The following is a 979,722-nucleotide window of genomic DNA, read 5'->3' on the forward strand; positions in this document are numbered from 1 at the left end:
TCTGAAGTGACGGTCCAAGGCTCAAGAACCCTCTCACCACCCAGGTACAGGAAGGTCTCCCTCAGCCTGAAAGAACGTGGTTCTGCAGAACCTGAGCATGGCCAGCAGAGGGCGCCCGCCCTGGCCATAATGAATCTTGTGCTGCCCAGAACCGGAAAGTCTCCGTCCGGTCCCCGAGCCCTAGCGAGCGAGGTTGCCCTGCCTCTGGTTTTGCTCACTCCGCCCTGGTGCCAGGAGGCCAGCTCCCAGGTGGGCAGACCACAGACTCAAGAACCAGGCAGAGGCTGAATGTTGCTGCCGTGCACTGTGCACAAGTCACTGAACCTCTTTGAGCCTCAGTTTCCTTGTCCCTAAATGGGCGTAACAATAGGCAGCCCTACGTCCCAGCCATCTGTTAGGACTCAGTGAAGACCAACCACACAAGGGCTAAATACACAGCAGCTGCTATTTATATTAGCAGTGGTGGCAGGTGTACTGTATCTTAAAGTGCCTGATGCAAATGGTATCCAATCAGTGGTGCTCTGAGGGCAAAGATGAGGAGAATGATGTAGGACTCAGTCATGGTTTATCTTCAATTTCCTAACCGGGGAGCATTCAGTGCCTACCAACCTGGGATGCCTCTGGTGACAGGGAACTCACTCCCTCCCCAGCAGCCTATTTTCACTGTCAGATCATCCTTTTGCTGACAGCTGCCTCCTGGAAAGCATCCCACCACCCAGCTCCCTGCTTGGGATGACCTGGCTGGTTTAGCCTCTGGCCTTAGGCCTCCTCTTTTCTCCAAGTTCTGCCTGAGCAGCCTGAGAGACTGGGGGACCAGGACCCTGGCAGCTGGATTCCTGCCTTGGCAGGAGGGCAGGGAGCTCACAAACGAACCCGGGTGCCTTCACTGGCAGGAGATTCCCAGTGGGTCTTGCTCTTGCTGTTCAAATTCCTTTTCTGCTGACTGGGAAAAGTGGGAGGAGACCCCTTGCGGTCCCCTGGATCTCCCTTCACTCTTCAGACTCAAGAATGGCTAAGAGGCCAGAGAGGGGATCCGATGACCCAGAGCCACAGCGCAGGAACTCTGGCATTCTAGTTGGAGTCCTCAGCTCTGGTCCCACCTGCTGCCATGCACACTTATCTGTATTTGTAGTCCCAGGGCGAATGCTCTTAGGTCTGGCACCAAGGGGTCTGTTGGGAGGGTGAGGTCCAAACAGTCCTGAGCTCAAATCTTGACTACTGTGTGACCTCAGGGAAATCACTCTACCTTTCTGAGCCTGTTTCCTCACCAGGTACCTGTCTCAAAGTGGCATTGTGGGGAATCTAAGAGATGTTATATGTGAAAAGGAAAATGCAGTCCTGGGCACATAGTAAGTATCTATAACTATGTTATTATAAAGTGAAGTCCCTCATTTTCCCAAGACCCTCCCTGCACCTGAATGGGCCAGGGTGGCTGTGGGAGTGGATCACGTCAGGCAGGGTGATGTTCTGACCCTCTTCTTGGTTAGCAGGTATATTGTGCATGTGCTTTCACGTGCAAGAGGGCATGGATGTGCACACACATGCATGGGTGTGTACTCATGTGCAAGGGTGTGAGTGAGTGTGTGTGGGTAGATGTGTGCACATACCTAAGGGCTGTCCAGCCCAGGGATTCTCAGGGCACATGTGTACCTGCAGGTACCCGTGCAGTATCCCTGCACTGATTCAGGAGGCCCCTCTGTTCACTGTTACTATGGAAACAAAGAGGCAATCCCCAGCCTAGAGATGAGCCTAAGGTGCCAGAAATGAGAGCTGACCCAGTCTTCCTGGCAAGGGAGATAAGTCAGGAACACGAGGCCTCTGGTGAGAGTTTTTATCATGGATGGAGGCTGAATTTTATCAAATGCTTTTTCTGCATCTATTGTAGAGATGATCACATGATTTTGTCCTTTCTTTTGTTGATGTGGTGTATCACATTGATTGAGGACCCTGGGATGGGGCAACCTCAGCTTCTAGGGGTTAGGTTCAGGGACTCCACATCCCTCTGAACCCTCAGGGAAGCCCTCACTTTTCCAAGGCATCCTGGCCCTGAAAGAGCTCAGGAAACAGAGTTGGGTCCCATCTTGGATCTGGCTCTAACACCATGCACAGTCTCAGGCAGGGAACTTGATCTCTTTGTGCCTCAGTTTCCTCTTCTATAAAATGGTCATGATAGCAGGTGGCAGCAGAAGCCCTGAGCTGAGATGTTACCCTTCCTCTCCCTGGAAGCCCCTGCCCTCAAAGCTGTATGAGTGTGCACCCCGGGGCCCTGAAGTGTCACAGAGCAGCCTCCTTCATGTACCCTACCCTCCGCAGTGTCCCATGGGCTCCTCACAGCAGCTCTGGGAGGGAGGCTTTCCCCAGAAGAAGAACTGGAGCTCTAGGAGGACACAGCTGGCCAGTGGTGGGGTCAGGTCTGCTGCCCCCACTTCCCCGGGGCCCAGCCCTGCACCACATGTGTAATCCCTCAACCATCGGAGCCACACCCACAGGTGACTGGGGATTCCAATAATTTTGGGGGGTTCTGGGGAGCCAGGAGGAGAGTCACACTGGCCATGGGCGCTGGGTGCAGCTTTCAACCTGGGCAACCCCCTAGCGCAGAGCCAGACTGCCAGAAGGCTGCTGGGAGGCAGATCCCAGGGAAGGAAGAGCCATCTTTTAAAAACCTGGACTCTTTAGACTTTGACTCAAGCCTCAAATGTCCTGCATGCAGGTTGTAATACATCCAGACAGAATTGCTTATGAAGTTACAAGTGAACACTCAGCCTCCTGCCCTTTATTCCACTTCCGAGAGTGGCCATTCCATTTACCGTGAGCCCGGGAACAATTTTCAAGTGGTCATAGGTGGACCAGAAAGAGCAGCAGGAGGGACCGCCCAGCGATGGAAATGTGTGAGAAAGATCCCAATGCTTATCTGTCAGGAAGATTGTCCCAGAAGGGGTCACTTATGATTTGGGGAGAGGGCAAAAGCGTGGGCTTGACTGGGTGACCTCTGGCAAGTCACTCTCCCTCCCTTGCTGAGTCAGAGGCCCTTCCAGCTGAGTTGCTTTCACCAGCAGAGGGATTATTGTGCGGGCAAGGGTTGACCAGGGTGTGACCCAGCTGCCTGCTTCACTCCCGCCCACCCCCAACTGGGTTAAAATGCCTATGAAGGGTTATGGAGGTCAGGGAGCCCCTTCCCCCAGCCTTGACTCTAGTTGCCTGCTTTTGGTGTAGGGAGAGCCTGGCCACATGATAGAGAAGGTGCTGGACTGGTGGGGAGTTGTTGAAGGAAGAAAGTGGAGGATAAGAGCTAGAGGGGAGGCTAGGTTGGGCACATCATGGAGAGCCTGGAATGTCCACTTACTCTGGTGGGCCATGGGGAGCCATGGAAGGTTATTTAGCAGGGAGGGGAGGATTCGATTTAGAGAAACTGAAGATAGGAGTGTAGGAGGGCCAGAGAGATAACAGGGCCGCTCTGACAAGAGCGTGGGGCAGGAGAGTGGCAAGGAGAGGGGAGGGCAGGCCCGGGAGACATCCTCTAATAGACAGGCTGACTTAGGAAGGGAGCAGCTGTCGGGGTGAAGAAAAGGGAGGGGTCCTGGGTGGTGTACCTCCAGCCTGTTTGGTGGATGGAGGGGGACCCAGCTTCGGGGCAGGTTGGGGCGGAAGGCAGTGAGTTGGAGACAGGCTGGTTTGAGTCGGAGGTATCTGCCTGTGGGCTTCTGGAAGCAAATCCAGGAAGCAGCTAGAAAGGCAAGTTTTATGGAGAAGGAATCAGAGGGTCAGAGGGATTGTTTTAGCCAACTTTTCCCAAAGCTGGGAAGGGGCCACATCAAGATCTGAACCTGGATCTGTTGCCTTCCAAAGTCTGTTTGCTTGTAGTGAGGGACCAGCAGAGATGCAGCCCCTTTCTCTCTCCCTGGGGGTCCTGGATTCTGGGCTTGGCAGAGAGACCAGCAGCCTTTACCCAAGAAGGAGTTGGGGCTCTTTCTCGGGACAATTGCAGGATCCTTCTCCTGAGAGCCCTGCAGCCTCAGGGGCTCTGCAGGCAGGATCTTCAAGCCCAGACTCCTTCTCTGTAGAGGGACCATCTCCAACCTGCTGCAGCCTTCCTGATCCTCCAACACCAGGGAGGCCCTATGAGCTGCCTGGAGCCAACACCAACTGAAGGCTGACTGTGTGCAGGTCTAGTGCCCTGAATTCGACAGGCTGCGTCTCATGTAATCCTCACAACACCCCTTCCAGGAAGGTGCTCGTATTATTGTTTCCATTTTACAGATGAAGAAAACCAACCAAATCTTCCAGAGGTGAAAGGCCTTATCGCCTCCATTGGGGGTGGGCGGTGGAATAGGTTTTGGCTGCAAGGCTGCCCCCCCCCCCCGTTGGGGGGACATGGCTACTCGCCCAGCCCCATTTGTAAAGTGAGGCTTTGTCTAGGAACCCCAGCCCCACCACAACACCCCCACCCCCACCACGGACTTCAGGTCTGCATTCCCAGCTCCCAGGACTTTCCCGATGTCCCTGCCCTCCCCTCTTTCTGTTCCTCAGGGCCCAGCTCCCTCGGGAACAGCCAGGCCCGCCCCCTCCCCCTCCCGGGCTGTGCTCCTGGCAGCTCTGCAGCCCTGGGCTCTGGTCCGGGGGTGGTCCCTGGCAATGAGGGGGGCAGGCAGAAGCTGAATCAATCGGGCTAAGATGCGGGACATCCAGAGATTCCCCCAGACCCCCACCTCCGGGTCCACTCTGCTCCAGGCTGGGGTGGGCAGGACCCTTTGGAAAGGGGTGGTTTGAGGTTTTAATCACTTTATCAATGTTTGTTTGTGTAATTCAGCCCTGAGATGCTTTTCCCTCCATCTGTCCCCGCCATCTGCTCCCATCAGGATTTTCCAAACCATTTGGGACCTAAGAGGGAAGGGTGGGGGCTGTACCTCCGAGGGGGCTGGGGAGGGGCTAACACCATCTATCTCACGGAGAGGTTCCAGAGAGGGGCTTGGGCTCCTGAGTCACATGGAACTGGGTTCAAGTTCTGGCTTTATCCCTTTCTTGCTGTATTACCTTGGGCAGGTGACTTCACTTCTGTGAGCCTCAGTCGCCACATCTGTAAAACGGCAGTCACATTACTGACTCCTCAGGATTGGTTTGAATAAAGGAGGTAACATACACAAAGCACTCTGCATATTGTAGGTGCTCAAGAGACCTGCAGTCCCCTCTCAATTCATCCTCCACTTGTTTCTCTCTGGCATCCCTGGAGCTGGTCCCTCTGTAGTGCTAGAGGAGGGTGGCCACCTCTGGTTTCTACACCCCTCACCTTACTCCTCAGATGCGGGGGCACTGCCTCCCCCTGGGACTTGCTCTTTCTTCCATCTGCCATGGACCTGCCTACGGCATGATTCTCTCAGTGACCCCTTTCTGCATTCCCTTCCCTGCTAGATCCCTCCATCTGGGGTGAGAGGGGCTAAGTGTCATCAGCAAGGACACCACTCACCCCCACCCCTGCAACAAGACTCCATAGACCCCTTCAGATCTTCAGAGTTCCAAGGCCACTGATGCCTCATCTGTGTGTATGCTCATATCCAGGTTTTCCACCCTGAGGGGCCAGTGAGGCAGCAAGCAAGGCCTGTCTTGTCTGTGCTCTGGTTAGAGTTTTTGATGGGGGATCAAGGCACGCAGGTCACATGTCTAACCTTTCTGCTCAGGTCACCCAGAGTTCCAGGTCACCCAGAGTGAGGGGCCCAGGCCTTCTGACAGCTGCTCCTCTGCCCCCCTTTTCTGGGCTATACCTTGGGGCACTAGGTCATGGGTCATTGTGCCTAGTATGGGGAGCCCCAAGCCTTCCCCTTTGGCTCAGGGGGGCTCCCAGTGCTTATTAGGCCCCCAGGAAGGGAGCAGTGGCTGACGGGAAGTAGCCAGCAGAGCCAAAACAGCCCAAACTCTGTCCTTTCCCTGCCCCTAACCATACTCATTAGACGTGCAGGGAATGTCAAAGGGATGTGGGGTGCCCAGGGTGAGGAGAAGACATGACCTTGTCCTCAGAAGCCCTCTCTATTGAAAGACAGGATGCAGACTGGGGGTCTATAGGGAAGAGCATCAGAGTCACTCTCACAGAGAAGAAAAACAGAAGTAGCCTCCTGAGAGGCTGAGCCAAGGAGTCAGCCTACAGGAGGTAAAACTGGTGGGGCAGGGGTTGGGGACCAGGAGTGGGAGGAAGCAGAGTGGCTGAGCAGCCCCAAGTGGTGGAAAACTGAGACCCCACAAGGATGGATCCATACCAGGCTGGAAAGATTTTCAAGCCTCAGGAAGGGGAGAGAGGAAGGAGGAGGAGGGAGAAGAGGGACCAGGGACCGAGGCAGTGGTAGTGGCTGCAGGGCAGTTTCCTCTCCCCACTCCAAGGGAGCTGATCCTCCAGGCCTAGTGGGGAGAGGGGAGGGAGCTTGTCACCTGAGGGGCCTGAGTGGCAAGTCTCTCCCCGCTCTCAGGTCCTTAGGCAGGAGGCAGCTGGGAACCACCCACGCATGTCTGGCACCTCCACAGGGGTCCCAACACCAGAGCTAAGGCACACAGAGGAACTGATGTTCTGGAGGGTGCAGCTACCCTACTCCTTGCAACCTGGTTCCCCAGTTCCTCCAGCTGAGACTCCGCAGTTGCCCTCCAGAAGGAGACTAAGGCTACACTTCAATCACCTGAGAAGCTTGTCCTGAAAACATGGAGGTGGAGTTCAGTCTGAGCCTCGGAGACCCAGCAGGGTCCCAGCTGCTGCCAGGGAAGTGGGAGGAGCTATCTAGTCAGATGACAAATGCTGTCACCTCACCTTCAAAGTAGATCCAGAAAGCAGACCCTTCTCTCCACTCTGGTCATCTCTCACCCTGAGATTGTGGCCCCCTGATCCCACTTTTGCACCCACTCCTCAAAGTCTGTTGAGGCCAAAATGCCTGAGTAAGCTTGACCTGAAAGTCAGACCCTTCCATTCTGCTCAAAGGCCCAAGAGCTTCCCATCTCACGTGGAATAAAACCTGAAATCTTTGGCATGGTTCTAAGCACTGTCACCATCCCAACCTCTGCACACTGATCTCAACTTTTCCCAAAACATTTATCTAATATATTGTAGGATTAATTTGTATAATATATCCATTCCTTACTGTCCACTCTTGCCTGGAACAGTGCTGGGCACAGAACTAGTGCTTGATACATGTTCATGCAACGAATGGATGAGGGCACATGGATTCAAGTCCAAGCCCACTTGCTCATGTGAGACATTGGAAGAATCATTTAACCCCTCTGAACCTCAGTTTTCTCATGTGTGAAGAGAACAATAAGGAACAATAAGGACCATCCCTTAGAAATAGAGAAAGGACAAAGTTGGAGCCCAAGATATGGGGATTATAGCCGAGGCTAGGGGAAGGAGGATGCAGCCTCCATCCTGGCAAGAGGAGCTGTGATAGGGGTCAGTGATCCTGGAGAGGGGCTGTCTGTCCTCAGGCAGGGAGTCTACACAGCTCAGAACTCCCCAGGATGGAGATGCTCTCCAGCTCTCACATATCGCAATCCTGTACAGGCATTGGCTGGGGAGGGAGTAAGGGGGTTTCTTGATTGGAGTGGGGAGGGATGGGAGGAGCAATTTAGATCAGTGTTAGGAGGTGGGATTCATTCTAAGAGGGGTCCTGAGCAGGAGATCCGGAGTGGTGGGGAGGGGCCAATAAGGCAGAGGTGGGGTAGGGGGCGTGTCTGGCCCCCCGAATACCTCACGAACTGGAGGAGTAGGTGCTGCCCTCAATGTGAAGAGCTCAGTTAGTTCCGAAGTTGGAGGGGCTGGAGCCAGAAGGGTGCCTATCGAAAACGCCCAGGATCCGAATTCTGCCCTCGGAGCGACGTGAGTCTTTGCACCCAGGTAGGGATCGGAGAAACAGGCGGGTGGAGCGGTCTGGGCTTGTTCTCGGCTTAGGGAAGAACTCTGGGCACTAACCCACCACCCCATTCAGGCTACCTGAGTCGAGATGCCGAGATGAGAGTTTCTTTCTTCCTCCCCCGGCGAGATGCTCCTTAGTGAAGGGGGCCGGGGAAGTGAGGGCTTCCCCTTCCCTCTCCTGGGCAGGGGCGGAGGCGGAGCCTAGCGCGTCTCCCCGCATCCCCAGGGCTGGAGGGAAAAGGGAGGAATGGGGACCCCCCCAAAGGAGGGGCTCCGGGGCGAACGCTGCGGGGCGTCTCCCTCTCAGTCCCGCCCCCCGCCCCCCGCCCGCCCTCCGGCCGCCTCTGCCGCCGCGCGCCGCAGCAGCGCCGCCTTCCCTGCGCAGTCGGTGTCTCCGCGTCGCTGGGTGAGTGGGGGCCCCTCGACCGGGGCTGGGGGTTGTAAGGAGGGGGCATCCTGGAGATAGGGGGCCACGTCCAGGGCTCCCCAACCCCGCCGCTCCCGTGCCTCTCGGGAATCCTCCCTCTGGGGGCGTAGGTAGTGGGGGCTCCCAGGGGAAACACGGCGCTCTCCAGGGTCCTGACCGCCGAGTGGCCAGTCCGGGTAGCCGCGCTTCGGCCGCCTCGGAGCGCCCCCTCTAGGAGGGGCCACGCGCCCGGCGCTCTCTGAGTGCTGAAAGAATTGAGGCGGGGGCCAGGGCGAGAGCTGGGGAGGGGCTTGGAGAGAATTTCCGAGGCGGGTTTCTTAGATCGAGCTTAGGTCCTTCCCATCTGGGGGACTGGGGGGTCTTTGCCGAGACAGCAGAATCTTCTACCTCCCTGGTTTCCAAGTCTTTCAATTGGGGAGGGGGGCAGCTCTGAGGGTGCCAGGGAGGAAGGGGCACTGGAAGACCTCTCCTGCCCGGAATGTCTCTCTGCCCCCGCCCAGATGACCCAGTTCCTCGGACCTTGAGGAGGGGACTAAGGGACACACTCTGCTGCCTTGGCCCCAGGCGTTTCTCAGTCCCCTCCCACACACTTGTTCAGTGGGTCCTCAGCCTGGGGCAGAAGAGGCTGATTTAGAAAGGAGGGCCACTAACTTACAGAAAAATGCATGTGACACACTGCTGAGGACACACACAGGTCCCCCAAATGGCCACACAGGCACAACCCCCTCACACTGTGATGGGTGCGTACCTAATCACATACACATATATGTACATGCACAGATATGGATTGAAACACACAGGGAGAAAAATGCAATTGGAAACCAGCGACACACAAGCATACATGAGCACATGCACTCACACAGGCTCACCCACATGTACACAGAGCTTAGTGCACACACAAGGAACCCCCACCCCCACCCCGCTCTGTCTCACAGCCCCAAGCTAGGGGGCGATTCACCTGCACACACTCCTGCGTCCCTGCCCAGAACTGCCTGGCTGTCTCCTCTCCAATGCTTCCCCCTCAGCCCTCCAGTCTAACCTCCTGCACTGAGGAGACCTTTCTGGACTAGATGAAGGGTAAGTGTTGGGGGAGGGTTGACTGGCTAGGGGGTCTCCCTGGAAGAGGGCACACTTGGAGGTCTGAGAAGGGCTGCAGCTCCCTCTCCTGGCACCTGGTAGCATCCCTGGGTAAAGAAAGAAAAGTGGCAAGGGTCCCTGAGGGTCTCACATGTAGCTGGCTATGTGAAAAGTGTCGACATGAGAGCTGGCTTGTGATGGCATGTGTGAGACATGTGGGGTCATGGGTTGGTTATCTTGATGCATAGGGTATTGGAGTTGTGCGTGCTTGGTGCCATACCAGTACGTGTGAGTTGTGGAGCAGAGAGAATGTTGTCATGTGTGGACGCATGCTGACCCTGGGTGGGTGTGTGCTGGTGTGTGAGTGACATGGGACCTAGTGTGTGGATGTGGTGAGCTGTGTAGCATAATATGTATCAATATATATTCATTTGCTTATTGTGCATGAATCTTGAGGCATCTGGATACATGTAAATCGTTTTTATTTATTTTAACACTCAGGTAGCACTTATATGTCTGGCATCTTTCTAAGTGCTTCACATGTATTAACTAATTTAATCCCCACAACAATAATGAAGTAGATACCATTACCCTCACTTTACAGATGAGGCAGACAGAGTTTAAGGAATTTGCCCAAGGTCACACAGCTGATAAGAAGCAGAGCTGGCAACCAAACCCAGGTGGTCTGGCTCTGGTGCCCAGACTAACACTTACCTTATGCTGTCCCTTGTCAGGCCCATGTGTGTGGGAGGGCAAACAGGTCAATGTCTGGGCTGCAGGTGTATTTTATGTGAGCAGGCTTGTGTGAGGCAGTGAGGGGGCAGTGGGTAGGAGGGAGGAGAACCAGAGGGCTTTTCTGTACTTCTCTGGGCAACTCTGGGAGTCAGCCCTGTCGCTCCATAGCTCTGTGTCCTGAACCAGGTCACCTCACTTCCCTGAGCCTGCCTTCTCATCTGTAAAATGGCCTAATCCCCAGGCTTCACTTCGTGAGGGTGAAACAGTGTACACCTGTGAGGGCTCAGTGGCTGGTGCTGAGAAGGGCCTCAGTAAAGGTGAACTCCCTTCTCTGCCTCTGTTTCCAGGTCTGTTCCCTGGGGAGTAGAAGGTCAGGGGAAGTGGTGTGAAGCTCACACAGAGGCAGGGTGCCAGGGTGTGTGCAAGCTGTGACCTTGGTCCAGCTCCTGTCTCTCACTGGGTCAAGAGAGAGGCTGGGGTGGCTGGTGACTGATGCCTGGGAGTCCTCCTGGAGTGGGATCAAGGAGCCAGGAGGATCTGACCACTCCTCTTTGTCCTTTGACCCCCTTGGGGACCCAGGTAGGACTTGGCTTGGCTGCCATGGGCAAGCAGAACAGCAAGCTGCGGCCAGAGATGCTGCAAGACCTGCGGGAGAACACGGAGTTCTCGGAGCTGGAGCTGCAGGAGTGGTACAAGGGCTTCCTCAAGGACTGCCCCACGGGCATCCTCAACGTGGATGAGTTCAAGAAGATCTACGCCAACTTCTTCCCCTACGGTGATGCCTCCAAGTTCGCCGAGCATGTCTTCCGCACTTTCGACACCAACAGCGATGGCACCATCGACTTCCGGGAGTTCATCATCGCACTGAGCGTGACCTCACGTGGCCGCCTGGAGCAGAAGCTCATGTGGGCCTTCAGCATGTACGACCTGGACGGCAACGGCTACATCAGCCGCGAGGAGATGCTGGAGATCGTGCAGGTGGGTCCCTCAGAATGCCAGGCCCAGGGCCCAGCAGCTTGTACCCACCGTCCCTCTTCATCCTCTCGACAGTCCTCATGGGTAGGTAGTGGCAGGTGCTACTTTTACCACCCATTAAAAAAAGTCTTTAATAGGAAGTAATTTCCTACTTTAAAATAAATTGAGAAAACTTCTCTATACCCTTTACCCAGCTTCACCAATTAATATTTCACCACATTTGCTTTATAATGATAAGTGTGTGTGCGTGTGTGTAATGTTTTGTTGTTGTTCTGCACATGACTCTCTACCCCTGAATATATCAGGATAGATTTCCTAAGAACAGGGACATTCTCTTATGTAACTCATAATATGATTATCAAAGTCAGGACATTTAACATAGAAACAATGCTATTATCTAACTTACAGACCATATTCCAATTCTGCCAACTGTCTCAATAATGTTCTTTATAGCATTTTTTGTCCTAGTCCGAGATCACGCACTGCATTTAGTCATCATATCTCTTTAGGCCGCTTTAATCTGTAACAGTTCCTCAGCCTTTCTTTGTGTTTCAAGACTTGACATTTCTGCAGAGTACAGGCAGTTATGTTTCATTGATCCTCATTTACTCAGAAACAAATGCTCAGAGAGGTAAAGACATTTGCTTGAGGCCACCCAGCCTGTGAATGGGCCACCTGGCTCCACCGCCCACATTCCATCTGAGTACCCAGCCACCTTCCAACTAACTGAGAGCAGACTAAGAGCCTAGTACTGAGTGAGATGTGTATACCCATGAACTGAGTGCATCCTTACAACCCCATGAGGCTCAGAGAGGTGAAGTAGCTTGCCCAAGATCACACAGCATCTAAGTGGAGTCAAGTTCAAGTTGGCCACCACTCAATACTGCCTCTTGAAAGGGGTCTGACTTCCAGTTCTGAAGCTGGCTTCTACTCTCAGATTGCTCATCTGTAAAATGGGGATGGTGAGGCTGATCTCATGGGGAGATTTGAGGACCCGATATGAATGTCCTTTCTCAGTACAAATTTAAATAAGACCATATTAGCTTTACCTCAAAAAACTTCCAGAGGTGCCCCCTCCCCTCAGCAGCATTGAGGTCCATCAGGGCTCTGAATCTATTTTATCTATCCAGTTCCTTGTTCACTTTTTTCCTGAGCCTCTGTTTCTTCGCCTGTAAAGTGAAGATGTTAACCCCCTGCTTCCAAGGCTACTGTGGATATGAAGCAGGACAGGGATTCCAGCAGACGGCCCGGAATATAATTGATATTCAGTAAACATTAGTGATTGTCAGTTATTATTTTTCCCTCCGCACATTCTCTGCTCTAGCCAGAATGGCCTTTTCCATGTCCTCGGAATGTGCCCTGAGTAATCTTGCTGCACCATTTTGCACACGCTCTTGCTTCCTTTCCTTCTGCCTCTCTGAATCCTTTCCCCTCTGGTTCCTCAGGTCTGCTGACTGCTCCCCCTCCCAACTCATCCAGCCCCTAGTGGACTCTTAACTTTGGTTTCTGGGTCTGCTCTCTCCAGCTAGAGTAGAATGGGCTGTCTTGGGATGTGGTGCCCTCCCTACGACTGTCACTAGTGGGAAAGTCTTAAAGTTTGTCAACGACTCCCATGGGCCAGGCATTAACTGTTGATGGATAGTGGGGAGTTCTGGGGGTACTGGTGGAAGGGTGGAGGTAGCCAGGATGGTGGACGATCATTCAGGGATTGGGCAGCAGCTGGATACCAACCAATCTGAAGGAAGTTCATATTTTACCATTTAGTGTGGTTGCACTGGTGTATACTGGTAAACCTCACCCTTGCTGGGAGTGCCAAGCCCAGGGCACTGGTCTAGCCAGCTCCATTCTTTGGGCATCCTCGGGAACCCTTCCTGGCTGGCCTCTGCTATCTAGACCCTGATTTCCTTCATGGCAGTCCAGCAGCCCCAGACGGTAGGTGCAGACAGAACTCTGCAAACCCAAGTGACTGATTAATTACAAGTCAGCTCCAGTGAAACAATGAGTGAGTAGCAATTCCAGACAATTAATTAGGAGGCCCAGGAGAAGGGTTGTCACAAGAGGAGCAGTCACTCTCTAAGTTACTCACTCAGTCCTTCTCAGGATGCAGCCCTGTGTCAGGGGGCGGGCACACTGGAAGGGAAGAGACTGCACCTCGGCCTTTTGGGGCTCCCACTCTGCTAGGAGAGAAAAGTGTCCAGACCACACGGACCAGCTCGGAGACAGGGGTGTAAAGGTGACAGCTGGGAGTCCAGGGCACTGAAGGGCAGGGAAGATCTGAGGATGTGGTGGATGAGTAATGATTATAATTTGAGCTGTTGTTTACTTACTGTAGCCAACTACACACATTATCTCATTTAATACTCCAGACAATCCTAATGAGAGAGAGAGATCATTACTCCCATTTTACAGATGAGGAAACTGAGGTTAAGTAGTTGTCCAAGGCTACAGAGCAAGTAAGTAGTGGTACCAGGATGCCACTCCTGGTCCACCTTACTTCAAAGCCCCCGCTTTGAGGAGCCATCAGCACTCCATAAGCATCTATCCAGCAGCCAAGAGGGAGTGGATTCTAATCCAGTCTCTGTCATCAATTCCTTTTCTGAGCCTTGATGTCTTATCTGGAAGATGGAGATCTTGATACCTGCTCTTCATGGCTGTTGTGAGATTGAGAATAATGTATGTAAAGTAACTCCTACATAGTGCCTGTAAATGGTAGCTAGTGTTATAGTTCCAGGCAGAGGCTATATGCTGGGAAAGGCCCAGGGGTGTTTGGTTGTGGTAGAATCACCTACCAGGGGAGGCCTGATGAGACATCACAGGGACCAGAGTGTGAAGTGCCTTGAAAGCCCAGGGCCAAATGTTTGGATTCAGTAACAGAGGGCAGTGGGAGGTGCCAATCGCTTTTAAACAGGGGAGTCCCTGCCAAATGCCAGGCACTGTGCTAAATTCTGGGGATATGGGCACTAGCTAGACATCTGTGGCCCTTATCTGTTTGCTGGGGCGAGGAGCAATCCTACAAAGGCACAATTACTTCCAGAGGTGTCCCCAAAGGAGGCTCTGGGGTAGCACATGGGCCCTGACCCAGCCGGGATCAGAGAAGACTTCCCCAAGAAAGCTCTGTGTAAGCCCAGCCCCAAGGAGGAGTGGGAGGCAGCAGAAGGAGCGTGGGGCAGCATCCAGAAGGAGATGGGTGCACAGCGGGCCTGAAGGGAGGCCTGTGTATGATGGGAATGAGGGGGCGTCCCCTGGGCGGGGGACATGGCGGTGGAGACTGTGTTTGGAAAGAGATTTCAGAGGCAGCGTGGGGACAGGTCCGGGGGAGAGAGGCCAGAGGAGACCACTGTGGAGGCCGAAGCCGGATGTGGGGCTAGGGAAGTTTATAGGATGGGAGAAGGAAAGCTTCTTGGAGGAGGCGTCAGTAGCAGAATGCTGGCAGATTGAGGGGACTGGTCTGGTTCTTGAACTCCGGGGTGCCGGGACCCAGCCCACAGACCAAGCCCTAAGTTCTCTGTGTATATTTACCGCAAAAACCCCTCCTACGAGGCGCCTCAGAGCTCCTGTATCTGGAGGCTGCAGTCTTGGGCCCAGCAGAGTCCAGGTTGTCTCCGCCCCCGGCAGATGCTTATACACGTTTATATGCATAATGTCCCTCGCCCCGGTGGACCCAGCTGCCTCCGGCCCTCCAGCCCTCAGGTCTGCTCTGCGCCCCCTGCCGGTCACAGTGGCATCGCAGCCCAGTGCCACCCTCTCCGCCCAGCGCCCCCCGTGGGCCATCCAGCTCGGGCCGCCCGGAGCCCCAGAGTTTCTGAGAAGCAGCTCTTCTAATCTGGTAGTTACCCCGAAACCTGAGACCCCGGGCACAAGCTCCTAGGCCCGGCGTTCCTGACCCTTCGCCATCTGGGCCCCGATGGCTTCCAACCATGTCTCCTGATCCTCTGCATTCAGCCACCCCCAAATTCTCTGAGCCTACTCGGAGCTTCCCGCTTCGGGGCCTTTGTACATGCAGATCCCTCTGCCAGCAATTCGTTTCCCACCGAAAGTTCCAAGGGAATTTGTTCAGGGCTCTCTCCAACAGCCCTCTCTTCTGGGAAGCCTTCCCAGTTACTCCTTCCAGAGCCCCTCCAGTGCCCCACGCCCCTGTCACCCCCTCTAGCCTCATCTTGCCCGTCAGCGCACCTGGCGGCATTTTAGAAAGTTGGGGGTGGAAGGCTCAGGCAGGCTCCGCTCACTCACTGCCTTCCCTTCCCACCCCCCAGGCCATTTACAAGATGGTTTCGTCCGTGATGAAGATGCCGGAGGATGAGTCGACCCCAGAAAAAAGGACTGAGAAGATCTTCCGCCAGATGGACACAAATAACGACGGTGAGGACGCAGGGGCGGGGCGGGGCGGGGCGGGAGCCACTCCCCCTTCCTCTCCTGCGGCTCTGCTCTGCCTCCCCTTGCTTTGCTGCTGCCTTCTCTCTCACTGCTCCCCTCTCCCGCAGGCAAGCTGTCGCTGGAGGAGTTCATCCGCGGGGCCAAAAGCGACCCGTCCATCGTGCGTCTGCTGCAGTGCGACCCCAGCAGCGCCTCCCAGTTCTGAGCGAGAGGAGCCAGGTTTCCCCTCCCCGCCTTCACTGGCCCTCTCCCAGCACTCAGCTTCCTCGCCTTTGTGTCTATCCAGGCTGGGGGTCAGATTGCCACCCCCCCAGGGTCTGCACTCTGCGGGGCATATGGAGAAAGCAACCCTGAAGGCCCCCCACGGCCCAAGCCAGCAAGTGGCTAGCACCCTCCCAATCCAAGAGGCAATATCTCCCTTCGGCAATGATGGAGGCACATGCTCTGGTTTGGTCTGTCCCTCAGAGTCAGCCCTCCCTTACCTAAACCTCAGAACTTCAGCCATCCCTCCCCTCCACGCCCTGCCCCTGTCCCCAACACACACACAGTCATGAGGCCAAGCTTCCCTCCCTCAACCAGGGGAAATTTCCCCTACCTCCACCCCGACCCCTGCAGACAGCCTGGGTGGAGCTGGGAATCATACCCAGGTAAGGAGCCTGTCTTTATTTGGAGGGGAGAGAAAGATTCCAGAGGTGTGGGGGGTTGGAGGAAAAACCTTCCTTGCGCTGTCCTTCCCTGCAGGAGGGCCTCAACCCTTCCTGCTCCAGCCCTTGTTGGCCTGGAGGCCATGATGCAAAAGGAAAATCTCCTGATTCCAGACCGCCCCCTACCGTGGGTCCCATGCACCCCTGCTTGTATCTCAGCACTTGGATGAAAACAAACCCACTGACCCCTCTGTGAATCTTGCCTCTTCAGCCACACACACAGGCCCACAGACAGATGGGCAGACACACCTAGAGCCTCACCCACAGTGTCTTGTGTAGGAAAGAAGCACAGGCCCCCCCCGGCCGAGCCCTCTCCCCAGCTGCATGCATCCATGTGGAGCATCTCTGTTCTTTTTAATAACTTCAGAATAAAGTCTTGTTTCAGTGCAGTGAGCTGGGTGGCTGGGCAAGGGAGTTGAAAGCCCCACCCAGGTCCTGGAGTGGCCATTGAGCCTTCTTGGCTGGCTCCAGGAATCCTGGCCTGATCACAGTGCAGACTTGGTTGCAGGGCCCCGGTGGCCAGGGTGCCCGGGTGAGGCATCAGCTGTCAGAGGGTCAGTGGCTCAGAGCTGGTGTAACTCAGCAGGTCTCGGTCCTCCACGGGCTCCGGGCTCTCCTGCATTGGCAGAGACACAGGAGGCTGCCAGGCCTGCTGGGACTGGGTCTGGGACACCCAGAAATAAGGAGGAGGGAGCAATGGTAGGATCTCTGGGGCAAAGGGACATCACTACTCCCCATTGTGCAAGAGCCAGGCCATACCCTTCGAGTGCCCCCAATTCCAGCCCAGCTACCCTTCTTCCCCAAGACTCAGCCTGGGACTTGGGAGAGCCGGGTGTCAGCTGTATGACTTAGCTGGGAGATATGACCTCTCTGAGGTCCCGAGGAGAAAACTATTGACCCAGTTCTCAAAGTGAAGGCCCTGTACAGAGGAATATGTGCAGGGGTTCCCAGGAAATATGGGAAGTCAGGACTTGGGGGGTGGCAGGCCTTACCAAGTGGTGGTTGCTTTTCCCCAACCAGGGCCTCAGTTTCAGCAGCTGGTGGGCGAGCTGGGCGCAGCGCACAGCAAATACACTCTCTGCCATGCAGAACAGTAACGAGATGCCCCAGAGGCACAGGCTGGAGCTCTGTGAGGGGACAGGGGGCAGAGATGGCTGCCTAGGGTTGGGGACTAGAGTGCGGGACTCCAAGAACCCCTCCCACCTCTGATGAGCACCTGGGCATCCCCCCTACCCCCGGCCTAGGCACTCACGTAAATACGCGTGGGGTCGAAGGGACAGTCGGGCGCCAGTGCCAGTAGTTCGGGGCTCCCAAAAGTGCAGGCGGCCAGCAGTGCCCGTCCCTGGGTGGCAAAGGTCACGGCGATCGTGGCCAAGAGGCCAAGAGCACAGGTCAGACAGAGAAGGGCACAGGCCACGCTCGAGCTCAACACTGTCCAGCGCTGGATGGAGGAGGCCACTGGTCAGTGGACATCAGGCTTGGCCCCATGGGTGGATCTGGCCCCCCGAGGGGGTCAGCATCATCCCCTCCAAGCAGGCCAGGCCCTTGGGTGGCTGCTGCCCCCACCCCTACAGCCCCATCCCAGGAGGTGCTACATACCAGGGGCACGCTGGGGAGGTAGCGTGACAGCACGATGACTGCAATGCCTGAGGTGATGACCTGTGGAGGAGGCGAAAGTCAGCCCTGACCCTGCTGCTGGAGGAGAGTAGGCGGGGTGGTGGTGGTGGTGGTGGTGGTCAAGGCCACTCTCCAATAAAGATTTCACCAATGCCAACTCCAGTCCTCCAAACCCCTACCCTCTGCTTAGCTGTGGCCGAGTTACCTCCATCTGCACGGAGGCACTGCCTCTTCATGGTTCAGACCTGAAGTAACGTTTCTAAACACAACTGCTTCCTGCCTACAACCTTCCATGACTCCCTACTGCCTGCAGCTGTGTGTCTCAAACAGGGACCTGTGTATCCCAGGGCCGCAGGGCCATGTCACAGGATATATGACACATCTCCCTGGAGTGGAAAAGATCTTGGAAGAAACTAAATAACTGACAAGGAACTAAAAACAAAATTGTTATTGGAAAACAAACCAGGACACCTTATGGCATAGAATTCAAAATCCCTGGGAAAATTTTAAATTATTACTCACAGTGACCTGGCCCTAGTCCTGTGAGTTTCTCAACTCCACCCTGGGCCAGTCTTCTCCCTCACTGCCCTGGATATGGACAACCACACAGAGCCTGCCCTTGATGCTACCTACACAGTGCCCTCTCAGGAATGCCCTTCCTGTTCCTCTTTACCTGCTCGGGTTCTTCCCACTGTGGGCCTCCCTAAGCACCCCAGTCCCAAGAGATGGGCCCACCCCACTGTCTGGCCCAGCAGCTGCCCTCTAGATCTGTTGGGCTCCACTCAGCCAGGCCTCCTCCTTCAGTTCCCTCACTGTACCAGGCATGGGCTGGACCCGTGGGAGGTAGGTGAGATGATGTGGGGTCCAGCAATGCTTTTAATCCACTGTGCAGCCACAGGTGAGTGCCTCAAACTCTCTGGGGTAAGCCCCACTCAGCAAGATGAGCTCAAGGAAAGGACACTGGTGTCAGTCAGAGATTGTTTCAAATGCATCTTGGCTTCTTTGTATCAGCAGGAGGTTGGGTGAATCCGAGTCTAGGTGTCCCCCTCTGTAAAATGGGGCAATAATGGCCCCATGTTGGGATTAACTGAGGAAGTAAGGACACAGCTGAAGTTGTCCAGCTCAGAGCCCATCCCTGGTGGACCCCCTAACCCCGAACTCACTGCCTTCCCTGCTTTCCTCACAAGGCTGGTGAGAATAACAAACAATGATAATAGTAACTTCAGGGGACACCGCACACATCTGCACAGCCCAGCTCTGTCCCACCAGCCAGGGCTCTCCTACTTGCTGGGGCCTGTGATCCTCACTCACCCAACCATGGGATCAGCAGGCTGTCTGAGCTTCATTTTGCAGGGAAGGGAACAGGCTTAGAGAAAGAAATAAGTCCCTCAGCCAGAAGGTGGCAGGGATGGGACTCAGACACTGATGTGTGGATGCTCCCCAAAGCCTGCGGCCACCTCTGCTGAGTGGGAAAGGGCTTTATGAACTTGAGAATACCAGGCCCCTTCAATCGTGTATTCATCAAACAGGTACTGACATCTGGTCATGACCATGGCTACCATCTATTGAGCATTTACTATTGACCAGGCCTAATGCTAAGCTCCTGCCAAACTGGTTTTTTTTTGGTCTCCAGAACAAACCTTATCCACTTCCACGTCCACACCTCTGCCAGTCTCTGTATTCGAAATGCCATCCCAGGCCCCTCTTCTACCTGCTGGCCCCAGCATAACTCATACCTGGGCTATGGTCATTGCAGCCTATCGGTGAACTCTTATTCATCCATCAATATCCACCTCAGGGCCTCCACCTCTGTGAACCCTCCCAAGCTGAGCTGATGTTCCTTTCTTCTGTCTAATGGTGCCTTGACTATTTCCCTATTGTAATAATAATCCTAACTCACAGCAGTGAGTGCAAACCAGGCACCAGGCACTGTGCTAAGCACTTTATGTGAATGATCTCAATCAGTACTCATCAGGACCCTCTGAGATGGACACTACTACCATCCCCATCTTATAGATGAGGAAGCTGAGGCAAAGAGAGTGTGAGTGACTTGTGAAGTTGATAAGTGGCAGGGTTAGTAAGGGGTTAGTGCTCAGGGCTCTTTGCCTGCCCACCCCAGGTTTTGGAAGGGGCCTCATCAAAGACCTTCCCAGCTCCCTCCATCCCCCTCCCCCAAGTCATCCTCCCAGCCTGGCCATACCAGGATGGCGGAAGTGACAGAGAGGATGTCGACCATGCAGTACTGCAGAGCCACAGCATCGTGGGGGGCAGCCACGTAGCGCAGCACGGTGCCATGGAGTAGAGCTGCCACGATGAAGCTCACGTGGCCCAGCACCACCAGCACCAGCCCCGTCTTCATCAGCACCTTCCGGAAGTCCCCCACACTCAGGCCATCTGTAAGGGACAGCCATGTCAGGGCCATAGGTGGGGCTCATTCTGCCAGACAGAGGAGGAAAGTGAGGCCCTGGCAGGGGTGATGGACATTTGGTTCTAAATCTATTTCTGGGTGACTTGGGGCCAGTAACTTGTCTTCTCTGAGCCTCAGTTTCCTCATCAGGAAAAGGGGTTCACAGTGATTTCATGAGAGTCCTTGGAACACTAAGGTTGGAAAAGCACACAAATGGGACTTAATAAAGGGTAGCAGTCCTTGTTAAAGTGTTCAAGGTCATGAGCAGCAGGGCCAGGATTGGAATCCAGGTCTCTAGCTCTAGATCCATGATCCTTCCATTAAGCTTCCCATCCACTGATTATTGCATCTATGTACTTGTTATACCAGTGTTCACTGAGTACCTGCTCCATGCCAGGCCCTGAATTACCATACAGAGCTTGACAGGCACTGTCTAGGCCCTAAGGAGCCCCTCATTCACTGGGCAGGGATCAGGTCCTGCTCAGGATTCAGTTTGGGGATAGAGCCTGGCACACAGTAGATACTCAACTCACAATTGCTGAACTGACTCAGGGCAGGAAACTCAAGCTTCTGAGCCTCCCTTTCCCCATCTGTAAAACAGGAAGAATAATCCTTGTCTCCCAGCAGGGAAAGAGGATCCCATGAGGAGGGGATGGGAAAGTGGGGCACACCCTAGGGGTGCTGGGAAAAGCAAGCTCTGGGTGCAGGGGCCTGAGCAGGGACAAGGTAAGCAGGGGAAGCCAGGGTTAAAAGAACATCAGGGACTCAGATGCAGATTCCCTCTGAGTGTCCAAGTGGCTGCTCAGCCCCTATCTATACATCCCCAGGAATTGGGAGCCCTCCTCCCAGCTGTTCCAGATCTGTTCTCTGGGTCCTGGCTCTGCCCTGACACACACCACGCTGGCCCCCTAGGCACACAGGCCCCCTCACTCTAGCCAGCTCTGTGAGACTGGAAGTCTGGCCTCGCCCCTAGAACTAAATATCCCCTCTTCTTCCTTTAGCTGTTCCTTGTGGTACCTGTGAGTCCCTTCCTAGACGTTAGTGTCCCCAACTTTGGCAGAAAGTGTTGGGTCATATTTCATATATGGGAGTTCTGCAGCAGAGAGAAAGAAAGAAGAAATCCCTAGATTGGATGTTCTTGGGGGCCCTGTGCCAAGAGGAGGTCCTCAGGGAGGGATGGGAATACTCAGTCACAGCGTGTCTGTGTGATCTTGCACCAGCCTCCCTCCTTTCTGGGCCCCAGATTCCCCACGTGTAAAATAGGAAGGGGTTGGTCTAGCTGGGTCTCTGGGATCCCTGGAACCTGCAGGACCCCAGGAGCTGCAGCAGGTGGAGGAGAAGCAAAGGGCACACCACAGGCAGTGTGGAGCTGGAATGGCGTCATAAAGATTAACTTCTGGCCAAACAGGAAGGGGCATGGCAGCTTCGTCCCAGGGGCCTGACCCACCTTACCCCATCCACCCACCTACCTGGGAGCCCAGATAGCACCCCGCTCAGGGCTGGGCTCATGAACAACAGCATCTCGGGATCGAGACTTGGTCCAATGGAGGTACAGCGCCAGCGTGGGGCTGTCCCTGGAGCACTGGACAGAGTCACAGGACAGTCCTTGGCTTCTCTGTTTTTATGTGACCATTTACGGAGTACTTAGCAATGTGGCTGGCACAATGGTAAACACTTACTCTTAGGAGCTAACTTCATTGGCACCATCATCCTAGGAGGTGGTGCTACCCTCACCACTTTACAGATGAGGAAACTGAGGCTCACAAGGTCTCTTGGCTACAGAGTGGAGACGCTCCAGGTCTGTCTGTTGCCTAAGAGCAGCATCACTGTGACCAGGAAGCGAGGGGAAGGGGACACATCAGTCCCACTCCTCTGTCTGGATCCTGTTTGCCAATGGCCTTTCCCACCCGGCCTGGTTTGAGGGAGTGGAGGGTATGGAGGTGGGAGCCCTTTACAAGTCGAGGGAGCTAATGGCAGGCAGCCTCTACCTCAGTACTCCCTGGGCTCTGAATCCCCCTCCCTCTGCCCTCCCTTCTGAGCAAGGTGCGGGCGGCTCTCCTCCCACCTGGGGTCCCTCCTCTGCAAGAAAAAGTGGGGACGGGGGAGGAGCCTAAGTGCTCCTTCATATCGAGAAGATACCAGCAGCCCTCCTCCCTCCAGCTCAGTGCTGGGGAAACTGAGGCCCAGAGTGGAAAGTGGCCCGCAGAGAAGGCAGCCTGGCCCCCGGGGTTCCGGGCTCCTACTACAGTGCTCCGCCCCTACCAGAGGGTCTGGGGCGGGTTCGGAAGTCCCGGGCTGTCCTCCGCGGCTCACCCCGGCGCAGGCACATCTCGGCCTCAGCGCGACGTTTCCGCGTCTCCGTGGCGGCTTCAGCGGGGCTCCAGAAGCCGCGGGGGGCCGGGCAGCTCCCTTTCCATCCTGGTCCGCCGCCGCCGCCGCGGGCTCTGGAGAGCCCGCGCCGCGCCCACTTCCCGCCTCCAACCCTGGGTTCCCGGCGCCCGGCCGGCCTCCCTTCCCGTCACCACTCGGGCGGCCCAGCCCCGGGAGGGCCCTGGCGGCTCGTTTGCATCCCGGGCCGGTCTGACCGGCTGGGCAGCTCTTCCTGGCCCGCCCAGCTGAGTCAAAGTGCTGGCCCCACCCACCCGCGTCCGCCTAAGATGCCGGCCGGGCCGGCCAACCCGCCTCCCCCACTCTCAGCCCTGCTCCTCCAGTGATGCCCATTTTACAGATGGAAAGTGAGGCCTATAGGAGTCTCGATCGTCCGGGCTAGGGAGTGAGATGGGGACCGGATGCACGTTAGCTGTGATTGTCCTCACCTGATGGGCAACTGGACAGGAAAACCCCAGGGTGAAGGTTGGGAATCACTTCTTTCTAGAGGATGGGGAGGAGTAGCAGTGGGTGGTGAATGAGCACTGGGGGACAAGGGTCTGTCCTCTGCTTGATGTATGACCTCAGGCAAATCACCTCTCCTCCCTGCCCTGGCCTGGAGGTCATCTGTCCCCCACACTGAGCAAGGCATGTGTGCCCGCAGGGGTGTGTGTGTCAGGGTAGGAGTCGGGTGGCTTTGGGGGTTAGGAGGGCTCTGTTCCTTTATCAGGAAACCAAGGGTAATAATTCCTGTCTCCTAAGGTCGTGGTGAGACAAAATGAGATATAAAAATCAGATAAGAAAAAGCATTGAAAACCCTCTAGAGAGTCTTCAAAGACAAAGAGCACATAATAGGAACCTTACTACTCCTGGCTGTTGGTTACCGTGGCCCTTTAAGTGCCAGGATGACCCGAGTCCTACTTTGTCTCATCCTCAGCATCTAGAATAAGACTCACCCAAGAGCGTCCAGACAGAAGTGGTGGAGTAAGTGGGTCTTGGTGGCCACGTTCTCCAGTGTGGCTAGGCTGTGGCTGCCTGCCCAGGCTCTCTTGGCCCCCAGAGCAGTCCTTCAGGGGGCACTTATGTGATATCTGGGCATCATCAGTTCAGTCTGCATCCCCCACCCCATTTGTCAGTGGCCTTGAGGGCAGGGGCTGGCTAGACACATCTAACATGAGATGTCCACTGAATGCGTGTGCCTTGTATATTAGGCATACACAATTTACTAATGACCAAGTCCATCTCCCAGGGGCTGCCCTGGAGAGCATGTCTGGCCACTGCAAAGCCAACGTCAAATCTCCCGTGTGTGCGTACATGAAGCTTCTCTATCAGTCAGTGTCAGGCAGTCCCCTTGACACTGAGCCCATCTGGGGCCATCTGGAATTAGGCTGGGGACCCAGACCTTCTAAATGACTTTGCTTTCAGATGCATAAATGAGGGTTCTTTTTCTATCCTTGGAACAAGACTGAGAGTTAAAGATTATTGCTCCATTTTACAGAGGAGAAAATTGAGGCCCAGAAGAATAAAGGGGCTTTTCAAAGAGCACACAGCATGTACCAATGGTTGAGCTGAAACTTGAAATCAGATCTATTTAACTGGGAAGGCTGCTCCTGAGTGTGGGGGGTGGACAGGGAAGACATAGCTTCCAGGGAGTGGGCCTGCTCTCTGGGGCCTCTGAGGAGGGAGCTGCCCACTTGTTTCCTGGCCATGGTCCAGCCTTGGTGGCCTGAAATTATTGCTATTTTCCTTCCTTATTGTCAAGCAGCCAAAGTCCATTAGTTGAGCCGCCGAGTGTCCCCTGCCTCTGCCCCACCCGTCTGCACACTGGCTTGGGGTGCTGGGGTTCTGGGCAGAACCACAGGCCAGAGCACTAGTCCCTTGTCTTCCACCAACTCACTGTGACACCCTGACAGCTCACTACCGTTCCCTGGGGCCTCAGTTTCCCCATCTGTCGAATGGAAATAGTGATTGCCTCCCCAGATTTCTGAGGGATAAAAAGACTTGAGAGATAACAGAGTGGGTTGAAACCTAGCCAGAGAAATACAAATAGTAATTCTCTCTCTTCCTGGAGCACTTAACAATCAGGTGTGGTCCAGTACACTTAAACTGGAGGCTGGGCTGGGAACTGGGAAGGGGGTTCAGGCTTCTAATCCCTGTGCAAGTCCTCCTTGTCTTATGAAGGCTTTTTCCTCCCTGATTGTTAGAACAGTTCCTCCCTGTAAGTCGAACAATCACACACAAACCCTACCAGATTCTATTTTGTATATGTAAGTCGAACAATCACACACAAACCCTACCAGATTCTATTTTGTATAAGTATATACAAAGTCGAACAATCACACACAAACCCTACCAGATTCTATTTTGTATATGTATATACATGTATATAAAATGAAAAGCCAAGCGATCATGCTTGTCTGAGAAGAGAAGGTGGTTAAATGGGACTTATGCTTGTTTACAGTGACAAATTCTACATGACGTGAATGGGGGCTTTTGCTATTCTTTGTATTTTTAGTTTCTTTCTTTCTTTCTTTTTATTTTTTAAAGCTTATTGTAGAAAACTTGGAGGACAAAACAAGAAAGTGTAAGGAAGAATTCAGAATTACTTGTAATCCTCCCCACCCCCACAGACAACCATCATTCACATTTTGGAGGGTCTTTTTCCTATGTACATATGTAATTTTCTCCTTCTCTGAGACTCCTAAAACCTGGCTTTACTCTGCCCTTTCTCATCACTTTGATCTGTTGCCGTCCCTGTCACCCTCTTCATCTATCAAGGAGTTGAGTTTCCAGACCAGTTAGGCTGGTCCTAATGTCCGGCTCATCCATGTGACAGACCCTCCAATGCCCTTCCTGGATCTTTTCAGTGGCCTTCATCATGGCCTCAGCCATCTTCTCCGGTTTCACACCTTGAACTGCCCCTTCTGAAATCCCCCACCCTCGAGCATCCCACACAGGCCTCTCTTGCCCTCTGCCCATCTTCTGACTTCCCCAAGGCCGCTGGCCTGGGCTACTTTCTTGTGTTCAGTTAGCCCCATCCTGGCTTCTTCACCACCAAGCCTACATCCCAACGTTGAGCATCTCAAGTTCAGCTCAGGTGTTCAGAGGGAGAAATGAGACATGTAGGGGACTCGGACTTGGACCAGGATGGTGGCTGGGAAGATGGAGAGAGGAGGGGAGATGTGAGATATGGGGGTTTGTATGCAGGTTAAAATTTGAGAAGCGCTGTTCTGAATCCACTCACCTCCTTGCTCCTTCTCTCAGTGGCTCCTCCAGCTCCACATGGACCACACTCTATTCCTCATCCTCCCCCTTTCTGCCAAGTCCTTCCAATCAGCCTATAAACATACCCAAGTCTCTTCTATCCTAAAAAAGCACACCCTCCCCTTGACTCCCTTTACATTTTTGTTACTGCTTTTTCACTTCCTTTCCCTTCGCCTCCAAACTTCTAGAGTGAATTATCTTTATATGCCGTCTCCATCTTCTCAGCTACTGCCTCCTCCTCAATCCACAGCAATAAGGTTCAGCCCTCCACTGGGAGAGCCCTGGTCTAGGTCTCCAGTGACTTTTTATTTTATTTTATTTTTTGTTGAAGTGTAGTTGATTACAAGAATTCAAAAAAATTTTTTTGAACACACTTTATTTTTTAGAGCAGTTTTAGGATTACAGGTTCTTATTCTTCATACAGTCTCCTGCTAGCTTCTCTTCTCTTCTTTCCCTCTCAACTGAGCATTAGAAAGGAATTTTTATTCTGTCCTATTGTCTGAATGCAGCTTCATACTCCTGTTCTGAAGTTTGGATTTCTTCAAGTTATTATAAACAGTGGTCCCTCGATACTAAGCGTTTTAACTCTGTAGCTGACTTTTAAAATTTGGATATTGCTGCTACAGGGGAAAATGGGCCATGAGAGGATGGCCATGTCTCAGGTCCCAGGCGAATCCCTGGGATGTGCCCCATCAAGTGAAGGTCCTTGGCTTCATGCAGGAAAGAATTCAAGGGTGAGCCATAGTTAAGTAAAAGTAGATTTATTCAGAGAGATGACACTCCATAGACTGAATGTAGGTTGTCTCAGAAGGCCAGAGAGGCCATGAGGCATGTGTGTGTGTTTGTGTGTATGTGTAGGAGGGGTGGAGGGGTGGGGGTGGGATGATTAAAGTAGAAGTAGATATACACTCCATAGACAGAGTACGGGCCCTCTTGGAAGGTGAGGGAGTGAGAGGCCATGAGGAGCAGTGTTGCTAGTTTTTATGGGCTCAGTTATTTCATATTCTAACAAGTGGGAGGATCATTCCAACTACTCTGGGGAAGGGGCAGGGAGTCCCCGGAATTGGGCCACAGTTGGTCACCAGTGACTTCTAACTGCACTGAATCCAATGGAAGCATTCCAGCCCTTAACTTATTATTATTGGCCACTCTCTCTGTATTCCTATAGCTCTTCCTTCCTGATTTTTCCTCTACTTCTCTGGTAGTTCCTCCTCAGTCTCCTTTGTGGACATTTTGTCATCAGCTCAGCCTTTAAATATTGGTATTCCTTTGTATCCTTCCTGCTTCCTTTATGAATCCCATTGGTTAATTCATGTCGTCTCATGTCTCCCCTGTTATATGATGATTCTCCCAGACTATACAGCTCCCCTGAGGATCAGACAAATATTCAGTTATCTTATCTCTCCTCTTAGGGGTGCAGTCACCTCAAGCTCAACATGTACCGACTGATCATTTCATCTTTCCCCCTGAAACTGCTTCTTGTGTATTTTCTCCCTCAGTTGGTGGCATCACGATGCACCCAAGCCAAAAACCTGGGAGTCGTTCCTTACTCTTCCCTCCGTTTCTACATAAAGCCAGTCATCAACTCCTGCTGATTTACATCATACTGTTTCTGTAACTAGTGCTTTCCTCTTTGTCTCTGCTGCTGTTGCCCTTGTTCAAGCGGCATCCCTTTTCCTCCAGTTGTTTTTTCATTCTACTGAGTAATCTTCTTAAAGTATAAATTAGATCACGTAACTCGTCTGCTTAAAATCAGTAACACAAAAGAAATTGAAGAAGACATAAATAAATGGGACTCCATCCCGGGCTTGTGGATTGTAAGCTTTAATATTGTTAGGATGGCAATTCTCCCCAAACTGATTGATGGATTCATTGCAGTCCCTATCAAAATCCAAGCTGCCTTTAAAAAAAAAAAAGAAAAGAAATTGACAACCTGACCCCAAAATTCATATGGAAGTGCAGAAGGTCCAGAATTAGCCAAAACAATCTTGAAAAAGAAACAAATTGGAGGAATCACACGTTCTAAATTCAAAATCTACTACAAAGCTACAGTAATGTAGTGCTGGCATAAAACATAATAGTTCAACGGAATAGAATTGACAGTCCAAAAATAAAGAAACCAGAAATAAACCAGAAATAAAAATACACACATGGTCAGTTGATTTTTGACAAGGGCACCAAGATGATTCAAGGGAGAGAAAAAAAAGTGTTTCCAACAAATGCATCTGGAACCACTGGTATCCACATGTAAAAGGATGTAATTGGACTCCTACCTTGTACCACATACAACAATTAACTCAAAATGGATCAAAGATCTATGTATAAGCACTAAAACTATAAAACTCTTAGAAGAAAACATAAGTATAAGTCTTTGTGACCATGGAATAGGCAATGGTTTCTTAGACATGACACCAAAGGCACAAAGAAAAGATGGTAAGTTCAGCTTCATCAAAATTTAAAACTTTTGAATTTCAAAGACATTATCAAGAAGGTGAAAAGACAACCCACTGACTGAGGGAAAATATTTGCAAAGCATATATCTGATGAGGATCTAGCATCCAGAATACAAAAAGAACTATTACAACTCAATGGTAAAAATAGGCAGCCAAAAAGTAGGTAAGGTATTTGAATAGACATTTCTCCAAAGTTATACAGATGGCCAATAAGCATATGAAGATGCTGAACATCATTAGTCAGAAGGCGAATGCAAATAAAAGCTACAATAAGATACCAGTTCATCCCCACTAGGATGGCTATAACCAAAAGACAGACAATAAGCATTGAGGATGTGGAGAAATTGGAACCCTCACACACTGCTGGTGGGAATGTAAAATGGTGCAGCTATTTTGGAAAACAGTTTGGCAGTTCCTCTGAAAGTTAAACATAAAGTTACTATATGATCCAGCAATTCCAATCCTAGGTATGTACCCAAGACAACTGAAGACATAAATTCACACAGAAATTTGTACTTGAATGTTTGGGGCAGCTTTTCTCATAGTTATATCACCACATCCAGAATAGGAACCCATGGACCTAGAGATTATCATACTAAATGAAGTAAGCCTGAAAGAGAAAGACAAATACCATATGATTATACGTGGAATCTAAAAAACATGACACAAATGAACTTATTTACAAAACAGAAACAGACTCACAGACAAAGAAAATAAACTTACAGTTACCAGAGGGGGAATGGGGAGATGGAGGGATAAATTGGGAGTTCAGGACTTGCAGATACTAATTACTATATATAAAATAGATAAACAACAAGGTCCTACTTTATAGCACAGGGAACTATATTCATTATCTTGTAATAACTTATATTGAAAAAGAATATATATGTGTAAATATATATACATAAAACTGAATCACTATGCTGTACACCAGAGACTAACACAACATTATAAATCGACTAAACTTCAATTAAAAAAAATAGGAACCCACACTCTCTGCCTTCTTCCCTATTACCATAAATGAAGTCCTTTCACTCCTTTCTAAGGATAAACTCCCTCATCAAGGGGGTTTTGCTTCTGCAATTATTATCCTTTCTCTTCTGCAACATAGAGGGCTTCCTCTCCAATTGATCATTCCAATCAGCAAAACAAAACTTCCCTGGACTCCACCTGCCCTCTAGTAGGTGGCACCCCTTCCCACTTTTTCAAATCTCACTCTTCAACCCACTCGCTCTCTTTTGGGCTTGTGGCCTCACCACTCCACAAAAACTGCTCTTGCCAGGGACACCAACATCTTCCATGTTGCCAAATCCAGTGGTCACATTTCTGTTGTTACCGTAAACCTCTCAGCAATAGTCAGTCAAGGTCACTACTCCATCCTGCTTAAAGCATGCTTCTCTTGTTTCTGTGACCCTGCACCCTTCAGATTTCCCTCCTACCTCTTGTAAGTGCTCATTTTTGGTCTCTTTAGTTGATTTCCCCCTCCTGGACTCAGACTTCTAAGTCTAGTCCTCAACTACCCATTCTAAGGTCAAATCCTTGACTTTGCCATCTTTAATAGCTACACTACCTCTAAGACTATGTCTCAGACCAGGATTTCTAAGACCCTACTCCTTTACACCCACCTCCTGTCTTTCCAGTTTACTTACTCTATTACCTCCTCAGCAATTCTTCACCTTTAGACCCTCCACTCTCTTGATCCTTCATGATGGCATGCCTGAAAATTTGGGCAAAGGCCTTTTCTTTTCTCCATATGCACTCTCTTTTTCTGTAATCTTATCCAGTCTCTTGGCTTTCATACTATCAACATGTCAATGACTGCTATATATATCTCCAGCTCTGACCTCTCACTAACTGCCAAACATGTGTACCGCAATGCTTACTTGTCATCTAACGGCCATCTAAATTGAATATACCTCCAAAAAGCTCTTAGTTGCACTTGCCTGAATTTATTCTTCCTCCAGTCTTTGTCATCTCATCATATGGCACTGTTGTCTACCTAGTTGCTCAAGCCAACGACAGTAAAACCCATTCCTGATTCCTCCCTTTTTCTCATTCTGCGTATTCTATCCATCTACAAGTCCTGTCGTCCTGTCTCCAAAATACATCTTCAACAGCCTCTCTCCATCTCCGCAGTCACTACCTTTATCTACTAGTCTCCTAACTGGACCTCTACTTCCTTAAAATCCATTTTCTACACAGCAAACAGTGTGATCTTTCCAAAACATAAATCAGGTCATATCAACACCTGCCTTTAATGGCCTATGTAAGGCTTCACCAGGCTTACAAAGTCCAACATGCTGTGGCTCCCACCCACCTCTCTGGCACCACATCCTACGATCCATCTATCCTTGCACTTCAACCACCTGTTTTTCTTTCTTTCCTTTCAAGGCACCAAAGCAGTTTCTATCTTAGGATCTTTGCTCTTTCTGGTCCCTCTGCCTTCTATACTCTGTCCTCAAATCTTCTGGGAGTTTTCTGTCACACTGTCTAAATCAGTGCTGTCTGGTAGAGCTTTCTGTAATCATGGAAATGTTCTATATCTATACTGTCCAATATGGTAGCCACTAGCCACATGTGTTTACTGACACTTAAAATGTGGTTAGTGTGACTGAGAAACTGAATTATTTAATTTAAGTAATTTGAATTTAAATAAGTAGGGGGAGGGTATAGCACTGTGGTAGAGTGGGTGATTAGCATGCGTGAGGTCCTGGGTTCAATCTCCAGTATCTCCATTAAAAAGAATAAACAAACAAACAAACAAACCTAATTGCCTCCCCACCCCTTCCAAAAAAATGATTAAAAAAAATTTTAAATAGGCACAGGGGGTTTAGTGGATATTGAACCACGAAGGTAAATTACCTCCAAGCTTCTCCCTATTAAATTATCCTGTTTTCTTTTCCTTTCTTCCCCTACTTTTATTGAGAAATAACTGACATCCATCACTGTACAAGGTTTAAGGAGCACAGAGGTTTCTTTTCTCCAAGGCACTGTTCTCTAGGTGAAATAACCTTGTTCATATATTTATTAATTTTCTGCTCTATCTACAAGAATGCTGGCCCTATGAGAGCAGAGGACTTGAGTATCTCATATAAAGCACACCACTCAAAACTCAGGGCCTGGAATGGCATCAGGGACAAGGAAGGTGAGTGACACATTTGCTAACTGACGAGTAAAGCATTAAATAAGTGGTTCTCAAAATGTGGTCTGCAAACCTCTGAGGGTCCCCCAGAACTTTTCAGAGGTCTGCGAAGTCAAAACTATTTTCATAATAATACTAAGATGTTATCTCACCTTTTTGATGGTGGAAAGGCATTGGCGGGTCAAACAGCTGGTGCCTTAGCACGAAGAAAGGCAGTGGCTGCAGCTCCGCTTGTAGTTCCTGTATCTGTCAGTGCCGTGCATATACAGCAAGAGAAATAAATACGCCAGGTTCACTTCAGAATGACTGATGAAACAGTGAATATTAACTTTATTAACTCTCTACCCTTGAGTATACTTCTTTTAAATATTTTGACAGAATGGGAAGAATCCTGCTGTCTACGCGAGTACCATGGTTGTCTCCAGGAAAAGCTTGTGCAATTGTTTGAGTTGCAAGCTGAACTAGCTGCTTTTTTTTTTTTTCATGAACACCATTTCCACTTGAAAGCAGGATTGAAAGACATATTATGGTTACACAAATGTCGTTTTTTTGCAGACATTTTCTCTAAAATGAAAGAAGTGAGGCTGTCAATTCACGCGGAAAAAAATTGACAATATTTGCTGCCAAAGATAAAATTTGAGCTTTTGAGTGAAAATTAGAGTTTTGGAAAATTTGTATCCACTGCTGTGAGCTTAGCAGCTTCCCAATACGTAAAGACTTTCTGATAAGATTAGTAGTGAAATTAATGTAGATTTTTTTATATTGTAAAATGAAATGTGTCAACATTTGGAAGATCTGTGTTTAGCTCAGTGAACCAATACTTTCCAAGTGACCAATACATGATGTTACAAAATCATCACAGGTAGAGGATAAATTTAAAGTGCAAGATAGACTAATGAGTCTGTTTGTTTTGTAAATAAATTTATTTGTGTCATTTTTTTTTTAGATTCCACATGTAAGTGATATCATGTGGTATCTGTCTTTCTCTTTTGGGCTTACTTCACTTAGGATCATAATCTTTATGCCCATCCATGTTGCTGCAAATATATATATATATTATATATATAAAATCTGTAGATTGCTTTGGGTAGTATGGCCTTTTTTTTGGCAGGGGAGGTAATTAGTTTCACTTATTTATTTATTTTTTCAATAGCGGTTCTGGGGATTGAACCCAGGACATGTGCATGCTAAGCATGAGTTCTACCACTGACTATAACCCTCCCCCGACTATGGCCATTTTAACAATATTAATTCTTCCAATCCAAGAGCATGAGATACCTTTCCATTTGTTTAAATTATCTTTAATTTCCTTAATCAATGTTTTATAGTTTTCCACGTTTAAATCTTTCACCTCCTTGGTCAGGTTTATTCCTAAGAATTTTATTTTTCTCATGTGATTTTAAAAGGGTTTTTTCTTTTTTCACTTTTCTTTTCTGATATTTCATTGTTACTGTAAAGAAATGCAAAAGATTTCTGTATGTTAATCTTGTATCCTGCTCCTTTGCTGAATTCGTTTATCAGCTCCAGTAGTTTTTATGTGGAGTCTAGGGTTTTCTATATATAGTGTCATGTAATCTGCATATAGTGACAATTTTACCTCTTCCCTTCCAATTTGGATCCTTTTTATTTCTTTTTCTTGTCTGATTGCTGTGACTAGGACTTCTAATACTACTTTGAATAGAAATGGTGAGAGTAGGCATCCTTAGAAAGATTTTGAGGATTTCCTGTTGGTATTGTTTGGGGCCAAGACATTGCCTCAGAGATTGATCAGTTGCAGGCTTCTGTGTGCAAGGATTGGGGTTTCTTTTGCAAAACCACTCCCTTAAAAGATGTGTAAGTTTTCTGGTCACATTTGGGTAACTCCATGGGTTAATAAGCAAATCAGAAGAACGATGAATTATGGTCCTTGAAAGTAGACCTTGTTAGTGGTATGCAGGGTCTTAGCAACAGGACCTTCCAGTCCTCAGCTCAAGGCCTCCATCTTCACCTCTGCCTTGGAGCAACTGTGAACATCAGGCATGAGGGGAAGGCACAGCTGGCTGTCCCTGACCACTAGGCTGCATCCCAGTGGAAGGCTCTTTACATAGGGTAACTGTCCTGCTAGTTGAGGACAAGTAGGAAGGACTTGGTAGGGGCTGTTTCCTGCCTCTCTGCCTTTGTTCCCACTCACTTTAGCTTTGACATGAATAGATGAGCTTTTTCAGTTCTGCAGAGCATGTGACCATCAGACTCTGCATCAGCTTGGACTGCTGGTGACATCCTGTCTCTCTTAGCAAAGCAGTAGGCACATAAGCTCAGGGACCAGGCTGCCTGGATTCAAGTTATAGCTCTGGGCCTGTCTGGCTTTGTGGTCTTGAGCAAATTATTCTGTCTCAATTCCTCCAGTATAAAATGGGGAATAACAATGGTACCCATTTCTTTGTGTTACTGTGAAGACTAAATGAATTAATATGTGCAAAGCACTTAGAGCCTGGCACAAGACAAATGCCTCAGAAGTATTAGCTTTTATTCTTCATTATTCCTTCTGCAAAATTTATCTTTTTGATTTTGTACTGAGGGCTTTGGAAAATAGCCAACATACACACAACCTCCTGACATATTTTTACCAAGTCCCCTAAAGCTCCCACCTAGTTTAGGTACTTGGTCTGAGCTTCAGGAGACCCTGGTCTTGCAGCTGCACTGCAGGGAATGCCAACTTCCCAGCCTCCTGGTAATGGAAAATCCTCACCATTCAATACTCCACCTCAACTCAGCCAATTTCACGTGTTAAGGACATCACCAACAATACCCCACTTCCCGTATTAGTCAGAATTTCTTCAGCTGCAGGTGGCAGAATCCAAACAGAAATGGGCTTTGGGGAGTGGGAAGGTATTTGTTGGATTATGTTCCGGGAAAGTTCAGAGAACTTAGGTGTGGTAGTTCCTGGCATTAAAACAAGGTCAGCTGGTGTGCTCAAATGTGCCTTTGTCTCTTGCCTCTGTTCATTTCTCAGCTCTGCCCTCCTCTGTATTGGTTTCTGTATCAGGCAGTCTCTGTCCACGTATTGGAAGTCTTACAACTTCTCAGCTTTGGAACCTCAGGAGAAAGCAGCCTCCACTCCCCTGGAATTCCAGAAAAGCTTGGGATGCCTTTCATTTCTCCGGCTCCAGCTGTGTTCCGTAGCCTTGTAACATCCCAGAGTGACGTCACATGCGGCCTCAGAGGACTGAAACTGCACAGCCAGGAAAGGAAGGAAAGGACTGATGTTTATCAACCATCTGTTCTGTTGAGGCATTTTATATCTTCTCATGGTGAAGATTATCCTTTTTGGGGAAGGCAACTAACTCGCGGTGGTCTCTGCCTTGCTCCAAGCTGAGAACAGAGGGGCCCCTTCTTGCGTCCACAGCCAACCTCTCTGCCTGTGCCCTTGGTCCCATATCTCTATCTTCCTAAAGACAAAGCACCATCAGATAGCTTCCTCTCTTATACTGTCACTCTCACCATTTCCACCCTATTACCTCCTGAGCCTCCAAACGTGCTTGAGTCTCTTCTACCTAAAAAAACAAACAAAACTCCTCTCCTTTTTAAGAGAGAGTTGTCTACCATCTCGACCTCCTCACCTTTCACTCACACCTAGACTAAATGAAACCTCTTTTCTTTTGCTGCCATCTTCTGAAGTTGCTCTCTCCAAAGTTACCAGTTACTTCCCAAATGACAAATCCAGCCCTCGGCCAGCTTGACCTGTCTCAACACATCAGCTGACCCTGCTTTCCTTCCTGAAATCCTCACCCCACTTGGCTTCCATTATTTTCTCCATTCCTAGTTCCCCTCCCTTTTTTTCTGGTTGCTCCTTTCCTTGCACTCAATGGTTAAAAGTTTGTGGGTAGAGAAAGCCAATTCCCCTTTCATTCACATCCATGATTTCATGGGCCATTTTTTCACTGGTGATTTCCCATCTCCAGGGCCTGGGTCTGTCTCTGGGTGTCAACTTCTGTGCTCCGGCAAAGAGTCTGAACAGAGCAGCTGTCTACAGATAGTGAGCAACGGATTTCCTCAAAAGCCGGTGCCTAAGGAATGACAAAGCAATATCCAGAGCTGGAGCTCTATCCCAAGACACTCAAAAGGCAGACACACAAAAGTGAAGTCAAGCAACGCTGGTTAAGAGGAGGGGTGGTTATCTTGCCCTTGCTGGATCCTTCTGATGACAACGCAGACCTCAGAATTCGGCCACACAGCACCAGCAGTCTTTTCTCCTTGTCTCCCTCCACACACGAAGCCCTCTCCCTCGTGTCTGCACGTGGGACAGCCATGTCAGAGTGGGAAGAGCACAAGATCTGGATTTCCAGACCTGGGTCTGTGGCCTGCTTCTTTTCCGATCTGGCTGTGAGCTCCAAAAATCAGTGGTTGTGGTTGGATACATTCCTGAGCTTCTTCAGGGGCTCAGATGACTTTCAGGACTGGGGGCCATGGTAAAGACTCAGAGAAAGTAGGGTATTAGAGGAAGCTGTCTCACAGCCCCAAGCAGGTCCCTGGAGAATGGAAGCAATGCTCTGGGACGTGCTCTGGGTGTGCCCTAGCATTTATATCTCCCACAGCAGTTTCACACGGGCGCGTGGCCTCCGTCACATCCATGTTGTTCACAGCAGCACTTGGCTTGGGCTCAAATCCTGTGTCCAGTCAGCTGCAGTAAGGTTGGCAGGACTGGCCTCATTGGATTTACATGACCTAGATCACAGTGATTTCATGAAGCGAGATCAGCTCAGGTCTGCTGGCCTTGGGAGGCGGTGGAGGGAGTTGTGGGCCCTCAGCTTCATGGTTTTTGTGTCTTCCTCATTATATCTCCATTCCCTTCCTTCATTTGACAAATGTAGGGATTGGACCAGTTGATCTTCAAAGATGCTTCCAAATTTGACATTCCAGGAATTTATTATTATTATAGTTTGGCTGCACATCAGCTCTAGAAAAATGACACCTCACATTCCTGCTCAGAGGTTTTAAGTTGTGCTATTTATTAGTCAGGGATCAGCTGCAGGAAATAAAAACCACTCTAATTATTTTAAGCAGGAAAGGATTTAATACAGTGAATCAGATGTTTAAAAAAATAATTGGAAGGACTGGAGGAGTGGGCTCCAGGAATGACTCCCAGAACAAGACCCCAGAATAGCTGCAAACTTGGCATAATCATGAAGGGGATGAGTCAGGAGATCGATACTACAATTCTTGCATTAAAGAGCACACCAAGGTGAAAAGACAGCTCACAGAATGAGAGGAAGTATTTGCAAATATTACATCTGTTAAGGGACTTATAACTGGAATATATAGAGAAGTCTTATAACTCAACAATAAAAAAGACAACCCAATTTAAAAATAAGCAAAGGATTTGAATAGATATTTTTCCAAAGAAGATACACAAATAGCCAGAGTACATGAAAAGATGCTCGACATCATTAATCATTAGGGAAATGTAAATCAAAACCACAATGAGGTACCACTTTCATGCCCTGTAGGATGGCTATAAGGCAAAAAACAGACAATAACAAGTGTTGACAAGGATGTGGAGAAATTGGTACCCTTGTGTATTGCTGGTGAGTAAAATGGTATAGCTTTTGTGGAAGCAGGATGGTGGTTCCTCAGAAGATTAAACATAGAATTTCCATATGCTCTAGTAATTCCACTTCTGGAATTACTGGAATATCCAAAAGAACTGAAAGCAGGGACTTGAACAGATATCTGTATACCAATATTCATAGCAGACTTATTCACAATAGCCCCAAAGTGGAAACAACCTAAATGTCTATCAGTTGATGAGTGGATAAATAAAATGTAGTATATATCCATACAAAATCCATACAATAGCCAATGGACTGTTATTAGCCAAAAAAAGGAATGAAGTACTGATACATGCGACAACATGGATGAACCTTGAAAATCTTACACCAGGTGAAAGAAGTCAGACACAGAAGGCTACGTGTTGTATGATTCCACTTATACAAAATGTCCAGAATAGGGAAATTCATAGCGACAGAAAGTAGATTAGTGGTTGCCAGGGCTGGGGGGAGGAGGGAAGTGGGAAAGACTGATAATAGGTTTCTTTGGGGGTGGTGGCAATGATCTGGAATTAGATAGTGGTGATAGTTGCACAACTTTGTGAATATATTTTAAATCTACTGAGTTGCACAGTTTAAAATGGTGTATTTCATATTATGTGAGTTATAGCTCCATAAAGAAATTGGATGGTTAACACACACACACACACCAGTGTGGCTGCAATCTAAGGATCAAAAAGCTGCCTCTGCTGCTGCCACCGCTTTTCAACCTTGTGAAGCTAGTGCTTGGACACCGGAATGCTGCTGGAGTAACTCAAGGTTGCCACAATCATGAAGCAAAAGCCACGCAGCTGGGAGATGGCCTTTGCCTTACTTTCTCCTCCCAATTCTTACATAAGTAGATGCAATTTATAGAACCTAATTTGCATGCAGAATGATAACAGCAGGGGATTCTGGGAAGTGCAGCGTTTAACTCTGTGGCCTTGGCAGTATGAGGAAGAGATTGGAATGGAGGCGGACAGCCAATTCCCCATATCTACACCAATTCACCCTTTGGCCTTTTAGGGGTCTAAGCACCCTCCCTAAAAGGAGAGGTCCAAAATCCCGTTAGCCATGTATCCAGCAGTGGGTGATATTCGTTCCAGTTCAGTCACAATCCTCCGACAACAATCTGTAAGCTAAGGACCAGCTGATCAAATTTCCAACACACCCTATGACACTGGGGAAAATGTGAGGGGGTGGGGGAAGAAATGGGTTGACATGTATAAATATATACACACCAGACCAAGGGAAAAAATGAAACGCTAATGTAGTTCTCATTTCTCAACCTTTCATGAATTATTTATATTCATAAATATCTTTCTCCACTACTTATTATGTTCCTTTTCCCACAGCCAGTACCTCAGCTGGATGAGGCTCTTTATCTGATGTGGTGACCTAAATCCTCATTCCTAAAGGAATTAAGCCCTTACTGGAATAGCCTTTTAACCTTGACTTCTAAACAGGGCAGTACCAGAAGTAACCCTGAGGTCCTTTAGGCTTCAGACCTACCCCTTCCTGTCCCCACTGAACAATGACAAACCTATCTTCCTGGATAATCAGGATCAATCACTCCACCTAACACAATTGCCCCCTTTTTAGGCTATTGGTTCAATGGATGAGGAGCCCAAATGGTCCAGAATATTTCCAGTTCAAAGGACTCACTGTTGTGTGCCCTGGTGGAAGTGTTTCTCCTCTGGGTATTGAGACTTCTAAACTAACAAAGACCAAAGTCACAGGGGCAAGAAACAAATCGTTTGTGAGTGGGTTATATATAAGTCACTGTTCAGAACATATACCTCATCCTATAGGACAGAACTTCCACTTCACAAGATGTTGTCTTCCAGTCGCGCCATAAACGAGTCTTTAGTAAACCATTTGACTGTTGTGTGAGGCCAGCTGCTTTGGGATGAGCCCATAGATCTTGGCCCACGGCCTCACTTGATGAGAGGCAGTGCTGTATGGAATATTACATGGCAAAGAGGCATTCGGCAAGTTCGTGGAGAGGAATAATGACGACGACGATGAGCCTGATAAAAATTAATGAAAATGATGATACTGGCTGATACCTACAGCATTTACTACAGGCCAGGCACTGTCATATGTTCAAATTTAAACCTCACAGTCCTAAATGAAGAAACGGAGATAGGTTAAATCATTTGCCCACAGCCACAAGCTACTTAAATAAAGGGTGAGGTTACAGATTCCTACCCAGGCATTCTGGCTCTGGAGTCTATCCTCTCAACCACTATGCTTCTCAAAATGAACAGATAATCAAATTTAGAATAATTTGGATGGGGGAGGGGATGTCTTTGGTTTTATAATAATTGGTATTTTTCTCATTTAAAATTTATTCTTTATGAATATTTTAGGCTTGGCATACACGGAAATAATTCATACCTTGAGTGTCTTTTCCAGTGAGGAAAAATCCCTGCCTTCTCTCTGATGGGAGGGATCTGATCTGATATTAAGTGCCCAGCTGGTCCCTCCAGAGTGTGGATCAGGGCTCAGTTGTAAGCCAACAGCAGCTTCTCAAAAGGAGAATAGCCATTGCCGAAAATAGCCTGGCTTGACTCCAAAATCTGAAGGCCCTGTGCTGTTTTTCTCTTGTGGATGTTTGCCACAGTGCGGATACAGTAGCCTCATTTGCCAAGGGACTTTGCACACTACTGGATCTGCTAGGTCATAAAATTCAAACCGCTTACATTGCAGGCCGTACCAACTGATGACCATTCTCTCTGAGCCCACTGAAGCTAGTAGCCCTTACGGGTAGCTCAGAAAACGGGTTAGTGCAGCATAATCAAACATGGTATGTTACCTCCAAAATTAAGAGATACACCAAATGCCTGAGATTCTTCTTAGTGGTGGTGGGTGTACAGTGCAACAGCTCATCTTTCACTTTAGATAAACTGCCATGTTCCAGACTCTACTCTGGATCCCTACAAACTTCATGGAGGTGGAAGTCCCCTTAAATTTCCACAGGGATTATCTCTAGTACACATGTGTTTTACCACGGCATTTAGATACCTGCTACTTCTTGCTTATTAGAGCTTATTATAGATAACATGATGTTATCACATGTAGAATGATGTTCTGGGAAACGTGAGATGACTCAAGGGCCTGCACATTAGATTTCAGAGCTGGAGCCGGAGAACTGATATAACCCAGATGTAAGACCCCAACAGGTAAAAGTAATCTGCTTTTCATGTTTTCCTCAATTTGGGCTGGAGGGAAAAGCATATTTCAGGTCAGTAGTTGCATGGCTGCAGGTGTTGATTTGCTTCAAAAAGACTACATCTGAAAGAGCAGCTACAAGTCAAGTCCTGTACAGGGCAAATAATTTAAATGCAGATGAGACAGGGATATCACTTTGGAATTTCTCAGTCTTTGATGGTGGTGGTAGTATTTATCATGCCCTCAGGGATGCACTATTTCTTTTGGCTTATGATTCTGGTGGAGGACACTTCCAGGGGTTTTTCTTTGCTCTTCTTACCGTAATAGCTTTCACTCTACTGGTCAATATGAAGATTCTGCCAGTTGCCAAATATGTCTATTATAACTATGCTTACAGGAACTGGGAAATAACCACAGGTGGATATGTAAGATAGATCCAGGACAAGATTACTTTTAGGGGGAGGGGATAGCTCAAGCTTAGCATGCACGAGATCCTGAGTTCAGTTCCAAGTACCTCCCTCCAAATATAAAGAAATAAACCCAATTACCTCCCCCATAAAAAAAATTTAAAAAAAGAGAAAAAAAGATTCCTTTTAAATTACATGATCCCTGTGTTTGCTAAGTATGCCATAACAAAGTCCCACAAACTGGGTGGCTTAAGCCATATAAATTTATCATCTTACAGTCCTGGAGGTTTGAAGTCCAAGATCAAGTTGTTGACAGGGTTGGTTCCTTCCCAGGCTGTAAGGGAGTATCTGTTCCATGCCCCCCGCCCCGCCAGCTTCTGGTGGTCTGCTGGCTATCTTTGGCATTCATTGGCTGCATGATCCCGATCTCTGCCTTCATCTTCGTATGGTGTTCCCCTTGTATGAGTGACTCTGTCCAAAATTCCCCCCTTTATATGGCACCAATCATATTGGATCAGGGGCCTACCCTATTTCAAGATAACCACATCTTAATTACATCTGCAGCAACTCAATTTCTAAATAAGGTAACATTCTGAGGTATTGGGGTTTAAGACTCCCAACATATGAATTTTCAACTCATAGCACCCCATAAACTTCTATTTTTAACTAGTGGTGCACAAAGACCTTTTAGGTCCCTTGAGATTAGTACTGGTTTGGGGTCAGTTTCCAAGTATTCCCTAGAGTCCTGGGTTTTTCCATTTCCCTAAGGACAGGAACGTAGTTAATTGACTTAAGATTCCTTTGGGGAAGAGTAGATGATTTACAATTCATTTATAGTAATATTGCTGGGAGCTTCCTCCAGGGTACAACATTCCTTTATTCAAGGGCTTTGGGTCTTAGAATTTAGTGAGTGTCCATAACTCGCCATTCTGGTGACTTAAAATAGGCCTCTTTTTGCCAGACCCGGAGTTTTGCTTTGTGTTTTACAAACCAAGTAGGGCCTTAGTAGGTTATATTTCATCATTCCTGCTCTGTTGCCTTGGTACTGCCCCTTGGTCTCTGCCAGCCCAGGATCCCACCATCTCTACTGATATCAGGGGTTCCATTTCAATGGCCGCATCTCTTAGCTTCATTCCCAGTCGATGGAAGATATACACTACAGAACTTTCAAGATAAGGTGTTCTTTTAAATTCTTTTGTGAAAGGAATGTTCTCTGAGCAGTTTTGTAGGGCAAAGTTAGGAGATGAGTAGATCACGCATATGATAAATCTATACCAACATTTCTATCTTCACATGTTTTTGGATTCATCTTCTAATGCTATACTAAGGAATTTTCAGCATTTCAGTTTAAATGTAGACTGCTACTAAGCCCAGGTTTCACCCAACCAACCAGCTGAGAGCCACTCAGCCCAACCACTCAACAGCACAACTGAGAGCCACTCTTAGCTACTAAAGCCAATATACTGAATCTGGAATCTCTAGAATGCACATATTAATAAGTTCAACTAAATGAAAATACAATTATATTCTTTTCTTCCTGATCTAATACGTTTAGAATCCAGTCCACACACATTCCGCAGGTTTCTGCTGATTCAAATTAGCAAAATCTTAACAATTCTTCTGTAAGCCTTCTCTCAGGTCAGATTTTATGATTGCCATTCTGAAGCATATTGGGATCTGACTCTAGTCATAGATCTGGTAGCAATAAGGGGTAGTGGTTGGGACTTCAGAAGTACTGGCATTCCATTTCAAGGCAACTACCCCAGGATCTCCAAGTAAGACAAGAAGCCGTTCAACATCCACACAACTATTGATGGATACTGGAATACCACTGGAGGGAAACCTAAGGGCTCCATCCATATCCTTGCAGGAGAAACAAAGTTGCTGAGAATGACCCCTTAATCACTTCTTCCTTCCACGTCCTTGTTTGTGCATCTAATTGGCAAAACTTAAATTACATTCAGAACTTTGGTTTCAAGGAAGTGTATGCAGTTTTAACTTTCCAGGCTCAGGAGTACAAGAAAGCACATTAGAAAGAGGTCGGAATGAAAATAAATACCCATTTACCATACCCACAAATTTCTTCCATTGGCCCAAGTACGTCCGTCTGATGACCAGACAAGCTCTCTCCCAGTTTTAGCCCCTTTGACAGTTGACCACAAGTACATCATCTGTCTGGCTTTGAAGATTACCTCTCTTCCTGATCTCAGAGGAACCTAAAATGTCCTTGTCTTCAGAGTTGTTTTGATAATTACACAATCTTGTCCTCAGCCACCTCTTCAACCTAATCTACTACTCTCCTCTTTGGTCCACTCTGTTCCAGCTGTTTGTTTGTTTTAAACAGACTAAGGATGTTCCACCAAAAGGCCTTTGTACTTTATTCTTCATGTCTGGTAAGTTCTTCCCCTAGACATCCATATGGTTCTTTCTCACTCCATTCAGGATTCTGATAAATTAATGTACCTGTATCAAAGAGGCTTACAATACCCATCTACAGCAGCACCATCTACCACTCTTTTTACTTTCCCTGCTTTGTTTTCTTCATCACAGTTATCCTCATCCAGAGTATATATCTGATCATCCTTTCCCACTAGAGTGTGAGTTCCATAGGGACAGGAATTTTATTACTGCACCCTATATCTGAGATGTATTGTAGTAGGTACTTCAGAATGAATGGATGCTGTACAAAGAGGAAATTAAACTTTCCCCATTTTCCTAGCTGATAATCAACTTTCCCCATCAATTACTCATATTCTCCTCCAGGTGGTGCTGATGGACCTTTTCAACTGCTAATGTCTAGGAGTTGTAAAGGATTAGAATAAGCTGTTTTTCATAGCCTCTGGTCTGGAGTTGTGGGCTTTTTTTAGATGGCACCCATAATCTCCCTTAACTTATTTCTTACTCCTGCAGGAGAAAAAAAAAACATGGGCCTTTAACAAAAGCATTTTCGGTAGGCCATCTCAATCTTTACAACTCCATAATTAGGATTATTACCCCCATTTTGGCTATGTGAAAACAAGTTCAGAGTAAGCAGCTCAAGTCTCACAGCAGTAAAGTGGAGCCTCGATAAGAATACAGGTTTGGCTGTAAACTCCCGCCCCTCCTACAGACTTCTTTCGATTTTATCCACGTTAACTGCTCTCTTGATGAGGCTTCAAGAGAACCACAAGTCTTCTTGAGTTGATAATTTGTATTTCAGAGATTTCCATACTTTCTGCCCCTTTAGCAACAGGTTCCCTTTTTCACTCTAGGGCACTTTCTTCCAGAGACTCAAAGTCCACTAACAGCATTTCCTGTCCCAGGTGCAGGGCAATGTGCTAAGTCTGGCTGCAGTGCCCAAGAGGTAAGAATCTTCCAAGTTGGCTGTTGTCCAGGCTCATCATCCTCAGTGTAGTAAAGCACAGGCCAGGAAGACAAAGAGCAGGTGCATCTGTGAAAGGAAACAGAAAGCCATCTGGTCCTCAGGGAAAGGATGTTTTCAATTCTTCCTCTGGGCCCAGGGCTAAGGTGATAGGGAAGTTTGGCACTGGAAGTTCCTTACATACTGTCTGAGAGCTGGAGAAATTAGGGGCATGAGAGAGTAACTGACTCACACAGCCACAAAGAAAATTACTGCCAGATCTGGAATCTCACATCAGGTCTCATGAATCTTTTAATTTTTCTGCTATACTATGTATGAGCTTTCATTTCTAAGGCCATTATTCTAGACGGAGCCAAAACCTCAAGTAGTACTAACTTAGCTCAGTTCTGACAAATTTATGAGATCAGATAAAATTAAGTATGTTGTGATTCTGATGGAATGTCTCCTCTCTCCTTTCATTACAAATTCTCATCAGATTCTTAGTCCCTCTTTCTTAAACAAGATTGGCACAACTAGAAAGCTTTTTGGAATTGGGAATGTGTATCTGAGAGCATAAGAAACACCTAGGTTATTGCTTGGTGATTATGCAGAATAGGTACACTTCTTCCTCCAGTAATACTCTGTTCACCAACTTATAACCCTGCGACATTCACTGGGATTTCTGAAGAACCACTGAAACTGCCCCCTCCTCCCCACTTCCCTCCTGTGAAGCACATTTCTACTAGTGACTGAAATGCAGAAAAGGGTAAATGAAGCTTTAACAGGAAAATTGCACAGCTGCCTGTAGAGGGCAAACAAGGCTCATTTTAATCTACAGCTTCTCTATCTGGCTGACTCAGCTAATTCTTCAGTCTGACTACACAGTTCAAACAAGCCTGGCTTTGCTTCCTGTCATGCTAGGAGCATTGGTTTATGGATGACTCCAGTGCCGTCTGGTTAAAATACCATTCTTCTCTGGGATTAAGAAAACTCAGATCTAGAGACTGTTAAAGGCGTAGTTCTCTTTCAATCAAACACTTGGCTCTGGAGGACTATCCAAGCCAAGGAAAATGAGATGATTTGAATTATGACAGAAATCTTTATTAAAATGTGTCCTTCAATAATATGTTAGCATACATACAATATACACACATACATCTGTACAGTCTTTGACACACCTCACGGATTGCCACCATCAGTTTAACCAATAAATTAAAACTAAAAAGGGGTGAGGGGGGAGATGGGGTAAGATTAAGGGCAAAGTTTCCATGTTTCATCTGGTAAGAAACTGCAAATTTCTCAGAATTTCCCTGGGGAAAACCTGACCAGAAAATCTTTGAAATGAAATACTAAATCCCTGTCCCCCCCAAAAAGATTCTAAAAGATGCAGTTACAAGTGTGCTTCTCAGAACAGGAGCATTCTTTCCACTTCATACTCTGGCTTCTGCATCTTCTGGCTTCAAGACAGTCTTCCCCTCAGCTGGGGCAGAGAGGTTCCTATGGGCACTTGGGCTCGGTGCACCTTGGGCTCTGGGTGTTGAGGGGCAGGCTGCGGCCTGGGACCGAGGGGAGCCACACTCATCTGAGGTGATGTCTGGCACATCATCTGACTGTGTATCAGAGCTCTCCAGGTCACTGCGGATGCTTTCTGGCTGGGCCAGGCTGATGTCCCAAGGTTTGCTGGCCAGACAGTCTTTCTGTTCACAGCTTTGGTGTTTGCAGGGGGGATCCTCTTCATTGCTCCCACCACTGCCACCACTGCCACCACCTTCTTCTTCATTTTCGGCCATTTGAGCATGAACATGGAGTGAGTCCTCCGTGCTGCTTCCACTCACCAGCTGATAGTGGCTTGGTTTGGCTTCAATGTCCACTTGGATTTCCATATTGTTGCATTCTCTGTGGAAACAAAATCCACTTTGCTGAGTCATGCAAGGGTCATGCTACACCTGTTGGTAAAAGCAGTTTGTGGGTTCAGGATTAGAAAGTCCAAAACGTAGGTAAATAGTAAACTAGAGCTCACTTATAGATAAAATAAAATTTAACCTAACACTCAAATAAGATGGAGAACAACAATTAGATTTTTTTGTTGATTTAAAACACATACACACACTTTTGCCAATTTCTTTGAACAACTAAAAATGAGCTTCTAAAATTCAGCTAAGGGTTAGAGCCTCACACTATCTTACTCAAAACATGGAAGTGAATGGAGAGTCACAGCTTTTCACTTCTGTGCCACAATTAGAAGAAACCAGAGTCTCTCCAGTAGGGAGTGCTGCAATCACACCATACCAGACACACTAGCTTCTCAAAAATAAAGAGAAGTAGGCTACAGGAGCCACATCAAGCAAAAAGCAACATGAGAGCAGAAACCATAGTCCCACAGACATCAATGAATACCAATCTAGCTCATTAAGGATCATGTGAATAATTACTGTTGCAATAGCCAAAGGTGGAGAGGAGAAAGAAAGAAAAGGGAGAAAGAAATAAATCTCTAAAGATCAAGTGCTAACAAGAAGAATCAATCCAGAGATGCCAGACACTCCCATACCAAGAGCTTGCTCGATGAATTCACAGGGTACGCACACTATGTATCCTGCTAAATGGTATACAGGGCCCTAACATGAGGCATTGAGCTTTCGAAAGCCAAAGCCAAACCAAAAAATGCAATCTCTCCTAGGCATCTGACTGTTCACATACCTGTCCTGTGGGTTGTAGGAACTGATTATGGAACCGGCCATAGCACGAGTGCTTGCGTTGTCACTAATTGCACCAAGACTGGCTGTGTCTTTGGGGAAAATTTCCTTTTGGACATCGGCTTGGACTTCTAACCTGTGTAAAGAGGGGACGTTTAAGTTAATATGAGACCTGGGTATTCCAAGACAGTCTGCTTCCTGGCACATACCTCTTCCATTATTCTCTTGCACACTGAGTTGATCTGATCTTCTCCAATTGTCAAATAGTTCAAATAGATGCCCATACATATCTCTCTTTCTCTTAAATAACTATTGAAATCGTCCCCTCCTTTCTAACCCCACTGCTACTGCTTAACTTCAGGCCCTCAACATCTCCTGACTGTGTAATTGCAATTGGGCTCCCTTTTCAGTAGCCCTAAGTCCAAGTCAAACAACTTTCAGATCAGTGGCAACGTGGACAAAGACCCGATTGCTCTAACAGCCCTCTCTTGGCTCTCTCTTGCTAACTGGCATTTAATGTCTGCCTGATCTGTCTCCAAGCTCTCTCCAGTTCCATCTCTCACCATAGGTCCTACATCATAATCACACTGAATTTTTTCTTTCTTTTCACACTTATACACGTTTATACCTCCATGAGGTATACATGCTAGTCCCTCTCTCTGGAAGTTTTCTTTCTCTACATGACAAACTCATACTCAGTCCTTAACAACAAAGGAAGTATCAACTCCCCTCACTCTCCCAACAAACCCTTACTTCCTGCTAAGTGCTCCCACAACACCTACCTATTTATTAAATCAGTTTACGCATCTCCCTTCCTCTCATCTGTGAGCTCCAAAAAAGGAGAGACCACATCTCATTCACACTTTACCCTCCATGTCTTACACATACTAGGTACTTAAATTTTAGCAATCAAATTACCCCCAGGCTATGAGACTGAAGGACATATAGGAGCCAACCTCCTACAAGAGTAGCAAACTTTCCCAATGGTGTCTCATAGCTGAGAACCCATCGCTTTTCTTTTCTTGGCTCTAACACCATTTGGTTGCATGCTTAAGTGTTTCCTCATAATGGGTTTCACAGTCAAACCCATCTGACTGATTCACTTCCTATAAAAGGCTTTCACAGAACTGGAACAGCTGGACTGGTGGCTAAGTTGCAGTTTCAGCAAGTCAGTCTCCAATTATGTCTGTCTGCTTATTTACAGGGGTGTTGGTTTTAAGACAGCACAGCAGTGAATTCTCCAGCATGTGGGGGTGGGATCCCCTAACAAGAGACAACCAGAGTCATGAGACACAGACAGGTCAGCAGTTGCCTGCAGCTGCACATTCAGTCAACCTCCAACCTGCTGCCTGTGTCTTTGCTCTGCTAATCCAGCCTCAAATGCCCTTCAACAATGTGCCATGGCCCAGGAAAATGAGGCAGTGCAATGGAAAGGGCATTCAGCTCTGTCACAGAATCACTCTCAGTTGGAAGAGGCCTTTCACAAAGGCCATCTCCTTAGGTGGTTCCCAGAGGCTAGTCCGTGCAATGGCTATGTTAGAATCATCTGGGGAGCCTTTTCAAGAAAACACAGACCTCTAGGTGCCACTCTGGGAGATTCTAATTTATTAATTCTGGGATAGGGCAGTAGAATCTATTTTTAAAAGGCTCCCAGGTGATTGACAGGTAGTCAGGTGTAGGATCTAGTCCATCTGCCATCTGTTGCTTGACTCCTTCTAAGAGCCAAATGGCCATCTGTTCTCACTTTAAACACTTCCAGGGATATGCAGCTCAGTATCTACTAAGGCATTCTATTTCTTCTTTGGACTTTTACATAGATTTTTCCTATATTCTCTATAATGAAACAAAATTAGTTTCCCTCTAGCTTCTGCCAAATTGTCTTAATCTATCTCTTAGCATGAGGCAGAAGTCTAATCCTTTTTTCCAGTTCAAGACCCTTATCTGAAGCAAGCATCTCCTCTCCTTCCCCTACTTTGTTTTACATCACCTTTACCCCTCCCCAGGCCTCTGTTCTCCAGTGCATTCAGATAACCACTTCTCATGTAACATCTGTTATGCACCTCTGAATATGTCCTGGTTTATCTAACTGGTGGAATGACCAAGCAAGTCACAACCTTTTTAGTCTTAAAGCTTTACATTTACTCAACATAAGTTCATTGAATTGATTTTCCTTATGTATCAAATGGGCATCAGAATTGGAAGGTTATAAGGATCACAGCACCAATAAGCCAAAAAGATACAGCATAAATGCTGTTCAACTGAAAGCCAGTGAGAAGCCTAATGGAGAGCACAACCTTGGGAATTCTACCAAAATGCATGCTTTCCCTTCCTGCCGGAGGTAGCCGAATCTAGTAGAGGGAGGATCTGAAGTCAAGATTATTCTTTATATGGAGCTGCTATTGTGCAGTGGGAAGAAACACTGAAACTTACGTTAAGTCACTCAACCTTTCCAGCCTGTCTTCTATTTGTAAAAGTTAAAAAAACAAAACAAAACAAAAACTCACAAAAAAACACACCATTGATGATTAAGTGACAAAATGAGATGATATATGGGGCATGCCTTACACAGAGAAATGGCTCAATATGGTATGTTACTTCTTATAATTACAGCTGGTTCTGTCAGAAATTATCTATTTGCTTACCTGCTGTATTTTCCCTTGCCACTGGAAAGAATGCCACCACTTAGTGTGCCTCCTGAGAGGGCTGCAAAGCTGGCTGTTTCGCTGTATGGACCCTGCACAACACTGAGTCCATCTGTAGGGCTTCCACTGGTGCTCAGTACACTAGTTAGACCTTCAATGCTACTTTCCCCAATGCTGGGATTCTTGAGGGCTCGCCAGGCATCTGCCACTGGGGATGGAACCAAACATCTCAACTGAAGATAGCATAGCATCAAAACAGAGTCTGGCACTTTCCAGCAGTGACTCTTCAGAGTGGAGAATATTCATGTAGAAAAATACTCATTTATTCACTTAATGAATAATAAACTACAAGTAACCACCACATATCAAGTGTTTTAACATATGTTCACATTTAATCTTCCCAATAACTAGGGACTGATAGCCCCAATTTTAGATGAGGAAATAAAAGCTTATAACTAAATGATTAGTCACACAAAACTACAATCTGATTCCAAGTCCACTATTCTTTTCATTACACCATAGATGCCATCCAAACAAACATGAAGATTTCAAAATATATTTTGGTCATGTGCTGATTCTAGTAGGAAGCTTCAAAAACCTTTGGGGATCTCTGTGCCCCAGGTCAGTTAATGGTAAAGTGGAAACAACATCAAAGTATAAGTCAGAAGCCTTGCTATAGTTTCAGCTCTGCAGAAGCTCTTAAACCCATTTAACAGATGTTGAGACAAAGGCTTGAAGAAGTTCCCATTAAACGAGGATAATAACAGCCCTGGTCCTCCCTCTTCAGAGCTGTTGTAAAAACCAAGTGAGATAATAACTATGTAAAGTCCTCTGAAAATTACAAAGTACTGTGCAGATATAAGACTTTATTATAATCACTACTATTACCAGCATACTTGGAGTTACTTGGAATCCTACTAGTTTGTACCTGCCACACAAAGGCAAGTACCAGATGAATTAACCTAATAACTCTGGAACAAAGAAATGAACAAGCTAAAAATACTTTACCCCTTATAAAGCTCATTATCCAAAGTAATCCAGTGACTCTCTGCACAATGTGCTAAATTTTACCGATTTTTATCTTGGGTCTTATAAATTCAAAGGGAAACTAAGGTTGCCCTTTTACCTGTGATTGGACCATCATCTTCATCAAACTCAATTTTCACTCCCTTTCCATTGGCTGTGCTAACTCCACAGCCACCTCCACGACAGAGAGAAATGGGCACAACCCCATAGACGTAAGCCAGCATAATAGGGACACCAATACCTGTGAAGGGAAAGAAACATGTTAGCAGTCCATCAGGTTGCAGCTGCCCTGAATTCTCCTTTCCAGCCCAAGATAGACAAACTTTATGAAGGGCCAAGGAAAGACAGAAGATGGCTATGCTAAAAAGGTGGCTAGCCATATGACCTCGGTCATACCTTTCTAGGGTTGCCAACAATCAATGTATATATAGTGCCCAGTAAAGTTTATGTTGCCTTTATTTTCCCCCTTACATTCACTGCTGAAATGCTCATCCAAGAACCAATCAATAATAAAACATTAAATAAGTCACTCCTAGGGTTTAGGATCCCCCCAGAGTATTAATTCCAAAATCTTACTGCTGTAGAAGGCAGAATGGCTTAGTTGTGTAGAGCCCAGACTCTGAAGTTAGACTGCCCTGATTCATGTCCCAGCTAAGTGACCTCAGGCAAATTACTGCACCTTTCTGTTACAACTGTGCTGCTGTGAGGATTAAGTGAATTAATACAGGTAAAACATCAGACCTGGTCCTGGCTGAGTCTCAATAAATGTTAAGTTATACTAAAATTATCCTAAAACAAACCCTCATGCCTCCCAAAATACTGTGAAGCATTAAGCAAATCAAAAGTAATTTTGCTTTGTGGGTTCCATGGCAGGTGGAGAAGGAAAAGGAAAGGTGAAAAACGAGGCCTTAAAGTAATATTCTTTAATTCAACCCTTTTTATATGCCAGATGGAATTCTAGGCACTAACTTAAGAATGAAATATCCCAAACTCTGATAATTTAGTTTGGCTGATAATTACAATAATAGTGCCTAATAGAGTTAACTCCCAAGGTGTGTTTGACATAAAATGTAGGAGCTTCCAGGGTAAAACATCTGGCCAGTTGGCTAAACTGTGACTTCAGAAAGTGAATGGGAATGGGGTGGGATTGGGGAGGAGTCATGGTCCTGGCTAGCCTCTTACCAACACTAACTGCAGCAATAACTGGGGATGCAATGACTGACAAAGTCACTCCTCCCGTGATAGCCAAATTCCTCTTGTGCTTGGAGGTTTTCCTACCTTCATATCTGCTATGAATCTAAGAATAAGAAAGAAAATCCAGGTCAGCTGGTTAGGACATCAATCTTTTTGCTGGGGAGAAAAAGGACAAGTGAATGTTCCCCTTAGAAGTTATCTACATATAACATATTCCCCCATCTCAAAGAGGCATCTTTCTCAAATTTCAACCTAACTCAGACCAGAATAATATAAAATAATACAGAAAAAGTTAATACAAGAAGAGACAAAATAACTCAGGGGAGTAAAGTAAGCAGTTCACCTTTAAGTCAGTGAGAAAAACCAGGCCCAGGATATTAATAACTTTCAGATCTCTTGGGGGTATATGAAAATCCATTTAAGAAATTAATGTTATTTTTATCCAACAACCAGCTGATTTTCAGGTGGCTCTGAAATATAAGTTTCTCCCTATCTCCTTCAAACCATTACCAACAAACCTGAAGATAGAAAATGCATAGAACTCAGCATATCTTACCTTCCTGCCAACATAAACAGGAATGCCAATGACCATGGCAGGAATGGCAATGCCGGCAATGAGGGAAATCCCCACTGGAGCACCAATCAATGTGCCCAGCTGCCAAAGAATTTTCTTCTTACGGCTCCATGGCTTCTTGCCCCAGAATGTGCAGCCAGAGGGGCTGTAGAGGAAACATGGCAAAGTTAACGTCAATATTAGAAATGCAGCTATTGGGGGGAGGGATAGCTCAGTGGTAGAGTGACTGCTTAGCATGCATGAGGTCCTGGGTTCAATCGCCAGTACCTCCATGAGTAAATAAAAAAATAAACCTAATTACCACCCCCCACCAAAAAGAACCCCCCCCCCACCAAAAAGAACCCCCCCCCCAAAAAAGAAATGCAGCTATTATCACCAGAGGGCTTGATAAGAGCAAGAGCCTTCTTTTCAAAAGGAGCAATTAACAGTTACAAAAAGTTACAAGAAATGAGTATTATAAGAGGGGGAGCAAAGGCCAAGTCCGGACTATTAGAGTTCTAGCTCTTTACTCTTATTCTTTTGGAAGGCAGGCCTCTAAACTTAAAATCTCTTTTCCATTCTTTTCTGCTGAACTCTGTCGTCCCTAATCCTTCACCACCACTAATCCTACTTCCTTGACTGATACTACTCGGGATCCTGCACAGTCTATGCACTTCATATCTCACCCAAACTCATCATGTCCTGCAGCTAATGAGCTCTCTCTGATTTGCATAATTTTCTTGGCATGTGTCCTACTACATCCATTAGATACTACAAATCATGTTCCTGAGATAGGATATAAAAAAGACTTTATCATACTCTTTATGTCAGTTTCATACTCTGAGTTTGGCTACTTTAACACTCAGCCCTCCTGAGACTAACTGTTTTTGCTCACTCCCGTTGTGGGATGGGATAAGCAATTTTGAAATTAGGGATCCTATCTTATGAACCCCTGTGTCCCCAGTAATTAGTACACTGTAAGTACTCAAATGTTTGCTAAATTGGAAATAAAAGTGTTTTATCCACACAGTGAATGTTAAGTTTATAAATATTAACTCATTCAGGACAATATTTTAATGACTACTACTACATCCAAGAAGCTATAAAAAGGTAACTAGAGCCTTAAGAAACTTACATAATTTAACAAAATTAGACATGTAAATAAAGTAAAAGTCATGATGATGGTTTATAAAGGAACATTTAAAGAATGTCAGTAAAGAAGAATGAGGCAGCAAAAGCTGAGGGAAGGCATCACAGAAGAAATGGCATGGGTGGGTAAGAACAGAACAGGCTGAGATAAAAGGGGGCTGCTGGAAGGGTGAGGTATTTAGAAAGCGTTTCAGGCAAAGGAAAGAACATGAACAAGTATGGAGGTTAAGATAGCACAGAAGAGACACAGATAATCTGGGCTATAGCATTTATAAAAGCAAAATGGAAAAGCCAGAAAGCAGATTGGGGCCAGACTGGAAACCTTAAAAGTCATGCCAAGGAAACTGAACTCTATCAATGAAAAACAGTCACTGAAAGTTGCTGAGCTGGAGAAAACATGGTAAGAGGGGTGCTTCAGAGGAATTTTTTACAGCTTTCTTATGCTATAATGAGGACAGACAACTATGTCTCTTTGACATCCTTTTCCCTAAATCAGTAAGAGAACAAGACTATAAAAACAATGGACATATTTCTCATCTCACCTGAGGTAATGCAAGTCCGAAATCTCTTTCATACAAAGCCAACAGAATTCACAGCCACACACTGCACAGGTCATATGATTACAGCTTCCATCATTCATCTTGATAATGTAAGCACTGCATCGTGGGCATGGCTTTATGTCATCTGCTAAGGAGGGTGGAAGAATGGGTAGAAAAATATCCCTAGTTAAACCTAGTTTGATTTTATTATTCCTAGGAATATGCGTAAGAAATGAGGAGGCAGTCAAGAATTCTTGACTAAGGATCCAAATTGTGTAACCCACTTCACTGGAAGGCTGGCTATATGTTTAGACCTCAGGAAATTTCATAAAATGGATCTTGTCTTGTATTGAGCTACCCATCCCCTAAACAGGCATCTTACATAGCATTTGAGCCACACTGAGCAAAGAGACTTCCCTAGAGAGAAAGGTAGTTCCAAGGAAAATGGAATTTCACCAACCAATAGGCTGGCAGAATCAAAAGCACAGTCCTACAGGAAGAATAGTCTGCAGCCTGGAACTGACTTTTGAGTTTTGAAAAATTTTAGTTCAGGAAACTCATTTCTCAGGCTCAACAAGTATTGTGATTTGCTGTTAACACAATCCACAGTCCCTTCCCATGATACTTTCAAATTCAAAACCTAAAAACAACTGAGTATGCTATGTAGCTACACCTGGTAATTTTCAGAGCAAGCTAGGAACTATCTTATTAAAATGACAATAATTTAGGAGATTATGCTGTGCCAGGAAAAAGTGAACGGTAAAATCTTTCCTGCTAGTTCTCCCAAATGACATCAGTGAAATAAAGCACATTTATCAAAGGCAATAAACCTGCTGACGTTTTTAAATAGGTTTACTCTGATATGTCAAGGTTGGAAATGGATGTGCGATATTCCACATTTTAAGGTTAATCATTAATCTATCGTAATATTATTTCCTTTCCTTAAATCTGTACCCTACTTCAAAAGCCGTGATGCACTTAAAGCTATTAGGAAAATAGTACAGGTTTAACACTAATTAAATGTCTTTCTGCTCACAGTAAAAGTTTTGAAAAAGCCCCTTGCAAAAGGACCTAATTGCTCTCCAATCTGAGACATATTATTAAGAAGGCAGAAACTAGAGAATTCAGTTCTGCTTTATTCCAGTTTTACTAGGTTGGATAACCTATAAATGATCAGAGAGAAGCTATATATCAAATACAATTTTGAAAGTATTACCAAATATTTTCTGCTCTCTAATCAGAGGAAACGCTTCAGTTAGACAATAAGGTAATCTCTCCCAGTTTGGGGTTCACATAATGAAATATCAAATAAAGACACAAATGAGATAATACCGACTTATACCTGGTCCAGATTCTTGCCCATAACTAAGACCTGAAGTGTGTTTGGTCCGAACTCGCAATGTCTGTGCCCTCTGTTGACGGGCCATATCGCATGTCTGATTTGGATGCCATATTTGCTTGCAGTGGTAGCAGAATTCAGTCTGGCAGCCTTCCCTCTCACAGGTCAGCTTTGGGCAGCTGGCACAGCCATAGGCAATAACAGCATAACTGTGTAAGGAAACAGGAAGAGATATCAGTAAGGTAAAACATTATTCATCAGTTCCAGTGAGGTAACACTGTTCGGCATCCCCCTACAACTTCATACGAGGTAAAGAACACACAATATAACACATAACACACATGCACGAGCATGCCTAACAAACTGTAAAACGTATTCTGCATGAGGAAGTAAATTTCTTCTTGAGATTCTAAAAACACAAATCATTTATTTCCTGAAAAAACGGGAAAATATCATATTTATCCTGAATTTCTAGCATTTGGTCATAGTTTAAGCTGCTTTAGGAGCAGTTTGTCACATCAAATTTCATTAAAAAAGGGTACAAAACCAGTTCCTTTTGATGATTTGCTGTATTTACAGAAACTATAATTTGTTTAAAGAACAGAATTTGTAAAATGCAGCACTATAGCAAAAACTAAAGCAAGTATACTTCTCCTTTTTTATTGAGGTTTAGTTGATGTACATTATATAAGTTTCAGGTGTACAACAATTTTTAAAGGCTATATTCCATTTATAAGTATTATAAAATATTGGCTACATTACCTGTGTTGTACTATATATCCTTGTAACTTATTTACTTTATACATAGTAGTTTGTACCTCTTAATCCCCTATCCCTATCTTGCTATCCTGCCCCACCCCTCTTCCCTTGCTCCATTGGTAACCACTAGTTTGTTCTCTATATCTGTGAGTCTGTTTCTTTTTTATTATATTCACTTGTTTGTTTTATTATTTATTTATTTTTGTTTGGAAAGGGATTTTTTTATTGTGGCAAAAGACACACAATGTAAAATTTACCATTCTAACTATTTTTAAGTGTACAGTTCAGTAGCATTATATTCAAATGGTTGTACAACTTGTTTTATGTTTTTAGATTCCACTTATAAGTGATATTATCCAATATTTTTCTTTCTCTGACTTATTTCACTTAGCATAATACCCTCCAGTACATCCATGTTGTTGCAAATGGCAAAATTCCATTTTTATGGCTGAGTAGTATTCCATTGTGCATATATGTGTGTGTATGTACACCACATCATTTTTATCTGCTCATCTGTTGATGGACACAGACTACTTCCATATCTTGGCAACTGTAAATAATACTGCTATGAACATTGGGGTGCGTGCATCTTTTCAAATGAGTTTTTTTCTTTTCTTTCTTTTCTTTTGATAAATACCCAGGAGTGGAATTGCTGGGTCATATGGTAGTTCTATTTTTAGTTTTTGGAAAACCCTCCATACTGTTTTCCATAGTGGCTGCACCAATTTACATGGCCACCAACAGTGTATGAGGGTGCCCTTTTTTCCACACCCTCACGAACATTTGTTATTTGTAGTCTTTTTCATAGCCATTATGACAGGTGTGAGGTGATACCTGACTGTGGGTTTAATTTTCATTTCTCTGATGATTAATGACAATGAGCGTCTTTTTATGTGCCTGTTGGCCATCTATATGTCTTCTTTGGAAAAATGTCTATTCAGATCTTCTGCCCATTTTTCAATTAGGTCATTTGTTTTCTTGATGGTGAGTTGTATGAGCTGTTTATATATTTTGGATATTAACCCCTTCTCATTAGCAAATATATTCTCCCATTCAGTAGGTTGTCTTTTCATTTTTGTTGGTGGTTTTCTTTGCTGTATAAAGGCTTTTAAAGTTTAATTAGGTCCCATTTATTTATTTTTGGTTTTATCTCCTTTGCTTTAGGAAACAGATCCAAAAAAAAAATTGCTATAATGTATGCCTAAGAGTGTTCCACCTATGTTTTCTTTCAGGAGTTTTATGGTTTTAGTATTTTCATTTTTAAGCTTCACAGTGAAGTTGGTCTGATCACAGAATGAGACACAATAGACAGAGATGGATTTGTGATCAACTTCTATTGAAAGCTCATTTTGTCTTTTCATAATTTTTCTCCAATTCAAATACATACCTTGAAATAGCTTCTTTCTTGAAAGGTTCTAGAATACAAGAATACCACTCATCTATCTTATTATTAACATCGAATATGGCCATATCTCCCCTCAATCCCTTCTGACACACATTCTTAGTAAAGATGGGCAATTCAGAATCTACCAGCACCAGCATCAATTGTTTCTTATAATTCATGTTTCTTTACCAAGAATTCCTTTCCTGCAAACAATCCAATATTAGCCTTTCTGACTAATTCTAAGTATGTCAACTAAATGATCAGATTACCCTAACAAGTGGAAATTTGTTTAAATAAAAAATTTTTTTTAAGTAATTTAAACAAACAAACGAAGAAGGGAAGACAGCAGTTGTTGAAAGTTCAAACAATTTTTAGATACATCAATGATTGCAGGCTTAGGTGTTGCCATCTGGGCTTTGTTAACCCCTATTCCATATTCCATCCCCTCCTCCAATAGCCAAAGACCTCAAACAACTTAAACAAAAGACTAATACAATTTTCTTGGATTTAATCTACAGTTTCTTTGCTTATTCAATTGTACATTAGATATTCATAATAGCAACTCAAGTTTTCAGGTTTATCATAGATTCTACAAGTCAATTTGAGAATGACATTGAAAATATCAATGACAAGGTATCATCTATGTTACATAATACAGGCTGTATTAAAACTCTTCTCAGAAAGACCAAAGTGAGAAGAGGTCAATGTATGAATGCAAATGATTCATATCCTGTAGGAGTTCTGAGCAAATTTATTCCACCTAGCTGCAAAATAACTACTAAAGATAAACTACGTTTCTCCTTAAGAAAATGACTTGCTTGCTATTTTGTGTTACATGAGAAAGGTACTGGATGATCTCAGAAAAGTATGAAGGGAACTTCTGACAATACACGAATTAGATAAACTTCCAAGTCAGAAAGCCTTGAACATTTCATGATCCATTCCTACCTCACATGGTGAGAGTAAATATTTATTAACAGATTCTTTTTTTTTCCTCCAAAGAACATTTGATAGGATTGACAATGTCAATTTTGATTGTGGAGTTTGGTTCCAAGTAAGTAAAATAATCCCAAATACTCATGAACCCACAACAACCTATTACTATGACACAGAATTACTCAGGGCATGAGACTTGACATTCCTGTTTTTGGGTGCTTGGTCTGGGCTCATTGCCCTGACTCATACTGCATGACACTGAGCTAATTAAAATTTCCAAACCTTAGATTCTATCCCTAAAATGGAAGTACAGGTGCGTGCCACCTTCAAGTGTAACTGAACATGCTTTAAAACTGCATTTGAGATATTGCCCTGAAAGGTATGGTATAAATACACAGCACATTTTGTCCTACTTCCGGACCTTTGCATACTCTATTCCTTCTGCCTAGGAATGTCCTTTCCTTACTTCTTGCCCTGGCAAATACTTATCCATTTAATAACCAGCTCAAATGCCGTCTTCTCTATAAAATCCACTTAACCTCTCCAGGCATTCGTGTCTCTGAATAATTACTTTTTAATACTTATCACATTATATTGTAATTATCTGTTTATATGTATGCTTTCCCAACCAGACAAGGAAAAGCATCATTCATTTTTAACCTCCAAGGTCTAGCACACTGATTCATGCTTAAAATACCTGTGTTGAATGAATGACAGAGACCCTCTCCTGTCTGGGTTTTTTAACCTTTCCCAGGTCAACGATCTGGGCTAGCTCTTCTCCTGGATGATTACTCTCCCCTAAAGCAGTCTTTTAAACTTATCCACATATCTATTGGCTTTCTATATGCCAGGTACTTTAACTTAACTCAAAAATTTTTTATAAACCCATCTGAGGGCTAAACACATAAGTTCTGAATAGGGCAATCTCCTACCCTAGGTAGTTGAAAAAAACTTCATCCTTGAGACCAAATCTGCCTTGACCATCTTGTTTCTTCTCTTCCATGTCCTACATCGAGCCTCTTTCATATCCTGCTTTCTTGGCTGAACAGAGCATTCAGGTTTGCTAATTAGAAGCTAAATGGAAGGTATAGGGAATTAGATGTTCCTAAGAATACAGAAGCATCCTCCCCCCCCAACCCCACCTTAAGTTCATAAAAATTTAATTCATTTTGTTAATATTCTATCTTCAGAAACATCATAATGTGTGCCAAGCTAGACCACATCATTAACTTGCTCTAGCCCTGGGGGAAAAATCCCATTAGTATGAATTTGATTATGCTCCAACAGACCCTGGTAGTCAAAGAAATGTGTTCCTATATTATGTCTGTACTTCTCAGCTCCAGGCTATATAACTTCATTTATAAACGGACCTTAAGCATGTATAAGGGTGGAACACATGGGCCAAGTTGTCACAATGAGCCATATTCTTACTATATTCCTTTTTACTACCCTAGTTCAAATCCATGTCACCTCTTGGCCAGACAACTGCAAGAAGACTATTTTCTGGTCTCCTTATTCCATACTCTAATCCAAATTCAAATTCCAGAAGTTTATCTATCATGACGTTACTCTTCTGCTTAAGATCCTTCAATAAAAAAGAAAAAAGTCCTTCAAATCTAAACTTCTTTGCACAGCAGAGATAGACCTATCACCTTGAATCCAGTCTACCTTTTCAGATCAATCTTGAGTCACTTCCCAGATCATACTCCCCATATCGTATCTCCAGAAGCTAACCAAACTAGACTCCAGCCTTAGTCTTGTACTTTTATATCTCCATGCATTTGCTCATAACACTCTGGTGTTTAAAGTGTTTGAGAAAGATGCCTTTTTCTCTACCCTAATCCTTGTCCAACTGGTATGAATTTCTACTCATATTCTTCAAGCCCTGATCAAATATCAACTCCTCTGTAAAGCCTTTATTGACACCATAATGCAAAATCTTTTCATCTATCCTCTAAGAGCACTTGTATTTTCTTTAGTATTTATTACATTCCATTTGTAATTATCTACCTATCTACCTACCTACCTATCTCCTTTACCAGGGTTTGGCCTCCCTGTCAAGAGGACAATGTCTAAGCTCTTTTTGTAATATCCAGTGCTCCCCTAATGTTCTACACCATGTAATTCTCAAAAGTGTCTGCTGAATGATCACCTGTCTGTCCTCTTCTTGCTCACACTCCTCATATCTGTTTCTCTTTCAGAAACTATGTTATTCATATTCTTTATCTCCCTTATCAAAAATTCAACTATTCATCACATTCTTCTGGGATCTAATTGAAAGATTAGAGGGTTGCAGAAAAAGTTGGAATATAGATATCCTAGTCTCAAGCAGCTCCCAATTTACTCAGAGCACAAGATTCAGTGTTAAATAAGGACACTAACAGACCAGAATAACTGTTAAAGGAGTTTAGAAAATTGAAAATAGGCAAAGTTTCAGGTAAACCTTAAAGATGTCATCAAAAAAACAAAAACATGGTTCCTGGTGAAGTTTGGGGAAATTATTCTAGACTGAAGATTTACACTGCATATTAGCATTAACAAGATTTACAGGGTATATTAGTATTGTTTAAAGGGTCTAAGGAGTTCAGAAATAGATCTGCTATATTTTGTTCAATCCAGTATCTCCCAAGCCTTGATCATAAACCATTTTTCTTTTCAACAGTGTCTATACTGGTAAATATTGATGTAGGTGAAAATAGAAAATAAAATCAAAGATGGCTGGAGACCATAAAGGGGCTTAAATCATAAGGACAGATCATATAAATAATAAATTCTTAAAGAAATAAGATGATTTCTTATAGGTCAGGTATGAACAGTTTTAAGAAGGGGAGTGATATAAAGTGTTCCACTTTAGAATGAGTACTTTGGCAAATATGAGAAAGATGTACTGGGCTAGAGGATGATGCAGATGGCAGTAGGGTGCAGTGGGGTTGGAGAATAAAGAGTTGTGAAATAGAAGGTACTAAGCTAAATTAAGAGAAGAGGTCCAGGAAGGCATCAGAGAGGAAAAATCCTCCTTCACTGACTGAGAAATCTGTCTTGCTCAGGGAGCTTGCTCTTCCCTCATAAATGTGCTAGAGATGAACAGAAGCTTCCTGTTTATGGGATAATCCAGTCCAGTTGTCCAGTAAGGTCAATAGTTGATGCTATCTTCTGGGATCAGGTGAGAGAGGGGACTCTGCAGGAGACAGAGGCAGCAATGAGAGACTGGAGTGGTGGACCTACGCAAAGAATTTAGGTCAAGGCAGCCTTATCTCTCATTCATCTGTACAGAAGATCTGTCCCTATATGCCAGGAAATATTCTGTTACCTTCTTTGCTCACCCTTCAGCCCTCTAGAGATTCTGAAAGGGCTTGAAGTTTGATAACAGGGCTCTTGAGAGGAAAACATTACATGTGTACATGATTTGGAGGGTTCTAAAAAGACCTATACTTAAGCAGAGACTCTAAGGGGTAGCAGATCAACAGTATCATTTTATTAGCTATGAGACATTGGGCAGCACATATAAACTTCTCTGAACTGGTTTCTCCTTTATTTTTTATTTATTTTTTTCACAATCTTTTTTGTTTTAGCTTTTTTTGTTTTTAGTTTTTATTTATTTATTTTTAATTCTTTTTTTGAGGGGGAGATTATTAGGTTTATTTATTTATCTTTTTAGTGGAGGTATGGGGATTGAACCCAGGATCTTGTGCATGCTAGGCATGCACTCTACCACTGAGCTATACCTTCCCCTCTTGTTCTGTTTGTTTGTTTGTTTGTTAATGGAGGCTCTAGGGAATTGAACCCAGGACCTGGTGCAGGCTAAGCATGGGCTCTATCAAGGAGCTATACCCCCATCCCTAAAGGTTTCTCCTTTATACAATGAGTTTACCACCATCTACCTGTATGAAACTACAATGAAATTATTTCTGAATGAAGTTGTACTCTGAAGATTATAAAGAACTATAAAAATGTCAGTTATCTATATTGAGTTACTTTTATCTTACCTGAAAATGTGTTTTAAAGATTATACTTGGTAATACTATACTTAACGTGAATGTTTTCCCACAGAAATTGGTTATCTTATTTATGAATAAAATAAAATCATATTCAAGTATGGGAAAAGAAAAATTCAAGACTCTTTTCTCTGTTCTACAAATATTCTGTGAACAAAAAATGAATCTTTTAATATACAGTGTTCTCATTATCATGAGTAATCACAATGAAATTGATGATCAGAACTCTGTGAGATTACTTATATGCTCCCTTCACCCTGCCAAATACACACACACACACCACACACCACACACACACACACACACACACACACACAGAGCAAAGAAGGACTTGACAAATTTGGCTGGCAGGAATTTGATTTGTGGGCAGTGAAGATGGTCAGGTACAAGAAGAGATAACTGGGGTCTTAGGCTTCTCCTCAAGTTCTCATCGGTGATTTTTACCCGACCCAGAAGAATAGAATAGTTTGATTAAAACAAAACAAGCTATTTTTCTCATGACATTAAAAACAGGCAGCAAAACCACTGGTCACATTCTCACCTATTTGGGAAGTGACAGAAATTTAAAGTTACTCCCTATTTATCTAACATCTTCAACTGAAGTTTCCAAACACTTTGAAAATATTAATTAAGCCTCTCAAGTCAGGAAAGGATTAGGCCCATTTCAGACAAGAAAAAGTAGGTAAGAGGCTGTTAACAACAAGAAAAAACTAGATTCTAGTATCCTTGGCTCTCTCAATGTTGTCGTTAGGCCACACTTGATGAAACAACCCAAACAATAGCATCCCCAATAATGCTAACAAGCCTATGCTTTTTAAAGTTTTGAGAGGAAAGAATACTGACCTTGGTTGGAGGTAAGACCAGTGTTCCAAGCCTGGTTTCACCACCAACTAGTTATGTGACCCTGAACAATTCACTTAATTTAAATTTCAGTTTCCTCCTCTATTGTAAGGTAGATCAAATCTACCTTACAATATTGTAAGTATCAAATTAGGTATATCTGGCACATATATACTCAGATGCCAGCTTACTTGCTTCTCCCATACTTCACCTTCTTTAAACCTGCAGATAACACATTTAAAAATTACATTAAAATCGTTATAATTTTTAAACTAATTTAAAAAATAAACTCTGAATGACAGTAGTCCAATGCTTGGCTAAAATAAGGAATGGCCCAATTCTTTTATAAATTTCAAATCAGCCACGGTTTAGAGTTGTTATCATCAAGACTGTAAATTAATTCCTGTCCATTTTTATTGATGTGAGCAAAGATGGAGACTGACTTCAGAGAAATAAAAAACAAAAAAAGAGAACTTTTCTAGAAGAATCAGTGATGCCTCATGTCTCAGTTAAAATTCAAGGAAACTCACATTTCAAAAAGGAATTAATATACTATTCCAAAATTAACCAAGCAGTGTTCTCTTCAGTAAATACCCCTTTGGTTCAGAGAACAGATGAATAATGTCTGTAAAACTTGAATACCATATAAATTAACCTCTTAAGGCCACAAAAATCACCAGGTCACCAGATACAAGCAAACTTTTCCAAGAGTCTACAAGGTTCTTTCTGATATTAACTGAAAGTGAAAGTGACCTACCATAGACAAACACCCCAACCTTTGACCACAACACTTCAAAGTAATTTAGAAACCCCATCTCAGTGAGTTTAAGTAACACACTTATCTCTAAACAAGTTTGGCAGAATAGAAAAATAGAAAAAATTAACTCTTCTTACTCCTCTAGACACTCTAAGACGGCTTCTTTTGAAGAAGACAAATAGCATCATGGAAATCTTAAAACAGCCTTGATATATGGGCTATAATTAAAAGCCCTTCTTAACTCCTTTGAAGGAAAGGAATACCCAGCTTTTTACTAGGAGTCCCTAGCATTTTTTTGTCCCCAAAACATGACACACAAGAATAAAATGATCTATCCAAGGTCACAAGGCAGGTAATGGCACAGTCTGATACCCCTCTTTGCTGCATATAACCATTCATGTGATGTATTAACAATAACACACAGATTTTAAAAAGTGGGGTCCGGGGGGTGGTCTCCACTGAATGCTCCAGATAGCGAAATCTGGTGGTTTTGCCTCTGTAACTACTGCATATTTTCTTACTGATCTTAAATATTCAGCACACGCGGTGTATCATCAAGAACTCTAGATCACAGGGGCTGGGAAACACATTTTCTCCTTCCATAGCAACCTCTGGGCACCCTTCTCAGTGCCCCATTGCTTCTCTGGACAAAGAAAGGGTCTATCCACTCCTCACCATGCCCAAGGCATCAGTTTAAGAACTACAGGGGGCCTCCCAACAGCTTGGCAAAGAAGACACACAATACACAATGCCCCCAGAGCTTGGCAGTGAGCCGTCCTTCCCCTCTAGTGCCATTTCAGTCACCTGCATCCCAACTTTCAGCAGTGGTGGTCAGGAAGAACATAGCTTCTCCTGTAACGGTGCTAAGTAAGTCCCTAGCCAAATGGACACACCCCTCCAAAGCGCTGCCCACTCGGAATGATATTCCCATTCCGTTCTTTGCCAGATAGCCCCTCCCCACCCTCATTAAGAGATACCCCCTACCTCTGGCCAAAGGGGCAGTCACCCGACCAAAAACTGCCTCTCCCTGCCTCCTGACTTGATGGACAGCTCCCTTCCCTTCATCAACGGCTCAGCCCCCACCTCAATCCCTTGGGCAGGGGTGGGGTATTGGATGCGCTCACTCCACTTGTCTGGGCTTGCCGATGGTTACTAGTTACCACCACGCCGCAGTTGCCTTCTTGCCCTCGCTCCCACTTGTCATCCTCACCTCTCGCTCCACGCTGGGACACATACGCACACACACGCTGCGCGGAGGACCGCCCCTCGGGGCCGGCCACACACGGGGTCCAGCCTCAGGCCCCAGGTCCCCTCCGCCATGGCCCCCCAGGCCACGCCCCCGCGCTCACCCGCAGTCCGGGGCCGGGCACCAGCGGCAGTCGGGGTCCGAGGCCAGGTAGCGGCGCAGCATGAACTCCTCGTATTTGTGCATGAGCGGCGGGTCGGCGAGCAGCAGGCGGATGTCGTGTGGGTTGAGTCGCTCGCTGCACTCGGGACAGCTGATGGGGACCCGACTCTCGCTGATCTCCAGGCGCAGGTAGTGGCGGAGGCAGTCCCGGCACGAGCGGTGAGGGCAGCTGAGGAGGCGCGGGGCCCGCTCTGGAGGCAGCCGCACCAGGCACAGCGGGCACTCCACCTCCTCCGGGCCCGAGCCGCCGCCCTCCGCCGCCTCCTCATCGTCGAACCCGGGCCCCGCAACCGCCGCGGCCTCCACCTCGGCCTCCGCGGTGGCTTCGGTGGGCAGCGCCTCGGGCGGCGGGGCCTGGGCCGCGGATGGGGCCGGGGCGGGCGGCGGCGGCGCGGCTGGGGGCGGTGGCTCGGCCTGCGGCTTGGCCCGGGCGCGGCGACCGCGGGCCGAGGCGGAGAAGACGCTGTGGAAGGTGAGGCGCCGGCGCCGGCCGCCGCTGCGGCACTTGGGGTCGGGCGCAGCCGCGTGTAGGGATGTAGAGCGCGGCGACTCGGAGTCTTTCTCGGAGCCCATGTTCCCCAGAGACTGAGGGGCGAGGGGTGACCAGCGCCGCCACAGCTGCCGCCTCAACGACCCCTCAGCCGGCGCCTCGGCCGCCGGCGCCTCGGCCGCCGACGCCTCAGTCGCCCTCCCCGAGATGGAAACCGAGCGGCAGCGACCAAGTGGTTATAAAGCCTCCGCCCCGCGCGGCGCTGCCCAGTGCGCAGGCGCTCCGCTGAGACACCTCACAACCCATGCCGCCCCGGCCGGAGGGGGGACGCTGGGCGGGGCCGAGCGGGGTGGGGCCCGGCGTGCTGGGGCGGAGCTCCGCCTCCTCGCGGTCAGGTGATTCCAGGGCAGCCATCTTGAGTAGACGTTAACCCAACTGCTTTTCTTGGCCTCCTCCCTCAGTTCCATCGCCCCTTCCCCCATCACCCTCAGGACGGCTTGCCTTTCCTCAAGTATAGGCTGATTGCCACTTCCAACAAATGCTGCTTCAGTTACTTCATCTGTAAAAAGCAGGTAAGGGTAAATCAGATGGTGATTCCTAACTGGTCCACCTTCCATTTCTTTTGTTGTTGTTTATTAAGCAAACGGCATTAATTAATAAAGAATATGTCACTCACTGAGCGTCTATTAAGTGGAGGCATTACTAGATAAAACAGGCAGGATCGCCCTATCTGCAAGAGACTTACAAAGTCCAAATCCCTTAATCTAGCATTCCATGCTCTCTGTGAGCTAATAAACTCTTCCTAGACCCACCTCCTATTCTGTCCTCCAGGTAGCTTGGTAACTTACAATTTGTGGGAGGAGGCCCAGCATTTTTTTTTTTTTTTTGCCTGGAAGTGCCTTAATTCTGCTGGTTCCCCACTGCTCTGGCTAGGGGAAGATCTGGACTCAAGCTTCCAAATGGGAAGCAAGCAAGCCACTTCAACAGCAATGGGAATGTTATCAATTAGGATTAGATTCAGTTGCAAACAACAAAAGAAAAAAAATGGCTTACAATAGAAATTTATTTACCTTTCATGCACATTAAGATGAAAAGTAGGCAGGTCAAGGCTTCTCCATCATCCTCAGCAGCTGGTTTCTAATCTGAAGGTCATTTTATTATGGTCCACATTCCAGACAGTGGGGAGGGAAAAGGGAAGAAAAATACACTCTTTTTCTTTTAAGAAGACTGCCTTGAAAGTCCTGCGCATTTCTGTTTACATCTCATTAGCCAAAAGATAGTCACATAACCATACTGGGACATGTAATTTTTTAACTGGGCACAACTTGCCCCTGAAAATAGGTGCTCTGTGATTAATAAGGGATGCTGGAATGAGTGCTGAAAGGTAACCAGCTGTCTTTTTCATGAATGGTATTTCAAACCATAAGATAGGTCCCCAGGAATAAACCCTGAGAAACTTCAAACTTTTGAGGTAAAACAGTGGAAAAGTGGCCAGCAAAAGAAACTGAGAAGCAGGGGCTGTGAGACAGGAGAAAACTCAGGCTGGCATGATGTCACAGACGCCTAGATAAAATGATTCCAGGGAGGCATGGTCAATTGTGACAGATGCTGCTGAGAAATCAAAGATAAGAACCGAGAAATGACCACTGGATTTGGCAATACCAAAGAGTCCCATAAGGAGGAGAAATGTTTCTCCTCAAAGAGGAAGGAGGTTTGATGCTAGATGGCTAAAACAACAATTTCTGTATATTGGTCAGAGTTCTATATATTGGTCAGAGGCCAGGCTCTGCTGTGGTAACAACCCAAAGATCTCAATGACTTAATACAACAATGGTATATTTCCCCCACCTCATCCAAAGCCTGCTTTGGGTCAAGGCACTCCCCAAGGTAGCTCTCCTCCACTCCACTGGGTCATTCAGAGACCCAGGCCACTTTCATCTTGGGCTCCACCATCTCAACCCGAGGTTTTCAGGATTGCCTCAATATGAGAAAGAGAGCTGGAGGGTTGTGTACCAGCAATTAAATACTTTAGCCTGGGAATGACAGATGTTACTTCCACTTACAGACTATTAGCTGGAACTTGTCACACAGACCCAATTTAACTGCAAAAGAAGTTGGGAAATGTAGGCGGGGAGTCATGGACTATTTAGCAAGTGATATCATCTCAGCCACAGTTCCCTGTAATCATTGTTGACTCTGTTCTCAGTGCCCAGTGTCCTGAGTAGTTGCACAGACCCCTTCGAGCAGGTGTGTGCCTGTGGTAAAGATTAAAGATGGGGGTGAGATCTGCCTTATTCCTTGGGTCAGATTGTGCTGAAGGAGATGGGGACCCCCAATCCTAGGCAGACCCAGCTGGCTTTGAGATGCTTCTTCCTGTGCAGCTGACAGAAACAGCTATCAGAATCTTAGCTTACTGAATAGCTCAATGTACCAAATGTTTGCTAGTCTTGGCTCTGGTTCCCAAACAAACTCTGCCTCAGCTCCAAGCTGCCACCATCAGTGCTTTGACAGAAAACTGACCTGTCATAAATGCCACTGGACTTTGCTATGGCTCCATTTCTATTGGGTTTTCTGGTCTCCTGAATCCAGCATCCTTGAATCAAAGGACAAAAGCCGTTCCTCCCACTTTTTCCTCTGAGTCTCCACTTGATACAGGATGCACAGTGACTCAAGGAGATGCCATGAGAGAGAAGGATTCTTAGTCATCTGTTCACTCATTCAGTAAACACTTATTATATTTACTTTGTGGAAGGCTCTTGGCCAGGCACTAGGGGCATGGAGATGAAGAACAGTCTAATGGAGGTTGCAGACAAAAAGCAGGTCATTGGGATACTGGGTGATGAGGATGTATTCAAAAAGCTGTGACAGGCCAGAGGAGGGCATGGTAAGCCTTGCTCAGGGTGGTGAGGGATGACTCTTTCCTGAGAAAGAGTCTGGGTCTCAAAGGATGAGTAAGAGTTGACAAGTTGTAAGAAGGGGAAAGGGAGCCTGAAAGATAGGCGTAGGGCTACAGAGGCATGATCAGTCTGAGGAAGTGTGAGCAACAGGGCATGACAGGAGTAGAGAATGTTTGAAAGGATATATGAGGGAAGAGAGAACAGAAGGGTTCTGTATTATGAACAGATGCAAGGAAAAGAAGCCCCACATGTACTAGCCTAGACCAAAAAAGTGATTTGGGGCTCATGTAACCCTTTGAGACAAGTCATGATGTAGATAACTCCAGTGTTACATCTATTACTAGGATGACTACATGATTTACTGTCTAAACCCAGGACGCTTATGAAAACGAAAGGGAATGCTACTATTAATTGCTCTGGTACAACAGATGTCAATCAGTCTGTTCTGGGCAAACTAAAAGGTATAGTCATCCACCTACATCCAACGTTGTCATAAAACCTGGCACTTGGTGCTTTTGTGTATCTCATTCATATCTCTCAGCCCTTGGAGATGATCTTGTTATCCCCATTTTTAAGATGAGGAGATGGAGCCTCAGAGACAAGAGACTTGTGGTCACACAAGTGAGAAGGCAGCAAAGCTGGCTTGGGAAATCAGGTCATATCAGATTCCAAACCCTGGACTCTTTTGACTCTAGAGTTTGGTATGTACCACCACACCTGCCCACCCCCACAATGTCACAGAGTCTTACTGTCTAGGTGAGTCATGTCTCGTTCACCCAGGTGAAGGGGGATGGTAGAAATACAGTCTTATCTTGTGCACTGGCCTCCCCCCAGCAGCTGGTGTAGAGAAGGCCTCAGGGCACGTTTGTTGGATAGATGATTTCTTGAGAATAGAGGTGTGTGTTTCATCTTAAAATCTGAGCCTGTTTCCCACCCCTAGTACCTAGCATAGGACTTGCTATGCATCTATTCATTCAGTTAACACTTAAGCATCTCCTGTATGCCTGGTGCTATGCTGGTGATACTGCAATGAGCAAAATAGACAAGGTCCTGTTCTCATGGAATTTACAGTCTAGTGGGAAAAATCGTACAAAAACAAGCACAAATAAACATAATTACAAATCAAGATAAATGCCAAGGAAAAATACTGGGTACCCAGTTTTAAAAAATATTTTGGAGGTAAATTTAATAGGTTTTTGTCGTAGATTTAATGGGGGACAATGAGATGGAGATGGCTTTTGGGCTTCTTCCTGAAATAGAGATGGAGACAAAAAGAAGGAGCAGTTTGGGGAGATAAAAAGATCAGTTTGGAAGTGTGGGGCTGGAAGTGTGTGGGATTTCTGTTTTAATCCTCCCTACCTCTAGCCAAGTTAACTGATTTGCCCCAAACTGCAAAATTGTGGCAAGTAACAGAATCCTGCTTCAGCCAGCCCAAACAAAGCTGTCCTTCAGGCAGCACGGTAGTTAAGACGGGCAGGTGGGGAGAAGGCGGGAGAGAAGCAGCGAAGGGATGTGTTCACGGAGACAATAATTAGACCGCCCAAGTTGCAGTGAGGACCGCGGCGAGCAGCTAGGCTGCGTTACACCCTGTGGAGAGAGCAGGATCCCCACCCCAGCTCCCTCCTCTCTAAACTGGTGCACCCCTGGGCGCCCGAACGAGGAAAGGGGGCTGTTCCATGTCTGGAAACCCAAGCAGCCCTCGCTGACTCGGTTGCAGGACCCACCAATCGGGCTGTGCCTGGTGGCAATGCCACGTGATGGGCCTCCCCTCTCCTCCCCTCCCCGCCTTCCAGGGAAGACGGGCATCCCCGCCATCCCGCCACCTCTCGCCATCCCGCCCCCTCCCTCGCGTGCCGCAGCGGCGCGGGAGTGAGCCAGCGGCTGGGATTCCGCCGCAGTCCGCTGCGGCGCGGGGGCGGGGAGGGAAGGGGAGGCTAGTGAGCTGCATCCGCAGCGCACGAAATGTTTTCCCTCAAGGTCAAGCAAACCCACTCCCCGGCAAGGCTGCCTCCAGAATCCCTCCTTTGCTGTCCTCTACCCATTCTCGCCGCCGCTGCCACGCAGTCCGGCCGCAGCATCCCTGGCTCGCCTGGACCACTGCCCCAGCCTCTGGCTAGGTGGGGGACGAGAGGGTTTCAATGTATCCCTCCCCGTGAGCTTCTCAGCCACTTTCCTCTTGGGACACACCTCTTGCTGTGTCGCTTTACTTTAAACCCCACACTGGCTCTCAATAGCTCATAAGAGATCATTAAGGCCCTTCATAACCAAGCCCCAGCTTAACCCTTTCCAGCCCCTCTGCCCCCTTGCAATAGAGTCCCTCTGGACCCCTTTCCCTGCCAGGAACAGCCATCACTTGCATACTTAAGTGACTACTAGTGCTGTACTTTCTGCTTAGGGTGCCCTTTGTGAAGCTAGCACATTCATAGACCCAACTTTATTATAATAATGCAATGGGTCCGGGGTGGTGGGGTGGTGGGTGGAAACATGCTGAAATGCCTCTTAGCAAAGGTCACAAAGTTCAAAGACTACAGCTGACAAGCAGGAGAAATAAGTAAGACCAGTGGGCAGGGACCCTGCTCTCCATTGAGGCCAACATGCTCCTTGGGGGCGAATGTGGGTCCTATGATGCCAGAGGTTATGAAATTACAAGAAAGACCACAATTCCGGATTTCTATATGTAATGGCTCACTTTTAAAATACTGATTTGATTTTTTAAAACATTCTGTGGACCACATGCAGCTCAAGGACCCTCAGTGCGTGACCTCCTCTCTTTAGGAGGAGGATGGCTTTCACTGGTAAAATACTCTGCAAAACCGTTTACGGTGAAGGTATGATCTCAAATCTCCCAGAGGCAATAAAGACGAGGACTTCGATTTGAATGTGTCCCTAAAATGACTCTGGATGTTTTAAGCTACCGAGGACTCGGATAATCTACCAGAAACTGGAGGACTGGGTTCGGGACATGGGCAGGAATCAAGGAGGGGGATGTACAGAGGGGAGGCAGCAGGAAGCCAGCCAGGGTCACCTACCCACCAGCATCAGCCGCTATGAATGATGGCAGACACTTCCATCCTCACTGGGGCTACACGAAGGCCAGAGAGGGGTCCCTGTACCCTGTAGTGCTTGGACTTGCAGGGGGTGAGGATGAGGGGATGACCAGGAGACAGGAGGGGAAACCAACCCCTCAACCTCTAAGGCATCACACAGTGGGATAATCCCTGAAAGGGAAATTGGAGAGTTCCTTAGGAAGAGAGAGTGGAGACAAGAGCCAAATGGCAGGTATCCATTACCAGGAGACAGGAGGTGGCCCACAGCTGAGGGACCAGGGACAGTGTAGAGGCTAAGGCTGTCTTGGGAGCCAGGGTATTTTTAGTTTAGCTGCAATGAGATCTCCTCTATCTCCCATCCCTGGAAATCTTCAAAAAAGTCTCCTATACTCACCGAGTGATGGGTGTTTGTGAAAATGGCTGAAGAGGCCAAGTTTTACCTCTGTTTTGGTATCGTGCTGACCAAAGACAGTCCAGGCTGACTCAGGAGCTGGACCAGGAGCAATAAAATCTCTCAGGAATTTGCAGTAATCTTGGAGAGGGTTTTGGAATGGCTGCTGGGGCTCATCCCATGATCTTAAGGGGTCAGGAAGTCCCTAGCTGACATCCAGGTTATAGTAAGAAGAACCAGCTATAATTTATTAACTGTTCACTTGTTCCAGACGCCATGCACATATATACATTATTGCTGTTATCCCCACAGTGACTGTATGAGAGTGATACTCTTATCATAATCCCCATTATATTAATGAAAAAATTAAAGCCCGGAGAGGTGAAGTGAGTTGCCCAAAGCCACAGAGATAAATAGTGGAGTGGATCTGCTCTCCAGCTGATTACCCCTGGCAGAAGAAATTATCATCTTATCTGGAGTCTTCCTGGACAGCACTTACCATGCAGTTATAAGTATTGTTTTAACTTGCCTGTTTGTCCTTCCTACTCATGTATAAGGGGACAGGAGCTGAGGACATGTTAAATCAATTCGTTTAAGGGAAACCAAAAGCAGCACCCTTGTTTCAGCTCTTTGTGCCCTTGGGCAAGTCATTCGCCCTCAGTTTTCTGTCTGTGGATGGGTAATTACAATACAGACCTCACAGAATTATTGTGAGATTTAAATGAGACCAGGTCTTGGAATTTCTGTAAATTGCCAGCCGTTGTTGCTGCTGCTATGAAGATGACGATGATGATGATAACTGAGAAAGGAGGATGGAAGGAAACCAGGATCCAGAAATTCCAGAACTGTACCAGTTCAAACAGGGAATTCTCAGGAGGTCCAATCAGTGTGCAGAGTTTCCCAGACTACTGTGTCTTCATTCATTCCTCATTTTGGAACACCTACTATGTGCCACTGCTTGAGCTCATTTCATTCGAAACTCTGCAGAACAGATACTCAAATTATCCTCATTTTACCAGTGGAAAAAATGAGGTTAAAGATATGATGTGACTTCCCCCGGGGGAACACAGCCACAAAATGGCAGAGGCAGGATTTGAACTCAGATCTGTGTGGTTCTAAAATCCTTGTTCTTTCTGCTTTTGATTCCACAGCTCCTTCAGTCTTCTCTTCAATCACCAGAACATTTATCAAGCATCAACTAAGTGCTGAGCCTTCTGCAGGGGCAGGGGAAACAAGGCCCAGACTGTCTGAAAGCCATGTCCAGGTCAAGCTGGGGAGGAAGACAACCCAATGGACATTAACAATTCAGCATGGTAAGCTCTGTGCTGGGTGAAGTGCAGATGAGAGAAGAGTGTGTCATTGCCTTAGACTTGTCTTTCTCCTTGGTCTTCAGACCCCAAGGCACATCTCAAACGGGTCAAGTGGTTCCCTACAAGCCTCCTTACTCTAAAGTGATGAAATGACACACCCTCACCCCTCCTCTCTGGGGGTGAAGGGGGTGTTGCTGTGGGGACCAAACAATAACCAACAATCCTTTTCAAAAGAAATCCCTCCAAACAGCCTCTCCTCTCTTTTCATCTCTGTCTCTACCTCTGTCTCTGTCTTTCTCTCAAATGCACACACATACACACACACACACACACACACACCACACACAAACAGACACACACACACACACACACACACACACACACACACACACGTGTTCCAAAATGAGCAGACCAGAGGTGGGTGGTGGGGTAATGGCTGTAGAACCGGTTTTTCCATCTTTGGGCATGCCCTGCCTGGGTGGTCCATGACCCGTGGTCCATGACCCATGTTCCATGACTTTTGTTACCTCTGCCAAAATGACAGGAAACTTGGGTTTAACATCCTGTTACACATTCATTAAAAAGAAATCAGGAAGAAAATTCACCCAATCAATAGCAGTTATCCCTGGGTGGTGAAGTTATGTGTAGTCTCTATTTTCTTCTTTTTACTTATTTGATTAATTTTTTTCTATCATGAATTTGTTATTTTGTAATCAGTAAAATTATTTTAACAATTATTTGTGGCCTCACAAGGTCTATTAGTAGCAATCTCAGAAGGAGATTTGTCCTGAGCACAGCAGGGACTGGGCAGGACAGCACGTGGGAGAGGTGAGGAAGTGAGAGGTCATCGAGGATTAAAAACAAGAGCCACCATTCCTGAGGGCTTGCTCTGAGCCTAGGTCCTTCCTAGCCTTAGTGTACATTTCTCAGTTAACCCTCAAGACCATTTTAGAAGATAAGCTATTATTTCGCAGCTGAGGAAACCCAAGGGTCAATTTTATAGAAAAAGAAACCGAGACTCAGAGAGGTTCCATTATATGCCTAGGAACACACAGCTAGAAAGTGATGGAGGCAGGATTTGAATCCAGATCTGGGTATTTTTTAAATTCTAGACTTAGCAGCCATTCCAAGTCCTCCTGGTTGCATGTTGCTTACGTATTCCTAGCTCTTCACATACGCTTATGGATACTAATACAATGCAGAGGAGCAGATGAAGTGAATATCATTGTCTCATTTTCCAAATGAGAAAATTAAGACCCGACAGGGGACTTGCTCAGTGTGGAGCTGAGAAGTGGTAGCACTCCTTCTAGAATCCTCTTTTCTCCCCTCGAGCAGCCTTCCTCCTTCCGCTACCTTCTGCCAACTGCAGGGGCTTCCTTCTTGAAATAAATGACTCAAGGTAAATTGCTGGCTGGACTTCCCCTTTCTCAAAACACAGGAAGTCTGTGTTGTTTGCAATTGTGAGAGAACAATTTCAGGTCACTTACCATGTAGGCGGGGCTGCATAGAGGATTGGTTCCTGCTAGGGGCAGTGGTTCCTGCTAGGGGCAGGGCTTCCTGCAACTTGGGCTGTCCTGAAACACTTGTATTCCCTTTCTGAGGGTCCTGTCAGTGTGTCAGGCCAGGCTTGAGAGCTGACTGAACTATTATGGAATTTAGAAAAAGAGCCCAGGAGGAGAGAAAGGGGGGCCCCTCAATAATAATAATAATAGTAATAATAGGGGGGAGGGTATAGCTTGAGTGATAGTAGCGTGCACGAGGTCCTGGGTTCAATCCTCAGTACTTCCTTTTAAAAAAACACAATAAGTAAAGCTAATTAACCGCTAATAGCAATAATAATGATGATGATGATAGCCAATGTTTATGGTACATTAACTTTCGTAGCAGTTACTGTGCTAAGTGGCTAACACACGTGAACTTATTGGAGCCTCATAACAGCCCTAGGAAGAAGATTTTATAGCTTTGGGGCCACATCAAATTGAATTCTAATCATAGCCATGCTGCTTCCCAGGTATGTCATCAGGGATGTTATTTACATTCATTCAACAAGTACTTTTGAGCACCGACTATGTGCCATACTTTGTCCAGTGAACAGAACAAAGATCCCTGCTCTCATGGTGCTTACATCCTACAAGGGAAAGCAGACAACCGGTAAACATAATAAGTAAGTTATATCGGAAGGTGATAAGGGCTAAGCAGGGTAAGGAGGACAGGGAGTGCTGATGGGGTGGAGGAGGAGAGAGATGCAATGTGAAATAGTGGTGTCAGGGACGTGAGCCTGCAGAGCATCCCTGGTGCCTGCTGCCCTGTCTGTGCTATGTGCTTGCCTCCTGGGGATGTTGTTTTTTGCTGTATAGCTTCCTGGCCTGATTCTCTGGTCCTTTTCTGCTAAATGACCTAGAGTGGACTCATTTATAATTGAGAAGGGTAACTGATACAGATATCAACAGTGAGTACCCACTTCTATGCCTTGTCCTATACATTCATTATTTCATTTGCTCCTTATCCAGACCTGAGAGGTAGATATGATGAACCCCATTTTACAGATGAAGGAACCAACTCAGAGAGGTGGTGTGACTTGTCTAAGGTCACATAGCCAGTGAGTGGCAGAGCCAGGGTTCAGGCCTTGGTGTGACTCCAGATTGCTCCTTTAAGGTGCCTCCCAATGGTGATGAAAAAGCCTTGGCAGGATTTTCCCCTCCAGCACTTGCTGCTGTGTGTGCTGACAACTCATACAGCTCATCTCTGCCTAGAGAGAAGGAATCACGGGAGTCTGTCCATAAGCTGGAAAGAGAGACAGGTCTGGGCTGCCCGGGAGGACCTTCAGGACCCAGAGGGGAACTGACTGCCTTGTCTGGGTCAGTGTTTCAACACGAGAAGCTGTCCTCTCTACTGCCCTGTAAAACAGAGCCATCTCTTTGAGGCCTGAGCCCAATTGTCACTGGGTGGCCTGATTCCCATGGAAATGTGGAAATAGAAAACATCTGGGACTAGAGTTGCCAGGCAACAACCAGCTACTCACTCACTTGGCAGAGTCAAGGAGGCTGCCTGATGCGGTCAGAGATTCTTGGATAGGAGACCTGGAGACTTCAGTTCTGCTTCTGATTTGCTGTGTGATCTTGGGCAAGTCCCTGCCCCTTTCTAGGACTCAGTTTCCCATTCCTTTATAAAGAGCAGTCAGACTGTCTAAGCAGCAATATACATAGATACCAGATGGTCAGAATTAAAGAAGGGCAGGGCCAGAAGTCCAGGGACTGGTCATAGGTAAGGGAAGACTCAGTCCTTCTCCTGTCCATCCTGCCCAGCCTGTCCTGGCCCTGGTTACCAGCTGAGGGTGAGACCATTTCCTTTCGCGCCCTGAGCTAATTCGGGCCACCCAGACTCCATCCCAGGCCCTCTCCTGTGGCTCAGTCTGGGAATCATCTTTGTACTCAGAAGTTAGTGCAGCCACCGCCTACCCGTCAGAACTTTCCCCGTGGGGAGTTTCCTCAGTTCCTGCCAAATGCAGCTACCCAGTTCTGGGTGTTTCCCTAACACCCATCAGAGGACCTTCTGACGCTGTTTGCCAGATTGCGCTGATGGTAAACCCTGAGGGTGGTGTGTTTTGTAGTTATCAGCAGAGTTAAACTCATTCCATTTCGCAACCATAACAAAAAAAAAAGACCGCAGCTGCAACGGCAACAAATGCTTTATGTCCCTGATCTCATTTAATCCTCGTATGATCTAGAGGGATGGAAACAAAGGCCCCTGTTTTACAGATGAGGAAATGGAGCCTCAGGGAGGTGAAATGACTTGCCCCAGGTCCCAGTAAATGGTGGAGTCGGGACTCCCACTCAGAGCTGGTGTCACAGCCGGGGATTTCAAACCACACATAGGGCGCTATTTCTTCACAGTCCTGGAGGGACTCTGTTAGAGCTAGAAGGGCTCAACCCACTTTACAGATGGACAAATCAAGGCCCAGAGAGAAATGACTGGCTCTCTGGGTCACACAGCAAGTCAAAGTCACCACAGATTCTAGGACCACTCCCTGCAGAGCCTCGTCACATGATTCCAGAACATAAAAAGTGCCCCAGGCATGAACAACAAATCCCAGGTCTTCAGAAATCCCCAGCAATTCCTAGGAAGTGGAACAGTGCCTTCACAGACGAGGAGCTCCTGAAGGTCTCAGGGTTAGGGCAGAGAGTCCCAGGGTTCCTTTTGCCAGCAAGGGGGCTGTGGGTGTCACTTTCTTGGGTCTACAGAGGAGGCCTCAACTCTGGCCACTTGCTGAGGTGGTTGGTGTGCCCAGAATATTCTCCTGGTCAGTTGGTCAGTCGTCTTGCTTGGCTAATGCTCACCTGTCCACCTGTCCTGCAGGTATCTATTCAATGTCACTTCCTCTAGGAAGGCTTCTGTGGGATCCTATGTTCCCCCAGCCATAGATTCTCATGAGTCCAGCTTTTTTCCATAGTTGTACTGACTGCAGTTTGCCATATGGATTCATATCCGAGGCACATTTAAATAGCACCAACTTATCCTCCAACCACTGACCTCCAAATATACAACTCCAGAATTTGTATTATCTTTACAAAAACAAACTAATCTTTTAACATGCACTAAGATGGTAGATGTTTAATGTAAAAGCAGATTGGAATCACCCTACAGCTGCCAGGAGCCCTCCCAAATTCTCTGCCCAACCTCAGTTCATCCCTAGAGATGGGATATTTTACTTAAAGACAGAGTGGCTTCAATGTGCAGATACCTCAGGACAGCCTTTCCTTTAGTTACTGCCTTCAGCCTAATCCTCAGACCTAAGAGTGCAAAAGAATTATTATGCATTATAGGTAATGTAAGGGCTTTCCAATGTAATTCTGCATGATATACCCTTTCCACCTAAGTGCTGACTTTAGAACTGAATCTCCTTCAGAAACACCCTCTCTATAATTATGAATGTGAAAGAAACCAGAATTTGTCTATGTGGGTCTAGGTGGCTACAGGTACGCTTACTCTTTGAGGCTCGAAGCCACTGGGGCACCTGTATGCACCTGCTCCCTGGCATGCACAAGGCAGAAGCAGTGTGAATGTGAATGTAGATGTGTGCGTAGTTATTGGCTCACACATTTATGTGACAACCAGAGGCAGTTGTCTATTTTTGGCACTTACAGTCATCAGTTTCCTATAGCTTCTGTAACAAATTACCATCAATTTAGTGGCTTAAAACAGGACAATTTTATTATCTTATAGTTGGAAGTCAGAAGTCCAAAATAAGTCCTGCAGGGGCTAAAATCAAGGTGTTGACAAGACTTGCATTTCTTCTGGAGGCTTTAGGGAGAATCTGTTTCTTGTCTTTTCAGCTTCTAGAGCTGCATTCCTTGGCTTGTGGCCATTCCTCTATCTTCAAAGCCAGCAGCATAGCATCTTCCAATCTCTCTCTCTTTGTGCTTGCCTTCTTTCTTATGAGGATTCATGATTATATCAGGCCCACACCGATGATCCAGGATGATCTACCCATTTTAAGATTTTGATATAATCACATCAGCAAAATCCCTTTTGCCATCTCCAGTAACATTCACAGGTTCTGGGAATTAGGACCTGATATCATTGGGTGGCCATTAGTCAGCCTACCCTGCTCTGTTGAATAAGATGCTCAGTACATGTTTGGTGAATTGCAGTCAAAGAGAGGGAAGAGCCACTGCCCTGGCAGAGAGTCCACAAAACCTGATTCTGAAGCTGGGCAATTTAACCCCAAACCCCTCCCACATGGAGGGAGGGGCTGAATCATCACTCCCTCCTCCCCCAGTGCATTGCTATTTCTCTGCCTCTGGAATACTGGTAACTCCTGCCCAGCCTCTTCCCGGGATCAAAGTTTTTATTTTTCTGTAATTTGAAGAAACAATTTATCAAGGTTTGTTACCAAACAATAGAGTCTTTTTTGGTTTTGTTTTGTTTTTTGTTTTTTATTGAAGTGTAGTTGATTTACAATGTTAGTTTCGGTTGTATAGGAAAGCGATTCAGTATATACTTACACATACATATTTTTTTTTAGATTCTTTTCCTTTATTCGTTATCACAAGAAATTGAATGTAGTTCCCTGTGCTATACAGTAGGTCCTTGTTGTCTATCTATTTTGTATATAATAGTGTGAATCTTTAACCCCAAACTCCTGATTTATCCCTCCCCCGCCCTTTCCCCTTTGGTAACCATAGTTTGTTTTCTATGTCCATGAGTCTATTACCAAACAATAGGATCTTGATTTCTAGTTATCAATTAATTGAAAAAAAGAACTGATTGTTTTGGTTAAGCATGAACTTTGGAGTCAGAAACACCTGGATGGATTCAAACCTAGGCTCTGACACTTACTAGCTTTAAACAGTAATTTTGCCTCTGTGAGGAGCCTCAGATGAGGTGTTTTGTTTGTTTTTTGATCTGTAAAATGGGGATAATAACAGAAACTATTGTGGTTCTCAGTGTGGTTCCCAGACCAGCTGCATTTAATCACCTGTGAATTAGCCTCATCCCTGACATATTGAATCAGAGATTCTTGGGGGTGGGGTCCAGCAATCTGTTACAAGAAGCCTTCCAGAGGGTTCTAGCGTAGCTCAAATTTGAAAGCACTGATATATATACTACTGGGCTCTTTATGCCTAACTAACTAACTAACTAACTCTCTCTCTCTCTATATATATATATAAAATGTTAATATATAATTATATAACACACCAAATATTATATATACTTAACATAATTAATATTGTATATAATATATGTACTACAATATGTATGTATTCCATATAATGTGCTAGGCATAAAAAGCTTGGCACACAATAAGCACTCAACAAACAATTCTCATTATTGTTATCACTGTTGTTTACTATCGATAGTTCTAGCACATTCTGTCTGATATTGAGTTGGGAATGTATCTCTCCCCCCCTCATATCCTACAAACACTGTACATATTAGGGAGGTCCCCTAATGCCATCTATCACTGACACAGCTGCCCTTTAATGAGATGGTCTTCCAGCCTCTCCTTGCTCACTATTTCTCCATGCAGTTTAAACCCCCTGGTCTCCCTGCCCGTACCTGCATGCCAGTTGGGTGTGTATTGTGAAAACCTCTCCCCAGTTGCCTCTTCTCCAGGGTCCATCAACCGTGCTTAGGTCTGTCCCCAGCTGCAGGGCAGCTCTCCAATTTGCCTGAGCCTCGGATGAGGTCTGATCAGCCCTGTGGTGCAGGGAAGTTTCCTTCTCTAATCCGGGACCTGCGTTTCTACTTGTCTGCCTAGCGTTTGGCAGCTACTTCACCCAGATGACTCACTATGGTCTGAGGTCAACCAAAACCCCCAAGCCTTCTTCTCAGGAACTGCCTGAGCTCTGTTGTTTGGGTCACTCAGTCCTTGATGTGTGCAATTCATTTTTTAAAAATAGCATTTACTTTCGGATTACAAAAATAATATAGGCTTGATGCAATAAGTTAGGAAAAAACGGGGAAAATAATCACTGGAAGTGGTTATTTTTAAATGGACTGATTTCAAAAGATGAGCCTATATTTTTGTAATCAAGAGAAAAAAAAAAAACCACCCCACAGTCAAGCAACTTCCGTTTCTGGGAGAAGAAAGAGAATTGGAGAAAACATAACTAATCTACCATAGGGAAACTGTGAATTCTAACATGTATAGCTATCTTGTGTCATACATAAGTCAGTATATGTCAATTTATAACAATATAAACTCACTTCTCGGAGACTATCATTGCTAATATTTTGGGTATAGCCCCCAGGCCTTTACAGTTAACATTTTAACATTTTTAAACTTAAATCTAGGTCTAAACTTGGAGGTAGACCTGGCTGAAATCCTGGCTTTTGTATTTATTGGTTGCATCACCTTGGACAATTTATTTAAACTCTTTCAGGAGGCTTCAGCCTCAGTTTCCTCATCTGTAGAATGAGAATTATAATAACTACTTCCCGAGATTGAAGTAAAGATGAAAATTAATAGAAATAAAGCACACAGTGAGAGCCTGCAAACAGCTTATATTTGGGTTGTTACTATTATTAACTTCACCTGGCCAACTGTTGCTCCCTTCCTGATCCAGGTCAGATGCCACTCCCCTTTGTACCTTGCCTGGCTGCTCTCAACACTTGACCTCCCTCTTGGTCTTGTTACTGTCCAGCGCCCTTCCTTCTGTGATAGCATTGGACACAGGCTGCTGCCTCCTACACTCTTAAACTCCTCCAGAGCAGAGACCATGTCCACCTTGTTCATTTCTGTGTCTCCAGGGTCCAGCAGAAGGTGTGACCCAGTGTGGCTGTCAGGAAGTGTCTAGTGAGAGCAGGTTAGAAGGTTAGAAGATTAGAAGATTAGAAGGTTCTGGGATCAGAATTTGTTGAGGGAGTGCATGAATAAACTTCAGAGACGTTGAATGCATGAATAGATGAGAGTATGAACGAAGTCAGCAGCAGCAGGTGTCGCCCACCTGCCGGACCCTCCTTCTCCTAAGGTGAGTGAACCTTCTACTTCCCTTGGTGGGCCTGGTCAGGGAGGGGGGCGAGGCTCCTGCCTGGCCCAACCTGGGATAGAGGCCCCGTCTCTCACACCTGGCATCACAGGTGGAAGAGCCTTTCAAGTCCTCCGTGTGCTGGGTGTGTAGTGGGTAGGGCAGGGTGGAGGCGGGGATGGAGGGTCAGGGAGGCCAGCCCAGGCTGGAGGAGCGGCCTCTGCCAAAGGAGAAGGTGCCGGAATCTAGGCACCCACACAGCCGAACCGGTTTCTGCAAAGGTGGCCCCCAGTATCTGTGGTCCCAGCCCAGATGTGAGCTCTGGAAAGGTCCCTGGCTGTCCTAGAGAGCTGAGAAACCGAGGCCTTAGGGACAGGAGGTGGCAGCCCAGGTGTCAAGGTCCAAGCCTGGTGGTGCTTCCTGCCACCAGGTCTGACCCCAGCCAGTTAGTGACCTCCTGCGTGACCTTCGCCAAGACAGGTCTCCTTTCCTGTTCCAGATTCCCCATCCTGGGGGCCCCTCTCCACTTTGGTATGATTGCATATCTTAACTCTTTCCCAGACAATCTCCAAAAAATCTCCAAAAGCGAAACAGAAACTCAAACCTGATATTCGCCACTACTGAGCAGACCCTCGGAAGGAACAGATTGCTCAGTCAGACAGTAAAGTCATTACTCTGGGAGCCTTTCCTGCTTTCAGTTTCCTTACCTGTAAAAGGGCCATTGATAATAACTGCTGCCACCCCACGGGACGGCTGTGAGGGTTAAGTGAGCGGGTGTATGTGAGATGCTTACAGGCAGTGGGAGCATATTACTCCTGCTCTCAGGGCTGCTGGTTTCAGGCCTGGCCCAGCCTGAGGCCACCCCCCCACCCCTCAGTTGTGGCAGCGGAGGAGGGAAGAGAGCCTCCTGGGACATTCCTGAGCCTGGTGTGGCTACAGCTAGATAAGCTAGTTTGGGTCCTCTGTGCTGGGAGCCTGGCTGGTCTCAGGGCCTGTGGGGAACGGAGTTTTTAGAGAAGGAAATGGTTGTGGTGAGACAGAATGATGGAGCAACTTCTCTTGGGGATCTGGGTGGAAAGCCCCTCACTCCTGGTGTGTTCTCAGGGTGGGTTGTGGGGCAGGCACTGGGGCGGGGCCCATCCTCCATCACTGTCAGAAAGTACCTGGTGTTCACCAAGTGCTGTGATAAAGGCAGCAACAGGTGTCAGCTCATGGAGCCTCAGGCCAGCCCCTTGTCATCTCTGGACCTCAGAACCTCCCTCTTCCCAGAGAAGTTTCCCACGGTCACCCAGAGGCTGGTCCCACCAGTCCAGCCCCTATTCTGCCACTCCCAGTGACAGCCCAGGGAGATAGGAATTAGATCCTGATTTTCTGGAAGACGTGGGAGGTTGTTTCCCCTCCCCGGATCTCACTACTGAGAGTCAACTTACATTTGGTTCGGCAATGGCATTATCTTGGACAGTGGCCAAGACAAGTATTTTGTAAACTCTGGGCTTGGGGACAGTAGAAAGGCCCAGACCTGTGGAGAGATGAAAAACACCAGGACAGTTGGAGGGCTTGATCACTGTTCACTGAATAGCCTGGAGAGGACCCAGCCTTCCTGTGTTTCTACTTCCTCATGGGCAAAATGGGGACATTCCTCTCTGGGCCTCTCATTGCATCTCTGTAAAATAGAAGGGGGAAGGGCTCCAAGTGATTCTCCTTCTGGCTGTGACCCCAGGCACACGCTTCACCTCTCTACATCTGAGTTCCTCCATCTGCCCAATGGCCATTTACCCCTCCCCACTCTCAGTGTTGCTGAGCTCAAATAAGGTGAACAGGGAAGAAAGTGGACATTGCTGCAGGCACAGCCCGGCTTCACCTCCCCCTACTCCCTGAGGAATCTGGAGATGCTATTTCCATGGTGCTGGAAGTGACCTTTAGAGTCATCTCTCTGAGGATCTGCTTCCAGACCTTCAGTGGCTCTCCAATGCCCAAAAGGGATCAAGGACCAAGCTCAGCCTCCTTTCAAAACCCTCTACCACTCACACCTAATTCTTACCACTCTCCAAGACACACCAACAGCCTTCTTCAAACAAGCCTTTTACTTTTCCTCCTCCAGATCTTTACTCTTTTTTGGGGGGGGGGGTGGAAGGGAAAAGGTGGTAATTAGGTTTACTTACATATATATTTTTTGGGGGAGGTACTGGGGATTGAACCCAGAACCTCGTGCATGGTAGGCATGCACTCTACCACTAAGCTATACCCTCTCCCCCAGACCTTTACTTTTGATTTCAAAGTCCCAGCTGCCCTTGTCATCTTCCTTCTAGATCTGCTCTTCCTCCAACTGTTCTCAAAATCAGAGAGGGCTATCCCCATGTACCCAGGAGCTGAAGCCTGGAAACTGGGATGTATTATTCTCAACTCTTTTTCTCTCACCCTCCATGTTTAACTAGCCCCAGGTCATGAAAATTCTATTCTCTGAAAATTCATCCTCTGTATCTCTCATAGGTACTCCAGGACCTTGTGGAACATGTGGGGACATTGTTGAATAGCCACACACCTTCTCCATGCTAGGCCCTGTGCTGATAGTGGAGGCACAGAGGTGGGTCCATCTTTATTCCTTAGAGGCCTCAGGCTGGTGGGCAGAGGGTCCCGTCACCACACTCCTGAACTTGCCTATTCAATCCTTTTACAGTTTAAGCCCCTACACAGTAGAACACAGTAAGACCTATAAACAGGGGTTGACAAGAACTGGACTGGCTGAGTGGGAAAGCCCTTTCCCTCTCTGGACCTCCGTTTTACCACCTGCATAGTGGTGTGGAATTGACTTGAAGAAGTTGGGGGCTTTTTCAGTTCCAACAATCTTGAAAGCAATGACTCTCCAGGCCAGGGAGCAGGGGAAGAACGGAGACAGAGGCATAGCTGTTCAGATACCTGGCTAGGGAGGAGGCGCTCCTGCTCCTGCTGAGAGTTCCTTTGAATTCCCAACCCTCTTGCCCTCACCTCTTCTCCCAAGAGGATGTAAAACCCTTTGTAAAGCCTTGCCTGAAACAGAGAGGCTGTTGTTTAGTCCTTCCCCAAGCCCTACTGGGTTATCTGACTGGCCCAGGGCCTAACCTGGCTGGTGACTGGCTGCTTCTTTCCAGCTGGCATGGAGCTGGAGTCCAGGCTAGGAAAAGAGAGTCCTGGGATCTCTGCCCAGAGGCTGCTGCAGCAATGGGTTTTCGAGTCAGATAGTCCTGGGATCAAACCCCAGCTCTGCCACTTCTTAGCTGTGAGGCTGTGATAATTTTATGTGTCAACTTGACTGGCTCACAGGGTGCCCAGATAGCTTCAGACTTGGACTGGAACTGAACCACCAGTTTTCCTGGGTCTCCATCTTGCTAAGTCACCGTGCAGGTCTTGGGACTTGCTGGCTTTCATAATCACAGAGGCCAATTCTTTTTTAAAAAATTTTTATATATATATTCTCTTATAGATAAAGTAGAAATATAAACATAAGTGCATATATAAATATAAGCATGGATATATATGAATAGATATGGATAGATATGATATGTGTGAATATATATACATATATCCTATTGGTTCTGTTTCTCTGATATGAATGCTCTGGGCAATTTGCTTGCTTACTCTGAGCTCTTATTTTGAAATTTGTAAAAAATGGAAATAATAATTTCTTATACTTCCCTGCTTTAGAATTCCCATTATTTACTGAAAAGAACTCCAAATTGTCTTTGCAAGCATTTCAGTGCTTTTCTCTGCCTGCCCTGGACTGCTTTTCTGAAACTCATTTGACCCCATCCCTAACTGGATGCTCCAGCTCTAGCTGGACACCGTTCCCTTTCCAGCCCCTATGCCTTGCACCAGCTGTTCCCTCCTTTGAAATGCACGTCTTCTCTTTTGTCTACCTGGTAAACTCTCACACATCCCTCAGGGCCCATCTCCAAGGTGCCCCATCTCGGACCTTCTCTTTTTCCCTGAGGAGTTGCCCATGTCCTCACAGTGCTGGGCACACCCCTTGTCTGTCACATTAATCATGCCATGTTGGGGTTGGGGGTCTATGTGTCTGTCTGCCCAGACTGTGAGCCCCTCAAAGGCGTGACTCCAAACCACTCATCTCTGTGCGGAACAGAGTGATGGTTTCCCCTTTGTGTTGGATCAATGTTTTTCAGTTTATGAAGCACTTCCAGATCTAGGAGTTCATTTAAACTCACAGCAACCCAGGGAAGGATGCAGAGTCAGGATTAAGGTCCCCAGTTCATCCTACCTCCCCGGACAGGGCTTTTTCAGAAAGGAGAACTCAGGTGGGGAGAGGGAATTGGTTCTTTGGCTTCTAAGGCCTGCAGCTCAGCAGGGTCTTGAAGGGCAAGGCCCGCTGGGTTGGGGGAGGGTGGGTCCCAGGCTGGCAGAAGGTGCAAGGGCAGATGGAGGCCACAGGAGAGGGTCGGGGCTGGTTCTAGATGTGCCCCTCTCCGTGGAGAATTGTCATCATTTCTCCATCTTCAATCTCTTCAGCTCCAGGAAATGTAGCTCTGAGGGCCAATGTGGAACACGTAAGATAATCGAGGAGTGAGTGCTCTGGGAATGAAAGGGACTGAAGAAACTCCATACATACAACAAATGTATGCACGGAAATATATTTGAACCCTTCAACTGTTCCCATCTTTCTTACACGTGATCTGTTATTGTTAGAATCCCCTCCCCAAGGTCCACAGTATCCAAAGACCCCGTCCTTAGAACCCCTAAAAGATCCTCTTCATAGGGCCCTAGAGACCTTTCCTTTAGGACCCAGAGGCCCCTGAATGGAGTTGAGACCCCCTTAGAGTCCAGAGATACCTATCCCACTTCAGGGCTTGAAGGCCCAATGCTCAAGGGCTTGCAGTTCCCAGGTCTTTCTGATGGTGGTGCCCACATCCCCGAGAGGCCTGTCCAGCCCTTGCGTAAGGCTTATTATGCTCCATTCATTCAAAAGCTGTTCTGTTTGCAACATGAAGGGCAGAAAGAATCAGTCTGCTCTGAGCTCTGGGCTACCAGTAAGGGGTTCCTGGGCACCCTCCAGCTCATCACGGGGCTGTCCCCAAGTCGAAAAGATCTCTTGAGTAGCTCTCATGTCCCTCAAGGAAGTTGTTTCCCAGAGAAGTCCCTTGGGTGTCTGTCATCCCAGAGATGGTCTGGCCCAACCAAAGCTGGGAAAGACAGCAGCGATTTTCCTCCATGATCTCATGGGTATCTCAGAGCCCAGACATGTGGGTTCTTGTCCTGAGTTCTGACTCGCTGTGCGGACGTGAGTGAGTCATTTGGACTTCCTAGGTTTCAGTTTGCCTCTGGATGGGCAGGTGAGCTCTACCTCAGGGAGGATCTGGCAATATCAAAGGTCTGGAAAGTCTCTGCTGTTGACATTTGAATAATGGGAGAAAAATACTGATGGGAGGGGCCTGTGAGGCAGTGGGCCTGAGTCAGTTCCCCTTTATGGCCAGATGACCCTTGGACAAACCACCTTGGACTTGGTAACACTCTTCCCACTGCTGCTTCGTTGAGTAACTCTGCATCCTCAGGTTTGAACTGCAACATTGCTTCCTTAGGAATACCTCCTCTGTCAGCCCAGAGAGCTCAGCTCCCTGTTAGAAAGTTCTCTAGCTACATGTATTTTTCTAAACAACCAAAATGATAGTAAGTCATTCTCAGCGTGCTCCCTGTTTAGCATTTGTCCTCCCAGCTAGAATCTGGGCTCCTTGCAGGAATTCTCTCTGGCCTGTTCTCCAGAGGTCATCATGGGGACTGACTCACGGGAGCTCAAGAACTGTTTCTGCATCACCTGGTGGGTTCTTTGCGTCTCAGCCGCCTCACTGGCTCGCTGGAGAAACCCAGAAGATAGAGGATGAGGCCCACAAGGGTGAGGTGTGCTCTGTGTGAGGCTTTGTCTGAGATTGGAGGGGATGTAGCGCCGTGAACAGGAAGGCAGGATGACCTTTGGCCTCAGGAAGGGAGGAGGTGGTGTGGGCCACCTGGGACCCCAGGGGCTCCATCCCTCCCAGCTGCCCGTGAGGCCCGTGTGTGGGCCCTGCTCTTTCTGCCTGAGGAGCCTTCAGCTGTGCCTCCGCTATTTGGTGCTCAGTTCAGCTCCTTGCCGCCTCCCACCTGCCCGTTCAGCCCCATTGCCTCCAACACTTATACACTCCCCTCCCCACTATCTGCCACATGGTGCTCACCTTTTCCTCCACAGATCCAGTATTTTCTGCCTCCAGGCCTTGGCACAGGTTGTTCCCTCAACAGGAACACACACCTTCCTCCTCTACCTGGAAGATGCAAGACACGATCCAGCTCCGTGTTTTTCCTGTTCAGACACCTTCCAGGCCACTGCTGGCAGAGTCAGGGGCTCCCTCCTGGGAGCCCACAGACCCCGTCCTTGGGTGTCCTGCTCTCTAGGCAGTACAGTACCTACCACACTGGGCTGTGATTGGTTTCCCTGTCTGTTTACCAGCCCTACACCTGACTGGGAACAACCTGGAGGCAGGGGTCAGCTCAGCCCTGCTCTGTGGTCCCAGTACACAGCCCAGGGCCTAGTGCCAAGGAGAGATCCTAAATAACCTGGGGCCTGGGTTTCCTGGCAGAAGAGACTACTTTTTGGTAGTCTCTTTTTTTTTTGGTGCCCTGCCCTCCTTAGGCCATATGAGGAAGGAAGGTCAAGGACAGGAGCCATCTTATTCGTTCACCGTCCAGGAAACTGAGGCCCATGGAGGGGTAGGGATGTGCCCCAAATCCCACAGCACATTAGTGACCAAGCTGGGCCCAAACCCAGGGGTCCTGGTACTTGGTCCCCACTCAGCTCTGGGCTGTAGCAGCCTTGCATAGTGTCTGGCACTGAGCCGGGGTGGCTGGAGGCCCCTGGGGCCCAGCAGCCCACTGTCTCAGCCCTTCTGTCTGGGCTCTCAGCCAACTGCAGCACACGGCTCTGGATGGCCCTGTCAAAGGTCGCTGTCAGCAATTTGGGGAGGTGGCCAGGCCACTTCCCTCTGGGTGGCTCAAAAACAGCAAGGCCTAGAACAGTGTCTCTATTGGACTATGGGCTCTGGGTACGGCTTTCCAGCTGGACAGTGTCCTCCTTGCCAACCTGATTAGAACTTGATTAAGCCTGAGGTAACAGTCCAAAGTATACAGAGCAGAACCCGGCATTGAATATGCACTCAACAAACACTCGTATAGCATCCTTATTATCACTATGATGATGGCTGAGAACCCATAGAGCACACAAACTAAAAGCACAGGCCCTGAAGTATGCCAGCCGAGGTGCTAATCCAGGCTCCACCACTTACCGGTAAAGCAAAGTACGTAACTTTTGTTTTTTAGTTTTATCTTTTTACTTATTTATTTTTGTTGGTGGGGAGGTAATTTGGTTTATTTACTTATTTTTTAATGGCGGTACTGGGGATCAAACCCAGGACCTTCTGCATGCTAGGCATTCACTCTATCACTGAAGTATACCCTCCCCACCCACGTAACTTCTTTGTGCCTCAGTTTTTCAATCTTTAAAACAGGGTCGTGGAAGAATTAAGTCAGTTGATATGTACAAGGTAATTAGAATGGAGCCCATATAAAATGATCCCTAGTGTTAACTTGTTATTAAGTGGCCCAAATCCCTGGACTAACAGAGCAGCCTCCTCCCTGGCCTCTCCATCCCATTTCCTCTACATTAAAACTCAAACTGACCCCATCATTCCTTCTCTGTTTGAAAGTCTTCAATAACTGGCTCTAGGACAGGTTTGTGTCCAAACCCCTTGGCCTGAGGGTAAGTTCTGCTCCTCTTCGGCCCCTGCCTGGTTTCCTAGGTTCATCTTCCAGCTCCCTGCCATTCCTCCCATGCTCCAGCCGTAACAAATCCTTGCTGTCCCTGGAGTGTGCTGTGCTTTTTCATGCCTCCTTGCCTTGTATACGTTTTTCTTCTTTCACCACCCAGTAAGTTCCTGCTCCACTTTCAAGGCCCAGTTCGATGTTGGCTCCTGCAAGTCTTCCCCAGTGCACCCATAGTTACAGGTATCCCCTGCTTTTCAAAAGTTTGCTTTACACCACTTTGCTTTTACAAAAGACCTACATATTAGTATCTGCTTTTGCTAACCGAGAGAAATCCGAAGGGGATTTTCACTTTTACATAAAACAAGGCAAAATGTGAAAATAGTGTTCAGCATTTGTTACGCAGCCAGTGTTATATAGAGGCAGCGCACACCTGGACTGGAGCAGTGAGAGTGGCATGGCCACGCTCCTTCTCTGGGAACTACACTTAGCATCTCAGCATCGAGCTGCCATAGTTTTGAACTGTGTCTGTGAGCATCTCTGCTTTACCTTGGTTTACTTTGTGCATCTGTGTGTCCTAAGGTAATTGCTTCTTCACCTTACATCATTTTGGCTTATGAGAGGTTTCAATGGAATGCTTTGCTTTCAGATAGCAGGAGAAACCTGTAGTTGCTCTCTCGTGTGTTTCCACCATCTCACCCAACACTGCAATTACCTGTTAACATGTGTTTCTTCCTGGACTGTAACCTGTGCTTCTTGCAGGCCAGAGTCAGAAGTCTGACGTTTGCTGAAGAAGTGAAGGACTTTGAACCCTCCTTCCAGAAATGCAGCTCTGGGTCAGTACTCATGCTAGGTACTGGGGGACCCTGGGCACTCAGAAGAGACTGAGACCTACACTTTGTCCTTGAAGGAACCCCAGTCATTTGGGAAGTTAGGATAAGTCCACGTATTTACAAATAAAAAGGCACCCAGTCACGTTTCCAGGAGATGAACTGGAAGCTGTCAGGTAGGGTTTGGACAGGGAGGAGACTCAGGGAGGTACTGACTTCAGGGACCTCCAAGTGGTTCTGTTAGGTCAGAGTGTAAAATACAAGTGGGAGATGAAGCTGGATGGGTCTCTGTGTGGCAGGCTGGTGAGTCTAGACTTCACCCTGCAGGTGATGTCCCTCCCCTGCGCCTTGTTCTAGGAACTCTTGGCCTGGGGATGAGTTCCTAGGGCATTTCTTTCTTTTTCTTGGGAGCAAAGTAGGTTCAGGTTGGAGCTAACAGGGAAAGGCAGCCCAACTTATAAAACACATTTATTTGATACAAAAACTCTGCCCCTGATGGCTGCCTGGCAAATTTCTGCTTGTCTTTCAAGGTGTGGCTCTGATGTCCCCTCTAAAGCCTTCAACCTACCTGAGCTAAGCTGGTCATGTCCCACTGTGTTCTTACTGCTCTCCCCACGTGTCTCTGATTTTTGCATCTTTCTCCCCTACTAGACTGAGAGGTCCTTGAGGGCAGGCAGTCTCCTTCATCTTTATTTCTTGGTCCCGAGGGACCAGTATAGATAAGAATAAATTTGCTGAATCAATAAATGTGTCTATTTTGCAGATGAGGAAACTGAGGCTCATAGAATGTGAGTGATTGCAGAAGGCCGCCTAGTAAGGGGCAGAACCAGGACCAAGCTCAGGTTTGGGGAGTCCATCTGGTAGGGATGGAAGGCATGACTTCAAATGGCTATGGTCAGAGCTTGCCAACTTTCAAAGGAATCATGTCTCAATTCTGATCACTGCTGCCCTGGCAATAGCACAGCTGAGAGAGGAGGGAGGAAACATATTGAGCACCTGCTGTATGAAGACCTAGCATGGGGCACTCTTACATATAGGATTCTATTTAATTTGAAAGAAGGTGTCATTATGGCCACAGCACAGGGGAGGAAGCTGAAGTTCACAGGAGTGAAGTGACTTGTCTACTATCCCCCAGACAAGGAGAAGCAGAACCTGGCGGGTCAGGGGCTCATATGAGCAGGAGCAGGGGCTGGGTGGGGAATCTCAAAAGGGGATGACCTGATATGTCTTTTGGATTGGAGTGGGGGGACCAGTTCCAGGATTGTGCCCTCTGGCCCTGGGAGCACCTCCACCCCAGAGACAAAGGACGTTGCCTTCTGGGTGTCTGCCCACTGCTGTCTGTCTTTCTTGCTGCTCTCCTGGTCTGGTGATGAGCATGTGAGGGACAGCACTGCTGCTGCTGCAGGGCTGCGATTCTGGCCCAGGCTCCAGCCCAAGCCTGTGCAGGTCTGCCACTTCCCCCCACCTGTGCCAGCCTGAGGCCGAAGCAGGGGAGGCTCAGTGCCTGGCCTTGGTGGCCTCAGGCCAGTGGAACAGCAAGGATGTGTTGGTGGGGCGGGGGTCAGGAGGAGAACTCTAACCTACAAGGGAGTCATATTAGCCAGAGCCAGCACCCCAAGGGAGGGGACTGACACACCCCACCCCAAAGCCACAGCGGTTTCCTTTTTATCTCTGCTGCTCTGAAGGGAAGGCATGTGGCCTGGGATGTGGAAGAGGAGAGGACTCCAAAGGCCCTGCTGGGTGGGGCTGGCGTCACGTCTCACAGGTGGTAACTCTGATAACAAAAACCCTCGACCCCACCATGTGCCAGGTTCTGTGCTGGAAGCTCTATTAGGACTAATTTCTTTCTCACAGCAGCCCTGGGAGGTAGCCTCACTCCATTACAACCCCACTACACAGCTGAGGAACATGAACCTCAGGGAAGTTCAGTGACTTGTTCAGGTCACACAGCCTGGGCACGGAGAAGCTGGGATTTGAGCTCAGTCTGGCTCCAGAGCTAACAATGTCCTTCTCACATCATTTGGGAGCCCAGACTCCTGGGTTCTAGGTCAACTGCTTCCTTGGCCAAGTCCCAACCTCGCTGGACCTGATTTTCTTCCTATAAGGTGAGAGGATTAGATAAGGTAAATCTGAGGGCTCTTACATTGTGTGTCTATGATGGTCCTGCGGCCCTCGAGGAGGTCACCACGGCAACTGTAAAGGGAAGGTCACTGTGTCAAGCCCTTCAAACACAAAGATGAAGTGCAGTTCTGTGAGGTGCTCACAGAAGTCTAGTGGGAAGACACTCAAGTAGTTCAGTACTGCCAAGTATTTAATGTATTATGGGGCTCCGGCCTTGAACTGGGTCATGAAGAGGTAGGATTTAGACAAGTAGGTGGAGAAAGAATTCCAAATTCCAGGTAGAGGGGACAGCAGGAACACAGGCTGGGAGTTGAGAATCTGGAACCGAGCTTCACACTTTTCATTACCTCTATGATGACCTTTGAGATCAGGCCACTCCACTAGAGCACACTTCCCAGGTGACCTGGGCCCTCTTCACTCATTAGCATCATGGCTCAGAGCCAGACAAGCTGAGTTGAAGTCCCAGCTTCAGCACTTACTGTGTGTCCCCTGGGTTTCAGTTTCTCATCTGTAAAATGGAGATGATGAAGGTACTAACAGGTTGCTGTGAGGATTAATTGAGATGTTGCATACAGAGGGTGTAGCATGAACTGTGACACATGGACATGCTGAAAACATCTTTGCAGGAGGTCCTTCCCTCTTCTTCACCCACCCTACTAGTCCCCTTGCCTAAATCTTTCATCTCCTCAGGGTTTAGTTCAGTCTCTTCTCTGGGAAGCCTCCCTTCTCTGGCTGCTGCAACACTCACTGCCTTCTCTTAACTCCTACAGCCCTTGTCTATGCCACAAAATTCATTACCTCCCCAGGATCTAGACTGCTTCCCCCTTCTCCAAGGTCTCAATTCCATTGGGAATTCACATGTTTTCAGGGAAGCTGATTCTATTCCCTCCTGCCCCCATTCTAAGGGTAAGACACAAGATTTAAGCTAAGCCAGTAAATAACCCCTGCCCCTGATGGCCAATTAACAGGTGGCCAGATGACCTTAATCAGTCCCACAGTGAATCTTGCTGGGAATTCTGGAATACAGATTCTCACCATTTTCTCTTTGGCTCCAGATGGTATAGAGTGCAGATGTGAGGTCTGGAACTGCTGCAGCCATTTTGCTGCCATGAGAGAAGCCAGCCTGAGGAGATAATAGAGTACAGAGCTAGGGACTAGCAGAGAAATTGAGTCCTGATCAAATCATCCCTGTCAGGCTCCACTAGACTTTTCAATTGCATGAGCCAACATATTTCCTTTAAGCCAGTTTTCTGTTATTTGCAATGAAAATCATTCAAACACCATCTAGTTCAATTATTTTGTTTACCACAAGATGTATTTATTCACTTACACCTTGATTAGGCCCCTACTACATGCTATAGTAGGTGTTAGGGATTTAATAATGAACAATATTGATGTGGACCTATCCTCAAGTTTATAGTCTGGTGGAAAGAATCAGGAATTAAAATGATTGCTTTGGAAGCTGATTCTGATGTTGTATTTAACCTGCTCAGCATCCATCCCCCTCCTTTGGACAGCAGAATTCTGACTTTTCTTTGGACACTGTATAAAGGGCTGACCAACTGAGCTAGGCCTGGCTGACTGGCATATTCCATGCCCCTGGCCACAGCGACTAATTCAGTGATGGGCATCAGAGTCAGCTCTGGGACTGCAGACTTTAAACACTGGTCCAGTACTTCTGCCAGGGGTCACTAAACTGGAGAAATGTAAGCCTGGGATTTCCTTGGGTTGAGAGAGTGCTAAGACTAGTTGTGAGAGTTGGCAGCAGTAAACTTCTCTGGCTTCACCCATTAGTTCGAACAGATATCAGTGCTCCACCTGGGCTGTGAGACGAGGAGAGGGGGGATAAAACAGACATGACCCCTCCTTTTGAGGGCAGTCTAAAGAGAAGGACAAATGAATAAATAATCACAACACAGCATAGCCATACTAGGAGTAATCTGAGAGGGCACCAGCTCAGCCCGAAGGCATTAGTTTTTTGTTTTTGTTAATTATGTGATACATTAAACAAAAATTAGAAGACCCAAGAAAAACTTTAAACCCTTAGTGCCAACACTCGGCTATGATCACAGTTAAAAATATTTTCATCTGTAACCTTCCAGTAGCTTTCCTATGTGTATAAACTTAAAAAAACAAACAAACAAAAAAACCCCTAAATGCAATGTGGTGTATTGGGTTGAATCCTGGAAGAGAAAAAAAAAAGACATTAGTGAAAGAACTGGTGAAAACTAAATAGTTGAAGTCTAATAATGTTCTAGTGTTAATCTCTTAGCTTTGACAAATGTACCAGCGTTATGTAAGATGTTAACATTAGGGGAAGCTAGCTGAAGTGTATGCAGAAACTCTGTACTATCTTTGGAACTCTTCTGTAAACTTAAAAGTTATTCCAAAATAAAACGTTTACTTTAAAAAATGGACCCATTCTCTGTTGTTTAAGAACTTTCGTTTATTCACTCAGTAGTTTATCATGAAATTCTTCTGTCTTGTAATGACTTATTTTCATGATCACATACCATTTCATTCCATGAATGAATCACTGTCTACCTCCCCCATAGCTGGAAACTTAGGTTTTTTCCAACTCACTCTGTTATACAAATGCTGCACATTCTTAGTCATTTCCTTAGGATATTTAACAAAGCGGAATTGCTGAGCTGGAGCTGCCAGCTCGGGAACACACTGAGCACCAGAGGCTGTCACTGTTCTAAAGCCCTTGATATCCATGAACTTGTTTAATCCTGCCAACCACAAGGGGGAGGTACTGCTCTCATTCCTTTGGGGCAATTTTCAAAGGTTTTCAAAGGATGAGCCAACAAATTCTCACCAGACACAGCCCACTCCAGCACCTCCCTGGTGCCCCTGCCCAGAAGCACACGGACCTCTCACTCCTCTCATTTTGGCTTCAAGGAGGGCAGTTCCTGCAGGCAACCATTGAGGGTCTGAGGAATAAGAGCAGGTACTGCCAGCCCAAGAGGTGGTTTCAGCAGACAGTGCAGTGAAAAGCAGCCTGTTTGGTCTGGTGCAGTACTCCAAGGGGGATGGAGGTGGCACTGGGGAATAGGAATGGGTGAAGATGCACATCCTGAAATACCTGGTAGTCATGGTAGGGTCTTTTCCCCCTTGGCAAATGGCCATGGGAAAAGAGGAAAAAACTGTCATTTATTGGGCAGCTGCTATTTTTCAATTCATATCGACTCTGCCCACCCACAGATGGGTGCTATGATCTTCAACTTCAGTTAAACATCTCCCCAAGGTACACAGTGAGCTACTGTCAGTGCCGAGATCTAACCACAGGACATCTTTGTCACCCCTAGAACCCATGCCTACACCTCTAGGCACATGACTGAACACTGAGCTGAGAGTAAAACTCAGAATCCCCCCTCTACGGTCTCAAAGCAAAGGATCACCCAATTCCTGGTTAAAGCACTGATGTGGAGAGTTCAGGAGAAGACGGAAGGATGCAGGTGGGCTGTCAACTCCATGCTGATGTATGCACCCTCATCTCCTGCTCTTCTGGGTTCTTGACATTACATTTGAGCTGAAAAACTTCTCTTCTATGGTCCCCTTGCTTAGTTTGAAAAACACCATTTCCAACCAGTTGTAGATTTCCCAAGTATAGGGGCTCTCTAGGTGAAAGCTGCCAGTGAGTGCCAGTGGGCTCTGTACCTTCCCTCGGGCCACGCCCCTTACCTGGGATGCCCCAATCTCCCTCCCCAGAGCCACCCTGATCCGCTTTCTGCACGAAGCTACCCGCTTTTCTGCAGTCTGACCTCCTGTACCACATCATTAGCCTTTTCTTCACACCTCACTTTTTTTCTCTTTAAGAATATTTGATTTGTTTATTATTGTATTACTTATTTTGGCAGGGGTGGGGGAGGTAACTAGGTTTATTTATTTTTAGAGGAGGTACTGGGGATTGAATCCAGGACCTTGTGCATGCTAAGCACGTGCTCTACCACTTGAGCTATACCCGCCCCACCCCCACCTCTTTTCCAAAATAGACTCAAGGCAGTTTACAACACACGTCCGAGCAGGGAAACACTTAAAATGACAATAGCTGAGTGTGGGTGAGGTGGGGTAAGAATTTTATTAAGAAACCATGGCAGAGGAAAGCAAAGCAAGTGAACATAAGGGGAGCTTCCTTGCTGCCAGGGCAAAAGGAAAACAGTTGAGAGTGAAGCACTTCTTACCTAGTAAAATGCACACCAGCTAAATAGGAAACAAAAGGATCTCCTAGCTCTAAGCTCAGAGAGCTCTGTCCCAGAAGTCTTTACCTAAGGGACACCATACAACATAATGATTTTCTCTACAGCAATTTTACCCTCAAAGTACAGATCTATTCAGCCTGAGTTACAGGCAGGGTATCTGGGCCTAAGTCTTGTCCTGGCCTTGCCTCTGACAACTTGTCTTTCTACTCCTTTCTGCTCTCTGCTGGGGGCACCTGAAAGGGGCCTTCTGTGAGAGCAGCTCACCGTCACACTGCCCAGGACAACTTGAAACACAGAGCTGCCACATTCCCAAGATGCCAGGGGGATAGTGCTCCCTCTGGGGTTGTGAATCACCCAATGACACTAGATGTGTGAGGCTGCAGCCTGAGAGAGCAGGACCGTGAGCAGAGTGCTGCCACCCTTTCCAGAACCAGCAGGGATGGTGGGAAGGGGACGGATGGATGGACTGACTCCCCTCTCCCACAGTGACTCGTCCTTCTGGAATGAATACTGGTGGTCCTAAGAGCTCTGCAAATCTGGTACTTTGAAGCTTCTGTGCCCATAGCAAGGAAGCAAGAAAGAAAAATGACACAGAAAAAGGCCTTACCTGAGGCAGCACCCCTGACCCATGTTCTTCACTGTGACAGAGCAAACCTACTTGAATTTCTTCTTTCATTCAGCATTCCCTGTATTGTGAGCACCTTGAGAATCCTTCCCTTCTCCCAGCAGTGTCAAAGCAACTGGCACAGTGTAAGAGGTGGGGGTGTGGAACCACAGACCAGACTCAGCCATTCCTAGATGTATGAGCCTCAAAACGCACAGACATAAGACAGAGATGGTAATAGTACTTACTTCCCCATGGTTATTGAGAAGAAATGAGATAATGTATACAGAACCTACCACACATAAGCATTAAATATGTTAATCTATCACTAATTACGAAAATACAAAAATACAGAATTCCACACTCAGTTTCAGAGGTCCATGGACTCCCAAATCTTCAGGTTAAGAATCCTTAGCCTAGCCTGGTTCCTGAGTCAGGAAGACAACAGCTCTTGCCAATGCCCATGTTTTCTCTCTCAACTCCATCAGCATACACCGAACACTGCTGTGTTCCTGGGATCCCAGTCCACAAGGGTCTTTTGGTCTCCAGTGTTGTCAGCACACAGGAGGGGTAGGGTCATTCCCATCCAGCTGATGAGGTATGGTAACTTGCCAGAGGGCTCATGGCGGAGGAGGTGCTGCAGAAATCCGTCTTCTGATTCATTTAGCTGGCTTCCTGAGAGAAGGCTGGTAAGGCTTCCTGAGGGCTGAGGCTGCTCTCCACCCCACTGCATCCCATCCGTGACACTGTGTGCAGACAAGAGATCCTAAGACACGTGCCCTGGATCCTCAGATTGGCAGCGATTTCTTTAAAATCAGTTCAGGTGGTGTGGGCGTCTGTGAAACAACTCATCTGGAAAGGCCCTTTCTGCCAGTCACTCAATCAACTCAGCAACAAGCCCAAGGGGACAGACTGTGGTGTCTGGGGTTTGCGTCGTGACTCTGTTTCTTACGTGTGCCCTCAGGAATGTGACTTCACTGCTCCGAGGCTTGCTGTCCTCGCCTATGACAGGAGAATGGCAGTTGTACCTGCCCAGGGTGCTCTGTGAGGGTCAAGCGAAGTCGTGGGTGTGGGACCGCCGCACAGCGCCTGGCACGGCAGCCCTCCCAGAATGGTAGTGATTCTTACCTCATCCATCTCGGTGTCCAGATGGAGACCAAGCCCAGAGAAGAGGGTGAGCAACAGCTCACCCCATCTTCCTTCAGTTTATTCCTTCCAACTATACTAGGAGTTCTCCTAGGCTGGTCTGATAAATATTTCCCCAAGTTTGCTGCATGCTGATCAAGGAAAGGAAGAAAATTTTCATGAGGCATTTAAATATTTCAGGGAACAAAAAGATCAGAGCAAATAAGTCACGTTGACACTTGAAAATGACTCTGCAGAGGTGGGGAAGTGGTGAAGCAGAAGAGGGAGGAGCTGGCAGGGGGAGGAGGACTTCGTACCAGTGATGCTCTGCCTCTCTCAGGAATAAGCGCCCGCAGCAGAGTGATGGTGCTTCTAGCCTGGCTCCCTCTGTTTCTGGGAACAGCAGTCATTTCTCAGAAACTTCCCTGGCAAAGGCAGCCCTTCCAAAGAGCATGAGAGCTTCAGTTTGGACACTTAATTGAAGCTGATTTTTGCAGGGAAAGAAATGGATTTACAAAGAAGCAACCAAGAGTAATAGAGGCAGCTGAAAAGGCAGCCAAATCCCTGGCTTAGGGATCAGAAGCACTGGCTTTCTAGGCTGTGGACAACTGTCCGCTCAACAACCATCCAGCCCGGCAGGAAGCAGATATTTTTCTGTGTATATTTGGATCCAACTAGCATTTATCTAGTGTCTGTTGAGTGCCAGGCACCAAGCAAAAAGCTTCTTCTTATAAACTTCATTTACTGCCAATGAGTCTGAGGAGGCGGTACTGCCAGTTTCTTTTTTTCAGACGAGGAAATAGGAACAGAGTAAATGACTGGCTGCGGTTCGTCGCACATCCCCTGAACTCCAAGCACAGCGCTGTCTCCACTAGACCAAGCTCCTTGTCTTCAGGCTCAAGAAAATCCTGTATATGAGCAGGAGGTCAATAAGGTACAGGCTCTTTGTATGAATACACACTTGGACTTTCCTGCCTCACGGCTTCCAGTCACAAGAAAGGGCTTCCAAGTCAGATCCAGAATTCAATGTCATTTTTCTAGCCCAGATCCCCTTAAAAAATGCCATAACAGGGGATACAAATTTTTAACACACTTTATTGATTTAGGGGCCAAACAAGGCAGCATTTGGACAGTTAAGAAAGGCACCTCATTGGAAACAATACATCACAGTGCTGTTGAGTGATCCCAGTCACAGAATTTGAGGATCGGAAGGATAATCTTTGGAACATGTTGTTTAGGACACTTGCTCATTTATTAAAAAGGGTCTCTTCACACATCACGGATGGAGGAAGGCAAAAGTGTAGGACTGTGGCATGTGCTGGGTGGCTGCCAAGAGCTTACCCACGAGAGCAGGTGTGCTGGTAAATCAGTGGTGAGTCGGGAAGGGAGCGAGACCAGCCTGCCCCAACTGCCGCACGACTCCAGTAAACTTGATTTGCTGAGCCACTGCCCTCATGAACACACTCCATATCTCTTTCAAGTGTGGAGATGACAGCTTGATCTCACAGTAGGGAACCAGGGTTAGTAGTCAACTCCTACCCTGTTTCAAGCTACAGGACAGGCAGGACAGCCGTGTTAATTTCCTGCACTCCTGGGCTGGCAAGAGGTTCTGATAAAAGCTGAGGTATTAGGGCACTGGCTTTAAAAAATATTGTCACCAGTCCAGAGTAAATGAAAACATGATTCCTTAGAAAGAATGTTGCATCTCCCTGTTTCTATTTATACCCTCCAATCGGTGTTTTAAAACATTAAATTTCCCCTTTGCTTATACTTTTGAAGACTCCTACTCTCTGTAAAAGAAATCGCTCACTACAACACTGCTGCTCTTCCCAGTCCTCCCTCTCCATCCTCACCCTGACCACCCCTCCCCTCTGCCCAGCACCTAAGAGCAGGGATCATGCCGCAGGGTGATGAGCAGTGGTGCAGTCTCGCCTGGCCTTCTGTTACTAGGCTGAAATAGAGAGGAAACAAGAGAGAACAAAATGGGTTTTTAAAAATCATGTAAATATCAGAGAAGGTTGGCATGCATGCCCCAGCAACCAAATGTATTAAACACTGGACATTTCTCTGCCAGGTGAAAGCTCTCATGCCTGCTGAGGTTAAGGCTCTGGAATTAAATGAAGCAAAAATTGAATCCTAACCACCCCCAAAGGGCATGATTTCCCCATGATCTTCTAGTTCTTACCGGCAGCCCAAATATCACACACACGTGTGCACACATGTGAATGTATATTGATGGATGACAAATATTTGAGCAAGGATCATGCACACTCAATTAGCAAACACTCAAGGACCTCAACTTTGAGACCAAGTGCCTGCAACTGTCCCCAGTCAAAGGGGAGTCGATTCTAAGATCCATGAGGCCACCCTCACCCAGAGCAGGAGCCCAGATTCCTGTAGACACAGCAGATAGTTTTGGTTTCACTCCCTTTCCCTGTCCATTCCCAGAAGTCATGTGCTTTCCAGAAATACCCCATGCCAGACTGGATTTCCGTTAAGAATGGGTGGAATTAGTTTACAGCCATGGAAACAAGGCAGAGCAGAGCCAGCAGACACTCACTTGAAGCGGACAAAGAGGGATGCAAGACGGCCACGTACCCGCAGCCAGCTTCCAGGCGGACATAGGACAAGCCCTCTGGAGGTCCCTTAGATAGCAGGAGAGCTCAGGTCAGATGGGGACTGGGCACTTCAGCGTCCACTGCACTGAGTCAGCACATTATGCCTGGCAGGTGGTATTATTTACTGGACCTGCCGCTGAGTTTCTAATGGTTTTTCCAGAGGCTGCTGTTTTTGTGGTCCCTCACAGCAGTCTATTAATTCATCTGTTTGCGACAAATCAAACCAGAGACCAAAAGGCACAGCATGGACCCCAGAGAATGCTTAATAGTTGGGGAGATGAGGTTAGGAATAACAAAAGCTGGCTAGTGTCATGGGTGATCTTATTTTGGGGTGATCCTTTCTCGGGGAATCTGTGCCATCACCATCATACTGTAAGGGGTGAAGGATTGGATCTGGAAGGGAGAGGATTGAGTTTAAAATGGATACATCTGATTTGGGTTTCACATCCTGCAGAGAGACTGGGTTTGAATAAATTCTAATCAAAATGATCCAAAAATAAATCACCCTCAAATCACTGTTTTGTTCACATTTGGGGACAGAGGCAAATGTTAAAGATAAAAAGAAACCTGCCCTGGTCTCTCTTTGGGGAAGTGGACTGGCTGCTCTCAGATGCTCACCCTGGATGTTCAAAAGACACTCTATAAATTCAAAAGGACCTTTCACCTGGTTAATTCTTTGGCAACAATCCAGTATTCAAACACAGGTTCCAAATGATTCCTACTTTACAGAATCACGACGCAGATCACAAAAATATTCCAACTTGGCTTAGATCTCTCTATGGTGATACCCTCTCCCAGTAATTTCTGGAATCTATAATGTAAGTGCCTTTTCCCTTCCATTTAGGGCAAAAAACTTAATGATCCCTGTCCATACACTGACTCATTTGGCTTTTCTTTATGGGTGAGAAAAAGTGGAATTTACAGCCAACAGTCTGTCATTAGGAACTGTGGCTCTGCCTGACTTCACGTGACTCTGAGCTTCCAATTATCTGGTAGAGACAGAATAAATACCAGGGAACTAGGGTACCTGGCAGATACCTGAGTTATTTATTTTGGTCAACAAATAAAATTAAAAGTATGGCTAAAAAACTATACATCTGGTTAAGCAACCTTGCCTATAACTTAGAGTAGGAAAGTGTACACATACTTACATCAACACACACGCACACACACACAGATGAGATGAGAGTTGCACACACGCCAAAGATAGATGGAGCAAGTGCTTTTTTAATAAGTACATCAAATGATATTCTTGCTGCCCTGAGGAAGCTTCCCTCTGCCTGCTCTGCCAATCCCACCCGTTCCCTCAACAGGGATAGGAAGAAGAAAGAATTCCTTTTTGGACCCGACATTAAATAAACATAACCAAGTCTTTACATGTGGCCTTGGAGAAGGCTGCCAGGATGCTTGCAAACACGACATCAGGGGTCTGGGATGCGTCGATGGCCGAGTGGATCCCCCGTTTACTGTAGTACTCCACCAGCCGGGTAGTCTGAGTGTGGTAAGCCTCCAGGCGGATTTTCAAGGCCTTCTCATTATCATCTGATCGGCGGATCAAAGGTTCCCCGGTGACCTGAGAACAGGCGAGGGCAATGAAAGGCCAGGATTCTTAGCAAGGTCTCCTTATGCCAGATGCAAATTTGAGGCGCTATCTGAACCTGAAGTCCTTCAGAGGGAAAGACAGACAATCTAGACCCTCCCCAATAGAGAGCTATGAAGAACTTCACTACTTCCAGCAAGTCGGTCCCAGGAGCAGACCACCTGGTCCAGAGAAGTCAGGGAGCCTGAAACAGCAGCTGCAAGGGAAGGGCTGAGAGAAGGGGACGGGCACAGTCTTTCTCTCTCAGTTTGTGCTCAGCTGTTCAGCTTCCAAGACAAACACTTCCAGAGTCAGAAACAAGGAGACAGATGCCCCTGAGACCAGGAGAATACATCAAAATCAGAGCTGCATTAACACGTAGGATCTCAGTTGCCTACGTATTCAGTGTTTTTACTGAGGTGTCAGCCATCAACATTCTGAAAGTGGTAAGTGAAGTGAGCATGTAGAATTACCAACTCTGTGAAATGTGACCAAGTTGACGATGGCTTTGGAACCTGTATGACCTGATGACCTGATGAACTTGTCTCATATGACAAAGGTAAATCCAGGAAATTCTTACTGTAGCCCACGTGCTCTAAAACAGACGAAATGGACAATTTATGGCAAATGTTACAGTGAGCATGTGTGAGATCCTCCCTTTTACATCTGTAAGAGATTGAAGACTGTTGCAAGAACCTGGCAGTGTTAACCTAGCCAAGCTCTTCTGAATCTGTAGGGCACGGCAGTCACTAGAGAGAGAGGATGTTCTTCTGAAGCAGGGCTGGTCCACAAAACTCTCTTCAGTACTATTCTCCCCACCCTGGCTCTACTTAGGGGCTTCCCAGCAGCTCTTCTCCTGATTAGTTGACCATTTATTTAGGTTGCCACGATACAGAAAAGGGCTGCTCTGGACAAAAGACAGGTACAAACTCGGCCCTGCGAAGTAGGTGGCACTGGTAGTGACCTCAGGTCAAGCAATAAAACACTTGGAGAGACACTGCAGATGAGCCACAGCCCGTGTGATTTATGTGATAGTGTTATTGTTCATGGTTAAGTCAGTAATACTGGTAGAAATAAAGGGAAGATGGAAAGAACAAAGTGGGGAGAAAGACAGTGAAGGAAGAAAGGGGAAGGAAAGAAAAGGAAGTTTCCTGTCTTGGGTTTACATACATCATCTTTCATGGGCTCCTTTGGGGGGTTGAACTCCTCATGGTAGGAACGGCCACTTGCGGGGTGAATCAGCCTGAAAGACAGCAAATGAACACAAATGAGGCTGCCTGAACCCCAGCGGTCTCCAAGATGACAAGCACAGACAGAGAAACTGGATGCAAGGACTTTAATCCAGCAGAGAACCCAGTTATAGGCTTTTCTTGCTTAGGAAAATAACTGGGCTTATGCCAGAGTGAGTTATGTTTTCTATTTTGACTCAGTGTTAAACTGAATGGCTGAAGATGCTAACACAACTGCCTAATTCAGGACTGAGAGAAGGCACTGTGGGGCCGGTCTCACACAGCCATTCATTTACTCACCCATTCATTCAACAAGAATTTACTAAGTGCCTAGTCCGATTTAGGACTTAAGCTGAATCCAGGGGCTACAGAGCAATGAGTCAAGATCCCTGCTCACAAGTAGTGCTTAAAGTAGACGGGGAGACAAATGTGGAAATAACGAACTACAATAAATGTGGTGATCCTTTAACAGAGATCTGGGCAAAGTGCTATGGGGGAGAGAGAAACTAACCTTATTTTCTAACCTAGTGTGGTTATAAAACCAGAAAGAAGCTACAGGAAAAACATGTGCTATGGATGCCAACACCACTAGACGATGCTGCACACCTTTGGGACCACACAGGTACAGAGAGCCCAGTCATCAGAGGGCAACATTCAAAGCATCATGAAAAATGACATATTAAACAAGTCATGGAATAAAGAGCCCAAGAAGAAGCATTTATTTGGCACTGAAGATGTAGCTGGTAGTTGCATCTGTGCTGTGTCCCCTGAAGCAACAAGCCCATGTTCCCATCTAGGAGTGGCCATACCACAGGAGCCCCAAAAACCTAAGAAGGGAAGGAGGCAGGCCAAACACTGCTCAGGAGCCAGGGCCCACTTGAGTTCGTGTGGTTTTCCACTTCTATGCCAAACAAGGTCTGCTTGTTTAACTGATGGCTGTTCTCATGAAGTTCTGTTAGACCAGAGCTTCCCAACATTTTCCACTTTCTGGCATGCACAGAAAAAGTACTTGGGATGCTTGCTCTGGGGGCTGAGGGGATCAATATCTTGGCGCATCAGAAGGGAAAGTCTGGGTTAGACTATCAAAGTCACACACGTTTGTAAAATGTGATGCTGTGTTTTAACGACAGCATATTTTGGGGGGGGCATTTATAGAGCATGGTGGTCCCATTTACAGCATAGGGGGCAAGGTGATGGCAGAATGAATACATTATACTGAATGGGCCTCTGCCTGCAATCATGTAACATAAGGTTGGGCCCTCTCTCCTACACTTGAGTTGCTGGAGGGGCTCCTCTGGTGCATCCACTGGGAAATGACATCCACTGGGAGACGCAGGGAGAGGAAGCTGCTGGGCTCCGCTGCAGCTCTCCCTTTGGGAAGGGCGGGGGGCAGCAGATGTGGACCAGGCTTCCTTCACCTTCTGGAGAGCACACGGCACATAGCAGCCAGGCTGCAACACACACAACCCTCTCCACTCCACATCTTGACATTATCTCTTGCTCACTCTCAGATTCCCTCAGCCATCTGCTTCTTCCTCACTCCCAAACATCGCTTTAAGAGGAATGCAAGGCTCACTCCCTAGAAGCGAAATGAAAGAAAGTCCAATCTTCAAGTTCACAAAATGGGTCTGGTCTCAAGTACCAACCAAAACAGCTCTATGAGCCACTAGGTCTGGCCTGGATGTGGAGGTGAAAATGGATGCTGGGATGCTACAGCCACTGCTTGCTGCCTTAAGGGTGACACTTCAGACACCTATTTTCCCATCTTCAAAACAGGGATGGTACAAGACATTAGGTTAATGATACCAGACAGCCAACACTGAATAGGTTAAAACCAAAAATCACCAACCACATTTATGCAAGAAATAAAATAATAACCCATAACATTATTAGAAGTGGAGTCAGAGCCAATTCAGAAGATATTTACAGTGGGGTCCTTTTCATACCAGATTTAAATAAAGATCCATATTAAACCAACTAGTTCCTGTCTCTTTTTCTTACAACAATCAACATAGTGCACCAGGAGACAGAAAGCAGGCTTTTGGTGCCAGTTCTACCATTGACATGCAGAATGAACTTGGAAAAACACCTTTACCAGTCTGGCCTGTTCTGTTTCCTTCTCTGTGGGGAAAGGGGGCCACACCACACCACTCACCATCAAATTTAGAGACTGAGTCTTGTTCCCTCTACAACAATTCCGTAGTTTGTTCTTCAGAATCTCTCGGCTCCCCACCAGCCAACCCCAGTTAAAAGCCTCCATCACTTCACATCAGGCTCCTAGGTGGGGTCCTTGTCTGTTTCTCCTTTCCCTCAGTTTAGCCTGTATGCCAGGACCAAGCAAATGTTCTCAGAGTGCTAGATTTGCCACAACACCTAGTGGCTTAAGAACATCCCAGCACTCCTGACTCTTTGTCACATCCACCCTCTTCACCTGGCAGACTTTCCCCAGTGAAGCCCCAAGTCTACCTTCCCCACACATTCTACTATGCAGCCTCGGCCATTCCTCCAACTCTGGACAAACATTCTGCCACTAGCCCCAGCTAGAGCCCCTCCCCCAACCCAAACTCATTCTTGCCTCTACTCCCTCCTGGGAAAGCCTCAGCAAGATCCCCTCTATCCAGGAAGGTCAAGTTTGACTTCACACCTCTCTTAGCCAGCCTTCCCTCCCTGCCCCCAGGCTCTCTTACTGGACTTCCTACTGCAGTTAACAGCCCAGGTTTCATGTGTGGCTTGTAGACTCTCTGAGGTCAGAGATGGGCATCAGCACATTGTTCTTCTATATCCTCTCCTGGTCCTCTGCTCCCAGAGTCTGGTGCTGTGCACAAGGCAGGCACTTAGGAAGCCGGGCCAATAACATCAAAGGCCCCTAGCGTCACCCAGTACTGTTAACATCTGCCTTACACAGCCAAGACCCTAGCCCTGGTGATGTCCTGTCTTGTCAATCCTACTGCTTCTTGGACTACATCAGTTTTGCCTACTCTGTGCCAGTGGGGATGCAAAGAAGCAAAAATTCCTGCTTGAAGGAGCCTATGCGACAGCTAGAAACATGAAACCTGGATCTTTGAAAACAAAATTAATATAAGGTGGATCCCACTGTATCTATTAAAGCCTTCGAGGAAAACACCTCTAACACTCACTCTGTTGTCTGTTTACAGGTCTGCCTCTCTCCGTAAAGATATGGACTGAAGACACATGGAAGAAAGTTCAACCTCATTAGGAAATCAAAGTAATAAACTTTACAATAGGAAATTATTCTCTCCCAACTAAATCCAAAAGTTTACATGTACTATGATGGTTATAACATCAATTTAACAGTGGACAACTGGAAGAAACACAAATACACAACAGGGGAACAATTAAGTAAATGATGGTTCGTCTACTGTGAAATAGGCTCCAGTTAAAAGCAATGGTCACGGATGTCTGGTTCAAGAGGGTAGGCTGACCACCTTTCTGAGACTCCATTAAAACGAAGAAGGGATAAAAAGCTATAGCCCGTTAACAAAGAAAAGAATGTGGGGGTTTATTAGTGCTTGAGAGCTTCGCACATATTTCTGGAGGGCACAAAGCAGATGGCAGAGTGACAGTGAAAGAGGGTAGAGGACACTGTAGCCTAAAGCAGTGGCATTCTTTCAGAACAAACTGCTGAAGCAGAAGCATCCAGTGTTGACTACTATAGAGAAACAAGCACTTTTAAACAAATGTACATGCAAAAAAAGCCAGTGATTTTTGCTAAGGTGGCTGGACCTTAAGCAAGTTTTTCTTCAATTTTCTAAACTCTGTGTAGATGATCCTATTATTTTTATAATTAATAAAAAGCCTATAGCAAGGTATGGCAACTCCAACTGGAATCGGATTTAAAAAGCACTACACTGGAGATACACATGTAAAGAGCTCAGCGTCTCTGAAGTGCCCACGAAAGCAGGGCTCTGAACTACGCACATTATGTTATCCACCATGCACAGGGGTTCCCCGAAGCAGGATTATTAACCCCACTCTGAGGATGCAGCCTTAGAGAGGTTAAGAAACTTGCCCAGGGTCAGAGTTAAAAGGCTGGAGAGGACTGAGTTGTTGCCAGACTTCAGACCCCTTGCTCTTCTGTCCACATCCCCGTCCCAAGGCACCGAATAAGACCAAGCCATGATGAAATGGCACTAAGCTTCATGGCTGGGATTAGGCAAGAGCCGCTCCCGTGGAAGCATGAAAAGAAGGGATCTTCAGGGGACAAATACCTTCCTGTGATTCTCCGGATCAGCAGAGAGTCTGGGATGCTGAATTCAATCACAGAATCAAGCTTCTCTTTCCTCTTCTCCATGAGGTCATCAAGCTGTAAAAGAGCGTGTGGCCCACCTAAGCTACCAGAGCTCAATCAGACCCATTTCCCTCAAAGGAATGAAGAGATAAAGGGCCAGAGTGCACCTTTTCGCGATGGTGATACAAAACCAAGCCGCTCACCATTTCTGCCTGCCTCACAGTCCGAGGGAAGCCATCCAGAAGAAAACCATTTTTGCATGCAGGGGTCTCCAAATTTTTCTCAATGAGCTCCACAACCATTTCATCGCTCACCTGGAAGTCAAAAACAAAAGTTTAAATCCATTAATTAGGTGACATTAGCCCAATTCCAAGGCCACAAGTTTGTCTCTGTGTAACCCAATTACTAAACTGCATGTTTTCTTGATCCCCAAAATGCAAAAATAAGAGAAAATATGGAGTGACTTCATTTGGAAGACGCAGTTTCATGATTATTTCTCTGGTTGCCATATACACATTCTCTCCCCCTGGGATTCTCCTGTGTTCCAATACTCTGGATGAGAAAAGAGGATTCCAGTGCCTGCCACCCTACCAGGAAGCCTCTCTGGCCATTAGTCAGAGCCCTAACCATCAGATAACAGCTTCTCAGCAATCAGCTGTCCTCAAGACACAACAAAGTGAAGGCATATGGCTGAGAGATTACTTGGGGACGGCTCCAGGAGAGAATGGGGTTGACCAGAATGTAGAAAGGCACTAACTTTTATCTGCTCCCCAATTTTGATCAGGCTAACAGTAAAGTGGCCCAAGCCATCTTAGACATGACGCAACAGAGAAGTTCACTGACCTGGCAAGACTGGGTCAGAACCAAGGAACTAAGAAGCCAGCCCAACTCGTCTCTGAGCCTCTCTTAAAAACCCCAATGAGGATCCTTCCAAGCTTCCCCAAACTGGTTTTCCTCCTGGGCTTTCACTGGAAGAAAGGTTCCCTGCCAGCATCACAGGGAAGGCTGCCCATTTTGGTAGCTAACGCTCTTATCTCCTGGGACCAGCTGTGAACTTGGGGACATAGTATAAGCTCTGCAACTAAATGAAGGCTGGAGATAAGTCATCTCGTTGCCACATCCCAGTGCTTTCTCAGTGCAGGACCTTTCACCAAGACCCAAAGTCCAAAATATCTAAGTTTCTGGCTTAAGGCCTCACTAACGTGAAGGGAAAGCTAGGAGAAAAGAGGCAGGTGGGCGCGCAGGCAGGGCTGCTCCAGCTCCAGAATCTCAAAGCTGGACCAGAAGTAACTCGGCCTAGCACCCTCCCCAACCAACATTCTAAGCTATGTAAAGACCAGACGGCAAAGCACAAAATTTCTGAAGGTGAGTCCCAAGGCCAAGTCCCAGAATAACTCAGTTACAGTTAAGCTCTGGCACTGATCAAAGAAGATTTAGTAGATAATAAATTGTATTTGTCCAATCAGGTCAACTGGACTAAAGACAAGAGAAAATGCTATTATATTCCCCAAATAAGGATTACTTTTGTCAACTGCTGAGCTACTCCTCTGTTAGAGGCAAAGAACACCGAATCACAAAAGTAGATTAAAAACCACTCTGTGACTTCTTTAGTCATCTCCTGAATACACCCTCGAGTTCTGGCCTAGGGATGGCAGTTTCATTTTTGGCCTTAAAAAATGGGTACATTACAAAATGTGCCAGCACAAAGGAACCTCAAGAGTACCATGAACAAAATAAGTGCCATAAATTCAGAATGAACCAAGCAACTTGCAACTGCAAAAGGTCATATAATGTGCCAGTTTGTTAAAACACCCTATAGCGTGGGGCTGTCCAACAGAACTTTCTACAATGATGGAAATATTCTATATCTATGCTGGCTAGCAAAAACGTGAAATGCGACAAGTGAGACTGAGGAAGTTAATTTTAAATTAAATTAAAATTAATTTCAATAGCTACAAGTAGCTGGTGGTTACTCTACCAGGCAGTGCAGATCTAGACTCTGAGGAATATCAATATTCACTGGTACCCCCGAACCTACCAGCTTCCCGGCATCCATAGTTGCCTTTAGCTTTTTTCCCAGCTCAGAGCCAGAAGCCACCATGGCCCTCAGCATGTCCCCAGTAGCCAAATGGCAGACACAGAAGTTTTCAGCCAATTTGGGTGCCTGTGGAGGGCAAGAAAAGAACAAGAAAAAGTTAACAGTGCAGGTCCTGGAGTCAGACCGCCTGGGTGTGAATTTACTGGCTGTGTGAACTCTGACAAATGCCTAAAGTGTAACAGGGATAAAAGTACCTTATATTATAGTTTAATATATGATTATAGCATTGTAGTAAGAAATTACACGAGATAATACATGTAAGGCATTTAAAACAGTGCACCTAGCACACAGGAAGCCATCATAAGTATCAGCTATTATCACTACTTCCACTAGACACACTAGTGACACATAAGCTTCAGTTTTCTCGTTACAAACGGGAAGAACAGAAATCGCAATATCAACACTTCACATGGCTGCTGTGGAGTTTAAATGAGTTCATGTGTATAAAGCACCTGGCACGACGCCTGGCATGTCACGTATGGAATGAACATTTGCTGAAGGAATGGACGTGTGGTTGTCAAGCACTGTGGCCACTAGCCTGGGAGGCAGCTGGGGCCAGTGCAGAACGCAGTTCAGTTCTTCTCATTCCCTGTCACTAGGGAGCTGCATTATCTTGGCCAAGTCATTTAACCTCTCAGAGGCTGTTTCTGCATCTGTTTAAAATGAAGGCGAAAAGGCTCCATCTCAGAAGGTCGCTGTGAGGATCAGATGAGAGACACGAAGAGCACCTGGCAAACAGTAAGTACTTGCCGAGTACCTTTAGGAGGCAGTACAGCCTTTTGGTTAAAAGCGTGGGCTTGGGAGTCAAACTGCCTGGGTTTTAGATACCAGATTCACCAGAATGGATATGTGACTCGAGAAAAATAATATCACTTTTTAAAATTTTAAATTTCCTCTAAGTAAAATGGAGATAGTAATAATATGTATATCACTGGGTTGATGAGATTATATAGAGTTCAGCTTATGCAGGGCCAGGCATATAGTAAGTGCTCAGTGAGCCTTAGCTGTTACCCTTACCCTGCCCTAATTCCATATTAATTCCTATGGAAAGAAAATACTTACTGGGATGTCTCTTCTAAGAACCCTGCTGGGAGCCAGGGAAACAGATGCGTAAGAGATACAGCCCTGTCCTCTATGAGCTCAGTTTGGTGGACTATACAACAGAGTGAAGACTAGAAGAGGAAGAGACTCCGGACAGCTCAACACTGCTTTTATAGCGGCAAAGAATAATCCAGAACTCATGAGGAATACAGTCAGTTCAAGGAGCCTAATACTTAGTTTTCCGGTTCAATTGTTTTGTGAAGTAAGCAGGGTCGGAACCTTGTTCAGACCAGTTCTCTGGGAGTTTTCTTAGGTGCACACAATAAAAGTTAAGCAGATGGGGCTCAGTGCAACAAATGCTGGTTTGTGACTCATGGACTGATTCAGTTCGATCAAAGAACTGACTTCATACCAAAATGGAAGCCAGGGATTAAAGTACTAAATACTTTAATGTTGAAGTATTAAAAACTATACTTTGTAACTTTTACAAAAAGCTTTTAAAGTTTTAACTTCACAAGGTACAGCTTTAGCAAACTGGCACAATATGAAGAAGTACAGTAAAAAGTACGTTTTAACACTGAGGTACTAAAAACTGTACTTTGGGAAGCCAATAAAGTTCAGGGCCCTCTGGCAACAGAAAACCTTCTGGTCCTCCAGGCTGGCACAGTGGCCGCAAACCTAGAGAGCTGTGCCTGTCTGCCTATCTTTCTTCTTGGCTGTTGAAATTAAGTTGGGTGGAAAATTTGGAGGTCAGGCTTGTTCGAGGGGAAAGGCTAACCAAAACACCAGAGAAGAGCTGTTAAACCTAACCATTCTATTTTTATCACCCCAAATCACAGGACTCTTCTGTGCTGTTCCAGGTGAATGGATCCTACGGCTGCATGGAAAAACACTCCCAGAGGGACGACACGGCATGGTAGAAGACTGACTCCTTCATTTCCTGCCGGCTGCATGGGAGTCAATGAGCAGGCTGCCAAGAGCGTGAACTTTGGAGTCAGACAGATTTGCACAGGAGTGCTGCTTGCACTCAACAGCTGTATGACCTTGGGCTAGTTCCTTAACTTCTCAGAATCTCAGTTTCCTCACCAGTCAAACGGGGATAATGTCTACTTCACAGGGCTCTTAACTTACCTTGTAACCTCGGGCCAGTGATTCTTTGAGACTATTTTCTCATCTATAAATTGGATATATTATTACCATCACTTGGTAGGTAGGAGGAAGAATGGAAGACTCTCAACAAATTATGGTTCCTGGTCTAATCCCAAAACTACCCTAGCATTTGTTAGTCACTCACCTGACACTTCCTGCATGGTGCTCTGCACCAGCATGTATTGCTTGCATGCACATTTGTTTCTGCCTCTACACCTATACTGATAGCAACAATGTGAAACAGTGATGCTGTTCAAGAATCAGTCATGAGTTCAAATCCTACCTTTGCTATTTTATGTCCTGGGGCAGGATATAGACTCTGGGTCTCAGTTTATCTGTAAAAAGGCAAGGATAACAACAGGAACTACTCCTAGGGTTGTAGGATTAAATGAGATGACACAGTAAAGTCTTTGGCTGGGGCATCTGTCACATAACCCAGCAATGGGTGACTATTTTGTGATATTACACCCCCTAGAGGGCAAAGGCTGCTCTGCATCTCTAGCACTGAACTTAACAAAACATCCACAGGGTAGGAGACAAATCTAACCCAGGGCCACAGAGAGCAGCAAGAGCAGGAGCTTTGGAGTCATTCAGATGCAAGATCAGCCAATCACTTGCCCTGTAACTTAGAGAATAAGCCCCTCCAGCTTCAGTTTCTCTAACTGTAAAAGGGGGAATAAGAGTGCGGGTCCCACAAAGTTGTGTTTGGGCTGTGAGTGTCTGTGCACTGACGTAACTGGCAGAGCCTGACCTGTAAGATGGCAGCTGATGCCCTAAGTGTGCTGGCCTTGAAGAGCTGGCGTCAGTGGGACACACGGAAGGAATTGTGAAAGGGGCTGACAGAGGAAACAGGAAACACATCTTGGTTTTGGCCACACTGCAGGAACACCCAACCCAAAAAGGGAGACAGGGAAGTAAGGTTATTTAAATAAAATAACAAACTCAAGTGTTCTAGATGTTTCAAAAGCAGGTAGCTTAAAAATGTTTAACTACTTTAGTTAAAAATAAGAAGTTTTAAAAACAGATTACTTCAGCCATGCCAACATGAAATTGATAAAATATTATGTATTATGAGTTATGCAGGTATAAAAAGAAGTACTAGTGGTGAAGAAAACAAACATTACTGAGCAGGCACTAGGCACTAGGAATTCTATATTAAAGACTGCAAACATTTACCAATGGGGACCAGGCAGGCAACACATATGAAGTGGGTCAAATATAAGCAAAAGTCAGCGAAGAGGGCTATGCAGGGGACAGGAGAGCACATGGACCATTTAAGTGGCAGCGTCACTCAGCTGTATGCCACGCTGAATGGAGGCCCAGAACCACCAGATCTGACTTCGCAAGAGAAACGGGAGCTCTGGATTTTTAAGTGAAACTTCACAACTGAAAACACTGTGTGGTCAACTTATTATTTTGAAAGCTGACAAATAAGAGGAATAAATCAAGTTTTTATCCTGCCTTTATTATACAAACCATACCAAATAGTAGGTGAGAAGTTTCTCTTTATAGAAGTACTTCAGCTAATAAATGAAAAGGGAATGAGATAATTAGACCACCATTTTGCCACCCACAGTGAATTCCTGGACCCAGGTACTAACCACCAGAGACAAGCTGACAGGATGTGCCTCCAAACAGACAGCACGCCATCACCTGTGATGCAGCGGGACCAAAACACTGAACCTGGGTCTGCTTAAGTGCATGATCAAACTACAGGAAATTTACAGGAAAGAGAGAGGAAAGAGGAAGATGTTAAATACGGTATGGGGATACAATAAAAAATCCCCAGAAAGAGGATACTCCTAGGATAAATAACTTCCACAAAACAAACAAAACTGCAAGGAAAAAAAGGGGAATCTGTAAATTAAAAGACACTTGAAATGATCACATTTGTGAGACAAATAAATGGAAATGTGAACTTTTACTGCTATTATTGTTTTTAAGGGGACATTGTGCTTATTTATAAAAAAAAAGAATTTCTCTTCTAGAGATATACACTGAAATATTTACAAATGAAATGTTACGATGTCTGGGAACTGCTTTAAAATTACTTGTGGAGGGAGAGTGGATGGGGAAGGAATGGCCACCAGCTGATGTTAGTTGGGGCTGGATAATGGTACAAGGGGGCTCATTACACCATCCTGTTTTCTTTCATAATAAAAAGTTGGGGTGTGTCTGCAGGCTGCTGCAGGCTGCCATTTTGCAAGCTCTGAATTATGAACACTTTTTTTTTTTTAACTCCATAAAACTACAGCCACCAGGATTTCTATTGTTCCAGTTAAGGAAAGAAAGGTGTACAGAGGTTAAGCGACTTATGTAAATCTTACTCCTTCCTCAAGTCCCAGCTTTAATAACATCTCCTCTACTTCCACAAAGCCTTCTCTGACCAACTCCCATCATATATACACCCTTATAAATCAGCAATCAGGTATAATTTTCTTCAAAACTTTCTGAATACATCAACCTTTACATAGAGATACATCCAAATTTGGGGGGATATGCCACTAAGATGAGGGAATCGATAATTAGTGAACACTTACTATGTACCAGGTTGCCATCGACATATGTATTATACATGTATAATAACAATCTTCCAATATCCTTATGAAATTTTTGTCTAGGGGGGCAAGGACCTTATCAGTCTTGTTCACTGCTCTATCTCCAGTGTTTGGTGCTCATGAAAAGTTGAATGAGCCAGGTAAGCATTATCCCCATTTTTCAGGTGAGAGCACTGAGGCACAGAAATTACAAAGCTATAAAGCCCTTGTCTCAGCACTGGGATGGGTTGTCCATTTCACAACTACTGAAATTATTAACTTCAATATGAACGAAGAAAAAACAATCGATGCATCTGAGCTACCTTGTTTACCTCATCACAGCAAAAGTCTGCAGACTTTGGGATTAAACATTCCTGGGCTGCAGGTTACCTAATAACTGAGGGTGGTAGCAACAGAAAGGAGAATTCAGTATTTCTGAGGACAAGGGGATTAGGTAACAGTGAGCCCCAAGGGCAAATCAATGCTGGCTATAGAGAGAAAAGGAAAAGTGGTCTATCTTGACCTAGTGGCCAGAGCCCAAAAGCAAAATAACAGGAATGAACTGAATCTCTCAGACTTCTCTTCTCCTCATTACCCATGTGAATTTATCTTCATCCATTTCCAGTAACCCCACCAAATGCCAAGTAACGTGCTGGAGAGTCACAAGAGTCCCGAGGAGTAAGACATATGGTTTGTTTGGCAAGACTTTGGAATCTTTGCAAGTGCTAGGAAGAGAAGGGGGGACACAAAGCAGTCCCCTAGAACCCCATTCCCTTAGGAGATCAGATTTTCAGGAATTCCCTCTTTAGATCCTAACAACAGGCAAAAACCTGAGGCCCCCCGAGGCGGGGGCAATGCCAAACGCCAGGCAGGCAGAAGATATTGATGGTAATTCAACCAATGGGCTTCTGAATCCTAACAGAGATCATAAATCTCAACCTTGCTCTATGGGCCCATTAGTCCCAGATGCCAAAGGAGGCCCCAGAGTCAGCTAGGGCAGAGAGCAACTTCAGACTCCAATTACCCAGAGTCCGGTGGCTCCTGAGGTTCCAGGCTCCATGAAGTCAATTTTGCAAACTTGGGAAAGCTATCTGACCTCTCTCGGCCTGTTTTCTTACTGGTATACTGAGACACTCCCAGCTTAAGTGGCTCAGGCAGGTCAGACCCCACTTCCCTTACCAGTACTTCTAATCAGCACAGGCCACCTCCCACTTTACCCCACGTGCAGGAGATGCTCCTGCTCCCTCAGTCATTAATCATTACACGAAACGTACCCCTACCCGGAGTGCCTGGAACGTAACCCTTGAAAATTCCCTCCCAAATCGCAGGTAGTCTGGGGTCCCTGCCTCCACTCGGGCTGCAGTCTTTACCCTTCAAGTCTTCTCAGCTTCTAACCTCTTAATAAGGGATCTAATCAGTTCTTAGATCTCCTACCACGACACCTCAAGCCTGGACCCCTCAAGAACTCTAACCCTAACTCAGACTCCCTCAACCTCCAATTTGGACCCTCCCTCAAACACCTGCCAGAACCCCATATGCCAGCCAGGGCGCCCCCAGGCCTCAGCCCGCGGCCTCGCTCCACGGTGACCCAGGCCGCCGGCCCCCCCGACCTTGGAGTTCCACCGGTTCCGCTGTCCAGCCCGGCCCCGCAGCTCACCTGGGTACCCTTGCCGGCCCCGGGCGGCCCCAGCAGCACGGCCCGGATGCCTTTAGGGTACTCTTGGGCCGGCTGGGCCGCGGGCACGTTGGGAGCCATGGCTGCCGAAGCCTCTCACCGCTCAACTCGCCCGCACACCTCGCAGGTTTAACGCTTCCAGGGCAGCGCGCCACGCACGCCACGCATGCCCAGCTCGCCGCTCACGCTGGCCCGTCGTCACGTCCGTCAGCCTGCTTCTCCCATCCCTGAGCGTGACCGACATTTCACCTTACCAACCACGTGGCAAAACTGGAGAAGACGTCTTTCGATTGGACATAACCAGTGAGGGAGTAAGGAAGGGGCGGGCCATCATGGACGGAGGGGGCAGGGGGTGGGGCTCGAGGCGGGTGTGCGGAGTGGGCGGGAAAAAGTGAAGCAAGACTGAGACCCGCCTAGGAGTTCTAGGTTGGCTTTTGACAGTTAATGACAATGGCAACTCCGATGAAGTATTTTAAAATTGCCCGTCGGCATATAAATGGACAAAATCAGTCTTAGACCATAAATTGGCAAATATGTATCAAATATCCTTTGGCCCAGCAATCCCACTTCCAGGAACTCAAATGACATAATCTAGGATATACAAAAAGATTTGTGTAACAAAGATACGAAGTGTAGCACTTATAACAGCCCCCAAAGCCCAAAGCAAATTGAAAAAAAAAAGGCAGTATTCTAAATGTTCAATATTAAAGCTTGGTTAAATAAATTGTAACAAATTTGTGTACTGGAATCCCCCCATGTTTAAAATATTTAATCACACGGGAAAATATTCGCCAAACAGTATGCAAAATTGCAGTTACAAAAAAATCCCAATTTTGTTTGTTACAAGGGGGTGATCTCTGCATAGCGTAATTACAGGAGCTTCTCCCCTTCTTGTGCATTTTTATATTTTCAAAAAGTTCTATAATGAATTCTGTCATAAACAGATCAACTTTTTAAGTCAGGAAAAGGTAGTTTTTCTCAAAAGAGATGACCTTCTCTTGGACAGCTTTTTGGTGTGTGAAAGTTTCATCTACACCCTCCATGAAGTAATCCCTGAGGTCCTGGCAAGACCACCCCCAAGGGCCCCTTTGGACCTTTAGTTGAGAGTGTGATTATGAAACAATTATGTTTCCCCACAGGCTTGTCGCAATACATTTTCTACATCCTGAATATGAATTTGCTATCTCTTCAGCTTGGTCTCTTCTGTTTTACCTCCCCAAAGAAGTTCACATTCATTCCTCATCCCCACACTGGACTTCCACAAGGTCCCTGACCTCGAAGGAGGTGGAGATTGTTATGCCCATTTTCCAGGAAGATATACAGTGATCAGCCCAAAGCCACACAGTAGCAGAGTCCCAATGAACACTGGGAATGACAAGCTGGTGCCCCGAAAACCACAGGATTCATGGGGGTGAGGATGAAGGTAGGGAGCAAGTGCATTTTCTCCAGTAGAAGCCTCTGGTGCCCAGAATTCACTTCAATCCAAGAAGACCAGAGTTTATGGAGGTTTGATGTGCCCAGGGCACCAGACAAGGGGCAATAGGAGCAGCTTTTCCTTTCTACCCTCAATTCCAACCATCCATGGAGCCCCCAGGAGAGAAAGCAAATCAGATTACACATAAATACACAAATGTCAGGTATATTCGCTCACTTTTAAAAAAATATCCTAGTATTTGGGCATACTAAGGATCATAAAGGGAATATTGACAGCCCTGGGGAAGGAGAGAGTACCTCATTTATTTATTTGCTCAACTATTAAATTTTAATAATAACTGCTATTATCTACCTATTATTGGTACTGCATGCCAGGATGGTGCTAAGCACTTTATATGCATTGTCTCATTTAATTCTCACAACAAACTGTATATGAGGTAACTACTTTATTATTTGCATTTTTTTTTTTTTGGTTGGGGGAGGTAATCAGGTTTATTTAGTTTTTTGTTTTTAGAAGAGATAATGGGGATTAAACCAGGACCTTGTGCTAAGCATGCACTCTACAGCTTGAGCTGTCCTCTCCCCTACTGCAATTTTTTAAATAGAGGAAACTAAGGCACAAAAAAGTGAGATCTGTCTGACTGGCTGGTACCCAGTCCTGCCAGGCGATAAGACAGGCAGCTTCTACAGATGTGGGACTCACAGTGCAGCTGGGTTCCAGCTGGAGGGATCATGGAGATTTCTGTGAGAGGGACCTTGAAGGTTCAGAGGATTTGGCTTTGGGATGGTGGAACATTTCAGGCCGAAGGAACATTTGGAGCAAACCGTCAAAAGTGAGAGAGAGTAGGTTGTGCTGTGGGTTTTATTCAATGGACTTTGGGGAATCAGGAAGTTTCTTAGGTAGGATAGTCATGATTAGATTCATATTTTATAAAGGTCACTTGCAGGACAGACTGGAGAGGAGAGAAAGAGATGAATGCAAGATAAGGTAAGAAATATTTCTGTCAGTGTTTTGCAGTAGACAAAATAATGCCCCCTAAAGATGCTCACATCCTAATCCCTGGAACTTGTGACCATGTTACCACACACGGCAAAGTGGACTTTGCAGATGTGATTAAGTTCAGGATTTTGAGATGGAGAGATTATCCTGGATTATCTGGATAGGCCCAATATAATCACGAAGGTCCTCATAAGGATAAAAGGGAGTCGAGAGATCCAGAGAAGATGGGGTGACACAGCAGAGGTCAGAGCAGTGTGATGGCTGGCTGGCTGGGGACCACAAGTAGAGGAATCATGGCAGCCTCTGAAGTTGGAAAGGCAAGGAAAAAATTCCCTCCTAGAGCCTCTGGAAGGAATACACCTTCTGCCAACACCTTGATTTTAGTCCAATAAGGCCCATTTTGGACTTCTAACCTCTAGAATTGCAAGATAATAAATTTGTTTTCTTCTAAGCAACCAAATTTGTTACCGCAGCAGTAGGAAACTAATACATGTTCTTTGGAGGCAGGCAACAGAAAGACTGGTTACATTAAGCAAGAAAGGAGATAATTGGTAGGAAACAGTTGTATAACCCACAGCCTCAGGAATGGCAGGACCCAGAGCTGCTTTGGGTAATCTAGGTAGCAGGAACAAGGGGACAATGCCTAGGGGAATATTTATTTCCTCCTCCAGCTTTTTCCATGTGAAGGGACTTCTTTTAGAGTAACACTCTGCTTCCCACCTCACCTCCTCACTCATCCATCCTCCCAAGAGGAGGAGGAGGAGGAGTGACTGCTCTGATTGGTGAGTTTAGGGAGAATGATTAGAGTTAACTCAGCTCTTCCTCCTTCTTTCTCTTTCAGATCTACTTGCCCACAAGAACCATGCTTTTTTCCTCTCTTCCTGCGTGCTCTAAATTTTCCGGAGTCTGACCCTCACAGGGAAAACTATGATTTTCCAAGTCTGCCTGAGACTGGGTAGAAAAGATTAATTTGGGGGTTCAGCATTAGCAAACCCACATGTCAATAAGACCTAAAGGTATATTTCTCAGGGGAGGGTATAGCTCAGTGGTAGAGTGCGTGTTTAGCAGGCACAAGGTCCTGGGTTCAATCCCGAGTACCACCACTAAAAAATAAAACAAAATAAAAAATTAATTTAAAAATACATATAGAATCTAATTACCTCTCCTCCCAAAAACAAAAACAAAAACAAAACATCTCCAAAAACTTTATCAGTAATGAAGCTGATACTCTGATCTCCCTCTGCAATACGTCTTCAACTATCTCTTTTGGTTCTAAACTTGGGTGAGGCTATCCCAACACCTAATAAACAATTTCTCATGGATGCTACCATTGGAATGACTGAGCTCATTTTTGTTTTTTAAAATATCTGTGTCATTCTACTCAAATTTAAAGCTTGGATATCATGTTCACTCTTTGGCAAAGGTGGTGAATACCTTGATTGACAGTTCCCTCAGACTGCAAAGAATGGGAGAAGTAGTTGCCAAAAACAAATGACAACTTCCAAAATAAGAGGAGAAAGCTATTGGACATACAGAAAGGACAGATGTCCACCACAGGGAGCTATTGCAAAGGCCAAGAGAAAGGTAATGAGGGACTGGACTATGGAGATAGAATTAACGGGACTTGACACCAGACCAGATGGGGATGAGAATGTCTTGGGGCCAGCTGACTAGGGGGATGGTGGTGCCATTAATATTCATCTTATTCGTTCTTTACTTGATTCATTCAATATACATTTAGTGAGCATATATTATGTGCCTAGTATTGTGCTTGGTGCTAGAGATCCAGTGGTGAACAAGGAGGGCAGGGTCTCCTCCCTCACAGAACTTGTAGTCAAGTGGGGGAAAAAAAAGAAAAGATGGTGATTTCAGTACAATGGCGGAGGATATGCTGGGGGAAGTCCAGGCTTTAGTGGGGACACAATAGAAGGGCACCTAGCCCAGATTTGCGGGGAAATGACATCTAAGAGAGATAAAATCTCAAGAATGAAGAGAATTTGCCTAGAGAAGAGAGAGGGGACAAAGGGAATGGTCTGGATGCAAGAGAGACTATGGCAATTTGAGGGGAAGCAAGGTACTCAGCAGATGAATGCCTCTCTTATGTCGTGGAAATCCTATACTGTAAAGGGCTTGCGGGAAACAGCCACATTTCACCTACAGAAGCTAATAAGGTGGACTCTTGCCTGCCTCCCTGGCAACCAGGGGATGAGCACATGACCAGGCTTGACCAATGGGATGTTCTTGCCCAGGACTTTGACATTTGAGGGAGAGAGGCAGAGTGGCAGGGCCTGTTCTTTGAAGGAAGGGGAGAGTCCCACAGCAGTGGGTGGCCAGTAGTGGCTGTCCAACCAGGCTTTTCCTGTGTCATGTCCTTGCCTATGTTCTTTGCCTAATTGCTTTTGGTTCCTATCCAGGTTTGGAAATTGTGAACACCCCACATTATTCAATAAACTCCTTCACTATTTACGCTAGCCACAAGAACCCTAATTGGTACAGAGCTGAGAGAAGGTCAGCATGGCTGGAGTTACAACTTGAGAGGGTGAGGGAAGAAAGAAGAGGGTGGGGAGGCAGGGACTCATGGGAATTTTCCAGAAGGTTCTATGGAAGGCTCTCCTCTCCAGTAAAAAGAGAGATGCCAGGAGGAAAAATCCCTTCCTGCTTGCCTTTGGATATTGAGGGAGAATGCAATGCTTAGCTTAACAGCCATCTTGGGACCATGAGGGGAGAGCCAAGAGACTCAGAGAGAAGCTGACCTAGAATCTGCAGATCACTGAGCTGCTCAGTTAAACCACCTGGATGTCACCCTCCTCTAGATTTCTTGTGATGGGAGATAAACCCCTAATGCTCAAGCTACTTTTGTGTTTTTTTGTGTGTGTGGGGGGGGGTGGTATTCTGGTACCTGCTGCTGAAGGCACTTTATGTGACTCAGGCAAGTCACCTAATCTCTCTGGGCCTCAGTTTCTCTCTGCAAAGTGAAGATGTTTATACCTGCCTCACTGATCATAGTGAATATTGAATTAGATAATGGATGTAAATTATTTAGCACAGTGTCTTAATTATTACTATCTGCATCAAAACCATGGAGCAGATGAATTTGTCCTTGGAGAGGATAGAGAAAAGAGAAGGAGAATGAAGACTCAACCCTTAAGGGGAAAGAGGTAGTCAGAGAAAGAGTCAGGGAATGATTAGAGAGTTAAGAGGAAAACTTGAAATTTCATTCTAGCCACCATACCTTTTTTCATCTGGAAAACTCCTGCTCATCCTTCAAAGCCCCAGTTTACATACTCCCTTCTCTATGAAGTCTTCCTGGGTACTCAACCCACAGCCTCACACTCTGAGTTAGTTGTCCTGATGCTCTAGCTCCCAGAGAAGAGCCTTCTTTTCTCTCACTTGTCATGATTTATTGTGATTTTCTGCTTTTGTATCTGTCTCCTGCCTCAGACCACGAATGAACTCCCTGAGAGCAGGGGTGCCCTGACTTGGTCTTCTGCCCTTAACATGGGGCCTGACACCTAGGGGTAAGAATAATAGCTAACATTTGATGATTGGTTACCCTGTACCAGATACTGTGCTAAGTGCTTTGCACATATTAAATAATTAATCTTCATGACAACTATATAAGTTAGGTGCTATTATTAGTCCCATTTTACAAATGAAAAAAAAATGGAAGAACTGAGAAGTTAAATACTTTGCCCAGGTCATGGCTAGTCAATGGCAGAGGTGACATGGACTACAAACTCAGGTGGCCTGGCTCTCTAACCTGTACTGTTAACCATACACTACATTGTCTCTCATGTGATTTGGGCACTGATAAATATTTGTTGATTGAAATGATAGGAAGGAGTGTTACCGAAGCCAAAGAAAGAATTTCAGGGAGTACTTTAATTAGCTTTAGCTAAGTCATGCTGCAGTGACAAATAATCCCAAAATATTAGCTTATGGAAAGGGGCACATGTCAGCAGCAGATCAGCTATAGTTCTGTTATACATCAGGGATGCTGGCTGAAGGAACAGCCCCTATCTAGAACAATGTTGTTCTCAGGGGGAAAAAGATACACAGGTGTGTTGGAGTTGGCTTGAGCTAGCAAGAACTGATAATGTGCATCTCTTCCCAACTCCATGCTCAGGGATGTCACACTGGTAGTTTGAAATCAGTCACAGTGGGAGCATTTATACTATGGAAATCAACAGATACTTTTTTCCCCTTAGAGAGAGAGTTGTTAAACATTTACTAGCACAGCACTGGAAAAGGACAATGATATAGTGTCTCAAAGCTTCTGCCAGAAATGGTACAGGTGGTGGAAGTGCCACAGGTCGTATGCACTCACATTTTACTTACCAAAGCAAGTCTCCTGGCCATTCTGCAACCAATGGGACCAAGAATATATTTCTTCCACTGTGAGGGCCCCAGTGGGAGGGAAAGTGAATATTCACGAACAATAATATAATCTGCCTTCATGAAGGGGTCAAAGATGAGGACTGAGAAAATCCCCTGGGATCTGGCCTCAAAGAGTTTGTCCATGACCTTTAATAAGGGAGCAGTTTCAGTTGGGGTTTGGGGTCGAGGGTGGATGGGTAAGGTATGAATTGAGAGCCCACATTCTTGAGGCTATGGAAGGAGACAGGTGAGCTGGTAACCTGAGGAGTGGCCAAGTGGAAAGCAAGATGTCTTCTAGAAAGAGGCAGTGTGGTTATCGGTGGGTTCAAACGTCATTTTTAGTGTTAACCAATCTCTTTCTGCAACTGTGGTTTTTCCACCTTTATGCTTCATGCCAGGGATGACATTGGGGAAAACAAAGCACAAAAGAGAAAGAGTCTTACTTGAGGGTGCTAAAAGCTGAGGTCCTAGCCTAAGGAAAAGAAGAATGGAAGAAACAAAGTCAGTTTCCCACTGCCAGAACCAAGCATTTTCATGCCTGTGGGGTGCCCTGGGGGTGGGTGGCTTGGGGAATGGCAGTGATAGGATTCCCAGGCAAGGGTGGGACATTCTAGAGCAGGAGAGGATCTGTCATTTTTCTGGGGGCAGAGGGCGGGGTGGGGCGGGGAGCAAGAAAGCACAGGATCTCAGAGCCCTATCTCCACTCATGATGCAGGGCAAGGCCAAGGACCAGAGACACGAACTCACTCATGACCCCATGTGCTTCAGGGGCATCAGAAGGTGTAGCTGCCCATCGTGAGTTGAGGGGCAGTGGCTGGTGACCAGGGGACTAGAAGAGGTCTTGAGGGAGTTATAAGGAGCCTGTGGTAGGGACCTCTGTGGACTGATGGGCCTCTGTAAACTGATGACTGGAAAACAAATGGGGACAAGGTCGATCCTGCCTGCCCTCTTAGGAGGAGCCTGGTGTAGTGGTTACCTGCTGCTGTTATTGTTACAGGGCCCCAGTCCCTTATCCAAAACCAAATGTGATTCAGAACTTGGAATCCTTTGGGACTTTAGACAAAGTTGACACAGGGCACAGCAGGGTGTAATGTAACCCTGCTTAGTGTGGTGCAGCCCCATGTGATGAAATACATTAAGGTTTCTGCAGTAAAATGCCTAAAGATCAGAGTCTCATCTCTTTCAAATCAGAATGCCTTTCAGGTCAGATTTTGCTATCAAGTAAGTTTTGGTGCCAAATTTAAAAACTCTTTCCTAGAACAGTCCCAGGAGTTAGACTGACTCCTTCTTGTCCCTCCTCACCCTCTCCCAGATCCAACTGGCCAGCAAGTTCCACCTGTCCTGTCTCCTAACATCTCTCATGTCTATCCCCTTCCTTCTAGCTGTCCTGCAACATCCTGACTCAAGCCACCTTCCCCTCTTACCAGGATGATCATAGCCACCCTCTAGCTGACCTCCCACAGTCTCCAGTTTCTCCCCGATACCGTCCTTGGAGGCACTACTCTAGCATACACACTTTTGGCTCACCTGGGGTGTTTCAACTGGAGAGTGATCTGGTTAACAAAAAATACTAGCAGAACTGAAGAATCAACTTTCTTTAATGGCCCTGGGTATGGAAATATATGTTTGGAATCCACTAAATGGAAGACCGCGTACATGACCCCAGATCGGGGGGTTGGTAGCTCAGGCCTCCAAAGTTCCACACTGAGATGTAAGCTGCTGTTGCCCCACAGAAGGAGGGTTCTGTGAGGTATGAGAAGCTCCCACTTCCCATTCTTGGGAGTCTGGTTCCCTACTGGCTCCTCCTGACTGCTCAGGCAAGAGCCAGTTGTGCACCTGACTGGTACAAGCAACTGATACTAAACACACATCCCAGAGTCAATTTCTTAGGCCTAGAAGAATGAGGCTTCAATTTGCATGACAGCTCTCCTTGCAACCCTCCAAAATCCAATGCTGACCTCCAGAGAGCCTGGCTGGCCACATTTATGGTCCTGTTTCACAGGCAAGAACCCAAGCAGGCCAAGAGGTCAGCTCTGCCTACTCGGGCCAACAAAAGCCAAATAAAAATCCCAGGTCTTCCCAAGCCAGGGCAGCAGCCCTTGATCCCAGCTGCTATATGTGTGAGAGAACGAGAGAGAAATGCAGCTTAAGTTCTTACTGTTCCAGCCTCTATGAAGGAAAGGGCCACAGGGCCTCCATTTTAATTTTGCCTTTTGGCAATCAAGGTTCTCCGTAATTTAATTTAAAAAATTGTGTATTGAGCAAGTATTTATACCAAGCCCTGTGTTCAGCTCTCTCCGTATAATCTCACTGAGTCATCACAATACTCTGGCTATGTCAGAACTATCAGTATCTTGTTTTCTGCTTGGGAAAACCAAGTCCTAGCATGGTTGATTGGCTTGCTTGAAGTCATAAAGTTAGTGAAAGCTCCCACCACATAGCATTTTCTTCGGTGGTTCTTCACAAATAATTGATGTGTCTCCCTTGTACGTATTCCTGCCCTGTGAAACTTAGGTGAGAGCACAGGACTTGCTTTGGCCAATGAAACAAGAGCAGAAGTGACATGCATGCCACTTCAAGGCAGAAGCTTTTGAGAGCTAGTGCAGGATTTATATGTTCTCGTTTCCTTGCCTCTGTAGTCATGGAAACCTGTATTGAGATGGAACCTCCATCAGCCTAGGTCTCTGCGAATCAACCTTGAGGTTAGACCCTTAATTCACATGATTATAGAGTATAAGCAAAAAATTTATTTTCTTGTTTCAAGTTACTGAGATTTCCCCCGTTGTTTGTTACTAGAACAAAACCTAGTCCATCCTAACTGATCTATCCCTCATTGGGGTCAAAATAAAGTGGCTGGATAAGAAGTTCTTGCCCAGTGAGGCAAGACCTACTTACTTTGAGTTTCAGTTACCTCCTCCCACCTGCCAGAACACACTCTTTCTTCTGTGTCCTTCTGGGGCTCCATAGCCCCTCCTGACCTAGCACCCACTTCCCAGTTTCTGTAACATGCTTCCTGTTCTTTGCCATCCAAACCACAATGCTAAGATGTGGTTTTCTAAAGAACTGGCCAAGCCCAAGCCACCTGAACAAGTAAAGCCTTTGAGCTACTGCTATGAGGTCACTGTGACCAAATGTTAATTTCCATAAATGCTGCCAGTCTACCAAGAAAAGGCTTATGATGTTAATAGTAACAAATAACATGCTTTGAGGGAAATGCCGCACATTGGACACTGCCTGTGAGGAAACCCTTGTGGAAAAAGCCAGAAGTTCTATTAGAAAGTGATGTTGCAGAGCAGAGGGCTCTGGGTTAGAAGAGCTCCTGGAACAGCATTTATTGAGCATCTACTATACCTGGCAGTCAGAACTCTGTGTTCCCTGTGTCAGGGAACTCAGATGATGGTGAATTTAGACGAGAGAGTGAGCTGAGGGTGATAGTACAGTGTGATCAATGAGGTTGCTTGGTTAATTTAATCGTTCATTCATCTGATGCATATTTATTGGGCTTTCCTGATATGCTAGGTACTGGGCATTTAGTGCAAACAAGACAGGGACTATCACTGCTCTGCTGAAGTTTATAGTCTATCAAGACATGAGAGAAATAAACACAAAGTGCTAAGGAAGCATTTAACAGAGGCAAATAAATTAATCTGGGATGGGGTGGGGATTCTGGGATAACTTTATAAAGGACGTTACGGCAGAACTGAGTCCTGAAGGATGAGCAGGAATGAAGCAGCAAAGAAGAAGCCAGAAGGGCATTCCACGCCCTTCTGGGAAGAGTTTCAGCAAAGGCCTCGGAGCATGAATCAGCTTAGTGCATTTGGTAAGTGCAGGTAGTTTGGTACAACTAAAGCATAGAATTTAAACTGAAGAAGGGCAAGAGATAAGGTAAGGAACTAGGCTGACGGGCACTCCATCTTGAAGGGTCCTAGGTGCTGTGTTCATGTGCTTGGACTTAACCTGAAGACCATAGGAGCCTCTGGAAGTTTTGAGTTGGAGTGTTTTTAAATTATTAAACATGCTCAGCTACTATAATGAAGACTCCAAAATAACAATGGCTTAAACAAGAAAGACGTTTACTTGTCATTTATGTAAAAACCTAGGTGGGTAAACCACAGTGCCTGTGGTGGCACCAGAATCCTCAGGGACCCTGGTTCCTTCCAGTCTGTTGCCCAGACATCCTTAATATACAGCTTCTTTCTTGTGGTCCGAGAGGGCAGCTCCAGCTCCCACCATCACTTCTGCATTGCAGTCAACAGGGAGGAGTAAAGGGGCTGTGGAAGACAGACCCCTTCCCTTTAAAGTCGTAACCTAGAACTTCACTGTCATTCACATTGCTCTGTCCAGAATGCAGTCACGTGGCCACCACTGGGAGCCAGGGTGCTGGGAAACGTGGTTTTTATTCTGGACAGACGTGTGCGTATCTAAAATGTAGAAGCTCTGTTACTAAAGGAAGGATGGATGCTGGGGGACAACTACCTGTCTTCAACAGGGTGTGATAATCCTATCTGCCTGTTGGAAAGATCTTTCTTGGGAAGGGTGGAGAAGGGACTGGATGGTCAGAAGTCAGAAGTCAGAACCAAGGGTATAATCCAAATGGGAGCTACTGAGGCTTGAACCAAGGCAGAGACATCTGGGGTCGGGGAAGTGGACAAAAAAAGTCTTAAGAGATATTTCAAGTTAAATAAACAGGATCTGGTGGCCAATTGACTATACTTTTAATTAACTGTACTTAAGACAGCACTGTGCCTAGCACACAGTAAGTGCTTATGACTGAATGAATATATGAGGGGAAAGAGGAATGAGTGAGTGAGTGAATGAACGAGGTGAAAGAGGAGCTAATAATAATAACAACAACAACAACAACAACAACAACAACAATAATAATGGCTCTGGGAACTAGTTTGATTGGGGAATATCAGCATTTAAAGGTAAATATCAAGGAGTTTAAAAAAATAACACACCAACTGTGATCTGTCATTCGCCCTTCCCTGATGGGCACTTGGCCCCCTCCATGATATCTCCAGCTGGTTCCAAAACTTTCAGTCATTTTTAGTTTTTCATGCAGTTTCTTGTTTGGGGCATTAACCTGGTCTTTCTTTTTACAGCGGAAAAATTTCAACGTGGAATTCAAAGTCCCAGCAGGTAGGACGGGTGGAGATAGGCATGCTCTGCTATCTCTTCCCTGCCCTCTGGTGGAGGAATTAGAAGGAAAAAAAAGACTTGTTTCCTTAGGTGTCCCCTGCTGGCCCTTGGCTGACCTTTCCTTTCCTGCTTATCGGGTGGCTGTGTCCCTGTCATCACAGCCGCTGCGCACATTCATTATCTGCAGACACAGTGTGCGGGGGCGGGGCCCCCACAGGCAATGCTGATCAAGGGCTGGGTGCCAACGAGCTTCCTCGGTCCCCGCCCCACCCCCGCCCCCGTCAAGGCTCACCTCTTAGCCCCCGCCCACCTGAGCCCTCATAGCTTCTACCCTCTGCAGCCCCAGTCCCGGGGCCTGTGGACTTGGGCAGAATCTTTCTTCCTCTTCTTGCCCATTTGCCGCTTGGTCACCTCCTTGGCCATCTCCCTGTGGTGCCCTTCCCCCTATTTTGGTAGCACCAGGGCAGGGCAGCGAGGGCGGTGGCTCAGCTGACAACCACTGGGCAGGAGCGGTCAGACGCCCCCTGGTGGCACCCCAAACTGGACGAATAATTCTCTTGGCTCTGTTCTTGTTATTTACTGCTGTGTAATAGACCACCCCCAACTTTATAAACAACTACTGTTTGATCATGCTCATGGATTCCGTGGGTCAGGAATTTGACAGGGCACAGGGGGGTGTCTGGGTCCTGCTTGCTGTGGGCAGCCCCCAAGGTGGTTCCCAATGACCCCTGCCTTACGGTTTTCATGCACTCACGTCGTCCCCTCCCACTTTGTGTCAGCTTGGTCTGTGTAGCTAATAGAATATGGCAGGAGTGATAGTATGTCATTTTGGAGTCTAGGTTATAAAAGATACTGTGGTTTCTGCCTCTCTGTCTTTTGGATCACTCACTCTGGGGAAGCTAGCTGCCATGTTGTAAAGACAATCATATATGGAGAGGTCCACCTAGGGAAGAATTGTGGCCTCCTTCTACCCCCAGAGAAAGCCTTAGGTGATCACAACCTTTGGCCAACAGCTTGATTGCAACTTCACGAGAAGCCCTGAGTCAGAACCACCCAGATGTGCTGCTCTCAGACTCCTGAATGTCAGAAACTGTGTGAGATGATCAATGTTTGTTGTTTTGAGCTGTTACATTATGGGTGTAAGTTGTTACACAGCAATAGATAACTAATACATTGCTCCCTGATGTCTGGGCCCTTAGCTGAGAAGGTTCAAATGGCTGGGGGCTGGGAGCTGCTTCATTCATGTATCTGGTCCCTGAGCTGTAGTGACTTGAAGGCTCAACTGGCACTGTCACTTGGAGGGACAACACATGGCCTGTCCACGTGGCTTGGCTTCTTACAGTATAGTAGCTGAGCTGTGAGAGGGAATGTCTTCAGAGGGAGTGTCTGTGGAGTAAATTTTCCAAGAGACTAAGGAAGAAGATGGAAAGTTCTTTTGGCCTTGCCTCAGAAGTCATGTGGGGTAACTTCTGCTGCATTCTGCTGTTACAAGTGAGTCACCAAGGCCAGCCCAGATTCAAGGGGTGGGGATGTGACTGATCCTCTTGATGGAGGCGAGATAAGGTCATATTGCAGAAGACCAAGTGCGATGAGAGATACTACGGTGGCCATAGTTGGGCATAACTGCCCTGCCTCAGGAAGAGGAAACAACCCATTGCTCCCTGCTCTTCCCCTCAGGGAGAGAGCCACACACCTCCAGCCCTGTGGGCAGTGCTAGCTCTGCTTAAAATGCGCTTCCCACCAAGCCCTGAGAGGAGTCACTAGTCCGCTGAGCTTGGAAGGTGGAATACTTCTGCCTTTGATTCTCAGCTCTGGATTCTGGCGTTATTTCTACCTTTCTGGGTAAATAGGGAAGGTCCCATCTGGCATCTTGTCCCATCAAGTCACACTACCCTTTCTCTGCTAGCCACTGGACTTAGCACTTTACCTCAGTCAGTCCTGCACTCACCCATTTTACAGAAGAGACTGTCATCTGGCCAAGGTCATGTAGCCAGAAGGTGGTAGAGCAGGGATTCAACACCCTGACCCCTAAGCTCAAGGGGCCCTGGGATTCCAAAAAGCCTACTGGGTGTTGGAGCCACAGTTCTAGTCTCCTCAGGGCCCTGCCGAGGGTGAGGCCAGTGAGCAGTGTGAGAGGGAGGGGCCGTAGGGAGGTACTCAGTGAGGCCCAGCTTCAAACCCCTGCCTGAGGGTTGGGGCTAATTGTTAGGTGCCTTGTTTGGGTGAAAAGGGAGGAGAAATAAGAGAAGGAGAATCAGTTTTTACTTTCTTTTCAGGCCTGTCCTCAGGTCAGTGACCTTTTCTCAGTGGCCGGAGGGCAACCTCCAGGGTGACAGCCCTGGACTCATTGTCCCTCTGTGTTTGTTGGACTGGAAGTTCCTCTCTGTCCTGGAACCTCTAGTTGGAGTTCCCTCTGGGCTCATGGGGCCTATGGGCACTGGGTCTTGGAGTGATTTCTGGCCCCAGTGAACATGTCTCCTGCCAGTGTCCGGCCTGTCCTGCCCTGCCGCTCCCTGCAGGCCCCTACTTCCCATCAAGCAGCTTTTCCAAGTCTCCGGATGCAAGAGTTCCCAGCACCTCCTGCCTGCCAGGCACTAAGCTCATGTTGGGAACTCAGAAATAAATGAGATTCAGTCCAGTAGAAGGAGAAACACACAGAGTTAACTGCCAGATGTCAGGTGTTGACTGGGGAAAAAAGCACAACATAAAAGTTATGAATTATGTTTTATCCAGCAGACATATGGAGGACTCAAGCCCAGGAGACAGCCTCTCAGATAGTTCTGAGGGACTGTTCTGAAGAGGTAACGGAGGGACCAGGATATACAGGAATTTTGCCAATAAACAAACAAACCCCAGGTTGTCAGAACATCAAAATATTACTGTTAATTAAAGGAAAAACAGACATCTCAAGTTTATGAATTGAACACTTTTCTATGTATGGGAAGATGCAAAAGTCTGGGCTCCTTGGAATCATTCCTTTGCTATGCATCTTAACTATCTAAGGCCAGGATCTTGTTTTTCTCCATCTGGAATCCCCTCTGTGTGCACAGTCTGGGCGGCTGCAGTGGCCGATGGCTTGAAGTCTGCAACGTCCTTTGTTTATTGACATGGCAGGTGACATTCTTCGTCCACACAGTTTACAGGGCATGCTGAAGAAGGTCAAGAATCACACTGAGGCGAGATTGCCTCACTCAGCAAAAAAAAGAAATGAACATTGATGCACACAACAAAGGGCACATCTTACAAGCATGTGGAACACAAGAAGCCAGACACAAAAGACAATTAAAAAAGACTGCCTGCTTCCATGTTTATGAAGTTCTAGACCAGGCACAATTGTGGATTGCGTATCGATAGAAATGAGATCAGCAGTAGCTTGGAGTGAGGGGGGATCAACTGGGAAGAGGCATGAGGTGATGGATGTTCTGAGGATGAAGAATGAGGATGAGGGGTGTTGTGAGGTGATGGAAATGTCTTAAACCTTGACAGGACTGTCAGTCATGGGAAAATATCTGATTGTTAAAACTAATCAAGCTGTACACCTAAGATCTGTGAATTTCATTATCCGTAAATTATACCTGTGATGGGCAGCATTCAAAATAGCTCCCAGGGACCCTTGCCTCTGGTGTGCACAGCCTGGTATAATTCCCGCCCATACATTGTATCCGGCTGGCCTGTGTAGTGGATAGAATATAACAGAAATGATGGTTTGAAATTAGGTTATAAAAGATGCTGTGGTTCTTTTTTGGACTTTCTCTCTCTCTCTCTCAGATTGTTTGTTCTGGAGGAGGCCAAATGTTGAGCATCCCTATGGAGAAATACACGAGGCAAGGAACCAAAGCCTCCTGCCAATAGCTCTGTGAGTGAGCTTACAGTAAGTGGATCCTTCAGCCTCTGCTAAAGCCTTCAGATGTCTGCAGCCTTGGCCAATTGCTTGACCACACACTCATGACAGATCTTGAGTCAGGCCACCCAGCTAAGCTTCCTCCTGATTCTTGATCCTCAGAAATTGTGTGAGATAATAAATATTTGTTGTTTGAAGCCATTATGTTTTGGGAGTTATTTGTTTTGCAACTGTGAATGACAAATACAATATTTCAATAAACTAAACGTGGGGAAAACATCTTCTAAGGGCTCCTGGCCCAGATGGCTTTCCCAGAGATCTTTAAGTGCTTTCTGTGACTCAGACTTCTGGGCTCAGTCTCCAAGATGGGGAAATGAGGAGCCTGAGTTCTGTCTAGACCTCAGGAACTGGTGTCTCCAAAATAGCCACAGCCTCCGCCCAAGCCCACAGAACCAGCCAGCGGCACGCAGCCCCCAGGTCCACACCTGTGAAGCAGAGAGGACTCCAGAAATGCTCCCCCAACCCCGGCCCATGTGTACCTGCAGGAATCCACTCAGAGCTCAGAAGCTAATAGCAGCTACTATTTTTAGAATACTTTCTATGTGTCAGGTGATATGCCAAGCATTTTGTGCGGATCTTTTTTTCATTTACTCTTCCCAACAACCCTTGGAAAAAGATACTACTAAGCCTATTTTAAAGTGGAGAAAGCTGAGGTTCAGAACACTGAAGCAAATTGCCAGGGCCATAGATCTACTACTGTGTGGCAGCTTTAGACTTAAACCCCGATTTGCCTAGTTCCCAAACTGGGAGGCTGGGAAGCAGCAACCCCCGCCCCGAAAATACTTTTCTCAGCTATTCCTGGTAAGAACAAGCCACACGTTCTTCCCTCAGAGAAGAGGCCCCAGTCTCAACCCAGATTCCCCAGGGCAATGATGTAAAAAGACTGCAGAGGATATTTGAGCCACCAAGAGTCTCAGAGGAGGAAACTGAGACCCAGAGAGGAAAGTGACTTTTCCAAGGGCTCCTGCCCAGTGCTCTTTGCACCGAACTGCTCTGTCCCCACCACACAAGAGGGGAACGGTTGCCACATGGGGGAAGCACATTGTGGGTAAAGCGTGGCTTTGGGGTGGCAAGAGGAGAGAACAAAGGAAGATAAAAGTCACAACAACAAAATTGAGAACTTATCATTTTATCTTGGGTTATCCCCGCGTGGCTAGGAGCTATAGAAACCAGCTTCACAGGTGGTCCCGTTGAGAGCCTAGGCAGCCCCAGAGGACTTCAGAGAAAAGCACCAAGAACAGAGCCTGGCCTGTGGCAGGCCCTAGTGAAAAGCGCTGAGTCATCATTTGCTGTGACCCTGAGTTGTCTCATTCATTCATTCATTCATTCAATAAGTATTTATTGACTATCTGCTTTGTGCTAAGTACTGTTTCAGGAGCTTGAGATATTTCAGTGAATACAAGATCCTTGCCCTTATGAAGCTTAAAGTACATAGACTTAAGATATAAATTCTGAAGTGTTCTAGAAAGTGAAAGGTGCTGTAAAAGAAGAAAATATAAGAAGGGGTAAGAGGACTGAAAGTGACAACAGAGTGTGTGGAGGGGGTGGGTTGAAATCTTTAAAAGGGTGATCTGGGAGGCTTCCTTGAGAGGTTTCATCTGAACCTTCAAAGACTTGAAGGAGGTGAGGATGTGCCGTATCCAGACTGAGCCACCTGGACACCTGGAGGAAACCCATTCCAGGCAAAATACACACTGATGTATTTGCTGTGAAGAGGAATTATGTCTACAACTTAGTCTCAGACAGTTCAGAAAAAATAAGTGATGTACATAGAAATGGGTATACACAGATAGATATATAGAGAAAAGGAATGATAACGTTAACTTTTGAGGAAGCTAGGTGAAGGGGATATATAATTTTTAGAAATTTTCTGTATGAAATTCCAAAATAAAATATATTTTTAGAAAGATTTATTTTATTAAAAAAAAAAAAGATATTCCAGGCAGGGGGGGCAGCCTGTGCAAAGACCCCAGGACAAAATTGTGTCTGAGTGTGTGCAGGAAACACTCAGGGTGCTGGCAAAGAAAATGGAGACGGTCCCCAACTTACAATGGTTCGGCTTAATTTTTCAGCTTTATGATGGTGAGAAAGCGATATGCATTCAGTAGCAATTGCACTGCGAATTTTGAGTTTTGATCTTTTCCCAGGTCAGCGATAAGCGGTAGAGATGCTGGGCACCACAGTGAGTGGCAGCTTCCAGTCAGCAGCGCGGTCACAAGGGTAAACCACAGATACACTTAAGACCATTCTGTACCCACACAACCATTCTCTTTTTCACTTTCAGTACAGTGTTCAATAAATCACATGAAGTAGTCAACACTTCATTATCAAAGAGGCTTTGCGTTAGATGATTTTGCCCAACTGCAGGCTAATGTAAGTGTTCTGAGTACGTTTAAGGTAGGCTAGGCTAAGCTATGAGGTAGGTTAGGTGCATTTTCAATTTACGGTGGGTTTATCAGCATGTAACCCCATCTTAAGCTGAAGAAGATCTGTAAAGAGAAGGCATTGGTGTTTATGATCTGCCTAGAATGCATCTTTGGGTAACAATATCCCATTTTTCCTTTGGGGAACTACCCCTTCCCCACTCTCCTTCCATACTGATCCCATCTGCCGGTGGGAGGGAGGGAGGCAGCTGCAGAACCAGAACTGGCCAGTTAGAGATGGATACATCTTGCAACAGGGCCAAGGAGACAAGAGTCCTGGGTCCCGGGCTGGCAGCTGGGGTGAGAGCCTGCCTTAGGAGAAAGCCAGTGGTGTGGAAGTCCACGCTGAGACTTGAAGCAAACACTGTGTCTGAGCTTTTATCCCTTGGTGGCTTAGTTATAAGAGGGAATGCATTCCCTTTTTGCTTGAGTCAGTTTGAGGTGGATTTTCTCTTGCAACAGAAAAATGTGTTGACTGATCCCAAGGGTGAGGGCCAGGCTCTGAGGAAAGGGCATTTTGGCAGAGACCTGAGGTATGAGCTGCGGTTGGTCTGGTGAAGAGGCGGGGATAACATTCCAGGTAGAGGGATCGGCAAATGCAAAGGCCGCAGGAAAGGAAAAGGCGGGGCAAGTTCAAGGAGCTGCAGGGAGGCCTGGAAGGTGGTGGCAGGGAGACGGAGGAGCTTGGAACTGGGTCCCTGATGCAGGGCCTCAGAGGCTTCGTTAAGGATCTGGGATTTTCACCCAAGAGCCGTGGGAAGTCATTGCAGGATTTAAAATAGGGATTGACTTAATTTGCATTTGACATTCTTTGTATTTTAATAAGAATGCTCTGGTGGAGTGTGGGACTAGATTGGCAGAGGTGAGAGGAGTGCAGGGGGCTCCCTTAGAAAATTACTGCAGACCTACAGGCTAGAGATGATGATTTAGAGCAGGGGCTGTGGCTATGTAGAGACTGGATGAGTTTTCTGGCTCTGGTCCCCAAAGATCGCCCCCAATAAACCAAGCTTCCCAATGGTCACACCTTGTGTATGATCTCACATTGAATCTGGAATAGCTCTGTGACACGCTGCAGCCAACAGAATGCAGAGGAAGCAATGCTATGCCTTTCAAAGGCAGGTGGTCTGGTGTCCATGCTATAGAGGACTCTGCTATGTGGCCTCTGTAAAGGGGCTTACCCAGTGGATGCGGGGCCTCTCATGGACACCAGGCAGGGCTGGAAGCCTCAGAGACAGAGGCAAACAATCTTTGGGTCCCTCAGGAGTGGGTTCCACTGACCCTGGTTCTGACCTATTGCCTGACCACAGTCTCTGTGTCTCTGACGGTCAGTTAACTGGAGGCATAGGGATGCTGTTTGATTCCATTGGCAGTGGGGCAGGGGAGCAGGAGCCCGGAGGTACAGATGGGGCTGCCGGGCTCCACACCTCCCCGGAGTTAGTGAGCGGTTTTCAAGGGGAGAACATGACACTAAAGAAATTTAGAAAGAGGCTCAGTGTGGCTCAGTCAGGCTTCCATGACTCAGTGCTCAGCCCATCAGCTCTGCCCCTATGAAATCCCATGGGGAATGGAATGGACTTCCACCACCCATCATCTCACACTGTGCTGACTCTCTTCCTGAGCCCCTGATCCCTGCTGGGTGTTCCTCAGCCCAGGTCCCAGAACCTCCCTGTGAGGCTGTTCCAGCAGTATCCCTCCAACACTTTTCTGGATTTTCTACTCTGGCCCCCTGCACCCGGACTCAGGGTAATAATACTAACAGTTACTACTTAGAGTAAATTTACTAATGTATGTGCTGGGCACTAGGCAAGAGCTTTTACATGCTCATAAACTCCTTACACCCATTCTAAGAAGTGGGTACTCTTAATATGCCCATTTTACAGATGAATAAAATGAGGCTCACACAAGATAAATAACTTTGCCAAGGTCACACAGGCAGTGAGTGCGGCCCCAGGAGATGGAGTGAAGCTAATACTCCCATGAAGTTTGTTCTCTAACTATCTAGAAACAGGACAGCCCTCAGCTAGCCCAGGTTGGTTTTTGCCCCACCCTACTTCCCGGCCAGAGGGGGGTTGGGCGTGAGAGCCTGATGCCTTCTTTCAAGGATAAACAGCTTTGACATCTTGCCTGCTGTGCTTCAAGGTCGTTCAGGCCAGGGGTTCCCAAAGTGTGGTTCTTGGGCCCCCAGAAGCAGAAACACCTGGGACCGTGTCAGAATGCGTATTCTCTGGCCCACCCCAGACTTCCTGAATCAGAAACTCTAAGATGGGGCCCAGAACTCGGTCTTTTAACAAGGCTGCCAGGTGCTTCTCATGCACATCCATCTGAGAACCATTGAGAACACAGAAGAATCAACATCTTTTCTCATTCTTCTCCCAGATGTCTCCGGAGACAGCAGTTGGACAAAGTGAGAATTTTCAGGTGAATATTTTTTTTCATTCAGTTTTTGTTGTTTCCTTATCACATTTGTCAGAAATGACTCAGGTCTGCTTGAGAGATAGTGTGTGAATTTCTTAATTGCCGCACACCATTATTATTTTTTCACATATGTGTTCAGCCTAAAAGAGAGTGAAAATAAACCTAAAGAAATCCGAAGTACTAAATTCAGCATCTTACCATCCTATCTGTCTAGGGAAAGGTTGTGACTATAATTCCACATTCAGTCAACACACTCAAGCTTTGCCTCCTTGGTGCTGGGTCCCGGGCTGGGCTCTGAGGTACAGACTGGGTCTCTGGTGTGCCTGCCTCCGTGTCACCTAATAACTAGAATTTGGGGGTTCCAAGAGTTGGGGTACAGAGTCTGCTCCAACACAACCCTGGGCCGCACCATTTCAAGTTCCTCATCGGTGCACAGCCCTAAGTTTGGATCCACGCTCTGCCACTTACCGTTGTGTGATCCTGGGTGAATCACCTGGCCTCTCTGGGCCTCAGGTTCCTCCACTGTGAAATAAGAGTAATAATTCCCACCCTGCAGGCTTGTTGTGAGGCTGGAGAAAATGCGTGTAGCATTTTGGTGCCCCTTACTCGCTGTGTGACCTTGAGCGGGTGAGTTAGCCTCTTTAGCTGTCTCTTGCCCTGTAATACTAGTAGCACAAACCTTATCGGGTTGTTGTGAGGTTAAAGGTTATATAAATCTTGCCACAAGGCTGCAAGATAGTAAGTGCTCTGGCAATCTTAGCTGCTATTTTTATAATTAAGCACACAATACGGTGCCTGGAGCATAACAGATGCTCAATAAAGGTGTGGCTACTGTTAGTACTTAGTTTCCATCTGGGCTTGAAGACAGCTCTGACCTAACAATGCCTAATGCTGCTTGCAGTTTCTGATTTCTGATTACTTCAAGGTCTCCATCTCACTGATGTCTTCAGGGAGTTTGCAGGGCTGACTTGGGGAGGATGCCTTTTCTGCCAATTTGTCTTGTGTCTGACTCTGAGTTTTATCCTCTCTCAGGTCTCCTGCTATTTGCTCTTGGCTTGGTCTCAGCATTCTTTGTTCTGGCTTCATGCTGCATTCCCAGGGTGCATCTCATAGGCATAAAATCATTCAGACTAGAGTTAAGCCCAAGCTCTGTTACTCACTAGACAAAGGATTTAATCACAATTTTGTCATCTGTAAAATGGGACTAATCATGCCTATCTTGCAGGGTTGCCTAAAGATTAAATGCAATCATGCATTCAGCATGGTGCCTGTCATCCAATGGGTGCTCAGTAAATGTTTATTTACTTTTCTGTCACCTCTCCCAACGAAGTAAATCCCATAATCATTCTGAACTGGTATACTGATCTGTAAAAGGAGGAAATAATCTTTCCTATTCATGGCAGAGTCTCCCAGTCTCCACACAACATCCAGTCTCCCTTTCTTCTTTACTATTTTGACTTTATTCAGGGTGGGAGGAAGCAACAATGCACCCAACTAAAGACTACTCCTTCCTGCCTCCCTTGCAGCTATGTGGCATTGTGTATCTATGTTTTATCCAATGATATGAAAGGAAGTATTGGATGCTGGTATGGCTTGAATTGTGCCCCCCCCCGCCAAAGATGAGTTAACGTTCTAACCCCCAGTATCACAGAATATGACTGTATTTGGATATAGGGTCTTTACACAGGTAATCTAGTTAAAATGAGGTCATTGAGAGTAGTTCTTGTCTTGTTGCAGAAAGAATTCAGAGATGAGACACAGAGGTCAGGAAAGTGGAATGAGGATTTATTTAGTGATAGGATGCTCTCAAGGGGAGAGTGGGCAGACTCAGGTAAGTGCTGTGCTGAGTTTCTTTGGCAAGCTGGTGATACAGGGTGTAAAAATGAATGGGTGGAATATTCATTGGGGAGGGGGGGTTTGGGATCATATTTGCAGATTTTCATCCTAGCTCCACCTTTCCGAAGGGAGGAGGGATATTTGTCCTTATTTCATTTCAGTCTTCATTAGGAGTGTCAAGACTTTGGTGCATGATGGGTCCTTCCTATGAAAAGCTACTTTTATTGTAATGAGGGCATAATGAGCAAAAGGTACATTCAGATGTGGGAGATTCCTGTCTTTTCCCACATTTTTTTGTCTGCCTCCAGGACAGACAAAATGTTACCCCAAATTGTGTGATTTCTTATCAGTCTGGAGGTTCCTGCTTTTCTCTGTCTGCCCAAGGACCCCTGTTATTCACAAGAGGTATGGTTTCCTGCCATTTGACCTGTGCCCTCCTTTCTCTGCTCATATCTAGCTATCTGCTTGATCTAGGTTCAGGTGGGCCCTAATCCAATATGACTGGAGTCCTTATTAAAAGGGAAAATTTGGTCACAGAGACTGACATGTACACAGGGAAGATGACGTGAAGGCACAGGGAAAAGAAGATAGCCGTGTGACTGGGGTGATGCACCTATAAGCCAAAGAGCACAAAGGATTGCCAGCGTCAACTGAAAGAAATGCACAGCCTGAAAGCTGAGAGTTACGTTTTATTCAGTGGACATTTCTGAGGACTCAAACCCCTTGGAGCCCGGGATGACAGCCTCCCAGATCACTCTGAGGGACTGCTCTGTAGAGGTAGGGGAGGAACCAGGATATATAGGAGTTTTACAACAAAGACCAGGTAGTCGGAACATTAAAAGATTCCTTGTTAACTGAAAAAAACCAGACATCTCAAGTTAAAGAATTTAGCATTTTTCTATGTATGGGAGGGAGCAAACATTTGGGCTCATTGAAATCATTCCTTTGACAAGAATCTAGCTATCTAGGGCCAGCATCCTGTCCTTTCATATTCTGAGTCCCCTCAGGCTCCAGAGGCCAGGCTGCAGGCTGATCTTCACTGCAGGGGAGTGGCGGCAGCAGCTGACGACTTGATGGCTTCAGCATTCTTTATTTACTGATAATGGTTTGTAGTATTTTTCATTCACACCAGTGGACACCAGAAGATAGAAAGGGCAAGGAAGGGTTGTCCCCTAGAATCATCAGACAGAGCATGATATTGCCAACACTTCGATTCTGGAATTCTAGCCTTCAGAACTGTAAGATGATAAATATCTCTTCTTTTAAGCCACCCAATGTCTGGTACCTTTTTAAGGCATCCCTGGGAAATTAACACATGTGGAATTTGGGGGTGGCTGATTCCTCCTGCCTGAAATGTGCAAGGTTGGTGTTTAAAATATTTAACAATCAGTATGGAGATGGGCACTGATTGATCAGAAAGGACACTGACCATGAACAATTTGTCTGGTCACATTCGTGTGGACTAGTTAAATATTAGCCCTAGGAATGTGGCTGGAGCCCTTGCAGCCATTTTGGACAATGAGGCTAGAAGCCAGGTAGTGAGGATGGCAGAGTTGAAAGAGAGGAGGCACCATGGTTCATGATGACTTTGTGGAGCCGCCACACAAGGTTTGGACTGCTCACCTCCAGTGGTATATACTGCACACATATTAGAATAAACCTGTGTTTGTCTATGGCTCTGTTACTTTTGGCTTTTCTATTTTCCTCAGCCAAACTACGTTTAACTGATATCCAATTCCATAAAGTACTGGGAAGCCCGAATAAAATGATGAACTGGAAAGCATTTTACAAACTCTCCAGTTATATGTATACAGAAGGCACTTTAATTATTGCAGTGTTTATGATTACACTTATGATTGGTTTAGGAAGAACAGGTTGAAATTGACTGACATGATTCTGGCCAAAGATCAAAGGCTCTTTGTCCTGCTTCAGTAATACATTCTTGAGTGCTCTGCGTAGCATCAATGGATAAAGTGACATGAGAGACTACAGCAGGAATAGAGCCACCAACCAGCCTTTGTAATGGATGCCAGCAGGATGACTGGGTGACTTTTTTTGAGCTGGGGTCTGAATGGTCAGCCACTGGTTGGCAGTTAAGCATGAAGGTTAAATTCAGGCCAGATGGGTTTAAATTCTGGCCCCACCCTTCCTTGCTGTGTGACCCTGGGTAAGTTACTAAACTTCTCTGAATTGCAGATTCCTCACCTGTAAAATGGGGACAATTATAGCCCCTATGACATAAGGTTGTCATGGAGATTCAGTGACATCACATATCCAGTAGGGAAAAAGATAAATCCACAGCTTATTAGTATACAGCCCAGGGGACAGAATTTTCTGCTCTGACTTGACAGATTACAAGTGGACAGATTGGATTATGGTTTGTTTCTTTTTACCTTTATTGATTAATTCAGTAAACATACTGAATGTATCTATTATGTACCAGGTGATGAAAAGAGGTAGTGAGGCTGACTTAGACCATGACATCCAAATACAGCCAGCTCAAAGAATGATTAGAAAAAAGAGTAGAGACAAAGTTTGTTTGGGTGTCCCTCCCCTTCTCTTACTGTTGTCTTTTCTTGAGGACTCCCTTTGAGATCTACTCCCTCTCAATCAAGAGATGCTTGTTCTTAGGAGGGCTTCAGTCACTAATTCATACTATGCTACAAATGACTACAAACCTCTCAAAACATGGACCTGCAAATGACCCTTTTAGTAAAGGTGACTGCCTCCTGAAAGGCTGTGCCTATGCATTGAAGGCAAAAATGTTCCAGGCAGAAGGGCCCAGAGAAATCATTCAGTCTGAACCCTCTCAGTTCATATGGGTAAATCAAGCCAGGCAGAAGTGACCCTGGTCTCAGCAGGATGATCCAACCAAGGATATCCAGCAGTTATGTGGCCAAGCTGGGGGTCAGGGGGCAGAACAGAAAACGTCGCTTCCAGACTCCATGGTCACTACTCTGCACCATCTGTGTGATGAGCATGCTTTGATTAGGTTGTACAAGATGCAGAACAAGAAACACCTCTCGCTTTCAAGAAGCCTACCGCCTGACAGGGGACATGAACCCATAAGTCAGACTAAAAGCCCTTTGGCCCTGCTGATCTGAAATGCTGCCTTCATTGTATACTGAATTCTCTAAGTGCCAGCACTATGTGGTTTTAAAGACCATAGCTTTATAAAATATTTTGATATCTGGTAGAGGACATCCTCTTTCTTCTTTTTCAAAAATGTCTTGGCTGTTACTGTACAATTACTGTTTGAGAAGAACTTTTGGATTAGTAGCACAGATGTTGAATCTTCCTCAGTACTCTTGTTTACGCCAGGCGCTGGGTGCTCTGAGGAGCCAGGCACTCAGATCCTGCCCTTGGGAGCTCACAGACTAGCTGGGAAGTATAAAGAAGTTTAAAGCAAAAACAGGAATCTCATACGATAGGTAACAAAGGCCAACAGAGTGAGGAGTCCACACAGATATAAATGCTGTGAGTTCCATTGTTCCTCCAGGTTAGGAAAATCATGGGAGGCTCAACAGGGGAGGTGACATTATACTGGGCTTTGATGGATGTGTAGGAGCATGAGTTCATTAGGTGTAAAAGAGAAGAAACGCTTTGCATTGAGGAAGTCAAAGGATGCTTCTTGGAGAGGGAGACATATTTGATTTGAGAGGTGAGTAGGAGTTGGTCCGATCAGAAGGTAGGATGAAGGAAGGGACTGCCCTCAGTTGGGAACGTCACAGGAAGGATCTCTGAAGATTATTTCAGCTGGGTTTTGAGTTGGAAGAATCAGAGACGATGTTGGAAGAGGCAATTAAATAAAAAGAATTTTACTAGAAAATTAATACAAGGAGAAGTTATTTGACCTGGGCTTCCAGGGATGAACGGGCAGTTTACCAGATAGGAGAGGAGAGGCACCATTGAAATGAGGTCGTCACAGAAAAGGCTTCCCGGAGCAAACAGGAAACCTCTTGGCTTCCTGCCCACTCTCTAAGATCCAAGATCCAGGAGCTAAGCGTCTCACCTAGTGGACGCTCGTGATTCTGAGCGGGTCGCCCTGCAGTTCCGATTTCCTAGCGTAGGGTGGCTGCGGAGGCTTCTCGGGAGGACTGAGGCTCAGGTTTGCCGGGTTGTCTCGCAGAGTTGAACGCTTTATGTCGGAATCGACCAATGGGATGGCGGCACCCAGTTACCAGGGCTACGGAGGTGCCGCAGAGCGGAGGCGGGGCCTGAGCACTAGGGGCGGGGTCTGGGCGGGGCTTATATAAGTGGGCGGTGGAAGGAAGGCGTGGCGTGGGGTCGGTGGCTGCTGGGCGGGCGGGGCGCAGGCCGCGGGGCCGGAGCCGGGGGGAGCCAGCGAGAGGAGGCGCCGAGAATCCGATTCACTCGCTGGGGAGACCTATGGACCGAAGCCGTGTAAATGCGTTTTAAGGCCAGTGCCGGGAGTGGCTCCGGGAGCCTCGGGGAGCGGGCGCCCTCGGCTCCAGTGTTGACCTGCTCCCTGGCCCCTCTTGCCTCCTCTCAGCAGGGGCCTCGGCTCCGCAACTGCCACTCCTCCTTGGGGTGTTGCGCAAGTTTCGAGGTCACCGGCGACCCCCCCTAGCAGCGCGCCTGGCTCTGGCCCCCGCGAAGGAGCACGGGGCTTGGTAAGGGGGTTTAGGGGGGCGGGACTTCGAATCTACACCCAGGAGGGATCAGCCAGACGGAACCGCAGTCTTCGGATCTTGCCAGGGAGCCCGGGGTCCCCACCCACTATGTGGGGCCCCCATGCACGCTTAGAATCCTAGCACATCAGGACCAGCCCGGCCCCTGTTTACAAACGGGGAAACTGAGGTTCCAAGAGGGGGACGGGACGTACCAAAGGCCACCCAATGGAAAGCACTCTGGCTTAGAGTCCTTGGTACAGCTACCTGCAGCCACTTTAGGTGGGCGTGGTCAGGATGGGGAGCATTTGGAAACTTCCCCACTCGACTTTCCTGCTCCTTCTCTCTCATTCTTTCCCTTTTTACCAAAACTCGAATTTCAGAACTGGAAAGGATCGCCAAAACAATTCATCCATTTTACAGATGGAGAAACTGAGGCTTGGAGAGGCAGTGACATCTAGGCAGATAATACATAGTCCTAGTACAGGATTCCTGATCATTCCCCGTCTTCCCAGTGAACCAGAGCTCCGCAGGCTTGTGCTGAGGGCTGGATGTGACAGGACTGGGTGCCTTGGCCAGGGGAAGTGAGGGGTGCAGGGGAGGCCAGCCCCCCAGCAGCCCCCTCACTCTCTTGCCCGCAGTGTGTTGCATACTTTTTAAGGCGGCCAGAGGAAGCGGCAGCTCCATCCAGCCCATCGGCTTCTCCTCGGCATGGCTGGCTACCTGAATGAAACGGACTTTGTGATGGTGGAGGAGGGCTTCAGCACCCAAGACCTGCTGGAGGAGCTCACTCTGGGGGCCTCACAGGCCACCAAGGTGAGGGTCTGGGAGTGGGGGATGGGTCCTCTGTCCCCCTCAGCAGGCCCAGCGCCCCCCCTAGGGCCCTCATCTTATTCTTTCACTTATTTGGCATTCAATCCTTGCTATTTCCAAGAGACGGGCTATTTCATCACCAGTTCCTGGTCCTTGTCCCTGGACCTGCTCGTCCTGTGTTCCCTTCCTTCATGAACAACACCACCACCATCCACCCAGCCCTCTAGGTCAGAACCTGGGAGTCTTCGCTTCCCCGTCCCACACCTGGGCATCACCAAGCTCTGTGAACTTAGCTCCTTAAATTACCCTTCAGTGTGCTTTTCTGGAACTTCACTTTGTTGTTTAGGCTTCATCTCTAAAGGCCCCCTAACCTTTTCCCTGACGCATCCCACCCCTTCAACTTTAGCATAGCCCTGCTCAAAATCAGAATTCTTTGGCAGATTCTCACTACCTACAGGATCCAAGTCAGAACCCCTCTGCCTTCATAGTCCCAATTCTGGCTTTTCCCATGGCACATATTTCCCACAGCACATATCCATCAGAGCTGAACTACTCTCCTCATATTTCTGGATGATTCCATGTGCTCCATTATCAGTCCTTTGCCCAGACTCTTCCTTCTGCCTGGAACACCCTTCTCCCAGCCTTTCTCCCTCTTATCTATTTCTTCTCATTACTTATTACTCATCCTTTCCTGTCACCTTTTCCTGATTGCCCCAGGTACATTTTGTACTTTCCTTCTCTGTGGCCCCTACTGCATTTTGTGGAAAGTCCCATGTAGCATTAATGGAATGGGCTTGTAATTGCATAAGGGATTAGTTTCCTCCAGACCCAAGCCCCTTTAAGGCTAGACCCTGTCTGGTCATCTCTGTCCCTTGGTATATTTGCATAAGGATGCTTAGTCAGACACCAAGTGGGTGTCAGTAAAAGAAAGTGTTGCCTAAAAGAGAAGCTGAGTCCCAGGAAAGGTTTAAGTCGTGTTGTGTCACCCATGGCCTCGTATATGTTAACCTTCAGCAACCAGCTGTCCACAGGAATGGCTTGCGGTGGCAGTGGGACTACACCAAGGCTTCGCTGAGCACCTAAATGTGAAAGGCAGTGGCTGTAGGCCATAGCTTTGGTCTTCAAGGAATTTATCTGTTTTTTGGAGAAGACAGATGTGTATATACACAGTTCTGATACTTTGGAAGCATGTGCAAAATGCAGTGGCAGAGAGTTTCCTTATTGGTTTAAGGGAAGGTGGCATTTCAGCTGAAACTTGAAGGTAGATTAGGTCTCATTTGCCAGACACCTGTTGGGGAAGGGTATTCTCCCTGGAGGGCACGGCGGGTGGGGAATAAAGGCTGGGAGGTAGGCAAATGATCAGGATAGAGCTAGAGTTTGAGCTGCAGTGAGGGGAGGGACTGGAGCTGGATCACAGAGCCTCAAATGTCCTGTAGGCTTGGGGAGCCCCAGAGAATTTTAGAGCAGGGTCCTTAGGAGGTACTTGGGAGGACTGTGGATGCAGCCCAAGGCAGGAGCTGGGTGAGATCTCATATTCACCCTTCTTGTTGTGCAGGATGAGGTTGCTGCTTTCTTCGTGGCCGACCTGGGTGCCGTAGTGAGGAAGCACTTCTGCTTTCTGAAGTGCCTGCCGCGAGTCCGACCCTTTTACGCTGTCAAGTGCAACAGCAGCTCAGGCGTGCTGAAGGTCCTGGCTGAGCTGGGGCTTGGCTTCAGCTGTGCCAACAAGGTGAGCCTCTGCCCCGCACCGGCACACTGACCCCCGCTGCTTACTAAACACAGGGCCTGGCTGCTGCGGGTGGACCTAGGGAAGCAGGAGTGACCTGCAGTTGGCCCCTGATCTCTGGGAAGGGCCACCACTTGGGAGGGGCTTAAGGGGTGAGGGAGGGAGAAATAAGCATGGAATTTGGCAGCCTTGAAGTTCCAAACTGGAACCACATGTGCTGTGTCCCTGGGCAGGTGGGTCTCCTTTTTAATGGAGATCTTCAGACTTCTTGGCATAGAGCTATACATGGTATTTTTCTAATTGAAACAAAACCAAACCACCTTTTTATCATTGAGGGGAGGAACTGGAGCTGGATCACAGAGCCTCAAATGTCCTGTGGGCTTGGGGAGCCCCAGAGAATTTTAGAATTTTTAGAAATTTTTAGAATTTTTCTTTTATAATCTTAATAATGTGTGACTGTACATTTTCTTAACTAATCCTTTTAGAGTTTTGTTGTTGTTCCCAGTTCTACAGCCTTTTGGATTTGATTAATGCTGTTGTCTTAATTCCCCCTGCTCTCTTTAGGTTTACTTTGCTTATTAACTATCATTCTCTATTCACTGGAGTCCTGCAATGTGCTAGACATGGTGCTAGGGAGGGCTGGCAAGACAGTGTTGATTAAAACAGACTCTGTTTTCCTTGAGTTGCCTGCTTAGCTTATCTATTTTATTTCTATTCTTGGTAAAAGCCTTAAGCTATGACATTTCCTCAGAGTACAGCTTTGGACATACTTGTTCATTTATTGAGCACCTACTGTGGGGCCAAGTACTTTTCTAGGTAAGGAATGAACAAGTGAACAAAACAAAAAGACCCTTCTATCATGGAGCTTACTTCCTAAAGAACAAACAAGTTAAACAATGAAAATCTATGGTATTTTAGGTAGCAAATGCTGTGGAGAATATTAAAGCAGGGAAGGGAGGTAGGAAAGAGACATGGATGTTGAGAGAAAGGATTGTATTTTTAGATAGGTTAGCCAGGGAAAGCTTCACTGGAATTTGAACACAGACCTAAAGGAAGCAAAGGATCAAGCCAGGTAGATAACTGGGGGAAGGGCATTCCAGGCAGAGAGAACAGAAAGTGCAAAGGCCCTGAGGTGGCAGCAAGCTTGGTGGGTGTTGATTTGTGATACTGTCATTACTGTTATTTTTTTTAATGGTTAATAACGATTGTTTTGAGGGGGAACCCCTTTTAAACCATGGTCAGCAATGTGGCTAGGTGTTGTGCAGAGGATTCTAGGAAAGGATCCTGGAGGAGACAAGAGGAAAGCTCACCTGGGCAAGATGACAGGGCTGGAGGGATTCCAGGTGGAGAGAGGTGTGCACCACAGTGGGTGGTCAGAACCAGCAGGTTCATCTTTATCAGAGACGTGTATTACTGTCCTTAGTGGTAGGTGAGTCTCCGTCGTGACACCCACAAAGCCCCTTTGCATCAGCTCTTGCTTTGCATGCCTAGTTCCGTGTGTGCCTCACATGAGGTTCCTAGGGGGAGAGATTATCATTTTGCAGTTGAGGAAATGGGGGGCCAGCTGCACACAGCTTGCTGAGAGTAGAGCCAGGACCTCCCCTCTGCAGCACGCCGGGCTTCTGCTCTGGCAAAGGAGGACAGGGACCCTTTTCCAGCCCCCTTGGTCTAGGGATGAAAAACAGGACCAAACCCCACTGACTAGAGTCCTGCGTTTCTGGAAACCCAGTGGTGGGGCACTGTGCCTGGCCCTCAAGCTTCAGAGCTGGCCTCCAAAGAGCAGAGCCATGGGGTGTTAGGAAATGACCTTGAAGTCAGTGGGGGACGTTAAAAGCATCTACCGTTTGCTGAGCACTCTTGTGCTAGGAGCTTTGCCAAGTGTTTTCTGTACTTGATCTCATTTTATTCTCGCAAGAACCCTGTGAGGTAATTATTATTACTGTGGTTCTGACAACAGCCCCGTGAGAAACATTTACTATGTGAGGAAAGGAGGCACAGAGGTTGAGGGAGGCACTGGTAAGGGCCCGCTTGAGTATGGCTAGGGGTCTCAGACTCTACTGCTGCTGTCTTCTCCAAGGTCCTCGTGCAGGAAGTGGTGGAGCTGGGGTCCCTCCCTGTACATGGGCTCATGTAGCCCTTGGGTGCCCAGACTGAGAGGTGGCTCAGGGAGGCACAGCTTTTCTTAGAAGGCCGAGGCTGCCCTCTTCTGGTTGGCCGGAGCTGGTGGCCACGCTGTACAGCACCATGCCTTGGTGGACACTGACCTAGGGTGAGGCCTGAGCTGGGGCTGTGTGTACAGATAAGCATCAGGCAGACTCCAGGGTCAAGGGCACCAGCCGTGCCTTGTACGGGGCTCAGGTCCACACACCCACTGTCCCAAGGACCTTGTGCCGTCTTTCTTGCCCCATCCCTTGCCCTTTCTTGCTGTCTCCCTCAGCATCCTCCATCTGAAAAAGCCTTCCCTGGGCACCACATCATCCCCAGCCCAATCTTGCTCCCTCTTTATGGCCAAACCGACTTGTTCACACTTGCTTGTCTGCACTCACTTGTCTCTTTCCCTTGGTTCCCACTCCTTAAGCCATTATTTCCTGACCTCCTCTCATCCATCATTCCAAGGAATGTCCTCTTACCAATGTCCCCAGAGATGTAAAGCATCACATTAGGGTGGGGGAGGGTATAGCTCAAGTGATAGAGCGCATGCTTAACATGCACAAGGTCCTGGGTTCAATCTCCAATACCTCCTCTAAAAATAAAGGAATAAATAAACCTAATTACCTCCCCCCTGAAATAAAACCAATCTAAATACATAGTCACTCTTCAAAAAATAAAAAGTAAACTTAAAAATATTTAAAAAAAAATCACATTCGGTGCCTGCTTGTGGTAGGTGCTCAGTGACTGTGGTTGCTGTCACCACCATCATCATCGTTGTCTGTATCATCAATGCAGCAATCGGGTGGAGCACTGTTCTGGGAAGTTGTGGAAGAGGAGGCCCCGTGGGGAGAGGGCCTTACTGGAGCCACCCAGCCCAGTGCCATACACAAAGCAGGTCTCTGGGTCTTGGATTACCTGTGTCAAAAAGACTCTTGGTTGGTTGAACTTTCTAATATATCAAGTGGTATTCTCTAAACATTTAATTCTGCCAGAAAAATGTGTCAGAAACCTGTTTTCTGGGCCACCATGAATCTGATAGTGCCTTTGTGTGAACTAGAATATGTATCACTTCCTTAAGACATGCCATTATTGTGAATACACTGAGTGAGATGCTTTGTTAGAGCGAGTTGCTTTAGTATTGGGAAGTTGTAATAAACATACAAATCCACCATGTATTCTCTGAATAGGATCCCTCCCTCCCTGGAATTGTGCAGTTCACCACCTGCACAGCTGTACGTGGCAGCCCTCCTTGTCAATGGTGAACCAGCAGGAGTCCTGGTTTTTGTATATCTATTGTCTAAAAGTAAGGCCCACTTCTTAAGTACCTCCCCTAGGGATAGCTGCGACTCTGCCCCTCAACTGTGCTTCCTTGGCCTCTGTGGGCCCAGCAGGCCCTGGCGCTTCCTGATCACCACCTTTGGGACCCCACAGGCAGAGATGGAGTTGGTCCAGCATATTGGTGTCCCCGCCAGTAAGATCATCTACGCCAGCCCCTGTAAGCAAATTGCACAGATCAAGTATGCTGCCAAGCATGGGGTCCGGCTGCTGAGCTTTGACAACGAGATGGAGCTGGCAAAGGTGGTAAAAAGCCACCCCAGTGCCAAGTAAGCTGAGAACCACTCATGTGGGAGGCCAGGCTGTGCATGAGGGTGGAGGGAGTGGGTGGAGTAGGGTTGGGGCTGAGGACCCTGCCCTGGACCCAGCCACAGTCACAGGAGGTTGGGCAGACACTCCTGGACTGGACCCAGGATGCCAGAGCCTGACTAGGACAGAGGTAGGAATGATGGATAACTGCCCAGGCAGAGCCAACCCACGGTACTCTGGAGGTCAAAGTCATGGCAGAAGGAGCAAGAGGGATGGTCGGGAAAGTTTCACGGAGGAAGTGGCATTTGAGGTGGGTCTTGAGGAATGAACAGCATCTGGGGAGGGCATAAACAGTGCATCAGAGTGAACTGCACGAGCAAACGCATGAAGGTCAGAAGCAGCACACGGGGCATTTGAGGGATAAGCAGAAATTTGAGGGATAAGCTGGAATACACCACGTGCGAGGGGTGGAGGAGAAGTGAATGACGCTAGTCACGGGGCAGGGGCTCAATGCACGTGGGCTTTGGAGGGGGTCAGGGCTGGACATTTTGCTCAGGATGTGGCTCTCACTTGGTCACTGGACACTCTGGGGTTTCTAGGGGGGCCTTAGGTTCCATTTTGTCTGTTTGACATACTGGGGATGTCAGGGTTCTCAATAAGACTGTTTAAATAAATAGTCCCCTCACACAAAAAAAGTTGGAAAAGCCCGGCTGGTGTAAAGGCTGATTCAGAGGAAGCAGGGCTGCCCAGGGGAGAACTGGTGAGGTTGGGACCAGGGCAGAGGCCCCAGGGAAGTGCCCAGGGATGTTTAGGGAACTGATTGGACAGTACTCAGAGGCTGACAGGCTGTGCAGGGGGAGGAAGGGGTCAGGGCCCCATGGGGTTGGGTAGCTCTGAGCCACGAGGGTTCACCTCCCTTGACTCAGGGAAGATGTGGTTGGGGTGGGGGAGGCAGGGTCCCCCTGCAGAGGTGCACTGCGTGTCTCCTCAGGATGGTTCTGAGCATTGCTACTGATGACTCCCACTCCCTGAGCCGCCTGAACCTCAAATTCGGTGCGTCACTGAAATCCTGCAGACACCTGCTTGAAAATGCCAAGAGAGACCACGTTGAGGTGGTGGGTGTGAGGTAAGTGCCCTGGAGCCCCGCCATCCCCACCCATGCCCACTTCTTCTTTCCTGGGAATTGATCAGTTCTGTGTGAGACCTCCCCTGGGGCCACCAAGGCCGGCCTGTCCCTGGGCCTGGAATTCTGCCACTTGAGAGTTTCCTCCCTTTAAGAAAGAAGGTTTAGAGTGTCCCACTGCCCCGACCTCACAATCCCCAGAAGGTCCTGTCCCAGGAGGATCTAGGAGGGACCCTTCTTTGCAGGAGTTTTCCCAACCTGAGGCCGAAGGTCGTCCACCTTGGCTCTGCTTGTTTTCTGGGAGGCATATGGAGGACCTAATAATATAGCTTTCCTTTATTCTGGACTTAGGATGTGCCAGGCACTGGGCTAAATGCCTCATTGTGCTAAATGCTGTGGAATCTTATCCCCACTTTACAGATGGGGAAACTAAAGCATGGGCAGGCCACACTGCTTGAATGTACATCAGATCCGGCTGACTCTGGGGCCCTAGCCCTCATCTCAGAAGGCTTAGCCTCAGGGGCAGCATGGAGGGATGGGTGAGGCACCCAGTGCCAAGGGACCTTTGCTGTAGTCTCCTGTCCACTCCTCATTTGCTACTTGGCCCTTGGCAACACATTTAACCTTTTAGGCCCTTAATCACTACATCTGGAAAATGGGCACAGTGTCCAGCGTGCTTGTCTGAGGTTGCTCCCGGCTGGGGCTGAGGTGGTGGGTACTTGGGGTCCTGCATGTAAGCCGAGGCTCTTCCTCTCTTCCCAGTTTTCACATTGGCAGTGGCTGTCCTGACCCACAGGCCTTTGCCAAGTCCATTTCAGATGCCCGGCTCGTGTTTGAAATGGGTGCTGAGCTGGGGCACAGGATGCACATCTTGGACCTCGGTGGCGGCTTTCCTGGAGTGGAAGGAGCCAAAATGAGATTCGACGAGGTAACCCTGGGGTCGCAAGTGTCACACCGAGTTTGGTGGGGGTGGGGGTGAAAGCAGGGAGGGTTATAATGATCCTTGAGCTCACTGTGAGTGGGTCCCAGGTGCTACGTGCTTGGTGCTTTACCTGAATTATCTTATCATTAACCCTGTGTTAAAGCTGAGCAAACTGAAGCTCACAGAGGTTACTTTACTTCCTGGCTCCATGGCAAAGCTGGCTACACATCCAGCTCTGCCTGACTCCCGCCATGCACATATTTGAGGCTTAATCAGGCTATATTTGCATAAGTCATAAGGCTCTTTGAGGGTCTGAGTATGCCCTCTTCACCCTCCAGTGGGCTGATGAGAAATCAGGTTGGAGGGCAAGGGAAGGAAAAGCCAGCCTTCTGTCCACTCCCAGTCCACCCGTTTCCGTATCGGTAACATGAAATCAGGGAAAAGGTGTTATTGCAATCCCCACTTCAACCACTAGGGGTCGCTTTCCCCTAGTAAGTGCTTCATTCTGGGACATTCACATCGTGGAACCCACCCTAAGAAAATAATGTGATGGAGACAAAGAATTAGCTTCAAAGATGAGCATTGCAGCCTAGTTCATAACAGAAGTCCAGTGGACTTCCCTGGTCCATCTAACACTCGGGGATTGGTTAAGTTATGGTATATTTTTATGGTGAAAACATTTACACACATGGGGAAGTCATTCAGTTTATTGAATATAACAGATTATAAAAGTATACACATATAGCCCTATCATGTTAATAATAAAAAAAATCGAGACTCAAAGGAGCTTCTTCTTTTTAACATTTTTTATTGAGTTATAATCATTTTACAATGTTGTGTCAAATTCCAGTGTAGAGCACAATTTTTCAGTTATACATGAACATATATAAATTCATTGTCATATTTCTTTCTCTGTGAGCTACCATAAGATCTTGTATATATTTCCCTGTACTATACAGTATAATCTTGTTTATCTATTCTATGTTTTGAAATCACAGTCTGTCCCTTCCCACCCCCCAGGAGCTACTTGATTAGGTTAACCTGGGTGATAAAATTAGGGATGACTTTGATCTTTTTCCTTCATTGTATTTTCTGTAAAAAAAAAAAAAAAAAGTGTTATTTAACATATTGGTTATTTGTGAAAGAAAGCTCCACATCAGGGCTTCTGGAATCTGACACCAAGTGTTAGATTAAGAGTGCCTTTTCCCAGGGGATGGGTATAGCTTCGTGGTAGACTGCGTGCTTGGCGTATACGAGGTCCTGGGTTCAATCCCCAGTGCCCCCATTAAGGGGAAAAAGTAAAAAAAAAATTTAAAGAAGTTCCTTTTCCCATTGTGGGAGCATTGAGAGGGTGATTTACACAAGTGTGAGGGGCTTGACCCAGCTCTGTCTCTGCTTACCTTCTTGGCCAGCTGTCTGCAGTTACCAGCTGGGGCCTTAGCAGCTGCCAAGTCATTCTTCATGGAATCAAAGAGGCTTTCAAGAAATATATTTGGAGCCGTAGCAAGTCTTCAGCATCAACCCCACATTTCAAATGTGTGATTGTCTCCCCGCCCCCGTATTACCAGATTGCTTCTGTGATCAACTCAGCCTTGGACCTGTATTTCCCAGAGGGCTGTGGTGTGGACATCCTTGCCAAGCTGGGGCGCTACTATGTGACCTCAGCCTTCACCTTGGCAGTCAGCATCATCGGCAAGAAGGAGGTTCTTCTGGACCAGCCTGGCAGGGAGGGTAAGTGCCAGGCGGGCAGCTGAGCCCCTGAAGGCAGGGACAGTGGCTGGCTGTGCAGGGTCTGGCTTTAGGGGCTGGGGGACTCTGGAGACTGGGTCCTTGCTTTAGGGAAATTTATAATCACATCTCCTCACTCCCAAGACAGTCATTTAGTATCTTTTTTTCCCCTATGCACATTTCTATTTTATGAAGATTGAGATCAAAGCAACTTGAGGGAGAATTAGACATTTGATTAACCCCGTTGTACAAATGAGGAAATTAAGAGCTAGAGAGAATACAAGTGAATTTTTTAATAGCTAGTAAGTGGTAAAGCCTGCATTTGACCCATATTTGTCTTCTCTCCAATGTACAGGCTCTTACTCACCCTACTGCTTCTCGTAACATAATGAAGATAATTAATGACAACTTATATTTGTCTAAGCCCACTTTACAGATGACAGAACGTAGGCAAGGAGAGGCTGAGTCACTAGCCCAAGGTCACACAGTTGATAAGGAGCAGTGCTAGGGTTCAAGTCCACGTGGGCTGACTCAAGTCTCCTCTGCCCACACGGCCAACATTAGTGCTCTTCCCTGACCTTCCAGATAGTTCAGTCCTCCCAGCAGGCCCTTGAATGAGAGGTTGACTCTGATATCGGGGCTTTGTTCTCTGCTCTGGGGCCTCCCGGCAGGAGAGCCTGTGTACTCTTCCCCAGGGAGAATCCATGTGGAGGGGTGATGGTCTGTGTGTGTGTACGTGCGTGTGTGTAGTGATGGAATTCTTCTGGCCTCCTTTATGGATCTGGGGGATTATCCTATTAGCCAGACCTGGCTTCTCATTCCAGCTCACGTACTGCCCCATCATGTGCCTCTGAGCAGGTGGTTTAACTTCTTGGGGTTTTGGGCTTGGGTGGGCTGCTTTTCTTTCTGCCTTTGCTGGGGCATTGAGGGGGCTCAGATGCAGGCAGGGAGTGTGTCCTCAGCAGGATTGCTCAGCTGCAAGGTATTTCCAATGCAGCAGTGAATCTCCTGTCACAGGAGGAGGCAGGAGCCACCCAATAGCTGAAAAAGGGTTAGTCCTTTCTTTTCAGTAACCTGAGCTCTGCCGAGCTGGCCACTGTTCCGCCCCTCACCTGCTTGTGCTACCCTGACCCCTCCCCTCCCTGCAGAGGATACCGGTTCCGCCCCCAAGACAATCGTGTACCACCTCCACGAGGGCGTGTATGGAATCTTCAACTCAGTCCTGTTTGACAACACCTGCCCTACCCCCATCTCGCAGAAGGTGAGCCTACCCAACCCGGGCCTGTGTTCAGCTGTGTGTGTGCATTTAAATAACATTATTTTGTGTACTGCTATCTAATTTTTAAAAAGTAAAACATATTCACTGTAGAAAATAGGCAATAAGGATGAAAAGGTTTTCACCCATAATTCCACCATGAAGAGATAGATTCTTTGAATGTTAGATTTCAATCTTTAAAAAAATACATTATACTTTTTTCCTATAAAGTTGGGATCATATTGATTTGTAACCTGATTTTTTTAACATAATATGGGGTGTAGCTCTTCCACACCATTAACCCATCTTTGATACCGTGCTTCCTGATGACTACCTGATATTTTAACCAATCTGACTCTAGTGATTGGCCATTTGGTTTCCTGTTTTTGAGCTTGGTGGGTCTATCTTGACACCCCTCTCTGATCATGGCTCTGGAGTTAATTCCGAGAAGTAAAAGCAACAGTTCATCTTGAATGGGTTTTTCCCTATTGACAAGGGGACAGGAATAGACAGAACATTCCTCCTAGTCTGCGGAGTCCAGCCCACGACCTCTGGCCACTTTACTTGGCATTGTTAAGAAGGGAAAGGAACTCAGGCACACCGTTGTATTTTCACATATCCTGGCCTTTGTGTGGTCCTGCTTCCGGAAGGAAACTTAGGTGCCTAACCAGCACTTAGACCATCATGAGCTTTCAATATGTGATTTGTTCTTCTTTCCCTTTCCATCCTGCCAAGTTTTTCTAGATGCAATCAGATGTGGGCTCCTCTTTGTAGATCCTCCTGCCCCTCCTCTACTGCAGGCAGAGGGCGCCCCTCCCTCCTCCACGGTCCCCCGTCCCACCCACGACTTGATGGGTCCTCATTCCCTAGCTGCGTTGCTGAACGTGGTTACTTGTCTGAGTAAGCCTCCCGGATGGACGTGCTCAGGAATTCAGTTTTCTACGGTGGTGCACTGGCATTGCCTGCATTCCTGTGGTCTCCCACATCCTACCACACAGAGAAAGGACCAGGCCAGCCTAGGCCCGCCGAGCCCCAGGTTACACAGCAGGCAGCAGCTGCTCCCTCGTTACTCTTCCTTCCAGCCCCTCTCTCCTTCCTAGTCCCGTCTTCCTGTTGCAGGCCATTCCTGACCCCATGCCCTTCATCAGCTCTTCCAAGGAACAGGGCTGTGGTCCCAGCCCCGCACCACGCCCCGCTCCAGGCTCTCCGTCTTGATCAGTCTCCAGTTGGTGTTCCTGACTTGGGTACCAGGATGTAACTGGGACCCTCTCTGTGGTCGGTGCTGCTCCTCCTCTGGTCAGTGCTGAGCTTTCTTCCTTCGGGCTGTCAACCACTCAGGAGTCCTGCCAGGTGACCATACCCTGGGTGGGGCCCTCAGTGTGGCCATGGAGATGGACACTATGTAGGGGACAGTATACAGAGTAAGTTAGCTACAGTTGTGCAGAGAGTATGTCAGAGGGGCCCAGCTTGGCCAGGGGTATCTGCACTTTCTTCCCCAAGGAAGGTGACTAGCCAGTTCAACAGCTTTGCACCCTGCTCTTTGCTCCCAGGGACTTTGTTTTTGGACCTCAGGTAGAAAAAGTTGTATTAAACATAATCCTTGGTTCAAGGTATATTTCTCATCATTGGAATGTGCTTGGCCCTTTTTTGGGATGTTTCTTTTCTTTCCCCTTCTTTTAATGTAGAAAATTTAAAAAATTTTATTTATTTATTTTAGGGGGAAGATAATTAGGTTTACTTATTTATTTTTAGAGGAGGTACTGGGGATTGAACCCAGGACCTTGTGCATGCTAAGCATGTGCTCTACCACTTAAGCCATACCCTCCCCCGCTTTTAAAAAAAATTCAAATATTTGAACACCCTCCGTATGCAAAGTGTTGTGCTGAGATCTATGGAAGATAGTAGGTGAGGAAGAATTGTGCCTTGGAAACACAATCCTGCTGGGTAGAAACATGTGAGTGTGTATGTGTGTGACAAGTATACAAACTACAACAGTGTTATGAGAAAAGCACAAAAACTACAGAACAAAAGTTATGGAGCTTTTTTCAAAAATATTTTAGTACTTATCACTACAAAATAAGGACTTTAAAAAACAGCAATGCCATCATCAAACTAAAAAATGAACAATTCCATAGTATCCCCTGTCATCTAGGTAGTGTTCAAAATATCCCCAATGTCTCATAAATGGCTTTTCTATTTGATTTGCTGAAATCAGGAGCCAAAGAAGATCCACATACTGTGTTAAAAATTTTTTTTTATTGAAGTGTAGTTGATTCACAGTGTTAGTTTCAGATGATTCAGTTATACATGCACATACATGTATATATATTCTCCTTTCAGATTCCTTCCATTATGTTATTACAAGAAATTGAATATAGTTCCCTGAGCTATAAAGTAGGTCCTTGTTGTTTATCTATTTTATGTAGAGTAATCCACGTACTGCATTTGGTTGATTTCTCTCCCTCTTAACTATAGGTTTCCCCAATCCTTTTTTTTTTTTTTTTTTTAATTTGTTGATGAAACCGAGTTGTTGGTTCTATAGTTTCCTGCGTTCTGGATTTCCCTGATTGGTGAATTCTCAAGACTTCCCTTTGGTGCTACTGAACATGTTAGCCATACCCTGTATTTCTTTGAAACTAGATAGTCAAATTTAATGGTTTCAGTAGAGTCCCAACCAGTTTTTGATAAAAATACTTCATGGGAGGTCTTGTCTTTGCTATCTTTTTAGTGTAATAAGCATCCTTATCATTTTATCACCTCATCCCTCTGTCTCTTCCCATGCAAAGTACCACAGTTTTGACTGATGTGTTATCATTTTATACAGAGTTTTTCTTTTTTTATATAGTCTTTTTGTGTGTGTGTGGTAAGAACTCTTAAGATCTACCTTTGTAATAGATTTTTCAGTGTACAATACACTGATGTTATCTGTATGCACTGTGTTGTACAGCAGCTGTCTAGCAGCTTACTTATCTTGCATAATTGAAATTTTATATTCATTGATTAGCGACTTTGTTTCCCCTCCCCTCAGTCCCTGGCAGCCACAATTCTATTCTTTGCTTCCATGAGTTTGACTATGTTAGATACTTCACATAAATGGAATCACAATTTGTGCTTCTGTGACTAGCTTGTATCAGTTAGCATTATTATATATATATTATACATCAACATTCATCCAGGTTGTTGCATATTGCAGGCACCCTTCTTTTATAAGGCTGAATAATATTCCATTGTATGTATCTACCACATGCTTGAATCCATTCACCCATCGATGGACATTTAGGTTGTTTCCACATCCTAGCAATTGTGAATTGTGCTGCAGTGAACTCGGGAACAGTGATGTCTCTCAGAGATCCTGATTTCCATTCTTTTTGACAAATACCTAGAAGTGGAATTGCTGGGTCATATGGTAGTTCTATCTTTCATTTTTTGGGGAACATCCATACTGTTTTCCTTACTGACTGCACCATTTTGCATTCTCACTAACAGTGTACCGGGGTTCCAATTCTCCACAACCTCACCGACATGTTGTCTCTTGTTTTTTGATAATAACCATCCTAACAGATGTGAAGTGATAGCTCATTGTGGCTTTGATTTGCATTTCTCTTACGATTAGTGATGTTGAGCATCTTTTCATATACTTATTGACCATTTGTATGTCTTCTTTTATAGTTTTCTCACATTGAAATCTATTCCTAAAATGTATTTATAATTTATTTTGCTTTTTTTTTTTTTACTTTACAAAAAGAATGTTATGATGTATGTTACCTTTGGACTTTAAAAAAATACTTAATATCACAGTCTAAGATCCATCAATCCTGCTGTATGTCTCTAAAGTTCATTCATTTGACAACTTTTTAACACTCTGTTGGTGAATATGCTGCAGTTCATTCGTCTGCCCTCCTCTCAAGGCACTTGGATTGCTTCTAGGTTTTTGCCACTGTGAATACTGCTGCTATGAACATTCTTGTTGTGTCTGTGACATGTGAGCAAGGAGTGGACCGCTGGGCACAGGGTATGTGCATGTTCAGCTTCATGAGATGGTGCCACTGGTTTCCAGAATGGTTGTGCTGATTGACAACCCCACTAGCAGGGGTGAGAGCCTGGGTGGGTCCACACCTCCCCCCACACTTGGTATTGTCAGACTTAAACATTTTTCTAATCGAATGGATGGAAATATCTTGTGTCTTGATTTGAATTTCCCTGATCACTAATAAGGTTGGATAGCTCTTTGTATATTTATTGGACATACATATTTCCTCTTCTTTCAGAGACTTGGTCTCTTTCCTTTCAGCAACTGCCCCTCCTGTCTGAACTTCTTCACCGAGTGGTCTACATGCCCAGCCCCTGCTACCTCAGCTCCCATTCACTCTTCAAACCTCTCCAACCTGATAATCTAGGCCCCGGCTTCATAGAAGATGCTCTTGAAAGTCACTTCCATGTTGCTGGCCCAGTGGGAGCTCTTCTGTCCTCAGCGGCTGATCTTCCTCCGACTTCATGCTCCTGGCTCCTGTTGTGTGTGGGCTTTGCCCACTCCTCTGCCACGTCCACCCTATTGCTCTGGCATCTTTTCACTGCTCATCCTCTCGTTGTTGACCGTCTTGGGCCTCTGTCCTTGATCCACTTCTCTGTCTACATGCATTTCCTAGATGAGCTCTTCTAAACTGAGGCTTTAAATGTCTTCCATCCTCTCATCAGCACCAAATTCATCTCTCTGTCCCCTACCTGAGCTCTGGACTCGTGTATCCAACTACTCACTTGACATTTCTATTGGGTGTCTCACAGGCATCTCAAATTTAACTCATTCAGAACTGAACTCTCGATTTCCAACCCCAAACTTCTTCCTTTATCCAGTCATCTCTCAGTAAATAGCACTGCCAGTGAACCAACTGTTCAAGCTGAAAAACTTTGACATTACTCTTGATTCTTGCTTTCCATCTCTTCCCACATGCAGTCCACCTGCAATTCTTGGGTCTAACTCTAAAATCTAACGTCTTCTCTGCCACCACCCTAATGCAAGCTACCATCGCCTCCTTCTTGGGCTACTGTAGTAATCACTGACTGGTCCTCTGGCCCCTACTCCTGCCGTCCTGCTGCCCATTCTCCACACCACAGACAGAGTGACTTTAAAAAACAACCCCAAAGATTATGTATTTCTCTGCTTAAAACCTTCCCATTACTCTCAGAATAGAATGCAGACACCTCACTGTGGCTGGCCAGGCTCCTGCCCATCTCTTCAGTCACAACTTTCCCTGCTAAGCCCCTTGCTCCCCTGCTCCAGCCCCACGGACCTCCTTTCTGTCCCGAAAACACCTAAGCTCTTTCACACCTGGGTACAGCTGCATTCACTTCCACTCACTCCTGAGATGATGGCTTTTTTCTCTTCGGTCATGCCCCAGTTTAGATGTCACCTCTCTGGGGACACCTCTACTGACCACTCTCTCTAAAGCAGGCTTGCTTCTCACCATCCGATCATTTGATCACCCTGTTCCTTTTCTTCATAACGAGCCATAATCTGTAATTATCTTGTTTGTTTTCAAATACTCGCTTATAGTCTGTCCTTCCTACTGGCATGTAGGCTCTGGCTGAGGTAGCCACCTTGGTCGGTGTCCCCTCTGAATTCCCAGCACATGGCAGGGTGCCTGGGACACAGGAGGTGCTGGGTAAATATTTGTTGAGTGAATAGCTGGCCCACTCTCCTGTGAGCCCATTGAGGGCAGAAACCGCTCACATCTATTTCCTCAGTACAGGACTTGGCACACAGTGGGTGCCGGGTATATGCTGGAATCCATTTTTAAAAATTATATTAGCAACCTAAAATTTAAAGAAACTTAAAAGCTCCTGCAGTCCTCCACCCTAATACAACTCTATTCATTTTTCTGTAACATCACCCCTTCACCCCTTCTTTTGCCATATGTAAACAGTGTTTTGTGTCACATATATATTGACGGTGGCTAAAGTATTATAGCAGGTGCTGTACTAAGCATTTACATGGCGTTACTCTGTTAATCTCTATAATAATCCTGTAAGGTAGACACTATTATCAGTCCCATTTTACAGATGAGAAAACTGAGACATATGGAGGTGAAGCAAGTTACTCAAAGTTGCACTGTTAATAAAGAGTGGAGTTTTTAAACTGTAGACCCTTGGGGTAGAGTTCACGTCTTACTCATCTTTGAGTATCTGTCTATTGCCCAAGAACAAGCTCTTAACTACTTACCTATAAAATGATTGCCTCCCTATAAAATTACTGCCTCCTTGTAAATTTTCCTCATCACTGGGCATTTGGGCATTGCTAATTTTTGGTTATTCTTATTCATGTTTCTGTGAGAAATCCCTCCACCTAAAATGTTCTTTTTTTAGTTTTTTTTTTTTTTGGTATATATATATTTTTACTGATGTATAGTCAGTTTACAATATTGTGTCGATTTCTGGTGTACAGCATAATGCTTCAGTCATACATGATCATACATGTATTCATTTTCATATTCTTTTTCACCAATACAAGTTACTGAATATAGTTCCCTGTGCTATACAGTATAAATCTGTTGTTTCTAAAATACTCTTTGTTAGTCTCTTTGTGCTGCTGGCTCAGTGTCCCTGCTTAAAGTGTATTCCCTTTGAAAAGACCATTTTCTTACGGTGAGTCTCTGGAGTAGGACTGCCGGGTAAGAAGATGTGAGCATTTTGATGCCTCTTGATACATATTGTCAGACTGTTTTCCTCAGAGCCTGGACCAGTATTTATTGTTACCAGTTGTGCTATTTCACAGTGAGCTCACCTGCATTACGTGCTGTGACCTTTTTCTTGTTGGCTAATTTATCTGAAATGGTATACCTCAGGATTTCTTTCATTTTTCTCTCTTTGACAAGAATAAACTTTTTTTAATGTTTATTTCTTTTGATGTCAATATTTTTTATATTCCCTGTTCACCTAATTTGGGAGATCTTAAAGTTTTTTCCTTACAAAGGAAGATGAGCTTGCATATGCATGTGTGTTTAATATAATATTTGACAACTATTTTTTCTCAGTCTGATGGTTTATTATTCTAGTTCTGTGATTTTTTGTTATCCTTTCATAGAAGTGTCAACATACTATCATGTGTCTTAACTAAGTGTGCTGCAATTAGAAGTAAGGAAATCTGTCCCTTTCTACCTGCTCTGTGGATTATAGATATACCATATATATGTGTGTGTGTGTGTATATGTATGTGTGTGTATATATATATATTTATATATATGGTAATATATAGTATATATAAATTATATTTTTATATATATAACAAATAAACCATTTATTGGAGAAAATTTACCACCATCAGTAAAATAAAATAAACTACTAATTCCACCATTCAGAAACGACTATTGTTAAAACTTACTTTGATTCCTTTTTAAGTGCCATAGTGTACATTGTTTTTAACTTTAAAAAATACATATTGTGAGCCATGGTTTTCTTTAAATACTGATGAACTTTTTATTTATAAACATTTTAAATGTTCACTGAGTGGTCTAAAATATTTAAGGTATAAAGGTGCAATTCAGTAAATGTGTATTAGCACTTCATAAATGCAAGGTACAGGTAGGTGTGGGGAGGGACCCAGAGGGGGCAAGTACCATGGTATTCTTACGAGAATCTTGGGAAGCAAAATTCAGGGTAAAAGCTCTAGTCACCCTACTTTGTAGAGAGACACTCTCCCTCTGTTGCCAAGATTGGGCTTTTTTACTGGCCACTGTATTTTATTCTAATTATTTATGGTTTAAAAAGTGTGACTCTGTCTGGAATGTGTATTGCAATAGCACTTAAATCTGGATCTGGTTAGTTCTTGTCTTAAAAATTCTTAAGTAATGATTTCTAACCTTTTTTTGTTTTATTTCTGCTTTGCCATACTGTACATTAGTTTTGTTTTTTCAACGATCTCTAGTTTTTAACTCTGTTCTTTTGATAATTTTATTTTTTGTTCAGCCGATTCTACACTGTTTTGACAACAGCTTTGTGATACGTTCAGAAAGTGGGTAGGGTGCCTTCTGTTTCCAGCAATGTGTTAGACTAGATACTCTGAACAGCCTCCCGACTGACAACAAAGAAGTCTGTGTCCTGACTTACAAGACAGCAGGGAATCTTCAGAGGTCAAAAATAAGTGAAAGCAGGAATCTCCCTTTCACTTAGAGTAAAAGCCAGTCAACCCCCCAGTCTGAGGAATCCTTTTAAAATGTAAGTCAAATCATGTCTTTTCTCTACCTAAAACCATGCTTTGGCTCCTGTTTCACTCTGAATCAAAGCCAGAGCCCTTCTAGTAGCACCCAAGGCCCTTGTGATCTGACCCTGTGTCCTCCCTGACCACCTTCCTCATCCTGCTCTGGTCACACCAGCCTCCTACAGTTCCTTGAACTCACCCAGGCATGTTCCCACCTCAGGACCTTTGTACTGGTTTCCCCCTCTGCCTGCATCATTTTTCTTCCAGGTACCACACTGGTTCCACTCCTCACCCCCTTTAGGTCTTTGCTCAAAGGTCATTTCCTCAGTGAGGCTTACCCTGACACTTAGTTCCTTAGTTAATACTATAACCTGTACCCTCCCCCCACAACCTGATCTGTTTTTTTAAGTTACTTTATAACATACTATATATTTTATTTATTTTATTGTTTTCCTCCCCCCTGCTAGACTGTAAACCCCATGAAGACAAAGATCTTTGTCTGTTTTGTTCACTAGTGTATCCCAAGCACATACAAGTGACTACTCAAATATATGCTAAGTAAATTAATCCAGAGAGAAAACCTAACTCTGAAACTGGCATTCTCTCTGGGGGTGTATGCTGAATCCTTTTAGCACTGATTTTCAGTTTCTATAGCTGTGTGTGCTCCTAGGGACTGGTCAAGATGGAGAATCTGATAGGATCCCTCACATAAAGCTGGAAATCCTAAAAACATACATCATTATTAGTGTAAGAGAATATTAGAAAAAAAACTCCCACAGAGGAGGACAGCAAGGAAACCTGTCTGTTTTGATCTTGTTAATGATTGGAAAAGGTCAAAAAATTGAGAATTTGAAACCATAACCCAGCCTTCTTGGGTTTCTTACCCAGATTCATAGTAACTGTGGTCTGAAAAACCTCAAGTATGGAATTTATTCTATCTTGCAGAAGCAAACACAACTTCCCTCTGGAGAAGGAATCTTCAACCTAGGCTTTTAATAATTTTCACAGATGAAGTTCCAAGGTACATGAGCTCACAGGAAAAAATTACTGAACACAGAGAAACAAGTCACCATGCAGGGGAGCCAGTAGAAGCAGTAGACAGGAGATTCAAACCTGCAATTACTTTCTGTATTAGAATTATCAGATGCTAAAAATAAAACAAAAAATACTTACAATGCTTAAATATATAAGAAGTTGAAAATATGACCAAAGAGTAAGCAAAATAAAAATATGGCCTAGGAAATTTTAAAAAGGATTAAGTAGAACTTCCAGAAAGCATGTCCAGCAAAAATCAAGGATTAGAATTGCTGGGGGTAGGCAACTGGTAGCCTCTGTCAGAAACAAGATAGACTAAAGCACTGGACAGCAACAGCATGTAAGTTGGGAGGCAGAGTGACCAAGCTGGTGTTCTAAGGTCTTGAACTGTTTGACTAGAAGGTAAAAATACTGATTATTTTTAGACTTTATATTAGGTATGCATGTTAAAATGTAAATATCTAGAGTAACTACTAAAATAGCAGAAGTTTATTAAAATAGTTTAGTTTGGACAGTGGCATAAAAACACAGACCAGCAAAACAAATAAGAAAAAAAAAGGTGAAGCAGAAGGCAATAGAAATACGGGCAAAAGACCTTAACAGGCAGTTCACAGAAGAGGAAAGCCAAATAGAAAATGCAAAAGCGCTCAACCTCATTGGTAATCAAGGAAATGCAAAGTAAGAGGAAAACAAGATACATCTTCTACCAGCTAGATTAGAAAAAAAGTTAAAAGCATGATGATATCAGGTGTTGGTGAGGATACAGAGAATTGGATCTCTTAGCCACTGCTAGGTAGGAGTTGGTACTTCTACTCTAGGAAGCAAGTTGGCATTATTTAGGTAAAGTTAGACATATGTATACTTTCCCCTCCGGCAAGTTCCTAGGTATATGTTGTATAGAAACTCTTGGCATGTGTGTTGGAAGAGGTGTCAGAATGTTCATGGGAAGAATTAATTAATATAAAACATTGGAAACAACCTTAATGTTGTCTTGATGCAGGGTAATAGATGAATAAATTACAGTGTACTGCACACAATGAATTCCATATAGTGATTATGAGTTAGGTCTACATGCATCAGCTGGATGAATCTTGGGGATGTAAGTTTTCAACTAAACAAAAAAGCAAGTTGCAGAGATTACATACTCTATATAATTCATATGAATTTCAGGATTATGCTAAACCAAATTCTAGATTGTTTAGGGTTAGGTATATTATTGGAAAACAATGTAAAGCAAGAGAATAATGAAAGCAAAATTCAGGATAATGGTTACCTCTGGAGGGATTAGGGAAAGGGCATGTCTTTGGAGTGGGGATTTCAAAGATACAGGAAATGCTCTATTTCTTTAGCTGGGCAGTGGGTACATAGATATTCATTTTATTGTTATTTTTATTTTATACATGATACAAATGTTCTTTTGTATGAATTAAATATTCAACAAAAGTTGAGTCTGCTAGGGCTTATTAATATTCTCTGATAGGCTCATGTTTATTCTTTTATCATACTGTTTCTAACATTTAGAAAAATGTCTTGGAGATTTCAACTAGTAGTAGCTTATTTAATCTACTCATTAAATTGGGAAGAATTCTCTTTTTTGCTTTACTAAGTTTTTCCAGCTAGCAGAGGGTAGAGCTCTTGTATTTTATCTCCCCTTTTAAAGTTTTAATATTTTCTTTGAATAAGTACTATTGTGATCCAAGCACATCCCAGAGTTTAATAACTTAAAGCTCTCATTATTGTTCTGAATGAAGACAGTTCCCTGTGTGTTTGAGCTGAGACACTGGATTGTATGCTGAAACTCACTGGTTTCCTCTAGTAACTGCCTCTCTCTACTTTGGATTTTCCAGGTTGGCAAATGTTATCTGCAATGTGATATTTTATTTCTTCATTTTCTCTACATCATACTTTTTTTTGTTTCTTTTCTTCCCTAATAGCTATTGCCAGCATTTCTCATGCTATATAAAATAGAAATGATGACAGAAAGATTCAGACTTGGAGTCAGAAGACAGGGTCCAAGTCCTGGCTCTGCCATCTAGTTGCTGAGTAATATTAGGCAAGTTACTTAACCTCTTTGGGCCTTGTTTCTCTTGTTTCTTCATCTGGAAAATGAGGCGGCTGACCTTTAATTACTAAGGTTGCTTCTGGTTCTGAAATGAGGCCATTCTAGTGTATCTCCAGTATGTTAGAGTTGGCTCCTTATATTAAATAGTTTCTCTTTATTGCGGGGTTTAGTTTTGTCTGTAATTTTAATAAAGAAGAGATTCTATAGGCTATTGAATGCCATGTTGACTTCTATCGGAAAAATTACATTAGAATTGTAGATCTAAGTTTCCATATTATGGTAAACCCAATGATCATATCATCCCCGCCTTCCATGATAAATTATCTGATCATTGAAGGTGATTTCTTGACTACGAGTGTGTATTTGATTAGCGAGGATTTCATTTTGGATTTTTGCCTATATGTTCACAAGGGAGATTTTGATCATAGATTTTTGTTGTTTCCTTTTTCCCTTTTTGTGTACTGCCCTTGTTCATCCCATGTTTTTCCTTTTAAAATATATTTGTATAATTTAAACAGTATGGAAATTAATTTATTTATTCTTTAAAAGTCGGGGAATTATTTAGGGATTCCATTAGAGCCATGTGCTATTTTAAATGTTTCATTTCTGCATCTGCTCACTTATTGGGTCTCTTTGACGAAGGCAGCAGGGAGGTGCCTTGTCTGGGACCACTTGGAGTTCTGCTACTAATTAACTTCAGAACCTGGAGCAGGTCCATTCTTCTGAGTTTTCTCATCCGTAAAACAGGAATTGCATCTGCCTCCCAGATGAGGTGTGCGTTAGTGGTGGGCACGCTTTGTAAACTAGGTACCCTTTTCCCTCTTTCAGAGGGGGCCCTACTAGCAGACTGGGCATCTTGTATTTTTACAAGTGCTTGACCATTTTCACCCAGTTTTCTGACTCGTAAACAGAGCTGAGACGTAGAAGCCTGTTGCCATATGCTTTTAGAATATTTATTTTGCAGATTCCTTTTTGTTTCCTTTAAAAAAAACTTTAGTAAAAGGGTAGCTTTGCATTATTTCCTGTGAAATTTTAAAATCTTTTCCCCCACCAATGTTTAATTTACACCACTAATAAGAAGTGAGAGAACTCTGATTATAACTCAAGGGTGCCCTTTCTTTTTATTTTATTGCAGAAGAACCTTTGAAACCTATTTTCTCAAGGATCCTTATGGATCCATTTATATAGCATTTCCCCTCCCAAGTCTTTAAAAGTTAGCTTAATGTTTTTTTTAACAATTGGAGCTAAGGGAAATAATTTAGAGCAACTGAGATGAATTTTACTCATTAGCAAGAAGCCTGTAAACAAGAATTTTACATTATATGAACAAGGATGTATTTGTTTGTCTCCCTCTCCCAGAATGTGAGCTCCAGGAGCACAGGAACTTTCATTTTTCTGTGTTCACTGATGCATCCCCAGCTCCTAGAGCAGAGCCTGGCACATAGTAGGTGCTCAAGAAGTATGTGTTGAATGAGTGAATGAATGAGTATAGGATAGTTCTCATCCTTGATTTTAGTAACATGCATATTTTTCTTTGTTAATGAGGACGATGGCTTATTCATTAATTTTTGTCATATATATGAGTATTATTTCTGCTTATGGAACTTGTTGACTCTTCTTTCTCAGTTTTACTCATTCCTGTTCCTGATTAAGGTATTGAAACACCTTTCCTTCTTCCCCCATTGGTCTTCTCCCCTGCCTCGTTCTAGGTTCTTTGGATGGTTTCTAGTCATAACCTTCTCCTTTTTCTTTCTTTCTTTCTCTTTCTCTTTCTCATTACTCATGTATTTCCTATTCATTAATTTAAGATGTACCATTCACAAAAGCCCCAGCTGTATGCTAGACCACTAAGCACGGAGGAGATGGTGGTAAATAAGACTGTCATGATCTCTGGACTGATGGAGTTTATACTCTGACCAGGAAGACAGGCCTGGGCAGATACATTTCCTAAGTATCTAATAATAAATTACAGTAAATGCTGTGAAGGCAAAGCTTGGGGAGCCTTAGGAAAGGCTTCTATGAGGATGCTGAAATCTAAAGGAAAATTAGGAGTTGGCAGGTTTTGGGCCACAGGGAACAGCAGGGGGACAGTTGGGGGTGGGGGAAGGGAAGCAGGGTTTACCTGGGGAGCCCAGAGCAGCTGGACTAACTGGAAGAGGGCCTTCCAAAGGCAGGATTTATTCAGGACTCACTCATGTCCATCTTTCGGTCATGACTCTTCCTTCAGGACGTGCCTGGCAAGATCCCTACACTGTGACAAATTGCACTATCTTTTTCCCCCATTTAAAAAAATAGAAGTATAGTCAGTTTATAATGTTGTGTAAATTTTTGGTGTACAGCATATTTCATACACATATATACATATATTCCTTTTCATACATATACATACATGTTCCTTTTCATATTCTTTTTCATTATAGTTTATTCCAAGATATTGAATATAGTTCCCTGTGCTATATAGACTTGTTTATTTTATATATAGTAGTTAGTATCTGCAAGTCTCAAACTCTCAGTTTATCCTTTCCCACCCTCTTTTCTCCCTGGTAACCATATGTTTGTTTTCTATGCCTGTCAGTCTGTTTCTGTTTTGTAAATAATTTCATTTGTGTCTTTTTTTTAGATTCCACATATAAGTGATACCATATGGAATTTTTCTTTCTCTTTCTGGCTTTCTTCACTTAGAACGATGATCTCTAAGTCCCTCCATGTTGTTGCAAATGGAATTATTTTATTCTTTTTTATGGCTGAGTAGTATTCCATTGTATAAGTATACCATAACTTCTTTACCCTGTCATCTGTTGATGGATATTTAGGTTGCTTCGATGCTTTGGATATTGTAAATAGTGCTCCTATGAACATTGGGGTGCATGTATCTTTTCAAATTAGAGCTCCTTCTGGATATATGCCCAGGAGTGGGATTGCTGGATCATATGGTAAGTCTGTGTTTAGTTTTTTGAGGTATCTCCATACTATTTTCCATAATGGCTGCACCAAACTACATTCCCACCAACAGTGTAGGATAGTTCCCCTTTCTCCATGCCCTCTCCTGCATTTATTGTTTATGGACTTTTTAATGATGGCCATTCTGACTGGTGTGAGGTGGTATCTCATTGTAGTTTTGATTTGCATTTATTGAGCATTTTTTTCACATGCCTATTGGCCATTTCTGTCTTCTTTGGAGAATTGCTTGTTTAGGTCTTCTGTCCATTTTTTGGATTGGTTTGTTGTTGTTGTTGTTATTAAGTTATATGAGCTATTTATATATTCTGGAAATTAAGCCCTCATCAGTTGCATCATTTGCAAATATTTTCTCCCATTCCATAGGTTATCTTTTTGTCTTATTTATGGCTTCTTTTGCTGTGCAAAAGCTTATAAGTTTAATTAGGTCCCATTTGTATATTTTTGCTTTTATTTCTACTGCCTGGTTAGACTGCCCTAGGAGAACATTGCTAAGATTTATGTCAAAAAATGTTTTGTCTGTTTTCTCCTAGGAGGTTTATAGTGTCTTGTCTTATGTCCAGTCTTTAAGCCATTTGAGTTTATTTTTGTGTATGGTATGAGGGAGTGTTCTAACTTCATTGATTTACATGCTGTTGTCTGGTTTTCCCAAAACCACTTGCTGAAGACTACATTTTCTCCATTGTATATTCTTGCCTCCTTTGTCAAAGATTAGTTGACCGTAAGTGTGTGGGTTTATTCTGGGCTCCCTATTCTGTTCCACCGATCCATATGTCTGTTTTTGTGCCAATACCATGCTGTTTTGATTACTGTAGCTCTGTAGTATTTTCTGAAGTCTGGGAGGGTTTTTCCTCCAGCTTCATTCTTTTTCTTCAGTATTGCTTTGGTAATTCTGGGTCTTTTGTAATTCCATTTCATTTTAGGATTGTTGTTCTACTTCTATGAAAAATATCCTGGGTAATTTGATAGAGACTGCATTAAATCTGTAGATTGCTTTGGGTAGTATGACATTTTTAACAATATTAATTCTTCTAATCCAAGAACATGGGATATCTTTTTATTTCTTCAGATCATCTTTAATTTCCTTAATCAGTATTTTGTAGTTCTCTGTGTATAAGTCTTTCACCAACTTGGTCAGGTTTATTCCTAAGTATTTTTTTGTGTGTGTGTGTGTGCACTGTTATCTTAATTGTCTCCAAAGGTCTGTATTACAGATTTCTTTTCTGGATTTGGAAGTCACGTACAAAAAAATTAAAATTTTATGTAATTGTTAGTTGTGTCTTTGGGCAAGTCACTTAACCTCTCAGGACATTACTTCCCCTGAAATGGGAGTAATTCTGTCTACCCTGTGAGGTCCTCTATGACCTCTGCCAGGTCACCCAGTGATTGTCTGTGGGATGCCCATCTGCCTCACCAGACCAAGAGCCCAAAGGAGGGAGGGTCTAACTCACTTGTGTGCTTCTGGCTCCTATAACCAGGCCTCAAGTGGAAGGAGGGGATCATGGAGGCTGGGCCCAGAGGTCAATCTTGATTTGAGGGAAAAGGAAGGGCTACAGAGGTGAGGACACACCCAGGGTCTGGAAAGTGGCAGATACACCACTGAAGACTGAAGCTGGCAGGTAACAGCTACACCAACAATAAAGATGATGGTGCTAATTTACTGGGCCTTTGCCGTGTGCCAGACACAGTTCTAAATGCTCTACCCAGACTCATTTATCCTCTCAGTAATGCTATGAGGTAGGTACTGTTATTATTCCCATTTTACAAATGAGCAAACTGAGGCACAGAGGGATTAAGTATCTTGCCCAAGGTCACACAGTTAGCACGTGTTGGAGCCTGGATTGATGACCAGGCATTGTGGCTTCAGAGTGAAAGAGGCAATGAATACAGAGAAGTGGGAGGGCCACAGATACCAGGCTAGGAGGCCCATCCAGTCTTTATCCTATTGGTTCTGGGAGCCATGAAGGCTTTGGAGGGAGGGCGTGCTCAAGCTGTGCACATATGCCCAGGAAAGCTGAACATGGCCATCTCTCTCCTGCAGAAACCATCCACAGAGCAGCCCGTGTACAGCAGCAGCCTCTGGGGCCCAGTGGTCGATGGTTGTGACTGCGTAGCTGAGGGTCTGTGGCTGCCGCAACTACATGTAGGGGACTGGCTGGTCTTTGAGAACATGGGCGCCTACACCGTGGGCGTGGGTTCCCTCCTTAGAGGGGCCCAGACCTGCCGCATCACCTATGCCATGTCCCGGGTGGCCTGGTAAGGGGGCCCTGCTGGGAAGGGGAGTGGGGGGAGGAGGAGGGGGCAGGCTGGGCAGAAGCAGTGGGGGAAACCCGAGGTTTGAGACCCTGCTCTGGTGTAATCCAATGTGACAAGTAGCTCTTGGCTGCTGATTCCAAGAGAGGCCTGTGCTTGGCACCTGGCTGTGGCCATGAATGAGACTGAGCTTCCCTTGAGGAGCTCAGAGTCCTGTGAGGGACACAGAGAAGTAGACCTGATAACACGGTGCTGGGTGGAGGGGGTGGGCTCTGGAAGCTTAGAGCCCCCGGGGCCCAGATCTACCTCCCTGAGGAAGGATGAGTGGGAGTCAGGTGGCAGGAGGCAGGAGGCAGAAGGGGTGGGAAGGGGGTTCTCGGAAGAAGGAACAGGGAGCGAGCATGCCTTCCAGAAATGACATGAGGTTGGTCAGGGCTGATCTGGGAATGGCCTTGAAGGCTGAGCTAAGAGCTTTGAGCATTTGGATTTTTAGAAATACCACTCTCACCACTGGGTGGATTCAGGGAGGACATGGGCAGATGCAGATGGAGCCAAACAGTTGGGTGGCTGCTATGTGACCCAGGAAAGACCTGACTGCTCATGGAGCTTGCCCTTGCTGGGCCAGCGTTGGGATCCAGTGAGGCAAGATGGAAAGAAAGTCACACGTGTTGAACCTTTCTGTCAGACCCTACATTAGGCATCTTATGATGACTTCCTTTTATCCACATGAAATGCTATGGGACCAGTGTCAACACAGAGGTCACTAGCAGAGGTCACTACTGGTCAGCAGTGTATAGCCCCTCCTTTGGGGGCTGGGGAGATGCCTGCAGAGGGCAGGAGCACTTGGGAGGGTTTATGCTGGGGTCTCAGGGGTGAGTGCAGCCTGTGTCCCCAGGGATGTGCTGGATGCTTGAGGGCCCGCAGGGACAATGCTACCAAACGCCAAGTCTGACGGGTTCAGTATGAAAGTTGCATGTCATTTATTCAGTCAACAAACCTTTGTTGTTTCTACTCCCTGCAGGGGTACAGGATAGGCTGATGCAGCTATTTTGACATCAGGGGTGTTTTGACAAGGCCTAAAAATCAAACTTAAGAAAACAATAACCACACAGGCTTTATACCACCCTGGCCCCGTCATCAGCAAACATAAGTGGATGAGGCTGCAGTAGCACTCACTACTGGGAACAAAAATTTCTGATGTATTTATATATTTTTTAATTTTTAAAATTTCTTTTTTTTTAGTTTTTTTTTTTTTTGAGGGAGGGGAGGTAATTAGGTCTATTAGGTCTATTTATCCAATAATTTTTTTAATGGAGGTACTAGGGATTGAACCCAGGACCTTGTGCATGCTGAGCATGCACTCTACCACCTGAGCTATACCCTCCCCCTCTGATGTATTTAAATGGCCATGTCAAAGAAATTCCCTATATCAAAGGGGCCTCATTGAAATGTCCTGCTTTACAGTGTGGCTCTGTGCTGGGTCCTGGGGGGAAAAGAGCCTCTAAGAATGTGGTGAGCCAAAGTATGCACACCTGCACACAGCATAGAGAGGGCAAAGGTCACTAGGGAAAGAGGGACAGCAGGCTGGGGAGGGTGGTGAGGGCTGCTTCTCAGGAGGCATTGCCTGATGGGTAAGGAGGAGTTAGGCAGGCACAGGAGGGCCAGGCAAGATGACAGGAGGGAGGTCGTGGCCGAGAGGTGTAGGGGCTTCAGAGTCCAGTTCATCCACAGAATTTTAAGTAGCTCTGTCTGGCTAGAGTGGCATGTGGGGAAGACTGGATGAAGAAGGACCTTGGAGGCCCTGGTTGGGCTTGATCTTGAAGGCAGCAGGGAGCTAGTGAGAGGTTTTAAGAAACTTATCTTTCAAAACCCATTTTGCAAGATGAGGAGACAAGAGGCTCAGATAGAGGATGCTTGTCTCAGAGAGCCTCCCACCTGGAAGGGAATGGCCTGACCAGATTCTGTGCAAAGATACTGACTACTGATTTGCTGCTGAATTGCACACATCAGCAAAGAGGGAGGCCTTCCTGCAGGGGGGGACTGGAATAGGCTGGAAGTATGAAAGGAGGATATAGATGGAAGAGGGAGGTTCTTGTGGGGAAGCAGATCTAAGCAGAAGTAAAGGACAGGCTGTCATGCCACCCTCCCTCCCCTCAGGCCTCTTGATACAGCCCAGGGCTCCTTCCCTGTCCTCACACGCAGCGTCCACCCCTCCACCAGTAAGCGTTCACCATGTGCCAGCCTGCTGTTGGGGGCACTAGGCAGTGAGTAACTCAGATACGTTCCCTGCCCTGCTATAGCTGAAGGAATGTTGGGGAAGCAGACACTAAACCCTATTGTTATCAAGGAGTGCTGGTGCTGTGGGACTCAGCAAAGGGACGGTGATGTGGGGAGAGGTACAAGCATGTGCAGAGGCCTGGGATGGGATGCACGAGAGCCCAAAAGACAGCTGCTATGGATGGCAACCAGGTGGCACCACTGCCCATGGTGGGAGAGACTGGCAGGGAACAGATCTTGGGGGGCCTGAGAGTGGAGGGAAACTGCTGGCAACTCAAGAGCAGGGATTTACTTTTAGAAAAGATGGACCTGGGTCAGAATTGTCTGGAGGGGGCAAGAGCAGATTAGGGAGACTGTGCGTTCTCGGATAGAGACGGTGGTGTCACTGGGAATGGAGAGAAGTGGACACCTGTGAGGATGCTCTGGAGGTGGGCTCAGGAGGGACCAATGGGGGTAGGAACGAGATCCCCAGCCTGGGGCTGGAGCAGGAGCCATTTATTTACACGGATGTGCAGGGGAAACAGCTTGCAGGGCTTTTGAGGGGGGCAGATGATTTTTGAGTCCTAAGCTTCGGGTCTGAAGAATGTGGGCTTTGAAATGAGCGCTGGGTTGAATCCTAGTTCTACCACATTCTGGGGATATGACCTTGGGCAGGTAACTCCCAAGTCTCAATTTCCTCATAGTAAACAGAGATGATAATGTCACCCTTACAGGGTTTGGGGACATACAATTAGGTATTTTAAGTAAAGTGCCTGGCACAATAATGGGCATATCAGTGAATGTGGGTTCCTTCTCCTTGTGGGCTAGACGACCAGGAGAAGGGAGCAGGGGGGAAAAGGGCTTAGCAGGCCTCTCCCTGCCCCCTCCCCCAGGTCCTGGCCCCGGTGGCCCTGAGTCTTCCGCTAGAGGGCCATCAGGAGTCCCTGAAATGCAGACCTTGTGCTGGCTGCTTCCAGTGCCCCCTCTTGTTTGCAGGGAAGCCCTGAGAGGGCAGCTGCTGCCTGCAGAACAGGACGAGGACGCCGAGGGCATGTGCAAGCCGCTGTCCTGTGGCTGGGAGATCACAGACACCTTGTGCATGGGCCCTGTCTTCACCCCGGCGAGCATCATGTGAGCAGGCCCCGTTCCACCCGGGAGAACCCCAGCGGGGCCGCAGAGATGCCTCTGGGAAAGGTGGGGAAGGCGGCAAGCAGGGGCACCCTCTGGCCAGGACTCTGGTGCTTGCTCTGCCATCCCTCACGCTCCACCTGTAGTGTTTCTGCCCTGTAAATAGGACCAGTCTTACACTCACTGTAGTTCAAGTATGCAACATAAATCCTGTCCCTTCCAGCTGTGTCCGCCTCCTCTGCAGCGCCTCTCCTCTGCACACCTCTTCTGTGGTGGTGTTCTTGGGGTCTTCCTTGGTCTCCTTCCCACCTTTGTAAATATGAAGCAAATAAATATTTAGGTTTTACTAATACTCCAGTGGAATCTGGCAGTTCAATTCACAGAGCAGCCTGGGTTAGACCAGGGCCGAGGCCTCCCCACCCTCTGCTTCAGTCCTGCCCGGGCTGCAGTGTGGGCATCTCCTACTGGCACCCAGCTCCTCTGACTCCTCTCTCTTGTTTTCACAAGCGTCCGTGCCTGGTGTCATGAGGAAGGGTGAGCTGTTGGGCTGGGGTGTGGGGGCAGGGTGGCCTCTCTGCAGCACTGGAGCTGCAGCTCATGGCGGGTGAGGGGGTCTCTGTGTGAACCCAACACCCAGCTGAAGGCCTGGTCCCAAGTGGGGACAATCGAGTATTTGACACAGCTTTTGGAAATTCATACCAAAGACAAAGAGCAAAGAGATGGGTATCTGGGAGGTTTTGAGGAGATCCTGTTCCCCTCCTCTCCTTGCAGGTCATCATGGCAATCAGACTGATGCAAATGCGTGGTAGTTGGTTTTCCTTATTCAGGCGGTAATTTGCTAGAACACCACTGGCCGTGGAGTAACTGGCACATCCTGTGCCAAGGGCCCTGATGCTGGTGGGCAGTTCTTCTCAAGACAAAGGCTCCCTCACATCACTCGGGTCTCAAGCTCTGCACCTGCAGTGTGTGAGCTGCTCAGCAAAGGAGTTCATATTTTAGAGCTCCCCCAGCTGCTACAGGTGACCCTAAACAATTTTCTTCTGGAATTGAAAAAAATTGAGTATAATTCACATGCCTTAAAATCCACTCTTTCAAAGTATAGATTTCAGTGGTTTTTAGTGTACTCACAGTTTGTGGAAATCACCACTGTCTGATTCTGGAACACGTTCATTACCGCAAAAAGAAACCCCGTATCCATTAACGGTCACTCCCCGTTCTCCCCTTCCCCCAGCCCCTGGCACCCACTAATCTATTTTCCACCTCTGTGGATCTGCCTGGTCTAGACATTTCATTGCGATTGTTTTTATATCTTCACTTGAGTGTCTCACTGGGTAAGCCTGGTAAAATGTGTGTGTTTTGTTTTCCACACCACCAAGCAATTCTCTGACACCAGCTGGGTGTCCTACAATTCAACTCAATTCTGACACTACCTACCTAGAGATAGAATCAGATCCCATGGGTTAAAGGCTCAGTCTTACAAATCTGAACAACAGAGCAAGGAGTCTGAACTGAATTCTGCAGGCAGTAGGGAGTCCTAGATCCTTCTGGGGCAGAAGCATGACAGGACCTTTGAGAGGATAACTGACAGTATATTCAACAGGGGCAGAGGGAGGCAACCCAGTGGGCTGGTGGGAGCATGCACATCCTTCACCCCCTGGCCTGTTTAAGGCGAGCCCAGCCAGGGATGGACGACACAAGTTGTCATCTCTGCCTGCCCATGCCCCGGAGGAGATGGTGGCTCTCTGGGTGTCACCCTTCCCTAGGAAACTCACCTGCTCAAGTCAGCTCATTCCAGCTGTAAAGGGACCGTAGGGAAGGCAACAGGACGGGAGTTCCCAGTCAACCCTTTGCTCCATTTTAAACCCTCTCCCTGGCACCTATGGGATGAGTAGCTAGGCTTGTGTAAATTTAACCAGCAAAATTATGATATAGGCTCCTAGCAGTCAGAGGGATCTTTTTGAATCATAAATCCGACCTTGTCATTCCTCTGCTGAAAACCCTTCAGTGGATTCCCACTGTGATGCCAGTAAAAGTTAAATTGCCCGAGATCTCCATCCACTTTTCAACCTCATCTCCTGCCACTCTTTTCTCACCACGCACCAGTCTACTGGCCTCTTTTCAGTTCCTCACATTTACCGAGTTCTTTCCTGCCCCCAGGACTTTGCCCTTGCTGTTCCCTCTGCCTAAACAGCTCTTCTTCCAGCGTCTTCCGGGCTGACTCATTCTCAGCTTAAAGGGCTCATGTTAAATGTCGCCTTCTCAGGAAGGCCTTTTCTGTACACTGTATTCAAAGTGCTCCCCCTCATCTAGTTATGTGGAGTCATATTTTACAACAATTAGATTCTAAAGGCAGTATTTAAGGCAAGAAACACATTATCAAAGTTGTCATTGAAAATCCCGGAGGAAGCTATCATATTGCAGGCAGTACCTCATTCTTCTCTGTGTTCCTGATATGCAAGGCACATTTCCTTAAAACCCCAAATAGCTCCATGATCTCTCTCCTTCACACCTTCAGGTCTTTGCTCAGATGTCACCTTCTCTGACCTTCCTGACCACAGTCTTTAAAACTGCAACACTCCTGCTCCCACCTCAGCATCCCATGATCCCCCTTATAGCCTTACCTTTCCCTCTCATAGCTCATCACCTGACATACATTTTACTTAAATTAAGCTCTGAAAGGCAGAGATGTTTATTTTGTTCACTGCTGTGTTCCTAGTGCCTAGAACACTGCCCCACACAGATGTTCAATAAATGACTGTTGAATTAATCTTCCAAGTCTCAGCGTGGTATCTCCCTTTTCTCTTACTCTATGCCTGGGTACTACTTCTCTAAGCTTTCACAGCATGCTGTATTCACCCACAGTAAAGACCTGCTGATCACAATGTATTGTAACTTTTCTACTTGTCTTTCTGCAAATCTGTTAATTCCACAAGGAGAGGGAATGTTTCTCTTACTTGCCAGTATCACCTGGATCCTGGGTTTGTACTTGGGACAGAGTAAGTGCTTAGAGTCTTTTGAAGAAACTAGTCTTGGAGGATCGGGGATACCCCTGAATCCCCAGGCAGGGGTATCCGGTCCCTTCTCCTCAGCTCCTGAACAGCAGCCTAGATCCTGCGAAGGGCAGACCACTGACTGTAACGGGCTGGGGGCCCTGCAGGCTTGCAGGCTTACACCCAGGAGGAGCGAGGGGCCACATACCAGGGCGCTTAGGCGGGGAAGCACATGGGATGTATCAATAGCTCTTTCTTCCCTTCCACTCAGCTGGGTGACCATGAGGTAGGACTGCCATATAAAATACAGGATGCCCAGCTAAATCTGAATAAAGATAAACGGCAGCTACTTTTTCAGGAAACGCATGACCCACGCACTATTAGAGATATCCCTATGCTAAAACACTGTTGTTTACCTTAACTTTGGGCGTCCTGCATTTTAGCTGCTAAATCCGGCAACCCTACTCCGCAAGTCCCTGTCTCTCTGGGTTCGTTTCCCCCATCTGTGGAATGGGGGTATTTCTGTGACACTTGCCTCAGGGACTCCTCAGGCGAAGCAATCCCCCACCTCCCGCAAGGCTGTCCCTCCCCTCGGAGGAGTGGGAAGCGCTGATCTCGGGAGACGTTCTCGGTGGGTAAATATGAACAAGCCACTGCCTCTAGGAACTCCCTTTTCTCATCTGAGCCTTACGACGCTCTTACGCACCGCTTCGTGGAACTCCGCTCGTTCGGCTTCCAGGCGCTGGAACACCCCATCATCCCTAGTCCCAGCCGGCGCGGATTTCCGGCAGCGTGACGTCACTTCCGTGTCAGAGAGCCTCCGAGGCCTCGAGCCCCGCGCTCTGGCGCCCCCTGTCTGCCCGGAGGAGGGCCTGACTTTACCAAACAGGGAGAAGAGACAGACGAGTCCACTGGCTGAAAGACGGACGGACGCAGCTCGCAGCCTCCACCAATGGAAGACCGAACCTTCGCCGAGGGCGGGCCTCCACGGGCCAGGGGTCAGTCTGGGACCCAGGCTGCCAGGAAGACAGGGACCCTGTCCCGGCCCGGCCAGAAAGGCTAGCCGGAGCAATATCGGAAGTGGGCTTCTGCCCACCAGCTACTTCCGCTTCCCCTTACAAAGTAGGGGGATACTTGAATAACGAGACCAGAGAGCTGTATGGATCTCAGGTGTCCAGTGTCGTCCACTCTCATCCATTTCATTCCCAAGAGGAGACACGTGATGAATTCACGCAGAAAATCGTAGGCTTTGAATGAATTCTTGACCTGGAGGCCAAGGTGTTTTACGTTTTAAATAATAAAGAGTACTTACTTTGTTCCATGCCCTGCCTTCGCCTTTCACTCGCATTTTTTCGTTTAATCTGCACAGGCCGGTGAAGTGGATATCGCGACACAGAGTCCGACCCCTCAGTGCCTGTGTTGGGATCCTGGCTCTGCCAGTTACAGCCTGTGTTTCCTGTGCCACAATTTTTGCATCTGTCAAATGGAATCTACCTTATACCCTAGTTCTAAGGATTAAATAAATTAACATATTTAAAGTGCTTAAACAGCAGCTGATGTATCCATAGGAATCACTTAAGTTATGCCTATTTATAAATTAGAAAACTGAGGCTTAGCTATGAAGTAACTTGCCTAGAATAGATAGTAAGTAGTGGAGGCAGGTTGGGAAGCATCTCTACCTTTCAGTCGTACTCACCCAGCCGTCTTCCTATGGAAGCCTGTGGGGACCATAACTGCCTTTAGAGCAGCACATGTATTTATTTAGTAGGACCCTATTACCAAATGACTGCTCTGGGGGCATTTTAATAACTCCAGTTAAGATGGTGAGGTTCTATAACTTGTTCTATACATCTCCAGTGAAGATAGGCTGTAAGATCCAACTGCTAAATCTCATTGATATAAAAATTAGCAGAAATGAACTTCTGAACATGTTCAATTTGAGATCCTGTGAGAGATCCAAGGTGTGATTTGGTGTGATAAGTAGTATGCTAATGGAAAGCACAGGGTCCAAGGAAGTCTGAGTAGGGATAGAGATAACTACCTGCTAGAGTTAGGATGGACTTGGCAGAAGCAGTGGATAGATGTAGAAACATTTATGGATGAGTAGGAGTTGCCCAGGTAAAAAGTCTGGGGAAGTTGAGGGAAGCATTCCAAACCAGGGAAATGGTGTGTAAAGGGATAGTGGTGTGATAATTCAGAGCTCTTTCTTGGGAACTGGAGTACCAGACGGAAGATGAGAATTAAATGGAGATTGAAGCATATTGTGAAGGGTTCTCTCCTGATAGCAGCAAGTCAACAGACGTTTCTGAGCAGGGGTGAGATCAGCTTTGCAGTGTAGGTGGCTCACTAGGAGGCAGTGAAAAGGATGCAATAGACAGTCTCTAAAATGCCCCCAATAACCCCAAATCCCAGCATTCCCACCTTGTATAATTCTCTCCCCTTTAGTATGGACTGGGCTGACTGATTCCATTCTAATGACTTGAATATGTTAGAAGTGATGGGTTATCATTTCTGAGACTAGATTACAAAAAAACCTGTAGCTTCTGTCTTGGGCACCCTCTCTTTTTCTCTTGCTCACTTGCTCTTAGGGAAGTCATCTACCATGTGATAAGCTGCCCCATGTGTCAGGAACTGACATCTCTGTCCACAGCCAGCAAAGACTGGAGGACTTCTAATCACCACATGAGTGAGCTTGGAGGTGGATGTTGCCCTAGGTGAGCATCAGCATGACTGTGGCCCTGGCTAACACTTGATGGCAGCCGTGTGAGAGACCCTGAGCCAGAGGTACCCAGCTAAGCCACACTCAGATTCCTGACCCACAGGAACCATGAGACAATAAATGTTTGTGGTTTTAAGTTTTAACAAAAATTTAAGGTGATTTTTAACACAGCAATAGATAACTAGAAAATATAAAGAGATTAGAAGCAAAGAGAAAACAGGGTGATTAGGAGAGGACACTTGTTCCGAGCCATGGAAGAGGTGCAGAGAATCTGAATTAAGGCAGTGGCTGTGGGGGTGATGAGCAGAGGATGAATCTGAGATACGTCTGGGGAAAAAGAGAAGGCATTTGGCAGTGGAATTGGTTGTGGGGATGAGGGAGAAGGCAGGGGAGAGAACACCACCAGTGTTTGGTAACACAGGGGATGGTATTAGCTAGAGTTGCCAGCATGCAGGCCACTGGGGATGAGTTTAAAAAGTATCTCCTTGAGATTTCTAGCAACAACAAGATAGATCAACAAACAGACTCTAGGCTGGACAAAAAGAAGACAATCTCTGTGGTCTGGGAAAAAATATTGCAGAAAAATAGAATCGAGGAAGTAAAAACTGGAAGGAACTCTCTTCCCTCAGTTAGATTTACTTGTCAAAGTGTACAGCGTACCACTCTCCCCTTCATCCAGTCATTCATCTGGAAGATATGTATTAAATGCCTTCTCTGTGCCAGACACTGGTCCAGGCATTGGGGACATAAAAGTGAGCACAAAAGTCCCAGCCTTCATGGCATTCATATCTTTGTAGTGGGAAGAGAAACAATAAGACTTTCAGCTCCTGGCTGTTACTCTCCCCAACATTGCTTCTGTCTCAATCTTTGATGATTTCAATACACACAGAGATGACCCTTCTAACACTGTTCTCTCAGTTTCTTGCTTCAAAAATCTTGTCCTCTCTCCACCTCAGGCATGCACTCCATGGTCATACCCTAGACCTTGCCATGAATCTAATTCTCTAAGCAACACCCCATGCCTTTCCAGTTATTCTCCCTCCCATTCTGACTTCATCAACCCTTCAATGCTGTTAATTTTAGTTAAAACTTTTTCATTAAAAGTAATAGAAACCGACTTTGAAAGGAAACAAAAATGAAAAGTTTGGGGAATTGGTTGCAAGGGCCTTGTGAATCAAAGGCATTGTTGATTAATGGGTCTGGGAAGGATCAGGGCAGCTCCAGGCAGCCGCAGCAGCAGAGGTTCGCAGACATTAATGTAACTCAGCTCCATTCTGGGTCTTACATTCCACATTTCAGATTCCTAGGAAGAGAGAAGCTGATTAGATCAGTTTAAATCAGGTGTGTCTATTCCCGATCAGTCCACTATGGCTAAGGAAAGAAGGACCCATTGTGAGCTGTCTGTGGCGTTGTTCACACCTCTATCCTCCAGCCACTGTATTCCTAAAAGGCAGCATGAGCTCTCTGAGCTCTCGGAGTCAGCAAGCTTTTCTGTCGAGAGCCAGATAGTAAATGTCTTATGCTTTGTGAGCCATAGTGTCTGTGTCACAACTATTCTGCTCTGTGTAGGGTGAAAGCAGTCAGAGACATTACATAAGTGAATGACCATGACTATGTCTCAATAAAACTTTATTTATAAAACTGGGAAGTGGGCCATAGTTTGCCAATCCCTACATTGTACATTCTAGATTTTTTGGCAGGGGGAGCTAATTAGGTTTATTTATTTTTATTTATTTGTTTTTCAGTGGAGGTACTGGGGATTGAACCCAGGACCTCATGCATGCTAAGCACATGCTCTACCACCGAGCTGTAATCTCCCCTTACACTGTACTTTCTGTTCCCTCTCCTGTACTGTCCTTTCCTACCTTCTTTCTAGCAAGTGCTTAGTCATCCTTCAGGGCTTGGTTTAGATGCCACTTCTTAGAAGCGTTCCTTAACTCTCCTCCCCTGGCTGGTTAGTGGTCTCTTCTTTATGCTCTCCCAGACTCCTGTAACCCATCCAAGCACTTCTAATACTCTGTTGTCATTGTTCTGTTCCAACCACTAGATTCCTAGTCTGTTATAAACCCAGCATCCTGCATGTCCGGCACGTGGTACACACCTGGGTATCATTGGATGAGTGGAAGAAGCCATGAACCTGTGGCTAGTGGACATTTGGAGCAGACATTCTGAGATCCTAGGGAGGTGGTGAGAATTCTGGGCTTTTGTATTAACTGTGTGAGATCCATTTCCTCACTTTGTTGCCCCTCTGAATTCCAGGGCTCAGGCAGTAGTTAAGGGAGAGGGGAAGCTCCAACCTGGGCAGGGGTCCAGGGACCCCACAGTTTCTATGCCCTCTGAGCCTTGCCTGGCAGTAGCCCTAGGTTTATGCTCCCCACAAGAGCCATGTAATAAGCTGAAATTCCATGACCAGGAAAGCACAGGTGATGTGAATGTTTTAAGATATGAGAAGTGGAAAATTGTAAGGACTGCAAGCCTTGGATAATATGATAAGCCACAACCCAGCTGGGGTGAAACCAGGAGTGCTCTCATCCAGTCCCTGGAGGACAACTTCCTGCTCCTTGGTAAGGTTCCCTGTGGAGGCCCCACCAGGCAGGGAGCATTGCAGGGAGGTAGAGGGGCCAGTGTGTGGCCAAGGGTAGCTGTGGTCTCACAGTCACCCAGAGCCACAGTTACAGAGGCTGCAGAATGGGATTCCTGGACCTGAAGGTTGATGAGTAACATCCAGAAGAACCTGGACAAGGGCATGTGGTTGTGGCTCTGTGAGGCTTTATCCAGCTCAGCACATCATCCCCTGTTGCCTCAAGAGAGTAAGGAGAGTTTCTCCTCTTGACTTAAGGGTCACATGTCCCACCTTTGGGCAATACAGACACTATAGGGCTTTTTCCAAAGAGATAAAGAATAAAACAGAAATGGAACCCCCCTGTCCTTATGGACCTTGAGTGGCTTACCTGGGCCCCTCATGGGGACGGCGGGCTGGGGTGGGTGACCTGAGACCACTGACGGCAAGTTTTCCATAAGATGTAGCTGACGATCAGCAGAGTGGACAAGGAGAACAGGGTTGGGATGATGATCACTGCAGGCTGCAAGCCACCCACGTCTGGCCAAAGGGACGGAGTCATCAGGGCAGGGGTAATGGATTGCTCCCCAGGGGCAGGCTGTGCCTCTGCTCTTAGTAGCTGTGACCCACACAATACTGGGGTCCCAGGTCTGGGGGAGGCATGGTACAAGAACAGGCTTAGAGGCAAAGACTGAGTGACCTTGGATAAGTAGCCAATGATTCTTTTCCCTCACTGTTGGGCACTTAGAAGGTGCTTGGTACATACTTGCTGACTAAAAGGGAGAGAAGTGATGCTTATAACACAAGGTGCTTAATATACCTTGTCTTATCCAACCTGGCACAATGTCTTTGCTATTCCCATTTACCAGATGGAGAAGCTGAGATGCAGGGGCTGGCTGGTCCAAGGTTAAAAAGTCCATAATGGTGGAGGCAGGATCTGAACCCAGGTCTACATGTAGCCAGGCCTTCATGGTTCAAGCATGCTTTGAGCACTTGCCATGGGCCAGGCGTGGGGCCCAGTCCAGTAAGACAACACCTGGGATACATTAGCCTCTCAGTAAATTCCAGCTCTCATTAGGTATTACTATTAGTTTGACTCATTTGGTCCTCACAGCATCTCTGCAAGGGTAGATGTTATTATTCCTATTTTCCAGATGGGAAAACTGGGGCTAGCCAGGTGAACTGTCTTGCCTAAGCTCAGCTGGCTGGTAAGGCCACGGTTTAAATCCAGGCTGACTCTCCTTTTCCCATGTCAGCTAAGGTGTTTAGGTAGCAGAGGGATCCAATACTACTGGATCAGTTTCTTCAGCTGAAGAATGGGAAGGCATTTGAGGGAAAGGAGTAAACAGAGGGACCTTTAAAGTGCTGTCCTATGGAAAGGAGGCCAGTCTTTTCTGAGGAGCACAGAGGACGGAACTAGGACCAGTGGGGACACAAGGGGACCCATGTAAGGAAAGACCTGCTAGTCATTATTGTCCAGTAGTGGGTGGGGTGCTGCGGCACTAGTGAGCATCCTGCCACCAGACAGGTTTACCCAGGGATGCTGCGGTGTGGGAGACTGCGAGAATCAAATTCTAAGGGCTATGCTGGTGTCAGGAACAGTGAGGGGGCTCTGGGTCTTGTTCCACAGAGCTGCCAGCTTGCTGTGCCTGTCCTCTCTGGGGCTCTTGAAACAGGGGAGTAATCCAGCTCTGAGACAACCCCCAGTGCTCCCAGGAGAATCCTCACTTTCTCCATCTTCCACTTCCTTCACCTCCCCACCAGCCTTCTCTCTGGACTCCCTGCCTCCAGCTTTGCCCTGCCCTATGCAAAGATGACCATATCTCTTCTCTGCTGAAAAGCCTTGTCATGGCTCCCCATGGCCCTCAGACGGTTCACGGAATGGCATGACCTGGTCCTGCTTTCCTCTCCAGCTTCATTGCTCTGCCTCTCTGCCTCCTACAGTCCTCAGCCACTAGACCTCATTTCCAGCCTCCGATCCCTAGCACATGCTGTTCCCTCTTCCTGGACTCCTCACCAGACTCTTACCCATGCTGCATGTCTCGGCTTCAGTGGTACCTCCTCCAGCAGGCCCCCTTGTACATGTTCCTGAGCCTCCTCTCTTGTCCTAGCCCAGCCCTCGGTACCTGTGCTGTGACTGCTTGTTCACTATCAGCTCTTTGATGGAGACCTGGGTTGCACCGTCCCTTGCTTATCTCATTGCTGGCACATAGTAGGCACTCAAGAGGGGTTTTTCAGGTAAGTGGCTGAATACGAGTGTGAGGGAGTGGAGAGCACAGTGGGGCTGTCTAGGAGGAGAGTGGGGAAGGAGCTCCAGGCCCCACCTCCACAGATAATGTCACCTTTTCTCCTTCAAGGCTTGCCCAAAGTCAACACTTCTCTGGATTGAGCTGGGGGAGGTTGGACCCAGGCTGGGCTGAACAAACACGGGCTTCCCCACCTGACTGCCCCACCCCCATTCAGTTCTGGGCACTTGACTCCAGCCTCAGGGCTCTTTCTGGTTCACAAGCCTCCCTCTTTGAAAACTAGCCAGTGCTGGGCAGGAGGTGAGGGTGGGCTGGGGGGCATAAAGCCTGTGTTCACCTAACTCTGCCATGAACATGCTGGGTGACCTTGAAGAATTCACTCTTTCTGTCCTCAGTTTCTTCAACTGTAGCAAGGGAGGAATGATCCTTGCACACATTACAGTGGTAAGGGGATGAGAGGACAATAAGGAGTGTGGGTTTGGGAGTCACACAGCCCTGGGTTCAAATCTGAGCTTTACCACGTAATCAGAAAACCATCTTAACTCTCTGGACTTAATGTTCTCATCTGTAAAATGGGGATAAAAGTGGTACCTCCTCTCAGGCTTGTTGTGAGGATTGAATGAGATGAAGCTAACAGTATTCATGATGTTCATGATCCCACAAACAAGTTCTGGTGCACAATCAGATTCCACAGATCATAAGGTGTGCAGGAGCATGGAGAGAAAAGAGGGCATTTGAAAACATGGGTTCGAATTGGGTTACAGAATTCCAGAGCTGGGAAGGTGCCTTAGGAACCACATGGTATGTTGGTGAGGAGACTGAGACGCACTCCTCTGCCACTGCCCACCGCCTCCCCAACTCAGAGTGGAGAAGGGTCTTGTCCAAGATCACACTTAATTCCACACTACTTGGCTGGCAATTCCTGGGACGGAGCACGGGCTTGGGCTGGGGAGTTGGGTATTTGCTTTGGGAACCAGAAAACTTTCAAGTGGCTCAGCTCCCACCTCCTCCCCCTCCCCCAACCTGCCCCTGTTCCTCCTCCAGTCCCGTCAGTATGAGGGAAACTAGCTGAAGTGCAAGGGCAAGTGGCACTCCTCCTCTCCCCCTCCTTGATTCCAGAGGCCCTCCTCCACCTCAAGGTCATGATCACTCACGTCCCCCATCCCCTTGGATCGGAGGAGCCCCGGGTCCAGGAAAGCGGCAGAGGAAAGGGACAGGCATCTACTTACCACACAGGTGGGCAGCAGTGGAGAAGTTACAGGTGGGCTCCGTGCCCATCAGAGGGATGCTGGGGCCTCTGCTCAGCCTTCCCTGGCCTTCCTTTCCTGAAAGTGGGGCACAGGCCAAGGTTACACCCTGGAGCAACGGCTCCAGTCGACTGTTGTAGCAGGCTCCCTACTCAGATTGGGGGTCAGGAAAAGCAGGCTTCTAGAGGGCACCCAGAGGTCAAACATCTCTTATTATATTAAACTGACACTGTAGAAGACTATTTAGTAACATGGAAAAATGTACACAATCTGTTATTGAGTGGGGAAAAAATAGACTATGGAACAATAGCATACTGTGTTCTAATTTTTGTAAATAAACATATGTACTTACATGATAAAAAAAAAAAAACCCTGTAAATCTTATCACCAAAATGCTAGCAGTGGTTATCTCCGCACAGTGGCTCGTGGGTAATTTTTACTCTGTGTGCCTTGACAGTATTTTTCAAATTTTCTACAATAAACATGTTATAAGAAAAAAAATTTACTTAGGAAAGCATCACATTTTAAATGAGCAAGACTTTAGACCAACAATTCCATTTGTGGGAATTTACAGAACACATAGGAAATGAAGAATGAGAATATTTTTGTAAGAGAAAATTCTATTTTTGATTATTCTTGCATAAGCAAGAATGCCTGGAAGGACTTACACCAAACTGTTAATAGCTATTGACTTCTGGGAACAGAATAGGGGGACTTTCTGTTTTAGCGTCTTACATTTATTTGAATTTTTTTTGCAAGGAGCAATAGTTATTTTATAATTAAAAAAAAGACAAATAATCAAACAACGTTCCTAGTCTTTGCCGGCTCTCCCTGGTTCTCCCTGTGCAGAATCTGGGTGGGGGCAGTTGGTGGGCTCACCGTGGGGGCTCAGCTTCCACCTGAGCGTCTTCAGGGAGGACCTATCCCTGGCCTCTAAGATCCCTCCCATCTTGAAGACGGAGTGCTTTCATGATTCCAGCTTGGACACTAACCAGTTTCAGCCATCAAATATTTTCTGATGGTCAGTGTGCTTCAAGGGCCCAGAACATTGTGTTCTCCTGGAGCTGAGTCACCAGGGCAGCTTTGTCTTGAATGGGACATGAAGGATGAGTAAGATTTCAACAGGGAGAAAAAGGAGGGCACAGGCATTCTAGGAGGCGGAGGTTAAGCAGAGGTTAAGGACCAAAACATGCTTAACACTTGCCACTTGGGATCCTAAGATTCTGAGTACTCTGTTTCTAACATTACATGCACAGCTTTTTCTCCTCTACCAGGAGATCCTGAAAACAAAAATGCAGTGTTGTGTCACCATTAGCCTGTTGGGTGTTGGTGAAGGGGAGTAAGGCTAAAGGCTGGGTCAAGACTAGGACTGAGGTTGGCTCAGTGCATGGGAGCCAGGTCTGTGCCCACAGGGTAACAGCTGCTGCAGTGCTGCCCCCTCTCTGGAGGTGGGGAGATAGCTCAGAGGTAGAGCGCATGCTTAGCATGCTCAAGGTCCTGAGTTCAATCCCCAGTACCTCCATTAAAAAAAAAAGACTATTAAAGAAAAAGTAATTATTAAAAAAATGTCCCCTTTGCCTTCCTATTCCCCACTATTATCTTTCCCACACCTGCTTGGTGTGGTGCCTGAAATCCCACCACTAGTTGACACTTTAAAAGAGGTTCCTACTACAAATGTGTATGAGTCAGGGAGGGAGGCATCGCAAACCGTAAGTCGGTGACCCTGAGGGAACACAGAAGAAGGGTAAGTGTTGATGGAGGAATAAAGAGAGTGGAAGGGAGCATTCTAGGTGTGTGACAGAGGGAGACCCCTAAAGAAGAAGAGAGACTGAAAGGGGGGTGCTGTTGGGCAAACCCCACAAGGCTGTCTCAAGATAGAATCTTAGAATGGCGGTGCCCTCAGGGCCACCCATCTCTCTCACTGAACCAATGAGAGTGGACACTCCTAAGGTGAGATGCAGGGAGCTGCCCAGGGTCACTGGTGGGTCAGAGACTGAGTCGGGCCCACTCTAGATTTAGCAGGTTTGCCCAGGTCTGGACACACAGTCCACACCTGTCAGACACCTCCAGCTGGTCTCTGCTTTTTCTGGGACCTCCTGGGGCCCTTATCTGCTTCTCCCTACTGTCCGTGGCAGGGGAAGAGCTGATGGGCCCCTGGACCCCATTCCTGGTTGTAGAGCTGGCAGCTTGGTCATGGAGGGGTTTGCCTGGGGTTTGTAGTCGGCAGAGGAAGCAGGTGCAGGGGCTCAGCTTATAGGGAGTTAGGGGGCAAAAACCCCTTCTGTGGGAAAAAAATTCCAAATCCTCAAATCACCTGTGGTACCGGGGCTGACTCTAGTGCCAGGGAATTAGGGGACCCCCTGGGCCGTTGCCCCCAGTGTCCCCACGTACCTGTGACTCCCTGTGGCTCCAGCAGCTGCGCAGGTGGTTTTGTCCCTGCTGTGGCTGGTACTGGGTCTGGTACTGGCTGCCAGTAAAAGAGGTACCAGGTGTGGGCAGGCACCAACTGGCTCTGCCCTGGAGGAGGGGCCATTGGGGTCCAGGCCAATTCTCCATTCTCTTCGGGGAGGAGGATGGAGAAAGGTACCCAGCTCTTGGTGCCTGGGGCTGCGGGCACCCTGGCCACTCCCCTTTTCTTTCTCCTCAGACTTCAGGTTCCCAGGGGGCGGGAGGAGGCATCAGAATCCACAGATGGAAGACAAAAGGTTGCATGAAAAGAGCCAATGGCTGTGAGTCTGGAGGCCTGGGTCTGGGCCTGGCTCTGCCTCATAGGCTGCTGACTTCCCATCCAGATCTCAGTTTTCCTACCTGTGAAATGATGGGGTTAAGATCAGAGGTCTCTTAGCAGCCATCCTGGAGTCTGTGATGCTGGACGGACAGTATGCTCAGCTGGGCTGTCTCCACCACAGAGAGGACTTCCTGATTCTGCTTTGTTCCTCTTCCTCTCTGAGGAGTTGCAGTCCCCAACTCTGAGGGCACCCCTGTACCCCACTGACCTTTTAGTGATGGGGGTCCTTCTCCTCTGAGCACCACCCTCTTTAGCCCTGCTCCTGCCCACTTCTGGCTGGCCCTCTGTGCTCCTTTTTCTTGCCTAGGTGGGGCCATTCTCCCTCCTCAGTTACTAGGAGCCAGGACACCTGGATTCTGGCCTTGGTGCTACCGCATGCTAAATGATCTTAAGCTAGAAGCCAACCCTCCCTGGCCCTCAGGCTCCTCCAGCATTCAGGCTTGAACACATCACAGTGCAGTTTTGGGGAGCTCACCAGGGCCTGGGCCTCTGGCTCCAACCTCTTGAGATACCTTCCCTTGTCATGACATCAGAGTAGGTTCTCTGTCCCAGGTTCTCTGTCCAGTGTCAACTCTTCCCCTACTTCACTGAATTCCTAGGGTGAATTGGGGGCATTTTGAAATAGTCAGAAATATGATAGAACTGTCAAAATTTTGAAAGAAGATGGACGACTGCTCTATTCTCTATCTAGGGTAAAAAAAAAATCCACATAATTTAATCCAGAAAAGAAAAACAAAGGAAAATGAACACATTTCAAAATAAAAGACTTTCCTCTCCTGCTATTTTTTTGGAGGCTGTGCCTCCTGAATGCATCTCTACTTCTCTCCCTCTCCTTCTCCCTCTCTCTCCCCCTCCCTCCCTTCCCCTCTCAAGTCTGTTTTGCTTCCCATCATGCCCTCCTTCCCAGAGACACTGGCTAGAATTGTCGATGTCCCAGAGTAAGGAGAAATAACCATGTCCGGTGGCCAATGACAGTTCAGCACCTTGGCCAGCACTCCACCCCTCCCCCAACCTCACCCCACTCCTGGTCCCCAGCATTTAAATCTGTGATATGGCGCTTTGCAATTGACTTTCTGGTGGAGCATTTGGGGATAGTGAACAGAGCCAAGATTCAGGCAGGAGGGCAGGGAGCCGGGAATGCTGCCCAGGTGTGAACAGTCAGCCTCCCAGGATGGCCTCTCTGGCAGGAGGGAAGGCCCATCCCCAGAGCCCCTGAGCTGAGACTGTGCTGCCAAGAGACCTTATCTCTGCTGTTTTCTGTTCCTACTGCTACCCTAGGGAGAGACCCAGAGCTAATGGCCTTGTTAGGTGCTGAGCATGCCAAGCCCTGGGACCAACATCAGACTTATAGAATCCTGGACCATCAGAGCTACTGCCTTAGCAATCAATTAACTAGATCCCTAGCCCCTCCCGATATAGATGGGGAAACTGAGGTCCAGGTAGGAAGGAGGATCTGCTCAGGGTCACATGGTGCCTTCATGTGTCCACCCCTTGACTCACAATTGCATAATTCAATGGTGTGGGGCCTGGGTTAAGCTCCCACTTTGAATCCTAGGGGGACCACGGTTCTGGTGGCTGCTGCTTGTCATTGAAGTGGTCCTCAAAGTTGAGAATCATTTCCAGGGAGGTCAGTGAAGAGTTGGGCTTTAGCTTTGCACAGGCCTGGGTCTGATTCCCAGGTCTGCTGAGTATTGGCTATGGGTTCCCTGAGAAGTGGTGTTTCCCAACTCAAGCATCAAGATAATGATGCCAACCTCATGGGCTTGTCTCGATGTTAGATAAGGTGCAACAAGTCCCAGCATTTTGCTTGCTGACCACAAACAGTCATCTGAATGTGATTGCTGTTGTTCTGTCAATCCTTTCCTGCCCTGGGTGGGATCTTTGCTGATCCCTCCTTCCCCTCCAAGGCTGGGCTGCCTTTGCCTCCTCTCTTTGCTTACCTGTGTTAAATGTGGGGTTCCTAGCATGAGGCTGATGACACCAGAGTCTTTCATTCAGGAATTCTCTGGACACATCCTACTTCTTGGAGGTACCCCGATTTCCCAGAGTCCCCAGCTGGGTGTTCAAATTAGGCCCCAACAGTTACTACCAGACACTTGGAAACTGAAAGTAAAGACTGGGCTGTGACCAGCATTTCTTGGACCTGGTGCTGACTGAGTGGGGGAAGGGGAAGGGGAAGGGGAAGGGGAAGGGGAAGGGGAAGGGGAAGGAAGGAACTGGATGGGGTGCTTCTCCTTCAGAGGACAGATTCACTAAGCAAAAGTGGAGGGGTGTGGCTTTGGGGAAGTCACAGGGATCTGAGATCCCTGGGGAGGGTGGGTGGGAACACTAATCCTGGTATCACCCTCTACAACTTCTCCGTAAACTGGGGTGCTCTCCATCAGCCAGTCAAAGACCTCTTCCTCTGCCCTTGCCAGCAACCCCTCCCCCTCCTGTCCCTCTTCCTAGAACCCTAAACAAGTCAATGACTGGGGTAGGTCCCTCTCTTCTCTCTCCAACTCCAGGTATAGGTGAAGATCTACCTGGTGCCCCAGGGAGCAGCTATCTAACCTCCCTCATTCTGCAGGAGAGGAGACTGAGGAAAGGACCCTCAGGGTACTAAATGAGTCAGCACAGAACTAAGACTAGGCCGAGGACTCCTGTTTCCAAGGCTGCTGCCCTGCATGACTGCAGGGGGCCCCAGTGGCCTTTCTCCTTATAGTGTGTGCAGCCTGTGTGTCCACACGCAGGGCCCTGACGCCTGGCCAGGCTGCTTCCCCATCAGTCAGAGGTGGGATGGACCTCCTTCTACACAGCAGACCTGGGGATCTTCCTGGCCTAGGCGGTCCCACACTCCTCACATGGCCCAAGGAAGAAGATAGATTCCTTAGGGGCAGAGCCAGCCCAGAGGTTCAGAAAACCCACACAGTTCCAGGCACTGACTCTGGGAGGCAGCTGGAGTGAGAGGCAGGGCCTTCCCAAGTACACTGCACTTTGCAGCTCACCAATAAATTGTGTGAGATTGGTGTGATTATCCCCATTTTCCATGTGAGAAAACTGAAGTCCAGAGAGGTTAAGTCATTTCTCTAAATGTACACAGTGATGGGGCCTGGATTTAAGCCTAGGTCTGTGGGGTTCTAGTGACCAGGCTCTCGCCACTGTCTGGTGAGCTCCCCTGTCTGCTCGCAAGACTACTACCACACCCTTCTCCAGGCAAAGGCTGACAAGTGTCCTGGCTGGTAAGTTGTGATATATGTGCTTTGGGCTCACTCAGTTCTAAACTCACTTACCAGTGTGGGACATGGGACTGTAGGCAAGTCATGTCCTCTCTATGAACCTCAGTTTTCCCCCTCTGTAAAATGGGCATAATACTATTTACCAGTAGGGTTGCTTTGTGGATTAGCCATGCTAATGTACATACATTGCCTGGGCCAGAACAGGTGGGCCTCTGTGTTTGTCAAAATGAATGGAACTGACCACTCACAGCCTGTAACTTTAATTTAATACAAATTCATCATAACTCACAAAATGGGCAACATTTAAAATAAAAATACTGCTGGGGGTGGCCCAGATTCCCGTAGCTGAATGGGTGGGGTGAGACTGAGGATTCCTCCTGCCCAAGGGAGGCCCTAGTGGGCAGCAGTTGTGAGGTGGGAGCCCCCCAGGTTCAGCTAGTCTGGCTCCTTTGAGATAGGTGTGGTCAGAGACCCCAAATTCAGAATCTAGGCTCCAAGACTAGAAAGAAAAGCCAAGGCCTGGGAGCCATTTCAGCCTGGTCCTGTTGGTCCACTTCCTGGGCTCCTGTCCTGGACAGGGACAAAGCCACGCAGTAAGACACCTGGAGGCTCTGTGGCTTCAAAGCCAAGGCCTAGAGATGGATTCCAGTGGCCAAAACTGTAGATGGGCTTGTTCAGCATCCGTTCTAGCTTTCTTCTATTGTGCCTTTTTGTAAGGATGAGGTTGGAAAGAAGAAAAGTACATTTTCCAGACTCCCTTGCAGCCAAAGTTCTGGATCTGATTTAAGTTTCCCCAAACAGAATCACTCATAGAGATCTGGATCTGGAAACTGAATTGAATGGAGGGAGGCAGGCCTCAGGACATCCATTTCCTGGCACAGACAGCAGCAGAGGGAGCACAGTTCTGCAGCCAGTGGCTTCTTGATGCAGCGGCTTCCTGCAGCAGGGAGCAGTGTCCCTGGTCACCTTAGACATGATGAATTTGGCGGCTGGGAGCTGTTCCTGGAAATTCAGTAGTCTGCTCCTCCAGCCCTTCCAATGATTTTGCAAAGCCACTAGGGACCTGGTAATAAATCCTTGTCTAATTAAACGAGCTAAAGCAGCTCTTGTTTTCTGCAACAGTATCCCGACTGAGACAGATACCAAGATTGATGAGGGGGCCCCGTCAACAGCCCATCCAGTGCTCAGCATTTGACTAAAACAATTGCTCCCCACAGACCTGCTACACCCCAGACTGGTCACAGAGGCCTGGCTGGACCCTTGTTCGGAGCTGCTGGGGACCTCCAGCATCCAGTGATGCTTGTCCTACATCAGCCCCGGGTGTGCCTTCATCCTGCCTGAAGATCTGTGAGTGTAACATGTGGGCTCAACTACTGGGTGATTTCCACAGGCCACAGCATCATTTCTACCCGCAGATAAGTGGGAAAATCAGGAACCATAAAGCTCTTAGTACAGGGCTGGAAGGAGAGGGTGGTTCTCAGGCAACCCGGAGACTAGCTACTGCCTGTGTCTACCATGGGTTAGGGTCAAGGATAAAACAGCCCATCACTAGGTTGGCCAGGGGCAAGTCTTAGGCCTGGGACCGTAAGAGGGTTCTGTGTATCTTTCCAGCTGCCAACTTCTGACAACCCTCTGACACATCCTGAGGTCAGGGTGTGTGGGAAGGAGGAAGACAAAGGGACACAGTGACACAGTCCCCTGCCCCTGAGAGGAGGAAGAGGAGGGTGGGGCAGGGGCTGCCCTGAGGAGAAGCCATGTCACATCCTTGGACCAAAGCTGCATCCCCATTAAGGTCAGAGCTACATAACGTCAATGCTGGGAGACAGTTTCAGAATTATGGAGCACATCCTCCACTATACAGACAGGGAAATGGAGGCCTCGGGGTAATCAACCGGCCTGAGATCTCAGCGTGGCCAAGCTGGGCCACAATCCAGGTCTCCTGTCTCCCAGGCGGGGCTCTTGCTAGTGGCCACTCTCAGGAGCCGCGGTCCCCCTTCGACGCACTAGATGCGGACGGTGTTGATCCGCAGCGGCTGCACGTTCTTGCCGTTGGCATGGCTCTGCCCTGGGCTGAAGTAGGAGCAGAGCTTGCCGGGGAACTTCTCGCGGAAGGTGTAGAGCCAAGACATGTCATCGGCGTTGTAGAAGATGAGCAGGCCTTGGTCGTAGTCCAGGAAGACGCCCACCTTGTCGAGCTTGTCGCGGACGTTGAGCCGCGTCCAGGGCTCGGTGCAGGCGCTGTACTGGTTGCCATCGTGCATGACGATGCAGTAGAAGCCGCGGCTAGGCTGGATCTGGATGCTGCCCTTGCGGCTGGCGGCCTCGTGGGCCAGCCCGATCACCCACTGTGTCTTCTCTGCCACCACCACCTCCCAGTAGTGGACGCCGCCACTGAAGGCCTCGGAGCCCAGCACCGACACCTCCACGTCGAAGCGCTTCGGTGAGTCCTGCAGGGGCTGTGGGTGCAGGTTGCCATAGGCCACGATGGTGCAGTCGTCGGACAGGATCAAGCGCTGGTGGGCGGTGCCCGGGTCCAGGGTCAGGGCGGCTGGCACTGCGGGGACGGAGGAGGAAGAGAAGATGAGTGGAGAGAAGGCTGTGGACCCACCCTACGGTTCCTCCCTGAGGCTGGGTTCTGGGTCCCTAAGAGGCTGTGTGATGCTGAATGCAAGCCTGCCCTCTCTGGGCCTCAGCTTCCTCCTCTGTGAAATGGAAGGATGACAGCTAAGGCCCTTTCAGATTTAAACCTGGCTGCAGGGACAGGAGCTATGGCTGCTTGTTCATTGATGATACCCTGGGACAAGGCATTTCACAAAAATTTGTTGTATAAATCTGAATGAGGTCCAGAGTTGGGCAATTTCAGAGTTGGTAGGGAGCCTTAAAGATTATTCAGGTGCTGGATAATCTCCCTATGGGGTGATTAAGAAAGCTGTGGGGGTGTTTGGGTGGTCTCAATAGATGGGAACCAGGGATGCTAAATGCCCTGTATGAAACACACAGGGTGGCCCCATGCCCCACCCCCCAGTCAGAATTTCAAATGCTTCACCAGGTATTTACGTGGATGAAAAAACTTCTTTACCATGATCTGAAGTTATAGCTTAACTCCATGTGACATATAAACAAGAAATAATTTTTTGTGCACTTTTAATATATACTGAATATTCTGAAACACAACTACTATGTAAAATGGGGGATAACTGAATTTGTTTTGTCTGGAACCTGACTAAGAATTGTTCACTTTTTTGGAAAATACATCTCCAAGAGCAACACCATTGACCACTATAACCTACCTGTCTCAGACTGCATTTGAGGCAGAATGATGTTTTATCTGTGGTGTGAGCACCTGACTCTTTCATTGTTTTCTAGTGTGGTTGTAAGCATCTACATATTAATATACACAACATTTTATTATAAATAAGCAAATGTTTGTTATAAATAAATATATATCATATATATATTCTTGAAATTGTGAAAAGATCTTATTATCTTCGAGAAATTACAAATTATTTGTTATGAAAAGCAGATCAGGGGTCTGAAAGAGTGAAAGAGTTGAAAACTACTGATTCTAGGCCAACTCTCCCATTTGACAGATGGGGAAACTGAGACCCATAGAGGAGGCATGACTTGTCTCAAGTCACTTAGCAAATGTTGGCAGAGCCAGGACTAATCAAGACCATGTGCAGTCCATCCCCAGGCTTCTCTTCCTGCCTGCCTCTCACTTACCATCCACCACCCCACTCAGGCCCAAAGCCTTCCTTCAGACTGTTTCCTCCACCAGCTCCTCTCTGCTTGTAGTAATCACACCTCATGAGGCTCAGTTCCAGGGCCCATCATCCTCAGGGAATCATTCCTGATTGCCCAGCAGGTGTGCCCACTCCTTCCTCCAAATTGTTTAGCTTTGTTTGCACCCCTCTCCTGATACATGGTGTAGTTTTCTGTGCCGATATCTTAACCCCATTTACACCAGGAGGGCAAGAACTGGGTACTATCCAACTAGGCTCTCCCTTGTGTGCCCAGTGCCCAGCACAGGGTCTGGCATGCGGAAGGTTTCCAGAAAGGTTCACCAAATTAAACTGACCCTACTTGTGTTGCTCTTTGGGCAGGCAGCACGGGCTGGGTCAGCCGGCTCTGGGCTGGCCACACTGGCTTAACAGGTCTGGCTCTCAAAGTCTCATGAACTCTTGTCAAAGACTCTGTTTACTCTTGCTTCCCTGAGGGAGCTGATGCTTAGCCAGAAGGAGGAACCTGGGATTGGCTCTCCTTAGTTTGGATGACCATTTCCAGGGCAGAGCACGACAGAGGGGAGAAAATGAGAAGAATCCTGCCACCAGTTCCTTGGAGCAAAGGAAGGGCTCCTCTCTCTGAATCTCTGATGCTTTCCTTATCCAGTGGAGGGGGGCATGATTACACTTGGCTGGAGGTTACCTCCTACTTCTGTCACCTCTGCTGGATGTGTACATGCACAGAAATAAAATGCCTCGATGATGACAATCGTCCCCAGCAGGGAGTGACAGCCAGTCCCTGAACTGTGCTCCTGTTCTTATGTCCACTGATAAAGCTGACTGTTGACTTATAGCAAGGAACAGATTTAGTTTTGAATTTTACACTCTTCTCTCCTGTTCTTAGAGGTCAGAGCCCTGTGAATAGAGGGGTTAATGGAAACACAATTCCCTATCCAGGGACACAGAGGAAGGGAGCCATGAGAAGGAAGACACTGAGTCAGTGGATGGACGTTTCATCCTGTTCTTGGTCACAGCACAGCCTGTCGGAACCAGAAGGCTCCTGCCACGTGGAATGTGGGGACTGGGTCAGCCAGCTCTGACACCCCACAGTGGGGTCGGAGGTAGGAGGTGGAGGGGCTATAGGAGGGGTGTGTATGTGGGGGAGCTCAGGAGAGAAAAATCTAATCAGACACACGTGGGGCCACTCCTACTGGCTGTGGAATGTGGGTCATACTCAGCGTCTATGGTGGAGGGGCAAGAGGGGCAGAGCGGACACAATGCCAAGGGGTGGGCAGCTGCAGTTCTGAGTGCCCCGTGGGAAACTGTGTCTTATACCTGAGGTGCACGGGATGATTTGAGAGGACTAGAAACAGGCAGAAACTGAGGCTCAGGGTAGAAAGACCGGGGGGAGACGGGTACACGGGCAGGAGGGCTCAGCCCCACACTCTTAAGCTTTAAAGTAGGGCAATGAGGGCCACTTCTGGTGCTGCTGTTGAGTGGGGAGAGCACTCAAAGAGGCAGCCAAGGGGACTTTCAGTGGTTCTGAGATTGAGCCTACAGAAATAAGCCTATGGGACAGAGGAAATCCATGCTGCACTGAGTGCCAACTCCTAGACCCTGATCTGCAGGCTTGAAGCCCAGAGGCCTGGATGAGGACAGGAGCGGACACTCATTAGGTGGGCCCAGGGGCGGGGTCTACCACTCATTGGTCAGTTCTGGCAGTAGAGGCGGGGCTAGGGGCAGGACTTGATCCACAGGGGGCAGGGCCCAACATCCTATAGGGTGGGCTAGGGGTAGGGTCTGGCATTTTTATTAGGCAGAAGGTGTGGCCTGATTCTTCGGCTTTTACGCTCCAAAATGGTAGGCTGAAGTCCACCTTCTCATAAACAGAGGTCCTGTCTTTGGGCCTCCCTCTTGGACTCTCAGAGGCTAGGGCTGGCGGGAATAACAGCCTTCAGACAAGAGATACCCAGCTGGGGACATGGCAACACCTTTTTCCCCTCTGAGAAGTCAGTACCTGTGCAGGGACTGGCGATCCCTCCACCCATCCTTTATCCTCAGAAGAGGTGACAGACCCAGTGAAACAAATCCTGTCGCCTGGGGTTCACAATTTTACAGGTCAGAGCTCTTTTCCAGGTCTTAGGATACTGTTTTATAAAAACAAAAAGCAGGCTCTGAGGCAGCCCATCTGGTTTCCAGGTGTGTTCTCTGTCCACTTAAACCTCTTTGAGACCTCAAAATCAAAAGGCATTCAGGAAGGAGCATGGACTCTGGAGGCCCAGGAACTGTCTCCTGGCCACCGTCAACCACATATCACAGTGTCCCAAGCAGCAGAGAGACCCCACAGTCCAGCGCCATCACTTGGCAGCAAGTGGCTTGTACCTTTGTTCTTAAGGACAGTGGCTTTGAGGCCTGACTGGGCAAGAAATACCGTCAGCTCTTTCTTCTGGCCAGACCCTTAAAAAGTCCAGTCCCTCAGGCTTCCTGCCTATTCAGGCCCTCAGCTGCACAGTGAGGTCATTTGAAAAATATTTTCACACCCTCTAGCTCATGGGAACACCACAGTAGCTCCAGGAGCACAAATTACTGTACCCATTTTTCAGAATAGGAAACTGAGGCTCGAAGGAGACTTCTTTGAGTTAAGAGGCTTACTCAGATTGTGACTTGAGGTGGAAGCAGAGCTAGAACTAGAGCTAAAATCTTTTCACACTAGGTTCTTTCCTTTACGTGGCCCCAGAAATCCTGTTCAGCAAGACTAAGGAACCAAGCATCTGGTGATTCATGACAACCATAACAAACAGGTATCAAGTACTTACTAAGTTCCAGGATTATTATCACAAAAAATGAATCTTAATTCTCCTACCTACCCTGGGAGATAAGTCACACCTTCCCCATCTCTGTTTTACAGATGAGGATATAGCTTGGAGAGGCAGAGATTTGCTCTGGGTCACACAGCTAGGCAGTGAGCATGCTGGAACCCAAGAGGATTGGATTTAGATAAGCAAGTGGAGGAGAGAGCAGCCCAGCAGAGGGAGGTGGTAGGAGTAAAGGGAGCAGTGTCTGATATCCTTGGGACAATGTCACTGGGCCTGGGTGGGGAGGAAGTTTGTGCCTGGGAGCTGGGGCCATCAGGCCGGGCAGTTGGAGGAGGGTTTCCAATGTCAGCTGAGAGGTGGGGCAGGGTGTGGGTGGTGGGGCAGAGTGGAGGATCCAGAGCAGGGGAGTGACAGGTGTTAGACGGAGTTCTCAGGTGACCCAATAGGAAGCCTGAGCTGGAAGAGGGGCAGGCAGGAAGCTGCTAGAATCCAGGGCTAGGTCCCTGGGGGCACCTGCCCCTCCCATCTGGACATAAAGGGCCTTGGTTTTGGCAGAGGAGCCAGAGCGACTTCACAGGCCTTACAGACAAAGGAAGGGGCCCAGCTAACCAGGTCACTGTTCTCTGAACCCCCAGGGGCCATCTGTCCTTGGCAGGATGTTCAGGGCACACACTGCTGCTCCCTCAGCCCCTCTCCCACAGGTAGCTTTCTCTGGGCTAGTGGTTCTTAACTAGGGCAATTTTTCTTGCAGGGTACATTGGGCAATGTCTGGAGACATTTTTGGTTGTCACAACTGAGGGGTGGGGTGCAGCACTAGTTGGGTCGAGACCAGGGATACCACTAAACTTCCTACCATGCACAGGACAGCCCCGAAGGTAAGGAATTATCCAGCCCCAAATGCTGATGGTGCTGAGCTGAGAAACCCTGCTCTGGGGCAATTGGGAAGTTCCCACATCTGTTTGTTCACTTGTGAGGGAGTGGAGAAGGGAACACTAACATTCTATAATACAGAGGAGGAAATGGACTCAGAGGGAGGAAGCAACTTGTCCAAGGGTGTATAGCAAGTTCCTTCATTCAACAAATAATTATTGAGCACCTTCTTAATGCCAGGCACTATTCTAGTAACAGAACTGAGATCAGGACTCATTCACTCATTCATTCATCAACAAACACTGTACTGGTTGCTGGGGATGTATAGTGATGAGTCAGAACCAGCCCCTGACCCCTTGGAGCTCACAGTCCAGTGAGAGAGATGGCCACACAGACATTATTAACAAAACAGTGAGACCAGGAAAGCCCAGAGCTACCTGGAGAAATCAGGAATGCTTCCCAGAGGAGGTGTTTATCAACTAAGATGTGAAAGAGAGTAGGAACTAGTCATTAAACATTGAGGTTGGTGTAGAACGTTCTAGGCAAAGGGAACAGCAGGTGTAAAAGTGTGGGGGAGAGGGAATATAGCTCATGTAAGACTGATGGTTCAGTGTGGCTAAGTGTGATTTAGAGGGAAGAATGAGAGAATGGCAGGGCTCACATCTCATAGGACTTTGACTGTCAAGCTGAGGTGCTTGGATTGCCTCTCTGAGCTATGGTAGGGGTGGAGCAGGTGGCAGCTGAGGTAAGTAGAGCTCTGAGACCATCTGCCTGAGGGGCTTCCCTGGGTCAGGGAAGGGAACAGGACCCTTGGATGGGCTTGTTGCCTCCCTGAATTATGCTGCTTCACCCATGTGTGGCCCTCACCCTGCTGGGTCCCAGTGTGGAGGCCCCTCCAAGGCTGGGAGCACACAGAGACCCCCCCATCCCATGAGGATAGCCAAGAGCCCCACCTTGTCTGCTAGAAAATGGGCCCTTCCCCCAACTACTGTCCCCTTTGTCAACGAGGGTACAGATCCGGATTTAAGGGTACTAAGATGTGTCCCTTCACTTCTGTGAAACTGGCAATGATGCATCAAGTAAGTTCTTCAGTCACCTACAGGGGAGCCCCATCTCTGTCCAGCATTCACACCCAGTGACTGCCCTCAGCCCCTGTCCATCTGCACCTGAAGGCCCAATCGTGAACATCTTGGATCATTCATGCCCCTGCCCCGCCCCCCACAGCCTTTGCCTATACAGTTCCCAACGCTGGGGGATGTCCAGAGGCACCTCCAGGCCCCACCCTTCCCTGAATGGGAAAGTCCTCAGTTTTCAGCACTCAGTTCAAATATCATCGGCTCAGTGTTTCCCTGGCTCCGCCCCTGCCCCACCCAGAATCTCCTGTTGCCCCTCTGGGCTCCCAGGACTCTGTGTAAGTCCCTCATCATGGCCCCTGTCCCACTGGACTGCCAGGGAGTGTTTGCCCATCTGTCTCCCCTAACCCCTGAAAATGCCTCGAAGGACTTTCAATGTTTGTAGATCAAAAGAATGGATCCAGACAGGTGTAAAGAGCTCCGACTGCTGGGGGGGAATCCATGAGTCCCTCTGAGCCTGTCTCCCCAGCAGGGTTTCTCTTCTTGGGTTCGTATGAGGCCAGAGAGTGCCTGGTTAGCTTAGTAGGTGTGGGTACAGGCTCCAGGCTCTTGACAGATTTGCGTTTAAATCCTGTACCGTTGACAAGTTGCGACCAAGGACAAGTTCCTAATAGCCCTGTGCCTCAGTCTCCTCATCTAAAAAATGATAATAACAGTGTCTGCCCCTTAGGGAGAATTCCCTTCTGTATCTTTGTCTCACCTCTAAAAGACATTGTGCTTGATTCAGAAACACAGAAAATTCCCTGCTGCCAATAGGTTTGAATCTGATGCCCTTGTGGGTCCTGTGACTTTGGGAAAGTGCTGATCTCCCAGTCCCGGGGTCTACTAACTCTCCTAGGAACCCACTTCACACCTTCTCCTCTCTGGGCGAACCTCCCATCACCTCCTCTACCCCATCCTCATCTCAGCTGACAACCTTGCTTCTGACCTTGTTGGGAAAGGTGAAACTGGCAGAAGAGAACTCCCATGAGCTCCCACCACTGCTTCCTCTGCTTTGGTGCCCATTTGTTCTACATTCTCCAGGCTCCCAACAGAGGCAGCGGTGGGTCCCACTCCTGGCCGTCACTCCAGCAACTCTCTGGCTCCTACATCCTCAATTCCGCCTTCTCCTGGATCTTTTCCATCCCCCTCCCCCGCTCCATATGCTGGCATTTCTTCTATCTTAAACAAACAGCCGCTGCCACATTCTCTCTCCTTCCCTTAAATAAAACTCCTTGAAAGCACTGTCTCCACTTCCTCTCTTGTTCTCTTTTGGATGACCTCCAGTCAGGCTCTTGCCGCTACTGCTCCACCAGAGCAGCTCTTGTTAAGGTCACCAAAGACTTACAGGTTGCCAGACCCAGAGAACCATCAGTTCTGGTTCTCCCATACTTGGTGTAGCAGCATGAGCCACCACTAGCCACTCTCTCCTCCTCGAGACACTTTCTCCACTTGGCTTCTAGATGGACCCAGGTCTTCCTCCTACTTCTCTGGCTATTCCTTCTTGGTCTCCTTGGCTGGTCCCCCTCCTGTCCTTGACTTCCAGGAGTGCTCCAGGGCTCCAAATGTTAGAGTGACCCTCTCTCTTTTCTCTTTATCCTCACTTCCTAGGTGATCTCATTCAGACTCATTCAGTACCATCCACATGCTGATGACATCAGCCCTGATCTTCCTGCCATCCTGCAGACCTGTCATTCCCACTAGCTTCTCCATGTCTGCACTCAGACATCTAATTGGCGTTGCTAACCTCATGTGTTGACAGCTCCATCCTCCCAGGCACCTCGGCCAAAATCGTAGTCTTCTTTGCCTTTTTTCTCTTACACTTGAGATTCAATCCATTAGCAAATCCCATTGGCTCTCTGTTCAAAATAGATCCTAACTCCAATCCCTTCTCACCACTCTGTCACCACCATCCATCTCCAAGCCACCCTAGTCCCTCACCTGGATTACACCCTTTACCTCCTGCAGCCAATTCTCAGGGCAGCAGCCAGAGGGATACTTTAAAAACTTAAGTCAGCTCGTGTCACTTCACTGCCCCCCAAACCTCCAATGGCTCCCACTTCACTCAGCTAAAATGTAAAGTTTTCACATGGACCTAGAGGTCCTCGTGGTCTGGCTACTCCTGTTTCCCTGACCTCCTCACCTCCACTCTCCCTCTTACTCATTCCACTCCAGCCACTCTAGCCTCCTTACTGTTCCCTGAACATGCCAGGCTCGTGCCTGCCTCAGGGCCTTTGCACTTGCTGTTCCCACTGCCAGGAGCACTCTTCCCTCAGATACCTACAGGGCTCACTCTTCTTCTTCCTTCAGGCCTTTATTCTAGTGCCTCCTTCTCAGTGAGGTCTTCTAACTGGATCCCCTGTCAAAACACTCTATCCTACCTACACATCCCCAGCCTTCTTCCTTATCTTTTATCATTATCTGATAAACTATATATTTTACTTATTTAATTTTATTTTCATTCTCTCTCACAAGCTAGCATGTAAGAAAGATCCACAAGGGTAGGAATTCTTGTCTGGTTTGCTCACTGCTATACCTCCAGCACCTAGAATACTTCCTGGTGTGAGGCAGGTGCTTGATATATCCTGTACTTATATAGAGTGAATGAGTGAACTGCCCAGGGCCTCGGTCCCCTCATCTAGAGAATGGGTACACTAGTGGAACCTGCCTCCTGGGGTTGTATGAAGGTTCACTGGGTTGAGTGATTGCACAGGCGCCCAGCACAGGCCCTGGAACATAGCAGGTGCTCAGCAAGGCATTCTCCTCACCCCTCTGCCCTGCCCCCATGCTGTGTGTAAAGCAGAGGGCTGGGCTGAGAGGTGCCCCATTTAGCTCCAACCCATGAGAATCCTTGTTTCTTCCTGGGCCTTCTTGGTGAGTGGCAGGAAGGGCCTTACCTGGGTGGATGTCCTGGAACAGGGACTTCCAGATGGTGTACTGCAGGGGGCCTGTGTACTTGGAGGTTGGGAAGTCTTCATAGGTCAGATTGGTCTCATGGATTTTCCCTTTGAGCCTGGAAGGAGAGCAGGAGAGCAGGCTGCACTGGGGGCTCAGTTCTTGCCCCGGCTCCTTCAGGGCAGCTGACGTAGGGTGAGGTCATGCGTGTGGAGTCTGCCGGGCCCAGACTCAAGTGCCCACTTGTGCCACTCCCTACTTCTCCAGCTATTCCTCTCAGTTTCCTCATCTTTAACATGGATACTATGCTAACAGCTGCCTTCTAGGTTTGTGAGGATTACATGGCATAACGTACGTAAAATGCTTAGCATGGTGCTCGGTGCATGGTCGACACTGAATATGTGATGCCAGCTCTCGGTGTTGATCATTAACAAACCAATAATTAAGTGCTGTTACTATTATTAAAGGTGGCTAGGGAACCAGAGAGACCTGGGCTTGAATCCTGGCTCTCCTACGTACTAGATGAAGGGCCTTGCCAATTGCTCCAGCTTCTCTGTGCCTCAGTTTCTACATGGGTAAAATGGGGATGACAGTGGTAACTACCTCCAAGGGGCTAGCAGGGTTATAATAATATAAATATTACTATTTATTATACATAATATCAATGTTATTAGAAATAATAATAGATAACATAAGACACATTTATAATATAATATAAATAATAACACAAGTAATATATTATAGGATTATAAATATTATATATAGTAATTATTACAATTATCAATAATAAATATATTAATATATAATAAATGTATTATTTTATTTATTATATTATTGTACATTAATATATAATTATACAATTAAAATGATTAATTCTATATAATAATTATATAATTAAAATTACTAATTATATTTATTATTTACAATAACATATTTATAATATTTTAACAATTACATAATTTATATATAATAATACATATATATAATATATAATATATAATATTAATACATAAAGCCTTACCCCAGGCTTTGGCACATACCAGATGTCCTGTGTGTTTGACAGAGATTTTAAATGAATGAATTCTCTGCTAACCACCCTATCTGCCTCTATTCCCACCACCCCACAGGGGCCAGGGAGGGGAAACTCACCCGGGGAAGACCCCTGAGAGGCGGGCACTTACCGCTCAGATAACGAGGCCACCCCGGCCAGGAAGGTGTGCCGGTCGGTTTCGGCCAGCCGCTCCTGCAGGATCTGGGCCCCCTCCTGCACCTTGCGCAGCTGCTGGCTGTAACGCTGGACTTTCTGCTCGATGTCGGTCAGCGTGCGGGCCGTGTCTGCCTCCAGCTCCTCCAGCATGGCCTTCTGCCGCTCCCGCAGCAGCCGGTGCAGCCGCTCGAAGGCCTCCCCAATGGTGGTCCTCAGGCTTTTAGTGGAAGACTGTGGGGGCATTCATCATGGGTTAGGTCAGGGAGAGTTTATGGGGTGACCCCTGGGTGAGAGGAGGAAACTGAGGGCTGTGGCACACCAAGTGGAAAGGGCAGGAAAGCCACGCTTGGTGGGGGGATGGCACCTGCAAAAGCATGGTGGCGGGAGAGGACTGGCATGGCCAGAGACAGCAAACAATTTTATCTGGTCCATTAGGAGACTAATGAAATGGTCCAGGCAAGACAATGAATCTTGAACTGGAGGAACAGCAGAGGGACACGACTTGAAAGACATTTATGGGGGAGCCTCTTTGGCCCTGGTGACCGATGGCTGGCTGCAGGGATGCAGGAGAGACAGGGTGAGGATGATGTCCAGATTTCTGGCTCAGGGATGGGAGGGACAGGGAGGCTGGTGGAAGACTTGGGGAATGGGGAGAAGATGCTGAGTTCAGCCTGGGAGACAGTGAAATCTTTATTTTTAAAAAAGCACTTATGGTGCAGAAATTTCATTAAATAACTACTGACCTATCCAAATAAATAAATAAATAAATAAATAAATAAATAAATAAATAAATAAATAAATAACTCATGGGGCCCAAGCAAAGATGACCAGGGGACCACAGATGTTAGAAAGCTTTAGCAGAGTGCTGGGCAAAGCTTGGTGGCCACTTGTCCTGTCCCACCACCACGAGCCCCTCTGGTCAGCGAACAAGAGCTAGAGGTGAAAGCCATCATCACAGGAGACAAGTGTGGGCTCGCGTGGTTCTCTCTGCCCCCACGGGCACGGCCAGGCCCAGGAGGGAGTTGAGTGGTAAAGGGCACAGCTTGCGGGCCCAACAGCTCTGGTTCTCCAGCTGTGACAACCTTAATTGTCCGATATCTCTGAACTTTAGTTTTCTTATCTGGGAAAGGGTAACCCAACTACACTGCAGAGCTGTGGTAAATGAGGGAATGTTCACAAAGTGCACGGCATTGTTTGAGGTGCAGACAAAGAGCCTGGCTATGAAAACAGTCAAACCGGCACATCCTAGAAGTCTTCGTGGAGAGCTGGCTTCTAAGCTGGGGCCTGGAGGATGTCAATTGGCGGTGCGGGGAACAGGCTTGGGGAACAGCATGGGGCAGAATGACACAGGGTACAGAAGTGTGGCCAGGCTGCAGCGTGTGGGGCCTGCCTCTGCAATTTGACTTTGTGGGATTCTGGCTGGGAGTTCACAGAGTCAGAGACCCCGCTGTGTTCAGTGCCCAGGGCTCTGTGGGAGGCTCGACAAAGGCTCAATTAGGGCCTGTTCCCTCCCCATCTCAGCTGCCGCCGGCAGGAAGGACTGCTGGCAGTGGGCCAGCCTCCCTGCGCATGCCCACCCAGAGCGCCAGGCAGACAAAGCGGGTGAGGGAGAGGCTGGGGATGAACAGCCAGGCTGCCTGTGGTCCCTAGGCCCCCTCATCCAGGGGGGCCCAAGGCTCTCCAGCAGCAGGTCATGGCGGAGAGGGTGGGGCCTGCTATCCCTGCACCATCAGCCACTGCCCTCCAAAGAACCCCAAATCTCATGGCCTTGCATCCACCTCTTCAACCAGTCTGCAGCAGCACTTGGCCCAATGGCCGCCCTCTACTAATTGAAAATTCTGGTTTACCTCCCACCTCTGTAGCTGCTCCTGCTCTGCCACTCATGTTCCTCAGGCTGGCTCCTTTTGTTCTCACCCTATATGCCCTCCCTCGTTTTCAACTCCCACTGCTTTGAGGATGGCTTCCAAGTCTATATCGAAAGTCTTACATGTCTCCTGAGTGCCACATTCATCTTTCCACTTGCCTCCTCCACACTTGCCCCCTCCACACTTGCCCCTGGAGTCCCACCAACTCACTGGATCCACATGTCAACACCACATCTTTGCCAAAAAACTTGCCACCAGAGTGATCCTTCTAACATGCAAACAAACTGGATTACAGCTGATCTTGTGTTTGGGAAACTTTCTTGGCTCTTTCATGACTAGTACAATGCTAAATTCCTTAGCCTGGAATTCAAAATCCTCAGTCTGATCCCAGCTTACCTCTCCAGTGCCACTACATTGTTATTCCACCTGCCTGGAGTGGACCCCTCCTCCAACAAATACTTTATTCAATGGGCAAACTCCTATTCATCCTGCAAGACCCAGATCAAAAGCCACTTTCTCTATGATCTTTTCCCTAACTTTTTCAGGCAGTTGAACAGTTAAATGTTCCCATGGCATTCTGTAAATATTCTTGATATACTGCCCTACATTTTATGTGGCTCACAGGCTAATGGATGAACTCCTCCTGGGTAGGAATGACATATTCCTTAGCCCTGCAGCCCCTGTGCCCATCTGAGCCTGGTACAAGGCTGGCAGTCAGGACCTGCTTGAGAGGTGAAGGAAGAAAGGATCTTGCCCAAGAGAGGTGGGTGCAGACTCTATCTTCTTTCCAGGGTCGGAGTACCCAGTACAAGAGGAGAGGAAGAGGTTGGGAGAAGGCAGCTCAGAAGTGGAGCATCAGAGTGACAGCTACTCCAGAAGCCCTAAGTACGTCCCTTATGGGTTCTCCAGCTTGGTTCTCCAGCTTGGTTCTCCGACCCAGCTTGTAGCCCACAAAGCCAGAGATCTTGCTGAGGACACCCCAGCATGAGGCTGGAATATGCACTAGGCTTGGACAGAATTGGACAGTAAGCTCTCAATTAGCTACTTACCAGCAGTGGGCCTGTGGCCTGTATCTCAGCTTCTGTGTGCTTCAGTTTCATTCCCGACAAAATGGAGATAACAGTTCCTACCTCAAAAGGTGTACTTTTCCCCCACTCTTTTGTCCAATGACTATTGTGTGCTAGACACTGTGTAGGTTCTGGGGGATCCTGCGGTCATAGGGGTGACATTCTGTGGGATTCGGTGAGACAGTGAATGGGGAACACAATTCCCAGCACAGAGAAAGTTTCAGCTAAACTGGTGTGCCCCATTTACTCTAGTTTTTTCTAGGGCAGAGCCGGCCCCCCACCCTCATCCCTTTAAGGCTACCATTGGGAAAGCAGCCCCACCCCGGCCCACCACAGCCCTGGAAACTCACTGGGGCTTGGAAGACCTGGGGCCATTTCAAAAAAACACCCTGCCAAGAACCCGTCACTTGGTCAGGCCCGACCAAGGAAAACATTGGGCCCGGGGAGGGAGATCAGACAGGCCCTCAGGCAGGGCCATTGGAGGGGCAGGCGCCGCAGGAAAGCCAAGTCAGGCACCAGGTGAAATACGACCTCTAAAGCATCCATAGGCATTTCTTGTATAAACACCCCGGTCCAGACAGGAAGCAGGGCTGGGGGATCTGGAGGGGAAGGGGGGCCCCCCAGGACCCCCCAGAGGTAGACAGATGGACAGGAAAGCAGGGGAAGAAGAGGTCAGTGGAGAAAAACAATGGGGGGTGGAGGTGGAGAGGAGAGAATGCTGGGGAGAAGAACAGACCATAATATTCCCCTTTCCTCCAGACATAGGCTTCCATGTGCTTCTCTTCACCTGAGAGGTGCAAGATCACCTTGGCAGATGGGGAAACTGAGGCCGTGAGAAGCAAAAAGGCCAGAGTCCTATGACTGTTTCTCATCTGTTGCCCACTGAGGGTTCTGCCCAGAGGCACTCTGGAATGTTCTCTGAAGAAATGTGTGTCATGACCTCCCTGAGACCCCACAGTGGGTTGGTAGCCAAGCTGGGGCACGGGATTGAATCTCCAACGGCCTCTCCGGGCCCCAGGGTGACCTCTGGGGGCCCAGAGCATTCCTAAGGCTCTGTTCCAGCTGCCCTGCCAATGGAGCGGAGCCGCACTGAAATCCCCCAAGGGCTTAGCAGCCCGGGCTGCGTCCCCAGTGCTCCGTCCCAGAAGTACGGCAGAAATCAGAGCAAGGCTCGCCTAGTTAGTGTGGTATCTGTGGGGGACTTGGAGGGAGCCTCTTGGAAGAGTGCTAGGAGCCAGAACATCAGGGCTGGAAGGAGGCTGGTAGACCCCACTGCACAGATGGGAAGACCAGGGGTGCAGAAAAGTACGCAGTCTACCCAGAGTCAGACAGCGTGGTCGTGCTGGATCAGAAACTATGGCCCTCCTCTCAGGTCAAGGAAAAAGGCTTTTCTTTTCAAACCATTGTGATCAGAACCTGCAGGGTCTGGCCCTACTTTTCAGAGTCTGTATCTTCACAGTCTGAGTTTAAGAGGGGAGCTGATATCAGGGCTGAGCTATAAATCATAAGGACGGCTTTGAAGGAACATTCTCACGGTTGGCTCCTCGGGCAATGTGTGTGTTTAATAATGGGAGAGGAAGAAGAGACTAGGCACGTTCTTCCAGCCCTGCAGGACGCCAGGGTCTTCCAGAGGGTCTCTGGTCCCACTTCAACATTCACCCAAAGCAGGAAGGGAGAAGGGGTCCCATCCTTAACCCAGGCACGAGCCCAAATCACCTTGCCCTCGGTCACCTTGGAGTGAGTCCTCGCCCCATTTACCCTCATGGAAGCTCCAGCTTCCGTCCCACCCTATGCCCCGCCCCTGTCAACTGAAGTTTAGACCCTCGAAGCCCCGCCCACACCGCTGACCAGCGTCCCCGCCCCTCAACTTCCCAATTGGCCCTGCCCCACGAGACCCCGTCCCCGGCCTTGGCAGCCCCGCCCCCGCGTCCAGGCCACGCTCACCTTGGTCTCTGCCAGCTGTCGTTTGAGCAGCTGCAGGGCCTCCGTGTGCTCCCGTTCACTGTCCTGAAGGGCCTGAAGCTGCTCCTTCAGCTCCCTCTGGAACAGAGACAAGGCTGGGCTGGGGGCCAGAGTTGGCCTGGGTATTGCCTTCTGATGAAGAGCCCAGGCCTGCCAGCTGCCGGCGCTGGGAGTTATCCTGGTCCAGTTCTTCCCTTCCCCAAGCACCCTCCTTCGGTCTCAGTTTAACAACCAAGTCCTGGAGACTCTGTCTCCTGAGTATCTCCATAGTCTGTTCCCATCTTTCATCTGGAGTTTTGCAACAACCTCCTCTCTGGCCATCCTAAGAGCTTCTGGATTCCGTTTCCAATCCACCTCCACATATGTTCTGCCCCACACTGATTTGCTGGCCAAGGCTCCTTGCTTAGAATCCTCTGGTGGGGACCAAGGTTGTACCACTGTCCATGGCAATGACTGACTGCCAACCTCCTCTGAGCACTTCCAGTGGGCTCTGCACTGTTCTCAGAACTTTGCTTGTATTGGGCCATTTAATCCTCTCAATAATCCAGAGGTAGACTATTATTATCTCCATTTTCTGATGGAGAGACTGGTACAGAGAGGTCAAGAAACTGGCCCCAAAGCATACACCTAAGCATATAAGGGTATTGCCAGAATTGGAACTCAGGAAGTCTGGTTCTGGAGACCATGATCGTGACATCACATAACACGTTTTCTACAGTGATGCCACACCTGGTGAACAGCAACAAAAATCCATGATAGGCAACATGTCAAATTTTTAAATGGCAGGATCCGTGTCCCTGATTTCCCTTTGCCCCTCGTTCCAATATGGCTCGGCACGGCACTGCTAGTCATCTTGTCTTTATTTTAAAATTTGATATTTTGTTCATCATGGGTTTTTTGGGCTTGATTTAAAAATTTTTTTTAACATTTTTTATTGATTTATAATCATTTTACAATGTTGTGTCCAATTCCAGTGTAGAGCACAATTAAAAAACTTTTTGTTTATTTTTTGGGGGGGAGTAACTAAGTTTATTTATTTATTTATTTAATGGAGATACTGGGGATTGAACCCAGGACCTCGTGCATGCTAAGTACTTATTCTACCACTGAGCCATACCCTCCCCACCATGTATACCCTCCCCTCACTGGGCATTGATTTTTCAAAATTGCATTAAGTATTATTCATCTTGATTATTGGGTTTTTGGGCTCTTAAAGCAAGTGTCTCAGTCCCCTAGCCCTAGTCCCATTGCTGTCTCCATCACTCCCATCCAGCCAAAGCGGTCTTCCTCTTCCTCACTCTGGGCTTGTTTCAGCCTTCTGACTTTGCACTGGCTGCTTCCTCTGCCTGGTGCACTCCACTCTCAGATTTTATCCCTGCGATTCTTCTTGCATCATTACAGTATCAACTCAGATGCCACCTCATCAGAGAGGTCTTTCTTGCTTGACCAGCCCATGCACAATAGCATTCCTTACACCCTCTGTCCCACCCTATTTCATGGTCTCCATAGCACCTCCTGCTGTCCGTGATCTAGCTCATTTATTCAACGATGTGTTTATTGCTCACCTCCTCCACTGGAATGTGTTTCATGAGGGCAAAAATCTTGTCTGGCTTGTTCATTGTTCTATTCTCAGAGCTTAGAATAGTGCCGAACGCACAGCAGGGCCTCAATAATTATTTGTCGAATGAATGGGGTATAGGGGTGGGTCCCTTCCAGTACAGGGCCCAGCTGTTTGCATTTCTGGACATTTGGCCCACTGTATCATAGCTAGTTGTTTTCCTGGCTGTCTGTCTTCCATCCCCACGCAGGGTAGCCCTATCGTTTCCTCTCTCCAGCCCTCCGCACCCATCAGCGGCCTGGCACTGAGATGGGTCTCAAGGAAGTTTGCTTCGGGAATGAGTTTCTGTGGAAAGAGCCAGCAGGGCCAGGGCTCCCCAGTCAGCCGAGTGTGAGTGATGCTGAGAGCTGACTTACTTGTTCACGTTCACCTCCTGCCCACTCATTCATCTCATTAGAGCAGGGAGGGCCCTCAGAAAACATCCAGTCCAACTAATTTTGCAGACTAGATAGCAATAGGAGAAAACGATTATGATGACACACTAAGGAAAGAATGTGGAAAACAAAATGATCTTTGCTTATTATCCCTTATTCATTCAACAAACATTCATTGGGCAATTATTATGCACCAGGCACTGTTGAGGCATTGGGGATACAGCAGAGAACCAGACAGACACAGTTCCTACTGACAGAGCTCTTCCCGTCTGGGGAAGACAGATAATAAACAAGGAAAATAATAAAAGCATCATTTAGTTACTGATTATGGTCTGTGCTCTGGAGAAAATAAAGCCGTGTAGGATGGGTGGTGAATTTAGGTAGGGTGTCAGGGAAGGCTTCTCTGGGGATGTAACACCCGAGATGACAGCTGAAGGGTGAGGAGGAGTCAGCCACGAAAACACGAATTAGATAGAAAAATGGGAATAGCTGGTTTTGTGGGAATAGAGAGCATGTGTAGACATGACTGGAACTCTGGTGGCCACCTCAGGGCACAAGGCAATCAGAAAGATGGACACTGCAGGCAAAAACTAGAGAAATATAAGAATGAGGCAGCCTGGGTCCCTGACCACTGTGAGGTGGCCACACCACCACGGGACTCGGTGATGTGCTAGGAAGCTTGCCCTATGGAAAAAAGAAAAACAGCCTCAATTTATAGCGTTTGCCAGTTTCCATGGTGGAAAGGCTTCCACCAGAGCCGATTTCAAATTTTCAATGGAGGTCCCCGGACACGATGCTGGGAAGAGGTTTGCACGATTGGCTCTAAAGAACCGGCACAAGCTGGCTGTGGTGCACCATCGCCTGGGGTCCTTTCCTGTTTTACATGAGGAATAAATATGGTCCATTTAATTTCAGCTACTATGTCAGGCCTCTGTGACTAACAGCTGGAAGTCATTCCCAATAGGTTCGTGTGCATCTGGGCCACTGGGACAGATGGATCACGTTCACCTTAAAGGACAGAGTGACTGCTCATCCCTGATGGCCTTGGGTCTGTCCAGCTTGGGACACAGTCTGCGTGAGATGCAGAAGTCTGAGATGAACCAAGCACTCCAACCCTCCCCCTTGGAGGTCCTCATGGGCCCACAGGGGACCCAGCCACCCAGGCAGCTCTTCAGACTCTCCGAGGAAACTGCCCTAGAGGCTGCGTTCCTCACATTGCTTGGGGCACCCCAGGGAGCTGGACAAATTCCTCCTTGCTTTCAGGGCCAGGGAACAACAGGATCCTGGGAGCAACAGGACACTCATTTGTCCGTCCACAAACATGTGGCCCCACATGCTGCTGATTCAGCAACATGGAAAGAGATGGGGACAAGTCCCATGAGGCCTCATAGCAAAGGACACAGGCATTAACATCACAGTGGCTGCTGGAATAGTGGTATGGGACCTCCAAGCTGCTCCTCCTCCTGTGTCCCCCATCTCAGTGAAGAGCACCCCCACGCCCACAGCCACCCAAGCCAGGAATCTGGGATTCACCCTTGACACTGCCCAACCATCAATCCAATCAGTCATTAAGTTTGCCCTGGAATTTATTATCTCCTTTCTACACCCCAGGCCTGGTTCAGTTTTCATCACTTCTTTTCTGGACCGTGGCCCCAGGCTCTTCCCTGCCCCTGTGCCCCTCTGCAGGATTTCCACACTGTCTGGGAAGAAGGGCATAGCCTGAGCATGGCGTTCAAGACCCTTCACTCCTGGCCCCAAACTTCTGCAGCCTTTTCTCTTCATCCAGATCTGCACTGTTCAATACAAGAGCCACTAGCCACATGTGGCTATTTAAATTCAAATAAGTTCAAATGAAATAAAATTGAAATTCAGTCCCTCAGTTGTACCAGTTACACTAGGTTGCACATTTCAAGGACTCAATAGCCACATGTGACCAGTGGCTACTGTATCAGATGGCACAGATGCAGAACACTCCCATTATCCCAGAAAGTTCCACTGGACAGCACTGCTCTAGACGCACTAAGCAACTTGCAGTGCTTGCCTCCAGGCCTTTGCACATGCTGTTCCCTCTGTCTGGAATGCTTACCCGTGTGGTTTTCTCCACTTGTTAGGTACATGCACATCTCGTAATACCTAAATCAGACATCACCTCCACTAAGAATCCACACTCCAAGTTCCATTCTGTCCTCAGACAATCCTGTGTGTGCAGAGCCTGCCCTGGCACTGTATGGTACACACTGCACTTTAACTGCAAGGTTACCCGTCAGTCTGTCTGGTGAGACTGCAGGATCTTAGGGCAGGGACTGTGTCTGTTAGTTTCACATTCTCAGTACCTAGGAGAGGGCAGGACACAGTTTGCAGAATGCAGGAAGAGGCTGGGCTGGTTCTGAGCTCACCTCTGAACGGGTGGGCGGAGACCCCAGGCAGGCAGGCAGCTCTCCCTAGGTGAGACTGAGGGAACAGGTAACTTGGGAAAACGAAAACCTGGAACCCACAGAGCAGGACGAGGAGGCAGTCTGAGCTTTGTTACCTGCCTGCCTCTTCTCCTTTCAGTCCTGGGGTCAGACCTGATCCCTTGGGTTAGGAGGCTGGTTCTGCCACCCTCTGGCTGTGGGATCTTGGGCAGGTACCCTAACCTCTGTGTGCCCCTGTCCCTCGAGTCTGAAATGGGGATAATAATCCCTTCCAGGGTTGTGACAGTGAATTCAGTGATAGTAAGAAGTGTTCAGCCTCACAGTGGAGAGCCTGGCATATACCAGGTGCTCAGGAGACAGTGATCACCATGTCCTACATGAGGCTCCTTGGTCACTTCTCTGCATCACCTCCATTCACTGTCTCTAGGCCCTTCCTTTCCTCCTCAGATGGTCAGAGCAGGAAGGGGCCCCAGGGACCATCTGGTCCAGCCATCTGGAGTTCTAGAACAGGAAACTGAGGTCCAAGAAAAGGGAATGAGTGGCTCATGGCCACACAGCTTGACAGAGAACCAACTGGAAAATTTCCTCCTAGCAGAGGTCAGATAAGAAACAGGGAGCTGCTGATAAACTCCTAAGGGAGAGAGCTAACGGTGAGGGAGGACACTGGCGAGGCTGGAGGCTCAGAACCAGGTCTGGAGGTGGTGTGGTTTGGGCTTGAATTTCACAGGCGTCATGTCAGCTAATTCTTACAACAACCTCATGAGGTTAGTGCCTTTATTACCTCTGTCTCACAGAGGGGGAAATGGGGGCTCAGAGAGGTCAGGCAGCTTGCCTAAGGTCACACAGCTCCTCAGAGTCCGAGGTGGGGATCTGAGTGACTCCAAAATCCATGCTGGAAGCCACACAGCCTTTCTGCCGCCCGCTCAGTTCAATGCAGCAATCACGTCTGGGCACCCACAGTCAGGCTCTGTGCCAGCCACTCCGGGGGCTGCAGACACAGTCCTTGACCTTGAGGAGCTGGCAGTGAGTCAGGGAGGCAGAAATGCAAACAGGTAGACCCCAAGGGAGAACAGGATAAGCAGTGGAGGGAACACCTAGGAACCCGGCTGCTTGTGACACTATCCCTCCACCTCAGTTTCCAATTTTGTAAAATGCAGCTAATGACAACGCTGGCTCCTGGCTCCATGGCAGCTGTGAGGATTAGATGACCTAATACACAACCTGACCTGACGCACAGGAAATATTCAGTCACTCAGAGTTATTGTCATTACCATCGCAATCACTATAATTGTATGTGAAGTAGAGACTCAGAAAAGGGGGGAGCTTCCTGGAGAGTGCTGATTATTGACGGAAGAATCAGGGAAGGTGGATGGATGCGCAGGGTCCCTTCCAGTCTCCAGGGTGGGGCCAGAGTATTCCAGGGGCACACCTGGTGTGTGCAGGAAGTGAGGGGCTTTTGGGGATGATGGAAGCCAGGTTTGTGGGTAGAGTCACAAGCTGGAAAGGCCAGTGAGGCGAGCTGGGGTGAGGGTGGAGTGAGGGGGGTGGAGGAGGCCTTGGAGGTCAGCCTGGGGGAGCTGGACTCTGCAGGTCCCATCAGAGCTGCGGCAGGACAGCAATCGGGGATGGGAGGGACACCCCTCCCTCTGGAGAGGGGGCAGAGCCAGGCCTGGAGCAGAACTAAGCACACAATTATGCAAATATGTCAGCTGAGAGGCTCTGGGGCTCCCATAGGATCGGAGAGGCCAGGACTGGGGCAGCTGCTGCGGGGGAGGACAGATAGCCCGGGCTCACGTGCCCCCAAGGCCAGACCTCCCCTCCTGCAAGGCCATCCTGCTCCCCGCCCAGAGGACAAAGCTGCTGAAGGAAGCCATCTGCCCTGGCTTCGGGGACCTTCTCACCCCCATCACCAAGCAGTGCTACCCAGTGGAGACAGCATGAACTCTGGTGTCAGAATCTGGGCTGTGTGCCCCTGTGGGGATCACTTCTTCCCCTCTCAGGGTCCACCTCTCAGGAGCCTTAGCTATAAAATGAGGATGGGAGACACTCACGGGGACTGATGAGGATTAAATGAGATGACACCTTTGAAAAGTCATGGTGTGGCCCACTGTAGATGCTTAAGGCCCCCTCCCCTTCTCTGGGCCCGGGACTGCCTTCTCTGCCCCTCTCTCACCCAAGGAGGGCTCAGATCTTCATGTAGCAAACTGAACTTGCCTGTCTTTTCTCCTTTCCCCCAAGTCCCTCTGCTACATCCAGAACCCCTGATGCTCCTGCTCCCGACAGACTGAACTCTTATAAATCTGTCTTTGAGACCCATTTGCCCCTGAGGCTCCATATAACACCTCCTGACTGCACCCCTTCCTCCAGGCTTTCCCACCAGTACCCCCTGCATGCTGCCCCTTAATGTATATCTGACCAGGCCAGCCTTGTCTGCTCAAACCTGTTCCTTGCTCTCCAGCATCAAGTCCAAGCTCCTTGGGTTGAGGGGTGGTGCATTCAAGGCCCTTTATGAGCTGGTCAGACCTCACTTTCCCACATACACCTCCCCCTCTAGCCTCAAGGAAGCACCTGCTCACCTCAATGCCGGTCACTGATCAGACTCAGATAACCTGAGTCCAAGTTCCAGCATCATCGATACATATTGATTGTGTGGCCTTAGGTACAGTTTCTGAACCTCAGTTGCCTCATGTGTAAAATGGGGTGATGAGGCCCACCTCATATGGCTGCTGTGAGGATTAAACAAGAGAGGGTGCCTGCACTGTCTGCACCCAGGCAGTGGTGGCAGTGGATGTTTTTATCTTCTCAATCCTTAATGCCTTCTCTCTCTGCTCTCAGGACTCAGCTCAGCTGTCAGTTCCAGGGGAACCTGGGCAACCCTCAGTTACCACCAGAGGAGACTGGGACCTGACCTTGCAGCTTATGGGCCTGTCCCCCAAGAGCCACAGCGGAGTGTCAATTGAAGAAATTATTGAATGAATCTCTGAATCCAAGATGAAACCCACTTCCAAACCCTCCACGCCCACCCCAGTGTCCAAGCAGATCTCAGGGTCCAGAAGGTAAATGATGCTGTGAAAACATGACTGGAATGAGGGTCCAGGGAGCTGAGCTCTGAACCAACCTCGGGCAAGTCAGTTTCCCCGAGTGTTAAGTGGGGAAAGGACAGAAGTGGATGGCTTCTGAGGTCCCTCCCCACTTTGAATGCTTCCTGAAGCCATTAGGGTGTTGGTGAGGAGGGTGAGTCCTGAGCTAGACAGATCTGAGTCTGATTCCCAGCTCTGCCTCCTGTTTGCGGTGTGATCTTGGGCAAGTTACTGAACCTCTCAGCCTCAATGTCTTCATCTTCAAAATGGGCTGATCACAGTCTTATTCAGGGAGCAGGGAAAGGGAAAAGGGCTGCTGTGAGGATTCAACACCTGTAACAGCACCTGGTACATAGCACACATCCAATACACTCTGGCTTGTGTTTTTTTTTTTTTTTAGAGTGGTTATTATTTCTGTTGTCACTTCCTACCAGATCCTTTTTATAAACGTACTGAGACCGCAACTTCAGTTCTGAGTTTTGACACCATGGCTAGTGCTTAGTCAAGGTGTCCTGGATGAAAATGGCTTTCCTGGCTGCCCACAGATACTTGTGAAGAGGGAAGTAGTGATGCCAACAGCGGCCCTGGGTCTGACTCAGTGCCAGCCTCGCCCCCGTGGAGGTCGCTGTTTGCACACAGATCTTGTCCTCTCCTGGGAAAAGTAGCAGCAGAGGCTGCTTCCCCAGGACACAGACAACCTGGACCCCTCCCCATCCACGGTACAAAATGACGTGCCATCGCATCTGTTATCTCTTTGGATGGGCAGCAACTTTTTCTCTCTCTTTATACATTATTTAGACAGTTTTTGTTCTTACTTCCACTTTCCAGGTTGGGAAATGGGGCAGGGGAGGCAGTACCTTCTACTCAGCTGGAAGAAGTCAGAGCCAGAACTAGAATCCAGTCCCCAGATCTGCTCTTTCCCTGGTGGCTGCCTTAGCTTCTGTGGACCACCAGGCCCAACTCATCGGGGCTCCCATCCAGGGCTGATCCACTGCTGTCTCCCTTGGCATGAAGGAGGCCTTGGGAAAGTTTCCAGTGATCACATGAGGCCTGGAGGGGGTGGCTGGGACTGAATCCGATCCCTCCTCTGGAGGTTAGGAAGCTGAGAAGGCCGGAGAACCGGATGCCATGCCTGACCAAGATGACATCCAGCACCTGCCCTCAGTGCATCAGCTGGCCCAATGTCCTTAGCCTGACCCTGTGCCGAGTACACTCGAAATACAAAGACAGGCAGGGCATGGGGCAGACAACTACCCAGCCCTCAGAGGCAGCTCGGAGGCCAAGTAGCCCGGTCAGACTGGCTTCCAATCCTGTCCCTGCCATTTACCAGCTGGATGACAGAACAAGTCACTAAAATCCTCTGAGCCTCTGTTTCCTTATTTGCAAAAGGAGCAAATGATGGCTCCCACTCGACAAGGCGTTATGAAGATTAAATGAGGCAGTACAGGGAAAGTGCAAGTCCCACGGAGTAGGCTAGGGCTCAGCAAGTATTGGCTGAGAAGCCCCAAACCCTTCTGAGATGGGGCTCCCTCCTGCCCCTTTGCTCTGTGGTCCTGTGCTTAGCCATGAAAAAAAAGGGAAGGCATGCACACACACACTCACACACACACACACGCCCACATGCTGTTTACACAACAAAAATGCTGTAACACTATATAGCAAATCTTTAAGAAAAAATCATGTTTTTCTATGGGGTAGGATTATGGGGACTTTTACTTTTACATTATATAGCTCTTCTTATCATGTTAATTTTAAATCAGAAAAAAATAAAGATATTTAAAAATTGTTGTATGCTACTCTGTGCCAGGCACAGTATCAGGCACTTAAAAAAAAATTTTTTTTAAATTGAAGTTTAGTATCAGGCACTTTTGATCCAGCCTCCCAAACCCTTACAACATCCTTCTCAGGGAGGTCCGATTGTCTTCATGTTATAAATCAGCAGGTGGAGGCTGAGAGAAGTGAAGTGACCTGACCAAGGACACACAGCTTATCAGAGATGATGCCAAGAACTGACCTCAGTATTTGAATCTTGAGTACAAAGCAATTTCACTTGGCAGGTCAGGGAAAGCTTCATGGAGGAGGTGATATTTGAGCTGAGACTGTAAAGCTGAATAAGACTTCTCTCCACTAGAGTTCTCAACCAGGGGTGATTCTGACCTCATGGGACATTTGATGATGTCTGGAGACATTTTGGGTTGTCACAGCTTCAGGGAAGAGGGGGTTGCTACTGGTATCCAGTGGGTAGAGGCCAAGGATGCTGCTAAACATGCTACAATGAACAGGACTGCCCTACACAACAAAGACATATCCAGCCCCAAATATCAATAGTACAGAGTATGATGTAACATAATAGAGCTGTCATTTATCGAGTGCTTACTATGTGTCAAGAACAGTACCACATTCTTGAAAATGTCATCTTATTTAATCTAACCTCATTATTCCCATGCTCTCAATGAGGGACCCGAGGATCAGAGATGGTCAGGAACTTTCCTAAGGTCACACAGCCAGAAAATGGTAGTGCAGGACTAGAGCTGCCTGAGTACAAAGACTGAGCTCTTAACCTTTCTGCTCTGCTGCCTCTGGGATTTATAATAAATCAAAAAAGCTCCAGGCTAACTGCTAGGCGAGGTGTGAGGAGACTCCGGCTGAGCCCAGGAGTAACCTCCTCTGGCCTCAAGGACTTGGGAAAGATCTCCTTCTTCCCTCTCTGTCATTTCCCCATCTGTCAGATGAAGTTTGCACCAGATGATCTCCAAGGCCCTGCTGGCTCTGAGTCTGTTTTTCTCCAGGAGAGGGGCTCAAGCCCAGCCTCCAGGAGCCCTGGGGACAACCGCCAGCTGCTGAGAGAGGAGGGGGTGTGCCAGGCAGGCTTAGACTCATTTCTAGTGCTTAAATTGCTAATGAGCCTTGAGCCCCCATGAAAGGAGAGGGGGGTGGGGGTGGGGAGTGGCTTGAACTTCACCCAGGAGCTTACTTCTCCTGGGGGGGAGGCATGTTTCTCTGCTACTTTCTTGCCAAGCCCAAAGGAGGCACCGAAGCAAGGCCCTCTTCTCAGGTGAGAGGCAGGTCTGGGCATTTGCCCAGCTGGGTGCATGAGTTCTCACAGGTAGAAGGAGAAGGGTTGGGAGCGGGTGCTGCCCCGGCCCCCACCATGTGCCAGGCATCTCAAATAGTAGGTTCATCTCAGGTCAGCCTCATGAAAATCCTGGTAGGCAAGAATCATCCTGACCCCAGTTCTTACGGAGAGCGTCAAGGCTGCCATAAAGTGACTTGATGATCACACAGACAGTGCTGAAGGAAGGTTTGGAACCAACCAAGACAGTACAATAGAGGGTAAGTAAATAGCAGTCCTGTTTTTCTTTTAACCAGAGAATGACAGTGTTTCAATGATGTTTGGAGAAAATATATGTTCAGTTTTTCCTGCCTGCCCCAGGACATGGGATAGACTGCAAAAAAAACCCCAAACACAGTAATTCAGATTTCCTGGCTTGCAGGTGGGGAAACCAAGCTTCAGAAGGCAGAGTTCTCTCCAGCTAAAAGTCAGACAGGGAGAGGAGGGGATGAGTGGCAGGGGTGGGATCTGGCCCAGGTCGGGCTGAGTTTTCTAGCCCGGCTCTCTCACTGCCTGACAGTGTGGCTTTGAGTAAATCACATCACCTCTCTGGACCTGCATCTCTGCAATTGCATAATGAAGAGGCTGGGCAGATGGTCTCGGACAGAGTCCCTTCAATCTCTCACGCCCTGTGCCCAGTCCTGTCCAGGGTTCTCTCCTCCTCCTTGTTTATGTGACTTCATAGTTGGGGAGATGGAGACACCAGTGCCTGACACAAGGGGCTCTGGGGGCAAACGACAAATGCCAGCCTTACACAAGCCCCCAATGTCCCCAACCCTTGCTCTCCACTCTCAAAGAGACAGACTGGAAGGGAGTCTGTTGTGGTTTGGGGATTAAATGGACAGAGAGGGGGTGAGGTGAACATGGGGCCATTTCTCTTAGGGCCGTGGGCATCTGCTGGTGTAGGCTGACTCACAGAGACCCATGTATAAGGTGTGTGTGGGGGCTGCCCTACGACATCAGGGCAGGTAGTTATTTAGCTCCTGCTTAAGCATCTTGAGGGTCAGGGAGCTCACCACCTCCCAAGTTAGCCCACTTGCATTTTCATAAAGTATTTGAGTCAAAAACCTTTTGCTTCCAAAGGCCCCACAGTCTGGGCCAGCTCAGATCAGGGCTGATCATTCATTCATTCAACATTTAATGATGCGTGCTGTGGGCCAGGACTTGTGCCAGACTTTGGAGCCATAGATATGATGACTAAGAGACTGTCCCTGCTCTTGGGGGACTGTGTGCTGGTCTAGTATTCCAAGAGCAAAGACACAAGGCTGCTAGATTTAAATGGTTTACCTTGAGAAAATGGTTTAAGTTTAAAGAAGCTTGGGAGTCATTTTATTAAACACAGTAAAATGGGTTTCTTTGCTACAAGATTTGCCTTTAATATGCAAATATATGCCAAGAATCCTCCAAGGAGGGTATAGAGAATACCCTATAATTCCCAAATATAGCTGATCTTGGAACACTACTTTTTGAAAGATTATACTTATCAACAAAGACTATTTAGGGGAGATACAGCTCTAATGCTATTGTTTTGGCTGGTGGAGCTTGGAGAAGGTTTATACAGAGAGGGCATTTGAACAGGGCTTTGAGAGTTGAGTAGGAGTTGGTCAGTGAGGATGGGAAAGCTTAAGGGAGACCAGTTATAGTCCTAGCCTGACTATGCTCAGATTACTGTGCATATACTGTTTCATTTAGTCCAAAGGTCCTGATGTGGGTGACGGAGCCAAGGAGGTCACCAAAAGTCCCTGGAAACTCCTAGAAGTCCACTTTCCTCTGTTTTCTCAAATCACCTCACCTCTAAATCTTATTGTCTAAATCTTGAGTCTTGTCCTCATTCTCATTCTGGCCTCTACTCAGATTTAAACCCAATGGTTCTTAGAGTGTCTGAACTTGATCCCAGCCTCAGCCCCTCACACACCATGGCCTAGCCCCTGACACCCAAACCCACCCCCTCAGCAACTTGATGACCCTCATTTAGACCTTCTCTTAGATTTAACCCTGACCTGTCCAGAGCAATCTAGCTCAGGTACTGCTCCCTAGGTCCAGATGCATACCTGATTGAACCCTGGGGCATAGTGCCCCCAAGTCTGCAGCTCAGCTACTCCATACAGTTCAGACTCATCCTCATATGGCGATCCTGCCCCCTGTCTAGCCCCGACTTTGTTCCCATCCCCATCCGTGTCTTTGTCCCCAGCTCAGTCCTGATCCATTCTTATGTGGCCTTGTCTCCAGGTCCAGCTCCATGACCCCTCACAGTGGCCCTGCCCTTGTCCAGTGGATTCGGCTCCATCCCTAACCCTGCTCCAGTCAGTACCTGATCCAGCTTTTATTTCATTTGTCCCCGCCGCCGTCCCACTCCGGTGATCTCTCCGCCTACCATGGACCCACCCCCCCACTTCAGGTCTATCCGAGACCCCGCCCAGTATAGACGGCCCAAGGCCCCACCCTCAATACCGCCCCCTCTCCGCGGCCCCGCCCCATCCTAATTCTGATAGGGCCCTGACCCTGCCGGCAGCCCCGCCCTGTGACAATTATGACTGAGCCCTGCCCGTGGTCCAGCCCTGACCCCGCCCCTGGCCCGCCCCCCCCCCCCCGCCCCAGGCAGGCGGGGCAGCCCACCTGCAGCTCCTCGAAGGCATCGTCGATGCCGGTGACCTGGTGCTGCTCGTGCAGCGCGGGTTCGTCGCAGAAGAAGCAGAGCAGCGCGCGGTCCGTGAGGCAGAAGAGCTTGACCTTGTCGTGGGCCTGGCAGGGTCTCGCGGCGCGGCGCGCGCTGAGGATGGCGTCCAGCGGGAAGGCGCTGTAGCGTTCCACGATGTTGGCCAGCTTGAGGCTGGGCGCGAGCGCGGGCTCGGCAAACGTGCGCCGGCACTCGGGGCAGTCGCGGGCGCCCTGCGCCTCCTGCCTCACCCAGTGCTCGGTGATGCAGCGGCGGCAGAAGTAGTGCTCGCAGCCTAGGCTCACCGGGTCCTGGTAGATGCTCAGACAGATGGAGCAGAGCAGCTCGTCCTTGAGGCTGCACGCCATGGCGCCGGGGCTGGTGAAGAGGGTCCCCTGAGATGCAGGGGGGCGGCTGGGAAAGCGCGGCGCTGTCGAGGGCAGCACCTCGGGATAGAAGAGCAGGCCCGGAGAGACAGGAGCTACAGGAGAAGGAAGGGGGTGATGTCTGGGAGAGAGGTAACATGAGTAAGAGTAGCAGGATAGGGACTACCCTGGAAGTGAGCCCAGAAAGGTGGTCTCGAGGTAGTGGATGACCAGGAGCGATGGGTGCTGGAGGGAGGGTGCGTTGGGTGTCTGAGGGAAGGTGCTCCTGTCAAGAAGCTTCTAGGGAAAGGGACAGTTCGAAGAGATGGGTGCTGGGAGAGGGAGATCTGGGAGGGGGTGAAGGTCTTGGGGGGTTGTAATATCGGGATGGGTGCCCTGGGGGGAGGGGGAGAAGCTGAGGATGGGGAATTCTCGCGGAGGGGGAAGCCAGGCGGAGCCGCACCGCGGCTCTGCCTGGCAGAGGTGAAGAGGGGTGTGAGCACGCTCAGCTGCCCGATCCCGGCCCCAAGATCCGGACCCGCGCGGCCCCTTACCCTCGCCGGCTCAGCGGCCACTGCTCCGGTCCGAGCGCAGCCTCTCAACCCGGAACCAGCCGAGCTGGAGCTGCCGGTGGCCGTGGCTCCCTCCCCGCCCCTGCGGGCGGGGCCCAAGCGACTCCGCCTTCGCGGCGGGCGGGGGAGAGGAGGGGCGGGGCCTGGCCTCCAGCTATGGACCCCCCCCTCCCCGCCCCCACCATTCTCTAGCTCCCCGGGGAGCGAAGCCCAGCTGTTTCTTCAGGGTCTGCAATTGGAACAACATCCAGGTCTCGCTTGGGGGTCCCTGTGGTGGGAGGGGGGGCAGTTAATTTGATAGGATAACGAGTAAAGGAGGGATATCTTTTTGGATCATCAATGCGAAGATATGGGAAAAATAATATTTTGTATTAAAACAAAGATACATTGTGTAATCTGCATAAAATAACAACTTTTGCATAAAATATTAAACTAAAACTCGAGAATTACCCTGCTTGCTTAGAGTAAGTTCAAGACCCTCACATTCCCAAGCTTTGGGGTCCCATTTCCTCTTCACTTTCTTGACGGGTGCTTGGGGGAGACGTTTGGAAAGCCCTGGCCCTGACTAATGTCTGATCCAAGGAGTTGTCTCCACTCAGCAAATATTTCTGGAGGGCTATACTGTGTGTGTGTGATGAGGGGTGTAGGGAGTAGGGGTGGGGGAGTGGAGCAAGAGAGGGAGAAAGAGTAATAGGAGACCTTGTCTTGTTTGCCAGATGGAGAGGGGATAAGGGATTTCTAGGCAGGGGGGCAGCAGGAGCAGGAGCATGGAGGCGTGAAAGGGGAGGGCACATTTGGGGGAAGAACAAGTGGTTCTTTACTGTTGGGGGTGGGGTGCAGAAGGGGCTAGGGTGAGATGGAGGGCATTGAGGGTCATGGTAAAGGATTTCCTGAAGGCACTGGGCTTTCAAGCAGGGGATTGACCTGGTCTGTTATGGGTTTCAGGAAGTCAAGGAGCAAGATGAAGATAGGGACCCTTTCTGATGTGTCTGCGTATGTGAATTGCTCCGCGAACAGTGAAGGTGCGTAGCTGAATAACAGTAGCAAAGACGTGGATTTCAGGAAGAGAGACTGGGCCCCAGTAGATCACTGTTGGCATAGTGCCTGCAGGAGATGACAATCTGAACTGGGGCAGTGACAGTGAGTAAGGAGAGAAAGCCAGGGTACTGAAAATACAGACACTGTGAACTTTTGTAATGGATTGGATATGGGGTGAGAAAAAAGGAGGCATGAGGGTGACTCCCCAGTTTCTGGCTCTTTCAGCAATGTCTTCACTGGAGTTAAACTTTATTGAGGTACAATTTAAGAAGCAGCTTGAAGTTTACTCCTCTGCTACTTACGTGTCCTCTATTATTACATCATCACCTGGTTCAGCGTCTCCATCATTGCCAGAAACAAGTTGGTAGCTCATGCAACAACCATTCATTGACTTTTCCTTGCAGTCAGAGCCCTGGTTTTGTTCAGGTGGCCCCCTTCCCCATGAGACCAAGGGACGGCTGACCCCAGCCTAGCTCTGGGAGTAAGTCCTGTTTGGTATAAGTCCATCAAGGTGGTTGCATTCCTCTTGCCAGTGATGATTTGGGTTTGGAAGTATGATGCAGGTCTGGCCTGAAAAACCAGAGAGGAAGCCTGGGGATGGGGTGGGGATGGGGAGGCAGCTTCTGCAAAGGGTCTCTTCCCTTTCAAAAACAGTCTGCCCCCTTTGCTGGATGTAAATGTGTTTGGTGGTGATACTTGGAATTATTCCCAGTCTGAGGATGCAGCCAACACATGACAGAGGCGGGGAGAATCCTAGGGAGCTGGTGCACTGATGCAGAGCCTAGACTTTTAGATATGTGAGATGGTCCATCTTATTGTTTAAGCAAGTTTAATAGCAGTGTGCTCTCTCTCGCCAAACAAAAGAATCCCAAATGATGCACTGACATGCATCTCTATTTTTTTTTTATTGTAAAGAGGGCAGGTCTAAATTATTGAAGAATTTGAATGGAAATGAAAAAAGGCTTGATGATGGATGAAACAGTGGGCTTCATTTATTCAACATGTAATCCATCCTCCTCTTTCAGAGCAATATAGCAGCTGGAGAAATGGCTGGTGTGCTAGAGCTCACGTTTTCCAGGCGCTCTTGCAGCTGAATGTGGCTTTGTGACTAAATTCTTTCCAATAGAAGGTAAATAGAAATAGTCCTTAAGGCTTTTACTCTTCCTCTCTCTGTTTTCTCTTCTTTTGTTGTGGAACACAGATGTGCCAGGAACCCAGCTTCAATAATGCTTCAAAGAGGCTACCAGTGCAAAGATAAGGAAGGAACCTAGGTTCTTGAGTGACTACATGGAGTGGAGCCACCCACCAGCGTGGACTTGAGAGTGAGAAATAAACTTCCGTTTTCTAGAGGCCACTGTATTTTGGGTCTCTGTTGCAGCAGCTTAAGCCCTGCTATCCTACAGCTCTTTACAGAAGGGGCTTCGGTACTGTTGTATAGTATTGTCTAAATCCTTTGAGGAGGTAAGTTCCTCTTAACATCTAGCACCAATGTCTTCCAAAGTGCATAGAACATGGTTTTCTCTGGCTGCAAGTCACAGTCTCTTTGACCTTTCACAATACATTTCAGCTTTTATTCTTTTCACCCTTTGAGCTGTTCTTCTCCTGAACTTACCCCGTTAAGGTGCTGAACGCTACACTCAATGCAGACTGTTGGTTATATTTAAGCTTAAGTTTGGCAAGTCATTGCTTTTTCTGGATCTGTTTCCCTACCCTGATGCTGTTGAGAGATCTGAACCAAGACTTGGTGATCCCGACTTCAGTGCATGCCATCCACTTTCATTCATACTCTAAAAAATAACATCAGGGTTTGTTTGTTTGTTTGTTTGTTTGACAGTCACCCAAGAGATGCTGTTGAGTGAAAAAAAAAGAAAGGAAGACTCGAACACACACAGACGCACAGACACAGACACACGCAGTCCTACACATGTGCACAGGCATTATCTGTATAGGAAAAAAATCTATAGAATGCTATAGTGATCCTACGTGTGTTTATCTGTGGGCTAGGGTGGGGGGAGGACTTTACCTCTTACACTAGATAGCTTTATTTGTTTATTATTTAATTTTATAATCAGAAAAAAGACACAGTCGATTCTCATCATTCATGGATTATTCATTCATTACTTGCAAATTCACCTACTCCTCAAATTTACTTGAAATCCCCAAGTCAATACTTGAGGTGTTTTCACTGTCATTTGTGGACGTTCGCAGGCCCAGGGTGGCCAGAATTTGGACTGCCCAGCACGTGTGTTCCCAGCAGAGGTGGGACTGGGGCACCACTGCCTTTTTGTTCCAGCTGTCGTGCTGTCAGCTTTTCATAGTCAATTTGGTGCCACATTTTTCTCACTTTGGGGCTTTTGGTTGGTGGTTTTGCTATCTTAAAGTGGCTCCCAAGCGTAGCACCAAAGTGCTGTCTGGTGTTTCTAAGCATGGGGGCTCTGACGGACCTTGGTGAGAGAATGTGTGTGTTTGATAAGCTTCATTCAGGCATGAGTTATAGTGCTACCAGCCCTCAATTCAGTGTTAATGAGTGAACAACATATATTAAATACAGCATCTTTAAACAGAAACACACGTGAAACAAGGTTAGGTATTGATCGGTTGACGAAAATGTGGCCAGAGGCTCCCAGGAACCTAATGCTGTATTTCCTCAAGGGGCAATGATTCAATATTCCATATTTCCATCTTTGCAGCAACTGAATAGAACAGAACTACATGAATGTCAGGGAGTCACCTGTATTTAACGTTGTGTCTAACAGCATCCATCAACACGAGGTACCAACCCCCCATGCCCCTTTCCATCCAGGTAACATAGGCTCAGGCCCATTGAAGGGGGAGGGACAAAAGAATGAACGTGGATTGAGCCCCTCCTGCTTGCCAGGCTGCTTCCCGTCCATTGCTTTCTTTAATCCTCACATCAGCCCTCCAGACTTGAAGTTTCCCTCCCCCTTTGCAGATGAGGAAACTGCAGCTCAGAGCGCTGATGCAACTTGCCTGAAGCCAGAGCAAGTAAAGGGCACAGGTTTCTCCACCTCCAGCTGCTGGAGAAGATCCCACAGTTGCACAGCTTGGCACTGGGCCAGATCTGGGCTCTCAGCTCCAACCCATGACCTTTATAAGGGTCCAGCTAGCCCCCCTTTCTCAGTCTCTTCCTCTCCATTTCCAGACTCCAAACCTTTTCTGGTCTCCTCAAGGCCCATAGGGACACCCCTGCTTCTTTCTCAGTGGGGGACCTTGCCTCCCACACCAGGAAGAAAGTGCCTCCAGGGAGACTTCACCTCCGCTCCCCTTCAACCTACCAACGTATCTGAAGAAACCCCTCCAGTCCTTTGTGAAATGAGGCTGAGTATAAAATAAACAAGTAGATGAAATCAGTGCGTTTATAACTCCATTCATTCTCACCTCCCTTCCTCTAGTCTGAGGATGGAGTTGCCTTCCATTCAAAATGAATTCCTCCACCTGGGCCCTGGTCTCATTCTCGCAAGCCTCCTCTGGGACCTGACTCCTTCAATTCTCCCTGTATCCTCTTCGTATTTTTGTTTCCTTCCTTGGCATTCACTGGCTTCTCCCCCCCAGCCTATAAACATGCTCGAGTTTCTCTTAAAACAGCCCTTTCTCCAATTCCCCCACCTTCAGCCACCTCATTTCTTGCCTTTCTCTAGTCCAGCCTCTTAAAAGAATCGTCTACACACTCTCCCCTGCCATTCATCAGCCATGGCAGCCTGGCTCTGCTCCCCACCACTCCACTGAACTCACTAATAATCTCCTAATTGCCAATTAAATATCACTGCTAACTATGCTAACACATAGTTGTTGCTGCAGAAAAACAAAACACAGAGACAAATTAAAAGGAATTTGAAATATTCATGATCACACCACCCAGAAAGAACTATTGTTAGTACTTGGTTTACATCCTTACAGGCTTTTTTCATGTATTATTCATGCTTGTGTATGCACACACGCGCGCGCGCGCGCGCGCGCGCGCGCACGCACACACACACACACACACAGGAAGAGGGGAGGGAGGGAGAGGGAGAGAGAGAGGAACATGGGAAGGGAGAGAGATTTTTTAAAAATATAAATGAATTCACTTTCTAAATTATTGCTTCTCTTGAACTACATGTGTCTTTATCATAGGTTCTTCCAGGAGCTGATCTGGAGAAAATAGTTTATTTGGAAAGTGTAAGTAACACTCCAGGGAAGTGGGAAAGTGATACAGGGAAGGGGAGGCAGCCCCATGAGTCTGCACCATTAAGCTGCTAGCACCGAGGCAGCTGAATATTAATCCTGCAGGGAAACTCTGGGAAATGGTATAAAGCACATGCCTCAGAATGATCCCATGCAAAGGACAAGGGAGCCGGGCATTTACACACCGTCTTTGAGTGTTGAGGCTGCTCCCCAGCACTTGTGACCTGTGTTGTATGCAGTCAGCTTCCTGCAGTTCTGGGGGAAAAAAAACCCCTCAGCCCCAGATGCAGATGCTGGCAGTTGGAAGCCTTGGGGGCACACGGACAGGTTTAGGGGATAAGGGCAACAACTGTGTCTGTTACCCTCCACCCCTTGCACCTGTTCAGATCAACTTGCACTTGACCTTCAGTTTCGTGTCCTACCACTGTTTCTTCAAGGTAGTGGCCAGTCACAATTTATTTTTAAAAGAAGAAGACAAGAGGCATGGTAGTGGAACAAGCTAAAGATCTGCCACTTTAGCTGGTCCTGAGACTAAGTGATGCTCCTCAGTTCCCTTCTCTACCACCCATTTGAGATGCCCCTCACCTGGGCCGGCTGGGGTCACTTACCCTGAAAATTCAGTAACTCCTGTCTTTGCCTGCTGGTCTCCTGGCATGAGAAGCTCAAAGTTGCCAGGGGTCAGATATAATTTTAGATTTAGTGAAACCATTACAGTGTCCTCTGGTAGGAGTGTTCTCTCTCTACCTTCTGGGGACTAGAATCTCTAGTCTAACAGAGCCTAAGGGCTTGGGGATAGGAAGTGTAAGTTTACCACATGGGCGACTGGGAATAAAGGTGAAAAGGGCCACTTCCATGGTTCCCAGACTTGTATAATCTACTGATCAGGAATATACATATATAGAGTATACATGTGTAGTGTAGGTACAGATACATAATGGCTATTGGCTGAAGTTATAGAAATGTTTCTTGGAAAAGAATCTGAAAAGAAAAAATATATATGTATGTACATGTATAACTGAATCACTTTGCTATACACCTGAAACTAACATTATAAATCAACTACACTTCAATAAAAAAAAATGTATCTTAAGGAAAGCACCTCAACCTTGTCAAGCTAATACCTTAGTTATACCTTTAAGAGATTATTCCAATCTTTTCTTAGGATGGTGGCTTCTGGTTGATATGCCAAATAGTAGGTCCATTGGATAATATGGTCGTGTGTCCACTTTCATGGTCATTTTATTGGGGAGGGGAATCCCAAGATGATAAATTAGATACTCTGGGAGCCTTCAGATAGTTATGTTAGCCAAGACATTATAAGTGAGAAGGCAAACCTGGATCCATCCCATGAAGTCATAGAAGAATCATGTTCCCTCTGAGATGGTTGGGTTCTTGGTAATCAACCTGTCGTCATGCACCTGGGTGCTCTCCTTCAGGGGTGGGACCATGTCAAGAGGTTGGCATCAGTCTTTGCTCTGACAGACTGGAAACTGAGTTGTATCTAGATCAGCTTTGGTGAGAGGGAGCCCACGCAGGTAGGCCATGCATGGCTTCCATCCTTGCCACCATGGCTCCTTGGTCCACGGGCCCATTGTGCACGCTCTGAGGTGAGAGGGTGGCTCATTTTAGTGGGATGAACCATCTGTCTACCTGGCTGTTTGCTGCCCCCTCTGCAGTGGGCCCTGTCTGGTAGACATTGATATGAGACAGAGACCCATATATTTTGTACCTTCCCTTAGAGATCAGTCCACAAACTTGTTCTCCAGACTTCCTGAAATCCAGTTTTTCAATCTTACCCTTTGCAGGTTCATAATTAACCAACCAAACCATCACCACTGCCCAGGAGTACTTTACTCAGGCCACTTCTTTTCAGCAAAGTTGAGGACTTAAAGCACTGCTTGAAGTTCTACTTCCTGGGACAATTTCCCTTTTCCACCATCCTGCAGGTCACCCCTTAGTAGGGCTGTAGTGCAGCAAAAGTTTTTTTTTTTCTTTTTTTGTCTTCTGTCAACCTATTGTGCTAATTTAGGGTAAATGAGGCCCTAGATTTTTCCTCCTCTGAGGATGGACATAAGTAATCCCCCATGAGTTCACAGGAGCAAGCTGAACGAGAGGTTCCGGGACAGATACGGGTGCTAACGTGGGGTCTGGCCCACATGTGTAATTTACTTGTGACCTCTGATCCTGCTCAGGCTTGATCTTGAATGTTCCATTTCCATCCTACTGTAGCTTGCTGTCGCACCTCTGACTTTATGACCTGAGGGATCTGACCACACAATTAAAGCTCTGGCCAGAGGGTCGGGTGATCTCTGGTTAGTTGCTCAGTCTCTGTTAAGAATCCAGTAGCCTGCCAGTTGTTAAGTTTTAAAATATTGAATGATTTCCTGCTGCATAAAGCATACCTTGCTCCAGATTCCTAGAGGTCTGCCCTGAAACCTCCTAGTGGGGCTTGCTAAAGGCTCCATGTGTGTCCTTACCTACTATGAATAATTCTATCACCACGGCATCTGGGAAGTGGATTGAAACAGTATTCCCACATGAGCTATATGCTGTCTCCAAAATCCAGAAACCTGTCGAGTGCCTCTTTCTTGGTGGTAAGAGATACAAACTACTTACTTGTCTGTTACTTTAGAGGGAGTGTCTCTTCATGTCCTGGATCACTGAACCCCTTAAACTTTTACCATTGTGTCAGAATCCCTGAATCTTTTTATCTCCAGCCCTCTTGTGCATGTGCCTTAGAGGGCATTCCAGACACTCACCACTTCCTCTTTCCCGGGTCTGATTAACATGATCTCATCAGCATAGTATTCCTCAGAACCCTGGTTCTGCCATTCTGAGGATGTCTCTATATCGTGAAGTTAACATAGCCCTGGGGCAAGTCTATGAATGTATACTGCTGTCTGTTCCAAGTGAATGCAAATTGCTTCTGATCTTCCTTCCTAAAAATGACTAAGGGGAGGGGTGGAAGGAGGGAGGGAAATGCATTTGCCAGAGTAATTGCTGCATCCCAAATGCCAGAAGCTATCTTAGCCTATTTTAGTAAAAATATCCCATCTAGTAAATATATCATATCTTGAGGCTACTACTTACTTAAGTTTATGATAGTACACCATCAGCCATCATGATCTATCTTTTGTTCTGTTTTGTTTTCATGTTTATTTTTGCAGTGGCCAGGCTGGTGAATTAAATGGGAATGCCGTGGGGACCACCGCTCCTGCATTCTTTAAATTTTTGAGGGCAGTGCTAATCTCTGCCATTCACTACAGCGCAGTATTGCTTCTACCTACCTAACTACCTTATCTAGGGGCAGTGTGTGTGTAATTTCAGATGCTGCCATTTGGCCTTCCTATCATTGTGGAACTTTCTTGTACAGGTTAAGAAACCAGTGTGAGCTGTCTACAAGCTGCTAAGTTTATTCATCCCAATGAAATATTCAGGGATGGAGAATTTACTGCAGGAGGGTGTACAGATCCAACGGATCCCCTGTGAGATGGGCTTTGGCCAAGATTCCATTTATCATCTTGCTTCCCTACGTCCCTACTTTAACAGGATGGCCACAAAGCATTTTAGATGCCCTGGTATTAGTGTCAGCCCAGACCATATATCCAAAAACCATAGAAACATCTGGATATTCTTCACTATTGTAGTTACAATAGTGGCTACACTGGCTGAGGTCCTTTTGGGGAAAGAGCAGGGGAATCAATTCTGCATATACTTACTCTGGCATTATACTGCCCCTTTTCAAAGGAACCTGGTCTTTCCTTCAAATGATGGGCTGTGGGTCAAAAGACAAGTTGTAGGCATGGAAAATGGGTAGGGGGTAGCAGTTTTCCATTGTGATTGTTTGCATTCGTCTTCAGATCACATGCTCGTGACGTGTTTTGATTACACTGGTCAATTGTACTCTTGTTGGTTGTCCATTGATCTTGCCCTTAGGAACTCCAAGGTCTGTTAGCTCTCTCTCAGAACTCTGTGGGTAAGGCTCCCTTGGCAGCCTCTGATGGTTGAGTTCCTGGCACCTGGCCTCTGCTGTTCTGAAATCCCATTGTCACACTAGGGTATCCAGGCACATGGCAACCTCCTCTACTGTCCACGTATCTTAGAAAGGACAGCCACCACTGAGCTGCTCCGTGATGCCAGTGTCCCCTTCACAAGCTCATTTCGTATCATTCCAGTGAAAGGCGCTGGCTGAGAACACCTCGGCTAGAGGGTCCTCTGGTTTTCGGTATTACTTTTCCTCTAGGGAGCCTACCTCTCTGAACCTTTTGATTGCTTTCTCCCATTCTGGCAGCTCATGCATTGCTGCGTCGTTGGTTGTAGCTATTCTGTTGGTTGTTTAGCTATTGCCTGAGCACCAAATCCTGTTGTTTAGTGCTGGAGCCAGGACTCAGAAAATCCTACTTCAGTATCTCCACTAGCTCCCTGTAATACTCTGCAAATAAGGAGTTCCAGAGGGAGTTGACAAGGCTAAAACATGAAGGTGGGACTTGCTGCTTCCCACTGGATTCCTTTCGGCTTCCTGTTCTTGCGAGCATCACCCTGGTGAAGCTTCTTCACCCTGGCACAGCAGTGCCTTCCCTTCGTGGCAGCTGAATCCAGTTTGTTTTCCCAGCACCCTATAGCACCAGTTTCCATCACTTTGGTGCTCCTCCTTGGAGGTCTGAGTTTTAGTTTCTTAGACTCTCTCCTCTAAGCTTTTCAATTTTGGTAATTCTACTCTCTGACCTTGTTTCACCAGCCCTGGGCATGGCATCTGCCCCTGTGATTGCTACTTTGCGAACTTAGCGATCTCCATTTTCACCCGTTCAGTTACAGGTTAAGAAAGCAATGTGAGGTTTCTACTAGCTGCTAAGTTTATTCATCCCAATGAAGTATTCAGGGATGGGGAAATTATTACAAGAGGCTGTGCATATAGTTAATAGCATTAAAGTCATTAATATCATTACGCCTACTTAATTCGTTATACCTACTTAACAATACTTTACATTAGATTCTACTTAAATTAGTCTTGTGGTTTCTGTCTCCTCACTGAAACCCGATCACTTTTTTCCCCAAGTTTCAAGGAGTCACCCCAGCTCCAATTGCCCTTGCCAGGATGATAAATCCAGAAGCCCAGGAGAGTAATTCCATCTCAACGAACTTCTCTAATCCAGCCCCATGGTCCATTCCCCCCACCGACTCAATACCCTCAGTATCCATTCCCAGTTTTCCATTGCTACTTATTAGTCAGATCCTGCGATTCTTTTTGCAAAAATACAAATTCTCTGAGCAGAGATAGTACTTCCTCAGTGGTGCCATGCTGAGACATGACCCTTGTGATTAGCCTGGAAGTCACAAGAGGAAGTAGGAGCAGGCCTTAAAGAGGGCAAGTATCTTCTTGCAAGGGATCTGCCTTAGGGGAGGTCTCTGCCTGGTCTCTCGGCACGGAGAGGGAGCCTCTTATCCTCTAGCAAAGGGAAGTGGGACACTCCTGCTGGCTCCTGGGCCTGGCTTTCAGCCTTTTCTTCCCTCCAGCGGCAGGAAGATGAGATTTTTAAATGCTGTCATAGAAGTCTTCTGGCTTTCGTGCTGTGCCCTAGACTGATAATTGGCTACTTCCAGCCTATCATTTACTTCTTTCATCACATCAGTGGTATTTAACAACAACCAACAAATCTCACAAGCTCTTCTAATTACTATTGCTTCTGTATCTCTCAAACATTAGAGAGGCTCTATAAATGTCACATCCCCTTACACTTGTATCCTACCTAGCCCCCCATTCACTGCAAGTGAGCATCCCTGTAATGGGGCTTCTGCGCCATGTCAAGGTCTGCTAACAATGGGATCTTGTTGCTGTTGACTGGCAAGAACTCCATCCTAAGGATCTGCTTCCTAACCCCATTCTGGTACAATCTGCCCAGATTTGACAAGGATTTGAGTTAAATTAGCTTATTTGGGAAATATCAGTTACCTTGGGAGAGAGGTGGGAGGTGACAAAAGAAAGGAAAACAGACAAGGACAAGGAGAGTGCACTGTTAAGCCAGCTACCACCATTGGTTTTCAAAGCTTCATCCAGCTGGGAAGGTCTAGAAAATAGTACTATACACATGCCTCAGAAATAACCCACGTGAGGGGTGAGGGAGCTGGGCTGTTTATATATCAACTCTGGGAGTCGTTGGTTAGAGGCAGATGCCAGCAGTTGGCAGTTGGCAGGAAAGGTCCGAGGGATCTGGGTGTGGAACTGACAGTATCTGCAACAACCTGTATCTATATCTGAGTCATCTAATTGCTTGGTTAAAAATGCAGATTTCCTTTTTTATTAGGATTATTTTATTTTATTGGTGGGAGAATTAGGTTTACTTAATTGTTATTTTTAAATGGAGGTACTGAGGATTGAACCCATGACCTCTTGCATGCTAAGCACGCACTCTACCACTGAGCTATACCCTCTCCCCAAAATGCAGATTTCATGTTCTTTTGTTTTTTTTGTTTAAAAAAATTTTTTTTATTGTAGTATAGCCAGTTAGAATGTGTCAATTTCTGGTGTACAGCACAATGTCCCAGCCTTGCATATACATACATATATTCATTTTCATATTCTTTTTCATTAAAGGTTATTACAAGATATTGAATATAATTCCCTGTGCTATACAGAAGCAACTTGTCTTTTAAATCTATTTTTATATATAGTGGCTAGCATTTGCAAATCTCAAACTCCTAAATTTATCCCTTCCCACCCCCTTTCCCCTGGTAACCATAAGATTGTTTACTATGTCTGCGAGTCTGCTTCTGTTTTGTAGATGAGTTCATTAGTGCCCTCATTTTTTCTTTCTTTAGATTCCACATACGAGTGATATCATATGGTACTTTTCTTTCTTTTTCTGGCTTACTTCACTTAGAATGGTGATCTCTAGGTCCATCCATGTTGCTGCAAATGGCATAATTCTATCCTTTTTTATGGCTGACAAAATGCAGATTTCTAGTTGGGGGAAACTATGAAGAGCATACAAGATTCCTCTGCAATTTCCTGCTGATCTATAATTATTTCAAAATTAAAAGTTAAAAAAATAGATAGGATGACCAGAGAAACCAGTTATATGGAAAACCGGTTATATGCAGTTAACAAACTATAAATACTTAATGTGGGTTTTGGGGTTTCCTTTCAGTAAGTATGGGGTACACAGTGAAGAAAAACCCCTTTCATCTCCTACCCTAAATGAACAGAAATGATGGATAATATACAACAAGTGTATTTTTAAATATGTAGCTGAGCTCAAAAGCTGTAGGTAGAAAAGTCAGCTGGGAATAATTGTAATCGCAGCTTGCAATAGTGTGGGTGTGGGAATTAGGTTTTCTTTAACAATGCAGTGGTGGTGGTGGTGGTGGTGGTGGCTGGGCAAAAGCTTAGCCAAGAAATTGAAAGAAAATTTATCTTGGAATTGGTTAAATGAATGGAGCTTCTTGTGAAACTACCCATGGCACACCTCTGCAATTTAGGGCGCACGGGACTTCTCTAGAAACAGCTCCCACTAGTAAAACATTACAAAGTGTGAGAAGAGAAAGATTTCTAGGAGATAAAAGTCAGAAGATGAAACAACTTGGATAATTTACATGCTGTGTTAGTTGGGTCCTCCAGAAAATAAGTGCAGGGTTGGAGTTCTCAGTGCAAGGGGTTTATTGAGGGGTGATGCCTGTGAAGGATGAGATGTGAGGAAGCAAGATTGGACAGCAAGAGCCTCGGATGTGATGCAGATCTGATGAAGTTTTGGCTAACCCAAAGGGGAGCTACAGAGCAAGTATTGCCCATTCGAGGAGTCCCATGCTGAGCAAAAGTGGTGACTCCAGTACCCTGTTCATAGTAAGTCATTGCTTAGAGACTGTCCAGGGAGAGCATCTCCTCACCTCAAAAGCTGAGGCAGATCCTGAAGGCACTAACAGCTCTAGGTTGTCAACTAACTGCACACCATGTGGCCGAATGGCAAGTTTTTTAATGAAGGGAGATCTGAGTGGTGCACACACCAAAAAGTAGGATAATAGAACAATCTGAAAGACTTTAATAGAAATTATATCTCAAGAGATAAAATTAGGACTAGAAGGCATCAGGCAAGAAGAGGCGCTCATGAAAAACAACAACAACAACAACAACCAGAGAGATAGTAGAAATAAACTATCAAAAACTCAGTAAATGTTTTGAAAAGTAGAGTAGGCACAGACTGGAGAGCAAATTAGTAAACTCAAGTTGGTCTGAAGTCACACCCAGATTGCAGCACATAAAGCAGCACAAAAAGATGCAATTATGACAGATGGTATAGACTATTAGTGGAGCACATGGGCTCTGAAGCCACATACCTGGGATTAAATTTCAGCTCTGCTACTTACTAGTTATAAGGCCTTAGGCATGTTTTGAAACCTCTTTGTGTCTCTGTTTTCTCAAAGATAAAATAAAGATATTTTAGTTCCTACCTCAGGGTATTGCCATTAGGATTAAATGAGTTTATAGTTCTTATCAATGAGTTATAGTTCTTATAGCACATAGTAAGTGCTCAGTAAACGTTATCTAATATTACAGAAGAATGGGAAAATATGAAAGCTAATTTAAAAGTCATGGTGGAGAAAATGAGAAGTTCCAACATTTATCTATTCAGTCCCAAAAGGAGAAAATAGGTAAGAAGCAGCATTTGAAGAAATGATGGTGGGGAATTTTCTATACATGAAGGAAAATGAGCCCCTAAAATGAAAAACACTGAGTTCTGAGTAGGTTTTTAAAATGTCATTCCTAGAGATGTAGAGAAATTGAAAAATGTAAGGAAAAAAGTCTGAAAAGCTACTAGAGAGGAAACAGATTATCCACAAATGAATGACATTCTGCTGGAAGCCAATTTCCCTTTAGCAACAATAGATGCCAATGGAGTGATCAGAAAAGCAATTAGAAGCCTGCGTTCAGCTAACTAGCATTTAAGGGTGAATGTGAAATAAAGAAATTTTTGGATATATAGAGACTGAGAGATAAGGGGATCTTATCTCAGACTTACACTCCAAATTTTTGGAAGGGTGAACTTCAACAAAAAGAAAATTAAACTCAGAAGAAAAAAGCTTCTCTACCAGTCCAGATGGAGTAACAAGAACCAGACTTATCTTCCAGCCTGGAAAAACAAACAAACAAAAAGCCGGACAAAAATGTATGAAACATTGGTTCCCGAGGCATTGGATATCAGGCAGCAAAGGGCAGGGATCTCTGAGAGATGGAAAATAAACTAAGTGGGCCACCCTACTGTTGCTCTAGCTTATTGCTTAGAGAATGTTTCCAAGCCTCAGTGCGGGGAGGGAGAACTCACACAAACCCTGAAGTTCCTCCTGAGATAAGGAGACAGAGCTGGGAGTCCAAGATGGCCAAAGAAGCTGGAGTTTACAGGACAAAGTACTGGATAGGGGAGAGCTGCACAGTACTGAGTACCAATCAATGCATGCATACGAGAAAAGGACTCAAGGCTGGGGAAACAACTTCCCAGAAAGATTAGAGGAAAAAAATTCTCAAGTTAACATGTAGCCAGGAATAGTACCATTTCCACCAGCTAGAGTGGAAAATATCATAATTCTTGGGGCACTGAGTAGAGTACTCAGAATTGTTTTGCCTCAGTAATGGGGAAAATTATCTCTAGACTAAAAGCTACTCTAGTCCTGCCAAAAAAGTTTAAAAGCAAGACCTGAAAGGGTCAAATTATTCCCAAGTAACTTAACCACATCCAGAACAAAGCTAAAGAATATATATAGGAATACAAAAATTTTCCAGCACCAACAAGGTAAAATTCACAATGTCTGGCACCCAATGAAAAATTACCAAATTTTAAAGAATCAGGAAAATACTACATATAAAGAAGGGAAAAATCAATCAAAGCTACTCAGAAATGACACATGATAGAATTAGGAGACAAAGACATTAAAACATCCATTGTAGCTGAATTCCATATGCCCAAAAAGCTAGATGAAGGATTAAGCATGTTAAGTGGAGTCATGGAAGATATAAAAAAAGACCAAAGTCAAATTTCTAGTAGTGAAAATTATAATCTTTGAGATGAAAAGTACACTGAATAGGATTAATGACAGTTTTGATGTTGCTGAAGAAAAGATTTGTGAGCTTAAAATAGTTCTTGAAAATAGTTTTTAATTATTTGTGAACTCAAAATAGTACAGTTTCTTAACTATAGAAACTATCCAAAATAAAACATAGGAAGAAAACAAAAAGACTATGACAAATGAAAAGAGCATAAGCGAGATGTGGGATAACTTAAAGCAGCCTAGCATATGTGTATTTGGAGTCCCTGAGTGAAAGGAGATGGGGAGGGACAGAAAAAAATTTGAAGAAATGTCTGAAAAATTTCCAAACTGATGAAAAGTATAAATTCACAGATCCAAGAAACTCAATAAACCACAAACACAAGAAACATAAAGAAAAATACACCAAGGCACATCATGTCAAACTGTTTAAGACAAGTGGTAAGAAGACAATCTTAAAAGCAGCCGGAGTAAGAAGACACACTGCATCCAGAGGAATAAAGAACGATGACGACTGATTTTGTATTGGAAACAGTACAAGCTAGAAGACAGTGGATCCTCAAAGATCTTCAAGGTACTGAAAGAAAACTGCCAAACTAAGTTTGGTAACTTAGATAAAATGGACAAATTCCTTGAAAGTTGCAAACTACCAAAGGTCACTTAAGAAGAAATGGATAACTTGAATAACTCTACAAGTATTAAATAAATTTAATTTGTAGTTTAAAACCTTTCCACAAAGAAAACTCCAGATCCAGATGGCGTCACTGAGGAATTCTTCCAAACGTGTAAGGAAGAAATAGTAACAGTTCTACACAAAATCTTCCATAAAATCAAAGAGGAGGGAATACTTCCTGATTTATCTTATGAGGCCAGAAAATTGAATTCAACAAAATATAAAAAGGATACTATGTGATGGTCAAACAGATATTACATGCCAGGAATGTAGTCAATATAATTCATCATATGAACAGACTGAGAAAGAAAAGCCATAGGATCACCTTTTTCCTTTTTAAAATTCTTTATATATTTTTCTTGTTGGGGAGGGGATTAGGTTTATTTATTTTTAAATGGAGGTATTGGGATCCAGCCCAGGACCTTGTGCATGCTAGGCATGCACTTCACCACTGAGCTATGTCCATCCCATCCCCATAAGATCATCTTAAAATATAGGAAAAAAAAAAAAACCATTTCACAAAAGCCAACATCCATTCTTGATAAAAAACCCCTAATGTTCTAGGAGTAGCAGGGAAATTCCTCAACTCGATAAAGGTCATTTATGAAAAATCTATAATTTCTATCATACTTTATGGTAGAAGACTGAATGCTTTCCCCTAAGATCAGAATAAAAGCAAAGATGTCAGCACTCATGACTTTTATTGAACATGATACTAGAGGTTCTTGCCAGTGCTACTGGAACAAAGAAGTGTGTTTAGTAAGGCTTGACACAAGATTAACATGAAAGAATCCATTTTATTCCTGTTTATTAGCAGCAAATAATTACAAACAAATCACAAAATTTAGAACATTATTTACAGGAGAATAAAATATATGAAACACTTGGGAATAAATCTGACAAAAGATATAGAAGTTCCTGTACACTGAATACTAGAAAGCGTTGCTAAGAGGAATTAAAGATGACCTGAATAAATGGGAAGATATACCATAGTCTTAGATTAGAGGACTCAGTATTGTTACATATCAATTCTCCAAAAATTCATCTGTAGATTCAACAGAATCCTAATGAAAACCCTAACAGGGTTTGTGTGTGTGTGTGTGTGTGTGTGTGTGTGTGTGTAGAAATTGACAAGCTAATTCCAAAATTTATGTAAAAATGTAGAGAACATAAACTAGCAGACACTTGAAAAAAAGACAGGAATGTTGAAGGACTTATTATAAAGCTATGGTAAATAAGACAGTGTAGTCTTGGTTTCAGGACAGACACATAGATCAGGGGGACAGAATAGAGACTCCAAAAACAGAGCCACACTTAAATGATTTTTGAAAAGATGTGAAGGCAATTCAGTTGAGAAAGGATCGTCTTGTCAAGAAATAGTACTGAAACAATTAAATGTCCACAGGCAAAAACCAAAAACAAAAGACTCAAAATGAATTAGAGACTTAAATGTATGACATAAAACTACAAAACTTCTAGAAGAAAACACAGAAGAAATGCTTTGTGGGTCTTGTGTTAGGCAATGATTTCCTGGATACAGCACTGAAATTGTAAAAACTGGATACAACAGGCGAGAAAAACTGGATAAATTGGATTTCGTGAAAATTAAGAAAAATTTATTCTTTGAAAGACACTGTTAGAATAATGAAAAGACAAGCCACGGACTGGGAGAAAATATTTGCAAATCACATATTTAATAAAGGGCTTTTATCTAAAGTATAAAGAACTCTCTAAACTCAATAATAAGAAAACACACAGCTCCCCACCGCCCCCTCCAAAAAGTAGGTAAAAGATTTGCACAGACACTTCACCAAAGAATATATATGGATGGCAAACAAGCATATAAAAAGATGTTTGACATCATTAGTCATCATTAAAATGCAAATTAAAACCACAATAAGATACTACAGTGCACTCATTGTAACGTCTTAGACCGTGCCAAGCCCTGGTGGGGATGTGGAACCATTAAATCTTTCCTACATTGCTGGAGGAAAGGCCCAATGTACAACTATTTTGGAAAAAGGCTTAGCAGTTTCTTAAAATGTTCAAAGTACACCTACCATATAACCCAGCCATTCCACTCCAAGGTACTTGAGAAATAAAAACATTGTTTCATAAAGATCTGTATGCAAATGTTTATTGCTGGTTTATTTATAATAGCTCAAACTGGAAATAACTCAAAGGTCCCAAATCAACAGATAAGTGGATAAACAAAATGTGGTGTATCCATACAATGGAATACTACTCAGCGGTGAAAAGAATAAACTATTTATAGATTCAACAACTCGGTTGAATCTCAAAATAATTGTACTGAATGAAAGAAAAGAGACCAAAAAGAGTACTTACTGTATGATTCCATTCATATGAAATTCTAGAAAATGAAACTAATCTATAGCGACAGAAAGCAGATCAGTGGCTGCCTGGGGATGGGTGGGGCAGGAAGTGGAGGGAGGAGGGAGAAATTACAAAGAGTCACAAGGAAAACTTTTGGGAGTGACGTTCATGATCTTGACAGTGGTGATGATTCTACAGGTGTATACATATGTCAAAATTTATCAAAACTGCTCACTTTAAATCTGTACAGTTTATTATATGCCAATTATACCTAAATCCCAGAAGGAAAGAAAGTAGGGGAAGCAAGAGGTAATGATGAACAAAGAAACTGACAAATGTGTTGGTGAATTTAAATAATGATGATAATTATAAAATGGAGTAACAACATCTGATTTCGTATTGGCTAGTAGAGATAAGGCAAGGGATTTTTACTCAGCTCTCAATTTTAAGTGTGCATTAGGTATAAGCTTCACTTCCATGCTAGCTGAAAGAACAAAGGGGATTTTTTAAAAACATCAATTCAAAAGGAGATGTGAAAAGAAAAACAAAGTAAAGAAAAAGCAGGTAGTAATTGAAGTTACAGGAAAGCAGGTAGGAAGAGTTTAACACGCTGCCTTAAAAATTTCTGGGGTTGTGGGAGGAGTCTAAGAAGGCTTCCTGGAAAGGGGGACATTGATTTAAGATGGTTTAAAAGAATGAGCAGAAAGTATTCACCTAGAGGAGGCAGAAACAGTATAATACCTAGAGGAGGCAGAAACAGTATAATACCTAGAGAGGGTTGCGTGAGCAGATGCACAGGGAGGGAAAAAGCCATGCTAGAGTCAGCATGTAGACTGTGACCCCAGTGGAAGGGGGCTGGAGGGGATGGGCAGGAGGCTGCAAACCCAGGTTGGGGCCACATCACTGACGGCCTTGAATGAGGGCAGTGCGGAGCCACAGAGATATTGTTCAAGCAGAGGTGACATGGTTGGAGTGGTGTTTTTGATGCATCCGTCAAGGGCGGGGTAGAAAATGAATTATTGGGGCAGTACTGGAGGCGGGGGAGGGGGCGGTGAGGAGGGCTGAGGGGAGGCCACAGGGACAGAGAGAAGAGGCCATCACTCATTCCCCTACAACTCAGCTTCCTGGTCAGCACTGGAGAGGCCTTTTAGGACAAAGATATCCCCAGGGAGCTGTAATTTCCTGGCTCATAGATGAGACTGAGTTGGAGAGAACTGTTCTCCCAGCCAGTCGGTGGTAGCACCATTTCTGAGGAAACATGCTGTTTAAAAGTGACCTAACTTCTAACCTCCAGATCTGCCTTATGAAGTGAGCACAACCAGCAAAGAGCCCTGGCCTTGGGTCTGAAGGCCTGGGTTCTGGGGGCCAAGTTAGCACTGGCTCACTGTGTAACCTCAGCCAAGTCCCTTGCCCTCTCTGAGCCACTATCTGATCTATCAGCTCCTGCCTCAAAGTGAGGGGGTTAGACAAGCAGGCCCTCCCATCTCTGATCACCCAGGACTCACTCCAGGTAATTTCACAATGTCAGCAGATCTGGCCCCAATTCTGTCTCTCCTTAAAGTCCCAACCCACTGGCATGCCCTCCAAGTAGGGTCACCCCTCATCCCCACCACTGTGCTCCACCTCTTGGGGAAGCAAGGCCCTCTAATTTCTTTCTTTCCTAAAATGAAAATAGCATTATTGTTTTCATTATAAAAATAATGAGTTCATTGTTAATAATTTAAACCATAAGAGAAATATAAAGGAGAAAGTAAAATTCAAGTGCAATCCTATTATACAAAAGTTCACACACACACACACACACACACACACACACTTCAAACACAACTTTGAGTAAATGAGATCATAGTATTTTAATTATGTTGTAATCTATCTAAAAAGTCTATTTTTTCACTCAGTAATATGTCATGAAATCTATGTAAAAATATTTTCCTTGTTATTTGATTAAAAAATTTTTTGATTATATACAGATAAATATACCATTGTATTTATACAAATGCATAAATGGATCAGCACGAACATGAGCAAAACCTAGTCCTCTATTTTTGGTGGCTCCTTATTTTCCTCTATCAGTGAACAGACAGTAAACACTGCTACAATGATCATATTTAAACATATCGTTTTGCATTTTTAGGAGAAATATCCAGATGTGAAATTGTTGGATCCAAAATGTGAACATTAAAATTGTTTATGTATATTGCTCAACTACCATCTCTGCACAATTAGTTCCAATTCTCACTTCTACCAACAATATGAGTGCCCCTTTTTGGGTAGGTGGCAGTTTCAATAAGCAATGGAACTTACGTATGAGGCTTGTCTTGGTCAACACCCTTTTTTTTCCTTTTTTTTTAACTGATGTATAGTCAGTTTACAATGTTGTGTCAATTTCTGGTTTACAGCATAGTGTTTCAGTTATACATATATATACTCCTTTTCATATTCTTTTTCATGATAGGTTACTACAAGATATTGAATATAGTGCTGTGCTCTACAGTAGAAACTTGTTTATCTATTTTATATATAGTAGTTAGTATTTGCAAATCTCGAACTCCTAATTTATCTCTTTCCCCTGTGGTAACCATAGGTTTGTTTTCTATGTCTGTGAATCTATTTCTGTTTTGTAAACAAGTTCATTTGTGTCTTCTTAGAAAATTCCACATATAAGTGATGTCATATGATATTTTGCTTTCTCTTTCTGGCTTATTTCACTTAGAATGATGGTCCATTCATGTTGCTGCCAATGGTGTTATTTTATTCTTTTGTATGACTGAGTAGCATTTCTATCTATCTGTATATAGATAGATAGATATATACCACAACTTCTTTATCCAGTCATCTGTCAATGGACATTTAGGTTGTTTCTGTGTCTTGGCTATTTTAAATAGTGCTGCTTTGAGCATTGGAGTGCAGGTATCTTTTCGAAGCAGAGTTCCCTCTGGATATATGCCCAGAAGTGGGATTGCTGGGTCATAGGGTAAGTCTGTTTTTAGTTTTTGAAGGAACCCCCATACTGTTTTCCATAATGGCTGCATCAAATTACACTCCCACCAACAATGTAGGAAGGTTCCCTTTCTTCTACACCCTCTCCAGCATGTATCATTTGTGGACTTTTTAATGATGGCCATTCTGACTGGTATAAGCGGTCAATACCCTTTTTTAACAGAAGGAATTATCAATTTCTAGTGTAATAGGTGAACATGTCATTTCATTGTTTTTATGTTCATTTTTTTGGTTATTAGTGAAGCTGATTATCTGCTTACTAGCTATTTTGATGTTTTCTTTTGTGAAATGGCCGGTTTATATCCTTTGTCTATTTTCCTGTTGGGTACATTGTTTGTTATCTTCTTGCTTTTTTAAGAGCTCTTTATATATTAGGGGTTTAAGCTCAGACCACCAGGCTTTCTGGGGTCCCTAGAGTTGGCAACACAGTCCCCTGCAGTCAGATTCCCAAGAGACTGGAGCAATTCTGCCTCTGGTCAGCGGAGGGCAGCAGTGGGCAAGACCCACTTTCAGGCAGGACATACGCAGGCCTTCCAGGAGCTGGACACACACATGCCACGAGGACCCTTCCAGAGAGTTTCTCAGGAAACCACTTGGTCTGCTGACTCTTACGGGTTCCCCAACACAGATTATTTCACATTAGTCTTTGGAGACAGCTGTAAATATTGAAGAGAATCAGGCTCCAAAGTCAGACTAGAGTTCAAAATCCAACTCTGTTACCTCTTGGCTGTAGGTTGGGTGCAACCTTCAGGAACCTCCCCACCTCTCAGTTTCCTCATCTGTAAAATGGGTCCAGTGATACTCACCTTCGCAGGGTGTGCAAGTGATTGGAGGAAGGTTGTAGTCTGGCATGCGTAGGTGCTCAGAGATTATGAACCTGGGCCTGCCCAGGCCACTCCCTAAATCCCGTCCTCTCACTGCCTTAACTGAGAGAAGCATTGGGTCCTGCTGTCCCTGCTGGGTTTGCTCTTTCCCAAGCCTGCTTCATGTTTGATCAATTCTGTCTACAGAAGATCCCCCTTGGGCTGTCTGTGTGGAGGGAGATTGCGGGAGAGGAGACCAGTGAGGAGGGGGAGAGCTAATGAGGACCCACACCAGGGCAGTGGGGAAAGACTTGTGGGCAGGAGGGACCAGTGAGGAAGAAAAGGCCAGTGTCTGGTGACTGATGAGATGTGCTGACCACAAGAGGAGTGGGCTGGGGCTCCCAGGTTTTCTACCTGAGTCACTGCAGGGCTGGCTGAGGGAGATACAGTTTTGTCACAGAGGAGAAAAGTTCTGCTTGCATTGTGCTGAGTTTGGGGTGCTAGAGGGACTTCCAAGACCCTCCCGGAAATCATGGCTCTAGCCTGTCCCCTCTCCTCCTACCTGCCTTACCTTTCATTCTGTAGGCCCACAAAACCGGGGTCCATCCCTACGCAGGGATCAGAGCTGCTCGAGACCTAACTCAGACCAAGAGAGGGAAGGGTTCCTTCCTTGCTTCCCCTCCCTTCTCCCCTGCCCACCCCCTGCCCTTGCTCCCCCAACTCCCTCCAGGTCCCAGGTCTGGGGAGGGGGACAAGAGGGAGAACTTATTTGACTTTGGGCTGCCTACCACTCCCTTATGCTAGGAGCGAGGCAGGGCCCACGGGGCCCCTGACTCAGGAGGGGAAACTGGAAAATTGGGTTTCTGATGGGTACAACTATGGCCTGGAGGTGGGATGAATCATCAGTCATTAGGCAGAGAGGGCAGTGAGCTGAAGGAGAGGGCTGGGCCCAGGCCCCTAAGCTGTGGGCTTTGTGGGGAGGAGAGGGAGCAGGCAAAAAGCAACGAGGTCCTGGGACGCCAAGATGGCGGCAAGGTTGGTGGGGGTGGGGGAGTGGGGCTCTTCTATCTCCAACCTGGTTCTGGGGCTGAGGCAGGATTACGGACCTTTATTCCTTTGTTTATATGAATGGTGATGGCAGTAGCATCTTCATTTATAGATTGCTTACTCTATGCCCCATCCCTTGCTCAACTCTTTATAAACATTATTTTATTTAATCCTCACTTACCTTATTGTCAATCTCCTCCACTTTACAGATGAGGTCACAGGAGCTCAGAGAGTTTAAACCATTTGCCCTGGGTCACAAGTCCTCAGTCAGGGGGTCAGGGCACAGCCCTTTTGACCCTAGAGGCTAAGAACTCCCCTCCTCTTTCCCCGTCCACCTCCACAGTCATGATTGGACTGTGTCCTGCTCCTATCAAGATCAGGGGGTTCCCACCTGGGTCCTGGGTACCCAGAGTCCTCAGAGTTACAATCAAGGTGAAGATTCCCAGAGCGTGATGGGTATATCTGTCCACCATTAGGTCATCAGGGGCACAGTTTTCCTAATGCCAAAGGATTCTGAGCATGTTTTTTTAAATGTGTGGGCTTCATAGGGAGGAAAGGATTGAAGCTGGTTGGTGCTGGCTGGGGAATGTGTTAGGGGGTGGGCACCAGATTGGCAGGGCCAGGGTCATCAGAAGGAAGATGCTGAGGCTCTTCAGGGATCCTTAAAGCTGTGCTCTCTGTGGTTCTGTGAAGAAGGGGCGGGGGTATGTGCATATGGAGGGGGGTGCTGGCTGTCACCCTCTGCCATGTGGAGGGGGTGTGTTCCCCTCCCATCCAGCCTGAGATAGGCAGTGGGTGGTGATGTGGCTTCCTGAATCTTATCAACCCCTTAGGAATGTATGTGGCTTTAGCAAACCCCAGCCGCAGGCAGAGGAGTGGGGTGCAGGCTAGGGCCTGTCCTGGCTGTGGGTGGGGATACTGGGGAGGGTCCCCTACCTGGCAGGCTTGGGCTAAGGCCAGGTTTTGGGTGGGGCTGACCAAGGGAACTGCACAGAAAGCCTCCAGCATCCCTGCCCTCTACCCCAAGCTGGCTCCCCTCCCCCTGCCAGGCTGGATTCCAGCTTCACATCTCCCCACCCATTTCTCCCAGATCAAACCCAAGGTGGGTACTGCAGCCCTTGTTATGTCCTCATTTATCAAAGCATAGAGTACCTGAACTGTGTCAGGCATTTTTCTTCAAGCTCTTGTTTAATCCTCATAAACTACCCAATTACATATTTCTAATCACGAGTTTATAGATGAGGAAAAATAAGTCCCAAAGAAGTTAAGTGACTTGTCCAAGGCCACACAGCTACTCAATGTCAGAGCCTTGTGGAATCCAGGTGTCTGCTCTAAAGCTGATTAACTTTTCATTTCCACTAAGCTAGGGGATCAGAGGGAATAAGATATAGTCCTTACCCTTGAGGGGTATCCAGTATGTTCCTAGAGGGATAAACAGATAAGTCTCACACAACACGAGTGATGGGCATAGAATACAGAGGAGCTCTGGCTATGGAATGGCCTTTCTCCCGCTCTAGACGGTTTCCTTGGTGAGAGTGGCATGGCTGCAGTTACTCCAGGCTTAAATCATTCCTGCAAAAGAGGAGAAGGAAGAAGAAAGGAAGAAGGAGGGGGAAGCGGGGGAGGATGTGGAGGAGAAAGAGAGGGAGAAGGAGGAAGAGAAGAAGGGGAATAGAAAGAGAGAGAGTGTGTGAGTTCTGATGACAGAGCGCCTGGATCTAGCTATCCATGAGGGTATATTTCCCAAGAGATTCAGCCAATAATTTCTTATTTTTGCTTAAGCCACTTGATACTTGTAACCAAAAGACACCAAATTAATGCCACTTATATGGCATGTAAATGGCTTCAATATGGAACTCGACTTTTATCCCTCAAACCTATGCCTTCACCATACTTCTCTATCTTGGTATGTGGCACCACCATGCACCCAATTGCTCAAGCCCTTGCCCTCCCACCCCATACCTAACCTAACAACAAGCCCTGTGAATCTTATCTCCAAAATATATCTCCAATCCATCTATTTCTCTTGATTTGCACTGCCACCCTAGTAGAGGCCACCATCATCTCTCTCGGATCACTGCAAATAGTCTTATCAATGGTCTCTCTGCTTCAATTCTTCTGCTCTCACAAATATTTCTCTAGCCAGGGTAAACCTTCAAAAATATGAACCAGATCATGTCACTCCCTTGTGTAAAATTCTTTAATAATTACCCATTGCTCTTGGAATGAAATCCACACTTTTTGCCAGGGCTGCTAATATCTGACTCTTATCTACCTTGAAATGTCATCCTGTCTTCTTTATATTTCACAAGATGTCAAGCTAATTTCTACCTCAGGGAATGTGCTTTTGCTGCTCACTCTGTTTGCTCACTCTGTATCTTCACACAGCTGTTTCCTTCTCATCATTCCGGTTGGGTCTCAATATCACATCTCTCAGAGGCCTTCTTTGCCCACCTTAGTTAAGGAGGCATCCATGTCTCACTCCAATCCCAAATCGCTCTCTATCATTCATTTTATCTCGTTCATGGCATTATTCACAGTTTGTAATTTTGAGTGAATCAGAAATAGACTAGCCATTATAAACACTGAAGACCAGTTTCAGATCAGCTCAGTCCATGATTGCATTAAGGTGATCAGCCTCTACTACCTGTCAAAAGTGAAAGTATATTCTTTCTTGAGGAAGGGAACATGAGCCAGAGCTTCAAATTATCTCCACATTTTTAATACACAAAGTCAATTTTTTTTTTTGAGATTAGAATGTGATGGGAATTTATTACTTGGAATGAAGCTCAGCTTAAATGAATAAAAAGCCCCAAATAATGGTGTGCTAGTCAAACTTTAATAAGAGGTTACCAAAAATAAAAAGAGACATGGACCAACAAAATCAAGAGAAAAAATATATAATAGAAAGAGACCCACAGGAGACCTATTAGTATTACCAGACTTTTCGATAACAGTGATTAATATGGTCAACAAATTAAATTAAAAGATGGAGATTTTCATCAGAGAACTGGAAAGTTACTAAAAATAAATTCAATAACTTAAAAACATAACAATTGAAATTAAGAACTCAACAGATGTGCTTGACAGCAGATTAGACACAACTGAAGTAAGAATTATTAGACTGGAAATAGGTGAAAGGAAAACATGCAGACCAACGTAAGGAGAGGATAAAGGGTGAAAAAATACAGACAAGAATGTAAGAGACACATGAAACACAGTGAAAATGTCTAAATTGTGTGTAATTAAAAATCTCATGAAAGGAAAGAGAAAATAGGGTAGATATAATATTCTAAGAAATGCTGGTTGAGAATTTCCAAAATCAAAGAAAGACCTCAAGTCATAGAATGCATGAAACACTATGAACCCTAGACAGAATTAATACAAAGAAAACCAAATTCACATAATAGCGAAACTTCTGAAAACTAAAGACAAAGAGAAAATCTTAAAAACAGCCAGAGGAAGAAAGATACATTATCTTCAAAGAATATACAATAAGACTTGCAGTGGACTTATAGACAGAAACCATGGAAGCTGGAAGACAATAGAATGAATGAGAATCTAAATTGCTGAAAGAAAAAAATTGCCGATCTAGAATTCTGTATCCATTACTATGACCTCATCTTTTACTCTCCCCTGCACTCATGTAGTTCCATTCACACTAGCTTTCTTGTTATTCCTTGTATATTTCAAACATGTTCACACTGTAGGTTCTTTGCATTTACTGTTTCCTCTACTTGAGTCATTCTTCCAATAGATATTCATGTGGCTATTGTCCTCATCACTTTCAAAAGTCTTTTTTCTCAAATGTCACCATTTCAGTGAGGGCTACCTTGAACACCCTATCTAAAACCCTAACCTACTTACTCCTGATCTTTTTTTCCCTGAATTATTTTTCTCTATATATTATTATCTTCTGACATATATACCTTATTTGTTTATGATTTTTTAATCTCCTTTGACTTTAATAGAAGTTGGTAAAAGTAACTGATTCATTTAAAATAAATGTTTAAAATGACTCGTTTTTTTTTTTTTTTTAATCAGGAGGGTCAGTAAGGATATTGAGGATGCTATGACATCAGAAACAGAAGTCTCCCTTCATTACTTGTTTAACCTTGTTCTGATTTTTCCCTATGTCTTTTATTGTAAGATAAGATTAATCCTCTCTGGAAGTAGATGGGAGAGATAGATAGATAGATGGATAGAAACTGATAGGTGTTTAAGCATGGATGTTTTCAGTTGCATGTTACAGGATAGCCAGCTACAAGTGACCTTAAAGAAAAAAGATATTTATTATCTTACATAAGCAGTTGTCCAGAGGCAAGGCTGTTCCTGTGCCAGTTCAAGGCTGACATCAATTTGATTTCCATTTTCACATTTTATCATGCTCATGAGAAGACATGAGACTATCTTGCTAAAGATGGATAGTTCCTTCTTCACCTCTTTTTAAGGGCTAAGAAACTCATCCTCTGCAGGACTCCCAGTAGGCCTCTTTCCTGTTTCATTGACCAGGCCTGTATCTCTAGGCCAATCCAAAACATTTACAGAGAAGAACAATGGATTATTGTGATTGGCTTAGACTGATCATGATTTGTCTGCTATGGTAGGTGGGGTCCAGACTTATGAGGCAGATGCCTGCTTGATACTTGATACTTGACAAAAATCAAGTTTCTGTTACCAAGACAGGGAGTGCAGTTGGGTTGGCTGCCCACAGGATCTCTCCCATAGCATCTCACAGATTCTCATTTTAATAGTCACTTCAAATCCTTGAGCTCACTAATCTTCACCCATTCACAGGTATTTTATCATGGTATTTTGCAGATGAAACTTGGCAATATTGGGTGCCTTGCTGAAGGTCATAGAGCTAAGATGTTGTTTGGGGTCCACCTGAGGATGTCCTGCCTGTGAATCTGTGATGATTTAAAAAAAATTGGCCACAAAACTCATACATGAGTGTTCATAGCAGTATTATGCATAAAAGTCAAAAGGTAGAAACAATCTAACCGTCCATCAGCTGATAAATGGATAAATAAAATATGGTATATACATACAATGAAATATTATTTGGCTATGAAAAGAAATGAAGTTCTGATACATTCTTCAACATTGATGAATCTTGAAAGTAGTATGCTCAGTGAAAAAGGTAAGTCACAAAATACTATGGATGTGGTACCATCTATTTGTGATATCCAGAAAAAGCAAATCCATAGAGCTAGGAAGTAGATTAGTGGCTGCCAGGGGCTGGGTAGAGGGGTGGGAGTATTGGGGACAGTGGTAACTAAAGGATATAAGGTTTCTTTTTGGGGTGATGAAAATGTTCTAAAATTGATTGTGGTGATGGGTTGAACCCTCTGTGAATTCAAAGCCATCGAATTGTACACTTTAAATGAGTTAATCATATGACATGTGAATTTTGTCTCAAACTGTTACTAAAAAAATTGGCTGTAAATTGTTTGAAAGATCTTCTTATGGAAGGGTGGGGTCTATGTCCCCTCCCCTTGAGTCTGAGTGGGCCTGTGACTGCTCTGACCAACAGAGTATGACAGAAGTGACAATACGTGACTTGAGGCTACACCTTTTAGTAGCTTCTGCCTGGCTCTCTGTAGACGCTGGTTCTTGAGACATTCCCTCTCAGAACCCAACAGCCACACTGTGAGAAGCCCAAGTCACATTGAGAGGCCACATATAAGCCCTGCAAGTGTCATTCCTAGTGAAGCCCAGCCTTGAGCCACCCAAGGCCAGGAGCCAGACATGGCAGTGAAGGGGCCTTCAGGTCATTCCAGTCTCCACCCACTGGCGCCTCCCTAGCTGAGGCCTCAGACATCATGGAGCAGAGACAAACCCTTCCCCCTGTGCCCTGTCTAAATTCCTGAATCCCAGAATCCATTGGCATAATGAAAATGTTGTTTTATGCTACCAAGTTGGAGCGGTTTAAGCAGCAATAGAAAACCAGAGAGTCACCTTCCTCCTCCCAGGTCTACAAGCCCTATTTCTGTCCCATCTGACTCTTTCCAGACCCCTCAAGAGTCCGTCATTCAGGAGCCCTGGAGAAGCAGATGATGCTCAGATCCGGGAGGGCAAGGGGCTTTATTTCCCCCTCACCCAGTTCTCCTCTGAGGGCGTTTCCCGCACATTATATGTGATTGATGGTCTCACCTGTGGGTTCAAGTCCCTGTTTTAATCCCTGGAACACCTGCACTGACACCTGTTTGCCCTCACTCTGGAAATTGGGAAAAGGGCTCAGGTGTGTAGAGATTTGCATTTCTTTTACATAAATTTGCTGGAGCTTCAGTTACCCTCTGTCTCTGTCTCCTGCCCAGATCTCTCTCCTGAGCTCATGACCTGATGGCCTCCCAGCCCAACTCCTGTCCCTCGTGATGTCCTCCAGTGCCTCAGGCTCAGGGTGTCTGTGCTGAACACATCACCTTTCCTTCAAAACCTGCTCCTCCTCTCCTGTTCTCCATCTCTGAGAAAGGAAAACCATCCTTCCAGTAACCCAAGCCTGAAACCCAGGAATCATCCTTCTCCCTATCCTCACTTTTAGACCTTCTCATCCAATACTTGGTCTTTAAATATCACCTATACATTGATGACTTTAAAATTTTTGTCTCCAGTCCTGACCTCTCTACTGAACTTCTTTCCAGCATGTCCACCTGTCTATTTGACATCTCCACACAGATGGCTGAAAGGTATCACAAACTTAATATATCCAACACCAGCCCCTGGCTTCCCTTCTACAGATCTGGTTCTCCAGCAATCTTCCCCTTCTCAGGAAATGTCAGCTCTAATCTCCCAGTTGCACAGGCCACAAATTTGACTTACCCTTGACTCTTCTTCTGCACTGCACATCTCGTAAGTCAGGAAATACTGTTGGCTCCATTCAAAGTACATTCAGAATCCAACACTGCCCAGTGTGACTCTACCACCCTGGAAGCCACCATTATCTCTCCTCTGGATCATTGCAAACTTGTCCTGGCTGGTCCTTTGCTTCTAATATTGCCTATGTCTATTTTCCACACAGCAGCCTCAGTGATTCTTTTGGTGATGGCCAAGCCTGTCACTCCTCTGTTGGAAACTTCTGCTGGTGTCCCATCTCACTCAGAATAAGAGTCCAAGTCCTGGCGATGCTGCCATCATTTGCCCCCCTTGCCTCTCCAATTCCATCACCTCCTGCTGCTTCCTTCCATCCCTCCCCCTCCAGCCACCCTGGCCTCCTTGCTCTTCCATGACACCCAAGATGCACTTGTCACAAAGCCTTTGAGATTGCTGTTCCCTGTGCAAGAATGGTTTTCCTCAAGATCCATGCAGGGTTGCTTCTCTTGTTTTCTTCCATCTCTGCTCAACTGTTTCTAAAATAGAGTCCTTCCCTGGCTGCCCTCCGCCCAACCTTGACACTCTCTGTCCCCCTCACCTGGCTTTGCTTTCTGCCATAAACTTTCCACTTAACACCTGACTCCTCCGGCACTGCTTTTTTATTATCTGCCTTCTCCCAGTTGAATGGAAGCTCCATGAGCTTGGGGTTTTATGTGTCTTGTGCAAGCTGGTTCCTAGAACAGCTCCTAGAACACTTGTAGGAGACTTAATAGTCATCTGTGGAATGAAGGAACGAGCCAACCAGATCACTCATCCATGTCCAGTCAGTCACAGTCATTTCTATTCTCGCCTGTACCCACCACCCCCTTCACACCCCGAGTCAACGCCACGGTTCTCCCCGCTCAACTATTGCAATTGTCTATTAACCATTGTCCCTCCCTCTGCTCCCCATCCATCTAGGCTCTTGCTCCAGCCACATAAAACATTGATTTTGATTATTTGTCTCCAGTAGAAAAGTAGTGCATGTTGCTAACGGAAAACTTCTGACACAGATCAATGAAAAAAGAGGGGAAAAACCCCACCCATATTCTGCCATTTAGACATAAGCACTATTTACATTTTTGAGGTGTTTTCCTGATAGTCTTTTTTTTTTCTGTGCACAAGCTATTAAATTTTGCACGTTATTACATTAACTGTGCTTCTGCTGATTCTTCAGATTTATGCTCTACTTTGAAAAAAACCTATAATCATGGTAGCTAATGTTTAAATTTGTTGTGTGACTTTATGTTATTTCACCTTCTTGTGCCTCAGTTTCCTCACCTGTAAAATGGAAATGATATTAATTCCCACCTTCTCGGTAGGTTGTGAGGATTAAATCTGGAAGTGAACCTGGTAAGTACTCAAGATGTGTTGACTATTATTATGGTTGCCGTCGTTGTTTCTGAGCGCTTCCGCTGGACCAGGCACCATTCCAAACAAGCTACATGCGCTAACTCAGATAATCCTCATTATCACCCTATGAAGTAGGTGTGGTTATAACGTAACGTGATAACCTTAAAGAGGCTTCAGTGGTTTCACAAAGGGAAGGGAAAGCAAAGCTGGGGGCTCTCTCCAGCTTACAGGAAAGTCTGATACTCCTACCATCTGGAGGACGCGTAGTATCAAAAACAATAGCTGGTGTTCCCCAAACAATTAACGTCCGTTGGGCCCAGTGCTAAGTGTTTGCGCGAGCAGGCGTTCCTCCCGCAGCGCCAGTTTTCATAACCTGAGCTGCGCATAGCTTGATGGATCAATTAGGGAACACAATTTGCATCCTGCGGCTTGCGATTGGTTCTACACCGCTGCAGGCTGGAAGCAGCCCGGAAGTTGCAGCTGCGTGCGGCTGCTGGCTGGGTCTTGCTTTGTTTATTTTAACAATGGTTGCTTCTCAAGGTGTGTTATTGATGGTGCTGGAGGTGACAGAAATAGGCAGTCCAGGACTCCGGAGGAACATCTAGATGTAATCAAACCCAGAGATGCTCTGGGACGTTTAACATTCATAGCTGTACCCTTACTGCTGGTACAAACACCTTTAGTGTTAAAATGTCAGCAAGGAAAATGACTTTGCAATTGCTAGGCAAACTCTCATTCGACCATCTTTTCACATCCGTTTTTATGGTTAATTTCAAAACAACAACACAACAACAATAATAACCTTAGTCAACATTTATTGAGCTTACTATGCACCAAGCCCTGTGCTAAGAGCTTTATATACATAATCTATCTAATCTCTACAACAAACCTATTTGTTATTGCTGGTTCCCAGATGGGAAAACCGAGGCATAGAGAGATGTGGCAATTGCTTGATGTCACACAGCTAGAAGGGGCAAGAGCCAGGCTTCAGACTCATGTGGTCTGACTTGAGCTGGAAGCCTCAGCCCCTGCAGTACTACTGGACAGTTGATAGCATGAGGTTTCTGCGTTATTGCTTGATGATTGAAATAGGCCACAGTACCTCATTTAGTTTTCCTACTTGTCCCAGGGGACCAAGCCTATTATTTCTGCTGTTTCCCAATGAAGACCAAGGCATAGAGATGTCAAGTAAATTGTCTTTGAAAAGTCACACTGCTGGTAAGTGGCTGAGCCTGGGCTCAGAAGTACACCTGCTGAATCCAAAGTCCTTGAGCTCCCTGCCTGGGTTAAGTCCTCCTGCTATTTTCTCTTCTGGCATCACATGCCGGAAACAGTCCACAACTGGATCCTGGTTGTCATTCTACACACACCTGTGTGGTTATTTGATTGTCTCCCCAACTAGGGGGTAGGCTCTGCAAGGACAGGGTCTGTGTTGAGTTTTTCTCATTGTTTGTCCCACCACAAAGCAGGTGCCCAATTCATATTTGTGGATTGAATGAGTGAATGGTGGAGTCTGCCAGAGGCACTGAACTGAACTCAGGGGCACAGTCCTACTGAGGCCGTTTCTAAGGCTCAGGGCATAGGGCTCAGTCTGTCCTGACCTCAGGGGTCATAAAATGATCTCAGCATCTGAACCCACCAGGAAGTGTGGCCTGGAATTACCTTTATTACCCAGAGTTTGGACCCAGGTTGTTGGAGTCCTGTTAATAATGCTCATGGCCTAGCCAAGTCTATCCCTACTTCTTCCTTGCTGGAAAGGCCTGTTTTGTTTGGGTGCCATCCCCTTGAGGTCAAGCACTCATGGGACAGTCCCCTCCTCAGCCCTGGGGCATTAATTGTGATTAGCTTAAGACAATCATGGTGATTATATTCCCTTTGCCAGTATTGGTTTAACTGAAAGGTACGTGATCTAATCCTGGCCAATGGGAACTGACTGGGGAGGGGGGAACTGATGTGGGGGTGGGGGGCTTTAAATAAAGGTTTTCTTCTTTTAAAGATGCACAGGAGAAAATACCTTCTTCATTGACCGTTGTCATGTCTGCAGATGATGGCAGGCACTGCTGCATCCATCTTGTGGCCCTGAGGCAAGCCATTGCCAAGATGGGACGGAGGCTGATGTATCTTTGAAGGCATCATTGAGCCACTGAATTTCCAAACTCTAGAACATCTCTCTCATTATGTAAGAAAATGAACTTCTTATGGCTTAAGTTATATATTTAGTTGGAGATTCTGTTCCTTGCTGCTCAAAGCCTCCTTATTGGTTCCTGTGGCATTTGTAGTTGTTCAGCTGCATGTTGAGTCCTTACTTAGTGGATGATGTAGGTTGGAGACTAACATATTTGAGATTCCTACTACAAATGCATTGTCCCCTTTCTTTCACTGCAAAGTAGATTCTTTTACTTCCAACTTACTGATTAGGAAACTGAAGTGCTGCTATCTGGTCAAGTGACTTGTCCAGGGCCACACAGCTATCCTATGCCCATAGGATAAAACTCAAACTTCTTACCATGGCATTCAGTGCCCTTCAGAATCCTTGGTCCCCTCTGCCCTCTTCAGCTTCAAGTCTCACGATTCTGCACTCCCCACCTCACTCTAAGCTCTAGCCAGACCGATCATCCTTTAGTTCTCCTGATGTCCCCTTTGCCCAGGACAATCTATTTCCTTTCTGCATGACTCTCTACTCACCAGGCATTAGTTTTGCTGTCAGAAGCCTTTCCTGACAACCCGAACTGGCTTTGGCCTGCCCTTCCTCTGCATGATTATGGTGCCCTTACCCATCACTCATCACACTTTATTATAATTGCCAGGAGTCATGTCTGTCTTAGCATGAGACTGTGAGCTTCTGGAGGCTTCCCAGGGCAGTGTGATGCAGTGCTCAAGAGTTTAACTGCCAGCTCTGTCTCTTCCTATCTATGGGACTATGGTACACCTTCACCTCTCTGTGCCTTAATTTCATTCCCCGTAAGATGGACGTGTTTAATAGATTCTACCTTGCACAATTGTTGTGAGGATTAAATGAGTTCATTCATGTAAAATACTTAGAACAGTGCCTGGCACATTGCAAGTTCCCAATAAATCTTGTCTCTTTTTATTATCTCTGTAGTCAAAGCGCTTGGCACCTACTGGACATTCAGCAAGTAGTTGTTAAATGAATGAATGGAGAAGTTGTGATGGTCAGTTTTGTGTCAATTTGACTAGGCCATGAGATGCCCAAGTATCTAGTTAGACATTATTTCTGGGTGTGTCTGTGAGGGTGTTTCCAAGAAGAGATTAGCCTTTGAATCAGAAGACTCCAACAGATCGGGGAACTTCTCAGCCTCCATAATCCCATAATGAGTCAACTCCTTTTAATAAATATCATCTATCTGTTTATCCATCTATCAGTTGGTTCTGTTCCTCTGGAAAACCCTGACTAATACAGAGATGAAATTCAGGTTACCCAGAACACAACCCCTTGGGCACTGATGTAGCCTGAAGTTAAACATTGTTAAGACTCTTGCATCAGACACACTTGGGCTCAAATCCCAGCTGTGTGACCTCAAGCAAGTTACTTCACCTCACTGGGCTCCATTTCCTTATCTGTAAAATGAGGAAACCAATTCCTGCCATGCAAGATTGTTATGTCTATGAAAGATTCGCCTGGCACAGAGCCCAGTGTGTAGCAGTGGCTCAAGTACCTTAAGTGTCCCTCCCGTGTCATAATTGTTGCCAAGGGCCACGTCAGAAGAAAGGATGTTAGGAAATTGGCTTCTGTCCACTTAAAATCTCAAAGGATAAAGTCGTCTTTGTGATTTAAAGACCCACTCCCCACCCTGTGCTGTCAAGGCACTGCCCCCCTGCCCCCCTTCCCACTATTCCAGGAGCCTTTGAACTTAACTCAGCTTTGACAGGAAATGGGCCCCCCACAGCCAAGAGCTTGGAAAGAGCAGGCCCTCCCTGCTTGCTTCCCGCTGAGCCAGAGGAAGCAGGAGGAGCTTTGAGGAGTGGCGGCAGCCCTGGGTGATCCCTGAGGCTCCCTGGGTGACCTTGACCTGGGCCTGCACCTCTCAGGGCTCGATTGGCCCCATCTGTCCAATAGGGTTGGGCTCCATGACCTCTGAGGTCCCTTCCGGAGCAGGCATTCTGGGACGCAGGAAGTGGGACCCCTCGGTTGCTAGGGAGATCAAAGGGTGACTCTCCAGAGGAGGCCTCCCAGCTGCCTGGCCTCTGGAGCAGCTCCTGGCTTCCTGCTCTGCACGGAGCCTGCATTGCAGCCCTGGGAACTGCGGAGTGCTCCGCCTGGACATTGGGCTTCCTCACTCCCCTCCTAGTCTTGAGTCATAGGCTTGAGATACTTGACTCCATTTTCCTCTGTTAGCCACCTGTGATGGAGGCACCGGGCTGTGTGTTCTTCAAGTTTAATTCCTAGGAAATGCCTGTCTGTGCCTTAGGACACTGGGGAAACTTCCCACTTCATCCTTCCAGGATCTCGCAAGACTCTGTATGTGTAACCGATCCCGTCCACACTCCTCATCTGGCCTCTGAGGCCCATGACACCTGCTTTGCCTGGCTTCCCATCCTCTGGTTCCGGCTGGTTGATTTCTCCTTTCTCTGCTCAATGCCACCTCTGTACCTTTCCAAGGGCTGTCCCTGCCCTGCTCTGCCCCATGCCTTCCTCCTCAGATACTCACAGCCAGACACAGGATTGGTACTTCTCTAGGCCATCTCACTTCTACCTGGCAAAAGCCTCTGAGGGAGACAGTATTGCCATCTTTTTTTCCTGGCAGAGTCGGAAAGGTGAGGCGCCTTGTTGAAGGTCTCCGGGCAGCTCCAGGCTGAGCCCAGTGTAGGACCCCTCCTCCTTTCTCCATATCCATTGCCCTGCTCATGCTCCCTCCTCCCTGCTTCTGTTGGCCCAGGACTCTTGGCTTTGCATAACACAGAAATCCAACCTGAAGAAGCTGAAGCCACAAGGGAAATCACCAATTTATTAGAAGGATATTAGGGTAGATTTTAGAGTTAGACCAGAGTTAGTACAAATGCTGACCGTGTCACTTCCTAACAGTGCAGCTTACAGCAAGTGATGTCCCCTCTTGGTGCAAGTCAGTTTCCCCACCTATAGGATGAAGCTTGTAATAATACCTTCTTCAATGGGTTGTTGGGAAGGGCCAATGAATTAGAGCAGTGACTGCAACCCACAGTAAGAAAGCTATTTTATATCATGATCCAGTACACCCCATACTACAAAAGAAAAGTCCATAAAACAGTATTTGTCTTTATAATGTGTGATATACGCTGAAATTTTCTGCTGTAGTTTAGTCTAGTTCCAGTTCTAGTTTAGTCTACTCTATTTTGTTTGTTAAAATATATTGATATCAACTCCTTAGAATGATTTCATGACCCCTCCCCCGCCCTGGGTTGTGGTTTGAGTTTGAAAATTGTTAACATCTAGTAAGAGCTTAGTAAAGCATCTGGCACATAATAAGGCTGCAATAAATGTTAGCTACTGTTATTGTTGTTATTCTTTGCAGACGACCAAGACCAGAGAAGGATAGGTCTGATCGTAGCAGACACTTTGGTACTATCAGGATTCTCTCTCTTACCTCTGTCTCTCAACTCAGCTCCTCTTTCTGTGTGTTGGCATCTCTTCCTCACTCTGGCTTCCCATTCAGTTGGCGCTATGGTTGCAGCTGCTCTAAGATGACATCAATATGTCTCTACTACAAAAAGAGCTCTTTCCTTTTTCACCTCCAGCTTCAGTAATAATCATAGCTAACATTTATTGAGTGCTTTTGAGGGCCAGGCATTGTTCTAAGTATTTACAGTTTTCTCTGACTCAGTCCTCATGAAAACCTGAAGTCCAGAGCAGAGATTGGCTGGATGCTCATCAGATACAGTTCCTCTTCCTGGATCCACAAGTGAACTACATTTCCCAGGCCCCTGCATCTAGATGGGGCTGTGTGACTAGTTCTTGTCAATAGAATATGAGCAGAAGTGATCTCTGGTCCAAAGCAGTTAAGAGTGAATACTCTTCTGTGCTCTCTTTTCCTTTAATCTGCCAGAGGGCTAGGGACAGGGCAACCTTGAAGCCATGTATTAAAGATGGTGGAACCACATGGTAGAATGAATGTGGGTCTCGGAATGCCTTCACAGAGCAGAGCTGATACTCACTGTGCCACTTGCCTCTGACCATCAACAGGGGACTATGAAGAGCAAAAGAAATAACTTCTTTGTTGTGCTAAGCCACTGACGTACTGGGGTTGCTCATTATAGCAACTAGCATTGCCCAGCCTGACAAATACAAAATTGCCTTTTTGTCCATATTTTACAGATAAGGAAACTGATGCACCAAGATGTTAAATTATATATATTTGTTTTTGTTTTTGTTTGCAAAGATAGCAAGTGGTGAAACCAGGATTTAAATGGAGAAATCACATTATGAGCCCACATTTTATGCACTATTCTATGCTGTAGATCAGAGATCAACAAACTCCAGCCCACCATGGGCCAAATCCATTCAGGACTGTTCCTTTACATACTGTCTTTGACTGCTTTCACCTGCAAGGACAGAGTTTAGCACAGATTTAATAGTTGTGAAAGAGACCAAAAGTTGAAAATATTTACTATCTAGCCTTCTATTTTAAAAAAATTGGGACTCTAGCTCTAAATTGAAAAATAAATTTCCTTGGAAAGCCTCTTTGAATCATGTGCCTATGGATGGACCAGTCATCGTAGCTGAAGAGAGTAAGGTGCTGTGATTGGCCAAGCTTGGATCAGGAGCTTGCCCCTGAGCCAATCAGTGCAGTCAAGAAGGCAGGGTTGTATAAAAAGATATATAGGTAGAGCAAAAGGAGGTGTTATGGACTAAAATGTTTCCCCCTAAGATTCACATGCTGAAATTCTAACACCCAATGTGGCTGCATTGTTGGGCCCTAATCCCATAGGACTGGTATCCTTACAAAAGGAAGAGACAATAGAACTCACTGTGTCTTTCCATGCAAAGACTCAGTGAGAAGGTACTGCCTGGCTGCAAGCTGGGGGGAGAGGTCTCACCAGAAACCAAACCTTCTGGCACCTTGATCTAGGACTTCTGGCCTCCTGAACCAAGAGGAAAGAAATTTCTGCTGTTTAAGCCACCCAGTTTTTTTTGTTATTTTGTTATTTTGTTATTTTGTTATTTTGTTATGATAGTCTGAGTAGATAAATACAGGAGGAGTGGTTTTCCAAATGGTGAATTAACACAAACATGGTGAATTAGCACTATTTTCAACTTTTGGGGAAAGGAGGATATGGTCTCTTTCACTACTATTAAATCTGTGCTACACTCTGTCCTTGCAGGTGAAATTCTCATGTTTGTGTTCCCAAGCCCCAAACCAAATCACCGCTGTGAGCCAAGTAACACCCACCCCAGCCCCCAATCTGTATCTGTTGCACTATTATCAAACACTATTAACAATAGAATATTATAAATAGTGGATAATTACACCATTGGACAGAACAATGGCAGCAAACTCACTCAGTGGGACTTGCAGACAAAAATTGAAAGGAGATCTCAGATTTGCTCCCTCCTGCCCCAAGATTCTTGGAAAGACCCAACACATGAGACCCAGTGGGGGCCCCCAACATTCCCTCTAGGGTCCCTTAGGTCATTTTCCTGGCACTCATATACATATTGGTCCACAGACACATACTGGTATACATAGACATATTGGTACGCATTATACATACTGTTACCCAGAAAGTAAGGAAGTACTCCAAAGAGTGAGGGGATCTACCAAAAGGACCCAGGAGCTAACTTGAAGAGGTTCCCACTGGCCAAATTAGAGACAATTTGAACATCAAAATAATAAATGATAGTAGTGGATTATATACCATCAAATAAAATAGCAATCTACGAGTCCCTACTGATATGAATGAATGAATGAATGAAATGGAAATGTTTTTTCCCCACCTAGAATGCCAACTACTAAATATAGGAAGAGTGAGAGTTAGAAAATCATCAAGAGATGGTAGAACTAGTGGGTGAAAGCCTGATGAAGAGCAGAATATTAATGGGGTCTCAGAGTACTTCCTCTATGTTATCTATTAGTTACAAAAGGAAGCATGGTACCTTCACCTAGTGATTGAGGTAAACACCACCAATATTAGGATAAGCTGACATGGTGTGCTTTCTGATATGATGCCCTGGATCAGTGGTGTGCCAAGGGCGGGGCTGTGTGGTGGGGAGTTGACTGCCCTGGGTGCAGGCAGTGAAGGGGTGAACTGTACTTATAAAGAATTTAAAAATAGTGAAACTGACTGAAATCAATTCGCTCTTTGTGATGACCATGTGCCAGCAATTTGGTGATGAAGCACCTGAAAATGCTTAAGCTATTGCCTTTACTTTTGAGTTTTAATTATGTATTTAGTACACACACACACACACACACACACACACACGTGCACATCTTATGAACATATTTTAATTACTTATCTTTTAATAAATGTTGGGCTCAAAGAGGGAATGTGTTTGGTGAATTCCCAGTTGTACAGTTGGCCCTGTCATATGTGGACTCTGAAAAATGTGGTTTATTCTGCTTTTTTTTTTTAGAGTAAGTCAATTTCAGTTTTTAACCATTCAAGCTAACTTGAGTGAAGTTTGTGCCTCCAGTCTCTATTTTAGGACATAGCCTTGCATTTATTTATTTTAACGAAATGTTTTTAAATTTTTATTTATTTATCTTTTCTGTGCCTAGAGCATTTTATTTATTTCTTAAATTTTTATTGAAGTATTGTCAGTTTACAATGTTGTGTCAATTTCTGGTGTACAGCATAATATTTCAGTCATATAGGAACATACATATATTCATTTTCATATTCTTTTTACCCATAGGTTACTACAAGATATTGAATATGGTTCCCTGTGCCTTACAGAGTAAAATTGTTGTTTATCTATTTTATATATATTAGTATGGTACTGGGGATTGAACCCAGGACCTTGTGCATATGCATGCTAATTATGCGCTGTACCACTGAGCTATACCCTCCCCTGACCCCTGTATTTAAGTAGAAGACTCAGAGTAATGGCAAAGAAATCGATCCTGAGTTAGTTTAATTCTGACATTCTATGTGACTGCCTGGAGTTTTCCCTCTATGTGTGACTTTTTTTTTTTTTTAACTTTAGACAAAAATGTAGTCATTCTTTTCAGGCTCATTTCATTGATGGAAAATGCTGCAGAAGGAAGAACAGTGAAAAGACTTTCCCAGACAAAAAAAAAAACCGATCGCTCCACACGAAGCTGTGCATGCAGCAGAAACAACATCGGGAAAGTTAACCTTAACCTTTGAAGAACCGTGTGATCCAAAGGGAGATCGCTTCAGATTTTGCTCTCTGCTGTGCGTGACAATTTTTTCCCACGTTATCTTTTATCAGTTGTGAAGTTTTAGGGGAGATCTATCAGACACAAAAATGTTTGAATCAGCTGGACTCAGCCGTGATCCCTGTACAGTAAAACGTCAAGCTTTAAAATTGCCTCTTGAAGGTTGGTGAACGGAAATTGTGGAGAAGCTTGTTAGCTGTGCATCAACAAAGGTAAGGAAGTGAACATTTACGTAGAAATAATAATCGAATCTCAAAAGAGAGAGCTGGGAAAAAAACAACACAAGATGCCAGTTTTTCCCTGCCAGAAGAAAGAAAAGGGAATGCGTGAATGCTGCAATCGTTTCCCCCAAGAATTAGATACTCTTGAAAAACAATGGATCATAAAATGTCCATTTTCAGCCATTTTGTCTGTTTTTGCAAAAGAAAAACTTTGGAAGTGTTTTTTAAACTAAGCATAAGAGAAATATTTGATAAATTTTCTGGTGAATCTATTTCAGTGGAAATTTTCTGACTATGGAGCTGTTTGAATCAGTATCAATCCGAAAGAAACAAAGCAGCAGTGAAATTTCTTGGATTTATTGTGAAAGGGGATTTTTATGAGTGTCTTCCAAACTTCCCCCGTTTAAGACATTTTCAAACTCTTTGTTAATCTGTTGATGCATATGAAAGAAACTTTCCTAAATTCAAATTAACAGAAACTATTCTTGGATCAGCTATGAGTAAAGACAGGTTTACAAATCTGGCCATGCTCCCCATTAAGCATGAACACATGGATAAGATCAATTCTGACGAAGGCAGGAGAAATTTTTAGCAGTTGAGGCACAAAAACAGAAACTATAAGGTTATTATGCATATCAGTGACAGACCAATATGTAGGCTTATGTTTTCCCTCTTCTAAAAATTACACTGATGTAATTAAAAATCATTAATCCATTCATCTCTTCTTTAGTCCTAGAATATTTTTTAATATTTTATTTCATTGTATTTTTACTGGCATTTCTGTGTTTCTTTTCTGGGCCATCACTATCGTTCATATAATTTCATGAGTATTTCTGAAAATAATTGTGTCGTATACAAGAGGAGAGTGTTAATTTAAAAAAAGGTCTGTTCTGGTTGTTGGATGCCTTAAGTAGGACACTGAGAAGGTACAATCTTCAGTGGTATTCCTACCAAAAATGTACAACCTAATTCTGATCATGAGGAAACATCAGGCAAACCGGAATTGAAGACTTTTTTTTTATAAATTGAAGTATAGTCAGTTATAATCTGTCAGTTTCTGGTGTACAGCATAATGTCCCAGTCATGCATATATATATGTACATATATTCATTTTCATATTCTTTTTCATTAAAGGTTATTACAAGATATTGAATATAGTTCCCTGTGCTATACAGAAGAAGTTTGTTTTTTATCGATTTTTATATATAGCGGTTAACATTTGCAAATCTCAAACTCCCAAATTCATCCCGTCCTACCCACTTTTCCCAGTAACCATAAGATTGTTTACTATGTCTGCGAATCTGTTTCTGTTTTGTAAATAAGTTCATTAGTGTCCTCTTTTTTCTTTTTAGATTCCACATATGAGTGATATCAAATGGTATTTTTCTTTCTTTTTCCGGCTTACTTCATTTAGAATGATGATCTCCAGATCCATCTATGCTACTGCAAATGGCATTATTTTATTCTTTTTTATTGCTGAGTAGTATTCCATTGTATAAATAAACCACAACTTCTTTATCCAGTCACCTATTGATGGACATTTAGGTTGCTTCCATGTCTTGGCTATTGTATAGAGTCCTGCTGTGAACATTGGGGTGCATGTATCTTTTCGAATTAGAGTTCCCTCTGTATGTATGCTCAGGAGTGGGATTGCTGGATCATACGGTGTTTTTTGAGGGATCTCCATACTGTTTTCCATAATGGCTGCACCAAACTACATTCCCACCAACAGTGTGGGAGGGTTCCCTTTTCTCCACACCCTCTCCAACATTTATTATTTGTGGACTTTTTAATGATGGCCCGAAATTGAAGACATCTTACAAAACAACTTCTCCATGGAACCTTCAAAAACGACAAGGTCAAGAAAAACAAAGAAAGGCTCAGGAATTGTTTCAGATGAGAAGAGATTAAAGAGATATGACAATTAAATGCAGTGTGCCATTGTAGAGTAGCTCCAGGACTAGGAAACAATAGTCATGAAGGACCTTATTAGAATAATTGACAAGATTTGAACATGGACTATGGACTAGACAACAGAATTGTATCAGTGTTAAATTTCCTGGTTTGATGATTGTATTCTTGTTCTTTAAGAGACTACTTTTGTTCTTAGGAAATATACTCTGAAATATTTAGTGGAATGTCACCATATGAGTGTGTGTGTGTATATGGATGGATGGATAGATAGATAGACAGGCAGATATAGAAAGAGAATAACAGAGAGAATGAGGCAAAATGTAAACAGTTGGTGAACCTGAGTAAAGGGTATTTGGGAGTTTCTCATGCTATTGTTGCAACTTTTCTGTAAATTTGAAATTATTTTGAAATGAATATTTATCAATACTCCACCACCACCAAACCAAAAAACCCTATACAGGTTAAGCTGGATCAGTGATTTACGGAGTAAAGGAGAACAGACAACTCTGGGCCACCTATTATGGGTAAACAGAAAAAGAGAGAAAGAGAGAGAATGAGAAAGAGAGAGAGAATACATCAATTCAGCAAGAAGAGTTGGGGGAAGGTGACGAGGAGGCTGTGCACAGGTGGAATCTCAGGCCCCTGAAGGATAGCCAGGGGACGCCACAGCACACCATTGGGTATGTGGTCCTGGGGCTGGAGGGACCCATCAGGGTGGGAGAAATAACCTTGTGCAAGTCATGAGAAGGATGGAAGAAATTACACAGAGGAGAGAGAACCGGGGATGAACCCTAGGGAGAACAAGATTTAAGAGCTGGCTGAGAGAAGAAGTCAGCAAAATAAATAGAAAGGGAATGATCAGAGAGGAGAAAGGAGAGTTAAATGACAACAGTATCACAGAAGTCAAGGGAGGTGAGAATTTCAAGCAGAAGAAAGTGGTCACTGGGGACAAATGCCACGAAAAGTCAAATAGGACAAGGACAAACTTTTGAAGTGGATTCCAGCAAGCAGTTAGTGATACAGCCACAAACATACCTATGAAGATGCAGGAAAGGACAAAAATTCATTAAGGCATCAAAAACCAGGTTTAGAAATCAAGCCACGGTTGGTATCAAGACTTCCCACTGATTAGAAAGTGACGGAGGTGGATTAAGAAGTGGAATTAACAAGCCACAAGTGATATTTGATAGGAAAGGACAAGCTGTAAATATCTCATCCTTCTTTCCCTCTCTGTCCCTGGGTCAGAACCATAAGGTATTTTGCAACTGGAAAAAATGGGGAGCTGGGTTTCTAAGGCATAAATGCTGCTTTTTGGGGAGCCAGAGTGTTGTCTCTCTTCCTCCACAACAGTCCTTAAAAAAAAAAAAAATCCACACAAAAATTGCAAGTCCTAAAAAATGATGGAGTAGGAAGTAGAGGGAGGGACCTGGGAGTGCATTGCATCCTGAATTGGGGGATTCTGGTTAATATTTCTTTTTTCTTTCTCTTTTTCTTTACGTATTAATTTTATTCATGTATCATAATGAAAAAAGAGATTTTCAAAATAATTATATGTAAGTTTGTATATTACCAAATGATCACATTTGGAAAAACGCCTTTGTGAAAATGCCTGGCAAAAAAAAGATTGGAAGAATATCCTTCAAAATATTAGTTATCAAAGGAGATATTTTTCCATCTCTTCCTTCAACTTTTACATAGTTTCAAATGTTCCCATCATCAGCCTGCAATGCTTTTGTAATGGAATGAACTAAATGTAATTCTTTAAAAGGAAAAGAAAGATGAAAAAGTGTCCATGAACTCGGAGATTGGTGAAAGAATACGATGGGAGAAACAGAAATGCAGTTCCTATGAACAAGTGCTGAAATTTCTAGAGCACTTTCTGTTTTGCAAAGTGCTTTTACAAACATCATCTCACTTTGTAGACTTTGCTGGCTGGCTGGGACTCAGGGTCAATGCCAACACTGCAGCACGTGGGACACCTCCCTGGGGGTCTGCAGTGGGTGCTGGCCCAGCTCATGTGTTGATAACAATAACCAGTTAAAGTGGCAAAAGTGCTGGGTACTCAGCTCATCTTTATACAAGTCCTATGAAATGGGAAACAGTATTAAATCATCTTCACCTTATGGGGAAGGAAGGTGTGGCACAGAGAGGCTAGGGGACTTGCCCAAGGCCACACAGAACCAGGATTTGGGCTCAGAGAGTGTGGCCCCACAGCTCCTCTGCAGTCCATGTACACGCTAAGACTCATCCCAGCACCTTCCAGCCCCCCATCCTCCCAGCGCCTCCCAGCCATGCTGTATTCCTGGGTTGTGCAGTGGTAGCCCTGCGGCTGTATTTCCTCCCTACCTGCACCGTGCAAGGCACAGGAACACCGGGGTCGCACAGATACCTCAGTTCCCAGACCCCAGGACCCCTCAGCTGGAGCTCCCTTCTCAGTGGTGGTGGGGTCCTCCAGCATTCCAAGCTTTATTTTCGTTTCCCCTCTGATTCTCCTCTCCCTCCCTTCATTCCCAGGATGGTGGGTGCAGAGGGGTGTCTCCCAGTCTTGGGGATCATCACATGTTCCCCCGAATATTTGGTCTTGGTTCTGGGCCTGCCTAGGGTTTCAACACAAAAAGTTAGGAACAGGAGCCCTTTGTTAGTCCTGTTTCCATGTCATCCCTTCCCTGAGGCACTAACCACAGGAGTGCCCTCACTAAAGGAATTATTTCAGGCAACAAATATTTATCGAGTGTCAGCTCTGTGCTGGAGACGGTTTTAGGCACCAGGCAGAGAACTGCGACTCAGAGTCTGACAGAGGAAGGACTGAGAGCACGAGGGCACTTTGTGGGGAAGGAAAACCCCTCAGTCAAGGTTTCAGAATGCTATCCCCTGCTGCTTCTATGTGCCCTGAAGCCACTGTCGGAGGGAAAAGAGACGCCCAAGGGGCAGTTAGCGTTGCTGATGTGACATGGTGGAGGAGACAGGCGGAGCGAATGGAACTGGACCAGGCCCCACAATTCACTTGCTTGTGGCCTTGGGCCCCTGACTTCATCTCTCTGAGCCTTGGCAACTTTGTTGGTAAAATAGGGATCACCAAAGCTGCCTCACGGAATCATGCCAAGGAGTAAAGAGGGGGCTGAATGGCCTGCACGTGGAGCCTGGCTCGGCGGAGGAGGCAACCAGCAGGGAACAGCTATCAGTACTGTGTTTTCCTTGTCTCTGGGGTTTTCTTCCGTGGCTGTGAATCTCATTTAATCGGCCTTCAGGTTCCTATCCTTCTGTAAGGCTGATGGGCTTGGCCAGAGGCTCTAGCCCTCAGCTCTGAAACTTGATTTTGTCAAGTCCCTAGGGCATATTCTTGGGAACTTGAGGGTGAACCAGGTGCCAAGTGGTTGGTTCCTTGCGGTGATCTGATGACTCCATCCACCATCGGGCCTGAGGAGACAAGCTGGGGCGGAGTGTGTCTTGCGTCTGTGATGCTTCATCTAACCCACTCAGCATCCCTGTGGATAGACAGACGGCCCCGGGTTTACAGGTAGAGAGCAGACACTAAGGCTCAGAGAGGGATCGCACTCCTGGAGAGGAATTGGAATTAGTTTTTAAAGTGTTGTTCAGAGCCCAGGACCAGAACGAAGGGATGAGGACTGATCCCTACCTGTGAGTACGTACAAGTGAGAGTGATTCTGGTTACAAGGACATATGCCTGCTGCAGTGGGTTGAATGGTAGCAGACCCCCCCCCCCCAACACAAAGTATGTCCCTGTCTTAATCCCCAGAACCTGTGAATGTGACCTTATTTGGAAAAAGTTTTTGTAGATGCAATTAAGTGAAGGATTTTGAGCTAAGATCGTCCTAAATCTAATGACAAGTGTCCCTATAAGAGACAGAAGGAGAAGAAAGCCATGGGAAGACACAAGGCCAAGACTGGACATCTACAGCCACAAGCCGAGGGACACCTGGAGCCACCTAAAGCTGGCAGAGGCCAGGAAGGATTCCCTTCTAGGACCTGAGGAGGGAGTGTGGCCCTGTTTACATCTTTATTTGAATCTTCCAGCCCCCAGAAGTGAGAGAGGATAAATTTCTGTTGTTTTAAGCCACCACGTTTGTGATCATTTGTTACAACTACCCAACAAAACTCATACACCTGCCCAAGGGGAATTTGGCTCATTGGAGCCAAACCAAGTGAGGGGCTTGTGGTTAGGCCGAATCTTGGGGTGGCTGGGTGGAGGCGTGGGGGTGCTGCTAGCGCCTTCTTCTCTGGACTCTGGCCCTCTCAAGATTTCTATTCTATTTCTATTTCTCTCAGGCGGCTTCTGGGGCCATGGCCTTAGGTGCCCAAGGAAAGCCTGGGAGAAGGATTCTGATTGGCCTGGTTGGGGTTATGTGACCCTCCGGTCCCCACTGGAGCTACCTGGTTGGAATAAGAGGCACAGCAGTTCCCCCAAAGAAGGAGGCTGTTGCCGCCAGTAGGAGGTAAAGGCCGAGCAGGCAGCACGAATCGATGTCCGCTCACAGTTATTTCATCCAGGCCATTGAGAAGCCTGGAAACGGCTTGTATCCAGGGCGGTGAAGTGCACAAAGGGGATGCTCAGGGAGGACTGAGTACCCAGCTCAGTGGGCTGAGATCTGAAGTCAAGCCTGTAAGCTCTCCCCTTCCTGCCCCGCCCCCAGGTGAGCCCCTGGTATTTCTGCATTCCTGGGGATTTAATACCACGGCTTTGGTTTTATGATCCTCCCTTTCACTCTTCTTCAGGCCATGTGCAGGGATTTTTGTTTTAGTGAATGACCATGATTTTGCTTGCCTACTGCCGCCTACTATTCCCAGGGCAACTTGCCCCTTCTCTTGCTCTTATCTCTAACGCTCCCATGAGATATTATAGATGCTGCCCTACTGGCTGCAGTTGATTGGTCCAAGGAAGGCCATCTGATTCAAGCAGGGCCAATGAGCACAGACTCCCTTAAGTGGCTGAAGCTCTGATATGCAGTTGGGGTAGCTGTTGGTGCCCTTGCACCCTGGAGAAAGATGGAGGAAGATTAATGCTGAGTGCCGAGGAAGGCAGAGAGGAGGGAGGCCTGGGGTGTTCTAGCCTCTGGTTCAATTTTTCCTGAAACCTCTGCTTCTTGTACAGCTTGTCTGTTCAACATTTTCTGGTATTCTATGAGCTGGTAACTCCCTTTTCCTACCTATTTGCTAGCCTGAGATGGAGTTCTGTTTCTTAAAATCTGAAGTGTGCAAAAAGAATTGCTCAATACTGTATGAATGGAATAAAGCAGCAAACTCATGGCAGGTCAAGTGTTGGCTCCATGTCATTTTACCTATGGGACAACTGAAGCCCAGAGAGGGAAGTGACCCATCCACAGCCACAAAGCATGTGAGCAGTGGAGCCAGGACCCCCAACACAAGCCCCCAGTTGTCTGCCACTCTGAATCACTTCTTCAAAAATCTTTCCATGATTCTGGCACCCTAATTTGTGTGTGTCTTAGAGACTTATTCCTTTCTTTCTTTGCCTCAATTTCCCCAACCCATCCCTGTAGGCACACAATTCCTGGCAGAAAAGAAGGGAATCAGATGTTATGCACGAGGGCTGCTTTGAGTTCTCAGGGCCTGCAAAAGACTACTATTATTTAATTACTGCTAATGGTAATTATAAGGGAAAGTAATTGTCTGCCCTTTCATTACAGCACTTCTGCCCTTTTCCTATGGCAGCCCCTGAGCCAGTCATAAAAAAGAGCTGGGTCCAGATCCGCGGTGACAGCCCATCACTGGAGGTTTATGGAGACCAACTAGGGAGAAGGGCTGAAAATAGTTACTGCCATCACTTTCTGAAGGTGATTTGTGGATGATAAAGCCCTTGCATACTCATGAATTCCCTAGATCCTGTAGGGATGGGGGAATTAACACTCCCTGAGCACCTGCCAGGTCCTGGACCTTGTATTGGGCACTCCGACTTCTCCAGGTGAGATCAGCCCACAGAAAGCCCAGCAAGATGCCTCACTTATAATAAATGCTTGGTAAATGGTGGTGTATACAATTTCTAACCCTGACACTTGTCTCTGTGAAATAAGGATTATCATCCTCCTTCGATAAAGCAGCAGACTGAGATGCCCTCAGGTCCTAAAGCTAGTGGGAGCCAGTATTTGAACCCTGAGTGTCTGATCTCAAAGCATTCATGCTTTTCACTTACCCTTTGCCACAGGTACTATTGGCCCATTTCATGGTTGAAGACATTGAGGCCCAGAGCTGCAACGCGGTTTGCTCCAGCTCACTGAGGTTATTTAACAGAGTCAGGACCAGAATCCACATGTCCTACTCTGCCTGGTTGGGGCTCTGACTTGCTTCTGGCTCTGCTCTGCCTCCCTGCTTTTCCATTTGCCACCTCCCCCCGTCCCCCTGTCCCCAGCTCACTACTGGTGGTAGAGACACACAAGATGACTAAGATGTAGTCTTTACCCCCTGGCTAAGCAAGCACTAAGCTAAGTTGCAGATCTGGAAACCCCTGAATAAGGCTGTCCCTGCCCGTGACAGATATTATGAATGAGTCACAATAGTCTTCCTGTTTAGAGGCCAGATTCCTAATCCTTTGCAATTTAAATAAAAATTAACTGGAATTTCCTACCTCAATTTTGGTGGAAATCCAATGATGTCCCCAAGTTTTCTTTGAATTTCAGAGGACTTACAGAGTCCTGGTCACTTCCAGCTCTGACTTCCTACTTCTAGTGCATCCTCACTCTCTCTCCTCTGTCCATCTTTCCTCTCTACTCTGTGCCAATCCAGGCAACCCAGTGTCAACCTAACATGGATGAGTGTGGCCAGGCCGGGGAGCACATGCCAGGAGGAGGGTACCGCAAAGGCCACGTGCCTTAAGGGACCAGTGTGCCTTCTATGAACTCACAGGAGGCCTGTGTGGCTGGCACACAGCAGCCAAGGGAAAAAGTGGTCCTGGCTGGGGACGGAGAATTTCGGTAGGAGCCAGACCTTGGAGAGACTTGGGGGCCAAAATCCCCATCATTTTTTCAGGTAGAGCAATTTAGGCCTCCATCTCCTGCTCAGCTCAAGGCCAACCTTGGTAAATCCCCAACTCCATTCATATCCCTCAGGGCCAATGCTCAGACTCTCCAACAGGAAGTGGTGGAAGTTTTCCCTTCCCTGTCTCACCTCCCAAGAAGGCGGGAAAGGAGAGCACAGAAAGATTTGGTTTCACACTGATGTGAATTATGCCACCACCCTGAGAAGATAGAGAGGCCAGTTTGGGACTTGAATGATACCTTTCCTCACATTTATATCTTGGACAGTATGGCGGTGAAGGGCTTGAGAAGTTCCTATTAGGGTGGGTCAGTGTGGGCTGGTGTTCTCAGGGAAGATTTTCCAGAGGAGATGAGGTGGGAGTGGATCCCTGAAGGACAGATGCTGCTATGGCTTAACCCACAACTGACCTCATTTCGTACCTCCTCTAGGAAGTAGGTAATGTCATGCTCAGTTTGTACGTGAGAAAACTGAGGCCCAAAGGGTGGGAGAAACTGGCCTAAAACCACTAGCCTATAAGAGACAAAACCAAGGGTCAAACCTAGCTCTATTGAACTCTTAAACTGAATCTATTAACTCTAGACTCTGTGACTTCTTGAGGGAAACAAAATGAGCAAAGGTGAAGAGGGTGAATGGGCAGAGAACTCACATACTCATTCATTCATTAATTCATTCACTCACTCAGCTGACACCCCATAGTGCCCACCAGGCACCAGGCACTGCAGTGAACAGAGCTCTGGACCAGGAGTGGGAGGACCTCAGTGAAAGCCTGGCCCCAAACTTAGCCAACTATTTTCCCCCTTTGGGCTTCAGTTTTCCCACCTGTGAAGTGGGGGGATAATGTCCCTGCCAGCCATCCTCCCAGGGATCCTGTGGGGCTCCAGTTAGAAAATGCCTGTGTTGATGCTTGATGTTGTTTTAGTTCTGATGGGAGGTACACCCCAGTTTGAGGGATGAAGAGGCAGCTAGCTTGAGCAGAGAGCAAGGAGAGGAGGATGGAAATCTTGATGTCAATGTCCCACTGTGAACAGGCTGGGGACGCAATGCTATGAAGCCAGCCTCGTGCTCATCATGATGGGACTGCAGCACCTGGGAGGTGCCTGGATGCCTCTTGCCTTCTCACACCTCACGTCTATCAGTCACCAAATTCTGGTGACACGGAGTCCTTAATATGGCCCACATTTGTCCACTTTTTTCCACCTCTCCTAGTGCCACCCTGGTCCAACCCATCACCGTTGTTTTCTAGGCAGACTTTGAAAGTCTCCCTCCTGGCCTCCCTGCTTTCCTGGTTTGCTCCATTCCAGTCCATTTTTCCCCAGCATGGACCTTTTGAAAAGAAATCTGACCACATCACTTCTCTGCTGAACGCCCGCCTCCCCATGACTTTCCATTGCTCTTAAGCTAAAATCCTAAATCCTTGCCAGCCCTGCCTGGGACTTCTGGCTGTGAGTGCTACTTTGCAGCCCCTCTCATTCCACTCCAGCTCCATTGTCTTTTTGGCCTTTCAATATGGCAAGCTCCTCTTTGCCCCAGAATCTTCACATACTGTTCTCTCTGCCAGAAATGCTCTTCTCTCATCTCTTCCCTGGTCTCAGCTTAAATGGCCCTTCCTCTGTGAAGTTTTCCTTGATCTTCTCTTACTCCCCAGACACCTCAAACCTCTCCTTTGAAGCTCTTATGAGACGAATTAATTATTTGCTTGGTTATTTGTTAAATTCTGTCTCCTGGAACAGACTGTGGGAGACCGCACCAAGGTCCACTTCTTTCCTCCTTCCAGAGGAACTCTCTGCTTCCCAGATTCCCTTGCAGACTCCCTTCCCATGTGACTAGTCTTGGCCAATGGATGGCCAGGATTTTCCAGTCTCTCTTCTCCTGTCATGGTAACTGAGAAAGTCATGTGTTACTATGGATGCAGCTTCAAGATGGTAGCGATGCCTCAGCCTAGGTCTCTGAGTGACTAGAGAAGAGGACCTAGGATGAGCATATGACACACATGAGAAATAAACTACTCGTGTTATGTCACTGAGGTTTTGTGTTATGTCATTGGAGGTCTTTGTTACTGCAGCATAGTTTGGTTTATCCTAACTAATTATTTATCGTAACTAATGCTCTAACAGAGCAGTGCCTGGGCCTTGTTCACTGCCTTTCCAGAGCCTGGGACCCTCACTGCGACATAGAAGTAGGTGCTTTGTGATTACTTGTTGAGTGAGTGAAAAAGTAGAACATGTAAGATGTGGTTTCTTCCTCAAAGAATTTAATCCAAGAGATGGATACTCACACACATAACAGAGTATAATCAGGGGCTAAATTGTAAAAATTAAAGAAGAGGGAGGGAGGTCAGTGGGTTGAAGTGGTCATGGAGGGCTTCCTGGAGGAGATTAAGGAGGACTTGAAGATTGGAGAGGTTGAGAGTGGGCTTGATGCTCACCCCGTCGTTTGTCTCTCCGTTCAGCAAATATTTAATATCATGAACTATGATAAGTGCTTTGCCAACAGTGTGACCAGAGGACTGCAGTGTTCTTGGGAACCAAGGGAAAGCACTGCTCTCCATACAGAGGACCTAGAACAACCTCCCAGAAGAAGTGGTAAGTAGGTGTTCCCTAGGGAGATAAGAGATGGGCAGAAAAGAACTAAGGATCCTGGGCAGAGGGAACAGCAGGAGCAGAGGCCTGGAGGCATGAAGGTGCACAGTGTGCTCAGGGACGGGGCAGTGTTTAGTGTGGCTAGACCGGGGGTAGAGGAGTCTGGCAGTGGCAGAGAGGAGTTCAATCTCTTCACCAGTGACTTCTCATACCTCAGCCCACACGGATTCCATTCAGACCATATTAAAAGCATCTTGGATGATCTCAGAAGGCTTTTTAGAGAACACCTAAGTTAAGACCTGAAGGATGAGTTAAAAGTGACTAGGAAAGGTGGGAAGAAAGGACAAGGGAGGGTATTCTAGGCAGAGGTGACAGCATGTGCAACAGGAAAGGGCCAGGCCTGGGATGGCAGCTCACTTTGGCTGAAGTGCAGCTTTCCAGGACAGCTTTCCTGGTTAAAGAGGAGGCTGGTGAAGTGGGGCCAGATCCAGTTGCCCTCCCCCCATAAATCTCTTATAAAGATTCCAGCTCAGCAGCCATCAAAGCCTTCAGGATTCTGCCTCCCATCTCCCTCTGCACTCTAAGCTCCAGTGCCTTTGCATGTGCTCTATTCTAAGTGCCTAGAATTACAATGATGATAATAATAACATAATAACATTTGTTCGGCCCTTGGAATATGTTGGGTGCTGTGTCAAGCATGATTTCATTGAATGAGATCAACAACAACATGGGTTGATGCATCTTTTAACGATTTTTTTTCTTACTAGACTTTATCTTTTAGAATAGTTATAGGTTTACTGAAAAATTGAGAAGATATTGCAGAATTCCCATATGTCCCTCCACACCCCTCCCCCATCCAGTTTTCCCTATTACTAACATTTTATGTTAGTATGTGATGTTTGTTTTAATTTGTTGCAATTATTGATGGATACTTTTATTGATTTATTATCATTAATTGAAGTCCATTGTTTATTAAGATTTCCTTAGTTTTTACCTAACGTCTTTTTTCTGTTCCAGGATCCCATCTAGGACACGCGTCACTTTTAATCGTTGTGTCTCTTTAGGCTCCTCTGGACTGTGACAGTTTCTTGGACTTTTCTTATTTTTGTTGACCTTGACTGTTTTGAGGAGTACTAGTTAGGTATCTTTTTCAGCTGCCCCTCTATTATATCTAGAGAAGAGGACCTAGGATGAGCATGTGACACACATGAGAAATAAACTACTTCTAGGTTAGTGGGAGAAGACCACAGAGGTAAAGTGTCATTTTCATCACATACCGTCAAGCATGCGTACTGTCAACATGATTCGTGGCTGCTGATGTTGGCTTTGATCACCAGGCTGAGGTCGTCGTCAGGTTTCTCTACTGTGAAATCATTCTTTTCCCCCTCGTTTTCAGACTTTCCTTTGGAAGAAGTCCCTGTATGCAGCCCACCTCCAAAGACTGGAGAGTTGTGTTCCACCTCCTTGACTGTCTACATAAATCATTACATAAATTTTTTCGAATTCTTCTGCACGAGAGCTTTGGCTTCTTTCCCATTTATTAATTTATCATTTCACGGAACTTCTCAACAATGGGTGGATACTTACCACCCCCATTTTCCCAGAAACTGGAAAACCCTTCCTTCTTCCCAACCCTGCTCACCCCAGACCTAAATTCTGAAGAAATTTTCCACCTCCCTGAGTGGATAAAAGTAGGTTCTTCTGTGTCTTCTACATGCCCCACCCTCATACACAACAAGTTCCCTCTACACATATGTATTGTGCTCTGTACTGGGCTAGGGGCTTGAACACGAATGGTCCACGTAGGCCCTATCCTGCAGTTACTCACTGCCTTGACCTCCAGTGCTAGACTAGAAGCTCCATGAGGGCAGAGACTTTGTCCAACTTGCTCACAGCTGCATTTCGAGCCAACCAGCATGGCGTCTGATAGTAGGTCCTCAACCACTACTTACCGAATTGGGAAATGCTTTCTGGCGGAAGGCAAACCCTGGCAGGTGATTGTTTATGTGTGTTACCTTCCCTGGGGACTGGATGCTCCCTGAGGGCAGGGCCAGCCTTGATTCGTCTGACCCAGAGAGGCTAGTGGCAGTGAGGGTCATAGGAGGTCTGAGCCCAGTGAAAGGACCCAGGGACGGGTCGCCTCCCCAGGTAGCAGTTAAGTTTGGAAGCTGACACAGCCCGAGAGGCCGAATCCGGAGGACTTGGTGACTGATTGGCTGGGGAGGGTGAGGCGGGAGGAGGAGTCACACACAGATGGCTCTGAGGTCTGGCGCTGGGGACAGCCGGTGCCACCTCTGATAGACTCAACGAGGAGAGCCGCTGACAGTCTCCGGCGGCCCCACCCTTTGGGGGCTCGAGCCTAGGACCAGGGAGGGCCGGAGCTTCCTGAGGGAGGGGTGGCCTGGCCTGTACAAACTTCTGCCCCCCATCCCCTTGTCCTCATCTTAAAAAAAAACTCAACCTGGATTTTGAGCACGATCGTTGGTTATCAGGTGTGGGGGCCCATCCTGGGGGTCCCCTCCTGCCTGTCGCCTGCGAGGGAGACCCCCAGGGGAGGCCTGGCCCAGCGCGGGCTCGGCCCGGTCGGGGCCTCGGCCCGCCAGGCCCAGCTTCCCCAGCCCGCCGTGGCCGGGGAGGGGGCGGCGAGGCGGCGGCCCGGCCTGGGCGGGACAATGGCCGCGGCCGCCGGGGCCCCGGGAGCCCCCGCGCTGGGGAAGGGGCTGGCCTAGGGCCCGGGCGCCGGTGCCCTCCCCGCGCGGCTCGGGCGGGCGGAGGGGGGCGAGGAGTTCCTTTGTGGCTCTGCCTTCGGCGCGGCGCGGGCGGGGGGCGCAGCGCAACTTTGCGAGGCGGCGGCGGCAGCGGCGAGCGCGAGACGAGGCCCCGGGGCCCGAGCGGGGCCCCCAGCGCGCGGCCCGCCCCCGCCCCCCGCCCGGCCCCCTCCCCTCGTGCGCCGTCGCCCGCGCCCGGCGCTGCCCACTCGCGGGAGCCCCCGGGGCCGGACGGGCTGCGCAGCCGGAGAGGCGGGGGCCCGACGCGGCCCCCCCCCGGAGCCGGGCGCCTGGCGCGGGGGCTCGCCGAGCGCACGGGGGGCCGCGCGGCGCTGCAGACCCAGCCTCCCGCCGCCGCCGCCGCCGCCGCCGCCTCGGCGCTTGCAGAACCCAGAAGTGAACAGCAGGCGACCCGGAAGGTTTGCGCGCGGCTCCGCACCGAGCCGGAGCCGGAGCCGGAGCCCGGAGCCGGAGCCCCAGCCCGGCCCTGCTCGGGCCGCCGGGCGCGGGCTGCGGCCGCGTCCGGGAGCCGCCGCCAGCACAGCCAGGTCCGTGCGGGCCCGCGTCGCGGGGAGCGGGCCCGGCGGCGGCGGGCGCCCGCCCGCGGGAAAGTTGCGCCGAGTTGCGGGAGGGGGGCCGGCCGGGGCGCGGGCGCTGTCAGCGCGGGCCGGGGCGCTCCGAGGGCCCGGGGCCGCCTGCGCCTCGGGCCGGGCCCGGAGCAGTGGCGGCGGCGGCGGCTGCGCGCGGGGTAGGAAGTGTCTCTGGCGGCGTGTCTGGTCTGCTCTCCCGAGTGTGCGTGTGTGTGAGTGTGTGTGTGTGTGTGTGTGCGCGCGCGTGTGTGTATGTGTGTTTTCTTAAGCCGGGCTATTCAAACCTGCTGCAATTCTCCGGTAAACAATGATTCATGGGGCATAATGCAAATAAACGGATTGCAAACGGCGCGGTTCGCGCACTTTGCAGCCGGCCGGGTGGAGCGGCCAGTGCCGGATTTCTCCCTTTTTTTGCAGATCTGCAGAATATGGCGTCCCTGTCCTGTTTTAAAAATAAGCCAGGCTGCCATTTTTGTTTTTCTTTTGTCTGAAAATTTTAATAAAACTGTCTGAGAATGTGGGAGAGGCGGCTGGAAGCAGAGGGGGCACCCGAAGGGTTGGCTTTTTTCCTTTTCTTTGGCGAGAGCCGCGAGCCTTTCGGGGAGGTGAGACACAATGCAATTGCACTTTAAAGAAAAAAAAAAAGGAAGCCGCTGGGCGATTTCGGGGGGAGGGTTGGGAATTTAAAGTTAACTTCGAAAGTTTTTTTTTTAAGCTTTTTTTTTTTTTTTTTTGGAAGTCGGTGAAATGCCGCGAAAGGATCTCGGGGCGCATTTCTCCCCCCAGCCAGTCGCCTTTGCGGGGGTTTTTGGGAAAAAGTTAACTGCCGATTTCCTCAGAACTGCGGGTGGGGGTGGGGGGATGTGGAGGGTTGGGGATGGGGGTTTCGGGAACCAGGAAATGTCTTTTGGAAGAGGCCTATTAAATGGCATAGTAAGGAACTATATTCTCAGATTTAGAGGAGATGGTTGTCAGTAGGGGCTCTGAGTGAGCCCGGGGTTTCCAGCTAAGACCCTTGGCATGAGAAAATAATCCTGCTCTCCCCTACTCTGCCCTCGAGCAGTGTGGAACCCTCAGCTGTGAGCTGTGTCTTGAGGGGTGGGTCTGTCTCCTTCATGGGTGGCCGGGGCCCCATTGTAGGCGGATATCCTGCCCTGGGTGCTGGGGTGGCTCCCTGAGCCCTCAGGCAAGTGTGCTTGGTAGTTGGAGAGCCCCTTCCCTGACTTGGTAGGCCTCCTGGCCCGGGTTGGTGGCATCTGGTGGTGAAGTATCTCTCTGGACAGGTCAGGGCTTGCTGGCTTTCAGACTATAGAAAGGTTCTGAAGGCCAGGCCCACAAGGTCTGGGGTGGCTGGCGCTGTCCAAGGCTCCTGGGCAGCTTGGGCCTGGTCTTTCCCTCTTCGGGAAAGTCTGTCCTTGGAGGACCCTTAGCCTGTCTAACCCCTGCCCCAGAGTCTTCTGGAGGGGAGACCCCTCTCGTCACTCTGGTCTGAGTCCTGGCTCCACAGGGCAGTGTGAACTCACTTTGGGCAGAGTCAGGCAGGGGTTGAAGCCTGGGGTTTGGGGGTTTAGGATTGCAGAACTTGGTATATGAGGGCCAGAGGGTACCAAGCCAAGCACTTTTCAGATCGGGAAACTGAAGTCCAGAGAAGGCAAGTGACTTACCCAAAGTCACACTGCCAGTTGGAAGGAGAGCTGAGACAGCTACTCAGATGTTCAGGTTTTCCCTTCTAAGCTCTCTGCACTCTTCTCTGTTGGGGGCCCTGACCCCTGCAGGAGTCATTTTGGACAGGACTGGACTGAAATGGGACAGCATGTCTCTTTTCACTCTCCCCCTCCCCCCATCATAATCCTGCCTGGGTGAATGGAACTTTACAGTTTGCACAGTGTAGTGCATGGTTGTTAGTTATCACATCAGGTTCTCCCAGAAACTCGGTTGGGTGAAATTGTCGAGGTGGGGGTACTTTACTTCATTTTAAAATTTAGGAAACTGAGGCTTGGAGAGGTTGAGCTGTGGCAGAGGAGGGCTTAAACTCCAGCTTCTGGATTCCTTGTCCACAGAGCCTCTTCCTGGTGGACTTTGGTGCTTGTGGACCGATTTCTTTCTCAACTTGTAGTTTTTGATCTTTCAAATCCTTCTGTTGACCCTATGTAAAAAAAAAATCTAGAAGCCCACCCCCTAAAGAATGTCAGAGTTAGAAAGGCCCTGAGAGGTCATCTGAGCTCAGAGAGAGGAAGCCACTGGCTTGAAGTCACCCAGTGATTTGGGTCCCAGGTAGGTCCAAAGAGCCCTGGTCTCCCATCTCTCATTCTCTGTGAGACACTACTTACTGCCAAACTCCACTGGGCCCAGAAGGCAGTGATTGTTGGTGGTGCTGGTGGTGATGGGGCTGTGGGCACTATAATGGCCAACACTTGGTGGACACATGGGTTTGTCCCAGGGGCTGAGGAATAGGCTATCTGTGGTCTTGGGGGATGGAGGCAAGATGGTCCCAGGTGGAGAGGAAGCCGATGTGTGGATGAGGTGTAAACTGGGTCTGAGCTAGCCTGGCCCCAGCCCTTCCCTGGGCAGACACTTACTTCCCTGCCTCTCCGTAAAGTGAGAGTCATTCATTCCTTCATCTCCATGCATTAGTTCATTCATTAGTTTGCTAGATCATTCCTTTGTTCTTTCATTGTACATTCATTAGTTTACTGGTTAGTCATTTCAGTAGTTGTCCATCTGCCGGTCCATCCATCCATCAGCTCACCTAGCCCAGGTTGGACAGCCATGTGAGATACAAGTGCAGTCCATCAGGGCCTCAAGGCCAACAGGGTACAGAAAGCACTAGCTAGGGCAGTATTCATGGATGCCTACATGACTCCCCAGGGAAGGTCCCTTGGAGAAACGGAGGCTTGAAAATACCACAGGAGTTCCACAGACTATCACGATGGTCAATCTGGGTCCTAGGACCGAGACCCATTTGTGAATTGAAATTTACAGTTTGTGAAGTGTGGTTGGTGTATGGCTTGTGTGACTTTGGGCATATTCTTCCCCTCTCTGAGCCTCAGGGGTTTTTTTGAGCCTCAATTTCTTGATCTTTAAAATGGGGTAATTTCTGTGATCTCTCATAACTGTTGGGAATGATCACAAGGTGTCTGCTAAGTCTCCCAGCCCTGGCCAGGCACATGGTGTTTTCAGAATGAGCCACATGATCTGGGGGCCCTGCAAACCTTGTTTAGCCTTGTCATTCCCCTGCTGAAACTCTTCTAGGCATTTTGAAGAAGAAAAATCTAAAGTCTTTTGTGAGCCTACAAGGCAACAAGGCCCTTTATGGTCTGGGCCTGCCCACCCTCTACCTCAGCTCCCCTGCCTGCCCCTCAGTCTCACCACTTCCAGCCACGCTGGCTTCTTTCAGCACCTTGAATTTACAAAGCCTGTTGGCAGGGCCTTTGCACATCCTCCTCCATCTGGGATGCTGGCACGGCTGGCACCTCCTTGTTTCACAGGTTTCCACTCTGTTGGGGCTTCCCTGGCCACCTGCTCTGTAATAGCTTCTCACTGTCACTTTCGGCCACATCAGCCCTCTTTTATTTTCTTTTGCAGCTCTTATTGGTATCTGAAACTTTCTCGTTTATTTGTACTTCTTGCCTGTCTTGACAGCTGGCACGTGCTTAAACCCCATGCAGGCGAGTGGGCAGGTGGGTCCAGCCCAGGGTGGCTGTGGCTTTTGCAGAGGCCCAGAGATGCTGGGAGGTGGGGTGGGCCCGGGTGTGGCGGCTGCCTTGGCCGTGGGACAGCGCCTGGGAGATGAAGTGACACGGAGCTCTGCCCTTTCCTCCCCTGGGAGGCTCTGGGCTGTTGTCGGGAAATAATGAGATGATTAAATCATGGGATCTAAGAATCCTGGTCTCTTCCAATCTCAGAACCTCAGCATCTGAGAAGCTTTCTGCCTCAGAACCTTTGACACTTGGAGTCCGCACATGATCCGATCTGGGATTTGGACTCTCACAAAGGGGCTCTCACTGCCTTACTTATTGAGTTGCACACAGTACTTACTTTGTGCCAGGCCATGTTCCAAAAGGCTTTATAAATGTTGACATATTTAACCCTCATTGTTATTACCCCCATTTTATAGCCAAGGAAGTTGAGGCACAGAGAGGTTAGGTAATTTGCCTAAGTTCACAGAGCTCATCAGGTGCTTTGTGGGATGTGAACCCAGACTCTTTCTTAGAATCCCACAGCTGTTGAGGGGAAGCCCAACCTCACTCAACCCCTGCACAGCGGGAACCCCCTTCCCGCATGCTTGACAAAAGGGCCTCTGATCTCTGCTGGAGTGACAGGGAGCTCCCTCCTCACCAGGCCCCCTGGCCTCCCTTGGTCAGACATTTGTCATTGCTGGAGAGGTTTTCTTAACAAAATGTAAAGGGCTGCACCTCCCCTGTGAATTACACTTGAGAAGTGAAGTTCATGTTACGGTTTCCCAGTGCATTTGACTTTGTGGTTTTGTGACTTCAGTAGCTTCTTCCTCCCCACTGGGTTGTGAGCATCTTGAGGGCAGGCAGCCTCGGGGCCCGGTGTTGAGTGTATGAATGAGTGAAGCTGTGAACAAAGCATCTGTGTCCCCAGCTCCTCCTATCTGTGCAGCACCATGCCGGGCACTGGTCCAGGGTATTGGACAGGCTTGCTGTACTTGTGGAAAAAGGATGGTTATCTCTCTGGGTAGCCCCATATACCCAGTTCTTGGAGAACCATTTGAGATCTAACGTCATGCACTAATTGGAGAGAGGGGGACATCACAGTTTATCCAGCCAAACCTTAGTTTGTCTGTTGAGGAAACTGAAGTGGGAAAGGAGAGGAGTAGACCTTGTCTGAGGCTACCCACACCTTCTGATGCTTTGCCTGGTGGGCTTTCCTCTCCCCAGGTGCCAGCAGGCTGCCACAGCATGTACCTTGGGGTTTCAGGGCAGCAACAACCCTTGTTGGGAGGCTGCTCCCTCTGTTGCACCGGCTTCCTTGTCTCCACGATGTGGGTAGCATTCCTGGATACATGGGGCTGTGAGAGGGACCAGTGCCCCACCTGGCACGTGGGCGGGATTGAGAAGTGGGTGCAGTGGAAGTGGGTGGGGGGCTGTGGCTGTGGCTTCCTGCAGCTAGGGCTGGGGCCGGACTTTGGAGGCTGGGTAGGATTTGGGAAGGGGGTCGAGTGGTGTCTTGAGTGGATAATGTGCGTCCTGCCTTGTCCCTGCATCATCTGCGTGGCAGGATATCTCTGGGAGATGGTCCCTGCCATTTGGGTCCTTCCTTCTCTGAGCTTTGGGCAAAGGCTTCCTGTTTCTTAAGGGGACAGTCTCATCATTTCAGTTTCTGGGGTTCAGTGGGGAACACCTGACTGGGTGGACACACCCCCTGGACACACTCAAATACACACTCACATGTATTCACACTATCAGCCAATCTACTACCACCTTCAACCCTGCTCCCCCACCCCACTTTTGCCAATTTGAGGTGCTCCCCTACTGTTTCAGAAATGCCACCAGAGGTGCCCCAAACTGGACCTATAGAGCTGGGGGTTCAGGAGACAAGTCCTCTGGAGTGTGTATCCACACACATGGTACACACCCATCACCCTGCATGCACCTCCCAGGAGACAACACATAGCTGCCTGCCTGCCCTCCTCGCGTACTTCCACACTCATGTACATGTCACGTTTATCACCTGCACACAGGCATACTTGTGCACATGTGTGCTTTACACGTAGGTGCACCTTATACCCAGGAGGATGCAGCCTCACTTTCTGGCTTTGCACACGATCCCTCCCGCGCTCCCATGCACTCGTGTGTGCCCATGCCCTGCCTCGACCTGCTTGCAGCCTGCCTGGACCTCCCGCCTTCATTCAGCAGTACTTGAGCATTGAATGTAGACCAGGCCCCATGCGCGATGCTGGGGACAGTGGTGAGGAGAACTGATGTGGTCCCTGCGCTGGTCCAGGAGACAGACATTAGACAAACACAAATGATAATATGATTAGAGACTTTGATAACTGCTGGGAAGGAACCACTTCACTATGATCAGGGCTTCCCTGTAGCTTTGTGCTTTTAGATTTACTATAAGAAGCACCCATAATGGTGTGTGTAGGAGGGAGGTGCTTCTGGGAGGAAGTGTTATCTGAACTGGCTTGAAGTTTTCCAGGTGAGGGCATTCCAGGCAGAGTGAACAACCGGGGCAAAGGCCTGGAGGTGAGAAATCGAGAAACATGGAGATGGCAGTAGCCCTGAGGCCTGGAGGAGGGTGTAAGAGACAAGGAGGTGGGTGGGGCCTGGTCTGCCGGGCCTTGCAGTAGGTCTTCCCTGGCCTCTACCCCAATCCGCTCCCTTTGCTGCCCTGCCCTGCCCGGGGCCCACTCATCGGTTGGCCTCCACCTCCGGCCTGAGCCCTGTCTGTCGTGTTCCACAGGCTACCCAGCCCAGGGGTCCTGAGATACAGCATGAGAACAGGCTCTGATCACCTGGAGGTTCCTAGCCTGAGACCCCTAGGATCTGTCTAGGAAGCTCTGGGGAGCCAGGCCACAGCTAGGGTTCAGCAGCTGGCTCTCTTGCTCTGAGTTAATCCCAGATTTGTCTCCGCATCAGTCTGCCAAGCAGCCCCTGTGGGTCCTGAAAGGTTCCCAGAGCTGCTGCATTCCCAGCCCCTTAGACGTTACTGGTTGGTCAGATTTACATGTGGGTCTTTGGAATGTTGGGAGAGTCTCCCTGTGCCTTGGAGAAGCTAGTAACAAAACAACAGCCCGCACAGAATCCTTACCATGTAACAGGACCTGTTCTAAAGGCTTTATATGTATTGACTCCCTGAATCCTCACCACAATGCTGTGGAGATAGCATTAGCACCCCCAGTCTGGTAACAGTCTCTGGGGCTTCGACCTAGGTTGTCTTGTTCCAGAATCCATACTTTTAACCCTTCACTGGCCACATTGCCCCTCAGAAGGCCCAAGAACCCAGGCTGTGATTTAGTTGAATCTCTCTTTTATAGAGGAAGGAACAAAAGGCCCAGAGGGGAAATGGACTTGCCAAAGGTCACACAGCAAGCTGACGGCAGAGGGGCCCAGCCTCCTCAGCCCTCACCAGTTGCACGACCTTGGGCAGGTTACATCTTCTCCGAGCCTCTTCCCTGCCCCAAGCAAGGAAGAAATTGATGTAGAAGCCAGCAGGGTGGGACCTTTGTGGCGTGCAGGGAACTGCAATTGAGAAGGAACTCAGGGTGGGGGCTTCTGGGTGCCCTGGATGTGCACTTTGTCATCAGTCATTAAGTTGCTCATTTTTGTTCTAAGCATCTTTCTGCACATGGATTATATTGAAGTGTTCACAGCATCCACATCACAGGTCATTAAGGAGCCTGAGTGAGAAGTGCCTGGAATGGAAAAAGTGCTTAGTACCTTCTTTGTAGTGTCCTTTCACACTGGCAGAAGGCATTCCCTGTGGGGATGGGAGCTAGGGGTCCCAGGGGGAAATGGAAGTAGAGAGGGGTATGTGTTCAAAGCCTGCGGTATGTCCTCATCCCTGAGAAGGCTGTCATGGCCCATTCTCTAAGGGAGGGCACTGAGGCTCCTGGAGATGGTCGCCACCCTGGGTGTCTCTAGGGGGCTGGTGGTGAGATAGAGGAGGGACAGGGGGGAGGGGGCAGCATCCTGGCTGCTGGCTGCCTCAGCAGCCCCATCGTGCTGTGATCAGCACCCCCACCGCAGTGAAAACAGCCCTCCCCAACCCCTCAGGGCTGCGGAAACCCAGCCTAATTGGATCCAGGACCCTCGGGAGCCTCATTCCGCACAGGAAGTTCCCAGGAGTGAGTTTCCAAGGCTGGCCTGGGTCTTGGAGGGTGGGGTGGGGCGCAGCAGCTGGGACTCCGGGCTCTGGGCTGCATGGATTGGGGGCACATGAGGGCAGAGGGATCGTGGGAGGAAAACTTTGAGCACATGGGGATCCCCAGGCTCTGGGAAGTTGGGAAATCTCAGCTTCTCTCTCTTAGACCATCTCCTGCTTGTCCCTTCCAGGCCCTCCTTCTGGCCCCGTTATGACATGTCCATTGAAAACCTTGACCATGGCCTTTCCCTGCTCAGGGACCCCCTGAGCATGGGCCCCCATGGCCTTTCATCCAAGTGTCTCAGCCTGGAACTTTGGCCCTTTATGAACTGCCCCAGCCACCTCTCCCTCCACCTGTGAATTCCTGCCCTGGGCCTACACCAGACCAAACATCAAGCTGTGTGCTTTCTTGCTTCAGGGCCTTTGCACGTGCAGTTCTCCCCACCTGGCCTGCCCTTCCCCAGCATCTATTTCTTGATGTCTCCCCTTCCCCCTGTCAGTAAGTCCCACCTTTGTGCAGTCTTTGTTCATCCCCCACTGGGATGAACTCATCTTCCAGGGAGCATCCCCACCCCTAACCCAGCCATACCCTGGCAGTAGCTTGTTGCCTCTCTCTGGAGCAGGGAGCGTTCGTGAAAAGGCTTTGCTGTCCTAGGAAGCTAGCAGCTATCCATGCCTTTGCACACAGGGCCCCTCTGCTTGGAATGCTCTTCCTCTACCCTCTTGCTCTTCTGGCAAACATTTCAGTCTTTGAGGCCCACATGGACAGACCCCCCCTCCTCCCTTGGGTTCCCTCAGTGAACACTATTGAGCAGCTCGGGTGAACTAGACACTTGAGCACCTACTATGTGGCCGGCACTAGGGTCTGGGGCTGTGGCGGTGGCCCTGTCCTCAAAGATCATGGCAGGAGGGAGTATTTAGAGGTGCAATACAGAGGTGGGGTAGGAAGAATGCAAGGGGTGACAGGTGTGTGTAACAGAAGAAGGTCAGAGAGTGACCTTCAGCTGAAATCTGAAGGAAAAGTGAGGTGAGATGTATGCCGAGTCTGGGTACAGTGTTGTAACGAAGAACCAGACCCCTGCCCTGATCTCAGGGAGCTCACAGCCACCTGGGGACTAGGTGGATAAGTAACTCAGCAGTTCTAGGGTGGTGGGAGCCCAGGAAGCTGTGGGAACTCGGGAGAGGCTGCAAATAGGGCCTAAGATGGGGATGGTGATGGTGATCAGGAAGGTATCCTCATGGCAGTGACACCTGAGTTGATTTCTGTTGGTTGATGGGCACCTGTCAGGGTTCCAGCTGGGGGACTGCCCCCAAGTGGGTTGGCACAGCCTGTGCAAAGGCACAGGTGGCATGAGAGAGCAACTTGTTTTGGGAACCTGCAGGTAGTTTAGTGAGGCTGGAGGGAGAGAAGCTGTGGGGGTGCACCTGTTGGGATGCATGTGGTCAGCAGGGCCTCCTTAGCAAAGGCCTCTGGGTCATGCTGGGGAGTTCGAACTGTACCCCAAAAGTTATGGGAACCCAGTAGGGATTTTAAGCAGGAAAGTGAGTGACCCAGGAAGGCTTTCTTTTGTTTGGCTTGGTCCTACCCCCTGAAGTCTCTGGATAAGAAGGGGAGTCCCTCTCTTCATGACACTCCTGGCTGTGGTCTGGGGTGGGGCTTGAAGCTCACTGTGGGACTCTGAGCAAGCCTCTGGCCCTCCCTGAGCGCCACTGTCCTTCTGGGTAAATCTGCAGGGCCTGAGGCCGGAGTCTGTGTGGGGCTGTGGGCGGGACCTGGGGTGTCTTGATTGGCCAAAGCTGGCTGAACCTTTAGTGTTTAAAAAAACTCCCTTAAAAAGTTACGTAGCCATGCTGCAGAAATGTCAGAGAATTCGGAAATGAAATAAACCAAAACTCACCCCCATTTCTGTCCATCCCAAGCCTGGAACACACCACTGCTAGTATTTCGGTATTTCTTTCCCATCTTTTCTCTCAGCACCTGGATTTTTGTATGGATGTCATTGCCCTGTCTTTACAAATAGTTTTTAAAATCTTCCCTTTCCCCCAAGTAATGTTGTAGCATGAGTATTTTCTAAATCACTGCAGGGTGGTTTTAATCCTTCTTCCTAATGGATCTGGTGTCAGGGTGGAAAGCATGGGCTCCAGAGCCCGACTTTCTGGATTCAAATTGTACATGCACTGCTTGACATCAGGCAGGTTACCTCATCTCTCTGTGCCTCAGTTCCTTGCAGGGTTGATATGAATGTTAAATGAGTCATTACGATGCCAGTAAACATCGGCTATTAATGACTGTAGACTGTGTCACTGTTCAACATGATTTACAGAGCCATCCCCCTATTGTTTAAAATTTTGGCTGTTCCAGGTTTTTGCTACTGTAAAAATCCACTGGAGCAAACAACTTTGTGTGTAAAACTTTGTCTCTATTTAGGGTATTTTCTAGGGACAGATGACCAAGAATAGGATCGCTAGGCCAAGAAGTCTGAACATTTTTATAGAGCTCATGACACATTACCAGATTGCTGTTGGAAATGATTGTTCCAATTTACACTCTCAGCAATAAAGCGTGGGAGTGCCAATTTCACAATACCTTTACCAGCATTGGGCATTATCATTTTCTTATTGCTTTTTGCTATTTTAACCACGTGAAACTCATTTAATAATTTTCACTGTTAGGGAAGCAGAACCATTTGCTGTGTTTATTATCTGTTAACAACTTTTTTGGTCTGCTAATCTTTACAGCACACAGCCTCTTCTCAGGTCAATTAGGAAGATAGGGCTTAGGGAAGAGTGTAACACAGGGGACATACAGTACCAGAGTGGGTGGGGGGTACTCAAGAAGGGGAGGGGACTTTTCCTCTGTCCAAGCCACGATACTTTCAGTTCCCTCCACTTAGACCATTCATTCACCCAAACATTTATCAGGTACTGTTTGGAGCTTAGAAGGTAAATGACTCAGCTTTGATTCTGCCCTGACAGAAAGCATGTTCAGCAGCAGAGATGGGTGAGAAAACAGGCAGAATATGGAGTGACAAGTGTCTGATAATGGAAATGCAGGGCACCTAGGGAGTAGGCCAACACATCCTAGGGGGTGTAGGGGGAGCAGTCCTGGAAGGCTCCCAGGAGGAAGTGACCTGTAAACTGGGGCCTGAGGAATAAGTGGTAGTTAACCAGTGAAATGGAGAGGTCAAGGAATTCAGCCAGGGAGAGGAGGCAGCCTGACTGGAGTGAGGAAGTGGGAAGGAAGTGGAGTGCTGGGGGAATGGTCAGTCTGGCTGGGCAGAGTGGAAGGTGGGAACAACCAGTCAGGCCAAAGAGGTTGGCAAGGGTCAGACATGGAAGGCCTAAGGAATCCAGACCTCGTCTGAAGGGAAGGAGGGAGCCATGGAAGGTTCTCGGTGGGGGAATGTTGGGATCTGATTTGTATTTTAGAAATATCACAGTGACTACTCTGGGAGACCAGGACGGGGCACATGCGTAGAGGTGCAGAACTCTGGAAGGAGGCTTTTGCAATAGCTGAGGCCACAGCAGAAGGGGGCCCGGACCAGGGCAGGGAAGGTGGTGGAGATACTCCCTGTAGAACCCTAACCAGCTTCAAAGTGCCAATTGAATGTCACCTCTGCCAGATAGCCCTTAGTGACATCTGCCATGACCCTCCCAGGTCTGGGAGATGGGGTCTGTGCGAGGCATGGCATGCAGTGGTGAGTCGAGTGCCTGCCATCACTGACCCTGACTTCCCCTTGCTCCTCCCAACCTCCAGACCTTCCATCTGTTACCCCCACCCCCTTGGCTAGCAATAACTTCTTCCTCTCTCTCCTTTTTTTCAAGAATAAATTTATTGTTTTCATTATAAAAGCAACAACAACATTGCAGAGTATCTGGAAATCAGAGAAACAAAGACAAAAAACCAGATCAGCTCCAGCTGCCTCCCCCAGTACTCCCAGCCTCCCTCTGGGCGTGGTTCCCTGCAGCTTGCTTTTTCTGACGCAGGTTTTTATTTTTGCCTCCTTGTAATCATAGTATCGGACAGTTTTGGGTCCTGCTCTCTCCCACTTGCTTTGTTGGAAGCTCGTTCCCCTGTGGCCATGGGGTCTGGGCAAATCTCATTTTTTAATGTTTCTGGGCTGGTGGGGGAATGGGAGTGGGTGGGACAAACGTTGCTTCACTGCACCCTCCACCTTATAGTGGGCAAGGCTGATCACATTCCACCTTGGGCTGCCCATTCTCTTTGTTTGTCTAGGCCTGAACCTTCCCAGGTGGCAGGGCCCCTTCCTCAGTGTCCCTACCCCCTGTACCCCCATGTGGAGCTCACTAGGCTGGCCTCAGGAGGGTGGGAAAGGGTGATGGACAGACCTGGTTTCAAATCCAGACTCAGTTCTGTGACCTCAGGCAAGTTACTTAACCTCTCTGGACCTCAGTTTCCTCATGTGTATTATGCGTCTATTGCAACAGTAAAATAATTTCTATAAAATGCCCTGATACCATTCCTGGCCTATTGTAAGTGTTCAGGAAAAGGTAGTCGATATTATTGTACTTTTTCATTCTCCAAAGAATTTCTGAGGCCACCTTGGACAAGACAGTGGAATGGCAGAGGTAATGAGCACCAACTCTGCCTGTGAAGAGCTCACAGTCTAGTGGGGAAGTTTCCCAGGGACACATAACTGCTCCAGGGTGTGATCAGCTCTGTGGGGTTGCACCAGATCTGGGTGGTGTCCTAACTCCCGTTATTTGCTAGCTGTGTGACTTTGGGCAAGTTGGTCGACCTCTCTGAGCTGCAGTTTCCTCTTCTGTATAACGCACATCTCACAGGGTCATTGGGAATATTCAGTGACATGATGCATATAACATACTCAGTACAGTGCCTGGCATATAGTAGGCGTTGAAATCAACAGTAGCTGCCATTTTATTATTATTATTGTTATTATTCCCATATACAAGGTGCTGTTGGGAACACAGAGGAAGTGACTGACTGGGGGTTCAGGGAAAGCTCCGTAGAAGAGGGAACACTTGAGCTGGGTCTTGAAGGATGAGTAGAAGTTCACCAAGTGGGAAAGGACACTCTAGGTAAGGAGCCTGTGATTCCAGGTTGAAATCTGTCGAGGGGTTTGTTCTTTGGGGGACCAAGGCATTGTGTTCATCCCAACTTCCCCAAGTGCCCCTTGCTGCCTCCCTCCTGGTCTGCCTGGGGGCTGTGTGTACTCACCCTCCTGTAACAGTATCCCCTGTCACTCTGTCCTGGTGGCTGTGGGGTCCTGTTTACGGGAGTTGCTGTGTCCCCATTTGTCCAAGTTTGGGACCACAGGTTTGTGTCCCATGTGTTGGAGTTTGGTGCTGTCTGTCTGCATGTTCCTGTGACTCTGTTTGTCTGTGCCACACCGTTGGGGGGCAACCTGCCAGCTTGCTTGTCCTCCAGCTCTAACCAAATAGCCAGGCCTTGGTCACTCTCCTCCCTGGCCCAGAGTAGGCCCTGCCTTTTACCTCCGTTCCATTCCCTGGGGGCCTTCAACCTGTATCCTCCCATTGCCTCCTCTCCTGACTTCTCCTCTCCCTCCTACACTTAGCAGTCAGAGGGGTCTTTTAAACCACAGATGCTGTCCCATCACCCACTGCTTCAAGTCCAGACCCCAGGCCTCGGATTCAGGACCCGCCTTTCTAGGTGTGGCCCAGGCTGATGGCTCCGGCCTCATGTCCTGTCTCCCAGTCCACACCGATTGCTATGGCTCCCTTCACACATCATGTGGCTTCTCACCTCGAGGCCTTTGCTCAGGCTGCTGCTTCTGCCAGGAATGCTCCCCACTCTTCCTTTGCCTGGCCAACTCCCACTCATCCTTTAAGACCCAAAGCACGCATCACCTCCGCTGCTGGGAAGTCCTCCCTGATCCTTTCTTTCCATTCTGGGCTCTGGGCTGCTCATCCCTTACTTGGGGAATAGGAGCAAGTGACTTGCCCAAGGTCACACAGCTGGTGAGTTGGAGCCAAGATTTGAACCTATGTGCACTGGGCTCCAAATAAAGTAGGCCGTTCCATGGTCCAGGTGAGGTGATAGTAGCTAGGACTTGTGTAGAGGATTGAGTGGATTTGAGAGTGATTTTGGAAATAGAATCCCGAGGATATGACTGGGGGAGGGTCTGAGCTAGGAGGGCAGGGAGGGGACATATTGTGGATCAGTGTCTGTGGCAGGAGCATCCAGGCAGATGGGGATGCCTGGCTCCGAGCTGGGGATGGCTAGAGGAGCACACGTCTTACATCTTACTGGAACACCAAGTCCAGCTCAGGCCGGCTGAGTCCGCGCAGCCCACGAGCAGTCAGGGAGGTAACTGGAAGGTGGCCTGTCGGCTTTGACTGCATGGAGGTTCCTGATGGCGTGTGACGAGTCTCATAGGCAAAAGTTCTTTTATGCAGAAGCTTATGGGTCCCATGTCTGCTTCTTCTTCTTGGGGCAGGGTTCTTCTATTGGCCTTCAGTTCCCCGGCACTGGTCCTCACTGTGGCCCAGAGGATGGATCCAGAACGGGTGGATGGGCAGATGGGCAGACTGGCTGACTGCCAGCGGGGTGCTGTTTTCAGAGGCAGCTCTAGGTGTTTCATTCATTGACCCATCTAACTTTTTTCACCTTTTAGAGCAAGAAGAACAAAATGACAGCTTACTGGCCCCACTGTAAGGATCAGGGCTATGTGTCTCGGGACTCACAGCACAGAGTCTTGGCTTCTGTGTGGGGCTTAAAGCCCAGTCTGCATGTCCTGCCCGACCCCCAGCGTGTCTCCTCTGCCTGTCCGGCATGGACACTCAGCCCCAGCCCACCTGGCTCCTTTGCCCCAGCTTCTCCCTCTGACCTCAGTCCTCTTTGCTTCATTGTTCCCCCGCCCAGCACACTCTGATGCCTTCTCACTGCCAGCATTTCATCCCAACCCCTAGCTCGGCATTCAGGACCCTGCCGACTGGCCTCTGTCTCTCACCACCTCATCACTCCCCAGCTCTCCCCTTGGTGCCAGTGGGTGGCTGCTCACTCTCCCAAACCTGCTTTATACTTTCATTCCTTCACAGCTGCCCTTCTGCCTTGTCAACCTGTCCTAAATGTACATCTGACCCGTCTCTCTCCCGCTTAAAATCTCGCCCTCAAGACAAGGTCAGAGCAGCTGAGGCCGGCCCTGGCCTCCTTCCCACCATGTCATGCGGGTCCCCCAGCTGCCCGGGTGCACACTCACGCCTCGCAGGCTTGTTGTGGGGCTCACATGAGATCCTCTTGATGTGCCCCCAGCCATGTGCTCAGTAAGGGCTCAGCTAGTGCTTACCCTACCACCTGCCTTCCCTGCACTAACACACAGATGTGCACCAGGGCCTGGGTCACCCACCAAATCGTGAAGTTACTTAAGCTCAGCCAGAGATGGACACAGAACAATGAAGCAGAGGCTGTGCCAATCGGATTCCATGACCCAGGCCTCTCCCCTCTGCACCCTTCCCTAGCCAGGGTTAGGGGTGGTCCCTGACTGACAAGAGGCCTGAGAAGTGGCAGAGAGGATGCTCGATCCCAGCTGTAGGACCTCCTACCTCCCTGACCAGGGTGGAGCTTTGGAAAGCCTAAACTTGGCATTGAATTGAAGAGGAGGTGGAGAGGGCAGCTCCCCCAGAACTGTCTGAGGAACAGTCGGGTATAGTGGGCAGTCTTGGGCCAGGGCAGGAATGAGGCAGAACAGCCTGTTTCAATCCCATTTTACAGATGAGGAAAACAGACTCAGAGCCAGTGCCCTATACTGCAGCACAGTGCTCCCTCCTGTTTCCCTATCTGTGCAGCCAGCAGCAGAGTGCTGCCCTCCTGGTACCCTCACTTTTTCCTCTGTGAAATGGGCGTGAAGATGTTCCCTGCTTCCTAGGGCTCTGGTGAGAATGCTGCTGGGTACAGAGGGCTTTGCACACTGTCAGCAGTGTTGGATAATTGTGTGGGATGCCTTTAAAATATTTCTGATTATTTATGCCGTCATTTATTCATTCTGTCACACAACTCATGCTGCTGGTCTCCTCTGGGCCTGGGTGCCGGGGAGGCCACAATGAACCAGACAGGTGTATCCAATTCCCAGGCTTCTCTGAGGCTCCCCAGCTCCCCTCTCTCTCAGCCCTGGTGCCTTCTCACCCAGGAGCTTTACAGCTCAGACCCCCTTCATGTTTTCCTCAGCGGGCGACAGCAGGAGAGGGACAGGTGTGAGGCTGCTGGATGAGCCTGTGGGGCTGTGGCCGTGCCATCCTAAGACAGGGCATAGTCACAATCCTACAGTCAGGATGCCTTGTCATTCCCTGAACAGCTAAGACTGATGAGCTGGACTTGGGAGTCGGCAGCTTAGAGTGGGAATCTCAGCTCTCTGCTTACTTGCTGTGTGACCTTGACCAAGTCACTCCATCTCTCTGAACTTCAGTTTTCTCAGTTGTGAAATGAGGATGATGAGAGTACCTGCCTTTCAGTGTCAGGGAGCCTGGCACTTGGTAAATGGCAGCCTCCTCACTGTTACTGTGTTGAGGTCTTTCTGAGAAAGGAGAAGTCCCAGTCCAGGGATCTGGAGCCGTCAGGGAGAACTCCAGGCAGGAAGTGCTTCTGGTATTGGGCTGTGAGGGATGGGCAGGGTTGGCTGGGCAAAGGGAAGGGCAGCTTGGTGTCTGCGGGTGGCAGGAGCAGAAGGGCTCTTACAGCTGCCCCAGCCACTCCAGAGGAGGCTCTTCTGATCCCCAGCCTGGCCAGACTCAGACCCAAACCGGCCCCTAGTCTGGGAGTGAGAGACAAGGATTTTTGCATACAGGTATTGAGTTATTTGCATGTGGATAATTATTCCACCAAGGACTGAGGTTGGCAAAGAAAATTTCCCGGGAGGAACCAGCTTGAGCAAATCTGATTTCTAGTCTTGACTCTGGCACCCTAGCCCTGTGGTCTTGGACAGGTCTCTTCCCCTCTCTCCAAGCCTCAGTTTCTTCACCTATAAAATGGGGTAATACCTCCTGTACCTACTTCTCAAGTAAAGATCACAAGAGATAATTCATATAAAAGATCATTCTTATAAAGTATTGAGATTAAATGGTATCCATATTGAGGGTCTTCTCCTGAAACCCTCTGCCTACAGTTCCAGTAAGAGCTTCTCCAGCTTGTAGGGCCAGGAAAAGAGGTTAAAGGCACTTCATTTCAGCCTTGCCTGTCCAAAGAAACAGTTCCGTTTAAGCAACCAATATCAGTAGGCATTTAGTAATTTCTGTAAGAGAGAGAAATAAAAGAAGTTTGATAGGGAGTGAGACTTAATGGAATAGCTGTGGCCAGCATGGTCCCTGTAAGTCACTTCTTGACTTACTCTAGGGTTGCGGGAAGACTCAAACCCTCTGGAAGACAAAGAGCTTTAAGGCCCACCCTTCGTACTGCCCTGGTTGAAAAGGCCTAACTGCACCGGGACTTGTCAGCGGTGAGGGCCACCAGACACATTGTCACATGCTTCTACTGAAGAACCTAGCCTCAGGCCTCCTCAACCCCCTCCTTAAGCACAGCGTTCTGACACATCCTTCTAGGGAAAATGTACATGGCCATGCTTATTTCTTGAGGATGACTTTCCAGAGGTACAATTTCTTGGGTCAAAGGGGAAAACTGTAATCCCTGGCTCTCCGTAAATCATCCTGCCAAATTGCCCCTCAGAAAGGCTGTATCTGATGACCCAAGTTGCCCTCTGTGTTCCAAAGGGGCTATAGGTCAGAGGGCAGGTATCAGGGAGGGGCAGTTGCCTCTGCTCTGTGGCCATTTACAAAGTTGCCCCAGGACTCCTCAGTTTGTCTCTGGACAGCAGGCTTCTGTGTAGAATCCCTGGTCCATGGGGTTGGCTGTGGAACCGAGGGCCCTTCTGTGAAGTAGGGATTGGTCTGCCAGCATCACAGTGATGGGGGAGCTGGGAGTGCTCTGTTCTGGATATGACCTTTGTTCTCTGGGGCCCACTGAGGGAGAATTCCAGACTTTGCAGCCTGGAGATGTGGTACTCTGGCCTGGTAGGAGGCCTGCTCTGCTGCGGGGTGAGGGTCCCACGGGGGCAGGGATCCCAGACACTGGCCCAGACTTGAGTGGGCGTTGCTGATGGGAGCTCGCCCCAGGCCGGTGGGGAGGGCCCTCTTCCCTGTGACAGTCGCTCTCTCCCCGCAGGATGGCCGAGCCTCGATTTAACAACCCGTACTTCTGGCCCCCTCCTCCCACCATGCCCAGCCAGGTAAGACCGAGCATCGCCCCACCGGCGCCTTCCCCCTCTTGGAGCTGCTTTGCTTTGCCCCTGGGCTTTGGCTGCGGCCTGCGGGGCGAGGGTCTCCTTGCGGGTGGCCTGGTGGCCCGGGGCCGGGGCCGGGCGTGACCCAAGCCCCCTTAGTCCCTCTCCTCTCCTGTCCACAGCTGGACAACCTGGTCCTGATTAACAAGATAAAGGAGCAGCTGATGGCAGAGAAGATCCGGCCGCCTCACCTGCCGCCCACGTCGGCCTCATCGCAGCAGCCGCTGCTAGTGCCGCCCGCGCCGGCGGAGAGCAGCCAGGCCGTCATGTCGCTGCCCAAGCTGCAGCAGGTGCCAGGCCTGCACCCGCAGGCAGTGCCGCAGCCTGACGTGGCGCTGCATGCGCGGCCGGCCACCAGCACGGTCACAGGTACGGCGGGTTTGGGCCGAGACTACCTGGGAGGGGCGTGGCCAGGATAGCCTGGGACTCGGGAAGGGGGGTGGAGGGGCTCGGAGCGAAAAACCTGGGGGGATCTCAGATCCGGCTAGTCACAGCCACCTGTACCAGGATGACCTGCCCCACTAAGTGGACCAGATAGGGCTGGAGCGGGTCACTGCCCGCAGGAGGACTCGCCAGGGAAGCCAATCCACGTAGAGAGCTTTAGGAATCCAGAGGAGAACCCTAACCAGACTTGTGTCGTGGGGCGTGAGGGAAGACTTTGTTGGAGGAGTCCATATGTGAGGAAGGGTTGGCGGCTGACAAGAGAAATGGAGGAGGAAGTAGCATGTGCGAAGCAAATATGTGTGTAGAAAGCAAGAGCAGGACAGTGTCCAATTGGGGAGGATGGAAAGATGATGATGATAATGTGGCAGCTAACTCCAGGTGAGCATGTGTATACGTATGTATAACATATACAGTAGTCGTGGCATTACTCCCAGCCCTTCTGTGCCGTGACTACTGTGAGCGTTAGGTTGCCTTACAAAGATAGCAGTTTTGTGTGGTTCACCCTAACATCTCCACTCAACAGATGAGCAAACCAGGGCACAGTTTCACAGCCAGTAAGAGGCAGAGGCAGGCAGCGTGGTTCCAGAGCCCAAGTGGGAACCCTTTGCTCTACCTGGTTCAGCCCAGGCTGGAGAGGAAGCAGGCACCAGAATTGTGAAGGGTCCTGTGGGCCACCCATGCAGTTTGGCTTTACCCCCCGGGCAGTGGGAGCCGCGGAAGGTTTTTAAGGAGGCGAGAGAAATGCTCAGATTTGGGTTAGAAAGCTGGGTCTGGCTGCTGGGTGGAGGCTGTCTTGGTGGGAGACAAGCATGGGGGCTGGGAGAGCTGCAGGAGAGGGTGGTGGCCTGGACAAGGCAGTGGCAGTGGAGATGGAGAGAAGGGGACAGGTGTGAGGTATGTCGAGGAGGAAGAGTGGACAGGGCTGGGTGCTGGGCTGGATGTAGGGGTAAGGAGCGGGAGGAGGCAAGGGAGACTCCCAGGCACTGCCTGTGAGATGGAATCGTGTAGGAGGAGGAGTGGGGTGAGGGAACCATGTGAACCCAGTCTTGGATAGGTTGAGGCTGGGGGCAGGGGGCGCATCCTGGGCAGGGTCCTGGGGCTGGGCTGCCTGGTGCCCACCTCAGAACCTGGCGGACAGGCTTTCTGGGAGGCCACTGTGGCTGGGCTTTTGTTCCTCCCCAGCTCACCCTGCTGCCAGCCAGACCCCCCTGCCTCTCTCCCCCTCTCCCTCCTCCCTCGCAGAGATACCCAAGAATTATGGAGCCCAGTGAGCCTCCCCCTGGTGAGGCCCCAGCCACACTCTGCACGTTTCTTTCTTATGATTTTATTAAATTTATTTTTCATTATAAAAGTTATATTAAAAAAGTAATATAAGCATATTAAGGGAAATTTGGGGAAAAAAAGAGAAACTAAGAAAAAAAATCACTCATAATCCCCAGCTTGTAACCCAGTAGCTTAGAGAGACTTTTAGTCCATTTCCTTCCTTTTGTATCTTTTTTATTTTTAATATGTGTGTGTTTTGCTGAGCTTGTGGTAGGGCTGTACCCATGACTTTAACCGTTTTTTCCTGCTCACCATTCTATCATAAATATATTTAGTGCATTCTTTTTAATTATAAAGGGAATTCACAGCATTATAAAACATTTAGAAATTGCAGACAGGGTGAAAGAGAAAAAAATTTGCCCTAGTCCTGCTATTGTTAGCATTTTCATGTCTTCTCTATAATTTATTTTATTTTATCCTTTAATCACAGATGTAAAAAATGGATGAATTCACCAGGTAAAAAATTTAAATAATATGGAAGCAGAGAATCAAAGTATGAAACTCTCTTTTTACCAACAAATTCTCCTCCCTCCCTAGAGAGAACCATAATTTACACACAATTTAGTTTGGGGTGTCTCTTCTCAGATCTATTCCTATGTTTTCACACACATTTACTGTCTGTATATACGTATGTAGTTTGGATTTTAAACAGAGGGGTTCATTCTGTCTGTGATTTGCTTTTTGACCTGATAGCACGTTTCTCTGTCACTGCACGACACCTGTCTTATTTCCGTGGCTTCCCATTCCTCTGTATTGAAGATAGCACACATCTCTTTACAAAGCCCGTGCTGAGGACAAGCAGGTTGTGTCCAGTTTTGTTTGATCACGGTTTTGTATGGATGATCTTTGTGCTCATGTGCAAATATCTCTTTATGGGAGATTTCTACAATTAGACTTGCTTCATCAAAAGTTATGTACATTTAAAATTTTAATGGCCGTTGCCAAACCTCTTTCATTAACGTTGAGAAGCCTTCCACCAGCATGTATGACACACAAAAGATACTTGTGCCAACTCTGGATATTATCTTTTTAGTGCACAAAATTTTATGTTTTTTTTTTTTAAAGCAGTTTAACCACGTAATAGATACCATTTTCATCTTTTTGTCTATTCAACCTGATGTTGTAAATGTTTCAAGACCCCTCATTTTTAAAAGAATAACTTTTTACTGCGGAAGTTAAAAAAAAAAAAGAAAAAAGTTCATTGTCAAAGAATCAGAAAATACAATTAAGCCCTTAAATTTTTTAAAAAATTACTCTTAATTCTATCACCCATATCACATTTTGGGGCATATCCCTCTCCTACTTATTTTTCTGTGCCTTAACATTTTCTTTTTTTTATGAACATAATCTCCTTTTTAATGAGCAATTAATGTTCAGTAGAGAAGATTGATAGCAATTTATTGTACCCCTTCCCTAATAGTGCATATTTCAATTGCCTCTAATTTCTGCTATTATAAATAACACAATAGTGAACATCTTTGTGCCTCAGTTTTTTGTTTGATATTTTTGTTTGAATGAGTTTTAAAGTGCTCCTTCCTTCTAACTCAGTTTAGGCCCTAGGTATCTAAGGCATCTCACACATCCACAAGCTCTCATTTAGTTACAACCCTGAGTAGTAATTTACAGAGGGAAAGGGAGGCTCAGAAAAGCTGGTGAGGTGCCAAAGTCACACAGCGGGGTGGCGGGGGCTGAGCCGGCCTCTGCAGCTTCCCCTCACCCCATCCCCTACCCCCATGTCTTCGCAGGTCTGGGGCTCTCCTCCCGGACCCCGGCTGTGAGCACGTCTGAGTCGAGCGCAGGCACGGGTACCAGCACCCCGTCCACACCCACCACCACCAGCCAGAGCCGCCTCATCGCCTCGTCCCCCACCCTCATCTCAGGGATCACCAGCCCCCCCCTCCTGGACTCCATCAAGACAATCCAGGGCCACGGCCTGCTTGGCCCCCCCAAGTCCGAGCGCGGCCGAAAAAAGATCAAGGCGGAGAACCCAGGGGGGCCGCCTGTCCTCGTAGTCCCTTACCCCATCCTGGCCTCGGGCGAGACTGCCAAGGAGGGCAAGACATACAGGTGGGGTTCTCGGTGGGAGGGGGGTCCAGGTGGGCTTGGGGCAGAGGCCAGTGCCCAGGGCTGCTGCAGGAGCCCAGCAGTAGGGGACTGGGAAGAGGAGCCCCAGAGGCTGAGAGTGGGGGCTGAGGTCTGGAGGGATGTGGTCTCCCGGCCAGCCTCACCCACATCCCCTTCAGAGGTGGTCTCTGGCTGCAGCAGCCCCCACCCCAGCCTAGGATTGTGAGAGCCCATTTCCTCTTCTCTTCAAGCAGTGTTCTTACCCCTCAAGGTTTGAATCATCTGGAAAGCTTTCCAGAATGGAGGGTGTGTGGGTTGGGAGCCTGCCCTCTATTTTTCTCAGGGGGCCCATGCTCCCAGACACTCAAAGGAAGGCTCTGTCCCTGGTGTAGGGTCTCTCTGATGTAGAAGGTCTCCCCTGAGCTGCGCAGGCGTGGGATGGGCGGGTCTTCCCAGGTGTGAACCTGCCTCTTGCCCACAGGTGTAAAGTGTGCCCGCTGACCTTTTTCACCAAGTCAGAGATGCAGATCCACTCCAAGTCACACACAGAGGCCAAGCCCCACAAGTGCCCGCACTGCTCCAAGTCCTTTGCCAACGCCTCCTACCTGGCCCAGCACCTGCGCATCCACTTGGGCGTCAAGCCCTACCACTGCTCCTACTGTGATAAGTCCTTCCGACAGCTCTCCCACCTCCAACAGCACACCAGGTGAGTGGCCTGCCTGCTGCCGCCCTACTGCAGCCGGTTGCAGCTCAGCACCTGCGCCTGGGGCCCGGACCAGGTGCACGGAGGGGCAAGGACTCCTCTAGGTGCCTGTTGCCCTCAGGGTCAAGACCAAATTCCTTTGCTTGGCATTTGAGGCCTTTTATGATGTGGCCTCTGGGGACCTCACTGGCCTCGGCTCTCACGACTGCACTGCCCTTTCCACTGTTTTTTATCTGTAGGTTTTTGCATGTGCTGTTGCCTTTACCTAAAAACCCTCCCCCTCCTTTACCCTGTTTCTCTGGCCCTCTCCTTTCCATCCCTCAGTCCAGCTTCCTCCAGGAAGTCCTCCTGGGTCCCCCTGAGCTGGTTGCACAGGCCCTGGCTTTCCCCATCCCAGCAGTAGTAGACTGTCTTTGGCTTCCCTGGTTATTTGCCCACCACCCCCAATATATCGGGAGCTCTTGAAGGCAAGGGCTGAGTCTCCTCCATTTCCACATCCCCAGTGGGTGGCATGTAATGAGCATTGAGGCATTTGTTTAATATTTGTGGAATAAATAGAACTAGCTTTTATAAGGCAGATGATTCATCCATTTAACAGGTATTTACAGAGCCTCTCCTATGTGCCAGACATGCCCCTGGGTGCTTGGGAATACGTCAGTGAACAAAACAGACACAAATTCCTGCCCTCTTAGGGTGTACAGTCTAGTCAAATGTGTGAAAGGGAGATTCAGAGAGCCATGCTTTAAGGAAAGAGAAGTTTTTGCAGGGGAATGCAGACATCAGAAAGGCTGGCTTGCCAAATAAAAATACCATAGGTATTTAAAGAAATAAACTAAAGGTTACCAAAATTACAGTTCATCTCTTCAGAGGGGAAGAAACACAGCGGTTTTCTCACCTGGTGGTTATCATATCCATAAGCGTGGCTGTGTGCCTCCCAGTATTGGCATTGTGAGAGTCGGAGGTGAAATTGTTCTTGCTGGGGAGGTTGCAACGCACAGGAAGCGCTCAAGGTGTTCTCTTTGGGGGATGAATGCTAGACAGAGGGTTTCTGTTCTGTTGTTGTGGTTATTTATTCGTTTCTCTCCATCAGCTTCATATGCTTCATCCCAGGGTGTGAGATGTTTTGTCTGTTTCTCTGACTTGGGGGTGTGATGAGTGGGTTTGATAGTAAGAAACAAACATCAGGAGGGCAGCAGGACACAGCACGTCTGCTTTTCTTGTTCCCATGCCCCCTGAGATGTGGGCTTGACTACACTGGTGTGTTTTGGAAGCTTTCTAATTTTGCCATTAATTATGTTTTTGAAGTTTGGCTAGTTTCCGTACACAGGTATATGTCACGGGGTGCAAATCAATAAACAAAGTCCTCCTGGTTGTATGGTTATTAAAATTTGAGTATGTGACCCCAAGGTTTGAGAGTTAACTTCTGCCAGGAGACTTTGTAAAGCATCTAAGATCTAAGTTCCTGTCTAAAGTACCCTCTCCTCTTGGAGACTCCCCACATTGGTCAGTGTTTCTGGGCTGGCAGGAATGGCTTTTTCCATAATCTTAAAGGCAGGGATTCCACAAGCCATGCAGTGGATTCAGTCCAGTTTCCTGGGAGCCAGGGGAGGCTGCATTCCCACTTACGAAGTCCAGGCCTTGTTTCTTATTATCAGGCTTGTCATGCCTAATGAAATGAAATTTGTTTTTAAATGTGACATTTCTGGCATGGTCATGGTTACAAATTTGATTTACTAGATTATAACTTGTTAGAAGAGAGGACAGATTTCTTAGTGAACCTATTTACAGAAACTAATGGTCATGAAAAAGACAAGGTCTCAGTAAAGGCACTTGGGATAATTTTTTTTAGCAATTGTTCTGAGTGGTTTTATAGACCAGGCCAATTACATGTTTTAAACAATGAAACTATTATCTTTAAATTTCCTTGCTAATTCATTAGATATATCTAATTTTTATAGACCACCCCCCCTCCAGCCCCGCCCGTCCCCTGAATTGTGAAGGGTTAGGTGGAGCAAGGCACATTTAAGGAATATTCCACTCCAGTTTGTTCAAATATAGCCTCCTAAATTGAGGCTTAGAGATAGATCAAAGAAAACAAAAAGGTTTCCTCATATGCCCATTAGAAAATAGAACATTAACCACACTGAAATCACTTTCATCCAGTTCTAGGCCATAATTCCTGTTTCTTGGCTAGTTAGTCTGCTTTGCAAAATTGTCTGCTTCTGTACCCAAGACTCTCGGATCCTGCCTTGGTCTTGGGCAGTGTCGGGTCACGGTGATGGGTCCACGTGGGAGCCTGTGCCTCTCTGTCTCTTCCCCGAAGTATGGAGAGCCAGTGCGGTGGTACAGTCCTCCACTGAGGCTCATCTCATGATGTTTCTTTCAGAAGATTCAGTCCCTGACCTGAAGCACAGGTGTGAGCTGGGGAATAAGACCTGTTAATAAGACTAAACGACTCTGGTCCATTTATTATGTAATCAACACATTCAGAATGGAGGAGAATGGAGTCCTCCATCCAGGTATAACGCATGATCAATTTTTCAGATTCAGAGCGTATTCTATGCAGCAAAGGCATTGACCCATCGTCACAGCCTTTTAATTGATCTCATAAAGCATATTTTATGATTGGCGCTAGTAAGTGTAGTTAAATCTAGGGAAAAAAAAATCTTTTTAAAGACATTTGTCGTGGATACTTGTGGTGCCAGCCTCTACATGAAAAGAAATTGTTGGGTTTTTTCCTCTATCTTAAGAAGTACACACACACACATGTATCATACACAATTATGTATTATATATGATATTACTCTATATTCTATTTACATAAATTGTATATAATTACACACACACACACATCAAGTTAACTCAGGGAGATGGAGCGTCTCTTCTTTGGATTTGCCAGCTTTCTTATACTGGAAACTTCATAGGACAGCTCTCACTCTAGTGCTTGGCTAATTAAAAATGTGGAGAATACCAAATATGCCCTCATTGGGAGCTTTTATAAAGCGGGGGAGCAAATCTCTGGCTTTGCCCAGTGGCCAGGGAAACTCCAAGAGCATTTGGCTGTAAAGGATACCTTGACATCTTACTATTTTGAACGTGGGGCCTGGATTTGAGAAGGGCCGTAGCACACAGTTGGCGGTGGAGACCATGTGAGCGTCAGTCTGCTAGGAAATAAACACAGTAGCAAGTAATAATTAGTGAGTCCGAGTGTTTTCAGACATCGATGTTTATTTAAAAATAGTATTTAAGACCATGACCAAACAGGCAAAAAGAAATTAATAGGCCCTGAGGGAGAGTATTTTATCAGAATGTCCCTTGTCCAGGGATCCTATTCTGTTCCTAAGGGCACAATTTTTTCTCTCTCTGTCTTTTTTTCTTTTGAGTCATTTGAGTTCATGGTGGTTGGAAACCAAACCAGCAACATAAGAGGGTCCTATCAACATATAGAGACAAATTAGTCATCCCGTGGTGGCATATATAATTAAACCAGTGCAGCCTAACCCAGTGACAAAGAGATGAGTGTCCCAAATGCCCTCAAGTCCCAGAATCATTTAGACAAACAAGCAAAAGAAGCTAAACATGAAGAAGCCACCGGATTCCAGGTCGCTTGTGCCCTGCCATTCCACGGAGACTCTCTTCTGGTTTGTGCTCCTCAGTAGGGAACCAGATAGTCAGACATCTAATCAAATCCATCTTCCCAACATCATGCCAGTCATAAGGGGGTACAAGAAGGTCATGTCCAAAACGGAACCAGCCCCCATCATGTAATAAATGTCGGTCTAGAAGCAGGATGAGCAGAAACCCCCAGGAGGTGACAATGAGCATTTTCAGGGCAGGTAACATCATTGCATGGCCCTGGCGACCCTGGAGCATCTTGATGGGACCTCCATCTGTCAAAAGAAGGCACCACAAGTGAAGAAAAGCAGGTGTTTGCACAGCGTTTGCAGAAATCCAGACTCCAGAAGGGTCAGCCTGGTAAATAATAAAGACCACATGTATTTAAGGAGAAAATAACAGGAATTTGTCCTGAGGTCTGTTCATGATATACAGCAGTTGTCTCGTGCAGTTAGCATCTGGATAAGATCACGTATCCGTAGATGTCGTGATGCTGGGTCAGGGGTAGCGTGGCTCTACAAGGCAGTCAGGGAGGTATAGGGAGGGGCTCAGCGTTTTTCCTGTTTGGGGAGCATATGCTGGACATAGTGACTCTGGATTTGTTTCTTTACTTCCTCAGGCTGCAGAATGGTTTGCGCCTTTGTTTTTCTTCTCCTGGCTGTGATGTTGTGTACCTGTGTGAGGATAATTGTGATAGGGGCAGGTGTTATTCTGCTTTCTCGAGTGTGATGATGGAAGTGGTAATAACATCTTAGCAACAACTATTCCCCATCAGAGAGCTCCCAAGTGTGTGGCCCTGCGTAAGGTGATTACATACAAGGTGTCCATAAAGTCCTTGCACAGTGTGAATTTGTTTCTTAAATAAGAGAAAATGAATGTGAAAAATGCAACGGAAAGGGAACCAACTCAGGGAAGGTTAACTTTCACTGTATCTCCCATCGTTTCAGTTAGGAAGCACAGCATGACTGAAGCCATTCGATAGAATGTGCCGTTTATTACCTGGAAAATAAAAGATAAATGATAATTAACGAACCCTCGATAATTTTATTTAAACATCAGATAAATTCCCCGTTTGTTGTTTTTCATAAATTGTTTATCTTAAATAGACAAGAGTGTATTAAAAACTAACACTGTGGAGGGGAGGGTATAGCTCAATGGTGGAGTTCTTGCCTAGCATGCACGAGGTCCTGGGTTCAATCCCTGGTACCTCCACTGAAAAATAAATTTTAAAAACTTGATTACTTCAATCCCCCCCAAAACAAACAAACAAAAACAAACAAACAAACAAACCCTAACACTGTGAAAATATCTTCGGCATGCCCTTTATGTCAGTTACATAATCCTTATTACAGTCCCCATTTTAGAGGCAGGGAAACTGGGGTTCAGGGTGGCAAAGTCACTTGCCCAAGGCCACCCTGCTAAAAGGAGGCAGAAGTGAGGTGCGAGCCAGAGCACCAGCGAGCAGCCCGTGCCTCTGAGGAAGGCTGGAGCTGGGGATGTCAGGCTGCCGAGGAAGCTCAGGTGGGGGCGGGGTGCCAGGCAGGAGAGCAAGGCAAGTCTTTGGGCCCCAGGGTGGGGCTGGGGCCGTGCGGGTAAAGGAGCAGCCCAGGGGCACCAAGTTCAGCTCCACTTCCCTGCGTTGCCCATGCCTGGAGGTGGTGGTGAGGCCCCGTCACTGCAGATGTGGGAGTCAGGGCTGGACGCTCCCCTGGTGGGAAGATGCCCTACAGAGAGAGGGTTCTGATGTTGGAATTTAGGGCTTGGCCCTGACTTGAAGTTCAGGAGCTGAAGAGCCCACAGGCCATTTACCAGTGGGAACTTTGTCTCCCTGAATCCCCTCTGAGCCAGCCCAGTGCTGGGTGCTACGCATAATGACAGACCAGTGGTCAGAGGTAGGCTCTGGGCCAAAGGAACTCCCACCATGACCTGGGAGGCTGGTGAATGTGAACATTTCCATGAACGAGGGAAGTATGTGATGGAGGTAGGGGAGGATCATTTGAATTGGGTGTTGAAGGATCCATAGACCTCCCTGGTGAGAGATGGGAACAATGTTCCTGGCAGGGGGAGTGGCATAAGCAAAGGCTCAGAGGCTTGCTGGGGATATGTGTGCACGTGTGTGTGGGGAGGTTGGTAAGATGTCCCAAGGCTCCACTGGGGAGACCAGTGGTTGGGGGGAGGGTGCTTTAGGCCTCGAATGATGGAGTAGGGAATTTGGATTCCACCCTGGAAAGGGGGGATGCAAAAGTGGGGGGTGCCAAGCCAGGCTGTGACAAGGTCAGCTCCCTACGCTGCTGTAGTGGTGGAGGTCAGGAGGGGAGAGGTTGAGCCTGGGAGTCCCGGTAGGAGGCCAGAGGGGATGTCCCCTGGTCAGGAGGGCTTGGCTGGGTCCCCAGGGAAGGACCTGAAGTCCCTGGAGGACCATCAGTCAGTTAGTCAACAAACACTTGTGAAATGCCCCTGAGGAATGGGTAGTGGTGATTATGTGGAGCATATTACTGTTGTCAGTGATGGACTTCAGGGGGAAAGAACTCCCCTGCCCTCTTTCAGTGAGTCCTTTCTGCTGAGTCTGTGCCAGGCCCTGGGATGATGGTGCTGGATGAGACTAAGGAGGGAAGCAGCCAAGAAAACAGTGACCAGATGTGGACACAGTACGTGCCCACACACAGACTTCTGCTCAGGGGTGAGCTGCAGGGGCCAGGCCTAGTGTGGGGGTCAGGAAAAGCTACCCTGATCAAGGGGCTTTCATACTGAGAATGGTTGTCTGGGTTGTAGCCAGGTGCTGGCTGAGGGAAAAGTGCCTGGAAGAGGAGCAGCCGTGGATGACAGACAGGGTCAGAAGGGATGTGCATGCTCGCGGGGCCAGAGGAAGGCCGGCGGGGCTGGAGCCTTGGGGTCGGGGAGAGGTGTGGCTTGGGCAGCAATGGGAGGTGAGTACTCAGGTGGGCATCGTGCGGTTTGAAACAAATCAGTGCATGTCCCGTGGTCCCTCGGTCCCCTCTGCCACCTGACCCCTAGCTGACCAAGTTCTGCAGCCTTGGAGGGGAACGAGGATTGGGTAAAATGGAGGGGATTCTGCAATAGGTGGAGCTGGTCCAGGTGACCCTTAAGGTCCTTCCATTGTAGAGACGGGATGCAGTAGCCTGAGATTATGTCCCCAAACATGTAATGCCCCCAAATGTACAGGTAGAACAGGGATCCTCAGAACTGGGCCAGCCCAGCTCCACCTGGCCAGTCTCCTTGCAGCCTCTGGACTGGGCCCTGGGCCTTGCACCTGAGATGAGCTGTCCCTGCCCTTGGGATTCCCTGTCTAGTAGGGGAGACATAGGAGGGGCGGCCCCGTTGCTGAGGACATACTCCGGGCACAGGGGTGGCGGGCAGAAGCATCAATCAGACACGGTTGCCAGACGAGAAATGTTTCTCTGACCAGGACACAGGGTGCAGGAGCAGGGAGGTGAGGCCAAACCACACATGAAGGGCCTCGAATGACACACTAAGGAATCTGGACCATCAGTCACGGTCCTGGGCTTACTGATGGCAGGGACTTTATCCCAGCCTGACCAGCATGGGACCTGGCTGGACGGGCCTTTGTTTGTTTGATGAGTCTGTTCCTGGGCAGAGCAAACCCAGGCAGTGAGGCCGGCTGGTGCTTCAGGGGAGTCAGACCGCATGGCCAGAGCTGAATTTTCCCTCCACCTTATGCTCATCGGCAACTTAGGCAAAAGAGGTTCGTGTCCAGCCCGCATTTCATCACCCACCTGCTTGGCACAAGATTCACTGGAACAGATGATTGAAGACAAGCCTAGGAGAGCAGGGAAGGCCTGACATCCTGGCCTCCGTGTGTGCCCCACTCCCCAGCCCACGTAGGCACCTCTCTGCGTCCCCTCTGTCCTCATCTGGCTGGTAGACAACACAGTCTGCGGCAGCTGACAGAAAACAGCTGTCAGCCTTCAAGTCACTGCTCCCAAGTCATCTTCTCAGTGGGAACTCTGACCACCCCATTTAAGATCGCACCCCCTGTCCCGGTTCTCATGACCCCTTCACCTTACTCTGTTTCCTCTCTTAGCACTTACCACCTCCTACACGTGCTTTACTGACTGACTTCATGCTTGTTGTTTGTCTCCACGAGGCAATGGGGTTTGTCTGTTTTGTTCACTAATAGGTTCCAAGCACCCAGGTTGGTGCCTGGTGCATGGGTACTTGATGTAACAATTGTTAAATGAATTAATAATAATAATAATAATAATACTGGCAAGTGTTTTTGGAGGGCTGACTTGGTTAAGCCCCTTCCACATATTATCTAATGTAATATTCACAAAGCCCAGCAGGGTTGGGACTCTTTTTTTTTTTTTTGCCCATTTTGCAGATGTGGAAACCGAGGCTTGGTAATTTGACCAAGGTCACCCAGCTAGTAAGTGGTAGAGTTAGGGTGGTCACAGGGGCTCATAGGGAGGACATGAGGGCCTGACCTTCAGGGCCATCTTGTCCAGCATTCTCTCAGTAGCTGGGGTGACCAGGTAGCCATCATGGACATATGCCTGACATGGGGAGGAGGCAGGAAACAGAAATTTGAGGCCAACTGGAGGGAGATGTCTCCTTCTGAGAAAGACGCAGGATGGGCAGGGAAGGTCCTGGCCAAGCTATGAATCTTTTCAGTGAGTGGTCTGCTGCTGGCTTTTTTAGAAAAGGGGCAGAATGTCTCTGTGATGATCGGGAGTCCTGGGCCGGGTTTCTGAGTCTGTGCTGGTTCAGCGGGGACCTGCAGGGACCGTGGAGGATCTGGTCAGACTGGAGGTGGGAGGCCAGAGAAGAAAGTAGGGAAGGCCTTTGAAGGCCCAGCTCTTGCTGGGGCTCCCTCGGCAGGCTTGGGGGCCAGAGGTGTGTGCGGGCCAGCCAGGGGCCATGGGGCTGGAGCTGGCCTGGGGGATCTGCCAGGGGCTCACCCTGACAGCTGGCTGCCCGTTGCAGAATCCACACAGGCGACAGACCCTACAAGTGCCCACATCCTGGCTGCGAAAAGGCTTTCACTCAGCTCTCCAACCTCCAGGTGAGTGCCTGCCCACCTCCACCTGCCAGGCGCACACAGCCCCTCTCCTGCCCAAAGGGGAGCATGGGGATGGGGTGGGTCTGGGGGAGCCCAGCCCCTCCCGACCCCCTGCTATGCTCCCCGCAGTCTCACCAGCGCCAGCACAACAAGGACAAGCCCTACAAGTGTCCCAACTGCTACCGGGCCTACTCGGACTCCGCCTCCCTGCAGATCCACCTCTCCGCCCACGCCATCAAGCACGCCAAGGCCTATTGCTGCAGCATGTGCGGGCGGGCCTACACCTCGGTGAGTGCCCGCCTCCTGTCCCCGGCAGCCTCCGGTCTGCACTGACTCTCCGCATTCCCCAGAAAAGGAAACTGAGGCCCAGAGAGGGGCTGTGCCTCCCCACCCCAGATCACAGTGAGTGGGAGAGCCACGGCTTCTGCCCCCCAGTTCTGTTTTAGGGCACCTCAGGCAGAGCTCCCTCCAGGCAGCCTTTAGCCTGGGTTCCCAAGGTGTGGTTTCTCCCCTGCAGTGGTGAGGGGCCTGGCACCCTGGTGAGAGCCAAGGAGGGAGAAGCACCTTTCCTCACTAGGGAGGCTGCAACCCCCATCATGGCCACAAGGTGGCACAGTGACCTGGCCCAGAGCCACCCTCATCTCCCAGGAAAGACCCAGACGGCATCAGAAAGGTGCCTGCCTGCTGTCCCTGGGTGGGAATCTCCCTAAACAAGGGCTTTTCAGACCAAGATGAGGGAGTCCAGGTGAGTTACTTGAGTGTGTGTTTCTGACTAATCAAATATTCTGGGTAACTGACTCCCATGTATACTAGACAGAGATCACGGAGTCTCCATCTGCAAAATGGAGGAGGTAATAGTTCCTCAGTTGCAGGGCTGTTGGCTGGCAGAGTCTATGCCTGATAAACCTTAGGTAACACGAGTCTACTCACTCACTGTTTACTGAACACTTGTGCCAGGCACTTGAGACTCAGGATGAATCAAACAGACATATTCTTTGCCCCAGGGAGGTTGGAGTCTACTGCTGGAGACAGATAATAAACAAGTACCCACACAAATAAATATGTAATGACAAACTGTGGTAACTGATCTAAGGAGGGTTTCTCAACCTCGGCCTGTGTTGACACTTTTGCTGAGGGGGCTGTCCCGTGCTTTGTAGGATGTTTAGCAACATCCTTGGCCTCTGCCTACTAGCAGCCCCTCCCCAAGTTGTGACAACCAAAAATGCCTCCGGACTTTCCCAAGTGTCCCCTGGGGGGCAAAACCGCCTCTGAGCCACTGCTATAAAGGAAAAAGGAAACACATGTTTTGGGCTACAGCCTCAGGGATGGACGTTTAGTTGGGGAAGGGAGGTAGGGCGGGGTAGGTGTCTGAGGAAGTACCATTTAGAAGAGGCCTGAAAGGGTGATTAGCCAGGTGAGGAGGAGAGGAGGGGGAAGAACTTTCCATGCAGGGGCAGGGTGAATGCAAACACCCCAGGTGGAACAAACATGGTGTGTTCCATGAACTGAAAGAAAATTAGGTCCCATGAGGCTGCAGGGCCCTGTTAGGGAGTTTGGATGCTTTTCCAGGTGAAGTGGGAAGCCATGGGGAGGGTAGTTTTGAAAGTTCAGTTTGTCTGGAGGTGGGCACGTGGATTGCACCCTCCTACACATGTCCACTCCCTGAGGAGGGGCTGCCAGCGTTCATGGCTGTGGTTCTTAGAAGGAATCTGAACTCCTGTGGGGAAGGGGCTGTCAGATCTCATGTGGCCTGAGGCCCCTCCCTGAACCGGGCCTGACTGGACTCCACAGAACAAGAATAATCACCTTTGGTTTTTAAACAGACATTTTAGTGGATTGACTTTTAAACTCCTTTAATACATAAAAGAAACATTTTAGAATAGTGACTCCTCATGTTCCAATCAGCCCCCAGAACCTGGCATCAACCAGTCCTACTTCATCCATATCCCTATGTTTTGAAATAAAACTGATGACATACTGTTTCAGCTGAAAATTTTCATAGGAAAATTTTCTCACGGATGCCATCATTTTATTTACTTACACATTTTATTTTTTAATCAAGATCCAAATAAGATTCTTACATTGCACTGGATCACTTTATCTTTTAAACTCTTGGTCCCCCACCCCCACTGCCTTTTTTTTCTTTGCAATTTACTCATTGAAGAACAGTTTTCTGGTTTGGATTTTGCTGATTGCTTCCCTCTGGTGTGGTCTGATACACTTGAGGGCTTCCTCTCCCGGATCCGAGCAGACTGAGGTATGAGGCCAAGGAGGGGCAGGTGGGAACCAGAGCACCACCTGGCAGCTTAGTGTGAGGGCCTGTGGGCCTGCAGGTGAGCCTGGGGCCACCTCACCCACCCAGTCTTGGGTGCCCCAGGTCAGACTTAACAGAGCCTATGCTCAAGGAATGAGCTGAGCACGCCCAGTTTATGCTTCCCAGAGTCACCAATCAGATCAGGCCTAGTTTCTTCCCAAGGGAGGATGAGGTCTCGGGTACAGAGGCCTGGGCTCCCACCACCACCTGGAATGAAGTGTAGAGACTAGGGAACCAGTGGTCCCCTCAACCCTACTGCGTGCTGAGAGCTTTACCCACATCACCATAGCAACCCTTTGAGGTTGTCCCTTCCCCATCCCTGCCTGCAGAGGAGGAAGTTGAGGCTTGGAGGGGTGAGGTGACTTGCCCAGGAAGTACCAGAGCTGGGCTGGACCAGGACCTATGCTTTGCCCTCATTGGGAGCATTAGCCAGATGGGGGCAGCTGTGCTGCGTTAGGCAGGCGGGCTGAGGTCGGGTCTGCAAACTCACTGCAGCCAGCGGAAAATGGCAGCTGCCCTGGCCCTAGGGAGTTCCACTGCTGATGCCCAAGCCTGGTGCCTGCCGGCTCTCCAGTCAGCACACTGTAGGCTGGGACCCTGGTCAGTGAGCCACCCCCCCCACGGCCAGCAGCAGTGCAGCGTCCCTAGAACGGATGTGGATGCCCGCCACTAGCCCGCCCACCTACCAAGGAGCCCTCTAGTGGCCGCTTATGGGGACTGCAGCTCCCCCTGCATCCCTTGCCAGCAGTTGGTTATATGTTCTGAATCTCATCCCTGCCCACAGGAGACCTACCTGATGAAGCACATGTCCAAACACACGGTGGTGGAGCACTTGGTGAGCCATCACTCGCCCCAGAGGACGGAGTCCCCCGGCATCCCGGTGCGAATTTCCCTCATCTGAGCCGACCCAAGGCACCACCCCTCCCTGCGCACTGGCAGACAGACCCAGGCAGCACCAGGCCCTGACTCCCTCCAGGAGCCCTCCAGGAACAGCTGAGCTCTCTCATGACCTTCCTGACCTTCCAGAAAGCCTGGGCCACAGAAGCCCTGCCCGGTCCAGCTCTGCGGGCGGCCAGGCCAACTGCAAGATTCTAGACTGTTTTGGTGGCATCCAAAGACGATCTCAGAGCACTTTGAACCTCTCTGCTGGGTTTTCCTTTTGTTCCCCACCCTTCACTTGCTTCACTGTTTTTTTTTTTTTTTAAGTTTGTTTTGGAAATAACAAAAAAGATATTTATTGGCCAAGAAGTTGGTGCTGCTAAGACCGAGAAATTAAAAGAACCGGACAGATGGACACAGAGAACCAGAGGGCAGCGTGGGACCTTCTCTTGCCATGGCCTCAGGTCTTGAGGGGGAGGCTCAGGCCGGGGTTTCTGGACTGCAAAGGGGACCCCCAGGTGGGAGGGGCAGGAGGCAGCTGGAGTGACCCACTCGCCCCTGGGTGCTCAGCTCAAGCCTCTGGAGCTGCGCCCTGGGCATCACTGAGCAGAGGAATGTGGCAGCTACCAGGGCTGCCCAGGCTTCAGGAGACAAACGAGAGGCCGGGAGGTCCGCAGGACCAAAGGGTGCAGTGCGTTGGGCTGAGCTGGGTGCAGGCCCAGGGAAATGGGGTCGGGGTGGGCTGGGTAAGACCTGGTGCCCCCACTGCCCTGAAGACCACCCCAGTCTACCTCGGTGCTGGCCAGAAAACCTATTGGCTACCTCTCCCACCATCCCAGACTGTGGGCAGGGGGATGGGGAGGGAGGGGGCCTGGGGCTAGGACCCCCTCTCCAGAATTTCCTCCAGATGGGGCAGTGCCCAAGGAGGGGTTTTGTCTTCCCTGCCATGGAGGGGACTCCCCAGCCCAGGCCCCAGGTCCCTCGGCAGGGAAGGGACCCTCGGGGAGGAGGGTCCCCAGGAGCAGACCCTGCCCTCAGCCCCCACACACACACCCCAATCTGAAAGCCATGCGTGTCCGTGTATATAGGAACAATGTACAGAGCCTGGGGAGGCCCCCCACATCCCCCTGGGGGGAAAAAAAGAAAACTAGACAGAAACTCATCTATATATTCTGTATCTGGAGTTCCGTTTTGAATATTAACTGTGTTATTTTTATACACTTTTTAAGCCTTAACTCGCCATTGATTTACCAGTTTAACGTCTCCTGGGCTTTCTTTTCCCACGGGGTTCTCTGCCCCGCCCCCACCCCTTTGTTTGACTTGCGTCGTCTGATACTCAGTATTGTAGCTTTTCGTCCGCATGTTACTACCCTGTAAATACGCTGTTATACATACTGTTAACACCCCTTTGCTTTTTTCTATGGGACCTCCAGGCCACCATATTTAGAACTAGTTACCTTATTAAAAAAGAGAAAAGAGTGTTGGCTTCTCAGTCTGCATCGTGGTGGCAGGGAGGTGAGGGCAGGTGCCCCTCAACGCTTCAGGAAGGAAATTTGCATTCTATTTAAGAAAAGGGGTGGGGAGCAAAACAAAAGTCGAATGTGGGGGAAGACACTAAAGGGGGCAAGAAACAAAGGAATTCCAAACCCTCTGCTCTTTGTATTTCTCTGTTGTGAAGAATAAACTGTACCTGCAGCCGGGTGGCGGCGGTGTGTGGTGTGCTCTGTGCGAGGGGGGGGCTGGGGGGCACCTTTCCACTGCTCCTCTCCCCTCCCCCGCCCCCCAGATTTGGGGAAGGGAGATGGCCCACCCTGTGTCCATCACTTGTGGCCAAGGACCATGAGGGCTCAGAGGAGTGAGCTCCCAATGGTGAGCCCCACGGTGATTCATGGCTGAGTCACTTTCTGTCTTTCCCACAGTGAGGCTAGTACAGGGCCAGCCTTGATAAACTCTGGGGGATTTCCTGCATTTCCCTCCAAGGCAATCGAAGCACTGACCCCCTCTCCCCATGGGGAAGATGTCTGTGAAGGGGACTTCTTGGTCCCCAGTCCAGAGTAGCTGGGGGCTGTGAGGCTGGAGCTACTGCTGCTGCGGAAGGAGCGGGGATGAAGCCGACTCAGAACAAAGCCAAGTGGATAGTTGGAGACACATTATCCAGCCCTGCAGCTGGCCTGACCCCAGCTCTGTCCTGTTCACAAGCCAATAAATCCTCATTTGGATCAGCCTCGTATTCCTCAAAGAGTCAGTTGCTCAACATTTACCAGCACACCACTGGCTGCCTCTCCAATCAGATTCTCTATCCAAATTAGGAACGAGTAAGGAGATGGTGGGCACCTGGACTGTGGACAGGAGGTGGGGGTGGCCGTGTTGGCCAGACACAGACAGAAGGAAAAAGGAGGCAGAGAGAAGCCAAGATGGACAGATGAGACTGAGAGCCAGTGGCAACCTCAGCTCCTGACCTTCAGTCTTCATCTTCTGGCCAGGTTTAATTTCCTGCTTATTCTCACACTAATGAATTTATAAGTTGCTATCGTGTGCCACTGGGTAAATTACTTACTCTATGCCTGACTTTCTTATGTAAAACAAGGGAAATAATAGTAACCAATTTATAGGGTGGATGTGAGCATTAAATGAATGGATAGATAGCTGAGGCTTAGACCTGTGCTAGCACATAGTAAGTACCCAATAAATGTAATTGTTTTTATCATTTGATGTAGCCCTGGTGGATCCATGTCCCTTATGATCAGTGAACCCTGACTACCTGACCAGAGAGCTGACGACGTTTGGGAATCTCAGGGAATGGGATCTGAGCTGGCATGGCAGGGTGGGACAGCTGGACAGGTGAAGATTTTGCATGGGGCAGTGACACTCGGGGGACTGGGTGCCTGATTTTCACCAGCTCATCTGGAAGCTCTCAGGAGCTTCAGCTGTCCCTGAGGGTCCCAGCATGGATGCGGAGGACAGTGTTGAATGACAGGGACACTGATGGAAGTAGCTGCAGAAGGAGCTTATTCCTTGTTATTCCTGAGCTGCCCTGAGCCACTCTCTAGCCCCTACCCTGACTGCCGGCCTCCGGGTAAGACAAAGAGGGAGTTGTTCCCAAGTGATCCTCCACTCTGTTACACTGCAGCTTCCTTGACTCCAACCCCTTCTCAGGAAGGTCTTGACCCGCAGCATGAGGCTGCCCCAGCCCAGCACATGGTAACTCCTAACTTGTGCCATCACTTCCTCTTTTTTTTTTAATCACTTCCTCTTGAAAACAGGAAATGGCTGTCCTTTGGTGAACCCTTTGCACTCCATGAACTCGCAGGAGAGGGGGCAGGCAAGGAGAGGGAGAAGCTAAGTTATTTCCTGGAGCACCACAACCCCTGCAAGGAGGGTGACTGCCACCCCCATTTTATATATGAGAAAGCTGAGACTCAGCAAAGGTAAGGAACTTGTCCGCAGCCACCCAGAGAGTCAGAAGAGGAGCAGGCTCTATCCAGATCTCACTGGCTCGAGCTCAGGTCTCTGGCAGCCCAGGGGTTGGGGTGTGTGGCCCTTGGTGAATGATGCAGGGTTAAGGTGGAGGATACTCTCCCACCAGAGGAAAGGATGTTCCAGCTCAGTCATCAAGCGATAACCCATTCTGAGGCACACCTGGCCTGTTCTTATCTCTAACCCAGAGTCCAAAAGGCCTTTTCAATTTTGCTAATCTAGTTTTGAACTGCTTTTGAGGGAGATATTTATCTCACATCAACTGGAATGGGTTTGTAAAAACTGTCAGCTTGTAGAAACCATCAGAGATGGCTTATAGTCAGAATTGCTCTCCTACCTGGGAACAGTGTTAAAAATGCAAGGCCTATGAGAACACCTCATGCACGATTCAGGAGACCTGGAGGGAAATCTCACCCTCTCCGGGCCTCCATTTTCCTAACTGTCAAACAGTATCTCTGAGGCTTCCAGCAGGTAACTTCCCTGTTCCCTCTGCTATTTCCTGGAGGGAACCACCTTTCCTGGAAGGCCTGATGACTTCGCGGTCCTATCCCGGGAGTGTGTTTTTCCTTATTGAGGATGAAGTCTGGATGGCAGCCATGGATGAGGAAGTTCATCTCCCAGATACTGTGGCCAAACAGCCATATGGGTCCCATGGCAAGGAAATGTCACTTTAGTGGACTTTGTTTCTCTAGGAGAAAGGGCCATAAGGGCACTTTGGAATAATGTATTTTATTATAATATTACTTAATATGGACAAACTGTGCCGAGGCTGGGGAGGTGAACCGGAAAAGTCAAGGAACGGGATGCCACTGTTTCTCCAGCTGGGGTTCCTGCCCAGAGGCAGCTCTATTTGGCCTGAGAGCCAGTCCTGGCTCTCCAGCTGCTGACATCACAGACTGACTCACAGATCCTCTGGTCCCTAGGCAGTTACGATCCGTTTCTGTGCCTCAGTCCCATTAAAAAAAAAAAGTGGGAGGATATGGGGTGGGGGGGCTAAAACATCTCTTCAGGGGGCCCCAGCTGAACTCAGTAAGGTCAGAGGTGAAAGGTCTCCAGGCAGCTGGAGTTGCCTGGGTCGTGGAAAGTCAGGGAAGGGATGGATCTCCCTCCTCGGGGAGCCGCTCCCCAAAGGCCGGGCCTCCTCCCGCCACCCCGCGGCGCGGGCGGGTTTCACGCGGTCTCCCCACGTCCCCAGTACCACGCAGCTACCAGAAGGGGCCTGGCCGGGCCGGCGTCCGGGCCGATGGCGCCGCTAGCCGCGCAGCAAGGCGTACTCCTTGGGCGCCCAGAGCAGGCGCGGCCGGCGGATCTCGGCGCGGCGGCCGATGTCAGGGCTCCAGCAGAACTCGGGCGACAGCAGCTTGGCGGGCTTGTAAAGCCAGAAGAACTTGTTGAGGTGGCTTTCGTCGTGCCAGCGCGCCTCCAGGCCGCGCGCGCGGTCCCGCCGCAGGCCCCGCGCGCAGTGCGCCGTCAGCCGCCGCAGCGCCGCCACGCTGCCCCCGAACACCGCCGCGTGGTAGTAGAAGTCGCCCTCAGCCGGACCCAGCGCGGCGGCCGAGCGCGCGTCGCGCTCGAAGGGCAGCAGTCGCCGCGGCCAGCGGTAGTGCCAGGCGTGCAGCTGCGCCACCGACTCGGCCAGCGCCTCGGGCCCGAAGGCACCGCTGAAGTGCTGGTCCACGTCCATGCAGAGCACAAAGCGCGCCTCGCGGCCCAGCCGCCCGCCCAGCGCCGCGTGCAGCGCGCGCATGCGCGCCATGGACACGTCCTGCCAGCGCCGCTCGCGAGCCACGCGCTCCACGCGCAGCCAGCGGCCCGGACCCAGCGGCACGCGGGGCACGGCGGCAGGGCGCTCCGTGAACACATAGTACACGACGCGCAGGCCCACCATGAAGTGCTGCTCGGCAGTCTCCAGGAAGCGTGCCAGGTACTTCTCCAGGTACCTGCCGGGCGGGGCGGGGCGGGACCGAGTCAGTGTGGCCGAGGCGCCCTCCCCCGTCCGCGGAGCCGTTGGGCTTCCCAGCCTTCCCCACACTGGTCCTTGTGACCCTGAAACCTCCGTGCCCGGAACCCCAGAGCTCTCCAGTCCCAGAACCGTCAAAGCGGGTTCAAGATGCTGGCCGACGGTTTGCCACCCCTGCCTCGAGGGGCCCGGTATTCCGTCCGTCCCAGACCGCTTTGATCATTAGAGTCCCGAGGAAGGGATGCTGTGCTAGCTCTTGGGAGGACCTGCGCGTTAGCCTTTGTCTCTTTATAGTTCTGACCCTTCGCTAAAGAAGCCCCAGAACTCAGATGCTGCGGCGAAGTGAGGAAGCCCAAGCTAGCCACGGAGAGAGGCACCCGCCTGCCTTCCTCAGGCTGGTGTCCCAGTGGAGACCCAGACGTTTGGAAGCAACGTGGAGCCCTTGCTGCTGAGACCTACCGGGATTTCTGACCCACAGAATTATGAGGTATGATAACAATGAATTGTTTTTAGTCGTTGAGTTTGTGCTGATTCCTTACAGATAATTGGGACATTTGGAATACTGGAAACTTTGTATGAACAGACTTTGGGTTCTAAAATAATAGTAATAATGCCTGCTATTTTTGAACCTTTATCATGTGGCACAATGTTCAAAGTAATTTGCATTATCTCATTTAATCCTCACCAGTATTGTCTCCATTTCTCAGTAACTTGTGCTAGTGTATACACAGTTGGTAAGAGTAAAGCCAGGATCTGAGCCCAGCTTGGCACTGGAGCCTCTGCCTTTACCTGCACTTGCTCTGTTCCTGGTGGAACTGTGAGAAAGTGGAATCAGAGACCTAGGAAGCCTCAGCACCCCAGGGTGTTGGACTCTTGGAACCTTGGAACTCAGGACCCTGGAATTTCTAGACCCAGAGACTCTGACCCCTACGGCTGATGCAGGAACATCCCACTCAGCATCTGGAACGGAAGTGGGGGCACCAAGGCCCTGGAAGAGGCCAGCAGTTCTACCCAGGCGGCCCGTGGGTCAGCCCTTGGTCCTATTTGCCCCCTTGCCTCATAGGGGCCCTCCTGGCTTTCTCTCCCTTCTAGAATGTGGGGGATGGAGTGGGAGGGGTCCTGAGCAGTTGTTGGGGTATATGATGACAGAATTCCTTCCCCAGACTTTTGGATATCTTTTCCTGGAAGGAAAGCTCTCACTGCCTTCCCAAAGCAGTCTGTTCCATTATTAAAACTCTTCCTTAAACTGCCCTGAACTCTAGCTCTCTGTATCTTAGGATCTCATTGCCACCCTCAGCCAGGAGTCCCGTTAACATCATTCCTGGAAAGTGAATACCCAGCTTGGACACCCTGCCATCGATAATGGGGAGATGGGGAGGCCAGTGCCCTTGAGATTTCTTCTCCATCTACCACTTTGGGTTCCTTCTTCATACCTGGGGGCACCTCAGCCCCTTGATTGGCCTCCTCTCCTGTGGTGATTCTGTCCTCCACCCTCCTCAGTCACCTGCCCCCATGGCCTCTCCCTCAGCTTGGTCATCATGTGCCTTACCCCACCCCCCAGAATTGCAGCTTCATCCGTCCCAATCTGTGGGCATCCCCATCCTTCCAGCCCGCTTCCTGTGATACCACCCATGACAGCCCTTCCTCCCGGAGTCCCCTCCTCTGCTGACCCTGCCACTCTCAGTATCCCGCTTTCTTCATGTCCCTCTTTACTCAGCTTAGATTCATTCCCTTGCAAAAGCCCTCAGCTCCCAGACCTGCTTTGGGGAGCTCCCCCTCTCCTTACTGTGTGCCTGGGCCTGAGCTGCTGACCTCCACGATGTGCTTACTGCAGCCAGGCCAGCCTTCTGTCTACCTGCTTGTTCTCCCCTCCCCTCCCCACTCTCACCTCCATCATTTTCTCACCACAAAACCAAGGACTTCAGGTGGACCAGCCCCAGGCCCTGAGCAGTTTCCTTCTAGGACATGCTTCTGAGCCCTGGGCTGCCTTCGCTGTGTGGGCTCCACATTGTTGGTGTCCAGGGAGGAGAGGAAGGGAAAGGAGGGGCCTGCCCTCACCCTGGGAGTCTGCGACAACGACTGCTATCTTTGCCTCCTGTTTCATCTTGGGATCCTATGGCCCAAGAGAACCAGGTGCCCCACCTCTTGCATCACATGGCACCCCTCCCACTCCCTGCATGGACAGCACCGCTCCCCTCCCTAGGCCTTACCTGCCTACAGCAAAGACAGTCAGTCCAACCGTGAGGTTCTGCTGTACCGCCTCTTGCTGGGCCACATCTGGGTCGAAGGTGCCTATCCCAAATGATGGGGGCCCCCCAGGAGGTACAGGTCAGGACTTCAGGCCGGGCCCTGGCCAGGGCAGGGGTGGAGAGACAGGTCCATTCATCCACCTGCGTGGTGAGTTGTCACTGCTACCTCCCCAGTCCTGGACCCTAGGGACCCACAAATGGGTCACACACAGGCCTTGCCCTTGGAGATCCCTATCCGATGTGTTACCTGATGGGGCCACTGGGTGGAGTGCCTGGTCCTGCCAGGGTTAGGGGTGTGAGGAGGGCAGGGACTTGGGCAGAGCTCTGTAGAGGGTGTGGGAGGGATGGCAGCTTCTTACCAGGGATGCAGGGGACCCGTGAAGTTGTCTCTTAGCGGGGGCATCCTGGCCAAAGGGCAGACACCCATGGGGATGAGGACTTCCAGATGCCTGTGAGGTGGGAGCAGCAGTGAGGGGGCTGCCAGCCTCCTCGGGAGCCCTCTCGCTTTGCTCCTTACAAGGAGGGAGAGCCCACAGGACACTTGTGTGGGCCCAGACAGCGCCACTCCCCATCCCTCCAGGAGGCCCTTGGAAAGAGCCGCTTTAACCCTGCCCTGGCTGGTCCCACTGCAAGTGCTGGGGGGAGGGGGTTGTACCTGACTGCAGGGAGCCCGTACAGGAGCAGCCCTAAGAGGCCAAGTGCAAGTAGGATCAGCCGCCAAAAGATTCTCTTCCAGGCCCTAGAGGGTGGGGAGAGGCATCAGCAACTCATTTATAGATATATTTTTAAACACATACATGTGTGAGAAATTACATAATTTAATGTTTCACTTCATTTTTTTTTGGAGTGTGAATATATTATTCTATTCACGTGGCACAGACATTCAGAGGTACAAGAGTATAGACAGTGCAGTCTTGCTGCTCCCAGCCACCCAGTTCCTCTGCATGGAGGTAGTCTGTGCATATACAGGAAAATATAAATATGGTAGCAAGTTCTCTCTCCCTTCCCTTCCTTCCTGTTTTTTCCCACCACAAACAGTAGCATGTGCTGTGCTGCTCTGCACCTGGCATTTTCCACTGACCATTGTGTCTTTGGGGTTATTCCATCTCAGGACTTGGAGCTCTTCCTCACCCTTTTTTTCCAGCTGCCTAATACGCCATTGATTGAAGGTAGCATAATTTACCAAACCAGGTCCCTTCTGATGAGCATTTAGATATGTAATTCTTTGCTTTTCCCAGCAGGCATATTTGGGGGTGGGCAGTAACATTAGGGGTTGAGGTACTTAGCCTGGGTAGAGGGTAGGAATGACCTTGGATGGGGAGAGTCTGGGAGGGGATTTGGGGAAGTTTGTGGCTTAGTGGCTGGGAATTGAGAGCTGTCAGGGGCTTGGAGATGAGTTTCTGGGCTGCATGGAGGTCTGGCTGCAGTCAGGGACCACGTGTCTATCGTGGCTCCAGTCACTGGGCCAGGTCCCTCCAGCAGAGCTCAGTGGCCCAGTTTCTGGCATAGAGGAGGTGGACCTTGGGATTTGTCCATGGTTGGTTGTTTTCTAATAGGGCCCTAAAAGTTGAGAATTTTAATAGGCTCCTCCCAGGGGTCTCCTCCAGCTCTCCTTATCCCTACTGGGTGCTGGTGTCTCTAGCCAGTTGGACCCATATGGTGAGGAGCATGGCTAGGCCCCTAGGTTCAAATCCCAGGCCACCACTCCTAGCTGTCTGACCTCAGGCAGGGTTCTGGGCTTCTGCACTTCAGTCTCACCTAGAAATGCAGATAATAAGAATACCTACCTTAGAGGGCTGTCGTGGATATTGAGCTAATACCCACTAAGCAATTAGAACGCTGTCTTGCAAGTAGCAGAGCTCGGTAAGCCTTAGCTGTTGTTGGGTATCATTAGCGTTAGTCTTCCAGAACAGGTCCTCGTGATTCTCTGCACAACCTCCCAGCTCCAGTCCCTGCCCTGTGAATCCTTCCAAAATCAGCCTCACCTGGTCTCTTTCAAGAACCCTGCCTGATCGGACCCTCCTGCACCTGCCTTTTCTGCTACCCCGCTTCACCAATGAAGTGTACCCAGGTTGAAAAGGCACCTTGCAGCTGTGTTTGTATGTGTCCACCTGTGTACCATCTCAGCGCAGACGCCTCCTTCTGTTCAGTTGACCAAACCTGGGTGCACCCCGACCCCTCCCTCTGCCTTACCCAACTGTCTGCTGTCAGTCCCCAGGGTGGGTTGACTGAGCCTCTTTGATCTGCCTCCTCTCTGCCCCTCCTCTTCCCCCAGCCCCCACAGTGACCCTGCCTGCTCCTCCCTCACCGGGACCACTGCAGCAGTGACCTCCCTGCCTCCAGTCACTCCTGACACAGCCCCCAGAGTCATCTCATAGAATGCCAGCCTGTCTCAGCAGAGTCCATGTCATATGAACAGGTAAATCCTTGAAGGGGAAATGCATTTAGTAGGCAAAGATATGGAAAGATGTTCACCCTCACTAGTAATCAAAGACTTACAAATTAGAACTCGGCGGGATGTTTTGCCTGTAAAATGAGCACTTTTTAAAAAGAAAGAAATATGAAAATAGCCACACTGCAAGAAGACAGTTGAGATAGACACTTTTACACCTGCTGGTGGAATGTAAATTGCTACAGCTCTTTTGGAAAGCTACTTAGCTATGGGAACCCAAGCTTTCAGTACTCATCCCCTTTAATCCAGTCACCACAACTCCTGGAAATCTGTTCAAAGGAGATCATCTTCAGCACGGAAACAGTGTATGCGCCAAGATGTTCACTAGTTTCTGCTCGTTCATGCGCTCAGCCTTTACTCACTGGTCATAAGCTCAGAATCAAGCACTGTGCTAGGTCAGGGATTCAGAGGTGAGCAAGACACAGATCTTGTCTTCAGGGACTAGGCTCAGAAAGATGTGGGTGGCCAGGGAGAGAGGAGGATGGGTTCACATGACAGACCACAAACAGATGAATGGAACACAGCACTGTGAAGGCTGTGATTGGTGTAAATGTGAGATGCCATTAAGGGCAAATTGGAGGCTGGCACCTGAGCCTTGACAGATGGGGAAGAAGTTAGGGAGGCTTCCTGGAGGAGGTGATCTCTAAGCTAAGACCTGAAGAATTAGAAGTTATCCAGACAAAGAAGGCAGTGGAGGGAAAAGGGAGGTCCATGAAAAAGAAACAATAGTGTGTAAAAGTGAGGTGAGAGAGTTTGGAAAGTAGGTGGAACTGCAGGTCTTTTGCAGGGGTGGAGAGCAGAGTGTGGATGGGAAGTGGTGAGAGTTGAGGCTGGAGGTAAGCTGGGGCCCACACTCCGGGCTAAGGGGTTTGGACTTCATCTTGAAGGCCATGGGGAGCCCTGAAAGGTCTTTCCTCCAGGGAGGGATGCAGTCAGATTTTTATTTGAAAAATACTGCTGAACTGTTTAGCTTGGATGTGAGGCGGGGTGGGCAGGGAGCACTGACTGGAGGCAGGAAGACAGGTCAGTGCTGGCAGTGGGTTGGGGAGAAGTTGGTGATGAATGGCTGAGAGGGAAGTGGGATGGAGAGGATTTGAAGGTCACTGATGAGAGGGACAGGGCTGAGGACCGGGAAGGAGATGAGGCCTGATTGTCTGGTTGGGGGTAGGGGGCTGGAGCCCAGAAGGCAGGCAGGCAGGCTCAGGAGAGTTCTGTGATTCATGGAGGGCAGGGATGGAAGGAGGAGGGGAGAGCGGGGTGGGGGAGGATAGCCAGGGCCCAGGCACCGAGGGCAAGGATGGGAGCGGGCAGAGGTTAGGCGACTCTTCAGAAGTCTGGCTGTAAAAGGAGAGACGGGATGGTAACTGGAGGGGCTGAGGGGCAGGGATCAGTGGAGGTGCCTGGGTTTCTTTTACACAGGAAGACGTGAGCTTGGTAGAAAGCACTGTGGAGAAGGCATTGTGTAGGCCACTCAGATACAACCAAAAAAGGCCCTAGTGTCCAGCTGAAGGGACCCTCTAAGTGAACTTTTTATGAAGACTCTGCAGGCATGTGGAAAAATGTTTACACGAGAACTTTAAATGAAAAAAGCAGGATCTAAAGTTGACAGGCCCTCTGATTACAACGTAGCAAGGAAAGCACGCACTGACGAATAAGACGAAAAGGAAAAACTGCAGTGTTGGGGCAGTGAGTTATGGGAGGGTTTTTTCCCTTTACTTTCCCCCTTAGTTGTCTGTAATGTGCGCTTATTGCTTTTTTAATGAAGGAAAAATGCAGAGTTGGCCATTTAGAAAAAAACAAGTTGTTTCAAGTCTTCCTAGTGACTGTAAGATTAAGTCTACATCTCCCAGCCCTGCCTGAGGAGCCTGCAAAATCTGGGTCCTCAGCTGTTACCTTTTAAACACTCACCCCAGACCCAGCTTTCCCACCTCTAGAAATAGAGTCGTCACAGTGGGCAGGCCCAGGAGGTTCTCCGAGCATTGCTGGAGAAAGTGAATAGATAGAAGTGAGGCCCCTGTTTGTCAGTGGGGAACTGGATGAATGAATTAAGCGTGCCTATACTATGGAAAGTATGGCCATTGAAAAGGATCAGGTTGGGGGAAGGCATAGCTCAAGTGCTAGAGTGGTTGCTTAGCATGCATGAGGCCCTGGGTTCAATCCCCAGTACCTCCTCTAAACATAAATAAACCTAGGTACCTCCCTGTCCTGTCAAAATAAAAAACGATAATAATAAGTAAGGTATTAATAAATAAATTACTTCAATAAAAAAGAAAAGGATGAGGTCGATTTACATGTACTCTATGGAAAATAGGGCCTAAAGAATTAAGTGACTGAGGAAGTGACAGAACTGTATGTGGACGCTGACCTCCCTAGGGAAAGCTCCTCCCCCTGGGACCCCGTGCGTTTACAGACGTGTTTATCTGTGTGCTTTTATAAAAATGTAGGAAAAGAAATCTAGAACAGCATTGTCCAATAGAAATATAATGGGAGCCAGGAATGTAAATTAAAATTTTCTAGTAGTAGCCGTATTAAAAAAGCAAAAAGAAGTGAAATTAATTTTAACATTTGAATTTAACCCAGTATATCCAGAATATCATTTCAATATGTAATCAGTATAAAAATCACTAAGATACTGTACATGCTTGTTTTATACTAAGTCTCAATATTAAATCCAACGTGTGTTTCAGTTGGAATCAGCCCCAGTCCGAGAGGCTTGGTAGCCGTATGGGATGGGTGGCTGCCATGCTGGGCGGCGTTGATTCAGAGGAAGACACACCAGTTAGTGGTGAGCTGAGACTGGCAGGAGGAGGGGACTTGAGCTTTTCACTTCATGTACTTTGTAGCAGTGGACTGCACGGTGGGCATGTGCTGCTTTTGTTATTTAACGAAAGACAGTGAGCTCTGTGTCTTTACGCTCATCTCTTGCCCAGCCTCCCTTGTGTTCTAGCCACCTTCTGGGGTGTTTTCCAACATCAGCACCAATTCAGTTCTCCAACATCAAGCAAATGTCCAAAAATTTAGTTCCGTTCTGACCCCGTCTACCTGGAGTTAGCATCAGATACCACAAGTTAGAGGGCTCAGTCCCATAAAACCACCACCCCCACTTCAGATGCCATTGCAAATCCCGGGGCTACCCATAGTTCCAATTGGCTGTAATTCAGGGATTCCCACAACTCCCTCCTCAGGTTCAATAATTTGCTAGGAAGGCTCACAGAACTCAGGAAGGCACTTTACATAGAGTCACTGGCTTATTGAAAAGGATACAAATGAACACCGAGGTGAAGAGGTACCTAGGGTGAGGTCCAGAAGGGCCCCTGGCTCGGCATCTGTCCCATGGGGTTGGGGTGCAGCACCCTCCTGGCATCTGGATGTGTTCCCAACCTGGAAACTCTCACAACGTTGTTGTTCATGAGTTTTTATAACCCAGTGGGGCTGGAAGTTTTAAGCCTCTAATCACCGGGTCTTCCTGGTGTCAGCCCCATCCCGGGGCCCTGCCCTGAGTAACCTGGTGGCATAAACGCAGCTGTGCTAGGGGCTCATTGTGAATAACAAGACACTCCTTCACTCTGGAAATTCCATGGGTTTTAGGAGTTCTTTGCCAAGAACCAGGGAAAAGACCAATGCTTATTCTACCACACTCTCTATCAGACTTCTCTCCTGGAACTGGGGTCCCTGGTGGGGTTGATCGGGGCATCGTGGGTGCAGTGACAAGAGGACAGCTGGGGGCATTGGTGCCACCCGATCTCTGCACTTCAATGTCTCACAAGCATCTGAAACTTGTGTGGACAAAAAGGAACTCTCCATGTTCCTCTGACAGCTGCTCCCCATTCAGGTCTCCTCCATCTTGGGAAGTGACATCACGGTGCTCTAGCCCATTCCTCAGCGGGAGGCCTGGGAGTCCTCCCTGAATCGTCCCTCCTCTCGCTCCTCACGTGCAGTCCTCCGGCACACCCTGTGGACCCCCGACCCACACCCCTGGTTCACCCTCCTGCCTTCACCTCCTCTCGGTCCAGCCCAGGCCATGGGCTCTCTCACCTGGACAACTTCCACAGCCCCCTGCCAGCCTCCCTGCTTCTATCCCTCACCTCCAACAATCCATTGAGCTTTCAAAACTATAAATAGAACACGCCCCTCCCCTCTCCCAGACCTTCCAGTGGGGTCTCACTACTCTTAGAGCAAAATCCGCACCCTGGACTCTGGTCTGCAGAGCTCCATGCCTTCCAGCCCTGCTGCTCTCTAGGCTGCTTCCGGGTCACCCTTGCCCTCGCCGATGGCCCCAGCCTTCCTTTGTGTGGCGTGCCCTTATTGTCACCATATGTCAGTCCGACTCTCTCTCCCAGAGACTCCCTAGTCTTCGTGTCCAGCCCAGCCCCCTCCCCCTCAGGGCTTCTCCAGCTGCACTTTGCGTTGCCCTCACCTCTTCGTCCTCCTGTGTTCTCTGTGATGGTCCCAGTCACCCGGGGGGGGGGCCCTGCTCCCTCCTCCCACCCCACTCTCCCTGAGCTCTTTGCACCTCATGGTTCCTCATTGGGATTCCTGTGATGACCGCCCACCAGGCCGCTAAGTCTCCATCTCGCTCCATCTTGTGAAGTTTCCTCAACTTGCCACGACCCTGTGTCCTCCCCGCTCTGGATCTTGGCCCAGGTTGCTTTCTTCCTATCGGCTGCTGCCAGTGCCTACTCAGTCCTCAAACCTCAGCTTCCTCCCTTGTGAAGGCTTCCTCGGCTTCCCCACCCCTGGTCCCCGCCCCCCAGCGCTCCTCTGTCCTTGGCCGAACCTCTGGCCGTCTGCACTCTGGAACTGTCCACTGGCCCCGCCAGGCTGTGGGTGTCCAGCTTCATTAGACTCTGCATTCCAGGGCCAGGTCCAGACCCCAGAGGCTGCCTCATAGTGGTGGTTAGTGGTTACTTGTTCAGTAAGTGAATGAAGCAATGAATGAGTTCCTTGTCCTCATTCTCTTTCCCAAATGGTTACTCCTTTGCCTAAAACGCCATTTTCTTCACTCTTTATGAATAGCCGCAGACACTGATGTGTCTCATGTCCCCACCTCACTGAAGTCTGACACAGCCCCTTGAGGGAGATGTTATGATTACCGCCACCTTATGTGTGAGGAGACCGGGGCTCAGGAAGGTTAAATCTCTTGCTCAGGGTCACACAGCCAGAAGTGGTGGGGCTGAGGTTTGAACTTAGGTATGACCTCCAGGCCAGAGAGTGGCAATGGGGCTCCTTCTGACTCGGCCCCAGCTCAGCCCTGAGGCTTGTCTCCCAAGGGTCTCCACCGGGTTATTCCTCCCCACAAGCCTGGCTCCTCTCAAGTCACCTTGAGTTCCCTGCCAGTCAGTGTCCCTCCTGCAGGAAGCCTGCCTGACTCCTCACTCCCCGCCCCGCTCCACGCCAAGCTGCTGGGGGACTGGCTGCAGCTGGGCCTCTCTGGCTCCTGGGAGCGAGCCCCCAGGTACACTATGGGAGGTGTTGGGCAGAAGCCTGGAGCGGAGTCCGCTGCCCTCACTACTCTCCCAACCCTCTCAGCCAGCCCCTCCCAACCAGGGCAGCCAGGCAGGGCTGCCCAGGGGGGTCCAGGTGGGCTCCAGCCGACACCCAGGCCTGTGGTCGGCACATACCGGCTCCTGCCGCCCTGTCCTGTGCCCCAGCCTGGGAGCCCTCAGTCCATAGGGGTCCCTTTCTGACCCATTCCTCCACATTCCTTGCTCAGATATTTTCAAAAGGACCCCCTCTCCACCCCACTTCCACCTGCAGGTGGTCCCTCTAGCCCACCTCACACCTTGCTCCTGTATGCCTTCCTTGCTTTCAGGAAGGGGTTAAAGATCAGTAATTAGTTCTTAAGTGGGAACAAGGTTGCAGTCCTGGACAGTCACTCCCAGTGGGAATAGAGAGCTCCCAGTTACACTGGACAACACACCCCAAGTCTTCGTCCTCTGGTTCACTAAGAGGGCCCAGAGCTCAGGGCGGCAAGAGGAGTGGCCGAGCTCTTCACAGGCAACAAGACCTCCAGGGATGCCATCTTCCCCCACCCCACTGTTTACCCCCTGGACCATCCCTACCTCTTGGGCGATATTCCCTCTCAGGCCCCTTCTCCCTGGACCTCTATGGCTCAGCTGGCCTCCTCTTGACTGTTCTGGTCATCGGGCTGGACTCCTCTCAGGTCAGCGTCCCACCCCGTCTTCCCCTGACACTGACAGTGTCCCCACTCACCTGAGTCCTTCTCTGAAGGCCATGTACAGAAGTTGGTGGGACAGCCTGCCAAGAACCTTCTCAGCTCAGAGCCAGGGAAGAAGTGACCCGCTCTGGATGACTGAGACAAAGCAGTTCCAGGCCATCTGTCAGAAACCACACCCACAGGAGCAGACATGGATGAACTGCCCTGAGAGGGCCTTGCCTGGGGGGTGGTGTCTGCTGGGAGAAGCTGGCCCCCGAAGGGGGTGGGGGCTGGGAACCCTGCTGGGGCCAATCACCTGGAAGAGGGTGGATCTGAGGAAGGCTTGCTTTGGTTGGCCGAAGGCTGAGACATTTTGTACTAATTCCTTTTCCTCCCCAGGGGCCCTTGTGCCCCTCTTCGTGTGGTGGTCCTGGGAGAGGTCCTTGGGCCAGGCTATGGTGTTTGCCACCCAAAGAGAACATTATTCTGCACAGAGCTTCTGTCAGATCTCAGAGGCACCAGTCACCAGATTGCAACCTTGGACTATTCACCTCGAGGAGCCCTTGACCTCCTGAGTAAAACGGGGTGTGTACACCTGTCACCCGGACTGGGTAAAAGCCACACGAGATAGTAATATGGAAAAGTTCTGGGAAGTTTACATGGGGCAGGGTTTTTTAGTGTAGGTTATGATCTATCAGAGGGCCAGGAAATCAATTTCATGGATCATGACTGAGATTTTTAAAGTATTAATAGAAAGGGAATTGTAAGGTCAGAGTGTATTATACATCAGGGTAGGTAGTGTTTTGGGAAATTTTTGTTTCAGTTATATATATTTAAGTACGTATACAAGGGCAGGAACCTTTTTTTTTGAACTGTTGATCATGATCAAAAATGTTTTGCAAAATCCTGTGTAAGGTGTAAACACCAGGAGCAAAATGTTGAAGGAAGCACACTTCAAACTGGGTTTCACCCAGACTCAAGAAATAGCACCAACACTTACCTGTGTAAGCCAGTCCCTCAGATCCATCAGATCCTCCTTCAGGACTTTTGGTTCCCTTCTGCACCACATACATAAGAACAAACTCAGGTCGGGCCTGGCTTTGCCATCCAGAAAGGCCAAATCAGGTCCAGCGAGGAGACTTGCTGAGCCGCACAGGGAACAGCCCACCGGCCACCTGGGAGAGTGGCACAGGGGCCCCCGGGGTGCCCTCCTCACGAGGTACCCTCCCTGAGGTTCTTTCTACCCTCCCGCTCCCCCTTGGCCCAGGGTCCCGTGATGGCCCGTCCTGCCAGCCATCCCCTACCTCCTGGAATACTGGGCTTTTCAGACCCAGCTCCATCTTCTGGGTCAACTAACCCGTTTCCCCTCTTTCTCCAGGTAGGAGCTTCCTCCAGGCTTTCCAGACAGGAGTTACCAAGGTATGGGCATTGGCTCTTAAAAGTCCCCCAGCTAGTTTCCCTGTGCCCCGCCGTTAAGAGACTGACTGTGCAAGTGGTCTGTGTCTGGAAGGCGCCTTTTCCTCTATTTGAGGCTTAGGCGTCACCTCCTTGAGGACAGACTCAGTCTGCTATTCCAACATCCAAAAAATGCTCAGGTGTTGAGTGAACTGAAGCCATCCCAAAGGCAGTGCTGGACACAGAGCTGCAACCACCAAAGGTGTCTGATGGGGGATGGAAGGGTCTGAGCTCTGCTCAGGTGACCTAGACATTATTGGTCCCACAGTGTCATGTCTCTCGGTGGGGATGGTGGGTAGTGGGGCTCAGAGTTGAAGGGGCCTGGACCCTCCCACTCCAAGGGACACCTGTGTGAAGCAGCATCTGCTTTTCTTGTGTGAACTGGGGCGAAGGGCAACCTCACATGAGCCGACTTCGGCAAAGCATGGAGGTTATGCTGTCCAGTTAAGGTGGTCGTCCCTCTCCCAACCCAGGGACAACCCCACCCCTTACAGGTGAAAAGTAGCCATTCAGGATCAGAGAAAGGCATCCCCAGGGGAGAAAGGCACAGAAGGAACAGATTTTACAGATTTATTTTTAAAAAACAAAAACAAATGGTTAAAAAAGTCCTTCATTTCCAACCCTGCCTGGGGGTGTGAGTGGGGAATAAAACAGGTGGAGAAGGCCGCCCACCCTCCCCCCGGGGAGGGTCCCACTCTCCCCGGGGGCCTGCAGAGGACAGGGCAAGTCAGAGGCAGGCCCTCGCCCTTCCTGCCCTGCCTCCTCCATGGGCAGCTCACGTGGCTGCCAGCAAGTTCCAGAGGCAAAGAAGCGAGGGAGCCAAGGCCCAAGGCTGCCTTCTTCGCCTCAGTGGCCCCTCCAGCTCTTCTACCCTTAGACATTCGCTCTGCCCACCCCTGGGCTCCTGGCCCACCAGCAGCTTTCTTAATGCCATCTGTGCCACAGCAGGGCAGTCAGGGGGACGTCACAGTGTGGGGAAAGGGCTTCGGAGACACCTCGACAATCTGGAAAGGAAAATCTCCTAGTCGTCACTGCTTTCTGACCTTGCCTCTCTGCACTGAGGCCGCCCTTCTTGTGTATTCCCCATCCTGAGGCGGAGTGGAGTCCAGGACAAAGCACTAAGTGGCTGTTTGCTACAAAACACCTGGAGAAGCCAGAGGGGGGCTCGCGGCCTGTCTGCCAGTCCAGGCTCCCACACAGTCATACAGTCACACACACAGCGTTAAGGCGTCTGTGCCAGCAGGCGTGGCCACACTGGGCCCAGCTTCTCTCTCTCCACCTGCAGAGGGTAAAGGGGGAGAACCCTTCTGGCTGCTTCAGAAACAGGCCAAAGTGGGAGAAGCTGGCAACGGAAGAGTCAGCCAGGCCCGGAGAGAGAAGTGGAGGAAGGCGGGCAAGGGCTGCCGAGGCCTCTAGCCAGGCCTGATGGCTGCCCCTGGAAGTGACCCAACTCAGGTTGGGGAGCCCTGACCATATACCCCCTGGAAAATGGGGGACAGAGAGAGGGGAAGAGAGAGGGGCTAGAGTATTGGGACTTTGGAGGAAGCCAGTGCTATCAATATTTACAAGCATAAAGCCCCATCTTCTGCGCCACCTACCTCTCTGCCCCTCCCACAGAAAGAAAGGCCCCTGAGAGCCATCGACGAGGTGCCGAGACCTCCTCCCCAGCCATGCCCCACAGGGAGGGCCCTTCCCTCGACCGACCGCCCGTTGCTGGGCCCCCAGGAGTGTCCGCTGGCTCTACTCAGCCGGGGGAGGAGCCCGGGCGAAGGCGCCGGCCCTAGGAGTCCTTGAGCATGCTGATGCGTGCGTAGATCTTGAGGGCGGGCCCCAGCTTGATGTTCATGGCGCTCATCAGGTGGTCCTCCTTGAGCAGCAGCAGTGCCTGCCCATCGATCTCCTGGGCTCGGAACTCCTCTGCTATCTCCTGGCAGCCTGAGGGGATGCCACCAGAGACAGGATCAGTTAGTCACACTCGGCAGCCACCGCCCTTCAGGGGCGTCATCTCACTTGAGCCTCGTGACCACACCCTGAGGAAGCTGTTGCTGTTCTAACTTTACAGTCTGAGAGAGGCCGACTGACTGACCCCAGGCAGCCAGACTCCACGGTGGTCCTGTGACCCACGCCTCCTCGTTCAGGCGTGTGCCTGTTCCCACCCGTTAAATGAACCGGGCTGACCCGGGAGATCGCAGGTGTTGCGGAAGTGATAGTGCAGGATTTCCTAGGCTACATCATCAAGGGCACAGCAGCTTCACCCCGGTCTTTCAGATAATTTGTTTTGGAGTGAGCCAGCCACCATTCCGTGAGGACACTCAAGCAGCCCTCTTGCCCACAGCCAGCCCCTGGGGCCATGTGAGTGCAGCCCCTTGGAAGGGGCTCCTCCAGTCCCAGCCCTCAGATAACTGCAGCTCTGGCTGCCACTGCGACACAGACCCTGTAAGAGACTCTGAGCCAGAAATGCCCCACAAAACCCCTGAGATAAGAAGTCATTATTGCTTTAAGCCACTAAGCTTTGGGGTGATCTGTTTCACAGCAGCAGATGACTGATGCAGATTCTGGTACCTGGGAGAGGGGTGCTGTCACACCCAAACCTGAACAATGTGGGTGTGGCATGGGGTAGGGGCTGGAGGACTCTGAGGAGAGTGTCAGTGAACGTCTGAGGTGCCCAGAGAGACTGAGGAGACATCTGACGGCCTTTGAGGAAACTGCTGGAGAGGCTTAAAGTGAGGAAAGTGTTACTGGAAACTGGAAGAAATGGGATCCCTGTTATGAAATAGAAAATTGAGCAACACTATTGCTGGCGTTAATCTGCTAAGAGTGAGACACCTCCTGAACCCAGTGCTCCAGCCAAGGAGACCCCAGGCAGAAAGCCAGGTGCTGCCCGGCTTCCCACTGTGGCTGTGGGAAAATGTGAGGACGGACGAGGCTGAAGAAAACTGGAACACAAAGCAGCCTGGATTTGTGGTTTTGAAAATCCTCAGCCTCTCCAGATGCAGATGATGCTAAAATTGAGAAACGGTTTCTAGGCAAAGACCAGATCGAGGATACAGTCGAGAAAATACAGTGTAAAAATGAAACTGAGGGTGTGACTTAAACCTTGTGTTAAGTCCTCAGAAAGCTCTAAGGTGCTGCCCCAGAGAGCTGCTGGATCACAAGGCTCCCTAGGGGCTTTATGGGTGTGCCTCACAGAGCTTCTCCATTCAACAGCCCGGCTCCTAAGACTATTCAGGGTACTGACCCTCAGCTTCAGAAGAAGCCTAATGTAGAGAAAGGCTTGTCCTGAAGACATTTTTGGATATGGTTCTTGTCTAATGGGGTGAACCCCAACAAAAAGCCCACAAAGATTTTAAGAGAACAGTATTTGCAGAAACACTGCTCACTTGGACTGAAAGGGTCAGAGGTCATACAGAACAAAAGCAGCACTGAAAACCCAGGCTACCTTTAAGAGCAAAGGAAGTATGACTCAGGGTGGAGCCAAGAGTGAAAGAGAATCACTCCAGGCTTTGAGTCCCAACCAAGGCAAGGCCAACACGTGCCCTGGTAGGGATCAGTGACTCCCACAGTCCCCCGTGTTTGCCCTTCTTGACTGGGCGTGTCTACTGTGGTTCCCCTGTGCCTGTCCCACCATATCCTGGGCTTATGGAGGGAATGGATAACCTGTTCCTCGTTCTCAGGTCTTCAGATTCAGAGGAGTCGTACTTGAGGAGCTGGACCCAAGAGCCTCATCTGTGCCTGGACCCAAGTTAGTGGATGACATCCTGGACTTCAAGCCACTTCTGCAATGGGACGAGACTCGTGGGGACTTGGGTGGGGGGGTGAGGGTAATTTGCCTGAGGGAGGAACATCAATCAGTGGGATGAACTGATCAGCCTCCAAATAGCTCCCAATAATCCTTGCTTCCCTTTCATGCCTTCCTGAGTCCCTCACGATGAATGGGGTTGACCTGTGTTATCTGTAGATATTATTGGGGTGACAGTATGTGACCTCTGAGCTGGATCGTGCAGGGCATGGTGGGTGGTTGCCCCTTGCTGTCTTGGATCACCACTTGTGGGGACCGCTGGCTGCCATGTCACAAGAACACTCAAGCATGAATGTTCTGGAAAGACCCACGTGGAGAGTGACTGAGGCTTCTTGCCAACAGCCATGCCCTCTTGAGAATCATGTGAGCAAGGCACCCTGGCAGAGGACCCAACAGCCCCAGTCAAGCCTTCAGATGGCCTCAGCCTTGGTGGACACCTTCATCACAACCTCAGAAGAGTCCCAGTGGCAGAACGGTGCAGCTGGACCACTCCAGAATTCCTGACCCTGGGTGCCTGTGTGATAACAAATTTGGGGGATACAGCGATAACTAACCTGGCTTAAGTGGCAGAGCCAGGATTTCGGCCCAGTTCTGTTTGACTCAGAATTCCGCTCTTAACCCCACTCCAGTCTCTGAGTAAACAGGCATATAGTTGCCACCAGTATCTGACCCGGTCAGTGGTGGGATGAGACTGGCAGGAAGAACAGTGGAGAAGCTCTGGGGTCTCACCAAAAGCAGTCGTGCAGATGTGAGGCTTGTCTTTCAGGGCTCACTTCTAGACCCTAGCCCATGAGACCACCTGCACTGCACACCCAGGGTTACGGGAGGCTCCCAGCTCCCTCACAGGCTTGCGTGTCTTCATGCCTCTGCTTAGGCTGCTCCATGATATGGTCTCTCCATCCGGCACAGGCCTGCCTGTCCACTGTCATCCAGCGTAAATTTCCTTCATTTTGATGTTCTCCTTGACAGATTTCCTACACTGCCACTTGACACTCCTACCAACCAGCCCCGAGAGACACAGAGTTGGGCATGTCATCACCTTCCAGAGACCCCGTGCCCGTGCGTACCTGTGTCGGACTACAGCCACAAAATATTACTTTCAGTCTGTGTTCTGAGCTGGAATGTAAGCTCCTACAGGCAGGAACCTCGTGATACTCATCTCTGCACCCCTCTTCCTGAACCTGAGTCACTCACTGAACTGCCCAGTCTCTCCTGGTGGTGGGCAGTGAGGTCTCTCACACCCTCTCATTCCCTGCTGTTCCAGGCAGGTGTGGAACCTCCCAGGGCCTTACCTGGCAGAGAGCGGATGAATTCGTAGACATCCTCCACGTTCCATTTGGTGGGCTCACTTGGCAGGAAGTGGTGTCCCATGCCCACTAGGTCCCGCATGTGCATGTCAGGGAGCTCCAGGTCCCGCTGGCCTTGTCGCCGGCGGGAGGTGGATGAGCTGGCTGAGATGGGTGACAAGGGTTCCTCATAGCTTGAGTTATCTGAGCAACGGCTGGAGTCTTCCTGGCTGTGTGTTAGCTGCAATGCAGCAGTAACTGAAAGGGGTACAGTGCCTGTAGGCTGGGAGCAGAGACAAACAGTTTTCTTTAGGATGGGGGAATAACCATCTCTAGCAGAGTGATGGGCAAAGGCGGGTATATTCGCCCTTTTCTATGTGGTCTGCTACTATGTATCTTTGAATTCTAGATCAAAAAGCATCCTTTGCAATGCTCCTCTCTGATCCTAAGCAGAGTTAGTCCCAGTACTGGAGCATGTACCACACTGCACTGCAATAATCTGATTTGATGTCTGTACTTTCTTCTAGATGTGGGGTTTTAAACCCAGGCCCTGTGGGTTTTGGGGGATGGTCTATGAACCACCTGAGAGCATGTAAAATTTCCTGTGTATGTCCATTTTGGACCACAGCTTTCATCAGATTCTTAAAGAGGTTTATGACCAAAACAGTAACAATAAGCAGCAAAATACACTTAAGAGCTGAAGCATCACGCTAGGCTGTGAGTTCCTTTAGCACAATTCATAGCTTTAGTGCCTAACAGAGTTCCTGCCACGTAGCCAGTGCCAAAACATGCTTAGTGAACAATGCCCACGCCCCTGGTAGGGACCTTCAAGGAGCCGGCGCTCTAACGTTCAGAGGCAACAAGGGGTGGAAGGAAATGGCGTCGGCTGCCTTCTCCCCCAGCCCTCCGCGTAACACAGGAGCTGAGTGGGCCAGCCTGTCTCCTCATAGGGCCAGGCAGGGAAGCCCCACTTCCACATCCCCAGAAGTCAAAGAAGAAACTAGAAGAAAGGGGTAAAGTCAGGGCAAGGTCACGGAGAAGGGAAAGATGAGCACACGTGGGTCTAGGTAAAGGGACCTATGAAGGGACAAGGGGAAGGCTTGACCTGATGGATTATGAGAAGTGAGTACAGGAGGGAGCACTGACGGCAGCAGCAGCAGCAGCAAAGAAAAAGCAGTGGGCATCCCGGCTCCGCCAGCCCTCACCTGCTTCTTGGTATCCTTGGTGAGTGTCGGCAGACTGGTTTTGCTGGCCCGACGGCGGTTGTGGGTCGTGGCTCCCGCCTTCTGCAGCTTGCTCCGGTCTGAGTGGAAAAGGCCCACTCGTTTGGTGCATCCCACGTTGTACCTGCCAGAGTCAGGGAACCGGGGAAGTCAGGGCAGTCGCAGGGCGAATGGGCCCCAGAAAGAATAAGAGCAGTAAAGGTATTTGGCAAAATTTGAGTCTGTCTACTTGCTCCAGCCTGAAGTCCACCACTTACTACCAGCTGTGTGAATCTGGGCAGGTCCCTCCACCTCTGAACCTGTCTCCCCATCTGGACCTGGGGATGAGACCACTCGCTTTCTGTAACTGGTCTGGCAGTTACAGAGCTAATGTTTGCAAAGTGGGACACACCTTGGGTCATGGTAAGAACTCAGCGCTGCCACGTTCTACTTCAAACATTACCTGTGCCAGGAAACCAGCGTCCACTGTCCTGATGGAGAGTGGCCTGGCAAAGTGCCACAAAGGTGCCGGGACGACCTCCAGCACAGCCTGAGGGGAGGAGGGCCGGGGAGAGCCTTACTCTAGCTGGTGTGCAGAGCACCTCTGCCCGGGGGCCCCGGGAGTTCTTCCCCTCGGGGAGCTCGGGGCCTCTTCCAGCTTGGTACAAAGACCAAGGGGCTTGGAGTCAGACTGGTCTAAGTCCCCAGCTCTAGGACTTCAGGCACAATATGTCTCCTTTGTGCCTCAGCTTCCTAATGTGTATGAAGGGCACAATGGCAACACCTGCTGTGAGATGAGATGATGTAACGCGGGTCAGCCCCCGGGCACGGGGACCTGTGCACGGCCGGCCTGCTGGTTTTTACTGTGCTCATCAGCCTTCTAAGCTGGGTCAAAGCTGGCGAAGAGGACATGTGTAACCAGTGCAGTGGCTCTGGGCAAAGCTTCCAGCGGAGGCTGAGGTAAACCCTAAGGAGAGGGAGCTGCAAGGGCAGGTGCTGGTGGGCCCCAGGAGGGCCGGACAGGCTGGACACTGCCTCTTTCCCTTGGACTCTGTGCCGCTCTCTCTCTGACCTTCTCATGGGAGTTCTCTGGTGAATGAGTGACGTGATGTTGCTTCCAGGCGGGCCAAGGAAGTAGGGAGCTGGACCCCAGGGAGCAGTCCTGAGCAGAGGGAAGGGCTGGGCAGGGGACTGGGGCCGCAGCTCTCACCTTTTTGCACAGGCCATGGAACAGAAGCGCTTGGAACGCTTGAACTTGTAGGCAAAGTCCACCCGGCCACAGAGCTCACACTTGAGTTTGAGGGGAGTACCCTCCTCTTTGGATTCTGAAAAGCATGAAAACTGGTCATCAGCGTGGAGAGGGAGTAATTCCCACCCCAGGGCCTCTCTACTCTGTCCTGCCTGTTCCTTGCGCTCCCACAGCCCTGCCCGGCAGCCGCAGCAGCTTGGAGAAGGCCAAACTGCTTTCGTCATTGTGTTTGGAAAGGCTATGGCTTTGGCCCTGGAAAGAACCCAAAGGTGTCCACAGATTGCCCTGGACCCTTGACAGGTTTTTCTTTGAAGGGCTGTGAGACAAAACACAGTTGGGAAAATCAGTGCTCCCCTTTATAACCCCGGGAGAGTGCAGGAGGCTCAGAGGGAACACTGCTGCCATCACACTGATTTGGAATCACCCTGCCCTTCCCCGAGGTGTCCAGTCAGCTGCCAGCCTGGAGAACAGAACCCAGGAGCTTGGCAGCCTCTGCAGACACCCTGCCTGCCCCCATTTAGTCCACAACCCATGCGGCAAGTGCAGCGCCTGCCTGGCCACCACTGTGCCTGCGAGCTGGCCCCTGTCCTGAGCACAGGCTCCTGAGGCTGTGGGTGTCGGGGGCACGAGCTGCCTGGGCTGCCCCTACAGTCCTACAGCTTGCCAGTGATTCACGTGGGAATAGGGACTCCTGGAATCCTGGGGCTGGAGGAGAGGCAGGGAGAGACAGTTCCCTGGGGGCAGGAGCTCCTGCCTACTTTCTAGGGACAGGGCTGAACAGGCACCTGGGGAAATGTCCAGTCGACTGACATGTTCACACACTTCCCGGCTCAGAGCCCCTCCGTGGACATCAGGAAAGGACTTGCCAGCCTTGCCTGCATCCTGCCCAGCCCTGTCAGAGCCCTAGCATCCAGGGTCTGAGACGCTACCTTGCAGATAGGGCTCTTCCATCTCTGAGTCAGTGGTGGTGGTATGGTCCTGCTGCGGAAGTTTCTCAGGCAAGAACCCCTGTGCATACTTCTTCTTGAGATTCCCCACCAGCAGGGACGAGCGTCCCACCTAGAGGACAAGGTGACACGGAGGCCGTGAGGGTCAGGTAAGCACACTTCCTTGCTATCAAGCCTCATCAAAATTACATGTAAAAAGCACCCAGGCGCAGATGCCAGCCCCCGTACCACCACCTAAGTACACCCCGCTCAAGGCCTGTTTTGCTGTTTAGCTCATGAGGCAAGATGCCAACGGCCATCAAAATACAGGGATGGAAATGGCTTTAATCCAGGACCAATGGATGGCTTAGAAGGTCAGGAGAGCATCTACTCTTCCAGGTATCTTGGGGGCAGAGATGAAGGCAGGGACCAGGTTTCCCACACCGCCAGAACCACGGCCAGGCCCAGGCCCCAGTGCCCACACGTCACGGGGCAGGAACACAGCTGAGGCCGTGTGTGAGTGAATGTGAGAGAGAGAGACTCAGCCGCCATTTCTGGATGTCTTACTGTTCTCTCTCTCTCCACTGCCCTCTCCAAGCCAGATGGATAGGCAGCCACGGAGGAGGAGAGGAAAACGCGGACGCTGGGCCCCACCATAAAGCAAAGGCCCTCGGTGGTGCCAGGATCCTGCATGGGCTGGTTCACTCCCTTTGTTGCCTTTTGTTCAGGCAGCCTGGTGGCCAGATCTCTAGGGCAATGCTGGGCTGCTATCCAATCTGCATCTACCCTGCGAGATCAGCTGGTTCTGGTGTTTCCCCAGGAGACCAAAGGGAGGACCTACTCTAACAAGGGAAGGGACGTGACAGGGCTAGAGCTACTTATAGCCGAGGTGCTCCTGGCTGTCTCTGCCACAGGCCTTGAGTGACCCCCAGAGGGAAAGTGGACAAGAACCTATCTTGGCATTTTTGTCTTTTGGCATTTTAGAAGGGCAGGGCACCCAGCTCAGTTAATCAAGCTTTGAGGCTCCGGCTGACTATTCAGACCACTCATGGATCCAAAGAATGTACAAAAGACAGATGGCATCCCATGAAGATGCTGTGGCTCTACCAGCCAGTTAACTTTATCACGAGAGGGGCTGGAGCGCACCTGGCTCTGGGCTCCTCCCACCGACAGAGCAGGCCACCTGTCTCACAGATTCACACTGCACACCATCAGCTCTGGGTGCTGTGTTCCAGGAAGCCATTTTCTTGATTCTTCTGTATTTCCCCTTGGTCTTACGCTTTCATTTGAGACACCTGATGAAGTGCCTTTTTCTGAAGTGCTCCTTACTTTCCTCACTGTCCCCAGAAAAGAAGCTTTAGGCTATAATTCTGTTCTCTTATCTTTCTTTCAGATAGATCTTGAGAATTCTCTTCTACACAGCTTCCTTTTGCTCACAAACTGGTCAAAGTGTTGCCATGTGGGGGTTTAGGCATTCAAACCTGAATGAGGTCTCATTTCCCAAAGTCCATCATCCTGCACCAAACACTCCAATGTGAACCCCCCTCTAACCAAGGGGGTCTCACTTCATCAGGCAGGGCCACAGCTGAGTCTGTGTGCGGAAACCTCTAACCCAGGGGCCCTGCCGATTATTCTTAATCACTGACCCCTTCTGGACCTTAGGAAGACACTCAGTCCTAGAAAGAAAATAGCTCTGACATTCCTTTGAGGGGAGATTAGCAAGGAAAGAGCATTATTTTTCACATTTTCAGAAATTTTACATGGAAATGTAAAAATACTCTAATACACATCCAAAGTATACTTATAAAAAAAAAAAAAAGAGGGGAAAAGAAGTAGTCCGTACCGGGAAAGGCTCCGCCCCCTCCTGGATCACAAACCCTTCGATAACATGCGTCAGGATTTGGGGTTTCACAATGGCCTGTGGTGGTTTATTCTCACCATTCTGGGGGGCAGTGCCGGTGATGCTGGAGGCAGAGTTTCCGTTCCCTGAGGTCATGCCGGGGCTGCTGAGGTCGGTCAGTGCATGAACAATGCCCTGCCCTGTCTCTGTACAAGAAAAAGCAGGAAAACACAAGCAGGGGAGGTCAGAACCAAGTCCAGGCCAGCGGAAGGAGAGCGGGGACTCAACATCTCCCGGTTTTTCCCTTGGAGCCAAATGTCAATGCAAACCGAGCAGGCCCCTCCCTCAATGACCCATTCAAAAGCAGGACGGTTTCAAGGAACACGCCACCAAGTGTGACTAACTACAGTCAGGTCTCCAACAATGCAGCTCATCAGCTGGCAGTGTTTCAGTGTTTCTTAATTTCCCAACTGTGCCAAGAAGAGTTTGACTAGGTTAAACAGGCAGGAATTCTGTCTTTAAGGAGCTAAGACCTTGGTCAATACTGATCTGGACAAACAAGTTAACATTCAGCTCAAGGGAGAAAATGTATTCAAGGTGATATCTAAGACAGGATGAAAAGCTGAACTAGGCTTGGGTGTGATGGGGTTTGAGGGAGAGAGGTTTGGGGAGAGAAGGGTTAGATTTTAAGTGTGCCATGAAATGTCAAAGTACTGAACCCCAAGTAAACACTATAATGTAGATCTGTCTATCAGGAGAAACTGGTTATTTGGGATCACTGCATTAAGATACATGTGTATTCTACTTCTCCAGCAAGGAAGCCACAGGCAGAACTGAGGTTTTCTATGCTGCTTCTGCAGGTCCAGTTCTCAGCTCCCTATCCAGTCTTGTCCTCAGCCAACCACAGACTCTGCCCTTCCATGGATAGCCTTGCCTACGTTCTCCTCTCCAAGGGCCTGCCAGCCTTCATCTGAAAGGCTTGCCGGAGAACTCCAAAAAGTGTGACGAGGTGCCTGGGCAGAGCCAAACCACAAAGTATCTCCTTTCTACTTCAAACAGCACCTCTCATGAGTTGTTTCACTGTTTTAGAAGCAGCTCTTATATCTTCACTTTTGTAACTCTCTCCTCACCCCTTCCCAGGGCCATTCTCTACCACCATCAACTGTGTGAACTGAGGTTGCCCTCAACCTGGAACTTCCTAAAAACGAAAAAGAAAAAGAAAGAAAGAGCGAGCCACTTCTTTATTGCGATGAGCCTATTAATAGTAAGCATAACCCAGTGTGCATGTATGTATTACACTCCTTAAAAACAATTTCAGTACATATATTAGTTATTTTTGCACAAAATTTATATGAGGATGCTCTTATTTCAGGTTAAAAATCTAAAAATCCCACCACAGAATAGGAATTCACCATGTCTAATTACATAGCATGGAGAAATCAAAATAAACTCATTTTAGGGAAGGTTTATAAACTGGTTCATTTTATTACCAGTAGTCCCAATGGGCAATAAACCAGGATAAATCTTTTTCTGATGAAAGAGTTGGCCATGACATACACCTTCAGTACTCAGACCTCTATAATCAACTATAATAATTCCAGAGATGAGCAGATGTCACTTAAGAGATGTGATTAATGAGATTTTTTAAAATTAATTTTTGTTTGAGACACAGTCACACCAGCAAGTTAGAAAAATTCCTTTAAGTGTTTATAGTCATTTGAAAAAAAATTTTTTTGACAGTTTTGACTTTTCTATAGAGATGGAAAATTTCTCCTTTGGAAATCAGTCTTTCTAAATTGTATAGGTGTTTGGGAACTGAAAACAAAAATCTTTCCTTAACAATCCACGAATAACTGGGAGGGCTGAGTTAATTATACAATCAATCAAATTAAGTTTCTTTGCTTTTAAATTTTAGGTATTTAAGTCTATATTTATATCCCTACATTCTCTGTACTTTTATTTTAAAATATCTTAAATATGCAAAGAAACAAATCTATATATTATTTAAAATGATGAATAAATGTTAAACTAGAAAGCTTACTATGTAAGTTAAAATTCTATCTTTAGATGATGACTATTTCCTTCTAATTAGAGCCTAGTAAAATATCCCCTGGTCTCTAATCAACTACAGATTATAGAATCACAGGATTAGAAAGTCTGGTTCAACCCTCTCCCAACGCTTGACCCTTCTCTGTAACAGCCCCACCCAGTGATTTTCTGACATTTACTTGAATATCTCCAGTGACAAAAGAACTCACTACCTCTGAAATTGTTTGTTCCCACCCTGGGCAGTTCAATTAAAAAGTTCTTCCTTATAATGAACCAAAAATTCTACCTTCTGTAGAATTCTGGTTCTATTCCTCAAGACCACACAGAAAAAAGCTGCTCATATTTGTATAATGGGCAAAAAACACAGGTTTAGAGACTGGTCTCTATCACACAAGTGAATTAGGGGCAAGTCCTCACCTGTCTCTGAGCCTAAGTTTCTCCAGCTGTAAAGTAAGGACAATAATAAGACCTACCTGCTAGTGTCGCAATGAGAAAGTGAAAAGCAGGGCCCTGTCAGCGCACTAGGAAATGCTCAAGAAATGCTCCTGGTGCACGAAGGCTGTCACTCCAGGCCACAATTCCTTTGCTCCTTCAACTATTTCTTATATAAAAGGTCGCAAGTTCACAATCACCCTTGGTCTACTTTGCCAGTATCTTTTAAAGTCAGGCACTCAGTCAATACTAACATAGTATGTCAAGTGTATTAAGAGATCCAGTTGGTAAGATTTTTGTTTTCTTTTGAACACAGCTGCATTGCTTGCTGAGCACACCAATGGAGGGAAACGAGTGACTCCCTTGTTTTCATTTATACTACTTCTATGGGATTAATCCATTCTCCTCTGAATTCTGGGATCACAACTGCCTCCCGCTTTTCACTGATATTTATCACCAAACAGCTGCTGATACCCTGTCTCCTCTTCTCCTTGCCCCCCAGCCCCTTCCCTCCTGTCTCTCAGATCTGTGCCTGCTAATGTACACTGCAAGACCAGGGATAGCTCTTGAAGTCAGTCCTTCCTCATGCCCAACACAGTAGCAAACAGACATTCACCAGCTCAGAGGCTACAAAGCCAGTGCTTAACTCTGGGAAGCAAAGACTTTTTTGGAAGCAAAGACTTTTGGAGTCCAAGGTTTTTGTTTTGTTTTGTTTTGTTTTTTAAAGGATCTTATTAATAAGCAAGAGAACAAACTAATAAATCCTTTCACCACAACATTAGAAGTCATCACTCTCCATAACTCTGGGTTAAGTTACAGGAGAGACAGGATCCAAGGGTCGGAAGGGAGAGTGCTTTATGACTATGCAAAGATTTTGCAGCTACTCTGCTTCGCAGTTATCTTGTAGGCCAAGACCTCACCACCTGCTTTAGTAACAAAGGAGTTTGGGCTATTTCTGGAATGACCAAACACAATCTCACCCCCTGCCAAGCTCAGCACACTGAGATTAATTTAATCTGCTTCCCGCTCTCCCAGACTGCTTTGCGGCCTGCTTAGGGGAAAGCAGCTTAAACTTGCGGAAACCTGCCCTGCTGGCCCTGAGGCCAGATGAAAGAGACAAAGAAATACTCTATCTTTGGAATTCGTCCTTACTCAATTCCCTTGACCAGTCCCGAGGCTGTAAATGCTGCCAGGGATTCCCACAGGTCTCAAATGCCTTCATACAGTTGGGTACCTGGATCTGAAAAGTGGAGGCCAGGACACCCTAAGTAGGAGAGGCTGCAGGAGGGAAGTAAAGCCAAGCTTCAGTGGTGGTTGGGGTGGGGGGAGGTAGAATCTAGCCTTTAATTGAAGCTGACCACAAAGGGCCAAGTATTCTGATCAGAATGAACAAAGCCATGTGTTCCCGGGGAATCATTACATAGTATATGCCTCCGCCTCTAGATTGCCTCTCAATCCCTGGTCTTGTAGGCTCTGGCAGAAATAGCCCTTCTAGGGACTAGATAAAATAAGAAGGACCCTCGGTGGCTCCATATGTGAAATTATCTGCTGCAGGGCTGGTTTCCTCTGCTGGGCAAAGCAGATGCCTTCAGGCTAGGGTGTCTGGGTCATTCTTGTATCTTCGGGGCAAACTCAGTGTCCAGTTTGTGACAGTTGTTTAAGGGCTGCTAAACTGGAGAGTGTAGGACCTGCGGCCTCAGTCTTCACTGCTGGCCGAAGAGCACAGGTATCCCTGGTCTTCCAACAGCGACCTGCCACCAGCTGACATTTGTAAATCACTTTGAGGCGATGACTGAGAGTAGCTTGGCTGGTGCCTGCCTACAGGAGGGGCATTTCAGGTATCTCACTATAAAAAAAAGAGTTTAGAGCTCCTTAGCCCATTTCTTTATTTTTTTAAGTTTTTTTTTGGGGGGGGAGTAATTAGGTTTATTTATTTATTTATTTTTTAATGGAGGGACTGGGGATTGAACCTAGGACCTTGTGTGTGCTAAGCATGTGCTCCACCACTTAAGTTATACCCTCCCCGCATTTCTTCTCTTTAGAGTGGAGACTTCTTTGGCAGAAGGGAGACACAGCATTAACTCATCCCCAAAGGCTGGAGCTCTGGATTCCCTGGCCCCTTTGAAACATTCACGTGGGCTTCAGGCATTTGGAAAGGCACGATGACCTCTAGAGGCAGAGGCTGGAGGCACCTATAATAGCGTCCACCCCCAGGGCGGGTAGGTAGGTGTTGAGAGGCTGAGCTCTCTTGCCCACTGAGGACACAGGTCAGGCTGGCCCCAGTTTGCACGATCTGGGCCATGTCAGACCCAGCTCTGATGTTCTTTACAAGCACAGATAAGATCAAAATCACCAGTTATGCTGAAATATGGTTCAGTACTAACATTTATTGCCAGTATTCCAGATGACCTGGTCATTCGATCTGTCCCTAAAATAAGTAGCCTTGAAGACCTGACTTCAGAGGAAACAGAGGGCAGAGCCTCTCTTTCCACCCCTCAGCTTGGCTAGTGGCTATTTCCCCTTTCTCTAGACACAAGGAGAAAGGAGTATTTTAATTTACAAGACTTCTAACTACCTTTGCTTCCGGTAGCAGGAGGAAGACAGAGCTAACAAAGTTAATGAAGGATTTCAGGAAGCAGAGCAGGTGATAACATGGATCATTTGCTTGCAGCAGATTCTGCTCGACAAATGGCAACACAAGGTCGCTTATACAACACAGAGCATTCTCTCCAGGCCGCTGGCTCTGAAGTCCTGCTCACTGTGCGCCACTGTGGCCAGGAGGGGACAGCAGGATTCCTGAACAACTGCCTGCTCTAGAGAGACTGAGTGGAGCACCTGCAAAGTGATGCCCAGGGAAGTCATGTCCTGGAGGCCGAGAGCAGCTGATGCAGACCAGAGTCCACCTGGTGCGAGCAGCAGGCACTAACAGCACAACAGGCTGAGGGTGGAGCCCTCTGGAAAGCCTGCAGCAGCCCTTTACAATCTCATTAGTTATATTTGGGCCCCTAAATAAATCAGTGCCACTTTGAGGTAAAATATCTCATTAAGCACCAATTTGCTGAGAGAGAGTGGAGCGGGGGGGGGAGAGGGAAGGAGGAACGAAGGCTCTATCCTGGGACCCTGACAGAGCTGTCAACTAAAGAGATTCATTTGGTTAATAACCTTCTTTAAAATGCAAATATACACCTGTAGTCATTCACACCTTGCTGTGAATCACGACTCAGAGAAGCAAACAGCTTTTCTCTCAATTTAGGGACAGAGAGCTTGGTGGGAGGGGTGGAGGATGAAGAGTGAATATTTTGGATCAGGGGCCCCAGATCACAGAGCACTGGAGTTAGAAGAGTCTAACAGCTTAATTTTCCAGTGGGGGGAAGCGGCGCATAGTTAAAACTGTACATTTTAGAATCAAGGCAAGAGTGGAAGGCACCTAATTTGGAAGACAGTACCTCCTAAAACACATATAAAAGGAGCTCTTAGAGGTGGGAAAATTGTAGGTCCCTTCCCACCTGGGTCTCCAGAGAACCAGAAGGCAGGAGGCGCCAATGCCAAATGTTTGCAATTTTTGCAATTCTGCTAAGGACTGTGCTGTCAGACATATAAGAAGCCCTTGCTTTGAGGACACACTGCAGGCTGTGGCTCTCACACAGGTGCCATCACCACCCTGCCCCTCAGAGCACCTCTGTCCTCAAGGGCAGCTCCCGAGAAGGGAAGAAAGAGCTGTGACAGGAGGATCCCTTCCGGGTGCTTTGTGAATCACAGAAGGGCCAGGCCCTGGGCCCACACCCGGTGTCTGCAGGGGGGCTGGCCAGCACAATGAAAGGGAGGCTGAGCCAGGTGGCCCCAGACGTGCCTCAGTGTCACTGCAGAGTGACCCTGTTGAGTCTGGGTTAAGAGGATTGGAGAGCAGACAGGCTTCCTGGATCTTAAGCATCTGGGTCTGTTAGGGAGGGCTCCTCCTCCTCCCAGGAGGCCATTACCATACAGCTGACTTTCATGCTGTCTCTTAGGACACAGGCAGAGAGAGCGGCCCTCCTGACTCACCCACAGTCCCCAGCTAAAGTGTACATAAGCTGAATTGTAAACAGCTGAATCTTTTCCAAGCGGCCACCCCCGGCTCTGGAGGAAGAAATCAATGGAGTGAACAGCCACCCTTCCCCTGGGGCCACAGATGCCGGGAGCGAGGGGGTATTTCCAAACAGCTGTGGGCACTGCTCCCCGGTGGGGGCCGAGGACCAGGTCATAATCAGCAGCAGCACCTGCACAACCGCTGGGTGACTTCCAACAGGACAGGTCAATGTTTAATACGCGAACTGACTGCAGGGATCCAGGGAGTTTTCAAAAAGAGCTCGACTCACTGGAGCCAGTCCTGAGGTATCCAGTGCCAAGTTGAGGACTCCCAGATAGCCTCACATCATAGTTCTTCAGCAGACACCGTGACAGCAAAAGGTCTGGAAGCAATGGGAAAGGCTCTCCCCTAGAGACCTCAAGATCACAGAAGACCAGAGGAAGACTGACAGAGTGGAAACAGCACCGCTCTGGGTCAGACCTGGGTTCAAGCACTTGGTACCTGCTCTGAGCCTTAGTTTCTCCATCTACAAAAATGACGATCATACTGCCTATCTTACTGTGTTACAGTGACAGAGTTTATATATGTGAAATGCCTGGCGCTGACTACATTTAGAAGCTGTGTTAAATAGCAGTTAAGACTTCGGGATCAGGGAGACCCTAAGCTTAAATCCTAGTTTGTAATCCCAGGCAAGTTACTCTAGGCCTCAGTTTCCTCATCTGTAAAATGGGGTACTTATCCCATCTCATATGGCTGTGGTGAGGATTAAGTAAGATAATGCAGTTACAACTCAGTGGAAGAGGCCTGACATGGCTGTTGGAGGGCTCGCATCACTGAGACCCAAGAAATTAGGAAACGGCCCTAGTCTCACTCACACTGAGCCCGGCCTCTTGCAGCCCCAGAGCAGAGCTGCTCTGTCACTGGCCCAGACTCAGGTATCACTCATGTCTCTCAGAGTGTCCTGTCCTTGCACTCTTGATGTCAGCCTTCAGTAAGAAATCTTATTTCCACTTTGACAATGACTACAAAACCAGGGAAATGCACCTGCCCTTCAGGGCCGACCACACGTGTCAATTCACCTTCAACAGTCGTTAATCCTAAAGACAAGACAACCAACCACCAGATTCCCTTCCTATGCAGTTCCTTCACAGAGAGTCCCGTGGTATCCCACAAAAGAACCCCAGAAACCAGAAAAGAGAGAACTTTGGAACAAATAAAGAACCACCTTTCCTAGAGAATACTAAATGTATGGACCTTAGAACGCCAGGATGTGGTTTAGCTTGTGAAAAGAAATTAATTTAAAAGGCTGAAGATAAAATCATGCAAGATGGATTTAATAATAGTTTAAAAAAAGAACCAGAAATGTTTAGAAAATCCCCTAATTATTTTCAGGTTGATAACAAGGAAAGGCCATCATTTTGCCTACGATGCCTTATTTATTTACCAACTGTAGGAGCACTAATCTTCTTATAGGGGTGAGAGCAAGAGTGAGAAACAGGAAAAGGAGAAAGGAGAGAGGAAAGAGGGAAAAGGGAGAGTGAGCGAGTGCAAAAGTGAGCTAGAGAAAAGTAAGCCTCAGTTACCTTGCCTATATAATGGGGTAGATAACATTTATCTTGCAAATTAACCTTCCTGGTAATTTCTGCTCTTAGAAAACATTGCCCCCTTCCTTTGGTAACCATTGTTTAAATTTTCAATCACTCTACTTTGCTATCAATCAGCTGACAGAAGAGATTAATACTGATTACTGGAGGCCTAGAAGTGTGGACTTCATCGATTTTTTGAAAACTAGTATTTGATTCACATTAGTTTTGTTTTAAAGTGTCATTTGCTTTGATTATTTTAAAATGTCTTAATATAGCTGTGTAGATTTAGGCCACATATGGATGGTTTCAAATATGCTAAAGAGATCAGTAACTCGGGATAATTATACAGTATTTGAGACATAATAGCCATGCAACCGGAGCTTTAAAAATAACTCCAGCAGTCATGAACTCTCATTTTCTTGCCAACAGTCTCAATATTCAGCATCAGGCCTGCTCCCCCTAATCTACTGGAGAAGAGTTGGTTACGACATGGCATCTAACAGTCATCTTAAGAGAAGCTATGACAAATTTCATTGCTAAGAAGACAAGCATCCAAGAAACAGGTTTTTTGCTTTAACGAAGATCATAATAGCAAACTGGGAGTCTCTTCAACATCTGGATTCATCTTAGAACACTGGCAATCCCTATTTAAAAGCAATCATTTCTTTGGCAGATGTAGAAAGAATGTTCTCTTTTACACTTATCTAAACTAAAAAAGTCATTTGGAAATTGAAAGCATAGCAAAGCACAACCCTTTTCACTAACTATAAACAATTTGGAAGGGGAAGGAAAAAAAACCCAAACCATTAAGTTTACTATGCTGGCCTAGATGGTCTTATAATGAATCACATAGCAATAATTTATTATTAAATTATATGCTGTGTTTCTTACAATACTTTTTAATCTTCAAAAATGGATCATTCTTAATTGTATAACTCTTGATTAACTATAAAACAGCCCATTTCTTGACCATATCAATTACATTCTACTTTTGTTACTGATGGGGAAAAACGCCAAGACAGTTGTCTTGGATAAACAAATGGTTGATTACTTTCCTAACAATTCCCAAAAGGTCATAAAGTTGAACTAAAGATGGTTTGCTTGAGTTTCTTTACAAGTGTCAAATCAGTGTTCTGATGTAGCTTAATTAAAACTGAAAATTTTAAATAAGTCAGTGCTTAAAATGAACCCTGCATCTATCTGAATTGTGAATAAGTAATCTTAAACAGGCACACTTTTAAGAATTTTTAACAGAACACATCCTCAGAGTCTTTTTAACCAGTGACTCACATTGTAGTATAAATCATATCTTAAAAACACTGAAAACATAAATCGGTATACATTCATACCTCTACCTTGAGGGGTAGTCTGGCTTTGATTTCCATCAGACAAGGTGCTAAGTCACTGCAGAGAGTCATCTCTGTTACTGGTACAATGGCCTCATGAGAGGAGATTGCATAAGGCAGCCAGTCCTCACCCTGCTTTTCCACGGGGGTGGAAAACACAAAAGCATCTCTACAACCACTTTTGTGAGATTCCTCCTGACCACAGAAAATCATCTTCATCTTCCAGTTGCAAAATGGCACAAAAGAAAGGGGATAAAAGAGAAATCATGCTTTTATGAAGGCTCCTTAGTCTCGTTTCCCCACTCTAATCTCTGGTAGATCTGTCTTTCCAGAAGAGAATCTTTTTCAGGACAGAACCAAATCGGTCTGGAGAGTAAATGGCATTGCACAGCTGGGAGAACTTTAATGGAAACTTGGACTGACCCAAAGGAGGAAAAAAACCCCTGGCAAACGTCATACTAACACGGAGCAGCACTACCAGTACTGGAGCTGCCATCCTATTCCTGACTTTTTTCTATTTAAATTTTATGTGGGCTTACTGATCCATGCTAGCTGACAGTGAAGGACTTGGATAGGAAGGGGGTGAACTTGGCAAATGGTTACCAAATGCCTAGCATGAGGCCCAAAGCCCAGAGGAGGACAGAGACTTAGAAGAATCTAAGGTTGACAAATTACCCTCTTCATACATTCACAGCAGGAAAAAACAAGAGATGAAAAACACATTCACAAACTCACAGGGAAAGGTTCTTAGTTCTGAGCTAGTAATCTTTTTTTTTTTTCCCTGAAACAAGAAAACCTAGGGGAGGGGCAGCCTATGTAAGAGCATGCAAGACCAGAGGCAGGAACAGTTCAACTTTATAAAATCATCTATCTACTTGTTCCTTTTAGTGTATTCTCTCTCTCACTGAAAGATCCAGGGGACCCAGAGGATCTGAGACAGGAAATGAGTAAGGCAGGAAAAAGGATGTGGTCTGAAAAAGAGTGGATTCTGGGGCTGAGCCAAAGCAAGTCATAGGCACCGGGTCACAGATGGGGGAAGGGGTCTGGGTGGCAGGAAAAGAAGTCTCAGGATCACTCAGCTCAGTGAGTGAGGAGGTATGTCTGGAGAGGCATAACAATACCTTCTTAAAAGGTTATCCTCCACTGAAAGAAAGGCAGAGGAACAACGGCTGAAGAGACCTACAGCCAGGAGAATCATTACTGGGGCAGAAGAAGGAAGAGCTGGAGTTTCCCCCTTACTTTGAGGGAAGCGGAAATAATATCTACTGAGTGCACCTGACAAAGGTAAATCAGAAATTAAGCCAGGACCTGGAAGAGAAATGGAAAGGGCTGGGAGGTGAGCACATGATGAAATGCCAACATTCACGAAGCATCTACGTGCCACCTACAATAAGATAACAGCTAAAAAACAAAAAGGAAGAAGGTGATTATGACAGCAGCGGCTGCTCATGAAAATGCAGTTGGACAACTGAGAAACCAACTCAAGAATAGAAAAGTGGGCTAAGGAACTGCCTACTTTCTCAAGATTAATGCCAGCGAAAAAAGGCATCTATTCCTCCCAGTGTGTATGGACAAGCCTGGAAATAGACTTTGGGTGGGCTGAGAGGCAGCGCTCACGTGATAAGAGTGCCTGGAAAGGGCAGGTGCCACACGAGCACCATTACCCATCTGCTGGGCCCTCTGTGAAACAAGCCAGCCCTTGTGAAGGAGCCAAACCAGAAGGTCTGGTTCCCGCCTCGCAGGGACTGGAACTTAGGTATAGAAACAGTGGGAAATAACAGTGGGAAATAATCAGTTGATTCAAAAGTGTGGCTGTTTCCAAATATAGACCCAGATGTTGAGGCCATGTGGGAAAAATCACATTTATATTAGCCACAGGGCCTAGGACAGTGCTTTACAGGAAGCAGGAGCCTGATGAAGGTGTGTTCAATCTGAGTGCAACCAAAACTATTTAGCTCTGCAGGTATCGTAAGATCCAAGACAAAATCTCCTGCCCTGTAGCAACACAGTAAGTTTGTTTCTTTCCATTCTAGAGCCAAAATGATATGAAGCCCTGCATCCCTTTTGACTTCAACTTAAGCCCTAATCAATACAGACTACCACAGGTCTGAGGCCCTGCAGCGGAATAAAAAATGGGGAGGGCAGGGGGGCAGATATATAGGAACAAGGAAGAATTTCCTTGCCTCATTAGCCCGCAATTTTCAGACTCATCTAGAAATCCTAGCAGTTCCAACATTTGGGTTGACTCAGGAGGAGATGAAAAATCCCAGGTGAATGATAATTGGATTACCCAGCTATGCCCCAGAGCCAAATGGCTGGAAAAGGCCAGGACAGCAGGGTCTGATACAGTTAAAATGGCATTATTTTCTAAACCAAAAATCGAGACATCTGGCTGATAGACAATGGGATGGAATATTTTAAACTGGGGTTGTCCTAGAAAAATCGGGGACATATGGTGGATTTAGGTCGGTAGCTTATATCACGACAAGGGATCCTCTGGGCCCAATATGCTAATGGGAGGGGATTAAAGATCTTGGATGGGACATATTTAAGGGGAGAGCTGTCACTGATTTGTTAAGTAGGAAAAAGAATAAGAGTTATGTCTGCAGACGGCACAGGAAGAAGGTCACCGTTCTAGGTATGGAGCAGGAAGGAAAGGAAAGTTGATCAGAACTGAAAGTACGTCAGTGAAATCTGTTCAGGTATCAAAAGCAGCCTTGGGGGCAGGGATGGTGAAGGTTGGGATGATCGGGGTATCACTGCCACAGACTGATATCCAACAATACAGGAGTCGGAGGCTAAGAGTCCACACTGTAGGTCCACCATTAGTTTGCAACCTGACCTTGGGCAAATTATTTCCCTCTCTGTGGACTTCAATTTAAACAGAGAATCTCACAAATCCCGATTTTAATGTAAAGAATCAACAATACAATATGCCTTCATTTGGCATGAGGAGAGAAAACGCGCTTCTAAAAATGGAAGAGAGGACAGACACAGAACAGCTTGTCCCTTTCCATCCAATTAAAAACCTCGTGAGACTGAACTAGATTAAAAACAAAACTCTCCAGCGAACCCGCAGGCCCTCTAAGATAGGCAGTCCCCAACCAAAGGGTACAGAGGACGCCAACAGCTTGTCCCTAAACGGACGGTCCATCCCCGGGAAAGCGGCGTCCAGGAGGACGGAGGCGAGGGTGGGGTGTGCGGGGGATCGGGGTAAGGACGGGGTCACACGGAAGCGTTTGTCACGCCGAGGGTGACATAGCGGCTGCCAGGGGAGTGCGGGGCAGGCAGAGTCCTCGACGAGGGAGGGAGGCGCAGGACACCTCCCCGGCGCCGAGAGGGCGAGAGTCGCGGGCTGGCACGGCATGGCAGCCGAGTAGGCCCGGGCCGGGCAGGAGTGGCACCGAAGGGCGGTGCCTGGTGGCCGTGCGACCGACGCGGGCCGCGGACCCCCTTCTGGCGAGAACCCCTCCCCCGCCAAGGGCACTGACCTGTCCAGGGCCCGGCTGGGCCTGGCCGGGCGAGGCCTACGCAGCCCCTCGGCCGGGCGCCGCCTCGCGCGGGGTCCCGGGGCCGGGCGGGCCGCCTCCTCTCCGCCGGGAGCCTCCGAGCCGGGGCCCGGGGCTGCCGCGGCGCATCCGACCGCACCGGCCGGGCCGGCGTCCACAAAGGGCAGCGGGGGCTCGAGGCCGGGGTGGGGGAGCGGGCGGCGGCCGGGTTGCGCGCGCGCGGCGGGCGCTCGAGGGCTGCAGCCGCCGCGGAGACAATGCGGCGCGTCCCGGCAGAGCTCCCGCGGCCGCCTCCGCCGGGGGCGGGGCGAGGCGCGGGGCGGGGCATGGGAGAGGCGCGGGGCGGGGCCTCCGGGAGGCGGGGCGCCGGCGCGGAAGCCGGGCCGCGCGCTTCCTTTGTGCGGCCGCACCGGCCCCGCCCCGCGCCCTCCGGAAGGCGCAGCGAGGCCCTAACCTGCGGCCGGTTAGGGACGTCGGTTTCGGTTTAGGGAGGCTAGCGCCGCGGGCGCCACGCTGCCTTCTGCCCTCGCCGGGTCAAAAGTCCCCCGTGCGGTGGTGGGCTGTGATCCCGCCTCGACCAGTTCGGAGGCAGGAAGAATAACGACTAGCAGTAATTGAGTGCTTAATATGTGTCAAGCCCTACGAGCATGCACACTCCTCTTAGTGTTCACAATGACCCCACAAGTAGTCATTATCCTCCCCACTGGGAACTGAGGATCAGGGAGGTTAAGTAATGAGCAAAGTGACCCAGTTACACCTCCATAAACGGGGATAATGCCTACTCTTTAGGCTTACTGTGAAGGTTAACTGAGGGCATTTATACAAATTGCCTGTAGAGCCTGGCACACAGTTGGAACCCAATAAATGTTACTTCTCCTCCTAAACCACACCGGTTTAAACGGAATTGTCATGGGGAAGCACATTCATTCAGTAGCTATGCTAGAACTTGCGAGACTCACAAGTCTCACTGTCGCCCCTCCCCACCCAGCTTTATTCTGAATAGACGACCCGAATTTCTCTCTCCATGCTTGACTTAGATTTCCAACATTTTCTCCTATTCTTACCTTTCTTAGCATTCCTATCCCCACCTCTTTCCCCTCAGGCCTCATCCCCTTTTCTTTGTTTTCACATTTTACATTTACTTTATATTCCCTGATGGTTTACTTTGCCCCTTTTATCTTTTCCCTTTTCCCTGTCCCCTTTCTTCCCTTCTACTATTTTTCAAAAATTTCAAACCCTTTTTAAATTAATATTCACGTTTCCTCCCCCTTTCTGCCTTTGCATTTCTTACACTTACATTTTGTTTTATACGTGAAGGTAGTAACACACGATTGAATACTCAACTTCTCTATTCTGTACACATGCCCACACTTCCCTGCCTCCCTACCTTGACTGTACTAGTCCCTTTTGGAATGCCCTCTCCCCACCTCCACATGTCCAGGTCCTACCTATCTTTCAAGAACAGTGGTTGGCAAACCTTTTTGTAAGGGACCAGAGAATATTTTAGACTTTGCAGGCCACGCAGTTTCCATTGCAGCTACTCACCTCTGCTATTGTAGCAGGAAAGCAACCACAAACACCACTACATGAAGGAATGTGGCTGTGTTCCAACAAAAGTTTACTGATGGACACAGAAATTTGGATTTCATATAATTTTCATGTATCACAAAATATTCTGAATTCTTCTGATTCTTAAACATTTTAAAATGTAAAAACTGTGACTAGCTTGTGGGCTGTACAGAATTTGGCCCTTGGGATGTAGTTTGCCAACACTTGCTCTAGAACAATGCCACTTCCTCCCTGCAATCCATCCTGATAACCTCTACTTGGCAGTAACTTTTCTCTTAACTTCTAAAGCACCTAGCCACAATCTTTTTATGGCATTTATCCTATTCTAGTTTTTACTGTATTTTTTCCTATGCATTTCTCATCTTTCCCAGTAGACCTTGAAGGCAGGGTTACAGACCTGATTTCTCTATGTATTACCTCCCATCCCACAGTGCTTTCGCACAGAGCAGGCATTCACCATATACAGAATGGATATTTAAACCTTGGGTGGTTGACAATTGTTTCCACTGTGTAAAACTTACTTTTTTCATGAGCTAGTACCTCAGGAGCAGGATGCTTTGTTATGTGTGTAGCATCTTGATTAGATTTCAGAAAGAGATTTTTGAGAGTTTTATAGACAAGACGAAGAACGGTCGGCAAATGTCAGTCCATTCAGGGGTTGTTGGATAACAAATACTTGAGCAAAGACTGTTGTTTATCATCAAACTGCAGACAGGGCATGTGTCTTCACTCAGGTCCTAGTCAATATTTCTATCAGCAAATTGGTTAAAGACAAAGAAAACATGCTACATAACTTACAGATGGCAAAGTTAAGCAGAGGAGTTAGTATAATGAATAACAAAAATCAGGTATAAAACATTCCTGCCTCACTACTTATTCTCTCTGTGGCTCAGTTTCTTATCTTTAAAATGGGCATGATAAAAGTTCCTGCTTCAAAGGGTACTGTCAGGATTAAATGAGAAAATGCATGTAAAGCTGGCAGAGGGGACTCATGAAATGTTAGCTATTAACTATTACCATTTTCTTGCTAGGCTGGAACTGTGGGCTAAATTCACAAGATAATATTTAACAGAGATAATTAATCATATTTTGGCTCAAAATAGAAACTGTACAATTTGGAGACTGAGGAGACCTGAAATGAGAGCAGTTCCTGTTTAAAAAACTGCAAAAACAAAAACAGAAACAAAAACCAAACCCAACCCCACTGGAATTCCAGTGACACAGTGCTCTGCAAACCAATGGTATCACTCCCCTGGGTCGAAGGGGTTAATGTGGGGCCATAGGTGTGGCGTCCTGATGTAGGAAGGTGGCGGAGTTACCCCTGCAGCCAAAGTCATGGTGCTGCCCTTTCATAGCTGTGTGACCTGTAGCCTCTGCAAACTTTTGTTTCCTTCTCTAAATAATGGGGACAATAATATTTCTCTCTCAGGGTTATCATGAGTGAGTAAAGGAAAACTTAGAATAGAACTTGGCACATAGTAGGAGTTCAACAAATTTTAGTCCCTCTCTATGCTACCACCCAGATCTAGGCAACAGTCTGCCCTTGGAAGGGCTTATAAAGCTTGGTCCAGGTGCCAAACTATGGTGACTAGCGGCTTTTTATATTTGGAATTAATGTGCTTAGTTTGGGGGTATCACACTTTAAGAGAATTAGTGAAAAGGTGGAATGCAGCTAGACGAGAATGATCAGCGTGGTGGGAATGGGAGGAACTGACACGGGACAGGTGAAAAATAGAATGTCTCAGATGTTTAACCTGGTAATTTTCTCTCTCTCTCTCTCTCTCTTTTTTTTTTTTTTAAGTGGGGGATGTGGTGAGGGAGCAGAAAGAGACATAACTGTCTATAAACACTGCAGGAGATGGATTCTGTTACAATCCACAAGACAGAATCACAACCATTGGTGGAAGTCCCAGGAAAGCAGATTTTGCCTTAAAGTGAAGAGCAATTTTCTGATAATTAGAGCAGTTGCACAATGGAATGGGCTGCTTTTCAAAAATGGTTTCAAAATCCCTTAACACTGCAAGTGTGCCAAGGGAACGACGGCCTCCTTGCTGTCTTGTACTTTTTCTAATATTCTTTCTCCATACGCCTTTACTTTCCTTTTCCTTCATCCCATCCTCTCTTCCTTGTAGGGCACTTATAACTACTTTGTCCCCAAGCACTTTTCTTCTCATGTCTCCCTCTTCCATTTCCAAACCCCTTTTCTCTTGGCTCTCCCTGCCCCCACTCCCAGCACACATTTAGTCTGATGTTGGAACTGCCTCCCTGAGTTGTAGGTGGCCCGTGGCTCAGACTGTCACTGAGATCTGGGCCACGATTGCCCTGCACACTGGCAGAGAAGGAAAGGAAAGCCAATAGATCTCCGAGAAGGCAGAGGTACTGCTGTGACTCTCCCACCAGGGCAGAGGGATCCAGCAGTCTCTGGTCATGGAGAAGCCTGCCTGTCACTGAGCGCTCACAGAAGACAGAGCTCAGAGCTGAGCTCCATCCCTCCAAGGATGCTTTCCATAAGCTGAACTCATTCTGACTCGTCCTGAACCCCATTCTGGCTCCCCGCAGGCATTGCCCTTAGCTTTGAGCTACGCAGCCATCTTGCCATACTTACAACTCCACGCAGAGGATGGCGACAACTGGATACCTATGTGAACTTGCAACCTGGCATGTGGATATGCAGATACATCTGACAGCAGTGACATGGTGGCCTCATCTAGAACTTTCAATTCTCCTTTTCCTTCTCTGTCCTTTTATACCCTCTGGGTCCCCTGTCTTTATCCTTGCTTCATCTTCTCCCCACCCCGCCATTTCCCCCTACCCTGCTTCTTTCTTACCTCTTGAGACTTGAGATAGTTTCCCTCCCATTCTAGCTGCCCAAGGGGAATGTGCCAGGGGATGGCAAGCAAGGCGGTCTCCTTCCCCTCCCCCAAGGGCCCCACTACACTTCATACCGTGAGCTGGGGACTGCTGGACATTAGGGCTCTTGGGTACAGGCAGGCCACCTGGCGTGGCAGTGATGATGGCTTGCTGATGCGGTGATGGACCAGACCGAGTCTCAGGCCCACTCTTCTCGGCGGTTCCCACTTCCTTCCAGTCATCAAGGGTGCACTGCTGGGGCTGTTAGAGGACAAGACAGAGATGACCATCTCGTTAATTGCCTTGACATTCCTGGACACATCCCCTGTTTCTGTGGAGCTTGGGTAGAAGGCCAGGGTGTTAAGATTCAGCCAGCCCCAAATTTGGGAGCTGGAATATCCTTTTCTTTCCTGGAATACCCAGAGAGGACGTCAATGCTCAGCTCACAGAGAAACACATCCAAATGGGGGCTGTGGGGCTCCCTGGGCTGTGTCCTCCCCCTTTGTTCCTGGGGCCTTGGAGTTGGCTTACTCACCACTGGCGAGGCAGGCTGGAGTTGTAAGATCACAGCCGAAGCGTGCTGGAACCTGCGTTGTGGGGTGTGGGACAGGCCCTCAGGGTATCCATTGTGAGGCCCAGTGTCTGGCGTCGGAGGGTGGCACTGCTGAGTGCTGCCAGGCTTGTGCAGGTTACCACTGGAGCACTGGAGAGGCAGAGTGGATGAGACCGGGCCTAGTGGCATGGCGTGGGCCTCGGGGCTAGGCTGCAGGGCCAGGCTCGGAGGGACTGAGGTGAGCTGGGGGTGGGACTGGGCTTGGAGCCCTGGCCGTGATGGCTGGGGTGGCGGCTGCTGCTGTGATGGTTGCTGTTGCTGCTGCTGGATCACAAACTGGGGCTGCAGGTGCTTTGAGGATGGCTGGGGGAGGAGCTGGTGTGGCTGCAGCTGAGCATAGGCTGAAGAGGGAGAGACGGGTTAGGAGGCGTGGCTTGACCTCATCTTCTGCCATGTCCCCCAACTCTGCCCCCTCCCAGGTCCACAAAAAGAAGGCTTCCCAACTCAATGTCTCTTGCTTTCATCTCTTTCATCTTCTCCTAGAGCCCAGCCTGGCCGCTGTCACGGCCCAACTGTCTCTCTCCATTTTCTTACTTTCTTCCTAGGCTGAAATATTGGGCCCTTGGCTGTCCCTCAAAGCCCAATACAAAGCTCACCTCCCCTGTGACACCTTCTTTGATCAGTCCAGCTGTTCAGAGAAACACTGGCTTTTGCAGTGTGCTATATTCTCTCTCTCCTCCATGCCCTTCACTTGTTTTTCCCCATGCCCCCAACAGATGCAGCCTCCCATGGCCCACCCCAGCTCTGGAAGGCTGGTTCTTATTCAACCTTTGGGCTCTACTCAGGCTGGGCCTCCTCCCAGGAGCACGGGTTGCACACAGTGGTCCTCAGAGGCAGCCCAGGGCTGGGGTGCCGGTTCCTTCTGTTACCTAGTGTGGGACCTTGGGCTAACTACTTAACCTCTCTAGGCCTCAGCTGCCTTGTGTGAAAATTGGAAACAAAAATAATTCCTGCCCAGAAAGTTGTAAGGATGAAAGGAGAAAAAACTGCACAAATAAAACGAGAGGAAGATGGCATAATGTGCCCAGCCCAAGGCCTGGCACTCAGTCATGGTCAGTCATTTCTAGCTCTAATTAAAATAATTATTTCAGGCTAGGTTTAGGTTCTCACAGTACCCTGGGCTTACCTCCACCATAACGACATGTATCGCAGTGGATTATAATTGTTCCCTAGCTGTCTTCCCTTCTAGATCATGAACCCCTCATAATCAGAAACCATCATGTATCTGTTTACCCAGAACCTCTCATGATGCCTAGTATTAGATGGGGGCTAAATAAATAATTGGTTTGTCCTGAACTGGAATTCACGTGTTGCCATTTGCTGCTTGCCCTTTCTTCTTCCATCTTAACCAGGCTGGCTCTTTGAGGTGAGGATTCTTAAGACTTTTTAGTAATTCCTCCAGTGTCCACTGCATGCCTTGCAGACAGTAGGGATTCAGGACACTCAGCTCAGAGATCAACTGTCCTCAGGCTGCTCGCTCTCTGTCTAGTGGCATCCAGGCCAGCTGAGTATGAAGGCCACTCAGCTGAATCTGTCCTGCCTAAAACCTGTCCTCCGCAGGGATTCCTGTGGCTGGAGGGCCAGCAGAGGGAGGCGGTGCCGTGCAAGGGCACAGGGGGCCACGGCTGGAAGCTCACAGACAGATTTTCGCAACCAAAGGCTCCCAGCCAATGAGGAGAATGTAAATTCTGGATCTTGAGCTAACATTTAAAAAGGATCCCGTGACACAGGGCAAAGTAAGCAGATTTCAAACAGAGTTAGGGGAGGTACCTGCTTTCTTGGATTTTGTTTATTTATATGCGAGTTTCCAACTAGCTCATCACAGCCCAACAAGGAGTTCTAAGCAGAATGCCAATAGGAATAGAAAGGAAGGGATGGAAACAAGAGGTGTTAAGGAAAAACAAAATGCTCCCCAGTGAGGAGTTGTAGGCAGAGGAGGAGGGAGTATGGATGGCTCACTGCCTGGATGACAGGGAGTGATGGGAGAGAGAAACATGGACAGTGATGAGGTTTTGAGAGAAGCGTGTGGCATTTGAGGTGACGGCAGAAGGTCCAAATGGAAATTGCCAACAGGCATTTGGTGATTATAAATTGCCCCTGACCCCAACCTAAGCTTTGTCTCCTAATTTCACACTGAATAGCTCAAAGCTTAACAATCAAAGACTGTTATTCAGGCAAACTTAATCATCAGGGATTTTTGAGACGACCCTTGTTAAGACACCAGAGAGGTACTGCAGACGCCACCAAGCGCCTGGCTAGGCTCCAGCAGCCAAGAAGATCTGCAGAGTGGTGGGCATCATGGCTGCAGACTCGAGTAAAACTTTCTCCCTTAATACAAAACAGTGAATTCCTGCCCCAGGAAGAGAGTCCCTCTAGGAGCTGCCCGTCTGAGCCGAGAGCTGGAGATGGTGCTGGTGAGAGAGGCTACGAGGGTCAGAGGCTGTCCTGCTACCAACTGGCTGTGTGGCCTGAGACAGGCCCTTTCCTTTCCCAGGGCTTCAGGGTTTTATCTGTGAGGTCAGAGGTTTGGGCTAGGTGATCACACAAGTCTCTTCCAGCTCTACAATCTGATGGGGGTGGCTAGCATAGGAAAAGGGTTTAAAATTCAGGACGTGTAAGGTGGTAAAAGGAAGGTTAGAGAAGAAGGTTCTAGACCTACAGAACATAGAGAGTATAGTTGGGCACAGGACACATTTGTTTACCAAGAATGGGAGAGGCAACTGCTGGCCTCCTGGCCCTTAATCGCTGGGCCTCCCCTCTGTCCCACTCTCTGCCCCACCCTGGGCCACTTGTGGAAAACCCAAGGCCATTGTTTTAGAACAAATGATGCTAGGATATGCCAAGTCTGGAAACAAAGCTCATGAAATCTTAGATAACTTTGTAGATCAAAGACCCCAGGGTATTTTGCAGGGAGTGTACCCCCTTAACATTTTGAGGTTAATTAAAAGCGAAGACCACGACTGAACTCCAGCATTATCCTGAGTCAAATTCCTTTTATTTAAAGTGTTGCAATAGCTTTCTAATTGGTCCTTCTGATTCCAGTTTCTTTTCACTATAATCCACCTTGTAGATAGATCACAAATTAATCTTCCTAGTGCTCAGATCTGATCCCTGATTAAAAACCATCAGAGACTCTCCTTTGTCTGTGGTTGTCTAAGGCCCCTGGCATTCAAGATCTTCTTACAACATCAACTAACCTTTCAATTTTCACTCTTTGATCCAAGCAATCTTTACTGTTCACTGCCTGCTGTATGGAAGTCTGTGCCTTGTCTCATACTGTCTAGAGGGCCATGAACCAAATCCTCATCATCATTTTCCTGCCTCTTACCAGCAGTGGGAGGCTGGGCAAGTCCCTGGACCTCTCTGTACCTCTGTGTCACCATCTTTAAAGTGGGAGTAACAATGATATCTGTATCTCACAGTAATCTCAGTCAGCGACTCATCTCCTTCGATAGGCAGAATTTAGGATTTCTTTGTTCCCTCCAAAATACCTGGAATTCAGTAGATGCTCAACCAGTATTGCTGCATGAATGAATGAATGACAACACAGTGGGACTCCAGCTTGTCTGTCCCACCGAACTTCTCCTCTTCAGAGTCAGAACATGGACGAGATGGGTGTAACCCCACGGACCATCTGGTTTTATCAGCACTCTGCTTTATTGAAGACCCTCCTCCCGTCCAACCTCTGCTCGCTGCCTTCCTGCACTCACCTTCCCCCACCCGACTGCTCTAGTCCTTGTCCTCCAGCATCACTTTCACTTTCCCCGGTGCCTCTTTGGCTCCGGTTTCAGGGCTTCCACTTTCTGGAATGCCCTCCTTCTGCTTCAGTGATCTCAGTAAGGCTTAAGCTCCTCTGGCCCAGGCTCAGCTCGTTTTCTCCCTTTACCTTAACCCTCAATTTTCCCTCAGAAGTCCCGAATGCCTTGATGGTTTGTTTGTTTATTCATTTGTGATTTAACATGTGCTATCTGTGTATGTATCCCATTGATTCTTACTCCCGACCCCCATTTAATGTCTTTAGAATTGGGATTGCATATTAGAGCTGATGATGTTAAACTGGTAGTGCTTCTCTTTCTTAGAGTTAAAAAAAAATCATGGCACATCTTACAAAGTGGTGTCAAACTGGAATACTTTTACGCTTTGTGTGTTTATTTCCTATCTATCTGACCAGACTATATGCTTTTTGAGTCGAAGATATGTCTTATGTTTCTTTTTTTTTAAACTTAAAGATGCACTTTAATTGAACTAGGTTTTTATGTTTCTTTCCCCTTCCACATGACAATCTACATGTCTGTAGATGCTTAGCAACTATCTGCCATTGATCACAGTGGGATCAATCACTTCTCCTCCCTCTCCCACGTCCTCCCAGCTCAGCGTGGGGTGGTGAAGGTGGGTACTTCACACTGAAGCCTTGACACCAGAGGAGGCCACATCCTGCTTCCCTACAGCTAGGATGGGGCATATCAGTTTAAGAAATATTAATGCACAGAAATCTCTCTGGACCTTTCTTTATTTTCCCCTAAGATCCAGTAGCTTCATTTCTCTCCTGTATCTACTTTGGCTGCCCCATCCTCTGCAGCTGGAAAGCTCATTGCTTCTCAGGAACAAAAGGTTGTTTCCATGGGACCTCAGCCACAGCTTTGGAAGGCCTCATCAGCCCTTTCTTTAATGGAGCAGAGGAGGGGCAGGCCTAGGGCCGTCACAGATTAGGGCCTCCCTAAAAGGAGAGACTCCAGGCAATGCTCATTTTCCCGTCCGGTGCTCTAACCTTGACAGCCTCCTTAGAATCTGAAGAGGCCAATTCACTGTTCCCCAAACAGCTGGTGGTTAGCAACAAGAGGATTAAGATCCCCCATGCAGGAGGGCTGACTGTGAGGGATTACTGGCACACCCTGCTTGCTGTATCCACTGCCAGAACCTATCAGTAATGGATCTCCATTGATCCCAGGGCTTCAGGTATGCAGGAAACAGCTCACTGTCCAGAAATGCTAGGACTCCTATTTCAAAGTACACGGGAGCTGCAAGCATCCCAACCATAGGTTGGAGATTTGCTCATACATTTATTTTTCTATGGTTGTAATAATTGACTAGTGTTTGACATTACCTGGACTATGAGCGAGGAGAAGGTGCCCATGAGAGAAGAATGGCCTAACTTTTTATTACCTGCTACTCTTCAAGGTTTAGAGAGTTGAATGAAGAGATATTTTCAATCATTCATTCACTCAACCAACATTACTAAGCACCTACTACCAACTAAATTCTATGTTTGGTGCTGGTTAAAACATGGTCCCTAGAATAGGTTACAGTTTAGTAAAAGAGACAGCTGGTAAACAGACACTCTCGACGTAACTTGGTAAATGTTATGACGAGATAAGTGCAGATTGCTGGGAACACAGAAAGGGGGTTCAGCTTGGGAAGGAAAGCAGAGAAGGCTTCCCAGAGGAAGTAGGTGCTGAGCATGATTCAGAGTGAGGAAGAAGACAGAAGGAAGAACAGGCAGGAAAACTCAGAAGCATCAAATACCACGGAGCATTCAGGGACCCAAAGGGCATCCTGTTCGGCTGACCCTGAGGTGACTACACAAGAGAAGCCAGAGAGGAGGCAGTTTTAGGTTGGGTCTAATCTATGCCAGCACCCTCAAGAGGCTACTCATCTCCAAATGTCTCTGTCTCATGTGATCGGGCTGCAGGGAGTGGCTGAGACTGACATTGACTCTAGAGGTCAGAGTCCCATTACACAGAAATAGACGAGGAAGCTCCTTTTAGGAAAACCTATTTTCCGAGATGTAGTCCTTCCAGGCTGAGGGCTGGGAGGAATACGAGAGGGGAAAGGGAGCTAAGGGAAGTTCCCTTGGAAGGGGAAACGAGGTTACAAAAGCAGGGGTGCTGCCTGCAGGGCCCCTCTGTGGTGGTCTGTCTATGCCTTCATGTCTTCAGGCCTGCTCTGCAGCTACCTGGCAAGACCACCAAATGTTCTCTGTGAGCAGGATTCCTTATAAGGTAGCTTACAGTATTAAGAAAGAAACTACCCACCCACAGCAGATTGGCTAAAGGGAGAGGGTTTTAGAATCAGAGAGATCTAGTTTAAATCTTGGGTCTGCCACCTATAGGCTGTGCAACTTAAGGCAGACTGTTTAACCTCTCTGAATCTTGACTTTCTGTTCTGCAAATAGTGATACATACTTCACAGACTAGCTATTAGTATCAAATGGAATATTATGTTTACACCACAAAGAGGAGAGGTTCACTGCCTTTGTTCATACATAGTAGATGCCCAGTAAATGGTAGCTATTCTTAAAATACTACCATATGTATATTGCTTTGAACTTCTCAAGGCATTCTGATAATTTAAGTCTCATTCATTCCTTACACTCAGCCTCTGAGGCAAATGGGCAGTGTTCCCTTTTTACAAACAAGGACAGAGAGTTGTTCCCAAGGGCTTTCTACAACGCAGCAGATTCAGGGAAAACTGACTTCATTTGACAGACGAGGCATGGTGCCTTGTATTTAACAAATTTCAAAAAAAATGCTGACGGGCGAGTGAATGGCACAAGTCAGCAAGCACAAATTAAAGCGGCAGGGCTTCGAGTATTAGCTGGCGGCTGTTGAGAACTTTGGAGGTAATCTTGGAGGGATGACAACAGAAGGGGAGGTAAAGGGTCTGCACAGGTCGAGTAACTCACAAAGGGGTGGGGGTGGGAAAGGAAGAGGCAGAGGATCTGAGTGAGGAGAACTTGGGCAGTAAGTGGTTCATGGGGCCGCTGGGGAGGGTCTTGAAGGCCCCCACCCCTGTCACAGTCTGTCAGAAGTCATTAGCGTGCTGATGATTGAATCCTTCCTATAGACTGGGCATTGCAACTGATACAGTGGGAAATAAAGACACAGTGCAGGTTTCTAAACAAGAAACGACTAAAGTCTCTGAGGAAGGTGATTCTGGCAGCTATGAGTGGATGTTCTGGCCGCCAGTTAAGCCTCGTACAGTCCGCAGGCCTTAAGCAAAGTGGGGAGCTGACACAGAGGAAGACATGTCAGAACCTGGTGATAAACTGGGCGGTGACAGAGGGTGGGAGTGAGGAGGGGAAGGGAACGATATGAACCTACTGTGCTGGTCTCTTTTGCAGGCCATCTCATCCATCCTTACAGCGTGTTGTAAATATAATCATCTTTGTTTTACAGATGAAGAAATTGGGGTTTACGGAGATTAACTTGATGATGGGTGTAAAACTAGTAAGTGATGAAGCTGGAGTCCGAAACCAGGTCTAACTCCGAAGCCTATGTTTTCCCATTAGAACCCTCTGCCTCCCTGCTGAAGGGAGATAAAGTCGAAACAACCCTGAGATGGTTAGCCTGGGTACAGGAATACCTGGTGACAGTGGGCAGTGGTCAGGGACCGGGAAAGGGGGAACTTTCCGTAGAGGAAGACTTTCAGGTTTTTGCTTTTGTTTTGTTTATCAGTCTCCAAATTTTAAAAAATGTGTAGGTAGGTGGGGTGATACCCACTTGGGAAGGGCCTATAGACAGCTGGAAATCCATGGGGAGCGAGGAGGAGGACAGAGATAGATGCATATTGAGAAGTCATCTGCGGACAGGTGGCTGGTGTCTAAATGGAAAGACAGACAAGCTCCGCTAGAAGGTAAGTGTTGGAGTCAAACACTAGGGCAAACAGATTGTGTTGGGAATCCCACAGCTAATGGCAGTGGGGCCAGGGAAAAGCAAGGAGCTGCAGGGCCCACCCACGTGCACAGATGGTCACACCTACACATGGCCACTGGGCGTGGGTTCCTCCCAGTGCCAGCTGAGATAATCCCTCTTCAGATCTGTTCTTGAAACTTCCTCATTTCTCAAGGTTTAACTCAAATTTCCACACCCCCTCTTAGAATTTGCACTGTTCAACTCTGTAGCTCCCATATGGTTGGCATCATGTTTGGCACATAATAGGTGCTAAATGAATAATAATTTTTCAGGTGGAGCTGAACAATTAAAGAGAGATAAACTATATGGAGATGGTAGTTAATTATTTTTTTTCTGAGCCATGTCTTCTTCATTTTATGAGATGAGTAATTATTGTTAGGATTACATGAGATATGTAGGTTAGGCATTCAGTAAAGTGCCTGGAACGTGGTTGTGCATTCTCACTATTAGTTGGCAGCAATGAACATAATAGGAGCTTAGGGTGAAGGATTTCAGGAAAGAAGGGATGCTCAACAGCTCCAAGGCCCTTTGTGTGTCACAGTCTGTTTCTTCTCGCTCTCTCACATACACACGTACACACCCATGGAGAGGGATGTTAAGCAAAACAGAAAACTCCTCTGCTGATATCCGCTGGCTTTTCCCCCCTCATATAAGGAGGAGACGCTTTCCCTTAAGATAAGGAGTAAGCTAAATCTGGTCCTAAAGTGCATAATTGAAATGACCTTCATGGCTGGTTGCATGATTTTAGCATCAAAATTGTTGGGGATTTGATTCCAGCTAGATAACAGCTGTATGTTTTGGTTTCTGTTGGATTCTCTAAGTGAAAGTGTATCTACCCCACAGTTTGGCAGCTGCTTTGGGAGGGAAATATGGTACCCAAGAGTCCTAGAATCAGCAAGCATCACGCTGTCGAGCCTATTGCAGACAGAATCACCACTCCCTGACACAAAACCTCTTCTGTGATAAAACAAAGCCGCTGTGTGGCAGGCCTCCCCAGCAGTGAATTCTCTCTCCTTCCTGAGACCTGAGGAGGGATGAGGACATGGAACAAAGACCTGGCATCTGGAGCACAATCGTGGGGAAAGGGCCCAGGATTTTCAACGGCGCACAGTTCTCTTTCACCACAGCATCTCCCTCCTGGTCAGCCACTTTCTCCTCACCTTTGAGCCTGAGTGTGCATCCAAGGCCTTGAGTTTAGCCACTAGACTGAGGACTCCAAGACCCCAGCCTACTATCAGGAGCTGTGGCGTGGTTTCCCCTAGGTCTCAGCTTCTCTGGAAGCCAGGCCCATGGGACCTTGCAGCCTGTCCCTCTCTGCCCTCCTGGTTCAGTCCTCAGATCACAGAGAAGCCCAACCTCTCAGGCTCTGCTCTCGGCCCCTGACTCCCCTCCCCCACCCACCCACCCCTTTTCAGGGCATAAGGGACCTTTTCTATTTGCAGAGCCTAAATAAGCCCGTTGCCAAGGTGACAGGAGCAAGAACAGCAGGGAGCTTGCCATGGGGGAGGGGCTTTGCCCCCAAACAGCTGTCAGTGGGAGCGGTCCCAGCTGGGACTAGAGCAGTCTGCCTGCTCTGGGAGGAAACAGCCCCCAGGAGGACACATTCCTCTCTGCTCTCCTCCCTCCTCTCCCCCTCCATCCACAAGTCTCCACTGGTTACTCTCCCTGGGGGCAACCAGCCAGCCAGCTCGAAAAATGCTCCAATAACAAACAAAAAACCTGCCACTCCACTCCCCCACCCTCTCTCCCCACCTCCTCTCTCTCTCTCTCTCTCACACACACACACACACACACACACACACACACACACACACACACACACACACACGCTGATCCCTCAGCACATTCACAGTGGCTGGGCAGGAGGCCAGAAGTTACCTCTGCCTGGGGAACTGGGCAGGTGCTGCTCCAGGCTGCTCCCCAGCAGGTCAAGATTATTTCAGTCTTTTTTTTTGTTCTAGAGGCTCGGAGAGGATCAGCAGCATCTGAAACTCCCTGCTGCCTTCCATGTGGGCAGTGGGGGTGGGGTGTGGAACCACTGAGAAGGGGTGGGAAAGGAAAGGAAGAATAGGAGGGGGCAGCGGGAGGCAGGAACAATGCAAAGCCCACTGATTTGAGTCACTGGGAAGAGGGTCTTTGTGGTCTGCAGCTCACAGCTGCTCCGTAGAAAGTTTGGGGGACCTCTGGTTTCTGTACCACCTATAGCCACAGACTGTAAGTCCCAGGAGACACGTGGGGCCCTGGATCTCAGTCTGTAACTCACTGGCCTTCACCTTAACCAGGCTCAAGAGAAGAGAGCCCTCTACTAGACTCTATAAAACCTAGAACAATCTTAAAACTGGCAGGCTCTTTGAGCTTTGGGTCAGGAATAAGAAAGGCCTAGGAAGCCCCAAATTACTGTAAGAACTGAAAGAGGCAAGTACGGCTTGATGATTAAGAGCACAGGAACTGACTCAGCCAGACGTGGAATTGGTTCCCAGTTCTGCCACGTAATACTTATGTGACCTTGAGTGACATACATAGTAGTTCTCGGGTAACCTCTTTGAGCTTCAGTTTTCTCATCTGTAACGATGGATAAAAACATCTACCTTACAGGGTTCTTCTGAAGGTTACAAGAGGTAGGGTACATAAAAATGCCCAGTATATTATCTAGTGCACAGCAGAGGTTTTATCAGGCTGATCTGCTTTCTGTCCAGTTTTCTTGAGGCCCTAAGGTTGCCTACGAGCCCAAGGAAGAAACTTAAAAACTAGTCTTTCTTTGGATGGGTCCTTAGAATCTGGGGGGCTGGCTCAAATCTAGGGAGGGGGTTACATTTTGGCCTGGGCAGAAATGGGGTTCTCAGTAAGTTCTGAAGCCCCAATGCTGCTCTGTGGTTTGTAGATTGCGTGAACAGGTAGAAGAAATGCTAATTTGGGGTCCTCACTCTACTCCCGGCAGCTATCAACTCACACTGTAAGACCCCCCAGACTTCCTCCTCTGAGCCTCAGTTTCTCTCTCCATGAAAGGAGAGGCTGGACTAGTCTCTGGAGAGAGCAGTGCCAGACACTGAGAAACAGCCGGAGCCACAGGGCAGTGAGGCCTGTGCAGGGCGGTGCCTGTCTCGGCTCGGATTGGCCACTGGAGGCAGAGGCCACCTCCGTCCTCGAAGCCTCAAAAGGGTGAATAAAGGACTTGAAGTCACATTCTCCCCAGCTCAGTGTCACAACGCTCCGCCTGTGCCTCCCGTGTCTGTCTGGAACTCCTTCCCCTACTTTGTCTGTTGGGGAAATGCTCCTGCTTTAACACCCAGTGCCATTTCCTCGGAAGGACAGCACCTCTGCCCAGTCCTGCCTGGCACTGGGGTGCCCAGCTGGGCCCACACTTACCTCATACTGACTCCTACAATGGAATTTATGCAACCGAATGGATTTGCTTATATATCTGGCTCCCTCCTTTTGACTGCACACTCCTTTGGGTAAGAAATCACATTTTGACCATCTTTGTTAATCTAGTAACAAGCACAAAGTAGGCTCTCAAGAAAAAAAAAGATGCAGGTTAGACTGGATGGTAAAATGGTCTGAATGAGGATAGGATTAGTGGTTATTTACGGGATGTGACCAGGGTGATTCTCTCTGTGATGCAAAGTCGCGTGGCCCACCACTGTATTTCTGTGCTGTAACCACAGCGTGGTCTTATTCCTGAGACTGGTAAGTCTGGCTTCCAGGGCTCTTGGCTGATTTTCTCATTAAAGATTGCCTACAACAGGCAGTGCTGGGAGAATTTTAGCAGGCAGGGAAAGAGACTAGCCCCAGGGAACACTGATTCATCCCCTTCACAGAATTTGCCTCACAAGTCATCTGCTGGATTATTACTTTTTTAATCTGCTAGATTTATTCTCAAGTGTCACCTTCCCTGGCAAGCTTTTCTTGGCTCCTCTCCCCAAGGCTAGATAGTGCCTCCGCGTCCCTCCAGGGCTCAGCGCTCACACGTATTATAGCGCTTGGCACACCATATCGCATTGTACTTGTCTGTCTCTCCAGACCGGATTCTCCTTGGAGGGCAGGGTCCAAGTCTTACTTCTCTCTGCGCACCGAGAACTGGCAACATAGTTGGTGAATATTAGTCAACAAATGTCTGTCGAATGATGAGAGAACAAGCTTCCCACTTCCTCATCTCCCTGTGTGGTTCTTACACACTTCTGGCTAGCCCCTGTTCTTTCTGCTGACTCTCAGAAAATTTCAAAATAGTCCAACTGCCAAGCTCCACTCTCAAGGTTAAGTGCTATGATTGTGTGCTCGGAGAATCACATGGTGCCCACTGTAAAGAAGGTCTCATTTATCCTAGTTGATGTGGCTGCCTTCTCTGAAGCTAGATGAGAAGAAGCATAAAACAGAATCTGGAGCTGACGCACATGTCAAGATTGTAAGAGGGAAGACAGAGAGACGCACATATGGCTGACATCTTAGCATGTCCATGGGAAAAAAGAAAGTCTGATAGGTTCCCTCTGACCCACAGGCCTTCTGAGTTTTCTGGGATAGGATCCTTCTTCCCGGAGCCCTTACCTGGTGCAATGAGGGGGTGGGTCGCCACAGCGGGCACCATCCGGCTGAGCCCAGCCCGGCCCTCCGAACTCCCTGGTACACTGCCGTTGCCCTCTACTTTCTTGAGTGGCTCCGTCACACTGTCAGTGGTGCCAGGCTTGGCACCTGCAGGGGAACCCTGAGCAGTGTTTCTGCCCTGTGATGGGGTAGGCAGAGGCTGGCTGCCACCTGGCGTGGGCTTCAGGGCCAAGCTGGGCAGGACGGGCTGAGTGGGGGTAGGGCCCGAGGCTGCTGCAGTTGGTGTCTGCTGTGTTCGGAGGGTCAAGTTCTGAACCTGGAAAAGAGGGGTCTATAAGAGTCCAGAGAATGTGGGCAGGAGCCATGCCAACACACAGTTCAAAGAGGGAAGGAGTTAGGGATGGATCCAGGAATGGGTGAATAGGACAGTGGGTTGTAAAATCAGAAAGAAGGAGAGAGAATGAGATAGGGGCTGAAAGAAGAACCACAAGCAGGTAGAGTTTTTAAAGGAGACAGAAAGAGTGCTAGTGACTGGATTCATCAGCAGAAGAAGTTAAGTTCTGAGCAGGGATGTCTGTCCAGGCTGGGGCAGGCTGGGGCAGGCCGTGGCAGGGAGGCCAGGCTCTCTCTCCTTTCTGTTACCTCCCCTCCTCCCTCAAACTATCAGGATGGGGTGCACCCCACTTAGAAAGAATTCCCAGATATGGCGGGGCCTGGGGCTTCCCACACTGGAAAAGGCAGAGGCAAAAGTGAAAGTTAATTGACTAGCAAGACCCTCCAAAGGATTATCCTGTCCTCAGGACAAGGGTTACAGACTCCATGAAGGGCGTGCTTATTCAACCTGGTCCCTGGTGCCCTCTGCTGGACACTTGGAGGCTGTGCCAGACTCGCATCTGACAAATCTGATTGTCTTGTTACCCTGTGGGTCCCCATCCTGAAGCTGAGGACGGTTCCTCTCCCCGCTGCCCATAGAATCTTTACATCCACAGCAATGTCTGTCTGCTCCCAGCAGAAGGTAGGGACCCAGGACCCATATTTGCTCCCTCTTGGTCCATGCCATTTTTCCCTTCCTAGAGGTGCTAGCATGTGTCATCAGAGTGGAATTTCCCTCTTAAAAAGCAGCAACAGAGCTTCTCCCAGGGACGGTGTCAGGTAAAGCAGTAGTATGACCACCATGACTTGGCCTCAGTGCGCTGCTGGCTCCCGACCTGTGTTCGGGGCATCAAGCAGAGTCAGGGGTGGCCGAGGACTTCTCAGCGGGGAATTAGGAGCAAGTCTCGGAGCACTGGGTTGTCCTGTCTCCCCATTGCTTTCCTAGAGGACCCCAACATTTCCAGAGATTCAAAGCTCTTCCAGGGCTTAGGACCATACCCAGCATTGGTGCCCCTGTGTGGGGGTGCCCACCCCCCTGCCCTCCCACAAGCAAGGACTCCTCACCTGGGCGGGGGTGGGGGGCCGGGCGGGGGAGCCAGTGCCGAGCTCAGGCTGCACAGTAGCGACGGTGGCCGTGGGCGTGAAGATGAGCTGAGGGGACAAAGGAACAGTGCCGCCTAGGCTCCTAGCTACCTGCACCAGGTTACCTGGCTGGGCCTGGAATCACAGGAAACGAGGCGCCTTTTACCTGCCCAATGTGGGCTCAGCCACAGGACAACAGTTTAGCCAGGGAGCAGAGTGGGGAATCAGGGGGCACAAAAGGGGAAGAGCTCAAGGGCATCTCCTGAAAAACCTATTTAAGAGGCTCATCGCGTCCTGACCCCGGCCGGGCAGTGAAGGGGTGGGGGTGGGGGATGTCCTGGGGCTGCACCTAAGTCAGATCTACTTCAGAAGCCTCTGTGAGAAGCTCTCCCAGAAGGACAACAACCGCAGGACCCCCTCAAGACCCCCTCTGCAACATCGCGGTCAGCAGGGACCGTGGGCAGAGACAGATGCCCTGGGACCATGTTCTAGATCTAACCTACTCCGGACTCCAGGTCTGGGTCAGAACAGGACTCTCCGTCAGAAGGGATCAAGTTAGATGTACTCTTCTGGCCATTTTCCAGTCAAATTTAGAGTAGGCTATGAGCATGTGTGTGTGTGTGTGTGTGTGCCCACAGAGACAACAATGCTCGAGGAATGAGAGTGCCCAGAGCGAAACTCAGATCTGCTTCTCCTTCTGTGGGGTGCAGGTGACTGAGGGTCTCTGCGTGACATTCCCACCCCTGTGAGTCTAGAGTGGTGTGTATGTGGACACATAGTGTCCGACAGTGTGCCTGCTCCTCTGAGCTTGTGTACCCCGCTCTGGGGAGGAGGATGGCCAGCCTGCAGGGCTCCAGATGGGGCTGTTGAGCAGACAAGGGGCAGAGTAAACTGAAGACAGAGCAGGCTTGGGAAGTGTCACGGGTGGCCGCCTGGCTCCCTGGAGTGGAAGTCTATTCCACACCGAGGGTCTACAAGGCTGCTCCCTGGGAATGGCGCTGCATCTCAGTGAACTCTGAGTCAAAAATGGAAGTGCTGGAGCTGGACCAGAAAAGCTCCCAGGGTCCATTTCTGGCTGCAGGAGCCAAGGGAGAGGTGGGGGTGTATAGTCCTCAGGATATGTGTCGAGGAGCTGAAGGAGAACTCTTCAGACTGGGAGACAGGAGACTGGACTCACAGTAATTGGAGCCCAGGGTAGAGCTAGATGTTCCTGCCTCCTCAGGTGTGTGCTGCAGTTTTCCCAGGACATTCTGCTAAATATTAGGAACCTCCAGGTTCCTGTGGACCTCTGTGACCTCTCAAGGGTAGGTGTGAAGGAGGGACTCTGGGCATGCACGTCCAGGGCCACTGCCATCCTGACTACATTCAGCCCAAGCAAGCCCCCCTGATGAACGTTGACAGGGTGACCCTGGTGAGAATGGGGGCCCAGCTGGAGGGCATGTTCTGAAACCACTGCCACCTTCACCACCTGGGCTGGAGTGCACTTCCGGCCCTGAACTAGAGGTGGCCAATCCCTGCGAGGACTGTCACAGTGGGATAAGACCCCACTTCTGTAGGGTACTTGGACCACCTGGGCACAGGCCCCTGCATTCTCTACCTTAACTAATTTTAGGGCGTGGTTTCTGATAAGAAGAGGGCAATTCTGTTTCCCTCTAGGAGGGGAAGGAAAGGAGGCATCAGGGGTAACTTTATTTCGACCTGGAGCCCCACCTGTCCTCAAGTCATGGAGCCCATACCAAAGCTCCAGCTCAGCCTTCCAGTCCCCCTTCTTTATGCCAATTGCCCCTCAGCACTTCTCCCCAACCCTTCTCTCAACCCCACTCTTCTCTAATCGCCCGGCTCCCCACTTCTCTGCCTCCGTCCTCCTGGCCCACCTGAGCTGTGGCCCAGGCTGGGTACTCACCATCTGTGCTCGCAGATACATCTGTGCTTGGCTTGCGGTCAGGGCGGGAGAAGACGTGTTGCCCAAGAGCACAGCCTGCTGGGCGATGCCCGAGGCTGCGGCTGAGTTGACACTCTGAGCCCGGTTGATGAGCTGGGCTGCAGCTGGGGAGGCTGCCAGGTTGATCTGAGGAGAGAGGCATGCGCAGCAGAGAACAGGAGGCTCTGAGGGTTAACGCTGTGCCCCTTCGTCCGTTCCTCTCTCTCCCCCCTTCCCTTCCTTGGCAATTCAGCCTTCTTTTGCACCGTCTCTGGTCCTTGGGCCCTGGGTCTCCCCCAGCACTGCTGCATCTGGCCTACGTGCAGAGCTGCGGGGAGGATGCAGTGGGGAGAGGACTGAGCTATGAACAGAGAGCCTGACACTGGAAAGATGATGGGGAGTAATTAAAGGGAGTTAGAAATCAGCCTGCACTTTAAAAATTTTTTCCTCGCAAGAGTAATAGATACTGGCCATGATTCTACATGGCTAAGGATTCACCACAGTTGGGTCTGGAAGCATTCTGGACAAGGAGGGTGGGGCTGGTCCTGAAGCTGGGGGCCCTGCCTGCTGTGCTGTGTCCTACTCACCGAGGATGCTGGGGCCGGGGCCTGTGCAGACACGCTGCTTCCTGAGGTGCTCCCCTGTCTGTTGGCCACCAGGCTTGCCTAGGACAGAAGAATTCTTGTCACTGGAGGAGCCGATCTCCTCCAGTCATTCCCCAGGCTCTCACCTTCCACAGGAAGCACGACAGGGTGGTGGTCAGGAGTCAAACCCTTATTCTGTTTCATCTATGTGATCTCAAGCAAGTGTCACAATTTCCTTTTTTGTAAAGTGGGGGTAAGAACAGTATTTACCTTGGAGGGCTGCTGAAAGGGTCACACGAGGCAGAGCATTTACACATAAGCACTCAAAGCGTCAGCCATGACTGTGACCTATGCTTCCTGCTCTCTTTGCCCCCCTGCTTCACCCCACTGCTCACGTCAGGCTCACGGGCCTCCACGTGGATAGCTGGGCACATACTGTCTGGAATGTCCAGCCTGCCTCTCCTCTTGGCCAGCTTCTCATCCCTCAAGTGTCAGCTTCCTTTTCCTCCAGCAGACAGGCTCCCCCAACCACCTTGTCTAAAGCAGCCCTCCCTGTCACTCACTCACAGCTGACTGCTCTTCTCTTTCACAGGGCTTATCACAGCCATGATATTTAGACATGCTGTTTCCTTGTCTATATGAGTTTCTGTTTACTTGCTGTCCACCCACTATAAGCTCCAAGAAGACAGGGTCCACAGTGCACTCAATGCAGGACATACTCTCTGGCAAACAGCAGGCGCGTAACAAGTTCTGTTGAATGAATGACTGAGCTCTTCTCGGCCACTAAAGGCAGACAGCAAGCTGAATGGGTGATGGGCTTCTCCCGTGGACACCTCCCTGGGCCCTCGGTCCCTTCCCTGTAGGCAGTGATGTGTCAAGGCAGGCCGTCCCGGTCCCTCCGGGCCACTTGGGCTGTGAGTTCCAGCCGCTCCACTGGAGAGCTGTGTGGCCTCGGGCAAGGTGCTTAACCTCCCAGAGCCTCTCTCCTCATCTGCAGAAGGACGCTCATGACGATTGTACCTACTTCACAAGGGCTCTCTGAGGGTCCAGTAAGAACTCGTGGGAGCCCGTGTGTAGCGCCTGCCTCTTCTCCCCCTCACCTGGGCGGCATCAGCGGTGTTCCTGTACCTTTGTCTTACCTGCTGCACAGCTGCCAGGCTCTGGAGCTGGGCGCTGCTCAGGTGCTGCTGCTGCAGGGCCGCAGTCTGCAGCATGAGGTGCTGCTGCTGGGCTGCATACATCTGCTGCAGGTACTGGGCCGCGGTGCTGGGCTGCCTGTGCAGGGCCTGCTGGATCACCTACGGAGGGAGGGGAGGACCGGGGGCGAGCTCACTGCAGACCTGCCCCTTCTGCAGCGACGCCACCTGCTCAACCTCCTCTCTCCCCAGCTGCTCAGAGAAGGACAAAGCCTGTGATTCCCATTCTCCAGGGAGTGGAGGAGACCACTGTTTGCAAAGCTTCATACGTTCCTGCCTTGTCTATCTTGCATTTCTCTTTAGCACATATGCTCCCTGCTCCCCCTGGATCCGGGCGGCACATGCTGCTCTGACCAACAACCAGGGCTGTGGGAGCTCGGAAGGCAGAAGTCCTTTAAGCCTCCAGTGACTGGGTCCCACGCCAGTCTTGTTTGTACCCCTTTCCCTCCGTTCTGCAGCCTTTGATGGGGGTAACTGGACCACAGGGATGACGACAACAAAGGGAAACGAAAATCAACAAGGCTAAGAGGAGGAAAGGGGTGGGAAGAAAGAGACAAGTCTGAAGAAGGGCCTACTCCACCTTTGGCCACACAGCCAGCCAAACTAAAACCTGTTCAAGGGCAACACCCTCTCAGCAGCACCTGCCCTCACCTGCTTGAAAGTTCATATCGGTCCCTCAGAAGACGGTTCCCCTGGCCTTGCAGAGCAGGGATGCTGCAGCCGCCGGGATGCTGTAGCTGCTGGGATGCTGCATTCCTCTTCACTCTTTCCCTCCTTCTCTCCATCGCTCCCTCTTTTGAGCCACCACCTCCCATTCCCTGGCCTTACTGCTATTCCCACTTTCCTGATGGGACTGGCTGAGCCACAGTCTCTAAGAAACAACATAAGATTGCTCTTTGATCCCCTCCCATCTTCTCACCCTTCAAAGCATCTCCCACCTCCCCAGGAATGAGGAAGAGCAAATGCCTTTCCCCAGCCCTGAGATCCTCTGTCTTCTTCTCATTAGCCCCAGAGACATTTCTCCTCCCTTCTCCCTACCTGGTCACCCTCCTTCCATCTTCCTATGGGGTGCCCTACACAGGTCCTGGCCAGGCTTTGGCCCACTTCCTCCCCTTAGCTCTGCTGAATCCCTGGCTACAGGGCTGCTCCCACCCTGGATTCTGCCCCCAGCACATGAACCTCCAGTCTGGCTCTCTCCTGCTGAGCGTGATTTCAAGGGGCTGGTGGCTCTAGGGTGAAACAACCTCTGGGCTCAGATTCGGGGTTCTGTAAAAATAGGCTGATATCACAGATCCTCCAAGGGCTCTCAGGTCTCCCCAGATCCCCACCCCCACCTAGCTCCTCCACACCTTCTTTCAGTGTACTTTCCCCTCTGAGGGTCCTGGTTTACATGAACTCGGTTCTTTTTATCCCTTGTCCTCCCCAGAATTCCTTCTTCTTATTCCCTTTGTCTAAGCCTCTCTGTTTCCCTTAGACTCCTAAAGGCAGCTCCCAGCCATCCAGACAGCAGTAGTAGAGATACCGTGAGTGCTCCTCACCGAGGGGTGTCAAGGAGTAGAAATAGGAGGAGCCCCAGAGGTTCTGCTTGGGGGCGGAACACAACCTTGGGTCACTCCATTTGCCAGACCAGAAACCCCAAATCCCTCCTTCTTAGAATTGTGGTGAGGGGCAGAGGAGAGCACATCCTAAAGTCAGCTGCTAGAAATTGGTGCTAAAATACTCATGTGCAAAAGGGCCAGGGGAGGAAGCCTGGTGGGGGTGGGCAGCAAGGATGGAAGCGTGATTTTATGAAGTGTGAGGCCGAGGTAACTGGGAGATTATCTGTTAAGGGAAGATTTCAGAGTATCTAATGGGGTCATCTTTAACCAGATTTTCCAGGCCCTCTCACCATCTGCTGTGGCTTCTCCTCCATTCCCTAATCTGGGCCCAGGGCCAAAGCAGGATGAGGTCACTTGTCCAGTGCACCCAAAAAGTGACAGCAAAGTTCTCAGAGCAAACACTTCTCAGCTGCAGTCTCTCTTTCCTGCCAATTTTATCCAGGAGCCTCAAACAGACATTGTGGTGAGGAAGGACACAGGTCTGCGGGGCGATACTCAGGTTCAGCTTTTTTGTCTTTATCTGAGTGAACCTGGACAAGTCACTATCTTCTCTAAGCCTCAGTTTTCTCAATTTTAGTATTGTGCCTAATAATACCCATTCTCACAACCAGAGGAGAAGATAACCAGGCAAAATGCTTCGTACGCTGTGGGGCACATGGTAGATGGTAATACGTGGTCATGATTGCATTTTGGGACCATGTGTAATCACCTGGAAGACCTCACAGATGACATTTTGCAAACTGCTGTTTTAGGGAAGAAGGTAAAAAGCTGCAAAGACAGAGGATTGTTTTGGGGTTCTTTTTTGGTTCACTGTGTGTACGAAGCTTAGATTTGTTACAAAGTAGTGATCATTTAGATAGTGGGTCTAGGACTGAGCAGCCCTCAGTCACTTTTTCTGTTCGCTATTTTTATTTGTCTGCCCCTTAAACTTTCACACGCCTATCCTCCCCAGATGGCGCTCTGGGACCTGAATCCCAGGTGAGACAGGAATTTTTCAGATCTGCTAAGTATCCCCACTCTCCCCCAACTTCCTCGACTGAACCCATGTGGCATCACTTCTCCTCAAACTGTGCACAAATATCTGCCCACTGACATACTCTCTTATGCCTATGCTAGATTCGACACCCAGGTTGTTCTCCAGACCATGGAAGCTGATGTAGTACCTAGGTCAGGTGGAATCTTACCTGCACTGTCTGCCGGTCAGGAATGCCACTGTACACAGAGATCTGGGGCCCCGTGGGGCGGCCACTTCCACCACCGCTGCTGCTACTGACCCCGCTGGTACTGCTGGTGACACTGGCGCTGCTAGATGTGTGGGGGGCCGGCAGCTCATTCTCCATGGCCTACAGGATGGCACTGTCAGGGTGCTCGGGTGGCAGAAGAGCAGGCAGGTGCTGGGAGGAAAGAGGCAGAAGTGAAATGTCAAACAAACGCTGACTAGAGAAGCACACGTAGGCATCGCCCTCCACCAGCCTGAACAGAGGTCTCGAGCCGCACCTGCCACCAGGAGGGCAGGGCCAGGGTTGGCTTGCTAGGCGAGGCCTGAATCTAAGTCTGTTACTCTGCTAGAGGCAGTAAAAAATCAGGCACCGAGGCGGATTCCCTATGACCGGCTTCCTAGGAGGGATCTTAGGGGTCATCCTCACACCATCAACTTTTTCATCACTAGAATGGAGAAACTCAACACTAGACACATTATTATTTGTTCATATTTATACAGGCAGTTCTTGAAAGAAATGGAATTAAAAATCTAGAGCGAACAGAATGAGAGACAGAGGCAATGCAATAAACTGAAGTGTTTATTTTGTTTTGTTTCCAAAGCTGGAAGAGCTTCGAGTATGCCTGGAGTCCCTGTTTCCTCCGTGGAGTACTCACTGAGTGCTCTCTGATCTAATGCTTCATTGAGCATTTTGGTTAAAATCATAGGTTTTGGAATCAGAAAGACTTGGGTCTGAGTCCTGGCTCTGCCACTTACCAGCTGGGGAAAACTGGCGAGTCACACTTCTCTAACCTTCTGTCTTAATCTGGCAGACATATGAGTGTATGGATTGTTGGGAGGATACAGTGAATTAATGACACGAAGTGCTTAGTGGGGTGTCAAGCACATACCAAGTGTTCCTTATGCACTGGCTGTTGTTGTGGTTGTTAAAGCTGCCCCCAGCTAGGTTCCCATTGTCGGTCCCAATAGATCAACCCTCTTCCAGGTGGAACTGGCAAGCCTCTTGGAGCTTTTATCCCAGTCACTAAGGGACACCAAAAATGCCTTCAGGGGCCATCTTATGATCAGGATTCAGAGTTGGAAGCTGCACACCCCCTCAGGGAAATGTGTTCCGGAGTGGAGAAGGGCTGGGATGGAAGGAAGGCAAAGGCATACCTAGGTCTGAGGTCAAGTGCCTCTCTTTTTCCTTCATGCTATTCCTAAAATCCTAATTTTCATATATAGAAGCGTTTCCTTCTACCCATTTCTTCCTCCATCTAAAAACAGCACTTTTGTTGACGGATATTGACTGGATAAAGAAGCTGTGATATATATATACAATGGAACACTAATCAGTCATAAAAAAGAATGAAATAACGCCACTTGCAGCAACATTCTTGGACCTAGAGATTATCATACGATGTAGGCCAGAAAGAGAAATGCCATATATCACTTATATGTAGAATCTTTTAAAAACAACACAAATGAACTTACTTACAAAACAGAAACAGACTCACAGACACAGGAAACAAACTTATGGTAACCAGAGGGGAAGGAGAGGGTGGAGGGATAAATTGGGAGTTTGGGATTTGTAGATACTAACTAGTATATATAAAATAGATAAACAACAAGGTCCTACTGTGTAGCACAGGGAACTATATTCAATATCTTGTAATAGCCTATAATGAAAAGGAATTTGAAAAGGAATATATATATGTATAACTGAAGTTATGCTGTACACCAGAAACGAACATGACATTGTCAACTGACTATACTTCAATTAAAAAAAAAGAAAAACAGCACTTCTTTGTTATTCCATCACAGACATTCAATTCTCTGCTTGCAGATTATACCACATTAATAAATGAAGAAAATAATATGATTTTCTCACACTATTGAGAGAACTGGTGAGTGCAAAGAACTAAAATAGTCATTAATGTCCTGACATCCTCTTCCCAACGCTGCTCAGTTTGGAGGCTGTCAGCGTTTCTCAGGATGCCTTCTTCAGACAGGGGTGGGGGCGGTTTCACTAGGGGCTGCAAAAAGTGTCCATGCAGGCTCAAACACAGAGCGTTGGGGGTGAGGAAATCTAGGCTCCTCCCAGTGGGCAGGGAGCAAGTTGAAGTCTAGAGGCCTATGGCGTCTGAGGCAGTGTAACAGCCTGCAGACGGCACGCATGATCTGGGGTCCTTAAACAGGGATTTCCTTTAATGCTTGTATGTCTGCTTTTACTGCCACTGGGCAAGGCCCTCTTCCGTGAACTCCCTTTGTCCTGAACTGCACTCAGTCCTGGATCTCACTTTGACCACCTGCTTGTTAAGGATGCTTATGTTGTCATGATGGTGCAGGTGGATGAAAGAGGAAAGTCAAGTATTTCCTGTGCTCTGCTCAGTCGACATCTACCTCATCTCACTTTCCACGGAAGGAAGGGTAGCCTGGATAGAAAGCAGTAGACGGCATAATTCTGATCTTGCAGAAACCGAAAAATTAGTTGAAGAGACAAGCTGAAGTTTTAAGGCTCACCAAGCTACAAATCAGTAAATGAGAGTTATGTTCAAACTTGGAACATCCCAGAGAATCCCAGAGTCTTCTCTGTGTTAAATGCCCATCTCCCTTTCCCAAATTATTGATCAGAATTGGGTTTCAGTTCTTGCTTTGCATCCCGCCCTAGGAAATCTCCATGGAAATACATATAAACATAAACAGTAAGATGGGAAAAGAGGGCAGCGGCCACAGCAAATTAAGGAGAGGGAGTCTACATCCTGGATGGTCAAGTCTCAGTTCAATTTTTTTTTTTTCCTTTGCAGCAGCTGAGCCGATCTTGGGCACAGTGTATACTCAATCTCTGGTGAGAAATAAAGCAAGACAAAATTCTAAAGAGAGCATGGCATCCCTTTATGGAAAAACAGCAACTGCTCTCCATGCCCGGGAGGGAGACTGACCTGAGCAACATGGGGACACAGGCACAATGCATTTCCCCAAATCTCTTGCCCGTCTGCCCCCTTCCTTCTGCTGCCACACATGCCTTTCCTTTCTCTCTTCATCCCATCGTTCTTGGCTTTTGCACCCTTCCTTCGTCTTTCCCTTTTCTGTCTCTCATTAATTTTTGCCCATTCTTGCTACCCGCACATCCCTATCCTCCCACACCCGAGCCCACGCCTGCCCTCCCTCTCAGCTGGCTAGCCCTCTCTGTTCCAGCCCCAGCTTTTGGTAGCTACAGCTGTCTCTCCAGTGCACACACTCTCCCTCTCCTCTCTTCCCCCCTCTTTTCTGGCTCCCTATCAGTCACTCCTGCAAAGCAAAGAGGAGGGAAGGACAGACCCTGCCTAAGAGATGAGGGAACACTTCAAAGGAGACGAAACATTGAGTTGACTGAACCCACGCTTTCTCTGCTTTCACAGCATAAAGCTGCCCTGTCCCATCTTCCACGTCTTGTCAATCACTTCTAGAAGTTCCCCCAACCAACATGTTCCTAGTTTTCCCACAATCTGAACATCTATTGAGCATCTACTGCATGCAGGGTATTCTCGCTAAGAACTGACAATAGAAAAGAAGTAGAAGACATGGATCCTCATTTGAAGATTTTGAAACCTCTTGCCCCAGAAAAAAAAAAAAATGCAGACCTATGAAAGATAGGCTTACAATTGTAGGGGTAAGCGAATGCTTTGAAGCCTGTCCATTAACACTGGATTCTGTTTCTTAGTAGGTAGGGGGCATGAAGTACAAATTTAAAGATAAGACGACAACCTACGGAATGGGAGAAAATATTTGCAAATGATGCGACTGACAAGGGCTTAATTTTCAGAGTATATACACAGCTCATACAACTTAGTACCAAAAAACAAACAACCCGATCCAAAAACAAGCAATTCTCCAATTAAGACATACAAATGGCCAATAGGGATATGAAAAAATGCTCAATATTGTTTATTACCAGAGAAATGAAAATCAAAACTCCAATGAGGTATCACCTCATACCAGTCAGAATGGCCATCACTCAAAAGTCCACAATCAATAAATGCTGGAGAGGGTGTGGAGAAAAGGGAACCCTCCTACACTGTTGGTGGGAATGTAGTTTGGTGCAGCCATTATGGAAAATAGAATGGAGATTCCTCAAAAAAACTGAAAATAGATGTACCATATGATCCAGCAATCCCACTCCTGGGCATATATCCAGAGGCAACTCTAATTCAAAAAGACACATGCACCCCAATGTTCACAGCAGCACTATTTACAATAGCCAAGACATGGAAGCAACCTAAATGTCCATCGACAGATGACTGGATAAAGAAGTTGTGGGATATCTATCTATCTAGCTAGCTAGCTATCTAGCTATCTCTAACTATCTATCCCACAACTTCTTTATATATACATATATACACAATGGAATACTACTTAGCCAAAAAAAGAATAAAATAATGCCATTTGCAGCAACATGGATAGACCTAGAGATTGTTATTCTAAGTGAAGTAAGCCAGAAAGAGAAAGAAAAATACCATATGATATCACTCATATGTGGAATCTAAAAAAAAAGAAAAAAAGAGGTCACTAATAAACTCATCTACAAAACAGAAGCAGACATAGTAAACAATCTTATGGTCTTATGGGAAAGGGATAGATTTGGAAGTTTGAGATATGCAAATATTAGCCACTAAACATAAAAATAGATTTAAAAATTTTCTCCTGTATAGCACAGGGAACTATATTCAATATCTTGCAATAAACTTTTATGAAAAAGAATATGAAAATGAATACATGTGTGTACATGCATGACTGGGACATTGTGCTGTACACCAGAAACTGACACATTTTAGCTGACTGTACTTCAATTAGAAAAAACATAAAAATAACATTGCCGACCATATGCCGAGTTCCAAATGAGAAGCTTAGACCACATCTGCTGGCATTCAGGAGCGTGATACGTTAGAAATGTGTGCACCGTGATAGGTAGGAAGTGGATGCATGCTACTCCAGGCTTTGTGAATGTCAAGACTGACGCTACTGCTGAATAGTCACTGCCACAAGGTGAGGAGATCACCTTGCCTCTGGGCATTCTCTGGTGGCTCAGTTTTCCCAGGAGAGTCAATGTGCTAAAGGAGAAAAGGCATGGACTTAGGAGTCAGGTAGTCCTAGCTTTGGGAAGGCCAGCTCTACTGTCACTAGTTGTACGACCTTGGGCAACGCAGTTTAGCTCTCTGAGTCTTAGTTTCCTAATGTGCAAAGCTGGGTAATGAGAATACCTATTTGGGGTGGTGGTGGTGGTGGTGTATGTGGGTGAGGATTGATCTCCTAGCTTCATTCTACCTTTCTAACCTAATCTTCTACAGCAGGAGTCCACTGCTCTGGTCTGGTGGATCTGCTTTCTTTCTCACAAATACCATATGCCCACATACTCGTGATTACCTTCTCTGCTCTTTAATTTTGATGAAGTCCAATTTACCTTTTTCTTTATAGAACCCCCATGAACTGACCCTGCCTGCCTCCCCAGCGTCATTTTCTACACTGCACTCTCACTGGGATGAGCATTATTTCAAACAACTTGACGTTGTGGACACCTAGGTTATTTTCTTCCTTTGAAGTTTTACTTTTGCTGTTTCCTTCCCCTGAAATGCCTGCCTTCCATTTTTCACTTAACCAACTCCTTAGATTATCAGAACAAATTGAGTCTCCTCTGTGAAACAGTCACTGAATGCAACTTCCTCTAATGTTTCTCTTGCTTCCTTCAAACTAGGTCCTTATTCCTTCCTTAAAGCCATCCAGTTGGTTGACTTCTCCCACCACACTTTGTGCCTATCTCTCTCCTAGCACTTGAAATGTATTACAAGAAAGTGATTTGCTTATGAATCTGTCTTCCCCACTAGACTCTGAACTCCTGGAGAACAGGGATCACATCTTATTTTCCCATATATATCCAGTGTTTAATTTCATAAATATTTGTTGGATAGAATTGCTTGAAATACACTGCACTCCAGCCTACTTCTCATTTGAAAGCTCAGCTTAATTTCTACCTCATCTGCAGAATTCTCTCCAACTACTTTCAAACATATACCACTGGTGAGCTAATTTCAGTACCTTCCATCAGTGGTATCTGTACCAATAACATTATTTATTGAGCACCAATTATGTGTCAAGCACTATAGTAGATGCTTCATATATACTTATGAGGTAGGTATCATGGGGTAGATATTATCCCAATTTTGTCAATGAAGAATTTATCAAAGTAACTTATTTAAGGTCATCACAGAACTAGGATTCAACACCAAGTCTGACTCCAAAGCCAGAGCTTTTCCCACACTACACCCTGTGAGACTTCACCCATAATCTCACCTTGGGCAATTATTTTGGTGACATTGGCCAAAGTCTATATCAGAGCATACTAGATTTTCAGAGGTAGAAAGGGACTGCGATCACTGAATTTAACCCCTAATTATCAATTAATGTCTATTAAATATTTTATACCTACAAAATAACCTCTCTCTCTATAATGTACAAAGGGTAATATGCATGTATACCCACTAATCAATTTAAGAAACTGAACATTACCATAATCTCCCTTGTTTTTCCATGCAAAAACTGAAGCCTAGTTTTGGGGGAAGTGAGTCACTCAAGGAGACAGGACTCTGCTGACCGTCCTCCAGTAGCATGGACATGGACGGCACCCCCAGAAAACCTACCAGACTCATGGTGGTGGGGATTTACTCAACCAGAGGGTCGGAGTTTGCCCTGAGGAGAAACCTGAAGCTAGGGTCCTGCCATCTGTCACTTTCTCACTGGTCTCCTAGTGGGAGGGATCTTGGGTTAGAAAGAAACAGAATTAATTAGGAAGCGTGGAACAATATGGCAGCTGTCAAACGTTTTCTACTACAGTTCCCCTCTTTAAACCCAAGCTTTCAGGGCCTACCCACGCCAACCCTCCTTCTGCCTCAAAGCTCTGCTTTGTGGGAAGGAGGGGAGTGCTCTGAAGTCTCAGTGAGGGCCCCTGTGGTGAAGTCTCCTTACACACCCTGGCCCTGGGGCCCCACATTAGAAAATCTGAACAATTTAAACTTTCTCATGTCTAAGCTCTAAGCATTTTACACACCCCTATTCAATTTCCTTTTAATTCCTACCCTTATTCCTCCCTCCTCCTCCTTCTAACTAGTTCCTTATTTCTCCCCCAAGGCCACCGATCCCTGCGGACTCCCACTATGAACCACAGCCAAATCTGATTAATAGCTAACATCTAGAACTGGAAGTCTGTTTTTCTCTGGGTTCCAACTCACTGTGTGGTTTTGTGTGAGCCGGAGGTCTGTAGCCTGTGATTCGTACTTGAGTCAATTTTCCCCTCCCAACCGCAAGGGACCACTTTGAATGATGTGGCAATGATAGTGATCTTATTACAGGTCTCTGCTGCCCACAGGGCCTGAGACCAGCAGCTGGAGAAATGCTGATGGTTCTGCCCTCCCAGGAGCCACCAAGTCTGGGGAACACTAGGTCTTTGTCCCGAGGGTCAGGGAAATCCATTTGCTGCGGATTACAGCTGTGACCGAGGTTCCAGGAAAGTTGAGGGGAAAGATACTGAAAACAGAGCTCTCCAAATGGAGCTTAAAGCCCCAGGGGGAAGTGGGGTGGGCTTTTCCTAATGGCAGAAGAGACCGACGGGAGGTGAGAGGTCTAGTCCTCCCCACAGAGGCTGCTGGTGTTATCGCCCCGGTAGTGGCTCAGGGATGGAGAGTTTGAAAAGGCAGGTGAAGGTCGTTGTTCTTTGCTGTGGCTCTGCCTCTCCTCTGGCTGCTTCTCTGTCCACAGTATTAGTCAGTATTAGCAAAGTGTTCAAGCTCTCTTGACTCAGGGGCTGGAGGGGAGGCCTTCTTACACCCCTAGTTTCTGCAGTAACATAAGTGTCCTGATCTGTACTAATCCGATGATGCCTCTGGCAGCTGAGGTTACTGATACGCTGCAAACAGTCCACATGGATTCAGCTCAAACCTCCTCAAAAAGTTCCCTCTCTCTCCCCAGTTCTCTGCATGCTGTCTCCTTTAGCATCTCTAGAAACTGAAGTAAATAAATCAGGGCTAGCAAAGGCAGAAATGTAAGCGGAGAAGTTAAAGCTGATCACGTAGTCCCAGCAATCAAAATAGAACAATTTCATTGTGAAACAGAACCTAATAAATAAGTAAATTTTTAAGAGAAGCACTGGGGTGCATTTATTTATTTTGCTTTGTACTTTGAAATAATTTTAGACTTACAGAAAAGTTGGGAAAACAGACAAGAGTTCCTAGATACTCTTCACCCAGCTTCCCCTAGTGTTATCATCTTATGAACCACAGTATAATGATCAAAACCAGGAAAGTCACATTGATACACTATTATTAACCAAACTACAGGCCTTATTTGGTTCTTTATCTGGAGCAGGATATCACGTAGCATTTAGTTCTCTCATCTCCTGCAGTCCATGACAGCTTAGTCTGTCCTGTCTTTCATGTCGTTGACATTTTGGATAAGTACTGGTCAATTACTCCGTAGACTGTTTCTCAATTTGAGTTTATTTGCTGTTTTTTCCTCCTGATTAGATTGAGGTTAACCTTTGGAGCAAAAATACCACAGAAGTGACGCTGCCTCCTTCCCAGCACCTCATCTCAAGGGTCATGTGATGTCAACAGGTCTATTATTGATGACATTAACCACAATTACTTGGGAAAGGTCAGAACCCCATAAATTTAAATGCAGAAACTTTTTCTGAAACTTCATTGTTTTCCTTATAATTTATAGAAGACAGACTCTATCAAGTACTTCTTTAAGCTGGTGCCAGTTGGCTTAAGAAGATGGAGAGGAAAAAGACCTATGACCTATGACACAGGGATTCTGTCTTCATTCCTCCCACAAGAACACTGAGGTTCAGAGAGGTCCAATGATTTACGTGAGGCCACGGAGTTTGCAAATGGCAGGTGTAGGATCTGAAACTAGGGCTACAGGTACACACACCTGAGGCAGAATGACTTGTGCTCACTCCAGTCTAGGCCTGTCTGGGCCAGTGAGTTCTTACCAGTTGAACTTGGCTCCTATAGCCTTCTGTCTGACCGGCTGTCCCACAGGCGTTATCTCAAGCCAGGGTCAGCCTACGGCAAAGCTGTCAACTGTACCTCTCCCAGAAGTCACACGTGGAGTACTAACTGGGGCACGTCTAACATCAGTAGGCCTTTCCTGTTCCTAAATTATATTATTTAGATATAAATCTGGTCCTGTTAGTGGTGTTTACAAAATCATTTTCAACCATCTAATAGAAAAGTAATACAAAATGAAAACAATCACACAGTCCTTGGGTGAGAAGGGGTGAAGGAAAAACCTACCTTCGTCCAAAGCCCACGATGTGCTGGGCACAGTTTCAGAAAGGCAGCATGATTTAGAAGAAAAAGAAAGTTCCACATTCAGAGAAAGCTGGTCTGACTCCTGCCTCTGCTCTAGCTGGGAAACTTTAGACGGGTTACTTGAAGTCCATGGGCCTCAGTTTCCTTGTCTGTAAACAGTGCTAATGATATACATTTTTAAGAGTTATTGGGAAAAAGTAAATAATAAAATGCAAGCAAAACACCTAGCTTGATGTGCAGTGCAGAATGGGCATCGAATAATCATCAGCCTCCCTCTGCCTGCTGACTCCTTCTGGCATCATTCTGGAGTATGCTGAGGAAACAGTCTCTCAACACTTTGGGCTTTTACTCCTTTACAATTATTGAACATACTCTTAGTCCAGGCTTGATTATAGGCTTTTCACCAGAGCCCAAAAAGCCCCATTCTCATATCTTAGGAATTCCCTTCCTAAGAAAAGGAAAAAAAGAAAAAAGAAACCTACCTCACCTACAGATGAAGTTGGAGGCAGTGATAACCAGGTAGACTTAACCACGGAGTGTGTGGTGTGTGTATGTGAGGGGCGTGTGCACACGTGTGCACTCATGCACGTATGTGCTGGGGAGAAAGGGGGAAAGCCAGAGACTAGAAGCTTATTGGCATCTGCTGTTTCTAGACTACGTGCCCCACACAACTCCAAGCTCTCCAGTAAGTGCTTTAGAAATGCAGAGAGTGAGTGATCAATGAATGTTGTTCTTGGAGCTATTTTTCATGCAGTGATTGATTTGTCAGTTTGCAAGGTGTCTGGATGAGTACTAAGCTTCCATTATATCGTGAACAGGTTTACATCTTGAGATTTTAGCCTCCTTCCTCCACCCTCTCCTCCCATCTTCTTCGGGATAGTTCCCTCCCCTGGCCCTCTCTGCTTTGGCCCTGATCGCCACGTAAAGGACTCGGCCGTACCTAAGAGGCTTTCTCTTGCTGTTTGTGCCTTGGCAACTTGTCATGGTAGCTGTTTCATAGCTTTGGAATCACAAAGCAGCTCCAGAGTTCCGCTCCCCCCAGGCCCCCACCCCAGCCTAGCTCTGGGGCTTCCTTTCCCTCATTTGTCCCAAATAATAGCTTCTAGTGCTATGAGCATTTCTCTTTAGCAGAAACCTACTGCTTGTCTGTGGTCAGCCTATGACCTACTGACCACCAGTCTTTTGCTTCCTATCGTATTTGGAATGTTCTGTTCTGCTCCATTTGATACCCATATGTTTGCTTTTCTTCTCTTGGCATAACTGCTGGCATTTAGCTTCTTGTATTTCTAAACCATCTTGCTACTGTTTGCAGAAGAAAACTATCTAAATGGGGTAGATCCTCTCAACTTGCCACTCTTTCCAGAAAAGTATACACTTACCCTACTTCTTTTCTCTTATTTGTAAAACTTAGGTAGTGAATTTTGATAGCTAGAAAGGGACTAGAGTGAAAATTGCAAGGAGATAGTAAACACTTTTTTTCTCTTGAGTTGAAATCTAAAGTTGGAATTGTTAAAAAGTGGAATGCCCTGCTTTGTGAAGAAGTGAGTTTCCTGTTGGTGGAGGCATTCAAGCAGAGGGTGAGCAGTGGCAGGTGTGATCATGCAGCGTGGCCTCTAGGGTCTCTTTTAATTCTACTAGTGTGTAACTTCATGAAAAGCCTTTACTGGACACCAGAAATCCAAGGGAAAATTTAAGCTTTTTTGCTTATTTTTAGTACTTCTGTTTATGAACATTCTAAATGCTAATCTTGTTTTTCAAGTGGTAGGACAGCTTCTACCTGGTTTTCATCATTCTACTTACTTACTAATGAAAAGAGCTAATTCTATTAGTGTGACCTCTTGATTCTCATCATCTATTCAAATAAGAAATTACTGTTCTGATTTCATGGATAAGGCAGCCCCAGAGTGGCTAAGTAGAAAAGCTGATCATCTCTTTCAGACATCCAGAACACTGGTTAGCCATGCAACCCAGCCAACATCCATCTTTTCCTTGTTTATTGAACAATTATTATGTGCTTGGTACTGCATGGAATACAACAACATTCAGATACTGACTCTGGAGTTAACAGTTTATAAGAAGAAGTAAGAAAACTACATAAATAAATAGAGCAGGAACTGGCAAACTCTTTCTGTAAAAGGCCAGATTGCAAACAGTTCAGGCTTTGGGGACCACATATGGTCTCTGTTGCATAATCTTATTTGATCCCCCTCCCTCAACCATCCCTAGTTTCCTGACCTCTGAAATATAATAAGTTGTAAAGTAATAACCTATAGTCAATTAAGCTAGTAGTTTCATTTGGGGTGGGCCTTCAAAGGTGGGTTTGATTGGGGCTTTGGAATTGGGGAGGGGCATTGTAGGTGGAAAGACATCATTCCCATTACATGTTGTCTCCCGTTTTCTATTCCCAGAGCAGAGATTTTCAAAGAGTGGTCAGTATCATCCGGGAACTTACTATAAATGCAAATTTTCAGGCCTACAGTGACCCCCAAACTTTAGCATACCTGAGAAATCACCTGGAGAGTTTGTCAAACCAGAGCGCGGGACCCACGTGCAGATCTCCGAAGCTGCTGGCCCAGGGACTGCACTCTGAGAACTGCTGTCACATCTGTACACAGGGCGTGCATGCCCTGCCCTGCACCAGGTTCGTGCTGTCTAGTTCTACTCAGAAAGGTGCTTTGAGCCTCGGGAAGTTGGTGATGGCTTTTTTCCCTCTGGGGCAGGGGCTTTAAATTTTGTTAGGTTCACCCACGGGAGGCAGCTGGTCATTGTGGGGGGCTGTGTGCTGGGAAGGATATTCCCTTCTGAGTTGTGGTTACTGGCACACATTCTGTCTTGTTCCTGATATACATGTGTGTGTTTTTATCACTGTTACAAAATGGTTTCCTCTGCATCTGCATTGTGCCCAGGACTGCCTCCATTGATTAGGCAGAAAAAAAAAAAAAAAAAGAAAAAGAAAAGATAGTGTTTCTATTTTAGCATTTAAATGAAATGACCTCTAAAAACTCAGATCTGGAGCTCAGAGAGACAGCTGAGGAGCGGGTAGAAGGGAAAGACAAGCCAGAGAGAGGACACAGAGGAGGCTGTGGGCAACCAGACACAGGAGTCATTAATCTGGCAGACAATGAATGGTAAAAGGCAATTAGCTTGCCTGGGGTTGGAGCAAGCTGATGTAGTACACAGTATGGCAACTGAGGGTCTAGTGTAAGGGCAGAGTCATTGCTAGGGAGCTCAAAAGGAGGACAAGATAAGGGAGGTGAAAGGTAGGAAAGCCATCTGGGACTAGCAGGAAGGGGAAGGAAAGTGCTCATAGTCTCCATGGATATTCACTGTCCCTGTGGAAGTGTCCAGGTGCAGCTGTACACTTGTCAGGGCTCAACATGCTGCTATTGGAGGATGCCACCTTGAAAAAGATCTAGGTGATTCAATGCACTTGTGCATGCACATGTGCACGCACTGGCACACACACACACACACTCGCCACACACACACAAGAATGCTCTCTTCGTATTACTTTTCATTCACCAGTCTAGCCAGGCAGAAGGGTGGGCTGAGGACAGCCTGGCTGAGTAACAGCAGGACCACATGCCTGAACATCGGCGGAGTTATAATAGACACAGTTCCAAACTTCAGTTTACGGGGCTTCCTTCCACATTTTAAAGCACACTTGTTTTTCCTAGTCACACACCTCATTCACATGCACATTCTCACGTCTGTTCCCACAGGCGTTCTGCAGCCACGCTAATGGAGTCTCATCCGCCTACATACGCTCTCCCGACACACTCATTTATTCCTCACTTGGAGTCATCCTCATATACTAAGCACTACCTCCTGCTTCTAAAAATCACTTCAAATGTCAAAGTTGCATCCATAGCTTCTGTTCCTGCTGTCTGCAGGACCTGCTAGTTTTGTCATTCTTACAAGAAAGGAAAATGTACCAATATTGGCTTGACTGAGTAAAGAGCCCAACCCAAAGCAGATTGTCCTACCGTGGGATGCAGGTTTGTGGCTGTGATGTCCCCGCCTTCAACACCATCCCATTTATCTCTCTTTGTTCCACTCCCTCTCTCTTCCTGCACAACGCTGCAATCACACACATACTCTGGGTTGGAAAAAAATAAAAGGACAGCCTAATTTCCTGATGATTATGTTGTTACCTAGCAACAGCCAATCAGCGGCTGGGCTTTTTGCCTGCAGTATTTCATGCAAATAGTTTGGAGAAATTGCAGGGTAACCCAGGCTGCTTAGTCTGTCTTCTCAGGGGACACATTACAGAATAAAACCAGTCCGAAAGGGGACTGTTGAAGCCAGGCACATGCTCAGAGCAGGTCACATGCCATCTGATCTCTTTCTCGCACCCCCTGTGCCCTGTACCCCCTAACAAAAGCATGCGGGTTCCACAGATACTCAGGGAGGCCAAAAAGTTGAAAAGGGGCTCATGAGCAGCCATCCTTTACCGTAGGTCTCTGTACTGCTAACTGGAGCCCAGAGCAACCTCTGATACTCTGGAAACCCTATTTCTCCGGGAAGTTAGGAATGCTGCCTTCTCAGTAGTTATCTGCAGAGGATGTGAAGGAGGAGCCTCCACAACCCTCCTGTTCAGAAAGGAGCTCAAACCTGGCACTTCTAGCCTGATTTAAGAGCCTCATCTATGCCCACGCTAGTCTGTCTCACGTGGAAAAACCCATTGTTCACAACTGCATACTTTCTGATGCCAACTGGCAAATCCTCATTCAAACAGTTGAACAATGAGAGAAGCCACATCACCCACAGGACCTCTTAAAGAGATCTTTGTTGTTGCTGGTGTTGTTTTTCCAACAAGTACTGAGCATCTGATGTAAAACATAGCCAGGTGTCACACAGACCAACCTTCTGTAAGGCTCAGGGGGCAGTTCACTCAGATCTGAACTGGTATCATAAAAGGTGAACTCGGAAGACAGTGCCCAGGTCTGCCCGCCCCCTGGGGTGGGGGAACTGGGCCAGGCTTCAGACAGTAGGGATCAGGTTTCAGTGGTTTGTTTTGTTGTTGACTCGGTGCTCAGTAATCAGCTGCTGGATAGCTCCTGACTGTTGTCTTAATACTGACTCCAGCCAGCAGTCTTGCAAAGGTGCATTGTTGGTTACACGGTGAACAGATAGAATAGCCCAAGTTACCATCAGGACAGAAACCAACTCAGAATCCTTACCCTACTGACTTGTAGCTTTTACATATTTGTAAGACAAGAGATAATTATACTCCAACCATTATAGGGAGGTGGTGACAGCTCTCCAACCTCTGACATTCACAGTCTCACCACCCAGAGCTGTATTATGGAACCAAAGAAAGGAACTGTCAATCTGCCTTTGTTCAGAAAGGCAGTTAAGGAATCCCACTCATCTAGGGATTTGGAAACTCTATTCCCACCCAGATCCTATGGATTTCAGAAAATTCTTTGAGTCAGGCACTTTTATCCTCATAACCTTGGAATGCATACAATAAGCCCCATTTTATAGAAGAGGAAACTGATGAGTAACTTGGTCAAAGTGGGAAATCTGGGATCAGAAAGCTCATCTTTTTACTCTGAAGCCTGCACTGTGATGTCCAGATCATCTTAGACCATGCCCAAGTCTTTCCAGCAGTAAAAATAAAGGGAAAAAAGGAAACAGCAACAGAAAGCCACCTTTCAAGGTAAAAAACAAAATAAACTTTTTGCATTTAATATACTGCAATATATCTTCAGTGATTCTTACCTCTGGATGCACATTAGAACCACCAGATGATTATGTCAGAAATACTTACACCTCGGCCCCGATCCAGACCAATTAATTAATTAAGAGTTTCTGGGGATAAGGAGGAGGCACTGATTTTTAAAAGCTTCCTGGGCACAACTGCTTTGGAAAATGGTCTGGCAGTTTCTTATAAACCAAACATGTACCTCCCCTCTAACTCAGAAATTTCACCCCTAGGAATTTATTCAAGGAAAATGAAAACATCTGCCTGTAAAAGTGTTATACAAACATGTCTCTAGCAGCTTTATTCATACTAACTAAATACAATCCATACAATGGGATACTACTCAGCAACGGAAAGGAACAAACCATCCATATGGGCGGCAACATGGACGAATCTCAAACATGTTATGCTGCATGAAATAAACCTTACACAAGCATGCAAACCATTTAGTCCCATTTACATGGAGTTCTAGGAAAAGGAAAAGTTAACCTATGGTGGGAAAAATCAGAGTCAGAGTGGTGGTTACCTCTGGAAGTGGGGGGTGGGGGAGGTAACTGGGAAGGGGGCACGAGGGAACCTCTGGGATGATGGTAATGTTCTATATGTTGATGGGGGTTGGTAGTCCATCAATGTATGTCATAGGTATACATAAACATGGTGTACGTATCTGTCAAAGCTTATAGAATAGTGTACTTCAGATCTGCGCATTTCATTGTTTATAATTTTACCCCCAAAAGAAAAAGAAACAAATATTAAGCTCTAGGTAATGATATGCATGTTGAAGTGTTTAGGGGTGAAGCATCTTGATGCCTGCAACTTACTTTGAGATGCATAAAAAAGAAGACGGACTCATGGATGGATAGAGGGATGGATGGTTGGATAGATCTGTGATACAGCAAGTACAGTAAAATGCTAATTGTAGACGCTAGATAAATACATACATACCATATTCACTGTATAATTTTTAAACTTTTCATATGCTAAAATTTTTTCAAAAATAAATAAATTTTGGGGTGGGGGAAGCTCCCCAGGTGATACTCATGAGCAGACATTGGCATAAAAGACAAATTTTAATTGTCTTAGTTGAAAAGTATGGAATGAATAATGCTGTGCCCCTAATCTCCAGAGATGATTGCATTCTCCCCGACCTCCCAACACAGAGAAAAGAAAAAAAATTATCTGAAACCCTAGAACAAATGGGCAAGTTGAAATAAGACTCCCTAGAGTTAGGCTAAATCTTATGGAGACCCTATGGCCTACTTCATACTGGACTTCAACAGGACACATCATTTGATACATGGTCTGATGGGACATTTAAAGCCAGGACAGCTCTGGAAAATCTCGGCAATATGACAGCTATACTTATGTTCTATACTTATGCCCTTAAACCAAGCTCAGCAAGTATGAGAGTAAAGTGCTATTAACTACTCTGTATTTGGCTTAAAAGCTCCCACTTAAGCCTCTGATTCTCCTCCAGGGCTTGCACCTCTAGTCTTCACAGACTGTAATTTTCCCTCCTCCATTTCCCCCGGTGGACCACAAATCCACAGGGATGATGCGGGGTCAGGCATCAGAGAGGGAGAAGCTGGTGTGTGGTGCCCCAGAGGATCTGAATGGAGAGCTGATTTCAAGGGGGTGGGGAAAGAGTGAGGGGAGGAGTACTGGGGGAAATAATGCAGTCAAGTGCAATATGGAGCCCCTGTTCCCCGAGCTGCCCCATTTATTCTGCATAATTGCTTCATTTCCACTGGCAGTGCATCTCAAAATGAATTTCATTACTGGTGCCTTGGATATCATATTGATTACCAGTTTCATCGATTCTTATCTTGCTAATTAGCATATAAATTAGCCATTTGGGGGAGGCATTAGGCAAAATTGAATTTTCTCCTTAATCTTCTTTCAGAAGGTAAATGAAAATGGATGTGGCCTGTTAAGGCCCATGGCCTTCCCATGACACAATCTAAGTGCTGTTCACAGACAAGGAAGCCTCTCATTGGGGAGAGACAAGGCTCATGGAAGCAGCCTTCCTACCCTGTTGGCTGATACTGCTGCTGTCTCAGAACCCCCTCGGAGTTATCAAGAAAATTTGAGGCAATAGCTAGATCTGCCAGCTGAGACCTGTTCCCTTGGAGGAGACACTCTGAACTGATGGACAACAGTTCCCCCTCCCACATACACATGATGCAGTGGCGTTCACTTCCAAGGCTTCTGAGAATGCCATTCTGCTCTTTGGTTCAGTTGTAAAATGAGGGCTCTGCAATCAGATAATCTGGGTTGGACTCTGCCCCCTACCAGTTATGTAATCTGGAGCACTTCAACCTCTCTAAGGCTCAGTGTCCTCATCTGTAAAATGGAGACCGCCATGGCACTGACTTCACTGGTTAGCTGTGAGGATTATGAGACAGAATGTACTTAGAGCGCTGAGCACCATGCCCGGCACACAGGAGAGGTCACGGAACATCAGCATTCTTTAGCAGAGAAGAGTCTTAGGAAATCAGATCCTAGGGTTCTCCAGACAGAGCTGCTCCACTTCAAAGTAAATGTTACTTTAAATCTCAGTTGCTTAATCCCTAGAACAGGTCATGGGTCATTAGTCAGGCCAGTGTGGTCCTTGCTACTCAAGACCTGAGCCTCAGACCAGCAGGATGACATCACCTAGGAGCAGGTTTAAAATGAAGACTCTTGGCCCCCATCCTAGATCAGTGGAATCAGAATCTGCATCGTAACAAGATTGCTGGGTGCTTCATATGCATATTAAAACTTGAGAAACACTGTTTTAAATTAACCCATTATGGACTGAATGTTTGTGTCCCCCCAAAATACATATGTTGAACCCTTACCCCCACAGTGTGATGGTGTTAGGAGGTGGGGCCTTTGGGAGGAAATCAGGATTAGAGGAGGTCATAATGGTGGAGCCCTCATGAATGGGATTAGTGCCCTTATTAGAGCTACCAGAGAGCTTGCTTCATCTGCTCTGCTCTCTGCCATGTGAGGATATAAGAAGTTAGCCGTTTATAACCCAGAGGAGGGCTCTCATCAGAACTGATGATGCTGGCACCCTGATCTCAGACTTTCTGCCTCCAAAACTGTGAGAAATCAGTGTCTTTGTTTATAAGCCACCAGTTGGTGGTATTTTGTTATGGCAGCCCAAGCTAAGACATCCTCTTAATTAATCTCTTGTGGTTTGAGAAGAAAGGGACTTGGAGATTATCTAGTTAAAACCTGCAGCTCAGAAAGGTTAGGTAACTTGCCAAAGTCAGTCCAGGGCAGAGCCCGGACGAGGCTTTTGGTCTCCTGACCCTGAGACTGGTGCAGGTTCAGCCATGCCTCCAGCAGCAAGAGTGCGGCTCCCTTTCCTTGCGGTAGCTCCAGTGCCTCGAGATACAGCCACAGTGGGCTCTGGAAGGGGAGATTCCATTTTGTTTGGAATATTGTGGGTGGGGGGAGGTTTGCATCCTAGTTACTCGGATGACCTCAGCAGAGGATACCGATGTGATGGAGGGAAATACTGATGCGCTTTCTTCTTGCCCTTGACGACCTCTGCACACTCCTGACCTCTGAACTCAGAGTGCTTCAGGTAAGGACACACAAGAACTTGTGACAGTGATGCTCCAGGAGGGTGACTAGGTGGCTAAGGATCTTGGGGACTGGGAGATAGGGTAGGGGGGGCTGTTTTCATTGTATACACTTTTATATCTTTTAAATTATGTTCCCTATGCATGTAAAACATATTCAGAAATTGATTAGTCAACAATAATTTAAAAAAGAATGCCTCAGAGAGATGTGCAGTTAAAAACAGTACCCATCTGGCCCTGCCATTCGATCATCTAGCTCTGCTTACAACTGTACTTTCTCTCCTCCTGAAACCTGAACCTTTAAAGCACCGTGGAAAGACAGAATCAATAGTGGTGGAAAGGTTCCGAGGCTGGTGTGCAGATATAGACTCTGATCTTGCCTCTGCACCATGAGTAAGAATAAGTTTTTTCCTCATTAGGATGTGAAGTGCTTTATAAACTTTTAAATGACATTAAATAAGCGTAATTATGACTTAACCCAACCCCACCCTGCTAAATCAGAGAGAGAGGAAGGAGAGGATTTTTCTCTAATAGGGCTTTCACTAGATTTGGATAACCAATAAAAATGGAAGGGGACGAAGCATGTTACAAACATAGTATGCACAATAAAATCTAGGTTTTGTTAATTACATGTTACTGAACGTACAGCTAGCTGGGAGGGTATACATCAAAATGTTGAAAATGGTTGCTAGGTGTGGTGTGGTTACCACTGACTTTTACTTTCTCATTTGCGCTTTTATTTATTTTCCAAATAGGCTTTATTTTTTTTTTAAAGTATCTGGGCTTAAACACCACAATACTCTTAGCATAAAATGTAAGTGAAAAAGGAAAACCTCAGGGAAAGGATGTTCATTCTCCATCTGAACAACTCCAGGTCATTCAGAAGCTGGTGGCGCAGATCTGTGCACAGGGTCCAGACACCTGCTGAACTGGGGCGGGAGGCGCTCCTTGTTTTTTAAATACACATTCCAGTGGACCCAGGGACTGTTAGGTGGTCTTCAGAGCTAGAAAGCACACAAAGATGGGAAGCACTGGACTCCTGGGGTCATCTCCCAGCAGAGAATGCAACTCCTGACCCAGATGCTCCCCGTGAAGGGGCCTGGAGCAGGCCATTCAATCCAGCTCACTTCGCTGGCCTCACTTACTCAGTGCTGCTTGGATGGTAGGTGGAAAAGACACGGTTTCTGCCTTCAAGGACTTTGACAATATTGTAAGCACGACAGAAATACAGAAAAGGAACTACAATGCAAGGCAAAACAAGGAGAATCCTACTATGGACGTACAAAGTGAACAGTGGGACACAGCAGTGTGGGGTAGTGGCTTTGGGGTTACCCAGGCCTGGGATGGGTTTCACTGTCTTCCACCATCAGGGTGACCCAGGACAAGGTGCTGCACCTCACTGAGCCATGAATTCCTCATCTATAAAAGGGAATAACCACCGTTGAAGGAACATTGTGAGGAATAGACAGGATCCCTGTAAAACTTCCAGAACAGCACTCACACACAGTAGGCCCTCGTGAAAGGTACTACAGTTGCTATTACTTTGGATGCTAAGCTGACAAGGGCCACGAGGGCCACATTACAGGATGTTATCGTCACCACTGTCCCCATTTAGAAAGAGTTCTATGGAGCCATACAGTTATAGGTGAATGGGTACCAAAAAGCTCAGTCTTTCCAAGTCTTCCTGGCTGATGCCATACAAACAGGCCAGTCTTTTCATCTGCTGTAATAGACTTGAACACTGCCCTTGGAGATGTGTAGAGTCTGCTTTGACTCTGGACAGCTTTTCTTGTTTCCGAGCTGTACATGACCCAATGAGTGGTTTATATCTCAGGACTCTGACTACTGTGCCCCTCTACCAGTCACTGAATTTGGCAAAGAAGCTGGTGCTATTGGGGAGCAGGGGACAGGAGAGAACTTTCAGGTGGGAATGATCAGGATATATGTGGGGTTGGGGTTGGGGTAGGGTTGTAGGGGAGAGGGAAGCTTTAAAATATTTATAAGGTAATACTAAATGAATGGAACTCATTCACAGTTATGCCTAATTTTCCCAGTAACTATGTTTCTGAAAATTGATGTGTTAGTATCTGTATTTATAAGGCTCTGGGGGCTCATAGAAATCAGTAAGAAAAAAACATATAACTTAGTGGGCAAATAGGCAAAGGAGGTGAACAAGGCAAAGTACTCATCATCATTTGTTTTAAAAAAAGGCGATAAACCTATAAAGGATGTTTAACCCCACCTATGTTTAAAGAAGTACAAATCAAAATAATACCTTTAAGACTGACAAACATTTAGAAATGTGACAATACCCAGGGCTGATAAAAGGTGGGTAAATACATTTCTCACACTGCTGGTGGGAATGTAATTTGAAATATCCTTTTTGGAGGGCAATTTGGCAATAGATATCAACATTTTAAAGCACATCTCCTTCAACCCAACAACTCTGCTTATAGGAATTTACCCTCAAGGATATACAGCCCCAAAGTATTTTAAGATACCTGTACTAGGATGTTCACCACTGTTTCTCAATCAAAAACCTAGAGATAAATCAAGTATTCATCAGCAGTGCCCTAGTAGGAATAATAAAAATACCAGCCAGAGGATGCAGGAAAATAGTGGCAGTTAATATTGAGCACTAACTATGTGGCAGGCAGGTTCTAATGCTTTACACGCATTATCTTATTTAACCTTCGCATCCACTCGAAGGTAGGTATTGTCACTTGTCCAATTTATAAATGAGACTCACAGAGGTTAAGACACTGGTCTAAAATCATACAGTAGGTGGAAAAGCAGGATTCTGAGAGAGGCAGTCTGGTTCCAGAGCTTATGTTCTTCATCATTAACACACACACACACCCCAGAACACTCTGCATCAGTTAAAAAGAATTAGAACTGCACACGTTGATATGGAAAGCTCTCTAAGATATATTACTAACTGAAAAGATCCAGGTTGGAATAATGTGCCTTAGCTAGCCCCTCTGTGTTAATAAAAAAGGAGATATATCAATGGGTCATTTTATCATTCTTCTTTATATTTAAAAATAGTAAATAAATAAAAGCACTAGGGGAATTGGTTGAGAATCAAAGGACTCCAGTATAAATATAAATTCTTTTATAATGTTAAAAACTGCAACCATTTTGTTTGAGAGGAGGGCTGGTCAGTGTAAATTTTAATAGTGAGTTTTCCTAAAATAAATGATTTCTTTAGTATAGGGAGGGAATGAGAGTTCAAAGAATGAGGGAAGGGTCAGGGAAGGATTGGTATTGAATCTTGAAAGCCAAACTAAGGTCCAGATTGAAAGTGAAACACACAGAGCCATTGTAGATTTGCTTATAAAAAGAAGTGATGGGTCTGATTAAATTTTTTGGTGAAGATTTTTCCAAGGGCCATGTGCGGGCTAGAGCAAGCTGCAGAAAAATAGGAAGAGTGTGTGTGGAGGTTATAATAGCAAGGTGAGCATGAGGTCGATGAAATCTGGGTCAGTCTTGGTTGGGAGATGCAACACAGTGGACGTGTGTCTGGATGAGACTGAAGTTAAGCCATGGCTCTTTGTGCATCTGGTAGCTACCTGTCCAGTTTCTCTTCTCTCTGTTCTTCTGCATTCTGATCACTACCACCTTAGTCTGGGACCTCATCAGAATGTGGCTGAGTTACTGTTATGGTTTTCACAGGCTTTCCCTCTCTTTTTTTGGTGGGGGGAGGGAATTAGGTTTTATTTTTTTGTTTATTTATTAATGGAGGTACTGGAATTGAAACCAGGACCTCATGCATGCTAAGCATGCGCTCTACCACTGACCTATAACCTCCCCCTAGGTGTTTCCTCTTCCTAATGTCACCTCTCTAATTCATCATGCCCAGCTCCACTGGCTCAATATTTCTGTATAACTCTATTTTTTACCAGCTTTCTAGCCCACTCTCTTAAAGACCTGAATAGTTAAACCTTAGGAAAGAATTCATGTACTTGCCTCCCAACTGGCCCCATGCATCCCACATCTTTGTTCACTCATTCGACAAATCATTGAGCATCAACTATGTGCCAGACACTGTTTTCAACACTGCCTTGAACAGAACCTAATCCTTACCTTGTGGTTTACACTCCAGCTGGGGGAGACAGAAAATGAGTATTTGGCTGTGTTAAACACTTTGGAGAAAAGTAACGCAGGGTCCAGGAACAGAAGTGCTGGGGTGTAAGGGGAGGTTGCTATTATATAGTGTGGTCGCAAAAGGACTCTCCACCTAGGGATATTTGAGCAGAAGCCTGAAAGAAATGAGGGAGTGAGCCATGTTAGCTAATGGGAGGAAGAGAATCTCAGGTGAAGAGAAGAAAGGTAGTGAAGGGCCTGAAGTGGGGGCACGCTTCAAGTGTTCAAAGAAGTTAAAAAAAAAAAAAAGGTAAAACTAAAGACTCCAGCATTGCTGAGCTGAGGCCAGGGAGACTGAGAGGAGTACAGTGCAGATTGAATTATGTGGGCCAGTAGTTCTCAATTGAGGGCGATACCACCCTCCAGGAAATACTGCCAATGTCTGCAGACATTTTGGGTTGTCACCACTGGGGTTGGGGTGCTACTGGCATCCAGTGGGTAGAGGCCAGGGATGCTGCTAAACGTTAGTTGTGAGCAGGATGGCCCCTGCATCCAAGAAGTATCTGGTCCAAGTGTCAATAGTGTTACGGCTGAGAAACACCAATGGAGGGCCTCGTAGGCTACTGCAGGGACTTTGAGTTTTACTCCAAGTAAGCTGGGAGCCACTACAGGTGTGACTAAATGCTGATAGGATTCTTTGATGCCATCGAAAGGAACTATAATCTCCCGGCCTTCTTACCCTACCACCTACATGCCAAGCTCATTCCTGCTTCTGTTCCTGCTATTCCCCTCCTCCTACCCTGGCATGCCTTTCTTATGTGGGCAAATAATAATTTGGATTTCAGGATGTCAAGCAAGAGCCTTTCTTAGCCAACAGAGCCCTCTCTTCCAGAAAGCTTTTCTAGTCCATTCCTCAGTTTAAAATTCACACCTCAATTTAATCCTCAGTGTGCTTTTCATTGGACAAATATATATTGAGATGCCATACTCTATGGTGAACCCACGGAGGAGGTGCCTGCTGTCACCACTTTGTTAATACTGTACTGGTCCTAGCCACCCCAATTGGGCAAGAAAAAGAATTCAAGTATAAAGGAAAGTATAGCGAAGGAAGAAACAAAATTGCCATCATCTGCAGATTACATGATTGCATACATAGAAAATCCAACTGAATCTACAATTAAATGATTAGAATTAATAAGAGTTTTAAACACTTCTGACTATAAAATCGATACATAAAATTCAACCGTATTTCTATATACTAGAAACAAAGATTGAAAAATGACACTTAAAAAGATACAAAAAATACAAAGTGCTCAGGAATAAACTTAACAAAAGATGCTGATAAACATCTATCATGAGCTCAAGGCACTTACAAGAAAAAATTATAAAAACTTATTGAAAGACACTTAAAAAGACTCCCCAAAATAGAGACATATACTATGTTCATGGCTTCGAAAACTCCATATTATAAAAATGTAATTTCTCCCCCAATCAACCTTTAGGTTAACTGTAATTTCAATATAAATCCCACTTTAAAAAAAGAAACATGATAAGCTGATTCTAAAATTTATATGAAAATGCAAAAGACCAATAATAGGCAAATCACTCTGGAAGAGGACAGTGTGGCGAAACTGCTCTACCAGATATCAAGCTATAGTAATTAAGAGAGTTTAGGATCAGCACTGGAATAAACCCTTCTCTTGAGAGCCCATTGTTGGCATCTCTTCCAAACTTTGCATTCTGTGATGTCAAGTTGGTAGCTTGAAACTGGTTATGGTGAGAGTATTTATACCACAGAAATCAGCAAATGCCACAAATCAGGGCTTGTTTGTGTGTAAAGGAAAGGAGAGGGAAGAGCTGATTGCTAAACATTTATCAGCACACCACTGGATGGAACCAAAAAGAAATTCCCAGAACAGATCCACACATTTATGAACACTTGTTACCCAACAGGTGGGTATGTCAGGTCAATAGATGAAGGATGGATATTTCATTAAACAGTGCTGGGAAAATCAGGTCTCTATATGGGAAAAGAAATGAGACTGATACCCCATTTCACACCAAACTCCCAAATTACTTTTACATAGATTAAATATTTAAGTGGAAAAAGATAAAATGTAAGATTTTAATAATGACTTCAGAGTAGGAAAGGGTGTTTTTTTAAATAAGAAAAGATTGATAAATTTGACTATATTAAAATCAAAAACTTATGTTCATTAAAAGGCATCATAAAGTGAAATTCAAGCCTGACACTGAAAAAAAGTATTTTTGACACACATAACCAAAAAAGAATTTGCTAAAGGGAGAAATTGATGAAAATACAGTAATAGTAGGAGACTTTAACATCCCACTACATCAATGGACAGATCTTTCAGACAGAAAATCAGTAAAGGCAACAGAGATCCTAAATGACACAATAGAACAGTTAGACTTAATTGATATTATCAGGACATTGCATCCAAAAAACCCCAGAATATACACTCTTTTCAAGTGCATATGGAACATTCTTTAGGGTAGACCACAGATTAGTACACAAAAAGGAGCCTCAACAAACTTAAGAGGATAGAAATTATTTCAAGCATCTTTTCTAACCACAATACCATGAAACTAGAATCAACACAGAAAGAAAAATGACGGGAAAAAAAAAAAAAAACAAAAAACGACTGTGTGCAGACTAAACAACATGCTACTAAATAAAACCAACGGGTAAATGATGAAATTAAAGAGGAAATTTAAAAATATCTTGAGGCAAATGACAACGAAAACAACCACACAAAATCTATGGGAGGCAGCAAAAGCAGTTCCAAGAGGAAAGTTCATAGTGATACAGGCCTTCCTCAAAATACAAGAAAAATGTCAAATAAACAACCTAACCTACTACCTAAAAGAATTAGAAAAAAAAGATGAACAAAACCTAAAGTCAGCAAAAGGAAAGAAATAACAAAAAATAATTTGCATCCAAAATATTAAAGAATACCTATGAATCAAAGAAAAAAAGGTACAACAGAAAAACAGACAAGACATTCAATTGGGTTTTTTCTTTTGTGAAAACATGGCAATAGGTGTACAAAAAAAGTTCACCTTATTAATCAGCAAAACAATGCAAATTAAAAACATAATGAGATAAAATTTCATAGACTGGCAGCAATTTTAGAGTTTGACAGTGTCAAACATTGGGGAGGATCTGGAGCAATGGTTACTCTCACAAAGAAATGGTAGGTGTGTAAACTGACACGTAGGGAACAGCTTGGTACTTCACAGTTGAGTTGAGCATACCCATGTGACCCAGCAATTCCACTCCTACGTGTACACTCATCTTAGAAATACTCTTACACAAGTTCATAAGGCTGACCCAAATGTCCATTAAAAGCAAAATGTAAAAATAAACTGTATATTAATTCAACAGAATACTGTACGATAGTGAAAACAAATGATGTGCAGTCTCATCATCACCACAGACAAATCAGAAAAACATAATGTTGAGCAATGAAAACAAGACCTAAAAGAATGGATACAGCATGATTCCACTTATATAGAATTCAAAACAGTCAAAGCTAAAAAGTATATTGTAAGAATAACAGTGTATTGTTTAGGGAATCATTCATATATGGTAAAAAGGATAAAGAAAAGCAAGGGAATACTTATCATCACCGTTGGCAGAGTGGTATCTCTGGGCAGAGAAGAAGGTGGATGCAACCAGGGAGGGGCAGACAGGTGTCTTCTAAGGTTCTGTTAACTCGGTGATCAGTAAATGTTGTTCACTTTATAATTATTCCTTAAATTCTACATATACATATTATACACTCTTCTGCATTATTAAATACCTCACAGTAAAACAAATGAAAAACTAGATCTAGTGTAAAGGCACTGTGGATGCAAAGCTAAGCCTGACTCAGATTCTACCACCACTCGCTGAAACTACTTTCACTGACATCCCAGACTTTAATGCCAGTAAATCTAAGAAACATTTTCATTCCTTATTCTTTTTGATGTCTCAGCAGCCTTAAACATTGCTGAACCTCCTCTCTCTTCATCCATCACTGGAATCTCATTTCTTTCATACTTCCTTCCCTCTCTTGAAATTCACATCCACATTCATGGCTTCAATTACCTTCCGTACATCAAAGATTTAGATCTTCAGCTCAGACCTTTCCTCTGAAATCTAGGCCGATATAGCCCATTATCTAGTCAACATCTCTCTCTACTTGGATGTTTCAGAAGCCTCTAAATCTTAACCTGTTAAAAAAAATGAAACTTATAATTTGCCTCCAAAATGGGTTTTCTAGTATTCTCTCTCTGTGAATGGCCCTACCAGTAATTCCAGACAAATATTACTCCACAAAAGCAAATAGCCTTTCATTCCTATAGAATGAAAGAACTTGCTCTTTTCTTCCTAGGAGAGAGCTGAAAACAAGGAAAATTATTTTGGTTACAGCTCTAAGTAGAAATGAAACCTTTCAAAAAATAACATCATCTGGCAATTTAGACTTCCTATGTAGAGGGAGCTCAATAGTTAGTTCCTTTCCCTCTAATTAAAAGAGCTTTTCTGAAACACAACAGCACTACTATATAATTAAAGTATTTTCCTTCCTCCTCCTTTCAACCCATTGTGCACATTTTCTTGTCTCTTCTTCCTCTTTTAAAAAAATACTATATTTTGGTATACAACAGGTTCCTAAATAGTTCAACTTTTCTTCATTTTCTGTTTCTACTTTTCTCCTATTTTTCTTAGTCCACCTCTCCCTGAGTGAATCAGAAGATGGTACTTCAATCAACAAATATTTATTGAGCATCTACTGTGTTCAGTCCAGGACAGAGTGGTGAGCAAGATAAGGTTCCTACTCTCATGTGTTTTATAGGTGGGGCAGGGAACAAATAATTAAAAATTCAGATAGTAGTATGTGCTAATTAGGGAATTAAAATTGGATCATGTGATGGGGAATGACTGCTAGCCACATTAGGCTGGTGGTCAGGAAAGGCCTAGCTGAGGAGGTTATGGTTAAAACTGAGATCAAACTACAAGGAGACAGTCATTGCATCCCAGAAAAAGAGATGAGTCAGTGCAAATTCCCTAAGACAGAAACAGACTTGGCATGTTTGATGGCCACACAGTAGACAGGAGAGCAAGTGGTATAAGAAGAGAGGAACACAGGGGTTAGATCCCACAGGGCTGTGCCCATCCAGGACAAGAAACTGGAGTTCATTCTTTTAGAAATATATTATTTTTCATGCCTGCAGGTTCTATAGGGATGTTCTCTTTTTCATTCTTGATGTTGGTAATCTGTGTCTTTTTCTTCATTAGTCTTTATAAGGATTTTTAATCTTATTAGTCTTTACAAAGAACCAATTTTCTGTTTTGCTCATCTTCTCTATGAATGTTTTCTCTTTCATTAATTTCTGTTCTTGTCTTATTTTCTTCCTCCTGCTTTTTTTTTTTTTTTTTTTTTAATTTGCTATTTTTTCCCCTAACTTCTTGGAGATGGGTGAGTTTAAAGCTATAAAATTCCCTCAAACTCAGCTTTATTTACACCCTGGAAGTCTTTTATATATCATATTTTTCATTATTATTCAGTTAAAAATAACTTCTAATTTCCCCTGTGATGTTTTCTTTGACCCCTGGGTTATACAGAAGTGTACTGCTTAATTTCAAAATATTTGGGGCAGAGTGTGTTTCCAGTCAGCTTTTTCTTATTGTTAACATAATTATACTGAGGTCAGAGAACATAATTATGTGCACTTTTAATCCTGTGGAATTTGTTGAGACTAGCTCTACGGTCCAGTATATACATAGCCAACTTTTACAAATGCTCCACATGTGTGCTGGAAGAGAATATGTCTTCTGCAGTTGTTCCTTACAGTGTTCTACCCGTGGCCATCAGGGACATTAGTTAATTATTATTCAAATCTTACATATTCTGTTTTTTTGACTGCTTGTTATATCAAATACTGTAAGAGAAATGTAAACATAAAACACCTTGATTGTGAATGTTTTTGTCCTGCAAATTTTTGCTTTATGTGTTTTGAGGCCATTTTATTCTACCCTTTATGTCTCTTATCCTAATTTGTGTATGTTTACCACTCTGTCTCCTCTCCTGCATTCTAGTTACATTCTTCAGCCCCATCTTTCAGTTGTGTATAATCTGTTGATTAATAGGTTCACTGAGTTATTAATTTTTGCCATTGTTTTTCAGTTTTAGAAGTTCTGTTTAGTTCTTTTTCAAATCTGTTACAACACTTGTTCATAGATCCCTGTTCCTGCAGATATTTTCAAGCTCATTAAAAAATAACTCCTTAAATTTAGTCAGCACAGTTGTTTTATGGTCTAAGAACTGCAATATCTGAAGTTTTTTGTAGGACTTTGTGTTGTCTGTTGTCTCTATTGGTTATTACTCAGGGTAGATAGTTTTTTTTTTTTTTTTGAACTGATTACCTTTCATTATACTAGTCATTATACTTGAAAAAAATCACTTCTGAGATTAATGTGAGTCCTAGGATGATGGTACAATCCTCTAGAAAGGATTTTTCTTCGCTTCTGCCAGGCACCAGTGGATACGACTAGTATTCATTCTGGTCTAAGTTATTAACAGTTTGAGGTTCCCTGGGCCACTGTGTCAACACGTCTGATGCTCTAGGGGAGCTTTACTTCTTCTTTACTCTTACTCTGAAGGCAAGAGTCCAGCTTAAAGAAGGGGAGGGTTCATTAGATTTCTTAACCCAGGTTTTGACTCCTGTCTCCCTTGCCCTGTAAGGCTACCACAACTCAGTTTGATTTCATAGATACTTCTCCCAGATTAGCAAAGGTCTTCAGAGGAAAAGAGGATTTGAGCTCCCAGCTTACCTCTCTGGGTTCTTGCTTTACCCTAGATTTTAACTCAGGTCTACAAATCTTGCTCTTTTGTTAGCTCTTCAATACATTTAAGAAAATTAAGAAGAATATTTCTCTCAACTTTTCTAGGTGTCCTGGGTGGCTCTAATCACCTAATCCACCATTACCAGAAATGAAAATTCCTACATAAAGTGTGGTGGGAGGCCAATAGAGGACTTTTCAACAGGGGAGGGAGGTGACCGACTAGTTTTTTTGGTCACATTCTGTCAGACTCTGTTTATAAGTAGAATGGATACATACTTAAAACATTAACCAATTAGAAAATAACAGTTTGAATTATGTGAATTTGGTATTCGCACAATTTCTGCTGTTCATGGATGTGTGTTTTCTCCAGACTAGACAGTAAATTCTTGAAGATTAAACATCCTTTCTGCTTAGCAAGCATCCACCCCTTCCTCTAGGACCTAGGACAAAAAAAAATGCCAGTCTTCCTGCCTTCCTCGTCATCATCCTGGGGCTTCAGGGTACCTTAGGAGAACTAGATTCTCCAGAATTCATCTATTCCCTCATCTCCTGCCTCCCTGTGGTTGGGCATTAGCTGAATACTGACAGCAACGAAAATGGCTTTACATCAAGTTTGAGGATTTAAAGAATGCAAGGATGTACAACTGGGTAAATACAAACACAGAGTTTGATGCTGTTCAATTAAGTCCAGCTTAGAAGTCAGACTTTCCTTATAAATTCACTGAAAGCGCTAAGATAAAATCTTAACAGTATCATTTTGGGGTGGTGGGACAGCAGGTTTCTTCCCCCCTGGCTTTTCTTACTCCCTCCATAATCTTCTTTAAAGAAAATGCATTTTTTTATAATAAGAAAAAAATCGATTGTTACAAAATACAGTTCCTGTCCCTTATGGATACATCTAATTAGCCACCTCAGACCAGCCATTTTCAGGTCCAATCCGTCTATCACTAATTAGCAGAGAAGTCTATATTCTTCTAATTCCATCCTTTCTCTATGCTTAGTCCATACACTGCTTTTTGGGCCACCCAGAATCAGCAGTGGGTAGGTGGCTCATAATATACATCTGTTGAACTGAAAACAGATTGCTAAAAGCCAGGAGTTTACCCACATAATGGTAACAGAATATCACCTTTTAAAAATGTGATTATTTTCTACCAAATAATCTGCATTTTAAGCTATAATTATGGCATTATTATCTCTCACACCCAAACTAAAAAATATCTTTTGAGAGAATGAATACCCAAGGTGAAAGATACTGTTGTGGCGACTTCATGTACGGTCCCTGAAGGTCAGTCTGTTCTGTACTTAGTACTCCTGTGCCACGCTGCTCAATAAGGCTTAACTGCCTCTCCTGCCTGGAGGGGATCCTACCTACCCCCACTCCTTCACAGAAAAAACACCTGCCCGGAATGAGCTGGACTTCCCAGGATAAACATCCGAGCTCAACTCACACCCCTGTGGGATGACTGCCCTGATGCCATTTTCAGTGTGCCTTCCTCTCCCCCTCTGGCATCATCTGCTTCCTCACCGGCTCTGCTGCTTCTCTGAGAGCAGACTGTCTTTGTGGGTGATCCGCCCAGGAAGCATATGCAGGACAGGCACACAGCCTTCCTCCCCAGAAACACGGGAAAAAGCTGGAGAATGGGCTGAGAGCAGCTGCTTAATGGACTGGGTCAGGCTGCTTCTCCAAGATGAAGAGGCGGATTCTGTAACGGAGTCGATGAGAGCACCTCTCCAGGTTCGACCCCATGGGCCCCGTGGGTGCAGAGAGGGCTGGGAAATGCCACTCTGCACATGAGCAGGGAAGTGAGGCTCTGCGGCTGCTCTCTAGACACACTTACCCACTCATCTGTTTGATTCAATTTTATTTGTACAAAAGGTCGGTGGAGGCGATGGCAGACTATGCCTGCAGAGACCGTGGGGTATGCAAACTGAACCGTAATGGAAGATTAAATCAGCGGAGGTCCCCCTCAGTGCTGTTTCCATTTGTGGGACTGAAACTGGCAGCAGGAGGGATGAATCACTCTTGCTATATTTGAATGCCTTCCTTATAAAAATAGCAGGCACTGTAATAAAGCAGGCCCAGAAATACCTAGTAACAAACAATAAAAACACCTTTGTATAAAGAGAATGAACATCACGTTATGGATGATTAAAGAGCAAGCATGATAAATCAAGGTACTAACTCTGGGGTCCTCTTTTCCTTTATCACCAGATGAGGAACCAAGACTTTCTTTACCTGGAAACATCTGCTTATTATGATTATTGCTCCAAAATAATTTCTTAACATGCTGTTAACTGCTTCTCAACAACTATGTATTACCTAGCTAGCTTCATTACCCATTATACTCATTTCTTTAAAAAGTAAGATCTCAAAAGAATTAAGATTACTTGTCTGTGGATTGTGGGAGAAGTAAATGATCTGGAAGCCAATGTAAATAGTATATTATCCTTATACCGGTTCAGATTTCATGAAAACATATTTAAATCATTTATCAGGAAGATTCAACATAATCATTTGTTTAACCCCCAAAAGGTGTATTACTATTGATTATCATGTCTTTCACATATAGCTTTATAACTGAGAGCCAACTACAAAATAAGTCTAGAGATTTTAAATTACCTTAAGAGATTGCCAGTTTCTAAAAAAAGAAAATGCACAGAAATATGTGCTGGAATAGCTTAATATATATTATGTCTTTAAAGAAGCAGCTTAGGGTTATCATCAGGGACTTTACATATGGATTTTTAAGTAGTTATAATCAAAGTTATACCATAAATAACATGACTAGTAGGATAACTGGCATTGCTAAATTAACAAAGTATTTATTGAACCTACTGTGGAATACTGAAGTCTTGAAATAGAGCCAGTCTACCAACACTGGACAGGGGATAGGCAGGGAAAAATTACAGCAGGAGACTGAGGTAGTTTTGTCATGATGCACTAAATCAAGGAAACTGCTAGTAGATAAAATTATATGAATTCAGTGTAGGACCTTATTTATTTAGCATGGCACAGCTGGAAAACAACCACAGAAAAACCATTCCATGTTGGCAATCTCAAATGTGAAGGCTCTTTATGAAGATCAAAAGTTTAAAAGACAGAGTTGCAATCGCTGTTAGGCTTTCCTAATACTGACCACAATCACAAACTAAAAGGTCTGTCTTTGAGTGACAGGTGGTATGCTATTGAGGCTGTATCAGTCTTTTTCAGTTACCCCAACCTATATGGATAATCATATACTGCCTTGTTGTTGTTTCGTTCCACTATATGTAAAGAAGAAGTTGGAATTCTTTTTCTAATGAAGGACACTGACTGTGTGCCCAACTCTGTCTTACAATGCCTCTTGTGGCCCAGAGTACCTATGTGCAAGATGAATGGCCTGAAGCTGTGTTTATGGTCTGTTGATAATGGAATTATGGTGCTACTGAGGGTAATACAGTATAGCATCATGAGAGGTAGCAAGGTGTAGTGGGAAAAACCTGAACAAGTCACTTGGTATCTCTGGATGTCAGCTTTTTCATTGTGTACCTAATATGTAATACCTAAAAGCTGAATTTATAGGGTCATTATGAAGATTAAATGAGATGTCTGGCACATGAAAGATGCTAAATAAATATGTGAGCATGCATACTTGCACATGTATGGCCCCCACCACCCACATGCGTGATCTTTCTCTCTCCCTCTCTCTCACACAAATACATATACACGTAGACACGAAAGGTTAATAGTTGAGGTTGATTTATTGCCCATAACCTGGCCCAAGGATAGACTGTTGTAACTGGCCTCATTAATTTTCAGTGTGGCCAGCAAAGACTTGGAGAAAAATAGTAATTCTGGGGCCAGTAGGTAGTTGGTGGAGGGTTCCATAGTTTAAACACTGTTAGCATTTTCTTTGTCTGACCTGCTCACTATAGTTTTGATCTTTATCTCAATGGTTCTGAGTGTTTCACTCCTTGTTTGAATATTGGGATGAGGCATCAAACTAAACATTTAAACACTGAAGACCTTTGACAAAGAAGGAATTTAAACAGATAGCAGGGCAGTTAAAGGGGTTACAGTCAAGGCTCAGTGAATGGTTACAGCTCTGTACAACAGTGGAACCGGGTAAATCACAATCTGGGCAGCCTCAGCCCTATTTTGAAATGCCTTTTCAACTCTTTGACATTTTAGTAACAATGAATTAGTCTCTAAGTCCCCAAACTCTATTTTGATTTATCTAGATGCATGACTTTGCTACTTTAAATACAGATCTAGTTTTTAACTATACAAGAATCATGTCTGAAGTGACAGAGTTTCTTTAAAGAAAGGAACCTACTATCAACATGTAAGGTGCCTAGAAAAGATGTTAGAGGCTTTTACTTAAATATTAGAGAAACAGGGAACTTCCTTCCTCAAACAACTAAAAACCTGGACAAAATACATAAAGCAATGCTCTTCAGGCATTGGTTGACAGACAGTGCAGGCCTACGATCTGAGAAAAGACAAACAAAGTGAGCCCTGAGACTGTGTCAGCTTACTGCCTGGAGGCGGTTTCCAGGATGCATCACAGGGATGGGGAACCTCTCACTGGGCTGAAGAGACTGACATTAGAGATCCTGGAGGGCAAAGTGGCTACAATTTGAGAAGCAGAGAACCAGAGAGAAGGATGCTGCACAGAGAGAAGGAGAAAGAGAGAGAGGAAAGAACACACTCTACCACTCCATGTCCTATTTATAGACAGACCTCCCCAGAGTCTTTGGCTGAGTACAGATTTGCCCATGGATGAGAGGAAGCTACTCAAGACTACGATAAAGGAGTTAGGAGAACAATTCCCAGAGTTCACACAGGGCTGGGAATGAGCTGTGTTCACACCAGTCAGAGTAGAAAGACCTTGTAACATACAAGGAATCAGACAGAATCTGCAGAATGGTATTGCCATAGTAGTGTGGGCTAAATTAGTCCTAGAATAAAGGCTGCTTTGGCCCCACCAAAACAATGCTTAAAAGCAATCCCCAAAGGCTCAAACTGATCCCAAGTAACCTAACTACATTCCAAAGCAAAATCTAGCAACCAAGAATACAAAATGGACAATGTCCAGTATCCAGTAAAAAATTACCAGGCATGAAAAGAAATTCATTAACCAGGGGAAAACAATAAAAATAAAAACATATCCAGAAACGACAAGGATGAAAGAAGTAGCAGACAAGGATATTAGAACACCTGTAATAACTATGTTCCACATGTTCAAGAAGTAGAGGAAAACAAACACAAGGACAAGAGAAAGGAGATGTTAAAAAAAAAGCTTAAACATCTAGAGACTAAAATATAATATCTGAAGTTACAAATACAGTGAATTAGATTAACAAGATTCATAACAGAAGAGGGACTTCAGAAGAAAAGATTAGTAAACTTAAAGATACATTATTAGAAACTATCCAAAATGGAGCACAGACAAAAGACAGAATAAAAAGGAACAGAGTATCAGCAGCCTGTGGGATAATATCGAGTGATATAACATTCATGAATTTGGAGCTCTAGAAGGAAAAGAGCTCTGGGGAGGAAGAGGACAGGAAAAAACATTTGAAGAAATAATGGCTAAAAATTTTTCCAAATTTGATGAAAATTATAAATCCACAGATCCAAGGAGCTCAAATCCAAGCAGAATAAATATAAAGAAAACAATTCCAAGGAACATTGTAATCAAATTGCTGAAACGATAAAAAGAAAATCTTCAAAGCTGCCAAGCAGTGGACAATGGGTAGACATCTTTAAAGTACTAGAAGAAAAAAACTGTCAACTCAGTAAAAATCTCTCTCAAAATGAAGGTAAAATAGAACTTTTAAAACAGAAAAGCACTGAAAGAGTTAATTCTAGCATACCCGTACTACTAAATATATTAAAAGAAGTTCTTTATGCTAAAGGAAATTGATCAAAGATGGAAACACAAAGGAAAAAAAAAGTGTCCAAAACAGTAAATAAGTGGGTAAATATAGACGTCATGTTTTCTTATTTTAAAAAGATAATTGATTATTTAAAACAAAAATAATAACAACATATTAAAAATATATGATAATAGCACGAAGGACAGGAGGGGAGAAATGGAAGTATATAGTTTTAAAGTTCTACCCTATACATAAAGTGACAATATTACTTGAGGATAAACAAGGATAAGTTAAAGATGTATATTATAAACATGAAAGCAACTACTTAAAAAAGATAAAACAAAGACATTGGCAATAAACCAATAATAAAGATACAACAAAGAATAAATAAGAAATTTGAATAACCCACACCTGGGCGAAAAGGAGTAAAAAAAGGAACAAAGAACAGATGGAATAAATAGGAAACAAATAGCAATCCAACCATATCAATAATTACGATAAGTGTAAATTGTATAAACAGCCCAATTAAAAGGCAGACATTTTCATGCTGGATTATAAAGTAAGACCCTACTATATGCTTTCTAAAAGAAATTTACTTTTAAAATAAAGACATATACAGGTTAAAAGTAAAAGGATGGAAAAGATAAACGACGTAAACAATAACCATAGGAAAGTTGCAAGGACTGAATCAATATTGGGCAAAGTAGACTTCAGAACAAGGAATATTACCAGGGAAAAAGAAGATAATTTCATAGTGATAAAGGGGTCAATTCATCAAGAGGATATACCATCCTACATGTATATGCATCCAGCATCAGAATTGCAAAACATACAACGCAAAAACTGATAGAACTAAAAAGAGGAAAAGAAAAATTTACAGTTATAGAAATTTAAATTCTCCTGGCTTAGTAATTGATAAAACAAGTAGACAGAAATATTAATAAATATATAAAAGTCTTGAACAACACTACCAGTCTAATTTAGATATACAGAACACTCCACTCAAAGACAATAGGACACACATTCTGGACCATAAAATAAGTCTCAATTTAAAAGAATCAAAATCACATAAAGTATATCCTCTGAGCATAACAGAATACTTGAAAACAATAATAGAAAGCTATTGAGAAAATCCTAACATTTGGAAACAAAACAACACACTTCAAAGAAGAAATCACAAAGGAAATTAGAAAAAATTTTGAACCAAATGAAAACAAAAATATTCCACCAAACTTTATGGGATATGTCTAAAGCATTACTTGGAAGAAATTTTATAGCATTAAACACCTACATTAGGAAAGAAGAAAGAGCTTAAATTATTAATCTCAGCTTCCGCCTTAAGTAGAGTGGAAATCAACAAGATAACAGAAAAACTATAGAGAAAAATTAACAAAATGAAAAGCTGGTTCTTTGGAAAGATCAATAGAATTGATAAACCTCTAGTTGGACTGATCAGAAAAATAAAAGAGAGAAGACACAAATTATCAATAATAGGAATGAAAGAGATCAGATAGACATTATAAGGATAATAAGGTTATAGTATGAACAACTTTGTGCCAATAAAGTAAACAACTTAGGTGAAATGGACAAATTCCTTGAAAGACAGAAGCTCACTCAAGAAGAAATACATAACCTCAATAGCCCTTTATTTATTAAAGAATTTGAATTCTTGAATTCTTGGTTTAAAATCTTTCCACAAAGCAAACTCCAGGCCCAGATGGTTTTCCTGGTGAATTCTATTAAAGATTCAAGAAAGAAATAATATCAATGCTATATAAACTCTTTCAGAAAATAGAAAAGGAAAACCCTACCTACATATTTTAAGAGGCCATAAGTACTCTGATACCAAAACCACACAGGATATTAAAAAAGAGAAAAGATATGAACGGACCACACATGGAAGAAGACAAATGCAGTGAACACAGCAGAAAACACAGAGAGGAAGTGGCCAGAGTCTTGAAAAGGCTTTAGACACTGTGCCAGTGTCCTCTGTTGAATGCCTCCCGAGCTCAAAGTGGACTTCTGGAGCCAGACTACCTGGGTTCAGATCCTGGTCCCACTACTTACTAGTTACATAAATTGGCCACTTCTCTGTGCTCCAAAGTTGTCATTTATAAATGAAGATAATAATAGAACTCCTCTCTCCAACCCCATAAGGTTGTTAAGAAGATTGAATTAGTAAATACATTTCAAATGCTTATAATCGTGCCTGGCACATAGTAAGAACTACACAAGTGTTTGCTGAAATTATTATTACCATGCACATTATATTAGTTGGTAGTGACCTTTATGAAGTCATGATATTTGCCCTCAAAGTGAACTAAGCAGGACAAGAATGAACTATTCTCCTTATATTAGTTCACTGTGGCTGGCATAACAAATTGCCACAAACTCTGTGGCTTAAAACAATAGAAATTTATTGTCTCACAGTCCTGGAAGCCAGAAGTTCAACATCAGTTTTACTGGGTTGAAATGAAGGGGTTGGCAAGGCTGCACCACTGGAGATTCTCAGGGAGAATCCATTCCTGGACTCTTCCACCTTCTGGTGGCTGCCAGCATTCCTTTGCTTGTGGCCACATCACTTTAATCTTTGCTTCTCTGGTTATGTCATCGTCTCCTCTTCAATTTAAGTGAAATCTCCCTCTGCCCCTCTCTTATAGGGACATACGTGATTGGATTCAGGGCCCATCCAGATACCCAGAATAATCTGCCCATGTCAAGATCCTTAACTTAATCATATCTGCAAAGACCCCTTTTCCTCATAAGTAACATTTACAGGTTCCAGGGATTAGGACCTAATTATCTTTGGGTAGCCATCATTCAGTCTACTACACTCAGCACCAGGGGTAGACTGATCTTGTGTGGAAATTACAATGCAAACAACATTTTTATAAAGGGCATTTAGCTCTCTCTACAACACACCTGTTAGGATATGAAACTATATTCCCAGGGACAATGTATCCACTTGGAGGTCGGTCCCCACACTATAAGCATAGTATCCACAATGAACCATAACACCTCTACACCATAAGATGCAAACTCAAACCTATGAAATTATGACAAACATTAGACTTTTTGGGGGGATGTTACTAGAAACTTACTATACCATTCTGTGATCCAAATAAAATAGCTTATTAAAATGACTAGTAAGAATCAAGAAAGTTGGGAGAAACTAGATTTGATGATGGCAGTTATGACTAAAGGGAGGTTGAAAATGACTGGCCCACTCTTAATGACCGTAGGTGCCTGCACTCAGACCCTGCATGTCTACCCTGCACAAGACCATAGTGAAGGACTTTGCTTCTGGAATTGGATAGGCCTGAGTTCGAGATCTGGCTCTAACCTGTATTAGTTATATGATGGATATTTCACCCCTCAAGCCATTTTCTTCACCAGTAAAATGGGAGTGATATGAGCACTTGCCTTGCAGAGCTGCTGTGAGGATTAAATAATGTTCTAACATGGCAATTAGCATATATAATAAGTGCTCAATAAACTGTTAACACAATTTATCATTATGTGATAAATACTACTATTCCTCATAAAACTCTGTCTTCTATTCTACTGCAAATAGAAATATCACCTCATCTTCAATTTATTGGTTTTTCAAGAGGGGAGGAGTTTTTCCTTTGGGGGCTGTGATCTCATGGCTGAAAGGCCCTAACACCACATAGAAAACGCAAAGAAAATCACACAGTCTGCAGTTCTGGCATGCACGTCTTTGAGGAACAAGAAGAATGAAGAAAGCAAGGACTTTGTAAGCCAGTAAAGGACAGGAAGTAGGGTCCAAAGAGTTTAATGTGGGACTAAGACTGCTAACATACAGCACTTGAGGTGTCGGGGAAATGAGAGAAAATTAAGAATTTAAATAACAGAAGTCTAAACAAGGGATGTAATAGGTTCATTTTCTGTAGGAATTCATTTAATGATTGGAACTTTACACTCTGGAGAGATGAAGGCTGAGAGGAAAGAGTTACGATGGGGACAATAAAATCGAGAAGACGAGATAAACACAAACCAGCTCCTTTTTACACCCGAGACACCCGCACTGGAACTAAGGTGAAGCAGATAGACCAGGAAAGCTGAAAACTCAAAAAAATTTTGGTTCAGGACAAATAAAACACTGCAAGCAACTCCAAGATATGGATGGTTGTTGATCTGAGTACTTCCAGCAGTCAGCCCAGCACCTGCATGTCATCAATAATCTGGATTGAATGAACAAATGGAAATGCACACAGTCGATAGTAAAAATACTGGCAGCAGATGAGAAGCTGAACTAGAGCTCCCTTCTAACTGCAGGGTTCTGTCACCAATCTCACTCCTGCCCAACCCAGCCTCTACACTGCGGATGGACAGGATGCTCTGAAAAGGCAGATCTGATCACATTTCTCCTAAAGTGCTCCCCCAGCTCCCCGTGGTCTCCAACGTCAAGTCCCAATTCCTTAGCCTGGAAACAAGCCTTCCATGTTTGACGCTGGCCTACTTCACAGCCTTGTCTCTGGCCCTGCCCTCCTCATGCGTTAGGCTCCTGCCACTCCGGGTGACCGGAATCCCCCACGTGTACTACGCTCTTGTACCCATGCCCCACCTTTGCACATACTACCCTCCTCCCTGAGATGCACTGTCCGCCTGAGGGACTCCTCATCTTCAGACGTCATCTCAAATGTCACCTTCTCCAGAAGGTGATACTTCTAAGCAGAACTCATATCACCCCTCCTCTAAACTTTCAAAACACCTTGTCCATACTTCTATTACGGCACTAAGTACAATACCATAATCGATGTTTCCATGTCTCTCTTACTTTAGAAACTTCTGGGGGGGGGGCAGGATTGAGTTCAAGTCATCTTTGCATCCTGAGCAACTAGCATGGGGGTACAGAAGCTTTAAAAATGTTTTGTTGAAAAAAAAAAAAAAGAACAGATTTTAAAGAACAAAGATAGAAATAAAGTTTAAATACTTGGGTGAACAAGACACAGCAGGATATTAAAAGACAGTTAGGGATGGGCAGGTCCATCCCTATAATTAGAAGGTTTCATCATGGATGGCAGCTCTGATACTCCCCTCCAACTGTCCCTTGTGTCCACGATCAGAGACAGAACCTTGCGCTGGATATGCTGCAGGCCTGACTCGTATAGCATCCCTATCTTATATTATTGCCAACCACTTCTCACACTTATTTTGCCTTTGTGAAAGCAATTTCATTTTCAGATGCTTTAGTGTCACCCTCTTCTGCGAAGTAACGCCTATTTCAAAATGCTCCAAGAGCCAAGCTCCTCTGTTGTTCTCGAATTTTCATTTTCTCTGTCTTTTATTAAGTAGAGTGGGACACTTCAGCCCTAAATTAAGGATGAAAATAACCTAAGCCCAAACTTAGTGCACAACTTTAGGGAAATTATGTCTCCCTACATCTCAACAGTCTCCTCCTTCAAATGCAATCAACCCTACATAGGGTCCCTATATAGGAAAAATAGTTAAGAGGGAAAACTTACATAGCACCTACATACACTGCACGCATATTAACTTGTTTAATTCTACAATCCTTCGAGGTAGGTAATATTATTATCCCCACTATGCACAGAAATCCTGGAACACAGAGGGTGAAGACTTGGAGGGGGCTGTGAAGTCATAGCTAATGAAGGGTAGAGGCAGGGCTGGAACCCAAGCAGTGTGGCTCTGGTGTCCATGCTGTTAACCATGATCCTCTACAGCCCAGTGAAAGGCACTGTGCTCAGTGCAAAACTCCAGTACGTCCAAGATAAAAGAAGACATTGAATGGTAGGCCTTGGGTATAGGACAGTGTTATGTATTTCAATCCAAATGCATTTTATAGCCAGGATTTTATGCCTCAAACTATCCATCATTTTTAGCTAAAATAAGGTTCTCTTGTGATCTGAGCCATCAAGAAGATAGATTTGTCCTTCGCTGGGACGCCACCTATAATTTAGATGACACTGTCACTACATGACACTTGGGGTGTAGCTTTATGGATCAGTGAGTTAGGTTTTCTTCAGGAGTGACCATCTGTGAATAGAGATGGCAGAAGATATAATCAAGTTCATGCTTTTTCTACAGAAATAGAATTTTATTTTTTTAAAATAGCATTAAATATTTAAGTCCACATCACCCTCTACTCAAAAAATTAATTTAGATAAAATTTAAGGAACATCCACTAGGTGTAATACAATACCTTCCAATGGTTATCAGTCTCTTATAATCATATTCCCTGATGGGTGATGAGCCATTTTAAAAGTGCTAAATAAATATTTGTTGAATGAATGAATGCTATTTCACAGGTGGATTTGGAAAAGCTCTGCATTTCCAGATGTTTTCTCAGAAGGAACAGGTGCCTTATAACAGTCCTCTTTCCCATGGAGAAAATATTTAGTCCTGCTTCCAGAGGGAGAATTTAACCCCTCAAGTCTCTAGAAAAGCCTCAAGCCACTTTATCTGTACTCATGATTTCTACATCATTTTCTTCCCCCATCAGAAAGAGAACAGAGAAAGATCGGGTTACACTGGTTCTTGGGCCTGTATAAATTCCTGTGAGGTTCTCTCTTCTGTCAGGGAAAGTTTCCCTGGCAACCATATTTACACACTCAGTTAATTCCCTCTCCTCCCTTGATTTGCTGGTTGGTATAAAAATTAATTTGCACTGAATTGCTGAAGCTTACAAGTTAATCAGTTTAACAGGCTCACAAAATTTTAGAACTTGTTTTCTGGCCGAAACTCACTTCTTTTGAAATCTAAATGTAATTCTCTTCAGTTCAAATATTTTAAAACACATCAAATATGTATGCTGGATATTTCTGGCTATATGTAGGGAAAAGAATATTCTCCTAAGGGCATCTGGCCAATATTATTGGTTAGGAAGATCAAGAGAGGAAGAGGCACTTTACTTAGTTCTGAGTTAAGCAAGATCAGCTTTGATAAGGAAGTGGAAGAGATGAGACAAGGACCAAGACAAAAAGTCTGGGCCATGTGAAATGATGAAGTCAGATCTAAGACTCTGGGTGATCAGAGCTCAGGACCTGGGTAAAGGAATGGGATGTGAATATCAAGAATGGAGCATCACTGTTTCAGTCACCAAGTATTTATAACATCTAACAGGGCATGGTGCTGGGAATACAGTAGTAGATCAGCCCAGACCCCGATACTGCCCTCATTATGTTTTTTGTCAGATATTTAAATAGTGAACTGATGTTGGCTCTGTCTCTGGGCTAGGGGCTCATTATATGAGTTCCTACAAGGGCCAGGATTGGTTCCAGAGTATGGATGGAGCAGGGACTTACAGATAGAAACAAGTTCAGGAAGTCTTCCCTGGAGAAGGTGAGTTGGCAAGTCAAGAAGTCTCTGACATACACCATGCTTTTTTTTACATCTTCAACAACAATGATACACAAGCTTCTAGATAGAGAGATGAAAGGTGTATTTATCACAGGGCACAAAGCTAGGTACTTTGCATTATACATACGTTTTCTAAAGAATAGAGTAAAAAGTATATAAAAGTACAAGCCAATTCTTAAGTATATTCAACAACCATTTATTGAGCATCTACTATGTTAAGAAATGGTTTTAGGAACTGAAGCTATGGATGTGAAAAAGACAGAGTCCCTAGCAATTACAATGATGTGGTAAGTTCTGTAATGAGACGTAGGGTCTCCATAAGGCACCCTAGAGGTTGCCTAACAGATGACCCTACTAGCAGCACAAACAGGAGACCATGGAGGACGCCTGGCCATCTAAGCTATTTCATGATGGACACCATAGGTCACACTCTGAATCTCTTCCTATTGTTAATCTCATCCTCTTAGGCTCACTGACCCACGTTGGGAGTAGAAAGTAAGAGTAAGCACTCTTGTTCTGGGACGGGAGTGACACAGGTAACAGGAGGAAGCAACAGAACCTCAGCCTTGTCTGATAATCTTCGCAAAGGAATCTAGGTTGGATGGTGTCAGGCGTTGGTCAAGTGGTCGGCTGGTATCGAGTGGTGTCAGGACGTGGTCAGTACCTGGTCAAACGATTACTAAGAGAGACCAGGAGTGGGAGGAATCTGAGGATGCGTAAAGGCTGTTTTTGAGAGAGAAATAACCATGAAAACCAGAAAAACTTAATTTGTTGTCGGTTCCAAGCAGTGATTACAAAGCCACAAATGACAGACTGTATCAACAATTAAGTTTTTCTGGTTTTCATGATCCATATGAGTAGAAGAAGGAACAGAGTGGGCAACAAAGGCAAGAGTGGGATGTGAGCATTCAAGACAAACATGGTAAACAGGCCACGTGGTTCAAACCGGCTGGGTAGCCCCTGGCATGGGCATCAGCCTGGATAAAAGGACAATGGATTAGGGCAGACAAATTGTATTATATCTATTCGGCCCCAATTTCTGTTTCAGTATGTTGGAAAATGGTCTTCCTGGCTTCCTAGCAAATGTAAACATCTGCCTACAAAATGAATAGAGATTAACCATTTCTTATTTAAATTAGGGGTAACAACAGGATCTGGACAATAATACTCTCATGAGATGATGAATGAGTTTCCAGAAGCCCTCCTGGGTAAATAATTCCTTACCTCCTTTAGTCTCTATTCTCTTCATACTGGCTACCTACTTGAACTTCAAAATATCCCCCTATGTGCTCTTTACACCAGGAGTCCAAAATGACAAATGATAGGAAAATGTGATCATGTACCATGACACAGCAAGGGCTTTAGGCTACGCAACCAAAAAGAAGGACACAGCACAAAACGCTTTCCCAGCTTCAGCAGATAGTACTCATACCTTCAGGTAGAATGTGTTCCATAATTTGTGGGGCCCAGTGCAAAATGAAAATGCAGGTCCCTTTGTTTAAAAAATTATTAAGAATTTCAAGACAGCAACAACAGAGCATTAAGCCAAGTGTGGGGCCCTTATAAATGCAGGGCCGTGGGAGACCACACAGGTCCCATACCCATGAAGCTGGCCCTGCCTCTGGGGACAGTCAGTACAGCGTGGTCCTTTCATAGGGCTTTAGAGTCAGACCTGGGTCCAAATGCCATCTCTGCCCCTCATTAATGATGTGATCACACGCAATCATTTAGCCTCTCCATGCTTCCACGAGGCTGTATGATTGTAATCTAGTATCATGAGGATCCAATGGGATAATGTGGAGAGTGCAGACAAAGTGCTTAGCACAAAGTAATAAGCACTCAATAAATGGTAGCTATCTTATTATTGTTCAATGAAATGTACAGGTAATTCTCAAAGTGATAAATTTAAGAAGTGAATTGCTGAACTGCCATTAAGGATATGAAAGGATGAGAATATTTTAGGACAATGACATAATAAAGCAGATAGGGAAGAGCAGATCTTTTGCTTGACTCTTCTAACCCTTTTCCTATTTCTCTTCTTTCTTTTACTGCCAAACATACAAAGGGTGATCTACACGCTGTCTCCATTTCTTATCCACATCTCACGCCACAATCCTCTCTAATCTGGCATTAATATTCCTATGGCCACTCCCCACAGAACGGAAGCTATTCTTTTCAAAAAGTTACTAATTACCCCCAACCTCCCATTTACTAAATATAATGGACATTTCCCACTTTTTCTGTAAAATTTCATACTGCTGACTGATTCCTCCAGCCTGAAGCCCTCTCTCGACTTGACTTCCGTGATATGACACCCTCATGGCTAACAGCATGGCTAATCAGCCTTGCATCCATCAGGTACACAAATAAATGGCTGTGAAGAGAATGCATTTGTTGGGTGAATAAATTATATGGTTCTTCTGCTTTTCTGGCATTCCTTATTTTTCACCATATTGTCTCCATTTCTTCTTCCTACCTCCCTGAATGTGGGCAATCTCCATGCTTCAGCCTTGATTCTATGCTGTTACCCCACTAAGAAGTGTGAACTAAACTAATCATATGGCCTCAATTATCACATACATATAAGACCCCTGACTTCTCTTTTTTGAACACTAGCCTTCACCCCTCATTTCCAAAGACTTATGGGACACATCCACTTATACATTCCAGTATCAACTCAAGATATCTAGCACTGAATTCTTCCTTCTCTCCCCCAAGCTGGCTTTTCTGTCTGTCCTATTTCTGTGGACATTGTCACCCATGTTCAAGGCTATATTTGATTCTTCCTTGTATCTGGTCCTTCATATTTATCAGCCACCGACTCCTGTTTATGTTTCCTTTATAATAGTTACTGAACACATCTCTTTTTATTTCCACTGCCATCACTCTAATTCAATTCCTTATCCTATCACATCTGAACTATTTGAATAACCTGCTAACTGGTTATACAGTTCCTTTCTATCCCTATTAAAGTTTATTCTCCACACTGTTACTGAGAATCTTCTTAAAATACTACCTTCATTCCTTAAAAAACTAAAAAGAGTTACCATATGATCCAGCAATCCCACTCCTGAGCATACATCCGGAAAAATCTCTAACTTGAAAAGACACTTGCACCCTAATGTTCATAGCAGCACTATTTACAATAGCCAAGACATGGAACCAAACTAAACGTCCATTTACAGATGAATGGATAAAGATGTGGTATACGTAAATACAATGGAATACTACTCAGCCATAAAAAGGAATAAAATAAAGCCATTTGCAGCAACATGCATGGACCGAGCAATGATCATACTAAGTGAAGAAAGTCAGACACAGAAAGACAAATATCATATGATATCACTTATGTTAATCTAAAAAAAGTGATACAAGTGAACTTATTTACAAAACAGAAAGTCTCATAGATATAGAAAACAAATTAATGGTTACCAAAGGGGAAGGGGGGAGGGGTAAATTAGGAGTTTGGGATTAACATATATAAAACAGATAACCAACAAAGGCCTACTGTATGGCACATGGAACTATATTCAATATCTTGTAATAATCTATACTGAAAAAGAATAGGATAAAGAATATATTTATATATATGTATAAATGAATCACTATAATGTACACCTGTAAACATTGTAAGTCAACTATACTTCAATTTTTAAAAAATGAAAAAAATGCAGAAAAAAAGGCTAGAATAAAAATTCCATACTAACCTACCAAAAGAAATACTACTTTCATGATCCCACACTTCCCTAACCAAACATTCAGATTTTTCCACCATATATCACAACTCTTTAGTTCTGCATTCAACGCCTGTTAAAATTTGACCACAACCAACCCTTCCATTCTTACAACTTCTCCAGTTAAACTTTCTGATCTTGCCAGATTGGTCAGTCTCATCAGCTGACCCATGAAAACTTTCTTCCCTATTCTGATCCTGTGTTTTATGAACATTATTTTTCCCATCTAGAAACCTCTTCCACTGTCCTTTTCTCTTTCTAACAAAATTCACCCTGACTCTGAAAAAAATAGTCCATGATGATCTTCCTCTTTTTAACTCCTATATCATTTGTTTAGCATTTTAAATATTTACTGAAGTATTGTTTCACATTTAATCCTTACAAGTATATGAGGTAGGTGGCATCATTACAGATGAAGAAACAAAGTCAAATAACCTGCCCAAGTCACACAGCAAGTAACTGGTAGAATTGGGGCCCAAATTCTTGTTCAGCTGAGAATAATCCCCAGACTACACCACCTATCTCATTTTCCTGTCTCTTCCAAAGTGCAAATACAGCACAGTATTTGCACACAAGCAGGTGCTCAGGAAACATGCTGATTGAGAAGATTGCTTAAATAGCACCCGTGATTCTCAGGCACTTACGGAATTGTCAGTCTCAACAGGGCACATTAGGCATATCCCCGCAGTGTCACCTTCTTTACGTGACTTGATCTGTTACATAGAGTTCAAGGCAGGGGGTTTGCCAAAATTTCACCACAATGCATTCTAAAAATAAATTTTGGTTTAAGCAAAACTAAAAGAACTTTATCTGATTCAAACATTAGGTGAGTTTTCAGAATGAGGTCTCTGGGCTCATCCTTGCTCTGTCCCCAAATGATCAGGAAGTAAAACTGGGCTGGCTACTTAATGGCTTATGAGGTAAAATGGACTATTTATAGCTCTAGAAGTGGATGCTAAGGCAGCAGAACAGGATTTTCTCTACTCTGGTAGCTAAGACCTTAGTAAAAGAAGCCTAATAAAAGTGAAGCATAGGTGGAAACTGGGATCCAAAGAGGATAATAGTGAGGAAGGAGAGAGAACAAAAAGAAGGAAGTTCTGGAAATAGTCTATCGAGATGGCGCTGCCCTTTTCTGTGGTTGCTTGAACCAGTCAGATCCAACCCTGCTCTACGCAGCTGGCACCACGTACCAGCAGGCTCCATCATCTCCGTGTGATTCATGGTCCCAGTCCCGAACTACTTGTCCTGACCCACATCACAGTCCAGATCCTCTCTTGCTCCAGATCCTTCCAGCTTCTGATCTGATTACTCATTTCCCCGGGTCTCAGATATCTGACCTCACAGATTTGACATCTGGCATGGCTTCCCTAGGTAGGACCTATATCCTCCTCTTACTGTATGGTTTAGATTTGCCCTTCTGGGATGGTGCCTCTAGTCTCACACCTTATGCCCAGTTTTCAGGCTCCCTACCTTGGACCTACTGCAAACTATCCCTTTCCCATCTCCATATGTTGGACTCTTTTGGAAAGATATGAATGACAAAGACCAGGAGGGAAGCTCAAAAAAAAAAATGATGAGGCAAAAACATGGAGAAGAACAAGAAGGAAACTATCACTGGAAAATGTGGTAGGAATTAGAAATTCTAAGTTACTTTCTCGAGGAAGGAAAAAGGCCCTGGCTGCAATATAAAGGCATTGCCTAGAGATATATCATACTCTTTAAAGTTTTCTCTGCTTTGGCTGCCTTTCCCATCCTTCCCAATCTTCTCTGCAAGGCATACTCCTATTCATCTGTTAAGACCTTATTTAAATGTGTTCTTCTCTGGTAAGCCTTACTGGACCCTCTCAGATAGCTAATTGTTCCCTCCTCTGTGCTTTCACAGCTCTTTACATACACGTCTTTTATGCTGTTAGCACTTTCACTGGCAATTTTATTTCTGTCTCTCCCACTACTTCTTTTGAGGACAATGACTAATTATTTTATTCATCTTTGCATCCCCAAGACACAGCAGAGTGCCTGGCATATAGCAAATGTTTGTTGTTGTGTGATAAAAAGCCATCAAGAGCAACATGAAAGGGCAATTTGTACTTCACTTGCAAAAAATCAAATTGGTTCCTGGTACTTTTCCTGTATAACCACATTTTGCCTTGGTTTAGAAGAAAGGACTTCAGACTCGTAAAGGAAATTCTATTGAGATCACTGGCACATTAGCCAGTTTTTCATCTGCACTGGTGCTAGAATCATCCTCCTCCCACCACCCCCCACTTCCAAGAAGCTCCTAGGGCAAGCTTAATATTAGTGGCACATGGTCCATCCTACCATTTATATTGTAGTGAAAGCTAAATTACACTGTAAGCGTAAAGCTGCCACCAATCTTACTGAATTGGTGGAAGGGGGGGGGGTAGGATGGTGGACAATTAAAAGAACACACTTCCGTAGCAGACCTAGGAGGAGGGTAAGGGAGGAAGATGAATTTAATCCTGGCCTTATAAGAAATTTGTTAGAAACTCACGCAAAACAGCCGCTTTCTCTGGACATGACAGACCCGAACTAGGTGCCAGCACTGACCTTTTCCCATGAGTGTCAGGTCATCACCCAGCACAGAAAACAAGAGGTCAGTGCCCTTTTGGGGCATCCTTCCTTCTGAAACCTGGCAAACCTTGGGGCCTGCTTTTCTTTTAGGGGATTGCCCTCTCCTCCCAGCACCGACAATCCCCATTTCCCTCGGCTGGTGCCCCTCAAGCACCTTTCTTGCCTGGTCCCACCGGGGCCTCAGCTTGACTCTAGGTCAAAAGTGCCGCCGGCTGGGCTGTCAGGCCGCGCCTGGGGAGGGGGAGCCGAGGTCAGGCCCCACCCCGGGTTTCCTCGCACTCTGCGGGACGCGCGGAGGAGACGCAGGCCGCGCCAGGCCACGAGCTGACGAGGCGCTGGCTTCTGCGCGGGAGGGGCTCGGCGCTCCCCCCCCCCCCCACCAACCTAGAGAAACCGAGCGACTGTCGGTACTTCAGCCGGTTCCCCGCAGCCTCCCGCGAGCCCCGGCCCCGGGCCGCCCGGTAGCCTTCGCTGCGGCTGGGTCCCGGCCCCCGGGTGCGCCGCGGCCAGTCGATCCGCCGGCCCCGGCTGCTCGGCCCCCGCGCGGGCCCCACGCCGCGGGTCCCGGGTCAGGCCGCCCGCCGCCTGCCTGCCGGTGCCCACGGCAATGCCCCGCCCCGCGCGGCCCAGCCCGGCCGTGACAGCTGGGTGCCCAAAGGGTTAAGCCGGCAGCGCGGCCGCCCGAGTGCCCCGCGCGCTGCCAGTCCGCCGTGAGCCGGCCCCAGCGCGCACGCGCCCGCCCGTTACCTGCGGTCGCGTTCGCGCTCCTCCTCCACCTGGCCGCTCTCTCCCGGGGGCCGCCCCTCAGCCCGCCCCCTCGGCTCGGCGCCGCGCACCCTGCTGGCTACTCGGCCAAGGCCCGGGGAGGAGGGGCGTGGGTCGATTACCATATATTAGCATACAAGCATGCATCACGTGTCCTCTCCAGCCAATGGTCACTCTGGAAAGGCGGGGATTGGGCTGAACACGCCTAGGTGCTGCTCCGGGCCTGAACCGGTGGCCATGGCAACGGCTGGCAGGGCGGGGGAGTGGGGAGGCACAGAGCATCTCCCCTACCTGAGCTCCGTGTGGAGGAATCCGCACATTTCCCACTCCGCGGAAGGAGAGGGGCTGGATTTGGTTCCTCTCAGGATTGAGATTTAGCAAACATTTATGCATTTACCATATGCCTAGCACTTTTCTGCAGAATATGATTCTCGGGGTAATCCTGTTAATCCCACTTGATAGAAGGGAAAAAGGAGGCTCTGAGAGGGTATGTCGCTCACCCAAATGACAAAAGTGGAGAACTGAGTCCATTTCTGACTTCGAGCCCGGGACTCTCCTGAGTTATTTTCTCCAGCAGGGGTCTCCCAGTACCTCACAATTCCAGGTATACCAAGCAGCTAAGAAAATTCTCATACAAAGTCTGTACAGTGCTTTAGTGTTTCCTTACAATGACCTTTGAGATTAGTAGGCAGACCAATTATGCCCATATTGCAGATGAGGAGAAATGAGGCTCAGAGAGGTGATGGTGATCTGCCTTTAGTCAAACAGCTATTAAGAACTAGTGCTTAGGGAAAAGGTGGAGAGTGCACACTTAGCACGCATGAGGTTCTGGGTTCAAACCCTAATACCTGCATTAAAACAAATAAACCTAATTACCCGTCCAAAAAATAAATAAATAAAAAACCATAAAAAACTAATGCTTAATTACTATGACTTAGACACACTCAAGCTCTCTAACTTTATAAACTTAAATTCAGTCTTCTCTATATGGCAGTATTGCTATGACCATTTACACATTAAGAAACTGAGGCTTTGAGAACTTAAGCAAATTGCCCAAGGTTATGCAGGTAGAAAGCAGCAGATGAGGGGTCAAATCCAGTTTTATCTAGCTCCAAATCTGGTCTCATGGAGTCTCATTGTACCAGGTTCGTTTAATTTAGACTTGGACTTTAGAACCCCTTCTCTAACAGAATTTTCTCTCTCCTCTTAAGATATGACTATGTCCTCTCTTAATCCAGCAAAATATCACATGATGAATGATATGTGTTAGGGTCACAGAGGCTAAATGTTAAAAGAAAATAGAGTCTCCCATGCAAGTGGCTTAAGGACACTATAATTCTTGGCTCTTCATTTTTACCCCTAGGGGTTTGATAGTTTACCAAAAAGCAAAATATTTTAAAAGCATACACATCTGCATATAGACATTCCTTCTGCTCCTTCCTTTAGTTTAGCTCAGTGGTGCTCTAACTAACTATTAGACAAGGCTATAAGCCTCAAACCAAATATACTAAACTTTATAGGCATTTTAAGGGATTATCAAATGTAATTTTGAATATATGTACAATTCACCTCACTGGGCTGACTTAGAACTGAATTTCCTCCTAAGCTGCATTGTTTGGTGCTTAAGAACACAAACATACATACTTGGGTGAAAATCCTGACTTGGCTGCTCACTAACTGTGGGACCTTGGATGAGTTACTTAACCTCTCTGCACCTCAATGTCCTCATTTGTAAAATAAGATAGGAACGGTGTGAATTAAATAAATTAATGTATGAAAATCATCTAGCACAATCTCTGGCTCAGAGATAAAACTTCCATAATTGTTAGCTGTTATTGATACAGGAACTTTCATAGGAACAGGCAACCCACATGTACAGAATCTCTCAAGGTTTCCTAGCTGACTTTGGAATTCTGGAGCTGTCTCTCATCCCTTGCGGCATATTAAACAGCCTGTTGTGCTAGTGAGGGCTTGTTATCTCTCCAAATGACATTCTGTCTTCTTAGGATCATAAATAATTCTTGGACTCAAAGGAGCTGGTTTCTCCTGCACATCTCCTAGCACCAAATAACTGGAGTAGCTCCTTGCAGAAGGGGATTTTGACAAACAGCGGAGCCATAAGTCAGGCTTCTTGAAACACTTTTATGAGCGCCTTAACGAGGGAGATGAGCTGTCATCAGGAACTCTTCCCGTCCTTCCTGGCCACAGGAAATGAGCTCTTTGTGCTCAAAGGGTTTCCAAAGCTAAGGCGCAAAGAGTTTTCAGGAAGTGGGCCAGGGATGAGAAGCTGTTGACTCAGAATCCCAGGGCTAAACAGCCCCCATCCTGCCATTCACCCTATGGGGTCAAATTACTCACTGTCTTATTGCAGCAATAGCACCAAAGGGTGGCTTGTATGTGTGTGTGGTGGGGGGTGGGGGGCAGTGTTAATCCTCTCCCCTTTCTCCTATGTACACACTTCAACAGCCCACCCACCACCACCCCAAAAGATAAGGCAGTATGGAACAGTGGCTAAGAGCACTGTCTCTGGAGCTGAAGAAGCAAGTGTGAATCCTGCTTCCACTAATCACTATCTGTGTGACCTTGGCAAACGTGCTTAACCTCTGTCTCAATTTCCACATCTGCAAACTGGGAATAATATAGTGCCCACTGTATAGGCTCTTGTGAATATAAATGAGTTACTAACATAAAGTGCTAAGAACACCCTTTAGTAAGCCCTAGAGATACATTTGCTAATTAAACAAAACAAACATGTAAGTTCAATATAAACAATGTGCTTTCTATAGAGTCAACCACAGCCTTAAGCAAAGTGCTCTAGGCCGTCTCAACCATATGCTGCCCTCCACCCGCTCTGACTTGCAATAGGAAGAATAAGTGCTTGGGAGTCTGAACCCAGACTCTGCCACTTTCCTTGTTCTGTGAACTTGGCTAAGTTATTTTACATCCCTGAATCAGAGTTATGCTATTTGTAAAAAGAAACTCACTGCCTCCCAGAGTTGTTCTGAACATTCAGTCAGATAGCGTCTGGTAGGAGGAGATGAGGGTCTGAACTGGACAGAGGTTCTGCTTGATCACAATCACCTTGCTTTTTTACAGAGCTGTTTCTGGTGAATGTCTGTGCTCTCCAATAATGAAAAGAACTAACGTTTATTAAGCACTTACTCTGGCCCTGAAATATATCTCTAAGGCTTACTATAGGGTGTACTATATGCATCATTTTACTTAATACTTACAGTAAAATGAAGACCCAGAGGGATTAAGTAAATTGTCCAAGATCACAATGGAAGTCAGTGGCAAAACCAGGATTCAAGCCAGGACTGTCTGGTTGCCAAGTCTGTGCTAATAGCCCACCATGCTACAGTCTTTCTGCTCCAGCTCATAGAACTCAGGGACTGGGTGTTATATTTCTTTGGCATTCTTCCCCCACCCATGCTGTCTACCGGTCCCTGCCAGTGCCCAGTGCAGTGAGTTCTCCACGTGTATTTACTGAATGAGTGAAAGTAAATGACTGTGACATCCTCTTCTAGTGATGAAAGCCCCCTTTTTCTTGGGCTGTCCCCAGTGGGGGAGAAAAGCAGCTGGCAACCCTTCTCCCCACCCCCTAACATCCTCTTCCTGCTAAATAATCTCAAGGAAAGCCTTCCTCCTTCCCTCACTGGGGAGTCAGGCTGCTGCTCCCCCCTACCCCAGAAATCCACAAGGGACACAATGATAGTGCATCTTTAGTGAACATTTGGAAAGATGTCAGGGCCACTGGTGCTTTTTAGGGCTCTGATAACCTCCATCAGTGGGGTGATTTCCAAATAATGGCCTTGGAGAGGCATATTAATTTCTTAGGGCTGTTGTAACAAAATACCACAAACTAGGTGTCTTAGAACAACATAAATTTACTCTTTTACTATTCAGGGGGTCAGCAGTCCAAAATCAAGATGTCAGCAAAATTGATTCCTTCCTGTGGGCTGAGAGGGAGAATCTGTTCAGTGCTTCTCTTCTAGCTTCTGGCAGTTGCCAGCAATCCTTGGCTTGCGAACGCATCCCTCTAATCTCCATCACCACGTGGCATTTTCCTTGTGTGTCTGTGTCCAAATTTCCCCCTTCTTATAAGGTGGTGGGTGGGCTGTTGGAGTACAGCCCACTCTATTCTGGTATGATCTCCTCTTAACTTGATTACATCTACAAAGATCCTAGGTTTTTAAAAGTTGTTTGAGTTCTGAGGCTCATTACCAGCTCCTCCAAGCTTCCATAGGCTGGTCCAGTATTTGAGGGACTTTGGAACCTCAGACAAAACTAGAACCATCCCCTCTGTGAAAGGGCAATCCTGCTGACTTTCTTCTCTTCGGTCCAGTTCATTGGGTAATCTTGGAAACATCATCTTCTCTGAATCCCACAGAGAAACTGAGCATAAGGGAATTTCTTGGGGGGCAGACACAACATCTTGTTCATCTTTTTTGCCCCAGTGTTAACACAGAAACCATCACGGAATCAGCTCTCAATAACCATTTGTTAATGAACGAAAAAACATTGCTCCAGTTCATACCATGGGCTATTTATTTCTCATTGTTTCCATATCCCAACACTCAGCGACAGTTAAGACACCTGAATTCCACTCTGAAAGTCACAGTTCTTTTGACATAAATATTCCATTGGTCATGACCTTATAGAAGAGAATTATCTTGCTCCCATTACTGGTGGCTGATACGAATATTGTCCTGCCTCGAGCTGTCATCCTGTGAGCAGCCTGGAGCAGTGAGGCTGAAAACTGGGGCAGGCTGGGGTCAGAGATGGGGTCAACCCAGCAGGAGTTGTCAGATCAGAGCAGGGGTGAGAAGGAGGTCAAATGGGAGATCAAAGTCCAGGAACTAGGCAGGTACACAGTCAATCCCCAGCGCTTCTGAGGACGGTGGCCTGTGGCTGGACCCCCTTTGGAAAATATAGGCAGGTCCCTTGAGCTGGCCTTCAGCTGGCAGGTCCCTTGAGGCTTCTTTGTAATTGATCTGGGTTTGGGTTCCTTCCTCACAAAGGGGATACAATCAGTCAACATTATTCGGCAAGCCTCATGTTCATGTGATCAGATAGACTTTAAAAGCCTGGAAGCAGCCTTACTTGTTTCAGTCACATGGCCCCAGGCTTACTGCTAATGTCTAGGCTTACAGTTTCAGGTCTAGTTCCGGCTGTGCATCAGAATCAGCTGTGAAACCTGTTCAAATACAGATTCCCAGGTCCCACCCCAGAGGTTCTGGTTCTCTAAGTCTGGGGTGGGCTGCTGGCACCTGAGAGGCTTTGTGGCACAGAGGTTGAGCATGGAGGCTCCATCAGAGCCAGACTGCTTAAGTTTGCGATGATTCTGCCACTAACTTCTGTGAACATGGGTGAATTTCTTAACCGTTCTGAGTTTCAGTGTCTTATCTATGAAAGAGAATAATGATATTCAGCTAAATGATGGTTGTGAAGATTCATAATTTGATAATGCAAAGTCTTAGAATACTAAGAAAATGTTACTTATGATTGTTATCTTTCTTTGCATCAAGCTCTACAAGTGATTTAGAAGCACAGCCCGTCCTTCCTTCCTTCCTTCCTTCCTTCCATAAATAATTATCAAGGACTTCTACCTGCCAGGACCCATTCTAGACACACATTCCTCCCTGCTTATGTCTAACAGGAAAGCCGGGATTGGGAAGCACCGGTCTACTCACTGACTTGGGGTCTCTGAAACCTTATTAATGTCTGAGGCTCTGGGCCTCACCTCTTTTTTCCTCCAGGCACAATGACCTTCATTTCATAACCCTCAAGTGGAGCAAAATGGAACATAGGAGTCATTTGAACTTGGTATGCCATTTTCTAGCTGTGACACTGGATAAATCACATGCAGATGGTACCTCTGTCTACTTCCCCGCCCAATATCCCTGTCCTAGGAATGTCTCCGTCCCTTCTGTATCCACAGGGCTGCGAGAACAGCCAAACACAGCTGTGACTGCCCCCATCCCCAACTCAGGCCACAGATGATTGGTCAGGGCGGGCATCTGACCCAAGCTGAGCCAATCACATCCCATCGCCAGGACCCTGGAATGGTGCTGAAGCCCTGCTGCCTTGCTTGACTCTGCCTGCTCCCTTGAATGAAGGTGATATAAATGCAGGAGCTGTTGGTGGTGGACATTTTCTGTCTTGCAGACCAGGAAGAAGGACCAGTTAGTCTGTCGCGAGAAAGAAAAGCAAAGCCAATGCTTGGATTTCTCAGGGCGCTTAGGTTCCTGATTGCCTCCCTACTGCAGCTCCCAGCTTTGGATTCTGTGACACATCCTCTAACCTTATAAATTCCTCTTTGCGTTGAGGTCTGATGTAGGGTATCTCTTGTTTTCACCTGGAAGGCAAGCTCTTCCCCCAGCTGCTGGTTCCCCCATGCTCAAGAGGTCTGTTTCTCAAGGACTGCTCAAGGGAGAAGCAGACCCAAGGGTCTTGATCTGGAGTCTTGAGACCAAAGGTCCCTAGCCCAGTTCTGGAGACTCTCTCTCTACTTTGAATGAGCTGTTGGGTTAGAGAATTTTAGAAGCACAGAGAGGAGGAAAGGGCCTAGGGTCCTGCACACGAGTGGGGGCCTGGGCAGCCCTTCCATGGGAGGGACCTCTATTTCTAACTTCCCTTAATTAAAGAGGAAACTTCTGGAGAGCCACAGTCTCTCTGGCCACCTGGTCCTGTTTTGTACTTTCATATTCGCAATTTCTCAGACCCTGGCACACTTTCGAAATGGAGCTGGAATTCCCCCCGACACCTGGCACTCGTTACTAAGACTTGTTTATCTCTCTCAGGGCTGGGAGTTGGGGTGGGGAGCAGGAAGGTGAAGGCAGCTGTTTCAGTCCTAGTATTTCCTAAGCTTCTGGTGTTTTCTTTGTCTCAGGCCTGCCTCTCCTAGCATGTCATGGAGCTGATTGATGTCACCTCTCCCAGCACCCCTTTTGATCAGCTGGGTATCAGTTCTTCCATTTCACAGACAGCGAGGAACATTTAGCCTGTTTGCACCAATGCGGCCTCAAATGCTTGCTAATTTAGTGACACGTGTTTATCGATTGCTGTTCCAAATCCTCTGAGTGCCCCTCCAACTCTCCTTCACCCCACTTTCTCCCCTGGGATCCTCCAGATTCCTGCACCATCCAGCAACTGAAGGGTTTAATACCTGGCACAGCAGGGACCTCCAGCATACTCGCTGCTCTTGAACTTGGCTTGAACAGTTGGCAGGCTTCCTGCTGTGTTCCAGCCCCTGCCTTACTAGGTAGATATTTTAAACACTCTCCTTGCTCATAGTTAAGTTTAGAGACAGTAGCTAACTTAACTCGCTTTTTTACTCATTCATTCTTTCATTTAACACTTTTTTTAAAAAATGGAGGTACTGGGGATTGAACCCAGGACCTTGTGCATGCTAAGCACCTGCTCTACCACTGCTCTATACAGGCCCCCTCCCCCCACCCCCGCCATCCTGCTACACACATACATTTGCTTATGCCAGGCCTGGGCTCAGTGCTGGAGATAAAACTGAGCAACACTAACTTGGAGTGTCCCAATTAGTGCAGGGACAGATGAAAAATTAGAAAGGAAGTAGATAAAATAGTAGATATAAAAATAGTGGATATCATAAAAGCCTGACTAGTGCTACAAAAAGATAGATCAGGGTGCTGTGGGGGAGAATCATACAGAGACCTGCCTTTAGGTGGGAGGCCTCTGAAGGACTTCAGACATTAAGTAGACAAAGAGAGGGAAGAACTGTTTGGGGGCACAGAAGGCGCGGTGTGAATGAAGACTGTGGCGTTAGGTGAACTTGGCGTTAAGCCAAAGCCACCCAGCTGAGAAGGGACAGGGCTGGGTTCTGGGTTCTGCTGGACTCTGAAGCCTGTGTTCTTTCTTTTCTACTGGATTGTCTTGCCTTTGCTCAGCCAGCCATCTTTCCTAGTTCCTCGGATGTGGACCTCAGGTCTCCTGCAAATCTCTGCTGTCCTGTCTTTACTACAAAATGATGCCCTCATGATACAAGGCATGGCCTCAGCCAGAGGACTTCTGCTGCCTCAGTAAATGTGTCATTTACCAAACTGAGCCATCTCATCACAAGAGGAACAGAAGGAGTGTCAGAGATGTGGAGATGGATGGTGGTGACCCAGTGTCAGGAAGGTATTTAATGCTCTTGAGCAGGACACTTAAAAGTGGTTAAGATGGTAAATTTTGTCTTTGTCTATTTTACCAGAATAAGAATATTTTTCTTTACAAAAAGGAATATTAGGAAAATGACACAAGGCGAGCCTCCTACAAGCTGAGCTCGGTGGTAGGGGCGGGGAGAGGGCTTTCACTCTGCCGCACATGGTGTCACCTTCTGGTGCCTCTGAAGGCAGCTTTGTGCTAGGTCCCCACCCTGCTCCTCCACCCCCGGGCAGAGCTGAGTAGCCCAAGTGTGGGCCCCTGGCCCCAGGGCAGGCAATATAGAGCAAGGAAGGGACAAGAACAGACAAGCTGTACTCAGGAATTTGAACCAGGGAGGACTTCTTGTAGAACAGAAGGTGAGGAGGATGCTAAGGAGTGAGAGAAGTTAGCAGAGACAACAAGAAAATGTGGATCAACTATGGCAGAGTCTGCTGGTTGCCTCCCAGTATCCACTATCCCTGGCACTGGCAAATGTTTAGTAACGGGCTCTTCCGGCAGGTTGGGATGGGGAGGGTGGGGGCGGGTGTCCAGATTGGTAGTGTTTGCCAATGTCTGTGGTGCCAATATTCTCACTAAGGCTGATTTCCATTCACATCAGTGAATATGGAATCGGGGGGGAAAACACATGCAATTGACTCTTGTGAACCTGGTGAGCCAGCTCCAGAACACTGCTGAATTATCCCCTTCTTCCTTCTACTAACAGGAAGCCCCTTTTGCGTTTCATCAGGGCACATTGCCGCCTGGCTAGAAGGTAATTTCCCAGTCTTCTTGTATTAGCTTTGGCCATTTAAGTAAGATCTGGTCAGCAGATTGTGAGCAGAAGTAATGGGAGCAACTTCTCTGTACATCTGATAAAGGATCACTGGTCGTCCCTGCCCTCTCTTTCCCCCTCCCTGCAGGCTGGGATGTGGACGTGGAGTGGATGAGGATAACACCATAGAAGGTAGCAGTGCACCAAGTTGGAAGGACCTCTGGACAAACCCATGGAGCTGAGCTGCCTAACAACTCCAGATCAGCCACTTACCTCTGCACTGTTTTATGGGAGAAGTCAGTGTGCATCTGATTTAAGACTTGTGTTTTGGAGTCTCTTTATTATGACAGCTTACTCGGCCCACTAGCTACCACTTAGCCCAAGGACTACCTGGGATTTGCTGCATTTTACAGATATCTTTACCACAAACCCACCCTCCTTTTAAAGATGTCCCCAGTGAGTTTGTCTGTGTTATAAGCAAAAAATTATTAGTTGGCATTTGCTAGGCTGTGCAGCAGAAAGCACCCCCACAGTCTCAATGGCTGACAACAGCAAAGGTTGATTTCTCACTTACGTTACATGACAGTGGCAGGTCATTTGAGGTTCTGTTCTATATGTCTTCACATTTTATGTCTCAGAGTGAAGGAGCAGCTCCTAAGGCAGTCTAGAGATGGGAGGAAAAATGCTATGGATGAACCTTGCAATGGCTCTTAAAGCTTCTGCTGGGGTGTGGCATTCGTCACTTCCACTCCTGTTCCATTGGCCAAAGGAAGCCAATGGCCCAGGCTGACACCAAGTGGGCAGTGAGGTACGTTCCCCCCACAGAGAGGCACTGCAAGTCTCATTGCAATGGGCAGAGATGGATAATCCTCTTACCAAGAGTCCAGCAAATAACTGGGAATAATAATACAAGAGGCTAAAGTGAAAAACAATGCATTTTGTTAGGGCAGGTGCATTTTGTTAGGTCCAATTTTTCAGATGAGAAAACTGAGGCTTAGAGAGAGGATAGGGGCCACACATTCATATAGTCTTGCTCTTAGAACTGGAAATTTCTGAGAAGCTCCTCTCAATGTTTTTTTGTTTGTTTTTTGCTATGGGTTATGTTGTTGTTAATAAAACCTTCTATAGCCTATTTTTGGAAGCCAAGCTTGGGAGTCTGTGAAGAGCTCTCTTAAGCTCAGCATCGAGAAAGAGAGGAAAATGCCGTGGACTAAAAAGTTAGGAGGTTTGGGGCCAGTCCAGGGCTCTGCTACTAAACCACTGTTCAACTTCAGAAAGTTATTTTACCTCTCTGGGTCTCAGTTGTCTGCACATGGCCAAGCTCAGAGTGCACAGTTAGGGTTAATTTTTCTCTAAGATGCTAATATCTAATTTCACTATTCCCAGTGGAACTTCAGGGGTTCCTCATAAGAAGCCCTCTTCTTTATTTAGAAACTCCCTTGAAAGATACCCATCTATGTTCATTCAATTTTTCATCCATCCATCCATCCACCCACCCATCCATTTATCCATCCTTCCATTCACTCATTCATTCATCAAAGGTTTATGGTGTATCCTCTGTGCCAGGCTCTTCTCTAGGCATTGGGAGAGCAGCGATGAGTCAGACCCAGGCTTTTGTCTCTGGGAGTTCACTGTTTATTAGAGGAGACAGACAGAGATACAGATGATGGTAAAACCTGCAGTAAATGGTCCTAATTATAAAACAGGGTGGTCAGGGCTATAAAGGAGGTGTAGAAAGATGCTGCACTGGGCCAGGGGGGAAGAGGCTTCCTCAGCCTGGGTGTGGTGCCCATCAGTGAGGGGGAGAAGAACAGCAGAGAGAGGAACATGATGAGTTCAATTGGGGGCCTGTTGGGTGTGCGGGAGGAGGCACCCAGCCGGCTACTGGATAGCTGAGTCTGAGGCTGGGGGAAGATTTCCGGTCAGGATGTGGATTGGGGGTCATTCACAAGTGGCTGATCACTGAAGCCACAGGAGCACATGAGATTGTGGTTTTTCTTTTGTACACAGTCCCTGAGCTCCCAGCAGCCTGACCACACAGGGTGGCCACACACACAAACCTTTCCCAGAGTGGGTCCTGCAGGGGATTGACCTAAGCTGGGTGCAACTGTACAAGTCGGCCCTGCAAGCAACAAACGTGCAGCACCAATTCCAGTTTTATGGCCTTGTCTGATGCTGGAACACGTAGAGAGGGCACCAGGTCATCCTCAGTGCAGCAGGGACATAAATCAGACAGCATCCTGCTTCCTGAGGCCCCGGCCAAAGAAGACCAGGCCTGTCCAGCTCTAACTGGGATCAATTACAGACCACTCCTCCGCCTGCCAGAGCTTACTCTCACAGATCCATGCAGGCCTGGCCCCGGAGGCCCTGTGGGACACAGCTCTTAGGTTGTGTCCCTGACAAGATGCAGGCCTCTCACCTGGACAGGGCACAGGACAGAGAGCTACTTGCCGAAGCGAAGAAAGTAATCACGATGCTGATGGAACAACGATCTCCACCTTCATTAAATGCCACACACTGTGCCAAGTGTTTTATGTACATTCTTTCACTTTAACCTCATGACAACCTTCAAAGGTAGGTTCTACTGCTGAGCTCATTTTACAGATGAGGAAACTGAGACTCAGTAAGATTAGATGACTTTCTCAAGGCCACCCACTTAGGAAGCGGTAGAGACCCGAATTCAAGCCCAAGTCTGCCGGCCTCCAGAATGAGTATGGCAGGGACAGTGGGCCTAGGCAGCTTGTCCTTTGAAGTCAAATCATCTTGGGTTCAAGTCTTGGCCCTGCCATGTCTTAACTGTGATCTGAAGCAAGTCACTAAACTTCTTTAGCCTCAGTTTCCTCACCTGTAAAACAGGGAAAACAGAACCTACCCTGTGACATTGTTATGAAGATTAAGAATATCAGATGCAAAGTGTGTGTTAAGTGCTCAGCTGTGGTAGTGTTGTTAGCATCCTCCTCACCATCCTCACCCTTGCCTCTTACCTTTGCTTACCTCTTTCAGGTAGACGGAAGAGTGTGTGCAGAGGTCGCAAGCATGAGCCTGGCAGCCCTGAAAGTGATCTGACGTGGCTGAGAGTGAAGGCAGAGGTGAAGGAACTGACAATTGAGGTTCAAAAAATAAATAGAGGCTGAATCGTGCTGGGTTGCCTTTTAAACCATGATAAGGATTTAAGGCTTTATGCTGAGGTCAATTAGAAGCCTACTGAAGAATTATTAGCAGGTAGAGGAGGGACAGACCTGACTTTGTTTCTCAGAGTGATGTTTTAGGCTGTCTTTAGGGGAGATGCTTATTCCCCCAGGTACCCCAGTGCATACAGCAGTGCCTAGGACGTGGTAGGTATTCAAAAATACTTGTTGAATAGATTTACCCACAGCTACTATTTAATCCAGGCCTGCTTGATGATGGGAAACAAGAGTGCACTCTTGTTAGCCCAGGGAAAGAGGATGTATTTTAGGGATAATTGTAGATGTTGTCAATGGAAAGCCAGGAACAGAGACAGGGACTGGGAGATAATCCCAGATCCAGGTGGCTGTGGGGCTCAGCAGACAAGAAGCCCAGGTCCTCACTGGTACGGTCTGCCTGCACTTCACATACCTGCTTTTTCCCTACCTGCTGGTGCCTCTCAGTCTTAGTTTGGGCACGTGGTTCATTGTTACCTCACGGGCAACCTCTGCATTGTGAACTTTCCATCTTAGAGCCTTTTGATAAATGGCTCATGCTTTGTTTCTTACTTCAGAATCTAAGAGAGAGGCTCTGATTGGCCTCAGCTCATCTTTTTGTGCAACATGAGTCTGAATGAGGGAAGCACAAATACCTGCATAAAATCAGGATTCTGTGAGATCAAAAGAAGGGAAGGGAGACCGTTGCTGGGAAGGTGATCAATAATGGTCCCTACATTACACAAGCAATGACTTAATCACAAGTCGTGACAGGTGCTTTGAAGAAGGACAGGGTGCTATAAGAGAGTGTAACAGGAGGACCTAAGTGAGATTGTGGGGGAGGTGGGTTTTCGAAGGTCTGTGGATTGCCTGCTCTTGAGTCAACGCCACAGGCTAAGCTACCGTAAAGTTCCAAAGTACAATAGCTTAAATGTGATATAAGTTTATTTTTCTTACATGAAAAGCCTGGATCTGTGTCATCCGTGGTTGGCAGGGCCAGCTCTGTCCCAAGAAGTCATCTGGGACCCAGGTTGGTGGGTGGATACTACTGTCCTTAAAACAAGGCTCCCATTTCTGGGTCCACAGCGCCAAGGGTAAGACCAAGAAGCTAGCCCGTCACTTCCGCTCACATCCTGTTGGTAGGAACTTATTGTGAAACCCCTAGTTGTAGGGTGAGGGGGCTGCTGTGGAATGGAGGGTCCAGTGGGGCAGCCATGTCCTCTGTTACAACCCTGGGGCGGGGGTGGGGATTAAAAAAAACAGACAGAAGGGAGCCCACTGAGGGCAATTCCAAGTCCCTGCTTCAGGTACCCTGCCCTTGAGGGAGGAGATGGAGGCTTCAAGTGGTACTAAATAGTTAAATGCAGTAGGTAAGGCCAGTAAGGTGAGGACAAATGGTACCCACTGGATTTGGCATTTTGAGAACTTCATATGATCCCAGAAGGGCAGGGTTGAGGATGAGAAGTGAGGATATGGAGCTAAAAGAAAAAGACAACTCTTTTGAGTGACTTGGGGGTGAAGGGAAGGAAAGAGACAGAAATGCAGCCAGCCCTCTGTATCTGTAGGTTCTACATCTGCAGATACGAAGGGCAAACTGCATTACACCATTTTTTTCTTAAGGGACTTAAGCATTCCCTGATTTTGGTATCTGTGGGAGGTCCTAAATCCATTTGCCTTTGGATACCAAGGGATGACTGAGGCACATATAAAACAAAGGAGAGCATTTTATTTTATTTTTTTAGCTGGGAGAACTTTGAGAATATTTACAGGTAGGAAAGTATTTTAGTAGAGGAGAGTTTGAAGATGTGGGGAAAAGGAGTTAGCCTTCTGTACGAGGTAGAGGCAGTTCTCAGAGCAGACAGGAGGGGGTGGGACCAAGAGCAAAGATGCAGAGATCAGCTTGGAACAGAAAGAGAAACATTTCTTCTGAGTTGAGCAGAAGGCAGAGAGGATGAATGGTGAAGAGGTCATGCTGGTGGATGTGGAGTCGGGGTGAGGTCAAGCAGTTCCTGCCCCTTGGCTCCACTTTCTCAGTAAACCAGGGGGAGGGTGTTCCCGGTGCAGAGGAGGTGTTGGAAATAAAACAGACTAAATAATGTGTCATCTCAAAACTCAAGCAGTGCTGCTGTGATTCCCCTCTAAGGAAGCAGAGCACAGTGGAGAGAGAAGTTTCTCTACCCTCTAAGGAGTAAAAAACACAAAGCCCAGTGTGAGGGGCACTGGCACTGATCAGAGACCAGCAGATAATTCAGAGGCAGTCGGAGGCTAGCCCTGCAATGTGAGCATCTGCCGAAGTGCTGTCCAGGGCAGAACAGAGGAGGCAGCCTGAACGGCGGCCTTGACCGATGCAGAAGCATGCATGAGGCCGCCGGGAGTCCCGGAGACGCCAAGGGCAAAGTAACCTTGTGATGACTCTGAGCCCGGCAGTTGTCCAGGTTAGGGATGGGGCAGTACTGAGCTGGCAAAATGTGTGTCCAGATAATACGGTGTCCTCCTTCATCCTTGCAGGCTGTTGAGGCCCCTGGGGTCCAGGTTATCCCTATAACACAAGCAGAAGAAGCCATTCTCCCCTGTTCTGCCTCCTACCACTGCATATCATCCGGGGCCTTGGGGAGCTGCTGGGCTTAGGGGATCACAGGAAGGTCCAAGTACCAGATCAAAATATAAGAAGTTGACAAAAGCCCAATTGTTTTCATTTATTTAACCGAAAAATGAGAGTCTGCTGTGCATGCCGTGCTGTGCCCAGCAATCAAGCAGGATTGGACTCCTCGGGCCCTGTGCAGCGTGGCTGCAGGCCTCGCAGACAACAGCTGGACATGGCGGGAGCAGCTGTGTGAATCAGGATCTGAAGGCTGGGTCAGCTCAGCAGAGAAGTGTGGGGAGGGCCGAGGGTCAGCAAGATGGCAGGGCTGCCATGGGAAGAGACTCATTCTTAAGCACAGGTGAGGTGTGCCCTGGGAACCAACTGAACTCAGTGGGGACAATTTGCAGGGAGCTGGAGGTATTCTGATCACTCAAAATCACTTTCACAAATGCAAGCAGATCCTCCCCTCTCTTACCTCTTCCTTAACAGCTGGCTTCCAGCAGCCTCACTCTTCCATCCTCTGGGATTTTATTGCCTAGAGGCAGTGCGTCCTGCCTATTTCTAGGAAGTGACCCCTAGATCTCAATAGGGAAATGGGAAGAAGTTCTTCCCCACAGGAAGGTTTTGGATTCCACCTTGGATAGGATTGTGTGAAGTAAGCCCCTGAAAGATGGAAGGAGGCAACTGGGAGTCAACTTTCCTGGGGTCCAGAGAGGAAAAGTTAGCTCAGACAGTGAAACAGGATGAGAGGGAGCACAGAGGCACAGTCGGATATAGGATGTTCAAGGAGTTCTATGGGGTGGTGGCAAAAGGGGCACCTGGTGAAAGATGGGGCTGGAGAGAGGCCAGGGACCAGATTATGCTGCAAGATGTCATGTGGGGTGCTCCTTGCTGCTGGAAGGAGTCAGAGCCTGGCCCGAGATGACCCCCATCTCAGAAGGATGTGTCACTGCAGTCATGAGATGCATAGTAGCTTGGGATGTCAATAATTAACGAACCATTTCTGTCTGTGGCTTTCCAGCATACAAAATGCTTGCATGGGTTCCTAGTGTCCCAGCTCTCTATTGCTTCATAACACACCAACCCCAAAACAGCAACATTCATTTTGCTCACAGACCTGAGATTTAGGGCTTGGAAAAAACAATTCATCTCTGCTCCACTGGGTATCAGCTGGGACAGCTAGGATCATCTGAGGGCTCTGTCACTCACACCTCTGGCGGTGGATGCTGGGACCTCAGTGGAAGCTGTGAGTTGGAACCCTTCCATGACCTCTCCTTTTGGCCTGAAAGTTTTCAGAACATATTGTCTGGGTTCTGAGGTTGAGTGTGCTCAGAGTGAGAGCCAGGCAGAAGCTTGGCTAACTCAGCCTTGGGAGTCAGATTCCAGAACTTCTGCTGTACTCTGCTTGCTGGCAGCTGGGCACCCACATCTGCCCAAGAGCAAAGGGAGAGGAATGAGACTCCACCTTTGGTTAGGAGGAGCATCCAAAAATTGTGGACATGTTTTAAACATACCACACCCTGGAGGTAGGTCTGATTAGGTCTACATTCCATAGATGCTGGGTGACTTGCCGAGATACACAGCCACCAAGAGTTAGAACCAGGTTTAACTGTGACATACTTACACACAAAAATTGCTCCCTTCTACACATAGCACTTTATGTCATTTGACGTCATCACTACGATATGTTATAGTCATTTTAAACGTAACATTTCCAAAGTTGAATTCCTAATTTTTCTAAGCCTGTTCTCCCACAGTCTTGGCATCATCCTTTATTTCTCTTTCTCCCACATTCTACGTCAAAACCCATCAGTCAGTGCTGTGAGTTCTGCTTCAAAATCCATCTAGAATCTACCTATGTCTTTCCCTTCCAAGTCTACCACCATGGTCCATGCCAACATGACCTCTCACCTGAGTTACTGCAATGGCTTCTTGCTTGTTTCTATCCTTCTGGTCTCACCTACTGACAGCCCTCGCCATTCTGTTCTCATCAGAACAACCTCAATGATTCTTTAATAGTATAAATCAGATAGTGTCACTCTTCTTCTGAAAACCTCGTAATGACTGTATATCTCACTCAGAGTAGCCGAAGTCCTTACAATAGCCTCTCTGACCTCATCTCCTACAACTTCCCTGGCTGGTTCTACTTCAGTCACCTTCACCTCCTGTCTTTTCTTCTAACAGGCCAGGCACCCTCCCACCTCAGGGCCTTTGCACTTGCTCTTCCTTCTGCCTTGAGTGTCCTTTGCCAGGGAGATGCTTGGTTCTCTTTCACAGGCTTCAGGCTTCAGCTCAACTCATTAGAGAGTTCTTCCTGGACCACACTATTTAAACTTGCAGCTCCATCCCCATCCCTGCTTCTCTCCAATCACTTTTATTGCTTTATTTTTCTCTAAGGAACTCATGATTATAATACATATTACGTATTTACTTTAAAAAGTGTCTTTTCTCTCCCACTAAAAGTAAGCTCCACAGCTCAGGAGTTTCATATGTTTTCTTCACTGTTTATTCACTCTCACTTAGAACAATGCCTAGCACATAGTAGACTTGAACGAATAAATGAAAACTACCATTTTTACTTCTAGCAACTTCTCTTTACTTTCTAAAAGCCATGGTTTGTGTGTTTTGCTCTAGTAATATAACTTTTATTATTTCAACATGGTCTTGTTTAATTCTAATGACTTGGTTTTAAATTCTATTTTGTTTTCTCCTCTTCCTCCTCCTTTTTGTTCTTCTTCTTACCAAGTCGTGGTCTTCTCTCCCGCCTCCCCTTCTATTGTTGGAAAGACTTCAAAGTGTTCCCTTTTGTTTTAGCTTCCAAGTCATGTTATCTGCTAAGAAAATAGTGTAGGGGAACAGAACCTCTAAATGGGCTAAGAAAATCGTTTTGTCTTAGGCAAAAAGTTCCTACGGTGGTTACTCATAGGCAAAGTCATTAGTTTTGTAGCATTAACTCGTGATTAGCATAAATAAACACACACACACACACACACCTCTCAAAGGTGCGTAGAGCTTACTAGACAAAGGGAACAGCTATTGCAAAAGGTCTTGGGTGGAGGTGGGCTTGGCCCTTCTGATGAACAGAGAGAAGGCCAAGTGTGGCCGGGGCGGGGTTGGGGGTGGGGGGAACAGAGGGAGAGATAGAGAGAGAGAGAGAGAGTTGTGTGTGTGGTATTTGATGGTGGCAGAGAAGGCTCAGCTCAGGGAGGGCATTGTAGGTCAGAGTAAGAAGTGAAGTTTTTATTCTAAGTGTGACGGGAAGCCATGGAAGGGATTAAGCAGGAGAATGACATGATCTGGTTTGTATTTTTAAAAGCTCACTCTATGTGGGCTTTTATTCTATGGATTCTATGTGGGAAATGGATTGTAGTGGGACAGCAGTGAAAGCAGAGAGCAAGTCAGGGTACCACTGCCATCACCTAGGCAAGAGATGATGGTCACGTGATCTAAGAGCCTAGCAACAGCAATGGAGAGAAGTGGGCCGATTCGGGATGGGTTTTGACCTTGTATTGACAGGGCTAGCTGCTGGTGGGGAGTCAAGAGAAGAATCAGGCATGTTTCAGGTTTGTAGATTGAAAAACTAAGTCAATGATGTTGTGCTAGGAACTGAAACAGCTCTTAAAATGTAGACACTTGGAGGGGAGCTGGTTGGGACGGGTGTGGCAGGGCAGGAAACCAGGAGTTTGTTTTGGCTAAGTTGTTTCAATGGCCTGTTTTACCTCCAAGTGAAGATGACAAATAGGCAATTGGAGATAAGAATCTGGAGCTCAGGAGAGAAGTCAGCAGTGCTGATATAAATTTGTAAACTCATTTCAAATAGATGGTATTTAAAAGCTGTGAGACCGGATAAGATCACATAGGGAGAATGTACAGATGAAAGAAGGGAGCTTGGGGTGAGAGACACAGCTGTGTTAAGGTTGTATGGGAAATAGGAGTCTGGGGAGAGCAAGTGTCCAAGGGCTGGAGGTCCACGGCAGCAGACAGAGGTGACAAGTTGTTGCAGCAAAGTGTGTTACAGCTCCGTGTTACAGCTCACTCGTAACAGCAACCTGGATCCAGGTGAGAGACCAAGCAGCACTCAGAGGGTTGGAGAACTCAGGTTTATTATGCCAGCGAGCCCAGAGGAGTTAACACTCCAAGCTCTGGACCCTGTCTGTAGGTTTACACAGGCTTTTAGAGGCTACCAGTCTAGACTTTGCAACACATTGTAACATCATATGCAAATAAGGTATAACAAAGATGACTAATTAGGAACAAGCTTTGTAGAAATGGACCAATTAGGAGTGAGGGAAATGGACCAATCAGGAGTTAGCTCAGGGAAACAATAGAATCTTAGGGATAAGTTCCGCTTTCCTAGAAGTAAGCCATTTCAGAGCTTAAAAAGCGAGATAATGCCGCAGGGCCGGGGAACCGAATGGTGCTGGCAGGAGGTGTCCCTGCCTGGGGGTCCTGCCTGCTGTCTTTTTCATGGGGCTTCCCACCTCAAAGTGACAACCATATGAATAGGTGGAACATGTAAGAGTTCTCAGAGATCCTTGGGCAAGGGAACTTCGTAAGAGACTGGATTTCCTGAAATCTTACAGACTGAGGGTTCAGTTTATTGCTGCTTATGCATTAAAGAGAAGTGTGACCTGCCAGCAGGAGAAACAAGAGGACATCTGAGTCACTCTTCTTTTCATGGGTTTGCTGCTCCCACCTACCGTGAGCCTCCCAAGGGTGGGTGCTCTGCCCCCTTTGCTTCTGCACACTGTGTTCAGCTCTGAAATGCTGTGATGTGAATGAGGGAATAGAATGAATGTCTAACAGGCCTTGCATAAATTGTCTGAAAAGGAGACTGTCCAAATAATGAGATCTGCAGGCCAACAGGAAAGGGGACACTGAGAGACCAGGACCAGACAGCTTCATACAGCCCAACCTGTGAGTCCTCAGGAAGGGAACAGCAGCATGCTTTACTGCTTCCCTGAGCAAGAAAACATTTTGCTTCCCTCTCCAGAACCATGGAGAAACCCATTCATCCTCAAGCAGAGCATCCTGCAGGCTCACAACATAGACAGTGTACCATATGGTGCCAGATTTCTCAGAAGTCCCCAAGGAAGGAAGATACTGGCTTTTCTTCGCCATGAGCTCCCTGAGTGGATCCTGGTGGAGGGAGTTTGGGGGAGGGAAAGTATCAAAACCAATAGTGGGGAGGGAGCTTGAGCAGATGTGGTGGTGGGAGGGGGGTAAACGGCTAGAGCAGGGAGGGGTGGAGCTTCTGCCCTCTCCAAAATTGCCTTTTGGTTTGGTTCAGTCTGGTGTTCCCTTGGGATGGGGTGGCCTCATCAGCTATGAGGGTGTAGAAGCAGAGGTACTGTTTAGGGGAAAGGGGAAAGTTTAAGTAGAGATGAGAGAGAGAGAGAAATTTCTAGAAGGTCTCCAATTTGGCTCTTCTCTCTGACTCCAGGTCTTCCCCAGACCCAGCTGATTTCAGATTCCATGAATTACCCCTACATCTTCCCAACAGATTATGCCTGGGGTATTCTAAGTCGATTTCTGTTCCAGAACACAAACGGAACTTCAACTAGGACAGCAGAGTAGCCCAGGCTCCCCTTGGTCTGGCCTCTTTCCCTTCCCTTGAAGGGCTGGTGCTGCAGCAGGACTACGGGGTGCTCGTCTTCGAAAGCTCTGCCCAGCCACCCCTGGTTGGATTCCCATTTGTTCTGTGTATCAGTGAAAATATCTCTTCGTCCTGTATCCCTTGTTTAGACTCCGCTGCATGTCCTTGTGATGTTTGGAATAACAGGAAACAAACATTCAAGGCTGTCTGGGAATTACACCTGAAAACAGCAAAGCCACAATGGCAATGACAACAAAGGAGCTCCCAGGCAAACCCCAAGTGTCCCTTGGAAACTCAAATGGAGAAGTGATAACTAGGGCATTCTCACCTTTCACAGAGGAAGAAGCTAACTACCCCGGGGACCTTGGACAGGCCGCTGAACTTCCCTGGGCCACAGTTCTCCAGCCGGAGGATGTCAGTGGGGGTGGGAAAGAAAACACACACAAACTGGGTCATTAGGACAAAAAGAGAGCATGGCGTCCAGGTCATAGTATGTTCTCAACAAATGTTTGTTATTCTTATTATTCAAAGGAATTCTAGATAGTCCAAAAAAGGGGGATTCTGGGAAATAAAATACTTCTGGGTTTATTTTATCTGAAGTGCCTCTCAGGATGCTTGACATATAGAAAAGTGCCAAAAATGGTAGTTATCTGAAAAATGTTTAAAATTGGGACAAGCACTGCGGCAAACTCAGGCAAGCAAAAGCTATTTCGGTTGGTGGTGGAGCTGTGGGCCAATGTTTCTTCTTTTTATTTAGAATTCTTTTCTTTTCTGTTCTATCTCTATTTTTTATTGAAGTATAGTTGATTTACAGTGTGTTAGTTTCTGGTGTAAAGCATAGTGATTCAGTCATACATACCTATATATACATATCCTTTTTTCGTAATTCCCTGTGAATTCTAGTGATGTTCCTTGAATGTGGTTATGCGATAAAATTGCTGAAAGCTTGTGTGATTAAAGATTATATTAGTTGACCAGTTAACAACCCACACAGAAGGCGATCACTTGGGTTGTCAGAAGTCCGTCCTCCAGGAGGGCAGGAGCGCCTCGGTGGGGTGGGGAGGGAAAGGAGGCGGTGGAGAGAGGATCAAGGGAAAGCACGGGGAGAAAGGGTCAGCTGAGCGTGGGGGCAGGAGAAATGGATGAATGGAGAGAGAAGGAGAAAGCCCCTCCAGAAAGTGGTCCCCATATGATGAAAACAAAGGCATTTATTTTATTTTATTTTATTCTATGTCATGTCATGTTATTTCATGTCATTTGTTTATTTGCAAAGCTAGTTCCTCAGTCATCTTTCTTCCCAGAGCCCTTCTCTGGGCAGCCCTGGCCAGATCACACATAAGAACTGGTCTGACATGAGCCTCCTTCCATAAACTCCTCATGTCCCAGACCAGGGAGGGGATGGAAAGATCCCTGTCTTCTGAATATGTGTGGGGTGCAGCGGGCCAGGAGGATGGTGGGAGGGGTCTTCTGGACTCCAAGAGCTTCTCTTCACTTCCCATGGTTGGGAGTGGAAGTGGCTTGTTGCCACCAACACTCCGTCCCCACCTGGCTGGATTATGACCCGGGGATCTGATCCCAGCTCTGCCACTTGCCCTCTGCTCAGCCCTGTAAAATCCCCTTCTTCTCTCTGGATCTCGGTTTCCCCACCTGAAAAGGGAGAAAGGGAGGTGTCAGACTGAACGAGCTCAGAGGGCTTTTCCAGCTCAGTCAGTCTGTAAGTCTCTGAAGTCTCTGAACTACTGGGGAAAGGAAATAAACAGAGGTGGGGATCCCACAGCTTCCCATCGGATGCCGGCCCTCCAACCCCCGACTTGGAGATTTAGGGTAAAGCAAGTTAATCTGGTTCCTGTAACACAGGGAAAGTGAGGCGGTCTCATTCTAGTATTTCCTTCCTTTTTACCTGACTGCAAATTCCACTCTTCTCACATTTAAAGAGGTAAAAGCTAGGTGGGCAAACACTAAAAGGGTAAAGTCCATAGTTTTTCATTCTTTATCTAAATGCTCTGGATTATGTCCTAGGGAGTGACACAGTCGGACATGGACCTAGATGTTGTGGTGCATTATAATGATCTGTTATGTCTCTCTCTCCCACCAAATGGAGAGCTCTCCAGGGGCAAAGGCTATGTCACATTTAGCTGCAAAACAGTAATAAATATTAGTGGGTAGAGGGGCCTCCTTTCCATCCCTGACTTATGAACCAATTGAAAAGTACACCAAAAAATAAACTCTCCTCTTTCCTACTGTAGAGTTGATATTGGAGACTATGTCGTAGAGCTGCAGACGTAATAGTGAGTCCTAGTTTTATCCATCTAGTAATAGACAGTGCCAGGAATATGCACATCTCTCCATGTGAGGTCTGTTCTTGTAAAACCTGGTGCATGAAGCAGATGTGAATGTGTATTCCCAAAGGGAGAGGAAGGAAGGAGGCAGAGAGCCCCAGACAGCCGTGTTCTCTCCCAAACTCATCAATAATGTAAGTCCCTCTTCCTCCAGGAGGTGTAAGGGGGTGAAGACCCAGAAGGGTTATAATAACGGAGGCTTCTTCACATGGAAGGAATGGGTAAGAAGCGTTCTCCCCTAACCACACAGTTGTAGGCATGTATCATGAACTCGGTAAGTTTCATGTGAGGCAGTGGATATTCACCATCCTCTTGACTGTCCAGTACCCAAATCTTTCCCTATGTTTCTTTCTAGGGGAGACAGTGCACCTTTCACAGGGAGGTAGAGCTTACTTCTCATTAGAGAAGATGAAAAATGCCAGAGGCTTGCATTCTCACCCTCTCTTGAACTATAGTGTAGACCCATGGAGTAGTATTTACCAATCAGATAAGTCTGGTTTTAAATCATAAGACAGTGACATTAAAAAGTCGGGACTGAACAGAATCCCTTTTCGGTAGTGGGGCAGAGGGGGCAGCAGGGAGCTCTATCTAGTTTGTAGTCTAGCAGCAGCTCCAGCATCCAGTTTCTGCCAGACAGGCAGAGCAAGCCAGCCTCGGCAATGGCAGGAGTGATGTCCCCACTGGATCAGTCCTGCAGCACGATTTGGGATGTTATTCCTAACCGTGTGGCCGTGGGTCTGGTTCTGTTTCTAGAAATTCTTGAATTTTCTATGTAGACCGTCATAGCATCTTATAAATGACGACCTTTTTGTTTTTAAAAATACTTATGATTTTAATTTCTGTTCTTTTTCTTTCTTATTCTCCTGGCCAAGGTCTCCATTATCACGTGGAACAGAAGTAATTATAGTTGTCGCATTTATGGCTTTCAATGTAATGCAGTCTATGGTGCACCATTAATAGTTAAACTAATTGTAGACCTGGGGTAGATACCCTTTTGTAAGTCAGGCAATTTTTCTTCTCTTTGAATTTATTGTTTTAAAAAATCATGATCAGGTGTTGAGTTGTATTGAATGGCTTAACTGCATTGTTTGAGATAATCATAAATCTCCTTTCTTTTTCTTGTTCTGCCCTCCCTTGGGGTCTTGGCTTCATCCTGGTAGAAGCACATCAAGGTCGAGGACATGGAGACTCTTCCGTCTCGCTCCAGCCTGGAAGGGCAGGAATGGAGCCTTACAGTCCTCATGGGTAAATTTTGGGCTTCTGGGAATCTTCCATGTGCAGCATCACAAGATGTCCATGAAGGCATCATTTTGATGTATTATTTTACTTATAAAACATCTGCTTTTTAAAAAAATCCTGATTTACTCAAGACCTCCTTTTTTTTTTTAAAGCAGGGAGAGGAAGTAGTAATGAGTGTGTCGAGAAGAGAAACCCCATCTGGACACCCGTATGTAATCTGCAGCAGTCCTATGAAGCAGGTAGTGGTGTTCTTGGTTTACAGGTAAGGAAACTGAAGCCCAGGATCTGCCCAACAACGATCTGCATCCCCTAAACCCCAGCCACCATCTCCTGTTTGCCTCAGTTGTGGGAGCTACTTCTTCAGGGAAATCAGCTGATTTGTCTGGAGGACCAGGTATTCCAGGCTTTAAGGAGGCTGGAGGTGTTGGCTTTGGCCAAGAATCTACTGGTAGCCCTGGGTGAGGGCTGGTTGACTCTGCTGCCTGCACTGACCACCCTAAACCTGTTGGAGACCTGCATGGCGCTGAGCCCAGCCTGGGACTCCCAGGGCCCAGAGCATCCACACAACTTGAGCTTCCAGCTCCTTCCTGGCCCTTGAGGGGGTAGTATTGTCCTTGCCCGTGAGCTTGACCAGCTGGGAGCTTCATGGTTCCTCAGGCAGGAAGCCTCGAAGCTGGCTGCTGCTGTCTTTCCAGTCTTGCAGACCTTGACTCTAAATGGTTGGGGGCTGCAGCTGGGGATGTGGAATGTCACCGAGATCTTCCCTGCCCTTTGTCAACTCTCCCTGCTTGGTGATAGCTTGCAGGTGCTCTGCTCCCAGGACACCTCCCACTTGTCCCTCTGGCAGCTCCCCAGGCTCCAGTATCTGAGGGTAAGAGGAGATGGACACAGCCCCAGGCCCCGCCGCATCTCGGGGCTGCCCAGCCTCCGGGAGCTGAAGCTGCAGGCACTGCTGTCCCGCACCCGGCCCCTCCAGTGCAGCTTGAGGAGCTGACGGGTGAGCTGCCCAACCTCCAGGTTCTGCATCTGGTCATAACAGGGGTTGGAGACACTGTCAACTGCTGTTTTCCAGGGCCGGGGAAGTCTCCGGGTCTTAGTACTAGACTGGGAGACAGGCCTCATGCGAGACGGTAGCCTCCAGGAGCAAAGTCCCCAAATGGCCCAGTACGTGTATAGTCTGAGTGTGTCCTGGTCCTGCCAGTGTGCCAGTGCTGGGTCGGGCCCTGGCTTGAGTGGCACCCCCAAACATAAATGCACATAGTATCACACCAGCTGTGCCAGCCAGAAACTGGGGACTACTCCAAGAATCCCATTTCTTCTTTTCTCTGGAGCCACTGCCCCCAGATTTTGGACTTGGAATTCTTTTTGGGCAGCCCTTCCCTGCTGCTTCTGCTGATCTCCTTGGCCTTTCCATAGGAAGCCAGGAACTCCTGGATCCTCCATCTCTACGCCTTGTTCAGGGCTTGGCTTCAGGGTCTGAGGAGTCGGAGGGGTGAGAGCAGGAGTTTCCTTTATGATAAGTTTGTGTCCCACTGCAGACAAGACCAAGCCTGGGTGATCTGGGAGCTGCTGCCTACTCTGGAGGGCCGCCCTCCAGCAGGCTAGGGGTTGTGCCTCTGCCTCCCTGAGCGAGATTTTGAGCCAGGCAAGGATGTGGCTGACAATGTGGCAGAGAGCATGGCAAATAGCCAGATCACGCTGTGCATGCTGATTCATTGGGGCCTGCACACCCCATTCTGCTGCCTGGAGCTCTGCCTGGCCACCTCCCTTCTGCTGGCTGCTCCCTGCCTCTCAGTGCTGCTGCTGGTCTTCGTGGAGCCTGTCTCCTACCACCAGCTCCCTCACTGCCGTAGTCACTGCCTGGCTACTACTCATGTGGCCCAAAGACGATGAAAGAAAGGGCGAGTTCTGGGCTTGGCTGGGGAGTAGGTTGGAGCAGCGTGGGTTGGGCTAGTGTGGGTGACGTGTGTTGGAGGGTGGGGAGAGGGAAAGCAGGCCAGCCTAGCAGGCAGATAGGGGTACATGTGAGTGTGTGAGGCTGACTTCAGCTTCCAGTAGGAGGTCAGGGTACTGCGTGTGCAGGGAGGATCAGTGGGTGGCTTTAGGGACACAGGCTTTGGGAACACAGGCTTTGGGAAGGCTCTGGAGGCTGAATGAGAAAATTTGGGAGTTGGCAGTTGGCAGTGTCGTATGTGATGTGATCTCAAGATCTCCAAATCCCCAGTAAACTCACTAAATCCATGAAATTCTTGGCTTAATTGGACCTTTTGTTTTTGATGGAAACCCACATGAGGCAGAGGGCAAAGGGGCTGGGGTCATGAAAACTGTACCCCAGAGGAAATAAAGTTGGGAACTGATGGAGAATATGGGGATGGAAGGAGGGCTCTGAGCACTTCCAAGTTAGGGAAAGGGGTCCAGGCCAAGTTCAACCAGATCTTTGAGGGGCAAAGGGGCCTCCTTTGCCATCTGAGTTATAGAGGAATTGGCAGCTGAGGACCAAAAACTGGGAAGCTGCCAATCTGCAGATTGATTGCCTGTTCCCTCAAGAAGAACATGAAGGCATGGTCATTTCTGTCATCTTGTTTGAGCCTCATAGCAACATTGGGGTGGGGGAAACCACCGCCTTGACACTCTGTGCTCCAGCCATGCTGAACCACTCGTAGCTCCCAGAATGCCATGTGCTCTTGCCTCTTGGTCTTTTCATGTGCTGCTCCTTCACCTAAGAACACCCTTTCCCCTCAATCTCTTTCTCTGGGAGAACTACTACATATCCTTTAAGATTCAGCTCAGCCATCACCAGAAGCCATCCTGACCTCCCTGACCTCTGGGTAAGCTGCTGCCCCTGGGTTCCCACGATTTCCTGCACTTCCCTTTCTCAAAGTACTGGTCACACTATACTGGCCCTCACAGATCTGGGAGGCTCTCGAGCAGTGGGCTTCAAAGAAGGGTGCACAAGATGAGTCACTGGAGTTTAGGAAGAAAGTGTTGTAACTTCTATTTCTATTTTGTTTTTAAGCTCAGTTTATTCTGGAGCTAGACTGCCTGCTTTTTAGCCATATGGCTTTAGTAACATGGGATAGTATTAGATCTTCCCTCAATGGGTTTTGAGAGGCTAAATGTCCTTAATATGTACAAAGCACTGAGAGCAGGACCTAACAGTACATTATAAATGTTTGATAAAAGTTAGCTTTTCACGTATATATACAATACGTATATCATTTAAAAGTAGATAAATATACATATGTTGAGAGTGTGCTCAAAAATGTTTTACTAGTAGGAAACATGGCTAATTTACTAATAGGAAACTCGATTGGGAAAGTTCAGAGATCAGGTTCTGGGGATAGGGACCAAGTTTCATTCATCTCTGCATCCTTAGAGCCTAATGCTGGCCCAGTGTAGAGAGGGTTTTGATAGACAACTGCGGACAGAAAGAAATGTTGGTGGATGCTGGAGCAGAGAACTGGGATCTAGTTCAGGCTCTGTTGCTTATTTCTCTATGACACTAGGTGGGGCACTTGGCTTCTTGGGGCCTTAGTTTTCCTCTTTTGTAAAATGCCAGGCATTAATTAGACAAAGGCTAAGGGAAACCATGGAAGAATTCCAAGCTGGATTTAGGTGAGGGGCGCCCTCTTGTGTCCTAATGGTGTCTTACTCTCCCTGTGCATCCTCATCTCCGTTCCTCCTCTTCAGGGCAGAGGATCCTGAAGAGGACATCCTTACCTGACCCTGCAAAGCTGCCTTTCCAGCTTCAGAGCCCGACACTCAGAATCCTAGATGTTTTCGGCCTCCCAGCACCTCACACTGCCACACTGTCTCTCTCCCGGCTTAACACCCTCTCTATCCGTGATCCTTTTCTTATGCAGTGTGGGTCTGAGAAGAAACATTTGGAGTCACATGCCCTGCAGTTCAAATCCCAGCCCTGGCACATATCAGCTATGTGATCTTGAGTAGGTCGCATCATCCATCTAAGCCCTCATTTCCTCCTTTAAAATTAGGGGTAGTAATACCCACCTCATAGGTTTGTTGTGAGACTTCACTAACAAGGAGTGCTTGTAGGTTGCTCTTACAGTCACCGAGGAAAATCCCACAGTTATTACTACAAATGAGTTGGAACATATTTTGCAAAGGAGAAGCATTTTGAACTGGGTCTTTAAAATCAAAATATAGAATTCCACTAACTTTTTAAAAACTTTTTTTTGTTTTTTTTTAAGGGAGGTATAATTAGGTTTACTTATTTTTAATGGAGGTACTGGGGATTAAATCCAGGACCTCATGCATGTTAAACACATTACTATTGAGCTATACCCTCCTCCCAGAATTCTCCTAATTTTAACAATAGCTAACATGTATCAAGCATTTGCCATATGCCAGATACTGTCAATTTTCCCAAAGTCTCATAACCATTCATAAAAATAATAATAGCTAATGATTATTAAACTCCTTCCGCCAGACACATGCCAAGCTCTTTACATATTTTCCCCCACTTATTCCTCTCACAAACCCTATCATGTAGATGCCATTATTATAATTCCCATTTTACAAATAAGAAAACTGAGGCATAAAGAGGTTAAGTAATTTGCCCAAGGTTTCACAACTAGTGAGTGGCAAGGCCTACATCCTGCATTTGAAAGTAAGAAGTTTCAGACACAGCAGCTTGACTTCAGGGACCCTGCTTTACCTGCATTTTCTTATCTAATTTTCACAATACCCTGTAATGTAGGTTCTGTTATATCACTTGCATTTTACAGATGAAAAAACCGAAGACAAAAGAGAAGCAGTGTGCTCGGTTCAGCAGCACATATACAAAAAAACCTGGAACGATACAGAGAAGATTAGCACTGGCCCCCGTTCAAGGATGACACGCAAATTCGTGAAACGTTTCATATTTTTTGGAAAAAAGAAAAAAAGAGAGAGAAGTAGTAATTAATTCAAGGCCACACAGCTATGAAATCTTTGGGCTGGGATTTGGATCCATGCCTGACTACAAAACCCACATTCTCAACCCCATATTAGATTGGTCATACCCCAAAGTATTCACAACGGAACAAAGCAACTGCATTTATATTAAAATTATTCTGGATTATTATTCTAATACTGATTAACATTCTTTCAACACCCACTTAGTGCCAAACTCTGTACTAATTTACATAAAAATAGCTAATATTTACTGTGTACTATTAGGACCCAGGTCCTGAGCTGATCGTTTTGGGTGTATTATCTCAGTGAAGCCTCACAAAAACCCAGCGACACGGATGCCATTATAGCCTCATTTCACAGGTGAAGAAAGGGAGTTTCACAATTGATCCAAAGTCACGCAGCGTAACTGAACTGGAAATTGAAACTACAGTTTTCCAATACTCTCCCGCCCACCAGTCTGGTCACCTTCAGTCACCCTCTCTCCTAAAATCTTATTGTTTCCGCTTTGACCTCTCCTGGCCTTGGGCTCTCACATCCCCTCTTGAATACACCCCGCCTCTTCGGCTTGAATGCCCCCCTGGGCGGTGCGGTTATCTCAGAGCCTGGGGAAAGGACCAGGATCGCAACAGGCCCCGCCCTCACGCTTAGACTCTGTTTCGATTTGTTCCCGGGCGAGGACCCGGAGAAGATGACTCATCGATTGGCTGGCGACACCTGGAAGGCCTCTAGCGGAGGGGGCCGCCCAACGGCGCTCTCGCGGTTCTTTCTGGGAGATGTAGTCTCAGACGCGCCATTCCCGGGGTGGCGCCGTTCGGACTCCGCGTCCCAGCATTCCCCGCGCGCGCTCTGGAGCACTTCCGCCCTGTTGTGAAGTGGGTGTCTCGGTGGGTGAGTCCGGGTGGCGGGGCGGGGGCAGCTGAGACTCAGGCTCTGGGCTGGAGACTTAGGAGGTGGTGGTGTCACAGGGGGCCGGGGAAGGTGAGAGGGGGAAAAAGAAGCTCTTATGTGGGGCGGGGGTGGTGAGGGGCGGTCAGAGGATGAAGCCTCCGGAGATGGAAAGGGTCACAGAAGGGTCGGGGATGAGGAGGGAGATAGAAGGCCCTAGGAGGGTCTTAGAAAGGTCCTTAGGTGAGGGGACCGAGAGAGGTTCTGAAGGTGGAAGGGTCTGGAGAACTCATCGGGAAGGATTAGAGGGTTCTGGGGCCCTGGCAAGAAGTGAAGATAAGAGGGCCTGAGCTTCAAGCCCGACGTTAAAAATAGTGTTCCAATCTCTACCTGCTCGTCTAAAACGACCGTATCTAATTTGATACCCCCTTACACTTTAATGATTGTGACCTCTGGAACCCCGTGGGTGGGACTGGCTGTTGTGTTCCGCCCCAAACCTGCACCTCTTTCCTTCTGCCTAATGGAAGTGAACGGTTCCAACATCCACTTAACCCAGGCGTGCTCTGAATCCTCTTGCATTCTTCCACATCCAGGTATCTTCACATCTTTCAATTTCCTTAATGTATCTTGAGACATTTCCTTGTCAAGGTTTTTCTGAAGCCTATACCTTTTCACCTCCCCAGCCTGGACAAACACATTGTAGCTCCTGTGATCTATTTAACCCACAAATGAGATGAGGCTTTCTACTTTAAAAACTTCATTAACTCCCATCACCTATCGAATTAAGTGCAAACACCTTAGCCTGACATTCAAGACCCTTCATGAACTCCCTTTACAGCCTGATCTTCCTGCTGTCAAGGTTACTCCCATACCTTGGGGAGGCTGTTTGGTTTTTCACTATTACACCTGGTGTTCTCTCTGCTTAGAGTACACTTGCCTCCCCGTTTTTTGCCAAGAGAACCATTCTTTCTTCGAGAACCAACTCAAATGTTAACTTTGTTCATTTAAGTCACCCTGTACCCCAGGTCCCAGAGGCCTCTTTTATTGCATTTGCCACATTCGATCATAATTATCTGTGACCTTTTTTTTTTTTCTGTCCTTCCATTATACTGGGAGCATCTCCAGGACAGGAACAGTTTCTGAGTCACCTCTATTTCCCAATTGCCCAGCCCAGAGTAATAAGTACTTGATGTAAAACAAGTAACTCATTAAATACTTGATGAATGTGTGAATAAAGACCATCCCTGTTGAGTTTTGCTTTACCAGGCTTGAAGACTGCTATTTCCAGTGGATTTCCAGGGGGATGAGCTTGTTAGTCTTCTCCTGCCTGTCAGGGCTTCAGTGATTGAGTGCCTCTGGGAGGGTAAGCCAGGGGTGACAAATACACAGAATATGTGCTGGTACTCCCCCTCCTGTGTCTGGCAGTCACATCTTATTGGTCCCAGCACATGTTCCCATGGGATTCAGAGTCCTTAACCCAGCTGACTGAAGTTGGTGCTTTAAATGAAACCCATTTGCTCTCCCTGGTTTAAGCACTTAAGTATAAGATCAGGCTGCTGTAAGCAGTAGCCTGGACTATCAGCCAAGTTAGCCTGATAGGCGTCGAGAACTCCCAGTTTCTTTCTCTTTGGAGGTCACAGACTAGTCTTGGCCTTTCCAGTGGGACTGGGGCAGATCTCCATCCCACTGTTCACTGGGCTCCCATTCCTCATGTCCACATCCATATTCACTACTGCAGGAGCCAGGATGCCCCTCAGCTTCCCTGTATTTATAAAGGGATCCTGGTTTTGATGGCAGATCCCTCATTGCTGAGGGGAATGTGTCCTTTCTAGGCCTTCCTGGATACTGGAAGAGACTTTTGAGATCATTTAGCTGAAAGGTTCCAAAATGACAGCTCATGCTGAATGAAGCCTACCATCATGCACTATTTGTTTATTTACTTAATTTTTAAAACTTTTATTTATTTGTTTTTAATTGAAGTATAGTTGATTTACAGTGTTGCATCATTTTCAGATGTACAGCAGGGTGATTCAGTTATACATATATATACTTTTTCAAATTCCTTTCTGTTATATGTTATTACAAGATACTGAATATAATTTCCTGTGCTATACCGTAAGTCCTTGTTTATCTATTTTATATATAGTAGTGTGTATATGTTAATCCCAAACTCCTAATTTGTCCCTCCCCACAACCCCTTTTCCCTTTGGTAACCATAAGTTTGTTTTCTATGTCTGAGAGTCTGTAGTTTCATAAATAAGTTCATTTGTGTCATATTTTAGATTTCACATATAAGTGCTATCATATGATATTTGTCTTACTCTTTCTGACTCACTTCACTAAGTCCATCCATGTTGCTGCAAATGGCATTATTTCATTCTTTTTTATGTCTGTGTGTGTGTGTATTCCACATCTTTCTCCAGTCATCTGTCGATGGATGTTTAGGTGCTTCCATGTCTTGGCTATTGTAAATAGTGCTGCTGTGAACACTGAGGCATCATACTTTATTTAATCCTCATGGTGTTTGAAACAATTTTGAGTTGGTTGCCATCATTTAGAAATCCAGAGTTCTAGCTTCTCCTGGGAAAATTGGAAGGCCTGGGAACAATGGATCAGTGTGTGTCCTGGTGCTCTGTAGTTAACCTCAGTCTCCACACCACTCATTTACTCATTTACATTGCCTGGGGCCCATAGCTATTTAAATTCGTAGCTACTGATTCTTGCTTCCCTATTTGCTCTACTCCCACGTTACTAATGGGGGCACCTGGGGCAACTGCTGAGTAGGGTCAGGCAGCTGCCAAGGCCAGATGACCTGTCCAAAGTCACACAGCTGGTAAATGGCAGGAGTGGAACTGGAACCCTGAACTGCTCATTCCTGCCTTCCTGTTCTTTCCACTTTCCATACCATCTTCTCAGGAGTTCGGGTAACTGGAGACCTAGAGGAGGCTCTATGGGATGGTTAAGAAAAATGACAGGAGGAAACAAATCTGGGCTTAGATCCCAGCTCTACACTTGCTGGTTGCAGAACCTCGCATGAACCTTCTTCACAGAAGCTCAGTTCCCTATATGTAAATTAGGGATGTAGTGAAGTCATACCTTACAGGATAATTATATTCTATAGTCAACACAGAAGGTGAAAATCACTTTTAGCCAAAAATCACAGCTTGAAAATCCTTGGCAAAGAGCCATTTAAAAACCAATATGCTGTCTTTCAATAAGCTGATAGCACAGCCAGATTTTCTTGGTTGAATGAGAGACGGAAGAGTTGGCTTGTGTTTAGGGACCGTGAAAGACACTCTGCTCACACTCAGTGGACACTAAGAGCAGCTTGGGAGAGCTCGACCTGTCTGGGCACCAGCAGAGTCATGGGTGTCATCACCACATGCTCTGGAATGACATAGATTGAATGGGAATGACTGCACTCTTTACATTATATCTTTTCCTCTTTTTGGGGTCTGTATGTAGTGTGATGCGTGTAAGTTACAGATCAGGGTAAGGCAACTCAACACCAAGCGCTCTTCAGTTGCTTGCCTGGAGGATTCTGTGAGATTGTGAATGTAGCCAGGCACCGCAGGGGCACTCGGTAAATGGATACTCTTTGAGGTTGCTGATCCTAGTGGGCCCCCGATATTTCTGGTAGTCTCAGGACTGAGGCATGCCCTTGTGCATTTTGCCTCTGTCAGCTCTGTGTGAAGTCTGCTGACTATGTTGACCTCCCTCTGTGGATAGACTGCTGTTCATATCTGTCTAAGAGAAGAGGAGAGACATCTTTCAGATTGTATTTGAAACTAACCTGTGGGACTTTCAAATCTTCCCAGAAGGAAATACCTAATATTTGAGACCCTGGACTTTGTGCCCAGTGGGACTGTTAATTGCCTGTTTTTGTGTCTGTTCTCTGCGCAGGAGCATACACCTCTTTGCTTGCTTTATCGACTGTCTCTCTGTTTAGATGGTAACTTTGATAACAGTGGAGACTGTCTGTCCTAGTTACTGTTGGCACTCTAGCTCCTGGTACAGTTCAGGGTCCATAGTGGGACTCTGCAGATGACCAGTGAATTTGTCTTCATATGAGACAGTGATGCAGATATGTTTGGGCTAGTGCATGATTAAGGGTGTGGTTAAAAGAGAAATTAAATTTCACCAAAGTTTCATTCTTTAGCTCAGTATAAATTATGGATCTTCCATAGCCCATTAGGCTTTGATGTACCTGATTTACTGTTTTAATAAAAGGCAAAACTCCCAGTGGCCCTGCTATTTATCAGACATGGGGTTGGGCACTGTGGATACAGAAATGGGTCAGATACAGTACTGGCCCTAGCAGTACAACCTAACAGGGCTGTCAGATGTAAGAACAGGTAACCATAGTAGTGTAGGATATCACCTATGTTAGAGGTATGTGCCAAGTGCTTTGGGAACACAGGGTTAGGGGAAGTGATTCTTGAAGAGCAGGGGTGAGGGGCTGGGCATGACAAGGTCAGGTCAGGAAACTCTTAGCAGATGAGGTGACATTGAGCTGGTAGCCGAAGGATGAGCAGGAAGTTGCCAGGTGGCCATGAGTTGTGTCCTAGCCTCTCCCTGTGTGTGTGTGGAGGTCTTTAGGACAAGCCTTCATTTTTCATCACTCTTGCCTTGTTTCCAGACAGCCAAGTCACATGGCCTAAAATCAAAATTCCACCCTCCCTCCATTCTTAATTCAGCTGTGTCCTTCCCACTTGGAAGCAACTAATAGCCTCCTTTGAGTGGGCATTTTTAATGTTATCTGTATTTGTTACGAGTGACACAAAGAACCCATTTTTCCAGAGAACCCAGCACGAGTGTTGTCAGAGTCTTCATTGTGTGAAAGAAGCAACCCTCGGCATTCACTCAAGAAGCATTTACTGAGAGCCTCCTGTGTTTAGTGCACTGTGCTTACTGTGGGCTGGGGGAGGGGAGGGGTGTGGAAAAAGAAGTGAGGAATAAGCTATATTCTTTGCCCTCGGTGAGGCTGTCATCTCTCCGGGGACACACGTGTCCACACACCCCTCTAGGACAGCGTGGAAAGTGGCAAGTGTCACAGAGATGGAAATAAAGAGGAGAAAAGAATTCCTTCTGACTTAAGCAAGAAGATAATTTATTTTTTTTAAATCTAGAAAGGGATTAATTATAGTTTTTGCTTCATGACCCATCACCATCATCCGTTGACATTATTCCATTATTTCACTGTTCATCAAGTGCTTCCTCTGTGTGCCCATCCATGTGCTAGGTCCTTAGGAAGCTTGTGATCTAGTGAGTGAGGTAATTACCATAAAGTGTCATCAGGGTAATGGTAGAGAAAATCTAAGGTGGTATGGAAGCCTGTGGCTGAGGACTGAATTGTTTCAGGGCACGGGAAGGGCCACTTGGAAGAAGTACACTTTCAGCTGACGCTATGGGATGAAAGGGAGGAGACTGTTCCCAAAGGAGATGGTAACGTGAGAGAGGGTTCGGAGGGCAGCCCGACGCTGGAGCTGCGAGCCGTGCCTGAAACACCCTGATGGGTGGGAGCGTGGTCATGAGATGAGATGGAGACTAGGGCAAGGCTTGCCCTTTATCCTGAGGCAATGGGAGGTCCCTGAAGGTTATTAGCCGCGACCTGGTCAGATTTTGATCTAGTCAGGTTGTGCAAAGAATGGACCAGGTGATGGGATGAGAGGAGTGAAGGCAGGGACATGAGTTAGGAGGCTGATGAAGTGAAAAGCATGATGATTCCTTGGACAAGGTGGTGGCACTCGGGGTGTAGGTGCTTAGAAGGCCAAGTAGACCCAGCTTGGTGGTGAGTAGATGTGGGGGATCTTGGAGAAAGATGATGCCCCGGTTTCTGGCCTGGGTAACTTGGTGGGGGGTGGTGCATTTGTTGGGTGAAGAATTCCAGAAGAGGGACAGGTTTGCAGGAGAAAATGACGAATTCAGTTTTGACCCATTGAGTTGGAGATACCTAAGAAAGAGTCAAATGGAAGTGTGCTGTTGGACTTTGGGGGTCTGGAGACAGGTCCTGGCTAGAGTTTTGGGAGTCATCAGTTTAGAGATGGTCAAAAATGGCAGATGAGTGGGATGACCAAAGGGGAGTGTAGAGTGAGAGGGATTTTGCAGGGAGAGCACCCTTAGAAGAAAGCTTAAGGGCCAGGAAGAAAGGCTTTATGGAGGGGGTGACATTTGGAACACAGCTTAAGGGAAGGTCAGACTTGGGACACGTGTAGAGGCTTTGCTGGGACCAGATCATGGAAGCCTTGATACCCAGCTAAGGCATTTAGGGCATCCTGCAGGATTCAGTGCCATGCTGTTTTCCTCTGAGGTGTACTGGCTGCTGGTTTTGGTGGCAGATTGTGGGCTAACTTCCTGCTTATGGGAAAGGGCCTCTCTTAGCACCCCTGCCCCCTGTGCAAAGCAGTGGAAGGTGTGGGGAGAGTGAGATTCCTGGCCCTCCTGCTTACACTATGCCTTGTCTTTCTGCCTTCAGAACCTGGGGGAGCATTTCCCCTCCCAGGAGCCCCTCGAAGGACACACTCCAGATGCAGGAAGACGTTGGACCAGGACGTCCCAGCTGAAGGGAGGCGTCTGGGAGAGACCATGGCTGTATCCCTGGAATGCCAGGCCCAGGCCTCTCCCCGGCCAGAGCCTGAAGAACTCCTGATTGTGAAGCTGGAGGATGATACGTGGAGATCAGAATCTCAGCCCCGGGAGAAGGGTCATGAGCCTGTCCCCGGCCCCGAGGCCTCCCGCCAGCGCTTCAGGCAGTTCCAGTACAGGGATGCGGCAGGACCCCATGAGGCCTTCAGCCAACTCTGGGCACTCTGCTGTCACTGGCTGAGGCCAGAGATCCGCCTCAAAGAGCAGATTCTGGAGCTGCTGGTGCTGGAGCAGTTCCTGACCATCTTACCCCGGGAGGTCCAGGCCTGGGTACAGGCACGCCACCCCGAGAGTGGAGAGGAGGCGGTGGCCCTGGTGGAGGATTGGCAGCGAGAGGCCCAGGCTGCAGGGCAGAGGGTGAGGCTGATGGTCTGTTCTCCAAGGAGCGGGTCCAAGGCAGTGGGGCTGTGACTAGGTTAATAATTGCCAAAGCCACCACAATAATACATAGTAATAATGGTAATTATTATTATCAAGTACCTGACATTTGTTGAACACTGCTATGTACCAGGCACTGTTCTAAGTGCTTTCCATGTATTAACTCATTGAATCCTGTCAACAGTTTAATGAGATAGGTACCGTTACCTTAATTTTAGTGATGAGGAAACAGACAAGGAAAAGATAGGTAATTGCCTCAAGGTCACTGGCTTCTAGATGGTAGAGGCAGGATTTGGGTTCAGGCAGTCTGACTCTGAAGCCAGCATTCATAACCACTGCTCTAAGCTGCCTCCCAGTACCGTATTCACAGTACGTTTGATTTGTATTGTGTTTTATACTTAACACAATCTTTTTATGTATGTGGTCTCTTTGGATGCTTACAGCAATCATGTGGGTAGGTAGAAATAGCATTATTGTCCTGATATTTTAGATTAAACTGAGGCCCCCTAAGTCAGGTGGCTCACAGGTCTCAGTCAGTGTGAACCAGAGCCTAAACCCTGATTCTTAGGTTCCAAGTTCATTGTTATTTCTACTATACGACAAATGCCTCATCTGTGGACCATGGGAATTGAAATACCTCTGAGTCATGGCTCAAATGAGATATTAACTGATATTTATTGAGCACTCACTGTGTGTCAGACACTGTTCTAAGCTTTCTTTACATATTGCTCATCTAATTACTCAGCAACCCAATAAGGTAGATGCTGTTTTCATCACCATTTTTCCAGTGGGTAAACAGACTCGGGTAAGTAACTCGTCCAAATTTATGTAAGTGGTAGAGCTGAGATAAGGAAAGTGAATGCATTGTGGATTTAACATTCACAGTTTAAACAGTTTGCAAGAGGCCCTAAAAACCCGTGGTAATAATTTATAATTTTGCTGTGACATACATTTTGAATCCTGCTTCGACTCTGGTATGTGTAGAACAAGTCCTTCAGGTGACTGTGGGCTGAGCCAGCCTCCCAGAACCTTTATCTTGACATCACTTTGTTGCTTCCACTTATAATATAGTCAATAATTCTTGTGGTATTATACTTAGTCACATTTCATTGGGGGAAATCACAGGTTTGAGAACAAACCCCTTGCTTGTTGCAGGGGTTTCCTCTTTGTTGTTAGAGGTAAAGGTTTATATGGATGTGAGACTAGGGGAAGAAAGATTTATGGTCTTTGGCTTTGCTTTTTGAATTCCTTTACAAACTGATTAAAGACACAGAAAGCATAATATTTAAAGTTACAGAACTAAATAGGAGGGAGTATACCTTATTTTAATATACCACCCCAGCCTCCCAGATTAATTCTTTTAAAGAAATCAGCTATTTATTATAAGTGGCAGTGGAAACAAATGGACATCTTAGGACTTCAGAGCTGGAGGGTGAAGAACTTGAAACCCAGAGATAAGAACTGACTTAAATGAAGGTCTTTATAATTCTTCATGTGTACAATGAGAAGGTTGGACTAGACCCAAAGTTCTCAAATTATACCCCTGTGAACTGAGCAAAGGTTGAACTCACTCTAAAATTGGAGGGGAAAAAAAGTAATAGAGTCTTCTCTATAATGTATTTTTTTCCCGTGACTTTTATTTTTTAACTTTTCTATCTGCTTCTCAGTACTCAGAAATGTCAGAACAAATGGATAAGTAGCAAAGAAGGTTGTTTTTTTCCCCAGGCACATATGTTGTTGCTTGTGATCTTACATTGCAAGGTTAGTTACATTCACTGCAGGTAAAATTTGTCCCCAAGTCTTAGTAGTGGAATGAAATAGATTAAATATGTTCCTCAGAGAGAACCACCACCTGAAAAGGGTTGCTGCTTACTGGGCTAAATGACCTCTAATTGAAAAAAAAAAAAACTTTCAGTTTTGCTATTTTGTGATTTTTAGCTTGTTTATTCTGTTGTCACCCTCTTGCACAACCCCTCTCCCCATCAGGTGCCTAGGCATTAGAGAAAAAAAAGAAAAAAGGCTATTTTCTAGAGCAGTTTGAGTTTCGTAGCAAAATTGAACAGAAAGTACAGATTTCTTATTTGCCCCCTGCCCCCACACATGCACAGCCTCCCCCACTGTCAACATTCTTTTCCGGAGTGGTCCATTTGTTACAATCCCTGAACACTGTTATCACCCAGAGTCCATAGTTTACCTTAGGGTTCACTCTTGGTGCTGTATATTCTGTGGGTTTGGACACATGTGCAATGACGTGACTACATGTCATTTGTATTGTGGATACCACCATTACGGTGTCACGCAGAATAGTTTCACTGCCCTAAAAATCATCTGTGCTTTGCCTGTTCATACCTCCTTCCCCCTCTAACCTCTGGCAATTACAAAACCACAGATCTTTTTACTGTCTTCATAGTTTTTGCCTTTTCCAGAATGTCATATAGTTGGAATTACTGTGGTAGATAGCATTTTTCAGATTGGCTTTTTTCAGTTTGTAATATATAATTAAGGTTCCTCCATGCCTTTTCATGTCTTGATAGCTCATTCGTTTTTAGCGCTGAGTAATACTTCATTGTCTGGATGTACCGCTGTTTATTTGTGCATTCACCTACCGAAGGACATCTTGGTTGCTTCTAAGTTCTGGCAATTCTGAATAAAGCTGCTGTACACATCTGTGTACAGGTTTTTGTGTGGTGTACAGGCATTTTTAATGGCTTCTTAATTCACCCTCACCCTGGCCAGTAGCCTGCTGATTTTTTGCCTCCTCATCACCACTTGAATCTACATCTTTCTGTGTCCACAATTACTATCCATGAAGTCAGAATCTTGGTTTAGGTGTAGCAGTAGTTGGAAAAGCTAGGGAGTGAGGATTACTGTTGGGGCTCCTGCAGAGTTCTACAGACTATAAAATTGTAATTATAACAAAGTTAATTTTTTCTTGAGCACAAAGTTGTTATTTTTTTAAACAAAATGTTGATGAGCAGATGTCATTTCTCTGTGAACCACACGGGACACTGATAGGTCTTCTCATTTGGAATGGCTTTTGATGTGCATGGCCCAATGATAAAATTCCTGTCTGTGAGAGTGGATTTGAGTTTTCAGATTGGTCAAACGATTTTTGGAGTGAAATTTGGCAAACTCAATAATAAAGTTTGAAAAAGATGGATATTATATGGGGTAAAAAAAAAGATTCAGAGCAATGTATATAGTTGCGACCTTTTGTGTAAAAATGGGGAAGAACAAGACTATGTATTTTTAGTTGCTTATATATAAAGAACCCTGAAAAGACGCAGAAGGACAGTGGTTTCCTGTGCTGAGGAGTCGGGGGAGACACTGGGCAGGTGGAATGGAGACAGGTGGGGATGGGGTGTTTTCACTGATTATATCCTTGTATATTTCCCATTTTTGAACCATGCGAGTATTGAAAATACCTACTGGAAAAAAATTGAGGTACTTTTTTTTTTTTAGAGTTAGGTGTTTCTGTTAGGCAATAAAATTGTTATATTGTTGGGATTTTAGGGCCAGGAAATAACATCTCAGCCTTATACCTCTGAATTTGGAATCAATTTTGAGACAGAGATAAGATATTAGCCTTAAGATTGATAAAGCTGAATGGGGCAATGTTAGCTCTTAACTGATTATTTCCTTTTATTATATATCTATTCTGTATATCTCCAAGTACTTTTTTGCCTGTACTTCTACACTGAAATTAAAATTGCCAAGTGTGTTTTCTTTTTGAGTTACAGCGCCTTGCCTCTGTGTATCCTTTTGTTTTAAGATCAGGTGTGCTTTTCTGAAAAGCGCATACTTTTATTTCATTTTAAAATTCCATCTACAATTCTTTGAATTTTCTTTGCCTTTCAGCAGGAATATTTAGAGCATTTACATTTAGAGTTATAGTTGTATCAGCTCTTGTGTTTTTCTTTGTCTTTTAATATATACCTGATTAACTTTTATTTTTTTTATAACTTAAAAACTAAACCTGTTTTTTTATGTTTAGAGATTTTTTTTATGCCACAGAAATTTTACATAAAACATTTCTGGATCATTAAGAGATAAATTGAGTAGTAGTGGCCTCATTTAGACACTTGTCTAGCCTCTCTGTGTTGATCATGACAGTATTTATTTGGTGATATAAATGCTAGTCGTTTACTGAAGTCAGTCTAATGGCTTTGTCGTCAAACTTCAAGCCATTTTTAGATTTTAAAAAGAGCCTGTTAACCTTTGAACCACAGTTGTACTCAAAAGAACATTCCCTGCCCTACCAGTTATTGAACTTACAGTTGGGAATTTTGGCCGTCTATGTGTAGGAACTGGAGTTGTGTGCAGAAGAGACCAGGTCCTTAAAGGCAATGAAGGAATCTCAGAGCTTCCAGCTGGAGCCAGCAGATCACTGGCCAGAGGGACAGTCCCAGAAGCAGTGGGTGAAGAATCCATATCCTGACCTTCCTGAGCATCTAGACACCAAGATGGCACCACAGCCCTTGAAAGAGAGTGGTGAGTACCAGGAGCCAGGGAGGAGGGGTGACGGGTGGGGGTTAAGGAAGGGTGCACGAGGAGGAAGGATGTGCAGAATTCAAGGCAAGGGTTAGAGGAGTGTGTGAGGGACACCCTGAGAAGGAAGGCCAGTAAGCGTTGTAAGAGAAGGTGAAGCCCCGGTGGTGGTAGCACACCCGCCTGAGCTGAGTCATGTCGCAGGTTCAGGCTGGAACTGGGGCAGACTGGTGCTCACAGGAGTTCAGGGCTGACATCTCACAACGACTCAGGAGCTGGATACTCTAGAAGGGAAGTGAAAGTGGAAGTCTGCACTGGCTACCGGGAAGGGCTCAGTTTGATCCAAGCAAGGCTTTCGGAAAGCTGGACCTCAGAGGGAGGTGGTTTGTGGGGAACCAGAGTTTGGGTTTCAGAGCTGTTTTCTCTTCCTCAGCTGTCCTCACTCCCCGAGTCCCTGCTCTCCCAAAGATGGGGAGTGTTGGAGATTGGGAGGTGACAGCTGAGTCCCAGGTGAGCTGCTCTTTGTTCTCCCTTTCCTGTCATTCTTTCTCCCGTGTTCTTGTCCCTGCTCCTCTCCTCTCTCTGTGGCCCGCCCTCAGCAAAAGGGCGTCAGGTGCAGGGCGTTGGCCCCTGGCCCTCCACCCCCAGAGCGCTGGGCCTCTCCTTGGTCATGCTCCTTGTGATGCTCGCCTCACACATGGTTTCACTGTGCCCATTATTATCTCTCCTGGGGCCTGGGGGGACTCCCAGGCTGTTTTCAGGGGTCAGTGACATTTGAGGTCCTTCTGTCATACATCTCACAGGAAGCCCTGGGCCCTGGCAGACACACGGAGAAGGAGTTCTGCAAGGACCCCGCCGGAGACAACTATGGGAACGGCGTGTCCCTGGGTAAGGAAACAGTGCCCTCTGATAAGAGATTGTCGGGTTTCTGGTACACTCCATTCCCAGGGAGTGTTTCGTCACTCCCTTGAGACTCGTGGCTCTGTGAAGTCTCTGGAATTTCAGACCTAGGAGGGAGCCATGCTCTTTGTGGCCAACACTGTGGAGGCAGGGAGGGCGCGTGGGAAGTGGATAGAGGCTGGCAGGCTGGCGGCCCAGAGCCTGCCCTCTTGGGGCTCGTTCTCTTCATTTCCTCAGTACATTCACCACCGTCCTGGGGCTGTGCCCAGCCTGCCGTCCCAGAATTCCAGTCTTCTCAACATCAAATAGGGTCCATCTCTCGGGCAGATTCAAGTAAACTAAGCCCATGAGTTTGATGTATTAAACCACAATGAGAAATAACTGTCACAGGGCTCAGAATACTTGACTCCCACATGACCAGCACGGACCCCTTTCTCTGTAGGTGCATCTCCAAAGGAAGTCAAAGAATATGAACATTTCCCCGTGGAGCTGGGGTCAGTGAGAGGGGAGTTAGACGTGAGAGTGGGATAAGGTAGAAGAGACAGCAGTAGGTCTGACTTGTGGCAGTAAAGTAGGATACTAGGAGCTTGTTGGCTGCTTGCTGGGCAGCGTGCCCTTTTTACACATGATGAAAAGTATGCCCTTCTTACACGTGATATCTGGGGAAAATCGTGTTCAAAGGAACCACCTTCGGGAAATGCTGAACTAGATAATCCTTACGCCTCTTTTAGCTCTAAACTCTTTTCATCTAGTTTCCTTCAAATATTTATTTTAATTAAAGGCTCCCTATTGGAAGGGTTAGGGCTGGGAGCTCCTGGGACATCTGTCCTTTAAACATAGCTAAGTATTTTAAGAACTAAGGAAATTTATTTTCTCATGCGATTGGCAGTCCGGAGGAGAGCATGCTTTAACCACAGCACAGATGGGCTCAGCGACCTGGGTTCTTTCTTCTCTCTGCTCTGCCATCCTCTGTGTCAGCTCCATGGTAAAGCTATTTGCTGTCACAGTCAAATGGTAGATGCCAAAGGCAGTAGAGGCCTGACATTTCTAGCAAGGGAGACACACCACCCACACAGATACACACACAAACGTTTCCTCCAATCATTAAATTTATTCTGATTGGGCCAGTTTAGGGCACGTACCCATCTGTGGACCAGTACCAGTTACTCTTTTGTATGATATATTTCATCACACAAATGTTCAAAAAAACATATGAACAAAGCAAGCAGGTCAGTATGTTTCTGGTGAGGTTATGTCTAGTTTCCTCTCCCTCTCCCTCCAGACCTTTTGAGGGATTAGCATGGGAATTCCTCATTAGTTTCTTGCAGGAAAATGATGTATTTCAAGGACATTTTAGACAAACACTTGGCACAACAGATCATTTCTACGTAATCATTTCTCTTCTTCCTTTTGTGTAGGAGTTCCAGTTTCAAAACCAAACATCCTGTCCCGGAGGGAGCAAGGACCAGAATTTTGGGGTCCAAGGCTTATAAATTCTGGAAAAAGGATCCCTGCAGATTATAGCTTGGATCCTGAGCAAACAAAGTCAGCTCAGGCAGTGGCCTGGAGGGACTCCAGGGCCTGGGAAGAATGCCAACGGTGGGACGTGGAGGACGTGAAGGTGTCAGGTGTACACTGGAGCTATGAGGAGACTAAGACTTTCCTGGCAATTTTAAGTGAGTCTCCTTTCTCTGAAAAACTCCGGACTTGTCACCAGAACCGCCAGGTATACCGGGCCATTGCGGAGCGGCTGAGGGCACGGGGCTTCCTGCGGACCCTGGAGCAGTGTCGCTACAGAGTCAAAAACCTCCTCCGAAATTACCGGAAAGCCAAGAGCAGCCACCCACCTGGCACCTGCCCCTTCTATGAGGAGCTGGAGGCCCTGGTGAGGGCTCGGACAGCCATCAGAGCCTCAGATGGCCCAGGAGAGGCTGTGGCTCTCCCCAGGCTGGGGGATAGTGACGTGGAGGTGGATGAGCAGGAGGAAGGGGGCTGGGAGCCTGAGGAAGCAGCTGAAGACTGTAATGGTGATGACCTGGCCACTGAGGAGTCCATCCAGGGGCCGAGGATTCCAGGAGGCACAGCTCTATTCCAGAGTCGTATTGGTAAGAACATGGGGGGCATTAATTGGATCCATGTTCTAACCCTCTTAACCAACCAAACCTCTGCTTTTTGAGTTCAGGGCACAGATTGAAAGGCTGGATTGATCCTACGGGACTAAGGTCACCTTCAAACTCCTACTCTCTTCTCCTGTGATCACTTCACCCTGATGAGTTTTCTTAATTATAGAAGCAAACACTTTTAAAACCTTAAGGGACCTTAAAGAGCTAATTCAGTATTTCCCAGTGTGTCACTGGTAGTTTGGGGGTGATCACAAGTGTTACATGAGTGAACTTTTAATTTTAATGTGTATGAGCACATCAACCTGTGATGTCACAGCTAGTGAAGTTAGGTAAAGAAAGATACTGAGTGAAATATTTAATAGATACAGCAGAAATCATGACAGTAGGTACTTGAACAGCTGATGCTGAGGAAATACCCAGTCACTGTGAGAGTGAGAACATCGGAGTCCGGGCTGTGAAGGGTGGTGTGTGAAGGTACACGGGGATCAGAGTCCAGGGCTCCTGCTTCCAGCTTTATGTGGTTTTCCCTCCACCATGCTGCCTCCCAGGCTGCATCATTTACCTGCAGGGGAACTGAAAACAGACCACCTCCTTTTCCTCCTTCTGCAAAAGAGGAAAGGGTATCCTCAGTTGGACTCTATTACAAGCTTATCTGAAGTCCATTTGTGTCTTAGGGATTCTCAGTTCCCATGTTTGTTAAAAGGAAAATTCATAAAGTAAGTAGAGGACATGTACTGAATGGTTATAAAGAGAGTCTCTTGTATCTCAGTTACAGGCCTTTCCCTCAACCAGTCAGCTGAAGCCCGGGGGTAGGTCACCTTGTATAATACGACCACTTAAGTCCTCCCCTTTGGCCAAGTTTCTTAAGCATTAATAGAACCTCTTAGAAGGGAGTGGGGGTGGGGGTGGGAAGCCTTGAGAAAGAAGGGCCTGTCCTTTGCTGGTGCCCCAGGCACCTAGACAGTTTCTGAAGTGTCTTTGTTCTAGGTGTTTAGCAGGGCAGGTGACCCCGATCCCTGATGACCTAGGCAAGTCTCATCAAGTCTCTCAATTCTGAACTCTTCACTCCTGACAGCAGGTGTGCACTGGGGCTACGAGGAGACCAAGGCCTTCCTGACCATTCTCAGTGAGTCCCCATTCTCTGAGAAGCTGCGCACCTGTCACCAGAACAGCCAGGTGTACCGGGCCATTGCAGAGCGGCTGTGTGCACAGGGCTTCCTGCGGACACTGGAACAGTGTCGCTACAGATTCAAAAACCTCCTTCGAAGCTACCGAAAAGCCAAGAGCAGCCACCCCCCGGGGACCTGCCCCTTCTATGAGGAGCTGGACTCGCTGATGAGGGCTCGGACTGCAGTTAGAGACACAGGGACTGGCAAAGAGGCCGTGGGTCTCCCTACTTCTGGGCAGAGCAGTACCGAGGCTGGCAACCAGGAGACCTGGGGTGAGATGGCAGATGAAGATGCCATCAGACCTCCAACCCCCAGTCCTAAAACCCCAGACACTGGTAAGCTTGAAGCAATTAGATGTCCACAAAATCTGCAAGCATGCAGACAATGTGGGAGCCAGGCTTATTATCTTTTCTCTGAACTAAAGGGGATAACAGAGTTGAATTAGAATCTATGCTTTGCTCAGATTATCCCATCTCTAGCTTAGTGCAATCCTCCAAGTGAGGCAAGTAGTCAGGCTTAGATTTTACTTGGACTCATCTAGGCAATTAGAGAGTTTATTCAATCTCATATGACACAGGATGTACTGAATGTACTAGAAGAAGGCAGTATTCATTGTTGACTAATGTGATGGGGTAGTTAGTTGGCCAGGGAGACTGACTGGCTGAGTGCTTGGGCTGGGGCTCAGGGCTCCCAGGTGGGGTTAGCATGTCCCAGGCTCTGCTCTGCAGCTTTACAGGTGAGAAATGCACGTGTGCACCAAAACTCGATCAGTTTCATGTTAGTCACATTTATAAGATGTGTGATGTAAGATATACACACACATTCAAATTAGCCGAATTCCCGAGACACAAGATCCAGATATGTAAATAGACATTCACTAATGAAGGAACAAGAACTGCATTTCTGTCCACTTTTCCAGGTTTTGAGATGAGGCATGATGATGAAGACCAGATTTCAGAGCAGGACATTTTTGAAGACTTGCCTGGAGCCTTATCAAAATGTACTGCAGAGGATGATTGCTGCCCTCACGATTGGGAGGAAGACAGTGAAAATGAAAATGAAGGTAAAGGGCAGTGGGGAAATCCGTCCCGGGCACAGTGGGAAGAATGTTGTTCTGAAGAGGACCTAGAAAAACTCATCGACCATCAAGGCCTGTACCTTGTAGAGAAACCCTACAGGTGTGACACGTGTGTGAAAAGCTTCAGTCGGAACTCGCAGTTAATCGCCCACCAGCGGATACACACAGGTGAGAAGCCCTACAAATGCCTTGAATGTGGGAAGAGCTTTAGTGACCGCTCCAACTTCAATACCCATCAGAGGATCCACACTGGAGAGAAGCCCTACAAATGCCCTGAATGTGGGAAGAGCTTTAGCGACCACTCCAACCTCATTACCCACCAGAGAACACACACACGGGTAAAGCCCTATAAATGTGGAGAATGTTGGGAAAGCTTCACCCAGAGCTCAAACCTTCTGAAACATCAGCGGGTCCACTTGGGAGGAAATCCTGACCACTGTAGTGAGCCTGGGGAAAACTCTGGCCAAAGCCCATCCTTTAGTGCTCCCTGGAGGAACTCAACAGGGGAGACATCTCCGGAACAACCTCAAAGTGCCAGTAAGAACTTGAATTCTCCTGGACCGCAAAGCACCAACTCAGGGGAGAAAGTTTATCAGTGTTCTGAATGTGGAAGAAGCTTCTCTAAGAGCTCTGCCCTCATCAGTCACCAAAGAATCCATACGGGAGAGAAACCCTACGAATGTGCCGAATGTGGGAAAAGCTTCAGTAAGAGCTCCACGCTGGCCAACCACCAGCGAACCCACACCGGGGAGAAGCCGTACGAGTGCGCGGACTGTGGGAAATGCTTTGGGGAGCGCTCCAAGCTCATCACCCACCAGAGGGTGCACACGGGGGAGAAGCCCTACAAGTGCCCCGAGTGTGGGAAGTTCTTCCGTGACCGTTCCAACCTCATTACCCACCAGAGGATTCACACAGGAGAGAAGCCTTATAAGTGCAGGGAGTGTGGGAAATGCTTTAACCAGAGCTCCAGTCTTATTATTCACCAGAGAATCCACACTGGGGAGAAACCCTACAAGTGTACAGAGTGTGGCAAAGATTTCAACAACAGCTCCCACTTCAGCGCCCACAGGAGAACCCATGCAGGAGGAAAGGCCTCGTAGGAGATACCTCCCCCCACAGCAAAAGAGAGAAACTCAGATTTAAATCTCCCAAGATCCGAAGACGTACGCTAGAAAGAAGCTGTCCCAATTTGTAAGCTTGATGTGTACCCGGGATGTTATCTTGGTGTAACCCAGGTAATTTGGAAGTGAATTACAAATGCTAAGGATCCAGATTTGAAGGCACTTTTCTTTAGTGTAATGTGTTTTTATCCTGCAAAAAACCCACACAGAGTCCTCAGGCTGTCCTTATATTTTCTGTCATGTAAGAGCTTTATCAGTGTTTGAGCCAAACTGGTCACTTAGGGGATTACAGGTAAGTCAGTGGTCCTGAGCAGTGATTCCAGACCTCCTGTGCCTTCACACCGTCCACTTGTCCACACGCCCCATCGGTGTCCGTCAGCAGATTCTCATCTGGCGCAGTTTTCAGTTGGGGCGTAACCTTCTGGGAGAACTTTGAGACCCCCGGTGAGAGGAGCATAACTGAGACTCAGTGGCCTAGAGCAGGCCGCCGTGAGCTCAGCAAAGGGGTGGGAACAACAGTGACGTCATTTCTAAATCGTTATTGATAATTGCCAGTTAGCCAGCATTTATGGAGCTCTTCCACAGGCTCTGTGTAAGCACTTTATACACATCATCTCATGTACTCCTCACAGCAGCCCCAGGAGGCACTCATATTTCCCCTGGTTCCCGGAAGAGGAAAGTGACTGGCTCGGGTCACATGTCTGAAAGTGGCAGAGGCGGGATTCAGCCAGATCTGTCTCTAGGGCCCGAGGTGCTCACCGCTATGCTGAGTCCCCTTCGACATTAGGGCAGGTAACTCAGGTGCCAAAGCGCTTTGTAGACCACGCTTCCTGTTAAAATTTCTGATGAATTCTCCTTTTATAAATATGGACACCGAGAATCCCAAAAGACTGAAGGACTTGGGATGTTCCAAGTTGGTGATGTGCTTTGAGCAAGGCTGAGCTGTCATCAAAGCACGGGATGTGAATTTCCATCTTCACAATAATATGGATGAGAGGCAGAGGTGGGCGGAGATTCGGAAAAATATGTAGCCAAAGTGATGTTTCTTCTAATGAGTTACTGCTTTGGCTGAGGAAGTGGGGTTTTTAAGAATTCCCCTTTTGTCTAGGGGTCAGTCCTGCTTCTTGTTAAACTTGGCTGGATCATGGGTTAAACCTTAAGAAACCTGGGTTTCCTCGCCAGTGCTCACGCATCCATGTGTAAACGTCTGTGTCCTGGTCCTTTCCCTCTTCTTTGTTCCTGGTCCCCACCCCAGGACAGGCAGAAGGGAGGTGGGGGAGTTGGTGTGTGTGGCGTGCCACGGAGGGGGCTCTGAACACTGTTCTGCGTTCCGGGTTCGCGGTGCAGCTTTACCCTGAGCCGTCTTGTCCCAGGCCCCCCCGGTGCTTTCTAGTTGGCTGTGAAGACCTGCCTCCAACACGGACAGGTTCAGTCAGAACGACTCACACAGGATGCTTTTAGAAGTTTGCAGCAGTTTGGCCTTCAGAATTTCTCCCTAGTAAAGTTTAAAAATGTTGACCAACAACTCTGGTTTCCATTTTAAAGGCAAATCCCTCTCCTGACGCCCGCCGTGATGCTGGGATGCCATTCATAGCCTGGCTGTCTCATGAACTCAGGAAGCACCTAGTAGGCAGTAGATGTGGTGGCACCTTAGAGAATGGAACTTCCTGGTCGCATGTGAGGAAGTGAGTGGAGATTTGCACTCCCACAGAAGGTGATCACTCCTTAGCCCCTCCCTCTGCTTCCCAGGAACCAGCTCCCCTGGGATCACTGCCTGTCACCTGCTCACCTTTCCTGGCTCACACTGTCTCTGAGGAGCAGGGGCGGTGGGTGAGCCCTGGCTTCGAACCAGCAGATGTCAGTAACTGCAACAGTAAGATGATGGGGAGGTACCATGTGAGCCAAGAGGAAGGAACCTGAGGCAGGGGACGGTAGGTCCAGGGAAAGGCACGGTGGTGTGGAAGAGCATGGATTCAGGGTCAAGGCGGGGCTGTAGCCTCCTAGCACTACTTGGGTGTCAAGTGGGCAGTGGGGAATAGTAGGAGCTGAGGTTGTAGGGGTGCTGGGGCAGGGTCACCGAGGACCTTGTGGCCGAGGGGGGTGTGGTCACATGTGCATTGTTGAAATCTAATTCCTGAAGGCAACGTGGATGTGCTGCACTTAGGACGACCTGTTGGGGCACTGCTGCAGTATTCCAGCTAAGAGCGCGGGTCTGGACTAGCGCCGTGGTTACGCTGAAGAGGAGGGGAGGATTCGAGGGGCTTCACTGGCAGCACTGAGGACAGCAGGCACAAGCTGGAGGCCCAGGGTGGCTGCTGGAGCCTGCCGTCTTTCAGGACTGGGGCCATGAGGAGGAGGTGCAAGGAAGGCAGGAGGGCAGGAGAGAAGTTTAACTGGGGACATTTTGAACTTGAGGTGCCTTAGGGATATCCAAGAGGAGACATGCAGCAGGCATTTGGCTACCTGGGCCTGAAGCTGAGGGAGGTTAGGACTGGAGAGTCGTCTGCATGCATGGCTATTAAATTCATGAGGAGGGCAGGATGTTCAAGTTCAAGTCATCGAAATACTGGGCCTGGGACAGAACTTGAGAAGCAGCACGTGTAGAGGAAGATGCCCCTCGCAGGATATGTAGACCACTCCCCAGTCTCACGCCCCCGCACGCTCCAGTCAACTTTTGGACACTGCCTCAGTGGCTGCTGACATCTGAATTCTGAATGTAGTCCTGGATTTTCTGGAACCTTCCCTGTGGAAGCCAAGCTGAGCTCTGTGTAGAAGCGAGATGGTAGCCCTCTCCCCAGCTCAAGTGTCACCCATTCCCCGCCTCTTGGAAGTGTACTAGTGTCTCATGTTCTCAGCTGAACAGTTTTGAGGTTTATTCCTCCCATCTCATAACTGGTGACTGTAGGTTCAGCCGTGAGATGGAGGGCAGTGTGGGCCCGGGGAGAAAATGGCCCAGCAGGACCTTCTCTCCTTGTGGACCTGACTCTTCCTTCGGTGGCTTCCACTCCTGGGGCCCGGCCCATCACTGTGCTGGGGCACCCAGACAGCCTCCCGCAGATCTCTGCTGCTCGAGTACACTGACATCTGGCTTTACACGTCCTGAGCTTTGTTACAGTGAGTCTGCCCTTGGGAAGTAGGTCCACTCTGCAGGACGGGCAGTTTCTCAGCCTGCGTGGCCACGGGTCAGACCCTGGTCATGGGAGATGGAAGCAGTGAATGCTGCTCAGAGAAGGTGTTACGTGTGAGCTGCATCCCCTCCCATGATTTCTGTACCCTCCACCTGGGGAGGGCGTTGGCTCCTCAGAGGTGACTGAAAGGCACCACAAACACTCATTCCACGGACTCATCAGCAGGCAGCAGACCAAAGCTACGGGCAGGGAAAGGTGGGCCACTTGACATACCCAGTTTTTTTCTTCGGCCTTGGCCCCAGCACCTGAAGGCATGGTCATGGCTGCCTCAGCCTTAGTGTCCCCACAGCCCCCGTCTGAAGGAGCGTAAGGTAACCAGGGTCCTGCCTGTGCTGGAAATTGTAGCTTCTGGGACTGTGGGTCCCTGGGTTCGCCTCATCCTGGTCTAGGACCCCTGGTCGGGATAGCCCTCCACCTTCAGGCTGCAGAAAAGGGTGCATCTGTAGTCACTTTGTGGAGATGAATAAGACCGTTTGGGGGCAGGGACGCAGAGGTTTTGAAGTAGTGAGTTTGGTGATGTCTGGAGTGGGTGTGGGTGGCAGGTGGTCTCACGTCTCCCAGGACTCCCTGGGTCTCTACCCCAGATTGGGTCCCAGGCCTGCTTCTCTGTTCGCTTCGTTCACTCTGTTCTGTTTGCATTTTTTTCTGCTGTGTACATGCTTATAACTCCCAGGCTGCCTGCTGGCCAGTCCTACTTGGGTCACTCTGGACCCCTCCAGCCCCACACCCACCTGCTGCCGTCTCCGGCCCCCTGGCCCACCTGCTCAGCCCGTGCATTTACGTGCACACTCGGTGGCCCACAGAAGCCTCTGCACATCCCCAGTGAGGTGTACATGCTTGGACTTGGAACAGACGTAGTCCCCTAGACGTGTTCTCCCTTCTAAGGGCATTTTCCAACTGGGCTGTGATTGCCCAGTGGCCTGGGAAGTCCTTTTCTGAACAGACTCAGTTGGAATTCACCCAGTGAAACACCCCATTACCTCAATTGAAACCACCCTCGCTTTGGATGTCCCTCAGCCCCCACCTCTTAGCAGCAAACACCCTCTTAGGCCCCTGCCCCAGTCTGTTACTGGAGGTTAGTGCTACTGATAGTGGGAGGTCTGGAAGGCAGGAGAGGTGGGGCTCAGGCCGGGCCTTGGAGTCTGGGTGACAGACGTTTTATGCTTCTTCCCTTGGCCCTTGGCTGGTTCTCTCTGCGCACCCCCAACACCAGTATTACCCTGAGTGTGCCTTTAACACCACCCCCCTCACTCTGGGTTTAGGCAAATCTGGAATCACCTCCCAGTGCAATTTTCTGAGGGTCAGGTTTCTCACCCCACTGTCCCTTCCCCTAGCCCACACTGCAGCAGAACAATGACCTCTGCTCATCCCCGGCAGGTGCCTCGCTCACCTGGTCCCGTCAGAAGCCCCAGTGACCCGATCCTGTGCTACTGGGAGGGAGAGGCAGAGCCCCTCTTCTCTCTGTACGCGGTCAGCCCTCCCATGTCTCAAGGCTCAGAGCCACTTTGCTCTAAGAGCCACGTGGTTAAGTCCAGGCCAGAACCCAATTAAGCATTTGGCCTACACTCACTAGAATAGGGATCCACGTAGACATCGAGTTTCTAATCAGGCTAGCGGTTCTCCTGGCATGTGAGGATGATTCTGATCTTGTCTGCCATTCCATCATACTTCTTTCCAAAGTCACGTTTATTTTTCACATTTCATCATCGTTTCATTATTTCAGTCCGTAATCTTGCCATCAAGAGGGTGAGGGTCCTGGGAAGGAAGACAAAGAAAACGAGTCTACCTCTTGGGCTGGTTCTGGACCAGTGTTACGGGTCCGTCTGAGAGCCAGCAGGCGAGGAGCCACAGGCGGGGGCTGATAGAGCTGTGGGCACTGAAGTCGCTGGGGCTGAGGGAGCCCCACTTTGGTGCCAGGTGGCAAACGTGACACGGAGAGGAAAGGGCTCTTCTCCCTCCTTCCACACAGGGCACGGCTTGGCTTTCATGCTTTGGGGAGTTCGTGGACCACAAAGGAGCGCCTGCGCATTTAGAGGTGGGGTGTCAAGGGGGTGCCTTGGGGGCCGTGGTGGCAGGCAGACTTCACCCAGGGGGCCAGGCTGGGAGAACCTTCTACAACCAGCGCCTGGTGAGGGCTTGGTCATGATCACATACGAAGTCCCCGACCAACCCAACCCCACTCCTGAAGTTTCCCAGAAATAGATGGAGGGGGGGGAGGCTACCTGGGCTCAAGGTCACGTTAAACCCACCTGGCACATCCTGGGAAGGGGGAGGGAAAACAGGTGTTATCTCAGGGAACTTTCTTGAGCAACTGATTTTCACGGAAACCAGACATTTGTGATCGATTTTTGTCTTAGTGACTGTGGAATTAAAATGGATTAAATTTTGGCCCCTAGGAGGCTCAGAGATTTAAGGTCCAAATCTAGAAACAGAACTGGCTCTTTTGATTTACCATTTGTGCATCCACCCCGCCTTCATTTTATTTGACTTTGTTTTCACTTCTCCATCCTTTATTATTTCTTCTTCCTATGAGATTTTGTATCTTTTAACACTAGTCAGATCCTATTTTGGAATGAAGTGGCTTGATAAATTAATAAATTATACAAATTGAACGGCAAAAAAAGGAACTTGTTTTGGGTTCTTCTGGCATCTTCCTGGTTACACCAAAAGCACGGAGGAAAGCAGGAGGGGAAAAGTGAGGGGGACACAGTGAGGCTGTCGGGGAGGCTTGGGGCTCAAGATCTCACGCCCCTTGTGTTGGACTGGCATCTTCCTTTCATGTTCCCTATGGCTCTTCAGACATGAGTGGATATTGCAACCCAGAGTCATTGCCTTTTGTCTATAACAGGCGGTTCCTCAATCTGCTGGCCTTCCTCACACATCTTTGCTTTGATGTGTCCCCCAGGATCTCTGTGCTAGGGAATCTGAGGTATCTGGGACCTAAATAACATAAGGATGAAAGGATGAAAAGAAAAGGTGTTCCCAGGGGGCTGAATCCTACCTGACTCTTCCGATCTGCTTCCCAGTCCGGGAGGAGAGCTGATACACTTTGTGCTGGAGAAGGAGGTGAGTGCTGGAGGGTTTTTATGGGAATTCTTTCCCCTCCTTCCTCCACCCACTCCCCTTCTGGTAACATTCAGAAGACACTGTAGCTCAAGGTTGAGGTCTCCTTTAGAAACTTTTATTCTTTCATCCTTGTTGAATGGGTTATAGGCAACTTTGCCTTTTAGAGTCTGATATCCTTGAATTCTGATTATGAGTTAGAGAAAGAGTGATATTTCAGAGTTTGACGTGACTTTGATCAGAGGCCACAGGAAACTGTTTCTTCCTGTAGGAGTCAGAATCTTAAGTGGAAGCTTAGTAGCGGTTGGACTGAGTGTACTGATGCTCTGTTCATCTTGGGACAAAGATGAGATCTGGGAGAAAATGAGTCATGGTCTCCCTGAAGGAGAAGTTCCAGCTCTCGCTTACATGTTTTCATGTAACTCCTATCTAGCAGTTGCTCCAACAGCGAGCAGATCCACAGGGCTTGCTTTCCTGGGACAGAGGCCACAGACAACTCATTGTCATTCTCTTGCTGTTAGCAGGGCCCAGAGGTCAGTTTCAAGCGTAGGGTCCACCAAGCCTGACCAGCTGGAACAGGAACTCTTTAATCAGTTTCGACAAAGAGGCAGCCAGTGCCAGCGTTACCGAGAATATAACACTAGGAGAGAATCCTCACCTGCAGGAGATGCCTATGCACTGGGCCGGCTCTCTGCTGGCCCCACGTCCACAGGCTGCTGGGTGCTCCTGTTGCCAGAAGTTCTGGGCTGAACCAGGAATCCAAACGGCAGGGCACCTGGTCCCCAGCTAGGCAGTGGGAGTCACCAGGTAAGAGCCTGACATCCTTGGGGAAGAGGAGGTGTGTAGGATCCAGTAGTTTCAGGGCTCAGGCAGCTTGAGGAAGGGGCCAGGTCAGGGTCAAAGGAAGGACTGAGAGCCGAGAAGGGAGCGAGTCGGAAGGAAAGGGAGCATATGGGGAGGGCAGAGAGGCAGAAAGGGGAGAGGAGCAAAGGGGGAGGCTGAGGAGGAGGCAACCAAGTTTGGGAGAGAGGAAGGGCAAGAGGTAGAACTTGGGGTTGGCTGTCCTGTGTGTCCCTGAGTGAGGTGGGGGGTGGGGCAGGTGGAACAGAAGAGGGGAGAGAAGGCATTGGAGCAGGAAGAGGGGGAGGGAAGTGGGGAAACAGAGGCGGCTCCTTCATGGTTCCCAAGTTAGAAATGGAGGGCTGGGCTGCTTGGGCCAGTACTCTGCACCCTCCCCCTCTTCCATTCTCCCATGATCCAGACTCGATAGTAACCAAGACCAGGAACCCTGGGCTGCGCTGTCCTGTATGGTGGCCACCAGCTACAAGTGCCATTGAGCCCTCTAAAGGTGACTAAGTCTGAGCTGAGATGTGTTGAGATGTGTAATATATACACCAGATTTTGAGCAATTCTATGAATAAAAATGTAAACTATCTCAATACTTTTATTTTGGTTACATCTTGAAATGATAATTTTTAGGATATATTGGGTTAAATAAAGTATATTAGTAAAATTAATTTCACCATTTCTTTTTGCTTTTATAACGTGGCTCCATCCAGTCAGTGCACATGCAGCTTGCATTCGTGGCTTGCATTGTATTTCTGTCAGACAGCATGGCCCTAGGGCATTTGAACTAGAAAAGACGCCCCTGGAAGTCTCATTTTATAGATGAGGGAATTCAGTCCCAGAGGCTTGTTTGTGGTCACCAGACACACACAGCAGCTCTTGGACGAGGATCCAGGTCTGTTGATCCCCACTGGTGCAGGGCCTTCTCCTTGGCTCAAGCTAGTCAGACATGACCAGGCCTGTGCCCAGGCATGAGGTTGCCCCCTGCGTGTTGCATGAGAAACATGAAAGGCAGACCCGTTGCCCCCACATCTACCTCTTTTGCAAGACTGGAACCTTAAGTGGACCCATTATTGCTCTTGTTGGGAAGGCCACTGAATGATGGGCCGTGTGCTCCAGATAAAAACAGTAGTAAACCTGACCTCCCCAGCAGGCAGAAACTGAGCATAGCTGAGTCTGGGTGCTGGGGACTGGGAAGAAGCTTCTGAAGATGAAATAAACTGAAGGAGAGAAGTTAAAAGTCACAATTTCAGCCTGTATGTCACATCTCAGTTTTCAAAATCTTTTCAGAGTTTATCCCATTGAAACCTACTCATGGGAAGATTTCGAGGGAAAATGTTACACCCTTTTTCCAGGTAAGGAAACTGAAACTCAGCACAGGACCTTGTCCAGAAGTCCCCAGTCCAAAGAGCAAACACCCAGCACAGCAGATGCCTTTCAGTCAGGCTTCCCACTGTTGCTTCAGTGCTCCTTCCACTTGGTAGCCAAGAGCCAGATGGCTAGGGTACCGGGCAGCAAAAGGAAGGCTGCTGGCCACTAGTGTGTGCTGTGCCCACTGTCTTGGCCCCAGGAAGGAAAAAGAAAGAATCGTGGGTACTTCCAGTCAGGACTTTACAATGTTCATTTACTCTTTCTTTTTTAAATTGAAGTATAGTCAGTTTACAATGTTGTGTCAATTTCTGCTGTGCAGCGCAATGCTTCAGTCATACATGAACATACATATATTCCTTTTCATATTCTTTTTCATTATAGGTTACAAGATATTGAATATACTTCCCTGTACTATACAGTTTAAATTTGTTGTTCTATTTTATATATACTAGTTAGTATCTGCAAGTCTGTAACTCCTAATTTATCCCTTCACACCCCTTTTCCCCCTCTAGTAACCATAAGTTTGTTTTCTATGTCTGTGAGTCTCTTTCTGTTTTGTAAAATGTGTTCGTTTGTGTCTTTTTTTAAGATTCCACATATAAATGATATCATATGGTATTTTTCCTTCTCTTTCTGGCTTCACTTAGAATGATGATCTCAGGTCCATCCATGATGCTGCAAATGGTGTTATTTTATTTTTTATGGATGAGTAGTATTCCACTGTGTGTGTGCGTGCGTGTGTGTGTGTTTGTGTGTGTGTGTGTGTGTGTGTGTGTGTATATGCTACAACTTCATTATCCAGTCACCTGTCAATGGACATTTAGGTTGTTTCCATGTTTTGGCTATTGTAAATAGTGCCTCTATGAACATTGGGGTATGTGTACCCCAATTGGGGAACATTTCAAATTAGAGTTTCCTCCAGTTATATGCCCAGGAGTGGGATTTCTGGATCATATGGTAAGTCTATTTTTAGTTTTTTAAGGAATCTCCATACTGTTTTCCATAATGGCTGCACCAAACTACATTCCCACCAACAGTGTAGGAGGGTTCCCTTTTCTCCACACCCTCTCCAGCACTTAACAGTTTGTGGACTTTGTTGATTTACTCTTGGTCTCTGCAGGATTCTAGGGTGTGGAAGATGGATTCCATTGCCTGCCCCAGTCACACAGGCAGGGACTCCTATCCTGTCTGACCTGTAAACTGAGTCAGGGCCGAAGTCCACCCAGTGCTGCCCACCCCAGAGAGCCAAATGGCCCAACTCAGTTCTCTTGTTCCTCACCCTCTGGTACGTGTGCTTCTGCAGGGAGCTACTGCTCCACATCCTCTCCTGGACCTCCTCTTGCTGTCCAGAGAATAAGAAATAACTATATCTGAATTCTCTGAGACTGAAGTGCCGTGTCAGGACTGCCTCCACCAGCACCTCCTCACACCACTGATTTTATTGATCAACCTCTTATAACGCCCTGGGTGGCTGCTGCTTCTTTGAGCCAGCCTCTTCAGACTCTTGCCCTTCCCCGAAACCCGTCCATTCCAGTCCTTTAGAAATCTTGCTCTACATTGACCAATCCCTAGAGCCTCCGTCTCTTCACCTGACCTTTGCTGCACCACCAAATTTACAGAAGCCTGCCTTTCTCGTAATTTTTGTTTAGGCAACTCGTTCCTCCCATGAAGCCCACATGCCCCAGGGCTTCCCCTACTCCCACTTCCAGACTCCAGCCTGCTCCCTCCAAAGGTAATCCCATTCTCCTTGTCCTGTTCTCCATCTTGGAGCATAATCAGCGAATCAGCCATGACATTCCTGTGATGACAGGAGATGAATGGATGATCAGAAACGGATGGCCCAATTTGTGCCAAGGAGATGAAATAGCAGGTTGGCGGGGTGGGACTAGAAAATTAGTTTCAGAACTTTACCACCTTGGGACCAGGCTGCCTGGAGCCACAGCCACACACACAGTATAGCTGAAGGAATCCAGGAGAAACGGAGCTGGAGATACTGGCTAAGCCAATGCCCACTTGGCTGCCAGACTCTGATGTGAGCCAGTACATTTTTCTTGTTAAGTTAGTTTGAGCTAGGTTTCCTCTTCCTTTGGTCTCTAGTACATTCTTTCCTCAACCTATCACCTCCTTCTTGTCTTCATATCCCTTTCTACCCAACTTAAGTGCCACAGTTCAGAATTTCAACCTTTCTTACCCATATCCTTGCTTTTCTTCCTGCTGACTTCTGTTACGTCTGCCTGGCATAAACTCAGTCATCTAAGAATACAATAATGCAGCCTCTATTACCTTGTCCATGCTGCTGATTTTTGCTGGAAGTAAAAAAAAAACATTATCAGAAAGATTGGTACCATAATAAATTCATGGTCAGTTAGGTCCTAAACAATGTCCAACAATCATGCTATGAGGTTGTTCATGGCAGCTATATGATGATACAACATTCTATAATTGAAACATCCAATAAAGGGGAATTTAATACAAATTATAGTACCAGCAGGCAACAGAAAACCAAGCAGCTAGTTAAAATGTGAAAAAAATACATAAACACAATGCATATTAAAATGCCCACAATAAATTGCTAGGTGACAAGAGTAATATCACAAAGATGTGGGAACAGAAGCACTTTGAAAGTTACCATGGTAATATCAGGGTGCTAGAATTACAGATTTTTATGGTGTTCTTTTGTAATTTTTATATAATGCTCAATATTAATATATCATAAAATTTAAAACTACATTTCTTTGAAATAAAAGCAAAGACCAAAGATGACCAAGAGTCCTTGCCAGGGTTCTAACATCCACCGCACCCTTCCTTTTGTTCTTAGACTGCATTCCACCAGAGATGTATAGACAGGGTATTGTGTTACAAATAATTTGAAATAATTATTTACCAATATTCTTTGTTGTTAGGCTCATTTACTTCATTTTATTTTTAATTTAGGGGATTTATTTTTTCATACTATGGATTTGGAGGGGGATTTCCTTCTTTTGCTGTTCTTGGGAATAATACATACATACATGTATTTTAAAGATAAAATACATCCTGAGATTGTAGTGATATTTCCGATTCAAATTCAGGACTAAAGAGTTTGACTTAACCTCATCTATGTTAAACATGAATCTCCTTTCTTCTCTGAGAAAAATCCTGGTTCCCAACACTAACAAAATTATTCATGTGCTTTCCCTCATAATACACAAAACAATACACTATCATCATCAATATGATTTCTGAAAACAGTTAGTTGTTTGCAGTTTTTTTTGCCTTTAGTTCTACCCTGCTAGGGATACACAGTTAATTTACTGTATTTATAAAACCATTTGACATAGTTCCTTTCCTACGATCGTTCCAACTTCATAAGAAGGTGTGTTTATTTCATTTTGCTTTCAATTTGTAAATCTAGTCCTCTGCTTTCCTACACAGAGTACCAAAATGTACTCTTGGTATAGTAAGAGTGTTAACAGTTTATACACGGGTCACCTCCTGAGATTTGATACACTGAGGTTGTTTCCGGTCTTTTGTTTTTATAAATAATACTGCTAGAGTAACCTTGTGTGTGTGTTAGTTCATATTTGAGGAGGTATATCTTCAGAAAAATTCCTACAGGTGGGATTGCTGGGTCAAAGCATAAATCATTATATTTTGTTATGCATTGTCAAATTCTGCTTCATAAGAATCGGACCAGCAGCATCTGAGGGTGTTTCCCCTACATCTTTGTCAGCAGAGTGTGCTGTCTAGCTTTTGGATTTTTGCCAATCTAATAGGTGAGAAACTGTATCTCTGAGGAGTGAAACTGAGCTTTCATATATTTAAGAGTTTTTGCTTATCTTTCTTTTCATTGTTTTTGTCTACTTGCTTATGATGCTTTTAGTCTTTTTTCTCAGTTATGAGGAATATTTTTATGAATGGGTCATGCCTCTTTCAAAAAGAATATTCTCTAATACCGAGTTGCAGTTTGACATGTATTTGTTACCAACTCTTGGACTCCTTAATCAATAGAAATTGATAAAAGGCCAGACTAGAATTCAGGCAGGGATTTACTGGGACTTGTGCTGCAGCACCAGGGAGTGAAAATAGGTATCAGGCTCCCTTGCTCCCCCTCTGATGCGGGTGAACTGGTTGCTTAAATGGGGTAAGGGTTGGGGAGGGATCTGGGGGTAGGGTTAGAGGGGTTGCTGAGGTGGTCTGCCCACCCCCTTGGCGGTGCTGTGTGCAGGGATCATGCACAGTACCCTGCTTCTCCTGGTTACTCAGAAGTGGCAGTTGGCTTGTGGCCTTTTTGTATCTTATTGTTCATAATTGCCCCAATTGCAGTGTGTGCAGTTATTTTTAGGTCCTGATAGTTTCTTTGTATTCTGTCAATTGTTGTCCAGGTGCAAGTACTCTGGTAAGGGTCCCAGCTCCTGGCCTATCTCACAAAAACTTCCTTATGATTATTTTGTTTCGGTCTTCTACAACCATACATTTTTGTTGTGGTTGTTACCTTGATCTTTTGTGTTCTGAGAGAGATGAGTTAAAGCTCCTATGACTGGTGTGTTTCTATTTCTCTTTGCATCTTCTACTTTCTGCTTTGTGAACGTGGGTGATGCTTATTTGGTGAGTAGTTAATAATCTGTTATATATTCGTTGTGAATTGTGTCCTTCAGTGTTATAAAGTGTCCTCCTTTGTATTCTTTAATGCCTTTGAGCCTGAGTTCAGACTTGTCTGATACCAAGATGGTGATCGCTGGTTCCTTGTTTGCACATGCTGGCTCTTCCTTTGCCCATTCATAAACCTAATTACATTTAGTGATGTAAGTGGTATGTTTTCAGATCTGTCATACTGTAACGGAGCAGGACCCTACTGTCATCAGTGACCACCTGATACCTGTAATGGTGTTTGCAATTGTGTAACTAAATGATGGTTTAAAGGGCTTTCCTCATGCTCTTGCTGACCAGGGTTGGGCTGGAGAGGAGGGAGGCTTGGGTGGTCCACCCAACCCCCTCATGGTGCTGCTGTGTGCAGGGATCATGCTCAGTGCCCGGCTTTTGCCCCCAGTGACCTCCTCTTGACCCCTGTGCCCTCCTCTTAAGCCGTTGTGGTTTCCTTGTATCCTGTTGTTTGAGCTGCAGGCCTCAATCTGCAGCAGGAGGTCCCAGGCCTCAGCCTGCTTAAAAGGCTAAAAACATTTGTCAACCTGACTTTAGCACAGCTTTTTCTCTAGAGCTCTCTTCTATAGACCCCATTCCTATGCATCCTTTGTTCCAGGTAGAAGAATAGTAAGAGTCCCAAAGCTGGAGGTGGACTTCATACCCAGCAGAGGGAAGGGGACCACTACATCTGCAAAAATTTGTTTGCAACAATTTGTTATCCTGTATGCGATCTCTGTGGAAACTAGCTCCACCCCTTGAACTCTTGGATTTTATTATAAACCCCTCTGCCTTCTCTCCCCATTAGGCTCACAGTCTTAGAAGCATTAGGCCACTGTGACCTCCTTTGCCTGGCAAAGAAATAAAGCTGCCTTTTCTACTTCATCCAAAACTCTCCTTAAGTCTCAACTCAGTAAACAGGATACGGAGGCCATGTTTTGGCAACAATATTATTTTATGTTGTATTTACTTCGTGCATTTTGTTATATTTACTGGTTCTCTCACAATGTGATACTCTGGGTACTTGGAAAATACATGTATTAATATTTAGAATAGTATGTATTTTTATTTCAGTGATTTTCTATATACTAATACGTTTATGTAATACCCTTAGTCCTCTTTTTCTCTATTTATGTCCTTGCTATTTTATTAGCTTTGTATCAGTGGTTTTTCAATGGAGGGAGGGTATGCGTGTATGAGTGTCAGTCTTGCTCCCCAGAAGACATTTGACAGTGTCTAGAAGCATTTTGGTTGTCGCAGCTGGGGGAGGGGAGCTACAAGCACCCAGTGGGTGGAGACCAGGGTAGCCAGTGCACAACTTATAATGTGCAGGACAGTCAAGCCCTACAAGAAAAAAGCATCAGCCCCAAATGTCAATATTGCTGAGTTTTGAAAAATCCCTCCTTATACCATCATTTGGCTCCCCCCTAATATTTATGTGGCAATCAATGAGTTCCTGTTACAGCCCCCTTTTCTCTCCCTATTAATAAATTATATTATTTCCACTTTGTTAGACATATGACATTTACATTTCTTTATCTCCATCTTCATTTTAGATTTCGATATAATCAATTATCAATGCCAGTCCTTTGGCTGAAGTTTTCCAGTTATCACTTGGTTGGATAAAACTTGTCCTCCCATTAGATTTTTGACGAAGGGCTCCTGAGTAAAATAGCACCAAGTTCTTAAATATCTAATACTGTATTTTCATCGTCTTGATGCTTAAAAAAAGTGAAAACATTGATTCGGTCCTGTTTTGCTTTGTGTGTTGCTCTTAAGAAATCGAATGACAACCCGATTTTCTTTCCTTGCAACTGACTTAATTTTTAAACTGGATCACGAAAATGTTTTCTTTTTCCTTATAGTTCTGCTGGGCTATGTCTCAGAATTGCCTATTCCTGGATAATTTCCCCAGAACATGGTGGGACTTCCAATAAATAGGTTAAAGATTTTCTTTTAGCTCTGGAACGTTTACTTAGCATATAACTATATATATTAATTCTGTTCTGTTATTTATATTTCCTTCTTCAGGGACTCCTATTGCACATAAATTGGTTTATCTTCGTCTGTTGTCTATGCGTATCCTTTTTTGCTCTTTATTGATTTTTGTTTTCTTAAATGCTTTAATTTTCTTCCACTATGCCCTTTATTATACTTTCTGTGTCTAGTATTCCTCGGACACTTCACAGGTTGGTCTTAATTTCTAAGATATGTCCTTTTTTGGTAAGCTCTCATTTCACTTCTTCCTGCTATAAGTCCATTTCTATTCTGAGTTTTTGAATTTCTTATTTGTGTTGTACTGTAATATTTGCAACTGGCTGTTTAATTATATTTAATGTTGAAATTCTTTTTAAAAAGTATTCTCCTTTGTTTATCTTTTGGGGGAGTGTTTTCATTAGCTAAAATGTTTCATTACTTATTTTCTGTTTTATTCTTATAGAAATGTTGTAGATGTGTTGAGTACCCTTTTTCTGCCTGTGATAAAATAAATGTATAGGATTTTTCTAGACCAGCGATAACAGGTGATCCTATTGGAGTGAGGGATGGAGTGACTTGGGTTATTTGCTTTGTTAGTTCAAGGGCACTCTCTTTTGTTATTGGGTGATCTAGGGACAGTGTAGCTTGTCTCACAGGCACTGTCCCCTCTATCTATGTCCTTAGGCTTATGAAAGCCTGTCCTAGCATGATGTTCGGAAGTGTTCCTCACTCTGAGGGGTGTCTAGAAATTGTAATTTATTGTAAAGTGGATGTGGGGAAAATTTACATTTGGAACTCAGATTTAATACTTGCTACTTGGCTCTCCCAGCTTCTAATCCAGCAGTTGCCTGTGTTTTACAACAGTTCAGTTCCTAACCCTGAATCCTAGCCAAGCTACCTAATGTCCCTGATGGGAGGGTGGGGTCTACCCGGCTGGTTCCCTGTGGACAGGAGATAAATACAAGATGTTATGTCCCAGATGACATGATGCCTTTTTTAAAACTGGGAAAGTTCATATAAATCTGATGATTCAGGTGATCGAGGGACAAGGGGGGCCAAGATGCAGTGCGAAAGTGAAGGGTAGTGGGAGTCAGGAAACAGAAGGCAGTCTGGGTGAATTTTCCATATAAAATGATGACTCCTAATAGATATTTAATTTGGAGAAGGAGGCTTCTAGCTCTCGTCAGTCTTTCCTTTTCTCCCTCACTCCTTCTTTAGTGGCTTTTCCTCCTGGATGGTCCTCCTGTTTTAGCCTTTCTCTGCTGTAGATTTCCTGTTGCCCAAGCCCACCTGCCCTTTAGGCTACAAATCCTTTGCACTGACCGCCTCAGTCCAGGCCAGGCCAGGCCCCATCCCCGAAGGGGAGCAGCTTCTTTGTCCCCAGGATCCTGCCCTGAGCTGACCTGGGCACCACTATAATTTAAAAATTTATTTATTGTTATTTATGCCATTGTATGTATATACACATACACATTGTCTTGATCCTTTAATCCACTGACAGACACTTAGGTTATTTCCATACCTTGACTACTGTGAATAATGCTGCCATGAATGTGGTAATGCAGATATCTTTTCAAGATAGTGATTTTATTTCCTTTGGATGTAAAAGTGGGATTGCTGGATCACATGGTAGTTCTATTTTTAATTTTTTTGAAGAACCTCTACACTGTTTTCCATAGTGGCTGCACCATTTTACATTCCCACCAATAGTACACGAGGATTCCAATTTCTCTACATCCTCACCAACACTTGTTATTTTCTGTGGGTTTTTTTTTTTTTTGATAGTAGTTATTCTAATGGATGTGAGGTGGATATCACTGTGATTTTGGTTTCTGTTTCCCTAATGATTAGTGACGTTGAGCATCTTTTCATGTGCTTGTTGGCCATTTTATATCTTTGGAGAAATGTCTGTTCAAGTCATTTGCCCATTTTAAAATCAGGTTATATGTTTTTGTTGCTTTGGTTTTGTTGTCGTTGAGTATAGGAATTCTTAATATATTCTGGATATTAATCCCATATCAGACATATGACTTGCAAATATTTTCTTCCACTCCATAGGTTGCCTTTTTACTCAGTTGTGTCCTTTGATGTACAGATGTTTTTAATTTTTATGAAGTCCAACTCACCTATTTTAAATTTGTTGCCCATACTTTTGGTGTCATATCCAAGAAATCACTGCCAAGTCTAATGTCACAAAGCTTTCCTATATTTTCTTGTAAGCATTTTATAGTTTTAGGTCTTCTGTTTAGATATTTGATCCATTTCAAGTTAATTTTTTACATATAGTGCACTATCAATCACTTTGCTGGGGGTTCCCAAAATGTAGCAGAGGCAACACAAGTTTAAGAAAGAGATGTCCACATTTCTACCCTTGGCTTTTAGTCGCAGATGTGTCTTTCCTCTCCTTCCGCAACAAACCCTTGCCCCTAGCCATGACAAAGGCCATAAAAATGTAAGAAAACCAATGCAAAAATTTATATTTTATTTGAATTCAAAAAATTTAAAATTGCTTTCAAATTCAGGAAAGTACCATAATAATGCAGGACCCCAGGGAGGAAGCCTCATATACAGAGACAGATAAATTAAATGTATATACTGCAGACAAGCCAAGGTGTGTAGATTACATATTTACAGCACTTGATGTTTTCTGAAAACCATATTTATACATTTTATTACATTTACAAAAAAGGCTTCCACTACCGTTTACCTACAATAATGAAAAAAAATTTACACCTTTTTTTCTTTTCTTTTTTGGTACTGTACAAACTTTGTATAATAAAAATATATCTCTGTACAAAAGATTTTTTTGTTTGTTTTTGTTTTACTTTTTTTTTTTTTTTTCCTCATGGGATGGTGGTGGGTATATGGTGAGAACGGTGGGTGAAGGGCCTAGTCTGCCCTGGTCGCTTCCAAGCCTCTGGAGGTGGAGAGAAAATGCCAGAGGTGGGAAAGGGTAAAGCACAGCAGAGTGCTGTGTGCCCCACCAGCATGTGCTCCTTGGGCATCTCCTGGGACTTCACAGCGGGACACAGGGGAGGGGCAGAGGTGGGGCTGAAGGAAGATTCCAGTGGTTGGTCTCAGAGGAGCATAATAAGAAGGGGGAAGGGAGCAGCCAAAGAGCTTCCTGCACTTGCTTCCAGAAAAAGAAAGAGATGAGCGTGTGAGTGCGTTTGTCTGGACTGGCCCTCTCGCCCAGGGATGCTGTGACCTGGAGCGATGCGGGCAGCTGGGCCCCTGGCACGGCCAGACCCAGCTGCATCTGCTGGAAATTGACACCTCTCACTTTAGCCCACCTTCATGGTTCCAGCTCAGAATATGCTTACAAACCGGGCATCCCCACCACTCCATTCCTGCGTGCTTCTATCTGTCATTTCAATATGCGTTATGAACATCTGAGGCCAGCCGGTCACATGTGCACAGGGGCTGAAGCCCGTGGGGACCTTCCCGAGGACAGAGAAAGCGGCTCTAAGTGCCACAGTTTTATTTCTAAACTCATTAGCTTCTCAGCAATGCTTACATGGAATTCATCAATGACCCAAGCACGATGAAACTCAAAATAAATCAAACCTACTTGCAAGGAGTTGGAGCGAGTGTGACTCACCCACCTCATTCTTTTCAGTCAGTAGCTCCTAGGTCCTGTCTGCTATGGCAGGGTCCTGCGGGAAGCCCAGGGGCTGGCACCAGCTCCAGGAAGCCTGGGGCACTGGGTCCTTGCCCTGATGCTGCCAAGGTGGAGAGAATGGAACCCAGAAGGACACATGGGTCCCCTGCCTGGCCCAACAGCCCTGGCCACAGTTCTACTTAGAGATTCATCTGCTCCCCCCAGTCTTTGGTCCCCCTTTGAGACATGGGTTTCTGGCAGCTGGTGTAGTAGACTTTGGAGTCAGACCCGTCTGGGTTTGTAACCTGACTCCACACTTACTGTGTGGGTGACGTCTCTTTACTTTTCTGGGCTTTTGCTTTCTCATCCATCCGGAATCAGATGTTCTACATTCTGGGGTTGCTGGAAGGTCTAGAAATGATACACCTAAAGTGTCAGGCACAGAGAAGAAACTCAGTACATGGCACCCATTATTGTTTGGACCTTGGGGCAGGCTCGCTTTCCTGGCCCTTCCCTCACCTCTCCGATGCCTGCAGACTTGGTGTCCCTGTTTGGGCCAACTCTCTTTTTTCTCTTCTCTTTGTCAGTTGACAGTCAGACTTGACCTTGGGCTCATGGCCGGCTTCCTTCCCTTACCTCCCCTGACGTGCCCTACTTTTTCAGTGTTACCTTCGACCTAGAATGCCTTTTTATTCACTGGTTTAGAACTCAAGAAAATTACGTTAGAAAAAAATAAAGAAACTGATTTCCAAACTATTTCTTAGGATTGTTTTCTGCCCTTGGGGTAATCCCCGCTGGCATTCTGCAGCCAGGACTGTCAGTTTACAGACGGCTGGTCTCTGGGTACCCACCGCCCGCCTCGAAAGGCATCCTGCTAACACAGCCACTGTGTCTGCACAAGAGGGGTGGGCATGTTGGTTTCCAGGCCAATGGGCCTTATTCTCCTTCACTTCTTCTCTGTGTTTGTGGGGAGCAGGGCACGGGACATCTTTCATACCCATTTCTCTTTTTTAAGCTTCTGTGGTCTCTTCCGTAGGACTCAAATGGAGGAGAGGTGTGTGTTTGTGTGTGTTCAGGCCCATCCACACACGTGCACACCCACAAAATCCTTTGCTAGTTTAGATCCATAACTTCCTTCCCCCAGTCCGGGCGGAGTGGGAGTCCTCTCCAGGGTGGCAGTGCGGATGGTGGCAGGGCGAGGGCCCAAGTCCCAGCGGTAGCAGACACGGGCGGAGAGACGGACGAAGATGGGCACTGGGCACTGTGCTCAGGTGAGCTTACTTCCTGTCCCCTGGAGAACTGGGAACACAGATCACACCAGAGTTTGTAAAAGAAGGGGGACGGCGAGCAGAAGGTAAGAGAAAAGAGGCAAAGCGAAGGGTTGAAGGGGGAAGAATGAAAGACAGTTAGTTGCCTTGATCTTATCTTTGATTTTTAATCTTCCCAAACTGAGGGTGGGAGTGTAGGCAGGGAAGGGACGTGGAAGAATACACATTTTCCTAAGGTTACTTTTCTCCCAGGCAGGGCCGACTCACCTGTTACCACAGGAGACCCACGGCTGCTACACTTTTACAGGCCCAGAAAAATGTTTTTCAGTTTCTTCCAAAATCAGAAGGTAAAAAAAATGAATATAATAAAAATGGCCATGGAATAATGAATCCAGCCTGGATTCTATTCATCTTTATAACAACAGAGTTGTAAAGTATCTTTGTTAAGATATTACTCAAACAGAGGAAGGGGTCCATGCAGGTCATAACACAGCCCTGCTCCCAAGCGCCCTACTCACTGACCCCGCAGGCCTCAATGACATCCCTGTGTGGGGTTTATTTTAATTTCAGCCATTAGCTCTTGTGAAGCATATCACCTTGCCACTCATTTAAAATGTATGTGTGTCTATTCAGTGTGGATTTTCATGCATCTTTTTCCAGAGCCAAGCAACCCATTCTCTGTGCTCCAGATCTGCGGGGGGGGGGGGGGGTGTCAGAAGTGGGCGGGGGGCCCTCCGGGAGAGCCTTGGGCTGGGCGGGATGCTCAGGTGCCCACTGTTGGGTCAAACATCAGTCTAGATGTTGCAGTGAAGGAATTTGTTAGATGTGATTAACATTTAAATCAGTAGGCTTTGGATAAAGCAAATGACCCTCCCTAATGCAGGTGGGCCTCACCAATTAGCTGAAGGCCTTAAGAGACAGGGGCTAAGGTCCCCTCGACAGAAAGGAATTCTGCCTCTGGACTCAAGAGCACAACTCCTGATGGAATTTCCAGCCTGCAGGCTTGCCCTTCAGACTTGCCAGCACCACAGTCACTAAGCCAATCCCTCTCCCTCTTTCTTTATGTCTATATATACCACATAAATATGTATACGTGCAATATGTCCATATATACTCCCCCTAGATAGGTAAGTGTATGCATATTTGTATGTATTTAAGTATGTATGTCTCAAGAATTCTGACTAATACACCTACTGGGTGTATTTGCTGAGCTCAATGGCTAAAAGCACATTCTTTGGAGCCGCCTGCCTGGGCTTGGATCCTGGCCCTGCTACTTGTGAGCTGTGTGATCTTGGTCAAGTTAACTCCTTTCTCTGTGCCTCAGTTTTCCCATCTGCAAAGCGGGTAACCACAGTCCCGGTCTGAGCTGTGGGGCGGTGCCTCCGTGGCTGGCACGTGGCAGTGCTAGTGCACGGGCCCTCTTACTGGCCGTGTCTGTTGTGGGGGGCTGTCCCGGGTGCACGGCCACCTCCCACCCCCCTCTCACCGGCTGCCGGAGGCGGGGCTCTCGGTGGCGGAGGCGAGGGCAGCCAGGCCCGGGGGCTATACCGCTGTGCACACCGTGCTGACTGTGAACTCCGCCTCAGTGGCCATGATGTCTGTGGGCTGGATGTTGCGGTCGTACATGGGGTTCTCAAACGTGGCCCGGACATTCGTGTTCTCGTGGCCAGCGTAGCCATTGAAAGGAACTTTGGGTCTTCTCCTGGGAATAAGAGAGTGTAACCCAGATGTCAAAAGAGGAGAGACTCAGGTCTCTAAGGGGGGGGGGTTCAGTCTTCCCTTCAGACGTTTGCAGCTCTGAGCCAAGAAGCCGCCGGGAGGGGGTCTGGCAGCTGCCCTGTCACCTCCCATTCCCGGGCCTGTCCCTTCACTCACCTGTGCTTGTAGAGATAGAGCACAAAGCCCGCAATGATGAGGGCGATGAAGGGCACCAGGATTGCAGCCGCCACCGAGCTGCTGTTGGAAGCAAAGTGGCGGCCGATGGACTCGGGGTCTGACTCCAACAGCCTGAGGTCTGCAAAATCCCAAAGCAGAAACCTCAGGTCAGGCACAGTGGCTGCCACGGAAGGGGAGGCTGCGGCTGGGACACTACCTTCTCCAGCTCATTAGGGAGAGGCCTGATGCCCAGAGCACCACCACCCCCACCTGCCTTCCACATGCACTTGGACATCCCCCTGGAGAAGGGTCTCAAGTGTGCAGGTCAGTCCCAGGGAAGCCAATCTACAGGAGAACCTGAAACGGGGTCCCAGAATAAAATCTTAAAAGAGTGCAGCCCTTTAGAAGTTTCAAAATGTCTTTTGGCCATAGGAGCCTTTTATCCCATGAAACCTTACAAAGAAGCCAAAATATGAAACAGACAAAGATGGAACTGTTAAGCAGTCAGATAGAAATGAGCACTGGGGAGGGGGAGAGGAAGGGGAAAGGAACAACTCAGAAAGGGGGAGAGGAAGGGGAAAGGAACAATCCCTATGTCTGCAAGCAGGATAAGGAACTCCAGAGATTTTTACTTTCTCTAAATGAGGGCCAGCAAAAGAAGCCAGTTAAAATCAAAATGCTGCAGCTGCGTATGAGAGAAGGCCCCGGTGTAACTTGACCCAGTGCTCATTATAATGCAATTAACATTGCAGTTTGAGCCCCCACTCATAGGTTTCTCTGTGTAGCTTCAGGGGTAAAAACCTGCCCCAAAGGGGATGGGCGTGCCAGAGCACAAGGAACCGGAGTTGTCAATCAACCTAAGCACAAGGAACCTGAGCTGACAATCAGCTTGATCACTCAAAGAACCTGAGCAGTTAATCAATCAATCACAAAAATGGCCCTAAGCCAGGATATAAGACAGAAAAACAAAGGATCGGCGCCATTTTTCCTCTCCTGGATTGGCCCGTCCTGTTTTCGGGAGTGTACTATCTTTTACTACTTTTTTACTTTACTAATAAAAATCTTGCTTATATCACGCTGTCTGTCTCTCATTAAAAATTCTGGTTTTTTTTTTTGGGTGACTAAGAACCAAGGTAATTCTTATTTCCCCTTTCCCGGTAACAGAACTGCTCTGGTTGGGGTGGGAGAGGGGGTGCTGAAGCTTCTGCCTCGGGAGGGTCCCTCTCCTCCCTGCCCCCTCCCTCCCCAAGACTGGGAGGGTTCTGTAGTCCCCTGGACGAGCTGGGACCCCTGTTAAGTGCCCCACCTAACTGAGGGGGCTCTGCGAAGGGACCGGTCTGCTCTGGGAGGCTAGGAGTTAATTGTGAGACCAGGACAAGAACTTGGGTTTCCTGAGGTCTCTCTGGTGTGCAAGGCTGAGTATTTGAAGGGCTGCTGTATGGAAGAGGAAAGGCTCTTTCTTTATGCAGCTCAAGAGGGTGGAGCTCAGAACAACTCTGAGGAGGAGCAGGGTGGAGTGGGAACCTGATTTCCACTTGAGACAAGGAGAAGTTTTCTGAAGGTCAGAGCTGCGTGAAAACACAAGGTACTGCCTGGCAGGCAGGCGGAGGCAGGACGACTGGTGGTATCAGCCCCGGGGTGTACAGAGCTGGCGCTCAAGCCCCCATGCCTGCCTCCTGTCTCCTCCTGCACTGCTTCTGAGAAGTCAGAACACGGCCCTTCCTCCCATTAGAGGCTCCGGGTCAAGGCCAATCTCTGGAGTAAGATTGCTTGACACTGATGCAGGCAGGGCACAAAGATGCCAGGGAAGAACTAGGGAAGGAAGCCTCCTTGCAGCTCAGTTTTCTCATCTGAAAATGAGGACAGCAACACCAGTTTCCCAGGACTGAGGGAAGACTCCCCTGAGAGCAATGCTCGGGGGGTCTCGGGGATGCCCCAGGGCTGGCCAGATAGTGTTGTGGGGACATATCTGAGACCCAGTGTCCCTTCAGCTGGGGGCTCTCAAGTCTAGGGTTGAGCATGAAACTGTTTGGTAAAGGCAGAATGTATGCATTGTGTATTGTCCTTGTTTCCGGGGAGATATTCCTCCGTGGCTTTTATCAGAATCTCAGAGGCGTCCCTGATCCAAAAGAGGCTAAGAACCCCCGTCTTAGACTGCTGAACTCCACCAATCCCCACCCTCCATCCCCACATGCTGGTTTCTTCCCGCTGAGCTCACACCCCAGGGACAAATGCTAGTTACCAAGTCTTTGAAAGCCGAACTGCCCGAAGCCTTGGCCTTTGACAGAGCCTTGGTAGATGAAGGTGCCTCCGGAGGACTCTGAGGAGACCTGTGATGGTGGCAGCAGAGAGAGTGAGATGGGAGGCATGCTAGAAGGAGCTGGAAGCCCTGCCAGCCAGGCCAGAGACACACTCCCAGGTACACGCTGCCAAACGGGCTGGCGTCACCCCCACCGACATCGACTCCCTGCCTACACCCAGGCCGGGATGGAGCACGACCGAGGTGCTGGGGTGGGGCAGGGGCACCCACTGCAGACTGAACATACTTTGGAGGGTTCATTCCAGTTCCAATAGCTATTAATTTTGAGGGGCGGGGACTTGGAGACTGAACTGCTCCGTGCTCCCTCTGCCCCTGCCTCGTGATGCTCATGGACCAGACACAGACATGCAAATCTGTGGGCTGGGGGCTGCTCAGCTGAGGGCGTGCCTTGAGGATGCTTGTGCTACTGGTTTCCCTTCCAACTCATGCTCCATCCCAGGGTGCAGCCCTCTGTCTGTTATGCTCTAGGCTGACCTCCCCTCCCATCCCCCCAGACATGTCCTGGGGGACACAGAAGTGGGCCTGATGGTTGACTGTTGTCCCAGGCAGTTGCTCAGCTGTTCCTGGCCCTCTGGAGCTCCATTTACATCTAACACTCTAGCTTCAGCTCCCAACTTTGACCCTTGTTCTCTGACCTCTGGCCACCGTCCCAGCATGATGGAGTTTGTTGTCCTCCTGCTACTGATGCTAGCCAAGCCTGGAATACCCAAGGGGGTCCACAGGATACTCCCGAGAATCCCAAGGAATGGACCCCATGTGCCCAACCTTGGAGAAGCCACTTGCTTCTTCTTAGATGTTTATAAGCAGAGTCACTAAATCCACAGTCCTCTACCAGCCCGTACCACCCACGAGGATGCACCCTGACTCCTCAGCTCTCTGCTCCTCTGGCTGCAAGACCTCTTCCTCCTTTCCACCCCTCCTCTTTCAGCTCCAATTTTCCAAGTCAGGGAAGCTGAGGATGTGACAGGTGACTGCTCTATTCCCCTGTCTGTGAAATTAGAAGGTCTGGGCAAAGCAGTTTCACTGGGGACCTGGATTCCACTTCAAGAATGCCCTTGAATGTAACAAGTCTTTCCCACAAGGGAATGCAAAAGAGTTGTCTCCTTTTCCCCAGGTCCTGGTCCCTTGAGCGGTGCTAAATGGCACACCACGTGCATCCTCAAATGTGAGAAGATGCTCAGTGTTCATCAGGGACTCACCAGCTCCTCCGGGCTCCCATCACCACACCAAGACCTTCAACTTGCTTGAACTTACTCTTGTCCAGCTGACCTCCATTTCCTTGCTTTCTGCTCAAACATCAGAACCTGCTTCATCTTGCTCAGATGTCCTGAACTCTGCACTCTCAGCCTCTGGTCGTTTTTATCTTTTCCTTTGCTCGCTTCACTAGCAGATGAGGACTTCCTTGGTCCCAGTCCTCGCCCCACAGAAAACCTCCTCCCCAGTCTCCATGTTGATCCTAACAGTTCCCACCACCTTCCTCCCCTCCTCCTCCCTGCCAGTGATCTGGGAATCAGGGATGGGGCAAGGGCACAGGGAGGTCAAGGACTGAAGGAGATTTTGCTGAACTTACATGCCCATCTAAAGCCCACTGGTCATCTTTAAACTTATTCACGAAGCTCTCCACAGGCCCTGTAATCTGGTAAACTTGGAGGAGGAGATGGAAATCTTCTCTCCTGTAAACTCCTGGGAAAAGAAAGTTCAGTGGGTACACTTGAAAGATCTGGGAAAATTTCAAAACCCAGATTTGGGGGTCTGTGGGTGTGAGTGTCTGTGTGCGATTTCACGTGCAGATGTTGATAGAAAAATCCCATGTATAATTGGAATTGGGTAAGTATCGTGTGGCCTGTGAGTGTGCGTGGGCTGGATGTGAGGGCACACAAGAATGTGCACATGTGGTTAATGAACAGCAGGATTACTGCCTGGTGGTTGTGCTCCTGACTACACCTGACTTCCTCTGAGAATAAAGGGGATAGGATTTTGTACATGTTAATGGGTCAGTAAAAGCATGGATGTGCTTACAAGTCAGTGGCTGCAGGAATGCAGGAGGGGGTGTATCCAGGTGTATGTACATGGGCTTAGGACAATGTCTGAGAGCAAATGAGTGACTACGAAATGCTCAGCTGTGTGTGTGCACACATGAAGGAGTGGCTAGGACCTGCCTGCGGGGTTGCATCTGAGTGTGTACAGTCCTTCCCTCGTGCATTCACTGACCTACCTATCTAGTCAATGAACACTTGTTTTCTAAGATATTTAGTTTTTCTGAGTATAGAAAATTTGAAAATTGGGGACATCTTGGAAAATGCAGAGACGCATGAAGAAAGAAAATTTCCTCTTGATCCCACTTCTGAGAAATAACCCCTGTTAATGTTTTGGTGTCATTACTTCCAATTTTCTTTCTTATGAATATATATATTTTTTCCTTTAAAAACTGGAGTCACCACAGACATAGGAAACAAACTATGATTACCAAAGGGGAAGGAGGGGAGGGATAAATTAGGAGTTTGGGATTAGCAGATACACATTACTGTATATAAAATAGATAAACAAGGACCTACTGTACAGCACAGGGAACTATATTCAATCTCTTTTAATAAGCTATAATGGAAAAGAATCTGTATATGTATATATGTATATATTTGTGTAACTGAATCACTTTGCTGTACACCTGAAACACTGTCAATCAACTACTCTTCAAAAAAAAAAAAAATCCCAGTAAAACAGGGAAAAAAACTGGAGTCACATTCTAAATGCATTATGGTGGGTATATTTCTTCCCAAATTGGCATAATATTTTATCCAGCATACACAATTATCTATTTCTTTTTAGACAGTTTCTAATCCCCAGTTTTTATGCAATACAAATAGCTCTGTAATGTGAACATTCTTTATTCATAAATGTTTCATTTCCTCTATAACCATTTCTCATGATAAAAATTCTTAGAAGTGTAATTAAATGGGTCCAAACATTTTCATGGTTCATGGTACAGATTACTCCCTGGAACTGCACTGTTTTATACTTTGACCAGCACTGCATCAGTACCTTCCATGGACCAGCACTAAGGGTTGTCGCTTAAAAAAGAAGAATCTTAGTCGGGTAAGTGAAAAGTGACATTTTGTGTTTATTTTTTTTTTTTTGGATTATTGCTAAAAAATATTTTTCCATTTGTTTATTAACTGTCTGTACTTTGACTTCTGGGAGTTCTCTGCCCATATTTTTGTTCGATTTTAGGGCTATCAGTCTCTCTTTATTTGTAAGCATTCTCTGTATGTTCAATTTATTAATGTTTGGCATTTAACCAATTCCCTCTAGTCTGTGGTGCTTTTATAGTGGAAACAAAGAAGAATAGACACTCCCTCTTCCCCCTCCTGCCAGATGAGGCTGAGCCTTGCGTGACAATACAATGAGTAGACTCATCCTTGAAAAGACTGTGGCGCACCCACGCTCACCCCCTGCAGGCTTTCCCGGAGGCATGCCTTACCAGCCAAGTGCAGCTCCACACCACTGTGGTCAATCATGGTGGCATTGACCTTGCTGTTGATGACCTGGAAGCCAGTCACTCTGAGCATGGCTGGCTGTTTCTTCCCCTGGTACTCATAGGCCCCTTTCCATAGGGAATTCTTAGCAAAAACATCCCCAGGAACTAGAGGAATTGAGAAACAGATGTGAGAGGGACCCTCATGTGCGCCGGTAGAATTGAGGACACCTGGTGACTGATCCCAGTTCCCTCCCTGAGATTATCTTCCCCAACACCTAGCACGGGGGAGGTGGTGGGGTGCTCTGGCCCCCTCTGTGTCTCAGAGTGGATGGGTGGAGGGAAAGAGAGAGGGGAAAAGTGGGTAAGAAAAAAATGAGAAAATGAGTAAGAAAGAGAGATGGAGAGAGAGAGAGAGAGACAGAGACAGAGAGAGACAGAAAATGAACTAAAGGAAAGAAAGAGGACAGAAGGGGTTGAAAAGATGGAGAAAGCAAAAAAGAAAGAGAGAAACCGATGTCAGTATCACATGGTAGACAGGAACTTGGGTGAATGAAGTCAGGCAGACCTGGATGCTCATCCTGGCTGTCACTTATCAGTTGTTGGATCATGTGTAAGAGCCTCAACTTCCTCACCTGTACTGGGCACACCTGGAGTTCTGTAAAGCAGGTCAGTTCTCCACTCACCTCATCAGGGCTATTATAAGGGCTAAATGATTGTGCCACACGATGCTGGGCACATAAAAGCACATCATGAATATTAGCTACTAAAATTATTATGTATCCTTATAATATTCTCTAAGGAGAGTGTGAGGATCCCGTATTTTAATGAAAGGTAAACCGAAGCTCAAGGGGTGAAGCTTATTCGTCCAAGGACACAGCTGGTCAGTGACCAAAATGGAACTTAGAACTGAGTATGAGGCCAAATCTAGTCTTCTTTCTTGTATAGTACACGTGTTAATATAATAAATAAAAGTATAAGGTTCACAAAAGGATATGATAGTCTAGAATAGTTGTGCACTGGTCAGGCCACACCTGTAGTTGTGTCCAGTTCTGGACGTCACACTTTGAAAGACACAATAATTGTCTTAAAATCGTAACCGTTTCCAACAAGCTCCCTGGGCAGGGCCTGGGTCTGTGTGTCTGTGTGACCAGATACTGGCCAGGCCCTGTACCAGGAGGGGTTGGGGTGATCAGTAACTCCAGAGCTCAGCGCTCTGGATGTGCTTCTCAAATGCCTTGGCTCTCTCTTCTGGATGTGGTTTTTGCTTCCTTCAAGCTCACTTCCTCCTAAGGTCTGCCTTGGGTCGGGAGGTGGGTGGGGAAATCTGCTGGCCTCCATGGAGTTTTTAGGCCGTTCCTTTGAATTCTCAGAAACTCATGTGCACGTTTCTGGGTAACCAGGTGAAGGAAGCAATACCAGTTTCCTGAGTCAAAGATCTGGACCACACATACCTGAGGCTTGGGTGAGCGGAGGCTCTCGGGCAGTGTTGACGGGTCTCCCGCTGGCCCGGACCTCTGCTGGGGAAAGAGATGGAAGAAAGTGGGTTCAGCCTCTGGTCTCTGCTCTACTGGAAAAACAATGGCCTCATTTTTTGACATGAGGTCAATGGGTTCTTTGAGATCTTGCTTTAGACTCATCCTCTTAGACCAGGAGGCGGACTACTTTGATGGTCTGGTGATGCTCAGGAGCCCCCTCAGAACAGTAAAGAGTTAAAAGGAAATCTATTGATCAATTACAGTCATTGAAGCATTAAACCAAGAAGTAGAATACAGTTATATGTGATTCTTGATTACTACATTAAATAACAAGATCAGCAGTGGGTCCAGCAACTGTCATAGTCTTGGAATAGTCAGGAACACAAACACTACATCATGATACCAGTAACAGCTGTAGTGTGACATGAAGATCTCTGCACTTCTGCTGGTGACAAATTCACAGGTATTGCTAACACTGCTACAAGTTTTTGTCTACACCCTAAATTAAAGAAATGTTAAATTTCAGTAAGAGGTAAAGGGAAAGTAAAGATGTCTATTTCCCATCCTAGTACACAGATCTGCCAAGAGCCTCTGTTGAGGACCCTTAGTTGAAAAGCACTTTCGTCCCAGAGGCCTGGCACAAAGGAGGGCCTTCCAACAACCAAAAGTGAAATCCTTGTCCCCGGGTGGGGGTTTCAGTGGGGTGCTTCCGTCCCCTGGAGTGATGATATTAAGACTGAGAAGCCCTCCCAGGCAAAGGCCAAGTCAAAGGTGAGGGCTTTGGGCCTGAGCCCGACCCCTCAGGTTCGGTCCCCACAGTGCTCCTTAGTGATCGTGTGACCTCGACTGGTCCCTTCACCACTCAGAGTCTTGTCTCCTTGTTTGAAACGTGAGAAAATCCTAAAACCTATCTAACAGGGCTATGCTGAATACATGAGGTTATGAACATGAAAGTCACAGTCAATAAATATTAATGTCTTTTCTCCTTTTGTGGAGAAACAACCGGGATATCTATCTTGTCGCCAAGTAAGGGCGGACTCCCCCCTCTGTCTTCTTTGGGAGGCCTCAGAGCTTCAGCACGCCCCTTCCAGCTCTGGAGGTCAGCTTATGTTTGCGTACACAGCAGGCTGTGGACCAATTTTCCACCATGACTCCATGAAGGTACACTTCTCAACAAAATGCCTTTATTGTCTTAGGTTTTATAAGATGAAGGGAACAAAGAAGGAGAAAGCATTTCATGAGCCAGACACTCTGCTAGGCACTTACTTCATTTACTCTTTCTCTCAGAACTGAGGTAGACATTATTGTCTTCATTTAACAGAAGAAAAACTTGTTAAGAGGCAGAGAGGTAAGGGGCCTGCCCAAGGTCTTATAGAAAGGGGTTGAGTTGAGATTCAACTGCATCTAAAGCATTTTGTATTTTTAAATGCAAGCACCTATAATAGCATTAAAAATAAAGGAAGTACAAGACTTGTACATTGAAAACTATAAACCATCACTGAAAGAAATTAAAAATCTAAATAAATGGAAAGATAGCCCATGCTCAGGGATTAACAGACTTAATACTGTTCAAATGGCAATACTCCCCAAACTGATCTACAGATTCAACACAATCCTTATCAAAATCCTAGTTGTCTTTTTGCAGAAATTGGCAATCCAATTCTAAAATTCATATAGAAATAGAAGGGGCCCAGAATAGCCAAAACAATCTTGAAAAAGAGCCAAAAGGAGAATTTACACTTCCCAACTTCAAAAGTTACTACAAAGTTATAGAAATCAGGACTTTGTGATAAAGGCATAAGGACAATTATGCAGACAAATGGAGTAAACTTGAGGACCCAGGTATAAAGCTCACACATTTGTGGTCCACTGATCTTTGAAGAGGGTGCCAAGACAATCCAGTGAGGAAAGAATAGTCTTTACAGCAAATGGTGCTGGGACAGTTGGATAGTCACATGCAATAGCGTGAATCTGGGCCCCAAAACTCTTAGAAGAAAACATAGGCGCACATCTTTGTGACCCTGGATTAGGCAATGGTTTCTTTGATATGATAATAAAAGCACAAGCAAGCTAAGAAAATATAAATAAATTGAAGTTCATCAAAATTAAAATTTCACTAAGTGAAAAAATTCTAACTCATCAAGTTGCATACATTAAATACGTGCAGTTTTTGTATATCAATTATATCTCAATAAAACTGTAAAAAACTCATCTGAAAAAATTTAACACAGGACAAAACAGAGCTTAAATATTAGGTGATGAATGAAACAAGAAAGTATTGTAAATTAAAAAGAAAAATAAAGTGAAAAGACAACCCACAAAATGGGGAAAAGATTTGCAAATAATGTATCTGATAAGGGTCTTATATTCTAGATGTATAAAGAACTCTGGAAGGGACTCTGGACCAAGATGGTGACATAGGAGGCTCCCGAATGCCCCTCCACACACAGACACACTGAATGTGCGGAGAGACAGATCAATTCTCTCTGAGAAAAATCCAGAAACTAGCTTAGTAACCCCTACACTTTGTGAGACTGAGAAAATACCCACATCAAAACGGGTAGGAAAGGTGAGACACATTCTGGCCATAAACCCCCACCCTGGCACAGCGCCATGCAACCAGGAGGAGGGAATCCCCAGCTCCCAGCACTTCCCTGGAGTGATGAGTTTGTCCCACACACCCAGCACCTTTGATAGATGGGTGCCCAAGGCACCCAGCTCTGAAGGCCAGTGGGGCTTGCATTCCTGAGTTTCACAGGACTACAGCAAACAAGCCGGTTTTAAATGGATGCAGTAGAGACCCCTGTGGCTATATACCTGGGCTCATACTGACGGAGCAGGTAAAACTCCCGCCTCCCAGTTTCCCCCTGGAAGGGTTTGACTACATACTTTTCCAGCTGCTGCCTGAGGGTCTGCTAATCAGCCTGCATCTAGGTGCTGACTGTGGTCCTCCCCTGTGGGACACTGCTGGGTCTTGGTACACCCTCAACTGCTGGAGCCACTAAGAACAAAGACGGCAGCTTAGACAATAACAAAGGCTTGAGAGGCACCTAGGAGCTTGGGCTGGGCTGATGAATGAGGGTCATCTTCCACACGAGACCAGTCTGTCAAGATTGGGAGAGCTGCCTGTTTTATCTAACGAGCAGAAACACACACAGAGAATCAAGGAAAATGAATCAACCAGGGAAAATGTTCCAAACCAAAGAACAAGATAAATCTCCAGAAACTCATCATAATAGAGAGTTCAAAATAACCCAATAGAGAGTTCAAAATAATGGTCATAAAGGTGCTTGCTGAGGTCAGGAGAGCAATGCACAAAGCAAGAATTTCAGCAAAGAGATAGAAAATACTTTAAAAGTACTAAATAGAGATCATTGAACTGAAGATGTGATAACTGACACGGGAAATTCAGCTGAGGGGTTAAACAGCAGGAATGTGAACTGGTATAGCCACCATGGAAAACAGTGTGGAGACTCCTCAAGACATTAAAAATAGATCTACCATGTGATCCAGCCAACCCACTTATATATATCTAAAGGAAATAAAATCACTATCTTGAAGAGATATCTGTTCTCCCATGTTCATGGCGGCATTATTGACAATCGCCAAATTATGAAAACAAACTTAAGTGTTCATTGATGGATGAACGGATAAAGAAAATGTGGTGTATACATACCATGGAATATTATTCAGTCTTAGAAGGAACTCGTGCTATTTATGACAACATGGATGAACTTGGAGGGCGTTATGCTAATAAGCCAGACAGAGAAAGACAAATATTGTATGTTACCACCTATATGTGGAATCTAAAAAGAATAAAGGTCAAACTCATAAAAACAGAGAGTAGAATGGTAGTTGCCAGGGGCTGAGTGGGAAGAGGGGAGAATGGGGAGAGGCTGGTGAAAGGATACAAACTTTCAGTTACAAGACACACATGTGTAACCAGGTAACCATAGCAGGTAATACTGCATTGAAATTTGCTAAGAGAGTAGAACTTGTGTGTTCTCACCAAAACAAACCAAACAAACAAAAAAAGAGATAAATATGCTAGGTGATGGATGTGTTAACTTCATGGTGGGAATCCTTTCTCAATGTATATCAAATTATCATCTTGTATACTTTAAATATATTTCTATTTTTTTTTTTGGCAATTATACTTCAATAAAGCTGGGAGAAAAGAAAGCAACAGGATAAAAAACGGAATCTTACAACTCAACAATAAGAAGACAAATAGCCCAATTTTAAAAAATGGGCAAAGGATCTGAGAAGACTTTTCTCCAAGGAAGATACAGCAATAGCCAACAAACAAATGAAAAGATGCTCAACATCTTTAGCCATTAGGGAAGTACAAATGAAAGCCACAATGTAATATTGCTTTACACCTACTTGGGATGGCTGTCCTCAAAAAGATAAACAATAACAAGTATTGGCAAGGACGTAGTAAAATTAGAGCCCTGGTGCCTTGCTGGTGGGAATGTAAATTTAAAGTCACTTTGCAAAACAGTCTGACAGTTCCTTACACTGTTAAACATTGAGCTATTCTGTTCCTAGATAGACACCCAAGAGAACTGAAAACATATGTCCATACAAAAATATAGACATTTATATATTTTAGCATTACTCATAATGGCCCCAAGGCAGAAACAACCCAAATGTTCATCAGCAGATAAATGGGTAAACAAAATGTGGCATATCCATTGATAGAATATTATTCAGGCATAAAAAAGAATGAAGTAATGACACCTGCTACTTCATGGATGAACCTCAAAAAAATAATGCTCAGTGAAATAATCCAGACATGAGAGGACAAATATTGTATGAATCTACTAACATGAGGTACATAGAATTGGCAGTTCATAGCTATAGGAAGTACAACAGAGGTTATCAGGGGCTGGAGGGGAAGGGGAGTGGGGAGCTATTGTTTAATGCGATGATGGAAAAGGTCTGAAAATGGATGGTGGTGATGGTTGTACTTAATGCCATTGAACTGTACGCTTGAAATGGAAAATATTATGTTTTGAATATTTTACCACAATAAAAACTTAAATCAACGTACTCTAAAAAAGAGACCTTTATCACTACCCTATGTGGAACAAAAATATTACTTTCCATAAATAAAAGAAATTGACAACAACTCATACAATGAAAATATATTTAAATTTCAGCTCTGATCAAGGCTGTGAGCCTGAAGCCTTCTCTCTCTGGGGGGCAGGACAGCAAAGTACTTAAGAATGTGGATTCTGAAGTTACACCTGCAGAGTTTGAATCTCAGCTCTTTCCTTTTATCAGTTGGTGACCTTGGGCATGTTACTTAACCACTCTGTGCCTCAGTTTCCTCATATGTTAAGTGGGGATATGAGTAATACTGCCTCAAAGGTGATTGTGAGGATTAAATGAGTTAGTACACACAAAGTACTTAGAACAATGCCTGGAATATTGTGAGATCACCACCTGTAAGAGAGAGTTGAGCACCATCCCAGCACCAGACTGATCCTTTATCTTTGCTGCATTCTTCACTTAAGACTGGACTCAGATCACCTTCTCCAGGAAGCCTTCCCTGATTCTTCCCTGTCCCTCTTAGGCTGAACTAGTGCCCTTCCTCCTCATCCCCCCTCCAAGTATTCAGTGTATCCCTATGTTCCTGAAGGTACTGTTCTGTCTGATAATGTGTGTGTCTTCTGCAGCTGAACGTGAGTTCCTTTAGGGCAGGGTTTGTATCTTCCACCTCCCCATCCCACATGCCCAGCACAGGCATGCACAGTGGGAATGCTCAATAGAGACAAATGAATGAAGACGAGGAGGAGGGAGGTCTGGGACATCTTGGTTATCCTGAGGGATCTGTGAGTGGGTGCTGTTTTATCAAGGGTACGATATGTGTAATGTGTTACTCCAGTTTGGTGGAACAAAGAGCTTTTCTCAGCCTGATGATTAAATATAATCCTGGGGGGATGTTTAAGCTCAGGCATAAAGCAGCCAAATAAAACTGGGGGTGGCTTCACCATGTGCCTCTTTAGACTGCTCTGGTTTCATCTCTAGACTCTACTTTCTGATTCAGAAAATCAGAAGCAGGATCCAGCTTCTGGAATTCACCTTTCTTTCTTCTCCTTTGCCCCCTTTCACTCAGGCTCAGCTGTCACCCTTGGCCTCGGGCCCCAGAGAGGTTGAGCGAGGGGCGCACTCACCCAGGCAGATGGGTGGTTTCCCTGTCCAGCTGCCGTCTGCTTTGCAGGTGCGGTGCTCGGAGCCACCCTTGAGGGAGAAGCCTTCCTGGCAGGAATAGATGAGTGTGTAGCCCATGGATGGCAAGTCCAGGGCCCCGACATTGGCATGGGTTGGCGTCTCCGGCTGCCTGCAGTGGTGGGCTGGATGAGAGGAAAAACATTGTTGGGCGTGGGATTAGGGTCTTCAGGAGGTCCCTCCCCTGCTCCCCTGTTCCTCGATGGAACTTCCCCTTCCTTTCCCTTATGGGCCCCTTTCCTGTCCAGCATCCCCTCCCTAACTCCCACTCCACCCCAGCCTTGATGTCTATACCAGTGGCCCAGATGGAGATCATGCAGACACTGGCTCAGCCAACCCTATGGGAACTTAAGCCTGCAGCACTTTTCCTGAGGGGAGGGGAGTCATTGTAGTCAAAAGCCTGAAATCTTTCATCCTGAGGGCTGGCATTGTACTTGCTAGTATTTGCTGCCATGGGAAAGTTCTTTCTTTCTCTTTGCTAAGGCATAGGAATTGCCTTCAAATATCAGAAAGGCTTTCTTGTGGAAATGTCTTCTGTGGGTCCCCAAGGAGTAAGGATGACAAAAAGACCAATATTGGTCTCAATGAGAAGTTGTGAGCTTTCAAGCACATCCTGGATGCCCAGCAGGAGTAGATTATGAGTTGCCAAGAGGAGTTTTCTGGGATGCAGGCCAAGTCATCACTCACGGACACAGTCGGGTGGGGTTCCACTCCAGGTCAGGTTGGGGAGGCAGGTCCTGGTGGTGGAGCCCTGAAGCAGGTACCCTTTCTGACAACGGAAGAGCACTGTGCTTCCAACCTGTGGCCAGGGCGGAAGTTCCCACAGTCACCTTCCACCCAGCCACGTTTCATACCCATGACTTGACTGCTTACTTTCTCATGACCCTACTCCTCCCCACCCTTCTGTTTCTCTGCCTGGTTAAATCTTACTTGTCCCTTGAGGCCACTTATATTATGCCTCTTCCCCAAGGCCTCACCCAAGTCCCTGGGCCAGATCAGTGCTCTGGTGGAATATATCAGACTCCGCTGCGGTGGACTGCATGCCCGACTCAGAATCAGAAGACCCTGAGTTTGAGTTTTGGCGTCCACGTTTACTCACTGAATGACAGGCTGCAGGAAACCCTCCACACCTGAGCCTGCCTGTGTAGAGCTGGGATGACCAGCTCTGCCATGATGACACTGGAATGTTGTGATACTCAAATGTAATGGTGGATTTGAGAGCATTTAATAAAATGGGAAGAACTGTGCAAAAGAGAATGTTACTGTATGTATCTCTTCCTTCTATGAATGTACACATTCTTTTAGGAGATGTTCCCTATAGAATCTGGAGCTGTGCTATTTACAATAGCCAAGACATGGAAGTAAATGTCCATTGACAGATGACTGTATAAAGAAAATGTGAGATACACACACAATGAAATACTACTCAGCCATAAAAAAGAATGAAATAATGCCGCCTGCAGCAATATGGATGGACCTAGAGATAACATACTAAGTAAGTTAGACAAAGACAAATATCATATGATATCACTTATATGCAGAATCTAAAAAAAAGACACAAACAAACTTATTTACAAAACAGAAACAGGCTTACAGACATAGAAGACAAATCAATGGTTACCAAAGGGGAAGCAGGGGAGAGAGGGATAAATTAGTTTGAGATTTGCAGATACACACCACTATTTTTAAAATAGATAAACAACAAGGCCCTACTGTATAGCACAGGGAACTATATTCAATATCTTGTAATAAACCATAATGGAAAAGAATCTGAAAAAGAATGTATATGTTTCTGTGTGTTTGTGTAACTGAATCACTATGCTGTACACCAGAGACTAACACAACATTGTATTGTAAATCAACTACACTTCAATAAAAAAATCTGGAGCTGTCCTTTGTAAATATCTCTTGAGCAGAATTGCCACTCTCCCTCCACCTCTCCCTCCGCTCAGTTGCTTCCCCACTCTTACCCTCCACTGGCCTCACTGTCCGACTCAACACCCCTGCAACCACCAGCTCCACCTCTCCATCTCTGATCTATGCAGCACGATGCTGCCAGATCAGCTTCTTAAGCTGACTCAGATCACACTATTTCCCAGCTCAAGACACTCAGGTGTCTCTATTATCTCTGGGAGTAAATTCAAATGCAAAGTGAAACTGAATTTCTGCTCCCTTCCTCCATGCCGACCAGTCTTTCTGCTGTGTTTCATCACCTCATTCAGCAAATGACACCTGTATCCACCCGAGTGTGCAAATCAAAAACCTCAAGTCATCCTTTTTTGTGTGTGTGTATACACGTATATATATTTTTTATTGAAGTAGTCAGTTTACAATGTGTCAGTTTCTGGTGTACAGCATAATACTTCAGTCATACATGAACATACATGTATTCGTTTTCATATTCTTTTTCAGGTCATCCTTGATTCCGTCTTTTCCATCCAATCCATCAACGCATCCTCTTGGTTCTACCTACAAAACACATCCTGACCCCTTCACTTCTCTCCATGTCACCCTCTTATGGCTCCATCCTACCCTCATCTCTCTCTCAAGCTGCTGCAAGTGTCCTATTTGTCTAAGTGTTTCCATTCTGAACCCTTGACTATTAATTCTCTCCCCAGGGTCCTGAGCAATAGTTCAAATGATAGATCAGATTGAGTCCCCTTCAAATGGTTTCCCATGACACTGAAAAATAAAATCCAAAATGCTTATCATGGTCTCAAGGCCCTACCTGACCCAGTCCATGCTGTTCTCTTTTCAAAATTTATTATGTGATATTTTGATGCATAGAAAAGAATATATGGAACACATATAGACATGAATCATCCTAATAAAATGGACACCCTACGCTGAGCCCACTACCCATCTCAAGTGCTAGAACGTTCCCGTCAGGGCTGTAGCTATCTGTGTGATCCTTTCCTGCCCCCTTAGGGATAACCACTATCTTGAATTTTGTGTTTTCCATTTCCTTGCTTAGTTAAAAAATAAATCTATCACATACGTATACATAGATCTCCAAACAAGGTAAGTTTTTCTTGGTTTTACTCTTTATAGAAATAGTACCATATCACCTTCATCATTCAGTATTATGTTTCTAAGATTCATCAATGCTGTGTCGAGCTAGAGTCCCTTCATTATCACCGCTGTGTGATGGACCATCGTGTGACCACATCACGAGTTTTCTCATTTCTTGGTAACATGCACAAGAGTGTCTCGGGGGTTGGCTGGTTTCTGTGAGCAGAACTTCTGGGTCATAAGACGTGCGGACATTTAACTTCACAAGACGGAGCCCAGTTGTCTCCAAACCCAGCCCAGCTCTCTAGCATCACGTCCTTCTCCTCTCCTGCTACACTCCGGACCTGCTGGCTGGCTGCTTTCTGGTCCTGCGCCCTGCAGCTTCCCTGCCTGAGTGCTCCCCTGTCCCCCAGCTCTGCACAGAGCTGGCCCCTTCTCATCTTGGGCTCCAAAGTTCAAGTTCAGGAGGCCTCTTCTCTCACTCCCTAAAGAGCAGCCCACCTGGTCACAGCCCTTTATATCATCCCATGTGAATGCTTATCACTCTCAGAGGTGGGCTTGTTTATTATCACTAGCCAAGGAGCTCCCTTAGAGCAGACACTGGCCTGTCCTGTTCCCACTGAATTCCTAGCACCTAGGATAGTTGCTGGCAGTGAATATTTGCTGATTATGGATTGAGTGAATAAATCCCATTCCTTGGCCAGATCCCAACCTGCCATTTCCAGGCTAGTCCCTGATAGTCCCCTGGGCACATCCTGGGCTCCAGGGAATTGCCCTGCCTTGAACACAGCCACACTTTCCTGCTTCCATCTGTTCAGAGCGTCCCATGCGGGCTGTCTGAACTCATTCCTTCTCCGGAAGCTCATTCTGAGACGTGTCCGGGAGCCTGTATCCTACTGGGATGGGGCCTGTCTCCCATGTGGTATGTGCTGGCTCCTGCCGCCCTGCCCGAGCCCCCGGTGCCTTGGGAATGGAAGGTTCATCTGTCTGTCTCACTCATTTCTGTATTTCCACCAATGCCCTGCCCCGACGACACGGGGTTGCTGGGAAGCATCTGTGGAGCTACATGTGAGTCTGTCCTTCCCCTTCTGCTACTCGGGTTGGAGTGAACACCTTCCTGTTTCTGAGTGGGGCTCCCCGGCAGTGTGGCTTGAAGAGACAGGCTGCGTTCACTCTTCAACTTCTAAGGTCTTGTCCCTCCTAGTACTGTCCTGAGGAAGGTCCCAGGGCCCTCTGAGACTGACAGGAAGGGACAGGAAACACAAAGGCCCCCTCCTGGTTGGTCTCATTACCTGGTAGCCCTGGGAATTGTTCTGTATCCCAAACTGCGGCATGCCGGGGTCTGCACACGTGGTCAGCGTCGGGTCTGGATTGCAAAACAAAGGAACAGAGCATGGTCACAGACACTCTCGTTACCTCTGCTCACTCCGAGAAACAGACGCAGGAAAGAGAACGGAGCCACGTCCTGCCTTCCCTGCCTTTTGGTATCTCCACCCGAGTCATCCCCCACGACTGGACTATATGATTCCCGGCAGCACATCAGCTCTGGCCAGTTCACATCCTGTTCTAAGTAGCTCAGAAGAGGGCTTGCCCCCTTTGCAGATGAGACCACTGAAGACAGGGAAGGAAAGTCATCACCGCAGGCCCCGAAGAAGGATGCCCACCAGCTGGGACACTCTGCTCCAGGTCACCTCTCACCTATGCAGCTGGGCTGGGTGCCACTCCACGTCCCATCTGACTGGCAAAACCTCCGCGGAGAGCCCACCAGCACCAGGGGTGGCTGGCAGGAGAAGGAGACAGACGACCTGTAGGAGAAGCCTCGGTCCTCTCTCCTCCCACGGGGTGGGACCCCGGGATCTCCGCAGAACACAGCTGGGAAGACGAGGGAGAAAGGCAGGTCCGAGTGACTTCTGGGAACGCAGTCTGCCTGCCCCGCACTCACCCGCCACCCAACCCCGCCTCTGGTCTTTGTACTGCTTTCCTCCTGGTTCTACTGGACTTAGGAAGGGGCGGCCCTGGGCAATGGATGACTTCTGCTTCAGTGCTACTGTGTGTTTCCTCTCCTTCCCGTGTTCAAATGCTCATTAATAACCATAACCGAGCAACGGAGCAACATGATAGGAAGTTAGAATATTGAGGAAAAAACTATCATCCTACCACCCCAAATTTTTCCCCCCATTTCTGTGCTCTTTCCCTTCCAGCCTTTGCTCTGTTGTATGGAAGTGTGCGCATGGCTCAAAACCCAGCGTCCACGCATGTCTGCCTTGCTTGGTTCGCTTGATATTCTGCAAACATTTCCCATGCTTACGCCATCTCTATCACTTATTGGTGACATAATTTTGCAGTGAGATGTTGTACCGTAATTACGGTTTATCATAGCCCTCTTATTAGGCATTTTCTATGATTATAAGGTTACATGTGGCTTTTCTTTAACTTATTTTCTCTGGGGGATTCTCTGTGAGTGAACTTGTCATCCTTAAAGGTTTGAGCGTGTGTGCAGCTCTTGACGTGTACTGCCGAGTGCCTTTCCAAAGAGTGTGCACTTACCCTGCAGTGATTAGTGTCTGAGTGTGTGCATTTCATTCAGATCATCAGACAGTATCATCAAAAATTGACTACAGAAGGCAATGTTCCCCAAGACATCACTTTAAGAGTGAGGAATATTCTTTACGCTATGGGATGTGTGTGTGCATGTGTGTGTGTGTACACAGAGTCATGAGGTTCACAATCAGATGCAAAATCAGATGGAATCCTGGACTTGGAAGCTGGGGAGTCTGGACAGACCAGTCAGAAGTCAGTTAAAGCCAGAGCCGCTCAGAAGTCATCACATCCAGGAAGAGGCAACTCAAAGAATAAGAGATACAAATGGATGACAAAGAAAGAATAGCTCAGTGTCACTAATCAGCAACGTGATACCAATTTAAATACTGAGATATCTTTTTAAACTCCTCAGGCTGGTAAATATTAAAGATACGGACAAAATCAGTTGGTAATGAGGGTGTGAGTCAAGCAATCTTCTCATCAACTGCTAGTGGGAGTGTGAACTGGGGCTCTCTTTCCAGAAGACAGTCTGGGAACATGTGGCACACATGCCGTCTGGCCCAGCGTCCTCCCTCCTAGGGCTTGACCACAAGGGTAAAGAAATGCTATTCTCGAGGCCATTTATTGCAGAGCTGCTTCTAACACGATTAAACTGGAGGAACCCAAATTCATCATCAGTAGAAGATTAAACCAGTTGCGGCATCTACAAGAAGGAAATGCTTTAAAGCCGCTAAAAATGATGACGTGTAGATTAGTCCGTATTGATAGAGCCAAGGGGTGATGGCCAATCAGTGAATACAAGTTGTGAACAGTATGACTCAGTATTGCTCATAGAAAACTGTATACAGATGGCTACACAGACAACACTGCACAGTGAAGGGAAAAAGCAAGACTTCCGAGTCCAGACCCGACCCGGAGACTTGCTGCCTTCCTCATGTCTCCCTGGAGGGATGCAAACCGCACATCAGACATTCCCTTACCTGTATCTACTTTTCCTGGCTCTCATCTTTGCTGAAACTTCCCAAATTGAAGCAAATTTTCAGAGGTCCCCAAATAGTGTCCTGAATATGTCGATAGTTTTCTGAAGCATCAGATAAGTGCCAAGGAGAAATAAAAAAAATGGGTCCTACTGTTTCTCCAAAGCATGGGCACTGAGAAAACCTTCCAGAGCCCGGTTACGGGGTAAGTCAAGAGTAAGTGACCTGGAACCTGCTTCTTTTGGGGACTTGGTAAGAAATGAGCCCTGGAATGTGACTTTGAGACACACTTGGCGATGCAGATAAGAAATAGCTCTTTCACCAGGAAGTCACAAGTGCCCAGAGTCTTCGGTGCAAGGGATTTCCCCTGAAGACGGGCACGTCGCTTCTCGCAATGCCCTGCCTGCCCGGCTCCCACCCCGACCTTCTGGTTCCATCCCATCCAGTTAATGATATTTCAGGTTAAGAACACCCCCTCCTCCCCGGGTATCTCTGGTTTAATTTCCTTCTGCTGTGACTCTACACAGTGACCAGGGCTAGGGCTCCATTCAGACATCTCCTTTTCTTCCTTTAAAAGCCCTTCCTTCTTTAATAGTGTCTCTGACAAAGCTCTTCCCTGATTTCGGGGAGAGGACCCTTCATTCCAGGCCTTCCAGCGGCAGAGCTCTGAGGAGGGAAGGGGGAGGCGCCCGCAGATGGGATGCCCCGGAGGCCCCGTGAGCAACACTTACGGAAACACTGAGGCAGCTCCCCGGTCCAGGATCCGTTTCCCTCGCAGGTGAGCACCGCGGGCAGGGAGAGCTGGTACCCCTCCAGACAGGCATACGTCACGCTCGAGCCCCACATGAAGTCGGACCCCACCACTTTCCCGTTGGGGATGAGCTGAGGCGGCTTGCACATGATAGCTGGGGGAGACCAGAGCAGTCTGAGTGCCGGGGCTGTCCTGGTCCCCAGTTGCCAGCACTGATGTCCCTGGCTACCCTGGGCCTGCCGGGAGTCTGGGCTAAGTGGGAGGACTCAAGACTGACCCCTCTCACTCTGGCACCAGACAACTCCTCTCTGCACGGCCCTCTCCTTGGTGTTCAAGGCCCAGGCCTTTCCCTGGGACCATCCCTTGCTGATGTTCAGGGACTAGTCCTCACCCTGCCCACCCCCGATGTTAGGGCTCTGCCTCATCCCCACCTCCTGTCTAGTTGTTCAAGGCCCCCCGTCTCACTTTTGTACCTGCTCTGGCCCTGTGTCCCCATCTGCCGCCCCCAGACACACCTTTGCACACTGGCTTGGTGCCGTTCCACGTCCGATCCTTTGTGCAGCTCAGCACAGACACCCTATGTGACTCCATCATGTAGCCGGGGACGCACTGGTACGTCACAGTTTTGTTGTACCTGAAGTCATTGCCCACCCGGAGGCCGTTGGCTGGAATCCCAGGGTCACCACAGTTTATGACTACGACGAGGAGATAGAGCCTGTTCACTCCCAGCACGGACCCCTCTCTCCCCAGCATCCCAACGCCATCCCCGTCACTCCCTGCACGTGTTCGGGAAGAAAAATTGTCAGATCAGGGATGTCCTGTCTCCTCACAGGTTCCTAGTTGGGCGTCCACTCTAGAGTCCCTTCAGCAAAGTCTCCTTGCAAAGTCTCTCCTCTGTCCTTCCGTCCTTGCCCACACCATCCTGACGCACCCCAGCAACCTGGGCTGTGAAGCGCATCCTGTTTATTAAAGCCACACCCCTACGAGGAAGTATCCAGAGGCTCACTTCATACATGAGGCTGGGGGCCAGGCAGAGGGAGGTTTCCAGGTTGAAGAGACTAAGGTGAGTTAATAGACCGCATAAGACACTTGGTTTGCTGAGAAGGGCATCTTACCCCTGCTCTTCTGTCCAGGAGGCCTCTGTGGGCCCAGGGGCCTAGGAGCAGGGTCTGGTGACCTATGCAATGGTCATACCGATGTTATGATGTTACAGTATCAAGTTAGGGTGGGGTTGGGGAGCTCTGGCCTCAGAACAAAAGTGAACTCGACAGGGGATTGCAGATGGGGCCTGAAATCACAGCCAGGACTTTGACAGGGAGAATGCTGTCAGATTCCCTTATCTTATCACTTCCCTCCATCCGGGCCCCACCGTGACTTGCGTTTCAAGGAAAAGGGTCTGGAGCTGCTCTGAAGTGAAGCAAGAAAGGGAGCTGTGGGGCAACCCCATGCTCAAATCCAGGCTGTGGGGAGAGGTCCAAGGGAGAGGAGGAAATAACAAAGACGGTGGATGGCGGCAGCTTTAAAGTGGAAAGGGAATCACGCTGAGCACTGGGGGGTTGCCCTAAAAGAGAAAAAGAAAAAGCCCAAGGAACTGGCCAGAGTCTGAAAAATAGCAAATATGTATATTCTCAACTTCTTGGAGCCCCAGTTGTCTCATATGTAAAGTAGAGCTAACAGGATCTGCTTCACGGGGTCGCGGTGAGAATCAAAAGATGTAATGCTTACGAAACAAAGCCCTTAGCTCCGTGGCTGTCACATAGTACATGCTCAGTAAATGGAGGCTATCTGTACGATTCTCATTCAGGGTCAAGTCCCACCAGGCCAGCCTTCCCAACCTCCCAAGGACAGCCCTCTTCTTTGGCACGAAGGGGCCCGATCGCCTTGGCCATCATTTGCCCTGGAGCCTGGGGGCCGATTCTCACCGATGCACTCCGGGTCGCTGCCTGTCCAGGTGCCGTTGACCGAGCAGTGCCGGCTGAGCAGGCCTGTGGCGTAGTAGCCTTCCCGACACTCGTAGACAACGGAGCTGGAGAAAACCAGGCCGTCGCTGAACAGGACTCGGGCATTGCTTGGAGTTCCAGGGTTCCCACAAGAGATCACTATGAAGCCGAAAGAACACATTGCTCATCAGAACAAGGGCAGGTGTCACGGGGGGGACCAAGCCCTGCCCTGTGTGGAGACCATGTGCTACGTAAGGACCCTGTGGACTGAAGCGCCTCCCATGATGCTTTCCTGTCTGATCATCTCACCCCCAGAAGGCACAGAGAGACCTGTGGGAATTTTCTTCTGATTTCTAAAATATAAAGACTGTATCTGCTTTATTATCATACCTAAAATTTTAAACAATTCCTTAATATCGCCAAGTATCCAATCAGGGCTTAATTTCCCTCAATAGTCTCTCTCTCTCTCTCTCTCTTTCTTCTTTATAGTGGGTTTGTTTGACTCACAGTCCAAGTAAGGTCCACACATGACATTTGGTTGGCAAGTCTCTAGGACTCTCTGAATCCAGAGATGACTGGATTACCCTCTCCTGTAATTTATGTTTCAGAAATCAGGGCATTGATCCAGTAGAATTTCCCCACCTTCTGGATTTTACTAACTGAACCAATGAGGCATTGTTTGACATGTTCCTCTGTCCCCGGTAGCTCCTGTAGTCAGGTTCTGCTTTTCGGCAAAGGTACCTCACAGGTGGTTTTGTGTCTTTCCTATTGCATCACACCAGGAGGCACAGAATGTCTACCTGTTTCCCTGTTCACGGTGTTGAGGCTGATCAGTGGGTCAGGTCTGTCTGCCTAATCTGGCGTTATAAAGTTCCTATCAGTTTTCACTGAATGGTTTTAGCAGAAATTGAATATTGTTGATCAGATCAGTTCTTTCATTAGGGGATAGGAATGGCAATACTCCAATTGCATAATCCTTTCTGCTTTAGCTAGGGTTCTATCATAAAGAAATTGCCTATCCTCAAGTATTTGCTTACCCTGAAATAAAGTGCATAAAGGAAGGCTGGACAATGCTTGATTTTTTTTTTTTTAAATCAGACATCAGGACAATGAGTTGGTTCCCTAGCAAGCTTCAAAGGTGACAATCATTTGAATTCATAGATTTAAATTTATTTGCTACATTGTCCTCCATTGCCCCTCATATTTTTATTTATGCTCAAATTATTCCATCTTTGGCTAGTGGGAGCCTCTTCAAGTTGACTCCTGTGTTCCTTTGACATGACCCAGTTCTGTTTGCTAGACCCCTTGCTGGAGTGACAAGATGTTCTATGTTCGTCTTGTATATTTCCTGCCCCAGTCATGGAATCAGCCACTTCTCTAAAGAGTTCTGGTTCCTTTTAATGGAGAATACAGTCAGAAACTACAATTTGGGCATCAAGGGCACTCATTGCTACTGAGCTGATCACTGACTCTTGACTTTCAGAGTGGGAAAATAACTTTTCAGATTGAAGGCACATTATGCATGTATACTGATACTACCAATCCACATTTAAACCTGAGTTTTCCCTTAACTTTGTGATTTTTATATGATATCTCTTTTATGTTGAAAATCTTGGTTCTTAATGACCATAAATAATTTAACTTGTTTTACCCACATACATTACGATATTATACATGTAATAGTTTTGAAATAGGAATGCCAACGTTATTGGTAACAACACAATCGCTAAAAACAGTTTAAGGTTTCATTGCAGGTCTTTGTCCTTAGGATGTACAGGCTATAGTCAAATTTCATTTTCTCAAGTCAGTTGAAGGAATGCTCTGGGTTATTAAATCATCAACTTGATGGAGTTAAGTTCATTGGTTTCCATTTTGATTTTGATATTTAGAGATGACTGGTTTCTAATCTTTCATTTAATTTTACTTTGTATGTACATTTACATGGTCCCAAAGTCAGATCTACAAAATGACTCCTATGTAATTGGTACAAAAGATAGGCCCTAATATCCATCCATTCAAAAATGTTTGTGCTGCCTACGTGCTGGACATGTGATGACCAAGCCGTGTCCCCTGCCTTTGGGGAGCCCAGTCTATCTTAAGAACCCTATAAACAGATGAGTTACAATATGATGGGATAAGTGCTACACTTGAAGGAAAAATAGCACTAATAAGGGAGCAGCTTTTTGAGGCTGGAGATAAGAATTTGAGTAAAGCCTTGAAAGATAAGTGGGAGCTTGCCGAGGGAAGCTGTGTACACAAAGAGCTGTGTACATGTTACACGCACACACACACATTCACTCATTCAACAAACATTCACTTCCAGGTCCAACTCTTAGCCACCCACTTTCTGTTCCCTGAACACTCCTGACATGGTGGCTGACTTCACCCTGGACCTGAGTGGCAAGAAAGGGGACCTGGACTCCAGTGGCTATTTGAGAATATCCTAATTTTCCTCTTGCCAGTGTGCTCTCCCAGGACCACAAACCTCTCTTACAATGCCTGTGAAATCCTGTAAAAACTAACTTTGCACCCCTGGAAAGGCAGGGCTTTGGACAAACAAGAGAGAGAGGGCACTGACTCCATCTGTATCATTTCCTGGGCAGGTGTCCCCCGATCATGGGCCAGAACATCTCCGCTTGCTCTGCAGGACTGTGCCACAATCTCAATTTCACATTCAATTTCCCATTCACGAACTGCTGCCTTTTAGCTCTTCAGCTTACTCTGCCTGGAATTCATTCTCTGGTGACTGTTTAGTCCTATTGGGACCTATAATCCATGGATCCTACCACCTTTTCACTGCCTCTTATACCACTCATGAACCTGTTCCCTCCTTACCCAGCCTAGACGTAGGACCCATCATTATGACTGCTTTGGGTACACCCTCATCTTCTTGCCACTTTCTGCAAATGTCTTAGTCGCCTAATAAAACCCCAGCCCTACACCTAATGTTTCACTTACCCTGTGCCTGCACCTATGTATGAAATGTGTTAGAAAAAAAATCCAGACCAGTGCTAACTACTTTCACTTTAAATGAAGAGCTCTCACTATAATGAGCCCTCGGTGCTGCCTGGCAATGACACATTCCGCGATTCCATTCCCACTCCTCCCTCACTAGGTGATGGTTTATATTGCCTCCCTCCTCTTCAACACCTTCTCACTCAGTCTTACTCTCTAGCTGCTAAACTGCTTCCTATCTACGAGAGTGGGTTTTTTTTTTTAAAGTATAGTCAGTTTATAATGTCGTGTCAATTTCTGGAGTACAGCACAATGCTTCAGTCATACATATACACACATATATTCATTTTCATTATAGGTTACTACAAGATATTGAATATAATTCTTTGTGCTATACAGTATAAACTTGTTGTTTATCTATTTTATATATAGTAGTTAGTATCTGTAAATCTCAAACTCTCTATTTATCCCTTCCTACCATCTTCCACTCCTGGGAACCATAAGTTTGTTTTCTATGTCTGTGAGTCCCTGTTTTGTAAATGAGTTCATTTGTCTTTTTTCTTTTAGATTCCATATATAAATGATACCATACAGTATTTTTCTTTCTCTTTCTGGCTTACTTCACTTAGAATAACAGTCTCCAGGTCCAACCATGTTGCTGTAGATGGCATTATTTTATTATTTTTTATGGCTGAGTAGTATTCCATTGTATAAATATACCACAGCTTCTTTATTATGTTTCCTTTTTTTTTTTTAAACTAGGACAGTGTCAATCAGGCTGTATTTTACAGAGAGAAAGAATGACATTAGAGGAACAGCTACAAAAAGTTGGATTCTGGGGAGAGAAGTTTTAAAAAAGAGTTTTTTCAGAAATTTAGGAGTGTGTGGAGAAATATAATTTCCCCCACTGGAGCAGCCTCAGGAAACATCAGTAAGGGCTTTTATTAAAGGGTTTTTAAAGACTGGATTTGTATTTCTTTTGGCACTTTGGATGCTTGTTTAACCTTAAATGTACACTCCAAGAGGGCAAGGGTGTCTGTCTTGGTCACCATTGTGTCTTCAGCGCATATTACAGTATTTGGCATATAGTTGTTGAATGAAACTGTATGGAAATAAATGAGTAAATGCACTAAACTTAGCTTATTCTGGTTTCTTCCCTTCTTAGGTGAGGGTGGGGAATATGCTTGCCTTTGGATTACTAATGAGAATGAACGTGAGCTATCTGCAAATGTCCACCATGTGCCAGGCCAAGGGTTCAAATGGGGCCCTGGGGCTTGTCGGTGCATGTGAGGGCAGGCGCTTGCGAGCAGGAAAACGGGGGGAGAGCCTGGGGTGGGCAAAAGGGAAAAGCAGAATGGTCACATACATTACCTCCACACTCAGGCTGCGTGCCGCTCCACGAGCCGTTGGCCTGACAAGTTCGCTCTGACGACCCCCGGAGTGCGTGGCCAGCTTCACAGCTAAAGCGCACCAGGCTGCCTGGGGCAAAGCTGTCCCCCAGACGGATGCCGTGGGCTGGGATGCCAGGATCACCACAAATCCCCACACTGGTTCCTATGGACCAGAAACAAACCCCATCTTGTTTTCAGCATGGAAGGGGAGAGAGTGGAGAAAGATGTTGGTTCATTGCTAAGGGGAGGCAGTGGGCTCTAAGAATGAGGGCGATGAAACTGACCATGTGTCTAGCCCGAGTTACCTGGACAGGCTCCTGCCTTAGTACTCAGTGATCGAAGAACACACAGCTCTGAGGTCACGTGTGAGTCTCTGGGGACCACACAGAAAAGGGAGAAAGAAGGCAGAGGGAGGGCTTTGTGGTGGAAGTCATGCCTTCGTTCTTTGGCTTGTGCCAGAGTGGAATGCCCGTAGTCCAAGCTGGCCTTCTCCCTTTTACCTCTTCTCCACCAACATCTGCTGATTCGATCCCCTTTGCAGTCCCAGTTCCACTGTCTTAGCTCAGATGCTCAGCATCTCTTGCCTGAACTGCACTGCAGGAGCCTCCTAACTAAGGTCCCTTCCTCTTAAACCCTCTCTCTAATCCACCTTCCACTTTATCCTTACATCTTAACAATGAACAACCACAGCCATCTGATTTTGTTTCTTTCCTGCTGAAACACCCTCACCGGCTTCCCGTTGCTACTAGAATAAAGCTCAGACTCTTCAGCATGGTTTCTTCTCAACAGCCCAGCCTGAATCTTGATCCTATGCCTTTAATGGAGGATTTCCTATTCATAAATTACACAACACAGGAGAGCTCTAGATTGGATCTCTTAGATCCCTCATTTCATTTTTTCTTTGCCCCAGGCCTCCTGCCACATTTTTGTGTTTATCTGGCTTCTGATATGGTACAAACCCACCCCAGAGAGTGTGAAGGACCCAAGAAGTGGAGGAGGATAGGGAACAGGAGACAAAGCCACAAGATCTAGTGCCTGGGGGAGCCAGTGCGTCTCAAAATACAGAGATGTGCAGGAGAAATCACTGGGTCAGACGAGGCCATGGCAAGCTTGAGGGAGGAAGAAGAAAATTAAGGACTAATTTGGAAACTGCATGAGAAGATCAAGTTCCTGGCTGCTGTGGAATGTATCTTCTCATGAATCCACCTGAGTAGGCATCAGTGGTGACATCTGAGTGATGACAGTTAGTTTGTTAGTTGGAGTAAATAAAAGCTTAAGTCATATACACCCTTCCATTTGAGATGTCTCTTCTGCTCAGTCTTGGAATTACTCCCTTTTCTAGTCTGGTCTCAGAGTTTGGGAGTACTCTATAACCCCACATCCCCCATTCTGCTGCCTACCATGGAAGGGAGATTCATTCAACTCAAACACTTGAAAAAAGAGAGCCTATCCCACTGGGCCAGGTTTTCTTATCTTTTGAAGTTTTCAGGATGCAGCTCAGGCAGCAGGCAACGCTGGGTCCCCTTGCAGGCAGCCCTGACGGGGAGTTGCTGTAACTCTCTCACTGGCTAGCTGACCTTGGCTGGGGCCAGCGCTATGTGCAACAGGCCTGAGGGTGGCCTCTCCAGTCCTGGGCGTTACCTGAGAGAGCAGCCCCCAGGGCAGTGTGCGGGGCTCTGTTTCTGTGATAGAAGCAAGTCAGGGACAGGATATTGTACCCTGGGCAGATGGCAACTGCTGACTCTTTACTGAAGAGCATCATCAGCAAGATGACGACACCGCAGAGGTGGGCAATGAACTTCCTGAAGTGTGTCTCAAGTGCCAGAAATCTCGGCATGTGCTTGATGGCCCAGGGACTTATGACATTTGTTACGTATCATTTGGGTGCACTGACTGCACAGAACAAGGCTTGAAAATTTGACCCTGGAACTCCTGAAGGTGTATTTTTTTTAGGACTGGCCGGTGATGGTGTTGCAAAAGATGATCTGTGTAAGTTTCAGGAAGGGAAGGATTATATTCTACTCACTATTGGGCACAACGAGTGTACTTCCTAATCACCTATTCTTTTCATCTCTCATTTTCTTTTCTAAAACAAATATTTTATTTTATTTAGTTTTTTTTTTTTGTTGGGGGGAGGTAACTAGGTTTATTTATATATTTACTTATTTATTTATTTTAAGGGAGGTACTGGGGATCGAACCCAGGACCTTGTACATGCCAAGCACATGCTCTACCACTGAGCTATACCCTTCCCCTCTCATCTCTCACCTTCTTATCTAAGGCATTTAAGATTCATTCATTCCTCAGCCTAGATGTTTATGGACTCACTTCTAATCCTGTCCTCAGGGGTCTCCAGGAAAGCTCTGCCCATAGTTCTGGTCTCCTATGTGTCTGTCATCCTTGTGGAAGACACAGGAGGGGTGAGATTGCCAACTGTTCTTCAGAATATTTAGGATCAGGGATCAAGCAGCTTAATGCAACACATCTCCTAGTAAGTGGGGTCCATGTGTTCTGAACGTTCCTTTCTGGCTTCTCACTTGTTCCCGTTCCCAAGGTGTCAGCTTGTTTCTAGTCTCCCCTTGACCTTCGATGTGGCTAAGGAAGAGTCCCTTCTTCCTTCAGGACCAGTCCTTAGGAAGCCACAAAATTATGAAATCTCAAGGTTAAAAGGGTTTTAGAGAGTTTCTAGCTTTGATATCTACTCCAGACAAGAACTGTTTCTGTACTATTTCCATCAGGTCATTTCCCAGCCTTTGCAAACACAACTTCAGAGAAAGGAAATTATAGTTTGGTAGAAAAGACTTTGGAGTCTGTGCTTTGGGTCCAGAGAATCACTGTGTGGTTGTGTACATATGCTAATGGTAGGAGATGCTGAAGGCTTTCTTTCTGGTTTCTTTCTCCCTACCTTGTACTTCCTTTTCCCAAGGAGAACAAAGACCCCAAAATAGATAAAGTAGACCTTAAGAACACAATTAGTCCCATGTGCTACAGAAGTGTCTAGAGGGAGGAACTTCATGCAAAAGGACTAATTCACCAAAGAGATGGGGGCGAATGCATGTTTGGATGAGCATCTGGATGGGAGACATGTGACTTTCCTCTTTGGAGTGCCTCTTCCTCCTGGAACTCGGCCTGTGGATAACTCAGGAGGCTTCAAGGTACATGATCCTTGTCTTCCCTCAGCTGTCCTCCCCAAGACACTTCCAACAGATGTCCAAGCAGAAGGAAGTCTGGGGCCCAGTTAACAAGCTCTCCTCTAGTCCAGGCTAAAGAAATCCCAGTGGCTCATACAAAGTCCTTCCCAGTTCATGAACTGGGTGATTAATGAGATTCATAGGGGTGAGAGGCCAAAGTCCTGGGTGGGAACGGAGGGAAGTGTCTGGGATTGATTCAGGCAGCCGACGGCCTTTTGAGACAGTAACCAGTGCTTCGGGAATTTCTCCTTCCTGAGGAGACCTAATGATATCTGGTCTGAAGTCTGTCAGTGCCCTCAGTTCTGGAAGACAGGCTCATCTGGGAAGCCCAAACTGCAAGAACAGCTGCATGTCTTGTGCGTGAGGTCCCACTTTAAGGAGAAGGCTTCTGTATTAGGAGGAGGTCAGGACCCTTACCTCTGGAGGGGATCCGGCATGGGAAGGGATGGAGTGAATTTCAATGCCCAGGTGGGCTCCCTGTGGAACATCAAGCTACATGAACAGCTGCCCTCTTGAGGGCAACCTTCTGGTTGGGATCACTCCTTGGGGCCAGGCAGGCTCACCTTCCAGAAGACAAAGCTGTGGGTGGCTTGGTGGTTTCTGCCATTGGTGGGACAATTCAATTTCAAGTATTTTGTTCTGTTATGGCATTTCAGATAAATTTCTGAACAATATGGACATGAGAACTTTGGCAGTTCCCTACATTTGCTGTGTTGATAACATCTGTCAGTGTCTCTGTGGAGATTAACAGTAAAACAAATTCGGGGAGGCGGGGAGGGTGTAGCTCAGTGGTAGAGTGCGTGCTTAGCATGCATGAGATTCTGGGTTCAATCCCCAGTACCTCCATTAAAAAATAATAAATAGAAAATAATAAACAAACAAACCTAATTATTACCCCCTCCCCCCCAAAAAAACCTGGAAAACAAACCCCAGTAAAACAAATTCATTCATAGGAAAAGTCTGGGGGCTGGTGAGTTAGTGCCTTGGGACAAACTGTATCTCACCATGTAGCCTTGACACAGGACAAATGTGAGGCAGTGATGGAGAAAGGGAAGTAGGCTGGGGCCTAGAAGTCCCAAACAGGGAAGGAACAAACACAGGAGTGGGTGTGGACCTGGGCCAGACAACAGGGAGGCTTGGGCTATTCCAGGGACCTCACAGAAATAAGTGTCTGGACAGGACTCTGGCCATAGGTGACCTCATAGACTGTGTCCTCACTCGTTTTGCAATCTTTTGACTGTGTGGGCTTGGCCAGAGCTGATGAAGGGGGTGAAGCTGGGCTCAGACCACCCAGGGCTGAAGTCCAGCTGGGACCTCTGAGAGCTGGGCTCTGCCTGGGAGGGACATGACAAGGGTTCAAGAGGTTGGCTTCCCTCCCGTCCAACTGTCACACTCACATCTTGGGAGCTCACCCACCTCCTCTGAGCCAAATGTTCCATCGAACCCCTCTCCCCGACCCCAGGCCCCCTACCTGAGCAGTGGGGGAGGGAGCCAGTCCAGTGTCCGTCCAGCCCACACATGCGGGTGGCGTTTCCCACCAGGGTCCGCTTGCCGGTGCAGCTGTAACGCACGACTGCCCCCACGGTATAGCTGTCCCCGGACATCTGGGAATGGGGCGGGGAGCCCGGATGGCCACAGGACACCACTGCGGGGAAGAGCAGACACCTCAGCCACTCCGCACAGGGATGGATCGTCATCACAGGACATGTGCTAGGCTCTTCATGTGTCCCGGGTACCTGCTGAAGCCAGCTTCTGGCTGGCACACCCACCCGACATCAGCAGACAATGCCCACCTGCCTCGCAGTACAGTTTCTGTATCTGTGAAATACAGAGCAATGTCTGTTGTTTTAGGAGTTGAATGAGATAATATGTGTAAAACTGCTCAGCCTGTGGTAGGGACACAATCACACTCATTTCTTCTTTCTTGTCTCTATATAGAAATAGATAAATCTCTATATAGAAATAGATAAAGATGGCTCATGGTTTCTATAGATACAGATATATAGATATAAATCTTATCTGTATCTATGATAGGTATAGATCTTATCAAAGATCATATCATCATATGTATGATACATACATATACTATGTACCTATATGTATCTATAGCTCTATATAGAATATACTCAAAAATATCTCCTATTGGTTCTTGGTTCTATTTCTCTGGAGAAACCAAGCTAATGTACCTCTAGGCCCTACCTGAATTCCTGATCTATAGAACTGGGAGAAGACAAAAACGGATGCTATTTTAAGCCACCATCTAAGTTTTGAGATGGTTTGTTACACAGCAATAGATAACCAATACAGTGAGTTTCAAGGATTATACTACTATTCTTTAAGACAACCCTATGAGGTAGGTACCTTTTTTTTTTTTAAAAATTGCCATCTTACTGATGAGGAAATGAGGCACAGTGAGGCAAAATAACTTACCCAAGGTCACAGACCTGTTCAATGGTAGAATTCGTTCTTAAAACCAGGCAGGTTGACTTCAGAGGCCACACTCTTAATTACTATAATGGACTCTCTTTTGCGGGGCTGTTTTAATACTATCAACAAATTCTCTCTTTTTGAAAGGAAGGAAGCCTTCAATTATAATTCAAGTGATCCTATGACTGTTTATTAGAAATTTTGGACTTCTAGAAATTATCCAATTTTAACTCTCTAATGATTTTTCAAATAAATTCTTTTTTAAAGGAAATGCAACCCACACAGAAAAACACAATAGTCATATGTATACAGCTTAATGAATTGTCACAAAGTGAATACACTCATGTAACTATGACCCAGTTCAAGAAAAGAATATCACCAGTGCCTAGAAGCCCCCTCACACCCTCTCCCTATCACTGCCTCTCTCCCTCCCCAAAGTAAACACATCATTAATTAGTTTGCCTGCTCTTGAATTTTTTATAAATGGAATCACATGGTATATATTCTTCTGCTTTGGCATCTTTCACCCAACAGTATGTCTGAGATATTCATCTGTGTGTAGCAGCAGTTCATTCATTATCACTGTAATATACCAGGGGTTAGCAAGTGCTTTCTGTAAGGGTCCAGACAGTAAATATTTTAGGTTTTGAGGTTACATACAGTGTCTGCTGCATATTCTTACATTTCTTTTTTGTACAATATTTTTAAAACATTAAAAAAATTTCTTAGCATGAGGGCCGTACAAAAATAGGCCATTGACCAGATTTGGCCTGTGAGCCAAAGTTTGCTGACCCCTGCTATGTAGTATACCATTTGTATTAGTTATCTATTACTCTGTAACAAATTGCCCCAAATCTCAGACCATAATAAACATTTATTATTGATCATGGTTTCTGTGGCTCAGGAATGTGGGAGTGGCTTAGCGGGTGGCTCTGACTCAGAATTCCTCATGCAAAGAAATCTACCTATCTATTTATCTGAAATCACTATGCTGTACACCAAAAGTTATCACAACATTGTAAACCAACTATACTTCAATAAAAAGAAATTCCTCACGAGGTTGCAGCCAGGATGTTGACTGCATTCATCTGAAGGCTTGACTGGCTTCCTCCAGAGTGACTGTTCCTAGAAAGCAAGGTGGAGGTGGTATATCTCTTATGACCTAGCTTTGCCAGTCACCCACTTCTCACAGGCCAACCCTGGTACAGTGGGGGAGTATGTACATAAAGGCATGAATACTAGGAGGTGGGAGTCTTTGGAGTTCAACCATCTTCAAGGTTGACTGTCACACTGCTGTGTGAATATGCCACACTTTATTCCTCCATTTCCTGTTGATGGACATTTGGCTTGTTTCTGGTTTTGGACTCTCATGACTAATACTGATAAGAACATTTCTGCTCATGTCTGTTGGTGGATATATGTACACATTTATGTTGGCTACCCAAAATGATTTCTGTGATAGCAACTGGTTGTTTTTTCTGATGTTCTTATTTGGTTTTAAAATGTTTCTTTAGGAGAATTTGAGGATAGTGTTAAATTACAGTAATATCTAATAATCTCCGAAAATGTATATGCCATGTCTGAAATTATTTTTTTCACTATTGGCTTGATCTAGGCTACTTGGGTATCTGGAAAATTAGCAACCAGTGTATACTTTACTGTTTTATTCCCTTCTTGTGGTTTGCTCTTTTAAAGGAGGAAGTAGTCAACAATAATAATGCTTGGGGCAAAAGGAAAATTAATGACAACACAATTTGGCTGCTGTGGATAAGAAAAAACGAGAAAAGGACATGTGATAACAATAAAGATAAATGACTTACATTTAGGATATATTTGCACAAAAAGGGTGAAGAACAAGGCAAGCTGAGTAGCTACTGTTGCATTTCTCAATTTGTCAATATAAGAAAATTAACATTTTTAATGTTCATGCCCATGTCCAAATGGGCTCTCTTTGGATCATTACAGTTTCTGCAGTGGCTCTTTAGCTGATACCTGAATATTAAGCTTAAATATGCACATAAAAATAGGCAAGATCAATATTTAGCACTCCTAATAGTAGTAGATTTTCTTGCATTACACAGAATGCACATATAACAGGGGACTGTGAAAGAATTAAATTGTCATTAATCAAAAAAACAGTAATACAGATCAGCAATTTATGGTTAGGTGTAGGCTTATGCTGAGTCCCCCAGCAAAGTGAAAAGGATCTCTAAACTGGTCCTAGACCCTAAGTATGCGAGTTGCAGTATTGGCCCGCCACCTCCAGAGCTGCTTCAGCTTCTTCAGCTTCTTCAATTTCTAAAGCACTTCAGCAGGGAAACGGTATCTAATACAGACCCAGATCACGGTATTATTTTTTTGGCCTCTGCATTTCCACTCTGATTAGAGCAGTTTGCTATCATCTGGAAGGAACAGCTGTTATTCATGGACTCGGTTCATTAGAGAATATGTAAAGTCCTCTATAATGTGCTGCAACCCTATTCACAGATAACTGAATCTTCTCAAAGTAGAAGTGAAGTCAGTCCACTGAAATAATGTCATGGTAATCATGAAACACCAGTGAAAGTGGTTTTACTGGGAGTCACCTGGGATCTAAAGCCTTGTAGCCAGTGGAAATTCCTCAGGGCTGGTGTTTTAAAAATATTCTCACCAAATCTAGGGGAAAACTGCTATTATTTTTCCCCATCAACAAGTGAATAGGCTAAATGGATTCCGATGGTAGTATATCCCCTTTCTGGGAATCTTGCTGAAGCTCATCTTTAGAGTAAGTAATAGACATTGCTGTCTCTGAATGGGGCCTGCCTTGGGAAAACAAACTCCAGAAAGAACTGTTCTTCCCCTTGTTTTCTCTTTCCCTAATAACAATATAATGTGATGGTCTCGGTAATTAGTATAAGCAGAGTTTAGCGCCTTGTAAATCCCAATGAGAAAAAGAAGTGACTGCTGGCTTTCTAGAGTAAAAAATTTCAGCAACTGTTGAGCAATAGCTTTTTTTTTTTTTTTTTTTTTGAGAGATTATGCCTAGCCTGTTTTCAGACTTTGGCTTCTACCAGACTCAGAGCCTGGTTCCTGATTCCCACAGATTAGATCAGTCAAATAAAAGATCACAATGTAAACATAATAAAATAATGAGAAACAAGTCACCAGGAGTGAGAATCAACAGAAATGACAATAGCAGAATTTGACTCAGAAAGACAATGATTTTGAAAGTATCACATATAGAACACACAATAAGTGTATTTAATATGCTAAAGATACGAAAAGAACAAGTTTACACAGGAACAATGTACTGGGGAAATAATTCAGCAAAGACAAAAAACAAGTATTGCATTTATTTCTCAAACACAAAATAAATAATTGGAAATAGGAACTCAATAAACAGTTAAACCTCAGCTTACACCTAGCTAAAAAGATAATTATTGAATGGTAAAATAGATCTGGGGGAATTTATCAGAGATGGAAAATATGAGTGAGAGTTTCAGAGACACAGAGAATAGCACAAGAAAGTCTAATGTTGGAATCTAGAAATAGTAAAGGAGGAGAATGAGGGGGAGACAATGTTTACAGAGGTAACAGGTAAGAATTTTCCAGATGTCAGAAAAATCCTGGAAGCCCAGTGAATTCTAAGAAGGATACATGAAATATCTAAATACAATGTAGGAAAATTCAGAATGCTAACAAAAGAGAGGATCTTGAAATCAGTGAGGTAGAAAAAATAGACTACCTAAAAGGTACAACAATTAAACTGAAAGACTTCTTATTAAAAATGAATGCCAGAAGACACTGCCAAAAGAAAAGGTGCCAACCTAGACTTTTGATCCAGGAAAATTATCATTTAATAACTAGGGAAAATTCAGAACATCAAAGACACAAAGATTTTTCCAAGGAGTGAAAGACTGACAGCTGGCTTTTCAACAGCAACAAAAGAGGTCAGAAAATATTAGAAAGATTTCTTTAAGGGGCTGAAAGAAAATAACTGTCAACTTGGATTTCCAAACCTATCAAAAATATCTTTAAAAAATGAGAGACAAATAAATGTATTGTAGACAAACAAAAACTGAGAGTGTTTGCTACCAGCAGATCTCCATTAAATAAAATTCTAAAAAATGTCCTTCAAAACAGGATAATGATCCCATATGGAAAGTCAAGATATGAGAGGGAATGAAGAGCAAAGAAAGCAGCAAATATATGGGTAAATCTAAGGGAACTATAACTGCATAACAACAACAACAACAACAACAACAACAACAACAACAACACACTGTGGATTTAAAAAACAAGGCAAAATTAAGATGTAAGAAAATAATAACGCAAAAGTCAGGAAGAAAGTAAATGGACTTAAAGTGTTCTAATGTTCTTTTATTATATAGGATGAAGAGAAAGACACTGATCAATTTAAGACTTTGATAAATTAAGTGCTTCTATTGTAATTTCTAACGTACCCATTAAAAAGTAGAGTATATACTTTATTCATTAGAAGAGAAGAAATAGATGAATTATAAAATAATTATTCCAACAATGAAAGGAGAGAAAAAGAAATTAATGGGTAGAACAAACAGAAAATAGAAATTAAGAAGGTAGATTTAAGAACTTGCATATATAAGCAATTTGACATAATTAAAGTGATAAAAAAAAAGTCTATACTCTGCAAAACTATCCTTCAAACATGAATAGGAAATTAAGACATTCCCAGATAAACAAAACAGAAAGAATGCATCACTAGGAAACCTAGAAAGAAATTCTAAATTACAAAGAAATTCTAAAGAAAATCTTTTAGGCTGAAACGAAAGGACTTGAAGTCACATGAAGAAATAAAGAGCACTGGCAAAGGTAACTACTTAGGTGACCATAAAATTTAGTATAAGTGTATTTTTTTGTTTGTAACTGTTTTCATCTTATCTGAGAAACTGCATAAAGCAGTAATTAGAAATCCGTGTTGACAGCTATAAAGATGTAATTTGTGTATTAGTACAACACAAAGCAGAGGGGATGTAATACACCTATATAGGAATAAACGTTTTATAGACAATTTGTATTAATCCAAGCTGTAAATTAAGTTGTTACCTATAATTCCCAGAGTAACTACTTAAAACTTAAAAAACACACATAGTAAGAGAAAGAACAAAGAAATTAAAATGGTACATTAAAAAAAAATCTATTTAAAACAAAAGAAGGCAGCAATAGAAGAATTGAGGAACAAAAAAAGATATAAGATACATAGAAAACAAGTAGCCAAATGGCTAATGTAAAACCTCCTTTATCAATGATTACATTAAATGTGGATTAAACATATAAAAGGCAGATACTAGGAAAATGGATAAAAAAAGATGATCTAAAATAAGCTGTCTACAAGAGACACACTTAAGATTTAAAGACACAAAAGGACTGAGAGTAAAAAGATGGAAAAATATATACTGTGGACAGAGTAACCAAAAGAGAGCTGGAATGGCTATTCTAATATCAGACAAGATAGATTTTAAGATAAAAATCGCTACTAGACATGAGAAGGACATTCTATAGTGATAAAAGGATCAATCCATCAGAAAGATATACAATTAGAAACATATATGTACTAACAACACAGCCTCCAGATGCATGAAAAAAATAACAGAACTGAAGGGAGAAATAGACAAGTCAACAAGCATAGTATGAGATTCCAACACCCTACTTTAAATCATGGATAGAACAACCAGAATATAGAAGATTGACAAGGAAAGACAGTGAACAGCACTATAAACCAACCAGACCTAACAATCATCTATAGGACTCTCCACCCAATAACAGCAGAATACACACTCTTCTGAAGTACACATGGAACATTCTCCAGGATAGACCATATGTTAGGCCATAAAGTGAATCTCCATAAATTTAAAAAGACTGAAATCATACAAAGTATGTTCTTCAACCGTGGTACAATGAAATTAGAAATAAATAACAGAAGGAAATTTGGAAAATTCACAAATATATAGAAATTAAACAACTCTCCCCTAAATAACCAATAGGTCAAAGGATAAATCAGAAGATTCATGAGAAAACACTTTGAGGTGAAAAAAATGAAAACATAGCATACCAAGACTTATGAGATGCAGTGAAAGCAGTGCTCGGAGGGAAATTTACAGCTGTACATACCCACGTTAAAAGGAAGAAAGATGTCAAACCAACAATCTAACCTTCTCCCCCTAATAAACTAGAAAAAGAAGAGCACACTAAACCCAAATCAAACAGAAGACAGGAAATAAAAAAAAGTTAGAGTAGAGGTAAATGAAATAGAAAAATAATAGAGAAAATAAACAAAACTTGGTGCTTTGAAAAGATCAACAAAACTGACAAATGTGTAAGTAGTCTGATGTGGAGGGCGGGGAGAGAGCGAGAGAGATGAGAGGGGGCTGGGGGAGAGAGAGGATTCAAATGTTTAAAATCAGGAATGAAAAGGGGCATAATACTACCAACAAAGTTTACAGGAGTAAAAGGATTATAGGCATATACTATGAACACGAGCAGTTATAAGCCAATAAATTAGATAACCTAGGTGAAATGACAAAAAAAAAAAAAAAAACTAGAAACACACAAACTACCAAAACTCACTCAACAAGAAATGAAATATCTGAATAAATTATAACAAATAAATAGAATAAGTCAACAATCAAAAAGCTTTTAACAAAGAAAAGTCCAAGACCAGATGATTTTACTGCTGAATTCTACCAAAATTTTAAAGAAGAAATAATACCAGTCTTTCTTAAACTATTCCTAAAACTGGAAGAGGGAGAATTCCCAACTCATTCTATGAGGCCGGCATTACAAAAGCCAAAGATGTAACAAGGAAAGAAAACCCAGACCAATATCCCTTACGAACATACTGGAGTGGCAAAAATCCTCAACAAAATACTAGCAAACGAAATCCAGTAAAATATTAAAATGGATTTTACCGTGACCAAGAGTGATTTGTTCCAGGAACACAAGAATTGTTCAACATATGAAACTCAATCACTGTAATACACCATAATAATAGAATCAAGGGGAAATGGACATGATCATCTCAATAGATGCAGAAAAGTCATCTGAAAAAATTGAACACCCTTTCGTGGTAAAAATGTTCAATTACCTAGGAGTAGAAGAGACCTTCCTCAATCCGATAAAGGGAATCTGCAAAAAAGCCCACAGCTAACATCATACTTAATGGTGAAAGACTGAAAGCTTTTCTCCAAAGGCTAGAAACAAGACAAGAATGTCTGGCCACTTCTATTCAACACTGTACTGAAAGCTCTAGCTAGGGCAATTAAATAAGAAAAAGAAATAAAAGGCATCAGGTTGGAAAGAAAGAAGTAAAATTATGTCTATTCACAGATGACATGATATTGGATTATGATGTGACATTGAGTAGGGCAATGGTTTCTTAAATATTCCATCCAAGGCACAAGCAACAAAAGAAAAGATAGGTAAATCAGACTTCATTAAAATGGAAAACTTTCATGCATCAAAGGACATTACCCAGAATTATCTTTAGTAGAAAAAATTCACAAATTATGTATCTGATAGAGGTGTAGTATTCAGAATATATAAAGAACAGTTAAAACTAAATACTATAAAGACAAACAATCCAATTTTAAAAAGAGGCAAAGGACTTGAATAGACATTTTTCTAAAGAAGAGATACAAATGGCCAACAAGCACATAAAAAGATGTTCAACATCATTATTCATTAGGGAGATACAAACCCAAACCACAGTGAGATGCTTACCTCACACCGGTTAGAATGGCTAAAATAAAAAAGATGGACGATAACAAGTGTACATGAGGATGTGGAGAAACTGGAAACTTCATACCCTGCTGGTGGGAAGGTAAAAAGGTGCAGCCACTTTGGAAAACAGCTAACCTTAAAAATTAAACACAGAGTCACCACAGGATCCAGCAATTTCATCTTGGGTGTATATTCAAGAGAATTGACAACATACGTTCACATAAAAACTTGTACATAAGTGTTCACAGCAGCATTGTTCATAAAATCCAGGAAGTGGAAAACAACCCAAATGTCCATCAACTGACGAATGGATAAACAAAATGTGGCGAATCCCTACAATGGTGTAGTATCTGGCCATAAAAAGGAATGAAGTAGTGATATGTGCTACAACACGGACAAACTTTGAGAACCTTACGCTAAGTGGAAGAAGGCAGACACAAAATGTCACACATATAACTCCATTTATCTGAAATGGCCAGAAGAGGCAAATCTACAGACAGAAAGAAGATTAATGGTCACCAGGGGATAGAGTGGTGGTGAGGAATGGGAAATGACTGCTAAAGGGCTTCCTCTTGGGGCGACAGAAATGCTCTGGAATTAGTGGTGACAGTTGCACAGTTTCGTGAATATATTAAAATAACTGAATTATATTCTTTAAAGGAGTGAATTTTATGATAAGTGAATTGTATTTCACTACCAAAAAAGGAAGAAAAATGCAAATAAATTAAATCCTCCTAAGGAAGCTGGTTATAAATTATGTTAATGCAAACCCAGATTGATCTACCTCAAGGGTCAGCAAGGCATTTCTGCTTCAGTCCTTTGAAAGAAAGGGGTTCATGTGCTGTCTTTCTGGAAAAGCCAGGAGGGGGTAAAATGGGAGAAATGTCCTGCTAGGCAGCCAGGAACCCGCAAGGAAGGGAACCTTGGAGGCTGAAGAGGTTGGTGGCAGGACTAGAGAGAAAAGAGAATAGGCCAGAAGCCAGGAAGAAAGCGTGGGAATTGGTATGGCCACTAACCCAACAGGGGCCCAAGAAGAGCTCTGACATCCAGGGAGCAGCCAGAGTGACCATCATCATGATGTCACACACACACCACACAGAGGACTGTTCTTGGATGGGGACCATCCCGTTGTTCTGCACAGGTGATCTTTTTGAATAGATGACATCTACTTACAGAGACACTGGGGGCGGGGGCGGTCCCATGTGCCGTCTCCCTGGCAGCTGAGCACTGGGGTGCCCAGGAGGTAGAAGCCGTGGTGACACTGGTAAGACACGGTGGTGCCATAGCTGAATCTCTGTGGGCCGCTGGCGTGGATTTGACGAACGCTGTTCTCTTGGTGCCCAGGATCGGTACAGTTGATGACTGCAATGGAACGGGACAATGAGATGCAGGGACCCAGACGTGAGGCTTTTCTCACGCTTTAAAATGAGGATTCAGAAGGCCACACAAACCCATGTTCTCAGGATAGCAAAATTTCCAGGCCAAGAGAGGCTACACCAAGCAGATCCTGCCTGGGGGAGCGAGCTGGTCCTGAGGCCGCTCTACCTCTCCCCTCACTCTGATCACCTGGGTAAGGGATTCCTTCTTCCACGTCCAGCTAGACCTCATCTCCTTGCAGAAGCCTTCCCACCTCCTCCCAGAGTGGTCAACCTCTTCCTCCTCAGTGTTCCCTGGTACAAACTCTACTGCTGACTTGACTGGCCCAGATTGTGTTTTGTTAGTCTTTACCAAGCCCTGGGGTGCACGAATGCCTCATTTCCTGGAGCTGACCCCTAGTTCCATGTGTTTCTCACAGTAAAGCTGTGCAAGGGGGTTGGGCTCTTTTCAAACTGATTTAATCACTTTTATGAGTATTTCAGGGGGAGATTAGCTTTTAAGGTGGGAGCTATTTTTACTTCTGATGAGCCTCTCTGAGGCTCATAGAGGTTGGCATCACAAAATGAGTAAGCAGCATTTATCCATTCATAATATTTACTGTGATCTACTGAGTGCCAAGCTTTGTGCTGGGCAGTACGGATATGACAGCACTTACAATCTGGAGTAGGGTCTCTACTTTGGCATGATGGACATTTAGGGCTGATAATTACTGTGGGGGCAGTCCTGTCCATTGTAGGATGTTTAACAGCATCCCTGGCCTCTGCTCACCTGACGGCTATAGAAACCCTTGAGCTATGACAACATCTGTCCCCTGTTGGGGCAGGGGAGCAGGTAAAATCATCCCCAGTTGGGAACTGCTAATCTAGGGAGAAAGGGACAAATGAGCAATTATCCTGTTTGATCAGTGCTCTGATAGGGGCAGCAGAGAATGTTCTGGAAGCACAAAGCAGAGCATCTAGCCCCGTGCAGAGAGTGGAGCAGCAAAGGCTCCCAAGAAGGTTTAAGCTGGCTCTTGATGACTGGGTAAAAGTCTCCCAGACAAAGAGAGGGTGAGAGGGGAATAGAGGAGAATGCATTCGAGGAAACTGTGTGGTGCCCTGGGGGTGCTGTGGGCATAGGGACCTGCGAGGAAATGGAAGAGGTTCAGTGTGGCCGGGACCCAATGCAGAGGTGAGGCTAGGGGCAGTGGAAGTGGAGAAGAGGTGAAGAGGAAGCTGGGCCAGGCCTCGTGGTCCCCACAGACCAGTGGAGGTAAGTACTATTATCTCAAGGGCAGTGGGAAGTCCTGGGAGGTGTTCTGAACAGGGAGTGCCTTGACCCGATTTGCACTTTAGACAGGTGACTCTGTCAGGGTGGAGGATAGGCTGGTGGGGAGCAGGACCAGAGGCCATGATTTCCAAGGAGTTTACCCCAGCCCTCTGTTTCTAAGACCATCTCTTTAGCACAGTGCCCTGGGAAGGAGGCGGGGTAGGGTAGGGGGTGGGGTGCTGAAGTTGCAGGACAGCACATTGTTGGGGGGACAGAACACAGCTCTTGAGAGGAAGGGAGCATGGGATAACAGCACCCTGAAGCATCAGTTCTCAGCCCTTCCCTGCCTGGACAGGTGCTGGAAGGAAGGTACAGCACAGGTCAGGGCAATTTTCCCTGGTTCCCTAGAACTTTCTCTCACTCAACATGCCACCTTGAAATGTTGAGACGAATGTTATTTTTGGGTTGGTTGTGAATGTATCTTGACTTATTTTAAAACATCATTTGAAAAATTGGATTCTTTAATATCAGTTACAGATGACTTGTGACAGATTGCACAGCCAATCACCGTGCAAGGAGGAGCCGTCATCTGATGCAGTCTCAGCCCAGTGGTTGTGAAGACCTGATGATCCTCCAGCCCAGGGCCGGGCTCGTCCTATTCAGCCGGCTCTGACTCTCCATTCTAGCATCAGTGAGCCTGCCAGGCCACTCTTGGGTAGAGGCAGACAGCTCCATCGGCCCTTCATTGCTGTGAATAGCCTTCTAAGAGCTTTAGAAGCTATTTCCTAAGTAGCCCAGATGGGGCTGGAGTTTCCTCTGTGCAGAGTCTCCCCTTGAGCCTGTGGTTTCTCCTCTTCCCTCCCCCTTCATTCCAACCCCTAGGCTCTCTGCTTTTTATCTTTCATTTGAACCTTTCTGTTTCTTTTCTTTCATCAAGAATGGGGCTTTATATGATAACGATGTGTTATTGGTTCTATGAAATGTAAACAGAAGATTGTTTTCCATTTCTATTTTGAAAGTTGAAACTTCCTTTGCTTTCTTTAAATAACCAGTGAAGAAATTTGACATGGCTGCATCTAGAGGTTGAGAAAGTCCCCATTTATGGCCCTTCTCTGCCCCCAAGTCTTCCCCATTTGAGTCAAAATGGTGCCACGACAGAATCCACTGGCTTTTGCTCGTGGGCCACAGACCACAGATGACAGAGGTACTGGGGGCTGGGTGGGAGAAGGAGGGTGACTCACTTCGGCAGGTGGGCAGCATGTCGCTCCACTGGCCGCTGGCCAGGCACTGGGACCGAGCAGCCCCCTCGGCCACATAGCCAGGGTTGCACACAAACTTGACCACATCGTTGAGGTTGAACTGGTTGCCCTGGGTGAGGCCGTTGATTGGGTTCCCTGGGTGGCCGCAGGTAATTGCTGTAACCAAAACAGAAGAGAGGTCAGCCCTCCTGATATTCCACATCCCCCAAAATCCTGCCTCTCCTCACCTGGGGTTTCTCAAGCCCATCAGTGAAATTCAGCCTGTAGTATAGCTTTCCCTTTATCCTTGAAGGCATGTCCACAGCTCAGACAACTGGAGAGATATCACTCCAGGACTTCCACAGGGCATGAGGCCTGCCTGCACTGTAGTTCTCAGTCCGTCCTGCCTCATCCCCCCTGCCCCTTCCCCTTGGCTCCCCATTCCACTCTTTGCTAGATACACTGGTGTCTACTACCTCTCATATAACCCAGAACCAGCCACGTTCCTGGGCCAATCTGGATGGAGCCAGAGTTGATTCTAACCAAGCCTGTGAAGAGGAATTGGTCACCCTGATGGACCAGTGGGAATCAAACTTCTTAGGAAGCATGACCCCTCCTCCACCCCTTCCACATGAAGGGAGTTCAATTTGTGTAATTCCTGGCCCTTTCCCTGTGCTTTGCCTTACTTTGCCCCAGGTAACCTGGAGCCGCCCATCTCTGCAATTTGGGAAGAATGAAGGCTCGGCCCTGCCTCCCCCTTCTTGGGACAGAGCTGACTGTGGGCAGCAACGTTCTCCACAGCACCTCCGGAGGCAGGCTCTCCCCAGTGATGCAGAGGACTGTCACAGACCCAAGGGGAGAGTTCCAGACTTGTCAGATGTTCCCAAGAGCTCTGTTTTTCTGGAGAGCCCTGGCTGATATAGGTGCAAAGGGAGAGAGAGAAGATACCAGGAGAACAGAAAAGAGGGGTCCTGGTGAGGCTGGGGCTCTTAACTGTAGCTTAAGCCATGCACCACAAGACCCACATTTCCTGAGGGTAGAGACTATGGCACATTCAGTTCAGCTTTTATCCACAACACCAAAACCTTAACTAGGGCTAAGGAAATGCTTCTTGAATTTGGTCTTACAGGCTGAAGGAAATTAATAGAAAAGGAAGGTCCACAGGACAGAGGAGAGAATTAAAAACAGATGAAGCTCACTAAGAAGGCAGAAGGGAAGGCGGCCCAGAGACTCATGGAGGGATTAGCCTTGGGTCTGGAGAGAGACTCTTCTCCTAGGTGGGAGGGAAGGGAGGAAGGCAGCCAAGGACAGACGTGTGGGTGGGGAAGCAGGAAGTGGAAGGAGTTACTGTCTGATGGCTTCTAGTGTCTCTGCAAAGTAGAAAGTGAGATTATATAATTGGCTAATAAGCATTGGAGTGTATACGAATTATTTCTTAATCCTCACAACCCCATGAGGTAGGTACCATCATTATCCTCATAGGAAAGGAGAATTTCTGAGGAGTCTGGGGACTAGACTGGGGACTGGAGAGTATGGGTCTTCAGAAGAGAGGTGAAATTGTGAACTAGCTGTGTGAGGAATGGACAGGGGAGCCAAGTGAGGGGATGGAGAAGGGCAGTTGGAAAATTCTGAGTCTGGTTGATATCAGAAGCCTTGAAGTCATACGTGGTGGCCCTCACACAGTCCCTCCCACAGAGCAACCACTTATAAATATTTGTTCTTTTGCTCTTGCCTTCCTCCTCCAGATACTTCCTAAATCTCTGTGCTCCAGGAGAGAATGGAGCTTGGTACAAGAGATCCTGGATTCTGTGATGTGACAAAGTGGCATCACCACTACCATCATCACGGGCATCATCACAATGGCAATGGCCAGCATCTGACCATTTCACATGTATTAATTTATTTAATCCTCACAATGGTCTCTGAGGTACCTGCTTTTCATAGATGAGGAAACAGACCTAGTGAGATAAACTAACTTGCCTAAAGTCATAAAGCCATATGCTATGTAGTGGTAGACCTGGGATCTGAACCCAGGCAACCTAGGTCCAGGGTCCCAGTGCCCAACTGCTTTACTACACTGCCCTTCATTATGGACCAGGTGTAAAATTAAGTATCTTTAGGTTAGGTAGACATTCTCCATTTAATTTCAGACTCCAACATTCTCTGTTATTTATAGCCCAAATCTCTTCACACATATTCTGTGTCAATTTCCTGAAGGCATTTGAATTTGTATTTCCTGGAGGAAACTAAATATGTTTTGTTTAGACACATCTGGAAGGCTGACTGACTATAGATGGGTCTTGCTTACTGTAAACCTAATATTTAAGATGCTGTTAAGGACTGATTTCATGAGTGAGTCTCATGATGCCATTGCTCCATCTCATATATGAAAAGCCAAATAAAGAAGAATTAAAAGCAAAAACCTGCCTTCAAAAATTAAGAACAGGGGAGGGTATAACTCAGTGGTAGAGTGTGTGCTTTGCATACATGAGGTCCTGGATTCAATCCCCAGTACCTCCCTTAAATAGATAAATAAATGAATAAATAAACCTAATTACCTCTGCACCCCCCCCCCCCAAATTAAGAACAAACCCTGCACTTTACATCAAGGCTCACTTTATGGAACTTTAAAAAGTGAAGAATTTTCCAGATTACTTTCAGGCAATTGAGGAAAATAATAGTCCAAAAAATGTAGACTAATAACAAGAAAGACAAATAAAACTGTAGAAAGCACAGGCCTGCAGCAGAACCAGAAGACAGAGAATGCTATAAACTTTAAATTATGTGTAAGTAGAAAAAGAAACACTAAACCCAGGCAGAACTCATGCTTCTCTCATGCTTCTGCTGCAAGCCTTTGCGGAGAGCAATTCTGTTTGGAAAGAAGAAGAGAGGAGCAGGGGAATATCAATTTAAAGTCACTGCTGGAAAGAGAAAGTCCATCTTCAATGTGAATATACTGAAGAAGGATCCTTGTATGTCACTGCACTGACTACAGGAAAGGAACATAAAAGTTTATAACTTTTCCTAAATACGGAAAGAAATGGAAAAAAAAAAAAAGCAAAGTGAAAAAAAGCAAAGAAAACATATCATACAGAGAAAGAAACAGAGTTATTGTATGTATGATATTTTACACATAATAATTAAACACAACAAAATTAAAACCAAACATGTGTCATAACAATATATGTGAATGAATCTGACTAACCTAGTATAAGAAAAGGATTTTTAATTGGCCCAGAAGGCAAGGCCCAACTTTCTGATGTATACAAGAGACACATCCAATTTAAGTGATTCAGAAAGGCTAAAATAAAGGGATGGTGAAAGGTACACCAGGCAAATGGGAAAAGAATGAAAGTAGGGGGTGTAAGCCTGATTCAGGCACAGTACAATTCAAGCTAGAAAATATTAAAAGTGACAAAAAAGACATTTTTAAAGGCTAAAACCACAATTTGCAATGCAGACATAATAACTATGAATATCTATGTACCAATTAACATAGCAATTAGCTTTATGTAACAGAAACTATGGGAAATGCATGGAAAAGTAGATAGAAGAACATTAATAATTGAAAACTTAAAAACACACCTCTCAGAACAAAACAGGTCACGTAAACAAAAAAAAAATAAGTAAGCATACAGAAGACACAAACAACAAAATCAATAAGGCACATCTTATGATTATATACAGAACTTCACACCCAAATACTCTTTCTTCTCAAAAGCACGTGGAACATTCATAACAACTGATCAAATATTATGCCACAAGGAAGCAACAGTAAATTCCATGAAGTAGAAGTATTACATGCAGTGCAATAAATTAGAAATGAATAGCAAAATAAAAATCAAAAAGGCCCTTCCATCTGGAAATAAAAACCACACATTCTTCTATTAAAAAAACTTTTAGGCAAAGGGAAGTCTAATACCAAAATTACAGAATTTCTAATAAACAATAAAACACAAATTTTTATAATCTGTGAGATACAATTAAAGCAGTGATCAGAAGAAATTTTACAGTCTTAGACACTAATATCCATAATAATCAATAAAAATGAAGACTGAAAATAAATGAATTAAACTTCTAGTCCAAAAGCAAGAAAATGAACAAAAAAGTTAACCTCATGGAAGGAAATAATAAAGGTGAAAGCAATAATTAATAATGTAGAAAACTGAAAGCAATAGATGTAAGGATTTGTGTCTTTGAAAAACATTAACAAAATATGCAAAAACCTCTAGCTAACCAAATCGAGACGACACCAGGGAAAGTCCACGTGGCCCCTGAGCCCACAACTAGGGAGAGTGGGTAACATACTTACGCACACAGAAAGGGGTCTTGCCCGACCAGTGATGATCCTGCTGGCAGATGCGCACGGACATGCCGATGAGCCGGAAGCCAGCGTTGCACTGGTACACCACGCTGCCCCGGTAGTTGTAGTTCTCCCCGTTGATGTGCCCATTGACGATGGGCTCAGGAGTCCCGCAGTGGCCGGCTTTGGTGGGACATGGGGAAAGAGAGTAAACTGGAGAGGAGCTGCTAGAAAAGGAGGTGGGGCTTGATCAGGGCCAGGACAGACAGGGAGGGTAGGGAAAAGGACCATGTTACCCAACCACCCATCGTTTCTCCCATCTCCCCCTGACAGCAGAACCAGGAGTGACTTCGGGAATCCTAGACGTGATAGAAATTGTGTTGAAGGCTTGGCAAACCCAAATCCCAAGGTTGCATGCCAAATGACTCTCCATCTCTGAGCTTTAGTTTCTGCGTCTGTACACAGGTGAGAAATGATCACTGTTACCGCCCTGCCTCTGGAATCATCCCTCTCTTTTTCTCATCATCCAGGATTTCTGGAGCATCTACTGCATGGGGAGCACTGTGGTCTACATTAAGGCAGTCAAACCTGGTTGTGCTGAAAATAGCCATGTACGAACAGGTGGCTTGGCTAAATTCACCCTTCCTTGTCCTTGAATGGCAAGGAACACAGACAACGTAAACCTAGGTGAGTTATTTTTGTTAAACAGTGTTTGGGTAGAATGTATTCCTACTGTTTCCATTAGCATTTTTGGCTCTGTGTAGAAATAACTCATAGCTGCATCTCTAACAGAGGCCTGAGACAGTGGGAGGGAAGTTTTTTTCACTCTGAAACAGATTATCCAATCCATGCTATTGGGTCTGTGTAGCTGGGACCCTCCTTTGGACTTGAGGGGTCCAAGAAAGGATTGAGAGAAGACAGAACTTTAGAGTCTAAGGTTTAGGCAAGGAATAGATTAACCATGGAGGAAATGATAACTTAAAAAAAATTTTTTTTTGGAGCAGGAGGAGGTAAGTAGGTTTATTTTTATTTATTTATTAATGGAGGTACTGGGGATTGAACCCAGGACTTCAAGCATGCTAAACATGTACTCCCTCACTGACCTATACCCTCCCCTCAACTTTGTCCTCTGTAAGCCAGGTTGGTTTTTATGCTCTTGTCATACACCGACATATTTTTGTCATAAAACAAGATAATGATAAAAATGTATATATTATAATAAGTAATACAGTACATGTAATACTATATATTTATAAAATACATATGTATGTAACATTTGCTAATATATAATAAAAATGGTATTTTAGGTGTGTTGCAGGACTATGTCTCTGTAAATTTCCCTGGAGGTTGAGATGGGGGCTTCCCCATCATACAAGGACCAATTAAAAGGGGGTGTCTTTTTGATCAGAATGAGAACCCCTCAAAGGTTTGTCTCATCAGACCTGAAGTCCTTTTCATTCTTTTGGGTGTTCGTAGGGAAGCTGGTTCAGGGGTTTAGTCACGGTAGACGCCCCATAGCTAGTGTCCGGATTAAGCATTTTATGGTAGTAGGCAAAATAGCACTGTTCAAAGATTGGGATCCAGCTTTGGAAAGATCTAACCTGTCCTGAGGAGGGGAAAATGGACGGGATAGGCCCGGGGAGGTCACTTACCAAGGCAGCGGACTTCGGAGCCACTCCAGAGCCCATTGGCCATGCACTCGCGCACCCTGGAGCCCACCAGCGTGTAACCGGAATTGCAGGAGAAGATGGCCGTTGCCCCGTAGACGGACAGTGTTCCAATGCGGTGCCCGTTGGGTGGGATGGGGAGCTCTCCGCAGGAGATGACTACAAAGATCACAAAATGCTCAGGAAGGCAGCCCCGAAAGAAGGGACACGTGTTGCTTCTGATTAGCAAGAATAACGACAAAAATAAGATCTGTTTACACATGACCAGAATATGGGTCGAGACAGTGACCGTTGTGCTGTTACACTGGGCCAGTGGTTCTCAACTGGAGATGTCACCAGAAGCACCCGAGGAGCTTTTAAAACATCCAGGCTGCACTCTGGACCCATGATTGACAATCTCTGAAGATATGATTCAAGCATGTGTATCAAAAAATATTCAGGTGGTTCAGATGTGCACCCTGGTTGGCAACCACTGCATCAGAGAGATGGCAATTCTGTGGATGCTCCTTGCCTTCCAAGGCAGATGCTGCAGGTCAATTTCCCTGTCCCCTGTACTGAGCCCAGCAGCAGCCTCACACTGTTCCCCACAGAGCACTGCAGATGGTGGCTGGTAGACTGAGGTGAGGCCAACGGCCAAGACTGTTATCATCGTAATGAGCTGTTACACGCTCCTGACTTCTACTCGGTTATGCTGCGGAGTCTGCACTTGGATGAACAGACAACAGTGTCTTGGGTCATAGACGTTGGGAACACACCACTTCTTCTCCCACTCAAGCTCAAACGTCCCCCTGCTCACTGACAAGTGATCGCCTTCTGTCCCTTCACAAACACTTACTTTCCTCTACCACATTCTCATTGCCTGAGTCAGTGTCATCAGTACATCCCTATTGGTGGCTGCTGCCATGAGCCACTCAGATCCCCCTTTAGGACTGAAGGATTTCTTTCCCCACCTGCTGGCAGACAACCCTCAGCTGTGAGCCCTTTTCAAATTGCATTGGTTAAGAAGTCCTCTTACCCAAGGTCGCGCTCTCTTCCTGGGGCAGCCTGCACCCAGTGTTTGGTCAGTGTGGACATATAAAGGCCCCCTGTTCCAAGCTGAGATAATTCTGAAGGGCCACCCAGATTCAGAGCTCTTTATCAGCTGAGGCCTTCTCTGATACTGCATCAGAGACCACCTTCCCTATCTTCCCAGTCCTACTTCCCTCCCTCCCCTCCTCTCTATTCCTCTCCTCTCCGCACCTCTCCCCTCCCCTGCTCTTTCCTTCCCCCCCACCGTGGTGATCCCAAGAGCACTTCCTAACAAACCTCCATCTCATAGTTGCCTCCAGGGACCTTCACCTTTGAAACTATCTTAAAGAACCAAGGACAAACAATTCACAATGGAGGAGAGGCAGGTGGCTTTAGGTGGCCTGTCCCTTGTGCCACACTCATCCCTCCTACACATACTCCCATTATAGGTCTTACTCATCACATTTCATCATCCTTGCTTCTTTATTGTCTGCCTGTCTAGGAGACTGCAAGCTTCTTGTGGGCAGGAACCACAACTTCTTATCTTCATATCTCTACAATACCTTCTATGAATGTTGAATAAGTGAATTAGTGGATGCTCACCTGGACAAGGGCAACTTTTTAATAAGTTGACAAGATGCTAAGAAGTACTTCCTTAAAGGAGGAGGCCTCTCTCCAGCTCCTGATTCTAGGTGAGTGTTCAAAAAGAGGTTCACTGCAATCCCTGCTTATATCCCTCTTCTCCCTGTCCCCAGTCCAGCCCATGTATGAGACGGTTCAGGTTGGAGGCACAGTGCTAAACCTGCCCACCCTCCCCTCCTGGCCTTACTTTGGCAGGTGGGCAGAGAGTTGCCGAGGCTCCATTTGCCGTTGGCCTGGCAGCGGATGACCCTCTGGCCGGTGTAGTAGTAGCCGGGGTCACAGATGAGCATCAGCTGGGCCTGGAACTGGTACTGCATCTCAAAGATGAGCCTCCATCGGCCGTGCTCCACACTAAGGCTGCTGACATCGGGACAGGACACCGCTGGGGAGAGACGAAGAAGCAGACAGGAGGATGAGTTAATTAGTTATGGAAGACACAGGCAAGAGTCTGGAGCTGGGGACTGGGAGACCGTAGTGCAGTGATGATGAATCCAGAGTCTTCAGTCCCCAGGATGTGAGCTGGGTGGGGAATGCGGCAAACTGGGGTGGGCAGATCTGCTAAAAAAAAAATAGAAAAGTAAAGAAAAAAAAAAAAAAGAAAAAGAAAAAGGGAGGTGGCACTCAGTCAGTGTTGACTGATGGATGTTAAGACTGCAAATTCCAATTGGTCAGGTCTGCCTTTTTCAAGAGAAGCTAGAAAGATAAATTTTTATGTAAAATTTCCTGATTTAAAAATGTTGGGGGTAGGTAGGTATTGCTCAGTGGTAGAGCACATGCTTAGCATGCATGAGGTCCTGGGTTCAGTCCCCAGTACCTCCATTAAAAACAACAACAACAACAAAGAATTGAAAATCAAATAAAGCAAATACATTTAAAAAAACGTTGGGAAGAAATTAAAAAAATTTGCATAGGCCAAAGGACCAACACAAAACAAAAGAAAGACACAAACCCCTGTATCTTTGGACAGGCTATGGCCCATGAGGCATCCAGTTTGTGACTCTGGCCTTAAGCTGAACTGTGTATCTGTCATTTCAGAGTTTTGTGGTCAAAGGACACTCATGCAAACTTTCTGATAGTTCTTCCATTTAAAGGAAGTGGACCAGTTATTCCTAAGTTCTGTGACTGGTTTATGGAAACATCTCAGGGAACAGTGGTCTCTCAATGCTTTGAGAGCCAATACAAATGGGAACCCAGGTTGGCAGATGGCACTACCTACCCGTCTCAGCCCCGAGTCCCCGACCTCTGTGTGAATGCTTTCCCCCATCACTGAGTTTTTAGCTCACTCCTTTGCCAGGACGATTTTCAGCTGCTTACCCAGCCCCTCGCCACACCTGCCACCACTACTCCAGGACTCACGGACACACTGCGGGGGGATGTTGCTGTTGCTCCACAGGCCTGTCTCCAGACACTCCGCTGTGGCCTCGGCACCTGCCTGGAGGTGGTAGCCTTCGCTGCAGCTGTACACGGCCTTGGTCCCCACTGTGTACTCTTTCCCAAACACCATTCCATTCTTGGGGGCCTCGGGAAGCCCACAGGAAAGAGCTAGTGGAGAAAAAAAACGTCATGAGCACGTCTGCTTCAAGATGGTGTCCTGAGAACACATTTTAATCTTTTTTTCTCCCCTGAGGCCCTAATAAAATTATAGTAAAGACTAATAACAAGGAGAGGCCTTATAACAAAAAAGGAAATGGGAAGACCATCAGCAGAGGAGGTGGAAAAAAACTTTGGAGGGTGAAATGCAGATGAAATGTGTTGACCGATTAAATGAAGTCAAGAAGCTGTAGCACAAAACAAATGGGAGGGAGCTACCGGCTGAGACCAGTCCCCCATCCTTTCCTACAGATACAGTGGAGAGACATCCAGGCAGCCGTTCTCCCAACTAAAGAGAGAGGGTTTTCTTTCCCACTTAAGGAAAAGAAAGAAAAAAGGAAAGAAAAGAAAAGAAAAGAGAAGAGAAGAGAAGAGAAGAGAAGAAAAGAAAAGAAAAAAGAAAAGTAAAGAAAAGAACTTCCTTGAGAGAATTAGGGATGCTGAGTAGGAGTAGGCATCCCAGAGTAAAGCCCCCTTTTTTTAAAACCGCTTTTTATTTATTTATGTATTAATTTTACAATATCCTATTTTTTAAACTGAAGTGCAGTTGATGTACCACATTATATGTTATAGGTATACAATATAGTGATTCAGAAAGTTTTAAAGGTTATACTCAATTATTATAAAATACTGGCTGTATTCCCCATGTTGTACAGCACATCCTGTAGCTTATTTTATACCTGATAGTTTGTACCTCTCAATCCTCCACCTCCCTCTTGCCCCTCCTCCTTCCCTCTCCCCACTGGTAACCACTAGTTCCTTCTCTACATCTGTGAGTCTGTTTCTTTTCTGTTATATTCACTAGTTTGTTGTACTTTTTAAATTTTTTAATTTTTAAAAATTTTATTGAAGTATAGTCAGTTTACAGTGTATTTTTTTAGACTCCACATGTAAGTGGTATCTTACAGTATTTGTCTTTCTCTGTCTGGCTTATTTCACTTAGCATAATGCCTTCCAAGTCCATCCATGCTGTACACCAGAAACTAATATGACATTTTAAATTAGCTAGTAAATGTTAGCCATTATATATAAAAATAGATTAAAAAAAAGTTTCTTTTGTATAGCATAGGGAACTATGTTCAATATCTTGTAATAACCTTTAATGGAAAAAAAAAGAAAACCAATATGTATGTATATGCATAACTGGGACATTGTGCTGTACACCAGAGACTGACACATTGTGACTGACTATACTTCAATAAAAAAATTAAAAAATAAATTAGCTAGCAAGACTCTTAATGCAAGGATTTAAGGGCTCTCTGCCTAAAGGCTGCTCCTCTGTCTGCTTATCTCTACCACATACTCAACTCAACTTCTTTTTTTTTTTTTTTATAATATAGTCAGTTTACAATGTTGTATCTCAACTTCTTATTCATGGGAGAAACCCAGTAGGTAACAATATCTGCGGATACTAACAACAAAGGTAATCCACATCTGTTACCTGGGAAAAACAACCTAGCCTTTACTTAAAAATATGAATCGTCAAAAATCACTATGCACGTGAAGAAAACCAGCAGCAGGAAGAGATGAACAAAGATAAGATTAAAAACAGGGGGAAAAAAAGTCTCTCCTAGGAAACAGACTTAGCTTTGGTAATAGAAGATATATAATGGTTAAACATCTGATTGGTACTATCTTGAGAAAGTCAAGGTGACATTAATATATAAAATGCGAACAGAGTGCTTTGAAAAAGAACAACAAAAAAATGAACAAGGAGGGGCTCCTTTAAGTTAAAAATATGATCACCAAAAGAAGCATTAAATAGAAGGGGTGAAGGGGCAGAGATTAAAAGAAATTTCCCAGAATACAGACCAAAAAGACAGAGACTGAAAAATGAAAGAAAAGGACCAAAAACACAGGGGATCAATCCAGGACGTCCAACAGTCAACACGTCAGGGGTCCAGAAAGAGAGAACAGGAAAGTGGAGAGGATGGAATTATCAGAGATGAAAGTTCCCCAGAGCCGAAGAGACAGTCTTCAGACTGAAAGGGGCCGAGGGCAGCACTTCTCAGCATCCCTGGCCTGGCCCTTCTCTCATGAATAACCAAGAGGACAGAAGATAACGTTTCAGCCTGAGAGACTAAAAGGCTGTCTTGTGATCTCCAGGCCAAAACGCAGTCCCCACAAGCCAGAGGTAAGAGGGACACCTCCTGGAGGTAGGAGAGGAGGGGACAGAGTCACAAAGCTTGTGGTGGAGTGAAGTCTCTGAGGGAGAGGATGGGTGGTGAGAGCACCCTCCCTTCAAAGGGCCACGGCATCTGTGTTCTCACAGCCACAGTCTCCGTGGAGGCAGAAGTGAAGAGCACCTTCTGGGTGGTGGCCGAGGGCGCACGCTTGTCCGCATGGCACCAGGATTCCAGAGAGCAGGGACGGGATGGCTGAGAAGGGGCACACCGGAGGGGAGCGCGGGGCGGGGAGGAGACGCAGCAGAGAAGCATGGGGCTGAGTGGACGAAGCCTAGAGGGGCTTGGTTTTGGGAAGTGACAAAAGAGAGAAATGAGAGGCCTGGCTGGTTCCAACTGGAGTTTTGGAAAAAAGACTTGTCTGTGTTGATACCATTAGAGAAATGGAAACTAAAGCCAAACGACATTTGCCATTTGTCAGTTCTCTGTGATCTTTGCTTAGAGCATCAGACAGAATATTAACGACGCATTGTTTCTGTTCTTTGAGAAAACTTGGGCACAGGCCAGAGAAGGTCATGAGGGTCAGAGATAACAGATGTCATTAAAAAGTACACCACTGTGCTGGGAACCAAAACGCAAGAACATCACATCAAGTGATTTCCTGTTTTTGTCTATATAATTGGTAAAAATTTTTTCTTTCTTTCTTCTTTTTAACGTTGTATATGTTGAGAATGTGGGAGAGAAGACAACTTTCACTTGCTGTTGGTGGAAATATAGGTGAAGGCAAACTTTCTGGAGAGCAATGAGTATCAAAAGTTGTAGATTTTGGGGGGGGGTTTGATTCGACAATCTCATTTCTGGGAATTTATTTTAAGGAAATAAATATGGATGCTTACCAAGATGGAAGTATAATTTTAATAGAAGCATTGTTTACGGTAGCAAAAATACAAAAATCCAAATGACCAGGATCCTGGAATAAATAACAGTTTTTCTATGATGCTATGCAACCATTAAAAATACTGATGAGAAAGTGTATTTAACTACGTGATAGATGTTCACAAAACATGAAGACACTGACAATGCCATTTTTGTAAACAACATATAGAAGACCGCAGGAAATGTGTTGACATGTTAACAGTGGTGATCTCAACTGATGGGATTATAGATCATTTTTGCTTTTTCCTTTTGCATTATCTATAGCTTTTTTCCTTCAGATTTCTAGTCTGAATGTGCATTACTTTAAGGAAAAAAAAACCCCATAAATGATCAAAGGTATATATACCATGCAAACTGGTATATATCTGAGGAGGGGGTAGTGGCTGCCCACCCTGCTGCCCTCTGCCCCTCACCTCCTCCGACCTGAGTTGGTGCTTCAGCCAGCCCAAGCTGCTTTGCATCTTTGTGATCTCTCTGGGAGTCTGTGGTTTTGCAAATGATCGTGCTGTTGCCTAGAATGTCTTCCTTGGCACCTCCCCCCCCCCCCCCCCCCCCCGCCACCGTCCCCCTTGCTCTATAAGCCCGAGCCCAGGCATCCCCTTTTCTGGCCTCCTAGCTGCCCAGGAGCAGGTGGGTACCCTCCGTGGGCTCTCTCAACGCTGTGCTCCTGATACAGCACCTCCTTCCTCTGTCATTTTGCATTTCTGCGGCTATGTATCCATCCCCCTCATTGCTCTGGAACACCGAGGCTGTGTTTTACATGTATGTCCATCCCCAGGGCTCCAGATATTATGGCTCCGTGACATACATCCACTGAAGGAATGAATCCATTACCAATGAGGAAATCCGCACTTGGCAGTGATCGGTCCTGGGAGAAGCCCAAGTTGTGAGTAGGAGCAGAGCCACCTGTCACCTCCTTCCCTCCTGCTTCTCACCTTGACAGAGAGGAATGGACTCGCTCCACAGGTAGTAGCCCTGGTGGTGCCGGGTACAAATGGCCATGCTGTGTCCCACCAGGCGGTAGCCAGCGTTGCAGCTAAAGTGGACGGAGCCTCCGGGCTGGGTGCTGGTCTGGCCCAGAAGGAAGCCATGGAGCGGGGCCCTGGGCAGGCTGCAGTAGGGAGCTGGACACAAGATGAAGGTCAGGGGACGATGCCCAGCGGGAAGGCAGAGATGGCCCTTCATGCAGGCCCGTCCCCTGGCTTCTCCCCCAACCCCTCTCCTTGTCTTCACCACTGCCATTTAGGAAGGTTTGAGTAGTCGATACTGAAAAACAGCCAATCAGTTTAGGGAAGCCAGGGAAAAGAAAAGAAAAGGAGAGAGGAGAAGAAAAGAGAAGGAAGGGAAGAGAAGGGAAGGAAAGGGAAGAGAAGACAAGGAAAAACAGCCACATGAAGCACTGGGTCCCCTTTGCAGCCTGGGGGCAGCACTGGTTCAGGCTCTCGACTCCCACCGGCTCCCAGTGAGACACAGGAAATAGAACCCAGCGGGGCTGGTCCCAGAAGGGTGTGACCGCAGGGCTGAGGACCCTGGAGCCAGGGCTGCACTCGGGTCCCACCTCTGACCTGTCCACAGGCCTGTGACCTGGAACAAATCGCCGAGGTGCTTTCAGCTCCTTTTCTCTCTCCTGTCCGTTGGGATCGGCAATACCTCCCTTACAGGTTTTGGGACAATTAAGTGAGGTCGTGCCTGTAAAGCCACCAGCCCCAGCGCAGGGCACTCAGTGCTCAGTAAACTTTGGTCCCTGTCCTGCTTTCTGTTGTGTAGCGTGGTGGCAGCAGGGCGAAGGTGACTATGACAAACCAGGACAGAAAATCCACAGTCCTCATTCCCCCTCAACATATGCCTTCAGCTTATTTCATTCATTCATTCATTGATTCAACAAACAGATATCGAGCGTCTATTCTATCCCAGGGACTGTTCTAAGTGCTGGGAATATAGCAGTGAAGAGAACCGATGAAAACCCCAGCCTCAGAGAACCTTTAACGAAAACCTCCCCCAGGGATCCTCAGGGGAAGTGCTGTGAGTCCGGGAAGGAAGGATGACCAAAGGAACACAGACAGCGAGCCTGTTCACTTGCTCTAAGAGTCCCTGGCCGGGGCTCCCAGGTAGACACTGGATAAGGTAGGATGAGGATGCAGGACCCTTTGTGCATCCTTCCCACAGTGCGGTCCTCTGGCCTCTTACGTGATCACATCCCTCTGCTGGTGAAACTGAGTTTTAAACACCTCCCTTCCAAGCCGGACGCGCTTCCTTGCTCCTGCCTTGCCGCCTGTGCCTTGAGCTACATGTCTACCTCAGTCAAGAACAAGCATCTCAGTTACAAAATCTACTCCATCACAAGGCTAGATGCCTGTGCCAATTACACGGCTCCACTGTATTTTCATTAAGGACTCACTGTCTCATCCTGTAATTAATTCACTTTCTACATAGCATATGGACTGTAATTATAGCTGACTCATTACCCACCAACATGTGATTAATCTTTAAAAGCATCAAGGAAAGGGCAACCCCTTCATGGCTTTTAGTTCAGGGTTTAGCAACTAGCAGACAGAAATGCTACTAAAATGCCTTATGTCTTTTTTGTGTTAGAAACTTAGCTGGAATCTCCCTGACAGGTAGCTTAAAGTTTCTTTTTCATCATGAGGAAATGGAGACCTGACCTGAAGAGGCTGAGTGACTTGTTTAATAATCATCCAGCCAGTTGGTGACAGAGCTGATCACCGACCCTGGGGGTCATGAAGCCACCATCTCTCTTGTGCGTGTGGAGGAAAGGGATGTGGGATCCACTTTGCAGAGGAAATGGATTCTGAGATAGCTTAGGTACTTCTCCTCCCAGGCTCCCCGCAGCTTCCTCTGGTTGGCGCCCCGCTGAAGCACACCTAAGAGCTTCTTAAGATTTCAAATGGCCCGCTAAGTTTGGGCTGGCCTTCTAAGTTGGCAGGCTGTGAGAAGGGACGGACTGAGACAGGTGGTGACTCGGGCTGCCATCTGACAGCCCATCTAATCGATAGGCTTTCAAGGTTTGTCCAACATTTGTTTGGAATGTAGGCCAAATGCAGCCGGGGGCAGCCTGCTGAAGGGGGACCGACGCCTGGGGGGATTTGTCACGGTCTTAAAGCAATTCACAGTCTGTCTCTGAGCTCCCAGAGCCCAGCCAGCAGTTCAGTGGACCCACTGCCCTTCAAAATGGGCAGCAAGCAGCTTTTCAGATTTTCTTTCCAATGACAGACAGTAAACCCCATGATGGGAGTTCAGATAACTTTGATTTTTCTCCATCTCATTACCTTTCCAAGGATATTTTTGTGCCCCTTGTAGACTGTTGGCCAGTCATCCGTCTGGCTAGCGTGGCCCTTGATCTCACTCTGCGTATGAGATATGGCTTGCAGAGCAGGAAAGAGGCTCCTGGACTCAAAATACCACCTATCTTTTGCAGCCTGTCTAATACTGGTCAGTTGGAGACCTATGTCTTAGGGTTTTAGGGAACTTTTATTAACATTGCAACAGTGTTAGGGATAAAACCTCATACTGGCATTATAAGATCATGTATAATTAACTTATCCAAAAGACACAGACAGGCAGTATGAGCAGAAAGAGGGAAGAGGTTGAACGTGGGGAGAAGTACAGAAAAGGGGAGGAGGGAAAACATCAAGGACACTGTGCAGCCATAGGTGAGAGAGACTCACTGTGCAGTTGTAAGTGAGAGAGGCTTAGGGGAGGAGAGAGGCTGTCAGCCCCTAGGCCTGCGGAGGAGCTCCGCCATGGATAAGGAGATGCCCATGGCTTACTGGGGTGTTTTGGGTGGGAAACTTAAGGGGCTCAGGGGCTGCAGCCCTTCTCACAAGTCCTCATGTTCTACTCACCTGAGTACCGAATCTTAAAGCCCTTCCGATTGTAGGCGTGGTCTGACGACCAGCGCAGGTACACAGAGTTGCTTGAGCTGGTGACGACCAGGGGAGCCGAGTAATTGCCACTGAGGGCTTTCAGCAGAGGACTCTGTCCTGAGGGGCCTGGGGGGAGAGCGCGGACACAGGATTACAGACCATCACAGCTGTCAGAGACATCAGAGGTGATACCTTTAACATAACCACCTCCCATCTTCCCCTCCTCAAGTGAAGCCGCGCAGATGCGGGATGGTACCGAGCACCGTCACTGGCCCGTCTGCTCCTCTCCCAGCATCCTCGGGCCTTGCTCTAGGTGCTCTTTCCTCCTGAGCTCTAAAGCAGTGCTCCGAGACGTCCCTGCCAGTGCACAGCAGCTGGCAGTTGACATGAAATCCATGTGCCCCCCTGGGACTTGCCGAGGGCCAAGCAGCTGGCTAATTGGAAGAGCTAGTTCTCAACCTGGGAACTTTTTTACCTCCCCATCCTACTTCACTTGTGCAGACTAAAAACAGCTCAATGACTGCCATATAGAAAAAATATTTATGTATGAATTTACTGCACTCAAGCTAGAGGAAATGTTATGCCTCAATGTCATAAACAACCAATCTCCCTGATGTTCCTTTCCAAGGCTCTTCAGGAAGGCCTCCCTCTTCTTTTCCCAAACTTAAATGTCTGGAAGTGTATCCTGAGGGGGCTGGGTCACGGGATGCAGAGTATACAGCTGGATAAATCCAAAACACAGGATTTATCATCCTGGAAAGAGCCCTGAGTGATGGTTCTAATATGCTGCTGAGACGGCTCTTGGGAGCTTGGCAAAAGTAATGGACCACGTTAAACAAAGCAGAGGCATCCGAACTGCTGTGACAAAATACGCAGGAAGGGGTCAAAAGGCTCAGGGAAATGGCACATCCACTGTGTTAGACCAGAACACCCACTAGCTGACCATGTCCTTCAGGAAGATCTGGAGGACACTCCGGCTCCCAGAGCAAAAAGGCATGCACAGGTGCGGGGGTGAGGACCAGCATCCCCCACAGCCCAAGTAACGGCCGCCGGCTGAAACTGACGGAAGGAGATGCTGGCGGAGCTGGGCCCCCTAGTACTGATGGGGAGGAGAGGGGCCTCAATACGCAGGCCAGGAGGAAGCACTGAATCGTCAGAAACAAGGGTGGCATAATCACTAAAGTGGGCAGCCAGGTTGGAATGCCAGCCACAAGGGCCTGATCTGCAGGATCCATGGAGATGGCTCACAGAACTTGGTATTCCTAAGGGCAAGAGAGATGGGCAGGCCATAAAAATACGAATAAAACAGATCATAAATATGCAACCAAAAGGGTATGGACAGCTCCAGTCCCTTGAATAATTTGGACACTTGAGCCAAGTTTCATTTCTTACTCCAGAACACTCTGGCTGAAGGAGAGGCTGGGTCCTTACGAAAAAGGACCCTGCAAAATAACACCAGGTGTATAGAGGAGTGATTGCCTGAGTCCTTATCCCAAAAGACCTACCACTAATAACTCAGGGAACTGAATACTGGAGAAAAGAGAATGTCTAGATATTTGGAAGACTTCTGTATATAAAGTGTGTGAATTGATGCTATTTGGGGCCCAAAGCACTAGCATGGCTCCTTTTTTACAACAGGGGTGTGTGTGAGGGGTGGGATGGTAAGAAATAGAGTCCTATCCTGGGTCCATCTCACAGTTCAAATTTAACCAAGTAGTAGCCTCAGCTTGCAGGAACTATGCCAGATGTAGTATCTTCATGAGAGCAGATTAACCTAGCCTTGGTTATACGGAATGCAGTTACTGATCTAACAATGCATGCTTTTCTATAACCACCAGAAAGGAGGATCATAAGCAACTTGCATTTACATGAAATAGACAACAATATACATCCAAGGTCTTGCCCCAGAGCTATGTTAATTCTCCTGGTCTGTCACAATGTAATATGAAGAGATGTGGACCATCTGGATATCCTGATATAGCATATTGATTTACTGTATCAATGACATTGGATTCATTGGATCTGATGTGCCAGAAGGGAAAATTAGTGTACATGCCTTTGCAAGACACATGTACTCCAGAGGGTAAGAGATAAATCCTACAAAGAGTCAGGTGAATTTTTTAGGAACCCGAGGCCTGGAGCATGCTAAGACACTGCCTCCAAATTAAAGAGCAGGTTATTGCACTTTTTCTTTCCTATCACCAGGAAAGAAGCAGTGTCTGGTAGAGCTCTTTGGATTTTGGAGGCAGTATACTCTTCATTTGGGAGTAGCGCTATGACTCATTTATTGGTTGACATTCATGACATGCTAGCTTTGAGTGATGGCTAGATTTATGAAAGGGTGCTGGAGCAGGTCCAGGCTGTAAATACAAGCAGCCCTACTGTCTGGGCCTTACAACTCATCAGCTTCCATGCTATTGGGGTTTCTATGGTAGAGAAAGACATTGTGTAGAGCACCTGGAAAGTTCTAACTGGGAGGCTGCATCATAGACTCCTAGGGTTTTGAAGCAAGTCTGTGCTATCTGTAGCAGGGAATGATTTGATTTACTTACCATCAAAGATCTCAAACTCATCATACTGCTTCTCACTGAGAAAGTACTCCACTGTGAGGGTGATGTTATACTCAGGCTCCACTCTCACCAGCCAAGAGCAGGTCTGGAACTGGGGATAACTTCCAGGGTAGCTCTGACTCAGGATCACACCCGTGGAGTCTGTCAGAAGCTCATTCGTTGGGCAGTGCACTTGGAGAGAGAAAGAGAAATACCAGGTACATGAGATGGCGATGGAACTAGGGTCAACATACTTGCTTTTCTCTGGTGCAAAAGACAACCAGTCAGTATCTGAGCACATTCAAACAAGATTCCAACACTCATCGTTATACTGCTCCATGGTGTGAGTTGATCTCAGATTCGGTGTCAGTGTTACTAGATGGCTGAGGCTCAGGCTTGGTCAGTTGGTTGGAATTAAACTACTTAGCTCAGATATGGGTTTTGGAGCAGGTGGGGATGATAGGTACATACAGACAACAGTAAGGCACCCTCAATCCAAGAGTTAAGTGGGTTTGATTTAGACAAAGAGAGTATAGGGCAGAGGCAAGCACATGGGATTTTGAGTCAAACACACCTGGATTTACAGTCCACCTCTGTCACTTACTACCTGTGTGGGTCTTGAACAAATTATTTCCTTTCTGTGCAATGGCTTCTCCATCTCCAATCTAGAAAGATAACACCTACCTTACAGGGCTGCTGTATTACACAGAAAATTATATAGTTATATATCATGTTATATGAAAACATATTACAGTATTACACTAAATAATATATTTAAAGCATTCAACATCGTGCCTCCATAAGTTGTAGAGATGATGGCAATTACACTAGGAACACAAGGAAACAGCAGAGTATGGCTGTGACTAAGATATCTAGAAAGAAATTGAAGATGACACAAACAAATGGAAAGATATTCCATGTTCATGAGTTGGAAGAATTAATATTATTAAAATGTCCATACTACCTAAAGCAATATACAGATTCAGTGCAATCCTTATCAAAACACAAATGGCATTTTTCACAGAACTAGAACAAATAAGCCTAAAGTTAATATGAAAGCACAGCAGATCTCAAATAGCCAAAGTAATCCTGAAAAAGAACAACAAAGCTGGAGGTCACACTGCCTGACCTCAAACTATACTACAAAGCAATGGTAATCAAAACAGTGTGGTACTGGTACAAAAGCTGACACATAGATCAATGGAACAGAACAGAGAGGCCAGAAATAAGTCCCCACACATATGGCCAATTAATCTATGACAAAAGAGGCAAGACTGTACGATAGGGAAAAGACAGTCTCTTTAAGAAATGGTGTTGGAAAAATTGGACAGCTACATGTAAAAGAATAAAACTAGACTATTTTCTCACATCATCTACAAAAATAAACTTGAAATGGATTAAAGACTTCAGTGTAAGACCTGAAGCCATAAAACTCCTAGAAGAAAACACAGTAAACTACCTACATCCTCTTTGAAATCAGTCTTAGATATATATAATATATATGTATAAATAAAAACATATAAATATATATATATATATAGCTATATAAATATATATATATATATTTGGATCTGTCTCCTCAGGCAAGGGCAACAATAAAAAAAATAAACAAATGGGACCACATCAAACTAAAAACTTGCACAACAAAGGAATCCGTCAACAAAATGAAAAGGCACCCTACTGAACGGGAGAAGATACTTGCAAAAGATATGTGCAATAAGGGGTTAATATTCAAAATATAAAAGAGCTCATACAACTCAAAAAAATCTGATTAAAAAAATGGGCAGAGGACATGAATAGACATTTTTTCAAGGAAGACATACAGATGGACAAAAGGCACATGAAAAGATGCTCAAGACAGCTAATTATTAGAGAAATGCAAATCAAAACCACAATGAGATTACCATCTTGCACCTGTCAGGATGGCAATCATCAAAAAGACAAGATTTAACAAGTATTGGCGAGGATGTGGAACAAAGGGAACCCTTGTGCACTGTTAGTGGGAATGTGAATTGGTACAACACTATGGAAAACATCATGGAGTTTCCTCAAAAAGGTTAAAAATAGAACTACCATATGATCCAGCAATTCTTCTCTATGGTATTTATCTGAGGAAAACCAAACCACTAATTTAAAAAGATTAAGCATCCCAATGTTCATTGCAGAAATTTTTTTAAAACTTACAATAGCCAAGGTATAGAAGTGACCTAAATGTCCACCAATAGATAAATAAACAAAGAAGATGTGGTATATATACACAATGGAATATTACTCAGCCATAAAAAATAATGACCTATTGCCATTTGCAACAGCATGGATAGATCTGGAGGGTATTATGCTAAGTAAAATAAACAGATAAAGACAAATACTGTATGGTTTTACTTATATGTGAAATCTGAGAAACAAATATAACATGTCAGAAACAGACTCACAGATACAGAGAACAAACTAGTGGCTGCCAGAGAAGAGAGGGGTCGGGGTTGGGCAAAATAACTGAAGGGGATTTAAAGGTACGAATTACCAGTTACCAAATAAGTGGTAACAACACAGGGAAGTGATGTACAGCACAGGGAATATAGTCAATAATATTATAATAACTATATGGTACATAATCTACAAAAATATCAAACCACTGTGTTGTGCACCTGAGACTAACGTAATGTAAGTCAAATATACTTCAATTTAAAAAGGTATCTAAAGAAAAACATCCCACCCTAAGGAAGGTGGTCAGTGTGGAACTTACAAAAGGAAGAAGTGGAGGAGGAAGTTAGGAATTTTAAGAGAAAAAGAAAAGCAAATGGCTTCTAGGAGGAAACCAGCCTGGCTTTTGAAATGCTCTGGATTTCACTAACCTGATGACCTACAAAGGTCACTGAGGTGTGGTGATATCGGGTGTGGTGATATCTGAGTTCCCCTAGTCTGCTTTCAAGCTGTTTACCTTTCTACTTGAATCTGCCTCCATCAAGAGGAAACAGGCAAGCTCTCTCAAATGAGATTGGTGCCCAGATTTGCCTTCTTGTCTGTAATTTTTTCAGATTTAGGCATTAGTGTCTACAAGTTTTTGTTTTTTTTTAGTTTGGTTTTTTTTCCCCCCTAAGCTTGTGATGTCTAGCCTTTGAAGATTTAGTAGTATTCCTCTGTGAAACCATCTAGTCTTGATGTTTTTGGTGGGGTTTCCTCTGATAACATTCCCTATTTTATTTTTAGAGAATTCGGAAAGTATGAACTTTCTATCTATACTTGGGTCAATTTTATTAAATTATACCTTCTTCAATAATCATTCATATCATGAATTTATTGGCATGGATTTGTATAAAATAACCTCATAAGTGAAAAAAATTCTTTGGTTCAATGATTATATTCCACTTTTCCTTTCTACTTTTGTATACTCTCTTTTTCCCTTTGTTCAGTTTACCTGATGGTTTGATTATTTTGCTACTTTTTGTTTCAGGTACTTCTTTTTATTTACCAGTAAGGCTGTTTTTCTGCTTATAACTCATTAATTTCTTCTTAAAATTCAAAAGGTTTGAGATATAATTTAACTACAATAAAATGCATGGATTTTTAAGTATACAATTTAATGAGTTTTGGCAAATGTACATACCTGTGTAATCCACTACCACAATCAGGATATAGATTATTTCCATTATCCTAGAAGGTTCTCTTATGCCCTCTGCAATCAGCATGACCTGTCTCAATGCTCCAGGAAATTGATGGTGTTATTTTTATTTTATTTTATTTTATTTTCTTAACATTTTTTTATTGATTTATAATCATTTTACAGTGTTGTGTCAAATTCCAGTTTAGAGCACAATTTTTCAATTATACATGAACATATATATATTCATTGTCACATTCCTTTCTCTGTGAGCTACCATAAGATCTTGTATATATTTCCCTGTGCTATACGGTATAATCTTGTTTATCTATTCTACAATTTTGAAATCCCAGTCTGTCTCTTCCCACCCACCACCCCCTTGGCAACCACAAGTCTGTATTCTATGTCTATGAGTCTATTTCTGTTCTGTATTTATGCTTTGTTTGTTTGTTTGTTTGTTTGTTTTAGATTCCACATATGAGCGATCTCATATGGTATTTTTCTTCCTCATTCTGGCTTACTTTACTTAAAATGACATTCTCCAGGAGCATCCATGTTGCTGCAAATGGCGTTGTGTTGTCGGTTTTTATGGTTGAGTAGTATTCCATTGTATAAATATACCACCTCTTCTTTACCCAGTCATCTGTTGATGGACATTTAGGCTGTTTCTATGTCTTGGCTATTGTAAATAATGCTGCTATGAACATTGGGGTGCAGGTGTCATCCTGAAGTAGGGTTCCTTCTGGATATAAGCCCAGGAGTGGGATTCCTGGGTCATACGGTAAGTCTATTCCTAGTCTTTTGAGGAATCTCCATACTGTTTTCCACAGTGGCTGTACCAAACTGCATTCCCTCCAGCAGTGTAGGAGGGTTCCCTTTTCTCCACAGCCTCTCCAGCATTTGTCATTTGTGGACTTTTGAATGATGGCCATTCTGACTGGTGTGAGGTGAGAGGTGATACCTCATTGTAGTTTTGATTTGCATTTCTCTGATAATTAGTGATATTGAGCATTTTTTCATGTGTCTATTTATCATTTGTAGAGCTACAGTCATCAAGACAGCATGGTATTGGCACAAAAACAGACATATAGACCAATGGAACAGAATAGAGAGCCCAGAAATGAATCCACAAACTTTTGGTCAACTAATCTTCGACAAAGGAAGCAAGAATACACAATGGAATAAAGACAGTCTCTTCAGCAAATGGTGTTGGGAAAAATGGACAGCAGCATGTAAAACAATGAAGCTAGAACACTCCCTTACACCATATAGAAAAATAAACTCAAAATGGATCAAAGATTTAAACATAAGACAAGATACAATAAACCTCCTAGAGGAAAATATAGGCAAAACATTATCTGACATACATCTCAAAATTTTTCTTCTAGAAGAAATAAAAGCAAGAATAAACAAATGGGACCTAATGAAACTTACAAGCTTCTGCACAGCAAAGGAAACCAAAAGTAAAACAAAAAGACAACCTACGTAATGGAAAAAATTTTTGCAAATGAAACTGACAAAGGCTTGATCTCCAGAATATATAAGCAGCTCATACGACTCAATAAGAAGAAAATAAACAACCCAATCCAAAAATGGGCAGAAGACCTAAACAAGCAATTCTCCAATAATGGTGTTATTTTTATAACCATACATTAGTTTCACCTGTACCAGAACTTCATGCAATTAAAATCCTATATGTATTATTTTTGTGTCTTGTTTCTTTATGATTTTAGTAAGGCAATAACTTTACTTTGTCCTTGTGTGCCTGAAGATTTCATTAATTCATTCTCACTCATAATTGATAATTTACAATTATTTTTCCTGCTGCATTTTATCTTTAAGTAGGTATTACTTTTGATGCAAATAATGCTACAAGTCTGATTTATCTTTTCTCCATGATGGCTTTAACATTTTCTCTCTGTCCTTGATGTTCTATAATTGCACTGTAATGTTTTTAAGTTTGAATTTCACCAAGTTCTCCATGTTGCCATAGCAAGAAGCATGCTTCCGAGATAATAGAAAAATGTCTGATCCTAGTCATAGGAGACTAAGACTTCACTGGACAGGACTTTAGCTGAGGCAGAAAAGAGAAGGATAAGCCAAAAGGCAGAAGAAAGTGGTACATTGAAGAGATTACAAATGGAAAAACATCCTATATTCATGGTTTGGAAGACTTAATAGTGTTAAGATGCCAGTGTGACCCAGACTGATCTGTGGACTCAACTCAATCTCTATAAAAATCCCAGCTGGCTTCTTTGCAGATATTGACAAGTTGATCCTAAAACTCGTATGGAAATTCAACAGATTCAGAATATCCAAAGTAATCTTGAAAAAGAAGAATAAAGTTGGAGGATTCACACTTTCTGATTTCAAAATATATGATCATGCTACAATAATCAAGATAGTATGGTACTGGCATAAGGATAGTCTTAGATACAGATCAAGAGATAAGAATTGAGGATCAAGAACTAAATCCCCAAATTTATAGGCAATTGATTTCTACAGGGTGCCAACACAATTCACTGGGGAAAGGATAGTCTTTCCAGTAAGTGGTACCAGGACAACTGGATATTCATATGCAAAAAAATGAATTTGGACTCCTACCTCATGCTATACATAAAAATTAACTCAGAATAGATAATGGCCTAAATTTAAGATCAAAAACCATAAACCCTTAGAAAAAAACATAGATGTAAATCTTCTTGACCTTGGATTAGGCAATAATTTTAGATATGCCACCAAAAGCACAAGCAACCAAAGAAAAATACATAAATTGGACATGATTGAAATTAAAAACTTTTGTGCTTCTAAGAACACCATCAAGAAAGTGAAAAGAGAACCCACAAAATGAAAAAATTTTCTGAAAATCACATATCTGATAAAGGACTTGTATGTAAAATATATGTATATTTTAAAAATTCTATAATTCAATAATTAAACAGATAAATAACTTAAAAATGGGCAGAGGATCTGAATAGACATTTCTGCATACAAATGAACAATAAGCACATGAAAAAATTCTCATCATTAGACATTAGGAATATACAAATCAAAACAATGAGATACCCATTACACTCACTTAGGATGGCTGTAATTAAAAAGACAGATAATAATAATAGAGAGGATGTAGGAAAATTAAAACCCTCATGCACTGCTGGTGGGAATAGAAAAATGGTTCAGCCACTGTGGAAAATACCCTGACAGTTCCTCAAAATTTAACATAGAGTTACCATATGACCCAGCAATTCCTTTCCTAGATTTACACCTAAGAGATATGAAAACATGTTTCTCACAATAATTTGTGCATGAATGTTCATAGGTGCATTATTCATAATAGCTAGAAGTGGAAACAACTCAAATGTCCATCAGCTGATGAGTGGGTTAAAAAATGTGGTATATGTACAAAGGAATACTATTTGGCAACAAAAGGAATGAAGTACTGATACATGGTACAACATGAATGCATCTATAAAACATTATGCTAAACGAAAGAAGTCAGTCACAGAAGACCACACAACGTAGGATTCCATTTATACGAAATACCCAGAATAGGCAAATTCATAGAGACAGCAATTAGGTTGGTGGTTGCCTAGAACTGAGGGGGCTGGAAAGAAATGGGAACTGACAGCTAACAGGTAAAGGATTTTTTTTAAGTGGGGAGTGATTTACATGTTCTAAAATTGATTGTGATAATGGTTGCAAAACTCTGAATATACTAAAAACCGCTGAAGTATACAGTTTAATAATGGATGAGTTGCATGGTATATGAATTATATCCTGATAAAGCTGTTATCATAAAAAAGACTATGAAGGGTCACACCTTGGGAAGACAAGTGTGCCACTAAGACTTAGAGGAAAGTACGAGGCTGAGAACAGGGCGTAAATCTAAAGAAGACTGGAACCAGGAAGATATAGAAACAGAGCAAGAGATGAGAAACTATGACTGGAGCAAATCAAGGAGGTTCTGGAACCGATGAACCTGTTACTCACTTTTCCTGGGGGCTGGCCCCTTGGCATGTGGATGGGTCAACTCAACTGAAATAAATACTGAATTTCTCAACGCATTAATCAGCCTAATTCTGGGGCTTGTGGCCCCTCTTGTCCTCACTAATAATCCATATTGCAGTCTCCCTACTCCTGCTTTCCTAGAGATGGAGGAGAAGCTGACCTGTTTCTCCAAGGGCTACTAAATATCTATTAGTAGCAACAGCACTGGAAGCACTAGCAAAACTAGTAACAATAATAACAGCCCACATTGAGCAGTTACAATTTGTTAGGCATAGTTCCAAAGTGCTTTACATTATTAACCCATTTAATTCCTCATAATAAGCCCATGGCATAAGTAATATCATTATCCTTATTTTACAGATGAGAAAACTGAGGCACAGGACAGTTAGGTATCTTAACTCCAGGTCAGATGCCTCATGAGTGGAAAGCATTGTCTTTGGTCTTAGTTGGCATAACGTAGAGAAGCAAATTCATCTTTGGTCAAGGCATCACACTGGAATGAAGACAACTGTGGTCTCTCAGTTGCCTCGCTCAGCACTCAGGGCCTTGAGTACACTTATGCTCCACTAAGGCAAGGTGTGTGAGCGCCTGCCCCTACCAGAGATCCCACAACTTCCTCTTTCTAATGATCAATATGCCATTTCCAGGGAATATTAGTTAGAAAAAAAGGAAGACAGAAATGCGGTCACAATGGCCGATTCACAGCCCCAGACCTAGGAGCTGTGCAGAGAACTTACCTAGAGGAATCACTCCCCCACTCATTCAAACAAACGTTTGCCCAGTGACTACTTACTTCCTGGGCAGGGAATGAGGATAGAGAGAGGAGAAAAACAAGGCCTGTGTTGTGGAGGAATTCCAAGGTGTGGCTCAGTGCAATTACCTTCACATATGGGTGGTGGTCCTTCAAACTGCAGGTAAGTTCCAAGTTTGCAGGTCAGGATTTCATTCCCCACTAAGGTAAAGCCAGGGAGGCACCTGTAGCGTACGATGTCGCCTGTCAAGGAGAGACCAATACGGGGACTCCCTGGAGACGTCTAGGCAGGGCTGATCAGCACCCCTCAGTACCTCGAGCCCACTTCCAAGCAAGACGACCAGCGGCAGGTTGTGTTCTGTTCAGACTTAATAACTAGCTCATCTCCAATCAAATGACCCAGATGACTGTGTCTCCCCTCTCATAGCTCCACCTTGCTGAGCTTAAGAAAGTTCTGTATTCTAGAGATATTTTATAGTGTCTCACATGGACTTATTTCTCAAAAACAGAGGGACTTGAGCCACAGAAGAAAACTGCTTTTCTAGCTCATCTGCCTACATATGGCTAAAAGGAAGAGTTATTGTATTTGGGATGAAACTCAGTTGACAGAGTATCAACACTCTTGCACTGGGCCTATGTTTTCTCACCATGAACAGGAGGGAGAAGAGCCCCACCAGCCAGCCCCCACCACTCCCCGACCCCTCCTCGCTAGCCCTGTCCTGGGTGGTTTGGGAGGTGGTACCTATGTTGAATTCTTCATTCTCTGTGACGACTTCAGCGTTGGGGAGGATGGTGGGAGGAGGGCATTTGGTGAGCGGATAAGCTGAAAAGACAAAAGCAGATGAGTTGGTGTAAGAACATCATTCTTGGGGCACATGGTCATTCGTTTGTTCAGTGCTTCATGTCCTCACTCCTCATTCATTCTCACAGCAGCTATGAATGCGTGTTTATCTATACACAGGGCAGGGCTAGCCAAGGATGATTTTGCTTATCTGCAGTCATTCTTTTTGGTTGGCTTTCAATGCAAAAACCAGGAACCATATATCAAGAGTCAAAGGATAATGGGAGCTTGAGATTTGCAAATGTTAACCACTATATATAAAAATAAATAAAAATAAATATCTTCTTATAGCACAGGGAACTATATTCAATTTCTTGCAATAACCTTTAATGAAAAAGAATATGAAAATGAAAAAAAGGGGGAAGACACAATAAAGGAGAGAGGATCCGAGGGGGCAGCACCTGTGACTAGAGCTGAGGGGAGGGGACAGAAGCATTTACTGAGCACCTACTATGTGTCAGGCACTGTCATACGTGGTCACCTTGAACTCCCACAATAGCTGATCCCCCTGCAAGGTGTTCTACTTACGAGGAAGCTGAGACACAGAAAGGTTCAGTTACTTCTCCAGGGTCACACAGGAAGTAAGTGGCACAGGCAGGATCTGAATCCAAGTCTGGCTGCTCTCAAATCCCATGTTCTTCCTGTGACTTAGCATCTAAATACTGTGTGTGGCTTAGGTGAGCGCCCTAAGTCAATCTGGCTTCAGTGCATTTTCTAAACTGGAAGCCATCACTCTGGGCAGAGATTAGACTGTGCGTGGAGGGTGATACTGAGGCAAAGGTCAGTGTGGGTCATGACTTGGCTTTCTTTCCTTATCTGGCACACAGTTAAGTGCTGTACGTGTTAGTGGCTGTTGCCACCACTGTTGCTGTTATTACTCCCAATGTCACCTTGACCCTTGCTATGTTTTTTAAAAACAGCAATCTTTAAAAAAAATTTACAAATGTAACACATTATTACTAAAGAAAATCTCAGATTTTCTTTGAAAACTGTAGGAGGAAAGTTAAACTCATCCATTGCCTTCTAGAGACAACCACTGCTAATCCTTTACTGTAAATTCTCAGAGTCTATATTTTCTACACAAGTATTTTTCTTTACAAAATTTGCACCATATTGTATACTTTGTGTTGATCCTTGTGTGCTTACTATTATATGGCAAGAATTTTCCCACAGAATTACGTTTTTTTAAAAATCTGATTGAAATGACTTCATAGGATTTAGTCATAGAATTTGACTCACTAAATTTATTTAACTAGTAAATAAATTCTAGAATTTATTTAACAGGTACTCTACTGCTAACCATTTAGGTTTCCAAAGTTTTGCAATTTAAAATGAAACTGTGATAATATCCTTCTATATATGCATCTTTTATAGTTTCTCTTTTTTTAAACTACAGATGATGAAAGTGTCTGAGCTTTTTAAAGTACAGGCATCTCCTACTGGATGTCAGGAATCCATTCCCAGAAATCAGATGTTCTGTGTAAAGATGCCAACTAGGATCTTATTTGCTATTACTTTCAATGGGAAAAAATTATAACGCATAATCCAAACCCCCCAAAATATTTAAAACAACAAAATACCTATATATATGAAACAGAACAATATGTTAGAAGGTAAAGACTTAAAACACGACCACCCAATGATTGACGTGGTTGTAACAAAACAGCGGTTCTACGCATCGTATATTGCACCATAGACATTTAGGGCACCAAGCAAACTTTTCAGCTTGAGGCAGAAACCCTGGGCAGAAACAAGGACTGGCTATGAAAGACATGGCGAGAAAATGCTGAGGACCGTGCTGGTGGGGGAGTACTCCTCACAGTGAACGTCACATTGTGACAGCTCTTGGAACCAGCAGCACCTGGAACACAGTTCCACATGTTCACGTGGCATTCTTACCCTTTACCAGTTGTGGCTGGAATAGAATGTAAGACTTTTCCTGCATGCAGTTTTCCTTGGAATGTTGCATTCTGTTTGGAGGATTTCACTTTGTTTTTCTACAGATGTGTCAGCTGAAAAATGTCATTTTGAAAGACACATAGCTTTATGAAGTGTGAGTATTAACACTGAGAGGCACTTCTTGGGAAAACCAAACAGGTTTCATTTTGATTTCACATAAACCAGGGAGGACCAGGCTATATCTGATGCATGCTTCCATTTTTTTTCTCCAGGAAAATTGCTCCAACAGATACTATCAACAGAGAGCCAGTTTCTCCGTCCCTGGGTGCCATAATTCTTGACCCATTTAATATTACCCATTGAGAGCCTGCCCTGGACCAGGCACTGTTAGGTGCTAACAGTGCAACAGTAAGTAAACACAGTCCTCTCCCTCTCAGGACTTAGAGCCATGGGCCAACAGTCCTCAATTTTAATCTTTGACAACTTGATAGACAACAAAAAGAGTACTACTTCTTTCCTTTTAGTTAGCATTTGATAACTAGTTGGGATAAATATTTTTTCACTAATGGACTATTTGCATTTTTCCTTTTTAACTCTCTATCCTTTGCCTCTATTTTGCTTACAAATTTGAAAAACTTCATGTATACTTAAGATCGATCTTTGCCTGGTAAATCTATTTTCCCAACTTATCATTTGCTTTTACTTATTTATGGCACTCTTGATTTGTACAAGGGTTAAATTTTCATTTAGCCAATTCTGTTTTCCTTTATAGATTTTTTTTTTTCCTATTTGACACCTTCCATTCTCAGCCTCCTGCTTACCTTTAAAACATACCTTCTAAAACATTCTAAGACACACTTAATTTTTCCCAGAAAAAAATCAATAAAGAAATCTCCACTTAAACACAGGCTGGGTATTTTACCTTTGTGGTTGTTAGTTGTAATGGGTGATCTCCCATTACCTTTTTACCATGAATTTTTAAAATTACAAATTTCTGCTCAATGAAGAAAGCTTGGTGGAATACTGAAAAGCAATAAAAATGAAACTTCCCCAAATCCCACCACCTGGGCATATCCATTGCTAGCATTTTGGTGTATGAATTTTGCTCTTTTACAGACAACTCCCCTCCCCAAAATACACACACTGGAGCTACCATGTTATTGCTACAGAACTCGAGGGCAGGGGGGCATTCAGGGCTCCTGTTTCCTTTTGTCCCTCCCCCTCTTGCTCCCCTGGGATGAGGCACTGGTACAGCCTAATCAGACTCCGGGACATGTTAACATGCTAACTAGCGGGGAGGGGTCCTTTCCGTAGGTAAAGCAGCAGTCAGCTCAGCAGTAGCCATGGTGGGTCCTTATTACACTGTACTCTCTCTCATGGACTCTGGATACTTCTTCCTCATGCTGATGGGTGTGTTGGATTGACCTTACATCTGAAGCTTTTAAAGCCAAATTAGCTTCAGGAAAAATGTGGTTCATATGGTTTGCTTCAGTTTACCAGATGACTCCGGGCTCTGCATTCGAATTTGGGGTCCAAGCCCAGCTGATACTAAAATGCTTTCCTTTGTCATTGTTCCTTGTGTATATCTCTTTCCCAAGAACCTCACAAGGAGGGGTGGCTGTGGTCTAGGTTAGCAGTCCCTCCCTTATGACTGCATCCCTTGGTTATACCATCATCGGAGCTCCCAAAAGAATGTTATGCTTTTTTTCACTGAACAATATCAACTTTTCTTGTAGTCAATGAATTATATTCTACATGAATGATTTTTAATGACTATATTTTCCTCCATTTGTGTGTGTCATAATTTGTACACCCAATCTCTCCTATTATTTTATATTTGGACTGTTTCTAATTTCCTTGTTATAAATAGAACTTCAAGGAATACCTTAACACACATATCTTTGCACAGTTCCCAGAAGTAGGATTAGTGGGTCCTAGATCATTGTTAATTAGGAACCTCGGGTATAAGTAACATAAATCAACTTAGGGCAAAATAAGCAAAAAAAAAAAGCCTCTCAGAGAAGAGGGAACCCAAGGGTGGATCTGTAGCCAGACTTCATAAAGGTAGAGGACAAAGAACTGAAGGGCCACCAGGAACTTGGGAAACTCTCCCACGCGTCTTGGAGATTCGCTTTGTACACATAGGACTTTTCTGTTTCCCAGTCTCCGTGTACAGTAGAAGATAGGTGATCCATTGCTCTTGGATTTATATCTTCTCTCTTCAGGAGATAAGTCCAGGCAGAACCAGAATCTCTCAGGTTCAATTTCAAGTCCCCAAAAGAGAGCATCTGATTATCTCTGCTGGAGTCGGGGCAGTTGCTCACCTTTAGTTCCAGCTACTGTCACTGGGGTTGGGGGTACATGGAGAGATGTCATGATGTACAAACATAGTTGAAAGGTGCCCACATGAGAGGCGTGGTTGAGGAGACCATTGTGAGTTGTGCAGACACCTGGAGATGTTTCGACTGTAATTAATCAATTGTGTTAATCTTTTGATATGTATTCTTCAACTGCCCACTGTCAAGTGGCCTCTTCCTGTAAGCTTCCCAATAGAATTGTTATTTAAAAATTATCATTAGAGATTATTATCTAATGTTAAGGAATCCACTTCTTCCATTTAATGCTTTTTGCTCTGAATCCTGTTTTTTCCTTTAATTGTTATTGTTTGTGTTTGCCAAATATATCACCGCCCAGACTTTTATTTTAAAGCTGTCACATTGTTTTAGTTGTATTCCTGGTATGGAAAATCTGGTTATAATATTTAGCGTAATCTAAGAGTCTTTGAGTTTTTAATAAGGTACTGGGCTTTAATACATTTGCATTTGTCATAATAATGGAACTATTTTATTTTCTGCTCATCCTGTGCTTTCTGAATCTTTGTTTCTACACAGTTTCCTTTGTTTTCTACCTTTTATATATGAATTATGTTTTGCTCAATTTTCTTCTTTGAGTGATTTGTAAGTACTATAATCTATTCTTAATTTATTAGTGACTAAAATAAATACTTGGAACCCTTATTTTTATAATTATAGAAGTTAATGATTGAATAATATCTATTGATCCAACCCCCCATGGAAGAGAAGGACATTTCATTTCTCTCCCTTTTCTAACTACTTGGGCATTTGCTAATATGAAATTACTATTTTTAAACTTTTAAGAATTATTATATTTACATTATTTTGAATCTATTTTCAATTGTTATTAGACTTACATCTGTGATTAGCTAGTCACTGCTTCCCGTTTTTATCTTTCCTTTCAGGCAACTTCTCTCTATTGAGTTCTATTCATCCTTCATTAGGTGGCTGCTTCCTTGAGTAACAGTTCAAATTAAGACTACGGGTGACACTAATTTTAAGCTCTTGGATATCTGCGAATGACTCTCTCTTGCCTTCACATGTGATACTCCCAACAACTTTTTCTTTTGAACATTCTAACAATGCCTCCTTTTATTTTGTGGAATCAAATGCTGAAAATAATTAATCTGAGAATTGTTGATTTTGGCTCCTTGCGGTTAACTTTCTCTACCTGGATGCTAGTAGATTTCCTCTCCCCCTCATCCTTCTAACTTGGAAAATGAGCCAGGCTGTTTTTGATTTCTCCTGGTATCAAAACAGTGAGCTCTTTTATCCTATATGAGCAGGTTTTCCTTCACTTCAGGGTGTTTTTTTCCTTTATTTCTATTCCATCCACGAGGTTCTTTTTCTCATAAATACTTTTTTACCAGTACGTTGGTTCTTTGGTTGCTGGGTCTCTATTTACCATCTTCTCCCCTATCATTTTCAGTTCCTCGCCCTTTTCCCTCTTCATGTGGGCTTTCTAGGTTGTCCTCCATATCTCTGAATTGTTTTCTACAATGCCATTTCTGCTCTTTGCTGATTCTTATGTCAGTTTAAACTATGCAACAGCATTTCTTTTAAACCTTCCTTTTAAAATAGCTAATTCCCCTTGTAAACAAACATTTTGACTTGAAACAAAGATATAGGAAAAGTTGGAAGCATAAGACACAATATTTTTCTCATGAATCAACTGAAAGTAAGTTGCCAACATGATACCCCATAACCACAGAATATTTTAGTGTATACTTCCTATAAACAAGCACATTCTTCCACATAACCACAATACAACCACCAAAAAAGGAAATTAAAGGGATATGTTGCTGCCATTGAATCCTTACATTCTGTTCAAGTTTTACTACTTGTCTCAATAAAGTCATTACTAGCAAAAGAATCCAGTTCAGAATCATAAGCTGCATTTCACAGTCATGTTTCTTAGTCTCCTTTAGTCTGGAACAGTTGCAAAGTCTTTCCTTGACCTTAGTGACTTTTACACTTTAAAAGGTTATATGCCAGTTAATTTCTAGTATGTAACACTATATTACATTACCCTCAATTTGGGTTTGTCTGATTCCTCACAATTAGATTCAGGTTGTGCATCTTTGACGGGACGATCCCATAAGTGATACTAGGTTCTTCTCACTGCATCCTATCAGGTGGGGTATGATTTCAGTCTGTCCCATTACTGAGGATGCTCACTTGGATCACCTGATTAAGGTGATGTCCTCCAGGCTTCTTCACTGTGAAGCTTTTCCTTTTTCCCTTTATAATTGTCATGTGAGGAGGTAGTTCGAAGCTACTGAGTTACTGGTTCATCCTTCATTGGGTGGCTGCATCCTTGAGTAACAGTTCAAATTAAGACCATGGGTGACACTAATTTTAAGCTCTTGGAATATCTGCAGATCACTGTCTCTTGCCTTCATAAATGTCCTGTTCCTCATAAAACTTTTAATCAATCACTCACTCAATCAGTAATTAATGTCTGTGTGGTTTTACGTGGTGTCCTGGTCTACTCAACAGGTTACAATTTGTTACCAATTTTAATTCCTATGATGCTCAAATTATTGCCATCAAGGTCATTGGGCGCCCCTGGAAGCCAGCTTCTATGTCCTTTTGGCATATCTCCATCATTCCTGGAGCACTTCCTCTCTTTCTGCCATAAGATGTTGCAGCCTCATCTTGTACTCTCTCTGCCTAGTCCTGGAATCAGCCATTTCTTCAAGGACTGAGCCTTGGTCCATTTTTAGTGGGAAATGGTATTTAGAAACCTATATCTGACACTAGATGTGTTCATTACTACTGAGGAGTCATTGCTTCAAAGCCCTCTTAGTGGAAGGGGTAAGGAATATATGTATGTGTACACATGCACACATACACCCCTATTTACTTCTATACCTGTCTGTACATCCTGAAAACCATGGCTCACACTGATACCTTTAATTCAAATTCAATTCACTGAGTATATTCTGTTTGCTCTTTTCTTATTTCTAACCCTCCTCTCTGACAGTGAGACACCTGCTTTCTATTGTCCTTAATATATTAACTTATTTGATCAATCACCTGTATGGATCCAAGTTCCCATCTCTACTGCCACTCCTCCCTTGAGTGAATGTCCTGCCCGCCCCACTTGGGCTCTGATCGATCCTCTTTGCGGATAACCTTCTCACTCTGCTTCGGCTCTGATACCCTCCACAGACGCTCCCTTATTTTGTTTTGAGCTCTGATATCCCATGCCAGCCCTGTCCCTGTATAGATACCTTCTCACCCCTCATGGGCTCCAATGCCCCATGCCAGGCTGCCCCTCAGTGTGGGTCCTTCTCTCCTCCAACACCCTGGCCTGGGCCATGCCCTGGCAGGTGTGGGTGCCTACGTTGCTCCATCCCATCTAATAGCTTTAGAAAGGATGTTCAGGAAGGACAGGGGAGAGATTTAGCTCCCCTTTTATTAATCTCTCAGCCAGATACCTCTTATTTGGAGTCCATGTTACCCAGAGTCTTACGCTGGAGGCAGATGCTTTTCAAAATTTGCTTCTATTTCCTAAACTGTATATTCCCAAGGGCATTTTTCTCTGCAATTCAAATCCTCTTTTCTCATTTAAAAAATACTGTAGAATGGAATACTACTCAGCCATAAAAAGAATAATACCCCTTGCAGCAACATGGATGGACCTAGAGATTGTCATTCTAAGCGACGTAAGCCAGAAAGAGAAAGAAAAATACCACATGATATCACGCATATGTGAAATCTAAAAAAAAAAAAAAAGGGAAAAAAAGGACACTATGAACTCATCTATAAAACAGAAACAGAAATAGACTCTCAGACTTAGTAAAGAATCTTATGGTTACCGGGGAAAGGGGGTGAGAGGGGATAAATTTGGGAGTTAGTTTGCTATTTAAAAATGTTAGCCACTATATATAAAAATAGATTTAAAAAGTTTCTGCTATACAACACAGGGAACTATGTTCAATATCTTGTAATAACCTTTAATGAAGAAAAATGAAAACAAATATACATATGTATATGCATGACTGGGACACTGGGCTGTACACCAGAAACTGACACATTGCAACTGATGGTATTTCAACAAACAAACAAACCCCAAAACCGTGTTTTGATGAAGGCTAAATTTAAAAAAATACTATAGAATATTGTCATAAGTCTCCTTTAAGGTTCTTTTCTTCTTTTTTGGTTCTGATATGAAAAGAAATTTATTTAGAGCTAATGTTCACCTACAAAAAGGCAAGCATTCTTTCTCCCAACCCAGTCCTAAGCCCTACTCTTTGCAAGTCTAGCTCCTTCTTTTTCTATAATTCTTGTCTCAAATATCACCTCTTAAGACAAATTTTCCACAATTATTCTACATGAAGTAGATTCCCTTTTTGTTTGCTATCTTATTTGTTTCTTTCATAGCACTTGTTACAAATGGCCAAGGTTTTATTTGTCTGCTTACTTGTTTGTTATCTCTCTCTTCTTGGAGGAAGAAAGCTGGGGGGGCAGGTACTTCACAGAGCAGGAAGCATGAATAGTCAATGAAGTTATGAAAGGATGCTCAGCCTCATCATGAGCATAAAAGTGAAATGCTACCCACTGGCTTGGCCAAAATTTATAAGTCCAATAAAGCCCAGTGTTTGCAAGGATGCAGAACAACAGAAGCTCTACCTCAGTTGCTAGAAAGAGTGTGAACTGTTATAACCACTTTGTGAGATCACTTTGGCATTACCTAGTAAAACTGAAAACATGAATACTTAAACAACTTCACAGTTCCACAGAGGCATGTATTCTAGAGAAACTCTTGTACATGTGCACGAGAAAGAATGGACAACAATGCTCATACTGTTTGAAATAAAATACTTAAATGCCTACCAACAATAGATTAGATAATGACTGTATTTCTGCACAATGGAATACTATATAGCATTGAAAAATGAACTAAATATAGTCACATGCATCAGCATGAATTTCAAAAACTTAATTTTGAGTAAAGAAAGCTGGTCACAGAAGAACACTTACTAAACAATTCTATTTCCATAACAGAAATAAGATGCAAAATAAAACAGTATCTATTTTTGGAGACACATAGTAAAAGTATAATGAAAAGCAATGAATGCTTAACAAAAGATTCAGGACCGTGGTTAACTCTGGGGTGGAGGGGCAGGGGGATGCGTCGGAGGTGGTGCACAGGGGCTTCAAAGGCACGAGTATTCTTTTTCATAGGCTCAGTGGTGAGGGTTCATCTTATACTTCTCTAAACTGTACACAGATGTTGCACACACTTGTATTCCTATATTCCAGTGCTGTATTCCACACTTTACCCAAAGCTCTATGAGTGGGTGTAACGAGCCTCCCTGCTCACTCAGCCCCTAGCACAGGGCCTCTCCCACTCAGGCCTGCTGGCTTCCATCCTCTCTTGCTCTGGCCCTTGCCTGCTCCTCTAGGTGATGAGGCCTTGCACCATGGTTTGAGCCAGCACCTGAGTCTCATATCTCATCTGAGGGCATTGAGGCACTGTGGCCAGGATACACACAGGAGCGGTGTTCTCCTGGGCAGACTGACTCAGGAGAACTCGGGAACAAGGGTGGCTGCGGGCAGGTCTGGGCCTCCTTCCCCTGGTCCTGGCACAGGTCAAGGCTCGAGAGCAGGAACCAGCGATCTAGCACTGAGGTGATGTCATACTGATCCCGGTAATCTCGAAATATAATAATGATGATGATGGTGGATGATGATGAAAACTGCCACTTACCAAGTGCCTTTTACACTCTGTGCTAAAGCGAAGCATTTCCGTGCACTATTTCATTAACTCTGTGAGGTTAGGTACTAATATTCCCATTTTGCGGATAATGAAACCGAGGCTTAGAAAGGTGAGAAGACAGACCCACAGTCACACAGCTGGTGTGCGGCAGAGATGTGAACCCAAGTGTGTGTGACTCTGGAGTCCACACTCTTACCACTCTGTGAGCAAGTCACATAGAGTCAAACCGCATTGTCTTCAAAGCCTGGGTCCCATGAACGGGGTGAGGGGTGTGCCCAACAACGTCCCGAGGCGGGCCGCGAGGGCGGGGTCTCACCGCCCTGACGCGCGCACCTTGGGCCCAGGCTCCCTGGGAAAGGCGGCTGGAGCTGCCTACACTCTTAACAGTGTTTTTTGTCTCTGTCTCCTTCTGTCTCAATATCACTGCCTGTTCAAGGACTCGGGGCTGAGTGTATTTGAGTCTCTCCAAATGCACATGTGGTGCAGAAACACCGCGCAGCCCCACCAGGGCAGACAGCGCAGGCCTTGGAGGATGGTGTTCTCGTTCCGTTTCTGTCTGTGTGGGTCTGGCAAGTTCTCCAGCCTTCCTCGGCCCTCATTCCCTGGTTTGTAAAGCGGGGTAATAATATCTGCCTTACTACCTCACCGAAGTCTTAGAGCTCACAGTCTCCAAGCCCCTCATTCCGCCGGTGAAGAAGCTGAGGCCTCACACTGGGGAGAGACAAGGTCAGACACTTGGCCTGAGGTGGACCCAGGAATAAAGTCATGTTTTCCTGACTTCTAGTTCAAATAGGTGTCGTGTGCTACAGACTATAAACTGTATTCCACAGCTAGGCGCAAGCTCACAGAGAACTTTCTATAAGCTTTTCTATGCTGTGTCCATTGTAACACAAATGAGGAAATATCCAGGCCCATAACTTTGGGCTTTTAGAAGAACATAGGCTGTTGATAAGGACAAACAACCTGAATGGCTCATTCTCCTCAACCTGAATTCTCCATGACTTCGTTGTGCACAGCACTTCCTGCGGGGTTGACAGAGGCCCTGGATTTTTTTGGAATGCGACAACCCCCTGGAATGTGCTAAGGGACGAGGTGGCACACAGGTGAACGGATAACCCAACCACTGAGCTGATGTGAAGGATGGATGAGAAGCCACACCCTGCTGCCTCTAAACTTGAACTTGGCACCAAGGATCAGTGCCATGTACCTCTGTGCCCCACTGTGTGGAGGGGAAGGAAAACTCACCTTTATGGAGCCCTGTGCTGGGAGATCTCACACATGCTACACATTTAATTCTCAGAACTCTGAGGACCCTGAGGTGGAAAAGCTACGTGACTCACCCCAAACCACATGACTGGCAAGCGGTGGGGCCAGGAGTCAAGCCCAGGCTGGACTTGTGAGCCTGGCCCTTCCCCCCCAACAGGCTTCCATACTGACCTGAGAAGGTAACGGCAAAGATCCCGCCTGTGGCCGCATCGCGGTGGAACTTGAGCAGAACCTGGTTGGATGAGCTGTGCATGGTTTTCTTGGCCGAGCTCCGGCTGAAGGCTCCGAGCTGTGGAGCTGTCTGCTGTGGCCCATCCCTGCAAGAGGAAAGGAGGTCCCACATGTCACCAGTCACCATGGCTGCCTGTTCCACTGGGCGCGTCAGTGGCCTTGAGTGAGTGGCTGACTGTGGCTCCTCTTGCACCCAACACTGTCTTTCCCCCCATGCTCTGAACTCCTCTGTCCAATCTCCCAACTCGGTTGGCCAACAAAGTTGATAGAATCAGCAAAGCCAACACTGATTGCTCATTTTCACTGGATTCTCCCCGAGTCCAGCCTCCCTAACAGGCTCTTGGGGCAATACTCTCACCCAAGAAGCAAGAGCCATGGGGCAGAGCTGTGGGTCTTACTGCAGCACTAGGAGGGGGCTAGGATGCAGGGAAGTGTGGGTGGCTCATGCTGCTGTACACGCCAGCCCAATTTCCTTGTCCCCCAAGCAGAGAGACATACCCGGGTTGCCTTCCCAGGGCAACGGATTTCATCCCTGCAATCTTATCTAGCCCCTCCCATTTATGCTTAGCCTTCATCTGAAAACTAAGTGGGAAATTAAACCAGGGCAGTCTGGTTACAGTTATCCAACCCTGGAAATTCTGAGAAGAGACTCCCACTGTCTCCTGCAGATTCCCAGAATGGCAGTAACTTCCAAACAAAAGAATTTTTAAAGTATAGATTTGTCCAAAGATTCAGTGGCTTAGAAAAAACTGTCTAGGAAACTGCACTTATCAACTAATAATTCATATTCCCATTTTAAAGTTAACTCAAGATACTTTAACTATATAACTCAGAGCTGGGCTGTCCAGTTTGGTAACCACTAGGCCACATGGCAGCTATTTACATTTAAATGATTCAAAACTTAATGAAGTTTAAAAATCAGCTCCTCAGTCACTCTTGTCACATTCAAGTGCTCAACAGCCACATGGAGAGAGAGTGGCTACCATCTTGGACAGCACGGAGATAAGACATTTCCATCACGGCAGACAGTCCTGCTGGCAGCGCTGGCTCAGCATGGGATGGCCAGTGGGACATCGCAAAATCCCACCCCAAAGCTCATTCATTGGTCTGGGTAGGTTATCTTAGGTAAGTGAAGAATCTTGGTTTGGACTCTGGAAATACTGAGAAAAGTCGACTCATTTATGCTCACTCCTATTCTCACATCCATTGGTACTTTGACTCTTTGACTGACCCCTAGCAGGACTCCAGGTTGGGAGCCACTGCCCTGCCATTCCTTTCCCTTCAAGGAGTCATAAAGGACTAATTGAAGCTAAGTCCTCATTCCACTGTGTTTATTTGAGACCCAGGAGGCTGACAGCCATTTAAAACCATTCAGCTTTTGGTTTTCCGGACAAATAGATGGGCAATCCAGTTGAGAGCCTGGCTAATGCCCTTCCTCATCGGCTGTTGACATGGCGGCTGGCCCTACCAGACGGTGATGAAGTCTCCAGAGGGCTCTGTCTGCAGCAGGCTGAGGTTGAGGCGGATGCCATGACCGATGGGAACGGTGATCAGCCAGCCACAGTCCTGTGAGCTGGAGTACGGACTGGGGAAGCCCGGGGAGTACACCGTGCCATTGAAGGAGGTGATGTTCCCGCCACAGGGGACTGCCGGGTAGAGGACACAAACACAGATGAGTGCTGAAGGTCACCTCCCACCTGAGACTTCAGATGACTTCCTAATGCGGTCCCGGATCCCAGCACCGAATCATCCTGCTCCAGGAGGAGGCGGCACTGAGGATAGCTGGGCCCGGCTTTCCTCACCATTCCTGACACATCACAGCCCGAGTGGTCCCCAATCTTCAGTGCAGGGCCTTCCGTGGGCCTGCCTCAACCCCTATATCCCCTCTATCTCTCATGGAAAAGACCTGCCCAGAAGGAAGGGCACACCAAGGCTACCCCCTCTCCTTTCCTAGGAATGTTGGAGTCAGGGCTCCAGCACTTTTGCTGAGAAGAGGTTAGAAGTTATGGTATGATCTCTCTTTCTCTTTTTATTCTAAGATTTTTGGCCCAGTCTTCTTGGTCTTAAGAGTTGAGGATTCTTGTGGTGAAGCTAAGGTTGGGTTCAAATCATGGCTAAACCATTTACTGACTAGATGACCTGAGACAAGTTGTGCAGTCTCTCTTTTTTCACCTATAAAATGGACAAGAATCCCCGCTCGGATGAGGTGGCAGTCAGATGAACTGACACATGTAGTGTTCCGCTGGTACCAGCTCACGGAGAAGGCATTTGCTGCAGAGATATGATCCTCTCTCCCTGTCTTCTGGTCTCCTCACTCTTAGACTCACTCTGATCTAGGCTTCAGGTAGGGGGATGGAAGAGTCCTGGACACTTGCATGGCATTCATATTTAGTCACCAGGGAGGAGAACAGAAAGAGATTCTGAGCAAAAAACCCTGGTGCAGAACAATGAGCGTATTGGCCGGCCTGGGTCATCCAGAGATGTGGGCGGGGCAGACCAGACTGAGAAGAAGGAATCCAAACGCCTCCAAGGGGAGGCCGGGTTCCTGCGAATGCAAACGTATCCTGAAAGTGGCGTGCATGGACACGCCATCCTTCCTCCGTGTACCGAACATCCACTCAGTGGCAGGCACGGCTGAGGGAGGCAAAGGACAGCAAGGATGCCACGGCACAGGATTCTGTTCCATGGCGCTCACCATCTGCTGGGACACGGCCACGCGTACCGGCATCTACAGCACAGGCTGGAGCACGCCATCACCATGGAATGCCACGGGAATGTGTCGGGGAGCCCCTCCTCTAGCCTTTGAGAGGAGGGAGGGAATCCTGGCAGGATTCACATTTAGACTCAGACCTGAGGGAGGATAAGGGCTAAACAGGTAAGGCAGGAGAGAAAAGCCACGTTTTACGAGGACAGAAGAGCATGTGCTCAGAACCAGAGGCAAGAAAGTACGGGACGTGGGGAAAATGGAAAGTATTTCAGCTTAGCTGGAGCATAAGTCTGTGAGTGGAGAACAGCAGCAGGGATGCAGGGACAGGCCTGGGGCACAGGCTGTGCTGCAAAACGCACAGGAGGCTGGGATTCCCCCAAGGGAGATGGGGGCGCCTTGCTGGCTTCTGAGAGGGGAGTGTCTGGAGTATATGGATGGCTTTGAAGGCTCACTCTTACTTCATTATGAAAATGGACTGAGGAACACAAGACTGAAGGTTGGGAGCCCAGTGAGGAGCCTCATCCCAGTGGCAGCCTAGATTAAGGCGGAGGCAGTGGATAGAGAGAAGTGGATGCATGTGAAGAGTAATTAGGATATAGAGTTAGCAAGACTCGGTGTAAATATCGGATAAGTGAGAAGGAAGATGCTCAAATCGATGGCTGAATAAGCAGGTGACTAGAGGTGCCCTTTATTACACGAGGATTTCAATGTAATGGCAAAAAGACGATGACTTCAATTTTGAATATGTTGGGATTTAGATGTCTCTGGATTACTGAAGGTATTTAGTAAGGAATTGGATACATAGGTGCAGATCTTAGGAAACAGAAAAAGGTTGCAGGTACAGATGGCATCTGGATATATGAAAGAAGGGAAGAGAATCTAGGGGAAAAACTTCAAAGAATAACACTTACAGGACAAAGAAAAAGATGACCAAAAAGTTGGCAGAAAGGTAATTGGAAAAGCAAGAGAATATGGCGTCCAAGAAGCTGAGGGAAGAACTTTCTCAGGAGGGAAAAGGGCTTCCGGCTCAAGATGTCTGATGAAGAAAGCACTGCTCTCTCCTCTCCCCTGTGATGCCACAGAAAGGAGAAAACAGGGAACAAAAGGAAAAAGTCCACAGTGAGGGCTGTCCCTGAGCATGTGACCAACCAGCAATTCCAGGATGATGCACCAGTTACGCATAGGAATAGTTTTGAGACTCTGAAAACTAACTGGGGAGTTTGAGAAATTATGGTCTTATATTCCAACACCAGAACAGCTCAGTTCTGCAATAAGGTCTCTTTTTCTAGGGAGAGTTAATACTTTGAGCTCATAATCTGTGAGCCAGTTACCGTTCAGGGTGCTTTTTACGTGAACCATCTTGGAACCCTCTCAGCTCTTACAAAGTAGAGGTGAGAAGCCCCATCGCACTAAGGAAGAAACTGAGTGTCAGAGAGGTGAGGTGGTTCAGGGATGAAACCCAGGGCAATCTGACTCCAGAGCCCGGGCAGTTTCTCCTAGACTCCACTGTCCCCCTGCCAAACCTTCCCCTTTCAAGACAAATCGCAGCTTCTCCTCCAGGAAAATGCTGGGCTCCAAGGGTAGAAAAGGAAGGAAAATGAAACTGAGGTGTGCAGACAGGGGTCGGGGCAGCACAACCTCTTGGTCTTCCTCCATCCTGGTTCTGGTTACTGAAGACGCAGAAAGTGCCACCTCTAGCTCCCTGATATCATCAGCTCAGATCTCTCTAGCCTCATGTAGGAGAAAGAGAAGAAGCTGGGGTGTGTGACGAGAGGGACAAGAATTTCCTAGAAAGAGACTTTATTCTCTTCTCCCTTTGGGATACTGGTGATTAACTCTACCCCTCCACACACCAGTGGGCTCCTACACTCTCCTGCAGAGTCTTCCCCTCTGACTGGGGACACCTAGCCCATGGGGTTGGCTCTTCCCAAAGGCTGAGCGTGTATTCCTTTGGCTGGGCCGCACATCTCCTCCAGGTCCTCCTTAGCGTTGGCCCAGAGCCCTGTCCCTGGGACCTTCTCCCTGGACAGACTCGGTCCCATCTGTATGAAAACAGGATGGATGAGGTTTGCTGGGACCTCCCAGCTGGGGTGATCCATGGAGCAGGCAGGTGGAGTGTGGAACTGCTCTGGATCAGTGTCCCTAAAAAGAGTCACCAGGGATGAGGGAGGGACATACCTTCACACCTGGGCAAGGGGTGGTCCCAGTTCCGGTTGGTGCCATGTTGACATGTAAGGACAGGGTGGCCAATGAGTTGATACCCCGGGAGGCACTCGAAGGTAACTGACTGCCCAACATTGTAGCCAGCTCCCCTCACAATGCCATTGGCGAAGGGCTCTGGGTCTGGGCACTCTTGAAGTTCATAGGCTGGAAAAGATCAGGAGGAAAAGATTACTCTCTCTGGGCGTTTTGTCCCCAATCAGAGTACAGTGGTGGAGAACCAAGACTCGGACTCAGATGGGCCTTTGTCCTTTTCTAGCTATTGGCTTTGGGCAAGTTACTCAAGTTCTCTGCGCCTTTGCTTTCTTATTTAGAAAATGGTTATTGTGAGAATTAAGTAGGATATTATATACACAGCTCTTTGCACATGGCAAGAACGCAATCAATGTTATCTATTATTATTGTTTTCGGGGGGAGAAGGCGGCTCAGGGAAGAGCAGGTTAGACTGAACCATTATCCTTTGAGCACCTCGCTGAGGCTCAGCATGGACCTCGGCTCCTTCATGTGCTTTCTCCTCCAATCCTGACCACAACCATCAAGGTCACAAACACAGGAAGCAGTCGGGTGAGGTCTTGAGGGGGGTCTTTCTGACTCTGAGAAATTAGAACCTGTCAGAAGGGAGAAACTCGGTGGGAGGAAAAGCCACACCTGCCTGTGGCAAGGAGAGGGAAGAGCTGGGTGGGAAGGAACGTGTGACTGTTGTACTTGGAAGTCCCTCCAAAGAACAGGAACGTTGCTTCCAGAACAGGTGCACCTGCCTCAGACAGAGATGCTTCAGTGGAAGGAGCTGCGGCCTGTCCGACAGGGAGAGGCCTCTGAGGGATTTGCCTGAGCGCATGCCATGGAGCAGGGCCTTCAATTAATTGGATCCACAGGACAAAGAGGGACAAAGAGTGGCCTTCAGGGCAGGAATTAGGCCCACACTACGGGATATTAGCAGTGGAAGCAGAGGGGGCGCTCCCACAGTGGGAATTCTCAGTGGGAGTCACTGAGGCCAAATGAATGCGCCATGGAAGTGAATGACATTCAGCACACGCATTTACAACATAAATGACCGTGATCACAAAGTGGACATGTCCCCAGCAGCCCCTCTGTCATGGCGGCTGTGGTATGTATTTCCTTTCGGCATCGTGTAGGGAGGTCCCGGTGGGAGGACCTGGGCACGTTTCACCAGGAAATCATCAAGGTAATTCGGTGTATTGAAAAATCGGGCAGCTGCAGAGCGAGTGGGCGGGCGGGTCAGCCAGGGAAGAGGTGGCTCTCTCAGGCCGCACCAGAGGGTTTGGGCAATTTGGCAAATGAAAGTCTTAGTGGAAGCAGGGAGACTGTTGCCCAGGGAGGTGGCTGAATGCATGAGCTGGGCCTTTAAGAAGAAGCCTCAGTGGACCCAGCGAGGCAGAGGAGCCTCAAGTAGCCTTGAGGATCGTGGCTGGGTCTCTCTTATAGGACTGCAGATTGCCTCCAGTGGAAAGACCTGGGCTTTTCAAAAAGAGAGACACCGGAATGAGGGTACCAGGACTACTTTCATATTGAGAAAAATCTCCAAACCAGAGGAAGATTCAAAGGGAGAGTTTGGGCCTATGGGGCAGACATGAACCCTAAGAAATGGAATCATTAACTTTGTCTGGGTTTGTCCCAAAGGGAGATGCTACAGTGGGGGCAGATACAATTTCAAATGAAGGGCCATTTAAAAAGTATTAATAATGATGATGCCTGACATTTTGGAACAATTATCTGCCTTTTCCTTTTGCTAAGTTCTTACAAATGTAATCTGCTGAGAAATTTTAATGGAGTAAGTCAAGCCTGTCACACTAGATACCTGGGGAGCAGTGGTTTATGCTGTTTTAAAATCTTTACGGGAATATTTAGATGAAGAAGGGTAAGGGAGAACCCCAGCCCAGGAGGTTCAGAGTGTCTGACGGGAGGAATTTTGAGAAAAGTAAGGAGTTAAGAGTTCTTCCAAAGAAAGTTGAGGGACCACAAAGAGCTAGGCGTACTGGATAGAAACAGCCTCCGTGGTGGCAGGTGACTCTTTCGTGAAGCAGGTCTTTGCATAAAGGAGAAACTTGGGGTGAGTGGTCAGAGCCTGTCTACAAGGTAAAACTCCAGTAGGTGAAGGAACGTGGACTGACTGGGCGGGGGGATGACTTGGACCTGTCACATGCTGGGAGGCCTCCGTGGGGGTCCCTCGACCTCAGGCTCTGGAGATGACCCAGTCGGAGATGCGGGGGTCACCACAGATGAGAAGGCTTAATGGAAGCTGAGGTCCGGTCCTGAGGGGAAGCAGCTGCCCCGATGCCAAGAGTGGCCCCACGGGCATTGCAGGATGGTGCTGAGGAGGTAGCTGGGCCTGTGACCCTGGGAAATCTCCAGGGGGTGAGAGTGAGAGAGAGGAGCGGAGCCCATCACAGGGTGGGAACCCAGTGGGCGTCGCTGGGCCTCTCCACAGTCGGGCCAGCCCCTGGTGAAGGCACTGGGGCTCTGCAGGCATCCTTAGAACCCCTCCTCCTGGCTTCCACCCTCCACATGCCGTGGAAGTCCTCAGAGGACTGGGCCTCTGGACATGTGAGACCTCAGTGCAGGTACCGCTAACCCAGAGTGTGGGCCTGTGGTCTGGAAGCCTCGGTGCAGGGTCCTGGGTGCAGAGGAACCCAGGTGAAGCTCCTCAAAGGGGAAGGCCTGGTGCATGTGGGAAGGGCTGAGCCCGAGACCCGGGCCCTGTGGGAGGGGTCAGGGCTTCTCTACAGGGAGGGAGCAGATGGAGCCCGAGGGACTCAGGGGGCAGCTTCGACAGGGACAAAGTGGGCTTAAAGCACAGGGGATGCAGCGAGTGTCTGGTCCTATCACGCGAGCCCAGTGGGCAGGTCTGTGCCGGTCACAGGGGTGACGCGCAGAGTGTGGGCAGGCCCTAGGGCAGCTGTTCCGTCACAATGGGGACAAGCGTCATCAGACCTTGCATTTACAGGAGGAGGAGCTTGGGGCTTGTCAGAGTCGAATCGCCTCCTCCCCAAACTCATATGTTGAAGTCCTAACCCACCCCGCCTCGCTCCCCGTACCTTGGAATGAAACCTTATCTGGAAATAGGGTCTTCACCTACCTTTGCCTAAATTAAAGTGAGGTCTTTAGGGTGGGCCCTAATCCCAATGACTGGTGTCCTTATGAAAAAGGGGAAATTTGGAGACAGACAGACATACAGGGAGAACAGCATATGAAGATGAAGCCAGAGACAGGGGTGTTAATTGCAGAAGCCAAGGAGTGCCGGTGGCCAGGAAACCACCAGAAGCCAGGACAGAGGCGAGGAATAGATCCCCTCACAGTGCTCAGAAGGAACTGACCCTGCCCACACCTCGATCTCGGGATTCCAGGCTCCAAGACTGTGAGACAGTAACTTTCAGTTGTTGAAGCCACCCGGTGTGTGGCATTCTGTTAGAGAACCTCTAGCAAGCTCAGCCTGAGAGAGGCGTGCGTCTGCCCCAGAGGGCATGCTGACCCAGGGCTGGGGCCCGAGTCTCTCCCAGGGCAGACCATGCCGGGGATGCGTCCTGACCCACGGCACAGGCTGCACACCGCCCACCCAAGCTGCGCACACGTCACAGGTGCAGGCTAGTTAAGGCTGGCCTCCCCGCGAGGTGGGCAGCTTCGTTACCACCAACGACGGGGCACTTTCTGGGGAAGAAGCACAGTGTCTCCATTGGTGAGAGAGGCCAGCTCCTCCTCCTGAGGCTTCCCAGGTGGTGACAAGCCCGACCACACTCAGAGAGGTTCTCTGAGGGGGCAGCGCCTGTATAACTGGTCTAACTGCTCCCATCTCATGGGTACCCTTTAAGGCTTTCCGTAAATGCCAAGCCCAAATCCTTGGCTGGTATTCATGTTTGATAAGGGATAAAAAAGCCAAATGTCAGAATGGAATGTATATAGAACCTTCTATATTGCCATAGAAAACACAACCCCCAAAAACCATGACATATTACATATTCTTCACAGCTCCATGTAACATATGTATGGAAACATATGGGAAAAGATCACATCAAAACAACAGCGGTCATTTCTGGGGAATAATTCTGGGTTTGGAGGCTGTAGACAAAGAAAGCTTGGCCTTACCTGTAATGTTTTAATTCCGTCCTTCCTTCCTTCTTTCCTTTCATCCTTTCTTCTTTCCTCCCTTCCTTCTCCCCCCTCCCTTTCTTTTAAAGCAAGGTGAATGTGTTTGTGAATTGTTTGTATAATTAAAAATTAACTTAAAAAAAGCAAATTGTAAAACAGCATCCACAGTGTGATCCAATTTTGGTTAAAAATATAATAATATAGTCACCTCAGTATATGCACAGAAAAAAAAGGGAAAATCAAAGTGTTAAAAGTTGCTACCTCTGCATATGGTGGGGCTGGAGATGGGATCATGGCTGAAGTCTGACTTTCTATGATGCACTTATAAAAACTTCTGTAATGTTTTATTTCTTTGACAAGCATGTACTAGTCTTGGAAAATAGTCTAAACATACGAAAAAATTCAGGGGAAGAGTCTGGGCAAAGGGATTAGAACACATGGCTCCATCAGTCACACTAGGAAAGCATCTGGGGGAAGCTGGGCCTACCCAGGGCGCCCCCTGACCCAGTATAGCGGCACAGGTGGGGCCCAGCGGCACAGCCGCAGGTGAGGACCCTGAACAGCGGAGCCCGAGCCGCGGTGGGTGGGGCTGGTTCCGCGAGGGGCGGGGCCTGTCACTGGACTTCAGCTCAGGGCGGAAGAGCTTAGCTGCCAGTGAGCTCTAGCTGCCAGTGAGCTCGGTCGGACCTCAAACAGGGAAACCCCTGGTGGGAGTAACAGCACCCATCTCGTTGTGAAGGCTCAGTAGGCCCACCTGGGACTGTTACCAGAATGGTTCCTGGAATCCTCCATCAAGTCACAGGAGGATCTTTGCCAAGAGTAACTGATGTGAAGGGGAAGACCCAGAGGGGTAAGTGAGCCTCTCTGGCCCGGCATAAGAGGCTGGTTGGACAGTCGGGGATGCCCGAGGGGGATGCTGGGTCACTTGCTCAGAAGAAGCAGTTGGCTGTCAGGCCTGGACGGGGTGGAGGCTGAGAGGGCCCTTTGGGGCTGTCACCCTGGAAAAGCTTGTCAGAGGGGTTAGATATCCTCTGTGAGGCGACTGAAAGGAAGCCTCCGTGGACAGGCCCACCCCCCCACCCTTCCTGTGTTCTCTCTTCCCCTGGGACGATGCAGGTAAGAGGCGGGGATGGATGGGGCCTTCCCTGTCCTTACCCTGGTACTCCAGCTTGAATCCCGGCCGGTTCTGGGAGTGGTCACTGTGGAAATACACGGTGGTCTCGTGGGACGTGGAGAGCAGGGAGCCGGGGAGCTCACTCCCACTGAATCTGCCCATCATGCGGCTGGTCTCATGGGGGCCGTTTCGGATTTCTATGAAGTCATGGTTGGGCTCGGTGGAGAAGTTCAGGAACTGGATGTGAGCTCCTGGGAGCAAGACAGAGGCAGACAGTGCCCAAAGCAACACAGTCCTGCTTCTGATGTGCCGCCTCCTGGAAGCAGGGCCTGCCAGAGCCCATGTGCCCCGACTACCAACTTCCCACCCGTTAGGGTTCCTGGAACACACTTGGGGAGATGCCGGTCCAGTCCAGTCTCTTGTCTTCAGGCAGGACTGAACTTAAAAGTATACTATTCATTCACAATGAAGAGCACCAGTCATTTCAAAGCCCCGTCCCGAGTCTATTTTATTTTGTGGAAAAAGAAGTTCAGGGTTAACACCTGATTTAATTTGGGATTCATATGTCTAGCATCAGTATAAATATAGCTTTGCTAAAAGAAACTTTTACTTAAAAATACCGCTACTTAAAAATAACTACACCCAATCAAAGACATTAACTTCAATACTGGTATTTTCTAGAATGCTTATGATAATTCAGAAATTAGAAGAATATATTGTCCCAACTGTTCTGTTAAGAGGCCGAGTGAAGTTCATACTCTGCGATTTTATTGGATGAATCAGGACCTCCCAACAACCCAAAAGGTGAAATGGATCTCATCAAAATCTTAACTCACATATGAATATATTCTTTGTGGAATAAAGGTAGGACTATTGATAAGATTTCTCAGAATTAGGCTGCTACTAAAATTGATAGTGAAGAAATACATTTCTGAGCATAGGAAAATGTTTCCAATGTTAATTGTGAAAATCTGACTGCAAAGTAGTGTGTAGCACACAATTCTAATTTTTGTATTAAAACATTAGGAGACTGTTCATCGATTCACTACCAATATTTATTGAGCATTTGCCAGGCATCAGGGCTGTGCCAGGCACTGCACAGAGAGGGACGAGACCTGCAGGGTCCCTGTCTTCATGAAGCTTACATTTTAATGGTGAGGACTAAGCTGTTACTGATGATTTCTACATGGTGGGACTCAGACGGATCTGAACTTTTATCATTTGCTCATCTGTACTTTGTTATTTGCTTAGGATGAGCACACCTGTGTGAATTTTTTGGCATCTGATTAGGTGAATAAAATAACACCTGCTTTGACATCAACTGCTGAAGACTCCCATTCCCCTTCCTCTGTCCACAGCGGCAGCCAATCTCATGAATTTGGAACACAGCCTTCCAGTTCATGGTTCTGGATTCTTAAGTCTATATCTGGTTTGTTTTAAACATTTGCATAAATGTTAATATATTGCATGTACGGTTCTGTAAACTTCTTTTTTATTCAACATTGTGGTTTTCAAGGTCTACCCTTGTTGCTGTAAAAAGATACAGTTCATTGATTTTTAACTACATATTAATTAATTCCATTTAATAAATTATCCAACCACACTATTCATTCTCCTATTAATTAACATGTAGATTGCTTCCAAATTACAGATAATTTCGCATTGAGCACCTTTGTTACCTCTAGGAACCTGTGCTTCCCAGGCCACCGCCCAGGCATCCTCCCAACCCCCAGGGTGGCAAGCCCATCAAAAGGACTCTTTAAATATGAAAACGAATATATATATGTATATGCATGACTGGGATATTGTGCTGTGCACCGGAAATTGACACACTGTAACTGACACATTGTAACTGATGGTACTTCAATTAAAAAAAAAAGACTCTAAGGATAGCCAAATTTCTGAATTGAGCTGCTTAACTGCCGCCATCTAGTGGCAGAAGTTTGTAACTGCAGTAGCTTTAAAACACTGAAACCAGGTGCCATCAGGGATTGTTTGGAGTCCAACACTAACTTCAAAGCAAGGGGATCCTGGACTTGTGTGACTGGCCCCCACAGGAGGCTGATTTCCCCGGAGGACTTATAGATAGACAGCTCTGGGGGCTGAACATCAGGACTTACAGAGAACAGTGATGCACCTCCCACTTAAACTTCTGGTTCCCTTTCGAGGTTGCCCTCCCCCTAACCTTTTCTCATCTGAGGTTCTTCTGGCTCAAACCTGGATGCAGAGCTATAGAGTCTCCCAGCTCCTTTTTCCTCAATGTCTCAAAATCTGGAGTTTCCCAAACTGCCAAAGTCATCATCATTTTACACTCCAATCATCCATCCCCAGCTTCCTTCAGAAGATGCTACTTCATATAAGACTCCACCTTTTGGGGGGTCACAACCTTGCCCCGTCCCCTCAGGTAAGACTTAGAGAAGTCTCATGAGATTGCTTTCTCTTGAAAGCCTCTTCTCCATCAGAAGACCCACTCTAGGCTGAATAATAAGAGTCTCATGCTCTACCGACTGAGCTAGCCGGGCGCCTAGGCCGAATAATAAAGGACAAAAGAGTTGGTCTTCGTTCCTGAGGTCACAGAATGAGAAAGCACAGGCCTGTGCAGGAGCGATCCCCTTGGGACACGTGGTTCTTAGGAGCAGAGCAATGACTCGGGCAAGATGATCTCTGTGTACAGCCTGTAAATTCCATGTCAACACAAATCCTTTATCCCTTCAACAGAGATATCTGGGGTTAAATGACATTCCCAGTGCACAAGAATGGCCAGTCATTAAGTTTTGTACCTAGATCAACGCCCTCTACACCCCACCAACCCCCAAGCCGGGCATACTCCATCTCCACACACACACACAACATCTCCCAGTCTCTAAGGCCAGCTAAAATGTGACTATAAAGAATGAAAACTCAACTTCACATTGACCTTGGCTCAATTTAATTAGGATGAGAAATTGGATACTGGAGTTAAAAGCACAGGTTGAGGTCTACTCTCTGTAAAATATATGTTTTTTTTTCTTTTGTAACCATCCCTGGTTATTTCTCATTCCACATTCCTGGGTTTTAGCTCACTCCCCAAATAATAAAAACAGTAATGGCAATCTCTAAGGTCTTTTCCCTAGTTTATGTTCCCTAAGCATCTCTACTATTCTTTTTTTTATTCTTGAAGTATAGTCAGTTTACAATGTGTCAATTTCTGGGGTACAGCATAATATTTCAGTTGTGTGTATACATATATATACATGCATGTATTTCTTTTCATATTCTTTTTCATTATAGGTTACTATGAGATATTGAATATATTCCCTGTGCTCTACAGTAGAAACTTGTTCATTTCTACCATTCTTAATTGATCCTCACAATTGCACAAGAGGTCAACAGATGAGCTTGTGGAGAGGCAGAGAGCTCAACTGACTTGGCTAAGGTTGTGCTGAGTGACCACAGCAGACAGCTGGTTTAAGCCCGGAGGCATGGGCGGGAAGACTTACCAAAGCCCACGGGCAGCACTATTTTCCAGGAGCAGTCCATGTTGCTGGGGTAGTTGCCCGGGAAGCCTGGGCTCAGGATCACCCCCTCCATGTCTTCCACTGCTCCGCCACACTGCGCTGTGACCGTGAGACCAGACAGAGGGTTAGGACGGCATCAAGGCGAGTACAGGGCCATGCAGCGTTTGGACTTTTCTAAGTCAGTTTCCCTTTGAGAATCCAAAGGAACCTATAATTCATCTCTCTAAAACACTACCCCTGGAGGCAAAACTGAGTATGCAAATCCAGGAAGGGAAGCACATCCTAGGACTGCCCAAACCGTCCACAAACCCAAGGTACAGGCTCTTGACCTTGAGAGTGCCCTTCAAAGGTCAGTTTCCTTAGTGAGGCTGTGCAGCAAAAGTGGTCTGCTCAGAGAGAAGTGTGACCTTCTCCTACAGCATCCCCCAAATCTCCCTCTCCTCACTGTCTATCGACTATTCTGGGACTGAAAAATAGGATGAAGGAAGGGGGCTGGCAGGCATTGAGTCCTCGCTCTGTGCAGGCACCAGGCCAGGCTCCTTACAAATACACCTTCCATGGGGTTAGGGTTGGGTGGTCAGCAGAGAAACCCCAGCACCATCCCACCCTCAGAACTCTGACACACACACTCAGCCAAAGTGCCTGTGATTATTCCCTGGAGAGCCAGCCAGCAGGGGCCGGGGCATCGGAAACTCCAGTTGAGATGACCTCAGCCCGAGCTGTGTGAGGATGCAGGGCTGGGGCAGGACTGCAGCCTGGCCAGTTGCCATCGATCTCTTCCTTTTACATCTTACTAGGGACAGGTTGTGTGAGTAGAAAGGGGTGGCCAGTCATGGAAGGCCGGAGAAAGGTGGGGTGGGGCGGTTATCTGGACTGGGCGACTTGAGCACACAGACCTGAAGGGAGCAGGGCCAGGTTCAAAGCAGGGGCTCTGGCCTTGACCCTCGGGCTCACAATCCCAATGCTCTCACTTCCTGTGTGACTCTGGGTGAGTTCTAAACACCCCTTCCACCAACCTCCGTTTCCTGCACCCTGCACCTGTGTCTCAGGGTTGTTATGAGATTACAACAGAAAGGACTTCTCTTCACTTGGGACAGGGGCCGGCAGGCACAGTAAACCCCTACCCACAGCAGCTGCTGCTCCTGAGTGGGTCCCCGGGCAGGGCCTTTGTAATACAGAATTGGGGGAAGGGCCTGGAGCTGACCAGTCACCTTTCTGACTGCTCTGTGGGCCACCAGGCCCTGCACCCTGGGGAGATCACAGAGGAGAGATGCCACTATGCTCGAGTGATGCTCCCTCAACTCACCTCGCTTCCTACCCGAAGGTTAGCCTTGATGTGCCCTTGCAGCTGGCAGAGCATCAGGGAAACCCAGGTTTCCATTCCCGACTCTGCCACTTTCTTTTTAACCCTAAAAGCCTTAGTTTTCCTACTTGCAAAAATGAGGGGATGATATCTGCCCTGAAGATCTGCAGTGAGGAGACAGGTAGCTCCATGCCTGGCACGTGGGACGCACTCAATAATTGGGTGTTCCTCGTGCCCCAACCTGATTAGAAGCTGCCAAGAGTGGAGACCCTGTCTTTTCTTGTATACAGTGAACTCTTCATCACTGCTTAGCACAGAAACCAAACCAAGCTAAATCGTTTCACAGGGAACCCCCAGCCTTCCTCTGTCAGTGGATTCTGTCTGTGCCACGGAAGTCACAGGGGAAAGCCCAACGTGCCCAGAGGTTCCACTTAGGGTTTGGTGGATGATCTGCAATCAGAAAAGTCATCATCGTATTTTCGAATGGGCGGGGCTCCTGTCACGTTTCATTTGGTGGATAAAGGTTTCCAAAGGTCATGAAATCTTGAGAGTTTAAGCTTACAAAAACATGCCTGAAACTACCGTCTTCGAGCAGAACTGGAATCCCAAACTTCCTTTGGATTTGAACTTGATCCTGGTGATATGTGACCAAGCTCAAATCCTGGTAGAAACAGATTTGAAGGAATTGGAAAAGTCAGGGCTGTCTTACCAATACAGAGCGGAGGAGGGAAATTCCAGCGCCGCACGGTTCCGGGCATACAGGAGATGTGGGCGTGGCCCTGGAGGAATCAGGAACAGGGTGGGCTAGCAGCCCCCACGGGCACAAATGCATGTACAACCCAGAGCAGGGGGGCTTGTCCTAGGGCCTTGGGTTAAGGAACAAGATACAAGGATCCACTGTGGGACAGGGAGTGAGGCAGAGGGAGAGAGGCTTGGGGAAGGATGCTTAATAACAGCCATCACTAAAGAATTCTCATTATTAAAGGTTCCTTGTGAGATTCCTTTAATTACTAGATTCCCTCATGGCCTTGAAAGGAAAATTAAATTTTCCCAGAGTCTAATCTAACCAAAACTTTGCAGGAACAGATTCAAGATCGATTTGTGCCAAATGGCTAAAGTCATCACTTTGTCTTTTGTGTGAACAGCTCCAAGAGGGGATAATGGTCCCTGGGGAGTTGGGGGCTGGGGGGCTTCTTTCTGTTCTGTGATGACTGTAACTCTGCTGGTGGAAGGCTGGCTGACCACAGCTCAGGGGATACCTCCCCCAGGGGTCATGGTGAGCTACCTGGAGGGCATAGCCTGGCTCACACTGGAAAGAGACCACGTCGTTCACCAAGTAGCGCTCGCCTGTCTTCACCCCGTTACTGGGCACAGCAGGTTCTGGACAGCTGCTCAGGCCCACCGCTAGAGGAGACAGAAACAGACAGACAGGAGAAGGGACAAGCCCATCAGGTTGATGCACTAGTAGGCGGAGAACGATGCTGGTGGCAGGGAGGAGAAGCTGCCTCCAAGTTGTGCCTTCTCTACTTTCTCTCCTCTCAGCCTCTAGCCTACTGCTTCCCAAACCTTATAGCTCACAGTGCACGGAGGAAATCAGAATTTATATGGCACAGAGGCTCATCAGACCAAAGCCTCCTAAGGCAGGAGGTATCATCTGGGAACTCTGGCTGCCCACCTGCCCACTGGGCTTAAAACTACATAACATTGCTATTACTCCAGAAAGTTCCCTCATGCTCTTCCCAGGCAATTTCTGTCCCACAAGTGCCTTCAAGAAGTGAATGTTAGAAATGAAAGCTGTTTGGTCCTATGTCCACAAATCTCAGCATCTGGGACAAAAGACCCCAATGACAGTGTTAAAACAATAATCGAGCTGAATTTAAAGATAAACAAAATTATATTGTACAGCACAGGGAAATATATACAAGATCTCATGGTAGCTCACAGCAAAAAAAAAATGTGACAATGAATATGTGTATGTTCATATATAACTGAAAAATTGTGCTCTACACTGGAATTTGACCAACATTGTAAAATGACTATAACTCAATAAAAAAATGTTAAAAAAAAAAAAGTTCTTCATCTTGGATGTTATCTTGTCTTTTTTTCTCCTCTCCTCCCTGCACTCCAAGTAGAATGCAAGTCAGTCTTTAGTGGGGGTGATCACAACTTAGTAACCCAAGACTGATTTACTGGAATGGCAGTGGTGGCCAGAAGGAGGAGGGGCAGAGAGAAAAAGAGAGAAGGCAAGAGCAAAAGAATGTGGTGGGCTTAAAAACGGAGTGAGGAGAAAGGTGAGGACAGAGAAAAAGGAAGAGGGAGGCAGAGAAATCCATTCTAATTTCTCTAACATTGCACAGCTTGATTTTATTTAAGCCATGCTGACAACAAAGGAAGACTTTTAAAACATCATATGCAATTTATTACTTTTGAGAGCATATTGTTCCATTTCCATTTCAATTAAATAAACATTAAATATGAGTCAGCAGTAGATGGGACTTTTCAGTACCCTTCAAAACCATTTGCCTCTACAATGGCAGTTAATTCTCCTCTTTTGTACCCTCTTTGTAGATTGTCTACAAAACAAAGACAGAACAGCAAGGTCTTGGCTCCTAGGAATTTTAGCCTCCAAATACTAGTGGGGACCGGTTTTCCCCTAGCTCTTTCCACTGTGAGAGGACAGCGCAGGATAAACATCAGCAGAATAACGACAACAACAGCACACAAAATATGAAGAGGTGAATTTTTCCTGGGAACGAGGCAGTAGAATGACAAAGAAATTTAGGAAGGAAGTCTGTCTTTGGAATAAGAAAGAAAAGAGAAGATTCTAGGAGGTTCAAATTTAAATACTGGGTAAGGAAATTTAAATATTGGGTAAGGAAACAAAACTGGAGAGAACAGAAAAAGGTGGGTAAAAGGAAAAGTGTGAATTATTCAAGAGACCAGAACACTTCACCCCGCGAGGTGAGTGAGGCTTGAGAGGTCCGCGGGAGGAAGGTCTCGGAGGCCCCTGTCCTATGCTCTACCCTTCAGGGTCTTTGCTTCGAGCTGCCCCAGGGCTTTCTGACAAGCTACACTCTCAGTTCTCTCTGGTAATGAGCATCCTGGGATCCAGCTAATCCTCTCCCAACTACCTGGACAAAACTCATTCATTTTGGAGACCAGCTGGGTGATGCTGACCTTATCAGGCCTCTAGCACCAAGTGGGGCTTCTTCTGCACAGGCCCACCCTGTTAAAGATAGTCCAGCCCGCCATCCCCTCCCACATGTCTTCTCTTTCCAGACCTAACTCAGGCATCCCTTGGCGTACAGTCTCCCCTGGCCAGGTTGGGCTCCCCTGTTCCGTACTCCCCTAGCATATCAGGTTGCACTACAATTCTTGCTTCCACGTCCATCTCCCCCCAGACTTTCTGCGTTGTGTCTTATTCAGCTGTGTTTTGTGGGCATCTAGCACAGGGCATGCGTGCCACATTGTCTTCATGACATTCACTTCTTCAACCAGCCCCGGGGACAAGTGACTGTTCTGTCCTTGGAACCACCGCTGCACCTCCTGGCCACACCCCTGAGAGCACCTGGCATGCCGTCATGCCCTTCTCGGTCTGCCTCTCTCCCAGGGACTCTGAGAGGACTGACCCATCTTGATCTCACCCAATCCTAGCAAAACCCAGCATCGCACCTGGCACATTGTGAACACTCAGGTAGGATTTGCTGAATGAATGTGTAACAAACACTGCTGCTACTTATTTCCTGCACCCAGTGGGGAGGGGGATGGGCAGGCAGTCTCAGGATGAAAGCAGCTACCCCAGCAACCTCTGTCTTTGCTACTCCACAAGGCATATCTGCAACCCTTTTTCTTTTCTTTAAAATTAAAAAAAAAGTTTAAATACAATTTAAAAGGTTACTCTCCATTTACAGTTATTACAAAATAGTGGCTGTCTTCCCTGTGTTACATAATACATCCTTGAGTTTATCTTACGCCCAGGAGTCTGTATCCCCTACTCTCCCTGCAACCCTTTTTCTGGAAGAGTTTTTAGTTGTGACTCCCTAGGGATGCTGGAAGCCAGGATGTAAGGTTTTGAGGGTGAAGGGAGAAATCTGGTGGAAGAGAAATGAAGTTTCCAATGAGGAGAGGAACTTAAAGACAACTGCATCACCGACCAGTTGGAGAGGTTAGTTTTTAGGACTGGCGGAGAAGAGGGCCTGGGCTGCGGCCAGTGACCGGGCCCCCTTCCCACTCCTGTGTGGACGCCAAGGAAGCACGCAGGCTTTTGCGTCACAGACCCTGGTTCCATCGCTTACTGGCTGTGCGTCTGGAGGAGGTTTCAGGCCTTCTCTGAGCTTTAGTGTCCTCATCGAGGTCTGCGTAAGGCTTAAGCGGGGTGGGGAATACACAGCCCCAGGGTAAACCCTGCTCAGCAAGGGACCTTGGGCCCTGTCACTTCCCACCCTGACCCCTGCGTGCAGCTGAGACTGGATCCTTACTTTTGTACTCCAAGTGGAAGCCAGCTGCAGACACGCTGATGTCTGAGTAGAAGTGAAGGTAGAGCTGGTTGGAGGTGCTGTTCAGAAGGGCAGGCACGGTCGTCCCTAGACAAGGACACAGGGACCACTCAGGCTCGGCCTTCTCTCACCCCCGGGCACCTCCCCATTTCTCTTGCTATTGCTACCTGCTGACATTCTGCTCCCACAGTCCCCAGATATCCCCAGTTATCAAACGCCCTAAATGACAAATTAGCACCCCTCGGAGTGCTGGATTTCCGATGGCTGAGGGAGGAGAGACTCCAAACAACTTCCTGCAAAACAGCAGTGGGAGAGTCCCACACCAGCAGTAGGGTAACTTCCTCATGTGGCCTATGAGTTTGGTCCCCTTCCAGCCATCTTCCAAGTGACTCTGACATGGATAATCCTCTGGGCAATCCAGGCAGTGTAGACAGTTTATCTAGGGGCACATGACTCTTTCTTATATTTTGATAACATGGAGTCCTGGGGTCTAAAAGACCCAGATAATTGCCCTGGATTCTGGGCAAAAATCATACACCACACTTAGAAGTCCATCACTGGGATGGAAAATGGTGCAGCCCCTCAAAAAAGTTAAATATGAAATTACAATATGATCCAGGAATTCCATTCCTAGGTGCATACCCAAGAGAACTGAAAACACGTTCCCATGGAAACTTGTACGTGAACGTTCATAGCAGCATTATTCATAATTAGCCAACAAGTGGAAACAACCAGATGGATAAATGAAATGTGGTCTCTCCATGATGCAGCGCTAATGTGCACTGCCACGTGGTGACCTTTGCAAACATTATGCTGAGTGACAGAAGCCAGACCCAGAAGGCCACATATTGTAGGAACCCATTTATATGAAATGTCTGGAACAAGCAAATCCATAGAGACGGGCAGTGTATATAGATGGTACCTGGTTTCTTTTTGGGGTGATGAAAATGTTTTGGGATTAGATAGTGATGATGGTTGTACAACTTTGTGAACTTACTAAAACCCACTAAATTGTACACTGTAAAATGGTAAGTTTTATGGCATGTGAATTATATTTCAACAACAACAACAATAATAATAAAAGTCCACCACTGTCCCTCTGAGTCGAGGTCCCTGGATACCCCACCTCACCTGAGAAACTCCCCAGCATGGTTACAGTGTTGTCTGCACCGTCAAACACTTCCAGTGAGTCCCAGTTCTGCTCCGTGACAAAACTGATGACTTGAATCTGGGAAGGCAAGGGGATTGAACTGTTGATCGGGCAGCCCACGTCCCTCCCTCCTCCCCTCACTCCCCTCTCCTCCCTTCACACAGTTCATTCAGTTATTGAGCACTGAGACTGGACCTGACATGGTGCTGAGAACTTTGTTAAAAGTGAGAGGCAGCCCCTGTCCCCAAGGAGCTCCGGGTGCAGTCAGGGAGAGAGGTGTGAAGTGACTACGAGACAGTAAGTGTGCTTTGTAAGGCGGACGATGGGGAAAGGAAATTCCAGGAAGTAGGATGACTTCCATCTGAATGGCCTTCTCATCCCTCCAGCACTCCTTGGGTTTCCCTACTTCGTGGTCCCGGTTGCACAGACACCTCTGCAGCAGTGAGCAGGTAACCCACTCCCAGCCGGACCTCTCCACCTCCAATCCTGCTTGCTGCCTCTCTGTTGGCCTTGCGGGCCCTGGACAGTCTTCCCTGCCACCACAGCAACTCTGGGTCTCCCCTACTCGGCCCTTACCACTGGGCACCAGAGAGGGCCCTGCTCTGCTGCTCCCTCAGGCTGTTTCCATGCTTGTCAGTCTGCTCCTTCCCCTCACCTGCAGAGCCCCCTGTTTTCTCCCCCACAACCTCAAGAACCCTTCAAGCCCTTTGATCACCTACAAATCCTCCCCAGTCTTCACACTCCAGCTTCAGGCCCACTTCCTTCATCTGGCTTTCCTGATGGCCGAGCCACCGCCCACCCCTCATCCTCCCTGATTTACGCGTCCCTCTCAGGCCCCCTGAGGCTCCTGGGCCGTGAGCTGCTGTGTTTTCCTGTTTGTGGGCCTCACCACTGCACCTGGCCTGCCGGGCAGGGACAGCTGCTATGTCTCCTCCCAGCCACCACCCCCGACCCTGAACTGAGGCGTCTCCTCGCCCTTACCTGGATGCCAGCACCTTCGGGGACCACGATCTTCCACACGCAGTTGAGGCTGTTGAGATAGGGCTCCGGGAAGCCGGGGGACAGGATGGTGCCCCTGCGCTCCGTGAGGTTGCCTCCACAGGGCACTGCCAAAGAGGCGGCACTGGTCAGAGGCTCCCCCTTCACCACGCTGTCCCTGTGGGTCCCCAAGGGGAACCTCCCCAAGCAGACTCCTCCCAGGGCTCCCTCGCTTCGCTGTGACTCCTCCCCCTGCTGGCTGCTCCCATGGGCCCCCCTCCTGCCTCTTCCCCATACAACTCTCCTCAGGGACCAGGATGCTGCTCCTGCCCTCACACGTGTCCCCCTCCAGCACCTCTCCTGCTGCCCCTCCTTGCTGTCTCCACACTGACCGACAGGACAAGTGTTTGGCACCCTCTTAGGTTATGCTGGCCGGTGTTGCTGCTCCCCCCAGGGAGAAAAGACTGTTTGCTGGCCACCCTCTTCCCCAAGTCCTGGTTGTCCATTACTCACCCACACATGTTGGTGCTGACACATTCCACTGGGCCAAGGCCCCAGGAACCGGGAGGCACTCGATTTCTGGGGACCCCTGCAGGGCATAGCCCGAGTTGCATTCGAAGCGGATGACAGCCCCCACGGAGAAGTCGCTGCCTAGCCTCCTGCCGTAGCGGGGCTCCGGCACAGAGCTGCACTGGGTGGCACTGGTCCGGGGCACCGCTGCAGGGGACAAGGGCACTGAGGGGCTGGAACTGAGACAGTCTGGGTGGGGCCCTGAGAGGCTCCAGGCTTTCCCTTCGGGCAGGGGGAGGGGGCTTTCTGGGATGGTGCCTTTTAACCCAGCGCCCAGGGAGGGTGTCCCAGTGGCAGGATCAGCCCTGAACAGGGCAGCCCATCGTGGGCAATGGAATGACCAGGGCCTCTCTTAGAACCTGGGCCCTAAAAGAGTGGACATTCTCCTGGACGAAGAGAGGCTGGGGCCTGCAAGTGAAGGCCAGTGTGCGCCAAGACTTGCTTGTCCACAGCCGGCTCACTCCAAAGCCTACGTTTTCCCCACGCCTTTCCTGGGCCTTGCAGACAAAACCAAGCTCCACAGGAGAGGGTCTAGGTAAGAGGCCTGGGCTGGTCCTCCCAGTGCCACGAGGACCATGCCATACACTGGGGAGTGGGGGAGCTGCGGGGCAGGGAGGCCCAATTAGCTTCCCATCTCTGCTCTCTCCCCTGATTCAACATGGAGTTTGGCCTAAGAATTGTCTGTTGGGTACATGAATGTATGAAATTCAACTGAATTTCAGGGAACTGCCCCACAAATCAGTAATTGTCCCCAAACACCCTAAGAATGAGGCCAAGACTAGGGGTTGAAAGTCCCTGTTCCTTCAGTCACAGAAGAACCAAAACGGCCTTCACACTTCCTGTGTCCACGTCCTGCATACCTTGGTAGACAAAATGGAAGCCTCTGGCTGGTACTTGGCCTTTGGCACTGAACTTAATGAGGACTTGATTGGAGGTGGCCAGGGGCAGCGATTCTCCTGCCGAGATAAAGGGTGAGGAGGGGAGGAAGACAGTGAGTCCAGCCGACAGGCCCAGCTGATAAGATCCTGGCCAGGAAGGAGGGGCCTGCCCACACCCCACAAAGCAACTCCTTCCACCTCCCAAGTCTTCCTGAAAGAAAACCTCGCATTTCTACTACACTTTAGTTTAAAGTTTACAGAAAGCTTTTGCCTCAAGGTCTTACCTTGACCTATGGCCAATGAGAGCTTGGCATGACAAGAGTTCAGTACCCCAGTTTATAGATCAAGAAAGAAAGGTTCAGAAAGATGAAATGACCTGCCTGGAAAGGAGGAAGCTTCTCAAGATGTGCTGACCCACTGGGACAGGGAGAATGGTCATCACCAAACTGACTGGCGGTTGACTTGGAAAACTGACATCAATCTGATAAAGTTAAAAAAAAAAAAAAAAAAAGGCCGCAACTTCTGGGAAGGAAGGTGATGTGATCATCTGAGAGCAACTGGCTTTTCCTAGATGTCCTGAGAAATGACTGATAACCAGAGTGATCACAGCATTTATTGCTTGTATAGGGACACTTGGAGGAGTCAAAGGGCATGCTCTGAATAATTATGCTGGGACAACCAAGTGAAAGCTGGGACTCCCCCAGGCAGAGTGGGATGTATTGTCAACCAACCAAGAGCACATAAATTGGGGGAAGTCTGCACAGGCACAGGAAGCCAAGGAAGCCAAGGAAGCCCAACAGCCTTTACATCGGAAGCTAGACATGTCTACTGCTTGGTGTGGTGCAGATGGATGAGGGTCAGGAAAGCAGCGACTGCACCTGCCGCCATGAGGCACGGTCCTGCTCACCAACCCCTTCCCGGGGAAGCTGAGGGCGAATGTGGATTGACAGGCAGTGGTATGGCCACTCTGCATGCTTCCCCCTTGCACCCTTATGGACCCCTGGGAATGTCTGCTGACCCCACCATCAGAAGGGAAGTAGGCTACATCTCCACTGTAGTGATGGCTGGAGTCGGGAGCCAAGGAGCCACTGGGAGGCACTCCAGAAAGCCCATGTGATGCTACTGGCCATGGGGAGTAGAGAGCCTTTTGCACAACACACTTTGATTTATGTGGGTCCCAGATGGCTGAGCCTAGGAGTCATTGCCCCAGCTAACTTCTGGCTGCCAGAGCGAAAAAGAAAGTCATGAAAAAAAAGCCTCTCTTGATTATCATCACCATCTTTAGCTCCTCCTCTCAATGTGAGCAGAGCAAACTCAACTTTTCCATCCTCCTATCGCCTGGGCTGATACATTTGCAGCAGGACCCCCATAATCTTGCACAGAATCCATTTCAACTTCCAGCCCTGGACATATGCAGATTTCCCACTCCAGGGAAAAATCACTGGACTTAAGAAAAGACTCCAGAATTTTAAGGGAGGAGACCTCTCAGAAATCAAAGCAAGTATCTTTCTGTGAACTACAACAAAGAACAGGTAAAAAAATCTCAGAAGATTTTCAATCATGGTTGTCACAAGATTAATCTAGCATTGCATCTCTGAAATCAGAGGAGGAAAATGTACCAAAGAACAGATCTGACATCAATAAAGGCTACAAGGAGATGAGAAACCCTAGTACACAGAGCTGGATTCTGCAGAAATTGAACAGCCAAGTGGAGATTAAATTTGGGGAGTCCTTCTAGACTCCACAGAAGAAAAAGAAAGAGATTAAACTAATAAGACAAATGACAAGTGACATGGAAGATAGATAGAAAAAAATCTAATGTGCATACATCAAGAATTCTAGAGAGAGAAGACAAGAGAAATTAAAGGAGAAAAAAATAATTTGAGAAAGAAGACAATTTTCCTAAGCATAAGAAAGACTAGAGGTTTTGAATGCAATTGTTCACAAAGAGACAAATCTAATTAATGAAGAGAGATTTCCACCACAACACATCCTAGTGGGCTTTTCAATTTTAAAAATAAAGAAAAAATATGAAAGGTATTTAAAAGAGAAAAGCATGGATTGCCTACAAGGACAGAGAATCAGGTTGGCCTTCAACTCATCTGTAATATTAACTGTTGGAACAGAGTTAACTGCTGCAGTTTTGAAAGATCCATAATTTGATTTATAATCAGGTTATCATTTCTATGATATGTCAAAGGAAAGGCATTTTCCTACATGCAAGGTGACAGGAAGTACTGCAGTTACGAGCAATACTAAAAAAAATGAACCAAAGTAGGGAAATCAAAAACTATCTGGGATAAAGACAACTAGCAAAATAGAGTTAAACCCCAATAATTATTGTTAATGAAATAACCAAACTAAATGCAAATGTTAAAACTTGCTCTTGGGGAAGAAGCCCACAATCATAAAATAATTACTAATAACATCGATAAAATCCAAGTGTATCAACCAAAACTTGGAAATCGGAGATGGGTCAGCTGTGAATGGAAATGTGAGGAAGCAAAAGCAAAACAAAACAAACAAAAACCCGGGACAAATAAAACAAGATGACAGACAGCAGGCCACATGTGTCACTTCTAAAATAACTTAACTTCCTTCTAAAAGAAAAAGACTCAAAGAAAACGAGAAAAGATAAATCAGGCAAATACAGATACAAACATTGTTAGTAACACAAGAAGACAACAAAATGTCACAATTGTGGTGGGAGATACTTTCACACAAATTCTCACTGATGTGTTCAATAGAAAAACAAAATGAAGTTTGCTGAGAACAGTCCTCAAGCTTTGCTTCCCCTCCCCCCACCACCCAACACACACTTGAGGGACAGGGACACAGTCCACTCGCATTAGTACCAATGGCTTGTCATCAATGTTTCTCCCCATGAGGAGAAAGAGACTATCTGAGTATACTGATGTTGATACATATAGTTCCTATACTCTGTCTGCCTACCTGTCCAACCATCCATCCATCCACCCACCCATCCACCCATCTGTCCATCCACCAATCCGCCATCTATCTCCAACCCTATTTCTATTTCTATTTCTATTGGTCCTATACATCTATATCCATACCTGTATCTATACTCATATTTTTAAATTATGACAAAGTATAATTTATTATTTTTTCCTTTGAAGTTAGTCATTTTGATTCTTAAGGGATATATCCATATTTATATCTACAGGTCCTAAGTGTATACCTATCTCTCTCTCTCTACCTGTACCTACACTTAAACTTCTGTATCTATGTCTGTCTATCTACCTATCAGTTAATCAAGAGATTCTGCAAAAGCATCCTGCTCCCCCGAATCCTGACTTAAACTCCTGATGGTGTGTGTATATGTGGGGTGTCCTATTTCATTGAGAACCACTGATATCTTGGGTTTGAATAATAAAATTGAGTAAGACTAATCTAACAGCTATTACAAACCTTATTTAATCCTAACAGTAACTCTAGGAGGTAGAATTTTCGCCTTCTGCACTTTATACATGAGGAAACTGAAGCTCGGGGTGGTCAAGCATCGTGACCACAGGCACCTAGCAGGCAAGTGGGAGAGCTAAAATGAGAGACCGGGCAGTGCGACCACAGAGTCTCTCTACCCAACAGAGAACACACATTCTGCTCAGACACCGAAGGAATTAAAAAAAAATGCCCTTGGCTACTGAGAGGACCGCACTGAATTCCCCAAGTAAGAATGGCACAGGCTGCATTCTCTAACCATCTGGCAATAAAAATAGAAATTAACACAGATGTTTAAATGTAACAAGAACAAAATCCAGGTTCTTGGAAGTAGGGGAGGAGAAGAGACCATCTTAAACAACTCTTGGGCTGTAAGAATAAAATATGATCACAGATTATTTAGAAAGTAATGATGAAGAAAATAGCACATAGCAAAATTTATGGCATGAAGCTGAAACTATGCTTAGATGTGAATATATATATATATTGCTGTAAACATGCTTCTTTATTATATGGAAGAAAAAACAAAGCTCTCAATTCAAGAAATTAGGAGAAGAAGAACAAAATAATTGGAAGACAAAAAGGAGAGACATTATGAAACAAAAGCAAAGGCTAATTAGAAAATAATAACATTCTACTGAAGAATTAACAAGTTGAAGCAGCAAAAAACAGAACAAAGCAAACAAAACAAAACAAAATAAACAACATAAAACCCTTGGTCCAGCCGAGAAAGAAGGGCAACTATGAATACAGCATTCAGTCAGTGGAGTTTGTTATTATTTTCTAATTAATTAACCTCTGCTTTTGTTTCATCATGTCTTTCCTCTTTTTTTTTCTTCAGATTATTTTGTTCTTGTGTATAACCACTAACACAAAGGAGATTAAATATCATCACCGGATATTATGTAAGCTGCAGTGTTAAATTTAAAATAATTACAAAATGGACTTTTTTAACTAACATAGAAAATATTGATAGCGATATTAAGGTAATATACCTGACTGGACCAATAACCATGGAAGAAAATAAAATAAGAACCAATGAAAAGAGATAAAATAATGAGACAAATTTATTTGTAGATGATACTGCTTCTTGCCTAAAGGACCACGGAGATTCAGTCAGCAGGGCTAACCTTATTACGGAGGATTCAATGACTTTACAAAATGAATATGCTCAAAATACCAGTCTTCTGATATACTAGCAAAGACCAGTTAGAAAAGATACTGGCAGGGGTTGGCCAGGGACCAGGGGAGGGGGGAAGACTCACTTACAGTAGCAACAACAAAAATTTCCATGAAATATTTAGGAATAAATAAAGTTAGCAAAATGAATACTGCCTCAGTGAAAATTATAGCACCTTTCCAGAAGTTTTTTTTTCTTTCAAAAGATAATAAATAGACATACCATGTTCTCGACAGGAAATAGAATTACTATTATAAAGATGTGAATTCTCCCCCAATTAACCTATGCGTTTAACGGAATTCCAATGAAAATTCCAAAGCAATTTTTTTTAACTTGACGAAATATTTCTAAAAGTTATTTGGAGGCAAAATTAAGCAAGAAAATCCAAAAAAAAAAAAAAAATCAAAACAAAGAATGACAATGGGGACTTAGAGTACATGTTTAAGATTATTATAATATTAAACATTATTATTACATTATGCTAATTAAAGCTTTTTGATACTGATATAAGAATAAATTGACATTCAGAGGAAATGGGTAAAAAGTCTAGAAATATTTTAACTTAATAAAAATTTAATGGATATAAATCTGGCATTTTGAAAATTCCATTAGGACAACTGATTGACTAAATCTCTAAGAATATTAAGTCCTTATTTCAGATAATTAATAAAAATAAATTCTAAAGCTATTAAAGGAAACAATAAAACAAAAAAGAAGTAAAGGAAAACACAGCAGAATATTTATTTAATCAGCATAAAACTAAAAGAGGAAAGAAAACATTTATAGATTTGATATCATGGGAAATTCAGACTTTCTGACATTGAAACACACCCTGAAGAAAATTAAATGGCAAATGACAAACTGGAGGGAAAAGTTTTTCATAGCATACACTATAGACAAGAAGTTTTTATGGCATATAATGGGTATAGCTTACAATAGTATCAAGCTCTATTAAATAAGCAAGAAAACAAATGCTAATAGAAAAATCAACAGTAATTTACAAGTGTATTCACAAAAAATGCACGGGCCAATAATTACCTTATAAAAGGTTAACCTAACTAGTAATTTAAAAAAAGGCAAATTTAAAAATGAGATATCATTTTCACTTTTCAAGCTGATGATTTTTTTGTTTTTTTAATTACTGAGTTTTTGTGAGAATCAAACATGCCCTCTTATTTGTTGGTGAACAAAGTGGCAAGAATTTTCTAGAGGGATATTTGACATTCGTTATAAAAAGCTTTAAAGATCACACATTTTCTTTAACTAGGCAATTCGAATTCTAGATATGCAAAGGTAATAAAGATGTATATAAAGCTATGTGTATAATGCAGTGAATTACTATTCATGACTGTGAAAAATAAGAAACAATCTAAATGTTCAATAATAGAAAATTCATTACATACATTTAAAATAACTATATGACAGACCATTATGCAGCATTTAAAAATACTATTATAGAGGAAAATAAGAACAGAGAAATGTGTACCATGAACATTTTAATAAAAATATGTATATTGTTGTATTCAATAAAATATATAAAAAATTAAGCCTAAGTGGATATAAAGACTGGAAGGAAATACACTCAATCTTTTCAGTGGTTCTTTCTGGGTTGTTTTTATTTTAATTCTCTGTTTACAAAGATTTTGTCTTGCCTCTGTTTCCTCCAAGACAAATACAGTATGTTTATTATTAGAAGAATACGTTGGGTCTCAATATAAACCCACAGGGGACTGCTCCACCACTTAGGGGCGGTGTAGACACAGCTTGGGGTGAGTGTAGCCCTTGAACCCCCTTCTATGTGTGGGTTGTCAGGAGCTGACTGCTGTGTTGCAGAGACAGCACCAGCACAGGACAGACACACACACAAAGGTGTGATCGCACCTGTGGCCACGCCCAGCTCACCGGGCCTCCTGCCCTTCCGCTGCCCCTGTCCCCCACCATCCCAGCGCTGACAGAGCCCAGTACCTGTGTGCGAGCCCGAGAGGGAGCTGAGGAGCCGGGAGTGCTGGCTGTGGCCGTCGTGCACCTCCACCACGTCGTTGAGGGCCGTGTGGAAGAAGGCAAACTGTCCAAACACCACTGTGGAGGAGACACGGTATGGAGATCTCCATGTGGAAGACTGGGTGGCCACGTTGGAGGAAAGCCCTGGGGGTCGGGGTGCCCCGGGCCAGGAGCAGGGCAGCCTCAGAGGAAGTTGTGGGGTCTGGGGACTGACTAACCACTAGCTGAGCCCTTCTTCTGGCTGATTGGCACCCTGGCCAGACCCCAGGCACAGGGATGCGGGGAGCTGGGAAGGGCCTGGCTGGGACTGTACCACATGGATCAAGATGACACTGAGGACTGCACCCAACAGCCAGGCTGGTGCAGGTGGAACTGAGCTAACTCTATTCCTTTCTTCTTTTTTTTTTTTAAATATATTTTTATTGAAGTATAGTCAGTTTCCAATGTTGTGTCAATTTCTGGTGTACAGCATAATGCTTCAGTCATATAGAAGCATACATAGATTCATTTTCATATTCTCTTTCACCATAAGTTACAACAAGATACTGAATATGGTTCCTTGTGCTATACAGTATAAACTTGTTTATCTATTTTTATATTTTAGTTTATTCCTTTCTTTTAAAAAATTTTAAAACATTTTATTTTTTATTGAAGTGTAGTTGATTTACAATGTTAGTTTCAGATGTACAGCAAAGTGATTCAGTTTTTTATATATATATACACATACATACATACACGTATTTTCAGATTCTTTTCCATTATAGCTTATTACAAGAAGTTGATTATAGTTCCCTGTGCTATACAGTAGGTCCTTGTTGTTTATCTATTTTATATATAGTACTGTGTATCTGTTAATCTCAAACTCCTAATTTATTCTTCCCTTTTCCCATTTGGTAACCATAGGTTTATTTTCTATGTCTGTGAGTCTATTGCTGTTTTGTAAACAAATTCATTTGTATTATTGTTTTTAGATTCCACATATAAGTGATATCATATGATATTTGTCTTTCTCTGCCTGACTTACTTCACTTAATATGATAACCTCTAGGGCCTCCCTTCTTTCTTGCTCATCCTACCGACCGCTGCGGGACAAGGCTCTGGCTCTCACATGGGATGTAAGATGTGTGAAGTGGCTCCCAGCTCCCTCACCTGTACTTTTGAGCTCAGCTCCATCGCACTCCTTCCCTTCTTCCTGCCCCTCGGCTGCCCGCCCTGGGTCCCGGTTGGCTGGCCGGGGTCTGCAGCACCTCTCTTCAGACTCAGGCTGTGCTGGGTAGCCCTTGGTGCACCCCTCCTTCCCCCATCCTGCCTGGTTCCTCACTAACCACCCAGCCCTTGGTTTCAGGGGGTCTCACTAGCGCGCTTCCTCCCTGGTGTGTCAGGAGTGTGTTCTATAGCCCACTTCACGGCATCCGCGCTCAGCTGTCCTGTGCGGGAGGCTGTCTGCCCATTTCCACCACAGGATTGGATAAATTGGGAGTGGAATTGGGACATGATTGGGAAGGGCCTAAGGAACTGGAAGGAGTCAGAAAATATAAATGAACAAACATTAAAAAAAAAAAAACAAAAACCATACCATAGTCCTTGGGCACGGTGACAAAATACAGGCAGATCTGTCCACTGGTGTAGTTCTGGGGGTAGTTGGGGGACAAGACCACGCCATCTGAACCCACATACTGTCCTCCACAGGGGGCTGAAAGAGAAATCAGGTGGAGGGCCAGGTGACCCTGTGGGCCTCTCATCAGCTGCCCATCCTCCATTCTGCTCACTCCCAGCCTGAGCTTCCGGCTCCTGTAGCTGACCCAGATGCCCTTAGAGTTAGCCTGCCCCGCTGGCCTTAGTTTTACACATCTGAACTCTTGGAGATTTTCCCTAGGTCAAGGAACAATCTCAGGGTCACCTTTAAACTCCCATCTCCCTGCTGTGGGCTGCTGGCATGTCTGGGAGCCACTGTGGAGGACATCGATTTGAGTGGGGCTGGGGATACTATGTGATCTGGGAGAGATGCCCCATTTTCAGGGACGGGTACACCTGGTGAGTTCCCAGCCATTCTCATTCACCCAAGGAGCCCTCCTTAGAGGACCATGTCATGCCCCACCTTCCTCTCGCTGACAGCCCCTCCTGCCCCTGGCATGCCCTCGCCCCCTCCGCCCCAGCCCCGGCCCCACCACCTGTGCACACTGGCCGGGGATGGTTCCACACGGGCTTCCCATCGGGCCCCAGGATGCAGCTCAGGGTGGACGAGCCCTCCACCTCATAGCCCCCATGGCAGTAGTAGGTGATGGAGGAGCCCAGCTTCAGGTCGGATCCTACTCGCGTGCCGTTCTTGATGGAACCAGGATCGAAACATGACTCCCGTGGGTTTTCTGGAAAAAAAGAACAATAAACACACACACACAAACACACACACACACACACAGAGATTGCTCATTAGTGACCTAATTCCAGGGCACAGTGCCTATGGGGAGACCCTGATTCTCATTAGCCACAGAACACGTGGGGATTTGGGACTGATGGTCCTCAGGTCTGGAAACCTCTGTAACTCTGGTTAGAAAGCTAAGGCTGGAAGTCATGTTGGAGAGTGAAATTTCCCTTCTTGTCCCCACATTCTTGCCTGACCTGAAAAGGGGAGTGTGGCAGCTAGACCTTTGAGGCCCTCTCTGCCCCCTGATTCACTCCTCCCTGGGGAGGCAGGACCTGCTCTGATGGGCGGGAGCTGACAGTCCTGGGATTGTATCTCAGTTGTGACCAAGTCTCCGTGCTTGGGCACAATCCACCCCTTTGCCCATCTCTGACCCCTGCACCCATCAGGGCAGCCTCCTGGTCTTCTGTCTCTGTGGGGGAAGTGGGGCCACTTTTGTAGATGACTTCTCCTCATCTCTTCCTTTCACCGACAGCGGTGCTGCTGGCTGGGCAGGAGGAGCTGGCACTGGCTTTGCAGGCCGTCATATCCATAACTTGCAGGCACTTCTGAGTGTATGGGTACCGATATTACAATTTAGGAAGAAACTAGGACAACCACTTCAGCCTCTGGGATAAGTCCAGGTCTCCAATACAGTTTTCCAGGGCTTTGCACTGGGGGTATTGAGTGCTGGCTGGTTTATTAAAACAGCAGTATTTTTCCATTTGGTTACTGAAGCTTATACGTCTTCCCAATCAGGCATATCATGGATGTTTCTAATAGGCATCCACTCTGTCCCTCTGCACTGGACAAGAGTGAACTTGATGCTGCCTGAGCCACTGAGAGTATTCGTCTGGGCCCCGGATCTCTGGAGGAAAGCACTCCACAGCCTCCCTCACCAGCAGCTGGAAATTCCGAGCAGATCTTGGGAGCCGATGTTCACTTCCATCCACTGCTGCCTTTCCACATCCTCCTTGTTCCAGAAGCACTGATGGTCAAGAGGCCTGTCATCAGGGTTGGGCAGTGTCAGGACACAGCTGAGGGTGGCCAGTATCAGGAAAACGCAACGGAGTGTCAGGGTTCCACTGGAATCCTGGAGGCTACACTGTGGAGGAGTCTAAGGATGGGGATTCACCAAGAGGTGCCGACAGCCCTTGCAGAAGGAACCAGAAATTCAAAGAGCAGATTCAGGGAGGAAAGACCCAGAACAGAAGATGGATCAGAGTTCAGAGATGAGGAGCTCAGGAGGAATTTTGCTGAGGGCTGCCCTTGTCACCTGGGTAACTTTAAGCTACCTGTACAAGAGGCAGTCACAGCTTGAAGGTATCGTTCAGCGCCTATCAGCCTGTTGACTGATGGGACAGGACCCTGAGAGTCTGTGATCCAGCCAAGCCTAGCCACTCTTGCATCTGAGCCCTTATGAAGGCCCTGCTCGCTGTCTTTGCCTATAGCTTGGGGGAGGGGGTAGTCCCAGATACATTACTCAATTTAAACTCAAGTTGGACCCAGAAGATGGTCCCTCACCTAGCAGTGGACACCTCAGTGTTTTCTTCTTGTGCCCTGTGATGTTGCCTTGGCCCCAACACCAAATCTGTCCTCCCCCAGAGCTCAGTGGCTCTGGCCAGAATGCAACTGACCACTGGGTGGCCCATTTGTGAACTGCAGAGATACGTGTCACCACATCTTATATTCCATCTGTCTTTTTTTTTTTTTTTTATAAATTCAGAGTGAGCCAAAGCTTATTTGAAATTCAGAAAAATTAAGCAACTTAGAACCAATTTCACACAGCTCATAAGAGGCAGAGCAAGTTGTCAATATCTATTCCTTCCTCCCTTTGTCCTTAAATAATGGAACCGGATTCCACCCAGAGTATCAAGATACCAACTAATATCTACACCTTCCAACCTCCCAGGCAGCTGATCTGGTCAAAGAGATGTAAACATGGTCAGGTCAGATGACTGCCTTCCATCTAACTCAGAGTAAAAGCCCAAATCCTTACAAGTCTACAAAGCTCTGCATGTTAGGCTTCAGTCTTCCCTCTGTGACCTTGACTGCTATTGTTCCTTTGCTAACTTTGCTCCAATCACCTTGGCCTCTGTGTACAGAACATCCGCCCATCCACATGGCTCCCTTTTCACCTTTCAGGACTTAGTTCAGTAGTTCACTGTCTCTTTCTCATTGACACATTCCTGACCAGCTCTCTAAAATTGTGCTATTCCTCTCCCCAACACTCCCCACCACCCTTCTCTGCTTTCTTTGCACTGCGGTCATTACTATCTCATGCACCATATAGTTACCTTATGTTTTCCTATGTCCCTCCTCTAGTATGTAAGTTCCATGACTAAGCAGTTTCCCAGTTTGGTTCACTCTTGTGTCCAGGGCCTGGCATATGACAGATGCTCAATAAATATTTCTTAAATGGATGCATGAGGGGCTTCTAGAAAGTCTGCTTAAGGGAAGGTGACCCAGCTGAGAGAATGCTCATTGACCTTCCTTCTTTCCTTCCTTCCTCCGTGCAATTTGGAGCTTAGACGTGATGGCTGGAACTCCAGTTGCCACTCTGGATCCTGAGATAACCTTGAGGATGGGAGCCACGTAGCACGGTAGAGCAGAAAGACAAAAGGGGCCTAGGGGGAGTCCTCCAGCAGCCCAGAAGAATAGACTTTGACTTCATATTAACAACTGTGCTTTTGAGTGATGGCTGCACTGGCATACCCAGCTGGGTATGTCTGCCCGGAACTTCACACTGTGTCAGAAAGTCCTTTCCTCCCGTTTCCTCCCGTCTCTTTCCTCCTGTGTGACAAACTCCTATGCTTTTCAAGGCTACCCTCTCTGAGCAAGTGTCCTGAACGCTGCCTTCTCTCTGGTAGAATTTGATTTTTCTTTTCTTTTTCTTCTTCATCTTTTTTTTTTTATTGAAGTATAGTTGATTTACAATGTCATGTTAGTTTCAAGAGTACAGCAAAGTGATTCAGTTATACATATATATGTGTGTGTATGTGTGTGTATATATACACATACTCTTTTTCCCGATTCTTTTCCATTATAGGTTATTATAAGATATTGAATATAGTTCCCTGTGCTATATAGGAGGTCCTTGTTGTTTATCTATTTTATATATAGCAGTGTGTATCTGTTAATTTGAAGCTCCTAATTTACGCCTCCCTGCCAATTCCCCCTTTGGTAACTATAAATTTGTTTTCTATGTCTGTGAGTCTATTTCTGTCTTGTAAATAGGTTCACTTGTATCTGTTTTTAGATTCCACATATAAGTGCTATCATCTGATATTTGTCTTTCTCTGTCTGACTTACTTCACTTAGCATGATAATCTCTAGGTTCATCCAATGTTTTTCTTTTCTTGATTATAGCACGTATGACATTATTTTGGTTGGTAAATGGGTAAGTCTATTTCTTTCCAGTGGGTTCTGAACTCCTAGAAGACAGGGATCAATCACTTGTTCTTCTCATAACTCTGGCAACTGGCACAGAACTTGGCACTAGGGCTGGCCCTACTGGGCACATAAGAGGGGCTTAGGAAATGGATGCTGAATTGATTGGCTGAACACGCTTAGAAAATGAACAACCACCTCAATGATTCCACCTACAGATTCTCTTCTACCAGTCCTCACATGTCAGAGCAAGAAGAGCTCATCCTGCCAGGCATGATCACATTAATAACAGTGGCAGGGATAATGATGATGATAATGGGCCTAGACACAGGAAGATCACTTCATAATTCGCAAAGCACTTTCCAATCTGTTATCTTATTTGTGTCTCACAATAGCCTCTGCAGCAGGCAGGGCCAGGTATGCTCCTGTTCAGATTAGAGATGAGAAATATGTTGATCAGAGAGGCTAAATGAGTTTTCCAAACCATTCAATTATTAAGAGATAGAATTAAGACCAAAACCAGGTCTTCAGTTGGCTAAACCAGAGCTCAGCTGTGGGTGATAAAACTAAATGACTAGAACAGTATCATGATAATAATAAATTAACCCTAAGCACTCAAATGGGAAAATTAAAAGAACCAGATTCTCTTTGTCCTGGTTGATAAGGCCCATTTCCAAACACTAATAGTGAAAGCAACAACCCAAACAGTAAGGAACTGGTTAAAAAGGTTGGATTAGAGCCACTCAATGAAATACAAGCAACCTTTAAAAAGAATGGCAAAAGTCTTCAAATATTGATATGGAAAGATGGCCAAGATCTATTGTTGGGCAAAGCCCAAAACAAAGCAAAAAAAAAAAGAAAAAAGAAAAAATCCAATCCATGCTGCAGATTAGTATATACGGAGTGATTCCCATTCATATAGAACAGGGATCTGCAAACTACAGTCCACTGACTTGCTGCCTGTTTTTGTAAATAAAGTTTTATTGGAACACTCATTTGTTTACATATTGTCTATGGCTATTTTGTTACAACAGCAGAACTGATGGCAACAGAGACCATCTGGCCTGCTCAGCCTGACCTCAGGTATGGGTTTTACATTACTTTACATAAATGCCTGGAATGAGATAACAAACCATTAGTATTGGCACTTCAGGGGAGATGTTTTGTTTCAGGGGAGATGTTTTATGGGGAGATGCTAAGTTTTTAGAGTACATCTTCTGTATTTGAATTTTTCCAACAAACACATGTGACTTTTGAAATCAGTGTCAATGACGAGGTTTCCATTTTGAATGTTGAAGGAAAGACCATGGCAGAGATGAGTGGTGGCGGTGGTGATGGTGGCGGGGAGCAGATGGGGAAATCTGGTGATGACTCCTTAGCCCACAGGGTTATTTCCAAGGGCTTGAAAGAGAAAACAGGTACTTTTTAGCACCTTTTGGTAAAAGTTGACTCACTTTTGCCTTTCCTGGGTTATTTCAGATTGTCTAACACCTGCTCTGAACTCTTCATCCCTCTGTCTGAAGCCCTTCCCACTCCTGCTCTTACACAGGGGGCTTCCTCTCAACCTCTAGGTCTCTGTTCACATTACCTGCTCGGTAAGGCCTTCACTTTCAGCAACTACCATCCTGAAGGGGGCGCCCCATTCCTCTTCCTCAGAGTAGTTGGTTCTTTCCTATCTTCTCATGCTTCTTGCTTCTTGCTTGTCTACTTATTTACTGTCTGTTTCTCTCCTTACCTTTATGTTACCTAAGGGGTGGGACCATGACCCTTTTGCTCACTGCTGCACCCTCCACATCCAGCACAGGCCGTGGCATGAAGTAGGAGCTCAGTAAGCACTTTTTGGATAAATGAATGATTCCTACACAGGTGCTTGGATGTCCTAGCCTGTCCCTGCCCAGGAGGCCACCACACCTGCGGGAAGATGTGAATAAAGGTCCCCATCCCTCACTGGCCTTGCATTCTGCTGATTTCTCTGGCCTGGGAAAACATAATAAACCTCCCTGGGACTCATTTTTAATAATTGTGTTCAAAGGACAGGATCCTCCTCATCCCCTTTGCACCCTTCTAGCAGAGGGCAAAACTACCCCGGAGGCTGAATTCCGATGAGAAGTGCCCCAGAGCATGGTCTAAGAGAAATCCACAATTGACAGGATTGCATTCAGAATCAGCTCTTAGCAGGCCTGCCCAAAGATGACTAAGACAGTACAGCCACCTTCCAGGGGCGACTGAACCAAGACACCTACAAACCGACCCATCTTTGCCTTACGATTAGGTGGGCCTCCAAAATCCCATCTATGGTAGAAATGCCTGTCAGTCTAGGATGTGAACTCCATGGAGGCTGGGACACTGTTTTGTTCCCTGTTCTGTTTTCAGGCTCTGTAACAGTGTCTGGTCCATAGCAGGTACTCAGTAAATATTAATCAATTAACCAATGAATAAAAATGCCTGATCTGCCCTTGCCCTTTATGCAAAAGCCTAATTCCATAGCACTGCTCAGTGGACACCTGACTTAAGCCTGGTCAATCTGATGGTCCTCTGGGATTTGGAACTGGGATACAAACTGGGAAGTGATTCGAAGCCAAGACTGAGGCAGCCCTACTTGTCCTAGGAGAATGGAGAAACAATGAAAATTGGTCTGCAGAGGGAGGAGAATGTAGCCAGGACTCAGAGAGGGGCAGGGCAGAGACCAAGCGGTCCTGGAGATGGAGGAGGAGAATTTCAACCTCCAGTTCTCCCAACCTGATTGTAATCCCCTTGGGAGGTCATGCTTCCTGCCCTTGGACTCTCATGTTCTAAAAATGTATTCATATATTCAATTTCTTGTGATGGCCATAATGGAAAAGAAACTGAAAAAAATATATGTGTATATGTATAACTGAATCACTTTACTGCACACCTGAAACTAAGGTTGTAAGTTGACTATGTTTCATAAAAAAAAAAGAATAAAAATATTAAAATAAAAAAGATATTCTTTCTGGTGTTAAGTTAGAGTGAGTTTTTATCATCTGTATGGTTAAAATACAGAATGCTTTTCAGTTTGAACCAGCTTGGCTGTTAGTTGTTTTCTTATAATAAAGACTCCTTTTTGTCTCAAGTTGGTTTGAGTGTTTCTGTTTTTCACATTTTTATAATAAATTACCCCCTTTTCTGCTTACATTGGTCTGAGTGAGTTTCTTGATTTGAACTAAATGATCCCTCACTAAGATGCAACCAAACTGTTTCTGCTTCCTCCTTGGCAAGTTGGCAGGAAATGGGGAAAGGCTCCTGGTCTGCCTGCCCTGGATCAGAGGAGGGCTGACCTGGGTCAGAGGAGGTTTTCACTGGGCTCAGCCCAGCGGGGTCTGGCAAAATCTCTCCAGGTGGGTCCTCTCACCTCCCAAAGCAGAACCCTGAAGCCACAGCTCCTAGGAGACCCAGAAGCTCAGCATTAGTGGAACCCTGGATCTCTCAAAAGACAGGATTCTGCCTTTGGACAGAAGATGGCTTCCAGATAGACGAGGCCAATTACTCTCTTCCTAAGAATCCAGGCCTGTCTCCATGTGCAAGTCCTCAGTGGGCAACTTCTCAATCTAAGGTGTTCCACAGACTCACAGAGTGTAGTGTCTCAGTTCTTTGCCATGGACTGGAGAGGTATATAGGACACACATCCGTACATATCACAAATTCTCATGTTATACATAACCCCCACGCCCACATAGATATGTGTACAAAATATCATATTTGCACTTTCTATCTCCCATAGACAGAAATGAATGTGTAGTTCATTCTATCAGCCTAGCCCCACAAAGAGAGGTTTTCCCTTCCTAACAAGGTCAGATCAGATGAAACATCCATCACACGTGAAAAAAGGCAATGAAATGAAAGAGGGTGAAACAAAGCATGTGTCAGCGGCCTCCGGGCACTGGGGCCCTGGTAGGTGCTGTGCTCATTTACCAGTCCTCACAACCCCTCCATACAGTGTCACTGCCCCTCTTCGACAGATGAGGAAGTGTTGCTGAGAGAAGTTAAGCAACTTGTTTAAGGCCATATAGGTAGTAAGTGGTGGTGGTCTCCCCTACATAGACACTGAACAAAGGGGGATACTGTCAAGGTCCTGGGATCTGGTAGTAGGGGAGACCTATTCCAGGAATCCAGGGATCCTGAGATACAGAGAAGGAAACCATGGGGAAAGACAGGGTGTTCCTGGGTTCCACCAAATGGGCTGCCTGACCAGAGGCTGGGGACAGAGTAGAGGGGTGACTCATGTTAGGAGGTGTGCAAACTGAGAAGGCAGGAAGGCAGCTCCAGGTCTCACCAGGTATCTCTCACCCCAACAGACACATTTCTCTTGGTACTTGCACCGTGCACCCTCATAAGGAGGTGGAGGGTGCATGGCTGGGCTGTGCCCCCCTATTCCTTCTCCCCAGCAACTGGCCTCCTTCAGCTGCTTGGCTGGCTCAGATGGCCTTATTCCCTGGGGTTGTGTTTTAGATCTGAGGACCCCTCTAGAGATGGTCTTGGGTCAACAGCTGACAGTGCAAGGGGCTTCTTTGGGGAACAGGACCTGGAAGTATGGCTCCAGCACGTGGATTCGTGAAGATCTGGGGGTGAGGTGGTCACAGCCAGGCTGCCATGAACAAGGTGACTGGGAGGAAGCTGAGGAAATTTCTGCCCAGCAGCTACTGTATCCAGGGATGGTGAAATGCAATCATCTTGTAAGAAGGCTGAAAGTGGTGACATTTGGGGTGAAAATTTTGGAATCTCCACCAAGTAGAAAACCCAGGTGGGACGAGTCAGATGTGGCTCTGGTTGCTGCTAAGCCTTGGCTGGAGGTAAAAGATATCACTTGTAGGGGCTCCAAGTGCCATGTTTATGTGACTTCTGGCTGTGCTCAGCCACTTGAGTGTGAATTTAATAGAAGGGGCAGTTTTGCTAGGTTTGTGCAGTTGAGCAATCAGGGGACAGGAAAATTGAGGGTACGGATGAGAGAGTGATTAAAGAGATGAATAATAAGAATGATGATGATGATGACGATGACGATGACGATGACGACGACATGGCGTGGGGATGGCGGTGGGTGGAGTGATGGGGGTCCCGGGCTGAGTCTAAGTCATGCCCTCTGTTGGGTTCCACAACATGTGATCGAGTTTGTTGATATCAGCATGTGGAGACTGAGTACAGGAGGTTTACTGAACGGTGGGTGTCTGTCGAAAGAAAAGATGGCAAAGTATCCATTTCCCAGGCCAACCTCACGAGGAAAGATGATCGTGGGCAAAACATTCCTTAACTTGTACACCGAGCATCTTCTATAATGGTATCTGATAAATAGCAGGCAATCAAGAGTCACGAGGATTTTGATGTGATGATGGATGCAAAATGCTTAGGACGGTGCTGGCTGTTGGCAGATGCTAAGTGAACTATAATTAGGATTGGGATTATTTGTGAGCTCATGTGACATATTCCCGGGAGTTGCCACACATATTTAATTAAGGGACACTTCACAAGGTTGCTGAGGTCCTGCATTATGCGAGTGGGGGACACGAGCCAGGAACTTCTTAATTTTAACTGGTAATGTAACCCCGTTTGTACACACAGGCTGACGAGGCCTGGGTGAACTTGGGCTGCAGGAGCAGTAACAAAATCGATCATCTCCAGAATATCTACAGTGTTTAGTACACACTGGGCATCGTCCTCATCTGTGTCATTTCTGTGTATAAAATATCTTTTAATTTTAATCTTCTGCAACAAAACTATTATTACCACCATTTTATAGATGGAGAAATGGGTTCCCGGGGATAATAACTCGCCAAGCTCACAAATCAAGCAAAGCATGGAGCTCGGAGTTGGCTTATGGGGCCTGGGATCATCAGAGAAGAAGAAGTCAAAAAGAGGATAAGAGAGTAGAACGAAGTGGAGTGTGGACTCTTCTTGGAGCTGCTACGACCTGACCATTAGAGAATGTCTGGAATGCCCAGGCCGCAGATCAAGGCCTTTATTCCTGGACTCACTGATGCTGCTTCTGTAGGAATTAGTCTGCCATCATTTGATAGACGAAGAAATGGATTTTTTGAGAGGTTAAATAAGATGCTCAAGGCCACACAACCGTTAAGTAGTAAACATGGGCCCTGCACCCAGCTGGTCTGACAGTCTATGCTCTAGACGGGGTAGAGACCACGGCCTGTTTTCGTAAGCAGATTTTTATTGGAACACAGCCACGCCCATTCCTTTATGTTTTGTCTTTGGCTGTTTTTGTGCTGTAATAGCAGTGCTGAGTAACTGTGTTAGAGATTGCATGGGTTACAAGCCTAAATATTTACTGTCTGGTTCTTTAAGAAAAAATTTGCTGACCCCTGCTCTTGACCCCTGCACGATTCAGCTGGCCTTCATTCATCTAAAAGTGGAATGAGACTAAAAGAATGGGACAGCTGGAGGGATGAGAAAACGTGATCAGGAAGTCTCAGAAAGTGTGCAGTCTGTGACAAAGTGCCAGAGGATGGCCAAGGAGTGTCCTTGGGACAGAGGTCCAGGCACTGTGACCTCAGGAGCTGGGTGGGCTTCCACCTGAGTGGTGAAGCTATCCAGGAGGTGGGAGGCTTTGGGGTACAGAGGAAGATTGGGCCTCGTATCAGAGGCCTCAGCAAATGCAGGGGAGATGTTAGCTGATCGTGCAGGCTGAGCTTACAAGACTGGAGAAGGGCTAGGAATGAGGCTCACAGAAAAGGCAGTGAAGAATAGTGATGTGGACACAGAAATGAGGTGTGAGAAGAACACTGGCCCCTGTCCTTCCAGGCCCGGGGTACCTGGGGGTGAGGGACCCAGCTACCCAGAGGGCCGCAGGAAGCCAGGTGCTCGCAGGTGGCAGCGGTGTCAGGATTGGCGTGGGCTCCCTGTGATCCAGTCCCATGCTCCCCTCATGTCACAACGCCTTCCCCTCTACCAGGTCTGGCTGGCCCTGCCTTTGGTCATCGTCGCCACCGGGGACCTTACCTGTGTAGTCGATGACGAAGCCGGCGTTGCTCACGGAAGCGTCGCTGCGGAAGGCCAGGAATAGGCTGTTGCTGCTGCTCTCAATGCGGCCTGGGAGCTGGGAGCCGTAGAAGCTTCCTATGAGAGGGCTGAGAGAGTCCCGTCCGTCGTAGATATGGAGGAAGTCATAGCCAGGCTCCAAGTTAAAGCTGGGGAACAAAAACATCCCGCCCCCACCCCACTAAGGTCAAATAAAGGCTGGTACTGGGCCTCAGGCTCAACCAAAGGCCGGGCCTCCCAGACAGCAGACCCTCCCTCCCACTGGCACCCAGCCCCCAAGACTTCCCGGTGGGGAGGGAGAGGATGCAGTCCCCATGACCACCCAGTAGGGAGGGAAGATGGATAAGGCAGGCTCGGGCAGTGGAGCCAGTCAGTGTCCAGAAGGCTGGAACTGAAAACTTAACACCCTCTTTAAAAAAAAATTTTTTAATTGAAATCTATTTGACATGGTGTGTAAATTTGAGGTGTACAACATGTTGATTGGATACATTTATACATTGTGATAGGATTGCCACTGTAGGAATAATTAGCACCCCTAGCACATCACATAATTACCATTTCTTCTCAGTGGTTGGAATAATTAAGATCTAGTCTATTAGCAAGTTGGATGATTCTACCACAATATTGTTGTCCACATTCACTAGACTGCGCACAGAAGGGAAGTTAGTTATCAGCTCTGCACACTGCGGGATAAGCCAGAGCAGGCCCGGAACCCAGGTCTCTCACCTGCCACTGAGGTTCTTTATACCGTGCTCTGCTGCACCTCCTTCTCTGATGGGAAAGACCCCCTGCGGGGACCCATTCCCAGGCTGGGAGGGGGCTGTTCTCACGGAGGACCCTAGCTTCCTTCCTTTATGCCCCCGCCAGTTCTCAGTTCTCTTTAGGACCTCCTACCACTCCACCCCTGCACCCATGTTGGTGCTTCCTGCTTAGCTATCCTGACCCTAGTCTAGGAAAAAAATCCATTAAAAAACTGTCTCAGTTTAGCTCATTGAATATTAGAGTTCTTGAGTGTAACTCATCTCCTTGGAACGGCTAGAGTGAAAGTGACGGGAAATACCAAGGACTGGCAAGAGTGCGGAGCCACTGGAACGCTCACACCCGCTGTGGGGAGTGTAAATTGGAAAGCTGTTCTGCAGTGTTTACTAGACCTGAACACACGCCTGCCCTATGATGCAGCAACTCCACTCTTAGGGATACACCCGACAAAGGCAATGATACCAACAAAGGTGCGAAGATGGAAACAACAGAAGCAGATGAGTCTGTGGAGAACAGAGTTCCGATGCTAACTCGTTCGCAGCCCAGCCATGGGCTGGGACACTCACATACTCCGTTTGGTTGGACTGAGAACAAAACGGCGGTTCTACCCTTTAGCTAAGACACATGGCGGAGAGAGGAGGCCATGAAATAGCTAGGACAAAGTAGGCAGGGCTGGCAGGATGGGGGTCTGGGGGCATTGGAGGTGGAGCCAGATTATGCACTGGCCTCCCTCCTACACAGCACCTTCTCACATGGGTGTCAGCTGTAGGGTCGCCCCACCATTGCTGGGTGGTGTGGTCTTCCTGCCCCCATAATTCTGCTTCTTCATCTGCTCTTTCAAAGGTCACCAGGGCAGGGTTTGGGAGGGAGTCAGTTTGGGTCACAAATTATGGTTCAGTTACTTCTGAAATGCTGTCCATCTGCCCCTGCCTTCCTTCAATCATCAGATTGGATCTGAGAACACGCAGTATGCCGGGTGCTCTGCAAAGTGCCCAGGACACGAGGGTGTGTCAGACACCACCCCTTCTTTAAGACAGTGATGGATCTGAAGGAAGTGACAGGCATGAAGACGACAGAGTAGTCTCAAGTCTGTATAGGCGGATGGGAACACAACACAAAGTATGTCGGGGAGGATGGGAATGAAGCTTGTCTCGGGACATTGAAAGACCCTTAGCGGTTGGACAAGGAGGGAAGAGGAAGTTGCTGTGGAAGAAGCAGCAGAAGCAAAGTGACAGAGGCATGAACCAGGCCGGAAGCTGCGAGCAGGCCAGTCTGGCTGGAGCTCAGGGCTTAGAAGGGGTGGGGCAAGGACGGCGGGGAACCAAGTGAAGAGGTAGGCAGGGGCCAGATCGCTTGGGAAACTCAAAAGCCTGGACCAAACTACCCCCCCCCCCAAAAAAAACCCCAAACAAACAATTTGGATCTTAATTTATAGAGAAGAGGGGAGCCATTATAGGCTTCAAAGATAAATTCTATGCTTTCTTCTTTCTTTTTTCGTTTTTAAACCAAGGTATAATTTTCACACTGTGAAGCAAGCAGCTCTTAAGTGTACCACTCCCTCAGTTTTGACACATGTATATCAAGACCCAGAATATTTCCACCAGCCCCTAAAGTTCCCAGGTGCCCCCTCCCAAACAGTCTCCCCCCCAACAGAAGATACCACTGAACTGATTTTTAGTTTTATAGATTCCTTTTGTTGATCCTGAAACTTCGTACGAGTGGAATCGTTCATTATGTGCTCCTGTGTGTCCATCTTCTTTGGCTCAGTCTGATGTGCTTGACAGTCACCCACGTTGTTGCACGAGTCAGTAGTGCATTTCTTTTTATTGCTGAGCAGTACATGATCGTATGTGAAAATGGACAACGAGGTGCATATTTGAGCATTTTCCAGTGACAACATCGCTCTGCAGATAGCTAAAGATGAGACTGGCACAAAAGGCAAGATGGGGCAGAGGAACCAGTCTGGAGCCGACAGCAGCAATTTAGATAGCAAACAACCAAGACAGGAGCTGGGAAGACGGAGAAGAGGGGGAAAGAGGAGGAGGCAGAGGCAGCAGAGGTCTCCACACCTGGGTCACTCACGGAAGAAGCAGTGAAGGTGGGCAATAGTGCCACGCCCCGATTCTCAGACTAGAGCTCATCTGAGGGGAGAAGCAATACGCTGTTTCGTACGTGTTGTATTTGAGAAGCCTGCAGGCATCAGACTGAGAATGTCTGATAGTGGGATACAGGAGCTTGCAGCCCAGAAGAAAGTCCAGGAGGGTTGGGGGGGGCGGTGTCTCGAGTTTACAAGAGGAGAGAGCAGTCATCAGAGTAGATGAACTTGTTCAGGAAGGAGGCGTGGGTGAGAAGAGAAGGGGCCGGTGACAGAGCCTGGCAAAGGCTGGAAGCAGGGTCACAGAAGCAGCTGGAGAGCCAGAGGGAAGTAACTCCACAAAAGCTGGAAGAGAAGCAGGGGAAGGAGGGGTGGGGTGACCAAGAGGTGCAGTCCGGTAAAACACGGAAAGTTCTATTTGGTTTGGCAATCAGGAGTTCATGGGTGTCTTTTATCAGAGGGGTTTCCAGTGGAACCATGGAGGCAAAAAACAGATTTCAGTGATCTGAGAGTGAACACGGAGGTGAGGAAGGTGAGGAAGGCAGAGACAATTCTTTGGAGGAGTTTTTGTCTAAAAGAAACTGGGGAGATGATGCAGAAGCTTGATGGGGGAGCAGCTGAGAGACACCTGAGCTGTTCCTAGGCTGGGAGGGTGATGGGGGAGCTGGGTGAGAGCAGAGAAGAATTCAGAAGGGCAGGGGAAAAAGAACCCGGCAAGGCCCTATTTTCTGAATCTTAGCATCTTTGGAGGTTAAAAAAAGAAGAAAGAATAATAGCTACTTCCTAAATGAGCACAAGGCTTAAATCAGATAACAATATGTGTAAAAGCACGGAGCACAGTGCTGGGCACACAGGAGACAGTTCAATCAGTGCCCGTGTCTCTCCTTTTCTAAGTCACCGCCCCTGGAATGAAGACCTCTCCTCACAGCAGACCTGTGTATACTCACCCGGAGACCCGGGTCTGCAACCCTAGCTGCTCTGAACCCTCCATCTCCCACTAGGGGAAAGGTACATACATGTTAAATACCAGGGCGATGACGTAGTCTGGTGAGACGGTCACCTTCCAGTCACACTCCTTGCCCGGTGGGTAGGGTTCTGGGTAATTTGGTGACAGGATGACTCCTGATGGTCCAGTTAGGTCTCCCCCGCAGGGAGCTGAGGAGAGAGGAAGACGAGGGTGAGACTGTCCCCTTCATGTGGTCACCTTTCCATGGGTATCGGTAAGGCACAGCAGAGAAGGGACTGGGTCTGATGGACCTAAATTAGAACTTGGCTCTAGGGTCCAAGGGGAGGGTGGAGTGCAAAGGGTGTGAGGGTTTACCTTGAAGTGATGGGGATGCCTGGAACCGAGATGGAGGAGGTATATATATAGGGAAGGTACAAATGCCACTGCATTGCTCATGGTTAATTTTATGTGATGTGAATTTCACCTCAATAAATTATTAAAAAACCAAAACAAAATACCTGGCTCTGCTACTTCCTGGCTGTGTGACCTTGGGGAATTTACCTAACTTCTCTGGACCACAGTGTCCTTCCTCTATTACAGTGATAACACCTCTTTCACAGGATTGTCATAAAGATTTTGGAGCTATCTGTTAAAGCATCTGGCATACTGTAAGTGGTCAGACAGCACCTGGAGCCATCACTCGGTTTTTAGACACATGAAATATATGGTCTCCTTCCACTGCCTCATGTCCAGTTTCCAGGCGAGCTTTGCAGCTATTTACCACAAATTCCTGTGCACTCGATGTCAGGAGGAGCAGAAGACTATCCTGTGTGCCTGCCAAGCCTGGCTGGCCTCCTACACTGCCAGTACTCTTGGCACCTGCTTGGGGCTGCAGATACCTTCCAATTTTCTAAAAGGCTTTTGTCCAAGAGAGCATGTGTTCGTCAGTTGTATGAAGATATTACAAACCCCCAGTTAGTCCATGGTGGTCCTCCTCTCCTGAAATGACAGGCCTTTCCAGCAGGCGGGGATGGGGAAGGTGGCTGGTGACAGAGCACACTGCTCGTCCAGAGCCCTCCAGGGCACCTCCCAGGTCCTGAGTCCGCCTCTCCCCCAGACGGCTGGGTTACTGCACCGTCGCATGAGGGTTTGATAAAGTGGGGGCTGGAGGTAGCTGGGGCCGTTATCATGAGAAGATGGCCGAGACTATAAATAGGCCTTGGTCTGGAGACCACGGGTCATCATTGGAGGTTGGTGGGCGAGTAAGGCCCGCAGTGAGCCCACAGAAAATCCAAGACTGGAAGTGGAGGTGGGGGCCAAGGGTCCGTCCAAGACCGCACTTAAGAGCGGCCGTTTGCTTGTCCCAGAGCCGAGCTTTATTGCGTCAGGCTGCAGCTTTCACTCAGGGAGTGGATAGCGGGCCGGATCAGCCCCCAACAGGGGCTCTTTACAAAATGGTAGGCCTTCAAACCAGGCCATAAAAGCCCTCCTGTGGCTGAACATAAAACCTGACTTGTCCTAAGAAGTGTGCTTCTTCCCCTGCGGAAAATATACCCCAAGTTCCAATCTGAGTACCAGAGACACTCCAGTGGCCCCTATGAACGTACCCCCCAGACACGACGTACAGCATTTTACATGCATTATCTCATTTCTACCCCATGGCAACCCCATGAGCTACACATTAGTCTTCCTGACTTAGAAAGGAGGAAATGAGGCTCAGAGAGGTTAAGTATCTTGCCCAGAGTCACATCCGTCTGGCCCCAAAGTCCATCATTTCCCCATTCTTCTGTCCTGCCTTGGAATCCTTGGTGGCAGTGGGGGTGGAGAGGACTGTTCCTCCCCCAAGGCTGGGGGGGAGAAGCCCCAGGTGAAGAGCTCCTAGGAGTGAGGACGGTTCCTTGAGTCAGGTCTGCCTTGCATCTCACTCTCTTCTTCTCCACTGAGCCTTCTCTAGACAAGATGGCTGGACTCCTGGGCTGCTTCACTCACAAGACAGGTCCCGCTGCTCAGGTGGGCCTGGTTGAGGGGCATGAAGCCCCCTTTTCCCCTTCTAGGCCCAGGTATCAGGGCCACTGAGCTGTAGCAGACTAAACGAGGCCTTGGTGACATCCCCGTGGCCCCCCATCCTTTCAGCAGGTACTCAGTTGGGGCTGGCGCTGGGACGCCAAGCTGGAACTAGAAGCCAGGTTTCTCTTCCAATCCTTGGCCCCCACTATGAGTTAGAAACAGAAGGCAGGCTCCGCCCCGCAGGCCCAGGCTTGACCTTACAAACCACGCTGCCCAGACGGGAGTGGGAACAGGAGCTGGTCGTTTCAGATGGCCAAAGAGTGGGCAGGCTGTACTGAGGGGTGAGAGTTGTGAAAAGGCCATCAATTTTGATGTTACACAGTCCTGCTTTCAAATTTTGACATGGCTATCTACCAGCTGTGAGTGTGGACAAGCTAACCCACCTCTCTGAGCCTCCGTTTTCTCATCCACTTAAAAAAAAAAGATAGCAATAAGGCCCTCTAACCTACACAGTGTTTACAGGCACAGTTCTAAGCGTTTATGGTATTATACAACCCTCAGAACAACCCTATGAGGTAGGTACTATTACTTCCCCTATTTTACAGGGGAGGAAGATGAGGCACAGAGAGATTAAGTAATTTGTCTAAGGCCACACAGTTTGTTGGGCTGAAGCTAGACTCAAACCCAGGCAGCTGGAATCTAGAAGCTGAGCTCTAAACTTAGCACACAGCGATTTCATTCGCGGTGATGGAGATGCAGCGTCCAGCCCAGGGCCCATCATGGGGATAGCGCTGAGTAAACACTTATCTTCCTTTGCTTCCTCCCTATTTTGAAGGAGTACGAAGGCCGGCAAGGCCTGTCCTGGCAGACTGCCACGGGAGCTGGAAATGAGGGGCCTGTCACTGGGATTTCCAGACTGAGAACATCCCCTCACGCCGAGCGCGGAAGACCGGGTAATGAAAGCTGAATTAACCTCTTTGCCCTGCTGGCTGCACATTTACTGCTCTTGGCAGCTTAACGGAGTGCAGCCCTCCTCTTCTGCCTGGGACAGTCTGTGTCAGACCTGCTTGTCTGTTAAGATCAGCACACCCTTGGAGAACGCTGAGTCTGGAAGGAGCCTCAGAGGTCCTCTGACTCCCCAGCCCCGGGCCTCACTAGAATGCCCTTGACCAGATGGAATTCTGGTTCAGGGAAGGGAAATGAGTCCAAACACTTGAAAGAAGGAAACAAAGAAGGGAAGGAAGGAGGAAAAGAGGAAGAAAGGAGGGAATCCGGAGAGAAATTAGCATCTCTTGAGATTAGGGTTAGTTGTGCCCTCACCCCACAAAGCCACGAGGGAAGCATATTTACCTTCACTTTACAGATGAGGAAACTGAGGGTCAGAGAGTTGAAGCAATTTCCCCAAGGCCACTGAACTAGTAAATGGCAGAGCCAGGAACTAAGCCTTGATCCAGTCTCTTATATCCCATACTCTTTCAACGTATCACAACACGCAGTTGAAAACCCCAGTCTTACCTTCCTGGCCTCCATACAACACCAAGCTCCTCCCACACATACCCACGTGACTCCTCATCCCCACCAAGGGACAGGACTCGGTGTCTCACCTTCAATGCCAGGCCTCAGAGCATGACCAGCAAAGGCCAGTCCTCAGATGCCCACACAGCGCCTCCCACTGAGCCTGCATGCAAAGAGGTCTGGGGCATCGCCGCGCCACTAGGGAGGGCTAGGTCTTGGGAAGTGCCCTGAGCCCGTCTCCAGCGTGGGAGTCAGTGTGGGAGGTAGGAGATCAAAAGGCTTTGCATTCAGACTGATGTGGGTGTAAACCTCGGCTCTGCCGTATCTTGGCTCTGTGATTTGAGGTGAGATTTCCGAAGTGGCCTAAGCTTCAGTTTCCTCCACTGTAAAAGGAGGGGATGGTGCTCTTTACAGAGAGCTGTAGGGAAGTTAAGTGAGGCTGTGTAAGTATGTGATCAGGACAGGGCTGCACACAGTAAGGACCCCATGACCATCAGTCTCTTCTAATATCCATCACTGACCCAGGAGAGAACGGCCTTCAGTATTTTGTCTGGGAAAAAGAGCCAGGTGGGAGCGAGCACCTGGAATGTTTTTTTCTATTTCTCCTTCTTTCCTGTCCTCCTCTCCCTTCAAATTCCTTCCTCTTCCCCACCTCAAGGAGCCAGGGAGCAGGACTGATTACTCAGGCCCCAACCCTTACGAGCTACATGACCTTGGACACATCTCAGAACGTCTGCACCTTCATCTGTCAAATGGGGAGGTTTAAGGACTAAGGACAGATCGAGGGAACCAAAACCTGGGTAACCAATCATTTCCTTGAGGAGAGGAAGAGCCAGCGTCTTTCCTTTCCACTCAGGCCTGCGGGTGCCCTCCTAGGGCTTTAGGTAACAGAAGGGTCATTTCTGAACCTGCTGACCCTTACTGCCTGAGGGCACCCATGGTCCTCCTTCCAGCTATACAGTCTGGGCCAGGAGAGAAGGGACAGACACACCCGACTTAGAAATCTTCGGGACCATTTTGGAGAGTGTGTTGAGTGTGAGTGTGTGAATGTGTGTGTGTATCTACAAATGCAGGCAAAGCAGAGTAAGCTTTGAGTCTTCTGCAGCTTTCAGCTACTCAGATTCTCCAGGCCAGGCTCAAGATGCAGCTGCTACTTAAGGGGGTGGGGAGTCTGGAGCCCACAGGAAGTGGAATAGAGGGCAGGGCTCACGCTGCAGCTGCTCTGTACCGATGCACGTTGGTGGGCTGGGCTGCCAGAAGAATCTGTTCTCGATCTTGACACAGCTGATCTCTGCGCTTCCCTGCAGTGCGTAGCCAGGGTCACACTGGAACACCGTGGAGTCGCCAGCTTCCCAGCTGTCGCCACTCCGACTCCCATTCTGGGGGACCCCAGGGTCATTGCAGGATGTTGCTGTGGACACTGAGACAAGAAAACAGAGGGGGAAGCGCCGTTGCTAAAGTGTTTGACAGACAACGAGGGATCCCAGCTCACCACTCATTCGCATCACCACTTCCATCACTGGGGCCACCGCCAGAATCTCCGTCACCTCCCACCAGTGTTGTCAGTGGTAGCAACAGGACCAGCACCTCCGTTCTCACCCCTGTGACTGTCAGTACCTCCACTACTGCCTGTGACCACCACCCAGTCTCCCAGTGCCTTCACCATCACCACCATCCACCTGTCACGAGACACTGTACATGAGTTAAGCACGACGGCACCGCTATGACTATAGGATTGAGTTCAGCTTGATTTAACGATACAAGCCTCGTTACACAGATAAGCTTGGTGATTTTGCAAAATGTAGCTAACATGATCAGTATGAGAGAGTGACAAGGTAATTAAGTATAAACTCCAATATTCAATCAGAAAGGTCGGCAAAGGAGTTTGGGAGATGGCCTGTAAAGATGTTTGAGGTCGGGTGAAGGCCACATGCTCTGTTGCATGGCAAACACCCAACGACCCATCAGACTGAAACCCAGGAGAAATCTGGTGTTTGTAGCAAGTGGCAAAGTAGAGTTCAACATAAACGTAAGTAGCTGGGATGTATTACACATTCTAAAAACTCAGGGATTCAGGGGATGTTTGTAGTCTAATACCAAGCAGCGTAATACAGAGAAAGTGTTTTAAACGCGGACATCAAATGAGTGATGGCAGGGAGGAATGAATGAATAAAAGCTGGCTGAGTGAACGTGTGAACAAAACGCAGCATGAGAAAACACCCCTAAGGAAATGGTAGAAGAGGAAGCTCAGAGAAAGGATTCTGGGGCAGCTGCACCGACCCCGCCGCCTCCACGGTCCCCTCCTAGGTCGTTGCTCACAGATTCAGACCCCTCACCTCTGTCTCTCTCAGAAGGGGGGAATGAAGGTCTATCTTGTTTAAAGGAATCTCTTGTCTTTTTGAAAAAGTACTTTAACATGTTACTCAATAGGAACATGTGAAAAGACCTGGAATCATGAAGAGACAGCCAGCTCTGTTTGGGGAATGATGAAAAGATTAGTTTGGTACCCACATGGGGACTCAAAAGTACAGATTCCCGTGAGACTGTGAGATGATGCGGGAGAGGCACACTTGGCCTGAGCATTCCAGACAATTGTCTGTCAAACCTGGGCTCCTCAACTTAGTCCCCTGGGCACCGGGGAGCTATAAGTGCTCTAATGTCTCCTGAAACATCTTCTTTTGACAAGCCAACACCAGAGACTACAGCATGGCAAAAGCGGAAAAGGATGGAAGGAAAGGAGAGAGGGAAGGAGGAAGGGAAGGAAGGAGGAAAAGAAAAAACATGTGCTTTAGAGTCAGAAACCGAGACTGCTAAATCTTAGGTATACGAATGTCTACAAATTCCTCTGAACTTCAATTTATTTAGCTTTAAAAGGGAAACAGTGACATGTTTGCAGAATTATTTTAAGGACAAAAGGAGATCATGTAAATAAAGTATGTGACATATGTTTAGAAACCCCATAAATTATACTATTATCAATTAAAAAAACCCAAAACGTTCATTGGCTTAGAGGGCCAATTCTGGCCCTCTCAAAAATTCTGGGAAAAGTAACTTTTACACTAAAACAAATGAATTTATTATGGAGTAGAATGTAAAATTCACATTTTTTCTTAAGCAAACCAGGAAGCCTCAAAGCGGTGTTATGTCTCCTACACCCTCCAGATCTCCTGGGGATAAGCGTTCAGTCTACTCTGCTATTAGGATGACTTTGGTGGAAAAGTCCAGGGCAGCTCTACACACTGATATCACTAAGTATAAGATCTAGGATTGCACGGGCGAGTCTGAGTTGTAGCATCTAATACCTTACACCCAGTAACGCCTAAGACATTATGTGACAAACTGAGGCCCACCTCCAAATCTGGCTCTATGCCGGTTCTTGCAAATGAAGTTTTATTGGAACACAGGCATGCTCATTAGTTTGCATTTTGTGCTCTGACAGCAGAGTTGGGTTTTTCTGACAGAGATCACATGGCCCACAAAGCCTGAAATATTTACCACCTGGTCTTTTACAGAAGAAAGCTTGCAGACTCCTGGAATATGATATATGATCTTAAGCTCTCCTCTTTTGAGATCACATTTCAAAACCTTTGTTCTGATCCAGCTTCAATTGTGAACACCATCAATGATCTGCTGTCGCTCTGCTCCAGCCACATTTGTAAAATCTCCTTCCAATACAGCAGACTCAGTCCCTTCCCTCACTGCCCCCAGCCCCAGGGCCTTTGCACCTGCTGGCCCTGCTGCCTGGAATGTTCTTGCCACAGATCTTCCTAAGCCACCTCCATCTTGCCATTCCATTTTCAGCTCTGATATCCTCTCCTCCGACAGGCTTCTTTGATCACTTTCTTCCAGGTTCATCCCTTAACTCCCTTCCATCAGATTCGTCAAATTACCTTGTTCGGCTCTTTTTCATAGCACAATCTGTAATAATCTAGCTAGTTCATTTGTCTGCCTCTTTATGGTAGGTCACTTGTGCTCTCCCTGGAAACAGAGACCCTGGCTGCTTTGCTTCCAACTGGGCCTAGAACAGCACCCAGCACACAGTAGTGTTCAGTAAATATTTCCTGAGTGAATAAATAAACGAACAAATCAGACACTTACTGAATTTATGTATAAAGTCAAACAAGAAGCAATCGTCTTCTTTCCCAATTAAAGACAGACTTGGCTTTCATCTCTAGCTTTACAGTGCACTGTACACACGTAAATGATTCCCGGGAAGAAGATTAGCTCAGTGTTTTGATCATACTCAGAAAGATTATTTCCATGGGAAGCAGTGGAGTGCAATGATGAAGAGCCTAGGTTTGGGAATCAGACATTTGGGAATCAGACACAGGGGTTTTGAAATAGGTTCTGTTACTTATCAACTAGATGACCTTATACAAGAAACCTCTCTGGGCCTCAGAGCCCACATCTGCAACACAGAGAAATAATGATGCCCATACATTACGGTTTTTGTAAAAATTATAAGGAATAATGTCCAGCATTTAGGGTGGGGCTGGCTCCATAGAGGGCAGCGATTATCTCTCCTTTCCTTCGGTGGGCCCTCCCATCTTTTTTCCTGCTCACTTTCTCCCATTAATGCTCCTGAATTTGAGCTGCTTGGCAAAGCCTCCAGGGAGAGGCTGAGCCACGTGGTACAGACAGGATGTTAGATGTTACACAGTCATGTTTACTCAAGGAAGCCAAGCCCGCACTAATCATCCCTGGCATTTCTGTTCAATCCCCTGTCAAACACACACCATAAAGTTAGCACGGCGTGAGCCGTTCTCGCCTCCCTAGAGTAGTCCTGGTATTTGCTAACCGATGACAGCAACAGAGCAGGTGACCTTTCCCCAGCCCCGGTTACACCAGCACGCCGGGCCAGGTTGGCATGGCCTTCCTGGAGCTTAGTAGTTTTGCCCACTCCCCTCTCCGTGGACCTAAGCAATGCTCAGGGTGACCTGCCCAAAGAAACCCTTGTGTTAGAGAGAACCATCCATTTGTCTGTTCACAGTCTTCGTGTGCCCAACTGTCCAGTAAGTGGTGAGTGAGCTCCTGCTGCATGCACTCGCTGTGGACAGGTGGGATGGGCACGAGGTGGCCCCCACCCTCTAGGAGCTTTCTGTGGGACGGCAAGGCAGTGGCCAGCTCCCAGACAAGGCAGAGTGCTCGGGATTGGCAACGTGCCGAAGAAATAAAGTGCTGGGGGTGACACGGGCGACAGCAATTTATTCTGAATGGGGAGCTTAAGATGAAGTGGCATCTGAGATGAACCTTGAAGGAGGAATAGGACTTCTACGAGCTGGGTGATGCATGTGAAAGCAGCCCACGCTGCTGGGCGAAGACAGGCGCGTGAGAGCGTCAGGGGACTCTGTCCCATGCGGCAACACTGAGGACACACCGGAGGTCAGACAATGCAGATCCACGGGGGAATGTGCCAGTGAACTAAGGGCTTTTTTTTTTTTTCTTTCTTTTCTTTTTTAGAGCCTTACCCATCTGTTTGGGCACAGTCAGAGAAAACACACATCTGGCTTAATTGTCCACAATTCCCCTCTCCCCAGGGAGTGGACGGGCTGTCTCTCTAGCATCCTACTGTCCTCACTGCAGGGAGATCCTTCTACTGCTCATCCCAGGAATCTCCCAAGTTTCTTCCATGAAATGCCAGTCTCTTGAGATGGCCAAGGAAAAAGCCATCCATGGTGAAATACGTTTTGAGAATTGTGACCTACCAGACACCTTCTGAATTTATCTGCATTAGCAGAACAAATGTTCTCAGAGGTTCCAAATCACAGATAACCTCTTTAGATCTGCCGCAGTCTAAGCACCTTCCCAACATCACTTGATCACGTGGCCTCTTTCCTGCAGTACCGATTACCTGTCCGTGGAACGCCTGGGGAATGGTGTTGGGAAGTGCTTATCTAAAATGACTCTATTGTGGCCCTACGGTGGGACCCTAATCTTAGGTGAGCTCAGTTTTACTCAGTGGTCCCCAGGGACTCTCTTCATGGGTTAGTGCGAGCCTGAATTTCATGTAAGAAGACCGCCAATGAACCCTGCAAGGAGCTATTCCTTGCAAGGCTGGAAGCTTGCACGAGTGTTAGGTGGGCAAGTTAATGAGTATATAGGAACATGATCCTGGAGACCCTCACCCGCCCTGCACACTGCTAAGTGCTCATCTCCATGGGGAAGACAGATGCATAAAAGAGCTAGAAGTAGGATCTGTAACCACATTACAGCCTTACTGGTGCTCGAGATATCCCCAACCTCCCTTGGCTGATACACCCACCAGGGTGAGAGTGTGAAGGCAAAGCCACAGTCCAGCCTTGCTCTGGGATCACCATGGAAACCCCATTCACACACACGCACGCACACACGCACGCACGCACACATGCACACGCACACACAGAGAGTGGAGGAAGGAGATAGTAATGAAGACAGCTGCTGTATAATAAGCCTAAGTGTAGACCGAGGCAGAGTCACCTGTGCAGGGAGATGAGTGATGGAAGAGGCACTTCAGAGGAGATGAGATGATGCATCACAGGGAAAGGCAGGACCAAGCAGAGAAATTATCTAATATTGGGACTTGGATGTTTGAGCACTGCCCATTTTGGGATAGCTCTTTGGCACACTCCTCCACAATTGGCCACCACTGTACATAATTAATTGAATTTAGATTGCTCATATTTGGCTTCCAATCCTTCCTAAGAACTGCACTAAATGAAGAACTAGAGTGGGTGACATGTCAGATCAGCTCTTCCATGACTATGCTCCCGACCAATGCCAACTTCCACCTCCCCTGCCTCCCACCACGCGCTCCACATTTCAGCTGCAACTGACAACCTTCCACTTATAGAGCCTCTTCTCCTCCTGCCTCTGCCCCTGTTCACATGCTCTTTGCAGCCAGGATGCCCTTTTCCCTCTTTGTCATCTAATAAGGACCCCTGAATACTCCAAGTCCAACTCCATGGTAACTCTAAATCCACATCATAGTTGACTACCTTCTCCTTGAAATACTGTCTTTTCTTCTATAACTTCTACCCATCCTTCAGGTCTGAGCTGGGGCATCATCTTTCCTGGAACATCTTCCTTGATGCTCCCAGGGGACCACCCTAGTTCACATTTCTCCCTCCAGATACTTATCAATCTGTTCGTGAGTGTCTACTAATCTGCCTGTCTTCCCCCTCAGAGTAAGCTCAGCACAGACAGCCCACGTGCCCGGCACACAGTGGATGCTCATTCAGTATCTTCACACGAGTGGAGAGATGGAGGAAGGCAGGGACTTGAGGAGGAGGTAGGGAGGTTGTGGCAGGACTAATGGAGGGGGGCCGGCAGAAGGCAGGCGGGCACAGACCTGAGAACTGAATGGCAAAACCCTGCTTGCTGGTGAAGAAGTCGGTGCTGAACTGCAGAACGACCGAGTTGAAGGTGCTGTGCAGGTCCTTGGGCAGACCCGGGCCACTGAGCTCCTTCAGCAGAACCCCGCTCTCCACGGGCCCGTCCCAGATGCGCAGCACGTCGTGGACCTCCTCCGTGTCGAAACACCAGGAAGTGGAGCCTGGATGGAGAGAAGAGGCAGGCGGTCACTCGGGGCTCAGCCCCTTCTTCCTGGGGGCTTCTGGTCAGGGAAAGTCAGAAACCTTAGGAAGACTTGCAGGAAGGGAGAGGAAGCAGTGTCTGGCAGCATCCTCACGATTTCCATGCAGTCTGCCCCTCCCCGTGGAGGCCTGCTAGAAAAGGGGACAAGGATGAGGGAGGGTAGATGTTGTGCATCTTGTCTATTATTAGGACCTTCATGTGGCCACTGTCAAACCCCACCCATCACCTCAACTCTATCCAGAAGTCCCCAGACCTCACTCCTTGGTCCTTATCCGTATCGTTCCAGATGGGGAGAGGATGCAGAGAACATAGGGTAGGGTCTGGGGTGGATAAAGGGTATAGGTAAAAAACAAATACTCAGCTAGTTATTTCATGAATATTGACAAACTGATTCTAAAGTTTATATGCAGAGGCAGAAGACCTGGCGTAGCCACCACAATACTAACGGAGAGCAAAGTTGAAGGAATGACACTACCCAATGTCAAGCCTTACAATAAAGCTACAGTCATCAAGACCATCTGGTATCGGTCATATAAAAGACAAATTGATCAGCGGAATAGAGCAGAGAGTCCAGAAGTGGATCTATATAATAAATAGAGTCAACTGATCTTTGACAAAGGAACAGAGGCAACAGAGCAAAGATGATCTTTTCAACAAATGGTGAAACATCCACATGCAAAAAAATAAAACTAGACAGTCTTTGCACCCTTCACAAAAATTAATGCCAAATGGATCACAGACCTGAAATGTAAATGCAAAACTGTAAAACTCCTAGGAGATAACATAGGAGAGAACTTAGATGACTCTGAGTGTGGTGATAACTTATGAGATACAACACCAAAGGCAAGATCCATGAAGAAAACAGGTGATAAGCTACAACTTCATTAAAATTAAAAATTGCTGTTCAGGAGAATGAGCTGATGAACCATAGACTGAGAGAAGATATTAGCAGAACACACATCTATTAAAGGACCGTTACGGAAAATATAGTTGACCCTTGGTATCCATGAGGGATTGGTTCCAGGACCCCCATGGATACCAAAATCCATGGACTGTCAAGTTCCTTATATAAAATGGCATAGTATTTGCAAAGAAACGACACACATCTTTCTGTATACTTTAGTGTACTTACAATACAATGTAAATGCTATGTAAATAGTTGCCTGTGCATGGCAAATTCAAATTTCGCTTTTTGGTACTTTCTGGATTTTTTTCCCTGAATATTTTCAACCTGTGGTCGGTTGACTTTTTGGATGCAAAACCTGCAGATATGGAAGGCCAACTGTATAAAAAGAATTTTTAAAATTCAACAATAAGAAATAACACCTTAGCAGTTATCTCACCAGAGAAGATCTGCAAATGGCAAATAAGCATATGGAAAGATGTTCCACATCATATGTCATCAAGGAAATGCAAATGAAAAATGCAACAGGAGACCGCTAAACACCTATTAGAATGGCTACAGTCCAGAACACTGACAGCACCAAATGCTGCTGAGGGTATGGAGCAACAGGAACTCTCATTCATTGCTGGTGGGAATGCAAAATGGTACAGCCACGTGGGAAGACAGTTTGGCAGTTTCCTCCAAAATTAAATGGACTCCTACTTTATGGCTCAGAAATTGTGCTCCTTGGTATTTACCCAAAGTAGATGAAAATTTATTTCCACACAAAACCCTGCACACAGATATTTATAATTGCTTTATTCATAATTGCTGAAACTTGGAAGTAACCAAGATGTCCTTCAGTAGGTGAATGGATAAATAAACAGTGGTACATCCAGACAATGGAATATTATTCAGTGCTAAAAAGAAATGAGCCATTAAGCCATGAAAAGACATGGAGGGATCTTCGGTGCATATTACGAAGTGAAAGAAGCCATTCTGCAAAGGCTACATACTGTCTGATTCCAAGTATGTAACATTCTGACAAAACTATGGGAATAGTAAAAAGGTCAGTGATTGCCAGAGGCTAGGTCAGGGAGAGGGGATGAGTTGCTGGAGCACAAAGGATTTTTAGGGCAATGGAAAGACTCTAATGATACTATAATGGTGGATACATGTCATTGCACATTTGTTTAAACTTTTAAAATATGGGCACCAAGAGTGAACCCTGATGTAAACTATGGACTTTGGGTGATAATGAGGTGTCAATGTAGGTTCACCAATTATAAACAAATGTACCACTCTAGTGTGTAGGGGGGTGCTGGTAACGGGGGAGGCTGTGCATATGTGGGGACAGGGGGTAAGTGGGAAATCTCTGCACCTTCTTCTCAGTTTTGCTGTGAACCTAAATCTGCTCTAAAAATCTAAGTCTTAAAAAAGGTGTGTGGAGGGGAGGGTAGAGCTCAGTGGTAGAGTGCATACCTAGCATGCACAAGGTCCTGGGTCCAATTCCCAGTACCTCTATTTATAACAAACAAACAAACCTAAAATTACTTCCCCTCCCCCATTTAAAAAAACATTTAAGAAAGGTGTGTTGGGTTGGGGGAGTAAAGGTCAGGGGTTGCAGTGGGATCTCTGGGAAGCTGACCAAGCTGTGGTGAGGGCAAGGGTGAGGCTACATCTCGGTTTCCCAGAGCAGAACTTGGATACCAGCCTGTCTCCCTGGCTCTCTCTCCCCTAATCAATTTTTTATCTTGGAATAATTTTAGACTTACAGAAAAGTTGCAAAGATAATACAGAGAATTCTCACAGGCCCACCCACCACTTCTGCGACCGTTAGCATCTTATGTTTCCCTGGTACATTTGTCACGACTTGGAAACCAACATCGAGACGTTACTATGAACTCAACTCGCGACGCGATTTGGATTTCACCCGTTTTCCCACTGATGTCGTGCTTCCGTGCCAGGGTCCAACCCATTTATCACTACTCCTTTCAAAAATATTTTCTAAAATTATAAAAATAAGGCAGGCTTCAGGCAGAAAAAGGCAAACAACATACAGATGCCCTGAATTTTTAAAAAGTCTCTGGCACACAAACCAATCTGTTCTCTAGAACTTTCCACTTGATACTAGGTTTGCTGCACAGCTTTCCAGATTTTTTTTCAGTGTGCACACATACATTCCCGCCCCCCACCCCACCGTGGGAGTATATTTTACATAGTTTCATGTAACTTTCTTCACTTAATACTGTATTATGGACACATCCATCTACTTCATTTTTTCCCTAGAGAAACATACATTGCTATATTTCACATAGGACCGAAAGGGACACTCCCATCTTTATGCAGTGTTTCATGTTCCTATTAGTATTTCAGTTGACTTATAGGAATAATTCTTGAGGGGATGGGTATATATCTTAAATTTTTGATAAAGCTGCTAAATTACTCTCTTGACTGTATCAATCTACATGCCCGCTGAACAGTATTCATATGACTTTTCTCTCTAAATTTCACCTTACCAACATCAGATATTACAATGGTAATATATTCTATATTAAAATACTTACCCATCTGCTAAACTGAAATGGAATCTCACTTGTGTTTTAAATTTAGATCATTTAATAAGGTTGCATATCTTTGCATATATTTACTGGCATTTGTATATCTTCACATCCTTTATCTGTCTTAACTGACTTATTTGTCTTTTTAAATTCTGTTCACACATAATTTTCATTACTTTTATGTATTTTTAGTCCTCTTTTATATATATGTTGCTAGTATTTTCTCCTAGCATCTGGTGTCTCTTTTTCCTTCAAATTTTGTTTATTGTGTCTTTTGTGGTCTAGAAAAGACACACATACTCATTCTATGTAATCAAATGGGTTAATATTTTCCTTAAAGGATATGAGATGTCACGTTATGCTTGGGCAAACCATTTTCTTCCAAAAATGATGAAAAAGCAAAACTTTAATATTTTCTGCAGAATTTGTATAGCTTCATTTTTTTGAGGTTTATACGTTCATGATTTTTCTAAATGGTCCCTCGTTTGTCCTACCTACCTAAAGCAACCTCTTCCATGTTCTGACTATCAAAATGCTCTGTTTACTTCCTCCTTTGCCTTTATTACATCTATCCTTATTTAATTTATTTGCCTACTACACTTCTGTCCAGCCAGAACACAATTTTCATGAGTGTGGGGCCAGGTCCTGTTCACTGTAAGCTCCACTGCCTGGGATGCCCCTGAGTACCTGAATGAAAACACCTGGGATGGAATAAACCATGCTCTCTCTCAGTGGGTCTGAGTCTAGACTCTCCTCCGTTCCAGGGCTCCTTCCTTGGCCAAGACTGGATTCGTCTCGTGGTATCAAGAGCACAGCTACCCAGCCTCAGTTCTCAGTCTCACATTTTGATAGTCTGATGGGGCAAGTTCCCCTTCTTGTTTTTTTTTACACAAAATTTCATAGCCAGTTTCCCAAATTCATCCCTTCAGGTGAACTTCGCATGATCAAATTTCTCCCAATCCTACTGATTCTATGATTGGAATCACACACCTCTATTGATTAATTTGGGCAAATATGGTATCTTCATGTTACTTATTTTCCCCAGCCAGGAACGGTGTAAATATCTCAGCTTACTTAGGGCTTGGTTTATGTCCTTTGGGAAAGTTTTGTTTTTCTTCTTTGCACACTTCTGAGATTCATTTTTTTAGTGTTCAGCTCCATTGTGGGTGGGATTTAATTACTAGTTATATATTTATTGTTGGATATATATACGTGTGTGTGTGTGTGTGTGTGTGTGTGTGTGTGTGTGTGTGTGTATTTATTTTTAAGCCACCAATTAAGTTCTAGCAGGATTCCAGTTAAGCTCTTGGATCTCCTAGGTGGATGCTTTTACAGATGCAGCTGGAGATTCCTCAGTACCAGAGCTCTGTGGTTTCCTCAGTGGTTGTGTTCCAGTGCCTCTGGCAGGCGTCCCCTCCAAGGGCTTCTGACAGTGAAAATAGCGGGGCTTCTCTGCAAGGGATTTAGCAGAGGACAGACTGGCAGACTCAACCCCCCACTTGATGGAAAGGGGAGAAGGGGCTCCCCCGGAAGCAGAGCAAACAAGTGTACTCACTGCCGTGCTAATCTGCCCCCTTGCTTCTCTGCCTTCTCCCTGGGACCTGATGCACTGTGAGAGCGGCAGGTGACCGCGGGGGCAGAGGAAGTGGTAAGCTGTGCAGAGCTGCTGCCCGTGCTCTCAGGGAAGGAAGGTGCTCGTGGGCCAGACTCGTCAGGGAAGGAAGGAGGAAATGACACTTGAAGTTTGGGTGGCGTGAACGGGAAGGTGTTTTCTTTGGATTTAACAACATGAGACGGGAGCCAGTGCCTGGGAAGAAAGGCAGCTCCCACACGTGAGTTCTGGTGGTGTTAGGATGTCACGGGGCTAGAGCTGGACTGACAGAGGGGCCTCAGTGTCAGCTAGAGGAGTTTGGGTTTTATCCTCTTCTGGTTAGAGAGCAACTGAGGTCCCTGCGTGTGAAGAATGGAATGAATGAGTGAGTGACCTGATGAATGAAGAAATGAAATCCTAGGAGGACCAGTCTGATAGGAAGTATGAAAAGAGAATATGGAGACTAAATAGAAAGAAAACATATTTACGCAACTACCACTGTGTACAAGGCAATTTCACAGTATCCTATTTAGCCCTCACAAGCATCTTAATTCTGTAGGTAGCATCATTATCATTCCCATTTTTAAAAATGAGAATACTGAAGTTCAGAGAGGTTAAAGCACCTGCTTGAGGGCAAGGGCTGGTGAGAGAGCGAGACAGAATCACATTATATCATCACTGTCCAGTTCAGACTTGGGCGCTTCCTCTCTTTTGCCTGACAATGCCACTGGCACCTCCAGAAGGAAGAGGCTGCGGTAGAGAGCCAGGCGTGCTTTGGAGAGACCCCATCAGTAATCAATAGTTTACATGTGAGTCATACACAAGGTTAAAGGGCTGATATTCAAGAACCTGAATTAAAAGTTCCAGCTCATTACATTCAGCTTAACTGATCTGATAATCGGACAAAGTCAAAGCCTTGGCATTGATGAGGTCAACAGAGGTGGGAGGAGGAGGTGAGAGAGGGGAGCTGGAGGTCCTTTGCACACGGAAACTACACAGCTTGGCAACAGAAAGGATGTGAGCTGAAGTTCTGGACCTCTTACCGCCTTCGTTCATGTACGCACCTCCTATGCGCCGGGTGCTGGGAGATAATGGAGAAGATGACAGACAGGGTGTCATTTTCCATTTGTTTCTGGAGATGGGTGATACTCCCGCATACAAAACCCCATTCAAAGATTAGCAGCTGTGGCAGATGCCGTGAAGGAAAGAGCAGGGAGCTGAGACGGAGAAACTGCATTCGACAGACTGGCTGGGGAAGACCTCTCTAAGGAGATGACATTTAAGAGAAGGGACTCAAAAGGGAGCCAGCCCTGTGAAGAGCCGGGCAGGGCAAGAGGTGGGAGGATGCTTTCTGTGGATAAAGGGCAGCACGAGCAAAGGCCCTGAAAGGGAACAGGCCTGAGGCATTTGAGCAACAGAAAGGTCACTGAGGCTGTCACTGGGTCAAGAGAAGTGGGCAGAGGCCAGGTCAGGTGGGGCCCTGGGGGTCAGAGAAAAGTTTGGATTTTATTCTATGGGCTAACCGACGTCACTGAAGGATTTTAAGCTAAGGCCTTACAGGATCCCGTTTTCATTTTAAGGTCACGCAGGCTGCCCAGAAGAAAGCAGCCTGGCAAGGGCAAGATCGGATGCAGGGGAATTAGCTAGCAAGTGCACATGACCTCTTTTATCATAAATCCTTGATGCTAGCCAGCGAGGACTTGCTTTGCCAAACTGATCGCATGTACTAAGACTCTTCTTGAAGATGTTTTTCACCCTATAGGAATCAAAGTCTTAAAAATGCTAATTAGAGGTTCTCACTTGATATGGATAATTCTAGGCCCAGACACTGAGGTTTGCCTGAGCAGGTTCCCCTGCATGTGAACAGCCAGTCTTCTTCAGGCTTTTGAAATACTGCAGACCGTTTGAGGCCCCGGCTCCACCGTGCTGGGGAAGGGTGATCCTTCATCGTGACGCCTCGCTCATTTGTGCACTCGTATTTTTGGGCCACAGACACAGCCCAGGCCGGGGAAGAGGGCTGAGGCGTGTGGTGCCTCACGCTCGATGCTGAGAGCTGCCGGAACCTGGAAGGCTGTGTCTCTGCCCTGGAGGCTGCTGCTGCTTATTGAAAGAGACGCACAAAACATAATAATGTGTGCAGGAGGTGCTGAAAGCGTGGGATAAATAAAGAGCTATCAAAATAACCGGAGGAAGAAGAGAAGTAATCATTCGCTGGGAATCTATGTGCCAAGTGCTGTATGTATACTGTCTAACAGCCTCATAACAAGCCTGCAAGTTGCAGCCTATTTTCGCCTTCTTGCTCATGTGGGAACTGAAGTCCCTAGGGCTTAACTGGGGTGACTTGCTGGGGGCGGTGGGGGAGCGGTTGTCAAACAGCTCGGAAGGGTCAGAGGCAGTATTCAAATCACGTCTGTCTGGGACCAAAGGCCTTTCTTTTACATCGTCTTCTTCTAATTGAGAGAGGCGAGGAAAACTTCAAGGAGGAGATGTCTTTGAAGCAGGTTTGGAGAAAGAAAAGCAAAGCAGGAGGAAAGTGAGAGAGAGGAGGGCGATCACAGGAGAAAGCGCAGCAGTGCAGAGGCACCCAGAGTGCAGCTGGCCTTCCTGCACCCAAACCCCCTCCCATCCCCTCAGTCCACCTTCTCCACCAGGGCCAGGTCACCTTTCTGAACCTCACATCAGACCAGTCATTACTCTTTCCTGACAGAACAAAGTCAGGCTTCCGAGGGGACATTCCAAGCCCTCCATGAACAGCCCCAGTTGCCTTCCCCCTCCCTCTCCCCCTTCACCCATTTCCTTCTTTCTCTGCCTTTGGGGACTCCCCTCTGCCTGGATGTTTCCAGCCCCTGCCTATGCCCTCATCCCACCTGCTGTGGGTTGAATGGTCTCCCCTACAAAGATATGTTCAAATCCTAACCCCTGGTCCCTGTGAATGTAACTGATTTGGAAATCGAGTCTTTGTAGATGTCATCAAGTTAAGATGAGGTCACACTGGATTAGGGTGGGCCTTAAGTCCAGTGTCTGACGTCTTCAGAAGAGAAAGGAGAGGGGGATTTGGATACAGAGGCACTGAAGGGGCACAGGTAAGAAGACCACGTGAAGAGGGAGGCAGAGATTGGAGTGATGTGTCCACAAGCCAAGGAAGGCCAAAGACTGCTGGCAACTACCAGAAGCTGGGAAATGAAACAGATTCTTCCCTAGAGTCTTCAGAAGGAGCATGGCCCTCCTCCCTCCTTGATTTTGGACTTCTAGGCTCTAGAACTATGAGAAAATACATTTCTGTTGTTTTAAATCATTCATTTTCTTATAGCAGCCCTAGTAAACTAATGCACCATCTGACTAACACGTACTGGTAGATTCCCCACCTCCATCTGGGAAGCTTTTCCATGGGCTCCCCCATATCCTCCCCAGGGCCCAGTCGGCTGAGGTGCTCCCTCTATGTGCTCCTGCGTATCAGCCTCATCCATTATTCACCTGTCTTACTGAGTCCCTTAACTGTTGTGTTTGTGTGTCCCTCGTGTCTATATCTTTGGTACCGCACACCAGCCTGACCCACGCTAAGCTCTCGGCTTGGTTGGATTGATGAATGAGTGAATGGCTCATTAGCGTTCAGGAATGCCCATAGTTCAGCCAAACTCCCCCACTGTCCTTGCTGTGTGTGCCACTTGGCGATGGGCAGCTTAAATCCTATGTGCTAAGGAAGGTCCTGACATCTCCCTTTACTGCCCACATCCAGCCCCTTGAATCTTACAGCTACGACTTTGGTGTTCTACCACCACCAAAGAGACAGGACCCGGCTGCACAGACCCTGGACCGGAGCTAGCTACCTGGTCTAAAGGCAGGAGACATGGGGACGCTGCAGCCATGGTCTCACACTCTCTAAGTCCAGCCCTGTAAGTCCGCTGACCAATATCCACACGTGCAATCAATGGACAGTAGGTACTAGGTGCAGATAGCACTCCAGGCACTAGTGATACAGATAGAAATATGGTGTATTTCTGCCCCTAATTGTGTTGTGATGAGTACTGTGGTACAGATATGCACAGAGAAAGCTTCTGCCTCAGGCCAAGGGGGAGGCAAGGTCCCTTGAGAAGGGAACAACTAAGCTGAGTCTTGAGAGGTGAACAGAATGTGTCCAGATGAAGGGGGTGGTGAGGACTGTGACAAGGAAGGGGAATGGCAGGCAGAGAAAAGAGGCCATGCAAAGACACAAATGGGAGGGAGAGACTGGCCCCCTAGGAAGCTACAGGTTCTTCAGGAGGACGAGAGCATGGGTGCAGGAGGGTGAGACCGAAGCCCTGGGTTTGGACAAGCCCACCCGATGTGAGCAGCACACAGAGAAGGGAGCCTGGAGATCCACGGCATTAAGGAGGAGCAGGGGAAAAGAAACCCACGAAGGAGGCTAAGAATGAGGAGTGGAGGAGGTAGAAGGTAAACCAGAAAAAGGTGCAGCCAGGGAGTCAAGAGGGCGGAGTCTCAGGGCTGGGGAGTGGTGTCTTGGCTGCGGAAGAAGGCAAGGCAGGCGTGGCCCCTGGGATGCTGGTGAGAGCAGTTTTCCTGGTGCTGGGGCAGAGAAGGGGGAGCCCAGTTTCCCAGCAAGGAGGGGCCTTGGGCTGGTCTCGGTGCCCTAGGTCTGGTATCGGTCTGCCTGGGCTACAGCCTGGGTGTTGACGATGACCGACAAGTATGCCAGCTCAGCTAACCAGCCCCACTGGTCTCTGGTTCTTGTTCCCGTTCCCCTGGGGGCAGCCCGGAAACTGCTTGCTTTCTCTGGGGCTGAGTCTTCATTTGAGGGGCTGCCACCCCTTCTAACTGCAGGAAGCCCCGGATTGTGGAGTTGCCCCTGTTCCGGGATCTCTGCACACCTTTACGTCGTGGTGTTTCCACGGACTTCCACCTTCCAGCAAAGTGTCCCAAGGGCGGGTCCCCAGGTGAGGGCGCCCCCACATGGCGCTCACTCCCTTACCTCTGCCCACCAGCCCACCACTAAGACTCCCTGAAGGGGAGGCTTGAGACACCCTTAAGATTCCACTAAGGTTCATGACACTCAGCTTCAAGCACCGGCAGAGCTTTATGACCAGAACCTCCATCTAAAAGCTAGGAGAGCATCAAACTGTCATCGCAGGAGGCTGCACTTCTGAAGTGCTGTCCACATAACCCTTCTGGGATAATGGTCTTCCACTCTCTCAGTCTGAAGGAAACTTTAACATGTTGGGCACTTCTTGGATACTGCCCACCTCCATCCTTAGAGATGGTTTATCTGTATGCATTACACATTAGGTGGATGTGCAAGAACTAGGAAAAAAATTCATAGCATCTTTATATGTTGATTTCACTTGCCTTCTAACTGGGCCCCGGAATATGAAAGGGTCTCGGCGGCTTCCAAGCAACTGTCACCACAGCATGAACACAACGGATGCTGCACTGCACCGGTAAGAGTCATAACAGCAGATCTTTATATCAAGGGAAAACGGCATGTGAACGAACAGCTGCTGCAGGGGGATGGGGGTCAGCAGTCACTCCTGTCCCCAAATGAGAATGCAGCTTAAATTATCCTCAGTGACATTGCAAATGACAGTAAGAAAATAATACTTGTTTTACAAAATGCCCCCCTCTGAGCCACAGCGCTGCAACCCAACAATTAAACCGTGATTATAATAGCAGACAATAATAATTAAAGCATCGTGCTATCCAAAGAGCAAACACTGAGAAGACGGACCAAAGCCCAAAGCAAGCATTGGTGTCTAGAGCAAAATTAGGAGCTCTCCTTTCCTGGCATCAGCTGGTATTCAACAGGAAAAAAAGGCTTTTGTTATTTTCTTAAGTGAAAGAATAAACTTGGGCTTAGGTCCCAGAAGAAGCTGCGGTGTCGGGTGTTCTGGGAGGTCAAGGCAGCGCGGAAACGCAGCGCTTAAGCTACTGCCTTGGCTTTCAGTCTTCCTTGCTGAGTAACCTTGGACCAGTGACCTTCTTGGCATCATCACCCTGTTCAGGAAGGCTCTGTGACAGCCTGTCGTTAGCCAGAACCTGCCCTGGGGGTGTCAGGGACTCTGTGAGGGGCAGATGTGTCTTTATCTTTCTTGGAAGAAGTGTTTTCCATGACATGAAGCTCTGCCTCCTGAAAAGGTTATCTAACAAAGTGGCCACGGGGTCAAAGACTTGGGTTCAAATCCTAGATCTTGGTAACTAATTGAGTGGCCCTGCCGAGCCTCAGTTTATCCCTCTGTAAAATGTCAGTAACATCATCTGTCTAGCAGTGTTGCCAAGAGGATTACTGAAAATGAAATCACATATAAAGCACCTAGCACTGAGCCTTGATACACAGTATAAATCAAAAATGGTAAAAACCACCTAAAACAAATTGCAGTTTCGTTCTATTGATTTATTTCCTTTACTTCACTAAGGGAGATGTGTTCAAGTCTCCTACGACTGTCAATTGCTCCTTGACAGATTTTGCTTTATGTTTTCTTGTTAAATTATTGGGTGTGTAAAGATTCATGACTGTTGGCCTTATTGTGGACTAAGCATTTTATCACATGAAATAATTCCCTCTGTCCCTTTATATATGTTATATTATATATATTTCAATTAACGACTACGTATATTATATATGAATATATATACACTACCCTGAATTTTACCTTTATTTAGAAAAGCAATATTGTGACCCATGTTTTTATCTCATGCTATCCCTTTGTCTCGAACTTTTATTTTTAATATTTTATAGTTCTTCTGTTTAGCAGCATTTTTTTCTTTACCTAATTTGAGCGACTTTTTCTTGCAGTGTGGAAGTTTAACCTGTAGGCACCAGGCACGTGGCTCCTTACAGCTCCCTCCCTGCCCACAGGTTGGTCAGCACAAGCTCTGCGTGTAACAGTAGAGGCTCTTCCCTTGTGCCATCTATCTTGGGAGTATTACCTACTTACCCATTTAAAATCTCTTCTGCCTCCTAGAGTAATGTCTTTTCAGGAAATATGTTTCTATTTCTTTAGGGAAATGGTTCTCTTTTTAAAGAATGGTATGTTTTAAGTGGCATTACAAGTTTTTAATTTAATTCAGTTTTTGCTTGTTTACTTATCTTGTGTTTTTTTGGCAAGGAGGAGAGGGAAGTAATTAGCTTTATTTACATATTTATTATTATTATTACTTTTTAAGGGGAGGTACTGGGGATTGCACCCAGGACCTTGTGCATGCTAAGCATGAGCTTTAGTGCTGAGCTATACCCTCCTCCTGTTTACTTACCTTTTGAAAGGGAGAGAGCTATATTGGCCCAATGTGGCCAGCAAACAAGGTCTGTATTCCTTTGGTTACACTGTTTATTCTTTTGCTAAAAGATATTGGAAAGCATTTCTGGGATTGTAAACTGGCAGTCAAGTTGATGTCTTCTGGCCAACTAGCCAGTGTAGCTCAGCTGGATTATTATTCTTGGATAATTTGAAGTAGTTTGCGCTTCTTTTTCTGGAGGTAATCTATGAAAAGCCAAATTGCCACAGAACACCACCACTCTTCAAGCTACACTTATACCTACCAGGTTATCTACAACCTCTCCTTCAAAAACTTGCATGCTCTTTTGGCTTATTCCCTGATTTTTTGAAACCTTAAATCTGACAAAGCAATACCGCATCATGTTTGTACTTATCTGTTCAGTTCTTTCAGGAGGTCAGCTCTTGCAGTGTGAGTACACGGACCTTCTCCGTTTAAGGTTTGACTTACTGTCACTGCATGAAAATAAACCTTCTGGAAGCTGCTAAACCTGCAGCCACGATTCCTGGCAAGAGCTGTGAACAGAAGCTTTACTTCTGGTGCCTTCTGCCTCTTCTGGGCCAGCTGCCCACTTGCTGGCTAAAGGGAAGTGACGCTGACCGCAGCAGGGGATTGTTGCCTTGTGACTGATATGAAACTGCAGTGGGGGAATCTGGGCTCTCAGGCACAGCCAGATGTTCTGTCTAGTCCAGCATCCTCCCAGGAAGACAAGCTCCACTGGGCAGGGGTTCTGGTTAATCAAAACCATGGCCCCCTCTCTCAGTAATCCTACTGCTTTGTAACCAACAGCCAAGAATGGAGTTTCCAGGTTGCCCTCTGCATTAATCATTAAGAAGCATCTCTGCAGTTAAACATCAACAAACTGGGACTGTTAACCAAATACGAGCTTTATGACTAAATGGACAGTAGGAGCAGAAATCATAGGTTCCAGGAACAATAAGTTCTCCATCCTCCAAGTGCCCCAGATCTCTTTATCGTAAGCATACCCGTAAAGGACGGTATCTTCTCCCTCCTCCTCTTCCCTCCCTTCCAGCCAGCTACAGAGAGCTCTCAACTCCAACCTAACGTGCGCTCAAGAAGCAAAGCTCAAGTCTTCTGAATGTAACCAGGTCCCATCAGACGGTTATACTAAACAGATTCCTCCCTGGTTTCCCAGTCGATGTACCCACTGCATTGCCACCACTGAACCTCCTGCAGTGGAGATACCGTCAGGACACACCAGACAGTGAGCTCCTTCAGTAGAGCTGTGCACACCCACCCCGTCCTGCCTTCCACATGCCTGGAAGGTCTGCACCTCCAGTCCTCATGGTGAACTATCAGTGTTCTGTAAAGCGTAGCGAGAGCAGCAGCTTCCTCTCTGTAACACGCTGTCCCCAGCTGCCACCTGGAATTATGAACTGGCCTTGTGCATGCCTTCTATTGTGTTTTGTACATACCCCTACGATAGCATTTATTTCGTTATACAAGCATCTAAGCAGGCACTATAGGTGGGCTTATCTGTACTCCATTTCCAAACCTCTCATCTGTCTCCACTATTGAAATTGTAAAAGCAAAACAAAATTGATTTTTTACTTTCCCTCAGCCAGGCATAGCAAGTTCAGACTAGTGGAATGTAGGAAGATGTCTGTCAGGATGGTGATTCTTCGCCAATAAATATGTAAACCCTCACTGGGAAAAAACTCTGTTGCCTTTCCTCTTACCTCTTATGTTAGACTGGAACACAGACGCAATGCCTGGAGCTGCAGCAGTCGACTAGGTGACTAAGAGGACGAAAGCCTAAAGATGGCAGAACAAGAAGAAAAGTGATGCCATCCTGAGCAGCTGCACCAGGTCTGGATAGGACCTTCAGATCTTTTTTTCCAGGAGAAAAGTGAACTTCCATCTGCTGAAGCCAGCTCTGGCCCATTTTTCTATTTCCATTCCCACTTGGATAAAATTTCTATCTATAAGACCGAGACCTTCAAGGGAAAAGACTGTTTCTTGTTTATATTTATACCCTGAGTGCCTGGCAGAATGCCCGGCACTGAATAAATGCTCCAAGTTTTTAAGTTGAACTGAATGTCCTTACTGTATTCAAAATATTCCGATGGCTCCCATTTATATTGAGAAATCCATTCAGAGTTTTCGTCTTGGCCTTCGGGGTCCTGCAGAGACCCCTCTTTACCCATGCATGCCTGTCACCCCACATCCAGCCACGTCACATGAGGGCTGCCTCCTCCTTCGTGTACAGAACTGAGATTTTCCCCTGTGTTCATGCCTTCACTCTCCTTCCCCTCAGCTGGAATGTCTGCCTCTACGCCTCCAGGCGCAGCTTCTCTTCCTCCTCTCCATTGCTGACCTTGGCTTGCAATTACTTACAGCATCTGCCTTGCCTTGGAGGTCCCTGTTTGTCTCTCTATTTCCCACTAGAACGTGAGCCTCTGGAAGACAAGGACTGCACAGCATCACACAGTCTTATGCACAGAGAAGGTGTTCAGTGCATGTTTTGTTAAATGGAACCAAACCAGAGTCAGAATGTTAGACTGAAGCCAAACAGAATGGATTTGAAGCTCATATCACTGGGTAAGGGTGAGACATTCATCCTTTCGGGGCCTCAATGGTCTCACCTATAAAATGGGGACAATAATAACTGGTCCAGAACCTGGTATTCTGTAGAGATTTGAAAAATGTTAAGTAGATGAGAGGACCAGGAGCACAAGGCTTTGCCTCCCTCTCTTCTCCAGTTTTCATCTAAGCTGGTCCACTGATGATAAAAAGGAAAGCTTGGGGCCCAACACTGGAAACTGAGAAGAGGTCCCACCCCACTGTGACTGACACAGTGAGGGGTGACGTGAAGGGTACAGGTCACTGGTCTGCTCTCCTGCTGTTAGCTGCCGGGCCTGGATGGAGCTCATCAGCCAGCCTGTCCCACTGCTGGCACTCTGGGAGAAACGCTTGCCAAGCGCTGGAGATGCCCTCCGAGTTCAAGGGCAGGGTCTGGCTGCCAGCCCACTCTGGTCATGCATGACCAGGCAGGGCCCCCCCGGGGTCAGCCTGGACACTAATCCCTGCAGCCACCCACTGCCCCTCCTGGGCACTCCTGGGGTGCTTGCTGGGGTGAGGGGACCACAGACCCCTCTGGTCACCTCCAGTGCTGGGTCGAGGCTGGGGTGGGGTGGGGAGAGGCACCTACAAGTCTTCTCCTGCCTGGGCCCCTGGGGACAGTCTCATGGACTGGCCTGTGGTCTGTCCCATGGCCCCTCCCATCTGACACATCCAGGTGCTTCACACCTGCTCCCACCAACAGCACGGCACCCACCATCAGTGTCTCTAAGGGGTGACTTACAACCTGCTGTGCTTAGGGAGGCTCTCCTGAGTCAAAGGAACAGCCACCTACCAGCTCATGGAGGGGGTTCTCCACATTTGGGAATTACGTCTTCGGCACGGTTCTGGGTGTTTAGATATGTTATTGCACTTAATCCTCAGAGCAACCTGAGGTGGCAGGTACTATTTCTAATCCCCACGTTGCAGATAAGAGAGCTGAGGTGCCCGGTGCCCGCCTGGAGACCTTCCCACGCTACACAGCTAGTAAGAGTGGTTGCTAGTGTGGTGTCAGAGTCCAGCTCTCAGCTGCAACTTGATACTGAATGAATGACAATCAGTCCGACAACTGGGACATAAAGATAATTAGCTCTTTATAGGAATCCAGCTGAATAATCAGACCAAATGGCCCAACTGCAGAATGCTGTCGATGCAGGGAAAAACAGGAGCCATTGTAAACAAAACAGAAGTGGTGTTCTCAGAGAGATGCAAGATGATAATACATTGATAAAAACAAAAGTAGGCTGTCAAGAGCAATCTGCAAGCAGAAAACGCAGTTTTCTTGAAATAAAACAGAAAATGAAAACAAGATTTTCAAAATAAAGAGGGAGAAATAACAGGCTAAATACTGTTGAAAACAGAATTAATGAAAACACAAGATCACTGGCAGAATGAAAATAGGATACAGATCTTTCAAATCCCTATTGGAGAAACAAAGCCAATTAAATCAAATCAGCTAACAACAGGAAGAATTAAAGATAAAAGAGAGCCATAAAAAAAAGCATCATATATTTCGCTCGAAAGACAGCATAAGAAGTTTGATGTAGAAGGAATGTATAAAACCCTGTACTCTTCAATTTCTTCAAATATACATGGAATATAAATAAGAGAAAATTCAAAAAGTGACAAGAGCACAATGCAGTAAAAATCGAATTAATAAAAGAGGTGATACAAAATATATAACAACTTCAGTAACTTTTAAAACATTCTTAAATACTCAAGGTTAAAAGAAATCAAAACTAAAATTATAGACAATTTAGAAATGAACCCAGCTGAACAGTCTATATGAAAAAAATAAACTCCCCCAAAGAAAAATACACAAAGAACTTGAAGTAGCAAAGACAATTAAATATAATTTTGTCCATCAAACTGGTAAACACTGACAGAATTGACAACATCTAGTGATGCAATGTCGGGGAGCTGGCTTTTGGCAGATGTGTAAATTGCTGTAATAGCTAGAGGGAAATCTGAGGTCATATATCAAAATTTGTCTCCTAAAAATAGATCCTAAAGAAATAATTGGACAACTGTTTAAAGATTCATATATAAGGATGTTCACTGAAGCGAGAACCTGAAAATAGTCACTTTACCAAGAGGGGAGTAGTTAAATAAGTTATGGTTGGACAGACAACAGAATTCCTCGTAAACCATCAACCAGGATGCGGCCGATCTATACATATTGACATAATCAGATGATGATATATGATTAAATGGTAAAACAGAAAGCACGTTATTGAGCCACACTAAGAGGTGCTCTTGTTTGAGAAAACACAATTATTGCATCCGCTTTCAGGTGGGTGTACAAAATATCTACAGTATCTCAAAGAGTAAGTAGAACAGATGGAGGTCAATGGCTATCTGATGGGTGTCGGAGGGGAACAGAGTACGATGCTGGGCACGTTGGATTTCTCCTTTATAAACTTCTTTATTGTTTGCATTGTGAATTTTAAAAAATGAGTATCTCTTTTTTTTATATAGAAAAAGTCCATGAAGACATTCTCACTTAAATAATAATGAAGTCTTACTCTGAATATAGGAAGTCTGATTAGGAAGTCCCTTAACTTGGCTGCCGGTTGTTCCAGGGGTGGTGGGGTGTCGGGGGTGGTGAGGGAGAGAGAGGAGGCGAGGGTACAGATGCACGTGTGGTCACTACAGATGCTGTTGGGAAGGCAGGCTTGGGTGGAGGGGCCGGAGGAGGAGGGGAGAGTGTCCCGTCACTCCGTCCCCATCTTTCGGCTGCTGTCAGTGCAGCGGGGAAGCCCTGCTTTGCTCATTTGGGGTTAACTCCTTTGAGGTCGTGTGGCTCCAAGAAGCCTTCAGATGGAGGACTGAAGTGACGTTCAGCCTCTCCCCACCATTCTCCATCTCAGGGTCCTCACACACACCCAGCAGGCCCCCTTGTAGGTCTTGACATGTCACTCTGGAGGGTATATTTCCTCTGTTTGTCTTGATCCTCTCTTCCTGAGGGCTAGGAAGGGACCTCTGGTCTCCTCTCCAGCCCACCCCACACCTGTCATTCCTGGAAGTGATGAGAGTACTTCCTCCCAGAATCCCGTCACTGACTCCTTGTGCTCACCCCGTCAGTGGCTCCTCCAGTGCTTGTCCTAACCCTTAACCCTGGGGATTAATGTCACAGGTCTTGGGTCTGCTAAGGTTACTACGACAGGGAGAGGATGCATGCTGAAATACTTCGGAAAGAAGTATCGAGATGTCTACAATTACTTTCACGTGATTCAGCAAAAAAGAAAAGAAAAAAGAGAGAAAGCAAATATGGCCAATGTTTACAGCAGCTGTGAACTAGAAGACCTGGGGGTAGGTCTACAGGTGCGTGGCCTTCTGTTCTTTCCACTTTTCTATTTTACGTTTTGTATGTTACACAACAGAAACTGGGGAAGCAGATGGAACCTCAGCGTCCATATTTACGGAGGAGAGAGCCCAGCTGGTGTGACCGATTAAATGTCTCCGGAGCTTATCCTTCCTCCCCATCCCCACCGCCACTGGCTGGGTTCAGACCTCCTCACCCTGGTGATGCTCTGGAGACAGCCTCCTCCTCCCTGGGCTCCCAGACCCCAGCTGCCTCTTCCCCATGAGGCTGCCTGGAGAGGGCCATACCGAGCGTCACAGCCCCCACGGTCCTCCACACACAGCCTGCTCCACCAGCTTCATCCCCCACCGCTGCCCCTCCCTCTACCAAGCCGCAGGTGATGCTCCAGCCACGTGGACCCATTTCCAGCTTCTTGAACCTGCCCACCCTGCCTTCCCTCTTCTGCCTCTTCTGTCCTGCCAACCTTCCTCCTTGGCTACCTGGCAATCTCCTTTCCATCCTACAGGACTTACTCTAGTGTCACCATTTCCAGGGTAGCTTCTCTAGTTTCCTTCCTGCCGTCCAATCCCTCACCTCCTTCCATCACCTCTCTCTGTGTGTACACATGCTTCTCCTCTTTGCCAGCAACAACATGGTCTCATTCATCTATGCAATGCCAGCACCTCCCAGAGGCACTGCCGTGTATGAAACAGACAGCAGTTACATGGAGGAACGAATGAATGAATGAATGAATGAGGGATGCGCCAGAAACGTGGGAAAACCTCCTGATTTGCATATGTAGACACTAAAGTAAAGGCATCATGACGCTTATGATGCCCTCATTGTTCATTTAATATTTACCGAAGGACCCTCATGGATCTGCTAGTGATATAACCAGCTTTATACCTGGGTCCTGCTTGTGTCATTCATTCATTCAACATTCGACACGTGTTATGTTTCTGCCAGGTGCCGGGGGCACTGAGATGAGAGCTGGGAGACTTGCAAAGATAAATCAGGCAGAGATTTACAGCTCTGGTTGGGGAGGTAAAGTAGGAGCATAAATAGAGGTGAAATGTGGTCAGCGTCATAAAGGAAGCACAGGCCATGGAAACGGGAATCCAGAAGGGGAGAGAGGACTCTGAGGAGTCTCCAGAGAGCGGATCGGGAGACTTCCTGGGTGAGCTGACATGTGCACTTGACTTCAAGACATAAGCCTTTGGAGGTAGGCGGGAATTCCAGGGAGGGCAGAGTGGAAACTGAGGCACAGAGCGAGGCCATGAGTACATGTACAGGGCCACCAGCAACTGAGCTTTGTCACTGAAGAAAAGTTATGAGAAACAAGGTGAGTTGAGGTCCCAATGGTCTTGAAACCAGGATAAGATGTTCAGCTTCCGTGAGCACGGGGGCCAGGCAAGGTTTATAGTTAGAGGGCAGGCTGATCAGGTGTGACGCCAGCAGTGGTGTGTAGGATCACTCTGTGCATTTGACTTGTCCCAGTAGCACAAAATCCCTAAGAGCTCTGCTGACCTCATTTTGCACAGAGCTGAGCTCAAAAACTTGCAAGTGGCAAACACTTCATACATTCCTTTAATTTTAATTGCACCGAGTCTAAGGATGCGTGTACATCAGTGAATGTACAAACAGCTGTATCTCCGGCAGCAACACACCCATTCAGCCAGTTCCCGTAACTGAGCACTCTCCCAGGCAGTGAGTGTCTCCTGGCCACACTCTGCCTCTTGTCTTGACTCCCCATTATTCTAAAGCCTCAACACTGCATTCCTGGATTATTGCAACAGACCCTTGACTGGTTTTCTTGCCCTGAGCTCTCTCCGAGATAGGAAGGAAGGAACAGGGCAGGGCAGAGCCATTGAAGGAATAACACGGCAATTAACACCAGAATGGCAGAAGATTCAACCACCAGTAGGCCCTGAAGCTCAAGATGGTGGGAGATTTGACTTCTAGTAGACCTTGAGTTTCATTATACGCCCATGGTAATATATTAGCATGGTAAATAACATGCCCACAGGTGCCATGATGGTTCCAAAGGTAACCATAAAAGGTCAAAGAGTGGGCAACGGCCAAATTCGTGGGAATCCCAGTCCCTTCCCCAGGGTAATTAGAATGGTCCTCCCATTTGTTAGCATATGAAGCTACCAGGCCCATAAAAACTGGCACCACAGCTCCTCGCCTTGTGGCCACCTCTCACTCCCTCCTCTTCGTCTTCAGAGTGTGTAACTACTTTTACTCTAACCTGAGCTTCCAACCCCCACACCTCATGGCCTTTCTCTTGACTTACACTCTATGCAGCTTGTATCTCTCTAAATAAATCTATCTTTACTCAAGTGTGGCTCACTCTTGAATTCTTTCCTGTGTGAAGCTAAGGACCCACACTTGGCAGGGCACGTCCCAAGGACTCCACCGAGATCTGGGACACAGCCCTTCTCTTGCCCCACACCCGTTTTTCCTGCATCATCTCCACTGGAAATAACCCTCTTAAGAACCTACCATGACTCCCTCTTGTTCACTGGCATTGAGAAGCCTCTGTAACCAGGCCCCACTGTGAATCTCTCTGTCTCGCCTTCCTTATCCACCTGCATCCCCCACCCCAGCCAGACTGCTTCCTCTCTGATTGCCTGGTTCAATCCTCCTTCCACACCTCCATCCATCCGGCCACACCAACCTACTTTTTTCCTCACGGCACCTCTGAACCCAGCTTTGCCAGTGGCGTGATCTAGTGTGAAGGTTCAGAAGGACCTGGCTTCACCCCCCAGCTTTCTGATTCCCTGGGCGAGCTTAGACACACTGAGCATTCTCTTGGAATCTCGGTTCTCTCATCTAGAAAACAGGAGTAATGAGAACGTCTACTTATGACTAGGGCTTGCCATGAGTATTCATAGGGCTATTGTGAAACTCAGAGGAGAAAGGAAAGCCGTCTGGGGTCACACAGCTCCAAGCTGACCCCTACTCCTGTCAGAGAAATAACCACAGAACCAGGATGAGATGTTTACTGTGTTCCAAGGACTGTGCTGAGTATATTACATGCAACGTCTCACTTAGGTGCTTTATCCTGGGAGGCCAGTGTTCTAACCCACATGTTACAGAAGGAGCCAGTGAGACTCAGAGAGAATAAAAGATTCACCCAAAGTCCTACTAACAGTAAGTGGCAGGGCTGAGATTCTAACTGGGGCTCCCTCTGCCCTCAGCCACCGTGCTGCAACTGTGCCATTGAGGCCAGTGAACCGTCTGAACTTGCACGGTAGCCTTGTGATGCTGATGCTGGCCCTTTCAGATTTTCCATGGACCCCAGCCTGAGCCTAGGGTCAGAGCCACCACTGTCGATCACAAGGGCCTCCAGGTGAGGTGGGCATGGCCAGCCACTGGCTGGGTGGACTGGTGGTGACTCTGGTGATGACTCCCCAGGACAGCAGGCCGTGGTTCCTGTGCCACCCTTGACACTTACCCAATGGTGCAGCCGGCATCGGCCTCGATGGTCCAGATGCAGTTGAGGTTGTGTTCATAGGGAGCTGGATACCCGGGTGACAGCACCTGCCCCGACACCTCTCCTTTCACTGTCCCTCCACACTCAGCTGAAAGAAATCCCAAAAGAGTGAGCTTCATGGGGTGACCTGTGCTGACAGCAACAGCTCAGTGGCCGCTCCTGCCTGTGTGCCCGAGTCCCTCTCGTTCTTTCCAGGTGACTGAGTGCAGCATATGGAAAGTCTTCCGGATGAGACGTGTACCCTGGATCTACAAAAATCCCCTACAACTCATCAGTGAAAAGACAAACAGCTCAACTGAGAAACAGGCAAAGGCTCTGAATAGACATTTCTGCAAAGAAAGTATACAAATGGTCAATAAGCACATGGAAAGATGTTTAACATCGTAAGACATTAGGGAAATGCAGAATAAAACCACAAGGAGGTACCACATCACACCCACTGGGATGCTACAATAAAAAAGACATTAACAATCTTATGATTACCAGGGGAAAGGTGGTGGGAACGGATAAATTGGGAGTTCAAGATTTGCAAATATTAACTACTATATATAAAAATAGATAAAAACCAAATTTCTTCTGTATAGCACAGAAAACTATATTCAATATCTTATAGTAAACTTTTATGAAAAAATATGAAGACAAATATATGTATGTATATGTATGACTGAAACATTATGCTGTACACCAGAAACTGACACATTGTAACTAACCATACTTTAATAATCATAATTAAAAAAGACACTCGTGTAGGTGAGGTTGCTGAGAAACTGGAACCCTCAGGCATTGCTGGTGGGAATATGAAATGATACAGTTGCTTTGGAAAACAGTTTCCTATAGAGTTCCTTAAAATGTTAATTAAACATAGTTACCATATGACCTCAGCAATTCTGCTTTTGGATATATACTCAAGAGAAATGAAAACGTACATTCAGATGAAAACTTATACACTGCTGACCACAGCAGCATTATTCATAATATCCAAAAAAGGGGGAAAAAATCCAAATGTCCATCAACTGATGGATGAGTTAACAAATGTGGTACATGCATACGGTGGAATATTATTTGATCATAAAAAGAATGAAGTACTGACATATGATACAATACGGATGAACATGATGTTGAAAACATTATGCTAAGTTACAGAAGCAAGGCACAAAGGCCACATCTTGTATGATTCTATTTATATGAAATATCCAGAATGGACAAATCTTCTGAGACAGAAAGTACATTAGTGGTTGCCAAGACCTAAAGGGGAGTGAGAAGTGGGGAGTGATTGTTAATGGGTACAGGGTTTCTTCTGGGGGGAAAATGTTCAAAAATTAGATTGTGGTGATGGTTGTACAACTCTGTGAATATACTGAAAAAACATTGAATTGCACACTTTAAATGGGCCAGTTGTATGGTATGTGAAGTATATCTCATTAAGGCTATTGAGAACAAAAGGTCCCTGACTAAACTCCTAGTTTGTGACCAAATGCCTTGAAGTCTCCTGGAGGACGTGCAGACACTTGAACCTGTTCGTTGACGAGCTGGGCGGGTGCCAGGTGCCAGGAGCACAGAGGGAAACCAGACACGACATCCTTCCTCCTGGAGAGCTTCTGACCTCGAGAAGGAGACAGCCACAGCGCATGCCATGTGCCCTAACCAAGCCACAGGCAGCAGCATAGTGGAGGAGGTGACCAATTGCCTCTAGCACAGGCAGGGAGAGGCAGGGAGGGCCCTGACTTCAAGGGCATCTTAAAGGGAGAGGCCAGCAGGAAGAGGACACTGCAGACAGAGAAGAGTATTGCAAACTCCCCGCAGGTGTGAAACCACACGGCAGCTTGGGGGACAGGGTATGGGATCGGGTGTGGTGGGAGCCGGGGCTGGAAAGCTGGGCAGGCGGCATGCGTCAAGGGGCCCTGCACACCAGGCTGCTGCCTGTTTACCGCCATAGCAGAACTGTAGGCTTCTGCACGTGAGTAATGGATCACTTTACACACCAGTGCACTTTACATGTCAGAAAGAACACCCTGGTAGCAATCTGAAGGGGCACAGAGGGGTGGGCCTGGAGACAAGGGACCAGTGAAAGGTCGACACTCCCCATGAGAGCAGTCACCTAAGTAGGAGCTGGTGATCCTCCCCACCTCCTACCTCCCCCGCATCTAATCTGCTCTGAGACCCAGGGCCTGAGCCTCTGAGATGCTTTTCACACTTGACCCCACTCTGCCCCCATCATTAGAGTGATGGCTCAGGGCCTCACCATCCCTAGGGTGGCAGAGTTGCCCATCCTCAGCAGTGCCACCAAAAAGATCAAAAATAAGAACCAGCCATGTCACTGCTTGCTTTAAACCCTCCTTCCCAGAGTGAAGTCTTAACTCCTTAGGAGGGTCCATCGAGCCCCCAGAGGGGCTCCTTTTGGCTTTTTCTAGCCCCCTCCTGATGCCCCTCAGTCTAGCCAAGTGTGAGGAACTCCACAAGGCCAGGCACACTGGGCCTCTAAGGGCCTCTGCCTGGAAGGACAAGCCAGCCAGCATCTTCCCCACGAGACCTTTTGTGACACCCTCCTCTCCCCACATGGAGTTGACACTATCCTCTTCTCTGTCTCCATTATAACGTGAATGGGTTTTTATCACAGCACGTGTAACAACTTATCAAAATCACATCTATCTCTGCCACAAGACCAGACACTCCTGAATCTACTTCAGGATGACACCTGCACCCCAATGTTCATAGCAGCACTATTTACAATAGCCAAAACATGGAAACAGCCTAAATGTCCATCAACAGGTGACTGGATAAAGAAGATGTGGTATATTTATACAATGGAATACTACTCAGCCATAAAAACCGACAACATAATGCCATTTGCAGCAACATGGATGCTCCTGGAGAATGTCATTCTAAGTGAAGTAAGCCAGAAAGAGAAAGAAAAATACCATATGAGATCGCTCATATGTGGAATCTAAAAAACAAAAACAAAAACAAACAAACAAAAACAAAGCGTAAATACAGGACAGAAATAGACTCACAGACAGAGAATACAGACTTGTGGTTACCAGGGGGGTGGAGGGTGGGAAGGGATAGACTGGGATTTCAAATTGTAGAATAGATAAACAAGATTACACTGTATAGCACAGGGAAACATACACAAAATGTTATGATAACTCACAGAGAAAAAAATGTGACAATGAGTGTGTATATGTCCATGAATGACTGAAAAATTGTGAACACTGGAATTTGACACAACATTGTAAGATGATTATAAATCAATAAAAAAATGTTAAAAAAAGAAAAAAAAAAAAAAAAAAAGACCAGACACTCCTGGGTAGCAGGGACCTTGCCAGACTTACTTCTGTAGATCGAGTGCCTGGCCTGGTGTTTGGCACATTATAGAAGGTGTAACAAATGTTGATGGAATGAATAGATGGGTGGATGGTCAAGCAAATGAGAGAAACTTATTGCTTCCCAGGCAAATTACTATTAACAGTCTGAATCAAGGGAGCATGAGTGAACGTGGCGAGGAGATTTGTTGCAAAGCTTTTTAGGAAAGGGAATGCTGACTAAGCCAGCTCTTAGAAGATGGAGGAGAAAATGTGCTCAAGGTCATAAATTGACCTTCACTTGTTGCGACAAAGGCCCATAAAGCATCTCATCTCTTGGGCCCCATGGCTTGACAGGGGACCACTAAGGCAGGGTTAGGGGGGTCCCTGCCAGTCAGCCTGCTCCCGAGGCCAGAGCCTCTCCTCATGCTTCACTGCCTTCGTGGTGATGCTGGACTGGCAGGTGCCAACCTGACTGAGAGATGCAGGACTGAAGGGGCCCAAGGCAGGGAGGGGTGTGTGGGTGAGGGGAGGAGCTATATGTCGTGGGGAGGAAGCCTGCCTAGCCCCACAAATGGCAGAGGCCACCAGGAAGGTGGCAGGACACTTCCTTCCATATTCCACATGGACAAGCCCCTCCTACTTCCCAGACAGTGAGTGTCTGGAGGCAGCGGCACTGGGAGCACTTCCCCGTGGACACGACTGCTTCTTTCTGCAAGGGTCACTTTATCTGGGGACTGGCTGCGGGGAGGGGGTGGGGGCAAGTGGCCAGCAAGCAGCAGATTCACTGACAAGACCTCTCGACTCTGATCTTTGCGGTTGTCTCTCTTAGTCCCATCCTGGAGCCTCAGCAGCTTTGTTTGGGCTGTAGCGTCCACTTATTGACTTAGAAAACATCTGGGTTGCAGGGGGAGGTCTAGCCCAGCGGAAGAGCATGTGCTTAGCATGCATGAGGACCTGTGTTCAATCCCCAGTACCTCCGTAAACAAACAAACAAACCTAATTACCCCCCCTTCCAAAAAAAAAAAAAAAAACAAAACAAAACCCAAAACCAAACCAAACAAACAAAAACAACAACAAAAAAGAAAACACCTGGGTGTTTGAGCTGTAATGATCACTTCTGGTAGACCATGATCAAATCTACCACAACATGACCTGTGTAAAAATCTACACACACTGTCCCCAGTACATAGCCTCCCACCCCTCAGTGGGGCCTGAGTGGGGCCTGAGAGGGTCTCGGGTTGGGGGGTGGGGGGAAGGCCTCCGAGGTTCAAGGTATAAACACGTGTTCTGACACTGCTTGAGTGGATCCTCTAAGTTCAGTCCAACGGGCACATGTGATATTCAGAAGAAGCTTACAGTGAAATCTGTCTGCAAAGCAAATGACTGTCTCACAGCGTGTCATCATCTTCACATTTTGTCTTCCCTGGCCTGCCAACGGCATCACACTGTTGTCTCTTTATGCCCCAGCCTCCCTCTCTGGCCTGGGACCTGCTTTTCTCTGTATTCTTAGCAGCTGGTGTGGGGCCTGGCACATGATGGAAGAAGGGGATAAAGCCAGGGATGCGGGAGAAAGGGGCAGGGCGTGCCTGCAGGCGGGGTCCTCCTTAAGCACCAAGAGAGAGGAAGATTCTAAAGGCTACTCAGAGGCCACACTCCTGGTCTGTCCACTGTCAGGCCTAAAATCTTTGCCTTTAGCCCCTCTGTTGTGTAAAATGTCAAAGATCTTGTTAAAATGGAGTTGTCGAGGGGAAAAGAATATCGCCGTTACCACTTCCTGCCATGCTGGTCCACGCCCTTGGCCCGCACACGTGCTCAGGCTAGAAAGTCCAACTTCCCGGCCCTCCCCTCCCTGAATTCCTACCCATCCTTTCAAGTCTCAATGGGCACATCACCTCCCATGAACCATTTTCTCGTATTCCCTCAACGCTTGGCACCTACTCTTTGTACGGTGTTTACCTTGTATTACAATGATCTGTTTATGTGTCTGTTCTCTTTGCCCGGGGATGGACTCCCCAAGAGCAGGAAGAACGCGTCATTCTTTCTTTTTTTATTTCTCTGCCTCCGCACATCCCCAAACACACACCTGCACCAACTGCGGCACATGGTGCTTGGTAGGCACTTAAATGTTCTTCCAGTGGGTGTTCTGTTCTTGTAAGATTAGCCAGAGCTGCACAGACAAGGTGAGGCTGTGGGCCCTGGGGAAGGGGATGGAGAGATAGAAAGGCTGGTGCTGAGGTGGGGGATGCAGGACAAAGCAGTGTGGTGGAATCCTGATACCAGGGAGGGTACCACGGGCGGTGAGGTGAGTGGTGAGAGGTGGAAAGGCCAGACAGACAGAAGGATGGCTCTTGCCTCTTTCCCACTTCTGCCTTAGACGAGGCTTCTCTGTCGTGGGACACGCGGGTAAGGCTTCCCGAGGGCCTGCGCCGACATTCTGGAAGCACCTTGGGCCTAAGGAGATGCTAGTTCTTTGTCGTATTCTTTCTTAAGAGGGAAACAGATGCCAGCTCAGAATCTTACTCCTTCTTACTCTTTCTTTCAACATTCCTCTGGAAAGTGGGGCATGAGCCCCATTTTACTTACAGAGAAAGTGAGGCCCAGAGTGAGCTGGAGACTCATTTGCGTCTTGGTGTTGCAGAAGCCCCTGGAACCACACAAGGCCCACCTCTTCCTTCTAAATGACCCTCCCACCTCTCCTCCACCGCCAGCAGCGCAACTCGGAGGGCGTGACTCGGCTCTGGTCCCACTCACTGCACGTGTGACAGTGGCAAGCCACCGCCTGCCTGACTGTGCTGCTGCACTCATGTAATGAGGTGTGCAAGTGAGGCAGTGTTGCAGGGTGGGTGGGGCTGGCGGTGATTCCCGTGAACAGGAGGCCTGCAGCGTGGGGTCCATTGGGAGACCCTACGAGACCAGAGCCTGGAATTTGGGATTAGGGGACACCCAAGGGCTCCCTGGAAGAACAAGAGGCCTCCTACCGACACATGTGGGAAGGGGCCAGTCCCAGGTCCTGCGCTCTCCGCTCAGACACAGCAGCTCCTCGCTGCCCCGCAGGCTGTACCCAGGGTTGCAGCCGAAGGACACAGAGCTCCCTGCAAAGTGGCCTCCATCGTGAAGCTTGTAGCCAAACTGGGGGGTTCCTGGGTCCTCACATTGAATGAGTTCGAAACCTGGTGATGAAAGAAGAGACAGCATGAGCGAGACGCGCCGTGGCACAGACCATGCTCCCTCTGTGGCCTCAGCGGGCATGTCCTGATGGACCCACGTGGCTGTGCCCGGGTGACAGTACATTCCTGAGTGTTCCTGCCCCTGTCGCTCTGTGTAAATGATTTCAGCTATTTCTCCCAGGACAGCTTTGAATAGTTTTCATGTATAGGGTCAGGGTTTTCTTTTTTGGTTTGTTTGTTTGTTGGACCCCATAGCATTTTGATAGCTGGAGTCACTCTTTCTGTTTTGCTCACTGAGACACGGCGACAGGAGAGTGTAATATGGGAGTCACTTTAAGTGTATGTTTCAAAGCTCATTTACGTCCTGCTTAAATACACTCTGCTGAAACAGCCTGGAGAAGGAAGCCTCTGCCAAGCTTACTCCGAGCACCTGGTGCGGCCCCTCTGCTCTCTCTCACTCATTACCCACAGGAGTCTTACCGGGAGGGGTCACGATGCCCCCTACAGCTGAGATCATTGACTCGGGAAGGTCACATAAATTGTTCCACAGTCTCAGATGACAGAAATGGAATTTGAATATGACTCTATTTAATCCTCTTCCACTGATGTGCCTCAATGCCCAGGCAAGAGGAATCTTGAGTAGACTCATTGTCTTTTTTTTTTTTCCCTAACAGCTTTATTGAGATATAACTCATATACTAAACACTCTTCCATCTAAGGCGTACAAGGTAGTGCCTTCCGGTTTATTCACAGAGTTGTGCAACTCTTGTCACAATCAACTTCAGGACATTGTCATCATCTCAGAAAGATGGTGATGCCCCCTCAACTCCCTTACCCCTAGGCAACTAACAATTTTCCTTCTCTATGGATTTGCGTGTTCTGGACAGTTCATATAATGGATCATGCAACACATGTGACCGCATGTATTGTGACTGGTTTCTTTCACTGAGCATCATGTCTCCGAGGTTCATCCAGGTTGCCACATGGTTCAGAACTGGATCTTTTTTTTTTTTTTGCAAATCTCAGATTCCCAAATTTAGCACTTCCCACCCCTTTCCTCTGTAACTATAAGATCGTTTACTATGTCTGGGAGTCTGTTTCTTTTGTAGATGAGTTCATTAGTGTCCTCTTTTTTCTTTCTTTTTTAAAGATTCCACATATAAGTGATATCATATAGTATTTTTCTTTCTCTTTCTGGCTTACTTCACTTAGAATGACCAACTCCAGTTCCATCCATGTTCCTGGAAATGGCATTACTTTATTCTTTTCTATTGCTGAGTAGTATTTCATTGTATAAATATACCATAAGTTCTTTATCCAGTCATCTATTGATGGACAATTAGGGTGCTTCCAAATAATATTCCATGTATGGATGGATATATCACATTTTGCTTATCCATTTATCAGTTGATGAATACTCACTGGATTTAAAATAGTCTGTAAAAGCACATTTTTTTTGGATCTACTGGGCAAGGAGAAGCTCAAATAAATGAATAAAATGGCTGTGAAGCCAACATATGGAAATGTAATCCCAAGTACTCTGGGGCTGTGTACAGACCTCGGTGCTTTCTGTTTTTGAAATCTCCAGCATAAAGGAGAAAGTTAAAATCATGAGAAAAGGAAAAGAATCAAGACTCAACTCTTTAGGGAGTTGTAAAAAAAGAACATAATTATACATCAGTGTTTGCATTTTTTACATCTGACTGTAGCTGAACATTATTTTATAAATATGAAGGCTCAGTGATTATGATTCTTAGTGAGTACAAGGTGTGTGGCGACTGTCAGTTCAGTTAATCATGGGTGTAACCATAGCGCTGTTTGCGACGAGGCAGCTTATTCCAAATCGTGGGCACAACATCTTAGGGGCAATAATCAGCTAAGCATGTGCCAGTTAGAGAAAACCAAACCTACTGATTGCTGGGCGATGTCCCAGAGCCCAACCTCCCTGTGTGTGGAACCAGGGAAAGCCCAATTTTGTTGTCCATTCAGATGCGAGACAGACTTACTGGAAAACTGTAGCTCAAATCCCTGGCTGGTGTTCTCAGCATCGGTTATGAAATCAATCCACAGACTACTGGATGTGCTGTTCAATGTCAGCCCCAGCATCTCGGAGCGGCTGAACACCCCCAGCAAACGGGCAGAGTTGTTGTTGCCATCGTAGACCTGGACACAGGAGAGCCCAACTCGATGTCATCAGTGTGGCCTTACCTTAAACAATGGCTTCTCACCCCACAGCCCACATTCCCAGAGCTTGGCACCGATAACGACTGTTAGAAGGGTAGTGAGTCATCAGATGCAAGGAAGATGGCAGAGTGGAGCTAGCCACTGAGGGACTTATCAGCCCCTCCCATCTGCCTCCACCTCGTGCCAGTTCTGTGTCCAGCCTATCTCCGTGTGAATCCGACCTCTAGGAACTGGTTGATGCTGTTCTCACCTTTCCAGGGGAGATCTGGTCTTGTTTCCCCCAATCCCCATATGGTACTAGCCTATTCTTCAGTAAATTGGGGAGGCCAGGTTGGGGCTGCTTGAGTGTCCAAGCCATCTGTTTCTGCAGACAGGCAGGCTGCAAGCATTCGACATTTCTGCCTTGCTAAACACTCCATCCTGTCCTTCCAGGAGATGAGACAATCTCCTTAATCCTCCTCCCTAATCCCACCCTGCTGTGGCAGTGGCCTCAGTCTCAGCCACTCTGCTGGACATGGCCCCTGGGATCCAGGCGAGACAGAGGTAAAATGGCCAGCATGTCAGGTGACATGGTATATTTCCCTTTCCCAAGCTCAGCCCCTGCCCCTTCCCTCCTAAAATGAGGGCTCCGGTGAGGGCCTACCGGGGTTGCCAGGGGTGGGATCTTGCAGGCAGCTGGCTTCCCCAGCTCCCATCTGTCCCCTGAACTCCTGAGCACCAGCAAAGACAACAATCATCAGAATAATGAACTGGCTCCCCAGGTTCCGAGATTGCTGCTCCTTTCCAGATAATTGTACAAACAACAACAGAAGTTGTGATTGAGTGAAGGGCCCCCTGGTGCTTTGGTAAATATCAAAGATGGGATCTATGGGTGGGTGATGAATATTTGTGCATGGCACAGGATGTGGTGCCAGCTGCCAGCAAATTGGAACAATATTTCCATCTACTATTTATGAAGCAAAGCTTTCTAAAAGAAGCCATCCTTCAAGCTAACAGTGCTATATATTACAAAGATTTGTTGAGGTCCCTGGGAGCCTCAGAAGCCTTGTTTCCAGATCCCATGTGCCATTGCTTCATATCACGGATAGACTGGGAGAATTCCGGAGTGTCCAGACATACAGATGACACCAGTTCAAAGAGTCTGGTCCACTGCTGCATCCAGACTGTTATAAAAATAGTTTTACCCATTAAAACATATCTTTTCTAACTAATTGACTAAGGCATGAATCATTGACACTTGCTAACATCCCAACAAGAGAGACAACCAGACATCATGTGCTTCTTGATGGAAGACACACCAATACCTATGGAGTCATTTTGCCAAAAAAAAAAAAAAAAAAAAAAAAGTCAGACCTGAATCAGATCAAGCCACTGGGTCCATTTTCCAACTCAAAGGAAATATGGAGGACAGACGAACACATACAATGAATAAATTATAAATAAATAAATTACAAATAAATAAATAACAAGTAAATTATAAGAGGGTAGAAAAAAGAAATGGAGGTAGAAACCTAAAGACTACAAAAATACTTGCGGCAATGAATCCAATGTACAGAACTTATATGGATCCTGATTCAAATAAACTGTAAATTTAAAAAACACTATGACATTTATGAGATAATTAAATATTTGAACACTCACTGGATATGTTATTCATTAATAAAAGTATGATGGGAACAGGATTTTTTTCCTTAATTTCAAAGCATAGTTCATCCTTATTCATTAATAACAAAAATGTTCTTAATGCGTCATTATGATAAAATATTCATTGCAGAAAACTTGTAAAACAGAAAAACACAAAGGAAAAGCAACTTCCAGCACTCATAACATTTTGGTGACTATGTTTCTAGCCTTCATTCTATGCATGTCTTTCCTTATATATTTTTAAAATTAATTTTTAAATAAGAAACAAGATCAAATTATAGATAGTATATGGTAACCTGCTCTTTTACTTAATATAATGTGTCTATTTTTCAAATCATTAAATATTTCCCACAACAGCATTTAGATAGCTGCAGAAATTTCCATCACAAAATGAACTCAACCTACAATGTAATCATTCTCATATCATTGTCCAGAATATGTGCCCTGGAACATGAGAGGCACTCAATAAATATATAATAAATAAATAAACCAGTGTTTTCTTTTAGTAATTTCTGTCCTTAAATCCACCTGGAATTTATTTTGGCATAAGGTATAAGATACTTTTTCTTCCTGGTTGATTAACCATTTTTAACTGAAAACTCTGTAAATATTCTACGCACCAGCAACATTAAATCCACCTTTATCACATATATACTTATGTAAATGTAAATTTTTTGGTCAACTTTCTGTTTCACTGCACTCATCTATGTGTCTATTCCTGGTGTATGATGTACACTGTTTTAGCTACTGTAGCTTTGTAATATATTTATTATTTTTATTATTCTTTTTCATTATAGGCTATTAAAAAGTATTGAATATAGCTCCCTGTGCTATACAGTAGGTCCTTGTTGGTCACCTATTTTATACACAGTAGTTAGAATCTTCAAATCCCAAACTCCCAATTTATCCTCTCCCCCCGGTAACCATAAGTTTGTTTTCTACGTCTGTGAATCTGTCTCTGTTTTGTAAATAAGTTCATTTGCATCCTTTTTTTTAGATTACACGTATAAGTGATATCGTATGCTATTTGTCTTTCACAGTCTGACTTCATTTAGTATGACAATCTTCAGGTCCATCCATGTTGCTGCAAATGACATTATTTTACTCTTTTTTATGGCCGAGTAGTATTCCATTGTATATATAAATACCACAACTTGTTTATCCAGTCATTGGTCAATGGACATTTAAGTTGCTTCCATGTCTTGCCTATTGTAAACAGTGCTGCTATGGACATTGGGGTGCATGCAGCTTTTTGAATTATAGTTTCCTCTGGATATATGCCCATGAGTGGGATTGCTGGATCATAGGGTTAAGTCCATTTTCACTTTTTTTTTAAGGAATCTCCACATTGGTTTCCATAAAGGGCTGTACCAAACTACATTCCCCCTAATAGTGTAGGAGTCAGAATGTAGTTTGGTGCAGTGATTTGTCTTAACTTAAAAAACTAATCTCCCATGTTTATTCTTTTAGATAAACTCAAGAAGAATTTTCTCAAATTCAGAGAAACAACTCCCCACCCCAGTCCCCCTAAAAGATCCAAAACAATTTCCGTGATTCTGACTGATTAACATTAAACATATGAATTGATAAGAGAGAAAACATACATCTGTACGATATTAAATCTTCCTATCCATACACATGGCATCTGGTTCCATTTAATCAAGTCATCTTTTGTATCTGTCAGTAAAATTCTGTACTTACTTCTGGGTATTTTTATATTTTTTTAATTGCTATTGGGAATTGGGCCTTCATATACATTTATTTCCTAACAGAATATTGCTTATCCATAAGAAAATTGCTTTGATGTTTCAGTTCATCATTATACACAGGTGATGGATTTATCCCTGAGAAAGCTGAGAGATTTCTATCTATATATATCCAAACTTCTTTCTTTTCTTCCCATTAGATGTTTCTACTTTTTCAGCTTTACTGACATGAAATTGACAAATAAGAATTTTATATACTTAAGGTGTACAACTTGATGTTTTGATATACATATACCACTACCTCTAATAAGACAGCTCAGCAAGATGGCTCGATTCAAAATGAGTACGTCGAATGGATAGCTTTTAACACACGGTTACAAACAATGTAGCACATATACTTACATTCCTGGAATCAATTCTATTTGGTCATTTTTGTTTTAATACACAGCTAGATTCAACATGATATAGTATATAGAATTTTAGGTCTATGATCATAAGTAAAATGGACCTAATACTTTATATTGTCCCTATTCAGTTTGACATCAGTATTTCTACTTGCCCCACTTAAATAAAATGAGTGGGGAGATGGATGCTAATTCTTCTTTTTTCTGATACAGTTTAATTATTGCTTGAATTGTTCCTTGAAGTTTTGTGAGCTTACCTGTAAAACAGTCTAGACAATTTTGAGAGAGAAAATGGGAGAATTCCAATGTTTTAAATGGTTATTGGTTTATTCAGAGTTTTCTTTTTTATTCCTTTTTTTTTGGAGGGGAGGTAATTTTTAAAATTTTTAATTTATTTTTATTTTACTTTAAAAATGTGTTATTTTTTGGGGGGGGAGTGAAGTAATTAGGTTTATTTATTTTTATTTATTTATTTTTTAATGGAGGTATTGAGGATTAAACCCAGGACCTTGTGTATGCTAAGCACACACTTTACTACTGAGTTATAGCCTCTCCACTATTTTTTCTTGTTATTAGTACTTTTATCTATAAAATTTCTATTTTATCTAAGCTTTCAGATTTTTTGGCTTATGCTTTTTCCTCAATATTATCTTATTATTTTCATAATGTCTACCTTATCTATGACTATGTTCTTTTTTCATTCCTAAAATTATATAGTTGTGGTTTCTTTATTCCTTGATCAGTCCTGCAAAGTTTTGTCCATTTTATTAGTTATTTTTTAAAGAACTAATTGGCTTTGTTGATAATTGTCACTGTTTTTAGTTTTCTTTTTTTCAGTCATTTTTGCCTTTAAATGTATCTTTCTTCTACTTTCTTTCGATTTATTCTGTTATATTATTCAAGCTACCTCAAACCTTATCTATTTTTAACCTAAGTGATATGTCAGAGACTAACAGAGGTGTATTAAATCTTCCACGATGACTGTGACTTTATTAAAATTTTTTACATTCCTAGCAACTTTTACTTAATTTATTCACGCTCTGTTACTTGGCACATAAAGTTTTACTGTGGACTGATTGTACATTTTATTAACATAAAATAATTCTCTTTTTCAGTTCATTTTGAAATGCAACAGAAGTTCTGAAATTTATCTTATCACAAACTGATTTCATTTTTTGGTGGTTTATCACCTTTTGTTCATTGCCTTCATTCCATTTTTTAATTGGGTGATCATGTTTTTCATCTATCTTCAATCATTCCTCATCTCAGATTGCTCTGTTTTTATTATTGCCTATTTTTGTGTCATAAATATAATATTCTCTCAAATCCTGTTAAGAATACAAATTAGAAGCTTTTAAAGTTTTTTTGTTTTCTTTGCTTTGCTGCTTACAGAGGGGCAATTAGCTGTGACTCCTTAGACAGGTCCCCTTCTTCTGATCTCCTGAATATTTACACATATCTGGTTCATTTTCCTGTCAGTGCATCATTACAGAGAGAGAATAAAAGTGCATGATGGAAACACCCAGTAGTCCCTAAATTGGGGTAGAAGAGTTAAGCCAGAAGAAGCCACAGTAGGAGCTTCTCCTGTTTCTGGTGCTAAAGTGTGTGTATGTACGTGTGCCCGTGTGTGCACCCATGCATGTGTGCTACCATGGCCGCCTCTTCTCTAATCAGCCTGATCACTCCCGTCGGGCCCTGCCCTGCTCGATCCTACTTTCCAACAACAGCCAAATAAAATCCAGAATGTCATGTCTTGAGGGAAGTGTGGCTCCATGTGACCTCTCAGACCATGTACACTTCCAGAGAGCTAGTGGGATTGAGACCTGGTCCCTGCCAAAGGTCCCGTGCTGTGTCCTCGGCTCCAGGCGCTGGGGCTGTGAGCTACGTGGTCTTAGATGCATTTTCCCTTGAGGCTTCTAGCACTTCAGCCACAGGTAGGATTTCACTTCACTTACGTGGATTCCAGTTGGATTAGGCTCTTTCTCAATCTGGATCCCTTTGGGGGGTATTCCACTTGGCAATAATTCTTTTACATTGTATGTGAAAGGCACCCTTGCCTAATTTTCAGTGCTGAGCCCACACCCCGCAACTGTTATGTCCCATGAGTCACTTTAGTGGGAACTTTTAGAGGATGTGGTTATACACATGTACTTCATTTGTCATCTTGGGCTGGGAGTTGTCTTTCCAGACAGTTGCATTTTAAGGCCTTTCCTGTCTTGCAGATGCCAAACAAATGTCAAATTTTGGTGGGAGCCAAAATAGAAGAAATCAGGTGGTTGTGGGACACAAGCTGCAAGGGTGAGGTCTAAGAGATTTTCACTTATTAAAGGTAAGGAAGAGAGCAGGGGTCACATATGCAAGAAAATGGTCATTCCATGGGTCAGAAATGGCCTGTACAGGAGGTTTGGAGGGTTGGTCAGTGCATACGTGGAGGAGGTGAGGGTCTCCTGGGGCAGGAGGAGTTCAGGAGTGCACTGGGGCTACTTTGGAGGGACAAGTCCATCCTGGGGTGGGAAATACACCCGTGTTCCGGCAGATGGGAAATTACACCAGGGCAAGGCCAGGTTGTTCCTGGAGGTGACACTGGGTGCCCCTCCTGCACACAACTGTGTTGAGGTGGATCAGAGCGATGGGTTTAAACAGCACTGTTGCTGCCACTGACAGGGTGGCAGTGGGGGGTCCTACATGGGAATCCATAACTGTGCATTTCCTGTGGTTCCAAACTGCTCATGTCCCAGGGTCTCCCTCTGGAGAGAGAAGAGTTAGAGCGGGGAGAAGCTACAGGAAGCCATGTGATCACCCTGGGTTCCTTGCCCTCCCTTTCCTGGACCCCTTCCATAGAGACTCTGCTGGTTACAGGGCACTGTGAACGGCCTTTCAGCCAGCTCAGAGCCACTGCCCAACCTCCTGATAATGGCACTACAGAGGTCTAGAAACAGGAGGAAGAGGCCCTTCGGTAAGAAGGTCAAGCCTAGTATCAGAAGGCTGGTGACAGGGCCAGCTGGGCAAGTGGCTGCAGAAACAAAGTCTGAAGCCTGGGAAGATCCCACTAAGAAATGCAAGCAATCATCCCACTGTCCCCACGGCCCTGCAGGACTTCCTGAGGTCCTGAACTCTGCAACAGGCCGCCCTGATCTTTGAGCTGGGGATTAGCCCCATGTCCCTCCCTTCTGACTCTGAATGCCTTGGAAAGTCTCTCTTCTGTCTATTAAGCTGTTCACCTGATCCCGAGCAGAAACTTGACTGTGCAGTGGGGTCTGCTGACTACGTCTTAGGGGCTACTCTGAATCTAGACCACCCTAGAGAGGCAGCTCAGGCCCCAGCCATGCTCCGCATGACCTCCAGCAACTGAGGAAGAATTCTGCTGGTCTTGTCAGGCCACACGCCCAGAACTGCTGCTCAAACTCCTCTCAAAACCTCGAAATTATAAGTTAAGCCTCAAAAATGCCTTTATCTGCAGGGTTGACAACAGCCTTCATCTAAGAAGTCCTCTGCATTGTCCAGCTTTCCTCAATTCCACCTGCAGCACTAAAGCAAGGAAGTCACACTGGACTTCCTGTCCCTGGTTGAGTCCTCTGAGGCTCTGCTGTCGATGGTGAACAAATGGACAGAGAGAACTGAGATCAAGGGGGATGCCTGAAGACACAGCCCTTGGAAAGTGTGAAGACCTACCTACTGCTCACCAATAGGGATGTACACACTTTCTTCTGTGTCTGTGGAGCTCAGGGGTCGAAAAGTAGAGCTTAAGCCAATGATAGGGCCCCAATCCTTACTGGACCACTTGGCCATATTCTGTTCTATTTCAGGCATCTCTGGTCCCATCTGGTCATCTCATGGGATATCCTCTTGGGTTCAAGGATAATTAGGCAAGTGTGAGAAATGCCTTCCAAATGCCACATCAGAAAACATGCCACAGAGGGTGGGTCAAGAGTATCATCTTTGCATAAAAAGCATAGTATATTCATCACATCTAGAGGGAGTCCTAAGGGACGGGGATTATTAATAGTTTCTCTTTGGATTTTCTAGACTAGTGACCTTTGGTTTTTACTAATGCCTAGCCTCCTCTGGCTACAGGGAATAAAAATACATTAGAATAAGCTAAAAACATTTCTTGGCCCAGGATGAAAATGGACAAGCTCTGTGTGAGATTTTCCTTATAATCCACTTTAATAAGGCAGCTTTTTGATAAATCCTCCAGAGTCAACTCTTGGATTACATGCATACACACACACCACGTGTTACTGAAGGTGCACACTTATCACACACACACACACACACACACACAAGGAAATACAAGTCATATGTATATTCAATGTCTTAACAACTCCTTCTCTATAACCCTTCCTTTAGTCCAAGTCCTTCCACTTCGTTTTCTTACATAGCTCTTGAATCCACTTTTTTTTAACCCCCACTGCCACAGGCAGGCCATAACCAAGGCCCACTGAAGCTATTGACACAGCCTACAAGTTTACTGAGACATAAACTCAAAACATACACAAATGCACACACACAAAACAGACTGAGACAAGTATGCACAGATCCCCCAAACCAAATCCATACACAGACACAGATTCACACACATGTGGAAATGTCCAGAAAAACACATCTATACCCACACATATCTACACAAATGCACACACAGACATATCCTATGAGCTCTTCATTACCAAGCTGATGGACAGAGTTCATAATGGAAAACCCAATCCACTGGCCAGTCCAACTGAATTTAATATGATGAATTATTCTGCCACCAACCCCTACTCAATTACATACATATTTGAGAGCAGTCAACAACTAAGCAAAGTGTAAAGCCACACTCTTAGACACTCACGTGCCCTTCTCTTTTTGGGTCTCACTTCTCATGGATGAGCGAGGCCAAAATCACGAAACTCAGCAAGGAAGAAGCAAGCCAGGGTCATTGGCACAGAGGTCTGTGAGTAACAACACACAGACTACGAAATCTCCCAGTTTTACCTTGAGGACGTCTCCTTCGGCAAGTTCAAATGCCCTGGCTTTAAGCTGAATCCCCTTCCCCGGTTGGGTCTGGATGGAGTAGATGCATTCGTGGTTGTTATTGTAGTTCACGGGGAAGTTGGGGGACAACAAGGTGCCCTGAGTGCCTGTGACTGAATTCCCACACTCAGCTGGAAAGAGAAATACAATAATCACAGATTAACCCCCATCGGCTACACCCGGAAAACAACTCACAGCGCTGGAGAACCTCACAGAGAGGACGAGCTGCTTGCCTCTCTAGCTGCCGAAGTGCCTGTTTACCTATCCATTTGCCTGCCCATCTATCGGACTGCTTACCAAGGTTTGTTCTAACACCTGCCCACCTGTAGTTCTGCTAAGTTCCTTTCTTTCTGTCATTTGGTTTGTCTGTCTTTCTCCCGTGGAAATAGAAACGGACCCACCAGGCACCCTTTACCTGCATAGTGTTATAAAGCAGCCTTTCCCCCACCTGTTCATACAGTATCATAGCAACCAAAATGACTGAGGAGGGCGTCAGGGGAGGATGCGGCGGCCAAGTGAGGAGAGATGAAGCCTTTCAGGATCAGAGGATAGAAACTCAGGGGAGGATGCGGCGGCCAAGTGAGGAGAGATGAAGCCTTTCAGGATCAGAGGATAGAAACTAAGAGGGGACAAGATCGAATAATAATTGCTAGCATCTTCCAAGCTTTCCAAGGATCATTTCAGGCATTAGCCACAACAACCAATCCCATAAAGTAGGCACCATGATCATCCCTGTTTTAAAGATAAAGACCCTGGTACTTGGCAATTTAGATCAAGTCTCTCAATTCAAGAAGAGGAGGCGGCTGAGAACTCAGCCCTCTCCATCCTGGAATTTAGGGCCTCTCAGGTTTGAGAAAGTTTTGGCATGGACCCATGGAAACCCTGTTTCATTCAACAGCTAATGAATTCACACCTTCCCCTCAAAATTTGTTTCTCCTCCTCCAGAATGAGTCCTTCTTTCCCCATTGTTCCCATACTTTTATTTATAGCAGTCATCACATTTTACTTGACTTATTTGTTAACATTTCTATCTCCTCCACTGCACTGTGGATGCTTTAGGGCTTGGTCACATGTCTCTATCTCCAACACCCACTCGGTGGCTGGACAGGACAGGCATCAGTGGATGAAAGGGGAGGTGGCTCAGGGGCAGGGCACATGCAGAAGGGTCTTTAATAACTGTGAAGCCTCTCCCTGTGCTTCCCTGGGGCGGAGCATCTACCATATTACATCAGAATTGCCTGTGACCTCCTGGCACCTCTACTCAGACTGTGAGTTACTTGAGGGCCAGGGTTTTATGCTTAATGAATGCATGAATTTCCATGGCTGAGCCCAGACTGTCTGTAAAATAAACATTTGCCAAATGAATGAATGGATAAATATGGAGGACACTGACCTCAGAGGATGTACAGCTCTAAAAATAATTAGGCTCTGGAAGGATGTAAATACGAGTCCAGATGGCAGCCCCATTATTTGTCTGGACATATGGGGAGTCTGAAGCAGGTCTTGAATCTTTGAGGTTGACGGTGGCAAGTCCTTAGTGTCCCTATTCTAGGCACAGTCATTGGCGGGAAGGACCTTGAGTTCAGCCAATGGGCTACTGACCAGTGGGCCCCATATTCAACCCTAGTTGCCCTAAGCCTGGAGTGTTCTAGGCCAAAGCAGTGCAGAGGGAGCATGTGATACAGGAACAGTCAAAGCTGAGCCTCTTGTGTGCTCAGTTGTACCTTTGTGTGTTCTCTTGTCCCCAAGGTGCTCCTTAGACCTTTGAAGACAGTGACCATGTCCCATCAACCAGTCCTGTTTTTCCAACAAGCCCTACTCCCTGGGCTCTTTCCAGTTCAGGACCAGCTTCAGTTTCCTAAGACTTGCCATAAGCCATTACTCTGGATTGCATGTTTGTGTGTTCCTTGCAAAGTCACATGTTGAAGCCTGTACCCCCGGTATGAGGATATCCAGAGGGGGAGCCTTTGGGAGCTAATTAGGTCTAGATGAGGTAATGAGGGTGGAGTCCTTATGATGGGATTAGTGACCTTATCAGCAGACGAATTGACAGAGCCCCCCGTTTGTCTGATGGCTGCCATCTGCGAACCAGGGAGAGGGCCGTCACCAGACACTGAGTCTGCTGGCACCTTGATATGGGAATTGCCAGTCTCTGGAACGGTGAGAACTAAATGTTTGTTGTTGAAGCCACCCACTTTATTTTCTTATAGCAACTTGAACTGAAGAAGACAGCCATCATTTGTCTTGAAGGAGAAATCTCAATTTGCAGTAATTTAAACTCAGCCTATCTGCAAAGTGTTCAAATGCTCAGAGGGCTGAGCTGGGGCATAAAACTAAAGTGGCGGTGGTGGGGGGGGCGGTGGACAGGCTCCCTGGCAGCTGCTGATACATTAGGTGGATGTGTTCCTAAACACAGTGTCAGTATTCTGGGTGCCCACAGATGAAGAGGGGCATTTGGGGACTGGGTGTTGAGGGCTGCACACATTTTTATGCAGTTATTACTCAGCTACATCACACGAGCAGCCCTCTGAAGCAGCTCTCCACCATCTCTGGGGTCATACACCATTCCTTTCCATCGAGGGAAAGGCAATGGTGCAGCAGGATGAGAATAGACTTTGGATACAGAGAGACAAGTTACATCAACTCTCTGAACCTCAGTCTCTTCATCTGCCTTGATCTGGACAATAACAGCAACCACATAAAACTATAGAGAATAAACAGATGAAACTTTGTGATAAAATCAGTGAACATATAGGGAGTAGCTAGCACATAGCGGGCACTCAGCAAGCATTATTCCTTTCTCCCCCATCTATCCTGATGGCTCTGGGACTGGCAGAAAACCCAAGAAGCTTGTCAGGAAGCAGGCATTAGCTGCCCGACTGGTACAGCACCCTCACTGTTCCTGATGCCTCTTGCTCTCCACCTAGTTCCTAAAAGTTGGTTTTCCTTAAACATGGGTGTTGGCCTATTTTTTGCACCTCCTTCCTGCCCCTGGCTTGCTGCACAATAGCTCCATGCCCTTCTCTGCCCTCTAATGGCCCTCTCCTCTTTTCTACCTGCCCAGCACCTTTCTGGGGAGGGAAACGGCTGACGGCTTCAGATGGGTCCAGTCCTGGGCCAAACACCTGGTCCTGACCCCCTGCCAGGGCCTTTTTCCTGGGCACCAGGGAGTGTCCAGGAGATAGAGGGACATGGTGCTTGCTTCTGGGAGAGTTTCCAAAGGAACAGGGGAAGTGAGCAGATGCACTGAAAAGCCAAGTCCAAGCATAAATGGAAATAAATACACGTTCCAGAGACACAAACAGTCATATGCACTGAAAAGTGTTGCCTCTGATTCAGGCCTCTGCGACTTCTGTCATCCCCATCAAAGGGGTCTCATCAAGGGCAGAGGCTGTGTCTTATCCATCAGTCTGGGGCTCCCGAGGCGGAGAGTTAGGTCTGCTCCATCACAGTGGGGCTCCCAAGGACAAGGCCATGTCTCCTACTGCAGAATGGGGTCCTCTGGGGTCAGGGCTGTCTATTCCACATCAAGTTCAGGGGACCCTGAAGTCAGGGGCTGTGTCAGTCCTGTCACACCATGAATTAGAGCCCAGGGCTCTCCATCTCCTTCTCAGCAGGGAATGTTCCTGGTAACACTGTGTGGGCTAAGTCATCTAATTTATACCTACATTGCATATGGCAACTGGGAGCATCTCCCAGGTGGGCATTCCTGAGATTCCTCCAGCCTGAGGCTCTGTGGCAGGGCTGGTAGTAATTAGAGGTGATTATAATTGCTATGCGTTATTAATAACATACAAAACAGAAGACAAATGTAATAATGAAAATATTGTGAGGGGCCACGAACAAACAGTAATTGGAATAATAGGTTAAAGAATGAGCTTTTGAAATGAGATCAATGAGGCAAGCGCTCAGGGTGTGTGCGCATCTGTGGTCCTGGATAATCCCGTTTAGGAATAATTTCCCCCAGAACCATTTAGCTGAAGACATTTTCCCAGAGGAGAAAAGAGCTGCTAGCAGCCAGATAGATACTAAACCTACTGATCTGGGGGATACTTGTGCGTCTGAATGTGCACCCAGGTCGGGGTGGGGGCGGATGCTCTGGGGGATGGTTACAGGAGAAAGGATAAATGTGGGATTAGTTAACTGGTCAAAAATGGGATTCTGTATCTATTTGTCCTTATGTTTCCCCTCTGAGATCGTAAAAGGTTATTGGTTATTGGCCATCAAAAAGGTTATTGGCAAAATGATGATAATTATACAGTACTCCATTGGTTTATGTAAATTATGTCATCTAATCTGGAATAAAGCCTATGGGTTGGATACTGTTATCTCTGTTCTGTAAGCAAGGAAGCTGCAGTTGATGAGGTTTGGTGACCTGCCCAAGATCTAACAGCTGGTCAGTGGCAGAGCAGAGCCCCTACCTTGGCCTGTGTGACTGTTCCAGCCAGGGCCCAGCCCATCTTGCCATCCTGCTTATTACTGTCCTCCGCCCCGGGGGTCTGTGGTGCTGTCTCAGGTAAGGCTGATCTCAGGGGCCCTTAAGACGCCGGCCCCCGGTTCAGCCAGTGCCATGCTGCTTTCATCTGTTTGGTATATTGGGTTTTATGTAATATTTCACTTTAAGCACGAATTCCTAGTGGCTCACTATGAGCATGGTAGGTACTCCTCGAATCCAGCCTGTGTTCCATCTCCCCCTACACTGTGAGTGTCGAGTGAACAGAGCCATGAACCTTATAAATGAGGGGCATCCAGCAACTGTCCCCACTTCCTGGGATATCACCCTACTTCTCTCCGCCCTCGGGACCTGGAGCCCTGAACAGCCTTCTTGAGCACTCTGCCAAGGAAGCTCCCGGAACCAACTCCATCAGCTACCTGATCATCTGCGTTCTCTCTGTTGCTTGCTCCAGACTGGCCTCCAAGTTGAACCTCAAACACTGAGCATCCGCATGGCTCAGGGCCTTGGCACTCTGTCCCTCTTCTCCCAGATACCCGATTAGCTCCTTGAATTCCTTCAGGTCTCTAATAAAATGTCAACTCATCAGAGAAGCCCTTCTTGACCACTTTTTATAAAAGCCTCCCTAGTGGGAGGGATGAAGTCTTCTAGAGATCCTGAAAATATCACAGGCTCATTGGACTGGTAAACTCAGCCCTCTACTCTACCAGATGGGGGCTCTCCATGGACAAACATCATACTCCTTCCTAGAGGTCCACCCAAGCCCCACCCAGGCTTCTCTGCAAGAGGCATCCCTAAACCACAGGGACGTGTGCTCAGGGTGGGAGGGAAGAGTACGGATATCAATTTCATTTGGGTGCCTACTGTGGATCCACTTTGTAAAGATCAGTTCAGGCTACAGAACAGACCACGAAGCAGGCACGGTCAACCCTTCGGTAGAGATAAGGAGGCTGGAGTGGAAGGAGGTTAGGCCACCCACCCACAGTCCCACTGCAGGTAACTGTATGCTAAGACAGTCCTTAAACCCAGTCCTGTTGGCCTCTTGGCCCGTGTGTGCTCCACTACCTCACCGCAATTGACTAAAGTTCAGCCAACCCCATTAGTGAAGCAAAATGAAAGCACGTGACCACCTACCAACACACCTTGGCAGAGGCGAACTCCACAGGCGCCGTCTGCCCCCCAGGCACGTGATGCGGGACGTGCCCTCCAGACGGTACCCGGGGAAGCAGGAGAAGGTCAAGGTGTCGCCTACGCTGAACTGCAGGCCCTTCCGGATGCTGTACGCTGGGACCTCGGGCTCCTCACAGGGCTCCAAGTCATATTCTGGGAAGGGAGCAGGAGAGCCAGGGTCAGAGACAGAGATGGGAACACACAGACGAAGACACCAGGGGGAAAAGGGCCAGAGAAGGAGACAGACAGAAGGACCGAGTACACTCTGATCCATGAAAGGTAAGGAGAAAAGGAGAGAGAGCCTGTAAGGAACAGAGCAGGGGAGGAACTAGGCAGGTTGTGGTCTGGGTGGTCTGAACGCCGTGGAACCGTGAGCAGTGGGAGAGGGCACTGCAGTTCTGGAGACCCGCTCCCCGGGAATATTTCTGAGGTTGATCCTTCCCTCCTCTGTCCCTTCATCTTCACATTAACCCCAGCTTCAGGCTTGCAGACTCTCCTCCCTCTTTCTCCCTAGGCACTGAGCCAGATGCATGCAATCCGCCTGGTTCTAGAGGGTCAGAACATATGACCCAGCCTGGGGCAGCTTACACTGGGAAAAAGAATCCAAGGGCTTTGCCTGAAGCTGTGTCTTAATAATGCTGGCACGTGAGGCAGATGACACAGAAGTACCTATCCCCTTGTCCCTAAGGGCATCTCCCTTCTGGGACACAGTGCCCTGGGGCTCTGTGTTGTGGGGAGAAGGAGGGTCTCACTCAGATGGGATGAGGCAGACTGGCTGGATATGTCCCATCGGCCAGACACATGGCAGGTGGCATCTGCTGGAGGGACAGTGTGGGGCTAAGCTGGGCCAGGTCCCATTTCCTAGAGGTCAGGTATCTCTAGCCCAACCCCGGGGGGCATCCATCTGCAGCTTCCTCTGTTCCTGGCTGGGAGGGGGTGCTCTGGAAGCAGTGGGCTGAGAGCAGTGGGAGGACGTGGTAATAGAGGAGTGAAGGGTCCTCTTTCCTCCCTGAATGTGAATTAAAGAGCTTTCTCTTCAGGATTCCTTAAACACAGAGATAAATATCCATTGTTACTAAATTAGTCTTGGTGAACAAGCCCCTAGAGAAGACTCAAACACTCTAATGTGTTAATTTCAACTTCCCTTCGTTTTCTTTCTTTCTTTCTTTCTTAGATTGCTGTGGTCATGAAGTAGTGGAAATGGAATTAGAAGAATCTGGAATGACTCGGGCAGGAAGGGACTTTTCCGTGAGGTCCTCTAGTTCAATCAGTTGGGTGGCTCATGTTCAGAGTGAATCCTGCATACCGTCACAGAAAGAGATTATCCAGAAGTACTTCCAAGCCCATGATAAGGAAGTTCATCTTTGTGTCTAACTCAGATATCTTGTGCTGCATCAGGGAGGTCACTGGCCCAGAGGCTGGGGAGCAGATCAATAGTCTTCTCCTGGGAAGACCAGTGGGAGAGGCAGAATGCTTGGCCGTCTCTTCTCACCCCTCCCTGCCTCCACACCGGGACCTTCCAGTGCCTTACCTGAGAAGGTGATGTTGAAGCCTTCATAGGACATGGAGAAATCAGAAATGAAGCGGACCTGGGCGGTGAAGTTGCCATAGAGTCCGGCGCTGATGGGGGCGGGCAGCCGCGAGCCGGTCAGCTGCCGCAGGGGCTGCGTGAAACTGCCGTTCTCCGTGATGAGGAGGTAGTCGTGGCCGCTCTCCAGGTGGAAGGTGTGAAAAGTGAAGAACACACCTGCTGAGAGACCAAAGGGTCAGGGAAATGCCGGCAGGAGGGCTGAAGGGGTCCAGCTGCACGACGGGGTCAGTCCGAATGTTTCCCATTTACAAATGTCCATCAGCGTGCAGAAGTGCACGTGTGTGTGATAAACACACACGGGCCAACCTGAATGAAAGAACCTAGGGGGACCGGACATGTCCTTGCCCACAGGTCCAGTCAGGGAGGAGGATGCTGCTTTATAGTCGTCCTGGTTTGAAAGGGAGATTTAGGGAGATTCATTCAACAAGTATTTGTACATTTGTTGGGTGCTTCCTAGGGGCCAGGATCCATGGCCAGGTGGGCGCAAGGGGGTCTAGCTACACTGCAGAGTAATGAATGCAGATCAGAGTGAGCTGAGGGGCAGAAGGCAAAGCAGTCTGCAGCAGGAAGAGGGGAGGGTAGGACAGCCTAAGGAGTGAAGATTTGGGTCTTAAAGGATGCATAGGAATTAACCTGGTAAGAGGGAAATGGGCATCCCAGGCAGGGGACTTGCATGTGGGAAGGGACAGGGCCACTGTGGATTCCAGGGCTCAGTGAGCTGCATGGTGTGGCTGGACACGCTCAGCAGGAAACACCTGGAAGAGAGGCTGGAAATATAGGCTGGGCCAGACTGGCTATTTTTCTGGAAGCATCGAGAAATCGTCTTATGCAGAGTGGATCAGATTTTAGATCAGCAAGATGTGGGTGGCTGTGAGGAGGAAGAAGTGGAGGGAGGAGAGGGAGCAGTTAGGACGGCAGCCATGCACTCGGAGAGAGAGTACAGGGGCTGGCAGAGAGCAGGAACGGGACACGAGCCCTCAGGAGATTGAGTGGACAGGGATCAGAGGCAACAGATGCAAAGGAGAAAGGAAGGGGTGACGGAGAGCGGGGGTCTTGACCTGAAGGACAGTGGTGTCTTTCATGACCTGGGGTAGGACACACAGGAGGAAGAGGAGCAGGTGGCAGAGGGGTAACGGACTTAGCTCTGAACATCCTGCATTTTCAGTGTTCAAGCATTGCAAGCTGGCGGACAACTAGAAGTATAGATTTGGAGTTCAGGACTAAGGTCGGATTATAGTGCTAGACCTGGGAGCTGCCAGCGAACAGGTGCAGGAAGAAGAGGGCCAGAGAGGGCCAGTGTGCGGGGCAGAATGGAAGCCCAGGGTGGAGTGGCCTTAGACAGAAGACAGGGAGGAGGCGGAGCGGTGCGGGTGGGGGTGGCGCTGCGCAGGTAGCAATCCCTGGAATAAAGACAGTAATATTCACGAACACTTTCAGCCCTAAGTATTTGTGTGTTATTGTCCTGCACGTTTTAGTTGCTCTGAAGTCAGCGCCTATCAATCGGAAAGGAAGACACGAAAGCTCATTTAATCCTGCTAATCACTCTACAGCACGGGCGCGATTACTCTCGCCTCCACGTTACACATTAGGAAACCGAGGTACAGAGACATGACATCATTTGTCCATGGTCACCCAGCTGTAGGTGGGAGAGCTGGGATCTAAGTTAAGGCAATCAGACTGCGGAGGCTGTGCAGAACCGCGCTGCTTCTCCCGCGGCAGAAAGAGCGCCCGCGGTAGGAGGGGCCAGGAGGTGGGAGGGGCCCGGGGGTGAGAAAGGATATGGAGCGGCAGGATCTTAACACCCAAGGCAACTCTTGAACTTGTCCAGGTGGGTGGACGTAGGGGGAATGCATGCCTGCCCACGAGTGAGCGTGCTCGTGGGAATATACGCCAAGGATTCGTGAGGGCAGGATCTCGGGGAGATGAGGACGCTGCATCTACGTGCTATCCAAAGTCCAGGGACCAGCAGCCTGGGCATTGCTCAGGAGCTCGTTAGAAATGCGGAATCTCAGCCTCTACCACCAACCTCCCGAATCAGAATCTGCATGCTAACAAGATCCCACAAGAGATCTGTAGGCACATATACGTGTGAAGGATACTCCTCTGGATAAATACTGACACGTTTTTGATAAACGATGGTTAGGGCCAAGGTCTTAATGCTAAAACATTTTACATGTTTTCATATTCTTGACTCTCTGTGGAGAGATACTGGTGATCTTGGAGTGTTTGGGATTCTATGGGTGGGGGAGTTGGGGGAACAGAACCCAGGAGAAGTGGTGGGACCAGGGATGCGGCTTGTAATGCCCTGTGCCCAGGCAATTGGGACACATCCATTTATCTGTTTGCTCAGAGAAATAGATCCTGAGCCCCTACTAAGTGTCAGGCCTGTGCTAAGCACAGAGAAACATCTGCCAGCGTAGCGCAGGAGACAGACACATCAATAGTGAGAACCCAGAGCGGGGGCACAGAGGGAGAGTGGGCGACTGTGCCCCCGGGGTTGGGAAGGCTTCACGACCTGTGACATGAGGGGTATAAGCCTGGAGACCCACGGGTAGGTGTGCTTGCACTTTCCTGTGCTCCCAACACAAACACGTGTGCAAATGGGAAACACTGTTCTCAGTCTGCAGAGCTTGGGAGAAGGCTGGGTGGAACAGAAGTCCTTTCCCTCCTGGCCAGAACACGGGGCTGGGTGGAGGGTGGGTCAGACACAGTAAAAGGCAGAAACGAAGCTGAATTGAGCGCTGCACCTTCCCTTTGTTTTTCTAGCATGCAAATACAGCCCCTGCAAAGGAGTAAACATTTGGCAGGGATTCTAAGGATGAGTAAACTGAGATGAAACCCCTGGGTTTCCCAGCTGTGCTGGTTGCTTGGGGCTCTTTTGGCCATTGTGAGAAAATGAAGACGTTGTCACAGAAATAGAGAGGCCCTGTGCTGGAGTTTGAATCCAGATTTGGTGTGACAGATGACCATACAAATGAGGACTTCACTGGCAGGAACCATGCAGAATCGTGCAAAGGACATCGACACCATACTGGAGCAGAAAGATCAGGGCTGTGGGAGAGGAGGGGCTTTGGAGAGAGGCTGACTTGGATCAAAAGCCTGTCTACCAGCGGAAGGGTCTGGACCAAAGCTGCTCGGTGAACCCTGAGTTTGAGTTTCCTCAACTGTGATATGCAGATGACAGGACTTCCCTTACAGGTGACATTTAACCTTTGGCGTGAAGAGCACTGTGCGTAGCACTTGCAAAGCCCACAGCACAGTGCCTGGCACATAGAGGTGATCTTTGCACTCAGTGTGTCTAACTCCCAGAGAGCCTTGGGGGTTAAAAGATGTCAGTCCTGGGGTCTTGGCAAAGGCATATTCTCTGGACCACTGAACTGGCTGGTCCTTTGGGCTGGGCATGTGGTCAGTTGAACAATTCTGAATTTCACAGTTTTGAGTTTCCCCGGTCTGTTAGGGAGCAATCAGAATTGGCATCCCCATAGGTCTGTTAACCCAAGAGACTGTTACAGGCAGAGCCTGAGGAGTGCCCTCTGGAGAAGTGTGTGAGTTCAGTTTAATTCAGTTCATATAAAGATTTCCTTAGTTTCTTATGTGCCAGGCATCAAGCCCAAAGCTGGAGAAACTGCAGGAAACAAGGCAGACATTTCTCTCAAAGAGCTTAGAGTCTGTCCAGGAGACAGATGATGGAAATGCAAGTTCTGTACAGTGGGGTGAAGTCTGGGACCGGGATGGCACAGGATCCCATGGGAGCCTGTGGAGGGGATCCCAACCCAGACCCAGGGCCGGGGGCAGAGGGTTGGGAAGGCTTGAGAGAGGAAGTGAGTTCTCTGCTGACTTGAAAGGGAAATGGTACTTTGTTACTGGTTGAATATGCATTTTTAAAAATTGTTAATGGGGTTGATGTCTTTTCATTTGTGTTCCCTTGATTATGAAGTGTTCATTTATAGCTTGGCTTATTTTATAAGCCTGTAGACCTAGGTATATTTTTCTTAGAAATTTTTAAGAGCTCTTTATGCTTCGGGTTGGTAATCCTTAGATGATGATATAGGTTGCAAATATTTTTGTCCATTAACTATTTGAATATTTAATGGATTTTTTTTTTAAAAACATAAATCCATCCAAAGTGTTCTTTAATCAAATCTAACCAATTTGCCTTTATGGATGCTAGTTTTGATGCTACTCTTTCAGTTCATCCCACCTGAGGTTAGACGGCCAGGTTCTTCCAGGAGTAGGATTAAACGTGGTTAAATGTGTGAGGCATGATTTGGTTTTTCCTTTTTTTCCAAATGGTTAAGCCCACTGTTTTAAAACCATTTATTAAATAAGCCATCCTCCTTTTAATGGATCGGAAACGACACTTTAATCATATACTGAAGACTGTCTCTTTCTCTCACATACACACACATTCACAGAGGAGTCTATTTCTGGATCTTTAGTCTCTCCCACTGATTGCTGTGTCCACTCCTATACTCATACCAGATCGCTAAAGTTATTTTAGCCTATAACAACATTTTAATATCTGGAAGGGTTACTCTTCCCTTTAAATTTTTTTCTTGGCTTTTCTCCACGTTAATTCTTTTAGACTAGAGGTTCTTACTTAAGGGCATGCATCATGATTACTAGTGAAGTGTTCCAGAAACACAGTTGCCCGGTTTCCACCTCCATCATGGAAAATCTCAGCCTCTCAGGTGCGGTCCACCATTAGAGCATTTGCCAGACGGCAGAGGGGTAGAGAACCTTGACTCTGGATAAGCTTCTGAGGGTAGAAGCCACATCTGCCCGCTTTCTGTTTATTCTCAGCTCCGGTGTCTGCCGCCACATGGGTGGCACACAGTCAATATTTGTTAAATGAAAGAGTATATGAATTAATGTTTCTTTGTAACCAGCATCCTCACTTTGAACTTGGACTCTCAAAGATCACTTATGTTAGGGAAGGCGGGGCACCAGTCCAGCCTGGTGAGAAATATGAAAACACTCATCTGAGGAACAGTGTGAGTTCTGTGAGAAGAGGGTTGCTGCACACAATACCTGCAGGCTGGACCCGAGGAACAGGGAGCAGATACATCCTGTGTTCCTCCAGGACACAGTGACAGGTACGCAGTTTCAGGGACACCTCATAGGTTATTAGGAGGGCTCAGATCCATCAGAAAATGAGAACAGGCGCCCGTATATTGAGTGGATTGGCCACCTCTCCACCACTGGGGGTGTTTACACGGAGTGTGTGTTGCCACCTTGTGGGGAGTGATTTAGAGAAGGTTCCTGCATTCAGTAGCTTTTGAGAGCTGGTAATGTCTAAGATCTCTTTTAGAAGGGAAATTTTTGATTTTACAAATATCTGTTGAATGAGTTCTGCGATTCAAAGAGATGGGAAGGTTCTGGGGGAGTTTTCTTGTTGGTCAGAAGTCACTATAGAGGTCACCATAGAGGGAGATCCCCACCGAGGTCATATTGACCATGAACATGTCACATCCCGAGACTTGTTATGGGACTGACACTCACCCTTGCCATGTGATGTTTCGATAATCCAGGTGCAGTTCAAGTTGTTGGGGTAGAAGTCAGGGAATCCTGGTGACAAGATGGTCCCACTGGAGCCTTGAATGAAGCCACCACAGAGTGCTGGAGAGGAGTGGAGAGGACATTGAAAGACCAGTGGCCCAGGGAGCTCCCCCCACAATCCTTCCGGGATCCCATCCCCCATCTCCTCTCAAACCCCCAACTCTCACTGACAGGGTAGGGGAGTCAGTGCCCCTTCCAGCCATTGTGTTTTCACAGCAGGAAAGCAGTCATTTACTTGAGCGTCCCCCTTACGGTGTGTCTCACCTTCACAGCTGGGCAGGGCCCGGCTCCACTGGAAGTTGGGCTCACACTCCAGGGGCTCCCCGTCACTTAATGTGTAGCCCGAGTCACAGCTGAAGGTCACCAGGGCACCCACATAGAAGTCGTTCCCATGACGCTGCCCAGTTTACGGGGATCCCTGGATCCAGACAGTGATCGGACTGCAGCGTGACAGCTGGAAAAGAGAGCCCACCGCTGGAACAGACAGCTCCCTGCCAGCAGAGAAGGACCCCAGCCTGACTCACAAAGGGAGGGTGGAGAGCCCAGATTGAGAAAAGGCCGAAGTTGTCTCCATCCCTCATCAAATGTGGCTGTCAAGATCCACTGAGGATGTCTGAAGACTGATCTTCAGAGAAAACAAGTAGGCTCAATCTTTGCTTTTTCATCATTCATTCAATAAACATCAGTTGAGTGTCCCCTGTGGCTCAGATGCCACGCGAAGGGTCATGGATACAAACCTGAATAAGAAAATGACCCTCTCCTCATGGTCCTCTCAGCCACAGGTTTCTACAGTGGTCTGCAAAGAACTACATCGACATCAGTCTTTTTAAGTCGAGGCACCCGTGACGAAGGCAGGTGATGAGAGAGGATGAGTGAGTGGGAGACGACACCTCACTCCAACTTCATCACCTGTCAAATACTCGGCCCCCGGAGTGCCCAGCATGGCGGCACGGAGGAGGACCTCTCATAGTTTCTAAAGTTGAGCTCTGAGAGATGCTGAGGGCAAGAAGCCCCTCCCAAGGGGCCCAGCCTAAGTGAGGACGCCCCGTGGACATGGCCGAGCCAGGGGCCTCCTGGTGGAGCACCGTCCTGGGTCCTCTCACCCACCCGGCCTCCCCGAGACTCACTCTCGTAGCGGAGCTGGAAGCCGATGTCCGAGTGACTCTTGTCAGTAGAGAAGAGGAGGTAGAGGTAGTTGCTGGTGCTGATGAGGAACTGAGGGACCTGGGTTCCATGGTAAACCCCGATCAAGGGTGCCGAGTATGTCCGTCCATCTCGCACTTCCAGGGTGTCATAGTTGACCTCGGTTTTAAATCTGCAGAAGATGGGAATGAAGATGACTTGAGAAACCCAACTCGTTAATTTGCAAATGACAAAGGGCCCTGCCTGACCCAGGGCTTCAGAGCCACCTGACGTGGGCAGGTTGGGCTATTTTAACATAATCCGCACACGCTCAGTAGAGACTACTGTTTTGAACCCTCCTCGTCCTCCTGGGTGCAGCGTGGAGCCAGCTCTCCCAGCCCTCTCTGTGGCCTGGGCCCTGACCCATCTTCAGACCTAGAGGCACAATGACCAGCCTCATGGGAGTCAGAATGTTCTAGGCCAGCATTCAGCAAATTACAGCCCCAGGGCCAAATCTGGTCTATAGCCTGTTTTTGTGTGGCTTAAGGGCTAAGAATGATTTTTACATTTATAAAGGAGTATTTTTTTAAGGCAAAACTATGCAACAGATACCCGTAAGTGTCTTATGAAACCTGAAATATTTACTACCTGGCCCTTCACAGAGAAGTTTGCGACTGCTATTCCAGGCCACGAGTGCTTTGTTCAGAAGTGTGTGTTCACCCTTGGGTGGCTACTTAGCCCATTTGGGGGGCACAACCAGGGTGGGAGCTGGAAGTGGGACATAGGAGCAGGATTGGGGTCTGAGGGGAGGAAGATGGCCTTCCCACCCTGGGAACATCAGGACTCTGCTCCTAGGGTGCTAATGCTGGCTTCAGCGCTGGATGGGGGGTTAGGGGAGAGGAGGGCTCTGACATCCCCAGGGATACCCCAGCCTTCTCCTCACCCCTCCAGACATAGTTCTCTAAACAGCACAAACCCCACTACTGAGATAGAACCAAGGCCAAGGGCAAAGCGCATGCAGGCTGTCCCCACCCAGGGCAGTTGATTTGGTGTCCTCTGACCTTGCTGATATTTCAGCATTGGTGCGAGTCCCCACCCACCCGAATCCAGAGATATCACCCCTGCCCCCGCCCCCAGGCTGTAGTTACAAGCACCTGTCAAAGGTGATCTTGATGGGGTAGCCTGGCTGGGCTTCGATCACCCAGGCGCAGCTCAGGGCATCCTTGTAGAAGCCAGGCCAGCCCGGAGACAGGATGGTCCCAGTAGGCGCAGTCAGATGGCCACCGCAGGGAGCTGGGGGGACAGAAGGGAGAGAAGCAGCTTTCTTAGGGGGACAAGTGGATACATTTAAAAACCTCTTTATAAAATGTGTCTGCCAGCAAGTGTTGTGTTTTGTGTGTGTGTGTGTGGAGGATGACATAAACAATATAAACCGTGAGTTCTGTCTTTGGGGACCTTTATGGATATATCCAGTTACATCACCTGCAGTTTCGTGAAGGGCCAGAGGAGAAAAGAATCCTTCAAACAAAGACTTTTGTCATTCTAGAAGGGCTGAAGTACAGCTAGTATTTGGGTCGCACTGGTTCTTTCTTTGTTCCTCACTCAACTGTCAGGCCTCTGGCAGAGGGATCAGCCTGGCCCACCCCCACGCAGTCAGCACCGGGTACTCTGGCACTGGAGCGTGGTCGGAGCCCCAATGCTCAGCTCAGCGCCCCTCACAGCCTGCTCTGCTACGAGCTCCCTGAGAGCATGGACTGCGTGACTCGTCTCACACAACCCGGAATCCCTGCATCCCCAGTCCTCAGCCTAGTGCTTGGCACACAGGTGTCCTGCAGTGACTACTGCTAGAATGAGTGAGTGAGTGGATGGAGGAATGGTGAGCGTGGTCCACTGGCAGGTAAATCCACAAGACCTGAGGGGGCCAGACGCACCTCCTGGCTCTGAGCTTGCAGACCATGTCCTCTCGGCCCCTTCTTTCCATCCCTCAGCTTCCTGTTCTCTCTCCCCACCTTCCCCATCACTCCTGCCTCTCCCTGCAGCCAGCCCCTTGGCCCCTGTGGTGCTCATCAGAGCTAGTCCAGTGCTCCGCCTTCAGGGCACGTGGCTGGATTTCACCATCCACCCCTTTTGTGTCCACGTATGCAAGGCCACATGACATCCCTGACCCATCAAATGAGGGCAGAAGTGATGTGGGTCATGTCCACATGGGAACAGGAAGAGCCCAGCACACGATGTGCAGTTTCCTGCCTCACTTGGTGACTGTGGGAGTGACGTCTAGATGGGAGGCCCGCCAGCCTGGGCCTTTTGGTGACTGAGAAGCGGAGCCCTTGATGACCCATGTTACACAGGTAGCCTGAGTAGCTTGTGTGAGATAGAAACTCCTGTTTTTAAGCCACTGAGATTCTGTGTGGTTAGATTCTGACGGTCTAACCACGCCCACCCAGACTGAGACCCCTCCCTCCCCGACACCGATGGGTGAGGACATGGACTTCCACCCCCAAGGCTGGGGCTGCTGTTACCACCACCACTCGGGCTGAGCCTCACCTGTCTAATGCTGTTCACTCTTCACCACACACAGACTCCGTGAGGGCACAGCTACTATTACCTCCACTTTATGGCTGAAAAAGCTGAGGCTTACGGAGGTGAAGTAACCAGCCCTTGCTAACTAGGGTTAGCAAGTGGCAGAGCTGGGATTCAGACCTGGGAAGACAGCATGAATCCAGAGATCTTAAGTGAAGCAGATTCCCAGTTTTAAAGGAACCCCGGCTTCCTCGGAACCCCTTCCTAGGGGGCTACTAGATGCCAACAGTGCTCTGAACAAGACTGCAAAGGAAAGGGGCCGAAGAGCTACACAACACTCCTATCTCTGCAAATTTCCCCAAGTAATCAGCCTCAGAAAACACAACCAAATGGATCACCCTTTTCACTCTCAACTCTACAAACTTCCTGAAAATATCCAAAATAATTGTCAAGTATTCTTGACAGTAAGTTATATAAGGAAGTTTAATGAACAAAGAAGATAAAAACAATAAGAATGGTAATGATGTTAATAGCAGACAGCTCATACTGATGGCTTAGGATGCTAACTGCTTGTTATTATGCTTATAATCTCCTTTGAATGGGCACAGCATTTATGAAGTTATCCCCATTTTACAGAGGAGAAAACTAAGGCTGAATAGGCTAAGAGACTAGATCAAGAGCTCATAAAGTTAGAGCGGAGATTTTACCTCAAGACCTCTGTCTGCAAATCCTCCTGCAGCACATAACATACTACAGCTGCAGCTGGCCAGTCTGAGCTCACGGGTATTGCGTTTACTACGTGCTGCGCTTTACGTGGATTTTCCTTGTGACAACTGCAACACTAAAGGCAGATACCATTATCAACCTCATCTTACAGGCGGGGTGATTTTGCCACTTTCAGTAATTGAGGCTTGCCGAAACTAATTACATAGCGCCGATACCAAGCGTTTAAAGTGTAAATTGCCTATAGGTACCGATTTCAAAATCCATCCATCCACATCACTGAAACTGCTCATGCTTTCCTCTACTTTCCAACGGACTTGCAAGACTTGGGAGGTGGGGAGGGGCGTGCCTACTGCTGTGTGCCTGGGTCTCCGATTGGGGGGTGGGGACTCTCTCTTGGCTCCCAGTCAACATAGACCCAGCCTCTTTGGTTGCTGGACGGCGATGTCCTCACTCACTTTTCAGGAAGCCACAGATCACCCCGTCACTACTGCCTGCCAAGGCTACTCCCCATCCAGTCATATACATCGATGAAGCCCTGCCTAAAATCTCCAGAGAGGGAAACTCACATCTCTCCTTTGGCCTCCGCCATTTTGTTCTCTTCCTCTGCCGTGTTGTTTCATGACCCTGGCTAGTCCACCTCTTCTCCCGCTCAGGTGAAGGGCACACAGCCTCTCCATTCATTCAGTCCTTCCCTCTCTTTCTAGTTCATTTTCACATCCCAGAGTGGCAGTTGCCAGGCAGGGAGAAGGAGAGGATTCCTAAGTGCAGTGTCTCATTAACATTTGAGAAGATGCTCAGCCTCACTCTTACTAAGAAAATACAAATGAAAACTACACTGGAAAGTTATTTCTCCTCCATCAGATAAAACCCAAAGTCTGACGACACGTGAAGCCGAGGGATAGTAGGAATTCTAGTACTTTGCTGCTGGAGATGCAAAAGGGCACCATCCCTGTGCAGGGAAATTCGGTAACATTCAGCAAAATTCAAAGGCATTTATGCTCTCACCCAGCAACTCTACTTCTAGAACTCTATCCCAAAGATATACTGGCAAAAATATGAAAAAAAGTATATCTATATATACACACACACACACACATATATATATAATATGTACCAGGTTATATAAGGCAGCTCTATTTATAACAGCTAAAGAATAGAAACAAACCCAAACGTTCAGCAGTAGGGAGCGGACTGAATGAATTGGGGTAATCAACAAAATGAACTATTTCTGCAGCTATAGAACACGAATGAGGAATATTCTGTACAATGTCATGGTCCCCAGCATATTTTATGAAGTGAATAAAAGCAAGAAAGAGAGGTCAGAGGTAAAAGCAAGGGTACAGTACAATTCCATTTACCTAAGAAAAAGGTGGGAGACACACATGTATTTACTCATATTAACAATCAATGAAAGGGGAAACCCCAAACTCAGAAGGTTACCTGTGGGAGGAGGGAGGGGCCAGGGTAGAAGCTAGACTTCCTCAGAATGTACCTTCTTGTAGAGGTTTAGCTTTGGAACTATGTAAATATTTTACATAATTTAAAAAGATTTAAATTTGATAAGCAATATCTCAGAATTTAAAAGCAGAGTAAAATAAATAAATGTAATACTGTATCAGTTGGTAGCATAATTGCACATGAAGAAGCTAGTTAATGGATTTTAAAACATGGGAATTTGCTAGTCCATCCCTAGTAGGATGGAGAGACAAGAGGAATTGAAAGGAAAAAAACTAAAACGATTTTCAGTAATCGTATTGCTGTTGGTAGTAGTGGTATTACCACTCTGGGACTCCAGGGTGTATATCACGGAATGGGAAATTACGTTGGTATAGAACTGGGATTATCAGCAAGGATTAAAGGAGATACAGATACAACATTGAGGAATTTAAATGAAAAAGTGTTCTTACGTTTGAAATGAAATCAACTCATGATGCATTTTATCTTTTAAAAAGTGTTTCTTGGCTCTGGTCATTGACAAGTCTTAGAAATAAGAACCTTCTCAATTGTAACAAGTGCTCCCAGTGCCCAGATTCTAAAGATCATTTCTCACCAAAAGGAACCAGGACTCTTTGGGGAAACAGTTGCTTCTAGGTCAGGGACAGAAAATGTATAAGATGAGGTTGGGCCAACTTCAGAAGCCCCCCACCGGCCAATGGGACAATTTAAGCACCAACTAGAGTAATAACTACGATGGATTTAAAAGGATAAAACACGTTTATATCCTTTGGATTGTAATGATGCTAAAAAAAATGTTCGACTTTGGAAGATGTTAGAATGTCAATTCATTAGTATGAAAACTGGTAAATAAGGGAAAATAATTAAGTATTTCCAGCTTGTGAAAGAAGAAGAGATAGAATGTTAGCATTTTGCCGTGTCTAGGCTATGATCACTGATGGCTCCTAACATCACCCAAAGAGAAACAGCCAGACATGATGTGCTTCTGACGGAGGCCCAGAGCCCTACCTGAAAAGCATTCTGGCCAAAATACACAACGTAAATCTGATTGGGCTTCTAGATCTTACTGCCAATTAAAGGAAACCTAAGAAAGAGAGGACCACGCCTGACAACCTCCCAGGGATGTAATCGCCAAAATTCAGATTGCAGGAGACTCCCCAGGATAAATGTCGCCAGGGAGTGGGGTAGATGCCTACAGATGGAAATGGACTTGAGACATCTCAGCCAGTTGTGATGGATGAACCTCCCTAGGATTCTGACTTTTAAAAAAATATTATCAAAGGAAGGATTAGATAAATAACCATGGAAAGTTGATGGCATTCAGTAATTATTTTTTATATTTTTTAAGATCCTGGAATTGTGGTTCTGTTTTAAAGAGTTCTTTTCATCTGTTAGAGATACCCACTGAAATGTTGTGGATGGAGTATTATGCCTGAAGTTTGCTTCACAATAATCCCAGAGCAGGGTCATGGGGTCGGGGGATGAATGAAACAAAACAGGCCATGGGTTTATAATTGTTGAAGCTGGGGGATGGGTACACGGGGATTCTCTATTCTATTCCCTCTGTTTGAAATTTTCCATTAAAAAAGGTTAGGGTGAAAAGAAGGAAACACATACACACACACACACATACACACATGAAAAAGAAAAGAAAGAGGGGAGGGTCCTGCCTTGAACTGGGAGAAGAACTCAGCAATAAGACAAAAGAGGGACCCAGTGCCTTATCCCACTGCCTGGCACACAGTAGGTGCTCAATAAATATTTTGTTGAAGGAATGAAATACTAGTTGAAAGGTAGAGATGCCAGATGTTATGATTGCACTGTGTCCCCCCAAATTAATAGGTTGAAGCCATAACCCCAGTGTGAATGGCTTTGGAGATGGGCCTTTAGGGACATATGACGGTGAAATGAGGTCAAAAGGGTGGGTCCTAATCCGATGGGACTGGTGTCCCTAGAAGAAGGAAGAGATACCAGAGGTGCATGCACACAGAGAAAAAGGCGATGTGAGGACACAACAGGAAGATGGCCACCTGCTAGCTAAGGAGAGAGGTATCAGGAGAAAGCAACCTGCCAGCACCTTGACCTTGGACTCCCAGCATCCAGAACTGTGAGGAAACACATTTCTGTTGCTTAAGTCACCCAGTTTGCGGTGTCTCATTCCAGCAGCACAAAATGGTGAATGTGCTGAGCTTCTGATGAGGGGCTGGTGTCCCCTAGCTCTCCTGACCTCGAGTGCTAAGTTGGATGAGGCAAAGGGCAGTTGGGGATGGGGATGGAGCCAAGTGACTCCAGGAGCTGGTGCTCCTGAGCCCTCCCCAGATGCCGGAAGCTCACTCATGTGTGCGTCTGCTTTTCCCGTACATTCACCCTCACAAAACCTTCAGGTGGATACTAGTGTTAGCCTCACTTCACAGTGGAGGAAACAGGTACAGAGAGCTTGGGTACTGGTCCAGAAACGCACAGCCAGGAAGTGGCAGAGCTGGGGCTGAAACCCGGGCAGTCTGGCCCCAGAGCCTGAGTTTCTACCCACTATGGGTGGACGTGGTAATGCCCACCCTGACCACTGCCCTCACAGGGGTCTCAGTGTGAATGACGAGAAGCAGTGGAAGCTTTTTCCTTTGCTCCCTCCAGCCCTGCCTCCCCACCACCCGCCCATACCCCTCACCACCCATTCTTTATTTTGTGGTAGAACGAAAGGAGAATGAACTTAGGAGTCGGACAGACCAACCACATTTAGTGGTTAAAAGTAACGCTCATATGTGGAATGCAAAAAAAAAAAAAAAAAAAAAAGAACATAAATACAAAACAGAAACAGACTCATAGACATAGAATACAAACTTGTGGTTGCCAAGGGGGCGGGGGGTGGGAAGGGACAGACTGGGGTTTCAAAATATAGAATAGATAAACAAGATTATACTGTATAGCACAGGGAAATATATACAAGATCTTGTAGCTCACAGGGAAAAAAAAAGTGACAATAAATATATGTATGTTCATGTATAACTGAAAAATTGTGCTCTACACTTGGAATTTGACACAACATTGTAAAATGACTATAACTCAATAAAAAAAAAGTTAAAAAAAAAGTAACGGTTCTGGTATCAGAATAATGGATTTGAATCCTGATTCTCCCCTCCACTTAGCTGTGTGATCTTGGGTGAGTTACTTAACCACTCTGGGCTTCAGTTTCCTCATCTGTGAAATGAAGATCATAAGAGAACCTCCCTCATAAGGTTGTCAAGAGGCTTGCAAAGCACTTGACTGAGTATTTAGCAGATAGTAAATGCTTAATGATTACTAGCTGGTTGATCTCAGGCAAGTCAATTCACCTTGCTGGTTTGCAGATTTCTCATGCCTACAGCATGATAATCTTTCTCACAAGAAGATTAAATAAAAGAATCTTAGAAACTTATAGCTACCCTTTTCCTGTCCTTAGAGGCCTAAATGAACTACCATCATCACTTAGCTTCCTCTGGTGGGAGTGGGAAGAACTGACCTTTCTTTTTCATAGGGCTTTTTTTTTTTTTTGTAATTATAAAAGTAACACATTTAGTATACATACAGAGAGAAAAAAATGTGGATGTGTTTACAGCAAACTGTTAAACTATTTTTCTCTGGGGAGTGGGGTTAGGAAATAAGTATTTTTTCCCTTTAACTTCATTGCACTTGTGTATTGTTTAAATTCTTTTACAACCACCAAGTATTGCTTTAAAAATGAAAATGCATACTCCCTTTAGATAATTTATCTCCTTTTTGCCCTGTATATTTCTTGTAAGCAGCATATATTTTTTTTAAAACCCAGTGTGAGAGTTTTTGTCTTCCAATAGGGAGTTTAATTACCTTTATTATCATAACTGATATGTTTGTCTTACTGCTGTCAGTTTGTGTTATGCTGTCAATTTCTGCTGCTTCCATGTGGTGTCCTGTTTTCTTTGTCTTTTGTGATAGGCAGTATGTTTCCTTTTGTTTTCGTTTTCTACTGGGATATGGAAAGGGGAAAACCTGCTTTTCATCCTGTTTGTAGACGCATTTAAGTTTTTCACAAGCATATTTGAAATCATATTCTCTCTAGTGATAGAATTCAGGAAAAATACAATAACAGGGTAGCCAAGAGCCTGGGTTTGGATGCTGGTTCTGTCACAAGCTGGGAGGACCCTGGACAAGTGACAACTTCTTTGTGCCTTAGAGGGAAAGTAAGGACACCTACTTTCTGGACTGTTGCCTGGCTGAAATGAGGTAACGCCTGTAAAACATTGATCATGGTGATGTGTGATTAGTTACTGCTTCCTTAAAAGAGACAAGAAAGAGAGGAACGGAGGGGGCGGGGGAGAGAACCTCGCACTCCTTTGTAGCTGCTTCACTACTTGGAAGTCTTTCTTAGGAAATTTCTGATGTTAAACATATGGACCCCTTATGTCCTCTGTTCTCTAGATCGGGGTCCTCAAACTAGAGCCCGAGGGCCAAATCAGACCCATTCATCGTTTTTGCATAATGATGGCAGAATTGAGCTGAGATCACATGGTCCACAAAGCCGAAGACACTTCCTAGATGGCCCTTTAAGAAGAAGTTTGCTGACTTCTGCTTTACATCAGCCAGACGATCATCCTTCTTTCTAAATTTAGGAGAAGGAGCCATTTTCTCCCTTGTCCTATTATAGCCTCTCAAAAGCAAAGAGGCTCTTAGCATATATTAAAAGATTTTTTAAAAGACCATTAGCTCCCATATTTAATTGTCCACAAGGTGGGGATACTTAATCAAAAACAAAACTAGAAAAAATGGAAAGACAAAGATGCTGATTACAAAGCAGGGTTCTCCCAAGGCTCGGATACAGGAGGGAAAGGGGCCAAGGAAGGGCCAGATTCCAGGGGTTCTTACCCTGTCTGGTTTCAAGTCTGGACCTGGCCACCCAGTGTCTGGCTCTCACTCTGCCACTCTGATCTGCTGCTCCTCAGGTCCACAAAAATCATCAAATGCCCATCACTGTAAGAAGACCCAGCAGACATTCCCTTGCGCCAAGTCAAGGTCTCTCCCACAGGCTGCCCCCTTATTTCTGGTTGCCTACTGTCCCCCAACCTCAGCGTTTCCCCCTCCAGGGACAGAATAAATGAGAGAGTTTAATTTCAAAATTAAGACTCTGCCTGTGAAACAGTGAACTGCTTTCAGGTCCATTAATGAAGGCTGACTTCTGTTGTGCATTTATGTGGCCTTTGAGTGTTTCATTGCCCGGGCAAAACTGTGGCCTAGAAGCACCTGATTCAGGAGGGTGGGCAGTGGGGAGAAGTCCCTGTAGTTACCAAGTCCTGATGCCTGCCAGGGGGGCCCATTCTGCTGGACTGAGCCCCTACAGGCTCAGTGGCACTGGGGCATGGGCTTCTGCCCAGAAGTCCCACAGTCTTGGTAGGGAGAGAGGACCTATGGGACTGGTAAAGAAAAATGTGATCGTGGTGAGACTAAGGGTCCGATAGAGTGGTCTGGTGGTGGCCCATGAAGAACAAGAGAACCAGGAGGAAGGAGAGATGAGGTGAGTGAGAGATGCCAGAGAAGGTGTCCTGGACCAGATGGACCATGAGGAAAACCAAAGGGGTCAGAGGAGCTGGGCGCGCACAGGGAGGGAGAATGAGGGGCTTGATCTGAAGGAAAGGTGAGACCACCAACCGGCAATCCGCTAGGCCCTGCGTCCTGCTTCCCCTGAAAACAACCGCATCACACAGGCATGGTTATCCCCCTGCTGCTGACATGGGTGGGTGGGTGGGGCTCAACAGGTCCACAGCTGGGAGGGATAAGGCTAGGAATTCACATTTCTCTCACACCAAAGCTTATGCTATTTCCAGAAGCGCTCACTCTGCTGGGTTAAAAAAAAAAAAATCAGATTTGGGTCTGGGACTGCAGGTGGAGAGAGGTCCCTTAGGTCTCCACCCTCTGTCCATCATGTGAGATGAGGAAGAAGCTTTCTGGCTCCCAGAGGAGGGAACCCCAGCCCCTACCTCCTCGGACACCGCCACTGCCTCCAAGGGGCCTGTGAGGGACTCATATTTCATCCACGATTCACAAGTATTTATTGAGGGTCTATTCTGTGCCAGGCATTGTGCTTGGTGCACACATTTGAGGTGATTCCTTTCCTCAGGAAGCTTAATTTGTGTTTTCAATGCCTGCAGCTTGGTGGACCAGATGGCTGGTCTCTGAAATGGAGTCCAAACCCGTCTGCATGGCAGGCCAGGACCGAGGGGACACCTTAACAACCCTCGTGCTTGCTTCAAGCTGGTCTGTCCTTAGTCTCCAGGAGATTGACTGCAAGGATATCAAGGCAGCATTTAACAGAGGCGGCCAGGCCAGGCCTAGGAGATGTCCGAGGGAACTGGGGAAATTAGCATGTGGGGGAGGAGAGAGTGGCAGGCAGCTCGGAAGACTGGAAAACTCACAGCCCCACCAGCACTGCTTCGGGCTGAAGGTGGTCCCCTGGGAGGGAGCTGGCAGCAGGGCTCCTAATGGCTGTGATACTGAGGGCATTCCCAGTAGAAAGAAGAGGTGTTTTTGATGCCTGACAGTCCAGAACCAGTGTTTCTCCAGTTTAATCTCTGGTTGCAATTCACATTTCTGTGCCAAGTGATCCTAGACAGCCCTGGGCATTCCAGCGTGAGGGTGAGAGGAGGGTCCTGGGTCATGGGAGAAGAGGACCAGCAGGGTTTGGTCCCCCTCTTCAGCTGCTCCGGCCGATAGCCTGAACCCCCCGCCCAGCAGGCACGCACCTTCACAGCGCAGCACGGCGCTGTTCCAGACCACGCTACCCTCCTTCAGGACGCAGGTGATGGTTTCCGAGCCTTGGGTCCCGAGGAAGCCTTCGTCACACAGGAAGGAAATGGAGCTTCCCAGCTGGAGGCTGTCGCCAAACCGTTTGCCGTTGACTGGAACGCCGGGGTCGGGACACTCATTGTGTCGGAAGGCTGTGTGGGTGAGGGTCAAGGACATGATTAGGCACAGCTGGTGTGCCGAGGGACACCCCCGGAGAAAATAAGCTTCCTTAGGATGGTCAACCCTAGACCTCCTCCACTTTCCCAAGAACCTGGCATGCTCGGTCGGGGGTGGGGAGCTACATACCCAAGAACCACATGGGGCATAAAGCAGGTGCTTGTCAAACCTCATCTCCTGCCTTCTTAAGCATCTGATCCAACTTCATTCTCACGCCTATTTGTAGATCAGGTGGGGTGGGGGCTGTTTCTCACCTTTGCTCATTTACATCAAATAATGATTTCAGGAAGTAGGTATCATGACTGCAGTTTACAATTGAGGAAACTGAGGCCCATCCTGGTAAAGGAGCAGATCTGTGTCCTCAATGTCAAATCCATTCCATGCTTCCCTAACTTCAGACAGCTATGGGATCATTTATATTGCTGGACACTAAATCCTATGACATGAGTGGACACTGAACACAGTAAACAGGTGCCCTGGAATTAACCCTGTCTGAAGCCATTCCCTTCATTTCCTTGCCTCTTGTCAGGCTGCCTCTCACTCTGCCCAGACAATTGATCAGACAGTGGGGCAGTCGGGGGTGGGGGGTCGAGGAAAGAGTCAGAACACTTTGGGGTTTAATGGAGCTTTGCCTCTTATTAGTTACATGGTTCTGGGCAACTTACGCACTCTTGCTGAAACATGTCTCCTGACCTATAAAATGAGATCACCCTTCACTGGCCGGGTCATTTGGAGACAGGAATGAAATGAAGGTTGATTTGAATTTGAAAGTGGAGAATGCCTGGTACAGCACCTGACAGGTGGTAGGAAGTCCTTAAGTCTGAGTTCCCTCCTCCTTCCTGTTCCCCGCCTTCCTCCATCAGGGATGCCCAGTTCTCACACTTGAGTCCCTGAGGCCATGCCCTATTGGCATCCCTGCTGTTTCAAGGACGTGGCGTTCCGGGGGAGGCCAGGCCCCACGGCTGCACGGGCATGTGACACTTTGAGGAACTCCACTTAGAAGCCTCTGAAATTCCCTAGTGATGGAAAGACTGGCACTGTCAGAAACAGGAGCAGCCCCGGAGGCTGTCAGATCTTGCTGGAGGCAACCCTAGTGATCCCTCCTCCTGAAGGTGAGCTGTGGGAACACCTGACATGGAGACGATCACGATGGCCCCTCGCAGAGCCTCGCTGGAGTCCCTGACACCCTTCCCTCCGAGACTCAAAGCCTATGTCAGCCTGGACTTCAGCCTCCCAATCTTGCTCCATTAGGAACTATGACCATGAGATTGCCCTGACATTTAGAAATACGGAGTGGGAAGGATAGTGGTGCTTGGGGCCCAGACATCCAGACGTTTGTCTATTCAAAACCCTATCAGTCACACACCACACACAAACACACACACACACACACACACACGTACACACAGAGCAGGGATATGGATCTCTTTCCAATGTCTTGGAGCAAAAGTTGTAAGTCAGGGATTTAAATACTGCCCAGTTCTAACTGTCTAGCTCTTCAGTCTCAGTTTCCTGGCACGTGAGAGGGGACAGATCTTAGCTGATGAAGTTTATGTTGTGACGCCTGTGGAGTGCCACACAGTAGGTGCTCAGTTAACAGCAGCTACAATCATCATTGTCCAAAATACTCCACGTGGACGCAGAATCAAGTTTGCTCTAAGGAGCTCTGGGGGTGGAAACGGGGCCCCTGATGCTTGTTACAGGGACACAGACTTCAAGTCTTCATGAAGGGAAGCACCAGCTGTGGAGAGGGGGTCTGGGGAGGCGAGCTCCCTGACACCCATCGGGCAAACTCAAGCTCAGCTTAGAGGATCGTCAGTTGGGTCATGGCCAAGGAGATGAATGTCCTGGTGGGGAGAACACACTAGTTCCCAAACACTTGCCCGTGGACTATAGTCTCACTACCTGTATCGAATCACCTCAAAAACCTGTAAAAAATGTAGATTCTAGGGTCTCATTCCTTAGAGACTCTGACTCAGCAGGCCTGGAATAGGATCATGTTTAAAGGTTATTTCTACCTATCCATCCAACTCTGTCCATATAGATGCACAGAACATTATCTGATGTCTGTAACCGTGGTCACCAAATGTTGGCAATAATCACCTCCGGGTGGGGGCATCTGGGGTGGCAGTCAGCATTTCCTCCTTGACCTGCCCCTGTATTTGACTACTGATGTAGTGGACGCGCATCATGTTTACAATTGGGGAGGACCCTCCAAGAGAAAAGCTGGGTAAGAGCACGATCCTCAGGCCAGGTTCACTGCTTTCTGCCTCTTCTTCCCAAGAGGGAAGGCTCTTCTCCTCGGCTGGGAAGTGGGGACTTACTAGGATGTGGTTTTCCTAGGAGACTGTGAGTACCTGTTTCTGCCCCAGTTCCCCACTGTGTGTCCACACCTACTCTGAATCCTTGGGGTCGTCAGCCCTCACCTCCCTGGGTCAGTGGGCTTCCAGGGATAGTGCTTCCCCTTCTCCTGCTCCCACCAGGGGGAAGAAAGGTCATCGAGCCATTCATGGATCTTTCCTCTCAATAAACATTTACTGACCGTAACCATGACCGGATCCTGCCCTGGGCAGAGGGGATAGAAAGATAAGTAACACACACCCACATCTGTCCAGAGCTCACAATCTCATGGGAAAGTAGGGGTGAGGATAGATAATCTAAAAGCTAGTGCTGCAGTGCTGAATGGGGAAGATGAGGGGAGACAGAACTGGGTTCTGCCTCTCCTGCCCAGAGGTGATGGGAAGACGAGAGCCCTGGAGGAGGCATCTGTGGGAAGATGGGTTGTTTATATCAAGTCCAGTGTCCTGAAGAAGGCGTTGAGGGAAACATGAAGGAAGGGCTTTGGCTTGGGGGGGGTCCTTTGGAATCTGGGGACCCCAATGACCCCCCCACCCTGCATTTGGCACTTATTGTCTTCAGCTTAACTAGACCCCAAAGACAGGTGGGCCGAGGAAGCAAGACTTCGATGCCAAGGGTGGGAGGGGCGTTGGACAGAGATCAGTTCTGCTGGAACATACCAGAGGGACGAGGTCTATGTGTGTGCTGTGTGCGTGGGGTGGAGCTTGAACTGGGGACTTGCCTTTCACAAGCAGCCTCTGGGAAAGGATCTGGTTAACTACTTAGGCGTAACCATCTTCAGCCCCATTTGATTATGTGCCATTGGCCGAGTTCACCGGGTCCAGGGCTGGTTCTGCCCTGATCAGCCCTTCTTGCTACCTTTGGTGGCTTGCTGTTTCCATTCTCAAAGCTTCTGTCCCCACCCCCAACCTCACCAAAACCTCATGAGACACAGAAATGAAAATAATCATTGCTGAGCATCATGTTACTTCTGGACAAGGGGCCCAGGGCTGAAACTGGAGGTGACAACTTTGGGACTGTGGCCCTGAGAGGGGCCATGAGGAAATGCCCCAAGAGCTGGCTCGAATAAGTCTCAGAGCCAAACAGAAACACTGCTTCAGACCTTTGTTTCTGATCTGACTCTGGGAATGGGAACTGGGCAAGGTGTGGGCAGCCCCCCGGGGAATAAGGGACGTCAGCAGTGAGTAGGCGTCCAAGGACTGGGGGAAGCACCCAGAGAGCCATGGGTAACTAATGAGAGGATAATAGGGGGCTTGCTCTCTCTGGGGCCCTTCCTGCCTCTAGCCGGGCCTTCTAGAAGGAGGAGGGTGGGAGGGAGAAATGAGGCCCAGGCCCCTTTTACATTCTATGTCACACCTGTAGGAAATAGATGCTCAAAGCAAGTGATGTCACAGAAAAGAACACTCGCCCAGCGGCCAGTGCTTCCTGCTTTTCCTGGTCATGCTGGAGCCTCATGCCTGGCACTGCAGCCCTGCAAGGCCCGGGGAACCGGCCCACCCACATCAGCACCCCTCTGGGGGAGCCCCCTCCACCGGACATCCTCGGAGGCCGACACTCAGAGGGGTGGTCAGCTGGAGGCCCAGGGCGGACTCACTGGTAAAGGTGATGTTGAAGCCTCTCTTCCCCGTGGAGTGGTCAGTCTGGAACTCAAGACGGGCCACGTGGCCACTGCTTGTGATGGAGGAGGGGAGCTGGTTTCCTGAGAAGGTGCCCAGGACTGGAGCCTCGGCGGTGGCCCCGTCCTTGATGACCAGGAAGTCAAACTGAGGCTCCACATCAATGTCATTGAAGGCCAGGTGGATGCGGCTCTCGGGCCGGGCGAGGATGAGCCAGACGCAGTGGAGGTGGTTGCCGTAGTCCTCCGGGTAGTTGGGCGACAGGACGACCCCAGAGGGGCTGGTGAAGTTGAAGAAGCAGGAAACTGCAAGAGAAGAGCGGGGGAGGTCAGTAGGCATCCCTGGGTATTCGGCCTGGACCACTGAGGGCTGGGGGAGGGGAAGCATAGTCTTCAGCCTAAAGAGCAACAGAGAGAAAGGGCACCACAAGGGCTGGGCTGGGCTGGCTGGGCTCTGAGCTCTAGGTGGGCGGCAGTGCTGGGTTTCATGCTGCACAGGGTGCTGGGAAGGGGATCTCTGGCAAACTGCAGACTTGGCTGAGTTGCTCTTCTCTGGACCCTCTCCCCTTCCAGGGAGCCCACCCCAGGCAGGTGTCTGCATGATTTCGGTCCCTTGTGTTGGGAAAAAAACCACCATTCAAGCTTAAGTGTAGTCACAGTGTCTGACTCCTCTTAGCTGGTGGTGACCCCCCGGTGGTAAACAGGGGTGGAGATAGTCCAAGTCCATTTCTGTCCTTTGAACATTTTTGGTGGGGGAAATGATAGGGGTGCCCGGGGATTCTGACAACCTCAAAGCTACAAAACTATGCTAGGGAGGTGCCAGGTAAGCACCATCTTCCAGAGACCAAAGCTTTGGAAGAAATGGGGGAGAGGGGAGCAGTGCCTAATCTTGAGACCCGGCCCACTTCCCAAGGACCAACTCTTCTGAAGATCTTTATTTTAAACCCTTTTCATGCCAGTAACTAATAGACCTTGGAACAAGGCTGAGGTAAGTGCTATAAATGGAAAAACAAACACTAAACCAAAATTAAAAAGTAAAATAATAGAATGAAAAAAATGCAACAACATGCCAAAGGGCAACCATCAGTATTGAATTAGAGCTTTTATAATTATGTAAGAACATCGTCAAGATGAGCAAAGAGTGTGCTCAGAGGGTTCTCATGAGAGAAGGTAGAATTAAATGAAAACACAGTCCATTGGCTTCATGGAAACTCGTATGTATTTATTGCCAGTTGCCCAGAAGTTAATATAATCCTTTGGAAGAGAGTGTATGTATTCTTATCAACTGCCATGAAACAATTTAAATATTCTGACTCGGTAATCTCCAGGAATTAGTTGAAAAGGAAAAGAGCCACATGGACAAAGATGTTTCTAGTGACATAAATTTTATTACAGAGGAAAACATGTGAACAACCTACATGTCAGCCCAATAATGTGAGGTAAATTACAGCCTTTAATGTGATGCGGTTTGAACTCAATCATTAAAGTGATAAATATGACCCCGTGGAAAGAAGCACGCTAAACATTTTTCAGTGAAACAGTACATCATAAAATTATATGTATACTTTTGATGATAGCTATTAAATATTTATTTATCTATGGGTAAAGACTGGACATGAACCCCCAAATAAAAGCTGATTAGGGTAAAAGGTTTTGGGGTGGCGTGTTTTCAAAATGAAAACAGTATTTAATTTTTCTGACTGTGAAAATGATATAGGCCCATTGTAAACATATTTTAATATATAAAAGCATAAAGAAGGTAGAAACTAATATGGAGAAATATTTAAATGCTTTTAGAACACTTACATTGATGTTTGGTGTTAATAATATTAAAATTTAAGTAAGTATAATATTTGACTTATTAACAATAATGAAGCTAAGGTGAAAAACAATAATAAAATCATGTTTGCAAAAGAAAAAAAAACTGCACAAAACTAAGGAATTGGTGATTCCTTCTGCTGAGAGCCGCTTCCCTCTCCCTGACTCCACCTGTCTTCCTTTTTCTGCATTAGGCATTTCTTTTCCGACCTGCTACTCAAAGCCCTCCCATCAAATTCAGCAAAGTGAACCTGGTTCCTAGGACACACGCATTCTTCTCCCTGTACTCTCTGTATTTTATAAGTATAGGAAGTTGGAGCCAAGGGGAGAGAAGGACATGAAAAAGCACTTAGGCAACTCGAGGTATAGTTAATAGTAATTGTCATTCTATGCTGTTGGGGCTGACTAAGTGCAGGCACTGTTCTAAACACTTTCATTAATTACTCAATTTAACAGTCACTACAACAGCATGAGAATAGGGACTGTTATTAATCCCATTTAAAGATGAAGACACTGCGGCATATAGAGATTAAGTAATTTGCCAGGGTTACAAGGCCAGTAAATGGTAGCAGCAAATTCAGATCCACGCAAATCTATGCAAATTTAAATCCATCTGGCTCCTGGGGCCAAACCCTTAGCCACCCGTCAACACTGTCTCCCAGTATGAGAACAGAACTACTCACTAAGTCTAACAGTGGAAACCTGGGGGTGTTCTTTCTTAGAATCTGCTAAAGAGCCTTCTGTTGACCCCAAACATCGTATCAGTACTGAACTGGAGGCTGGAGACTGGACACAGATGCCACCCCCCACCCCTCACATAGCTATCCCCTCTACAGCTTTGTGATAGTCCAGCTGGGAGCATAATGCAGATACTGAAGAATCCTAAACCAACAGAGCCAGCTACCTCGAAAACAGAAGGGGAAGACCCACATGGCCTGTCTACCAGTGGAACAGCATCAAGGCGGACCGAAGTCAAAGAAAAGCTCTATGATTTCAGAGGAAAGACCACCAGGGGCACCGCAAGTATGAAAACAAATGGATTTACTGCAGAGAATTTAATTAACATCACCTGAGTCCCTACCCCCAACTCCATCACTTTATCACTTTGTAATTCTTTACTTCATACCTTTTTCCCAGAGTTGCCCTGTTGTAAAGCTCCGGGGGCACCATTTTGAGCAGCTATATATGGTAGCTCTACCTATCACTCTCCAAAATTATCTTGTTCACTGGTTGGCTTAGGGTCTGTCCCTCCCTCTCCCCAACACATACACATAAATTCCATGAGAGCAGAAATCTGGTCTGTTTGATTCCTCTGCATCCCTAATGGCTCCCGCAATGCCTGCCACACTGTAGGTGCTCAAAGACTATTTGCTGAATGAATCAATGAGTATTTAATGGTTGACACCATCTGACAAGATGGTGATATGAATACACGTGCCTCACATCCCCATCCCGTTCCAAGCCCCAAGGATGCCTGTGTCAGCTCTGGAAACGAGAAAAAAATACTGTGCCGTGATCCTCGGTGCATTTCTCTCAGACACAGTACAGATCTGTCCCTAAATAATTTAGAGCAGAAAAGAGTATGATCCAGCCAAATTCTTAAATAGCAAAGACAACAGAAACTGCTTCCCATATCAGATTTCAAAAAATATATTATCCATACAACATTGAAAAAAAACAATACTTGAAGATGCTTTCAACCCAATCAAGAGATGAATCAAAATGCAGAACTCAAGCATGGGAAAGTTACGGTTAATAAAAAATGAAAAAAAGATTGGTAATAAGCAAATAAACCACCTAGCAAAGATCTAAATAATTTCTATAAACGGATTTAGAAAACAGAATGCAAGTGTAAGAAGTATTTGTTGGAAGAGAAGATCTAAGATATCACTCCTGCCCAAACCCCAGGGTAAAATACTGCAGATTATACTGACATGAAGTATAAAGTTGAAGCAAGGAGATATGCTAATTTCCTCATTTTGCAAGAAATTCTGTTACACAGTTTCTGTGGTTAATCAGAGAAATATAGGTTAGAGCGTGTTTTTAAGGATGTTAAGTGTAATTAGTAATAGACTATAAAGTAGCTTATCTTCAAAATTACCAAAGGGGAAAAAGCAAAGCAGTTAATTTAGCAAAAAAATGGAATTCAAAGGAAACAACAAGGACTCATAAAGAGGGGAAATGCAAAGTAAGATGCTGAGAAAAGGGAAAAAAAGAGATAACATCATTCATGATAATAAATGTATACAGGTTAATCTAGCCTAGAAAAATATAACCCTCATTTTGGGAAAAGAAACACAACTTAGTGACTCAGAAAAGTCACAAATAAGGAAACGGGCCAAGATTGCTCAGACTTCAGATTAGAAGAGTGTTATAATTTACCAATGCCCAGGCCCCAAAGAGTCCTATTCATTTGGTGGGAAGCACCCAAGGCACCACGGGTTCTAAAAGCTCCCCAAGTGATCCTAACACACAGTGAGCATCTGAGAACCACTGGTGAAGGCAAATGCAAATCACAAAAATAGGAGTTTTAATATTAATAGCAGACCCTTGGATATTACTAATGTCACACTAGACTCTTGGATGATCCTCTTTTTTTCGGGTCAAGAGTCCTCTAGACATCTACTATGACACATTTTTTTTCTTGTGCCTGGAAAGAGATGGAGCTGATATACTGGTACTGATAGAACAAAAGCATGGCCCTAGAAAGCTTGGTCTTCTGTCCCTAAGTATAATTCAGACTTGTTGCAACAAGGGCAGGAAAAGGGAGTGTGCATTGTCCAACAAAGGTCTAATCTCTCTTGCTCTGGAAAATTAGGTTTACATGTTACATTAAAGTGTTTCTGTTGGAGAATAGAGTTTGCTTCTCAGTGTCCCAGGTGAGGATAACAAAGTGTATTGTGATTGGATCTCATCACTATCAATCACTCAGGTAAAAGAGGGACATGAGGTGCCCTCCCCCTTTGTGAGTAGTTACTGGGTTGTGCTCATGGATCTTGACCTTGAATAAACCTTTAATGGTTCAGGCTTTTGAAAAATAACAAAGGCAGAAAACTCATTAATAAGCAGATGTGTCATTACTGCATATAATATTGGATTATTATTTAACAGGACCTTGAGTAGGAAATAAAAGTTTTGTTGAAAACCACTCTTTCATTGTTTTTTCTTTTGGTGTTCTTACTGCTAGTTTCAGAGCTTGCAAAATGATAATTCAATTACTAGGGATCTGACAAGGCAAAACAAAATCCAAAATCCAAAGACGACAGTAAAAAAAAAAAAAATGGATGACGTGCATATTCCAAAATAAAGTTAGTACAATTATGATACATTTTGCCCCAAAGCACTGAAGCAGACAGAATAAACTATTTTAAAAATACAAGAGTTGGAGAAAAATATACTAATCTGAAGTCAAGAGTGAATAAAGACAAAGAGGCTCTGTAAAATACTATGAGTGTGTATGTTACGTGAAACCCTTCAACCTTCAAACAAAGACCACCACCATCTTTACAAGTGCACATGGAATATTACAGACACGGACCCTACATTAGGCTACAGAGAAATCTCCATAAACTCCTCCACAAAGCAAAAAATTTGGGACACAGTGTCCATTCGCAGTGCAAATAAACTAGAAATCAATGATGAAAGAATAAAGAAAAATCCCTAAGCACCTGAAAATACATAAAATCCTCCCCGAGATAAGTTCTTGAATTCAAAGAGGGAACAAAGGCTGTCAATACAGGCTGCTTATAATGATGATGATGATACTAGGCCAAAGCTATATTTAAGGGAGAGCTCATAGCCTTGTCCATTACTAAATAATAAAGAAATAAGTGAAATGAGTGTTTTAAAAAAGTGACAAAGAGAATAACCAAACATGATGAAGGAGAAAAGGGAGAATATACTTAGTAAAGATAAAAGCAGAAAAAAATTAACCGAAAAGGCCAAACAGAAGCTTCTCTTTGGTCTACTCAAGAAATAGAAATGATACACAGACAGAGATAGGATAATAAAATTTGGAGATAAAACAATGATAAAAGAATAGTATGTATAACATATTAATAATTTTGGAATCTTGACAAAATGGAGGATTTCCCAGGAGATTTTTAAATTACAAAAATTATGTGAAGGGAAAAACCTGAAGATACTGGAAAATATTTAGGGAGTAGGCAGTGTCAGGGCCAGAGCTTTACAATTTTAAACAAAGAGTAATAGCCATGCTATTTAAGTCAGTCTTGATACAAATATTGCCATAAAATCGTATGTTACGATACACACACTCACACCCACCGACTCACACATCAGTACATTCAGAGTGACAAAACAACCCTATATGCAAAGAGCTATCAAGTCAAATTCAGCCCTAAAACAATAAACAAACATGATCTATATAACGAACACAAAACTTTATTGATAGGCAGAAGATAAAGTTGAAAAATGAGAATCTTTTCCTGCACGACGAGTTCATATTGTTAAGATGACAATTATCTTCAAATCATTGTATACATTTAACATAATCCCAGGCAAGACCCACACCAATTTTTTTTTTCCTGGACCGTTAAACAACTGTAAGATCCATCTGTTGGAATAAACAGGTGTAAACAGCCAAGCTCTCCTTGAGGGAGACAAGGAATAATAACATATGAGGTGCTAGCTGGCCTTCCAAGATGTCATATGTCTTAACCCAGCACCCATCACAGCAACCCTCTGAGGTGAATACTAGCATTACCCGCATTTTACAGATGCAGAAGCCAAGCGTGGGTGTTGGAGTAACCTGCCCACAGTCACAAGGCATGTAAGTGATGGCGCTGAATGTGAACCCAGTCAGGCTGGTTCCAGAGTCCAAGCTCTCAATCATGAGACCCATTTCCTTCTAGTGGTAGGAAGGCTTGTCAACTCAGATAGTAAGACATATCATAAAGCTGCAATCATAAAACCTGTATTGTATTAGTTTCAAAGGAGGGATCAGTGGAACCAAAAAAGAAAGTTCAGAAACAGACACAGACATCTAAAAACGTAGTATATGATGAAGGAGGCTTTTCAAGTTAGCAGGGTAAAGGCTGATTGGTCAATAAGGGATGCTTGGACAAATGGCTAATCAGTTATAGAAAAACTGGACCCACATCAGTGTACCACATAAGTACTAGAAGAAAACATACAGAATATCTGTGTAATCTCAGAGGTGGGGAAGGACTTTCTTAGCATTACACTAAAGTTAGAAATCATAAAGGAAATACTTTCTAATTGCAGAAATGAAAAATTTTTGGATTTCAAAAATCACCATAAAAGGTAAGTAGTGAAGGAAAAATGGAGAAGAAATATTTGCAAGTTATTACAGTTAGATATTTACTATGTTTAACATATGAAGAACCACAATTCAATAAAAAGATCAACACTCAAAATAGAAATATGGGCTAAGGAAATTAAGAGGCAACTGACAAATGAATAAAGTTGTTCCATAAAGATGGGGGAAGAATGTGCAATATTGTCAGAAAACAAAACCTTTAAACAGCAGAGTTATCAAGTTGGCAAATTAAAAACAGACAGCATGGAACTCTGCAAGTGGATGGGGAGAAGCTGGCGGGGCAGATGGAGACAGAGCAGCCGAAGGTAGGAGGGAAACAGGAGAGTGGATTCCAGAAGGAGGGGAGGGTTATCTGTCCTGAAATACAGTGGAGCATCTGCCTAAAACCCATTGGGTTTCAGCAACAAGAAGCTCATGGAAGACCTTGGTGAGAGCCATTTCCAGGTATGGTGGACTTGGGGCTTAGAATGGATGGGGTAAGAAGGGACTGGGAAGTGAGGAGTGGACCCAGCAAGGGGAGGTATCCTGCCAAAGAGGTCTGGATGGGAAGGAAGGTATTAGAGAACGGGCAAGAACATGTGAGGTGTCAAGAAATATCTTTATGTTTAAGAGAAGAGGGATCTGAGAACATTTAAATGTTGATAAGAAGGATGTGGCAGAAGGGGAGAGGCTGAGGAGACCAAGAAAGAGGATGAATTACACGAGGCATAGATTCCCGAGAAGGTGGGAGGTGAGGAAGAATCTGCAGCAAAATTTTTGAAACAGTGACTGATCATGAAAGCAAGGTGGTAGGTCATGAGCTGGACGGTAAAAAAGAAAAAAAAAAAAGGAAGAGAATGGAAAAATATCTGAGTTCGTTACAGGGATAAAGGTGAGTACTGTTTGTGAAACTGAATGTTTCAGTTATGTGTGAGTATGTGTGTGTGAGTGTGTGTGTGTGAGTGTGTGCATCTCTTACTGTGAGTTTAAAGGTGCTCGAAGGTCCCTGATCTTAAAGCCTAAATGGGCTGGATACTCTACAGAGGGATCGGTTTTTGATGGGAGAGAGGAGTGAGCATCTCCGGTATCAAAGGTGATGGGAAGGTGAGAGGAAGGAAGGATGGGAATGGGTAGGATCTGCAGGATCGGGGTCTTTGGAACTTGGAAGTTGAGGATGCTGCCTGCTGGGTGGAAGACAAGCTCATTCCCCAGTGTCAGGTTGTAGGAGGGGCTGTTACAGCATGGAGGGGAGTGGAGAACGCTTGGGATGGCTTCCATGGGGAAGAGAAGAACAGACCGACTTGAGAAACACAGATGGATGCTGGGCACTGTTGCAGGCTTGACTGAGATTGGTGACCATGAATTTGTAGCAGCGCCAATTTGCCTGGTTGGGCGATTCTCTCCAGCAGTGCTCACCCAAGCGGGAGACACCCAGTCAGATGGTTCTTGCTTCATTGTGCGTCTCTGGACCAGTAAACTGAGGCACCTCTGCTGATGAATGCTAGAGCCGAACTGGAGGCAGAGGCTTTACAAACCCACTGAGGAATTCCTTTCACCTCTTTCTGCACAGAGGCTCTAGGTGGGGTAATTTTCATATGAGTTATTTTAATATCTCTGGCACTGGAGCTGGTGGAAGTTATTAGCATCAGTGGGTCTGAGGAAGCCTGGCAAACTTTTCAAGGTCACACACATGAGGGCTGAAACTGGTCCTCCAGCCGGGCTCACCCTTATCATAAATGAGATCAAGTTAATGCGTGGTTCTCTTTGCGGAGAATCCTGAGGATGCTTCTAGAAACTCACACACGTTCCAAAAGGAGCATCGGGGTACACGACGACACTGCCCACGTATTTCCTGAGCATGGAACATGTCCTCTTAGATTCATATTTGATGTAATCTGATTGAAAAGCCATGACTTGTGCTCAGGTTTTGGCTTTTCTTTGTTTTCTCCAATCCCCATCTCTCAGGCAGGCAAGACTTGGGTGCTGGCATCCTGCATTACGTGAGCAGGGCACTAGGTGAGACCTGAGCCCTCCCTCGTTCCTGGAACACTTCCTGTCACACCCACTCCAGGCTTTCCAGTCCAGTGCTGGCCGCCCCTGTGCAGTCACGTGAAAGCTCTCCTCTCCAATCTGACTTTCACATTTTGCAACATGAAAGGATCTCTTTCAGGGTTGTCTTCTCCCATGACACGGTCTTTGAATGTCTCCACCTCGTACTAATGGAGCATCTGCTGTGTAACAGACACTAATCTGGATATGGGGTGGCAACCAACAAGACTGATCAGCAAGTCCTCAGCTGGCATGAAGTTTACATTCGAATGGGTGACAAGGAACATGAGACAGAGTGAAGGGAACAAGAGGGAAGGGAGGGGAGTGGCTTACTTTCAATAAGGGGGTCAGAGATGGCCTGTCTGAGGAGGCATCCTCTGAGATGTGGCCTGATAATAAGGAGCCAGTTGTCCTAAAGGGAAATCACTCTGGGTGGCAGGAACTGCAAGTGCAAAGGCCCTGAGGTAGGAGTGAGCGTGGTATATGTGAGGGACAGAAGAGAGGCCAATAGAGCAGAAGAAAGTCAACCATGGCGCCAAGAACACAAAACGAGTTGGAGAGGATGGCAAAGGTCTTTTAGAGCCAGGAGAAGGAGTTTGGATTTTATCACAGCAAATCAAACTAAGTATGTCCCAAACTGACCTCCTAGTTTTCTTTCCCAAACCTGGTTCTCCTAGATTCCAGCATCTGGAATGTTTCCTGTCATCAGTGAAGGATTCAGGCTTGAGGCCACCCAGTTATGGGTTTTCCCTTGGCCCCCTTCTCACTCTCCACCACTCTTCCTTACCCCATTGCCTCCCAGATAACACTGGTAGCCCAGACCCTCCCGCACAGTCAGACTTGCTCTGTAATTGTCTGATGTACATCTCTACCGGAGATCCCCCTGGCACCTCGAATGCATGTCCAAAATTGATCTCTTTATCTATTTTCCTAAGCCTCTTTCATCCCTTATCTCCATGAATGATAATACCCAGTTGCCTAAGCAAAATATACCAACTCCTTTTCCCTCATTCCCAAATCCAGTCAGTAACTACCTTCTGTTGATGCTATCTCTTCAGGTTCTCTTGTACATGTCACATCCTCATCACACCCCCTATTAAGTCCAGGCCCTCTTCCCACTGCAACAGTCTACCTGGTTTTCCATCTTTAAATTTCATTGCTTTTGAATCCATCCTACATATCGGCTCCAGGATGAATTTTGTAAATCACAAATTCTCATGATGTTACATCTTTGCTTGGAACTCTTTAAAGACTCCCCGTTGCGCAGAGGATGAAGCCTAAACTTCTCAAAAGGGCACGAAAAGACCCTGAGGGACCGAAGGTTCTTGCCAAGCTCCTTTATCTTTATTTTCCCACCTCCACCCACTGCCCCCAACATGCCAACCATATGGGACTATTGCAGGCCTGCACATGTGCGAGGCTAACGCCAGGTCTTGCTCAGGATACACTCTCTTTTTAGAATGTTCTCTCCTCCTGTCCATCTGGAAAATTCCATTAAGCATCATTTCTGTTGAGTGGTGTGGGTCCCCTATCCTCCTTTAATCCTCCCTAGCCGCAGCCAGAGAGTCGGTATGCCAGGCTCAGCCCTCTCAGTGCCTGCGAAGGTTTGAGTGTTCGTGTCTCCCCAAACTCATACGTTGAAATCCTAATGCCCAAAGGTAATGGGCATAGTAGGCGGGGACTTTAGCGACATCAGCAATGAGGGTGGAGCCCTCGTGAATGGGATCAGTACCTTGTAAAAGAGGCTCCAGAGAGCTCCATGGCCCCCTCTGCCACATGAGGACACAAGACTGCGACTGCAAGAGGGTCCTTGCCCACCAGGCTGGCATCCTGATCTCAGACTGCAAGCCTCCAGAACTGTGAGCACTGCATTTCTGTGGTTTCTAAGCTCCCCAGTCTGTGGCATTTTATTATAGCAGCCCGAATGGACCAAGGCCGTACCGAAGCCACCCTTGGCCACAATCTCACCAGCCTGAGAGCTACAGGATGAAATCTAGGTGGCCAAGTGTCTTCAGAACCAGGACCCCTCCTATCCCTACCTTGTTGGCTTTCTCTGTATAACAACACCAATACTAATATGATTAATAATAAGTGTAACAAAAACAGGAAACCAGGACTCACTAAAAACTTGCTATATGGTTGGCATTTAAGATACAAGATATATACCCTCAGGGAGTTTCCAGTCTACTGAGGGCACCAGGCAATCAATAAATGACTAAGCATAGCTCGTTGTGCTGGAGTGTGTTACTTAGTGTGTATCACAGTCATTTGTTCCCTCCCCTGCTTCCTTTCAGGCAGAGCCCTCTTGCCCACCTGTTGACTTTGGGCTTGGCCTTGGGACTAGCTTAAATCCAGGGAAGGTGAGTGGACATGACATCGGCACGTCCCAGCAGGCATGTCCAGAATGAAAGGCTGTGTAGAGCCCATCTGAGCCCCACAGAGCTGCAACTGACCTATAGCCTTCATGGGATGAAGTAACGAATAAATATTTGTCGGTGCCATTCATTGAGATTTGTGCACTGTTGATGCCACCGCAAAAGCTGACTAATATACTTATGGAAAGGTTCTATGGAGCAATCAGAAAGCGAAGGATAGCCCTTTTAAATAGGGTGGTTGGACAAGGCCTCTCTGGGGAGGTGACAGTTTTAGGGGCAATGAAAAGGATCCAGCTTCCTGAGAAGCATTCCAACGTGGGGAACTGCAAGTCAAAGGCACTGAAGTAGGAAAGAGTCTGGAGTATCTGAGGGTCTGAAAGAGGGCTCGTGTATCTGGGAAGAACAAGTGAGGGGTGAGTGGCGCAGGATGAGGGGAGAGGAAGGAAGGGGTCAATTATAGTGCCTCTCAGGTCTTTGGCTCAGAGATCATCCAGCATCCAAAGCACTCAGCTGAGGCTCAATGCCTTCCCTGGCACAATGTCTGCTGGGTCATGGCTAGGGAGGCCACATAATACAGTGCCCAAATTGGGACACCTTTGAGAATGAAAGATGGTACCACTAATAGCTACCTTAGGATAAAAGATGGCAGTGGGATGGTCCCAAGCAAATATGGAAGTATGGTCACCCCACACATGGTCTTTTAATCCCCCTTCCACAAAGGTGTCCTTTATCCTGAGAAAGTAGCTTCTGCCTCAAGTTCCTCATTCACAATCCAATCCCCTTCAGGAATGGAATCTTAAACCGAAGCACACTGGGAGGGGTCTGACCACTGCTAAGTTCTTGCCTCCTTTGATTGGACCCTGATCCCTGTACCCCTTTAGAGGCTGACTAGCTTCTTGGTATAAACTACTGCTTATCAGCCCAATGCCAACGTCTGGGAATTACCTGCTGCCTGGAATCACCCTGCAGTTGTCACTGATTTTTGCTACACCCCTGGGACATTGCCCACCCAAACCATTCCTGGGGCTTACTCTAGGCTTTAAACCCTCCTCAGACATGCTCCGAGGTCCTTGCCAAAGCCAGCCTCTGAACTGGGGTCTCACATTCTCAGCAGCTGGCTGAGGATCTCCAGTCACCAGCTCCCAAGACAGATCTGGTCCCTCATGGAACAAAGCATGAAGAAAGTCCCTGCTCTGCACTCCTGGGAAGGAACTGAGTCCACACTCCTGGGGCTCAGCTTTTACCTTGAAAACAGACCATAAACTCTTTGGAAAATATACACAGCCAAACCAAGCCACCAGCCAAAGTTGGAGTAAACATGAATCCTGAAAAACTTGTGTTTGCCTGTTGTTTTTCACTTACTAGCTGTACAACACTTTTGGGAGTAGGGGAGGGTTCTGTACCTCCCATTCTTTTTCCACATATAGAAAAAGTAGACTAACCACTTCTAAGTCACACTTTTGTTGTGAAGATTCATAATGATGAAGCTTCTGAAGGCACTGAGTGAAGGCATGGGGAGTTATGCATTCAATTTCTGTTGAATTTCAAACAAGAGACATTTCTCAGATCTGCTGCTGGAGGCCAGGTCTCCACATGGGCTTCTGCTCAGTGTGTCTCCAAGTCTCAACCAGCGTGCTGAGGTAGCGGGAAGGGGGTCCCTCCACCTCTCCCCAGCAGGGAGCCAAGCAAGACTCCAGAACAAAAAGTTTGCACTCCAGTCCTCAGTATCTCTTGGAGGTAACTCCAAACCCAGAGGATTCTGACCAAACTCCTCATTTGTGGGAATGACTTCTTGGTTGCTAACTCTGACTTGGTGTGCCACCTTCTCTGGGAAGACCAACTTAGGAAAGGAGACGTAATCTATCCGCAGTGCAGAGGTATCTGGGGCTAAACAGCTCGAATATTCTGTCAGCTTGAGTTCTGTCAGGGAGTCTGATGACCCTGTGCCATGCAGGGTGAGTCATGGGTGCCCTGATGGCTCAGTCCTTCCATGTGCCAGGCAAAGGCTACTCAAAAGTACTTCTCACTGCTATGAGGTCCTCCAGCTGCTCGTGCCAGCCCCCAGAACCCCTGAGTGATACTCATAGGGGATGCTCCTCATCATGGGGCGGATCTCAGTTGGCCTCTGTGCCCTCTACTGGGGTTAGAGTAAACTATTCTTAATTAACCTCATCAGCCAGACACAGGTCTTAACTGGTGAGAAAAGTATGTTGGCATGATGTAGCCCAAGAACCCAAGCCTTCCTGTTAGCTCAGGGGAATTCAAGACAGGGTCTAGACTACATTCCCAACAGCTCAGAAGGTGCCTCTAGGACAGGTCATTCAGGCCCTCAGGGCCTGTTCTTCACTTGAGCCCCCGAGCTTTAGATGTCAGAGAGCCCCGCCATCTTCTCCAAGGCTGTTTCAGTAGAACGTCTTCACTCAGGGAGTCTAGAGCGAGCCATGGTCCTAAGCCCAGTCATACCACAGATCACCAGCCACTGCAGACTGGAAAAGAACACTTAGCGGCTGTTCAACTTGATCAGAAGAAAGTATTTTGGATTTCCTTCCAGAAGAATCTATGATGATACAGGGAAGTTTATGGTTAGCCTAAGAGAGCTACCTTCAAGACCATGGGGAGAGCTTTACCTGACTGGGCAAGATGGGAATTAACCAGGTAGCCTAGGGGAGCAGTCTGGTATCTAAGCCCATCCCCTGAGACCCCCAGAAGATTGCCTTTGTGCATAGGACTGGAGGAAGGACCAATGTTCCCTCAAGAGGGGCAGCTTAAAGCTCTCCTTGAAAGCCAACCCCTAGAAAAGTTGAGCAGTGCCTCCCCAGGAACTACAGAAGCCAAGGATACCCCCAACACCCAGCGCTGATGAAGATGTACTTCCGACCAAGTGAGATGACAAGTTCACCCAGAGGCTCACAGAATGGCAGGGTACTGGGAGAGCTGCAAGCCCCAGCTCCTGAGCCAGCAGCTGTGAAAACAGACCCTGATTAGAGAGACTCTGAGCAGACACGCAGAGCTCCGTGGAGAAGGCGCTGTCCATGGTGCTGCATCAGAACACACTTGGCATACACATGATTTTCAAGAATTTTACAGAGAGAAGAGAACGCGTTCATTCTGATCCCAAAGCTGCAAGCTGACTTGAGAATTTCAGAGATACCTATTCCACCCACAAGCAGAGGTCACAGTCTGGGGTAAGATCCCTGAAGCTTGGTCAGTTTCTCCAGCCCCCAGTCCAGCTAGGTGGCTGTCGTCCCCAGATACCTTGAACCAGGAACCTTAGCTATAGGAATATGGCCTTTGGACTGGGCCTTGTTCTATACTGTGTTGCAGTTTAGTTCTGGACGGATTCCTAGGTTGGACTGGGCTGAAATTTTGCCTGTGCTATGATCCTCCAAGAAATCTTCTGAGAATCTTCCAATTGAAATAAATTTCCTTCCGTACATTCTGGTAGCATTTTGTGGCAACATCTCTAAATGCCAATAATTCTAATATTGCTTTGTAATAAAAGTATATACTTGTTACACTCACTAGAACATGAGCTCTTGGAGAACGAGAACCATGTTAGAATTATGCCCATCCCTCCCACAGTGCTGAGCAGCACAATGCCGGGTGTGCAGCAGGCCCTCCCCTCCACATTTTGCCGCATTCAAAGAAATGAAAGGAAGGCAATCGCAACATCAAGTTGTAACGTCACAGTTTGAACTTTGCATCCCATCCCTTGGCAGGATATCAACATGGAAGTCGACCTTCCTTGGACCCCAGAAGGCCACCACCATCATAACGACTGAGTTATGGCAGTCTCAGCCTGGCCAGCCTTTCAGCAACAACATATGACCACAATGTACCACCACAGACATCACAGCCACACGCCTCAAGGGGCTGCTGTCTTGTTAGGGGACCAAGCCCCTCAGGAATGATCCCAAACTCCCCCGCAAGCAACTGGCACACAGTAGGTATTCCTTATGAGTAGGGTTCACTAATCTAATCTAGATCACCTAGGAAAGTGTTCGAACAATAATTCCTGGGCCCCATCCCAGATCTACTGAATCAGAATTTCTGGGAATGACACCAGGATTCTGTACTTTTTAAAACCTATGAAGTTTTTTTTTTTTTAATCTCCATACTTTTTTCTACAGTGGCTGCACCAAACTACATTCCCATCAACAGTGTAGGAGAGTTCCCTTTTCTCCACACCCTCTCCAGCATTTATCATTTGTGGATTTTTTAATGATGGCCATTCTGACTGGTGATACCTCACTGTAGTTTTGATTTGCATTTCTCTGATAATTAGCGATATTGAGCATTTCTTCACATGCCTATTGGCCATCTGTATGTCTTCATCAGAGACGCATAGACATAGAAAACAAACGTATGGTTACCAGGGGGAAAAAGGGGTAGGGAGGGATAAATTGGGAGTTTTGGGGATTTGCAGATACTAACTACTATGTATAAAATAGATAAACAACAAGGTCCTACTGTATAGCACAGGGAGCTATATTCAATATCTGATAATAACCTATACTGAAAAAGAATATGAAAAGGAAAATATAGATATATATATATATGTATAACTAAATCACTATGCTATATGCCAGAAACTAAGAGAACACTGTAAATTGACTACACTTCAATTTAAAAAAAGAGTCTATGAGTGATTTTAATGATTAGCTGGGTTTGGGTCCATTTTATATTGGGCAGGGCCCAAGATACCCCTTTCCCCCATAAAGTGTCTATTTAAAATAAAGGTAACAAATGATATTGGCCTGGGAGGAAAAGTGCTGACTCTACTTCCTTGGATGTGCTGGTAGCCTCCTTTGTGAGTTGTCCCTTCACATCCAGTCTTTGCCTGATCAGACCCTATGGGGTACACTGAAGACCTTAATTCCACGGGCTCAGTTCTTACAGCCAGATCCCGAGCCCAGGCCAGCCCAGCCATGCCTGACGGTCACAGGGAAGTCCCATCCCCTCAGAGCAGATGTGAGTATGGCTCCAAAGCATCACATTTGGTGGGCTTGTGAGGAGCTCAGCACAGCCACAGGCCCGCAGAGTGTCAGAACCCTTCCTGCCTGCCATTGTGCCTCACCATGTGTGTCCATGCCCAGGGACTGGGTTTCTGTTCTGGTTCTTGGTTTCCTCTCCAGCTTCTGCTGCGAGTGAAGCTCTCGGTGAAACTGCAGCCTCTTTTTGGGGCAGGGATACCCTGCACGGGGAGACCCTGTCCCTTGGGTCAGGACCCAATTCAACCCAGAAAGCAACTTCCCCCATCAAGTATCTGCCAATTTAAGGATAAGTGTAACAGGTGATGTGTGAAGTTGAACACATCGGCCTGGGAGGACAAGTGTTGACTCTGTTGCTTTGGATATTCTGATAGAAAATGCTGGTAGACACCTGTGTGGTCAGTTCTCCCAGCCCCGGCCTCCCTCAGCTCTGGGTTACCCTTACCAGGCTGCCCCTGTGGCCCCGGCATGCTTCACACCCAGACTGCAGTGCCCATTCCCCACTGCAGGATCAGACACACAGGCTTCCCACCTTCCGCCACCATCAGGACCTTCTGCTCAAGGAAACGACCCCTTTGGATCCCTAGGGGTTCTTCTACAGAGCAGGTGCTCCCAGCTCTGAACATCACTAGCACAGGGAGACCACAAGTCTTCAGTGTCCAGGTTCTGGGGGACTGGGTAACACAGGAAGGGGGCTCGGAACTACATGTGCTAGTTTTCAATTTCTAGCAATTGACCTGAAATACAAATTTGGACCAAAGCAATCCCCAGGTTCCCCGCTTCTCTCCCGGGGCCATGTATGGGTTAACAGGACCTTTAAGGAAGCCCAGAGAAATGAGTAGAAGGTTACATCAGCAGAGGAAGCTCACACCGCCCTTGCCATGGCCCCTGCCCCTGCCCACAAGCAGTTCCCATGACTATCATCACCTACACTGAGGCTGATGCTTTCAAACCTCAGTTGATCGCAATTCTGGCTCTGAATGTCTGAAAAAGGCAATTTCCAAGGACTCTGGCTATTGCGATCGTATCTCCCAGGACAAAGGAAAGGGTGCTTGAAATTGCACTTGCCCTGGAAAATCTAGGATTATATATTTATGGAGAATGCAAGGGTTCAGCCACAGAGAGGAGGGAAAACGAGACATGTCTCACCTGTGCACAGGGCGTCGAGGTGGGAGGGGAATGAAAAAGCACCTGCCTATTTAAAAAGACAGCTAGCAAGCGACGTGTGTGACCTATATGAAGAAAACCACAAAGCTGTTATATTTAGAAAAATGAAAGTAGATGAACAAAGAGAACGACACACCATGTGTCTGGATGGGAAGGCTGTGTAGGTTAAAAAAATGCTTATATTCCTCAAATTAATTTATAGTTTAATAGGAGCACACACACAAAATCCCAATAGGATTTTTTTTTACTACGACAAAATGATTCTAAAATTAATCTTGACCAGCAAACAGATGAGAATAACAATGAATACTCTGAAAGAGAAAATAATTAAGGGAGGAAGGAGCAGTTTCCAGCTCTGCCAGATATTAGAACATATTATAGAACAACAATTAAAATTATTCAATACCAGTGCTAAGATAGAAATGAGCATCAGAAAAAAAGCGGTGACTCAAGAAATAGACTTAACTACATTTGAGGATTCAGTAAGTGGTAGAAAAATTCATTTCCCTCAAATCAAAAGGGAAATGAATTACTTAATAAATTGTGTTGGAAAACTGCATAATAGTTTGGACAATATCATACACTCATCTAAATAAACTCCAGATGGATTAACAAGCTATATTTTTTTTTAAAAAAAGATCAAATTACTGACAAAGAACCAAAAATAGAACAAACTGTTTCTCAGATCTGTGACGGAATGAGAACTCTGTCAGCTTTGAAAAGAAATCACAAATATTGAGAGATTTCTGTATATAAAAATGTAAAACCACTGCACAATGCAAAACAGCAAAACAAAGAGAAAGAAAGGCGAAAACAAGAGACTGGGAAAATATGTATACCAAATACCACAAAGAATTTCTACCCACAATATACAAAGAGCCTTCAAACCGGGAAGGACAATACCAACACAACATTCTTGTAGCCATGTGCAGTACAGACAGTTGTTACATATGGGCTGCAAATTACAGACGCCCCAAGTCCCTCCTGGGCAGGGCTGGACCCAGGCCAGCTGGACAAAGGCCAGGACTGAAGTCTCTGTCCACGGTCCTGGGATGGAAATCCTACTATCACATTCATACTTCTTGCTCCAACAGGCACATGCGTCTGGCCCGTGGGTACCCAGCAGTCTCTCTCCAGACCCTACTCCCATGGACCCCACCTCCCTTCTTTCACTCACATACGTTTGGCAGCAGCCAACCCCTTTAGGAACCGTGGTAAATCAAGTACTCAGACTGGCAGTGCATTGTGTGTGCATATATGTGAGTATCTGTGGGTATGTGGGTCAGTGTATCCAATGAAAATCCTTCTTTTGCAGAGGCCCAAACCCCAGGGCCTCCCTCAGAACAGAGTACTGCCTCTAGGGTATCTCCCTTCCCAGCAGGGCCCCAGCTCTGTCCCCCCATCTTTGAGGCCCAACTATCCTAACAGTGATGACGTAAGTCTATGCTCTACGAGAAGAGGGACTGATGCTCTCTTGTTCTGCACCCGCTATGACGCCTACCACGTCGCTGGCACTCAGCGAATGTGTGTGAAATAAAAGAACGAATCTTCACGGGGCAGGTTTTAAACACATCTGATTCACCAATGCTTCCTAACTGAAAAACTAACTTTTGAACCACAAGAGTCCCCTTTAATTTGCATAATTACATCTATCTTCATGTGAGAGTGGGCTCTTTGAGGTCAAGGGCTGTGCCCAGCTCATCTCCAGATTCGCAGCACTTATCGTAACATTTGGCACTTGGCGGAAGTTGACAAGGGTGTGCTGGAGGGATATATTCAACTTATGCCTATTAAATCAGTAACTTTTGAAAGGCCACACAAATACTTGAGGTTTGTCGATGCTGATAAAAGTTATAAGCGATACATGTGACCTATGTGAAGAAAACCACAGAGTTGCTATACTTAGAAAAGTGAAGTCGATGAACATAAAGGAGAAATACATGTCACATTTCCGGGTGGGAAGGGCATGCATTCTATGAATCCTGTTCTTAACCGTTAAGCTTTAGCTATTGAGATTATGAACTGGCACAACATTTTGGGGGAGCAACCTGAGTATACATCAAGAATTATTTTTAACCATTCATACTTTGGCACAACAATCTCATTCCTGGAAATTTATATTAAGGAAATAATTCAAGAGAAGAAAAAAAAAGGCCATATGCTTGAGGATGTTCGTTACAGCCTCATATAAAAATAATTGAACATAATTGGTTGACTGAGTCATGGTCCACTGACTAGACAGAATATTCCATAGATATTAAGAGTGATTGCTATGAACGACACGTAGTAACACGGCAAGATAAGCAACATAACAGGAAGTCTTTTAAAGTTTTTAAAGACAGAATGCAAGATGGTATATTCACCTCGATTAAAACCATATGAAATACGTGTGTATATGGGTAATAATCAATAAGGAATGACCAAATTTGAAACTGGTTTTGTTTTAAGGAAGTGAAATTTAGAGTATCTTATGTCTTTAAACCTTTACATTTATTTAAGCTTTTAAAATACCAGAATATACCAAAAGCCTATGTTAAGTCATGGCCCTTGAGCTCCAGATACTTCTTGAAAGAGTTCCAGCACATTCTCCAGGACATGACACTAAGAGATCGCCCCTTTAACCTGAGTGCAATCATCCCCAGAGGCCCTCCAGTTTAGAATTTTCCCAGGAACAGCCATCTCCTCTTATGCAGCTGACCTTGTACACAGTAGGTGCTCAACAAACCAAAATGGATGGATAAATGGATGAGTGGGAGGAATGAGAAAAAACAAAGATGAGGAAATGCCTTTGACACTGGTATATTGCATATTGGTATGCGATACTAGTGTAGTCCCGACAAGAGCCACGGGTCTCACCTTCATGAATTTGTTTAACTCTTGTCAATCAATCTCTGTCACTTCATGGGAGTAACTCAGACAACAGTTTGTTTTTGTATTCTGGCCTAATATTTTTGCCCTAAGGCTTCCTTGTCCTTCCTGCTGCAGGTGACCCCTTGAATTCTGGAAATCTGGTGCAATGGAGAAAGTAAAGGATCTGGACTAGGAGTCTGGTCTGTCAATTAATATTTTAAAATCCAGCCCATCATTTCATAGTTTTGCAACTTCTGAGCCTAGTTAACTAGTCTCCTTGAACTTTATTTTCATCTGTAAAATGAGAGAATACCCCATAGAGTTGTAGGGAAGATTCCTATCTTCCCAACGACACAAAACATGGAATAAATACTGGCATCTTCCTTAGCCCATTGCTTCCTCACAGTGGAATGGATTTTAGTTGTAGCCTAACTTAAAGTGCAAACACACAGATGTTACCACATTTAGCATTTGACAGGACTGGGTTATCCTAGGCTGGTGGCTCTCCATCTTGGGTGGCTTTTTCCCCAGAGGATACATGGCAATATCTGGAGACATTTTTGGTTATCACAACTGGCAGTGGGAGGCTGGTGTTGCACTACTGGCTTCTCACGGGTAGAGGACAGGGATGTTGTTAAAACATCCTACAGTGCACAAGACTGCCTCTCCCAAAAAGAATTACCTGGCCCCAAATGTCAGTAGTGCTGAGGCTGAGAATCCTGGTGACCCTAGGACTTAATCCATTCCTCTGTCCAGAAATATGTGTGTGTGTGTGTGTGTGTGTGTGTGTGTGTGTGTGTGTGTGTGTGTGTGTGTGTGTCCAGAGTGGGGGGAGGGGTAATTAGCAGGAGGAACTCAGCTGGGGAAAAGACAGGAAGGTACTAGGAGAGGACCACTTCCTGTAGTGGAATACCCTCTTTTGCCTCCCATATCTTCAAGACCCAGCTCCAGCCCTGTATCCTCTGTGACATTTTCTCTGAGCACCTAAGGACCCACTTCTCCCACCCTTGGTCCCTCAAGGTTCAGCTGCTGATTTGTAACTTACACTGTATATATTCCAGTGTATTCACATTTCACACATACGCCATATACGCCAGGAACTGAGCAATTAGGATTCACACCTTCTCGAGGTGGTTTACAAAATGGTGAAGGGAAGCTTGCATCCGTACAGTCTTGGCATTTTTCTGGTGAAGGCTGTTTTGAAACATCTTCTGAAAGTGGCTGCTAATGGACTGATAATTGGTTTCCTGGCTTCCTTAGGAAGACTGAAGTGTTCTGCTGGCCTGTCAACAAAGCATCAAGTGTTGTGCAAACCACCATCAGAGTTATTTGTATCTCCCTTCCCTTGTATCTCTCCTTGTGGAGGAATAAGTGGGAGGGTTGTGTGGGAAAGGCTCTCCAGTCTTCTGTAAGGAAGGGGGCGAAATGGGGGGGACCCTCTGGGAAGGTGATGAGCACATGCCCCCCAGGGTGGCGCCTTCTCACTAAGATCCTGGGTTGAGCACATTTTCCAGGCAGAGCCCGAAGAGCTCCGACTCCCATGCCTGGCGCTTGGCATGGGGCAGACTTGCAGTAAACACGGCTGGATGGATGGAAAGTGGTACTACTGGCATCTGACTCAGAGCAGCGATCCCCGGAGATGTGAATCAACCAAGGAGGAAGAGAGAGTAAAAGAGTCTGGCTCCATCTTTTTCTTTCAATATGATTTTTTTTTCCACCGTGAGAAACACCATCTTCTTTCAAACCGACACACACACAAAAAGACCATCTATTGAGCATCGACTACGGTGAGAGTAGCTCAAAAGCCAACGAAATGATTCTGAAGTCTCTGCTTGCTACAGAAAATGTTTTGGAACATGAAGGAAAGCGTGTGTTTCTATCGTCCCGGCAGGCCAATTCCCTAGTAAGGAGTTGTTTTCAAGAAAATGTTTCCAAGAAGAAAAGAGATCTGCTGTGCGCGTCTCTGGGCTATTGTTCAAAGAAAGTTGAGCCATCAAAATAATCCCCCCAACCCTCTTCTAAACCCTACGAAGGAAAGAACAGTACTGTTTGCTAAATCTTGTGTTAATATTTATCATGACTAATGTGTGATAAAATTTAGGGCACTTAAGCTGACTTTTGCTAGAGACGCTTTTTTCAAAAGTTATTTTTTAATTGAAGATAGTCGGTTTACAATGTTGTGTTAATTTCTGGGGTACAGCATAGTGTTTCAGTTACATGTGCATATGTTCCTTTTCATGTTCTTTTTCATTATAGGCTATTACAAGGTATCGAATATTTCCTTGTGCTCTATAGTAGGACCTCGCTGTTTACCTGTTTTATATATCAGAGGTGCTTTTTATATGTACATTTCTGACCACTTTATAAAACATAGAGATGGACTGTACTGCTTTATATTTTTATAGATGCTTCTAGATGTCCCTTTTCTACTGATCACACACTGTAGTATATTTGATCTGGGGCCAGGAGCAGGACGCCGAAGTTTAACATTATCCCTCGAATGATGAGCCAGTCTATGAATGATCCGCTCTAAGAAGTGATTTCCAAGCACTCATCATGGAAAATGTGAGGACTGTCCATGCCATCGTCTTTTTCTGTAACTATGATTATAGAGGCTTAGAATCTGGGGACGGCCACCCTATCGGATAGATGAGTAAACCGAACTCCGGAGAGAAGCTGCCCTGGCCATTGCCACGAAGCTGAGCCGGGCCTAAGACACAGGTCTCCAGATTTTGAACCCAAAGTTCTCTCAGTGCACCAGGATTTCCTTAGTAACATCTTTCACCACCAGTTAGACTGCGAGCTCCCTGAGGGCAAAGCCCGGGACGCGTCGGCTTAGAGGCTGGGTACTCAGTAGAGAGCGGACAGATGGCGCTGCCTCGTAACCTTGCCGCATGGTGCAAAGGCACGGAGCCAGCTGGCTCTCTCTGGTCTCCTCCCCTGAAGCCAGCATCTCTGAGACTCAAGCTGTGTCTGTTACACCCAAATGACCAGAAAAACCTGAGTAATGGGAGTACATTGGGGGCACCATCCCTCATCTCCCAGAATCATCCAGAAGAAGAAATGCCATGCCAAACCCACCCCCTTCCCCACCAGGGTCTGTTTCACAGTTTTCATCAACAAGCCTCGGGCTCCTCTTCCTCATTTTAAACCACAGAGAGCCCCGCCCCAGACCTTCCAGGATGGCTCTGCCCTGCTTCTCAGCCGATTGTAAGCAGTGCCCAGCTCGCCAGAGGCTGCCAGCTTTCCTTCTGGAAAGAAAGGGCCTGCTGAGCAGCACTTCACGGTCTTCAGTCCTTAATGAAGGTTCTAGAAAGACTTCCTGAAACTAATTCTAAGAGCCAAAGGGTCAAGTAAGCTCCTGAAGGGCTTGGACGACAGCCCCCCAAGGTAGCATTCTGCCACCTGTGGCTCTCAGCTTGTGGGGCAGGGAACTTCATCCTGGTCCTGAGTAGCTGGCGGGCTCGGCTACACACTTCGCTCCTGCGGGCTCTCTGCCGCAGATGCCTGACCCTGTCCAGTTCTCCCTGCCTTGTTTCATCTAGATGGATGTCAGAGATGGATCCCTCGTGGTACCTGAAGCTCCCACAGTCTGTACCTTTGCCTCCTGGGGCCCTGCCTCCAACCCGCCCTGCAGAGCTCCACGCCGCCCACCTACTTGGCCCTGAGCTCTGTCTAGACTGTCAGCCTCTCTGTTCCCACTTGCCCTGAGCTGCTCCCTGCTAACCTCCCCTGCCCCTCTGGGTCCTGTCCGTTCCCAGTGTGCTATGAGGCCAGCACTGTCGGGCACTACATTCCTACCACATTGGGCCAGAGATGGGCAGATTTCCTGCAATTTTATTTTTTTCTGTAAGGGTGATTTGCTTAATGTGTAGCTAAGAGCGATTTGATCTTTAAACCTCTGCAAGAATTTTTACATAAACTCACAAGTAATCAGAAATACTTTGTCAACTAAATAAGGTGATTTTTTGGTTGTTGTTTGGAAAGCACAGTCCGCCGTGGTATGATCCAGCTCATCAACTCACATGCCAGATTCTCAGTCATCACTGATATTTCCTCATCTCCTCCCACGTTCTTCCTCTCCCAGCCCCAAGGGGCCACCACTCTCTAGTGTGCAGCACTCAGAGGCCCTGAGATGCCCACTGGGGTGGGAGAAAGGACAGAGGGTCAGGCTGCCCCTGGCAGAAGCAGACTGTAAGGGATGGAGGAGGTAGGGCGGCGAGACTGGGAGAAGACGAGGTGACAGCCCAGAGAAGAACCTGATTACCCAACAAAGACCAAGCCTGCTCCTCCTACACACAGCCCCTCACACCGGCCAATCTCCTTGGGAGCCAGGACTTTATGTACTATTTGCACCGGAAAGTGTGGTCACAGCATCCCAGAGGAAGGAAGAAGGGATTCGTTGTTCTCTCTGGAGAACAGAACACCTGATGCCAACCATTTCTCCCAAAGATCAATAATCCAAAAACAGCTCAATCCCCATCTCTCCTTAAATCCAATACAAGAGGAAGCAACTTGATGAGACGTCTTGTACCCTGGCAAGGCCATGGTCTCTTGCAGTACCCCGACCCTCAAGGCAGAGCCTGCTAACTTACACACTTGCCACTCCCTCCTGCCCTGGCTCAATTGTACAGTGTCACTGACAGCAACAGGGGTGAGGAGGAAACGCCGGGGTCTGAGCCTCTGCCCTGCTCTCAAGGGTCACCAGGGGGAGTAAGACGGCATTGAAGAAGGCCCCCAAACGTTCAGAGCAATGATTCTCGGTGCTACGGTCCACGTTACCGCCAGGAATGAGGACCCAGCCAGCAACGTTGTGCAGAGAAGAAACCAACCAGAGTGAAGCTGCCATTATGACCTGCAAGGTTCCCAAGGGTGGGGCCCCTGGATTAGCTAGGACACAGGTCCCCGGCCTCTCGGTGGAGACCCCCCAGCGGCCCCCTCCCCGCTCACTTACACACGCAGCCTGGCTTCTTAGCCGACCACTGGTTATTCTTTTGGCACGTGATTGCCTTCTGCCCCACCAGCTCAAAGGCAGGCTGGCACTCAAACTTGAGGGTATCACCGTGGCGAAATCGGGAGCCTTCCCTCTGGCCATAGGCAGGGATGCCAGGGTCTCCACAACTGCCCTGCTCGATCTCTGAAAGACAGGGAAAGAGAAAACAGAGACACATGGTGACTCCACGCCTCCCGGAGCTGGAGGGCCATGTTGCAGGCTCTGCTGGACCTTCGCCAGGAGGCCAGGCTGGGAGCAACCCCCTCCCAGGTGGAGCTGTAATGAGAAACCCTGCAAGGTCCTGTTTAACACAGCATCCTAGAGGGGAACAGACCTTCCAGCTCTCAAATGCCTGAGACTCTGTGTCCACAGAGCTTTCCAGGTGCTTGGATTTTTTTTCATTCAGGGAAGGTGGGTCTCCATTCTTGGTGAGATATCCAGCCTAAGAATTCGCCAGTTTGCAGTTTGGAGACTCCTTTACTGACCTGACCCTGCATTCAGATGACTAATGTTGCCTGATGGAGTTTAAGCTCAGTCCATTCCTGAGCCGCCGAGGCAAGCACGGGATGAGAAGGCCGCTGATGCTTCACTGCCTGCCTTTCCCCCAACCAGAGATTAAGTGAGAATCAATACTCACCGCCTTCTGATACAGAAGCACGTTCAAGAAGATATATTTTTAATTCAATTCAAGATGGGAGCAGGTAAAATGAAACAAATGACTCATTAAACATGCTTTTAAAGTTCATTTGCTTCAACTGACCGTGGTGAGTCAAACATGTAGTGGTCTCCCTGAGACGGCTCTGGGGCCTGGGCTCTGGGAGCAGAGTGGGCCAGCTGCCTCATGGGAGAGCCACGCAGGGCCCTGATTATCCAGGAAAGGAGTCTGTCCTGGCCAAGTCCCTGGAGTTTCCTCCAGAGTCACCCCCACTTCCACCAGCCCTGTGCTTGATGCTGTGAGCTGCAGGGTGGGGAGGGAGTGGGGAATAGGAAGAGAGGGAGGCAGGGGAGCAGCCCAGTTCCCAGGGAGGAAAGTGCCCTGTAGGATGGACAGGGAGTCATGAATGGAAGTGACAGCTGGTGAGGTGAGGGCTGCAGGAGTCCTGTGATTTGGGAGAGAGGGGGTTGGAGTATTGGGAAGATTTTGGACACCTTCCCAGGACTGTCAAGTGAAAAGGGACCCTGCCTTTTCCTCAGACACCATTATGGGCTGTCAGGAGCCAGGTCTCCAAGGTGGCTGTCCGTGGTCCTGAAGGCGTGATCCTGCCAAAGCTTTCCTACCCCAGCTGGTGGGACACGTGGGCCTGTCAGGTTAGCCCCCAGCACGGCCTGCCTTATGTGGACGGGCTCTTGACTGTCATGTTCGTGGTACCCTGCAAACCAGTCCTCTGCTGAGAGTCAGCAGAGGGAGACGTGCTTTGGCTGGGATTGCACGCGAGTGTGTATGTGTGTGTGTTTGTGACCTGAGTCAAACAGTGAGAGTCCTCAGGAGTAGGGGGAAAGGAGAGGGTCTGTGTGACCAGACTCCAGGCCAAAGGACTCAAGCCCAGGTCATCTTGCCCACCTCTCCTCTCACACGTGCCCTTGGCCTCTCCCTCTACACACACCCGAAAGCACAACTGACCCTCCTGGGAAGGGAGCTCATGCCAGGGCTGGGGGAGGGGAGCCACTGGGGCCTTCCCGGGAAGGTGGCCCCTTTGCTCCAGGCCACAGAGCCCCAGGGGATCTGAAGGAAAGGAAGAAGGGGTCCCTGGGACAAGTCAGCCTGGAGAAGCAAGCAGCAAGGCTCTCCTTCCAGGGTTCTCCAAACATGCTCTCCCTGGGATGTGAGACCCTGGTGAGGACTGTCACTGTGGGCACTCTGAGACCTGGTAAAAGTTATCCAGTGTTTAAAGATGGAGCTGGAGCTTATGGCCTGGGATAGGACCCAGATTTAAGGTGTCCTGCTGAGGTCCCACTGTGTTGTAGAAGATGTAAAAGCAGGGTACACCTGCCTGCATCCCAGACCACAGCTGCTCATCTGAGGGTGTGATCAGCTCAAGAGAACAGGTGTCCTGAGGGGAGGAAGGGAGCAGCACAGAAGCAAGTAATGAGCACCGACTGTATGCTCATCCCTGCGCTAGACACTTGAGATTGGGATGTGGGCTCTGGTCTCAAGGACAGAACAATCTAGACAAGGAAACAAATATTTATGACACAGGGTGATTTGTGCTGTGGAAGGGCCTAGGAGGGTCACCCAATTCAAATGTGGAGGGTGGGGCTGGAGATAGGGTACGAGAGAGAGGCACTCACCTTGGGCACAAAAATTGAGAAGGCACCAAAAACTCAGGAATTAAGACAAATAATATCCTAGTGCAATTTTTTTTAGACAATCAAAATTGATACATAAAAATCAATTCCAACATGAAGGAAAATACCAGAACTTAATATAAAGGCCAGACCTGACCCGGCACTTGTACAACTCACCTCACATGCCTTACCCCCATCCTGGCCATCAGAGCCTGTCATTATGGAAATGTTGATTTTTTTATCCTTGATATTTTGCATTAAACTTAATTTTTTTAAAATGTTACATTAAAATATTATTTAATGGTGACTTTCTTAAAATTATGCCCAAGGGGAGTGCTTATTTCACCTCAGCCCGGTCCCAGCCCTGACATCAGGGAAGGCTTCTTGGAGGAGGTGATGTCTAAACTGAGGCCTGAAGTCTGTGCAGGAGGTGGCAATTGAAAGGAGTAAGTGGGATTCATTGCAGCATTATTTACAATAGCCAAGAAGTGGAAACAACCTACGTGTCCAGGGGTGGAGGAACAGGTAAAGAAAGTGTGGAATACATATACAGTGGAATATTTTTCAGTCACAAACAAGAAGGAAATCTTGCCATCTGTGATGTGGATGAAGCTTGAGGGCATTGTGTTAAGTGAGATAAGTCAGAGAAAGACGAATACCGTATGATCTCATTTATATATGGAATGAAAAAAACACGAATTCCTAAAAACAGAGAGTAGAATGATGGTTGCCAAGGGTAACGTGAGGTGGGGTGGGGAAACAGGAAGGCGGACAAAGGACACAAACTTCCAGTTATAAGCTGAATAGGTCCTGGGGATGTGATGTGTACATGGTGACTATGGTTAACAATATAGTACTGTGTATTTGGAAGTTGCTAAGAGAGTAAATCTTAAAAGTTCACAACCCCCCACCCCCGCCACACAGAGTATATGGTGATGTGACAGGTGTGGTAACTAACCTCACTGCAGCAATCACTTAACAATATATACACAGATCAATCAACATGTTGTACACCTTAAATAGACATGCTACATGTTAATTATATCTTGATACAGCTGGGAAAAAAGGAAAGGAATTAGTAGGAGGGAGAGGAGAGGAAGGGCCTTACAGGTAGGGGAAGAGCTCATGCAAAGTCTCAGAGGTCAGACATTGAGAGGGTCACAATGACACCAGTGATCCTAACTAGTTACTAGTTATGATCATAGCAAACTAAGTCATATAACTCATCAGTCTAGTGCTGACTGTGCTGGCTGCCACTCTGAGCCCTTTCCATCTATGGACTCACTTCATCCTTACAGTAACACTCTGAGCTAGGGTCTAGTATCCCCGTTTTACAGGTGAGGAAACTGAGGCACAGGGAGATCATGGAATTATGCAGGTCACAGAGCTAGGAAATGGTGGATCTGAGATCCAAACTTGGGTTGTAGGGTTCCAGGACTCTTCAGCATCACGCCACATTGTTTTTCTACAAGCACGAGTTTTCTACTAGGTGATGAGAGATGAGGCTGGAAGAGGCACGCAGGGCCAATGCATGGAAGGCCTGTGCCCTTTGTGAACGAGACTGAACCTCAGAGTGTAGGCAATGGGGAGTCAAGAACAGCTTTCACCACTATGCTGTACACCAGAAACTGACACATTATAACTGACTAAACTTCAATTTAAAAAAAAAAAAGGAAAGGCTTTTACATTACTTAGCATTTCATATTGGGTATTAAAAGATCACCCTGTCTGCTGCCTGGGGAATGGTCCAGGGGCGGCAATTCTGGAGGAAGAGAGATCACTCATTCATTCAACAAAAACCTGAATATCTGCTTCGCGTGAACCACTGCATGGGGCATGGGGCTGGGGCAGGCAGGATGCTACGGGGAACAAGGCAGACACAGGCCCTGCTGCCACAGAGCTTCCATTCCAGGAGGAGGTGCACAATCTTCTGGGAGCTGTATTGATGGCATCCTGGATGGGGCACAGGCAGAGGGGATGGGGAGAGGCAGAAGGCTTTGGGAGGTCTAAAGCAGGGAGAAGCCACAGGCCACACTGAGAGCGGAGGAGATGGGGGATAAGGGAGAGGCAGGGGTCTGCAGGGCTTGACCTGGCACTGGGTGCGCTTTCCCCTTCACTAGATGCAGGAGGAGGGGCAGGCCTGGAGGGTCACGCAGCATCTCCACGTGGACACATCTAGTAGAAAGTGGCTCCGTGAGGCTTACATTCAGGAGAAATGTCTGGTCTGGAGATGCAGAATTTGGGATGCAACTCACAGACGGTAGAAGAAGCCATGAGAAGAATGAGGCCACCCAGGGGGAGCAAGAGGAGACATCAGTCCTGACAGCAGTTAGGGACACTGCAGGGACAGCAGGACACTAGTCTAAGATCCTGGGGAGAGCAGGGTCCCGGAAGCTTAGAGAAGGATGCATTTCAAGAAGGAGACCAACAGCATCAAATGGGGGAGTTTAGAAAGGACTAGAAAGCAGGTCAGTGAAAGGAGGCCACTGGATCCTGGCAGGAGACCGAGCGAAACGATGGGGCCAGCTCCGGATGGGAAAAGAGGAGGAGGACGCAGGTGACTTGTGAGGAAGGCACTTCTCGGAAGTGAAGGACTGGAGAGAAGTCAGGCGGTAACTTAGGAGGAATATGGCCTTGACGGGGCAGCGGAATGAACTTTTTAAGGTCGAAGAAACTTGACCATAATTAAATACTCGGCAAGGAGAGAAAGAGAGGGAATACAAAGGAATGAGAGATATTGAACGGTTAGCTGAAGATCCAGAGGAGAGGCAGGAAGTGACAGCACGGGGCTCTTGAGAAGGCAGGAGGCTGGGACCAGCACGTGCTGGGGGGCTCACCTCAGAAACTGGGAAACTCCCCTTCCCCTGTGACAGGAGGGAAGGGGTGACCGCAGTGAGCTCCCAGGTAGGAGGGCGGGAGTTTGAGGGAGATCCCATGATGACACAGGCTCTCCTTCCAAGTGGAGGAGGAGGTGTCATGGTCTTTGCTGAAGGGGAGGGACCAGTTGTGGGGAAAAGGATGTCTGCCGCCATCACCCTGAAGAGAAGACTGACAGCCCTCACCCCCGGGGCCCATGGAGGGTGCAGACAACTCATTTCCATGGGCACCACCAAGCAAGGCTGTGTGGCTCTTCCCAGAGCCCTCATCACTTGGTTCAGGTACAAGTGGAGACGTGGAAGGATGGCGGTGGGCAGGGAGTTGAGGATGTTGTCCAAAGAACAACAAACAAAGGCTGACGGGTGATGCAAGGGGCTTGGGCTAACAGAAGGAAGGAGGGGGTGGGGATGGAGACGGAGAGGCCAAGAGAAGGATGGCAAACAGGACTGGAGGGAGGAGTGGGTGGAAGAGCGGAGGGACGAAGGGCCCAGAGCAGGATGTGCGGAGTCATAGCCCAAGAGGGGCCGGACAGCAAAGTCGGCCTGTGCCAGAGTGGAGTGTGGACAGGAGGGGAAAGGAGGGAAGGAGGCTGAGAGACGAGAGGCTAAGTGGCAGCACTCACTGAGTGGGAGAGGAAGGGGGTGGTGACACTGATGGGGGGGTAGCAAGTGGCAGAGGTGGAGACAGCTCTGGATCAAAGAAGAAGGCTTCACATGTGGGCGGAACGGCACTGGAGAGTGAGTGCACGCACCACCCCTCTCACATGTGGAGTTCATGGTGCTGCTGGCACTGGAGGGGGCTGCTGGCAATGGTGCCTTCGGGGGGCAGGGGGGATGGCGGGTTTAAGGGCACATTTGGCAAAGAGGTCCAAAGCATTAGAGGGGGCATGTGCAGACCTTAGAACCAGGCTTGGGAGCAGTGAGGGGGAAGAACAGGGCAGGGGTGGTTTGAGAGTTTGGAATCTCCTTTCAGGAAGGCAAGGGGACAGGCTTCCGGCCCTCAGACACCCCTTGTTCTCATCTGGACAGTCTCTCCCAGCCCAGCACCAACCCCTGCTGGAAACACGGGAACTGAGTCCCCTTGCCCTCCTGCCGGGGGCTCCCTGGGCTCTGTGGCAGGAAAACGCACTTGACCTTGGCCCTCCTGGCAAGGTGCCAAGCAAGTCTGATGTCAAGGGCCAGAACTGCCCATCGATAAGCCAGATTCTGACTTGGAGAAAATCATGCATGCAGCTTTCTGTTATCTGGTGTAACAGAATTCCATTTTATAAGTGTTTATCTTTCTCTCTCTCCATCTGCCTGCCAGAAGCAAGCGGGGAAACCCGAGATGCTTCAAAGACCCTCAGAATTCCATCATGACTGGGCTCGGCTGTTCAGCATATTTGCTTTCCCCCTTCTCGGCTGTTTTATCCCTATCATCTGTGATCAACCATACTGTCTTCTCCCCAGGTTTTTCAATTTCTAATACCAAATTGGAATCCTCTTTCATGACAACATCCAGACAGAAGGAACTGCATCTCGTGTCTATGAATTCACTATTTGCTGCTCCAAGGAGGGCAGCACCGCGTGGAGGGAGAGGGGCGTCCCAGCCTGGGCTGCAATTCACTGCCTTTCCAACCAGGTGGGACTTCATTTGTTCCTTCATTTATTCACTGTTCCCTCAGCCGGGACTACAGCTTCCTCCCCTCCTCTGTGTCACAAGGCCAACGGCTCACACTACAGACTTCAGCTTAAGACGTCACCTCCTCAGAGATGCTTTCCCTGACCATGGATCTGAAATACTTCCCTTTTTCTTTGCTCTCTCGGTGCCCATCTTTTTCTTCATAGCACTAATTGTTCTTTGTTTCATCAGTTACTGTTCTAGGCATTGCAGGTATAGCAGTGGAAAAAAGGGCAAACATCTCCACCCTCCCAGAGCTGACTGTTTGCTGGGCCTCAGGTACAAGCTGATTCACCTGCTCAGTCCCCCTTGCACCCTGCAGCTGCCAGGCTGGCCTCCTCATTTCTCGTCTCCCCACTGACTAGTGTGTAAGCCCAGTGGAGGCCGGCACCGGTCATACGTTGCTGATCACTGTGCACCCAGCACTGAGCACGGTGCCTGGAGCACAAGAGAGCATTCTGCTTCGCGAGTGAGCATGGCTAATACTGGCTGCACAGGAACTGTGCCACCTGCCACGCTCAGCAGTAAAGATACAGAGCTGCTGGACCCACGGCCCCCGCCCTCACAGACATGTGGGTATAGAGACAGTTACAGTGTAAATGACGGGGGCCACGAGGTGGTGTGCCTCTGACCACACAACCTTTGGGGACACAGGAGAGGAAGCTCTGGTCTTGGGCTGGGGCTGGGAGAGGTGGAAAGGCTTTGTGGAGGTTGCTCAGGCAGACACGGGCATCAGCCAGGATTCCGCCTCCCCTCCCCACTGCAGCCCTCACTAGCCACCTCCTGTGGGCTCCTCCTCCCACACATTCCAGCACCTTCTGCTCTCCATCCTTCTCTCATCGCCTCTGCCTACTCCTTGAAATTTCTCACTTGGGCGTGGCATTAGGCAAGAGCTGTTCCCCTGCCTCTTCGTCTACGTTGTACTCTGCAAAGCAGAGCGAGATTGTTCAGAAACAAAAATCCGATCATGAGTGTGCCCTGCTCATTAATTCTTCCATGGCTTCCTCTAATCCACAGATGAAAACTCTAACTCCTTGGCATAGCAGGTCGTTTGCCTACCTGCTCCCACCCCAGCCTCATCTTTTTCTACCTCCGATCTTGAGATTTATACACCACAAAACGGAGCGACCTGCAGGGAAGTAAAATAGTGTCTTGGTAATGAGGAAGGGCGCTGATGTCAGAGAGTCCTGGGTTTGTATCCTGGCTCTGACACTAGGTAGCAGACCTGGGGCACCTTTCTTATCCTGAGTCCTAGTTTTGTCACCTGCAGTATGGAAATGATGATAACAACAGCCACCCTGCAGGACTGTTTTGAAGATTAAATGAGTTTTTGTGTATAAGATAATTGTCAAAGTGGCCGGCACGTGGCACGTAACCAGTGACCAGGAGGTGTTTCCTCATGGTCATTATTGCCTTGTTGTTGGCAGACCCCAGCCGGCTCTCACAGGCTCTAACTTGGCACCTGCTGTCCTCTCTTCTTGAATGGACACCCGCGGTTTGTCTGCCAGACAAAGAATCATCTTTCAGTGTCAGCTCAAGGGCTTCCCACTAGGGGATATCCCCTTGAATCGCCCAGGCAGACTTAGGAGCCCCCCACCCCCTCCCAGCCCCCTCAGACAATTATTTATTTACTTATCCAGGAGAATAGTTAGAAGTTCAATGTGGCAGGATGTGATGAGAAGGGATGAGGGGAGAGAGATGGTCTGGGGAGACCATGAAGAGCCCACATCAGCTCCTCAGAGCCAAGGATCCCATCCCCTCTTCTCTTTGTTTCTCCGGAGCCAAGCACTGCATCTTATACATCCTGAGTGCTCCAGACCCACTGTGTAACCAGCACAGACTCCCGGCGAGTAACCAGGACATCTCTGGTGCATTAAGACAACCTCTGGGCATGCCCGGATCTCATGGATTCCTTAGAACCACATTCCACTCTGCTTTTCTACTGATAAAGGGAAGGGCACAAAGAATGGAGGGACACAGTGTATCTTTAGGTGTGGCTCTGGGTATCAGTGCATTGTTCTCTGCACACAGCTTTCATGAATGGGATGGAGATGTGGGTGGATGAAGCGGGTGCCACTCATCCCTCCCACCTCCTTCCTCCACCACCCCGTTATGGGTGTGCCACAGGCTGAAGGAGGCTGGGGAACAGGGTGACTATGGAGACAGTAGGATGAATGTATACATGCAGAACATCCAGATAGCCTTAAGCTGTCTGCATTAGCCCCAAACTGGAGCTTGCTATTTGCAAAAGCCCATGTATTTAGAGAGTATATCTCACTGACAGATTGCTTCCTGCCAGATTTTAAAGGTGCAGCATCCTCTGCTCTTAACCATCCCCCCTCCCTCCCAGGGGTCAAGACAGACTTGGGTGTAGTGTGGGTCCTGCTGGGACTTCCTGAGAGGAGGCAGCTGCTGTTTCTAGCTAATCTCTAGCTCCTAGCATCTGAGGAAGCTTGAAGGATATCGTGGAAACTCAGTGACCATCTTAGGAACATGCCTGGTGCTATTCCTGGCTGAAGTTGGAAAATTTGGGCCTCTGAGCTTATGGAAATAAAACAGGAAGAGGCAGAGGTTCTGGAAATTGCAGACCAGAGGCTGACAATGGCCACGTGTTTGACATTCTGGTAGGAGGAAAGGCAGGGGACGACAAGGAGGGAAGCTGGGATGCCGGGCTGCTGCCCCGTTTCAAGCCCAGCCCCAAGGCCATCTCTTCCAGGAGGCTCTGCTGCGCTACCGCCAGAGTTCAGTTCTGGAGAGGGCGAGGGAAACACCGCCTGCAGAGGGCTAGTCTTGGCCGTCTTCTCCCTATGTGCTCTCAAACTGTGTTCCGCGGAGGTCTTAGCTTCAATCCCAAGCACATGTCAGCCAGAATTTCAAGTCAGCCCATTCTCTCCCTCAGGGGATGTATGACCAACTCCTTTCCATCCTTCAAGCAAGTCTCAGTTTCAGACACCAGCTGCTCCAGGGAGCCTTCCCTGATGCCCTCAAGTAAGGTCAGCTTCCCCTCCTGGATAGTTCCCCGTCTTCTCCCACTTCCTGGGCTCCAGTGACGACAGACTAGGACTTGGATGCAGGCATAGATTGTCTTGTAATCTTATAAGAAACGAAGACCAGAAGGGATGGGACCCCTGGCTGTGAGGAGCTGATGCGGGCTCTTCATGGTCTCCCCAAACCGTCTCTCTCATCCTTATCTCTTCTCATCATCATATTGAACTTCTAACTAAATTATTCTCTGGAGTAAGTAAATAAATAATTGTCCGAGGGGGCTCGGAGTGAGAGAGAGAGGGTCATGTAGCCCCTTGGAGCCTGAACACTGTCTGCAACACATAATAGGAGCCTGGACAATGCTGAATACACAGGTGACCTAATTTCAACCCAAGTCCCCAGACTACTGGGCATCCTCCCTGCATGATCTCCACCAACCTGCTCCTCCATGTCTCCAGGGTCAGGTCCCAGCTCCTTCCTCCCCTGGGCCGGCCTCCTAGATTTAGCATTTGGCGGCCAGATTCCAGGCTCCAAGTTAGGAAGTGAGGAGACTCCCAGATTGATGCTAAAACTTGTTAGCAAGTTGTATGTAATTTTATAATGTTTCTGGTAAGTGCTAATTGCCTGTTCCTTAAATATTTCTTGTTCTACTGGGAAGCAGAGCGATTGCAACTATGAATGCAGTTCCTACAGCTGGCTGCCCTCGTGGAGGGGGCCTGAGTTTCTAGGCTCCGAGTACTCAGATATCGACGGAGTGGGAGCGCCTCCCCAACACCGACCTGGGACTGGGACAAGTAGAACCAGAAGAATTTCTGGGAAAGAAATCCCTCAAATTTTCCCACGCAGGGGTTCACCCTTTTAATAAAGGGGAGGGCTGATTCTGCAGTGTCACCTGCCTGCCCCAAGGAAATTCTCTGGACCTGAACTGGAGCAGAGGGGATGCTGGTAATGGTGAGGCCAGGTATGCCTGGTGGGGGGGGTCTCTGCCCTCAAATGCCTTCTGCCACTGGTGGAACATATGCATCCCAGGCACCCTCCCATCCCTGAGCCAAGACGCCTGTCCTGTAGGGAATCCCCCAGGAGCTGGGGTAGGAGGAGGGCTAAGACAGGGGTGGGGGTGGTTGTGAAGCTTTGGGCCATGAGAGCAGTTGGAAGAAGAGCTGAAAGACCAGGGAAGCAGGGGAGGGAAGCAGGCTTTTCACTGAGTGTTGACTAAATGCCAGGTCCCATGCTGGGGGCTCCACTGCACAGATTCCTCACAAGACCCCTGTGAGGTGAGTGTTTATCTGCCCCTCTTCACAGATGAGAGAACTCAGGCTCAAGGATGCTGAGGGGCTGGCTGAAGATCACACACAGAGCCAATGGCAGAACTCAGTTAGAAATTGGTCCTGTCTGACCCTAAAGCCCCTGGCGATGGTAGAGAATGTGGGCTCTTGGCACCTGAGTGCTGGGAGGTAGAAAAGTGAAACAAAGGGGGTTGAGAGGGTATGAAGAAAGGGTGCCTGACTGTGCCTGTGTAAAACATCATTACAATTTAAGCACGTGTTGTGTCCCAGGCATTGGGCCAGGTCCTGCAGGACTGGCTAGATTAATAAACTGTAATCCTGCCTAGAATGGGTTTACAGGAGCCCAAATTTGGCTTGGAGGGCCTTGGATGTCACGTGAACGTGCTTTATCCTGAAAGCAACGAGAAGGTGTCATTAAAGTTTTTTTTTAAGGAGGTGGGAACTGTGCCAGATCTGGATTCTAGGAAGATCTCTGCTGTAGGAGGCAGATGGGTGGGGCTGGGAGAGAGGCCTGGAGTCTGGGGTGCCGGGTAGGAGGGCTGTGCTGTCACTCGAGTGAGATGTGACGAGGGCCTCAGCCACGGAGGTGAACGAGGAGCTGGGCCACTGCAGAGGGAGAAGTGACAGGATCTGGGGACCAAGTCAGAAGTGGGAGAGAGAGGAGGTGGAGGTGGAGATGAGGCCAAGTGATGGCGTGGACAGTGGTGCTGTTCATCAAGACGGGGATGTGGGCACAGGGGGCCTGGGGGTGGGAGGGCAGGTGGAGAGGGAGAGCTTGGTCTGGGATGGTTTTAATAGACTGAATGTTTGTGTTTCCCCAAACTCACATGTTGAAGTCCTAACTCCCAATTGGCTATATTAGGAGAGGGGGCCTCTAGGGAAGTAATAAAGTTAAACAAGTTCACAAGGGTGGGGCCCTGGTCTGATAGGATTAGTGTCCTTACAAGAAGGGGCAGCAGAGAATGTGGGCTCTTTTCCTCCCTCCACATGCACACACGGAGGAAAGATCCGGAGGTCACCAGTGTTCAGGCTGAGATTGAAGCTATAGGGTAGATGTGATCAATGGTGGAAGGTTCTAGAAAAAGAGGATGAAAACCGAGGATAGAGCCTGAGAAGTGCCTGCCCTGAAGGGGCAGTGGGGAACCACACGGGAGCTGTGAGGGGCACCAGAGAGGTGGAGGAGACCCAGGATGCTGCAGGGGAAGGGAACCCAGAGCAGATGGGATGGGACATGGTCACAACGGGACCCCAGGGAACTCGGTTAATCCTCATTTTCCACAGAAGACGGTGCCTTGTCAGATGGAGGTGTGAGATCGATGGGGTCACCCCTCCAGCAAAAGGTCAAAAGTGGAAGGGACAGGAAGGGAAAGGCAGGCTCCTCCTGACACAGTCCTTCCCAGGCTCTTCTTCCTGCGGGACCAGGTGTGAACCCTCCTGCGTGGCCCTCGGAGACTGGGGTCTGCCTTCTGCCACTTCTGCCTCCGCACCCTCCACTGTGGCCACATGAACCATCTCTCCCAGCCAGTCTGGGGACAGAGGGTGAGGCAGGGACCGAGGACCAGCAGGGAGCCACGTGTTCCCAGCAGAGAGAGATGCACTCTGGAGGGAGACCATGGAACTTCAGCAGCCCCCAGGGGAAGGTACCCCTGTGCTAGGAGCCTTCTGTGATCTCATTTCATAACACTTCATAACAACGCTGGACGCCTGGCATTATTGCCTCCATTTCATGAGTGGGGAAACTGCGGCTCAGAGAGGCTGGATGACTTGCCTAAGGTCACACTGTTGAGAGCACTGAATAAGATGAAGCGGTACTTTGTAGTGCTTAGGTACAAATCCACTCTTAAAAGAAGGCTTATACGAAGAGGAGAAGAGATGGAGGCAGGGTCGGAGCCCTCCCTGCTAGGCATCCCCTATCCCTCCACCTTGGTGGTCCCCGAAGGCACCCCAAGTCTTTGCCTGACACTGCTTAAAAACCCTGAGACCACGAACACGTGGCTTCTGGCACGGAATAGACTCCCGACAAATGGCACGTCCCTTCCATTTTCCATGAATTCACACCAAACAAGTCTAATTCTTCTTTCCCAGATAACAAGCCTTCCAATATTTGGATATAGCTCTCAAGTCTCCCCTGAGTCTGCTTTCTCCTGGATGAATAAACATCCAGAGGGCTGTTAACCTTTCTCATTGGGCTTGACTTAAGCCGTCTCCTTATCCGTCTCAAGCTGAGTTCCCCACGTGTATGCCCACTTCTCTGATGCCTGATCAGAAAGGACTAAAGCACCACTCCCTCCCTGGGATAAGTTCTAGTAGCTAATTTTTTGAACCCTCAAATAGGACTGGATATTTAGTCCTACTTCCTCTTATCCTAGTAGTTTAACCAATTGCCCTACCTCGTCGAGATCCTTCTGCTGTTTGCTGACTGCTGTAACTGCCATCCATTTCAAGCTCATATTACCTTTGTCTTAGCCAAGCCATTGAGAAAAATCGCCTTGCAATTTGCAACGCTTAATCTTCACGTTCTTTATCTAAACTTACTCTTCACAGCAGCCCTGTGACCGATGGCATGTTACCTCCATTTCACAGATGAGGAAGCAGAGCCCTAGAGAGGCTCCCGGGCCTGCCATGGAGCTAGAAAGTGACAGAACGAGCATTTGAACTCAGCACCTGTCACCCAACAGGGGTTCTCGGTCTGCTGTTCTGTCTCCCTTAGACGTATGCTTTCTATTCTTAGAGCAGCACATCCGTCATCCTGACCCCAGTGGGCATCAGGGTTTGACAATGTGACCGCAGGAAATAGGAGCTAGCCTGCTGTTACAGATTGAATCGTGTTCCCCCAAAAGATGTGCTGAGACCTAACCCCTGGTACCTGTGCATGTGACCTTATTTGGAAATCAGGATCTTTGCAGAAGTAATTGACTTAAGATGAAGTCACACTGAAGCAGGGCAGGCCCTTCATCCAATATGACTGGTGTCCTTATAAGAAGAGGAGAGAGTGACATGCAGGGACGTGTGTGACCACAGAGGAAGAGAACAGAATGATCTCCAGCTACCAGGGAAGGACTGCTGGGCGGCGCCAGAAGCTAGGGAGGAGCAAGGAACACTTCCACCCAGAGTCTCAGAGGGAGCTTGACCCTGCTGACACCCTGAGTTCAGACTTCTAGCCTCCAGAACTGGGAGAGAATAAATTTCTGTTGTTGAAGCCATCCAGATTGTGGTACTGTGTTAGGGTGGCCCTATGAGACAAATACACCTCCTGTGCACCCAGTTTGGTGATCAAGCATGGGTCCTGGTACAGGAAGCGCCCTTGGTCCCCTGGGGGTGTGAGGCACACGTGGTGGAATACGAGTCCTTCAGAGTCGCTCCCCCTGAATAGTGCAGTGTAGGATGGCTGGGTCTCTGAGTGGGGTGGGGAAGGACACCCTCTCTCCCCCTCCACTGCTTCCTGTCTCTCTAGTAGCCACCTTGCCATTTTAAGGACTTAAAGCTCACTCTCTTGATAAAGGCTTTCCCGATGCTCCGGAGAGGAGGACCGCCCCTCCACTGAGCCCCCACTGGCTCTGTTTGCTGCAACTGTCTTGTTTTAGTAACTGCTCGTTTGTTTCCCCCTCTGAGAGCGCAGACCCCTGGCGGCCAGGCCTAGGTGTGACGCGCCTGTTCCTCCGGTGCTGGCCTAGGGGCTGACACCTACAGGGGCCTTAGCAACTGCCTGGGGGGCGGCTTCCGCCCCGCTTTCTGTGGGGTCTGCACCAGCAGTCACTGGCCAGCAGGAGGCTTGGCGGTGTTCGGAAGGGTGATGGCGACGGCATCTCTTAATGCCTGTTCCCACCAAGAGATGAAGGTCAGCCTTGTCTGTATCAGCCTCAGGTCGCCAGTGGTGTGTGCCTGTCCCTGACCCTGGGGACACGGTGACTCATCATCATGACACCCAAATAGGGTAGCTTGGGAAGCTACTGTCTCCAGTCTAAAGATTTTTAAAAAATAAGCAAGGTTCAGAAAGTTTATGGGGACTTTCGAAGGTCTACACAAGCCAGGTCCGAATTGGGGGTGGAGCTGATGTGTGTGCCTGGTGCTATGTGCCCTGCATCTTAAGTGATTTCTCCCGGATAAGCCTCCAAACAGCCCAGGAGACCCACTGGACAAAGAAGGAGGCTGGGACTCAGAGAAGTCGAACCAGGTGCCTACAGGAGAAATCCAGCACAGGGCAGAACCAGGATTTGAACCCAGGGCTTGCTAACTCCAAACCCAGTCCCCCAAGTTCATGGGCTCCCCAACAGCAGTTACCTTCGTAAGAAGCCTTGAATCCCAGGGAGCTGCCACTGCTGTCAGTCTGGAAGAGGAGCCACATTTGATGGTGGGTGCTGACAATGAGATCTGGGACCGATGTACCTGTCAGGCTGTCAGGAGAGAGAGATTTAGAGGCGTGCACCCACCATGGTATCCCAACAGAATGCCTGTCTGACCAACAACAGCTAAAGGAATAGGAGCCAGGCCCACCTGGGCAAGTTCGGCCCCACAGTGTCCCTGGCATCAAGCCCAGCAGCTCGTGCTCCCGTGCTGGGCGTCTCAGCACCTCACCCTTCGGCCACAGGCAGAGTTAGTTGCATCTCAGCCGCGGCTCCCTAGCCTGGGCTCAGGAGAGAGACGTGCATCCTCACTTGCTCAGGGGAGGGACAGCTGGAGCCAGATCTAATCAAGGGGGTGTCTACACTCCTGCAACCTCTCATCTCTTGTGTGAGCTGTGTGGCAGAAAAGACAGACAGAAACCCATTTCCCCAGTGGGAACCCAGCCACTCCTTTAAACGAGACATCTCCTTCCCTTCCAGGATGAGAAGCGAGGCTTAAAGCAGAGCTGCCACCCTGGGGCCACATTCTTTCTGAAGAAGAGAGTTAAAGTATGGAGAGGATTCTGATTCAGTTCACATTCACCAGGCACCTACCCAAGTGAGACCATTTCCCTTCCATTGTCTCATTTAATGTCCCCAAGAGCCCAGTGAGGTAGGGGTTGTGTTAGCCCCACTGTACAGATGAGAAGGCAGAGGTGCAGAACGGGCAGTGGCTTTCCCAAGGTCAACCTGCTGGAGAGTGGCAGAGCCAGTCCCTAGACTGGGGTCTCCAGAAGAAACGTGGCTTCCGTTGTCTGCTGAGACCAGACAAATCGCCAAGCACATATGGGTGAGGCGGGTTGTGGAGGGTTGGATGGATGAATGGGCCCTAATCTCTGCTCCCCTCTGGGGTCTTACAGCCTGAGGCGGGCTGCTGAGTTGGCTGCAGAGAGATGAGTACACCCTGAGTGCTGTGGGTGCAGAGCTGGGACAGACCGCCTGGGACACCCCAGTCTGGCCCATGTGACATCCCTGGGCTGGGGGCCCTGACGTTCTGTAATGAGTAAGGATTGACTCCAGGGAGGTGGTGAGCAAGGAAGAAGATCAAGATCTCTGCTTGTCCTCTGTGTGACCTCATTATGACAACAAAGGAGCCCAACTATTTTGCATGTGTTTCCGTAAAGTTTTGAGATTGACCTTGCCCTAAAGAGACCTGAGGGTGGTGGGAAAGGCCCTGGGCTGTTACGGAACTTCTTGGGAGGTCACTCATACTAGACTGGTCCAGAGACCTGGGTACCAGCCCTGGGTCTGCCATTCCTTTGCTGTGGGACATTGGGCAAGTGGTTGGGCCTCTCAGAGATTTTTCATTTCATGTTAAATGAGGGGGTTGAATTGTATGACCCCCTCAGAGTCTTTGCAGATCTACTGTTTCAAGGTCATCTCTATGACAGTGCTCAGTGGGCATGGGAGGAGACAGAGTGGGATCCCGGCCTCTTGGGCACAGGGAGCTGATGTATCATATGGTCAGCACACGGAGGCAGGTGAGTGACGGGGCTGCACCAAGAGGAGGGGTGGGGCTGGGTGTGATGGATAATTTCTGTGTCAACTTGATTGGGCCATAACGTGCCCAGATATCTGGCCAAACATTATCCCGGATGTTTCTGGGAGGGTGTCTTGGGATGAGATTAACATTTAAATTGGAAGACTGAGTCAAAGAGATCACCCGCCCCAGTAAGGGTGGGCCTTATCCAATCAGTTGAAGAACCAAACAGAACAAAAGGCTGACACTCTCTCAAGTAAAAGAGAATTCTTCCTGCTTGCCTGACTTCCAGCTGGAACATTGTTTTTTTGTTTTCTGTTTTTTTTTTTTTCCTACTGCCTGAACTTGAACTGAAACACCAGCCCTTCCTGAGTCTTGAGCCTGCCAGACTTTGCTCTAGAACTACATTCCCAGCTCTCCTGGGTCCCCAGCTTGCTGACTCAGCCTGTGGACCTTGGGACTTGTCAGTCTCCATTATGCAAGCCAATTCCTTATAAGAAATATCCTGGTTCTGTTTCTTTGGGGAACCCTGATCAGTGCAGTGAGAGTAGGGCATAGGAAGATGCCCTTCAGGCTGACACTCCATTCCTTGCTCTTGAGATCCCAAGTCCCAGTCATGTCACCTGACATGGTGGGTGACATCATTCAACTGCCCCAAAAGGATCTTTCCCAGGTAGGTGTGGGGAAGGTACAGGAAGAACTCAGAACAGAACAGCTCCTGGACCAGCCAGCTAATACTGAATAGCCATTTCTCATTCAGCATCAAAACCAGAAGGCGTTAGCCTGGTTGGGAGGGGGCATGGCACGGGACGCCGTCCTTAACTGAAATCAAAAGACATGAATGCACATGCTGGTTCTGCTGCCAACCATCTTTGCACCCTTTGGGCCTCAGTTTCTCCACCTATTAAATGGGGATAACAGCACCTTCCTCACAGGGCTGCTGTGAGGACGGAATGAGATAATGGATGTGAAAGTTCCATCCCATGTAGTAGGTGCCCAGCGTGTGAGAACTGTCCCCTCCGTCTTGGCAGGGGAGGCGGACGAGGTCAGGCCTGTCTGTCTCTCTGACACAGGGCCACACACACAGAACAGGAGCATTTTCCTGCTTTCATGTCAGGCTAATTGTGGTTGGCAAAGGAGGGGCCAAATGTACCCCAAAGACCGAGGCCCAGTGTACTGGAACCTCAGGACAGCCTGGCACTATCCTCTCTCTTAACTTGACCCCGTCATGCCAAACTTTCTGGGCTCAGAAAATGTGGCCACTAGGTCTACTCAGTCCCAATTCCCTGAGGACATCCAAGTCTCAGACTGGGAAGCCAGCAAGACATTTCCACCATCTCTGGCTCAAGGCAGACCACCACAGATGCATGTGGCCTTGAAGAAAACTCCTGGGTGCCAGAAGCAGGGTCTACAAAGAAGCAGACAGCCATGTGGAACGTTCTAGATCCATGTGACAAACCTCTATTTCCCCTGCTCCCTAAGGGGCCGCGCACTCTGTACACTTTCCCTGCGAATTCCTAGTAAGAATCTGGCTCTGTGCTCTGTTTTCCTTGGTGGAGGTAGAGAGAGACAAGAGGGGTTGTTGCTGAAATTAGGAGTGTGGCAGGACACTTGTCCTTGTCACAGCATGGTGGCAGGGGGTGGCGCTGGGTAGAGGGGACCAGGCAGGACTTGGCAAGCCCACCCCACCGCCCCCAGCCCAGGCACAGGTGCTTCAGCCCTTCCCACCACGTGCTCCACTTCACTTACATGTAGAGAACGGTTTTCTGGTCCCCGTCCTGCCCGCCATCCCCGACTGTCAGGGTGTCATAGCCCCTCTCCAAGTCAAACTCCTCGAAGGCAAGCTTGATCACCTAGGGAGGGAGCAGGCGTTAGGGAGCAGCAGGGACTGCTGGGAGTGACATCCACAGCCGTGAGGACAGCGAGAAGTTTCCTCGTTATGTCCCTACGCCCAGAGGACCCGCGACACCACCCAACACACCCCTCAATCCAGCCTGAGCATTTCTGTGCCATCTTTCCGAGTGTGAACTTTTTCTCTCCAGGCCATGCAGTCTCTGGGGTCCCCTGATGTTTTCCAAAGACGTTCACAGCACATCTGGCCAATTCCGGGGGCTGCCATGGCAACACCAGGCACATCTGGCTGACTGGGGGATGATCAGACTCCTTCTTCATGCTCCAGGGCACAGAAATCCCCGTGGAATCGGTGGCAAACTTTCAGGCCACATGTGGAATCTCAGCTATCTGGTCCCCAGGGACCTTCAGAAGTTTCTCTCAGCTTGTCCTCTGCCTGCTTTTCTCCATCCATTTTGTTTGTTTATTTGTTCAATAAATGAATGTTCCAGAGAAGAGATTTTGACAAGATTCTTCTCTTTTAACTTGTTTTAGTCCTGCCTTCCACAATTATTTACTAAGCACTCGCCGTATGCCAGCCTAGGAGGTGGGGTTTCAACAGTGAGCACCACACGGTTCCTGCCCTCGGTGCGCAGGAGAGACAGAAAAGTAAACTGATAACCACAACACCTGGTGACAGACGCCACGGCGAGGGCCTGTGGCTCCCTGGGCCCTGGTGTGGGGAGGAGGGGAGACTGTTCGTGATGTGGGTGGTGAGGATTCTGAAGGCTATGGAAGACTGTCAGGCCCAAGGAGGATGGATGCAGGCAGAGGAACGGGTCAGGTGCACAAGGCTTGAGCCGTGGCGGAGATGGAACATTCCAGAACAAGTGTTCAGTGTCTGTCAGTGCAGGTCCACGGACTGAGCACAGCTGCCAGCTGCCTCACTCTGGGGGACAACATGGTTGGGCTTTCAGCGCAGGAGGTGACTCAAGAAGGCCCAGAACTTGAGAAGTTTGCCTGGAGGGAGGTCCAGAGGATCTCACATCCCACCTGCCCCAGGGGGCTGGGGTTCAACGCGGGGTGAGGGGGTAACAGGGACACTGAGGTGTTGGAGAGGAACATCAGTCTGGCTGCTCATGTGGAAACTGATGTGGCAGAAGGGAGGACAGGGCGAGGATTTAGCAGGAGTCAGGTGAGCAGTGCGGGAGAGTGATGGGGATGGAAGAGGGAGACAGGTCCTGGATCTTTAAGTCTCTGTGACTGGATGGATGTGGAGGAATCTGGGGTGACTCGCAGGTCTCTGGTTTGGACAACTGGGTGGTGGGTGATGATGTCACTCACAAAGAAAGGACACACAGAGGAACCTCTCCTAACATCAGTCTGGCCTCTCTTTGTCCATTTCAGCCTGGTTTCGGTCTGATGAAGATCTTCAGTCTCCCAGCAGGGAGGCTGAAGGTGCTGCCTTTTCTTCTATTCTATGACCCAAGGGGTAGCGACTTCCCGTGGATGGTCTTTCCCAGTTGTGCAGGCCCCCTCTGTCCAAAACAAACAGCCCAGCAGAGCCTCACCCCAAGGTGCCTCTAGGTACCTCAAAAGGAAACTGCTGCTGTGTTTGCTCATGAGGCCGGTGCCGTGTGTGCAGGCCCCCAGCTCCCCGCTGCACGGGGCGTGGGAATCACAGTGAGGAGCCTCTCTGCAGAGGCGCGTCCGTGAGCACAGATGGATGGATAGGGAGGCGGGGGGCCACTGACTTGGGGGAGGCTAGAGGGGGCTTCCTGGAGGACATGAAGCCCAGGCTGAGTTTGGGAGATGGACCAGAGCTCAATAAATGGAGAAGAGCGGGAAAGTAATCCAGGCAGAGGGGAGAGCAGGTGCACGGCAGAAGTGTGAGGCGCGTGAATTGTCCAGAGACTCCCAGTCAATCTCGAGTTATTTCCCTGAGAGGGAAGCAGAGGGTGGTGATGTGAGAGGAGCGGGAGGAGCCAGATTAGGAGGGGCTGTCTGTCACACTCCGGATTTGGGCTTAGTCCTAAAGGCAAGGGGCGAATCATGGAAGAGTTGTAAGTAAAAGTAGGGCGTGAGATTTTTGTTTTAGGAACAATCGCATTGACGAATGGTGGAAGACAGACCGATCCCTGGGCTGTAGAATCCTGTAGGTCAGGGAGGATGTGGGTCTGTAGCAGGCAGCGCTGAGGTCTGCTAAAGAACAGGGGATGGAGGAGTTAGGGATACTGACCTTGATTCTGAAAAGAGACACTCGGGAGGGGCAGATGCAGGAGCAGCAGTAACCCTGCCCAGCTCCAAGGGCAGAACATGGAGATAACAAGGGACTGAGAACCAGTTCTGTGATGGTCAGAACCGTCCACAATGAAAAGATCGCATTCATAGGTAGTGAGCACCCTGTCACCAGTGGTATGCAAGTAGAGTGAGGAAAGGATTCCTTCTTCAAGCTCTCAGACAATTTTGACAAAAATACTACACCCTGATGATAAAAATCCCACTTGGTTCTTTGCACACGTATGACAGTGGGCAACCTGCAGTGAGTGGGGAAGCCTTCCTTCTGGTTTTCCCACCGAGCAGGCAAGCTCACCTCCCATATCCCCTGAGGACCAGCGACACCATCGTGGGATCATCTGCTCAGGCTGGACGCTCCTTCCCATCTCTGACCCTCCCCGGTCCTGCCCTATGTCATCATTCCCTAGCCTGACACACAAGGAGGGGCCCTTGCACCACACAGCACGTGTGACACCTCTTTTGACGGGCTGTTCATAACTCTGGTTTGCACAGACTCCTCCCTCACCCCTGGCTCCCCTAACAATGTCTCCACATCCTTGAGTCCTGGTCCAAGCGCTTCCTGATTGTCCTTTCTCTCCTCTCCATGTCAGGACTCACCTGCCAAACTGTGACTGCTCTGTTTCCCTGGTCTTCCACTACACCATGAACTTCCTGGAGGGCTGGGGCCAGGTCTCATGGCCTCGAACCATCAGGGCCTGTCAGGGTGCCAGGCCCATGCCAGGGGCTCAGACAACATCAAACAGAAGAATGTTTTCCAAACCTTTCCTGACTCTGCAGCATGGACTGATTGCTAGGCTCTTGGACCCTCACAGAAACTATTATCTAGAATAAAGGTCGGCAAACTGTTCCTGTAAAGGGCCTGGTAGTAATTATTTGCCCCTGCGCCTTCCATATGATGTCTGATCCAACGACCCACCTTTGCTGTCATAGCGTGAATGGAGCCATGGCTACACACATCCACGTAGCACGTATGGCCATAATGCATCACACTGATACATATACACGAATGCGCGAGGCTGGGTTCCACTACAACGGAGTTTATGAAAACAAGCCACAAACTGGACTTGGCTCAGAGGTGGTAGTTTGCTGACCCCTGGTCTAGGAGGTTCTTTAAGACACTTAATCACAGTTTTGGAGCATCTTCTCTTGAGAGATTTCATCACTACAAGCGCTGACACCTACCACACACTCGACTCTGTTCTGCACACTTTACACTCGTCAGCTCACGGAAGACTCACAACCACCGCTGCCATGAATGCTTCCATTTTACAAAGGGGAAAGCCCAGCACAGAAACCTCAGGCAGCTCGCCTAAGACCACACAGCTCAGTGGTAGAACTGGGACCCCTCAGGCAGCCAGAGGCCAGGCTCTTGGCCCTCTGCTCGACTGCCTGACAGCATCCCGGTGAGGTCTCAGGTCCACAAGGGACCGTAACTTATCCTCTCAACCTTACCTAAGCTCTTTTTCTGGATCCCAGCATCTCAGGCAACACTTGCTGCATATACAATCCTGCCAGGCCAGTCGTGGATTCTGCAGATGGAGGGGTCTTGCCTTTGTGGGGAGTCAGGGTTCTGTCTGCACCTTCTCACCACCATCACCTCCTCCAGCCAGCCTTGGGGCCAAGGACGTGGGCTCACCAAGCCACCGCCAAGAAAGGGAGCAGGCGATTACCATGCCTATCATGGGAAAGCATTGCTTTGAAGGCCAGAACCCTGAGCCACAAAATGATTCTCATTGCTGTTTAGAGCAGCCATTGATGTGAGCTGCATTTTAGCGCATCTGACCCTAACATAGGAGCTAATTACACCAAGTAGACTGTGCAACATATACAACGCTGAAGCTGTGGGATGGGCCCCCAGTGCACCACATACCGGTGCTTTTTAATTTTTTTCTCTTCTCTTTGGCCTTTGTTTAAAGACAGAATCCTATAATGATTCATTAACTAACATGCAGATTAATCAAGCTGGCAAAGTGTCTTTCTGTGGCAGGAGAATAGCAGCACATGAAATAGGCATGATCAAAGAGGCACGTTTGTACACAGCTCAGACATCCAATTTGCACCCATTAGAGAAATGAGTAAACGAACTCGTCACTAGGACATAATTACTGAGCACCTGCCATGTGCCAAGCACCGAGCTAGCTGCTTCCCATAAGTTATCTCACTTGCCTGACAATTTAGAGCAGAATCTGAATGCCAAGGGCATGGTGCAGATGGTGAGTGCTGGAAGTTCTGGAAGGAGGGAGAGATGAAAGGTGTTTGCATGGAGAGGGTGGGCGGACTGGTTCCTGCAGGATGAAGGGTGTGAGCTCAGTCCAGGAGATGCTCTGAGCGGTGAACAGGGGAGCAAGGAGCAGGGAGGGCAGCGGAGGTAGGGCAGTGCGGAGAGGCGGGGGCTGGAGAGCAGCCTGGCAGGGGCTGGAGAGCAGCCCGGCTGAGTCTGCAGTTGGCTTTTGCCTGGCAGGACAGGGCAAGCAGTCTGGACTTGAGAGTGGAGATGGGTGGTGGGGTGGGGCTATAACTCAGCCTAGAGAGACGGCTGGAGGCAGAGAGACCTGCTGGGAGGCTGGTGCAGGGTCCAGGGGTAGGAGGAGGGCGCAAGGGAGACCGCAGCTGTGTTCACTGCAGGGGGCGGGAGGGGAGGGAGTCCTGTAGACTGCAGCCCTCAGCACACAGCCGCCTTTCCCGAGAGCCATGGGGGGTGGGAGTGAGACCATGGAGGACGGCCACTCTGGGTTCCAGTGGACAGTCTTTGCTTCCTGAGCACTGTCCAGAATCAGCCAGAGGACAGGGACCCCAGTCTGGCCAGCCTGTGCCCAAGGTCTTGGCGAGTCTGCAGAGGATCTGACAGCTCACGGGCATATTTTGGGAAGCAGGAGTCCCAAGAGACCTAGACTGAGGCTGTTTTGTCCAGTGACTGCATTTCTACCTCTTCCTCCTAGCTGGGCTCTGGCCTCTGCTGTCCATCCTTCACTTTGTACTAAAAACCCTGTGCCCACAACCCCTTAACCCCTTACAGCAGAGGGTGGAAAACTATGGACCTTGGGCCAGATCTGGCCTGTGGCCTGTTTTTGTATGGCCCCTTGAATTAATAAGTGTTCTTACATTTTTAAAAGGTTAAAAAATAAATAATCCACTAGAAAGAAGGAATGTGCAATAAAACCTCACATGGCCCTGAAAGCCTAAAATATTTATTATCTGCCTCTTTACAAAAAAAGTTTTCCAATCTCTGGCCTAGAGCAATGGTTTTCAAACTGGGTTCCCAGGCACCCCAGGGTTCCATAAAGGTAATACAGGGGTCACCAAAAAAGGTGAGAAGAGAGCCAGAGTGGGCAGGGCCTTGCTCCAACCAAAGCAATTCCTTTTTATCTAGTTCATGTTTGGGAATTTTGTGACAGACATAGACAAGGGTTTACTCAATGTCTCTCCCACTGTTTCCCATTCTTAATAGAATGCTGGCTTTGTTTAGAGTGTGACAATGGCTAACCTCAGAGCTAAGGATATCTAAGTGACAGGATTCTGGGCAATGAGACCTGAGCTGAGGAGTCCTCAGGGCATTTTCCCTGTTTTCTCCTTGCTTTCCTGGAAGACAGATGTGAGGACAGAGGTGGAGCAGCCTTCTTGTGACCATGAGGATAAGAGACACATGCAAAGGATGGCAGAGGGGAAAACAGAAGATGCTAGAGACACTGAGAGAATTACTAAACCATCCCTCCCCGGACTCTCCACTTCTGGACCTTTAGTATGTGAAGAAAATAATCTGTGTTTTGTTTAAACTTCTGTGGAGGAGTTTTTTGCAACTCCAGTCAATTACAACCCAATGACTACGGGTTTTGAAGAAAGGCTTTTGTCACCACAGAAAAGTTGACCAACTATTGAACCTCTGGATAAACTTCAGCTTCTTGGCTTGGAAACCCTAGGCTTTACATGGCCTTCCCCTGCCCCTTCCCAGCTAGGCAGAGACCCTCCACAGTCCTCTGCTCCAGGCCTACTTCCCCATTCCTCTTCAGAGCACTTCTCTCAGCTCCTGTGGGCTGACCACGGCCCCCCAGCCTCAGTTTACTAATGCTGCTGTCAGCCTGACTATTAGCTCCATGAAAGGAAGGGAACACCGTTTCCCTGGGCACGGCCTGCATGGTGACTCCTGCCTGCGTCTTGCTAAGGACCCAGGACAGGTCTGGAGAAGCGGCTCTCAGGGTAGGGAGGAGGGGAGGCTGGTGGGAGGGCTGACTGGAACCCTCAGGAGTTAAGCAGAGAGGCCTCCAGCATCTCTGAGGAAGGCTTTTGAGGAGGTTGGGAAAGAAAGCCCAAGGGCAGAGACTGAGAACTTTCAGAGGTTCTGGAACTTTGGTCATTACTTCAGGTCTACTTTTGGTGGCTCTGAAAGTAGTAGCCCTTTTTATCCATTCATTGACTCACTCACTCACTAATTGATGGGTTCACGTATCTACTTATTCATTCAGCAGTTAACACACTTTTGCCAAGTGCTGGGCTCTGGAGAGGCAACAGAGGCAAGACAAACTCGGCCACCATCCTGAGAGCTCACAGTCAAGAAGAGGAGACACATGGTACATGGGAAACAGTGCAGGCTGCAGAGTGCTGCAGTCAGGGGAGTCCGGGGTTGGGGCAGATGTGAGGGGCACAAAGTCCTGGCTAGAGGAGGGAGCAGGGCTTGTGTTCCCGGAGAGAGGAGGGGTGAGGGGACCGGCTCTAGGGGAAGAGGAATGCCAAGTCTGCTGGGAAGTGATGACAACTGGAAAGAGGAGAGCGATCAGGTTTAGGACTCAGAGGAAGCCTTGAAGGGGTCCCCCCAGAGCAGCCCACTCATGAGGGATGAGCTGTGGGGCCACTGAGAGACAACCTCTCTGATCGCCAGCCAGCATCTCGCATGGGGCCCAGCACAGAGAGCGCAAGAGGAAATGTTTGCTGAATGGATAAGTCAGTGAACAAATGGGCCAACACATGGGTTCCTGACATTTGCAGGAGAGACTGATCGCTGCCTGGAGAGTTATTTCTCAGTTCTTTGGGTCTACAAAGGGAAGAGTGACACTGACGACCCCCAAGGAGTGAATAATCAAAACGCTGTTAACTTTGGCTTTGAAGTTCATGAAATTCACATTCCTTTCCCTCCCTCTTCCAGGCCACCTCCTTCTCCCTCGAATCCTCATCCTTCTCCCTCTCATCTGTCTCTTTCTCTCCTGCCTCCCTTTTACATCTTTTCTAGCAAAGGTGGATTAACTGTCCTGATCAAATCCAGTGAGGATCACATGCAAATTGAATCCTATGTCTTGAGTTGATATGAGAAGCTGTGAAGGAAAGGCAGATGTGTGCAGGTGGGGGGCACTGACCCAGGTCTGGGTTTCAGCCTGACCATGGAGATTTCATCACCCACGATGTTCAAAGTCCTAACAGAGGAGGCTCTGGGGACCAGTATGGGCGGGGTCATACCAGGAGGAGCTACTTGACCCAGAGACAGGTCTCCTCCATCAATTATCGACGTATTCAAACATCTACCGAGCTCCTCCTCGGTGCCAGGCGCTGTTCTGACTGTGGGAGAAATAAACAGAACGCTACCCTTGCTTTCAGGGCGCTCATGAACTATGGGAGAAAGAGACTGTAAACACAGTACAACGTGATACACACATGCAGACAGAAGCTGCTGCTGAAGGGTTGGAGGAACAGAGGCAGGACTAAGAACTGGTGGAGTTACAAAGGCTTCTCCGAATAGCAGGTATCTGATCCTTGTCTCAGACGGGGGTAGGAATTTGCCTGGAGGAGAGGGGAACGCACAAGGGATAGGACGGGCTGGACAGAGGTCTCAAGGGGCCAGGCGTGTCCATGAACCAGGAGTTCAGTGTGGCGGAGGCTACCTGAGGGGGGCGGGGCGGGTGGCCGCTGTGTGCATCACTGGGAGGGAGGAGGGTTGTTATTTATCACATAACCTAGGCTGGTCAGAACCACCAGGATGCTCTTGACAAACACAGGTTCCAGATTCCCAATTCCAGGTCCACTGAATCAGATCTTTGAGGAAAGAGCTTAGGAATGCGTGTCTTTAAAGTCTCTCCAGGTATTTTTGATGATTAACCAAATTTGGGAACTACTATCATGGGCAGAATGACTACAAAAAGTAAGACAGCCCAGCTGGCCAGGGTGGAGCTCACGTTTCTCAAGAGCATCTCCATCAGAGTGAGAATGTGGTGCTGTGTGTGGAGTGGGCCAGCATCACTTGCTCTGAGCTTTTCTGTTCTCTTTTCCATGAACCTGCCAAGCTTCCAGGAAGACGGACCGGGTGGTTTTAGCTCTTTCATTCTTAGTTTATTGAGTAGAGACATACCCTTCGCCTGTCTCCCCAGTACGACTGTCCGTTCTTGCTCCCACCACGCAGAGCTGCACAGCCTGGCGGTGTTCAGTCAATGCTGGGATCTTGACACAGGTTCTCAGACACTCCTACGCCAGATCATTTTTGTTTCTCTTTTTGGACCTTCCTATCACCCTAGGGTGCCTAGTCTGGAACAGTCCCAGTTCCCTCTCAAGCTCAGCCAGGAGGTCCTATAAGGGGGATGAAATTCCAGGAAGTTCCTCATGCCCACACACATACAGATGCCTGGGATGCGTGATCAGTCCATGATTATAAGGAGACCAAGGGGCACATGATCCATTCTACACTCCTGCAGGCCAAACTCTCAGCCCTTGCTCCTTGTGAAGGGAACCCCTGCGTTCTCAGTCCAACTTGCTCTCCCTTCACTCACCATCCTCTTTCTCCTATATCTTCACTCTTTTCTCTTTGCTCTCTTTGCCCTCAGCCTACAAACATACTCAAAAATTCCAATATCCTGAACAAACAAACAAACACTAGAGTCGCCCCAAGCTTTCTATCCATCCTGTTTCCCTTCCGTGCCCTTCCTCCTTTCTTCACTTCATCATGAAGTTATTAAAATGGTCGTGTACATGCCTGGCTTCTAAAGCCACCCCCACTTCATCTGTTCACTTCCCATTCCACTGTTGTTTCTGCCCCCAAAGCGCCAATGAAAGGTCTTCTTCCAAGGCCAAAACCAATAGTCTCTTTCCAGACCTTTTCCAACAAGACCTTTTCCATCATCGCCATCGTCAGACATATCCTGGTTGGAGATGCTTCCTGTAAAAGCCATGCCTACTGCTCTTTCTGTTTCTCTTGCTGGATCTCTCTCATCTGTAAGGATGGCGTCCTCAGATCCATTCTGAATCTTCTCATTCTCTTTGCTCTTCTAAGAAGTGATGTCCATTCCGTAAGTTTCTGTTTCCAACCGTATGCTGATGAAAGAACACTCAAGTCTCTCTCTTGAACCCAGATGCATCCAGTTTCCAACCAGTATATCTACACATCATTGGATGAAACTCAGGCATGCCAAATGCACCATGTTTCCTTCTTGACTGCTGCCAAGCATGTTCCTCCTCTTGTTATTTCATTTTAAAGCCTCCCATTGGTTCAAGTCAGAAAGCATTGTGTCATCATCCATTTGTTCACTGAGTACATATTTACTGAGTGCCCACTGTACGCCAGGCAGTATGTTGGTAACTTGGGACACTATGTTGAATGAAACCTCTCCTTCTCCCTCCATCTTCACATCCAATCAGCCACCAAGTCCCATCCCAGTCCCTCAATTCCTCTTCAATCTGTCTCCCCTTCCATGTTTCCAAAGGCTTGTTTGATGACTCCACTTTTCTTACTTGGGTAACTGCTTCAGCCCCCTAATGGGTCTCACTCCCTCCAGTGTCCCTCTCCAATATCTCCACTGCTGCCAGAGTCATCTTTCAAAAATTCAGACCTTCCTGCTATTGCTCTGGTGCAGAAGAAAGAGTGGCCCTCATCCTTCCCAAGGCTGATCCCAGTGCTGTCAGTCCCAGTCCCTCCCATCTCCGCTGAGACCTTGTTCCATCCAGCAGCACAGCACAACAACTTAAATTCATGGACAATGGGCCCAGGAAGACTGGGTTTTAATCCCAGAGCTGCCACTCACTGGTTATGTGCTATGACTAAGTTTCCCAACCTTTAACGTATCCATGGTTCAGTTTCTTCATCCTTCAGACAGATCTATTAAAACCTAATTAATTGTGCTACAAAGAGAAGGAAATGAAGTAATTTATACAGCAGGCCTAGCTCAGTGCTTGGCACAGGATAGGCTTACGGTAAGAGATAGCTATTATTGTTACTACCAGCCTAAGACATCTACCCTTAAAAATCTGTTTCAGGATAAAACCCAAGCCTCTCTCCCAAGCAGGTGGGTTCACTGAGATTTAAATCTTGCTAACCTTTCCAGCCTCATCTTGGTATAGGCATGTTGAATTATTTTCAGTTCTAAGAGGCTGGTCCAAACCTCAGTGCCTTTGCACATGTTTCCACTCTGAGGCACTGATTACTAAGCTTACTCATCCTTCAAGATCCTGCTCAAATGTCATCTCCTTTGTGAAAAATCCCCTGACCTTCCAGTTATGAGCTCTTTCCTAGATATTCCTGTAGCACTCTGGACACACCTCCATTAGCACTTATCCAAACTCTAGCTTTACATTTACATGCATGAATTCTCTCCTATGTGCGTGTTCCTCAAGGGCAGAGGTCATACCCATGGTCAATAAATGCTCATCTCAGAAAACATATTGGGAACTTGGAGAGGCTGTGATTTTTGCTAAAGGAGATGTCCCAAAGGTAACTGGACAAGCAGTAGTTGGATACACTTATATCTCTCCTGTGAGCCAGTGGACAGGGATAGGAACACAGTATCATTTCCCCTGCTGTTTGTAGGAAGGCAGCTCCGATGCTTCCGTCTTAGAGTTTGAGTTTCTACACTTACACCCTTCTTTCTGTACCGTATGCTCCCTGACTCTCCTCCTGTGTGGTGTCAGTAAGGAAATCCCTTCAGCCCTCCTGGGCTCCCCCATCACTACCTGTAGCCCACCAAGAACACATAAAGATGCTAAGAACACCCTCTGCACAACTTGACTCTGAAAGAGTGCCCTTCAGAGGGGATGCCTTCAGAAACCCAGATTGGTGTGACCTCCTGTAGGACAGGTAGGGTAGTGGCCAATATGGGGCCATTGACCTCCACACACCAGCCAAGGCTAGGCCTTCTGAGGGTAAATCAAATTGTTCCTCAGAAAATTCTCAGGCCTTACTTACACGTCCCCCTGTTCTCCACCTTCAGGTTCAAAAGAAAACAGAGATAAGTATCTTCAACAATGTCCAAGAGGGAGCCCCCTAGTCAACAACTTATGAACTTCCTAGTAGTAGGACCTTCTTCTGCTTTAGCCTCTGTCTTCACCCCCGTGTGACTGAAGTGAAGCATGCTTCTCCATTGCCCAAGTTCATCATCAAATGATTTGTTAAAATATGAATCTTTCTTTGTAAAATGCTCTGCAGAGGAAATTTGTTTCCAGGGTTCCAAGTACTATGGTCCTCAGCATTCTTGAGCAAATAATTTTAAAATGTTGAGTCAAATTTCAAAAGAATAAAAAAAAGCTTTTTACAAGTTAGTAAGTGTTGTGAACTGAATAATATCCCCCTAAAATTCATCTCTTGAAGCCCCTAACCCCCAATGTGATGATATTTGGAGATAGGGTCTTTAGGAAGGTAATTAAGGTTAAATGAACTCATGAGGGTGGGGCCCTAATCCAATGGTATTGGAGTCCTTAAAAGAGGAGAGGAGACACCAGAAAGTCTCTCTCTGCACATTCACAGAGGAAAGGCCATGAGGACACAGTGAGAAGGAGGCCGTCTACAAGCTGGGAAGAGTCCTCCCCAGAAACCAAATTTGCTGGTACCTTGATCATGGACTTTTAGCCTTTAGAACTGTGAGAAAATAGATGTCTCTTGTTAAGGCCACCTAGTCTATTATATTTTGTTATGACAGCCTGAGAAAACTAATATAGTAAGAGTTCTCGGAGTCCAAAATCTTGTGAATGTAGACAGGCAAAATATGATTCAGAACATGAAGCTGGCTTTGACCTTGAGAGCATTTAAAAAAACTGGTGAAGTAGAGCTTTGGTTTTCAGGACCTTGTGGAGAAGAGGGAGTAGGAGACAAAGGGCAGGGCCCACCAGAGTTGGGAACTCTCAGGTGACACCCCTGAACAAAGCTGGGCTAGTTAAAGCTGAACCCTTAGTGTGAAGATGAACTAGAAATAAGCCTGCCTTCTTTCTCATATGACACTGATACCCTCTGGATGGATCTGGAGGCTGATTGTTTATCTCAGACTTTAACACTGAGTGATCAGTCAACAGAAAACTTCCCCTAAGACTCCATCATTATAAGTCTGCCTTCACAGGGGTTTGCAGTCTTTATATTACTTGGATGGTTTGAAACCTCATACTAAGAATTTAGACTGAAGAGGTATCTAGCTGGTAATGACCCCAGGCACTGAGCAGAAGCAAATACATCACCTTCTACCCAGGTCTCAAAGAATTCCCACAAAGTTTATAATTCTAACCACATAGTCAAAAATTACAAAACAAAGAAAGAAACTTGGTTCTCAGGGCAACAGGTGAGAAACAACAGGCAACAGAGTGAAATTTGCTGATTTCATATACTGGGATTAATAGACACAGAATATAAAATAAATGTGTTTAATATATTCAAATAGTTAAAGATTTAAACATGTGTAAGGAGCAAGAGACTACAGAATAAGATCAAGAAGCATTTGAAAAAGAACAAAATAGGATTTCATAAACTGAAAATGATGATATTTGAATTTAAAATAAATCTTCAGTGAATGAATTCAACAGATTAGACATAACTGAATAGAGAATTATTGAACAGAGTTTAAGAGAGAAAAATGATAGAAATTAAGAAACAAAGAAGATAGAATAAGAGATATTAACATGTCTTGTCAGACTTCCAGAAGCAGTAAAGAGAGAGGATAAAGGAGAACCAACAGCTGAAACAGATAATGGCTAAATTTTTTCCCAAACTGATGAAAAATGCAATACATAGATTCAAGAAGCTTAATGAAATTAAAAAGGACAAATACTAAAATATCCACAACTATACATATGATAGTGAAATTGTAGAACACTAAAAACAAGGAAAAGACCATAACAGCAGCCAGAAGAATGTCACACAAAGGAATGATAATAAACTTACAGTAACAATGGAAGCTAGAAGACATTGGAATAATATTTCCATATGGAAAGAGAATGTAATTATCAACCAAGAATTGAATATCTCATGAATACCAGTGTTCTTTCAATAACAAGGGGGAGAACAGACATTTTAAGACAAATAAGAACTAAGAAAGTTTGTCATCAATAGGGAAATAAATTCTAAAGCATGTACTTTGGACAGAAAGAAAGAATTCCATAGAGAAGGACTGATATACAAGAAGGAATAGTGAACAAAGTAGTAGTAAATATGTGTGTAAATCTATACGGACACTGGTTTTATTAAACAATAACAAGAATGACTTCTGAGCAAAAGTGAGGCAAAGTGAAAATATATACATCATAGAATATAAATTGGGAGGGAGTAATTAAAGTAATAGTGTTCCAAGACCTTTGACTTTTCAGGAGGAATATAAAACTGCTATTTATATTAGACTTTACAACATATGCATATTCATATTCACATTTCTAAGGATAGAAGTTAGTGTATAATTTAAATGGCCTAACTTTTCTAGTTAAAAAAGACAGATTTTCAGAGTGGATTTAAAAAAAATCCAGCTATACACAAAACATATATGAAGCATAAAAAAGCAGAAAGGTTTTAAGCAAGAGAATAGAAAAGATTTATCAGACAAAAACCAACAGAAAGCTAATATAATAGCTGGGGTGGGGGAAGCTTTAAGGTCAAAAACTACTAAAAATAAAGAGAGTCATTACACAATTATTTTTGAAAAAGTTCAATTCGCCATAAAGATGCATAATTCTCAACTTGTATGCTCCAATAACACAGTCTCAAAATATATAAAGCAAAAAATTGACAGAACTTCAAGGAATAATAGACAAACCCACCATCACAGTGGGAGATTTTAATATGCCTTCCTCTGTAGTTGACCAATCAAGAAGACAGAATCAATGAAGATAAAAAAGATACAAGCATAATTAACATGCTTGATGTAATGGACATATTAGAATGCAAAAACTATGAAAATAGTTTATTTTTTCAAGCACACCCAGAATATATATGAAAAATGACCATTTCTGGTTCAAAAGCACTTCTCAACAAATTTCAAATGATTCAACTCAGACAATGTTCTCTGACCACAAGCTTTAGAATCAGTAAAAAAAAAAAAAAAAAAAGATAGTTGGAAAAAATCATTTGTTTGAAAATTAAGAAATATTTCTAAATAACTCATAGTTGAAAGGTAAAAGAGCAATGGAAACTGGAAAATATTCAGAAGTAAACTCCAGCAGAAATACTACACATCAAAACCTGTGGAAATGCAGCCACATAGTTCTTAGAGGGAAATTTATAGCCTTAGATGGTTAAGTAAGATTGAACAATAAGAAATTCAGCATCAAAAGAATAACAGAATAAACACAAATATAATAGAAGAGAAGAAATACAGACGAGAGCAGAAATTGATGAAATAGAAAATAAATATATTAAAAGAAGTATTTTAATTAAAAAAAATCAAAATTAATCCTTTAGAAAAATAACAAAATGTGAAATGTTTGGCAATATTGATTAAAAAGAGATACAAAATTAGACATGAAAAAGGAAATAAAGATATAATAAGAGATAATATGTACATCTTTGTAACCAATAAATTAGAAAATTTAGTAAAATGGACTCAAGAAAAAATATAATCTAAATAATTCTTTAGTCATTAGAGGTATTATATCTATAGTTTAAAACTCTTCCAACAAAGGAATACCAGACCCAGATAGTTTTGCTGAAAGTTTCACCAAATTTTTAAGGCAAAATTTATTTCAATCTTCCACTAATAACTACATAGGATAGAAAGAGAGGAAACACTCTCCAAATCATTTTATGAGGCTACCAATATCTTGACACAAAAATCTAGCAAGGGTGTTTGTGTGTGTATTACAAACTAGAAGCAAATTACTATACAAAATATTAACAAATCAAATATAGGCATGTTTAAAAATGATAATACTAAATGACCAGGTTGGGCTGATCCCAGGAATGCAAAGTTAGTTTAACATTAGAAAAATTCACCACACAGGAGAATAAGGGAGAAAATCATATGATTATATCAATAGTAAGGTGCTCAATAAAACCCAACATTCATTCACAATAAAAGCTCTTGCAAACCAGGATTAGGAAGAAACTATAAATTAAAAGAAAGACTTCAGCAAACAATCTACTTAATGGCAAAGAAGTAAAACATTCTGTTTAACATCAATGGCCAAAGTACCCACCCTCATCACAATTATTTGACATTATACCGGAGATTCTAGCCAGAACACTGAGGCAAGAAAAAGGTTGAAGAAAAGGTATAAGAATTGAAAAGGAAGAAACAAAACCAACATTCTCTGCAGATGATGATTGTCTTTATGTAGAAAACCCCAAAGAATTCACAGATAAATTAATTCAGAATAGTTGTTATATACAAAAATCAAAGTATAAAAATTAATTGCATTTCTAACCACTATGCAAGAAACAGGTGGAAAATAAAATTTTAAAAGATATGATTCATAAAGGCAACAATATCTTATATATTTATAAGATATCTAGGAATAAAAATATCAAGAAATACACAAGATCTGTAATGGAAAAAAAATTACACAAGTTTATTGAAAGACATTAAAGAAGCCCTAAGTAAATAAAGATATACCATATTCATGGACTAGAAGACTCAGTATCACAAAGATATCAGTTTTTCTCCAACTTATCTGTAGTTTTGGTGTAATTAAAATAAAGATCACAACAGATTATTTTGTGGATGTTGGCAAGATACTTGCAAACTTTATAAGAGAACAACGGTACTTCACAGGAAAAAACCCACTAAATGGGAAATAAGATGTGAAAAGATGTAGACAGCAGTGCAAAGTGGCACACAACAACACAGATAAATCTTAAGGACATAATTTTGAGTGAAACTCATTAAGACTATATACAACATGATTACATTTATATGAAGTTCAAATGCTGGCATACTAAACATTGTATTTTAGGGGGCTACACACCTATGTGCTGACTATAAAAAAAAGCAGAGGAATAAGAAAGTACACAATTGAGGTAATAGTTACTTGAGGGATAGAAAATGCAGTGAGGTTAGTGAGGGACACATGTCACTAAGATAACTGCTGTTTAATTTTCCTTGAGCTGAGAGATGGCTACCCAGGTGTTTGTTGTATTGATGTTCTTTATATCTTATATTTTACAGATATGTGTCTTATCTACTTGCTATTTAATAAAAACAAATTTTAATCACTGTCTGCAGAGAATCTACCACAACCAAGTTCTGGGCTTGAAATCCCTCGTAGAACAACTGTCCCCAACCCAGTCCTGCCCATGAGACACTCTCCATCCTCCCCAAGAGCCTTACCTTGGAGGGGTTGAGTGCTGTGATGATCCACACACAGTGTGCGTTGTTGTCGTACTGGATAGGGAAATTGGGGGAGGTGATGATGCCCGAGGGGCCTCGGAGGTGGGCATCACACATGCGGGCTACAGAGAGGAGAAGAAAGACAAGCATTTTAGTTTAGACTAGATCCAGTTCCCATCCCCACCTCCCACCACCATCCCAGAGGAGATGGAAGTCTGCACAGTCCCACCCCACACGTAACCTACTTCCTATTTCCTTTGCCCCTAGTTCTCAGCAGGCTCAAAGGAAGTCAAAGCTCCTTGAGCCCTAGGGTAGGGATAGGCAACACATGCCCTGACCCATAGCTCTCTAGGCAGTGATGAACTTCCACAGTCAGGCTAAGCAAGCCCCCCTGCCCCGATTCCACTGTGATCCAGCAGCTCATCTCTACCAAGAAGGTGTGGGCTAGCCCTACTCATGTCGACCTAAAGCTAGTTGGGCCCCAGGCACCTACGAGCCTACTAAGCTGCCCACCTCACGCACTGTTGACCTGTTTCCCCACTTGCTCTCAGGCCTCCTGCAGGAGAATCTCAGCATGTCCTTGTCAAGACCGCCCAACTAGGTATCAGAATGTCTGTGCCCAAGGACTCTGCCGAGGCCCCTGGCTCCGCCCAGTGCCAGGCACCCAGAGTGACGTCCGTGCCAATCAGGTACTTCCCCACCTCTTCCCCACACTCAGCACATGCCCGAAACAGGCTTTTAACTGGAAGCATAAAGATTCAAGGTGAATTAGAAGTGCTCTACTCAAGTAGATATAAAGTGTTATCAATCACAGCTTAATCTAATTAAGCGCTTTAAAATAGCTTCTGAACTAATTAGATTAAGTAGTGATTGATAACAGTTAAGGTGCTACATGGTACCTAGGTGTTTGCCTTCTTTAAAAACGTGTTCTTCAGTTCCAGACACTTCATTCTTCAATGTTGGCGCTCAGCTATTTTAATAAAGAGTTCTATGAGCCTGTTCTGTTGCTGCCCACATGGCAATTTATCCTAATTGTAGGCAAAGTGCCTAACAGTAAAGAAATAGTGAGCAAACGCAACAAGACTAAGTATGTAAAATGAAAGTGGTGTCAAACCTGGCCTCCTCTGACAAGGCAAAATATTCTAGAACTCCCCTCTGTGTGCAGACAGTGCCGTGATAAACCTTTCCCTGGAAACCCTGCCCAGGAGGGTCTGGGAAGGAGGCTCCCCAGCTCCAGGAAGTAATTAATCTCTTCTGATTTCACATGCTCATGCCTACACTCATTCATTCCCAAATTTACTGAGTGCCTCTTACAGGCCAGGCGGAGTGTGGGGAGAGAATAATGTCTAAGACACAGTCCCTCTTCTCTGAAGGGCCACCACCAAGTGGAGGGAATAGGTGTGAAAACAGTTACAACTAAGAGGAGCAAATGTTGTTGGGGGGTTATCTGCAAGAGACCAGTGGGTCGGAATTGCTCCTCTTCTCTCCTATCTCATCACCCCCCAGTGAAGAAGTTTCTTCTTGTGGCTCACCCCCATTCTGCACCTGAAGAATTTTCCTCCTCATCCTGAGCTCAAATGTTGAATCAAGTTGGAACAAAGCCCTAGGGGAACCCTCTGCACCATTCCCCTCCTGTGCATCTGACTGCTCCTCTAACTCTGTGCTAAGAAACAGTTACACTCACAGACTGTGCTTGATACAACTGGGCCTGAAGGTGGATCAACATGGTGAGGAGACCATGCTGTGGGGTCTACTAGCTTAGCATTCTGGGTTTTAAATTTACTCATTGGTTGTTTAAGTCTGGGTAAGTTATAAAACTTCCTCTCTGATTCTCCTTCATCTGTAAAATGGGACTAGTGATATTGCTTCACTGAGGCATGGTGAGGATGAAATGCTATGAGATATTGGATATGAAGGCTCACCCAGGACCTGGGACATCATCAGTATTCAACAAAGGGGAGCTGGGACTGTCAGATTCTGATTGCCATGTTCATTCCATCTCACTATGCCTAAGATTTCCCAACGCCAATGGTCTTTATTCTACCTTTCTGAAAGTTTCTTTATAGGATTTCTCCCACCCTCCATGACTGCACTTGAGAATAACAACATTTACTAAGCAAATTAGAATAAGATAATCAAAACCAGAACCATGATCCCAGCCCACCTTTGCAAAGAGAGCCTGTGGATTCAGAACCCTAGCCCTGCAGGGAATCCTTACAAATCTCTACCAGCACCATCTCACACCTCTTCTGGAGAGTTCGGTTTTGCTGCCAACAGCCCTCAGCTTCAGACTCAATTTATCCTGCACTTGTTTCCAAGAATTAGATGGTATTTGCGGTCTGTTGAAACGTGCTGAAGGTAATTAGAGAGAACAGGTCAAAAAGGCATTTACCACTTTAAGGGCTTAGAGGGGTTTAATTAAAATATTACAATCTGCAGCTAGTTAGCATGGAGGAGCTAAAAATAGATTCAGAATGGAGCGTCAGCGACTTTTTTCCCTCTGCTGTCGGGGTAAGGTCAGGAGGTCTGCGGACAGACAGACTTCCCCCTGAGCAGCCAGCGCCTGGGACCCCACCAACAGATGGATAGCTCATTGCTGCAACCCACGTGGGCTGGCAAAATGGGAGATGCTCAGACAGTGACTGCATAAATGAATGAACACATGTTTATGTTTCTCTGTTTGCCTTTTCCCATCAAATTCTCTGCTGGATCACTTTCGGGAGACTTTTCCAGGACCTTCCCCGCCTAAGCTCTACGGCCACTCTCAGTCCTCCTCTGGACAGCACTACAGCACACGACACGGTCAGTATTCCAGGACACTTTGGGGAGACACCATTTGGACCTACAGCCAGTTCTGGCACCAAAACAACTTGAGCTAAACATAGAATGTGGATATGACCACCTTCCTTGTAAAGAAATTATGAAAAATGGGGAGAGGGTATAGCTTTAGTGGCAGAGCGCAATGCTTAGCATGCACAAGGTCCTGGGTTCAATCCCCAGTCCCTCCATAATAAATAAAACAAACAAACAAATAAACATAATTACCCCCTCCCCCCAAAAAACAAACAAAAAGAAATTATGAAAAATGCTTACTAGAATGCTTTATACAAGTATAAATAGCTTAATAAATGGGAGATTTATCATTAGTACATATGTATAAGGTAGAGGACTCAGGGAGCCATGGGGCATGTGTTCTCTTGAGGTCAGTACGTCACCTGTCACCCGGGGAGAATCAGCACAGAGGAGAGGAAGGTGGGGGTGGCAGCGGGGGAGGGGTGGGGGTCGGGGAGAGGGAAGCAGGGAGGAGGGGAAGGAGTGAGAACAGAGAAGTGGGGGGTGAAGACAGACCTCTGAACAACATTCATGTTTCAGGGGCATGCCCAGGAAGCTGATCACGGAGAAGGAAGACAGCCACCTGTAATTTTCACGGCCTTGAGTTCAGTGGGTTTGTGCAATATTTCCCACATTTCACTCCTTCCTTAGGAGAGTGAGGGAGAAGATTCAGAGCATTTCTGTAATGTGCCCTGTGCCAGATGGGATGTTAATAGCCAGGTTGGAACTTGAACTAGGTCTCTGAGTCCTGAGTCTGGTGTTCTATTTACCAAAAAAAGCTTCTATTCTAGGGGAAAAAATAACGTATGGTTTTCAGTCGATTATCTCCTCTGTGACTCAGTCACTGTATTTCATCTGGGGCTGGTACTCCATCCCTATCCTCTGTCAACAGTAATTTGTGGTCACAAGAAACCAGATCTCCTGGCTGTCAATGTGGTCCTCTTCACTCCCTCAGTGGTTTGCAAACAATGTTCCCCAGAGCCTCAGGGGTTCCATGGAAGTGGCTGAGGGGCTCCTGGAAGTGGTGAGGAGGGGGTAACTCCAAATCCCTTGCCCCTGCTTCATTGAGAGACGTTCCATTGCATCTGGTTTATTTATAGAGCTTCTGTAAAAGCTCATTTTAAAACACTGGGCTCCACACAGAGAGTAGGTTGGACAAGACCTACGTTATACTACCCTGCCTGTATCTGAGGCTGAACAGAATCAGTATAACTGCATAATGGTGTTTCATGTTGTCCTCAATCTCTTGAATGATCACGATTTTCTAGTAGTCCAATTAGAAGCTTATTTCTTCTGGTGGGAGGGCAAGGGAAAAAAAAAGGCCTGTGACTACCTAATTTCCCATTCCAGAATGAGGGCGTGGTCCCATACTGTTCATTCATTTCAATCACTGATTCATTCAGGTTGTCCTCAAACATGCGTTGAGAACCTATCATTTGCTGGGCCCCATGTTTTAGTAGAATTAATTGTGTGGAAAATGAATATGTAAAATCAAATCTTATTTTAAATGCATTAGAAGGAAAATAATACCACAATGTGTGGTGGTTAATCTTCCAGAATGTGATCATTTGGTAACCTGCTTACTCGTGGAGCTATCGTGGAATTCAAAGAGTTTTGTCCCTTTCTACTCTTAGAAGGAGGTTCACTTAAACTCTCCTTTTAAAAAATCACAATTAGAAATATAACTCTGACTAATTAAAACAAAGAGATTTTTAAAAGAAAGACTTTCAAATCTGCCAAAATAAAAGGATCCTTGAATTTAGTATCGATCTCAGCCCTTGATCTTCAGGGAAGCCCAGGACAGATCATCCAAATTCAAACATGGGAACCTTGGCTTCTCTCTTCCTCCCTCACAATGACCTTGGGAGAGAAAGAAGGAGAGAGAGGGGGCAGGAAGGTGAACCCCCTCGCCACCACAGCTGGTGCCGGTCACTTTCTATAAAATGGCTTGTTGAAATTTTGTAATTACTAAGCACTGGAGGTTTTGTTTTCCCAGTTCATAAATGAGGGCCCCGTGGCTAAAAACAATGAAGGAACCATCCCAGGGCCAGCAAGCTAGCAGGTGGCAGAGCTGGGCTCTAGATCAAGGTCCCTGCACCTCCCAGAGCGCTCAGTTGCTATGTTATTGGATGGGACAGTGAGGAAACAGGCTTCTAAGGGATCTGGGGCCACTAGAGGCTGAGCGTGTGTGCCAAGGGTTGGGCACGCTGTCTCCTGACGGTGCTCAGTAGTTTAAACCAAACATGCGTGCACAAGAGTCTCACAGGAAAGCTGGGATCATTTCTAAGTGAGCATTTTCATGTCCACTGCCTCTAGGTCTCGCAGTAATGCCGTAAAGCAATGTTCTCTGATCACTATCTTTCAGCTGAAGGAAAGAGATTTGGAGAGGTGAAGAGATGGGCCCAAGGACACCCAGCTAAAAAGTGGTGATAGTTGGATTTGAACCCAGTTCTGCCTGGCTCTGTTTCCATGATTTCCCCCGACCTCCTGGGGCAGAGGATGGGATGGGAATGGATGTGGAAATGCTCAGCCCAATGCTCAGTCGACAGTGAGGCAGAGACTGGAGAGTCCAGTGGGTCAGAATGACTAGGGGCGCCTGATGGGGGCACACAACGTGTCTGGAGAAAAAGATGAGCACGTTATTTGACTGCGAACTTTCTTCTGAAACACCAGCCCTTCCACGCTCTGGGCTTATTCATGTGAACAACCATCATTGCTAAGAGAACAGCCTGCCTCCAATGAAAAGGTCTTGGGGAAAGGTCAGATCCCACCACTGCCAAAAGGCATCTTGTTCTGACTCTTCAAAAGGAATTTTGAAATGACAGACTGGCCAAGGGTCCCTTGATCCTCAGGCTTGATAATTCCACGCCTGTCCATTCAGTTGGTGTCGTGACTCCCCGGAAATGGAGCGCTATGCTAGCCAATGATTGATTTATTCAACCATCCATTCAACATGTGTTCCTGAGTACCTACTATGTGCCTGGCTGTACCCTAGGCAGTGAAGAAAACAGAAGTCCTTGCCCTAGAGAGCTTACATTCTAGCACAAGGATGTTTGTTTTCTTGTCTAACACTTCCTAACTCATAACGCGTTTCCACGTCCACAACTCCTCTTGACCTTCACGTTAACACAAGATGGGTAGGGTAGGAACCATGATCTACATTTAGAAGCAAGAAAACAAGCCCAGGGGAAATAGGAGGCTTGCCAAATTGTCCACGGCCAGCTGGTGGCAAAGCGGAGAATTATACCCAAGAATTCTTCTTGTGTTTGATTAAAAAAATGTATTAGCTAAGTGGAATCTCTGAAATAATATAGCTAAAATCAGTGGGGACGCAAAGTACATTATAAGTTGTGGATCGTGGCCATCTCAAAGTTGAGGGAGAATGAATAAATCCAAGGCTTATTTGAGAGAGATTTTCATGACCCTCTTCCAGGGGGCTTATAACACATTAAAAAAAGGGAGTGGGTCTCAGCTCTAACTTGTCCCTTTCTCAGCATAGACGTGATCTAGGTTCTTATCTCAGCTAGATCCTTCTTACTCTGCATGAATTTCATCTGGATGAACGTGCCCAGAGAGAGGCCAAGAATTTCCTTCTTAAACTGGAACGACCCAGAAGGTAAGTTTAGTGGGCCGATCCTTTCTTTTCCAAAGAGGCACTCCAAAGATCAACTGTTATCTGTATTAACACACTAGAGTGATTCCTTTCTCTTGCACCAAGAACTGTGAGTCCTGGTCATGTATGCAAAGAACAGAAGAAGAGAGATGCAGACAGTGTGGGAAATGAAAAGCTGTCTGGTGATGCCCTAGCGGACAAGGCCAGGGGCTTCTCTACCATAGAAGCAGCTGCTGTCCTGTTCCGATGAAGAAATACACTCGGGTCTGATATTGTAAGATTATCTGGGGGATGGGGACTCGGCCAGCCCACCCTTGGTCCTTCTGACACCTGGCAGTGTGGGTGGCAGGGCCCCTGAGAACAAGATGTCCAGGTGTGGGGTTAGAAGAATCCCACAGAGAAGCCTTTTGAGGCCGTGGTCCACGTTACTCCCGTACAGCTGAAAGCATTCTCTCAGAAGTGACAGGTCTGTTTATTATCAAGTCTGTGGAAAGAAACAAGGGCTTTGAGATGGCGGGGTTTAGGATGTCTGTGCCCTATGGTGGAAGGATTCAAGGTAACATTATACAAGGTGATGGCCCTTCCTACCTAGCTGTGGCTGTAATACCTTCGTGCAGTGGGCTAGCAACCTGCTCATTTGTGACTCCCCAGTTAGACTGTCAGGTCCAGGACGGGCAGGGGCCACGCCCCTCTTCCCCACCTGTGTCTCCTGATCCTCCATAGGCCTGGATACAGAGGAGGTGCTAAATGAATGCGCTGAGTGAATTAGTAATGAATGCAGATCTGAGGCCTGGGGAGCAGGGAAAGTGTGGTGAGCTAGCCTGGATGAGAGCCTGGACCTCTGCACCAGGAGCGGGGCTCCGTCCTCCACGCCCAGCCCGGCTTTCTGGCCAGCCGCCCTCTCCAGGGGCGCCCTCACCTCGGCAGACCGGCCTGTGGTCACTCCAGGCCGCAAAAATGTCGCTGACTTTCATACAGGTGATCCGTTTGGACCCTTGCAGATCATAGCCCTCGTTGCAGGTGAACTGGACGCTGGATCCTAACCTGGGAGACAAGGTGTGTCTGTGAGCCCAAGCCGCGGGCCTGCCAGGTCCCGCCCCGGGGCCTTCCTAGTTCCCCAAGGAAGTACCACGCTGAACTTGACTTCTCCTCGGGCCCTTAGTCTGTACTAAAACCTCCACAGTAAGGTTCTGCATCCTTCCAACTGCTCTTCTTCTTCCTTTTTCTTTTTCTTTTTTTGACCATTTAATGGTTTTAGGATTGACTGAAAAGGTGACTTTGTGAGCAAACAGCAATCCTCTGAGATAAGTATCATTTAGGACAGCTAAGGGGGGTGGATGACACCCATACACTTTAATGAAATTGGAGGATTATGGGAGGATGCCTTGGTAGTTAGAAACTTTACAAAATGCACCATCTCAGAGCCCTAGAGGTGTAAGCTGCCTGCTGGCACGTCATTACTGAGGAAGGCAGGCCTTTGTACCCTGGGTACAGGTCTGCTGGGTGACACTGGCAGTCTACAGCCCTCCCCTTCCCCTTAAGGTGTGGCCACTATTCCCAGGACTAGACCAGGAAAGAATGTTAAAGGCCACAGCTCTCCTCCAGAAAGTGTTCCTGCATCTACACCGTCCTTTCCAGTCCGCCTCCAGGAAGGTCAGTCCCTGCTTCCCCCCAGCCAGGCCACCCCACCCTCCTTGCAACAAGAACACCCCCGAACAGATCTTACCTGAAATCCGAGCCTAGTCTTTTGCCCCTTTCAGGTATGCCAGGGTCTGGACACATATTATGCCCTTGGGACACACCAACCTGAGTTACTACAAGGCAAAAAACAGCACACACAGAGATGGAGAATCACAGAAGGGCACCAGCCGGGGCAGTGTCTCAGGGTGGGAGGTGGACGCAGAGACAGAAAGAGGCCCGGCTCTGCTGGGGCCTGCAGGGCTGGGCTGCTGGGGTCTCTGGGGCTCGGGTCTCCCGAATGTGCAAGTGGGGAGCTGCTTTTGACAAATTCCTTTGGGGGCAAAGTCCAAGTGAAATTCATCAAGAGCATGTGGGCTAAGAGGCAGGCACCCCAAACCAACAACCACCCCGTTCCCTTACCCAACACCAGCGGCCAGGGGTGGACAGTCCATGGCCCCTGGTGACCTCCCCACCCTGTGCTTCCGATCTGCTGATGGCGACTCTAGATGAGATGATCCCCCCAACCTCCACCCCCATGGAGAAATGACTCAAAGAAAGTTAAACAAAAGGTGGATGCGTGGTCAGAAACGGTAAAGAATGTAAGAGAAATCTACGGTCTGAAGTTCAAAGCAGGGACTTTAGCTCAAACATAGATATTTCTGCTGAGATACCGCTTCCCAATAGACATGCCCAACACAGAGTAAGCCGTAACCAGAGCATCCCCCAGCCAGTGCCAACAGCCAATGCCACCAGCCAAGTGCACCGGGGTGGCACCTGCGGTGGTTCTGGCAGGTGGTGTGACACCCTCACTTTTGCCAACACCAGTGTCCTGTTTTTAAAAATCATGTGCACAGTCATCTCGGCTAAAGGAGAAGCTTGGTCAGAGGGCGGCGGATACACAGTTTTCTCTTATCTCCAGTGGAGAAGGTGGAAAGCCTCAGGCCTCAGCAGTTCATGGTGCTTGAGATGCTGTGAGGCCCCTCACACCAGGCGCTGCGGCCAGGCAGACGGTCTGGCCAGAGGAGTTCCAATCAAGCCCTCATCCACCCCATGATCCCAACAACCACCTGTAGACGAAGGATGACAGGGAGTCTGGAGCAACCATCCCTGAATTATCTCATTTCCCTCCCACCCACTCAAAGTCTCACAATATGAGCAACATGCTCTATCACTCACTCACACACTCATTCCTGTACAGGTACACAACAAGCACTGATTGAACACCAACTGTATACAAGACTCTCTTTGGATACCCCTGAAGATGCCAGTGTCAGATGTCAGATATGACCATTCCAGTGTTCTCAAGGAGTTACCAGTCAAGTGAAGATGTGAACCATGGAAACAAACTGTGGAACCACAATGAGGAGGTGATGAAAGATGCAGCTACAGGGAGATTCAGAGAGAAGCTGCACGCCATATTGCTGAGAGAAGCACGGAAGGCTGCCTGGAGGGGGTGGCATTTAACATGAACTGTCTGAAATAGTAGGATTTAGACACATGGTAACAGAGAAATGGCATTTCAACAGACAGGTGGACATGGGGAGTGAGGCAACATGGAAACAGAACTGTAAGTTGTCCAGCGTGCCAGAACAGGAGAGCAGGTCAGGGAAAGACACGGAGGAATGAAGGTGAGGTTTCGGGCGTCAGACTTTACAGGAGTTTGAGTCTGATCCTAAAGATGAGGGGAAGTCACTAAAGAGTTCAGAGTGGGGAAGGGCATGGTGAGATCTGGATTGCTCAGGGGGAGGCCGGTCAATAAAGAGTTCAGAGTGGGGAAGGGCATGGTGAGATCTGGATTGCTCAGGGGGAGGCCGGTCAATAAAGAGTTCAGAGTGGGGAAGGGCATGGTGAGATCTGGATTGCTCAGGGGGAGGCCGGTCACTGCGAGATGAGCTAGGGAGTTCTGTGATCATCCAGGTAAGGGACAACAAGAACCTGGTGGTGGGGATGGACATGAGGTAACGGGAATGGAGGTGGCAGAGGAAGACTCGCCAGGGCTCATGGGAAAGCAGGGCATGGGGAGAGGGGGCAGGGGATTCCTGGCCTGGGGACCAGTGAGGATGCAGCTGAGTGGATGGAAGTCAGGCAGTGGGGAGTCCCATTTTAGACTTACTTAGTCTCACGTCAGACCCGAGTTTGAAGCTCATTTCTAGTTAGAAACCTGGTGTAGATCCTGTTCAAATCTCCAGGTACTCTAGGCTGTGGCTGGCCAAGGGAACCTGGGGGTCTCAAGCCAGAGACTGGGTACCCTTTTGGTTGTGTGGTGACGAGTGCAGTCACTCCCACTGGATGCTTGTTCCTTAATCCCATCCCCTTCCTTGCCAAGCCTCTACCTCCAAAGCGTTCATATTCTAAACTTAGCAACATCACCATTCCCCCCAGTCCAGGACCCTTCAGGGGTGGGTAATAAGATGGAAGTGCCGTCTGCAAAAGCAGTGTAACCCCCTGCCTTCTGGAGCCTTGGTAATTCGCCAGCAGTGGGGAGGAAGGAGATAGCTGGGGCTTCCAGGAGCCCTAGGAGAGGGAGGGAGGGAGTAGGCTTTGCTCTGAGATGAGGATGTCAGCCCTGGGCGGTACTTGCTGGCCATCTGTTGGTAAGCCAGCCTTGCCGTGATCCATCCCCGCTGAGGATTTCTGGGCTGAGCACCCACGTCTTTAGGTCTTGCCTACTCAAGCTTGCACACCCACCATCCCCAGCCTAAAGTCGCTTCCCACCACCGCATGGGAACCACACACCACCTTGTAGCCCATTAAAGATGCACACCAGTTTCCTGCCTCCTCCTGTCCTGTCATTCAGTACTGACACCGCCCGGCGAGCAGAGCAGAAGGCTGACAGAAGAGGATGCGGCTGGACGGGAGAGGAGAGACCATGGCGAAGGCCACCCACCGAACAACAGCCCCTGACGTGTGGAGCAAACCCTGCTGCCTCCCCTTCAATCAGACAGCCTAAAATCAGGCTCAGGAGCCATCCAGGAAGTTACAAGTCCAGCCGTGAGCAGCTCACACCCGCCAGTGCCCTCTCTCCCTGGGAGGACTGAGCAGGAGAGGCATCCCACATGGGCCTTCAAGGCCCCCCAGAAACAAGCAAACTTAAATCCCAGTGAACAGTTTACTGTCTGAGTTATGGAGGCAAAAGGCTTTTGCCCTCTCTTTCCTGAGTTCCAGCCTCCCCTGCCGATTCAAAACCAGCCCGTGTGCTTGCAGCCATAATTTGCTGTTGGCTACAGAGGGAAGAGACGGGAAGGGGATCCTTACCCCTGTCCCTATGGTGACGAAGAAAGCGCAACACACTCCAAAAGACAGTGCCTTCCACCGAAAGTGAAGGGAGGCACATCTAGATATGTGGGTGGTCAGAACCAATGGCCGGGGGTCCGTGGTGCCCAAGGACTACCTGGTGAAGGCAGTAAGTGTGGTTCACTCATCCCCCGAAGCTCAGGATATCTGTCCACAGGGAGTATGGGCAGGACACAAAGGGCCAGAGCCCTGCAGACAGCTGGTGACCTGCCTCCAAGGCAGCTGTAGTCCCACACCCATGCTTCTCTGAGGGAATCTCAGAAATGAGACCAGATACATATTTTTTCAAAGAGTTTTTGAATTTTTTTTTTAATGAAAGTGGGTTTCCTTCATCTTTCTGAGCGAGTTTTGGGAACCTGGGAGGACTAATGAAGACCATAGATCCTGTTCCCCCTAAAATGCACTGACAACGTCACATGATTTTTTAGTGAGTTCATGGACCTTCTGAGGTCTGGGGTCAAGAAGGCCCATTTCAGATCCAACAGCATCCTTGGGAGGAAGGGACAGTAAGATTTTGCATCCCCATTTTACAGATGTGGAAACCAAGGCATTAGTGCCCAGGGTAACCCAAGGATACAACTAGGATAAAAACTCACTATCCCAAATCAGAGCAATTTCCTTCAAGTTTGCCTGTGGCCTCAGGGCAAACTCTAAAATTGAACTGTACCTGCCTCAGTTCCTCGGGCCTCCTGGGGCTACAGAAAGGGCCTGTGTGGGCCCAGGCCATGTTTCGAGCCTTCTCGCAGACTCCTGACCTAACCCTCAGCTCCTTCTCTTGGCCCCTGGTCCAGCACAGAAGCAGGGCCTCCTGGCTGCCCTCTGCCATCCAGCCTCGCTGGGGTGGGGTGACCAGAATCAACGGTCCCCAGAGGCAAGGAGTGATGCCTATCTCCAATTGGAGGATTTGAAAGACCAGAGGAAACCCCACACCCAGGCTCAGTTTCATCAGGACCAAACTGCCTCTCCCCACCCCTGCTTCCTGCCACACACAGCACGGAGCTCTGGAACCACCAATGGCCATTCTCTGCCCCTCTCCCCAAGTACTTCTAGCACCTCAAGAGAAGTGATCACACAGAGGTGAGAAGAGGAAAGGAGAGGATCAGCAGGGAGCAGAGACAGAGAAAAAGGAGGGAGGAGCAAACAGAGGAAGAGAGGAGGAAGGTGAGGAAAGTGGAAAGAGGGAAGACAAGTGGAGGGAGAGAGAGAGGACACGAGAAGCAGAGGACAAAGGGAGGAGAAGGTAGACCAGAAGGCCCAGTGCTTGGGGGACCAAGGAAGGCTCCCTACCCTCACCTCCAGAATGAAAAAGGAAGGTTTCTTGGAAAAATCTGCTCTGCTTTCAAGTCGAATCTTCCGGGTAGCTCAGAACCTTTCGGAAACCCCTCTTGTGCCTTAGCTCAAAAGCCCATTAGCACAGGCTTTGATCAGGTGCTTTGGGGACAACACTCCAGACCATTTCCCAGCACTGGACCACCTCCACTTTTGACCTTTCAAACACCAATAGCAGAAACATGTTCCCATAGACATCACCCTCCCCATGGCCAAGCGGAGACCCCCCCAGCACTGCCCCATCGGCTCAAGAAGCAGGACCCCACCCTCTAGCATACTCTTTGCCCAGCCAGGGCCAGGGACCCTGGTGAGGGTTCTAGGCATTCCCCTCTCTCCCCTTCCCAGTCTTGCCTTGGGAGCTGGAAATGGGACTCTGAAGCCTCCAAAATCCCAGCTGGAGTTTACTGACCCCTTGTCAAGGAGCCAGAAAAAGGTCTGTCTTAGCAGGTGGAAGTGATTCAAAAGGAAAAATAAAGAAAGAAATGTAGCAGTAATGACTCCCTGGACTGCAGTTAGGATGGGAAGTGAGGGAGAAGGAAGAAGAGGAGGGGGATGGGAGGAGGACGAGGAGACGGCAGAGGGGAGGCCCCGGGGCTGCTCGCTGGTCACTGGGACAGTGTGCCCGCACGCAGACGCAGACCCAGGTGGGCGGAGGGGGAGTCATCGCAGCGGCATCCGGCTTCCCGCGGTCACAGTGCCGGCGGGTCTGACCTCAAGCGAGAGGCCCGGCAGGGCGGACACTTACACACAGACGTCTTCTGGCTGTTATCTTTGCTGGGCATCAGCTTCACGCCTCGAGACTTCAACTCGATTTGCTTCTTGACTAGAAAAGTGAGAGGAAAAGCGGTTTGAAGTGTTGTCTGGGGCTGGGGCCGGGCCCCTCTAGCTCGATCCCTCTCTTGGCTTGGGACTTTCTGCGGTGGGTCAAAGCCCGAAGCTCCTCTGGGCAGGGATATATCGAGGGCAGTGTTCAAGTGCAGCAGGGTCTCAGACATGGAGTAGGAGCTGCTATCCAGGCTGGCCCTCCGGGGGAGGCAGCCAAGGTCATCCCCCCAAAAACTTGGAGTGAGCCCACCCTCTGCAGTTCTGCTCCCCTGCAGATTCAGTCCTGCCCAGTTTCTGATCCAGCCTTGACCAGGGGTGTTCAATTGGATTCTGGCCCCAACATGTCACCGTCCCTGTATCCACACCCATTGCAAAGTGACTTTGTAGTCCTTTCCATTAAAGAGGTGGAGTGTATTTCCTCTCCCCTTGACTTTGGGTTTGGGCATTAGAATTTTGTAGGCCTTGACATAGCCAAAGGCTTGAAAAGTACCTGCTGGATGAGGCTTGCCCACTCGAATCTCTGCCATCGCTGGGAGGAGACATGGTTGGTCCCAGGAGGATGAGCAGAGACCATCAATCCAGCCCAGCCCAGCCTACACCAGCCAACCTACTGAGGGCAGCGGAAGCTGAGTCCTGGAGGTCCCTGGGGTGCCTGGCTCTGGTAGTGCCTGATGGACTGAAGTGGGTTTCGATCCCAACACTAAGTCCAGTCCAGAGCTTATCAGGACTTAGCCAAATAGCCCACAAAGGGCGGCAGAGCCAGAACTCCACAATTCCTAAGGCCATTCCTCGGAATCCATCAACCTCCTTTGGGTCTGAGTATCCCTGTTTCCCAAGGCATTCTGCTGGCCACCAAGGGCTTCATCCTGTCTCTGGTTAGATGGCTTGGTCTATCTGTCCAGTCCCAGGCCCCGGTGCTGGATGACTCAGCCTCACTCAGACTGGTACCAGCAGTGTAACAACTGTGACCAGTACTTCCATGTGTCAGGCCCTCAGCAAGTTCTTTATTTAAATCAGCATCACTGACCCTTCTCTCTCTCTCACACCCACACACGATCTATCCACAAACCCTTTCAAATATATCCCAAATGCAATTTCCACATCTGTCACCCTGGCCCAAGTCTCCGATACATTCCCTCTTGTGGCCATGGCCTTCCATCTTCCACACTTGCCCCCATCTAATATGTCCTCAACACGAGAGCCGGAGGGATTCTGTTAGAACAGACGTCAGACCAAATTACATCTCTGCTCAAAACCCTTCGAGGGCAACCCGGCTCTCCTAGAGTGAAAGCTAACATCTTTAAAATGGCCTGCCTGGACCAATCTGCCCTCTCTGTGCCCTCTTTGCCCCTCTCTTCGACCTCAATCACTTTTCTCCAGCCGCAGGGGCCCCTCCGATGTTCCAACAATACACCAGTGTGGTTCTCGCCTCACCCCGCCAGTTCCCTGGAATGTTCTTCCCCAGACAGCATTAAGACTCGCTCCTTTTTTTTTTTTTCCCTTGAAGCCTTTGTGTGAACCCCACTTCCTTGTGGAGGCCTCCTCGGACTCCTGCACTTGAAACTATGCCTCCAGCCCCAGCTCTCCCTATCCCCTTGCCTCCTGTCCCTAACTTTCCAGCATACGTATTGTTTTCTTAGGGATTTCTGTCACCCCGTGTTGCAATGTAAGCCCTCTGAAGGTAGGGATTCTTGTCCGTTTTTGTTCATCACTGTGCCCTCAACACCTAGGGTAGCGCCTGGCACATAGTGGGCCCTCAGTAATCATTTTGTTTGGTCCTTACATGTTCAACAACTTTGAGCAGTAGTTGCTATACCTACTCGAGAGATAATAGAACTAGGGTTCGCAGTGGTTTAAGTGATTTACTGCAGGTCACACAGCCAGGAGGCAACTGTGCTCTTGGCTGAACCTCAGCATCTTCTCTTGTGACCCGTCCCCAAAGTAACCCCAAGGGTGTGGTCAACCTTCTCCAGCATCTGCCCCATCCCCGCTCAGCCCCTGAAAATTCAGGTATTCACTCTGCCCTTGAGATAACATCTCAAGCCTGAAACTAAAGCCCACAGTGATCAGGGGTGCAAAGGGGCCCATCCAGCAGTCCCCTGGGCCCCCTGCACATTCCTGCTCTGTCTATATCAAAAACTCCCCACAGGTTTGTCCCCCAGCAAACTGCTGTCTCAGCTGAACGCCTGATAAAATTCAGTTACTATCACAAAGTCACCGCTTCCCAATGTGCATTCAAATCCTTTCTATAAACGTGCATTACTCTCCATGTGTATCCAGCAGGAAAATTTCCAATGAGCACTAACGGGGACCCATTATCAAACAGAGAGTATTAGTAGGGAAACATGCATTATTCAAGCCTAGCTAATAACAGTGCGGCGGGGGAAAAGATTCCTCGGATTCAACATCCCTAAGGGAATAGGAGAGGTCCCCACACTGAAAGAACCGTGCAAGCTCTTCTCCCTGATGCCCCAGTCCTGGGCAGGGGTGGCGGGAGGGGGTCTCTATGACCCAGCACCGCCCATCTGGGAGCAGGTGTGCAGAGAAGGCTCAGGGCATCCGGCAAAGGAGGAGGAGGCGAGTGAGAGTCTTCCCAACCCCATTGCTGCGGCTTCCAGTGTCCACTGGAGGAGAGGGGATATATAGGGAGCCAGTGCCGCATGGGTGCTGTCCCCAGGGGCAAACGCTGCTTGGGCTTCCTTGCAGCTGCTGAAGGGGGACTTTGAGATGCAGGTGGACCTGCTGGGGTGGCTAAGAGGGAGCCCCCATCCTCTCTCCTCAAGGCTGCTTTGGCGAAGAGGCTCTGGCTCCCCACCCTCTCCAGGCCCCAGAGGGAATCGTTCCAATGTCTGTGTCCACCCTCTCGCCGCGGTCCTCTCCCAGAAGGACTGTCTAACCCAACAGATCAGTGCTTCAGAGTCATGGGGTGGCGTCACCACGCCTCCCAACAGGAACTCCCTGTGCTCTTCCTCTTTTGCATCCTGCTACTCACGACAGGATGGGGTTTGTAAAGGTGACGGGAAGAACTGGATGAGAAGAGACCTGAAAAGCTGCAGGGGGTCCTTAACCCACACACAAACCTTGGGACCGTTTGCCCCTCTGAGCTGGGTCTGCGGGGCTGTGTCACTAGCGTTGTCTGTGGGCCCTATCTGTTAGCTGGGGAAACGCAGGGGCCGCAGCTCTGTGAACAAGGGCTCCTTACACCAACAACACAATCTCTCAAAGACAGACGTCGAGGCCCAGCTGGCCCGGGCCCAGGCTCTGGGGAGGTGGCGCCTACAGCTGGCCCACTTTGTCACCAGAACTGATGAATGGGTTTAAGAAAGCATTCCAGCTCAGGGAGGGTATGCACTTGTTAAGATCCACACCGCCAGGGGTGTTAGCACCCAGAAACCACCTCCACCACCTCTGCGGTCACAGTTGGGGGCAATCCCAGGGACTGCAGTCGTGTCCTGAATCATACCCAGCTGATTTGTCTCTTTAACAGTCTGACCAAGTGCGTGATGAGTGACCCTGGGAAGTCAGCCTTGAAATGAGCTCATGGAAGAAGAAGCTGGCCGGACCAGGGCAGACCTGGGCGCGAAGGTCAGAGAACAAAGGTATTTTTCCCTCTTGGTCTCCATGGTGCACCACTGGCAGACCTAATCACGAAGGAAGGGCAAAACACCAAGGGCCTGGAGAATTCCTGGGTGTACTTGTTCTTGTTTGTACATTCATTCGTGGAGCGCCCACTAGTGTAGCACCTGTAATATGACACCGAAGCACTGGTCTCTATAAAGGATTCTGTAAGTTGGGATGCAGTGGAGATAAAATGGAAGGGGTGGGGGCTGGCTCCTTGGTCCTGGCTACACTTGAACGCACACCCTTGATGCACATATGCACACTGCATATCCACGCAGACATGCAATCCATGTCTACAAGCAGCACGCACACCCACAAGAATACATTTGTGCCCCTGTGTATGCGTGGCTACAAACACTCACATACAAATATAACTCACACTTAAACATGCATTTGTACTGTTTGTGAACAAAGTCAGGACTCCCAAGAGAAGAGTGCTGGCTTTAACTGGTTGATGGAAATCTTCATAGGTGCTTTCATCTCCTCTGAATGATAATGAGTATCGGAGACTGCCAGGCTGCTCCATTCATCCTTTATATTCTGGTTAATTACAAGACATTTCCCCACTGTTGTAAAGGTTAGCGGGACACATGGTACACATTTAGCTAGAATCTGGCACTACAAATGCCTCTCTAGTCAGCAGCATCAGTTATCGGGCTACGCTAGTGGGAGACAAGGATCTGTTAGTGGAAGAGACAGGAGAGGGAAACCTAACCTGTCTCCATGCCTCTGGGAATCAAGAAGTGGATGGAGCCTACAGCTTCTCATCCCAGAGGATTCAGACTTCCTTCCTAAACAGTGAGCCCCTGCGCTCAGCTTGATCACTCACCTTTCCCCACGACTTGGCTGTTTTGCTGGCTGGACCAGCCTTCCTCTCTCCTGACACCTGCATCTACACGAAATCCAGTTCATTCAACCTTCGCAAATTTCTCCAATGTATTTCCTTCTTTCAATGTTCTAAGCCACTCCTGCCCTAAACTCATCCTTTTTTGCTTGGTTTTGCTTTACCAATTTACCCTCTCCGGCTCACCTTAAAAAATGTTGCAGATGGTGATCTTTTAAAAACCGAAATCTGATCTCTGCTTTGCAAACTGGGGTGTGCGTCCTGCACCCTGCCCCTCCCTTGTCACTGAGAGCCTGCCTGGCCGCCTGGCCACCAGCCCTGCAGAAATGCTTTCATGACTCACAGTCCTTTGCTAGATAAAGCCAGTGTCTAGCCTGCTGGCTCCTCATCTCACTGAGATTTATGCCAAAGATGTAAAATTCCGTGCGGATACCTAAGACCTAATGCCTTAAGATATAAACTTTCCAGCAGATGTGGAAGCCCTTACTATGGAAAAGAACAGTGGGAAGGGCAGTGATTACAGAACAGAGCTGGGGATCCTTCAAAGTAACAAAAGATGAGGTATCCGTTGCCAGGTCAACTGACTTAAATGATAAATATGAAATTATCACACCAGACTTGATCAGGATGCTGCCAACACACAAATGAAGAGGCTGGGGTGGCACCACCACTGGCATGCTTGATTGCCATGGGAGGATTCAAGAAGATCAGCAAAGGTGTTAATCCAGTGGAAATCAGGAAAGGTGTCATGTTGCATGTTGATGCTGTAATGGCAGAACTAAGGAAGCAGCCTAAACCTGTGATCGACCCTGAAGAGATTGCTCAATTTGCCACGATTTCTACAAAGAGAGACAGAGAACCAGCAACATTGTTTTTGATATAATCACAAAGGTTCAATACAGGGCTTACAATACAGAGCAAGAAAATATTGAATGATGATTTGGAACCTGAAGGCACAAAAGCTGACTGAGATTACACCTCTCCCTTCTTGAATTACACAACAGAAGCTTAGAAGTGGGAATTTTAGGACACTGTTGGTTTCCAGCATCCAGTCCTTTGTACCCACTCTTGAAATTGCCAATGCCCAGTGAAAGTCTTTGGTTATAATTGCTGAAAATGCTCTCAGTACACTCATTTGGAAATAGGATGAAAGTTGGCTTTTGGGTTATAGCAATCCAAGCTCCAGGTTTTGGTGTCATGGAAAGAACACAGCGAAGTCACTGCTACTGATGGTTCAGGATTTGGAAAAGGGAGCTGAACCCTCGATCTTGAAGGTGTTTTGTTTTATGACCTAGGAAAAGTTGGAGAGGTTATTGTGACTGATGGTGATGCCACATTCTTGCAAGAAAAAGGTGACAATATTCAAATTGAGAAACGCATTAAAGAAATCACCGAGCAGTTAGAATGTTATTATTAGTGACCACAAAAAAGAAAAACTAAACAAACATCTGGCAAAACTTCAGACGGAGTAACTGTGCTGAAGTTTGCTGGGACAAGTGACGTGGAAGAGAATGAAGAGAAATAGACACAGACACTCTGAACACTACAAGAGCTGCTGTTGAAAAAGGCATCACCTGTGTGCTTTACTTTGGCGCACCCCAGGCTTGGGTTCACTGCTCCAGCTAAATGAAGAGCAAAAAATTGGTGCAGAAATAATTAAAAGAACACTCAGAGTTCTGGCAAGGACCATTGCTCAGAAAACAGGTATTGAAGGATAATGGACAGTGGAGAAATTTTTGCAAATTCCTCAGAAGCTAGTTATGCACCACACTGGGTGATTTTTAAAAATATGGTGGGAAAAGAAATCATCAACCCAACTCAGGTTGTAAGTAGGGTTCTGCTGAAAGGTGCTGGTACAGCTGTGGGTTAACCACAGCCAAACTCGTGCCACTGGAATTCCTAAAGTAGAGAAGGACCTTGGCATGCCGGATGGGAGGCAGTGTTGGGGGTGACACATTCTAATTCCTAGAATAGTGCTTTGCTGTTATTAATGGACTGTGCAGCCGTCTTCACAAACGACTTCCCAGAAGTCAGCTGGATATGAAAACGAATATATGTATATAGATGTGTAACTAGGACATTATGCTGCACGCCAGAAATTGACACATTGTAACTGATTATACTTCAATTAAAAAAAAAAAGTCAGCTGGAGAAAACGACAGGAAGAAGGATGTCCAAGGGAATCACTCTGGCCATCGGTTATTGGTTTCAGTGGCCTTTGCAATGCTGTCCTTTCTCCCTGGAACATCCTTTCTCCTCTTCTCTGCTTGGCTACCTCTTGCTGGTCAAGGTCTCACTCTGAGGTCACCTCCACTCTGTGGCCACCTCTGCTTCTCAGGGAGAAGTCATCACCCTCTCAAGGCTTCCTTGGGACCTCTGCTGAAACCCCCATCACACTGCCACACCATGGCTTGTTCTAGCCATCCGCCCCCTGAGCTCCAATGTCTGCATCCTGTGACTGACACAGAGCCGGGCGCATGGGAGGTTCCTGGCAACAGCTTGCTGACTGAGTGGCTGAATGAGCGACGGTTAGAGGGTATGTGCTTCGCATTCATTTCTGGCAAAAGGAACGGGTGATCCTAGAAGCCTGGTGAGGTGAGGGGTGCCGCGCCCTGTGCTCATGCTCACTTTTCAGCTCACACTCACTCTTGGCTGAACTCAGAAGCTTAGCTTTGTGGGTACCTGGCCCTGGGCTCCTGAGATTTGTGCTGAGGCCCCCAGAGGCCCAAACCTGGAAATGAAGCTGGTAGGGGTCTGGAGGCTCAGTGGGCCAACAAAAATAGGACAAAAGAGTCAGAGCCTGGACCACAGGATGCTTGAGGCACTTCTGCCCTGGCCCAAGACTGTGGATCAGTCACAAACAAGAATGCAGTATGTTCACGTGCAGAACAGAAGCTTCAGCTTGTTACTATAAAAAGCCTTAAGCATCCCACTAAAAAGAAATTGTTCTCAAATGGAAAAGTTTATTTGGCAGACATCTGAGACTCAGCACAGGACTTCTAGAAAGCAGAGGGGTCAATGGCTTTCGTGATGGAATGTCTTCCCTCTCCTGGTCACCAGCATTGACTTGACAAGAGAGGCAGTGAGGGGGACAGCAGGGCCAGGCTAGGAGCTGGCTGAAGGGAGGGACTGGCGCTAGAGGATGATCATCAGGTCAGAGTGGCAGCAAAGGGGGACCAGCTCGCTCTCATTGCACAGGGGTTTCCCATGTAACAGGGAGTCGAGGTGACTGATGGGGTATGAGGCTTCAAGTTTCCATTTCCTGAGTGCCAGCCACATGCCAGGATCTCCTCTACTTTCCAATAGCCCTGTGGGGTTAATATGATTCCTTCTGTAGACGAGAGGGCGGCGGTAGTGAGGGGTGCCGGCCTCCCTGCCAGAGAAGCCCCTCACCCTCTGTGATCATCGACCACTGGGGGTATTTAAGAAAGGCTCCTCTCACGGTCATTCCTTGTAGGATTAAAAAACAAACAAACAAAAGCAGGAAAGCAATGAACACTCTGAGAGGGCTCCTTGCCCAGAACCAGAGCAGGCTGTAGTCTGCCGACCTGTGCTCTAAGCTACGCAGATATTTGTGTTTCCTTAGACTTGGCACTTGCATGTCTTCTTGCCTTCACTCTGTCTGGAGTGCTGCTTCTTATAGTCTGTCTGGCATCTTGTTGAGACCCACACTGAAGTCACTGACCCTTTTTCTGGCTTTCCTTCAGTGCCTCCAGCAAAACTAGGTCCCCCTTTATCTCTAGTCCTGGAACCATTCATCAGGCCTCAGCTACAGCTCTCCTCCTGCGGCAGAGAGGTTGTAGATTCACACCTCTTCCTCCCTTTAAGCTGTCCTCCTTGAGAGCAGAGGCCAGCCTAGCCGTGTTCATCTTTCTGTGCTGTCACGTGGTATTGTCCCACGGAATATGCTTGTCAAATGAAATGCAATTGCCCATCTTCCAACAGCCAGCTCAGGGCAGAGCAAGACTAGAACTCAGATCCTTTGATACTGCGTGGTATTAGTTTAAATTGTGTCTGGCCATGAACAGCCCTAAATTCTGATTGGACTGAGACAAGAATGAAATGGGTTGTGTTGTAGGTTATTTGTTTGTTTCTCTGGACAAAACACCCATCAATACGATTAGGAGTTGATAATTATTGGCTCGAAAGTGCCACACATCCTTTGAGACTCTAATGTCACAAAGCTGAGCACGGGTGACACTGATCCCGTGTTGATGACCCCTCAGGTCCCCTCTTCAAACGTCTCTGCCCTGCTCTGTCCCCCCAGAGCCTGACCTCCGTGGATGGCTAGAGAACAAGGGAGCCCGGGTCAGCCTCCCAGGGCACAGAGCAGGCCAGAGCAGGGCCTCTGTTCCCTTGTTCCTGGTCTCCCGTGGGGTTGGCAGATGGGAGGCATAGCAGATGTGAGGGAGAGGGAAGAGTAAGATCTCGTTACTGATTCCCCGGCCCCCTCCTCCTGCACTGTGGGTTCTTTCAATCCCACCCTAAAACCTTCTCCAGTTAGAGACATGCGGTATGCTCCTGTCTCCTGCTCGAACCTCTCTCTGCTACACTTTTGGACTGAATTTGCAAGCAGCAAGACTTAGATGGGTCTCTAGTGGTTCCAAAGTCTTCATTCCTTTGGAGCAAAGATTTTCAATAGGGGGTGGTTTTGTATTCAAGGGACCTTTGGCAAAGTTTGTAGACTTTTTGGTTGTCATGACTGCATTTGTGGGGGGTGTGACTGGCATCTAGCATCAAGCATCCAGCAGGTAGAGGCCAGGGATGCAGCTAAACATCCTGCAATGCACAGGACAGCCCCCCTCCCCAGGCAGAGAGTCATCCAGGCCACAATGTCAATGGTGGGGAGGTTACCAATTGAGTTTCCAAATGATTACTGTAGACCCTTGCAGTGTGTACCCTCAGTCTGGAAAACATGGAAAAAGAAAGTTCCCAGGGGAGAATCATGTGTTAACACAACCAGCACACAGCTCAGTCTACTAGCATCCCAGATCTGTATGAACACCACTAGGGTTCAAAGCCTGGCTCCAACATTCTACCCATGAGACCTTGAGCCAGCTTTGCCTCTCTGCAGCTCCCATTCCTCACCTGTAAAACTGGGCTCATATGGTTCAACCTGCTTCATACGGTTGCTGTTAGGACTGAATGAAGTAATAAATGTCCAGCTCTCGAAACCCACAGGGCCCTCCTTAAAACTGGGCACACACGAATGTGCAATTCCTGCTCTGGGCTGTGTTGAGGGAGACCGAGAGAGGATAAGAAAGTTCATAACTAACATAGGTTTTCAGATTGTGGGCTGGTCCCTGCTACAGACTTGTGGAATTGACCGAGAGGTTGCAACTAACATTAAAAACTGGAAAAGAAATTTTCCAGGTGCATCACACTTCATAAGGGTAAATACCACTGTGTGACATTTTCCTCTTTCTTCTACAGATATGGATGTGTGTACTGGGTTGTGATGGAAAGTGTATTTTTCCACGGTGGGGTGAGATTAACAAAATAAAGTTTAAAAGATACCAATCAAATAGGAAAACTTAGGCACCCAGAGCACCATATGAGAAGGCCCTGTGACACTGTAGAAAAATTCACATGGCCTGTGGATGAATTCCAGCTTCACCACTTATAGGCTGTGTGATCTGTGTGTGTTGGGGAAGTTACACAACATCTCTGAGCCTCAGCTTCCATAACTGAAATAGGGGGAATTAAAAACACATTTGCCACTGCGCTGCGGGGAGGATCAGATGGGGAACTTGTGGACAGCACCTCGTACAGGGCTGGCACACAGGAGGTGTGCAATGCATGTGTGCCCCGACCTTCCAGAGACCACTGGCTCTGGCTCTCACTGCCTGCTGTCTGGCAGCAAACCTTAGCTTGTGACCACGACAAACGGGCCTTTAAGAGCCTGAAATACTAGAAACATTCAGTACCTATTTAATCAGATGAAATGATAACACGTATCTCTGCTTTTCCATTTTGGAAAACACGACAGAAAGATCCAGACAGGTGCTTCAGGCCCAATGTCAGAGGAAGAAAAATGTCTCCAGGAAAGTTTTTGGAGCGAGGCTTTGTGAAATTCATCAGACCGGGTGGGTTCCCTGTTTATTTTTTACATTTTTTCAAGGGTGCCCTGCTTACCTAAGGCCAAGGCAATGAGGCTACTCATAAAAGATTCAGATTTTTAAAGTAATGCTTCTGCTTCCAGTGCTGCTTTTATCCCAGTTTCCCTCCTGAAAGCCTGGCCCTGGGGGCCTCGCGGTGGAGGCCCCCGCCCTGCCTGTGTCACCTCCAGGGCGGGCTGTGTGCTGCGCTGCCCCAGCCTGAGCCTTGGAGCCTCCGAGGTGGGGCTCGGAGGGACCAGCTGCCAAGATCTCCTCCGCTGGGAGCCAGTGCCCCACCCCGCCCCACGCACACCTTTGGCGGTGAGGCAGTGATCAGAGTTCACTCTTCTGTCTGGCCTGAGTCCTGCGCACGCCGGTTTACCCCACTCTGTCACTCACAACACAGCCCCCTCCTCTTTTTACTCCCCAGGGCCTCATACAGGGCCGTCTACTTAATAGGCAGGCAATACAAGTTCACCGTCGAATCAATTAGAACCAACCTCAGTTTGTAATTGGTGTTAGTTAAAGGCTTAATGAGCAAGTTATGAAGCCGACCCTTGGTGTTTATAAATTTTGTACCCTTTGAACAAACTCAAGGTTGAAAAGGAGTTTTGTTGCCTACCCCCACCTATCCGTTGGATTTAGGGGTCTCCTGCAGTCCTGAGGAGCTCCCTCCTCCATGGGTAACCATGCCTTTTTATGGGCAGCTTTTTGGGGTTAGGCAATTTTTCATGATCGGAGCAGAAATCTGCTTATATGCAGTTTCCACCTGCCATTCTCGGTCTGATCTCTTGCCACCAGACAGCTCTTCACAGATTCGAGCATCTAAGCTGGAGAGCTCCCTAAAGCTGGTCTGCCTGTGTCTGTCGCACATCCGTGTTCTACATGAAATGAATCAGAGTTGAAATGTGGGCACTCTCCCACTTTCTACCAGGGTGGGCTAAACTTGGGTGGTTAAGAAGGAGGATTCTGGGTTCAAAAGGCAGGAGTTCAGATGGCCTTGGGAAACTGGCTCAATTTCTCTGGGCCTCAGCTTCCTTGTCTGTCAAATGGGGATGGTGACAGTACTTACTTCACAGGGTAATGATGACGATTAAATGAGACAATGCTGACCGAGTGCCCAGCACAGCGCTCTCGGAAGACACTCAGTATAAACTATTACGATAAGCCTGGCCTGAAGAGGCTCAGCTGGGGACACCCCATTCTACACAGTTCGAGAAGTGTCACTCCCTGGGGCAACAGACCACAGTGGCAGATGTGCAGAACTCGGGGTCGGCAAATAAGAGCAGGACAGCAGACGCAGGTATTCTCTGAAGCCACACAGGACCCAATGTGGGGACTGGTTGGGCCCCGGGGGTCATCTCTGCCCTCCCCCGCAAGGAGGCACAGGAGCTGGGCCCTGCCTACCTTGATACTGGGCGCTGAAGCCACGCTGCCGGTGGTTGCCATCTGACGTGAAGTGCAGCCGCAGCCAGTTCTTGCTGCTGATGACAGGGGCCGGGAGGCTGGCTCCAGTGAACCTGTGGGGGCAGGAAGCGAGCAGGGTCAGGGGCTGCAGCTGGTGGGGACTGGGGCACCCCCAGGGGGCCCCCCACTGCCCAGGCTTGGCAGGAGGAATGGGCTGTGCTGCACCAGCTGTGTCTGGTAGCCTGGGGCCTGAGCGGGCTTGAGCCTCCTCCCGGGGCTCTTCCCACCACTGGCTTTCTCTGAGATGCTGAGAGGAGGGGGCGGACCTTTGGGCCCAGAGTGGAGGCCCATCCCTCTCCAGCTGATGTCTAGCACCCCCCCCCCACCAAGGAGAGAAGTCCAGCCCTCCCAGCGGAGGCCCACCCACCCCCAGGGATGTCCACATACCCGCCCCCAGCGGAGATCCAGGCGTCCCCTCAAAAGACCAGTCCCCAGCTCTCCAGCAGAGGCTCAGCCCCCACTTCTGGGCAGAGGCTCTGCTACCCCAGGGCAAGCTCTCCAGGGCCTCCAAGGAATCAGGAGAAAGGGCTTGGGCAGTTGCTACGGGCAGTGCAGCCCTTCACAGCTGTGAGAGCCCGTTTGGTCTCCTCTGGTCCCTGACCCTGTACCTGCTGCCTCCCCAGGAGGCCTCTCTGTCCCTGCTGGGCTCTCCTTGCCTCCCTTAGATTAGCCTCCTCTGGGTTCCAGCCAGCCCGGTGCAGTGGGTGGGGCACAGGACATCCCCCACTGTCGCCAATCACTGCCCCGGCCTCCTGACCAGATGCTGTCCCAAGCCAGCTTTCAGATCAATCAGATCGCTCCTCCTAGAGCTGCTCAGAGCTCAAGAACCTTCTGTGGCTCCCCAGTGCCCACACAAGACTGGCCTTCCAAACTTTCCACCCTGTCCCTTGCCTGAACAGGCCTCTGCTCAGCACTGGCCCCTCTGCCATACTTGGGCTAAGCCCCAAAGCCCCTGCTTGCTCTGCTCCTTCCCCTGCACCCCAGGAGCCCCTCCACCTCCTCTCTTCTACCCCACAGCCCCCAGCTCGATGACAGCCAGTGTCTTCCTGCTCCTTCTCCCTGCGTCTGAATCAGGTACAAAACCTCCTGATGTCTCCCTTTGACACCGTCACTCCTCACTCCTCTGCTCGCACCCTGCCTGGACATCTTACTTCCATCGAAGCATTCCAAGCTTTCTCCTTTTCTATGCCTGCGCTTTTCTGCCTGGAATACACCCATGCGTAGCCCTCTCTCCTGCACCAGCCATGTCACCGGAGATGCCTTCGGGACACCCTCAAATACCACATCCCCAGGAGGGTCTTTCCTACTCTCCTCAGCCCTGAAGCCCCACAGATGTGGGTTCAGATCCAGGCTCTACCACATATGACCAGTGTGACCTGGGACCACTTACTTGATCTTTCTGAAGAAGAGAATGATAACCCCAACCTGGAGAGTTTGTGGGAGTAAATGTGAGGCCTCACGAGCAAAGAACCTAGTATTTGATATGTATTAGTTCAATAAATATTATTTTCCTTTCCCCTCTGTGATACCACAGTGTGTTATTCAGATTGTAATGTATTTATCCAGGTGTGCGTCTCCCTAGGATAAAGGCCTCAGAGAGGGTGGTAGTGCAGCCTGGTGGTGGGGGCACTCGGGCTCTAGAGGGATCGGCTGTGTTATCTCATGAAAATTACCTAAGCTCTCTGTGAGTTTATCTGTAAAATGAGGATAATGACAACCTCTCCCTCAAAGGGTTGCGAGGACTGAATGAGATAATACACCAAAAAGACGTTGGCTTGGTCTCTGGCCTGTGGCAAGCTCTTGGTAAGTGGCAGCTGCTATTCTATCCTTCATCATTTTTATTCTTCATCTTTGTACCAAGCATCTAACAACACTGCTTGATACGAAGCGGGTGTGTCAGGATTCCAGCAGAAAACAGGCGGCACAGATATTTGAGAACAATTCCAGTTGAATGAGTGGACTCTTTACCACCAGAGATGGGGCAGTATCCCGAGGCTGCTAACACAGGGGCTGGTGACTATTCAGAGGCTTGGAGAGGAAATGGTTGTCCTTGAAGGAAAGGACTACAAAGAAAGGGCCACCATGAAGGACCCAGATCTGTAGTCATTTGGGATTACAGCCAGGGTGAGCAAAGAATGAAAACCAGCTACTCATTCTCCTCCCTCCCCTCTTCCAACCTACTGCTGATGCTTCTATTGATCTAGTCCGATTGGAAGCCAGAGGGCAAGGGAGTGTACTGACGCAGTCTCACAGTAAGTACTCCTAACCCAGGAACAGGGTGGAGAAGGGTAGGGGGATGATCTGGAGGTGCAAACGGAAGAGATTCAGCCTGGTGGGTCTCCATAAATGTGTATCAGACCAAGGAATGATCCAAGGAGCTTCACATCCTGCAAATTTGAGTTTTTACTATAATGAAAATGCTGACACATACCAAACTCCAGGAATATCCACCCATATTGCTAGGGTAAGAGCTATTACAGAAACCAATTACTGTATTTCACCAGATCCCATTTAAAATAGTTTATTACAGACTGAGTCATTTAAGTTTTCTAAGGAGCCACAAACAGTACTGTGGGTTTTCTTTCCCCCAGGCCAAATTCAATTCTATCTCAGTGACAAAGCTTGGAGGCTATTTACATAAGGGCAGTAGAAATAGGGAGAAATTCCCAGAATAATTCAGAACCAAAAGCTGTTTATTGCAAAATAGAATGAGGGGAGGGTGCTGGGATCCCAAGAGCGGGAAGAGAGTAATGATCCAGGCTGTAACTGGAAGTCAGTTAGTCAGTGAGGTTTCTCCAGCCCTGGGATCTGCTCTAACCCCCACCTGCACTTGTACAGGCTGGGGGAGCGAAGGGTCACTGCCCGCCTCCCATTGCTCCCACACCTTCCCCCGCTCCTAGGAATCCTGTGAATGGTTCATTCCCAAGGCTTAGACTCTCATGGCTCTGTGCTGCCCATGCTTCTTCACTGCCCTCCTCCTGCTTCCTTGGACATAAGTCAGAAATTCGAGAGTTTGTCTTGGCATCTATCAGGGAATTAGAGGCTTCCGTGTGGAATCATCCCATCAAACCCTGCCACTGCGATGGTGTCATGCCTTGCTCAAAACTCTCCAATGAGGAGGACAAATTCTTGATACACACAACAACGTGAATGACAATCAGAGCATGCTGCTGAGTGATGAAACAGTGTGTACTGTATGATTCCGTGTATGTGAAACTCTGGAGAAGACTAACCTACAGTGAGAGAAAGCACAGCAGTGCTGGCAGCGCCGGGCTAAGGGGTACAGGTGGGGCTGCCTGGGAAGGAGTACAGGGGAGCCAGCTGGGGTGATGGAAGTGCTCTGCACCTTGAATGAGATGCTGGTTATATGGCATGAACACATTTGTCAAAGCCCCAAGAACAGTACATTTTAAATGGGTCATTTTATTTCATGCGAATTGTATCCTAATAGAGTTAATTCAAAACAAACCTTCAATGGCTTCAATCCTTAGAGTAAAAGACCTTATCAGGGCCAATAGGCCTTAGAAAAGCCAGTGTGTCTTCACCTCTCCTGTCTCCTCCTCTACTTATTCTGTATGCTTCAGTCACATGGGTCTCCAGACTGTTCAAAACTGGCCAGGCCCGCTCCTGCCCCAGGGCCTTTGCACTTGACGGTCCCTCTGCCAGCTGGCTGGCTCTTCTCCCAGATCTCCATCTGGCTCACCCTCTCACTGCCTCAAAGCCTTTGATCAAATGTCACCTTCCTGGTCTTACTCTTGCCTGCCTACCCTCTTAGAGCACATCACCCCCCACCCCCCAAACACAGACACACACACCCCATTCTCCGGTTAAAAGAAGACTTTACATGAACCTGAACACACAGTGCTTTTTTGTTTTTCTCTGCCTTTGCCCTTGCTGCTCTTTATGCCATGGCGCCACCTGGCTGCACAGAGAGGGTAAGAAACTTGTACAAGGCCACACAGCTATTAAGTGGTAGAAATGGGATTCAAACCCAAACCATTCCATTTAGAACCTATGTACTCAGGGTAGGAAGGCAGTGGGACAGTTTAGGCTGAATCCCATTCTGTTCCTTTTCTTTCCCTCCCTCCTCCCCCCAGGATCCTCTTTAATTTTGCTCCCTGTTAGAATCATAATTAAAGGAGAGAAACACAAAGAGAGATTCTCCCCTTCAAACCTTTCTGTCCACATTAACTTCATTACGTGGGGCCTAGGCAATTCCAAGTTCGCCCAGGAAATTGCTACTGCAGTACAACATAAAATGTATTTAAGCAATTACGCTCATTTTTTTTCTTTTTGGTAAATTGACTTCTGTTAAATGGGGCTTCATTAATGGAATCTGGCTTGGGGAGAATTGAAAAAAAAATCACTCCTTTAAATGCATGTAGTTGATTATGGAAAAAGTAGTCTTGAGTTCCTCTGCAGAAAGCTCTAAGCTCTGCTTTCGGTAATAGGAGAGCTCAGAGCAGATTGTGCGGAAAGCATTCCTTCTTAAGAAGCTTCTCATATAGTTGGGGTGCTGAGAGACGCCCCCGCAAGATGACAACAGTGACTCTGCAAAGAAATGCTGTCTAATTTTAAACTGAGAGGGAGGAACACTGGGAGATCTTGGTCTGAATCTCAGCATTCCCTAAAATGGGCATCCTCGGGGGAATGTTCATTCATTCACTCACGAAGCACATCTTGTGTACAAGCACTGTGATTGCCAGTGGGTACCACTCCCACTGTGCTTCCCCAGACATGGGAAGTTCCTGCAAAGCCTATCATCTACAAGGTACAGCTTCTACGTCTCCTCTGTGCAATCTCCACTCCTCAGTCAATAGCCTCTGGCTTCTGTGTTTCCAGTGCACCTTCTGTGGGCTTGATCTATTAACCAAGCTACGTGCACAGCCTAGATCTGATTCAGGCTTGAAGAATCTTCCAGGGCTAAGCATAAATCACCCCTCCACCCATAGGCTGCCCGGGGGAGAATATGACATATAGGAGATGCTTGCCACCCCACTCCCAAACCCTCTACCCTTCCCTCCTGCCATCTGCTCTTCTCCCCAGGGGATGGGGAGGATGCTGTGCTGCAACTAGGGAAACCCTTCTGGAAATGTCTTGGTGGCGGCGGCAAAGGGTACCCAGGCCCTTGTTGGAGGCTGACTCCTGTTCCCCCTCCCAAGCTCCCTCTCATCCCTGAAGTGAGACTTCATTGACTCAGCCCTGACATCCAGTCTCAACACAAATGATTTCCATATCAGTTTTTCTTTAGTCAAATGTCTAGGACTCTTGCTACGTTGAGAAAAACCCTTTGTCCAAGACAAACCCATGATGTTATATATTTTCCAGGAAGTGGGTGAAGGCCTGGCATCAATGCAAGTTTCCTTTGGCTGTAGGCTGCTAGTCCCCAGCCTCTAGACTTATCTCTGGAAAGAGGCCCCTTGGCTTCCCAAGGCTCTGGTTCCCAGCAGTGCCTGCTCACCCGGGGTGTTGAGGCAGTTCTGAGAGGCCTAAGGCATCCTATAAAGATTCAACAAGGTCCTACTGCATAGCACAGGGAACTCCATTCAATAGCTTGTAATAATCTATAATTAAAATGAATTTGTGTGTGTCTGTGTGTGTGTATATATATAACCGTATCACTATGCTGTACACCAGAAACTAACACAACATTGTTAATCAACAAAACGACAATAAAAAAAAAAAGATTCAACTCCTGGCTGCCTAACTGTATGTTTTAGGGGTTGTTTACTGTGCTCTGAGCAAACCAAAGCTTCCCTGCAGTGTTCCTGCTCCTCAGTGTTCTCTCTCCCCATGACCTGCCCCCTCCTCCCAGTCACCCAACCCAGATATCATCCTTCATTCCTTCCCTCCTTCACTCCCATGGCCAACTGTGATCAAGTCTTCTCCACCCCATGACCGCATCACCCCTCACCTGCACTAGAGAGACAGGCTTCTGATCTGCCCTCTGCCCTATCTGTTTTCCAGACTCTGTGAAGGTGTCGGGGAAGCATTTGCTCAAGTTGCTGCTTTGCTGGAAACCCAGCAGCAAAGGTCCACTGGCTCCAGGATCAAGACTAAGCCTTTTATTGTCTTCCCTCTCCAGCGATACCCACTTTGAGCTCCAGGTACTTTCATGTTTCCAGTCTTTGCATATGCTATTCCCTCTACCTGGAATGCCCTTCCCTGCTACCCCACCTGACTACCTGGGAAAACATCACTGATCCCATAAACCTAATCCCATGCCTCTTTTTTTCCACCTTTCCCTCTCCCTGCCCCTAGGGGAGGAGCAGTTCCCTCCACCACTGTGGTGTTCCCTTTGCACCATGGACACGCCCCACCTTTGCACTGAGCCTGACAAATTGCAATCATCTTTTGACTCAATAACCATCTCCCTGACTTGAAGGCAAACCCCATAAGCACAGGGACAGAATTTTGTTTGGCTCAATGTGTCCAGCCACGTAGCACAGTGCCTGGCACACAGAACAGATCAGTTCCAGAGAACAGGGGTTGGCAAACGACAGCTTGCTGTCTGCTTTTGTCAGTAAAGTCTTGCTGGGGTCACAGCCACGCTCCTTCATTTACATAGTGTCTGCTTTCGTGCTACAAAGGCAGAGCTGAGTGGTTGTGACAGGAACTATCACCTGCAAAGCCAAAAATATTTATCTCGCCCTTTACAGAGTTGACTGACGCCGACCATAGAAGCCTTGTAGATGATGCAGATGGTAAAAAAAAAAACAACACAACTTCTAAGTAGGGATTAGTAAAAGAATACATACACAGCTTAAACATTTCACTGTAATGTAACAGTACTTAAAGGTACATTTGTCTGCCAGTCCATTCATGCAGGAGTCAGGTCTTTCCCTTGACCATGGTTTCTTTTCTGTATTGTCTATCTTACATAAATGACACTCGTAATGCATGGCTCACCAGTTCCAATTTTGCCACCGCTCATCCAGTCAACAAATATTTGCGGAGCACCCGTGATGGGCCAGGCATTGTGCTAGGCACTGAGGATGCAGCTGTGGACGAGACAGACCTGGTCCCTGCCCCCGCTGGACCTGGCTCAGTGGGGGGCCGTTCTCTCACTCACTCGCACCTAATATTTAGGAAGCAATTCTTTTTAGAGATTCTCCTTCATGGAATCAGGCCAAAGCATTCAATTTAGTTTCCACAGATGCAACTATACTTCCTTTAACACTCATATTTCATCAGTTTATGTGATGTTTAATTTAAATCCCATAATTACAATAACAAGTATGACTGGCACCGAGAGAGTTGGCAGCCAACCCATCTGATTCTCAGAAAGTGCAGGGCTCAGCTGGCGGGGGCCCCGAAGTGCATGGGCGCTGAGGGTCGGGGTGGGAGACAGCCAGCAGGCAGCCAGGTGCTCCGAGTGCCACCGGGCATCGGAAAGGAAGGTCTATCAAGGCTGGGAGTACCAGCCACTCCAGGGCGCTGCTTGGGTAGAGATGGTGAAAGCACTTTTATTACACATGTAATGAATGAATGAAGGGGAAAATGAATGCACAAACCAGCAAAGGGCAGTCTCTTGCTTTCAAGAGCAGGGCATCTCTTCTAATGAGCTCCCTTTGCTGTCAGGAGTGGGAACCTGCTGGTTTTAACATCTTATTTGAGAATTTCAAGGGCCTTCTGCTGCCCAGCTACATATGAATCCCAGCTCCTTCATCCTTGACAAATGGTCAGCCAAGATCTGTTCTGAATGTTTCCAAAGATCAAGAATTCACCTGCTGGCCACACTTTCCCTGTCCACGTTGACCACCCCTACCCTTTTTCTAGCTACTTCCTGTTCATCCATCAGTGTTATCTCATGGCCACTGGCTCCAGGAAGGCTGGTGGGCTTCTCCCTGGTACCTCATCCTCTCTTGCAAAGAGTCCTAGCACTTTCTCCACCACAGTGTTTGTCTCATTAAGCATCCTTCAGGGGTCTGCTTCCCCATCAAACTGAGCTCCCTGAAGACAGGAGTGGTTTCTTCCTTGTTCAGTTCTTTCTCCAGTACCTTGTGAGTGCTGGATAGAGGAGAAGGGCTCAGAAAATACTGTTCATGGGAAGAAGGAACGTTTGAGTAAATGAACGAATGAATGGGGTCCTGCTGGAGGAAGTGGAGGGCATGTGTGGGGAAAGCAGAGGAAAAGACAGGTAAGCTGGGAAGCCTGAGGACAGCAGGGAGGAGCTTGGAAGCCACGCTGGGGTTCATCTTGATCTCCCATGAAGACAGGCTGCCCCACCCCCTTGGTCCCTCAGCCCTCGGTCCCCATTTTCTTGGCAGCTGCTGGTCCCTTTTTGGGAAACTCTTCTCATGATGACGTATCCCCAGAGCAGTAACAGTGGAGTCTGGTAATCAACATGGGTAAATGTTCCTTCTTCCCCAGAAGCAACTCAATAAACTCAACAAATTGTTAGGGCTCCTCCCTGCTCAGCTAATTGTGAGCTCCAGGGAACCCACACAACCTACATCAGGTAAATGCTTTTCCTCCAGATGCACTGCTCCCTGGAGGGTGAGTGCCTGAGCCTGGGAGTGCTGAGGGACAGGGCTCCTGGCTGTGCCTGCTGTTGGGATGAGAGTGTCATCATGATGTCCTGGGGCTGTGCATTGGGGGGCACACTGAGAAGGTCTGGGGAGTGGCTTGGGGTGTCAGTTCCTTCCATCCCCTGCTCAGTGGGCAGGGCTGCTGGGTGAGGCGTTTCCTGACTCTGTGGAGAGGCAGTGCCCATGATGCTACAGTGAACAGAATGGGGTTGGGTCTGGAGATGGGAACTGGTGCTGGGGGCCAAGCTCTGGGCCAGGGGGCTTGTGGTGGGTCCCCAACAACCTTTCAGAGGATGCCCAACTCTCTCCTTTTCTGTCTCCAGGTCTAAGTCAGGTGGTTGTACCCTTTTCTGAGTGTTAGATGGCTCTGAAGATCAGTCTCCTCCCTCAACTCATGGTTCCTGAAAGGGGCAGCCACGTGACCCTAGGCCACAGCTGATTGGATTGGGGTGGCCACGTAACCCAAGCTGAGCCAATCAGCTGATGGGACTGTGCACTCATGTTGTCCAGGAGAAGGCCTGGCTCTCCCGGGGGAGATCTGGGAAAAGGGTGTCCCAGCATCATCTCTTCCACCTCTGCTGCTGCCCCCAACCATCACTCTTATAAGATGTCCTGCACCTCATGCATTCGTCCTCCTCTGGGTCCTGTTCCAGTCAGACTGGGACAGAATCTAAGAGCAGTCCAGGCCCTCACCAGCTGCTGGGCCCTCAGCTGGCTGTTCCTTGCCCTCAGCCTGAGTCTCTGTTGTTACAGATTAGACCTGAGATGCAACCTAGAGAACTGATGGTCTCCATGCCCGAAGATATTAAAGCCTACCCCATCAGGCTTGGTCCAGTATCAGGGTGCAGGTCTTAGAAGCCTGGTGACCAAGGCTCACTCATGCTCTACCTAGACCCTCTCCCCTTCCTGGCTCCAGTCTCTGCCTAGATGGAGACACACCTGTCTAGTTCATCACCTGTCTTGTTCCCCTACACAGAAGCAATAGGTTTAAGAAGGTCAAGGGTTAAAGGCCCGGTCTGTGGAAACAGACAGCCCTGTATTTGAACCTGGGCTCCACTATTAACTAGCTGTGAAATGTGGGCATGTGCTTTAAGTTCTCTGAGCCTCAGTTTCTTCATCTGTGAAATGGGATTCCTGTACTCTTGCACATAATGTGTCCAGGACTCTGCCTGACACACAGTAGGTGTCTCTATAGATGTAAACAATCTTACTCCCATGTTTAGGTTTGAGAAGGGAGGAAATGGGATCTTATCAATGCCTTGAGCCCTACCCTCCAGAGCACAAAGGGATTAAGCAGACCCAAGAACAGCCTGGCCTCATTTCCCTGGGGACGTAAAGATGTCTGCATCCACTCTGGTGACAGGACAGTGCAGGGGCGAAGGGGCAGGGCACTCTGGGGTACCCAGCATAGCAGATGCTCCTGGCGGCCACCTTCCCTCTCTCCCTTGGGCAGCTCCAGCCTGGCCTCCACGAGCTCCGGCTTACTCAGCCGTGGCCAGCTTCTGCCTGTCACCACAAACCTGACTCAGAAAAGGGACCTGCCTCTATTCCAGGGAGGGTGGCAGTGTATGCCTTGCAGAGTCCTCTGGGGATTACATTTGGATAATACTTCTCGAGAGGAAATGTTTGCAGATGGCTTATTGAGAAGCCTCCCACGCCAGCCTTTGCCTGCCACTCGACTGCCATTCTGAGTTGGAGCCTCCTCAACACTCTCTCTCCTCCTCCAGGAGGCAGCTGGCCAGCCCTGCCTGGCAGCTGGGCAGCTCTGAAGCCCTGGCTGAGGGAGTGAGCCTCCCAGGAGGCTGGAGAATGGATGGGCTCAAACGTCTCGGGGATCAGGGACACGAGGTCAGGCAGGAAGCCGTCCTAAAGTCAGATGCAGCTGGATTCTGGTCCTGCCTCCAAATCCATTGGCTACGTGACCTCGGGGAGGTTGCTTTACCCCCCTGAGCCCTTCTTTTCCCAGTGTGCATCTCAGTGCAACTGTGACGATTCAAGGTGATGCAGTGGTGCTCACAAACTCCTGCTGGGGGGAGGGCATAGCTCAAGTGGTAAAGCGCATGCTTTGCATGCACGAGGTCCTGGGTTCAATTCCCAGTACCTCCATGAAAATCAAGAACCCTAATTTACCCCCCCACCCAAGCCCCAGTACCTCCGTGAAAACAAATAAATAAATAAACTCCTGCTAAGACTTCAAGACACAGCAGCCACAATTCTTGGTCATGTCCTATCTCGGTACAGCAAGGGAGACTCATGGGCAAAGGGACTAACGTTTACTGAATACAGAGCAGTGTTGGGTAGAGATTAAGCAGGTGGGTCCTGGACGGCACCTGCCTGGGTTCAAGTCTTCACTCTACACTTCCCAGCTGTCTAACTCTGGCCAAGTAATTGACCTACTTTGGGCCTCAGCTTCCCCATCTATTTAATAAGGCTAACAACTGCACCCACCTCTTAGAACTCTAGGAGGTTTACGTGAGATAATGGGTTTCGGAGCTCTCCGTACAAGGCTTGGCACACAGCGAGTTCTCAAAAAGCATTGGCTGTTATTGAGGGCCACGATGTCCTAGTGTCCGTACATACAGTGTGAACCACACACCGGAGACCCAGCCATTACTCTGCTGGAGCAAACACAAGTAGAGCGGAGAGGAAGGAGATAGGAAGGAGATGGGAAGTAAGAATTGAAAAACAGGGGAGGGGAGTTCCTGCCTTCTTATATCATTCACCCCCATCATGTCTAAGTTAATGGTTTACACTTGTGGTTTCAAGTGGCAGAAATCCAGATCAAATCCAGGTGAAGAAGAAATTATTGGCTGCTGTAGCCAAACCGTAGCTGGCCCCAGGGATGACTGGACCCGGGGACTCAGATGCCACTCAGATGCCCTCCCTCTGTGTCCTGTCTGTGCTGTGCTCTGCCTGCAGGCTCCACCCTCTCTCTGCAGACGGCAGCTGCTCAAGGTTGGAACTATGGCCACCCCTTCTAGCTCCCTGAGTCACCTTTTCATCTTCACCTCCAGGGAGAAGACAGAGATCTCTTCCCTTGGTCCCAGTTAGAAAGAGCTCACTGGAAGCCTCCAACTAGTCTAGCTGGAGGGTGCACCCACTCCTGGGGCCAAGGGCATGGGCCCTGCTGGAACCCACTACTGATCTGGGGGGCAGTCTTCCCCAAGAGGGGATGTGCTTGAAAGAAGGGAGGGGTGCCAGCAGACAAAACAAAAGATGCCCACTGTGGTTGAAAGAGGCAGGGGCATGGTCAGAAAGATCTGGGGCCACTCCTCCTACTCTGTGGTGTAAGGGAGTGGCTTTGTCAAGGCCCGTGAGGGGTCTCCACAGCTCGCTGTGGTGGTGATCTCCTGAGCTGGTCTTGTTCTAGAACTGGTCCTCTCTCCCGTTGCTGCATCCCGCCAAAGGTAAATGGGCATGCCTAGCCCCACCCCGTGCTGACCCGATCCTTGTGCCTGATCACCTGTCCCATTTCCTGTCCATCTGGTCACTAGTCCACTGGGCTGGGTGCTGACCCTCACTCGGCTTCGGCCAGCCTCCACCCTTAGGAGTGGACCCAGGCTCCACGTGTACCCCCAGATGCCAGTGTGGTTCAGTGGGCCACCCAGGTCAGTCTACCTGCTGGACTCAGGGCTTGTTATGAACTGGGGATAACTTTGCCAGATGCGTCTGGAATCAGAATCAATGCAGATAAGAAAAGTCTCCCCTGAATCCCTTAAGTGTTGAGATTTAGATCCCTTATCCCAACCCTTTCTCCTCCTGTAATACTTGGCCTTGTTCCTTCCTAGCCTCCTCTTCTCCTTGGCCCCAGCCAAGGGAGTTCCTAGACCACCAGTGGAGGCTAAACACATTGACTTAGGAGTCAAGCCAGCCTGAGTTTGAGGCCTGGCTGTCACTTACTGCTATGAAATGAGAACAGAGTTTCAAAGACAGTACAGAAATGTCCTGTATATCCCTCCCCCAGCTTCCCCTAATATGAGCATCTTACATAACCACACTGCATGTATCAAAACTAAGAAATCAACGTTAGCACAGTGCTATTAATTTAATGCAAGATATTATTCACATTTCCGCAGTTTTTCCACTAATGCCCCCCACCCCGGTTTTTGTTCCAGGGTCCAGTCCAACATTTCTCATTTGCCCTGGACAAGTTAATCTCTCTGGAGATGATATACCTAAAGCATTATCATTTTTTGTTCAAATACCAGGGTCACATCTGATGGAGTTACAGCTCTTGGCATGCGGTCAGTGCTGAAGAGCCTTGATCTAGCTTCTTAGGACCCTGCCTTCCCCGCCAGTCTGGTTTCCAGGAAACTGCAGATTCTTCTCTCTACCACCATCTCTCTTCCTGAGACATTCATTCCCTCAGTGGCCATCAAGGCAGCAGCCACACTGCTCCAGCAACTCACAGCTATTACCGAGGTGTGTGTGTGTGTGTGTGCGTGCATGCATGTGTGTACATGAATGGTGAATGAGGGAGTGAATGAACTGAGAGAGTGAATTAGTGACTTAATGAGTCTATGAGTAAGAGAAGAAGCGTGTAAAATTGAGTAAGATTGCACTCCCTGTTCCCTCGACTAATCCAATATGCGGCGGCATCCATTTCTCATCTTTATTAACCCAAGTAGGGGTTAAGAATAGCACAGGAAGAGTTACAGACCCCCAGTTGGATGAGAAAGATACTGTGTTCACTTCCTATTGCTGTTTTCACAAATGACGGCACATTTGGTGGCTTGAATCAACAAGGTTTATTTAAGCAAGATATATTATCTTACAATGCCGGAGGTCAGAAGTCCAAACTGGGTATCACTGCACCAAAGTCAAGGTGTCTACTGAGCTACGCTCCCTCCAGAGGCTTGAGGAGTGAACAGTTGGTCTGCTCTTCCCAGCTTTCAGTGGCTACCTTCCTTTCTCAGCTTGTGGTCTCTTTTTGCATCTTCAGAGCCAACTGCGTAGCATCTTCAAATCTCTGATTCTGACCCTCCGCATCTGAAATCACGCCTCCATCTCTAAGTCTGACACTCCTGCCTTCCTCTAATGAGGACCCAGGTGATTACATCAAGTCTGCCCAGGATAATCCAGGATAATCTTCTCATCTCCAAAACCTTAACGTAATCATATCTGGGAAGCTCCTTTTGCCATGTAAGGTTACATATCCATGGGCTTCGGGGCTCAGGAGGTGGACATCTTCGTGGAGCCATCATTCTACCTGCCGTAGAATCCTTGCTCAGAGGGTGAGTGCAGCCGCTGATTCCCGCCCTCCAGGAGGAGGGGCAGCAGTGGGTTGGGGAAGCATCACAGCATTGATCACACGCCTCCGCCAGCCCTTTGCTCTTCCTGTTGTTGTGGTTGTGGCCTGGGATTTTTAAAAGCTCCTCAAATTTGACACTTGCCCCCAGATTTGAGAAACACCGTGATGAAAGATATGCCGGGCCACGTTCCTTCCATGTGGTGTTATCACTGCCGAGCACAGGCTCTTACAACCTCCGAGGTGGGAGCCCCGCCCAGCCCGCCTAGACAGTGTTTTGCAAATCCACCCATGGACTGTGACCCTAGAGGAGGTCATACGATCAGTCTGTGGGCTGTGTTTTAAATACAGAAGATAAAGTAGAAGAGATTATAACGGAATAGAAAAGAGGGTATCACTTGCATAGTAAGTACAGTTTTGTAAAACGTCTGCTTCTGAAAAGTCTCCGTGCTAGACACCTTATCTTGATAATGGAGATACAAATAGCACCCCCGACCCTGTCCCCAACACAGGGTTGTTATGAGGGTTAAATGCGCTGATGTATAAATATTATTATGAAGTTGGCACACACATGAACGGGTCGTGGTATAAAATACATTTCTCATTGTAGACTGCAATGAAAAAGTTTGCAGATGCCAAACTCACATCTCTAGCCTGGGGTTGGCAGGCTTACAACCCCTAGCCCACCACCTGTGTTTGTGAAGTTTTATCGGGGCACAGCTACTCACTGGTTTCTGTGTTGTCTCTGGCTACTTTTGAGCTACAATGGCAGAGCTGAGGACGTGCAACAGAAAATGTGTGGTCTGCGAAGCCTGCAACATTTACTACCTGGCTCTCTGGAGCAGTGCCCCTGCCTAGAGGTCATCTCATGACACAAAGGACGTTAGACGCTTCTTGGCAAGCCATGTGGCCCTGTCCTGCTGCCGCTGCCTGGCAGGCACACTGGCCCCTGCAGACCCCTCGAGGCTGTGTGACTGCCCAGCCCTTGGGCCTCCAGAAGCTCTCCTTTGGATTGATGCCCGCACTTGCTTTACTCACCCACCTCCACGGCTGTTCACAGTGGAAGGTTAGAAACATGGTACACCGGTCAGGAAGCCAGCAGGAGACAGATGGCCACTCAAATTAGAATAACTTGAGGAGTGTTTAATAAAGAGGCTATTTACAAAGGGAAGGACAAGGTATAAGAAAGCCACAAGGGACAGCAGACTCCTCAGAGGCTAGTAAAAGCAGAGCTCTTCCCGCCCTCGGCAGGAGGGGACAAGGAGAGGCAGCGGTTCCTGAATGTGGGAGGAGAGTGTCATTTAGAGAGGACTCCTTAAAAGGAGCCGGGACCTTCAGTCTGGGGATAGAGAGCCAGCTCCAGGCGAGCCCGCGGGGAGGGAGGCAGAGGATGAATGCCTTGACCTCACCTCCCGCCCTCCCTGATGTCCTGTTGGGGTCCCCGTTGGCCAAACTGAAACGGAAGCCTGAGGGCACAGGACCCATTCATGTGGTCCATACCCGTCAGCTTCCCAGGGCTGAGAGCAGGGTGGCGAAGGGCAGGAAGGGGGTCTGGAGGAGCGAACTTCAGACACCAGCACACAGCATCGATTTAGAAAGTCAGGTATATTCACTCCTTTGCAGCTCCCCCAGACAAAGAAGCCCCCCACTTCACCCCTCCAAGTCGGCAGTGTGGCCTAGACACCAGAGGACTGCCATAGCTTTTATCCTACTGTCTTCTCGCCCTACATCTGCTGTGTTCCAGATGGCTCTTGTGGGGTTAAGCTTCCTGGATCCCATCCTCCTGAGAGGAGTGGAAGGCTGTGAACAGAAGCACAGATGAGCTGCTGGGTTTTTCGTGAGTCTGAGCTGAAGCTGATTAACTTATAGGGGCGTTAGGCCAGTTCTTCCTACAACCCATCCGTCTGTCTCAGGAAGCAGCTCTGTCTCACGCATCTTGGCAGCCCAGCTCAAGTCCAACAAACAGATGAGTCAACCTCTGGCCCCTCAAGAGAAAAAACCAGAGCGAAAAAAAGCTACCTAGGCAGAAAAAAAGCATCCCCAGTACAGACTCTGTTACCACTGGCCAGACCTCTCAGCCCCACCACCAGCCCAGACCTCCTGGGCCGGCGTCTGCTCTCTCACAGGCCTCCAAATCCAGCCACAAAACTGCAGCATGTCACCTGGCGGGCCCTTCCTGGCCAGTGGCACACTGATGCCACGACACCCACTTCAGAGGCGAGAAGTCGTAGGCTGACAGGAAGGAAGGGGCTGGCTTGGGCAGCCCGGCCGGCCACCTTGTGGCGAGCTGGGGCTGGAATTCACGGTTGGAGACGCCAGCCAATGTCCATCTTTCTTTTGCACAAGATGGAGGCGGAAATCAGTCTGGGAGCCTTGGGCATGGCCTTGGCAAAAATTCAGAATGTGGCCTAATCTTCGGCAAAGTTTCTTGTGAGGCTCAGCTGCTGTGACCTCACACCCGGCCCCTCGGCCCCCGAGATGGCTGTCCCGTGTGGGCAGGATGAAGGGCAGACTTGAGCCAGAAACGTGGGTCCAAGTCCAGGCGCCAGCCTGCTAGTGGCTGTTTTACCTGAACAGCCTGACTGTCACCTTAGTGATGCTTAGCGTTCTAGTCCTGTAAAAAGGCTCCATCAGCGAGCGCTGAGTCGTAGCAGCTCTGTGACCAAACAAGCCAGTACCTCGCAGCGTCTGAAGGTCAATAAACGACACCTTTATTCTCTTTCCTTTTCTGTCCAGTTGGGAAACTGGTGGAATATTTGCAACTCTTTTATTTTTTGAAAAGCCAGAAGCCAGATGGTTGGAGGGTAGCTGTGGGAGCTTTGTGTTCTTGCCCCAAGAAACAGGGACCCCTGAGATGAGAGTGGGTAGCCTCCCCAAAAGCTGGGGGTTTGATCTTACTTCCAGGGACTCCAGTGCAATCAGTAAAATCTTCGGGTTCTCCTCCCTTCTTCCCCTGCCCCCCAAATTTCTTCAGAGAAATGAGGAGTTCAGACGTATAGCCCAAGTGCTTGGGTTTTAAATTAGACAACTTTGTCCTGACAGGCGCCGAGTCACAGCTGTCATATCCAATTATTTTTAGAGTTACTACTAAACTCTTTGTACAGTGTGAGCTGCCGCTGTTCAAGGCAAACAGAAAGACTTCACGTTTCCTTGTGACAGCCCTGGAACCATCCACCTCCTCACGTTCATTACTTTCAGCCTGTCTTTGGGAGGGATGACGCGGCATCTTGACAGTCGTACGGCGAGGCAGGCAGACCCCGTGGCTCGTTACTACCGCCGAGGGATGGAAAACTCCCCGAACTGAGCAAAGCCCTCTGCCTCCAGGAGGCCAAGGAGAAACACCCCAAGGAAAGTCACTGCTGTGAAGTTTTCTCCAGGTGAACCATCATCTTTCAAGAGTAGCAAAGAGTGACCTCCAAGTCTCCAACCAATGAGAGTCCCTGTATGTAAATGCCTGGAGCAGCCAGCTTGGGAGTGATGTCACAGTCCCCTCTGACCCAACAATGCCACCACCACTGAAAAGGCCAACCCTGACCTGCAGCTCTTACAGAGAGAAAAATTCACCACAAGCAGAGCACCTTCTAATTGCTCCTGGAGTGTAGGGACAAAAGTCTCTGCTGTCCAAGTTCCTGAATCCAGGAAAAAAGATGACCTTATGAACATGGGGAAAGAAATCCAGCTAAAACCCAAGGTAAATGTCTCTTCTTACATCCACTTTTTGCTGAATTACAGAAGCAAGTTCAAGGAGCAGCAGCCAAATGCCTGTGTTGGCTTTAAAGAGTTCTCTAGGAGGTGCTCGGAACAGTGGAGGGCCATCTCAAAGCACGAGAAGGCCAAGTACGAAGCCCTGGCCAAGCTCGACAAAGCCCGGTACCAGGAAGAGATGATGAATTACGGTGGCAGGAGGAAGAAAAGGAGAAAGCGGGACCCCATGGCACCCAGACGGCCTCCATCGTCCTTCCTACTCTTTTGCCACGACCACTATGCCCAGCTCAAGAGGGAGAATCCAAACTGGTCGGTGGTGCAGGTGGCAAAGGCCTCGGGGAAGATGTGGTCGGCAACGACAGACATTGACAAGCAGCCCTATGAGCAAAGAGCAGCTCTCCTGAGAGCTAAGTACCACGAGGACCTGGGCGTCTACCGTACACAGTTCAGTGCCCGGAAGAAGGGCCTCCAAGGGTCGGCTAAGAACCAGCGCAGAGGGTTCGAACAAACTGAGTCAGACACGGCTGATGAATCCAATTAAAATAAAAATGCCATTCAACTGTTTTGCCTGTCCCTGGTCTCATGTGTGGCGTTCGAGTGGCCACTACTGCCACTTTGGGAGAAAAATGAATGGTGTAGTGGAGGTGAGATCAGGGTTTGGAAACTGATCCTGAGAGGGGCTGGCTTTGGGAGAAGGGGCAACGGCGTCCCAAGGGGTGTGTGTGGTCAGTATTCACCGGGCTGGGCTGGGCCAGGTGGGGTGGGAGTCTCCAGGTGCAAAGCGACTAGGAGTCCTGGAGGTAGGAGCATCCCGGTCCTAAACGGTAATCCAGGTCGGGGGAACCCTACCCAGAGTGAGGCTCACAAACACCAGGAGCGGAGAAGGCTGGACCTCAGGTCACGCTCCCACTGCAGGCCCCAGTAGAGGTTCGGGGACTCAGTGTCTCCAGTAATTCCAGAATGGGTCTTCCAGCAAGGCTTACATACTATTAGTGGACCTCCATGAGACTCCCGTGGTGGTCCCTCTCCTAGCCGAGATGAAGCTCGGGGCTGATTTTACAAAAACAGGCATCTGACTCTGCCCCAAGGGCTGCAACTTGGAGAAAACCCTTTTCTTGACATTTTGGTGGGCATCCACCCAGTCATTTTTCTGTGGATATAAGCATAACACACAGTGGACATTTGCTACCTTTTGGACCACACAGCATCCATTCCTTTTCCTCCTGCTCACAGCACACCAGCTCCATCCTGACCAAGGCTTGAGCAGAAGGAATTCCCTTGGCCACAGTGACAGGGTCAATGATGGGCACGGGACACACGCTGGTCAATCACAGTGGATCTCAGGACTCGTGTAAGGAGGCCTAAGGGAGGAGGCAGCCCTGGGGAAGGGGAGGGGGTGTTGGCAGCCATTTGCCTCATTCTCGGCCCAGAATGTTAGTCCCTTTGGCATCTCAGACTTTTGATTGAAGATGAGCCTACGTGCTTCTTTTTTGTCTGAGACGGTCTGAGTTAGATTTCCTGCCACTTAAAATGAGTCAAAACTGGTAATTTGATATAAATAGAATTGTTCTGTACTGTAACTGTACTTTTCAGGAAACAATATACCGTGGGCAAAATTTCATACCAATCAATATAGATTGATATGGAATATTTTGAAATGGTGCTTGACTTCTGATGTCAAAAAGACGGGGCCAAGATGCAAACTGCTTTTCTGTCACCAGGTTCTGTGTGCAACAGACTTCCCTAATTCCACCTCTAACCCCTATTCCTTGAGGGACTCTCGTCTTTGTAATCTGCTGTTGTTGGAACTTTTACTTTCAGAACAAAAGTAAAAATACATATTTTTGAAAAGTCTTTTAGAACCGGGTGAGCCTTTAGGAGGTGAGAGGTAATATAGTGCAGTGATTTAGAAATTCAGGGTCTAGAATCAGGTAGGCCATTTATGAAGGGCTCCCATGCACCAGACCCTGTGCTGGGCACCAGGAGGACCAACACCGTCTATTGTTAGGTTCCTGCCCCGACGAGAGGAGTGGATGCCGGCATGAACCACAGCACTACAAAGCCTGAGGACAGGGAGGACTACACAAAATGCTGAAGGTGGGAGGGAGTACCACCCACCAAGGCAACTGCTGACGTCTTCTCAGAGGGAGCAGCTTTATCCTCCTCGGCAACCTTGTACGGATGCTGGCAACATTCCGTTCCCCATTCCCCATTCCCCACAGCTGCTCTTCCAACTTGGCTCTGCTTCCCTCCAGCCCAACTTCCACTCTCTTAGGAGACACCCTCATTTTCTGCTTCATTGAGAAAAGAGAGATGACAACAGAGCACTCTCAATCTTCTCCTTCCTCAACGTGTAATCCACAGCCATCTTTCCTCCTGGTCTCACATATCACAGCTAGAACCCTCCTGCCGCCCCTTCCCCTATTTCCCCAGGGCCTCTGCTCCTCACTGGAAAGATGCTGACTCTCCAGCTTCTCTGCTCACACAGGTTAGCTTGGTGTCCCAGCACACGTGGTTCTGATCATTGGCAGGACCTTCTCATTCCTTCGTCTCAGGTTTTTCATCTGTGCAAAGGGGACAACGCCTGCCTCACAGGTTGGTTTAGTGATTAAATGATGTAACACACACAAAAGCATTTGGCACACTCCTTAGCACATAAGAGGTACTGTGGTGGATCCTCTAGGGTGACTGTCCCCTGGTGTCCCCCTCCTGGTGTTCACACATTTATACGATCCCCTCCTGTGAAATGTGGGCAGCATCTGTGATCTCCTTTGAACCAAAAGAATAGGGCAGGGGAGATGGGATGTGACTTCTGTGATTATGTCATGATGTATAAAACTCTGTCGTGCTAGTCGATTGGCTCCAGAGATCATCCTTGCTGGTTGGATGAATTAAGTGGCCAGACTGGGGAAGCCCATGTGGCAAGAAATGGTGGGGAATCTCTAGGAGTTGAGGGTGACCTCAGACTAACCGCCAGCAAAAAGCAAGCTCTCGGTCCCACAGACACCAGAAACTAAGTGCTGCAGGAAACACGTGAGTGGGACAGTGTGACCTTCCCCAGTCGAGCCTCCAGATGAGAACTCAGCCCTGACCCACGCCTCAACTGTAGCCTTGTGAGACCTCACGCAATGGACCCCGCGAAACTGTGACTAGATTCTGAGCCACAGAAATGGTGAGATAATGAATGTGTGTTTTTTAAACCAACATGTTTGTGATAATTTGCCACAAAGCAACAGATAATTTATACACTATGTAATAAATGCCAGCTTCCTCATAACTCTAAAAGAAACCATCTTCAACCTTATTTCTCCCCTACCTGTTTAATTTTTTTCCCTTTGTTGCCAACATCTTGAAGGTGGAGAACCCCCCCACCCCCCGCCCCGAGTACTAATTAGATCCTGATCTGTATGACTCCGGAGCGGTCCGAGTGGGCTGTGGGCTGTTGTGGGCAGTGGCTGTGTGTTCCACTGCAGTCCTCTCTGGGAAGAGGGCTCCCACACAGCTGGGCCCCAGCCCTCCTGCCACCCTTCTCTGGTTTCCTGCGTGATTATGTGAATGTGGGTGGCCAGTCAGAGTTTTGACAACAGTTTGCAGTGCCCCTGCTGAAAACTAACTCTATTAGTATTCCTTTATGAAAAAGATGACAGGAGGGTGTGAACCTGCTGGCTTCTAATGACAGTAATGTAATGACAGTGAAGGGGAGGGAGAGGAGGAGGAGGAAAAGTTGGGGGAGTCTGGGCCTAAGACAATGGGCGAGGCAAAAAGCAGGCAGATTATCTGGTGTGGGGCCAGCATCCACTGGGGCCGAAACAGCTGGGCTCAGGGGCCCTGCCCTCGGGAAGAAGAAGGCAGTCTTTGGGCCCATCGCTGTCTTGATGAATCACTCCACTTGGAAACTTATCTCCGAGGGCCTTTTCCTGTGGCCATTTATTCATTCATTTATTCAACAAATATTTATGTAAATCTTATGCCGGGAACTGTTCTGGTGCTAGGGATGCAGCAAGGCCCCTAAGCTCTCATACTCCAGTGACAGGGAGAGAGGTAATACATAAGTCAACAAATAAGCAGCCCAGGTCATTTTTTGATACTGTCAAGTGCTCTGAAGAAAATAAACCAGGGTAATGAGATAAACAATGACAAATGGGGTTAAGGGCACTTTAAATGGATGGTCAGAGAAGCTGACATGTGCGTTTAGATTTAAAGAACAAGAAGGACCAGGATGCCAAGGTCTTAGGGAAGAGTTCTTCAAGAAGAAGGACAGCAAGTGCAAAGATCCTGAGGCAGGAGTAGCCCCAGCACATTAGATGGCCAGAAGGGAGGCCAGAATGACTGGAGGTGTGAGTGAGCTGGCGAGATGCAGTCGGAGAGGGACAGGCTTTGGCAAGGCATTTACTTTGAAATCTAAGTGCAGTGAGGAGCCACAGAGGGTTTTTCTGCAGGGGATCCACTTGCTTTATTTCTGCTTCTGCTTAATGGTCATCCTAGAGTCTTCAGAGACTACCAAGTGCCAACAAGGGGAAGCTAGCCCCTCTAAGGTCTGCCAGAGAAAGAGACTAGGCCAGCAAATACCAAACCCACGGCGTTTTTCCCTTCCGGAGGGGAGATAATCAGGAGCCTCCAAGTGGTCCTCCTTGGAACACAGCTATAAGCTAAAAACCAGCTGTGGAAGCTGTGAAGCTCTCTCCCTGTGATTCATTTTCCCGGGGGTGGGGAGAAGGCAAGGTGAAATATTTCGAACACTTCTTCCTAGGCCTCGTGTTTCCCTGCAGAGCTGTTCCCACTAGACCAGTGGTTCTCAGCTTTGAGCCTGCATTAGAATCACGTTACTAAAACACAGAATGCTGGGCCTTACCCGTGGAGTCTGATTCAATTTTTCTGGGAGTTGGGCCTGTAATTTGTGTTTTGAGACGTTCCCAGGTGATACTGATGCTGCTGGTCCCGGGACCAGGGAGTTCTTTCCCCTCGAGCAGCCCTGGCATTGACTCTGAAGAGGAGGCATAACTTATCTGCCTAGTGACTTCGAGAGGAGGGGCTGACCTGCTTTCCTCTCTCCCCTCACCATTCCCCCTCAACCCCACCTGCAAAGTGTGTTTAGGTCTGCTCTCTCATCAGTTCATCAGTAATAAAGGTGACCGGCTGATCCTCGTCTGTCTGTCTCCTTCATCTGCCAACTGATTCTGAACTTGACAGAGAAATAAGTGTGTGTGTGTGTGTGTGTGTGTGTGTATACATACATATATACATACATACATATATATGTATATGTGTATATATTTGTATACACACACACACACACACACACACACTTCCCTCAAATCCCATCAGAGAAGTTGATCCCAGTTGCAAACAATTGACTAGCATCTGGGCCACACAGCAGCACTGGGATCTCAGAGTTGATTTCAGCCTCCACTAAAGCATCATCTGAGGACAAAAAGGTCCAGTTTCTGGGCCTCTAAGACTGGGGATGAGGTCCGTGGCCAGGGTGAGGTCATCAGGGTGAAGTCACAAAGCACTGGCACCTTTTTGTCTTGTCATGCACCTCTAATCACACGCCCATAGACAATACCTGCCCTACAGGTGTGCTGGAGAATGAACGAAATGTGTGGGACATCACTGTAAATGGAGTCTGTGTGTAAGAAGCACTCAGGCGAGAGGGGTGCCTGCCCTGGCCTCTAAAGGATGGTTTAAAGAAGGTGAGGGCAACACACGCAGAGGCAGTTCAGGCAGGAGGAAGAGCAGGGCAAAGGCCGAAAGGGGGTCATAGGACCATCCAGGCTGGCCTTGGCCTCTGGGTTAGATTAGTGACATGATGAGCATTCTCATGGGGCATTTCCTTGCAACAGCTCCCCCCACCCATTGCTCCTTTCCAATCCTTCCTCTGCTCTGGCTGGCTGCGTGGCATTTTAAGACTCTCCCCTTCAACAGTGAAAGGTTTCCGGGTGGCCCATCGCCACGGGGTCTGACGTGGCACAACCAGGCTGTCGCTGCCCGGCGAGCTGTGCTGTCGCAACCACCCGGCTTCTGAAATGGCTCCCAGTGAAGCCCGCCTCCTGGTATTCACACCCCTGTGTGATTCCTCCCTTTGAGTGTGGGCTGGACCTAGTGACTTTGTTCTAGTGAACAGAACAGGGCAAAAGTAACCAGGACATCCCTTCAGAAGTGACTTGGCTACATAAAAGACTGTCTCTCTTGCTTGCTTGTTTGCTCAAAGCAAACTGACATGGTGAAAGCTACCCTGTAGAGAGGCCCACACAGCAAGGAATTGAGGGTGGCTTCTGGCCGACGCCCGGCGAGGAACCGAGGCCCTTAGTCAACACAGCCTGCCAGGAACTGAATCCTGCCTGCACCCGTGAGTGAGCCTGGGAGCGGATGGTTCCCCAGCTCCAGTGGACACCTTTGCCACTGCTTTACGACAGGCCCAGCTAAGGCGTACCTGATTCCTGACCTGTAGAAACGAAGGTAACAGATACTGTTTCATGGCACTAAGGTTTGGGGTAATTTGTTACAAACTGAAATAGATAATGAATACAGATTATGGTATCAACAGAGGGAGAGTGTCATGGAAAATACCGTAAAAAGTGAGATGGCTTTGGAACCGGGCAGAGTGCAGAGGCTGGGAGTATTCTGAGGAGCTTGTTAGAGAACCTGGACTTTGAGGTGCTGCCAGGGAGGCTCAAAGGGAGGCAGGGAACCTGTTACTGGGAACTGGAGGAGGGATCCTCGTTATGTAGGGAAGAAAGCTTAGCGACAGTGTCCCCTGCAGTCACGTGGAAGCCCGGACATGTACCTGATAAACTTTCTGATCTCGCTAAGGAGCTGTCCCAGCAGTGTTGGATGTACTGCCTGGTTTCTTTTCACTGCTTACATGAGAAGAGAGAGAAGTTGAGGGAAAGGTGGTTAAATAAAGAAGCCAGCCTTGATAGCTTTTAAAGTTCTCAGTCTCCCAAGACAGCAAAGGATGCTGAAATTAAGAAATGGTTTTCTCCAGGTCCATCCATGTTGCTGCAAATGACATTATTTTATTCTTTTTAATGGCTGAGTAGCATTCCATTGTCACACTAAGTGAAGTAAGCCAGAAAGAGAAAGAAAAATACCATGTGATACCACTTAAATGTGGAATCTTAAAAAACAAAAGAGACAAATGAACTTATTTTCAAAACAGAAACAGACTCATAGACATAGAAAACAAACTTGTGGTTACCAGGGGGTGGGGGGAAAGAGAAGGAGTGGAGGGATAAATTGGGAGTTCGTGATTTGCAGATGCTAGCTATTATATTTAAAATAGATAAACAGCAAGGTCCTATTGTATATCACAGGAAACTGTATCTAATAACTTGTAATAGCCTATAATGAAAAAAAATATGAAAAGGAATATATATATATATACACACACACACACACACAACTGAATCACTATGTTATACACCAGAAATTAACACAACATTGTAAACCAAGTATACTTCAATTAAAAAAAAATAAAAAACAAAGCAATACAAAACAAAAAGAAATGGCTTTGAGCAGTGTCAAGAAAAGGTGGTCTGGAGATAAAGCTGGGGTGTGACTGTGCAGCCTTTGGTTAAGAACACAGGAAGATTAAAGGATCATAGTATTATTCAGTCACACTTGAAGGTCTTTTAAAGAGATTAGGGTGGGCCTTACAGATCCTCAAGATCAAACAGTAGGGCCTCTGGGAAGCATTAGAAGATTGTCCCTTGGCCATCTTAGTGGAAGCCCAAGGTAGAGAAGAGTCTGGTTCAAAGAAACTTGTGCTTGTGGCTTTTGTGTGATAGACTGAATCACAATGAAAGTTACAGAAATCCCATAAAGTTTCTGGGAAAATTATTGATGAAGAAACACCATCAGCTTGGACTGAAAAAGACAGAGACATTCCAAAATAAAAAGAGGTCATTGGATTCCCAAAATTCTCAGCAGAAAGCAGGCTGAAGAAAAGTCAGCTTCAAACATGCACTTCCTTTCATGAAAAAAAAAAAAATTAGGAAGACTCAGAGGGAGAAACTAAGAGCTCAGAAGGTGGAGTTAAATATGCCCAGATTTTGAAACTAATCAAGAAACTTCTAATGTTTTCCTGGATGGATTTCAGAATTGCAATGGGCCAAGGGCTTTTTTAGGCCTCACATTTCCCTGCCCTCCTTTTGAGTATAGCCATTGTCCTGTGCCTATCCCCACACTGTAGGTGGGGTATGTGGGGGCAGACAACTTGTCCCTCTAGTTTTGCAGAACTAGGGGTCCAGAGTAACAGTGGTCGAGGACCCGTACTTAAGGCACCACACCCAAGAGCCTCATCCACACCTAAACTTGACTGAGATGATGAAATTCTGACTTCAAGCTAATGCTTTCATGGGATGAGACTTCTCAGGACCTTGAGGAGAGGTAATTGTATTTTGCATGCTGAAGGGACATGAATCACTGTGGGCTGGAGGGCAGGCTGTGGTAGGAAGCTTCAGAAAGGACTAAATGATCTTTGTCTCCTGGCTTTCCTGCCTTTGGACAACCTCTCGCCTTGTGTATGGGCTGGACCTAGTGACTTGCTTCTAACAAATAGAATACAGTAAAATTGATGGGCTGCCAGCTCTGAGATTAAGTTGTAAAAGACTGTGACTTCTGTCCTTATCTCTGTCTCAGATTTGCTCAGATGAAGATATCAGCCATGTTGAAAGCTGCCCTTTGGAAAGGAATTGAGGCAGTGGCCAATCAGCAGCCTGGAGGAACTCAGCCCTTCCAACAGCCATGTGAATAAGCTTGGAGCAAACCCTTTTCCCCAGCTGAGCTTTGAGATGATCACAGCCCTGGAAGATTTGTTCATGGCAGCCTTGTGAGAAACTCTAAGCTGGAGAACCCAACTAAGTCACATTCAGATTCCTAACACATAGAAAAATGTGAACTAATAAATATTTCAAGCCAAAAGTTTTGGGGTAATTTGTTACACAGCAATAGATACTTAATACACCTACCCTAAGGTCCTGCTCTACGGTATTTCCTCAAGAAGCACTATACTCTTAACACCCTCCTCAGGGCCCTTGCACATGCTACTAGAGGCTGAACTCATTCTTCCTACCTTTTAGGTCTTGTAAACTTCCACCTGCCAGATAAGACTCAGGTTTAGTGTCCCTTCCTCCAGGAAGCCCTCTTTGTCCCTCCCACCTCCTCTGTGCTCCCATAACACATCACCATTGCATTGCATATCACATCTTAACTGGTGTTCATCTCCTTGACTTGCAACGGAGGGCAAGGGCCCTGCCTTATTTATCCTGGTACCCTTAAACTCTAACACCATGCTCGACATGCAGTAAGATAATACTGGAAAACTTTTACCTATGCACCTATGCCATGCCTGGCACTGTCTGAGGCAATTTACACGTAACACCTTATTTAATAATAAACTCAATGAGGCAGAAACTTTAAACACCCCCATCCTGCAGATGAGGAACTGAGACTCTATGCAAGGTGCTTAGCCTGCTTGCTGGAAAATAAACAATGGACTCCTGAGAAGCACTTTGCTCCCTCTGTCCTGAGCCTGGCTCTGGTCAGTCTCCTCTTCTCAGGAACACGACGCCCAGCAGGGTTGGGCCAGGAGGCCTCCTGAGCACCCAGACACACGATCTGTGCTTGGCTGGTGACATAACATGGAATTTCCGGAGAAATACCTGGCTCCATCCATTGGTGCCTCCGAGGAAGGGCTTGGCTGTCACCCAAAAAATTTGTTGGGCACCAGAAATTACACCTCCAGCTCTCTGCTCACAGCTGTGCCTCGGGCCCACAGGCAGAATAAGCATTTTCCTCCTCTCACACCCTGTTATTACAAACCACGTAAATTCCTCGATACTCATGTTGAAATGAACAGATGTGGCTCTGTATTTTTAATGCATTATCTGCAATTAGCAGCAGTGGGCACGAAAGAACTCTGCAGCCCCTGGGGCTGCCCCTCGCGGATGGATGCAGCTGTGAGTACATTTGCACTGAAGAATCCAGCCGGCTCCTCTGGCCCACGCGGCTCTGGCGAGTGGGTGATGGAAATTCCATTTGCACAGCATTTGCTCTGCCAGGAAGCAGAAAAGGGCTACTGAAGCCTGATGATCACTCCACTGCCGACCTGGCCCCGCTGCCATCCCCGCTATGTTGCCTAAACACCCTGACAGAGTGTCCTCCACGGGGGCCCCAAAGGGCAGACAGCAGAACCAGATGTCATGGGCGATAAAGGTTATCCCAGGATCGGGGTCTGCAATGTGGAGTTAAGGTTTGTGAGGAGATGCGAAGGGGGCAAACTTAAGGGGGTGCCTGCACAGACTTCAGAAAAGAAGGTGCTGGTTGGTGAGAGGTACTGGGTGTGCACCAGCTTTGTCCAAAGGAGGAAGACGCTTTTGGTGATAAATACAACGCTAATAACCAGCGTGTATTTGGCACTTACTTACTATGTTCCAGGCCCTGATACTTGGTACTCTCCAGGCATCATCAGATTTAATTCCATAAGGTAGTTCAATGCCCTTCCCCCTCCCACACCCAACCTCAAACCACAGCCAAAGACCACCAGGAATCCACCAGCAGTTGAACAAAGTTGGGATTACTGCCTTTTGGCAACAAGGGAGAATGCACAGCCCTGGGAACTGTGGGGTGTCTCAGTAAAAGGAGGTTGGAAAAAACTCACTGTAGTAACTAGGCTTGTGTTAGGTGATTTGGGGGAGGGTTCAAAGAAGCAGAAACTCCTTGGATGCTGTCAGGGAGTCAATGTAATTCTATGATTGGGTACTTGATAAGTTTTATCTAGAAGATGAGAGGAATGAAGTAAGACGCCAGTTGTAATTGGTAAAGAAGCAGCCGTCACTCATGTTAGCCAGGATGCAGACAGAGGGGGATGTTGGGTCATTTTTGTCATTTGGTAATGTCCTTGTTTGTGTCCAAGTTCAGACATGATTACGAAGTGGTCTCGTTGTCTAAACCCTTCATGGTCATGGACTGGCCTTGTCTGGGGCTGATGTTCATGTCCAACAGCAGAACACCAAGGCCTAGGTGTGGGGCCAGGCCAGTGTCCAGCAATATGGGTGCCTGCCTGATAGCACCAGGCCAGTGTCTGGCCCTCAGGAGCTGCTCTTCTCTTTCTCAGCAGGCCCTGTAATTGTGCCAGTTGATGGAAATAAAGAAATTGCAGCTCAGAGAGCTGCCAAAACTAAGAATTGGTGCTGTGATTTCAGGGTCACTGAAACTGGAGTGGGTGCTGAGGGACTCTGCAGGGGGGACAGGAGGGGAAGGGGACAATGATGGGAAGCCAGGCTGACCACTAAGGGGACTGGCCATGATGAATGAAACAGAGAAAACATAGGATTTGGAGCCAGAGACTTCCACCTTAGATATCTGTCCCTGCCACTTATTAGCTATGTAGCTCTGGGCAATTTACTGAACATCAGAGATTCAATTTCTTCTTCTACATGGGAATATAAAAATCTGTTTCCCATGATCATTGTGAGAAAAAAAAAAAAAAAAGACAGAGTATAAAGTGCCTTTGTAACACCTGGGAACAAAAGATTCCACTCTGAGCACTTCCTGCACTCCGGCCACTGTTCTGAGCATCTCATGTGCACTGACTCATTTAATATAGCAACCCCACAAGGCAGATTCTGTTACAGTCCCAGGTCTGCAGGAGAGACGATGGTGGTACAGAGAGGTTAAGCAACTTTTCTGAGGTCACACAGCTGTTAGGGAGCAGAACTCAGGCATTCTGGCTCCAGCACCCTCACCCTACTGCCTCACAGTAGCTGTTGGGTCTCTGCTCCTTCCCTTCCCTTCCCTTGCTGCAAGGACTTCAACTTCAAGGAGTTGTAATCATATTTTGGTGGTGATTTCATGCTCTGGAACTCCCCGGCCCCAGACTTTTGCTTGTGGAAGGGTCTAAGCTGCTTGCTTGGCTCTGGTTCGGAGAGCACTCGTTTCCTTTTAGAAGGTCAAAACATTCTCGGCGTGCCAGGTAATATAGATTCAGGTCACCGCAGTCGATAGATCAAATAAAACATAGTATTGCCTTATTGGTATTCCTGTGTGTTTCAGTTAGTACTGAAGTCAGAGAAAAACACTGAGAAATGAATGAAAAGTAAAACGGGTGGGTGAGGGTGGGGAGGATGACTCAGCACTACAGCCAAAGCCCTCTGGTGGCAAGGCTGATGTGTGGGCAGAAGGCTGCTGAGAGGAAATGGGCCCAAAGTGGCCAGTTTCCTTCAATCCTGCCGCAGCAGAAAGCTGTTCAGAGTGGCCGCAGTACCACGGTCCAAGGCTGAGTCAATGCTGATTAGGCCTAACCAGGTGAGTGGGTTTCTAGGTTGTGTCACCAGTTCTGGGAGACTGGGAGGCAAGGACTCCTGGGTCCAGTGACGCCAGTAACCAAGGTCCTTTCTGATCCCTACAATCTGCCTTCCACCACCCCTGGGGGAGGCGAGGTCCATGGTGCCGACTGATCTAGTCCCCATTAGAGAGGTGGTTGCTCCCATCTCCTGTACGCGGAGCCTGCGGGGCCTGGCCTCGTCTTCCACTGAGGCTGGAAGGAATGCATGATGTGTCAGAGAAAATAGCAGGAGTTTCAGGTTATTTCTGGTGCCTCCCACACCTTCATGCATTAGTGGTCTTGTGGGATGGCTCCTGGCTTAGAAATCCAAAGGGTTTATCGGATAAATAAATGGGACAAAAAATGCCAGAGAGAAACTCCCCCAGGTAACATGGTCCACTCCCCTTCTCTCTGATCATTCATCAGTACACATGATGGTCCCAGATGGTCACTCCGATCCCTGAGTCTTCCTGACCTTCCAGCTTTAGGGACCAACTGATGGACTTCCAGTCTCTCCATCTCTTGCCTTGAATTATCAAGAGAGAAAATCTGGTTGGCTCAGCTCATTAGTCCAGTGTCAACTTCTTGTCCAATCAGCTAATACCAAGAAAGCAGACGCTTGACTGCAACAAACAGAGCTGCAGGAAGGAGCCCACCCTTCCGTGTAGGCAGCAGGAGGGGCAGCAGGGCCGTCCTGAAAAGAGGGCACTCAACCCAAGGCATCTCTTCTATGTGGCTTTCATGTTTCCATCTTCTCTTTGGTCTCCTTCAGGAGGTAATGAAGAAAACTACTTTTTTTTTTCCTTTTGTCTACCTCCTTGAGCTAAACAGAGTAAGACTGACTAAGGGCCTGGCACTCTGTGAAGAGAACTTGAGAGCAATTTCAGGGTGTCCTCGCCACTACAATGTTGTCTATCTGGCTTTCACCATCTACAAAAGGAAGCTTTGTAAATACCAGAGATCACTGTGATTACTGCGAATCCTCTAAGCAGCTAAATTCCCCAAATTCTCACAGTTGTAATGCCTTGGGATTTAGAGACATAATTAAGAACAGATGAGCCTCAAGAAGGTTGATGACGATGACCTGGGGTTGTACGAAAGAGCAGAGAGAATGTTGATGAGAGTTCCAGGACCTTGTCTTCCCAGGGGCGGTGGAAGGCAGACTGTAGGGGGGTCAGTGGCAGGAAAGACCTTGGTTACTGGTGTCACTGGACCCAGGAGTCCTTGCCTCCCAGTCTCCCAGACCTGGTGATACAACCTAAAAACCCACTCAACCATCCATCCCAGAGACCCCTGCTGGCCTTTATCAGAAGCCAACACGGGCCTCCCCAGAGCTGCTGGGCTGTGGGACACAGCTGCCCCTGACCTCCCCAGCTTGAAGGCAAAGGGCTGAGACGAATCCCCTGCAAAGGAGCCATTGTTATGACACAGAACAGCCATCTGGTCCCCCCATTGATCTGACAGCAGAAGCAGGGGCGGAAGGCAGCAGACACGGAGGCCCCGGGAGGACGATGCGATGAAGAGCCCTCATTGATCCGTTTACCTGCCTGCTGGCTGGCCAGACTCTCTGTGTTTAAAAGACAATCATGGAAGGTCAGGGATGGAAGGGCACCTCAGGGAGGCCCTGGGACAGCCCAGGATTGTCACAAATGGGAACAGCAAGCCCCAAAGACACTAGCGAAGTGTGACCTTCCCGTTTCAATCGAGGGAGTCTGAGTAGCTCCGGTTGTTTACTGGGCAGTTTTGGGGGGAAAGGGGGGTGTTGTGCTTCGTAGCCCTATGTTTCTGATAGGGAGAAAAGCGAAGAAAATATGTATTTATGTATTTTTGTGGAGTCTGGAGGACTGAATCATTAGCTCTTAGACTAAAAAGAAAACAAAAAGCACACAGTTACCACCAAAGTAGCACTGTGTTGTGCTTAATTCGGAAGCCCCACCACCCCTGCTCGAGGAACACAGACCAGCACAATCAGATTCCAGACAGAGTATACAAGACTGTGGCTTCCATGATGACAGCTTGTGCCAGTGTATCTCTAGCATAAAATTCATCACAAGCCCCTTGTCCTCTAGTCAAGCGGATTCTGGAAAGGCCCTCCCCTACACCTGCCCAATCCAGGGTGCCACGGGCTTTGTGGGAATCTGCCCCTGGGGCCATGGCAGCCTGTGTCATTAACAATCCCACCTGCTTGGGGCCCCTCTGCCTGACTGGTCTGCTCTGGTCTCTGGTCCCACTTTTGCTCCCTCATGGGCTGGGAGCTCTAATCAGAATCACCGCAGTTAGGAGCATTGGCTTTAGAGTGAAAAGAGTTGGCCCTGAATTCTATCTACAGTACTGACCAACTATATGAATTTGGGCGAGTAAACTAACTTCTGTCTATCCCATGTGACAGGTGCAGAGTATCGGAGACCATAAATGAAATAATGAATAGAAAGAACTCAGCACAATGTACCACACATAATATTAATATGTAACATTCATTGAGAGCTTTTGTTAAATCCTGGGACAAACTGGTAGTAGGTGATTTGCACAGTCATCTTGTGAAATCCTATTGTCCCAAATTTTTAAAGGAGACATCTGAGGCTTGAATGGTAAAGTGAATTGCCCAAGGTCAACAGCTGGTTAGTGGCTGAGCAAGCACTGACTGTGATCGTGCGGAGACGAAGATTATGATTTATCTCGTTTAATGTGCTTAGTACAATGTCTAGTATATAGTAGGCACTCAAAATCTGTGTGTTGGATTAACGCATGGCTCCCAAGTCAGTGCTCCTTTGCATAACTGGGTTGAGAGCTCAGCTTTATCAACCGACTATTTCTGTCTCTCTCTCTCTCTCTCTTTTATTTATTTATTTTTTTGCCATAGGAGGCACTGAACTGTTCATCTGTGTTTTATTTCTGCCAGCATTTGTATTCTTTTCCCTAGTATGGCTATTACTGAATTTTTAATACATTCAAACCTTCTATCTGAATGGATACCCAATTTCCATACCACCTACTCTTTAAGCAGAGTACTCACAGATTCAGCACTTTGGACAGAGCTAGGATTTTTCAGTTAATATGCAGTCAGTATTGTATTTGCATTTAAAATTATTTATATTAAGTATGTGACCCACATATAAGAAAATACTGCATTCTCCACTTGGAATTCAGTCGTTCTGACTCTCTCTTCCTCCTCATAGTCTATGAGATAAGAAAAGAATGCCATAAAGATTTTATGAGTCCAAGAGAAACATTACTCAAACAGGATTTATTTCAAAGGTATCATTCTGAAACTGTGGCATGTTGTCTAAAAGAGAATCAAAGCTCATATTGGTGGAATATTTATACTCAAAAGAATTCCAAATGTTGCGGAAGATCCTCTTAATGCCTACCAGGTGAGCAACTTCTTCAGTTTGGTTCAAATCAGCAGAAAATTTATAGGGTATGTATTTTCAGCATCTTTGGGCCCGTTCTTGAAACCAGTGATAAGAGACAAGAATATGATCTTTTCCCACTTGCACTAAGACAAGGAGAACGGTAATTACTGGACTGGTACTTTCAGACCTTCATAGTCCGGGACAAAACTGTGTTCACAGTGCCCAGTATGCACCGGGCGCTGTGCTGAACACTGCAAAGAAAACAAGGCACATCTTCTGTCCCCAGGCTACTGTCTGGTTGGGGTGATATACATTCCTCTATGTGGCACACTAGGCGGTGAGATAAGGGTTATGCTAGAAATATGTACAAGAGCTTGCCCACTGGAAGCTTGTTCTAGAATTATGTGGGATGTCTTTCATCCTTTGTCTAGCTGATGGACTCCTATTCATTTTTTAAGAAGCCAAATCAAATGTCTTCTCCTCTGAATCCTTTCCTGACATTCCAAGACAGAATTAGTCTTCCCTCCTTGGGGTTCCCACAAAATCTTGAAGAAAGGGCAAGTGGGGGTGATAGACACTAAATAAGTAACTATGAATACATATATACACACACATATATTTCTGCAGGGGTAAAGAGCAGGAAATAATGAACTGTCAAGGAAGGGGTGGAGATACTCGAATTGATTCTTGAAAAATGTGGAGAAGGTCATTCCAGATGGAGAACGCAGGAAGGGTAAAGGGCGTGACAGGACGCATGGTTCTGATGTATTTCTAGAACGGCAAGAAGCTTGGAGTGGCTAAAGCAAGCCCACGGGAGTGGTGTGGGGAGCTGATGATAATGCAGAGAAGTGGCAGAAGATGAAACTGCTGCAGTTGGGATGGGGTCAGATTATGAAAATCCTCTGTTAATACGTTAGTTCCTCATCCTGCAGGTGGTAGGAGATACCAAAACATATTTTAACTCTTACTGATTTTTCTGCACCCAGAAAGTAATAGATGCTTGTTGTAAAACTTAAGAGGATACAAAAGAACATAAAAAATACACTGGTACCCCATTCTGAGCTCATGGTGTTAATATTTTTCTTGTCTTCTTTTTTTTAATGACGATTGTATATATATGTATGTAAAGATTTTAGTTCATACTATTAAGTTTTTAAAATTGAAGTATAGTTGATTTACAATGTTGTGTTAATTTCTGGTGTACAGCATAGTGATTTAGTTGTCCATACATATATATATATATATATTCCTTTTCATATTCTTTTTCATTATAGTCTATTACAAGGTATTGAATAGTTTCCCGTGCCTGTATTCAGTTTTGTATGTTGATTTTTTTCACTAAATATCACATTAAGCATTTTCCAATTTCTCTGAACATTCTTTGAAATTAATTGTTACATGTTTTATCAGCCACATGTATCGCAGTTTATGGAATCACTAATTTTGGACATCTACTGTTTCCTTTTCCCCACTATAATAAATAACACTGCAAGGAACATCCCTGTATATTCCATTTTACAAAAACCTCTATTTTCTCAAGATGAATTCCCAAAAGTGGCATGCACCTTTTACATTTTAATCACTCTGTCCTGTCAAAGTACCTTCCAAAAAGGTTGTGTGCCAATTTATTATGCCACCAACAGGGCATGAGGCTCAAAGAGGTTAAACGACTTGCCTAAGATCAAACAGCTGGTGAGTGGAGGTCTAGAAATCAAATGTGGGCAACTGGAATCCACAGGGCTATGGCAGAACTCTGGTGGAGAGATGGGGGATGGGGTGGCAGAGATAATTGAGTCTGGAGGACTGAAACTGACTCGGGTGAAGACGGATGCTCTCATGAGACAGCTTCAAAAGATGGGCTGTTCAGTGGACAACACTTGTAATTTCATACTCTCTGTAGCGCTGCCTGTTTCATGACTTCCCACTTGAGGGTGTTCAGACCAGAGAGAAATGGAATGTATCTACCTTTCTCTTGACTGTTACTCCTTTGTAGACCCAGGCCTTGGGCTTGCATCAGCGGCCATGGCGCATGTGAAAACTTGCCTGGTCACCTGAAGAGCGATTTAAGGAGGATTCTTGGTTTAATGAACAAGTGGACAGTAGGCATACCTTTCAGTCAGCCATAAGGAAATCAGACGCACGCGTCTCTCTGGGGCTACTACGTGTTTTCTGTTATCTCATGATTAAGAAATGTCTCGATGAGGGATAAAAGATTCAAGATCTACCACTGTTTCAATCCTCACATCTTGAACTAGCTGACTTCCTTCCCCCTCCTTCTCTCCTGCTTCTTCCCTTCATGGCCACAAATGCAATAACGTAAGACTAGGCAGAACATGAGGACCAAATTCAGGAATTCATCTCATCAAAGCACCGTATCTCAGACATGACAGGTTGAGAGGGATTCAGAGCTGCACAGTAGCTGATTCCATGAACCCCTGCTATGACACCGCCAACTAGCGTTTGTCCAGCACCTACTTAACTCCAGGGCTATTCCATTAGATCTTGCACTGAGCCAAGGTTTGACTCTTGCAACTACCCATTGTTTCAGTTTCTGCCAATTATCTAAACTTTCTTCCATATGATGGACATTTAACTACCTAAAAACAGGTGACATTTGCCTCTCTGTAGATGAGGTGCTAGAATATAAATGTCTTAGGCTTTGGGGTCAGACAAACCTTGGGTTCACTTCTTTTTTTTATTGAACTATATTTGATTTACAATGTTGTGTTCATTTCTGGTGTACAGCAAAGTGATTCGGTATACATACATATATATATATGTAATATATATATATATATATTACTTTTCATATTCTTTTTCATTATAGGCTATTACAAGATCTTGAATATAGTTCCCTGTGCCATACAGTAGGACCTTGTTGTTTATCTATTTTATATATAGTAGTTTGTATCTGCTAATTTCTAACTCCTAATTTATCCCTCCCCCCCCCTTTGGTAACCGTAAGTTTGTTTCCTGTGTCCTTGAGTCTGCTTCTGTTGTGTAAATAAGTTCATCTGTGTCATTTTTTTAGATTCCACATATGAGTGATATCGTGGTATTTATCTTTCTCTCTCTGACTTCCTTCACTTAAGTATGATCATCTATAGGTTCATCCATGTTGCTGCAAATGGCATTATTTCATTCTTTTTTAACAGCTGAGTAGTATTCCATTGTGTGTGTGTATACCACCTGCTATGAATGTTGAGGTGCAGGTATATTTTCAAATTATAGTTTTCTCTGGATATATGCTCAGGAGTGGGATTGCTGGGTCATATGGCAACTCTATTTTTAGTTTTTTAAGGAATCTCCATACTGTTTTCCAGAGTGGCTGCACCAAACTATATTCCTACCAACAGTGTAGGAGGGTTTCCTTTTCTCCACACCCTCTCTAGCATTTATCGTTTGTGGACTTTTTGATGATGGCCATTCTGACCAGCGGAGGTGATACCTCATTGCAGTTTTGATTTGCACGTTTCTGATAATTAACAACATTGAGCATCTTTTCATGTGCCTTGGCCATCTGTATGTCTTTGTTGGAGAAATGCCTGTTTAGGTCTTCTGCCCATTTTTTGATTGGGTTGTTTCTTTGTTATTGAGTTGAAGAGGTGTTTGTATATTCTGGAAATTAAGCCCTAGTCAGTCACATGATTTGCAAATAGTTTCTCCCAGGCCATAGGTCGCCTCTTCGTTTTGTTTATGGTTTCTTTTGCTGTGCAAAAGCTTTTAAGTTTAATTAGTTCCCACTTGTTTATTTTTGCTTTTATTTCTATTGCTCTGGGAGACTGACCTAGGAAAACATTACTACAATTTATGTCAGAGAATGTTTTGCCTATGTTCTCTTTTAGGAGATCTATGGTATCTTATGTATAAGTCTTTAAGCCATTTTGAGTTTATTTTTGTGTATGGTGTGAGGGAGTGTTATAACTTCATAGATTTACATGCTGGAGTTCCACTTCTGACACTTGTAATCAGCTGGGTGTCTTGGGACAAGTTGCTAAACACCTCTGAGTCTCAAATTATTGGACCAAAAATGAGGATGCATTTGCCTTACTGGAGGGGAATGAGGATGAAATGAAACGTGGTGGGTGGCTGCTAGATGCTGGGTCCCCTCACAACTGTAATTTTCTAAGTCAATAATTCTCACAAATGCTCTGACCTTTTGCATCAAGATGGCTTAGGATAGGTATTTAAAATATAGATTTCTGGGTCATAGCCCTAATCTACTGAATCACATTCAGTGAGACTGGGATCTGGAAACTTCTATTTGTTTAGTTCAGAGAAGTATTCATGTTCCAAGAGGTTGGAAGGCCATCTCCTATGGGAACTCTCCAAAGCTGCTCAGGGGTCCACACTCAAGGGTCCAGCTGATCCCTGGGTGAGATGCCACACAGAGGACACGTGCCTCCCAACTGGGAAACAAGGCCTCGTTTTCAGGGAGTCTTGCTGTTTTGACTGCTTTGCTCACTCTCAGAGACAGGCCTTCCCTCTATGTATGGGGTTTGGAGTGGGGAAGTGGGGCCCGGGGCTGGGAAAGTGCTGCCATGTAGATCGGGGCTTACACTATTTTGATAATTTTCATATTGCCAGAAGAGAAGCAGCCCTTGGAGGGGGAGAAGCAGGGCAGGGACTCATGGGCCAGCCAAGCAGACTGATGTTGACGGCATACTCCACACCAGGAGGGAGCTGGGGGGCCACAGTGACCACAGCAGACACGCAGTGGACGACAGAAGGCCCAGGCCTTGCCTGGACATGTTGCATATCAGTGCAGCCAACTCCAGACCTGCCCTCTGGAGTGAGTCCTCACACTTGTAAGGTTCCTATTTACCCTTGAGTGCCCTCACTCCTCTCTCTTCCCTTGCGGTCTCCCAGGTGTAAGTTCTCTCCTCGTGCTCAATTTTGTGCTGACGGCTTCCAAAAGTCTATTTTCAACCTACACCCCTCCCCCAAGCTTTAAGTCCTCACCTCCATCTACCTTAGATGTCCCACAGGCATCTGAAACTTAACATGCCATCACTCCCTTCATCACCTCCTGCCGTCCACCAGCCACTCCAGCCAAGAGTAGGAGCCATCTCTATTCCTCCTCCTCCTCGGTCCCTCAAGTTCACTGGATCACTAACCAAGTGATGCTATGTTTCTGGTCTTCCAGGTTCTTAAATCTACCCCTCCACTCCGCCTCCACTGTTACCATCTGTGTTGATTCAGGCCTCATCGTTTCTCACCTGGGCTACTGCAACAGCGAGTAGCCCGTGTCTGTGCCTGCATTCGTCCCTGCATCCGTCCCTGCATCGGTCCCTCCATCGGTCCCTCCATCTTCTTCTCCAGCAGCAGTCAGAGTGGTCTTTCAAAAACTGCCAAGCCGATCATGTCATTCCCCTACTATAAATCTTTCAGTGCCTCCCTATTGTCCCCAGAAGAAAATACAGATGATCTGGCCTCCATCTACCTCTTTGGGTTCTCCCCTTCCTCAATTTTCCACACCCTTCAGCTCCATTTCCAGGCATGGAACCTGGGAGCTCCCCCTGCTTCCAAGGCCCCTGGGCTGATCAGTTTCCACAAAGACCATGCTTCTGATTACCTGCCTCTGCCTTCTCCTTACTGTCACTGCCCCCAACCCACCTCACGATCCAACTCAGCACAGACAGGTGAGATGGGGAGAGAACAGTTATCATAATTATTATCAAAACCTGTGAGCGCTTCCTATGTACTACTGTGCATAGGAAGTACTTTCCATGCAATTTCTCATCTTAATCTTCCCAATATCCCTATGGGACAGAGACAGATGAGGAACCAGAGACTCAGAGAGGTTAAGTAACTTGCCCAAGATCATGCAGCAGTACAAGTGGTGCAGGTGATTCTCAAGCCCAGGTTGTCCGACTCCCGAGACGTATCAGAAGACGGCATCAGAGAACACAGCTCAGATCTATTTCCAATGGTATATGCAGAAAAAGCTCCCCTGCCTGAACAGAGACCCCTTAAGACATACTACCCTCAGACACCGAAGTGCTTAGCCTGGCTTATGGAGGAGGCGGTGTTATCTCCCACAAAATGATTAGGACAACAATGAACTTAAATCCCAGCCACTGCTGGAGAATATCTGCTTCTGAATTCAATTTGGTTCAATTCAATCCAATTTAATTCAGTGCAGTTATCAAGTGCCCACTATCCCCCTTGTAAGGGCTGGCTATGGAAGGTCCAGAGAGAAAGGCAGAGATCCCCCTCGGGAAATCATAACTAGCCCGGGCATGGAGTATCGCATGGAGGAGGAGGCAGGAACTGGGGTGCTGGGACAAGGGTTCAAGGCAGGTCTCTTGTGGTCAGCCCCGGAGCACTCAGGAGGTAGAGAATTTGCCAGGGTCTTATGTTAGCCCCTGGTCCGTGCTAAGTTTTGTAATTTTGCTAATTAGAATTGTGAATTCTATATCCATATTTCTTACAAAGTATGAGTATAGCAAAGACACCACCAGTTTAGTCTAATCAGGATTCTCAAGCCTAATACAAATGGAAGAAATTGGGATTAGCGAATGGTTGAGGGCATGGACTCCAGTGACAGAGAATTTGTCCCTCTTACCTCCTAGCAGAGCCACCTTGGGCTCTGTTAACTTACTGAGCCTCAGTTTCCTCATCTGTAAAAGAGGAATGAATAATACCCATCTCACAGAGCTACTGAAAGGGTTAAGGGATATTATTCAGATAAAGTGCTTATCAGCACAGCAGCTTTGCGTTAGCCAAGACAATTCTTACCCTGGGCTGTTAACTTGAAACAAATCATAATTATACCTACAATGCCTAGCCTGGAGGCTGGTCCTTGATACTTAATAAATGTCTCTTAAACAAAATGCATCAGGCGGAATGCACACTTTAGGAGTGAGAGCCAGCTGGAAGGGCCCTGGATGCTAAGCTAAGAGTTTGAACTACACTTGGTGGCAGACAGCAACCACTGAAGGTTTGCAGGTGGGAAATGGAGAAGCCAGATATGGGCTTTTAGAAGGATCTCCCTGGGCCAGAATAGAGGACAGGCAGGAGGGGGAAACACTGGGATGAGTAGGAGGCTGCCTCAGTGTTCCAGGTGTGAGAGCACCTGAGCACGGTTGGGATGCTGGTGTTACAGCGAAAGGGACAAACTGGATGGATATTTAGGCAGTAGAACTAACAGGACTTGGCAACCAAGAGATGTGAGCAGAGGACAGCTGCCCTGCTGTGGAGCTGGTTCAACGTCCATGAAAGAGAGGATCCAGCTGGTGACTCGGGGGAGGAGCTATGTCCTCCTTGAAAGCCCCAGGCCACCGTTTCCACTGGGAACGCTGGCCTTGCTGTTCTTCCTTGTCCCCAGGTTCATGAGGTCGTGAGTGGCCCATCCACAGAGTGGGGCACAGCGGGCAGCCCATAGGAAGTTCTTTTATGAAAGAGGCCTTGGAGCTTACAGCTGGGCGAGTGGCCCCAGAGGGAAAGGACGTCCCCCTTGGCAGACAGGCCTCGGCAAAGGGACAGAAGTCACTCTAATTGCAGCATGTTTTTCAGGGGAAGTCTCAAAAGCTAATTAGAAAAGAAAAGCCTCTCAAAATAGTCCAGATAAAGGGAAAAGGACCCTCATTTTTTTATAGCTACTTTAAGCCAAGCACCACCACCCTACTTCTCCTCATTCAGCCTGCAGCATGGCTGCGGAAAGGGTTAGCCGCGAATTTTACAGACAGGGAGACTGATGCTCAGAGAGATGTCCTTCCTTCCGTCCGTCCGTCCGTCCGTCCTTCCTTCCTTTTCTTTTTTTAATCTGACCCAGTTTGTCAAAGGAGGAACCAGCTATCTGACTCCCTGGCCCATTTTCTTTCCTCTGCAGCATATTTTATAATCTTTAATTTTAAAAGCCCCATGTCTTCAGACATTCACATTCTGCCGGTGGCCATGCGAAATGATCGAAAGCTTTTAGAAAGCAATTTGGCAATAAGAATCCAGAGTCTTAAAAAAATATTCATTCTGGGAATCGCTCCTAAAGAAATCATAAATTCAGGGGAAAAAAAGGCTTTACACACTACAATGCCCTTCACAGCAATATTTATAACATGAACAACTGGAGATGATCTAAATGTCCACCGAACAAGGAGTGGTTAAGTAAGTTGTAATATATCCATTTAGTGGAATATTTGGGGGCCAAGGGTTTATAATAACAAGGAACATACCAACGTTGTAAGTGCAAAATAATCAGGATGCAAAATTATACACAGCCTCATCAAGTGATGGTGCTATAGAGCCACGTGGGGTTCCAGTTTTTGGCTCTTCCCTCTCCAATTTCCATGAGCCTCTTTCTAAATCACTCTAGATTTTAGAAATTAATAACCTTATTTAATGTGAACAATGCATAATTGATCAATCTTACACAAAGCGGGAATATAATCATCTTTAGGAAATTTGCTCTTTTTCTTGTTCTGTAATATAGAATTTAGGAAAAAACTATGCTTGCTTTTAAGTTTCTCCTATGCAGAAATCGTAGTGCGGCCAAACCTATCATTTCTCTTTAATACAGTTCCAGAGGCACTAGCACTGTAAGAAGCCACAGGGAAAAAAAAAGTATACAGTATTGGAAAAATCACATTACTTGCAGCTAACATGATTGTCTAACCAAGAAAATCTAAAATAATCAACTTTAAAACTATTAGAGCTAATGAGAGAGTTCAATAAGATGGTCGATTATAAAAGAAATGTACAAAAATCAATGGTTTTCTTATTTACCAGCAATAAACAATTAGAAAATGCAATGGCAAAATGATACCCTTCACAACAACAGTAAAAGCTATAAAACTACCTAGGAATAAACCTAACAACAAACTGACTAGGCCTAAATGATGAAAACCATAAAATTTTATTAAAGAACATAAACAAAGATCTGAAAAATGAGAGATGTACCATGGTCCTGTATAAAATATTCACTATTCTAAAAATGTTAGTTCTTTCCAAATTCACCTACAAATTCAGTGAAATTCTAACTAAAATCACAATGGAATTTCTTGGGGGACACCTGAAAACCTTATCCTAAAATTTATCTGGAAAAGTAAATGCACCAGAATTGTCAATAAAATGTCTTAAAACTAATGATAAGGGATGACTTTTCCTACTAGAAAACAAAAATTACTGTAAAGCCTTAGGTAATTGAAACTATGTGACTCTGGTACAAAAATAGAAAAACAGGTAAGTGAAATAGAAGAAAAAAAAATCCAGACATAGAATCATGAATAGATGTGAACTTAGTTTATGATAAAAGGGCCATTTCAAATCAGAAAGGACAGATTTGGGAACAGTTCATTATTCATTTGGAACTAAAAGTTAGATCTGTATCTCACACCTGGCACAAAATCTAATTCAGGCAGATTAAAGAGCTAACTGCAAAATACAAAACGCTGAGAGTTCTAGAAGAAGTAGAGAATATTTTTTAAGTCTCCAAGTAGGGAAGTCTTCCTAGCCAAGACACAAGACTCAGGAGTCACAAAGGAAATGAACAACGGATTTAGTCAGAAAAATGTAAAACGTCTGCTGTGAGGAATAAAACAAAGCTGAAAGACAAGACTGGTAGAAAATTTTTACAACACATAGAACAGACTGGTACAGACTGAATGTCTGTGTCCCCCCAAACTCATATGTTGAAACCTAACCCTCAATGTCATGGTGTTGGAGGTGTGGTCTTTGGGGGTTCATAAGGTCATGGGGGTGGGGCCCTCACAAATGGGATCACTGCTCTTATAAAAGAGGACTCAGAGAGCTCCCTTGCATCTTCCACCAAGTGAGGACACGGCACAGAGATGGCCAACTATGAACCAGGAAGCAAGCTGTCACCAGACCCAAAGTCTGCTGGCACCCTGACCTTCAACTTCTCAGCCTCCAGAACTCTGAGAGACACATTTCTGTTCTTCATAAGCCACCAGCCTGTGGTATTTTTGTTATAGCAGCCTAAACAGACTAAGACATAGACACAGTATTAATATTCAAAATATGCAAAGAGCTCCTAAAAATCAATAGGAAAAACACACACAACCCAATAGAAAAATGGATAAAGAATATAAATAGGCAATGTAGAAAATAAAAAGGACTGTAAACACACGAAAAGATTGTCAACTGCTACTGATAATAATTAAAGGAGTAGAACTCAAAAGAAGAATGAGGTGTTATTTTTCATCCATCAAGACAGATTAAAAGTAATGAAATTTTAATTTGGGAATGATATAGGGAAATAGCCAGTCTCAAACATGGCTGATGGAAACAGTAAAGTGGCACAGCTTTTTTGGAGTATACTTAGGCAAAATCTAAATTAAAAAAAAAAATACATTTTGACCCAGAAATTCCAGTTCAAGGAAGCTATCCTATAAATGTTCCAAGATGTGCACTAAGATATATGCATGAAGGTGTTAACTGTAGCCTCATTTGAAATGACACAAGGTGTTAATTATTTGGCAAGCGTTTAAAAAATAAGGAGTCAGAGATAGGCAGGAAAATATCTAACATGTGCACTTAAGAGAATATAAACAAGCTGAAGAATAAACGTCTATGTTTAACCCCCTAGCCTGTGTGTGTGTAACACATAGAGACAGGTCTACGGAGCTAGATACCAACTTGTTCATAATGTTTGCCTCTTGGGAGGAGAGTAGAATTGGGGTAGGGGGTGGACAAACAAGAGCGAACGTTTTATTCTGTACTCTTGGGTATGTTTTGAATTTTTCACGATGAGCATGAATTGCTTTGGTAAATAACAAAAAAGGATAGATAGATTAACTTCAAGAACACAGTTCTTTAAAGGAAAAACAAAACAAAGCCAAGGCTAGAAAAAAGGAAGGAAATTCATCAAAATGTTCAAGCCCAAGAGTTTCTTTCTTTATTGAGTTTCTCTCTATTTTCTAAATTTTCTTTAACGACCATGTGTTACGTTTATAATGGAAATAAAAAGACTGAATACTCTGTATTCCTTTCAAGTTGTTTTCCTTTTGCTGGAAACCAACTGAGTAAAATAATTGCACTTTTGCTCTTTTCTGCTAAGGCTGGTCAGGTGGTTTTGGAGCAGAAAGTGGGGGGTATGGCGTCCCTGGACCCCAAGCATGGACTCAAGAGCATTTGTAAGAAGTGAATGACCAAATGTAGACAGAAACCGGAGTAAATGCACCGGTGAGAGGGTTGATGTCACCCCCTTAAAAATGATGAATGGAATGCTCCTAGCATAGGTGTAGTTGTGCAATGAGTTGGTGATGCTTTGTGATGATCTGAATGGACCATCACACTATCCATCCAGCCACTCCTCACATCAGTAGAAACAGCCGGGCTACATCTCTGCCTGGTCCAGCCTGGATGGCCAAGGGGAGACATGGAATTAAAGAAGAGAGAGAACTTAAATGACTTATGAGGAAGGAAGGGGTGGGAGGTAAGTAACGCCTTACTGAGCATCTACTGTCTCTTGAACGCCATTTCTGGCACTATTACACCCATTTTGCAGAAGGGAACATGGCGAAATTAGTCCCTGCCCCAAGTTGCCCAGTAGGACTTTGTTTATCTGACTCCAGGTCCTGGGCTTTGCCCCCTGGCCTCCCAGCCAGAGGGTGGGAGAGGAGGGGGGATGGGGAAGTGAAGGGGCTTTCACTGCATTAGAGTAAATAGGTCATGACTGTGTTTGAACTCTGAGCCCTTTTCCTTCTCCCCCGGCTGAGTTCTGAAACTTCTCATGGTGGTTCCAGAAATGATGAAGTGAATGCTGGGGCGTGTCTAAATAAAGGCCCCATGTGGGCGTCCCTGCTCAATTATGCATGGGCTCGTTGTGACTTCACCCCTGGTGCCTCCAACTTGTGGAAGAAGCACGACTTCATTTGATGCACAGCCAGGAAAAAGCGAAACTTTCCAAAAATATTTGAATGTTGACAGCAGATTCTTGCATCCCAGTGAATAACTGGTTTGTGTAAATGTGGATGTGTGTGGATGTGACCTAAATCCACAGAACTTGTGATTCTGTGACTACAAAATAGGTTTTGTGTCCCTGAGTTTCCCAGTCTCAATGGGTAATTGCCAAGCTAGCAGGCAGCCTCGCCTTTTCCCAGGACCCTCGGGGTGGTTGATGTTGGTCCCTGAAAGGGTCCTCTTGTTTGCTGGCTGCAGCCTGCTGGAAGGGCTGGAGATCGAAACACACCCTGATACCGGGTCTCCCCTCCTCCTGACCCAGGGCTGTCGTTTGACAGTAGCGGGGAGGGGAGTTAGTGTCACAGCAGTGGGGCTACCTGGGTAATGGAGTCCTGCTGTACCTGCTCACCAGAGCCACTGCCCCCTCTGCAGGCTTCTGCGGATTTGCCCAAGTCTCAGTGGCTTCTCAAGGTTTAAGAGATGTTCCTTCTCCAAGGTCATGTTTAGTGAGCTGGAAGCCACCACAAAGCTGCCTAAGCCCCAAGAGTCACAGCTCTTTCAGTGCATCTCCACTCTGCCCTTCGAATTCCTTTAGACCTACAGCAGGTGCTGCTACTGTCTGGCCAATAATCCTGGGTCTTTCAGAGTGGGCCAGTTGACTGCCAAATGCCAGCATTTGCACCCATGCCCAAGTGCATTTTTCCTTATGGAAGGTCACTTTGCCCATGTGCACAGTAGGCTTGAAACCTCCTAAACCTCCAGAAGCAGTCTTCTATGAGTTTGGGGAATTGCTGTATAAATACCCCGACTCCCTTAGTCCTTGGGTGGGGTAATTCTAAGACCTAGACCTGGGGTCTGCAGATCTGGGTTTCCCAGAGTATTCCTGTAGGTTATGCCCGGGCTCCCACTGTGACAGCTGGTGTGATCACATGCCCTTTATTGGCTTCACGTCCTCCTTCTCTGCTGGTATTACCTGCACCTCCTAATAAACTACTTGCCCCTGAAGCTTTGGCTCAGGTCTGCTTTTGGGAAAATGCAAACTAGGTCCATATCCTGGACCTAGGGGTGGAAGAATCCCAGCATCAGACACAGATGTGCCGAGAAGCAGCCTTCCTCTGCTGGACCGCAACTTGTTGGGGTGTCCAGATCACTGACTGGGCCCCCATCTCCTGCAGGGCAGGCTCCTCTTGGGAACTCACATCTTCTGCAGGGTCCCAGATCCTTTTCTCCCAAAAGGTTCATGAACTTCCATGGAGAAGACGTGCTGCCTTGTTCCCCTCAACCACATCCTGACCTCAACACCTTTGAGCTTCCATTTCCCCACCAGAAAAGTGGGCGTACCGGTCCACCGCAGTCAGTGGCTATGAGAATGAATAACAATACATTACTACTCAGCAGAGTGTTATTTACATGCCAGACATGCTTAATGTTAATATGAAATTCACAACAGCCCTGAGCAGTATAAATGATTATTTATATATAATAACATTTGTAATAATGTAAATTATTATACTAGGCTGACAGCCCTATTTTAAAGCTAAAGAAATAGAGGCTCAGAGAGGTGAAATCCCTTGCCCAAATCCTGGAGTTGAGGCTTGAACCCATGTCTGACTCCACAGCCCTCCAGGTAAACAGCCTCTTCTGAAGTCAGTGGCCATGGCGGCACTGGGCAGGAGAGCCTGAGGGGTGTGGGTGGGTGGGCCTATAGATTTGTGGGTCAGGGATGAGGAAGGTGGAGAGAGGCAGGCTGGCCCTACCCTGGGGGTATGAGGCACAGTCTGAGTCCATGAGCAGAACTGGCACAGTCCGGGCCCCCAGAGGAGTCCGGTGGGGCAGGATGCACGGTGGACAAGAGGAAAGAGGCAGGGGGGCAGGATCCTAAATGGAAGGCATCTCAGATGCGACAAGAGATGAGCAGCAGCAGGGCCAGCCCTGGGGCCTGGGGCTGGGGAAGGGAGGCTCAAGGCTGCTTGCTGAGCCCAGGCCTTCCCTCTGGAGAGGTGTGGGGACCCGGTGAAGGGATCGGGCTCAGATGGGCTTGGCTGAAAGGTGGCTGGGCACACTGGCTATGCCTCCAGGAAGGCTCAGAAAGGGGGGCTGCTGTGTCTCCTACAGATTCCCAGACATGGGTGTGGGCTATTCTCAGCACCCCCCGAGTCTGTGGGGTCATGAATGTTGAACAAGTTTGCAGCCAGGGCTTTCTGGGATAGCGGGACTGAGGCTGCGGAGCTCTGCATCCCAGGGGCTGACCCTGGGCAGCCCGCATCCTCTCAGCTGAAGTGCCCGCTGTACCTTGACCAGGTCCTGGGAGGGCTGCTTGCACCATCCCTAGCCTGGAGCCAGCAGCAACTCCCACACTCCCCAGAACCGTGGAGGCTGGGAGCCACGCGGGCTCCTAAAACTGAGCTGGCTTTTCTCTTGTTAAGTCACAGGATAAAGCACTTTACATATTAATCAGGTTAGGAATCTGAGAGCACATATCAGGGGATTGAAATATGTAGATTTTGATGATGAATTCATGCTCATCAGAAAACCAATGAATCATCCTAACTTCATTATCAGAAATTATTTGATGGGGGAATTGGCAGGGGGGATAGGGGAGCGGGGAGGGGAATGCCAAGGGGGAGAGTATTTCTTGGTTCTCAGCCCAGACTGTATTCTCTTCCAGCAACACATTTCTGCAGCAGGACAATTTGTTTCCATGATGTGTGTCCTGAACACGGCCACTTCCTGGAGGCCTCAGTGAGGCTCAAGGGCATTGCTTAGTGAAGTCAGACCTTGAGGACCAGGGCGAACCACATAGACAGACACAAATAACCCTGAGAGCACCTGCCTTTACTGTTGCTTTAAAGTCAATGGGCACGGTCATGCCTGCGACACTAACTCCAGTGGTGACTAGTGGCAAACCACCTGCCACCTCCCTGTGCCTTGGTTTCCTCATCTGGAGAATGAGGATGATGCCTGTTAAGCTTCCAAGGGTGGAACCAATGAGAAGGGCTGGAACCCCAAGTTCCAGCTCCTTATGTGCTCGGCACTCTTTTAGGTGTGGGGATCCAGCTGAGACACAGACATTCTGATGAGTGAGCAGAGGTACTTGTGATTTTACATAGGTGGTCAGGGAAGTCCTCACCGAGAATGTGATCTTAGAGGTGATACCTGAAGGAGGTGAGGATGGGAGGTGCTGTCTGGGACCTGGAAGGAAGAGCATTCCAGGTGGAGGGGACAGTATGTGCAAAGGCCCTGAGGTGGGGGAGAACAGCAGGGATGCCACAGAGTGTGGCTGCAGGAGTGGATGAGAGACAGAGAAGAAGGAGGTAAGGTCAGAGAGGTAAAGGGGGAGGGAGTGGGCTCCAAGGGTGCAGGGGCTTTCAAAGAGCCTGTTGAGGGCAAAAGAATATTAAGGAAAGGTCAGAAGAGGACCTAGAAGATAAAGTGGCCCCTCTATGGAGTAAACTGAAGCACTGGGGCACAAGCAATGGGGGAGTCAGGACAGGCAGACGGGAGGGGAACATGGCATGAAGTACGGTTTGTGTGGGTGCAGATCTTGCAGAAGAGGACACTGCTGTGACTGTCTCACGTGAAGCCTGGCCAAACGCTGGTCCAGTGGGAGGGAGCCTGGAAATCCCAAAGGTGCTGGAAACAGGGCTGGGTCAGACTCGGAGAGCCTGGGTTCCACCCTGGCTCTGGCACGTGCTTGCTGAGTGACGCTGGGACTCAGTGTCCTTATCCATGGGATGAGGCAGTAGGGCCACAGCATACTTCCTACAGAACTTCCTGGAAGCCTCAGGTTCTGTTATTCCTCCTGGTCTTCGCTTCCCGGGGATAAATGGGTGGAGCCTGCTCTCTCCAACAATGCAAATAAAAAATCTGTGGGGTTTACACTGAGTGTGTCCACGTCATATGGTCAGGTGGACTTTGGGCACTGGGTCCCAGGCTGTGGATAAAGCAGGACCACTGAGGTCAAGAGGTGACTCCTCCCCTGTCTGAACTGCTTCCCTTGGGGGCCACGAGAGTCTCAGCCCCAGTGTAATTTACAATCACCTGGGGAACTTAACACCCAGGACAAAATCAGCTCCATTCTCTCAGGTGAGGGTGGGGAGCAGGAACAGCTCTCTCCAGGGATCCTCACCCGGCTTCTTGGAGGGAAATACAAAATGGATTGATTCAGGTTTGACAGACGTGTTAAATGCCACCCGCCCACCCCCCCGCAGTCAGGGTGCTTTCACCTGTCCTCATTTGATCCTCTCAGAGCCTTGAAGGAGGGATTTCCTCCCTGTTTTGCAGATGAGGAGACCAAGGCTCAGAGCAGTGAACTGGTCCAAGGACTCCTGGCTGGTACGTGTTGATGTAGGTCATCCCAGTCAAACGTCAGTTCTTAGTCACTTTACCATAGTACACCAATTTACTTCTAACCTTCCCTCCCCGGCCCTGGGAGACAGATGTAGAGAGGAGGAGACTGAAGCTCAGAGAGGTTATGCGCCTGTCCTGAGGTCGCAGGGACAGAATGTGCCCGAGCTGGCATTTCGTGCCAGCCCATGAGTCAGGTTGCTAAAAAAATGCTGTTTCTCTTGCAAATGTCCCACTCCCCAAATACCCATCTGGGGCCGTGGTTCTTGCTGAAGGGATGTACTGGAGTCATTATCAGACTCTGAAGAGATAAAGCATTGCAAATTGAATGAGAAAATCTATTTTCACATCCTGATGAAGACATAACTGACAATGAAAGAGTGAATTGTTTTAGAGGAAAACACAGCCCCTGGTTTTCTCCTTTTTCAAAAAAAAAAAAAACTTGGAGTTACGGCTTTAGAAAAATAGAAGCAGCTGACTATCACAGATAAAAATGCCCTTTTGCCTAATTGGATCTTTAATAAGGAATCCTAATTAATTCCCCTGAATAGAGAACTTTTACACTGGTGTTATCTCGGCCCCGTGCTGATGGGCAGGGTTATTTCCAGATGCAGAATAATGAATCTTTCCCAGCCGGGCTAGGAGTCGCCAGAGACCTGTCAACTTCCCTATGAAAGTAATTACTTGCCAAGGCGCCAGGGGGAAACGGACCTGGGGGAGGGGCTCGGGGAGGGTGGTTACAAGCAGAGGGATTGGGGGATTTAGGGGAGCTTAGGAGGGCATTGCTGGGCAAGGGTTGGGAGAAGATGGGCAATGGTGAAGGATGGAGGCCACATTAGCATCCAGGATGCCATCCCCAGCTTGGAGCATGGCCTAAGGGACCCTTTTCCTTTTTGTGAAAAACATCACTTGATGGAGCTTGACAGGTCTGGATAATTGTGAGAGCTGGATGGGCAGCAAGCAGAAGTCAGGAAGCAGGGCTGCCTGCATCTCCTCTTGGTTGGGGCCACGGCTGGGCTGTCATTGCCCGGGGACCTCTGTGGCATCCGTAAAGACAACACTAAATGAAAAGGGTTATCTGGACAACTCAGGCCACAGACCAGCACTGGGGAGGATGTGGCTGAGTGACACGGGCCATTTGTCTGCAGTGACAGGGCTCTCCTGCACGTGAAGGCTTCTGGCAGTTTGTCCAGTGCTCACAGGGTGACTTCTTGGGAGCAGGAAGCCAGCCCGAAGCTCTCACCATGCACAGCTCAGAGGACAAAAGCCACACCAGGGGGAGGGACTGGGAGCCGAGGCTGTACGCCTGGGGGCACCCTTCCAGGACACCTTAAGTCTCTTCCCAGCTGGAATTCCCACCCCAATGTGGCGGGACACAAAGACGAAGAGGCTGGAAGGCAAAGGGCCCTGGCTTTGGTCTGCACATTGCCAGCGCTGTGCCCGGGGCATTGACTTTCCTCAGTCTCAGTTTCTCAGTTACTTGAAGATATGAAGGAAGTAATGAGTATAGATGCCTGGCACAGAGCTGACACTTCACCAAGAGTACCTGTCTTTTCTTCAAGCCCTCCCAGTTCTAGAAAAATCTCTGTAAGGGACGGATCCTGCTGGAGGGGAATCCTTGGTGCTGTGTTTGAGAAGTTAGGAAGTCTCTGTGCCCAATCTGCCGGGTCCTAGCAGGCTGGGGGGAGACGGGGTGGGGAGGGTGCGCCACCTGCCTTATAAAACGGGGGGGAGGGGTGGATCTGCTGATGTTCAGAAAGCTGAGGGCGCCACTCAGAGGAAGAGTCAGAGACATATTGTTCATTCCTGTCTTTCTCCGTGTGCCCTTGAGGGTGCTGTCATGTGGCCCTGGGACCGCAGAGCTGCCTGGCCCGGAGGGTCACGACAGCCCCCTGCTATGGCCTCCTGCTGGGGCCAGCTGGCAGCTGCCACCCTGACCAGTCAGCCGCAGGGGCTGAGACCCATAGCACCTGGGAGTCTCTGAAGGGAGCCCGTGCAGCTGCCCACAGGCACGGAGCGCCTGCGGGGCGGCTCCAGGAGGGGGGTAGGGGTGCGCAGGGTGGACAAGGCTGGGCTGGGGAAGGGGGAGGAAGGCCTTTCCAGATGTTTCAGCCATGAAAGGTTGGAGGAAGGACACAGGCAGGATTTAAAAGCTGGGAAGCCGGGTCTGTTCAATGTCTTTCTGGCCAAGTGTTCCTTGTATGTTCTATGTAAGGCCCCGAGAAGGTAAGTGAGGCTAACTGAGGTCACCCAGTTAGTTGGCAGCAGAGCTGGTGTTTGAACACAACATGACTCCTAAATCCACGCTCCATCTCTTGCTCAACTCTGCCTTCCTTGAGGTTCAAGGGTGAGCAGGAAGTCCTGGGGATCTTTCTCGGGATGCTGAAGGGGAGACCCTGATATGTGGTCCCTTTCTCAGCAAGGTCTGCACACCTGGGCTCAGGGACCAGAGCTGGAGCTAGAGCAGGCCAAGCCCTTGCTGCCTTCTCACTTGGGCCACAGACACCTGGAGCATCATGGGAAAGGGCTGTGGGCATCCCACTAGGACGACCAAGCGTACTGGCAACACGCAAGGGGCTAGGGGTGGTCAGCACCCAGCTCGGGAGTAAGCAGCCCAGATGCCCCCTGGGCAAACGTTCTCCCGGTGCACCTGCCACAAACATCTCTCAAGGAGGTTTCACATCTACTTCATGGAACCAGCAATACAGGATGCAGGAGGGAAAACTGGGCAGAGGGAGAGACAATGGGCAGAAGCTGCATTACACCCACCCCCTACCTGGGAAGCAGCCTGTAAGTCTCAATGGCCTGCCATGAGAACAGAGCAAGACTCCAGTGTAACTCTAGGCAAAACTGAATGCTTGATTCAAGAGCTGGGGGCTTGCTGCAACTTGGACTATCCTGGGACATGAGGAGAACTGGGTTGGAGATGCAATCCTGGAGGTAAGGCGGTGCACAGGGGGCAGGGACCACACTCTGCTGGCTGGGACCGAGGACTGATTCTCTACAAGTTCACAGAGGGAGGATAGAGAGAACCTGTGACTCAAGAAGAAAGAACCAAGAAGCCACATGAACCTCTGATGGAGTCGGGACGGAAGATTAATCAGGGCTCAAAGGAACAGAAGAGAGAGGGGGGTAGCCCAGAATTTAGAGTCTGGCAGGGGCAGTGGGGCAGGGGGTAGTGTCCAACTCCTGGCTCAGGTACTTACTACCCGTATGACTTTTGGCATCCCTGAAAAAGAGGGATGATGGTACAGTCTTAACAAGAATTCTGCAGGGATTGAATGAGATAATGCACATGAAACCCTTGGTACAGTGCCTGACACCCTGTAGCTCTTAAAGACCATTACATTCCTGAAGGTATATCAAGGCAGGAGGGAGGCAGATAATCAGAAACTCGAAGAGGCCAGCTAGAGAGCACCAGCGTCTGCTCTAAGGGCAAGGAATGGCCCCAGGAGTGGCTGGCCTCTGGTGTGCAGAGGGAATGGAACGGGAAGAATTGAGATGGAGAGGAGAGTATTTGGGGGGAGGAAGCTGAGCCTCTGAGGCTCAGTGTCGTCTTCTGCAAGATGTGGTATCTAACTCGTAGATGCTGGCAAAGAGTCAATGAGACAGCGTAAGTGATGTCATTCAGCAGCTAGCTCAAGAGGCAATCAAGAGGTATCTGCCTGCTGCCAAAGGGCTCTGAGATGACACAAGGTGGGCCCAGGTGCTGCTACCGGCCTTTCTTCTGGTGCTGGTGAGATGGGGCTGTGAGGAGGGTGCCAACTCTAAGACGTCAGAGGCTATATGAATTCAACCAGCTTTCAGCAAACCTCAGTGCCTGTCTGTTCCCCAGGCTTTGGCCGAGCACTGAGGATTCAGGGATGCTGGGACAAATTCAGGCTCTTTGAGAGTTCATGTTGGGCGAGGGACGCTTGCTAGAGAAGCTAAAGGGGTGGTGCCATGCAGCCTGGAGCTTGGGGTGGGCGGGGAGAGGGAGGAGGGAGGGCAGAGATGCTACCATGTCTCATGGTTTCAGAAAGGAGAAGCCTTTGTGTGGGCCTCCACCAAGTAGATAAGGAGGCGAGACTAGACTTCAAAGCCAGAGGGCTGAGACTTTCTGGTTCAGCATCGTAATCACGGGGCTTATCACAGAACCCAGCACAGAGCAGGCAGGCAAAAACATTTGTTAAATAAACTCATAAAGTCTGTGAGGAGTCAGTGTACTTTGTTTTAGGTAATAAATGTGCTCGCCCAACCTTGTGCATAAACCATAACCAAACATATAACTCAAATACAACCAGGAATTTCCATACCAAGAAATTCAATAATGGACCCATTCATAAGACTGGGCAAAAACCCATCCCCCACCCTATTATTGCCCTGGAGAGAGTTCTGTTTAGGCCCAGTGTGGCTCTCAAACTGTCATCTACTTCAGAACACCTGAGAGAAGAGTCACAAATGCTGAATTTGGATCCAATCCTCAGACATATTGGAGTTAGTAGTCTGGGGTAGGACCCTGGAATCTGCATTCCCAACTGCCTCCCACACAAGTCTTCTGAAGCAGGGAGTTGCTCGGTGCATCACAGTTTGAGAAACAAGGGTTGCATTCTAGAGGGTCTTTTTAAAATTGGGGGTATAACTGAGATAGATCAGGAAATTCAGGGCTCCTGGAAGCTGCTGTGTCTGGCTGCCTCTTCTCCCTCACCCGGCCTGTCACAAGACAGACAGATGACCCTCTATTTCTGAGGAAGACAATCAACTGAAAAGCCCATTTCCTGCTTTGCTCTTGGATCTTCTTCATAATCTCTTTCCCCGAAGCCTCCCACGCCCCATTGTTTGCGGTTCCCCACTTTAGCGCATACCAGGATCCCATGGGGACCTTTAAAAATACTGATGCCTGGCACCCAACCCCTGGGCTTTCTGACTTAGTCAGTCGGGGTGTCTGGTTCTAACGAGCATCAGGGTGGTACCAACTGCACTAAGTCCTTTATCCCTGGCTTTCCTCTGGCCCAGAGATCAGCATCAACGAATCGCCCTGATTTCTTTGACTGTCCCCCTCAGTCGTATCACCATTGACCAGAAGAGGACTCTGGAGAAGAAAGACCAGCCTTGGAGGATGGAGGATTTAAAGGGGTTCTGAACGGTCACCGAATTCACTCCTGCAGTGGGAAACGTATTCATCACCCTGATTGCCTTTTCGCCCGTCTCCCTGGGGTTTGTAGGCAGGAGGCAAAGAGCACTAGAAGGACTCCTGGTGGGATAGGTTGCCTGCAAATTGATTCTGCCCCAACCCTGGGGCAGGTAGAGTGAACAGTGCTCATCAAACCTCTCACCTCCTTCCTGCCAGGCCCAGTGTGCAGCTGCTCAGATGAAGGGATGGGAGAGCTGAAAGTGACATGGCTGCAGAAACTGACATCAGGTGCCAGACAGGCATTTGCTTAACAAACTGGCTAATTTTAACCTCTGTCTCCCAGACTAAAACTCTTTTGAAGGGAAGGAACAAAAAAGAAAGCGATATTTAACACATTTCTATTTCTGTGCTACACTGTCTCTCTCTGAGGTGGCAAGTTTGAGCCTAATTGATTTCTTAGTCAAAAGGGAAAAAAAAAAAAAAAGAAAGAAAAGACAAAGAGGAAAAACAACAACGAGAAACCTCACCTCGCTCATGCTGCAATCAAACCTCTCCAGTTCTGCTGACTGCTGAGCTTTTTATTTTTTTAAGACTGGCCAAGTGACTTGCATAATTTAAGATCCTTTCTAGCACTGATCAGCCTGCTCTGGCCAAGCAGTTTGGCTGATTAATTATTAATCAGACTGAGTTTAGGATGAGTAATCAGCAAGAGTCAGGGCTAATTTGCAAATGTCCCCCAGGAAGTTATTACTTAAAATACTTGGTGGAAAGGCTCCATGTTAACCTTTGCAATTAGCCACAGGACATTGTTACTGGTGAGGCAGAGGCAAGTTTCTCCTCCCAAGAAACCAATCTTGGACACCTACTAAGTGCCAAGCCCTTCCTTTGGAGCTTTTCAGGGTTCTGCAGGTAGTGTCAGCAGAAGGAAAGGAACAGGAAAAAGACAAATGCATAAGTAAGCCAGAAACTCTCAGGGACTGACAAATGCCTGAAATAACACAAGATGCTATGATAGAGAGTGAGGGGTTACTTTAGATTGCATGGGCGGGGAAAGCCTTTTAAAAGAGGGGATATTTAAATTGAACTCTGCATTTCAAAAAAGCCAGGTCTTTTTTTTTTTTTTTTTTTTTTTAAACTTTGAAGGAAGAGGATCTTAAGCCCTGGGAACAGCCAGTGCAGAGGCCCCCTAGGAAGGACTCCGCTTTGTCCATCCAAGGGACAGAAGGGAAGTGAGTGGAGCTGGGGCACAGTGAATGGGCTTGGGTGATGGGATGGAAGTCAAAGAGGTGGGCAGTGACCCCATAGTATAGAGTCTTCTTGTAGGACTTTATTCTGTGTGATGGGAAGCCTTTGGCAAGACTTTGATGGAGAAGACACGACATGATGTGTGAGCATCTGTCATTCCCTTTGCTGTATGGAGAATGGATTACAGAAGGGGTAGAAGCTGGGAGGCAAGACCATTGAGCAGCCAGATGCTGATGGCATGGAGGGGACAGAGCAGCTTCCTGTGGGGAGGGGACAGAGGTGGAGGAGGCTGGGAGAGGACAGATTTAGGGGAGGTGGGGATGTCTTATGTCCATGGGCAGATGAATGAATAAACAAAATACTGTACATACAGACCATGGAATATTACTTGGCCTAAAAGGGAATGGAATTCTGATTCATTCTATAATATGCATGAACCTTGAAAACATTACACTAGGTGAAATCAGTCAAACACACAAAAAACAAATATTGTGATTCCACTTACATGAGGTCCCTAGAGTAGTCAAAATTCATAGAGGTAGTGGTTACGAGAGGATGGGAGAGGATGGGGAGTTATTGCTCAAGGGGTACCAAGTTTCAGTCAGGAAAGTGAGGTAAGTTCTAGAGATGGACAGTGGTGTTGGTTGCACATTGGTGTCAATGTACCTAATGACACTGAACTGTACACTTAAAAACCATCAAAGTGGTCAATTTTACATTATGTTTATTTTACTATGATAAAAAAAAGAGTCTGTTTTGAGATCCTGTTAAGATTTTGAGATTTCTATTAATATATATGGAACCCCAAAGGTCCCTCAGGGCTGAACATTTAAATTGAGAACCATTGGTGTATGGATGATACTGAAAGCCAACTAGTGATTCACTGAGGTTATCTGGGAAAGAGGGTAGATGGAGGGGGTTCCCAGGACCCCTTGGGTTGTTCCCACGTACCTGGTGGACAGAGGTTGAAGAGTGGAGGAGGGAGCAAAGAGACTGAGAAGGAATGGCCACAGGCAGCTCGCTAGCTATGTGGTTTCAAGTCAGCCAATAAAAGGAACTAGTTCAAGAAGGACAGATGGCCAATGACGGACGTTGCCAAGAAGCCAAAGCAGATGAAGACAGAGAAGTGACACTGGATTTGGCAGCCTGGAGGCCACTGGCAATTTTCCCAAGGTCAGTTTTAGTGGCAGGCAGGGCAGATACTGAGAAAGGGATTTGTCTCAAGAACTGGCATATGTGAAAGGCTCTGAGTGATGGGGGAGTTTGGTGTATGCTGTTTTTGTTTTGATTTCAGATGGTAGCTATTAGAACATGTCTCTATGCTGTTAACAATGTTCAGGAGGGAAGGAGAGAAATAATAAATGCAAGAAAAAAGATTAATTTAGCAGAGAAGTCTTTGGGAAGGATGAGATCTCGGAGGGGTTAGGCTGGACCATGTGACTATTTCTGGTCAATGAAATGTGAGTTGGGAGTGATGTGTATCATATCTGGGCTGGGGCAGTGAAAAGTCCACTCTCTTTCTCCTGCCATGGCATTGGAGAAGGCTGCATATTCCAGATTGTGCAGCTACGAGATCCTTAAGCCTGGACATCCACCGGCATGACTATGTGGATCAGAGCCACTCCCCTGACTCATGATAGCATGGGCAAGAACTAAACCTTTAAGGTGTTATACCATGAGTGTTAGGGTTAATGAAGTTCAAAGAAGGAAGTGGCAAGAGATGAGGCTGGGGTGGTAGGCAAGGGCTGGATCAAGAAGGGGCTTGGGTTACCCTATCAAGGGCTGGGATTTTATTCTGTAGACAATAGAAGATGATTGAAAGCTTTTGCCTGGGGCTAAGCATGTCAGATCTGCATTTTAATTAAACCATTTGGGTAGCAGTGGGGAGGATGAATTGGAGAGCTCCAAGAAGCTGAGTGATCAGCAAGGAGGCTATTACAACCCACAAAGAAGGAAAGATGATGGGCTGAACTGGGGGAGTGGTGGTAAACACGGAAAGACTTGCTACAGGAGGTACAATGGGAGAACTTAGCAATTAATTGAATGTGGCTGGTGAGAGAAAGGGATTAAACAGGGATGATTCCCAGAGTTTTCAATGAATGAGGTAAAGGGTGGTGCCAACAATTAAGAGAGGGAACAAACTCTGACCATTTGAGTCATCAGTTATGAGTGAAGTTGGGACACGCTGAGTTGGACATACTGCTGGGACGAAGGTGGAGCTGTCCAACAGGCAGCTGGCTCCACAGTCTGATGCTTGGTGGGAAGGCCAGGCCAGGGAGCCAGATTTGAGAGTTGCAGACAGACAGGTGGTTTATCTGAAGCCCCAGGAGCAGATAAGCTTACCCAGGAAGAATGTGTGGGATGGGCAGAGCAGTAAGGCAAGAGCAGAATCTGGGGGACATCAAAGAAAACAGAGAAGGAAAGGTCAGAGAGGTCAAGAAGAATCAGAGAGAGCAGCACGAGAAAGGAAAGAAGAAAAAGGAAAGTTATGAAAGGAGACATAATCAACAATGTAAAGGAATGCCAAAGCGTCCAGTAAGATGAGCCCTAAAAACTATCTTTTGTCTTTGGCCTTGGAAGTGGTAGTGTCTAGGGAGTGGGGTGGTTCTCTGCTGATGATCTCACTGTGAATGGTTTCAGGGAGCAGCTGCGGGGAGAAGGCATGGTGAAGCAGGTAGGAATTACTGCATACGGAAGACTTAGAGGCAGCCAGGACAGATCGCGCTTTCAAGAACTTGGATGGGAAGTTCCCAGACACGCTGGAGACTCCTGAAGCCTACCCTTTCCCTTCCCAAATAACAAAATCTGTTGAGTTTAATGGTGATCATCTGCCATTTCAACAGATTGTCAAATGTGAGTTTTCTGTGTAAATCTTGCTTCCCTGGTGAGTCTGTGGGTGTCACGCGCCAGCCATCAGATGAGGAGAAGCTGGGATTCAAAGAAGGGTAAGCTCAGAGTTAGAACCAAGGACTTATTAGGTCAGTCTTAGGAAGCCAGAAGAGGTTGTAAGAGCAAGGGACAGGCAAAACAATGTGAAACCTGGGACAGGTGACACCAAGAGAGAGCAGAACAAACATGCGTGGTCAAATGTGAAGATGGAGACCAGGACTGGGGCCCAGAACATTCTGAATGAACTAACATCACTGGAAGGCAGATCATGCTAGTATGAGGGGCCTCTGGAAGGGCCCCGAACAACTCCTTCCACCTGTCTTGGAGGCACCATCAGGCGTCTGGCAGCTTCTCCAGCGAGGTCGAGAAGAGCATCTTGTTGTCTGGTGCCCTTCACGGGCCTGGCACAGGCCGCCACGCCGACGCCGCGCTCATTATCGACCTGTTGCGCGCGCGCAGTCAGACCCACGGTGGGCAGGCCAGCTGCCCGAACGCGGCTTCCCACGCACACCACTCTGCCGCCCCGCCAGCTCTCGTGGAGCCGCTGGGCCGACAGCGGGCACCCCCGGCTCACTTCCTGCCCCTTCCAGCGGCGGCTCATGTTCTCTTTCTGAGAGCAAGCTCTCACCCATGCAGAGCAGGAAGTCCCGCTGACGCTCCGTGGAGCGTGTGGGAGCCCCGGCCCCCGTTCTCCAGCTCTCTGGACGTATTCGGCCAGCAGCATGCCAGGGCACTAAGCCTCTCCTACAGCTCGGCGGCGGCGGAGCTGCTAACGCTACATCCAGCTCCGACAGGAGCCCAAGATGAGATTTTAAAGGGCTGGTTATTTATGGCCTGGCTCCTGACGGATACAACAGATGTAATTTCATGGGCTCTATCAGAAGAGAACGGCTTCTTGGGCTGGCTTAAAGCATGGTGACGTGGCAGGGAAGGAGAGGGAAGCAGGAGTGTCACAGATCCATGCAGAGGCAGAAAGTTCTGCGTCGCGGCTGGAATAGGCCCATCTCCTTACTGGCTCCAGGTGCCATTGGGTTTAGCAGCCTCAGACATGTACCATCTCTGCTGCTTCCTGAGCATCTCTGCCAGCCTGAGACCTTGACCTTGCCTTGCTCCTGACATTCAAACAGGCTGAAACCCCGGAGGACAGGCATAGGCCTACACCACTTCTATATATGAAGTTCAAGGGACAACAGGGCATTGTGATGATGGGCCTTTGCATGTGCAATTCCCTCTGCCTGAAATGCTGATCCCCGAGTTCCTCCCATGGTGGCTCCTCCTCAATTGTCAGGTCTCAATCTTAAATCCTACCCTCTCAGAGAGGCCTCCCCTGACCCATTTCTCTTAATAAGGTCTCCACTGCTATTGTTCCTCATCCTGTTCATTTCTTTCATGGCACTCATCAGACGTGTATGGCTCCCCCAGGTAGACCAGAAGTCCCACAAAGCTAGCAGCTTTGTCTCCTCTGCTGTTGTATGTCCAGTGCCAAGCTCAATGTCAGACAATACAAGGGCCTAAGTAGTCTGAATGAATGAATGATGCTGGAAAGAGGTTGGTGATAAAGTTGGAGATGGCAGGGCTGACCGTGATGTTGAAGGAGAGACTGCTGACTGGACATAATGCTGGTGTGGATCCTAAAGATGACTTCTCCCGGCCAGAGTATTTACTAAACACCAGACTTTTCAGCTATAGCTACTGATGTCCTGTGACCATCTCCACTAGTCTTACCCCAAAGACTGTGTATCACTAATCAAAGGCACCACTGTCCCTGTATCCAGGCTCATCTCCTTTCCTGCTGTGGCCATAACTTCCCTCCCCATGCCCATTTTGTGCCAAGGGCAGGGGCTGAGGGGGGCAGTGAGCATCAGCATTCCCCACTCCACCCCAGCCCTGCTCCTCCACTGTACTCCTCTGTTCAGTAAATGATCCTAACATAGTCTTCTAGCCAGAAATTTGGGTATTAACCCAGACTCCTCCCCTTCCTTCATTCCTCCTGTCCAGTGAAGTCCACAGGGCAGTGGATTCTGTATCTGAGATGTTTTCTGATGTCACCCCCTCTGCTTCATCCTTTTACAACTGCCATAACTCAAGGCTGTATGGTCTCTTACCTGAGTGGTCACAAAGTTTTATAGCTGGTTTCTGAGCCTTCTACTTGGACCCAATTAAAATTCAGGATGATTATATTACTCCTCTGCTGAAAGCACTTCAGTAGCTTTTTACAGTCTCTGGAATCCTCTCCCAGCTCATGAACACGGGGACAACGTTCTTCACGACCCACACTCTTCCTGTGCTCATCTCTGGCCTGTATCCCACCCATGGTCTCTTGTACCCTGCATCCCACTTGCAATGCTCCAAATGCGCCAGAACTCTTTCCTGCTCCATGCTGGTGGCAAACTTTTATGCACCTCTCTGTTCAACTCAAAAGTCACCCCCTCTCAGACTTATTTATCTGAGTCCTCCCAGGGAGCCTCTCCATCGTGACAGGAAGACTGAGAACTTTTCTGGAGGACAGCCTTTGTTTCTGTCTTCCCAGTGACCCCATATTCCTTTGGTAAACCACCACTCCTCCACTCCCAGTCAGAGGTTTGGGCAGGACAGATGGTCATGTGACCTGGGCCTGGCCAATGGGAACATCCTCTAGCTACATTGATGTTGAGAGCTGAGCACATGATTCAATATGGTCCAATGAAGGATCTTCTGAGGGCTTTTGTGGAAGACACACCTTCTTTTTGCTAGAACTGCTAAACCAGTAGGATGGAGGAAACTGATTGGTGGTCATCTCTGCTACCTCATGGGGAAAGCTTGCCTGAGAGTGAAGCCGATCCACTGGAGAGCAAAGCTGTGGAAGGACTGTGGATGGCATTATTTGCTCACCTTGATCCAACAGTGCCTGAAGCCAATCCCTGGACTTCTCTGTTATAGAAGCTAATACATTCTCTTTTTAGCTTGAGTCAGCTGGAGATGGGTTTCTATTTCTTGGCCCAAAAGAAACCTAGCTATTACATTTCTTTTTCTTAGCCCCTATGGGAAATTCTGTATACCTCTTAAAAAAGTACTTAACATATGAAGTTGTAAAGCATTTAATTATATCCTGCCACTTCATCCTGACTGTGAGCTCCAGGGTCCTACATGGTGCATGGCTATTACATAAACATTTATGGAGTAAATAAATAACTCCTTTGGGATGGGACTATGTCTTTGTCTAGCACCTGGGAAAGCCTAGTTCATAGAAGGCTCTCAGTAAATGATTACTGAAAATAAATAGGGAAAAAGTAACAAAGAATGAAAATGATCTAAATCAATGGTTTGACAAAGTATATGTGAATGAATAAATAAGTGAATAGTTATTATTAACAAATCCCCAGTGGCATGCTGTTCTCATTCTAATTATATCTGAATCTAATGACTCCTGAATGAAATATCTAGTTAAAAGTTGCTGAGATCAAATGATTCTAGTTGGCTCAAATTCCATGTGTGAAATGCTTAATAATTAAAACATGGTCTTTCAAGAGGAGAAAGAGTGTTTCTGGCAAAATTTTCAATCTGTATGCCTGAAAAGTAGATGGGAGTTTTTGTATCCCCACCTATAAAAAACAAAAACATACAAATGAAGGAGAATGCAGTAAAGAAAACCCCTCAAAGTTGAATCTGAAGAGTAGGTAGAACCTGCTTTCCAGGGAAATTCTTTTTTCAAAAACAGCCTGGGTGGGATCACCAAGAATGGTCCTGATGAGGCTCCAAGTTGCTGGAGATGCTTCATCTCCCCCTCTTCCCCTTGAAGAGTAAGTCCCTGCCTCTGGTCTCCATCCCAGGACAATGATTCCTACTATGAGCCAGGGAGCAGTTTATGTGTTAGCCCTTTCAACATGCTTTTGTAGATTAGTAAGATGAACCCTGTATTTCAGATGAGGAAACTGAGGTTCAGAGAGGTTAGTAAATATCTCAAGATTACACAACCATTAAGAGGTGGATCTGGGTTTTGAGCCCAAATCGATTAGATGCCAAGACGCAGGCTCAATGCCTAATCCTGGAGACACTGCACAGACCTCTCCCGTGTTCTTGGGGGCGGGGTGTGGGGGCACATTTGGCTCTCTCTCCTTCCTTGTCACCCAGAGGAAGTGCCTGGAGAGAGTTAAGCAGGAGGCAGAGGGAGGAGGGAAGAGATGCTGGGTGGACTTCAATTCACTGATTTTCTCCACAGTGGAGAGGCCAGCTCTGTAATGGGCTAGCAGTTCTCTCTCCTTATGATAACATTATCCTGATTCCCTCGGGGACCCAGACCCTGGGTTTTAAGAGAGTCTTCTGCATTCCCCAGTCCCAGCACTCCAAGAAGTCCAGGAACTTAGGAGAAACTTGAGCAACAGTGAGAGTATTTTCCTAGAATTGGAGGGGAAGGAATAGGGCTCTAGGAAGGTCACAGCCAACGGACTGGGTCAGAGTGGAAGAAAGACCACCACCCTCAGGAAGGATCAGTGAGAGAGAACCTGGCCCCTAAGTTGAGTTCAGTGAACTAGAGCTAGAAGTATGTGGGGGTAAGGGGGTTTGACTTGCTGGTGTGTATATGATGGTGAGTTGGAGGGGTGTGTGTCAGGGCTGATTTGGCTGTGTGTGCGGGTGTGTCTGTGTGTCTGGGGAATAATACCAAATCTACTGTCTGGATTGCAACTCTCAGTCAATTCAAACCCAGCTTTTGCTCACGGTCAATCACACACACACAAAAAAGGCAATTAACTTTAGGGAGAGTAAGCCTACGATACTTGGGAACTTCTCAGCATGTCAGAGTTGCAGCGTTCAGTGTTCACCATAGTAACAGCCTTCTCCTGCTCAAAACAGATATTGTCGGATTCCCAGAGGCCAGCCATGGACGGGCAAAACAGGAAGCAGGAGTCCATTGACTGCTACGCACACATCACGGGACTTTGCAGTCCTGGGCCTGCGCCGCTGCTGTGTGTGCTCCTCCCACCCCGCCCCGCATTATGGCAGTGTAATTGATTACATCCTGTCACATCTTTGTCTTTGATTGTCCTTTGTTTTAGGAAATAATGTCTGAGGAGGCGGCGGGTTTTTTTTTTCTTATATCCTATTTGACAAAATTAAAAACTATCAACCCGATGTTTCCCCAATTGTTTGGAAATTTTACTAGTCCAAGAAATCCAAACCACTGGAACGCCTAATTTAAACCTTAAAAATAATTTGTATCCCACTTAGGGGAGGAGAAGAGTGTGGAAACTGAGTCAAGGACAGTCCGAATCACCCCCTTCACCCCCCACCGCTTCTCAATGAACGGGAATCTCCTATCTGATAAGGAAAACAGTGGATTTTTTCTCTCAAAAGTGTCTCTGTTTTCTCAACAGGTGAAAGGATGCCCAGTTATCCAAATTCATCTTTTCTAAGAGGATCTGCTGTCTTTCTGTGCCTTGGCGCAGAACTCAAGTGAACACCCCAAAGTCTTCAAGTGTGCTGGTAAGAGCCATGGGCTCATAAGACAGGGGCACCCTATTTTCACAGGAATCTGGGGATCTGTACAGGAGAGGGGCTGGGGAGAGAGCAGGTTCTTCACACATACGTCCTGGGCCTCCAAGTCTGTTTACCTGTAACTACTGTGCAGGTATAAATCAGAACCACAAATGCATCCTGCCTGGCAATGGTGACGCCAGCCCTGTAAATAATTATAATTTAATCTTACAACAAAGAGTTCTGAATGACTCCCTTAATGATTTCCTCTGCTTAATTCCTTCCCCACAGAGGGACTTAATGGGAAAAGGAATACTCTTTCAGATTTGTTTCACTCCAGAAGTTTGGACAATCATGTAGACTCACACCTCGGGGGCATGTGGGAGACCATTTGGCCTACAGTTAAACAAGTGAGTCAAAGGGGCCTTGGGACTGCGAGGGAGGAAACTGGTGAGGATGTTCATCGTGGTGTCTATTTACGGAAGTGAAAACCTAGGAATAACCAATCAAGAGATCTGCCTGAGTAAATTGTGTCAGCCTCGCCAGGGAACGCCACACAGCCACGGCAATCCTTCACAAACGGAGCATGACGCAGTGTGCTGACCTGGCTAAGAAGATGGGCTTTCGAGTGCAGCTGAACTGGGGCTGAATCCCAGCTCTGCTCCTTCCTAGCTGTGTGACTTCACGCAAATGACATGACCTCTCTGGGCCTCATTTTCCTCATCTGTACAAGGAGGAAGATTACATTACTTACTTCATAGAAGAAGAAATGAAATTACAGCTGTAAGAACTTATAACCAGCCTGCCACATGCTGATAATAAATACTCAACAAATACTGTTTACTTACTAAATTAGTATTATCACATCTATTATATTTTGGAGGCATCTGTAATGATGTAGGAAAAAATTTCATGATACAATGTTAAGTTTAAAATACGTAACTACAGATATACTTTAAGATCCTAATTTTGTAATATTTTAATATTAATTTAAAAAATTAAATTATCAAAGTTAGCTGGCTTTAACAGTTTATGTTAAATGAATATAATTAATATAAATTATAATAAATAACTGGAAAGGAGATAACTGCCATGAATTACAAAAAGAATAAACACAAAATTGTAAAAGAAGACATCTAAATCATTAAGAGTGGGAGAGGGAAGCAAGGAAAGTCACTGTGGAAAACAGTATGGAGATTCCTCAAAAGACTAGGAATAGACTAACCATATGACCCAGGAATCCCACTCCTGGGCATATATCCAGAAGGAACCCTACTTCAAAAAGCCACCTGCACCCCAATGTTCATAGCAGCACTATTTACAATAGCCAAAGGCATGGAAACAGCCTAAATGTCCATCAACAGATGACTGAATAAAGAAGATGTGGTATATTTATACAATGGAATACTATTCAGCCACAAAAACTGACAACATAATGCCATTTGCAGCAACATGGATGTTCCTGGAGAATGTCATTCTAAGTGAAGTAAGCCAGAAAGAGAAAGAAAAATACCATATGAGATCGCTCATATGAGGAATCTAAAAAAAAAAAACAAAACAAAGCATAAATACAAAACAGAAACAGACTCAGACTAGAATACAAACTTGTGGTTGCCAAGGGGGCAGGGGGGTTGGAAGGGACAGACTGGGATTTCAAACTGTAGAATAGATAAACAAGGTTATACTGTATAGCACAGGGAAATACATACAAGATCTTGTGGTAGCTCATAGCGAAGAAAAAAAAAGTGACAATGAATATATATATGTTCATGTATAACTGAAAAATTGTGCTCTACACTAGAATTTGACACAACGTTGTAAAATGACTATTACTCAATAAAAAATGTAAAAAGTGAAAAAAAGAATAAATAAAAAAATAAAAAATTAAATTATCAAAGCTAGCTGGCTTTATAGTTTATATTAAATAAATATAATTAGTATAAATTATAATAAAAATATAAAATATATTTATGAATATAAATATAAAATATATTTATAAACATAGATATAAAACATTTAAAAACAGATGTAAAATATATTCATAAATATAAATATAACAATAAATACTATAATATAAATAATATATACTAAACATAAATATTTAAAATAAATATAATAAATAAAATTAATTTAATTTTAATAAGTGGCCAGCTAGCTTGATCGAGGCAAAGCAAAAAGGCCAAAGGGGCCTTATTCATTTCTCTGAACCTTCTTATATTTTCTATCTTTTCTATAAGGAGCATATGTATTACACTTACAATCAGAAAAATGGGTATTTTACAAAAAGAGGCAGGGGGACAGAAGGTCTTCAGGCTGTGCAGGTCCCTGGGAGTCCAGTTCAGAGCGGAGTCGTCTAGCCTTTCACCAGCCCCGAGCACCAAGCCACTGTCCCTGAGCTGGTTTACAGAACACCAACCTCCACGCAGCAGTTTATGCCTTCGGCTCACCTGAGCTTCTCTCAGCACCCCTTCCAGGGTAGTAAATGACCTGACCTGGCCAAGATCACGTGACAAGCTCATGTCGCCAAGGTCTTCTGACTCCCAGGTCGGCTCGCCTTGCACTGCCCCCAAAGCTCAGAGTTTTGGGAGGAGTCTGTTTCCACATTATTCCTCTCCAATAGTCATACTTGGCTCCTATCATGTGTTTGTCTGAGTTTCTCACCCTCAAAGGGCCAGTGACTTACTCAACTGGCCTTTCCATCACATAGCGGGAAACCAGATACAAAAGAGGTGTTCTATATAAATGGACACTGGTTTCTTCCTTCCCCTTCTCCACTTGCCTCCCCAGCCCGCTGACTGCCGTATCTGTCTCCCCCAGGCACCGTCCAGCCCTGACTCTTGCAGCCACCACTATCTGCTTTGCTCGGAGCCCTCGGTTACACCTCCTCTGTCCTCAGTCCCCGGCACTGCGCAGTAGTGCAGGCTGTATAGACGCATAACTGAGCACATCCTTCTTTTGGCTCCTGATGTGCTGACACAGGTCCCCCAGGGCCCTGGTCCTGATAACAGAGACACAAGGAGAATACGAGAGCGTTCTGAACACCACACCACCACTCTCGAGGCTTGTCACCAAACAGGAAGCCAGATGCTCCCCAAGCCAACCTCAGCTTGGGGTGCCCCGTGTGTCCCAGTCTGGGAGACAACAGGCAACTAAAGCCGCTCAGCCTTTGTCATCCCTCTCCTCCCAAACCCATCAACACCGGGAGTCTCCACGGCGGCGGAGCACACTGCACAGCAGCCATCACTTTGTGGTAAAGCCGGAACGATAGGGAGAAGGTTCATCCTTCCCACAGAAACTGAGACATAATGCCTTTCCCATCTCAGAGCCCTGGCAGTGGGAAAAACAACTGCCGCTTAAGGTCCTCTTCCCCTTGTTGGATGCTGTGAGTATGTCTTCCAGAATTGGAACAATACTTCAAGTCATTGCACTGAGACCCTGTCCACATCCTAAGATCAGAACATTGTTAATCTTAATGCAAGTTACTCAACCAAGGCCCGTCTTGAAATTTTTCAGCAAGGACATGCTTCAAATCAGATACCAAAATCACTATAAAAATTTGCCCCGGCTCTGAAAACTCAGTGATTTCTCACTACGATGAGAGGAAGACTCTCCAACAATGGGTTTAGGAAGTGGCCAAGGGGCCTTGGGCTGCAGGTCCAGGTACTGAGGGGCCTGCCTCCCAGGGAGCCACCATGGTGGGGGACAGGGGCAGGGACCATGTGCTTACCAGAGGGAGGAGCCTTCGGTCCCCGTGACTTCCAGAAAGTCATAACCATCCTCCAGCTGGAAGTCAATAAAGACCAGTGCGATGGTGTCCCCCAGCTCGGCCAGGATGGTCCAGGTGCAGTCGGCATTGTTATGGTACTCCGCGGGGAAGTGCGGGCTGGAGATGATGCCGCTCTGGCCCCGCAGGGTCCCACCGCACGCATCGTCCGCTGTGGGCACAGAGACAAGAGGCTCACATGAGTTGATCTGGTTCCCAGGCCCTGGTACTTATGGTGTGCTTCACCCATGAGAGGCAGAGTGGGTCCTGGAACATGATGTACAGACAGGATCCTAGTCTGAATTAGCCTAATAAGAATGATACCACAGCCCTTAGCGTGCGCCAGGCCCTGTCCTGAGAATTTGAGATATTATTACTGTAGTTGAACAGATGAGGAAGCCAAGGCACAGGGAGGTTAAGTAACCTGCCTGAGGTCACACAACCAAAGAGCTGAGATTTGAACTTTGACCTTCAGAGCGCATTCTTACCTAGTACACCACACTGCCCCATGATGACCAGGAAGGAAGGCGGAATTGCTGTCACATTTACTTCCATGGTCACAACTATGGTAAATAGGATGTATTTTTCCCAGCAGATCTTAGTAAACCTCAGATATGATGGAATAAAACATCTCCCTGGGGCAAAACTCAAAGGGCATTCCAGGCCCATCATGGCCTGGCCGGACCTCTGCAAGCTTTCTTCCTGCCCTTTGGCCCCAGGCGGGCTCTGTTGTAGCTCTGTGTGTGGTCAGACCTCCTGCCCTCTGTTCACATTGTTCCCTCTGAATAGATGCCCCCTGTCCAGAGCAAGTCTTCTTATACTCTGAGATACAACTCCAACACCGTCTCTTGATAAACCCCATTCCCCCAAGCTGAGTAACCGCTCTCTCCTCTGCTCCCGCAGCAGCGTGTCCGACTTCAGACATGGTGCTTGGCATTGTGTGAATGACCTGTTCACATATCTGTCTGCCGCTCTGGGTTCGGAACTCGCTGGCCATCCCAAGGGCAGGGAACATGTCTTACATATCCCCGCAGCACATCTTGGTGCAGGGTCACTGCTCCGCCCTAAACGCCAGCTGAGACTTAATATTCAGAAACAATGATCCAAGGAACATGCTCTGACATATGATAGTTAAGAGCACTGGCTTTTCAATTACTGCAGGCCTCAGTGTGAATCCCTCTCCTGCTGCTTCTAGCTGGGTGACTTGGCGGAAGTTATCCAAATTTCCTAATCCTGCCCTCCTGGAGCTTGTATGCAAGTGAGTGATTATAATCCACTTAGCATCTGCTGTATTAGAGATATGGACTAAATTACAAAGGAAGGGAAAATGCGACATCAGGGTTCAAATGTGTATCAGAGGCAGCTGAGTAACAATAAAAGCTGATTTACTGAGCACTTACATCATACCAAGCGCTACTGTGACTACTCCATGTATTTCATTTAATTCTTACTATGACCCTATGAAGTACCATTCCCATTTTACAGGTAAGAAAACCAAGGCACAAAGTGATTCAGTTACTTGCCAAAGGTACAGCTTATAGTGATTAAAGAAGCTGGGATTTTAAGCCCAACAGTCTGATTTCAGGGACTATGCTCCTAACCAACACTCTTGTCCCCCAGGAGTTCAAGTCACACTTTGATGTCAGAGATAAAACAGCACATTACTTTGCTTGGGTGAGTCAATTTGGGCAACAAATTAACAGAGATGCCATTAGAGCTGGGTTTGGAAGGATAAATAGGAGTTCACTAGATACAGACGAAATGGAAGGGCATTTAAGAGAAAAGAGAACTAAAGGTCATAAGCGTGGAAGCACAAAAGCACAAGGCATATCTAAGACAAGCAGTTCTGGCTTATCACAGAGTGAACAGAGAAGACAGATGGGCAGTGGTACTGGGCATGCAGAAGGAGCCACATGACAGAGAACACTGGGCCCCAAAAGATATGGAAGCAGAAGACAATACTGGAAAGAAACTGGATTTTAGGGTCATGAAGGTCTAGATTTGAATTTAGGTTCCACAATTTGCCAGCCAAGTGACCTTGGTTGATTTATTTCTGGAAGCTTCATCCTGCTTCCCTGTACACTGGTTTCGTGTGACAACTGAATGGGATGACTACTGTGACAGTACCTGGCATTAGCCAGTGACTGGCATGTGCTAGATGCCCAGCAAATGCCAAGTTCTCCTTTGCCTTCCACTTCATCTTGAAGATCAAAGGCAGTGAAGAAATACGATTATATTTGCATTTTAAAAAGATCACTGTGGCTGTGGCATAGAAGAGGTCTCAGTTGGGGGAGGGGCAGGTGCTTTTGGTAGCACAGAGTCAGTCACCCAAGTCCAGGTGAAGTCAAATGAGATCCGAGCGAAAGCCACGGGGAGGGTGGGGAGAGGACCTACCTGAGAGATGCTGAGGAAGCAGAGTCTACAGGACTAGCAGTTGGAGGGATAAATTCCAGGTTTCAGGTATGAGCATTTCCTCTGGCAGGGAACCCAGGACGGGGGCACCTTGTGGTGTGGAAGGCAAGCAGGGGTCCAGTATTGGACACCGGGGCTGAGCATGTGCAGGCACATCCCAGTGGAGAGATGGAATTAACAGCTGGACGTACAGTAGCAGTGTGGGATGGAGATATATGTGAGTTTATTCAGTGGCCCTGAACTATCCTTACTAAGGTCATGCCACAGGGTCAAGTTCTATTTCAAGAGAATGAACCTGTTTCTAAATGTCAACTCTTAGGTATATACTCAGTAGGTACTCATGAATGTTTCCCTCCTATACCCACTAAACAAGCACCTACTGTGTGCCAAACACCGGGCAAGGATCAGCCCTACGTCATGAAAAGCTTGATTTCATCCTTGCCCCAAGTGTCTCCTAGAGTGGGGGCAGCCAGGCTAGCATGCAGTGGCTCCCTAGAATTGTTAGAACCAAGGTGTGAAGGCGCGGCGACAGCAGATGGGACTCAGGAAGGCTTCACGTGGGAGGCAGCATTTGCGTTGAGCCGTTCATTCATTTAACAAATGTTTATCGAGGGCCTACTGTGTGCCAGATGCTGTTCCAGGTGCTGGGGATTCATCTGCAAATAAAACAAAAATCCCCACCTTCATGGAGCCTCACATTCCAGTTGGAGGGAAACAGATAATACACCAGATAAATAAGTAAGCCGTCTGGTAAATGAGGGGGTGATAAATGCAGAAGGGGTATGGGGAGCATCCTGCACTGAAAGGTGGGGTTTGGACACTGCAAAAAGGAGGGAGTCAGGGAAGGCCTCACTGAGAAGCTGACATCTGAGCCAAGACCTGAAGGAGACAGAGGGAAAGCCAGGTGGGTACCTGGGGGAAAGGCACTCCAGATGGAACAGCACAGACAAAGGCTGTGGTGTGCAGAGACCCGGCACTGTTGCCGAGCATCGGGAGGTCTGAGGGTCCGGGACAGTGGGCGTAAGGAGGAGAGCGCAAGGACGAGGCCCCACGAGGGCCGCAGAGGCCACTGCTAGGGCCGGGCTTTCACTTGTGTGAGAGGAGAAGCCGGTGGAGGGTTCTGAGCAGACGACACGATCTGGTTTGTGTATTAACAGGACTCCCTGAGCTGCTGTGGAGACAACGGACCAAAGAGGAAGAGGGCAGAAGCAAGGGGTTTGCAGAGGCTACTGCAATGATTCAGGAGAGCGATGATGGTGGCCTGGACCAGGTGGTACCAAGGCGATGGAGCCAGTGTCTGGCTGCATTCTGAAATCTGAGCTGACAGAATCCACTTCAGTTGAGGGCTGCCTGCCCAGGAGGACTCAGGCAAGAGGGTGTCCTGGACAGAGGAAAGACAAGAGCAAGGTGGCTGCAGGGGTGAGTGTGGCATTTAGGGACTTAGGGCTGTCTGAACTCAAAGGGCTAGGCACAGATGGCAGGGCTGGGCTGGGCGGGAAGGCGAGGGCTGTGCTGTGAAGGGCCTCGGATGCCTAAGAAAGGAGTGAGGTTCTATTGTCCTTCTCCTCATCCTCCTCCTTCTCCCCCCCCCCTCTTTCGCCACCTCGAATCCAGGTGCCCAGGCCCCGTGAAGGAGGGAGGGAGGGAAAGTAGGCAGCTTTGCCTTGCCAGGCTTTAAATCCAGTTTGCTGGCTATTTGCTTGTTGTAGCAAGCTGCACAGTATTTCCACCCTGGGTATCTCTCTGGCAGGAGTCCATGAAGTCTGACATCCAAGGCAGAGTTTGTCTCCTGATGTAAATAACTTCACCATGACCATTACCAGGGAGATAAGCAACAGGAGCCAGACAGCGAGCGGGAGGTCTGTCAATGCTGCTCCCACCCAGCAAGCTCTGGGCCTGCCGGCCCCCAACAGTCCTGCACTGGCCCCGTCTACACCAGGTGGAAGTGTCTACACTCCCAGCCACAATGACTCAATCGTGACTGCACTGGAGGTCAGGAAAGTCATGGTGAAAGAAGGGACGCTTAGCTGGGACCTCGAAAAAGCAGTGGGAATGCATGGGAGGGAGGAAAAAAGGGGTTCCTGCAGAGGAAACAGGGCACTGGGAGGCGAGGGGGCCTGAATGGGCGTGGCGTGCTTGGAGAACAGCCACCTTTCTACCAGATGAAAGGTAGGACGCACCAGATGGGTGGTGAGCTCAACGAGACGGAAGGTGGAGTTCAGCTAGAAAGGCCTTGACGGTCATGCTAAAGGCAGGGAGTCTACCCCGCAGGTGTTGGGAGCCTTGCAGGGGTTTCAGCAGTGAGTAAAAGGCCAGGCCTGCCTGAGAAAGACGACTGGTGGACAGATGCTGTGGTTTGAGGGTGTGAGGGTGGCAGGTGTGGACACCGCAATGAGAACAGTGAAGAAGTTGTTCTAGTCATCACAGCCTGAACCCGTGGCCATGGGAGGGAAGAGAAGGAACAGAGGAGATTCAAGAGCCAGGCTAGGGGAGCGGCAAGAGGATGTGGGCTCTACCCGGGAGTGGCCGTGGAGGAGGGGGTGGGAAAGAGGCCCCAAGGTCTCTAATGGGGCAGCGGGGCTGATGATGATGCTTCCATGCTGAGCATGAGTGCCTGAGGGGTAGACAGCGGCTGTGCTCCTGGGCCTGGAGCACAGTGGGGAGAACCCGGCGCCCGAGAGGCCAGGAGTGAGCAGGATGAAGAGGGAACTGGAGTGGAGAAAGCCAGGGACAGAAGCGACATTTAATAAGCATCAGGCAGAAGCAAAGGCACCTGTAAGGAGGCTGAGAAGGAGCAGCTGGGTGAGGAGGACTCCTCGGGTGGAAGCGGTGTCAGGAGTGCTGGGACCCTGAGCCGGCCCCAGCGCTGCACGTGCAGAAGTCTCTCCCGTGCCCTCGTCGGCGCGGTCTCCTTTAATCTGGTCGTGCATCCAGATGCCACTGCAGCAGCACGGAAGGCAGGAGGGGAGGCAGGTCTTGGGGAAACATGATGACTCCACAGACTCCCGCCTAGTTCTGGTCTTAGAAACCCAACTAGCTATGCTGTGTTGTCCTCAACCCAACTTGACCGAGACAGTCCTCGTCCTCTCCTCCCACTGAACTCAGCCTTCTTCTGAGCTTCCTGTCTTGGAGGGAGGGTGTCAGCACTATTCACCCCATGCCCCATGCCAGAGGCTGGGGGACGTCTTTGACCCCTCCCCACACCCAGCCAGGGACCAAAGTCTGTCTGTCCTTCTAAGTGGCTCTTGATTCCTCATCTCCCATCTCTACTGCATTGGCTCTAGTCTAAGCCACATCGTGGTCCAAGTCAGCTTCAGCTGTGGAGCCTCCCTCCTGTCTCCAAGCACCCCTCCTGCCCTGGCCTGCTCATTCTTTACACAGAGGTCCAAGTGATCCCCATACGTACAGACCTGATAACGCCATGCCCCTCTGTAGGAACCTTCAACAACTCCACTGTCACTCATAGATAAAGTAGAATTTCGGTGGCTGACAAGGACCTCCCCTCATACTAGCCTCCCTACCTAGTTCCGGTAACCACACTGGCCTCCTCCCAGCTCTTCTGATGCACCAAGCATCTCCCTGCTCAAAGACCTTTGAAAGTGCTGCTTTCTGGAAACTTCTTCCCTAGTTCATTGGGCCTGGCTGGCCCCTCCTCAGCCTTTAGGTCCCAGTCTAAGTGTCACTTCCTCAAAGATCTTTCCAGAAACAGAATACCCCTTCTCCCCATCATACACTTTTAGAGCATCACATATTTTCTCATAATTAACAGATCAGTTCTGTAGTTTGCTGTCTAGACAGTAAACTCCATGAGGGCAGGGGCCATGTCTGTTCTGTCCCCAGCACCTCCCACATTTCCTAGTGCATAGCAGGCACCCAATAAATATCTGTTGAACAATTAAGTGAAACAGAGAAATGAAGCTCAGAAAGGTTCAGTAACCTTCAGAAGGTGATGCAGTAGGTGGCCAAGTCAGGATTCCAGGTGAGACTCTCTGGGACCAGGACTGTGGTCTTCTCCACTATGTCACACCTAAAACTGAGCAGGACCATGTGGGATCTTCCCAGGGACAGATCTACCCCCTGCCCCAGGACCTCTCACCTCTTGTTTCCAAAAAAGCTTTAGCCTCCCAGGCCTTCCCTTAGTTCTGAAGAGTACAGTTAATTAGAAAAGTGAGAAAATGCAGAAACAAAGGAAAACAGTCAAACAAGACGAAATAACAATAGTTTAGCCTTAATAAAACAAAGTCAAGGGCCTTTACTTCCTCCTCAAGGGCTATAGATAATATCCTGACCTGGATCCTTGAGTTTCTTTGCAGATACTAAAACCCCTGCCAGGTGGAAGAAGTTAACTGCATGCTGACCATCAGTTCATAGACCCCAACTGGTTGGAACCAGAAGGTTGATGATGTTAACTCCTGAATTACCATTGGTTACCTCTCCACAAGCTGATCAGGCATCTTACAGCCCTCTCCCTCACCTGGCTGTTAAAAAACCGCCCCTGAAAGCCAGCAGGGAGTTCAGGTCTTTTAAACATGAGCTGCCCATTCTCCTCACTTGGCCCTTCAATAAATGCTGTACTTTCCTTCACCACAAAGACTGGCCATGCTGTGCATCAGGCGAGCAGACCCAAGTTTGGTTTAGAAACATGCCTTGCTTGATAGCACTTTGGTGAGCCATCCTGAGATACGCAAACTTCCCAATTTTAGTCAACGATTTCTAGACCGTGCTGGAACGGAGGGGGCTTGAGACCCTGTGGCCAGAGGCACCAGTCTACTCTGAAGATGGCACCTTTGCCGTTGGAGTCTTCCCTACCTCTTAGGCTGCTCTGACACCCGTGTTCCTGCACTGTCCTGTTATGATTGAAGATGCTGTAAAAGTTGTTTGGAGATTTTTCTCACACTTTAAACAAGGCATCATATTTCATGGTTACAACTTCAGAGTTGTAAAATATAACCTTCAGCTGACACCACACTCCTAAAGTATTAATTTACACTTTCTCCTTTTCTGACAACGGGCATCCTCCATCGCCATTAAGTCATGTAGATTCTGGGGTGCAGTTGTGTTATGCCAATAGCTGCCTTTCCAAGTTTATGACTTTATTTATGACCATCTTTAAGTGCCACTGAAATTCCCCCAATTATCTATAATTTGGAGAACTATCCTTCAGCCCCCTTTGATGTCTCCAGCGGCTCACAAGTTTCAGGTAGGGATGGAGGGACCTGCATCATACTCATCCCTGCAATCCTGGATGCCTAGAAGCTTTGGGGTCCCTGGCACTGGGGTTCTGTCCACACCCTCCCCATCCAGGGCTACTCAGCCTCTGAGGAAGTGAAAGCCTCAATAGGCCCCCTACTGGGGAGAAGCCACCAGCCAACAACTCGAGTGCAAGGTGAGAGAGCCAGGGCATGAGTGCCCCAAAGCCGCCGGTAGTGCCTCCGCTTTCCCTGTACTGTGTCACTCAGTGTCCCTGGCTAGGGTCCCCTGACCTACTCAGCCTCATCTGTCCCCTCTTCTGGGGGCTCAGGATTCTGCCCCTTCATCCTTGGCTGTCCCAGGGACACTCCTTCTTAAAATGAAGAAACTGCTTATTGCCTGAGAGCATTGCTACTTCTGCCACCCCCAGATTCCTTCCTCAGACACCGCCACCCGAGGTGACCTTCCGAGAGGAGGAATGGAGACAGGACACTCTGCTCAGTTAAGTGACTCTTCCCTGCGCACTTTCCTTACAGGCCAGGCGTTGTGCTAAATAGTTCACCTGTGTTTTCTCATTTAATCCTCAAATCGCTTGAAGAGATACGTGTTATGTCACCCACATCTTACAGATGAGGAAACTGAAGCTCAGAGAGTTTTTAAAACCTGCCCACAGTCATAGACAATGGCTACTAAATGTTGGAGGCAGGCTTCAAATCCAGAACACCCTGACTCCAGCCCCACGCCATCATCCCCCTATTTCTCTGCTCTCAGGCTTGGCCACTGTGATGCCAGCCCCGGTGTGGGCTTGGGCGGGCTCCTAGAAGCCCCGGATTCTGGAGAGATTTCCAGGGGTGAAAATCCCCCTCTTGCTCCCCAATCCCTCCACATGAGGGCCTGGGGCAGGGGCTTGGTGCTGCCTCCCCCGCGAGGGCCCAGCCACCCATGCTCAGGTCGAGGTGGGTGAGTCTTCTTCCTAAGAAACCTTGGCCCTGACCCTGAAGCAGCATCTGCCCAGCAGAACCACCTCAGGCCCCTTCCTTGAGGCAACTCCATTAAGGAGAACGTGGGCCAAGTTCAAGAGGAAGGTCAGAGGGGAACCGCAGGAGACTGGCAGTCCCGGGCAGGGGAAGCAACTGGGAGAGGACCAAGCTCTCCGGCCCCGGACCAACCTGCAGGAGCTCTGGAAGTAACGCTGTCATCATGAGTCTCCTGCCATGGGTCACAGGCCACTGTCCTCATCCGCAGCAGACGGCAGTGGCCAAGATCATGGCTGGCAGGCACGCAGACTTGGGTGGAATCCTGACTCCATCCGCCTCTAGCCGTGCGATCACAGGCCAAGCACCTCACTCTCCAGGCCTCAGTTCCCTTGCCTGTAATATCTGCACCTCTGGGGGGTTTTGTGAGGATTAAATGCCAGACCCTCACAGGATCTGGCACATAGTTCATGCCGGATAGATGCTGGCTGGTCGTGGCTGTCAGGATGATGACAGCTACTGAGTCTCATTGAGTCATCACTGTGATCGAGGCCCTCTGCTGCATGCGGAGCGTTCACCAACTCAAGCCACACTTCCTTATGAGTTAAGTACTGTTGTTATTATTACTCACAGCTTAGAAGATGGGGCACAGAGAAGTTGAGTAGCTAGCCCAAAGTCACTCAGCTAGTGGGTGTGAGTGGCAAAGCCAGGATTTGAATCCAGGTGATCAGACTCCAGAGCCTGGGTTCTGAATGGTTCTGCTACAGTAATAGTAGTGACAGCAGAGGTGACAGGAGAGGGACTAGGGACCCCAGAGGTAGTAGAGGAACCCTGTAGTTAGGGATGGCATCTGGGCTGCCACAGTCCAGGCCAAGGACCCATGCTCAGAATCACTCAAGGTCCACACTGCCTGGCATGATATCTGGCGTTTCTCGCATGTTGTATGATTTGATCAGCACAAGGAGGGTCAGCATGCAGTGCCCAGACCCTCCTGGCTGTCTCCCTCCAGGGGTCTCATCCCTCTCCTGACCTTCCTAGCTCAGAACTGTCCCTGGCTGCAGAAATGATAACCCCACGTGGATGTGTCACAAGCACCTCAAACTTGACCTGGACAGAATGAGCTCTGTTAAACGCCTTTAGGGCACACGCTTCCTGCTCCCTGACCCAGCTGTTCCCATCTTGGTCACAGGCATCCCCACCCTGCCAGCACTTCAGACAGAGCTCAGGAGTCAACCTGACCCTCTGTTCCATCAGCACTTACATGCAATCCATCAGAGAGACTGTCAGCTGTGCCCCCAAAGCACGGCCTCAACCTACTCCTTCCCTCCATTTCTACCACGGCCACCCTTGACTGAGATGCAGCATCTCCAGCCCACGTACCTGCAGTAGCTGCCTCCTAACTGGTTTCCTGCTTGTGCCTCTTGCCATCTACAATCCCTCTTCCTTCTAAGATCCAGAGTGATCACTGGAAAAAAAATTGAGTTCAACTGCACCATTCCTCTGCTTAAAACTCTTCCCAGGCTCCTTCCTGAACTTAGAACTGAAGCCAAACTTCTTGTCCTGCTTCACCACAGCCCCACCCACTCCCCTCGCCTCCTCCCCTGACTCCACTTTGCCACATGGGCCTGTTTTCTGTTCCTCTAACATGTCAAGCTCTCTCCTGCCTCAGGGCCTTTGCACCTGCTGTTTCTTTTGTCGGGAATGCCCTTCCCCAGGTCTTCATGGAACAGGCCCCTGGTCATTCAGAACTCAGTTCCAATGTCACCTCCTCAGAGAGTCGTCTCCCGACAGTTCCCTCAAAAGCAGCCTTCCTTGTCACTAGCTGCTTCCTTCTCCTCATCATTCCCAGTGTGATCTGAAATTTGGTTTTTGTCTGTTTTCTGCCTCCCAGATGGTAAATGGTAAACTCCATGATCATGGAACTTGGTCTAACTTGTTTATCACTGTGATTTCTCTGTGTCTGGAACAATATCTGGCACTTAATAGGCAGTTAATAAATATAGATTGAGTCAATGACTGGCTGGCACACAGTAGGCACTCAATCAAAAGTTGTTGAATCCTGAATGAATGAACGAGTTAGCAATCGACACTTTAAGGCCACTACTCATGCCTTCGCTTTAAAACTCAGAGAGGTTTAGCGGCACACCCGTGACCCACAGCTCTGAGCTGGCATGGCTAGTGTGCAATGTAGGCCTGTTTGATTCCATGTTCTTTCTGGGCCTGACACACTTCTCCTGTCTCATGTTCTGCAGATTCCACCCCCGGGGCTAGAAAACTTAGAATGCAGCTGGGCACTTGCCATCCCAAATGCCCGTTTCCCTGGGTTGGGGGCAGCCTGTAGGGTTTGGCTTGGACGTCAGAGGCCAAGTCTTTCTTGTTAGGCTGCTTTCTCTCCACCACTTGCCTCTCAGCCCCCAGCACATCTCAACCCCATTCCTTCCCCACACAGCCTCTTAGACTCAAGGCCATTGCCCCTCACAAGTCAGAGGCCGGCTGCTGAAATCCACATGGTCTTCCTTCTTGCAGATCAGAGGTTCTGCAAGGTCCAGACCTCCCAGGGACCTCGGCCTTTGAAAAGGTGCCAGTGACACCGAGTGAAGGGAGAGCCTGCCTCCTTCCCTCTGCCAGCTGGGCCAAGACTTGATGGGCCAGTAGCCTTGGGATGGGCCTCGTTGGAGGTCAGACTCACACCTGCTCTGTCCCCAGAGCCCCACTGGTCCCCATTCCCTCTTGGTCTGGGCTATGTCTCCAGACCAAGCCCACCTTTCAGCCAAGCAGGTGTCATTTCCTGTTTGAGTCAGAGGAACCTCCAACCTGCTCTGGGAAGCCTTGGACCCAAAGAGCTGGTGTGACTCTGAGCTGCAGGGCAGGTGGGCTAACCCAGGCCAGTATCTTCCCTTTCTGGCTCGTATGCCTACATCGTCCTGATGGAGAATTAGACCCATCCAGCCATCCGTTCACGCAGCAAATATTTACGGACCATTGCCCAGTGGATGAAGTTTATCCACTCACAGATGCCAGCCCTTGAGAGTTCTACATGAGAGAAAGAAAGGCCAAAAGGCTTTAATTCTCCCCGAGTCTGAGCCCGTTAACTCTGGCATGACCGCCGCTCCTGGCACCGCGCGCACACGAGGAACATCCTCCGCTCCTCTGAGCTTGGTCTCTAAGGAAGGGCAGTTTAGAAAGGCACTTTCAGAAAATTGCAGACTTTACTGAGGATGTTTCTCAGGCTATTTTTGCAGAGTGTGGTGAATTGAAATAGAGAAAAGGACCCAAAATGCAGGGAGTGGGGGGACATCGGGGCTCCGATAGTGGGATAGTGTTTCATTCCCTCCCAGTCTTTGAACAGAGTCTTGTCTCATTGCTCAGGCCCCAGGGAGTCTCCAGGGCTTAAAGCCCTTCTGAAAGCAAGACTTGATGTGCTTGGCTGGCTTCCCTGGGGTGTGCGTTCCGGAAGGGAGCATCTCTGGCGTGGCTAATTGCAAGCTACTTAGAGAGGACTTAGAAAGTTTGGCCTGGGACTCTTTCCAGAAGGGCCCTGTGCTCCATGCTAAGGAATCTGAACTTGACTCTGTCGGTGATGAAGAGCCATTGGCAGGATTTTAAGCAATGAGTGAGTCTGTCAGATCCGTGTCTTAGGAAGTTTGCTCCAGCAGTGGAGAATGGATTGGGATGTGTGTGGTGGGGGGACTGCAGGATGGCTGCCCAATGAGGGATGCTTTGCAGTGAGGCAGGTGAGAGATGAGAGAGCCTGGACCATCAGCAGCAGGGTCCCCTGAAGTGGTAGAGGTGTGGAGGGGAGCGTTGGTGCCAAGAAAGATTTACCAGGACACAGTGACTAAGAATGCAGGGATCAAGGAGGGTGAGGCATGTAAGATGCCGCTAGAGTGTCTGGCTTGGCCACCTTGGATGGTGACACTCTACCCCGAACTGGGGAAGGCATTAGAAAGAGCAGGTTTGGGAAAATAGAAAGTTAGGTTTTGGATGTGCTGCATTTGAAGCCCCTTCCAGGGATGAGTTCAGGAGATTTTGCTATCCATGTGGGCCTGAAGCTGAGGAGAGGGAAGGGTTGGAGGGACCTCGAAGAGTCGCCCCAGCAAGTTAGAAGCCATGGAATGGATGAGAAATTCCAAGAGATACAAGAAGTTCCCAGAAAAGGCCACGCTGGGCCTCCAGCATTTTGGGGGAAAAGCGGGGAGAAAAGTCTGTGGAAAAGAAGGAGGGAAAGAACCATCATCTGAGAAGCTGAAAGAGAATCAGGAGAGACCTGGGAAAGAGTCATGCCCTCCGCAGGCTCCCCACGCCCCTGCATGGCTGCTGTGATGTGAACAGCGGGGGCAGCAGGACGGTCACCCAACCCACACTGCCCACTGAAAGGCCAGCCCTCGCCGCCCCCAGGCCCCAGCAGACCCAAGGCCAAGGAGGACCTCCCTGAGGTGGACCTTATCTTAGACCAGTGGGTTAGCATACAAAAAAGGATATTTTAACAGCCAGCCCCAGTGTTTCTTTCAGGTGCAAAGCTCTCAGTGTTCGGGGGAAATATCACCCTTTACCTAAATAGCTTGGGTGAAGAAGGAGGACTTTAGTCTGTAAGGAGATGGCAAAGCCAAGAGGGAACTGGGCTTTTGTGCCTAAGAAATCAACAAGGGTCCTGAAGGGGGGCCAAGGTTGGGGGACAGCAAGGTGGAGGAGGTGGGCAAAAGAAGAGAGGGGGCCACGCACATCACAGGGAAGCTGGAGCCTGCCAAGACAGAAGCCAGGGAGGAGCTTGCAGGGAGAGCGGCCCAAAGGCTTTGGGGCTCGTGATTGCTTGGACTGAAGCCACTTGCATTGCTGAGATGTAAACTCCCTGCATTGCCACAAACCTTCAGTAAAGGCTGTGCTACATGCAAACTCCTTTGTTAGTGGTTTTTGCTTTTTGGGGGGGGGGGGGGTGTCAAGAACAATGGGCCAAGTTTTCAACTTAAATTGGCAGAGCAAAAGGAAGGGAGGTGAGGCATGGCAGTGAGTTCAAGGTTCAAAGGATGCTGAGCTGACAACGGTTCCTGAAAATACCAGGAGGGATTGTGGATTCCTACCACACTAACATGGGATATGGATGTGATTTATACCTCATAGAAGAGCAGTTCAGCCCTTCTGCCTCTCACATTCGGGCTACATTTGTTTTGAGTTTCCATATTGATTAAAAGAGTATGATGTTTATAGTCCTGGAAAAAGAAAGAGAACTAAGTCTTTTTTGTTTCACAGCTTAAATACTTAATTGTATTGACTATCATGTTCCACATTCTATTATCACGTCACAACTCTGACACCCCTCCTTGGAAGGTCAGTGTTAACCTGCAACATCTTCTGGGCAGGGAGTGGGTAGGGGGTGCTGTAAGGAAGAGTGGATACAACAGCTTCAGGCCACTCAGGGCCACACACCTGTATGTAGGGGCCAAGATCTCACCTGACTGGTTTGGTCATTCCTGGTATCGGTCACACGAAGAGAAGCATGTCCCAAGTTAGAAATGGGCCTGGAAGGAGGGGACTTGGGGAGGCAAGAAAGGAGATTCTCGCTCTCCTGAGCTCCACCAAGAAGGAACAGGAAGACTGAGGCCAATACTATTGGTTGAAGAGGGCTAAAGAAACGTGGAGTCAAGTGGCAACCCAGATTGACTGGTTATGGCTTGTCTGCAAGGAAGGAATTCACAGGTACATCTGGACTCAAGCAGAAAGGGTGCTATGATCAATTAATTATGTCTGCCATGGGAGTGGGAGAAGAGGAAGAGATCAGTGTGCCAGGTATTTTCTATCCCCTGCACAGACAGTAAAAAGAGTGGGAGAAGGGAGCTGCTTCTCCCTGAGCTAGTCTTCTGACAGTAATTACAGAAAACCTGCCTCCAAACTTGAACCCAAGAGAGCTACTCATTCCAATCATGTCTCAACTCCTTGAAATGATCCTCCCAGACATACTTGGATGTTCTGGGATCCATGGAATTTAAAGATGAGAGTTTCAAGGGGGGAGGATACAGCTCAGTGGTACAGTGCCTGCTTAGCATGCACGAGGTCCTGGGTTCAATCCCCAGTACCTCCATTAAACAAAATAATAAACAAACAAACTTAATTACTCCTCCCAAAACAGCAACAAAAAGATGAGAATTTCAAGAAGAAAAGAGTGGTCAGTAGTGCAAAAGCCTGTTGAGAGGTCAAGAAAAGCACAGGCTAAAATAATTTCCATCTCATTTGGCAACATGAAGCAGAAAATTGGCAGCAAAGGCTGGTCTGTAGAGGAGTAAATGGCAGGTGAGGAGAGATAAGCCCGAATGAAGCTTCCAAGATGCTGGGCATTGCTGGTGGCGTGGGGAAACCCTTCAGTGTGATGTCATAGTAATTAATAAGGTGGGTAAAAACTATCGGAATGTATTATAATCTCAACTATGTGTGTATTCATAATAAATGCATTTGTGCAATACGTATTAGAGGAAGATGGGAAGGAAATATATGAAAATCGTGGTTAAAAATGGGTAAATTTTGTTTTGTCTTTATTCTCTCTGTATTCTCTAAGGTCAATTAAAATGATCATGGGCTATTTTTGCCATCAGATAAGAGGCATGGGAAATTATTGTATAAATGAGCTTGGTTATTATGGGAGGTGGGCAATAAGAAATAGACTGGGAAGAGGGTGACCAACTGTCCCGGTATGCAGGGGCCTGAGGGGGTTTCTAGAACGCCGGCCTTTTGGGGCTAAGAAATGAGAAAATGCTGGGGAAACCAGGACAAGTTGGTCATCGTAGCTGGGAGGCTGAGGCCCACGTAGCACTGAAGGGAGGTGGGTTTTTTTGGGGGGACGGTGCTGCGGCAAAGAGGCTTTGAGCATATTTGGAGGCTGAGAGGAGGACACTATTAAATAGGGAGAGAGGCTGATTTGATAGAAAAGGGAAAAGAATGACTGCCAGGGTGAGGTCAGCAGGAAAGCAGCTGGGGGAGAGGGAGCCAAGGCACAAGAGGAGGACCTCTGTAACAGGAGGAGAAACGATGTATCTTTTGTGATAGGAGGGCAGGAGGTGGGGACAGCCTGGCTAAAGTATCTGTGGATGGAGGGGAAGGAGATTAAAGGAGTGCAAACCTGAGAGTAGGAGGTCCAGTGAGGGCTAAAAGCCCCTAGAATGCCTGGGGACCCTCAGGACATTTGGTGGCCCCTAGACATGGGCTCTCCATAGTGGGTACCTCACACCCTGCTGGAGTGTATGGAGACTGGGTCCCACTGGAGTCTCCAGCATCCCTCCGGGACGCTGTCCCCCCCCAGACCCCTCCTGGCCACCTACCTCTGCAGGAGGGCAGCGGGAAGTCCCACGTGGCACTGTTCTCTGAGCCAGAGTGGCAGGTGAGCACGGCATGGCCCTCCAGGAAGAAGCCGGGGTTGCAGCTGTAGCGGACCTTGTCGCCGAGGTTGAAGGTTGAGCCCTGCTGGACGCCGTTGGGCAGCCGCCCGGGGTTCCCACATGTGTGGCTGGGGAGAACTGTGCAGAGAGAGACAGACACGCAGGAGTGAGCTGGGTTCCGGCCCAGACACCCCATGTCGCAGCAGCACCTCCCTGGGCAGCCGTCCTTCATGGTCTCCAGTCTTCTGTAGGACAAGGTCGCCGCTTCAAGGCTGCCTGATCTCTGAATACTCACAGACACTAAGGAGGCACCACACATGCAACTTATACACGGCCATCCAGGTTTCCTGCCTTCCTCATGCTCAGCCCTGGACATTAAGAATGTCTGAACCCGTGGGTAAGCGTCAGTTAAATCCATTTCACTTGTATCCTGCCTTCACCAATCAAGGTCATTTTAATTGTTGCTACAAAAGGCTTGCATGTCCTCCAAGTGGCATGGAACCCAAGCAATAAGATGTTTGCCGGAGTTGTTTTCTAGGAACTTGGAGTCAGCTGTGTCTAGTCTGAGCTGAGCCAGTTAAGACTGGATAGGACCAACGACCTTCCAACTGGGCATGCGCAAGTGTCCCTTTGGTGACCTTTTGACGTCAGAGGGCAGAAAACTCCACCCTCATATCGTGTTAAGTGCCTCCAAAAACGTGCAGAGGCGTAGCTTGTAGTTGCGCCGGTGCAGAACGATGAATACCTTTCTCCACACTCCCCACATCTCAGACCACTCTGCTTCTTTAGTCTCTATCCCATAAATACCCTGAGCCTCTTGCCTTTGGGGAGACCTATCTGAGACTTGTTCTCCCATCTCTTTGCTTAGCTGTTTTGTGAATGAACCCTCTCTTTGCTGCGAACCTCAGCGTCCTGTCAGCGTTTTGGTTTGGTGCACATGGGACAAAAACAAACCTGGTTCAGTAACACATCCATCCCACGTCACTCGAGATGCCCCAGGAAAATCACTTTACTCTTGGATTTGGCTGCTCTGATTTCAGACTCCACAGCCCTTCTCACTAAACAGCATGGAAGGGACACAGACAGTGGCAAGGAGTAGGTTCTCAGTAAACCCGATGTCCTTTCTTTCATGCACGTCTGCCCTGGCAGCCAGACGGGTACTTTGGCCCAGCGGGTTTGCGGGAGTTGAAGGGGTTGTTAGTGCTAGCATGGGCAGTGAGGTGGGGAGGCAAGAAGCCAAGTTCTGATCAGACCTGTTTAAATGGGAAAACGGGGAGCTGGAGAATACAATGTAAAGTGTGCCATGCGAGCCAGAGCCATCACGGCTGGCTCAAATGCGCTCTTACAGTGTCAGCGAGGCTGTGAGAGCATCATGGCCAGCCAGTCAGGAGGGAGGGAAGGAGAGTGCAGCCCCTGTGTTCCTGAGCCACTTCGTCCACCTGGCTCAGCTCCCCCTACGCTTCCTTTCTTCCCGGAGTTGGAACTGCCTGTGCCAAGAAGGTCACACCTCCCCCCCATTCCACACCTCCCCATAAAGGGAGGACAAGTGGTCACAGCCGTGTCCAGGCTGCCATCCAGCTACCTCTGCATTAATTCATCTGGCAATGATGATTTCTTCAAGCCATCCCTGAGAGGCCGCAGAGCAGGGTGGTGGAAAGTACAGACTCGAGACCCTCAGTGCTTGGGTTCGTATCCCAGCCTGATAGCTTACTACCTTGGGAGCTAGAGTAGGTCTCTTTACCTCTCTGTGCCTCAGTTTCCTCATTTGTAAGAGGCAGTTCACAACAGTACCTTCCTCTGGGGTTGTTGTGAGAATGAAATGAGTGAAGGTATGTAAGGCACTTAGGACAGAGCCTGGCAAACAGTGAGCACAACTTCAGTGAATCTAAGCTCCCAGTTCAGTGGGAGATGTACACGATTAAAGGTCTGCTAAGTGTTATGATGAGATAGGGACCAGGCAAGGAACCAAACCCAGTCTAGGGTAGTCAGAGATTGCTTCCTGGAAGAGGTGACATCTATGCTGAACCCTGAGGGATTAGTAAGAATTAGCTTAAGTTAAAAAGTGTTCCAGGTAGAGGGGATATCATGTGCAAAGGCCCTGAGGCCAGAGATAACCTAAGAGCCTAGAATGAGAGGGGTGGTAATGAGGAAAGGAGATGAAGTGGAGGTGGCCAGCCTGGATTCTAGACAGCCTTCCAGGCCCTTCCAGTAACCTCTTCCCACACATTTTGTTGTCTTCAAGGACCCTCTCTTCCAGCATTGCTGACCTTAGAGCCCTCAGAAAGAAGGGCTTCCTTCCCTCTTATTTTCTCCTTCCAGGAGGAGACAGCTTGTTGCAGAGGAAAAGGGCAGACTTTCAGACCAGCTTGAGCTGGTCTGAAACCAGGCGCAGTCACTGTCTGACTCTGTGGCCTTGAATCATGTGACTCTGAGCCTCAGTTTCCTCCACTGGGAAAGGAGGACAGTACTATCTAATGGTTGGGTTACTGATACCTGAGGGATGGATGGCATGGTGCCCAGCACATAGTAGGTGCTCCAAAATGGCAGATGTTATCCTTCCACTGTGCTGTATTGCCATGAGGGCAGAGCCCTGGTCTGGTCCATGAGTGTGTCCCAGGAGCCTAACACACTGCCTGGCACTTGTAGGGACATATGTGAGTGTTCATCGGTTAGTTGTTTGGGAGAGTTACTTACTGATGTATTCATTCCTTCATGCAACACAAATTTATTGTGGGCCTACTGCACTTGGTGCTGGGAATACAGCCATGAACTAGACAAAAAGGGCCCAAGCCCTTAAATGGCTTACGTTTTGGTGGGAGAGCTATTTTAAGGGCTAAGAGCTCTTCCCTGCCCATTCTCTGCCTCTGACAAGTGAGATGCACCTGATGAAAGGATTGACCTCCATCACCATGGCTACTAGCCCAGCTTACAATGGTCCCCATGATCCCTTGCTGCTGGCTTCCTTGGAGTTTCCCATGATCCCTTGCTGCTGGCTTCCTTGGAGTTTCCCATGATCCTACCTCAGCGGAGGTAGTGATGTGAGTGATGTGAGTGTGTTTGTGAGTGTTGGTGGTAGGAGGGGTAGGTTAGGTAAACATTTGGAGAAGAAAGCAAGCTAGGTGAGGGGAGGGAGCCAACCAGGGAAAATGGGCCGAGAACTGGTGTAGAACTAATGTTTCATTTTCTGCAACAAGTTGCAAAGACCCAATTTAATTAAATTACGAATGTCAAATTTTTAATGAACCTGCTTCTGCTTTGGGCTTCCTTCCTTTGAAATTAATGGCTGGAACATCACTATAAATAAAATTCGATTCTTTTTAAAAAGTCACTCTCAGACACTCGTTGCTCTTTACCTAATGAGCTGTTCATAATCAGACCACTCTGAGCTGGCACCTCCACTGGGACTTGGGTGTCATAAGTGCGGGCTCATTTCTAACCCCACCTCCATTTCTTATCTTGGAGCTTTGCTCCTGAGAGGCCACACCGTGAACAGGGAGAGGGCAGATGTTGGGCTCAGAGAGGATTGGGTTTAAATCTCAGCCCATCTACCTCTAGCTGAGTGACCTTAGGCCATAAACTTTACCTCTGTGGGCTCCAATTCTTCATCTAAAAATGAGGATATTTTTCTTTCTTCCTATGGAGGGGGGTGAATTGTATTAGCTTCCTAGGGCTACTGTCCCAAAGTACCACTAATTAGGTGGGTTAAAACAACAGATATTTATTGTCTCACAGTTACAGAGGCTTGAAGTCCAAAATCAAGGTATTGGCAGGCTGTGATTCCTCTGAAGCTTGTAAGGGAAAACCTCCCTTGTCTCTTCTAGCTTCTGGTGGTTTTCTAGCCATCTTTGACGTTCCTTGGTTTGTCAATGCCTCTGTCCAATCCTTCAACTTCAAATGGCATTCTCCCTCTGTGTCCAAATGTCACCTTATTATGAGGACACCAATCATATTGGGTTAGGACATACCCTAATTGTCTCATCTTAACTTCATCATCTGCAAAGTCCCTATTTCCAAATAAGGTCATATCCACAGGTACTGGGGTTAGGACTTCCAACATATCTTTTGGGGGCACAGTTCAACCCAATAACAGGGCTGTTGTGCCAATGAACTAAAGTTAGATTTGTAATGCCCACCACTGAGTTCCTGGGATGTTTTGGGCCCTGGGCTACAAGTTTATTTTACTTAAACCTCAAAACGGTCATGTGGGATACCTCTTATCCTCATTTTACAGACGAAAAAAACCGAGGCACAGAGAGCTTAGGTAACTTCCCTAAAGCCACAGAGCTAGCACATGGCAGAGCAAGCTTGCAAATCGAGGTCTTTCTGGCTCCATCCTTGAGCATTCTTAATTTTGGAATACAATACGGTTCCTGACAGAGATAGTGCCCAGCACATAGTGGGTGCTTAGTAACCAAGAGTTCCTCTCCTCCCTTCATTGTTCGAGACACTGAGACGAGATGAAGGGTGATTACCTGATTGTCCAGATTTAATTGTCTGTCTTTTCTTCTCCAGTCTGATTTGCCAATCCTGTGCTCTTTAATCATGTCAAGGGCAATAATTAAAGTGTGGTCTTTTGTAATGTGTCTGATGCACAACTTGCTGGACAGACAGAGGAGATGGGAGATAAGCCACAAAGCAAGACTTCCTAAGGCACAGTGTCCTTTGATTTTTGGATTTTGCCCGTGTGTTTTTGGGCACAGATATTATAACTGTTCATGCTCTCCCATCTATACAACTTCCCTTTGATTGCTTACAAAATGAAGAGTGGGATATTTACATCCAAGGCAGCCCAGAACAATATTACTGAAACGGTGCCTGACACTGAACAATTCCATTGTAGATTAGCTGTGGGGAATTTTGTCTCTTCTACAAAGCCCGGCTTTTGCCAATCAACATAATATTCTCAGTGATTGTATGACAATGAATCTCCTTGGTGGTTGGAGTGCAGCAAATCTACATCATGCCTTCTTTTATTTTTAATTTGAGACTTTAGTTCCCATATTATAATGAAGAGGCGTTTATGCTCTGTGGACAAGCACCCTCCATATGTTTTTGATTTCTTAGCTTCCATCAAGTAACTTATTTCATTCCTATGGCCACACGGTTGATCCAAAAAGGCAGGATGGCTGGGCAAAGGATTCAGGGAAAAGGATTTCTGTGTGCGTGCGCGCGTGTGTGTGTGTGTGTGTGTGTGACTTGCAGGGTGGTGGGCCAGGGGAAGGAGGAATAAAAACCACTACCTTTTGAGTACCTACTCTGTGTGCTAGGCACTTCATCGTGCACTATCTTAATCTTTAAAACTCTCTTACTTCTAGCTATTTGGCCTTATAAACATAATTTATTGCATCCTTACTCTGTGCCATCCTCATTGTCAAGTGCTTGGTATATATTTCTATCCCAAAGAATTTGCTATACTTGCTGTCTCCACGTCCTCTCCTCCCAGTGACATAGTATATAGTTAATCCATTCATTTGTTTATCGTTTGTCTCATTCTGCTGCAATATAAGCTCCATGAAGACAGACATTTTTGATCTATTTTGTTCACTTCTGTGTCCCAATTCCTGGAAAAGTGCCTGATGTATAGTAATACCTAAATAAAAGTTGATTGACTTAATGACCTCATCTAATCCTCCCAATAACCCATTGAGAGAGGGCTCTATCCTTTGTTGAAATGAGTGTGGTTGCCAGTGAGGTTGGCACATTTCCCAAGGCCCCAAAGCTCACTGTGGGTAGAGCTGGGTGTCTACAACAGGACCCGGATGCTGAGCCCAAGTAATTTCTGCCTTTACTAGGTTTGTGCTTGCACTGACCATTCCACATAGAGTTCATGGTGACTGGTGTACCCCAAAACACTCTCATAAGGGACTCATACTCATTCTCCTGGTGGGGATGACTTGGTCTGACAACCAGGTCACCTGGCCTGGTCCTGTACATTTCTTGCTACCTGTCAATCAAACAAAGGCAGAGGTGCCAGGACCTCACATGGGGTATGCCACCCACAGTCCACAGGGTCCTCCCTGACATAAGCTCTCCACTGTGAGCCAGTTCTCTTTGCTCACGTTTGCAATTTTGCAACCTTCAGCATCAGAATCACATGGGTAGTTTCATAAAGATATGATTGCCAGGATCTGTCCCCAAACCTATTGAATCAGAATTTCAGAGGTAGAGCCTGAGCTCCTCTGGAAGACTGCAAAGCAGAGCTGAAATTGAGAACCACTTACAGTCACCTATTCATGTAGGTTATTCCATTAGCCCAGTTGGGTTATCGCCCTGAGCTGTGAGCTGTTCAATTTCCAGCACCTTTCTTGTTACTGGGCTTTGACTTCCGGGAGCAGCAAGCCTGGCTTCTTCCTGGGACTTCACTGTCCTCCGTAAATCACACCTGCCCTCTCCTTCCCTGTCATCTGAAGGTCCTCATCATCTCTCCCCTGGACTTCTGCACCCAACTCTGATCTCCCTGATGCTGGCCCTGCCCCCTTCAATGCATTGTCTCCACTGATGCTGGAGAGAGCTTTCTAGAATGGCCAATTCACCATGGCCCTCCCCTGTTACCCCGTCAGGCATACCTGTGCCAAAAATGGGCTCCCTACCACCAAAGTGCATGGGCAAAGGCAGACCCTCTGGTCCTTTGCGTGATGAATGCAAGAATAAATAAAAATTTGAAAGATTAACAGAAGTAAATAAAAAGAAAGAAAAAGACAACCACGAGACCCTCCTGTTGCTGTCAGGATAAATCAGCTCTTAGGTTTACCCAGCCCCGTCCTTCTGTGATCTGATCCCTGCTGCCTTATCGCCTACTCCCTAATCTTGTCCCCCCACCGCTTCCTCTGTGAAGCCCTTTTTGGTACCCTGAGTGTCTTGTATAAACCGTCAGACCCCAGGAGAACACATCCTGATAGAATGCAAATTCAGGTGTAATGTCGTTGGCAACTGGTTCCTAGAATCCTGGGATTCCCAGCCATTAACTACCCAGGCTCAGTCTGATCATTTGGTTAGTTTTGCAATCTCACAAGCCCACATTTTACATGATTGGGTTTTTTGGACCCCACTTGCTGAATTAAGTTGGGGTTTTACTTGCGCTTCAATTCCAGCACTTGTCATACGACATTACAATTCAATCATTCATTAATTTACAACACCCTGGCTTCCAAACAGGCGCTGAGCCTGCTTGTAATTGTTTGTTTAGGTGCCTGTTTTCATCTCCAGGCCTCCTCGAGGGGCAGGAATGACGGATTCTTTATTTATCTAGTGTTTGATTTAATGCCTGGCAGGAACAGAGTACCATGATGGTATGTGTGGAATACATATATATATAATTTATATATATGCAATTTATACTATATGCATATAAAATATGCATTATATATAGGCAGCAACAAACTAAAGCAGGGTGGGCAAACTTCTTCCGTAAAGAACCAGAGAGTAAATACTCTTGGCCTGGCCTAATGGGCTCCGTTTCAGTGATTCAGCTTTTCCACTGTGGTTCAAAAGCAGCCCCAGACAATACATGTTCCAATCTAGCTTCACTTATGAAACAGCGCATGGCTTGGCACCCCAGAATTAGTGTTTATTCAGTTATGTACTCATCCCAGGTGTACGATTTAGATCTCAGGAACCTCCTATCTCCCATAGAGAAAGAGAACTAAGAAAAAGGTCAGTTTTGCCGGAGTCAAGGACGGGAAGGGGATGTGAGGACAGTGGGCTGTGCAGGTGAGGGTGCTGGACAGAACGTGACTGCAGGACGGGGGCAGGGAGAAGACGGGCAGTTGGCACCTGAAGGCTGAGACCAGAATCAAATTTCCTTTCCCCTTCAATCTGGCCCTGGGGACAGGGGGCATCGTGCTGGCTGCGGGGAGGGTCTTGTAGGTATGTGTTCTGTCCCCACTCTTTCCCATTAAAATAGGATTTATGTTTGTCCTCATAGCCACTCTTTAGGTTGGTATTTATGAACCCCATTTTACCGAAAAGAGCTGGGTTTAGAGAGCCGAAGGGTCACATAACTAGTTGCAATAATAATAATAGTCACCTTTAGGGTGTTTAATATGAGCTGGGCTCTCTGCTCAGTGCTTTATTTGGATTCTTCTCTTTCCTCTTGTCCTGCCACAAGTCTGATGACTGTCCCCTGGGGGTGGGGTGGGGTGGCGGGGATGAGAACAGTGGAGCCACTGTGACCCAGTGTCACACTGCTGGTTGGGATCAGGGCTGGGGTTGAACTTGAGCCATTTGACCTCAGTGCCTATGTCCTTATCAGGTTGTAACCTTCATCTTCAAGGTCTGTTTGTTTTGTTTCCCTACTTTCCCAGAATACAGGCAGTGCTCTGGGTACCCGCATGGACCCCATCCTCACCAGGCAGAGAGCACACCTGATCCACACCCAATCAGATCCCTCACTGGCCCCACCCCTCCACCCTCCCTGACCACCTGGGTCTGCACAGATGTCCATCATCCCCCCAGCAGGGGCCACAGAGGGGCCATCAGTGGGAATTCATAACCACTAGGGCCCCATGACCGCCTCTCTTTTGTCTTCAGTTCTTTAGAAGCAACATCAAAAAAGTTAACAATCCTGAGCCCCAGAATAGAGTTGCCACTTAAAATACAGGACGCCCAGTTAAATTTGAATTTCAGAGAAACACAAGTACTCTTTTAGTGTAAGTATATCCCATACAACCTTTGGGATATACCTAAACTAAAAATTACTTGTTATTTGAAATTCAGATTTAACTGGGCGTCCTGTATTTTAATTTGTCCTCTTTATCAACCCTGCCTCAGAGGAAATCTTCTCTGCATCAATGACTTCAGCTTCTTAAGGAACTGGGGATTTCTCTGGGGAAGAGGGGGAGAGGACCAGGAGCGAGGCAGTCCTGCCCTTGAGGAACTCAACACTGAGCCAGAAGGGATGCTGCAGAGAGAGAAGGTCAGATCCCCCCAGGGTGGAGCCTGCAGGAGTTTTGGGGAGAGCAGGACTCCAGGGGCGCAGCAAGCTGTGCTGCCCCCTCCCTCCCCCAGTCACTAACTAAGGGGAGCTCCGTGTGTTACTCTGCACCACCTTGCCCCTCTCCTGTGTCACGGGACTGCGGCATGCCTTAGCCCTCTGACGAACAGCTTTAGGCTGGCACCAGGTCCTCTGTGATGCGGCCTCTGTTGACCTCCGCAGCCCCAAGCCCTGCTGTTGCCCGCTCGGCCCTCCCTGCCCCCATCACCCCCTAGCACCGGGACTCTCCCACTTGTCTCCACAGAGCAACGCATGGAGCATCAGTGGTACCCTATGGGGAAACACGGCAAAATACTGTCAGTGTTAACGCTTAGAATAGGTAACTATGCAGTTTGGGGCTAAATCTGATTAATTGCCAAATGACACCTAGAAATGTTTCCCAGAGTATGTTCCATATAATACAGGCTGAGCAATAAATTTCATGAGGAAAGCATTCAGTGGGTCAAGCAACTTGGAAAACTGCTGCAGAAATTCTCTCTTCAGGAAGAAACCCATGCTTCCGTGTTTATCTCAGAGGTCCTGCAGGAGAGAAACCTGTTAAACCTTGCTTAAACCAGAATCTCCAAACATTTGACCATAGAATCTCTCCTCTCCTTTTTTTTTTTTTTTTTAAACTCAGAAACACCTTGTGGCTTCTGAACTGTTCTGTGGAGCACACTTTGGGAACTGCTAGACTCTAGATGAGATAAAGTGAGTTGCTTTGTTCTCCTTATTAATCACCATCATCCTAAAACAACAGCAGCAAAGACAGTTGACGTTGCCATCGACCTGTCCAGGTTAACATGCATTGTTTTTATAAACACGATCTCCCTTTGGCCCCTCCAAACCTATGTTTTCCTGTGGACTGGGACGGCCTGACGTTTCCCACGCCCTCTTGGTCAGAAGCTTTGGGGAGTGGGATTGATTCTTACCAAAGAAGTAAACTTATCACTGGCTGTTGAATGCAGCCTGTGTTACAGAAGAGCAAATACAGAGGTTCCTTCTTTTCATCTGACAGCTTATAATTATAGCAGGGCACATTTTCTGTTTGGCTGGGACAGAATGACCCCTGGCCTGCTGGGCCTGTTCGTCCCAAGGTTGGTGGCCAGGGCCAGCCATGTTTGGTCCTCAGCCCTCCCAGCTGCAGATAGGAAGGGGGCTGACCCACTGGCTGTATAACTGGCTGTGCTCTCCCCTTAGCTTCCCCCAGGCTCTGCAGCCCCCTCCCCAAAGCTGGGTCTCCCCAAAGCTACATTCTGCTGGCCAGCAGGGAGGTGCTGTCTCTGGGTACAAGTACCGTTTGGGATGCCCACGGCAGTACCCCACCTGCTAACTCCAGCCCTGTGGACAACAGAGCTTAACAGCCAATATGCACAAAGCCGTCCAAGGACTCGCCTTTCCACACATGCCTGTGAGCACACACATACTCGTACATTCTCACACACAAACATGCATGTGTAAAAACACACATCCAGAGTGCATCTGTCCGTAGCTCTTGCACTCACATATGACAACAGACACAACACATTTTCCCACATATACAAATAAACAACTCGTGTCTATGTCTCAAAATCACCACCTGCTTCTGGATAGACTCTTTTGGGCTAATGACCCTCTCTCACTGATGTCCCCTTCTACGCCCAGAGCACCTCTTGGAAGCCAGTGTCACTATCCCTCACTCTCACAGTCCTGTCTGGCCCCTGTGTTTAAGCTCTTGTCATCGAGGGCCCAGTAGAGAATGCACGGGTGGGGGTGGAGGTGGGGATGTACATCTGACCCTAGAGGTGCTTCAAGCAGCTGTCAGCTGAGGCACGATAAATGAGGTGGGTGGCAAGGGCTATCGGGGTCCGGGAGGCACAGAGCATCATGGGTCAGAGAACGGCTCTGGCATCCCATAGTCCCAGGTTTGAATTCGCCCATGCCCCTTCTAGCCGGGAGTTAGCAGTTATCACATAAGAAGCAGCAGAGTGCACGGGTCAGGGAGTGGACTCTGGAGACAGATAGCCCCCGTTCAAATCCCAACTCTGTTACTTAATGAGCAAGTTACTTCACCTCCCTGCACCTCAGTTTCTTCACCAATAAAACGGGGGTAATAACAGCACCCAGCTCAGAGCTGTTGAGAGGATGAAGTCAGATGAAGTCAGATGTACCCAGCAAAGGACTTAGCTCAGTGTCTGGCACATAGTAAATGCTTAATAAATTTGGGACATGATTATACATAAGCCCCTAGAGCTTCCTGGGAGAAGGCGCTGGGCAGTCCGGGAGCAGCCAGAGCTGTAATAAAGAGAAGAAGCTGCGAATCGTAACTGGAGAGAGCAGATGGGCCCTAGGACCTGGAACGCAGGAAGCCATCCTGGTTCTCCTGGGCAGGTGGCGTCACTTGAACCCACATGGCTTTTACCGAGCCAGGCAGGGGCCTGCTGCCTTCTGTCTGAAAGGCCTCCCCTCGATCCTAATAAGAATCCTGCGTGAATGGTCCTGCTAAGCCCCAAAGCAACTAGAGAAATGCAGACGGCACAGAGGCCCAGGGGGCCCAGGGCCCTGCCCCTTCCTTCCCTGCCCTTCTCCTCACCGCCCTGTGCTGCCCGGCCAGCACCCAGCCCAGGGAGGGCGGGAAGGAATCATTCAGAGATGTTTCCTGGAAGAAGCATTCCGTGTGGTCTTGGCAGAGAAGGGAGGGTGTTCCAGGTAGAGGGGCTGGCGCACGTCCAGGAGCACACAGCCCCTGTGTGTGTTTGTGGGGGGGGGGGGTGTTGTGTTTCTGTGTTCCAGGCTCTTGTCCCTTGTGTTACGGATTCCCAAATCCCTCTCAGTCAAAGTCCACACTCAGACATTCCTCCTGACCATGAACCCAAGTCTTACTACCTCGGGGCTTCTCCACGGGGAAGTCTGACTCTGACAGGTGCCTCCAACTGCACGTGGCCCAACTGAACTCCAACCCTCGCCCCAAGCCGCCTGTCCCCTGGGCTCTGAGGGCCTGGCGCTGGCCTGTAGTCTGGCCAGCCCCACTCAGTCTCTTGAGTTGGCTTCCCTTCATCTCCCTATCTCTCCCTGCCTTCCCTGGCCCCCCTGCTAATGCCCAGGGACGCCCCCCATCTCACCTTGTTCTCAGGGGCTTGGAGACAGCCCTCTCCTCACTGTTCCATCTCTAGACTTGCCCAAGTACCACCCATTCTCTAAACAGCTCCTAGGACCACAGTGCTTCCCTCTGAAAGCCCTGTGCTGGCTCCTCATATTTTACGGGTGGGTCCAAACTCCCTGGCACGTCACTCCAGGTCCTCTGCCAGCTGACCCAGCCCATGTCTCCAACCTTAGCCTCCATTGTCTCCCCGCACACCCACTGTTCCAGCAGTACCGACCTCCTAAGATTTCTTTCCTATTTGTGGGATATGTGTGTGTGTGTGTGTGTGTGTGTGTGTGTGTGTGTGTGTGTGTATCTCTATGTATTTATGTGTTATAGGTGTATTTATGTGGAAGAGACTGTTGAGGATGGGGACCAAGGGAGACAGAGTCAGGAACCCCGTGGCTAGCCCAGTTGGGCAAGAATTGATATTTACAGCGGAGCTGGACTGCTGCTCATCCCCTGGGAACCAGGGCCTGGGAGTCAGGAGCCACCAGCTTCCACCCCTCCTCAAGTGAAATCAAGAGAGCTGCACCCTCCTCCAGACCTGGCCTGCAGCCATTCTGGGGCACAGGGCATGTGCATGGAGCCAGAGCCATGCCCCAGGGCCCTGTGTACCACTCCGGGAAGGATGGAGGCCAGAGGCACCAGAGAGCCTGAACCACCCTCTGTGTCTCCCAAGAGCTGCTGTGGCCCCGTCACTCTGCCGCTGGGATTGCTCCCCTGACACAGACAAGCTCTTAATCCTGGCTCCAACTGCTTAGGGCCTGTCTGGAGTTACAGCTTCAGCCAGAACCTCCAGTGTTTTTGTAGACCCCAAAGGACTCCCGTCTCTCCTTCCCCTTTGTCCTGGATCTGAACTTGACCCCCAGTCGCTCCTGCCTGCTGTAGGCTGGGTCTCTGACCTCCTTCCCCCGCTCTTTTTCTTGAGCCAGTCTGTTAGCAGCATCCCCAGAGCTGGAGGAGGGTCTGGAAGCAGGTCTGGTTCTCTCTGCCGAGTCTCGAGCAAAGCAACAAGCATCTGTCTAAACGCTGGGGCTGCTGTCACGCCCCACTGTCCCCTGCCCGGGAGGCATGCTGGCTTTAGTAACAGTGCTCATTCATTCATTCTTTCTTTCACTCAATCCACTTCTTGGCGCATGGGCGCCGTGCTGAGGGCCCACAACGAGCACTCCCCCACCCTCATGACACTAACATTCTGGAGATGGTGCGCTTTTATTTCAGAAACTATCAGAGCCCACCCCAGGCTGCAGCCCCCACCCCAGGAGGTGAGGCAAGGGCATTTGAGGGCCTCCTCTGTGCCTAGCATTATGCCTACTTTATATACTTGATTGCCAAGAAAAATCTCTCTTTCCAGGCCTACTCCTGCCCAACCACCCGGCCTCCATTGCAGGGTTCCTGCCACCCTCCCTCCCTTCCCAGCCTCCATGCTGCTGCCACCGTCATCTGCCTATAGAACAAATCTGGTCACTGTTCTTAAGCTTCCTAGGGCTCCTTGAGGCTGGCAGAGCAAACTGTAAACTTCTTAGCAAGGCATTCAGGGCCCTTCCCAATCTGGACTTGGCCATCCATCCAGGCTTTTCTCCCAGGATGTCCATCCCTCCCCCACTGTCAACCATGCACACCCCTGCCCCTTTGGAACTGTCACCTCTCCTTCCCTGACCTCTCCCTTTAGGGCCCTTCGTGCTCCGCGGCCTCGGCATTTCCTTTCTCCTCTGAAATGTTCTTCTGTCGCTCCTATCTGGCAACATCCTACTACACCTTTTAAGACTCTGATCGAATGTCACTTCTTCTCAAATGTCACTTGTGGGAAGCCTTCCCCTTCTCCTCCATGCAGCAAACAGTCCTGCGTGCTTGGCACTGGCCTCTGTGAAGACACTCAGCACCAGAAGCTGGTAGGGAGACCACGGCAGCAAAGGCAGAGAGAACAAGAGTCCTAGGAAACCTGTACCAACAGGAATGGGTGGGCCAAGGGGGCCATGGTGCCCATGAGATGAGAACACGGCCAGCAATGTGTGAAGTGCCATTGGGAGCCCGTGGCAAAAGAGGAACAGAGCCATTGAATTTGGTGGTCCAGTTACAGAAGCAGTGATTTTAAACAGAGGAAAGCAGTGGGGCAGAGTTAGAGATCTGAATAAGCATGATGGTAGTGGTGGCAGATGATCCTTAAGTATCTTGAGCTCTTTTCTGCCCCAGGGCCTTTACATAGCTTTCCCTGGCCCAGTAGTGCTCTGGCCTCCTCTCTTTGCATGGCTCATTCATGCTCATCAGTCAGATCTCAGCTCAAATGTCACCTCCTCAGAGAAGCCTGCCCTGACCCCTAACCCAGCCTCAACTAACCTCTGTCTCACCACCGGTTATGTGACCTTCAGAGCATGGATTGCAGTGTGTAATCATTTTGTGTCTTCTGAATTGTTTTTGTTGTTGTTTTTCCCCACTTTCCATTAGTATGGAATCCCCGCGAGAATGGGAAACTTATCTGACATTTTCCATCTTTGTCCCAGCATATGTAGCACAGAAACCAATCCAGAGCAGATACTTGAACCAATGACTCTAAGAATAAAGGAATGAATAAACAAGCGGACGGATGGCAGCCTCCACATTCCTGGTTTTCTGTGAGATCACCTGCTGTTCATTTATAAACCCCTCTTTACTGAGTTTGCTTCAGTGGGCTTCTGTTCCTTAAAGACTTCCTTAGGCAGTAGGCATCAGAAAATGTTGATAAAATTGCCTGCATGTGGCCAAAAAAAGCTAGCCGTCCAACCCACAATTCATCCTCCCTTCTCTGAGCACACAGCGAGATGGCACTTCCCATACTCCCTTGCAGTTGGGTTCTGTCCAATGGAATGTAGGCGAAGGTGATATATTTGCCACTTCCAGGCTAGGTCCATAAAAACCTCCGCAGCCTCCACCAGGCTCTTCCACATGGGCTGGATGTCGCTGACCAGAACCCAGGGGACGGTGAGTCTCCAGGATGGAAGGAGGCTCCGTCCCTGAATAACTACATGGAGGAGCTCCCCCACCAAACCGAACACCTGCCCAGGACTGACACAGGAGGTGAAAATGGGCTTCTATCTGCTGGTCATGGAAACTCAAGTATCTTTTAGCTACCATGGCCTAGCCTACCAGTCTCAGGGCTCTGACCTGATCATCCTTACAATCAAGACCAGCCTCTCCCACCCACATGACCCGAGTCCTGGCTGGTTCTGTCTGTCCTGCGGCCATGGCCTGCGCTGACTCACTGTGCTTCTGTGATGACTGCAGCCTGGCTGACCCAGGAGCCTACCCCTCTCTGAGCTTTCAGTATAACATCATCTCTTCTGCTTATAAACCTTAGAGCCTGTGGCCCTTTCTGGCTTCCACAGACTTACAACCCAACTGGGTTTTTGCCACTTTGGGGTCAGGAACCTTTTGAGAAATGATGAAACACTCCTCTTCCCAGGATCCCAGAATTCACAGATCCCTGAGGTCAAGCATAGATCCCTCATGCTTTTGCTCAGCGTGGCAGACCTGTGAGTCCGGCCCCAAGTTCAGAACATCCAAGGCAAACAAAACTCTGCTCCCTGGAGGAGATGGATTAATTTCATCAACCCAGGAGCCAGCTACAGCCGGGTCCAAAATTTATCAGTCTCATCCTCATTTGCTGGGTATTTCCTGTGGACTACACCCAGGGCTAGATAGATGCCTTCCGTGCACGGAGGGCAGGATAAGGTATTAGATAAGAGTGCAAGCCCGTGCTCAGAATCCCAGCATCACCTCTTACAGGCAAGGGCGTCACCTCCCTGAGCCTCAGTTTCCTCATCTAGAAAGCAGATAACTTTATAGATACAATTATAGTAACTTTAATTAATTACCCTATACTGCCACATGGGATTGTTGTGGGCTAAAGTCAGACAATCTATGCAAGGTACCAGCATGATGCCTGGCACAGAACAAGGCTAGTACTATCTTCTGCAAGCCCTCCTCTTATGTGAAGTAGATACTCAGAGGATTCCAGCTCTACAGGTGAAGAAACTGAGACCAGAGATGTAAAATACTTGCCCAAGGTCACCAACCTGGTAAGTGACACAGCTGGGACTCAAACCGCTACACTTGACGGCCTTTCACAGCTGATGGACACAGGGTTGCTATGGAAACCTGTAGGCCCAGGGGTGAGAAGTGGTGAGGAGTACGTGGGGGCATTGTGCAGAGTGGCAGTCCTGTGGGGGACACTGGCTTAACCTGGCCACCTCAATACCCTGATTATACAGTTATGGTCGAGCCTGGGGTGGAGCAGGAGGCATGTTCACAGCAGGATTAGCTTCAGTGGCCAAAAGGAAGAAGTAACCCAAGGGTCCTCTGACAGATGAATAGGTAAACCAAATGTGGTGTATCCATACAATGGAATATTATTCAGCTTTAAAAAGGAAAGAAGTTCTGTAACCTGCCATAACATGGGTGAACCTTGAGGACATCATGCCAAATGAAACAAGCTGGTCACAAAAAGACCAATGGCGCCCCTTCTACCAATATGAGGTCCCCAGAGTCGTCAGATTCACAGAGAAAGCAGGAGGAACGGTGGTTGCCAGGGGCTGTGGGAGGGAGGGATGGGATGAGTATTTTATGGGTACCGTTTCAGGTGGGGAAGATGAACAAGTTCTGGAGATGGGATGTGGGGATGGTTGCAGAGCAATGTGAATATTCTTGATGCCACTGATACGTACACTTGAAAATGATGAGCTTTCTTACCTCTATTTTATTACGATTAAAAATAATCATTTTTTAAAGGAAGAGGCAAAGGTGTCCACTCATACCTCAAGGGTCCCGCCTCCCTGGCTGCCCCAAGAAAGCAAAGACGGTGACCCCAAGTGGAAACGGTCAGCCAAGCTGCACTGCCCTGATCGCCCTCTGCCTCCCTCCTGCCTCATTTCCAATTCCAGAACTATTTATCATCAGGAAGCCGCCGGAGATGGAATGTGAATTAGGAGCTGAGCCTGATTTTGTTTTATCTTGTTTTCCCCAGAGGTGCTGTCTGAGCAGGGCGGGGCGCCAGCGAGCCAAGCCTTGTTGTGACTTGTCGCCAAGCAGAAGTGGTGTCAGCTTCCACGTGTGAGGCTGGGGGCCTGTGCAGAAGATGCTCATTCCAGGAAATAATTATTCTGTGTCCCTTCCCGTTGGCCCAAAAAACAGAACTCCGAGAAGCCACACAATTTTCCCTTCTTAGTCTCCTTATTTAACCTGGGCCATTACTAGAAAGGTATCTGGAGACAGACAGGCCAAGCTTTGGATGTCTATCCCCACTTACTGGCAGGTGGCCTTGGTTGAGTCTCTTAATGGCATTTGGCCTCAGTCTTCTCATCTGTAGAATGGGGATAATGTGGGTGCCTACATTGTCAGGTTATGGAAAGGACTGATAAAATGTTATATGTAAAGGACTTGGCACACATGTTCATGTGTGGGAGCTGAGTTTTCATCATTTTGTCATCATCATCACCATTAGCACCATCATTTCTATAAGGTTGCTTTGGGGAAGAAAGTATATATATATACATACACCATCATTAGACAAAATGAAGTGCTGGCATTTGGTCTTACTTCTCCTGTTCCCCTCTCCATTCAAACTTCCCACAAGCAGGTGCCAAACCAGCCACAGGTAGGATTGCTGTCCTCCCTTGGTGGCCACACAAGGTGGGAATGACCCTCCCTTTGGTGCTGGGGCCACGGGTGAGCTCACACACAGGCTGGGGCCCTGTGTTCCTGGAGGCAGTTAAAGATGCCAGATGTGGTGTCCACTGGGCCCAGTTTAAAACCAGGCTTGACCTCTTACAGTGGTGTGGTCCTGGGCCTGTTTTTTATTTTTTCTTTAATTGTGGGAAACTACACTTAGCACAAAATGGACCACCTTCACCCTTTCTAAGGCACAGTTGAGTGGTATTAAGTACATTCCCACTGTTGTGCTGTCCTCACCGCCATGCATCCACAGAGCTCTTCATCTTGAGAAACTGAGGCTCCATACCCTTTAAACACTAACTCCTGGTCCCTCCTCCCCCAGCCCAGGGCAACTGCCATTCTACTCTCCCCTCTAGGAATCTGACTGCTGTCACTTCGCACAATGTCCTCAAGGTTCATCCATGTTGTAGCACGTGTCAGGCGATGGTGGGCCTGCTTTTTTAACTTAAGACATGCAGACAGCAATGCACCCTAGCCTTCTTAGGAGGATGGAATGTCCATCTACCTCGCTGCTCACACCAAAAACCTTGGAGTAGTCCAGAATCTTTCTCCAACCCCCACATCCAAATCATCAGCCAGCCCTGCTGACCACACCTGAGTCCATCCACTTCTCTCCAGCTTCAGTGCTGCGTCCATGGCCCAAGCCACCAGCATGCTTCACCCGCTCCCCACAGAGGTCTAGTGACTGGACCCCCGACTCCACTCTTGTCCCCACACAGCTATTCTTTGTGCAGCAGCCAAGGTGCTCTTTTAAAACCCAAGTTAGGGCATGCATCTGCCTTGCTGAAAACATGTCAAAGGCTTCTCTTCTCCCTTCATGTAAAACCCCTAGTCCTTACCTCAACCAACAGTCTACTTGGCCAACCTCTGATCCTGCTCTCTATCCCTCCCTGGCCACGCTCCATACACACTGGCCCTTCTTTCTGTTCCTCAAACTCACCAAGCCAGATCTTGCCTCAGGGCCTTTGCACAAGCTGTGCCTTCTCCCTGGAACTGCTTTTTATTCTGATGTCTGCTTAAATTTCACCTCCTCAGAGAGGCCTTCCCTGGCCACACAAATCAAAGAAGGCCCCAGGCCGTCCCTCCAACATGGCTCTGTTTTAAATATCTGTGTGGCACTTACCGCAATGGGTCATTTTCCTCCTTTTGTTTGTTGTCTGTCTTCCCCCAACTAGTATGTAAACTTTGTGTCTAATTGCTTCATAAGTGCAGACCCAGAGCCCAGCACAGTCATTGCCCAATAAGTATTTGCTGAATGAATTGACAAATGAGCGGTTAGACACGATGGATACAAAGCACTGTGAGTGGGGCCTGGCAAGAAGTCACAGTAGATGACAGTCATTATGATCACTGTTGTCAATATAATTATTACCCTGGACCTCCTGTCTCCTTGATTTGCGGGGCCAATGCTCACTTCAAGATTTGGGATGAGATCAGTAAGTGTCCTGGAGTTTCTGTGTCAGGATGGGAGCTGAACTCCTCAAAAGGGGCTTGGTGACCAGGTTCAGAGCCTTCCTGAGACCCTTGCCCAAGTTTGACTTCCTTGAATTCTGCACTGGCCTCGCTGTCTCCCTGGTCAGGCCAAGGCACCAAGACTGCTGCTATGAGAAGGCCCAGAAAGATCATGGCCGGGATGGGGCCAGGAATGTAGACCTGGTGGAGGAAAGAGGGAAGAAGCTGGGAAACGGTTCCCTCTCGACCCACAGCGAGTGAAACCTAACAAGGACCTGAAAGTTTCCCCAGATCTGGGTTCTCTTCAGCAGGGACACTGACCAGGCCCTGATCTAGCCAGTGAGCATATTGCTTTATCAATGGACTCTCCAGACCTCCTGCCACATGCCTGCCACTCGACCCATTAACTCAACCATGGTGCGTGCATGTGTTGGTGCTGCTGCTACGCGTTTGCAGATGCCACCTTGAAAAAATAATCAAACAGCTTTTTAAGGGATGCTTCATGCAGGGTTTCCATGGTAACACTCTATGAAACAGCAACAGGAACTTTGTCGGGCTCCCCTCCCCTCCTCCTTCCCTGATGGCCACAGGGATCCTGGCTCCAGGAGACTGTGCTTTGCTAAAGCACTGGCTCCTTCCAGCTGTGCACCTCCAGCTTATTACTTACCCTCTCTCTGTCTCAGTTTGCTAATTTGTAAAATGGGGGCAATAGCAGTACCCTCTCATAGGATTGTTCTCAGAATCAAATGAGCTGGTGTGTTTAAAGAACCCCTTACATGGCAGTACTGATAAGCAGAATTCTAAGATGGCCCCCAAGAGTCCCACCCTATAACCTCCTTTCCTTTGTGTGGGTAGGACCCACGAATATGATGGGAGGTGACTCCTATGATTAGATAAACTTACTTGGTAAAGGTGAAGGAATTTTTTTTTTGCAGATGCTATTAAAGCCAAATCAGTTGACTTTGAGTTAACCAAAAAGGAAATTCCTCTGGGTGGGACTGACCAAATCAGGTGAGCCTGAGGGTTTGAAGCAGCAGAGATTCTTCTGCTGATTTTTTTTTTACTGAAGTATAGTCAGTTATAATGTGTCAATTTCTGATGTACAGCATAAAGTCCCAGTCATACATATGTATACCTATATTTGTTTTCATATTCTTTTTCATTAAAGATTATTACAAGATATTGAACTTAGTGCTGATCTTGAAGAAGCAAGCAGCCACAGTTCTACAGCTGCAGGGACATGAAGTCTTCCTACAGTCATGTGAGCTCAAGAGAGGTCCCCAAGCCTCTGATGAGACCCCAGTTTCAGCTGACACTGGCTTACAGCTTTGTGAGACCCTGGGTAGAGAACCAGCTGAGCCAGGCCCAAACTTCTGACCCACACCATGAGATGATAAATGTGTTCTAAGCGGCTACATTTGTGGCAGTTCATTACGTGGCAATGGGAAGCGGATACAGTTAGTGTTTAGAAGATGTTCGCTGTTGCCAGCATGACAGCTCCCTGACTATGCAGCCCCTACCACCCTCACCAGGCTGTGCTGAAGCTGCCCCCCTTATCTCCATCTCCTGGTTACCCTGTGACCTTCCAACTCAGGTGTGCAAAAGGAACCTCGGTTCTCTTTTCAGGTGACCTGGGCTGCAACAAAACTTCACATAACATGCTCTTCCTTCTCTGTTGCAGTGAAATGACATACGGAAATGGTGTCCTGTTGATCTGGATGGAAAAAGAAGAACCTGTTCTGATGGCTACAGACACTTTCCTTTGTTTACCCCAAGACTTGCTGGAAAATGCCAAAGAGAAAGCACGTGATGACGGTGGCTTAATCGTCGACATGAGAGACCACAAGAGCCCAAAATCTGTGAAGGCAGGACTGTGTGTGCTCCACCCTTGCTCACTGTCCAGTGCAGCACCAGGCACAGAGGAGGCATTCAGAGATACCCGTTAAATAAAAAATGAGGAAATTCTAACTCAAAAAGCTACGTGCACAATGTTTATAGCAGCACTGTTTACAATAGCCAAGACATGGAAGCAACCTAAATGCCTACTGATAGATGAATGGATAAAGATGTAGTATTATGGAATACTACTCAGCCATAAAAATGAAATAATGCCATTAGCAGTAACATGGATGGACCTAGAGATCATCATTCTAAGTGAAGTAAGCCAGAAAGAGAAAGAAAAATACCGTATGATATCACTTATATGTTGAATCTAAAATAAGGACACAAACGAACTTATTTACAAAACAGAAACAGACTCACAGACATAGAAAACAAACTTATGGTTACCTAGTGGGGAAGAGGAAGGAGGGTGGGGGGATAGAATGGGGGTTTGGGATTTGCAGATACTAATTACTATATATATAATAAACAACAAGGTCCTACTATATAGCATAAGGAACTATATTCGATACTTTGGAGTAGCCTATAATGAAAAAGAATATGAAAAGGAATGTGTGTGTGTATATATATACACACACACATATATATATATATATATATATACGCAACTGAATCACTATGCTGTACACCAGAAATTAACACAACATTGTAAACCAACTATACTTAAGTAAAACAAACAAACAAAAACAAACAAATACAATGAGTGGCTGTCTTCCATTCCCATCAAGTGTAGAGTAAAACCCAAACCCCTCAGCGTGGCCTCAGGGGTGGCCCCAAGTGTTCTGCACCCCACACTTCCCCTACAGCCCCGCCACCTCCTCTCTGTTCTCCTGTCCCACTTTTTTAGGTGCCCAACTCAGTCCCAGTTTGCCTGGGACGTTTCCAGGCTTAGCAGGGAAAGTCCCATGTACTGTGAAACCCTGGGTCAGGACACAGTGAGTGGCACAGTTGGTCACCTGCCCCCTCCCTCCCCATAGAGCCCCTGACTCCTGTCACTCAGGCCTTCCGGCAGCTCCTCAAACATTCTGCTGTGAACCTGAAACTGCTCTAAAAGAATAAAGTCTATTAAAAAAAATTTGGAGCATCCCCCAAATTCCAATGTTCCTGAGCTTTGAGTCTTAAACTCAATAAACATGGATGGATTCAGACTGCTAAAAAAAAAAAAAAAAAAAAAAAAAAAAAAGCCAAACTCAGAGCTACCAAAGCAGACGTGTCTGCATCTCTCAGGTTTCTGTTCAAGTGTCAGTTCCTCGAAGAAGCCCTCTTGGACTGGCCTGTCCAAAATAATTCAGCTCACCGCTGTCTTTCCCTGGCCCTGCTTTGGTTTCTGAGCACTGCTTACTCCAATCTGAAATTCGATGGCTCATCTGTTGACCTGTCTCCACACTAGAAAGTCCACCTCCACAAGGTCAGCGACTGTCTTCTCACTGCTGGATCCTGGTGCCGAGAACACGAGTTGAATGAATGAACAAGGCCTGACCTTCTACCTGGACTTTCAGCCCCTCTCCAAATACTAGTCCTCACAAGATACAGCCCTCTGGGTCTCCGGGGAGGGCTGCCCTGCCCCTGCCCCCTTCTGTGGTCCTCGGTGCTCCCAGCACCGGCTGTGTCCTCTATTGGAAGCTGTGGCCCTCCCACTGCCTTTCTTCCTCCTTAGGTCAGCCTCTCAGGGATCCCCAGAGGATGAACCCCCAGGATGGGTCTCGACCTCACCCCTACCTCCTCTGTATGGAAACTGTCTTTCACTTGTCAGGTTGGAGAAAGCTCACATCTGCTCTGCCTCTGGCATACCTCACTCAATTATTCAACACTAACTCCACGGGAGCCCGATGCACTCACACAGGCATCATCAGACCACTGGCTCGGAACCTCGGTGCTCTCCGGCAGCCCCTTCTTCCTAATTATTCATTCATTTACCTTATAACTCTATGGAGCAGCCTGTGCCAGGCACTGGGGGCCGGGCCATGGATCAGACTCAGACCCCGCCTTCCAGGGGCTTGTGGCTTTGCTGGGGAGACAGATGTATAAGCAAATAATTACAGGAAGACGAGGGTGTGCTGGAGCAGAAGCCTGCACCGGGTGTTGCGGGAGCCCAGGGCTACCGTCACATCCCATGGGAATCGAAGCCCAACTGTTCTGAGCTTGAGAATCAGACGCTCCCTCTCTCAGCTAACAATCTTTCCGGAGGAGGAGAGCTTTGCAGTTCATCCTCAGTGTGCTGCAGAATCTACACATCGGAAGTGTTTCGAAATCACCCCAATTGAGGACAAGCCTAGTTTGAAAGCGACTCTGCAATTAGCCAGGTATTGGGAGGCGGCGCTCCGGGGCACATGCCCAAAGGGGGACAGGGTCCAGAGTGGGCCGCATCGCCCATCTTTTTTCCTATCTCTGTGTTAGCCCAGACAACCCTTTTCAGGACTTCTGCCTCCATCTCCTGTCAGTCTCTCCAATTCCCAGCTGCACTGGAACTTGAACTAATTCCAGTTCACCAGTGTGACAGAGAGCATCACAGCCCGCCAACCCTTCGCTAGCCAGCTGGGGTCCTACTTTCAAAGGACAAAATACCCAGAACTCTGCCTGGTCTCACCCACTGTGTCAGACCCTAGCAGAGAGATGAGGGGAAACTTTGGGGCTCTGCAGTTTCCTTGCTGGGCACCTTCTTTAGTGTCAGCAGCCTGGCCACTTCCCCCAGTTCCAGCCCTGCCTGGCCCCCAACCCCACGCCCTCCCCACAGTCTCCAATGATGTCCCATTGTGCCTTGGACTGCTGGATCTCTGTGATCACTAGGAACAGGTTTCCTGGCCTTGCGGGCCCTCTCCAGTTTAAAAAGCAGTGGCCACCAGTGTCTTAGTGACACTTGGGAGAGGGTGGCAATGTCAGGTAGTGGGTCCAAGCAGGGTCCAGGAGTCCGATAGACATCGGCTCCAGTTTAGCTGTGTGAGTTTGAGAAATCCCCCACACCTCTCTCATCCTCAGGCGGCATTGTCTGTGAAATGGAAGTTACTAAGACCTGGAGGTGTTGAGAGAATTAAATGAGATAGATGCTGTAAAGGATCTTATCACAGATCCCGGCACACAGTAAGTGCTCAATAGATGGTATGGCAGCTGTGTGGGCTGGCTGGGATGGAAAGCACTCAGCAAATGCTTGCAGTTTGGGCTAGAGAAAGAATGTTCTGGCTCCTTTGTTCAGGAGCGCTGACTGCAGGGCCAGCAGCCTCAGTCTCACAATTCACATTTTCTTTGTGCGTTTCCTCCCTCTCTTTGCTGGCCTCTTGCACTTTTAATGAGGGTGAGCAGATCTGCCTGGCAGGAGCCCCCAGAGGAGGAGTGGGAACTGTAGGGGGGCTTGTTGAGATCTGAGGGCCTTGTTCGCTTGCCCAGAAGGGTTGGGGGTGGGGGGACAGAAAGATTTAATTTGGTAAAAGCAGATGTCTGCAAATGGTCCTGCTCCATGGGAACCAGCCACCTCCAAGCAGGACCGTCAGGTCAGCCTGGGTTCTCATCGCGGATTCGAAGCTGGATTCACTTGACAAACATCTGATTTACAAACAACTCTGCAGGAATAGATTTATTACCCCTCCTCTCCTCAAAGGCTCCAACAGCGTCCCCTCTCAGTCAGAGTAAATGCCCAAGTCCTTGCAAAGGCCTGCAAGGCCCCACACAAACCCTTCCTGCTCTGCTCTCCTCTCTACGGCTCTACCCCTCCCCCTCCCCTCTCCTGCCTCAGGGCCTTTGCACATGCAGTTCCTTCTGCCTGGAACCATCTTCCTCCCAAAGATAAGAAGGTTCACTCCCTCACCTCCTTCAGCTGTTTCCTCAAATGTCAGCTTCTTGGTGAGATATTTCCTGACCATCCATTTAAAATCAGAAGCCCCACCCCTCATCCCCCTTTCCCCATCTCACATATTCTGTAGTAATTTAATTCTGTTGTTTATAGTCTCTAGAAGGTAAGCTCCTTGGGGGAAGGTTTCTGATTCATTTCTATTTTTGGAGCTTCGAGCAGTGCCTGGCACATAGTTGGCCCTCAGTAAACACCTGCTGAATGAATGAGTAAGTGAAGGGAGGTAGGAATAGCGGGCACCACCCACCTCAGAGCAGAGGTCCTGCTATCAAGGGGGGAGACTCCGGATCTCGCCCTCCTGTCTTCCTCACTGCGGCTCCCCGAGCGGTCTGTCAAATGCATCCTTGACCACATCTCTCTCTTCCTTAAAGCCCCTTATTGAGTCCTGCACCCAGTCTCTGTGCTACGCCTAAGCCTTCCCAGGTGTAGGAGAGCCATGTCTGGGAAAGGGTAGTGTCATTATTTGATGAGCTTTCTCTCTCATCCTCAAGAGGACCTTCAAGATAAAGGCCAAACTCGGCAGAGACTTACCCTGCCTATGTCGGCCTCTCTGGTGTTCTTGGCTTTACACCCCAAGGCTGCAGGCAGCAGGCTGCCAGGACATTCCCGCTTGGAGGGAGGCTGGTCTCTCCATGCCTTTGACCTTGGGGCTGCCCATTCTGCCTGGACCACCCTCCCTACCCTGGAAAACTCCTGTTTAGCCTTCTAAACACCAGCACTTTGTGTGTGATCAGCCGTCACCTGGCTGAGACACTGTGCCTGACTTGTGTCCAGGCTGGGTTCAGCAGCCCTGCTCTGAGCACACCTCCCCAGGTGTCCATTGATGCACCTATTTTCCCACTGCATCGGTGCGTCTGCATCTTGGCAGCCCCTCGGAATCTCCAGGAGAGCTTTAAAAACACCAGGGAGGGTTTTTAAAGCTCCTGAAGATGGCGCTAATGTACAGTAGGGGCTCTACACTACACAGATCAACAAAGTCTTTAAGATCGCAGTGGTGCCATGGAGTGATTGAGAGAAGGCTCTGGAGCAAGACTCCCTGGGTTCAAATCCCAGCTCTGCCACTTACTAGGTGTGGCATTGGCCCTCCTGTGCCCCAATTTATTTGTTTATAAAATGGGGATGATAATAACAGCACCTGTCTCAGGAACTTACTGTGAAGATGTACACAGAATGTGCTTAAAACAAGCCTTGCAAGATGGTCAGCGCCTCATACATATTTGCTATAATCTTTGCATCTCTGCACTTCTGGCTCCTGGCAAAACTTGCATGGCACATGTTGGGCTCTCTGGAATCGTCTGCTGGGTGGACAACCAAGCAGCTGGAGTGGGGCAGTGGCGAAGGTTCTAGCATCCTCAAGGTGCTCACATTCCAGGTTTCTGATGCCTTTTGAGATAATTCTGGGACTCACCCCTCCCACTCCTATCAGGACTTCTGCTTTTCTGTCTCTATTCCCAAGGATGGGGACACAAGCTTCCTCTCTCCTCTGGCCCCATCCAGGGGCACTTATGCACAACTCCCTCCCTTCATACGAAAGCCCCTCTTCCGGACCACCCCCACCCCCGTCCCAGGCCACTGAGGTAGAGCAGGGGCTTCTGGGACCCCGGTGGGTGAGGGGCAGAGAGTTGCAGCACCAAGTAGGTCTGGGATTACATCCTTGTTCTGCCCCTAAGCAGCTGGGTGACCGTGAACAGGTCATCAGATCTCTTTGGCAGCTGTTTCTTCATTTATGAAACGGTGATACTCTTTACATCTCCCTCATAGGACTGCGGACAGTTGAATCAGAGCTCATCTGTAAGCATTCAGAACTGTGACAAGTGACACATGGAAAGTGCTCAGCAAATGCCTTCTATTATTTAACCTCCAAGAGGCAGAGGCATTGGGCTGCAGGTCTCAGCACCCGCCCTGTCTCTGTCCATCCTGCTCACCTCTACTTAGCAAGCATCCCCTGGTAAACCTGATAGAGCTTGAATCAAAGTCGCCCAGGCTGGAATTAGAATTCTCCTCGCCACTCAACCTCTTCCCTTGTCCGTGAAGCTCAGGCCCCCTCTGCTCCCTACTCCCCTCAGAAGGCCTCTTGGGACGAGGCCTGAAAAGCTCTAGTCGATGGTGCTGTGCCCAACCTGATTTGCGAGGTGTCGTCAGAGCCCGTCAGGCCCGGCTTTACCACCGTCTGGCTTTGAGATGATGCCAGAGGACAAACACCTTCCATGCTCAGAGCCATAAACACACAGTCTTCAGGAGTAGGTCTGGAGTTATGGCTGAAGAGTCTCCTTGGGTGCAGGGAACCCTCTCCTCACTTTCAACTTGCCCCACCCAAGGCCAGGGGTTTAGGGCCAAGGTAAGGATGTCCCTGTGCCTAGGCCGATGACAGGTGCTGTCAGAAAGTGCTGAATAACTGTGGTCCCTGACTTCAGAGATTCTCATCTAATGTCATACAAACATGGCACATCCAGGCGCACCAACCCACCAAAACCACTGCTTGTCCGCCATTGTAGTAAACCCGGACGGGATCAGCTACATAATCTGCAGAGCCCAGTGCAAAACACAGGGCACCTTCTTCCAAACACAGTTAGAAATTTCAAGACAGCAGCAGCAGAGCATAAAGCCACAGCTGGGGCCTGGCGCCCTGGGTACTGCAGAGGCCGTGTACCCACAGAGTTGGTCCTGAACACAGGGAGCTACGAAAAAGGCACATCCTCTCCCTGAACCATGGAGCCACCAAATGAAGGTTGGGATGAGGATGAGACGACGTCCTGGCCTTCAGGAGTTAGTCTCACGGGACACGGAGAGAAGTCTGCAGGTAAGCCCAGCACGGAGCGACAGGCCCAACGGCCGAGGTATAATGGGAGTAGCAGGGACTTTGTCAAAGCAGCTGTGTTGCTCTGCAGAGGCCAGGGAGAGGTCAGGGATGGCTTCCAGGAATAAATGATTCAAGATCTGGATTTATAGGACAGGAAACCTACAAGGGTCCCGGAACTCCCAGGGAGTTCCCTGCTCCAGGGAGTTGGACCTTGGATCTCTGATCTGGACCCCAGACTCCAGACAGCCCACTAACCGTGACACCTTCTAGACCTCAACACTAGGCCAGCCTTGGTCCTACCCGCACATGTCCAACCATAGCCATGGAAGTTTTCTACCCTCCGACTGCAAATCCTTGAAGGCTCAGTCTCCATGAAGAATATCGGACCCAGGCCATCACTCCTAATTATACTGAGGCTTAGATTTGAACCACACAGGAGGGAGACACTCAGCTAGTGAGGAAAGCTCGCTGACCACTCCACATCTCCGCTTCCATGGAGTTCTCTTCTTGGGTTTATGCAGTGATTCTTGTCAAGTGATGAAAAATCTTTATTTTATTGTGAAAAATCATTTCCCAAAATAGAGCCAACTGCCCAGGGTGGTAATGGAAGTGAAAAGTGAGGGAGTCTAAGGAAGTAATGGTTTTTAGCTAGAAAATAGAAGCTGTGGGTGAGTTAAGGAGTGGATGTTGAATTTGATGGTGGCTCTGATTTGCGCGTGTTTGAAAACAAGAAAAAGACGATTTATAAAATCACTTCAGCAAGTGCTTTAGCCGGGGCAAAAATTGCTCATTGAGTGGGAATGAATACTTTGGTGACAGCTAAAAGGGCGGTTGAGTGTTGTGAGAATTTGCCCAGGGAACCCACGATTCTCCATGGAAATGCTCTTGGAATACAGCTGGGAGCCCCATCCACATTTCCACAAAGCGCTGAGTGGCAGAGGCAGTAGCATGCCTGTGGACTGACCTCTAAATACAAGGAAACGTTCTGCAAAGTGTTTTCCTTCCCACTGGAGAAGTTAATAGGGGCGTGATGTTATCATTCATCATGGTCCCATTTCAGCTTAGGAGCTCTGCTTAAACTCCACACGAGTGTTGGTCGAGTAATGATATGAGGCAATGGAGAGGAGAGTTTATTTTAGTGGAGAATTGATTTTAATATTTTATAAATGGCTTTGGTCTTTAGTGATGGAATCATTAAAGATCTGAAGAGGTCATCAAAATACTTTTTTTTCCAAGTACACGCTTTACTCATTTTTAATTGGGGAAATATCCTATCAAGCTATTTGAGGATCTGGGAATGTCAAGTTCTCAGAATGTACCCTACTTGAATTTCAAGGATCTACACACACAGGGATGCACATTCACCCTAGCGTGACCATACGCAGGTGTACTCTTGCTTAATCACGCAGCACACCTGCACTCACACCCTCAGGCTCAAGTGTGCACACCCCTCTTTCCCTCCATCATGTAGACATTTCCACCGACTTCTTTCTCTTTCTGTGGTGACCCCACTTTCTCTTCTCTATTCTCCCCAAGTCAAGTCATAGCCAAAAGTCCATAAAAGTCACTCAACAGGTGTTCTAGAGGTATCTTGGGGAAAACACATGAACTCTTTGTGACCTCACCCTCTCCCCCAGACAGGCGCTAACCAGGAAGTCAGGGCTTCCATGTTGGGAAGAAATGTCCCATAGGACCTGCCCAGTGAGATCGGGGCCAACTGGCTTACAGTAACCCAATAAAAATGCCTCATCAGGGGCAATGGGTCTCAGAGAAGATCACAGGTCCCGCTTTTTGCTTTTCTTCTGTTGTACTTTCAGACGCCCAGTCTGTGAAATAGAGCCTTGGTGGAGCAGGACAAACTCAAGATAGAGGAAAGAGGGCTGCTTTGAAGGGCTCCATGCTCTAGGATAACAGAAACTCAGGAGGATACCAAGTATTCCTTGGCTGCTTCTCTGCAAGGAGGTCAGAAACCCTAGGTAAGGGACCGTCCCTGCTGGCACACTCTGAGATGGATGCTAAAGCAGGGGGCCTGCACACGCTTGTCGTCTTCTCAACCCCTGGCCAATTGACGGGACAGGTTCTTCGTGCACCCAGGCTGGGTCGGCACCTAAGCGCTCTGCAGCTATGAAATCAAAGGTCTTTACTAAACTTTGATTGGCATAAAGAATGGCAGCAGGTGTAAGGGAGAGAGAGGGTGAGTTGCTCTGCATTGCTCTTCACTCTGTGGCCAGCATAACAGACAGCAGGAGGGGGACGAGCTGGAGAACTGGAAAACCTGACTTTGACGTCCAGCTGTGCAGCTTGTCAGTGAGATCACACAACCACTCAGATCTTCAGCTTCCTCATTTCTAAAATGGGCATGACCACCCCCATCCTGACTGTTGTTATCAAGATCCAGGAGGCTGGGGACATGAAAGTGTTCAGGAGTCTATAAATTCCACTGCACGTGGAAGGGGTTACTACCTAGCAGTGGGCCTGGTGCTTCTTCCAGCTTCAACATAATTGTAAATTCCTTTTATGGTTATTGAGAGCAGGTCTTTACCCCCCTTCTATAGAGGAGAGGACATTTCTGGTTTCTTCCCCTACCCCCTATTTGTTCCTCCTCAAGAAAAGAGGAAGAACACAGCTGGTTATGGAGAGCCTGGAATCTATCAGGCTATATTTAAAAGCAAAAGGGCTGACTCTTGCATTTTGCTCTGATTTAATCTGCCTCCTAGAAGAAAGCACCCCATTCTCTCCTTCTGATCCACCCTTCGTGTGTGTGGCCGGTGGGTAAGTCTGGTCAGCCTTGCCCCTCAAGCCTGTCTGCCTTTTCTTTGAGAAGATGGGCAGCCCCACTGTATTCTCCCATCTGTCCTGATCCAAGTGCCCCACTTTGACGAGTCTGTCCAGAAATTAATCAAGCTGGTTCTTTGATTCCTGTTTGGTGAGTTATCTTTGCATGTCTTCTTTCTTTGACTTAGAACCTCCATGGGAGGAGGAGTGTCTTAAGCCCTCTGAACTCTTGTTATTCATCTTCACAATTTTTCACAAATCCCAGGTGACATATGGACTTCAAGGTGACCACCCCCCAAGAAAAAGAAATTCCCTGCCTTCTGATGTTCATACCTTTGTGTAATACCATCCCCTCAAGTGGGGCCTGTGTGTTGCTTCTAACCAGTAGAATATGGAAATGATGGGGGATGTCACTCTCAAGATCTTGGCACATTACATAAGACTTAGCAGACTGGAGAGAGAGACACCCCTTTGCAGGCTTCATGAACTAAAAGGCCATGTGGGAGGAAGCCCTCTGGGACCCAAGGACTTCTTCCAGAACTTGAAGGTGGCATCAGCTGACATCTAGCAGAAAGCTGGGAGTCCTCAGTAACACAGCTGCAAAGAAACAAAGTCCTCCAGTGACCTGAATGAGCTTGGAGGAAGATTCCTCCTTAGTCGAGCCTCCAGATAAGAATGCAGCCCAGCTAACACTTGACTGCATCCTGTAAGACCCTGGGCAGAGGATACAGTTAGTCTATGCCCGGATTCTTGACCCATATAAAACGTGATAATATTATTAGTTATGAGATGATTGTGTGTTGTTCTAGGTGGCTAAGTTTGTGGCAGTTTTATACCTGTGAGAATCTGTAATTGTGATCACTGCTAATTGGGATGATAACACTTCACCCATTTTCTGCTAGGACTTTACCACCTGAGGCTCCTTCCTTAGGCCTCTGCTCACCTTCACCCTTACTGGTTATGTGCCCCTCTTGGCACATTCTGTGTACATCTTTTCTGTTCCCCACCTCCCTGGAAAATGCCCTGGAAGGCTCTCCCATCATCATTCACTTAGAGGTGATAATTGAAACTGTGGGAGTCGGTAAGATCACAGGAGAAAGAACATGGTGAGAGAAGAACAGAAAAAGGATCAAACCCTAGGGAATATTTACATTTAGAGGGGATTGCTCTGAATTGAGGTGTGTGGTAAGTGTGAGATGCGTGCCCAATCCCAGAGACTTAGTGTGAAAGGAAAAATGTAAAATATCTCATTAACGTATTTTATCATGACTAATGTTTAAAGGATAATATTTTGAAGTGTTGGCTTAAATAAAATACATTATTAGGTTTAATTCACCTGTTTCTTTTTAATATGGCTGCTAGAAATTTAAAATTACATATATGGCTCACATTTGAGGCTTACATTCTGTTGGACAGACCTATAGATAGATGGATAGATAGATAAGGGTTTTGGAATTATTTATTGAGCATTTACTGGTGCCAGGCATTGTGCTAACTGATTTGTGACCCTATGTCGTCTGATCCTCATTGTAATTATTAGGTACTATTATTTCCATTTTACAAATGAGGAAGTTGAGAGTCTGAGATTGAGTGACTTTTCCATGATGGCACTAAGAATTCATAAAGAAAGAAAGAGTTTGAACCAGGTTCATTGGACTCAAAAGCCTGTGCTGATATCCACTGATGCTCTGCTGACTCCTTAGATGAATGAATGAGCGAATGAGTGAAGGAATGAATGAGTGTATATGTTTCTGATGGTGATGAACGGCAGAATGACTCCAGCTCTCGCCACCAGGCTCTCTAGGCCAAGGCAAGCCCTGTCAGAGACGGCACCCTGGGCTCCCTCCCTCCCACATCCCCTACACAGCCTCCCTCAGGAATCCCTGTGTCTGTGGTCATTGATTTGACCATCATTCCAGTTCTCCCTCTGGTCTGTGCTCTCATCAAGTGAGCCCAGCTTTGCAGAATCACAAGGCGACACCTGACGGCACCTAAGACTGAGTCCACTTGGGAATGGGCAGCTCTGCAGAATCCCCCTCCTGCTGGCACAGTGCCACTCCCTGCCCTGCCTGGCAGGGAAGAAAAGGCATCCACTGGACAGAGCAGCCCTGCTCTGGAAGGAAGTGGCTTCCCGCCTATAGGGACTGAGCCCACATGTGCAGGTGCAGGGCTGAGCCCCCCACCCCCAGGGAGGTGGACCCCTGTGTGCCCACCTGCTCTCTCTTGCTTCCATGAAAGCCAGAGCAGGGAAGTGACTTGCCAGGCCACTTAACTGGTCAGTGGCAAACTCTGGATTCTAATCCAGATCTGTTTAACTCTAAAATGCGTGTCCTTTTTTCCACAACCCAGGCTGCCTCCCTCCTGAACTTTCCATCTGCATCATTCATCTCTTCGCTAAGCCACGGTTTCCTCGCCAGGATAATTGAGCTGCTGGGAGGATGCACTGGGATGAGGCACGTAAGGAGCTCAGCACAGTCCTGGCACTGCCCGACACTCTGTAAACCAGTGCAATGGTCATTATGCTCATTGTCATTATTACGGCAGCCCCTGTGGGACTTGGTGGAAGTCTCAGGCAGTTAAGACGATCTCCTTCGAGGCTTCCAGTGCAGCCCCCAACATACCTTCCTGGACAGTATGACTTAGATTAACCTGTGGTGCATGAGCACAGGGTTTGTCCTCCCTGGAGGCCCTGCCTGGGCTACATCTGCGGTCACCTCCAGAGTCCCTGAGGCCCCCAGTACATGGTGAGCTGGTGTAAGTGGCCCCGTGGGCACTCATGACTGACGTTCCTTCAGCCACGGGATGAGCAGCCATCCAGCCAGCCCTGACTCTGCTCCCAGGTGGGAAGGTCGGCAGCCCCCCAGAACCAGTGCTCCTGTCCTGGGCCTTTCTCCTGATCCCCATCACTTCAGCTTTTGGGTGACGCCAGACATATTCCAATGTCCTTTCTGCTGCGTGTGCAGGTATGAGCAGGTCACCAGCTCCCGAGCAGCTCCGGGAGGCACATCCGTGTGAAACACGGCTGGAGCTGCTATTTCCCAGTGAAACCCGGTGGCAGGGAGGCTGAACGCTCCTTTGCCTTTTCCAGAAGCTTTGGGAAGGCCAAGTGGGACGTTCACGTGCCTTCAGCAGGATGGGTGGGCTCTACTCTGGGGAACGAGTGAGGGAGAGTGACCCTCCTCACCTTTCTGCCTGGCTCCTCAGAGGCTCCGGGGAGCCCTCGAGCGTTGGTCATAAGACCTGCTCTTGGAGGACTTCCAAAGAGGCAAAGAGTCTACTGTTCCCAGAGATGCTGAGGACTTTTTTCCAAAGGATTCGAGTGAGTTAGAGAGAAGCAGCACAACTGACCAAATAAATCAGAGCTAGATACTTCTATCAGCCCAGGAGACAAAGATTTACAATATTTATATTTACATTACTGACGCTCCCCAGGGAAGATGATCTGTGTAGGACCACATGCTGCTTAGGAGGTAAAAACATTTGACAGTTCTTGAGGGCCGCTTTTATGGTTTGGCAACCCTTATAGGTCCCCCAGCCAGGGACACTGATGCGGACAGAGGGGTATCTGTTGGGGTGGGTGGGGATGGACAGAGGGTGGTTCCAGAAATGGACACCCTGGGGATTTCCAGATGGCAGCTGGTGCAGTGAGAACTGCCCCAGCTTGAGAAAAGGTGGGGAAATGTGGCCTAGCCCTCTCTCTCCCCTTATTATACCTCTCACAGCACAGAGAGGGTAAGCCACCCATCCAAGGTTGCAGAGCTCTAAGTCAATCTTGGCCTCTGATCCCAAGTCTCAGCTCCTAGGCACCCATCCTGACCCTGTCTGCCTCTAAATCCCTCTTCAACCCGACTCCAGTCCTGGCCCAGCCAGAATCCAGCCCTGCCAGGCCCTCCCTGGCCACACTGACTCCCTCCGGATGCTCTGGGCCTGGCTTCCTGGCATGGCTCCAACCTTCAGCACCAAGGGCACCAATGCGTCTCTACGCTGGGCGGGAAGCAGAGACAGAGGAGGGAGTGGTGCAGCCAGCAGGGAGGGGGCCATTCCTTCCCACTAGGAGGCTGGCCAAGGAGGCTTCCAGGCCAAAAGGAGATGGGTCTGAAATGGCTTGGCGGGGTCAGCAAGGAGGCTGAAGATGTGTCTCATTCATTACTAGTTCATTCATTCAGGTCATTCACGCCACCAACTGCCCCAGGCACTGCAGGGGAACCTGGGTTAATTGAGACAGCTTCTTGCCACCCCCAACTCCTACTCCAGGGGCTCCCAGGTCAGTTGAGGAGGCAGCGGTCTGAGAAGTGCAGTGAGGAAGTGAGGCACAGCTTGGGCGCCTGAACACGGTTTCCCTGTGCCCTCAGCCAGCCTGTCGCACACAGGGAAATGTCCTGGGTGGAGCTGGAGGAAGCCTCAGAGGAAGGGCCATGCATCCTGCCCTCGTGGACTTAGGACCTGGCTGGGAGACAGGACTCCGGTGCAGGAAGGCCCTGAGCCCGAGTGGTGCCAAAGCACAAGGCAGGTGCACACGGCGCAAGGTCCTCTCCAGTTCAGGGATGGGGAGTGACATGGACAGACCTCAAGGAAAAGGCTAGGTCTTTTATAGGAAAAACTTGGACCAATTGAGCGAAGTAAGGAAAGAAAAGGGGTGGCTCAGAGTAACGGGCTGCTGCAGTTTTAGTGGGAACTGCCCCCTGCCTGCATGTGGCCGCTGGTCCACTTCCTCTGCCCCCACCCCTGAGAAGCTAACAGCCCTGAGCAAAGGCTGGGATGCTGTAAACACATCGTTCATTTGCCTACCTTCAGGGCGGCTTGTAAGTCTTTCTTTGTGTGTGTTTTCATCAAGAAGTAATCTTTACAATCACAAAAAATCGTCCAATAATGTTTCTCTCCCGTGGCAAAAGTCTCTCATATATTAAAGGCTTGAATACACGACGCAGAGGCTTGCGGGGACAGATGTTGGTGAGAGCTTTACAGCAGCCCCCAGGAGCTGTCTGAGGGTCACGTGGGCTCACACAACTCTCAAGTGACTTCAGAAACTGCTAACCCAGCCCGCAGAAAAGATTCCTCCCTCCAGGTGCTATTCTGCCTTTCTTCTGGAAATGATTCTCCAGGCCAGGCACCGGGCTGGGCACAAGGGACGCAGATATCACCAAGTCTGGCTGCTTGTCCCTGAGGACTGCTTTTGCTGTGAGCTGTGCTAAGCGCTTTGTAAGCTGTAACTCGTTTAATCCTTGCAAACGTTTCCAAAGGTCCTCTGACTCTCCCCATTTTACAGATGAGGAAACTGAGACCCAGGACAGTTTAAGTAACTTGCCTAAGGTTACAGAGCATCCCAAGGTCAGGGCTGAGTGTTGTTCATCTAGGCATAAGGCTCAGTGCAAAACAGTTCTTAGGAAAATGATGGCAAATGAATGAGCATGAACTTGAGGGTCAGAAGGGACCAGAGGCCCATCTTAGAACCTAACTCCTACACTGCAGTGTGAAGCCACGGAATCCCAGAAGGCAGAAGGAGCTTCTCCAAGGAGTGACCTTTTTAGGACCAGAGCTTCCTGGCCCCTTCCACACCAGTACATGCAGATGTTTGCACACTTTTTACGTGTGAGTGTCCCTAATAAGCCAAAGAAGGAGGGCACTCTATGGACGAAGCAGCCGCCGTGAGCCAGACATGACATCAGGTGCCCGACATGTCCACCCAGCTCACTTCTCAAGGGAAGAAGGGGCTGGATCCACTCCGCTCGGGGGACTTTGAAGTTGGGTGCTTTCCCCTGCATGGAGCTCTGCTCAGCTTGCCCCTTGCTGGGCGTGCACCCCCCAACTCCTTTCAGGGGTCTGGCATCGAGCTAGGTGTAGGAAGGAGGCTTGGAGCGGTCACTGAGTCTCTCTGGGGTCCATCCCCATCACCAGATGACCTGGCTTTCAAAGGCATCTGGCTCACACCCAGACCTACTCTGCAAGGTGCAGTGAATCCAGGGACATCCTTCACATGGACCAGAATCCACGCACTGGCTGCACCAAGGGCTCCTGATGGTTTTGGTGTCACATAGCCCACAGCACTGCTGTCCTTCTCTTTCCATCTTCCTTGCCAAGCTGCATTCTTCACAGCACGTAGACTCACCAAGCACAGTACTGATGTGCTTGTTGGTGTATTTGTTCTATACTCCTAGACTTATTTCTAGTTTATATTAACTCATATTTTATACTCCTGGATTAGAACATCAACATACTGTTCACTGCTATATCCCAAGTGCCAGGTACGTAGGAATTGCTCAATAAAATTTAAAAAGAAATAATAAATGGACCCTTTTCTGAATTTGAAGAAATTCAGTAAAGCTACTGATCCTCCCTCTACCAAGTGTTCACACACACACACACACACACAAAACTGCATAAATATCTGAGGTTCATCAGGGTTAGAGAATTCCTCACGATATCTGGTCATCCATGTTCTTCCCCTGATAAAATTCCTGGCAGCCAAAATTTCTAAGCAGAGACAATGTCACACAGGTGCCACCTCTAAAGGAGCCACTGGGGGGGGTCTTCCCCTCCAGGTGGGACAAGGACACTGGGAAGCCATTTGGATCTCCTTCCAATGCTCCACTGTGGCCCCCGGGGACACTCTCCATGCCCAGCCATGGCCCTTCCTAGGGGTTGCAGAAGTGAGTCTGAGCTCTGCTTGCCTCCTGATAGGGAGAAACCCGGCTGGTGGAACCGATTTATTCTCCGCTCCCACTGCCGCTGCCTCTAAGCATGGCTAATGAGTGCGCTTGACCTCACATGCTCACCCCAGCAGCTCTGCACATGTCATTCAAGGTCCCTCCCAACAGCCAAATGCAGAGGGCACAGTATTTTAAATTAAGAGTTATATCCTCGCACGTTTCGTTTCTCCACTCTTTCAAAAGCAACTTGCTGATAGATTCCGGGCCCTTTGATGCTGAGCCAGGGGACCAGGGTCGCTTTCTCACCTGAGTAGAATGTACCAATTTAGCTTTCGGAGAGAGCTCGGGCTGTGGATGGCTCAGGGTTTCCACTGGCCATGGTGGGGCTCAGAACAAAAGTGTGTCCGTCCTGACCAAGGGCTGTGACTGGGGCACAGAGACAGGCTTAGGAGCAGGGGCAGGATGTGACTGAGGACATGGTGACATGGATCCAACGGATGCTATGAGGGCATCTCAGGATCCATCAGGGAATCCCTGGTGTAAGGTAAAGCCTTGGCCACCACGATGCATCTCTGGCCTCTGGCCTCTGGCCTCATTTCTACTCTGACTCAACACCACTTTCGCAGTTCTGTCTGAAACAGATGCCCATCCTGTCTGGGGCACCCTCTGACCCAGGGGAGTTGGTGGTCAACTCCAGACTCAGACCAGGGCTTCCCTGACCCAAGGCAAGGGATGGAGGCATCGCAGCTGGGGTCTGACGTAAGTGGTCTGGGAAGGTCTCCAAAATCTCTCTCCCACTGTCTCATCATAAAGCCAGAAGTTCTGTCCCTACACACTCTTTCTTTTGATGAGGCCTCTGGCTCTGCCAACATGGGACGTTGGGCAGCTCTGAGCTGCTCTGACTCTCGTTAATAAGATGGAAACACTCATATCTACTTCCTTGGGTTGACTTAAAATTTAAATGAAGTAATCCACGTAAAGTTCCTAGTGTGGTTCTTGGCACATAAAAGGTGTGCAATTGACATTGGTTCCATCAACACCTCCCTTTACCTTCTTCAGGTGTCTGAGTTCAGAGCTTTTCCAACAAAGGAGTGGCAGATGAAGGGGTGAGGGGAGATGGGGCAGGGGAAAAGGGAGAGAAATCAATCCATAGCCCAAGCCATTATTTGAGAAAAGCGGTAGAGAGGGAGGAAAGAAGGCAAGGAAGTGAGTTAGGAGGAAAGGAATTAGAAAGTCCGCGAGAAAGAAGGAAAGGAGGAAGGAAACACTTCTTATGCTGGGCCAGGCGCTGTCCAGGGTGCTGGAGCTAAACAGAGAGGCATCACCTGCCCATACAAGTCCCAGTCTGGTAATGAGGACACGTGGGGAGCAGGCAGGGTAGCAAACAAGCCTAGTTACTGTGGTGTGGTGAGTGATGGCTGGGGAAACAGGGTACTCAATCCAGGTTGTTCAGAGACACCCATCATGACCCAGTAAACTCTCCTCTATCACGGCGACGGTTCAGGTCTGCCCTACTCAGCTCTCAGTGGTGCACTGTTCTTGTTGGAGTCCCAGTCCTCACCATGAACCCATCATAACTCCCCTAGTCAGGACCCCACCCACCCCTCTGCCCCCTTCTCCACTCCCCTGGCAGCAACACGATCACCGAGCTGTGGATCCCATGCACACACTTCTGAGCCTCCAGGCCCTTGTTCCTGCTAACTCTTCTGAAATGCCCTTCCCCAACCCAACCCTCCAGCATAGCTGACCCTTCAGAATAAGAGCTCAAGAAACAGAACCTATTATCGTGGGGCCACAAGTCTCAACTCCAACGTCTCCTTCCCACGGCTGTCCTCTCAGACTGGGGTTTGGGCTTCTCCCTCCACTGTGTCTCCTCTGCTGTGCTCCCCAAGCCCCTGATCACCTGCCATTCATCCCACTGGCCGGTAACTTTCTGGTCCATCTTCCAACCCATGTCTCACTCACCATTGCACCTGCTACATGCAGCTCAATGTCTAGTGGTGCACTGGGTGGGGCTCAAGAAAAGTGTATTCATGATGGGCACTGGCTGGGCTCTGGGGTGAGAAAAGCCGATGAGGCCTTGCCCTCAGGAGGCTTCCCATGAAGTCTAGTGGGAAGATTGACATTAATCAAATTTAAATGCTGATTAATTAATAATGATAAGCAATGATAAAGTTGATGGAGAACAGATTCTGTGTACCATGGGAATGGGCAGCAGGGAGCTATATCTAGTCTTGGGGTCTGGAGGATCTCTCTGAGGATGTGCCCTTTGAGCTCGTAGCAGGATGAGAGGAAATTAAAGAGGAGGCAGGCCAGAGGCACAGCACTCCAGGTGGAGGGAATAGCACTGCCAAGGCCCTGAGGAGATGGGGCATTCTGAGAACTTAATGAAGGCCAATGTGGCCAGGACTCAGAGAGCAGAGGGAGTATGGTGAGGGTGGGGCCATGAGTAAGCACAGACCCTGTCTGCAGGGCCTTGTCGGCCATGCCTGGCCTTTGGTGTTGATTCTGAATCCTAACCTCTGTGGGCGTGGCCTTGAGGCATGGCTGGACCATCATGGAAACTGGTGCTGCTTTCAGATCTGAAATGGGGAGGCATTCATGCCAGAGTTTTGGGTGATTTGGGGTGGGAAGATTGCCAGATATGAAGAAGACCAAGCTAGCAACCAAAGAGATGGAAGACAAACTTAGCCCTGGGGAAGGGGATGGTGGGAGCTACAGGATGTCAGGACCCAGAAGAAAGTTCAAGTTTGGAGGAGACTGTGAGCCCCAGCCAGAAACCAGAAGAGGAATTAGGACATCCAGAAACAAAGACTGAGGTCATGTGGAGGGCTATGAGGTGGGGAGAGGGATGGCCTGGGTCCCCCCACAGCACACACACACACACCAGCATTTATTCACAGGCCATTCAGCTGAGAACAACCCAGCCAGTCCATGATCTGGAGGCTTTGAGACTTCCTGGCCACCTTGGGCTGCCTGAATAGGGCTGTCCTGGTCCCAGGGGTGGGGGCTGAAGTGGGGGGACTGATTGGGCCACGTGAGAAGCTGCAAGCCCAGCCACCCAGATGGGGGCCAGAAAGCCACGCACCACTGCCAGGGCTCAAATTGGAGACTCCATCTTTTTCTAACCAACATGGCTTTCATTTCTCTTTTTCTAATCTTATACTTTTTTGCTTTTGGTTTGGACATAGGATATCAACATTAAATCAGCAGCTTCCACAACCTACTAAAACAGTCAACAGAAGAGTGAAAGGGACGTGCTCGAGGCAGACACGATTCCCAAGCGCAGGCAGGGGCTGCTAGGTGGAGCATCTAGTCTAAGATGACTAACTCAGAGCTCACTCTGGGCCAGCCCCATTCCAAAGAATTTCAGAATATTAGCTTGTTCATCCACCCAACAACTCATCATTAACATTTTGTGGCTAGGAGCCTGAGGATGAGAAAGGTGAAGTGACTTTCCCAAGGTCATGCAGCTCTTCAGGAAGGAGACTGGGGTTAAAATTCAAGAATTCTGAGTCCACAGCCTCTGCTCTTGACTACACCACCCTCAGCATCTCACTATGTCTTCTAGCTGCTTAGAGAAGTGCCCAGTTTGGTCTTCAGGAGGCACTCAGGTTTGATAGGACAAGAGCTGACACATGAGTGGTTCTTTCATTCATTCCCAACATATTTATTTAGCACTCACGGTAGGAATGAATCCAGAGAAGAACCGAGGAACAGTGCTTAGGTGGAGGGAACAGCATATGCGAGGCCAAGAGGCCAAGACATCCAAGGAACTGAAGAAACTCAGGGTGGCTGGAGAGACACAAGGACACTCAGAGCCAGCCTGGCCCCTGGCACAGTTCCTTCTATCTCTCCTTCCCCAACTGCACCCTCATCACCCTCCTTATTATCATAATAGGAGCTAACATCTATTGCATGCTTAAGACATGCCATACTAAGCTATTGGCAAGATTATCTTGTTAAATCCTCTCAGCAACCCTTGGGGGTGAGTACTATTGTCGTCTGTATTTTATAGAAGAGAAGCTAAAACACAAGGAGTTAAGTAACTTGCCCAAAGCCACACAGCCAGTAAGTAGTGGAGTCAGGATCCATGGTAGGCAAGCCACTGTGACCCTCCTGTCTTCACTGTCTGCACTATCGTGATGGGTACATACCCTGTTCTGGAAGCTCCTGGCCTCCATCCCCACTTTCCCATTGCTCTATGCACCTGCTCGCATCCCTCCTGCTGGTTTGCTCCACCCTTTCTCAGTCCTGCTCAGGTTCCCCTGTCCACCCCATGCCCCAAACCCTGCAGGTCAGATGCTGCGCCTGGTCAGATGCTATGCAGGTCAGATGGCGGGACCCCGGCCATCTCCTAGCCGCCTGGTTCCTTCCCTTGCTGTGTCTGACACCAGCTGGAGAAAGGGGTGCTGGTTGGTACATAGTGCCTGCAGGCCTGTTTGGGTTTGTTTTTTTTTTTTTTTTCCTAACAGGTTTCCTAGGCATCTTTGAATTGATGGGACAGAGATAAAGGAGGCATTTCAGCTACTATCCACAGCAGCTGTCAAGCCAGGTCAGGGGCCTGCTGAGAAATAGCCCTGCCCCTCCCTGCCCCCAGCCGTGGGTACCTGTATCCAAGGGAACTGTAGGCTCAGTGCTTCTGGAGCCTCATTTCCAGCCAGGCTGGCAGAGAGACCGAGAAAGCCAATCCAGAGGAGCCTACCGGTAACGAGAGCCCCTTTCCGGCTTTGCGCAGAGCCGCTGCCAGCTGAGCCCAAGTGTGCTGCAGGAGAGGAAAGAGGAAGGAGGCAGGAGCCATTTTGTTGGCTTTCCTGAAAAATGCCTGTGTGTGTTTTGCGTGTGCGTTACTTCTATCAGCTGGTGTGTCTAGTGGTGGGTGTGTCTGGGCGTCTCAGATGGTGGGTAGGGGTCAAGCACAGGGGCTCCGAGCCCACCTCCCTGAGTCTAAAGCCCTGCCCTGTCACTTACTAGCTGTGTGACCTTGGGCAAGCTCCTTAGCCTCTCTGAGCTTCAGTTTAGAGCCACTAGCCAGTGCTTTCAGGGTTGAGTGTTGTTATGATTTAGGGTCTCTTAGTGGGTTTACATGCTAGGGTGAGTCTGGGCTCTGGGGCTGCTTTATGGATCTGTGAGATTCCAGTAGGCAACTCGGTGCATAGAACACATGGCCTGGAACAGGAGAGCTCTCATCGTGGACCCCTTCACAGCCAAGGCCGTGGACATTCGTGCCCAGACCCTTTCACATCTGGAGTCTGAGGGCTGGGACCCTGGGGAAGGCCTGGCTGGTTCTGGGGTAGATTCAGGAAGTGCCCGGAGAAATCAGTCCCTGACTCAGACTATCACACCTGGCACAGTCCTCAGTGATCACCTAGGAGCCCCACACCCCTCCCTTAAAGATGGGGAAACGGAAGCCTGGGGTCCTCGGCTCCTTCCTTGCTGTATCAGAGGCCAGTGCACGAGTGCGTGGCTGTCCGTGCAGAGCACCGTGGCCTGTTCTGTTCTTTCCCGATAGATTTCCCATCAGGCAGGGTCCGCAGTGAAGCAGTGGCTGAGCCAGTGTGGGCGTCAAGGCCTTCAGCCTCCCTGGAGGAACACAGTGGTTTGTGCATATTCATCCTGAGCGCTAACTAGAAGGGGAAAGCTTATCCCAGGGCCATGTTATACGTAGGCACTCAGTAACTGCTATTTACTTTTTTTGCCCCTGCCTTGAAGGAACTCTCCATCCCTTCTGGGCCACCCCTTCAGTCCCTCCATCCATCCATGCACCCATCTCCCAGTTAAGAGCACCTACTGTGTGCCGGGGTGGGGATGGGGGGCGAGATGCTAAGCGTCCAGTGGCGAGACTAGTCATGGTATCTGCTTTCACGAAGCTTACAGTCTAGTTGGGGAGCTGGACATTAATCAGAACCCCCTACAAGTGTATGCAAAAGAAGGAAGAATCATCGCCGTTCTTGCTGAGGAAGAAGAAATGAAGCAAGAGGGAGAAGTAGAGCTCAGTCTAATGAAGTGATAATGGAACTCGGACCTGAAGGTTGGGGCGGGGGTTTCCCATGGTGGGGTGGGACTGGCTCATGTAAAGTCCAGGTGGCGGGAGGAAGCCCAGCCCAGGTGAAGAACTGAGAGAGGGTGGTGTGCCTGGGACACAAGAGGAGCAGAAAGAGAGAAATCGCCCAGGTGATCAGACACTGCCACAGACTGGTCTGTGGGCTCATGGGACCCACCCTGGGGTCTCAGCCCAGCTCTGTTTGGAGAGAGGAGGATGTGTGTGTGCAGGGTCCGGGGTTCGGCACTGGCAGATGGGGTGTGCAGCCGGTGTGGGAGAGCGAGCCGAGCCCACACGCATGCGTGCCTGTCTGCCTGCTGTTCCGTTCCCCAGTTATTTGCAGCCTCCCCTCCAGTTGTTTGCAGCCCTTCCTCCTAGGTGTTTGCAGTTCAACACTCCAGCTATTTGCAGTCACTATCCACTTCTTTGCAGACCTTATCCTCAGGAGTGTGCAATCACCACCCCAGCTGTTCACAGTCAGCACCCTCAGATATTGGCAGTCACCGCACCAGCTGTTTGCGGCTCCTGCCTTCAGCTCCCAATAATCCCCCTCCAGATGTTTGCAGTCCCCACACCAGTGATTTGCAATTTCCACCCCAGCTTTGGGCATCAGGTAAGGCTTGTTCAAGATTAGTCCTAACAACAATAATTACTATTAGCTAGTAATTGAGAGCCTGATTTATACAATGTCTGTACCATGCACTTTTACACACACACTCTGGTCTGATCCTACAGACCTGATCCTATTTCAGGTGTGCCTACTAGACATCAGGCACTGACAGGTGCTGGGTAAAGAGTAAAGGTCAGACCTATAGAGGCTGCTGCCCTCCTGGAGCTTTTGGTCTCATGAAGGAGACAGGTGTTAATAAAGCAATGACACTGGTAAGTGTGTAATCATAAAGCGAGACCAGTCCATGAAGAAAGCCAAGGTATTTGAGCTGAACAGATGATCAGAAGAGGTCCCCTGGGGTGATGAATCTTGAGCTGGGAGCTGAAGAATGGGCACAATTCGATTCAGTGGGGGTGGGGGTGGGGTGAGGGCAGATGGGGGTGACATGTGCAGCTGCTCAGGAGAGAGGCTGACAAATGGCTAGGTGGCAGGAGCATGGACAGTGAGGGCAGAGCGCGAGGCCAATGGGAGCCACGTTGGAGTGACCTGGTTAGACTGGCTGTGAGGCTATTGGTTTATGCAAACAATGACTTGCAGAGGTACAAGTGTGAAAGCAGCAACCGTCCAGCTGAGAAAACCTTGGAATAGGAGGTGCAGGGACTGGAGAGATGTGGACAGAGGTGAGAGATTTTAGGAGCAGACAGACAGGACTGGGTGGCAGGGAGAGTAGAGATCAAGACAGCTTCCAGGTTTACTATTTGGGCTAGTGCATGACCAGGGGTTCCACCCTCTGAGCTGGGAGCAGGGAAGAGGACCAGGGCAGAGGAGGGGAGCAGGAGGATGTGGGGTGAGGAGCTGGATGACCTTGAGAAGAGGCCTTTGCAACAAGGCTGCCCAGCAGCAGGTGCCTAAGCCTGGGCTCTGAGTCAGACACTGCATTCAAATCTTAGCCTTCCTCCTTCTAGTTGTTTCTCTGGAGCAGGTCATTTAACTAGTCCTCATCAGTAACAAGTCAGGGAGGGGAGGGATGACCCCAAAGCCTATTGGTCCATTAGTCCTTTAAGTCAGTTGCTGTGGTTTATAACCCAGACCCTAGCCTGATACATGGCATGTGGTAGGACTTCCCTGAACTCTTGTTGTATAACTGAATGAACAATGGGCCAATGAGGTGGCTTCTGGGGTGAGCTGTAGGAGACCTGCCATGGATCGGAGAAAGGGTGTCCTTGGCTAGGGGAACAGCAGGTGCACAGGCGGAGAGGCCCAGAAGGCATGGTGCACTCAAGGCACTGGACATAAAGTAGTCTAGGTGGAGTTTAAGACACGTGGAGAGACAGGCAAAGACTCAGGCTGGGGAAGCAGGCAGGGACAAGGTCACAAGGCCCTGTAAGTCCAACAGAAGTGTTTGGACCAAACCCTGAGAGTCCCAGGGAGCCACAGAGGATCAGAGCAAGGAATGGCAGGACCTGGAGACCCCAAGAAGGATGAATTAAAGCAGGAGAGATGAGGGGCCAGGGTTCATTAGAAGTCTTCTACAACAATCTAGGGCAGGGATTTTTTTTTTTTTTAATTCAGTAAGTGTTTTTGAGCACTTAGCAAGTACCAAAAAGTTGTCCAGGGCTTCGTCCTCCAGGGAATGGATAATCCTGCTTGTCTGATCACCTATCTCTCCCCTCCCTGCCACCTCTGTGGGACATCGTCTCTGTCCGTGGGAACACTTTGCCCAGTAGGAAGGTCAGCCAGGGCAGGAAGGACAGGAAAGAACCAGCAGCAACCGCTTGGTGAGTGGTTACATAGAAGGTGATTTGGAAGAGTCTGCAGATCTGGTCTGAGACCACAGCTGCTCTGCTGGGGACAGGCCTGGTCCCCAGAGTGTCTGCTGTCTTCATCCTTCTCTCCCTGAAGCTGAAGAATGTCTCCACGGTCAAGGCCAAAGGGAGAACGTGTGAAGCTGTGTGTTTCACCCACCCCACTGCCCTGGGGGTCAGGGACCTCAAGGGAGTGTGTCCCTGGGAGGAAAGAAAGGTTTCCCAGGAAAGCTGGTTCGCCAGCCAACCTCCCTGATGCTATGAACAGAGCACAGACATTAGCATCCCCGGGGGCAGACGGAGGCCTTGAACACAGGCAGGGTGGTTGGAAACACGTAGACTGCTTGGGCCTTGCCCTAGTACTGAATCGGAATCTCATGAAGCCAGGCCAGAGAGTCTGCATTTTACAAGCTCCCCGGTGAGTCTGCCTAAGGCTGTGCTCCTTAAATGGCAGAGGGATCGCCTGCGCATCTTCTAAAGCACTGGTTCTGATCCACTTGGTCTGGGATGAGGCCTGAGATTCTGCATTTTAACAAGCTCCCAGGTGATGCCCATGCTCCTGGTCTATGGTCCACACCTTCAGCAGCAAGGCACTAAAAGTTGAAGCCTCTGATTCCCCAACTTTTTTTTTTCCAGAGAGAAAAAATCCCTTTCAAAAGAAACCTTGCACAGAATCCCAAAGCATGGAACAGATGGCATTAATATAAAAGTATTGTACACACACGAATGTGTGATGCTTGCTTATTACAAAACCTGTCAATGAAAACCAGGCAGTTTTGATGAAGACAGAAATCTGATGTTGAAGATTTCAATTGCTATTTCATGGACCTCATCATCCATCGTATTCTAACCAAATACGTGCAGCAGCCCCAGTGCCACGGCCTCGAGGCTGCACCTGCAGGTGATGGAGGAGAGGAGGCCCTGGTGCCCCCATTTCAGCATAAGGACTCTTGAAGGCCTGTGGACTCAGCCTTCCTTCCCTTCTCCATCTACCCCGCCCCTCCCTGCCAAGTAGCCACTGCTAAATATAGCCCATGGTGGCTGGGCTTTCTAGGGGAGGCAGGAGTACAGGGAAGCTGCAAGAACAATTGCTAGTGCTCACTGGAGTCCACAATGCCAGGCCCACTAATCAGTGGTTTGGCAGCTGGGGAGGACAGGAGGGACTGCAGTGGGGCAGGCCCTGCGGCTGCCCGGGCTCCTCTGGAGGAAGGCAGGATGTGGTGGCGTCTGCAGGGCTTAGCAGAGCCCTGGGAGTGGCCCATCTGTTGAGAAGGCATGAGGCTGGCAAGAGGGGGCACGTGGGCAAGATTAGGCTAGTGGAGCCGGAAGGACCCCAGTGGGAACCTTGGTGGTGTCATTCACTCGCCGTGTAGCTCCAGGTAAGTTGTTTGACTTCTCTGGGCTTCAGATAAAAAAGAGATACATTAAGGGATACTCTGTACCTGAAGAGGGGATTAAGTGGGATAATGTTTGTGAAAGTCTCTGCTCCCTGGTAGATCTTCGGCCCTTGTGTTTCCCCAGCTGGAGGTCAGTGTTCTCGGCTCTCCCCAGCTCAGTCCTGCCCATGTAAACCTGTGCTCCCTTTTCAGCATCCAGTTCATACAGCCTCTCTGATCTCCCCATCCTTCATCCGTCTCAGTCTACACATGGGCTTCCAGGCCACAGCAATCAATTCTCTGATGGAAGCAGCAGGCAGAAGCAACCACTCTTTCATGCCCTGGCACCCCCTTCTTGAGCATCACCTAACACCTTGGATGGAGATGCCCCATTACTTAGACTGACTGTCCCAACACCAAGGAGCTCCTTGAGGGCAGAGGTGGCAACTCATTCACCCTGGCACCACCCACGTCTAGTCCAAGGTCAATTCCAGAGCTGGCACCAGTGAGGATTTATAGAATGACAGTGGCCAGTTCCTTTCCTCTTTCTGCCCGGGGCCTACTAATCCCTCCATCATAGCACCCTCCACGTGGCTGCGGTGCAGGGCTCCACGGCTGACACCCCTATAGCGATACCCTCCTCCCTCTGCTCTCCCAATCCACTTCCTGCCTTGTCTCCCAAATACTGCTGAACGCTTGCCTTCTACAGGACGCCTCCCCTCCCTGGGGAGGCAGAGGCAAGGAAAGGAAGGCACTGCACAGGGTTCTCACAACAACCCTGGAAGGGCTGTACCAATCTCATACCCACTTTACAGCTGAGGAAACTGAGGCTCAGGGAAGGCAGGGCATCTTGCAGTAGAGCATGTAGGTAGAGCCCAGTTTCCAGCCCAGGTCGGCTTGCTCTCAGTGCTAGACCCACTCCCAACCTCCAGGGCTGGCTGTCTTCCTGCTTCCCCACTGGGCCATGACTCAACCGGCTCCTTAACCCTGGCTCCTGTCAGAACTCCTGGCCTCTATCTGTGCTTTATTTGCTAATAGCCTCAAGTCCTTCCAAGTCTGCTCTCTTGGCTGCAACCCCAGGCCACCATGTTCCCTCTGCCAGGGCCCCTGACTAGCTCTTATCTCCAAATGGGGCACCTGCAGGATAACACAGGCCACTGGGCATGGAGAATAGACTTCCATCAGCACTGACCCAAAACCTCCTTTCTCCCTCTGTCCTGGACTGAGGTAGGAGACACACAGCCTCTGACTGAGACACAGCATCGTAGGTATGAGAGGAACATCACGCCACAAAATGCCAAAGGTGTTCCAGGACCATGTGCGGACAAGTCCCGAGTGAGTGGGCGGGGACTTCAGAGCTAAGGGTGCCCTGAGGAGGGGGGTTCCTGCGAACTGGAGTGGTCAGGGGAGGCTTCCTGGGAGAGGAGGCGGGTGGGTCTGGATCTTAAAGAGCCAGGGCATCTGGAGGAGGTAAGAAAGGCAATGTCTACTCATGCATGCATAAGGCCTGCAGGCTGGGCTGCAGGGTCCTCTGGCCCCAGGCTGGGGATGGGACATAGATGGTGATGGCTGATGGCATTGTGATGAAGGCTCAGTCAAGTGTCAGAACTCCACTGCCCAGAGGGGCTGAGTTCATCAAGAAGCCAAAGAATGCCCAGGCCTTTTTCCACAATGGGAGACAGGCTTGCATGGGAGACTGGGTTCAAGTCCTGGTTCTTCCACGTCCTGATTCCATGACCTTGGGTGTGGACCTGTCAGACCCTGAATTCCCCTATTTGTAACATAGGTAATGAGATTCCCTATTTTCTAAGTGTGCTGTGAGAATTAAAGGACATTGTAATTAACTAGCATTTATTGATCACCAAGTAAAACACAATTCTAAGTGCAGTAAATGTTCTAAATCATTTAATCCTCATAATACTCCTCCAGGGTAAATTGATTCTTACCACCCTTTTGAAAACAAAGAAGCAGAGGTACAGAGAGGGACCGTGAGTTGCTGGTATGTGGGGGTGCTGAGATTTGATTGCAAAGATTTGAAGGTCAGAGTCCAATGTTCTAACCCCTCTATTCTACATTTAGCAATGTGCTGGGTGCAAAGTCTGACAGAGTGGGTAATTTGTTTTCCTAATTTTATTTTTTAATTGTAGTGTAGTTGATTTACAATGTGAGTTTCAGGTGTACAGCAAAGTGATTCAGTTATACATATATACATAGATATATTTTCAGATTCTTTTCCATAATAGCTTATTACAAAAAAAATGAATACCGTTCCCTGTGCTGTACAGTAGGTCCTTGTTGTTTATCTATTTTATATATAGTAGTGTGTATCTGTTAACCCCAAACTCCTAATTTGTTCCTTTCCCTCCTCTTTCCCCTTTGGTAACCATAGTTTGTTTTCTATGTCTGTGAGTCTATTTCTGGTTTGTAAATAAAATTTGTATCTTTTTTAGATTCCACATATAAATGATATCATATAATATTTGTCTTTCTCTTTCTGACTTACTTCAGAGAGTGAGCCATTATTTAGACACCTCCTGGGAATACCTCGTCTACCTCTGTCGTCAATCATGATCTCCGTGTAGATGACTCCCAAGGCTTGACCTCCAGGCTAGACCTCCTTCTTGAGCTTTGGACCTTCGAGTGCAATGAATTCCTAGAAATATCTACCGAGTGCACCTCACTCTCAGCATGCCCCGAATGAGCTCATCTTCACCCCAGCCACCCATTCCAAACTCGCTCTCCCTCCTGTGTCCCCTAACGCAATCAAGGGCACCACTAGCCCCCTTTGTTCATGTTAGAGATCTGAAGTCACTGGAGAGTCTTTCTCCCCTCCTCCTTTATCCCCACTGCTTTAATTTGTACCCACAGCATGCCCTGCCTGGCCCATTGCAACACCTCCTAGGCTCAGCCCGACTTGTCCCCTATTTCCCTCCCCACCCTCCCCAGAAAAACCAAGAGCCAGTAGGTGCACCACAGCAAGAGCGGTCACTGCCTCATGATTAAAACTCAAAGTCTGAGCCGCCCTGCCTCCAGACAGACCTGGTGCATTCCGTGCATCCAAGACTCTCCTTCAGCTGGCTCTGGCTGCAGCAGTGACTCAGGCCCGTCCCCCAACCTTTTCCCTTTTATTCATTCATCTTTGTCTCCCCAGGGTCAAGCACAGTGCCAAGCACACTTGGTGTGCTTAATATATGCCTTTGGTTACAGAAATAGGTGAAGGAGTGAAATCTATTAAGGTCATTCCCAACAAACTGACAGCAAAATCACTGCTTTAAGATGCAACTTTGTGAGCAGTGGTTAGAGCAGTCAGGGCATGGAAGAGGCCCGACAGGGCATCTGATGGGACACAGGACTCTGCAGAGGTCCCCTGCCACAACAAGGGGTCCTAAGGGGCTTCTGAGAAGCTGAGCTGGAAATGGGGGGAAGTGTTTGGAAGGAGGACTTTCTCTTAAATGCCCATCGGCAGGGAGCCTAGTCCCTGCTCTCTCCTTCCTTCAGGCCTCCGCGCCGCTCTTCCTGTCTCACTCTAGCAAGTCCTGTGTTCTGTTCCTGAACTCTATTTATTTATCTAGCATCTGGGAAACTATTACTATTTCTGGTTAAATTGTAGATTGTCTGTCTCCTTGCTCTAGCCTACAACACCCATGAAGGCAAGGGTCTTGTTCCACCTTGTTCACAGCTGATGCTGAGCACTTAAAACAACATGAGACACAGCAGAAACTCAACAAACATTCGTTGATTTAAAAAAAAAGTGAAAAAATTAAGGAGCTGATAGGGAATCAATCATGTTGCATCTTAATCAAAATATAATTTAACAGTCTTTCCAACCAATTGTGCTAGAACAACTATACACACACACATACATATGTGTATTTTTATATGTATATATGTATTATGAATATATATATAAAGTCTTATAACTCACTTATAAGAAAAACAACTCAACAACTCAATTGAAACATGAGCAGAAGACTTGAACAGACAATATCCAAATGGCCAATAAACACAGGAGGAGATGTCTGTATGACTGGCCATTGGGGAAATGCAAATACAAATTAAAACCTCACATGAGATACTACTACACACTTATTAGAACGGTTAAAATTCAAAGACTGAGAATACCCAGTTTTCTCAAGGGTCTGTCCCTCACACATGCCTGATGGGAATGTAAAATGGTACAACTACTATGGGAAACCCTTGAGCAATATTTTACGAAGCTAACTGCACTCCTCCCATGTGACCTAGCAATTTCATTCCTAGTTATTTACCCAAGAGAAATGAAAACATACAAAGACTTTTATGTATGAATGTTCATTCATAGTTATTTCATTTATAATGGCTCAAAACTTGAAAGAAACCAAATTTCCATCAACAGGTGACTGGATAAACAAATTATGGTATAATAATATAATGGAATATTATTTGGTAGTAAAAATGAATGAACTACCAATATACATAACAACATCGATTAATCTCAAAATCATTACACTGAAAGAAGCCAGATGCAAAAGGGAATATATGTGGTGTTATTATGCTGTCTGATTCTATTACATGAAACTCTGGGAAAGACAGACCTAATTCCAACGGGCAGAAAGTAGATCAGTAGCTGGGGCTGGAGGAGAGAGGTGGACAACCAAAGGAGGGACCCAGAGGAATTTTCCAGGGTGACGGAAATGTTTGCATCCTGATTGTGGCGGTGGTTAGCTAGGCAGATGCACAAACTTGTCAAAACTCATCCACTTGTACACTTTAGATGGATGCATTTTAGTGTATGTTAATTATATCTCAATAAAGATGACCTTTTTAAAAAATTGAGAAAAGGTATTAAAAAAAAGTGTGAAATATGTAGTCATCAGAGGCCCAAAGATGCATACATGGGCTGTGAACTCACTTATGGAAATGGAGTCAGATCCAATTAAATACTTATTTAGTTTGAATTAATGTGGATTCACTCCATTTAAGGTGATGAGAGTCTTGCAGAAAACTCACATCATTCTTTCTCCATTGAGCCCCTCCACACAGAGAGCCCATGTTATAATTGACTCACACCCCTTGCTGCTCCAGGACCTTCTCTTCTCCTGCATGTAGAGAGGCCAGAAAGAGAAGGCTGGGCCTCCCCAAATTCAGGGCACATGGGAAAAATCCCTGGGCTCTCCTCTCAGAAACATCTGATTCAGATTCTAGCTCTGCCAAGTAAATTGATCCCTTTGTACGTTCCATTTCTAAATTTAAAATTTGAAGGCATAGTATTCTATTTATACAATGGAATACTACTCAGCCAAAAAAAATAATGCCATTTTCAGCAATATGGATAAATCTGAAGAATGTCCATTCTAAGCGAAGTAAGCCAGAAAGAGAAACAAAAATACCATTTTTCACTTACATGTGGAATCTAAAAAAAAATGACACAAATGAACATATTTCAAAACAGAAACAGCCTCACAGACATAGAAAACAAACTTATGGTTACCAGTGGGAGAAGGGGGTGGGAAGGGATAAATTGGGAGTTCGAGATTTGCAGATACTAATTACTATATATAAAATAGATAAACAACAAGTTTATACTGTAGAGCACAGGGAACCATATTCAATATCTTGTAGTAACCTATGGTGAAGAGGAATATAAGAACAAATGTATGTATGTTCCTATGTGACTGAAGCATTGTGCTGTACACCAGAAATCGACACAACATTGTAAACTGTACTTCAATAAAAATATATTTTAAAAAATGGAAAATAAGGAAAAAAGAAGTGTTGTCTTTCGGTTGAGGCTGGGGGGCATGGGGGAAGGGGAGGGATCCTGAGCCTACTCAGGTGCCCCGACCTTCCCCACTTCCTCCAGGTTGGGTTTGCCACATAAAACACATGTCCCAGGTTAAGTCTGATGTCAGAGAAAAAGTGAATGGTTTTTGAGCATAAGTAAATATTGCCTGGGGCACACGAAGACTAGAATGTTACGTGGGACACACATATACTAAAAAAGTATTTATTGTTTACCTGAAATTCAAACTTAACTGAGTGTCCTGTTATTTTTATTTGTGACATCTGGCAGCCCTAGTCCAGGTGGCCCTGATACACTAACCTAGACTCCTTAGCTCCAGCAGGTCCTAAGCTAACATGAGCTGTGGGCTGGTAAATCTTTGAAATCCTTCCACTGGGGCACAGAAGGGAGATGGGGGATGTGGAGCAGGACTGTGCTTTGTCACCACCACGGGTTTCCCTGCCTCATCCAGCTCCACTAGCTTCATAGAACTTTGTGTGTTCCATTTTACAAACACCCCCACCCCAACCTGTGAACAGAGAAGCCAGGGGGTCACAGCCTTGCTGTTCTGCAGAGGAATTCTGGATCTGGCAGAATAAGCCCTGGGAATCAGAAGCAGCTTTGGGCAAGTCATTTAAAATCTCTCTCTTTGACTCCATTTCTAAGACAGGCGTCAAAACAAAGTTAAAATACAAGTTACAGAAGAGCAGGAGGAAAAAGTCACAACAAGTATCATGGTCAAAACAGCGATGCCCAGAATACATTATGAGATCCACAAATTAAGAAAAAGGCAAATATCCTGACATTAAAAAAAAAAAAGGCAGGTGATACAAACAGGTAATTTACTGAGAGTAAGCATATGAAAAGAGGCACCTGATTAATATCCAGGAAAATGCAAATCAGAACCACAATGAGACAGCACTATTTGACAATCAGATGGGCAGAAGTGAAAAAGACTGATAAAATCTAGTGTGGAGGGAGGGTAGGGAAATCATCTTAGGTCACTGGTGGGAATGTAAATTAGGATGGCTTTAGGGGAGGATGATTAACAATATGAAAATGATAGCCTGCAAACTCTTGGACCCGGCAATGCCACGTCTCGTTTTGTATCCGACTGAGAGTCTTCACATACGCACACAAACAGGTGCAGGCAATGGCATGTCCTGCAACATTGCTTTTAACACAGACCATTGAAGCAACTTCAATGTCCATCAATAAAATAGATAATTTGTGGCACGGAATTCCTTACAGCCACCAAGAAGAATAAATATGAATGGAGAAAGAGCTCTAAAGACGTACGACATATGGAAAAAAAAAAAAAAGAGCAGTCTCAGACTAGTACATTTTGTCCTCTCCAGTTTATATAAGAAAGCACAACTCTATCTGTGTACATCTGCACCTGTGTATACGTATACACCTCTCGGGAGCTATACCTACAATGGCATACGTGTACAGAAAGATGTAGAAGATTACAAACCAAACTGAAAATCTCTGTGAGGCAAATGCAGGAGAAAGTGGAAGAAGGGGGACACGGATTCTACTTTGGAGATTACTGCACGGTTTGGAAAATTTACAGCAAAATACTATATTCACACATATACTTTTATCATTCAAGAACCTGGTGTGCAGAATTGGAGTGGGGGGGTGGGCAGCGGGGGTTGGCTCCCTCCCTCCCTCTGTTTCTCTCCTTCTCAGTGTCTGTTACGTGGCTGACTTCCGCTTGCCTCCTGCCTGGGAAAAAAGCCTCCCTGCCCCTGTCCATGGCGAGCCGCTGGGCTCAGGCCCTCAACCCCATCTCTAGTCAGACACTCTTCTGCATCCTCCACACCACCCACCTTCCACTTCTCTCTTCACCACCTCTGCCTCCTCCAGCTGCCATCCCTCTCGCTCCTCTTACTGACCAAGCTTCTTGAAAGTGGGCTCCATCCCCTTGATTCATGACTCCATGTTCTCTCTCCTGCCAAATAAGGAAACACGGCTCCGGAGATTCCCCTAAGTTGCTGTCTCTTGAGCCTCATGCCCTCAGACCCCCTCAGCAATATTTAATATCACTCTTGGTCTGCAAGGGCCTCCTCCACCCACCCCTCATCTCCAGGAAATCCCTCGCTCATAACCACCTTTCAGTGGTTAACTGAATAAGGCACATGTTCTTCAAGGAAGGCTTTTGCCAGTGGACGGAGGCAAATCCTGAAGCCAGGATGTGTGAATTTGTGAAGGGAGATGCTGGAGGACAGTACATCCATGAGGGGATCCTTTGAGGACATTGACGGAGAGATATAAAGACTACTATCGAGGTAGAGACAGTGGGGGCAGATGAAAGGGGTTAGATTCCAGGGACTGATGGGAGGCAGAATAAACAGGATGTGCGACCAACTGTATACAGTAGGTGTGCTGTGGGTTAAGAGGGTGGGGAGGTGAGCAGGAGGAAGTGGGGAGAATGGGTGATGGGAAGGTGTGGCTCACGGAGCTGGGAACGCCTGCCCTGCCCCCCAGCTGGACCCCTTCTCTCTCCAAGTCCAGGCTCAGGGATCTCCACCTCCCACCAGACCAGTTCTCCTGACCTCCTGCTCACGGCCCTGAGGGCTGCGCCTCAGTGGTCCATCCCATAGTTGTTATTTACATGTGTTGATGCGTTCCTTGATTAACGTCTACTTTAAAATCCACCCAGAGAGGCATTGCATCTGTTTTTGTTTCTCATTATATCTTCAGAGCCCAACCCAGTAACCAACTCATGGTAAATAGTCCATAGATATTCACCCAAAGAAAGGAATTTAGTTAACTGTTAGTTAAAACTCCCTTCACCCTAGAACCTCTTCCCCAAAGCCACTCCCACTTCTTATATATGGATGCACCCAAGTATCTCACCTCACTGTCCTGATACATCAACCAACTAGTTTACAAACTTGAGATATTCCAAGAGTTCCCATCAGTCCCAAACATGACAGGTACCCGGTCAAAGTGTTCCTCAATGATGAAGAGAAAGAGAAGCTCTCTAAGTTGTTATGTTCTCATCGAGGATCCAGGTAGACTCCCCCAGAATTCATACTTGGACTGTCCTGTGCTGTCCCGGCTTCCCACAGAATGAGCATCCCCAGCTGTGTACACACTGGGGGACCTCTGGCATTAAGAATCGTCTACTTTAAACCCACCACTGCCATGTGGTCACCTTCAGAGGCTGCCAAGTGGCTGATTCAGGCAAGGCTGGTGGCTTCAGGGCTGTGCTCCAGGACAGCAGCCCTGGTCCCTGTGGGACACCGCTTCTGACCAGCCCCGCAGTCTGGGCCAAAAGCCCCTGCCTGCCTCCTGCCGTAGGATTTTGCTTCTGTAACTGGCCTCCTGATCAAGATCTCAGGCTCGTGCAAAACCTTCGTGCCTCCCAGAGCCCTGAGGTCAAGCTTAGCTCTCAGGCCATAAGAAAATGTGCCCTCGCTTCTGGATTATTCTCCTGTTCCCACTCAGTTCCCAGCTGCAGCAGGATGGTGAGCATTCACCTTGTCACCTGGGAAAGAAACGAACTCATTCCAAACAGGAAAGGCAGTGCTTTACAAACTCCGAAGTCCTGTTGTGATACTCTCCAATCATCTGGAGCAGCAGTTCATCTAGATGTTTTGGTTGATGCACACCTGACAGTTCTTATTCCCAGGTGTGACCACAACCACCTGCAACAGTGCCCGCCCTGGGGCGGATGCATGCCTGGCTGACGTCAGCGGAGTGATGTGCGTGGTGGAAAACACACCTGACCAAGTCAGGACGAGCAGCCAAGTGGGAGAAAATATGCACAATGTACATAACAAACAAAGAACGAATGCCTGAATATTATTAAGACCTCCTGGAAATTACTGAAAAGGGAAATGAAATTCAAGTGACCCAAGAATTCAGGCAAAGGCTATGCGCAGAAAACTCACAGGAAAGGTAATACAAATGGCCCATAAACGTGGGCAGATGCTCCAGCACAGGGATAAGCAGAGCGGTATGTAAGGACCACACCCTCTGGCTAGATCGCCACCCCTGACTCCAGCCCCCATCCAGACACACACTGCCCCCTGACATGCACAGAGGGACGAAAAACTGTGGACAGACGATGAGAAGCCACATTCTGTCAAGCTTTGAGCTCCTCTCTCCTAGCTGGTGGCCTTTCCACAAAAATCTCTGTGCCCGCAGATTCTGGCACAGGTGTGAGGGTTCTGCACACATCAGCTGTCAGGGAACAACACTTGGGGAGCAAACAGAACGTCGTGGCAGCTGATCCTAATTGTCCTGCAGCTACCGAGAGCTGGGCGGACAAGAGGGTTGGGCTAAGCACATCCCCTCCCCAAGAAGGGGGACAGAGAAGCTTTTAAAGACTGTTAGAAAAAGGGGTACTGGCCTCAGGGGCTGCTCCGGAAGGCCATTTCCAAAAGGTGTCATCCCTCAGTGGGATGCGTTTGTGGGCCTCCCCCAGACTATCAAATAAGAGAAATCGTGGAGTCAGTTTTATGAATCGACTTAGAAAACTGGAGCCGATTCCATGAATCAGAAAAGAAAAAGGAAGAAATGGAGGGAGGGAGGAAGGACAGAAATCATAGCTAACATTTATTGCATTTGCCACTGTGCTTTGGATATATCATCTCATTTAATTCATGAAACAACCCTTGGAAAAAGTTACCCTTAACACCTGCAGAAACTAAAATTCAGAGTGATCAAGCCACTTACCCCAGGTCATGCAGTGGGCCAGCGACAATGCCAGTTCATCAGACTCTGAATATTGTGCTCTGGACCACTGCATCTCTGAAGCACGGCCTGTGTGTAGCGCTCAGTCCTAGGCATCCAGGGGGCAGTGCAGAAACCGGAGTTGGAATTCCTGCTTATCAGTGGCTTGGAAGCTGCCTGAGCAGGCCAGGCCCAACGGGGAAGGCAAGGCAGGGGAGAGATGATGGATTCAGACTGGCCGAATGGCTGAATCGTGACCTGTTACTCAAAGATGACTTCCAGTCCACGTCTGGTTCCTGTGGGTACCTGTGGGTGCCTATGTGTCCTTAGTAATGGCATTATTATTCTCCTCTTTCGGAGCCTGGTCTGATTAATCTAATTTGCACATGTGAACGAGAAGCTGCTCTGATCCATTTAATATGTTGGGACCGCATCTCAGTTCATTTGCATGGTGGGTCTGGCCAACAGAGGTATCTCCTGTTCCCTGCCTTCCTCCCCTCCCTAAATCTTCCCCTCCCATCAGGCAAATTCTTGCTGAGCAGGCAAATGGTGATCTGTGCTGTTGCTTTTAAGTCTTAAAACCCATTAGGAGTGTATTAGCAGACGTGCTGAGAGCTCATTTGAGTAATAAAAATCTTTGTGTGTGTGTGTGTGCAGCTAATAAAACAGAAGAAAGAAAAGAGAGAAAGGGAGAGGCTTAGACAGGGAGAGAGAGGGAGGCCATCTTCCAGCCACTGTTACGTAGGAAGGCTGGGATCTGTCTGCACAATTATTAAAATGGGCTCCTTCGCTTTGGTGATGCTACTGGTGATGGGAGAAAAACGGAGTGAAAACCTAATGAATAACTTCTTTGCTCACTGCCTCCATCAGCGGGCTGAAGTCCTCCGGGAAGGCTGAATAGGCATCTCTTCTGCCCTGCTGGGGCAACCCTGAGTCCCCCACCCCCAGCTCCCCGTGGTGGTCTCTGCAGTACGACCAGTTGCGGCAGCTGCAGGCCCGGAGGGCAGTCACCTTGTCCAGGTGTCCCTGTATCTGCACAGTGGCATTAGCCTGGCTGCTGCTCTCAACACCAGGCTGCCTGGACTGCTGCCTGCAAGATTTGAAGCCTCAGCCCAGCAGCCCTCAGAGCCAGGTCTCTGCTGCTTCCTAGGACAGCCTCAGCTAATCGAGGTGCAAGAGCTCGGGGCCGAGTCCGGCACACGAAGGACCAGCTACACCATCAGCGTCCAGGGCAAAGCGAACACGTAGGGCCCCTTGTTCAAGTGTGATTCACAGTTTCAAGAGGGCAACAGCAGAGTATTCAACCAGGACAGGTCCCTTGCCTGTGAGGCTGGCCCTGGGGACATGCGAGGTACTCAAATTATGTGTTGTTTGCGTGTGAATGCCGCCAAAGAGTCGGTCCTCAATTTAAGAACATTCAAATATTTGGATCGCATGAGCAGCTCAGACTCTCAGAATCTGCCTTTAAAGAGGACATTGAAGAAGAGGCTTTGGAAGGCCCTCCCCTGCATGTCCCAGCCTCCCTAACGCCTCCCTCTGGTTAGGGCTGGCCCCAGACACTCCAGTCTCCCCTAATGGCCCATTAAGGCCCCATAAGCCAAGACTTATCTAAGTCCTTTTGTGTGAATCCAGGAGAAAAGCTGCCCAGAAATCCTCTTACAGTTAATCCCTCTGAGAACAGGGGTTAAATCTACAAGAATGTGGAGCCAGAGGAGACAATAACATATGAGGGCAGGTCTTCCCTGGGTGAACAGAGAAGCAGGCTTGTGGCAGGCAGACAGCCTCGAAATGGGGTCTCCCCGCTGGGCTCACATTCGCAGGGTCACTGGTAACTAGATTTTTTTTTTTTTATCTTGGACAAACCCCTTACCCTCTCTGAGGTCTTCCCCTGGTTCTTTAAAATGAGATGAGGGCAACTGGACAAATATCCAAGGATATGCATCATGGCATTGTTTATATTCAAAGAAAAAAAAAGAGAAGAAAAGGAAACATAAATGTCCCTCAACAGAGAATTTTAGAAAATTAAATATTGCTAATTGGCAGGGTAGAATTCTATGTGATGGTGATGCCACAGAAGATTTCTTTTTAAAGATGTCAAGTAAAGGCTTTTACGCTTTTTATTTCTCTTGAAATCCACTGACAATGTCAACAGAGAAAGACAAAGACATAGGGGAGTAAAAGCTGCATCTTTGGCAAGGAAATGGTCCCAAGCACGAGCCATTAAGCATATTGGACAAACTGCAGAATCTGGACCTAAATGAAGGGGAATGCTGACAGCATCCTCAGACCCTCAGCCAAATGCAGATTTCCCTAAAATCAAGTATCTCAAGGCCCCGAAAGGCTTCAGTAAACTTCGGATGAGACTGACAAGATGTCAGAATGTGGACCAGCCGGGGAGAACTGGGAGTGTCCAGCAGAGACCCCAACAGCCCTAGAGGCAGGAAGGGAGGTGAGGAAGCTGGGGAGGAGGACCTGCTGCCTCTCTTCCTAATGACCTACGGCCCTGCCTCTGTCCCGGGGAGGCTGCAGAATAAGGCAGCGAACGAGCGAGGTATCCATCCCCCAGAGCACCATGGAGAACTTCTGACACAGAGTCAATCAGAATACTGGATTTGTTGTGAGAATATCTGAGCCACAAAACCTAATCTGCAATGCAGAACTGATCAGTTCATAATCCTTCATTTTCCCAGGTCCCAGCGTTCTGCATGGTATTTTTCAGCAAATATTTAGTCCTATTTAAAAAACAGAGCTAATTAGTAGGGAACCAGCCAGAGAAATAGAAGAAGAAATCACAAAATAAACAAAATAAGAAAGGAAGAAATTAATAAAGTGAATGGCTATGGAAAACCTATACCTCAGAAGGAATTAGCAAAAGAAACAATATGAGTTCAGAAAAACAGGGTTCTCTAGTCTCAAAGAATTACAGAATTTTTTAGAAAAGAAATTCAAAAAAGAGTTTCAAGGATCTAAAAAGGAAATTGTAAGATAAGCAAAAGACATGGAAGGTGAGTTTGTGGAGCAGGGTGGAAAAAAGAAAGATCGCAATGGAAGCAACTGAAGAAGGAAGGGGAGGGGTGGGGAAAGAGGAGAGAGAGGAGGAGAAGGGGAGGGGGGAAGGGAAGGGAGAATGGGGGATGAATGAATCAACCACATTTGAAAACCCAAATCAGGAACTTGGCAGGCAAGTTTGGGAAACTTAATATAAATAAGTGGAAACAATCAGATAAATAAACATGGTTACAGAGAAGGTCACAGATATGGAATATTGATGAAAGACACCCAACATATCCATCGGGGAAAAGATCCAAAGACCAAAATCAATAAAAACATGAAGTAGAAAGAGCTGAATCTGAAGGTCAAAAGGGCACATGATGTATCCAAGACTTTTCTGTACAGTAATCACCTGGCGATGCTACTGAATTCCAAGGAAAAAGGATGAATCCGTGGGCCTTCAGGGAGAAGAACCAAGCTGAACAAGAGAGAAGTCAGTCTGGTTAGCCTTAGATCAATCCAGTTGAGCTTTGAGAATTATGACTTAAGAACGGTATACCCAGTGAAGTTATCACCTCAGTGTTTAGATAACAAGCAGACTTTCTTGAGCTTATAGGAATTTGGAGAATACAGTGCCCATGAGCCCTTCTTGTACAAGGTACTTGACAGTGAACTTCAACAAACCAAGAGCCCAATCAAAATACAGAACTCTGGAATATAAAATAGGTGGTAAGAAGATGGGTGGGTGAGTGTTAAGTCCTTTTATAACTATGGAGTTTTTATAAAAATTTTGTGTAAAATTGCACAATTATGAAAGTGACTGTATAGGAGAAAATATAAATGTTATACACCTTGCCAGGTCAAATAATGTTTTAGAATATTTAACCAGGAGATTGAGAACATGAGAACAAGTATAAATGCCCTAACCTCCTCATCTTTCAAGGCAGGGGGTTGATAAATATTGTAAAACGAATAATAATAAAAATAATAGTAAAAAATAAGAATAATAGTCATCGTGACTGCAGTTTCTCGGTGTGTTCTTTAATTTTTGTTCTTTGCTTTAGAGGTGAAATTTAAGAATTCTTTCCATTTTTCTTTAATTTTTTTCCATCTGTTGAATTCAAGTGAAATTTTCAAAAAGTAAAAATAAAATGGAGAACATGCAGCAATTTCATTTTATCTAGAATTCTTCTTTCCAGCGATCTCGAGAGCTGGTTTTCTCCCTAGGTGGCTGAAAGTTCAGGATGACTCTCTCAAAATGTTAACAGTGTTTGACGTTCAGATTGTTGGAATTTTGTGCGATTCCAAGACGCACAACTGATACGTATTTATAACTTTACTGTATCTCTTTAATGTTCATAATAGGCATGACTCATGTAAAAAGAATAAAAATCCTGAGTCCTTTTCACATGCAGATGAAGTGCCCCCACCCTGGGCCTATCTTAGGGCAGTGGTGGGAACCAGCTTTAGACAGACTATCAGGTTCAACTTTCTGCCAGTCTATTAATTCCTTGGTGCCTCAGCTTCCTCACCTGTAAAATGGGGACAATAATAGTCCCTAGCACCTGCCTCAGAGGATAGTTTGGAGAAGTAAGTAACATAATGATCATAAAGTGCCAGGCAATGGAATTGCTTAGTAAATGTTCTATTCAGAGTGGCCACAAAGTCTCAGTGATGCTAATAAGAGGTGATTTGTATGCTTCCTTCTATTCTCCACATAAATTTAAAATGTCCCCACGTTCTTTGGGGACCGGTGGCTGACGGCTGTCTTTAAGTCTTCAACTGTTGTTAGGCAGAGCTGTTATTCAACAAATAATTAGCAAAGGACCTAATCTCACACAGGGGAACTCTGTGGCCACTCTGAATTGTTCTATGGGTATTGCCACATAAATCCGTTCTCGCTAGCTCTGTTAACTGAATATATAAAGTTTTCAAAAATTGTTTTAAGTAGTTCTAAAACAGCCTATGTGGCTGGATGGAAATGGGTAACAGGCCATTTGTAAATAGGTCCTGAGTCAGCAGTGGGCAACGTGGGTCAGCTGAAGGCAGGTGTGGCTGGGAGGGGAGGGGGCAGGCTGGTTCTGCCTCCCCCAACCCAAAGAAAGGATTCCCGTAAAGATCATCTCTGGGTCTCTGCCCTGAGTCTGCAAAGGTAAAAAAGTAGGAGCCAAGGTCTAAGTGATCTCCAAGGGGACACTTCTGCATCTTCATACCAACCCCCCTCCCTTCTCTGACCTCCTTTCTCTCCAACCCCCCCCCCACCAGCTACCCCCCACCCCCAGCACACACACACACACCCTCTTCCCAGGTACTTAGGGGCTGGAGGAGAATTATCCTAAAAGCAGTGCTGAGATTTGTGGGAATTACATCTCCTCCTTCCCCTTGAGGCCTTAACAGAGGAATTGGATTTAATCTATGAGAACAAGTGCTCTTGTTTCCTGGTGGAAAAAAAAAGAAGCTTTTGATTTCCATGAGATAAGGTCCCTTTGTGGTAACACAGTTTTGTGCCTTTCTGTCATTGCTTTTTACAAGGTGACTAATAAATAATCCTCATTACACAAACACAGCCTGCATCCATCACGCCCAGACTGCAGGCGCTGAGGGATGATCCCTAATGGGTAATAATAATAGCTACCATTTATTGATTGGGCACTGGGTACCAGGCACTGGGCTAAGCATCCCCATGCATTATCTTCACTGAAGATACGGTCTCTCCTCTGCCTCTTCCCTCCTGTCGGTGCACTTAGGCTGCCCTGAGCCTCTCCAGCTATTTTGTTCCTTCTCTATAGAGACTCATGTCCCCTTGGTGGGGACGTGCCCAGTGGCAGCCCCAACCAGGCAGGGCACTGAAGCAATGCCTCTTCCTCTCTATGTCCTCAGTCACTCTGATGGGCTATTCCAGACTGGCCCTTCCTTGAACAGAAGTGCTAAGAGTCAAGTCTCAGATTAAATTTGGGTGGAAGAACTCTGGTTCTAGGCCCAAGAGTGGACAGCTACAGCTTCTATCTGTCCAGCATTTCTCTCTTCCCATTGAAGAACTGCCTTGCTTCCATCCCAGGTGGCTCTGTGTGAACTGTCAATCCAATAGCAACATCCTGCCGGTCTTCTAACCACACAAATGGCTCACAAACATGGCATCTCACCCCCAACCCACTGTGATTTCTCTTGGAGGTGGTATATAACCCAAGCATGGCCAACAACAGTTTTTCCATATAGATTCTACATGGATGTAGCCTCTTACTCCACCATCATGTAGGCCCAAAGCACCCAGAAGCCGTCCTGTTGCCACATAAAAGACATAAAGCAGAGCTGAAAGAGGAAGACTGTCCCAGTAACACTGGATCCAGCTATTCCTGAAGCCGTCCTATTCTTTGGACTTCCTTGGAACCTAAGCCAATAGATTCCCTTTCGTGTTCAAGTTTCTTTGACTTGGCTTGCTCTCATGAGCCACCAAAAGAATCATGGAAGCATGAGAGTGAAAGATAGTTTCACTGGGATCCAGCCAGCTCACGAGAGCATTTGGAGCCACAGCTTTATCTAGCAATCAAGGGTTCCTGTGCCAGCTTCATTCTCTGTATATATACCATAGTTCCTTGATTTGAACATGCCATCAGTAATGACACCCGCTGTCAATTTAATTAGAGCTTTCCTTTTTTGGAAAAAGAAAACTACACCATGAACTGCATGTGTTGATTGTTTAAAGGTTTGTTTCGAGTTCAGAAGGGTTAAACTATTGAGTGGAGTGTAGACGGGCAGGAAGTCCATCTTAGAATCAAGAAGAGAGAGCGCTTCCCTAGAGGATTTTTCAGGAAGGGATGGTCTAAGGTAGGTTCCAGGTAGTCCTGCAGCCTAGGCAAATACCATCTTAATTCCACTCAATTCTATTATTTCCAACACTCTCCTACACCTGGGAGCATGGTGTGGTCCTGACAGAAGTTTCCCTCTCTGGCTCTGGACTCACAATCCTCACTCTCCCTCCCTCTTGCACAGCACACACTTCTGCCTCTGTCCCTTCTAGGCAGGGCTGGGCAGCCCAGGTCCTGCTGCTATTGGTCATTCGCCAATTACCACTGCAGACAGTGCACAAGGCGAGGCTGCTGCGGGAGCACAATCTCCCACCACTTGCCATCCACGGCTCTTCCTACTGACGTGGGCAAGCCATGAGCCGAGTCCCCATTTAGGGATAAACGATCTCTCCATAGGGAAGCTAATCAGATCTGAGATGGAGAAGTCTTCCCAGAGAAATACAGCTTGCCCAGACAGACGCACTTTCAGCTACGGTGCCTTCCCTGCCTCGGCCGAGAGGCTGAGCGGGGAGGAGAGGGTTCCTTCCTGGACGTGATAGGTCCTGTGCTCACTTCTGGCATGGGCATTTCATGGGACCCTCTGATGATGGAAATGCAGATGGTGCTTAGGATACAGGAGAGAATTTCATTGGGAAAGAAAGGGAGACTTTTAAGTGCTCCTAAAACCTCGCTTGACCAGGACTCCTCCTAATTCCCCTGTACATGGCTGTTCCATGACACATTTGCAACTAGATGTGACCCATGCAGCCCCTGCAGGGGCAGAGAGGTCATTAGAAGGTAGAGTCCAAATTACAAATGTGACCACAGGCTCAATGTCACAAGTCAAGGGGAGCCCACTGAGCTGGAGCCACCTTTGCCCTCGCCTGGGTGGCCTGGCGTACAACTGGGCTCCTGCCTCCATTTCCCTGACTGGTGCTTCAGTTCTCCTAAGACTGGAAACTTATTTGAATCTGGTCACCAAGCCTGGGACCCTGATGCTCTGCTGAGCTCAGACAATCTTTCTTCCATGGATAGCCCCGGCTCCTCTGCCACCTTGGATTTATATTCCAGGGGGACCTATGCAGCCCCCTTCCCAGGGACAAATGTAAATCATGACGCTGTCCTCTCTGCCATCCAGATATGTCTTCTGTGATGCCTGAGATCAGGGATGACAAAAATAGCATACGTGCCACCATTCCTCCCATCCATGCCCATGCAGGCATCACTAACTGATCTCTGAACTCTTCTCAGTGAATCTAGATGACGCCTCAATACATAGTCCTTGGCAGCCACCACCAATTGACTGATACTGGCATTCAAGGTGAGAGCCATTTGCCCTTTTTGCTGGACCCTTCTATCCATCCACACGAGGCCCTCTGTCTTTTAGGCTCCAACTAATCTTGGTTCATCACTAAGCCCATCTTGATTCCCAGCCAATTCAGACACCTTTGGGGCAGTCCTCCCAGGCCACCTCACCCGATTGCCTCAGTCCCTAACTTGGAGGCTAATATCCTGCCTCCTAGGAGGGAAACACTCCCCATTGCACCTGGAGAATTCTGTGGCAGCTCAACCCTACTCACACCTGCTCTGATTATTCCAGGAGCTTCGACCAAGGGCTGCCACCAAGCCAGCTGTTTATAACCCACCCATCCCATCCCAGTTCTGATTACCTGACTCCAGTTCCCCATCCCACCCTGGGTCCAGAGGAATTTTTTCTACAGTACAAATAACAGGTGAAGATGGGTGAGCAGCCCGCGCCTCTGGGGTCTCAGGACCAGAGGTTCTGGGCTCATCCCTCATGCCCGTGTTTGTGATTGCTGGTTATGAGCTTGTCTGTCTTACTGGGTGGTGAGTTCCCAGAGGGACCAAAGGACCTGATCCTGCTCATCTTCATTTTTCTCTTATTATCAGCAGAAGTCAGGGATGGAAAAGGGAAGGCACCCCAGTTCATTCTTGGAAACCGTCTCGGGAAGTTTCTGCTCTGTCTCAACTTTTCCCTGGGGACCTCTGGCCACATCCAGGGTGGGGACATGAGCATTCCCAGGTCAAGCAGGGCACAGCCCTGGCTGTGGGAGAGTGGAAACCCTCAAGGAATAACAAGAAAGCACTGAGGAGGAGGGTAAGCGTCCTCCAGGGAGCCAGCTGGCCAGACTATGTCCAGCATGGGCTCTGTGAACACTCCGCCAGCTCACTGCCTGCAGAAAGTCTGCTTCTTGTCTGGAGAGAGGCAGGCTCCAAGAACAACAGAGCATCCTGGAATATAAGTGAAGCCCCAGAGCAACCCAGCATCTGCGCCTAGAAGTACATCCAAGAGGATATGCAGGGGACTGGCCGTCCCCAACCTGAAATGCCGTCTCTTTCTCCCTCTCTCTCTGTGTCTCTCTCTCTCCAGGACTCACATGCCCCTGAGCTTTGTCACCCCGTCAGGCCTGACTCAGCCTCCTGGGGGTGCCCTGCTCTGTGGCAAATGCACAGGTGCACTTGCGCGGTCCTCAGTGAGTGAGTAGCAGGTCCACAGCCCCAGACCGTGGCCGTGAAACAACAGTCTCCTGCAAAACAGGAGCTCTTCTACGATTCCTCCAGCTGCTGGGATGCGGGCAACCCCTCAGGACTGGCATCCTCTGACCCCTGTTGGTGAACCATCTTTTCCTTGTCAAGCTGGTGAACCACTGTTGAAACATGTTAATATTCAGTGTCGAGGAGGGTATGAGGAAATGGGTATACATTGCCGGCAAGAATATAAATCTTTCCGGAAAGCAATTTGAAACTGCCTACCAAAAGTCTTTGAAATAGCCGTGCCCTTATGGATTTATTCTAAGCAGACAATTGGCTGCACCCAATGATTTATGTATAAAAATTTTTCACTGCGGCATTATCTATCACAGGAGAAAAGTGGAAACAATTTAAATTTTAAACACAGGGGATTGGTTAAATGTATACCAATATAGATATATTACATATATTTAAAGTTCTAATTTTATGCTCACATATACACACAAATGCCTGAAAGGATAAATAGCGACATATTAATTGTGGTCCTCTCTAGAGGGTCAGATCAGAGCTGATTGTAATTTTCTTTGTGCTTTTTGTGCATTTCCCCATTTTGCCCCATTAACATGTAATACTTTCATAATCTGTAAAAGCAAGACGTGTGCTCTCGAAAAACACCGAGCATCTCCAAGTCTGGCTGTTAAGCCTCAGTTTGAGTATAAATCGTTTGACTCTTTGAAAAAGCCTAGTGATCTCACTGAAACTAACAAATGATGATGCTTTATAAAGCACGCAAAACACAATCAGGGCTCTGAAAGGTGCTGCCAGTTCTCTGCGCTTATCAGTCAGTGGGCACAGGTGAGAAACAAAACGCACAGCTGTGCCGGCACGTGACGTTTCACCAGGCATCTTCCTGCTGGTTCCTCATTTCACCTCCCCAAATACCGCGTGAACAAGGCATGACAGGTATTAGCACTAACCCCGTTTTTATAGAGGAGGAAATGCATGTACTGAAAGGTTCAGTGTCTCGTTCAAACTGGTCGCTCTGGTGAGGAGCCCAGCGGGGTGTGATCCCGGTGTCCTGACTCCCACGCCCTCAGCAGTGCCGTGCTGCCTCTTGTCATCTGGAGCACGGTGGGTGGGCAGAAGTTTCTGGGAGCCAAGATGGCCAGGACTAGGCGACGACCTAGATAAAGTCAGTTGACTTTCATCCAGCTGAAGGCAGTCTCTAGTGGTCTGCCACAGGGCTCTGTCATTGTCCTGGCCCCTTCAGTAGAACTAAGCAGAACAACAGGTTTAGGTACCAAAAACATCTCTCTCAACTAACCACATAGGACATGGTCATCCATTTCTCTCCTTTCCAGCAAGCTCGTTCTCAGTTTTCAAACCCACCCTTGTCCCTCCTATAGGAAAAACAGACACAAACAAACCCGGGGGCTTGACATCTCTCCTTATCATTCAAACGTCTCTTTGACGCAATGGAGTAAGGGAGCCCTCCATGGCTAGCTAACTCCACTCACCCCCGAGCAGTGCCCAGGGAGCCAGGTCCAGCAGACACTGACATTCGGCTACACTGACCACTACAACTCCCCCTTCGCCTGGAGGCCCTGACCCCTTGGGACCCATGGACCTGACTCCCGGCTCCCCCAGGGCCTCCATGATGGTCCCGCAGTGTCAGCCTCTTCCTCTGCTTCCCTGGGTATCTCCCAGGGCTCCCAGCTCTGCCCCCTACTCTCCCCACTGAGACAGCCTTTCCCTAGGGGACCTCATGCTCTTTCATGGTGACGACTACCACCTCGTGATGGTTAATTTTATGTGTTGACCAGCCACGAGCTGTCCAGATTAAACATGATTTCTAGGTGTGTCTGTGAAGGCATTTCTGGAGGGGATCAGCATTTGAACTAGTGGATTCAGTAAAGCAGACTGCCCTCTCTAGTGTGGTGGGGCCTCATCCAAATGGTAAGAGCCTGAATACATCAAAAAGGTGGAGGAAGGAGGAACGTGCCCCTTTGTTTCCTGCCCTGCTGTTTCAGCTGGGACATTATACTCATCTTCCCCTCCTCTTGAACTGGGATTTACATCTTAGGCTCCCCTGGTTCTCAGGCCTTTGGACTCAGACGAAATCACACCACTGTCTCTCCTGGGTCTCCAGCTTGCAGACAGCAGACTGTGGGACTTCTCACGTAACCATGAGAGTCAATTTCCAATAAGAAATATACATCTATCTCCTCTTGGTTCTGTTTCTCTGGAAAACCCTGACTAATCCACACATAAAATCTCATAACTCCTAAATCCACTTGGAGTGTCTTTCCTAAAACTGATTGGCCTAGAATTTTCTGGATCTTCCTTTCCTTTCATTGCCTCCCGCCTCCCCCCACCGAATTTAATAAACGTTAAGTTCTGCTGATTTCATTCCTCTGTGACTCAACCCTCGCCATTCCTCTCCATCCCCATCTGCATTACTGTTATTCCAGCTCAGGCCACATCATCTCGCACCTGGACCAATGCATCGTTTTCCTAGAAGAGCCCCCACTTCCCATTTTGAACTTTTACAGACTCCCCAGTGATCTTTCAGAACGTCTAATCATGCCACTTCCTCGCTTCTAAATGCTGTTCAATGGCTCTCTGTGGTCTGCAGGACAACATTCAGATCCTTAACGCTCACACAGGCCTCTATGCTCCAGACCCTGCCTCTTTTTAAGCACCATCTTGACTCCTTCCTTCCCTTCTAATTATTATTAATTCATTATTTACACTGAACCACATGGAGTTTTTCACACTCACCATGCTGGCCTTTGCTGCCGAGTCTTGGCTCAGGCTGCCCCCTTCACCTGGAATGCCTCCCTCTCTCTGTCTTTCCCCCTCCCTCAGCTCACTGGCCCTGAGCCTCTTCCTTTAAGAGGCTGTTCTTCCTTAAGACTTTTCCTTAGACTTTTTTTTAAGGGGACACCACCTCTAGGAAGCAGAGCCCAGGTAGCGAGTTGCGTTCCACAGCACCCTACCATCCCGGACTGTAATAATGACACATACCATCTATGGAGCATTTATAACATAAGAGAAGCATTTTTCTGCATTCTCCTATTGCAAAATCCTCATAATAAGTCTGTAAAGTAAGTTCCATTGTTATCTTTACTCTAAAGATGAGGAAAGCGAGTCTTAGAGAGATGCAATGACTTCCCCAAGGTCACAAAGGTCATAACCAATGGAGCTGGATCTGAATCCAGGTTGATAACTGCCAGAGCCCATCACATGACTCTCATTGATTTGTTTACAAGCCTCCCTCTGCCTCTTAGAGGATCCTTCTCGTCCCCTGGGCCTCTGCTTTCTCTCGGAAATCTTCTGTAACCGACCCACCTTAAGTCTGGCTCGACACCCATCCTCTGCACCCTGCCAGCGCCCTGTCAGCCGCATCACAGCCCTGGTCCCTGTGCGTGACTCCTGGCCCAACCCCCAGCTGAGCCTGGAGCTCCATGAGGCTCGGGCAAGGGCTGCTTTTGATCACCAGTGAATCCCCACTGCCTTGCACTATGCCAGCAATTCCTGGTCAAATTACTACACACTTTGCTTCTTTTCCCACTGGAGGCTGAGCCCTAGTCTAATAGCTCTGTCTAATAACTTCTAGATGTAAAGGTGGCTGGAAGTGAACAAACGTCAAAACTGTCCAAAGTCCAGAAGTCAGCCTGGTGAACGGAGCATCAGAAGTCCCAATTTCCACCTGCTCTGGGTGATTTTTTTAAAACACCTTTATTGTGGTGTGGTTTCTGTACAGTAAACTACACATATTTCAGATCTACAATTTAATTAATTCTGGTAGATGTATACACCAATGAAACCACCACCACAATCAAAATAGCTAACATTGCCATCACTCCCCAAGAGGTGCAGTTTTCGAATTCACCTGCTCTGGGGTGATGTTTTTAAATGCTTTCATCAGATGGGGAATAAAAACAAAGACAGTCTATGAGCATCCTCTCGTGAGAGTCCATCCTTTCCTCACACTAGTTCTCTGGGCCTTTCCACCAGTTTTGTCTTTTGTTCTTTTCCAATCGTGAATGCAATGTCTGTAAACATTTTCTGAATGATGAAATGAGTTGAATAAAAAAGAATAATCTGGATGTCAAGGGACCTGAGTGTTAGAATCATGTCAGCTCCTCACAGCTAGACTAGGGACAAACCACTTGGCCTCGCTGAGGTCAGTTTCCTCATCCAAAAAATTGGGAACTTAGGTGGAGTGGCTCAACGTTTTCTTCTAGTTGTAGAATATTCTATCAGGGCCTATGTCACTTGGCTGGTGGTCTCTCTGATTCTGCCTCCTATTCACCTTATGACCACTCATCCCCTCTAGCCACCCTTGACTCCTTAGTGTTCCTTCTATGTGTCAGGCCCACCTCAGGGCCTTTGCACTTGCTATTCCTGCTGCTTGGGTCACTCTTTCCCCAGACATCCTCCTGGCTCACTTCTTCACCTCTTTCAAGTCTTTACACAGTTATCACCTTCCTAAGGAGGATTTCTGGGTTACCCAATCTAAAATTGTAACCTCCGCACCCTGAACCCATCCTACCCTCTTTCTCTTTTCAGTTTCCTCTGCATTCGTCAACATCTGTATCCTAAATATTTCACTCATTTAGTTTGTCCATTATCTGCTCCATGTTCTCGAATGTAATCTCCAAAAGGGCTCTTGTTTTGTTTACTGCTTTAAGCCCCAAATTTCAAATTGCATTTGGCACACAGTATGGGCTCAATAAATATGTGTTAAATGAGTACGTGATTCTCCATCAAAAATATACAGTCCCATAAATGAAACCAGTGAAGTATCACCAAATCCCAAACAGTTCTTTCACTAATAGCTTGGGAACAGACGTGACCCGTGTGCCTCTCTCTGAGCTTGGGTGCATTTCACTGTGACCAGGACCTGCCACTGTTCTCCTGGGGCCCCCACCTGTGATGTGTCCTCAAAGCCTCCCTTTTATGAACCAAGGCTTAGCCTTTAGCAAAAAAAGCCCAAGGCCAAGCCCAAGCCACAGTCTCACTAACTGTCCTCCGTGAGCTCGCCTCGGCAAGCTGGCTGAGCTTTCAGGGACATCTCCAAAGGCACAGCTACGGGAGCCGAGCTTAGATTGGCATTCCGGGGAACGTGGCTTTGAAAGAAGACGTCGCAGGTTTCCTTTCAAGTATTATCATTCACTGTCATGCCCGTTATGGATTTTTCAATCCAAAGTTCCCCGGGCAGCAGGTGCCCACCAGGCAGTTTCTCTCCCCGTGCTGCAGGCGATCCTTTGTCTGTGCTGCCACCAGCACCCTGCACCCAGGCACGCACATCACCTGCCTTGCTGCTCAGAACACAGGCCTCCTCTTGTTTCTCTCTGGACCTCAGGGTAGAACCCATGAGGGCTCTCCCGCTCTCCCAAGACCCTGCATTCCTCTGCTCGGCCAACATTTCCTGAGCCCCTCCTAGGCGCTGGGCACCTGCACCTGCTTCAGGAAGATATGAAGGGAGCCAGTAAGCCCCTCGGGGTGGGGACCAGCTATCCTTTGCCAAGTTCAATGCTGTCCCTGGTCCTCCGTGCTCTGCAGGCTGGCCTGCCCTCTCCCCTCAATCTCTGGAAGGAATTGAAGCTCTAGCTACTGCAAGAACCGGGGAACTGACATAACTGGTTCCCAGGGGCACACCCTGGAAAAGGGGTGATGGGCCCTCTCTGAATACCATAGGCAAATGCAGTTTGGGGGAGTAAAGAGGATCCCTCTATTCTATCTCTACTCCCTCTCAGTCATCTCATCTAACTCGTGGCTTCAGACACTGTCTACAGGCTGGGAGGCTCCAACTTATACCTGCAGACAGGCTCTCCATCCAACTGCCTACCAACCAGGTCCTCCTGATGCCTGGCAGGCACCTCCCACCTCACAGTCCCAACAGAGCTCCCCATCTCCGCACCCCTGAGCCTGGCCACCAGGGGCTTCCCCACCTCGGTTAAGAGCAGCTCCACGTTGCCAGCTACTCCAGCCAAAACTCCTGGAGGCACCTTGATTTCTCCCTAACACCCCACATCCAATCCGCCAGCCGACTTTGTTGGCTCCTCCTGCAAAATCTACCTGGAACTGGCCCACTTTTCACACCCTCCACTGCCACTGCCCTTGTTGTGGGTCCCTTATCTATCTGTCCCCTGCATCTCTGCAGCTGATGCCTGCCAGTCTCCCCGCCCTCACCCTTGCCCTCCTCTGTAGGTCGGATCAGGCCATCGTCTGCTCAGAACCCGCCAGTGGGGCCCATTATGCTCAGAGTAAAAGCCAAGTCCTCCCCACAGCGCGGAGGCTGTGCCAGACCTGGCCCATCACTCCCTCTGACTCCATGAAATCCTACCTGTCTCCCACCACTTGCTCTACTCTGGCCACGCTGCCGCATCGCTGTTCTTCAAACGCGCCAGGCAAACTCTTACCCCGGGGAGCTGAGGGGGCTGCTGACTCAGCCAGGAGATTCGCCAGCAGAGGGTGGTACGGAGCCCACCAAGCAAGCGTCCACCATGCCCCCGGCCCCCTCCCTCAGGCAGTGATCACACCGCACCACAGCTGTTTGGTTTCTTATCTGTCTCCCCACCTAGATCATGACTGTGCAAGTCCAGGACCAGGTCTTGCCCATCTGTGTTTTCCCAGGCCCCATTCAAGGCGTATTTATGGATGGATGGACCAAAAAGCTAGGTTTTCAATGACTTTTACACTGTTTGTGACAGTTTCTCCTCAATGCTTGATTGGACAGTGAGGGACCAGGATATATATGCTCTGTGTTCCAAGAAGCCACAGGCAGAAGCCAAGAAGTCCACGTGCTGCCTCGAAGCAGCGTCTTTGCTGTTCTCCAAGACTGCTGAGTGCAGCACAGAAAAGTGGACACTCTCCCTGGCTCAGGAAAGGTGAAGCTGCCGAAACCACAGCCCCCCAGATGTATTTCCCAAGGCAGGTGGGGAATCTTCCCATATCTCACCTTCCATTTTAGATGGACAGGGAGGCCTTAGAAGAGTTTCACATGGTCCCAGAGCAAGAAGGGAACCAGAGGAGGAAGCAAACTCTACCCCTTGGGCTTGGTGATGGATGAGCACGGCAGTTAACTCTGCTCATATATATTAAGTCTATTTTACAGATGAGGAAACTGAGGCTCTGAGCTATTATAAAGCATTCCCCAGGTAACACACAGTGCATGACAGATGAACACAAGAACTATTTTGTTCCAAAACTACAAGCTTATTCTACTGTCCCGGCTGCTTCCTGCTTCCCCCTGCCTCCAGAAAGGGGTAGGAGACTAGCTAGGTGAAAGGCAGGAGCAGGCACTGCGGACACTGGCTCTAGGCTTACCCGTGCCTGAGGAAGGCTGATGCCCCAGGTGAGGCTGCCCTGCCTTCTCAAGCCCTCCGCAGCTTCCTGGATCACACAGGGCTGCGGCAGTTCCACCGGTGCTAGAATGCGGGTCAGGAGAGGGTTGTAGGATGGGGGGACTGGCCATGTGCCTGTATCACTGCAGTCTCAGTGTTAAAGGGACTTGATTGGCAGGGCCCAGGGCAATACTAGAGATTAGAAAATGCTTGGGAATCAAAGTCAATCGAATTAAAGGATGGGGAGTTGCTGATTTAAAGTCTTGAGTTACAGGATCTCAGAGCCATTGAATTAGCAACTCTGAGATTTGTCATGAATTTTAGAAGACGTCTAGGGAAACACCCTATCCAGTTCAGCCAAGCTTCTCGCACCAAAGAAATCTCAGCAGGAAAAGAACCTGGGTGCATGTACCTGGGGTCCAGGAGTTCAACCTAGTGTGGCCAGCCACTAGCATGACCTGTTTCTGAAGGTTCCTGTTTTGTTGTTTTTTTTTTTTTAAACAAATGTCCATTTGCATTTGACTCACCTCCCTCTCTCTTTCTCTCCATCTCTGTGTGTGTGTGTGCTTGCATGTGTTTTTTTCTTTCTCAGTGGTGCACAAAATAGGAGTGCATCATACCATTGATGGAATGTTAAACATACACTAGTTTGAGAGGTATGTTAACAGCATCTCTAGCAGATCTTGATAAATCAAACCCTTGCTTGATCACCTCTAGAGATGGAGAGCTCACTACCTCACAAGGCAGCCTACTCCAACTCGTGACAATGAAGGCCATGGAAAATTTCTTCTTGATTCTTGGCTGAAATTCACTGCTCAGAGGGGCATCTTCTCAGGAACACAGGCCTTCTCTTGTTTCTCTCTGGACCTCAGGATACAACCCATGAACTCTCTCACTCTCCCAAGACCCTGCTTTCTTCTGCTCAGCCAAGTTTTCCCAAGCTCCTGCTGGGCACTGGGCACATCTATTCATTGGACATTGTTCTCTTTGGAATAATCCAGAAAAAAACATTTATTGTCTTTTCCATGACAAATTATCAAGTCACTTCCAGGTCTTCCTTTTAATTGTTCTTTGTGGGATCATCACTACGTCCCTCGTTCGTTTCTCCCAAACACCTGTTCTGTGCTGAGTCTTACGGGAGATACAGTCCATGACCCTTGAAAGCACCTTGTCCTGATCATTGCTTTATTATGTGGGGAGTCTATACGTCTATCCATCCAGCCATATGATAATCAGCTCACCTCATTCACAGCCAAATGAAATTTTTATGTAGTTTTCACAGACGCCAGGACTTCATTGCTGTTGATTTTGGTTTACTCTTTGATTCTGAATTTTCTATTTGCTCTTTATCACACAGTCAGCACTAGAGAACTCATAAAGTGGAACTTAAAATAAAAAAATCACCCACAATCCCACTGTCCTCCCATATCAATTATTTCCTTTTTTATTTCCATCCTGTCCCCGTCCATATAAGACCTAGTTTCCACGGTGGTAATAAATATGGGGAAATAATTCTGTATTCTGCTTTTTTCACTGAAAAAGACCATAGACATCTTTCTGTATCACTAAATAATGCTATTATAATTGTAATTGGCTGCATAAATCCATTAGGTAGATATACCATAATTTCCTAGCCATTCCCCTATTGTTGGACGTTTTTACAGTGTCCAATTTTTCATCATTATAAATAATGCTGAAATCAACACTTTCATGCATAAAACTTTCTTCTGTTGAATTATTTCTGTAGGATATAATCCCAGGAGGGGAATTACTGGGTCAAATGACATGAGTACTTTATGACTCTTGATACACGTTGTCAAATTGGATTCCCAAAGGACTAATTTCCATCGCCACCAGCAATGTGTGAGCATTCCCATTTCTCTGCAACGACCCAGCACTGTATCATGTCCTCACAAGGCTCTTCGAGCTAATTTACTAGGGATAAAGTGTTGTTTCATTGTTTTAATTGAAATTACTTTGATTACTAGCAAGACTGAATAGCTTTCCTGTGTGTTTACTTGCTGACTCTATTTCCTCTGGCGTGAACTCCAGATAGCTTTCTTACCACTTCGGGGCTGGTTATATAATATCGAGATTAACCCTTTCCGGCCATATTTGGCATAATATTATTCAACATCAGCTGTGTTTCTTTCCACTTTTAGATGGTTTCTATTTACATTTGAATATAGTCAGATTAGTGCATCATTTCCTGTTGTTAGATCTTTCAAAGTAAAAACCTTGGCATTATTGTCAATTGTAGTGGAATACTTTATTTTGACCCAATCATCCCAGCTTTGTGAAACTATTTTATTCTTTTTTGCAGGCTGAAGTCAAAAAACCTCGGTTCAAACTCACACTCTACCTCTTAACGAGCTGTGTGACCTCAAGCAAGTTACTTAACCTCTCTGTGCCTTATCAGCAAAATGGGGATAATAATAGTGCCTACCTCATAGGACTGTTGTGTGGATTAAATGTTAAAATGTAAGGCACTTATAAGAGTACCTGGCACCTGATAAGAGCTGAAGTGATGTTAGCTTTCATTGCCATCCTTACAATGATCGCTGTCCAATGCATTTGCTCTCCCTCCCTGCTCTGAATCCTCTGCAAAATTTCCAAGTGTGCTCTCTACAGCTTCATCAACATTGCTTATAACTGGAGACAACAGCCCTCGAACATTCAACTATTCACTATGACTTTTTTTTTTTTTTTGCTTGTTTGGTTTTTTTGGGGGAGGGGGCGTGGTAATTAGGTTTATTCATTTATTTTTAATGGAGGTACTGGGGTTTGACCTCAGGACCTCATGCATGCTAGACATGCACTCTACCACTGAGCAGTACCCTTCCCTGTCATCGGGACTCCTAAGGTGAGCTTGTTCAGTGGGTTACAGTTACATCATGAATGTCTGTAGACCAGACAAGAATATCATAAATAGTTTCACTTAAGCCATCAGGAGAGCCAAGCTGCTCCACATGTGGGACATTCCTTCTCTTCCAGCAGCTTAGATCCCCACCCACAGGGAATGTGGGCAGGGTGGGGTGAGCCCCAGGATAGCTCTCCCCTTGTCCTGGCACTCTCCCCGGTACTGATGAAGGTCTGGGCTGGATAATGGTCCCTGCCTGTGACCGGCTCCTTTGCCTCCGGTATCCCCTGCCCTCCTCACCATCTCTAAAGCAGAAATCTCACTGAGTCACCTCCCTGCCTCAGACCCTTTGGTAATGGGTTCCCTCTGTGAATAAAGCCCCAGGCTCCTTCCGGGGCCTCCCAGGCCCTGCACGAGCTGACCCCTGACCCCGTCCAGCTCAGCTCCTGCCACCCCCATTTCTCATGCTTTACACATGGTTCCCCACCTCAGGATTCCTTGCAGGTCTCAAACACAGACACTCTTTTTTTCTTCTGGCCTTTGACTTCTTTCATTCATTCCTTCATTCATTCACCAACTATTTCTTAAGCACCTAACATAGGTCATAACCTGTTAAGAAGCTAAGGATTCAGCAGAGAACAATAACAATGCAAAAGAAACAAAAGACCCCGACTCCAGAAAATTCAACTTTGGAAGGGGAAACAGACAGTAGGCAAGTAAACAAATAATTGTATCATACCTCAGGGGGTGATGGGAAGTGATGGGTTGGGGTGGCTGTGTTAACTCCTGTGGTCAGGAAGGCCTCTTTGACAAGGGCTGTTTCAGCAGACACCTGAACAGGAAGAGGTCCCCAGGAAGAGGGCCACGGGGCCACCAGGGTCCAGAAGTACAGGCAAAGGGAACAGAATGTGTGGAGGCCCCGAGACTGCAACGTGCTTGGCTTGCCCGTTCCCCGGCCCCCCTCCACTTCACAAGACTAACTCCTGTAATTTAATGCACTATCAAGTCCAATCGACGTGACTCCTAAAACGTGCTGGATAAAGGTCTTAAGGGAGGGCTGGACGTGAAGAGCTGGAAGGGAGGTTGAAAAGCAGGGAAGCAAAGCCATTGTCCGCAAGACAGGGTCTCAGGCAGCATCAATGGCCTCAGCAAGACTAGGCTGGGGCCGGCAGGTCCTGGGAGGCGCTCCAGCATCACGTCCTGCACCCCCTGCCTCTCCAGGGCCCCTTCTTTCTGTGGGGTCGGAAGATGTGGAACTTGGGAAACTGTATGGAATGCATCTGGGGAGGCAGCACTGAGTGGCGAGAGGTGGGAACCAAACCAGTTTTCAAACTGCTCATAACCCTCAGGTGCTGTATAACCTCAGGCAAGGTAACTAACCTTTCTGGGCCTCGACTTCCTTCTCGGTACAATGGGGATTCCTGAGGCCTCGTTCACCAGCTGGTGATGTGTCAATGTCCTACAAAGCTCCCACTGCACTGCTGAACATGTCACGTCAAGGCCGCTCGACAAGATCTGGGCCCCCTGTTTTCTTCATCTCAGAGGCCCTGGGCTCAGGGACCCAGGGCATGTATGCGGATACAGAGCTGGCAAACAACGCCTGTCATTCAGCGTGGTGTAACCTGCCCATCACCAGGTCTCCAAATCAGAATCTCCTACCAACGCCCTGAGTGCTTTCCTCTCCTGCTGTTCAAATGGAATGTCAGGGGGTTCAACCGTCAATTATCCACACTAATGAAGGGAAGAGCTGGAAAGAATACTCCAAAACAGTGGCTAATCACCCCCCAACCCCAAGTCATCAATTAATAGGAAGAGGTGGATGGGAATATCCCATCTGATACCAACTACCTGGACGCATTCTCTTCCCACTGCTGCTCAGCTCCTGGGATGGGAGGTAAGTGCCCCCAAGGAGGAGGCAGCAGAAGGACACGTATCCCCTGACCCTCCAGGGCGAAGGTCAGTTGAGGAAGCTCTGATGGGATCACCTGACCCAGGTCCCCAGGAAGGAGACAGATGTGTGTGTCCAGCTATAGTCAGATCAGGGCAGTGGTTGAAGGCTGACCCTCCCACCTCCCACCCAAATGGGAGAATTACATCCAGGTCCCCACCCAGTGATGTTCTTAGTGCCTTGGGGTCATTGGAGGAGGGGCTGGCAGTGGTCCTGAGGGAACCATGTTTAGATGCTATGGGCTCCCCTGACTTGTCTCCCCTGACAGATACAGGAGGCAGGATCAAGATCAGGGCATCCCGCTGCCTCCTGCGAGATCGTTTATCAGCTGAAGACCTGTGCTAATAGGTGTTCAATAGAGTTCAATGCAGAAAATTGAGAAGTAATGAGACTTGGGGCCCAGAGAATACATTAAGAGGTGATGGCATGTCCAGCGAGAGCCACCGCTTGAATGCTGAAAAGAAGAAGCCCTGACAGTCGGAGAGTTCTGGGTCAGAGAAGAGTTCAGAGCAAAGAGCAAGGCTGGGGGCGATCAAAAGCAATTAAGCAGTTACCATGTTTCACAGTTCTAGGGAACACATTTCTCTACACTTTCATATGTTTGAAATTGGGACGTCTGAAAATCGATGGCATGTCATCCTTCAATTGGCAGCACGTTATTCTTTCTTAATGGTACATCCAACAAAGCTGCATCTTATAACTGAGGGCATCTTGGATGCAATGGAATATAGTCCCAGGTACCTTGAGTAAATCTCTTTCCTTGTCCGGATCTTTTACCTTGGGTGAAATATCCCATTCACTTACTTAATCATTATTTACTGAGCATCTACCAAGTGTCAGACCCCGGGCTAGGCACAGCAGTGAACACGGGTCATAACAGCACGCACGTCTGCTTTTTGAATGTCTGATCCACACCAGGCACTGTTAGGAACCCTTGACACGTGTTGTCTCGTTTGTTCCCAGCGATAATCCATGGAGTAGGGATTATTATTACTACTATTGTCCCTGGGACAGCGGAAGTCACAGGTGGTTAAGTGACCTGCTCGAAGTCCTACACTGGCTGCCAAATGGCTGAGCCAGGAGTCGATTCTTCCCCCAGCTCAGTCTTGGTTCTCCCCTGCGTGTTCTGGCTATCTGGGAGCACACACTGGGGGGGAGAAGGCAATACACAAGGGACCCATGTGATGGAAGGAGACACGTGGGGAGCTAAGAAGGAGAGTAACAGGAGTGTTGGGCACCCCCCAGATTTCGTTTAAGCAGAGACTGGAAGGAGACAAAGAGGCAGCGAAGAGTGGCCACGTAGGGGAGGGAAGGTTCAGGAGAAGGGACCCAGCATGTCTGAGGGATGAGTGGCGAAACAGAGTGCAGTGCATCTGAAGACCAGGCCAATGTGGCTGAAGGAGGAAAGGGGTGGAGGTGGGGTGGATGCCCAGGGCTTTCATGGCCAGGTAAGGAGTTTGTGCTCCATTCGGGAAGTAATTAGATGGTTTTAAGTAAAAGCTCTCCAAGATCCTTGCACTCAGCCTCTAATGATTCTTCGTATCATGGGTGACTGTGGACTCCTAGGAGGAAGGCCTTGCAGCAAGGCTGCCATGGGCAGCTATTCAGGCTGAGCACTGCAAAAGGGTACCTGGCAATGGGGTGATGAGAACTAAAAACCAAGCCTGCACTCCATCCACTAAGTTGCACACTCACAGGGCTGTGTCCCCTCAGGGTGGCCACTTGTGCTAATTTGCACAAAAGCCCTCTATGGGCTGGCAGAGATCCAGGTTAGGAGAGGCAAGCACTGGTTAGTACTGCAGTGTCCCTACTGTGTGCCAAGCCCTGATGACACAAGAGAAGAAACAAAAAATAGGTGACACTCCTCACTCTTGGAGATCCACAAGGCTTGACAAGGGTTTTGTCATAGGAAAGAATTTTTCTTTTCATTCCTCCAAAATACACCAGCCCCTATTCTAAGAGTTTCCTTTGACCGAGTGCCTACTATGCGCCCAAAGTGGTGCTAGGTGCTTTCTGTGCCTTACCACTAATGCTCACACCCACCTCGAAAGGCAGAGATTACCCCATGTCCCATAGGAGGCAGCTGAGAAGCTCAGTGCCTTGCCCAAGGTCACACAGTGGGGACATGGCACTTGATCTCCAGACACCCAACCAGGCATGAGAGCAATTTCCTCCATGAGGCCAAGGACTTGGTGTTTCATGAATAGAGACTCTGAACCAGGCACTTTCCAGGCATTCAGTCTTTGAGTCCTCATTACAAGCCATTGGGGTGGGCCTTACAGTTTTTTTTTTTTTTGCAAAAAATCAGCTCAAGGAGGTTGGGAGGTGCCCAAGGTGTCATGGCTAGTCAGGGTTTACGCCTACCTCTTCCTGAGCCCTGTTCCTCTGCTCTTACTCACTCCTCTCCAACAATTTTAGGTCTCAGAGCTTCTCGAAGGTGATTCATTCATATTGCTCAAAGTCTACCTTGGGACCTGGTACAGAGCAGATGTGCAGTACATATTCGTCGAATGAATGAACAAACGGAACGGAGAAGTAAAGTGGATGCACACCTCACCTGCAGGTAATCCAGCCACCTGTGGAAGCTCTATTCCCCTCATCACTGTATCTTCTGACCCCCTGACCTGAGGAAGGTCAGGGCACTGGAATCTGGCATGATATATCATCTTCAAGCTATGTTAATTCTTCCCCAAAGGGGTAAATATCACTACATATGATGAACTGTTTGTGGGATTGCTGAGAACGTGAAATGAAATTCATCCTGATTCCCCACTTATTGAGAGGCGCTGCCCAATTTGTCTCAAATGTCACATCTGTGTGTCTTAATTTGCTCCTCTACTGTACTGATTAAAAGGAATGCTCTCCCACTCGCAAGGACAGAGCCCTCAGCAATGGAGCGGGTTCGCTCAGGAAGGAGGCACGCATGGTCCCCTCCTGGGCAGAGGGAATGGCCATTCATCGCCTCCCCTCCGAAGGGGGCCCCCTGCCAGACGCGCTGTTCTGGCCTGGCTGGGCTGAGAGGTGAAAACTGCATATTCAGTGTCTATGTGTATACGGTCAAAGAGCAGTCCATTAGCCCAATTTTGAGCTGTCTGTGGAATGCCCCAGGATGGGGGAGCTCTTTCAGAACAAGGAAATTGTCTGAGAGGCCAGGACAGGGGAATCAGCAGGTCTAATTACAGGAGGGAATGAAACCAGGAAGGGTCCATTTCTGGACCTCAATTTCCCTGTGTGCAAAGTGACATGATCACCTCAGCCCTGCTCCCTGCTCCAAAAGCCAGGAAAGCACACTCTGTCCAGAACCTGCCTCTGTCTCCTGGCAGAACGACACACGGAGCTCCGTCTCCATCTGCCGGTCCCTCCAAGATGCGTGTGTCTGACCCCATTTTACTAGGCTGTGGTCTTTAGAAAGAGATGACGTTACTGACCTTGCAACTGGGAGCAAAAGCTCACCAAGAAGTGACACTAAATCGAGCTCTTCCTCTTCCTCCCCCCTGTTCTGTTCCCTTTGGGAGTGTGGATGGATAGGAGCGGAGGGGGCAAATTGTGACTGTGAAGATGAGGCTTGGCTGAAACATCAACGACTGCACACAGTAGGCTCTCAAGACGTATCAGCTCAGTAAATGAAAGAACTTCTACCATTAACTTTATGTGTGATGTCAGCCTCACTGGGCTCAGTTTTTCAGGTGGACCAGTGGTTCATGGGTAGACTTCAGGACATCTGAATTATATTTTAAAAAATACAGAAAAGTATTGTGTTTCTGTGAGTGTGTGTGTGTGTGTGTGTGTGCACGCACGTATGTGTGTGTCTGGAGACAGTCACAGCTTTCAAGTCCATGACCTCAAAGTCTAGGGTCTGCTGAATGTGTCACTAGTACCATTAGCTGTAAAGCCACCATCTCTGGTACAAAGAAAAGAGACCATGAAAAGACTAAGTTCCTGGGATTGGCCTCATAAGCTCCAGTCTACCAGGTGACAGGGCCAGCAACCCCAACGGGCAGTGCTGGGGCTCATGGATATGGAGACTCCTCTGCTCCTCCCTCACAGAAGTCACGGTCTGTTTATAAGCCCAGACACACCATGAACAACTGGGTTGAGGATTTTATGCAAACTCAGGAGCCGAGGGTCTGGGGTAGGGCTGGGATTCTGACCTATGGAATTGACATCTCTTTTCTTCCATCTCCAGAAATAATCCCAGGACAGGGAGGTCAGGATGAAGGTGACTTCATTAATTTGCTGACATTTATGGAGCACAGACAACTCGCCAGTCCCCGTGCTGAGTACCTCATGTGACTTGTGTGTTCTCTTCCTTAGTCTTCACAATTCTGTGGAGTATTATTCTTACCCTGATCTTACAGATGTTCAGAGAAATGAAGCAACTTGCCCAAGGTCACACAGTAAACGAGTGGCAGAGATGATATTTGATTCCAGATATGCTACAACCCAGAACCTGAGGTCTTAATCATTGTACTATGCTGCCCCTCCCCTTATGGCTGCCAGGGAGTTTGCAAAAATACATGTTCCTCATCCTTCTAGAATCTATGTGGAGATAATAAGTGAAATAGAACAGGTCTGATTTTTAAGGAAGGCTCTTATATATTTGAGAATGAGAACCCAAGATGGCACTTAGATTTAGCTAAACAAAAATACCTGTTTTTATTTTATTTTTAAATTAAAAAAAAATTTAGTTAGTTAGTTATTTGGGGGGGGGGCAAGTAATTAGGTTTACTTCTTTTAATGGAGGCACTGGGGATTGAACCCAGGACCTCATGCATGCTAAGTGTGCACTCTACCACTGAGCTACACCCTCACCACTAAGTACTTGTTTTTAGATTCTAGCTGATTATATAGCTCTAACTGACCGAGACCCAGCCCTCAGACATGGGATCTCCTTCACGAAATGAAGTGTCAGAGTGGCTGCTCAAGATTAATGCTGTTAAAATGCAAAAGGTGCAACCAGGGTTAGGCATTAAAGCCTGCAGAGACTGCCGTCTAACTGACATTTCTGATCTGCTTATGACTCTTGTCTACCTGCTGATCAGCCTGGAAGAGGCAGAAACCGTCCCATACGATCTCTGAGAGCTGTGCGTGGAGAAGGTGTGAAGCCTCGATGCTGGAGGTGGGAGAAACGATGTCTAAATGGCAGCAACACTAGAAACATCGGGGAGAGACAGGCTGTGGGGGAGAGGGGTGGAAATCGGGCAAGTCAGAGGCTTCCACACACTAGAAGACAGACACAGAAGGACACACAGCGAGCACTGGAGAGTCGGAGACAGAAAGAGAGTCACTGAAGCCAAGACTGACACAGCTGAATTCTAGAAGGATTTAAAAGTGAAATGTAAAAATAAAAAGCTAAAAGACTAAGATGAACATCTAAATGAATATTTAGCTGGTCTTGGCATGGAAAAGGTCTTTCTAATTATAATACCGACAGTTTATTATAAAAGAAAAATTAAAAATTTAAAAGTTAGTGACATAAAAATTAAAACTGCTGCACATCAAAAGGAAACTCAATGTATTAGTATTCTTAATATGCAAAACCAGTCGCAAAAAAGATAGGGAGAAGTACTAATACCCCAAAAGAAAAGTAGGCAGAGACAGGGACAGGCAATTTACAAAATGATCTACAAAAGGCCAGACAGTGATGACAGGTACTCAACCTTCCCTATCATCAGAGAGATGCAAATTATAACCACAAATGAGATTTCGTTGCACCCATTTTAATCAATGAAACTGACTTGAAATGCACAACATAGGTAAAGAGAGGGGATGGGCCCGCTCCAGCCTGGTGGGCGGAGGTGTGCCTCAGCAGAATCTTTCTAAGGACACCATGGAATTATGTATTAAAACGTAACACTGACCCACTCTTTGACCCAGCAATTGCACTTTCAAGAATTCACTCTAAGATAATTAGATGAGGGTTTAAGTTGTATGTATAAAGATGTTCTTCACTTAAGTGTCCACAGAAGATGACTGGTTAAATAATTGTGGTACAGGCAAACCACAATGGCTTCCTCTCTGATATTCATTAGGAAGAACAAAGCAGGGCTACTTTTATTAACACAGAAAAATGTCAGCCTTGTTAACCAGACTATGGAAATACGCAGATAGCATAACCCCAAGTGCACACGGATCTGCATCTCGGTGCACGTGTTACAGGGTGCAGAGATTTGTCAAATGGACACTCCCTGGAATAGCAGAGGCGAGGCTAGGACCCCCTGGAGTGGGTGGGCAGTCCAAGCCAGGCAGAACAGGACAGGGGCGAATCTGTGTGTCAGGAGGAGGTAAGTGGGGTCAGGGTTCCTGGGGAATCAGCACCAGAAATGGGGATGCAAGGAAAAATACAGGATACGCCATTCAGTTTGAATTTCAGATGAACAGTGGATAACTTTTTAGTATAAGTCTATCCTGTGAAATATCTGGGATAGACTTATACTAACTTTTCTTCTGAAATTTTACAAACTTGAATGATTAAAATTCAAATTAACTGGGCATCCTTTATTTTTTCTGGCAACCTTAGCTGAGAAGTTCTGGACACATCTCTTGTTGCCTCCCTGGATGACCCACACCAGCCTGGAGGGGCAGTGACACCAAGGCAGGCTTCATGAGGGTCCTCCCTACCACTGACTTAGCTCCAGTTCACCTGCCCATGAGTCACCCGTCTCTGCTTTACTCCAGGAGTCTGGCAGGGAGTGCAGTGCAGGAGAACGGTATAGTCTTTCGAAAAGAAAAGCCAAGTGAAAATTCCTGGCCATTAAGTAGCCTTAATCTGAGCACAAAATCCCTGAGTCACAGCTCGAGCACCTGTCAGGTGGAGATAGCAGCGTCCATCCACGGGGCTGCTGTGGGGATTAAATGAGATGATGTACGTAAAGTGGCTGGCATACAGTCAGCACTTAATACAAGCTGATCCCCCTCCCTCCTGTCCTCGGCCGCAGCCCACACTTTTGCCCCGGGGGATTACACACCTAGTATCTCCTATCATCTTGGGCTTTGATGGTTGGCCTTTTTTGATCTTTTCCTTGAAGCAGCAGCAGCAGCAGCGATGCGCTGACACTCTTCACCTGACTTCACCTTGCTCCCAAATCCCCAGCAGCAGTTCAGCTCCTTATCTGCACTTCTCACTCTCCCTAGGAGGGCGGAGGAGGATCACACTGGCTTTGATAGCTGCCTTGTAGGGATGTCAGCCAAGGGGAGCTACCAAGAGCAGGGCCTCGATGCCATCTGGAAATGGGTCCGACGACATCCATAGTCGTGACGGTGAGGAGGCCACCCTGACTCGGGGCAGCCCAGGCTAATGGGGCTGGGGGCCCTCTTGGAGCCTGTCTGTCCATCTGTTGGCTGTCCAGCGAGAGTGACTCAGGTGGGCTCTATCTACAGTGGAGGGAGCAGCTGACTTATTTCCCTGAGAGCCAAATCTTCACCAGGTTTTGACTAGTGGATCTCCCCTATCCCCAGTGAGACCCAGAGAGTTTAAAAGATCTGCCCACGTTTACCCAGTTAGTCAGTTACAGGCCCAAGAAACGAGTATTTATCAGGAAATCCCTAAATATGGGATTATCCTGTGTCTTAAGTCCAGTGATAAAGAGGGCCCAGGCCCCCACTGTGGCCGCAATATTTTACGGGGTTAATCCCAGCAGAGGCTGCCCCTTCTGGTCCCTCCCACCTTCCCTCTTGGCCTCCCCACTCTGAGTGTCCCAGAAGTCAGTGCAACTCACACTTTTCTGGATGCACAAACTGCCCCATGGTCCAGCTCAGAGCCGGATCAGTGGACTTTGGTCACAGCCTCAGCCTTGGCTTCTCCATACCTGACTCCCTTGTTAGCTTCTGCTAACATCTGTGGGCCCCTCCGCCAGGACGCAGGAAGCCAGCAGCCGCCCAGACTGTGGAGCTGGCAGAAGCCCTGCCCAGGTGGCCACGTGGAGGCGCGCTCAGCTACAGCAGCCTGCTTGGACCTGTCCAGGACTTGCCTGGGCCTTGCCTGGAGCCTTTGTCTTCTCAGGGCCAATGATTTGGAGACTTGCCACCATCATGTGGCTGAGGGAGGGCAGGTCCTTCCTTCTGCCCTGTTGGTCCTGCGCCAGGATACCAAGCATTGTCACTGCTAGGCTGCCTCCGCTGGGCCAAGCAGCTGGGAAGAGGAACCCACCGGGCTCCACTTTGTCCTAGCATTCCGTAACCTTTGAATCCAGGACCCTTCATGGATCTGACGGAAGCCCTAGCCCAGCCCTGTCTAGGAGGATTTTCTGAAATGATAAAAATGTTCTCTGTGCTGCCCCACATGGTAGCCACAGGCCACACATGGAGGCTGGTGCAACTGAGAAACTGAATTCTAAATGGCGTGAAATTTTTATTAATTTTAATACAAATAGAGGCATGTGGTTAAAGGCTACTGTATCGGTTAGCACAGCTCTAGACCAGGAATCAACCCCCTTTTTTGGTAAAGGGCCAGATAATAAGTATTTTCAGTTTTGCGGGCCATGTGGTCTCCGTGGCAATAACTTAGCTGAAGCTGCAGTGCGTACAGTTATAGGCATTGTTGGCAAATGGGCTTGGCTGTGTTCTGATAAACTTTATTTACAAAAACAAGCCAGGAGCTGGATTTAGCCAAGAGGGACTATAGTTTTTGATCCTGTTCTAGGCCCTTCCAAGAGAAAAATACACATATCCTTATACACTGTGGATTCTGCATCTAATTTCAAGGGATTTGAAGACATTTGACACTCTGCTGTAGACTTCTCCATGAATTCCAGGCTAAAGCCTCTGATTTTAAAAGGCTCTGTGAATGTACCTTCAGCTCTGCTCTGCATGGTGGAGAAACACTTGGCATCGTTTCTCAGAGAGGGAAGTGTGGTCAGGGATCAATAGAACACTTTTCTCCTAAAGCCTCATGAAAGTTCTGGCCTCAGACAAATATCCACAAGGATTACTAAATGAGGACGCCACGACTCCCAGCCGGGTCCCCCTGGGTGTCAGCCCCTCCCAGGATCTCTGCAGCTGCCAGCTCTAGTGTCAATGATTCATTATCCGCACCAGCCCCAAACACAGCCAGCCTCCCCAAGGCCAAGAGACTGTGGGAGGAGCTCATGGCCAGAGAGACTCTTAAGAAGCTTCCAGAGAGGACTCCCTTAGTCAGGAGGTTGTAGCTCAGGCTCGGAGAAAACTTGTCTGGGTTCTGGGCCAAGGGTTCAGGGTGGAGACATAACCTGGATGACCAAGATCACACACCTGATTTGGGGAGGAGATTATTATTTTGCCAAAATAAGCTGGGCTCTGTCAGGAGACTTCACTTTGAAAGACAGGCAGGTATTTTCAGGAGCCCTCAGTTAAAGCAATCTGGAGTTGAGCCAGAAGCCCTCAGTTAAAGGCATGTGAAGCTTTCTCTGGAGACTTCTCAGTATCTTCAGTTAAAACTAACTGAGACCTTCTCAGGAGCCCTCAAATACTCAGGTTAAAGCATCAAACTGTGTTCCCCACACCCCCACCAACAGGAGGTAGACTCTGCCCTCTTTGCGTGGTGTATTCCTAGCCAAGACAAAGGTGGTATCTATTTCTGTATTGCTATAGCTTCATTCAAGAAAGAGTCTTATTCTTCAGTTCTTAGAGGCAAGAGGAAGAAAGCTTTCGAATAACTGGCATGCTTTACCAGGGTGTTATGTCATTACTGTTATTAATTATCACTAATAGTCTTAAAATATGCCTATTAATGATCTCAACATAAAATAGCAGTATGAGTCTTAGCCAAGAGCAGCACAATTACCTATTAATGAGATGTAAATTTCCCAGGGAAATGACAGAGATCTAGAAGTACCACCTTCTGAACTAACATAATAAAGTTAATAATAATAATAGTGTATAATCTGAAGATATTAGTGTTAATTTGAATGCTAACACCATATTTAAACAGGCTGAGAGAAGTGGAAATTATTTGCATAACTCAAACCAAGAAACCCTAATCTATGCTATTAAGGAAAAATGGATTGTTCTTCTCTGAATGATCTAAAACTGACTCTTTGCAGTCACTATATGGAGCAAAAAATTTTTTTGCCAGCTACTTCTTTCATTCCTTTTACTTAGGGTTTATATCTCTCTTATTTCCTGAAACCAAGCTGAGGTACCTGATAATACAATTAAGCCCAACAGGAAACAGAATTAAAGAAATAAAAACACAGCAATACCCAGTTAAAGAGGAAAGATAGAGATGTTACCAGGCCCCCGGGATAAAGGACCGCAGCTCAGCTCCAATTCCAACTCTCAGTTTCCTGGAAACGCGGCAGGGGCAATTTAAGTAACTGAGTTACTGGTTAGTAACCAGCTTTGCGGGGACAGGTACAAGCTGAATCTGAAGATGTCCTTCCCTGCAGCGGAGAACAGCGCAGCCCGGCCTGCAGCTACTACGACCTCACACATCAGACTCCCGACGCGGGGCCGAGACACTTACCTTCGTAGCTGGCGTGAAAGCCCTGGGCACTGACCGCGTAGTCACTGATGAGGCGCAGAGAGAGGGTGGTGGCTGCGCTGACGATGGTGGCTGGCAGCTGAAAACCTGTGAGCCTGAAAGACAAGGAGGTGAGATTGAGGGAGGATGACCCCCTTCGGAACTGCACATCCTTAAGCATTTATTGAGCGCCTACTGGATGCCCGATGCTGATCTTGGGAGGACAGTGAAAGAAGCTGAACGCCAGGCACATGCAAGGTGTTCAATGACAGTGATTCTCCGCAGAGGGGGTGGAAACCAGCAAGCCTGCCGTCACAGAAACATGGGGGCTACTGCCCCCAAGCCACGGGTTACCCCTGACCTGGAGGCCTGCCTCATTTATGTCTCTTCTCCTGCTCCAGTTTCTTTTCCTGACCCTTCCTTTTCTGGCTGAGGTCCTCTGAGGCTCTGGGTAGACCCCGCCACAAATTTTCAACAACTAATCGCCAATAGACAATATTTATTCACATACAGAGGGAAATAGATCCAACTCAAGCAGAAGAATGTGGATGTGTCTTATCATAGACTTTATTCTTTAAAAGGAACAGGTCTGCTGCTCTTACAGACATAAGTGCTTATTATTTTTAAAAGATGAAAGCAAAAAATAAAAACCCAGTACAATCTAGAAATAATCATTCTTGACAGTTGACATACAAAGAGATGGAAGGATCAGTAGTTCGGATCATATTCAATGAAATAATTTCATACAAATGGGATTGTATTGTACGTGCTTTTAAAATTAAAACGCTTAATTTTTTTTCCTGCAAGTTAAGTGGAAAAAAAAAAGAAACAGAGGTGTAAAGAAAGGAATTGTTGAACCTGAAATAATGTTTTTTGCACAAGAGAGTAATTTTTAAAAGATTCTTCTAATGTGAAAAAGATACAATAATGAAGCTTTCACTGAATACTTGGGAACATATTTTAGGAAAGAAGTTGTCCATTGCTGGGCATCCACACATGGTGGCCCCCATAGGTGATGTTATGGTGCACAAAGGTGGGGGGGGGTGGCCAGTCTCCTGTCCACCTTTCTCCTTTCTCCTCTACCTGAGGCTCATTTGCCTATCCCCACCCCAGCAGAGCTCTGGGAGGGAATTCAAGGTGTACCTTTACCTCCATTTAAAAATTTTTTTTTCTTTTTTTAAATTATTTCTTCGGGGGGTGAGCTAATTAGGTTTATCTTATTATTATTTTTTTTTTTTTAGAGGAGGCACTGGGGACTGAACCCAGGACCTCACACGTGCTAAGCATGCACTCTACCAGCCTGAGCTATACCCTCCCCTTCTTTACCTCCATTTTAAAGTAGCCTGGGTATCTGCGTAGCTCCTGGATTCATCTCCATACCTCCCATGGCTATATAATATCTGAGTGCCCAGATGTCCCCTGGAGGGCACAAGTATTGGGTTCAAACAAATTAAGTCAGATATTTGCTAACCCCACCATAAAAAGCCCTGTGCTCAGTGAAGCCCTGGCCATTCCCACCATCCTAATCATATAGGACTCCTGTTAACTTAGAATAAATTCAAGGAAAAGAGAAGGCAAAGTAATCAAACTGTAAAACGAGTGACCAAGTAAGGTTCAAAGTCATCTTCTCTTCAGGTATAAAAACACCCAGCAAAGGGGCCCCCCACCAGCCCATTTTCCTGGCCCCTCCTCCCCTGTCTTTCTGTCTCCATCTCCCTCATTTTCTCACATGGGCCAAACATTCATAGGTAAAATAACGAAACCATACATGTTAGAAGAAGACAAACTATTTTCTAATCATCTTATGCTGGGGAAGGTGTTTCTAAGCATGGCATATTCAGACAACTCCTTTGGCTTCTACCTGCCCAGCATTCTTTCAGAGAATGGTCATTGCAAGGGGTTCTGACAGGTACCCCACCTGCTCACTAGCGAGAGCACCGGGCACATGAGCAATCATGACACGTATCTCATCTTTATGGACTGGTTCAAGGCATGGAGAAGAGGGAGGAGGATACATAACCCAAGCAGAGTCATTCTGAGTCCTTCCATGGGATGTAATATACAGACTTCGAGAGTCTTTTATTGTTAGATTCTAAATCATTAGAACGTAAGCTCGGGACTGCCAGCACTCTTTTTTTTACCATTTCACAGAGACTATCTGCTTTAGAGAAAATGATATCTCTTGTAGATCAAGACAAAGCTGAACGGTGAAAAGAGAAGAGAGATGGAGTCCTGATGAAATATCATGAAGATTCTTAATCCAGCCATGCAGAAAGATCTGCCTCTGCAGAGCCAGTTACATGAGACAACCTTCCTTCCCTCCTTCCTTCCTTCCTTCCTCCCTTCTTTTCTCTCTTCTTTTTCCTTTCTTCTTTTCTTATTTCTTTTCATTCAGTCTAGTTTGATTGGGGTTCTGTCTCTTGAAATTGATGAAGTATTGATGAATACAGCATAAAACCCCGGAAAGTCTTAAAGGAAAATATTGAACGATTCAATTACATGAAAATTTAGAGCATGGATGTGGAGGAAAAGAAAGTATCAAAAAGATATAGAGAAAAGTGCAAACTGGGAAGATTATGTAAATATATATGAGCTGAAGAGGTTTAATATTCATAATCTATAAAGAACACTTATAAATCAATATGAAAAAAGATAAACAAGGAAGGACGAAAAGAGCAAAGGATACAAAGACAGAAAGACGCTCTACCTAATAACAAAAATATGAAAAATATGAAAACTCAATACACAAGGCTCATTTTTCACCTATCAGATTGGCAAATATCCAGAGCTGGCAAGGGTTAAGGAAAACAGACCCTGTAGTTATCAAAATGATAATAAAGAAATACCACAGATTACACACATACATTTGTGTGTGTAAATTAGATGAAATGGACCTGTTCCTTGAAAAGCACAAACTACCGTAACTTTCCCAATATGAAATAGATCATTTGAACAGCCCTATAGCTATTAAGGAAATTGAATTAGTAATTTAAAAACTCCCCAAAAAGAAATAACCAGGCCCAGAAGGTTGCAATAGAGAATTCTTACAAAATGTATAAAGAATTTACAGCAATTCTATACAACCTCTTCCAGAAAATAGAGGAAGAAGGGTCAGTAACAAACATATTTTATGATGCGAGTATTACCCACACCCAAACCAAAGACAGTACAAATAAAGAAAACTAAAGACCAATATCCCACAGAATGTAAACACAAAATGCCTTAACAAAATACTAGCAAAGAGAATTCAGCAACACATAAAAATAATTATACACCATAACTAAGTGGGGTTTATTCCAAGCATGCAAGACTGGTTCAATATTTGAAAATCAGTCAATAGCCACCATATTAACAGGCCAAAAGTAGAAAAACCATATGATTGTATCAACTGATGCAGAAAAAGCACTGGACAGAATTCAACAACCATTCCTGATTAAAAAAAAAAAAAAAAGCTTTCATAAAACTAACAGAAGGAAACTCCCTGACTTGATAAAGAGCATCTACAAAAATTCTACAGCTAACATCACACTTGATGGCGACAGACTGACTGAGATTAAGGCAAGGATCTAACAGTCCAATTGGAAAATCGGCAAAAGACACGAAGAGACATTGCACTGAAGGGGATATCCAGGTGGCAAATAAGCACATGAACACCATTCACCATTAGGGAAATGCAAATTAAGACCATGATGAGAGATTGCTTTGTATCATTAGAACAGGTAAAAATAAAAAATAGTGACAATACCAAAGGCTAGTGACAATGCAGAGCAGCTGGGTCTCTCATAATTTGCTGGTAGAATGTAAAATGGTACAGACACCCTGGAAAACAGGCAGTTCCAAAAATATCACACATACACTAATCGCATAACTCGGCAATCACACTCCTAGGCGTTTATCCCAGAGAAATGAAAACCAATGTCCACACAAAAACCTGCACATGATTGTTTGGGGCAGCTTTGTTTGCTTGTTTGTTTGTTTTTGTAATAGCCCCTAACTGGAAACAACCAAAATGTCCTGTATCAGGGGAATAATTAAACCGACTGCAGTACATCCATGCCACGGAATACTACTGAGCAATAAAAACGAATGGTCTTCTGATATGTGTAACAACTGGGAGGGATCTCTAGGGCATTAGGCAGAGAGGGAAAAAAAGCTTATCTCAAGAGATGACATACCAGATGCTTCCATTTATATAACATTCTGGGAATGACAACATTCAAGAGACGGGAAACAGATTAGTGGTTGCCCGGGGTTAGGGATGGGGAGGGGAAGGGGAGCGGGGTGACTATAAAAGGGTAGCACGAGGGAGATCTTAGCGGTGATGGAACAGCTCTGCATCTTGATTGTGCTGGCGGTGACATGAATCCACACGTGATAAAAATGAATTATGCAGACACATTGTGCCAACGTGCTTCCCGGCTTTGACACTGTACTGTAGTTACGTGAGATGTACCCATTGGGTATCGGGTACATGGAACATCTCTGTACTATCTTTGCAAATTCCCGTGAATCTCTTAATTGTTTCAAAGTTAAAAGTTTTTACCTATCATATATGTGGCTTACATTATATTTTTACTGGACAACACCTTGGTCTTCCATTAGATCTGACCTAAACTCACTACTTAGATTGAGCCTTGGTCCTTGGTGGGCCCCTCCCTTCAGCTGCCTCCTGTTCATTCCAATCCCTACATTACTCCCTCAGAAACACACACACCTGCATCCCTGGCTGGATCTTTGCTGGAAATGCCTCACCACCAGGACCATAACCCTGGCCTCCAGATCACCACTCTTTGTGCCCTGGCTTCCCACCGACTTGCCCGTGCACCAGACATCCTTCCCCAGACCCAGACAGTCATGTGTGCAGATGCCAGACTGGCAGCCCCAATGGATCCCGGTATCAAAATACTAAGTTATCCCCAAAGGGGCCAGACCTCTATTTGGATCTGATCTTCAGGCTCCATCCCAGCTGGCCCTCATTTGTCTCTACCTCCAAGTGGGCCCAGTTCACAGTAGCTTCAACTTGCCTCTCACCCACGTGCACCAGAATTACGTCCCAGGGCCCTTCCCAGATTCTCAGTCCAAGAAGAGGCTTTCCTTCAACAACACACAGCTTCGCGGAGGAAACTCACATCTCACCAAAGCTTCTCCCAGAATTCACCTCTGGGAATGGCATTCTGCCCATTGAATAGAACTTGTTGATTTGATTCCCCTAGCTAATCCCACGATATCTTTGAGGTTCCATTAAAGCTTCCCAGACCCAAGTTTCCTGGTACTATATTGGCACAAGCTGTGAACAGCTAATGTACACTGTCAACAAACAATTAGTTTTATCACTTGCAATATATGGAATTGCAGCTTACTAGGCATTTTCTCTAATCAGATATTTACCACTGCTCTGCTATTTCCCAGGCTTGGCAGTTAAAATTTAGCATGGAGGAGGGGGCGGGATAGCTTGCTTCTCCCCATCTGGATGCTTGACTCATCATTCCTCTGCCCCACTGACTGGCTCTTCCCTCACCCACTCCTTATCACAGAATCGATTTTAGACAAGCCGATGAGCCCACAAGTCAGAAGGAGTTATCATGTTGCATGTTGGAATAAGCAAATAAAATTTTCAGACTTTCCCATCTTTTACCTGACAAGTCTAAATGCTATATTGAAAGGAGTGAGGCATCCTTCAATAGCGCAATCCAGACCTATTAGAGAAATGGGGTAAAAGGAAGGCAAGAAAGGCCAGAGACGCCTATTACTGTTGGTTATCTCCCTGTTGACTCTGACACGTGCAGAGAGCAGCTTGTGCCAACAGGTGGCACGGCCACAGATGTAAGCTAATACTCTTCTTTCACTTTATCAAGGCTTCTTGTCTCTGCCACTTCCTCAAGAGCCTTCTCTTTGCTTTTGCCTCCCTGCCCAGAGTAACCAAGAGTCTTGGAAACTGGTGATGCCCATGACGCCAAACTTCACTGTCCCAGTTCAGAATCCATCAATGGCTTCCGACTATCCTTAGAATTAAGGTCAAAACCCTAAGGATGCCCATCAAACCTGCATGATCGGCTCCTGTCAGATTCTCTCCCCTACACCCTGCCTGGCACCAACCCCCTCAGGCTTCTTTGGTCAAGGGCGGGGCAGTGGTCAACCCAAGTGCGGGCGGTAATGGGTGCATTTCCTGTGCAGAACTTGAAGACCATAATAAAACAGACTTGGAATTTCCACTTCTTATTATCACAGGAGTCCGCACTCCAAACAGTGTCAGTGATAAAATACTCTTTCCCGCCTCTCTCCCCGCCCACCACCTTCGTACACAGCTGGCTTCAGTTCCCTCAATGTGCCAACCCTCCCCTCCTCCATCTTCAGGATCTTTGCACATGCTGTTTCCTTTTTCAGCACACTGTCTCACATCCCCTCCACCTGCTTGTCTGGTTAACCCCTTCTTATTATTCAAATCTCACTGCAAATATTTCAACACTATTTTCAGAAAGATACGTTCCTGACCTCCCAGACTAGTCTATTTTGCATTCTCGAGGGGTCCCTGTGTAAGTCACTGGTACCCCTCACGTATCTTCAGCTTTCCTTCCAGACTCATGGTGGCATAGCCCCTCCCGACCCTTGCTGAGGACAGCCTGGCCATGGCATTGGCTTTGCCAAGGATGTGTGAGTAGCAGCCAAGTGTGCTGTTTCAGGGAAGGAGTCTCAAGAAGACTATATTCCTTTTGCTGAATTCCTCTTCCCTTTTCCTTGCTGCAGTGATACTGAGTCTCTGTCAACCGGGGTCTCTGGGTGATCCCTCTAAGCAGACAGCCCTGCAAGCCATTTTTGAACATGCAATATGGCAAGAAATAAACTTTTCATGAGCTAACTATTACTGTTAATAAGTGACTAAATTCGGGGAATTTTGACAAACACATCACATCTGTGTATAACTACTAACCCAGAGAAGACAGAGAACGTTACCATCACCCCAAAAAGCTCCCCCCGTGGTCCTTTCTCAGTCTGTCGCCTAACGCACCAGGGCAGTTGCTCATCTGATTTCTATCATTAGAGATTCATTTTGCCTGTTGCAGCTGGTGCTCCAGGCCTCAAGTGAAACCAGAGATCTAGTCAGCTCCAGGGGCATGATGACTGGGAGAGACAGAGACAGATTGTCCCTTGGGTCATGTGGCTCAAAGCTTTGCCCTTGCAGTAATGGGCCTGCCTTTCTCTCTGCCTCCGCTCACATCTCTCTTCTCCTTGCTCTCTCCCCTGCACCCATACTGGCCTCTACCTTTCTCTTGAATGTTCCATGTTTCTTCCTACCCCAGGGCCTTTGCATATGCTGCCCCCCCCGGGGGGGCTGCATGCACTGCTCTTCTGCTTAGCCACTGAAGCCATCACCACCTCACCCACCCATCTTCCACTAGCTTCTGGGGTCTCAGTTTGAATGTTACTTCCTCTGGGAAAGAATTTGGGGATCCCTGAGAAGGATCCTCAGAGGAAACATCCTCTGAGAAGAGAGTACTTCTCTTTTGCAATATTCATTCAAATCATAATGAATTGATTTTCTTATTGAATTACCTGTGATGTAGTTGTCTTTCCTTCTCGATGGTAAGTCCCTCAAAGGTAAGGACTACCTTTAATTTCTTCTTTGTATCACTAGCATATATAAGATGGATTATTGTTAATGGACTGAATATATCCCCCAAAATTGGTACGTTGAAACCCAACACCCCCAGGGAATGTGATGGTATTAGGAAGTGGGGCCTCTGGAAAGTAATTAGGAATCAATGAGGCTGCGAGGGTGGAGCACTCTTCAATGGGATTACTGCCCTTACAAGAGTCTCGGGAAAGCTTGCTTCCTCTCTGCTCTCCACCATGCGAGGATACAAGGAGAAGGTGGCAGTCTGCAACCTGGAACATGGTTCTTACCAGATCCTTACCGTCCTGGCACCTGAAATCTTAGCCTTTCAACCCCCAGAACGATGGGAAATAAATCTCTGTTGTTTATATAAGAAACCCAGACTATGGAATTTTTGTTATAGCAACCTGAGCTGATTAGACAAATACATATAGAATGAATTAATATTCAGCTACTAGAAAATGGACAGAAAAGGCTTGACCGTTGCCCTTTGAAATGCCAGTTTACAGGGCTGGCCCTTGGCTGGCACCTGGAACATGGATTTCAGGAGGATCCCCACAATTCCCAGGACTGATAAGAGAGTCCTAAACTATTGGTACAAACATTGTGGTTTATACTGACCACCTGGCTCCCTCTGGGAGTCTGGAACTTTGGTACCTGCCAGGCAGAGGGTGCCTATACACTGTCCCCAGTTAAACCTCTGGGCACTGAGTCTCCAATGAGCTTCCCCAGGGGGCGACATTTCACACGTGCTGTCACAGTTCATTGCTGGGGGGGAGTAAGCATGTTTCACGTGACTCCACTGGTGAGAGGACTTTTGGAAGCCTGTTGCCTGTTTTCTGTTCCCCAAGACTTCACCCCATGCATGGTTTTCCTTTGCTGTTTTGCTCCGTACCCTTTCACTGTAACCAGGAGAGCAAATATGCTGAATCCTGTGAGTCCCCCCTCGCCCATCATTTGTAAGAGTGATCCTTGGAGCCCCCAGCACCGGGTGACAAATGAGACAATCAGATTCCTTCTGGAAAGGTACAAATACTAGTCTTATAACTACAAAGGATATCCTAGGGGTGTTCAGTGGTTAAACAGCAGAATGGAAATGCTTGGTTTCGAACAAAGTTAAGCAAAGATTTTTCACAAACAAAACAAAAAATAAGGTACTTGTGGAGGTTTTTAATAAGCTAATAGTAAACTTCCCAGGCAGGAATGGATTATGTAACAATTCCCCAACATAGTTGATCATAAACCCTTTTATTCTTATATAGACTGGGGTTCTGTGGAACCTTCTCTAGGAAATGATATGCTCAGAGTAGGCAGGTCACAGAACTTGAGCTGATTGCTCCATTGGGCCAGGAGGCTGCTGGGGATCCCAGTCTCAGAAGCCCTGAAACCAACCCAGAGGGACACCAAAAAGCTGAAGACATGGTTCCTGTGCTGCCCCAAGACCTGGAGCTCCTCATAAGAAATTCCCATTTCTGAGGGTGACCCGTGCATGTCTTCCTGGCAATCTTAAAGACCCCAACAAATATAGAACTACCCAGGCATAAACAGTAATACAACAAATTGGGCCTTTATTGAGTGGCTCTTATTTAAGGCTCTTAGCACATCAAACAGAGATATATACATATAAAAAAAAAGACATGTCAACTGACCTTGGGAATAAAAGAGTAAATGTAAGCAGCATTTGTCACACTGACAGGCTTGGCAAATAGTGTTTTGATTTGCCAGCAGTCTCACTCCAGACAGGAGCTACTAGTTAGATACATAAACCATTAAGCTAAAAACAGAACTGTCATTACAGGTATCATCTAGTAATTTTCAGGTAATTGATGGACATTAGTCATAATCACACACAATACACAGACACACATACACACCCCTACAGACGCATGTCCTCTCTAGTAATTCCCATTTGCATTTCATCAAGAGCTGCTAATACCGGGAAACCTGGGAAACTTGGCCTTTCTGGCCTTTTAAGTCTATATACCATAAATGCTTTTTCCCCCCAGAGCATCCTATGGGCTGGGGTTCCATGAAACACTCTCTGGGAAATGAAATGCCCAGAGTGGGCAGCTCTCGGAAATCATGTTGCTGCTACATTGGTTATAAGAGCACTGACACTGACACCCTTGGTCTCGGAAGCCCTGAGACCCAATAACCAAAAATATGCAGAGATGGTTCTTCTGCTGCCCCCAGGATCTGGGGATCCTTGTAACAAACCCCCATTTCTGAGAGTGACCTGGCATTAGCCAGATAGCTGCTGAAAAACCCCAGCTTAAGTCCAAAGGATCTTCTTGCAAATGTCCCAGTCTATCCAGAAAACATGGTTGGAATTACACAGCTCTGCTTTCAGCTGCACGTGTCCGTGTATTTTTTGGAGGCCAGGAGACCTGTCCTACATATGGGTGGGTGGGAGCAATGCCAGGCCCCCAAATATCCACGTACCCTTTCTAGAGTCATGGCAGGCCCACCTGCTGAGGTCTAAAAATAGGGGAGCAGCACTGTAAGCTCCAAATGCAAATCCTCTAGGCACA

General features: G+C 47.2%; 12 protein-coding genes, 5 long non-coding RNA genes, 3 other non-coding genes and 2 pseudogenes across 42 annotated transcripts; 12 read left to right on the top strand and 10 right to left on the bottom strand.

Annotated features, from left to right (window-relative positions):
• Nucleotides 1–8,245: 8,245 nt before the first annotated feature.
• On the top strand, nucleotides 8,246–15,672 carry HPCA (hippocalcin). The gene is made up of 4 exons (XM_032495847.1): nucleotides 8,246–8,285; nucleotides 10,698–11,096; nucleotides 15,347–15,452; nucleotides 15,575–15,672. The coding sequence occupies exons 2-4, from the start codon at nucleotides 10,719–10,721 to the stop codon at nucleotides 15,670–15,672; spliced, it is 582 nt and encodes a 193-aa protein (XP_032351738.1). The 5' UTR covers nucleotides 8,246–8,285; nucleotides 10,698–10,718.
• Nucleotides 15,673–16,115: 443 nt separating this feature from the next.
• On the bottom strand, nucleotides 16,116–22,671 carry TMEM54 (transmembrane protein 54). 5 transcript variants are annotated; one of them, XM_032495845.1, is made up of 6 exons: nucleotides 22,509–22,671; nucleotides 19,989–20,182; nucleotides 17,771–17,830; nucleotides 17,424–17,612; nucleotides 17,164–17,298; nucleotides 16,116–16,835 (listed from the first exon to the last, which is right to left on the bottom strand). In XM_032495845.1, exons 1-6 carry the CDS (start codon nucleotides 22,522–22,524, stop codon nucleotides 16,719–16,721), a joined length of 711 nt encoding a protein of 236 aa, XP_032351736.1. In that variant the 5' UTR covers nucleotides 22,525–22,671; the 3' UTR covers nucleotides 16,116–16,718. The 5 variants fall into 5 exon arrangements, with proteins under 5 accessions (XP_032351736.1, XP_032351737.1, XP_032351735.1 ...); XM_032495846.1 differs by having other exon boundaries at nucleotides 17,424–17,513; nucleotides 22,458–22,671; XM_032495844.1 differs by having other exon boundaries at nucleotides 16,116–16,787; nucleotides 22,458–22,671.
• Nucleotides 22,672–44,985: 22,314 nt separating this feature from the next.
• Nucleotides 44,986–65,845, bottom strand: RNF19B (ring finger protein 19B). Of its 3 annotated transcripts, none has more exons than XM_032495848.1 (9): nucleotides 65,062–65,845; nucleotides 55,045–55,250; nucleotides 53,706–53,850; nucleotides 52,018–52,180; nucleotides 51,450–51,564; nucleotides 50,368–50,508; nucleotides 49,242–49,449; nucleotides 46,604–46,735; nucleotides 44,986–45,802 (listed from the first exon to the last, which is right to left on the bottom strand). In XM_032495848.1, exons 1-9 carry the CDS (start codon nucleotides 65,691–65,693, stop codon nucleotides 45,337–45,339), a joined length of 2,208 nt encoding a protein of 735 aa, XP_032351739.1. In that variant the 5' UTR covers nucleotides 65,694–65,845; the 3' UTR covers nucleotides 44,986–45,336. The 3 variants fall into 3 exon arrangements, with proteins under 3 accessions (XP_032351739.1, XP_032351740.1, XP_032351741.1); XM_032495849.1 differs by having other exon boundaries at nucleotides 53,706–53,847; nucleotides 65,062–65,839; XM_032495850.1 differs by having other exon boundaries at nucleotides 51,546–51,564; nucleotides 65,062–65,839.
• Nucleotides 65,846–66,056: 211 nt separating this feature from the next.
• Nucleotides 66,057–94,583, top strand: LOC116668335. The gene is made up of 4 exons (XR_004325494.1): nucleotides 66,057–66,182; nucleotides 73,097–73,258; nucleotides 84,217–84,310; nucleotides 90,262–94,583. It is a non-coding gene; the product is annotated as an uncharacterized LOC116668335 (long non-coding RNA).
• TRNAG-ACC lies at nucleotides 83,904–83,975 on the bottom strand. Its single transcript has one exon. It is a non-coding gene; the product is annotated as a tRNA-Gly (tRNA).
• A 4,876-nt stretch (nucleotides 94,584–99,459) lies between the features above and the next one.
• AK2 (adenylate kinase 2) lies at nucleotides 99,460–116,765 on the bottom strand. Of its 4 annotated transcripts, none has more exons than XM_032495851.1 (8): nucleotides 116,542–116,764; nucleotides 110,098–110,223; nucleotides 108,263–108,373; nucleotides 108,040–108,134; nucleotides 103,752–103,824; nucleotides 102,380–102,575; nucleotides 100,945–101,029; nucleotides 99,460–100,335 (listed from the first exon to the last, which is right to left on the bottom strand). In XM_032495851.1, the coding sequence occupies exons 1-8, from the start codon at nucleotides 116,638–116,640 to the stop codon at nucleotides 100,194–100,196; spliced, it is 927 nt and encodes a 308-aa protein (XP_032351742.1). In that variant the 5' UTR covers nucleotides 116,641–116,764; the 3' UTR covers nucleotides 99,460–100,193. The 4 variants fall into 4 exon arrangements, with proteins under 4 accessions (XP_032351742.1, XP_032351743.1, XP_032351744.1 ...); XM_032495852.1 differs by having other exon boundaries at nucleotides 100,983–101,029; nucleotides 116,542–116,763; XM_032495853.1 differs by lacking the exon at nucleotides 100,945–101,029 and having other exon boundaries at nucleotides 116,542–116,758.
• A 26,596-nt stretch (nucleotides 116,766–143,361) lies between these two features.
• AZIN2 (antizyme inhibitor 2) lies at nucleotides 143,362–175,255 on the top strand. Of its 5 annotated transcripts, XM_032493889.1 has the most exons (11): nucleotides 143,362–143,507; nucleotides 143,601–143,721; nucleotides 144,360–144,534; nucleotides 146,087–146,260; nucleotides 149,840–150,012; nucleotides 150,984–151,118; nucleotides 151,878–152,043; nucleotides 153,606–153,768; nucleotides 154,914–155,026; nucleotides 171,308–171,522; nucleotides 174,772–175,255. In XM_032493889.1, exons 3-11 carry the CDS (start codon nucleotides 144,430–144,432, stop codon nucleotides 174,908–174,910), a joined length of 1,383 nt encoding a protein of 460 aa, XP_032349780.1. In that variant the 5' UTR covers nucleotides 143,362–143,507; nucleotides 143,601–143,721; nucleotides 144,360–144,429; the 3' UTR covers nucleotides 174,911–175,255. The 5 variants fall into 5 exon arrangements, with proteins under 5 accessions (XP_032349780.1, XP_032349783.1, XP_032349781.1 ...); XM_032493892.1 differs by lacking the exon at nucleotides 144,360–144,534 and having other exon boundaries at nucleotides 143,383–143,507; nucleotides 174,772–175,059; XM_032493890.1 differs by having other exon boundaries at nucleotides 143,387–143,721; nucleotides 144,380–144,534; nucleotides 174,772–175,059.
• LOC116668336 lies at nucleotides 152,958–179,132 on the bottom strand. Its single transcript, XR_004325495.1, has 3 exons — nucleotides 178,600–179,132; nucleotides 175,088–175,212; nucleotides 152,958–153,129 (listed from the first exon to the last, which is right to left on the bottom strand). It is a non-coding gene; the product is annotated as an uncharacterized LOC116668336 (long non-coding RNA).
• A 2,628-nt stretch (nucleotides 179,133–181,760) lies between these two features.
• Nucleotides 181,761–186,799, bottom strand: LOC116668168. Its single transcript, XR_004325236.1, has 3 exons — nucleotides 186,648–186,799; nucleotides 183,564–183,712; nucleotides 181,761–181,915 (listed from the first exon to the last, which is right to left on the bottom strand). It is a non-coding gene; the product is annotated as an uncharacterized LOC116668168 (long non-coding RNA).
• Nucleotides 186,800–192,917: 6,118 nt separating this feature from the next.
• On the bottom strand, nucleotides 192,918–224,454 carry TRIM62 (tripartite motif containing 62). 2 transcript variants are annotated; one of them, XM_032495855.1, is made up of 6 exons: nucleotides 224,358–224,454; nucleotides 223,399–223,919; nucleotides 210,167–210,262; nucleotides 205,265–205,521; nucleotides 204,086–204,201; nucleotides 192,918–195,222 (listed from the first exon to the last, which is right to left on the bottom strand). In XM_032495855.1, the coding sequence occupies exons 2-6, from the start codon at nucleotides 223,804–223,806 to the stop codon at nucleotides 194,672–194,674; spliced, it is 1,428 nt and encodes a 475-aa protein (XP_032351746.1). In that variant the 5' UTR covers nucleotides 223,807–223,919; nucleotides 224,358–224,454; the 3' UTR covers nucleotides 192,918–194,671. The 2 variants fall into 2 exon arrangements, with proteins under 2 accessions (XP_032351746.1, XP_032351747.1); XM_032495856.1 differs by lacking the exon at nucleotides 210,167–210,262.
• Nucleotides 224,455–279,922: 55,468 nt separating this feature from the next.
• ZNF362 (zinc finger protein 362) lies at nucleotides 279,923–316,300 on the top strand. The gene is made up of 9 exons (XM_032495864.1): nucleotides 279,923–280,068; nucleotides 292,882–293,007; nucleotides 298,100–298,163; nucleotides 298,340–298,586; nucleotides 301,730–302,051; nucleotides 302,530–302,754; nucleotides 311,332–311,410; nucleotides 311,537–311,695; nucleotides 314,506–316,300. Exons 2-9 carry the CDS (start codon nucleotides 292,970–292,972, stop codon nucleotides 314,620–314,622), a joined length of 1,251 nt encoding a protein of 416 aa, XP_032351755.1. The 5' UTR covers nucleotides 279,923–280,068; nucleotides 292,882–292,969; the 3' UTR covers nucleotides 314,623–316,300.
• On the top strand, nucleotides 315,151–316,822 carry LOC116668195 (annotated as a pseudogene).
• Nucleotides 316,823–319,054: 2,232 nt separating this feature from the next.
• On the bottom strand, nucleotides 319,055–330,974 carry A3GALT2 (alpha 1,3-galactosyltransferase 2). Its single transcript, XM_032495865.1, is given in 6 exon segments — nucleotides 319,055–320,017; nucleotides 322,248–322,330; nucleotides 322,332–322,386; nucleotides 322,646–322,735; nucleotides 322,942–323,025; nucleotides 330,952–330,974. Coding segments are annotated over 6 exon segments (1,023 nt in total). The 3' UTR covers nucleotides 319,055–319,329.
• On the top strand, nucleotides 319,745–321,293 carry LOC116668337. The gene is made up of 2 exons (XR_004325496.1): nucleotides 319,745–320,001; nucleotides 320,332–321,293. It is a non-coding gene; the product is annotated as an uncharacterized LOC116668337 (long non-coding RNA).
• Nucleotides 330,975–332,905: 1,931 nt separating the features above from the next.
• On the bottom strand, nucleotides 332,906–430,819 carry PHC2 (polyhomeotic homolog 2). Of its 5 annotated transcripts, none has more exons than XM_032495858.1 (15): nucleotides 430,705–430,819; nucleotides 380,841–381,050; nucleotides 378,002–378,160; nucleotides 376,866–376,943; nucleotides 376,261–376,425; nucleotides 374,340–374,426; nucleotides 372,906–373,218; nucleotides 360,595–361,013; nucleotides 360,155–360,320; nucleotides 342,656–342,858; nucleotides 340,816–340,945; nucleotides 339,848–339,962; nucleotides 338,641–338,782; nucleotides 337,442–337,718; nucleotides 332,906–334,285 (listed from the first exon to the last, which is right to left on the bottom strand). In XM_032495858.1, the coding sequence occupies exons 2-15, from the start codon at nucleotides 380,994–380,996 to the stop codon at nucleotides 334,131–334,133; spliced, it is 2,565 nt and encodes an 854-aa protein (XP_032351749.1). In that variant the 5' UTR covers nucleotides 380,997–381,050; nucleotides 430,705–430,819; the 3' UTR covers nucleotides 332,906–334,130. The 5 variants fall into 5 exon arrangements, with proteins under 5 accessions (XP_032351749.1, XP_032351748.1, XP_032351753.1 ...); XM_032495857.1 differs by having other exon boundaries at nucleotides 374,340–374,492; XM_032495859.1 differs by lacking the exon at nucleotides 332,906–334,285 and adding an exon at nucleotides 334,293–336,180 and having other exon boundaries at nucleotides 374,340–374,492.
• Nucleotides 371,185–384,409, top strand: LOC116668338. The gene is made up of 3 exons (XR_004325497.1): nucleotides 371,185–371,818; nucleotides 382,701–382,761; nucleotides 383,662–384,409. It is a non-coding gene; the product is annotated as an uncharacterized LOC116668338 (long non-coding RNA).
• A 28,533-nt stretch (nucleotides 430,820–459,352) lies between the features above and the next one.
• LOC116668376 lies at nucleotides 459,353–459,463 on the top strand. Its single transcript, XR_004325546.1, has one exon. It is a non-coding gene; the product is annotated as a U6 spliceosomal RNA (small nuclear RNA).
• Nucleotides 459,464–460,299: 836 nt separating this feature from the next.
• On the top strand, nucleotides 460,300–486,972 carry ZSCAN20 (zinc finger and SCAN domain containing 20). 5 transcript variants are annotated; one of them, XR_004325498.1, is made up of 9 exons: nucleotides 460,300–460,378; nucleotides 466,851–467,377; nucleotides 471,703–471,889; nucleotides 472,320–472,396; nucleotides 472,690–472,774; nucleotides 474,205–474,891; nucleotides 475,985–476,413; nucleotides 476,998–478,391; nucleotides 479,823–486,972. XR_004325498.1 is itself a non-coding variant. In XM_014551964.2 (8 exons), exons 2-8 carry the CDS (start codon nucleotides 466,961–466,963, stop codon nucleotides 478,254–478,256), a joined length of 3,141 nt encoding a protein of 1,046 aa, XP_014407450.1. In that variant the 5' UTR covers nucleotides 460,300–460,378; nucleotides 466,851–466,960; the 3' UTR covers nucleotides 478,257–479,799. The 5 variants fall into 5 exon arrangements, 4 of the variants coding, with proteins under 4 accessions (XP_014407450.1, XP_014407451.1, XP_032351758.1 ...); XM_014551964.2 differs by lacking the exon at nucleotides 479,823–486,972 and having other exon boundaries at nucleotides 476,998–479,799; XM_014551965.2 differs by lacking the exon at nucleotides 479,823–486,972 and having other exon boundaries at nucleotides 475,988–476,413; nucleotides 476,998–479,799.
• An 8,915-nt stretch (nucleotides 486,973–495,887) lies between these two features.
• CSMD2 (CUB and Sushi multiple domains 2) lies at nucleotides 495,888–969,712 on the bottom strand. Its single transcript, XM_032495868.1, is given in 71 exon segments — nucleotides 495,888–498,242; nucleotides 499,698–499,913; nucleotides 500,087–500,225; nucleotides 502,329–502,416; nucleotides 503,977–504,089; nucleotides 505,885–506,046; nucleotides 507,333–507,398; nucleotides 513,539–513,718; nucleotides 514,281–514,392; nucleotides 517,898–517,971; nucleotides 518,304–518,477; nucleotides 520,855–521,028; nucleotides 521,390–521,569; nucleotides 522,797–522,973; nucleotides 527,141–527,323; nucleotides 531,823–531,996; nucleotides 541,689–541,877; nucleotides 544,382–544,555; nucleotides 548,691–548,864; nucleotides 550,334–550,507; nucleotides 552,186–552,380; nucleotides 553,355–553,540; nucleotides 557,583–557,771; nucleotides 560,511–560,657; nucleotides 563,084–563,272; nucleotides 571,567–571,680; nucleotides 572,180–572,260; nucleotides 583,697–583,842; nucleotides 585,225–585,402; nucleotides 588,642–588,830; nucleotides 593,943–594,152; nucleotides 597,381–597,497; nucleotides 599,411–599,480; nucleotides 599,987–600,105; nucleotides 603,180–603,284; nucleotides 604,329–604,425; nucleotides 605,329–605,453; nucleotides 605,839–606,042; nucleotides 606,756–606,851; nucleotides 613,378–613,491; nucleotides 614,990–615,106; nucleotides 615,585–615,779; nucleotides 626,171–626,358; nucleotides 630,080–630,218; nucleotides 634,760–634,951; nucleotides 640,859–641,045; nucleotides 641,047–641,062; nucleotides 662,746–662,872; nucleotides 669,068–669,259; nucleotides 671,263–671,419; nucleotides 680,169–680,338; nucleotides 685,795–685,983; nucleotides 687,362–687,577; nucleotides 692,924–693,040; nucleotides 693,245–693,383; nucleotides 693,385–693,434; nucleotides 694,108–694,295; nucleotides 695,257–695,395; nucleotides 705,550–705,744; nucleotides 709,722–710,048; nucleotides 735,228–735,410; nucleotides 750,641–750,753; nucleotides 753,971–754,074; nucleotides 770,830–770,951; nucleotides 778,194–778,318; nucleotides 779,001–779,088; nucleotides 784,323–784,400; nucleotides 796,373–796,485; nucleotides 864,232–864,439; nucleotides 880,151–880,345; nucleotides 969,583–969,712. Coding segments are annotated over 66 exon segments (9,750 nt in total). The 5' UTR covers nucleotides 784,360–784,400; nucleotides 796,373–796,485; nucleotides 864,232–864,439; nucleotides 880,151–880,345; nucleotides 969,583–969,712; the 3' UTR covers nucleotides 495,888–498,242; nucleotides 499,698–499,753.
• Nucleotides 787,943–790,963, top strand: LOC116668196 (annotated as a pseudogene).
• Nucleotides 806,997–807,069, top strand: TRNAA-UGC. The gene has a single exon. It is a non-coding gene; the product is annotated as a tRNA-Ala (tRNA).
• On the top strand, nucleotides 813,658–814,473 carry HMGB4 (high mobility group box 4). The gene has a single exon (XM_006183856.2). It carries the CDS (start codon nucleotides 813,867–813,869, stop codon nucleotides 814,455–814,457), a length of 591 nt encoding a protein of 196 aa, XP_006183918.2. The 5' UTR covers nucleotides 813,658–813,866; the 3' UTR covers nucleotides 814,458–814,473.
• Nucleotides 969,713–979,722: the final 10,010 nt, after the last annotated feature.

This window comes from Camelus ferus, chromosome 13 (genome assembly GCF_009834535.1).
Source record: "Camelus ferus isolate YT-003-E chromosome 13, BCGSAC_Cfer_1.0, whole genome shotgun sequence".
NCBI lineage: Eukaryota > Metazoa > Chordata > Mammalia > Artiodactyla > Camelidae > Camelus > Camelus ferus.

Excerpts from the sequence above, each read along its gene's own strand:
- HPCA (XM_032495847.1), top strand. The coding sequence starts at position 10,719 with ATGGGCAAGCAGAACAGCAAGCTGCGGCCAGAGATGCTGCAAGACCTG. Across the intron at positions 11,097-15,346 it reads AGATGCTGGAGATCGTGCAG|GCCATTTACAAGATGGTTTC; the intron begins GTGGGTCCCTCA and ends CCCACCCCCCAG. Across the intron at positions 15,453-15,574 it reads GATGGACACAAATAACGACG|GCAAGCTGTCGCTGGAGGAG; the intron begins GTGAGGACGCAG and ends CCTCTCCCGCAG.
- TMEM54 (XM_032495841.1), bottom strand. The coding sequence starts at position 22,524 with ATGTGCCTGCGCCGGGGTGAGCCGCGGAGGACAGCCCGGGACTTCCGA. Across the intron at positions 17,831-19,988 it reads CTGTCACTTCCGCCATCCTG|GTCATCACCTCAGGCATTGC; the intron begins GTATGGCCAGGC and ends CCTCCTCCACAG. Across the intron at positions 17,299-17,423 it reads TCGACCCCACGCGTATTTAC|AGCTCCAGCCTGTGCCTCTG; the intron begins GTGAGTGCCTAG and ends GTCCCCTCACAG.
- RNF19B (XM_032495848.1), bottom strand. The coding sequence starts at position 65,693 with ATGGGCTCCGAGAAAGACTCCGAGTCGCCGCGCTCTACATCCCTACAC. Across the intron at positions 49,450-50,367 it reads AGATGATGGTCCAATCACAG|TGGCAGATGCCTGGCGAGCC; the intron begins GTAAAAGGGCAA and ends TTCCATCCCCAG. Across the intron at positions 46,736-49,241 it reads GGCAAGGGAAAATACAGCAG|GTTAGAAGTCCAAGCCGATG; the intron begins GTAAGCAAATAG and ends CTCTTTACACAG.
- AK2 (XM_032495851.1), bottom strand. The coding sequence starts at position 116,640 with ATGGCTCCCAACGTGCCCGCGGCCCAGCCGGCCCAAGAGTACCCTAAA. Across the intron at positions 108,135-108,262 it reads CTGTGAGGCAGGCAGAAATG|CTTGATGACCTCATGGAGAA; the intron begins GTGAGCGGCTTG and ends GCTCTTTTACAG. Across the intron at positions 102,576-103,751 it reads AGGAGCCCATGAAAGATGAT|GTCACCGGGGAACCTTTGAT; the intron begins GTATGTAAACCC and ends GCCTGTTCTCAG.
- AZIN2 (XM_032493889.1), top strand. The coding sequence starts at position 144,430 with ATGGCTGGCTACCTGAATGAAACGGACTTTGTGATGGTGGAGGAGGGC. Across the intron at positions 152,044-153,605 it reads CCAAAATGAGATTCGACGAG|ATTGCTTCTGTGATCAACTC; the intron begins GTAACCCTGGGG and ends CCGTATTACCAG. Across the intron at positions 171,523-174,771 it reads GCCATGTCCCGGGTGGCCTG|GGAAGCCCTGAGAGGGCAGC; the intron begins GTAAGGGGGCCC and ends TCTTGTTTGCAG.
- TRIM62 (XM_032495855.1), bottom strand. The coding sequence starts at position 223,806 with ATGGCGTGCAGCCTCAAGGACGAGCTGCTCTGCTCCATCTGTCTGAGC. Across the intron at positions 204,202-205,264 it reads GTGGCCTCGTTATCTGAGCG|GCTCAAAGGGAAAATCCATG; the intron begins GTAAGTGCCCGC and ends CTCTCCTTCCAG. Across the intron at positions 195,223-204,085 it reads GTTCCAGGACATCCACCCAG|TGCCAGCCGCCCTGACCCTG; the intron begins GTAAGGCCCTTC and ends CCGTCCCCGCAG.
- ZNF362 (XM_032495864.1), top strand. The coding sequence starts at position 292,970 with ATGAGTAGAAGTTCACCAAGTGGGAAAGGACACTCTAG. Across the intron at positions 311,411-311,536 it reads CTCAGCTCTCCAACCTCCAG|TCTCACCAGCGCCAGCACAA; the intron begins GTGAGTGCCTGC and ends TGCTCCCCGCAG. Across the intron at positions 311,696-314,505 it reads GCGGGCGGGCCTACACCTCG|GAGACCTACCTGATGAAGCA; the intron begins GTGAGTGCCCGC and ends CCCTGCCCACAG.
- PHC2 (XM_032495857.1), bottom strand. The coding sequence starts at position 380,996 with ATGGAGAATGAGCTGCCGGCCCCCCACACATCTAGCAGCGCCAGTGTC. Across the intron at positions 340,946-342,655 it reads AGGGGGCGGAGCCTTTCCCG|GTGGGACGCTCGTCCCTGCT; the intron begins GTACGGACTACT and ends CTTGTCCTCTAG. Across the intron at positions 337,719-338,640 it reads CCAAGGATACCAAGAAGCAG|CCTACAGGCACTGTACCCCT; the intron begins GTGAGGGCTGGC and ends CTCTGCTCCCAG.
- ZSCAN20 (XM_014551964.2), top strand. The coding sequence starts at position 466,961 with ATGGCTGTATCCCTGGAATGCCAGGCCCAGGCCTCTCCCCGGCCAGAG. Across the intron at positions 467,378-471,702 it reads CCCAGGCTGCAGGGCAGAGG|GAACTGGAGTTGTGTGCAGA; the intron begins GTGAGGCTGATG and ends GTCTATGTGTAG. Across the intron at positions 471,890-472,319 it reads ACAGCCCTTGAAAGAGAGTG|CTGTCCTCACTCCCCGAGTC; the intron begins GTGAGTACCAGG and ends TCTCTTCCTCAG.
- HMGB4 (XM_006183856.2), top strand. The coding sequence starts at position 813,867 with ATGAACATGGGGAAAGAAATCCAGCTAAAACCCAAGGTAAATGTCTCT.